The sequence below is a fragment of the Emydura macquarii genome, unplaced genomic scaffold, assembly GCF_026122565.2.
Source record: "Emydura macquarii macquarii isolate MOO-44397 ecotype Brisbane River unplaced genomic scaffold, CSIRO-AGI_Emac_v2 contig_2452, whole genome shotgun sequence".
In the NCBI taxonomy this organism is placed as follows: domain Eukaryota; kingdom Metazoa; phylum Chordata; order Testudines; family Chelidae; genus Emydura; species Emydura macquarii.
The window spans coordinates 69,786-1,223,218 of record NW_027132589.1 but is presented as its reverse complement, the minus strand read 5'-3'; the positions used below and the strand labels follow the sequence as shown (position 1 = coordinate 1,223,218).

General features: G+C 40.1%; 10 protein-coding genes and 3 long non-coding RNA genes across 15 annotated transcripts; 5 read left to right on the top strand and 8 right to left on the bottom strand.

The window, feature by feature from the left end:
* The first annotated feature begins 57,930 nt into the window (after positions 1-57,930).
* On the top strand, positions 57,931-60,586 carry FOXQ1 (forkhead box Q1). Its single transcript, XM_067562576.1, has one exon. The coding sequence runs from the start codon at positions 58,814-58,816 to the stop codon at positions 59,870-59,872; it is 1,059 nt and encodes a 352-aa protein (XP_067418677.1). The 5' UTR covers positions 57,931-58,813; the 3' UTR covers positions 59,873-60,586.
* Positions 60,587-67,081: 6,495 nt separating this feature from the next.
* LOC137162674 (uncharacterized) lies at positions 67,082-75,610 on the bottom strand. The gene is made up of 3 exons (XR_010922462.1): positions 75,352-75,610; positions 71,566-71,810; positions 67,082-67,790 (listed from the first exon to the last, which is right to left on the bottom strand). It is a non-coding gene; the product is annotated as an uncharacterized lncRNA (long non-coding RNA).
* Positions 75,611-104,993: 29,383 nt separating this feature from the next.
* On the top strand, positions 104,994-110,662 carry FOXF2 (forkhead box F2). The gene is made up of 2 exons (XM_067562575.1): positions 104,994-105,981; positions 109,772-110,662. The coding sequence occupies exons 1-2, from the start codon at positions 104,994-104,996 to the stop codon at positions 109,936-109,938; spliced, it is 1,155 nt and encodes a 384-aa protein (XP_067418676.1). The 3' UTR covers positions 109,939-110,662.
* Positions 110,663-212,675: 102,013 nt separating this feature from the next.
* FOXC1 (forkhead box C1) lies at positions 212,676-214,949 on the top strand. The gene has a single exon (XM_067562593.1). It carries the CDS (start codon positions 213,290-213,292, stop codon positions 214,886-214,888), a length of 1,599 nt encoding a protein of 532 aa, XP_067418694.1. The 5' UTR covers positions 212,676-213,289; the 3' UTR covers positions 214,889-214,949.
* Positions 214,950-228,937: 13,988 nt separating this feature from the next.
* On the bottom strand, positions 228,938-762,608 carry GMDS (GDP-mannose 4,6-dehydratase). Its single transcript, XM_067562592.1, has 11 exons — positions 762,087-762,608; positions 666,694-666,738; positions 658,985-659,072; positions 652,893-653,002; positions 543,898-544,090; positions 542,970-543,074; positions 506,467-506,594; positions 325,959-326,077; positions 316,173-316,269; positions 230,034-230,102; positions 228,938-229,373 (listed from the first exon to the last, which is right to left on the bottom strand). The coding sequence occupies exons 1-11, from the start codon at positions 762,192-762,194 to the stop codon at positions 229,311-229,313; spliced, it is 1,125 nt and encodes a 374-aa protein (XP_067418693.1). The 5' UTR covers positions 762,195-762,608; the 3' UTR covers positions 228,938-229,310.
* A 70,595-nt stretch (positions 762,609-833,203) lies between these two features.
* On the bottom strand, positions 833,204-886,697 carry LOC137162672 (uncharacterized). Its single transcript, XR_010922461.1, has 4 exons — positions 886,647-886,697; positions 839,976-840,048; positions 839,819-839,886; positions 833,204-834,563 (listed from the first exon to the last, which is right to left on the bottom strand). It is a non-coding gene; the product is annotated as an uncharacterized lncRNA (long non-coding RNA).
* Positions 886,698-894,004: 7,307 nt separating this feature from the next.
* Positions 894,005-895,097, top strand: LOC137162671 (uncharacterized). Its single transcript, XR_010922459.1, has 3 exons — positions 894,005-894,117; positions 894,231-894,373; positions 894,487-895,097. It is a non-coding gene; the product is annotated as an uncharacterized lncRNA (long non-coding RNA).
* Positions 895,098-940,013: 44,916 nt separating this feature from the next.
* Positions 940,014-1,025,778, bottom strand: MYLK4 (myosin light chain kinase family member 4). Its single transcript, XM_067562590.1, has 15 exons — positions 1,025,520-1,025,778; positions 1,021,475-1,021,548; positions 1,021,290-1,021,370; positions 962,648-962,738; positions 961,688-962,165; positions 960,750-960,844; positions 958,195-958,300; positions 956,788-956,881; positions 955,840-955,949; positions 954,215-954,356; positions 951,451-951,521; positions 943,500-943,628; positions 942,462-942,614; positions 942,014-942,092; positions 940,014-940,269 (listed from the first exon to the last, which is right to left on the bottom strand). The coding sequence occupies exons 2-15, from the start codon at positions 1,021,538-1,021,540 to the stop codon at positions 940,231-940,233; spliced, it is 1,734 nt and encodes a 577-aa protein (XP_067418691.1). The 5' UTR covers positions 1,021,541-1,021,548; positions 1,025,520-1,025,778; the 3' UTR covers positions 940,014-940,230.
* Positions 1,025,731-1,053,475, top strand: WRNIP1 (WRN helicase interacting protein 1). The gene is made up of 7 exons (XM_067562589.1): positions 1,025,731-1,026,339; positions 1,035,922-1,036,113; positions 1,037,351-1,037,595; positions 1,045,676-1,045,905; positions 1,051,517-1,051,672; positions 1,052,322-1,052,401; positions 1,052,694-1,053,475. Exons 1-7 carry the CDS (start codon positions 1,025,731-1,025,733, stop codon positions 1,052,967-1,052,969), a joined length of 1,788 nt encoding a protein of 595 aa, XP_067418690.1. The 3' UTR covers positions 1,052,970-1,053,475.
* Positions 1,053,476-1,069,180: 15,705 nt separating this feature from the next.
* On the bottom strand, positions 1,069,181-1,083,183 carry LOC137162692 (leukocyte elastase inhibitor-like). 2 transcript variants are annotated; one of them, XM_067562586.1, is made up of 7 exons: positions 1,083,044-1,083,183; positions 1,080,801-1,080,977; positions 1,077,501-1,077,638; positions 1,073,884-1,074,001; positions 1,073,031-1,073,173; positions 1,071,778-1,071,945; positions 1,069,181-1,070,808 (listed from the first exon to the last, which is right to left on the bottom strand). In XM_067562586.1, the coding sequence occupies exons 2-7, from the start codon at positions 1,080,966-1,080,968 to the stop codon at positions 1,070,407-1,070,409; spliced, it is 1,137 nt and encodes a 378-aa protein (XP_067418687.1). In that variant the 5' UTR covers positions 1,080,969-1,080,977; positions 1,083,044-1,083,183; the 3' UTR covers positions 1,069,181-1,070,406. The 2 variants fall into 2 exon arrangements, with proteins under 2 accessions (XP_067418687.1, XP_067418686.1); XM_067562585.1 differs by lacking the exon at positions 1,083,044-1,083,183 and adding an exon at positions 1,082,247-1,082,342.
* Positions 1,083,184-1,086,163: 2,980 nt separating this feature from the next.
* Positions 1,086,164-1,087,727, bottom strand: LOC137162695 (serpin B6-like). Its single transcript, XM_067562588.1, has 2 exons — positions 1,087,563-1,087,727; positions 1,086,164-1,086,568 (listed from the first exon to the last, which is right to left on the bottom strand). The coding sequence occupies exons 1-2, from the start codon at positions 1,087,707-1,087,709 to the stop codon at positions 1,086,164-1,086,166; spliced, it is 552 nt and encodes a 183-aa protein (XP_067418689.1). The 5' UTR covers positions 1,087,710-1,087,727.
* A 5,449-nt stretch (positions 1,087,728-1,093,176) lies between these two features.
* Positions 1,093,177-1,104,203, bottom strand: LOC137162693 (leukocyte elastase inhibitor-like). Its single transcript, XM_067562587.1, has 6 exons — positions 1,104,024-1,104,203; positions 1,100,813-1,100,950; positions 1,097,439-1,097,556; positions 1,096,589-1,096,731; positions 1,095,343-1,095,510; positions 1,093,177-1,094,081 (listed from the first exon to the last, which is right to left on the bottom strand). Exons 1-6 carry the CDS (start codon positions 1,104,189-1,104,191, stop codon positions 1,093,659-1,093,661), a joined length of 1,158 nt encoding a protein of 385 aa, XP_067418688.1. The 5' UTR covers positions 1,104,192-1,104,203; the 3' UTR covers positions 1,093,177-1,093,658.
* Positions 1,104,204-1,111,083: 6,880 nt separating this feature from the next.
* LOC137162691 (serpin B6-like) lies at positions 1,111,084-1,132,345 on the bottom strand. 2 transcript variants are annotated; one of them, XM_067562583.1, is made up of 7 exons: positions 1,132,215-1,132,345; positions 1,123,311-1,123,488; positions 1,120,532-1,120,669; positions 1,119,615-1,119,732; positions 1,116,496-1,116,638; positions 1,113,519-1,113,686; positions 1,111,084-1,112,517 (listed from the first exon to the last, which is right to left on the bottom strand). In XM_067562583.1, exons 2-7 carry the CDS (start codon positions 1,123,476-1,123,478, stop codon positions 1,112,113-1,112,115), a joined length of 1,140 nt encoding a protein of 379 aa, XP_067418684.1. In that variant the 5' UTR covers positions 1,123,479-1,123,488; positions 1,132,215-1,132,345; the 3' UTR covers positions 1,111,084-1,112,112. The 2 variants fall into 2 exon arrangements, with proteins under 2 accessions (XP_067418684.1, XP_067418685.1); XM_067562584.1 differs by lacking the exon at positions 1,132,215-1,132,345 and adding an exon at positions 1,132,056-1,132,186.
* Positions 1,132,346-1,153,433: the final 21,088 nt, after the last annotated feature.

Sequence of the window (1,153,433 nt, the reverse complement as noted above, 5' to 3'; positions counted from 1 at the left end):
ACTTAAATCATTTGGTTTCTATCCCTGTGGAATTCTGACCTGTCTACAAATTGGACATTGTGGACCATATTTATCCCTGGTGTAATTATCATAGAAACATAGAAAATTAGGGTTGAAAGGGACCTCCGGAGGTCAGCTAGTCCAACTCCCTGCTCAAAGCAGGACCAACCCCGACTCAAACATCTCAGCCAGGGCTTTGTCAAGTCAGGCCTTAAAAACCTCTAAGGATGGAGATTCCACCACCTTCCTAGGTAACCCATTCCACTGCTTCACCACCCGCCTAGTGAAAAAGCTTTTCCTAATATCCAACCTACACCTCCCCCCACTGCAACTTGAGACCTTTGTTCCTAGTTCTGTCATCTGCCACCACTGAGAACAGCCTAGCTCCACCATCTCTGGAACCCCCCTTCAGGTAGTTGAAGGCTGCTATCAAATCTCCCCTCATTCTTCTCTTCTGCAGACTAAATAAACCCATTTTCCTCAGCCTCTCCCCATAAGTCATGCACCCCAGCCCGCTAAACATTTTTGTTGCCCTCCGCTGGACTCTCTCCAATTTGTCCACATCTTTCCTGTAGTGGGGAGCCCAAAAGTGGACACAATACCCCAAATGTGTCCTCACCAGTGCCGAATAGAGGGGAACCATCACTTTCCTCGATCCGCTAGCAATGCTCCTACTAATGTAGCTCAATATGCCATTAGCCTTCTTGGCAACAAGGGCACACTGTTGACTTATAACCAGCTTCTTCTCCACTGTAACATCAGGTCCTTTTCTGCAGAACTGCAGCCTATCCAGTCGGTCCCCAGTCTGTAGCTGTGCATGGGATTCTTCCATCCTAAGTGCAGGACTCTGCACTTGTCCTAGATGAACTCATCAGATTTCTTTTGGACCAATCCTCCAATTTGTCTACGTCACTCTGTATCCTATCCCTAACCTCCAGCATATCTTCCACTTCCCCCCATTTCGTGTCATCCACAGACTTGCTGAGAGTTCAATCTACCCCATCATCCAAATCATTAATGAAGATGTTGAACAAAACCAGCCCCAGGACCGACCCCCGGGGCACTCCACTTTCTACTAGTTGCCAACTAGTTATTGAGCCCATTACTACCCACTGAGTCCAATGATCTAGCCAGCTTTCTATCCACCTTATAGTCCTTCATCCAACCCATACTACTTTAACTTGCTGTCAAGAATACTGTGGGAGATCGTATAAAAAACTTTGCTAAAGTCAAGGTATATATATATATATATCATATCCACTGCTTTCCCCACATCCACAGAGCCAGTTATCTCATCATAGAAGGCAATCAGGTTGGTCAGGCATGACGTGCCCTTGGTGGATCCATGCTGACTGCTCCTGATCACCTTCCTCTCCTTTAAGTGCTTCAAAATGGATTCCTTGAGGACCTGTTCCATGATTTTTCCAGGGATGAGGTGAGGCTGACTGGTCTGTAGTTCTCTGGATCCTCCTCCTTCCCTTTTTTAAAGATGGGCACTATATTTGCCTTTTTCCAATCGTCCAGGACCTCCCCTGATTGCCATGAGTTTTCAAAGATAATGGCCAATGGCTCTGCAATCACATCAGGCAAGTCCCTGAGCATCCTTGGATGCATTGCATCCAACTCCATGGACTTGTGCACAGCCAACTTTTCTAAATAGTCCCACACCTGTTCTTTTACCACTGAGGGCTGCTCACCTCCTGCCCATACTGTGCTGCTCAGTGCAGAAGTTTGGAAGCTGACCTTTTCTGTGAAGACAAAGGCAAAAATAAAACAACCAACCAAAAACATTGAGTACTTCAGCTTTTTCCACATCATCTATCACTAGGTTGCCTCCTCCATTCAGTAAGGGGCCCACACTTTCCCTGACCTTGTTGCTAACATACCCTGTAGAAACCCTTCTTGTTACCTTCACGTCCCTCGCTAGCTGCAACTCCAATTGTGCTTTGGCCTTTCTGATTTCATCCCTGCATGCTCGAGCAGTATTTTTATACTCCTCCCTAGTCATCTGACCAAGCTTCCACTTCTTGTAAGCTTCCTTTTTGCATTTAAGATAACCGAAGATTTCTCTGTTAAGCCAAGCTGGTCGTCTGCCATATTTGCTATTTTTTTCTGCACATCAGGATGGTTTGTTCCTGCACCCTCAATAAGGTTTCTTTAAAATACAGCCAGCTCTTCTGGACTCCTTTCCCCCCCATATTAGCCTCCCAGGGGATCCTGCCCAACGGTTCCCTGAGGGAGTCAGAGTCTGCTTTTCTGAAGTCTCCAGGGTCTGTATTCTGTTGCTCTCCTTCCTTCCTTCCGTCAGGATCCTGAACTCTACCATCTCATGGTCACTGTTGCTCAGGTTGCCATCCACTTCTATGTCCTCTACCAATTCTTCCATGTTTGTGAGCAGCAGGTCAAGAGGAGGTTGGACCCAAGTTGGTTCCTCCAGCACTTGCACCAGGAAGTTGCCCCCAACACTCTCCAAACACTTCCTAATTCCAATGGGCTTTTGTTACCTGTGCTCGTATGAGCGTCCCCCACACTCCCTTTCTCATCAAGGATACTTTCTCTTTCCTTTTCCTCTGCCTTTGTTGGATCAGACACCTAAAAACTTCTCTGCCCTAACACTAGAGCAGTGCTAGCCAGAACTTTATTAAAAACATGCTTCTTGCTATTAGGGTGCTAACTGTCTCTCTCTACCCTACTTATATTACCCTATTACTGCAGCAGCCGAATGCCTTTCAGTCTTTAATCCATTTATTCTCACAATACACCCATTTTACGAATATGGAACTAAGCCATTGAGAGACTAAGTGACTTGCTTAAGGTCACACAGGAAGTCAGCAGCAGAGCAAGGATCTAAGCAGGTTTTGGTCTTAGGGCTCTGAGCTACTACAGATAATTCTTTCTTAAGTGTCTAGCTGGTGGGTCTGGCCCACATGCACAGGATCTAACTGATCACCATATCTGGGGGTGGGAAGGAATTTTCCCCCAGGTCAGACTGGCAGACCTGGGGAGGAGAGGGGCATTGCCTTTATCTATAGCAAGTTTAAACTTGCAAGTTTAAAGCTAGCGTAAATGGTAGACTCTGTAATTTGAAGTGTTTTAATCATGATTTGAGGACTTCAGTAACTCAACCAGAAGTTATGGGTTTATTACAGGAGTGGGTGGACGAGGTCCTGTGGCCTGCAGTGTCAGACTAGATGATCATCATGGTCCCTTCTCGTCTTTGAGTCTATGAGCTATTTCTCTGAAGTCTCAGGCCAGCACCCTAGCCACTGGACCACCTGACCTCTCTAAGTAACAGGGTTCTCCTGGCCTGTGTGAACAGAGTTAAATTCTTATAGACCCATTTATAAATATATCAGGTAAAATCGTGGTTGTAGTGAAGTCAATGGCGAAACTCCTATTGACCAAAAACCTCAATGTGGCCAGGATTGTACCCATGATATACCAAAGTCGTGGATCTAGTCTCCGGCATGGTTGTATAAACTGGTTTGTAAAAAAACGTTAATCCTTGTCCATGCTGACGTGGGAAAATGTGTTAAGGAACCGGCTAGCAAACAAATAACTAAAAACCATTCTGGCCAGCATGGCTCCAGTGATAGTGTACATGAGACCTAAACTTTCTGCTCCTCTTTCTTCCCTCCCTTGTACTGTAGATCACATGTATGGGCAGTGAATCTCTCTTTAAAATAATGACATGGTACAGTGTTCGAGAAGGGAGGCTTGTAGTGGTTTCACAGCTTTTGCTTTAGTTCATTCATGTCCTGGATACTGATAAATCATCTCAGCCAAGGATGACTTTTAGCCCCAAAGCTCATAGAAATCTTTCTGCGATGAGAAAGAGTATATTCCCTTTGCAATACACTAGATTGAATTATGTGTTGGGTACTGAGGAAGATGTCCCCTGATTGCCTTAAAAGGTCTCACACACACACACGCATGAGGTGGGGCTGATAGCATTGCCTATTAACGTTGCCTAACAGTTCCCATTATAAAACCATGTTTTCAGTTGCTTATAACTTTGCCAAACTTTATCCACTAGGGCTGAAGTTTTCCATGATGGGTGGCTGTATCAGGCTGAATTCTTTGGGAAGAATTCCAAAAACAGTGCTACAGGAAAATACTTTGTTCTGCTCATTTTAAAAAAATGCTGTCAATGTTTTCAATTTAAAAGGTCTAGCCCTTCCATGCTATGCAGCAGGGACTTGCAAGTTGATGGGGGAAGGAGGGAGAGATGACCTTTGTGTCAGGGATGTGCCTTTTGCTGTCCTCATGAAAATCCTCCCAAATTTGACCAAGTTATAAGCCTATGAAAAATCAGGGTTCTCACATGTTCAGCAGACTTTATAGTTTAGCAGCTAAAATCATTGAAGATTTGGTCCTCTCTTAGCATGCTTCATCTCCTTACAGAGGGATTGAGCATGTTCCAACCCAGGGCTAGAGGGGCAAACCCAGACTTTCCCTGTAATTGCTGTGCCCAGTTGCTCCAGCTAGGATGAAGCTGAGCACCAAAACTGCGAGCAGAGAGCATGTCACTCCTGCACTATCAGTGACTGCCCTGCTGGTGCTCAAGCATCATGGAGGAGGAAGCTGCCTGATTTGAATGCAGAAGGGACAGGAGTCAGACCAGAAGGAAGGGGAAGGAGTACACTGAGACAAAAAGTCTGGTGAGACTGAGATTGCAGGGGGACTGTGACTGGAAGCTGGTGGGAGGAAAGGTTTGAACTGGAAGCCAGGAGGGAGGGAAGGATAGAACAGGTTGGGCAAAAAGAGTGTGACTGGTAGCCAGAGGAGAATAGGTAGGCTGGGACTGGCTGGGCAAGGAGACTGGGAGCTGGGGATAAGGGGGAGGCAGGGACTGGCTGAGCCGGGAGTGAGACTGGGAATAGGAGCCAGTGCGGGAAATGGGGTGGGACTGGGAGCCAACTGGTGGGGGGGGGGGGGGAGAATGTCATTGTTTATGATTAGGAGTAAATGTTTTTTTGTTTGAATGTGGATTAAATGACAGATTCCCCCAGTCCCTCAGAACTCCTGACTACAAAGTATGAACATACGCAATCCTGCTGCAGAGAGTTTATCCTAGGCTAAGGGGGAAATTTTATGGGATTCCCCTTTGTTAAAAGATTGGCAGCACATCACAGTAGGTGAATCAGATTATATCACATGATATATTTAACTGCTCAACAGGAGACCTATAAACACTTCAAAGAAACAGAAGGATGAACAAGAGTGCGTGCTTATCTGGGGACAGCAGGGGTATTCCTGTGCTTTTTAAATTTAGAGGTGGATATCAACAGCTGTATGTTTTTCTGAAATCAAGAGCAAAGAAAAATATAGGGCTGTATAAACAGAGAACCCTTTAGCTTTATTGTTCTAAAACCTAAGGAGACAAGGAGGAAGCGAACTCCTAATTTCAAAAGGAAGAAAACAGGTGGGAACGTCAGGGAATAAAAAAGCCCTGTAACAACAACGTCGAATACTCAGTGTAAACTATCCTACTGAATGTGGTACGCAAGCTATAATTATATTTTATTGTAGTGAGGGTATAGCTTATAGCAGGGTTCATTGGTTCATCCATGCAATCAAAATAATTTTGGTCATTCAAATCCAACTAGATACAGCTATCTGCAAAAGGATGATGCCAGCTAATAGACTCAATGGACCTGTTTAATTAAAGCTGATGTAGAGAGGTCTATATTGTACCAATCTGCACCAGCCTCAATACCAATAGCCTAGAGCAGATTCACTTTGAGGGAAGGCAGACATGCTTTACATTTTGCACTATAACTGAGACTCATTGGATACCAGCCACTGGAGACTAGACAGGAAGTTTTGGGTGTCTTCTCTCATCAGAACATCCCTCACAGGCCTTGAGTGAGTAAATAAATAAGTCCGGTCTGAGATAAATAAATATCCCCAACCATTGGTCATTTTTATTCATCAGCAGTTTCCATTGTGTTTCTCTCACACATTGTGTTCTTAAATATAATCAGTAAGCTGAAGAATATTATCAACATTGTATCTGTTACAGATGAAACACTACATCAGAAAGATCCATTCATCGTTTTCTGGACACAAAGGCCCTTGGAGTGTGTCTCAATCCAGACTCTACCCCTGAAGGCTTTTATATATTTTCCACTTGAATTGACAATTATGACAGGACAAAAGCAGGGCTTGAACTGAGAGGGAATCAGGAAGACTGAAATCCCCCTTGTGAAACTATTTTAAATTAAGAAGCTAGTTCAATACATTCAAGAAAAGAATAGAACAGAAGGAAAAGTTCCCCTTGTCAAGAGTGCCTAGAGCTTAGGACAAGTGCAATGAATATAGCTAACTAAATCAAGGGTACCACTGAAGCAATGGCTGAATAATGAGTAAAACAGTAACATCCAGTAGGTGGGCATACCTGATTTGCTACATCCCAAGAGACTCAAAAGCTATAGATCTTGTCTATAATGGAAATTAGGTTCAATTTCAGCAGCCAGCAAATGGTTTGCAACAGTGCAAACTTCTAATGTAGACAAGGAAAATCCCAATTTACACCAGGGGAGTTTCAAAGCTAGGTAATCTCTACTGGTGCAAATTGCAGCTTTTCTTGTCTGTGGTAGGGATAGGAAACCAGCTGCTTTTGAAGAAGTATCCATGAACTGTAAATGAGACCGGTGGGAGCAGATTTACTGGTATGTTGAATCTGGCCCAGAAATAACAATGAAAGGTAAAAAGGTGACATGGATGGGAAGGAATCTGAGGCGAGTGACCATCATTTTATTTTCCAGTTGCACTCCTGGACTAAATAAAGACTCTTGTGATATGTAAACTCTTAGGGCAAGTCTACACTTAAAATGTGGCATTAATGCCGCTGTGCTGCTGTAGCGATTTAATGAAGACATTCTAAGGCTTAACAGGAGAGAGTTCTCCCATCTGCTTAGTTAATCCAGCTCCCCTAAAAGCAGTAGCTATGTCAGTGGGAGAAGCTTTCCTGCCATCATAGCGTTGTCTACACAGGGAACTAGGTCGGTACAACTACATTGCTCAGTGGTGTGGATTTTTCACACTCCTGAGCATGTAGTTATACCAATATGTGTCTGCAGTGTAGACCAGAATTTAGACTTCTCAAAAATAGGAAATCCCATTCCTTTTAAGTGATTGGCAGCAACTACATCAAAATCCTTTATCCCATAGCTTTCTTCCTTTAAAAACCACAGAGTGTTTTGTTTATCACAAATCCCTCCATTCACATAGTCAAATTAGGGACTCATCAGTGAGATTTCTCAGACTAATAGCTAATAGGGTTACTTAAGCAGGGCATTATGTCATTGGTTGGAATGCTTGAAGTAGAACAGGTTAATTAGTGCTTCCAAGAAAACATTGTGCAAATGTTATGCATGGAAAGACTGTCCATATATCTGAAGGCTGTAATTCTTACTGTGCCAAAACCCACCCTGGTGTAACCGCATTGAAATCAATGGAGTTACACCAGAGACAAACTTGTCCCATGAACCTAAATGATCTTTAGTGAAGGTGTGTACTGTTGAGTGGTGACAAGACAGATTAGAGTAAAGAAAACCTTAGCTTTTTAGAAAGCAGAAAGCTTTAGGTGAGAACTGTGCATGTGTGTTTAATTGTGGGGTGTTCATACAAGCTCACAAGCAAAGAAAGACGACGCTTCAGTTATGCACTGAAATTTTGACTGAACACCTCAGGCCATTCATTTCACTTTGATAGAACCCCACTGATGTCAAGAGGCTAATGCCCGACTTAGACCACCGCAAGAGGGGAATCAGGCTCTTGGTTTCCGCATCCCATGTCAACCAACCACAAATCAGAAAAAAAAATGATCACAGACCATAATCTGATCTGACCAGGTTTGCATTGTAGTTGGAGATGGACCTGACCAAAACAGCCCCATCTCCTAACTTTGGAAGAGGTAACATCAAGATACAACCTGGGCAACCAGTCATCACCTCAGTAGTTGGAAGAACCAGACCTTGGATCCAAACCACCTTCAGATTTGGGGAAGTTAGGATCCAAAGCCAAGCTTGAGCTGAGCCAGCGCTGAAACATTACTATGGAATCCATCCCTGTAACATCTGACAAGGCAAAAGAACCGCAGCCAGTGTTAGTTAGCTCATGACTCTGCACATAATTGGACATGCATCTGGTCCCACAAGACCACAGAGGCCATGACTGGCATGACCCTCTTGTTTTAGAGAAATCTATTTCTATATGAGGAGTACTACACAGTCTGTCACTGGTTTATCTGTACCATCTATATACTACATTGTACACTATTTACCAACCTCCAAGAACAAAAACACAGGAACTCACTGTTAAGATTAGAACCCCATTCTTAATTTGCCTATGACTAGAAGTGATGATATCCTGCTATGTCATAACTGTGAATGACTCCACACATTATTACTAGCTACAAAAATATGCACCATATGCTATCACATAAGTCTGACATACGGACGAGCACAATTGGGGGGTTCTAAAGAGCCCTTTGTCAGTGAAGCAGAATTGTCATAGATAGAAGTGAACACATACATTAAAACACTGAGGGCTCTATTCACAGAGAGGAGAGTTGCACCCCAGCATCCCACATTTGTCCTGTGGAATTATTACACAAGCAGGGCAGGGTGTAAGCAGGAAGGATTCCATTAGAAAAAACAACACTTGACCGATTGTATTATTGCACAACAGCAGGTAAGAGGAACTTCGATATAGCCAGTCAGCAGGTGTGAGAGAAAAATATGAGAGGATGAATAAGACTGCTCCTATCAGATCTCAGCATACTAAGATGTTGTCCTGATTTGGGGTTCAACCCAGACCAGTGAGAGGTTGTGTCACCACTTGTCCTGTAATCCTGAGTGCCTTAAAATTCTCTGCTGCTGTAACTCCCTCTCTGGATGCTCCCAGCCAGCATACAGGGAGTGTCCATGTTGAGTGGCTCTGGTTCAGCAGTTCTGACTCCAGCAACCTGCTTGTTACACCACAGCCTCACTCTGGCCTCCAGCAGCCTTGGTTACTGCTAGCCAAGTGGCCCCAACACACCTCCGCTCCTAAATTTCCCCAAAACTGTCTACTGGAATGTACAGCTGTCTCCTGGATCATTCAGAGGAGCAATAAGGTCCATGGCTCCTTTAAAGAGGCAAAAGCAGGGCAGCTTGATGCTTCAACTGGAGTTAATAATCACTTCAAGTCAAACACAGTGCTGAGTTGATTTAGAATAAAAAGTAAGCCAAGTTTATTTAATCAAAAAGGGAGAGATTTTAAGTGAGTTCAGTGCAAGGGATAAACTCAGAAACTGTTACAAACAAAAGTGAAAAATGCTTTCTAGTGACTAAGACTTAACAAAACTACAGTCTTGGTTCAAGTTAAGATTCTTACCACCTCTTCTTCCAGCAAGATGGCTGACCACCCTGTCAGTCAAGATCTCCCATGAAGTCCAAAGTGCTTGGATCCTTTGTCTTCTTTGGTGAAAGATAACTCGGTGTTCTTTGCCTCTCTCTCCTATAAGTCCAGTGAAATTTTGAAGTATACCCTTCTCAAAATTCCAGTGCCCCTGCTGTGAGGAAAGGTGCCATGGAGTCTGATGGAGAAGGTTCCATGCTGGTTTCTTCCCTGCTGGTGCTTTCTATAATGCAAATTGCTCTGTCCCTTCAGACTCTGATATGCAAATGAGTGGACACTTGATCGTGAATGCCAATTGTCTGTGATTGCACCTGGATGGAGCCATTGGCTTTTCCTTTGTCTGGAAAGAACCTGTTTACCCACTCCCCAGATTTCTCTGGTACAAACACATTTTAGTCTCACATTTGTACAGTCCTTTGGGCTTTTACGATACATATATCATGCAAGAATATTAATGATCAGTGTGTCACTGGTTTCCCAATGATACTTTACTTGACATCTGTTAAATACTGATGATGACATAAGTGAATTGGGGTACAATGAACTGGCCAGGCCAGCTGAAACTCATTACCTGATACAAGTGAACCCCTTTCCCTCTAACACTGAGAATCTCTTAGCATCACAGATGTGTTATATTCACAGGTTAAATTTACTTCTATTTTCTTGTCCATCTATTTTTCTTGTCTTGACAAAACCCCACAAAGGAATACATGTAATTTTCCCATTTCTTTTTAAGCCCTGATTCAGAAAATCATCCTTATTCAGCACAGCACTTAAACATATGCTTAACTTTAAAGTCAGTGGGATTTAAGCATGTGCTAAAGTGCTATCATGAATAGGAATAGGCTAAAAGCCATGGTTAAGTATTTCCCTGAACTGGAACCTAACAGAACATAGCATTTAAACTTATATACATAGACACTCATGAATAAATGAATATTGGTACATGTAGTGAGGGGATGTGGCCTCCCTCAGAGATGGACAGTGAGGGATTGCCCACACCCATCCCATGGGAACTAGGGGGTGGGACAAGAAGTATAAGAGGCAAGAAGACCTCTAACTCAGTTGAGCTGGACCAGCTGGGAGAGAAGGGTGCCTCTTAGTCGTCGGTGCCCAAACCCAACCACTGCAGCACGAAGGAGCCTGCAGAGCTGCCAGCCACATGGGACCTGGAGGAGTCACCAGAGCTGCCTGCAGCTGGCAACACTGAGAAGCTGCTAGAACTTCTGCTTGTGGTTTACCCTGGGGCATTGGATGGCGATCCTGAGGCACAGGTAGGAAGGAGCCCGGGGGAATCAAACAATAGTCCAGTTGGGTTGTGGCCTTGAACTGTGTCAGTGTGTTTTTGCTGGAGCCCCGCTGACCCAGTGGTGGAACACTCCGCCACTGTGAGAGCCCTGGACTGGGACCTGGTGGAGTATGGTGGGGCCGGATTCCCCTACCCCCCTTGCTGCTGACCCCACCCCGGGGTGGCAGGCCACTCGTCGGAGTCTATAGACTGCTGTTTTCTCTGTCCCTGCCTAGAGGGCCCAGAGCTATAGATTCCTGTTTGCTCTGCACCTGCATAAGGACCCAGAGACTGCTAAGTGGCTCTGTCGTGGCCTAAGGGCCAAAGCCCGTGGACTGCCTATGACCCCTGCCCTTCCTGAGGGCTTGGTGCCATAGACTGTTTGGGGGCTCGTCCCCTTACTTGAGGGACTGCTTCCCCCCCATTTTAAGTGCTAATTTCCTCTTTGAGCTTCAGCCCCATAGAGGCACTGTAGTGAGGGGCTGTGGCCTCCCTACTAGAAAGACAGGGAGGGACAGCCCCTCCCCCCATCTTACAGTACATAAGTAAAGAGTAAGATTATCCATTCATCTCTATATCTTTGAGTGCGCTCATTGTGTATTTAGGTGCCTGGAAACACAGAGATGCTAGAGACCAGATTCACGTACTCAGGACTTCAAAGCGAGTTGCATAAGGCCCACTTAGAGTGATTTAAAAATTAAGAATAAGTGTACTTTGTATTTAATGTCCTTTTTTTTTCCTTTTCTGTTGACTGTCCCATTTTCTTCTCATTTGGCTCTTTGTGAATCAAAAATGAAAGTAGCCATATGCTGGGAAACTCTGAAAAGCATTCTCAAGCAAATACTCCAGCTGGTGTAAATTGCTGACTTATACCAGCTGAGGATCTGGCCCTTTATTCAGAAAAAATTTCACTGATACACGATATTTTTCTTCCCTCATTCTTTATTGTAAGGACGTATACATAAAAACAGATTCTTTGTTTCTTAAGATCTTAACTGTTCCAGCTGCTTGTTATCCACATTACATCACTGCCCAGTGATAATCATCATAATCATTGTGATCTCTCCAGACGCTAAGCACCTTCAATTTTCATTTATGAACTCTCAGTATGGTGTAGAATTGGGCGCCATTAGGGCAGCCATTTCTGATGGTATAAACAGGTGGTTACGGGGGGTGATTGTGCATTGCTTTGCAACACACACACACACACACACAGTCTACTAAGGACCATTGAGCCAAGCAGCATGACCATGGGTGATGGCATTGCACTAGGCGTCATGTAGCAAAGTTCCCAGATCTAGCTCAATCCTGCAACTCCACAAATCTAGGGCAGTCCTATGGGCAGCACAAAGTAGGATTAAGGCATGTACCCCTTTATGTGTCAATGGAGCTTTTGAGAGCATGGTGTACTGGGGTATTTTTGTCCATCCTAGCAATGTGGCTGAAAATAATTCAATGTCACTTTGGGATATGATGAGTGACTGAAGGGAAAACAGATCTTTGCGAGACTGTGATATGTTGCGCAAAGTCAAACCACTTTATGCTAAGGACTTGGCACTGAGCGCACATGAAAGTCCTCTAGCTGCTTCAAGTCTGCTTGTAGGAGGGCCCAGGTTTCTGATCTGTATAGCAATATCATGCATGTAGGAGGGAGAGGAAGAGACAAGTAATTTTATGTCTCTTACACCTTTGTGCTGTAGCAAGGCACAGTTGCCTTTCTTGCACTCCTGGGAGCCCCCTGACAGCTTCCTCCATGTGCCCTGTGCTTGCAAAACGCCTCAAAGTGGGATAGGATAATGGAAAGAAGGCCAAGCCATGGGACTCTTCCACTCTATTCACCAGCCAGTAGAGCTGGCTGAGAACACAGAGTGAGCATGCTGCATCCCCCAATGGAGTGTAGCAGTGAGGAGTGTAGGAGGAGTGAGGAGTGCAACACTGAGGGCTTGTCTACTCTGAGCAGCTCCATCAGCCAGAGCCATTGATGCAGCAGTATCAACTGAGTGGGTCTGGTGAAAATATGCTTAATGGATTGCTGAGTGCTTCTCCCATCGACACCAGTACTCCACCAGAACGAAAAGCATAAGCTATGTCAATGTGAGAGCATCTCCCGTCAAAATAGTGAAGACAGCACAGCTACGTAATGTAAGGTTTGTTACTTGCATAACGTAACTTGCATACCTTGCACTGACGGAGCTGCTCAGTATAGATAGGCCTGAGAAACTAAGAGGAATTTTGCCCAAAGTCTTCTACTAGGATGGTGCAGCTCCCCAGTATTCCTAAAGTAGGGCTCTGCCTAAACGGCACTAAAGAGCTATTAGAGTGCAAGTTCCATTTTATATATTACCAAGCGTGCCAGCAGCACTCAATAAATATTTATCAGAACATCTTGACATCTCAAAAGTTGTGCTAGATGCTTCAGTCTCCAAAGACCTGTAAGAATATGGGCTATGAAAGTGATAAAATGCAAGATGCTCTCTGACTAAACCACCAAACTGAGCTAACATCTGCTCTTCTAGTGCGTACATAGATGATGAGCATTAAAACGTTTCAGGAGATGTTGCCAGTCATTTTAGTAGGGCATTAGGTTAATTCATAGTCCTAACTTGGCTGAATACTACATTCATTTTCTGAAATAGCTTAACCAATTGTGTTTGATCAGTATAATGAATGTACTGGTCAGAGTAAAAGGAAGAATCAAATCTTCCTAATTTAGTTAAACCTGTTGACTCTCAAGATTTTCCAAAGGCATCTAAGGGGAGTTAGGTGCCCAAACCTTACACTTACTTTTTTAGTCTTCTTTGAAAAGTCCAACCTACAAACCTAGATTTAGGCCCCTAAACCTCTGTGTAGGCAACTGTCTGATTTTCAGAAGTGCTAAGTGCCCAGCAGCTCAATGGGTGCTCAACACTTCTGCAAATTAGGTGGCAGCCTAAAGATGGATTGAGGAGCCCAATAGTAAAGTCCTAGGGGAGAACTCCAAAGGCATAAATAGCAGATATTGGACAGATATTACATAAGATCTAAAACTGGACCACTTAATGAAACTATTGTACATGAAAAATACAGTCTTCAGATAAAGTTTTCTAAAGTGCAAAAGTGACTTAGTAAGTTATGGACCCTTAATTTTTTATGTGACTTGGATATATTAATACAGGGCTCAGTTATTAAAAGATAACATTTTCAAAAAAGCCCAGGTGATTTTATGAACCAAAATCATATTGTAGATGAATGGGGACTTAGACTCCTAAATCACATAGGTATTATTGAAACTTTTGCTCTTTATTACTCTACTAATATATCCAAGTCATCTTCTCTGTACCACATGCTCTACAGGAAAACCTCTCAGTGCAACTGGAAAGAAGAAAAAACATTGCTAAGTAAGAAACGTAAGGACAATAAAATGGACACCACAGTCCATTGGTCAGCACTGACAGAATATGGAGGCCCAGATTAGCCAAAGTGTGCTTGGTCCCCTTCTCAAGGGGGCGACTGACTATTGGTTTTGAATGTGTGGCATTGCGAGTTGTCACATAGGGTCACAGCACGGCTCAGGTTTGGCCCAGCCGCCCTGCCCTTATGATGGAGTGGAGGGTGATGATGGAGAGGCAGCTGAGCCAAATTTGAGTGAAAGTGGGAGGTCCCCAGTTTTAATAGAGCACAAAACCCCAAAATTATTTAATCCAGTACTGAATAGGCATGAGCTAATTCTTTCTTCATCCTATAGAAACCAGTTTGGGGAAATAGATATCCAATACAAATAGATATAAGGGAACTCAAGAAGAATTTTTTAAAAAGCGTACTAAGCAAGTTGCACCTTTCTAGCTAAATGCATGAGAAACTATGCTGGGAAAACAGTCATAGTAATTAAAAGTGCCTCATAGAGTCGAAAAAAGAAATTGAGTGTCCCATCAAAGGGTGTGTACCAGGCCAGCAGAAAGGGAATGTTCTGTGGACATCTTTTGAAATGGGTATTTCAATCCTGCCTTCTTACACAGCATAGACAGGAACACTTGTCTGTACAGGAACACTTAGTGTCTTGGCTGCCAGACAGAGATAACTTAGTATGAGATCTTGTGTAGTCAGTGAGGTGAGGTCTAGTTCTTGAATGTAAAGAACTAGAGACAAGTGGATAAAGCAATTAGCAGTGGTACAGTCGGTGGGATAGGCGGCTAGTTTGCATATTGTGTTCAGCCATTGAGAACCAGTTACTTTGACAAGGGGCAGAAAGATTTACATTATTAAGTTACCTTCTCTATTGCTGTAAAAACTAAAGGAGGAGGAATCTAGAAATGAACAGATGCCTTTATAAAAAATGAAGTCCATTTGCCAGTTATGGATACCCATTTTTCCCTCCTGCAAGTTAACGTGATTGGTCACCTTAGAAATGGCTTAGTCACTCATCACCAATAAAAAGGAACAGACCTCAGCGAATTCAGAGGAAAATGTATTTAACGAAGTGCCATCTGAGCCACCCACACAGTTAACGCACATTCTGACAACAAAAGGGCTCTTGTTGCCAACTCACTGCCAAATGTTATTTTCCTAAGTTAAAATGCATTTTCTGACAGAGTCCTGCATCAAGCGCTCCAAATGGCAAGAGAATAATTGGAGAAGGCCTAGTCACTAGGGGTCTGATTGTCACAGGTGCTGCTGAGCACCCATAACTCCGACTGAAGCCACTGGGAGCTGCAGATGGTTAACATCTCTGGAAATCAGGGCCCCCCCAGGCCAAGAGTGTGTTCTATAGAACTAGAAGAAAGCCAGATACCCTCATATGATCTTTAAAGTTATCCCCAATGAAAAGTACAGAAATGAAACCATGAAGGACTTTGCATAAAAAAATGCAAGATTTTGAAAATCAGTCAGTCAATCTACTGAAGGGGAGTTAGCATTTTAAACTCAACACAAGAGTCACGCTTTAAGCTCTTTGGGCCAGGGGCTATTTGTTGTGTGTTTGTGAATCATCAAGCACAACGGGGTCCTGGTCCATGACTCGGGCTCCTTGGTATTACCGCCATACAGATAATACATGATCAATGAATATGACCCACAGATCTAAGATCACTAAAGACAGTATCCAGTATAGCTATTCTGGAAAAGCTGGGCGCCTCTCCATCAGTTAATCAAATTAAGTCTGGAGCACTTGAATCTCTGCACAGAGAATGATTGCTTTAACCCGGCAATATACTTGTAATGAAAATATGCTGAGCAGACAATGGTGGCACTATTTCTTAGGTACAAGAAGCATGGAATCCAAAATAACCCCAAGATTATTTATACAACACGTTTTTCAAAGGTCACACTCATTAAGGCTTGAATGTTTTATCCCTGATACCACTACATTGTATTAATAACCACAAATTCAGTGTTAACTGGACAGTCCTTTAAAAGCCTTCAGAATTTAATTTGGTTCAAACAACCAGATAACAATGAGGCTGTCATACCGGGAAGCAATACAACAGATAAGAACATTTAAATATAATAAGTCAGTCTCAAGTGCAGGATCTGAGAAGCAGATGTGGGGAGGAGAGGCTTCTTTAGGTCTTCTTTGTGGCTCCCAATTTGGGGGCTGGCCAGGGATTGGCTTGATTCCAACATAAAAAGAAGTAGCCACGTGGCCGCTCTAAATTATGCCTATGGCCACAAGGGGCTATTCCAGCAGCTGGGCATAGCTACAGCTCAATGGCTTTATGGCCATGCCCCATTCTGTCATCCACACCCCATAAATTGCTACACATGCTTTACACCACACAGAGATTCTCTTTATGTATGTAGAATTTCTTGCTAACCAGCTCTGCCCACTTTATGTTCCCTTTGCATTGGCAAAGTGCCCAAAATGTCCCCAATATCTTTTACAGTAGCAGAATAAATACATAACAGCTAACATCAAATAGTAAATTCTGATCACTCCCTCATTCACCAGATCCCATAATACAAAAACAAGGGCTCATGTAACGACAACTAATGGCAGGTAAGTGTAATAAAATAAAAAGTAATACTTCTTAGCATAGCACATAGCCTTTCTGTGCAATTAACACAGCAGTAGATGATAGAATCGGATGCTGTTGCTGAATTTAAGAAGGTGATAGATAATCATAGAAATCAAAAGCAATGTAGGACTGCAAGAGACCTCAAGAAATGATCAAGTGCAACCCCCCGCATTGAGGGAGGACCAAGTAAGCCTAGACAATCCCTGATAGGTTTTCTCCAACCCATTCTTAAAAAGCTCCAGTGACTGGGATTCCACAACCCTCCATTGGAATCCTATTCCAGACTTTAACTATCCTTCTAGTTAGAGATTTTTCCCTAGTATCTCATCTTGCTGCAGATTAAGCCCATTACATCTTGTCCTTCCTTCAGTGGAAATAGAGAACAATTAATCACAGTCCTCTTTATAAAGACCCCTAACACATTTGAAGACTATCATCAAAGTCCTCTCTCAGTCTTCTTTTCTCAAGATTAAACGTGCCCAGTTTTTTTAACCTTTCCTCAAAGGTCAGGTATTCTAAACCTTTTATCATTTTTGTCACTTTCCTCAGGACTCTCTCTGATTTGTCCACATCTTTCCTAAAGTGCAGCACCCACAACTAGACACAGTACTCCAGCGGAGATCTCACCAGTGCCGACGATAAAGGACCAGTTACCTCCTGTGTCTTACATACAACACTCTTGCTAATAGAATGATATTAGCCTCTTTTGCAACTGAATCCATATTCAGTTTGTGGTCCACTATAACCCCCAGATCCTTTCCAGCAGTATTACCACCAAGCGGAGTAATGTGGGCAATTGCCCAGGGGCTCAGGGATTTAAAAGGGCCTGGGAGGATAGATATGTATCCTCCTCTCCTCCAAACACACCCCCTCCTCCAAGGCCCCTGTCACTCTCGCTCTCCACCCCTTGCCTGAGCTGAACTTATTTATTATGTGCCATGCAGGTTCCCAGGCAGGCTGAGGAGGTGGTATCTGCTCCTCAGCTTCCTGGGTTCATCAGTAAGCTCCCTGGAGAGTCCAAAGGACCCAGGAAGCTGAGTAGCAGATACACCCTCCTCAGCCGCCCGGGAACCTGCATGGCACATAATAAATAAGTTAAAACTTCCAGCAGAAGCCCACTAGGACGTCAGCCCTCCCTTTCTAGGGGGGCCATTGACTGTCCTCCCCTGGGGCCCGGACTTGCTGTCGGTGGGTCTGGGACACAGTTACACTTGTATGAAGGTGCCTTATGCCAGTATAGCTTGTTCCATTTCCCAAAATGGAATAAGCTACACCAGCATAAGCTCTTTTATACCAGTATAACTGTGTCCACATTAAGAGAGGTTTTGCCGCTATACGGGTACAATTAATGCAGTAAAACTTCCTCATGTAGACAAGTCTTTAGTGTAAATAAAAGGCAGTTTATGTGCACACACAAACCATATAAATATACATTGTCTCTGTATTGTTATTTCAATTACATATATTCATTTGGGATGACATTACCCATGTGCAAAGGGCCCACCTGAAATCTGTGTATCATTGAAGTCCCACTTAAGCCTTCAAAATAAGACTTACGCTGTGTAAAAGCATAGGAGCTAATTTCATCTCTCATGGAGGTCTTGCATTGAATTTAAGTGATGTAAATGGCCTAGAGTAGGGGTAGTCAATAGGCATACTGCGGGCCAAATCTGGACTGCCAGATGCTTTTGAACGGACCCCAAAATCTTTTTATTTACTTAGTATCATTGTTATTTTATTATTTTCTCCGGAGTCTGTACCTTGACTATACCTTGACCTAGAAATATGGACCTTGACAAAAAAATAATTGACTGCTTCAGCCTAGAATATGCAATGTGAACTCAAAGAAAGCAGTTCTGTAAAAGGCACATTAATTGGTGTTGTATAATCAAGAGCAGGTTCGAATCCCAGGCATAAAGTATATTGGCTTTTCATCAAGAAGGGTTTTCTTTGAGTTTTTTGTTTAAAAAAAAAAAAAAAAAAGTTTATATAGTGTCCAGTTGTCATTCGAACTGACGCTTAGGAGAAAAATGCTAAACAAGATCATTTTTTTCTGGAGCATTTGAAATCCTCAATACAACTTGAATCCCAATTTCACAGCATGTGTGTTATTTAAACAAATTGATTCTTTCAGCCTTTCCTTCATACTGTGCATTATGAATCATCATCAGTGTTTTTTCATTGAACACTTGTAATAGTGCAACCTGCAAACTTAAAGAAAGCAAAAAGGGCTTAACTAGTTTCGGTTGCTTTATGATCAATACTTTTGCCTCAGGCACTGAAGAAAATGAGTTATGTTTTTATAAACTTTATATCTTCTAGCTCACTTTGATCCATTCTTCTAAACACATGAATAGGGTGGGGCTATTATAGAACAAGTATAGACAAGAACCATATTTGTTAGATTAATTCTAAACAAATATGACCACACCAAAAGCCTTCTTCTAATGATTATGCTTTTATTCTCTTCAGTGCACTAGAAATCCTTATTCACTCTCCTGCATTGAATGAATTCAAGCTTTGTGATATTTGTTCCTTTTTATTATGTAGCATTGAGGTTATTTTGCTTTGATCTGCTACAATATGCCATTCTTTGAAACAGAGTGTAGGAAGGTGATGGCTGGTTAAACAGTAGAAGCTAAGCACTTGTGATTGCAGGAAGTTGGATCTGGTGTTCGTGATAACATGGCAATTCACACAGTGCAGCTACCCAGAAAGGCCAGGGGGAGAACCAGCAAACTAACAATACTGAACAACTTTGCTGGTGCAGTCTTACCACGGAAGAATGAGGGTTACATAGCAGAGGAGCTCTGAGCCTTAAAAAGATTTGCTCAAATTATAAAAGTACTGTCATAAGAGCACAATTTTCAGAAAAGTTTATTTCCTGCCTCTTACTTAGGCATCAAAATAAGTGGCCAAATCGTTAATATGCTGAGCTCTTTTGGAAATTTGGACCTCATTTAGATGGCTAAAGTATTTTTAAAGGTCTGGCCCAGAACTCTTATGAAAATCTGTCCCTAAATCAGGAGCAGGATATTGAGATGAGCCTGAATATTTTAACAGATGAAATAACAAGAGCCTGATGGAATAAATACACAAAGAAATATAGAACAAGACAAACACTTCACCCACTCGGCTGCACAGAGTTTGGTTGTACTGTGGGGCAACATAAATATTGGTCTCCAGTCTCAGAGGAAGAAGTGTCCTGTGCACGCCCAATGTCAATACAGAGTTCCAACCCTAAAAACTCTATGTAACTAAAGGAAGCAGGAAACCTGAAATACAGTGGTACCATCATCCAGTTAATTAGGAACCTATCCTATCAAACTCAGTCTACATAACTATAGCTGGCACCAGCAGCGTAGCTATGGATGAGCCTGCGTGGGCCATTGTCCACCCACTTTGAAAGCAGGCCCATCCAATCAGATTGTAAGCAATTCATCCCGCATTTTTATCAGTCTCTGTTTTGCCTGAGACACAAGGCTTGTGCCCACCCATGTCACACACAGGCCCTGCCAAAGAAATCAGTTCTGGCTACACCTCTGGCTGGCACCACTCATGTCCGAATTCTGTTTAACACAAACCCATTCTAATCTTAACTTGAGGCTTGATCCTGCTCCCATTCGAGTCAATGAAAAAGCTCCCATTGATTTGAATGGTGCAGGATGGAGCTCTTGATGCACATGCAAAAATCTCATTAACTGTGGGGTGGCTGTTTTAATTTTTTGCCTTCTGTGCAGTGGCGGAGTGATAATTTTTGTTCTCCATTTCAGATTGCATTGGGTTGTGTTGTGTATTCTTTAATTACGTTTTTAGTTACATTCTGTCAAGTGCCCAAAGGCTTTAGTGTATGGAACACTCTACACAATTATTGTTTATTAATGATAATAATAAAGCCCCTGGAGTTAAATGTGTTCATCAAGAGAAGGCTAGACCCTAAATGTGGACTTATCTGACTTAACTGTAGGCACCCAAGTTTGAAAATTTTGGTCCATATGTTTCTATTATGGACAGATAGTAGCATCAAAGTAGCTAAGGTTGTGCTTTGATGTTGAAGATGCAGGGCTGCAACTTGTTGACATCCCATGGGCAAGGAGGAGCATTATATTTGCCTCTATATTACTCATGTGAAGGTCATTGATATCTTATGAGCTCAAGATCATGCTTCAAATCCAAGTTCATAATTCAAACCAAGGGAAAATAACTTTTCCAAGGATGTAAGTCACAACCTTCAACTCTTAACTGTCCAGCAGAAGTTCATGTCCAACCATTAATTCACAATACCTTAATGCTACACATTTTCCAAAACTGCTGATGTCAGACAAAATGTATTTAGCCAATATAACCTGAGGGGTGACACATGACTGACAGAATTGACTGGATAGCTCTGAGATGAAGTTATATCTCATTCCAAATATACCTTGCTGATTAAAGTGTATGTAGCCAGGAAAGTGCTCTCTCTCTCTTTCTTGCTCGATCACAAATATAACAATGTGGGAACCAGGGGGAGAGAAGAGGCAGGGAAAAAAAGACTTGATCAAATAAAAATAAAAATAATAATAATAATAATATCCACAAATATTTTGAGAAATAAAAGTGCTGATTTCAGCTTGATAATGATTTGTGGGATCATATTACTAATTTTCCCCAATGTATATTTGGACAACTGCCAGGTATTTGTGAACAAGTGTCATGAATTTTTGCATAAATGAGAGTTCGTTAGAAAATTCCCTACCAGAACTGCCTCATTTGCTATTCATTATTCTCTTTTATAAAAAAGTTTCAGCAATCAAATGAGGCAGCAAAAATATCATCATGTGATTTTTGCAGCCAACTATACAACACAAAGAGCAAATAGTGAATACTTGCAGTGAACTGTTCATGAACAGCTTATGGTCTGAAAATTTATTTATTTAAACTGCTATGGTGGACACCTCAGAAGAAAAATGAGAATGGGTTAGTGAGTGATTCACTAGTAGAAAATTCATTCATAACTAATATTATTCATAATTAGATCTAGTCTGGAATTTTGGCCATGTACTACATCTCCAACGATGAATTGTGGTCTTCCCTCTAGTCAAGTCACATAGCAGACACATGACTACTGGTGCATCAAAAGAGATGTAGTCCAGCCAGGGAGCCTGGCCCATAGGGAAAAATGGGGACCATAAGGTACCTGAACTACAACTCCCATGAGGCAACATGACACCATAGACAGATGTACTTTAAAATCAAACTGACACAAAACAAAATATTTTGCCATTGTCAAATGGAAATCTTTTTTTGGAACTTTTTATTTTGTGAAAAATTGGGGGTATTTTGATTTATTGTTCCAGAATGAAAACAGATATTGAAATATCAGAAGTTCCTGCAGGACAGAAATTCTGATTTTCACTCAGCTCTATCCATAATGAACTGGTCAACTTCTACTAAGAGTTTTTGAGGGCTTTGTTTACAATATCAATGTTAAGTTACAATACTGCCATAAATGGAGAAGCATTTCCCCAGGCTATGCTGATAGTTAGAATTTAGTACAAGTCCCACCATTTCCCAGGACCATTGTGTTTTGAAGTATGATACCTGATGGCCACTTCTAATAAAAATACATGAAACAGCATAAAAAATGGAGCTAAGAAAAGAGGTAGACTTTCTTTTCACATAATATTTCACAACCTTTAAAAAAAAAAGGTCCTTAGCCTGTTTTTTCTCTTGTCTTAATTTCAGCTCCCTGAGTTTCAGAACATAACACTTGATGTTTACAAATTGCATGCCTCTTATCAACACACTGATAGAAGTTACACAGCTAAATGAGTGACCTTTTAAAAAAAAAAATCTGCAACTGTGTATTCAAATTTGAAATAATCTAATTTCATCTAAATCTGAATTTATTATCCCTACTACAATGAGCTCTAGAAGGAATGTTTAAACTTCCTTGGTTTGACTTTCACTGTCTGAGCTTGCTACCAAGACACATTGGTCTACATCAAGTTTGTTTCAATTGTGTTTATATTTTAAAAAATAGGTTGGTTTGGCTCTGAGAAAGAATAGATAAACAGAATCCAAGATGTAAATGTAAACTGCATTTAGACTTTGTAGTTTGGTTTCACCCATCAGCCTCTCTAATGCCCTATGCAGACAAATTCCATTTTAGTATTGCATTGTCTTTCTCTCTGCTGCTCTCACTTTTTAATCACCTGTTTTAAAGAACTGCTACACTGTCCTCACAACTACATGCTTCGTTTACGGCACCAATGATGTGCTATTTTCAAAGAGCCTGTAATTAGAGACTACACAACTAACTGAATTGCTAAATATTACAGAGAACCACAACCATCTTGAGAATGCCAGCCAGAAACTTGTCTATCTAGTAGCTCACGTTATTTTCACAAGCACTTCTATTAACACCCACTCACTGTAGGATTCCAGCAATACACCATCAGTGTGAGTTGTTTATCCTCCATTATGTGATCAAAATGTTATGGTACAAGTTCAGTCATCCCATTATTATTATTGTTGTTTATATAGTACCCTAGATGTCAATAAGGCTTAGTAAGCAAATAAAGGACAAAGGCTCTGCCCTGTGGAATTCACCTACCACTATGTGATAATGCTTATTATTGACCTTAATACTGAGTTATCATATACAACAGAACAGCAATGCCATGATGTGCACCGCCAGGCAATCCAATTTACTCGGCCATCTATGTAGCTATATTGTGCCAGTCACCATTGTGCATAGGTGCCAAATGATAGTCCATTATGTATACACAAAAACATTTAACCTGAACTGCATACGTGAGCCAAGCAATCAATTACTGCTCTGTCTCTGAGAAGCACTTTACGTCACCTCTATAGACTCAGTAAGATTGAGTGGAGCTTGGGGAGAAAGAAAGAGGAAGAGAACCCAAGAAGAGTAGACTCAGTGAACTCACATGTCCAGAAGGAAAAACAAAACTTCAAATGTCATTCCACTTCTAATTGTTTAACTTGACTCTTAACCTCTTCTCCAGCAAAACACATAGCAAAACAGACATCTGCCCACAAACAGAATAGTCCATAGAACAAAAACAAAAAACACCCAAGTCCACCAATCATTTATGTTGACATTCTAACTTAAACCGAAGTAAATTGTACTGCAAAGAGTTATCCCATTTAACAGTCTGGTTATGTACCTACCACTGCAAATGTGCTAACGTGTGATACTTTTCAAATTCTATGTAATTAACACCATACTAAAGATTGTCCATCCAGACCCCTCTGCACTTTCAACATAGATTTAAAAGGACAATGGAGACTAACTGCATAGTCAAAGTACCCACACTTCTCCCTCCCCACCCACATCTCCTACTAATCATCAGTTGCAATGTTAAATTAAAACTCTCACCCCCCCCACCTCATATTTCCCCCCAAACCAAAATCCCAAGCCCAACTGCCTCAACTCTCCTCCAGCGCCAGCTCCAACAGGTAGTCTTTGCAAAATGCCTGGAATGTCAAGAGGTTTGGGCTAATTAACATTGGGGTTGGGGGAGATCATACCAAAGGACGGGATATATGCAATAATGGACATTGGTCAGTGATACTAGATTCCAAGAGAATAAAATCTGAATGTCTTTTGTAAGATGTTTTTAAGACATCCTTCTAGTTGTTAAATGCATTAACTCAGAGTTCATCCTTTCATTGGTTTATGGACTTCAAAGTCCAGCCCGGAGTAATACAATGTGTGACGTCTTTGAATTCTACATCACTGGGATCTCTATGCTGTACAAAAACTATAGATAAGGAGAAGGAGATAGGTGAATAGTCAATATAGCTCTAAGAGCCTCACATGCATTCTCTATTCTAGTGAGCATATGGGATACATAAATATACATTATGATATGCTGCATTAAAAAGTATGAGCAAAAAGCAGCACTCATTGAAGTCAATGGGAGTTTTGCCAGATTTTAGTGGGATGCACAGTGGACTCTCTGTGGTTTAATATATTTACAAATAATGAGACATAGGTTAAGCACATCAGAAGTAGAAAGCCTTTGGCAGTATATCATCAGGGTACAAAGAGGCAAAGATTCATCAAGACTAAGGAAAACTGCAAAGAATTTCAGGATTCTAACGAAGCTAGGTAAGTGGGAAACACAGAATAGCAATTTGATTTGGTGTAGATTAGTGAAAGATAATGCACATTAGAAGGTATTTTTTCTACTTCTTATACACATACACAGGTTCTGAAGATGATATAACTGCTCAGCGAAATAAATTAGCTGTCACTGCAGACGGGTGAATGAAGATATGCAGTGGAGATCAAATGGGCAGTGGAGATAAAAAAAATGGGAATGAGATGTTTGGCTTTACTGAGATGGGACTAGCTATTAATACAAAAAAGCATCATGACTAGGAATGAGTAAGTCTTGCATAGTTCCAGGTTTTGCAAGCCCCTCAAAGTAACATTTATGTCTGCAAAACTAGTTTGACTGCATGGATCTTTTTTTTCTGTAATTTAAACCCATGTTTTTTCAAGGGTGGTTCAATTAAAAAAAAAAAAAATCAACGTGTTTTTCTAGCTGAATGTAAGACAGGGAGAAGAAACCCCCAAAAGCTAAATTTGCACAACAGATGTTCTTCCTGGGGTATAGTACATATATTCTGTGTGTGTGCGTGCATGCTATTTCCTAGTGTCTTTACTTGTTTTTTCCCATTGTGCCCACTCTCTGCTCCATTTTTCACCTCATTTATTCCTTGGTTGGTTTTTTGCCACTTCTTTGCTCCTTCCCCACCCCCTGCATAATTCCTCCTAAGTGAAACACAGCCCAATTAATGTTTGAGTCCAGTCCAACTCTAAAAGCAACAACGTTCAAAGCAGATCAAAATTAGTCAAAGAGCGTTCATCCATCCCCCATTCTAATGTAAAATAAATATTAAGTCTTCAAATGCTAGGCTAGATCCCCCACTGGTGTAAACAGGCATAGCTGCATGGACCACAGTGGAGCCATGCCCATTCACACCAGCAGACAACTGTACCATACTATGCTCAGTTTTGGTCACCCAGCGACAGGATGCATGTTGCCCCTCCTCCTTGGCTACCCCAGGAACTGCTCTCTTCTTTTAGAGGCCAATCTGCATAATTTATTTGAGTCCTCTCCACCAGTACCTATACAGTGCAACGCAACAGTCTTAATCCCTACGACCTTCAGCCCCTGTTATCAGGGCCCTGGGAAGAAGAGATCTCTCTTCCTTGGGATCTCCTTCAATGTGGTCCCAGGTAGCTAGAAATCCCGGTCTGGCCTTCCTTCCCAAAGCTTCCTTTCTGCCTTTTATCAAGCTAGTCAGCTGATGGACCAATTAATTCCTTAACTCACCCTCCCTATCTGATTAGCTAATTCCGCCCTATTTCCTCAATCAACCATTGCTAGGGAAACTAATTAAGGCTACAGTGATCAGACTGCTGACTTGCCTATCAGGTCTGTCACACTCCCCATCTCAAAAAGATAAAGCAGAAATAGAAAATGGCCCCAGAAAGGCAATTGAAAAGAATAGGGACAAAGATGACTTCAGTACAGAGAAATATTAGGAAGACTATGAGCTGTGTTCAGATCTAATTTACACTTGTGGGAATCCAAAGTAATTCTACTGAATTATGTCAGAGATGTCTATGGAACTGACTCCATATTTACACTCCAAATTACCTTCTGTGTAACTGAGATCACAATCTGGCCATAGACGCGTCATTGGTCTGTGGGCTAGATGAAACAGTTCTATTTATAAGTGATGCTGCGATTAGACATATACTCCCTAAGAAAGTATTCTAGTATTCATGCTATAATGTAATGACCTATCAGCAACTTGTAAAAGAGAGGTAGGATACATTAAGTTTCTGTTTTTTAACAACACAGCTGATATAGTAGGTATTATATATAAAAAAAAAAAAACCCAAACATACAAAAACCTACAGTACAAGAGCATTTAAGATGAAAAATCAAGCACTCAGAAGTTAGGAAATGCCAGAATAAAAGTTTCTCTGTGCAAACTTAATTCACCTCCTCTTCCCCCCCTTCTGCTTTGCTATATAGTCTTTACATGATCCCATACTATTTTTTCCACAGGACCACTGCCTCATTCAGTGCACAGGATGGATGGTGCTCACTGTTTTTTGTTTTTTTCATATTCACTTAATGTGGCCCCATGCCTTATTTACTGCTCACCATCCAAATCCTGCACTAAATAAACAGAATGATACAATAGTGATAGGCATCACAGAAAAGCTCATGAGGAAATTAAGCGTGCTTCACTAACATTAATGAATTATCTTCCTAAAATAGGTAGGGAAGTATTATTATTTCCAATTTGCAGATAGGCAACTGAGGTACAGAGCGATTAAGGCCAAAATTATCTACTGGTTTTGGATGCCCAATTTAAGATGCCTCTGAATTTTCAGAGGGTTTTTTTTTTTTTTCCCCCCCTTTAAACACAGCACATCACAGCTCCCATTGACTTTTCAGTTGTAGCTGTGAGTGATGAGCACTTCTGGAAATCAATGTAAGGACTGCAGGACTTGAAGGCATGCAGAGCCACCAGACAACCCACATCCCCACATTGCCACCTAGCAGCAGCTGTAACCTGGCCATTCTCAGTGACCCACAATCTGCAGAGGTTGCACACCATGAGAAGTTCTGCCTCAAGTGATCTGACTGACAGTTGTCTTAGCGATCCCTGATTGGCTCCTTGATCCTAGATAAGCCCATGGGGCATACCAGGAAGTATCCAGACAACGCATATGGATCCATAGCTAGGTGTCATGACAGCCCTGCTTCTGAACTCCTGGTACTGATCTCAGCTCTGACTTGGATTCTAACTCCCGATCAATCCTCAGAACCCCAACATGGACCCCGATACCTGGTATTGATCTTCAGCCTAATTCCATCTCTGACCCTCAACTTGACTCTTGATATGGATATTAGTTTTGACCTCTGGCTTCAGTTCCTGCCTCCCAAGCTCCTGCCAATAGTCATGCCTGCCTTCACCTAGGATCTTGACAATCAGTCCCAAAGATCCCAAGTTGGGCATCCAGAAAATGAAGATCACATGGGCCCTGACTGCAAGAAGGAGCAATTACAGTTGTAGAAGTCCTGCCAAGGCCCTGTCGAGTTCTGGGATGGAGCATGCCTAATACAGATGAATCTTTGGATAATGTAGCTACCATATTCTAGGTTTCTACCAAGCATGTACAGACAGATTTTTCACAGGTGTTGAGCTTGATCAAAACCTAGGCAAATGTTCACAGAGACAGCAAAAAGCACAGCCCTAATACCAGGCATATCCTGCTGCCAAATTTCAGGCCCCCTGTTCCAAAACACAGAGACATGAGAACTTCTCAGCAAAACAATTGCAAGACTTCTTAAACATTGGCAAAACAACATTTTCTCTAATCTTATACTGAGAAATGGCTGAACTGTTTTTGCTGAAATGATCCAAAAGAATTCAGTCAGATGCAGATACCTGGCATGGAAAACTTCAGCCTGAAGGTTGGCAAAGTTATAAGCAACTGAGAGGAGGGTCAGTTAAATGTTTGTTAAGCAACCTTATCTATGGGTGTCATTACCAGCTCTGCCTACAACAATGTGTTAGCTCAGTCTCCAGGCCCATCTTGGCCTCTCTTCTATGACTGTTAAGAAGGGTAGCAATTGGCTTCCTCTTGTGTGGGAGACTTTTGTGATGTATTACTGTATATCTATGCACATTTAACATAGCTCATTTGTCATAAAACTATATTCCCATCTAATTTTCCTCCATCAATATATTACTTTATATTTCCATCAGATTATCCATTGAGGATACCTACAGTAACTCATGGAAAATTAAAAAATAAAAAGATGGTCCAATAATCGGATGGAAATATCCCTACCTATCCAATTTTGTGATAACTAAGTACTATCCCTGAGATCTCATCACTATTTAGATATCTTACTGCTGGAGGAAAATTTGGGATTTTCATTTTTGGGTGGAGGTGAGGGGGAAGAGTAGTCAAAGTTTGCAATAGGATAGGATCTTCTCACAACAGCTAGTAACTATTTCAGGTACTTATAAGGCCCTCATTGCCATAATATCTGCCTGACTTACAAACTTTAATGTATTTGCCTTCATAATATCCCGGTGAGGTAGGAATGTTGTATCCCCATTTCACAGATGGAGAGTTGAGCTACTTAGAGCACATCTACACAGCAAGCAGGTTCCGATGACAGCTGGTCTCAGAGTCTGTATCTAGAGTGCTAAAAATTGCTTCAGGCTTGGGCTGGAGTTCAGACTCTGAAGCCTACCTCCCCACCCCACCCCTTCCTAGGCTTTACACCCTGAGCTCCAGCCCAAGTCTGAGTCTACATAGCTATTTTTGGAGCCATACTGTGAGCCTGAGTGAGCAGACCCAGGCTGAGAGACTTGGAAGCACATGTGGGGGGAAGGATCACTGAGCCTAAATGTCTACACTGCAATTTTATACCCCTACATCCTGAGCCCGAGTCAGACCAGCTGCAGGTATTTTATGGCAGTGTACACATACTCTGGATGTGAATATTGATCTACATCATAGATTCTCAAGATGGGCTAATGACCAAGTTTCAGGGTGGTGGGATCACCCTCCCTTTTTTATGGTTAAATGTAAGGTGGTTTCCAAATTATTTACTTTTGTAGTATGGGGCTGGGGGTTACAGTATGAGGAAGTCAAGACTCACTAATCTACACAATACTGATAAACTCATCCATATTAACTGAGCACTATAGAATCATAGAAGCTTAGGGTTGGAAGGGACCTCCGGAGGTCATCTAGTCCAACTCCCTGCTCAAAGCAGGACCAACCCCAACTCAATCATCCCAGTCAGGACTTTGTCAAGTCGGGCCTTAAAAACCTCTAAGAATGGAGATTCCACCAACTCCTAGGTAACCTATTCCAGTACTTCACCACCCTCCTAGTGAAAAAGTTTTTCCTAATATCCAACCTACACCTCCCCCACTGCAACTTGAGACCATTGGTCCTTGTTCTGTCATCTGCCACCACTGAGAACTGCTTAGCTCCCTCCTCCCTGGGACCCCCTTTCAGGTAGTTAAAGGCTGCTATCAAATCTCCCCTCATTCTTCTCTTTTGCAGACTAAACAAACCTAGTTCCCTCAGCCTCTCCTCATAAGTCATGTGCTTCACCCCCTAATCATTTTTGTTGCCCTCCGCTGGACTCTCTCCAATTTGTCCACATCTTTCCTGTAGTGGGGAGCCCAAAGGTGGACACAAGACTCCAAATGTATCCTCACCAGTGCCGAATAGAGGGGAATCATCACTTCCCTCGAACTGCTGTCAGTGCTCCTACTAATGTAGCCCAATATGCCGTTAGCCTTCTTGGCAACAAGGGCACACTGTTGACTCATATCCAGCTTCTTATCCACTGTAGCCCCCAGATCCTTTTCTACAGAACTTCTGTCTAGCCAGTCGGTCCCAGTCTGTAGCAGTGCATGGGATTCTTCTGTCTTAAGTGCAGGAATCTGTACTTGTCCTTGTTGAACCTCATCAGATTTTTTTTGACCCAATCTTCCAATTTATCTAGGTCACTCTGTATCCTATCCTTACCCTCCTATCCTTACCCTTCCCTCCCCCCATTTTAGTGTCATCTGCAAACATGCTGAGGGTGCAATCCACCCCATCATCCAGATCATTAATGAACATCTGGAACAAAACTGGCCCCAGCACCATCCCCAGGGCACTCCGCTTATTACTGGCTGCCAACTAGACATCGAGCTGTTGATCACTACCCACAGAGCCTGATGATCTAGCCAACTTTCTATCCATTTTATAGTCCATTCATCCAACCCATACTTCTTTAACTTGCTGATAAGAATACTGTGGGAGACGGTATCAAAAGCTTTGCTAAAGTCAAGGTATATCACATCCATTGCTTACTATAGTTTATACTTGCTGGGAGTTTGGGGTAATTAGATTAAATGTGGACTAAATACAAACATTTCCATAATTACAGCACATTAAAGCAAGTTTGTGTAGTTCTTGACCACAAACAATGTAATCAAACCTAAATAGCTTTGAGATCTGGGCCAATGTGACTCGCTAAAGGTCACACAGGAAGTCTATGACAGAGCAGTCTATCACCCTTACTAAACAGTAACCAATCCTCCCCATGACCAGGTCATGGCTCTTCTTGAAAGATGATTCATATTTCATGACTAGTTGTTAGCAAGTCTTAGACTCAGTTCATAATAAGTTATACAAAGTGGAACAACAAGGGGAACAGTTGAAAAAATAAAGTTTCACAAGTCTATGGTATTTTACCCAGGGCTATAATTCACTGAAAGATGTCTGGTTGTTGATTTTTGGTGCACTGCAATATGCCGACTTGTAGCTACGTCAGACCCGAGAGGTCAAAACAATAACAACACCTACCAATGAATCATCATAACTGCTTAATTATAAAGGGTAGGGTTATCACATTGCTGATGTCTAAAGCTGCTTAACCCCAGCTCACTCAAAATGGGAGTGGGTGTATATAGGCGTCATCTTTTTTGGAATGCTTTTACCTCTTCTTGGATGATTTGTCTCTGACATAAGCAGTGATGGTCAGATCTCAGGCAGGCTCCAGAGATTCTAGAGAAGCTAGAGCTAAAACTGAGTTCTTTTTATACCATTTGAATAACATAAAATAACGGGGGTTACTGATTTTTTTTTAAGAGAACAAGATGAAATGATTTGTTTTTTAACTATGTGTTTGTTATTCACTAAAGAAATAAGAACTCTTAATATTTGGTATTTGCCCCTTCTTTATTTAAAAGGCCTGTTTTACAGTGATTAAGTCAATAGGAGTTTTGTCTGTAAAATTCACCATATTTGCAACATGTCTATGTTCACATCGCAATTGTTTATACCAATTTTTATTTTTTAAAAATTGCAAGCTTCTAGCCAAAATGAGAAGGTGGAAGTATTATATCAGCCACCTAAACTAAGGCCCAGAAATTACACATGAAACTACATGACAGCAGGGGCAGTATTCTCCTCAGCACCATAGGTACACGGTGCCCCCTGTTTTCATACAGCTGATCCTTCTTTGCAATACTCTCTTACCTATTAAAAGAAGCAAATATATTTCTTTATGCACAGCAGAATGCAGATGTTCAAGGCAATAAACAACAATACATGCTGCAGTGTGTGTGAACAAGAGATGATTATGAAACTTGAAAACAGGCAACTCCAACCCATCTATCTGTAGATCTTACAAATGTAAAAAAGACAGATGACTACAACTGTGTAATTCAATTAACACTCCCTAAAATTTGAGAGAGGCAGAAAGGGAAACAGAGAGTAAAAGATTTGCCATATTGACAAGCAATTCTAATTTGTGTTTTGTGCTCTCTCTTGCCCAGCTGAGCTGGTTATGAGAAAAGAATTCCTCCATGGAAATTTTTTGTCCGCTTGAAAATGTTGACTTTTCTGTAAACAATCAAAACCTAAAAAATTCAGAAAAAAAAATTAAAAAAAAGCTTTGATTTGGAAAAACTACCCCATCAGACCATGAGGAACCACTGTCTACCCTCTTGCTTAGCCACCACAGTACATTACAGGGGATATAGCGTGGCCAGTGAGCCCAACTCATAGAGGAGAAAGGGGGCGTGAGTCACTCACACTACAACTCCCAAGACACAGCAGTGGCACTTTCAAATCAAAATCTTCAGTTTTCAGCCAACATTTTGCAGTTTTTGGCTGAAAACCAAAAACATTTGGGGGTTTTTGGTCCACTTTTTTGATAAAAATTTAAACCAAAACCAGACACTTTTTACAAAAACAGATTTGTCGAAAACCCAATTTTCTGGCAAAAGACAGTTTTGATCAAAAGTTTCTTTCAGCCCTGTTGCCAGCTCTCAAATACTGAGGCTGGTGTTCTCAGTCCCACACTCTGTCTCCCACTTATCAGTTTAAGTTAAATGCCAGTTTGGTGCTTTCCATGTACTTAACACAACTGTGGGTAGCATTTCTGTATGGAGCACATATTACCAGTATTCATAGAATCCATTTATGTTACCCCATCCTCCATATCCTGTTCTTCCCCACCATGACCTTCATGCTGGTCCTGCAGACAGCTACTACACCATCTCTTTTCCCAGTTACAGTAGCACCATCATCATTATCTTTCTCAGAAGATGAAAACCATGGTCTATCACCTGCTGATGACCACCATCCCCCTCCAGAAATATTGACCTGATATGCAGCATTCTGTAATCAGACAACACAGCCTGTGCAATTTCTTTTGTACTCAGGAGAGGCAACACCATGATCCTGGCCATCTGCTTTTACAGCTTGTGTAAAAAAAGTGCACAAAGTAAATTGATGGTTCCAAGCAGCAGATCATGTGGGCTACCACTAGCAGTGTCTGATTGTGATGATGAACCTGTATTGGTGGTATGATGTTAGGACCATGCCTGGATTCTTGCATGAGGCCTAAATTTGTCTTTTTGGCAGACCCTGTTTACTCTCTCTACAGTTATCTTGCTTCTTCACTATGTGCTCTGATGACCTGTAAAGAAAGATACAAACAGAACAATGCTGAATTAACACAATAGGAAGACAGATTTGTTGGAATGTTACCCAGTTCTTTGGCCAAAGCCGTGCAATAGGGGTTATCAGAGAGATCTAACATGCCATTCCAATCTAGGACTGTGCACATATGCCCATGACACAATTACTAATTTGTTTGTGACAATAACTTTGGCAAGAGGTGATAAGGTATCAAAAAGTAGAGACCGGTACATTCAATAAATGCAGTTGCTAGATCTATAAAATAGTAATGTATATGAGAAGCGATATAGTGATTAAGACGACCACAGTACTATTGGAACCATCACTCAACCCCAGACCTGACATAGGTTGTCAGCTCTAGTTGGCTATGCTGGCTTTACTCTGCTAGACAAATTCTCAGCTGGTCAGCTGTGACCAGAAAATACACTCTTTGTACCACTCTGCTACAGACGATGAAACTGGGACTGAGTATCTGACAGACACAGATGGCTCAAAGAGGAAAGTCCCACAATCCCTAGCCTCATCCATACATTCTAAAAAGAGATTGCGTGAAAAGGCCTAATTTTAACAATCTGGGCTATGGATCAGCCTGGTTTTATTTATGGGATTCTTCTGCCTACAACCTCCATGGGTTCTCTCTCTTTAGGATCAATGTGGGCTGACCATCTAGTCATATTCTTTTGTCTGCATATATGACCAATGCAGTGCTGATTTCTGGATTATTATCTACAGGGGCACTGAAAAAGACAGGCTGAAGCATGAAAGGAGGAGAGCTAGGAGTTGGGCAGGTAACTCTCACTCTTGCACAATGGCTCACAAAAAATTAAGTGTGAAAGCAAATCCTCTACAGGCTTCTCTATCATTCATAAGTCAAGCTTCTGGGGCTCATTGAATTAATGGAAGTCATTGAGTGGAGTCAATGGGCTTTGAATCAGGCTTCTGATCAGTAATTCACCTCCAGGCTTCTAATTCGGTCTGTAGCTTTGTTTCTAGTGCTGGCCTGGTCTCTCTGTTACTTCATATTTTAAACAGATCTTCTAACTCTTTCTGTATTGCTCAATGGATTTAGGAGGCAAAGGAACACAACATGTTCTGCCTAAGGAAGCATTGATATAAAATTCAGGATGAAAAAAGTGCAAGCCCTGTTTTCAGGAGGAGAACCTATTTAATTTTAGATATGTCAGATGAGATCCAGAAGGGTAGCCGTGTTAGTCTGTTTTTAGCAAAACAGCAAGAGTTCTGTGGCACCTTAAAGACTAACAAATGTATTTGGGCATAAGCTTTCATGGGCAGAAGCCAAATACATTTGTTAGTCTTTAAGGTGCCACAGAACTCTCGCTGTTTTGCTATTTCAGATGGGCTACCAGACCCTCCCCCCCAAAAAATGCACAAAATCTATAGAATCCTTCATGTTTACAAAGCAGCAAAAAGTAACTAGTAAACCAGTCACCAAATTTACTCCAAATAGTTCCTTAATCTCTATCATACCTCTAGCTGGGTTTCTTTTACATATTTCAGATGGTTTACTGCATAAATATTATTCTACCAGTCATTCTTTAGTGTGTAGGTGGGATAGCTGGTAGGCAGAGACAGTGATAAATGAGCTTCCAGGTGTTGTTGCTCTTTATAGAAAATCCTTTAACAAGCAGTTATGAAGATTGAGGTCATTTTCAAAGTTATTAGAGCTACAGTCAGCTGCTTCCCAGACATTTTTAAAAGAGCGACTGTTAAAATGGATAATCCTGAGTGTGACCTACCTTTCTTCTTAGATCTGCTTATGAAATCCATATAATTATTTATATGGCTCTTGGTTTTGAGCAGGCACAGAGGAGGTGAGGATTAGGGATGACACGTTGTTCAAGAAATGCTTTCATTGATTTTTTTATTCTTGGTTCAAAGAAAGTAAGGCCCACAGCCCTGTACTTACAAGCAACCTACAACAAACAAAATTATTTTGCACTCATTATAAAGCTAAGGAGGCGATGATCTATTTTGATAAGGAAATGGTTATTAATTTCCTATGTATTTATTGTAAACACTGAATGATGGGATAGAGGAGAGCAACTGGATGACTCAAGAGATGTTATAAAAGATATAAAGCTTTTCACCTCTAGATTACGTATCCTAATGCAGGCTAGACAGGTGGTGACTGAATAGGTTCATTCAAGTATCCAGTCAAGATGAAAGTGGCCACATAACAGAAACCACTATCATTATGGCAGTAATTGGCACCCTGATTGGCAGTCCCAGCAGAGAGGTTGAAGACTGCATGGTGTGAAGACTGAGCTACTGATCACCACTAGCGGTGATCCCCTTGTCAGCATTTAGGCACATCACCTGCACTGCTGTAGCTGTTCTGAAGACAAAAGATTTCTGGCACCTTTCATGAGCACCAGGTGGACTTGAATTGATTTTAAAACACAGTAAGTAACAGTGAGAAAACATGTTATCCTAAAGTTTATGAAAAGCAACATGCCATTATCCTTATCATTGAAATGTTCCTATGGCCCTGAGAAGGGAACTGAGTTTTGGTAATTCCACCGAATGATACCGTTCCAAATTCTGAATGCAGTGTGCTGATACTTGGAGTTGTTCAGCAAAGAGGAGGAATGTTTCTATGTAAAGATTTAAATACACATCACAAATGAGTTCTCAGAATGCAATAAGCACCCTGTTGAAGCAGCATAGATGTAGACAGCTGTTTGAAATTTCAGAATGCTGTCCACCACCTTTACACTTATCATCCGTATGTCCTGGCACAGGATTGCAGGGCCTGGTGCTCTTTTGCAATTCTTGTGCTCCGCCTTCCCAGAAATGCCACCCAAATAAGCGCCAGTCTGAAGTACAAAAACATAACCCACACGCAAGTACATGCACTAATTTTCATATAATTTTCTCCTTAGTCATTGTCTAGTCCTATTATGCAAATCTGAAACACTCATTTATGGAAATAAAGGGCTTCAATGAAATAATGACTATTGTAAACCTGTAAGAACAGCCAATAAAGAGTTTAGCAATAGCAAATGGCTAACCCATTTGAGAGTAATAAACAGACTAGTGTGGAATTAGAACAAGAGCCAGAGTCTTAGCTGGTGTATGTTAACGTAGCTCTGATGAAGTACATTAGCAAATCGCTACGGATATCAATAGAGCTACACTAATTTACACAAACTGGGCATCCAGCCCCATGTTTTCTTAGTACTTTTAGTGACTCAAATCTTTTGTATAAAAAAAGTGATCCTGTGCATACCAGAAAGGTGCTTGTGAGACTTAAATATGACTTTTGGTATTGTGAAATAAGGAATTAAAAGAGCAGTGTCAGAGAGGCATTAAAATCAATAGGATATTTGCCCAAGATAGGCTCACAGATTTAGACCATTGTTAGCAAATAAAGGGCCTGTCTACAAGGACACTTAATTCACAGCAAACTGGGGTGTAAATCTAGCCCACATTATTCTTCTGTGCACTAACAGTCTGTGTGGCCCCTATTGACACACACTGAAAGTTCCCAAGTGTGCTTTAATCTACTCCGGTCTCAAAGTGGGGAAGAACATTTTATACAAACTCAGAGGATGTTGCCTGTTCACTGTTTTTGCAAGATCTGGGAAAACAGCAATTTTAACTAACAAAATGTTGCTAATTTTCAGAACAATTTTCAGTGACAAAGCCTTCTCCCCCTCCCCCGTACACACTTATTTTGAAATGCACCAAATTATTTGTGACATTGGATGGGGAGCTGAAAATCATTGGGTATTCAAAGCTCAGTGTGCCCCAGGATCTCAATCTAATTCTTACAAGCATACCTACCAAAAGGTACTAGCTGTGGACCTGACTTTGGTTTCACACTACTGTAAATCAGGAGTAACTCCAAGAATTTCAGTGGAGTTACACTAGTTTAAAACTGCCATAAGGGAGATCAGAACCGGGTCCAAAGACATTAGAAAAAGAAAAAACAACTACTATATTAATAAAACAATTATAATAAGCACTTTACATCAAAGTTCCTAATAAATATGAATCTCCCTGTAAACAGGTGAATATTATTATTCCTAATTTACAGATTGGGAAACTGAGGCAGACAGGTTAAATGATTTGCCTAGGGCTACAGAAGGAAGTTTGTGCCAGGTTAAAATAAGAAAAGATCCCAACTTTCCAGTCTTCAGTTCAGACCACAATTTTCTCTAAGATCAGTGATACTCAGACTGAAACTTGGAAGCCGCAAGTGGCTTTTTAATGTGTCTCCTGTGGCTCTTTGCAGTACATGATATTAAAACACTGGGTGATTTAATTATTAACCAATATAAGTTATTATCCAGTCAGGATGACTTTACTACATTATTAACCAATTGTAGACTTGGTCAGTGGTTTTCTGTGAGAATATAATATATATATATATATATATATATATATATATATATATATATATATATATACACTATTCCTACAGCAAATGAAGTATACATAGTAAATATATTTGAAGTATATAGTAAATGAAACAAAGAATTCACACTACTGTGGCTCTTTTGGGTAATGCTGATCACTAATTTGGCTCCTGAACCACTGAAGTCTGAATATCACTGTCTTAGATCATTTAGTCTATCGTTTTGCCAATGTAGAATTTTCCCTACACTACATTTTCTTTCTTGTGATTTGTCCAGTAACATTCTTGTTACTGTAGCTTTTCCTAACCTGTGCAGCAGTGAATCCTGGGAGGGACACGAAGTACTAAGTGGTTCACAAAAAAATGTGTTAATTACAATGTGGAGGCTTTTAACACCACATGGTGGGGCTACTAAGGGGGATGTGATTGGTTTCACTTTCCTGAGTTTGCGAAACGCTGCATTAGTAATTGGGAGAGCTGGGCAAATTCAGAGAAAAAAAAATCATGACTACTTGCTCTCAATTTTAATAAATGTAATTTATGTGGATTTTTTCACCCCTTTTGTGTTCATTAGCCATGAATATTTTAGCCAGTGAGCTTATGGATGGACGTTTTAAGCAAAACAATAGAGAATCCTCATGGAAAGAGCATTTTGAGATTCATCAGCAATGTGAATCTAGGCTAAAGTACTTTCATCGGCCAAAGAACAGGACCACACTATGAGACTGTGTGTGCAATCAAAATACCTCAAATTTTGAATACGTAATACAATGAACTGCCCATCCACAATCTAAACTAGGAAGCTGTATGTCGCTTTTTACATAGATAGTGGTCGTGATCCACCATTCGGGTATATTCTAAAAAATGTCAAGCATTAAAAAGGACAGCAGCTGTGCTGCTGGCTCACTGAGTCTCTTTAGGTTAGTCTCTACTGAACTTTTCTGTGCTAAATTTCACCTAGTGATTTCACTGGGCACTATGGGCCAGATTTTTAAAGGCATAGAGATGCTAATGATGCAATAGGCCCCAGTGGGATTTTCAAAAGCTCTTAAATGCTTAATTCCAATGGAAATCTCACTAGGGCCCTAAAAATCTGGCACATGGGACCTGCTACAAAGTTTATTTAAAGTCACTGGACAGACTCCCATTGACTTCAATGGACTTTGCCTCAGGTCCTTAAATATCAAGGCGATAGACATATTAGAAATAGAACTGAGTGAATTTTTTGTCTGAAAAACTTTTTTCACCTCCACCAAAAAATACCTATTCAGGTTGACCTAACCATTTTATGACTTTCTATAGAATTCACTGAAGTCTTTTGATGGAAAAAACCCCTAAAAAAAAATCTTGGTTTGGTTTTTCAGTTCAAAGTGACTTTTCAAGATTTTCTTCAATATCATTAAACACAAAAGCATTTAAAAAACTCAAAAACAAAACAAAACATTTCATTTTAGGTTGAATAAAAAAAACTTTTCCCCCCCCCCAAATTTTCTGAATGGCCTGCACACCAAAAGAATCAGTTACTCACAAAGACAGCTCTACTTACAAATACCTATAATAGAGCAATCCATCTGGACATAACTTGATCACCTGTATCTCAATTTTCCCATCTCTAAAATGAGGATAGCACATATTTACCCCTCTCTATAGATGAGATAATAATACTTAAAGCAGTTGCTGCGATGATTAATTAGCTAATGTTTGAACAGTGCTTTGAAAATGTAAAGCACTACATAACTGCCAAGTATTATTACGAAATTAAGCCACCTGTCACTAATGGCAGACAGTCTGGTCTTTGCTGCTTGTTGACATTAGTCCAGTTATAAAGAATGTGTTCCATAAAGTCTAGAATATGTCATCTATGGCAAAAGTAATGTATATTAAGAGGAATAAAGTGATGTATCCCATTCATTATGAATCCTTTTATTGGATTCTCTGAATCTTACTCAATGGTCCCTAAATAATTTCCCTTTCTACATTCATCCCACCGTAAAGCAAATAAGCAATACATGCCCATTTTACTCACCCCCTCCCACCACCAGCCACTACAGAATATTTCATTCTACCTGACTCCATAAGGTATTCAGTGAATATACATTTCTATTACTTTAATCCTATAGCCATGTCATAGTGGAACGATAGCAACTGAAGCCACCTCTATGGACTTTGGGTTTGAATAATTAGCTTATGCACTAAACAAAGTGGAAAATATAGAGCCAGGTTGTGGCTGGTATTTGTGCACCCTTCTTGGTGGGGCACAAGGACAGCAGTGCCCCAAAATAGGTGTGGAGGTATGGAGATAGAGGATAGCCATGGACCCAACCCCCTCTGCATTAGCCCACATAGCAGGACCAGCATCCTATACAGGGGTGTACCAGCAGGCATGCTCCCCTTGTGTGCTGGACAACTCAGTGAGGAATTTTACCCAAGGCCCCTTTACACTCTAATCTATGGTAACTGGTCTGCAGGTATCAAAATGCATGTGACTTGACACACTATGGGGTGAACAATATACTGATGTTTATTGCTCATGTCTTTTATTGTAATCCTATTACCTATTAACTACAAAACACCCTGCAGTCATCAGCCAAAGATGCCAACTATGGATGGCGTCCTACTGACTGGGCTATTGCTAAAGTAATCAAGTCCATTAAATGAGATGGTTTAATCCAGCCTGTAGCTAAACAGACATCCTTCTGTTTGTTTAATATACAGTGTTGGTAACCAGCTATATTCTCATGCAAAACGAGACTCCACATTCAACTGCAAAACCTTAGAGGCATGTGTAGGCCTCTGGAATTATGTGGACAAAACATTACCCTATGACATTCTCAGTAACTGTAGAGAAATTTTGTTCCTTTTCAACTATCTAAACAATCACCAGTACTTACTAGTTCTATTTTGACAGAACTGGTTTAACACATTCTCAAAAAAAATATACAGCTTAATCTTTTTGATCATTACAAGAGTGTCATCAGCATACCACAAATATTGCAATAAATACTTGTATCATCACAAAGAAACAGGATCCTTTAAATGTTCAGCCAACATGTTTGCTAAGCAGGAGAGCCAGGTCAAATCATCAGAAGCACTTCATCTGAAGATCCTCAGAATAAAACACCATGTACTCTTGAAACTCAGTTCTTCCAGATAAGATGACTTTACAGGCCAAATTCTTCCCCAATTTATACCCCATGCAATCCCACTAATGGGCTGCAGAGCTCCATACACATGCACATTTTCCTGAATTAGGATAAGGTATGGGAGTAAGAATCCCTTTAGTGAAATAATTTCTTCTCTACCTATAATATTGTTGTGTTTGAGCAATTATTGCATTATAGTACACATTTATGGTTATTAACTTAAAAGATATTGGCTGAAAATACAATGAAACATGATCTATATACATGCACAAACTATATATAGACTGATCTTCTGTATATGTAACTCCCAGAGATGTTTGTGTGCAATTGTACTCCAGGCCATAAGTCTGATTTCTGTACAAGAAAAGAGAATAACTAGAAGAACAGGATGTATCTTTGCACTCTAAGGGCAGAATCTCTTACACTAAGTATGGCTGTTTCAGCAGTTGCTTGTGGATGAGGTTTTAATATCAGTGTTTGTGACAAATATGATCAGGGCTTTATTCAAGCCCCAATGTACATGATCAATATTTATGTGTTAATTGTTATTAATAAGTAGTATTATCAATATAGATATTTTATTTTTATGTATGATTTTTATAGTGCCCAAATGTTCATGGTGCATTGCAGCATAATATAAGGAGGAGTGTAGTTCTGGAACAGCCTTCCATGGGGAGCGGTAGGGGCAAAAAAACTAGCTAGCTCCAAGACTAAGCTTGATAAATTTATGGAGGGGATGTATAATGGGGCAGCCTAATTTGGCAATCAACTGATCTTTGACTAGCAGCAGTAACTATGCCCAATGGCCTGTGATGGGGATGTTAGATGGGGTGGGTTCTGAGTTACTACAGAGAATTATTTCTGGGTGTCTGGCTGGTGAGTCTTGTCCACATGCTCAGGGTTTAGCTGATCACCATATTTGGAGTCAGGAAGGAATTTTCCCCCAGGGCAGATTGGCATAGGCCCTGGGGGTTTTCCGCTTCCTCTGCAGCATGGGGCACTCATCACTTGCTGGTGGATTCTCTGTACCTTGAAGTCTTTAAAGCATGATTTAAAACTGAGTTAGTGAAGTCTTCAAGTTAGGGGTCTATTACAGGAGTGCGTGGGTGAGATTCTATGGCCTGCATTGTGCAGGAAGTCAGACTAGATGATCATAATGGTCCCTTCCGACCTTAAAAATCTATGAGTCTAAGACTGAACCCCGGCCCCACAGAATCTACAGTCTAACTCAGTGTTTCTCAATCTTTTAAGTAGCAAGTACCCTCTAACTTCTGAAAATTGTAATAAGTACCCCAACATTCAATTTTCCACTCTGAGAAATACAATCTTTTCCCCCTTTACCACTGGACGACTGTATTTCTCGTAAAGCAGGAGAGTTCTGAGGTCTGCAATGCTGCGTGACTGTGGCAGATCACAAAACCCCCTGCTGTTTCTCCCCTCCTTCCTCCTCCCCTTCCTCCATATAGGAGCAAAGGTCAACATCAGCCAATCACTATGGCCTGATGGCAGGGTCATGTGGTGTTCTCCTCACACAGGCAGGAACTTATGAGGTCTGAGCAGGCACTAACAGCCCAGAGTGGATAGCAGCACTCCCCATGGCCGTCCCTATGGGGGGTCTGGGCCTGGAGCAAATCATACTGTGTGGGCCCCTCAACATTTTTATACTGGTAAAATCTGGAGCTGCCATAGTGGTCTATTTCACTGCTCAGCTAAAGCAGTGAAATTGACAAGTAAACTTGTGGTAGAGCCCAGGACTGTGCAAATCACTGGACTCTCCGCCTGGCTTTCTGGGCACCGGGATTTGAGTCAGGGAGGGGAACAGCCAGCCCAGGAGGTGGCTGACTGCCACCCAATCCGAGCTGGGCCGGAGGAGGCTTCCCCGCAGGCTGGGACCCAGGGATGTGGGCAGGCGGCAGGCAGCTGCTGCCCATCTTCAAGCCAGGATGTGGGAGGCTGTCCCTCGGCTCAGAGCCGGGGCACAGGTGGCAACCTCCCAGCTGCGAGCCCAGCTTCCAAGGCGCAGGAGGCCGCTGCCACCCAGCTTCCCAGGACTGGGGCGGCTGCCGCCCGCCTCCCCAGAAGGGAGCTGGGACTGGGCGGCTGCCGCCCACCTCCCCAGAAGTCGGCGGCTGCCACCCGCCTCCCGTCACTGGGTTTTTCGCTGCGTAACCCCGGCCTGTGTCTCGCTTACCCTTGGGGGTACACATACCACAGGTTGAGAAACTATGGTCTAACTTAGAGTATTGCCATCTCCAAACATTCAAAATTCATGAGTCAGGCCACCAAAAGATCATGAAATTGCCTTAAAAATCATGAAAATTTAAAAAATAATAAACTGGTGCTTCTTTTTATTTGCCTTTTAGATTTTGAGCTTTTAGGTTACACACGGGTCACTTTTTCAAGCTTTTCTCCACAAAAATAAGGGCTGGAAATAGAGTTGGTAAGAAAATGGAATTTTCATTATCTGGGAAATTATGACATTCCAAAATGTTTTTTCATTCCAAATCTGAAAGAAAAGTCAAAATTTCCTACAGAATGAAAATTCCTAAAACTTCTGATTTAGCACCATTGAAACATTTTGTTTTGGTAATGCTGAAACTATATATATTGTTGTGTGCTTATGTGCGCGCGCGCGCGCACACACACACACACACACACACACACACTAAATATAAAAGTCTAAATGAAATAAGTCAAAATGATAGTCAAAACTAAACATTTTTATCTTTTGACATTACTGAAACAAGAAAGTTGGAAGATTCATTTTGACTTTACCATTGAAAATTTTGTCAGAATTTACACATTCTTGCAAAAATGTTTTAATTTCGATGAAGGTACATTTTTCAACAGAAACATCTTCTGTCAAAATTCTTTTGACCAGCTCTAGCTAGAAACTTACTTTATTTGAAAAAGGAGAGCTGAGGTTCTCACAAAGCCACTTGTGTACAGGAGGTGAGGCTTTAGGAAAAACATCAAATATCATGAGACTTGCAATGGAATCACGACAACTGACTATACTGAGCTTGATACAATCTAAAACTGATTCTGCATTGAGTACTTCACAAGTGGAGCCCAGAGCTCTTACAGAGCCCAGATGAAGTCAATGGGAGCCCATGCAGGCACAGAGACCTGCCCACACGATTCTCACTGTAGATCTGGCCCAAGTTTCTATCTATCATCTTCCTCACTTCACCTGTCTGCTGTGCAAAACCTGACGGGGGTCACTCACTTCACAAGGGTTCTACCTGGATTGGTTCATCCAAGCACTCTGAACTTTCAATTTTAATTTTGGGTGCAAACCCAAAAATCTTACTGTGAGACTCAGTGAGTGGTTTTGTCTGAGGTTTGCCTGGTTCTACAATATCATATCAATCAGCAAATTTCATATAACTCTGAAGCAAAAACATAAACTAACCCAAGTCTCTATTATTACTAATACTTATGAGCAATAATTATTGTGCATGTTAAACTGAGCCTGGGTTCACGTAAAGAACTTGTAAGTATAGACAAATCATATAATGAACATGGTGCGGTTCAAGTTTGTAATGAGACCTGATGAACTCTGACTGGTTTCCAGTTTTATTGTAAACATTTCTCACAACTCTGTTCCCCACTTGTTTTGTTACTGGACACAACACAAAGCAGTGTACAGACTGAGACTAGCTCTATGGGCCCAGTTCAGCAAATTACTTAAGCATGTGCATAAATCAATGGAAGTATTCATCCATAATCTATTTTAAATTACCCACCTTAGGTATCCTGCTTAATCTGGGCTTATGTGAGAAATAATTAATATGCAGATGAAACTGTTGAGTCAAAGTAACATATCTAAAATATGAATGAGCAAGATATAGTGCATGTAAAATTTGTCCCAATTTCTCATATCCTATCTGTGCCTGTTACAATCACAAATTATATATATCCCAGAAATAATGTGTACTTGGCCAATGAATATTGCAACATATGCCTGCTGGAGTTACATTATATTGTGCCATGTTGCACACGGTAAAAAAGCTCTCTGCAAAGTTATTCAAATTTGAAAGACAATGTCACTTTGAAAGTATTGGTGACCCTCACTTGTATTATTTCTATAGACATTTGACCACTTGAGCTTTACTAAGTGCTAAGATTTACTAGTGCAAATACATGCAAATGATAAGAGTTAAGATTTAATGATCAAATATACACACTGGAAACAAATTTAGTTGGTAAAGCTGAAATTTGTAATATGTCTTGGGTTGATTCATAAGTCATCCAATCAGAAAAGAGGAACAATACCACTGGGTTTAAGTAACTAACCAACACAGAACAAATTGCTAATTACGAATATTAGCAACAAATTGTTTGAAAATAATCTGCTGTCCAGAATTATTTGTGGAAGACGTTTGTGAATAATTTTGAAGAATTGGTAAACCTGAGAATGGTGTGAACATTCACAAACAATTTGCAAAGAGGGGGAGAAATTAGCTGAAGAAATGATTCATTGTTAAGTATTCACTCAGCTCTAACCACAGGTTAGCTTTGGAGATATGATACGTGGTTAACATTCTTTAGTGAAGAGCCTGAGTGATCTGGCTTTTAATATAATAAAGGCCGGCCCCATATAAAAATACTGTGATCTTAATTAAATAATTATCATTCAGTCATATTTACACCAGGAGCTAAATATTCATACCAAGCTAAATATTCATACCATATTCAAGTGCCATACACAGATATAATAGCACTGCAACCACATATACAGTCAATTAATTTGGCCCCAAATGCTTTGAAATATGAAAAATTGCTAGATTATGGGCTAGATCCTCAGCTGGCATAAATCGGCATAGTGCCACTGAAGTTAATGAAACTATGCAAGTCTACACCAACTGATGATTGGGCCCTCTATTCCTTTATTGACCTATAGGTGGAAACTTAATAGAAAGAGTTAACCGATGCATCACAACCAATGCAAAAGTTTTAGGGTATAAATGGGGTGTGCTTAATTTAAGACTATTGGTAATGTTGAAATCCCCAATAATGGCAATGCTGAAAGCTCCAGCCAGTCCAATCTAGTTAACACTTTGGTCACGTCTTCAATGGAAACCAAATACCCTCATTATTATTCATTAGGCAAGGCATCTAGAAGTGCACACCTTTTCCTGGAGCAAGCACTGAAGTTCTTCCATTTCATGGAAAGATCTTGCAAAATCATCTGATGTTAATGCTCTCCCGTGTGAGTCACACAATAAAAAAAATGAAGAAATACTGCTGAGTGACAGAGAAAAGGCAGAGGATAATAATGATGCTTAAGATAGAATGCAACCCTGTTGAACTAAAACAAGATTGAAAGCCAATCCTCCATGCCTTTCCCAAGCAAAGTTTCCATTAGTTACTCTGTATAATTGAACCTGGGTTTCAACTTTTAGACTCAAGAATATAAAACTATAAAAAAGACCTTAAATAAATAAACTACATAAATTAAGTCCACATTTTCAAGAGTATCCAATAATCTGGGGTGCCTCAATTTCCATTTGGCCAACCTGAGACACCTACAGTCTAATATGCTGTATATCTGCAGCCTCCAATCATTTCAATTGAAGTTGTGGTTTCCCAGCATCTCTTAAAATCAGAATTTATGTATTAAAAAGTGGTGTTAGAGGCAAGGATTTTCAGGCGGAACCCACTATTAAATGGGAATCTCAAACAGATTTCTGCTCTCCCATTTTATTTTCTTCTTGTATATGGCACTTTGTCTCCTATCTTTCACACAGGTCAAATCACTTTTTTTTTTTTTTGGTTTCTCTTTTGAACTCCACAGCTTTCCAAGGGCTTCCCTATTTTTACTATGATAGCCCATTCCTGCAGTTCCCTCATCCCAGCATGAAATGGCATTTTTGAAAGAGATCCTCCAGGTGGACACCTGACACTATTTCTGTATGTGAAGATTCACAATGCATTGAGGAAGAAGCTTCCTGCAAGTGCTCTAGCTCCCCTAGATCTCCAACAGAAGATTGACCAAACACATCCCAAAGAATCTCAGCTCATTTGCTGAAACTAATGATTGCATTACAATTTCTTGCAAATTAAGGACTGCATAAGGAGAACATAGTATCATAACAAGTTAGTCAAGCTGTAACCTGAGCATGAATATTTGAATAAAGACTGTATGTTTTAAATATAAAAATCAAGATTATGCCTGCATAGTACTTTGATCCTGAGCTTTCAAACACTTGCACATGTGAATACATTTATGCACAGAGTCATTCTATTGAATTCAGTGGGTTTACTCATGTGCATAAAGGTATGCATGTGTTAGTGTTTGCAGGGCATGACAATGTCAGTCAACTTGCACTCAGCAATTAAACACAATCTACTCATATGCTCTTACTTAAAAGATTATGTTAGCAATTAACATAAAATACGTGTTTTCTGAGACCCATGACTCAGAAGGACCTTGCATGTCTATACATCAACCCATCAATTTTATGAAACTTAAGCTTTCACTTTATGAAAAGGATTCACATATCATTAACACACAGAGATCTTTCTCAGACTTAATCAGAATCTGTAACAAATAAATTACTAAAATCATTATTTATTTCGGATTACTCATTTAGCTGTGTCTTTAATTATGTGCCCATGTATTAGTTCTCCTGCAAAACAAAAATATGCTACAGTGTTTCTTCACACTTAAATATCACATGTTTATCTTACATATCAAATATCACCTGATTAAAGCTTGAACAGTAATTAGTGATGAGCCTGATCAACAAAGAGCCAAATCAAAACTTTCCCGAAGTTTTGGAGGTTTGGATTCCGGGCCACTACAGTGAAAGTCCCAGCTGTAAAGTTTGGTTCTGAATCTGATTCGATTAGAGCATCTGGCTGAGCTCACCCGTAATTGTATCCATTCAGGGGGCAAGCTGGTGGTAGGGGAAAAGTAGTGTTACTCTTCCAAGCTGTGCCCACAAAACAAACGTCACCCATTTGAATCACCAAAATGAGATGTCAGTTATAGGGATGCAGATATTCAAAACATCATAGTACATGCTCACTGAGCTAAACTTGCCATCTTGAGGTTTGGTTTCTCCTTGGTGGGGCTTGAATATGAACGTGTGCTCTGCTAGATGTCTTGGCTTGGCTCCTTCTTGGGCCAGGAAAAACAATGAAGGGGGACTTTCTTCCAAACTCACTTATGGCACCGAAACAAGCTGTCACTCATGGTAAATTGTGCCGATCTGTGACCCTCATTCTCTTTCCTCAAATGGGAATGAAATAGCTAACAGTGCTGACCTTTAAAGGGTTCGTCTACACCTGGATAAAAAACCCCATGGTTGGCTCAGGTTGGCTGACTTGAACTTGCAGGGCTTGGGCTCTGGAGCTGAAAAATTGCCGTGTAGACATTCGGGAGACGGATAACCAGGCAATAGTCAGACAAGGATGGAGTGGGATCAGGGTGACTTGGATTCAGGACAGACTGAGTTGAGCTCACTCTAATAGAAAGGAAGGATGGTCCATTGGTTAGAGCACTTATCTAGGACTTGGAGACCTAGGATCAAGTACCTGTTCTACCAAAGGCTTCTTGTATGACCTTGGATAAGTCAGTTAAGCCCAGATCATCAAAGATATTTAGGCATCTAAATACTTTTGAGGATCTGGGCCTTAGTCTTTCTGTGCCTCAGTTTCCATGTGTAAAATGGGGATAATAGTATTTCCCTACCTTACAGGAGTGGTATGAGGATTAAAATGTGAGGGATCATAAGTACCTAAAATGGCCAGCTACATTTGCTCATTTTAAACCTGGCTAATTTTTAAAATTATTAAACCAGTTTTACTTGTTGACACACATTGAAAAATGTATGTTCTCAGGGGGGAGTGAATCCCTGCAGATATTAATACAAACAAGTAGAGTTTTGTGTTCCAAGGCTGCTCCAATTGAGAGCAATGGGAGTTTTTCCCTGGACTTCAGTAGGAGCAGGATTAGACCTTTGGATACTGACACAAAGACACAGGTTACCTAAATGAAAAATTCCGTATCTGTTGTGACAGGTATAATCCTCTATATACACACTCCTTTGAAAAGTTCACATTTAAGGGGAAAGTTGCTTAGTGTATAAAGTTTACACTTGGCACTTGGTTGGTTGCAAAACCAACATTTTTCCCATGAGACATTTTGACACCTCCCCCCCACCAAAAAAAAAAAGAAAAAGAAAAGGAAAAAAACCTGAAGTTTTTTGGTCAAAAATTTCAGTTTCCCCGTAGGAGGATTCAAAATAAGAGTGTTTGAAATGTTGATCTGAGACAACACAAAACAAAAATTGCCCCATTTTGACTTAAACTGTCATTTTGTTTGTAGATGGACGGGGAAAGCTAACTTTAGAAGCAAAATGATAGGAAATCCATTTGAAACAAATAGGTTCATTTCAAAATTTCCCTGTGATAAAACTGAAATGTTCTGAATGGATGTTTTCCCTGAAAACGATTATAACTTTCAACAAAAATGTATTTTTTCCATGGGCAAATGTTTCATGCAAAAAAGTTCAACCCGTTTTATTGATATTAAAGTGGTACCTAGAGACTTCCAAAAGGTCAGGGCACCCTTTCTGCTAAACTCTGTACAAACAAACAGGAAGTGACAGCCCCAACAAACTCACAATTAGATAGATGTTGCAGTAACACTTTCATAGGATGTTAATGTGACATTGGCCTTGTCCATACTGCCCTGCAGTCAAGACCTTAACAATGGATAGCAGCACGCATCAAAGTAACTTCCCATGTGAACTCTGGGGGTGCAAACCAAAAAGTTCCTGGTTCACATTAATGTAATCCTCTTCAAAACAGGATTACATTAATGAGAACTAGGAACCTTTTAGTTTGTGCCCCTAGTTTCCACAAAGGGAACGTACAACACAGCACTTTGGTGCACGCTGCTATTCACATCCCATAGTCCAAACTGCCAAGCAGCGTAGCCATAGCCTTTGTTTTAACCAAACAAAGTAGCATTGCTGATAGGTTTATACTAAAGATAATATTGGGTGTGCCAGTCACAGAACCACTAACTGACAGTAAATTGACTTTAATCTATGGGTAATGTTTTACTTTCCAGTCTTGGGCTAACACCTAAGACTTTTCTTTCTCCTTAGCAAAAGCATGATATAAGGCATATGGCAGTTCTTAAGATTTTGTATAAGACAGCATTGCCAGAGGCTCTATGCAGGTGTGGTTAATAGTTATTTAATGATTCTTCAGAGTTGCATAGACTCAGACTATGGGTCAGAAGGGACCATTATGATCATCTAGTCTGACCTCCTGCACAACGCAGGCCACAGAACGTCACCCACCCACTCCTGTAATAGACCTCTAACCTAAAACTGAGTTACTGAAGTCCTCAAATATTAATTTAAAGACTTCAAGGTACAGAGACTCCGTCAGCAAGTGACCCATGCCCCGTGATATAGAGGAAGGTGAAAAAATTGCATGTATCTGTCTGAACATAAACATAGTCTGATCGTAATCTTTTCTCACTCTGTGCATTCATCCCAACAGCAGCATTTCTAGTCCTATGCCACAGAGATGTTTTCAAATACCTAGTTGGAGGTGGTATAGAACTCAAATGGATTGCATCATTCAGATTAGCCGCAAGCACTTTGTTGTCCTGTTAATTTTATTTCTTCTTCTTTACGGTTGCAAGTTATTTGCTTTCTCCTCACTGGTGCCATGAATGATACAAATGCACCTACTTTGATAGGTTCAGATTGTGTGTGTTTGGTACACTGATGACTCACATGAGTCTCCTCCCTTCCACATGTTTACATAATGAAAAACAAATATTGTGAAGTTGCTAAGAGTAAAGTTATCAGTAAAGAGAACATTAGCTACTCACCGGAGTTGTTCTACCCTTGTCCCGCCCCAGCAGTCATATAGCTCCCTTTTATTCAAGATAATTATCAGTGCTATTCAATTAATAAAAATAATTTTGAGTGACTGACAGTACATGACAGTTTTGTTTTTTTTTTGCAGAGGGCAATAGTTTTCATAATTACTCACTTGCTTTGATATGGCATTGACTTCTACTGTAATAAAATTAGCAAGAGCTTATCTACCTGCTTCACTGAATCCAGAACACACCTTCCATGCAAATCTAATATGACTAAAAACCAAGACAAGTGTTTGATTTTACATTGGCTTCAAAATGTCCCCACTAGAAGGTTAATTATTAAAGCACGCAGCTATATACAATAGTATCAGTCAGTGGATCTAGGACTGTAGTTAGAGCAGCCATCTAGGAGACCAGAAACCTGGGGTCTGTTCCTAACTCTGCTACTGACTTGCTATGTAAACTTGGGCAAGACACTTGACTGCTATGAGCCTTTGTTTCTCCATTTGCAAAATAGAGCTAGTGCCATCACCTTTGTAAAGTGCCTTGAGACTCATAGAAGAAAAAGGCCACAAAAATGTGAAATTAATATTATATTTGTACATATCAGAGATTCAAATTCAGCCAATCAATGCCGTGAAACCTCCTCAAGAAACTTGAGGCCAGATTCTCAGCTGATGTAAATCAATGTAACTTTATTGACTCCATCTGAGCTATTATGACTTACACCAGCTGAAGATCTGGCCCTCCAAGCTCGCAATATATATATTTTTGTCACCTCAAAACAATGCAAAGTCACCTGATTTCTGTAGACTGCAAGAATATATCCAGGTGTACTATAAAGATTTTACCAGCATGAGTTTGGGAAGACCCCATTGCTCATCAGTGATGAAGCCATAAGGGATTTGTACAGGTTGTCAAGGACCAAGCAAGTATCAACATGGAGCTGTTGCTGCTCCAGAGCTTGTTGGGAGGAGGGAGCATCAGATCCTGGAACTTTGCCTCTCTCTTCCTCCCCGCCCCCTTCTCTCTTTTTCTTTATGTGGGACAAATGATTTCTAGAGCTCAAGGTTAAAACCCCTGAAAAAATGAAAGTGGGAGAGTGAGATGGAGACAAGGCAGTAATGAATAAGGAGGGAACAAGTGAAGGGTGGATGGAGTGGAGAAGAGGAAGGGAAGGAGCGTGAATGGTTGCATTCACAGATTTTAAACTTCATCTTAACATTTGTTCTAGACATCCAAAAAAAATTAGAAGAAATGTTGCTTGCCACTTGCATGCTTTTTAAATAGGGGTTCCCGCAGATAGGGGTCCTAGCTACCACCATCCCATCATGGCTTCTTAGAATGACCATCATATCACTCAGAATATTCTGTTTGGGATGCAGGGAAACTGAACCCTTCCTATTTAAACCTGCCTGAAGACAAGGAATAGTGGTCCAGGAAGGAGAAAGGCTCCAGCATACCCCACACAACCAACCCTGGTTGTGTGTAGATAGTCTCTGGCAGCACCATCCCAAGCAACGGGTGAGGCCCCAGAAAGGGGTACGGTCAGAGCATTACCATCCTCTTCCTCCCCCAACCCTCCATGCTGCATATGTCTAACGCCCTAAATTGCCTTAGTTCAGCCAGGTCCTCAAGGTCTATTTAAACCTGCTCCCAATGCTGCTTTCAGTATACCCCCTTAGTTCTTCAGATAACTTCTCCGCTCTGGCATTTCCAAGACTGCTCAGGCTCTAAATTCCTCACCAGTCTGCTGGAAGTGGGAACTGCCATGGCTTTTTAATCCTCTGTGAAGAACAGGAACCTTTGACATTTGATGTGGGTCTATTGTGCAGATTAATGACATGCAGTCTTTGTGCAGTACTGCCACCCCCTTTACAGCTTCAGAAGCCATCCCCTTTCTCACCCCCCAATCATCCAGCACAGCTCTATTATGGGAATTAAATGGTGCAGAATTTTTAGAGGGTCCCATTAAAATAAATTTCCTCCTGAGTGTTTAGAATTGCAACCTAAGTATTTCATTTACTTTATTTTTTTAAAAGCCCTTTATTTGCTTCATTTCAGAAGAAAGAATCAAGACATCTTTACTGATGTCAGTATTTTCTTCTATATTTGCATAGCCCCAAACTTATGCAATTTTGGAATTCTACCATGAAATAGCAGTACAAGACCACACCTGAGCAATTACTGTGAATATGATGCATTTGTTATTCCACAGTCCCATAAACAGTACTGTAACTAAATTTAGTACAAATGTATGTCATATTATGCATGGTTTTGCAACTGCTTATAAATTCATTCTTTTAATATTTTCAAATTAACTTAAAAAGCATTCCACTATAAGGACTAGCATCAGTATATCTAAAGCCCTTCACTTCTCTGCCCTTTTCTACTGGTCTGCTTTTCTATTATGCTGGCCTTTCTGTTCCACAAATTCATAGATTTTAAAGACAGAGGTAACCTTTATGTCCATCTAGATTGTCCTCCTTCACAGCACAGGCCATAGAGTTTCACCAGTTAGTTCCTGCATCTCAAGCCCATAACTACTGATTGAGCTAGGACATGTCATTCAGAAAGACACCCAATCCTGACAATGACACCAGCCTCATCCATCCATCACTCTCACACAAACCCCTCTATGCCTTCCATTCTGCATGGAAAATCCTCCTCAAACTAATCCATAAAACCATTACTTCTCTCCCCATTTGGACTTTAACTGTTATGGTAGTTATATGAAATCACCTAATTAGTTATGTGGTAGGGCATTTGCAAATAGTTATTAATATTTTATTAACACATAACACTTTACAGTCGAATGTTTGGTTTTTTTTGCACTCATCCTGAACCTTCATGTCACTTATCTTCTTAGGCTCAGAGCCTCCAAAATGCAGCACATAAGCTGATCTCTAGTTCTTCTGGGAGTCCCATTCAACTCCATGAGGCTCAGCAAGGTAGAGTTGCAGGTTTGGGTCACTAGTCTGTAAATTCCTTGGGCACAGAATGCAGCATCTCATGTTTGGACAGCCCTTTGTCCAGGGGGCACCACTAGTGACTAAGGCCTCTGTAGTGTGGCCTAGCAGATAAAGTTCTGGACCAGGATTCGGGAAACCTGTGTTTTAGCCCCAGCTCTGCTGTGGCCTCTGGGGTATATTTAGGCAAGACATTGCACTTCAGTTTCTGTAAAATAGGAGTAACACCACAACCCACATCTGTAAAGCATTTTGAACTCAACTACTAAAAAGTGCTGTGTAAGAACTAGGTATTATTACTGGACCATAAGGGTTTATTAATAAAGGAAGTCTTTTTTCCCCACAGTAAGAAGATGTTTTTGCTACTCTGTCACAAATCAATATATGGGAGAAGAGATTTTGTTCTGACATTTTTTTTTTTTTTTTTTTTAAATAAAGGCATGGATAGTTTCAGCCCAAGTGGAAGTCCTAAACTATTAATGTATGAAAACAGGGTTGAAATGGAAGTCCTAGCTTTACATTTAGCTTTTGGTACCTGCCAAAGACAAAACTAAAATCTCTTCCTAAATTGAATGGATATTTTAATTGTTTATTGTAGAAAGCATCTGAACCCCTAGACTCCATGGTGTGAGGATTCATAGACATATATCCACTGATCAAATTCATCTTCATTTCTTGATTCATTTTCTCCAGTCTGCTTTTCTATAGTTTAGACTCTAGCTGTGTTTCCTTGAGCTATTAAAAATTATAGTGCAATTTGCTAACCTTCAAACTTCTCTGGTTTATTTGTATTCATGACTAGTGGTGTCTTGCATTATGGGGAGATAATCCAAAAAAGCTCTTTGAACTGTCTACTGCCAACCAGAGAGGTCATCACCACTATGATGCTATCAACAGGTCTTCTCTGTTCTGGTTAGCAACAACTGTCAGGCTGGATGAAATTACTTTGTCTGGTGCATTCACTGGGCACAACAAAAAGGAACTGCTGCATAACTGATGATGGCAGCTCAACAAGACTGCAGCAGGAAGGGGGAGGAAAGGATATTTGTGCTCTTACCCTTGTTTTAAAGAGTGACACTTATTGGTTGTACACATCAGAATTTACCAAGCTGTTGTGTAAGTAACGTGGAGACAGCATGACTAGATAAAAAAATAAAGTAGAAAATGTAACCATTAGCTTAATCTAATAGTAATATTTATGACTTAATCAGCCCACAGGGGGAAATATAGGCACTGATTCTTCCAAACTTACTCACAATAAAGTATTCCTTACTGACTTCAGAGTAATTATTTTAGAGTAAAGTAGTAGTATATTCCACAAGAATAAGGGTGGCAGAATCAGATCCATGATTTGCAGATAGTATTTCACTTCACCTCCCTTCTTTTTTGAATAGGTGCTGTTTTTGTGGATTTCATCCTTTCAAAATAAATAATAAAAATCTGCTGCTCTTAAGAGCTAGAGCAATTTTCATTTCAGAACAAAGTAGTGTTTGCCTCTTCATTTAGATTTGCTTTACATAGATTTTTTTGTTTTGTTTTCTAAAATCTTGCTCTAATATAGCACATCAAACTCGTATCAAAAGCACTTTATTTAATGGAATCCACTTTTTTCTCCCAATGATTGTGTTAATCTTCATATATCTAAAGGCAATACTCTGCCTTTTTAAGATATAGCAGACTTGTGGCACTGACCTACACAGGTTACATGTGCTCTCTGTGGTGAGTTTTAATACATTATTAAGTATTTCCCTGTTCATGGAACACTGGTTGCTCCCTCAATAGCAGCACAAGATATTGGTCTTAGTTATGCTCTCATTTACATCAGAAACTCTGGATTTAAGCCCTGTCCTGAAAACACTTAAGCATGTGCATAACTTTACTCAGGTGAGTAACCCCATAGATTTCACACACACACACTCCCTCCAGTTACACATGTGCTTAAGTGTTCACAGGATGGGAGCTGTGAACCTGCTAAAGTAGAATCAGACACAGATCACACTACAAAGTACCTTGATAACTGTGGGAAATTTATATTCACCTCTGAGCCGAAGCTCCTGTCCTCCTCTTAAACTCTGTGAAACCTCCAGCTTTGCCATTCATTCCTAGTCTTGAAACATGGCCATGAAAAAGCCTCTGTTTTGTCTGACATGTTTACCTACTGCATTTGAATGACTTTTAAGTTCTTTGAATAAGGATAAGAGACAATGTGTACATTTTACACACAAATGGTGGAAAGGTAATAAAATAAACATCAAAAGGTAGTTTACCAAATCATGGCTTCTCCATTGCCATTTACAACAAAGGCAGGAAGAGGAAGAAACCTACCCTTACCACTGGCATCATGTTAGAAAAATACAAGCTTTGGAAGCAATAGGAGCTTTTTTCCCATACCCTTAAGACAAACTTTGGCACTTCACTTTTTTGTTAACTATTCATTAAAAATTCTCCTGTTATTTGAAGGGAGAAAATAACTGGGGGAAAAAACAAAACAAAAAGGAGGTCTCCTTCTTATTTTTGGTCTTTTTAAATTAAAGATGGGCCAAGTGGTAACTGAGGGAGGAAGACACCCACCCCTTATTAAAGTTAGTTGAATACAACAGGAAAGGATAGATGAGAGAATGAAAGGTCCCTTCATTGTTCAAGGTTTACTATTTAAAACATGTGCTGAATTAAAAAAAAACTGGCAAGTTTTCTGAGGCTTTCTGCAGGTGCATAGGTGAAAGCAAATCTATCAAAAGAGAAAGTGTTAGTGTTCTTTCAATACATACACTTATATTTGTATTCTTCCATATTTTTCTCCACAACTCTTCAGATGCCAAAAAGATAAATGGCATTACAAACTTCAAGGATAGTGGAATGGTGGTAGTAGTTGAGCATCTAGAACAGAACTATGAAGTAACTATTTTTAAACCCTATGCACTATCAGCACTCATTCCTGAGTTCAGGCATTCAGTATGGGGTGGATTTTTTTGTTTGTTTGTTTGTTTTTGATTAAACAATTTGTGCACCCATCCAAGAAGCTATCTAGGTCTTACTTGGAACACAGAATTCAGATAGATATATGTAGATATACTTTAAATAAAGATGGGACATAATCATTATACTGGTTGGAAAAGTTATATCCTTGAAAGTCTTCCACATACTTATAATTTTTTCCAAACCTCAAAAGAGATCTAGTGCAGAATTTTAATAGATTAGAGCCTGCTCCAATTTTAAGTCCACTGTTTTATTGTAGAGCCCAATATAGACAGCAATTTTCAGAGAAATCACAGTTTCCACTTTCTTGCTCCCTTTAGCAAATAGTCCTACTGAATGTAAACTATATTGAAGTCGATAGGACTACTCACCTCAATGAAGACCAGGGCGTGGCAATTGTGAAAAACATATTACAAAATATTCCATGCTAGATTTTTCTGGAAAGGAACAGGTAAAACAAATGAATTCTAAGTTCTAATTTATTACACACATTTTGGTCCTGTATTTAAATGTTACTGTTTAGAGGTATGCAAAAAACACTGAAGTAAAGCAGCTTTTTAATGTTCAAAAAAGGTTTTATTTACAGAGTGACAATCTAATAAAAAGTTATTATACAAAGAGAGATCCAAAGACAGGTTCTGAAAGAAGTTAGCTACACTGTTTTATTTAGTGTCACCATACATTATACATACATAAAATCAAGGTCTAGAGTTTTGCTGAAGCGTTTCCAACAGAGCAGTCAGAAGTGCCTACCTATTCACTTTTCATTCTGGACTGGGAGGAGAGAGGGGTGAGGATTAAATGACTATCAAGCTACATAAGTCATTAGGAATTCACAACAAAGTTTATACAGCTTCCCAGTGAAGCATTGTATTATTTTCTAATAGGGTGTTTAGCTGTCACATTACAACTTGTTACTAAATACAGTATTGTGTAAAAATAATAAACATGTAGCCGGTGTTGCTCTGCCACCTACAAGTCATCCTGAACTTTACACCTGGGAGGAGGAACCTGCTATGCAAACTCTCACACACTGTCCCAGCTGGCTTCCTTCATTCAAAACATGGGGATGGGAGGGAGGGAAGGGGTGGAACCTGGCAAAGGGGGGGGGGGGGGAACCAAACAAACCAACCAACCAGACAAACAAGTTGCATGAAATAAACTTTCCAACAAGATCTGAGATGACAGGCAGATAATTATGACTCTGATCTTGCTTATTAGTGGATGCCCACCTTTGCTACCTTGCTTCTCCACCCACCATCCTTTCAGATCCTGGTTCTAGCTCCGCCTCTCCTTCACAGCCTGAGTGTTATAATGGGCTGATGTGAAAGTGGTGCAGAGAGACAGAGCCAAAGGGGGAGAGAGAGAGATAATGACAATAATACTAATAATAATAACTGGGCTGCTACCACTGCTACAGCAAGAAGTCACCTCAGAATCTCAAGACTGAAGAAACCAGGTCCCTTGCTGGTGCGCCTGTGTCAACTACAAAGAGGAATAACTGAGACATCCCTACAAACAATTTATTCCATTTTTATTGCTCTGATGAACTGTGGACAGTAATATTAGCCACCTCTCCTAAAGAAGAGCCGAGATCAAACTTTGAGGGACTGGAGAGAGAATCTCTGGAGAGAGGATCTGACTTCGCAGAACTACTCACCCAAGCCCGCCTGACTGACTTGGTGTTAGTTGGTTTTCTTTCAACAACCTGCTTTCCCACCTGAGGCAACCAAAGCCAAAGCAGTGGGGAACGGAACGGTGCATCTCCCTAAGAGAAAGGAACTTCAGAGGTGGAAGAAAGAAAGAAAGAGAGAGCCCCCCACCCACCCCCCCAGTAACCTGCTCTCTAGGGGGATTGGAGGGGGACCCCCTGTTCCCAGGGACCTGTCCAAGAGGGAAGAGCCCTCCCTCACTGCCCACCTAATCCTTCGCCGCGGTCTAGGGTTGGGAAAGCCCCCCACCCCCGGACCCCTCTTCTTTGCTACTTGCCAGGGGCGAAGAGGGAGGCAACCCCCAGCCTGCGCTGCTCGCCAAAAAGGAAACCTTTGGCGCTGTCCAGGGGGAGAAACGAGAGACCCCGCCAGACACACACACAGACCCGACGGGGAAGGAGGACCCCCCACCCCCGGCCCGCCCTTTGCTGCTGGCCAGAGGGCAGCCAGCCCAGCTTCGGGGGGCTGCCCTAACCCCCGCCCCAGCCTGGCGGCGGGGAGGGAAGAGGCCGGGGCCGGCTGAGGCAACGGGGCCATGAAGCTGGAGGTCTTCGCCCCGCGCTACGAGGACAAGCTGGGCGGCGGCGGCGGCAGCAGCGACCAGGAGGGCAGCGGGGCCCCGTCCCCGGCGCCGGGCGAGAGCGAGCTGGGCTCGGACGGGGACTGCGCCGCCAACAGCCCGGCCGGCGGAGCAGCAGCAGCGGCGGCGGCGGCGGCGGGCGCGGGGCCGGAGGCGGGCGGCAAGGGCAAGCCCTACACCCGCCGCCCCAAGCCGCCCTACTCCTACATCGCGCTCATCGCCATGGCCATCCGGGACTCGGCCGGCGGCCGCCTGACGCTGGCCGAGATCAACGACTACCTGATGGGCCGCTTCCCCTTCTTCCGCGGCGCCTACACCGGCTGGCGCAACTCGGTGCGCCACAACCTGTCGCTCAACGACTGCTTCGTCAAGGTGCTGCGCGACCCGGCCCGGCCCTGGGGCAAGGACAACTACTGGATGCTCAACCCCAGCAGCGAGTACACCTTCGCCGACGGGGTCTTCCGCCGCCGCCGCAAGCGCCTCAGCCGCGCGCCGCCGCCCGCCGCCGCCTCCCCCAGCGCGCGCGGCGCCGCCGCCGCCGCCTCGGCCCCCTGCAGCTGCGGCGCGAGCCCCGCCGAGGAAGAGCGAGCGGGGGCGGCTGGTGCTGCTGCTGGTGCTGCCGCCGCCGCCGCCGCCAGGCCCGGCTCCAAGTTCTCCAGCTCCTTCGCCATCGAGAGCCTCCTCAGCCGGCCCTGCCCGCGCACCCGCCCGCTGTGGGCTGCGCCGCCGCCGCTCCCCGCCCCCTACCCGCTGGGCGCCTACCCGCACCCGCCTGCCTCCCTCTACGCCAGCGGCGGCCTCCTGCCGCTCTACGCCTACGGGCCGGCCGAGCGCGGCAGGGAGGCGCCGACGGCCGCGGGCAGCGCCCCCCAGCCGGCGGCGGAGCCTGCCCCGCTCTTCCCCGCCGCCCCGGCCCAGGCACTGCGCGGCGGCGGAGCCCCCCTCTATTGCCCCCTGCGCCTGCCCCCAGCCCCCTACCCGCCCTACCCCCTGCAGAGCCTGCTCCTGACTTAATAAAGCGCCCCCTCCTCCCCCGGGAGGGGGCTCCGTGGGGAAAACGTGGAGGGGGGAAGCTAGGGAGGAGGCTGGGGCTGCTGCCCTGGCCGTCCCGAGCCCAGTGACTGCTGGTGTGCCTTAGGAGGGGCGCGGGGTTGTACCCCCCGCCCCCACCCCAGGGGGTGGCTTTCACTGGGTCTTAGCCCGGGGCCAAAGTGCTTCTTAGTCACTGGTGAAACGACTTGGGGAGGTGAGGCAGGGCCCTCATCTGCTGCCCGCGGCCGGGCCTCGCTCCGCGCCCAGCCCCCCTGTCATCGAGCAGGGACCACCCCGCCCCGCAGGCTGAGTCGCGGCTACCCCTGTAGGTGCAAGTGGGGCGCATGAAAAGGGGGGTATAGTCAGTGCGCTGATCCGACCCCATGCATCACTGTGCCAACATGAACGCCCAGGCCAGCACCTGCCTTAGGGGGGGAGGGGGATGGATTTATTTATACTTTTTAAAAGAAAAAAGAAAAAAAAGTTACCAGAACGGTGCAGCTTAATTTTTTTAATGTTGTTACTTTGGGTTCAATGAAAATGTCAAAAGTGGTCGCTGTCTGTGCTCGCTCTGTTGTCTGGTGTGTTTTTGGAGATAAGAGCACGGGCAAGCCCGCTGTGATTTTGTGTGCGTACGTATTTTATGAAACTCAGGCTTAATGGTTATTTTCCAATAAAAGTTGCTAAAGAACTCCACCAGGAATACCCTGATGTCTGTGTAAAGTAAGGGGGCGGGGAGGGGTTTGATACTGAATTCATGGAAAGCCCCTGAAATAAATGTTAGGGAAAGACGTTGTGCAGAGGGAAAGAACGCGATCAGGTTGCAGAGGCAGACAAACCTTCACCTTGAAGGCACTTGGCTCAGCTACATTTGTTGAGAGGGAGTTTGATTGATGTTTCCCCCAATCCCCATTAGAGTTTAGATGTGGGGTGTACAGAAATTCATTAGCATGCCTGTTGATGGAGATTAGGCTCAGTAGGGTTTCTCTTCCTTTTAAAACAAATACGTTCCCCAGCCCAGAGAAAAAAACATCTAGCTACAAATTTGAAATAACTGTCTAATTCCTCCTGTCAAACAGTATTGCAGTACTGATATTCAGTCCTGCAGAAGAAGTGACAGCTGAAGGATAATCTTTTGGAAACGATGGCCAGCTAAACATTTGCTTCGTAAAGAAGTTCTGTGCAGTACCTTTTTCCAGAGGACAGAAGAAACAACTCTAGTGTATCATCTCCTTATACAAACGAAAAGTGTTTCAGGAAGGTTGTTAGTACAACTTGATTCTAACTGCTTCTGAGAGAAGCAAAAATTTCCCCCCTTTATATATATTTCTCCTGATGTGTTTTAGGTTACTGATAAAACCACACACCCACCGTACCTTTAAATACAAGGTGTCAGGAAATCCCTAAGAAAAATCAAAGCAAGGAGGTGGAATCTTTTAGGGTTTGTGGTGTTGCCTTTTTTTTTTTAAATTATGATTTAAACTGAGTTTCGCAATGCGTTAAAGTTCTCATTTGAATAATAGGTTGCCTTAACTACTAAAGAGTTACACAACCGGAAACTGTTATCCCCAACCCTTTTATAGCCTCTCATTTAGGGAATCTGAATAAACTGAAATCTGAAGTGTATTTTATGATATTTTGACCCTTTGGATTTTCTTATCTCCCCAGTTCATCTCTTCTCTCCCCTCTTTGCCCCCCTCCCCCCAATTGATTTACCATTCCAAAGTTATTCTTCAGAGCAGTTTGCAGAATAGTTAAAGATGCATGCAGAAAAGGAAGTCTTCTGTTTAGTTGCCCTAACAATCTGAGTGAAAACACTGATATTTAAATAAAGCCCATGCAGATTTCACCAGTTTTAGCTCAAACCGTAGCACCCATAATAGCCACTGATCTTTTGCAGTGCTCATGTATAGAGTAATCAGCCCTTAAAGGAATGGGTTTCCATTAAATCATTTTCACTTACATACCATTTTATCTTCAAGGCACTATACAAATATTTGCCATAATTGTTTTTAAAATAGCAGTGGTCTAGAGAGAACTAAAATTTTCTAAGCTGACATCTTGTTTTGCCTACCCATGAGGATATTTCAGTGTATTAGTTATACTTTGAGATGACAATATAGTATTTTAGATGTAAGCAAATTATTTTTAATCAAATGAGGTGCAACTTTTTTAAATCCTGTTTTGTAAAAAAAAAAAAAAAATCAGAATGAAATATAAAGGGATATAATTTTAAAGACTTACAAATGTGCTTTAAAATATTTCTATTAGACAAATACCAATGTTTTAGATTTACCTCTCCATTTCAGGATTGCGTATAATGGTTATTATATCCGATAATTGTATCCTCACCAATCCTGGCAAGTTTAGCTTACTCCTCCCCCTACCCTCAAATGCTCACCTGTTTGGATTTTTTCAGCAATACTAGGGTTCTTTCAGGTGCTCCAGGTAACTTTAACTATGAATCCAGGTGGCAATTTGCAAGTGCCAAATTAGAGTGCATGAACAGCAGGGGAGACTCGAAGAGATTCCCATAAGGTACTTTAAACCTAGTACAATATAGGATTACATTCTGATATTTCCTAAATTTAAGAAGTCTCTGGGCCTGCTCCTGCTCCCTGAGAACAGTGGAAATTTTGCTTGCATAAGGACTGCTGGACCAGGCCCTTTGCAAAGCCATATCTCGCCCCATATTTACATTCTTTCATCTTTCTGCTTCAGAAATGGAAAAAAAAGCCACCTACAAATTTCAGTTAATTAAAATTAAGTGGAAATATTGCCTCCCACATTAAATTTTCTTAAACATTTTGTGTGTTTTAAGTAACTGATTAGTGTAGTTTATTAGTTATTAGAGGAAAGTGATTTAATAGAAAGATTTAGTAAACTCAAGCAAAATAAATTGGACCCAAGATGTAATGGGCCAAATCCTGTTCCATTTATTCATTGAAATAATCGCATTAAACGCAATGGGACTAATGAGACTAGTAATAACGCGACTTGAATTTGGCAAGGACACCCCAATATCCAGAACAAGAGGAGCCTACAGGTTCTTAGAGGATACAAGATTTTTTAGGACCCCTTTCTATCTCGATCCTCTCTGCTAGAATCTCATCCAGGTAGTATAGTTACTCTTCAATCAAGACACGGCCTTTCCTGGCTGCAGTGCCCCTGGCAGGCACCGCACTGGGACCAGAGCTGAGGAGGGAAATCTATGGTCTACAGCTGTAAATCAAACCTGTCCACTGTGAAAGACGACTACTGAAACACAGCACCTGTCCAAACACTTTCCAGCAGCAGGTAATCAGAGAACCGACACTTTACATTTTTGTGTGGAACAAGCAAATTAACATTTTCTAAGCCCTTCCCAAAACAAGTTTTTTATGTCTGCATACTTTGTCCTTCTGATCTCCTAATAAATCAGGATGACAGAAGGGAGACAAATGTATTGTCCTTTTGATATTTGAAACACCAACAGTGAGCCAATCCTTTTTTTTGTTTTTAGCCCAATAGGTAAGAGTTCATATTGTCCAAGAGATCTGTGAGTGGTTCTGTTGACTGTGGGCGGAGTTCATGGCTCTTAGCGACCAGTTATCCTCCAAGCTTATAGACAAATCTCCCAGTGCCTTCAAGGGCAATGAGAATTTTGCCTGAGTGCATGGAGTGCACATACACACACAAAAATCCCACACACCTTCCCCATGGCACACATTATGACCTGCAAGAATCCTAAGTGCCTCCTCAGGCCTTTAGGATTTAAAGCTATAGCTCTGCAGTTTCATGGATCGATACAGTTGCACATCCTGCTTCAGATTACTCTCGTTTGTAGGTGATGACTCATTGGACATAAGGAATGGGTTAAGGGGAAAGCATTTCAGGCATTAGTTCATGTCTCAGCCATGAGGAGGAAACACATACTACAAAGCATCCATGGATGTCAGCAGTGTATTGGTTTCTAGAGCCTGAACAAAACTGAGAAACCTGAGCCCTAGCAGGGTACAAGACAACTAAACTAAACACTCCTATTTTAAGTGGAGGCCAATCATTTTGTTCATAACTTTTGTAGAAAGATATCAGGATAGTTTCTTGAAGATATTCTCATCTAGCTATTTAATCCCATTTTACATGACATTTGTAGATGGCATGATAAATTTAGCTGGTGGAATTTTTTCTTCATTACACTTTATGCTGAGCTAAATAGTCTTTGTACATTTAGGACCCCAGTCTTCACCCATTACTCACTTGACTATCCCTGTTGAATGAAAGTCCCACTGAATTCAGTCCCCTTATTCCAAGGGGAGATAGAACTTCTGCACCGAAGTCAAACTAGGCCCAATTTAGCACATACCCCTTAAACTAAACTCCAGGCTTCCATCCAGCAGCCGTAGATGGATTTCACAAATACACTGGAGAGGAGCAAAAGAGGACGGAATCCTTCTCCAGGCTGCTGAGCCACTCCACTAAAGAGACTTCAGCTCATCTTAGGTGATCTCCTGACAGAGATCCCCTCCCTTTGCCTCTCCACCCAGTCATTCCTGCTACCTCCTTCCCCACTGCTGGCCTGTAAAAGGGATTATGTAGATCAAAGCTCTATACCACTCAGGAAAATCTTCATTCATTATGCAACCCTCAATCTCCACTATCCCATCTCCACCCCAGAAAAAAGGAACAGCACCAGTTCTTCCTCCAAGGAAACCCAGGTGCAGCTGGACTTGGTCCTTAATATGAAGCTTAAGGAGCCATACGGGTTTGTGTGCACCAGGAGATGTTTGACCCCGGTAAGGAGAGAGAAATTCTGCACAATTGAACTCAATAGAAGTAACACAACAGGATATATTTTAAGGGGCAAGTTTGTCTATTGAAGGTAAGGGTGTATAACATTGGTGATTTTGCTATTAAAGCCACATCCTGCTCACACAGAGACCATAAAAATCAAAGTAAAGATAAACCTTCATGCCAATTCCATCAGGTATTCACAGCTTTTAGTTTTACAGGGCTAATCATAACCCTGCTGCAACTTCACTTATTTCAACAGTTTATGGCCTCTTATAACAGGGCTGAATTTAGATCCATCTGTCTGCCATGGTCTGAAGAAAAGAACCGTTTTTGATAATCTTCTCCAGTGCCTCAACCCTGGCATTCCAGGAAGGGCACCCATGATTTTATTAGTCTGCCAACAGCAGTGGAGGACTTGGGCACTTCAGATTAGTCAGTCATTGACCTCAGGAGCTGCTGCTGTGACCCCTCCCAAAAATTTGACCTTGACCTACCTATGATCCTTCATTATGCAGTTTACATGTCTGCCTATTCCACAAGGTAGGACTAGTTTACATGACATCCTGTTTCACATGTGCACTAGGTATTATTGTTTTATGATGTTTCACCTTGGGGTGGACCTACCATAATCTATACACTTTGGGTCCAATTTGCAAAGATATTTAGCCAGCTAAAGATGCAGATAGCTGCTTTAGACAATCCCAGTAGGGGCGCAACTCATGAGTGTTCCACAAGAAAGGTTCCTAGGTACTTTTGCATATCCCACTAGGTACTCATCTTCATGCATCTAAACACCTAATAAAAAAATCTCACCCTTTGTTCCTAAAATGAAAAGTTTTTTACTTCCATCAATACACATCCCAGCTATTAGTGTCAATCAGAGTTACGTGTGTGCATCTAGAAAAGCACAATCCCTCATTCCACCCTCGTGATCTCATTGCAATTAGGTGCCTTTGAAAATTACCTTCATTTTTATTTTCTTGCTGTATTAAATCCTTCTCATATTTTTTTAAACTATTGTGCATTTTTTGTCATGCCAATTTCTTACTCACACTATATTAAGTGTATATTTATAAGTGTTTTTTTTTAAAGTTAATTGATAGTTGAAAGCAACCTGTTAGACTAAAACACTTCCTACTAATGTATTTATAACTATTTATAACACATACTAAGGTCTGCAATATTAATCCTTTATAAATTAAATGTATATTTAACAGAAGGTATGACCAATTTCTTAATTTTTGTTTTAGCATTAGCTATCATACCAAATACAAAAATCACATCATCAATACAATGCTGGAGCTCAAGTTCCATTAATTAATCCTAAACTACATCACTTGCTGGAAAAGACTTGGATGTTTTAATTTGACAGGATCCTGTTGTATTAAATGGTTTATGGTTATCTGTTTAAAGAGCCTAAAGTTTTAGATAAATAATATACAAAGGAAATTATAATGTATGTATCAATGTAAATTATGATCTGTGAGATGCTAGTTATTAAAAAAAAAAAAAAAAAAAAAAAAAGAGTTAGAATTTTACCATGTGTTGGTGGAAAGGTAGTTTTACCTTCATTTTCAATATGGTCTCAGATATAATCTATGGCCTCTTGGAAGAGGCCTTTGACAATGAACTGTTTAATTCCTTCTACAGTATTTGCAGTTGAAGGTTGTGGGATGTCATTATGAAAATAATTGCCTCTAGATTTTCCATAAGAGTCAGAAAAGGCCTATAGAATCATCTAATCCATCCTCCTTCCACTGCAGGATAGTTCATACAGTCATTTACTATGCAAGACAGGATCTAGCCTAATTTTAAAAAATTTGAATTATGATTTTCCCACCATTTGCTTTGCCATACCACAGCCTAACAGAGTTCATTCTCAAGAAGTTTTGCTTGAGATTCAGCCTAAAAGATCCCATCTTAGTTTTAAAGAAAGTTATCTTTCTAGGTAGTTTTATAGTCATCAACATGCTACTAACATGCATCCATTATAATATAATTATGCCCCTCTATACCATACTAAAAATTATTCTTCTCCTTAGCATATATAACCTACAAATATTTATTGGGTATCACCACATTCTATTAGTCACATTAGTCACCTAGCAAAACTGTATACATATCATATCTCTTCCTCTTACGTCAGCCTAAGAAGCCCTCTCATCATTAGTATTTTTCCTCTAAATTTTCTCCAGTTTATCTATAACTTTCTGGTAATAAGGCACACTAGATGCTTAGTATTTATGAATAACCCACAGGGTCATATCAGGTTCCCTCCTGCTCTTTCCCACCACACAAAAAGAAATAGGTAAAATGAGAACAGATTACACATAGGCCCATTCCCTAAAGTGCTCAGCAACATGCACACCCCAGAGTCCCTTCAGAACAACCACTTAAGTAAAAGTCTTGGTCAAGCAGAAGAAATACCTCCAGGCCCTACCTGTATTTTTCTGAGTACCTTCTTAACAGAGCAGGACTATACCCTTCCTTGATAGTATCCTCCCAAACACTATGTGAGAGAGAGACACAAGCCTACATTTTATAGGCCCGAGACTCCTCCCCTTTCCCAGCATGCTTTACTAGGAACAGGGTGACAGTAAGGCCTCCTTTCTCCAGCTCTGTTATGAGTGGCTCAGACAGCTTCAGATATTTCAATAAAGATGCTGAAACACATAAACTAAAGGTCTTTTAAATTATAATCCTTATTTTAGCTTGATTCACAATCACATTGAGATCAAAGACACTACTGAGGCTATGATCAAGCCAAGGCAAAGGTCTGCCTTCATATCATTACCACACCCCCATAGGAATAGTGGCAATCTCCAAATCTTTTGCAGTCAGGCAAATGGATGGGAAAGAAGTATAACAGATGCTCCCCAGGTTTTGTTAGTTTTGAATCCTGCCAATTCCTGTGGATTGGATTGGATCCCTCTGGGTGGAGTGGATAGTTTACCTTCTTATTCATAGACTCATCAATTCTATGGGATTGAGGAGGAAGCATGGTGAAAAGCAGCAACTCTATCTGTGTAGTGGATTGATTCTTCTCCGAAAGTGACTAAGTTTCCCAGTTTTGTACTTTTCAGTGGACTGAAGGCAAGGCTCCCTCCAATCATCCTTCAGAGGTTATCTGTGGGGACAGAAATAATGGGTTCAAATTTATTGGGTTTACTAAAGTCTAGTGACATTATAGCGCTGGAAAAACAAAGGCCTGATTTTGACGTCACAACCATTTTTATACCAGTGTAACTCCTGGTTATAACTCCTTGGAAACATCAACTGAGTTACTCTTGATTAGCACCTATGTTTGCTTCTTGTCCACCTGGAATCCTTAGTGATTGTTCCTTGAAAACCCTGGAATTGTAGGCTTAAAGTGATAAATGAGGGATTCCAACTTTTATGGTTAGATTTAAACATGGGGGAAATGAATTCACACTCATGTACACATTTGGGAGTCTCCTAATAGGTGTGCCTGATTCTCCAAATGGGAACAGCAGACTGAGCAATTTGTGGGTCGATTTGCTCAGGATTCCCATAGCACTGGTTTGGTGCCAATAGACTTTTAGTCTGATTGAATCATATTGGCCTACTAGTGACAAAGTTTGAGGTGGGTAACCATTGAGCTAATGTTTGCTCTGTTAATAAAAGTTGCAGCCAATTGTCTTAAACATCTTTAATTCCCAGATCACATAATGGCATCAGTATAGTTGGCTACATTTTACAGTCTCATAATATGTTAAATTAAAAGAACATAAGGTTGCAAAGTTAAGCACTCAAAAGTTTGGAAATGCCAGCATCAAAATTTCTGTGAACTCTTAATTGGGCCCCCTTGAGCATATACATTATGATACAGTCTTTAATTACATGATTTCATTATTTTTCAACAGGGCCCCTGGGTCTTTCAGCACACAGGATGGACTTGCTCAGGAAATGAATCAGGATTTTGTAGTTAATTATATTGTTGTCTGCTAGAACCCCCTACCTCATTTGTTGCAGAAGTTGCAATGTTCATAGTGAATAAGGCAGGGGATTGCAGATAGAGAAAGCATAGTTTCATAGTTTCAACAGTTGAATGCCATCTTAGATAGTTGGATTCTAACTTTACCTAAAGGCAAAACTATTTAAAGTGTCTCTTCAGCAAATACGTCAAGAACAAAATAATTCTGTGTATTTAGTTCAAACCAAACATTTTACTTTAAATACTTTTTTTTAGTAAACTCTACTGGGAGCCCTGTTCATAAATGATTAGTTACCAGTATATGTTCTAATCTCGTGAATGAAGATGAAATTGTGATATCAAGTTAACCCATTTTGATACCCTTTTCCAAAATGAGGCTTAGGAGACTTGAAATCAACCAAGGCTTGATTCTGCCCCCGGATATAATAATCTGCATTTTTTAGGCATCTATTTGACAAACTTTGCTTTGTTATAGTTCTGCCAGTCTTCAAAAAGTATATCAGAATAGATATACGTCTATTATATTGCTGCTTAAAGATCCAAAACAAACAAACAAAACAAAAAAACCCCGAAGCATGGTTTGACCAAAAGTTTACTCTTCTCCTTCCTTCTATTCACATTTAAACAAGCTGAAAAAAGCATATTATATAACATTTCTTGAGCTCAACTTATTCCAGACTTTTGCAGAAGTAAGGTCCTCAGATTCAAGCTCTGATTGGAGCATCCTGGCATAAGGGATTTTATATGTATTTCAGCTGAAATGAGAGATTTGGGACCGTATATTGATTTATGACACTCCCAGGATAATTTTATATGCATAAACCAAATAGAGTCATCTTCTCCATAGTCTGTGTAGTATTTAATTGGGGACTAATAAAGTGGCATATATTGGCCTCACTCCATACATGTGATTGCTATTTGCATCAATTAGATCAGAGTAGTATATGGCCATAAAAAGCTGGATAAGTAATCCAAGAACAATTCAATACAGTTACTATATTTAAATGAGACGTTTGTTTCGTAACTGCCCATATAAGTGTAACCACAGTATTGCCACTATACTGTATGAAAGGTATATTGATGAATTCATACTTCCAGACACTGAGATACAGATATTTTATTTTTTACTATAGGCATAATGAAGACTTCGAGTTCAATGGGTGCTGAGAACCCTGTGCAATGTACAAAAAGTTATTGGTGCCTGGCAAAAATCAAACAGGCCTCAGTATAACACACCATTTAAGACTTGTAACTTTGAGACCTTGCTCCTGCAAACAGTTAAGCACGTTTACCTTTATGCATCATGAACAATCTGACTGCAGTCAATGGGACTATTCACAGTGCATAAAGTTAGCATGTGCATAAATCTTCGTAGGATTGGGGCAACTATTCACTTGCTTGAAGTTACATGTGTTTAAATCTCTGCTAGTTTGGGACCATGCTGTCAAGCTTTAAAATCTAATATTTATAGAAATATGTTCATAACTATTTTATTAAAAGAAAACATTTTTAATTTGCTTTTAAACATTCCACTGTAATATTTGCAACCCAAACATTATCTCATTGCAAGAGAGCAACATGAAACTGACTAGAGGGTGAAAAAACAAACTGATCTATTTTTGTTGCACAAGATGAGTGAAACAAAAACAAAAAAACAAGCTCAAGTTGCAAAATATTCAGACTTAATTCAAAGTATTATTTAAAACACAGGCAAGACTTTTTTTTAAAAAAAAGTTTGAACCTCACAATGTTTCTTTGTGACTGTGAGGAAACTAGAAGTTAGTTTCAAACTTTTCTTTTTAAATAGACAAAAAAGCAGTTGTGAAAAATTATTAGAAATGCACTAGGGACTTTTCTTTATGGGAAAACTTTAATTAGTATTTGTCCATTTTTTAAAAATTGCCTCTTACACTGTTTAAGAAAAATGTGAACCTGTGCCTATCCCATGTACAGCAAAAATAAATAGCCAAGAAAAAATATTCCCTAGAACTTCTCTCAAAGACATAAGTGTCAAATGCTCCCATCAATCTCTTAAGAATTCCCTTAGATGTCAATAAAGTGCCACACCAGAAATAAAGTGAAAATACAGCACATACTTAATAAACAGGACCCTCTTCTGAAATCTTTCTATTGCTATATTAAACTGGATAACGCTACTACTTCAAAGGGCTGAATACTATAAGAATCTCAGACGTGGAGTGGCTCTTACACACTCGACTTCAATTCTGGTCCTCTCATGAGCCTAGCCCTTATGGGATTGATTGTCCGTCCTCTGCTTTGCACCTTGTGTATTCATTTACCCCTGCGCTAAATGGGTGTAAAATGCTACACTTGTGATTTGGTAGCATATTACACTCACTTTGCACAGATATAAATGGCTGCACAAGGTGAAAGGCAGCGGAGAATCAGGCCCAGAGGCATGGTCAGCTGAGTAGGATTTGGGTGTTGTTTTGTTTTTGTTTGTTTGTTTTGCAGTGGCAGAAGCTTATCATTATCCTGCATCAGAGAGGAAAGTCATCCTTCTCTTGTGAGACAAATAGGGGATTCCAGTGAGCATAACCAACACCCAAGTGTGTTCTTCCCCATCTGACAGAATATCAGTCTCCAATGAAAATATTTAAAAGGATCCAACGTAAACAGTCTCATCATTGCTCAAAGCTTTGCAAACAGCCCAAAGGGTTTGATTTTCAAACTTCAGTGAACAGATATATATCATTTCCACTTATCATATAAGCCTAGCTACTGTTCAGCTTACACAGATATGCGATAGCTACATGGTGATAATTATTGCAGGACAGAGCTGAGCCCTTAGATGTTATGCATATACTAACAAAAGAAGGTTGATTGGTAACCCAGTTTAAGAAGCCTCCTGTTGTGATTACTGGACTTGTACTACAGTATGTACATGCAGGTGATATTTGATTATATTTAAATAGTGAATACTTGCCTTAATTTTAAAATGCCTCCCTAAAGAAGGTTCTCATGAAAAGAGTACAAAGGATGGTCCTAAGAACATTAAAAAGTATTTTTCATCTTATTTTTATTTGATTCAACATCTGTAATAATTTGATTTTATTCTGTCCGTCTATGTAAAATAGCAGAATCAAGATTACATAGTGCCACTGAATTCTTCAGTTGTGGTTTTGCTCCTGCATCCAATGATCAGTTTCCTCTTTAGTTTCTATCTTCTTCCTGCAAAATAATAAAACAAATTTTAGGAAAATAAATTGTGTAAAGGGCAGCCGGATAGAAACATAAAAAAGTTGCAATCTTTGATTTATTTTATCTAAATACAAGACATTTGATCAATACATTTATATTATTTTAGTTACAAATGAAAAGGTATGGCTCTTTGCCAGCATGTCCATCATAAAGCATGTGCCAAAAAAGTCTGAACATACACTTTTCCTGACTATGTAGGTAATAGATATTTTCAATAAAAAATAAACTTACTTTGGTAAGAAACTTTATATTATAATAACAAGGAAGTCTAGCTTATACTGTTAACATGTTTGAATTGCAAACACAGGACCCAATCCTGCAAAGTCTTACTCATACAAGTATTTTTTATTCATATAAGGAGTACCCTTAAATTCAATGATATATTAATGAGGACTACTGCATGAGAAGGGTTTGCCGGGCTGGATTTCTGGTCTTAAAGCAAAGAAAAGCACCAGTGGTTCAAATGGCAGAAAGTACTGTGTATTGAAATAAGATAACAAGTGAGTGTGTCTCCTAATTTTGCTTCCTTGAGCAGTGGTGGATGTGGGGAGTGTGAAATTGACCATGTAACCACTCTGCATCACACTCATCTGCCCAGTGGTGTATCATGGGGGGGAGGGCCATGTCCCCAGGCATCGACCTGCGGGGCCGCTGGCCATTGCTCCCCCCACTGTCACAGGCTGCCAGGCTATGACATCCTCAGGCAAGCATCCTCCCGGGCCTCCCACGCTGGGCCCAGGGGCACCATTTAAGTAGGGCCAAGCAGATGGGGCTTTTGCCTCATCCTGATTTTCTAACTGCTGGAAGCGACATTGCTTGCTCAGCTCCTCTTCCCCTTCCCTCACCAGCCAGGACTTGGAGCCATGATGTTGCTTGCTCCTTTTCCCTCCTCTCCCTGGCCTATTCTTTGTTCAGCCAATAAGAACGCAGAGGTGTGGCAGAGCCAATAGGAGGGCTGGGAGCCTTTGCAGTACCTGTTCAATCTTGAAACAAACACGCTCAGCTGGGAGGGAGCAAGACACATTCTTTGCAGGCTCTCTGCTGAGACTGAAGATGCTGCAGATTTCTTCATGATCTGCCCCTCACCTTCACATGCTGACATGTTTTTAAAAAAGGCAGGAGTACACACCAGGGCTGCTCAGGCAGAGGAGGGGGCTCCTGCCCCAGACACATTCAGGGGATGATTATCCTCACAGACAGCCCAGATTTGGAAGTTTAATGACACCAGGGGACTGCAGGGACCCCAGCTGTGCAGTGGCCAGACAGTCAACCCAACAGCAGGGCTCCAGGGCAGAACCCATGATGTGCCCCCCCCACCGCCGGGCAGCCTAGGGGCACCTGCCCCTGTCACTCCTGCTTCCAGCCGCACCTGCTGCCTCCACAATGGGAAGGAGTGGGGAGAAGCGGGAAACGGGCCCACAGATCAGACCACCTCCCGTAGGGTGCTGCGGCCGACAAGGGGTGGGGTGCAAATGCAAGCATTGGTCCCTGGGTGCTGGAGACCCACGGTATGCCACTGCATCTGCCCCTCCTGTCTTTCAGCCACCCTTTACTATAGCCCTGACTCAGCAAAGCACATGCTTAATTTAAAGCACTTGTATAGCCCCATTGACTATATCACTTATTCTAGACACAAATTTACTTCCATACTACACAAATTTTTGTGGTTTCCTCGGGTATTACTGAAAGTTAACATAGGAAAGGATGAATATTAAGACTGAGGCTATAGGACTTTTTTCTTGTTTATAAATAAAAAAAGTGTCAGATTAATGTGACCCAAGAACCTCTTAATGCTAACTGACAAAGGGGTACAGCTATATCCTGAGTGTGATATATACATGCTGGTTCACCAAAGAATGTTTGTGAGCTCTCAAATGAAACCCAGTGTCACATTGGTTATTAATATCATTGTGAAATGTCTGTACAGCTACTTAGGGTATGTCTTCATTGACGGCAGCAAATTTGCCACTGTCAGATTGACTTCTCAAGATCTATTGAGCAGAAGTGAAGGCCCGCTCAATCAATCCGGAAATTGACTTAATAAATCCACCCCCGGAAGAAGAGTAACACTGCATCAACAGGAACGCATTTCCCATCGGCGCAGCACAGCGGAGACATTCCATGGAACAGACTTTAGGAAGTCAACAGAAGATACGCAAGCTGCTCTACGTAGTTTGCATAACTCCCATCGACTGCTGCCAAATTTGCCGGTAAGTGTAGACCAGGCCTAAGTAAGGAGTTACATATACATACTGAAAATATGTTCTTAGAATCTGTATCAAAGCATTAATCATCAGCAGAGGTGAAAAACAGGTTTTCTATCAAACACTAGATGATTATTCACCTCTCCTTTTGTGTAAGGATGTTAGTTAACCTTTGTAAACCAATACAATGGATGCCCATTTACATACAAGTCAAATCTTACCAAAGAGATTTGAAGTCAACAGGGAAGCAGCACACAGAGGGGAGAAAAAAAAAAAAAAAAAAGCAAGCAATGGATTGATTATGCAGTCTAGGAGAACACACAATAAATGTTGGGGTTATAGCTGGAAGGAAGAGAAGATGTTCCTTCATTTTACATCTAGGAAATAAACAAGCAGCACACCTTTGCATTCCTAAAAATGAGATCACAACCAGCCTTGGTTAAAAAAGCTGCAGAAGACTGAGTGAGCTAAAACTTCTTTATACAGGAAGTTAACCTATTCGGTAAGTTTATTTTCTAGAAAAGCAAGTTATGATTTTATTTTATATGTAACCATTTGTTTCCAATATCCTTACTCACTATCATGCTAATTTTGAGAATAAATTTATTCTTGTTTTCACTATAAATAGGATAATTTCACTATAAATAATAGGCTATTAAGCGAAGTGTTGATCCTGAATTGAATCATATAAGCTGTTTTGGTAATTCTGTGAGTAGCCAGCATCAGGGACTAGAGATCACTGGGCAATGTGTCAGGGAACTTCAGGAGTGGGGTGCACCTATTGTTAAACTACAAGGCAAAGAAAGGGCTGGCATAGCCTAGAGGATAGTGCTTGAGTGGCTAACAGGTGGATGGTGCCAGGGAGCTAACATTCAGCTAAGCACAAGCAAGACTCCCCAGCGATGGAGGCAGTGGATAACAAGGGGATTTGCAGTCCCAGGTAACCTGAGAATTATCACAATTAATTCTGAATCATCTCAGACTTCCACCTCTGCTATTCTCACCTAGTTATGCCTCTGATTGAAGGTCTTTGCCACACATCTCAAAAGCCAAGTATACCTGGACTTTCATAAGGTACTTGGGAGCTATATGGGACCATTAGATTTGGGGAATCTTCCCTTGCCTTCAAGCACACCTGGGTTTCTAGCAGGCCAGGTGTGTGCTCATTAGCACTCAGCATTGCTGGAACTCCAGTCTCACTGAAGTCAATGGGAATTTTACCCTTGATTTTAATGGAAGTAGAATCAGACCATGTCAGCGACCAAGTCACAGACAGTCTAGCTTAATGCCTGAAGTGACACTCATACCTGTTAGAGCTGAATCCAGGCAGGAGCTCCTAGAGCAAAGCCAAAGGCCAGACCCCAAAGCCACAGTCAGAAGGCAGAGCCAAGCATCAGCAGTAAGAGACCACAGCCAAAGCTGAAGGGTTAACCCAAGTCACAGTCAGGGGACATAGCCAAACATCAGAGAGAGGAGTCAGAAACCAGAGCAGAGCTGGGTCAGGAACAGGAAACAAACAGAGCAAGGCTAGAGACAGGAGAAGTGGGTTCAAGCACATCCCAGGTAAGGAGCATATTGAGCAGCCACTAGACAGCTGCTGCTTCTGTGCTTAAGTATCAGCCTACTGACTCCTGCAGCCAATCAGGGGGCTCAGTCAATCAGACAGCGTCTATCAGGCCAACTGTGCGCATTAGGTTACCAGGAGACTGGCTCTACTGCAGGCTGGCCCCTGAGAGGCTAATATTGAGCCATTTTGAAAAATCTCATCTGCAGAGGCTTCCCACATGCCATATCTGAGCCATTTCGAGTTCTAAAAAGCACAGTAGCCTCCTAGCCTCACCCACCACACATGCCATGCTGGGCAGTACCTTAGCTGGTCCGGAGATATGCAGAAGGATTTTTAAAGTATCCTCAAATTGGAGCTTTGAGATACGCTAGGGGAAACAACACAGATTGGTTGATCCAGTCCTGAAGAGACGTAACAGGATCTCAGAAGTCTAAATTCAATAACTGAAAGGCTTGCCTTGTAATTGGGCCAGGTAGAGTGATAGAGTCTAAGCTGTAACATGAGAGAGCAGAGGAACCAGAAGCAAGTGATTTCTCCACACTCTTCTATAGTACAGAGATTCTCTGCCTGAACTCTTAGGGTATGTCTACACAGCATTTTGGAGCAAGTGGGAGTGAGCCTTCCAGCCCTGACAGACCCAGGCTAGCAGGGCTCACGTTAGTGGTCTACAAATGGATGTGTAGACAACACTTCGAAGTTATGGCTCAGGCTGGAGCTCAGGCTCTGAAGCCTAGGGAAGGCGGTGGGCTTCTGAGCCGCAATTTCAAAGTGCTGTCTGCACAGCTATTTTTTAGACTGCTAGCGTGAGCCGTAGTAGCCCAAGTCTATCAACCCGAATTCTGAGGCTTGCTCCTGCTTGGCCCAAAATGCTGTGTAGTTGTTCCCTTAGTGCCTGAACCTTTGATATCAGTGAGTGTCCTTCCATTGACTTAGACGGGCTTTGCTCAGGCTCTTAATACAGAGTTTTAATCAGTCAAGACTGGCATTTGAAAGCTGCCCATCTATAAGTATCAAAAGTTTCCATCGGATAAACTGGCTCTGTTTATGCTGCCTTATTAAAAAAGCAGGGTCTTTCCTAATGATTTATCATCTGCTTCCTTAAGAAATAATAAGAAGAGAGGCTTTGGAAGACCTTTATTTCACATTTATATAAGTGTCTCAGCAAAAAAAAATTAGAGCAGGAAATATGCCACCGGAAGAACATAACATCTAATGCACTCTCCCCACCCCCAGTAATCTTTGTTACTGAAGCTAAAATTAAAGAAAGAAAGAAAAAAAATCCTTATTACGTACCCAAACTACAAGATAGCTTAAATATTAACAAGCGTGTAGAGTTACTGGGGGTAAGAACCTGAAGCCCTGTAATAATAAAGCAAGGCTCAGCAAGATTCCATAATTATTTGTAACACAACCCAAGAAACCAACTAAATGTTCCTAAGATTATCCACCTCTAGTAGGCCTAGTATATGGTGTCTAACTATGCCAAAAGTTGCATAAGGCTTTTTATTACATAATCATTACTCATTAAAGGGCAGAACAAAGACCCATTATGACCATAGGTGGCAATTCAGGATTTTGTTTATTTAGGGCTTGATTGAAAGCCTATTGAAGTTAATAGAAAGATCTTTCCATTGATTTCAATAGGCTTTGGATAGGGCCTTAATTTCTTTTAAGATGAAGAATTTCTTACCAGATTTTTTACGGAACAAAAGGACTAGAGCTAGATGTATAGTGCAAAAGGAAATAAACAAGTAAGTAAGAGGCCTGACTTCCAGAGGTGCTGGGAACCCACAACTCCAGAGTTGTAGATGCTCAGAATTCCCTGAACATTAGGTGCCTAAAAATTTAGATGCCTACATATGGGTACAAGTACTTTTCAGCAGCCAAACTGGAAAATGCTGGCTTATTTCACTAGCTCTAGAAGGGCTTTCAAAGAACATAATAATAGCCATACTGGGTCGGACCAATGGTCCCCATCTAGCCCAGTATCTGTCTTCTGACAGTGGCCAATCCCAGGTGCTTCAGGGGGAATTAATAGAACAGGTAATCATCAAGTGATCCCTCCCATCAGCTGTTCCTAGCCTCTAGCAAACAGCAATCCCTGCCTATGCTGGCTAATAACCATTGATGGACCTATCCTCCATGAACTTATCTAGTTCTTTTTTGAACACCATTATAGTCTTAGCCTAACAACATCCTCTGGCAAGGAGTTCCACAGGTTGACTGTGTGTTGTGTGAAGAAATACTTCCTTTTGTTCATTTTAAACCTGCTGCCTATTAATTTCATTTGGTGACCCCTAGTTTTTGTGTTATGAGAAGGAGTAAATAACATTTCCTGTTTTACTTTCTCCTCACCACCATGATTTTATAGACCTTTATCATGTCTCCCTTTAGTTGTCTTTTTTCCAAGCTGAAAAGTCCCAGTCTGATTAAACTATCCTCATATGGAAGCTGTTCCATACCCCTAATCATTTTAGTTGCCCTTTTCTGTACCTTTTCCAAATCCAGTATATCCTTTTTTTTAAATGGGGTGACCAAATCTGCACATAGTATTTAAGATGTGGGTGTACCATGGATTTATAAAGAGGCAATATGATATTTTCTGTCTTATCTATCTCTTTCCTAATGTTTCCCAACATTCTGTTAGCCTTTTTGGCTGACACTGCACATTGAGTGGATGTTTTCAGAGAACCATCCACAATAACTCCAAGATCTCTTTCTTGAGTGGTAACAGCTAATTTAGACCCCATCATTTTGTATGTATCGTTGGGATTATGTTTTCCAATGTGCATTACTTTTCATTTATCAACATTGAATTTCATCTGCCATTTTGTTGCCCAGTCACCCAGTTTTGTGAGATCCCTTTGTAACTCTTTGTATTCTGCTTTGGACTTAACTATCTTGAATAGTTGTGTATCATCTGCAGATTTTGGCACCTCACTGTTTATCTTTTTTCCAGATCACTTAGGAATATGTTGAACAGTATTGGTCCCAGTACAGACCCCTGGGGGACACCACCATTTACCTCTCTCCATTTATTCCTACCCTTTGTTTCCTATCTTTTAACCAGCTACTGATCCAGGAAAGGACTTTCCTTCATATCCCATGACCGCTTACTTTGTTTAAGAGCTTTCAGTAATGGGCCTTGTCAAAGGCTTTCTGAAAATCTAAGTACACTGTAGTCACTGGATCACCCTCATCCACATGCTTGTTGACCCCCTCAAAGAATTCTAGTAGATTGGTGAGGCATGATTTTCCTTTACAGAAACCTCTTCCCTAACAAATTGTATTAATCTCTGTGACTGATAATTCTGTTCTTTATTATAGTTTCAACCAATTTGCTTGGTACTGAAATTAGGCTTACCGGCCTGTAGTTGCCGGAATTGCCTGTGGAACCTTTTTCAAAATTTGGCTTCATATTAGCTATCCTCCAGTCATCTGGTACAAAAGCTTATTTAAATGATAGGTTACATACTACAGTTAGTAGTTCTGCAATTTCACATTTGAGTTCCTTCAGAACTCTTGGATGGGTACCATCTGGTCCTGATGACTTGTTACTGTTTAATTTATCAATTTGTTCCAAAACCTCTTCTAATGCCACTTCAATCTGAGACAGCTCGTCAGATTTGTCACCTAAAAAGAATGGCTCAGGTTTGGGAATGTCTGTCACATCCTCAGCTGTGAAGACCGATGCAAAGAATTCATTTAGTTTCTCTGCAATAGCCTTATCTTCCTTGAGTGCTCCTTTAGCATCTCAATCATCTAGTGGCTCACTAGTTGTTTAGCAGGCTTCCTGCTTCTGACGTACTTTAAAAGTTTTTGCTGTTGCTTTTTGGGTCTTTGGCTAGCTGTTCTTCAAATTCTTTTTTTGGCTTTCTTAATTATATTTTTACACTTCACTTGCCAGAGTTCATGTTTCTTTCTATTTTCCTCAATAGGATTTAACTTACATTTTTTAAAGGATGCCTTTTTGTCTCTGACTGCTTCTTTTACTTTGTTGGTTAGCCATGGTGGCACTTTTTTAGTCCTCTGACTATGTTTTTAATTTGGGGTATACATTTAAATTGACCCTCTATTATGGTGTCTTTAAAATGTTTCCATGCAGCTTCCAGGGATTGCACTTTTGGCATGGTAATTTTAAATTTCTATTTAACTAACTTCCTCATTTTTGTGTCGTTCCTCTTTCTGAAATTAAATGCTACTGTGGTGGGCTGCTTTGGTTTTCCCACCACAGACACACACAGGGATGTTAAATTTTATTATGTTATGGTCACTATTAGCAAGCGGTTCAGCTATATTTACCTCATAGACCAGAGCCTGTGAGGAATGTGTGTGGGGGGAGGAGTTTGGGGAAGGCATGGAATGCAGTTCTATATGGGCTTCAGGAGAGGGGGATAAGCATGCATGTGTTCTGATTGCAGCGTAATCAGGGACATCAGCATCTCTGATCCTCCATCAGCTTTATCATTTGCTCCTGTCCCTCTATCACTCTCCTGCCCCTGATTCTTCCCCTGGCTGTCCATTTTTAGTTTTTCATTTATTGTCTCTCTCCATGCCCTGTGATCATGATCTGCAGGATCAGACAATTGCAGCACTTCCCTAAACATGTCCTCCTTACTCCTCCTGGTTCACCTCCTTACCTGCCAGAGGCGCTCCACCAGTGTGTAGGGAGTTCGCCTCGTGAGCACACCTGCAGAAGCGCAAGAAACAAAAAACAGAGGCAGTATTGTGAGTGCGCTCACAGCCTTGGGTCATAACAGTTAAATACACCTCTGTCTCACTGTCCCTTGGCAATCACACAGCTCGGCGAGTGCCAGAAACATGGTGAGTTCGGCTCAGCGTGGGAAAGAAGCAAGATGGGGCAAATGGTCTGTGGTCTCCAAAGGAGATCACTACAATCACCTAAAGACACTATTGTAAATTCTGGCACCATTTTCCACAGGCAGGGATGATCGAAGCTGATATCTTACTCCTGAGGGTAACCAAGGGTGCATCTCCTGCATGTATGCATCTTCAGACCGGGTCCATATGCTGCTCACCTATGTGCCACTTTGGTTCCTGCAAAAGTAATTGCCAATTGGCACAGCAAAGTTTCCTAGAGTGGGGGAAGAAACAAAACAGCTCTGCCAAGGAACCTTCAGCACAGGCTTGTAGAGTATCTCCAGGAAAGTTTCCTAGGGATTCCCATGAAATCTCGGTCTGCATTAACAACCTTTATCATGGGGCCCCCACTGGGTAGCTGCATAGGGGGATGTGAAGCACATGCAAACACAGCTAGTCTTGTTAATCTCTATCCCTTATCTCACTTCTAACATATAACAAAATAAAGGACAGCTCTATCTCATGACACCATGCAGTATCAAATCAAAATGAGTACTTACCGGAGCTCTCCTCTTCTGCATCAGGTGCCCAGGAGCTGGAACTTGCTAGACCTCTCCAGAGTCAGAGAGGTCCTGACTTGCCATGCTACCAAGGACCCCGTTGCCTGTCCCACAACCGTCTCCAATTCCACATCCACCACTTTGCCTTTGGGGTTGACTTCACTGGTCGCGGCCTCCAGCCCCCCCAAAGTATCCACAGAGCTCTTGGGGGCGGCAGTGGGGTCGCTGCAGAGGAGGGTGTCATTGCAGAAGAAGCAGGTCTTCGGCGCTGCACCAAAGCGACGGTTTACTTCCCTTGCCTTCTGGTACGACTGCCTCAGCTCCTTGATCATAGCATGACGCTGCTGTATGGCCCTTTAGTGCCCCTCCTCCAACACACCACGAGCAACCTGCCCATAAGTATCGAAGTTCCTATGGCTGGAGCTAGGGTGACCAGATAGCAAGTGTAAACAATCAGGACAGGGAGTAGGGGGTAATAGGAGCCTATATAAGAAAAAGCCCCAAATATTGGGACTGTCCCTATAAAATTGGGACATCTGGCCACCCTAGCTGGAGCGGAGCTGGGATTACACAGTCCTTCTCTCTCTGCAGACCCAGCAGATCCAACAACTCCAGTGTACTCCAGGGGAGAGTGCATTTGCTGAGGGGAGCTGGCATAGTCAGCTGGGAAGATGCGATGTGAGCTCTCCACACCGAGCAAACAGGAAATGGAATTTCAAAAATTCCCAGGCCTTTAAAGGGGGAGAGGCAGATGCCTGTGTACCTGGCTGCAGGGCAGCGGAGTTCAAACTCCTGACCAGAGTGGTGACAATGGACATTGTGGGCCACCTCCTGGAGGCCACTTACAGTGACATATGCAAGCACAGTGTGTACCCTACACTGCATCACTCTAACTTTGTCGCAAAACGCTCTGTGCCTCTCGTCAAAGTGGTTTTATTATGTCGGCATAGCAGGAGAGTTAAATCAGCAGGAGGAGCACTGTGGTGTGCACACCTCCACTGTTTTGTCAACGAAAGGTGACTTTTGTCGACAAAACGGTGTAGTGTAGATAAGGCCTATGGGCGTTACAGCAGCATAACTATGGTGCTGTAGCTATGCCACTATCATAGCAACATAGTGAAGCTGCTTCCTACAACGGCCGAGAATGATTTCTGTCACTGTAGGTAATCCAGCTCCCGGAGTGGCAGTAACTAGAATGACAGAAGCATTCTTTCATTGACCCATGGTTAGGCTGGCATAGATACGTCAATCTAAATTTTAAGTGTAGACCAGGCCTCAGTCCAAGGTGGAGGCAAAGAAACCATAGAAAAGGTAACTAGTCCCCCACATTCAAAATGGAGGTTACTGCTCAGTGAAGGTTTTTACAGAGAGGTCCAAACCTCACACAGAATTCATAAGTGGTACTGGCAGATTCTCCAAATCATGACAGATAGATGATGAAGATAAGTGTCTGTTAAATGACTGGATTTTCAAAAAACAGTTATTTCCCAAAGTTTAGTTCAAGATGGTGAACTCTGTCCCCCAGAAATACAAATACTAATTTCCTAATAACCCTGCGAGCCTGACCATCTCCTTATCTGAAAAAAACTCTGAATCATGTGGAGAGAGAGAGTTAAATAAATGCACAAATGGGACAAATCTCGTGTGGCAGTTGAGGGCAAGGAACCTATAGAGCAGTAGCATCCTCTGATTCGAAAGCCTCCTCTGCATGTTCGGGGCTGTGTCATTGTGGAAGAGAGATATAGCTGGGCAGGGAGGGACGGGTATCGTTGGGGAATTGCCAGTCTGTGTGGCATGGTCACCCGGCAAGCCTGTAAGAAAATCCAGCAGTCTTCATCTTGTGTCTTTGCCAACATTATCCTCTGTGTAATCCCCCACCATGATGTTCAGTTCTCCCTCACCCCAGCAGGTGTGTACCTTTTGAGTGAGGTACAGGCAAGATGGAGTCATGTTGTCATGGGAGATCAGGAGATCCAAGAAGCAGCCTCCCATTTCTTCCCTTGCTCCCCAACCACAGCAGATGGGTGGGCTTGCCACTGGCTCCCCAGGACAACTCTACGTTTCTGGTAGCTCTACAAAGATCTTTTCTTGGTATGGTCAGGGTGGGGAGCTTACATTTGCCCTTTCTCGCTTTTCCTCCCCTCACCCTTCCAGAAAGATTCCATACAAGGAATCATGTGGTCTATTCCCACATAAGCAATCATTTGGCCCTCTGGCTTTTTTCTGTTCTCCTCAGTAGCATAAAATCCGTAGTAGTACAGACAGCACATGGGTTTCTGAAAGATTATAATCATCTTCTGAAATAATAATGGTCAAAGATTTTGGCATCAGTTCCTTGAATATCCTTGACAGAAGGCTGATCTCTTTCTGGTTAGAAACACATAATTTATTAACATTGTGCACACTTCCTCCAACAAGGTCTACAGATTGATGAAGCATTTTCCTCCATTCTCTTGAATCACTCTGTGTAGGCATGCTATGGTTTCTTTGCTTCCATGTTGAAATCAGTAGCTGCTTTGCTATGTCTGTCCTTTACAGTCTCTATGCACGAGTGTTGTAGCCGTGTCCTTCCCAGGATATTAGAGTGACAAGGTGGGTGAGGTAATAACTTTTATTGGACCAACTTCTGTTTGTGAAAGAGACACACTTTTGAGCCACACAAAGCTCTTCTACAGGTCTGGGAAACTCACAAGGAGACCGTCTTTACTGTGTCTTTTATGATTCTGTGCTCAGCACACCTATAAAAATCAAGCAGATATTTTCTATAGGTGTGTAGATAATCAACGCAACACTGCAGCCTTCAGGTGCCTTTTAAGATAACAGCAATACACCTGGATATCCTTGGATGGCTTTTATCCTGCTCTCAACCTTTAATAAAATACAATGGAAGTGCTTCATCTTACAGCCATGTGAATAACCTGACAGAGTGGACCGTTTTATCTCAGAATGATTTGTGTAGTTGTGTACATCTGGGCAAAGTGAGAGCAAAATGGTGACGTATCAGAAGAGAAGCATGTTACTCTGCACAAGTATAAATGACTATAAAGCTATCAGGCAGTGGAAAATCAGGCTCCATCAATCCCTTTCTTTTCCCAGACTTCTCAGAAAAAAAATTATCTAATGATGGGTTGTAGCATGTGAAATTTCAGGGGAATTGGTAGTAATTGCAAGGGGGGGAAGAAGCAAAGTAATCATTTGAGGCTCCCCAATGCTAGGATTAGTTCAGTGTAGAGCTGATTGGAAAATTGGGGATGTGGTGGTTTCTGTGGGAAATCTGGACTTTTCATCCACACACACACAAAAAAAAAAAGAAATTCAAAAATTAACTAGTGAACTGATCAAATATAAATAAGTAAATAAATGTAGCTGCCAAAAATTAGTTCGTGGACAAAAAATGTCCTGATTTTCAGTGTTCTGATGAAAAATGAAAATGTTCAAGGAAAGTAGACATGTTTTTATTTAATCAAAAGCCCAATTTTCCTTCCAAAAAAAAAAGTTTTGATGGAAAACTTTTAACTACCCCAGCTGGCTATAACCTTGACGGACATTATACTAGACTGCTGGAGCTCAGCAGCGCCCTGGCCTAGCTCTTGTTTGATCAAACTCCCTACGTGCCCCAACCATGGCCCCAGCCCATTACCCAGAAAGCATCCCCTACAGTCTCCCCTCTACTGCTGTGTTCCAACTACAGATCATGATTTTCCAACCGCGTGGGTCACTGAGTTCCCTCGGTCAATGTGGCATTCTGTCCTCATCAGGGTGGCAAGCAAATGATGGTTCCTGATGGGGGTTTCCCATTTTTATACAAATTTTATACATTGGCGATGATAGTATGCCTCTTATTTGGTGCAAATCCGTTTTTCAACAGATCTTCTGCACCCTTCATGAGGAGGTATGAGTGAAGTGATGTGAGTGTTTGCTGTTACCTATCCAAATTCCTTTTGCATGTGCAATGCCTACGTCTTTCTATTACCTAACGATCACCACTTAGCTCTCGAATAACTTCCTGCATAACGTCTGAGATCAACAGAAGGAGAGAAGTATTGTGACATTTGGTAAAATGTGGGCACAGCAAAGGCAGTGCCCAATAACCTCATGTGACAGCTGATTTCTCAATACCCCGATTATTAAGCATCCAGCACTTTGCACACCCAGAGCAAACACATAATTTTACCAATTCCAGCACCACCCACCCTCCCCTTTGAAAACCTCTGTGATTGCCAAAACATCCAAAACTGAGTGCTCGAATTCCATGTAGTGCTCTCAAATTGCCCCATTTGAAAATTCCCCGTATATATATATACAGATAAAAGGGGTCGGCGTTAATCCCTATACAATATCTATTTCCCATATTCTTTTTTAAGTATAGTGTTTTAGCAGCATATTGTGAACGTGACAATAACATGGACTTTCTAATGTTATCCTGATGGTGCAAATGGGTAAGAAAACACACCTAGAATATTACATATTCAGGCTATTATTCTGTGTTTTTAAAGGGAATAGGAGCCAGAATTAAGATTGATTTTAGATTAAACTTGTTGACATGAATTATTCAGTATACTCCAAGTTTAAGAGTGCAAAGTAATGGAAATGTCACTCCCTGGTACTAGTTTTTTCAATTTTAAAGCTAGTTCTGTTGAACAAATTATACCTTCCACCCTCAGCTCTTAATGCCCGATCCAGACTCATCCAACTCAGAGGAAAACTACCGGTCTGAGTAACAAATGGACCATATTTTTAAATGCACATTTTTATTTAGAAAATATAAAAAGTAAAAAAAAAACCACAGTGTGGTCAACAAACCCAGTTGAATTATTTCAGTGGAGTTTCGCTGGCACAAACTGGTGTCAAGGCTTGGTGAATCAGGCCTGGCAAGTGCTACGTACTGCACTCAGCAGTACATGTATAAGCTATTGCACAATACTTTTTCTGAAGGTTTATATCGTATTCTAGTTATGTAGGACATCCACCTGAGTAACCCTTCCCCATGGGATGGCCTCTTTAACGACAATTGGACTACTGACACGAGTACAGATTGGGCCAGTATTCATTAATACATAATGGAAATGACCGAAAAAGTAAGCCCTGCTCCTGCTCCCACTGAAGTCAATGACAAAAGACATCAGTTTAAATGGTAACCAAATTGGGCCAACATTATTATTATTATTATTTATTTATTGTATTTCAGTAGCACCTAGCAACCTGAACCAAGAATAAGTGTGCTGTGACCCTAGCCACCGCCAGGCTATGCCTACCGTGAGGAGAGGCAGAGGCAAACCAATACAATGGAGATAACCTTAAATTTAAAATTTTATAACGGAAAAACCCAGAAATTTGGCACAAACACTAATATAATAGAAATAATAGAATAATAATATAATATTAAGCAACATCAAATACTTGCTTAGGAAAATAATAAACTGTAAATTACCATCATAAGAAAAGAAGTCTTCAACAACACGCTGTATCACCCAAAGAGGGAACCAAATCCTCCTCTTCCTGGCCGCAAAGTCTAGCTTCACCCATGCTGTCCCATCTTCTCCTCTCTCCGGCTTGCAGTGATAACCGCACTTCTTTCCAACAGATACACTGACAAACAACATCTCTTCACCGTAAGAGCCATGTCCTTTCCCCAGGTGCCAAAACTGTATTCCTTCTTAACTGTATTCCAATCTTAACAGGCCTACAGACTATGACCTTTGCAACCAGGCTCCTTCCATACTGCCCTTCATGATCCAGCTTCCTCTAATACAGCTTGCTCAGCAAATCTGCTTTTTCCTCCAGCACAGTCCTTTTTCACCTCCTTCTTCTCTAACCACCTTCCAACTACCCCCTTCAGGCAGATTCCAAGACCTCTCCCCAACTCGAGCTACTCTCTCATTGGCTGTCTCTTTCCCCAGGGACAACATTCTACACTGCTGCGTGCAGCAGGTGCTAGTGGAATGGCCAGGGTTACTATACATGTGTTACACGATGTATGAACACATAGTAAGATACAGTCCCTGTCCAGAAAAATTTACTATCTAAATAGACAAGACAAACTGTGAGAGAAAGGAAGTGTTATCATCTCCATCTCACAGGTGAGAAATTGAGGCCCAGATAGATTAAGTGACTCACCCAAGGTCACATAGGAAGTCAGTGGCAGAGGAAATGAAACATTTCTGAAGGTCTAATGTCTTCACCACAATACCATGTCATTTTAAAGGTCACTTACAAACAATTAAGGCTTTGATTAAAGATCTTGCAGTCTGCACTTCACGTCTTTCCAGCAAATCTCATAAGGATGAATCAAGGAACCTGTAAATCTCTGAGTTTCTGAAGCTTATCTTATGTTTTTTAAGAATCGTAATGAGCCCCACATAGTTCTGAAATACCTAGGGTGAGTGGGAGGGTGGGGAAGGGAAACCAAAATAGCAGCAGCATTGTGTGCAATTTTTAGTGTGCAGTCCAGGTTCACAGAGCAGTCTGTAAACAATCTTTTTAGCCACTTTTAGGGAGGGGCACAATTTTAGGAAATCCAAACAACCAGTTAGCCCACTGACCTCTTGATAACCTATTCAATAACAATGAAACTTACAATATGCTGGGGGGAAAAACAAGCTAACCAGATGCTTCTCTGCCATAGGAACTGGGCCAAACAAAACTCTCTTGTCACTTTTTGTGTTCACTTGATGAGTTCATAAAAGGAAAAGAAAATCTGCTCTGATTAGAGAAACTATTGAGGATAGCTAGGATTCTCTCAAGGCTCTGACACAAAGAGTCACAATGGACTTTGCTGCATCATAGGAGTCAAGATGTTGAAACTTGGATATTAACTATGTTAGTCTTAAAATTCTCATCTACAAATTATGGTGTTTCAAAAAAAACCAAAACCCCAGACAAAATGTAATTGAAAAAGAATGTAACTTCACATCTGTTTAACTTGATTAAAAAGACATAGATGTGGAGTTTGTAAATTTAGAGCATACACAGAGCTTGTAGTTTGTGTTTCAGAGATCCAGGACCATAGAGGCATATATGAAAGGTACTTGAAAACAGCGAGATAATAAAATAAAAATAGTGGAAGGCATTATTTGAGTGGCTACCGATGAGGTCTCTATCTAGTATTCAGCTGTTCATGAAAATATCGAAAAAGCTTGGGAAGTCAGCAGGAATAAAACAGCTAATACCAGCCAGCTCTCTTATTTTGGTATATAGTGTAAGCACTGCAGTGTTATACTGTAAATCAAGTCCTTTAGTATAGAAAAAAAGGATAGATCACACTTAGATAGCATTTTCAACTCGACATAGGCCTCGCTTCAGGGAAACATTTAAACTGGTGCTTCACTTAACTAGTCAATGGGACAAAAACACATACGGAAGTGCTCTCTGAATAATAATAATAATAACTGGCTCTTATATAAAGCTTTTCATCTATAGATAAGTGACTTGCCATCAATGTAGAGTTGGGAATTGAACCCAGGTCTCCTTGTTTTCCTGAATCAGGACTATTTCTTACTTCCATGAGCAGTCTTACCGAACAAAATCGGTCATCTTAAAAAAGTAAGTAATATACCTAGTTGTGAATGTCAGGCTGTAAGTTTTATGTAAGGCACAGTGTGGAAAATACACATGCTAAAGTGTGAGGGGGAGGAAGCACTTTTGTATTTGCATTAGTTTTTATTGTGTTTTATATAAGAGCCTAAAACATCACTGATGGATAGGCAAATAAGAATATAGACCAGCTAGGAGAAATAATTTCATTACAAAATAATTCCACTAAAAAGTATATCATTTCCCCCCTGCATTCTCTTTTTGTAATCCTTTCTGTACACATTTTTGCCCATGTAGTAACATATTTGTTTCATTACACCCACCATTGGGATAAATAAAGGCAAGACATATACACCTTTCACTAGACAGGAATTACTGTGATCACCAATGCAGTATTCGGAAAGTAAAAATATCTTAGTTTTATTCTTTGCCACCCTCTTCCATTGGCCCTGCAAGACTAACCATGAAAGCCACCTTGTAACAATAGTTAATATCCAATATGTGTGCAACAAAACACATTTTCTGTGTAATCCGACTGTATCAAATTCTTATACTCCACAGAAAAAATTACTTGGAACGGGAAGAAAGAAGGAACATAGAACACAAGGAAAACTCAAAGGAACATTTTATTGTAACATTTATAATAGAAATTGGGGAGGGGGGAGTTGTTTAGCCTCAAGATATACTTGTTAATAAAAGTTCTGGCAAACCTGCTGTGTGTAAGTGGCCTGGCCTATGATGTCAGAATTCATTATGCACACAGGAGCTATTTACAGCCTTGTAAAGTTGTAGACAAGGAAATTGTTGCTGAAATATTGTTTCAAAAGTTTAAATGTAATCATTCTACTCACATATACGTCAGCTATTGAACAGATTTTTTAAAGAGGTCCACGCAAACTAGAAATCATATTGCATAAGTAAACATCTTCTCACCTTGCTTGTTTTATTTGTGTGTGTGTGTGTGTGTGTGTGTGCGCGCGCAGATGCGTAAGGATGTACACATACACAGGACCAAAACTTGAGGTCCTTACTTATTTTGATTAAGCTGTTACCCTGGAAAACCTGAAAGTAAAGAACATACATAAGAGTTTGCAGGACCAAGTATTAAGTAAAAATCTCGGAATTTGGCCCAAAGAATGTTTATATGTGTGTTTATATGGAACAATATCATGTTAAGTGACACCATTTTGTACTACTGCTGTGAAAATAAAGCAACAGTGATCTGGTCCAGCTCCCGTTGAAATTTTTGCCATTGTCTGCAGTTAGAATTAATATTTTCCACACAAAAATTCATTTTGGCCAAAAAGCCATTTTTCATTGAAAAGAGGTCACCCGGCTCTACTTCGCATCTTCAGACATGTGTGTCCTGCTTCCACTGAATTCAGTGGCATGACTCCTGTTGATTTGAATGGGTCAGGCCCAGGCCTATCGTGCTTTTAAAGAAAATCACCCGTGTAGCCCACACAAATGGTGTTTACACCAGTTTACTGGAAAACAGAAAAATGTAATAAAATGGTATGTGCTGTGTCATTCAATAACTGTGTGCGGTTCTGCACGTCAGTCTTGAGCACCATGAACTGCAGCCTCAGTAACTTTTCCATCCTTCATGCAAGCCCTCGTGGCCAGGTGTTATTTGTCATTTGTACTGCAGTAGTTGGAAATAACTTCATCACATAAACACATGCACGTAACTCTTTGCAATGTTGTTGGTATAACTAACCAATGCCGACATTTCCTTCTGAATCACTTTTAAAAATATTCCTCCTTGCAGCAAGCCAAATTACATTCCTGCTCAAACTGAGCTCATGTGTCAAGCATTCCATTTGTATTTATTTTCACTAATGTAAAAATATCAATTGATGTGTGTGTGCGTGTGCATGATACGCACTCGTCAGCGACGCCAAATCTACCCCAAATCCTTACAGCATAGCCAGTCAAACTCCATCCCATTGTGTTTCTGAGGTAACCAACCCATGGCCACAGAAAAGGACTGCGCCCAGTGGCAAGGGACCAAAAACAACTGCAGCGTTTCCACGTTTTCAATGTTTTTTGCATTGTTAAAACATTACAGATATCGCTTCTGATTAATACTGTCATGTAAACAATGTACAAAATGGATGAGAATCAAATGGCACTTTGAGGGTCAGTTCTGCTTCAGCTGATGTCAACAGAAAACCTTCCCCGGACTTCAAGAAGCTGAATTCTCCTCTCACATATCCCAGACTTACACTAGTGTAACCCGATTGATGTTAACTAAGTTATTACTTGTTTATACCAGTGCATGTCAGAAGAGAATCAAGGCCATTAGAATAAGAATTATCCCTTTATACCTGCAAGGTTTGCTTTAGGATATAGGGGGTTAAGCTCCTCCTATTGCATCACTTTTTATTTCCCACCTGGCTCTCTCCCCCACAGACAACCACCTCCATCACTCCATTCTCCCCACAATCTCTTTGTGCTCTCCTCCCTCCTTTCCTTCCTTTCCCTCTGTATGCTTCCTCCCCAGTTCACAAATCTGGACAGAGTTAGCAGGCTGCTCATCAAGTACTCAGTGTACTTAGTGATGCAACTTATCCCACATGCAGACGTCAAGCCAGGGATTGTTCTTCAAAATTGAGGATACCACTATACCATCATTACACATCTTACACATCCCAAAGGCCCGCTTTGCTCGTTGTTGAGATCAGTAACTGCACAACTCCATCAACCTCTTAGGTCCCTCAAACCTCATAGCGCACTAACATCTCTGGTTCACCAGTGCAGATAAAATTAGCATGCCACATCCATCCTTTATGTATAGTCCATAAATAACACAGTATTCAAACAAATCCATCCCATACCCTGTTATTTCCACCACTTATAATATAAATACAGTCACAGCAAACTTTCCTCACATCTAACCATAATTTTCCAAACAGCTGAGCTGAGGTTTCATCTCACAGCTCTTAGCCTGCCAAGACCTAAATGGCCTACGAGATGCACAGAATGCAGAGCAGCTCCCATTGAAGTCAAAGCAAAGCCTCCTATGGACTTCAGTTGGCATTGGATCAGACCTTAAATGAGGTACATCAGGAAAATAACAGGCCAGGGAATGTCCCTGTATTGTGGAATGAATTTATTAACTCTTAACTATCCAATTATTATATTTTCTATGTAATCATTTTCATGTTTTCCCATGTAGGGTATCAATAAGTTACAATGGGTCTGATTCTGTGAGGTATTCATGAGTTAAAAAGAGGAACTCAGCTTTGCACAGGACTGGGCCCAGTATTTGGTGAAACATAACATCAGGATATGGACTAGAGATAAATTTGGGTCAAAAGTGAAAGACATAATTGGAACATCTGCTCAGTAATTTCTATATACAATTATTTATTATTATGGAAGCCAGATATCCCAATAAGATCATGACCCCAATGTGCTGTGGGCTGTACAAACATAGAGAAGAAGACATTTTGCCTGCCCCAAAGATCATACTTACTTTATTTAAGACAAGACAGATTTGTGTATGCAGATCAGGGAGTGAATATGCTCCTCTGAGCCAAATTTTCTCTTGGATCCACCCTACAGATCTCAAGAGTTGGAATGAGTTATCCAGATGAGAATAAATCAGTTATTTTCAGGTTAGCTTTGGCAGCAGTCTCCTTTCCCAAACATTTTGCTCCACCAGAATTCTGCTATCCTTCAGAAATGGACAGATCCTCTTGTCTTCTGCATTTGAGGGGTTGGGTTATAAAATAAGACGTGATTGGGGTGGGGGGAAGGAAGTTATTTTCTGTTAAACACACACGTTATTTCTCTATAGATGTCCAAGGTACCTATACACTGCTGTAATAGAATTACAGGAGGTTTTGGGGCAACTGCATTTCTGACACAATATCCCCTCCACCAGATGAGGCCAGCTGTGCAGTGTAAACAGAAGGTGTGGCCTGATCTTATAGCCTAAGTAGGAGAAGCTGTAGGGAACACAGCTTAGCCTTAGCCACACAGATCCCCAGAAAGCTATGTAGAAGGACACTTTCTCTCCCCCATGTTCCTCTTAGGTGACCAATTTCTATAGTTTTGTTTTCCTCCACTCTGTGCATATAGGCCTGGAAAAGGCAGATCTTGAGGTCTCTTGGTACTAAAGGGAGTAACTTATGTTACAGCGCCAGCACAGACCATCAGCAGGGTTGAGACTTGCACCATCAGCTCCAAAATACAATTCTTTATCACTTGTGCTAAAGGAAATACTCCATTAGTCATTAGCAGTAGTAACGTGTTATCCTCTAGTGTGTCAGCCAATAAATGGGGATGTGACACACATTTTTGTGAGTGTGTTACAAGAGAGCAGTATATAGCCCTTAGTGAGCCTCAATCACTATGTATTTTAGAAGCACTAACCTAGGCAATTTGAGCATCCCCAGCTGTGTGGCTGTTAAGAAGTTGGCTGGTTGTAGGAGTATTTTCACATGTCAGCTACATCAGAGCACCAAATGCAAAAGTGTTATCTGTATTGCGGTAGTGGCCAGAGGTCTCAGTCAAGGATCCAGGGCCTCATTGTGTTAGGCTCTGTATACACATATAATAAAAATAATCCCTCCCCCAAGAAATAATCCTGCCCTTCTGAAGAACAAGTGAATTTGTGAATGTCTCCAGAGAGCTTTGTGTCCAAAACTCAACGAGTTGGTTTATTCTCATATATAAGTGTAATATTCTGAATCTGTGACAGATGTTGGTAATAGCCTTCATCATACTTCATCGTTTCAGAGCACTATGCTGGGGAGAAAACTGGCTAAGGAAAATGAAGGATATAAGTGAGTGTCCATTGGTTCCATCTGATAGGTGCAGAATTTTGTATCCTGTTCCAGTCTTTTCAGCTCTCTGCTTGTGACACTTGCCAAATTTTATTAAGTATTATTATCATTGTTTACTAGGTCCAAAAGGTGCCTATTTTTCCCTTTAGTTTCTATACCAATTATATTACCTCTGATTCATAGTTTATCTTGATGCAACTATTTTCACACCTTTTCATCAGAAGAGTCAGTCCTCAACTGCAATCATGTCCCAATAATAAGAAAAAGAAAACTGGAGAAAGGGGCATACTATGTGATAGTATTCAAAAAGAAACATTCTTGAGCTTACCTCCCTAACTGTCATATACATGATGCAGATAAAAATCATTCTCAAGTACTTACCCCACTCCTGTAATGCCATCCCTTACATTTAGTGCTCATTTTATCCTTTCAGACATATTATTCTTTTCAACGACGCAGATTCTTCATAACTATCTAGCGAGCTTAGCACCCAGCCAATAGGCAGCATGATTTTCCTCATACAGTAAACATTGGGTACCTACTTACGATGCTTAAATCAATCGGAGATTTGCTATTGACTTCATTGAGAGCAGGATCGGGTCCCAGGAATTCTTCTTGCAGCCTATCTCCTAATTCATACGCGATAATTAGCACTGCTATTTATAGCAACAAAGAATAAGAATATCCCAAAATAATCAGTCAAAAGGAAAGCGCCATAGGAAATAATGTATAAGCCTAGAAGTATAGTCTCCAAAAGGCATAAAGCTATTACAGTGTAATCAAAGTACTATTGTTCTAAGCAGGGTAGAAAGAAAGAAAGAAAAATTTTCTTCCCAAAAGTATATCTAATTTATTTTAATGATTATTTATGTTGCGGTGAAAAGCAAGAAAATGCAGCCATTGCAGGGACTTAAGTATACTTGTCTCTAACATCTGAACAGCTTTATTATTGGTCATTTAAATTACAGTTTGAAATGAGTCGTGTTCGCAAACGAGATGTAAATCGCTTTCGTGGGCGTCTTGTTTTGGAGTTTCATTATCTTATTTTCCTGATAGCGTTTGAATACTCAGTCACTTGCCTCTTGCAGCATCCTATGTTGTTTGGTGCCTGTAAAGATTTCTCTTAATTTCCAAATATACACATTTGTTTCCAGAAACAAATATATTAACATCTTCCCTCCTCCCCACCTCCAAATAGAGTGGTGCAAATCTAGAAGAATAACCTGGACCCCATGTTGGTGCCAGATTGAAAAAAGAAAGAAAGAAAAACAATTCGATGTTCTTAAGCTTAGTATTTTGTGTGGTTATTTAAATACTTATTTAAATTTAAATATAACTTTCCCTAGGTATTCTGGTAGATGACAACCCTGCTACTATTTGCCTTCATTTACATAGCATGTATTGGATGATTCAACAAGAATTAGCGACTCCGTGAAATTAGTCCTGTGCTTTTGTTTTCTCTCAGTCTAGAGAAAGTCGTTTTAAAAGATCGTTTTTTTCTTCGCTTCCCAACCTTCTTTAGTATTAATCAATGCCTGATCATTGCTTTGTAAGGGACCCCTCCTCAGGAACTAACAAAAGCAAGAAGGAACTCGAAATTCCACGCTCCTGTGTATTTCCTCCAGGGATGTCTGCCTTGGATTATTTGCCCCGAGATTTCCCTTTCGGTTTGGGCACAAGCAGCCCCTCTTTCACAGAGATCCTGTTCATGCCAAGCACGGTAACAACGTGACCATGTAACCTAAATCGTTTAACAGATCTCACCCTCCCTTCCCCTGCAATCCAAACAATAAAACTCTTCTCGAAGTTTTAATCAATGTGAACCCATAACGTAAATGTGATGTCAACCTTCTGTTTAAAATGGATTGTACATCTTTCTTACCTTGCCTTGGGACAAATGGGATGCCTTAAAGTGCCCTGCCTTAGGAATTCTGGTTCAGAAACTACTGTTGATTTTCCTAGTGCACTCAGATGCATTGACATATTGCTAACTCCTTACCACCATGGTATTTTATTGTTCAGCATAACACAACGTGTTTAGCATCATCAAATGAACTGTAGTTTCTTGTAAATTACCATATAGTTTCTCACCGCTCCAATACACACAGGTAAGAACGGACGATTCTGCTTGACAAAATCTGTGTGGAAATTTATTTTCGTGGTAAGAAACAGGGGTGAATGTTGTTATCAGCAAACATGACATAAAAGCCAAACAAATGGGCTCTTTGAAAAAGTCCTTTTCCCTCTCCAGTGACATAATTCATCTGGGGAAAACTCCCTTTAAAATTGGCCAGATCCTCAAAACTGTAAGCTGCTTTAAGATTTTTCAACCTAACGAAAAATAATTATAACAGTTTCAATATAAGGCATGGATTTGCCACACCAGTAAAAACATATTGATGTATACATCTTAAACCATTCTCGCCAGCTCCCAAATGTAAAGGAAACTGAATTGTAGAGCTTAATTGAAGAATTATTTCGTAGGGACTAAGAGTCTCGGAAACAGCTTTCTCAAAACACTCGGTTAGAGGGGAAAAAACACAATATTGCTTACCAGACCGAATGAGGAAATTAGGTAACTGAAATCACAGTGCTTTTAACTCAGTTTAAGACGCTTATTCTAAAGCATAAAGGAAGCAACTTGGAAAAGTGTATCATAAATAAGAGTCCGATTTAAAGCCACAGAAGCAAGGAAACACAGGCGAAAACATTGTGTTGACACTCTAACCCCTTCTCCCCCTCCCCCAAATAGACTAAATTGTGGCTAGGGGGTTTTCAAACAGACTTGAACCACTACCCCTGAGTTTAGAAAGTGTATGTTTGTGTATCTACAGCTATCGGTCTTTACACGTACTCATCAGAGAGGAAAATGTCAACAAATTAGGAAAAAATATGCCCTGTTAGAAGTAATCACACCACAACTCGTATTCCAGGCCCCACGGGGTTATGCCGAGGTTCTTTTGGAGCGATTAACGGAGGTGTCGAGGCGCGACTCCGATCCTTTTTGCCCTTGCAGGTGGAATAACCTTCCGTGCTCACACTCCACGGGATCCCTTTCGCGGGTGGCGATGCAGATGTGCGGGGACCCGTTTTTAAAAAGCACACACCCGCGGCTCTGCCGTGGCGTTGTGACCCCCAGGAGACACCCTTTCGTTCTGCTGTCAAGGAAAATAAAGAACCAAGCAAGCCCTGACGCCATGGGGTGGGGAAGAAACCCGTTAACCTACTTCCAGCACGGGGTGGGCGGTCTTCGCTCCTACTCTTTAACAAGTGTCACTCGCAGCCATCACCTGCGATTGACTTCGCTCTTGAAGCCGGGGCGCCAAGCGGAGCACGGGGAGGCGTGGCGGAGGGGCTGGCACGTGGCTCTAACTACAGTGACAGGCAGGGTCCCAGGAGGCGCACGCCGAGCGAGCTATTGTCTCGCTCGTCCGTTTCCCGGGCAGACGCCGGCTGCGCCCCCTGCTCGGTCACTTCCGAGGGCTCGGCGAGCTCTAGAGAGCGGCAGGCAGGCTTCCTGGGACACGTCCGCCTGACAGGTGGTGACACGGGGCTGGGGCTGCAGCCTGAGCCCTCATTTACAAGAGCCTAGCGCCACCCAGCGGGAAGGACACACCAGGAGAAAGGGACGGGGGGGTTTCTGGGGAGCCAGGGGAAAGGACCCGGGGGGGTGGGGGGGGGTGTATGGGAAGCGGCTGGGGAAGGCAGCCACCACAGGTGTCAAACATGAGCAAGAGCCTGAAATCCATCCCCCCCCCCCCTTCTTCCCCGCCATCTCCCTCTCTTCTCGAGCAGCAGCTCCTGCTGCCAAGGCCATGGTGCCCAGGACTCCCTTTTTTTCCTTCTGAGCGGCTGGGAGGGAGAAAGCTGGAGATGCCTTGCCTCCAACAACCCTTCTGAGCTCGGGAAGGGAAAGGAAAGGAAAGGAGCGCTCTTTATCTGTGCACAGACGGGGTCAACGTGCAAGTCCAAGAGGGGGAAAGGAGGCCAAGTAAACCAGGCGGGCCCCAGCAGCTCCAGGGTTCCCAAAGGTCGCGGTGTCCTTTCGACGTTGCCCATGGAGCGCTCTTCTTGTTTCCAGCGCGCCCTGGCGCGGGGTGCGAGGGCTGTCCTTGGAAAGGGGGGGGGGGAAGTCTCCCTAAAAAAGTGATGGCTGATGAATGGTCTCTGAACCCGCCAGGGCCATTTGGTGCCGGGGCTGCCAAGCAGCTGATCACTGCAGAGGGAGAGAGAGGGGTGATCTCAGGGGAGCCCTGCCAGCGCAGACCCTCGGATGAAGCCACGTGGGGTTGGGGCGCGCACCAGTTCTTCTCCCCTTTGATCCAGAGCCATTTCTCAGGGAGATGCTCCCGGATCTGGATCAAAGGGAAGCCGCGGAGCTCGCGGTGTCAAGTGCACCGCCACCGCCAAGGTCCCACTCCCGAGATGGGGGAGCGCCAGGGTGGATCGGGGACGGGGTGCGCGCAAAGGAATGGGCAGCCTGCCGGTCGGAGCTGCTGGCTGGGTTGTTGCTTTCTTTTAACCCCCCGGACTCTGTTCGCACTTCCTTTCGTCATCCGGCTCTCAGCAAGGCGGCCCTTCCCTTGGAGGGGACCGTTAGATTCGTCCGGGCTTGGCTTAGAAATGAATGCCGGAGCAGGCACGAAAGCTGCTCCTGATTAGTACGTGACCCAGACGTCGAGCTGGGCTTCCACGCGAAGGGGGGGAGGAGCGAGATGTTCTTTCACTGTGAGATCATCAGTCCCTACGCGCGGCCGGGGCAGACACGCCGTCTTTAACAGCACGTGTCAGCTTCATGTTCCCCTGCATGGCAGGTCCCGTTAAAGCCACAGCACATTTCCCTGCCCGGTAAAGTCGCAAGGCAAAGGCGAGCTGCGCTTTCCACACCATCAATGCAACGCAACCGCTGAAAAAAAAAAGAGATCGCGTCTTTTCTCTCCACGCGATCCAAGCGCAGCTCCTTTCACATTCAGAATTTGACCCTTCGCCCAGTGAAGTTAATGGGAGGTTTGCCTTTGGCCTCTCTGGGAGCAGGCTCATGCCCTATGTCTTGAATATTTAGCTATAACCCCCAGTCTTCATTGCAATGTGAAACGCGGACTTGCCTGTGTTTCTTTACCGAATAGACCAGAGTCTGACACCCACCTTCATGTTTAATAGGACATTACTATACCAGCAGCCCCACTGAAGTCACAGGACTAAGATTCCGCTTACTACAAAATCAGGGTTGTCAGAATCTAGCAGCCTTCACAGACCACTGCCACGCAGAAGCGTGCTACAGCTCTAAAGTCGGGAAAGGGTATTTTTAAAACAACGAGCCTGGAATCAGATCTGACCCTTTCCCTCACTAACCCAGTCACACTAGGCTGGGAAGATAATTAAGGCCGAAGCCTGTATGAAAACCATTGACCTTGTATAAAAGCTACTTTAGCAGAAATCGCATTTTGCTTGGAACTTAACCTGGGAGAGTGAAAAGCAAAACAAAAAGGTATTGCATGTTTAGATCTCCGGCCAAATCTTTTTGGCCAGCCTTACTATTCATTGCTGCCAATGGAGTATGCAGATCAGGATTAAGGTGGTTGGCTTTTTTTTTTTTAAATAGAAGTACTATGAAGGCAAAATAACTTCCATGATAGGAATTGTTCAAATGTGCACTACAAATTGAGATCATGCCCTTTCCTGCTAATAACCGTATTTCTCCCTCTCTGACAGACCTCGCTTCGCATCCTACACTGGAAGATTCTGCCAAAGCAGAGTTGCCACTGGGTACCAGCGTGGTCTGTTGGAATCACAACAGACCTCCGCATCATCGCCTAAAGCTGTGAGCTGTGTTAAAGGGCTCTACTTGCCCTGAGGTGTTGCAGAAAACCAGACTAGACGTAGAATTTGTATTTTCTCTGCTTTTTTTTAAAGCATTATTATTATAACTGTACTCAGCGCCTGTCACGTTTTATTTACACCGGCAAAGGATGCTCGGAGACAAAAGATTTCTTTTTTTTTTTTTTAACGTCAGAGCTGTTTTATATTTTTGGAAGGGTCGTGTTTCCTTTAAAGAGGTGACCTATATCCTGACCGCGGGAGGGGGGTTATTTTGATACTCCGGGAAGTTCATATAGAATTGTGCAGATCACAGGCCTGGGGGGCGGGGAAATCCTATGCTTCGTGCTCTGGTGAAGGAAAAGCGAGACCGACCTAAACAAGAAGCAAGAAAAAATGTTCTGAATTACTGTAGGATGGCACTTATGACGAAGACAAAGGAGAATATATGTACAGAGTGTATGCCTGGTACAGATCCCTGTGAGTGGGTGTGTGTAGTATGCATGGAGTTCCTGTTGGTACTACAGGGGCTAATTCGGAGGCAGTAGGTACTGCTGTGTCTCCCTCTCCACGTGCAGGGATCTACACTACAATCACGAGGTGGAGGCGTTTCAGCGGTCTTCCCTTCTGTAGAATGGCAGTGTTTAGCTCACCACAAACTAGAACGTTATAGGACGTGGAGAAAGACGCCTTTCCGTCACCGCAGTTTGCATCAGTAGAACAATTAGCCCACGCTGCCTAGCACACCTGAGCCGGGCTGGTGTCCAAAAGGTTGCCTTGCAAAAGTCTGTGTCGATCTTTCTGCGGCTCGCCTGTAGCCTGCCTGGGAGTTTGAGCAGCCTCCCATCTGGGATGGATAAAGGGGTCATCAGCCCACTCTCTCCCAATCAATTGCTGTTGCTGCTTGGCAGATTACCTGCCATATATAAAACATGCATTGCTGCAGTCTAAGAGGAGACTTTCTAGGGACTTTAGCCGTGGCTTTGACTGGAGATCTCGATCAGTGAAGAGGAAGAGACGGTATTTTAGACTCACCCAGTTCAAACAATGCATGGCAGAGAGGCAGACTGGGGAATAGCGGCAACAAATCTTGGGTTATACATAGTGGCTTTCCGGAAAGCTGAAAGCCGAGAAACCCATCCCAGCGTGCTGAATAGACCAGTGCATGGGAAACAGAAATGCTTCAAGAGAAAAGAGCAAAAGGCTGCGAGATCCGAGCAATTAACTTTCACACTTTCCATTTCACTGGCGTTATCTGGCCCTGTGGAACATTCCTGCACATTCGTTTCCACTTGAAGAATTCCAAGCACACAGATCCTGCACTCTCTCCTCAGGCAAAAATCCCACTGAAATCAAGGGTACATTGAAATTAATGGCAGTTTTGCTTAAGTGAGGCGTAATGATGGGACCCTGAAAAACTTTTCTCAGGTGTCTCTTCCCTATTACCCCCTCCCCCAACTCGCCCTCTCCTTAACTGATTTCATTTTAAAGGTACTTCCCTATTATATGAGTTTTTGTGTCTCTCTCTGCCTTTGCATATAACCAACGAACTCCATTTCTCTTCTCGTCCCCCGCCCTCCCCCCGGATATTCCATAAAATTTGTCACTGATGGCAGAAGTGTAAAGCTTCTCATACCAAGGACATTTCCCTGCAGCAGGGAATAACGTAAAAGGAGTCATCTTCTATACCGAAAAAAGCATGGAAAAGCATTTCAGTCCTAAAATGGAAAATGTATTTACTGCTGCTTATTTCACCCCAAGTCTTGCTTGATTCAGCACACTTTGGGAAATGGTATGAATCGTTTTATTTAAAACACATCCTATTCTTTACTACAGTTCAGAATGTTCAGCTGAATTCGTAGCAAGCTATTCAAGGTACACTGCCTTTAGAAGTTAGTTGCTTAAAGTGCAGCTGACTATTTTTATTTTATTTATTTATTTTTTTTACTGCAAGTAAGGTAGGCCTTTAAGTTTTGTAGAGGATTTCCTTTTCTATCCTTTAGACACAGGCTGACCCGAAGAAAGCATGGATTGCTTTCTGGACACACACAGTCCCTAGCTGAAAAGCCATTAGATGATTAATCTGTTACTAAGATTTCAAAACGTCATCAAGTGCTCCCCCCTCCCTAATCAAAAGAGGTATCAGATCATTTAAGAAAGACATAGGGAGACGAAATCTATTGGCAATATGCAGTACTGAGGAAGATGGCTATAAAAAGCGTCCTGCCTGTGACATGTGCTTTTGCAAAACGGAAAATCTATCCAAATAAACACTGCGATTGCAGGCCTGGTGCCAAAGGTCCAAAGAAGCCAAGAGGTGTGGGGGCTCAGGACAAAGAAAGGGCAGCAGAGTCTGGGATCGGTACTAAATCCTTTTGCCCATCCCAGCCTTTCTCCCTCCTTCTTCCTCAGTCAATTCGCCTTGAAGGGACTTGTCTTCTGGTTGGATTTTTCTTTAGCCACTCTTTTGCTGAGAGAGGCTGTTGGACGGTCATTTTGGTTGATCAGCATTTTCAACTAGTGCAAAACGCAGTCATGTCCCTAATGCTGAAATGTGTCTGTCTATATCAGCCTCCGCCTATGTAAATCTAGATAATTTCATATACTCTGAAACTGACAGTTGAGGGAAAATCCTCCAGGGCTTAAGGAAACGTATTTTTACAATACTGAAGGGATTTGTTTAAATTTCAGTCTCGGATTTAATTGAAAAAATGCTTCTCATATGCCGGACCTCTGAACAAGGAGCGGGAGGGGGAAAGAGGCTGAAGCCTGAAGTTAAAAGAAGGGTGGCTTCTGAGATAGCAGTAAACATTTATCTTTCATATTTGTCTCCCATTTTCTTAACCGGTTTAGTCTAAGTTATTTCATTTATCCCAAGAAGCACCGGAACACGGAGATGAAACTGAAACCGCAACAATGAAGAGATTTCCTAGAATAAAAACGATGATTATAGAACACCATCTGACCGACCATATCTGCCAAAAGTTTAATTTCCGTACACTATGGCAAAACAAACCATTTGTGATCCAAAGCTGGGCTCAAGCACAGAAATTGATACATCAACCAAAATAAACATCTTCACCAAACAGCAAATGTACTTCTGTTTAATCATGGGAACGTCAAGCTGATATCAACAACAAAAAAGTCTTGGAAACATTCAGTATCTTGTCTTGGACGCAGGGTTTGCTTGGCTAAAAATAAAGAAGACAGTAAAACTGAGAAGCAAAGACCACCACTGGTGCTGCTAAAGTTCTCTGCGTTCATTTGAGTGCATTGTAAATAGCACGCAAGCAATGATTTGTTTAAAGTAATCGTCTACTGGCAGAGTAAATTCCTGTCAGGTATAAGGAATCTGACGCAATTTGTTATCCCGTTTCCACTGTAAACTGGAGATTAATGCAGAATACTGCTGGTAAATATGAGGTGCTTCTTTGTCCAAGGGGGCTATTTTGGTTTACTTGTGAAAGTTCTTTCTATTTTTGCTTTGTAATATAGAGATGCAATTACATTTTCTTGCACCGTGAGTAGAGAGTTCTCCTGAAAGTTACTTTGAGCGTATTCCTTCCTCCCTCCTCCCCCCCCCCCTGAAATAATATTGTTTGTACCTAACGATCTGAAATGTTAACAGGTTGTAGTTATTTCAGATACAGTTATCCCCCTTATATTTAATGTAGAGAACCTATACGAGTGTATTGAAAGGATCTTGAGATTTTACACCGTTCTCTGATAGTGAAATGATCTTGACATTTAAACAGATGTCACGTTGCGAAAGAGAAAAAAGAATTGCTCTCACTGATCAGGCTCAGGGAAGGGTTTTAAATGCAAAAAAAAAGGGGGGGGGATTTTTTATTCTCTGAGGAGGTAATTCCAATAAAATCAGAAATCGCGCCTCCAAATACATTGTGGGAACAATTTATACCAAATGCTTTAGGAAAGGTAAACAATTCATATGGACAAAGCGATTGTTTGGAGGGAGGGGGGGTTCCTATTAAAATGTGTGGTAAATAGTGTTGAGCTTTGTAGTGTTTTCTTAGCTGATTCTCAGGTACAATCAAGCCATTTTCGGACACATTCCCGTGTATGTAGCCGTGGTGTTCTGGAGGAAGCTGTCGACGCCTGTTCAGTTAATTTAGGTTTTCTTTGTCTAATTACTGTGGAGCTTAGGGAAAAGGAGCCGGGCTCAGGGCAGTAAACTGACACTTGGGCTCTGTGTGTGGTATCCAGGCAGAGTTTGATGGAAAAAGCCTGCTTCCACTCAACTGCAGGTCACTGTCTGAGACCAGCCCACCACCCCCTCCTCCCTGCATATACCCACACCGGCAAGCGCAGCAAGGAGCTGCCCTGGAGACAGACAGACGGACAGTGCCTCAAGGCACATTGATATGGCTGCTCGGCCCAAAAACCTCTCTTCTCTCTTTGCTTTCTCAGCATCCCTTTCTCCTCCACTTCCCGGGCCGCTTCCTTCCATCCTTTTTCCTCGCACGGTTTTAGAGATCTCCCCCCCCCACCCCCAGCCTTTGTCTCTCTCCCCTCCCTTCTCCCCTTGATTCCTGGATCAGCCCATGTTTCCAAGCACGTGTAACCCTATAACTGAACCGGGGTTTCATTGGCAATGATTTCGCCAGGGGCACCTAATTTTTTTTTTTGGGGGGGGGGGGGGTAATGTCTATTGAGATGTTTCTCGCTATAAACCCCTGGAGGCTTTCAGCAGCAATGTTGTTGTCTCAGAGTCCACAACAGACACCCAGTGACACACAACCAGACATGCACCGGGTGTGCTTGTGTCAAGTGGCGGCCGGGACACCCAGCCGGTGAGATCGGGCTCGGTCTGCTCCTGGCTCCACACAACATGTGTTTTGTTGCGTGATGCTGACCGTGAAGCCGTGCGTGGGAAGCCCACGCGCGACTGAGTTCAGAGTCCGCCTCGCTCTCTCCCTGTGGTCTCCACGATCTCCCCTGGGAGCTGTTCTCGGAAGCTCCCTTAATCCCCAGGCATTCCTGGAAGCTACAAGAGCGCATGCAATTGCCATGCGGGGAAGGGGAGAGATCGGCACGTTACCTTTGGAGTCTGGCACGCTGGTGACGTGTGGCTGTGGGGACTGAGCTCTCTAAGGGGGGCTGGGGGAATTGCGTGTATGAGTGGGGGCAGCTACAAGGATGCAGCAGCAGCAGCGCCTCCTGCCCCGATGACGAGTGGACAGAGGCCAGCTGGAAAGGGGGTGGTCTCTCTCTCTCTCTCGTCTGTCTCTCTGCTGCTGGGCTGGATGGATGGATGGATTGGGGGGGGGGGGGGAGCTGAAGAAAAAGAGGAAGATTTAAGGAACTGATAGGTGGCCGGGTTTTGTTTGGCTGCTTAGCCCTGACGCCAAACCTGAGGGCTTCTTGTGCTTCCTCCTCTTAAAGGATCCGGCGGCAGAGGCAGAGGGCGGGAGGGAGGGATGGCCACCAGGTGGGGGGCAACGCTGGAATTCCAGAAGCCCTGAGCTGAGCCCTCCCGAGTCAGTGCAGCGAGGGGGCAGGACGGGCGGCGGGGGGGGGGGGGGGGGGGGGGAGGGCGAGACCGAGATCAGCCTAATCCATCCTGCCAAGTGCCTCGCCGGGGCGGAAAGGAGGGGAGCCGTTGCGCAAGGGGCTGGCTGGCGGGCTGGCTGGCTGGCTGGCGTTGCTGGGGGAGTGATGCACCGGGCGCAGCCTGCAGTCCGCAGCCGCCGCCTCCAGCAGCAGCACTAGGAGGTGCCCCCCGGAGGAGCGCCGCAGCTTGCCCCCCGGCAGCACGCGCCCCTTCAGGGCACCCGCCCGCCCCAGCCCGGCTCCAGCCTCACCCCTCCCACCCACCCCTCCCCTCCCGCCGCCAGATGACCACCGAGAGCGGCCAGCAGCCGCTGGAGCCCCCGGCCCCTCTCCGCCCTTGCAGCCCGGCGCCCGGCGCTCTCCAGTCGGTCTTGATGAGCCAGCCGCCCCCCTCCGCCCTGGAGACCTCCACCCCCTCCTCCGCCGCCGCCGCCGCCAAGAGCAAGAAGGCCAGCTCGGGGCTGCGGCGGCCGGAGAAGCCGCCCTACTCCTACATCGCCCTGATCGTGATGGCCATCCAGAGCTCGCCCTCCAAGCGGCTGACCCTGAGCGAGATCTACCAGTTCCTGCAGGCGCGCTTCCCCTTCTTCCGCGGCTCCTACCAGGGCTGGAAGAACTCGGTGCGCCACAACCTCTCGCTCAACGAGTGCTTCATCAAGCTGCCCAAGGGGCTGGGCCGGCCGGGCAAAGGCCACTACTGGACCATCGACCCGGCCAGCGAGTTCATGTTCGAGGAAGGCTCCTTCCGCCGCAGACCCCGCGGCTTCCGCAGAAAGTGCCAGGCGCTCAAGCCCATGTACCGGATGATGAACGGCCTGGGCTTCAGCGCCTCCCTCCTGCCCCAGGGCTTCGACTTCCAGGCGCCCTCGGCCCCCTTGGCCTGCCACGCCAATGGCTACAACCTGGACATGATGGCGAACTCCATGGCCGGGGGCTACGACGGACTGAGCGGGGGGCCTCACGTCCCCCACATGTCCCCCAACCCGGGCTCGACCTACATGGCCAGCTGCCCGGTGACTTCCAACGCGGACTACGGGCCCGACAGCAGCAGCAGCCCCGTGCCGTCTTCCCCCGCTATGGCTAGTGCAATCGAGTGTCATTCCCCCTACACGAGCCCGTCAGCTCACTGGACAGCATCAGGGGCATCTCCGTATCTAAAGCAGCAGGCCCTTCCATCCAGCAACCCGGCTTCCGCGAGCATCCACTCCAGCATGTCCTCCTACTCGCTGGAGCAAACCTATCTGCACCAGAACGCCAGGGAAGACCTTTCAGGTAAGGCCCTTCTCTTTCCTTCCTGGCTGGCGGCGGGGTGGGGGGGTTTCGCGCTTGCCTTAGCGGAGCAATCGCGGCCGTCGTCTGGCCAATCCGGCGTTTGACTCTGGTTTTACTGGACCTGTCAGTTAAGTGCCCAGTAACCAGGGCGCTGCTGGAGCGGCTTTGTGTTTTCTCTGAAAACAGTGCTTGACAAGAGAAAACAAAACCTGGGCCGGGAAGGAAAAAGAGAGCTATTGTTCGTGGACAGATTTGGCTGGAGCGTGCCTGGGGATAAGAGAATTGCCATCCAGTACCGCCTTGTGGGTTTGGATCTGAACGCGAACATGCCCCTTAGTGTTGCTATTACTGTTTTAGAGATTAAAAGCCAGATCCTTATCTTTATAGTGTTGCTACGCATTGGGCCGTTTCAACCCCTCCTGTCTGTTTGTTTGTTTAATTTCGATGCCAGAAACACTAGGAAAACCAGAAAGAATGACAAATGCCTCATTAAATAAATAAAAACAACAACAACAACCGAGAAAATGTATAGCAGTGACTGGGAAAGGTGTTAAATATTACATCCAAAGTCTTGCAGGCGGAGAAATCCGCTCATCTTTAAAAATGCTAACGAGATTAAAGCAGATCCAATATATTTCTACAAGCGGAGGGGAAAATGTGTCTGGGCTTCTCACCTCCCTGCCTCCTCTAGTAATTATAGAAAATACAGCCTTAGAAAAACTGCAAAGGGGACATTAGTGGAGAAAACAAGGCACCAAAATGGGTAAAAGATGTTAAGTTCTTAGGGGGAAATTTTCCAAATAGCCCTTTTAAATGTGGGTCTTGGAGGTTAACCAAACAAAGACAGTCTGGGCTGGACCACACCGAAGAGGATTTTAGCCTGACTTAACCCATATGAGAACAGGGTCTTGTTCAATTTTATGGGAATTTCAACAAGTAACAAATACAAGACGACCCTCTTCATTGCCCCCTCCCCCCCCCACTTCTTGAAGGACTGTCAATCATTCTTCTGTTCGTCTCAGAGAAGTGCGCTGTATCTTTCGAGCTAAAAAACACAGCCTTCGCTTCGGAAAGCAACGTTTAACCTTTGGTTGCTGATTCGCGCTCTGAGAAGCAACTTGTTATTAATGCAAACGGTTCTGGGCGCCCTTTAGGGAAGGAAAGTTTAGAGTTTGCATTGGCTACATTTCTCAGTGAAGCTGAGCAAAACTGCACAGTGTTAACACCTTGAAAATAAAGTCGGGGGCTGGTTGTAAAGAAGCAGCTGCCACAAGAATTCAGTACTTTACAGCAGCTCTGGGAAATGGACCTTGGTCCTGAAAACAGTAAACGAACCCAACCTCCCCGAGTTTCCATCTGCCCAGGCAGAGTCTGCGCTTTCGAAATGACAGATGATAGCCTTGTTTCATTGTAAATCCCGTTCTACAGATTAGATTAATTCTTCACCTTGGTTTTAGGATCAGAACAATAATCTTCCTTATCCGTTTTCTGAATAGACACTCACGTTAGCAATTGCATATTTCCCCGGCCTCCCTCCCCTCGAAAAACACTTTCATAATCTTTGCACAGTTTTTAGAACTACTTTGATAAATCAAAACTATTCCCAAAAATATAGTAAGCAGCTTCAATGGGATTGGAATCAACATGATTTTAGAGGTGAATTTTGCTGTCAGAGTGCAACATTTGAATTTTGAAAGGGAGGTAGAGACAATCCAAAACAGTCCGAACAAAAGGTTTTGCTCTACCGTGAAAACGCAAATATTTCTAAGAAAGTGATTCTTTAAATCCGGTCTCATTCTTTTAAAATGTAATAGAACTACAAATCCCATAGCTAGTTAGCTAATATAAATGTAGGTTAGCTATCGAAGATCACTTGTGCCAAAGGGACAAATTAATATTTATTTCAGATGTGATAGACAAGAGAACAAATCAGTTTTTAAACCGAATTTCCAATGTATTTCAATAATGTGTTCTGTTTAAAAACTAATGTCATGACGTGGGCCCAGGACTTCAGTGAAAGCAATTCAGAACGTCATACGCTAGGTCTCTAAAAAGATTTTGCTTGTTAATATAGACACATATATATGCTGCATTATATGGAAAAATTAGTTCCTTGATTTGTAATCCATTCTTAACAGTAAATGAATAAGAGCCATTACTCCTCATTATCTACAATGCACAAGCAGTAACAAGTGCACTTAGTGTTTCCATAGCTGCCTTTTTATTAGTTGAATGCGACGCAGATTTGGTTACAAAATGTATTTTTATCGGTCAATAAACCTATATCAGATCACTGGCTATTTAAATTAGTGACTGCGTAGATTTTAAGCCATGGACTTGCATCAGACCCAAGACTAAGAAAAGATTGGAAACAGAGACTTGTTCTCCTGGAGGCTTGAGGGAGACATTTTTTCGCACACTATTAAACCGTGCTCACTGATTGAATCAGGGTTGTAATAAAGTGCAATGGTTTATTGTGAGCATGCCAGCAGGGTTATTAGAAAGACCAAGGAAATCCAGCGAAATAATCACCTTTACAAAGTGAGCACTGCGGGGTGAGGGAAGGGACAATGAAAGCAGCTCAAAAAGAGATAGGCATGCTGCAATGAATACTGTACATGCCTCACTGTACAAGGGGGCTGCGTAGCCTGCGGGCACAGAAGCTGCAGACGTATTTTCCTTGGAATCTTTGAAGTTTTATCCACGTTACAAATTTAGACGCGGATGTTCTGTGCTGTTCCAGATTTTCACCCAGTCTCTTTTGGCCTCTGTGATAAACTACTGAAGAACCTCGAATGAGCTCTTTTTCCCCCCAACAAGACTGGAAAAGAGCCAATAGTCCAGAGGAAAAATCTGAAGCCACTCGAATATTCAAATTTCCAATATGAACAGATCGCTCTAGGAGGGAAAAAAAAACCACACACCTGGGTTAGATCCTGCAGTCCTTTCTCAAGCAAAGCTCCCACTGGGAGCATTAAGTGTGAATAAGGACCCCATGATCTATCCCACAGTTGTACAGAATTGCTGCCATAAGAGTAAAGCACGTCAAGAAGATGGCACACGGGCGTGTGGCTGTGGAGTTTGAAATGCCTGAGTGAGGTTGATGTGTTATTTACATATTGGTGATATGGGGGGGGGGGAGAGATTGTGCTTTTTGTTTAACTGTAGAGCGTCATTCCTCTGTATCTTAAGTATATGAATGCACTCGTCCAAATATAACGTGATACAGCACACACATGGGGGTACAGAGATGTAGTGTGTGTGCAACTGCAACACACCTGCATATATATATATATATATACACACATACATACTGTACACACACACATTACATATACACAGAGCATGTGTAGTAGGCTGTTCATGTATAGTATGGATATAGGTGTACAGATTGTGTGTATAATCCATTTATCTATATCCCTACATCCACACTGACAAGCATATTATTTACACATACACACACTCACACAGAAACTATTTAAGAATGTATGTGTGAACAATAGCTAATTTTTTTTTCTGAGAAATGGGACAAGACACTACTATATCTTGGACTGTCTAAAGTCCAAGTGTCTAAAGTCAAAAGTTTAAAGTGTCTTCAAGGAAATTAACGTTTTGTGGAGGCCTTATCTAATGTTTCAGAAGGATATTTCACAACTGTAACATTTAATTTCCCCACATAACTGAATTTTTATTCTCCATAAGTATGATGCATGTCAGACACAGAAACCTTTTTTTAAAGCTAGAATCGAGCTAATTTCTGAGAAGCTCTTATTATTTTCTTCTCTTGCAGTGGGATTGCCTCGCTACCAGCATCATTCTTCCCCAGTGTGTGACAGGAAAGATTTTGTTCTCAATTTTAATGGGATTTCTTCTTTTCACCCTTCTGCTAGTGGATCTTATTATCATCACCATCACCATCAAAGCGTCTGTCAAGATATCAAACCCTGTGTGATGTGAATTTAGCACTATCAAACAAAGACAATCAGGTGGCTGTTTAACAGATTTGAGGTATAGACGGACTCACGCAGATAAAATGTAATGTGCACTCCTGGTAGCATTGAATAGTACACAAGTCACTTAGTAAAATTACATAAGGCAGCATTGTTTACCATTTTATCCTCTGCTACACCTTGAAGGACAGATAAAGATGATGTAATGCTCCGAAGTTTTTCTGAAAGGTTTTCTTGTGTGTGTGTGTGCGCGTTTGGGAGGGCGAAGGCTAGGAAGTCTATCCAAGTTAATAATAAAATGCATTTCTGTGATCTCCATTGTCCTAAAAATTAGAGTCTGCAAAAGTGGTCAATAGAAACAAGTTTAGTTTGAGTGGGGGGAAAATCTGCCTCCAACCAACACCTGCGAGAAATTCCATTTCTGTTGTTCTAGGTTAATTAAAGTTATCTGTTTTTTTTTTTACAAAACACTTTTTATGGACGCCAGCACCAATGAATATTATTAAAAATATATTGTTTAGACGTTTCGTGTATAGAGTTTAAGGAAGTTCATTGTTCCAGTATTGCAACAATACAATGTTTTGTTTTTATTTTTACAAAGTTGTTTTCTACCACCGTATTTTTAAAAGAAATCTTTTAAATAAATCTTGTGTATACTCACACACTTAACTGCTTTAAAAGGAGAATATATTTGCACTTATGTATACTTTTTAGTTTCCCAAAATATTTTGATGTACATATTCTTTTTCAATAAAATGTGTATAAACGAATAGGCACTGGACAGGCATTTAGTTTCACCCTGACCCTTCTTGTCTCCGTTTAAATCCAAGGGTAATAAAGCACCCTAGAATAGCTCCTGCAGGTACTATTGAAGGGAGACTGAGAGTAATTGACCTGCAGCGGGATCTGTGTCCTGAGCTCGCCTTTTTAGGGTCGGACGCTTTTTTCTCTCTCACACACACACACACAGAGGTTTGGACATGTATTTTTCTTCTTCTTCTCCTCTCTTTCTCTCTCTGAGAGCGCCTTGAGTTTTCTACTCTCTTTCTCTTTGCCGGCTATTTGTGGCGGATTTGTGGGGGGAAAGCGTTGACAGTAATCAAAATGTTGGAAATCCAGACTATCTTTCAATCAGATCTAACGCCGCAACGGCACTGAACAATATTTAGATCATCCAACTGGCCATGATTGTGATTTCCTTTTCAGAGCTGTTCCTAGTTTTACCCTTTCTTTACACACATATTCCCCTTGTATTAATGCCTTGGGTGGGAGGTGGGCCAAATTCTGCCGTCCTTGTCCTTAGCGAAACAATCAACTCGAGAGGAGCTTGGGATGCAGGAACCAGCCATATATCAATAGAGCTTTTACAGCTTTTTACTGAATTGTCACTTCTGATTGTGGGGCAGGCTTTTTGTAACGGGAAAAGCATCGTGTTCGTGAAATCGTGGCTTCTTAATTACCCGTTCAGGTATTCCTGTATTTGTGATGTCCAGATAATGCAAACACATGTCTTATGTCAGCGGGGGAGCGGCAAGGAACCCCAGAGATCTATATCTAAGATTACACGGAGCTGTAAATTCAGCTCATAAAGTTAATTCATCCCTGAAATACGTTGGAGTTCACGAGCTATCCCCCCTTCTGCATCCTTAAGGCAGTGAAGTCACGTTTATAAGCTACAGCCCTTTGATCTCCCGGTGGGAACCCTGTATGGAGCCTCAAAAGAGACTTCCACACAGGGTGATCAGATGCATTAATGGCTCCTGAAGTCTCTTCTCCTTAGTGTATTTTCTGGATTTCTTAAGGGACCCACTCAAACTTTTAAAGTTTTCATGTGAAAACTTTCAACTTTCAAGGAAAACAAAGTGCAAATGTACGTGCAAGGACTGTTGCCTCAGAAATTCACCCACTCTCCACCCCTCCAGGATGTTCTTCCATTCCATAAATCATGTGGCGAATTAAATATGGAGAATGTTGTGCTGTTTCCTCGGTAGATTAGATAGAATCGAGCTGATGTATATTTTCCCTCACATCACACTTTCTTACTTGAAAGAAACTGGGGCAGTCTTTGTCAAGTCCCAAAAAATCTGGTCTCCCTTAGACAGCAAGTTTGCCCCCTTGATCACATACAATCAATATTCTCAGGCATAACGCAATTCAGTGCAGCTCCAGTCCATATTAAAAGGAAGAAAGCAAACTCCTATTTAAAGTGCAGCATCCAGATCACCCTGGCACTTTTAAACATCAAGCAGGGAGTCAAGTTGATCAGAATGATTTTTTTTTTTAAATCTCCATTTTTATATTTATACTCAAGCATGCCCTTTTTTCCCCTGAGCTTCTGAGGGGCCTGCAATAAATTATGAAGTCAGTTTCAGAGTTTGCTCCGACCACAGTGCTGTGTTTACATTCTTTCCGAGGCAAGCCTGCATGGTCGTAATTTATATCCTAAACACTTGAACGTAACTTGTTTATACAGAGAATGACAGGACCTCAAAGACAAAAAAACTGAATTTGCCTAACAGATTGAATATAGCCCATGCGTCTAGTGCCCCCTAATGGACCGACCGTGTCATTGAAAGTTCTTAAAACCGAAATGCCAAACACATTTGTAGTACTTCAGATTTTCGTATTAGATATATTTTTGTTCTTTCTATTTCTGGAAGTGATTCCATTCCAGGCACTATTCTTTCTCTCTTTCTCTCTCTCACACACACACGATTAATATCTTCATAACAGGAATTTAATATTCGGAAATATTTCAGTGTTGAGTTTTCCTTTGCTTCTACATTTCTGGAAGGTAAATTTATGTTTTCTTTTCCACGTTTTTTAGACTGACAAACAGAGAACACTTCAGAAGCAGTAACTATTTCATTACCAACAAGAGCAGGGGAATGGCAGGGAAACTGATTCCTAATCTTCACCCAAGGATTCTTTCAAATTTAAAAGTGACTTGCAAAGGGGAAAAAAAATAAAAACCCAAATTAGCCATATTTTAATTTTTAATGCTAGTGTTTGCTACTGTAGACATTCAGAGCTTGTCTGGCCTGCAAGGCTCCAGGGTTAGTGAAATCACAACCAGAGTTAAAAGCCGGAAGCTGAGAAACTGCAGAAGAGACTTTTAATCGGACAGTTGAAAATGCCCTAGGAATTTTTTTTTTTTTTTTTTTTTTTGCTTTTGTGAACACTATGTTACATCAATGGTTACCTAACATTCTGGAGAAAGGAAGCCTTCGTTTAAGATCCGGTTCCTCCAGCGTTTTAACTGACGTGTTAACTTTCACAGCACCTATATCGGAAGCACACAGGAGGCTCCAGCAAAATCAAAGACGGCTAGAGTTGACATCTTGATATTTCTGAAGTTTAAAAAAAAACCCAGACTTGTATTTATTTATTTATTCTGAAAAAATTCCTTTCAGGGCTTCTGCATACATCCTAACCACACAGAAAGGGCACAACCCCAATTAAAAAAAAAAGAAACACCCTTTGCAGATCTCCCTTTAGGGAACCCTACAATTGATTCACTGAAAGGACATCAACTGGTATAAAATGCTGCAGGGCATATATCTCAGTCAGTAACCAGCTCAATTAGCAGCGTGATTAATTATCATAATTTTCAGTGACCATGCCGTATTTCCTAGTTCTGCTTCTTTCATCACCTTTGCACCCTATGTCCATTGAAATGCTTCTTCTACCTTATTTTCTCCTTACACCTCCCCATAATATCCAGGCTCTAGTCGCCTTCCTTCCACGTTGATTTAAGACCAGTCCCAGCTCTGTTGACTGGATGTGAAAGTACGATCTAAATGATCGGTTCTCAAACTAGGGGTCACAACCAGATTTCAGGACGGTGTAATCACCCTCCCTTTCTTTATGGCTCGATGGAAGGAGGTCTCCACATTATCTTTTTTTTTTTTTTTTTTTTTTTTTTTTTTTTTTTTTTTGCAGCCTGGGAGTCACAGTATGAGGAAATCGAGACCCACAGTGACAGATAAACTCACCCATATTAGCAGAACAATATGGTTTGCACTTGCTGGGAGTTTGGGGTAATCGGATTAAATGCGCACTAAACACAAAACAAACACGTCCATAATTACAGCACATTAAAGCGAGTTTCTGTAGCACAGAAATGAAATCTTGGCCACCAAGACTGCAGTCGACCAAAGAGTTTGTATTTGATCTAATCTAATCTGATGTATATTTTGCTCTCCATCTGCTGATTTCGTCACAGCCTTAATCACCAATACGGGGCTTTTGCTAGGTAGTTTTACATCATGCCAGAAAAACCTAGCCACTCCAAAGATAGGAGAGGGCTGGCAAAGCAGTTTAACATTTACAAAATTAGCCAGGCAAGTGCGGAGCTACTTTGTGTGAGATGCTGAAGCTGCAGTACTTATTTGATCAGCACGTTCCCAAACCCATCCAGTGTATTAATTCATCAAAATTCATCCACAGACTAGTCTATTAAAACTGTCAGCAGATTGATTTCATACTGTATTTTATCCCAACTGACAAAGCACTTAATTTTCTGGTTCATTGTCTGTACATACTCCAGATAAATTTTACCTAGTTTTCATGGTGAAGGAAGGTTAAAGATTTCTGGAGGAGTAAATCTGATTTTACTGAACGCTGGAAGATATGTTCTTGAGGTGAGCTGAGATTTAAATAATCGGACTCAGTGAAGTGCTAGCATTGTCACCTGGCAGTGATTCAGCAAAGTACTGCTTTCCAATCCAATTTTAAGTGTTAGAATAGTCCCGTTAAAATTGATGGGATTAAAAAGTGTGTGTTTAAAATTAAGTGCTTTGCTGAATAAAATGGGTTTTGCTGAACTGGGATTTTAATGCACCACTTGAGGACGCTCACAGATGATGCTGATGAGCGTTGTAAAAAACAGGACTAGAACAGAGAATACCTGATTCATACACAGCAAGACAATTAATTCAAAACATACTCTAACTTTAAAGAGAAATACATTTTACTAAATCTGCGGCATTAATCTGCATTAAACACTGCTTTAGCTAATAAGAACACCCGGACTTTATTTATACATTTAGCCATTTGATAAATACAAATGAGGAAAGAGGTAAATAGAAGCCAACATATTTTTGAATAAGAGCCCAGAGGTCCTTTTAGAGTGCAACGATCTTTGTGTCTAGATTATAAAGAATTCAGAGCAGCCTTGTGTGATTTGCCAACTACTGAATAGAGCTCCAAAATATCTGTAATATTAAACAACTTCAAGCCTCCTTGTTATGCTTTTTATCCAAAGATGATTTGTAGAAATATTTCTTTCTCCATTGGTCATTTATAAAAGAAATATGTTGAGGGGAGAGGGTCCTAAAACATTGACAGACTTTCCATTACTATCAAACTACAGCTGGAATTAGAGGTATATTAGATTTACATTTTAATTTTAATTGCATTACTATTCTTTTAAATATAATATTGGAGAGAATTGCACTTCCTATAAATTGCATCAGAGTTTATCTGAACTTTTACAAAAGGAGTTTACAATATTGTTCCCGACAAGGTTGGATTTGCCCATCATTGCATGTTCCATCAATTTTGGGAAGTTAAAAATCAGGCTGAAATTTTTAGATTGAGACCCTTTTTTGCGTCATTACAAAACATAGTTTCCTAGGACCAGATCCTCAGCAGGTGTAGTTTTGTGTTGCTTCACTGACTAGCTGAGTGGCTGGCTCAAATATATAAATATGTATACCACAATCAGTTCAGTACAACAGTTAGGACAATTTTTTAAAAGTAAGAAATCATGATATTTTAAGTCTCCAAACTTCAGAGAAGTTGATCTGATTAACCTAAATTTTTCCAACAAACATTAACCTGTATCCAGAGGATACACAGGAGCTATTTTATGCAGAAAGCAGTGTTTTCAGAAAGGACTTATCTATGCAAGAAAACTGTACCAGTTTAACATAATACAGTTTTAAAGCTGATTTACCAGAAATGGTGAAAACCCCTATGTAGATACTCTTATCTTACTTTAAGAGTGGCTAGTTTTGGATTCGTTTAAAACTGTTCCTAATCAGTGTAAACAAAATCAAAATAAACTTAGTTTAAAGTGAAATGAGAGTGTCCACACAGCATTTTGTGCTAGTTTAACCAATCACTCCTCGAGGCCTGGCCTATAGTCAAAGCTGTACTCATATAAAATCGCACCGTTAGTTATAGCAATTTTGTTAAACAGTGCAACTTTTGTGTGTTTATCAGTTTAAGCCTATCTTAAATAGGTTAAAGTAGTGCCTGTACATTTACAGATACCAGCTAAACAATTTAACCTGTTCTAAACTGATATAAAAAGAGTGTCCCTCACCAAAGCTGCATCAGTATAACTAAATGAATTTAAGTTAAGCCAATGCAACCTCCATGTGGAAACAAGCCTTAAGTGCAACTTTCTCATGTAAAGAGCCCAAAAGGTAGACGTCAGCTCTAATGTGTTCATACTAGAAACTCTTTTACAACTTTAGTTGTGAAATCAAGGCAGAGATTTCATAATTAACTCATGTACTTTTTTTATTTGCTTTTGTATAAAGCAGAGGTTTCCCCAGCTGTGATTTGTTGACCACTAGTGGCCTGCAGAACATTTGTTGGTGGCCCAGAGAAAGATATCTGGTTACATGATGCTGGCTTGCCTTCTTTCCAGCTGAGCGAATGAGAACAGATGGCAGGGGGAGATTCAACAAAGATCAGAATAGACAGTGTCATGAACTTTTTTCCAACAGGAATTAAAAAAAGTATCACATTAAAAGGCAGCTAAAGTAGAAGACTGTTTCCAGCAATTGCTGGACTGCCACAGGGATGTTACGTTATTGTCAATGGGATGAAAGGTGGTCTGCACAATTACGAATGGGAGAGGAGGTCTCCACCAGACAGCACAGCATGAAAACATTGGAGAACACCTTGTTTAATATAAAGTGATTTTCAGTGTCTTAATATAAATAGATGTGACGGAAGAGGTGTAGATGATCTGTAGCTGTAAGAGAGGGCAGTTATCAAACACAGTGGCTGATAAAAGTACTTAGGGTTCAGATCCACACTCGGACACAGAAGTGTAAGTCATGTTGAAGACAATGAAAGTTATACCATGGAGCTGGAAAGCAGAATTTGGCCCTACCATCAGCATCCCAGTTCTATTTCATACACAATAAACTAAATCCTGTTCTCACTTACACTGGTGCAGCCCTGCTTACATCAGTGATGGAAGTGGAGCTGCTCTGTAGTAAGTTATTAATACTGTATGTTGACCTGGTTATTGGGATGCTTACTGTTTGAATATACAAGTTTAGTTTAATAGGAGGCTGTAATGAAAAGCAATCTGGAAGGAAACAAAGGATCAACATAAGCCACCTCAAAGTAAACATCTCAGAGTTGTTATGGGACAATGGCAGAACCATGAGATCTAAGGAATCTAGCTCAACTTCCTGCTGAAGCTACCAACTGGTTTGGACAAGCAGGGTCAAGGCCTGGGAACTGACAAGAATGAAGGAACCTTGGCTGGATTATTAATATTAAGGACTCTCTCTCTCAAGAGAGGAGGTAATTGTTAGGGTGCTGTTCCAGGAAACCAGACTGACACAGGCTCCTGCTGGGGTGTCTAAAGAACCTGCCTAGGTTACTACAAGCGGATGCTAAGCCATTAGATAAGATAGACTTGCATGTAGACTTATTTTAAAATCTTTTTTTCCCTCTAAATGCTCTGTTCCTGCTGTTAAAAATTAAACAATACTTTGGTTTTAAGAGAACTATTTTGTCACTGGATATTACTGGTTACAGACCCCTGAAGGGCAGAACCACAGCTTCTGAATTTCATTAGATCTGCATGGTTGACACAGAGGATATGGAGCCCCAGGCCTGGTCTAAGATTGGAAGAATAGTGGAATTCAGATCCCAGAAGAGGTAAAGGTATGAGCCTGACCCCTGAGGGAGAGCATTCAGAAAGACTAAGAAATGGCACAGAGGTGCAGCTATCTCTGTAACCATGACATATTGGTGGCAGCATATTTGGGATGGTAACAAGGGTGAATTTCCAATAAGTAACAACAGCATTAAAAAAAAGAAGTATCATTGAAGGAAAAAGCAAGAGAAAAGTGTCTTGTGTTCTTTTTGAGAAGAGCGCAAGAAAAAAAAAAAAAAAAAACCAGCCGTGAAAAATTAGGTCTGAACAACAAGGATCAGCTAGTGGAGCTGTGCAAAGAAAGAAAGCTAAACTCTAAAGAGCTTTAAAACCCAGAACTGTGGCTTTGCTGAATAGAGATGACCAGAGACAGAATGGGGTGCCAGCCCCCGGCCCAGGACCTAGAAAAGGGTCCCAGTTCTCTTGAAGGGTACATGGGTGCCACAGGAGACAGACACTAGGACAAACCAACAGGAAGAGAAGGCTGCAAGGATGGCACATTCCCAGAGGGCCGCATGAAGGAAAACATCCGAGGGGTATGCAGCTAGCCCTGGAACTGCATCTACATCAGTGGGGCTATACTGGCATAACTGAGAGCAGAATTTGCCCAGTAGAATTTGAAATTCCACAGAATCTGTATCAGCTCTTTTGCACATTTCCAAATCCCTTTGATGAAAACACTTTATTTTTCTATCACCTTTCCCTCATTATGTTCATGATAAAGTGGCAGTGATGGACCTCTGATACTTCCCACCCCACCCTTCCTCACCGTCTCCTTTCATCTTTCTCTGCCTCTTGCTTGGCCAGTATTTCTCCCTCTGCAAAGTTAGTTTCCTTTGTCCTCAAGGAGATAGGACTTGCTCCTGGACCAATGCAGTCAGTAGGAGTTTTGTCATTGAAATCAGTGGGAGCTAGAGTAGCTTACGTATCTCCCGTCGACTTCTGAACTTCTACTTACCACGGCATCCCCACTACGCTGTACCAATGGGAAATGCCCTCCCATCCACACAGCCTTACTCTTTCTGGCCGGGGTGGATTAGTGGCATTGACTTCCAGATTGATTGAGCGGGTCTCCACTGCCATTCAGTCGATCCCACAGAATCGATCTGGTAGCACCAACAGTGCCGCCGTCAATGTAGACATAGGCAGAGCCTATAATCATTTACTGTCCAGTACTGTTCCTCAGCAAATACAACACACACACATATCCATGTTGACCCTAGGACATTTCATCTATACTTCCCCTCATGTCAACTTCTTTCTTTACTGAAGAATAGTTGCTGGCCCCACTGCCCTGTAGTACAACCTTGCCTCTGTTTAGATGGTGTATGCATTGTGATTGTAGCCATGTCGATTCCAGATATTCGAGACATAAGGTGGGTGAGATAATATCTAGTATTGGACCAACTTCTGTTGGTGAGAGAGACAAGCTTTCGAGCCACACAGAGCTCTTCCTCAGGTGTTTAGATGGTGTGTCATAGTGCATGCATTGACATGATTGCTAACTGGTATTCAGGTATAAGGGGTTGACAGAGAGTTCCTGTGCCCCCCTTACATATCTGTGTAGGGGTCACTCAATATTAGCTCTTGTGATCCTTAGTACCCAATGCGTGCTCCAAAAACGAGGATGGGCTTCTCTCCCATTCACTTTTCACAAGCCCAGGAAGTAGGGCTGGCACATGGCAGGAAGAACAACGTGTTCCATCCCAATGGGTATTTTTCCTGTTCCTGGGAAAGAATTGCACATACGTGACCTCCAGAGGACTCTATAGATATTATTAAGAGTCTCTTCTTATCAAATTCAAGAGGGTGATGCAGTGAAATCAAAGAGCTGGCCACTCTACTCAATTCATTTTTCACTACCAGAATGTACTGATATTTCAGTTTCCAGTAACAGTTCAAACATCTGTATACTTGATACCCATCTGGAATTGGAATTCAGGTGCAATGCTGAGGTAAATGCAATTTCCAATTCTGTTTGCCTGATGGGTCAGTCTGTGCATGGGAAGATGAGAGATTAAGCTGTCAAACTGCGAAGAAAGTTGAACCTGACAAAATCCTTCTCTTTCAAGTTTCTAAAATCTCATTATCAGCCCTCCTTTGGATACACCAGCTCCTGTTGTGCACAAGCTCTCTTCTCCCTCAAATACAATGTGTCATTTAGGAAGGCCGGAATTGCCATACTGTATCAGATGAGAGGTCCATCTAGGCCGCATCAAAAGAAAGTGCAAAAAAACCCCACAGTAGGCAGATGTGCCCCCATCCTCTCCCTAATACTTAGAGATCGGTTTAAACCATGAAACATTAGTTTAAATCTCCCTCCAATATGCTTTTTGGTAGCATAACAGCTCTGGATATTCTTGCTATTCATATAAACGTCCAAGTCCTCTTTGAATCTTGCTAAGTTCTTGGCCTTAATGATATCCTTTACTGAGCTCCACATTCTAATTACAGGCTGTGCGAAAAAGTATTTCCTTCTTTTAATTTCATTGAATGCCCCCTTGTTCTTGTGTTACAAGGCAGGGAAAACAGAAGCTCCCAATCTACCTTCTCTATGGCACTCATTATTTTATATACCTCTTATTCATCTCCACCCTAAAGTGAGCAACCTCAATCTTTTTAGTCTCACTTCATAGAACAATTTTTCCAGACTCTTAATCAATCATTCGCATCACTCTTCTCTGAATCTTCTCTGGTTCCACAACATGCTTTGTGGGATGGGGAGACCAATACTGTTCACAGTATTCCACAGGAGACCATACCGCTGATTTATACAATGTCATTATAATATTTTGTGTATCATTCTCCATCCCATTCCTTATACATCCTAATTTTGTGTGTTTATTGACTACAGCTGCACATTGAGCAGAGGTCTTCATTGAGCTGTCTACAGAAATTGCCAGGTCTCTTTCTTGTGTTGATACAATTGATTTAGTACCCTGTAAGGTATACAAATCGTTTATTTTTCCCCCGCCAGTTTGCATTATTTTGCATTTATCAGCATTGAATTTCATCTGCCTGCCATCATGTTGCCTATTCACCTAGTTTGGTTAAGTCCTTCTGAAGTCCCCCAGCCTTCTCTGGGTTTGTCTAACCCAAGCAACTTTGTGTTATCTACCTCACTGCTCAGTCCCCTTTCCAGATCGTTAATAACTATATTTATGGAACCTTGTGGCACCCCTCTGGTAACCTTTTGTTCCAAGACAATACTTGTGTCTCACCCCATGACTACTTAGTTTTTTTAGTAGGCTCTTGTGAAGGAGAGGGATCTTGTTGAAGGCCTTTAGTGATGGGTGACCCCGAAAAGGTTGGATGCTGAAGTTCAAATGATTATTTCATGCTCTTTGGTTCAGAAATGAGGCTGGAAAATTTTAGATCAGATTAGTACCCATCATGTACATGGCACTTTACAAACATAAAGACAATGGGCCAAATTCTGCTCTTAGTTATACCAGTGTAAACCTGGAGCAATTCCATTAGTTTAGGCTGAGTTATCCTGGTTTTAATTTGATATAATGCAAAACAGAATAAGGGTATGACTGTTTGAGAAGCATACAATCTAATCAGACAACTATGGTATAATAACGATAGATGACTATCAGTGATAATGATTTTATTTATAAAGCACACTCCTCCACTAAATGATCTGAGGTTAGTTAGTTCCCCATTATGCCGCTGGCATTTAGGGTAGCAAAGAAGCTCCTCCACTCCTATCTGTTTCTGGCAAGTCTTTCAATGGTTTCCCAGCTGTGCCCCAGGTTTTTCAGCTTAGCTTCCACAGCTCTTCACCATGTTGTTTTTGGACAGCCTCTTTTGCTTCTCTTCAGGTGTCCATCTTACTGCCATTCTGCTGATGGAATCAACTCCCAACCAAAACACATGGTCAATCCATTTCCAGTGCCTTCAGGTAATGATGGTGCTCATATCTTCTTGGCTACACTGTATAAATAGATCTTGATTTGAGATTGTTCTGGGCCAAAAGATAGCCTGCCTCAGAAAAATCTTCCCTATATGAAATGAAGACAGCTTGGATGTGTCATACTTTGCCATTCCCCAGCATTCTGCACTACAAAATAGTGTTGAGAGTACACAACTCTGCTCAATCTTAAGTTCAGTTTTGATGTCGTGCTTTAATGATTTCCAGACTGTATTTAAACTTCCTGGCTTTATTGATTCTGTTCTGAATGTCCTGACTTGTTCCACCATTCTGGCTGATGGTACTGCCCAGGTATATTAATGTTTCTATGTTAGTGAGAACATGTCTTCTATCTGTACTGATGATGGTGGGTCAATATTAAAAATCATGTTATCTGTCTTATTGCAGTTGATTTGCAGTCCAATTTGCTGGCTGAATACACTGAGTGGGGTTGTTTTCTCTTGTATATGGTGAGGGATATATGATAAGAGAGCAAGATCATCTGCGAAGTCCAATATGTATTTATATATAAACAATATTACCATTATTAAATGAACCTGTTAAAAATCACACAGATAATAGTTAAGAAGAGGGTCCAATACGTGACAGATCCAGAAAAGCAACAAGAAGGAAAAATAATAAATATAGGGCCTGTGGAGTGCATGGGAGATTTCTATATTATTTCTGTGAATACTATATGCCTCTCAGTTTATCTGCTAGATATTATTCTGTATCAGGAAAATCAAATGAGGTTGTCAAATGAGGAAAATCAAATGAGGAAACCAACAAGAACCAAGACAATGACAGAGATAAGATACCGCCAGAGAAAATACCAAGGGTCCTCAACAGAACAAAGGTGAAGTTATTAATTGAGAAATACCCACCAAACTGGCTGGAAGGTTTATTTTGTTCTAGGCCTAGGATAAAAGGGATGTTAAAGACCCCATCTTAGAAAGGATTGGCAGCTAGAGGTGTCTCTAACAAAAAGATACTGGGAGCATATTGTCCGTTTCTCCCAGCCCAGGAGTAGAGGTATATAGGCTGAATGGAACTAACCCAAAACCTGCACGGAAAGAATGAAGTTTAAATAAGATTCATGCATAAAAGCCTACCTTGTTATTTTAATCCTGTTTTCTGATTATCATGTTCCTGTTGACTATTAAATACTTGGTTTAAAAAGGAAGAACTGTGTCACTGCATATATTTTCTGGCTACAAAGCTCCAAAGAGAGAAGATTTCTGCAGGGAGCCAAGCCAAATTGGCCCAGCTAAAGAAGTCATGTTGTGAAACAGGGGTACTAAAGCCTAGGGACCCAGTCTGAAAGAGGTAGAGTCATAGGATTCCCTCTTGAGTGAAGTGAAGGCCCCAGGCCTATCACTGGGAAGTGCACACTCATGAGAGACTGTGGAGAGGTACAAGGCATAACATGCCAAATAATCCAGGACAGGGCCCAACAAGGGGCATCCCAAAAACACACTTCAAAAGATAAAAAGGTTGTAGGTTCTTTCTGTAAATGGGGAAAAGGGCTGAGATGGATTTTCAGGGGGAAGTGAGTTCCACAACCTACAGCCCACTAGAGCAAAAGGACAGTTGTCTGATGACCTAAAGCATGACATTGGGATCCTTAAATAAAATAGGTGACATCTGAATGCAAATAACCACTAAAATGAGGCTCAAAGAGGTCTCAGATATAAAATGTCTAGGATAACAATTCAAATGCAAGAAGGCATGGAGAAATTGTCAGATAGAAGCCAACCTACGGAGGTTTCATGCAAAAGAAGTGAGGTTTACGGAGGCATCTGAAGGAGAAAAGAGAAGATCCTTGGCATGTGGTAAGTGAGAGGCTGTTCCATGCATAGGGGCATGGTAGAGAATCAGGTGTGAAGCCAATCATGAGAAGAAAATAAAAGAAGCAGTTAGAAGAGATGGTTTGGGCAACAGGGGGAGTCTGAAGACATGAGAACTTTGGGTGGGATGCACTTGCAGCGAGCAAGAAGGTAAGGAAAAGGAGACTGAACTTGATGGAGAAAAAGAGAATGCCAGTTACGGGATTTGTTGAAGAGGGGAAAGAGGCTGACATGGTTGAACTGGTGTGATTGAGGAACTGGGTAGGTAAGAAAAATCACAAGAACAAGTCTTTTCTGCAGTATTTGGTACGACTCCTTCCAGCTCCAGCCAAAGCCAGGAAGTGCATAAGTGCATGAAAGCGTAAGGATGGCAGATAGAGGGGGAATTAAGAAAGCTGAACCTCAACAATTGTTTATGTTTGTGTTTGAGTTTAGGATGAAGATTCGAGCCATTTCTTAATTTATCCAAGCCACTTTTTTTGCTCTTTCTCAACCTGGTGGAACTTTAATCCTCTTTTTATGATCTTTACAATAATTTTCGCTAAGTTAACTAAAGGTTACTATATGACTTTAGGATTCCTACTGAAGCTAGTAGGCATTTTGTGCCTATGTGGAGAGGAGACTAGATCTGTGAGTGCAAATATCTGCACCTTTGTTCAATGTAGTTTTAAGCTGTCATGTGACAGAGTTTACTATGTATGTGTGAAACCTTTAAAATATTCCTGCAAACGTGAACTGTAGGTTACATGAAGCTTAGCTGGTTCCTGGTGCTTCAGAATGTTCTGTTTCCCTTATACCTGGAATCTGCCTGAAAAGAAAGGGTCATCCAGAAGGAATATAGATTCCTCCTCTACAAAATGTTGTTTCTTTCTTATCACTTAAATAAACACATCCTGTGTTCAGAGGTTAAAAAAAATCAAAGCCTGCTGGAACCTCACAAATGGACTGGGTGGCCAAATTATTATAAAATAGCTTAAGTAAATAAATAACATTGCATTGTCCAAATGCTCCTTCGAGAAGCACAATTCATTTCTTGGAAAGCTTTGCATCCAAGCTCTTTGTCAAGTAAGGTAACATCAGCAGCTTCCTGGACTTTAAAAAACAAAGTTCTCAGCTGATCACTTTGGAGTAAAAAAAGCACCAAGGAAAAAGATGCTCCAAAAATTACTTCAAATCAGGAAAGTCAGCAACATAGCTTCTCATCCTAACAAATCCCCATGCAAATTTACAACATGACCAGCAACAAATGGATTTGTGATGGCGGTTGTCCTACATAAGAAAGAGGCAATCTTTAGCTGAATGCTGTAAAAACTCCTCACTCCCAGTCCTAGAGAGCCAGTACCCAGTAGATTGCCCACAGCAACAGGAAGCGGCTCAGATGTGAAACGTCCCTATTACATACAATACAGTGGTCGCAGTAGGTGATGGTATCAACAGGTAGACAGTCAGAGCTAGCCATTGTGGATCTCCCATGAAGGAGAATCTCAGCTTTCTTTAAAAAACAAGGAAGCCTTTATCACTGCAAACATAACCTACCAATGTCAACTGATGCGTGTTCAGGCAAAACTATCCATGCAGGTGGAAGCTTATCACTCATTGTGCCTAAAAATTGCAAGTTATTTGTCATCAGCCACCCAGGGCTGTCCTTTGGGGTCCAGAATAACGATAGCTAGAGCACTCTTGATTTTTACCAAGACCCTAGCTCAAGTTTTGGCTGCCTATGGCTGAGCCACCTCTTCGGCACAATAGCCAGGATGGCTTCCAGCCACAAGGGGGGACATTTCAAAAGTGTGAGAAGCATGGTTTAGCAGACCCAGCAGTCCCAGCTCTGACACTGACTCCCTTTATCAATTCATCTAGGCTGATATTTTCAGACTTGGGTTCAGCCCCCAAGTACAGGCTAGAGCAACCCTTGTGCCACTAGTTCCCATCACCCACGTGGGGCTTATAGAAGAGGGGAATTGTTGGGGGGTAACACTATTCTCTCTGCACAATTCTTCCATGCACAGCCCTCTTCTGATCTGCCTGGAGAGGCCTTGTGCTGACCTAGGAATATCCCATGCACTGGGGGCTTCTGCAGAGGCAATCAGCTCCTCAACAGTGCTCTTCACTGCGGTGAGGGAGGCAATGCAGAATCTGGTCCTCAGGATTTGCAAGGGTCTCAACAAAACCTGAGGTGTCAAACATACCAATTTATGACAGTCCGGTAGATTAATCTGTACACAAAACACATCAAGAAAGTCCCTGTGTCACCCTGAGCTACTTGAGTCAGGGTGGCTGCAAATATTTACAAGAATTTCAAAGTCTGAGATGCTGTTTACGTTTAAAAATAAAAATAGTTTATTTACTGGGTGACCAGATTTTCAAGGTGAAAAACCAGGAATTTTATTCTGTGGGAGAAGATTCCCAGGACATGGTTTAAGGGCAGAACCAGAGGTGATCTTTATTTTTCAGGCTCTTGTCTTCTTTTTCGCCTTTCTCCTCCCCCTTGCTTCAGACTTCTCCTTTCCTCTTCCATCCCTCATTCTCAGCCTAATCTCCCCCTCATTCTTTCTGCTTCACATTCATTTCCTCTATCATATCCACTCTCTCAGCAGTGTCTTTTTCCTCCGCCATCCCTGCTACCAGCACAATGCAGCACTCCCATCGTACAGGGGAGGTGAGCAGAAACATGGACACTGCTCTACAGGCTCAGTCTGCAACTCTCTGCTTAGGGCAGTGGTGGTGCAGATGAGCTGTCAGCCTGTTTGTCGCACACAGCAGGGCCCAGACTCTGATGTTGTGAGCTAGACTGTCTGTAAAACCACAGCCCCGAGCAGAAGAGATGCAGCCACACTCCCTTGGAGGTGCACTAGAGACAGACTATGCCTTGCTTACACAATGTATCTGGGGCTGTTCATATTTCACAGGGAGAATGCAGTTTGCTCCACTCAGTAAAATGACCATATCATGCCACTGACTTTGAAGCCAAACTTCTTAATGATTTCATTTTTCCGAGACTAAATGTTTGCAGGCAATTAGCCCACAATACTCAGTCACTATTGCAGTTCCTTCCATGTCTTTTTAAAACTATCTGGGTTTTAAGAATGTTACTTGTTAATATAAACAGATGCACGAGACCACCAGAGAGCGTAGGGCACAACCTTACATTTATTTGGTTTAAAGATGCCTGGGACTAAAAGGAAACTCCAGTGAAGGCTAGAGACAAGAACGGGGCACTATAAAGGGACATGAGGTAGGGAACAACCTTTGGAAGGGTCTCATCTGGTTTGGATAGGAATCATGGTCATTTGGTACCTATTGAAAAAGATCTTGTTTGAAACACCAGACTAGCCCTGTCAACAATTTGCTCATCATGTCAAACTTGTATGCCTCTAGATCTCTGTTATTTAGGTGGGGGAGAGGAATCAATTCACAGAGCATTCCCATTATAAATAAAACACAAAAGTCTGATTTTAGGGAAATTCTAGAAAAGGACTGCGTGATTGATCAGGTCTCCCCACTTTTTTTACAGGAGCTCTCGCAGATCTCATAGCGCATTCAGAAGCTGTGCTTTCTTAGAAATTGGTGCACCTTAAAAGAACAATGCTTTATTTTTTATGATGTTTCCAGTTTTGGAACATCATGGCTTTAATATGATACTCCAAGAAGCTAATTATCAGATAAGGAGGGGGTCTGATCTTAAGGTGACAGTTACAATTATTTTTTAAAAATCTTTCTTTGTATTTCTGTCTAGAGCCACACTGCCTATTTCTGCACTTCTTTTGATATTTTAAACACAGACAGAAACAGATATTGAGGCCGCAGGAGGAGAATCCTTCAGGATGTCTTGTTTGGTTTGGAAATATTTAAATGTCTGCTGCATTTCCTTTGGGCGCAAAATGGGAGTTGTGCTCAGTGCAATACTGTGTGAATGCACATGCACGTGTGTCTAGTCTTTTTATCATGGCTATCTTCTTCCCTAGAATTATGTGGAACCCTTATCTAGTTCAAGTCTTCCCAAAGAAGTGCTTAACTCAGGCAAGTCAGATGGAACTTTTCATGCTTTCTAACCAAGATGCCAGTTTAGCTTGATTATAGAAAATTCCTAACTCCCTAAATAACCACAAACACATTATTAGCTTTGGGAGTTATACACATGTTTCTGACAGGTTCAAATGTTAGATGACCACAATGGATGAACATAGCTTTCTAGGATTCAGAGCATATAATTAAGACATAATCTCTATTGCTTTGAAGCAGTAGATAGCTAATGAGACAGATTAAATTCCTCATCTTTGGCATTTAATCAATCACCAAATCTGTTTATTGCAAAGACACTACAAATCGATCCTGGCTGCTTTTGTAAAACAAACTATAACAAGAAAGAAGAAACATCTCTGGCTTATTCCCATGAGATCTGAAAGTGCTTTGTTGCCTGTTTTTCACTAGTATACACTTTTGTGGCATGGCTAGAATGAATGAATGAATGAGTGATTGGGAATAGAGGGAAATAACACTGATTAGAAAGGATCAGAGGAAATACCCTATGGTAGACAAATTCACACATAAGGATAGCAATTTCCAGCACAAATAAACAACAGTCAGATTTTGGACCTCAATGTTTGGAACTCTGTAAGATGTAAAAAAGTCAATGACACAGGAGCCATGATTTATGGGCCTGATCCAAACCCCATTAAAATCATTAGAAAGATTCCCATGGACTTCAGGGAAAATGTTCGTATTATTTGCCCAGATCTGCTGACAGGGCTATAGATGATATCATTTTTACAATTTTGGGTCCTGATCCAGAGCCCACTGAATATTCATTTAAATTGTTTAATTAATCCTCTTGTAGCTGTTCTTGCAGACTTTTTGTGTTCATTTTCTGTGAATATTTGAGCAATGGAGTTTTCCTGGCAAAAGTGTTTGTGGAAAATAAACAAAGCTGCATGCACAAATATGCAAAAAACCTGAATTTTAAATTGGCATATGTCAATACTCATGCCAGAAATGCTTGTGCCATTAGGAAACCGAGAGAACACCAAAATTATCTGAACAATCATAATTAAGCAATACTGCTCAAATTTAGAATATCCATAATCAATGCATAGAGTAAAATATTATGTATAAAATGAATAAATTAGAGGAAATTACAATAAAATAGTCCATGAGCAGGAAAAAATGCTAAAAACATTGAATTATATGTTGAAAGGGATATGCCCACCTCTAATTTTCAGAAGCAAACTTGTTTCAAAGAACTGTGAGTTACAGATGCTATTTCAAGGAGAATAAGGCCAGGTCTACACTTAAAATGCTGCAGCTGCACCGCTGTAGTGCTTCAATGCAGATGCTACCTATGCCAACAGGAATGCTTCTCCCATCAGCACAGGTAATCCACCTCCCCGAGAGGTGGGTAGCTATGTCAATGAGAGAATTCTCCCATCAACAGCACTGTCTACATTAAAGGGATTGAAGTCCATCGCTCAGGTATGGGATTTTTCACACCCCTGATTGATCTAATTATACCAACCTTATTTCCTAGTGTATGTATAGCCTAAATCACTATAGGCCAAATTTTGCACTCACTCACTCACTCACACACACATACACACACATACACACACTCTCTCTCTCTCTCTCTCTCCCTCTCCCTATCTTAGATGAGACTTGTGCATGTAGGCCTGAGGGCATTTGGTCCTTAGGGCTTTGTATGTTTTTCTCACCATTGCACAACACCATAACCAGGTTTGTTTTATACATATCTTCCTTTTTATCATCACACATACGAACAGTCTTTTCCAAATGAACTGATGAAAGGATAAAATGTCATGGGTGCTCCAATTCATCTGGAGAGATTAAAGGCTAAAGGAGTAGTTTTTGGACCTTAGTTCACTATAGTAACAGCTGAACCATGCAGGCACTGTGCAGTTAACTAGAGTACTACATGCAATTTAATGAGGTCTTTCCAGATTCTAAACAGCATACAAAGAAATACACTCTACTACAACAAAAATAGCATTCACATTAAAGAAAATTCAATGCATCATCCCTTTGGTAGGTATGTTTTCTCAGCTTGCCATGTGTGCAAAATACTTTTCAAACAATAACCTGCTAAGGCAGAGAGGACAGACATTGGATCTGAGCACAATGAATGAACATACTTGAGAAGAGAAAAGAAAAGAAAAGAAAAGGTAAATATTTATCAAATGGATGTTTCACTGTCAATCCAGCTCTGTGTACTAATATGGTCCAAGTCTACAAGCCACAGTTCAAAAACAAATCAACCGATGAATGTCTCCTGTCCCATCCACTTGACTGGCAAACAGTGAAGAGTTCTGCAATTCAGCTTATTTTCTTGTGTTTAACTCTATAAATGCCCTTACCTGCTCCTCTGTGAATGGCTCAGAGAGCAGCTCAGGAATCATGGGGAGGTATGTGGCATATACCCAGTTTAGTTTAGATTAGATCTCTACGGCAACGAAGGCAAAATATGATTAAACTGAGAAAACCCTGCTCCCAAAAACAAAAGTGAGAAGAAAATCTCTGAAAATGAGAAAGATTCTTATGTTAAAATTGCTCCATCCTAGCTCTTGTAATTTCACATTGAGCTCAAAATAGAAAATGAGGGATTATTGTTACAGCTGGCATGCACGCTGTACTTTGGCTTCATTTAAGATACACAACATTTTTCCAGAGAAATACATCAGATAATTTGTCTTGTGTATTTTAAGTCTTTCTCGCATGTTCCGAAATATAAATATATGAGCAATAAGATACTTTAAAAACTGCAGTTGCTGTATAGAGGAGGTAATGTGGCCTGCCTGTCTGCAGACCTTAGCTCTATTCTGGGCTGTGCCACTGACACACTATATGACCTTAGATTAATCATTTTCAACCCTGGCTGCCTAAAGCGAGGCACCTATTTGTGCCTGTCAACAGCACTGTTTATATTTAATACAAAAAATTAATAATGAAAGCTAGGCACCTAACTCCAGATTTATTCACCTAAATAAGCTGTGTGATACTCAGAAGTACAGCGCTCCCAGAATGCCATAGAATATACTGGGCACCACACATCTTATCTATGTTCTAAGGCACACAGAGAAAAGGCCAGTGTCTTCGCCACCCAAAGATATGTGGGGATCTTGTACAGATGAGTTTCGTTATTACAACTTTTTTCATTTTTTGTTACATTTTAAAATAAAATTAGAACTCTTTGGAAACTCCTTTTTGCTTGCTTTAAAGTGCAATGATAGTTAAGAAAGTGACCGCATAAAAATCACACCTTTTTAGTCCCCAATTTAGGACAGAACATAAGCATACACTGAACTTTAATCATAGGTTTAAGTCATATTTATTGCAACACGTTTACATGCTTCATTGGGTCAGGACCTTAATCAACAGAAGAGTTCCCTAAATTCAGAGTTACAGCCACTGACAAAGTTACAGTTACTGACAAATAAGTTGCCCCTACTTTTTACTCCTGTTAACACGGCAGGGCTAAGAGAGCTCTGAGAGATGGAGAGAGAGACTAGTTCTGCCTTGTGTACCAGCAACATAATTGCTAATGGGTGGTTTTACCCTGAAAAGTAACTGAAAACAGTATTGTGGGATGCTATATTTGTTGTGTGACAATGATTTTCACATGAAATTTCCTCAGTTTCCAAGTAACAACATGCTTTTCTAACTGCCGACCCAGATTGGACTCTAAGAGTCAAACTGAGTTTTCATATTAATTGATTTAAGGCCAGAAGCGACCATTACGATAATCTAATCTGACCTCCCATGTAGCACAGGCCATAGAATTTCACCAAGTGGTTCCTGCATCAAGCCAATAACTTCTGGTGGAGTTAGAGAACCTCTTTTAGACAGTCTGGATTTAAAGACGTCAAGGGATGTGGTGGACTCCCGTCACCTTGGTAATTTGCTCCAACAGTCAATTAGCCTTACTGTTCAAAAACTGTGCTTTATTTCTAGTCTTAATTTCTCTAGCTTCAGCTTCCATCATCAGGAATAAAGCCAAATTAGGCCCTGGCTTCCACTTGTGCAATCCCATTGCCTGCACTGAGTTTGCACAGGTGTAGCTGACTGGACCTACACAAATAATTCTGGTGATGATGCACAAGGAGCAGTGGAATCCAATTTATTCTCTTAGCCTCACTGGTTCGGCAGCATTAACACAGGGATAAAGAGCAGCACCTGTGTATTGTTGGCACTGGAGTCAGTAGACAGGACTCTGAACACACACTGGGAGCAGACCTGATGCGTAAGAAGGTGCCATTTTAGAGTCACTTTTTGGAGTGAAGTCAATTTCCACAGTCAAAAACCTTTATTAATTGTAATGATCCACTTGCCAGAAAGAACACGGCTTGACATTCAGTCCCAGGCTCAGGTTAGCAGCTAGATAAACCCTTTTCATAGTTGTACTGTAAGCAAGTTTGAAATAAATGTTAAACTCTCTGACGCCTTTTTAATAGAGCCATTTCTCATATTTATTTATTCTTACAGTAGCATCGAAAGGCTTCAGCTGAGATTGGCGTCTCATGGTGTCAGGCACTGTGTGAACATGTCAGGTCTCATCCTGTACTCAAGGAAGACAGAGGCACCACCACCACTGACTTCAGATCCTAGTATGAGGCAGGGACGGTCTTTTAGAGTTTCTAATCCAAATAGACAAGATACACAAAGAGTAGGAGGGGAAGTAGAGTCACGGAGAGAGGAAGTGATTTGCTCAATAGAGCAATAGAGCCAGGCATACACCTAAGGTTCCGGAGTCTCAGTGCCATATTCTACCCACTGGACAACACTGCCTATTCAGCATAGAAACACACTTTAAAGATATATTGAATGTAACTTCATATGGTATTGGGGTGAATCCTCAGCTGTACCAAGTGTGTAGGGGGCGGGGAGGGCAAAATGGCTTTAAATCATCTTTCCTCTTCCCTCAAGGATAGGGATTTACCCCAGTTGCATACTATGGGGGGGGTGTGGAATCAGGCCCACGGATGCCAGCCTGTGGGGGGGGGCTCCAGGCCGGCCCTTCACCATGAGCAGGAGGCAGGGGGCGCAGGAGGTTCTATGGGACACCCCTCAGCACCCCCCCCCCCCCAGCGCGTTATGAAGAGCCGGCCTGGTGCCCCCCTCTCCACCCCCATCTGAGCCAGTGCTGGGCTGCGGGGCTGCAGTGAGAGAGGTGGGCGCCGCATGGTGGGTAAGTGCGGGGGGGCAGCGGAACCAAGCCTGCATTTGCAACCCTCCCACAGGTACAGAGCCCCCTTCCCCAGGGCAGTTGGGAGGGTGGCACCGGGACCTTTCCTGTCCTGCACGGCGGAGAGCATGAGGCCTGGGGGGGGAGCTGCAAATGTAGGCTTGGCCCCTGGGTACCAGAGACCCTCGGTACTCCACTGTTTTAGTTTGCCATAAATGAGAGGAGAATCATACCCACTGAATTTTACCAAACAAATAGACATTATTTGTGTATTTTGAAATGTGAATTGATGGATCTGATTATTTCATAAAAGTGTTAATTTCATTATATTTTAACCAATTCAACTGATGAAATTATGAAGCAAGAAAATCTCTTCTCTTCAACAGGTGCAAGCCAGAAAGTGGGAGGCGGGGGAGAGGTCAGCTTGATAAAGCCATATTCTTTTCACATTCAAAGCTGCACTATTTCATACCAAAATCCAGTTTAAAAGTTGAACGCACAGGTTTATATTTGTAAAAGTAAACAATTCCCAGCTGCAGGCAGGCAAACAAAGGCAGAATGTGCCAGCATTTTAGCTCCTGATGGAAAAGAAATAAGGAGAATTCCAGGCAGAGAGAATGAACCTTCCATTCCTGTGGTAATAACAACTCTATCCAGCCTACTCACTCAGGGCAAAAACCAGAAACTCTTCCTCAATTTTTACTCAGTCCTTACACAGGTGAAGTATCCATTAATGTCAAGAGCAAGTTCTGCATGAGAAAGGGTTGAGTTAAAACTGAGGAAAGATTGCAGGATTTATTCCAAAGGAGGAGTTCTAGGAAACCTATTGTTACGGGCTATTTTCACATGGATTTACTTTAGAAGAAATGTCAAGAGTGTTTAGTGCCAAATAGGGCCAATTGTTTTGGCATTATTTGTGGTGCGCACACCAGTCCAATGAGAACTGGAACAAGATTCTCAAGGCCAGCAATTTATTCACAAAGGCCATTGAACAGCTGTCAGATGTCAATGGTTACCACAATCTGGGCTGAATTCAAACTAGTGCCAGAGAGACAGATGGCAGGCTCGGTGTTTGATCCGGTTTCCAACACCTCTTCCCTGGATTCCTACATATGTTAATTCCTTTCTTTAAACTAATGCAGTTTCTTTGCAAGGGTGGCAACTTACAAAATTAAGTTCCAGAAGATGTGTTTATAGTCGCAGGGCGGAGTCTTGCCAGATGCGGTACTGAACGCAGTCAGTCCCAACTGACTAAAACATCAATGCCTGGACAGCAGCACTCATCACCTTGCAGGACTAGGTCCACACATGTGTTATAGATTACCGGAGATGAAAGGATTAGATTAGTGACAGTCCAATTGGAGATTTTTAATTTATTGATTATATTCAACAGCCACAAATGCTAGCAAAATAAATGTATGCTGACCTATTACAGATCAGACCCTCAGCTAGTGTCAATTGATGCAACTCCATTAGCTACAATTTACATTAGCTGATTATTCTATTTACCATTCTAAATATCACATTGCTGTGACATTACCATTTGTAACTGATATTGCAGAACATGTATTTTGTTTTTACAAAGTAACAAAAATCTGTAAAACCATTGAAGGATATTGATGGGACCCAATCCAGGGATGATCTCTCAACACTGATGGAAATCTACAGGAAGACTTCCCAATTCCTAAATGATGGAATTTTAAAAGAGAAACAACAGCTTTCTGAGATGGCCTGGCATAAACGAGTTGAAGTCAGCAGCTGATGAAACAGCTGACTAGAAATATATAAAAACAGAGACGAAACACAAGAGCTGTCATCCCTCAACAGAAGTGAGTGCTGAAATGTTGAGAGTTTATTGGTCAGTTGGTTTGCCCTGGAATGCTTTCAATTAATTTAATATTTATGAAAGAAAATAAGTATAAGATTTCTATCCTTTTTTTAAAATGAAAGTGGACAACCTCTAAATAATACATTGTATATAGTCAAACATATGCCAACCAGTGTATGTCACCCTCTTAACTTCCCTAGCACCTAACTTACAAAAACTGCCCCACATTTACATCTCTTTGTTTCCCTGGACCAATTCTGATTTCACTCATACCAGGTTTGCACCTTTTTAACTCCACTGACTTTAGTAAATCCTGATTTAAACCGCTCTCTGCTTGTCAACTAGGAGGGACAAGGTGGCTGAGGTAATATCTTTTATCAGACCAACTTCTGTTGGTGCAAGAGACTGATCCAATGAAAGATATTACCTCACTCACCTTGTCTCCCTAATATCCTGGGACCAACACAACTATAGCTATACTGCATGTCAATTAGGAGGTCCTATTCAGGGAAACCATTTCTTGGAATGAAAATAAGAGCAATTAATCCTGGGTCAGAATGCAGGTTCCCAAATTCTTACCTAGTTTAGGGGTTTAAGAAGAGACAGGTAGCCTGAAAATATCTCTTATAAGAGCCACCAGTCAGCTTGTTATAACAGGAAGATGGGCTACCATTGGCCAAACCATCAGCCTCTCTCTTTCTCCTCCCCGACAATACAGTCCCTAAGTAGGAATGACACCAGTTCCCATAACTGATTTGTATATACAAAGACATCCTTGTAAACATTGCGTTTAGGTCAATCTATATACTTGAGTACACTTGATAATGATTATTTATTATTTGTATCTGGCACTACCTAAAACGCAAAAGGAATCTATCTAGTTATATAGCCTTCATCAGTCTAATATGACAGTGCCTCACAGTCATTAGCTGATTTTATCTTCGCACACACCCCTCGGAAGCAGGAAGATATTTGTCCCATTTTACAGAGGGGAGCTGAGGTAACACATAGATCAAATAACTTGCTCCAGGTCACACAGGAATTCTGTGGCTGAGCTGCGAATTGAACCTATGTCTGCTGAGTCACAGGCTATGAAGGCCCCTAACATTGTCTAATAGAATGTTACTATTGACTAGATATGTAGCCCACTGTTGAGTGTGTGTTACAGGTTCTCCCCTACGCCAATCCTCAGAAGAGAGGAGTCTGTTACAGCCATAACTGAACACCCTTGACTCTTTAATTCAAGTTGTAACTGCTCCTGCTTTATCAGCTCTGGAGGTTGCTGGTTCAAACCCTAGAGCATCTGACTAAACGGCGGCCATCCCAGACACAAAAATAGCTTTTCACTTAATAAAGGCAAATTCAAAAGTAAAATTAAGTAACAATTTTGAATGTTATTTATTTGATAGATATAAAAGTGGCGGGACCTTATTCCATTAATGACGTGGGCCCAGAAATTGCTCCTACATAGGATAAATGGTCATTAGGAACAATGTATTCCTCTGTAAGGCTTATATAGCAGGATGAACTAGATGACCTCCTGAGGTCCCCTCCAACCCTAATTTTCTAGGATTCTATGTGTGACACAGCAGCTATTCTAGGTATTTCCCCTAGGTATCTAATAATAAGAGGCAAAAATATTTTAAAATTAGCTTATGTTTTTAAAAAACCAAAACCACTGTGAGAATTAATTATCAATTTTTTTTGTCTCCAGAATGGTCAGTGAAGCCCTGTTGGGATTTCTAATTACACTGAAAAGACAAAGATGCCTAAGGAGAAAAAATGAGAAGAGAATCCTGAGAGAAATAATGTATTTAATTTCAGATTTCAAATCACTCTCCTGAATGAAGTATAAATGCTAGCACTGCTCTATATAGCCTTGATTCTGCCCCACTGAAATCAGTGGGGGTTTTGACTTTGACTTCTGTGAGGCCAGGAGCAGACCCTATGTTTCCATGTCATCAAAAGTTAAAATGCTTATGTCTAAATATGCAAAGCACATTAGAGAAACTAAAAAGAGTTATCACTTCATTTGAGAATATTTTATATCCTCTTCGGGAAAAATTCTCTTCATCTGTCTAGATGTTTTATTTGCCCTATGACTCTCTAGTGATTTATATACGTATTTAACAGTCTGCCAAATAACATTCCAAATATATCATTTATTTTATTGCAATAACTGTCATGTTCCATTTATATTGTAAATTTAAACGAGCAAAATTATAATTATAATTATTAATACCATACTCTGTCGTGAACTGCACACTTATTATTTGAATGAATCGATTATGTGTGTATGATATGAATAATCAAGCTGGTGGGGATTAAAAGAAAAGTCCAGTGTAATTAATAAATAGTAGGCAATAAAATCCTGTTATGGAAAACAGGGAGTTTTGGGATAACTGTCTGGACAATCAAGGCTATATAGTCTGTCTGTATAATCTATCAAATCCATAATTGATATCTAGATAGAATTTCTTAGGTATCAGAAAGGTGGGTAAATTTATTTGAAACATGAAACATTTTGTGCCTTTCAAAGACCCATTTGACTCTACTGTTTAAATAGATAAAACAGTAGCTTTCCTTGTCATGTCTGATACCACATTTCTCAATTAGGATTTCATTGTTGTACAGCACCTAGCACAATGGGGCCCCAGCCAACTGACTTCTCGCTGCTACTGCAATAGAAATATTAAATAATACGAATTATCAGAATTTATTAAATGAAAAGCTACTTTGCAAACAAAGCAAGTGATGAGAAAGTACTCAGTAATTCCTTTTATAGCACAAGAGCTCCACCTTATGGATAGAGCTTGTATGTTACATGTTACGTCTCAGTGTATTTTCAGGTTTGCATTGCAGGCAAAATCCTGCTTGCTATTTCATCTGAAACAGTGTTTTAAAGTCTTTAGTATTTCGAACAGGAACGATATTAGGTTAACAAATTAATATTTTTGAGAATAGAGGAGATTTGAATGAATTTAAAAAAAAATCTTCATCAGTAGTTTAAAATACACAGCTAGCTTCCTCTTTATGCAAATCACAAGAATTTCCACTAGCACTCAACTAAACATCCATCCCTTACTTCATTGTTGTTAGAGTGGCATCCCTCACTTCATTATCTGAATGTTTTATGGGATTATACTTGGAAAAAATCCTCTCTATCGAAGTGAAATAGACTGCATGGACAGAGAAACTGAATCTCTGCTCCATCTCCAGTTCTGCCCCATCACGTCTCACAGTCTCTTTACCTCAGTCTCACTCAACTCCTGCCCTCATGTCTTTCTCCTCTCATCTCACTTTCCCTGTACCCATCAGACCCTCTCCCTCGCCTTTCCACTTAGCTAATGCCCTCCTAACTAAAACCTCAAAATCATGGAACTAAGATGCTGTTTGTGGGCATCACATTGTTCACTCTGCTTATGTGTTAAACCCTTCTTCCCCCCTTATGTGCGGTCTATTAAGGCTGTAAGCTTCTCAGGGAAAGGTCTGTCTACTTCTGCATTTGTACAGTGGGACCCCTTTCGTGGTTAGTCTCTAGGCACTACTGTTATAAATAACAACATTTTATAAATTATATGCGTAGACGAAGTAAAAACAAAAATTCAGAAAGTACATGAAAAAAAAACCTATGGAAAAATGAGAGATGGTCTAGTGCCACAAAAATGGGAGCTGAATTTGATACCCTACTAATATTCAAGGGTGTTCAAATCTGAGGTTTTGGTTTTGGTCCTCCTGGGAGGGGAAGAGGAATTGTCTTCCCTGTTCAGTTTGACCAGATTTCCAAATTTTAAAATGATAATGGTAGGAAATTACAACTCTGTTTTCCTCAAATCTTCTGCTGTTTATATGGAATTAATTGAGAGAACATTTCACCCTCTGCATGAAGATCTGGCTTGAAGAAAATTTAGGAAAATTGTTGCACATGGATAAGATCATGTGAAAATCTGCTCAGATTCTAGACCATCTTTCAATTTACCACTGAGTCCCCCTGCTGCTTTTCTTTTTCCTTGTAAGCTGTCCCTGCTATGTGGTGTTGTGTTTGTGGGTGAGGGGGTTGTTTTACTTTGTTTTTTAGGAGAAATGTGATGCTTTAGGATTTGCACAAATGCAACTTTAAAGCCACAACGTCTGTTTAGGCTGACCACCAGCAACTATGGCACTGTCTAGGCTGGTGGCAAAAACAAACAAACAAGCAACCAAAAGAAACCAAGATGCTTTGCTCAAGTGGATGGATTGGGAGAATTAGTTTTGTATATTAAGGCAGAAATAAAGAGACAAGGAATTGGCAAGTACCGTTGCAAATTAATCTGCAAAATATGGAACAAAAAAATGGGTGACTAGCCCGAGCTGCTGCCCATGCTATCCCGGCTATCCTGCTGTTTTTATTGCACTAACTCAAGCACAGCTAGGGTGGGCACATCTATTTGAGCTGGGAATCATACTCCCAGCCCCAAGTGTAGACGTAGCCTGAGTATAACTTGTTTTATTTACATATATATATATGCCCATTCTGGAAGAGAAGGGCTCAAACAACATGCAGATAATCTCTTCTTTCAGGAATCTGAGCACAATACCAATTTCTGGTTCCAATGGCACAACTATGCTTCAAGGATTAACTCTAATCCAAGACCAAGGCAGACAGCGTACTCTCTTGCTGCTTGCCCAGTTCACTCTGGGCTCTACACAGAATCTTGCAGAGCAAAAATTACAACAACATGGTATGTCTTGCCAAGACTGAACACTTGCTCACACATTAAGAACAAGAACTAGGAAGGCTGGGTGTAACAAGGCCATCTGGAGATGCCATCTACAATAATATATTGTGAACCACTTTGGAATTACCCAACAAAGAGTAAGCATTCGCAGTATGGCTAGTTCTTAATAACTAAGTTAAATACTAGCTGGTACAGTCCCTCATCTAGTTCACCTGACAGAACTCTGCTATTTGGGCTAGAAAGATCCTGTCACCAAGTATATTCATTGGTATGACTTCAAATAATGTGTGACAGTTTTGATGCTTCCATCATATGCAGCCGTTGGATTTTGAAAGCAGCTCTTTTAGATTATTTTTTTCCCAAGATGCTGTGGTTAAATTTAATCCAAGCACCACTGGAAAAGGGTGTCCCAAATGAGATTACGTCATAATAAAACACACAGAAGCACACACACACACAGAGACCTTGTGGGATCAGAAATGGAAGAGGCTGGTGCTCAACGGGCCCTAAGCAACATGATTGTTTGTTTAGAGTGGCACTGTCCATTGAAAATGTCAATAGTAACAGTCAAATTGAACCAAGGCATGCCCATTCCCATATAAACAGCATAGACTCCAGAATGATCAGATCCAGGCACAGATACCATGAACTGAGACGCCACAGCTAAAAGGTCAGAGTGCAGCATATAAATTAAGTTATTGAGTAATATTCCACATGACATGAAGGGCTGCAATCCTGCCTGTAACACACTGTATTGCTGCTGTGCCTAACAGTTATCAGTTAGGATATAAGAATGGGGAAAAATTCTTACTGCATACTTTGCTGGGACCATTTTTTTTTTCAGCTCAACTAAACACAGTGACCATGCAAGTCTATATTGTGTCCAGTAATTACTAAGAAATCTGCCTCAGATTTGATCAATCTAACAAGGCTCACGGTAAACACAGTAACGTATAACTATAGACACATGGAAAGGTATGGGTTTAAAACAATAAGCCAGATTGCCAAAAACATAGATCTAGAAGGAAAAACACTCCCTCCCCCACATACACTCAGTTACACCTCTAAGCACAGCTCCACAGAACTCTAAGAGAAAACCCACTTTAGACTGCTTCACCAGGCTACACTACCTCCAACTTCCAGTCTCCTGCCACAGTTACAGGGCAAGCCATACCTTATAACCCCTTGTAATCCCTCATGAATGTACCCCTCAAATTTCACTACTTTCATCTTGCACTGGGTCCTAACGCTCATAGACTGGATACCAAAATTAATCCTATAAACGCAACTGCACTTGGTACCTGCAAGAGGCTCTGCTTGATGTACTTGAGATCAGCAGCTGATTAGAGTGACTCATAACAGCTCCTTCCAAATAGATGTGTTGTCCATTCACCCAAAGGTACACAGCAATCAGGGAGAAAGGGTTACAGCCACACCAGGCCTGCACACCTGGGGCTTCCCTACTCAAATCTTAAGTGAATCCAGCTGTGGCTGGCACATCCTGCAGTGTTCCTGCCTTAGTCCCACAGCCCTACGGCATGTTCTGCCTATCTCAGTGTCTCTCCCCAAGAAGCAGCTACCTGCTTCTCCCTTCTTTTCCAGATAGCCTCCAAATCTCCCTATTGCAGGAGTGAGACCCTGTGCGTCTCAGAAGAGCCCACTCTGTCACAATGTCAGTCTCGGAACAACTAGATACTCTGAGACAACTTTATCTATCTGTATACAAGTTCATATTATTAGTCGCTAGGAAAATATTAGCACCTTATTTTAACACCTACACCTAGCTGTCTTACCAAACCTGTGTGATGGTCCACCAGGCACTCTCCCATCATCAAATGTTGCCTCTTCCTTCTCATTCCCCCTACCCTTGTCTCTATTTATTATTATTATTATATTCAGTTGCATTTAGAGGCTCCAGTCAAGATCAGTGCCCCATTGTGCTAAGCACTGTACTAACAAAACCTATGGTCCCTGCTCCAAACAGAGTACAGTAGAAACTCAGAGTAACATACACCTCAGGAATGGAGGTTGTTCATAACTCTGAAATGTTTGTAACTCTGAACAAAACATTATGGTTCTTTCAAAAGTTTGCAGCTGAACATTGGCTTAATACAGCTTTGAAACTTTGTTATGCAGAAAAAAAATGCTGCATTTAACCATCTTAATTTTGAATGAAACAAGCACAGAAACAATTTCCTTACATTGTCAAATCTTTTTTAAACATTCCCTTCTTTTAGTAGTTTACGTGTAACACAGCACTGCACTGTATTTGTTTTTTGTTTGTTTGTTTTTGTCTCTGCTGCTGCCTGATTACATACTTCCGATTCCAAATCAGGTGTGTGGTTGACCAGTCAATTCGTAATTCCGGTGTTTATAACTCCGAGGTTCTACTGTGTGTGTTTCTCCAACTCTGTATTTTAGATCCACTGATACCTCCTGTGAGTCTCTGCTGGTGACTCATCGTCCTCTTCCTGCACCTGGATCATGAACATGTTGCAAAGCTCCCATGGGGATCGTGCACACTTTACAAAGAGAGCATCACACTGTACACAATGCATAAATCCAACTGATGTGTGTGTTATCAGATAGACATTTTATTTATAGACTTTTTATGGTGAACAGCACTGAGGTACCCGAGCAACTCACAAATATTAATTCATTTATCCTCACAACACCATTCATTTTAAAAACACTTTAGAAGATAGAGGTGTGTATATGAGTTAAAAGATATGTTTGTCAGAGGGTCACTAGGTGGCACTATTATAAAGATTCTCACAGATAGTGTTTTACTGAATCTGTAGGTAGGTAGATCTTGGAGAATTGCAGTAGTGTTGTCACTGTTGTGAGACAGATCTATCTAGAAACTGTGCACATATTCAACAAAGTTTGTTTACTGCCTGATTCCCACTGACTAGAATTGCTCCTTGCGTGCAGAGCTACTGCTTAAAGTGAAACCCACACAAGCATTATGCTCAAAAAATTACACAACACACTTTAAAAGATAGGTGTAAAACACTCCTAAGCACGTGCAATATGCAAACACACGCAGCGGGATCACGCCACAGGTTGTGGTTAAAATCCCGTTGGTCTTTCAACACCATCATTCACAAAGGTTTCGTAAAAAGTGGTCTCACTGAGGCCATAAAAGCGCAGCGCCAAAGCCCCAGAGAAGCCTTTCTGAACCCCTGCCTGTATTTGTGAGTCATTATAACACTCCTTGGTTAAAAACCTTCTTCACTTACTCATAGAACTATTTCCAGTGAAGTCCATGAGACATGTCCTTCCTTGTGCAGAGGTGAGCTCCTCACTGCTCTGACCCATTCTGAGTGAGACCAGCCCTGAGCAAAGAAACTCAGTCATTCTATCAGATCTTGGGGAGTCCCAGAAAGGGGCAGTGAGTCGCAGCCCTTCCAGAGTGACCTGTGGGAGCAAGAAGAAGAGGCCTGGGAATCGGAGCTCAGTCAGAGCCCGTATATATATAGAGTGTGGTGCAGTTGTGACACACAGGGAATCATTGCTGGCCTCCCTTTGTCTGTAGGTAAAGAGTATCTTCCAGTCCAGTAAGCTACTATTGGGAGGTAGGACTGTTCAGTCCCTTCTGCATTTCCTTGGCTGAGTCAGCTGGGGTGGGCCTGTCCTCATGCAGAGATTTCAGGGAAGGTCCACTCACCCCTCAATCACTATCTCCATGCCAGGTGTGTGTGGCTGTACAGGGAATCTGGCCATGAAGTGAGACACTCAGGAGGAAGGGATTATTACCAGAAGAATTACAATGATCAAATGGTAAAGAAACAGGAATGGTTCAGAAGATGTATGTGACTTTTGAAAAAAAAAATTATATGTTGACTTTAAACCTTTTTAATGAGACTTATGACAACTGGCATTCCATTTTCATGCACTTAATATGAGTGTTTTGCATTAAGTATTAATCATCATCCCTGCCTACTTAGGCACACAGAATTCATGTGTTTTCTGACACACATGTTGATGTTGGATTTCTAGTTAAAATATTCTAAAGATTAAGTGCTCCCCTTAGTGTTAGCAATTTAGAAGGCACATAGCTATTTCCTCTCGCCTAAATACGTGATAATGCAATAGCCAAAATAAATACACTCAAACTCAGCTAGTTAAAACGCACATAATATCAATGAGACACAGTTTTAATATAGGTGAAATATTGCATATAAAGGCTTGGCTGGACTAGAGAGAAAAATATAAGAATAGATCCATCATACGTTCGTAATCCACTGCATAGGAAAGGAGAGAATTACAATTTAATTTGAGGAAATTTGCAAAGAGAAATCTTTAAATTAAAATTATTAAACACATGCAATATAATTATACCCATTAAAAATTTCCATGCAGAAAGTACTATTATTACTGGATTACTGTAGTTATTATTACTTAGGAAGTACCAAAAGTGTACATGGTACTTTGTAACAAGTCAAATATAATGAATAAAAACCAAAAGCCCTGCCTCAAAATATTCAGTCTACAGACCCAGACTGATAGGGCCAGATTTGCTTCAAAGAAGGTTGTTTTGTGCTATTCCAGGGCACAGGGCTGCCGTAACATGGTATCTGGAAATTCCCCCACACCACGGGAAATATCCAGCTAGCACAAAGCCTGCTTAGATGGCAATACATCACCATCTCTAAGGAGATATGCCTGGGGTGGAAGTGGGCATGTTAGGGAAAGAATGTGGCCAGAGTGTGATGCTCTCCAGCAATCCCCAGCAGGTGTAACAACCTATAGGGGACTGTTAAAAGCAAACATAGATTAGAGCAAGCTAGAGGCTGCTCTAACTTGCCACAAGGGCCAGTCTGGTTATTGGCTGAATTAGGGAAGCAAGAAGGTAACTGAGAGCCATATTTCATCCCTCAATCCTCAACTGGGCTATCTCTGGCACAGCTGAGCCAGGGAGTTTAAAAACAAAGGGAATTCTCTACACTGTGCACAGGTGTAAATGACTATGCAACATGCCAAGGGAATGGCTAGATTTCCATCGACTGATAGACTCATACACTCTAAGGTCAGAAGGGACCAATATGGTCATCTAGTCTGACCCCCTGCATAACGCAGGCCACATAACCTCACCCATCCACTCCTGTAATAGACCCCTGACCTATGACTGAATTATTAAAGTCCTCAAAGCATGGTTCAAAGACTTTAAGGTACAAAGAATCCACCAGCAAGTGAGCCACGCCCTATGCTACAGAGGAAAGTGAAAACCCCCCAAAGCATTTGCCAATCTGCCTCCTGACCCCAAATATGGCAATCTTTTGCTTAGATTGGTTTTGCACTGGTTTTAATTCAACTTAGTATGATGGAGGTCCTCCTCATTTACACTCTTGTAAATGAGATTAAAATCGGGTCCAAAAAGTAGCATGTAGATGTTATCCTTGGTAAGCTTTATGGACTAGCTGGACTTTCAAGAAGTGATTTGGAGAAGGAAATAGAGGGCACTGACACACATTAATCAGGTGGCAGCCCAGAGAGAGGCACAAAACTGGGAGTGGGGAAAGGAGAGGGACAGTCACAGCAGATCAGCAGGAGAAGGACATAATATAGAAGGAATAAGGCACAATGGTGGGAGGAAATAAAATGTGGAATGTTTTTGAAAGAAGAGATGATTGAACTACAGGCAAAAGGAGAGGGCCAGCACAGAGATTCAAGGAGAGGTAGGTAGGCTATGAATGGTAGGAGAAGATGATCTTGGCTGCAGCATTTTGGACAGACTGAAAGTTAGAGAGGTGACACGGGGAAAGGCCAGAAACCAGGATGTTAGAGTAGTTGAGGCAAGAAATTGCTAGAGGATGCATTAGAGTTTTGGAAGTGGAGATAATGCGGAAATGGTTAATTCTGGTGATATTATAGAGGAAAAACAGCCTGATTTAGTGAAGGCCTGAATGTGAGAGGAGAGAGAGAGGGAACGTTCCTGCTGAAGAATGGCACTTCTGACACAGAAAGATATTGGCAAAGTCTTAAGTAGAAGCTTTAAAGAGAGTGTCAAAAATAGGGAAGTATTAAAGTGGGGAATAAGAGGGAAAGAAATTAGCAGGACTAGAAGGAATTTAGCACAGACAGAGAAGAAAAGATACATGCAAATGGAGAAAGTCAGCACACGACCTTCTCAGGACTTGCTCTGTGGCAGAGGCTGTGGATCTGAGGAGACTGCCATGGTTACCTAATCATCCTGTTAAGTGCTGGAAAAGCAAAACAAGAGGAAGAATAAAAACAAAATGGATGCTAATGTAACCTCCCATTTGACTGAGGATTACGGGCCAGACCTACAACTGGGCTAAGTCGGCATAGCTCTACTGAAGTCATTGGAGCTAATTTGATTTGCACTAGCCGAGGCGCTGACTCTACATTTCCAGACTTTTGAGGGGAGTGGTGCATATTTGTTTTCTGTGAGAAGAGTCAACAGCACAGAGCCACAGAAAGAAACAAACCAAGTTCTGCATTAGCAAAATGCCTCCTTCTCCCTCCCCCAACAATCCAGGAATATAAATTCTAATTAGAAAACAGGATTTGAAATAACTACTGGATGTAAGACTCTCCTCATCTGCTATTCTTTCTCCCACCTCCCCTCCCTCCCCCTTCCTGTTCTCCCTCCCTGGTCTAACTGTTACAATGTTTCATTTTTCATTTTCAATTTTATAATTTCTAGCATATGTTTTAGAAGTAACATTTTTGGCATCCCTCTATAGTGAGGTTTAATGGTCTGTTTACATTTTCATTTAAAATGTTTCTCTATCTTAAACGAACAAGATAAATAGCTCCATCATACAATGACTTTCATTTTATGGTGGTTGTGTGTCACTTTATATTGGTGGAAATGCAGACATGGTCTTTCTTCGATCATTTGAAACCAAATAGCTGGTGCACATCTGTTTAAATTTAATTTGCACATAAGGGTTCCAAACCAAAAGCAAAATGGAAAAACTATTTTTTGTGGTTTTTAAAGCAAGTAGAATAGCAAAATTCACTTCTATTTCTTAATCCCTTCTATAACCACTTTATAACCCATACTTTCATGAAGGTCTTTCTGAAATCCATTACTTTTGTGTGGGCATGTTAGTTTCTTTTATCTTTCTTTATGGCCCCTTATATTACTATTATGCTATATATTCTCTCCCACCTTGTATGTGTATTAATCCCATTGTCAAATGATCACATGTAAAATTTAATCTTAAAAATCAAACGTCTTTGTTAAATCACAGGTTTGCAGAGCACCTAATAACTGGCATTTTTCAATTTCCAATTCTTTGCCTTAAAAACAGACTAATAATACGTGGACTTAATAACATCACACCTGGTTCCTGAGGACCCAATAGACAACTGTAATTAGAAGCCAAATTGTGGCTTGGGCTATACAGCGGCCTAACAGGATACAAAATGCTTCTTTGTGCTCCTGTGCCAGCTACCCACATCACAGGTGTGGAGGCAGACTCTGGGCACAGGTAGGTGGGACAGAGTTTGGAATGGGTGGAACCAAGTCTCCCTCCACTAACAGTTCCAGTGAGGTAGCTATGCTGGTGCATCGGGAGAGCATATACTATACAAGAATAGACTTGTCACATCACACGCCTTCCCTGAAGCACGGAGAAGACCAGGAGAGCCAACCTTGGTTTAGGCTATTGCATAGGTCATGGGGATATTTGATTTCTCTCCCCCAACATCACCTCAGTGAGTCAGGGCAATTAAAGAAAAAGGCTCAACAAGTTACAGTGGTAAGCTGAAGAGGACTTGGGCAAACCCTTTATAAAATAACCAGCCTTTGGCCCCTCAGGGAGAAATCTCAGTTTTCATTTAAAAAAATAAACAAACAAACAGGTTTCTAGTCCTTCTGAGAGGTGTCCAGAAGTGGGAGGTGCTTAGCAATAACCTACCCCAGTGAAAGTTGAAAGCATCTAGCACCTGACAGGGTCATGCAGCCTGATCTAAGCCCAAATGAAGTCACTGGGGTCTTTCGACTGACTTCATTAGGCTTTGGATCAGACTGCCATTAAGGAAATGGAATTCAGTCCCTTAGACTGATATGGTACATTCTTTGAATGGTTTATCATTTCTCACTGAATCTGTATCCCCCTATATTTTTAAGTGAATACATAAAGGACAATTTGGTGGTGGTGGTACTGCTGAATAGCATTAGCTCTTTGCAATGTAATTCTACATGATTTGTCTGTATTTTGTCTTTTTTGGCACTAATTCTTTCACTCTTCCTCATGTTTTATTAGTTTGATAACAGCCCAAAAGGCATAGGATTGACTTTTTGAAATGACCTATTTTCTTGAGGTCCTTGGCGAGACAAACTATATGCTTTAAAAGATAGCAAAGTGTGCTGGCTTTCTGTCTTGTAATTCCCGCAGGAACAGGCTATTCTTTTATGTATACTTTGATGTTGAAATAAAAGGCTATTTAAATATTATTTTTGCTACAATAATGGGTATAAAAATGCCATAATTTCCTTGTTATTTTTCTTGCTGGAACTAAGTCAGAGACACATACAAGCACAAACAACATCACATACACAGAACTTCCTGAATTCCCTGACTCTTTGCCCACAATGCTCCATTCTTTTGAAAGGCTCCAGGTCTAGTGTCTTTGAACAAAACTCCATCTGTGTTGTCTGAGTGTTGTTTTGGGGTTTTTTTGCTGGAAGTCTGAGTACAGATATAAATATGCCTATGCTTTAACTTAGTCATTGTTTAATAAAGTACATCCTCACGATGGAAAGCATGTAACCAATGTTGATATTTTCAGACACAATATCTTGGTATGGTATGTATGTAGAAGAGGGCAATGGCTACACATGTGAACAATTACCCAGTTTTGCTGAGTGGGATTTGCACACACAGCACAAGCATAAATTTGAGTCACCATGTATCTCCTGAATCATTAACTCAATCTATGAAAATATAGACAACATAATTATAACTAAAATACCTGTGATTCAAAACAAAAAACACTGGCCTGATCTCACTTACACTGATGTAACTGTATTAACTTCAAGTGAGTTACTCCTGATTTACACTGATGCAAGTGAGAGAAGAATCAGGCCTTCACGTTTTATCTTGGTTTCAGGGTTTTAAAAAGACATACTTAGACTTGATTCTCTAAAATCCATGTACAACGACAGCTATAGATCAAGTTATTCAATTATCTCTATTACACAGTATCCAAAATGTAAAATGTGTTAGTACTTCCAATGTTGAAAGACAACCATACATTCCCACTGAGCCAAGAAAAATCAGACACTGATAGCTCTAAAAACAAGCTCTTACAATTGGCAAGAGCAAGAAAAAATTAACTGGTCCAGAAAGCATGTAGACTGTCGAATAAAGAGGAACATAATATACTGTCCACTAGCGCCAAAAGCACATTTCTAATACCCTGCGACTATTTGTAGTGAACTAGAGGTGGGTTAACAACTGAGGCATTCGTCTAGCGCCAATGTTTGTTTGCAGACTGTCAAGTCAGCAGGTGTTAGACAAGGTGGCTAATGTGAAATCTTTTTATGGAGCACATGTATAATTTAGAGCTAAAGATGGATATTAGTCATGGCAAAAAAAAAATGCTTTTAGTTTAAAAAAGAGAAAAATCCTGGCAAAGAAAATATTTTAATCAGTATTAAGCTACAATAGTAAATGATAACTAAGTCAAATAATTCTCCTTTATTTTACAGTTCACATTGTTTTTAAATCATCTTGTAATATTTCACTAATCATTTTAAACCATTTTAACATCTCATACTCTACTACACTGGATACACATAAAGCCACAGCTGTAGATATTCACACTCAGTAGCAAGTTGGCCAGAGTGACAAAGACTGTAACTTTCAAGGGAAATTCCCTTAAAGTCACAGGAGGGTTTTGCCTGGAAGTCATGGGCATGACAAAGACACAGCCGTCATTACATTCCATGAATTTTCAGGCCAGGAATAAACCCATGTACTAATTAGGGCAGAGAACCTTTCTGTTGTCTGCATTTATGATCAGCAGACTTTAGGTGAATGTATGAAGTGAAGAAGGAATTTTCATTTAGGATTTTATTCTTGAGCAGTTGAGAGTGTTCAAATACATCAACAACTGAATGATAAAAGTTTAGCCATATAACAGCTAAATGGCCTCTTCAAAGTAATTTGCCTTTGTTTTACAGTTACAATTATTTTAAACTACTTCATGATATTTGACAAAATTTTAAACCTCCTTTTTCATACCATGTGTGCATGTGCAAGATACAGGTTGAAAGGGACTGCTTGAATGTGAGAACTAAATTTGACCCTACATGTAACTAAAATACAAAACACTTGCAATAGAGAATAATGTGCACTGCAGGGATTAGATTTAATAGCTATTTTAGGTAGTTATATGGCCCACTAGTGAAGTATCTGAGCGCTTCACTGCCTTTAATATATTTAGCCACACAGCAGGCTGTGAGCTAGGGAAGCGACTAAGGCACAAAGAAATTAAAGCCCAGAGCCTCATGTCAGTTGGAGATAGCTGCCTAAATACCTCAGATGATCTGGCCTAAGTGACTTGCCTGAGGACATACCAGAAGACTGCGTCAGGGCAGGGACTCTAGAGTCCCAGACTAGAACCTAACCACTGAGATATCCTGCCTCCCCTAGATCTCCATGCCATCTCTGTCCTGAGATGGAATCTCAAATGTGAGAGAAAGACATATTAACTTCAGCAAAGGGAGATAGTGGAGAAACAGGGCCTCTCTCACACTTTTTGCAGTCATTTACATTTGTGCTACCAAATCAGAATTCTCCCCTAACATACATTGGCAGTAAGGGTTTTGCAGCTACTTTGTCCAGGTTGCAAGACAGCAGAGAACCAATCTCTGGGATCCAGGGACAAAATATCTGCAGTGTCGAGGTTGCGTTTCTCTTCTGTTTTCATCATTTTCTTGTCATCAGGAAGAGAGCAAGAGTTGTGAGTCTGAGCTGTCATCTGGACATGTTACCATCAAGAATACAAATTTCTTTTTAATGATGCATAGTATTTGTTAAACTGCAATTGGGGTTAGAACTAAAACTCTGTTAGGTTGTCTTCAATTTGGTCATAAATTTCTCATTTGCTGCTTTTCATCTCAGTATTTCACTTGCTGTTTTCTACGTCATAAATGTCTAAAACCTATTTTATAGGTATTATTAATGGAGAAATAAATTGTGACTCTCATAAATGTTCCCTTGGAGTGCTTAACTTATCTTCTGATACCACTGCAGGCACAACTGAATTCTTCCATAACTTGTAAAGGTTTCCAGGTATGATGGCCTGCCCCACAGAAACAATATATTTCCACTGAGAGGGATAACAATACCCCTTTTATTAGAAGTATGCCAAATTTGTATGCTTTGTTTAACTTCTGCATTAAGTATGTAATGTAACAAGTTTTTTGCAGTCAGTGCATCTTACTAACCCCTGTCATCCCTGACCCTGTCCATGTCAGTGCTCAGAAGTTACTGTTTTGTCATCCAATAGGATCTTTTCAGAGGAGATGCATTGGGGGGGGGGAGGTGCATGTGGGGGTAGTGTGCATCCTCAGCCCTCAGCTTTGCTGCTTGGCTTGTATGGAGCATGCTCAGTAACACTGCTGAAGCCAGCTGCCCTCACTCTGCCCTCCTCCCCCACCCCACAATCATCAGGCATGGGTCATATTTGGATCTTTTCAATCTTTTGTGTGTGTGTGTGGGTTGGGAATCACTGTTTGAAGACTAGAGAGATTTTCATGTAACTAAACGCATCCATCTCTTTGACTTCATTAATAGGCTACTTCATTTACTAAAAGCAAGAAGCTAGATTTCATTTTTATGTAAATAAAGCTCTTAACCTTCATTTGTACACAGGAGCCTGATTCTCCACTGCCTTGCAAACTGTGTAGTCACTTACATTTACGCAAAATAAAAACAGAGTGAGTGTTAAAACTATACCATTCATGTTAGCACTTTACACACAACTTGCACAGGTGTCAATGGCTACACAAAGAAAAAGGCAGAGGAGAACCAGGCCCATCTGATGTGATTTGGTGGCATTTTATGCCCACTTTGTCCAGGTATATAGGACTTCATATGGCACAAGGCAGCAGAGAATGAGGCCTGTGAAGAAGTCAGCTCTGGACACACAGTTCTGTTTGTGTCACAACTCTCTACTGACCACAGCAGTAGTAAGAAGAAAAAAAAGATATCAGATAAGGAATCTCATGAGATGCATGAGCACAAAAGGACTCACAATGGCTTTTCTTCCGTAAAGGTGCACCTTTATTTATAACATCTCTGTGTGTTTATGTATAATAAGAGATGAATCTATGCTTGCATAGAGAAATGTATATTCAGTGGGGGAAAAATCATCGTTCAGAATGTCCTTACATTAGTGCCATGCTGGAATCAATTTCCTGTTCTTCATTTAACAAGCACAGCTTGAAGACCTATCTGTCTTAAGACAGACATGATTATTCACTGCAAAAAAATGCAGATTTTTCTTTGTATAAAGCAAAAGCTAATGCAGTAAGAAAGCATATTGAGAGATTTTTGGCTCCACGTTTTCAGATTCACAGTGTGACTTACAAATGGCAGCTACTTCACTGGGTTTTGCCTCCCTGATGGATTGTGGCATTGATATATTGACATGTCCAACCTAGAAATTACAGCAGCCTCAGGAGAGGATATCAACTGACTTGTAAATTGGAACATGTGTTTTTGGGGTTTGTTTGGGGGAAGTGGGGGTTGTTTGTTTTTTTGTTACATAACGTCTGCCAATGACATCTACATTTTCCATTTAGCAGAAAGCCTCCATGTTGCACGTTTCAGATATTTGGCCCATATAGTAATTTAGGACCAATGGAGCTAGGTCCCTTTACACCAGCTGAGAATCTAGTCCATAATTTCTTTTTATGATGCAGCCTTAAAAAGAATGGTTGCCTTACTTTTCATATATTTTCTCCACAATTAAAAATGACCTTCGGGAACAACACAGACATCTGTGAAGCAACACTAAGTTATAACCTGGCTAATACAGAGTTGTTCAAGAGCCATTCTCATGCATATTTTTGTCATATCTGTATCTGACGTCACAGGCCCGATCCTGAGGTCCATTTACTCCAAATTTCCAACGAAGCCAGTCAAATTTTGTTTGCCGCACTTGCACGTCCACTTCTATGGGAGTGACCTGTGAGTGAGCAAGAAGGCCTAAACCCAACTGAAGTTATGTCAGAGTGAAGAAGATTGTGGGATTTAGCACCACATGAGTATACCACAGTTGTTGTAAGCAATTTGAGGCAGGAAGCATGTCTACCTTTACATTGCCTAAGAACCTAACACAATGGAGCCTTGATTCTGGAGGGAGCCTCTAGGCACTGCTGTAATATAATAGTAAATGCTAAGAAGTATTTTCATCCCAAATTTCTTGCAAATAATCTGCTATACAACTTTCTATGTAGGAATGATGTTTTGGAGTAGCAGAATGCTTGCTTACAAGAGTAAGAATTCACATGAGAGTTCACATCCCAGGAGAGTTGTTTCCAGTGAAGGGTGAATAGATACAACAGCTCAGTCATTTCTCACTATTCAAACAGCTAATCTTCAGCAGACAGTCTAATACAGCAGTTCTCAGTTTGTATGTCATGACCCTTAGAGGGGCACCAACACTTGTCTGAAGGAATCTGGTCAGCCTGCTCCGTTATGCTGACTCCAATCTTTTGTTGAGGCAAATTTGTTCATTCAATTTCGACTGTTCCCATTCAGATGCCATAACCAGAACCATCACGCTAGTACCCGCACTTCCTTCAGATCACCAAGGGAACCAGCACCTCCTTAGAAGTGTGGAGGAAATCAATGCAAAGGATCCTGGGGCACAACTGAGAAGAACAAGTTTCAAGTGGCTGCATGTGGGATCATGACATGAAAGAGTTGATGACAATATTAATCTAAATAATTGTAATAATACATAGCTCACATTTATATAGTGTTTTTATCGTAGACTCTGGTCTAAGCAAGTGTGCCATTTCGTGGTATTTATATTCAGAAGTACATTTAGGCCAAAACCACCTTTCAGTTTCTTTTTTCCTTTCTAGCGGAAAATCAAATCAAATCCTAACATCTATTTTCCTTATGTCTTTTCAATGAGACCATGCATCCAGATTGCATTGCCCCACCTCTACATTCAGTTAGCTTACTCTCATTTTCATTCTCTGTAGCATATGACTATATTGATAAGAAGTATTTTAAAGAAATGCTAAGACCTGGTGCCAGATTACCATTTTGTTTGCTATGGTAATGGAGGAGATTTGGTACTTGTCTTCATTTCTTTCTCCTGAGATCTGTAAGAAAGAAATAACAGAGCTAGCTTTCCATTCTCAGATGCACTGAGTTTTGCACTGTTTTGTTGCAATATATGAGACGTGCATCATTTTGTGCAGTTTTTTCATTATCCTATCATGTTTTCTATCCTTAGGAGAAAAATCTTGCTAACCTTGTGTTTCTGTCCTCATTTCAGAGATTTATAATGCATACATTATCAGAGATTGCAACAGCTTTCCAGGACATATGAAAAAAATGACATTCTGTGAATTAAAGGTTGGGTTTTTTTTCATTCATCTTTACAGATGTCTACAACTGTATCCATGTTGTTTGTTTTGTTTTGTTTTGTTTTGTTTTTAAATGCTTCCACTGTTTTGGTGACTGACAGTCCTGAGCAGTGACAAGCATTGAACACAAACTTGGAACACAAGTATTAAACACAAACACTTTTGCTGATTCTGAAACTCATAGTGTGTGTTGCAAAGGGACAAGAAGGAAAGGAAACTAACTGCCCAACCCTTGATCTTTCCCTCAGGCAGCAAGAGCAGAAGAGGAAGGAAATCTACCACCTGACCCTGGATCTCAACAGAAGACAGAAGAAAATCATTGCTTTGCCTGGAGGGCCTTACAAATGATAGAGCTGGCTCTAGTACTGAGGACTAAATACTTTTCATCCTGGGGACTTCAGGTCAATAGCCTGTTATTACTTTTAATGCAAAATTGCCATGGATCCTAATAGACTTTTGGGAATGGCTGGCGTGCATGGATGGAGGGCTGCAAAATGATGGCAGGGCATGGTTCCATGTAGCCTCTACTATAATATATCCAGGGCTTGGTTCAATATATGGAATTCTCAAACCTGGCTGAATTTGGATCTCCCAGATGTCAACATAATCCATTCTTGCTATTCCCTAATTTAGGCAATGACTCAGAGGCACCTAGCTACCACTGTGAGGGGCACCATATAAATGCTTGGAATGTATTATTAATTATTGACTAGAGAGAAGATTTGAAGGGCCTGAAGAGAAGCTTGTAGCGCTTATCCAATCATCAAAGGCCAAAGAAGAAGCCACTATGTCTGTTCAGATGCCTAGTATTTGGATAATAATAATTATTTTTATTTTAATATGTACCAGTCAATAATAAGAGCATCTTACTAGAGGTTAACTTCCCCAACCCTCGGGTTCCATCTGTAAAAAAGGGGGTAATAATATTTACCAATCTCCTGGGGGCATTGGGAGGATCAATGAATTAATGTTTGTAAAGTTCCTGGACATCTTGGATTTAGAGGTGCCGAGTGTTATTAAATATTCATTATTATAAACTCTTACTTATTCTTAGAGTGAGACAGCCTGACGCAATGCATTTGGGTAACCCTAAAAACCGGAACATGCTAACAATTCATAAATGTGCATACATTTCTTTCTAGCTTGTTGGTCTATTTTTAAACTTTTCGGAATGGACAAGGTACTCATTTATGTGAAAGAAAGAAAGAAAGAAAGAAAGAAAGAAATCCCCTCAGGCATAGAAAGCTGCTCTATGATTAACAGACTGGGTTTTTTAATGATTTATAGACGTTTTCTATTGTTCTAAAGGGATCTCTTTGTCAGCACTGCTTAAAATTCTGCCCCCTCTACTTCAGCAGTGCAAGGCCCTTTACCGTTCCTCATGGCATAAACACGACAGCAGTGCATTCATGTGCTTAGTCCTGGGCCTTTGCTGCTGAGCAGAGACTGCCAATTGTACTGAACTGTACTTAATTAAGTAGTAGTTTTATGAGGTGAACTGCAATACATAGGGGACTGACATGAGACCACCAGATTTATGGCATTTCAGCTTCCAGCTGACAATGTGGCAATACTCACACAACAAAAACCGTATGACAAGAATGTTAACGTTGTGAGAGTGCCCCACAAAAACGAGGTAGGAAATTCGCAGTTAGGCATTAAAAATGCCAGTACTCAGCATGGCAACATCAAGGCTGGGTCCCCCTGGGCCTGGCTTCTGGAGTTTTTAATCCTCAACTGTGGATTAAAAAGCTTTACTTTTATGACTTTGAAGGTGTGAGGCTCCACCACCTGCGTATGGAAAGACAATCCCCTGGCCTTACATCAGAAGGGTATCCTGCCAGTCACCATAGACGTGTCATGCTCACCCCTTAGCTGATGCCAAATGGGTAGCCTGCCTTCAGGGAGAACTGTGGTGACTGGTTATGATATATTTGGTAGCTAAATGAATAGCTATTGAATAGGAATGGTTATGTTAAAAAACGGAATCTGCAAAACACTTAAGAAATACTTGTCTCTGTTTCACAAGTGAATGGGGCTCTTTTCTCTCTCTGTCAGAGCCACCATTTTAATGAGACTTTCTGACCAAGCCCCAGTTTGTAGGACTGAAATGAGCAATTTTGCCATTAGGAGCAGTTGGGAATCAGAGCTCTGGCACAGGGTCAGAGGTCCTCCTAATGCCTCATGAGGTCCAGGTCAGATTGGGTCTCAACTCCATGCACTCCAGCTCCACTAGGTCTGTAAGAAGACATTCCTCCCCTCCTAAACTATTTCGGATTCATCCTGGATATTAGAGACTTGTGGCATCTGTTCCCACCAGCCATTGTGCCCAACCCTGCGAGGAATGCGTTGCAGAAACTGGTGACTGAATGTTGACAGAAACTAATGGCCACATTCTCCAGTCCAGCCTTTGTGCATCCAACGCCCTTCTGGTGCCAGAGGTGAAAAAGTGACTTTGTGATGGCTCCCAGGCAAGTCTTCTGGTGTAATACAGGACAGCCTGTTGCTCCCAGCCTCTAAAAGACTGTTCTGGTAGCCTCTGCCATACAACCTTTCTCCCAGCAACACCCTCTATGCCACATGACAGAAGCGGGTGGCATATGAGGTGCGACAGTGACCTGTTACCAGATACCAACAAAGGAGTCACCTACACAAGGGCAATTTTTGTGCAATTTTGTGCAAAATTCTTGTGCAATTTTGAGCAGGAGTGTACCAAAGGGGCACAAAGCAACCTCAGTGTAGTCAAGGATCTGGCCCAAAACTAAAATGGTGCTGGTGGCTTCAGGTAAAAGATATGCAGCTATTTTCTAGACCACCACAATTTCTGAGGAACAGATGCTTCAGGGGCATAGTGTCTGACTGTGGTCCATCAGAAGCTGACCTGAGAAGACCAGACGTCATCCCTGGTCACAGATGGCTTATCTCATCTTTGCAAAGTCACCAGATTTATAGGCCTTGACAAAGTGACTATAGAGTATGCATCTGTGACAGAGACGATTGCAATAAACCTGCACTAAGAGCTCATAGGCGGATTCCTCATCTACAGCTGAGAGAGAGTACAATAGCTTCATTATTACTGGGAGCAGGTCAACGTGATTCTGTCTCCATACTCCTTGATGCGATTGGTGCACTCAATATTTTTTTATTCTGATTTTTATTGTCCATGGAAGTGAGTCCTAGCTCCTAAAGCGCACTGTTTGTACTATCTGCTTCTCCCAAGGTCAATGAGAGCAGGGTTTTTTGTCTCTGGGGCACAGAGAAGTCGAAGTGAGGCAGTTCTAAGCTTTATTTTTGCAACCCCAAATCTCTGGAACGCTGGCTCACCGGGCCTGAGAAGTGTCATGAGTTTGGCTTCATTTCACAAGGCAAGAGTTTTCATTTTAATCTAAGCTTTTATCTTTATGATTACAAAATACAGCAACCCTGGAAATTCCCTGAAAAATCACAGAGGCTACTTTACCCCAGTCACTGAAGTAGCCTACCCGAGACACTGACACGGCCCCCATCACAGGATCACTTCCTCCAGTGCCTGACACTCTCCTATCACCTGTGAGATGCCATGCAGGGGACTCACCTAGCGCAACACTCAGCACCGCACAGCGAGCACGAGATCATTGGGCAGCTCCCCTACATTTTGCCCCCACCTCGTGAAGCAAAACTGCATCGGTTCTGCTGTACATGAGCTTTCCGTGGCTGTGAACAAAGTATCTGGCTCAGCCCCTAGCCTGTGGATTATGAAAGTGGTTCAGTGTTCATCAAATATCTCATCCTGGAACTGTCAACATGGTTCCCACCAGCCCACAGCTTCCAGGTCTACCAGGCTCACTTTCTCTCTATGGGCCTTCTCCAAAACCCATCAACGTAAAAGGACAAACTCTCTCTGACTTCCTCGGTGCTTTGGATCAGACGTTATATTTCTCCAAGCCCAAGAACAAAAAAGGGTTATCAAGTGAGAGCCAAATTCTGCCCTCCTTTACATGCAGAAGTCAGTATGGTAGCACATGCCGTAACTTAGAGCAGAATTTGGCCTTAACACTACAATTTGCTTTTGGAAAAGAACCTTACTCTTTTTTTCCTCTGAACGCTCCCTCTAAATTTCCCAGCCAACACAAAAGCCTGAAAAAGTAATTAAGAAGCATATGAAACTGGGGAAAAGAAAACAATCAAACTGCAAACAGTTATTAAACAAATCAACTTTTAAAACAAGAGTTAGTAGAAGATATTTTCTTCTAATTTCCTGGCTGTAAAAGCTTTGATGCCGAATTTAAGAGGCTTTCATTAATTGTGACTGATAAAGTCTCAGCTTTCAAAACCCTTTCCAAAAGGAGAACTGTGGAGTGTGCATTCTCCATCCTCTTATCCATCAATGTCAATACATCTGAGCCTGATCCCAATGAAGTCAGTGGGAGTTTTGCAATTAGGGTGAAATTCACTCCGTGGCAGAGGACTCTACCTATCTGTTATTCCACTAAGAGGGCAGCTCTCCCTATGAGCACACAGGCCCTGCATGCAGTCATGCAGTTAAAACACATAACTACATCATACCACAGAGCCGTAGCTGTACAAAGGCCTCTGTGTGAGTTTGAAGGACTTTATGCAAACCCTTTTTTCAGTTGCAACGTGTGTGGATTTGCACCTCCTGAGACAGCCAAAGCCACCAACTTCTGCATCCAAAACATCAGCCCAAGTTCATTCACAATTCAGGGTAGGGGCCAGATCCTTGGCGCTGCTCTGTGCCATTCTGTTGGGGCAAAGCAATCACAAAGCTGGTTTAACCAAGCCCGTGAGCATTTCCCCAGTACTGAGGAATTGTTCTGTGCCACAGAGCTGCCATAATGATTCCTATGCTAACCCCTAACCCATGGCAAAAGGAAGCATGTCCAAAGGGCATCTCTACGTCTCATCAATCCCTGACTGCCAGACTGTCTCCCAATGGGCATAAGTTAGAGTCACTCTAAACTGCACTGGGGACCATTGCCCACATCATCCTGGTTTTGCACCAAGCATAGCTCAGTTAGACCAAAGGACATGGCCTCAGATTCTTAGAAAGGTTTATGAAACACGGCAAAACTTTTCATTTCATACTGCTCTAACAATGATGATAAAGCAATCCTTCAGAAACGTGGTGGTTCGGCCATACTGTGGGGTTAGTGAGATACTGCCTGCCCTCACTTACACCTGGGCAAGTTCCTTGGACTCAGTCAGGCAAAATTTACTCCACTGAGTTGCATGGTTGAATTCTGTAGATCAGCCACTTAAAAAAAAAAAGTCCCCAAAATAACTGTGACCACAAGTTTGCCTTATGGAAGAACAGATTTTAAATTTTGGTTTCCTCTTTTTTTTTAAAAAAAAAAAAAAATCCCAGACCCTCTTTTTAAAAAGTTATTAGAGATCCCAAACCCTGACCTCACTATTTTGTTGTGAGAGAAATACCTGATTCCCAAAATTTCGATTTGGCTCTGAACCCAGCATTCAGGGTGTTTTAATCTAGAGTTTTCGTTCAGCCCAAGAGAGAAATAGGGTCAAGCCATGAAATTCAGATCCATCTCTGAGTCCAGATTCCAACTGTATACCCTCAAAGGGAGGAACCATTATCCAGGAGACCAGGCTTCATGTAGGTCAGACCAGAGGCGATGCATGGAGGGGGCATGCAGGGTCATGTGCCCCTCCCCCACCTCCCCCCAGATTTGCTGCTTGGCTTGTACTGAGCATGCTCAGTTACACTGTTACACTATCCTCTCACCCTGACCCCCACTATCGGCAGGCACTGGTTGGCTTTGGTTCAGATTGGTGGCCAGGTGACCTGGGTTTTATTCCTATTTCTGCCATTCATTCTTTGTGTGCTTGGACAAGTCGCCTAGTCCCTCTGGGTTACAGTTTCCTCATCTGTAAAATAGAGATAATAATGCTCAGTTACAGTCGTACAGTGGTTGTTCACTTAGAGTGGAATACAGATCTTGTGACTAAGGCACTAGACTAGGACTCAGGAGACCTGGGTTTGTTTCCTAGTGCAGCTACAAATTTCCTTGGCAAGTCACTCAGTCTCTTAGGTGAAACCCTCGCCCATTGGAGTCAATAGGAACGTTACCATTCACTTCAAAGGGGCCAGGATTTCACCCTCCATGTCCGTCGTTCTTCATCTCTAAAATATGGAGATTAATACCTCCTTTATCTATCTTGCCTAGTTAAATGATAAGCTCTTTGGGCAGGGATGCTTTCTTACTATGTGTATGTTAAGAGCTGAGCACAGTGGGCCCATGATCTTGGTGGGCACTTCTAGATGCTAGCATAATATCAGGAAGGATAAAGGGTTAAATTCATTGAGAACTCTCAGCACAGGTTTGAATTTCACCCAAGAAGAGCTGTAAAGATGCTAAAAACATTAATACTAGTAAAAAAAAAAAAAAAAAGTGGGGATTGTTTGGATCTGGGGTTTGGTTTAGGCCATCGGATTTATTTTTCACACATACAACTCCTGAATGAATATTTTAGTTTCCAAAATGCAAATTAATTTCCTTCCTGATGACATTTTGTGAGCAAAGATCCACAGCCCAGCCTGAATTTACTGTAGGGTGGAAAAGCTGAAAGCAAGAACCCTGTAGCCACACTAGGGGGCACCGCTGCGATACGACCAGTTCTCCAGCTGCGTAGCCATCAGTCTCAATAGCCCTGAGCTAAAAGGCACTTCAAAACACTTTCTAAATAGTGATTAAAGCAAAAAATATTTTTTAAAAAAAGAGTTTCGACTAATTTCCCAAAGAACATATGCTGAGTGGAGAGCATTCACTACTGTACTTCTATTAAAGGCCAGAGCGTGTGGCAGGCCTCTAATGGAGTTTGCTATTTGCAGCACCCACATACTCAGAAGCAGTCATAGGCATGAGACACTAACTAAAGAATGAACACAGGACCTTTTGGACTACTTCATCCTTTTAAACAGTCAGGATAGTCTAACAGTTTACTTAGCAGAGAGGTTGAAGTAAATGTTTATAGTACTTTGATTAGACATCAGGAATAAGGGAAGAGAGAAATATTATAAATAAATAAAAATAAATGGCAAAAACACACAGCTTCTTTTGCCAATTTTTCCTGTTTCTCCCAACCGTTTGTTTTTGCTCTGGGCCTTTCTTAAGCGGTAGATTCTTTATTTGTGGCCGGTGCTGGGTTGGCTGCCCTGGACAGCAAAGCCCTGTGTTTATTCTCAGAGCAGGGGCAGTCCAAGAAGTGCCAGTGTAACTCAACACAGACATGGAGAGCCAATCACCTTTAGATATGAGAGGACAGTTCAGTCTTTACGGCCTTGGACACTCCACTGAGACCGCCAGCAAAGGTGCCGTTTCCAACGGTGTTCTTAGCAACTTGGGCAGTTTGTCACAAAGAACTGAACGGGAACCAGCAAGTCACTCTGCACTGGCCAACGAAAAGTTGACAGTCACAAGTTCTGGTGGTGCTACCAGTCTGTCTAAAATCAAAGCCAAAGACTCCATTAAGCCACTACCATTCCTTTTCAGGAGTCACCTGAGCTATCCCAGTCTCATCTTTTCTTTGTGCTCACAAAGAAGTTCTCTCTTTACTCACAAGCAGGTAAAAGGATTTTGCTGGCAACTGCAGCTCTTACTCCCCCTCTCAGCCCTCAACCTAGAGGGCCTGGGAGCAAGTTTATGTGTCCAGACCTAGGCCTTTGCTGAGCAGAGACTGCCAATTGTACTGAACTGTACTTAATTATGTAGTAGTTTTATGAGGTGGACTGCAATACACAGGAGACTGACGCGACACCACCAGATTTATTGCACTTTAACTTTGAGCTGACAGCATAACGGGCTCTAAGAGGTAAGCACTCAGTGCTTTATTCACTGATCTCTTGCCCTTTGCCTACGTTTTCATATATGGCTTCAGAGCCTGTCTGGGACTATGGGAAGAATCTGGAACAATGAATAAGAGGATGAAAAAGAAAAGAGAGAGAGAGACACACACAGATGGAGAGAGAGAGACAGAGAGACAGAGAGAGCACTAGACAGAGAGAAGGAGGGAGTGTGAAAGTTCTGGTATAAACTCACAACCAGGTGCTCCAAATCCCAGGACTCTTATTTTTCATGTCATTTTATTCAGCACAAAATGAACACTATAAACTGGAACCTTGTCAGCAGAAGTAATTCAGTTTCAGATGCTAATGATTGTACCATTGCTGGAACCTTAGCTTAGTGCTGGTTTTATAGCAACAAGGGCCGTGTTCATATTTTAATGGGATAACAAAAGTAATTCATTTTTTCTTGGAAGCAGCCAGCCATCATCCTACTGAAAAGTGACCGAAAGAGTCATTCCAATAGGAGGCCTTCGCCCACATTCTTTGACAACATGGGCTGTACTGCGCCACATGTTTGCAGGGTTTTTGAGAAAGAAATATTGCATGGTTTTGGAACGTGGCTGGCCATATTCACCAGCAAGATGGAAAAACCATCACACTGGTTTTTTTATCTGCACTTGTGCGGTATTTAAAGTATTGCTTTGAATGAGTACAGATTTTCAGTTATTGGACCTCTTGGATTTTTAAACCTCACTGACTCTCAACCAGATTGCCTCTGTCTGTGTTGAATGGCTCCTTTCTTTTTTCTTTTTTTTTTTTTTCTTTGAGTGAAACTGGAGCTTTTCCCTTCCCGTAACTTTCAACTGGCTGAACCATTCCTATATCTCTGCATTTCTCACTTTGCAGGCTGAACCCCCAGGACTTCAAGAGACCTGTAAGGAAAATTATGTGACATACTGGCTTGCAGTACAAAGTTACATAGACGAAGGGTAAGCACTACAGAGACCAAAAACTCTACTTACAGAAACAGAAAGCAGGGTGCAAATGTCCTCTGAGCAGTTGTGTGTGCGCCAAACTAGCAGTAAAATATCAAAAATATAGCCAAGTTGTACACTAAAAATGACGACAAAATATATACCACATTTATCATTATATCATGTGTCATTTTCCCAGAAATTTACAAGTAATGACATTTTTATTGCTTCAGATCTTTCTCATGTACAATTATCAAGGGATAATCAAATGATTATAGAGTCAGCTGATCAGCGTAAAGCAATTGTAGTTTTGAAGTAGCTTGAATTAACAGATATAAATTATTACAGATGGTTTATTATGAACCCCAAATTTCACTAGGAAAAGCAAATAAATGATATTATTGAAATAGGGTTAAGAATTATTGGACTGATATAGAAACTAAAAAAAATTAATACAGGATCATCCAATTCATCCTGTTTTTTGTGTTACTTAGTATTTATACATCTCTAACTTCCTGGAGGTCCTGTAGTTACTGGTATCAGTTCATTGACATAAACATTGTCAAAATATAAATATTTTTATTTACAGTAATTGGTTTATACATTGCCATTGTATAAAAAAAAAACAGCGGACTTTATTGCTGAAATCAGTACGTTGAGTGTTAAAGCTCAAGCTGGAGCCTACGTTCCCTGGATGTAGGGGACTTCTCTCTGTCCCATACTGATGGTGCAAATGCTCTCACATATTGTTTGAACATTACTATATATGGGGGATTGGTACATTTCTTTGTGATGGATATAACTCATATTGGAATTATTTTTATTTCAGACACTTTTATTTACAATTAACAGCTATTGCTACAAATAAGGCTCCAGTCTATGCAAAACTGTAAATATATTCATGGGATTATTTGAAGAAGGGTCAATATATACATTAAAGAGGTATTTTTATTATTGCAATATACTGATGAGATTTATTGATGTGATATTTAATCTGTAAGCTCTTTGGAGCAGGGGCTTTCCCTCACTGTGTGTCTGTATAGTACTTAGCACAATAGGAGACTCATCTCAGTTGGGGTTGTTAGCCACTATCATAATACAAATAATGATTAGCAATGATATTAGTTTGATCTGGAAAGGTGATTCTAATTCATGGGCAAGTTTTATTACATGATTGAATCTCTTACATTCTGCTATAAAATTTGAAAGAAGTTAGGGCCAGAAAACTATTAATAATTTAAATTTACAAAATATAAACTAGGAAGGTAAATTATTTGCATCAAATGGATAAGAAACTGACAGATACCTGCATATGTGCAACAGCTTCCTTACAGAGGGTGAAGGTGCAAAGCAGAGGTTCCATCCCAATAGCCACGAGTATTTCCACCAGGAGCATGCTTTGAAGAGCAGCAGCTCTCCAACTCCATTCTTTTCCCCAAGAGCTATATTTTTAAAAACACTTGAGCGACACTTTAAACTCACCTCTGCCGCAATGCGCACCGAACGCTCAAACTCCAATCACTAGACTGCTGGCATGCTGCAACCACTGCCTATTACACTAATCCTAATCATCCCACTGTCACCTTGTGCTCCTTCTCCAGCTGTTTGTTACATCTGCCTGTTGTCTCTCATCTTCTATTTGGACCATACGATCCTTGGAGCTTTTGTAAGCTCCTTGGGTCCCAATCCCCAGTTGGAACCCGCTAGGCATTAGCACAATAGAAATACACAGTGCTTCTGGCACAATCATTGAATTGTGCATATACATCCTGCAATATTTTTTACAAATGATACAGCCTATATCTGTGTATGACAGCTGAAATGTAGTACAGTCTGCCTCCTCTTCCACCCAGGAGTGCATGAAAGGAACTAAAAGGATCACACATGATCTGAGGGGTTATTTTCAGAATTAGCCCCAGAAAAATGGCATGTGTCATTCAAGAGGATATGCTCTGAAGCACATTTCCCAAGTCTACTTGTAACAAGCAGTGATGAACTGTGCCCTCAAAGACTAATTCTTTTTAGCATGGGCCCAGGAAAACGAGCGTCAATATTACACTTTTCAGCCCCAATGGTAGTCTTCGTGGTTCAAAAGTAGAAAACATGCAAATGTCTGCCAACATAAAGGTCACTTAAAGGAGCAAACCAGTGATTGTACAGTACCTAGCACAATGGGATCCTACACTATGGTAATACCAATAATAGTAATAAAAGGAATGGAAATGCAAAATCTTGATGTAGATATGCAAAGTTCAAGGCTGTCCAGATTGGGGGGTTGATTCAAGTCAATCTCTAATAAACTAAACAAATTACAGTTCAAATATAGCTTTCCAAATTGAGACTCCTGTTAAAAAATAAGAGTCTCAAGACACCTCTTCATTGGCCAGGAGATGGAAACGTGACAGGTCTGGGCTGGGGATACACAAATCCTGCACACATAATATGGACACCTACTTTTAGTGACTGCATACATAAATTGGGTATACGGGTTTGTAGATGGCCCACTTACATGTGCAGGTCTGCAAGTTTTTATGCACAGTCATGATAAAAATGGGCAAATTAGCTTTGCAATTATGTACATGTAGTTCTGAAAATCTGGCCTCAAAAGTCTTTTCCATCTCTAACTTCAATGATTTTATAATTACACTGAAAGGTAAAACTTATTAAATATTAAAGTTATCCAAAACTGGTAAATGAATATGCATATTGTTTACAAAACAAATCCATGTGCTGCACACAACTGAGATGCTACAGTAATAACTAGACTGTGCACACATGCAACATGAAGCACTGAATTCAGACTCTTCTGCTCCAAACACACAAACCTGTAGTGCTTCAACTAAAGGAGAATCTCTACTAGTTATAGCAGCATTAGTACACCAGCTAAAAAGGGAGATGCACTCACATGCACATTTGCGTAGACCTAACTCTCCATCGAGTAAAAGACAGTGGTGATCCATATATCCTAATCAATACAATTCATAAGAAACTGCTAGTTACTTCAGCAAAAGCTGATTATTCCAATACCTTTTTGTTGAGTTTAATGCAGAGTTTGAGTATCCAAAGAACACCAGCTGCTTTGAAATGAGGAAACTCAGTTAAAAGACTGAGGCAATGAGCCCACAGCTGTCAAGCATAGTCAACAGTAGGCATGCGTTCAGAGACAATGGATCCATAATGCAATTATAATTATATAATTATTCCAGTAAATTTCTCTCTATAGACAAGACCATAGACTCTCAAGCCCATACATAGGCAAGTGTCTCAAAGAGGGAAAAAATTACTCCTGGAATAGCCTAAGTAATAGATTTTTCTTTCATTTTTAAGAGATGTTTTTGCCTAAGTAAAAGATGTGTTTCCTTTCCAAGTTACCCTTTGGAAGAACTGTTGCTACTCATGTTTTTAGAAAAATCAGAAACCAAAAATCACAAAATCCTCCCAGTAGTTCACTGGCCTATTTATGGCATTAGACAAAAGCCAATGTAAGCCGTTAAAATCACAAGAGTATAGTATACATTGCAGTAGTTCTAGATAAAAATGTTAGGTGGGATACTGTAGCTCACTTTATAACACCACGGATATGATACGAAAATCTCAGACCTTCTTTCTCCCAATCCTCGCAGTTGGTAGAGTGTCTACCAAAAGGGGCTTGTGCTAATCAGAATAGTAGTTCAGACACACTGAAAACAATTCTACTGCTAGCTTTCTTCCTTTCCATCCTGCCCCAGCCACTCCTTTTACACAGGAGTCTCGCGTAACTACATTTTGACGTTGCCAACTTTACAAAGACATAGATCAAGCATAAAAAACAATACAAGAAGCCTGACTACCAGTGGATTGTCTCTGGCCTTTGAGTAGGTACAAGGAGTCCCCCCACTACCTTGTGCACCCCACATAACAGCCTCACCTGGCACATCAGAGGTCTGGTGCTCAGGGGAGCACAGTGACTGTTCCCTCTGATTCCCAAAGATGGTAGGGCTATGGGGGAGCCAGAATTGGACAGACATACGGTAGGGAGTAGGATGCATCTTCCCGAAGGACAGTGCAGCCTGCATATTCCCCCTGTGCCCTAGTGAATTCAGGGAAGGATCGCAGGCTCCCCTCCACTATGCCTAAATAGCAAAGCTTAGCCCAGCATCCTTTAAAATATATATTCTGATCCAATACTTATCGTCATTATATCAAATAATTACTTTAGTCACATGCTAATTCTGGTGCATTATGTATTACCAAGGTTCCTCAGCGGTGCTGATTTTTATTCCCTCATAATAGAATCAATGAGCTGATGATAAGATTCAATGCTCAATATCATCCATTTTCCTGAGAGCTCCTTCTGTCTCCCCCCAATCTCCAATTCGTGCCTTTATTCACCTTGCTCCCTAGTCTTGGAACATAGCCTCCCTCTTCACATGTGCCACGGGACCTCTTTAAAACCCCGATCTGCTTTCAGTCACTGTCTCCCGCCTCCCCCCTCTTTGTTATCATTTAATATTTGTACTAGGGTAGAACCTAGAGAACCCAAACGAGATTTGAAACCCAGTGTAATAGGTGCTGTATAAACTCAGAGTAGCAGACAGTGTCCCTGCCCTAAAATGCTTAAAATCTAAATAGACAAAGTTTAAGAGAAACGAAATATTATCCCTAATTTATAGTTGACTTGCCTAAGGAAATCTGTAGCAGAGCCAGGAACGGAATCCATATTTCCTAACACCCAACCAAGATGATTGTGATTGTATTGTATCTGTCTACATTTCCCATTTGTGCAAGGTCTCATCTTTGTATACACCTATATGGGACTATATAAAAATCTGGATTCCTGCATTCTATTTGTCAACCCTTGCCTCTCTCACAGTACAGGAATTAGGCTTTCCCTCCTGCATTTCCAATGTAAGTATCAAAGGACCTTTCTCTCTGGTCTAATCTTCTCACACTATGGACCCATTAAATCTCACATATAAATTTCATTCACTTCAGTGAGTCTCTGCTCTGTAAGATGCATCTCTCCATATCATTTAATTTTGATCTTTTAAAAATCTGGTTCAATCCACTTGGTTCCCCACCTGCCATCTGCTGGAAATTAAGTTTCCATTGAGAGGAACTTGCTCTTTGATTTATTAAATGGTTATAATGGTTATAATATTGATACCTAGCTCTTATACAGTCCAAAATTATTTTGATTAGACTATTTTTGCTTCAATTCCTTTTCCAGCTGCCTATCCCCCGATTCAAACTTTGAGATATAAAAGTGCTATAGAATTCATTCACAGAAATGTCATTGAGACAGGTGCCTATTTAATGTTGTTCTAGAACTTCCTGTATTTTTTCCCTGAGAACTTGATTTCAGTAGAGGATAGCGCAGTGAGGCTGAAAATCATCCACACTTGGATCATTCACTGGTATCTTCACCTAGCCCTGGAGTATGCTTTACGCTCTCTCTCTATATATATATATATGTATATAGGCACATAGGCTTGCTTGATTAAGATCATTGTGGAAAACTCATGTTCTGCTACTACAGATAATGAAAAAACAGTGTTTTCCACCAAAACCAATGTCTTCTGAAAGACAGGTGACCTGATGGTTAAGAGCTTTGATGAATGTGCATGAGCACTGTCGAACTGTTGTGGATTTGATGGGATTCAAGTGTCAGTTTAAAGGCAATGCCAGCTTGGGTACTCTCCTCCTCTTTTTTCAATACCTGGGTAAATCAAAATGGCTGATTGTCAGTTTGTACAATGCCATACTGGGTAAGGGTTGGGTTTTTTTAAAGTCACTAGGCCACTATGCAGAATTAAAGCACTTAAATCATGGTCGATAGTGTGTGTGGTAGCTTTGTGAATCTGACATCTGTAAGTTCAATGGCAAATCTGAGCATATAGACCTGGAATATTTTCTGCAGGTTTGCCTGTAAAGACACAGAAATGGATACCCTTTCAAATGTGACATCTTTAAGGATATATTTTTGGACATGAGGGCCAAGATACCTTTTGACTGATAGGAGCCCCACCATAGCACTTTTGCAATGCCTCAAAAACACAAGAGCTCTTCTTGAAAAGTGAGACTTGAATCATGAAATACAATATGCTCAAAAATAGCCTCTCTAGGAATACTCCTAACAAAGGCTAGCTCAGCCCCAACTTAGTTTCTGAAGTGTATTCCAAATGGGTGACAATCAAATGCGATTTTTTTTTAATTACCACCTTCAATGTTCTGGCTTGACTAGCAACTCAGTGAGCTTAGTACATAACTCCCAAACAGCTCTCAGTTGCTTCCAAACCAACCGCAAAAACTTGAAGTTGCCTTCATCTTTTGGAACTTAAATAATAAACATCAAAAATGTCTTTCAGAACTAACCTAATACTTTTGAACACAGTGATTCTCTTTCTTGAGATCCAAAATGACAACCTCAAGGTAGTGGTTGACCAAGTGTTCCACACCAACATCAGGACTATCTTGTCTAAATTTGGCCTGCACATCATTTAAACAGCACATATTCACTGTTGCAACCTCTAAATTCAGGCCAACAAATTTTGATTTGAGCGCTTCTGCCTTTATCCCTAAAGTGCCTCAATCTTACTTATTTCTTCTGTGATACCATCAGCGGTCCCAGATTCCAAGTTCTGTTATCAAAGACAGTACAAAATTTCCCATACTGTACAAATTTATGGATATTAAGGCCAGTAGAAATCACCACGATCATCTAGTCTGACATCCTGCATAACACAGGACATAGTACTTTCCTGACTTAATTCCCTTTCAAGCTGTGGTTGAACTACAGTATACTTTTCAGAATAACACCAAATCTTGATTTTAAAATTCCCTGTGATGGAGAACCCACCATAACCCTTGATAAGTGTTCTAATGATTAATTACCTCTGTAATTACCACTGTTAAAAGTTTGTGCCTTATTTCAAGTCTGAATTTGTCTCACTTCAAATTCTAGCTGGTGGATATTCTGATACCTTTGTCTGCTAGGCTGAATTATCAAATTTCTGTCCACCACATAGGTACTTATAGACTGGATCAAGTCACCCCTTAACCTTCTCTTTGATAGATTCAGTCTAAAGAGTTTATCACTATAAGGCATGCTTTCTAATCTTTAATCATTGTTGTGGCTCTTCTCTGAACCCTCTACAATTTTTCATCATCTTTCTTGAAGCTGTCATATGCAAACTCACTCAACTACAGACCTATCTGTGGTGCCATCAACAAGCACGGTAATAAACCTAGCTTTTTGTATGTATTTTTTGAAAGTTTCCCAAGCAACTTTGCAGCTGTCTTTATAAAATTTCTCACTCAGTGGATGTTAATATAGTTTAACCAAGGTGAGTTTTGGCCTGAAAATCACAGAGAATCTAAAAAAAAAATTAAATTTAAATCATGTTTAATGACTGTTTAAGTGGAGTTAAACGAAATAGCAAATGCTTGGATCTCCTCAGTTGGAATTTTAAGAAAGTAATCTAGAAATAAGAGCCTCCAGTGGACAAAGCTGTATATTTGTTGCTGCTATGCATTTCATACAGCTGTAATGCATATGCAGGTAGTCAGTTCTAAGTGACTTATACCCATTTACATGAGGACTGTTCCTCTCAGAGAGCTTCTCATGATTTCTGCAACCCATTTAATTTCCCAGACCTGAAATCCATGTATATTTATCTTTTCAATTTATTCTGGAAAGTGCTTTTACACTTATATTTCTCAAGGTTCTTTAACTTACACTTCTGTGTCATGTGTTTGCCCCTTATGTTTGCTGCTTAAAGTGGATGTATCTTGGGGGAAGGGACATTTAAACCCACCTCAGGCTTGCAAAAAACAACAAACCCAGGGTGGTGGTGGTGTGTTTCAAACATTTTTCTTTTCATAAAAAAAACCCAAATGTGTATCTGCAGTTTTTAGTAGAAATATATATTCAAAATAGTTAGCACCTAAGGAAAAGTTTGCAAATTAAACTGCATGGCCCTGGAAGTAGCAGCTAAGTTTGCCATTGCAAAAGGCTGTAATAGAGTAGTAGAAAGAAGCCATGGCCCTTCCAAAAATCAAATCCTGCTTGCAGCAGAAGCAACTCATCAAATTGCAGTTTATCTTACTACAAAGCCTACACTGGCTTCCTTAGCAAATTAAACGATCACTTGTCTACCTAGAGAAAAGAACTGTCTTTGAATGAGCTAACTACAGCCTAGAGCTTGCAAGAGTGCCTCTCCATATCACAGCAAACTGTTTTGCAGCAGCAGCTACAACTGTTGGTAATTTTGCAAGGCTCTAGAAGCTAGTACTCTGTCTTAGTCTGAACATTACATTGCTGTTTGCCTTTTTAGCCTGATAATGACTTTGCACTACATGATGGTAACTGACCAACCCCCGTCTCTTCCCACCCAAATTTGCACAAACCTCTCTTCAGAGCATTAATAAACCATGAATTCAAACAGAGGCTCAGCCTCAGGCATGCTCAGTGGTGCTCTTCTTTCTCATTCCTGCCCTCAATACCAAGGCATTACTTGTATGGATGACATCAGTGAGATTCATTCCCCCTCCCTTCTGACTGGCAAGTTCCACTTACTTGCTCTGTTCAGGCTTGCCTGCAGATACCTTCTAACCACTGATTGGCCACTCAGTTCTGTTGCTCTACTCAGTCCCTCCTCCTTGGGCTCCTTCCTTTTGACAGGCAGCTGAGTTCTATTGTTCTGCTGAATGCGTTCTTGGATGCAGCTTAAATCACTTTGCTCCATGCCCATTCAACCCCTCTGGGCACCATCTCATCTGATTGAGAGCTCAATGCTGATGTGTTACTCAGTCCTCCCTTACTGCCCTGATCTGATAGATAGAAATTCTAATGCTTTCACTTGCCAAGATAGCACTTTTGCTTTTGTCCCAAGTTCTGAGCAGTAGGATTTTTCCTAGCCCAATATCGGCTCACCTCTGTTAAATCCCTCCTCTATGCATTCATGCCCTATCTATAGACAATGGCAGTCTTACAATTGGCCACTTTTACAATTTGCCCCTGCCGCCTTCTGTCAAGAGCATATTTTTCCCATTCACATTAAGAGCTCTTACATCTTCTTCAATATTTTCCCTCTATCTTCTCCTTGGTCAACTATGAGATCAGCCATCATAATGTCTTTATTATTTAACCTCCTGAAATAGATTTTAACCAGGTGATTTGAATGAAACAGCAGCTGTCAAGATAAAATTAAAGTGTAATAACACCATTTTTTGTTATGAACTCCAATAGTTCTTCATTCCGTACAGTGCTTAGCTACCAAGGTGACAGGCTTCTTGGAAATGTCTCAGAATTAGCAGTAGAAGACAATGTTTTCCTATGATCTCAGCTTTTAAAAATATTGGGAACACAGAAGCCATATAATAATAATGAAAAAAGATACAATCTAGTTGGAGCTAAGTAGCTTCAGGTATGTAATTCAAGATACACAACTTGAGAAACAGACCTTTTGTTTTGACATCTATATGGCATCCTTTCAAAGGGTACAAGTTCACTAAAACACACTAACTACTCCTATTGCAGCATTATTAACTTTTTGGACATCAGGATAACACAGTACTAATGTTAGACACTATCATGTGTACTCATAATAGGAAGGGCTCCTGTAGGGCATAATGGGTACCATTTTTTTTTAAATGTAACTCACTGGGTACGTCTACAGAGCAAAAAAAAAAAAAAAACCCACACCAATGCGTTTTAGCGCCTAGATCAACTGACTCAGGCTTGCACAACAGGGCTAAGAATAGCAATGTAGACATTCAGGCTCAGGCTGGAGCCAGGCTCTTAGACTCACCCATCTTGCTGGGTTTCAGAGCCCAGGCTTCAGCCCAAGCCCAAATGTTTATACTGCTAGTCTTAGCCCCAATGACACAAGGTCCACAAGCATAAGTCAGTTGACTTGAGCTCTGAGACTCGCTGCCACAGCTCTTTTTTTTGCCATCTAGATATATCCTCTGTCACTCTACACTGTATTACACTGGGTCTGTGACTCGGTATTTCCAAACCCTCACTTAAGCAGCCACACTGCACTGTAACCTGGAATTACAGTTGCTGGACCTGGGCCTCATAGTCATGCTAATATATCTATACTGTACTATGCAGACCTTCTAACTTGGTTCTTCATCTTGACCTGCGTGTGACACTCTGTGTCTGAAAGCCACACTCCAAAACCCCCATATTCCACATTGTCATGTAATTATGATATGTTTTGTACAAAGTATGCCTTGTGAGGTATTTTAAAAGTCTTGATCTGCTAAACCTTAATTGTATGTGCTGCCATTGTATGTGATGTTATGAAGCTTTGCTGTGTATGTGCCACTGAAATATGTTGGGAAGTAAGAAACACCCACAACCAGCTTTTCAGGTACAACAATGAAGTAGCCAGCTGTGCTAATGTTTGTTAAAGGGAATCCATGCCCCCAACAGCCCTCCCAGAAGGAAGGCTACACAGAGAGAAAGCACATGGGCAATGGACCTTGCTTGACCAATGAGGGTGGACCACAAACATCGACTGTTCCAGCAATCTGAAAGAAGCTATAAAAGAGGGGGATTTACATCATCATTTTCTTCACTCGCCCACAACTCAACACCTGAAGAAACGTCTGGAAGACAAAGGATTTTGAATAGGGGAGAGGAGATGCAGTCTGTTTATCAAGAATCTTTAGCCTATGTGTATCATCAGCCAGGGTGAAATATTGATGATTCAAACCTATTTAGTGTATGAGAACTTAGACTGCAAAGTTATTTTTATTGCTTTGGTAGCTATCTCTGATCCTTTATGTCTACCACTTAAAATCTATCTTTCTGTAGTTAATAAATCTGTTCTATAATTTTACCTAAAACAGTGTGTCTTGGATTAAAGTGTTTGGGAAATCTCTGCTCAGTTAACAAAGACTTGTATATGTTCTCTCCACATTGAAGGAGGGATGGACTAATTAATGAGCTTGCTCTGGCCAGATTTTGACCAGAGCAAGACTGTATAATTCTGGGGTGCAGTAAATAAAGGCTTTGGGAGGGGTGGTGGGAATTGGCTGATGCCATTCTTTATGGTTGGGTCATGAATTACTGAAGGAAACCGGTGTGCCCTGTCTGTGAATGCCTGCATTAGTAACTTACCTGCTAGAGGTTAAACATTTCAGCTATTTAGCTGGATATGGGACTCCACCTGCTGTTGCATTGTGTGATAACAGTACCTGGACCCGTCTGCTGTTTATTCACCAGCAAGGTATTGTTGAGAGTCAGCTGAGGCTGAAAGGGCAAGGGGGCACAATGATTCCACAGCTCCCAGGCTGCACCCCGGCAGGGAGAGGGATCCTGTCACACTGAGTCTGCCCTGCAAAATTACAGAACTTAGATCTGACTCACAGCAGGACTTGTGCTCCTACCTACCAACCAGCGGGACCCTAAGACCTGAGTGCTTATTGAGCCAAGTCAGGCTGATTTGTGTGTGGACAGAAGGAGAGTTTGAGCTCAGAGTCCAGGCTTAGTGTGCAGTGTAGACATATGCTTATGTGTTTTCTAAAATGTTAGCTAATAATACATAATAAGGTGTGCTTATGTTATGAAATACTGGCAACTCTAAGAGGCCTAATCCTCCAATTTTTGCTCACAAGTAATCTACTAACTATGAAGTGAGAAGCTGTGTGGTCCACTGGCTAGAGCTATTCCTAGCTCTGACACTCAGCTGCTGGGTGACCTTGGGCAAGTCACTGTGGTGTTGGAAGGGGTAGTTTTAAATTGTTGCCTCTAAGTAATTTTGTTGTAAAAATTATTAAAATTATTTAGTTTAGAGAAACAAGAAATGGTAGGCCAGCTCTTCCCAATGGTTTCTTTTATTGCCCCCACTATTTAGTCACAGGGGTCCTTTTGCATATCTGAGGGGACAGCATGATCAAGACCAAGACAATTATTAACCATGGCTATTTTATTACTAAGGACAGGAAAAGAAAATATCAAATGACCAAACACAAATGATAAGCTGGTTACTTCCATTACAAACTCTTCTGTATGACTTTCCATGGAGAGCTTTTAATACAGGTTAGAACCCCAAGAGTGTGCTGAGGTGTGCTTTCCTCTTGGTAAGCTAAAACCAAAGTATATTGTTTCCCAGAATTATTGTGACTCCATTCTTTAGTATATCCTTAGATAATGAAGAATGTGTACAGATGAACGAAATAACTTTTTTTCCAGGGCAGGTGGACCTGTTGTTATCAATAAATAACCAGCCAGTTTATAGTTGTCAAAGAAAGCAATCTTAACAATATCCAAAGAAAGCAAAGAAAATATTTAAATCAGTTGCTTAGAAAAAGCCATTTACAGAGCTGTCTTGAGACAAGCAAATTAACCAATATTAAGAATCTTAAATCCAGTTAAGTCTCTATTTATTGATTTTTAGCCCCTGTTTCCTCTTCAGGAATACATAGTCTAATCACTTGGTGATTAAGAGGAGAAACTTAGTTTTTTAAGTTACAACAGCATTTCAGTGTTCCAACAAAATCATTACAAGAGTTCTAAATCTCATCCTTTGACAATGTCTTAGTTAGCTTCCTCTCACCAATCCATGTTGAAATCTTGGGAAGGTTTCCTTGGGTTTCTTCTTGAGTCTTTTTTGTTTTTCTTATCTGATTGTGGCAGCTTACTTGTAGAGACGGACAGGTTGAGTTTTGAAGTACTTGCTGTCTAAGTAGAGTTGAAGGGGCTCTGAGTGTGTGATCTTTTCATAATCTTCTATAACCTTCTTCTTATTTTCATGAAGTTTTAGGAAAACACACCTCTTCTGTGCTTATTTAGATCCAAATTGGTTGGGGTAGGTGACACTTCTAGCTCCTGGATTTGCAGTTTGTTTAATGAATATGCAACATTTCTTTAATTGCCTTTATTCTTCTTGGGGCAGGAAGAGCCAAATAACTTATAAAATTAGTTTTAACTATTTCTTTCTATTCAGTCCATTTTGTGGGATATTCTTCTAATTTTATTTGAATTTGACAGGAAATTAAAGTCTGTTTTCAAAAAGTCCAAACACTCCTGTTCTTTATATGGTCTTTTTAGGTCTTAGAATAGTGAATTTAAAATTAAATACGTTATAGAAGGCCTTTAGCTTAAGTTGTTGACTTTACATGATGATTTTTGGAATGACAATTTTCTTGTCTTCCTGTGTTGGGTTAGAGTTTGCTTGTGCTCTGCCAATAATTAATTAATTAATATAAATATTCTATATTTAATGGCATCTTACATAAGTAAAGAGCATAGCATTAAATTACTTTGTTATATTTATACATAAGCATCTTACTATTCATATAGCAATGTTATCAGGGAGTTATCATATGAAGGCTTGCATTTAGATATGAAATATTCGCAAATATGAATATTAAAAGAAGCTTTTGCCATCTTAAGTATTTGAGAACCAAAGATTTTCACTTTTAAGTGAAAACATGAGTTGGAAATAATCAGTATCTTCTGTAAAACATTTCCCACCATAAATGTTCAACAACTTTAAAGAATAAATATTTTAGTGTGTTTACAAAAGAAATCAATTTCAGTAAAAATATTTCTAGTGTGGGTTTAAATTCAGATTTTTCACTGAAAAGAAAAGGGGGAGTTGGTATAGACCCACTATCTCTAAATGTATTCCTCTAATAACACAATCCTGCATTCCTTTCACAATCAGGTTTCTTCTAAAAAAATGTTTATATGGTTTGTCTGCTTGATGTTTGTTAGTCCTTGAGCGATCTAAGTAGAAATCTTCTGGAGTTTCTTTGATTAGCGTTAACATTTTGTAACATAATTAGCTAAACATGTATTATTATATTTCCAAACATCCTGGCTATAACTTTCTTGTAGCTATGTCTCATATTCAATTAAGGTGCAAATAGTTCATAATGACTTAAACAGTTATAATAATTTTATTAATATAATTCTTGCATCAATATTGAGGTCTCTCCCCCACATCGCTTCACTTCTGTTTCCCCTCCCCATATGTCTGTCTTGTCCATTTGGACTGTATACTCAATAGGGCAAGGACTGTCTCTTACAATGTGTTTGTACAGGGATTAGCACAACGGAGCCCCAATCTTAGTTCAGGGCTTCTGAGCATTACTGTAATATAAAAAGTAAATCATAATAAGAAAGGGTTGCAGAATCATGTACCAGGTGTATCTATGCATGTATACGTGCCTGTAGCCAGCCAAGAAACATGAGGAGGTTGTCAGGAATGACTGAGATGTAATAGTAGGCCTGTATATATATATCCACAGGTACCTCAGAAAAATTTGAATACATCCATATTTGTTAATGCTACTGTATTCTTGTCTGAATAACTTTTCATTTTATAATTATATGTCACTTAATGAGATAAAAAATAAAAGATATCATCCACCTCCTCTCTCTAATATCCTGGGGATCAAAATTTCTACAACAACACTGCAAATAATGAGAGATATCAAATTTTGCTATCTGAAATGGAAATTCCACACCATGAAGAAAAAGGAAGCTAAACTTAACAATGACGTCTACTTCCTGAGCAAATGCAAGAAACAAAACCTCATCCCCAGAGGACTCACCATCTATAACTCTCTGACCACTACATACAACTAAAAATCTACTGAGCAGCTCTGGGGAAGGACTTCAGAAAAACTGAGGAACCATCTTCTGTACCTTACATACTCCAGAGGGACCACCTCAAACAAGCAATCATCACATGCTCCCATACACTGTAAGGAAAAAAAATCAGGAAACATACCTGGAGATCATGCAAGAAACCCAAAATAACTATCCAAAACAAACAAACAAACAAACAAACAAACAAAAAAAACTGATGACAGCCATCCAGCACAAAAACCAAGAGTGTAATCAACTACCACATGACTGGAACTCATCACATGGACACTACACAACACCTCAACATCAGTAATTTATCGAGGCAACCCCTAACTGGAGCTGAATTATCTGTACTCTCCAAGGGACTGAACTTCTGCCCCACCACAGAACCTGATACCATATTGACATATGGAGAACCAGAAGAATTATTTCACCAACCCACTTCAAGGAAGTTTTTCATAACAAAGATACCACCAGCCATAACTACCGTGTCCTCACCCACAGTCATAAGAAAAAAATCATCAGACTGGAGACCCCACAATGGACAAAACACCACATTTGATTATTACATTGATTGCATCAGGAAAAAAGTCAACCGTGAAGTCTTTGACATACATCACATCCACTACAATCTCTCCATCACTGAGAGGTTGGATTTCAGGGAGCAATCCACCAGTTAGTGATCAAACTAGCAGACAAAGGGTCACCATTGTCATCCTCAACTGTAAAGACTATGTCAATGAGGCCTGCTGACAACTCTCCAAATCCACCGGTTATAAAGAATTGAAAGAAGATCCCACACCACAATTCACCCAGGTACTAAAGGATATCACCACATCTTATCCTAGACAATTCCAAGAGAAATTCTACCACCTCATCCCCTGTAAACCCACCCTCGACACATGCTTCCCAAGATACACAAACAAAGGAACCCAGGCAAACCGATCATATCTGGCCATGACCCTCCACATGAAGGAATATCAGGACTCAAAGAAACAATCCTCAAACCACTCACCATACAAAGTGCTACTTTCTTCCAGGACACAATCAGCTTCCTCCAGAAACTCCACAACATTAACAACCTCCCTCAGAACACCATCCTTGCTACCATGTGTCACGCTGGCTGGATTGGGGGGGGGGAGCATTTATTATATTATTTAACATTAGTATGTTAAAATCATAATAATTCATGTGAGATATGCCATGTCAGGTACCATTAGAAAGGCTATAATGTCCTAAGTAAGATGATAATGTTTATGTTCATGTGTAATGGAAGTTATGGATATGTTTGTATCTATATTTCAATTTGTACTGTGTTTCTGGGCAACACCCCAGACAGGATGGATGCAGCACTAGCCTGCTTAATGGCCCACTAAGAAATTCACAGGTGCAAGGGGCCCAGGGGGAGAAGCCAGAGATATACCTGATGAGTCACCAGGACTTACTCATGTGACTCTGGACTCCATCTTATTCCTGTAAATTTCCACAAGCAGCATGGCAAAGGCCAAAGGACATAAAAGGCAGCTGCCCCACATCCATTTTGTCTTGGGTCTTCAGTCATTCTTCAGCCTACCCCTGGATCAACTCATCTACAACTGAACTGAAGCTGTGAAACAAAGGACTGAGACCCATCCAGGTAAAGGGGGCTGTGTATATTTTTATTTTGGCTTTTTGATAACCAGCGTGGGGAATCAGAAGCACTGTTTGTGGCTGGTTGGGAAGTCTGACTTCAGTGTCACCCACCAGTGCTGAGAGAATCTGCTCTCCTTTTATAGCCTGCCCTGACCTTGGCATTTTCAGGTGGCTACCTTAGGCACGGAAGGGTCACACCCTCAATGTCACCTTCCTATACCCCAACATCCCTCACAATGATGGAATTGCTGCCAGCCTCAAAGATCTACAAGACAACAGACAACACTCAGATATTCACCTCAAATACATCACCACGCTCATCCATTTCATCCTCACCTATAACAATTTTACATTCAACAACAAACTCTTTGTCCAAACCATGGAAAAAGCCATGAGTACTAGGTGACTCCCCAATATGCCAAAAATTCTTCATGGGCCAACTCAAGGAAGAAATTCTGGATAAACCAATGATATAATTGAGATACATCAATGATATTTTCATCCTCTGGTCAGATGACCTAAACTTCCTCATAGATTTCCACCAGAACTTCAAATACCACCACCCATCCACAAAACTTTCTCTAGAACACCCGCACACCAGCACCAACTTTATGGACACCAGTCAGCATCAGCAATGAAACCCTATAGATATATAAGAAATCCATGGATCACCTCACTTACCTTCACAGATCCAGTAATCACCCCAAATACCCCAAGAAATCTGCTGGCTATAGCCAGGCACTCAGATACCACAGAATTTGCGCCAAGGTGAAAGTCCAGGATACCCACCGTAACACACTCTAAACTGCTTTAACCAAACAAGGACACTCCACCAGAGAAGAAGATCACATCATGGAATGGGCCACCCAAATACCCTCCAAGAACCTGCTTCAATATAGGGGGAAAAAAACCTCCAGCCACACACTTCCAGTTGTCCTTTACCATCCCACCATGGAACCCGTATGGAGTATCATTAAGCAGTTACAACCCATACTTGATGGGAACCACATCCTGAAAGAGATCTTTCTCAAACCCCCTTGTCTGGCCTTCAAACAAACCCCACAACCATGCCAAGCTCATCATCAGAAGCAAGTTCTCCATAGACCAGGATGCATCACCTTAAAGTGACACCAACCCCTGCCATAACAACAGATGAAAAACCTGCAGACATATCTCCACTGCTACAATGATCAATACCCCCCCACCCACAACACACCTTTCAAGATTCATGGGTCCCACAGATGCCTATCTTAACATGTGATATAACTCAGCCAGTGTACTAAATGCCCCCAATAACAACTATGTGCGTGAAATGAGACAATCACTATGTTCTTGAATGAACTCACACAGAAAAATGATAAAAAGACAAAAACACCCTATCACCTGTGGGTGAACATTTTCACAAAACGATCACTCCATATCTGATCTCTCAGCCCTTGTCCTCAAAGGAAATCTGCACAAAATCTTCAAAAGACGAGCCTAGGAACTTAAATTCATAACTCTGCTAGGCATGAAAAATCATGGACTTAATAAAGACACTGGATTTATGGCTTATTACAACAGTCTGTAACCAACTAACCCTCCTTTGTCCTATGACTGCAGTGGTATTAACTGTCTCCTTCATCTTAAATGGTCTCTTGCAACGTGTTAACTTCTTAACTATTCCACCTTGTATTTAGCTGTGACACGGAGTACCTTTCCCAGATCTGAAGGAGAACTCTGTGAAACTCAAAACTAATATACTGGGATGAATACAGTTACAACAGCACTGCAAACAACTTAATATCCTGCCTTAGACTGAATACCGGGTAACACCAAAATACCATGTATTTAGATCTGACCGTAAAGATTATATGAAAGTTCTCTTGTTCGCTTCCATATTATGTCTACATTGTTTTAACATTCCAAACTATCAGTGAGTTAAGTCCTTGGTTTTGAGTTGCACTATATCATGCTCTATATGTATCACACTTTGCTACATGGATCACACGTTCTCAGCAAAATCTGTGGTAGAAAACAAGCAAACATCATCATTATAATATCAAGCACTGTACAGAATTATTCAGAGGGTTAATAAATTTTTTCTTTACATGGTCCCCTATAGCTGTAACTATTCAAATTAACTGAGCAGTAGAGGAAAAGTAATAAAACTACCAGCAGAAAGCAAGGTCCTGCCTCTTCAATATACCAAGCTAAGTTCTAAAAGACAGAGCCCTGATTGTATGGCTCAGCTAAACAAGTTGACTGTTTCTAAAACTATTCTACCTTATGGTAACCATTAACTCCAACCTGACTTCCTATTACAACACACCACTGTGAACACCTATTAACAGCTAATTGAATCATCCAGAAATGATCAGAATCCAAAAGAATAATTTTATTTTTAAAAATGCTTCTTTGTTCATATTATGTAATCGCTGCTATACAACATGGGAATATGCAAATTAGAGTGCCTAGGGGCCTATTATTCTACACAACTTTAAACATTAGTATAATTGTTTGACAAAGGAGAATAGAGCCATATTGTATTATTGATATTACCCATGAGACATGAAAGGAGAAACCAATAACAATCTAATAAGGTTCAGTATCTCTCAAAACTTTTTCCTGCTGTGAGCAACTTAAGAGCCAAAAGAAATTTCTGAGACACCACCACCAAACAAAACCACCAAGATCACAATTCTGTGCAGTTTCTATTCAAATTTTTCAACACTTTAAATAAAAAATGATGATGAAAAATACAGTTAAGAAATAAAGACAATTAACGTTCAACACCATCATTGGATGTTTGACAACCCATTGTGCTCTGAAACCTTCAGTTTTATTTTATTTAGCTATCTGGTTTTTTTTTTTTTTTAATTAGGGCATTTTTTTATTACATTTTTAAACCTAGATATAAACAAAACAAAAGGCAGAAAGGCATTACTGGAGCAGCACCATTGACGGGTGTGTATTCATCTGTTACGTCTACATAAGAAAGTTGCACTGATTTAAATTTAAGATGTGAGTTCAAATTAATTTAGTTAAACCAGTGCAAAAGGTTGTGTGGACACTCATATTTCCATTTAAACTAGGGTTGTTTCAGTTTAGCTTAAGTCAGTTAGGAATCAGTTTAAGCTAAAATAAAATACACTACTCTCAAACCAAAATAAGGGAGTCCATATAAGGGATTGCACTAATTCAAGGACATCTAAATTAATAACGGATTTAGGCTAAACTGTACAATGTTCTTCTGTACACCAGGCCACACTTATAGTCAAGATTAGGAAATGTCAATTTTATCTGCCACAATTTTTGCCATTATCTGGGATTTTCTAGTAGGTGACGTGTTGTTTTCGAACTACAGATGACAAGGCCCACAACCATGAAAGGATTTAAGCATAGGGCCATAGCACCTAACTTTTAGATGCCTAGAAAATCACAGGAACAACACTGCAATCCACAAAGCCCCGTTAGGCGCTTAGGCTTCTATACAATGAATGCAGAGAGCTGGGCACCTTAGATTGCAATTTTCAAAGCAAAGGAACCGCCTAACCTGGCCAATAACCAGAGGCATGTGTGCTAAGTCATGACCATCTCACAAGGATAGGCACCTAAGTCATTCTAACTCATTGAGTGGCCCACTTCATATTTACTTATTCAATTATTTAATTAAAGTGGAACAACTTCAATAGGAGAAACTGAGGGCCCCATATCAGACTATTCCATAGCCTAGTGGCTAGGTCATTCACCTGAGAGATGGCAGATTCCTTTTCAAATGCCTACTCCCTCTTAGGTGGAGGGGGACTTGAACTGGGGGAGTTCCCACATTCTGGATGAGTACTCTAACCAGTGGGATAAAAGTTATAATGGGTGTGGTTGTCATCCTTCCCCCCCTCCCAGCTGTTTTGTGTGAACTCACCAAAGAGCAGAAATGCTTGATCTGATACTTACCTCAGTCAATGGAAGAACTCCCACTGACTCCAGTGGGCATCAGATTGGATCCATAAAACAAAAAGGTGAAATCATCAGCCCATTCAGTCCATGCCATTGTTCTACACAGCTGTTTTCTATAGTGTACTTAATTGGAGGGGGTGGAGGGTGGAAATGTTTGTGCCATGCGACAATAATTCACACGAAGAGCTGTTTGGATCAGGTAATCAGTGGTTCTCAATTGATATTAAACAAGATAGTGTTTAAAATAAATTGGTATTAAATAGGCAATATTGTACTGAATTGGTGCAAAATGGTTTGACGAATGGAGAACAGTGTGGGTGTCTCTTAGGCAAATTGATATTAAGTGGGCTAGACTGTATTTGGGAAATGGGAAATCTTAACCATAAAACTCATGTCTAAATCCTTTCCTGCCAATACACGTACACAATCCCACTGGCTTTCCTGGAAGTTGCATGACTGTTTCTGAAGGGACAATTTTCCTTATGTGATTATTTGTAAAAAGAGCAAACATCAGTTTACTTTTTCCCACACGATGAGCTCTGCATTGGATTACCCCAGGGTGTTTAATAATGTGCCAGGTATAAGGCAATAAAAGCAGATTTGGCAGATTCAAAACCACCACAAGTGCACCGCCTCCAAATCATCACCTGAGTTGCCCTCATTTCAGAGATTCTACATAGTCACACTTTATTGGAAAACTCATGATTTTCCGGAACAATGTTCAGTTGCTTGTGAAATGTAATGACTAGAACATGTGCATCACTGCTACCCCCTATTGGTCAGAGCTGCTCGCGTGTGTGAGAGTGAGAGAGACTGTCTCCCTTGAGCGTATGAGTGGCCCATAGAGCACATACCCCTAATATAATTACTACCAGCACTACATGAGACTCTCTGTTAGCTCACGTAGCAGGGGGTTTTTTTGGTTTTGAAGCAGAAGACCATGATGTGTTCTGTCCCACAGACTGCATGTGTGTATGGTATAGCTGACGGACTGTGGTGTCTGTGTTGTAGGCAGTAGATGATTTTTTTTTTAAGTTACCAATATTTAGCTGCTGGAAGAAAACAGCAGCAGCCAGTGAATGCATGACAAAAATGAACTGCCTATTGTTTTAGTCTGGAAACCATGACATCAGTGGGAATGTCCCACCCCGACCACCCAAATCTAACTGTAATCAGCCATCTATACAAGCAGTTTGCATTTCTGCGTTGAGGTCAAAATAACTCCTGAGTGAAGATGGGAAGTAGCTTACAGGACTGTTGCATTTTCATTGAAACACCAGCCCTGGGAAGAAAGGAAATTAAAACTTATTTTAAATCCTCAGCCATGACCCACTAAGCTGATGGGTCATGACTGCCAGTTTTGGAAAAGCTGCATTTTCTCTCCTCTTCCTTCCCATATACATGCCATGAAAATATTGCCCTATTGACCACATATAAAAAAAATATCCTTTAAAGAATGTGTACAAAATAGCATCCAGGTAAATGAAGTCAATAAAACGGGGCAGGGGGACTTTTCATAATCTCAGCTTCTCACATAGATGAATATTGAAAAGCCCCAAATGGTCTAACAAACTTTAACTAGGGAACTAGAGCAATTTTAACTAGTGATTAGACTAGTTGAATGTACGAGCCTACTAAAAGGAGTATGCGGCCTCCTGGTCAGTTGGTCCTCTGTTGAAGCACTGTGCTTCTTTCTTCTTTGGATCTTAATTCTTTTTAATTCTCCTGGACTCCCCTTGCATTTTTCCTCCCTCTCTTCATGTTTATACTTAACTGTTTCTTTTCCTTCTCCTTTTCTTTAGTTGTTTGACCTTCTTTCCTTAGCTTTTCACATTCCCTATCTTAAGGTTCCCCCACGAGGCTAATTCACAATTAAGAGTTTCTTAGCCAGATTGATCATCTCTTCTGCATCATCAGCTATCTCAATGGTATTTCTATAGCTTTCATTACACCCTGGGACTCAGAACATGTGAGCCCTGGGTCTAAGGAAAGGAAGTTCATTCTTCCTGCCTTCCACAAGAGCAGTCTGCAAGATCTCCATTTGCACTTTTTCAAACTCAGAATGGGACCGAAAATTTTGGCTGGGAAATTCCAGTTTGGGTCCAGCCCATAAGCTAACTTTTCTTTCATCCAACGCATGTTCCAGGCTCTTCAAAGTGTTCAGAGTGCTCACGTTTGCTCCTGAACCCACCGTTGAGTTTATGATTATTCTCTCCATTGAGTTCTCTTTCCTGAGAAATTGTGAGAAAGGAGGTGGCACTACAGTCTCGGAACTGCCACCTCAGAAATTGGCAGTTCTGTAATCAAGTCTAGTGCAGACATCTGTGGGTCTGGTTTGCTTCATGATTCTCTTTCTGCACTATTTTTTTCATTGGGTATCATCTCCACCTTCTTTGCAGAGCTGCAATATGTTACACCATGTCCCTTATTTGATGTTAATGTCATCTTAAACTCTAGACGTGACCTCCTCCACTGTTCTCCTAGGAGAATCCTCACATTTAACAGCCTTTATTCAAATCCTTTGGATGTATACAAACTTACATTCTCTTATAACAGTCACCTAATCTTTACCCAATCACTCTGAATTCTCTCACTGTTTAATTTTACTATGCAGTCAAGTTCAGCTTTTAATTTGTCTCTCATTGCTAATCGGACAGTATTTTAATTTTTCATGTTACTGTTGAATCTGTACCACTGTTCTCTCTTTCTGCTTTAGGCATGCCTGTCTTTCCCTGCTTGCTCTTGCTTTTATTTGGGAAGCACAGTTTTTGCTAGCTCTGCAAATACCCAATACCAAGGTCGAGTCCACGCTGTGTGCAGGCCAGAGCAGGTGTACCAGCAGAGACGATGGGTGGGTGCAAGTAAAGACAAGTACCAGGCTTGGTTCTTTACAGTAAATTAAATCTCCATATCCCTGCATGCTCACTCCCTCGCTCGCTCGCAGTAGGTATGTCTGAAGAGATACAGGTTTAAGTGTGAGCGCTGATGAGGCACGGAGCTGAGTGTTCCCCTTTGGTGCCTCACTCCCACTACTAGGCATGAAAATGCTCCAGGCTCATTCATTCATGCAAGATCAGGTTCCCTTGCCCTGCCTGTCCCGTTTGGCCCTTTTTTACCTTATGCATGAAACACTCCACATCAGTGCATTAAGCTCGAAGAGAACACGCATCAGCCATTATACAGATCCCCACAGCCTCCTTTGCCAGCTCTTTCTCCTCAAGGGGTCTGATCCAAGGCCCATCAAAGTCAGCAGCGGTATTTCCATTGGCTTTAAGGGGCTCTGTCTCATGCTCAAAACAAGGGTCAATGTTAGATAAGAATCAAGGAACCAAGCAATGGAGCAAAACAAAGGCATTGGTCTGAAAGCAGGCTAGGGGGAGACAGGCGCACCGACTGAAAGTGACACATACAGCCCAAAGCTGCAGTGCTTACAGAGACAAAGCTCTTTCGGATGGATTTCACTGCCAAATGATCTGCGCTCATTGTGACTCGCAGTGCATTTGAACTCGGAGGTGAGGACAGCACGTAGGCAGCGCTTTACTTTTTAAATCAGCAAGATTTATTTGTTTAATATATTTTTATTATCCTAACTCTCGTCCTAATCATTCCTTTTATTATCCATATTATTTTAAAACGGTGGACAGTATGCCTGCCGACAATGTTTGGAAAAGCAAAGGGGAAATAAACTCAAAAACTGCATCCAATTTTTTACTCCCTGTCTTCTTGTAAATGTACCTAACAACCAAACAAAGATGAGATAATTTTGCAAAATATTCTCTAGCCTCACACCACTAAACGATAACAGCAAGAGAGTCTCCACAATTTTCCAGTTCCTAAGGCCAGTACCCAATAATTTGTAAATAGATTTTACATAGTAACCACTTAGCTTGGAATAAATACCGTTGTCAATGCAAATTGTCCATGACACTTTCCATTTCTCATATGTCTCTTAGCATAGCACAACTGTATTTAATAGTCTAGCCAAGTTAGACCACAATGCTTATACACCATTAACACTGGTTACAATGCATACCAATGTATTGTCTCCTCTGAAAGAAAATCCTACAGATCCTTTTATCAAAGCTGCAATATATGTTTGGATGGAGTGTCTAATGTCCTACTTTATCTGAACATTTTTAGCAATTATCTGGAAGCAGAAGTGAAAAAAGAGTATCAGTTATAGTCACAGTTGGTACCAAACTACGGGGACCAGAAGAGGGAAAATAAAACAGAAAGTACAAAGGGAAAATCAAATAGATTTAGAGTGATTTAAGAATTAGACTGGGATTAACCAAATGAGATTCAATAAAGGAAAATGTAAAATTTATATTTGTGGGAAAACCAAAGCACAGAATATAACGGGAAGGTGAGATACTTAAAAAACCATTAATGCCAAGGAAGAGGTAGGTGTTACAGTAGACAGCAAAATAAATATGATTTTATACAAGCTAATATAGTGGCCAAATAATCTTGGGTTATAGATAGAAAGAGTCAAAATATCATGGACCAGAGTGTTAGTAGTCCCGTCTTTATATAGCATGGTTTGTCCACATTTGAAACAGTGAATACAGTTGTGGCCATGAACATCCCAATAGATGAAATGTATGGACAAATGAATTGGAAGGCAGCAAAGTTTATTATGAGCCTGAGAGAAATGTTCAGGAATGACAAGCTAAAAGGACAAACTGTATGTGTTGTTTAGCTAGAAGAATGAAGCTAACAATTAATATATCATGAAGCATTCTTACCACTATGCAGTGCTTCACATGTTCAAAGCAATGTGTGAAAATTAAGATTTGATGTAACCAACCATCTCCAAATATCTGAAGGGCCCCAGCATTAAAGAAAGGAATAGGATTAAGGGTACCTAAAAATGACAATTAGACAAAGAAATGCAACAGAAGAATGGAAACTGAGAATGGACATTACAAACACAACATTAATAATTTGGATGAGTAAACAATAAAACTTTCTTCCAAGACCCTGGTGGCATCACAGAGCCCACATTCACCTAATCAGAGAGAGAGAGAGGTAGAGGATGTTAAATGACTCCTTTGGCACCAGGATTGCCACTGAGGTGCATGGTCTGTGGTTAGCCTACCCCTTCAGAATGTTCACCAACAATTAACTATTAAGGCCCACCGTTGTTTTCAGAATGTGATTTGGCAAATTACTCTCAAAAGCCACGTTAGCCCTGTCACAGTCTAGCAGAGCATATTTAGTATGCAAGTTTAGCTTCATGTTTTGAGAACAAAAGAGTTCATCTCAACCTCCACCCAGAAGGCTCCAACATGATAAAAACATGTGGCAAGTAAGAATGGAGGGCCTGAGTTCCCACAGAGACCCACTGGTGCCAGCTTGTAAAGGGTTCACTACTTGGTGTCAGCAACTCCTCACAGGCTTGACAAACTCACTACGCCCAACACACTGTTGTCATACTATGTATCCATAAACAGCATCTTATAAGGTATCAAATGTAAGCCGATGGTACACTGGTCATCATAGGAATTGCAAGATATGTGTATGGACTGTGTATAAGGAGTTACATGTACCTATTAAAAATATGTTTTAAACTAGGTAACTGGGCAGAGTTGACAAACAAACAGCTTTTTCTGCCAGACAAAGCTTGTCTAGTCACCTGTCCCTGTCTCTGATGCAAATTAAGCCTTGGAAGCCCAACACGATGGGACCCACATTTGTATTTCAAGTCAACATGAGGATGTAACATCAATACGGGAAGACACCACAGACTAAACCCCAGAGGGTTGTCCTGTCTCTGGGATGCAAAGACAGTGAACCTTCAGGTTTAAGAGGAATGCAAGAAGACCCCGTTTTATCCTCCACCTAAGGATTAACTGGTCAGTGCAATTACATTTATGAAAATGGGATCTTAACCAGGCTTTGGTTGAAAGCACTGTAAAGGGCACCTGGGTAAAATAGACTTCTTTAGACAATGGCTTAGCCTGTTAAAGTTACATTTAGACTACAAGAAGCATGTTCTACCTTTTGTTTTGTTTGTCACCTGCTGTTCCTTTTACTCTGGCTCACTATCTCTTAAATCTTAACCATTGTTAATAAACGTATATTTGTTTTCACTGTAAGTAGATTCCAATGCTGTGTTGTTATATTGGAGCTGCTACACAAGCAAACTGGTGTGGGCATTGGCTCTTTGGGGACAAGTTTACCTGATAATTTCAGTGAATGTCCTGTGGATAGAGAATGAACATTACAAGGGAATGCTTCAGGGGTACTTGGGAACTGGGGTACACCTAATGTTAACCTGCAAGGCAAACTCAGGGCTGGCATAAACTCTGAGGAGAATGCTTGAGTGGCTGATGAGTTGGCAGATTCAGGGAGCTGACACCCAGCTCCCATAAAACAAACTCCCTTTCACTGGAGGCTGGTGTGTCATATGGCGACTCACAGTCCTGGGCGCCCAGAGAAATTGTCACGCCTCTCGCTCCATAGTCAATGAGGAGTAATTCCAGTGACATCAACATCCTAAAAGTGTAAATAAAAGGCAAATCAGTCCCAGAATCATGTCTGCCTTTACTTAGTCCTTCTACGGCTACAGATCATTGGCTTATGGACTCAAGTCCTGAGCATGTAATAAAATGTTCATGCCTTGTTTCAATTGCCAACATGAAAATATGAAGCTGGTCGTGTCAAATTCATTCTCTGCATGTAAATCTTCTGAGCAAATGCACATTGGGGGAATCAACACGACCAGAGAGTAAACCTGGATGAAACGTTAGTACTTGGTTTTTATAGACACAGATAAAAGGCAAAAGAAGACCACATTTAAATGCTATCATAATCACTGACATGGCAGACTAGTGAAGTTTAATGTATGCTTCGTGATGCTGGAAAAGGATAAGATATTTGACTGAGAGTCATTGACAAAAAAGGCATATATTTCAAAGGCAGGCTGTGGATGGTTAGCAGTGTGTCACAATCATTGAAATTACAGATCAGGTTGAAAGAGATGGATTTGTTTTTTTGTTATTGCTGGCAAGCGAATTGGTAAGTAAGTGCATTGCAAAGAGCCGCATCCTGTGTTGTTGACTCAGGCCTAAGTGCTTAAGTGAGTAAGTCACTTGTGCCCTATCAAAACTCCCATGGGCTTCAATCGGAGTCGGGGCAGAAGGATTAGGCCCTAAATTTTTCAGGGTAGGCACACGTAGTGTTTCTTACCTGAAGGACAAATTCCTACCGAATTCACACTTTTTTTTAAAAAGTTTTATTCACATGTCTTTAGAACCATCTGTTCCAAAGCGCTACAGACTCATGGAAAAATGGAGAATGTATATTTTCATCACGCCACTGACTTCAGTGGGGCTGTGATAATCTACTCCAGCTGAGGACCTGCCCTGTGAAGTTCAAGGAACTAAAAATACAAAATGTATTCATCAGCCTGTGATTTTAAAAAAATGCAGTGCACAATATATAAATTAACCCACCCAATAACAAACCCCGTCACCTTACCACTTCAACCCAACACGTTCAGCAAAAGCCCAAGAAAATACGTGAGCCTTGCAACGTGCCCTGAAGATACATAGGTTCGGACTCCATCTATCTAGCTATTTATAGGATGTCACTAGAATCTGAGAGACTCACCAACATGAATGGACTTTATCCTCACATCACCCCTGTGAGACAGGGAAGTATCGCCATTTTACACGTGGGGAACAGAGGTACAGACCGATCATGTGACTTGCCTAAGGCCACACATGAAGTCTGAGGCAGAGCAAGGTAGAGAACCCAGATCTGCTGATTCCCATCCTACCTCTGGACTCTTTAGGATCTGGATGTGCGCAGGGGCAGAGCTGGAGTTCCGAGTGCCGTACCAATCAAGGAAGATGTCCTGTAACCAGACCACCTCAATCTGGATGTGCGCAGGGGCAGAGCTTGAGTTCCGAGTGCCGTACCAATCAAGGAAGATGTTCTGTAACCAGACCACCTCCCTTTTTTGGTCAGGGTGGTATGTCACAACAGATGAAATGTGGTTTCTCAGGGAGTCAGATCCCAAATGATTTAGAGCTTGACGGTTAAAAACAAAACCTCATAGTCTGCCCAGAAACAGAGGCAGGCCCATTAGGTGAGAACCTCAGCTGGTGTAGATCAGCATTGACCCCAGTGAAGCTGTGCTGACTTACACTGGGTCAGGTCTTCCATTAGCGTGTTTAAAAGAATGATTTACAATGGTTATAAAGTTAGGGGGGAAATCATTCCATTAGGCTTTAAAGCGTGAAGTTCAAATTACTTTCCTTTTTGTCCCAGCATAGATTTGATACATATTTCAAACTGGCAGCTAGTTAAACAGTGAGTTAGAACATGACAAAAGATGAAGCAAACAGTGAATATATTCAGACATAAAATCCAGTCTCAGGGGCTTACTTTAGTTTGGAAAAACGTTGGGCTAGATCTTTGGCTAAGCTCCATTTAAGCCACCTTACACCTTCTGAGGATCTGCTCAGCAAGATCCATGACAGAGGTCAGCAACACTCAACCCGCCGTCTAGCTGCCACATACTGCATCACCCTCTTTCTTCTCTGCCCCCAAGGAGGGCTGAGAAGAGACCATAACCACAGTGCAGAGGCAGTCTCCGAGGGCCACTAAACTAATTTGAAGTGGTGCCCTGGCATTGCATTGGAATGTTGTTGCACACAGAGTTTCATCACATATTCATGCAATACTGTAACATCAACACAACACAGACATCGCAGTGCAACAGCAGGCTGTTAACTGTGTGATTATTTTGCAACTCTGTACCTTTTGTCTAAGATGTCAAGCTCTTCAAGACAGAGTATCTGGGATATTTGGAACCAGATCATCAGCTGGCTCCACTCACTTCTGTGCTGATTTACAGCAGCTGAAGCTTTGGCCCAACATGCGTAATGCTCAAAGTCCAAAAAGAGAACATTTTCCTTTTATTGGACACAAAAGAATATTCTTGGACCATTTCGAAAGCTGCCCTGTGTGTTTGTTAGGAGTTAAATGATTCATAAGACTTTCTGCGGGAATGGCACGCATACATATTTTACATAGTGAGCCTCATCAAAAACCCAGACACAAAATAAGCTCTTTGGGATACATGAGGCTGAAGAAGAGACTTTTCTAAGTCACTTCACTTTACTGGAAACTCTGCACAACTACTCCCACGCTGTAGCGTGCGGTGCGCTCCCCGTACCCAGCATTGTCTGAACTTGTGGTATTTTAATTTAAGCTCTTGCCAAGCCAAAGATGCTTGAGACACATCACCTTTGTCAAGAGGAGTATCCGAGCTGAACTGAAGTACAGAGCGTGACCCCTGTTGCAAACCAACTGGCAGGTATGTTAAATGAGTTCCTATTCAAAATCACTGCTCTTGTGTACTTCCTGGAGTATAAGGGGCACAGATTGTTTTCAGGAAGGTGCCCAGGCGGGTGACAGGAAAGCAACAACAACAAAAATCCTTTCATTGTATGTACAGAAGGATGGACAAATGACTGGCACTCATGTTGTAAGGACTGGGTCTGGGCTTCATGGAAAGAAAGGGTTTTTTTCCTGAAATCCTGATTCATCTTCATTATTCAGTCACTCAACCATCCTTGGAAGCAGTGCCACTAAATTATTATGCCAGTCGGAGCTGAATTCAGCAGAAAAATGTACATATAATAACTAAATAAAATCAAACTGCTTTCCTTTATGCAGTCCTAAAGAGAGAGAGCCAGACAAAAGCATGAAAAAACAGACTGTCTGGCCAAGAATGAAATTGCTGGCAAGTCTGGTTTCAACTCTGCTATTAGCTTTCCTGCAGCTGCTTCAACTACCTAAGCAGCATTGGAATAGTGCATTCTCTGAAATCCTTTTTCTAACCTGGTTTAATATTTATTCAGATATTAGCCTGACTCTCGTTAATATTTCATCCCAAAGAAATTACAAGTTAATGGTCTGTCAGCTTGAAAACAAAGAGGAAAAGAGACTAGAAATGTTACTGCTTTTAGGGATGAAACCTGGCCTCCTTCTGTGGGCGGAGGGGTTACTAGGCACAGTGGATCTGGTGCAGTTCCGCTGTGTAAAAGGGGACAGGATTAAGAGAGGCTACTGTGGAGGGATGCTGCCAGCATGGTGCTTTTGCAGGCTCCCTGCTCTCCTGGAAAGGTTTGGTTCTGTAGCAGGGTGGAGAAGGAGGTTGGAAATGAAACTGGTGGATATGCAGCTATGTGGATTCCACCTACCTTTGCAGTCTCGGAATCTACAACAGCGAAACTGTGATGGCAGCCACTTGGTGTGGGAAGGGAATAAGGAGCGTAAAATGGCTCCTCCCCTGCCTCAGAGAGATCACCAGTGACCGTCAGCAGCTTGAGCTATGAGATGCCATCTCCATGGTCTGGGCTGTAAGGCTGTATTCAGATGTTATACAATGATAATGTGTTACATTTTGTTAGCCTTCCGTCTTGCTTACCTTGCTGGGATGTTGTGAGGCTTCATCCATTAATATCTGTAAAGTACTTTGAGATATTGAGATGGAAGGTGCAGTCTAGGGACAGAGAATCATTTATTATTGAACATTATGTTTTTAATAAAATAACTGCACAAAAGGAAAAAGCTTAAAAGTACTGAAAAATCTCAGATCATCAACTATTGTTCTTTATTTCTCTATCTCAAAAACATATGTATTATTTAGCTCTCCCAACACGGTATGCTAGTTGATATCCTAAACAGACAGCTTGATCTGGCTGAGTCACACAGGTGAGGAGGAACAATGACCTGTGTGTTCCTGGGCTACAAATTATTCACCTTTCCCTGTTAATAAAAGACTTTTTATATAATTGCATTCAGGCAGCCAATCCAGAGGGTGTAGCTATCATGAGATCATCACGTCCCCAGGGAATCAGATCCACTTGGCTGTGTGTTAAAGCTTCATAATACCTGAGGCAACCCAGAGCATCTTAAAATAACTTAAACACACTTCATATCATGCCTGGCAGTTTAATCAGCCCAGAAGTGTCAGTCATTTCCATTCACTGAAGTATCACCTCAGTTGCTCTCATTCTGATCTTGTAGTCAGAATTTCACTTTTGAACTCAGAACATCCCTTAACAGAAATCAGGATTATGTGCATAACTGCCACCCTCCCCCACCCTCTTTCAGCCTTCTTCTTGAAAGACAGACTGCATGGAACAGCACATCCCTCACCTGCAGCATCTGGTTGCTGAAAGGAGGCAGCGTAACCTGGAGATTAGAGTGTGGGACTGGGAGAGAGGAAAGCCGGGACCCAATCTGGTCTCCCTTGAAGTTAATGGGATTTTTGCCACTGACTAAATGGGAACAGGATATGATCCCTGAGCTCTATTCCCAGCTTTGCCACTGGCTTAAAGACATTGAGGCTTAACATTTTCATGTGTCTGCTTAATTGCAAGTGCCTCAGTTTTGGGTGCCCAACTAGAGACACTTCGGTTTGGACCCATTATTATTTATTATATGCATAACCCTAGCACCGAGGCGACCTAGTCATGGACCAGGACCTCAATGTGCTAGGCACTGTACAGACATAGAACAAAAAGACAGTCCAGGCTCCAAGAGGCTTACAGTCTAAATTCATTTTGATGCCATTTGGAGTTGACAATGTTTAGCATCTCGGAAAACCAGGCCCCCGGATCAGAATTAGAGGCCACCTATCAAAATTGTGGGCCCCTCCCTCTTAGTGTCCCACTTTTCCCACCAGTAAACTAAGGCTGAAAATACATACATTTGTAAAATGCTTTGAGATCCTTGGATTCAAGGCATTTAATAATTTCATAGTCTTACCACATTCAAATGTACTAATTTCTTCAAGCTTTTGTTGATTTTTCCCATTTTATTGTCAAGAGCACAACATTTTGTTCTTTTACAGCTTTACTTTGCCAGCCACCGTCCCGTGTGTATTCCCTTTTTGGGCTCTCAAGTTGTAGAGACTAATACTAACCTAAGTCAATTGACAAACAGACTACAAGGCCAAAATACTCTACTGCTGCCTGTTAAAGCAGACATACCATTCCACAAAATGTCTTTGTGCTTGTGTTGTGGGCCTTTAAGGTCACTATGACTTCCCCAGCTCCTGCAACGTGTCTTATTTCCTTCTTACCAGTAGGTGGAACTACTGCTCCACCTCAGTCTTTTCAACTGTCAGATCCATTAGGGCTGGTGGCGAGGACTTGAACAACCATTGTAAACTTTTTCATTTGGGGCTGAAAAGTGATGAACCAGAAGCTCCGGTCCTGTTTTCCAAAGCAAAGATTCAGTTCTAGTGAAGACAATGTCACAGGAAACTTATATCACTCTCAATGTATAACTAAATCATAACAACAAGGCTTGTGATAACAAGGCACAAAATCTGGAACGCCTTTTGAAGGAGAGAGAGATGATTTTGCCAAGCATGCCATGCAAGTCCTTTATACTAATGAATAATGAATAATTAGTCTTTTATAATGAACTTTTAAGGAGGTGAGGAGAAGCTGAACAATAACAGGTTTTCTTAGCTTTTCTTTACAATTTTCTTTCCTTTTTCGTTTTGTTTATTCTCTCCTGACTCTTAGGTTCCATATTCTAATATAAGTGCATTTAGCATAAGGTAATTCTAGATCATCTTCTATTGTTCCCCAAAAGAACTCTCTCCTATAATAGAAGCTCTTCCCAGAAGAGTTTACCCAAAGACGAGCTCAAGTGACAAAGTCCTTCTATAGTTTGCAAGTCCAGCACCTTTTGTCCCGCAGGCTCACACAGAATTGGCCTAGTAGAACCAGACAAATAACTCACATACAACTGCCTTCCTTCCCTACTTCTCTTGCACCCCTAGTCTGGATCTGTGTGCTCTCCATCCTCAGCTACTCAGCGTTCATTCAATCTAATTCCTGGGACCTCCACGCACCTCAGCCTGCCAGACCAAAATGCAGTGCACAACAGTGAGGTAATCCTGAAGAGAGGGACACAAGACAAAATGCAACATAGGAGGATTAAAACCAGTCTGAACCTAACTAATCTTGTCTAGACTCTCAGTCCCATGATTAGTGTGTCTGAGGCAAGACTATTCCAATAAGAGTTATGTAAGTAGTATGGCAGACAAATAGATTATTAAAATACTCAATGTGAGATAACACCAGGGACCCAATCCTCCCTTTCAGTAGGGCTGCTTTGCACCACTCCACCAGTACAAATAACCCAAAAGCCAGGAGAGCTGATTAGTTTACAACCAACATAATAGCTCCTAACACTCGTGCCCCATTCCCTACAGCCAGGCTAAGGGGCGGACCCACGCAAAGGGGGCATTGCTGGAACATCCCTGTGCCCAGTGATTCCAGCTGTCACAATGGCCTCTTGGCGCCATCAGAAGCCACAGTAATTAAGCAGCCTTCAGCCAATATAGGCTGGGGGACTAGCCTGGAGTACACCCAGCCAGGGCCCAAGCATAATTCTTTTGGGCCCAGTACAAACTTGTAACACTGGCCTCCTCCCACACACATACCACAATCCCTCATCCCATACATACAATTTCATGAGCCATGAAAAATTTTTCCTCATGGTAATGGGGGTTGCAGCCTGGACCAGACCGCCCAGGACCTTGGTAAAGTGTACCCTTTCCCCCCCCCTCATGTGGGGGCCCTACACCCAGCCCAGGATCGGGGAGGAGCCAAGGTGGCTTAAAGTTCCTGTATTATAAGTCTGAGCAGTCTTTTCTCTCTCCCCCGCCATCCCACCTCCACACACTATTATAATAAAAGCAGAGGTGGAAATGACCCATTGGATAATCTAGAAACTTCCTCTGTCACAGTACATTACTTTCCATAGCATGTTCTGCATTTTGTCCAACCCAGTTTTAAACATCGTAGGTGGTTTGGTTTTCACCACTTTCCTTGGGAAACTATTACGCAGCCAAACCGATCTCACTGATATTCAGACTCAGGTCTTGTCTTCACTAGCAAGTTTTGCCACTTTAACTATGCTGGTATAGTTAAAGTGGAAGACACACATGCTTTCAGTGTGGATGCAATGATACCCGCATAAAATGCTTATATTGGTATAGCTTATGCTGGAACGAGAAATGGAATACACTATACTGGTATAAGTCACCTACATACTGGTATAACTGCATCCACATCAGGGCTTGTCCCAGCATAACAATTTCAGTAAAAACATCACACCCCAACCAACATAGTAATAAAGGTAAAACATTGAAGCACAGAGCAGACCTAAATGTTTCCAGGTTTTTTTATTTCATGGTGAGATAACTTCACACCTATCTCAGTTTTAAATCAGGCCACTCTAATTTATGGACCTGATTTTACAATCCTTATGAAGGGAGATGTCCCATTGAAATTAAGGTGTGTGCAATCTGAGTTAAGGACTGCATTGTCAGGGTTTTTATCCTCACCACTCCCTGCAATCTATTCTTCCTGCTTCAGTCTGTCGAACTCCGTCAGTCAGCCTTTTAACACTGATCTGTGTCTGTTTGATCTAATCTCTTCCATCACTCTACATGTATCCAATCTTTTCTCTTTCCGCCCAAACTCTTGCCATAGCTTTTGCATGGTTGTAATTATGTCAGTCAGTGGAGTGATTTTTAACTGATATACTTACACTGATACAACCCCTAAAATGAACACAGTTACACCAGTATAAGGGTGCCCTATACCAGTATAGCTTATTCCCCTGCCATATGAGAATATCAGTATAGTTAAAGTGGTACACATTTGGTATGCAGACGAGGCCTTTCAGATTAGGATGTACATTCCATTTCAGTTGGAAGCAGAAACATTGGCTCCCCAAACACTCATTGTACATGATCAGGATTTTGGGAGGATGAAGGGCATAAAGTCACGACAGGCAGAAATCAGCAGAAAGAGACACTTGAGGTACGTGTGCATTGCAGCTAGGAGCAAGCCTCCCAGCTCAGGCAGACAGATTCCTGTGAGCCGGTCTCCATCTAGCACACTAAAGATAGCAGTGTGGATGTCCTGGCTCAGGGTGGAGCTTGGGTTCTCAAGCCTAAGGGCTCATTCCCAGCTGCACGTAGACATACCCTATTCCTCCTTCAGAACAGCTGATTGCTGTGTCTGTCTGAACAATTATTAAAGCACCTGCAGGTGAATTAGAAGGAGAAGATAACAAATTACTTTATGAGGAGCGAACAATTAATTGATTGAGCTTAATTGGAACTGCATGAGCAAGAGGGAAGGTTCCAGTTTTTTCTGGTCTCACAGAAACTCCATCTGCATAACCTCAGCAGCAGCAAGACGTCGGAGGATTTAAGCTTTGTAACTCAAAAAAACACTCCTATTGCTTTCTTTACCCACAGGATGACCCAGAGGGCGGGGCACACTGCCATTTTGGAAGCAGCCGGCTTCTAGAAATTAACCCTTTCACAATATTGCCAATCCCAAGCATTCAAAAAGCACCAGGAGACAGGCCCTTACATATCCTGCGATTTTTAAAATAATAAACTTCAGATTCTTTTTATTTGCCTCCTGGTTTCTAAACCTTTAAAGCACGCTCAGCTTCACATTTGCTGGCAGCTTTTTTCTGCAACTCCATGGACTAGACACTTTTTTGTTTTTTAACTGAAAGCTGAGATTCTCATCTAATCAATTGATTTCAGGAGCTGGGGCTTTATGAAAAGAAAAAAGCATGGCATGATTCACAATAAAAATCACATGATCTGGCAAGAGGTAATCTCATAAACCTCACTGATCACATGATCAGAGACAGCACCATTATATGCCCTTATTTTATGATTCCACGTTTTCTCTAGCCCTACAAATAAGACAAGCAACAAAATGGCAGTGTAGACAGACTTGCCATGCTTACCTCCCGCTAGGACCATCACAACACTTGTCTCCAAAAAACCGCTTTACCCTAAAATAAAAGCAAAAACAAAGCTAGTTTGTTTAGAAAAAAATACAGCTGTGTGCATTGATCTATACTACATTTATTTTCCTCACCAAGAGCAGCAACTACAAATATCCACAAAGAACAGCATGTTTCTCCAGGAAATGGAGGTTGCAATAATAGAGTATGGGGTTTTGTTTGAATTGTGAAGTGTAAAAGCCTCCTGAAATTACCTAAGCAGTCTGAGTCAAATATTCAATACATAACCATCATTTCTGCATGTGGTTACTTTGCACATGGAAACACTAATGCATGCGGCTTTGTACACTTTCATTTCTGCACTCAGAAGATAGACTTCACACACACAGTAACCTTGTTTATATGCATAAAGAACAAATGGGTTTTGTTGGATGCACAAGTAGTAAAGAGGAGCAAAAAAATTGCTATTCTGCATGTGTAAATATCCATTTTTTTCCACACAAAAATAAGACAAAGATGAGGCCCTTTGAAAATTTGACTTTCCAGTAAAATTATACCTTAAAATCCTTCTTCCCGCACTGCAAATTCACCACAACAGATTCTCCCCTCTGTGGCTTGGGATGACAAAAGAAGCAGAAAGAATAGCTGCAACCGAAGCAGGGAAGTAATGGCAATGCTGTGTGCTCCTGTTTTCCCATGAGTTTTGCACCATGGGCAAGATGTAGTTAAGATTCAGCAGAAAACTTTGCAATCATGCTCAGCCAGAAAGGCATTGGAACTGAAGAACAGCTACTAAACCCTATGGAGCCCAGCTGAAAAATCCACTCACAACAGCATCAGCTTTGGTTCTACACCTTTCAACATCCTCTTGGGGGAGGGGGGGTCAAGAACCAAACAGACATGGCAAACAGACCAGTAGCAGAAAAACTAATGAGCCAAATATTCCAGGAGTGCTGAGATACTGGCTTGCAAATTATACAGGGAAGCAGTCACTCCATGCAGATCCCTCTAGATCTGCAGGAGCGGGGACTTGTGCAGTCGGAGGCACACGCTCCCTGTGCCCTTCATGCATATGTGCACTGGAGCACTCTTACATGACTCTCTGCCTACACAGGGTGCCACATTACTTTGCTGCATCATAATGGGTAGTTTGTGCTCATTAAGTGCTTTGCAGATTAGCAGCATAGATACAAGTACTGAGAATTGCAATTATTATGACTACATAATACTATTGCAAAGGGGTAAGGAGGAGTTGTTTTCCATATTTATAAAGGGGGAAAGCTTCTCATTTGCAAGAGAAATGGGCGCTTGGTCCTTTCTGTGAGAGAACAAATGTACTAAAACCTGTGCTAAATCTAGTGGTGAACTGGAACCGACCTTTTTTATCAGGCTATGTCCTTCCAGCTTTTGAGCTTATTCCAGCAAGGTACTGATTGCCCTCAGCTCTCTCTGCCTTCAGTAGGAGCTCAGAAGGCTCAGCATCTTGCAAGGTCGATCCTTTAATAATGCACAGAGGGAAATCTACTCATCTAAGAAACAAAGTAACACAATATTATATTCAATCAATATTATAGCACCAAATCCTGAACTCAGATTTTACTCAGCCTTTACCCGAGGACTTCAATAGGGGGTTCTGCTAGAATAAGGACAAAGTAAAAACAAAGGGCCATATCTCTAGCATTGTTAAGGCTGGTTTGTGCTGCTGGAAGCTGGCTTAACCAGCTAATGCATTGCAGAATCCTTCAGTGCTATCAGGCTGTCATAGGAGAGCTTATCCCAGTTCCCCAGCCTGAGAGTGTAGCCAGGGTAAAGAACACAGGGCAAGAGTGTCCATGCATTCCCTGGCTTCCGGCATAGGCAATTGAAAGAGTCTGTGACAGCCAGATGTAAAGCCCAAGGAGGCTGCTCTAAATTATGCCAATGCCCAGCTGGCTTAAAAATCTGTTTTGCTCCTCACCTCAGCTGTGTTGAACATTGAGGACATAGCCCTGAGCGATCACTTCCGAATTTGATCCATAGCAAAGCATTTAACTCACTTCACTGTATCCTTGTGCATCAATAACAGAACTACAGTCGTGGCAAATCCTGTGGTCCTTAAACACACAAAACCCCCTGGAATGTATTGGGATGTTTCCCAGAGAAAGAACTGGTTAAAAACTGAGGCCTCCCCTGCATTCGCTTGCTCTGCAGCAGCCCCGAACCCACAGAGGGCGTGTGGTCTCCATTCCATGTACATGGAGTGGATAGGTCAGAAAGTAGGCTGGGTGTAGGGTGTGACACCTATACTCATGGGACAGAGCAAGTTTCAGCCTGCTTCACAGTGTAGGACACCCCTTCCCTCACTTTAAGAGGGCTTCTTGGAATTGCTGGCAGTTGGGATAGTTCTGGCAGTAGGGTTTTTGCAGGGACTGATGAGCAGAAGATCCTTGCCTTGGAGGATCCTCACGATCCTGGATGGAGACGTGCTGTCTGTTAAGTTTTTATTTAAAGCCTGCCTCTCTCTCACACCCTTCCAGCCAGATGCACACTTGAAGGGCTGCTCCCCACTGAAACAAAATCAAATATATAATTACAATGGAATGGAATTAAATACAACCAAAGAGCTGAAATAAAACAAACTGCTAAAAATTCTCTCTCGAGATGCGCAGACCATTGTAATGATTATGTATTTCGATCATAGTGCAACATTCTGCAACAGGTAAAGTGCACCAGCCAAGCCTGATTATGAAAGGTGCTAACGTGTCTGCAGCTCCCCTTGACTTCAATGGGATTTGTGGGTATTCAGCACTTCTTTGGAAATGAGGCCATTCAAATCCAGAACAACTTTCCTGCTCCCAAGTACTCAAAATCTAAGGGTCCGATCCAAAGCCCACTGACATCAATAACACTGGAATGACCATTATTTCAATATGCTTTGGCTCAGTGGAGCAATTCAGAATGAACGTGGATTGTCTTGCAGCTTCAAACCTTCACAGGATAGGCAAGTTTTCAAGACTTCTTGTTAAGGAGGTGCCAGAGAGACCAAGCCTGGAAAAATGTTAATTAGGAAGTTGTTCTAAGTGTTTACAGTGCCGTAGAAGAAGGCATGATGGTGGTAGTGGGCGAAAAAGACAAAGGGAGTGTCAGAAAAGAAGCTTGGGTGGAGAGTAGGGAGCAGGAAGTGGTGTAGGAGGAAATGTGGGAAAAGATGCAGGGCAGCTCATTAAATTACAATGCAAACTGTAAATTTTGTCCCCAAGCAAAACACCTCCATCTGTCTGTCAAGTCCAGCTAATAAAGACAACTCAGTATCCTCTCTCACAAAAAAAAATAATAAACAGCTTCTGCACAGCAATTCAGCTACTATGTTTCAGTTTGCATCATCACATATGGAGATTGCAGCAATCCCAATAAAATATGCCTTATCTTTTACAGGGATAGCTTCTTCCAACCCAGCCTGGTCCATAGTACGCAATACAATACTGCACATGGTACGTGGCAGGAGTTGGGGAGGGACATGTGTCGTAAAGGACAGTGTGTGCATTCTGTGAGCTTGCACACATTTCTAAAGCCTCAGTGAGACTACTCATGTGCATAACATTAAGCATGTGGAAAACTGTCTGCAGGATCATGGTCTAATATGCAATTTTTCAGTAGAATGTAACTAACAGACAGACAGATTAGATACATATACACAGCAAATGCAGGCACTGCTAAAATACCTTCCTTTTCTCTGTGACCATAACAACAATAGAAAATTAGACTAACCCAGAGTAGTCAAAACCATTACTAATAATTCATTTGACAAAAGTTGGTGTTTTTGTTGTTGAATAAATATTAGCAATTTGTTTTTGCAATATTTTATTCTAGAGACGGTCAAAGAATAATTGTCAAAGAATTTATTCAATCATTTTTCTTTCCCATTGATTGTCAAAGAAATGATTTGCTAACACATACTTTCAGTATTCATCTGCAGCTAGACTAAACACATTCTATGAAACTTCATTTTCAGCATCATGTTTCAGTTTATAGTTACATATTTCCCTGGGCAAAGTGAGCTAGTAGTTAGGCAGCACTCCCAGATTCCTACTGAACGTGCTTGATAAAGTTTTTAAAAAGTGGAAATGATAAAAGATTATGCTTTACAGGCCAGATTCAGCTCCCATTCAAGTCAAGGAGAGTCTTTCCATGGACTTCAATAGCTGTTGAACTGGGCTCTATGATATTAACAGTTTTGAAGGATTATTTAAGTCAACTTTTGTACTGCAAAAAGCTATGACTGGCCACCATTTCACATTGCAATTACTAATGGATAGTCTTTACCCTGGAAATAGAGAGCAGTCAATTCCAATGCTGTGGGTAGACTGCAGCAGATTTTGGTGCTTAAAGATGTGGTGCTTAAAGGCACTTAGTTGCAAAATACATATATGCAGTATGGCAGAGTTGCCCATACTGTAAATATGTTAACATTTGAGTGTCTTGACTCCTACCTAATTAATTGCTCAGCCTCAGTGCTGAGCTGGAACAGGTGTTTACATTGTAATTTCCCTGAGCCAGCTGCACTGCTGATGTAATTCAGTTTAGTGATTTGAGGATCTGGCCCCATTTTTAAGGAAAAGTAGAAAGCAAAAGGGAGAATAAAAAAAGGAATCTAAATCACAAATCTTTGTACCAATTTAACTGTGCACTTCCCTAGCTGTACAGTGTTAGTCAGAAGGGCATGTAGTCTATGGCTTTCTGCAGTGAAATAGCCACACAAAGGCTCAAATAAGGATCAGGAGGACCGCACTGTGTTATGCACAGTACACATAAAATCAGATACAGCCCCTGCCCTGTAAAAATTACAGTCCAAAAAGACATAATAGACAAACAGACTTGGCACATGTTGGAAGCCATGGTTGTGATGGAGGGTTTTCTTCACTCCATTCAGTACATGGATGAAGTGCAAACTCACCTCTGGGAGGGAAGCACATGAGTGGCCAGACAAAGCATTACCAATTGCCACAGAAAACCTACTCCTCAAATGCAGACTCCTTTTAAAGAGCTCTCCTGACTACAAGGATAATTGCCGATATAATGATGTAGATGGCAAATATGAAAGAGAGCAAGATGATTGGGTTTAATCCTAGATCCTTCTCCCTCTCTTTGAAAACTCATTTGGCAAACTCAGCTCAGGGCCAGTGCAACAAGTGTCTTAGAAGGCCTTCTCCATAGCCCTGTTAGTATTCTGTTACTCCTGAACCCAAGCTTTAGATGTCGAGCTTGAATCATAAACAACTAGCTAAGAAGGCAGTACTGATGTAAGAAGCGATATAGCTCATGCCTAACTTTCCACCTAAATATGTGGCATGTTTCATTTGACAAAACGTTTTGCATCTGAAAACAATAGGGCTCTGAACTGGCCGAGGCCTCTAAAAATATACGTTAGGAGATATCCCCAGCACCGCTTTTTTTCTAAACATCCAAAGCTCAAGACATTAGGCATGTGTAAATGAAGTGGGGTGAACCCCACTCCTCTCTCTCTCTCTCTCTCACACACACACACACACACACACACACACACAGAGTTTTTCAAAAGTGGCTAGTGATTTTGAGTACTTCAATTTTGGGGTGCCCGACTTGAAGCATCTGAAAATGGACTGATTTTCAAAAAGTGCTGAGTAACTCCCCCCTCCCAAAACCCCATCCATCCTTAAGGTTTCTCAGGTTGGGCACCTAAACTCTCTAGTCACTTTTGAAAAAGATAGTCATTTACATAAACAAACCCACACATCACCACAGGCAGCTCACTCTACTTCCTTTAGACATGCCTCTCAGGTAATCCAGCTAACTGGGGTATCTGAACTGAAAATCAATGACATTTACTAACAATGACTACATCTTTATGCGTATGGTAATTCCACTTAATTTGGGATCTTTCAAGGTGCTTTAGTGGTTCTTAATACTGTTTGGGTTTTTTGTGTCTCAGTCTAAAAATGGTCCTGTATCTTCTTCTCTTAAAACATTTTCAGTTCTTCCTTAGTAACGAAACAGGCAGCAATTGAAGCGCTCTGTGTAAGCTCTAAAGCTTGTCTCTCTCACCAGCAGAAGTTGGTCCACTAAAAGATATTACCTCACCCACCCTATCTCTCTAACAGGCAGAACTGGCTGTTAGTAGATGTGCAAAGAGCAAACTGCCTGCCAGTGGGCCTGCAGCAACAGATTCATTCTCTATCCCTAGCCTGTCCCATATGTCAGGAACTCAGTTCAACCTACCAGAAAGCTTCGTTAATACTGAAATGGTGTTTTCTATTAATTAATCATTCTGTTTAATTAGGGCAAAAGGCATGCACCAGGATGTCCCAATTTAATAATCCCCTCATATGTAATTTATGGCATTAAATGCCATAAAATTTACCAAAACGAATATATATTTATCCATCCACATATATGTCACACACCCATATGTATAAAACCTGATGTTAAATGTATGCAGTTGCTGAGGTGCTAAGAGTCTACATTAACGGCTACCAAACTAAACCCTTAAAAACAACTGCCTTTTAAAAAAACTATCAGCATTTTCATCTGACTCAGTAAAAGACAAATGTGCATTTGCAGCTACAAAATGAAATGCTTCCAAGTTGATAATCTGATTATTAGAATTAGGTTTACAGCCTCTTCTGCTGTGCAAAGCAACAGACACAGGCAACTTGGGCTCAACTGCCTTCTCTAAAGATAAAGCATATTCCCCACCACAGGTGGGCAACCATTCTCAGCAGTGCTTGAACTTGGCAGATATAAGTAAAATGACCAAGCAATGCTTCCATCAACTGCTGGTCGGGGGGAAAAAAGAAGCTAAAATCATACGCTAAATGGTAAAGAATCACAGAAAGAGTCACTCTCTCCACAGACTGAACAAAAAGCTCAATTAGAAAAAATAAAACAGTAATATCGCTAAAGCTTCTCTCTCATTCTCTGTCTTCTTTAGTGCAGAACTTCTGTCTAGAACCATCCACAGTCCCATCCTGCCTGACTTCCTGCTTCAGATTTAAAAAACGAGTACACATATCCTTAAGGATGCAGGGAGAGGAGAATTGGAAAAAGTGGGGAGAAAGTGCAAAGTGGTGTGGGAGATGGATGATGACTTCTTCTTGCCTTAATTGTTAATATGTTTATGGCCTAAAGTAAGAGTCCAGATAGCCCTATAGTTTAATCCTAGCCTAGTGTAAACTACAGATTCTATTCTTATCCTCCAGCAGAAAGTTCCATGCATTAATTATATGTTGCATTTTAAAATCCTCATATTTTCTATGTCTGTTGCCTTTTAATTCAGTGTCCTCTTGCTCCTGTTTTATGGGAAATGGTAGCTAGGAAGGTTCTATCAACTTTCTCAGTACCATTCATTATTTTAAATTCTTCTGCCTTATCTTACTCTTTTCCTTTACAAATTAAATATTCTTAGCATAGCTAGCCCTTTTTCTGTGTATAGACATCTATATGTCTATTGGGTCTACTTGTGTGCAAATACCTGTGCTAAATAACTATTTGTGTGTCTGTGGATGAATATCTGCATGAATCTATGTATGTGCATACATGTTATTAAATCTCTGTGCTGATAACTGTATGTAGCTAAAGTGTGTGGGTGTGTATAAATGCCTCACTATATGTAAATGTGTATGTTACTTCCCTCTGGAGTTGCCAGAAGAATTTAGCTCCTCATTAGTACTTAGTTTTCTGAAGCCTGTTCTTTGGAGGTTTAGTGTTTGGTAATTAGGAAGAAAAGGGGGAGATTAAAACACAGAAGAAGTTCGTTTTCCTGGAAACCAGCACTTTTCCTTTGCAGCTTTTATTGGTAAACCTGGCCACCAGTGAAAGCATTCCTTGGCATTGCCTGGAAAATCATGACGGTGCTGGAGTGGCATTGCTTTCCTGGAGTGGTCACATGTAATAACTAGAGGTTATTAAGAAGTTTCAAGAAGTTTGTGCCTTGTGGCTAAAATCAAACTCCTCCACTGAAGAAGGGCCTAGGGCGTTTTTTTTTGTTTGTTTGTTTTTCCTTTTTGGAGTGGGGAGGAGGGAGTGGGTGTCATCGAGGGTCAGTGTTGAAAGGGCAAGTGCTGTAATTGGTTAATGTGCATTGAGGATGGTTGTTTGGAATTTACTGGGTTTGGGTAGGACTAGGGGATGTTGAGGCGGGGGAGCAACTGGCTGATGGGGTGTGGATGCGTGGCTTATTTGACTGGTGTGAGGTAGTTTGGCTGGGAATACTTGGCGATTGTTGGAGGATGATAGCCGTGCAGGGGAGTTTGGATGTGGATAGGCAGGAAGGTGTGTTTTGGTTGAGGAGGTTATATTTATTGTGTGTCTGTGGGTTGGGAGTTATGTTGGCTGGTGTGGTGTGTGTTTATCGGGGCAGTTTCCAGGTTGGGAAGGGAGTGTAGGCTAGTGTGGGTTGTAGGGGCATTGGCAGGATGCGTGTGTGCATGTGTGTTTGTTGTCCGGGAGCACTGAGAATGTGCTAGGGAGGAATGAGAGAGACAAGGTGCAGGAAGTAATGTCTTTTATTGACCCAACTTCTGTTGGTGAGAGAGGCAAGTGGTGGATAACACAGAGCTCTTCTTCAGGTCTGTGCAGCTCCAAAGCTTGTCTCTCTCACCAACAGCGGTTGGTCCAATACAAGATATTACTTATTACCTCACTCAGCTTGTCTCTCTCTCACATCCTGGCACCAGCAGCCCTGCCACACTACTGAAAGAAACTAGGGAGGAATGTCCAGCTAAGAGTCCAAGGGGAGGCCCCCTCATACACCGGCCGGAGAGGTTTGGGATCTCATTGCTCAGTGAGGCGCCTGCTCAGCGAGCCTGCTTAAGTCCGGGCTTTCCTGCCACTTGCTGCTTCTCGAATGGCCGGCAAATGGAGGAGTGGGGGACAGGGGATCCCATAGGTGGAGGCGGAGGGAAGGGGGCGGCGCCCTGGGACTCGAGGAATGTGTCTGCCCTGGCCCATCAGGGGGCGCTGCAGCCACACGAAGCGCCTGAACCAATTGCTCAGGTGGTCGCCAGCTGGGGGGAAAAAAAAAGTTAGAGCGACCGTCCTGGAGACCCAGAGGCCCCCTGCCCGCTGGGCGGCTGCATATGCAGCAAGTCCAACCCCAAGCCACGTGCAGGAAACGGGACATCATCGCCCCAGGGAGGAGCGGGGCGGGCGGGAGGTAACAGTAGCAACAGGATACGTGCCTTGGACGCCTCTGGCGAGCCGCATCGGCGATGGGAATGTAAGCAGTGCGGGGATGGGAACTGGAGTCGTGTTTAAAAAAAAAAAGGCAGATGGAGGGTGAATGTGTCGGGGCTGCTCGAAGCAGCCACAGGAAAGAAAGACCCAGAGGAGAGGCTCCGCGTATCCGCCCGCCTGCGAGGCGACAGCAGCTCAACTGCGTCCACCGCTTCTTGCTTTCCGAGGTGCATCAGCCCCTCTCTGCTCCGCACGGCCCGTCCTCTAGAAGCGGCCGCAGGCGGCATCCCGTCCGCATTTGCCAATGCCTGTTGCCGAGGGTGGGGAGGGCTTTTAGCGTCCCCGGCAAATCGCTCGGCGGGCGAGCCGCCTGCTTTGGCTTGATTTACTGCAGCAGGGGACGGTGCTTTTAAACCAAAAACCAAAAAAAAAAACACCCCGTCCCAAGGATGAGCTTCCAAACGGGTGCGTGGAAACCCAGTGACTCATGCAACCAGAGGCGGGTGGCAAACTCTCTTTGGCATCCTCCCCCTGAACTGCCTGTCTGTTACCCCCTGGCTCGCTAGACACCTACCCCCCCAGACTTCACCAGCGAGGAACCGGCGCGTCATTCTAACCTAAATAAACCAGTTCGAGCAAATCCGTCTCTCCCTTCCCCGCCCCTTAGTTCCCGCAACAAGACCGGTTCTGTGCTGCTAACAGGATTTCCCAATGTCTCCGTGCCACTTGTCGGTGTGCGTGTACAGTTACGGGATCCCGCTGAACCCAATGGATTCAGCCCCCTCCACTTTTTCTGCCCCTCCCTAGAGTTTCTGGGAGACGGGGAAAGGAAGTAAGCTAGGAAGGAAAGGGAATACAAAAGAGACAGGGGATGGACCTTGAAGAGAAATAGGAGATAAATTCAGCCCTGGATATTTCTCATCGTTTTAAGAGAGACCTAATTTCCCATCTTCCCCCAGCTATTCGCACTTTACAGATGCCGAGGTTAGAAAACGCCCTGAGTTATTTTATTTCCCTGTGAACTTGATTTTTAAAGCGATTAGACCTGCATTTCAATAACTGACTCCAAAAATCCAAAGTTTCCTGTAACACATAGGTATTTTTAAGGTTTTGATGCTATGTTCATGTCATCCTTCAGTCGCCAACTATTTTTCAGAGAACAATATTTTTTCTGTAAAACCAAGTAATATTTTGCCAATTGGGGGAAGATGGGAAGCACCGTTTACAAAACAATCTATGCGCCCGATTTTTCGTTGTAGATTGTTAAATGTATCTACCTTGTGGATTTAAAAGACGACATTAAGTTTTTCTGTTTATTAAATAAATCACCAAGTCCTCTTATCCCAGCTCAAACGGAAATTCACTTCTTATTCCACTGGAATAGGAAGCCAAACAATGCTAGAGGTTTATTATTATTATTTATTTAATTCAGATGAAAAACTAAGAAGTTCTCCCTGGCTTCAAAGACTATCTAACTGTACAGTAACAATGGGCGATGCATTAATGAAATAACAATCAGATTAGCTAACGATTATTAATTTGGTTAATTATCTGCCATTAAAACGGACTTTCTCTGGAATTCTCTGCTGTTAATTTTATGTGTAAAGATCGGAAATAATGTATTTGTAATAACTACAATATAGATAGGAAATTACCCATTTCTAGCAGCAATATAGATCGATTTGAGTAGGTTTAACTGGTACAAGAAGTTTACAGGTGCTGAACCACAGTATATTTTCCCCCGAAAGGACATAGTACAGTTCCCCCCAAATGAACTGCACACGGTTTGGGAAACATGGAAATCCTTATCCTGAGATTCAAGGAACCGGGATTGGGAAGGGTGATAGGGGTGTAAATTGCAGGGATAGTGCTGTGATGTTGAAGCCAAGAGCGGGTGAAGCTCTGAGTAGGCATAAACATAAATAGCCTGAGGCTGAAGAACATTTCACCACTAGGTCTTTGAGTGGAGAGGAAATTGTTTGTGATCCACTTGTTGGCTTTAACCATTTTAAATGTTATTCCTTCATTGTGTCTCTGTGATATTATCTTTTCATCATCTAAGTAAATAAGGTTAAAAGTAAATGGAACAAACGCCCCCAAAATGACTTGACTGCGCTTTGCACCGCTTTAAAAAGGACACTGAATAAGTAATTCCAAGGGGGATTTGGGTTCCACAATATACACGATTGTTAGCCTTAATCAAACTATTTCGTTTCTGTCACACACCAAAAACATGCCCAAAACTACATCCAGAGGCCATGGCGGATGACAATAAATAACAAATAAACAAGTCATCTGAAATTCATTCCTGTCCTGCTTGAGTATGTAAAACACAAACACAAATTACTTTTCCTGGATTGTATCCAAAATTAAACCAGTAAGAAAACGGATCGTTCTGCTTCTATAAAACTGTTTTTCCAAAAACTATTTGCGCATTCCAGTTACTAGTTTCACAATGGCAACTTTTGTACCTAAAGTAGAGAAGCCAGAGTGCTGCTGCTTTCAGATGTGTAATTTAACACACACTAGTTATTGCATCACTTCACAGTAATATAAGCAAGATAGTAGCTATTGCAAAATATATTAGATGCAATAGATTTGGATTAAATCATCCCAAACTACTAATCTCACATTAGAACCGTGAGCATTAAACGTAAAGTGGCCTGTTAAACGTATAAAAAAAATAGGGGGTTTTTTTTGACAGAAAAGTACAATGGTTAGTGGAAATGAATGGGAAATACATGGAAATCGTTTTAACTGCAGGTAAAATCGTGGGAAACGCCGAATGGCCTGGGTTCTATGTATGTGTTAAAATGTTGTTCTTTCTAGTAAAGCAAATGAGAGTTTTTGAAGACAAAAATGTCTCAACGACATCGAAATTCAATGCTTCTGAGACTATTAATTCTTCAGTATTTAGGGAAAATGTGGAACTGGACAGGAACAGGTGAAAGGATTCCAGAAGATCAACCACAACAGGCAAAAGCGAATAACATGGTCACCATTAAAGCGTTTACCTCTAGTACAAAAATAGAACAGTTATATCTGAGTATGAAATGGACAAAAGGTTAGAATGTATATATTCTATATATACATCTATATATAAACTTTTCCCCCCTTGTCCATCACATTTTTAATTGCGGATTACCAGTTGATTAATTATTCAAGAGGCTTGACTTAAAATACTATCAAGCAAATCATGTCCCCTTACCAAGTCCACATCCCTTCTACCTTTTGAGGTTTCAAGAGCAATCAGTTACTGTAAAAAGTGAGGAAAGGGGGGGGGGAGGGTTGAAATCATTGAAGCCAAAAGAGTCTTTTGGCTCACCTTCAGAGTGAAAGTTTGTCACAAACCCAGGAGAGACACAGTGTGAAACTCATCTCTCTCAAACACTCGTACACAACACGATTTTTCCTTGACAAGGTCCCAAACGTCTGCGCTTCAGCTTGTCCCCATCCAATGACCCATTATTAACTGTGATGAAATTGTAGGGGTAAAGCGCACTAGACTAAAACAAAAAGGGTGTGGGACTGGATTTCAGTCAAATCAGTATCTTTAACAGCTGTCATTGTTCAACAGGCAAGAAACTATTCATTTCCATTAACAATTTTCATAAGTATGAGGAATTGTCCTCATTGTTTCTCTCACCTCATTCTTAATTCCCGTTTAAATGGTAATCCAAACATTTCTTTACAGCACACATATTACTTCAGTCATTTAAACAGAGGTGGTATTAGTAGAAATTAAGTCTGTCTAGTAGAACCGTTAAACAATTTTGGACACATTTATTTTTCTCGTCAACACACCTGTTATGCCACTGATTCCGCGGTCTGCAATGGCTTTCCTACAAAAGCATGCTCGCTCTGCAGAAAAAGGGGGGTTAGCATAGCATACTACTCCAGCAGGTCTGGAAAGATTACCTGCACAAGCCGGTTAAAGACAAAGCACAAAGAAAATCTGTCCGTGTTTATAAACAGCACAGGCAGCAGCCGCTTGCTTTTGCAAACTGACAGGGAAGCCCTTCATGGCTGATTGAGAAAAAGGAGCTTTGGAGGACTCGTCAAAAGCTTGTCAGATGGAAGAATGGACTCCCTCCGCAACGTTTGGTCAGGCAGCGGGCTGTGGGGAGGTTGTGCTGGTTAGGAATGGGGCTCTTTCTTCCCCCGTCCCCTGCCTGGTGTGAAGCTTGGGGTGGGTGGGTGACCCAGATCTTCCGTCGCCAAAGGGAGCAGAAAGCGAGCTATGAGCACGTGTGGAAGTTGTCTAGGTACACACAGCTCTGAAGAAGGTACGTGTGAGAAGGGGGGGGGGGTGTGAGGACAGGGACACATAGCTGAGGGGAGGGTGAGAGGCCCGAGCTCTGCAGAGGTGCCTGTGAAAAGTTGTGTCCTCCGAGGCAGTGCCTCTGCGTGGAGGACTAGGCAAAACGTGTTGTCCGGACGCACGACCTGCATTGGAACGTGTGTGTTGTGTGTGTGTGCGCGCGTTGCGTGGCTAGTGACGCGCCGTGTGCTGGGAGGAAGGCTGTGGAATGCGGGAGAGCCGACTCGGTACATGCGTGTGGCGGAGAGGGTGGGTGAGGGACGGGTGTGTGGCCCGTCCCAGAGCTGCAACTCTCCGGGCTGCCGCGGCGGCTGCTACAGGCCAGGCTTGGCTTGGGTTGGTTCCCCCCCCGCCCCGGCACCATTCAGAGCCCGGCTCTCCCTTGCCATTGGCCGCCCGTCCCAGGCGGGGCGGAGCTCCGCAGCCGGAGGAGGAGGGGAGGGGAAAAAACTGTAAGTGCGTAAAAAAGTCCTCGCCTTGGTGACGGATGCTCAAAAGTTCAGAAGTTTTTCCAATGCTTCCCAAAGCCGCCCGCGACCGAAAAAGAGACTGAAAAAAACCCAAAACCAACCTAAAAAAAAAACCCATCCCGAGAGTTTGCATCGGCAGACCGGGAAGGTGGATTTTTTTTTTTTTTTTTTTTTTTTACTTCCCCCCTTAGAAAGAAACAAGCGCCCCCCCCCCACGACCCCCCAACCTCTGCTCGGCAGACAGCTGGTGGCCGATCCCCGTGGAACCCGGCGCTGGGAGGAGTGCGGGAGCCGCTTGGCCCAGGGCTTGGTTTTGATTTTTGCATTTGGAAGTTGCTTTTTTTTTTTTTTTTTTATCCCCCCCCCTCCGCGGCGAGAGGCTCTTGGTGGAGGGGCCGGCGCGTCGGGCCGGCCGAAGACAGAAGGCAGCTATTTTTTTCTTTTTTTTTTTCTTTTTCTTTCTTTTTTGCTCTCCGCTCCGTGCGGGGCTGGGGAGGGGAGGGTTGCCTGATCGCCTGCTGACACCCGTCCTGGAAGGGTGGCGGTGGGGGGGGGAGGGCAAGTCGCTTGGTCCGGCGGGGAGGGTGGGGGCAACCGACGGGAGGACATGCAGGCTCGCTACTCGGTGTCCAGTCCCAACTCGCTGGGAGTCGTGCCTTACCTCGGCGGGGAGCAGAGCTATTACCGGGCCGCTGCAGGAGGGGGCTACACAGCCATGCCGGCTCCCATGAGCATGTATTCGCACCCGGCCCACGAGCAATACCCGGCCGGCATGGCCAGAGCCTACGGACCTTACACCCCGCAGCCTCAGCCCAAGGATATGGTGAAGCCCCCCTACAGCTACATCGCCCTCATCACCATGGCCATCCAGAACGCGCCCGATAAGAAGATCACCCTGAACGGGATCTACCAGTTCATCATGGAGCGGTTCCCCTTCTACCGGGACAACAAGCAGGGCTGGCAGAACAGCATCCGCCACAACCTCTCGCTCAACGAGTGCTTCGTCAAGGTGCCCCGGGACGACAAGAAGCCCGGCAAGGGCAGCTACTGGACCCTGGACCCGGACTCCTACAACATGTTCGAGAACGGCAGCTTCCTGCGGAGGAGGCGGCGCTTCAAGAAAAAGGACGCCGTCAAGGACAAGGAGGAGAAGGACCGGCTGCACCTCAAGGAGCAGCCCCAGGCCCGGCAGCACCCGCCGGCGCAGGCCGAGCAAGAGAGCGGCGGGGCTGGGGGCGCGGCGGGGAGCGGAGCCGGCTCGCAACCGGTGCCGGTCCGCATCCAGGACATTAAGACCGAGAACGGCACCGCGTCCCCCCCGCAGGCCGTCTCCCCTCCCGGCGGGGGGGCGGCCCTCAGCAGCGCCGTGCCCAAGATCGAGAGCCCGGACAGCAGCAGCAGCCTGTCCAGCGGCAGCAGCCCCCACGGCAGCCTCCCCTCCAGCCGCTCGCTCAGCCTGGAGGCGCCCGACCCCCAGCACCAGCACCAGCACCAGCACCACAGCCAAGGCTTCAGCGTGGACAACATCATGACCTCGCTGCGGGGCTCGCCCCAGGGCGCCAGCGAGCTCGGCTCCGGCCTCCTCGCCGCCGCCTCGTCCCGGACCGGCATCCCCCCCTCGCTGGCCCTCGGCAGCTACTCCCCGGGCCAGAGCTCCCTCTACAGCTCGCCCTGCAGCCAGGGCGCCAACCCCGGCAGCGGGGCGGCGGGCTCCGGGACCTACCACTGCAACATGCAAGCCATGAGCCTGTACGCCGCCGCCGCCGCGGCCGCCGCCGGGGGAGGCGAGCGGGCCGGCCACCTGGCCAACAGCGGGGCCAGCCCGGTGGAAGACCCTCTGCCCGACTACACCATGCCCAGCAGCAGCAGCAGCGCCTCCTCGCTTAGCCACGGCAGCCTGAGCACGGCGGCCGGCCACCAGGAGGGGCACCACCCGCACCCCGCCGCGCACCAAGGGCGCCTGGCCTCCTGGTACCTGAACCAAGCCACGGCGGCCGGAGACCTGGGCCACTTGGCCAGCGCCGCCGGCTACCCCGGGCAGCAGCAGAACTTCCACGCCGTGCGGGAGATGTTCGAGTCCCAGCGGCTGGGCTTGAACAACTCGCCGGTGAACGGGAATAGCAGCAGCTGTCAGATGGCCTTTCCCTCCAGCCAGTCTCTCTACCGCACCTCAGGGGCTTTCGTGTATGACTGCAGCAAGTTCTGACCCACGCAGTCCCCGCCAGAGAAACGAAAGCAGGCCAGACTTCAAGCCAGGACTACATCTTTGCTTTAACAAACCAAACCAAATCTTGCCTCCAAAGCCGCCTCCTGCCAACAGAAGGGGGGGGGGGGAGGGAAATCAAAATAAAACCAAAACAAACTCTCAAATATTTTGTACAGAGACAGCCAAAAGTAAAACTAAATCATGCCTTGGTTTGTTAAAAGGACAGTGTTACTCCAGATAACACGTAAGTTTTTTCTATTGCTTTTGAGAAATACTCCCGCCCCCCTCCCCATCTCCCCCATCTCATAAGGTATTATTATGCCCTGTGTCTAAAAGAGGACAAAAGATATGCAGTATAGATTACAAGATTCCCGCTCCCTCCCCACCCAAGGACTTGTTTTAAAATGTAAATTGCGACATAGTAATTTATTTTTAATTTGTAGTTGGATGTTGTGGACCAAACGCCAGAAAGTGTTTCCCCCCTAAAACAGACATTAAAATTGCCTGAAACGTTGATTTTTTTCATGATATATAAAAAAGGGAAACTGTATTAATCTTATTCTATCGATTTTTTTTTCTCGTTTTTTGTTGAAGATACTCTGAAGGTATTGCATTGTTTGTTTATTAATAAATTACCATTCAGTCGGAATACCTTATACGTCTGGAGACTTTAATACACCTTTTTTAAAATGAAAGACTAACTTGGGCGATGGAACAGCTCATTCCCCCGCTGCACAAATCCCAAAGACCGCTTAGAAACTGCCAGGTTGGCCTTTTTCAGACTCTTCTGCAATATGTTCCACTTAGTCAGCTTGCTTAATCCGCTAGGAAAAAAATACTTTCCCATGGCAGATCTAACTTGGCAAATAAACAAATACGTTTTCTTAGCAATGAATGGACAAGACCTGGGAAATATTTGACCATACATATTACAACATTCCGTATGTAATATATGCCTATATTGCTTATAGGGATAGTAATAATATCTCCTATATATACAATAGATTTTCCCCTCTGTGTAGTGTATGTGTGTGTGTGTGTATAATCTACTCTACATAGTACATATTTATCCCTAAATGTAATAAAAGCATATATAAGATCTGTGCTCTGTAGAATTAATAATTATACGACATATGAAACAGGTTACAGTTTTAATCCCTTGTCTTAAAAAATGAAGCAGTTATTTAAAAAAATATCTCCTCCCTCCCCTCCCAACCTCAGCCGAAAGCTATGACTTAAAAAAAAAAAAAAAAGTTGATGCTTTGTTAGAAATGGCTAATTGCTCTTCTGAATAAAATTATTTTAGGAGGACTTTGTATGGGAGAGCTGTTCTTACATATTATTTTCTTTCCCAAGGCCCCATTTCTTTCTTAACTCAGAAGAAAATACCAGTGTAGATGACTGTTCCAGAGGCTCATGCCTTGTCAGATAAAGAATCTCGCCTTCTGGTCAATTTACAATTCGATTTTAGGGGCAATCAGAATCATCTTCTCCCTTTGTAAATAACTAAGAAAATGTAATAAATGTAGTATCTTAGAATGATCCGCCCTGTCAGTCAGACTTTGGAAGACGAATATTTGATTACAGCACTTTAGGGCCTAAAGTTTGCTTTTAAGATAATACAGTTTCCTATCAGCCGTTCTTATCTAAAGGCAACACTTAGTAGTAATTGCTGTTGCATTGTTAAAGATTGCACTGCAAATAAATACAAGGTAATTTCAGTAAAATCTTATTATGTGGCTTCTGGGTCTCCTCTCCAAAGCAATAATCTAATATTCAGAAAACTTTATATACAGAGCGACTAACGGTTGGATTTTTTCCGCATGAAGGTGATTTGGCATATATTTAATATAATCTCCGACGCTTACTTTTTCCCCCTTGTGGCTCTAAATAGATATTAGCTGTTATTCTTTTTACAACTAGAAAACGAAAAAGTTTACTGGATAAAGATGAAATTGAGATAACGTAAGGTTTTGTTTGTGGAGAAGCACAGGATCAATCTAATCGCTTTGCCAATTATTTTCAAATCACCAGGGCAAGCAAACGTCGTATAGCAAAATCCCTAGGCTGCTTGACTTTACTACTGCTAGAGGCACGTTGACTCATTTTGAGATGGGAGCAGTTTGATTGTTAAAGTTTTAAGCTGGGGCCGATTATTTTGTGACATGAATATTTTTATTTCTGTAGCATAGGCTGACCGGAATGAAATCAGTTCCTGGAGGAAGAGGCTAATTGGCTTAGTTAGAAACGGAGGGACATCTCCACTCTAGTGTGTTCAGCTCTTTTTGTTTTAAAAGCAGATCCGAAGCATGGCGGCCGCAGCAGCAGCAGCAAAACTGTACTGCAAGTGTCAGACTTCCTACATTTGTGAATTGTGTTTATCGTGGAGCTGTATGGTAATTCATTTTCCATTTCATTCACTTGATTATAAACCGGAGCGAGATAATTGCCTGCGCTGTTTGTCTGTTGCATGTGATTGTTGCTGTCTGGGTTGGTTAAACCCGAAGTTTGCAGTTGTTGTCTCGGCGGTCTCCAGAAATAAGTTGTTGAGGGAGCAAATCAATCGCGCAGCAAGGCAGCGCTAGCTCTGATTGTTTAATCACCCGTCGGATTGCGAGTGGGGTTAGTTGGAGGGGGCGCTTGAACAAGCGGAGATAATTACTCCTACTGTCAAAGCAGCCCAGGGGCTCTTACAGGGACGACCTGCTGCCCCAGGAGTGACTGAGCACCAACGCCTGGTGAACAGGGGGTTGTGATCAGGGGGCTCTGTCTCTCTCTGAAAACTGGCGTTGCTCGCTTCTGTGAGCCGAGCCTGACCCAGGCCGTTGCTATTAACTATTTACTCATCAGCTGCCGCCTTCTGTCGTGAAGACACACGTGGGCTGAGGAGCACAGCCGCAGGTGGAAAGAGCAGAGCCATTTCATTCTTCACGCCTCACCGAGATGGCTGGACTTTGCCTCGCTGAAGCAGCTCGTCGTTTACACAGAAGGGGGGGAGGAAAGCAGCGGAGGTTTCACACGTTTATCATGTGCTGCTGGCTGGGCCGGCGTGTGGGGAATATGCGTTGGATGGTCACATCCCAAACGGTTCTCGGTGTGTCATTGATTTGGGCGAGCACTCGCCCTGGCGTAGTAAATGCAAGTCGATGAGAGTGCTAGAAGTTACGGCAAATGTCTCTCCCCCATGGCCTTTAGGAAGGGGGAGGTGGATTTGCTAGCCGCACGCTGTTTTAAACACCGTGTAACTAATAAGTGGGTGCTTAGGTTCCCAGTAGTAGACGGTGACTCGGAAAACAAGCCCAGGCTAACTCAATAGACCGGTAGACCGCAGTATAAGGAGGTGCTCTCCCACTGTCCAGCAGCTGGGCTGATTGATACAACTTACCATTTAGCATTACGTTGGGAGGCCGGGCGGTCAAAAGTTACTTTTTGGCTTGTGAAAGTTGCTGCTAGTAAAGGCTCGGAGGCTATGGGGAGTCTTTGTCAGGAAAGCTTTTGGACTCTGACACATGTTGACAGGGGTTCTTCTGTGCAGTTTGCTGCGTTTCCCTCCTTGTAGGCAAACATTTTGCCTCTAGGACATAAACTTCTAGCAGCTCGGGGAGCCTAGCACGGAACAAGAGATCACCCTTGACGTTCATTCAACCAATAATAGATTTCATCCCACCTCCCCCTCCGTGAGAAATAGGAAAAGCAAACCCGTACCTTCTAATACACGATAATCACCAGTAGTGATCGGTCTGACACTAGCTCAAGCAGAGATGAGTATCAAACCTGCAAGGAATTTGCAGAGGACTGGATCCAATGAAGCAAATGAAAGATGCATCTCTGAGCCCCCTAGCCTTCACGCAGAGTGGGCCACATTCTGCACTGACACACATCCCTGGGATCTCCATTAACTTCAGTGGGGTTGATTAGGTAAAGGGTTAGTTCAGTGTTTTGTCTCAGTATTTTTAAGTTCAAACTAAATTTGAAAACACTTAATTACTTGCTTTTTCTCTCGGAAAAACCCTTGGCTCTTGTTTTTGACCCCGGATAATAATATATTTTAGCTGATTAAAGTTGATTATTAATATTTGTTAATTCAACATTTAAACTAAGCCACAGCTAATTTTAAATTGCATTAAATAGAAAGGGAAAATGCTCCTTTCCTAGATAATTTCCTCTTTTATCTTTAAAAAAACACCCCCAAATGTTAGTGACAGTGTATGTTTTTCACATAGAGAAATGGTGCATTTAAATAATTTAAAAGCCTTGTTAAACATGTTTACATTTATTTACCCCCCACATATGCCAGGTAAGAATAAAACTAAACTGGAGGGCATATTTTTGTTCAGGATGCAATATATTTGTTAATATTTACAAATATTGATTTAAAAAAAAAATCAAGGCTTTACTGAATACTCACGAAGTTCAGAGAAAATATTTTTCAAAGGAAGCCTGAGAATATTTTTTCCCTGTGTGGACTTCGATGTCATAATCTTCTCATGTCATTAGTAACCCTCGTGGTTTACATTTTATTCACAATCAATTTTTAGTTCCAACAATAATCTCTCTTTTTCTTTGTCCTCTCTTGCCTCCGCCTCCCCCCTCCCCAAATCTAAAACTGAATTAAGTTAACATTCTGTTAATGGAAAACCATCTCAAGGCTTCAGTTATATATTTTGAGACTGTTTCAAGTTACATTATATATTATTACAAAAGTTATATTCTGACATGGGCTCATATTTTGTGGCAAATATTTTGAATGTAACCAGGCACTTAGCATTAGGATATAGAAAAGGTGTATTGTTCAAGGCTGGTGACCTATCACATACACCTGAACACTCGTTACGTAGTGAATAAGACAATATTAGCTAGTTTTATTGCATCTGTATAAGTGTGTGGTGTGTGTGTGTGTGTATAGAGAAAACGTGAGCGTTTTACATGACTTCTAGAAATACTTGCTCCGACTATAATATATTGAGTCATAGAGTGCCCTCCAGGTTTATCCAGATTTCACTGATTTCCTACGTAGAAACTGCTCGTTTAAAACTTTCCCATTATTTTTGGCTTGTTCCTTTTTTCTCGGTAAAATTCATTTATTACTATTCAGTCCATTTCCCGTTTTTTTTAAACCTCTTTTTTTTTTGTTTGTTTTAAGTTCATTAACAAAGTAAGTGGGTCAATTAAGTGTTGCGATTCTGGGTAGACTCTTGAAGTTTATTAGCATAGTTTAAGTGTGCGGGGGTTGTTTTGTGCGTGAGAGTGATGAAGATAGGATGTGGATTTATCAGAACCCGTTAAACCTGCTAAACAAAAGCTTTCCCTATATTAAAAAAAGATAATGAGACCGCTCACCTTTTTCCTGGACGGAGTAACAGATGTAGTGGACTAGGAGTCGGACCATTTTCTGTGCTAGCCGAGAATCTGCCTCGAGATCTATCTGGGGCTATCCCAAACGCCCTCGCCCCCTTCTCGTTTACACAGCTAGCTGTGTGTTTTCAGAGGCTCGTGCTCCGGAGGGTTTAATGTGTCAGCCAATATGCACAAAGGTAGCGCGGTGTTGGGATGAAGGCTGTCCCTCCCGTTTTAACTATGATCAGCCTCATAAAGCCATTCTCCGCTTTCCAAAGTGATAAACAAACGTCGCGTTAGGTCGGGATGGATGGTGTCTCGTGCAATAAACGCAGGCCAGGTCAGGAAGGAATAAAATTCAATCAGAGCTGCGGAATCATTTTTCAGGGGATGGAAAGACAGAAAGGGAGACGGAGGTCAAAGGAGCGGATGTCACCATTTAACAACACACCAGAGCGGGAGGTGGGAAGAGCAAATGAGCAATTGTTTTGTTATCAAGCGGTGTCTAATTTAATCAAACACTAGCTCAATTAGTGGGGGAGGGGACACCAGGCCCGCGCGTTTTCAATCCCAGTTCTTGGGGTAATAACACCCCTGAGCCCGCTCTTGCGATCTTTCCTCGGGTGATTTCTTCCTTACGTATTCAGGGGGAGCTAAAAGAGCGAGGAAGCGTTGTAGGAGTTTCATTTGCCACTATCTAGTACAAGAAAGTCTGGCTGTGGTTAAAAGTGTACGAATCGCGTGTTCCCCAGAACTTGGAAAAATCAAACCGAATTATCCAAACCATGCCGAGCTGTGGGGACTGTAGAATAGTTCAGTGGCTGATTGGGGGCGGGGGCTGGAATAGATTTAAATGTTGTGTTTAAAAATGGCCCACTGGAAAAAACCCAAAACCCTACGCAGATCATCATGTAAGCGTTTAAACGCTCTTGGCTTGATGGGGAAGACGCTTTTCGGCTTCTTTTGTTGTAAAAGCCCACTCCGGTCCATCACTGTTTTCCTTTAATTGTTAATATCACGTGCTATGAGCTCTCCTGGTTTTAGCATGTGCGAGTTGTGCTGGCTTCCGATTTAATATTTGCTTGACCCGTTTGACAAAGGCTGTTGGAGTTGGTGGGCCGAGTTCTGCCTCAGTGTCAGGCCGGTGTAAACGGAAAGCAGAATTCGGCCCAACCTATTGGGTGGGAGGGGGCGCTAGTTGAGGGAGAGGTTTGTGGGGGTTCATTGCACAGCCCTCAGTGTAGATGCCACCTTATGAGTACAGCACACCCAGTCAAGGAAAAATCAGCAGAGCACTAACAAACGAGCGGACGATCCAGGTGGTTTTGGTTTTATTTTAAAGCAAGATTGAAAGGACAAACGTTAGAAAAGAGATTAGGAGTGTAAAATTGAAGAAAATGGACCATATCCGCCTTCCTGAAAACGAAAAATCGGGCACGAGGCATTCTTTCTTTGTTACATTTATTTCCAACCATTCTATGAGGCGCTGGAAGGAGACCTTCTGCTTTGTATTACATTGTGTGTGTGTGTGTGTGTGTGTGTGTGTGTGTGTATACACTGTGTTTACTTGACTCTTTTCCCTGACTGACTTTAAATTTGCTAGCATGTTGAGCATATAATGGGAGACTGATGGCAACTGGCCTTCTCCGGGTATGCGTAACGTGGCGAGTAGCTGCTCACGCACAGATGCACATCCCCATAGGTAGAGAGAGGCTCTGGTTAGGGGTGTCCCATCGCTTCATCCCAGCGTTTTGGGAGCGAGACGCTGCTATTCCAAGCCAGGGAGACTAGTTCCAATTCCCGCTTTTAGTCACTGTAACCATTACTACAAAAAATCACTTTGCCCCTGCCAGAAAGGCGAGCGCTGACTCCAGCTCATTTTCCTCTGGACCGAAAGCGGCTCGCCCGGGCTGCGCGCACTTACTGCGGACACAAGACCCGGCTCCCGCATTCTGTGAGCGCGGCGGCCCGCCCGGCTGTTTAAAGCGTCCTGGAGCTGCAGCGCCGCAGGGAAAAAGCAGCCCAGGCGCACGCTCGGTGCTTCATCCCTTCCTCTCAACTCCTGCCCGTAGCTGCCGGGCTCTCCTGGGGCAGCAGCCCTCTAAAGGTTTGCCTGCATCCTGCGAAGTGTTTGCCCGGGAAGTAAGGGGAGAGCGGGAAGAAAAGGCTGTGTGTGTGTTTACTCTGTCTTCTGCCCGAGTCAGACACGGAGGGGCTCATTCTTTTGCAACGTGCATTCTTGAGTTGTGTGCCAGAGAACAAATGCCTGTGTCAGCCACTTCTGCCTGCGAAGGCGAGAGCTCGCCGGCTGGATGGGAATTGGGTGGTCGGCAATTTTTTGCCCCCTAAATAAACACAGCTTGAATCGACTTGGGTGGGCAGAAGGGAACAATTTGGGAGCGAGGGAGCGAGCTCTGGGCAGGCAGCCGGCCCGGGACTTACCTGCTGGAGAACTTTCACCTGACCTTTAGCTGTCAGGGGGCTGCTCCATATATTACCCTGAGTTCAGCTCAACTTTCTTTAGAGGCAGATTTCAGCAACGAATTTCAAAAAGAGAATCCCTCCCCCCCCATTACCTCTGGGGAAAAAGCAGGAAAACCAACACATTTAGAGCCATTAACTCTTAAAATAGCTGCATTTCCTCTAGCATGAAAGAAATCCAAATGATTGCGCTCATTATTGTGTCCAGGCTATCATTCCACGTCTTCTATAAGAAGATACAGGGCCTATAAATACAAATGCATGGCTGTAAAAATACAAGTATTCGATTTAAAACAAAGACCGTCCCCCCACCACCCCCAGCTTCTTGGAATTTATTTACTTGCCAGACCATCTCTAAGACGTGGAGTGTATTTTTTTTTTTAAATAAATATTTGAAATAAGGAAAAGGAATGTTTTTTTCATAGAACGATAATGTAAAAATACTGATAATATCGCCCGAAGCAGAAGAGAATTGTTTAAAGAGGGTCGGTGCTTGCAAGCTTGCTTAAGATAAATACGTTCACACGGAGTTTAGGTTTTGATGCAAGCTCTGCTATGGCTTTTTCTGATTACGTGAACCAGGGCTGCAGCTGCAGACTAGCGGAGGGACCCTTTCCCCCTGCTTCTGACTAGTCTTACTAGTTTATGAAATGGAAAAAAATCCCTATTAATACAGGATTGTAGTACAAGATAACAGCCACCGGCTAGGGAAAAAAGAGCTCCCTAGTATTTTTGAGTAAGGCACGGACCACAGCTTTCTTTGAACACGTCATGAGTAAAATGCTCACGAGCAACAATTCTAAAACACGGGCCCTATGATGGAAATATATTTTTTTAAATATAAGGAATTACAAAAATATGCAGCCTCTGTTGTCCTCGCTCTCTTTTTCCCTCCCCAATAATTGCGAAGTATCTGTTGATGCCTTTTTTTTGCACCCGTCAAAACGCTGGAGCTCTGCCTGCTAGAATGCTTCTTCCTGGGTTTGTTGTGTCTGGAACCAAGACTGCGCCAGCGAAATGTCAGAGGTGAAGGGGGGTCACGGGGAGACAGTGCGCTCATACCTCTAGCTAGCTGTCCACCCGCTCGGATGCAGTTGAAGGGCATCGGTAAAGGTGCCGAAGGCCAGCCCTCTTTCCTTAAGCTTATGGCACCCCCCACAAGGTCTCCTCCTTTCCCAGACCTGGGTGGTGGTGATGGCCGTTTCCTAGGCCCTGCAGCAGAAGGGGTAAGCCAAAAGGCTGAGGCTCAACCTGCTCCAGTCTCCACCCGAAAAGCGGCTTCTTTATTTTCAAGGGAACACGAGGGGACTCCATTCTCTGAGGCTGAACTTTTTTAAAATCTCACACTTTAAAAAATCAATCCGTCTCACCCTTCAGTCATGGCTGCCTTCAGAATCGTTTCTAATCACCTATTAGTTTCGGGGGCGGGAGGTTGTGTGTGTGTGTGTGTGTGTGTGTGTGTGTGTGCTCGCCCAAGTAGCAGATATCCTTTAGCTGATAGGGTAAATCCTGTACAAAGCAATATCTTTGAGGATTGCAATGCAGGAAAGTGGTGTTTTAAGGGAAGATCAGCACAATCAAGCGCCTCCCCCCCCCCCCCTTTGTCAGGTCTAACATTATAACACTAACTTTTTTTGAGCAGCAGCAATAAGAAAAGGGATCGTGAGAGAAGAGTGTGTGTGTGTGTGTGTGTATATATGATCACTGCTGGGCCCAGATTCTGATCTCACTAGTCACAAAGATCTGGCAATGCGGCTAGTGTGAGATCAGCACTAGGCCCCTGTACCTATCCTATTCCAGAGATGAAAGGGGCTTGAGCTCTTGTGCTGAGCCCTCATGCTTTATCAGGTGCAAATGTTTAAATGCCTCCAAGAAAAGGTCCTGCTGTGCATTGTTATATTCTTATTTTCGTCTCACGGATACCTCTTCTTAGCTACTGTTGTACTCTCTGTACCGTGTGTCTGTGTGGTGGTAGGAAGAGCCCAGAGAGTCACTCTCTGAAGTGCCTTGAAATATTTTTTTATAGTGTTAAACTTGAAAGAGAAGAGAAAGAGGGGGAGGAGGGGCGCTAGAGACCAGCAGCAACTTTGAAAATGCACTTCACTCCCTTTGGACAGTGCAACACGCAGAGCCCCTATTTCGGCTCACGAATTAAGATGCAAGCATTTGCACCCGTTCAGTTAGTCCTGCAAGACTTCAGCCCTCAGCCGCAGTCTGTCTCTGACAAGTGATTAAAAGGAGGAGCAGCGAATAGCCCAGAGCGACGTTAGCGGTATAATCCGTGTTTTATACACTCGACTCCGACAAGTACAACCCTAGACAGCAGAACAAAGTGTCAGAGCCTTGTCTCAGCTAATGCTGTCATTACACTCCGATTTGCTTGTATTCTTACCCCCACCCTCCAACCCATTGTGATGGGTGGGGAGATGCCAGGGAGAGTGACACTTTGCTGACGCAGCCCTAAGAAAGTGTCACAAAATCTAGGACTTTTTTAAATTGCAGTTCCCCCCTCCATATTTTTGCAATGATGCGCCGCAGTCAAACCTCGGCAGTCTTGCTGACCTCCTGTATGTCGACGTAGCAATACCGAACTGTATTGCCACCAACATACTGTGCCAAAGTTAGACTGAAAGGGACTGCGCGCAGCCTCTGTATTCCTGAAAAGGAACTAGCAACTGAATGCAGAGTGGCCCTCCAGTCCAGTCCTGCGCTGAGTTTTCGACTGACTCGCCGCTCTTTTCGAAACAGAGCGGCGGGTCCTATTTTAGGGTCCGATCTTGCATTTCTTATTCAGGCAACTTTCCCGTAGGCTTGACCGGGAACGGTGCTCTCGTGGGGAATCCAGCCCGCACTGCACAAATAGCGTCCCCTTCTCACTGCTCATTGATTTGCAAAGGACAGCGTCTGGGGAGAGGGTTTGGAGGAGTTTTCTTTGCTAAACTCGGATGTTTGCTTTCTATTTCTGCTGCTCGTGAAAACCCAATCATTGAAGCAAAGGAACGTTTTTTTGCTGAGTACAGACTGCAGGAGCAGAAGCATCATAAATATGATGAACGATCATCAATTACTTTGTAATTAACGAGACTTTTTTACAATTTATGTCTAAAACGCCGATACACACACACACACACATTCTTACAGAGAAATGTGTGTTTGATTTTATATGTAGTGCATCTTATAATGTACAAACAATGTACAATGGAAAAACTGCACTTTATAATTGGCAGATGGGTATTCACTAGCTATCTTAAATATCTGTACCAAATTAGTGATTGGGTAATATAATTTAGTGAGAAGGAGATTAGCAGGAGGACAGTGAATAAATTACAATCAAAGGCGATGTTCTCACATTAACAACTATTTGAACTCTTGAAAACAGGGGAAGGGAGGTATGGGGCCATTTCTGGAGTGCACAGATGTAGTTCTGTCTGTTTTTCTTTAAAAAAAGTAAATGAGCGGAACATTTCGGTTTCCTCCTGTTCCTCCATTTTATAATCATTGTACTACACAACAAAGGCATCGTAACGTCCCAACACTAGAGAGGCTAAACACTGGGAATAAAGATTTTACTCTTGTATGTGCCACTCTTCAAACTGCCGAAGAAAAATTAAGGGGGGGCGGAAGAGAGAGAGAAACAAACCTTCGCAGCTTGTGCAAAAGATCCGAGTTTGTCTCCCTAGGTGTGGTAACCACTATTCAAACGCATGGTTTATATTTCTATGTGCATCAAAACGCACCAGAATGCCAGATTTTTTCCCCCCAGGCAGTTGTCCCCTGTGATACCCAAGCACCTTGTTTCAATGAACGCGCCCTGTTGTCGGGTCTTCCATTATATGTGCCACCACAGATCTGCACAGCGTTACGTGGTGATGTTATTAGAGCTATTTAAAAGGGAACATGTGGTAGTGTTAGTTGGTCAGAAAAAGAGGGATCCTGGATCCCTTTCGCAGGCAAAACTCACCACGAAATCCACTCGGGCCCGATCTCTAAGCTAGCAAGAGCCGCTGGAATGGCAGAATTGTACGTGCGGGCGTTGTCCAAACCATGAAACACCCGTGTCGTTTTCACGGGCAGGAGACACTGTCTGTGCCCACCTCGGCAACGAGACGTGGGAACGTTACAGCTGCTCTGCTGGGTAGGAAAGCTCGGGGGTGGGGCTTGCGTTTTAGCTGGAACCGCACTGCCAAGTGAGGGGCTTTCCTCTAATGCGGTGTTCGTCTGTAATTCAGTGTGTGTGTGTGTGTGTGTGTATTCAGAGGGACACATGAAAATACAGTTGTGTAGCTGCACACACACCTCCATTCGTGTTAATTGACCCGATGACAATTAACCAAGGTGACAGACACGAACAATTATTTTTAAACAACGCTTCCACAGCGGTGCCTAGGCCGTATGTCTTGGGTAGAGACTGCAGAATGGAAAGCTGCAGAATGCCAACCGGAGCAGTCACGCCTGTGTAACAGCCCGAGAAGGAAAATGTATGCAAACTAATGGCATGCTTCCTTGGGGGGAGGGTTTGAGGCTGTGAAATAATAATAATGATTTTTAAAAAGACATACAAGACCACCACGAGCTAGAAGCAGACACAGAAAGGAACAAAAATCCTTGCCCGACCCTCTTCCCCCCCCCCCCCTTTCAAAATACGCTATTCCAGTTCAAGAGCATTTCAAAAAAAGCCATTTCTCACGTATGTGTTTAAAAATCCCCGCTCCTTATTTCGGCTTGGCCTGGAGCAGACATTGGGGGAGTTTTAAATAGCCCGCGATGTTTGTTGCCTGTTTCTCACATCTCCGCATGGAAGGGGGGATAGGGGGGCTTTGCAAATACAAGCGTGTCCTGGCCTTTCCAAAGACAATAGAGCCGCTTGAGTTCAGCGTCCGAAGATGAAGTGCGCGCTGTGCACCTGTATGGAGTAATGCAAGCTGGTGGGCTGTGTGTACATATAGATCGTGCGTAGACTCTGGCCTGCAGGGCCAGCCCGAAGGGAAGCATCTGTTTCCAATTAGCAGCCCTTCGCGCTCCACACTGGTCCCGAGGTGCCTTTGAGCAACCCGCCGCGTTCAGCACAGCCCGGCCCCAAGTTTGCTTTGCATCCCACTGACACCACCTCCTCATGCGGCCCACACGCTTTTTCCATTGCACCTCTGGCAACCGCCTGCCCTTTCACACAGGCACACAAAGAGCCTTCTCTCTCCTGCACTCCAGCTCCTTGCAAACTGCTCAAAGCGCGCTCAAGTCACCACGCACACATACATCAAGCAGCAAATGGCTCTGGAATACGTTCAGGAAGGGTTCTGGGGGCGAATACCCACGCGATCGTGTCCAAACACTGGTGCTGAATCCTCCACAAACCCTCAGATTTGCCCTTCACCGTTCCTTTTATAGACGTATACTTCCCCCTTTCTCCTGCTAATCCTTATCGGACGTTATTTACTTTATACGGCTTTCTCACACTCACACTCACACACACACCCCGCGAGAGAGAGAGAGACCACTTTGCTTGTGCGCTCTGGGTATGGCTAAAGGAGCTCATTTTCATGTTTCCAAATTGTGCTGCCTGAGACCGAAGCAGAAAGTTCAGACGAGCAGAGTAATTGCTGGGTGGCAGATCCTAAACCAAAGGGTTTGGTATGGACGCCACGACCGCTGGATAACCCGGGTACCTTGGCACGGCATCTTTCAACAATATTTACTTACCTTGAAGTTGCTATTTTATTTATTGACTTAGTTTTTATTTCTTAAGGCATCTTTCGAGATGGTGGCAGCTCCTGTGTGAGCGCTAATTAAAGCAGAGCCGGAGTGGAACGCGAATGGCTCCGTTCTGGGAACCGGATCTTGAAGGTGCTGGATATAGCAGCTTACTGTATTTCTTCTCTCTCTCTCTCTCACACACACACACAGGCCTACACGAACTGGAGTTTTCAAAACGCCTTCCAAGTCCCTGTGACTGCTTTGAGCAATTAGGAATTACTTCTTCATGGTCCTGAGGCAATTTCACTGTGAGTTGTACCAGTTATCCAAACTTTAAAGCGTTCAAGTGGTGGAAATGGTACACTGGGGTGGAGGTAGGCAGCAGGAAATAAGAACAAGGCGTGTACAGAAATGGAAGAATAGGGGAAAAGAGGGAGTAAGAGTCGGAGGAATGAGCAGCAAATGTTAGTGCCAAAGCTTTTTTGTTTTGATTTTCTTTCATTGTTTGTTGGAGAAAGCACTAAAATGCACTTCAGATCCTTTGTAGAAAGACGATTTTTAATATCAAAAGGAAGTTAATTGGAAATCCCATCGGTCAGATCCCAGCCATTATTTCAGGTACATAATCAGGCAAAATCTCAAATGTAAGAAGGTTAAACAGGAGTGGTAGCAATGGTGTTTGACATCTCTTACTTAAAAATTAAAGGTTTGGAAGTGAAATGGATCTTTTACACACGCACTGAGAATAAAATAAAATCAACCCCCCGATTCCCCCCCCCCCCCACCCCACAGCATTTTACACCGATCACGTCCAACTAAGATGCAGACGGCAGTCTCAACCAATCGTCGGGAGTGATTTATCTAGGGAAGATGAAAAGATCATTTACAGGCAAAAGCTCCGGGCAAGGCAGGCTCAGGCATTGGGGTTATTCCTCATGAGTTCCACATCAGCTTCCACCATCTCCTTCACCAACTCCTGGAAGAAGGAATAGCATGTGGTGGTTATACTCCTCTTTTGGAAGACTCAAACACCTTGTTTTTTAGTTTAATTGCCCATTCACTGTGTGATACTCAATTCCATCCCCCTCCCCCCCCCGGTAAAAAAATCCACCCTTCCGACCCCTAATTTTTTTTTTTATATAATTTCAATTATTATTTTACTCGTAGGGAAAAGTTAGCTTTGATGTTAACGGAAGTTTAGGAAAGCAAGCTCCAGGAGACTGTCAAATCCAGAGGCAACTGAGTAGTAATTTTAAAAATACCATGATTTATGAGAAAAATACCCTCCTGATGGAGCTAATATTAAAATAGCAGTGACATTAAATGTAAATGCTTTATTATTGGAAACCTTGGTTTGTTTTATTTGTGTATACCCTTGCTTTATCACATGCCTGCTGTGCTTCTTTTATAGTTTTCTTCTGCCATGGCTTGGCTTTTATCACTGGGACCATAATTCAAAGCTAACTTTTCCCCAAAATGTGCAGCACCACAATATTCAGTCCAATGAATATTACAGCATTTAATTCGTCAATAGACGTTCTATTACAGCATTCAATTCGCCCTAAGATTGATTTCTCTCTTTCTACAAGGCCACATACACACAGTTGGAATAAAACAGTCCAGTAAGAGAACTTACATCAAAAGTGACTCTGGGTTTCCAGTTTAGTTTTTGTTTTGCTTTGGTACAATCTCCTTGAAGAAAATCCTGCGGAAAGGAAAAAAGAAGAAACATTGCATGATCTCTTTATGTGTTCCTTGCCGCAGTGTGTAAGGTTGCCCATTGCACTGCTTGCTCCTTACCTAAAGTTTGAATATAAAGATTCATACCTAAATTAAGTATCACTGTATTTAATTGAGATTAAAGTCTGCCTTGAATTGGGGGAGGGGGAGAACAAACAAACAACAAAATAACTAAAGGATCTTGAGGCCCTCAGCAGTTATAATTTGTCTTTAAAAGAATGAAGCTAGACCAAAATCTTTCAGGCTAAAGAAATCATCATCCTGGCTCCGTTAACAGGTTGCAGTTTAGGTGGAAAGGTAAGGCCAGGGCTACACAAAACTGCTGACAGCTATAGTCTAGTACTATTTCTAGAAGAGATTCTTCTGTCTACACGCATTTCCCTGCAAGTGCTGGGCTGGATCAGAGCCTTTACATGCCACACTTAGAAACTTTGACCAAAAAATCTTTTTTAGATTGTGCAATTTCAGTTGAAGCTCAGATGCCTATAAATCATCAGGAGGCACATTTCAGAAATTTTGCACAGGCATTTAAAACGTAAGGAGTAATTCTTCTTTACATCAAATCTTATTGACTCTTTAATGGTGAGCCCTTTACATTAAGTTGTCATATGTCCTGACCATGCTACTAAGAGAGCTGTTTCAAATTATTGCATCCCCCCCCCCCTTTTGGTTAAACAGAAGTAAATCACAAAGCAAACATGACAACTGAAATGTTCTCTTTCAAATAAAAAACATGTGATCATGGAAAGACTGTGCTGAATAACTGTTAGAATCTTTGTTACTGCATTGTTATAGGGCAGTGATAGAATGTCCAGCTGATACTTGGAGAGTGAAAGCTTTTGGCACACTATTTTTTTACAAGTAACTTGAACATCCACATGCAAAGAAAAGTAACTGGATATATAACAACTAGATACACAGAAACTACCCTGAAATAGTATCACAGGAACTGAGACACTGTTTGTCAAGCACATCTTCACTGATCCGAGCCTATTTAAAGTTCCACAAACATACACACTGCATCTCTAATGGAACTGAAAGATATATTGAATTATTAGTTGTTTCTAGATTAAATGTTAGTTCTATAAATCTCCCTTTGCTTGAATTTATATACACAGTTAACCTAAAACACAATTAAAAGCTTTCTGTATGTGAATATAAAGGATAGCTGTATAGTTCCATAGCAAATTGCCTTCTGTATTCTTGAGGGTGCAGCATGATAAAGCCCTGGCTGGGATGATTTAGTTGGGGTTGGTCCTGCTTTGAGCAGGTGGTCGGAGTAGATGATCTCCTGAGGTCCCTTCCAACGCTAATAGTCTATGATTCTATGAGGGGAGGAAAAAAACCTTGGGGCTGAATTCTATTCTCATATTTGACTTCAGTGATGTAACCCAGCAGGATTTGGTGTTTCTAAAATTGGAAAAATGTGTGTGTGTGTGTGGGGTGAGGGGGGGAGGGGAGGAGAGGCGGACGGGGAGGGTCCTCCTTCCTCCATCCTTTTTGCCCAGTGGTGGAGCTAATGAGTGTTTTGTGGCATTAGCTCTCCAAAAGTACTGTTGCACACAAAGCATTCCAAATACCATCTTCTTGTGTGCCTGTGATCATGTTAACTTCCAGAAATTGCCTTGTTCTGTGCCAAACATAAGAAATTCTTCTTCAGAAGTGTGCTACATAAAACTAGACAGTTCCCTTCCAGGAGCAGAGGAAAATCACCCCAGGTACTGTGCTGTAGACGGGGATGTGGAACAAACAGGCCTGCTGAGAATGTTCCAGGCAGCATTTTTAATAATTCAGTCTGTATGCTAAAAATAATGTTAGCTTCCTCCAGAAAACAGTAAACAGGCAGATCAAAACAAAATAAAATGACAAACAAATTCATTTCATTTTCCTAAATTATCCAAAACATTTCCTATTGCAATTTTATCATGGCGTTTGGAAATTGCAGTAGACATTTGGGGCCAAAATCTGTAAAACTCTTACCAATTTGAGTAATTCCCATTGGATTAATCTGATTACTTCTCTGCATAAGGAATACCCACTCAGTGAGCATGTATTGCAAAATCTGACCCTGAAATAGGAAAGACTCCCATTGACTTTGATGGATTTTGGATTGGGCTCTAAATCCACATGGAAATATTAAAATGTATGGCCTCTCTGGTTTTAGTTTAACATGCATCTAGAAGTAAGAAAACCCCACTTAAAATACAAATTTCGGTACAAAAATAGTTTATTTTTAATCAATACTAATGCAAACTGTTTTAAACGTTTAAACTATTCACTAGTAACTTAGTATTTTTTAATAAAATCTAATTTTAAGTCATAATAAAAAGGTATATAATAAAACCAGAGTTTCATTTTTATAAACACTGTATCAAGTAATAATTTTATATCCACAACCTTTATTTCAAAAACAGATTATTTTAAACCCTTGCCCAATCTTGGGAATTGATTTTTTTTTACTCATTGTGAAAAAGGTCAAGAGGCAAGGATGTCATTGTCTCATTGCACAGCAATTAAGTTTTCAGGAAAACTATATATATATTGCTTTTTTAAAGGTTTGGGAGCAGTCTTTAAACTTTCTAACACAAATGTTCTCCTTTAAAATAGTTCATCTCCAAAATGTTTTATTCAATTCAAACCCTGCGTTCAAAAACATAAGTGGCTCAATTCTTGAGATAAGCAAAAAATAATTTTTTTCCAAATCAGTAAAAGTTGTAAAGTTACAGTAAGTACAACTGGATGGTATATAAGATAACACAGAACTAGTATATGAAATCCACTTACAAGCCAAAAAACAAGAGAAAAATCTTTAAGAAGTTCACACACTTTTAACAATAAAGTAGTAAAAATACTATAGTGCTTAGTTTGTAAAAAGGTTGACTATATATCATAATACAATTTTCCCCGTCTGACTCGGGTTAAAACATATTAAATGACTTTCCTAAAGATGTTTATATACTTTCTTGAAACCCTATTTTACAGCAAGATTTAATTAAAAATAGCATTATACAAACAGAATTTCTTCCTATGGATATTTTAAACTGTTCAGCTATAAAAATTAATAGATAGACAGAAGATAAAATGGCTATGAGAAACAATATTACAATTTAAACCAACCATCATAACATTACACCTAACTTGGAGGATTGAATGTATTGTTGGTGAAAGCTTGAAACACAGAATGGAAATGTTCTTAATGATGACTGGAAAAAGCTATTACTGATTAAAGGATTGTATTGCAGTCAGGTTTCCTGTATTTTTCTACAAGTAGCTCAATATATGAAAACAATAAGGTAATTACAATTAAATAAGAATATTTGAAAAAACTTTGGAACTGAATCACTGCTTGTTTATATAATTAAAGTCTTCCATTGAAACCAGAGCTGCAGCTATTTAACTTTCAAATTTAGTCTGAATGGAAGCCCTACTTTACCAGTCCAGGGGCTTACTGCCTTTCAGTCCCAGGGCTTTACTTTCTGGAGGCACAACCAGACCAAATAAGTTTATGAAGGAAGAGGATGAGGTCCCATGAAGTAAAATGGATCTTTGTGACTCCTGAAAGACTGCTGCTGCTGAATACAGGCCAGCCAATATTTCAGTTTCTGATAACATAGTAGGTAAACATTACACTTTATACAGTGTATTTCACATAGTAGTATAAAACGTTTTTCTGCAGGATTTTTTTTTTATCAATGTATAAAAAGAAAGTTTGACTTCATGAAGAATTTGGGACTAGATACACAAGTAAGAGGGTTTTTTTTATTATTATTATTTTTTTACAAAAGCTGAAAATGATGTTCACTGTTTCGTATCATTTTTCAGTACTTGGACTTTCCAAATAAAATTACAGTGAAGTGTTTGTTAAGTATCCATTTTAGAAGGAAGTGCCACCAGACTCTTATTTTCCATGAAAAAGAAAATGAAGCATATAAATGGCAAGTTTTACATGTGAGTTACAACTTGTTCTTGAATATGGAAAGCTGAATATTCAGTGAAGTAGCTAAAGGGGCAAAAGGCAACAGCCAAATTGTCTGTTGCCATTTAACACTATTGTAAAAATCTCTGAGAGATTTAACTTCACTTAGCTGTGATATGATCTTCTCTCTAGGCCAGGGAAAAGAATGAGTCTATCTGATATGATCTTTTCTGTTTGACTAGCCCTCTCACCCTCTGTTTATAATTATAGCTTAAAGCTTAAATGTGCCAAAAAAAAAAAAATAATAAAAAAAAAAATTCCCACCCCTACATTTTATTAAACCTGATTTTATGAAGATTTGGTTTATAGTCCAAACCAAATCAAACCAAACAAAAAGGTGCACACATGAGTACAGAGACATTTGTTGTGCAGTATGGCCTGGCATTTAAAAAAAAAAGTTATAAAAGTCAGAGAAATAAATGTAAAATATTTCTGTGTAAATATCACATTTCCTAAGCTCTGGTACTGAGTGTCATCACTGCTTTTATTCTGACTCATTAGGTGAATGATCTGGTTTCACCATGCAATTTATTATTGTCTAATTCAATTAAGTTTAATTGAAAATTTGAAAAGCCTCAAGACAACATGAGAAAAAAAAGATGTACACATTGCTTAAAAGTACTGTAAGTTTTCTCCTAATACTACAGTTGATCTGATCACATTTAGAATGTTAATTCATTTAATTCAGCATTCAGGGTCAGATTCTGTCCTCAGTTACACCAGTGTGAATCTAGAGCAAGTCCAATGAGGTTATGGGTGCTATACAACACATAGTGTGAAATCCTGACCCCCACAGAAGTCAGTGGCAAAACCCCCATTGACTTCAGTGAGGACAGGATTTCACCCCTAAAATAGATAGATTTGACCTGAATTGTAATAGTTCTGCAGACTCAGAAAGTTGTAGTGGTTACATTCACAATTCATAAGATGATGCATAAGATTTTTCAGGAAGGTGACTTTTTATGTCGCAACTCTTTTATAAACAGATAAAGGGGTAAGATCAAGCTCTGAAAAGTCACTGAACTAATTCCCTGGTCCTGCTGTGCTTTGCCTGAGAAAAGTTGTCAGAATTGGGCTCCTAAGTTACATAAATTTCTCAAGAATCGAGTAGCCTGAATACTAGGTTTCTTTCAAACCCCATTTTTCTCCTCTACCCTATATATTTCCTTCTTGAGACCGCCTTCTCATCTTTGACTCATTCTATGAAACCCCCTCTCCCTCCCAAGTATTTAATTAGTCTGTATTATTGTACCAGCTGATCTTCCCCATATGTATTTTATTACACAGAATATATTTCTCTCTTCAGGTACTTTTTGGAGCAGTTTTCATATTTATTTTTAATGAGAGACCTTGTAATTCAGCTCATTGACAGGGTCAGCCGGATAGCATGTTTGGGTGTCTGCTACACTTCACTGTTAAAACATAGCAGACTGTTAAATCGTTTCCTGAAATCAGTTAGTTAGAGAAGAGATTGATCGATCAGACAATCCATGATACTCAAGATGTAGGCATCGCTAACTGCAGCAACTGCATAATTCAATTGCTGTCGCCCTTATCTTCAATTCCCCTAACACTCCCAGTACATGTCACCAGGCTGTGTTCTACTGTGTCTTAACTAAGGCCCTGTTCCTGCAAAGACTTAAGCATGTGAGCAGTTCGATTGACTGCAATGGAAATATTCACTGTGTCACGTTAATCATGCAGGATTGGAGCCATAGAGCCTCCAAACACATATTACTAGGTTTAGTACTACTATCCATTGAGCTCAAATGAAGAAGTAAATGGAACTAGTCACAATAGTAAGCACTACGTCTGGTAGTAAGTGCTTGCAGGATTGAGCCCTTATACTCTGAGATCTTCAAGGCAGGGGACATTGTCTTGATTTGTCTGTAAAGTGCCATGCATGCTTATAATACCATAGAGAGAATAGATATATAATAAAACAACTGATTCCTGTGAGCACTGTAAATTAGAAAGGAGTGTGAAGATGAAGTGTATCAATGAGGAAAGCCCCAAATCTACACAAAAACAGAGTAAACATCTTGAGGAATTTAAGAAGGGCAGTTATGGAGTGGCATTCAGTTTTCATTTTCCACCACTGTTCTTAGAAAAGCAAAGTTGTGGAACAGTTAACATATCAAGGGAATAAAAGAATGCCAGTGAATTTGGTTCCCTATCTAAATTTGTTTTAATGTGGCATGAGCAGGCTAGCTTTCACTCTCGGGTCAGTGAATTTTTTTTCTCCTCCAAAAATACAGTACTCTTCACAAAGAGCCACAGAGAAAGACAAGGGCAAATGCCTAAGCAGCCTAGACTGTGGAAACAGCTCAAAGTGAACTCGGATATTGTGAAACTCCATTTGCAATGAAAATCCTGACCTTTTTCCTCAGTGTACTTTAATGTGCAAATAGATTTTTTGCTTAGGGAACTCTTCATATAACAAGACTGTTCTGTGGAATAGGAAGACTTCAGTATGGGGCTGATTCTGAGAGGTGCTGAGCACTTCAACTTCCGATTGATGTCAGTGGGCTACAGCTGCTCAGCACCTTCAGGATAAGGCCCAATCAAAGGGTTGCATTGTACTTGTAACGTTAAGAGTTAATATAAACTAAACATAAATCAAATCCGATCAGCCTTTCCTCTTGCTCCACAAACCAGACACGTTACAGCAGTGCCTTTAATTTATCCGTTTGATAATTTTCAATTTGATCAGTCTCCAAAGAGGCAGGCATGAGAACTCATAGCAGTAACAAACAGAAGGGTGATTATAACAGTAATGAATATTTTCTCTCCCTCCCCCTCACCCCTTTCTTTCCCACTTTATTGCTGCATATCAGCACAAATTGAAGCTGAAGCCAGCCTGCTCTTTTAATGACAGGGGGTGATAAGAGACAAGAAGAAAACAGCAAACTGTCTGGTCTGCTCAGGAAGTTGGGAATCAGTGGCATTGTCCATCAGCAAGGCCAACAAAATGCCGTCAGTGCTAAAACAATGCTTCAGCTCAACTTCAGGGAAATTGAGTCAGTCAGCACTGGCTCTGACAAGCACACTGACACTGGAGATAAAATGGCAAATGGAGCAAAATAGAGGGAGCTGGCCCTCTGCGTGGTATGATTCTCGTCGCCAGCACTTTATCATTTTGATGGAGGCAATGCACAAGTTAATCAACACAAGAGCATAATGCATATGTATCTCTTAGGAGAGCATACGCAGACATCAGGTTACTATTGTTATTATCTTTGTGCAAAAGTCAACTGAGTTACATGCCTAAGAATGTTAATATGGTCAAGTATTATTCACTCTTAACTTGCCAGATGAAGCCTTTGAGAAAATGTCTTGGCATAAATTATTCTTTGGTCCAGATAAAATTCCCTGAATTTGGGCCTGATGAGAAAATCACTGACTTTAAGGGCTTTGGATCAGGCCTTCAGTTGCTCAACCCAAGTATTCTTTACTGGAGATTTGTGTCACCACAGGCACAAATGGATCAGGCCAGCTACTGTTACAATGTATCACATTTGAGCCCAGAGAACTCTTCAGGAATGTGAGATTTATGTATGGACAGTGACATATGTAAACATGTGGAATAGTCTCCTAAGGAGAGTTGAAGCCCCACAACACAGGACTTTTGAAAGCTAGACTGGATTGAACACCAGAGGTGGAATTCTAGCCCCATTGAAGGCAATGGCAAAACTATAATTCACAGCAGTGGATTTCACCCTAGAAATGTACCATAGGGCACAGTCCTACATTGCAGAGAGATCAACTGGATGAGCCAACTCCAACTTCTATGATTCTATAAACATAACGATAATCTCATCTCGTGACACTGCAGACACCAATGAAGGCTTTCACTTAATGAGATCTTTTGCAGTGGAACAGGTGCCTATGATAAGAATGGTGAGAATTCTAGGGACGATGAATAAGATGAAATCAACTACACTTGCACATACCATTTATTATGTAAATCCTGAGTATGGTAAAAAAAGAAACCTAAAACATGGGACAATATACTATTTTATGTGTGTATGTGCATATATACAAATTTCACACACACACACTGTTTAAATGAGTTGCCACATTGCAGCTGAAGACTGAAATCTTCATTACAATGCATTGACTTTGCTGCCCCCACTGCAACACAGAAAACTTATTCAAGCAGGATTTGTCTACATTAGAAAGTTGTACTGCTTTAACTACACTAGTATTGTTAAAGTAATACAATCCCCCTAGAGTGCAGGCAGTTATCGTGGTATAAAGATGCTTTATAATGGTCTAGGCTATTCCCACCTGGAGGGCAAATAATTACAAATCACCTTTATACCAGATAGGGCTGGCCCTAGACAAAATAGTGACCCCGCCCCCATTTTTTAAACTTTTGGAAATTTCAGCTGGGGTCTCACTTCAGTTCGTTCTTACATCTCACTGTCTGAACGGTGATGCCCCGCCCCTTATATATCCACGAGGGCATGGCTGACAGCATTTTAGGAGGTTTGAGGAAAATGTAGTTCTCAGAAAGTCTGGAAGGTTCCACAAGATTCTACAAAGGTCCAGAACATTCCAGGAGGTTAGTGAAAAATGAATCCACATGTGGAATACCTGAAACATTTTACTTCAAACATTCTATTTTCCCTTTTGTTGCTAACAACAAAAATAACATCCCGAGCCCAGCACACCCTCAAGCCCAGCCCTCCGGGCAGTCGCCTGCCCCCAAATCCAGCCCTGATACCAGTATAAGTGCACCCGCACTTTTGCTGATATAACTAATTCAGTAAACAAAACAAAACAGAACAACACCCTCCCCCACGTCTAACTGAAATAGTTACATCAGTAAAACTTCAAATGGTAGACCAGACCTTAAAGATGTATATGCACATACACATTCTTTCTCTCAGATATTGTGTATCCATTCATCCACACACACATAGCTAAAAACCTTTGGGTTACCTTTAAGCTTGCAAAAAAATCTGAAAAGTAAATGACTAGAAACCAGATTTTTTTGCAAACAAAAATGAGTTGTTCAAATCTTCTAGAAAAATTAGTAGGATCCTTTTATAAAGCACTAGGGGAAGGCAAAATGAGAAAAGATGATAGATAAATCATTTCCAATTGAGATAGAACAGAAGTATACCATTCTAGCTAACAGCACACCTTTTTGTTAATTAATCAATACTTTGTGTTTGTTAATTACCAAACTGTATTATGCTGTATCTTATGTTCCATTATGTCCTGATCTTTAGAAAACTCTTGTGAAAGTGAATGGAGTTTTGCCTGAGTAAAGAATGAAGAATTAGGTAATCACAGTCTGATCCTACAAGCACTTGTTACCTGGCATAGATCTTATTATTGTGAGTGAGAGGCTCTTTAAATGTAATTGCCATAGATAATTTTTAATTATGTCTGAATATTTTCCTCATCATTTCCCCTTCCTGTCATGCTTTTCATATTTTTAACTACATTGTTAAAGTTGTTTGATTTCAATGGGATTAATTGTATGGTAAGAAATGTGAACGATGTAGGCAGAATCAGGTCTTTAATGTTTAGGAGGCAAGCTGCTGATCCATGCTTAAAAACCTTCGATACATTAACTGAACTGTGCATCAGAATGAAAATGAAAATTGGCCTCCTGCTATGTTACTAAATTTTAACTTTGCCACAGAAATACAATGTACCACTTTTAAAAACTATTTATTCATTTAAGAATTTTAGTAGGTTTGCCAGTCATTGCTATATATAAAATATCAGAAACAAATATGATAATCACAATAGTGAGCTTATCTCTTTGTTTAGAGAAACATTATAAAGTAATAGAATTATCAAATCTCTGTTTAACAGGGTGTTACCATATTATAGCGTGAACCTCTTTACAACATTGAGGCCCTGTGGTTTCTGGTGATTTCAGATTTAGCAAATCAGGCATATCTATCAAAAGTTAATATTAAAAAAAATTGGACAGGTGTGCTTTGTTTTTAACCTTAGGTGGATGTACTTTGTCGGAGTTTTGATTAAAAGGTAACCAAATATCTAAGTATCCATCTGCCTTCTGTCTATTTTACTGGGTACATAACTGATGTGTTAATTGTTCCATAACAACTGCCTATATTTTTTGGAACCATTTATCTAGTTATGGGCTATTTTTCTTTTTCCAATTAGAGGTTATCAGTAGGCTAGCAGCTGCTAACACATGAAAGATTAACTCTTCATTGCTTTAAGCATGACCATTTCTGCTAGGAAACCTCAGGAAGTTTTGAGACAGAACTAAAGATGAAGCATTTCACTAAAAAAAACAACCCCTCTCTCCTCAAAATGGATAATGAAATCTGAGTTTCATTTTGTCTTTGGACAAGTCACCTCCAATATTTCCCTTTACAGACTCACATGTATATCATGACTGCTTGATAAAAACACGAATATATTTTAATTCTATAATATGTACGTCTAAAGGTACATCTCTGTAGCTGTTCTGCCGTCACTTCTTTGTTATGATGTAAATGTGATATCTGATGAAGAAGAATGTAGTATACTTTCTTATTTAACAAAAGCCTGATTTTTAAAAAATGAAACCATTTTTTCCACACAAAGATTTCAGTTTAATCGAAAAGCCATTTTCTGTCTAAAAACATTTTGATGGAAACTTTTTGATGGCTGTAATCATCATATATCATCTCCTTCTCTTGGATATATGCTTAGCTAATAACTTCAAACCGCTAAAGGCTAGATTGTGACTTGGACTATTAGGCCTGGGCAGGAAATAAAAACCCTTTTTACACTGCTGCCTGGGCTATCTTTGACTTAGTCTCTACCCAGCAGATGGGCAGGAGGAGAGGGAAGAGATGGGGAATGGATGGATTCTTGTCTACACCCCTCTGTGCATATATAGATCCAATATAAATCCCTGAGCCACAATTCCTTTCCTAGCACAAAATAGCTATATGCTGCCCCTTGTTATTGATTCTAGCCCTAAATGTCTTCATTACCAATCATTCTTGATTCATGGAATGTAAGCACTTCTTCTACCTACATCTCAATCAATCACTGACAACTGTTAGATTCAGATATCAATAGACAATAACTGGAGATAATGTAGGATTCTAATGTTTAAAAGGGGGTGCACAAGAGTTACATTTATCTTACAAGACTAACAGCCACACAAATTACCTGTACTTAGAGTACGCTAGGACTTGAAACGTGTAAAGAGAATCACAATGGGGTGCTATGGGCCCCTCCATGAAGCTGGGACATAGGCTGTTTTATTCCCCCCTTAAACAATTCTCATTGCAAAACAAATGATCCACGAAAGGGTTAAAGTAAAACACGGTAGGATAATTTTACATTCTGAGCATGTCCTGAACATATTCTTCAGCATGCTCAATAGAGAAGGAAATACAAGCGGTGGCTTTTCACATGACATCATAAAAGCCTAATTTATCACCAGCCACCAAACATCTACAAAATCATAACATCCTTTCAGGAAAACCATGTGGAAAATAATCAGATTTACTTTGATGAAAGCTTTAGAATGCAAGTCCAAGTAGGATGCTACCCTTTGCAGATATTTGCCACAGCTAACACCTCAGACTCACGTTTTGCCTAGTAGGAGGCTGCTGCGTTTCCTGCCCATAAATAAGTTTATGTTTACATTGTATAGGTATCCCACCAAATCAGACTGTTGAAGACAAAGGGTCAGATCCTGGCCAACGTGACATCTGTTGTGCACTACTCTGGTGGTACAAAGCAGGCTTAAAGATGGCCTACGTGGCTAGCTGAGGGCTGCCTTTGCATCAGAGGAGCCCTCCAGCAGCGCAGAGATGACTTAGATGAGACGCTCCTCTCACTGTCCTGGGGCAAGTGCATCAGGGTTGTAGTCTGCGCACTGCTTTAATGATCCTTAGCTACTGGAATGGCCACTGGGGCCTCTTGTAGCCAGGTACACGTTAGAGCAGCCCCTGGCAGCCCCACAGTTAGGGGTGTAAATTTGGTATAAAGACACCACTGCCTCCCTGCTTTTTGGTTTCTGTGCTGAGCATGCCCAAATAGCCCCAACAGCTGGGCTCAAAGCCTAATCCGTCAAAGCATGCTCACTTGTACACGACAAGGCCTGATTTTCAGGGCTATGCACTCGCAGCTTGTTGAGTTCAGTAGGAGTTGTGGGTGCTCAACACCTCGGAAAATCAGGCCACGCAGTCAAATCAGAGTATAACTGGAGCACAAGAGCATAGCTCCAAGTTAGTTGTGGATCAGTCTCAAGGTTGGCTGAAGTGTTCCACCATCTTCGTTTGTTAAACACAATGACAAAAATTAGAATCCTAATTTGCACCCACCATTATGTATACACTGCATGTAAGTTGCACATTCATCTGAGGATCCCAAAATACTTTACAAAGATGAGAGCTGGTTCTGTCTGTATGTCTACCCAGGACTGAAGGCATTCTGTGTATTGTAAAAGAGTGGTTTTTCTGACCCTGTGTGAATACACACGGACTTATCAGAATGGTATCTTAAAACTCCAATTAACATTAATTCAAGAAGCAAAACATGCCTGTAAAATCAAATGATATTGCATTTATAAAATAAATCAAATTAGTGCATTTCTTTAGTTTAAAAATTAGACGTAGAACATAAAATACGTGCATGATCATGTATTAAGTAAACAACATATTTAAAATTCTCATTGTCTCTTATGCGAATTGGCCAGCATTTATGTAACGTTCCTGGATTACAACAGTAAATTCAGCTCACTGAGCAAAGTGCCTTAGAATCTGACCTTTGAACTTTTACTGGTCAATGCCTGAGTCTTGCTGATGTGACATGAAAAAATAAGCTTGTTTCCTACAAAATTCTTTGTAATTTATTGTTTTGTGTTTTCAGAGATTGATAATAAAAGCAACTTCATATGGCACTAGTCAACTTTTGAGAATGAAAACAGGAATACTGTATATATGCACAAAAGGTGCTGGATCCAGGGAAGGACACAAGCTCTCTGGACAGAAAAGGCTGGGAAAATTTTCAGAATGCTTTTCTCTCTCTCTTTTTTGAAAACAAACAAACAAACAAGCAAAGACAACAACACAGCAAACCACCATCAAACCAGAAATACAATAAAGCTAATAGAACTATCCTTCTATAGAATAAGACCAACATTTCCTCCTTTATTTATTCCATCTTCTCCTTTTTCTATTCCTCTTATGCCACTTCTTTATTTTCATGCATTCTTTCTTCAATCATTTTTCAGTGTCTGTATTTTCCCACAGACCACCTGGGCCAAATTAAGTGTATAAAAGGTTTCATTCTCCACAGACTTCTGGGGAGTTGCACTTGCCTACATCAAGTCTGAATTTGGCCCGTTTTCCTCTTTTTCACTCTTTTAAAATGTTTTAGTTTTTTCCTCCTTGTAAAACCCAGAATCTCTCTCTTTTTTAAGACTTTTTTTTCTTTTCTGATTTGATGTTTCTCTTGCTTTCTCTCTAACTCCATCTCTCTCTCTTTTTAGCACTATTCCCCCCAACCCAAACATTTCCCACACCTTTGGGTCCCTCCATTTTTCCTCTCCAGGCTTTTCAGTCACCTCTCCATGAGATGGCCCTACTGGTCCCTTCCTTCTCATTTCTTTTACACTGATTTTTTATGCTTCTCATCTTTATTTTTCTCCATAGATACTCTCCACCTCCAACTTCTTCAGCATGAGCCTTCTCTCCCTATTCCCCCAACCTCAATTCCTTTTTACTTGTCTTCCAGGGGACTCTTCTGGGTCAACAATATGGGGGGAAAGTACACACCAAATCTCATCATTCTCTGAACTTTGATGAGAATGTTGCAGAGGGTGAGAGACAATTTGCAGTGCCACCCACACAGTGCAGCAGAGCTGATAGGGCTAAAACTACTGTAGCATCTGGAAGCAGGTGAAAAAAATCACACAAGATTCACAAAGTCTAAGATGCATCTTCTCACCTAGAGTAATAAACGCAGACATTTACCACTATTACTGTTCACGGAAGTTGCCTAGGAGTGTGGCTTCCACAAATTTGGCAATGCACTCACCATATATACATGAACAATATACATAATATGCTCCACTCATTTTCACAGCATCGCCAAATGCAAATAACACTGCTTTATTTCTGTCCTCTCAGTGACCTTCTCAGCTTAACAACTTTCAATTAAATCAATAAAGGAATTTTTGATCTGCTACCAAAAATATCTTGATTATTTCACCCTGTAACAGTGGAATATGATGCAGCATTGCAGAAAGGAAAAGTTAGCATTTTCTAAGGGTCCTGTCTTAATTACTAAACCTCCTTTTGGTCCAAGAGGAAAAGAAGCACAGAGCGATTTTCTGTGGAGCTCCATACACAACAGAGGGCACTGGATTGGAATCTCCCTAAGCCATCACCTGTGTGATATTTGAATAGCCTCATCCTTCCCTGATATTCAATGGTCTTCCACATTCTTATTAGTTTTCATGTACATGGTGGCAGCACACAGAGGCCAGGCAGAGGTTCCCTTGTACATTCCCAACACACATAAGAAATGACAGTCCCTACTTCAAAAAGCTGTCAGAATCAAATGCACTTCTGAAAAATGCAAGCAGAAAACTTCTAAAATCTCTTAACTTCTCTCCAGAGTATGTCACTTATACTTCCTACCATTTGGTTTATTTGATTTTATCAATTTCTGAAGTCATGGGGCAATATTACCCAACATAGAAAACAACGAATGACAGAACTGTCATGTACCTATGGAGAAACTAAAAAGCAGCTGAAATAATGGGCTAGATAAACATCTAGGTAGTTTTATTCTGTTAGTAATTTGAGCGAGGCTCAAAGTAGAACTATTGCTGATAAACTAAAGTAGTTCTGGATTAAAATAACAATCTAATGTGACTACAAGAAACTCCCAGAGAAGAAAGACGTGTGTGCGTATAATAAAATAATAAGAATGCTTACACTTATCTATACACCTCAACACACTTTATAAAGGTGGGTAAGATTTAACATCCCCCATTTTACAAAGGCTGAAACTGAGGTGTACACAGATTATGTGATTTGGTCACGGTCACACAACAAGGCAAAAGATGAGCAACGAACAGAACCAAGGTCTCCCGATTCCCAGTTAACTCTCTCATCTTCTGCACCATGCTACTTCCCTGTAATTAAAAATAAAACTTAGTACTAAGTATTCAAATCACTGTGGGTCAGATGGTAACCTGTCCTGAATGACTCCTTATTTACTTGTGCCAGTTACCTTTCTCTCATCTAATGGTTACTACAGCTCTCATTTCCTGTATTTTAAAAACTAAACATTGTGTTCTTATTTGCCTTCTGGTTTTTGAGCCTTTAGGATTAAAATTTTCAAGCTTTCCTCCCTAACAAAAAAATTAAGTTTGAAATTCCCAAGTGATTACAAGGCTCCAGGAGCTGGGGCTTTAAGAAAAACAAGGAATGTTGGAACACTCATTACAAGACCGCAAGAGCTGGCAACACTTACTGTTTGGCGGCACAATAGTGAACAGAAAGAAATCTGTCATTCAACTCTTTAGTCAGTGATTCCTTCACTCATCTTCTGAGAAAGGCCCTTCAGCATGTTCTATATCATGGTCTAGGGGAGAACAGTTTCCATTTTCTACATTTTTATTGCCATTAGGCATCGATGATCTTATCATAATTTTAAAAAATAATTAATATGATCTATGTGACTGAGAAAAGTATAAGATTGTTCACACAGCACTTCAATAAGCTTATTGCAGAGACATTCACAAACTAATAATTAGACCATAATTTACTAAAGTACTATGTTTTTACTGGCTATTTACTATACTGGATATATACCACTGGATATTTATTATAGTAAATTATTATATATACTAGTATATACTAGTAAAGCATCATGAGTAAAGCTTACTCAGTACAAGCAGCAATCAGAGAGAGAGAGATCTAACTTTCCACTGACTCTTGGTCTTTTGGAATAGTTTATTTAAATAGTTACCATTGTCATAGTTTTCACCAACATGAAAATGGACTTCAAACCTCATCTCATGGCACTGCTGTTCTATGCCTGCACAGCATGTAGGTAGCAGCTGGCACTGCTGTGGCATATTGGTTACTACTCTTCTTCAGATCATGCCCATCATACAGGTTAGGACAACATGAATAATAAAACAAAACCAAAGTAATAAAAATAACAGTAAAATAAATCCAAGAGAGCGCTGGGGACACCTCATTAAATCACCTTGGATTTCTGCCCCTTTTCCTCAGACAGTTTTCCTACGTGCACTTTGTAATTATTTCCTTCGCAAGTCCTTCAGGGCAAATAAGTTTGAAGGGGGTGAAAAACTATAGGAACTGATGAGAGAAGTGATATGCAAAGAGGAGAAACAGTAATTAAGATGTTCTCTGAACTACTATAGCCTGCTTCTTAATTGCTTAGGGCAAAGATTTGCTTCTTAATTGTTTAGGCTTCTCCCTCTAATCTTAGTAAAAACCAATGTGCTTAAGTGCTAAATTTCAGAGGACTTTTGTTCATGACTAGGAAAATCTACCTTAAATCATATTTTGCTCTTCCTTTTCAGTAGCCTTGTACTGTAGGTTGCTGGGATTTCCAGGTCTGCACTTCTGCCAAATATGGTCAACGTTTAAATAAATACAGGTCAATAGAAATCTCTGCTTTCCCATTTTTGTGTCTACTTTTGTGTCTTGCTTTGTCTGACTAATCTAAGAATTATTTCCAATTCACCTCTCTGTTGGATATAATGTAAAACAGCATAGCAATTTTTATTGATATTTTGGGCTAGATTTTCATCACACTGTGTATGCATTTGCTGGCCTATTTGCTGACCAACTGTGAATGCAACTGCACATTAAAAAGGCCAGTTATACAACTAACTGGCCATTTGCACATGCAATTACTATTGTGTATGATCAGTGTGATAAGTCATGGGTACCTGCATGCAAAAATTAGGCACATAGGGCCTGATTCTCCACTGCCTTGTATCTTGGATAGTCATTTATACACCTAAGCAAAGTGGGTGTGAGATGCTACCAACGTGATTAGATAAGTGTTTTACACTCATTTTGCACATGCTATGCACAGATGCAGGCTAGTCAAGGTGCAATGCAGTGAAGATACATGCTCATAAATGCACACACAGAATTATGAAAATCTAGCCCTATATGTTCAGCAGAATGACAATGTACAACACATCCAATTCATGTATGACCAGATAAAGCAGCATATATCAGGATTTCCCAATTCACATAGACTAACATTTGCAAATCTGGGTGCCTAAAGCTAGGCACCTAAATTCATATTTGGATGCCTAATGAAAAGTGGATTGATTTTCAGAAGTGCAGGTATTTTCAGAGGTCTGTGTGATCTGTGGCTTCTCAGCATCTTTGAAAATAAATCCCCTTTTTCCAGATGACCAAATATAGATTTAGGTGCCTAATTTTACATAACCAAGGTTGAAAGTTTTGACCATATTGTGTAATCGTAACTGTTAGAATCACAAACTAAGTATACTCCAGCAATTCAATATACTTCTCCAATATGTCTAGCAGCATATTTTGTATAAATAATTTCCATTCTTTTGTATTCTTATATATATGGTCAAATCCTGAATTCACTACTCAGGCAAACTCCCACTGCAATAAACAGGAATGTGGCCAAGTAAGGACTGAGTAAACAAATGACTAAGGACATAGGAGCTTTTGGATATAAAAATAAAGAGGAGCTTTTTAATAGTCATCCTGAACATTGTCCATTGTTGTTAGCATGTCATCAGGCTAAACTCCTGAAATGTTACAATATAAATAAAGTATATATTTTTACCCTGTGTCTGTCTTATTTCCTGCTCTTTCAATCTCCTTTATTTATTCTTCCTTTATCTGAGCTTGATGCAAAGCCCATTGAAGTGCATGGGAATTTTTTGGTTGCCTTCAGCGGAGTTTGGATTAGAGGTCTTTTTGTGGGCATCAGCAGCAGACAAGGATCTCCTTCCCAATCTTTTTTCTCTCTACATTGGCAGCTCTTGGCCATTCCCCAGTGCATTGTGTTCACGACTCTCCTGCTTTCCACTGGTGCTTCTCCGTTGTGATCATTCTCATCTTTCACTGTTGCATTTTTTTCTCCGAGTCCCAGATGGATTTTGCTCTTCTCCTACTGCAACCCTACCTTAGAATAATAGAATATTAGAGTTGGAAGGGACCTCAGGAGGTCATCTAGTCCAACCCCCTGCTCAAAGCAGGACTAACCTCAGCTATATCATCCCAGCCAGGGCTTTGTCAAGCCTCAGCTTAAAAACCTCTAAAGATGGAGATTCCACCACCTCCCTAGGTAACCCATTCCAGTGCTTCACCACCCTCCTAGTGAAAAACTTTTTCCTAATGTCCAACCTAGACCTCCCCCACTGCAACTTGAGACCGTTGCTCCTTGTTCTGTCATCTGCCACCACCGAGAACAGCCTAGCCCCATCCTCCCTGGAACCCGCTTTCAGGTAGTTGAAGGCCGCTATCAAATCCCCCCTCATTCTTCTCTTTTGCAGACTAAACAAGCCCAGTTCCCTCAGTCTCTCCTCATACGTCCTGTGCTCCAGCCCCCTAATCATTTTTGTTGTCCTCCACTGGACTCTCTCCAACTTGTCCACATCCTTTTTGTAGTGGGGGGCCCAAAACTGGACACAATAGTCTAAATGCGGCCTCACCAATGCCGAATAGAGGGGAATAATCACTTCCCGTGACCTGCTGGCAATGCCCCTCCTAATGCAGCCCAATATGCTATTAGCCGTCTTGACAACCAGGGCACACTGCTGACTCATATCCAGCTTTTTATCCACTGTTACCCCCAGGTCCTTTTCTGCAGAGCTGCTGCCCAGCTCGTCGGTCCCCAGTCTATAGCTGTGCATGGGATTCTTCCTTCCTAAGTGGAGGACTCTGCACTTGTCCTTGTTGAACCTCATTAGATTTCTTTTGGCCCAATCCTCCAGTTTGTTTAGGTCACTCTGTATCCTATCCCTACCTTGCAGGGTATCTACCACTCCCCTCAGCTTAGCGTCGTCCGCAAACTTGCTGAGGGTGCAATCTACCCCATCCTCCAGATCATTAATAAAGATGTTGAACAAAACCGGCCCCAAGACCGACCCCTGGGGAACTCCGCTTGTGACCGGTTGCCAGCTAGACATGGAGACATTGATCACTACTAGTTGAGCCCTATGCTCTAGCCAGTTCTCTATCCATTTTATAGTCCATTCATCCAACCCATACTACTTTAACTTGCTGATAAGAATACTGTGAGAGACCGTATCAAAAGCTTTGCTAAAGTCAAGGTATATCACATCCACCGCCTTCCCTACATCCACAGAGCCTTCAATTTCCCCAATGTATTCCAATCCCTGATCCTACTTTTTCATAAATCCCTGAATATTTTCTAACCATCACACACATAAATAGCAATCCTCAGTCCTTGGTCATTTATATGTATATGCAGCAGCCGTATAATTAACTTGGCTTCTTCTATTAATGAGATTGCCAGTAGGAATAGCTCCTCTTTTGCAAGGACTTGGGTAAATTATATTGGATTAATTGTTTAAGATTAGTAAATATTAAAATGAAAACTACCTGTATCTGCCACAGATGAAAAATCTATGTATATTAATCAGTGTGATCAATTCATTGATTGATGGTCCCAAGTCTTTCTGGGAATGTACAAATCTATAAAATATCTCTAAGTACTAGATTTTGCACTTGGAATTCTGATTTAGCGGAAAGATGTGTAAAAACACATGCAGTCAGACAGTTCCTTGGCTATACAACTGAGGAAGCTCTAGAGCAGAAATTATTGCTTCCAAAGTCAATTGTAACTTATGCTCACTAAATTGGCTCCAGATCTGCCCTTTTCAGACAGTAGCAAAGGAATAATTTATTCTTTTTGTGAAAATCACCCTTTTTAAGCTTAAATAGCCCCCTTTTGATTCATTATCAGAAATGCCAAAGACATGTGGACCCAAAGATCCACAACTTTTGCAGAGCAGTGGAACAATGGCAAATCAAACATTATGGGTAGTTGTATCTGTCAGCACTGCAAACCATACAACCTATTTCAAATACAGGAGATCTGCAGTGTGAATCTGAAACTGGAATTTGTACCTTGGGCTCAATCATCCTGTTTAATGTTTAGTTTGCTTTCCTCTTTACACCAATGAAATTTATACCAAGAATCTTAAATATAATGAATGAGCTGTTCCAGTTTATAGTGACTTTGTGTTTTGATCCTAACACACAACATGCATATAGTTTTCCCACATGAAGGAAACTTGAATATAAATAGACCACTATGAGTTCAGCTCAGACTGAGACATTAGCCTTGCAACATGACGGGATCCTTTGATGGCCCTAGCCATCTGTTTGCTCCACCATGGATGATACTTAATAGACTTAACTCCCCAGTGAGAAACTGCTTCACAGACGATTAACAGAAATAATATCTTACCCCACTATCTTATAAAGACTTCTTCCTGGGCGATCTTCAGCAGCACTAACTATCCAGTGGGGACTTCTGATAACACCAGTTGCCTGAGGAAGGTAAGCTCCATAAAAACACTTGTTGTCAAAATGTTTAGCTGAATGGAGGGAGGGGAAGCAGAAGGGAACTCACTTCTCATACAGTGTTTGCTAGCAGAATGAGCAACTGAGGTAGCGTTCAGTCCGGTGCTGAAATTAGATAAGGAGGTTTTATGATGGGAAATCTATTCCTTATATGACAGCTACATTTCTCATCATGGGTCATAAAAACCAGATGATCCACCAGATAACTGCTCAATTGTAACTTGTGTCCACAATAAAAATGTCAACTTTCTCTATTGTTTTATGACACTGACTAAGTTTGGAATGCTTTCAAGCAGGATATTGATATTAGCTGTGGGTATGAACAGACCTGGAGTATTTATAAATTGCTATTTATGTAATAATTATTATTAGCAGTGGTAAGTGTGAGGAATAATAGCAGGATCACTGACTTCAATACTATCACCAGGAAGATTACCAAAACACCAGCACTGTCATGTAAACATATAGTTCTATTTGTAATTGACAGGAAAGGGTATATGGTAACCACTAAATTTCTGACTCATTTCCCTTCCCCCCATCAAACAAGCATACTATTCTATTTCCTTTTATGTTACAAAGCTCCTCCACAACAATCAATTCAAGAATATAAAATTAAAAGTTCCAATAATAAATATGAATATTAATAATGTAATTCCTTGCATTTACATAGCACCTTTCAACAGATGATTTCAAAGCGACATGGAGACACCGAAAGGTTAATTGACTCTTCCAAAGATATATAGTAAGCCAGTGTCAGACCCTGGAGTAAAACTCAAGATCAAGTCGCTAGACTATGCAGCAGAAATATGAGTTTTACAGCAATTCGACATCACTGAAAGACATGCTACTGAACGCAATCATTGTAATGGATTCTCCTCAAAGGTTATTGTATAGTTTAGGAAAACACTAATATGGCAAAAATTCTGCAACACAGAAGGAAACCTCTACAATGGAGACTAGAGGTAACCAATGTACCCAGCTTTGCCGGCAGAGCTTGTAATTTCTTTGACCCAACAAGTGTGTTCCGAACTAGGGGGCTGATGAAAAGCCCACTGAAAACAACAGACTCCTATTGACATCAATTGTGCACAGAGGTGCAGTCTTTCTGTGTTGGAGTGAGATGGGACTAAGGCTGTTCCTTTTTTTTGTGTGTGTGTGTGTGTGATTATTTTTTAATTTATTTTAATAAAGAAACAGCCAATGAAAAGTACAAAACAGTAAATGACTTACAGCTTGTGTATGTTTCCAAGTACCACAAGTTTCACAGATTGTCAAGAGAATTATGCAACTACACAATTTTACAACATGTCAAAGCTGCAAGACAAGACAGTACTACACAGACATAACATTCGTTTGTGTTAACAAGGTTTTTTTGTGTTAATTTGTTAGTTAGATATAATAACTGCTGTAGTGGTAGTTAGAGACTTAAAGATAGTCTAGCTCAGACTTTACCCGGCACAGGTATGCTCTGGTGTCATGGCTTCAAGCCACGCGCTTTTGGCAGGAAGTCTCTAACTACCACTACAGCAGTTATTATATCTAACAGGGAATGAAGCACTTGCAATGCAAGCACAGGCAGTTCCAGTAACCGCCACAGGTGGAAAGAAGGGACTGAGGGGGCGTAGGGCCAGCAGTGTCTCATATATCGCGGCATGCACACGGGACTCCAGGGGGCACCAGAGCCAGCCCTACGGGATCTGCTAAAGGGAAAAAAGTTCCGATAACCATGCACGGTGGCGTGCACAGACCTATAATGAAATGGACATGAGCAATCACTCGAAGAAGAATCTATATGATGCCTTGCTCAGCCAGTTCTTCCAAATTATAGATTTGTTCTTAGTTTGCAAATCTGCACTGTCCCAGATACATAAGGCTATTTCTACTACATGTGATCAGAACATATTTCCCAAATGGTACAAAATCAATTCTCTCCCTCCCCCCAAACAAACCAAAGGTGCCAGGCCACAGTGAAGACTTATGTCCATGCCAAATTCCAAACTTTATCCAATTTTTCTTTAGCTTTGTCTAAACAGGATGGTTTGACTATTTTAAAATGGAAAAAGGGTCAGTAACAGAAGGGATTCTGCTTTCAACTGGGTAATAACATTCACCTTTGGACAGAAATTAAGCATGGAAAATTTCAGCCCAAAAGACAAGTGTTGCAGAAACTCACAAGTATGCAAATGTGAAAGATTTGGACGGAGCAGGGTGTAAATAAAACTGTTCTGCAGACTCAAATTCAGCAAGTGGTATCAAGCTCCCACAATGTCAGAACAGAAGAAGAACAGAGTCCCAATGTCATGGTTTACAATGCAGTCCTCCTCGACTGTCTCCAGGGATGATTTGATGAACTGTTCACCCCAAACCTCACCCTTCCCTTACGTGGCACCAGAGATAGGTTGTGCAATCTATGCCTCTAATCCTCCTTTTTTCAAGGCTGACAGGGTAATCCAAGTTCTTCAAATACAATGTCACTCCAGCATTCTAGTGAGCTGGAACACACCTTTGTAGCTCAATGCCAAACTCCCAAATGTTATATAATTATCATTTTAAAAAAATGCCTCCAGAACAGGCATGCCTGGTTGGCAGGGTGACTCCAAGCCAGCACATAGTCCTCTGCACTACAACTGTCCTCATTTACCTGGTAAAGCATGGGCTATTGAGGTGCTGTACTAAGTGCCAAAGTACATTTGCACATATATCAGATTTTGGCCACTGTGAGCCTACTGAGAAGGTGGCCAAAAAATGTAAACCAGGTGACTGACCCAATCTTGTCCTCCCCTTGTCTCTTAACTGGCTAGCGATCTCAGGGGGAAATCGAGAGGGAAAGAGATTGGAGAGGACAAGAGGTGGACTGTACCTATGAAATGTAGCTAAGCCACCAGACTGCTATGGAAGATCCTATAGGCTCTGAAGTACTATCACTGTGATGTAGGGAGCTCTACCAGTGATGGTGACTGTGTACAGAGGCTATACTTTTAACACCTAGAACATTCTGGAGGTAACAGAGTACTTGTCAGTGGATGCCAATGTTGCCAGGGTTGAGGCTAGAGAATGAATTGGAGAATTAAATGGGGCTGGATATACTTAGTAAACATGACACCTTCCTTCACTTCTCATGTTTCTTCAATTTCTTTTGGACTGAACTAAAGTTATATTTAAGTTAACAGGCATAACTGGAATTTGGGAGAGAACAACTAATTCCCTAATTGTGTCCACAGAAAGACGTAAAAATGTGTATATGTGCTGATACTCCATCCTTACAGTCCTCATACTGCCTGTATTATTTTTATTTTACTATCTAGCTGAGGCACTGTTGTTTTCAGTCCAAGGAATTATTTCATTTCAAAGTTCATATGCTGAACTGTCGTTTTTAACTTTAATCAATGAAAAACAGGCATATATTTACAAGAAAAAAGGGGAAAAAAGTCCGTTGGCTTATGATTTCAGATGTCTGACATTGAAGGATCAACTTTCAGTGAAACGATTACCAGACAACTTTATTTTTCTTCTTCTTCTTTTATTATTATTATTATTATTCCAGTAGTGCCCACAGTGTGGCTAGGCACTGTCCTTACAAACAGGAAGATTCAATCCCTGCCCTGGAGAGCTTACGAACATGAGAACCCCCTCTGTAAAACCTTATCATGCTTTAAAAACATTTTAACTGGTATTTGGATGCTGATTCTACAGCACACACAAGAGCTCTCTAATAACCCCTTCTTCCCTCCCCCCCCCCCACCCTTCGATCTGCTTATATCTTCAAGTGCAGTGATGGCAAAAGCTTCAGCAATAATCTAATGTAGTCCAAGAAAATTGTATATACCATGACACACATTTGTATCTGGTTGTAATCAAGACACTTCGTGTTTTTACTTGTATATGGGCAAATGGGCTCAGTCCCACCCCACTCTCTCAACACAGAACATCCCTGTTCACCCAATGTCCAAAACTTTCTCCCTATCTTGGATTTACCTTGTTAACTTAAACACCACCATAAACTAAATTGCACTTGGCTTGCTCCTACACTTTCTCTCTGAGACCTCTCTATCTATTCTTACCCAGAGATGCCTCTGCCCAATCTAATCCAATGTTCTCCTTATATCCTGCTTTGAGCAAACTGGCCATCACCTACCAGCATGACTCAACCGTTACCCTGAACCTTAGACTCAATCCATTCCTATGGAGGGTCTTAGGCTACGTCTACCCTACACACCATTGGTTGTGGCGTGCAGAGTATGTGTAGCTGCACGCCGCTGTGAAAAGCCTGCTGTGTCCACACTGCGGTGTGTAGCTACACATCAGTGAAAGGCTCTGGCAGAGGGAAGACAGTGGGGAAAAGCTTCAGCAGCTCCCTACTGCCGGAGCCTTTCACTCGCTGTGGTGAGGAAAGGCTGTGGCAGTGGGGAGGGGGAGAAACAATGGGGAACAGCTGGTCCCTGCTAGGGGAGTCTTTTCCTGCAGAGGAGAAAGGCTCCAACAGTGGGACATTACACTGCTATAAACAGCAGGATAGATGGGGAAGCACGTCTTGGGCAAGTAGAGGGGGTATGTACTCTCACCCTTCAGGTGTATCTTTACTTGCTTTAGCTGTACTTCACAGGCTACCCTGCTATTTATACCCAGGCTAGGTGGACTCAACAGCATGTAGAGTACAGACCCACTTAAAGAAGTGTGCAGTGTAGATGTACCTTTAATGATTTCAACACTATTATAATTTAATGCTGTTTGCTGCTAAAATGTATTATATAGAGATATAGATATAAAATATACAGTAATTTAGACTTCTACCTCATAATAAAAACCCAGTGACATGACTGGTGATACACTCCATGAAATGGAGTTTGAAATTTTTCATAAAATATACTCACACATACTCATCACTGCCGAGAACAGGGGTTCTCAAACTTTGTTTTCTGGGACCCCCTTTGAAAATATTTCAGGCTGTGACAACTCCCCCAAAAAGTGATGACTCCCCCATGCCATGTCACTTCCCGCCATGCCATGCCACCCTTACTTCTGCGCTGTTGCTGGAGTCAGCGCTGCCTTCAGAGGCACCCGGCCAGCAGTCGCTGCTTTCCGGCCACCCAGCTCTGAAGGGCTCTGGCTGTCAGCCATGCACGGGGTTGACAGCCGCAACCACAGCACGTGCGGGGGGACTGACAGCTTACGACACTCACATAATAACCTTGCGACTCCTTGAGAGGTCCCAACCCCCAGTTTGAGAATCACTGACCTAGAACAAGTAGGCATCAGTAACTGCCAGTGTTTCACTGGTTGGTTGCTGCTGTTATTCGTGCTGCTAAAAGACCAAAACATATTTTGACAATTTAGTTACATTTTCTTTTAGGCCTTGACCTAAAAAATGTTTTTGGGTAATATCTGAGTCGGTTGTTGCCACTGATTATTGGGATGTTAGCATTCACAAACTTCTCTCCGTTGATATTCAAAGTGCTTAAAACACAGCCAGTCAGCCCTTGAAAGGGGATTTACAGGGGGATAGGTAATTATGGCATCTCTCCTCGTCTCATTGTAGCCGGCTGAACAGATGGCAAAATCTGAAATCTAAGAAGGGGGAGTCAGAAAAAAATTCAAACACCAGGAGCATACCGTCACTTCTTGTTGGGGATTGTTGGCTCATACTATCACTTTCCCCTCCCCAATTTGACATGGCATAGTTACTAAAGCACAACCGAATTGTATTATACCTTTAACGGCTATTCTAATGCTGCGTGTGTTATAGCCCATGAGGGAAACTATAAATTAAAGACACAATAAAGGATCATATACACAGAGCAGTCCTTGAAAAAACAGAACATTACGTTCCAGACGACACAGAATAAAGACTCTTAAACAGGGCTGGCAACTGGTGGGAATGATGGAGTCGCAGAAATGTAGAGCTGGAAGGGACCTTGAGAGGCTATCTAATCCATCCTCCCACGCTGAGGCAGGACGAAGTACACCTAGACCATCCCTGACAAGTGTTTGTCTAACCTGTTTTTTAAAACCACCAGAGACAGGGATTTCACAACCTCCCTTGGTAATCTATTCCAGCACTTAATTGTCCTAATAGTTAGAGAGCTTTTCCTTATATCTAACCTAAATTTCCCTTCCTGCAGATTAAGTTGATTATTTCTTGTCCCACCTTCAGTCAACATGGAAAACAACTGATCACTTTATTACAGCCCTTCACATAGTTGAAAATTGTTCGCAGGTCTCTCCCCTCCCCCAGTCTTCTTTTGTCAAGACTAAACATATCCAGTTTTTCTAACCTTTCCTCTAAGGTCAGGTTTTCTAAATCTTTTATAATTTTTGTTGCTCTCCTCTGGACTCTCTCCACATCTTTCCTAAAGTGGTGCATCCCAAACTGGACTCAGTACTACAGTTGAGGCCTCACCGGTCTTATATACAACACTTGGTTAATACACCACAGAATATTAGCCTTTTTCACAATTGCTTCATATTGTTGGTTAATGTTCAATTTCTGATCCCCTATAATGCCCACATCCTTTTCAGCAATACTACTGCCTAGCCAGTTAATTCCCATTTTGTAGTTGTGGATTTGATTTTTCCTACCTAAGTGTAGTACTTTGCATTTGTGATTATTGAAATCCATCTTGTTGATTTCAAACCAATTCTCCAATTTAGCAAGATCTTTTTGAATTCTGATCCTCTCCTCCAAAGTGCTTGCAACCATTCCCAGCTTGGTTTCATCTGCAAATTTTATAAGCATACTCCTCACCCTATTTATTATCCATGTCGTTAATGAAAATATTGAATAGGTCCGGGCATAGAACTGACCCCTGCAGAACCCCATTAGACACAACCGCCCAGTTTGACAGTGAACCATTGATAACTTTCTATTTGAGTATGCTCTTTCAACCAGCTATACAACCACCTATAGTAAATTTTCTCTACGCCACACTTCCCAAGTTTGCGTATAAAAATTCATGTAGGACTGTGTCAAAACCCTTACTAAAATCAAGATACATGAATTCCATTGCTTCCTCCTATCTATTATGCCAGTAAACTCCCAACCCCTTGTGGTCTGAAGTAGTGCTGCAGGCATTCCCCACCTGTATTTCCCCAAGTAGAGCAGCAAGAGATTCACTTTAACCATACAGGGCAAGGAGAAGCTACCATGCATTAGCCAAATAGCATGTCCCCTTTCAATAAGGTTTCAGGACAGGAATAATTACAAGACCATTTTATCATAACCCTGGTAAGAGCTCCCCAAAAGTCCACAAACTCAAGTCTGCGAGTTAGGTTAGGCTGGTCTCCAGGGGCCTGAGAGAGAAACCATCAACCCTCAGCAGCCTGTAGGCTACAGCCTGGTCCTTAAAGGGGTATTACACTTGCCCCCCCACATAGTCTTTCATTCCCTGTCAAAGAAGGAAATTAGGTTGGTTTGGCAAGATTTGTTCTCAACCAATCTATGTTGGCCATCACTTATCATCTTACGATCCTCCAGGTGCTTACAAATTGATTGTTTAATAATTTGTTCCAGTATCTTTCCTGATATCAAAGATAGGCTGATTGGTCTATCATTCCCTGTGTCCTCTATGTTCCATTTTTAAAGACAGGTATTATGTTTGCCTTTCTTCAGTCCCCTAGGACCTCACCCATCCCCCAGGAGTTCCTGAAGATTTTTATTAATGGTTCCAATATTGCTTCAGTTAGTTCCTTAATTACACAAGGGTGAATTTTGTCAGGCCCTGCCAACTGGAACACATCTAGCTTACCTAAATATTCTTAAACTTGTTCTGGCTTGTGATCCTTTCTCCTTGTTGTTAATATCAATTTTATTAAGTATCTGGGCACAATTAATCTTTTTAGTGATGTCTAATGCATAATAGGCATTGAATACCTCGGCCTTCTTGGTGTCATCCATTATTAGATCTCCTTCCCTGCTAAGTAGTTATGTCAAATAATAAAGATCTATCTTCCTACTTTGAGTGTGACCAATAGTAGGGGCCTGATTCTGATTTTATGTGGGTATAATTCCATTTGCATCCACATTGGCATCACTGTAAAGTCAGGATCTGTCCCAATGTGTGCAGTCATGTCATTCTTCCTACAATTTAGTTTGAACGAGGATTCATGTGAAGAAATAGAAATTATGTGTGGGACATCGGGTCACAACATATTAACTTCCTTTTCTAAACACTTGTGGAATATTACTATGTGCTGTTTGTATGGCTGCTGCGTTCCACCCCCAAGAAGGCTGTATGTCAGTGTGATGGGTAAAGAGTTTTTGGCTCCATTGGGATGTAAAGCTCTGTATTATTCGGTTTAGCCCTACCAATCTTTATTCTGATGTCTCCAAAAGACTGACATGCATTGCCAAAGCATGATGTACATCTCAAAATATTTAAGCAATAAGGAACAGTACTGTGTGATGATACCGCAAGATAGTGTTGCATGTAGGGCGTGTTGTTGGCCTTGAAATAACCTCTCAGAGCATAATCACACCTTAGGGTGTCTAATACCATTGCATCATTATAATACTGAACTAAAAAAAACAAAACAAAAACTCTAAAGAAGCCTATTTTTAATGAGGAGTAAAGAGAGTGAGTCAGATGAATGGAAGCTGGTGGAGGGTGTCAATTAAGCCTCCCTATGGCAGCAAAGCCCTTTCAGATATTCAACCAAAGGACGGGCAGATGGTGTCACCACTGACCTCAGAGTTCCTGCTGGGTGTGTGTGTACGGGAAAGCAGATTTAATTCCCCATGGAGATACATGGGAATTCTGAGAGTGGAAACCCCTGAGGGAAGACCAGAGCTAAATCTGTGCACTTCCCAGTCACTCAGGTGAGTCGCTTCCCCTTCCTAGGCAGCACAGCCCACTTCTGGGGCCATGCAGGCACTATAAAGCTCTCCTCGTTGCAAGGGAAACTCCGGCCACTTTCCTGTGCTGCAACTTCTTTCCCTGATGGATTTTCCGTGGCGATGGCCCTTCACTGGTATTTGCATCCCCTGAAGCTGGCATAAACTGAGCATGAATCTAGCCAAAGTATTTTAAATATGATTCCACTGAGCCAATGTTTTCAGATATCATCCTAACCCACAATTTTCCATATCCAATTCCAAATGCTTCCTCTCTTGAAATTCTTTTATAAGCATTTACAGTTGGCCAGCTGCAGAATCAAGCTAATGGGCTTCAACCAGGATGGAATTCAGCCTATCATCTTAAAAACGTATTTTATTTGCAAAGGTGTCCATCAGTCAGCAGGTCACGTTGAAACCCATAGGGCAGCCTGGGGTTGAACTTGAGCTGCTAACCTGAGTCAAAAGCCGAACTGGCATGTCTTCACTGCCATTTTAACCCAAGTTAGCCAATGTGGGTTAGCTAACCCAAGTCAAGAAAATACCTTTTTCCCCCCCGCAGTGTGACGTATCCTATGATGCCAAATGGCAGAAGTATATCTTCAATTGTTTTAGATAAATCTAGTCACTTGTATAATATGCTAAAATACTATCAGATATATGTCTAAAATATAAAGTAAATTTGAGATACAGATATGGGGGTATCACTTAAATATAATTACATTTATCTACTATCAAAATGTGATTATATTCTGGTGCAAAAAGAAATATGCATTCTACCTTCAGTTTGCCAGATTCTTCTTACAGAGAACTATTACTGTATTATGAATTATTGTATATCAATAGGGAAATTAACATTTCCTTTTAAATTGTGGCAATTTTACTGTGTTAAACCCAAATATGTTGAATGGTGCAGTAATCTGACCCAGCAAGTTGTGACACAAGTCATTATGATACAGAATAAATGCTTAATCATACAATATAAGTACTCTAATAAAAGTAACTGCCTGTTTATCTGCTAAGGCAAGTTTTTTAAATTGATCTCTTAAGAATGTAATGATTTAAGACAGGTCTACATTATCGCTTAAGTCAATCTAACTTACATCGCTCTGGGGTGTGGAAAAGGCACCCACCTGAGTGACGCAAGTTATAGTGACTTAAGCTCTGTCCACAACACCGCTATGTTGATGGAAGAAGCTCTCCCATTGACATAGCTTCCGCCTCTCACGGAGATGGAGAGCTCTCTCCCGTTAGCATAGAGTGTCTTCACCAGCTGCATCAGTGCAGCTGTGTAGTGCTTCTAGAGTAGACCTGCCCTTAGCTTAGTTTACTAACATCTCTAACTTCCAAGTTCAAACCAATATGAAAGGCAGCAGGGGCTGGTCAGTGGATTGAAATCTTTGTCCAATGACATCGTGAATATGAATTTAGTGAATTTTGCCTTATTGATGGATGTTTGTCACTATTACCAAACCACCCCCAATCGGCCGTGTTTGACATCCTTTGACATCCAAGGAGCCAGAGTGAAAATACATGGTTCAATTAAAAGACACTGGCTGAATTTTACAGAGAAGCATGCAAGGCATAAGACTTCAAGATACCTTGGTATATATTAGCCAGTCTTACTAGTTCCATAGTAACATGAGCGCTAAAAGTCACCCGTCTGTATTCCCTTCCCCTCCAAAAAACAAGTCCTCTTAAATATTATATTAAAAGACAATTTGTGGAAAAGTTTGATTTTCATCCAGCTCTCTGTAAAAAGCAACATTTACACTCATTCCATTACTGTTGCATTTAGAAAAGTTTACTCTAGTTCTTATACTTCCATTGGAATGAAAAATTCTAAATCCTCAACTGATGTTCTACATTAATAAGAAGAGTGAAGGCAAATTAAGCCCTCTGTTATGAGGCTACAATCATACAAATAAATGTAAATCAGTAAAATGATACAAGCAAGTTTTAACATATTTCTATTTCACTTTTCAGGTTGGCTGAATATAAGCTGCATATATAATGAAAATGCCTGTATTCAGTCTTCACTAGCTAATGAATTATTCTGAAGAGATTTAAAGCATTTGTGAGAGTTAGAGTCAGGGTACCAACAATTCAAAAGCCTTAGTATTATAGTACTAAATGATTTTAGGGAATATTATACAGTAATTTGTACCAAGAGGAGATTCATATTCTTGAGCTGAAATCCAATAATTTAAAACTGCAAATACTGCTTTTTTACAAGCTACTCTATATAGAGTTAAAACATCATCTACTTATTATCAGCAGACTGAAAAACAAGCATAGATAAAACAAAGATCTTTCTTCTCAAGAGTCATTCTTTTTTACTCCTTAATTTGATTGCTTGAATACATCATAAATCAAATTTTGAAAATACAGCTGTACATACATATACACACTTATCTGCTCCTAAGGATAACCAGATGTAAGCATGCATTTATGTGTACCCACACACACAACTTAATAGAAGAGTTAAATTATTTGGTACATGAAAAAAGTTGCTATGAGTTTTTAATGTCTGTTTAACATAGTCTTTTTTGACGATGGTAGCAATTTCAACAGTTTAGCACATAAAATAGCCCCTAGAGGTCAATATGATGCTATGACAGTCATTTTCCCTTTTTATTTTCCATATTAAACATCAATGACTGAAATGGTCTAGAGCAGACAACTATGAAAGAAGAGCGACAATTGGAGAGTTCTCCTTTTGAACGCGTGCAAGATGAAAGTTAATTAAATTAGCTACACAATTTTTTTAACTGCTTGATTAGTGTAGTATAACAGCAGTAGCCAAAATGAGGCTTGCAGTCACCCTCATCTTTAACAGGGAGATACAGACTGCAAAGATTACACAGTTCCTGACCTGTCTGTTTGGATTAACTTGAATCATTGCATGTCGGTACCTGCAGTTTCTATGGGACACACCTTTGTATTAAGAATGAGGGTGGCTGCAATGTGCTCCATTTAATGCAAATTAGGTGCAGTTGCCCTCAGGCTCCTGTTAAGCTGTCAAAGCAATCCTCAACTCGCTTATTAAGATACAACTACTATAATACTCTACTGTAATCATGCAAAATACTGGTCTCCCTAATGTAAGTTTTAGTGTTATGGACTACTGGAGTTGAATTGGGTTGTTTTTTTAATATAAAAACTGAACACATTTTGCATGCTCCTTCTGCACATGAATAGCTTTACTCACATGACTTGTCTTATACAACTAGAATATAGGAGAATAATTTGTCACTAGTAAATTACGGTTGGTTTATAAATGGTTGGTTGGTTTATAAATATCAATAAATATAAAAAAACCAACAGACTCCCAAATATCTTTCCATCTCTCCTATAATACTTACAGAGATATATAAAAATATTGGCCCAGATTCTGCATAGGTTTCAGGATACACAAAGCTAATGTTGCTGGCCACAGGAGACTCACCCAAACAAAGGTGGATCCTCCCATACGGCAGAGCCAGCAGAATGGCCAGCAGAGGGGATCTGGCACATGGAGAAATGATCCCAAAGCTCTCCAGCATTCCAGCTACCATCGTGGCCCCTCGAGGCCATTGAAAGCTGTGCATACTTTACAGCAGCGTTCAGACACATAGCTATCTCAGAGTCAGGGGAATGTAAAGATGGTTTAAATTCACCCTTGTACTTCTCTTCACCAGTTATAGGGTACACTCCCACATACAGCAGAGGATTTTGGCTATTCTATCTATAGGTCAATATAAGGCTAGAATCCACATTGTAAAAATCATATTAAACCGGAGCAAGTTATCTTCCTTCTCTCATACGGTCTCCTATAGCCATCCCACATGTTGAACCAGATCTCCCAAGCTCCATTGTGTCCTTTAAACCCATGTCCCCTAATATACTGTATAAAATCAAACATGCTGTGTGTTTTTTTATATTACATTACATTCAACTCAACAATACAAAAATTCAAACCTTAATATTCTAAGTCCTTGTCTCTCCTTATCTTCATCCAGTTTTTTTCTTTCCTTCTTTGCATACCTCGCTCTTCATCTGCCTTTCCCCCCATCTAAATCTCTCCCTCTTTCCCCTTTTCCTATCTCTCTCCCCCCACACCTGGTGCTTGCTCTATTCACAATCTCTTGCTTCTCTAATTTCATCCTCCGACTGGGGTGCACATGATTTTCTTTTCCTTTCAGATTCACCTCCCTCTTTTATTCACTTGGGTGTTTTCCACCCTCCCTCTCACCTTGGAATTTCCCTTTCTCTTGTCCTCTATATGGTTTCTTTCTCTCCCCACTCTTCCTTCTAGGAGTCTCGTCACACCACTTCTACTTACGAGGTTCCAGTCATGTTGACTACCTTCCCCCAACAGACCAAAGTGTTAAATCATGAGGATGGGGCCAAATGTTGTTGGCGGCAGAGCAGGCATGTAGGCTGTCTCCTCTTCCTGTTCCAGTGTATGGCAAGAGACCACTCAGAGTGCAGAAAGTAGTAAAGGAGCTAACAGAGAGACCAGAGGAATAGGTTCTCACCTATGGTGTGCCATTAGCCTGGTTGCACTTGGTAGACCATCTGCACCAAAGCAGCTAGCAACCCTGGCTGAGCAGTGCAGGTGAATGAAGAGGCAACAACATCCTCTGATGATAGGTCCTTTGAAAACTATCATGTCTAGTAAGAACGTCCTGCTTTGAGCAGGGGATAGGACTGGATGACCTCTGGAGGTCCCTTCCAACCCTGTGATTCTATGATTCTATGAAGGATGGTGGCAGTGGGAGCTTCCACTGGGCATGCCACTCATTAAAAAAGTTCCCTATTCTTAAAGACAAAGCCCCCCCATAAATCTCTGTTTTAAAGGTAAGGCGCGCCTATTACCAGAACACACTGTAAAGCCGACTTGAAAATACATTTTTGAAATTACACAAGGAATTTTTGAACCTTCTATTGTGGGTGACACACTCACAAAAACAATTGAAAATGATGTAATTACTGACACTATCAGTGTGGAAGCCCCCACTGGGAGATACTGTAAACTATTTCCCATTATGCTTTAAAACACAGGCCTAAGAATGAAAGGAAAACCTTAATGTTTAATGCTTAAACCAAATGTTTAATTTTGAACATCCCCACAGAGTTTCACTGTAGTGCAGAGGTTGCAGTTAAGAGTCTAGATTCCTTTATCTTGCCGACATCCAATCTACACTATAACAAAAACATTTCGAAACTAATGTTAAAATAGTTCTAACTAGGGTATTAACATAATTTACTTCAGCAGTATTCATCGGGATCATTTATATCTTACACATGTGGTGTATAAATATACGCCCTCCATATACATATACAGTTGGATTTTCATCTATATATAAAACACTCCTGTGCAGAGTATGATTAATTGAATTAACAGTTGGTAGTTTAGCTTTTGCTAATATGTTCAAAGGCAGTTTATACTTCTAGCAGTATGATGTATATAATCATTATTGCTTTAAAAGGGTCCCATCCCATCTGCAAGAGAAGGAACATAAATGGGCTAATCTCAGCACTGAAAACAATCAAGGCAATCCAAAAGTAGTGGAAAAAACGTGAGCCAACCCTTGGCTGACCATTTACTAGGCAATTAGTAAGTATTTTATTAGAAGATCTGTAATTATAAACATAAAAACCATATATTTCAAGCTTACAAAGATAACAGAGGTGGAAATTCTACCCCGTATCATGAACAACAGCTAGAATTACACTAGGATGTAAATCACAAATCAGAAGTGGGGGAAAGTAGTCTAATGATTGGAGCACAGGAATAGAAGTCTGGTTCTACCACTGACTTGCACGTGACCAAGGGCAAGTTGTCTAACCTCTCCAAGCCTTGCTTTTCCCTTGTGTAAAATAGTGATATAACTGTAACGGACATACCATGCACATTGTGAAGTTCATTTAATGAATGTTTGAAAAGCACGCTGAGATCCTCAGATGAAAGTACCAAAAATTTTGCTGCTACTTTCATCATATGAAGACTAGACTCCACACACTCCATATATGCTGATTAATAACATTGAAATGGAAACACCCCATGCTTCACACTCTCAGAAAAATACGAGAACAATCCTCATGCAAATGCTACCAGACTGACACAGGGCCAGACATACACAAACACACATGAAAAGGTAAACCTTGCGTCCCATGAGATTACAAGAGCATCAAGGTTGACTTAAGGCAACTCAGTGCTTTGGGCATGTTCAACATGTGGCTACACAGGGTTCTTGTGCTTTTTAGGCCCAAGGTGTATTCTGACCCTAGAACCAGGGGCCCTAGATACAGACGCATTGTATCTAGGTGTTCATCCAGCCACAAAGAACAGTATATGTCTTACAATTTACAGGAGGTTTGTGGAAATGTTATAGAAGAGTAAATCCATACTTACCTCTGGAATCTCCTGGTATATTTTTAAAGAGTTTATTAACTGTATTTCAATATAATGTGTTAATGTTGACTTCATTTTAAATTTTAAAGTGAAATAAACAGACGTGCTCTCCACAAACGGGTTCTTTAAAATAGTCACATATGCAGAATATAAGATTTAAAAGATTTTTAAGGCTTGAAGGGGCCACTATGATCCTCTGATCTGACCTCCAGCGGAGCCATAGAATAGATAAGTGGCTGGATAAGAGATTGTCACCTACTTTCATCACTACCCATATGTCAGTGAAAATATATCAGTCAGGTAAAAATGCCTGTTTTATAGTCACTCTGGATTTTCAAGGCATAACCTGGAATAAGCATCTTCCTTTTTAGCACATATGCCAAAGAGGAGCCCCATTTGCCCTGAAACCTGTTAAGCACAGAAAAGGATCTTAAATGGTAAATAGAGATCTCCTGATTTTAAGCCAAAATAAGTGCCTTCAATTCTGTGGCAGAAATCTGATGTATGCGAGAGGGTTACACACATAGACTGAGGGCAGCATAGGAACCTAAGTGCTGAACTATGACTGAGAAGTTAAAAAAGACACTGTGCTTACATGTCAATTTGTACCTTCTTGAAAAGTGTGTGCATACTACACTTAAAAAAAACCCCAAAACAAACAACTTACATTAAAAGAACATTAAGATTGCAAAGTCAAATACTTACAAGAGAGGAAATGCCAGAATTAACGTTGCCTGATGACCTTAATAATCTTCCTTTAAAGTAGTTTTTTGGTAAATCATTTTCTATATTTAAAAAAGGACACTAAAAAAATAGAAATGCTATGATGTGGCATCATATTGACATGCCCATGGGTCAGTAGCATGGCTGAAGCCTTTAGATCCACTGCACAGACCTCTGCCACTTGAGCTAATGGAATAACTGATAGCAGTAATAGGCTGTCATATTCTATGTGGCACATCACTAGAGAGGGATGAGCTTTGCTGATGGCAGCGGAATGGTGAGACTCAGGAATCTTGGGTTTCATTCCATGCTGTGGAGGGGAGAGTTCTCTAGTGGACAGAGATTCTTCTGCCCACTCCCCGGAAGCCTGAATGCTTCTGCCTCTTCCCTAACATCCTGTCCAGCCCAGTCCTGTCTTCTCCCCAGTTCTGGCTCCTTGTTCCAGAACCATTCTCCTTTTCTACCCACTCTCCACTTCTCAGGCTTTTCATCTCAGTCCCAAACTCCTTGACCAGATAGGGTAGTTTCACCCTCCAGGCTCATTGCCTGAGTCCAATCAGCCATGAACTCCCAGACTCTTTCCTTTCCCACACCCAATCTCCTTGCCCAGCCAGTCTTGGTTTTCTCCTCCAGGCTCCTCATTTGATCTGTCCTCCTCCTCCTCCTCCCACTTTCCTTGGCTCCTAGCCTTAGACTCTTTCTATGGGCTCCTCATCCAATCTCAGTCTCCTCCCACTCTCTCCTACACTCCTTGCCCCAGTCCCACCCATCTGGCTCCTTGTCCCAGGCTTTTTGCCCAGCTAGTTCCAGTTCTCCCTCCACACCCAGATCCTTGTCTGATCTGTGTCCCCTCCCCCATCACCCTCATTTCCCACACACTACTTCCTAGTTCCAATCCTTACCTAGCCAGTTCTAGTTTCTCTCCACCCTCTCCAGTCCCACAGTTTCACCAAATTCCTTGTCCCAATCTACTCTTTTCACTCTCCCCAATCCATTTTTGTCACCTCTGCATTCAGATCAGATGACAGCCGGGGGGCTGGGGAGAGGGAGCGGTCATTGATAGGCAGGAGAGATAGGTTCCTTGCTCTCAGTTCCAGTGCCTGACCCAACCCCAGCCTGCAGCCTCAATTACAGGGAAAGTCCAGATTCATCCCGGTGGCCCTGGGCTAGAACATGCTCCAGTGGTTTCTGGGGATAGGGCATATGCACTCCATTCACAGGGAGGCACTGTGAGGGGATGGCGCATGCGCTGTTGCTCTGTGGGGATGGTGCATGAGCAAGCTGGTCAGCCCTCTATGAACTGTGAGATGCCAGGGCATGCTCAGTCAGGACGGAATCTTCTGAGATTTTAGCTGCTACAATCAAAGATGTCTCTACTCTACTCCAAATGCAAACTACGGTTTTTCACAAGCTTATATCGTTGCCAAATTTGGGTGGATTTTCTCAGGGATGGTGAAGCTTACATCCCTGACACAAAGACCACCTCCTGCCAAATTTCAATTCCCCGTTTTAATGTGAGGCTCTCCCAGAGCTGTTCAAAGAAAAAGTCACCAGAATTTTTGAACACAGTCAAATAAATAAAGCGTTATTCTCAGAAATGGCTAAACTGTTTTGGCTGAAATTTTCCAAAATACTTCAGCACGGGAGGATACTCAGCATGGAAAATTGCAGCCCAAATGTTTTGCAAAATTATAAGCAAATGAAAACATGGTTATATAATGGAAAGTGTTGGGCAACCTTAATAATAGGAAGCACTACCAACCCCATCTAAAATAAAAAAATTCTAAGACGTCAGAAATTTACCTTCTCTTATATTTTTGGGCCTACAGAGTTTGGCAGAATCCCTCTAACTTCAGATTGGCTTAAACAAACTTGCCTGGCATTAGGAGACAGGAGCTCTTATCAGTCTTTGTGCCATCCTCATATTAGGACAGGAGCCTAACAAACTGCTCAGTCTAGCACATTTCCTCATGCTAGCCCTGGTTGCCTGGTGCATACTGAATGTATTGCCTATGCCATTATCTGTGAAACTCAGTTTGAACAAAGAACTGAAAAGAGAATGAGGATAGATCTTGAATGAGGATAGATCTTGGCCTAGATCTGGTTTTGCCCACACAAAGCTCTTGAACTGACTGTACTTTTCCACTCTGCAAGGATGTCTCTGCCCCAAGGTGTGCTGAAGAAAGACTCTTCATCAAATGAATTGATAACAGGATCGAGATTGATCAAAGTCTGTCAGTTCTAGTTTATCTATCTGGAATCATAATTCAGGAATGAAGCTGCCCCTAAATTTTCTCCTCCCCACCATTAAATTACATTCAATCATAGCACACAAAATGCAGCCCATGCGCTAGCAGCCAGATGTTATCATTACAGGCCTTTACTTATAAACTGATGCTGAAACCTGAGTGGTTGATGAGACTAGCTAAGCAGTTGTACCTTTGACCTGATTGCATTAAACTTGCCCTATCAATTTAAGCTTAGTATAAACACCATTTCCTAGAGTCCCTCATGAGTTCAGTGGTGAGAAGAAGCTGACTAAGCCTAAACATTTTTTAACAGCAATCTTGTCTTACAACACCAAGGGGATTTGCCATGTATCTGGGGCTTTATAAAACCATATGAACATGCTGAAAGAATTAAAGTCCTTTAAAACAGAAAAATTGATGGTGACAGTCCTTTTTGAAAATCGGGTTGTAGAATGTCAGCACAAGAAGAGCTGGAAACTAGGCTAAAATAGTTTTTGAAAAATGTGACAGATTTGTGTTTGTTTCAAACAGTTGCTCCTAAATACTGATTAAACAAACTCAAACAACAACAACAACAAAACATTAAAAAAGTACTAAAGCTATATATCTTAGATTAACCCGTATTCCCTATAGGGACTGTAGCCTATCATTCCAGTTTCTAATTCTAATAAATCTTGGACTCTTCCACCATCAGGATATCTTGATTAACCCCAGCAAAAGTTTCTCCATAGCAGCATGTCTACCCTACCACATGCTTAACTATAAGAGATGCTGCACTGAAAATAAACCTATTATGTACTTATTCACAATATTTCCAAAGAAATAGGGAATGATCCTGAAAGAAACGCAATCCAAGGACAGAATTGTAGATACTCAGGACTGGAAGGGATCTCAATAGGTCAACTAGTCGGGTTCCCCGCTCTGAGGCAGGACTAAGTATTATCTAGAGCATCTAGATTTATTATTTTCTGTTTGTATGAGTAGAATGATAAAATACCATTTTTGCACTGTATAGATATAGACTGACATAATGCCAGCAATGAATGAGACAAATGAACAGAACTTCAGTCTCAATCCTGCCAGGTACTTTGGGCCCGATCCAGCAAAGCACATTCAATTAAATGATTTTAGTGGGAGTGCTGGAGTGATTTGCAGGATCAGGCCCTTGGCCCTTAATTAGAAAACACAGGAAATAACAACAACAACAACAATAATAATAAAGAAAGAAAGAAATCCAGTCCACTAATGGCCAGACATTCTGAAATGGAAGAATTGTGTTGTCTGTGGTTAATGTGTTATAGCAGACGAGTCATTCAAAACTACTGCCAGTCTTGCAGAGAGGAAACGAATTAAATGAGATTGAACAACTCCAGTCCATGGATATTTATGCAAACCATGACTCAGTTCACTACATAACAAATTCAAAAGCTAACTTGCTTCACTCTTCACAAATCTGTAGAATCAAGGAGATGCATGAATTTAAAACTATGTACAAAACTAACCAACAATCAAAAACCTCCCAGTACCATTCAGTAATTAAAGAAAGAGAATATTTTCAGGAGTTAAATTACCTGACTCACTACCTCAGTTACTCCCAGCAGCAATGTCATCAGATTGTCATTAAACTAAACAAATGCCAGTGTACCATGGTAGGAAGAAAATGTAAGGAAAGAAATATCTGGTGCATAACTGTACATAATCCAGAAGAAATACGTACTCTAGGATTTGAAACTCAGCAGTGTTGTGATTCAAATTAAAGTGGAGTCCTTTATGCTGGTAAGTGAAGTACACACTAAAATAATGAAAACTAAAACCAACATTTAAGGAAGACTTGGTCAAATAGCCTGACTGATTGAAAACATCTCTGTTCATTTTCCCCTACAGGAATAGGGTGAGACAAAACAGACCCTTAGCTCAGTCTATAAACATCCATTCAGGGAAAGCAAGCTTTGGTGATCTTTTTCTCAACCAATTTTTTGTGTGAGTTGAGTGATGATCATTTGTACCATCCCCTGTTGCCCCACACACAGATGGCTAAGTATTAAGTCTCTCCATTTCACTTTGCTCTTACTACTACTTATTAAGCCACCAATTGGAAATTTAAGTTTGACAAGAGACACTGTCATTTTCTTTGTAAATGGCCCTAGATCTACATCTCAATGATTTGCTCCTAATACCTCTCGCATCCCATCCTACCTCACTCAGCTTATTGTATTATACAGAGAGAGTCTGTTTTCAGGGCGGGATCCCAAAGCACTTAAAAAACTTAAATAGCTATACAAACTCTGAAGAGGTGGCTTCAACCAGTACAGAAATACAACTCCTCAGATGAAAGGGAATAGCTGTTTAAAGTGTGGTTATACTCAAACTATAAACAAGTGTTTACATTTTCTAACGGGGACAAACAAAATTTGAGGACAAATATTTTCAACTGAAAAAAATAAAGCCTCTGTATTTTCTATTTTCTAATTCTCTCTCATTTCCAGGCAGTAGCTTTGCTCAGAGCTTTGATGTCATGGAAGGATCAGGGTGCAGCCCTTGCAGTAGGCTGAATGGTAAAATCTGCTCCCTGTTGTTGCAGCTGCTGCCCATAAAAGGAATTTTGGTGTGTGTGGGGAATCTGTCACCAGTCTCCTGCTTATGGGACCCTCCCTCCTGCCTCAGCCAAGTGTGGCAGATCCAGGCATGGGGACTCAGTAGGATCAGATCAGACGGGCCTCCCTAAGCCATCATTCCTGCAGCCCTTCTTGGATATGGATGGATGGATGGAGTTCAACTGTCAACAAGAGTCACCCCCCAAACAATACCTCCCCAAATACACAGGAGGTCCAGTAAGTTTGGAGGCCATTCCCATCTTAATTTAATGGAATAGCTTGTGCAGAGGAAGGATCCCTGAAGGGCAAACACTCCATTGCTCCAGACTGCATAATGCACATTGCCAGGGGGAGTGCGTGGAGGGTGGGAAGGAGAGTTCCAAAGCAGCAGCAGCAGCAAGATTTCGTTTATGAGACCAGCAATCATAGCAGAGAACTGAAGGGCAGTGTCAAAAGCCATAAAAACCCATTAAAATAATAAAACAACACCGAGGCACAGTCTCAAAAGTACCCTTAGACAATGAACAGCTGAGGGAAGTTGCAGTGTCCCACAGAAAAGTTTGAACCACAGCCAATGCTGTCTGGGTGAAGGAACTTTGAGGGTCATAGCTATTCATGAGCAGCCTGAATTCAGGACTGGTATCAAAGCCAGGCTAAACTCACCTTGTTTCAGGTTTTGTTATGCAAGTTTTGCACAGTTGTAGTGGCTACCAGAACTGGATTTTGGCCAGTTTACTGGGGCTAATTAAAAAACCTCAAGAGATCAATATTGCAAACCCTAAGCATTCAAAATTCATGAATCTGGTCCCAAAATCATAAAATTGGCTTAAAAATCATGAGATATTAAAACTAACTTTTGGAGTCTTTTCATGTGCTTTCTTATATCACAGACTTCAAGATTCAAGTTTTTAAACTTTTCTCCAATTTTCATTAGGATGTGAAGCTTTTTTTTTTTTTTTTAAATTAAAATGGAGATTCTCATGTAATCACGACTCAAGGAGCAAGAAAAACAGCAAATATTGTGAGACTCTCAATAAAAACAATGAAAACTGGCATCTGTGTAGGGATGTTTAATGACTTGTCATGGATGGCTACCTCTTGCCAAAATTGACTGCAAGAAGTGTTTGGGGATTCTCTCTGCTGAAGGGTAGCTTTAGAGATTTAAATATATTGTCACGAAACTCTGCTTTGTCTGTAGAAAACACTAAGGAAAAATGGTTGTTCCCTTGATCCTTTTATCTCAAATATAACATATTAAGTCATAGCATATTAATAAAGGCAGATCACTGTTAAATTAAATCCCACCTCAGTTATGATTCCCTGCAGCTATAAAGCAACAGTCAGGATTATGAGGATTAAAAAGAGAAGGTTGTTCCTATTACTCTCACTTAAAACAGTGGACTAATTAAGAATATCAGCTTATCTATGAAATTTGGAACATCAACTACATTTAATTATTGTAAGAAGAAAACAATTTTTTATTAGAAAATTTGGAAAGTGACTCAGTAAAAACTGGCCCGGAGCTCAAACTCTGCTATATAAACCAGTATGAGCAGATCACACGGTGAAATTCTGGCCCCAGTGAAGGTAAGGAGAGTTCTGCCACTAACTTCAATGGATGTCACCCATAGCACGTTTGGACAGTCCAACGATCACTAGTCTTTCCTTTTATTCAAGAGCAGAGGAACAATTCAATCGCCAAGTCAGACCTCCTGTTTATCACAAGCCCATAAATATATCCAGTTGTCCCTATATTGAGTCCAGTAATTTACATTTAACTAAAGCATAGTTACTTCATTTGGCTAAAGGATCAAGGCCAGATAGGCAGTCTTGATCTGAAGACATCAAGAGATGAAGAATTCACCGCTTCCCTTGGGAGTTTGTTCCAATGATTAATCATGTCCATTGTTAAAAAAAAAAATTGTGTCTTATTTCCAATATGAATTTGTCTGGCTTTAGCTTCCAGCTATTTGTGCTCACTATGTTTTCTCCACTAGATGGAAGAACCCTTTGGCACCTGGTATTTTCTCCCTGTGAAGGTATTTATACACTCCAATAAAAGTTGCCTCTCAAATCTTCTTGTTGATAATATAAACAGATTGAGCTCGTTAAGTCAATCACTGTAAGGTATTTTCTCCAGCCCTCGAATCATTTTTGTAGGCCTTTCCTGCACCCTCTCCAATTTTTCAACATCCTTTTTAAAATGAGGACACCAAAACTGGATCCAGGATTTTGCATCAGTTTCACCAATCCTGTATATAGAAGTAAAAGCGCCTCCCTATTCCTACTCACTATTCCCGTTTATAATTCAAGAATGGCATGACTCCTTTTTGCCACAGCATCGCAGTGGGAGCTCATGTTGAGCTGTTTGGTCGCTATAATCAGTAGATCTTTTTAAGAGTCACTGCTTTCCAGGATACAGTCTCCCATTCTATAGGTTTGCGTTTGGCTATATTAAAATGCATTTTTGTTGATTGGCCCCAGCTTACCAAGTGATCCAGATCTCTGTGACTGCCAGTCTTCTTTCATCTGCAATTTTTACTTTACTTGGTTTTTAATTTTTAGTCGTATTATATTTATTTCCAGACCACTGATGAAAACGTTGAATAGCATTGAACCTAATACCCATCTCGGAACAACCCTACTAGAGTCACTCACGTTTGATGATGACTCCCCAATGATAACTACTTTTTAGGACCTGTCAGTAAGCCAGTTCTGAAACCATTTATCATGTGCCTTATCGATACTGCACAGTGCTCATTTTTTAATCAGAATGTCACATAGTACTAAATCAAATGCCTTACAAAAGCCTAAGTGTATTACATCCACGCTGTTACCTTTATCAACCAAACTTATAATCTCTTCATTGAATGAAATCAGGTTTGTTTGACAAGACCAGCCATGTTGACTAGCATTAATTATATTCCTATTGCTATTATTGACTAGAATTAATTATAGTCCTATCCTTAAATTCTTTACTAATTGAATCCCATATTAGCTTTTCTTTTCTTTTGCTAAGGATCAGTGTCAGGCTAACTGGCCTATGGTTACACCATAAAAGGAGTTACATGAAGAGAAAGATTTCAAAATAAAAATATTAGGATGGAAGTCCAAGTCCATGATGTAGCTGACAAAATCTAGGAAGCATGACTTCACTGGTTCAGACATATACAGATGGTGAATAGCCTGGTAGGAGAGTATGGCAGGAAAGAGACCCTGAGGAAAGGTGAGGAAGCGATGGATGGATTGCATCAAAGAAGATGGTAAGCAGGTGGACCTTAGTGTCACCTCAGAGAGACAAAGACGGCCGATGCCTGCATGACGACCCGTTGATGGGATAAGGGAAAAAAGAAGAAAAGCCTCACTGAAAATATGCCACTAAATTATTACCATTATTAACAACATTTGTATCAGTAGCAGTCCCTAGCCCCCATAAGGATCAGAGTCCTACTGTGCTGGGCACTGTAGAAACACACAATGAAAAGACAGTACGATATTAAGAATATCAGCCTACCTATGAAATTTGGAACACCAACTATATTTAATTATTATAGGAAAAAACACTTTTTTATTAGAAAATCACGAAGAACTTACAATCTAAATGCACACGTTCAATATATGTAAACATACCAGCATGGTTCTTCTAGACTCTGATTAGAAAAAAAGAAATCCAACTTCATATAAAAGAATCAAGACCTTTGTTTTAAATCACCCAATGTAAAGAGATTTCTATTCTAGACAACAAAAGTCTCCCTGAATGACAGTTAAAGTAGTCAGAGATGATCTTTTTACTCATGTCTTTTTTCTACTGCTTCACTTCTTTGCTTTATTCTGCATTCCACAGTTCCAAAGGCAGAAGTCATCGGCAGGTCACACTATGGCCTGAGGTGTTCCCTAAATAATTTTTAAAAAAATATGTCTTCATACTAACTACACACAACCTGTGCAGGATGGATTTCCATGAATAGCCTCTATCTGAACCCCTACCCGCCCCACTTCCTGCTCTTCTTTTACTCTCCAAAACTGACTTTTGCTCAGGGCTTGGCTGTCACAGCACAGCTGTAGGGCTTTTGGAAATTCTAGACAAGGCAGATCATTTCCACCTACCTCACCTCCCAACAAACACGGTGCCCTCAAGATGATTTTGGTCCACTAGTTCAGCCTGAGTAACTGACAGCAGCTTCCTTGCAAATTGCAATAACTGATGCAATACGAAGCACTCTCATGAGTCAATCAACAGACTACAGCTTATTCTTCTAAGCAACCTATAAGCTCTAGAAGTGGTTGCCTGCTTCAGCCTGGTGGCAGGCTTATCTTATTTTATGAATGTACAGACAAGACAGGTTCAGGGGTAAAAAATAACGCATGCATCATCCTCCTCTTCCAAGAAAATGAACTGCACAAAATTTGTCTGCCACACTGCTTTTCTCCTATACACATGAATTCAACATTAAGTTACATTGTGCAGAGTGAACCCTTTTAAAAAGGTGTTTCAGAGGCCACATTTTCTAATGGGCTGCGGGAGGGATTGTACTTGCCTGAAGCACAATAGTCCAGATTCATTTCTGCGCTGATGCAGTTTCTGGGATGGAGGTGAAGTTGCTTGTGCCGTCTCTCTGCAGGAGGTGCTGAGGTCTCATTCGGCCTCTGGTGACCATCTGAAGGCTGTCCTAACTAGTGCTCCTTTTGCAATAGCCCTTATGGGTATTGCAGGGATACAGAATTGCCCAGGTATAAAAATGCCACGGTCATGTCCCCTTCTGGTCATGTCCCCTTCTGCTCCTAACCCAATCCTTCCTTCTTCCGACCCGGAGAATGCCCCCTGGAGGGGGGGATGATCTGGTGGGAGGGGAGTGGTGGGAAGAAAGTCCCCATGACCTGGGAGCCTTATGCCTACCCTATGGCTCCTTTCTACTAGTCTAGCTGGCACCAAGAAAACATAGGGCATCAAAGTATGTGGCCCCATTCTTCCAAGAGCTCCCACTGGGACCATGTATCTCCACACTGTCTTGGTGGAGGCCTGTGGATGAAAAGTGATAAATCTGGCAGTAGCTGATCAAAAACAAATGAACGTAGTGACAGAGGAGACATTTTTTGAAAGCAGGGCCTTATTCTGTGAGGAGCACTTGCTATAAAACATTGACTGTCCTCAATCACTACTGAAGTCAATGGGGATTGAGGGCACTGAGCACCTCAAAGAACTAGATCCAGTGTTAGCACGGCAAAGTTTCAAACACAGCTACTACTCAGTTGGAAGCAGGATTTTTATCATGGAAGATATCTGTACCACGTCCACAGCAAACAGAATGGCACTACCACTAGTTCATAAAGTAATACAAGTGTGTGCTTTCATCTATATTAGTTACCTTATATGCAGTAAATATATGACAGTATATATTCTGATATATTTTATATTTTGTCCTCTTTCCAATGGGAATATTTCTATTTATTCTCAGTTTGTATTTAAAAAAAAAAAAATCCAAGTGTAAGGATTAAGTAGCAGCCAGTTTGATACATCTTGATTTTAGTAAGGCTTTCTACACAGTGCCACATGGCATTCTCATACGTAAACTAGGGAAATGTGATCTAGATGAAATTACTGTAAGGTGGGTGCACAAATGATTGACAGAGCATACTCAAAGAGTAGTTATCAATGGTTTGCTGTCAAAATGGGAGGGTGTATCTAATGGGGTCTCAGGGTTGCTTATGGTACTATTCAATATTTTCATTAATAACTTGGATAATGGAGTGGAGAGTATGCTTATAAAATTTGTGGAAGGCACCAAACTGGGTGGGGTTGCAATCACCATGGAGGAGAGGATAAAAATATAAAATGATCTTGATAAATTGGAAAATTGGTCTGAATTCAAGATGAAATTCAATTAAGACAAGTGCAAAATACTTCAATTAGGAAGGAAAAAAAATCAAATGCACAACTACAAAATGGAGACTGATTAGGTGGTAGTACTGCTGAAAAGGATCTGGGGGATATAGTGGATCACAAATTGAATACGAGTTAATGATATGATGTAGCTTTATGAAAAAGGCTAGATTAATTCTGGGGTGTATTAATACAAGTATCATATGTAAGACATGGGAGGTAATTGTCCCACTCTGCTCAGCAGTGGTGAAGCCTCAGCTGGGGTACTGTGTTCAGTTCTGGGCACCACATGTCAGGAAAGATGAGGACCAACTGGAGAGAGTCCAGAGGACAGCAACACAATAGATAAAAGGTTTAGAAAACATGACCTATGAGTAAGGTTAAGATTTTGTCAGGGTTATTTTTAGTAAAAGTCACAGACAGGTCATGGACAATAAACAAAAATTCAGGGAGCCTGTGACCTCTCTGTGACTTTACTAAAAATAACCAGGGGGGGCCGGAGGTGCCAGGGCTGGAGGGGGGGAGGAATGGCAGCTGGAGCCCCATGGGGGGGAGAGCCCCACAGCTACAGAGGGGGCACGGAGAGCCCTGGCTCTGGCCGAGGCTGCAGCTGTGGGGCAAGGGCACACAGCCTCGGCTGCAGATGTACAGGGTGTGCGCATGGTCCCGGCTCCAGCCCCAACTTGAGTCTTTTGGGGGGGGGGGGGGGGGGGGGGGGCTGAATCTGCAGGGGTGGAGGGGGTGGAGGGGCGCACAACCCTGGCTCCAGCCACAGCTGTGGGAGAGGGGAACACGGTCCTGGCTCCAGCCCCAGCCATCAGGGAGGGGGGCTCCGGTCGCAGCCATGGGGGGGCCCACAGCCCTGGCTCTGGCTTCAGCTGTTGAATGCTGAGGCTGAAGAAGTCACAGAGTTCCGGTAAAGTCACAGAATCCGTGACTGCCGTGACCTTCGTGACTAAATTGTATCCTTACCTATGAGGAAAGGTTAAAAAAGCCAGGCATGTTTAGTCTTGAGAAAAGCAGACTGAGGAGGGATAGCAGTCTTCAAATATATTAAGGGTGTTATGAAGAGGATGGTAATCAATTGTTCTCCATGTCCACCGAGGTAGGACAAGAAGTAATCAACTTAATCTGCAGGAAGGAAGATTTAGATATTAGGGAAAACTTTGTAACTATAAAGGTAGTTAAGCTCTGGAATAGGCTTCCAAGAGAGGTTGTGGAATCCCCATCATACGAAGTTTTTAAAAACAGGTTGGACAAACACCAGTCAGGGATAGTCTAAGTTTGTTTGATCCTGCCACAGTCCAGAGGCTGAACTTGATGACTTCTCGAGATCCCTTCCAGGCCTAGATTTCTATGATTCTAATTTAGTTTGTCTGCATACTAAAACTGACATATCAGGGTTGCAGCAGGAAGGTAGGGAACCTATGACTTTTCCTAGGGGAGGGATCATAAGCAGTAAAGGAGGAGGAGAGTGTTAAAAATTCCTTTAAATTTTTCATTTTACAGTTAAGAGACAATACAAAATCTCTAAGTAGAAATTACTAAGGCATATGAATACTACTTAGAAATTTAATTTTTAAATTAAAAAACAAAACCAAAAAACCCCACTTTGAGCCTAATTCTAAATAGGCTTTTTGTGGTACCACTGCACTGACTTCAAAGGAATCTCTCCAGGGTTCGAGGTTTGTTAAGATGGAGGTTAGTGCTGGACTGGGGGCTTATTGTGGTGTACTGGGGATGAGAATCAGCCCATAGCATTCATTGAAAGTAAGACATGGCAGATTGTTTGGTTATTTGTTAGAAGATGCTTTGCTTTGCTTTCTGCTTCAGTGTTAATTAGCACTACCACAGAGTCTGTCATCTCCTAATGCATAACAAAGGTATAATAGCAATAATAACAACTGTTGCTATTATTACATCCATTCATGAATGCTGGTTAAATAAAAGATTTATTTTAAAACATGAATTTACACAAAAAAGTGCAAAATATGAAGCTCCCGTTTGAGTTGGCATCCTTATGCCAAATGCAGACAGTGGTTATCAAATACTTTTGAGCTGATGCACAAAGGTAGGGTTACAGCTCAAAAAAATCAATAATCATCTTCTTTAAGCTTAATTTTGGCCCCAGATTAAAATTTATGGAAACCACCCAACACCCATTTTCCATGCTGTATATTGATTGTTTCAGCCAATGGGAGTGGATGAAACAGTTTTTATTTTTTGTTTTTACACACGCACACACACACACACACACACACACACACACACACACACACACACACACACACACACACACACACACACACACACACACACACACACACACACACACACACACAGATGACAATAATTAAACACACTGGCAAAGACCCTATTAATAATTTAGGTCAGTTAATGTACATGGTTATTTACCAGTGGCAGAGAAGTTAGATCTCTTCTAAGACTAATATGCTGGATAGTAAAATTGAAATCAAGACAGGGATGTGAGTAATTTAGGTCTTCTCTAACTGGCTCAGGGGCTACGCTAGATCATACTTGAACTAAGGAGTGGCACACAGTTACACCACCTGAGAAGGATGACGGGAAGGCAGAATAACTCCCAAAGTTTCCTAGCATGCAAGGGTGACTTGCCACTTGCTAATCTCTTTCACAGTGATTCTCTTGCAGCCCCTGATCCATGAGCTTCTGAGGAGTAGGGATGGAGTAGTCTCTGTGCCCACTTCAGGGCAGGGGCTGCAAATCTGCCTAGTCCTTAGATGGGCCAGGCATGGGATGATGCACTTTGCAGCTTCCTGACACTTTCATCTAAGAATCTGGTCCTAAACTGGTATTCAAACTCAATTGTTTTCACCATCGCTGCCTTCCATGGCCTCATATATTTTGTAACACACTGAAAATAAGACATATAAACATGTAGGTACAGTATATACTGCACACTGGCTAAGACCAAGTACAGTACCAGAGTAGTGTCTGATATTGTCCTTGATCTAGAGACTATATTGTGCATTTAAAAGGTGGAGATGGATTTATAGTAAATATTTCCCATCTCTAGTTACTATCTCTAGTTACCTGTGTATATATACACTTTATACCTGTGGAATACTGCTTAGGCGGGTCTTAGTTTGAAAGTGGCTACAGTTCAGCAAAGAACATAGGACTTAATCCTGCAGTCCCTTATTCATATGCGTAATACGTGCCATGTGGCTTCCTTGAAGCTAACAGGACAACTCCTGTATTTGCATGATTGAACCTATGAGCCTGATTTGCCACTGGATTGTTCCACGTTTATGCTAGTGTAATTGAATCAACTGAGTTACCTCAGCATAAAATTGGAGTTATGCAGTGGTGAATTAGATCCCATATTCTGACAATATAAAAGGAGTGTTTTATAGTAGGCAGATGAGAGCCTGAGATCCCCTTACAGTAAAGAGCATAGCAGCTTCAAAGGAATTTCAGCTCATTTTGGAATTGCCATAACAAAACAAATATAAATTTGATTGTTAGTCAGACCATAATTGGGCAGAGAGTGCGCCAATGCAAACGTTCTTAAAATACCCTTCATGCTTTACCTTTGAACAATTAATTGGCCTTATAGGGGGGGAAAAAGATAGACAATGGATGGTATTGTTCTTTGATGTTGCAGCATGGACAAATCGCAGTTGGTATTATGTAAGTAACTGCCAAACTGATAATTATTTACAAGTGAGCTTTCATTTCACACATTACATTGGGTGTAGTAAATGCAAAATATGGTTGATGCAGACTGTAGCTTTATACCCTTCCATTAGAATTGAGGAGGAGGAAATTCTACTATCTGGGAGTGAAAGTCACCTCTGTGCAGAGGGTCAGCCCAAGGCCTTCCTGAGTCCTATCAATTTTGAGAACTTCAGTGGGACTTAAGTGGTATGTCGCTCCTGTGTACATCAGTGAATTGGCCAGACTCTTCCTTATATAAAGAAAGGTGTGTTCCCAATGCATAGACTGAACTATAGGAGAGTTCTGCAAATCTGCATTTCTGAAACATCCAGTGAGTGTTCAATATCTGTGGCTATATTTAATTACATTTAGTTCACTGGGGATGCTTCAGTTTTGGCTTTGAGAAAGAGAACAGCTCCCCAAAATCCCTTACCTGAAAGTATACTGCTGATCTCTTAATAGAGCTAGGCATAACAAAAATATGTCACAAGAGTTAATCCAAAAGATCATTTTACAATGGATTATCCTGAATATTATTTTGTAAAAATATCAGATACCATGAATAGGAATCAGGAAACTTCTCAGCTAGACACACTATTGATTACGGTCACGGAGAAAAGAGATGGGGTTGTAATATTTAGTGGCATTAACTACCATAACAGTGAAGTTAAAAGTATGCCACATACTTGCTTTTCATTTGCAGCATGCCATTTAGGCTGTACCATAAGGCTTTTAGTGCTACTGTGCATGGCTTTCATTTACTACCATGCACATCACATATACTGCAATCTTTCATACATTCTTGATCAGCAAATTCTATTCCATTCTACTCTCTTATGCATGGCATCCAAAATAGGACACCAATTTAATTTTCTCATATAGTTCTGAATTTATTTATGTTGAGTAAGGTACTTTTTCCTATTCACTGAAACATACGAGAGCTGGTTGGAAGAGGATGCTCACACAATTTCTCTTTAGTCATTAAATACTCAGGAGCAGGATTCTACCCCTTGCTAGCTAATAAAAAGATGTTTTAATGAACTGAATCCCACCATGCATACTTCAAATCTATATACATTTCTTGAGTGTTAAAGTTTACAATGGTACCAGTAAATCAGCAGATATACTGTATGAACAGGAATTTCAAAAGTGCCCCATGTTTCTGCTCCTGTTGAAGTCAATTGTAAAGCTCCCAATGGTTTCAATAGGAGAAGAATTAGGTCAATGCTGAGCACTCTTGAATGGCCCATCTTATATGTAAAAATATATGTACCCACCTAATAATTCCATATCTAAAGAGGTTGCTGCGTGTCACTTATTGTATCTAAAGACTGGAATAACTGTGTACCTTTGCTACTTTTTAATCCTCTTGCTGATGGATTCCTATAGTCATTGTATAACTGATTTTTGTCTTGATAAATAAGAAAAATGATGGAATGTGGCTCTCCTAACTTAACTGATATATCATTGGTAGGACACCTAGATTTTTGGATACACAAATAAAGTAAAATATGAAGTCATGCGTGAACAAGAACGCTACAGTGATTCACACATATGGAACAAGAGCTTTCCATTTTAGAGAAAGACCAAATTTGCTCGCTCATGTGAGTCGTCCTTTTGACTATGAGGAAGGTGAACAGGATTCAGCTGCAATCTGTCTCTGGAATGCTTTAACTTATGATGGAGATAACCCTAGGAGTCACTGTCCCTGTGAACATCATGTAAGTAATATCATCTCAAGGATGAACTTTTGCATGAACAATTGTTCCCTATTTTAGGTATTAAAACAATTTTTCCACCTTTTAACATGTGAAGCTCTGGAATGGCTTATCCAATCAAGAAAATAAGAGGTCTATACATCTTAGGACTCCAAAGTGGCACTGCCACTAATAAAAACATGAACTGAGTGTTTTTAGGTCTGTGACATACCATGAAGCCATCCAGATTTTGTAGATTCACAAACACTGGAATAAGCTGCTTAGTATTGCTTAGTGTTTGTATAAACTGTTCAAAGATGGTGTTATGACTTGTCTGGCTCAATCCTGCCAAATATCTATCCTGAAGTATGCAGGCAGTGAACCACACCCAGATGCAAGTGCATTTTTGCGTATTTCAGATCTTTTTATTGCTAACACTAGTACACAGATCCTGATGTGTACAAGAGCAAAGTGGGGATGGGATGAGGTAATCAATGCACAATTGTAAAAGATCAGAAGAAAGGATTTAAACCAGAATGGTCAAGTCTTACAGTCTTTACTCCAGTAAAAATCCCATTAATATTTATGGTGGGACAATGGAAATTTGCCTGAGAAAAATAAGATTATGCTTTAGTTAATTCTTAAGGGCCCAGTTCCACTCCCATTGAAGTTAATGGTGAAAGCATCATTAAAACTAATACACCACCTTATATTGCATTATCGGAACTTTTGCCTCTCTTCTCCCATTTCTTCATCTTTTCTTTTTCTGTATTCCATTGGTTTTTTCCATTTCAACCTGTATAGGAGTCACTCACTGATCAAATTCTGTACAGCAATCTCTTCCTCACTCCTACCTGCACCTTGTAACACTTTGGATGTTATGTGACACTAAATTGTATGGTGTTGTACAGTTTAAGTAATCTCTGGGCCTTAACTTTAACTCACCTACACAAAGATTTTAAAACGTGTACTTAAAGCAGCTGGATAGTAATAAGCACATATAATGTGACATGCCTGCACACTACACCCTCACTCCACAAAGGGAGGATGTAATCATCCTCATAAATTAACTTCAAATTTATATGCCATAATTGGGTCATATGACTGCTTCCAACAGTGCCATCTATTGGAGAGCTTGATGCTCGTTAGCACACTGAGCTTGTATCACAATTTTTAAAACGGATGGGCAGCTAAAAGTGTTTGTAGCTAAACACAAAAGATGTGTGCTGTGACCTGGCACTTTCATTTCTGACACTAAGAGACTATTACCACAGGCGTCTGGTCTGGTGGTAAGTCTGACTGCACTTGTTCGAGGGCTATATGGTACTGCTCATGCCTATTAATGTAGAAATAATTTCTATGTTGTTTCAGGGCCTTTATGAAGAAGAAGAAGAATTTGAAAGAATCCAAGCGGAATACTTACATGAAATGCAAGCATAGGTACTGGGTCCATTGCCATTCATATCCTCCATGAGGAGCATGAGGATATAAGCACCAAGGGTTTGAATTCTGGGATTCTCAGAACTCCCTCTAGTCTGTCTTTGCTAGTGAATGGGGGCTGCAAAGCCACCGGTGAACATTCTCAGCATAAGGGGGACTCCTCAGTGGCGTAGGGCTGGCGGAATGGACCTATGCCACTCCCTCACCGTTCCAGAGGTAGGGATGTGGCTGGAGTACACTATGCTCCAGCTAATCTGGGTAGCATTGTCAAGGCAGGGAGTCACAAGTGCTGCAAGCAGGAGAGAGGGGATTCAATTAGTTTTGTGGGAGGTGGGGAACTGGATGTGGTTCCTTTGGCCAGACTGGATCCAGACTAGATTCCCCTTAATATTAACCCACCTATTATCCAGTTTCCTCAGAATGATACCTTGGCACTGTATTGAATTGCCTGAGTTGCGACTCTGAGTTGTTATAGCATCATCACGGCGGATGGACACAATGCTCGGACATGAATACTAAAATGTGATTTGGTTGGGCCTTTGGTGGTGGTTTTGTTGGTGGGAATTATTATTATATTTTTGTTATATTCATATGACTCCTGGGGTCATGCTCTCAGTCAGCCACTTATAGAGTGTGTTACGTATGAATTGTATGTAAGTATTTTAAAGAGTCTGTCGAGGGTGCCAATGACCTGGAATGGGTGCTCTTTTAAGTAGCTAACACAAAGCAAAATCGATTAACATAGTTTCCAGACATAGCAACTTGATTATTTTATAGTTCTCTGTGACATAAACTCTGCTTCCTACTCCTGACTGCTTACAGGGACTCCAATCAAACTCACGAATTCCATGAGAGCTGTATGCATTGCCCCAAACTTCTGTGTATAGCTGTAGGGCATTAAATTAAGGATGACTAATCTAGGTAATCAGTGTATTCTTCTCATGAGACATATTGTTTGGAAATGACCACCCTTCACTTTGATATTTTTCTGTTTCTTCAACAACTGCATCTACTGATGAATTATTACATTATTAGCAACCAATGCCAGTACTATGTATGCATTTAGTTCTAACTAAGCACTTAATTGTACCATTAATTGACTTCATGCTTTTAGTATGTTATAAAAAGAAACTTACAAGAAATACAATCTTCACAATACTATGTTTAATTTTTAAACCCACTAATAATTAATCTTGAACATCTTAATTAGATACCACCAGTTCAACCTACCACCTATGCTGTGATTTTGCATACATCTCCCTCATATTTCCAAAGCCTTTAACTTTTTACTTGTTATTATTTCAGAGGAATGTGATATATAAATTTAAACATGTCAGACAGAGTGTTCAACACTTCTAATGATATACTACCCTCATATTATTGAAGTCCCTGAGGAAGTTTGGCAAACATCATTCAGTCATCAAGGTATCATTACCATGTTTTAACTTTAATCTTAAGTGCCTAAGAGCTTTGTGCTTCTTAATTCTCATTCTATCATTGTTAGGAGGTGGGGATGAGGGAATAATTGGCTCACCTTAACTGGCCTATAGTCTGTCATGTTTGGGTGGTCTATTTTTGCTTTCCAAGCAAGATTGCTTATTTATGTGATAGCATTTCTGTTTAGATAAACTTATACATATCTTATATCTTAAGTCCTAGTAGTATCTCAATTACTTAACATACGACTAGGTTATATAAAAAGTTCTTCAAAACCCAGGTGGTGTCAATTTGATTCTTCCCAAAACATGTGAAAAGCTAAGCAGCTTGTGAACATATGAATTGTGTAAGTCTGTATGTCTGGCAAAATCACCAAATCATTAACATCTCTTCACATCTTCTGAATCAGATTCAGGAATAGAGTATCAAGTAACACTGTGGCATTAAGATTATCTTACTATAGGATAAAATTATATATGGATTTTATTAAATTCACCTCTATGCAGAGGGCCAGGACAATGCCTGTGAACTAATTAAGTCTGCTTAAGCCTTCAAATGACTCTTTTCAGCTCCTCACAAAACCTAATCCCTTTCTTTTCTTTTAAAAGACTAAAATACCATTTTAACACGACTGTAGAAGCTTTCATTAAACTACCTCAGCAGACCTGATTAACAATAGCACATCCCCATGATGGTGGGCATGTGACTTTCTAAAATAACTCTTTGCCCTGGCTGGGACTCTTGTTCTCACCCTCTAGATGGGTTTAGCACCCAGTTTTTATGCATATTTATGCATGTAACAATGCAGATAGGAGTTTAGTGGGATTTTTCCACAGCACCTAATTTTTAGGCACTTTTGAAAATCCCACTCAGCATCATTCTGCATCTTTACGTGCCTAAATACTTTTGGAAATCTGATCATTACAAACTATGCGATGGTCTATTGCCTGCCTGTGCTCACGTCTACATGTTTCCCTGACAGAGGGCTCTTTCACAAATGGCTAAATCATAGATGCCCAGCAGTAGCGCAGATGGACAGCCTTCATAATCTGGCCGGTTCTATTCCATTTAATTGCAAACTCATTGGGGGCAAGGAACGTGTCTTCTCTATGTTTGGAAAATGCAATGGAAATGAACAGCATAACTTAAATGTGCTCTGTGTGCCACAGTCGTGGGTGGTACTGTCAGCGTATGCCAAGGATGTACTCCTTGCGGTCCTGGACCCAGGTGACCTGGTGCGGATGGAGGCCTGCCCGGCTGTCTACTCAGTGGCCTCCTCTGCCCAGGTCAACTGGGTCAAGAGCTCTGGTCTGATGGTCGGGGCTGGGTGGCAGGCGAGCTCCCTCCCACCTGTGCTTCAGACCATCCAGTGGAGTGCGGGTCCACTGCTCTATCTGGGCATTTACCTTTCTGCCACCCATCCCTCCCCGCCGGAGAACTGGCAGGGTTTGCAGGGCTGGATGGCTGCAGAGGTGGACAGGACCCCAGGTTTCCTGGCCTAGTTCCAGAAGTGAATTCTGGAGTTCTTTTGGCCAGGACTGCACTGGGTCTCTGCAGGGTCCTGAGTCTCCTCCTGGAGGAAGGCAGCCAGGGCCTGTGCTTCCTCCACAGTCAGGTCCATGCCTTCCGCCTCCAGGCCCTGCAGAGTCCCAGGCCTCCTCTATAGCGCAGGTAGTCCCGCATGGAGCATGTTGATGCACACCTTCTTTCTCTGCTCCGTGTCCCCTTCAGGTTCCCTGCTTTTGACCCTTTGACCCCCACATCTTTTCCTGTCTTTTCATTCATTGTCCCCTGTACTTAGTTGAGTCCCGGACTCAGCAGGCTGTAGGAGGGTCCCTCAGCTGTGAGTGGGGGTCACATCTGCCCAATTCCCGGAACCCAATAGGACTACTTAAATGTTTTAGCACATAGATGGATTTTATGACAATATAATTTCTTCTGCAAATCCTCCCCCAACATAAAGCCTTACCTAGTCACAGATGAGTCATAACACCAGTTAATCAACCAAAAGCTAGCTAATGGCAAAAAATACATTATATTTATTGTTCTGAATGGGGAACACTCCTATGCAGGAAGCAGGCAAAGTTAAGAATGATACAAAAGATGGATCAGCTGGTTCTTTCTGTCCCATAGATAGAAACAACTGACACAGCTGGGTGTGACCATCAGGAGAATTATCCTGAAATTGGCTGCTGGTCAAGTTTTAGCAGGCATAAGCACCAGACATGCTCATTCTTCTCTTTAAGAGAGGTACACAAAGAGATTGTGCCTTGCAGAGCCTCTCTTATCCTAGCTCTTTCTCCACCTAGCAAAGCCAACTCACTACACTTATCACAGGTACGGTGAGCAGGTTAAGGTGAAACCTGTCCTTCCGCAAGCAATCCACGCTCAAAAATAAAAATATCTATTCAATCAGGGTCTGATTCAATGGCCACTGAAGGCAATGGAAGGACTTCATTGACTTCAATGGACACTAGCCGAGGCCCTCAAAGCTTCATTTTGATTTTTAAACTCGACTCCAGTTGAAAAATAAGGCCGGCTGCTCATGGAGGGGAGAGATCTAACTCCACCTGCACCAATTCAAAAGATTAAGTTGCAAGAGAGAGGGAAAGAGAGAAAAATTCAAGCGTATACTGTTGGCTTGCTGCAAGCTAGTGTGACCAGATGTCCCAATTTTATAGGGACAGTCCCGATATTTGGGGCTTTGTCTTATATAGGTGCCTATCACTCCCCACCGCCTGTCCCAATTTTTCATACTTGTTATCTGCTTAGCCTATTGCAAACTGTAGGGACATCAGTGTCCTATGGTTTCTAGTGTTTTTTAAAATAAATTTTAAATAAATGAAAATGAAATCAATGAAGGCTTGTCATTTGAATGAAATCAAAGAAGTGGAAAAATTAAAAAAAAAAAAAACATGAGGGGAACTTTTGTTTGTGAGGTTATGAGGCAGAGTTCTCACAAGTCTGTTTTCCATACTCCTGAGACAAATTGGGTGAAGTAATATTTTTTATTGGACCAACTTCTGTTGGTGAAAGAGACAAGCTTTCCAGCTACACAGAGTTTTCTGATCTCTCAGTTCTCATCCTCAAAGGAAACCTGCACCACACTTTCAAAAGATGAGTTTGGGAGCTTAAATTCATAATTTTGCTAGAAACTAAAAGTCATGGACTGAACAAAGATACTGGATTATTAAAACAACCTATAATTATAACCTACAACTCTCCCCCTCTCCAGCTACCTTCCTCCTCTTCCTTTCCCTCCTATGACTAGAGGGATGCTAATTGGCCACTTCACTTTGAATAGTCTCTTGAAATTATTTACCATAAACAATCTCTTCCACCTTGTATTTAGCTGTGACACTCCCAGACCTGAAGAAGAGCTCTGTGTAAGCTCCAAAGCTTGGCTCTCTCACCAATAGAAGTTGGTCCAATAAAGGCTATTACCTCACCCACCTTGTTTCTCTAATATCCTGGGACCGACATGGCTACAACAACATTCCATACTCCTGACACCTACCTCCATTCCAAAGCATTTTCTCTTCTTAAATATTGATTATGTATGTTCAAATCAATGGAATTTATTATTATATTTGATTATTAAAATCTATTCTGAAATTAATCTGCTGGCCAAAGAGAATTTATCCATCTAAGATGTCATTTTACAATAAAGGGAAGTAGTTTATGTTTGACTTGAATGCCTTCTCTAAGTCTCTCAATGCGTCTTATGTTATGTGTCTGTCTTTTATACCGCAAGCTCTTTAGGATAAGGACAATCATTATTTGAGTCTTGTACAGTGGCAAGCACATGGTCAATACTTAAATAAACAGTGGTGATAAATCATCATCAACATACAATTAGGAAGGTGCTTGTGTGGGGCCTGATTCTAATTTCACTTACACTACTTTTACACTGGTGTAACTACACTGACATCAATGGAGTTATTCCTGGTCTACTAGTGATCCAACTCCCAGTGGCCCTTACAGTGGTGTCATTTCCCTGGTCAGTGTGAACAGAGCTTATATGATGTTTCATATAGAATTTTCTCTCCATAGCAGAGCCTACAAGATTTTGTGGTTGTTTTCCAAACACGGGTTTCCTGTTGTACTTGGGCCCTGGAGGAATTTGCCACTTTTTCATTAATCCACTTTGCACCCACTGCATTGATGATTCATCTTGTTTTCTCTCCAAAATGTTTCATTTTAACAGTCAGAGGAAACATCACCTTTCCAAACTCTCTCCATTATGAAATCTGTAAGGTGGATCTCTGATTATTTATACCTGCTGAGGATCTTCTCCATAACCTCCCTCCCTCCTTCTCTGGATCTTGAACACGACAGATACGGACAATGTATTGGGAACACTGCAGCCACACACAGAGAATATCAGCGCTTGGAGGAACTACAGGAACTGACAGAATGATTCTCCCATTCAAGCCACAGAAACAGGGATCAATGTGCTGCAGGGGTCCTGGAGCTATATGTGAAGGTTAGATGTAGTGAAAGAAGAAAAAAATACCGATATGGAAAGCCCAAGGCTTTTTCTTGCATTGACATTTAAATTGTTGAGTTTTTTGTTTTGTTTTGTTAATTCCTTGCATGGGGGGAAGAAGCATTCTGACACATAGCAAGTTACCTTGTGGCATGACATTGTACTGCTTGCTGTTACATAAAATGACAGCAGCTCTGAAGAAAAGCTTCTTTGGAATCAGTCACACACATTACATCATTCATGGCCACATGTGAATGTTATTTGTGTATATATTTGGGGAAGAAAAGGAGTAGACAAAGAGATATTCCTCCCACACCCTGCATGCCAGAATCTAGTTTCCTATCCTCAGCTGGTGCTCAAGAGTCTGACTCCAGCAATAACAGTCTCCCACTGAGATTAAAGCAGTGGCAAATGCAGCTTATCTTGGTAATGTATACTTTAGTTTTGTGTGTATTATACATACATATATTTACATATATAAGCACACACACATATGTATATATTTATAAATGTATCCACAGATACACACACTGTTTATAGATATTTGTATATATGATAGGTAAAGAAATATTTTGGAGAAGAAGCTGTCCCTGGGTGGGAAAATCCTAGTTAGTTTGAGTCTATCTAGGTTTGAAATTTGACTTTCCACTAATTGCCCACCACTCCTCTAGGGCCAGATGTATGCAAGAGGTACATGTCTGAGAAATCTCCAGCAATGTCCCTCCGAAAACCTTGGGACTAACCACATCCAAAAGCCCCAACTCCTACCTGACTGCTCCTGACTATTTCTGAGGGTTCAGTGGATTCTTCTGCCTCATAGAAGAAAAGAGATACAGGAATTTTACTGAGGCTGGCCATAGTCCCAAAACCTCAGAGATCTGTCAGAGTCAAAGTGACAGACCAACAGAACAGTGGGATCCAATGTACTCCATGGGAAGATCAGCATCAGCTGGATGGGAGTGAGTTAGGTATGATAGACTATAAAGGTGTTCTTGCCTAGTAATTGTTTTGTTCAGTATTCAGTCCTATGAAGTCTACGATGCTTGAGCTACATGTACAATTTTATCTTGTGGGATCGTCAAGCTGGTTGAATGTGGATCACTGTAAAATGACCCACCTTTCAGTTTTCTTTATTTTAGAAGTACAAATTTTAACACATCATTCAAGAATGGGAAATATTTTGTAAATTATACAAAACACATTTTTATGGTATGTGATCAACTGGATTTGCGTTTACTGGACCACATTTGGCTCTCAATTATCCCCTGTATAAATTCATAGTAACTCTATTGATAGAAATGAATAGAATGTGCCAACTGCATACCATTGGCAAAGGGAACCTTATTCGGATGAAGATTGCATGTATTGTGCATCTATTTTATATAGTTACAAATGATAATTCACAATCACATGGTGACAAAAAGGATTATACTTCAGGTCTGCGAAGTCCCAACAAAATGGGTTATCAGAGTAAACATAATTTCTCCTTTAACTGTGGATAGGTTCTGTGGAGTTTACAGTATGTGTATCTGTACCTACAATATATTGTTTTACAAACAAAACAAAACCCAAAACCTTTCATGTAGCAAAAAAGCTAAATTTGGCAGCACTTACTATTCCAGATTCAGTTTTTGGCAACAAGAAGTAGAAGGCACGTAAGTACTGTTAAAATCTAGAGGCACATAAAAAAAACCGTGAATGTAGCTCTAGATTTTGTATAAATAAAAATATAGTAATGAATTGAAAGGACTGAAGTGAAAGAAAGAGAGAGAAAAAGACAACGCAAGCCTTGCCACTGGTCCATCTGGGGATGGAAACATGGAAGGAGGAAACACAGAGAACCCTGATTTTGAGAGTTGGAAATAGAACAGCAGAAAAGTTAGCTGAGGAGGCAGAGCCAGGAAATAGGTGTACTGAAAGTGGACCTTTATGTGATAGGATGAAGAAATTAACATAAAGTACTCAGATACTATGGTGATAGGCAAGGGTATAAGGACTAAAAAGAATAGAGAAAGAGGAAACCCTATACTGGACTCGATGGTGGCAGAAAAGTTGGGATGAACACAAAAAGGAAATTCTGTAGAACAGAGCTGATAAAGAGGTGTGATGTCATAGGAACCTGAGCTATTTGAAGAAGAGCTACAGGATTAGCCCATCACCATTAGCCAGCCTTGAAATAATCTCAGCGCAAAAGTTCTCACTGAATGAGCAACATGAAAATCTTTAGGCCCCCAAGTCATTCAAATGACAAAGCAAGGTCAGAGACTGCATATGAGGGATTGTATCATATTTAAAATTCCTACAAAAGACAGGAAAGACTAATTGCAGACATTAATAACCCACTGAACTGCAAGAACAGTACTCAGAAGAGGAGGATGGCCTGGGGCAAGTGTGTACTTGTTTGGTACATGGTGGTCTTGTACTTCACAAAGACCGGTGCCTATTTAAGACAACGAGCCAGAGGAATGAGCTGCCTAAATCAATCCCTAATTTATCAGCACAACATTGCACTAATAAGTGCTTTCTTTTCTCTGCAAATATTTACTCAGGTCTAAATTGTCACTTAGGAAGTGCTTCACTGCAATCTACTAATATGGATACCTTCCAAGTAGCACCAGCTCACATGAATGGCTCCAGCTGATTTAATGTATTTGAGCCTCAGTATTGCGCATCCAAGAGTATTACTGGATTTAGAGACTTCTCTGGAAAAAGGCAGCCAGGAATCAAAGAGCAGGAGTGGGACTCATTTATCCTTTTCATAAATCTTGGTAAGAATGCAAAAAACTTGAAAGGCAGTTTAGGGTGTCCTGTTGGCGTGCGCAAAAAACAAATCTGAAAGACAACTTTCCGTTTTAAAATGAGCTCTCTGCCCCCATAGATAGGAGGGAGGAAGTGGGAGCAAGGAATAGAGATTAGCTAAACGAATGAATTGGGCCACCCGTTCTTTTTGTCTGTTGTCTTATAAGTATGCATGAAGGCTGTTTCTTTGTTAACTACAGCAGACATTCTTTTGGCATGGCAGAGATGGGCACCTCATGAAATGGATAAGTGACATACCTGTGTTTTGATTTCTCATGAGCTGTAAAGTTTAAAAACTCATTCCAAATCCCAAATGTTGTGCAGGAAAATATTTATCTGCTGAGATTTTTCAATAAATGATACATATATCTAAGGGTACTGAGAATATGTTCCTCCAGGGTCAAATAGGAATGTTACCTCTCTAAAACACTTTTAGCTTTTAAAACCATAAAGAGGCTACATACTCATTCTGAGATATCTTTTGTGAGCCAAGGCTACTCCAGTCTTTCTCTTCCTCTTACTTACGCACAAACCCCACTCCTTTCTTTCCATTCCCCTCCCTCCCTCTCTTTCACTTAAACTCAGCAACACTCCTCCCACCTCCACGGCTCTTCTCAGCCTCCCACCAGCACTAAAAGACCCCACCCTCCTCACAGTGCACTAAGTGCATTATGACTTCAACTAGACACCACGTCAGTTCTTCTCTGCCCCTGGCATGTCTGGCTTCTTCCCTGTTGGTTCCCAGCCTCAGAAGGAGTCAAGAACCTGTGGCAGGAGGAAGCAGGTCAAAATGGACTCGCAGGCCAGGAATGCAAGGAAAGTTCCCAGAAGACAGGAGGGTCAGGGTGAATTTCATGCAGCAGTCTGGATCTGCCACGTCTCCCCAGTGGGCCAGGTCTCTTTCTCTTTCCCAGCACAGAACCCTCAGTGATCTGGTGGCAACCTCCAGAAACTGGTTAGAATGAAATGGATGGGGGCTAGTTCTCCTAACGGGTGTGCAACGAACAATTGGGAAAAACTAATATCAAACCAAGCAATTGACACCCAAGCTCTTGCAAGACGAGTGTAAATTACACCAACCTTGCCCCCTACATGAGAGTGAATGGGGGAAGGAGCCATAATGTGGTGCACAAAGCTTGCCTTATTTGCATGTACCCTCTAGGAAAAATGGACAGTGACTTGCTGACTTGCATAATGCCTTTAAAACCACAACAAAGAAAAAAAAGGGAAGTCAATGGAGCTACACTAATTTACACCAGCTGAGGATCTGGCCCCAGTTCTCTTCAAAACACTGCATTCGCTTTTCAGGTACATATGTTCACATATAGCTAATTAGTTATTGCTGTTCAATTTGATATTGATGACTGACATGTAACGCAGCCAGCCCGATTTTTGAGTCAAACTTGCTCACCTGAAAAGAGAAAAGCATACTGAAAAAAGACTAAAAGCTGATTTTGAGAACAACATTTTTCCTCTCAATGGCGGACATGATGTTATAAATGTGAGCTTTCCAAGATTCGAGGGCTGTGAGGGATTCCTTAAAACCGACGCATCCCTGCCCTTGGGCATTGTCAGATCTTGAACTGGACTGGAAAACCAATACTGCTCCTACCTAAATAAACTAGATGTCAAAAGGGAGAAGATTCTGCTAAAATCATCAATAAGTGACTTTGCTAAGAAAACCTGGTTTCTCAGCAATAAATGACACTTCTAATCTGCTTTTGTCCAGATTAATAAGCAATTTTTACCTTGTATATTTTTTGTTTGGGAGACGCGGTATCAATTAGAGCTTTTTCTGCAGTAAGGGGGCCACTAGCTTGATATCAGCTTGCAGTTCCAGTGAAATTCATAATAAACTACCCTTGAGGTGAAGAGGGAATTCAGTATGACATACTAAACAGTTGGTTTTTCCAACACCAAATTACCTGGATGAAGGTTTGTAAATGATTTCTCTCCTACACAATCAACAAGTTTAAAACAGTGCCCTGTTTTATCATACTACTCAGCTCAGGGAAAGAAGCAGAGGGAAATCAGAGTTATTTGCCTTACAGAAAGGAAACAATTAGAGAGGAAGAGGGGGAAAATGCTTGTGTTTGCAAGTCTGAACTAGTACTGTCTGGTGGCAAATGTGGTCAGTTGATAGACTTTAATGTTTCTGGATGTATGACTCTGCATGCGTCAAGGCTGACAGCATTAAAGTTGAACTTCTTTTTGAACGAGTAAAGTAGGCTGCACATAACCACATAGCCACACTGCCCCGCCAATGACCTTAACCTTAATCTAGAAGGAACCAGCCTGTCAGTGAAAGACAGTTAATTTAGTCTCCATGATAATTTAGCCCAAAGACTGCTGTACGTAGAGACTATCAATTGTGTTGAATTATGACTGTTGGTTTTTGTGTCCCAGATTACTATCCACTGAGGCTTTCCTAATGTTATTGGATTCTAGCCTACATAGGCAAAAGACAATTTGAAGTGTTAAATGAGATGCTTGTGTGGACTTGTAGCTCCTTCTACGTCCAGTACACATATTTCCACTGAGAAAACCAATTCCTTTCTTAACTGCAGAGACACATTGTATATGTTTACTTTATAGGCAGTATTTACATGCACACACACGCACACACGCACAGATCTGTGAAATCATAAATTTAAAGTAAGAATTAAAGTTTATGCTGCTGTAAAGTGAACAGTAAGGTAAAAATATAAACCCGTTTAAAAAGCAAAGCATAATATATGTTATGGTATAAGTTCTGGTGCTAGCGCTTTAACCTTAGCTGCATTGCACAGTCTTACTTTCTTTGCTTGTATGTTCTTTTATCCTGGAATACCAAACTCAGATCCAGAACACACATTTTAGGACCTTATTCACAGTATTTGTAATGTCTTCTCAAAGCGTCTTCAATATAAAATCTTTCCAGAGTAATAATTATTTGTTTTACTTTTCCAGGCAGTATTTTTTTACTTTTGAGAAATATCTTATTTCTCCAAAAATATGCAATTGATGGGGGGTAATGAAAAGCTTCAATCAGTCAATAAAGCTTTTAAAATTTACAATAGCTGTAATCAGCAATTCTGGTTGCTCTGTATGTAGTCGTGTTTCTCCATTTTAGTGTCTAAATTGTTACTGAACATTAGTATGGTTTTGTGATTATATCTTTCCATTTTGTGTAGGTAAGAATTGTTATTCTCAGCTCACAGCCACTACAAGTAAAATTCTATTCTTTATCAAAAAGAAGGAAACCAAATGAGGAATTCAACAGAACCCCCTACCTGGATGCCATGCATGTCTGTGCTAAATAAATTAATGCTTTGGCAACATTGCTTGTAGTAAACAAGCAGCCTTCCCATAAAATCTGTCTGATGCCAGTTGGCCACAATTTGACTGATTCAATATGTGTATGCTTATAACAGGGATGTGGCACAACTGGGTTTGTTCAGGAAGAAGATTGTTTCCTGAAAGATAAGAAGAAGGATAAGAATTTGGAGTTAGATCAAGCCTTTGCTCAATGGCTTTGCTCAATGGCTCAATGGCTCTAGCTCCTGGCGTGGGAAGTAATTTGCTACAGCCCTTTTCCACACTGTCTCAGCTCTGCTGGGGAGACAGAACCAAGGTTCCAGCCTTGCTTCCCTTGACCGCCTGCTTGAGGGGTGTTCCTGTCTTGCATCAGGACCCAAAGTCCAGAAACAGCACTAATGCACTGTGAGGTCTTACTCTACTGAGTGGTGGCATTAGGTTCAGGCACAATCTGGTCTCATATTAGCATGATTATCTGCTATTAAAGCATGACTGAGTTTTTGGGGCTAAAATAGTTTGAGACCATACAGAACAGAACTTCCAAAAGCTGGCTTCAAATGTGACTGAGGCAATTAGTAAAACCAGTGTAATGGCACCAGAGATTTGTTGTAACATTATGAACAATATTCTAGCCAAAAGGGGGAAAGTTTTGTAAACTCATTCTTCAAATCACTGCTTCAGAGCAGCCAGTACCAGCTATCCATTACTCCTCATAGGGATTTCAATTAGAACCTTACATTAGAAAAATATAAATGGAATAGATGGGGACAAAAATTTACTGAACTGCCAAAACATGTACGGGTATGTTTGGGACTTGTTCTGAAAGTAACATACAAAAACTATGCACTGCATTTCCATTTTTCCCTCCAGAGATGATGTGCTGATTTCGATTCCTCTTCCTCTCCCCTAGCCCCCCACAACTGTATGTTGTCTCTGAAGGAATCTTAATAATGCATAATGCTTATTAGTATGGGAAGTCCCTTTCAGTGCTCTCTAGTCCACTTCAATACAAGAAAATACTAAGAGTGAACTATCCTGGGTTCATTGAAGTCAGTGGCGAAATGCCCATTTGAATTCTGTGGGGCCAGGATTTTACCCTATAACTGGTATTACTTGTTTGTAGGACTCGGTTCTTAGATTGCAAGATATTCTGGTCTTGGATATGTCTTTGTATAGTCTGCAAAGTATATCACACATTTTGGGTGCTATATAAATAATAATTACAATACTAAATTAAAAAATCTCAAGAACATAACTACAGATACATTTATTTGGTACTATATACTCCAAGTATTAGCAATTCTGTTTTACAAGTCCCAACCTACAATTAAATATATTAAATCTGTTTTCCCAAGAAGATGATTTATGCTATAAATAACTCTACTTTCTCACTCCCCTGTAGTAACTATTCAAGAGATCTCACCTTCATCAGCCTTTTAACATGTGGACCTGGCAAATGTCTACAAGCAGAATTGTGAAGTACAGGAATGTACTGAATTCCAAAAGGCCAAAGTCCAAAATATTTTCACAGTCAGGTAGTAACTTGTAGTATCATGAAACTCTTCCTATATCTGCTCTACTACAAATCAGAGCAGTTACTTTGGTAAATTAGATAAGTACACCAGCTAAAGCGTAACAAATAGGAATCACTATCAGCCATAATAACAACAAAATACACACATGCAATCATCATTTTAATAATGGGTTATCATTTATCATTTGTTTTGCTTAAATTGTCACTATTTTGCTCATTAAGTAGAATATTTGACATTTAATTAAAATATAGTCCTAATAAACAATGGTATTTAAATTTTTAAGAGTACTCACTATACATACTAGAATTGGAAAAGGTAGAGAAGGGCAAAAAAAAAAATGATTAGGGGAAAGGAACAACTTCCATAAGAGGAGAAATTAAAAAAACTGGGACTTAGCTCAGAAAAAAGAGAACTAAGGGCTGATCTGATAGAGATTTATAAAATCATGAATCATATGGAGAAAGTAAATAAGGAAGTGTTATTTACTCCTTCACATAAGACAAGAACCAGGGCTCACCCAATGAAATTAATAGGCAGCAAGTTTAAACCAAACAAAAGGAAGCACTTCTTCACACAACACACAGTCAATCTGTGAAACTTGTTGCCAATTGTGAAGGCCAAAACTATAACTGGGTTCAAAAAAGAATGAGATAAGTTCACGGAGAATAGGTCCATCAATGGCTACTAGCCAAAACGGTCAGTGATGCTCTGAGTGTCCTTAGTCTCTGACTGTCAGAAGCTAATACTGGACAAAAGGGGATGGATCACTTGATAATTGCCCTGTTCTGTTCATTCCCTACGAAGCACCTGGAATTGGCTACTGTCAGAAGACAGGATACTGGGCTAGATGGACCATTGATGTGACTCAGTATGGCCATTCTTACGATCTAATTCTCTCTAAATTTCCTTATAAATTGTACAGTATTCTGTAGTAATAGTCTCAAATGCTTTAGCTTACAACAGTGGTTGGGGAAATTATTCTGTAGCATTGCGGTATAGGGGTTAACAGTCTAGTTATAAATATGCCTTAGCATATTACTTATTTTAATAAAATAAAGTTAACCTGTTTAAAATAATTGTGCATGCGAAGACAAATTTCTGTAAATAAGCCCCAGGCAGGTAACTAAAGAACTATAAGCATGACCTTAGAAGTGAGAAAATTCCTGAACTCACAAATCACAGGTAGAGAGCTCTGTAAAAATATTCACACTCTTGGTGTTCCTGGCAGGAAAAAAAATCATATTGATTCTAGATTCACAAAAAAGTAGACGACTTGTTACTTTCACCCATATTTTTGGTGTTTTTCTCCCTTATGGAGCAAAAGGCAGATTTTTGCAGGTGCCTTAAGTTTAATTTGAAGTTGTGTGAAATTCCTTGTCAAACTGAATTTGAAAAAAGGAAAAGATGTGAAGTTTCTGCGGGTTTTTTTTATTCCATAGTACTATCCCTGGCTAAGTGTAGAAACTGCATCACACAAAGACTTTGTAGGCCTCATAGGTGGTAAGAAAAATATTTTTCAAAAAAGCATTGCCTGAGTTCTACTGAACTTTGTTTCTCTCTTACAGCTCCTATCAAATCTGTTTTATGAGTCTCTAACTCCTTAACTGGTAGCAAAGTATTCTGAAGGACTGTCTCACTACCTGGTGGCTACCCCATGACAGAATTGTGTATGGATTACAACTTTCAACAACCATGCAGTATTGCTTAAAAAAGCGTAGCACGAGAGAGAGAGGTAGCAAGAGGAAGATTAATACCAAGTCAACTTCTGTTCCATTTCTTTGATTTGGAAGAAAGAGGGTGAAGTAAGATGAAGATATTTAGTGAGAATAGCAAATTGTGGGGAAGAGGGAGGGAAATAAAATTCAGAATGTCTGAGGGAGTGAAGGAACACACATATTAGCTGACTCACACAATTCATCTAAGGTGAGGCTAGGGAGGAAAATCAAACAAAAGAAAATTGATCTCGGTAGTTAGATACAGTGACTCAGTGTACAATCACTTAATGAGTAGGAGCAGAAACTAGGGACAAATAGCGGTCAATTAGGCCCCATGCCCTCAAAAACGTATACATGAGCTTAATTTTACACACAAGACAATCAGGTTAAATTTGTGCCTAAGGCTTTGTCTACACTAGCACTTTTGTTGCAAAACTTTTGTCAGTCAAGGGTGTGAAACCCCCCCGACCAACATAAGTTTCACTGACAAAAGCACAACTGGATTAGCTCTCTCCCGTCGGCACAGAGTGGCTACATAAGAGGCGTTACAGTGGCACAGCTGCAGTGGTATAGCTGTGCCACTGTAAGGTCTGTAGTGTAGACATAGCCCAGGTCTTTGCCAATTCCTTAAATTCTAAAGGGCTTGATTCTCATTTACACTAAGGCCATTTTACATTGCTCTAGCAGTTTAAAGTGGGCCTCAAGTAAGTGTAAATATAATTTACTCCCATTTAAAAACCCCTTTAAGTGACACACAAAACTTTCTGATGTTAAAATGATAAAATTAATCAGTAGAATGGTACTGTCTGGAAATTTTTACAAGACTTATATGACATTTGTTCTTTTTTTCCTGCTGTTTGAAATGTTCTCTTAGAAGCATATGATTTCTTTTTCTTCTACCAATTTTTTCTTTTTTCACTTAGCATACTTAATTGTTCTCTGTGTTTAAAATAGAGCTGGAATTACCATGGCTGCATTTAACAACTTCAGCCTTTACTCTTCTTTTCTAAGCAAATACAGTTGTGCACTAGAATAATCTTGAATATCAACATAATGATGGAAACAATGTTTATTAGTCAATTGATAGTAAGCAAGTCACTTGAGTCACTTGTGCAGTCTACAAAACAAGCAGTGCTTTTGTTACTTTTAATTTCTCAGTGTGGTAGATGAAATAATACTTTCTAAAATAAAATAAATAACAATACTTAGCACTTACAGCACTTCATAGATTCAAACTGGAGTGAAGATAATTATTTCTCACTACATCCCCGTGAAGCAGGTCTGATAAGTATTACCTAGTACTGCATTTAATTTGATCATAGATGGGGACATGGTCAGAAAGATGAAGTAACATGCCTAGGGTCACACAGTAAATCTGTGGCAAACACAGAATTAGAACTCACAACTGCCCAATTCCTAGCCTTGTGTTCCTTTTTCCAGAAGACACTGACTGTCCTAAGGCAAGATAATCAGAATCTTGGGCTTTCCTTTCCTACTGTATATTAGACCAAATTCTGAGCCTATTACATATTGACAGCATCCTTTTGAAACTGAAAAGCTGGTGTAATACAAGATAAATCAGGAATAAGGTGAGACTACAGTTAAATCTTATAAATGCTTTGATTTTTATGTATATAATACACATCCTTCTAAAATTATGCCAGCAGGAATATTTGTGAAGGTTCCTCATAGTTACTAAAAATGTGATGATTTCACATTTACACTAACAGTATCAAACACCTGTGTATTACAGTAACAACCCACTGTGTTGTAACACTGACACTTCTTTTCACCCTGTATATTAGATTAATGAAGTTTGGTTAATGAATTAATAGCAGTGCTCATGGTCACATTGACGCTCTCCTCACTGCATGTGGATATTCCACCTTGCTTTAACTGCACAGATACATGAGTAGTTTATATGTTAAATACATGTCAGTCAACGAGGATGTAAGTTTACAGTCTTGGACCATTAATTTGAAGCTTACACACCCTACTAATGAAAAGAAAGAAGGGTTTGGCTTTCAGAACAGGCTTCCTATTGAGCCACATAAGACTGGAAACTATGTATAGAAATACAGTGAAACCTTTTAAGATGACATACAAAGTTTCCAGTAAGGGGATGAGTTCCCTGAGACTGAAGGCTCTGAAAAGCTGTCTTGTTGCCTAGCCAGTCAGGCTCCTATATTCCATTTGATTTTGCATAGATGGCAGCATGCACTCATGGGTCATGGTTTTTAAGAAAGAAAACCAACAGGTTTCCATAAAAGTTACTCTAAAAAGCTACAGTATTTAACATACAATAATTTCCTTTCTATACATTTTTCCATCCATCCTACAGAATTTTGTCCTTGCTACAGAATTCTATAATATGGCTAGAAAAACCTACAGAAAACAAATCACTCTTTGCAATTTAATATGACGTTCTCATATGTGTTTGGATGTCCAGAACTCAGGTTTGTGGGTAAAAGGTACCTCCTGGCAGTCCAACATTTGGTTTTGGGGTGGGGATGCTTTCTAAATGTTTCGGACTTGGATATAGGGTATTAGCCGGGGATTGAAGTCTGGTACTTGGGGTGACAGGTCTAGATATCTATGACTAGGGATTGGGATGAGGATCGATATTAAAATAACTAAGAGTGGGGTGTGGAAGGAGGAATGCTGCCCAGGCATCTAGACCTGGGTTATTGGATGAGGGAGGTAACTAGGTATTTAGGACTCTAATGTAAAGGATCGGGTGCTATCTAATTTTACTTATTTCTTTTTATGTAGCATCAACCACCCCTGAAGAGCCTTACAGAAAAAGTAGGAAAGCCCTGAAGAGTTTACAGTTTTATCAGCAACCTAAACCAAAGGCTGGAGCAGAAACTACCCATGCCTACCAATAGTGTGTGTGAGTGCACGCGCATGTGGGGGGAAGAACGGGGGGAGGGGAGCAGGATGAGGGCAGCTGGCTTCAGCAGTGTTACTAAGCATGCTCGGTCAATGTGAGCACACTCAGTACAAGCCAAGCAGAAAATTGGGGGGGGGTCCCATGTGAGCCCGCATGCCCCGCCCCCAGCATCACCTTTGACTGGAGGATGTGATGAACCAAAAGAAAGCGACATTTAAGACTTTAGCGTGGATGAACGGTGCTATCTAGATAACTAGCACTTGGAGGGGGCCATCTAGCTATATGACTGGGATCAGAGCAGGGTCACTCATGCATGTTATTTGAAAGGCAATATTTTCAGTCCAAGATGATATGAGCTCCAGCAGGCCCAGGTCTCCTATGGGTGTGTGTATATATACATATGTATACATATATATATTTTTTTTCAAGCAGGCTAGACTTGCAGCTGAATCATTCTCAGTTTGACTCAGAACATAAATTTGGAACAATGTATCCAAAACTGAATACTAGCCCTTTTCACAGCATGGAGCTTAACTGTACAAGTCTTCCTGGAAATATTTAATAGAAAAAAAGTTTATTTTTAAAAAAATAAATAAATAAAAAAACCCACTAAAGGCACTGGTATGTACTTTCTCTCTCTCTCTCTCTCTTTTTTTTTTTTTTAAAATAATTACTTTTATATTGCCTAAATCCCTAAAGTCAGTGTCTGGACTATAGCTGGAGGCTTCCCACAAATTACTGCTTGTCAGCACCCTTTCTACAGAAATGGGGTTGTTTACCTCCACTTGTGCAATGTCAACTCATCTTTGCCCACTCACCCGCTGGAATTCTCCTTATGGGAAAGGCAAAACCTCAGTTTTCCCTCTCTAACACATACGTATATAATCCAGATTAAAATAAACAATCTGTGTCAGTAAAATGGGTTACTGGCTGCCTTGAGACAGGCCTCAAATACCACCTATAGCTTCTCAGTGCATAAACCTGTACGGTTCATTTTAAATACCTGGATATGGTACTTTGGGATGACTGAGGTTACTGGTAAAGGAAGCTTTTTACAGCTTGGCCACCAGTTCAACCCTCAAGCATATTGTCAGTGATTACTAGTGACGAGAAAACCTTGAAAAGTCCTGAATTTGTGTTCATTTCGGTTCCTTAGTTCACCAAACTTTCTGAATTTCTCCCTGCCCTCTACCTTTGCTGTGGGAAGCTTGATAACAGTTTTCTTTCCTCTGCCTCAATGATCTTCTTGTGGTTCTCTGGCTGTTGGGGGGGGGGGGGGTTAAAGGGAAGTGAAGGGTATGACATTCCCCCCAAACTCTCTACGTCATCACATCAGGCTGTGGTACTGCTGATGTCCTCTCTGAATAAGGTGTGTCTGAGGCTTCCTTGACAGAAATACCATAGACTACAGAGTGTCCCTTCGAAGCCTTCAGTTCACCTAAGATTTGGGTCTTTTATAGGAGTGCTTTACCCACTGAGTCTTCATCAGCAGGAAAGCCCAGATAGCAGTAGGCTGAATTTCTGTCATCTAATGGCGAGATAGGAGGCATTTGTGGTGAACAACCTTTCCCAAGACTCAGAAAAAGTTTAGTTGGAGAGAAGCAGAAAATTCTGGTGGGCAGGGACGGGATGGATTGATTTCTAATGAAATCAGTTTGTCCATCTCTAGTGGTAACTAGTATTTGGTGACCTACATGAAATGAGTTGTTGATCACATTCCTTTGACTAGCAGCCAGATGTCCACATCCACAAATACCATTGGTACATTTGCTGACAGTCTCTGCAGAGAGGCATAGAGACCCAACTCATTTTCTTTCACCTCAAGGTGGTCCCTCCAGATCACGATTGTGGCCAGCTAGTTCGATAGTGTCCAGAACCCTATGTCAGTACCAGCCCAGTAGATAAATAAAGGATCTCAGCCAATGGGTCACTTTTCAGAAACTCTATATGGATCTACAAAAACCCATTCAGTTAAATGTGGCATATGCACACGTTGGTAATGGTTCTACAGGAACTACAGCACGTGTGGTGACAATCATCTCCACTTCATATGGAAAATCTGCTAGTTTCTTTCACACAAGAACTTCACCATTGTCGGCCAGGCCTTTGCCACCTCCTGGTTAGATTATAATGTGCTGCCTAACTGGGCATACTCTGAGACTGATCATTGATTGAGGCAGTTGCATGATGCAGCTGCTTGCTTCTTAAGATAGGGAGAGGTTAGTTGTAACTGTCACAAGCTCCACTGACTACCAGGATGTCAAAGGATACAGTTCAAGGTGTTAATATTAAATATGAACGCCTTCACAATACAGGATTTAACTATCTGAGTGAGTGATCACATCTTGCTTTTTGACTCTGTCCAGCAATAAAAGCCAGGCCAGGGTAGATCTGCTTTTGGTTCTAACACTGGAAGAAAAGTGTAGGACTTTCTCTGCCAAGTGTCTGAGGAGTGAAACTCCTTTCAGAGGCCATCTGCCACAAACCCTTACTGGCGGCATTTCAAAATACATAAATCTCATATGTTGGGCTTAACCCATCCCTGACCGTTTGGCAGATTCCCTCCCTTGGTGTGGTTTTTTTTTTTTTTTTTTTGCTCTTGCATTCACCTCTTCCCCTATCCTTTGCACCATCTCTTTTGTAGGTAGGTTGCTTACCTCTAGGCTGTTTGGTTTTCTCCTGAGTTTTTTGCGTACAATATTTGAGCTGGTTGGTTCTTTTCAGTTGATTTTAACACTCTAGATTTTGAACTTTTATTGTTCTGCTCTTGCAATAGGCACCTGACACATATATTATATATTAAGATAATACCAACAAACAATTTCTTTTCTGGGGGGGGTAGGGTGGGAAGGGCGCCTGAATACAATTTAGGAAACTCTTCTGCAGCCTCTTTAACCTACGTGCAGAATAAAAGACTGTTTGGAATGAGTAAATGTCACAACACAGTCAGTGGTGACACAAAGTGATATAAAAAGAGGGCTTGGTAGGCTTTGTTGCTTAGTTACCAATACAGCTCACAGAGCAAACCTGGTCATATCACTAACCTAAGCTTTTACTAATACCTCACATTTCCTCTGTTTGCAATTCCGTCATCATATCCAACTTTCTAATCCCCCCAATGCACTGAAATTGAGCCTAGGATCAAGAAGGAAACAATGACAGAGATTAGAGGTTTGGGGATTTACAATTGGCATCTAACAAAAAACTATAGTAGGAGCCAATCACTTTGATCAGAGGTCCTTGTTGTTTTAGAAAAGTTTATTTTTTACACACACACACACACACACACACACACACACTCTCTCTCTCTCTCTCTTCTTAAGGATCAGAATGTGGAAACTGTATTTTGCGGGTTAAACAGAAGAAACCAAATACAAACAAAAACATTTCCTTTCTCACTCACTCCACACGGAAATCTTTTAAACTAAAGTCTGGAAAGCTCAGTAACAGATGTAGTGAATTATAAACATATATTTGTCACAGATTACTGTACAAGAAAATAGGCAGCTATCCCACTTTAAAATACATTTTTTGTTTTCATTATTATTAATCCATCTTTTCCGCATGTAGCTATTCAATATTAAGCATGACTAAAATGCAGTACGGTTCAGCACTCAGGCAAAAAGAAAGCCTGCAAAAAGGAAATCTGATTTAAAAGATATTTTTGGTAAGCAGTCAGGTGGTTTGCTTTGAATTTCAATGACTGTCTATAGCACTGTAGTTTAGTGTTACTGCATTTTCAGAAGGGCTGACGAGGAGTTTTAGTTTACTCCATGCTTAACCACAATACAATAGATAAAATTCTAAAATCACTAGTCGTCCGAGAGTTCTACCAAAGCTGTTAAAATATACTGGCAAAAGCTGGAAAGAAGACATTTAAATGATGCCAGGTCAGGTGTTTCCAAAGGGTGAGTGACTGATCCTGTTTTATGTTATGCCAGACAATGTTAACATCTTAAACACTATGTCTGTCAAGTGACAGATAGATGTATTATTGTGAATTATTAAAACAAGTTCACGTAGTCAACCGTAGCCCTTTCTGGATGAAAAAAATATCTGTTGAAACAGGCACTCACTTTTAAGCTATTACTAAATCTTTTTGAATCTTGGTAATATTTTTCATATAATCTACTTTGGTCAGCTGGTCGGACACTATGCCTGAACACTGGCCATGGCCATCAGTTCATCCCAGGCATAATGCTTTTTATTTGTCTGTTTGTGAGTCTCTTCTGGTTGCTGATAGCTACCGTCTCCCCTTTCACCTATCCAGATGGGAGACCAGACCATCCAAGACTGGCATTAAGATCCATTCCCTGGTTCAGGGAAAGTATTGTAGCTATTATAGCATTTTTATTATGAATTATTATTATTATAGCATTTCCGGGGTTTCAATCAATTAAAAAAATGTTTGGACTGAACAAATAGATCTCTCACGCATGGCTGAAACCCACACACACACGCAAACACTCCTTGTAAACACTGGGAATGCGGCATGATGCTAAAATCAATTAGCAATGTGGTTTAATATTGCTTGTGTTTTATCACCGGTAGCCTCACCTTCACAGGCTATTCTGAGGTGAGAAATAGCATGATCCAAATATAACATCCATCCATCGTATTGATCAAGCCGCAATCTCTACTGTATCAGGGCAACCCCATTAGAAACATGCCCCACATCCTCCTGTCTCTTTACCAATTTGGTTATGACGACATAAAAAGGGATGGATTCTTAAGTTTTTAAAACAAATATTTCAAATCTTCCACCCCCATCAAACATTTTCCCAAAGTGAAGCAAGAGAATAAAGTTAAGGATGGAGATGCTGAGGGAAAAAACTTAAGACTACTCAAAAATTTTCTGGGGAATTTTTTTTTTTTTTTTTTTTGACAGAAAATTGGGTTTTTGACCAAATTAAAACTTTCACGGAAAGTGTCTGCTTTCCCCCCAAATGAAGAATTTTTGTTAGAAATCTGAGTATCTGAAAATGTTTTGGTTTTTGGCCAAATGTGTTTCAGCTTTTGGTTTTTCAAAAGAAAAAAACATTCAGGTTATGATCAGCTATAGGATGAATAAACTTCCTCAGAACTGGATGCCCCTTACGGATGTCGTTCAAGGTGGACTGATTTAAATCAAAGCTATTTAAATCACCGATTTAATCATGGTTTAAATCAGCAGGCAGGAAACCCTGATTTAAATAATTGATTTAAATCATGTTTTGCGTTTATACTTTTTAGTTATTTTCCTACAAAAAGGTTGATTCTCATTGGTTGATAACCATTAAAACATTGATTTGCCAATAGACATAGCCTTTATGCTAAATTTGGTGCTTCTTTTTGCTAACCAAGAGGATACACTATGTCTATGCACATTTAGTTAAGTAGTTATACAGCTGAACTTTTACTTTTATTCAGATTCTTAATTTTTACTTTTTTATGTTAGAAATGGTGAATCAGACATTTCTTCTTTACTAGATGATTATTGTTACTTGCAATTTGTGTCAAGCTCTGGATGGAAATTCAAATTAAACTGAAAAATCACAAAAACAGGATTTGATTTGATTTTTTATTATTATTAAATAAAACTACCTTAAATGTGCTGCACACAGAAATTTTGCACCTATCTAAACCATTTATCTGTAGTTAGTGAACTGAACTAAATGTTTCTGGGCATCATGCCCTTAAGGATTTTAGAACTAGTAGAGCTTATCCTCTCACACTTAGTTTTTATTCAGAGATTGGAAGAGGAACACAAGCTTTCCTGATTTTTCAACTTCCAATTGGTTTTTCAACTCTGAATGAACTAGTCACCTAACTGAACTAGTTGAATAAACTAAAATGAAGAAATTTTTCTCTCTGTACCTGCCAAAGAGCTATCAAAAACTGGTTTAGCACTTCTCAGTGAACTCTGGGTCCAGGTGCTTAACACCAGTGACTTCCACTAGTTCAGTGGTTTGACTTTCTTAAAAACTTGGCAGCACACCCTTATTGGTCTTTTTTATATATATTTTTAATTTAATCTATTTTGAATAGATTATAATGAATTTAGATCCTAACATAGGTTGCCAATTTCAAATATAATTTTAAATAAGTTTATTTAAAATATATCTATTTAATTTTAATTAAAAAATCCAATTTACATAAAATCTAATTTTTTTAATTAAAAAAATCAAATTTTATCCACCCTGGTTTCGTTACAACTTTATCCATGTATATATGGCCTCGGGATATTTCACAAACATGAATGAATCTACTGTCATGAAGAGCAGTATCCCCAGGAATTGAACTCAGATCCCCGAGTCCTAGACTAGCATCGGAACCACAAGTGTATCCTTCCTCAACCTAGATGTAAGCAAGTTAAGTGTCTCCCTTATGTTGGTCTTTGACCTGTTTCCTTTCTTTTACCTCTTCCTGTGGTAACCAAGCCCGGAATTTTATTCTCTCCTTCATACCATTCACATTGATGGTCTGATTTTCAGAGATTTAAATGGGAGTTGCAAGTGTCAAAATCAGTAAGATTCAGTTGTCACTTACATAAAGAAGAATCTTAGGCTACACTATGGCTTTACCACAAGCCCCATGTTTATTATCGCACTGCTAGTTTTTCCTTGTTTTGAAACAGATCCAGCTCTATATCACAAAAGGGGAGGGGGAGTACCAGCTCTGCTGAGGCAGCCTTCCGCACTGTGCTGTTATCTGCAATGTGGTACGGGGGGCGGCCTACAAGATGTCTTGTGGACCCTTGTTTGCCTGTGCAGGAGTGCTGGACAGGCCACAAGCTGGTGCTTATCCAATTAGTCTGACTCTGTTCACCCTTTCAGGAAATATGTTGCTGTTGTTGGGTATCAGACTGCGGCGTGCACCTGAGAGGATTGTTCTCTGCACTTCAGAAAGAGCGGGCACCTGAGTGCCTTTTCAGAATAAAAAAGAATGGCTACATTTATAGGGATCATTAAAAAAGCTGAAAGGAAAGAAACAAAACAAAAAATCTTGGTAATTAAAAGACAAATTATTCTTGCTGATGGGGTGAACACAAACTGGTATTTCCCTGATGTCCCCTGTAAAAGGGGATTGTTTGGAAACCAAGAGTACAGCCATGTGTCCCGAGAACACCCTTGAAAACCCTCCAAATCCACATCCTGTTGCAGAAACACTCCCTGTTTTACGGGAAATCAATGTCTTGTTTTTATAGAGACTTGCTTTTTTATTTATTTTTAAATGTGCAATTTACCCATCCAGTCAATACAAAAAATACGACAAGCACCAAAGAGATCAGGGGAAGGGATGAGAGATCTGGGGTTCTACCTGAAAATAAACATTGTCCTTAAAAGATGAAAAACATTGCGTACCATGGCACGTACAGCTACACTTATGATTGGATAGCCCTGTTTGAAAGACTTAAATACTAAGTAAGCTAATTTTCAATGCAAATTTAGCAGAAGGCATTTTAAAATCAATATTACAGCATGACGCTTCATGTGTAACATGCTAGTATTCTGTAGTTGTCACCTCCCTTTCTATACCCACATACATACATACAACAGAAAGAGACAGGGAAAAGTGAATGAGATTCTGGCACTCCAATACCTTATTCCAGGATTGATGAAGAAAACCTGGCCCCATACTCTCTCTCTCTCCTGCATCCAAAGCCCAGAAGTGCCATTTTTCTTTTCCACACAGTTCATGCCTTTAATTCATTCTAAATGCACAAAACACACTGGGAGAGTTCCATCTGGGCTGTGAGCAATGGTGGGTAAATATAGGTCTGAAAAATGTAGGCCTACAGCTGGGGAAAAATTGTGATTTTTTTGTTATTAATTATTGTTTTTCATAAAAAAATGTCAAACATTTGTTGACAAGCTTCTACAAAGGGCCCCGATTTTCAAAAGATTTCGGCTCCCATTTAGGTGCCAAAACAAGTGGCCAGACTTTTAAAAGAGCCCAGCAAATCACATACCTAGCTCTTCTGAAAATCTGACCATGTTACAATGGGTGCTGAGCACTTGAAAAGCTGGCTGTGGTCTCTTTTGACAATCTCACCCATCTGGGTGAAAGGAAAAGTGACAGAGCTATCCTTGGGTGAGGAAGTGGTTGGCAAACTAGATAGGTGGCAAGATGCATTAGGGCTGTAGCTGTCCGAAGCAAGAGCTCTGTTATGTATTTTATATGGTCCAGTCTTTCCTACTTCTCAGTTCCTTCTCTGGTGAGACTGTGCTTCTTCCAACACAGCTGCTTTAGCAAGGGGAGCCTGTGCATCAACAGGGTGAGACAGGCAGAGTAAGAAAACAAAGCCTGGGGAAGAGGGTGAGAAAACAGATAGAGATAATGAAGGAGGAAAGAGGGACAAATGGGGAGGAGGGGGAAAGGAAAGAGGAGACAAGGGGATAACTGGTGAGCTAAGAAGAAATGTAAAACATAAATAAGTACAAATAAATACATAGATGGGGGGAAAATCCAAAGAGGAGGCAGCGAAATCAAAGCAAAGAAGAAAGCAGGAGAAGAGTGATTGAGATAATCTAGCCTGATAGCGACAGCACTTCTTGTCAATCACAGACAGGAAGCACTGCCTGAGGAACAGTTGATTAAAAATAATAAGCTATCTGAACTTAATCTGATCCTTTTAGGTTTGCAAAACTGTGCCTGGGAATCTGGTGAGAGCAGGCTGTCTTAGGATATTTCAGCATGTCCATTCCTAACTAGAGAGAGGTATGTGGACGTGAATTTAAAAAAAAAAAAAAAAAAGGCACTTGAATCTCCGCAAATATTTAGATTGATTGGGTCAGTTCTGATTTGAGCTGAATGGCTTCACTTCATCTGTAGCTTTGGCAAAGCATTTAAGCACCTGCTTAACTTTAAGTATGCGAGTCATCCCATCAATGACTCCCATTCATAAAGTTAAGCACACGCTTAAATGCTTTGCAGAGTTGGGGCCTAATTAAGAAGCTACAGTTTGTGTAAACTAGCACTTTCATCCATAAAACTTTTGTCCATCAGGGGTGTGAAAAAACACACCCCATAACCAACGAAGCACCGGTATGTACAGTGAGAGTGTCTCCTGCTGACATAGCTACCGCCACTCATTGGGTGTGGTTTAATTATGCCGGCAGGAGAGCTCTCTCCCATCAGCATAGAGCGGCTACACAGGAGACTTTACAGGAGTGCAGCTGCAGCGGTATAGTGTAGACATAGTCTTAATAACCTTCAATTCTCATTCTCCTCTCCCTCAGTTCCAATCCTCCATTCTCTCACGCTTGATTTAAAACTGTTTCCAATAGTTTGGCCTAGATCTCCTGCATTTCTGTAATTACCACTAATTACCACTTGTCAGCCTCATTTAGAGGAATGATCAAGTGGTGATGGGGTGCAGTGCCCTTTTGCCTGGGTGGGAGTTCTGTCTCCAAACTAATCTTTCAAAGGATTTGCAATCTCTCCACCCAGCCACAGCAGAAAATTATTACCTTAAGTCAGTCAATTTTCTTCAGCCACTTTCACCATTTCAAAAAAAAGGCCATGAATCTTGTAACAAACACAGTGCAACATTCAGAGTGCAAAACAGTTCTGACTTAGATCAGAAGAGTTAAGGGAACACTTTTCCTTTGTTAAGGGTTGTCAGTTAGTTGCAGTACTAAGGGATCAGATGGCAGATTTAGAGAGAGATTCTCAGGAAGATCAATGAATACAGGAAGTTCACAGATGACACACAGCTCATTTTAAACCTCAGGAATGACAGCAGGGCATGAGGAGGAGCAGGGCCAGCTGTGAAAGTTGCCAGAGGAGTATGTTGGAGGCACAGCAGAAGAGAAACAGGACGACACAAAGGGCAGCAACTGGTTAACTGAGAATCATAGCATGGGACAACTATAATGGTAGCCTCCAGCAGGATTCCAGTATTGAATTTCACTGAGGTGGATTTAAAAGATGGGACTGTCAAGTGTGATGTAATGAGCAAATTGTGAAACAGCAACAAGCAGAAGAGTATCTGAAGCATGCAATGTGGATAGCTGCTCCTGTAAAAAGGGATGAATGCCAGGATAATAGTTAGTGTTACAGGAGAAGGAAAGGACAAGGGTATTTATTAAGAGCATTAATAAAGGAGTCTGCAGAATTATTCATGAACCCGCTGAAGACATGCAGGGTGGAAGACACCTTCTGAAAGAGACAATCTGCTCACAAAAATGAGCTTCACGTACTTCACTTAAAAACACAGCAACATTCAAGGAAAAAAAATGTAAAGGAATATAGGAGAAGGAAAAGCATAGGAGAGATAAGAAAAGAAAGCAAAACAACTTCCAAATATACACATACATATATATAAGGAGTGGGGAGAGCAGGTTCTCGGTGTATTTCAGTATGTCCATTCTTGACCAAAGGTGCACGGAAATGAAAAAAAAAATCAATCAATATTTTTTGTCAATATTTGGCTCAATTGAGTCAATTGGCTCAAATATTTGGCTCAGTTGAGTCAATTCTTATTTGAGCTGAACTGCTTCACTTCATATGAAGGTTTGGCAAAGCACTTAAGCACACGGTTAGAGCACATTGCTATTAGGGTCTATTCCAGGCTCTGCCACTAACTCATGAGAGTGGGCAAGTTACTTAGCTTTTCTTTCCTTCAGTTTACTCACTTGTGAATCATGGAGGCAGCAGTACTTAACTATTTCACATGCTTGAGATGCTAAAATATTTAAAGATTGTCAAGTGGTGAGTTCCTTATGAAAGATACAACACGGGGACACTATTATTAATTGTTATTATCCTTATATAGCTGAATTAGAAATGTAAGTTTTTAATGGTAATTCTGAAGCATCTGACATATAAGCGATATGGACTGAAATAGAAAAATGTCTGCAGGGTTTTAATACCTGACAAAGTTTACCAGACAGAAAGGCAAAATGAAGATGAGGGATGGGATAACCCTTAGTCTGAACTAAGTGATGTTATAAATATTTTGGCTGATACAACAGCAAGTCACTTTGGAGAAGAGTTGGGGACAAGCAAGGTAGTGATTATCGGATGTGACAGAGACATCAAGGACAAGAAAAGAATGTAGATCAAAATTTTCTTTTTTAAAAATAGATAAGAGAGGTCCTGTCATAATGTCAGAATTATGATAAGGAAGGAGTTTATTTACCTGGCTATTAGTTGGGAAAACAGTCAGGAAAAGTCTATGGATTATACTTCTTTCAAAGCTAGCATTTAACTCCTCATGATTGTTAATGCAAATTACATAGTGACACCGATGGGTAAACAAACCCTTACGGAAGGGAAGCATGGGTTTCCTTACACAGATGTTTGAACAGTGTATAAGGTCAGAGCCTATTCTGGACCTAACAGTAGGAAATAAGGCTGGTATGAAAAATAAAATGGAAGCTGGGGGCACCTATGATTCTGTGTTCAAAGTTTCATTAGATTTTAATACTCTTTAGAGCAAGAACACTTAGAGGAAGCAACCCCAATGTTTTTGACTTTAGGAGAGCTGAATTTGGGGGAATGTGATATGCCCCAAGGAATTTGTATTGGAATGCTACAAAGTATGGGAAACATAGAGCTGAATATTTGAAAAACATTTGAAGAGAATGAAATTTAAAGCTCTCCTGGTTAAGCAGGGATGTAAAGATTAGGGTAAGCAATAAGTAGAAGATTTTAAATATATGTATAAATAAACATAAATAAACAATCTTTTTACAATATAAACAAGCTGGCAAGGAGGATTGAGACATCTATTAAAACAAGCAAAAGCAGGTTAAAAAGATAATTACAGGAAGAAAAAGAATTATTGGACATTCTGCTGTCAAAACCATTCCAGCTAATGATAATGGTTTGTCAAGTATAGCTACGCTAGAAAGGTAAAAGAGAAAGAAATGGTCCTCCCCCCAAATTGTTAAGAATTGGAAGTAGGGGATATAACAAAAGGAACATGTTTAGTGTGCCTTTTTTCTTACAAAAGAGGAAGAGGATGGAGAACTGCTTGAAGACCAATGTCATGTCTGCTCACAAGAGAAGTGGTAGGGCTTCTCTAGATTAGGGAAATTTGCATTGATGTAAGCAATAATTACACAGCAGTGCAAACCCCTAATGTAGACAGAATGTACCAATGCGACTTAACCCCAAGTGTAAATTTTCCCATCCTAGACAAGCCCTAAGATACTAATGAAACTGTGTGGAAAAAGGGATCCCATTTATGATATACAAAGTGCCAGTTCTAGATTATATATAATATTTCCACAAGGTGGAAGAGCTTCTTTCCTTTCCTTGAAGAAATGAAGACTGAAATTAATGAAATCCTAACTGGTATTTTTTTAAGTTCTCTAATGACAGATCAGATTCCTGAGGTCTGGGAAGTGTTAAACATCACTGTTGCAACAGAGGGCATGGGAGCAAGGGAGCAATTATAGAACAGTTAACTTAACATCACTTGTGGAAAAATATTAGAAGCAGTTTTGCTAGATCACCTCAAGAAGCATAATTTGATTATAAAAATCCAGTGTGTTAGTCTTGGAGGGAGGTCTCTGCTTAACTACCTTACTGAACTTCTTCAGATATTACTATGATGTCATTTAGTTTTCGGCCATTCATTGCTTCTAATATATGTAAATTAGGTGCATGAGAAGATAGCAAATTAATGATAAACCACGTGCGCAGCCAATATTTTTCTAATGGGCACTGAAAGTTAGTATTTGTATTTAAGTACCTCAATAAAAGGCATGGTTTTTCAGAGATGCTGTGCAGTAGGTAGCTCAATCCCTTGTTTTGGTGCCTAAGGTGTCTTACTTCAAGCACCCAAATTTGAACGTTTTGCCTATAGTAAATAGCAAGGGCTAATGAGACCAAATTCACAGGAATTTGAATCCTGTAGGTAAATGAAATAATAAGGAGAGGTTATTGCTATATTGTCAAAGCTGTCCATGAGGTTTTAGTCATGTACTTCTTAGCAAAGGAGCCATGTGCTTAAAAAACTAGTACACTGTTTGGAAACATATTCCCAGGACATATAAAAGCAACAAACTCAGAGAGAGGGTATTTGTGACAGCACCGCGTATTGTCATTACCCTACTTGCATACAAATCATTAACTAATTTTTTTGTCACCAGTTCACTATTCAAATACAAACACATTTATTGGCCCAATATTGCAGACCCTGCTTATGGGTATTTTCATTGACTTCAATAGGGGTACTCGTGAATAAAAGTTACTTGTGAGAGTAAGAGTTTGCTAAGTGGGACCCTATAAACAACATTTTTTTTTTAAAATGAGTATGTCATAACTTTTATATTACTTCCAAAGGTCACAAAAAGGGATTTTTTACCCAGACTAGTCACTGGAGGGAGTTTATAGCTCAAGCTACAAGCTTTTCCTTTAATATAGTGAGGAAATATTTTAAAATGCCAATGTATCAACACACTTCTGTTCATTGTTTCTAACAGGAGAGAGATGATCAAATACTGCATTTGAAATAAAAAGAGACAACATTTTGATTTGACTTTTCTTTTTGTTTCTGACAGGGTGAAGTTTGATACATGCGCTTTCTGTCCTGTGCAAGGACAGTAACTTAAACACTGCAGCTGTGTCAATTATTGCCTTGCAAATTTGGCCCTCCTGATTTTTTGTTGTTTTGTTTGTTTGGTTTTGAGTAACTTGCTGCAGGGGGGCTGATGAGCAACCTAATTTAGAGCAAAAAGCTGGCAGCAGGAGTGCAATTAGACCCATTTTCACAGACAGCTGGCCAAATGCAGCAATTTATTGGCTGAGTGACTGGATTATTCATTTGCAAATCTGAGAGAAGGTATTTTCTTACCACTTCAGTTGGCCTGTAGTATTTGTGATTGACTGTCACATGAATCTTGCCAGTCTCCTTGCATCGGCCTATCTCATTTTCATTCCTTCCTTCCCACCTGTAAAGAAGATAAACATTTAGTCAACCCATAATTACTTTAGTGCTCTGATCTTAGTAGCATTTGGCTTGCTTTCATTTATTTGAGGCTGGTGTCAATTCTCTCTGCAGGACAGTATAAACTCATTAACTCCGGGAACAAAGGCAGCAGTTTGACCAGAATGGAGCAACAATGGCTTTTGAAGTCCACAGGCTTTGTAAGTCCTAAAACATGGGACTTCCAAGTTAAACACACAAGACTGAAAAAATTAAAAATAAAATTAGCACCTTATTGGTATTTCCAATGTTTTATTATATTCTAATAAATATGTCCATATGCTTTTTATTCATTGCTTGGTATGAAATAGATAAAAATGTTATTTTAAAAATATTTTTTGTTTTTACAGCTATGGCAAAACTCACAGGAAATCTTTTATCTGCCTCTTAATTTACCAAAACAGAGCTCTGTTTGAGAGCACTATTATTCCATCACGCCATGTTCTAATTCATGTTCAGTTTAAGGCCAGGTCTACACTAAAAAGTTAAGTTGACCCATCTATGTCACTCAGGGGTGTGAAAAATCCACACCCCAGAGCAATGTAGTTAAGCCAAGTTAACCCCTGGTGTAGACAGCACTAGGTCAAGAGAAGAATTCTTCTGTCAATCTAGCTACAGCCTGCCAGGGAAGTGGATTAACTCCAGCAACAGGAGAACCCCTCCAGTCACTTTAGTGAGTGGCTACACTGAAATGCTACAGCAGCGCAGCTGCAGCGCTGCATCTCAGCCACTGTAGCTTTTTAAGTGTACACATATCCTAAGAAAAGGCTCTTCAGTTTTAAGACCCCAATTCAGCAAGGTAGTTAAGCACATGCCTAATGTGAATGGAACTACCCATGTGCTTAAAGTTAAGGCACATGTCTAACTGAACTGGGCCCTAAACCACTTTCCTACCTGCTTCAATACTCTAATGTTATGTAATTTGTAGGAGCTTCTTTGATCCTGAAACATTTTTTGTGTGTGCTTCCCACTTTAATCCTTTCGACCCAGTTTGTATATTCCAAACTGGCAAGATCTGAAGAATAATACAAATGGTTTGCTGTATCTATAGACCCAATTTCCTTAACTTTGGAGAGTTTGAAAGTCCAGATCTGAAGTTTGTGGATTTGGCCTGTTTCAAAATTAATTATCAAAAAAATATTAAGGTCCGACTCATGAAACTTACAAAATTCAGAGTTAAGACTGAAACTCTTTTTCTTTAAGTGTGGAAGCTCTGAACAGTGGGTGCTGCACCACTTTGGCACAAAAGGGTGGCGATGAAATTCCTTGCTTTTGTGGGTTTAAGTTAAAAATTTCTGAAATTTTAAAGCAGCACTTGTGATTTAGATTTAGACTATTGAGTTTCAATCATCTGAAGTTAGAGAGAAGTGCCCTTTACCTCCCTTTACCTGACATGCCCTTTACCTCACGTGTTGCCAACTCTTGAGATTTTATCATATAATATTTGGTATTTTTCCTGAAGCTTCTGCTTCTGGAATCATTTAATTCCTAAGAATCTCAGTTTTCATTAAAAAATAAAAAAGCAAATTTCTAGACCACATGGTCCTGGAGAAAACCTGCAAATGTGACCTAAGTGTACCCTAAAGATTCAGAAAACAGAAGGCAAATAAAAAACCAAAACCATTTTAAAAAAAATCTCATGGTTATTAAGCCAACCACATGATCTTTTTGGGGGGGAAGGGCTGACTCATGGCTTTTGAATGCTTGAGGCTGGAAATACTGTATAGCTAATTTTTGTATAGACATGAATTGCACTAATGTTTGCAGCAGTGCTATAATGCCTACAGCGCTGTAAAGAGTAACACTCTGATGCTAAATATGATTTGTGATTTAACTTGTGGGTTTTTTTTTGCAGTTATTCTGTTTGAGGCCTGTAAGTAAAGTTTTAATTCAGAAGCCAAAACTAACCTTAGCCCCTCCCTTTAAAAGGCAAAGGCTGAAAGTAAGCAGGACTCAAAATGAGTTTAATAGAAAACCAATGGTCACCACTGAAATGACAGGACATGCTCAGATCAGGAGACATCAATTGCTGTTGAAGGTCACCGAGCAGTGAGCCCCATTTAACACCCAACAGTCTACAAAAGCCTCTTCAGAGCCAACACACACTCACTCAGTAATTACCATCATCAAAGTTGTACAACAATAGAAATAACTGCACCCACTTTGCTCAGCAATGTGAAAAGTTCATAAGAAAAGAAGCACTTCTCAGTATGGACAAAAGGGGAGACACAACTGAAAACAGAACTTTTAATTACAGCTGGCATCTTTGACTATTAGCATTACAGCTGTGGCGACCACCTTGCTGAAATGAGACATTACATCTGATACAGAATAGATACGAAGAACACATTAATCTAACCTGTTACATAAATTTTTAAAATCACAAGAAAAACTCAAAACACGATGTTCCGTTCAGAACAGTTAATAAACTAGAAAAGGGAAAGCCAAGTTATCCTAAAGTCTTGGGGTCAGAGAAGAGACATCGGAAACCTTCATGTCACTGTGGTTTTAGATAGCTAGGAGTTTCAGCCCTAATGACCCTCTAACATTTTCCTTCACAAGGCAGAAGCTTGACAATGCAATAAAACATACTCCTGCAATCAGGGGAAGACTCTAGGCTAACCCAGAATTTCAGTTAATGGAGTTGGGCTAAACAGGGTTTGCCTAAATTAAAACAGGATGGAAAGTGAACTCCCACAATGCTGGTGTCCAAACCACGATCTGACACGGCCCTATGTGTACATGACACACTTAGGGGGCACTGACACGTGTACATGCTTGGAGACAGTGAATACATGGCACCACCATAATGAATTGATCATCACCTCCTCCAAACCAAGAGCAGGGTGTTTGCACTCTCCCACTGAGGGGAAGGACCTGCCGTGGTGGTTTGTCCTTCATAACGCATAATAACTTCAGCTGCAATTCCAGAACACTCAGCACCTGAAGAGAAGGATGTGGATGGTGGGACAGCATGATGATCTTTTTTCCAAACTTACTGATAACCTGGATTTGACAGCCTCTGCTTCCAGACTATCCCCACATGGCACCTAGACACTAGTGATGGGTGTCTTATAATACTTACATTCCATGAAGTCATTTTTAAGCACAATGCACACCATCAACATAAAGGCCTCAGAAATTTCCATGTAAATAAAAAATTGATCAGGTTTCAAATGTGGGGTCAGAGTGTAAAAAGATTCTTACATCATGAACATTCAGACTGCTGGACTCAGTAGAAGGGGTAAAATTTTATTGAAAAGGTTTCTCTGATCCCTGTTAGCACTGTACATATTATTGATTGTAAAACATTATTTTTCCTCTTTAGTCCTGAAATTTAGAATTCCCTCTGCTTTTTTTTTTTTTTTTTTAACCACCATCCTAAGCAGCAGCAAGATAATAAGCAAATAAAAAGAACCAATATTCCTTCTCTCCAAAACATGATTGCAATGGGACATGTGTGTTACTCTGTTTATTTCTAGGGTGCCTGAGAAGTTGATTAAAAATAAAACCTCTCACAAGAGCCCAGAAAAAACAAAACTTCAGGAAAATCCCACTCATCACTCACAGCTGTCAGGAGACATAATTTGCAGACTTTTCAGATTATTTACCACCAATATTCCTTTAGGTTGCCCACTATGTTGGATTTGGTCGGGTGCATTATAAACAGTATTCCAGTATATGCAACACAGAATATTTATGCATGTCTGTGACAGAGTGCTGGGAAAGTGCAACCAGTGCAGCACTCTGGTCACTGCAACTACAAGTAGTGCTCTGGAGTAGCCCTGACTAGAAAGAGCTGTGCCCAACTGGTGAATTGGAATGGGTTGAGCAGAGCCCAAAAGGCTAAATAGCCCATTACCCAAGAGGAAGAAAAGGCAGAGAGAGGGAGAGACAGACCAGCAGGCTTTGCAGAGTCAGAGCCACAAGAGAGCTTTCAGGGAGAAGATAACTTCTGTCTCCCCACTCTGTGATCGCTCAAGCTAAGGATTGAATGACATTGTAAATAGAGAGCTGTGTAAATTTGTACAGGTGGTGGTGGGAACATGGTGAAATAACCCACAAGCTGGTTAGACCAGAAGGTCCGTGAGTGGCTCGTTGCATGAAGAGACAGGAGTGGGACTTCTCCCTCTCACAATGTCACAAAATGATTGCATGTGATTAGATCCTAAGTGTCTACTGGCTATCAGTTCAAGCCCTGATTCAACAGAGAACATGTTTAACTTAAACTGGAATGAACTTCAGTACATGCTGAATAGGGACAGACTTAAGCATGTGTTCAAGTGGTTTGATAATTGGGCCATCAGAGATCTATAATATGACTGACCACAGTAGAGTACTGGAGGTGCAGGGCACCACATTCCCAATAATGCCAACTGCAAGTGTTCAGAAATCATGAGGCAGGCCCCAGAATTCGTGAGATTGCCCTTAAAAATGATGAGACTTTTAAAGTAATACATTTTGGGTCCTTCTTATTTGCCTTCTGATTTTTCAAGCTTTAGGTTTACCTGCTCAAGCTTTTCTGTGAGGACAAGGAATGTACTTTTAAAAAAATGAAGCCTGGGATTCTCAAAAGATCACTTGAGCACAGGAGCAGGGATTTTAAGAAAACAACCAAATACCATGAGACTCAGGATAAAATTACAAGAGCTGGCAAATCTGCATCCGATTAGGAACACTTGTGCTCAGGCAAATGTTTTTGTTCAACAATTGTGACTCTCAAAAGGTCTGACGGTTCAGATCAGATAATTTCTCAAAATGTTTGGATGAATGACGGGGAACATGATCACTGCCTGGTCACTAATGTTAACTTCAGCTCAGTTTTCCCTTCCCTGTGCATCTGGACAATGGGAGGAAGAAAAAAGCAACTGAAGTTGACTCCTTGTACCTCAGGGAGCAGATGAGCCACTGCACCCTACCAAAAGATGCTTCTCCGTAGTGACCAGGTTAATCAAATACCCTTGAGTCTGCAAAATTTCCAACCCAAATTTTGCATCAGGCTCTGTTGCAAGTTCTTTTAATACTTCCTGTTTCTGGCCAGGCTAGAACTACCACGTGAACAGCCACTCATAGTATTTCAGCATTTTCGGCACATGAAAATTAATAATAATAATAAAGTTTCCAGAACAGAATTAGTCTGAGCTTTGGGACAGTTATTTCATCTGCCAGTTCCTAAAACTCATATGATCAGAGGCTTGAAGGGAAGCAGAAATGTCTGTTGGGTTTATAAGGAGGAGACTTGGTTGCCTGGCATGAGGTGTGTAAAGTGGTACCACAATACCTACTGTAAAGAGAAAGCAACAAATGAAAAAAATCAGAAGAAAGAAATAGTGTGTATCAATTTACCTAAACATTTTGCCTGGATTTTTTCCATCCCTCACTCTCACATTTTCTCATTTGTGTATGCCTCAGTTCACTTCCTTCTGATCTGAAAGCTTCTGATTTTTCCCATACTGCTAAATACAACACACAGTCACTGGCCAGACAGCATGGCCTTGTGGGCAAAAGCCAGACATGAAAACAGTGACTCTTCATGTCTTTGGACGGCTCCCTATCCCCTTCCCCACACCACTTCCACTGCACTGTCTGCTTTGCATTCCTGCAGTATCCCTTCCAATTTCTCACATGTTCCTACATCCTAACCTTCTATTTTAAAATAAAAAAGCCGCTCTCTCTCAGTTCCACCTCCCATTTGTTGTTCCACAACACCGAGAGAGAAACATTCCTGGTCTTCCAGAGGCTTACCTCATCAGACCTTATTTCTACAGGGAATCTCATTTATGAGTTGATCATTAGAGACTAATTGTGATGAACTATCACAAAGAATGAAACATGGAGCCACCGTGAGTGTGGCAAAATGTTCATTTTCCTGCATTAATTCTAGCCCTTGAAGCAATGCATATTTCTGTTGCAAATGTACATGCAGTTTTATTTTAACAATAAATAAATAAATAAATAAATAAATCTTTCCATTGCCTGGATATATAGATTTTTTTTTTTTGTCATTTGCAGACAGCAGTCTGCAAAGAACTCTGAGTGCTGTAGTGGTTCCAGGCTATCTTGCAATCCTGTTCTAATTTAATAAGATTAATGACAGAAAATTAGTCAAGACAAGTGTTTGCCTGTTTGTTTTAACCCTGCTGTAGTTCAAATTATAGGAGGGAAGTGATTCCCCCTAGTATTACTTAATTAGTAATAAGTAGAAGGGAAAGTAAAAAGAAAAAAAAAAGTGTAACGTTTATAGGGGGGAAATATTTGTAGCTCAGAGGCTTTCCTGTCAGTGCAAAGGACTGAATTAGAATGACTCTAAGTCATTCTATAAATACCATTCTATATTTCTTCCTTGTACAAAAAGTGTCAAAAGAAAAATCCAAACAAAACAAACCTATAAAAATAAGCCTGTGTGTACATTTTATTCTAGATTTGAGAGAAATAATATGCTAGACTTGTTGCAGCTAATTATTTACATGACATGCATTAAAAGTTTCCATCTTTTAGGTTTTAGGCTAGATAATACAGTAAAATAAAATGTTGCAATCTTTGAAAAGGAGAGTGTGACATAACCTGATGGAAAGATTTATTAGTGTGTACTGTATGTTTAGCTCCACAAATTAATATGATGTACTAGAAAGATAAATGACTGTACAAATGACGAGAGAAATATAAATTTGCTGATGGAGCATTAATAATGGTTTTTCTGACTACCATATACTGCAGAATCAATCAATCGAAGATGTGCTGGCTACGTCTACACCGGAGGAGACACATTTGTTACTGCACCGACAAACACAAATTAGCTAAGCTGAAGGGGTTAAAGAACCATTGCGGGCTTGCCCTGTTATGAACTGTTTTGTTGCAATGCCTTCTGGATACTTATCCCACAGTTTCAGGGCACCGCTTACAGAAGATGTGGATTTCGAAAGACCACTGGTGCACTGTGGGGCAGTAGTGGGAAGATTTGTCACTTTAAAAATGTAAAAGGCAGCCAGGAGCTTACTCTCCAGAGTACCATTTGAAATTGTGAAATTTCTTAACTTCCATACAAAAACTGATCTTGCAAGGAGGGAGGAAGGAAGGAATCAGCTTTTGTTGGTGGTGGTGCAGGAATTGATTTAATGAACACACACTTCGCATTCTGGAACATCACTTTTTTGATGTGCCATTCATTTTAAAGTAGCAGATCAATGGGACCCACTAAAGTGGAGGGGGGGACTGCCTGGTTACTTCCCATAGATAATACCTTGAAACTGGAAGAGGTGGGGTTTCAAAAAGAGGTAAAATACTATCAGTCATCCAGCCAAGAAGACATCAGTAGTAAGGAAAGAGAGAGCATGTTTTGGGAAGGCACTGAGGCCATGTTGGGACCCGGAAAATCATGGAGGGTCCTAACAAAACATTCCCAAACCTCAAAAAAGTTTTAGATTTAGTTCAGCTTGAGAGATGAGCAATGGTTTTGGGATGGGGAGTAGATGGATTTTTACATTAAACGAAGCCAGTTTGTCTATCCCTTTTATCAACCCTGTTTAGCTGAGATTACTTGGGGAAACTATATTAAAATTATCACAATTGCGCTGTTCTCAAAACAAAAGTCATTAGCATCTAAATAATGTACATAGTTTTCTATACAGCCAAACGGCAAAACCTATATTTACACATTACCTTATAGCCATAAGTAAATATATTAGTATTGCCAGATATTGCTGAATGGTGCAGTTAAATAAATTCTACATAAAGGGCAAAAATGTCAAAAGTGCTTAAGCGTTTTGGGAGCCTAAATCCCTAAGTGTCATTGACAGTCAGTGGAAGGAAGGAGCCTAAATTCCGAAGTCACTTTTGAAAATGGATCTCTCTCTTTATTTATAATAAGCACTATTTACAAAAGTTCTTTCCCTTTTGCTTTCCATACAATCATCGTTCCTTTTCTTTGCAGGGTGGGTGGGTTAACATTTTTTCTTTCTGCTCACAAGGATCTATACATTTAGCTCTTCAACCTGGAATTGCTGAGTTCCCTAGCCCAGTCCAGCAAAACACTTAAGTAGAGTGCTTAATTTTAAATGAGTAGACTTGAAGTCAACGGGTGCCCAGCACTTCTGAAAATCAGGCCTAAAATAGTTTAAAAATTTTGGCCACCACGTCTTCATCTGCTTAATGTAAAGCCACATCCAACAGGAGACAGAAGAAAAGGGTTCCTGATATTGTAAGATTACTCATCTGTACAGAACAACAATTTCCACAGCACATGCTAATGTGTCACCTACTACTTTTAAAGGTCCTGCTTTCAATTTAAAACAATACTTACCAGTGAAAGTCAACTGTAAAAAGGAAACGTAATAAACACAGAAAAAGAGAAAAAGAGAGGAAACAATTCCTAGTGTCCTTGAAAAATGTCACTGTTGTTAAAGTTCATACTGGAAACTACGTAGGGGTAGAGAAGAAGGGCAAGCCAAACTGAGAGAGATGCTAAACATTTGAAGAAAAACATCCTAAAATCAAGCTTTTGGGCTGCAAGTTCATTACTATAATATCCCTTTGAATTCTTCTGAAAGTAAACGCCAAAAATTGAAACCAGACTAAAAGTCATTGAGGGAAAATGTTATTATCTCCCCAACCACCCACTGACTGTTCAAATAATATTGTATATATCTGTGCACTTCTGCATATTTATGGAATTTGTCAAGTTTTTGTTCCCAAGTAAAACTTACTGGCCCAGTCAAAAGTTCACCAGCTGCACCAGTAATTTTGATGGCCCGAGGAACAGCCCTGGCGCTAGCGTCATGGAAGAGCCTGTGGCTTTCCTCTCTCTCTTCCAGCTGAGATTGGTATGTTGATGCATGGGGCCCCGAGATGATACAGAAGGAGGGATATTGAAAAAATAATAAACAATAAAAATATAAATTACGGAAAGCATTCACAAAGCCTTCCTGATTTTATTATCTGGCCTCGAGAAGGAATTTTGTATTTTCAGTCAAACTATGCAGAATATGCATTGTAAACATTCTGCACCCACAGCTCTACATTTTTTTATAGCTCAGTAGGACAAGAGCTAATAAGAAGGCCGAGTGATGCTGCTATATAATCCCAGCAGTGTGATCGATGTGCTGCCACACAGAAAGGAACTGAGTTTAACAGGTGACACATCTTAAACTGGCAGCGTCTGGGAATATGGCTGAAGTGGCAGTTGCTGCTTCGGGCCTGGTGATGAGGAGAGAAGTGCACCAACAATAAAATGTGTCTTAAACATCGGTCCCGTAACAAGTCACGGCAGAAAGGTCCAGCATTGTAATCTCAGCAGAGATAGTCAGCCCTCCTGGAAGGGATGTTGGGGAGCTGAGGGGGGGATGTGGCATTTACAATGGAAAATGAACAGCCTGTAAGAATGAAGAGGTGAGATCCCTACAACCCACCCCACCTGGAGTGGATGAAAATCTCCAAGATTTGTTTTTGATGGAGGGGAGGGTGCCGGAGCTATACCCTGCGGTTGGATAAGGTGAGAGAGAGTCGGTGATTCATGTCCAGAGCCCTTAGTTACAAAACACAGAAAGTGAAAAAAAGAATACAAAAGAAATATTGCTATGTAATAACAAAATCAAAGCCACATGTCAATAGCTGATAGGGTTCTGAAACCCATTGCTGCTAGCTCATATTCATACTTACACAATGGTTTTCCCAATGTGTTTAAATGACTTCTCCACAAATTCACGGACACTGTGGACCTCCCCGGTAGCTATGACAAAGTCCTCTGGCTCATCCGTTTGCAACATCAGCCACATAGCCTGCAGAAAAATAAACAAATCCAGATTAAGTGCACCTGTAAATGGGCCCTTTGGTACATGATATTGTATTATCATATTTTGATTTGCAGATAACCAGATAGATGTATGCACACAACTAGGGAAATTAGCAATTTTTGACATGGGGCTGTTAACTAGTTCAGCACAACTTTTACAAGTGAATAATTTTAATTATTTCACATTACAGAAAATTGTCTGTAATATACTTGATTTTCTCTTTGTTTCACACCGTGGGTTTCTGTGGGGGGATATTTTAAATCAAGACTCAGTGTTCAAAAGTAGACATTAATGCTTAGGAGTAAGAACCCATTTGTTTTAAACCTTAAACCTTCACATGTAATGGAAAGCAAAATATTATATACCCCCCTCCAATTTAAGGGCTGTTGTCAGTAGGGCAATGCAGAACTACCTAATTGTGGTCAAATACACTGTTGACTATCTTTAACTAGATTTAACCCAAATAGACACAGGAGAGAGAGGATTCCAAAGAAATCAAGGACCAATATTTTCATAGTGCATTATTTTAAATTCAGTTATTCTTCCTGCATTCATCACACCTGGAGATGCATTCTAAGATGTAGCAAAGATTCCCTTTTTCGATGTATGGAAATACTAATGGAGAAGTTAGGCAAACACTTAGGCTGTGCAAAGATCAGAACAGTGACCAAAATCAGACTTGTTTCTAAATCACAACTACACTGATTACTATTATTGTTATTTGTGTTACATTTGTGCCTAGAAGCCCTAAAGGAGATTTTGTAGCTTCATTGTACGCAGCACTGTACAAACACATAATGAGAGTTGATACATTCCCCAAACGGTTTCCTGTCTAAATAGAAAAGTCAGACAAAGGGTGGGAGGGGAAACGGAAGCACACTGAAGTAAAGTGACTTGCCTAAGGTCACACAGCCGGTCAATGTCAGTAATAGAACACAGGTCTTCTTACACCCAATGCAGTGCCCTATCCACGAGACCACACCACCTCCCAGAAACTATAGATGGAAAAAAATAAAACTATCACTCTAGGTCAATCAAAGTGATGGAAACACTATTTCCTTAAAGGAGGAACAGGGAGCAACCTATACACTGCACAGCCTCCATTTAATAAATAATCAGTACACAAAAACCAAAAGAATTCATCTCTTTCTCCAAACGGTAAAAGGAATTGCCATCTTCTTATAGTGTAATCTGCAATGCTATTTGCATTGACCTCTTCACATCAGATTTAAAGAAAACAACTTTAGTAGGTCCCCAGATGCTAGTGGATACTCTGCAAATCAGATTAATAAAAGCTTTGGCATAGCTCCGTTTCTCTCAGGAAATACTACCTGAAACGTTCAATTCTATTTCTCCACCCCCTCTGTCCTCTTAGTAAATTAGTGTCAGGAAAAGTAAGAAGATATACTCCTTTCAAATTATTCTATTTGCAAGTCATTTTGCTTCCTGGTTATTGTTTTTTTTTTTTTTTGCATCTTTAATATTTCTGCGAGGTTTTAACAACATGCTCCTTTTGCATCTAGAATATGCACGGAAAGCTGTATTTTGGGCAACGACTGTTTGTGTCCTTGACATTAATTGTGCTTTAGGGATGTGGCATGCTGGGTGGGACAATGGCAGCAGCTTTATTTTTCCTCCCCAGAGTTGAGCACTCTAGCTGATGACGCAGCAATATACGACTGACTGATTAAATTCCATCTGCTGGCAAGAGATGTCTTAATTCCTATCTTTTATACTATCTTTCTTGGAAGATTTGGGTTTTTGTTTTGATTCACGAGGTTACGGTAAACCACTGACGCCCTTTCTTTCATGTCTGACTAGACTTGTAGGGTTCACAGCTATAACAAGTTTCAGCAGAACAAAAATGAATATTTCATTAATGAGGGTGGGTGGGGGGAGAAGCAAATCCTAACTCCCCTGATCCCACAGACCTTGACTTACCTAAGTAGTCCTACTGAAATCAAGAGGGTTGCTCAAATGAGTAGGCATATCTGAGTAAATAAAGGGACTGTAGGATCAGAGCCTCAGACCTTATTCAGCCAGCCAATATTGAAACTAACTCTCCTATTGCCATCAATGGGACTTTTACATGAGTAATTAATTCAGGATATGGCCTATAGTATTTGGAGATCTGTGGGCAATTTTCTATGCTTTCATAACACAAAATTTAATTTTCGCACACGGTTAGTGTGGCAGAGTATTCATGTTGCCAAATTAAAATCCAAAACCAAAAAAACCCAGTCAATATAGCATCAGGTATTAATGTAGTCACTGTTATTTTTGTGTGATGCTTATTAAATTGTTGGAACTTTACATTTCTCCCTTGCTATTTTTAAAAATGCATTTTAGCTTCCCTGAGAGAGCTACCGATATGTGTATATATATATTTCACACAAAAATAACAGTAACTGCACAAACGCCTCATACTATATTGACTGGGGGTTTTGGTTTTTGATTTGGCAACATGAATTCTCTCTCTCTCTCTAGCTATAGATTTTTAAAATCTTCCTACTAGCTTCTTTGCATTTGCTTTGTCATGCTTTTCTACCATTTCAAAAAGCAAGTCTTGGAGCTTACATTGTAGTACATTTCTACAGGGACAGACTGGTAATGATCAAATAACATAGATGCTGTTAAACTAAAAGTAACTTCTCCCTGAGTTTCTACGAGGAAAATGGTGCTTGAAATATTGATTACTTGAAAATCTGTCGCTGTTTGTCCTTTTATTTTCTTTGGCATTCAGTCCATTTTGTAATTAGTCCAATCAAGCTAATGAAAAATAACGTTCTAATAGTTATGAAAAAAATAATTGATTGTTTTAACAAGGAGTCAAAGTGTTGTTCATGTGAACACGTCTGCATGTAGTTTTTGTAAAATAAAGACAAAAGCAAGCCAGTGGGCAGAAAATACTTCAGCAAACACAGCCTTAAAAAAGTTCATTTCTGCTGGTACGTATTATGTAGCTAATCAGAAATCTGCGTATAAGTAGTAGCTACACACTTCCCCTATAGTAAGTGCCAGGAATGGGCTCTTTTTCATCATACTATCAGAGGCTCTTGATCTATCAATTTCTAGACATTTCCCGTAAGAGATCATATTGTACCACACTCCAGGCCGAGAACAAGAATAAGGAGGGAGCGGGGATACAGAGCTCCAGATTTAATTGTCATTACTGAATGGTTTACTGGTTTTAACCGAAGGGAAAAGCTTTGTTTAAATTTCCACTGAGCATAATTAATGGTTATTGACTGGTAAATGAAGAACAGGTGACACTCTGAATTAGAAGATAAATGATCTTGTGTTCTAGCGTGATAATAGCTTAGTAATTGCTACAAAGCCGCAACCTAGTGCGTCCCATCATAATGCCAGATCATGTCCAGAACACAAAGGCCTCTGTGTGAGAAGTATTCAGCCGTTCACCTCCTTATACAGCTGCACAGTGATTTGGTCCATTTATTCTCTGATGGAGTGCACAACTGAGGCAAAAGTTCACCAATTCTCACCTTCCTGTTCACATGCTGAACCACATGACCCATGACATGGCTGGGCTGCGATTTGTGATAAAATCATTGCCCAGCTTGGCTCTGGGCTATCTTTTAACCATCATGAGGTCACATATTTTAGGAATTTCTGTGGAGTGGAAAGAGGGCCATGGGTTTTCCTGAATTTCTTTGTAGGCTTTTTTTATATCCCTAATGTGCTGACAGAAAGTCACTTATCACAATACATATCTATAACTCTTTCCTCTCTTTTTAGATGGATTTGGTCACCAAAATGTGATTAATGCTGAAGAAGAAGAAGAAGAAGAAGAAAACTATTACAGAAACTATCCTGGCTCTATTTCTCTTCAAATTGCATTGTTCCTTTAATGGCAAATATAAAAAACATATTTTTCATATTTGAACTAATTTTGTCTCTGCTCTAGTGACTCACAAAGTTGAAAGACAATACTATGTCATTTACATTTAAAGACAGAAAACTCACTGTAGAAGAATACATAATAGCAAGTTTAACATGCGGATGCACTTTTGTTATATTATGTGAGCTGGATATCTGTTCTGCAAGTCTTAACTACAACTGCTGCCAAAACATTTTTTAAAATGATATAAAAAAGAATTTCCTCCAGGTGAGGAACTCTAATTTCAAGCAACATTTCTAAACCCCAGCCAGTTTTCTTCCAGGCCAACACCCATTTAGAAGTCTCTTGCTCACAGTATTGTTCACACCTGGATTAGTGAAGGGGAAAACCTGAACTGGATTAGCACATCCAATACATACTAATTCTGTACATGTCTCTCGTACTGGGATTGTGATGCATGTGTTTGTGTTGAGAATCTGCCGTCCGTTGTAGTTGTGCCTCACCATTAAATTCCAGTCCAGCATCCCAGCCAGAAAACATTTATTAACTATGCCATCATCCATGAATAACAAGACTTGTTAATCAAGGTTATGTTTAACTATATTTATTTGATTCCTTTCTTTAAATCATCCACTCCAGCACTGGTGGCAATGAACACAGTATATTGTTAGAAATCAGCTTAATTAGAGACCTGTTTAAGAAGAAAAACAAATCCAAACCTCAAGGACTGCCTATGGTTTAAATAACAACTGATGATTTCTGCTGCAGAAATAAAATGCTAATTGTGGATTTGTCCACAAAATGAGCAAAGCCTTTTTTGAGTCTTATGTGGTGGCGAGTCGTAAATTCTAACAGAATGTCCAAACATATACAGGCAGATAGATGTGTGTCAAATAGAAAATATATAACTGCATCCGACGAAGTGGGCTTATGCCCAAATAAATTTGTTAGTCTTTAAGGTGCCACAGAACTCTCGCTGTTTTTTTATATAAAATATAGCTACCAGTGACTGGGATATATTTTGGTATTCCACTACTACAAAACATCTGCATCACATGAAGTCACATTTCTACGTGCCATAGACAGTCCTTCAACAAAATGAAAAACATGTTCTAACTACAAATCAAGTGTACTTACTACAGGAGACGTAACAGATAGCATGGGTCTGATGCAGAACGCATTACCCTTATGGTACAGAGACAGACATACTGACTGGTGGCTGTCTAGTTCTATTTATTTTTTGTGTGTGTGGAGGGCACAGGTTACCTCAAGCCTGCCAAAAATTAGGGAGTAATTTGTGACTAAGGCAAACATTGCCACTCAGAGAGACTCAAGAGTACACTGGCATTATTTATAGCAATTTTGTTTTTATAATCTTTCATGCTGCATTGTCTAGAAGTGGACACAGGAATTCAGTGGGTTGAACAAGGCACTGTCTGGTGATTCAAAGTCTAGCTACTTTGCTGGGGTCACCATTGGGCAGCGTAACTGAACATTTCTGGCCTAAAGTATGAGAAGCCTTTGTAGGAGTTGCATGGTGGGATAGGGAGTCAAATATCCTGTGCCCCTAGCGAGGCTAGCCAAGGGTCTGGCACTTGTGCAGTTTCTGATCTCACAGTGAGGGACTATTTTTGTTCCACAATTGATCCACCTCTTTCTGTACTGCCCATAGAGAAGGTCAGCTGCCTTGGGGGGAAAACAGGCTTCCCTATCCCCTGCACCCTGGATGCTTGGGCTCCTCTGACTCATTATTTATTATGCCCTCCTCTGACTCAATCCCCATCTGAGCTCCCCATAATGAGAAGTGGCTCCTTACTGTCGCCTTCTAAACCCAGTGACTAAAGTGTATTATTGGGCCCTTGAGGATGGAATTCTCTTGCAGTTGTGGTTTCTGAAACTGCTAGAGAAGCGGATATGATTGGCTGCTTATGAGAAGGAAACGTACAACGAGAACTTGGGAATGATGGCTAATATTTGCTTTTTGGGCTCTCTGACTCCTGTAGTTTTGGACTTACATTGAAATGGTAGCATCCTTTAATTTATTTACTTCAGAGACGGTAAAAGGACGTGTCAATGGTCTGAGGCACAGAAATTTGATTGACTGCTTATACCACACTGTCAAAAGTATAGGTGTGTACTAAGTATGCAAGCAGCAAGCATGAAAGCACACTGGATAAAGAGAGACAGTGATACACATACTTTCTGTATGTAGGGTGACCAGAGAGCAAGTGTGAAAAAATCGTGACAGGGAGTGGGGTGGGAGGGGGGTAACAGGTGCCTATCTAAGAAAAAAGCCCCGTATATCGGGACTGTCCCTATAAAATCAGGACATCTGGTCACCCTAGCTGTATGCCAGAGTGAATAGCTTCAGATGTAGATACTGTAAACAATACATACAGAAACACAAAAGACTGAAAAGATATTAATGAAGCTCAGTTACAGTAGAAAATGCATTGTGAGTCAATAAAATATAAGCTGATTCTATCCTAATGCCAATATAAAATCACTGCAGTCCTTTCCACAATTGGAAGCCCTGACTAAAAGCTAGGATAGTAGCACTTGGTCTATTAATTCTTAACATTGTCACTGACAATGTTATTTGGACAAGATTTATTCAGCAGCAAGACTCTAAACCAGAAGTGTGTTCTGCCTACTTTGTCTTATCAAAGAAAACAGCAGCAATGTGCTAGCAGTATTTTAACAAGGGGCTCTGACGACAAAAAAAAAAAAAGTCCCCTCCTTTAGCCTGTGATATCAGGGACATGTGAATATGTGTAACTGATCTATTCATTTGTGTTCCCATTGAAACAAAAATAGTTTTGTGTAATCACAAGCGAGAAATAAGGCAACACACCCAAATTAACCTGCAATTTGTTAGAAATGGTGATAGTTTGTACTTGCAAGTTATATTAACTATTCTGGAAGTACAGAACAGTGTTCAATCTGTACAACATCCAAGAGGAGGCACTCTACAGCAAGACCCGACTATGTATTTTGGGTTCCTAACATGAGGTAACTAATTTTCAGAAAGTGCTGAGCTCCCCACACTTTGAAGATCAAGTCCCTCTAAGGGACCTAAAATCAACAATTCCTGAAAATTTAGGCCGCTCTGTAGACAAAGCAGCACTTTTCATGAATACTAAATTCACTATAAGTTTTCATGGATTTTATTTAAGTCTTTCTACCAAATATAAGTAATTGAAATATATTTTGCTTAGTTGGAACTATTGTTTTCTGTATTCCTTTCTCACTAATGTAATGCAGAAATGCAGAACTAGATAAGTTCCGCATTTCATTGCCTACTATATTCAGAGGTTACCATTTAGTGCTCAGAACATCACAATTACTTCCAGTGTGCAAGCAGTGATGTCACACACCACAGATTGTGATGTCACTAACCAGAGACAGTTTAAAAAAAAAAAGGGGAAACAGATTCAAGAAAAGAAAAATTTCTGTTGAGAAAAAACAGAGTACTTAATGGAATAATGGGAAATGAAATGCAAAATAACATCTAATACAATTTTGACAGGTTTTGACCAGATATGTAAGTCCATCAGAATGTACCGAGGAAAGCTTTCTAATATGTCACCTCTTGCCTTATAAGCTTTCTCAGAGGCCCACAAAGTTACAATCAACAAAATGTCACAGAAGCAATGTAAACATTTTTCAGTGCTGTACCCAAGCCACAAAGTTGGGATCCAGATGTGAACTTTCTCAAAGTTCAATTATGTTCAGATACATGGTTTTGGTTCAGGTCCTTTTCTGTTTTTTTTAAAGTTTCAAGAGGATAGGCGAGATATTTAGAGACAATAATCCAACAATTCTAACGTTGCTAAAATAATAAAATATCTAATAATCTTTGTGGAACATCTTAAATGAAAACAATATCAATGTCTAATGAAAAAAAGCCCTCACACCAGTAGGAAATACTAGGAAACACTGTATAACTCTTCTCTTGTAAGCAGATAGTTCAATTGTTTTACAACTCTCAGTAAGGACTCATGAGACATTAATAAGGCAGTATTATTAATAAAAAACACAAGCAGTATAATCCAGATAAACTTTAAAGGTCAAGTTCTGAGTAACTTCAACTTGCTTGTCAATGCAACACAACACTTTTCCCAATCATTTTAGGTGAATGCACAATGCTCTTATTGTGTAGTTAAACACTAAATTAGTGTGGTTGGTTGGTGTTTGATTTTGTGTTGCATTTTTTTTTGCCTGTGTCAATGAGTGTCAAAATATTGTTCTTTTAATACATAAAACTATTTGTATAAAGCTTTATTACTGAACTTAAAATGACAGCCAGAGGCAAAATAAAACAGTAAAGCCGCTTGTTGCGAAATCTCACTGACAATGAAAATTAAAAAAGCATTTAATGTATTTGATTTTTTCTGCCAAAAAAATTGAACAGATTTTTTAAAAGTCCATGATGATTTATTTACCCTTCAAATGGTGAAACTGAAAGCGATATGTGTGACATGGAAAGTAATTTCAATGAAAAGGTACAGAGAAGATGCAAATAAGTTCAGTTTCTTTCTGAGATCATGAACATTAAAAAAAAGTGTTTTACATCCTGGCATTTTCAAAACCTAAAAACCAAACTATTATATAGAAATATGACAGAGCGCTGAGGCAGATGAGATTTTACAATCATCAGTAGATAGATAAGCCCAAAGATATTATTCCTTATTAAATTATTCCTTCATGCACCAATTACAGAAAGCACTCAATTACTTTCCATCATTCATGTTTATCTTAGCTATCCAAAAATATAAAGAAAGTATAAGTTTCCCAGGCTCTACCTAGTAGATAGTTCTAAAAAAAGATACTTGACCCAGTTTCCCCTTTTTTCTTCTAGAATTAATTTTCCCTACTATTTTTATACAAACGAAAGACAAAATACCCTTTCATAAAGAAGCAGACTCCATTTGACAGGATTACTCACCACAAAAGTAAAGGGTTGTACCTAGGTTGTGGTCAGGGTAGAGCAGTTTTAGGGATTAATGCCAAGAAAGGGCTAGTCAAGGCCATGATTTTACCACAAGAAACTAGACTAGACTTTTAAGTCAAGTGTTGGCTTGTTTCCATAACAACTTGATCAGCTCCAAAATAATGATCATAATGCAGGTATTGACTGAAAAAGTTTATGATGCAGCATTTGGCTGGATAAAGATTCTGGTTTCCATTTATAATGCTTCTGTGTTTCTGCCTCCTTTTTGAAGTCAATGGGATTGCTCACATGCTTAAATTTTCACATGCTCACACGCTTTGCTCAGTTGGGGCCAGAGAGGCATCACAGTCCATGGGTCAAAATACCTAGGTTCTATTCATGGCTCTACCACTGACCTGCTGAGTGACCTTGGGCATATCTCTTTTCTCACTGCATCGCTGTTTCCCTTCCCGGCCTTTGTAATTGGGATTGTAACTCCTTCAAGCTAGGAACTCTCTCATTATGTGTTTTGTACAGTACCCACCCCAAAGAGGCCCGGATCTCAGTTTGTTGTTGTTACTTTACAGAGACTCAGTGCTCAACTCCTTGCAGGATCATGCTTTTAGAGCTCTAAACACATATCGACTGGCTAAAAGATAAGTAATTGAAGGATCTGATAAAGTTAACAGGTATTTGAAGGGCGTACATATCAAGTAGGGAGAAGAATTGCTATAGTAGGAGTAATGGGATAAAATTAAGAAAATTTAGACTGAATATCAGAAGCTACTTTGGGACAGTGCGAGGTATTAGGCTCTTGAATAATCTAGGTCAATGGCATTGGAGGAAGTCAAAGTACTTGGGACATTTAAAGCCATAATGGACAAAATCCTCAAATGTACTGTAGGGAGCAATTCTGCATTGTCAGGGAGATGGAATGGATGAGCTAATAACTCTAAAACAGAATATCTGACTTCTGCATTTCAATTCACTTTTCCCTCAGGTATTAAAAATTCTTCAGCTTTTAGCTTTGATACACTGTATGACTTTCAGTTTTTTTTCCAAAGTATTAAAGGCTTTCAAGTGATCTCAAACCACTGAATAATAAACTAAAACAGCTGACAAATTGTTAATTTACTCATTCTGAGGAAAATGTTTACTATTCATTCCATTCTTACAAAAATAAACTGGGATGTATAATCAATCTGTTTAAACCAGAGTGTGCTCCACTGGACATTATCAGTGAAACTTTACCTTATAATTTATTTCCAATTTCAGTTCTCTGCATATAAAGTTCAAAATACAAAAGGTATGTTTTCATCTCCTCCTGACTGGCTGTGAAGCACCAGGAACAGATAGCAGTGTTTTTAAACCAACAGCTAGAATTCACCAAAATTCACCTCATAAGGTGGCAAGATGCAAAAGCAGCCTTATTCTTGGATCAGTGGAATTTTTATTTTTGTTTACAAGATCATTTCGGAAATAACATTTTGGAATTATATTTCAAATCTATTCGTTGGGGAGCAGCCTGGATGGTTCTGGGAACTGGTAATGGGATACAGCATCTTCACCTTATGTCCTAAGTTCATATCCAGGTCAATAGAAACCCAAAGTTGATACCATCTGATTCAGTGGCCCATGTAAAAGGGGTTTGGTGGTCTTAGTCCAAATGCTAGTAGACAAGTGCCCACCTCACAAATTCACTATTGCAATTGATATTAATTGGCACCACTGCTGCCAGTCTCAGAAGGGTAAAATTAATCCCTGTGCAGAGTACCACCACAAAGCCTATGTACCATTTAAGCCCTTAAAAAGAGCTCAAGGCAGAGGTGAATTTCAGCCAGCAAAAGGACAAGGATTAAGTGATCACAGACACTGATGTATTTTAGTCTATATAGTTCAAATATAAATGGACAACAGCTTATCAATGAACTAATATATATTTCTCTCCAGACCCCATTTAAAGTACGTTAGTTAGACTGTCCAAGGGAGGCTGCATTGCCACTCCTCTTGCTGCACTTGTTCTGTGCATTCCATCTCTGTGGCTGTCATTCAGCCATTTTTCAAAAATACTAAGTGTACTTACAACTCTATTAGTATTAACAACAATTATTAATTACTTACACCAGATCCCAAAGCAGGGCTTTCCAATCGTGTTATTAAACTGGAGATGCAGCTACTTTTCATGAGCTGCAGGCACAGTGGAATATAAAGTTTTATTCATTTTGTTCCCAGCAATAAATACAGTACTGGCCTCTCTGATAAACCCTTTATGAAACAGTGTGTGTTCTTTTATACACTATGGAAGCGTTTCTATTTAAAGCCATGGAATTGTGGGTGTGAGACTGTAAACACAGCCATTTATCCAAAACAAAATTAAAAAGTGTCTTCTATTAGAGTCAGGAGAACTGTTACTAAAAATGCAAACCATATGAAGTTCTAAGTGTATTTATGTTTGGTATCTGTCTATCTCCATATAACACATACAACACTTTCACATGCCTAGATGAAGTGGTGACAAGTGTTTTACCACTTTATCACAGAATAACCCAGCAGCATTACCACCCTACAATTTATACTTGTAATAAATCGGTGTGGACAAGAATCATCAGCTATACCACACACAGCTATCATGAGGGATAGAACTCAGAATTTTAGCTCCTCAAACACAGGCCCTTATCACTTAAGCTAAAAGAGAATATTCAGTAGCTATCTGGGCATGTAATAAAGCTTGTCTGCACTGTAGGCCAGTCACTAGACAGCGACATTCCCATATATACGCTTGGCTAGGTCTGACATTCTACCTGTTAGAGAACTATGGTGGCACACCCATGAATCCTAACAGGCCATCAGAGATTTATCACTACTGTAGAATTATCATCCATTTAGTTATACGACTGCCATCATTTCTCTAATGTCAATCTTTTTTTTCAGACTTTTATAACTCAGTTGTTTAAATATATTTTAAGGCTTGAATTCAATAGTAATATCTCAGCTCTGATATGAATACTGTCACCAATTTTACCTTCACCCACATTCTGATTGTTGGGTTTTTATTAGCTTATTTATTAGCTTCAGCTTGGTCTAAGCAAATGATGAAGAGCCAGAATCTGCAAGGTTCTAATTTCAGCTGCAACAATGACTCTCCGTGTGGCCTTGAGCAAGACATTTATCATCAGTTCCCCTGCTCCTCCAACAGGAAAATGGGAACTATGATATTTACATGACTGGAGTGTTGTCAGAATTTTAATCTCTGTCAAGGCATTTCAAGATTAAATGAATTTTGTGAAATTTAAGTATTATTAGGTGCATTTATCTGATAATGAAAAAAATAAGAACTAAATTTAAAATAGATATTATTCCATAATATTGACTAGATTCTTTTGGTATAATTAAACAAAATAAATAAAATAGCAAAGAAATCTAATCTTGAAAAAGGGAATTCTGCCTTTGCCCAATAACTAGGAAATGTCTTTGAAAAATAAAGATGACAGAATTGCACATTTACCAGACACAGGGAGTCTCACATGATAGTCTGTGAGGGCGTTTTTGTGATCAGATAGCTAGCTCCCCACCCCTCAACAAATATTTTTAAAAAATCAGAATATGGATGGGGTCTCTCTCTCTTTCACACACACACACACACACACACACACACACACACACACACACACACACACACACACACACACACACAAGCAATTCTAGTTCTAACTTGTGCTCAGAAATTTGTAGAGGAATCTGGAAAATGATTCCCAAAATCTATTCTTTTTTAATGTCTAAATAAAGGACTTCATCCTGCACACAGGCATGAGGTCTGTCTCTGACCTTGCTGACATCAGTATAATGCCATTGATTCCAACAGCCTTACTCTAGCTTTACACTGATGTAAATGAGGGGAGGTCAGGCCCATAATGCTTACTATGAGTAACCCAATGAAGTCTGTGGGGCTGTTTGTGGTAGTATGTTTGCAGGATCAGGCTCCAGAAGCATATTTTAAAGGCATTTGTAATAGAAGCCTAGTTAAAACAAAAATGTACATAAAATGGTCATACTGTTACTGAAAATATTGAAACTACACATTCAGTACCTTTAACTTGAAAGTGGGCTTTATCCCTCAGAAGATGGCAGTAGAGTGAGATTAGATATATTATTTTCTTCTATTGCTCTTTTCTATTTATCTGTGTATCCCACAGAAACCTATAAAAGCTGAAAATAGAGTCAGACCTCCCTTGAATTCTGCTCTTTCTAGCTGCCATCTCTTCCCAGTCCCCACGCTGACCCCCTGAGTCAAGCCAGATGGGATTGGTGGAGAGATGTCAAGGAAGTGCTGAAAAGGTGACTTGGTTCTCTGGCAGCTAGTCTGGAGCTAGTTTCTATGCAAAATCTCTGGGGGTTGTTGCTTTGCAATTTCTCAGGAATGTTTAATTCTCCTCATCCCTTTGCTGAGTCTCTCTGGAGGGGTCATGGAGGCATGTGACATCCCTGGAGGGCACTGCCTAACTAAATTAGCATGAGATAACTTTGGACTCTCTTCCAAACAAGAAAATAGAGGGGAGAGAATTTCATTAAAAGCAGAAGACTAGGTGATCCAACTTAATCCCAGCCCTGAGCTGCTGCAGAAATGTTCCGTGTTTATATTTTGACTTTACTCTCTGTTACAGAGTTCACTGATTATAATGGAAGCTGTGTTAAGTGCACAACTTGACCTCAGTTGACTAAATCTTAGTTTCATAATAAAGACAAAAAGTGGGTTTGGCGGCTTTAAAGGGTTTGATTAGTAGCTGCTCAGCCTGTTTATGTGTTACTACGTGGAGCACACAGATCCAATGGCAAAAGATAAACACTGAAGTACTTCAGTCTTTATATGAGCTCTTTAATCAGGAAACATGAACTCTTTAATATGCAGGAATATTACACTTCATACATATACATGCGCAGATTTAGTATTCATTAGGAAAGCAAACACTGTAAACTTCCAAACACACACATAAGCAGTTTATATTTATGTACACTCATGATTATGTCCTATCAGTGAGGAATAAATCATACCTCATAACCTAGGAAAGAGAGTGCTGATATCCCCTCAGCCCACTCCCACGGCGCAAATCTAAGAAGTCACATGTCCAGTGTGAGATACAGTTTTATTCAAACAAGGATGTCTAAACAAAAGTCCCTTATGTCCCCACCTCAATCTTCCACTAATGAGAAAATCATAATAATAGAAAATAACATGCTGAACACTTTCAAGTGCATGTTCTCTCTCTATATAAACAGGATTAAAAATGAAGTCGAAACTTTTCACTGTGATTGAGGCTACGATAGCTTCAAGACATACAGAAATGGAATAAAGTATTTTTGAAGTCCTAGCTAATTCTTTTGCTCCTGTGGCACAGCTGGGATTTAAGAGCCAGAAATTCACAGTTCACAAAATCCCTAATTTTTCCAGTAGTTGTACATTTGGACTCCACAGCGTATTGTGATTTGAGTGCACTGAAAAATGTACTAGTTTTGTTCCTTGCTGTGCTCATACTATATATTATTTTAAATGAAATAATGCTTGTGGGCTCCTGAATGCATAATGTGGATTTAATGCCCCCTTTGGTATTATGGGACAAATGATTCCCTTTCACAAAGAACACGTAGACGAGAAAATGTAAGTACAAAAGTTCAGGCAGTTCACCATAGGGACAACCCAAAGCATTAGTATGGCCTCCTAACTGTACAGAGGGCAAGGATCTATTGGTTCCAGCCCACAGATCTTGGGGCATTCACATGGTATGCCAGCCCCTCTGCATGTTGATGTAGACCTCCCCGCCACACAGGTGGCTGTTGTCACCTTTGGCCCCCTAGGGTTTGATCCTGCACAATTTAAGTCAATGGGAATTTTGCCATAGACTTCAATAGGAGAAGGATCAGCCTTCTCGTATTCCTACTCCATCCGTCTTTGGAAGGGGGACAGACAGCATGTTAATGTGACATGGAGCACTATTACATTTGCAGCGGGAGGCGGGGAATGCATGGAACTCAACATTTAGAACTTCTGCATAGTGAGTGCTCCCCAGTTCTCCCTGCCTCCTTAAAATGGTCTCACACCTTGGAATTACACAGAGCCTCAGACATCTGGGGTGAAATGCTGGTCCCAACAAGGACAATGGAAGTTCTGCTACAGACTTCAATGGGCAGAGAATTTCACCCACAGTGTCCATATGTAGGAGATGTCGGTGGCTCAAAGCAAGGGGAGCTTTCCAGAAAGGCACTGCTTCCTTCTCCCATGACCCATGGGATAAACCAGGGGCAATTAACTCCCAGTCACTATATAGCAGAAGGGAGCATTTGGCACGGAGTGTGAGCTTTTGTACTTTTGAAAACAGGAGGAAATTTAAAATATAGGTTCATTACATTTAAAGTCTGGCACTTGAAAGAAAACAGTTCTGAGCTCCTGTAATTTAGTAACTGAATGACTGAAATTAAAAATAGTCTAAATACCCACTAGACTAGCAGATATTACTATCAGACATTTCTATGTGAGGGTTTTTTCCTGTTTTTAATTCTAATGCAGAAGAAAACAATACATATACTTTTAATGTAATACATATACTTCAATGTAACTTGAAAGGTCTGAGTTAGAACCAACAGCAGGCAAAAAAATCCAAAGTTATGTCTGAAGGCTTTGTCTTTACTTTATCCGAGTGTGCTGCTTTACCTAAGTACAGCAAAGGGAGTAGAAGATGAAATTTTAGCTTAGAGTTTTCAGCCTAAACACCGAATGATTTTAGATCTTAAATCAGATTATTAATGTTACTTTACATTCAGCCTACTTGAAGTTCTCCCTGTAATTTCAAATGGACACAGTGGCCTGCGCTTCCTGTCCTAAACTGTTCTGTAACACTGCTGTGGACTGTTAAGCAATTGCTGTGTTTCACCTCATGGAAAAGCAGCAGTTCATGGTGAAGAGATTCCTGTATGTGCAGTATTATTTACATGGAGAGAGAGAGATATGCACACACTATATACATGTTCATGTTTATATATCACACACATGCCCCATACTTAGCAGTAAATCAGTTCATAATGTACTTGAGGAAATTTCTGTGTAAAGGTGCAATATAAATGTAAATCATTCTTATCATTACCAGAGCTTTTTGTGCCTTAACTATAACCAGAATAGACACATATAGTGAGTAAGGTTTTTGTTGTAGCAATTCAATGCCTGAAGGAGCAACAGGAAAGAAACCATGGTGACCTCTCTGAACCTACAGCAGCAGCTGCCAACTCAGCAGGAGGAACATTACCGATGGACTGCAGTGCCCACCCCTGGAAGAAGCCCCTAAGCCAGTTTTCTCCATCCTTTTCTTTCCACACCCTCTGCCCCAAAATTATACGCATGGAAGAGAAAGAGGGGCCTTTAAAAATATCAGATCTCAGTCTGACATTACAATGGATAGAAAAGCGCATTGCAAGATGTAGAAAACACCAAGCTATATATTACAATGGATAGAAAACACCATACTAGTGTTTCCAATGATCCATATGAAAACCCAAAAATTGAATAGTTACTCTATCAAGCAGGTGAAGTCTGATTTGTGTATCATGTCAACCTGTAGAAATACTTTTTCTTTTGGTATATTTACATTTCTAGGTCTTTTAGACTTAGACTTGTGCAGGTTTTACTGTTGATCGGCATTAGTTTGGTTTCATGTTTGCTAAGCTAAACTTTAAAAACAAAAGTAAAATGTTGATTTTCTAATAATATTTCCATAGTAAATATAACAAGCGGACACCTTTGAAAGGCATCAGAATGTCAAGAAAAACAGAATAATGGATAAAGCTCTGATCTTGCAAGCACTTATTCACGTCTTTAACTTTAGGCATGGAAGTAGTCTCATACTCGTGCATAAAATTAAGCATGTGCTTAAATGCACGTAGGATCTGGGCCTAAGATGGAGTGGATCAAAGATAGATGCCTAAATCTGCTTTCTTACTCCTGGGTTTTAGGGCTTGGAAATTCTGCATCCCAGGAGGGTCTCCCATAGTTCCAAATGTACGCCCTGATCCTGCAAATACTTGCACGTAAAAGGTATATGTCAATTGGAACTATTGATATTTAAGTGCTTTGCTGGATCGAAGTCAGAGTGTTTAGCGCTTGCAAGCTCAACCTCTGAACGTGGAACTCTGAGGTCTGTGGATATCTGACAGACTTGATTACGGGGTCACAGAAAAGGAGGTAGGAAAAAATCAAGAGGATTTTCAGGCATCCAATCCACATTTAAACCTGTTTTATTTACTTACACAAAAGAAAAAAACTAAAGATATCAGAAAAACAAACCACCACCACCACCAAACCTTGAGAAATAGCCAAAACAAGACATTTTGCTTCAAAAAGCAATTGTAAGAGTGAAAACAATATAGTTACCTACCCCTTCCTTTATTAAACCAAAGCACTTAGAAGGATAGAAACTAATAGTTAAGGACACCTCAATCTACCACCACTTACATAATAAACAAACATATTGGATCAATTTCTGCTCAGTTACATTGTCAGCAACTGATGTCAATTATTTTACTCCCAGTTTACACAGGTGTAACAGAGCAGAATCAGGAGCATCATTCTTAGCAATAATAAGGAAATGCAGCAAAACTCTGACCCAAAATACATTATTTCATCAGTAAAAGAAAATATAAATTTAACTCCAAACTCTTTGGAAAGAGTAACTACAATGTTGTACCACTGTACATTGTTGTGTGTGTTTTTTTTTTTAAATGAGATTTTTAGAATATTTTTCCAGGGTGATTCTACTACTCCTTAGTCAAGGAGTTCTTCAGTGGAAGATTATTTTTTTTAAATAGAATGTGCACAAGGGAAACATCTCATCAGATCTTGTCTTCATAAAGTCTCACAATCCATAGCTATATAGAGTGATGCAAAACATTGGGATTTTTAAGCACTGTTAGCATTCTAACTCCTGGCTTGTAATAATTACAAAGGATGAGACCGAGGCTCAGCCTACATGTCTGGGCAACCTTCCTGTGTGGGCTACCTGCCTTAGGGAGCTACTTCTTCCGCTCCAATATAGGTGGTTGGGGCCTATACAGGCAGGAACAGGAAGTGGAGTAGGAAGTAATCTGCCACTGGTACAGACCTGAAGCAGATCAGTCTACCCTGGAAGTCTCTACCAGTAGCAGAGTACCTTCCCCCGGGGAACAAGGGGGAAATCAGGGAACCAACTTTAATTTATTTTTTTTAAAGTCACGGTTTATTTCCTATTCCTCTCATGAGGAAGAGCAGCTGCATACTGCCTCTTACACAAGGGAGATTGCAAATTTAAATTTTGGGTAGATTGTAACGAAAATTAGTTTGATAATATTCACAAGAAAATGAAAAGCACAAATGTAGCCAATGTAATTGGTTTGCATTGCCTATAGTACTCCATCTCTCCTCCTCCTTTCCTTTTTTCAATTTGAGTAGGTTCAGAGGAACAATGCTTCTTAGTTCATTCTCCATCTGGACACAGATCTGTAAGAAGCCCTTGGTGACAAGCAACATAGTCTAGAGGTCTCAAATTATGGCTCTGACTTTTGCTACATGGAGGAACCAAAAAAAAAAAAGTGTATAAAATTCTTCAGCAGCTAGGAGAACATAAAAATCTGCCAAAGTCTTGAATAAATTCTCATCAAGAGCAAGTCTTTCTTCAGCTATCTACATGATTGGAATTCATATAAATTCTTTCTACTACATATTCCAAGCCATGCAATTTCTCTGTTGAAGTAACAATTTCTACACATGTAGGTCTCCTAGGGAAAGCATTCTTTCCTGGGTGTAATGTTAACATTCTCCTTCATAAATTCTTCTTCAGTCACGATCCAGATCATGATATGACATTGAAGAAGAAAGATGAAGCGCAATACAAGTCCTTGCTTATCTAGCTAGATCACTATTGGTCACACTGCCAGAGATTATGGTACACAAACATTTGATGATATTTCCAGTGTTCTGAGATGTGCTGTAAAGTTTAAATATCTTTGAAGCAACTTCTTTGTGATTTCTGTCATATACCTTTACAATATCTCTAAAGCTGGATACCGTAGTCTGTTCTACCATTCAATGCATGCTACAGAAAGTCTCTGTGTATAGCTGTATAGGTACAGTGGAACACTTAATAACTTTTTCTATTGATGAACAAATCAGTATAAATTATACTGGTCCAATGAAAAATATTACACCTTCATCCTTACAAAGACACAGAACAATGATTTTTCTTAAGATGATGTTTGTTCCTATTCAGTCTGAAGTCAAAGAATGTATTCTTCTTGCAGACCCTTCTGCAAGCGTACAATCTTCTTTGCCTCTTATTCAAAATGTTTTTGTATTTGCTCCATTTCTCATTTTAGTGAATGGTGTAACAAATACAAAACAATTAGGAAATAAGTCTTACTGTATGAATTTGCAATAGTAGGTATGACTCTGAATTAGAGACTCAATTCAGCAAAGTACTCAGGTAAATGTTAACTATAAACAAATGCTTAACTCCATACCAGTTCAGCAGAGCACTGAATCACATGTTTATCTTTAAGAAGAACGCTTAAATCTTATTGACTTTAATTAGACTTAAGCATATACTTAAGTGCTTCATTGGAACAATTATTTGAAATAAGATTTAATTTTTGTTAAATCTCAATAGAAAGAATACCAAGAATTAACATTATTATAAAAAATAATACTACTTTCTATTTTTAAAGTGCTCTACATGCAGTAGCTGTTTCATCCTCACAATACTGCTGTGAATAAGATAGGTGGGTAAATGCTATAATCCCCATTATACATATGGGGGAAAAAACAAAGACGTGAAGTCACTTGCCCAAGGTCACACAGCCAGCAAATAGCAAAACAGAATTAGAACTCAGAGCAGTTTCTGGATTCCAATCCTGTTCATAATCCTCAGTATTGCCTCTAACATCATTATAGAGTGTTTCTGAGGGAAAAACAAAATGTACAAACAATGGTTACTATATTTTGTATTGAATTGATCAATAGCACCATGTCCAAGCTCTAATCCTAAAGCCAAATATTATTCTTAAAGTTCTAAAATTATGCTGAAAGTCATCATTAGCTTCTAATGATGGAGGTCCAGTCACGGGAGAGAACAAACCTTGGATTGCACTGCTCCAACTTAATCCAAGCACTATTCTATGGTGGGTCCTCTAGTTTGCATGGGCCACACTTCTATATTAAAGGTGACAGAGACTGCAATCCATGGCACATTATGAAAATTAGGGGTGGCTTCTGAATTTCCAGCAAGATGCCCTTGCAGCCATATATTGTGGAACATTTGGACAATGTAGTTTTTATAGGCATACATAAATATCTTAGATGTTTTATTACTAGCTTTTTTTGTACCCTGATAAATAATACTTATCTGTCTAAAGTTAATCTTTCTATGATCTTAATTTCCTTTACTATTACCTGAGAGAATGGCAATTACAAACGGAGATGAACTGATGAAATCATTCAATCAAGAAACTAAACCGAACACCAAAAACTAAGTAGCCTAAATATTGCTGAATAAGAATGTGGTATCATCAATTATTGAAAGAAGAATTCAGTACCATAAAGTAAATTGATTGAGTTTTCAGGTAGTACAAAAGTTTTTAGTGGAGAATGAAAACAAACTCAACACAGTTTATTTTCCTGTAGCTTCTAACTTCATTTAGTTTTTGGAGTTGGCAGTGTGTCAGGATCAACAGGCTTCCGGCAGGAGGTCATTATTTTAAAACATTAACTCCCGTGTTAATGTTTGATTTTGCTAATGTTTAAATTGGGATAAGTTTCTGAGCGGGAGGATGCAAGGGGGAAAAGAGATCACACACACCGCTTCCAGTCTTCCCTACTAAAAGTAACCAGCTGTTTCAAAGAATGAAATATCTCATTTCTTCCTTTCTTTGGGAGAGATGGGATCGGCTCAAAATTAATTTCGGACATTACACCAAAATCACACTATTAAAACATACTTCTAAGATAAATCTGCACACGTAGGTAATAGACAAAGTACAATGCTTACACATGATTAATAAATCCAAAATGCATGAAAAACATTGAAAATCTAAAGAATGAACTTATAAAGGGCAAAAGTATTGTATCAGCTATACCTTTTGTAGTGACGCACAGGCAGTTTTCCATGAGGCAACTATTTGGATGGAAGACATGGAATATGGATGTTCCATATAACATCTACTATAGACATGACAGGAAGTTGATTGGCGATTTACAAGGTGACATTTTTCTTCAATGGTCAGTACTGAAACCATGTCTTGTTAGGGGTGCAGACTTTGGAATGTGGCCTAAACCTGAGATCCTGACAATTTGTAGTCATCAAAGATTCAAGGACACTTTTGACAAGAATAAGGGTGTTAACTGTGTCCTGGTAAAGTTCCTCTTTGGATAATGTATTAGCATAATGACAGTGCAGGATGAGAAGATTAGGATTGAAGATATATTGTACAAATAGAAATTCTGTCTTGTGTTTCACCTTGATGTTGGGCTCCATAAAATGGCTGATGATTCCAGCATGCATTTCACTAATTAGCCCTTCTACACACGAGTCCAGATTTTAAAAAAACAGTTAGGTGCTTAACTCCTATGGGAAATCTGACTTGATCTAATTAACAGCAAAGAACTAGAATTATGCAAGGCCCAAACAGAAAACCAATTCTGAGATGCTATGGATCCTTCCAATTATTTAGCCATCATGAATGACATCAAATATATGAGTCATAAGTGCCCAGAAGTGGAAGAAGAGTGCAATATTACTTCCTTCTCTTGTAACATTTAAAACTGAAGATCCAGATTTTCATTCTCAAATCTATATTGACAAAAAGATGCTGTGTCACAGGTTTTTGCAATAAAATGGTGGGAAATTGTAGAAGTAAAAATCACAGAAAACTTGTCAGCTGAATAAAAATGTTTGTCAAATTTTAAAAGACATGCATAGCCAGCTCAGCATCAATAGAGGGTGTTCTCTAGCATATTCAGATTGGTTTGCATGGAACTAGTTAATAAAATGGGAACTCAATCGTTATGCAGTTGTGTTTAGCTTAAAGAATTCTTTTTAAATTAAAAAGCATAATTTAAAACTGAAGTAAGAAATGTCTGTCAAGAAAAAAATCTATTTATGTTTTTAAAATAAACTTGAGGGTTCCTTTACTGCATTTTCTCCCTTCTTTTGAACTGATAGATATTATCTGAGGTGCAGTATTATTCTAGTCTATATACATTATTATTCCTCCCTCATTCAACATAATATCTGAACACTTTCCAGCACTGATACTACCATTATCACTTACTTGTGATTTGTTCTCTCTCTCATCCTCTCCCTGGGGCAGAACTGTGTGTGTGTGTGTGTGTGCAATGTACAAGGACATGTTACCTATTCTGAATGGTAACTGGAGTTCTTCAAGGTTTCATGTAAGATATCCCTAGAAAGCTAATAACATACTGATCATTAATATTGTGTGGTGTATGTATGGAGGACAAAAATTCAAAGTTACAAACACATTGGAAATTAAGTTATCAAAGTGTGTCTTGCCAGGCAGGGCTAAAGTTACCCCACCCTAGACAAAGGATTGTGATTCCGTCCCCTAGAAGGTATTTCCATGGTACATTAAGACATGATGGGAATGCAATTTACATAAAAGGTAAACAGATCCATCATAGCAGGGGCAAATTATTACAGAAACAGATCAATTTGCTTTTCAGCAAACACCAGCAGGGGAAGAAACCAGCATAAAAATCCCTCCACCAGGAAATTCCATGTTGCCTTCCTCACAGCTTGAACTTTACTTTGGGAGAATAACCTTCAGAAGAATCCATTCAAAGCTTCACCGGACTACAAAAAAGAGGGGCAAAGAACCTCACATTATCTTTCACAGAAGACGACAAAGGAACTGAGCACCAGAGGGATGGTCAGCCATCTTGCTGGAAGGCAGATTGGTAAGGAAACTACCTTGAACAAAGGCTTAGCCTGTTTTGTTAAGCCGTAGCTGCTTGAAAGCATTTTTCACTTTTATTTGCTTGTACCATTCTAATTCTATTGTTTATACTGGAACTCATTTAAAATCCTATCTCCTTTTGTTAATAAACTTGTTTTACTTTTAAGCTAAACCAACCCAGTGAGGTGTTTGATTTGAAGGGAATGTTAACTCTAGTTAATGTGGCAAGCTAGTGGGTATTGTATCTTTAAAGGAGCAAATGAACCTTAATCTTTCTCTGAATGGTCCAGGAGAGGACTGGACTTTGCAGAGCACATGGTTTTGGGAATATTTGGGACTGGAGCATGTTGAAATCACCACTGAGTAGCTGGGTGATAGAAACTAGAGTGGGGCTGTTGTATTGTAGGCAGACTACTGGGGTCAGAGCACTGAATCAGGGTTGCACAGCACAAAGACACTCAGGATACTGCATGTTTGTCTGCTGGCTAGAAGCATATAGACAAGAGAACCACAACAGCAGAGCATTTTGAGGCACTTAGGGTTACAGGCAGGCAGCAACACAACCCCTCATTGATCTGGATTGCACCCCAGAATGTGACACTCTCATCCAAGGGATGAGGTAGACATCCCTCCCCTGTCCCCCCGGGATTGATGGCCCCTAGGACTCCTCTGGATCACTATTTGATGCATTTTCTGTTGACGGCAGTGGCAAAAAGGAAGCCCCAGGTTAAACAAATATGTTTGAGGATCAGGATGTCTAGCTCAGGGTATGTCACACTGCTGGCAGCATTGTCAGCAGTGCAGGATTGATTTTGTGGGATCGATTAAGCGACAGTGGAGACCCGCCCAATTGATCTGGAAGTCGACTGAATATATCCACCCCTGCAAAAAGATTAACGCTGTGTTGACGGAAGAGCATTTCCCATCGGCACAGCATAGTGGGGACACCGCGCAAATTTGAATTTAGGAAGTCAACGGTATGTAGTCAAAGCTATGTAGCTTGCGTATCTCCTGTCAACTGCCGCCAGATTTCACTGGCAGCGCAGACCAGACCTCCCACTTGTAATCTTGGGAGAAGTGCCTACTCAAGTCGTCAGCTGTAATATTTTGAATATCTGGAAGATAAGAGGCAGAAATGAAAATGTGATTGGCTATGCACCAGTTCCATAGCTTTACTGCTTCCGCTCAAAGAGAAAGGGATCTTGCTCCTCCTTGGGAAATTTATGTAGTACATGAAGCTATATTGTCTGTCTTGATCTTGACAGATTGATCCTTGATTACCAGGATCAAATGAATGCAGACATATCTGAAGCTCCAGGAAGTTGATGTGGAGAAGGGACTCCTGGGCTGACCGTTTGCCTTGATCAGTCTGTGTATGGAGATGAACTCCGCATCCCAGAAGGGATGCATCTGAAGTTATAGTGTCAGTAGGGGGAGGCTGAGTAAAGGGAACGCCTGCATAGACCTCGGATGGGTCCCTCCAACAACTGAGCAAGTCCAGCATTCAACGAGGAACCAACACCAATTTGCTGAGACTGTGTTTGTTTGGAAGGTAGACAGTTCTCAGCCTGTCTTTAGAAGCAAAGTAGATGCAATCTGATATATATAGTTATAAATGTGCAGGCTACCATGTGACCTAGAAGTAGAAGACAGCTTCTGATCATCGCTTGAAGACTTATTTGAACCTTGGAAATTAGGTTTGTCACCACTAGAAACTTGTCTGCCAGTAGATAAACCCTGGATGTAATGGCATCTAGGGAAGCCTCTATAAACTGTATCTGCTGTACTGATGTCAAAGTATACTTTTCTATGTTGAGTCAAAGTTCCAACATGTCAAACGGGGTCATAGCTTTTCTTACTATGGAGAGAACTGATTGGCCCTTGAGCCCATCATCGAGGAAGACTATTATTCCCAATTGACACAGGTGAGTGGCTTCTACTGCCAGGACCTTCAAAAAGACCCAGGGAGCAGATGAGAGTCCAAAGGAGAGCATTTGATATCGGAAGTGACCCTAGACAACCATAAAGTAGAGGCATTGCTTGTGAGATAGATGGATGGTGATACAAACCCATCCCCTGAATTTAGTGATGGAATTAGGACTTTGAGCGTTACCATCCTAAACTTTTGTGCTTTGATGGAAAACATACAACACTATGAGATCCAAGATTGGTCTCCACCCCCCGTTCTTTTTGGGAGCCAGAAAGTATTTGGAATAGAACCCCTTCATCTTGTGCTGGGCAGGAACTGGGGGAGGGAAAGGTCTTCCTATCTTAATAGGTGTTCATGAGATGGGTCCCTGGAAAACGGATGAGGAAGGGAAGGGGGTGGGGAAAATGGAGGAAAAATTGATGGAATAATTCAATGTTATGACCTCCAAAATGCCAGATGGTTTTGGCAGGTTCAAGCACAGCTTCCTTCATAGGTAAGGCCACTCTTCTGTCATGTGTAGAATGTGTAAGAATTTATTACGAGACTCTTGAATGTCTTCTAATGGAATCTGAAGTGATTCGGTGATCCTTTTCATAAGCTCCCAAAATGGTTTAAAATCATCTGCATAAAGGTAGTGTGTGTGTGGAGAGGTAGGGGGCATCACAGTCTCATCTGGCGAGAATGAGATTAGTGTGTGGTGTGGGTCGTCTTCATCAGCTCTCACCTCTTGTTCCTTGAAAGACTCCTCCTGTAACAAATCCTTAGAAGAGGCTGAAGTCTTGGACAATGAGCTATCAGTACTGAGGAAGCTGGGAGCCTTTTTGGGACATGAGGTCTCTGTGGTCACCGAGGCTTCTTGGAAGCAGCTTTTCTTTGAGGAGATCTGGTATATCTCTTCTTGGGAGTCTTGGTGTTACCCTGAATCTTTGTCCCATGAAGATCTTGTGGATTAGAGGGGTACAGGGATTGAGGGGACACTGTGTTCACTCAGAGACCATTGTGTGTGCGTGAGGGGGTACCTGAGCCTAGATTTGAGGCAGAATTAAGGAAGTGCTCCATCATGAGGAGCCTAAGGTTCTTCCTGGATCCACTCTTGAATGCCAAACATATCTTGCACTTAAATGGGATGCAGGCATCTCCCAAACAACAGATACAAGACAACTCATCATCACTGACTGGGATAGACTCCTGGCAAGTGAGACAGCATTTGAATCCTGGGGAGTCAGGAATATCTCAGAGGAAACAAAACCCAAAGGGAACCCTCCAGTCCCAAATGGAGAAGGTGAAGGGGGAGTAGTCTAATGAAATAAAACCTCCTTGGAAAAAATATATAAAATGAAGAATTCTGAAAACTAGAACTAGTGCTATACTAAGCCAAAACCTAAACTAGTCTAGAGAAATCTAAAAATGGGCATCATAATAAACTCTGTCTCAGGCCAAGATGCTTGAGAAGGAATTGAGGGCAGTTCGTCAGTTTGGCTATATATCTCCTCAGTGGATGTGGTGTCTAGAATCCAAGTGCAAACTGAATGGACGTTGCTACCAAAAATCACTGATCAAAGGTGTATGTGCAACTGAAGTGGAGCACCCATAGGGACATTACTTGAGGAAGAACATAGTATTTTAATTTGGTAAGGTTTTTCATTTTATTTTATGTACATGCTTCTCTGTGTTTTTAATAGAGAGATAGACATCACCTTATTTCATCTCATTCCTGGCTTTACTACTTGAATGTTATAGAATGTAACCTGCATTCTTAACCCTACCTTTTTGTTTCACTACACTCTATCATATGATCTTCCTGCACTTATAAAGGACATGTGCAGTAATGAATTGATGAAAGACATGGAAAATATCCGTTAAGTGAGAGAAAAAGACGGGTTGCAAATGAATTATGAGGGCCATTCCTTCACAGGTGCAGATAGTTTTCAGATGCTGTAAAAGTACCATGCAATCTCTTATTAGGCTATTAAAGTGGATTAAGAGCCCGTCAGAATTCCCAAAAGAGGTCTGTGTGTGTGTATGCACACGCAGACACAAACAGTTTGATTGTATATATCTCAGTCATCTCATATCTTTCGAAATGTAAGTAGCGATTATTTTGTATATTTTTCTTCACATTTAAAATCCAGCTTTGTGATATTTTTTAAAGACCAGTCTTAATGTTTCTTCTGATTCACAACAATAATTAGGAGGGAACTTCACTGAACTCACTCAGTTACACTGGTGTAAAATGGAGAGGAAAATCAGGCTAACTGTATCTTGCTCCTCTTTATAGCCAAAATGTGAAACACAATGTGGCAGGTAAAAAATGAAAGTGAGGGATGCATGATAAAGAATAGGGCAGGCAGCTTTTTAGACAATGAGGGATTTTTTTTATATAAATTACATTGTTTATAGCCTCGATTCCCCTGATTCAATATTTTTGATGTAATCAGCTTGCTCAATATAGGCTAATATTCAAGTATGGGTGCAACTGAACACTGTTAAATATGCAATGACCTGATTTTCTTGTGATAATGCTGTTTTTTGTAAGTGGATACAAAATAAATTATAATACCCAGCTCTTATAAACTGGTTTTCATCCCTAGATCTCAAAATGGTTTACTAAAAAAGTATCATTATCCCCATTTTACAGATGGGGAAACTGGGGCACAGAGAATTGGCATGATTTGACCAGGGTTACCCAGCAGGTTAGTGGAGGAGCTAGGAATAGAGCTCAGACCTCTTATCCAGTTAGAACTAGCATTCCTTTAGAAACACGGTCATAGACTGTTTTTATAACATTTTATTTTACGGTTTTATATTGCTGCCCATCACCATATTATCTGACCATGGTCCAAATTTAACATGACTGCCTTTCAGAAAAAGTATGGCAAATTTTTTATTTGCTGTAGCTGTTCACATGAACAGTAAGTCAAGATATATGATGTTATCTTCTTTTATTTTCCTAAGTCCCAAGACAGCTACTTTCATTGAAATAAATAGGTGATATTTTTAAAACTATCGTACATCATGGATTTTTTCAATTATGTCAATGACAGCACACATCAATTATAAATTCTTTGGGCCTATAAAGGCAATGGATGGGAAGTCAATCTCACCTTCTGTGTATGGGTACAGTGCTGCACCCATGGGAAAATAAACTACTGCATCTATTCAAGGTGCTGCCAAAGCATGGTATGTATATTGGAGGACAAGAAGAGGGAATGAGTCAATGGAGACTGCCAGAGTTTAGAGCCCCAGGAAGATAGAGGATGACACTCAGGAGATTGCAAGGGAGAACAAAAGACAAGAGAACTTGCAGCCAGAAAGAACAAGAGGAAGGCCAGAGATTCACACCAATGCCAGGAAGATGCAGGTCTGCGTGATTGGTAACTCTCTACTAAGAAGAGCGGACAGACCTGTCACTAGAGCTGATCCAGAGAACAGAAGGGTGTGCTGACTGCCAGGACCTAAGATAAAGGATGTGGACCTGAGGCAAGAGTATCCTAATAGGAGCAGGAAAGAATCCACTGATTGTCATTCATGTGGGAACAAATGATTCTGCTAGATTCTACTGGAACACATCAAGGGATACTATATCAGGCTGGGGAAGACGCTTAAAGAAATGGAGGTTCAGGTGTTCTTCAGAGGAATTCTACCTGTCCCTGAAGGAGGAGAGCAAAGGTGAGACAAGAATATGATGATCAACAGATGGCTCAGACAGTGGTGGACTTTGGGATATTTAACCACTGGGAGGCATACATGGACAGAGGATTGTTCTCATGGGATGGACTCTATGAGTAGGGAGGGAAATAGACTTCTGGGATGGAGGTTGGCACAACTGATTAAAAGAGCTTTACCCTAGGAATCTGGTGGAGATGCTCAAGTAATCTCCATGCCTGATTTTAATATTGACCAGGAGGAAAATCAAGAGAGAATGGAGAAAGGAACACCAGTGGGTAAGCAAATGGACATTAAGAAGAAAGACAGTGCCAAAACCCATGAGGTTAACAGTCAGGTAAGCAATATGAATGAATAGAATGACTGCACCTAATTGGGTGAAGAATCTGGGCAAAGCCAAGCAGAAACAACTAAGATGTTTGTACACTAATGCAAGGAGCCTGGGAAACAAAATTGAGGAATTAGAACTACTGATGCAGGAAGTGAAACCAGATATTATAGGGATAACAGAAACATGGTGGAATAGTAGTCATGTCCAGCGCAGAGGTACTGAAGGATAGGTGTTGTTCAAGAAAGACAGAAATAAAGGTAAACGTGGTGGAGTAGCATTGTACAGTATATTAATGATTGGTAGATGATAAAGAATTTAGAAGTGATGAAATGGATAACAGACTCTGTGCAGGTCAAAATCACTTTGGGGAAGAAAGGTAACAGGGGCTCCCTTGGGATAGTGCTTGGGGTATGCTACAGATCCCTATGATCCGATTTGGAGGTGGAGAGAGACCTCTTTAATGTTTTTAATAAATAGTACTGGGAATTGTGTGATTATAGGAGACCGATTGGAGGACAAGTGTATTAATAATGATGAGAGTCAAATATTCTTGGATGTGATTGCTGACAATTTCTTCACAAAACCAACAAGAGGTGAGGCCACTTTAGATTTGCTGTTGGTGAGTAGTGAGGACCTCACAGAAGAGCTGGTTGTAGGGCACAATCTTGGTTTGAGTGATCATGAGCTAATTCATTTTAAACTAAATGAAAGGATAAACAAAAATGGATCTGCAATTAGGCTTCTTAATTTCAAAAGGGCGAACTTAAAAAAATTAAAGAAATTAGGGAAGTGGACTGGACTGAAGAATTCAAGGATCTGAATATGGAGAAGGCTTGGAAGTACTTTAAGTGAAAGTTGCAGAAGCCATCTGAAGCCTGAATACCAAGTGAGGGGAAAAAATTTCGTAGGGAAAGGTTGCAGACATCTCAAACATTTTCTTAAGAGAAAGCAGAAAGCTTACGAGGAATGGAAGATGGGAAGGATCATCAAAGAAAGCTACCTCTTGGAGGCCAGAAAGTGCAGGGGTAAAGTGAGAACTGCCAAAAGCCCAGCAGAGTTGGACCTTGCACAGGAAATTAAAACCAAAAGAAAGTTCAATAGCTATATATATAAAAAGAAATAGCCATATAGATAAAAAGAACACAAGGAAAGAAGAAGTAGGACCGCTAAGTACTGAGGATGGGATGGAGATTAAAGATAATCTAGGCATGGCCCAGCACCTAAATGAATACTTTGCCTCAGTTTTTAATAAGGGTAATGAGGAGTATGATACTGTATGATTAAATATGACCATTATCTCACTGATATTACCACTGCTATACAATTGCAAAAATCTTGTACAAAGTACGTCATATAAGAGGTCAATGGAAAAGTCATGATTTGCTAAGTATGATTATCCTGTTTATATGCATGTATCATCTTTGTATCTGAATTTATGAATATTGGCTATGCACTGGTATTTTTCCATGTGTTTTATTCCTGGGTAACACCTATCAGATAAGAGTTACATCAAGGCTAGGCAGCTATTTGTTGATGATCCATTAAGAACACTTCACTCTAACAAACAATGGGCAGGCCATTGAACAAACTCATTACCCCTAGATAGCTCTTCCTGTGGACGCCTTAGCAAGAATATGGGCAATGGCTACCTTGAGAGTCATCAAAGCATGCAAGGACATGTGACTTGCTCATGTCACCCGGGACTCCATCTTGGCCAAGCAACTTTCCACAAACAGAGGCTGTGGGCTTTTTTGAGCCAGTAAATTTCCAGGCACATGGCAAAGGATATAAAAGACACCTGAGATACAGTATCTCCATTTTGCCTCTTTCCTGCCCTGATTCTCTGGACTGTAGATTTACAACTAAAAGGAGCATTTTGAACTATGGACTGAGGACCTTCCAATCTTTTGGAAGTTACCAGAGAGACTTTACAAGCCAGCAGTCTATTCCATCACTGCTACAAACCTGATATAAGGACTTTGCAATTATTTATATGTACATGATTTATTAACCATTATTAACTCTCTTCTTCTTGCATTTTAATATTAAACTTTTAGATTATAGGAAGTAAAGGATTGGCATCAGCATGATTATTGGGTGAGATCTGAGTTATATATTGACCTGGCTAAGTGGCTGATCTCTTGGGATTAGAAGGACCCTATATCTGACTAAATTGATTTTCAGTAACCACTCATCATAAGATCCAGTTTCTGAGTGATGAATCAATCGCTGGAATGCTTAAGGAGACTGCATTTTGGACTCCTTGTTGACCATGGTGGTGAGACACAAGTTCACATTTGTTACTGGCTTGGAATAATCTAATGATAAAATAAGCACCGGAGGAGGATGAGTCTGCCTTATTTCTCAGCAGTTTGCCCTGAATTTGGCATTCTCAGCTGTGACCCACTGAGGCGCGGTGACAAACAGCTTAGGTGTAGTGGGAGGGCGGCTAATGGAAATGAGATATGGAAGTAGAAATTTCCACAACTGAGGAGGAAGTCAAACTCAGACAGCTTAATGGGACCAAATCAGAGGGCCTGGGGAATCTCTATCCAAAAATATTAAAGGAACTGGCACATGAAATTGCAAACCCAATAGAAGGATTTTTTATGAATCCATAAACTAGGGAGTTATATCCTATGACTGGAGAACTGCTAATATAGTACCTATTTTTCATAAAGGGGAAAAAATGATCTGGGATACTATAGACCAGTTTTGTTTGACCTTAATTGCATGCAAGGTCTTGAAACAAATTTTGAAAGAGAAAATAGTTAAGGACATAGAGATAAACGGTAATTGGGATAAAATACAACATGGTTTTACAAAAGGTAGATCATGCCAGACCAACCTGAACCTCTTTCTTTGAGAAGATTACTGCATTTCCTTTGTCTAAAAAGTGAGATGATCCAATCTACTTGGATTTCAGTAAGGCATTTGATACAGTTCCACACAGAAATGTATTAGTTAATTGGAGAAGATGGGGATTAATATGAGAATTGAAAGGTGGATAAGGAACTGATTAACGGGGAGATTACAATGGGTCATACTGAAAGGTGAACTGTCAGGCCGGAGAGAGATTACTAGTGGAGTTCCTCAAGGATCAGTCTTGGGACCAATCTTATTTAACATTTTAATTAGTGACCTTAGTGCAAAAAGGGGAGTGTGCTAGTAAAATTTGTGGATAACACAAAGTTGAGAGGTATAGCTAATATAGAGGAGGACCAGAATATCATACAAGACCACCTGAATGACCTCATAAACTGGAGTAATAGAAATGGAATGTAATTTAAGAGTGCAAAGTGCAAAGTCATGCAATTCAGGACTAACAAGAAATTTTTCTGTAAGCTGGGGACGTCTCAGTTGGAAGCAACAAAGGAGAAGAAAGACCTGGGTGTATTGGCTGATCACAGGATGACCATGAGCCGCCTTGAAAAAGGCTAACGCAATCATAGGATGCATCAGGTGAGATATTTTCTGTAGACACAGGGAAGTGTTAGTAGCAATATACAAGGCATTGGTGGGACCTCATCTAGAATACTGTGTGCAATTCTGGTCACTCATGTTTAAGAAAGATGAATACAAACTGGAACAGGAGCAGAGAAGGGTTACTAGGATGAGCAGAAGAATAGAAAAGCTGCCTTATGAGAGGAGACTCAAAGAGCTTGGCTTGTTTAGCCTAAGCAAAAGGCGGCTGAGGGGAGATATGACTGTTGTCTATAAATACATCAGAAGGGTAAACACCAGAGAGGGAGAGGAATTAATTAAGTTAAGCACCAATGCTGACACAAGAACAAATTAATATAAACTGGCCATCAATAAGTTTAGGCTTCCAATTAGATGAAGATTTCTAACCATCAGAGTGAAGTCAAGGAACAGCCTTCTAAAGGGAGCAGTGGGGGCAAAAATCCTAACTGGCTTCAAGACTGTGTTTGATAAGTTTATGGAGGGGATGGTATGAAGGGACTGCTTACAATGGCATATAGCCGATTTGTGACTCCTAGTAGCAATTATCTCCAATGGCTGGTGATGGGACACTAGACAGGGATGGCTCTGAGTTACTACAGAGAATTCTTTCCCAGGTATCTGCCTGGTGGATCTTGCCCACATGCTCAGGCGCTAACTGACTGCCATACTTGGGGTCAGGAAAGAATTTTCTCCCAAGTCAGATTGGCAGACACCCTAGGGGGTTTTCGCCTACCTCTGCAGCATAAGGCATGGTTTACTTGAAGGTTTAAACTAGAGTAAATGGTGGATTCTCTGTAACTTGAAGTCTTTATCATAATTTGAGGACTTCAGTAACTCAGCCAGAGGTTACAGGTCTATTACAGGAGGGTGGGCGAGGTTCTGTGGCCTGCAATGTGCAGGAGGTCAGACTAGATGATCACGATGGTCCCTTCTAGCTTTAAAGTCTATGAGACAAACTTGAATCTGAATGAACGAAGGGGTGGAAAAGCTAAGCAGGAAAATAATGGGTACAACAATAATTGGTTAGATAATCAAATGGAATTAGAATCCCCAAAATATCCTTGTCTGTATTTTGTGATCAATTGCAGGTTAAAACTCTATAAAAGTCTGCTGGTTTCAGCTAGTGGCAGCGGGACTGCCTTGGTAGATTGATTGCAAAACATGCTTGTTGGGAGTCTCTTCCCAGCAATCATTTCCCCCCCATAAAACTATTTCAGTCATTGAAGTTGTGCTGCGATTGGGAAAATAAGCAAAATCTCTAGTCATATATCTACAAAGAAAAATAAATGACGGCTGTTGTGCTCTTCCTTTCGCTCCTAATATGTTTGTATAAATCTAAATCTGTGTTTGAAGGTGTTGACCATCCCCCCTTCTAAGCAAATTGCAGAGGGTGGTGTAGCAGTTACAGTGCTAGCTGGGACTCGGGGACACTTCAGTTCAATGCCCTATTCCTCCACAGACTTCCTGTGTAATCTTGGGTGAGTCACTCAGCCTCTCTGTTCCCCATCTGTAAAATGGGAATAATCTCTTCTTCAAGAGAGTGTTGTGAGACTAAAGACTGTGAGGTGCCCAGGCACTATGATTATAGGGACCACATAAGCACAACAGATTGTTTGACCATTTACACCTTTTTGTACACATCTACTATTCACAATTTATCAGTTTCTTCACACTTAGTTTTGCAAGATGGGAATAGCATTAATGTATATAGGAATAATTTTGTGTGTGTGCATCTTCATGAAATATCCACATTGAGTTGGTTAAACTGAAGAAATAAATAATATGGCATTTAGTGGCCACAAATGGAGGAGTGGAAGACTGTGAAACAAACTTAATCTGAATATTTTGGGATGAAATTCACGTTTGCAGAATGCTTTTTGAATGCAAAAATGCTTTTGCCTTTTATAAAAAAAACAAACTCTGTTCACTCACCATTAATAATGAACTGGGGAATTAAAATCTTTAAACCTGTTAAAGTAGTAATATTAATTTAGGTATAAATATAACTGAAATAATCCAGACAGTTTTATGACTTTACACCCCCAAATTAAGGTGAAATGCAGAATTCTTTCCCTAGGAATAGTGGTAAACACAGCTAACAGATGGAAGAGCTGAATGGAAATTTCAATAAAGTAGGCCACAAAGAAACATTTGTAAGCACAGGGTGCTCACTTAAAAAAAAAATTAAAAAAGACTAAAAATGGGACTTTGTTTTATTTTGATAGAGTGCCAAAACAGTACTGCATTCCTTAAAGAGCTGAATAAAGGATTGAGTTAGACTGGCCTTCTCAACACCTCAGCAAATGCTCCCATGGGTCTCATTTTGCTAGGATGACTATTTATATGACAGGTAAGGGAATAATTTTGTTGGATTCAGTTACACTAGGCCTCTATGACCTCTGGGTCAAAAGAGCAAACGCAAAAGTGACAATGTGGATAATTGCCTGTTTAGGATAATGAAATACTGATTGAGGGTCAATTATTATAACACCTGAAAGATAAATGAGCTGATGTGAAAGGTTCAGCAGAGATAGCAAACAAGGACAACTGTCTGTATGCAGTGTGCCATGGTGAATAATGCACTGTACAGACGGCTGCATTTGAGAGCAAAGAAGCGTATTTCCTGAGCTGACCTACTAAAGCCTAGAGGTTTCCAAGATCTAAAATACTTTAGTTTGTAAAACATGCCATTAAACAGAAATTCAGCTCAACTGCCCAAAGCTGCAGGATTAAAGTAATATTATTTAACATGCTACCCAATTAATTTCCATTATAGCCCTTGTCTGTGCCTCATGTCCCAGACTCATTCTTTCTTCTGTCTCTTGAGTGAACTTTCCTGCTTTACTACATACAAAAAAGAAAGCCACTGTTAACATTCACATTTCAAATCTCAGCCAGACTGCTTGGATCAACCTTCAACCCCCCACTACAGCATAGATGCAAGGAATTTACCAATCACCTATTGTTTTTTCCTCTCTCTCTTTGTTAGCCCAGCTGTCACTGTCATCTTGCTTGGTGTTGTCACTAGCCTAGGAGAGAGATCTCTGAAATGCCCTGCCCTGCCACAGACTTATGTTGATTTTCTTCCCGTCTTGTGACCAGAAGGTACCCTGAACAGAGAACCTCCTGGAAGAAAGGTATTTTAAAGAGAAACCCAGAGCTGACTTTATGTTTACAATCAAGCCAGGGGTAGGTCACCAGTCCCCCACATTTCTTTCTATGCAGGAAAACCTGAGTGTTTACGAGGGTAAACACCAATATCTACTAGTCCTTAAAATACCCACATACCTGGAGATTGTTTTCCATAGAGGAGTATTACAGCACACAGCTATTATCCAGACACTTGAGAAAAAGAGCTCTTTAATGCAAAGTGTTCTCAAATACCATTTCAAAGATCTACTCTTCTTGTGGGGTCAAAGAACCAAAGGATATCAACCTTTATAAACAGCAGCATACTTCCGGCTCAAGGTGGCTATTCTTTGGAGGAATATTGACACTCATGAATGAATGTGCTGCAGTGCTATGGAGCAGAAAGCAACAAAGCTTTGATTTGCAAAATTGTGCCCTGAGTTGTGCAGGTGCAGTAGGGTGCAATGATGACGTTGCTCGGAGCCTTTTTCCACCCTCACAGATAGACAAAGCACAGGAATCCACGCCAGCGCTTTCTTGCTAGTGTTGTACAGCCGCCAGAGAACCTGGTGATTTTCTTTATCCCAAGTAAGGTTACAGTATGCTGTACCTGTATTAAACCATCCAATATATGCATTTAAATAGGGTTCCTCTCTCCATCGGATTTCTAACACTGATTATTTTGATCACTAGGGACATTGGACAGTAATATTAATTTACCTAACACCTTCCACTCACAAGTCAGACAAAGTCAATTTTGTGGCTTAACCCAGTAAGATTTCTCAATGGGAGGATGGAAGGAAAGTCATAAAATGCTCCCAGTGTAACCATTCTAAATAGAACACTTCAAAACTGTAAGTGAGTTTTTGGTATACACAGAGCTATCATCACTCAGGGTCCTCAACAGATAGACCCTGGTACTTGGAAGTCTGCTGGCAGAATGCTGTGGTAGAGCAAGCCCAAAACCTTCCCTCAGCTGGGGAATCTATAGGTACCAAAAGTGGGCAGGATTGTGAGGGAAGAAGGCATGCTCAAGGCAATTGGGAGATCCAGCTGAATTTCTGTGCAGACCTCACCACCAAAGATACCTCAAGCCCCCAACCGAAATGAAGACTCCTTCAGGGCAGGTCTCTACTTAAAACTGGCGCAATAGTGCAGTGGCATTGCTTCAGTGAAGAAGTAGTAGCTATGTCAATGGGCGAAGCTTCCCATTGACACAGCACTGTCCACACCAGAAGTTAGGTTGGTATAATTGTGGATTGTTCACACTGCCGAGAGACATAGTTATACCGATGTAAGTTTGTAGTGGAGCCCTGGCCTCAGACTGGAAGATGATGGTGGGTGAAAGGCGCGTGCAGGAGTGAATTGAGCCCATAGCTCAGGGGTTCCCAAACTTTTTATCATCATGACCCCATTTTAATGAAATATTTCCTGCCGGGACCCCAGACAGCATGGGGGACGCCATTTTGCTCTTCGCACAGTGTGACCTCGCATGCACCATACATGCAGGGTCATGCTGTGCGGATCAAAATGGCGTCCGCTGCATACTAGGGATTGCTGTGACCCCATTTGGGAACTGCTGCCATACCTCACTGTCATCAGATTCCTACCCCACGCCCTAGACGTGTATTTTCCTCTCAATGAAGATATGAATGCATGAAACTATGACACTATTAATTCTTCATTAATTTAGACATGACCATTGGAAGAAAATACACCTAATATACTTTCCATATACTCTATATCAAACTAGCACAGCCTCATCTGCCCATAATGCAATGTACCAGAGCAGTGCACAATTACAGAACTTTTTCAGAGCGAACAAAGGGACCACTCACCAGGGACAAAGCCACATGTAACAGCCCTCCCCTTATACATGAACATATCAATATAATGTGGTATTTAACCAAGTTATCCCAGACAGTTTTTTCATTGATACATCACAGCATTTCAGTTCCTTTTTATACCATGTAGCTTGGGGAAAAGAAAGTTAATTAATGTGTTAATGACTAGACAGGTGCTTCAGGTTGGTTTTTCTCCAGCTGCTTCAGAGGAATGTAGCCCTGCTGTTCTGTGATATCAATAGCTATATGAAAAGACACTCCGGTACGGACCAGGAGTTTTAAATCCATAATGAGACCCGCTTTCAATGCGGAGATACAAGTTAAAAAAAATAATACAAAAAAAAAAAAAAGACAGTTTGTCCCATTAGAAACAACAGTGGTCAGAACAGTAAGGGAGCAGAGTTAGTCACGAACTGTGTAAGAAAACAAAATGGAAAAAACCTGGCACACTGGTTGGAGACTGTCTTACAGTGACTAATTACTGACTAGAACCCTACTGCTTTGGTTTTCCTTTCTCTCAACCAAGATGAATCACTGTGCAAGCCAAGAAAGAGAGGGCGTTCTTTTCTTCGCCTTTCCCCTCTTGGCTGCCAAAGTCCTCTTGGTATTAGTGTTTGACAAGAATCCATCCTGCAATGATGAGAGATTTCTAAAATTCACTTAAGTCTTTGATGCTTTAGGGATTGTCCGGTTTTCCTCCAGTTTGGGTTAAAATAGCTCTTATTGCACATGTGATATATTTTCTCTGCCACTGCACTTAGTACCTGAGACATCTGAAAGATATGCTCCCTCACATCTCTCATTTTAGTCCCAAAGCTAATTACATTCCATACAAATGTATTGTTTAAAATTATTTATGTTGGAAACAAAGAATTGTGAAAGTCAGGCTATAGAGTAGTTTAATCTGAAGGGATCAATCCCCCAGCATTTTAAATTCCCCACTTAAATAATTTTTTTGCATCACTCAACTTGTGTCTGTCACACACTGTGTCCCGCCTTTGAACCCTGGCAGGCTGAAAGGTATGTGTGAGAGAAAGCTTGTATAGGTATGCTACATATCAGGTATTTAAATGTGCATACACTGTGCTCACAGTTTAAAATTGGGGTAAATTCTTGTGAATCTCAGGAATTAGTTAACACCATAAAACTGCAAACTCTCAGGAAAGCACCATTTAGCTTAGTTCTACAGAAACCATGTAAAATCTCATCAAGAGTTCTTGTTCTTAGGTTGACGGCACCATATAAATACGTATACAGGAACAGCTCATTTTTTTATGACTACTGGATAAAGCCACAACATAGAGCATGGAAGAGTTATAATTAGTATTAGATGTGTACATTTAAATAAATACCATGGGTAATCAAATATAAAAGACAGTAGAAGTGATTCACCATTGTAGATGCAAAGAATTCAAACTGCTCTCTCTCTCCACCAACAATGGCAATTGCATTTGCCTCCGGTAACCTCCACTTTAGGGGTTTCACCAAGGAGAGAAGTTTTAAACTCCAGCAGGGGCTGTTGGGTGATCCTCTCAATCAATGCACCAAGAGAGTGCCTGACCACAACCCTTTCCCAACTGGTCCAACCCATCTTGTGGTGTCTTCTGAAAAGACCACTGCCCTGGAGAAATGGGGTGTATGGATGGCTTGCAAAACCACAAGAATTTGGGGCTAGGGAGGGACTCAGGGATAAATGTAGCACCTGATCCTAATTTTAACTCTCCAGATTTTTGGATTTTTATAGGTTTGGTATCTAACATCTTTTCTTTTTTTGGACTGTGGTGGATCCTAACCCTAGTATGGTAGATGCAGATTGTGTGAACTCTCCTAGCCAGCTGACCAACAGGAGGGATGACTTGTTCCTCCTTGATTCTGGGATTGCTGGAGACTGACTTAGCTCCCAGTACAGGTGAGGGCACCCCTGAGGAGAGTGCCCTTTGTACTGAGGGCTTCTGCAGAAGTAGTGTCAGGGCAGTTCTGAGCTTGGCAGAGAGGCCCCAGGTGGGAGGTATTTACTGGGAGGGACCTATGCTTGCTTTATGATTCCTTTTACCAACAAAGATGACACGCGGGGGCCATGGGGTAATGATAGGCCTCTTTGCCTGTCTGCAAAAGAGTAGGCTCACCAATCTCAGGAAGGCCTCAGCACATGAATGAGAGGCTCTCTTAAGATCTCAGACACCACAACATGAATGTCATGAAGATCTGCCTGGTGTCTCTCATAGACCAGGCAAAAAGCTTGATAGCTAAAAATGGCCGTAAATGATTTATTATTAAAATTATTTTACAAAAAGAATGAAGGAGTTTTTAAAGGAAAGTTTTGCAGATTGTGTGGCAAAGACCTCAGAGTATGGAAAGCAAATGTAAGATGATGGGGAGCAAGATGGCGACTAGACGCCTTAGGTTTTGGGACATCTGGATGGGTAAGGAAGCAATTCATCTCCTGGGGTTTTTATGGAGAAATATCTGCCATCAATTAGGGATAAAAGAGGGAAATGATCTGTTGTGTATAGAACGATAGAGAATTCCTTTCACAAGAGTGACTTGGGAAAGAGGCAGAGCAGGAGCCACATCTGTGGTAATGGCCAATATAACTGAGAAAGACGAAGTGCTGAAAGCCAGCAGGAAAGAAAGGAGACATTGTGCATAGCTGAAATAAATTGTTAATTTTTTCCCACAACTTCAGCTCACTTATGCAGCACAGGAGGAAGGAAATAAATCAAACCAAAGAGATCTTTATCAGTGAAGAAGTTGATGCTGCCACTCTGTACCTGGCAGAGTTCTGAAGATCACTTGTAAGGAAGAAACCTGAAATAGACCTTCCAGGTATGCTGTAAAAGAGAAGGCTGAAGATATGCTTCCCAGAATAAAGAAAGGGTAGAAAGGAGCTTTTTTGTAGGTAGCAGATTGACAGAGTTCCTTTTCAACTATTTCAATGCTGCTGGGTTTTTAAAAAATATTAATTGTGTGTCAGGACACCTAGAGATTTAGACATCATTTTATTAAATCTAAATAATATCAGAACAGTTTGGGAGACTAAGGGCTTGATCCTGAAAGGTGCTTTATGAAAACTCATGAATGAATTTACTGGAAGAAGTAAGAACAGATGGAGGTAGGAGCTTGTCAGATGGTGTAGAAGCTGAGGGATATTAGAAATTATTAGTGAAAAAATATAAGCATTTTTAATAGGGTTTGTTTTTAACTGTTTTTCTCCTTAAAAGTATAATTTTCTAGTGCGTGGTAGAATGACTGAGAATACTGTTGAAGCTCCACAGTTTACGTGGTTTGAAGCATATCTGTAGAAGACTGGGTTATCAAAAACTTACAACCCAAATCCTAAAAAAACCCAGATGTTAGATTTATTAAAAATGCAAAAGCGGTGAAGCAGCAATGTCATTCTGAGTGTTTTTTGGGCATGTGGACAGTGTTCTGAACTATTTTTTTCATTGCTGTGTAATTTTTTTGCTTGCAAAAAATTATATCTCATGCAGAAAATAATGAACATAACCTTTGTAAGATGACAGAGGAAAGATGACGAATGCAAAGGGCTATCAAAGCCACACAAAAACACAATCAGCTTTACACTGAGGCCAAGCAGAAGAATGCTTAGACACTATTTAACAGACGGTGTAAGATCTTGACTTAGATAGATTTCCCAAGGTTAAGTTTTTCTTGAGAAAAATATAAATGGCTAAAAAAAGGGGATTAAAATGCCATCCCCATTTCCAACTGAACTTTAGCACTGCAGCTTACCATACCATACCAGGGCTGTCCCCTGGCTTGAGTTTGATAGGACACATTCACCATCCCATTCTGTTCTTCAAGACCATGTTCCCCACATTCTGTACTCATTAAGCCTCTCCTTCTCCCAGTCTCTTCCTTCTTGGCTACGACTCTACATGAACCAAGAATCTGGGAGTGGATAAGACTGATAGGGAGGGAAAGGCTGAATTGTGAAGGGTCTTAAAGGTCAGGATAAGAAGCTTGAATGTGATGTGCCAGAGAAGGGAAGGCCTACAGTAGAGAGATTTATTAGTTTGTGTTTTAGGAGTTTGGGAGGGGGTTGGGGGCCAGGCATAGGAAGAGAGGGGGGTTAAGATATTTCACAGAAAGAGCTAAAATGAACTAAGTCAGAAACTCCAGCTATAGTCTGCTCAAAGGGAGGCTTGGACACAAACATTATTTATCTCAGGACTTTGCAGATTATTAAAGTGAGCACTTGGGATTTAAAGCCTTTAAAATGCAGGTTATAATGAAGTCATCTTTCCTGTATGCGAGCCATAGTTTAGAATTTGTACACTGGGTAAAAAGAAGTGATTGTCTCCTCCTCACATGCCAGGTAAAATGTTGAAAAAGAATCTAGGATTTTAAAAAAATTAGCAGAATTCAGAGCACTGACAGCAACAGAAAAGACTTCTGAAATATGCACTTGTATTTTCATTGAGGCAAACTAGCAGCTTTTATTTTTTACATCAGAAACTATAATGCTTTCTGAAATAAATAAAAGATTGTGGCACAAGATGAGGTGGATACTGCCTGGTCACTGCTGAAATATCTGAAATAGACAGGAAATTTGAAAACAGAAGGCACAAGTTACCCAACAATGCAGCATACTATATTAATAAAACAGGCACATCAAGGGAGAACGGACCCAGTAGTAGGTAGTGACATGTTAACTCTTAAGAATTCATGCAAAATTTAATCTGTCAGATAGCAAATTGATGTTCAACGGTTTTCCCCTAAAGAAAAATAATATTTATTTTAACAATACTCATTTTTTTCAACAAGTCAATGCTGATTTCATTCCTTATTTACAAAGGAAATTTGTATTAAAATTTGCTATTTAGATAACATTCTCTTATGGGGCAGGCTCTGCTTATCGTAGCTGCCTTCTGGTGACTTAGTCTAGGCTATAAACAGCACATTTGTACACACCAGACTGGCTCAAAAATAAATAAATAAATAAATAATGCAGAGAATAACTTTTGTTTCTGAATTCCTTTCTTCTCCCCTTTCTGCATTTGAGTGGGAGGAGACCCTTGCCCACTTTCTCATGAGCTGAATTAAAAAAGAGACAGAAAAGACTATGATGCTGTCAATTGCCTCCTCTATAGCAAAATCTAGGCAGTGGGTGGAGCATCCTGTCTAAGAATTCATTATCTTTCAACTGTAGAATTATATACATATTTACAATGAACTTTTAATCAATTCATTCACTAAGATGTGTGTAAGCATTTTTACACTGTGATAAAACCAATCAACACATACAAATAGGAACTAATATTTTCCGGTTTTATTCCTTCTACTTTTGTCATAAGCTTTGTTAGAACCTATTTTTTCCCCACTGACTAACTTCATCAGAATGAGTAGTTTCACTGAATATGTAAGAAGGCACTACAATCCGGAAAGCAAACTTATAGTAGGCAAGTTCCACATGAAGCAAATGACATTACATGGACTTTTTATATGCTCATGACTTTTGATTCCATGCTCTTAAACAGATTGGTAGACTTAACATTTTATTAACAACCGAGAGTTGGTCCTGAGAAATGACCTTTGTTGGTCCTGAGAAATGACCCTCTGAAGCTATGTACAGTTCACAAAAACCATCTCTACAACTGACACTCTTGTTAAGAGACCAGAAGAGATGATGACCATGTTGAAGCATCGGCAGGGCAATGCGGAAAAGCTTCCAGTATCACTCCTGTTCTCGGGACAAACACGACTTCAGTTTAGGATGTCAGATTGGCATCTTTAAACTGAAGTACAGTTACAAAAGCATTTTTTAAAAGATCGAAAATAAACCAAGAATTTCTATCTGAGATATCTGGATTTAAAAACTCAGTGACCACGCAGCAAGATTCACTGCAGTGGGGTCATTCAGTGTGCAACATAAGCTATTCTATGGAGCTCTCTCCCCCACTTCTCTGTTGTGACAACAGCACAGAGTTTGCACCTTCTGTATGAGACTACAAGAGCATATAAAATATCAAAATTACCATTACTAAGGGATCCATTAATAATCTGTTGGTTTCTCCATTACCTATGCAGCAGCTCAGTGCACTCAGGTCCACCGCTCTCAAAATTATAATCTCTCCACCAAATGATAGAATTAAAAATAATATAATATTTGAAAGGAGTTAATGTTCCCATATGGAGAACAGTTCTTTAAATGTTATAATTTACCAACTATAAATTGGTGGGATTGTTTTAATAAAATACCCAGAGCTACTGTGTAAGTACTGTATTGTTTCCATTCACACTCTCATTCTACACAATTATTCCAGATGTTTCACCCACCCTCTTGTGAAGTTCTTTAAGCCAAAAATGTTCACACCTTAATAAAATAAAAGTTAATGTTAAAGACTTTTACATTCATTGTATGCTCTCTGGTTATGCCAATCTTCTCTTTACTAACTTGTATTAATATAAATCAAACCCTACATTATCATGATCCTAAATTGTAATAAAAAATAATAAAATTACTGTGAGGTCAAAAACTGTTAAACACAAGCAAGATAAAATACAGAGATGCAAAAAGCAGTTGAAAAGGCCAAGTGCTTTTGGAAAAATTCAGGTACTGTACTTTCAAGTATATTGCAGCAGGAGGTGGCTAGCTACCGCTGTTTTATTTAATAAGACTCCACATAAATTCCAGCTGCTAACCGTGTGATAAGTCCATCTCAGAAAACAAGGGCTTCTATTCTCCTGCTAGTACATGGCCCTAATTTCCATTAATCTTACTGGGAGTCACGTCTACACTGAGGGAAGAATAGGCCTCAAGGCACTTTTCCCTGTGTGTAGGTTTGATTCTGTGTGTAAACTGCATGACTAAGTCAGCACTAAGTTTTTAAAAAATCATTAGGAATCTGCAACCAAACACATGATTAAGAGGAGCATGACTACTCAATCTTTAAACACAGCTTTTAAATATGCTTTAAAAAAAAAAAAAAAAGATAAAGGGGGGAGGGACAAAATATGAACGAGTTTATTCAATAATAATGAGATGAAAAGATTAACTTCTCTGATTATCCTTCTCTTTTTTCCCCCTAATATTCCAGTTTATGTTTATATTAATTTGCTCTTTATTTAATTAAACTTGCACTTGGCACTTAAGAGTCCTATCTTGAAAACCCCTGCAAAGTGCTGAGGGCCCTAAATTTCCGTCTTTTCCTAAAAAGTATACATGAGAAAAAACGGTTTTTTGGATAGGCTGTACAGCTGCTCCACAACTCCTACTGCTGCCTCTGAAGTACAAACAACAAAGGTTGTAGTAGCCTCTGCCGTGCAAACGCACATTCTCCAGAGAGAAAAGTAGTGGACAATCCACATGTAGTGCATCCTGTGATCCCACTGCCAGAAGTTGACACGTACACATATTGAATTTGGACTGGGTAAATATGCATTTTGGATGTTGATCAATTAATGAGCAAAATTATTATTAAAGCTGGTCTGAATTATTTTTTATGTTTTTTTAAAAATCACATACCTATTTTGTTTCAGTTTAAGTTTTTCAGGATTGATTTTGGAAAAAAAAAATCAATGCAATTTTTTTGTCATTTCCTCCCACCCCCATTTCTGGTTTACTTTTTGTCCCCGTTTTCCACTGCGGGGAAAAAAGGGAGTTAAAAGAAAATGAGAGAAAGTGGGATATTTCCCTACCATTTTGTAATGAAAGACTTTGGGGGGAAAAAAATCAGTGTTGAAAAAATGTGTTTAAATATTTCATTGAAAACATTTTCATTTAATTGAAAAATATTGCTGAAGACAACATTTTTCTCTGAAAAGATTTTTGGTCCTAAAACCATTTTTTGGACCAAAAAATATCCCTCTGTCTGTTTTATTCTATACCAGCAGAATGATATAGAATTAAAAAAATCTCACTTTCAGGAAAGATGCATGCAGAAAACAGTACTGCAAATTAAAGTGGTAAAATGTGCTTTTTCACTTGAAGATTTTTAAGCTCTTTACAATGTCTCAAGAAAACTTAATTTCTTCTCACACAGCCTATAACCCTTCCTCTGGAGAGACCTAAAGACACACAAGCAGAAATTACATTCAATGTAATTGTGCCAAAAATCACTCTCTAAAAAGCAAAATCTTTAAAATCATTGCAGTGTAAATGTTTAAAAATACACGTACAAATGGCAGACATTTAAAACTGTAGGACATTTTATATGTAACTAGTCAGCAGAGAATGGGGCAACATGGTACAGTGGGTTAACACAATGGTCTTTCACCTATGGAGACCTACATTATGGTCACAAATGAAAATTTATCTGGTGGAATTATCATCACCCAAGCTGGCTAATAATGTAACCAAACAGGAAAGGGTGAACCGATCAGTCAAAATAACCAGCCCTGGTCTTTTGTACAAGTCTGGACAAAAAATGGACACCACTCCAAGTTCACATTTCTCTAGATAAATTTGAATACACCACCACTGCCCATCTTGCCCTCCGTTTCAATCCCCAATCCTGCATTCAGTGCTGCTCCCTCTTCAATGTATTTATAGGATTCAAAAGGTCTGATGGTCTTTCTCCAAGGCCCCAGAACAGTACTGGCTACAGATCTGCTAGCTCTCTGGATCTTCGCTGTTACTAGCATCCCAGATTACTTAGTGAGCTAGCAAATCTGCATTCAGCGCTGTACTGGGGGCCCCTGGAGAAAGCCTACCAGACCTTTTGGATCTGACAAAGGCATAGAAGAGGGAGCAGCATTGCATGTTGGATTGGGGATTGAATCTGAGGGCAAGATGGGAAGGCAGTGGTGGTGTGATTCAGATTTATCTAGAGAAATGTGAACTTGAAGGGGGGTCCAGTTTTTGTTCAGAGTTCTACAAAAGGACCAAGAAGCCTGGGAGCATGCAAGATTGCAGGCTTTGGAACTGTCTCAGCAGAGGCTGGAAACCAGGGCACAATAACAGGGATGACCCAAAGAGCTATCACATTTACAGTGAGTGAAGTACTGGGATGCAGCGGGGATGGTAAGAGTCCTGTTAGGGTATGCCTTACACTGCAACTGGCAATGATTCCCAGTGTGGGTAGACAGACTCGCCCTAGTGAGTTAGCATGCTCAACTAGCAGTGTGGATGTTGCAGCAGGGGGTGGTGGCTTGGGCTAGCGGCCTGAGTCCAAGCCTACCCCAACCCCCCTGTATACGAGCTCAGGTGGCTAGCCCAAGCCACCACCAGTGCCACAATGTCCACGCTGCTATTTTTAGCACGCTAGTGTGAGCTGAGCTAATGCGAGTCTGTCGACCCGTGCTGGGAATCACAACTCCCAGACATACCCTTTGGCCTCCTGCGTTGAAAAGTTTAGAAGGGAGAAGATAGAGAGTAAAGAAAAAATGAAACAGAAGAAGAAGGTCCACACAGTGAGTGACTCGGGGGTTAGGTGAAAAGGTCACATAGGTCTGGCGGGTGGAAGAGAGGTCATACAGGCTTAGTGGAAGATTGGAGAGACTGCTATAGGCTTGGCTAAGGTTTAAGCAGTTTTGGATGCTTATCCAAACTGAGCTGAACCTTTTGAGGTTTTCCCTTTGCTAATGACAAAGCTAGAGTTTCTATGAAATGCTCTGCTTTTTTTCTCCTCACAAAAAGTACGCCACCATGCCACAGTAATGAAACCAAAGTGAACAAACATAACTAATGATCTACAGTGTATTGAAAAATTATTACTTTGCAGTACCATGTAGCACCTAAGGGACTGCTTAGAAAAAATGCACATATTGGCAATACAGGTCCAAATGTAGCTCTGATGCAACTCTAATAAAGTCAAACCTTTTGGGGTAATAAGTCAGTCCAAAACCTGATCATGTTACTTCTGCAAATCATTCCATCATTATTATTTAAGCAACGAAAGTGTGCTAATATGTTAAAAAATGATAAGAAATTATCTATGTGTGTGAGTATGATCAGCAGGATTTGGCCTTCAGTGCAAATACATCACAGTGTGTAGATAGTGTTACAGGCCCTGAGTATTTCTTATTTATGTGTGAACAACATTGCAGCATCAGAAAGGATATTGTGTTAGTTTTCTGTTTGCCACTCATAACACATGAGACACAGCACTGTAAAATGTAGCTTATTCCACATATGTGATAAAAGGCTAGAGCTCAGCAATGTCATGGCACGCCATCTACATAAAACAGTTTTGAGGTAAAGTGTGTATTTTGTTTTAATGGATACTAATGTAAATAGACATGCTGATTATGAGATTAGTTCAGTCACATCAGCGTCAATGAAATATTTTTATTGCAAACACTGAACCACATTCTGTTCTTGCTCAGACTGGTGTAAAGCCAAAATAACTCTATAGAAATCTTTGGTTTACGCTGGTGTAAATTTTAAGTTACTTTGAATTTTCACCAGTATGAGAGGAGAATCTGGCCCATGAACCTTAAACACACTTTGATTTAAACACAGCTTGAGCAGACTATAATATGATCCCAGAGAATCATTCTGCATAACAAAGAGAGTGTAGTAATAATTTAAATACTTAAGTAACAGAGAATCCTATTATTTAGTTATTCATAAGTCAGCCTGATTCATCAACAAATATCCATGAAACAAATTTGCCCAATGTTATCATGATTCAATATCAACCTGTAGCTTTTATGTTTCTTTTATTTATATTACCCTTGAAAATACATGAGTGCCACAATCTCATTTCTCCTCCTGCACATTTTTTAATAATAAAAATTTTGAGAATTTTGAGAAAATGAGAATTGAGAAAGTGTTTCATAAACTAAAATACATCAGAACCAACTCATACGCTATTGAAATGCAGCCACTTCTGGGGATAATATGCAGCAAGAAAATAGCACACAGCAATACTGCACAACAGTTTATGGTAGGAAGTGAAAAATAATAGACCCTTTGAAATTGCAGGAGAAATGTAGTTAGGTAGACAGTAAGTACCCGCATTGAAATCTGGTCAGGATCCCAAGACCAACACTCCAGACCCTTTAGCATGTGTCATGAAATCACAAGTGCTCAAGAAATGGGATTTTCATATTATCCAAACAATGGCACCTCTCAGAGCACCATGCTTCCAATACAACGATGGGTCATTGATTGACTTAGAAAAAAAGTGGCACCTGCTTACCCATCAAAACACTACTTTATTGCAGCATTCACTTATTCCATGAAGGTTTCCAGCTACAGGCCCAGCCCAAAGTAGCTAAACTTGAAAGATATGACGGGAGCATAGCACAAAAGTATGTTTCAAGGTAGGGTAATGCCCATCTAAAAACCTAATTTGCTCTCTACCCCATCTCTCAACTTTTTTCCTTGCTTTGGTGTCAAGCAAGCCTAAGCACCAGAGCATATGTTTTCCCCGCTGGTCATTTAGGGATGTTTATTTCCTCTGCTCCTGTCCTCCAAACTCTCTCACACTAATTAGATTCTGTTGCAAAGCTCTCAACCAATAGCCAGAATATGGTGGGGGGAGAGGGATTTTTAAGGTGAAAAGGCAATTAGATGCCCAGTTCTCACTGAATTTTAAAGGGTGTCTAACTCCCATTTGTGCTTTTAAAAAATCTTTCCCTACATGGCTCAGTAAGTGTCTGAGCAAAGGAGGCTAAACAGCAGAGCGATGCAGCTGGCATCTGCTGAAGCAAACATGCCTATACAGATGCAAGAAACTTTTGTAATGAAACCCAGAACATTCATCTGATTTAGGCTGCAGTACAACTTTGCCAAAAGGCTCACTGTGGTTTGTGAACCCTTCTGGAAACCTAGGCCAAATTATGCCTTCAAGTGAAAATCAGGAAAAACTTAGATGTTTCTTCTTGAAACAAGCAAATCTGGACAACTCTGGCATCAAGCTTCGAAGTCCAACACAAAATGCACGACACAGCAACAGAAATAGAAAAGAATGTTTCCTATGAACCTCTGTAGACCAAGAATACTGCCAAGTTTTGCATATTGCTACGTGCCTAACCATTGAGTTGGAAGGCAGGGATAATAATGAAGTGCACAAGAACCTTGGTCAGTCACTATGGCAATAAGCCAGAGTGCAAATATCTCCATTTTCCAGTGGGGATATTGATTCATTCTTACTTTCCATGTGTATAAGAACCAAATAGGGACTTGCACAAATGACTATACAAATGGTGGGCCAGAATCCTACTCTCTGTAAATCTGTTAGACTGAGTAAGGAAGAAATAAATAGATTTACTATGGTGTTAACTGGGAGCAGAATATGTCTCTAGATGCACAACCACACCCCATTCTCGACATAAATGAGACATGAACACAACCATTTCTACCTATATGTTTTTAAAAGTTTCACAACCCTAACTATAACAATTTAATGTGATTGAAAAGTTAATTCCCACCAGCCTCCAGTTTATTGGGGGCAGGTTCATTCTGAAAGGCGGCTGACATTGAATTTCAAATAGAAGAAACTGAACTAGATTCCAGCTGTTTCTTCCCTCCTCCCCGTGAAGACAATAACAGAACTTGGATATATTTAACCTCTGTTGCTAATCCTTCAAACAACTTTGTGCCGGTGGCTTTGGAACCATAGCCAGGTTTTCACCCATGGTTGGACTGCTACTATGGACCTTGTCAAGGTAGTTGGATTCTCAGTTTGAGCACAAGGATTTACAGTTCTGTCATAGTCAGGAATCTATCTGCCACAGAGAAAAAAATCACCTCTCTCCCATGTCAACATGTGATGAATATGAGGGTTCTCCAGACAAATGTCTACAGGGCCCATATGGGACAACCCACAGTAAATCCTATTTTTAATGTGCCGACGTTTTTTCTTGCACGTTTCTATACAATCCAACCAGATCTTTGCCTTTGGAACTACATATTGTCACAACCGTGGATACAATTTGTTAGTTGTACTCTGATGGCATGAGTTTCTGATTGTATTAGCCAGACTATAACGGTAGTGGCTAGATAAGCACATACTGTATTTAACATGTAGTTTATCACATGGCCAGTTAACAAAGTAAATGACTAACTATTGAATAGAAATTGCCCAAATGCTAAATCAGAGGGGTCCTAAAATCTTTTCCTTTCTTCTCCACTATCACTCTCCCGCATTCTTCCCTTCTCCCTCTGATTTTTTGAGGCTTTGTTTTTCAAAGTATTTATCTTTGAAATGCTGGCCTGAATGTTAAGCAGGGGCTTGAGATTCTTGCCCAGGATGCCAGTGACATGGAGTATCCTCTTTCATATGGAAATCAGGGTCCAAGTCCCCAAGCACAACTTGGTTTCCTTATGTTGAAGGTATGTTGAGTACTGAATTTGATCTTTATTTTTTAACTTACATAAACACAACTTTCGCCACACAGCACTAGCTTACTTGCATATCAAGTTAGTTATTCAGTGAAAAAAATAGCTTTTGCTATAGAATGTGCTTTAATAAAAACCCCACAACTTTTTAGAAGTACACTCTACATTGCCATGGTTCAGCCTACATTTCCTGGTTGGAGTCAGCTATGAGTTTAGGCATTAGAATAGTTCTCAGTGTTTCTTGTTTTAAACTTACTTTGGTTGTTTACATTTTTTAACTATGCTCATCCACCACATCAAGATATCATTAAAAGCATCCTCATAACACCAAGACTCTTCAATAAGATCATTTGTTTTCAGCTCCAATTTTACAGATGACTTTTAGATAGTCCAATTGCAAATACAGAAGATAGGTGGTTCTAAACTTTTTAATAAGAAAGGGATGGTTGGGTCAGAAGCTGTAGAACACAGAAACTCCATAGATTACATAGATCTGTTGGTATATGTGTATATTATACAGAAATAAACCATAGATATGTAGTATTAAGACATAAGAAGTTTTCTTGACCCCATCCTCCAGTATAAATATGAAAAATACTACACCTAGTGTTATCATGAAATAGAGTGTGCCTTTGTTATTTTTTCCCCATGGTTCAGAAATAACTCAAATGTTCTGTTTTTCTACCATACTTGGTTAACATTTCCAGAATTTCTAGGACCAACTATCAAGTACTGCATTCTAGCCACTTTTGAAGTTGTGTGCTACTTTGCTACTGTTCCGTTTCCTCCATGTTCACTGTCGTGTATTAAAGAATCACAAAGTGCTCCCAATAACAGTTTCCTTTACAAAATAGCCAGATTTTCCCTCCCCACCACATATAAAAAGTTTTCCAAAGAGTGAGAGAGATCAACAATAGAGTAAGAATCTCAGAGGACAGAAGGACAGATAAGAAACTTTGCATACCAGAATAAGTGCATGTGCATTTATTCAAATGAATGATCCCTCATTTTGAATTTCAGGGAATTTCAGTAGTTTACTTAATTTACACTATTCCTTCACTTCATCACTTGACTAGGAGGACTAGATTTTGGATCAGAAAGAGAATCATTATACAGATCAGAAAGCACTCTCACAGAGGCAAACTGTTATATAGAAATACACATAGAAACACAATAACAAATCTATGACAATTTACACCAGATGAGGGTCCATCCAGGCTTTGCCTTCCATCACTCCAGATTCCTCAGCATGGTTCCTGTGTGTGTTTTATTCTTTGTAACTCCAAAATAGCCCTTTTTTCATAGTCCCCATATATCTAGAAGTTTTTCTTCCATGAAGCCCAAAAAAAGAACTACTGCATTTCTACGTATCCATTCTCCTCCTAATCTGCGAAATGGTTCTCTTTCTAATCCAAAACACTGGGGGTATTTTAGTAAATGAGTGATTAGAGACATTCCTGATGTAATTTATACACTTTGTAAAGCCTAACTTCTGAGTCAAAAGTTTTCCCTTTTTTTAAAGTGACAAATTTAGCAAACTTGAAGGCATACTGTAAGATGTATCTGATTGGTCAGACTGTTTAATGAACTATGGCCCATTTTAATCGTGTGCTATACAAAGCCTTTTTGCTCTTTAATTTAAGAATAAAGAGGAGATTCCCAGCTGGACAGCAAGCACTCACTTCTAGCCTTGGAAGGTCCCAAGACAATCTTGAGGTATGGAAAAACTATTTTAAGTATTTTTCATTTTTTCAGCTGAATTTTTTGGGTCACTAAAAACTGAAACAAACCAAACCAAAACAGCTTTTCTAATAAAAACCTGAAAAAATCCATAAAAAAACCAGACCTTTTCCACAGAAATTTCCATTTGGGTGAAAAAACTTTGAACACTCTACCAGTTCCAATTTTAAGCCATTTTTCTAGGTCTTTCTAGCTGTCTCCAAGCTCTGGAACATTGGACCCATGGAATGAAAGCACCCAGGTCTAATGATGGAAGGGTACAAATATAGTCTCAGTCATTTGTTTTTAAAATCTTTACAATACTTTACAAATATTTTTTTCTGTAATACATGTGGCATATACAGAATACATAGGATCATAGAAATGTAGGGCTGGAAGGGACCTCTAGAAGCCAGCCTCCTGCGCTGAAACAGGATCAAGTAAATCTAGACCATTCCCAGCAGGTGTTTGTGTAACATGTTCTTGAAAACCTCCAATGATGGGGATTCCACAACCTCCCTTGGAAGCCTATTCCAGAGCTTAGCTACTCTTATAGTAAGAAAGTTTTTCCTAATATCTAACTTAAATATCCCTTGCTGCAAATTAAGCCCATGATTATGTACAGTGTGGTATAAAAGTTTTATCAGCACTTGCTTGGAATGACCTGCATAACTCTCACATGGCTTTGCCACTCATAAATAATGTAGCATCTTAAAGTCATGCCAACAAAAATCATACTACATCATCATCTCACACACACACACACACACACACACACACACAGAAAGAGAAAACTTTGCAACCTCTCAGGCTCTGCCAATTTCCATAAAGCAAGCAGAAACCAGTTTGAATGAAAAAAAATATTGACATCATGTATGTATAAATACACAGCGAGAGAGACGTAATAGGCATATCTCAGGCTAACATGCAGGAAGTATATATATTTTATGTTTTTGCTTTAGGTAGAATATATTTTTCTTTCTAACTATAGAACAGCTGAAATCATGTATCCTTAGCCCAACATAATTTCATGCCTAATTTATGGAAAGAGAATACCAAAGGACCTTCTGGGGGTGGGGGTGGAAGATAGTATAACATTAGCACAGGAACCTGCTACTCTGTTGTTTGGCAAGGAGAGCAGCGTGTGCAATTTCTACCCTACAGTGCATCACAGTGAGATTCCAGCAAAAACATGTGTTATGGGGGGAGAAAAGGAGGGGTGGGTGTTCAACTGAATGAACTTACTGTTACCTTTTTTTTCCCCTAACAAAAGTCTTCTTTTTCCTGATACTGTCTGAATTTGAAACATCTAATTTAATCCATTGAAGGGCCCAGTCTTCCTTTTATTTCCTGTCTGTACTGGAGCAGTCGCCTGTTTCAATTATGACTTTCTCCAGCTCCTACATTTTTCGTGCTCCAGCTGGCTCAAAGTGCACTTCCTTGGAAGGTAAAATGCACTAACTGTGCTGATCGGAGGCTGATAGCTGGAAAGCCACAATATTTAATAGCTGAGCTGATAGGAGGGGTTAAAAAAAATCCCAACACTACTTTTGAGCCTAAACAAAAGGATATTATATAGCTGAGTGTTCAATTAAGGCCCCATTAAAATAATATGTAGAACTGCAGACTGCTTATATACATTCAGACTTTCATGGTAAATTTCATCCACTTCTATATGTATGTGTGTTAAATGCTTCTTTCCTGCTTTTCAGTCAGTTACTGCTGATTTGGGACTAGCTCAGTGCAATTATTTCAAAGAACAGGATTGTGGGATTGATATGGCACTATTGCAAAACCCTGGCCTGCTAAAAATAAGATTGTTTTGTAGTCAAGACGGCAAAAAAAGTCTCTGGGCGGTAAACACCAGTCAATGTATTTTTTTTTTTTTTTTTTTGCTTTATGAAAACCACAAATCTTTTTTTTCCCCTTCCTCCTTACTCACAGGGCAGTTTAATTACAGTTTAATCTCTTCCAGTAAGCACCCCTGGAGACCTTATTGTCCAAGCACTGTATTATCAAGGCTCCAGCTACAATTTACTACAGTAGGCAGGAGCTCCCTTTAGGAAGGCCAGAAGGTACCCGTACCCTGCTCCCTCCCCCCAAAAAAAGTTCAGTTGCTTTATTACTAACTAACAGTGCAAAAGCTTTACTGGACCCCAGAGATACCAGTTCAATAATTAGAGAAACACTACAGAGGTGTTGATCAACACTTGCCCTGTCTAACTCTGCTGCGTCAGGAAATCTGAATGAAAACTTTAAGTTAACAAGGTTGCTCAGTACTCCAGTTGCAGCTAGTATTTGGTTACACTTTACGGGAAACGGGGGTGGGGAGGAGGTTAACGAAGAAACAAACCAACTTGGGGCACATGAAATACACACAGCATAGACACTCTGCGTTGCAAGTCAGTACAAAAGATCTACATGTGCCAACAAATCTCTCAGCTCTACAAACCTTTGACTTTCACCAAATTTTCAAACATTTCCCTGAGATGTACAGATAACTAAAGTGGTAGAATATTAATCTGATTAATTCTGAATAATAATAGGTAGGGCATATGGGCTAAATTCTCCTCTCATTTACATTTGGGCAACTGCTCTAAAATCAATGGAACAGAGAGGAGAATTTGGCCCTAAGTCTGAAATGATCCAAGAACTACTGAAAAAAGCATGGTTATCTGATCTTTCAGGTAAGAGTTTCACTATGTGTTTGTATAGACAATTAAAGTATATCCCAGATGTATTGTAGATAAACAAAGTGTAGTAAAATGTAAGTGATGTCTTACTAATATCCAGAAATAATATTTTTCCAATTGTTTTAAGTTAAAAGGAAAAACCCACCTCAAGCCCAAAATCCCCATCTGCTCATTCATAACTGTTTACTGTATGTTAATAAGAAGTATTTGTCAACTGCACAGATATGATGTGGTATGTAGACACTGACCTAAAGGGAATATTTATTTCTTTGCTGTATAGTAGGTTATGGTTATCAAGCTGTGTTATTTACTGATTTATTCACCCAGAAGGATACATATAATATTTTTCTAAATCTGTTTTCTATTAACTTTTTTCCCCCATGGCCAACTCCTTTAGATTCTTAGAATGGATGAAGTCTCTTCTTTTCTTAGCAACAAACTAAGGGATACTGTACATTAAAAAAAGTCCCCATCCTCTAGGCAATGACCAAGGCACAGGATATCCTGGTTAATGCTAATGGGGAAAGGAGGCTTGCTGATTTTCACAAACCTTTCATTCTACTGGTGCCATTTGAACTAATTTAAGACACAGCTTCCTTTTTGTTTGCAGCCAGAAAAAAATTCAAGAAGTCCTCTTGAGAGCAAAGCAGTCACAGGAGGAGGGAGAAGGCAACTAAAGATGTACTCTCAACAATGAACTATGTCATGCTTATAGCACACAGAGATCCGCAGGAGCTCAGGATAGACTGATGTTCTGAAATCCTAGCTTCCAAAATCAAAGTATTTTCGATGTAGATTAAACTAACTACCAAGTGCCTGCTGCAGATTATGCTTATAACCATTAAACCAATAAGGCCAGGATTTTCAAAAGCACCTTGTGATTTTGGTTGCCTAACATGTGGCATCTCAAAGGGGTATGATTTCAGAAACAGCTGAGCACCCACCCTCCAAAAGTCAGATCCTTTGAAGGTGTCTTAAAATTGGGCACCCAAAAAATAAGGCATCCAAAATAACTATCACTTCTGAAAATCTTGGCCTAAATCAGTACAGAACGTCCTCTAACTCTAAAAACAATCCATAAAAACATGGTTATTACTTTCCTATACTTATAAATATGATACTAAAAAAAACGCAGAACCACCACCTTTCCTCTTCAAAACATAGGGCAGCTTCTAATAAATAAAAAGCCAATGATACAAACCAACCCCAAGTGCATCTTTATATATTTAAGTGCACAGTGATACATTTTCAACCCAGTTATTCTGGGTTTCCAATGATCTAACTCCACTGATTTTTGATAAATTTCTCTGGAGTTACTCAGCTCTCAGATAAGATTTTAGCCCACTACATTTCCCCCCTCAAATCTGTTTGTACTTCTTGCAGATCATTATGACCATTGATTGGCCGCAAGACCTAATGCATAAACGGCAAGATCTAATCAGTGACAAGCACAAGTGAGCTGGAAGACCACAATCTTTGGTCTTTTCCAGTGATGATCCTGTGGGCCTGGTTCTCCTCTTGCTTACAGCTGTTTTACACTGGTATAATTCCACTGATTTCAGTGGTCTGACCAGTTTAAATGAAAAGATAATCACAGATTACAATTATTAAAAAAATATCATGAAAAATAGTTTTTTTCTTACGACAAATTCCTGTGAGAGAAGTGCAATGTCATCACATTCCTTCTCTTCGGTGTTCTAAGGCAAACCTTTGTAATATGGCATTCAACTAATTTATTAACACAAATGAATAAAACAAAATAAATTAAACATAAATGACTAGATCAAGAACACTATTTGGTTCATAACATCCAATCTCAGGATAACTGCACTCAGAGCAATTTTTTGCCCTTGCTTTACCTTCTTCTGTTTTATTGAGATTTTTTTTACCAGTTTAAACCATCAGCATTTCTGCCATTTTCTTCACTACCTAGCTTTACTATATGCCATGCCTCATAAAACAAAGATTTATTTCTCTCTCTGCTCCTCCCCTCACCTAAGGTTTTCACTATAAATGGCTGGTTACAGCCCAATCAAGAGCATAAAAGCAATTGAATAAATAAAACTATGAAGTAAGTGTAAAATATTAGTGTCCAGACATGCAAGATGTATGCAGTTACTATGAAACTTCCACAGCTGTATGGGCCTGGAACTCATGCGGTGCCCCAGGTTTAAACAGGACCCATTACCAATAAGAGTTTTATTTGCTTAATAAATTACATTCAAAAGCACAATAGTCCGGGCTCTTAGCTGTAAAATTGCCAAACATTGTCAATGACCGCTCTCTGGCTATAAATAGTAAAATAATGTACAACTCATTAGATTTTTGATTCCCTGTGCAATTCTTCCTAACCATTACTCAGAAACATAAAAAGTGACTCTACATGACGTTTTATAGAGGTTATAAATTGCTATAAGGAGATGACATGGGATAAATTTGTAGGCAGGGTGAGGGGACCCAGCCAAGCCAAATGTGTAAATTAAGAGTCAGGGCAAAGCGTGGGACTATGTGAAACAATACTGAAATCATAAAGATAGGCAGATAAGGATTAACTGCAGCAAAAAGAGGTTTATAGTGATGGAAAAACCACTAATAGAACACTCCATTGAAGATAGATAAGTTAACTGTCACTGGCGGTATATTAAAATAACTAAAATTCTAATCCATTTCAAGAGACTTTAATGTCTAAAAGAAAGATTAATTAACCCTGAAAAGCAATTAACAATATCCATCTCATCTGGATAAGCCAAAAAAACCAAAGGATTTTCTATTTACTTTCCTAGATGACTTCTGGCAGCTCTACAGTGATTTTATTGGACCACAGGGAAAAAAAGTTTCATTAGACAATGTTCCCAGAAAATTAAACAATTCTTTTCCGTTTTTAAATAATGAAACCAAATAATTGTATAAATACATAATGTTTTATACCATATGCTTAAATGCTAAATTAACATATAATACAGCACCTTGAACCAGCGGAGCACTACATAAAAGCCGAATACAAATGCAATACTAATTGCGGTTCCATCCCCTAGCATGAAGAAATTAAAAAGAGATGTTTTTCCTTATCTGTATATTTAGCTTTCCTAGACACGCATCCCTGAATCCAGAGGATACAGCTCAACTATTCCACCACACTACAGAGGGCATGGCCCTGCTGGACACTCAGTGCTTGATGTGAGCGGCAAAGAAACCTTCAATTCCAAGGGTGAAATCACGATCCATTAAAGTCAATGAAAGGTTAGCCATTGACTTTAATGGGGCTAGGATTGCACCCCAATAGTTGAGGAGCTCAGATCTTGCAAGAGATGCTCAGCCACTTGCAATGGAGAGCCAGACCTGCCTTTGGTTCTCATGGGCCATTTCACATTGAGTTTACCTCCTGAATTGCAAGGCTCCCCAAGATACCAGTTAAATTGACTTCCCATGCCTTTCTGAGAAGATCTTAAAAAGAAAAGCTTTGTCTGCTCTATGTGACAGTAAAGAACACTCTTTGCCATAGGTACTGGAACTAGGGGTGCAACCGCAGCCCCTGGCTTGAATTGGTTTCCATCATATACATGGTTTACAGTTTGTTTCAATGGCTCTCAGCATCCCCACTACACAAATTGTTCCAGGATGCCTGCTCTTTGCTGGAGTTAAGGTTTGCCCTGGAGTGTCTCTAGCCAAATACTTCCTCTTCCTGAATGCTGTGCAATGCAGTTGTCCACCTGAGCCACCCTCCATGCCATGAGGTAGCTACATTTCATTGGTGAGGTGACATCTGGATGCATATAGCTAGTAAGAAATGTGGGAGTCATTGGGACAAAAGGCGCAGTATAATGCTATAAGATATTTTCACACATATCATTCACAATGGGGACTCAGTCTCCTTTGGGGCCCCTAGGCTCAATGCAAATTATACAGTAAAAGCAAGATAGGGTCTCCTAAAAGAAGATAGCAGATATTAAACTGACTTTAAAGTAGGTCTTAGCTAAAAGGACAAGAAGAAATAGCTATTTAAAGATTAAAAAAGAAGCTTTATGAGGGCTTTTAGAATTAAGGTAGGATTCTGTTTCCCACCAAAACCATGGAAGTGGTCAGAGTTTGTGCTGTCACCACTGCTTTTCAGGTTGGTCAGTTTTGTTTCATTATTACCTTGTGCTCTCTGTCTATTTGTTGTATCTATCGATCGTCTCTTGTCTTATGCTGGATTGTAAACTTCCCAGGGCAGAGACTCTCATTTTATTGTGTATTTGTACAGCACATAGCACAGGGAGTCCTGGTCTATGTTTGGGGATCTCATGCACAACCACAATATGGAAAAACCCACCCTAACAAACAAACAATCAAACAGATAATTAGAGTAGACATTGCCCTAAGAAATTGAAAGTGCTTGGAATGGGAACTAAATTACCTTTTTCTCATCTGCAGTTGTGCCCCTATAGCAGAAATCTGAATTCTTAACAAGCTAATACAATTGGTCACTTTTTATATCCTGATATGAAGTGAAATGTCTTATATAATTGATGTAGGATCCAACAGATGGTTTGCAGCATGACATTTATTTCATGAAAAGAAAAACAAAAAGTTCCAAATGTCTTTGTACAACTTGGGCCATTTTTCTACCCTCACATACATGCCATGATTCCCCTAAAATCCAGGGGAGTAGAATATGTGTGTCTGAGGATAGAATCTGACTCCTTGTATATGCAGAATCTTTTCAAGATTTTAAAAGACTATTGATAAAATTCTGGTAATATCTAGTAGATTGAAGATTTTTGCACATCGGGATAAATAAACAGGAGCCAGTCACAGTAAGTCCTTAAATATCAGTACCTTCCAAAGTTGGCTGATTGGCATCTCCTTCATTTGTGAAAAGCATGGGTCTTTGGGGCCAGTAAGTAGCTATAAATATGATTTTTGACCTGTTTCTCTTTAATATTCCTGGCTCCTGGCCACCTGGATTTGAATAAATCCGTCACCAGAAAATTCCACATTTGTTATTTGAACAAACATCTGTTGGTTAAGCTTCCGTTCTCCTGGGAGTAAGGTCTGACTGCTAAACGAATCAATTTGGTGGTATGGTTTTCCCTTGTATGCAAATACAAATTGCATTTATTAGCTTGTGTCTTTCTCTCTAGCCATGGCAGAACCCACCCTGCTCCCTGACACAGGTTGGAATGCTCTGTGTCTCTTTATTGCTGCATAACTGAAGCCCTGTTACTTCTAGAAGGATTGCTGGTTTTCTTTTCGGTCCAACAATGGCTTCCTGACAATTGTTTCTTCATCACCAAGTACTGTCTGCAGAGCTTTTGGTGGTAATCACAGGAGACAGTCTAGGCCAGAGACATAAGACACATTATGTGGAGCAGATCATTCCGTTTTCAATTACGTTGGTCAGAGTATAAGTTTACGACTATTACCACTCTTCATCTGCCTTTATGACCACTTCTATGTCTACTCTTCCCCACTCTTCTTTCTCCATCTTCCCCCCCCCTTACTCTGTCCCATCTGTGTATCTCTCCTCTTTTTATCCTCTGCATTTCCCTCCTGCAGCATTTCCCAGTTTTTCTTCCCCCATAGTCTGCCCTTTCACTGTCTTCTCATCCCCCTTGTTAAAAACAGCCAATAATAAAATATTTAATGTTGACATTTCATTTTTTTTTTTGGCTAGGCTTTGAGTTAACACCCCAAAAAGAGAAATTGGGGCAGTAAGCAATACATACTTTTCATAGATTTTGCTTCAGCTTGTCTGCAGCTTCAGGAAGGCAGGGCATTGTCGGTTACACGTGGGTCACAATACATCATATGGGTGTTTTACACCACCGGGTCCAGACTTCCCTCATAACAATCTCATTCGTGAAGTCATCCCCTGTGCAGAATGCTAGTACATGGCCTATACACCACTAAAGTCTCACTTAAACCCTATTTGAGAACGTAATCTGTGCTGGCCATCTGAGAAAAGCTTTAAGGGCCAGAATTGGCAAACTGCTTATTATTCTCTTAGGAATGATATGATCATACCTACAGTCTGTACATTATGCCAAGCTGTGACTGTGTAACTATGTAATATACTTGCCAGTTAGAGCATTCTCTCATGATGTACAGAAATAGGGCCAAACCTTTAGGATGTGAAAAATTCTTTTGCTATAGGCAGTGAAATCTCCTGATATGCTGGGGCTCTTTTTCAGATTTAAAATGATGCTGCAGTATTCATGTATCTGAACGGCCTTGGAAGTAATCAGAATGTTTCCTTAAATAAGTCTGCTTTGACTAGTACATTGTCTAAATAATGAAATGTGTGATTTTCCTCTCAAACAAGGCAATGTTGAGTATTGTAAGTTTGAAGAAAAACCTGATTTTTTTCTCCTTTTAAGAGAAGCTTCTTTTTTAAGAAAAAATCAACTAAGGCCTGCAACGCTACAACTGCATCAGCCCGGTGGAGTCCTCACAATGGGATGCTACATGGACACAGGGGTCTGCCTGCATGGATAAAACTGCAGGATTGGGGCCAAAAGTCTAGAATACAGAATTTGTGCCATCTATTAGTTTATCGAAACAATGAACTCCTATCTGAGCCCGAGGGGGTAGAAGAGCACAGATCAACAAGATGAAATTCAGTGAAGACAAGTGCAAAGTACTACACTTGGGAAGGGAATATCAAACGCACAACTACAGAACAGAGACTAAGTAGGTAGTAGTATTGCTGAAAAGGATCTGGGGGTTACATTGGATCATAAACTGAATATGAGTCAACAATATGATGCAGTTGTGAAAAAGGGGTGTATTAACAGGAGTGCTGTACATTAAGAAAAAGGAGATAATCGTATTGCTCTAGTTGGCATGAGTGAGGCCTCAGCTAGAGTACTGTATCATGTTCTGAGTGCCACAGTTTAAGAATGATGTGGACAAACTGGAGAGTCCAGAAGACAGCAACAAAATGATTAAAGGTTTACAATATCTGACCTTTGAGGAAAGGTTTGAAAAAAATCAGGCACGTTTAGTCTTGAGAAAAGAAGACTGGGAAGAAGCTGATGATAATCTTCATATATGTTAAGGGCTGTTTTAAAGAGGACAGTTCTCCGTATCCACTGAAGGTACAACAAGAAGTAATTGGCTTAATCTGCAGCAAGGGAGATTCAGATTATGTATTAGGAAAACTATCCTTATAGTTAAAAAGTTTAAGCACCGGAACAGGCTTTCAAAGGAGGATGTGGAATCCCCATCTTTGGAGGTTTTTAAGAACAGGTGAGACACACATTTGTCATATATGGTATAGGGACACATTGTCCTGCCTTAGCATAAGATGCTGGACTAGATGACCTCTTGAGGTCTCTTCCAGCCTTACGTTTCTATGATTTTACCTCTTCTGAAGAAGAGCTATGATATTTCCATTTATATTTAAATGAATTTCTTCTTCTGTGGCAGAGGAGAGACTGAGAACAAGCAACTCCTGTACATTCAGTCTCCCTCATTCCTTTTACATTAAAAAATGTATCTTCTGCAGTTCCTGGGAGGAAGAAGTGAATCCGAAAATATCTGCAAGAATCAAGTCAGGAGTTCACATTTCGTTTTGATATTGAATACATCTGGTCTGAGAAAGCAAGTAGTAGTCTGAAAAAAAAATGGGTAAGTGCATCTGTATGAAGACTGAAGAAAGCCCCTTAGGGATATTTGTGGCCTGTGGTTGAGAGGGAGGCTTCTCCATCTGAGATTCCTCAGATTCATGGCCTAATGTGCTTGCCTGCAGGAAGCGAGCTGGATCCAACTTCAGCTAATGGCTGCTTGTCACAGTTTCAGAGATGCAGCCAACAACTTTGGCTTTCTAGACGGGCCACACATTTCCTGTCCTTCATGTTAATTTTCTTTTTGGCCATGTCTGTTACGATGGAGAAAAAAACCAACAGTGCAGTAACCAGACAATTATCTATATTCCAAAACTGACTAACCAGACCAAAGTGAAATTAGAACGCCTTACCACCAGCCATGAATTTTGCAAGCCAAATTCTCCTTTAAGTACTATGGCCACCTGGGCTAAACTTCAACTAAGGCTTAGTGCCAGCTGGCCTTGTCACCACTTTCACTTAATGAGCTCTGGACCCGTGCAGTAGAGAAACAGACAGCTGATAAATAACAAAAATATTATCCCAGCAAATGAATTTTTTCAGACCAAAGAAATGGACATTTTCCCTTTGAAGGAAGCAGCAGAGCATCTCTTCTTCAAGCTTGGAGAAAGAGTAAATGGGGAACTATCACAGTGCAACTAAGTACATCAGATGTGAAGAGTGGCGCCAAAAAGTCAAACACAGCTGTCTCTGTGATGTGGCGTGATGCTGCCATAGACATCTTGAGGAAATCATTTTCTGACCGTATACTAGCTCTTTAAATTAGCTCTACTTTAAACAAGGCCAGGAGACTGGATGAGTTAAACGGGCTTAAAGGCAATAAACTGTGTGGCAAATTCTGCCCTCATTTAGCATCAGAGCCAGCAAAACATGGGTAGGTCTGTTGCAGTCAATGGGTCTCCTCACGTGCTCAAATGCTTTGCTGGATCAGGGCTAGCGTCCTCAGAACTTTGCAGGATGGATCCCTTACAGTGATTCTCCAGTGTAACTGCACCTTTGCATGCTGACAGAATCATAAGGCAGATTTCCAGCCATCTTTACTGACATAAAAAGCAGTAAAGGAATTAGAAGGACTGATTTATAGTTTAGGAAGATGATTGTTAACTGTTTAATTGGTCACTGCCCTGTGCACAGCTATCAGACCTCTGAGTCCTTGTCCAGATTTCTTTCTCAAAAATGCTTTGACATGAGAGCTCACAGCAGGGGAAGAAATATAGAAGAAACCGAGCTGACTTCTAAACCTAAAATTCTTTAAAAGTGTGCTGTGGAATGAAACTTTGTCCCTAAAGTAGCGCTGTTCATTAGTTTTTCTACTTTCCTACAGCTTGAAGCAATGATGTGGGAATGTCTAGTCTTGTTCAAGCTGTTCGGATGTACATTTAGTGGAACATTAATATTCATCACTCAGCAGAAATAGGGCCGCTGAGAAAATGCTTAAAGAGATGAATTGAACTAGAATCCACTTTTATGTATTTAGCATTATTTAAAATGTGCTCATTCAATGTGCGTGTACAGCAAGAAAATGAAGGGCCTGGTGCGAAGTGGCCAGAGATAGCTAGTGGAGAATTCCCGGCTGCCAGAGGCATCCCTATGCTCTTTTCTGGCTGCTGCCCGATCATTCCCAGTGTGAGGGAAGGGAGGGGACTTGGTACAGCACAGCCACTGTTGCCAGTGGTGGAAATTAGGGAGGGTCCCTTGCTGCTCTAACTTGAGGGAGGGTGGGGGGAGGGGGTGGAGGGAAGGAGAGGAGGCTGGGCAGCAGAAGATCAGAGAGCTGCAACCGGCTCCCTGTAACCACCACTCTCATTCAAACTAAGTGGAGAATCAGAGCCAAAACCATTGACTCTGAATTTAGTAAGGACCTGCTCATGCACCCACCTACAATAGTGACTGACTTCAGTAGAAGCAGGATCATGTCCTCAGTCATAATCATCCATTCAAAATGAACAGAAATCACCTCCTAGCTCCATTCATTCATTGGGATGAATGTAGAATTGTAACATTAAAATGATACAATACTCACTCGCAGTGAATAGTACTTTACCCCACAAGTAGTGCCACTGAACTCAGTGGGACCACTTATGGAGTAAGGTGCAACTCAGTCTGAATAAGCTTATATCAGAATCTGTCCCTGAAAAATAACTTTTGTATCTTTTTATAAATGAAAAAATTAACAAGAAGAAATTATTGGTAGAATCATCAACTGTGGCTGCTTTTCATTACCTTTAATCATTTTCCCCCTCAAAATGTATACCACTCAAAGATTTTGCATTGCAAGTTGACCATCCCTTGAATAATCATTATAATGGTTCAATACTTCAAAAACATTACGTTACTTTTATAAGCAAGTCATTTTTCAAATATGCATATTGTCATTCATTATGCAGGAGTTATAATGCCCTTTGAACTCAAGTTCTGAAGATTAGAGCCCAAGTGTCCTTTAATTCAACAGTTGCCATATTTACATTACTTATGTAATAGAATTTACCATCAGAATTCTTTTTACTGTGTTTTATAAATTGAGTAGAAATAATACAACTCTGATTAAATTCGGCAACTTAGGTCTTAACTTGGAGTGGATTTTTATATTTGAAAAGATGTTTTTTCATTTCTTATTTATATGAATAAAAGCTTGCCACAAATATTGCTAATTTTGAAGGCTTTGCTTCTATTTTGCAACAGTAAAACTTGATTCAATATCCATATATCAACAAAAACAAAATGATTTTTTAAATCTGAAACTGGGCATGCATTTAACTTCTAATGCGTTATAAGTCCTTTTGGCATTCTGAAGGGAAAATGTTTAAATAATTATGATACAAAATGATGGAAACTTACTGCTGTGTAAGCTCAGTAACAAGTATTTTATTTATTTTTGTAATGTAAGATCAAAAAAGTTTGCTGTGTACTTAAATAGAAACTGATGTGACAGACTGGAACAGAAATAAGTCTGCCTAGCCCAGTGGATAGATGATAATTATTTCCAATGAATTATGTGTGAGTAATAGAGTTCTGTTCAAATTTGGAATTGCTCTGTGCATTTTGAAACCTGATTCTGTAGCATTTACTCGTGTGAGTAGCTTCATTGATTTCAGTACACTAGTGAGCGGTTGAATCCAACATCAACAGGACTAGAAATTAGAGAAATTCTTCCCACATGGGTATTTAAGGCTCCGATTCAGGAAAGAACTTAAGCACGTATTTAAAGTTCAGTGCTTTCCTTACAGGGATGCTTTCCTGAATGAGAGACTAATCAGCTGACCAGGCTTGAGTAGGTCAGATGAACGAGTTGATCCACAGACCATCATCAAAACTTAAAGGTGTGTTAATACAGTGCAATGGGCAGTCTATGGTAGAGACTGTATACTTTCTATAGTTCAGACAATTTCTGCAGCCATCCGTTGCAAGAATTATTCTCGTTTCCAATGTGTCACGGGGTGCTCCACTCACCGCTGGTCTGGTGCCTCCTCCTGGTCTCTCGAGGCAGATGCCCCCGGTGCGGTTTTCATATTGTCATACTGACTCTAGTCTGCAGCTCCTCTTGCTCCAGGACCCGCAGCATCCTCTTCGTGACTTAGCCCTCCAGCTAGGTCACTCAGTGTTCCCCATTCTGGGATTCAGTGCATCAAGAATCCTAGGCTGTCTTTCCATTCACCGCCCTGGTGCCACTCCCTCAGTGGCTGGTAGGGGAACCTGGGCCCATCCTTTTCTCTGGTTTCCAGTCCAGGGACCCTCAGCTAGCAGTTCTGGGCTTTCCTCTTATCTGCCCTCACTGCTTCTTCCCTGCACTGCTTCCTACCACTCTGGTTCCCCTTCTCACTCCAAGAACTCTCCTCTCTCTTCCCAGGGAGTAACTGCTGCCTGCCTTCCTGCAGCCTTATTCCACAGCTCCAGCCTGTAGCCCTCTACCTGGCTTTATAAGCCCTGCCTGTTCCTGAACAGGTGAGCCTGCTTGCAATTACTTAGTTCTCTGCTCCCTGGCTCCTCCTCCAGGTGCAGCCTGGGCAGTTAATTGGCCTAACTGGCCATCTTAACCCTGGCCAGTCCTGTGTGGGGTGGACACCCCATCACACCATGTAACAATTATGATCTTATCTTTAGGAAGACATGGCTTAGGTGTCTGTACCCTTTATGAGTGTAAACATTCTTCTTTAATGTGTCCTTGAAAAGAATCAACAGATGTAAATAAGTAAGCAACAGGGCATGGCACGGTCTGCTTAATGGATAATTGGGCATACACTTTCCTGCGCAATACAAATAGGTCTGATTTTATTTGGAGTTCAGAGAGGTTCAAAACCAGACTCTTCACAATGTGTAATGTCTTGAACTAAAATAGCCTCTGAATGATTTGTTTTCTCCCATTTTACCACAAAACGCAACACAACTGACAAAAGAACTACTCTTCTCCCAACTATAATAACATGTTATTCAACAGTCATGTAAGCAGGGCAGCAAATGGATTTGCCAGAAATGAAAAAAATGAATTCCTCAGTCAAATGTCCATGAAGCAATCATTTTTCTTGTTCCATTTCCAAGCTTATAGTAGTGAAATATTTCAAGAGGCACACAGTTTTGCCTCACTACAGTAACATACTTATGAAAGGAGTTATGGTTTACTCTAACACGGGTAATTGAAAACATTATCCAGAAAAACATATGAAAATTACAAACGGAAGTTCACTGCAGGGCATTCACTTTGTAACAGAACAAACAATTTAACTTTCTTTGCCCATTTGAGGGTAAATTCCTCATGATCCAATGCTAGTAAGTGGCACCAATGGCCTTGCTGGTAAATTCATTGAACATGAATATTCAAACGTGTCTGTCAGCTTTGAATTCTGAAGGGCATTACATTGTAGTTCAGTAGATGGCTCCAATCTTATATAACAGAATTGGGGCTGGATTCTGGCAGAGACTTATAACTAGACAACTGTACTACAATCATGCACTGAAAGTATTTTGTGATGAAGACACATTAGCTTCTTATAGATATATACTTAAGAAAGTAAAAAAAATGTTAGAGGTGAGCCTTAAAAAAATAACAGAGAACCCAACTCCGCTGATCTTTCAGGAAGTTTTCATCTGAATTCATTCCTAACTTCATGCTGGCTACTATTTCTATAACTGGCTGAATCAAAACCCTGGAACTGAACACTCCCAAGCTTTGGCAAAGTTAATATCCAAGCTTCGTGATTCAAACCCAAATCTAATTTTTGTGTGGGACGTTCTAGGGAAAAACAAAAACAAACCAATCTTATCGCAACCTCACCTCTTTTCAAAGTTAGAGAGTTTTCAACACAAAGAAATACAGGTACTAACTTGCTAGTAAAGTTCAATGATAAATCACTGCCACTCCCTGAAGAGATAAGTAATGGCACATTTGTAAATAGCCTAAATATTGAATCTACATGAAGCATTTTTAATGCTTTCCATGCCGCCAAAGTGTTCTTTGTTCAGTGACTGTAACACAGTTTTGGTTATATACTCTTTATTCATGTGAGTAAGGTTTTTGGAGAAGATCCGTATTTTGTAAGCAAACAAACAGTTGTGAAACAAGTTTTTGTTTTTAATACTAACCACCACCATTCTATTAAGTAACCACCTCTAGTCTCCCTCATTCCTCATCACAGCACAAGGTAAAGCTGAACAAGGCGGCAATTTCATAGAAGGAAGGGACTGCATTAACAGATATGTGAAATAAGCAGAACATGTTTCCTTGGGCTTTGGATCAGTCCCAAGCTGGGCTCAACATTGCAAGACATATGTATATTAACAACTATGATACCACTTTGGACTTTCGTTTACAGGATACTATACAAGTTTATTTTGGATAGCAGGTACAATCTGCATCCAAGATGCTTCGCAGAATTAAACAGCATGAGATAGAAATTCAAATGTAACTCAAGTCGATCAAATTAGCCCTTTAAAAAGAGTCACCGGTAGAGCAGATTTTTCAAGCCCTGGTATTGCATGTGTGCATGGGATGCATATTAGAGCCTTAAGTTTTATATCTCTTGGCACATGAAAGGAACATTAACACTCCATCGATGTGTGTGAATTTAATTTTCTATTTCTTTTTCAAGACAAAGGGAGAATCCAAAAATATTTATTTTTATTTATCTGAACCTTATACTTTTATTCATTTAGGGTCACCTTGTCTCATCAGATATTTTTAATGAGAGAGATGAACGATATTTCATTGGGCCAAAATTTGTCAGAGTCCTAGAGTCCTCGCTCAAAGTCCTAGAAAGCCACCCATGAGACTGCAATTTCATGGCTGCTGGGGCTGTTGTTTTTGTTGTCGTAAGGGGGGGAATAGATAAGAAAAGGGATGTGATGACAGTGCAGAAATACTTTGTAAAGCATCATTCAATGGAGTTTTCCTGGATATGTTAATGGTGATGCTATCATTCCCTCTTTGAAACTTCAAGGCTGCCCTAAATCGAATGAACTGAGTTCAAGCATGGCGGGGAAGACTGCTGCAGTATGGCTCATGAGGGAGCCATTTATCTGTGGATATTACAAATCCTCTGGGGATACTCCAACCCTTCAAAATGCCCCAGGACATACTCATGGATTTTGTGACCTTATCAGTACTAAGTTACCTAAGAAGTTTCCATAGGGTATTTGTATCTGTCAATGTCACAGAGGAGCCCATTCTCACCAGACCTGTCCACTGTCTCCCCCCGAACCACACACAGAGACCCCAGAGAAAGGTTTACATGAGGCCCGGGGGAATGCTGCTGCAGAGGTGGCGGTGCCCATTCCCCTCTTTCCAGGGTTGGAATCTACGGGATCCCCACACCTTCTGTTTGCAGAAGCAGCAGGTATTTGATGCTGTAATACAAATTGACTTTTAAAGCTCAATCAAATATTTACTTCTCTTTAGACACAACTCATATGCTAAGGCCCCAACTCTGCCAGCCCTTACGTCACTTTACTCCAGTGTTCACACGCATGGCAGTTTTGGATCTCAGGTGAGAAGTTTGAAAGTGCCGTCACTTCTGAGTTATCCCCAAGGAAAAAGAAAAAGGTAAACAATTCTCTACAGAAGGAATGTCACAGATTGCCTGCCCCCCCCAACTTTTTAGAAATAATAATTAAAAAAACCAGCAGAGCTGTTTGTATTAAAGTTGATTTTTTTTTTATTTAACAAAAGGCAGAGACCGAACATTGAAAAAATCATCCCTTTAAAAAAAATGTTATTCCTCTTCACATAACAGTTGTTCTTTGAGGCATTGCATATGTGCATTACATATGTCCATTACACGGTGGGAGGGTGTGCATTCTGTGGACTGGAGCCAGAGCATTTACCCTACCGGTACCAGTAGGAGCAGCCCCGCCAGGGGAGCTTCTTGTGCTTTGAGACAAGGATATAAAGAGCGGCGTCACCCCACCCCTCCTTCACATTGGAAATCCAAGATGGGGTGGAGAATGGCAATCCGTTTGAGAGTATTCTCTTCCACTAGCTTCTTCTGAATACCCAGAGAGTGTGCCATTTCTTTTGAGGAGCTCCTGACACTCCTTGAAGTCATCTGATCCTGGGAAGAATTCCTTCGGTACCAGGGTCTTGTCAAGGGGCAAGGAGGATGCATGCAAGGGAAGCAAAGGAGATAGCTCCCAATGCTGTTTCTGTGGTACCAGAGCAGGCTCAGACTCTGACTCCAGAGCAGGTTGAGGAAGGTTCCGAACTTGAGTGTTCAGAAGCTGATCAATACTGACAGTCATCAGCCTCTCGGTCCTGGCAGCTGGAGGCTCCCTCCTGGAGCTGGAGTATTGGCAAAGTAGATCTGGATGGTCGAGATATCCCCCAGGACATCCAATAGGTCTTATACAGTACCAGGCACCAGGTATGTCTGGACCAAGTGTCCCAATCCCTGACTGAAGTCTTCTCAAACCCACGTCTGTGTGAGAGGGAACGGGATTGGGAGGAAGCCAGGTATAGAGAATTGGAGTATTTCGAAAGCCAGGGTTGCATGGTACTGGGAGGGGCCTTTGGTGACTGAGATCTCGATTGGTGTCATGGATGCAACACCAGAAGAAGCATGGATAGCATCCTACCTGCCAGTAATATGCAGTGTGGAGGAGCTTCTACTGGACTTGAAGAGGCCGAAGCCCAAAGCTGGTGGCCCCAAACTAAGCCATCCAATTCCAACTATCTCAGCAGTTGCACCAGGCCCAGCTGATTACGTTCAGCCTGAAGCAAGATGACAGTGATACTGAGAGGCACAATAAGTCCCTGGAAGAGGTGCAGGCACCTGGAATAGCTGGAATAGACATAAGCTGCTGTCCTGCAGTAATCGTAATTGACTGATACGGTGCAGCCAAAAAGGTAGCTGATCTTGATAGTTCCTGGGCTGGGACTGGAGTCGGAGGCTCAGGTCTGCAAGCACTCGCCAGTACACCAGGGAGTGGTGAGCCAAAGGGCGTGCTCTACTGTTGGTACTGGATCAACCTTCGGTACTGGAGTCCCACACTCTGGACTTCAAGGAACCCCATGCCAACTTCTTTTTGTGTTTCTGGGGCCTGCACTGCTCCAAAATCCCATCCTTCAAGGATGATGATCCCAGTGAAAGGGATCTCCTGCAGCTCCCATGAGTGGGCAAAGCCAAGGGAGTACTTTGGGAAGGAGGCACCAAAGAACTTCTCTTGGATGACTAAGGGAGTTCCAACTGTCAGAGACTGGGATGTGGGCAATTGTGCCTAGTGGCTGGGTGCAGGAGTCAGGCCTACTGGGTAGAGCAGGAGTCACTAGCCAGTAGCCCAGGGTCAGAGTCAGAGGCCACAGCCAAAGTCAGAAATCAGAGCCAAGGCTGCTTGGATTAAAGGCAAGGATGAGGCCAAGGTACAAGCAGGGCTGGGGCCAGGAGAGGAGCAGGGTTACAACAAGGCAGGAGCAAGGCTGGGAATGAGCAGTCACAGAAACTAACGCAGCTGTGGGTGAATGCTTTGAGCAGCCGCTGAACTGCCACTACTGCTGGGCTTAAAGAGCTGGTCTGCTGACTCTTTGCACCAACTGCTTGGTGTAGCCAATCAGGCTGCCTGCTACAGGCCATCTGTGCTTGTTAGGTTGCCCGGAGACTGGCTCTGCTGCAGGCCCTAATTCCTGACACTGATGCTAGTTTAAGGGCAGCCTCCATGAGGATATAATGGAGATGGCTCCTCCCTTAGTTTCTCTGAAACAATGGTCAATGGAGCGCCTCTCTCTAATGTGACCCTCCGCACTTGAGACAGTGGGAATGGGGGTGACTCACCAGCATAGGCTTTCTGCAGCCTGCTCCAGGTTTGAACTCTGGGGATGATGGCATTGGCTGCCCCAGCACCGGGTGGGACCCAGAGGCCCCCCTGACTGGAAAAAAAACCCCTAAAACTAAAAGTGTTGAACTAAAATGAAGAAACAAAAATTAAGATTTTAAAGAGTGAGTGAAGCGGAAAAAGGATCTCTCAGTAAGAGTTCTAAGGTTTTTTGATGGGAACCACAAACTCTCCAAAAACTGACCATGGAGAGTGAGAAGGAACTGAAGGAGGAGTGTGGGGGTGGATGCGCTCCTTATACACTTGCTTTGGTGCATGTGAAGCTTGGTGGGGGGAGAGGGGACGGTCACCTCTATGGGTACCGCTAGGGAAATCTCTCCTGTACCGGTGCACAGGACATGCACACACCTTACAGAGTAACGGACATACGCAAGCACTCAAAGAAAGAAGTGGATATACAGTACTTTGTGATGGCTGATACCGATACTCTATAATGTAAACAGGGGTGGAGAAATATGGTGGGGTGGGGTAAGAAAGAAACACACAAAGGGGCCAATCCTCCAAACACTAAGTGCTTGTCTACATGGAGACTCAGTCCATGGTAAGCTGGGGTGTGAATATACAGCATGCTAGCCTGCTGAGTCACCACATAGACCCTGCTGCTGCACACTAAAAGTTCTATAGTTCTTTGACCTACTGTTTGTTTGTTTGTTTGCTTGTTTGACCTGCTGTTTGTGAGGGTTCACGTGACTAGTTAGTGCATGGCAGGCTACTGTCCTGCAGACTGACACCCCAGCTTGCCATGTAGACAAGCCCTCATGGTACAAACTATAAACACAAAATACTTCTCTTTCCTTTCCAGACCCTTCACAGACTGTCCTCACCCCATCCTATCATCTCTCACATATTACTGGGATATTCACTCCCACCTGCTATTGGCCCACCACGCCAGCCTTCATTGCCCACTAATTACATTTTCAAACTAGCACCTTCATGCTTTTCCCCAGGCTGCTCCTTATGCTTGGAAGTAGCTCCATATAAATATCTGCAAAGCCACCTCATTGACCTCCTCCACATCCATCTTCAAAACGCTACTTTGCCATGATCCCTACGAAAAAACCTGACAACAGTTAGGTAAGCTGGTGTCATGCCTAACTGTTTATCATGCTGACCAATATTCTCTCATTGTTTCCTTATGCTCCCCTGTCTGCCTGTATTCACTTGTTGCCTCCTGTCTTATACTTAGATTGTGAACTCTTGGGAGTGGGGAACAACTTTTTGTTGTGTTTGTACAGCATCTAGCACAATGGGGTCCTGGTCCATGACTGGGTTTTCCAGAACCTACCACAATACAAATAATAGCAAAAACAAAAGCTACAGGGTAGGCCCAGGGATGGGAATATTCACATGACTAAAGTTACTTTCTTGTAGAAAATCAGACCCATAGGCTCTCATGCTGAATGAGACTGGAATTATATTTTATCAACATTCACAGTAAGTTATGTCTTTGCTCCCTGCAAACATGTCTTAGACCTCATCAGTGTTCCAGAAATCATAATGACTCTCCAGGGCGCACAAAAGGAATCCATATTAAATACTTGGAAGCTTAAAAAGCTTTGCTCATTCCTTTCCAAACTGCACTCTGGGTGGGAGGGTCCATTCTGCACACAGCTCTGTCTTTTAACAATGCACATTGCGAAAGGACAACCAATGTTACATGGTCATTGGCATGGCCAAGTCTTCCATGTACTGTGACCTCAGAATCCCAGCAGGCCTGGGGACAGAAAAATGAAAGAGAATGTGATGATGGGAGTGGGGGAGGGAAGAGGGGATGGAGAAGAGGCAGCATGGAGAAAACTACATATTTTTGGTAACAAAAAACAGTTTATATAAACTATAGGAGACTTTGTGAGAAAGTAAAAGAGGTAATTGCTCACATTCCAAACATTTTGATATATAAACTGTGCAACCATCACCCATGAATAGCGCAGCTGTTAACAATTTTTTTTAAGTTAATAATTAAGCTTCATGCCAAACAACGTTTTTCCAAGTGAATGATATTTTGAAACTCTGGTCAAAACATAACTGTGACATAATAAATTTTTGAGAGAGAGAGAGAGAGAGAGAGAGAGAGAGACACTGAAAAGCTCACAGTCTGATTTGAAAGAAGACCCAGTTTATACCCCAATTAGGAAGAAAGCTTTTTCAGGCTTTCACTGTAGTGGAATTCTCAGAGAGACTCCCAAAAAAGCCAGTTCTGCAAGCACATCTGTTTCCAGTGTGATGTTGGTATGCAAACTATTGTCTATTGGAAGTGTGTTGTGGTAACGTTTGCCAGGGTTAAAGACTGGGTCAATTTGATCAAGAAGCTAAAATTAGCTTCTGTGTGTTTTCCTGAAAAGAAAAAAAAATACTGTAAAGCTCTTTGTTTTCTTTCAAGTCCTGTTCTCAGATTTCTGTTTCTTCTGTGAAACTATCATGAAATACACAGCTTTGAAAACCTCTCTCTTGCTCACTCATTCTTCCTAATGAAGAGATATACTAAGCAATAGGCCTATGGAAAACCAAATATTCTAACTTAAGCCACATTTTATTTATCAGAGAAGTATTTATTATCAGTGTAAAACTCTTTAAATCATTAATTTTAAATTCCCAAAGCAAGGAAGCTCTACAAGAAAGGATGGCTTGGGGAACTGAAACAAACAAAATAATTCTATCTTTATATTTATGGCAGCCTTGAAACTGCAAAGGTTTGTAGAAGTGTTTCATAACCACATGTACCTTTAACTATTCATAATTTATATTATCTTACAGCAATACATTTCTTTTGTACTTATTTTCATAACTGGTAAGACTTTAAAGTTATTCTTTGAAATTTATTATTTTAAAGTTCATAACGAGGAACATTTTAAAAATTTGATAAGGAAACATCAACACTAAGCTGTGATAGCACTGCCCTTATGTGATATTATGATATCTGAATTATTGGAAGACAGAAGTAAAACATTACAAATGAACAAAATATAGGCCCAAATCTTCAGCTGGTGTAAACTGACATAGATCCATTGGCTTCAATTTACAATTAATATTGATTTAACACTGGCTGAGAATTGGGCCGAATATGTGAAATTTGACGGAAAAAAAAATACAGCACCAAATGAAAAACACGAGGAACAAAAATCTTCACAGATTTGGCTTATACAAATCCTCTAAAGGAAACCTCTGCTATGAAAGTAAAATATATTTTAGCATACAAATAGCAAAAATAAGTTTACAAGAGAAAGATACAATGTAGAAGAGAACATAAGATTGTACTAAATGTAAGCCTAGGACCTGATCCTGCAAGCACTTATGCACATAAAGAACTTCCTGTGTATGAGTAGTCCCATCTACATCAATGGGACTATTTACATAAGTGTTTGCAGATTCAGGGACTTAAGGCACAGAGCAAAAGGGTACAGAAGTAAGTTACTGTAGATACTTATTTCCTTAGGTGGGAATTCTATTACCTATAGACAAAAACTTTATTCATCAAAACATGCAGTTCTAAAAATAATTGCTCATTAAACTGAATTTAATTTTGGTGATGCTGATGGCCACAAAGGCCCAGTATAATCAGCCTTACCTCATCAGAAATGGCAGAGAATCATTAACTCATCTGAAAAATAAAGAAACTGCTGGAAATCTTTCACTTTAGCTGCATTGATATAGAGCAGCCTCATCGTAGGTCTATTTCTTTGAGATGGATTTTCTTCTTCCACAGAAGTCTTATTCTTCCACCAATTGCACTCTACTTTTTTGTTTTTTTAAAGATTACAAATCAGCAGGTTTTCATAAGACATTTTGAAATGCTAAATTTCTTCTTGAACTAACAACAATTAAAAAAACAACACCTTTCTTAGTTTTAGTTTACAAGCTTGACAACTAATATCTGCCAAGTTCAGAGAAGCTTACAGGGGAATTTGCCAACATTCAATGCAGGCTATGGGACCCACTGAATTTAATGGATGTTTTGCCACATATTTCAATTAAAGTAGGCCAGGGCTCCTGAAGCCTATGTTAATTCAGCAGAACAGAGGTCTTTTTGATTTCCAAATCCTCAGTATGGATTCATCAGATTTTTGTCTGTCATTGTTTCTACACTAAATGTACATGTTGGCTAGTGTTTTCACTGGTACAAATGCAGACCTGTCAACACAAAAGATCTTTGCTAAAGTACAATGTTTACACAGACCTTGAAAATGTGTAGGAACCTTGTTTGAACATGTCATTGGAGGATAAAGAAAGTTTAATAGCTGAGAAAGTCACATACACTTCTTCTAGCTTTTCAGACTGATACTTTACCAGTGTCTAAATCATGTCAAAGAGGGTCACTTACCAACTAGGTTACCTGAATCATTCTTGGACAGATACACTTTAATATAAATTAGACATCTTTTAAAAAAGACTCACTAAGGACTCAGTTCTGCTCCTGTTGAAGACAATGGCAGAACTCTTAATTACATCAGTGAGAGCAAGCCTGAACCCTAACATCATATAATAATATAGAGCAAATTATTTTTTATTTTAATAAACAATACACTTTTTATTCAGTTAAACTAGTTTTCCTAGAAATATTTTTTCCTATCTAGAAAGGCAAGAAGAAACATAAGTAATAAATAGCAACAGCGAATATTTTATAGCATAATTTCATTTATTCCTGAAATAATTGTTACGCTCTGATCATGCAAACTGTTACTTACACAAGTAGTTCCAGTGAAATCAAAAGACTATTTTCTTGATTAAGGGTTGCAGGATCTAGTTCTAAATCAATCACTTCTTCCATGCACGGATCTCTCTTGGACAATGTAATTATAGATAGGGCAAGTATGTTCTTGAGAATCAGAAACATAGGCCAATTCCTTGCCTCCCTTGAAATATTCAGCATAAACATTATGTTTTAAGACAAGCACAGAAAATCCAGAAAAAATTGGGGAATTTTAAACATTATTTAAGTACTGTACCTAACATACACATGAATGCATATCTGGGAAAGCAGCAATACATTTCAACTAGGTGATTCAATCAAGGTGTGATTCAAGTGGTAACTGAACCTTATTTCTCCTTTCCATTCCTATCATTCAGGGAGCTGGGTTGGGGGTGGGGGCAGCGAGAGGGGAGGGGGAGGAACAAATCAGAGAATTCTCAAGCTGGATACTCCAGAGAAGTTCATTTTTATACAGATAAGAGAAGGGTGCCACACATGGATGGAAAACAGACAATCGAAAGCAGCTCATCCAAAACACGTTATGGAGTAACTCAGGAGGGTGGGATGGGGTATATTAATGAGTTCTCTGCCTCCTGCCTTCCAATACATCCTACACCATCAATTCATCAGTCCATCTCTCATTGTGATGAAGAAAGTGTGGAATTCACTTAATCCCCCTCAAGTCTTCTCTGAACTTTAAAGCTTTATGTGGTGACTGCATTGGGTGAAATCACACATGGGGAAGTGGGTAGTAGGTACTAGGTACCGGCAGGGCACTGTGTGACACATTCTGTGGCTGTTAGCAAGGTAGCAAATTTCCCGAGGATTTATAATCATTTCTACAGCTGCTTAGTCAAAGGAGCTCAAGGAGTTTCCACAGGGCTAAAGTCAAGGAGTCAGCTTTCAAACGCCTGCTGATTGTATGATCTGCTGCACGTCTATATGGAGAAATATGCTGAATCACACTTCATTCTGAAATTAATCAGCAATGATTTTTATTGTGGCTCACAAGGGCCAGATTTCCAGCACCAACCTTTAGCCTTGCATGCACAAATCAGGTAACTGAATATCCAAGTGTTACCATTTGCAACTGTCATTTTTGTACCAACAGAAATGGTAACTGGGCTGTTGCCCCTAAGATGCACTTGTGTTTTATAACAAGCACTCTCCTTGCCCCTTCCTACATTTTTGACAAATACCTGTGTCACTCAAACACTGGCCAGGTATTCCTATCCAGTTGCTTGTGTAGGTTATGGCACCCTAATTAAAAATCTGCAAAAGTAGCAGGTTAATGAACCTCTTTAATATGCTTTTAATATGGACAAGATTATGTCACCATTACTCAGATTTACTAGTATCTTATTCCAGAAACAGTCCCACTGCAATTAAGGCAAGTAAGATTACCAGATTTTGGCCCTAAAATGATCAGATTATTAAAGATAGTATTTTAATTGTATTTACTGGTTCATGTATGTATATTAGTATGATAAAAAAAACCCAATTGGCTAAATTAGGACTCCATATTCGGAAAACCCAAACACTTGGCGGCAAAGGTTGATGTTAGATTTACTAAGTGAGCTGCATCTGCAATCTCTCTACTTGACAGGCCTCAGAGAAAAACTTTTATATTAAGAAAGTATAACATGTTTAAAAAAGAAAAAGATTTATCACTTTCAATCTTGATTGATACCATCCAAAATACATGTTTATCCAATAACAGCCACACAAGGAAGGTCGTCTTCAGCTACTGAAGATCGTTAGCAATCATGAGTGAGGCCACTATCAGCTTCTTTGGATTAGTCTCTCTCTGGATGCTTGTACAAAGGATGGAAAATTGCCGGAACCCATTGGGCCTCTGCCCAGGTCATCTTACAGCTGAACATACGAAACGTTATGCCATGAGAATGAACACATTGGAAGAAGGCATAGGCTGGCTTGAGCCTACGCATGCATCAATCACCAGGGCAAGAGGACAAATGCAGTCTCATGCTGGGTTTCACGGCCAACGCTGTTAGTGAGGTTGACTCCTCTGAAAAGGGGAGGCGTCAGAATAACATTAGAAGCATCAAATGTCCTCCCTTCCTCGTGTATGGAAAGCTCATCTAGGAGGTGTCAGGATAAAACATGAGAACTGCAGTTGTACTTAGAGACAACAAGGAGTGATTCACTATTTCATGGCACAAGTGGAGGAGGAGGCTGCAATAAAAACTTTTACAAGGTGAGATTTAAACCCTGAATGCAGCACAAGGTTACAAAGCCTTTTTTGTCTCCCCTCCCCCCCCCCCCCCCGAAAGAGCAGAGCATGTTGTAATTAAACTGTAAATTACTTGAAATAAAAAGAGACATATGCTTATGTTCATGAAAAATAAAAAGCTTTATGAACCACACACACACACACACTTTTGTTGACGTGTTTTCTTAAGCAGAGATCTAAGACTAAAACATGAAAAACATGCTGCAAAAATACTACAGACAAATGGACATTAAACCTCTTAATTATTAAGAAACATGCACATTTGTGGGAAGGAGATGACTTTATTATTAAACTGAAGAAACTAAATATACTAAGTAAATAAATCAATGCGCTATCATTTGCTGGATGTTTCCTAGAAAAATATTTCTAAAAACAGGTTTTCCCATAAAAATATGTTTTATTAATCCATAAAACAATGAGGTTAATTTATTAACTCTTTAAAAAATAAAGTTTGTTTTTTTAAAAAAATCCATTTAATTAGATTTGATGAGAATTTTTGGACAGTATTAATGATGAAAAAAGATTCTCTTACTCAAAGAATCATTCAAATTCTAATTGATAAGAGCAGAAATATATGTAGGCTAATAATGTTTGATGAACCAATCACTATATTAAAGATTTTAATTACATCAGTAAATGGTAATTTGTCCAATAATATAGAATTCTTCAATTGCTTTAGGAATAGTTTACCCGTTCTTTCTCTCCCCAGTATTTCAAAGCTTTCTCAGTCAGAGACATCAAGTTGGGAACTGCCCCCCCCCCCCCTTTTTTTTTTTTAAGTGTGTGACAAATATAGAGACAGTCCTCAAATTACTGTCCTCTATTAATAAAGCTAAAATGAGCACATTTTCACGCACATGGTAACACTTCTATTTATTCAGAAATTAAATAATTACAAGGACCCAACAATTAGCCATAATCAGTACAAAATGTCCAATTGTAAATATCGTAAAATCACACGCCACCTCAAGTTATAGAGTAAGAGTTCAATTCTGCCGTCTGATAAATACAGGAAACAGAGATAGTTAAAAAGCCTATTATAGCAGAGGAGCTTGTCTGCTCCTCTCTTTGTTGATGCAGGATTGTTCCCTACACTGTTCAGTGTGGTCTTATGCGATTTTCAAAGGAGCCTGAGTGAGGTGCACCTAATTCACTGATGAAAATCCAAGCTTCAAATCCACGATTCTCTTTGGAAACCCTAAGGCAGGTAGAGACATCTCATTGATAGCATGTCCTCACTGTGCTGATTTTAAACCTGTATTTTCCTAATTTCTTCCCATTACTCAGAGCAGCATCTAAATCATCTCTCTGTTTCTTGGGGCAAAATTCTACCTTTCCAACTATAAGGCAGGAAACCTTGGTGGGAGGGGAGGGTAGACACAAGCCATCAGACCATATCACAGGGCAGAATGGTCCAAAGGGGTTAACATATTCTACAGCAGTATTTCTCAACCTTTTTGATACCAGGGACTGGCTTGCTGCCTTCCTAAACAAGGTCAGGGAGAACTCAGAGACCAGCGCCACTGCATGGACTGGTTGATGAGAATCACTGTTCTACAATGTTTTCCAGGCCTCCAGGAAAACCAACCACATCTCCTTCAGGCCTTAGACTCATAGGCACATTAGTCAGATCCCCCTCACGGTACCCAAAGGGTTATCATATCTCTTTTCTGCCCTACTATTGTATGGGTGTAATAGATAACCCACACACACTTTTTTCCCCAGTAACACACTCACATAAGAGAGACACCAGAATCTTGCCTATGGGGTTTGTGCTTTTCAGAAATACATCCTCTTAATCATTGCTTAACCAAGGTATAAATATTTAGGCCAAAATTTTCAGACATAGGTGTTCCAAGTTAGGCATCTAAATCCATATTGGTACAAAAATAAAAGCGTCCAGATACTTGGGATGTGGGGGGGAGAGGGCTGAGCACCTTATATCTGAACAATTTATCTTCTTTTTTAAATGTCAACATTTTGTACTTTAATACTAATCACTCGTCTTTTTCAGGCTAGCTCCAAAATTCTGTTTGTGCATCAGGATAACTTGCTGCTTCTTTTTTTCTGGTACGTTTCTTGCCTTCTGATCACTGGCCTCCGTTGGGCTCCTCTACCCTACACAGGGCAGAATAACTATAGTGGATTTTAAGGTTGAATGATTAGCTACATGTTTCCCTTCTACTCTTCCTACAGCTTCTACTTCTCCTTGATGTCATATTTCACTGTCTTTCTTCATTTAACACCTCTATCCCATCGAAAATCTTAACCTATCATATGTCTTGTCTCATGACCATTCCTTCAGTATCTACTTAGTTTGGCTTCCTTTGTGGCCTTCACTGACAATTGCTGTTCATGTCTCTATACTGTTTTCTCTAAAACATGAAGCAGTTTGCACTTTGTGTATTTATAGTCCTTATGATCTTCATTCAAAATACAGGAATAGTACACATGTTCTCTTAGAACTGCCTTGAAACGTCAATAACCATCCTCGAAAACAATAGTTGTTTCTTGTTCATACCTCCCATTCAGATCAAATTTCATGAGATTCAGTTTGTTGTTCTCTTACACCATTCCCAGCTCCATTCTCAGTTTCCCTCTCAGAGTTTGTTAGCTGTTTGCACAACTAAATGCTTTTAGTAAGAGCATTCTTACCTTCTCAAACTGACATTTTACGTGACCCTTGACCCAGTAGGGGAAGCAGGGTAAAATGTAAAGACCTGGCTTTTGATTTCAGGCTTATAAGTCTTAACAGTCTTGATTCAGTGGAGAATTCTGTACTTTCAGTAGTGTTGCCTCTGTTGTCTTAGAGACCAAAATTGGTTGGGTTGAGTTCCAAAGACCCAGATGCAACTCCTAGAGTCTTTACTCTGTTTTTATTCAGGTCATCCTCGAGAAAAGATTCTCATTGAAGCTAGTGAGAGTTATAGTGAAACTAAATAAAGACTTCAGGATTTGACTCCCATTGGCAGAAGGCAGTAGACAGTTTTAGAACTAATTTTTTGTAATAAATAAAACCACACAAAATAGAGTTATTTTAAAAACACTACAAAAATGTATGGTATATCTTCTTGATTCAGATTGTTCTTTTCTAACTGCCAGGATATTGTTCCTAAAGAAACTTAATAAAGAACTGAGAAGCATTCTCTAGGACAAGCCCGGGGTTTAAATGGCAGAGCATTTTCAATAGAGGGCTTTGACCTAATAACCCTTTTCCTCACAACAGCTAGAGTTCGGCAGCGATCAGTGCATAGCATATAGTACTTCTGTTTAGATGAGCCTTCAAATTTTAAAATGGTAGTGCAGAAAGAACTAAGTTAGTGATCATCTGGTTTCTGTAAGATGATGATATTATGTATTTTAAGTTTATGAGCCTGTGCCTGGAAGTCTACACAGCAATGCAACAGCCCCGCTGCCCGGTGAGTCTGAGTTGGCTGGCATGCGCCAGCCGCAGGTTTTTCTTTGCTGTGTAGACATACCCCCAGAGGCTAAGTTATATCATGAGATGCTCAGAGCAGTGGCACATCTAATCATTCTGACATGACCCCAAAAGTCTTTTGCACAGATCCATATCCTAAAGAGGTACTGCAGTGAAGTAAGCAGAATAGCAACTCTTTGTGGAAATTCTCTTCCAACAAAAACAGTAAAATGAGAAACACCAAGAACAGTATTCACTTGGTGTCCTTGATTAGCGGAAAAACAGAAGGGGGTTTGAAGAGGTTAATCTACAGATATATCCTTCCATTTAAAATTTCACTCCTTTTCTCATCCTGATAGATGATTTATCACCAACACTGTGTTCTGGCCAATGGGACCTCAACTGAGTCCATTTATTCTGTCAATACCACTCCTAAAACAGGCAGAGGGGTCACTGGAAAGTGCAATGCAAAGCAATGCTTCGTCCCCCCAGGACCTATGCACAGTGCTTCCATAGTACTCTCATGCCCTATGTGACAATGGCAAAGGACCAGGTCCAAGACTAACCAGATTCCTGTATGGTACAGTGCTGTACTAGTGAAGGACCACTCAGCCACCTCTGAATTGGAATTACTATTTAAATACATTAAGGAGATTTTTAAATAAACATTTAAAGTTAGAAATCAACTACTTATGCTGATCAGTTTATCAAGTAATGAACAAAAGAGTGTGCCCTTTTCATTCTAGCAGGAACAGACTTATTGGATAGTTTAGTTGCATACAGAAACTACAAACAAATTTGCCACCAAGCCCCTTCCACCTTTCAAACACAAACAAAATACCTTGCCCTGCTATTACATGACATGCCCATGAAGAAATATACACTTGGGGAGGAGGGAGACTTGGGGAGGGAATCATTAAACTAGTTGTATAAACTCATGTTTTTTCACTGATCTTTGTAAATTTTACCTTTTTCTCCTATAAATTTCTATTGGCTCCACTTGTAAACCACTCATTTCCACTGCAGCCATGCATTAATTCAGAGTGGGAGACACCTGAATTACATAAATCTCCAACACAAAGTAACATTTTCTGTGCAAAGTCAAAGCTGTCATGAAAAAGGTAATGAAGAAGAATAGCTCACACAGAGGGCTCTAATGATACCCAGCTGCTACTATATGTTACTTGCTGATAAGACTTTGTTTTAACTTTACAATAGACAAAGTTTGGGAAAGGTTAAAAATCCAAATACAGGAAGTAAAACTCTTTATACTTCATCTGTTAGATTTCCTCCTGAATAGCACTTATTTTGTTACGTAATATAGCTTTTCTAAAAGAATGCTTATGTATGCATATTGTCTTTAAAAAAAATAAAAGGAAAAATAACATTTTAAGTTTGTTTTTAAAAGAAGAATTTTAGGAAGATTTAATCTTAGTTGGGAGATTTAAAGGAAAGTATTATGGAAAATGAAATAGCATTAGGACGTCATAAGAATTAAGACATAGTATCATCATAGTATACGTCACATTCACAGTTTGAAGGCATATAAGCACTGAGCCTCGAATCTTCACTCAGAAAATGCTAATTTAATTCATTGAGAGTCAGAATGACAGGGCTGTGTAAATTAACTGTTGTTTATTATGATTATTATTTTTAACTCTTAATGAAACACCCACTTGTGTGTGTGTGTGTGTGTGTGTGTGTGTGTGTGTGAGAGAGACAGAAACAAATCTAGAAAATGAAGCAGAGAGAGTTTAAAAGAGGACCTATAGGACAAACCTTGCCTTTAGGTTTTATAAAATTAAACATTTATCTGCAGTTTTTGCAGTGCAGACATCACAACATGGTTCTAATGCATAAGCACAGATGTGATATTGATTAGAATCTGACTAGAAACAAAAGTGAAACTGACTCAACCACTTTCATTTCCAAGTGGAGAGAAATTAAAAAAACTGAACAGCATAAACAATGGAAAATAAATTTTATTTTAATATTCCAATGTGGTATATTTTTTGTAGCACAAATAATTAGTTTTTCTAAAATATATACGTGTGTGTATATATACACATTATAACCTGATAACGTCCCTTTCAATACCTTGCCCAAGTTTATAATGGTTAATGCACACCACAAATATATATAACATATAGTTGTAATTATTTACTGCAGTAATGGGAGCCGTATAAGTACCTAGAATAGATAATGGGTTGTATGTCAGAAAAGATATGAGCTGATAGGTATTATCATAACACAGCAAGAGTGTTTCTTCTTCCCTCGCTGTGCACACGTAATTTCTCATTAGGAGTACACTGAGGGGAAAGCAGACCCCGAAGGAACAAAAACAAGCCACAGTCTGAAGAAATTAAGCTTTATGCAGCATACAAACTATTTGATACATTGTGACCATTTACCATTAAGCCAAACTCTAACTTGCTGACACTAGTCTCTAAAGCGTTTGTTAATGTTGATGATAGTCAGACGTGTTCCAGATATTGAAGTCCACATCAATAATGCCTGAATCAGGCACTATTAACATCTCCCTATGGGGTAGTGGGAAACCACAGTTATAAAAATTCTCAAAGGCAAAATTCTGTCTGTGATCATGTCAAGAAAAAGCCTGCATTTTGGAAAGGTAAAAACTGTTCAAGTAGCGTAATGCTGTAGGAGCCAAAGAGTTAAAGCCAAGCAGCTAAGTTCTGCAGACGGCTGAAACCTTCCTGTTGGGAGTTCCTTTCAGAGTGAGTGGGAAAGGAACAGTATTAATAGCTATTGCTTTGCTGCACTTTCCCACAAGTCTGGACAGGATCTCCCGATCAACTCTTGCCTCTCTGAAAGGAAGACCCAAATCTACTGCAGACATTGGAAACTCTGGGCCTCAGGAGAAGGAAACAGGAGGACCTGGGAGACAAACCCAAAGCTGTGCCACACATTATGAGTACCCAGAGTGAGCTCTACAAATCTTTATGGGGAGTGTGGGGGAGCAAGAGCTATGCTGAGGTCAACAACACGTATCTGTCAGCTTTGATGCTACTCAGACAAAACTTCCCTCATCCTGAATCTCAGGGAATGTTCTGCTCCAGCAGGAAGTCTACAGGTACAGGAAAGAAACAACAAAATCCCAAAACCTTTACATGTATGGGCCCTCTCATCTTACATATCTGAACCAAAGTAATTATTCTAAGAGAGCTATACCTTAATTTATCTGTAAAAGACCACCTGAAAATATAATTCACTGCACTGAACACTCTGACCCATTATTGCACTATGTACAACAATATTTTAATAAACATTAGAGAGAGCTGTACCAGAAGAGGATTTGGTCAAACATTTTAACAAGTACAATAGGCTTGTCTTCACCTCAGTATTAACTCTGGTTAACTCCTCTCAAGTCAGTGCAGTCGCAAAGCAAAGCTCTCGAGGGGCACAGCGTTTTGATTAACAGCACAGACGAACTGCATCCCTACTGCCTTATTAGCTTCAGCATCAATAATACTCAAGCTTTAACCTACCCATCCCTGATGGCCTGGTCTGCTAGCTTGCGTTTAAGGCACCGCTTAACTTGAACTAGAAATGTTTGTGCCTGGATGGGAGTTGGACTATGGGCAACAGGCATGTTGCACCTCTAGCTAATACTGCAGTGAAGACAAGCACAATGACAGCTTCTGATGGCTTAGTTAGGCAACTTCAGTGCCTCAGGCATGTTGCACCTCTAGCTAATACTGCAGTGAAGACAAGCACAATGACAGCTTCTGATGGCTTAGTTAGGCAACTTCAGTGCCTCCCAAAACCAACGTTTATTGTGGGATGCTTTTGTTAAATGTAAGCTTAGGTATTCAACACAGAATACCTACCTATAATAATCACTCCCCCATGTAAATAGGCCTATTACTGAAAAATCTTCAATGAGCTAAAATACCACTTGAACTGAAGGCAACTGGGCTCTGCAAGAGCAGAGGTCCAAAGTACTGAGCTCCTTGTAGGTCTGGAGCCTTAACACAGGGTAAGCAGACTGCTTTGATGACTAGGTGTGTCCCATTTTTTTTGAACTTGTGTACCACCTCACCAGCCTATGATCTTGCTTGTATATGCGAGTGCCGAACACTACCCATTTAGCTATGTATGTTCTAACTATGTAAACTTAAATGAGTCTGAGTTGGTAACTAACATATCAAGGACCTCAAACGTGTGCAAGGTATAAATTAAAGTAGTCCACACATCCTGCCTTAATTTACACCTTATTTCAGGTATGCAGCATATAAATGACACTAACTCAGACTACCTTACACACAGGTAAAGAAGGCACAAGTAGGGGAAGGAAGTCTCACTGAGGCTAAGAGAGTCAATAGTTTTAGGGGACGTAACTTACATAACCTAACACTTCAACTCTGAATTTGACCCCTGGGTCTGCTTTTCAGAGTTGTGGAGTGCCCAGAATTGCCAATGAAGCTATTGGGAGCTGCGAGTGCTCAGTACCTCGGGGTAAGAAAGTAGATGGCGGGGGAAGGGGAAGAATCAGTCACTCGGTGTCCAAAGCTGGGCACTGAGGCGCCCAAAATGAGAGGTCAGAAATTTTGTTGTTGTTGTTAATTTGGTTCCAGAGCTACTAAGGATCTTATTTTCCAATTTGTAAAATGTTGGTGATACCCATCTTTTTAAACACACCTTTTTCACTGAAACATGGTCTATAAATGTCAATTATTAGCAGTATTCCAAGGGAACCTCATTCAATAGAGCACTATACATTTGTAAAAGTCTCAGTATCATGGAAAAACATCCGCTACAAAAACCTAAATTTAGCAAAAGTCACTAGATACAGTAATAGTTCTACAACATATTTTATCCTTCTATAAACAACAACACAGACAAAATTAATGATAGTACAAAGCCATTTTTATATTTCAACTTTAAAATTTCCTAGCTGCAGTTTGGTGAAATAGTTTTGAATGTATTATGGCCAACTATGAAACAAGCTTAGTAAGTGGTAGTTATTAATCACAGTGAAAATATTTAACTCACAAAAGAAGTTGGACACTGTCTCATGATTTACTTAGGTGATTCAAGTAAGTACAGCCCAAGGATGTTTATTTTAAACAGTAAAATGCTGAAAGATCTAAAATATATACATTGTGGCAATCAGTGTTCTGATGGCTTTCTTTCTTTTTTAAACACAGAATAGTTTTCTTTAGTATCGTGCTCTCTATGAGTGAGTAATCATTCTACCTATTACTATTATGTTAACAACTGTAAACCACCTACAATTACTAGCATGATCCCTAACCTCTGAAAGGTGGTAATCCAGTATTGGTTGTTAGCTGTCAAATTTATTTCCCTTTGGTGAAATATACCCTGGATTTAATTACCAGTCATTCTTGATACTTTATGGAGCTGAGCCCAAGTACTGTGGCTTTGACATTTAACCCCTGACCTTTAAATATTTACCAGCTTTTAAACTGGTTGTGTACAATTATCCCTTCAAGTATATCTCAGATCCATCATTCTACCTATGAGTTACTACCCAGTCATTCCAAATCAGCTACATCCTTCCCACCAATGAAATTATATTTAATTTCAATTCTAAAAATTAAAAAAAAAAATGCAATTTTACTTAATTGTATGGTCTAGCAAGTGTCTCTTAACAGCGCTTTACACGTTAGAAGATAACTTGCATCAATGGGATAATAAACTGGGTTGTGAGTAGTATTTATTAACAAGAGTACCAAATGAGATTTCTGTTACTGATTATGGGCCCAATGTTCCTCTCTAATTAGAAGCATGAGAGAAGGATGAGGAAAGATAACACTCCAGCATGCTCAACCCATGACAATGAGCCCACGCAAGCCTCTCCATGAGATCAGAGTTCCACAGGTGAGAAGTGGACAGAACCAGGAAGCAGCCACCTTTCAAAGTACATGAATAACTTCATGGAAGTTAATGCTTCTCTATGCTGCATTAAGTGCCTTCAGAGTACCTGTTGTAGCATGTAGTGAGGAGGCAGCCAATGGCATCCCAGCTCCTTAGCAAACATCCTACAAAATGTGGGAGGGTGAAGGGGTTATGCAGATCATCTAGAGAGGTAGGTTCCCCTTGCAGATACATTGAATTTGGGATCAGAGTTCCTAGCAAGTAGCTGGAGTCTTTCCATAGCTACCAATGCTTTTCCACTGTAAAAGAGAAGCATCCATGGAGTAAATCTTGTGGATTTTCCTGGGCCTTCTGTCCTCTTTCCATGGATTTTTCCATGGGAAAATATAAGTCAGCAGAGGGTGATGAAAGTCAGCCTCAAGTGCTTAGGGAACTAACTGAAGCAATCTTGAACCACTAGTGATTTATCTTTGAGAACTTATGGAAGACGTGTAAAGTTCCTGAGGATCGGACAAGGGCAAACATACTGCCTATCTTTAAGGAGAACAAAGAGGACCCAGGGAATTATCACCCAGTCAGTTTAACTTCAATACCTAGAAAGAACAATTTATTAAACAATCAATTTGTAAGCACCTAGAGAATAGTAGGGTGATAAATAATAGCCAGCATGGATTAATCAAGAACAAATCATTCCATTCCAACCTAATTTCCTTCTTTGATAGGGCTACTGGCCTAATGGATGAGGAAAGCAGTAGATGTGATATATCTTGATATTAATACAGCTTTTGATACAGTTCTACATGACATTCGCATAAGCAAACTAGGGAAATGTGGTGTAGATGAAATTACTATATAAGGTGGGTTCACAATTGGTTGAAAGACTTTACTCAGAGTGGTTATCAGTGGTTCACTGTCAAACTGGGAAGATGTATCCAGCAGGTCTCACAGGGTTCTGTCTCTTATCCAATACAATTCAATATAATCATTAATGAGCTGGATAATGGAATAGAGTGTATGCTTGTAACATTTGTGGATGACACCAAGGTGGGAGGGGTTCCAAGCACTTTGGTGGACAGGATTAAAATTCAAAAAGACTGACAAATTGGAGAATTGGTCTGAAATCAACAAGATGGAATTCAATAACCACAAATGCAAAGTACTACACTTAGGTAGGAAAAATCAAATGCACAACTACAAAATGGGGAATAACTGGTTAGGCAGTAGTATTGCTGAAAGGATTTAGGGGTTATAGTGAATCACAAATTGAATGAATCAGCAATGCAATGCAGTTGCAAAAAAGGCTATTATTCTTGGTGTATGAACAGGTGTGTCATACATGAGACCTGGGAGGTAATTGTCCCACTCTATTCAGCACTGGTGAGGCCTCAGCTGGTGTACTGTGTCCACATTGAGAAAGATGTGCAGTAGAAGACAGTCAAAAGGAGAGCAACAAAAAGGACAAAAGGTTTACAAAACCTGACCTATGTGGAAAGGTTAAATAACCTAAGCATGCTTAGTCCTGAGAAAACAGAACTATGGGATGACCTGATAACAATCTTCAAATATGTTAAGGGCTGCGAGAAAGAGGAGTGTGATCAATTGTTCTCCATGTCCACTGAATGTAGGACAAGAAGTAATCGGCTTAAGCTGCAGGAAAGGAGATTCAGGTTAGGTATTAAGAAAAGTCTTCTAACTATAAGAATAGTTTAGAGCTGGAATAGGTTACCAAGGGAGGTTGAGTGGAATCCCTATCATTGGAGGTTTTTAAGAATAGGTAAGAAAAACACACCTGTCAGGATGGTCTAGGTATGGTCCAGCCTTAGCACAGGGGCTGAACTAGATTACCCTTCCAGCCCTGCATTTCTAGGATTCTGTGATGGGTACTACCCATTTCAAAAAGAAGACACACACCAGTGTCAGGGTTAAGCTTTGATATCTAATGGCCCTGCAAGTGTAAAAATGAGAGTTTTATACCATTGGAAATAGGTTTCTAGCTTCCCAAAGGGGGGGGGGGGAGAGAACGGGACGCAGCATTCGCTTCTGAGAGGTCAGACTTTAACAAAAATATAACTTTGATGTAATTTTTATATATAATTGAAGAGGTGTTTCAAATGTATCAGTTCTAATTTTTGTCTCCCACAGAATTCCAGTTGGAAGGGAAACCTCCTATAGACTTCAGCCAGGATTTCACTACTGGTAATCATAGCACCTTACTTTGCTCGTGGAGAGAGACACTAAGTATTCCCATTAGCATTTTTAAAAAACTTTGTAAAATACAACTGTTGGGGATTGGGATGATGCATTCTGTAGACTATCTTGCACGTCCATAGTGTGTGTCAGTGAGATATGCACTAATATTTTACCAGAATTTATTTGGGATGACTTGAGTAGTTTTGCCTTGCATGCGAAATAAAAGAAGGATTTAATTAGGGTTGTAGTTTGCTCTTTAACAACATACCAAGGCTTGTCTAAGAATCAAAATGTTCTTTTCAGTATAGAAAAATTGTTATATTTATTTATTAATTTTAGTTATGCTTCTCAGTTCTCATGTTACTTCTGCAGTAATCTCTATTATATTGTAGCTGCTAGCAATTCAGAAGTAAAGGGTCTCTGTTATAAGCCTTTTCTGTTATAAGCCTCTGTTATAAGCCTTCTTATCTTTTCCAATGCTTAATAACTTGGCAATAAAGATTGATATGCATTGAAATCTGGCACACCCATCTCAGCAAGAATTGTTTTAAATTTTTTTTTCTAGCTCATGATAAAAAAAATAAGGATCATATTCTTGGTTTGAGTCACAGGAGTGTAAAAGGGAAATAAGTTTGCTAATCTTTTTTCTCTGCTATTATAGCTCACAATTACCTTTATTTAAGATGAAATGTAAAAAGTCATTTTTAGATACACAGTGAGATTCCCATAGAGTGACTTTTCATACAATGAAATTTTAGTGAAGTAGACAGATAAAAAAGTGCCAGTGCGTTCCGAAGAGCACAGTGCAATTTTAGTTATAGTGAATCTTGTCTTACAATAAAGTTCTTCTGTGCTGCCGGAGAGTTCAGGTGGGAAAATGCCTTCACTCAAGGAAGGGTGCACGGCTTTAGTGGACCACTGCAATCAATAGGCTTTAGATCAAATCCTACACTCTTTGGATATTAAAAAAGCTATTTTACAGTAGTCATTGTTTCACATTTTCTCACTCTACATATACACCAACCCCTTCTTGTGGTAATTTTCTCAACATTTGCAAGGGAGGGCTTGTCCAGGGCCCTCTTGCACTAAGTATAAGACTCATACTAGCATTTCTATTAGGTCTGTGGTATAAACACAGGAACTGTGAACACTTACACATGTACTTACACAGGTACCACTGCAACTGTATGTAAGTGTTTGCAGGATCAGGGTCCAACATGATACTTTATAACACCTCTGAAAGGATCCACATGCTGGTACAGTAACAGCGTGGAGTGCCAATGTCTCTGTTTTGTATGGGAAAACATGGTATGGACTGAAGCTGGAGATGACTGAAAATTTACAAGGGCAGATGAGCTATGAAATCAACATAGCTCATAATCTTGTTTTACAAAACGTATGTATTATTTTAAAAAGGCACAATAGCCTGAGGGAAGAAAGAACAGTCATTCTTAATGCTGAATCTCTGAGATTTTGTCATTTTGTAGCGCATCTTCAGATTATTTGAAGTTAATTTGGTTTTCTTTGTGTGTGTGTATACATATGAAAGTTGTGGACCACATTATTTACTGAATATCTTGACAGTGAGTGGCATACATTTATGAGGCAGATTAAAAATGGAATGATTTTGTAGTTAGTGTGAACATGTAACATGCACTTTTTGAAATATAATATCTAACCATACTTCCTTTTTTCAGTACAGTGTATCAAGTGATTGAATCAATTCTGTGCTCATTACCTGTCAAATTTTTTTAAATCAAAACGTTTTTGGAGTAAATAAATACCTATATTTAGGCAGTTGTCTAATTTAGATGCTTTGTTGATATATGCTTCAGGGTGTGGCTTGTTCTTGTTATTTGATAACTTTTGTTAATTATATTCTACTCTGAGTCATATCTTGTTGATTTAACAGCAATAGTAAAGAAATGTTCTGAGGCTAATATCTCTGCCAAATATGTATAAAGTAATCTATGGCTGTGATCCTGCTGCAAAGACTGATTCATGTGCTTAATTTATGCACAGTGAGCACTTCCCTTGAAGCGAACCTCTCAGTGTGTAAAATCAAGCACGAGTCTTTGCATGATCAGGTACTGTGTGTGCAGATACTCACAAACATGCACACGTGTGAACAAACACACAGAGAATGTATGCAACATTTTTAAGTGTCTATTTACCATTGAGCAACAGTTAAATTTACTGAGGTATTTGCCATCTTCCCTAAATGCAGAATAGGAAATACTTGGTATTCTGTTGTATTCTGCTCTGCTGACTTTTAATTTATCTAAATAGTCTTTAACTTGTTCTTTCCCTATTCTGCCTAGCATTCTTTCTCCCTTGTGTTAAGCATCTAGTCACAATTAACTTTTTTAGTGAAGACTGAAGCAAAATAGGCATTGAACATTTCAGCCTTCTTGGTGTCATTTCTTTAGTTCTCCTACCTCATTAGGTAGTAGACCTACACTTTTCTGTCTCTCTCTTCCTCCTAATGTATTCCTAGAACTTCCTCGTATTGCCTTTTATGTCCCTTGCTAGGTCTAACTCATTTTGTCCCTACATGTTCAAGCTATTTTTTTTGCACTAATCTGAATCAATTTGTCAAGGTTTCCACTTTTTGTAGGACTCCATTCTGAGGTTCTGATCAATAAAGAGCTCCGGATGAAGCCATTTTGGCCTCCTTCGGGTCTTTCTATCTTTCCTTTGCATTGTGATAGTCTGCTATCGTGCCTCAAACACGGCCTCTGTCAGAAACTTCCAGCTCCATTTTCCATTAGAGGTTCTTCTCACGGGACCTTACCTACTAGTTCTCTGCATTTGTTAAAGTCTGCTTTTATGAAGTTCATGGTTCATATTCTGCTGCTCTCACTCCTTTCTTTCCTTAGAATCTTGAAGCCTATAATTTCATGACCACTTTTCCAAGATGCCTTCCTTGTCAGTCATATTTACTTCAAACTTCTGTTCCTGCTGCAACATGCTTTTTTTTGTTGGCGGTGGTGGTGCTCTTGAATGCATATCTAGTATAAGAATTTTCTGACTAGGTCTATATTTTACACAACAGAAAAGTTTAAAATGTCATGATGGTTTCTGGACTTCTAAGAGGTGCCTCACACAATGGGTTCTGAAATATGGCTCCCAATGATTTCTGGTGTATTTCTACCTCAATATATTCCTGTTCATAAACACATTCACAATCAGAAATGATTTCCAACATAACATCTGTTATGTTTGGTGTTCTGCAAGTATAAGCTACTGGCAAGCATATTGCTGAAGGAAAACTCCCAGCCCGTTTGAACTTTCATTGACTGAGTGCTCTTTGTTAATCTCAAAATATTTCAGTACGGGTGATTTTGTGACTGTAATTCACAAAGCTTTTTGTCTTAGTGCCATTTTATATTGTCCTTGGGCAGCTACATGAGAAGAGCACCTAAGTCTTGCAGACACTATGGATTTGTCCTGAATTCAGCCATCAGTGACCAGCCACTGGTGGAGTTACACCAGAGCAAACCCCTACTATAGGCACATCAAACTGCTAATGACTTGAACTGGTTCAGTTTACCCCAGTTTAAAACAGTGGTAAAATTCACCAGTGCAATAAGTCATTTTGCTTTTCTACAGTACTATATGAGTTTTCAGTGATGCAGCTGACCACAGACAGATGTAATGAGGGCAAATCCACACTGTAAATAAAAGCTTAATTTGACAAATTAGGAGTCAATTTGCTCAGATATGTCAACGTGCTCATTAATTTCTGTAAACAATAAGCTCACATCTCCTGAGGTGCCACTGCCTGCTCCAAAATAGAAGTTGTCATAAATAAATAAATAAAGGCAGTAAACTAAGTCTCATGGTTGCAAAGAAACTCTTCAAAATGTGAAGCAATTTAACTATAACAGCGATGTCTATTTCTGAGAGTTGCATTATCAGTTTTGTTTTTGTTTTCAATTGTTCATGTATCTAGCATCTTGCAAAATTCAGTCATTTCTCAATGGGTCTCCCAATTAATAGTGTAAATCACACTGTTTAGCTACCTGAATCCCTGCAATAGCTTCCCAAGCCTCACCTTATCACATTCAAGATTCTTGTCCTGTCCTTCAAGCCTCTCACAACTCAACTGGTCTCATTCTGTTGCCAGCCTACTTCCTTTATTCTTCCAGTGATGCTCACATATTTGTCAGCTTCTGCAGTAACTGTCCCTGTACCTTCTCTCCCTTTCAGACACAACATCCACCCTGAATTCATCTGTACAGTCATTACTCTGCCCTCTTTCAAAACCTTCCTTCAAAGCCAACCTCCGCTGTGATGCCCACCAAAAAAATAAATAAATACATAAAAATCAGCCAATCAATACTGATTCAGTTGTGTGTCTGTTTGAGATAGCTGATGAATATTTTATTTAAATATTAAATATAAAGATATCAGGAATCTTCAAGTTGGTTAATAGCTATCTATGTAATTGGTTTTTTATTTCCCTAATGTTCCCTACCCCCTTCTCTCATTTTGTTTGTCAAATTCACTTGTTACATCTTGTCTCAAATTAAACTATAAACTCTTTGGGGCATATACTGCCTTTTGCTGTTTGTTTGTAGTGTACCCTGGACTTCAATCCTTATTGAGACCTTTCAGTGCTAGTGTAGTATAAAGAATAAATAATTCTTGTGTTTCTACAGTGCGTGAGTATTTCAAACTGCTTTGAAATCTAGGCATTACTGTTTAAATAGGCAAAATATTATTAAAACCCATAGCATTGCAATTGTCTCAGATATGACAACACTGTTTTTCTTGACCAGTATGGATGACTTCTACACAGCTGCACACTGGGAAAAATATTAGAAAAGGGTCAGGTTTCAGTGGTAAATGGAAAACCTACAGCCATCTTCAGATGGACAGGCCTAATATTCTAAGTCTGTGCCTCAGGCTGTCAATAATTCCTCTACCTCATAAATGCACACACACACACCAGTAGGACAGTGTATGTGAGAGAGTCTCTTGATATTGTCTACCGTTTGCCAAAAACACTAAGTAAAATAATGGGGGAGGGGTAGAAAGCTTTTGGACTGGTAACATCATTAAACATTAACCATGTTCTACTCTATTGCCAGGACCAGCTTTTGTGAGATAACCTAAGGAAACACCAACGTGTTTTTAACTTTTTTAAATAAATGGCACATTTGCAAAAATAATTCAAACAACCAACCCAGGAATTATTTCCAGTTCTCTCCTGAATCTGATATTCTAAATTTTATTATAATGTTATTTTTCTACAGAATTCTACTATAATAGCAACATTATTATGCAAGATGACTCAATAGCTCATCTTGAAGTTCCATGACATTTTATAAAATACAGTATCATCAGATACTGTGAAACAGGAGCGATTGCAAAACCTCTTCTAACAAAGAACTTCTCAAAAGCATTTTTTTGTCTTAGTATTAAAAGTGCTTGGAAGGAGTGTCTGTTCTTTGCAAAATATGAGGTTCAATTTTCACAATGAGGAAGTTGAATCTTAAAGGCCTTTTGTACCTGCTATGTTGTCCTTGAACATAAAACAGCATTTTCCGAAGTCTGCAAGTAAATGATCCCTGAATGTCCTAATACAGAATATTATAATGCATTTCTTCTTAACCCTCCTCCCTCTTCATACCTCTTGCTAAAAATAAACTTCCAAATAAAAATATGAATCAACAGCAAGTATACTTTAATATGCTGCAGATTTTTATTAAGTTCAGTGCAGTATTAAATATATTACTATTTAAGCAGTAGTCCCCATTTTAAATATAGGGAATATCTCTAAAACTTTAATTACCACTAACACTGGAATGTACTCTTTAAGTGCCCCACTGTACCAAGCTGACACCAGCTCCAAATGCCACAATACACTAAATGCTGTCCTTTATTATGTTACCACTTCCATCAAGCCTGAAAATTGTTCATTATTGCTGGTAATGCAGGTTCCACCTGATCAGAGGTGATAAGATTGATCCATAGTATAACACACCTTCCTGAGCTCACATAATGTAAAAACCACCCTTAAGTGTTAAAGAAAGCCTTTATTTGTCAGTTTTCAATTAATTTACAATACCGTTTTGTTTATCAAAATTGGAGCTGGGCCAAGCCCTCAGTGCATTTGATGAGTCTGACAGTAACCCTCAATGCACCTGTTAATTTTGCCTCTGGGTAAACAGTTGAAAACTCCTCAGCTATTTCCTCAAGTTGGGTGGAAACAAAGACACATGAGATTAAAAAAAATGTCTAGATTAGGGAATTGGAGATGCATTAATTTAAGAAAGGAACAGGGTCAACCTAGGGGCTAGGAGGCTAATAAGTACAGAGCATACAGCAGAAAAGCTCACAGCAGGGTAAGAGTTCACTTCATTTATCCAAGCGATCTATTCCAGACGCAGTAAATGATACATTATTGGATCCAGACCTGCAACTGCTTATAAGACCCACCTCACTTAAGTGTCATTACCCTCCCCTTTAGAAATATTGCTATTACCCAAACCTGTTCACAGTGAGGGCTTTACTCAGCTGGCAATCCACTAACTTTTGTTCTTTATGATGCTCCCTCTAATTTCCCCTCTCTGCTGTGGGAATTAGGCATAACAACCACCATGCTAACCGCAGAACACCCAAGTTGATCTGACTCTATGAGATTTTTAGTACTTTATTACACAGAAAACCAATCCCATGGATAGCAGACTATAAACAACAGCAAATGCTATATCAAGCAAGCAGTAAGTGGCTAAGGGCTTTGAGAGATTTACTAGGGGTTTCCACTCAATCAAAGACTCATTCTTACAAATTAGAGAATCTAAAAAAAAAGAGAAAAAAAGAAAAAATGGTACCAGAAACAAAGTATGGAAACACATATTAGAAAACTTTAAGCTTTATGTGTTTTCTTTGCACAAAGGGAAAAAGGTCAGATGGTTTGTTGTAATTAATTCTGTCTTCTTACAGTTTAATTTAATTATGACTGATATACAAATAAAGCAGATAATAATGGAACACTTATGACAGCAAATCTTTTTCAGTGGATGGCTGCTGACATCTTGAAGTATTTCATCTTACGTAATGAACAAGGTATGCAAGGCTTCAGAAATGTACTTCAAGGGTACTGTACACAGGGAAAAGCACTGGAAACTTTGAAATACACAGAATATGTGGAATGCTGGGCAGACAGCAATTCTGGGTGCTGTGGCAGAACAGTCCATACGCCCGCCCCCCCCAAAAGGGATGACTGAGGTCTGAGTGAGCTTTTGTCGGAAGTTTCTACTTATTTATTATGTGCCATGCAGATTCCTGGGTGGATGAGTAGGCGATATCTGCTACTCAGCTTCCTGGGGCCCTTGGACTCCCTTGGGAGATTACGGATGAACCCGGGAGCTGAGTAGCAGATTCCACCTCCTCAGCCTGCCCGGGAACCTGCATGGTGCATAATAAATAAGCTTGGCTCAGGGGAGGGTCAGAGACACTGGAGAGTGCAAGCGGGAGGGGTCTTGGGGCGAAGGGAAGGGTGTGTGTGAAGGAGATTCAGACTTTAAGGTCAGAAGGGACCATTGTGATCATCTAGTCTGACCTCCTGCACAATGCAGGCCACAGACCCTCACCCCCCACCCACTCCTGTAATAGACCCCTCATCTATGACGGAGAGGAGGATACGTATCTATTTTCTCATCCGCCTGGGCACTTTTAAATCACTGGACTCCTGGGCAATTACACCTCTTGCCCCCCGCCACCCCCCCCCCCCCCAATCGGCGGGCCTGATGCTGGGTATTAGGCATCAGCAAAAGGTTTTTCTTATGAAAGATTTTTGAAAAAGGAAATGAAGTTACAGATTAATAATGGCTTCTGCTTTTCCCTGTCTTCTGTTCCTAAAAATGACAATGTGTGTGCCTCTAGCCCAGAAGGCCAAAGCAGCCATTGGGCCAAGTGTGAGCTCTACGATGTGATCACACAATCCAGAATTCCACTGCCCTCCATAAAGGTACCACTCCATATTAAAGATAAAACTGGTTGCAATCTACTCTGTTGTGTGTGAATTAGGTGTGGCCTTTGATAACATTTCACAGCATTATGGGGCCCTCAGCTGGACTACTGGTTTAATCAATGCTTTCAACATCACCTATGTAATAAAAAAAAAGAGAATGTTTTACACAAATATAAAAGTGGGCTATTCAGTCATGAAAAGGCAACTGTTCCAAATGTTGGAAAGTTCCCTTTGACCTCGGCCTCCCCAAAACTAAGTAACACAAAGTTTGACACTGAAAACTGAACAGCTGGAAGACTGGAGAACTACTGAAGGTTTAGTTTGTTAAAAAGTTAATTGACTGAAGCTTGTATATTCAGCCATTTGCTTCCCATGTTTGTTAGCTTCCCACAGTTAATAGCTTTTGCGGGTTCCTTTGCATTTCTCACTAAGAGCAATCATCTTTTTATCTCTGGAAATTAGCACCTCCAAGAAGAAAAAGTAGTGAGAGGCTACTCAACAGAAGCTTTTAATACAGAGTGTTACATATCTACGAATCGGCACGTTTTGTCTCCATTTATACAACAGATTGCAGTATTAATGACTATGTTATTTTATCTACAACAGAGGCGCAGGTATAGTGCTGTTTCGCGGGTCTTTCAATTATGCAGTCTTTTTTAAAAACAAAACCAAACAAAAATAAACACAACACTCTGAGCACTTCTACATTTTTTCTCTAGCATGAGATTTTAGAGGTTACACTGAAATGTTATTTGTAATTGGTTAACCAACCAGAAAGTTTGGATCAAGACCTGAATCTCCCCAAAGTTCCTGGAGTGTTCTCATCTGGGCTTTTGGGCTGGTCCATTTAGAAGACAGCAAAGATCCAGATCTGGATATGAATTTCTAGGTTCAGCAGTGTCTGGTTCTGGAATTTTGATTTGGACATCTGAGTCATGCTATTATAATTATAGCACTGATGGCAACTTGAATTCCGAACAGATTCAAACTGATTATATTCTTAGTACTGCCACCCCCAAACATTTAAAAATCATGAGTCAGCAGTCAGGAGATTGATTTCAAAATGAGATTTTAAAAATGATGAATTTTGGGTTCTTTTCATTTGCTTTTTGAGCTCTTGGGATTCACATTTTCAAGCCTTTCTCTGCAATCACAAGGGTGAGAAAGAAATCCTTATGAAATCATGTAACTGCAGGAGTTGGGTCTTTAAGAAAATGTCAGATATCACAAGAGACATGCTTAAGTCACGCAAATTCACAACAATGTTTGACGGCTTGATTTCTCTTTACACTGAGAACGGAGGAAAAATAAAAAAAATAATCATAATAAATAATTAATAAAAGATTTGATTAACCCTCTGGAGATTTATAAATGTAAGAAGATTTACAACGTGTATACTATATGTAGTAAATGTGCTGTATTTATCAATTTAATTTATCTGTATTTCACAGAAAGGTCTAGAGTTGTGTGCACATAGATCCAAACCAAATTCATTCATTTTAAAATCCCCTGAGTTTGTGTGACTCATGTAAGGTGCATTTTTAATTTTAAGTTATTTTCCCTCTCTGATATCAGGGCCAACTCTTTCTGACCCCTTAGCACTATTAGTAGAACACAATACCACCACTGTTTCCACAGCATGGACATAAGCAAAGAACAAGTAATATGACGCTGTTCGTGGATCTTTAGTTAAAGGTTATGTCAGCATTTCCATTATAAAACCCTGTTTCAGAGGTCAATAATTCTGCTATAAAAAAAAAAACCTCACTCCCATCTGAAACTTGGCACACATGGTTCCAGTCATCGGGCACATTCTTTTAGCAAAACTTTTTTTAAGCTTAGATGTGCATACATATATACTATATTATATATTAAGGGTACCTATAGTAGTGCCGTAATTTAAGTTGCAACATGTTTTCAGTTAAAAGTTGAAGTTTGCTTCCTATCTAAAATCCTGATACATACACTTGTTTGAAAATTGGTATGTCAGATCAGGGAATGGAGCAGTGTGTGGTGCCAAGGTAAGCTCATTTGATCAAGGCGTTCCCATTATACAGCCTTCCCCTCTACCCCTACCACTTATTTTTGAAATTTCAACATTTTTATGCTGCTTTTTTAATGCATATATGGGGAAACAGCAGTGGGCAAGATTAAATGGAACTCATGTCGCTGAAATACCCCAATGGGATCCAGCAATGATGCCAAGAGTGCATTGAAGGGGGTTCTTGGTTCATGGGGTTCTCACCCAACCAGGGACAGTTATAAAATGCTATTCTGACTTTTTCTGATCATGCCGTAGTGCTACTACATGTGATGAGGCACATACTGCTTCATGCTGATGGAGAACTGTGATGGTCATTCTATCCCTTTATTAAATTTATAATCCTGGTTAGGGCACATCACAGCTTCCTCTTCTCATGTAACAGTAAATTTCCACCCATTATTCCATCTCCATCCATCCAAGTACATACAGCAGCCCTGGATAGATTAGCTATTGCCTCCTTCAAAAGGCTGAATCCCTCCTCCCAGCTGGCAATAGTATATGAGTTTGAGGCAGAAGCTAGCAAGAACACACATCAAATCTGGACTTAGCAGCTAAGGGTGAGATATACAGTCAAATGGTTTCATAAGGGGCCACAGATTTGTGTGAAGCAGCTCCAGATGCTGTTGCCAATAGGGTACCTGGGTGTTCTCACCACATTTTTTGGTGAGGATGGTCAGCACAGTGCTCCTTGACATTAGACAGCAAAGGATACAGTTATGCTGGCCATCCTCATGTTGCCCAACTCTTAAATCAGGGAGCATGCCCATGCAGAGATTGCATACACCATGCAGACTGGATTTTCTCATGCCAGATATGGCTGCAGCCTAGCTTGCCTTTTGACACTGAAAACTAAAGAAAGGTCACAGATTCAAAGACCTTTGTGACAAATCCACAGCCTTATTTAGAATAAGGTTTGAAATTCAAACTTCTTTTCTTACCAAATTCTTTACTTTCCTCCTTCACATGTGCACACTGGTTTATTATTGTAGGGTTCCTGATCAGTATCTGGATTGCTGCCATTATGTTTTTTTTTGTTTTTTTTTTTAAATAATATTAAAGGACCACGGAAACATCTGATTTTGTTTCATCCTCCTCCCACCCCACTGTCTGAAAATGTAGATGAAATTATACAGAGTTTGCAAAGAAATTATCCTATTCTGCAAACACTTATGCATGTGCTTGATTTTACTGCTCTGAGTAGCACCACTGATTTCTATGAAAGCACAGTGCACGTGCCATAAGAGCAGATTAAAGTGAGTATTTAGTAGCGTCCTTTTCATTTACAGGAGATTAAAATACCCCATAAGAAACACCACACTGTTTTGATGTTTTATATAATTAGAAAAATAACTTATTAAAATATAACAGTTTGTTATTCCAAAATGGACTTATGGACATGATAAATCCATATTGTGGGCAGCATCGAAAGGTACTCTGGGGATAAGTGAAGCAATTATTTGTTGTGTATGTAGCGCCATTGGAGTACACATTGAAAACAAATTATAGGCCCTACAAAGACATCCCAGGCTTGTTCCTACACTCACTAAAATCAATGGCAAAGATCCCATTTTCTTCAGTGGTTCAGGATCAGGACCCCACTAGGTATGTGCAGTAGTTTATTTAACAATCCTGTGGAATGATATTTTGGTATATGTATTTTTTATTAATTTATTCTTTATTTGTTGTCATCTTTGAGAAAAGCTGCTGTCCAAATCAACAGGTACTTGGAACGGCTATCTAAAATTACAAAACTCAGGATTATTTGGAATTTTTATCAACTGCCCTGCCCATTCAAACCAATCCCAACTTGTGAAACTGCCACTATAAAATACTCATTCTCGGACTCAGTCTGTATCTGCCATCCTAGCCCTTGACCCATCCCCTTAAAGTCCACAAAATTAGACTGTGTTAGACTAAGTGGGGGATGGGAAGTGAGTTCCAATCTGCAAGGCCATCTCAAGCAGACTCCAATCCTAATTAATCCAGGGGGCTGTTAAATCTGCCAGGATCAGGATGGGTTTAGAGGTCAAAACCTACAGTGAACTCCATGTGGAAACTAACTGGAAGCCAGTGCAGCTTACAGGTTTCAGAATGAAATCCTCCCCCAATACTCTAAAAGTCCTGCTACCCAGAGTGGGGAAGAAGCGAAAAGGTTGCACAAGAGGGTCTCTAAAGATCCTGTCCCACTGCTTGAGAGCGTGGAGGCGGTCTTTGAAACAAGCTTTGGTAGTGGCAAAAGCTAGGTCAGTGACTTTGCAAACTGTATGGATATACTGCGTATAAACAGTGCGGTTTGCCGTTGTAGTGTTTCAGTGAAGATGCTACTATGCCGACAGGAGAGAATCTGTTGTCAGCATTATTAACAGACCTCTGTGAGAGGCGGTAGTTAGGCTGATGAGACAAGCCCTCCTGTTGACACAGCGCTGTCTATACGGAGGGTTGGGGGGGGTGTTAGGTCACTAGAACTGCATCTCTCACAGGTGTGGATTTTTCACCTATGTAAGTTTATAGTGTAAAACTGGCCTTAGGGCCAAATCTGCCCTTAAGTGGTGCTAATTTCTGCGACTTTATCACAAGTCTTGCAATATAGATATATATCTATATCTATATCTATATATATATATATATATATATATATATATACACACACACATACCGCCTCCCTCCCTAAGTCCCAGATCCAGAAGCCAAATGAGTACTTAAGAACTGTAGTTTTCATGAATAAATAAATAAGCTTCTAGGTCTGATGGTTGCAGAGAAACACTTGAAAACATGAACCCTAAAGGCCCAACAACCAGAAAGGAAATGAGAACCCATAATGTATTATTTGGTACAATCTCCTGATTTTAATTCAGTATCTTGATTTTTGGGGCCTGACTCGTTTGCTGTACTGCTTGCACATGTTTGCAATCACATGCACAGCTGGCAGTAGAATCTGTTCTTTAGAGACAATCCAATATAGAGGACAGTGCTTTTGCATATCAAACCTTATAATATTTTCTGGTAAAGTAGTTCAGTCTAACTGGCTGTGTGACAACAGCCACCTCCTACGTATTACTCTGGCTTCCAGTCTGAAATACCAGTGTCTTAAAAGACCAGTAGTTTTTCTGCCTTTAGGAAAAAAAAATATCTAGCATACTATAACAAGTGAATTTGTTAATACCGTCTGAGATATATGCAACTTCCATGTTATCATATACCTTTATTTTTCCTATGCATATCTATTTCACACTATAAAAGCACATATAAATAATTCATCATTGGGACTGCCATCCTCATTTAGACCATGAGCCCAAACATCTCTGCAAGTTGAGTGCAAAATGCAAAAAACAGACAAAATGCAGCTATAAAGCAATGGAAGCCTTTAAGCAATAACAAAACAAAGAAAAGTTGAGACGTTACCCCTCATTTCTTGCAAAGTAAACTCCTATTTAAGTTCAGATAGACCGGGTTAACAATCACTATTTTTAATGTTAAAATGCCCTGGGGAAGTTATAAACTCACCAAATATGCTGTTAAACTTACTTATATTATGTGCAGCTGTATGGCTTCAGACCAGTGACCAAACTTCCTAAATAAGCCTGCAAAGCAGAAGAAGCTTCCCTCCCCACTTGCAACAACAATGCCTTGCTTGTCACACAAATTTAATTTAATTTTTCTAGCATGTTAAAGTTAGTATTCAGTTCTGAATCTACTTACTCCTCTTACTCTGTCTGTGTGTGTGTGTGGTAAGACTAGATTGAGAAACAGGTAAGAGAGGAGAAGCAGCATTAAATATGAATGATTTTCTCTGCCTTAAATGAGTCATTGCTATTAATCAAAGGTCAGACTCCTGGCAATTTTGAATTATGCTACATGGAAAATTCACTCTGTTTTTTATGTTTATGTTAGTATCCTCTCACTAGATTTACCAATATCTGTATTCAACATCATCTGATCCACTGAGCAAGATATCTGGGAATCTTCCAATTAAATTAAATTACTTTTAAAAATATGTCTTGTATGCTAAACCCTGCATTTTTTCTTTTAAGGTTTGAATCTAGAAGCCTGCAAAATTTCAAAGGCATTTTGCCATAAAGATGACGAAAAGAAAGCCAAAGTTATTGAGGTCAATATTGGAGGTCTGAAAGGCGGAGATCTGGCCTGCTGATTTGGATTTTGTAAACTGAACAAGGAGGCCAGTATGAAATGGAGCTTTGGCATGCTATGGCTCATTGGCAGTGATTAATTGACCAACAAACTTGCACATGATCCATTTTGACATCCAGACACAGCACTCACCTAGGAGATTGAAAGTGGATATTGATACTGCATCACAAAACTTAATTGCTCCAATTCTTTAGAGTTATTTTAAGATCTGCTGCCAGAAATGGCTTCTCCAGAAGCCCCAACTAGGGTAAATGGCTATCAAGAAATGTTTCGAACTTGAGGAAAAATAACAAAGCAAAGGTGGAGCAATGAGGCAAAGTTGTATCATGCTGAAATGTCTTTACAGAAATCAGGTTCTTCATACAAGTAGTAGCTACATTAAGTACAAATTAGCACGACTGCTATCAGAAGTGCAGCAAATGGAAATTACTATCCCAGTATGATAAGAAAATCTTCATAATTCTTTTCCAGGAATAAAATACCATTATTATGTATTTGTTTTTATTTGCATAAAATTCATGGGATACATTTCTGAATCGGCTCAACACATCTTTAAACCACAAAGATAAACACATTCATCCAGTTTTTATTTGAACTCAAAAAGGTATTTATTAGATCATTGTTCAATTTCTATATTTCAACTAAAGCACAGAACAAATAGTTTATTTTGCTATACTGTAGCTGTTTCACTGTAAAGAATAGATGCCTTTTTCCTAGAAGAACCCTGATCAAAACCAGATGGTTTTTTTTAAAAGGCTAGTTTAAATATATTAGTGTTTTAACTTAATTGGATTGGAAGTCTATAAAATCTTCCTATAATACATACATATTTGTTTTAAAAGTAATTCTCTAGATCTTCCCTATCAGGTCAATAATATGTCCTATTCCTTGCTGATCAAATATATTCCAGGGTACTGCTACCAATGGAGTGAACGTGCTGGTAGCATCAAAGCACACAGAGCAGCCCATCAATTAAGCAACAATTTTATATCTTGACATTTGAAGAAAGGAAGGAATAATAATAATAAAAAAGTAAAACTATTTTAAGCTCACCTACATGAAAACAAACATTAGGAAGCAGGGCCCAAGCATAATTCTTTTCAGGCCCAGTACAAACTTATAACATGGGCTCTCTCCCACACACATAGCCCTGGGGGTTGCAGCCTGGGCCGGGCTCCTCAGGGCCTCTGGGGCCTGGTAAAGTGAACCCCCCGCTCCCCCCGTGGGGGCCCTGTTAGGAAGAGCTATTGTGAAGCTCAGTGGTGCAGCAACAGAATAAAATTAGAAGCCCATGGGGCCTGACTCTCCTCATGTTGGTATATAGCAGAAGTAATTTCACTGTAACTCAATTGACGTCACCAGTGAAAGTGAAAGAAGAAGATCAGGACCATAATCTCTGCTTCTAGTGAAAAAAAATATTAGTGTCAGTCCAACTATATGGGCCTCCAGTTCACACTATAGTTGAACACTGACTGAAGAATGAGCACTTGGCCAGTGCTTCACAAAAAAAAAATATTTTATTAACGTCAGTATCAAACACGCATCTTAGCTAAATAAAAAATGACTGGTAGAACAGAGGGAGCCTATGAAGTGCAATATTTTGAGACCCTTTGCACTGTGAGCTTCTCACAGCAGGGACTGCGAGATTTTTTGTTTGGTTTTTAAATGTGCGCATGTGTAGCCGGTATTACACCAAGTGTACCACTGGCATTTGATAACGTCGATGCTGATTTTTAGAGATGCAGAGCAGCCAGCCCTGCCATTGCCTTCAAGTGGATTTTTCAGAGCTCAGCACCTCTGAAAATGTTAAGATGGGATAATTACACCCTTGGAAAACTAAAAGCATAGGGCCCGTACATTAATTGAGATTTATTATACAATTTTTTTAAAAAGTGGCTATCCCTTTTCCATGAATTAAAAATATACTTACATAAAAACTGAAAATCTAGCAGCTTCTCATCATCCCAACCCAGAAACCAACAGTCAAATATTCAAGCAGATCCAAAAAACCCTCTCCTCACCTACAAATGACCACACTTACCTTATTCCCCCTCCCCTTAAAAACCTGAATAGAGTGTCCTTGAAGCCAATGGGTGTATACAGAGTGAAGGATTATGCTCAAAAGACAAAGCTGAGTATGTACAAATTCCACTGCTGCTGTATTATGGGCATGAACAAAAATAAAATCTATATTATGTGTGATGAAAAGAGATTAAACTAGTGTGTAAGAAAGCAAAATAAATGTTTAACGTAAGTTTCAAGGTTCACATATACAAATGTAATCTTTTTAGAATCAGCCTGTCTGTAGCACATACTTCCACAGACAAAAATGCATGCCACCTCTTTTGCAGAAGTTTGGATTTAGAACACTCAGAATTCAAAGTGAAATCAGAAGTTACAGACAGACATTTATGCAAGATCTGCATTGGTTCTTCTGAAGAGTATACCATCTTTCATTGGCTTTATTTGAAATTAGTCCACAAAGATGAGGAAATATTGCCCTTATCAAAAGGAAGCACACAAGAAAGGGAGCAGAGCCGTGCCAGTGGTATGAGAATAGTCTGCAGTTTTAGGGTGGGATAGCAAATGCCAGGCACACTTTGTCATATATCCCGATGCATCAGCAAGCCCACTTACGTAGCATATGCTTGAGTGCCAGGGAGAGAAGCCACCCTGTTAATTTCAATGAGAAGGGATTGGTTCCCTAAACCCTTTCTCCTGCCCATCAGCTTGGTAAATCTTCCCCTTACAATGTTAAATTTTAGTTGCATTTGTAAGCATTACAGTATTCTTTGCAGTATTCAACCTATTAGATTTAAGGCATGAACCAGCTGCCAATAAATGCAAGAGAAAGTCTTTGATTGACTTCAGCAGGAGTTGGATCAGGACCTTACAAAATAGCTGAACATGATGATGAGACAGCACAGTGGTGTTTTTGCACAAGAACTATTCAGCACAAGAACTATTCATTCTCTATAAATCAGAGTACTGAAAATAATATTTCATTTGACATTTGATAGTATATTTGTTCATTTAACAGACTGTGGGTGATCCTATAGCACTGAGATTGTTATTATGTAATATATAAAACAAAATCACTTTATTTCCATGGCTCCTTTTCTACATAAATTCATCTTCAACAAAAGGCAAGGGGAAATGATAAGATAAACTATTTAATATACATTCCAGATGCACATGGTGCTTTTTAAGAGCTTAATCCACCAAAGTCAATACACCACTGAAGTCAATGCGACTTTTGTGTCTGACTTCAGTGAGAAAAGGATTAGGCCCCAACACCATTTTTACTGTATATACCTTAGTAAAACAACATACCAGGAACATTTACGACAGGAGCCATGTATTTTCATTACCAGTAAGTAAATCCTTTCAAATAATTAGCTAGACAAAAAGTGATATAACTTTGTCAGGAAGCCTTCCTTAAGTCTAATTGGTACTGGTTTTCTATTTTAACACACCTAAGCTTTTATCCTCAGTGACACTTCATATATTTAGTATGTTTTATGATTAACGAAATTCACTAATTGCCTCTCTACCTGTATAACAATAGCCCTGTCAAATAAATAAGGAGAAAGGAATCTACCACAGTTACTTTACTTTGGAAATAAAGGTTTCAAAATTAAATTAGGTTTTGTGAAGATGACATTTGCTTGTGGGTGAAACACAGTGGCTTTAATGGTTTTTCAGATATATTTTACAGTACTCCTAACTTGAATGCTCTTGGGGAGAAAAAAAAATGTACTAGAAAGCTATGGGAAAAACACAACATTCAAAATGAGATCTAAAATATCACCAACACATTTATAATGAAGAGATCCAGGACAATTCTGCAAAATAGTAGTGACATGAGTATTTAGTATCTATATTGAATATGATTAGAGGAAATACTCTAAAATTAGCTAAGTTTATTAAAAGGAATATCTGTTCTCTGAACAAGACAAGTCCCAGCACAGTTTTAACTCTGCAGGGTAAATCTGCTTTACATAGTAAAAAGAAAAATGAGGAAATTCTGATTTTAGACACTAAATTTGACAGCTTCTGCATCTTATCTTTTTCTTGATAACCTTTGTTACCCTTATGGCTTTCAACTAAGAACACCTAGGACCTGGGAAATGGATTAGGGAGGTCAATTAGTCATTTTTTGTCTCTGAATGATATATTACACTTTTGTTTATTCTAACCTTCACAAGAAAACTTGCCCTAAGAAATGTACAGCGTAATGTTTTACTCTAACAGGGAAAATGAAAAACTGACAGGTAAAATTAAATGTTTCAGACATTTGCTTTGGTAAGTTACATTTCATGTGTTTCATGGGGGAGGATGGGGTGAGAAGGAAATAAATCTTGTGTGAATTTTAACATTCTCTTAATATATAGATAGTCCCTCATAAAATAAGACCTTTATCTATAAATGAGAAATTAATGTGAAGACAACTATTAATTTAATTACTTATCTATATTTTTACTTGCAGTAGTTGAGTGACCTGAAGACTCTACTGGCTAAAAATTCTTTGCGATTTCAGAAATCAAGAATACATAACCTAATTTAAGACAATGTACTTTTCATTTCTCTCAGGACACAAATATGTGGGTTCTTCGAAAAGCTTTTTTAAAAAGAGGTTAAAAACATTCATTTGAATAGTCATTAGTTATCTCGAGTCACAAGATGCCTACCTAAAAATAAAAAAATCTGACAGATTGGGACTTAGGCAAGCATCTTTCCTCACTAGTTCACTGAACAATATGATGCTAATCAACAAAATCCATTAAAACTAATAAAAAACTACACTGCCAAAAGAATGCACTTCTATAGTTGCTTACTACTTTTTAATCTGTGGAGAGAAAGCCAGGGAAACTACCCACTCTAAATTCTGTTCTCTATATTCAGTCTAAAATATTCAGTAATTCCCCCCATCTTCTATATACTTATCTGTAGAAAACATCATTTGCTAAATGTAAATAAATAAATAAATAAATACCACCTGGCATTACATAGTCATTTTTATCACCCCCAGGAGGAATTGGGATCTCATCTCCTGCAAGGTGCTAAGCACCTTGAACTCCTATTCACATAATTATTTTGACATTTTATTTACCACAACCTGTTTCTTTGAACCATCTAGAGAGCTTCTTTCACCAATCATTTCATAAATAAATTATTGCTTGCTGACCCAATCAGATTTTTAAAACACACATCACATTATGTTACATTTTTAAACCGATAACATGCAAGTTAACACCACAGAAAGGTCAAATCCTATTGTCATAGTATAATACCTCTTCCCTTCTGTCATATAGTGGGCATTAGCCTGTAATGACAGGATCAAAAACAAATAATACTTAGATTTTGTAATGAAAAAAATCAAGTTTGACGTTCCTAACTGAAAAGATATTTTAACATTTTTTAAACAAGAAAAATAAAATTCCTTTGAGACAAGCCAAATGTTTTGAGATATTTAAGGAACTCAAGAAACAGTGATAAACTATGTTGCAATGTTGCTTTGAATATTTCTTACATTCCCCCCCCCCCAACATTACTACTAAAGAATAAATTAGAAATGAGAGCAAAATATTCATGGTTTAGAAAATGACACTCAAAGCATCTTTCACAACATGGTAAAATCAAGAAAAATCACATGACAAAGACCAGGTGGTAAGGGATGATTAGTGGTGGTGGGGTTTTTTTGTTTTTGTTTTTTCTTTAAACACATTTAAACGAGCACGTTCTGCCCCTCACAAACACACAAAGAAACTACCACTGAAATAGGGGGAAGCACATGTGTATATGAGGGCAAAATTTGGCCTTTGATTACTTATATTGTTCAGAGAGCAAATGAAAGAATTTGCAGTGGAATAGCAAACACAAAAACAAATGTTAAAAGTAAAAAAAACTTGATATAATTTTGCTATTGGAATAAATAATCTACATTTATAGGGCCAGATCCAGCAAATCCTTAATCATGATTAACTCATATTTACATGTACATAATGGAATTACTCACATGCAAAAGAATTACTCACGTGAATGAAAGTTGCAGGATTGCACCCTTTTTATTAAATAAATTTTATTACTCTTTAAATATTAAGACCAGTTTACCCTCATCAGTTTGATATTTTTATCATAGCAAATTCTTGAATCTAAATCAAACTCTTTCTAAAATTCTGTTTTTCAACATAAATATAGCGAACACATGTAAAGGAGTAAAGAGGGAGAAAAAACTCAAAACCAAACCAACCTCTAGACATTTGATCAGAGTTTTTAAAAAGCAATACAAAATGAACACTAATCAAAAAAAGAGTTAAAGACTAATACAAAAACTGGTGGTGACCTTATTATAAAAAAAAGGAAAACGTGAACCTTGACCTTTTTAGCACCACCTTTAAAATGAAAACCAGACTTATCAACCCAATACCCCCTGTACCCGCTAATCTAACAAATTGGAAACTTGATCTCTACCTTGGCCTCCCTAAATATGTCTGCAGAGTAAATGATAAGCTTGTCAAGACCTGAGTGGTGAATCTCCTGTTGTCTTTTCCAGCAGGGATGTTTCTTGGCTAGACAAAGAACACAGTGATATTCTATACACTGTAAAGTTAGGTTATTTTTTTCTTTAAAAAAAAAATTCTTTTGGCTTAAAATATTAAGCGTGATCTAAATCTTTTATGCCAGATAATATTTTGAGATCTTATTTCAAAGACATTTGTACTAATTTTGTATTATGCAGTAACTGGAAAAGTAAAAGTAAGAAAAAAAAGAAGTAATTTTTTAAATTGTGCTGAGAGCTGGAATCAGTAGCTATACTTTTTGTATGACTAATATTAAGCAGCAGTTTCAAAAAATTCTTTACTTTCATGTGATTTTTACGTGAATAGTTAAAGTAATAAAACAAAACTAACCATATTTTGCTAACACTAATTATCATATTTAATACATTTGTAGGAATATCTGTTTGCCACATTTTTGTGCTGTTCCTGACTTCTACATCTGTCTCCCCTCTTTCTTTGTGCTTCTTTTTGCATTTTCACATAGATCCTCTGTAAATTCCACACCAATCAGCTTTGTGAAACTGACAATGAATGAAAGAGAGTGTTGTGACTCATGCCTAAAAACACCTGGTTGAGGTTTATTTTATGGCATCAAATAAAACTGCTAAAAAATACCTGTTTTGTTTTTTTTTTTAAATAAAAAAGCCAGAAGCTTGAAATACAGCTAAGCAACAAAATGGGGGTAAATTTACAAGAAATTAACCAATGGTGATAAAAACCAATTTTGGAAAAGAAAAAAAAAAAGAGAAGATTAAATGACATTAAAAAATATCCAAGTCTTCATTTGATTATCTTTAATCTAATTATAAAAAGGAGCTGCTTAGTTCACTGCAAAACAAGGAGACCTTAGATGGTTTAAGTAGAAAAAACAGAGGTTAGAGAAGCAAAAATAGTGCTAAATTAAAGCACTTGGAGGCCAAGAGCTTTGAACCTGGGTTTAACCAGTCATTCCAACCTTCTGAGGCAGAGGCTGCATAAGTTTGGGCTTCTGGTAACAGAGCTCTCATTGTTTTCAAAAGCAGTTTAGAAAAATGCTGCTTTATATCTCCTCACACCACAGGCCCAGTGCCTAAGACCTAGAAGGAGAAGTAGGCCAAGGGTGTACTACCCATTGAAAAATCAATTTTCCGCTATAAACTACCCAAAACTCCAGTCCTGGCTCACAAACTGCGGTCAAGGATGTTATGATGGTGCATAATTTATAACTAGGTTATAACGGGAAATTTCTGAATTGTGTGGGATTTGGGGCATTTTTCTGTCCCCCTGCATCCCCCCAAACCTTGGGCACAGCAAGGTGAAACCCTCTAAACCTCAGAGCCAACATATCCACTGAGTTAGTAGATAAACATCGCATTTTTGAAAGTGAAGTTATTCCACACCTGTTTAAAATATTTATACAGAAATTAAAGATTAATGCTTATTCCAGACCAGATAAATATATACTGTACACACACACTCTTACACAAACACATACACACTCTTACACAAACACTATAAGGAACAAAGATTTTACTGTGTCAGCCTACTTAGAGCTCTGAAACTCACATGTTATAAAGGTCTAAAGTATGTCACATTTAAATTATATTATAGACGTATTTTTAAAAAGATGTTAGTAGCAGGTCGGTAGGAAAAGTTACTGAATTCAGGATAACAGCAAGTCACTATTTATTTGTATGGCCCATAATTATGCTCGGTTGTGGAACTGGCTATGGTTCATCACTAGTTTGAACAAGTTCAATAGTCATGATATGTGCGGAACCTCACACCGTTAAGACTTGTTGCGTCTGTAATAAAACGAATCAGGTGCGAGTGGTCCAAGACTACTTCATATATACAGGTTTTAAAAAAGCAAACGTACACAATTACAATGCCATAAACAATTATGTGATATAAATCACAATACCCAGCAAAACAGCAACTCTGAAAAACTCTTTCCCAGTGTCCCTTCTTACTTGTGTACCACCAAGGGCAAATGTAAATGCAAAAAAATTATCTACAAATAGATTTTTTGCTTTTGGCTGTGTCCTGTGTAGAATATCTAGATAGATAACTATTTTTATGGTGAGAGTGGCACATTTATTTTAAGTATCCAGTTTAATATTGTCCATGAGCCCTGTTTGTCCATGAGGCTGTAATGATAACTACTTTAAGAATCTGAGTTAGAATTTTCAAAAAAACCTAAGGAAATTAGGTTTCCAAATCCCATTGACTTTAATGGAAGTTTTGCACCTACCTATCCTTTCATTTCAGAAATACCATGTTTCAGTGTTTCTGAAACGAAAATTTCCCAATTCCCCAATTCACGGAATCCCCAATTCACGGAACATTTTGAAAAATCTGGGTTTGGACCAAATCAGATCAAAAGCAAATTCAGAAATTGACAATGTTGTGCAAATTGGAAATTCCAGACAGCCTACAACTGCTCCTTCCAAACAAATGTATTGTCCTCAGGGGAAAGGGTTAAACCCAAAACAAGCCTCCACACCTGGGGCTTGTCAGAAGCTCATCATCTCTTTCAAGGTTTAGATGTATCTCTCTGCCTCAGATACATTGTGCAGATCCCCCACCTGAGTTCCATAGCAGTGCTTCTTTCTCCACCTAGGTCAGTGCCTCTCCCCAGAAGCAGCTGCCCACCCCCCTTCCTTCTCCTTTAGGCTGGGGGTTTTTTATAGCTTAATGATCTTTTGATCTTAGGACTCTGGCCTTGGAAAAGTAGGCCCGTTATCCTTCTGGTGACAGACTGGTAAGGATTTCTTTATGACTTGCTCACCCATTATTTCTCTTAAGGACCTTGGTATTCTCCCTAGACATAACTATCTCTTTCACTGTTTAATTTCCTGCTTGTTCTCTGCAACTGCCTCCTTTGATTTAACTCTATGCAGTCAGTCAGAATATATCAAACAGGTAAACTGGTACATACAACATAAATACAAAATAAACAGGTATCTCCCTTATCCTTCACAGTTCAGTGACAGCAAGACCCTCTGGGTAAAATCTTGGCCATATTGAAATCAATGGGAGTTTTGCAATTGACTTTAATGAGGCTAGCATTTCATCCTGTGTGTTTATTTTTATACCTCTATTTTGTTTTGGTAAAAATGGCAACTGTTCAAGGTAATTTATAACTAAAAGAGTTTTCTATAACAAGTAAACAAATATAAAAGTGGGTGGTTAACACATACACATTCAAATTAAGATTTTTGTTACTTTGAATATAGCTTGATCCAGCCCTTTCACTTCACAGAATTTTATATGGTCTCTACTGTAACATTTCAGTGTCAGGATATATATTTTAACCAATCTTGAGCAGTCAACTAATAATTTTATCATGGATGTCACATAGTTTGGTGTTCTTTTTTTTTTAAAAAGCCCGAGCTCCTGGAGTCAAAGAATTTCATGAGAATTACTGTCCCCCCATCCTCCCCTCTACCCTCCCCCCTAACCCCCCCAAAAAAATTTCTAGACCTCATGTTCACAGAGAAAAGCTTGAAAACATCCCCAAAGGCTCAAAAAACAGAAGACAAATAAAGACAATCCAAAATTTATTATTTTAAAAAATAATGATTTTACAGTGCCTGGCTCATAGTTTTTGCATGCATGGTCTTGACAATATTGAACTTCCCATTAGACTTTAAATCTGAAAATTATCTTATTTACTAACTTGTTTTTAGAACTTTTTGGTTTGTTAGAAAATGAATGATGTGTAACAGTTACTGTGTGTCTCCCAGTTTCCAGACGGACCCCATTTTTTCCTCTTTCAATTTAACATATCTCTATGCTTGCATATTATCACTGGTACAACAGGAAATAAAAATGCCAGAAAGTCTAAGAGAGTGAAGCTGAGAGGTACAAATAGCTCCCGCTGAATGTTATAAACTTGTTCAGCATGATTATATTTGTTTGTTTTTGTGTTTGTTTTTTTTACCCTTAAGACTGCAGTTTAGCTTACAACAGTTCACATGGTACTAGTAGATAAATGACTGTTCAAAGAACCTTTTTGTGAGGAGAAAATACGCTCTCTGTTTACGATGCCATCTAATACAGTGTTCTTGGCCTCGGATACAGCAAGAAGATGAAATATTTTCCTGGGGTTGGGAAGAGGAGTGTACCTATTAATCCACAGAACTGTATTTGCTTTAATTTGTGCTGTCATATTTGTTAGCTCAATGTAGTTAGGATAGTCCTTTCCTGCCCTCCGTGACCTGAAGATTGCTTTTTTTGGTGTCATTAGTGTGGAATTGATTTTGTTAAAGTCCTTTTATTCCATGATTCATTTTTTCATCCTTTGTTGTTAGTTTGTCCTATAGGCAAAAAATTCTTGAGACATTAAACATTAATAACTCTTCTGCTTTGAACTCCATGTGCCATTAAAGAGCTTTCTGTATTTAAAGATGGCTTACCAACTCAGTGAATAAACTGACTGGCTAGCAGCCATGTACCCTGTGTTAAGACAATGAATGTGGGCTTGACACATGCCTCTTTATACACTCTACTAACTGAATACTCAAACTACATACAGTTAGTTGGTCATTCAGCTGAAGATAAGATCTGGACATTAGAGGGGAAACAAGTCATTCAAATTAGAAAAGTGTCTGATCTGGAAAGCTTAGATTCGGATCTGCAGCCAAATTGTCCCCAAAGTTCTGGGGCTATGGTGAAGGGAGATTGTATCTGTTTTTGCTGTTTGAGCCCATCTTTAATCCAAACACACTAATATTAGAACTACTGCATTATTTGGCATCACTATATCTATGTTTTGTTGTCTCCATCTTGTTACTACATGTATAGGGTAAAACACACTCTCCCTGCACTTTGATTTCTTTGTAGTAAATAGTAATCCTGTAGAAGTGAGTCAACCTGATTTCACACTTGATATACAATGTGTTATCTAAGATCTAAATTCAGGCCCCATACCCGTTTCTATGAAAATGCGTGCATGGTTACCCCTGCGAAAAACAAAACAAACAAAAAATTGAGCCTGTTCCTGGCCACACATGGCTCCGTGCAGTATATCACTGCCTGGAGCAGAAGTAACCAGTGTGAAACTTGGATAGCTGGATCAAGCATTAAGGCCCAGATCCTCAAAGGTTTGTAGGGGCCTAGTTCCCATTAATTACAAATTACTGTTGCGGATCTGGGCCTACCACCCCGACATGAGACCTTGCTTTGACACACCTTTTCTGTGCCATAGTCAGACTCTGTAATGTGAATTCCCTGGGTGTTCTGGAAGCCAGAAATTGGACACAACAATCATGCCTTGTGATTTCCCTCTCAGCTGTCTCTTTCTCTTGTTGAGGAGGTGCCTGAATTTGGACATACAGGTGAAATGTATTTTTAAAAATCAAAATGTGTCATCCTGGTTGTAAGTTTTAATTGTGTAGCCTTGATTTTTGTCCTTACATTTTATTTTTGTGACCCCTCACCAGGGCTGTCATAATTACAGAAATACACACACTTTGTTACAAATGCACACTTACTGCAGATACACCCAGGACTTACGCCAGCGCTAACCCTAGTGGGAGTGCCTGGCCCCTGCAGTTGTGGGCTGTAACGGTAGAAAGTAGGGTTCACTTACTTTGGGAAACCATAAGGGTCCAGACTAGCTGGAAAAGTAGGCAGTGCTGGCTGGAAAGGAGTGAAGACCGAAGTGGTTAGGTTGTGTGGTGATTCAGTCCTGTTCAGCCGCTACTGCTGGTAGAGCTCCCATAGAGTCCAGCATAAATTAAAACTGTCCCTCCCCCATCACCAAACATACAAGAAGCCGTGGTACCAATGCCTGTCCTCCCTAGCATGTTTCCCTTGGGGATTCAAGGGGATTAGTTGGCACAGAGAATTGAAATTTACACCTCTATTCCTCATCTTTCCTGAATTTGGCGTGTATTGTCTCAGCCCCATAACCAGCCATGTACAGCTGGTGAGCTCTTACCACAGCTTTCTATTTCTTTCCCATTTTCTTGATCAGAAATCTCAAAGAAATGTCAATTCAGGAAGAAAACTTGTTTCTAAACTGGTCCTTTATTTGCTAGGTTTAATCTTAGATCTTTAAATTTCCATTTGAACGGTGCTAGCCAATAGAATACAATCAGGGCAGTACATGTGCTTTTTCCCAGATGCATTATTGCTGCAAACACTACTAGTTCAACTGAGCTGACTACTTGAATTGACTACTAGTTTCTTATGAGAAAACCTTGCTCTGAGTTCTGTTTACTTCCAGCAGTGACTTTGTAGTTAACATTTCTTTCCCACCAAATGTATTTATACCCAGAAATTTGATACTAATACAGTAATGAATCCATTCTTGACAAGCAGTGTAGGGAACAATATATTCTCTTCTAGTTTCCTAGACTTTTGAGGTTATCCCTATAACCATTCTCTGACCTCTCCCCCAGGACATTTGCCTTATAGGAACATTTGGGGGTGGGTGGGATTAAACCATCTACTATTGTGTTCAAATTGTCAATTATTTAAACACTGTTTAAACGATGTTTCTGTGATTATTTGATATACCGTATATTGAGTATATTTACTGTGATTTGCTGCAGTTCATTCAGCTGCATCTAAATAAATATAATAAAAAAAGATTAAAAGATTTCTGCTGCATGTGGGTTTCACTGAACACTTGCCTGTTCTAACAGAATATGAACATGCTGAGGGCACTTCATTGAAATTTCAGTGCAGGTTGTTCCTTAAATATACAGAGCTTGATCCTGTACCATTCAAGTCAATGTGAGTTTTCCCATTGACTTCAGAGGGAGCAGGATCAAACCCATAGGGTGGGATTTTCAAAAGAGCTTATCTTTGACCTCTCTCTGCTCCCACTGAAGTACACTGGGAGTTTTATCAGCGTCTCCAACAGGAGTTAAAATAAGCCAACAATGAGGCCCAGATTGTTTGTGGGTATTTAGGCACCTAACGCCTATTTGAAATCAATGGGCGTTAGGAACCTTTGAGGATCTGGGCCCGAATGCTTTTGAAAATCCCACTTATTGGCCCCAATTCAGTCAAGCATATAAGCACATACGTAAATCCAACCATATAAAAAAGCACCGAAACAGGTGCTTAACTTTAAGCCATGCTTAAATACCATAAATTTAAGCATAGTCTTAAGTACTTTTCTGAACAGGGGCCATAAGGAATAAAGGCTTTTTAAACATATAGTAAGAGCGTGTTCCTTCCTGGCAGAAGTTTTGCAAATCACCGTATATTAGACTTATTAACTTACCAGCTTTCTTGATTGAACTGAGTTAAATAACATCATAAAATACTAATAATAATAGTAAAGAACAGCACCTACTATTCACTTAAGTTTGACTGCCATGTTTGTTGCAAAGCTATGAGCTGGAAGAAGCAGCGTTAATTATTTTAAATTGTATTTTATTTAAAAAATAAAACATCCATAGACTCGGTGCAATTAATTCAGCACGTGTTTGCATTAAATGGTGATGATCCTGCCACTCCTGTACTACTCATTAGTGGACACAACACTGTCCACCATGGCCATACATTATACCAGTGTTTCTTCAACCTTTTTGATACCAGGGACCAGCGTCCTATACTGTGCCAGGGAGATCTCAGGGACAGGTGCCGGTCCATGCATTTGTCATTAAGAAACATTGGACTATACAGTGGGAATTTTTAAAGGGGCCCAGATCCCCAACCCTAGCTAAGTGAAATTGATATGATTCATGTCAGTTTCATGGCTGCCCACCACTGAAATGTTTTGTGAAACCACTTCAGGTTTGACCATTTTTCCTTAAATAGTAGTGGTGAAACTGACCCTACTTGCGATTCAAGGAAAAATGGTCAAACCTGAAGTGGTTTCACAAAACATTTCAGGTCTGGCAAATGGACAATTTCATCAGAAAATGTCCTACCAGCTTTAGTTGTAATTAATTAGCCACTGGTACCAGGCGCTCAAATTGCTGTGGGGTCTCTCATGTTAATACACAGTCAAAAATGGGCATGTGTGTATGTAGGGGGAGATATCACAGGTGCAGGTCACTCTTGAGCCATCTCAAAAACCAAATAGGAATGCTGCCATTTGCTGCACTGAAAAAACAATTGGGACTCTTCTCCCATTTAGAAATCAGATCAGACTTCTATTTAGTTGTACACATTGTAAACACATAACTGAAATATTATATCTTCGTTTTACCTATTCTTTCAAAAGCTGCCTTTAGTTTCACGTGAGCAAAATTGCTTGAACCTGCAATCACAACATATGTGTTTGCAAATCAGGTTGTTGAAATCCCAACTAGTTTGCATATGAGATTGTCATCTGTACTCCCAAACCTTTGCATGCACAAAACTAGAAGACTGAGTGAGGCCCACTGAAAGTTTGCCCGACATCTTGATAAGATGTTGAGAAACTGATAATTTTTATTAACATATTTTAAAAACCAGTCGCAGAATTTTTCAACAGTCATTTTTTCTAGTCAGTAACTGTAACTATGTAACTTAAAAGAAAAAAAGCTCTTTTTGCTCTAATTTTATTAAAGGATCCAATTATATAATGCTTTATTGCAAACTTAATTTCTTCTTGAACACCCTTTTTTTTGGTTATAAATAGTTTGGGTTTTTTTTGTTTGTTTTTTTACCTGCTGCTCTGTCAGGCCTTATTATTTTCACAAGCTTCTAAGAATCCTAGGGTCAAAATGAACTTATTTGTTAGCTGTGTGTGACTACATCCAAAAGGGGCACTATATATCACAAAAACAGCTCACAAACGGGCTAGTCACATTATTTATTATGAGCCACACATGTGACAAATTATTTAACTCAGTGACTCCTAATAAGTCAAAGAGCAAGCAATTAGCTAACTCAGTATGAGGGCTGTTTGTGGCAATTTATAGATGCTCTCAAGCTGTCACAGCACTTCAAAGCACCATTAGGGGAAACCTTTTAATGACTCACTTGAGATGACAAGTATTACACAGCACACATGGCAGGGATGAATTTGGCAGCCTATTCTGTTACGCAAACATTTTTTTCCCCCTCAACAGCTGTTTACGGGTTTGCAGTTTGTATTTCTCCCTTACAAGTTACAAGCTGCTACAAATGATGAAAACTATGAAGTACATTACCTTGAAACTGGACATGTGGAATTCAAGTCTGTATCCTAAATGAGCTCCTATGAACATTCGAAATACTAGACTTTTGTATGTTTGCATGGACTGTAAGTTAGGAGAAGAGAAATATTACAACTAGAGAGGGGGCTGAACCAAAATCCTGAATCAGAAAATTTCTGAATCTTATGAAAGTTGGGATCCAGCTCTTAGCAGCTGGCACCAGTCTTTATAACGAGCCAGTCAAACACATGAATCTGAACAGGCTCAAGATTTGGAAAAGTCTGGATCTGAATCCAGTGGCTAAGGCCAATTTTTAATTAAGAAATACTATAGTTTAGACTCTGACCTTTCATTATTAATTATGGAAATTTAAGGCTATTTTGTATTCTCCATCAGTGGCTATTGCAAAAAGTGGAAACTTAAGCCCTGTCTGGCAAAAACAGTGTCATCATGCTTTCCACTCAACCATTCTAACGCGTCACAAGAGCTCAACATTTTGAATGGAGAATGACTAACCACATGACTCAAAGCCAGTATATCTGGACGTAACTAGCTTGCCCGCTTACCTACCATGACCATCTCATCACGGTAGCTCAGAAGATAAAGAACAGAAATGGCTTTCTAAATAAGCTTGGGGCTCAACTTGTGAAGCAAATGAGCAAGTACTGTGCAGCTTGGTGCTAGCTCTCTGCTACTCAGTGCGAATACTGAGCCCCTCTGTGGTTAGACTCTTCCCCACAACGCTAGCTGATGTACAAGTGAATCAGATTATGAGAATAATAACCGGGGCTCTGTGATCAACAAACACCAAGTGGCTACCAGTCCTCTCTAATAACCCACCTCCTAACATCAGGCATTACATTGCAGCTAAGAACCTCTGACAAAATCCAGGAGATATCACAACTGCCACTTTTCAAAGATATATGGGAAGCATCTTGCCATTGGCTCATTAGAAGAAGACCAATCTGGACTATGTCACCAGCCATCTCCACAGCAGACGCTTCCACATCATGGCGAGCAGCATGGGAAGGAGCTGTTCCCTTTGTAAGACGCTCCTTCCTCATCATCACTCCACCTGATGAGGCACTGCCTGGCTTTGAGCTGCCACACTCTCTCTGTTGCAAGCTCAACTGTTTCAGACCCAGGGAGGGGAGGTGTGTGGTAAATGACCACACCTGGGAACTCAGGAACAGGCCTCGGTGTAGCTGTGGTGCGGTTGAGGATGCCACATGCCTACCGAATGGCTGCTTCTCTTTTTGCTGGTCTCTCAGGAGAACTTTCCAAACTCCATGCTGCTGACCCTGAGGCTACTGAATGGCTAAAATGTACGATACCTACCTAAGCCTTTTAACATTTTTTTAAAAACTTTTTTCTTTTGGTAACTTACACATCTCTATTTTATCTCCCTCCTTTAGATTTTGAACTTTTTTCTATCTTCAATGTACCATTTGTACATTCGTTAATAATATGCCTTTTTCCCTTCCCACTGTATCTCACTATTGGTAACTAAGGAAGTGTTTACTTGGATTGCAAATGTAACCATTTTCTGTCCTCGTCCTCCCTGCCACACCTTGTGGTGCTCATTGTTAAACAGAAGTGAGTCATCTGTGAAGCATGGTGGTTCACGCATCATCTCTATGGAGGAAAGCCTGCACAGGGACTACCAATTTAATTGGAAAAGTGGCAATAGAGGGCATAGAAATTAAGAGAAACCTGACGACAAGAAGAGCAAAATCCGGTGATATTTAGCAGTACTCAAGGTGGGAGAGAGTGGAGGTAGGAGGAGAAGTGAGGGAGGAAATGCAAGGAAGGAATAAAATAATCATTGTCTAGAAATGCCAATAGATAAAAAAGGGATAAGAAAACAACAGATGAAACTTCCAGTTTACTTAACTACTGGCAGCTTATTTCACAAGTCACTAAGATCCTAACTATTTTATCTGTGGTTACAGGAACAGCACACAGCTATGCTTGGTGAAAGACAAGATTAATCAATGGGAATGAGCTGGTGACAGCAAGAAAACACAACACCCTACCTCATTTGGCTATGACCGCACTATTTTGAGGGGGGAGGGCAGAGAAGGCAGGTGTCAGGCTCATGTTCACAATGATCAGTCAAAGCCATCTACCCACAGCCTCCCCCGCACTACAGACACGTAGCAGAACTAATTAAAGTTCTCTTTACACCACACACACATTTTATTAAAATGAAACAATCCATTGATTGTACTTCTGCATTCCAGAACAGCCGCAGCTGTATTACAGCAACTCTGTAATTCCAGAGAGCTTGGGGGGAAAGTAGCTGCATGGAGGAGTGTTAACCACTATCATTTATTGCACAGTGACTTCACCCAGAGAGTTAACTTGTGCATGTGTTAGAGCATCAGTTTTTCAATGCAAAAAAACCCTGCAAAACATCAGTTTCATATGCTATGTTTGCTAAAATTAAAGCAGGAAAAAATATTTCAACTCTTTTCAGTACAAAACAAATAAATCAATCTTTCTTACAGGGAGGATGTAAGAGTAAAAAATGAGGGACTTTTGAGATGGAAGCGAAACATTTCCACATCTGATTTTGGATACGGTGACTACTTTAAGATGGTGGGTCCAAAATGGTAGAAATAGCTTTAAAATAGTTACACATCTCCATGCATTCTCCAAAATTGTTTTATGGATACTTTCCTGTTATTTGGTTGGAAAAAAGCTACACACAGAGATCAGAGGCCTGTGATAATCTGCAAATTCTAGAGGTCTCTTGCTAAAACATCATTATAGAAGCTTAACTACATCATAATACTTCAGCAGTCTTCTCACATCTTGTCTTTCACTCCTTTTTTTTCTGGTATCCTTCATCTTTGTCAAGTCTTGCCTTTGTTCCCATGCATTAAAACTATGCTGCTGAGCTCAAAAGTTACAAAGAACAGTTACCTGAACACCGTACCAGAGATCATTTTACTGCATTAATGTGATAATCCATCTATCACATTTTGTATATCCATGAATGACTTGTGCTCTTACTCTAACTTATGAAAAACTTTATACTCTGAAGAAAAGATTTCTAGAGAAGCCAGATTTTTTGTGGGGGGGGGAGGGAGGGAGGGAACGGAGGAGGAGGGGAAGAGACCTGGCTCCAACTTCCATTATTCAGGGGGAAGGGTGGGAGGAGGAAAGAGGGAGTGTTTCTCTAAAAGAGAAGCAATGAAGCATGCTAATTACCAGTTCAACAACTGTCTGACATGCACTCTGTCATGAGTGGCAGAGTTCAAATTTCATATTCTGAAGAGTAAACATAGTGTTGCCAACTCTCCCAATTTGAAAGCGAGTCTTAAGATATTGGGAGTTTTTCTTAAAGTTCCCCTCTCCTGAAATCATGGGAATCTTAGCTTTCATTTAAAAGATTGTTTTTAGTCCTGATGGTTGCGAAGGAAAGGTTGAAAACATGACTTGAGGTTATCTTGAAGGTTCAAAAATAAAAAAGGGAAAGAAAGAGAACCTCAAATGTATTATTTTTAAATATCTCATGATTTTTAAAAGATAATCTCATGGTTTCTGAGGCCTGTCTCATGACTTTTGAATACTTGGGGTAAATATGATATATCAAAATAAAAATATAGGCACTTTATAGCCAATAGTCACTGTAAGTGTTTTTCATTCATAATTGTTATTTTTCACGGAGACTTGCAAACTGTAGTCAAATTGTGAGAATACCTCTTTCTGAATCTAAGGCTGTGTGTGCATTAGGAGACTATCCTGGTATAGCTATGTTCCCATAACTATGTCAGCATAACCCTGTAATGCAAACTTAATCTATACCAATGGACGGTTTTTTGTTTTTTGTTTTGTTGTCATAGGAGCACCCCCCCCCCCAACAAAACAGCCAGGTCAATAGAAGTATTTTTGGGGGGGGAAGGAGGGAGGGAGAGAACCATACTCCTGACCAACATAGCTAACTTAACTTTTATGTGTAGACCAAGCCTCAATGACTATATCATCCTTGGTATCAGATCACCGAGTTATCAGAAAAAAAATTACAATCCTTTCCCAGCAGTTTACCTGAGGAAAAAGGATGAAGGAAGGATAAAATGCCTGTTGAACAACGAGAGTCTTAAAGTTTTCATGGCAGACATCCAAACTACTCTCCTTTGAACTCCTAGCCTTATTTCTAACAAATAGCCACATCTCTGACAAATATACTACAAACTAGGATGGGCTATGCTCTCAGGTGAGCTAGACTGTTCTCTGTCTCTCTATATGTAGGGAGCAGGGCCTTATTTCTGGGCACAAGTAGGGGGTACCTCTCTCCACCTGAACATCTGCATAGCGAATGGAGACAGGCAGCTTGGTGAACCACCCCCTCTAAATGGGGACACAGGAGTGTCTGTAGTAGGGGTGGCTGAAAAATTGGGAATTTTCTGGTGAACATTTTCATGAAAAAGTTGTCCCATTTTAAACTGAAACATTTTTTTAAAAATTTCAACTAGCTCTTGTCTGGAAGCATATTGTGTGTATGATTATTAAGCAGCAAATTCAGGAAATCAATCATACACTGTTTCCAGAGGACTAACATTTTATTCACAGGTTAAAATTTGTTATTCAATTAAGATGGTCGCTGAGATCTCAAACCAGATCTTGGGAGCTGGTATTCGACAGCAACTGTGGCCAACTAACAACACACAAAAATACCAGACCAGAGTGTGGTCTTATCCACACCAGCTGGTGTATATATTGTAGAGCACACAAACTGTCTGTAGATCAGTGGTTCCCAACCCTGGCCCACAGAGTCTTTCAGAGTGGCTCGTGGCTCCCCTTCTGCTGGCTGCAGAAGGGAGCAGCTGCCAAGTACCCAGGCAGAGCTCATTGCCAGTGCAGGCTCCTTGCTGAAGCCAAGGGGATGGGAGATCAGCGCTCTCCTTGGCAGTAGCAGGAAGCACAGCAAAGCACTCCGCATGGGTCCCAAGGCACTGGGTTTCCTGCTGGAGCCAGAGGGAGGGAAGCACTAATCTTCCATTCCCCTGGCTGCAGAAGGGAACCGCTCCCTAGGGACCCAGATGGAGTGTACAGTTTCCCTGCTGCAGCCAGGGGGATGGGAGATCCTCCTTGCTGAACTCCTTCCCTCTGGCTGCAGTGGTGGTGGTGGTGGGGAGGGGCACTGCTGGCAGAGATTGGTGGCCCTTCAGGGTTGTAAAAATTATATTTGTGTGGGTGTAAGTGTCTCCTTTTGCCTAGTCAGGACCTAAGAAAGGATCTAAGAAAGATCTAAGGTCATTGTGCATCACATATCTTCTAATCACTTCTTCCCCCTTATAATTATCATTAATTAGTAGTGTTATTTGAAGGTAGTTAGATTTTCACTTCCTATTTCTTGTTGCATCCTTTATTTATTTATTTATTTTTGGCTGACCAAACATTTTAAAAAAGTAAATAATTTGCTTGCATTTTTTCGCTTCCCTTTATCCCATTACTCTTCTGTGTGTCTAAAGCAATGCCTGCCCCCCTCCTCCCATACATGTTAGCAACAGTAATTACACATATCCCTTCTCCAGCCCAATTACTTATTGTTATTCTGATCAAATTAAGTCCTCATCATTTGGTGAAACTTCTAGATCAGTGGTTTTCAAACTTTTTAGGCTGCATACCCCTTTCCAAAGAATGTGGTCTACTACATACCCCCATCTGAGATATGGTCATAATATACCTATGAAAACAGAAAAGAAATGTCTGTAAGGGATGACATGACGCACTGTCTGCAATTACAGGATTTTTCTCGTGTACCCCCTAATGACAGCTCACATACCCCTATGGGTATGCGTGCCCCAGTTTGAAGACCACTGCTCTAAATGTTTTCCACTCTACACTCTCTTGAAATGTGATATCTTTATTTAGTGCCTACTGATGTCTCTTTCATGCTAAGCCATTTCTTAGCCAATGAATGTGTGTGTCTCACATAACCAGACTGGTATGTGCAGTGCCCTTGAGTGGGTATCTGTGACATGCTAAGATGTTAAGCGCACACAAGATATAGGAATGCACCCTTGAAGAAAGGAGGGTGAGAGGCAAGATGTGAAAAACCATGCTAAAATTTGTTAAATACAATAAATATCCATAGCATTAATTCAAATCATTTTGAAGGAATTCTTAGAACACAGTGTTCCTTCTATAGCTGTGACTGACCAAGAGTTTCAACCAATCAGTGGGACAACGTATGCACCAGTTAAGTCAGTCTGTCTAACACACAAAGCTGAAAGGGTTGAAATTAACAGGGTCTCTGGTTCATCTGCTGGCTCAGGTTTGTTGGGTAAGCTAGCCTCCAGTCTGCTCATAAAATGCTGGTTCCTTTCTCTCCCTCAGCAGAGATGGCTACTCCACCGCATCCTTCTAATTGCCTCTAGGCCAGTTTGCCATAAGAAGAAAAACTTATTTTTCTTATCCAGGGTTATAGAGGGTCCAGTATTTTAGGCTACCAAAGTGCAAATTTGCAGAAGTTGAAACAAGTCTCTCTTGCAGTCTCTCGAGTTAGGAAAGTGTTTGTACACTACATGAATGCAACCATCTGTCACCTGAAAGTGAAATGCCACAACAGAAGTCTTTGCTGAAATGAAATGTTGCACACAGCTAAGTGGATTTGGTAGAGAAAATTGAAGCATCATGAGGCCCACAGATACGAATCTGAAACTGAGGCCTCCCCCATCCTTTTAAAAAAAAAAAAAAAAGACCACTGAGAAGAGCCTAGGGAGGGGCAGGGCTGGAGAGTTAGCCCATACAGCATTCTCCCCATAATGGCAGCTCCTGTCCCGCAGGGCCAGGCCTGGCTTCCCACTCTAGGTGTTGTGACCTAAGGTTTTGTCTGAGTGATGAAGGGGCGACCAGGCCAAATCTGAGTAGCTCTGTGACCTCCCCTCCCCTAGGCCTGGTCGCAATACCAGGGGCCCTCTCAATAGGAAGCCCAAGGCAAACCCACCCTTCTGTGCAACCCTGAGCATCATCAAAGACTGATGAACAAATGCATAGAGGTTTTGAACACTGCTATGAGATGCAACTGGCAGATGGGATGGGAATCAAAGTCAGGCATTCTAGCTAGAACAATGAAAGTCTGAAGAAGTCATAACCCACTAAATTACTAACAGAAACTATTTTTAAAAACCACACACAAAACCTCAGTGTTGTTCTTTTTTTTACAATTCTGTGTAATGCTACAAGTGCGACAGACTAACTTCACATAAATCCTGCCAGGTCAAACCGAAATCAGAAGATTCAGATTACACTGTATGATCAAGAGCATCTGCTTTCATCTCAGACGCAGCAGGGACAAGGCAAGAGTCATCATTCAAGATTTAACAAATGAATCAGCAGCCAGTGTGGCGCAGCGAGCAATCTAGTGGGAAAGTAGACAGAGTGGAATCAGCAAGTTTTGTTTTGCATTTAAAAACAAAAACAAAAAACCCACAAGAGCATCTGCATTATGTGTGTGTGCATCAACACGTTATATCGCAGTCCTCAACATTCCAGGGAGTGAGAGACTAAAAATCAAACTGGAGAGGCCTGGATAGTAAGTCAGGCATCATATAAATATATATATATATATATATATATATATACACACACAAATATATATATATATATACACACACACACATGCAACGGAGTCAGCTTATAGTAAATGTTAACATAGTGAAGCTCATCTTGAAATAGAATATAAGTCCCTAATTGTTACAAAACCTTGCAATGTGCAGAAAACCCCCTGAAATTCCAGTTATAATGAAACTGTTTCATGTGAAATTGCTCTGTGAAAAATATGACTTCATTATAAAAGGATTCCAACATGTAAGTGCACACATTATGTATGTATATATGGAGTGCCAAGTCTCTAATCATATAAATATCGAGCCTAACCCTGAGTTTTTACTCAATTTTTACTCAAGTTCATTTCCATACATTTCAATTTGCCTGATTAAGAACTGGACAAATTTAAAAAGAAAAAAGAAAAAAAAAGTAACATCTAAGTAGAGAAACCAGGATTTAGTCCACTGATTAGTTGATGGGCAACAGCAGTAAAAAAAAAAAAAAGCAGTTCCAGTTATTGAACAGTGTTGTCTGCACATAGAAAGCTGAAGGATGCTGCCAATATGCACAATCAAAGGAACCATTCTGTCCAAGGGCAATCTCCCTCTTCCTCCATAATTTTACTACTATTGCATTGGGACGTTGGAGGTTGTTTGTGTTTGTTTAATTTGTTTATTTGAATTCTTGCCTCAGTGCTTGCTATCCGGGGGAAGTTCAGTGGTATTCTGTCTATCTGACAGGAGCATACTTTGAGGGAGTCGGGGCTAAGGGGTCCATTCTCATTCTGCCAGGGCAGGACAACTACTTTTCCTACTAATTTTTAGGGCAGGACAACCACTCTCCTCTGACACAATGGAAGTCTATACGATACCTGTGGAGGAGACAGAACTTTCTTGGGGGTTGTCCTAGACTGTGGAATGAACATTCCTAGGAATGAAGGATCATCACAAACCTCACCACTTTCCATTCTAAATGCAAGGTGCATTTCTGTGACCTTACCTTCTCTAATACAAATATGTACAAAGCAAATGTATATTTAAAATATTATAAAAAAATCCAAGGCTCTCCACTGCACATGCTTCTCCCCATGGGGAGAGGATGAGAGAAACCTGTGACAGATCCATAGTCATGTTGCTCAATGCATTACTGAAAGGCATTCAAGTACTTCTCCCTTGCTCAACAAACTCTTCTGGTGTGTACCCCAACCTTCCTCTCTCTCTCCCACCTTGGAAAGTAACCAAGAGAGCCAGAAAGCACCAATATAAGACATATTGGGAATTCTAGTACAGACAAAAGTTCCAGTGGCCAGAACTGTTTTCAACACCTTGTCAGTTAAATTTGCTACAAGCAGGTTTAATTGATATGGTGGTAAAAACAACTCCAGCCACAGGAGCTGTGTCTATTGCAGGGCTCTAAACATTGCTAACAGCTGCACAATCAAATCTATACACATTTAACTTTAGAGAGAAGAAATCTGTTTTGAATCTCAGATGCTCACAGCACTTAGAATTCTGGAAAAGCAGCCACTTATGTGATGACCACCATCTTGACTGACCCCAGGGACTGAACCAGGGATTTCCAGAGCTACAACAAAGCTTTCTACAGCTTGAGATAAATGCACATTCTTGGTTATTCTCTGTGCATATGGTATAGAACAGGACACACAACTCATGGATCAGTGGGTAACATTAGCAACAGAGGGAATTTTTAGAAGGTTCTTCTTCCGGAGATGGAGCCTTGGTTGGGAAGAAGGGTAGACGAGCCACAAGTCAGCCCTGCAGGGGGACAAAAGGAAGCTACCCTGTACAGACCGGCTCAAAAGGGACTGGCCAAACACTGGCTCCTGGTCTCAGCAAATGGCTGAGTGCCCTTCAGGAAGGGCACATGATAATGGCCAGTGATATTTTTTTACATTATGAGGGCGGAGATATTCTTGCAGGACCCCTTATGAAAGCGGCTGGAAATTTCGGCCATTTTTTTTTTGTTTTGCACTGTTGCCATAGATGAATCCTTCATTAAAAAATAAACTTGTAGAGTTAAAGTGTCACCTTCTCAACAATATTAGTGAACACCACACAATAAAATAGGCTATTAGATATTTGTTAAACATCTCTTAGATAATAAATAGGGATTCACGCCTGCAACTTCATGTAGACCTCTGCGCCTGCACAGAGCAACAGTGGGGACAACATAGGATTCCATCTTCACACATGTAAACACAAGATCAGGGCCTTCATTAATAACCTCCCTGAAAAGGTTTGTTTTAATTTATCCTTTAATATACAAATCCATTTTTTCTGATTTTTAAAATAACCGAAACCTCTTTTTCCTTATCTACGACAATAACATTATTTAAACCTAGATCTTTTAAATTTAATTACCTGTATATGGTTCATGTGTAAATAAAGAACAGGTTATTTTCCTTAGAACTTGTGATCACCACTGGCTTTAAGTAGATTGGATTAAAAAAATACCACAGAATTATTTTTAAAAAATCCCCAGAAATTTGGAAACTATATAAAACTCTGTTCCAGGGCATAATCCAACCTCTGATTGAAGGAATTAGGAAGACATTTCCACAACTGTCCATTTAGGATTTCTTGTTCCTTCTTCTGAATTACTTGTTACTGGTCACTGTCAGAGATGGGATATTAGATGGGATATTGGACTAGATGGACCACTGGTGTGGTTTATTTATGGCAATGCCTACTTTCCTAAATTTAAACATACATGAATTTATTTTGTACCTGGGCCAGACCTGCTGCAAAAAATCAAACACATACTCAGAAGGGCAGGCATCTTTTAAAACAACTATATGTACACATATGCAGGTCTGTACAATGTTCTATAAAAGTTGCTGAGCAGACTAACTACATTTATTTAATTGCTGAAGAGAATATATAAAGATTAAAACATTAAAACAGAGAAAAGCGTGTCATATGGGGGAAAGGGGCTTTATGCTAAGCATGTTTACTTTAAAAAAATAAACAAAGCCAAACTAACCCAGAGTCCCGATAGAGCGAGATGATACCGCTTTAAATAAGGACAGCCCACAAGTAAAGCTTGTGGTTGAAGTAATGTCTTCACCAAAGTGGCATTTTTGCCAAGGAGTCTCTTGGCAGCGTTCATGAGTTTATAACTAGCACAATTTACCAAATATGGTGGGGAATTTGAAAACATTCAAGATATTAGCATTTGTTCTTGAGTCTAACATAACACAGTCCACAGTCTTGCCATCAGAGCCTATAACTACTAAGTGATAATTTAAGCACTGGAATGCAAATAATCCATTGGTTCACATCAGCGTCATGTTCATTTGTCAATGTTCCCAGTCACCTACAGCCCTGACAGTACCTTATTTGACTTCTGAGGGGAGCAATCTATGGGAAATGTATAAAAAATTAAATTATGAGAGCAGAAGTCAGCAATGATTTACTCGTTAAAAAGTAATATATTAAACGACACTGTCCAGAGTTACTTGACCTCAAAGCTGATTGCTACTAAATTGCTTGAATTGAAGTTAGTCATTTACCTACTGGCAGCTACTCAAGATTTATCTACTCAGACTACAAGGTTTTATCATTTATCTGTAAACTCCCTACTAAATGTTAACTTTCAAAATACTGATTTAACTGGAAAGCCTAGAGAAACTACATTGAAACAAATGAAAAATTAACGTAACTGCTTGATAGAACATTAAATACTTAAACAATCTGACACCTCTCCTTTGAAAAGTTAAAAGGATGCTTTGAATATTTTATGGATAAAATGGGATTCAATAAAAATGTAAAGAGACCAAGATCAGAGACTTCAAGTCATTTGACCTACAAATGTCATATTGGGTATCTGTGTCCAGAAAATAATATGGATCTCTAGTTTATTAGATGAAAATTAAAGAGTGATGGAGACAGCTCTGTGCTGTAAAAATAAGAGCAATCGCTTCTCATTTTAAAGTCAAATTACAAAAATTACCCAAGGGACAACTGGACTTCTCCCTCACTTCTAACTGCATGTTTATTTAGCACATTTATCAGTTTAATGTGTTTGGAAATCCCAGTGAAGAGCTAAAACTTTTAATAGGAAACTGTATTCAATCAGATTTAAGGAGAGGGAAGATTAGAAAAAAATACCTGGATTTTACTGAACTCTGAAGCTGTCAACAGGTTATTATTAGGAAGTTGTGGAAAAAGACAATGAATGAATTAAAAAATGGATATAGTTACCGTAAGACTTACCTCATCTTTTAGATCTCTGGTTTCTGCCCTCTGTTTTACTGGGGTCACATAGGTGTGAGAATATTCCAAAAGTTTGCTGAAATTTGGATCTGGATAGGGACCTGTGGCTATGCTACTGAGGCTACTCCTGTCTACCATCCTTCTACATCTGCAACTGACTTTATTTTACTCCTTTAGCCAGTCATCACTTCGCTAATGCTACTTCATCAATCTGCTGCACATGGGGCATTCACTCAACTGTCCTGCCAGCAGCTTACTTCCTGAAGATCCAGTTTTATCACTGCAGCGATGCACCAGGTAGCCCACAGTCTGGAGAGCAAAAGTTCAAAGGTTTTTTCAGAACCCACACAGCATTATGTGCAGTTCCCACCTTGGCTTCCCTAATGTACCATTAGTTTTGATAACTGTGAGTGCCACTGGCTATGGTATGAAATCAGGAATACTAACCGTAGTACAGTACCCCAGAAACAGGTCACAAGCTTTCTTAGCTAAGATATATAAAACCCTCCAAGAGCCTCAGATGAAAGACAAACTAGAAGCTCCTCCCACCTCCAGGGGCTCTGATAGGCAGAGCCTCTCAGGCTCTGATTCAGGACAGCATCCATGTTCAGAAGAGCACTCGATCATGTGTTTAACTTTAAGCATGGGAATTAAATGAAGCATATGCTGAAGTGATCTCCTGAATAGAGATCAATGCTGGGTGAAGGCACTCCATTGCCCTAGGCACACCAGGATGGAATGCCTCCTGTGGCTCCATCCTCCAGGTGCACCCCACCCCCCCACTTGGAATGGCAGTGGTATAGGGACTCCATCCCTTCCCAGAGAGGCAGAGGCAGCAGTATAAGTTCACCATTTCTCGCCATGCCATGAGCAGCGGAAGGGGCATCTTCCCCTCTTGCAAACAGCAAGGTCACCACTTCCAAGCTGAAGAGGCACAGGGCAGCAATGGACATCTCCTAATGCATTCCCCGCAAGCAGTAGGAGTTGTGAGGTTTTGGGATTCAACCCAGATCATTAAGAGGTTGCGTCTCCACCTGCCCCATAACCATGGATGTCTTATATGCTCTGTTGCTGAGGCTCACAGCCTGGACACTAATAGCCAGCAGACAAACAGTTCCCTGATCATCCATTTGCTATGCAGCCCTGGTTCAGTACTCTGATCCCACCAGCCTGTCTACAGCACAACCATCCCACACTGGTCTCCACCAGCCATGGTTACTACTTACAGGGTGAGCCCAACACATCCCCAATCCTAAATTTCCCTTTCCTCAATACCATCTGCCCTGAAGTCTCTAGCCCTTTTCTGGAAATGTAATAAGGTTTGTTTCTCGTTTAAAGAGACAAAAGCACAGTTTATTACTTAAACTGGAGCTAACCGTCATTCAATTTAAACACAACACTGGGCTGGGTTAGATTAAAAGTACAAGGAATAAAGACGAAAATGGTTACAAGCAAATAAAATAGGAGACAGGTAGGTAACTGCCTTTCCTTCTGTTTGGGAGAAAACCTGTTTTTCTCCCTTTATTTGGTCACAGATTTTAAAGCATAATATTAGTGAGCATCCCTAACTCTTCCTATCATGTTAACACCTACATTTCACAATGATATTAATCACCAGTGTGTCACCAGTTCATATATGACACCTTACTTGACTCATTTTACATACAGATTAGGACAACAGTGATTTGGGGCACACTGGGCTGGTAAGGACAGCTGAATCTCACTGCTATATACCAGGGAATACCTTGCCATCTGGCAGTGGGGTGCTCTTAGGTTCACACCTCCACCCTTACAAAACTGCAGGAGGATTAGTCACTGGCTGACCCAGAGGCAGCAGGTCAGAGCCCTCTTTTCCCTGAATAGGGCATCGGCCATCATATTTTCCTTTCCATTTATATGGAAAAAATCCAGTTACATCATTATAGGAAACAACACATCAAGAAAAAACACTGTGTGTGTTCCCACCGTCAGAATCCCAGAATAACCTTTATTGTCCATAATGACTCAGGCTACAAGCAGAGTGAAGGGGTCCATTACTCCCACATGAACTACTGCCGTGCTCAAAGTAGAATGGATGGGGTTGTCATCTTAGCCAGGGATAGAAGACATTGTTAGCCCTTGATCAGGTATACCATTACATCCTCCCTCCTGGGTCCCATGAGTGTGATTTTTCCCCTCCTCTTTTGCCCAATCTGCTCGTGTTTATCCTGGTCAGGAAGCTTCTGTTTCTTCATCTCTGCCTCCTCACTCTGAAACCTGGCTTCCAGCTCTACCACCTCTTCTCTATTAGCAGCCTTTCCCACTCCTACCTCCACAGCTCTGGACTTCTTCCCATTGCTACTGCTTCTGCTGGAACATCTGGGGAACCATCTGCTTGGTCTCCTGCATGCCCTGTATGAGAAGAAGGGACCCCCTCTGGTCCCTGGTTTGTATTAGGTGCCCCATCCTGCTGCATAGCATGTGAGTGCAGCATGGACATTAGCTCTGATTGCTTCTGATCAGCTGCTGACAGACCTCACTGTGCACACAACTCTTCTAACTGCTTCTTGGTGAGTTAAGCATCTGCTTCTTTGCTCCTCCTGCTTCTTCTGTCACTTACTCATTTTTACACTTTCCTTTGCTCTGTTTCCCTTGCCCAAAATAAACAAACAGAAAATAATAAAACTGTAACCTTTCTTTGACTGTTCTCAGCCTTTTCACTTGAGAATCACTTAAAACTATTTCAGCAGTGCTTAAAGTGTAAGCCTCAGTTAAATTAGCAAACTGTGTATAAATCCTGGTTCGACTATGCCACCGACACACACTGCTGGGACACCCAGAGCTGTGAGCCACCGTGTTACCTCTTTGCCTCAAGAAGAGAGCGCTTTCTGGCAATTAGATTGTGCATCAGACCCCTGCCACCCCAGTCTGTCTTCCTCACCAGCAAACTCCTCAAGGCTCTCCTAGTCCAAACCTCACCTAGCAGTAACAATCAGTGAACTCTAGTCCCTGAGCTCCTCAGAGATGTTTCTCTGCAGTGCCCAGCGCTACCATTGTGCATTCGCAGAAGATATTAAGTTTCCTGCTCTGTTAAAGAATCAGTACATCACCATTTATTAATTTAACTGGGGGTAAATACACCTTTCCCTTCAAACACAGCACTGAATTGGTTTATAGTGAAAGTTAACCTAGTTTATTAACCAAAAAAATCATGGATTAAGTGAAAAAGGTAGAAATAAAAGTCTAAAAGTCTAAAACTTAATTTAGCAAGATACAGAGTGTGTTCAAAATGTTTTTTCTCATCTCCCCGGTCTGCTTTCCAGCTTTTCATTGGCCAGGACCCATCACAGAGATCAAACCGTTAGGTTTCTTTGTCGCCTGAGATGAACAATCAAAATGGAGTGTCTCTCTGTTCCTTATGTTCCCAAAGAGATGTCTTTGTCTCACAAGTCAGGAAGGCCACCTGGGGATTCAGTCTCCTTTGTCTCTCTAGGATGCAGGAGCCATGTTGATTCTCTGTCTCTTGAGTTCAGGAACAGGATATCCCCTACTGGATTAGCTCGATAACTTTGTTTACTGATATTATGTAAACTGAGGTAAACCCACAATCCTTTTCATAGAAAAGACCCATTTATCAACTTTACCTAGGCTAGGCTGTGTGGTCTTAAACATGTTCTAGTAACATCATATAGAGGGAATACATAACTTCACAAACACATACATTTTACAACAATAGTAATTACCAGCATTTTATTAAGCCTTCATGGAATACCTCACAAAGCATGTTTTGTATACCTATCATTGCAGTAGTGTACTGGGTGTGAATACAGGGGTGCCAAGGGTCACAAGGGTATGTATGTTTGGTGGTCAGAGTGGGCATGCTCCAATCTTCTCCTGCTGCCTCAGAGTCCTCCACTGTGGTGGGACTGGTGGAGCCCCCTCCTCCATCCTCCTATGGCGGTGGAGTTTGGCGTTAACACCATTGAAATGCACAGAGAAGTTCACACCTCTCAGATCTATTATCTCAGGCTTCCTGCAGAATCAGGATAGCACTGGTTATATTCAGATCACATATTCAAGCTTTTCTTCACAGCCATGAAGGCTAGAAACATCTTTAAATGAAAGTTCAGAGTCTAATGTGACCACATGACTTAAGGAGCTAGGGCCCTAAGCACTATAGTGTCTATAGTATCTGCCTTAATCTAGCTCTGAAAAAGATAGATTTAAGCACATGCTTCAGTGCTTTTCTGAATTAGGGCCTGAATGCACGATACTCAATAATCCCTGGAAACTCAAAGTGCTGCAGTCACTAAAAATAATGTCTTCTATCCCTGGCTAAGACGGCACCCCATCCATTGTACTTTGAGCATGACAATAGTTCATGTATTCAGCATCTCCAGACAGGAATGCTTTAATCCACTTTACCTGGGACTAGACAAAAAGTGCAAGAAAAAGCTATAAACTAAAAGGAGGTATAAAGCTGGAGCCTGCCTCCTTAGTGCATAATTTCCCAAGTTTTAGAAAGTTGAGTCCCCTACTTCAGGAAAATCAAACAAACTGTGTCCCCCTTGAAGTCCACCTTGTGTTATTTACACATCTTTCATCTCCCACCTTTGTGGCCATGTGCAGTTACGCACCCCACACTTTGGGAAATGCAAGACTAGCAGGATAAACCAAGGTTAGCGTATTATACCATTGCTCCACAACCTGCACTGCCTCTCCATTAACTCCCCGGGAGGGAGCTAGAGGAACAGGCTTCTCAATAGCACGTCTAAGGTGAAACATTCTGACAAATCAGGAAAGCCCAATTCTGCCAGCTTTAGATCATGCTGCAAGTCTCATTTCTTCAATAAGGCATTCCCCAAAGCACCAGAACAGAAGAAAACCCAGCAGTGCATTCCAAAGCCAACAATTAAGCTCTTGAAGTAGGACTGTCCCTTTAAAGATATTCCACTGTTTTCGACAAACCATGTACATGGCTGTGATAGCAGGCTTTAGACACTGCTACAGACTGATAAAGAAAAACATAATTTGGCCTATATTTTCAAAAGTGATTAGCAATTCTGGACACCTCAATTTTTGGGTGTCCAGACTGAAACTTAAAAAAAAGGGGGGGGAGGGGCCCTCTTGAAAATCAGATTTCATAAAGACACGTCAAGTTGGGTGCCAAACACTAAGGCACCTAGAATCACTAATCACTTTTAACAATATAGACAATAAAGTACTAATATTAGTATTAGATGTCAATAGCAGTTACCTAAACACATTCCAAGTACCAACCTCTTTATAACAGAAGCAATTAAAATTCAACATTTGCCAACCATTTCCAAAGATATCTCCTATTCCGAACTGGAGAAAAATGAGACAACCTGTAATAAGCATGTGTCCATAGCTGGCACATGATGACATTTTAATAGCTACTGTTGTATTTAAATTTTTACAAAGAAAATGCAATTCCATGGCTACAATTTCTGTCCCTTTGAGATGCTGTGAGATGAACATTTTCGTATTATCTCTGCACTGCATGGAAATCTCTGTACTGCATGGAACCCCCTTGAATATTGTCTTTCTGGATCTGTAAAGTTCTAGACTTTTATTTAAGTAGATTTTCAATGAAAAAATGGACATGAGCCACTGCTGCACTTGTCCCTCAGGCAAAACTTCATCTGACTTGGGTGTGCATTTTGCCTGAGTAAAGACTGCAGGATCAAGACCTTAATTTATGTAAGTCAGATAATTCCTTCAGATGGCACTATATACATGGAACAATGACTGTAGATGCAGACATAAATAACTGTTGCCATGAGAAGTTCAGCAGTTTCAAGAGAGGCATTTTGGGGGAAAGAGATTTATTTTTAAAAGGGAACTCTAATACTCATACTTCACAAATAATGTCTTAAGAAAGAAAATTAAAGTTCAGAAACAGATGCTCTTTGGAGCACTAGATTTACATCAAAGTATCTTCATGTTTCTGGAATCTAACAAAACTCTCCCCCAGTCCCTTATCCACCTCAGTTTAATTAATCATAGCATGTTTAACCAAAGTCTCCCGCCCCCCCAAAAAAAAAAAAAACAAAAAACAAACAAACAAACAAACCAACCCCAACCCCAATATTTATTTTAATATGATATCAACATCAGTAATTGAAAAAGTATGGAACAGAATTCTGATGTAAAAGGTAATACTGTCTGGTTATTGTAATGAGAAATTAGACTTGAATGCCTAAATTCTCTAAGTAAACTTCATTGGGGCAGCCTAACTCAGCCTAATTTTAATAAATGATTATTTGCACAACATTACTCTTTCTCCAGAAAATTATTATAACTTCTGGTATAAAACTGAGCATATTATCAGATTCCCATCAATTATTCCTGCACTCCTTTTGTCACTGTCATCTGCCTAATCTATATATGCAACTATTTGTAGTAAAGCTTACATGGTTTATTTAACTGATAGGAAATTAAATCAAACTACCGTATACATTTTATATATATAAGTTAGTGGCTTGCATTTATAGTTTCTTCTTGATTTCAAGACTGTATCCAAAACATTTCTGATATAAATGCAACAGTGTTTCTCAGGGCTTGTTTGTTTGTTTATTTGGGGGAGTGGGGGGAAGAGAGAGTGTGTGTGTCAGAAGAGAAATCAACAAAAATGTATAGAGCTGTTTTAATGTTAGTTTAAGACGCAAAGGAAAGTACGCTTGCTTCTAAGGTGTAAGCCAACTGGAGCATTGCACTGTTTTACACATACTTCCCAGTAATTCATCGCAAAAAAAGTAACAAAGTGTCAGCCATGGTGAGGGAAGACAGACCTGAACCCTAACTGGAACACTGGAACCAAAAGCCCTTGAACTCTTTGAGGTCTGGATCAAACCCTCAAAAAAGCAAACCAAAATCCTGCATAAAAATTCTGAAATACACACAGCTAGAGCCCTTTCTTATCAGCAGCTATAATGTATGATAGTGATCAAAGCTATACAGGCACTTAGTACATAACTGTTATTAATTATATTTATTCACAGAACTAACAGCACAGAAAGAGAATCAAGGCTGGGGCAAAACTATATAAAGCAAGGAAGCTAACATTTAAAAATAAAACATATACTATCAGACACATTGTAACATCTGTGTTCAGTGAAGATTCCTCAGGAAATCAGTAAGGAGTTACCCTGTTGTGGCCACATTTTTTAAAGCTTAGTATGTTTGCATTTAACAATGAGTCTTCTAGTTTTTTTTTTCTGTGACACTAACTGTGACACTCTTAATGTGTTTTGTAACATAAGACTATATTTCCTTCAAAAAAAACTCCAACAGTTTATTTCTAGTTTCAAATGCCACCAGCAGCTCATGAAACTTCACCCACAGGCCCCTAGTCCCAGAAATGTCCTAGGGAAACTCCACTCTGGGGTCATCGGGGCAGCTGTGGCTCCACTGTTACCCCAGCCACATGAGCTTAGGGAAGACGGACAGAATCTCAGCTGGCAGAAGTAGTGACAAGCAGCTGCAGCAGGGACCTTGGGACAAATGATGACGTCATCAACATCCAACTCATTTTTATAGCTTCAACTATGAACATTTTTTCCCCTGTGCAGATTGGCTGTTTCCTCCAACCCTTCCCTCCCTCTTCTCCTTTTTCCTTACCCTTGAAAATGTCTCCTCCCCCTTCCTTTCTCTCTGTTTAGGTAACCTAAATACAGAGGGGAGGGGTGCAAGAGAGAGACAAACAAACCATCACACCACATTGTTTACTCTGCGTGTGTGTTATTTCCCTTTCCCTCTCCTGTTTATTGAGACTGTATGCTCTTTGGGGCAGGAATTTCACATATTCTGGGTTTGACAATGCCTACCACTCTGGGGAGCCACCATTTTGGTTGGGGTCCATAGCACTACACTACTGTAATACAATAAATAAAGGTGTCTAATTCATGGTCTAAAAGGATGAGAAGAGATATGAAATGTTTTCGTAATCAGTAATTGTTTCTTGAATACAGTCACTTTTAAAAAACAAAACTTTTATTTTACATAGTTTTTTTTTCATATTGGTCAAACCATTTAATATATGTCGATGTCTAATGGGGTACACAATTGGTTTAGCATTTTTAAGAAAAACGGATCTATTTCGTACAGGTTCAAAAACACCTCTTAAAAATTTAGAATCATATTTTCAAAGAGGTCAACTCCCAAGTAGGCATCTAATCCAATTGGCCAGATTTTCAGAAGTGCTCAGAACCAAATGGCTCCCATTGAGAATCCATTGGGAGCTGCTAGGTGACGAGCTCTTCAGAACATGTGGCCCCTAGATTGGGGTGAAGAGCACTTCTGAAAACATGTCCTCAGAACTTTTCCCTCCTCCTCTCCAAAGTGCAGATTATCTTCAAATATTTTAAAATAAATTGATTCCTACAGTGTAACATTACGGGCCAACTTTTTTCAGATGAGGTATCTCAGCAGTCAACAAAAATTGGACAATTGAAAACTTAAGTTTGCATATACGTCTTTAAAGCCTGATCTTCCAAGGTATGAATGCCTCTTGAGCCTGAGTCACACACATCTCCTGCATCTTCCAGTATCAGGCACTGAGGATGTGGAGACTGATGGTGAAATTTAGATGCCCAGATCTGAAAATTTTGACTAGCATGCCAGTCTTCATTCCAGAATACAAATCACTGAACTCAATTTTAAAAAGAACTCTGACAGTCATTTCACTGGAGTGCATCAACCAATATAAACATAGCAAAACACAAGACTCTGGCTGGTAGGGGCAGAAGCAGCCAAAGCATTCAGAGAGCTTTCTACAGTTTTGACTGGACTTTCTCTGCCCTGTTCTGATTGGCTGTTTGCACCAACCCACTCTCTTCCCCTTCCTCACACTGTCCTCACCTCAGCCTCACTCCACATGTACCTATTTCCCCTCTTCCACCCTGCCCTCTTCCCTCTCCCTTCCCTTTTCTTTCCATTTAGCTGACCCCCCTCCTAAGTAAAACCACAACTAAATAAATAAGTAAACAAATAATAGTGGAACTAACATGATGTTTGCTGCCATCGCATTGTTTACTCTGTCTGTGCGTTAGAACCTTTCCTCCACGCTGTGTCTATTTTACATAGATTGTAAACTCTTCAAGGCAGGGACCATCTATTATTGTGTGTGTGTACAGTGGGGCCCCATTCTTGATTGGCCCTTAGGCACTATCGAAATAAATATGATTAACCTCATCAACATCAAACATCAACGTATAAAGAATAATAAATATATGAATGGTTAAGATTGACTTGCTTTGAAAGCATGTTGTACATTCCTGAATTACTTTAAAACAATTAAAAACCTACTCTAACATAGTCCAATACTATAACATAACTAGAGCCACCTCAGTAAAACTGCAGTTTTCTCCCCAGTAGTTATGAAGACCATGATTTTTAGACATTGAAAAAAGGCCAAAAAATAATCATTTCTGTAATGAAAGTCATGGCCATGACAAATATGGAGACTTCAACCCTGATTCAGCAAGTTACTTAAGTACATGCCTAACTTTAAACACATGAGTAACCCCATTAACTTCAATGGGGCTAACTCATGTTCTTAAAGTTAACACATACTTAATTATGTCACTGTATCAGGGCCATAAACAACAACATAATACACAGATACCTATTTTTTTGTGCTGCCATGTTATTGTCATGACATTCTACCTACTTAGGTTTGTGCTGTCAGGGCCTGCTACATAGATGATGCCCTATCTTTGGGGGGGATGGGGGAGCGGGGGGGGAGAGAAAGAATTTAAAGAGGGTTAGGTCATATTACATATAGTAGGGATGGCCAAACCATGGCTCGTGAACCACATGTGGTTCTTTTACAGTTAAAGTGCGGCTTGAGAAGCCCCCTATGCTCCCTCCCTCCCCCTTCTCCATCTACCAGACTGGGGTGGGGAGCCCGGAGCTTCTGCCCTACAGCAGGGTGGTGGGGCTAGAGAATTCTGCCCAGCAGGAAGGAAGATCTCAGGGAGTCAGCAAGTTTGACCACCCCTGACATATAGATGTAAAAATACTAGATCGTTGGTATCCGGCTGCAAGAGTTTTCTGTGCGTCTTGCCCATCCTTTGGCAGTCAGATGATACTCCTCATCTAGAAAGTCCAATGGATCAAATTCTACTCTCAGATACTTGCACTCAACTTCTACCAGTGTCAACAAACTGCAATATACAGAATTGTGAAATCTAATATGCCAAAACTGTACTTCTCTCTTTCTTCTGATCACATTTTTTGAAGTCTGTTATGAAGAAAAATATATGAGTTAAGTGAATGCTGAGACAAAATTATCAAATGAGAAAATTACTATAAATAAAATTTGTAATTTTTTAAATGTTAAAACTTATTATCCTAATTGGCAGGTAAAGTTCAGGCCTATGGAGGCAATTTACAAACACAGTTGCATCCACTTGTAAAACAACTTTGCTGGGAATTGATTTCTACTTATTTTGTCAATGTTGTTTTTTTCTTATTTTTAATGTGCAAATTATAGTCAGAAAAGTGGCTGTGAAAAATTATGTTCTTAGTCAACAGATCTGCTCACTATGTGTTTTATGAGCCAAATCTGCTTATTTTTCTGACAAAAATATATTTTAATTTCTTTTTTATGTCCACTGTAAGGCTAATACAATCATGAGAAAGTGTGCAAAATGCCATTCTGGTTCACACAACATCAGTAAAATTGTCAGCTAAATTCTAATAGCAGAACCTTTATTACTAGTGCTGATGCTTGTGTCAGCAAGGTTGGATTTTTAGATCTCTGGTCAAGTCTGATGGCCTGACTGCTACAAGAACCATCTTTTAATTTGTATAAAGTGGACAAATTTGATCAGAAAATCATTGAGAAATAATAAGCATAGAAGTCCATTTTTACAGAATCACTCTTCAGAGCAAGACCATATTTTGGAAGCAACTTAGATTAGCACAACTGTAAAAATGTCAGTTGAATTTTTATCCTCTATAGTTCTTCTTTTCCTGTGTACAGATTAGGTATATGCATGCCTGCTGGGAAACTTTCTAAGTTTTCAAGTTTGACCAAAGATTTCTACAACATGAAGGGAAAAGCACTTTAACGGTGACACTTATGTGATAGAGCTCTGCATGCAAAATCTATTGGACTGGCATTTTTCATCATCATAGAGGTTCTTAGCATAAGTGGTGCAGACTGTACTAACAAATACCTGTACAGAGAAAACCATGAACTACCATAGCAGTAATATATGCTGTTCACCAAAAGTTAAAAGAAAACGTATATGTGTATATATATTTGGATATAGCTTTCAGTTACACTCATTCTTCAAACAGACAAACAGACAAATAGTCATAGGGTTATATCAGTGATCCTAATGCTTGCAATTTAAAATAATTACATCAATCAGTAATAAAACAAATAATTTTTAAAAATCTAAGTTACAAATTTTAAAAAAGAACCCCACTAGAACAATAAGGAATAATCCATATCCTTAGGTATTAAAGTGGCCCAAGGTAAAAGTAAAGGATTAACAAGTCTTGCACCCTTCTCTCTGATTACTGCAATTTATATACAAAATAATCACAAAGTATTTATATAGTCACACAGCACATGCATATTATTTTTCTCATAGCTGCAAGATCAGATTTTTTGATTGTTGCCTATTTTGGAATTCTAGGTTTGCCAAAGGGCTTTCATTAACATGTCTGTCTCTATAAACTTCAAGACACACTAAGGTTTCCTATAAAAGCACAATAAATCCATGCTTAATCAACCCTTTGTTGAACTGCACACATATGGACACTGTAAAATACAACTCAGATCCAGTGGCTGGACCCTCTGCATAAAGTGAAGCAGCTTCAAGTTCAATGGTGTTTGAGACAGAGAAGTGTTACTATTTTTTACCCGTGGCCATGTAAATATGAACATTTGATGCCGGGGGACTCTTTGATTAGACATGCATTCTCACCACGCAGCTGCAAACCTTTTTTCCTTCCTACTATTGCTCCCAGATAAAACCATGCTATTTTGCCTCAGTGCTAAACTCGATCCTGGTCTTCGCTGCCAGTTCGCCTCCAGCTGCCTGTACAGAGTTTCACACTAAACCCCTTGTTTATGTCAGTGCTGCAATTAAGCCCAGGCCAAGAAGAGAAGTCCCTCAGAGGGTGGCAAAAGTGCAAGACTAGAATTGATTTTCAACTTCTCCTGCTCCATAACCCTATCCACACATCTCCTCCCAAGAAAGAAAATTACAAATCCCTTCCCCCCCATCTTTGTTTTGTTTTGTTTTCAGTGGCCATTTTGGGGCATTTTCACAAATTGAATCCTGTTTCCAAATTGGCCAGTGAAAAGTTTTAGCCATGCTGAAATCATTTCCAGTGCTAAATTAGGAAACCTGAGGCAGCTGGGCAATCATACAGCTGGCTGAACTGCGGCTTGTAATAAAAAGCAGTGTGAATAAGGTATATTGAAGCTAAATTGGATTCGTGTGAAGGGCCGTTTATTTTGTAGGATGGGTTGGGGGGGGAGGAGAGGAATTAATGAAGAGAAATTAAATTAGCTCAACCAAGCCTTTAAAAATATACTAAAAAATACCTGACCTGCTATGAACCTTCTAACAAAGCAGGAACCTTTGGGCTAACAGGACCAATTGAGCTCAGTCTCATTCCTTGCAAAGGTACAGGTTCTGGAAAGTCAATACTATCAAACTTGATAAGAAATCAGATTTAATGTGAGCGAGGTAAATTTTGTTTCTGTTAACTGAAGTCAGCCCTGCACAAAGTCACTGTTATGGCAAATCCAGCATAAGCCAATATGCAGTCCAAATACAGAGGTCACACTGACTGATAAAAATATTTAATTAACTAATCAGCAGATACCTAAAGAAAAAATAAACATGCCTTTGTATCCCCGCTGCGAAAACTCTCCCCTGAAATCAAAAGAAATAATGGCCTATCCTGTTTTGGAAAGATTATTGATTAACTTTAAAAACTCTAACAACATAATTCATTACAATAATATTTTACTCACATACTCCCTAATCTGATCTCAGTGTTGCTTCAATGAAGGAAACTACACAGGGTACCTTTTAATGACTGATTGTGGAACTGAGGCAATATAGATATATATTTCCCCATAGCACAGCTAAATAATTAAACCTCATATTCTAGAAAAATTGAAGCCACCTAATTATTAGAGTTAATCTACTTCAGAGGTATAATACTTCTCTCTGTATAATACAAGTAAACCCTTCTAGACAACTGTCTAATCTATAAACTACCAGAATTAAACCTATAATAATACGTTGTACTGACATAATGACTTTCAGAGGATCTGCAGTTATCAATGAAATTATCTTCACTCCTGTGAAGCTTCCCTACTATGTTCATTTTACAGAGGAGGAAACTGACGAGTAGAGAGGTTAAGTCATTTACCCAGGGTCTCCTGGGAAGTCTGTGGCAGACAGAACCTTCAATCCCCTGGATGCCAAGTAAAGCCTTACTGAAGTAATAGCAACTGCTAAGGCAGCTGCTGTGTGCAACAAGAATTGCAAACAACAAAATCCTCCTCATACACTCTAACTTATCTTCCGTACTTCATTTATGCCTATGGTACCTTCAGAATAAACCTGTATACTTAGGGTTGCCACCTTTCTAATTGCTGGTAATCGGACCCCCAAGGCCCCGCCCTTTCTCCATCTCTTCCCCAGGGGTCCCCTCCCTGGCTGCCTCTTTCCACAAGGCCACTTGCTGGATCGTCTCAAGGAGCCTACCTGCAGGTAGGAGGCAGTCCCGGCTGAGCTGGGGCTGGTGCATGTTAATGACCCGGTGCATCCTTCTGCCCTGTGGTAACCAGACTTTTGGTTCAGGTTCCATTTAGGGTTGCCAGGTCCCTGAAAAATGGGCACCTGGCAACCCTACATAGCACCTGGATATAGAAGCCAAAAACCCCTCTGTCCGGGTAAAAACCAGATGGATGGCAACCCTATGCATACTACAAATCTGTTCAGGCATTCAAGATTTTAAAACACGTTTGTTGAGGCAAACTTCCAGATACACAGGTACTCTGTGCCCTTTTTTTCAAGTGTGAGTGTGTGTGGGAGCTTTCTAGTGTCGGGTGACTAGTTTGTTTCTCCCTCCTCTCCTCTTGCCAAGTGGTACCTACCTTCTTCTCCACCCTCACCTCCAACTGTGTGATTCATGATATTAGGAAGTTGGTGATGAGAGAAATCAGATTTTCCACCACTCCACTGCAATCTGTATATATTCATCATTCCTCCCAACTCCAACTTCAGCCTCGGGAGAGTCACTTCCTCCAAAACCAGGCAGAATGGAGGTACATACAGTATATATTGCCCAAGAAAGAACACTCTGTGTGTTTTTCTGCTGTTGTCTTCTCTCATGTACACTATTGCTTAAGCATATTCGGTGACTGGGTGACTTTGTGAAACAGACAGACAAGGAAACTCAAATCTGTTCCCTTAAGGTCCTGATCTTGAGTAACACAGTGTACCTGTAACTCCCAGTGAACTGACTTCTCTCAGGATCAGGTCCTAACTATGATGTCTTCCAAAAGAATATAACACATCATTTATTATCCATGAATACGCCCATTTAACTGACATGTAGTCTGTGGGAATTTGACTTGCCCTGAGTTCAAATGAAGAGTCTACAAAGAGGCACAGAAAGTGTATAGCTGTCGTAAGGTGAGTAGAAGATCATTCATTAGCGTAACTTTCACATTTTACCATTCAGCTACGCTGCTTTCACAGATACAGTGGATTCTGCAGACATCACGGGGGGAAAAATCCAAAAAATGAACAAAAAAATAATATAAATCAAAGATTTAAATATCCAATTCAAACGATATAATCACCACTTCTCCTCGACTAATATTCAGACACAAAGTTTTAATTGGGACTTTACAGGGCCTTCACTTGTGCACATCCGCACTGGGCATTTTAATAATTTGTGCGCAGGTTTAGAATTTGCACCCACAACACAGATTAGGAGAAATAGGAATTCTAACACTTGTGAGTTTTAGAATTATTCATGTACACACAGATTTTTCAAATGCATGCGCATGTATGTCCATACATAATCATGTGCCAAGTAGAGGCTAATGGTTGGAAATCAGATGATAAAATGTTTACATAAATGAATGTCTCTCCTAAAATATTTACCTAAATTGAAATAGAATCATTATCTAATTAAACAAAGTGACTTATAATAAATACATAAAGTACATTTCAAATATGATTGTGAAAGCTTCATGACAAACTTCATTATCAATTTCCTTGCTTCCTAGGGAGTATAAGTCAGAGTCCTACTTTTGTTGTTGTTGTTGTTAACTTGTTTGTGTGTGTTGGGGGGGAGGGGGGTGTTTCTTTTCTTTTCTTTTTTTTTTTTAAAAGGTGGTAAAAAGATTTCCTCAATGGACTTGTAAGTGACTTTACTATAATCTCTGGGTTAGTCACACAGTAGTCTACTCAAACTACACTTTCTTCACTTTAAAAGACTTGGGGACTCATGGGTCCTGTGATATGTTGCATTATACATCCTGCAAAGTCATGTATAATCATTTGGGCTGCCATCTTGCACTGGCTCCATTGAGGAGAAAAATCTCCTGTGGCTATTTATAGCTACTTAATTATTTAGTTAGGGCCAAATGGAAACAAATCTCTTCAAACTTCTTCTTCATTTTCTTTTTTTGGCCAAAATACAGTTAAACTAAATCTTCAGACAAACTTTTTAAACAATGAAAACTTCCCAAAAGAGTTTTTATTGTGGCCTTTAGCATAAAACTCTCCCTAATTTATTATTAATTCCATACCACCTGGGAGAGCCTAAGAGAATAGGTGAGTTTTGCAGTGTCCTGAAGGTCACAAAATTTGGACTCTGGTGAAGTGAGACAGGAAACGAATTCCAGAGCTTGAATACCTCACAGTGTCAGCCCATTCCTGATTCAGCCACATGTGAAGCTTTAAAAGCTTTGACTGAGATTTAAAATGCCTCCTTAAACACAGTTTAAATCGGCTACAGAAGGAAATTCACCCTAGTGCAGAGGGCTTGCAAAAGGCCCTATGCTTCTCTAAGTCCCATATAAGCCATTAATATGGGTCTTAAATGGTGTGCAGCCTTGAGCAAGTTCATTGTAAAAGGATCCTTAGGCCCATCTCTAAAAGGGATCCTCTAAGGCAGCTGCTCATAGTTGTGCATCTGAAGTCAATGGAACTCTGCTGAGACTGACCCTTTGCATGGCTGGGGCCTAAATCGGCATCCAAGTGTTTTAAATCTTGGTTGCGCTGAGCATAGTTTAAGTTTTTTAAGGTTTTCACCTTGAGTATTTTAAATTCCCTCCTTTGCATATAGCTTACTGCTCAAGGAGGCATGTTAAAGGCATACAAACTCCCGAACGGAGACTATAACGTAGCAGGCTATATAGCACATTGCAGAAACTATCCATTTTGTTTGTTTGCATGTTTGTTTTTTGGAAAGATCTGCAACACTTTTCAAATGAGAACAATTTAGTCTATTAGCACAACAATTTTCCTACAAGAAAACCTTATCTGACATTGTATTGACATTACTGACTGTCAGATTTATTGTGCCAATAGGAGATGAAGTATTTTGCATTAAAAAACTGATAGGATATCCTATCAGTTCCTAAAAAATTACATACTACACAACAACAAATACATAAGGTCAGTTCCTGGCCCTTGCTATGGCAGCATGAACCATCAAGAAATGCTGGCTTTAACTGACCAGGGGAATATTTCCCCCCAGTGCGAGGATATCTCCAGGTGGCACAGAGCTATTTGAGCAGCGTCTATGCCACCTCCAGGTCTCCTGGTATAAATGTCAGATTACATCTCCACATTCTCCAGCAATTAGAATGACCCTTTAGAGCCACAGGGAACTGGGTACAAGATACAGCAGCCCTGAGGCTGAGACACAGTACCCAGCCACCCCCAGTCACTTTTGCTCTCTCCCTTTGCTGAGCTGCACTGAGTACAGGATGGGCACAGCCCAGGATTATAGCGAAAAGTTTTAAATTTTGTTAAATTCCCTTAAAATAGTAATTCTCCATGCAGCCTGCAAAATTTCCTGATTTATCTTTTTTTTTAAATTCCAATGTTTAATAAGTGAAGTTGCTTTGAACCAGACGAAGGTTAAAAGGAAAGGTTATTTTCTCAGACAAGTGATCTACTTTATTTTTTGTTGTATGGCACTCCTAGAACTTAAATACTGATTATTATAATAATAAATAATAATAACAACAACAACAATAATTTTACATATACGGTGCCCTTTTATCCTAAAAAATCAATTTAGTATAAAAATTTATACTCTAGTTCAGACCTTGTATATCATACTGAATCCCAGGGCAATTTTTTTTTTTTTTTTAAAAACAGCTGGGTTATAAATCCATGAAAATAGACTCTTGTAATGGAAATACAGAGAGACCCTTAATTATATTGACACGAACAGGCAGCATTATAGTAAAGTTTCTAAAACACACTGAAAGCAAGGTTACTAGATCTATATGAAGTTAGTCCATCTACTTGTGTATTTTGTTAATCCATACACGTCATTATTTCATGCTGATACTTTTCATTTTTTATTTAATGTATCAAATAAGATCTCAATTTCTATAAAAATCATTACAACTGAATAAAATGCATGAAAGCACTTCTCTTTTTTCCTTCCCATTTAAACTTACCTTCCTCAGACTGTTGCAAGACTTCTAGTTGCAAAAACACTATTAAAAGGAAGGGGACTTACCACCCACTCAGCTCCAGAAGCCAAGAGAACAGACATGAAGATATTGTTTTTGTAGTTTTACACAGATGCTCTTTGGCCCTTAAAAATGTTCTATGTCAATTTCAAAAGAATTAGCTTACCCAATGCCAAGAGCTAATTTCAGGCTTATAGTAACTTTTGAAACTATGGCATATAGAACAAAAATAATTTACTGACTAAATTTTTTTACTCTCTTTCTAATAGTTTCCCATGTCCATTTAATGCTCTGTAATTCATTTACACTGAAAATGACTGGAAATCAGCAAACACTAGTCAGAGATCTTATGAAAAGAAAGATTTGATTGCAGAGCACATTTTAAGGGGTTCAGCAGGTGATGCATATTTACAGGCCCTGGAAGGGAACGTTGATGGCAGAAGAACACAAGGCAGAAAAAGAAGATCTTGGATGGATTATGTGGTAACCTGAATGGATGGATCAAAAGAACTACTTTGAGCAGTGGGTTGGACTAGATGACCTTCTGAGGACTCTTCCAAACCTAATCTTCCATGATTCTACTCATCCACAAAAAGATTAACAGAGAACTGTACAGAATAGGCTAGCATGGTTGCAAACCTTCAGTCATGGAGATCGCACATAACAAGAATTCAACCAATACAGTTCTGTTCGGGGACTGTTGTGTGTTCTCACTTTTAATGCTTTAGACAATATCATCCATATGATAATATTGTGATATTATGGATATAAACCATCAATTGAAAGATCCAGAAAACTTGGCCTACAGCTGGAATGTTTTTCCCCTCCTTATGTTAATGAAGATTTATTATATAAATAAAATATGTACCAATTTAAAAGAAAAGTCTGGATGTTCGAAAATTCAGGCATTCAGAAATTAAGTTCTGAAAAATTTGATCTTTTGCATTCACACAAAAAACAGCACCTCCATGAATAAAGTACTGTGCTAAGTGATGATATATCGATGGATCATTTAGTGTGTGTGTATGGAACCGTGAACATTTTTTAAAGGAGGGGGTAGAGGGTGGCAACAGCAGAGCCAACATTTTCCAACTATTTTCTCTTTTCAAATATTTCCATCCCATAAAAATGTTAGTAGGATCCTTGTGCTTGTACTAAACAAATATTCTGCTAAAATTAAAACCTGAAATATATTTAAGTTAAAAGGTGTCTTCTTGTGAGCCCTCCTCCCCTAGTACAAAACATTTTAAAATGCTTAATAAAAAGCGATATGTAAAGATCTGAAGGTTATGGGGTGGTAAGATTCAGGGTTTTGTTCTAGCTCCTTAACAGAGATAAGGGCCAGCTACAAAAGATCCGATCCAGATTTGGTGCAGTTCAGATGCAGGATTTCTTGTTTTGACCCAGCTCCAACAAAAAGATAAGTAGCTTGAGTCTGAAAATAAAATGAAATCTTGTACCTAGTTGAAGAGAGAAAAAACAAAACTGTAGCAACAAACAACATGCACGACTATCATTTTTATTCATGGAACACATTTTATATATATTATTTGTTACTCCAATTCATAGCCAGTTATGTAAAACTGTAGGAGGAGATTTCAGCAAAATGTGTATTAGACTGACACAGAGCACAATCATTTAAAAAAAAATCAAATCAGAAATATGTTGGAATTGGCCCTCGCAGTGCAGAGAAACAAAGGTTCACAAATACAGCTCGCTTCCAAGTCAGGCTGTAAACCAGGAACACATGGAGAGAAGAAAGACCGCTTGTATCGTTCCAGGAAACTGGACTGAGGATTATTCCATAATTATATTAAACAAATACAGTATAAAGTGTTACATGGTGAAAAGTTCAGAGGCATCATAGGCTAAGTGATTGTTTGATCACAATACACTGAAATTCTTTCAAGGCCTTAATTCTTTAATTACTATCGTTATGAAAACTCTGCGAGCTACTCCCCACTTAAATGTTTTATAGATATAACTATTTCAGTTAGAAGTGGTGGTGGTTTTTTTTTTTTAAACAGAAATAGTTACGCCTGGAAAAGCTCTACCATGGAGGCAATTACACCAATATAAAGGCGCCTTTTACCAGGACAGTTATTCCCCTTACCATTCAGGAATAGCTATACTATTGTAAAGTGCGAGGTGCACACACACACACACACACACACACACACACACACACACACACACACACACACACACACACACACACACACACACACACACACACACACACACACACACACACACACACACACACACTTTCTAAAACAAGCATCATACAATCTTCAAATGACACCAAAAAAGCTCATCCACAACTATAACATCCACGGGACCATGTAACTAAGCCATACCCTGGGCAATTCCGCAGCTGGCATAAATCAGCATAACTCCATTATTCTGAAAGGGCTACACGGATTTTCATCAGAGGATCTAGCTCTCTATGAAGGTGGGAGAGAACTGTTTCTAATGTTACCTGACAGTAATTTCCAGACAATTATCTCACTGTCACCTTCCCCACAACCACATTCCCGGGAAGAAAACATAGAATGACCTGTCTTAGCTGGACAATATCTTATCCATAAGGCAGGATCAAAGACAGTGTGGTAGGGGAGCATCTTACAGACTTTTATACTTTAACAAGCAGGACAGCCTCATTGTATTCTTCAGCTGGGCCCATTTCAGAAATTCTGGATTCAGCATTGTATCCTAAATTTCCCCTCATATCTCCTGTATAACCCATCCCTCCTTGGTTCTGTGCACACACAATAAAGAGCATCATCACCTCACTCCAAAGAAATCTTCACTTGTCTTCTTCAGCGGGAAGGATGATGGCTGTGAAGGGAAGGCCTCCAACACAGGGAGAAAAAAGATAGGGAAAATGGGGAGGTGGAAAACCAACAGGGATGCTGAGGACCACCCAGGAGAAAAAGAAAACATGGGGGGAAGCTCTTGAGAATGTACAGTAGCTAATTGTCAAATTTTAACAAGTTAACTGTTTTATATCTATTTCTCATCCTCCCCCCCACACACATCAAGGACTTAGCTCACATTCAGAATGAATGGCTGCAAAAGCTTTTACAACTCAGGCATGTTTTTTACTTTACACCACCCCTGCGTTTTGAAATCCTGACTTAAAGGCTGAACTTAGTGAAAAACTGGTAAAAACTAAAATTTTAAAATGCTCTCGGGCTTTGATGTCCATTGCGAAATTTAAAGCCACAGTGAAACTGTATGGCTAAGTTAGAGACTGAAAATGATACGACAGTAGAAAGGGGCCCCTAACCATAATGGTGCTACTGCATGTTGCCGTGTTATGGAACTGAGAAGTATCACATACATGATAACAGGTGTCATACGTTATACCAGTCAGTTACTGTTCAGACAGCACATAAAGATTCTCTACTATCCTCGCTTTTCTAGCTTTTTTCCCCCAGACATTGTTCTGCCCAAAAATGTACATCTACAGCAATGCCTATAGAAGGAAGTGAGGCAAAACACTGCTGCAATGCCAGCTACCTCACAGCCACCCATTGTTCTAGTGAGTTAAGCTGTTGTGATGCAAGGCTGTCATAACTCTGTTTCTCTAGAGAGAAAGCATGCATGGGAGTGACTCTCCATTGCCCAATATTCTGGGACACAAACATTGTAAGTTAGTGTTAATTAAGGTGAATCCCTCCCTTGAATTAAACAAACTCCACAGTTTTTGGGTATTTTTTTTTTGCAATTAATTTTTTTTTATTATTATTTTGCTAAAGCAAACATACTTGGGGGCTAGTTGCTTCCCTTCATGGCACAGGTGCACTGTGGGGGAGCTTCTTTGCTTCCCACACACACAAGCAACAAGACATCAAAATCCTAGTTAGGGCTCATCAGAGGATTAGGAGGCAGTCCAAAGCTAATGCCCCAGCTTGCATGCTGCAGCCCTTTACTCTTCTAGTGGTAGTAACAACAACGATCAACTATGCATTTCTATAGCACTTTACAAACACAGTAGCCATCCATCCTGCCCCCAAAGGGTTTACCATCTAAGAAAGACAGGTAAAATCATGTACACAATAGTTCCCTGGGAGGGTGGGTAGAGATTATTGGAGAGGAAGAGAAAGGAAAAGTTTCAGGAAGAAGTGGGGTTTAAGGAAGAGCATGAGGGGGAATTTGGTGAAGAAGAGGGACAATGTTCCCAATGTAACGTAAGACAGATAAAGAGACAGAGGAAGCAGTATGGCCTTATGGCAATGGAGACGGGGGAATGATACAGTCAGTAACTTGTACTAGCCATGATGATGTTAATTGTTCCTTTTTAAGACAAAGCAATGTGCACAGTGCTTAATTTGTGCAGGGCTTGCCAGGGCTGAGTGCTGGCATTTCTAGGCTTGGCAGTTCTTAGCCCTGGTACCTCTTTCATTACAAATTAGGCACTGAATGCGCACCCTGCCACATGCGGCCCAAGGTTGACCTAGCAGGTAGAATTTCTAGAGTAGAGGATACATCTATCAATCACTGGCTTCACCCTCCCCCCTCTGCTGTCCAGAAAAGGCCCTTAGTAAAAATCCATTTCTTTCCAGCCACATGACGCACATATTACATTTAGCATCAGTTATATTCCATTTTACCAAGCAGGCACAGGGACAAATTTATCACACACATGACATAGGAACAAAACATAAATACAGCAGGATTGTGATATCTGCCATTGAAGTTAACCATTCACACCCAGGCTTTTAGTAAGCCTAGTTGTTTTGCCCTTAATAAAGAATTGCTAGATCCTTGGCTCTCATTTGTAGAAACGTGGGTTTAAGCCCTCCAGTCCTACTTTGAGTGACAGCATTCATTTACCCTGTGGCGGGGAGAGAGAGAAGGGTTGGCCATCTCTCAACGGTGATGTCACACAGAACTGCTGGCAACTATTGTCACAGTAACAGAACATCCAGACCTGCGAACAACTGGAATGCACAGGCCCACTACACAGATTTCAGTAGTCCAGTACTGTTCTGTTCAGTGTCTCGTATCATGTCCATCACCACAGTACCTTTCAGTTCTATTCAGCACTTTGTCATTTCTATATTATGTTTCATCAAATGAGCATTCGTCATTCAGGAATGTCAAGTTTGAAGCATTAAGACAATGGAGCTTTTGGGATAATCGTATTCATGCAAGCTGTTTAAAGCACTCAGTTTGTAAGCAATATTTTTTTTTTTTTTTTTTTTTAATGCTCACTTGTACTTTATTCACTTCAGGAATGCCTCAGGTCCCAATGACCAGGAAATAAAGTGAACACAGCCATATATTATACATCAAGTCAAAGCATTCTTCTCAAAGTGGTTCATTTTAAGAGCTGAAATGGTGCTTCTTTCATGCACACTATTCAGCCTGACGGTCACTTATCTGGAACTAACGTTGGAATCCTCTGAGGATCGCACTGAAAGCTGTCAGCATTTAATTCAATTTTTTTTTCATATCCCTCCCTATCAGAGTCTCAGGAATCTTCAGCTAAATTATTTTAGTCACAATAACTTTTAGGAATATAATGCAAAACAGGCACCAAACAAACAATCACTAGACTTGATTGGTTTTTTTTAACACCATAAAAGTGCAAAAGTTCATTCATTGTGTTAGTTTTCTCTCACCTCCTGATTAATGTAGAACATTTTAACAATTATGTTCACTGCTGCTGTTAGAATTATACACACACACACACTTTTATTATTTTTTCCAAAGGTGCTACAACAGAGCTTGTCTTGTTTTCCACCAAGCTAGATGCTGTAAAATCACAGAGAACATGCTTGATTCAGTTTACTCCTTCCCTCCCTCTCTCCCTCCCAGCCTTATCCTCCTCCATGTTCTTGGGTGGGCAGATTCATGGAGAGACTTGGTTTTTAGCATAGCCACCACCAGGCATTTTGCTACTCTCCTGAAGCACATCTGGGCTTTATATCAGGCCTTTAATTAATCCTCAGTGAAAGCCAAGCTATGACATTTTGACTGGGCAGGCTCCAGTTTTGGACAGGTCTTGATTTATTGCGACTGAGTCTCAACCAACTTTGATTTATTTCAGCTTTGGGGAGGAGGGCAAGCACTGAACAGAAAAAGCACTGTTGGATGCAGAACATGTGATGCAAGGAAAGAACGTCCAGATTTCTGTGGCCCAAATGACAAAGGGTTCAGACATTTGCAATAAATAACAACAACAACAGCAACAAAAATGCACCTATGTAGCTTAAAGGCTTTGGTAAAAGAAAATCACTTTAAAAAAGATTTAACAAACTAAGACTGTGCTATTTGGCTGAAAGTGCCAGCGAAGGAAGCCCACATCTTATCTCTAAGAAAACAATAAATCCCCAGTCACTCATTAGAGTTAATCATGGCTCTCATCTGCATTCAGCCAACTACAGAGAAACAGGGCTGATGCTTTCCTAATGAATTGCTTTCAGTGAAAAGGATGTTCTCCTATTGTCTGCCAATCCATCTTGAGTAAATGTCCTTTAACAGGTCTTCCCACTTTGACAGTACCATGGAAGTCATGCTATGTGCCAAGTCTTTTGTGCACAGAGAGTAAGGCAACAAGAGCCAAACTATTCATCATCTAAATAAAGCAACAAACAATAATCTGAGCTATTGAACAACAATTACTTCTGTTGAAATAAAAAAGGCTTTTAGTTTCTTACTCTTATGTCCCTCTTTTGGTTTGTTGCTTACTCTCTTAAAACACCATCAGTTTGTCTTTTTTACTTTTGTGTTGTTCAATTAAAAAATGGTCTTGGACAAATGACTTTGCAATTTTTTCTGTACACAACTTTATATCAGTTTTCTCTGATCAGCTACAGTTGTATGCACAGTTGAACATCCCCCTAGAGTTCAAAATACAAAGGGAAAAAAACAGATTTGTGTTCTCTTGTGCTTGGGGGCGGGGGAGGGGGGGGGAAGTATATATATATTCCACCACCAATCCTCCCCTCTACCTCCCTTACAACCACCCACTTGCTTTTAGCCAGAAAGACACATGAAAACTGAAGAATCAGTGGTATATCAGTAGAGAAAAGAGTGAAAGTTAAGCAACTGAAAGGTAAAGGATTTTTAGTATGAACAATTTGGCACTTTTTATTTGTTGACATCTATTAAACTCCAGTGTCTGGTGAATAATTGACAGAAAAGATATTTTTGTTAAAGATTCGACGCCCTCCTCTATTAAGGTCTCAATAAGTTCTCTGAAGTCACCCCAAAAAGTTCTCCAGCAATACGAAGGAAGATGACACTTCACGCTCCTGATATTTTTAAGAGTAAAAAAGAAAAACAAAAAACCCCAAAACAAAGAAACAAACACACACACACACACACCACACACACCCAAAACCCACCCATGGGGGAAAAAAACCCATAAAAGTAAAACAACCCTGAACTTTAAGGCTTTCTATATAAATCATAAACAAAACAAAATAAAAACGCCCCACAAACCTGGCCTTAAAAGAAATCTTTTATGGGTCATCTTTAAAAAATAAAACCAGGCATTGGGTAGCTAAGGGGATCAGTAATGAGAAACTGAGACTTTCATTTTTTCGGTCATTGTTTCAAATCTGTTTTAGAATGATACCCCTTAGAAGCTGTTACCATACAGTGGCTGCTCAGTGGCTTGTGTGAATTTAGGCCCCAATCCAGCAGAACATAGGATCTCATTTGGACTACTCACTTGCCTTAAGTTGTGCATGTCATTAAGTGTTTTGCAGGCTCTAAATCGATAGCCTCAGTCTAATCCATGTCACAACTGACCGTCAAACTTGCTGGAAGCCTCAAGAAAGAGGCCAGGGAAGAAGGGCCATGGAGACTAAACTATTTTATTATTATCCCAGAGGATTTCCCACCAATTCAATATAGAAACATGATGGTAGATAATATGGAGGGGACTGTCACGGACACTGCCTGTGCTGTTCCTCTTCTACGGATACCCAGAGGACTTGGTTCCCCAAGGCTTTTTGTCTGGGAGCAGTGATTTTAGAGGAGTGCAAAAATCTCTACTTCAACTGCAATATATTCATATTCTAATAAATGGATTGCTAGGGAACTAATCCACTTCAGTTTCAATAGTAGAACACATCATTTACATTTTAAAGGGATTCTCTTAGGCAAGATGTTTTATTAAGCAAATTTATTATTAGCATCTCTGCTATTTATGCTGCTTATTTACATTTCAAGTGCTACTCAGTTTGGATGATTTGGCCTAGCTCCACTGCCGGGCGTGAATGAAGCAACAGGAAGGGAGATGGCTCTTTTTGTCCTAGGGTGATGTGGGAGTACAGGATAGGGCCACGGTGTCACCCTCTTGACAATGGCGACTGGAGGGAAGATGAGGTGAGTGTACTCCAGGGATGCCTTGCTCCCCGATTAGGAGTCACTCCTGATTTGAGTCTTCATTGGCTGATCCATTTTCATAGCGGCCCTAAGAGCTGGTACTAGGCAGGATTCCGGAGACTAGTTTCTGCCCTGTGCCTGGACACTGAAATTTTAACTTTTGTTTTAAGTCCATTTCATTTTGCAGGTTTCATACTGTAATTAGCACACACCTGTGTGCTCTGGTATAACATTGCAGACAAATGTTTAACTTGAAATCAAAACGTTTTTTGTTGAAAACAATGAAAATTCATAAAAAGCATTTTTATTAATATTAGGCTATGTAAAACCTGGGGGGAGGAGGTACAACACAGTTCTAACAGTATGTCTTTAAGGGACCTATCTGACAGCAGGTTTTGTTTTCCCCTTTATAGAAATGATCTAGTGCGTTACTCTAGTATCCAGGGGGCTTTTTTCACTTTAGATGTACTTTACCTATAACATACAACAGTGTAATTGAAATACCACTAGTGAAAAATAAAATATTGATTAATTTTTTCCCTTTAAGCAGCTGTAACAATACTTTCTAGTATCAACACAGCTTGGAATTTTTAGAGGCCAATAAGTTACATTTGTGAAAGGCCTTTTGAATGAACCAACATAAAGAATCTAAACAATCATTTTCAAAAAATAATTTTTTCTAGATGTTAATAATTATAAACTTACCAGCTTAGATAAAAGTTAACTATTTTACAAGTAATTTTAGTACATTATAAGGGAGCTGTAAATTACTCAAAACTAAACATCAGAAATTGTCAAAATGTAACTTTTTCCTATCTTGAAATATTTATGAAATATTTTACACATAAATGATTAACCTTCCACAAATCAGTATAAAAATGCATATGACCAGTGAATGATTTCCTTGTACAATTCATTGAAAAACTAATATAAAAGAATATATAAACAGTTTGGGTATTTAAATATCAATACCTTAAGTAAATGCTTAGTCCTGTAATTATTCCAGACTATTTTATGTACTTACTGCTTTAATTTTGACACAGTGGTGATTGATTTATTTTAGCTTTGGAAAGACTTATTAAAATTTGTTCTTCTGCCAGTTACTGTTTTACATGTGTGCTTGCTGGTTTTGTTCTGGCCTTCCTTAGATGTGACCTTACGATAATCAGCAACAAAAACCTTCGAGAAAAGTATAATTTACTTAATTACAAGGATAGATCAGCCACACATCAATTTCATCCTTCTGTCACACATGCCATTGAAAGTTGGCAGAGACTGGATCAGGTGAAGCCTCTTTATTCCAATTCTCTTTTAAAATGGGTATCATGCCAAATGGAAACAGGTCTCTCAGCTTCTAACTGCCTTATTTTAAAGGCATAATTAGAACCAAACTATGGCTGGCCCTATTGCCGGTGTGTGAGTGAGCTGTGCGTGCAAAGAGCCTCTCTCTCTCCTATTCATCCTGCACCCTCCCTTTGTAAGGGTAAGATACAATGGGTGAAATCCTGGGACCATTAAGACCAAGAGCCCCACTAACTTCAATAGGGGCAGGATTTCACCCAAGGTCAGCTCTTGTGATTGGGAGTGGGTTTGTAGTGTGCTCACTCTCCCAGCATGGTCGGAAGCTGTGGGAGCAACTATGCTTCCTGCGCTTAAAACCCTCCTGGAATTTATCCTAGGGTAATACAACTCCGCAACATCAGACAGGCCCTTAAAAAGCAATATCTGGCCCTTAATTGGTATAGTTCAAGTAAAACAACGCAGCCTGTACTTAAAATTGTTTGCTAATTAAATATTTCTTAGAGAACATAATAAAAGGACAATACATTAGAAACTGAATACCTGTGTGCTTGGGTTATTTGCCTCTAAACAGGACAAAAGAAAAAGTTCTATTATGGGTTTTGGGTTTTTTTATATATATATATATATTAAAACATACCTTCACCTTTTCCTGAATTATACTTTCAAGAAACAATATAGTCTCCTTAAGAAGAAAATACATACAAGCATAGGCCTTTAAATACTCCTTAGACTAAGTTCTTTGAGGCAGAGGCTGTCTTTTTGTTCTGTGTTTGTACATTGCCTAGCACAATGGGGTTCTGGAGAGTGATTGGGCTATTGAGTGCTACTGCAATACAAATTAATAATAATAATAATTGTAACCAAAGGTGGAAAGCTAAATTTCAGTACTGAGTGAAATGAATGTAGAGTATAAGTAGTTTGTAAGGTTTGTGAAACGTGTGTAAAATGGAATTGCAATGGCAACTCACTAGATACAGTATGAATCTTCAAGGTGCTGAATGACTCATGAAAGGTGCTGAAATCCCTCAACTGCTAATGAAATAATTGGGCTAATCTGAATCAATGTGAAATCTGCCCTATCCATATATATCCCATTACATCTTTCACTTCTTGCTGTAGTTATAAAGCTGCATCCTCTTGTAAAGCAGTGTTTCTCCACTTCAAGTACCCTCTAACTTCTGAAAATCTGAATAAGTACCCCAACACTCAATTTTCCACTCTGAGATATACAATCTTATTCCCCTTTACCGCTGGACGACTGTATTTCTCATAAAGCAGGAGAGTTCTGAGGTCTGCAGTGCTGTGTGGCTGTGGCAGATCACAAAACCCCCTGCTGTTTCTCTTCTCCTTCCTCCTCCCTTCCTCCATATAAGAGCAAAGGTCAACACCAGCCAATCACTATGGCCTGATGGCAGGGTCACATGGTGTTCTCCTCACACAAGTGGGAACTTGTGAGAGATGAGCAGGCACTAGCAGCCCACCAGAGTGGACAGCAGTGCTCCCCATGGCCATCCCTGGGAGGGGCGGGCCTGGGGCAAATCACACGGTGTGGGCCCCTCTTAACATTTTTATACTGGTAAAAACTGGGGCTGTCATAGTTGTCAATTTCACTGCTCAGCTAGAGCAGTGAAACTGACAAGTAAGCCTGAGGGTACAGGCCGGCTCCAGGACTGGGCAAGCCACTGGGCTCTCTGCCTGGTTTTCTGGGCACCGGGCTTTGAGCTGGGGAGGGGAGCTGCCACCTGGGCAAGTTGCAGTGGCTGCCGCCTGGCTGCCAGCCCGGGAGGTGGGTGACTGCCACCTGCTCTGAGCTGGGGCAGAGGAGGCTGGGACCCGAGGATGTGTGCAGGTGGCAGGCAGCTGCTGCCCATCTTCAAGCCAGGGCGCGGGAGGCTGTCCCTCAGCTCAGGGCCAGGGCACAGGTGGCAGCCACCCAGCTACGAGCCCACCTGGGAGCTGGGACTAGGCAGGAAGCGAGCAACTGCCGTCCGGCTTCCCAGGACTGGGGCGGCTGCCATCTACCTCCCAGCTAGGAGGTGGTACCAGGCAGGAAGCTGGCGGCTGCCGCCTGCCTCCCAGCTGGGAGTTGGGACTGGGTGAGTAGTCGGCAGCTGCTGCCCACCTCCCTTCACTGTGTTTTTCGCCGCATACCCCATGCATGTGTTTCACGTACCACTGGGGGTACGCATACCACAGATTGAGAAACTATGTTGTAAAGCTAAACATGCATATTGACCGCAGATGCAAAATTGTAACATTTACAGACCCAGGCCAACACTTTCACACTTTGCCTTGCTGGAGAGACGAAAGCCAGGATATGCACAGAATGTATTACATTGTCATTAGTAGTCAGCGATGTGAAAAATTTCAGAAGTGGGATTACTTTTAATATATCTCCATACAAGATGGCAATAAAGCTATTAGCAATAAAAAGAACAGGGAATTTTTACTTTTCCCTGTCAGTCATTTTTCTCCTTAAAATCAACATGATATACTTCATGAAAAAAAAATTTAAACACGTCAAAGTAAGGGTGACACTGCTAGTGAGGTAAACGCTGTTACTCCAAAAAATAAGATCTGTTTATAGACATATGGAGAAAAACAAATGAACAAGAAAAAGATACCTGCCTTGTAAAAGAGAGAATGTTTTGTATTCTCTTTAGCAATACAAAACAAGATAAAAATAATTTTACACTACACCATGTGCAATAAGGAAGCATGGTTTTTAAACAGATGTTCATTATAACAAAAGTAACAAGTCTGTCAGATGATATACAGTAGTGTTTGCCATGATAAACAATTGTGGATAGAGAATACTTGCAGAGTAACATGCCACACGTAAAAGATCAAGACACAAATTTGAGTTAATGCTCCAGTTATACAATTCACCATATTGGAAAGAAATATGTGTACATGCATTTTGCAGAAAGAAAAATTTATTTGATTTCATGAATATCCGTTCTATTTTTAGATTAAGAAATCTGAGGCACAATCACATTTATTTTAGGAGTAATAATTCACAGGAAGTATAAAACCTTTTATGAAATTCAAACTTGGAGAATGAATTTTGTAATCTTTATTACTGTACATGTTCTTTATATAGGAACATTCACCAAATATAAGGCATTAGTTCAAAGCTACTGAACTTGGCTTACCAGTTTTAATAATTGCATGGACACAACAAAAAGCAGCAACACACTGATTTAGGACAGGGTTTCTTAACTAAGGGCGGCGGAGTCATGACCTCCCTGGGATCATGATCACCCTGCTTCTCTCATGTTGCTAACTGGGAGGGGGCAGGGTACATAGTAAAGTAGTTCTCCACATTGTGGAGAAGGTTGAGAGCCAGTGATTAAGGAAAAGATTTCTTGATTTTATGCAACTTTATTAAAAACTAGTAACTAATCTCTGCAAGCAGATAGTCCTGGAAAATTAATTTTTAGGAATTAGGGGTTGCCCTAATCTCCTCTCCCCTAATCCAACATGAAGGATTCCTGAATCCCATTATGTTTCACCAGATTTAGATACCATAGAGACCAACTGCCTAACTGTACGCATCAAAATCTTGGTTCCCGTGAAGACAGTGGCATGAATTCCCATTAACTTCACTGGGACCAGGAGTTGGTTTCCTATGTGTAAATAGCTTCCTGGTTGGCTGGCCTTTGGGTCTCTATGGCAGTGGCAAATGTGCATGTGTGTGAAGGCGGAGTTGTAGGGAGAGTTTGAAAGCTGTGGAATCAATATCACAGCCTTATCCAGCTGACCCCTATCCCCACCCACAAGCTGGGGGTACATGATGGCTCCAAGGAATCTTTCCTTCCTTGACCCCAGGAAATTTCACAGTTGCAGGACTGAGCCAAAGGGAAGAGATTTTAAAGTTGTCTGTCTACAACCCTGAGGAACAAACAACTGTTTTCATTGTAGAAAGAAAATATGTTTTTTTAGGAGAGGAAAAGAGAAGACAATACTGCAGTAAAGTGCTTGACAGCAATAAGCATTCTCCACATACTTAACCTGGTAACCAGACCTAGCTATCCCAAGAGATAGTTAAATGTCAGCCAAAGAAGGCCAACTGGGAAGTTCAGCTGCTCTATCTTTGGACCATTAATGTTGGTTGTTAGATCAGGCAACGTCCAAAAACACCTACAGCTGAAAACTGAAGTATTTCTTCTAGAAGTGAAAGTTGCACATTAAGTACACCCTGTGGATTTGGGGAATGTTCCTCACAAAAAAAAAAAAAAAAAAAAAAAAATCTGTCTTTTTTCCCATGTGCAAACAGCAAAAAACACTTACTTTGATGATAACTGATTTTCTCCTTAATAATATACTGAATGGCAACAGCTACAGAACAATACATAAGGGCCTTGACACTTTACATTTACAACCAGAAATATTTGTTCTCTCAGTGGAATGCACTGAAATCACTGGAGAGCTAAAAAACCTAAATTCTGGGAGTGACTGCCCACAATGTTTTACTGACTTCTTTTCAAATGAAAAGAGTTATAGTAGATTGAGGATGTTACCACACAGACATAATACTACCATTCACTGTTTTGGCTTCTGATGTAAATTGCACCATTATGGGTTGTTGTTTTTTTTTAAAGATCCTCATTAAATTTTAATGACCTGGTTTAAGATATTTTTCCCTATTAAAATTAAAAATGAGTATGTTACACAGCCTTCACAGAGCATGGTGCTTTATTCTAAGATTCACATAAATCTGCAAATCAGAGTTTAGATAATAAAAATAAAATGTCTAAATTATTTTAGATGAATCTGGTAGTACCACCTATTATTAAGGTTGCCTGACCCATATAAGATCTAGTTTTCAGTTTCCAAACTTTAAGTTGAGACTGAAATTTTTCCATACCTGGCGTCTGCCTCAGCCTGTTTTATTTTTTTATTTTCAGCTAAAATGGTTCCGCTGTTATTGAGAATAAGGCTAGAGGAAAATACAGTGTTTTACCCATGTTAAAAAATTCGGGTGAGCTTTTAATAAAACAGCTCTAGCTTGTCCATGCTCTGGAACAGGTACTTGAAATTTGGGGGGGTCAGGAGTAACCTTTGGGTCAGGAACGTTGCCATGAAAAGTCCAAAATTAGGCCATGTTATAAACCTCTGAAAATTTGCAGTTTGTATGTGTTCAGTAGACACTTGCCAAAGCCTCACACCTTAATTCCCAGAAGATTCTGTCCTCACTGAGCAGTACAATTTTCACTGCAATTGCAGCTCTGGGCTGATTTGGACTGTGCTATCCAGCCAGTCCTAATTCCCTCCTGTTTTCTCAGCTAATCTGTTTCTCTCCCTCACTCTGACCTCTGATAACCTACATTCCATGTCCACATGGGCTTCCAGTCCCAATCTCCCTCCCTGGGCTCCTTGTCCAATATCAATGCCTCCCCCTACATCTCCAGTAGAGGGGGGCACTTGTTTGGAGAATACAGAAACAATACAAAGCTCTGGGAACTTGACCAAAACTCACCTTAAGAAGTCTGGTTTGTTTTCACCCATTTGAAATGTTAACCGTTACTAATAAGTAAACATAGTCCTACAACACATATTCAATCTGTACTGAAAAGGACGAAGCACTGAAGATGACTAAATCATCATATAAATTCATATATTTTACAAAATACTCTGTTCCGATTTTTCTCATTTTCTCCTGACTGCAGTAGTGAGCATATGAATAATTCCTAAGCAAGAACCTAAAACTACATTTTTATTTGTTCTATTCCAAATCTCTAAGCACTGCTGAAAACCGAAAATGTACAAATACAGTATGTATTTCCAGTTATCTCAGAAAACTGTCTTAATTTGGTAAACCCTACGTTAGAAAAAATGTACTATGAAAATTTGTTAAAAGACTATTGTATTCACATTATTATAAAGATATTGCATTCTAGTTAATGAAATAATAAGTTAGTCTAAAAAATATGACAATAATACATAATTTCTCAAACTGGAAACTTTATACTTGAAAGAAGCCTTTAGTCTAACCTCTCCATCACTCCAGCTGAATTTTAAGACCACCGGTGTAACAAGACCACTTAGAAAACCACAGGGGTGGCCTTGATAATAATACATATATAGTTGTTGAGGCACAGGAAACTAAACCAGATGGTTTTGCTGAGGAAAGCACTTTTGTTGCTTTATAAAACAACAAAAAAACCTAATAGGTCAAACACAAAAATGCAGATATGGTGAAACGGAAAGCTAAACGGGAGATTTATGTAAATAAGAAATAAACTTGTTTTTGTATTATATTCCCATCCACTTAAAAAAATGGCCGTAGGAAAAAGGAAGGGGAGAATGGTACAGTAGTTATGAAATAGATCAATATCATTTTCTTAAAGAAAAAATATTAGCAACACTTACAGTAAGCACTGCTGCAGAGCTCTGAAAATTAATGCCATATGATTTGTAATAAAGCACCTACATATTATCATTAAAACCTTTTTCTTGCCTCATTTATGTGCTTTCAAAAACAGTCTATTCATGTCTAAAGTAACTATGGCCTACATTCTTCCTTCTTTCACTTCTTATTACCAATCAATCACCCCAAGGCCCCCCAAATGTAAGAAAGCAGCTAATACAAGCAACTTTTAGTTCTTCCTCTCCCCCTACCCCTGGAAAAAATTCTGAACCCATACCTTCTTAATTCCTTTTACATTCCACACTGCAGAAGTTGCCTACGATCACATCTTTTAAAAACATTTTCCTCGTTGCAGGGGGCTTATAGCCAAACGCCATGCACGTTTTTTCAGTAACAGAGTGCTGTACTCTTGAGCGAAATCCGGAAGACAGCAAGTCACTGTGTTGAGGGCCATGGTCATCTGCATGGTGGAAGAGCCTGGATTCAAGAAGGGCTTCAGGATTCTGATTCAGCCAGTATGCCATACTAGTATCCTATACAGAACCTAATTCATGCTGCTTCTTATTCTCCATAATCTGAGCTACGCTCCCCCCCCTCCCCATTTTTTTTTTCTTTAAAGGCCCAGATTCTCAAAGGTATTCAGGTACTTACATTTCCAGCTATTATGGTTGCTGAGATGGCTTCAACAACATGTACTGAGCATAAGTGATGTGTTGCCTGTCTTTGCAGACTCTGAAATAAGAACTCCAAATGTGCTAACTGCCCCATTCGTTTCTGGATGTCCTAACCCAGACTCCCAGTGATGACAGTGTTGACATTTCACTGCTCATTAAAGCATCTAAGAAAGGAGAAGGATCATACCGTGCAGATCTGAACAATCTACTGGGAGTGGCAGCTCACTTTGGCACCATGGATGTGCGGTCTTGGCAAAAGTACCACAATTTTTTCCCCATGCCCCCAGTCAAGAAGCAACCAAACGCTGGTAACCCAACTGAATCTAATGGGGCATCTAAGGCCTCTCCAAAGGGGGACTAAGCTCAAGAAGAAAAGTAGGACATAGGAGCCTCGCCACAGGGAAAACTACATACTAGTAGGCCAGCAGAGCTCATATGTATATCTGGATAATCATTAAGAGAATATGCGTATGATCATATTCTGAAGATCAGTGCAACCAACTGTAATTGGCATCCCGTGAGGGTGGAGCTTATTTTGCAGGTGGAGTTTAGAAGAGTACCTTCCACCTTATTTTCCTCTCCAATCTGCTCCTGAGTACAGTGTAAGCCAGGTATTTAACAATGTACTATGTATTATGACCTTGAGGACCTTGTATCAGTGTGATTTAAGTGTAACCAAATAAAATGTTTATAGTACAAGTATTTAAAAAAGGCCTCAGCATCCGCCCAGAAGGAGAGACGCAGAACCAGCAGAAGCCACTCTTAGAAGCACCAGGGGGATCTCCCTACTCTCCATGGTACCTGGGGAGTGAGGATTTGGGGGAAGTATTCCCTTCCAGCAGCAATGCAGACCAGTGCCCTTTACAAACTCAGAAGCCCAAATATCACTAGGTCCAGCCTTCGTTAACTGTTGCATGGGGATAGGAGATTGACAATTAAATAGGGAAGGTGCGGGAAAGGGGTTCAATAATGGAATAGTACTTCAGCCCTGGTTCACAGGGACACCAGACTGTATGCTGCACAACTGATTAGTGGACTTTCTGACACCTACAGGGGCCTATCCCTTCCCCTGGATAGCAGGAGAGAGAACAGAAGACTTTGGCCCCAGTAGTCTTCCAGTCTCAAGAGCACACAGCAGATACCCCACTGTCTCATGTAGAGTGAGATAGACTAACAATGTATAGCTGTCTGGCTATGTAAATGTGTGATCTTATTACTGTTGCTTTGGTCCTTCCTCTCCCCTTCCTTCCTATGGTTATTCTCAACTGCTATGGTCTTTAATTCAATTGTAAACTCTCCTGAACAAGATATGTGTTTTTATAAAACCCAGCACAATGGGCCTTGATCCTGACTGGGACCTTTTGGTACTACCACAATACTCATACTAATAAATAGTAAGAAAATCAATAACCAACTTATTATAAGGCTAATATCTGTAAAACAAGGCCTGGGCAGGAATTTTCCAACACTTTTTTTTTTTTTTTTAAATCTCAAAATTTTTTGTGGAATGGGAAATCTGCTTCCCCCCAGCTCCATGTAAAACCTGGTTAGCAAGGTGGAACAGATGATCACTTAATGAGCTTATTATACATAGCATATTAGGTCAATCAAAAATTGAACAAAACAAAAGGAGTTTAGTTAATTAGGAGGATTAATTGGTCATCACAAAGTTTTACATTAGAACTGGGAGATCCAATATAACTGAAAAGGCAATGCTTGCCTGCCCAGTGTTCAACGTTCTGTACTAAAAACAAACAGTCTCTCTAAGCAAAGCTTTGGGATTGAGCCTCAGAAAGACTACAGCAGATAACTAAAACCTGGAGCAGCATCTTCCTGGTCCAAGGTCTTCCTAAACTAAATGTTAAATGCCACATTCCGTCCTTAGATGAATGCATAGCTCCTACTGCTTGAAATGGGAGCTGTGAACAATGCTTCTGCAGACAGAGCTAAACCTTAAGAGACATTCTCCCCTCCCCCACGCACAACTGGGGTTACCAACTGGGGCTACATAATGTTTGGTTAGTTTGAGATTTTATAATATTATATTATAGTAGATGTTGAAATAATGAAAACAGGTGTACCCAGAATGTCAACAAAACCCAATTTATGTTTTCAGGAAGGGGGTGGAATGGGATGAAAGCAAAATGTTTGACTTTTTGCTCAGTTTACAGCAAGCAGTGGAGCAGTCAGTGGCACTATCTAAAAACAGAGGTCCTGCTATAGCTATAGTGAAAGCAAGCACAACTCTCATGGACATCAGTGGGGAGTTGCACTTATTTACGTTCCAGGACTAAACAGGGTCCAAAGAGAGTCTTCGGGAAAGAGAGACTGGTGGCTCTGTGACATGCTCCATACTCCTATATGTAGGATTATATTTCTCAGAATTCCTAGTGTTTCATACTATTCAAGCAACCAAGCAATTTCAGATGGTGGATGTAACTGCATATTGCTCTCTCCTGGTTGAAAAATAGGTTTCACTGTTACCCTAGTTGGGCATCAGAAAAGGGAGCTGGAAAGGGCAGCGTTTTAATAAAAGAAATATTTAACAATATGTTCAGAGGAAAAACTAAATTTAAACATAAGGAAAGCAAACAAATAACTATGCTGATTCATCTGTTTAATAAGGTTGAGGGTATGTATTCTTCGAACACATTCTTGGAGTTTACCGCATTTCTTGCTTTCCCTTTTTTTTCCTTTCCTCTTCCTTTCTTTTTTTTTAAATGGTGTTGGATTTTTAATGCCCACCATAATTTAAGAAAGAAAAAGATTAAAGATTTCAAAATTAGTTTTTTCTTTTTTCACATTTAAAAACAAAATAAAATAAAATACGTCATTGATGGTGGGGGAAGATCTACTTTCCATTCAGTGGGCAGTAGAAATGCTTACTTATGCGCATCTCAGGTTTCGTCTGGCAATTAACATGAGAGATGGCAAATTAACCTTCTAAAATGAGAAGGAACTGGGCTCTGGCACAGCTAGCCAACTGTTTATTTGCATGGCTCAAAGATGCAATGGGAACAAATGTGGTGGTGAATGATGATGTCAAGATTAGAAGAGTGAGGATTCTGCTTGAAGAACTTTTCTAAGTTACTTTTCCTTTCAAGTGGTATCTCTAATTATCAAGTGCTAAAGCAGAGAGTCCATTCAAGTGGTTCTCAAATGTTAGTGAACCACTTCTTAAGATACTAACCTCTTCCAACCCTGATTCCACACCTTCCTTGCAACAACTACCATGCTGGGTCACAAGAAAAAGTAACATTAAACTAGGATTCAGAAAGCAAGATGGAAAAATAAACACTTTGTAATGTGAGGGGTATGATTGCTTAGTTACATCCCCCCATTTCTACTGTTAATTTCTGCTCCCTCGCTGTGGAGATTTATATGTATTAGACCCAAATCTCCCCCCACTGTTCTTATTTTTCTAAGTTACTTTGCAATTTGTTTCTGTGCTCTAGGTATCCTATCACTCCAATTTTGGTGTAATTAGTATTATTTGATCATGATTAATCTAATGTTTCCAAAGCCACAAATTGTAAAATAAAAGCACAAGATAGTGTGACATGCTTGGGTTTTTTTGAGTTTAGTTGGTTCAAAAAAGCCTCTAGATATCCTAAAAGTATTGAGGACTGGATTACTACTGGCAAAATGCATTAGTGCTTTAAGATAGACTGACGCTTCATCACTGTATCAGAAAAATCTCAGGAGAGCACTTCTCTAGACTATAGTTTGAGACCAGTCAATTTATTAAGGTTATTATAACAGTGCCCATCACTGTAGAATCTGAGCACCTCCCAGGAATTGTTAACCAAAATCACAATAAACAAATAGTCTATTTTTCACTGCTCTATTCTGTTCTCTATCTGCTTCTGCATTTGTGCAGGTGGGCTGAACAGTAAATGAAAATGGAAGCAACAATCACCGCACTAAAAAGAAACGTGAATGTTAAGTATTTCTTAAAACAAAGCATTATTCAACTGAGTTCAAGCATCCAATCTTCAAAAGTAATAAAGAATATATAGGTAAAGAAAATATAGGTAATAAAGAAATATATATTTTAAATATAGTATCTTAAAAGCAATCGTTCACTTGGCACTAGTGAGGCCTCAGCGTGGGGAGGATCTCCAATTTTGGGCACCCCACTCTCAAAAAGATGTGAGCAAATTGGAGAGGAGGAGGAGCTACAAAAACGATAAACAGTTTAGAAAGCCTGACCTATGAGGAAAGGTTAAAAAAATCAGGCATGTTTAATCTAGTGAAAAGACGACTGGGGGATCTGCTAACAGTCTTCAAATATATAAGGGCTCTTAGAAAGAGGATGCAGATCAATTTCTCCACGTTCACTGAAGGTAGGACAAGAAGTAATCAGCTAAATCTGCAGCAACTAGGATTCAGGTTAGATATCAGAAAAACTTTCTAACTATAAGGATAGTTAAGCTCAGGAGCTGGCTTCCAAGGGAGGCTGTGGAATCCCTGTCATCGGAGGGTTTTAAGAACAGGTTGGACAAACAGCTGTCAGGAATGGTCTGAGTATACTTGATCCTGTCTCAGTGCAGGGGTCTGGTTTAGATGAACTCTTGAGGTCCTTTCCAGCACTCAATTTCTATGATTCTTTAAAGTGGCACTCTTCAGTCAACACACACCCAGCGTTGGAGATCCCTTAGCTCAGATTAAATGTAAAACCAAGCTCTTGACCACTTGTCCCATACTGATGAGATAACAGAAGAGCTTTTACAACAAATTGACAAATTAAACAGTATGAAGTCACTAGGCCCAGATGGTACTCACCCAAGAGTGCTGAAGGAATTCAAATATGAAACTGCAGAATTACTAACTGTAGTATTTAACTATTATTGAAACAAGCCTCTATACCAGATAACTGAAAGGTAGCTAATGTAACGCTGATTTTTAAAAAGGGCTCCAGAGGTGATTCTGCCAATTACAAGTTGGTTAGCCTAACTTCACTACCAGGCAAACTGGTTGAAATTATAGTAAAGCTCAGAATTATCAGACATGGAGATGAAAATGATATGTTGGGGAACAGTCAACAAGGCTTTTGTAAAGGTAAATTATGCCTCACCAATCTATTAGAATTCTTTGAGGGTGTCAACAAGTAGGTAGATAAGGGTGATCCAGTTAATATAGTGTACTTGAATTTTCAGAAAGCCTTTGAAGTTCCTCACCAAAGACTTCTAAGGAAACTAAGTCATGGGATAAGACAGATAAGACAGTAATTGGTTAAAAGATAGGAAGCAAAGGGTCGGAATAAATGGTCAATTTTCATAACAGAAAGGGGTAAACAGCAGGCTCCCCCAAGGATTGGTACTGGGGACTGTACTGTTCAATATATTCATTAATGATCTGGAAAAGGCAGTGAACAGTGAAGTGGCAAAGTTTACAGATGATACAAACTTATTCAAGATAGTTAAGTCCAAAGCTGACTGTGAAGAGTTACAGGGTGATCACAAAACTGGGTGACTGGGCAACAAACTGGCAGATTAAATTCAACATTGATAAGTGCAAATTAATGCACATTGAAAAAATTTATCCCAAATACACAAATACACACAGCTACCATGCAAGGAAGAGATCTTGGAGTCACTGGAGATAGTCCTTTGAAAACTTCACCTCGGTGTGCAGTGGCGGTCAAAAAAGGCTAACAGGATGTTAGGAACTATTAGGAAACGAACAGAAAATAAGAAGGAAACTATCATACCACCACTATATAAATCTATGGTGAGCCCACACCTTAAATACTATGTTAAGTTCTGGTTGCCCCATCTCAAAAAGTGGAACTGGAAAACATTCAGAGAAGGGCTATAGAGATGATCAAATATATGGAACAGCTTCTATACAAGGAGAGACTATAAAGACTGGGACTGTTCGGCTTAGACAAGAGACGAGTAAGTGGGGATGTTATAGAGGTCTATAAAATCATGAATGGTTACCCAATTCAGGTTCAGAGGTTACCCAGTGAAATTAATAGGCAGCAGGTTTAATACAAACAAGGGGAAATACTTTTTCACACAATGCAATTAACCTGAGTCATTGCCATGGGATGTAGTGATGGCCAAAAAATATAACTGGGTTTAAAAAAGAATTAGGACCAAAGACTTAGCTAATAGCCAAGATGGTCAGGGATGTAACTCTGTGCTCAAGGTGACCCTCAACCTCTGACTGTCAGAAGCCAGGAAGTGAAGACAGGTGTATCTCTCCAAACTGCCCTGTTCTATATGTACCCCCAAAGCTCTAAGTATTGGCCACTGTCAGAGTCAGGCTATCGAGCTAGATGGACCTTATGTCTGATTCAGCATGGCAATTCTTGTGATCATTAGAGATCTCATGGCATTTAAAGTGCAGGGGTATTAGCTAAGGTGTCCAAGTTGTGTAACTGCTTTTCACCTACCTATTTTTCTATATAAATTTAGCTGTAGAAAACATTCTTCTTCAATTCCTCTTTGAACTGTTGTTTAATGAAGTTGTTGCACAGTTGAAAAGAATCCAAGAGGTGGCTGCATTTCAGTATTGTATGAGTAATTTTAGTTTCAACTGACAAAGCACTTACGGATTTATAGTTTCTTTAATATGATTATTATTATTGCCATGTCACTTTAGCCATAATTTAGATAATTAGTATTTATTCACATGGTCAATTAAATATATCTGAAGGGGCATATATGAATTCCTCTTTCTTGGATACAGCATATCTTCGCTTGTTCCAAGGTATTTAAAATATTTGTACTAGGGAACAAAAGAATATTTTTGCATAAATAAACATGTATTTTCTTTGGAAATTGTTGCTTTTTAAAATAAAAATGTTTCAGGGGAAGGCTAAAATCCACATTTTACAAAGGCCAACTGGTCTTTAAACTGTTAGAGAGAAAAAGTCAAAAGGGGTATGGTCTGTAATACATGCACACATAAAAAAAAACTTCTTCAGCAAGTAAGTCTCAAGCATTTTATGAATGTGCAGTATCTGTTCCAGACAAAAGGCCACAATCTATCAAACCTCTCTCTTGAAGGTTCATACAAGCCCTAGTCTCACAATTACTGCATCTAGATGGCAGTGATAAGATAATCAGTGCAGTGGATCACCACATCAATCAGTGCAGATAGGATCTGATTTCAAGATCAAATTGACTTAATAGAGCAATCAATTATCCAGGCTCAAGAGAGTCGACAGAAACAAAAAAGTTAGAGACTTCAAATATATAAATACTCTTGAATACTTGGACAAGTCAAAAATATTTATCCTCATGTTCAACAAATAAAAACTCCAACACCTGGAGATTATGAATGGCCCTTTAACTTATTTCCATAACATTTGTTTCACAAGTGATCTGACTTTGAGGAAGAAAGCAAGAATTTAACTAAGAGTGTACGAGGGAAAAGAATAATTTAAAATTGGATCAAACAACAGAAGAAGGTAGAATACCCCTTTGTGAGATGGGATGTTTGTCAGCTGTTAAGGGATCTCATATATCTTATTCTATAGATAGTTACATAGATAGATATAATTGACATTCCTTTTATTACCTCAGGGACAAATCCAGCCGTCCTTACTCTGGCAAAACACCCTCTGATTTTTGCTGTGCCTGAGTAAGGACTGCAGGATTTGTCACAAAAGAGTGCTGAGCAAAGCAAACTGAGGCAAAATGTACCACAGAAGACAACTCAGACCATTAACATTCCTTGAAAGCAATGATGCAGAATCAAAAGCATCTTGGCTGACAGTTTGGTTGGATGAAAGTTCAATTTTACTAAATTACTTCCTGCAGTGAAAGTAGTGCTAGGGAGTCTTTTACAAGATAGTACTGTGCACAAAGTACAAGGAACACTAAAAACAAAATATTTCTATATTGTTTAGATATATACACAAAGTTATAGGAAGAATGGGAGAGACTGCCCTCCACGAAAGTACTAAGAGGCAGCTGTCTATGTTAAGAATGCCAATCTAGCCACTAGATTGTATACAGAGCCCAGAAGTCCTTTTGACACCAATAGGAGTCATAAACCTAACATTGCTGTGAAAAAGACATCTTTGTATGAATACGTAGATTTGGTAATTTCAAATTTTAAAATGCTCAAAATGGACTAAAAAGGTGACTTTGTAAAGTGTTCAAGTGCATTTTCCTGTTGACTTTAAATCACAAACAAAATCAAGATCATATTACTAAGCTATGATGGTTCTATTTAAATGGTTTCTTAGTACGTCTGGTGGTACCATGGACTAGCTATAATCTATTCTGTTACATGTTTATGAAGAGTTCTGGTTTTGTTTTTACTTTTTCTATTATTTTATTAAAATCATTATAAAAAGTGGTAACCAGTTTCCAGCATAAAGCTGGCCCAGATTAAGAAAGCGCTTAAGTGCTGTAAAGCATCTGAGTAGTCTCATGCCTAAATGTTGGACTATATCCAATTTAGCATCTTCCCTCCCTCCCCCACTCCCCCAAAACACTGACAGATTTATACAGAAGGCAAAGGATAATGTTTCTACAAGTTTGCAGACACTGTAGAACATTCAAATGGGTTGTAAGTTACAGGTCATTAAAACTTTACCCTGCTTAGAAATTTTGACTTTTGTCTAATGTTTATTTATTTCTAGGCTTTCTATTGCATTCCATCAATTTTATATCTAAGCATTTCACAAACATTAACACATTTGTCTATATAACACCTCTATGAGGTAGGGAAGGATTATTATCCCCATACATAGATCGGTGTTTGGGATGTTGATGCTGAGTTGCGGAAGTAGACAGGATTAGGGTGTTACGATAATTTTCAGAATCCCTATGTAAAACTTCTGAATTCTGGCTGATTTTATGAAGTTGTTATAAAATTGTTGTATCAGGGAATGCCTCCACTTGATTGTGAAATCCACCATTTGCTGACGGGGGCTAAAACACATACCTATCAGACCAAGAACAATGGATATAGCTGCAGTGGGGACTGAACAATGGCTATGCTACAGAGGTTGGCCAAAGCTAGTTTCTTCACCTTGTCTACATGTAAGGTCTGAGGCCTTGTTCTTGGGCTAAGCAGTAGCAGCCATATTAGGAGAGACAGCAGCCATAAGCTAAGTAGCATGCAGTCACATCTTCACATTCCTGAAATTACGTCAAGACAATGTAATATTGGGCTGTTAAGAAGGTGATGCTGTCCTGATAGTACCTACTACCACCAAATAAAGAAACAAATCTTAAGATGCTTAAAGAAAACTTTGATAGTATTCTGTCTGGAAAGGAATCACTTAACAGTTGTGATTGTAAAATCTACACATCTTATTGTTTTGTCTTTATGGTACCCACTTCTCTACTGTTTATCAGAATGATTTGTGTCTGGTTCTTTGATTGTTTCTGTCAGTTGCATAACTAAGATAACTATGTGTGATCAATTAAGGTGGTCGGGTATGATTGGTTAAAGAATATTTTACAATATGTTAGGATTGCTCAAAGAATTATTTTGTAATATGATTGGCTAAGGTATAGAGAGGGAGACCAGCTAGAAGAAGAAGAAGAAGAGGAACGAGAAGAATAAGAAGGAAAGACCTGAAGGGAGAAGAATCCTCCTCCAAAGACACCGCCCAAGATCAGAGCTGCTAGGATCCTTTGCATGACCATGACGTGCAACCACCAGAATTCAGATGAGACTGACCTTACCTGGCCAACAGGGAAAGTCCGCCTGCCTGATCAGGATTGATGAGCATAACGTCGTATGCTTAGCATGTGTACTATGTTTGGTAATTGTTAATAAATAGAGGTTATTACTGTGTAAGACTCTCTCATTGGTAAAAGATTCTGCAAACCCACAGTAATATATACCCAGAGCCCTACAAATTTGGGAAAGTGTGTAGGTACTTATATTAAGCAGGTTGGTTTCACCCCGAGCCCTACAAATTGAGTATGTGTGACCCTGAACCCTATAGTGTGAATTGGGAAAGGGTAGGTGCCTGTCTCCTAGAGCCCTACGGACTGAGAAAGGGTGGGGGTGCCTAAATTAACCAGGTTACGCTGGAGCCTTACTGACTGGGAAGAGGTGGGGCGCCCTAGTGTGTGGGTAACATGCAGGGAGGGGGAAGAGGAGAGAGTGGCAAATTCCTGAACAGGACAAAGAGATAGAGGTGACAAAGCAGAAAGGATTCACAGGACGAACAAAGAATGAAGGCTTTTGAAGGGACAGGGAGGTTTGGGCAGGAGAGTGTTTACCTTCACTATCACATGCCCTGTGAAGAGAGGTAAACTGAAAGCCTCTGGTTGGATTCTGGGGAAAATGTAAGAGCGGAGGAAGCACTAGTTTGAGAACCCAGGCAATAGGACTGTGGAGGACCCATTGCCAAAGGGAGCATCAGACATGAGGTCTATACCTAGAGTGCATGCTAGAGACCCAAAGCTAGGAACCATGCCTAAACTCTGCCCAGGCTCAGCTAATAAAGGGCATGTGGGAATCACTGCTTGGATCCATTCATAGCAGTCTGGAGAGTGTCCAACTGGAAGAGCTCAACTAGGCCAGTGACTCAGGGATTGGGTAGTTAGTTCTGTCTGGTGGGACTGCTTTTCTTTTCTGCTGTCTGCGCAACATTTAACACTGCGCTGCACCACCCAGCCCTAGAGCACTATGCCGAAGGGATTATAAGAGAGGAGGGGAAATCTCCACTGTAGAACTTCTTGGAAAAGGCACTTACTGTCTCCCTAGGGCAGCTTTACAACGAGGTTGTGTTCTATTTGCAGGATATCCTATTACAACTTTACAAATAAACATGTCTGTCGCTTCTCATATAATGAGACTTCTTTATGGTTTCACTTGCCTATCTCCCTTCATGATTTTAGAGTTAACAGTATTTGGCTGCCGGGAAATAAAAAATTAGCAATGGACTGATGAGTATTTTCTCAGCGCTCCAAGTTAAATGTTTGTGAGAACCTATATTAATTTGAAATAAGACTCTCTTGGGGTAGTGTGAGAGGAAATTTGTATGATGCCTTGTGTTTTTCACATGGTATAGGAATGAGTCATAGACTGTTAAGTACTTACTATTGTAGTGTTTGAAAATATCTAGCAGATGGTTTATTATAACATTCTGCATCAAATAAAAGGTATAAATTACCTTCACAAAACAAAACAGCACACAGAAGATTCACATATTAGCAGTGTTGATATATTACTTCCCCTTCCTCCCCCACTTGGTAGTATGGATTACTGTTCATAATATAATCCCAAACTCCTCCCACCAATGTACATCAATCAGACAAAAATCAATTCCATTTTAATTAAAAAGGTCAATTACAAGTTAAAAATCAAATGTTTTAAAAACAGTTTAGTTGAAAATGGACATTTTAAAAAAATCACATTTATTTTTCACTATTTGCTTACTTGTGCTTTGCTCTGCTTGAGCAATAAAAGTAGATGAAGGAGTTACCCTTCTTTTTGAACAAATTACACTTTCACATTTTCAACCACTAGCACAATACTCCAGTGTCTGATTCGCAAAGCACAACCGGTAGGAGTTTAAGTACCAACTGACAATGGTGAAATTATAAACAAACACTTTTTTAACGTTACAGTTAAGCTCTGATTCAGCAAGGTATTTCACTTTGTGCTTAATTTTTAAGCATGTGAGTAGTCCCACCTCAATGGGATAACTACATGCTTCAAGTTAGGCACGTGTTTAAGTACTTTATTGAACTGGGAAGTAACTTACACAAGATCATAATGTAAGTCAGTAATATACCTGCAATTAGAACCCAAGAGTCCTGTCTCCTAGTCTTACATCTCTAACCACTAGGCAACACTTCATACCAATATCCACACTAATAAATACAGGATGAAATCTGTCCCCATTGAAGTCAGTAAGAGTTTTGCCATTGACTACAGTGGGTCCAGGATGTAACCCATAACATTTTATAAAAACAAGTATGAATGTATTTATGGTTTTATTATTATTATTCCTAATCCGGAAGTAAAGAAAAAGAAGAGATGGCATGGGGTCTACCTTACAGGCACGTGTTACTCATATTAATATCAATGGCATTTAAAACTAAATATGGAGAGGATAATATAGATCCCAATGTATTTAGCTGTACATTTACGGAGTCTCCCAAAATGCTTATAAATATGATCATGCTTTCTAACATTATGTAGCACGTTTATTCTAATGATGTTAAATCTCTAAGTCCATCCTAGTCTATTAGAGCGTGCAATAGTTTATTTATATTCTAAAGTTATTCTCTCTCTCTTTTTTTTTAAGCTATTATAAAGAAGAAGTAACCACATTTTAAATATATGTAGAGAATAAGAACTGATAAGTCTCCCATTAGGCAAAGAGATCCCTCTAATGAGATACTCAAGATGAACTCTGTCCTAGTGAGGAATTCTTTCCAGAAGATTTTGGGACAGTCCCAAATCATATGAATGAAAGATCTGGAATGCTGCTTACATTACGCCACCATGTGTCCTTGGTGGAGACTCCAGCTGAGAACTTTCTATCTGGTGGTTTTGCTGAATGAGATGAGCTTTTGTGTTTTTTTAAGGTTTGCACACAGGCCATCCCAGGTAGAATCTGAAGAACATTGACCAAACTGTGGCCTCAGTGAAACCACTTTAAATCCAGAGTCACTGCATCAAACTCTGTTCCATTAAACACAAACAGTCTTATCATTGATTTCAATGGGACCAGGATTTAGCCTATTGAGTACAACAGAATTACTCTGGATTTAGACCAGCATAGAAGAGAGCGGAATTCAGTTCTGAAAATTTATATTGAAACTCAACTTATATATTTTCTTTGGATATTTTACTCTAACAACTATTTCTATGTTCTGATGCTAAATTTCCATTGTATGCCATTTTAATTTAAAAAATGAAAAGCTTGTAAATTGTGGAAGGTTATGTTTCACTTATAAATAACAGAGTGAAGATCCTTTTAAGATATCATAGATTTTGTTAATAGTTTTCTATTTGTTATAAAATATTGTAGATAAAAATTATTTTTAATTATACCTGGAAAATATACAGAAAGATTTCTGGGGTTAAATTAATCATGGTAAGATCCCAAACAGAAAATGATATCCAAACAGGTGGACCTTCCATCCATGAAATATCATACTGATACCCAGGACTCCCAGCAGGCATATGGGTCCTTCCGTGCTAATGTATAGCAGAATTGGGGCCCAACTTTACAGACTTCTTGGCCAAATTCTACTTTTCCACTCACCTGCGGTATTGGCTTCGATGCATTTAACTTGTATCCAACCCCCGTTTTTATCATCATCATGAGGGTCAGTAAGTTACCATAATTACCTCGCAAGGCAATATTTAAATTAGTAACATTTTTTCGTCTTACTGATGCTTTTTGTCATGGCTTCAGTCAAGGTCCAAGAGCTCAAATATTAACTAAAAATGTAAGAATTAAGGGGGAAAACCCACTAAAAACTTGATTTTTTCCTATCCAACAAAGCACTTGTTGTTTTGGTATTTAAGAAACACAAACATCCATCTTCTTTTTGAATCACACCAATTAATAGGGAAGCCAGATCTGGTTTCTCAGACAGAAATTATTAAAAGCTAGAAACAGCCCAATGAGGACAACAGTCTCTTAGGAAAATGACAATATTTCTGATGTGGCCATTCATATCTCTTTATAAAACAATGCAGATTTTAAATAAAATAGAATATAGAATTAGAAACAATTTTAACTAGGAAAAACATTTGAAATAATGTAAATAGATACAGACACATACGTAACACAGCACTTGCCATCCTAATATTAATGTGAAGCTTCTTTTTGAAGCAGAACCAACCAGATCTTTGATTGTCAGCATTAATGGTGTTTTTGCCTCATTCCTGTAAAAGGCCGCTAGCCTGCAGTGAAGTCTTTAAAGTCAGGTTTCACTGCATCTTGCTATGATCTCAATGTTGAACATAAAAGTTTGCAGAAACAATAGGAGAAAAACCTCTTTAAAATAGTTCTAGTTAATAGTCCCCTCCCAGAGGAATTCAGTAAAGGAATGTAAACCTGAAGATTTATTTTTCTGTTCAGGTCATGGCGGGGGTAGCCCACTATGTTACTGAACTCCCTAGTCTGAAACTGAGAGCAACACTAAGTTAACAGGCCTCTGTGCGTAAAAATTCATGAGATACTCCTTTGTAGGTCATTCATTTTCACTGAAGTTACTGCATTAAACATATCAGTCGCATTGTTTCAAAAAGGGCAAGTGGCCAATAACCTACCTCAATGTAGTCTTTGGCATGGCCCCAGTCTCTTTTAGCATCCAGATTGCCCAAACTGAAATATTCCAGCTGTCCTAGGTGAATCTTAGCTACTGATCGGCTAATTTTTCGAGTTACAAAATTAGCCCCTGAAACAGAGATAAAAAATATTATCAGCATCGTCATATGATGGATAACTGTCTGCTAGTACAATCCCAAAGCTCAGTTCACGGCAACTTCTTTCAGTCTTTACCACCCTCCCCCCCCCAATTCACAACACCTAAAATATGCCATCATTTATCATTTGAGTAAGCGAAGAAGCTCCAGATCTAAGTATCACAGTAGCTTCACTTTCACAGCAAACATCTTTGTTTGGGGGACTTCTGAAGCATTCCTAATTTGCTGCCTCAGTATTCAACCCAGTCAAAAGGCCAATGAAAATCAATTGGAATGTCAGTTTCTAAACAGAAAATAGAAAAGATTACATAAAGAATGGAAGACAGGCACCTAAGACCACCCTCAGGTTTTGTTTTGTTTTTTTAAAGAACATACATAAATATATAATTTTTGTCTATTAGTAAAGTTGCTGGTGAGAACGTCCAAAATTTAAACTTCCTTCAAAAGGTTTTACTGGTTAATTAGAAAAGAGCATAAATCTCCATATTTGACTAGGACATTGACACAGTGATCACAACTCTACCATTTGGGAATTGCACAGAGCTATACCATATCTTAAGTAGCTTGGTTAGCTTGGAAAGCGGTGGACGTGATATATCTTGACTTTAGCAAAGCTTTTGATACAGTCTCTCACAGCATTCTTATCAGCAAGGTAAAGAAGTATGGGTTGGATGAATGGACTATTAAATGGATAGAAAGCTGGCTAGATCATCAGGCTCAACAGATTAGATATCAAGCTGTTGATCACTGTTGGCAACCGGTAACAAGCAGAGTACCCCAGGGGTCGGTCCTGGGGTTGGTTTTGTTCAACATCTTCATTAATGATGTGGAGGATGGGGTGGATTGCATCCTCAGCAAGTTTGCAGATGACACTAAGCTAGGGGGAGTAGTAGATAAGCTGGAGGGTAGGGATAGGAAATAGAGTGACCTAGACAAATTGGAGGATTGGGCCAAAAAAAAAAATCTGATGAGAATCAACAAGGACTAGTACAGAGTCCTGCATTTAGGATGGAAGAATCCCATGCACTGCTACAGACTGGGGACCTGCTAGCTAGGCAGTAGTTCTGCAGAAAAGGACCTGGGGGTTACAGTGGACAAGAAGCTGGGTATGAGTCAGTGTGCCCTTATTGCCAAGAAGACTAATGACATATTGGACTGCATTAGTAGAAGCACTGCCAGCAGATCGAGGGAAGTGATTATTCCCCTCTATTCAGCACTGGTGAGGCCACATTTGGAGTATTGTGTCCAGTTTTGAGGTCCCCACTACAGAAGGGATGTGGACAAATTGGAGAGAGTCCAGAGGAGGGCAACAAAAATGATTAGGGGGCTGGAGCACATGACTTATGAGGAGAGACTGAGGGAACTAGGCTTATTTAGTCTGCAGAAGAGAAGAATGAGGGGGGATTTGATAGCAGCCTTTAACTACTTGAAAGGAGTTCCAGGGAGGATGGAGCTAGGCTGTGCTCAGTGGTAGTAAATGACAGAACAAGGAGCAATGGTCTCAAGTTCCAGTAGGGGAGGTCTAGATTGGATATTAGGAAAATCTTTTTCACTAGGAGGGTGGTGAAGCACTGGAGTGGGTTACCTAGGGAGGTGGTGGAATCTCCATCCTTAGAGGTTTTTAAGGTGAGGTTTGAGAAAGTCCTGGCTGGGATGTTTCAGTTGGGGTTCAGTCCTGCTTTGAGCAAGGGGTTAGAATAGTTCCCTTCCAATCCTCATCTCCTGTGATTCTGTGGTTCTACGTATTTTATTGCAAAATTCACATGCTTGTGCCTTCTTCCTGTAGAGCTGTTTCAAATTACATTTGCCTTTTCATACCTTTTCATCATAACATAATTTTTTAATTATTTTAATTTTTTAAGTCTTAATACTGAGACTATGACTTTTATGCTAATAAAAAAAATGTTCAACTGTTTGCTCAAAAAAGGAGAGTTAACATAACCTGTACTTGGGACTTGTGAGTCAAGCTAAATAAGCTCAACAATATTAGCACCATAATGCGCTACTGGAATTAAAATGCGATGGTATTTACATGGCATTTACTAACTAGTGACAGGGGCTACCTTATCTGAAGAGAGACAGCAGCATTAGTACTATGGAGCATAAACATTTCTCTTTCTCAAATGATTATTCAAAGTGGAATAATAAAACAAAGGATGGCTCATAACTAAAAGACTGGAAGGAATCAGTGTGCCTACAAATACACACATTCATGATATAAAAAACAGCTCTTATGAGAGCCACCCGTACACTTTCTATAGTTTGTCTTACAAGTGGTCTTTCTTTGGAGTTACTATAAGATATATATCGCATATTCTAGACCAAAATCTTCCGTTGCACAAAATAAGAAAACCATAGAAACTGTGGGACAGTCAAATGCACAAGCAAAGTCAAAAACGGGAATATTTCCTTTGCACCATGAGCATCATAAGAATGGAAAAATTAAATCCCTCACATCAGATTTATCAAAAGGATTGAGACATTTTTCTTTTGTCTGTCAAATATTAAAAGACTATATGACATTCTAGTTTATTGGTTATTTAAAAATTGTAGGGAATCTTCTGTGATTACAGGTTTTATATGATCTGGAAAAGCAGCTTATACATGTAGTAGCTCACTGCACGGTGTGGCATTGAGCACCAGATTTTTAAAAGAATATGCACACAAAATGTGTGCCCCCAATCTACTTGTGTGCAAATTCTGATGTGAACACAAACATGCCTACGTCCATGTGCAAATGAGTGTGTGGGCACATAAATGTTGGGAGGTTTGGGCTATGCACTGAAGCACAGATGCACTTTTAAAAATCCAGTCCTGAAGTGACATTTTTTAATTTTCTTTTTAAAATCAGAGTGATGACTGGTGTGTGTGTTGCCTTCCTGCTTATTATTTCCCTGAACTCTGTGTTCATCTGTGTGTGTGTGTGTGTGTGTACATAAAGTACTTACATACACATAGTGTAGGGTATGTGCAGTTACTTCGGGCCTGCCATTTGTACTGTTATGTTTTGTTCAGACTGTTGCTGACTTAACTGGTTCCTGGTTATTACATGTTTTGATGACCATTTATATGTGTGTCTTGCTTTGATTTCCTTTCGTTTTAGGATTGCTGTTCTGGGGTGCATCAGAGTTTAACAATTAATAATCATCAACAGAACAATTCATGACAATTAAAATTAGTCAATAAATTGAAATGTTATGCTGAAATTAAAAATTCAGAAGTTAAGTAGTCCAAGCACATGGTACAGAATTATAGAAAATAAAACTTCCTTCCTTTTGATGGCAATGTGGGATAATTGAAAAGACTGTGGTCTAGAAAATAAAGCAAGGAGGAGTCATGATTAGGACACTGTGGGTCTAACTCTGCTCTTAGGTCTTGATATTGTAACGAGTTTTTCTTGCAGACAAACACCCAATATGTAGCTCATTGCAGGAGCAGGGCCTTAGCTATTCCCCTGTGATAAATTTGAAATACTCCACAGAAGTTAACAGATTTACTCCTGAGTTACACTACTGTAAGAGAGGGCTGACTTTGCTTCAGTATTATTGCAGTCTTGAAAAATCCATGTACTGTAACTCCTCTGTGCATTGATTTGTTATTTGTAAAATGGGTATGGGTTAAACACTTTACTGAGATCAGTGACACAACTTCCACCTGCGATGGGGCCAGGATTTTACCCAGCATATTTTGCATCTTACTTAATGTTAGTAAAATGCTTTGAAATCTTCACGGGTATTCTTATCATTATATTGTAACTATTAGCCACAACTATTAAGCATTACTCTAAAGTTTAACATTTAGATTTGAAATTGGGTTATATTTCCTGCATGAACCCAAGAAGCACTTTCAGCACAAAAGTCTTTTTCCAAGGATAGAGTTAAAGTACATGGTCTTAGGTTTCAGACTGCAAGGGAGTAAAACTAGCAGCTTTCAGCACCACATTCCCATTCTCTGTATCAACAGTGAGAGTAATAATCATCATCTACACTGCAGCAAGTTTACTGTGTTGAACTACTAGGTTAAAGAATGACAGCTTCAATTTTGGAATTATTATCTCCAGAGGGAACATTAAAAAATGTTTTGTGGAAAAATGGTTCTGAGCAATCAAGTTAACACAGTATTCAAATACACTCAATACTACATGGGAAATCGCAGAGGTATCACTGGCAACCACTAAAATCAGCTGTACTGGTTAGATACAACAAGAAAAAAAGTGTTTACTACTTTTCTTGATACAGAAAGAATTATGTTTAAAAAGTTCTTCTAAACACAAGCAGAGTATACACCAAAAGACAAATGAAGACTAGAGAGGATTAAACTAAAAAAATTGGAAATTTTATTTTACAGGAATATTCTGATGAATGTTCAGCCAAAATATTTCAGTTCTCTTACTTTAAATCTCAATAAAGTAATTCATGAAAACTAAGCTACTGATCATTTTGAGAAATTCGATCAGGAATTTTTTCATGCAACTCGGAATCAAGGATTGAATGACGTTTCAGAGGCATTAAAATGATGTGGTTCATAGATAATGTTTAAATACCAATTCTCCTTAAACCTAGTATCTTAAAATATCCTATTACACTTCATGCTTGATCTCATGCCATTAAATGCACATCAAAACTAGAACTTAAACTGACGCCCACTACAGCCACACACAGTACTTAAGGTTATGACAGCAGTTCCACTATAAAGCCATATTCCTAGGGTTTATAATTTGGCTCTATAAATTAGCTTTGGCCTAAAACTTGGCAGACATAATGTCTGCTTAGGAGTGATTCTATCTATAGAGTTACATGGAGCTCTATGGATATATCTTTATATAGCTAAAAATAAAATAAGGGCTGCGGCATAGAAATGGTTAGTTTCTTTCATCCTTAAGAGGTCTTCAGGATTCCCTCAGGTTGTATCTGCACTAGCCTTTTCCCCTTAAAATTTCTCACTATTACCAAAAGCTGTTCCACTGAGTAATAGTATCAGTAGGAGCATACGTATAGACAGAGCAAAAGGTGACTGGTGGGATTTGAACCACTCCACCATCCAGACCGAGTCTGAGATACTATAGATGACAGAGTAGCTAAAATGCCATTGGCTGACACAATCTTTTCTACCCTAATGCTTCTGCCATTATCTTCACCAGTGGAGCTGCTTTGGTGGTAGCACTGGTGAGAAATTTTAAGGAAAAAGAGTACCTCCCATTTACCTCCCTCCCTTAATCTTGGATGCTCTTTATGGCAGGGCTTCATCTTTTACAACAGGGCAGAAATGAACTTCTTGTAGAGTTCAAAAGCTTGCTATTAATCAGTCAAAGGTGTTGCTGGTGACTACATTACTTATTTGTTATAGTTGCAAAAAAGGCTGACAACGTTCTGGGGTGTATTAACAAGAGTGTCGTTATGTAGGACATGGGAAGTAACTGTTCTACCCGACTCAGCTGGAGTATTTTGTCTAATTCTGGGTGCCACGCCATAAGAAAGATGTGGACAAATTGGAGGGAGTCCAGAGGTAAACCACAAAAATGATAAAAGGATTAGAAAGCCTGACCTATAAGGTGAGGTTAAAAAAATTGGGCATGTGTAGTCTTGAGAAAAGATGACCGATCTTCATATATGCTACAAATTGTTACAAAGACAAAGGAGAACAATTGCTCTCCATGTCCACTGAAAATAGGATAAAACGTAATCGGCTTAATCTGCAGCAAGAGAGATTTAGATGAGATATTAGGAAATACTTTTTAACTATAGGGTAGTTAAGTTCTAGAACAGGTTAACAAGGGAGGCTGCAGAATCCTTATCATTGGAGGTTTTTAAGAACAGCTTGGACAAACACCTGTCAGGGATGATCTAGGTATACTTGGTCCTGCTTCAGTGTGGGGGGCTGGACTAGATGACCTCTCAAGGTCCCCCAACAATTCCATGATTTCATGATTCTAAGACTATGGCTTAAACACTTTTTAACTCCTGTAATTCAGATGATTGTTTTGTCAATGGAACATCTGTAGACCAGGAGTGCGTAATTATGAATATATCAGAACATACTGAATGGCCTTTTAGGTAGCTGAAGAAAAAAAAGATATCTGCTTTGCAGACTTTTTGTGCTCATGCAACAACTGGAGTAACACAATGGGCCAAATTCTGCTCTCATGCTGCCACTGGCTTCAGTGCAGTTACTCCAGATTTACTCTACTGTCAGAGCAGAATTTGGCCCAGTTGCTCTAAATGAGACTTTATGGCTTGTGGTGTGAATAACTAGTTTCAACTCTCCCCAAATAATTGTTTGACACGGTTGAAGGAGACGTTACAGTCAAAACCAATTTTAAAAGGGGCCTTAAATATGAATTTACCTGAATAGCTCTTCTGAGAATTACAGGCATTATCTTACAGAAAGGTTAAGGTCCAGATTCTCAAAGATATTTAGGCCCCTAATTCCCATCGATTTTCATAGGAGTCAGGTGCTTCAATACTTCAGAGGAGCTGAGCCTAAGTGACTTAATCAAGGCCACAGAGGAAATCAGTATCAAAACCAGGAACAAAGACACCTGGGTTCATGATTCTCAGTCATGTGCTCAAATCACATCTACCTCCCATTTAACAATAAATGAGTCTAAACACCTGAAGCATTCTGAAGGCTGAGACAGACTGAAGATTATATAAAATTATATAAAATAGAGTTTTAGATGGCAGAGTTTGTGATTTCCACAAATGGAGAGTGTACAGGTGGAAGTCAGTATCACATGAGGATGAGTACTAAGTTGTACAGGAGTTGGGAGGGAAGGAAAGGGAATTGGATTTGGTTTTTTTTTCAAAGTGGGTAGAAAGATAATGGGAAGTTTACATAGATGGGAGGCTAGAAGAAGGCACTTTAAAAGAGAAATGTGTAGGTAGGAGTTTGGCCACTTAGGGAATGCAGAGAATGCAGAGAAAGGATGAAGGCCAGACAGCGTGCCTGTCAGCAGTCAACTGCATGGATAAGTATATTCTTTGGTACCTTAGTTCAGTTGACGGTGGACATGGACACTGGTTATCTGCGTTCTAAGAATTTAACTGTATTTAAAGCCTATTTTGCATTCAAAATGGCCAAAGGATCTAACTCCAAACAACGACAGAATATTTTCTATCCCTACAGAACAGCAGCAGTCTAAACCACTGTGAAAAGTTACATTTAATTAGCAAACAACCTGAAGGACTGTTTGTAATAAATACAAAATATAATAATTTTCCAAACGTAGGATTTACAGTAGCCTCTGGTGGGTACAAAAGTTAAATCTTAGCCTATGGGTTTATTACAAGGACACAAATACACCAACCACCACCTCTGGCTACAAAAGTGTTATTTCTGTACATGTTCTCTATATAATTTTTCTTAACTAATTAAAATATTTTTTTCTCTCTCAGGAAATGTGTCCTGCATAGGGACATGGCAGGCATCAAAGAATTCTTACTGAGGAAAAAATTGAACATTGTTTTCAGCATTAAAATGTAAAAGTGTTATTCCTGTTCCAAGTTTATTGTATGCTGTTAACAGCACTTACATAAACAGAGCAGTGTTTCTCTTACCGCACGCTCACCCTTTTCCTCCAAACCACTGATTTTCTAAAACAAATTTCATTTCATGTTCACTAGGTGATGTGCTCAACACTTTTTTAAACCCTAATTTTTCTTTAAAATTACATTATTGATGTTGAAGCAAACGGCTAAGTTAGGCCATGACCCAACAGAACACTCTGGTGCTTAACTGTAAGCATGTGTCTCATACATTGTTAAAGCACATTTAAATTACTAAAGCTAAGCACATGCTTTGCTGAATCTGGCCCTGTGTGTCAACAAAAGTTCAGAACTACAGGGAAAATCCTGCTCTCACTGAACAAAATGAGAGGTTTGACATCAGTTTCTGAAGGAGGAAGATTTGGCTGCAATGACACTAGCCTGTGTCGACACAGCACAATCTGATTTTGTATGAATTTCTCATACCTCTCTGACTATGCAATTCAATGCCAACCTTCAGTACTTCGATCACCTTACAAATGCATAACTTACTTAAAACATATCAGATGGAAAAGGAAGGTTTCAATTCACTGTAACTAATCAGAGAAAACTGTGGTATAAAATTAGCTTTAAAAACAATCACACTGATATGTGTTTTGCTGATTTAAGACTTATTAAAAAAAGTGGGAGATGAATGAACTGGTTTGAGCAGAATAATAACTTGAGCTTTGTTGTTTGGATCCCAACAAAAAGTCCAATAGTGCTACCCGCTCTGCAGAGTTCCTTGGTAGTGTCATTCCTGAATTTACATCATGCCTGGGAAGATCTAAAGCTCAGTATTATAGTTAGGAACCTGTATTACAGTTTTCATGGACCACCCTCTGTTTATGGTTCTTGGAGCAGCTACAGTCAAGAGAGGCCCTGGCAATATGGCTTTGTAGGAATAGCACTGTCAAAGAGAGAGTGAAGGATCCAGGACGAGTACAGAAGAACAGCATATAATCCCTTCGCGAGATTCTGGGGAAGTGCCACAGCTGTGTGCACCCTCCCATCCAAAGGGATGTCATTTAGGCATTGTCCTGCATTGAGGGTAGTACGAAGTGGCCATCAGCTCAAGTACAGATTGTCCCTTCTGAGCTCTCCGCATACAGGGTGAGTAGCCTAGACTGTCCTTTTGGTTCTGTGGATTGGTGTGGAGTAGAAGCATGATCCCACCTCCTTCTGAACAGAGCAATGTAGGAAAGGAATGCCCGAGGTTCCTCAAATGCAATGCACCACAACTGTCCCTGACACTTGTGCAGGGCACTGAAACAGCATTGGGTGAGACTCCCTGCAACTCCACTCTCACCTGGCCCGTACGCTGTCAAAAAATAATCATTTTAGTTACTGGACTAAAAGACGTCCAAAGCACCATGGCTAATTCCAAGAATTAAGTGCATAACCCATATGTTTTAAATTGCTTAGGACTATCACATTCTGTATACAAGTTGTCCCCAAAATCAAATCCAATTAAATAGATCTTTCAGTGGCCAAGCAGTTAAAAATGTGTATGCCAGTATCCTGTGTTTTTGTCAGGCTCTAGCTAAAAATGGTTTAATCATTTAGAACCTTAGTTCTCAGTATGGGCTGGTAACTATAGCTAACTCTTATCTTCATTTTAAAACAGAAAATGCCCGGACACTGTGAGTAACTTATCCTAGTTACTTAGAATGATTTTCAACCTGTGGTGTGCAGACTCTTCGGGTCCATAGACTAGGTCAAAGATTTCTAAAGGGGTCCGCACCCCCATTTGAAATTTTTTAGGGATCCATAAATGAAAAAAAGATTGAAAATAATTGATTTAAAGCATTCTTCTGACAGATTAAAATTATAGCATTTTATTGAAAAGTAATTTATTTTCAGCGGGAGTTTCTACAGTACTGTAAAATTTCCTCTGAAATTGTATCAGGTTCAAATGACCTGTTGAACTACTATGATATAACTGGAAACATGTCTTGCTGTACTTATTGTATATAAGTTTGTGCATGAATGTCCCTTTAAATGTGACTTGATAACTGCTACAAATGTACAGGACCCACTTTTCTGTCGATAAATTGCAGCAGCTCCACTGATGTTAATGCAGCTGTACCAATTTATATCAGCAGAGAATATGGCCCATAGAGTCCAAAGTGAATGAGTTACAAAACTGATATAAAAATAGTTCTATTGCCATTATAACTTTGAGTAAGGAAGAGTGAGAAAGACAATACAAATCAGTTGCACAGAAATATAAAGAATTTGATTAAGTGTCAAAGGAAAGGCATTTCAGTGAAATTTCCATGTGGTCAATAATTCAAACAGTCAGTATTTTTCAGAATGCTTCTTTCCTTGTGGACTCCTGAACTACAGCATTACCCTGCTTTTGTGATGTTTCCCATTAAGTCAGGCTACATATCCTGTAGGGACAGAAGCGGCAATCAAGATCACCCACTGTTTTGAGACCACCACAAAATTTTAGCATGATGCGGTGAATTAAGGACAGAAAATTAGCCAAATTAGGCATTTCCTGGCTTCGTCCTTGTAAGTCAGATCCTTACATAAATTTTTAATTAAAATATTATGTGTGTGTGTGTGTGTGTGTGTGTGTGTATACATTACATTAAAAATAGTATTAAGCGTGCAAAGTCAAGCATGCAAAATTAGGAAATGCCAAAATTAAGGTAGCCTGTGCCACCTTAATCCAGTGCATATGCATTATGATACATCCCCAGAGTAGGTCCAGTCTTTAATTACAAACTATTTTTTCCCCACAGGACCCATATCTCATCAGTGCACAGGATGGACCAGCTTTGTAGATGAATCAGGGTCATAGTGAAGGAGACTGTTGTCTGTAGGACCCTTGATTCTCTTGTTTCAGAAGCTGGAAGGTGCATAGTGAAAGAGGCAGGGGATAGCAGGAAGAGAAAGGAGAATCTGGTTAAGGCAGTTAGAATCCAGTTCTCCAGGGCAGCATTTATCTCTGTCCCTGCCAGAGTTTCTATGTGATGCTGGATAAGTCACTTAAACCAAATTTACACTATTTGTGTGTTCTTCTTTTACTGGGTACTGAACTTCAGACCCTGGGGTCTGATCTGCAGAAGTGCTGAGCACTCACAGATGCAACTGAAGTCAATGAGAGTTGTGTGCTGAGCATATAAAGTGCTATATAATGCTTAGTGCTCTGAAAAATCAGGTCCCAGGTGTCTCAAACTGGGCATTCAAAATTAGTGTACGCTTTTGAATTTATTCTGTCTCAGTTCCCCCTCTGTAAAATGGATATAATACCCTCTCATCTTACAGAGGTGTTATGAAAATAAATTCATTAACATTTGTGATTCACTTTAATACTACAGTGATGAACAGCATGAAAAAGCCCATGAAAAAATTAATAATCCTGTTTTCAGAGAAGGGTTTGAATACTGAGCAGTAAATAAGGCCTGGGGCCACACAATGAGTATAAAAGAAAAACACTAATAGCTGCTCCTAAAGTGAGCACCATCCATCTTGTGGACTAAATGAGGGGTCCTACAGGAAAATAGTATGTGATCGTGTAATTAAAGACTATATTATAATACATACGCACAAGCGGGCTGAATTTAGGTTGCCCAGGCAACCTTAATTCTAGCATTTCCTATCTTCTTGACTTTGCCACCTTAAAAACTTTCTTTTAATGTATTCTACATTCTCTTATACATACTACTGAATTAGAATTAAACAGAAAGCAACAACTGTTGTGCTCATTAAACATAGAAACTTCTTATTCCAATTCTAATCTAGAACCCACTCCACGCTCTAAAACAGATTCCTGCATTTTACATAGCTTACATTTTGCAGAACAGAGTCAATGTTCTCAATGGACAGTTGGGGAGGGGGAGGAAAATCATTCAAATTTAACCCTGAACCCCACATGAACCCAACGGTTAGAGGCTGCATATTTTCCACACTCCTGCCATCTGCTGCTCCACTGCACGTGGTAATCTTTGGCACTCCCACTGAGAGCTGCCTGGGCTATGACTCTGTTCAGACAGGGTGTAGAAAGCAAAGACACTGGGAATGTCATGGCTGACTGACCAGACTACTGAGATCAGAGAGATTATGCCTCATTTGCTCACCAAGCCCTGCCAAAAGCAACACTAGTTAACTGCAGGTACTCAAAACCCAACAGGCAAGTTTAAAGGAATTTTAGGCTTAAAAGAGACCATTCATAACGTGCATTTGTTGGGGGATACTGTAGCTACCATCTTTTGGCAATTATTCATCAGCGAGTCTTTTAAAAAAGTTTACTCTGCCCATCATTTAATACATTTTCTTTACAATATTTTTCATAGTCACATCTGATTTGGTGTTAAAGGACAGGGAAGCCAGGAGAAGACCCAGGTTTATCAAAGAATAAACAAAAAGGACTTAATAGCCATCCCACTGAACGGAGATAAACAGAGAAAATCCATAGCTGTTATTGTAAAAGAGCTACACTCTGTTTGTCTCCAGGCTCTGAAATGTTGCACAGTATGGAAGCATGAGGGGTTGGAACTCACATGCATAACCTTTATAGATCATCTCATGACAAGGCACCTCCCTTGTGTCAACGTCAAATCTACCTCTGTCCACAAACACCTTCAATTCCAAATAAAATGGGAGTCAGAATCTACCACCAGAAATTCTGATTCATTAAAGATCATTTTAAAGTTCCTACAAATATCATTTTGTTTGCGTCCCTCTGTTTTGAGTTTGCGACCCACACTTTGTCCCAAACTTCGTTCTTGACACTTTCAGGGATAATGTACAGCACCTTTACATACAGATTGTACTGAATATTCCAAACTGATTAATGTAAAAATTTAAGACTATTTAGGAACTGTGCTTGACCTGGAGAAACAAATTATATTGTACATTCTCTTAAAAGTAATGGTATGTCATTCCATTCCCACACTCCCCTTCACTTATTACAGTCAGCAGCAGTGGGAAAGCAAAGGATAGTTGTCTATTATACAAACTCTTCCCCTACACCCCTGCCCTGATGAAAACTGCTGTGACTCTCTCTTATCTCTATTCTGGGAAACAGTCAAACACACAACAGTGGGACATGCTGTCACAGGAGCTTCAGAGTTGTGGTTGGTAAGTTTTTGTGTGATTACCTGCTCTTCCGATCACTAAGGACCACTGAGGGTCCTGCTGCTCTTTCCCCTTCCCAGTTGCTCCACTCTGTCTGCCTAGCTGGGAGTTAGGAAGAGAGACAGAAACAGCCACATGAAAGAGGAGAGGCAGACATCTTCCCCACAACCCCAGCTGCTTTGGAGCCAACAGGCACTGTTGTTTTGATGATTCCTGGCCCCATTTAGTCTTATTTCCTCTTTGCCTGCCAGAAGCACAATGTGGAAGTAAGAATATTGCAAAGCCTCAGCCTCACAATAGGATTTCTAAAATGACTAGACCATGCCCTCCTGGAAATCACTTCTCTTTACTAGAATTAGAAACCATAGCCCCGATTCTGATCTCAGGTATGTGGGTTTTATATCTGTGTAATCCCATCGACTAAAATGAAGTCACTCCTGGTTTATACCAGTGTAAACAAAAGGAGAGACAAGCCCACTTCATTAAAATTATCATGTTAAAAAAAAAAAAAAAAGTCAACCCCACAGTCCATGGTATTTTATTTTCAGTACATACATGCATCCTTACAAGAACACGTCTGAAATACAAAGTTAGCTGTTAATGTTCTTCAGCTTCTCTTTTCGACAGCTTTCATAGTTAAGCTTCTTTGAATATCACCTTTTCTACAGCCCCCTTTTTTTGACTCATAACCTTAGTGACAGTCAAGAAGCCAGGCAGAGCCACTTCATATAATTTATTATGCGAAGCAGCTTTTAATAAAAAATGCACTGGCAGATAGCCATGTTAAAGCAGGAAAGGCCCAGTAAGAACCTCCTGCAATATAAAAGTCTCTGTTGTTCTCATTACTGTAAAGCAGGAAAACCTTTTAAAGGCTTTTGATCCAAACTGTCATTTGACAGAGACTGTGGACAAGACAAATGGCTGTAAAACAAGGCAATTGGATTTCCTAGCCGCTACAATATCTTACTTGGCTCCCATGACACAATTTCTCTGTTATTCTCTCTTGCCGTGGTAAAGTAAACTTATGGGCTACCCAGAAAACAGATGAGTGTAATCAGGCCTCTATAAATGATATCTTTTCACCCAAGGAAAGCAAATAACTTTGCTTCCCCTATAATAACTGTTTCTAATACTTCATTTATTCTTTAAATTGTTTATAAAACACTTCAAGAGAGGTCAAGCTCAGAGGGTAATAATAATTAGAGATTAAGGAGAGCATCTAAGTATTTTGTGCCTGTGAGTAAACACTGTGGCAATTGTTATGATATAGAATACATCTATTATGAGTTTGGCTCTGTATTTATTTATGAGTTTCTTGATTCATCTGTTGCTTATATCCCAGACAGACTCTTTACCTTTCTTACACCTATTTCCAACTCAAGTTTAAGCAGCTGCAGTGTTTCATGCAAAGCTATTAATTAACATAATCATAGCCTTCATCACACCCTTTTTGGAAAATCTTCATGGAATTTCCCCCCAAATCTCTGTAGGAGGCATTGGTTCTCCTCTACAGAATGAGTTATAGGTTCCAGTCCACAGGAGGAAAGGACCCTGCACTAGCTCCGGGGACAATGACAGTCCTTTGGTCTCTGGCAATTTGCTTCTATTGGAACTCAGGTACCAGGGCATCTTCTGGATATTGCTGCTTGAGGAACCATCCTTGGGTGGGAAGAGAGGGCAGAGAAAAGATAAAATAGTACAGTTCTGTGTTATTTTTTCACATGGAAACTCCATGGTTAGTGGCAAATTTAGGTCCCTCCAGCTGCTCCCAACCTGCCGAGTCCTTGCTGCTTTCACATGGATGCAGTCCAAGCACACAGAAGTTCATCTCTTCCCCACATTTTCCTCAGAGGTCCAGGTTAGTTGGCACGTGAGCGCTATGCTATTACACAGGAGGCAGTAGAGGACAACTGGACCCAGTTCCTGATTCTACAGAGTCACGTGAGCACCAGGAACTTCGCTCCTCCCAAAAGGGAACGTCAAAATGCTTCTACACTCTAAAAAATGAAGGGGTTCCAGAGTTGGGGAGGGGCAAGGCTTGACAACTCTTCTTCCCCATCCCCTCGATGGGGATCAAGCACTGACCTTCACACATGCCAGTGGCCTGGGACGTTAACATTCCTCCCACCCCCAGGAAACAATGCTTATCATCCTCCAATTTAGAAGAGAAATTAGGAGGATGGGCGTGGGGTTGGAATCTGGGGTTATGGAGTAGGAAAGGAGTGTTATGCTTTAGCCAAAACCTTGATTTTCCAGGGCTTAATCTGTGCTAACTGGTTTCATTGCAGGATTGAGGTTTTAGAGATTATTTTATTAATTTATTCTTAATTTAAAACACATGACAAGCCCACTGATTTCAATGGGACGGCTCATGTGCTTAAGCTTAAAAACCTATCTAAATACTTTACTGGGATCAGGCCTGAGTTCTTAACACCTTGTAGGCATAAGCTTGCGCAGCACATTTCTTTAGGGTGTGCACATTTTCACCCAGGTAATCGGGGTGTCAAGCAAAAGCAAAACTGTTGTGTGATTCTCAGGAGTTCCATTACCTACTTCTATCAGTAAGCACATTCATTGGATGCTATTAGATTAATTAAATAGTATATTATTCATTATATAAAATACTGTATTTGCCCCGTTTCTATGATAACCAGGTAATACAAACAAATACTGGTGCAATAATCTGATTTCATGTTTTGATGGGTGTTTGGTGTCAGTTTTCATGGGGATTTTGTTTTTCCTGACAATTTTTTCCCCAATCAAGTTGAAACGGACCCAGTCATGTTGATTTTGGACCAAATTTACGTTTCGCCCAAGCATGTTTATCAAAATGGCAGATCAACAGAAATAATTCCATTAATTTATTTTAATTTCAGTGAAAACTGCTTTTTTGCTTCGATCAAAATATTCTGACATTATTTGCAACACCAATATTGTAGCACTGTATTCATGCTTGACAGCCAAAAAGTGAAGTTTTTACAAAGGTAAAGCTGACTCATCCAAGGAAAGTGCAAAATGTAAATTAAAAAAAGCATTAATTGTGAAAAGTCAGTTGGTGTTTTCAAATATTTCAAGTTTTTAGTTTTTTTCAAGTATTGAAATTCACAGAATTTAGGAATATTTTTAAATGAATGATTTAACTCAGCTATGCCCTTTTCCCCACAAATAAAGTATTGTAGAGTGAAAGTGTAATAAGGCTAAACCTATACTTTCTATTTATTCCAATCTGGTCACATTAGATATGTGATTAATTCTGCTTTAAGAAGTAAGGAATTATAGGATAGTGAATTTTTAGAGACTGTCTCTTAACCTTATATTTTTACTGTATTCTGTTTATCTAAAGAATTCTGTAATGTGTCAATCATCATGGCATTTAGCCATAGAGGTATTCACAGTACTTTGAAAATATGAGTACTGTGTAAGTGCTGCTATCAATATTAAATAACAAATTTAGAAATTACCGGTGTGACCTTCTAACTGAACTATCATTTACCTCTCACTGATGACCAAAAACCCTTTGAATTAATACATATATATAAAGTTAGGCTCAAACCCTACAAACATTGGAATTCAGTGGGACTACTCATGTGCATAACGGTTTGCAGAATTAGGACTTTGTTTCCTAATATGTTCCCCCCGCATAGTGTTCATGAAAGAGAAAAGCTCAGATTATATACGCTATGTAGAAAATAAAGCTTCCCAATCAGCAGAGAAGTATCTAAAAACCCTGAAGGGCTCAAGAGAAATTCTTTGCAGCTGGTGGCTGCATAAACATTCCTTTTGGATGCTCTGTAAAACAACAAATGGCATTTAACCTCAGAGGAGGCCATTTGCCTCATCCCTTTCACACAGAGGATAAGAACAATATTCATGGCCCTATAGAAAAGGAGGGAGGATAGGAGCACATGCGTGAGGGATATGGTGGTCTCATGAAAGAGTGATGGATTCTCAGGATCCTGCCTGAACTACTGTGGCTGCCAAGTGTGCCAAAGGAGAAAGTCTGGATTCTAAATCTTGGGAGGGGCAAGTGTATCAGCAAAAATTTGCATACTGTATATATATGACTTTGCTTCTAATTCAAAATAATCCAAGTTAAAACAAACCAAACAACACAATTTAAAAGCCTAGCCTTTATGTGAAAAACAAAACAAAACAAAAAAAACCTAAGGGGTAAATTTAGATATTAAAGATCCTGTTCTCTGGATAAGTCAGCAGATGTTCATGATTTTTTTTTTTTTTTTTTTTTGCTGGAAAAAAGTATATGGCAGGAAACCTCATGGAAATGAGAGCAAAACAACATAAATGTGATCTACAACTGTAAACCCAGCATCTGCTGTTAAACAACATATGTTTGAGAACAATTTCCATATTAATGGTCCAGATATGAAAAAGACGTACAATAATATCCAGTGAAACCAGATTACTAAAATTGTCATTGCATGTGATCTTAAATAATTCCACAATAAGCATGCATGACAGTTAGGAAAAAGAAAATAACATTGTTATATTAAAAATAGTGAAATTGCTAAGTGTGTGGAATAAATAAATAATACCCTTGATAAGTGTTTGAAATGATGTTTAAAGATTTTTTCTTAAGAGTTGCACAAAGTATTGCAGTTGCATTTTGATGGATTTCTTCTTCGACGCTGCTTTTTAATATGGTTTTAGAACCATATTTACATTGCCTATCTGCCTACTGAGTGGCATTTCTTTTAAACAGATTTTGTTCATAATTAGGTGCTGAACATGAACTTTCCTTCCTGGCTTTTAATTACAGAACAGATAAAATATTAAGATGAATGCTGTGTCAAGACAACAGGATCAACAAACATGACAAAAGCCACATTTAAAAAAAAACCCTAAAAATTTTCAGAGCCAAAATTATTTCGTCTCTACACCAACAAGCAAGTTAAATAGTATCCAGCTGGATATTAACGCTATTAAGGAATCTAAAGGAAAAGTATATTTAAAAGTATGATAAGGAAGTCTTTTGGAGCCCCTTGCAATACTGGACTTTTTGAATAAAGACTAATGTCTCTCTCATAAAAAATATAAAAACATAAAAATGCTGACAAACTTATAAGATGGATAGTAAGTTTTGATGAATCTTGAAATACAAGACTGCTTTTGGTGACAATAAACAAATAAATCTTGATTCATTCAGTTTTCACAGTAACTTTCACTGAATTTGCTAGCTCTTTTAATAGCTTTTCAAGTAAAGCAATTACAGTCAGCCTTCCCTTCCCCCCTCTGTTTTAAAGAATGAATAACTAAACCACAATATTTTATGGTGTTCCATCAGAGAGTGTTATCATAGTCTACAAATGTGATGGTAAACCAGATGATGTCACTAATACCAAATCCAGAAAGGGTATCTAAATCCTGAGGAGTCCAAAGTGACAGACAGACACTGTACATACTTGCAAGTAAGATGCTGTTGTGCAATAACTGCAGCACACTAATTAACTCAAACCCAGAATTACTTCATCTCATAGTTTCTTAACATACAGGTTAATTTTCCTTTAAATGTGATTTAAGGCTGTGATGTTCTTAAAATGACCTGACATCACTACAAGTGATAGGAGTCTAAAAGAAATAATGAGCTGCTAGTTATTGGTTTGCTAGCTTCTTAACATTCTTTTGGCTGCATTACTTGGATTCCCTAGCAAGACCAAAAAACTGTTGCCAGTTCTTTAATAACATTGGAATGGCCACTAACTGGATTGGACAGGAAAGGTAGAATCTGCCTACTGTTGCTCATAGCTCAAATCAAGCTTTTTATTTCATAGGTTTTCAAGTTACTATTATACCAATCGGGTTCTAAATGTTTTTATTAAAAATTGCATGGCCTGTGGGGAGAACCTTGCCACTAAACTGACTAACACTGAGATGAACTGTAATACTATATGCCACAATTTTTTTACCATGAAACTAGCAGTTTAAAGAAAAATATACACTATTTGTATTGTAAACTAATTTCCCAGTTGATGGGCATATACAGTAGCAATGTTTTATGAACAAATCAACTAATGATTTCTTTTTTCTTAAACGTGCATGAAAAAAGAATACAAGATTATGAAGAAACTAAAATTACCTCAGAAAATGCAGCACTGGAACACAGAAGATACCATTATGCAAGCCGTGAATATGAATGTAGTAAGAACAATGAAAAAGGCATGTACTCAGTGAAATGATATTCTTTTAAAATTGAGATGCTGACATTTCACTGAGTCCATACCATGTATAAAGGGCAGCAATGGAGTCCATTTTTGTCTCATAATATATATGATGGCTAAAATTTTCAGTGTAAGTCATTGGGACTTTGTAGAAGATATGCTATAGGGATGATTTTGGGGAAGTTTTATGGCCTGTGTTATGCAGGTCAGACTAGATGATCACAATAGTTTCTCTTCTGGCCTTGGAAGCTCTAAAAAGAATCTGCTTCAGGCACTTTTGAAAATCCCACCCAATGTGCTCAGGGAGTACCGAAGAAGCTGAAGGAAAAAGGAACGAAAAGATGCCTTTAATTTAGTTTAAGATCATAAAATCCTGCCCCTTCTTACCTGAGCCATGGTGGGACAGGGAGATAGAATGACAGCAGCCTTCACACTGAGGTGCCCGGAGTCCTCTGACTAATGCAGGGTAAAATTGTACAGCGCGAAAAGCAGCAGCAGATGCTTCCTGCCAGCTCATTCCACACTGCACTGGGGACTTGTCCATACCCTTAAATGGCTGACCATTGTGCACCAAACTGGCAGGGTAGCAGGGTCCCCTGGTACCATTAGTCCAGCCTGTTCTCCTGCCTTATGGGTAGAACAAGGAGGCTCCCTGTACTCTTACTCCCCTTCAGCACCCCACAACTCACAAAAATCTAATAGGGAAGAGGGAAAGGGAGGGAAGAGGGAAAAATCATGCTCTTGGTGAACACACACAACTCAAGTTACATCCAACAATTATTGGCCTGACTTTCAAAGATGAGTGCATGTAATCATGCACATATAATTTTGCACCCCTGATTATGAAGAAAAATGAGCATCTGCACATAGAAATGATTAGTTGGATGAATAGCTGACCATGGTCCTGATTCAGCAAAACACTAAGGTATGTGCTTAAAAATCAGCACATAAGTAGTCCGTTCCTTACTTAAACTACTTAAGCACATTCATTTCTTAAAAAGGATGTTTTTCACCTATTAGGGCAAGACTAACATAGGATAAATACAGTGAATTTAACTTCCTTAGAAGTGTAATACTTGCCCTTGCCTTTCCTCACTTACGTATTCAGATTGTCAAAATGCACCATCCTCTAAGTATAAATACATGAAAATTATTTCAAATGTAAACTGCCCCTCCCCCATTCATAATTTAAGCAAAGAAAAGAGTAGATTCTACCTTAATCTAGTAATAATCTAACCTAACAAGATTATCAATACCATCTGGATTAGGTATACTTGTTCCTAAAGAAATCCTACACATACCTTTCTGAACCCCTCTTGTCCCAAAAACCTGGGAAGAAATGCATTGCATGCACTGGCTCTGTTGGTCCAAGGCTGGAATCTAATTCCAGATTCAAATGGTGAATAATTAATATAAACTGCAAGTAGCTCCTTCATATCTAACCCTCTGACCTGTCAAGTACTGAACTTCAGTTACATCTGAGGATCACAAGAGGCTAATTTTTAGTTCACTGAATTGTAATTTTAAACTTTAGTGTATTTTGTCATGGTTTGGACATCACTATCAGCAGCCCATCAGGCCCTACCAATGCAACAGAGCATTTAGTTGCATTTCAGTCCGCTATAAGCATCTATTAAATATGACCTGGGAGGAAGAAACATTTTTAGTACAGTTAGCAGTGTATTCACAGGTGGCAGTGTGGGAAAAATAGGGTAATGTACAGTATATACTTTAAAATAAAATATGTTGTGGTAACAAAGAGGTTACATGCTTAAAATAAACCCATAATTAAGAATACGAGACTGCCACAAATTGATAGTCTGTCCCATTGTTTAGATTTTCTGACATTTCAAGATGGCATAAGGTGTTTGCCTAAACATAGGCTTTTCACCAAAAATATTGCACACATCAGTCTATATGCAGAAAGAATCAAACACATAAGAGTCACAACCTTCTGATTTTAGACTAGAATTGTGTTTTCTTACCACAGCGTGCTGGGAAATGTTAGTGATTTAACTAAACACAAGTTAGAAAATTTTCCATTTCCAAATATCAATCAGAGAACCCCATGGGTTCTCTTTCCAGCTCTGGCCCAACTGGTGGTATGACCTTGGTCAAGTCACTTCACCGCTCTATGCCTCTATTTCTCTCCCAACCTTTGTTCTCTTTGTTTATTTTAAGTGAAAGCAGATTGGGGGCAGGCACTGTCTCTTACTATATGTTTGTACAATGCCTAGCAGAATGGGGCACCAATCCTGACTGGAACCACTGTACACCACATATAATCAAAAACGAATAATAAAGTAGACATAGGTGCCAGCTGCAGAGTTTGGAATGTCCCCAAAGTTTGAAGATGCTAGGATTTGGGGGTTTACTTATAGCCCAACTGTTCTGTCAATGAGACATTTAAAATATCTTTCATGTAAACATGATATGTGGAGGGTAGCACTTTTCTAGACTCTTGTAAAATCTGACCATATGTTACTGTGCATTTTCAGAAGTGACATTTGATTACTTCAAAATTTTCAATATTTTTAATTAATCCTTGAACCTCAAACAAGAGATTATTTTTCATGGAGGAATTGATGCATACTCTGAAGTTTTCTTCTACAGCTGTTTTCAAGATAATGGTGAATCAAAAAGTCTTTTTTCCCCCAGCCTCCTGTAATTCAAATGGTTAAGTGGATTTTCCTCCACTCTCGCTCCTTCTCACATGCATTCACACTCTGAGCTGAGTCCAAGCATAGAAAATTTCAGTTCCAGTAGAGGTACGTTATTTCAGAAATATAGGATGAAAGAGAATGGAGTTACAATGGAACTTTGAACCATATTTAACCTTAGTTATTTTAAAAAAACAGAAACAGTTGACATTCGTCAACAGTTAACATATAGTGGTATCAGAGATCCATAATTTCCCCCTAGACTTAGAATATGTGATAACGGTAATGGACTGTGAAGAAGTGTTCCTTGGTAAATGCTGAGTATTTAATAGTAATTACTGTGTAACATTTGCAGCCAAGAAAGCTGTAGTATGAACATTGAGGTAACTGATTTGCATTCTATTGCATTGCCAAATAGGTATTTCCATTTTATTTCTTTTTTTAAAAACTTGCTAGTCTGCCCAGTTTTCTTATTAGTTAAAAATAGGTATTTGTGGAAATTGGAGGATTAAGGCTTCTTGTTTTAGAAAGGATGGGAGAGTGAAATTATTTGGGAGATTAATGAGATAATGGCATGGCCTGTTGGTGGCTCGGGATGCGGCAGGTAACTGTGCTTGCAGATGAAGTCCCTTTTATTGGGTGTCTGGCCACAGTAGCTGTGGCCTTTTGATGGCCACATTAAGGTAGCTAGGAGGGTATAACAAAAACTGTGTCCTGGGAATATAGCTGCTATTGGGGAATTCAGTTGCTCTCTCCCTTGGGCTGATGAGAGAGGGGAGACAAGGCTGAAAGGTGTTAAATTCCTGAAATGTCTGAGGGTCCTATTTAAGAAATCCCAACTCCTGCACAGAGTTGCCAGAAGTTCTTAAGGCCCTGCTAAGAGGAGAATACTTGTGGTGCAATGCACTCCAGCCTTGCCCCCATGACAGGGACTGTGAATAGGGCCTGTGTAGAGGCTTAATGCCAGCTCTACCATGGCCAAGGAAGATATCCTCAAGGAAGACATTCCACTCACTTTTAAGGCACCTTTATGCTTCCAGAGCAGTTTAAAAAGAGCTGTACCATAACTGAGAATCAAGCCCTCAAAGTTTTGTGCTCCTGTGTTTCCGTAATAACTAGTATCATGAAGATGAAACATGCTATGCGATTACTAATTGTTATTATTTCATAGTTCAAGAGCTGCACTGACATAATTTATGCTGAGGCACATACAATGAAATTGACAAAGCAATATTACATTGCCAGTGCCCCATTAGAAATATATAAATTCAAGACGACTTATTACTAACACACAGCAAGCTGGAGTCTCTGTAATCAACATGAATAAGACATCATTGAATATTTGCTGTGTATGGTATATTAACAATTTAAAGTAGATTAATTTATGCAATATACTCATCCCTATTTTTCTCTCTCATTATCAGGTAACCTTCACTCTCTGTATGTGTTTGGCTTCCTCACCCTGCTCCCCTTTCTATTTATAAAAACAATAAAAACTATTTAAACATAAGGGGAAAGTATAGGAAAAAAATCAGTGAATATCTAACAGAAAAGGGCAATATCAGTAAATGAATTATTTATTTTTTCAAGCTTTAGAAGGGTATTACAAACAATGGTGAAGGGCTAAAATGATTAAAAGCTACAAAAAGTTAAAGTAGTTGACAGTGTGTCCCTTTTTGGTATTATTTAGGATTAGCACTTAACAACAGAAGATCCCATCTCCTGATGTCAAGCAGCTAAAACACATTCTACCCCTTATAACAATATTTCAAATGTTTACTTTTTACAAAAAGGATTCCTCCTACTGAGGAATATTTCTACAAAACAATTTTGCATTTAGAAGTGTTTTTCTAGTGCTGGTGGTTGTTTTTTTAAATTCAAGTATGAACTCTAATATTAAAATGTACCTATTGCCATTTACACAATGGAAAGTTAAAAAAGGGAAGGTATGTTAAAACTGGAAAACACATCAGTACACTGACTACCTCATTTGATTACTACTACTGTGGGATATTATAACAAATTTGACAATGTTACTAAATTGTTTTGTTAGTTCATATATCTGCCTATCTCTAATACTCCACCCTTGCTTTTACTATTATTTATTAGGTGTTTTTGTGCCTTCTGACTCGAGGCAATCCAGTATTTCCACCTACATCTGTATAATGCCACTTTCCTTGCTTCATTATAGTCTGTTTCCATGTCAGTGATATTTTGTCAATGGTTTTCTTGTATGTAATATGTGGTCCTCCACTTCCCATCTTCCAACTGGTGGCATCCAGTCAAGGGCTCATATAGAAATACAATTTTTGATACCTGTACAACATGTCCAAACCAATTCAGCCTTGTTTTTCAAGTCTGTTGACCAGTTCTTTCTAACATCTCAACGTTGACTATTTTGTCCCACCAGAGGACATCAGATATTCTTCACAAGCATCTCTGATGGAATGTGTTAAGTTTCCTGTTGTGGAATAGCATTTGCCAAGTTTCAGAAGCATATAACAATGTGGCAATCATAATGACAGTGCATAACCTTATCTTGGTTCTTATATGAATCTCCCTATTTTTCCACATATTACAGTCTCAAAAGAGCTCTACATGCCTTCCCAATTCTTGCTTCCATCTTTTTATGGAGTTGGCTATCATAGAATATTAGGGTTGAAAGAGACCCCAGGAGGTCATCTAGTCCAACCCCCTGCTCAAAGCAGGAAAAACCCCAAATGAATCATCCCAGTCATTAATTGTTCATTAATTGCCAAACTGGGCCTTAAAAACCGCTAAGGATGGAGATTCCACCACCTCCCTAGGTAACCCATTCCAGTGCTACACCACCCTCCTGGTGAAAAAGATTTTCCTAATATCCAACCTAGACCTCCCCCACTGCAACTTGAGACCATTGTTCCTTTTTCTGTCATTTGCCACCACTGAGGACAGCTTAGTTTCATCCTCCCTGGAACCTTCAGATAGTTGAAGGCCACTATCAAATCCCCCCTCACTCTTCACTTCTGCAGATTAAACAAACCCAGTTCCCTCAGCCTTTCCTCATAAGTCATGTGCTCCAGCCAGCTAATCATTTTTGTTGCCTTTCACTGGACTCTATCCAATTTGTCCTTCCTGTAGTGGGGGGCCCAAAACTGGACACAATACTCCAAATGTGGCCTTATCAGTGCTGAACAGAGGGGAATAATCACTTCCCTCAATCTGCTGGCAATGCTCCTACTAATGCAGCCCAATATGCCGTTAGCCTTCCTGGCAAAAGGGGCACACTGTTGATTCAGCATTTCTTGTACCTCCAAGATATGCAAACTCATTAATCATGCTGTATTCTTCATCATCCATTAAATTCACATCATTATTGCTGACACCTCTTAATGATCATAACTTTCATTTTCTTTTGTCTGATTCTTAATCCTACTTTGGTGGCCTCACGTTTGACATGGGTAGTGGTCTTTTTCATGCATCGTCACCTGGATCCAATAGAACAATGTCAAACAAACAATGTCATCTACAAAGCCGAAAATGTCAAGTTTTCCTCTACTCCACATAACTCCTATAGATCTTCCTATGATGTTGCTTTTGGCATCCCATAATCTATCACGATTCAAAAAAGGAGGGGTGATAAGATTCAGTCCTGCCACATTCCTGTGACAATGTCAAACTTATCAGTCTCTCCACTTTCCATCATACACAGCATTTTGAATCTTCATACAGCATCTTGGCCAGTCACACTGTTTTTTTTAGGAAGCCCATATTGTCGCAAGATCTTTCATAGCAACTTCTTGTGAATGCAGTTGAAACCTTTGGTGAAATCTATGAAATTCAAGACTAGTTCCTCTCTGATAAGCAAGCCATTTCTCAATCCATCATCTCAGGGTAAAGATGTAATCTGCCCAATCTTTTTGGTTTAAAGTCTCAGTACATAGTTTTTCATCTAAGACCAATCAGATTCTGTTGAACACTATAGAACACTTCCGTTGGTACTGAAAGTAGTGTTATTCTTTGCCAGTTATCACTCACCAGTTGGTTACCTTTCTTTGATAATTTACAGATCATGCTTTTCTTCCAATCTCCTTAGCAGAATTGTTTCTCCCAAACTATATCAAAGTTTATTCAGTATTGTTGCAGCCATGTCTGTCCCAGGATATTAGACACACAAGGTGGGTGAGGTAATATCTTTTATTGGACCAACTTCCGTTGGGACGGATCAAGCTACAACAACATTGCATACAACAATGGAAGATATTAATTTTGCCATTTAAAATGGAAACTCCTTTCCCAGACCTGAGGAAGAGCTCTGTATAGCCTGAAAGCTTGTTTCCCTCACCAACAGAAGTGGGTCCAATAAAGATATTACCTTGAAGCTTACCACCTTGTCTCTCTTACGAAGTTTATGCATTTCATATACTCTCACATCCTCACCAGCTTTAAACATTTCAGCAGTGACCTTATCTTGACCAGGTGCTTTGCCATCTTGTTAGCTGCTTAATTGTTTTCTGTATTTCTGCTTCTGAAATTTTTAGCAGTGAAATATTTAATTCTTCACCTTCTTTGCATACATCGATTGGAGTTCTCTCTGGTTGATTGAGTATTTCATTAAAATGTTCTCACCATTGTTTTTTTTTCCCTCCTGCTACCATTGTTCAACAATCATCCACCTTTTGCCTTTACAATACCACTGTAACTGAACCACTATGACAATTATTTATACATCTGAAACAGTTTCTTGGAGTCACCCCTCAGTGATGCTTCTTTGGCTTTTCTCACTCTTTTGTCAAACTATTCTCTTATCTTTCCAACATAACTTCTTTACCTCTGTCTTTCTCTACATACCCCGGTTGCAGTGTGCATTATTTGTTTTGTTGTGTCACCAGTGTTTGCCTTTTTAAAAGGCTTTTCTTTCCTCAATCAATGTTAATGTGAATGGCTATATTGCTTCTTCTTTTCTTAATCCTCTTGATCCAAGTGAAATTGTGCCAGCTTCCTAGCAAACATCTCTAAAGCAAGTTCTTCTATATCATCGTTCATTATGCACCACTGTTGACATCAATTTGAGAGCCAGATTTTAAAAACTCTACTGATTCCCAGGTCAGACAATTTCTTCACATCAAATACCATCTCTCTTTTCTTATCGGTTTGTCTTTTTAGTTTTATACTAACTGTTGTGTGTATACTAACTGTTGTGATGACAAGATAATGGTCACTCTCTACAGCAGCACTTGTAAAAGTTCATGTACCCAGTAGTGATCTTCTCCACCATTTGCTGATGGCAATGCAATCCCACTGTTTCTTGGTAATTCATTATTTTTGTTTGTGTTTCTTGGGATGAGAGAAAAGTCCCCCCCCCCCCCCCAACATGTATTTTATACATACTGCACAGCTTCATGAATCTTTCGCTGTTGTCTGTCTGCCCCTACTTCAGTGTTCCCATGCAATGCTCATATCTGAGGTTGTCATTATTGACTTAGGCATTCGTATCATTCATAACAAGAACAACTATCATAAGTATGAACCCAGTTCATCTTGTTGTAGAATACGTGTTTTACTTGCTTTTAGTTGGCTGCTGGTTGATCCTCCACTAAACTAGTGCACCAATACCACCCTCTTTACCTTTGGAAATATATTAGATATAAAAGCCCTGACTCTTCTCTTCATTGCACTTTATATAATTATTTGTGTGTGCGCAAAACAAGTGTAAAATGCCACTAATTCATAATGGTAGCATTTTACATACTGTTTGCAGAGGTACAAATGACTACACAAGATGCAAGATAGTAGAAAATGAGGCCTCAGATGTTATTGACATTTCTAGAAACTTTGCTATGATTCAACGTATTAATGAAGCAATAAGAATGCTACAGATTAAATATGTACTGTGACTACCTCAGGCATCGCTGATGATATAAAAACTGAATGCGATATTTTAAATTTTTCAAACTTTTAGTCTTCACAAAACTTTAAAATAATTTTTGGTTTGACATTTCACTGCATAGTTCGTAGTCTACATTTCACGTTTCAAAGAGCATCACAAGTATATCATGATATAGTCCTGGAAATGTTAAGAACATTGGAAGGCTTTGCTAACAGATTATCTAATATTTTGTAGATTTTGCTGGCGTTCATCATTCCTAACTTAAACTGAAAAAAAAATCTAAACCAATAAAAGGAAAAAATAGAAACTGTAATCCATTAATTTTTCTCAACACTGAATGAGACACGAGGGAATATATGATTTAATGACACAAAGATGCTCTGATAACAGTTTGCTCAAGGAGAGATCTGGATTGTAAGCATACCTGTTCCAAAACTCAAACCCACAAGAAAGAAATTACTTGATTTTTGTAATAGTTATATCCATAAGCATTTAGATAAAATGGTAATAGGCCCCTTACAAATACCTAAAATAGTTAAGGAAAAAATATGGCAAGGATAGCCAATTTACTGGCTCTCCTCCCCATCCGGCAGAATCCTCTAGCCCCACCACCCTGCCTCAGGGCAGAAGCTCTGAGCTCCCCCCCCAGTAGGTGGAGAATGGGGGAGGGGCATAGGAGGCTCCATGAGCTGCACTCTAACTGTAAAAGCCACAAGTAACTCACAAGCCACGGTTTGGCCATTCTTGGAATATGGGCTAGATAATCTTCACATGAACAACAGATTCCCATCAATTATTATTGCAAATATGTTGATTCTATCTGAAACCGTTCAATACATAGGCCTGTCTTCGTTTAAGACCTGGGTTCCAATTTAGGGTAGGTTATAGGCAAAACTAGGTTCAGATCTTGCAAACATTTACATGTGTTCATAACTTTGAATATGTGAATAGTTCCAATGAACTCAATGGGAATACTCACATGCTTCAAGTTAAGCACATACACAAGTGTTTGTGGGATCAGGCCTTTAGTTTGGACGTTTCAGGTTACTGTATTACTAGTAAAGTTTTATCCCGCAAAACGAAACCAGCTCATACTTAGGCATGATTGCGTCTGCTTGTCCAGTAGAGGCCCAGTACTAGAAAAGCAAAAGTCAAGATTAAGATGAATAGTTAGCAACACGACAGAGAAGCACAATGACTGTGGTGTGGGCAGTCAGGCCTAGTGGTCAGAGCAGGGGGGGGGGGGGGGGCAAAACCAAAGACAGCATCAGGTACCAAGGCAAAGGTGAGAGCCAGAAATGAGTCAGGTGCCAAGCCAGGGTTCAGAGCCAGAGACAAAGTCAGGGTAAGGAAGAGAGGAGCAGGGGATTGGGGTAGGGCAGGACACCAGGAATTGGGAGTAGACAGAGGTCTGGGATAGGAGGACAGGAACCAGGAGCAGGCAGGGAAGCAGGAGTCAGGAGCAGTTAGGAATGCAGGGCCCAGGAGTCTGGTAAGGAGAAAGGGTCCATAGTCGCAGACAGCTAAGGATTCTGCTAGTTGCTTGGTCAACTTCCTGTTTTTACTTCCTGGTTCATATAGTACTCCTTAGCCAATGGGAGGGGGTTGGGGGGGGGGGTAGCTCTGCAAGCCAGTCCTTCCCTGGTCCCTTCCCTTCCCTAGTTACTCTAGAGAGCTGCTGGGTGGCAGCCATAGCCTGATCTCTGCCTGGGGATCCGTGCGGGCCTGGTTTGAGGCCTGTGATCCCGCACAAGAAGCTGAACAGCCTAGATTATGATGTGCCCTAGTCAGTATCAGCTTCTTGAGGAATAAAATTAACCAAATTCATATTTTTTAAAGTATTGGATTCAGATACTGCTATGTTGGGGCCCATACATGCACCTAGACAGGTACGTAGATCGGCACTGTCTGACAATCTTCTATTAGAAAGTCACTGTTCCTATAAAGCAGTCTATGCAGTCAGACCCTGATGCTCACATTTAGTCTTACTGAAGTTTGACTATGCTGGAGTAAGAATGTATCTACACAGATCACTCCGCAGGTTCAGTCCCACATTAAGGAGAATAAGTCAATATGAATGTATATCTTCAGGCCACTGCATGCTCTCTCTGTTGAAACATGCAAATTAAAAATGTCTGAAGTCCTCTTGGCTGCTACATGACACACGACTAATTGTCTGAGCAACTTCTTCTATGCTACTATATTGCCTTGCCATTCAATGCAGCTAGGTAGATGATATTTGCTACTATAACCCAGCTCGCCTTCTCCTCCCCGTACACCAAGAAGCCATTTAGAAATGAGTAACAATATTACTCCATTGACGTGTGCTACCCGTATGGGTGAAAGTACTCCTTCCATTGGCCTAGCTTTGTTGGAACATATGCCACCTAACAGAGTCCACCTATACAGAAAACAAGGAGGGAGCTTGCCAGTTTGCTCCCAGTTGGAGAAACAAACGGAAATAGGTAATGTTAAAGAAAATAGCCCCTCAGAAGAATCAGCTGCCATGATGTAGGGGATTCCCATTAGTTGTCAGCACACTAGTACTGTCCTCTTAGGATAAACAGGCAAGAGAGGCGTGGAGAAGGTAAATAAAACCACCAGTACAAAGACACACAAAATAAGCATTTTAGTAAGTCAAATATATTAAACAAATCACATCTTAAATAAATAAAAAGTGAATACAGCGGTAAAGATTATTCTCACCCTTTTCAATTCTATGATTTCTTCTCTTTTCCTTTAAAAAAAAAAAAAATCTGACAAGTGCATTGACAAACGCAGCCTGCAATCTAACATCAAGCAGATTCTTTCATGGCTGAGAGATGACACAGAAATGAGCAGTTGTATCCTTTCCCTCTGGCTATACAACAATTGTGTGATGACAACTGCTTTATCTGGACTGGTGTCAGAGAAACATGTTTCTCTATTGAATAATCTAGAAAATGATGCCATAGCTTGAGTCATAATATTTATATGTTTATAATATTTATAACTTCACTGTTTAATAAATCACTTAGTTTTTTTTAAATGCAAAACATGTTTTGATGAACACTTTTTCTTAGGTATCCAGGTTTATTTAATAAAAAAATCCCACATTTGTGCATTTTTAATTGAATTTAAACTTCCATCCAAATAGACCTTGACACAAATTGGAAGTAAAAATGAATCATCTAGTATATAAGAAATGTTTCATTTGCCATTTTTAACATCATAAAAATGTAAAAATTGCAGATCTGAATAAATGCAAGTTAAACTATATAACTACTTAAATAAATATAAAGAGATATAGTGTATCCTGCTGATTAGCAAAAAGAAACACCAAATGTAGTGTACAGACTAGATTTAGTTGCAAATCAGCACTGCTTATCAACCAATAAGAATCAACCTTTCTTTAGGAAAATAACTAAAAAATACAAATGCAATACACAATTAAAGTTGATGATTTAAATCAAGGTTTCTTGCTTGCTAATTTAAATCTCTTTCATTTAAAATCAATCCACCAATTACCTGTGTATTTTTTTTTTTTTTTTTTTTTTACACAAAGATTTCCTTTCACATTAACTACACACCATTTCAGAAAACACTTAAAGCAAATCTAGTTTTCTTGTCTTAGGCCCAGATTAGATAATGACCTTCTGGGATTTTTAGTATATTTAGTGCTCATGTACAATAATGCTGAATTGATATCAGTGGAAAGTTTTCTGTTTAGTCACAGCACTAAACAAAAGCAGTGCAAACAACCCTACAATATTATTTACCACTATTCCATTCTCAAGGAACCAATTCTCTGAGTCAGAGTTCTATTCTTTTTTATTTAGATTCTTATACCGCCCCTCATGCAACACCCTTTCCATCACTATAATATCTGAAAAACTCACTTGATGGACTATGCACGTGCATACACACATATGGCTTAACAACCTGAGGCAGACATGGTCTGTGGTGGAAGTTTGAGGCTGCAGAGCCAGAAATATGGCTCAGGCTGCTTGGAATCATACATTTGGCAGAAATGCTCTCAAACTCATAGAATCTAGAAGGGTCCTGATGAACTTGATTCTTTGAATTGGTACCAGTGTTGACTGTCCCTTGTTTACGATGAGGCCCAGACAATCAAAGAAGAGACTTAGTGTGCACTGGACATGACAAAGAATTTCTTCTTTGGCCTTTCCTCTCACTGACCAGTCATCCAGGTATAAGAAGATATAAATTCCCCTCTTCCTGAGGAATGCTGTCACCACGATCATGTACATGGTAAAAATGTGGGGAGCCAAGAACAGACCAAAGGAAAACATGGTGTTCTGACAGTAGTGACCTGCCTTGAGAAACCTCAGAAGCCTCCTGTGGGCTTGGGAGAATCACCACATGAAAATAAGCATCTTGAAGAACCAGGGTAGCAAACCAGTTGTGATTAAATGCAGGGAGAACAATTGCTAGGGTGACCATACAGAATCTCACGTATTTGATATATTTATTGAGGTTGTGGAGATCAAGAATAGGCCTCATTCCTCCTTTGGATTTGCGGACCAAGAAATACTAGGAATAGAATCCACTTCCCTGTTTCTGCAGAAGCAGCTCCTCTGGCTCCCACTGCTAGCAGAATCTGGACCTGCTGTAGGAACAGTGGCTTGTGAGAGAGGGGTTCCTGAAGAGAGATGGTGGGAGGGTGGAGGGAAGGGATGTTCAGGAATTGAATGGCACAGCGCCTAGGACTCACCTGTCCATGGTTACTGAATACCAAGTATCATCAAAGCAAGATAGCCTGTTCCCAAACAGAGGAGATGGGGGCACGGAGGTCACAACTGGAGTGCTGTCCTGGATCTGAAAGCCAAAATGGCTGCTTGCTCAGTGTTGGTGGATGACGAGCTGACTGGCTAAAATTAGGGCCAGAAGACCTTTGTCTCTGGGATCTAGGAGACTTCCTGAGGAAGTCCTGATTTCCCACAGGGAAGGAGATCTTCTGGAAGAAACACTGAGCAATATTGCTGTTGGTGCTGCTGACTGCCTTAGTGGCACCTCTTTGCGGCCAAGATATACACTCCCAATAAAAGTAAAGCCTGGGAGTCTATAAACAAATGCAGGGTCTCATCAGTTTTGTCTGAGAACAAAAACGGACCATGAAAAAGTAAGTCCTCTGTCGCTTGCTGCACATCCAGAGCTATAAGCAGAATTCTGCAACCACGAAGGCCTCCTCATGGACAAAGCTGATGCCATAACTCTGGCCAAAGCAACTGCCATGTCCAAAGCTGACTGCAAAGAAGTTTTGGTCACAATACACTTCACCATTAATGCCTTAAACTCTTCCCTGGAGGCTCCTGGCAGTTAATCTGTGAATTTGGATATAGTGTCTCATTTTACATAGTCATATATATGCATAGCAGCACCTGCTTGTTCATGATGCACATCTATAAAGATGAAGTGGTATGAATTTTTATCCCCGTCAAATTCAGCCTCTTGGATTCATTGTCCTTAGGTGTGGAAATATACCTCCCCTGCCATGACCTGTCATTTATTGCAGTTACCATGAGAGAGTTAGAAGTTGAGTGGGAACAGAAGCACTCAAAGCCTCAGATGGGAACATAATGTTTCGCGGAATGATTTGCTGTAAAAGGCAACGAAGCTGAAGTGTTCCAGAGGGACTTCACAGGCTCCAAGATATCTTCATTTATCAGAAGTCACCCTCCCCAGAGTGAATGACTGCAGAATATCCAACAACTTCCAAGTGTTCTCCTGTGTTCTCCAAACTTGGCCTGAATGCTCCAGGCAGAGGCCAGAAACATCAGGAGGTCCTGATATGCCTTAAAATCTTCAGGCACAGGAGAAGCAGAGTCCAGTACTATGGAGTCATCTGGTGATGACGAAGAAGCAGGGCATGGTACTAATGGAGACTCTTGCAGAGGAACCAGCTCTTGTACAAGATCGGGCTGAACCAGCTTAGGAGGGACCATGTCAGCCTATGTCTGTAACGGAGGCAGCTTGGGAAGAGAACCCACAACCAGGATTGGTGATCTTACCTTGACTGCGTTGAAGAGTGGAATCTCATGGACTGAGGGATGTCTCAAGAGTTCCAAGGAGTAGAGATAGGACATAGATGCCCTGTACATACCATTAGGGACAGCAGTTCATGTCCTTACTACAGGAGCTACTGTCTCGGTATCAATTGTGGTCCGAGGGCAGTCTCAAACACTTCCAAAAGCAGTGCTTAGAGGAAAAGGGGGCAGAGGAATACGTCCCTAAACCAGATCCCAAGGAGCCCTGGAAGTCCTCATGTGACAGCAAGGGCCAAACAAACGATCAGCCTCATCCAAAAGCCAAAAACACATTGGTACCAAGGATGAATGACAAGCCAGCACCTTCAGTACTGGAAAGCACACCGCACTTCCCATCAGTACCTAGGGAAATGGCAGTGCCAAGGCTGGGGCTGGTGCAGAGATTGATGGAGGATTCTGTAGTACCAATGACAACTGTGACGAAGACCACATCCGTGCCAACAAACCCCTCAGTACTGCAAAAGATGGTGGCTGTTTGCTGCAGTCTGGGACTTAGACTGTGTAGAATGTGGTGCCAATAAACCACACAGCTCTGCAACCAGACCTGATGGCACCAAGGGCACAGCAGATGAGGAAGAGTCAAAACCTCAGCAGCCAAAGGTCCCTGAACTGTTGGGGCATCAGAAACAAAGAGGCAAAGCAAGTCTAATTCCTCCTGGTATGCCAATGGCATGGAGGCAGTTGGTGCTGACACCGACGTCACTGTTACTGGTCTCACCAGATGCTCCAAAGCCAGTACAAGAGTTGATAGTACAGGCGCCTACTGGTCAAGATGGGGTACCGACGATCAGTTAGATCAGTGGTTGCCAATCTTTTTGGCTCAAGGGCCACAGATATCATTTTTATAACCCTGAAGGGCCACCAATCTCCGCCAACAGGCCTCCTCTCCCCACCACTGCAGCCAGACGGAAGGAGTTCCCTGGCTGCAGCAGGGAAACCGCACGTGTCATGTAGCCCCGTGCACTCCACCTGGGTCCCTAGACAGTGCTCCCTTCTACAGCCAGGGGGATGGGAGATCAGTGCTCCCCTCGCTCTGGCTCCAGCAGGGATCCCCAGCACCTATGGACCTAGGCAGAGCACTTTCCCGTCTCCCTGCTACAGCCAGGGAGAGGGGAGCGCTAATCTCTCATCCCCTTGCCTGCAGCAAGGAGCCTGCATCGGTCTTTAGCCCTGCGGAAACACGCTCCGCCTGGGTCCTTAGGCAGTGGCTCCCTGCTGCAGCCAGCAGGAGGGGAGCCGTGGGCCACTTTGAAAGCCCCCGCAGGCCACTTTTGGACCCCGGGCCACAGGTTGGGAACCACTGAGTGGGATGGACCAGCTCTATGCCATGTGCTGGAGGAACCACAGTGCTGGTCAGCACTCCTCTTAGGAGACAAAGAGGAATCCTTGAGTCCTGGAATGTTCCCATTTCATTTTGCAGGATCTCTTTCTCGGAGGACCAGGGAAAGGCAAATGATCTCTCTTCCTCTTAGGGGAGGCATCAGTCCTTGAATCCAGAGCAACATCCCTTTACTACTCGAAAAGAGACTGTGGGGCCAGTCGATCAGAAGAGTCTCCCAGTGCCGAAATGGGCTTCATGGCCTGCTCCAACACGTGCTGCTTCTGGCACAAGTCCTTCACCACCTGCATTTTTTTTTAATGACTTGCAAATGAAGCACTTTTCTTTAACGTGCCCTTCTCCCAGAAACAGGAAATACCTCATGTGGGGGTCATTGTTGGGAATAGCCACTCCAATGCTTAAAACTTGGCGAGGGAATAACTCAGGAGAGCTAACTTCCTAGCTAAAAACTAAAACTAAATAAAGAGGTACTACTCAAATACACAAACAAACAACTATTTACAACCAGAAATCTCAGAAGACTGAGATTGAAAGTGTGAGGTAAAACACCATACAGAACGACCCAATCCTAGCCACAGGGATCAGAAGGAACTGAAAGGGGTCAGAGTGAAGCCACCTTTAGATAGCTAGGGCAGAGGTTAGGGCTACATGCATTGCCCCTGCGGATACTGCTAGGCAAAGTTCTTTGGATTTGGTGCACTGGGCACACACACAAGTGGAATACTCGTCTGAAATCACTGAAAGAATAATGTAGATTTATTTTTCATTATAAACAGGCTGCAAGAAAAGGTTTCTGAAGCGAGAATCTAGTTTCATGTGCTGTCAGTTTTCATTTCACAGTGCATAGTTAAAGCTCTACTAGTCCATGGTCAGTGGAGATTCATCAGTACAGCATGAGAAGGAATTCAACTAACTGTGGTGTACAACTCACACTTAAGACAAATATTAATTGTCTATGATGAACTAGAAGGGGGAAAGGGGTTGTTAAATGGATCATCAGATCATTTGCATTCTATTCCCTGGCATTGCTTGGTGTTAAAAGGAAAGGCATTTTAAAGCCACGTGCAAGGACCTTCACAGGTAATATTGCAGTTGGTTTACAGTCTATATACTGCCATACACACTAGTATAAATATATCTGTCTTATTAATTTAGAAATACTACTATTCCTATCCCTTATCAGTATTTGTGTGCAAATGCAATACCTGAATGTGTAAATTAGGCCTGAAAATGTCTTTTTTTAATGTCCAATTGCCTACCCTAGTGTTTAGAAAACCTTCCCCTTAAAATGTCTGTTTTAGGCTTTAGAGTTACTGTACCCATCAAGATGAATAAGAAAGTTCACAGCTGTTGTTTCAATCTGTGTAGAACACAGCTACATTGGTTCATATGAAGATGACTACCTCCAAAACCAAAAGGGCTAAAAATGGAAATTTCGGTTTGAAAATGAAAAGTTGCACTGTCTGTGCAGTCTCTCAATCTGTCATGGGGGCCATCTAAACACATCAAGCAGGCAGAGAATTTGAACATCCCTGCTTTAGAACACTGGTAAATTTAAATTAAACCTGTGGATATACTGCTCCATTCTTCCTGTTCAGATGTACAATTAGGTGGTAATAGAGTTTTTGAAAGATTTTCTAACCTCTCCTGGGACTCTCATGATTGAAGAGAATGCCATTCACAGCAAAGAGATTGTAGGCCTCCCTGAAGTTCACCACAATCCAGTAGGCATACAGTTTGGCTGCTCCTACAAAAAAATTTAAATATTACATATACAATCATACCCAATATTATTACACACAAACACACACAAAGGAGTGAAAGAAGTTCATCTTTCTACAAAAAAGTGCATTAGAGTTTGATTAATTCCCTCAGTGTGTCATATTTCACCATTTAAAAAAATCCAGCACAATAAACAGCAACTGAATGAGAAAACACTCCTTTCTCAACAGCCATAGTCTTGGCCAGGAAGTTTTAAGGCACCTCTCACTTGTTTTCCTGTGCACTCTCAAGCATAGCACTTTTTCTTTTACAATACAATTAACACAGCCAGAGCGTGTGAAATATGCCACTGTCGTGACCTCTGCTAATAAAAAAAATGACTTTGGGGGAATTAAAGAGAAAAACTTGTGTCTTAACACTCAAATTGATTTGAAACTTTATCACTAGAGTCTTCCATGCACATTGCTTTAATAATTGCTTCAAGTTAGTTCATGAGAGAAGCGGGCTCTTGGGAGATTTTCATTTAGGCAACAAAAAATATGAAACCTTATCACTTCACTGCTATTTTACAACTCTTCACTAAGAAAGAATCACCTCACCCTCTCAGCCTTTTAAAGAGTTCTCCGCTCAAGATCTGAATGAACAAGGTTTTGTGAAGTGAGATGGTAATTTCCAACCCTCAGGCAATGGCAGCAAATACTTTTTATTTAGTAATTTATAAAGGTGCGCTTCTCAACATGTCTAGTCACTTTTGTTCTATCTTTATTTTAATCTCAGACCCAAATGACTTCAGCCCTGAAACATGAAGAACAGAGTGCGTGAATGCGCGCACACACATGAACACTCACCATATGGCGATCTAGGATAAAAAGGGGTAGTCTCCTTTTGTGGTATTTCTTGCACTTTCCCATAAAGTTCACTGGTTGAAGCTTGGTAGAACTTCACAGTGTTGATAAGACCACAAGTCTTAACGGCATCTAGAAGCCGTAAAGTGCCAACTCCATCAACATCAGCAGTATATTCTGCTAGGTCAAAAGAAATCTGGGGGAAAGGGTGGAAATAAAACAATCACAGATTTAATAAAGGCAACCACAAATGTGACAAGTATACACAACTGATTCACAGTTATACCACACTTGCAATAGAACCAGCTATATACTTTCAGGCTGATTTCAATTTTTAATTTACTAAAATAGCTAACATGTTTTTTTAAAAATACACCGATAACCAAATACAGGCTTCTTCAATTTGACTACAAAACTAAAAAGCGAAAAGCAGCAAAGTCTAGGTAACTGGTAAGCAGCTACCAAAGGGTATTCCCAGCCCTAGAGTGCCACAAGACAGAGGGCACTAGAGCAATGAAGACTTTTTATAAGGGAAAAAAAGAACTTCTCACTGGCCAGGATGGAATCTTGACCAACTTGGGCCTCAAGCCGGTAATTTCAGGGCAACAAGCAAACAAAATTTTGTCCACATACCAAGCTCCCAGTCATTTGAGGGGCCAAATGAGATGTCACTCTAGATGTCTGAATATGCTACAATAACGCAAGCTGTCTTGGACTCTTGGGGCTTGGCTTTCTCTCTCTTAGGTTAAAATACACCTTTGAGCAGGCTTGATTAGGATATAGGCACAAGAGACAGATGACTAGGGCCCCAAAGACATGTGATGATGTCAGATTCTGAACTTCCATGAAAAAAACGTTGCTTGCCCCCATGGTTGCGAGGAAAAGCTTGAAAAAGTAAACTGTGTGTAACTAATGCACTACCTGAGTCTGCACACACCTCTCTGAAGATAGAGTAGCAGCAGCCACTAAAGCCAGGCAGAAGACTACCTGGCTTCACATTCAACACCAGAGCAGAGCTGGATGCTGCTGCTCTGGCAAAGAGGATGGGCTGGGGGTCTTGGGTGAGTCACTGGGCTCTGTGGGATTGGCTCCCCATTGATGGGGCTTAGGGTGGGACTTGATGGACTTTTGACTATTGATGGGACTATTGACTTGGACTACTGGTGGACTTGGGCTCCATTCCTCCCATCTGGTTTTGGGTTCTGAATATCAGAATCAGGAAAAAGTGGTGGTGATCTTCTCCCAAACATTATCCATTTATAGCACAAAAATGAGACACTATTCCCAGCAGATGCTGCAGATCTGTGCCCTTCCTTCTCCTTTATTCCGTGTTTTGACAACAGTGAAATAGTTAATGGTGATAAAATTTAAATTACTATTATTGGGTATCTGAACGATCAACCCATTGAAAAACAAGGTAGTTCACACTTCTCAGAGGTATTCTTTCAGGCTCTCTGCAGATTCAAGCAAAAAACACTGCATTCATTTCACATTTTGAAGTATTTTTTTCTGCAATCATAAGAGCTAGAGATGTAAGGCTTGTCTGCATAGCAACTGGAACCACAGTAATTCATAATTGTAATTCACACCACTTGTTATGTTGGTACAACCCTGATTTTTAACAACATAAATTATATGAAAATAAGGCACTCTTCTTCCAAAATAAGAGTGTCCTTACACACACTTGCACTGAAATAAATAAAGATGTGAATTAAAACCTGATATAACTACTTCAGTTCCAGACTACTGTGTCGACAAGCTCTTACTTTTTAAAAAAATGAAACCTGACATTCTGGAGAAAAAAAAGGAAACTTCAAAAAAAAAAAAAAAAAAAAAAGTCAGTTTGCTGATCTGGTGTGAACCAGCACAATTCAAGCCTGATTTGGTAGAGAGAAGGGATAAACAATTTTGTGACAGATTGATTTTAAAACATAGCAGCTGCTTGAAACTTTTCAGGGCTTTGAAAGGTCAAAGAATGTGGTAAATAGCATAAATAAATATATTTATCATATGTCTCTCCAATTTATCACATGGACATTATCTCCAAATATATGAGATATTGAAGTAAATTACAAAACTCTCCTTGACTGCAATGGGGCCAGAATGTCATGCATAGTATATATTATTTCTACTGTATTCCCAGATGATAATCCCTGCTCAAATGCAAATCCTTGCAGACTATTGTACATGTGAATTATAAACGTAGCTCAGGTGAGCTCAGATGAGAACAAACCTTTTTTTAAAAGTCCCAAATTATAAATTCTCTGTCCAAAGTGAACACTGAGCTTGGAGTAGCAATATTAGAACTGCTCTCATTGGTCTATGCACAGACCAAATACACAATGCAAGCACGCTTTTCCCTACTGCCTTGAGAATGACCTCAATCTTCACTTGGAAAAAATCACTCTCGAGGGTGTGAGGTAATTCTGCCTCCATGTCTGCCCAGTCCTGAGTGTCTCCTGAGCAGAAACTGACAGCTGTGTGTGTGCTTGGTGTTTTTGTAATGTGGGCTATTGTTCACTAGGGATTGGGCTCAAACCACTAAACTCGTTTCAATTAGGACTGCAGGTTAGTCTAGAATGGCAGCCATGAAACTGAAAAATGTGCACTTTATCGGCTAAACATTCTAGCTACAATAATGCAGCATACTAAGACACTTTACACAGTACAGGAGCAGTAATGGTTAGCATGTAAAACCTGGAAACCTTCTTAATATGGGACTTATTTTTTGTGACTTCAGTCTGGCACTATAGAAGACAGAGCTTTGTAAAACAGAAATGCTTTACTTAGATTATCTGGACAGATTTGTAAATGAAGTAGGACAGATCACAGAAAATTCAGGATTTGTCCAATACCAGATTCTCTCTCTTCCCTCTACACATATTGGTTCTATGAAGCCAATCAAAAGATTACAGATTAAAAAAAAAAAAAAAAAAAAATCTAAGCCCTCTTCAGGTAAGAGCTCTTAAAGAAAAATATTTATAGTGATTGGCCAACATTTAAAGTGCATCTAGATTGGTGGGTCTAATTTACAGAAATCAAATATAGAACCAGATCCTGCAAACTTTACTTACATAAGTAATCCTTAACTCATGCATTGAATTGGATGAAGCAAGTGAGTAAAAAGCATCATTTCCCAGCTGGATAAATCCAAAAGTAACAAAACCCCATTATCCCAGTTGCTTTAGTTTTACACCTATCATCTCTTCACAGTATACTTTAAATTCTGAAGTTATGAAAAATGTAACATCCAAACTTCAAGCATTAAAAGAATATATTAGTGAAATCTGAGTAACATTTTGAATATGTAGATTTAATAGCGATCCTAAAGGCAGTCCACTGTGAGAAACATTCATTGCCATTTAGAACATTGTAGTTTCGGCATAACTTTGAATTACCCTTCTGTGAGCCATTGTAGGTTTTGTTTGGAAGTGATATATTTGATCTTTGGAGTTGTAGTTAATACTTAGATTGTTAGGTATGTCTCCATTTACCCCATTCATGAAATGAAAAGCACAATGGTTTGCAAAACACACTGAACCTGCCTTCCTACCAAAATTTGGCTGCTATGACTGCAACCAAAATGAAGAGGAGAGAATAGAAGGATTAAAAGCAAAAAAAAAAAAAAAGAAGCTCTGGAAAATGAAGTGAGAGAAAACTCCTGGATCATTTACAGAAGGATAGAATCAACACTGAGATCTACAACTCCTGATAGAAAAAACACAGGGCCAAATCTTACAGGGTGCTGAGCACCTTGAGCTACCATGGCTTTCAGCACTTTGCAGGATTGGTCCCAGAAAAAAAGTTAAGAAATCTTATTTCTTTTTATGTTCAAAGGATTCAATCCTGCAAGGTTCTGAGTTCCTTCAGCTCCCACTGATTTCAGTCTGAAAGCTTGGAAGTTCACAGGAGACAGCTCTCAGGATCCAGCAAATATTAGTAACCTGATGACAGTTACACATTTTCACATATAAAATGGTACAACAAGATTTATCCATATTTTAACAACAACAACATGTTTAACAAAAACAGGTTGCATAGATTCATTAGTTTGAACACTTCTAGCTATCACGTAACCGTAAGGCATAAATAACCATGGCAAGATATACGATGACCCTCTTTTATTATCCAACTTAATACAGATGACAAATCACTTTTACCTAGTGGATTGCTACATTTTGAATGTGTAATTTTTATTTTAATTGCCAGTTGCAATCTTTACATAAGATCTGCCTATTACAGGGTAATATTTTAAATATGATGTTTCCAAATCAATAGTTCAAAACCAAGCATAGCAAGGTCTTTAATAAGATTTAAAAGCTTACTGAAAGCTATCTAAATGAAAACACATGGAACTTTTACCCTCCAAAAGAACACATTCCTATCATATCTCTGAGTACTGTATACAGGCATAGAGTCTTACTGGTACTTGCTTTTGACCACTGTGTCATTAGTGATGAACCCGCTCACTTATGAATATATATGCTAACTTAGCACACTCAGATAGGTTTGGCTTTGTAAGATTTCTGCTCTGTCATTCAGAACAGTCAAAAGGCTGGACTAGATTAGAAGCATAACTTTTAGCATTTGAACAAAAACAACACGTCTAACATGCTGAAACTGCTAATGGAACACAAAACGTTCTTAAGTTTCATCTGTTTTCATGATTGTTTCTCAATAAAATATATTTATTAGAATATATGAATGTGGTAAATGCTTAAAGGTCTATTAAAAGATGGACACTTAAGTAAAACAAAGGGGGTAAATAGGATATTAAGTTTAAATGATCTGTGTCTCATTACTGAAGTGAAGTGTAATGCTATTAGTAAAACTGCGCTGAAAATCACTACACTGTTGAAGAGCTTTATTCAGTTTTACCAGAGTAAGAAATATTTCTGTGTGTCCCACAAAGCTTCCAGAAAGATTCCAGAAGCAATCGTAAGGAAGGGAAAGGAAGACTGCAGATAAATGTTTCAAGTTTCAAATGGGCTTCAAAAGTAACCATAGTGGTTACTTTTTGTGTTCCTTAAAATCAATAGCATGCTTCGAATAATCAGTGTGCTTTCCATTTAAAGCATAACATTTCAGCTGCTAAATATAACACAGAATATGGGTCAAATATTCCTATAAAGGCTTAATACACTGAAAACGGAAAAATTTTTGCACGTCAGGGAGAAAAATATCTACCTCTCTACAAAGACTTCAAGGGATGTTCTGAGAGAACGTGTCCAGTTTCCTCTCTCAAGTTCTGCACCATTCAGAAGGTGATTGTAAATGCTAAAACTTCTTCTCATCAGTATGTTCCCCCCAAATAAAAAGCAGTAGGATGGAAGACGACAAATAAAAGTACAATATGGTACAAGAATAAGCATAAATGAAAAGACAGTGGACAGCTCTGTGTGGCTTATTTCTAAAGGTACATTCTTAAGCAGATCTTGAAATAGTTAACTTAGCAGGAGGGAAAACGCCCCACCCTACCTCTTAAGCAAATAGAAGTGTTTTTAAAAAGATAATTAATTATTTTTAAAGAACAGGAATATGCTCTGCATGCGTTTCTGTTTCTTTCCAGAATCACCAGTAATTTCTTACTGGAAAAAAAAGTGACTGAAGCCTCTGCATACAGATTAAATTGACCTGATGACACGATTAAGAATGAAAAAACATGAAAAAAAACAATCAGTTTTACCAATTCAAGCATGAGCCTTTTTTTCCTCCTAATATTCATAACTAGCACAAGAGAAATTCAGAATATCATTGCAGCAAGAGAACTAGAGATGGGAACCAATAACAGGAAAGCTAATAAACAAACATTTTAACCAGGAAGAAGTGACTTGATGGATACAAAAGAGGTAAAGTCCACCACCCTCACTCAAGTGGAGTCATATCTTATTCCTGGAACAGACTCCTGGATTTCACGAGTAAGGTATTTCCCACCATGAATAATTGTGGCAGGATCAGACTCAAATGTGATTTGTTCAGCAAGTGAACAAAGAGTTTGAATAATAAACGCCCATTTCTGCTACCCATACTCACAGTGAGTAGACCTCACTGGCACAAGTAGTTCCATTAAAGTCAACACGACACTCAACATGAGTAAGGGCTGCAGAATATGAGTGAAATCCTGGCCCCAGAGAAGTCAGTGGGAGTTTTGCCATTGACTTCAGTGGGGCCAGGATTTCACTCTCAGGCCCTAAATGGGAAGATCACAGGCTAAGCTATCTGCTGTTTAGTGAGTTTAAGTACAAAGTACAATTACTACTCTATAAAAATAATAACCTGTTATAAGCTACAATAAACATTACTTTAGGGATCAGTTCACCCATACGTGAGAAGCAGGAGCATAACTAATCCAGAACTGGCTTTGAGGAGGTGCTTACATTTAACCATATTCATTTTTATTGTTTAAAAAAACACAAATAAGTGCAAATTAGTGGGTGAACCAAGTGTAGTTGATTTATGACTTCCTCTCTTCAAGCATATGTTGATTAGACCGTTGCAGCAAACAAGGTGCCTTATGGCAGAAATGCATTTCTTAATCTGAAGACAATGATAAACAGAAAAAATATGCATCCAAGCTTTTTTACAGTGCCAATCTCTGCAGGAACGCAAAGAAGCCAGGGGTCTGATGCCATGGAGAAGACGGAAGGTGACCTGGAAATGTTTGTCTCTGTAAAGTGCATTTGTAGACATATATATAATTTTGCACAACACTTATGCTATAACAACATATCACCCAAGTTGTTTCAGTCTGATTCCTTCCCTTGAAACTGCTAGAGATGGCTTCCGAAGACCAAACCTAAGCAAAGCAAGGAGGGGAGGGAGAGACAGAAGAGGCCATCATCTGCTGTAGAAAGCAAGACTGCTGCACCACCTTCTCCTGTCATATGCAGTGAGCTAAACCAGGATCAAACTAAAGCTTGTGGCAAACTCCACTCCCCTCCATCCTCATCCTCCAAATACAAGCAGTAGAAGGGCCTTCACCAGTTTTTGTTGTTCTTCTGGGACAAATTTAGCCTGAATCCAATCCTGACCATAGGTGCCCTCAACTGCTCAGGTTTAATCATCCAGTGTGGCAAAAAATTGTTTGGTTTAAGAAAAGAAGTCCCATTTCTTGGTAGAAATTTTTCCTAAGAATTTATGAATCATGCAAGGTTCTAGTAAAAGGGGTTGGCTACAAACCAATCTTTGGAGACTGAATAGGAGAGTTGGCAGAAACTGCAGGTTCAAACCTCAGCTGGACCATGTGTAGGCTCAACACAGCGGGGGCCTGAGTTCTATTTTTTTCTATATAGGTGGAAAACGATGAAGGTGTGGTGGATCTAAGCCACCTTTCCGCACCCAGTAATTTAGGGTGGCTGGTAGTTGAAATGGTCTCTGACATAATTTAGAGCAGCCAAAGATGGCTTTTGGAGTTATGGGTGGCTGCAGCATTCTCAGTGCAGATGAAATGTTCAGAGATTTTAGCAGTAAGACATGCTCCACTGAGTATTTTCAAATGGTGATTTTTCATGGTTTATAATTTGGTCAATCTAGCCAGATTTTCATGGGAACAGCACAAGGTGCCCCTCTGACGCCAAGACTATCCCCTTGACAAATTTCAAGATCTTGCTCCAAACCTCTGATGTGCTAGAGGTCTTCAAAGAAACAGTAAGAAAAACAGGTTAGCATTGTTAAAACTACCTATTTTCCCCAGCCTCTTTATCAAAGATGGCAGCACTGGTTTTGTTAAATCTTTTAGCAAACAAAAATTCAACCTGAGGCAGAGAGTAAGCATGGAAACATTTTGCCTGAGAAGTTAAAGTTTCACAGTTATAAAGCAAACTGAAAACAGGGGATTATAACTGGAAGTGTTAGGCAACTTGAATATCAGAGGGTCTCTAACAGTGCCCTCTGTATTATTGCAAGTGTATTTAGGAACCTGGTTCACCCATACCACACACCCACACCGGTGTCCCTGAAGCCATGTACTGGCAGACATTTGACAATTGAAAAATGCTGTCTAGAAAAGCCACTGACTGCCAGTGATTTTCAAATTTACACATCACTCTCCTTTACTAGAGTCTTAGATGCCTTTCAGAATCATTTAAAACAAGACAAAGACTTCATTGGCTCAGTGGTAATTTGTAATAGTTTTTTTTTATCAGCTCGATAAAATATCTGAGTCATCTCTGAATTTGTTTAGAAAAAGCAATAAGTTGTGACTATCAGCTTTTTACAATGTTTAAGTTTAAATAAGTAGCATCATTTGAATAGGAAACAGTAGATACTAGTCACTGAGACCCCAAGACTAAGGCCTGATCCTGAGGGAGTTGAGAGATGCTCAGCACCAATGCATGCATCTTTTCGCAGGATCAGGCCCCACCATTCATCATCTCTCCTCCTCAGAAGAGCTTCACATAATGGAATGTTCAGATCTGAGAGCAATAAAATGTTGAAGGAGGAGGAGGAGGAGGGATATCACAGAACATGAGATTCAGAATGACCATAAACCTTTGTCACAAAAATGTAACCTCCCCATTAGTTTTGCTTATCTTCCCATCCATTCGTTATTAATTTGATGGAATTGAGGAGTTGTCAGGGTTATGTGATGCAAGGAATTTATCTTGTAGAACAATCTCCAACCAACTGTTCAAAGAAGCTTGAGTTTCAAATTACAGAAAGGCTTTTTTTTAAGCTTAGAAAAAAAAGTGTTTTGTTTTTTAAACCATTTTTAACTGGACATTTAGAGCATATCTATGTTTACCTTACACTGCTAAAGCACAATAAGTATGTAGCAAAGCCAGGAAGGGTTTTGAAATGTTGTAACTTCAATGGTTAGTGACACTATAATACACTGAAAGTTTTCTTACATAGTGAAATCCAGCTGTGCCAGAAGCTTTAAACACTATTCAAAAAAAGGCTAAAGGGGTGACTCGCAGAGTCACTAGAGAACATTAGAAAGGAAGATGTAAAAAGATAGCCAATTCATTTTGCTTTATATGTGCCAGGGGAATAAAGGACCATGAATATAATGTGAGAAGGAAAGAGTCACTTTGGAAATTTTCCTTCAACTTTTTTTAAACACATTTCCATAGATAAAGAAATGGATCTGAATTCTGCTCATTATTTAAAAGCACATTTAAAGTTAGAACCAGGCATTATTATTATGATGTATTTTTCTTCCTCGTATGGTATGACATTCTTCCACAATTCCCTCCTGTGAGCCTGGATGCTTTCAAAACATGAAGCAAGAATGTTTTTATACGTGAAATCATGAACACACTACCAAAATGCAGAAAAGAAAAGTTTGCTACACCATTTCTGGAGACCTGCTATTGAAGGCATGTTGGACTGTTGCTTTAATTCAACTGCAGGCCACTAGTAAACAATTTCCTCTCTGAATGATCATCCCTTTAATCCACCTATTATGAAAGAACCTAACAAAAAGGGTTCAAAAGTGCTTGACTAAATTGATTCGTAAATCTCAAAGAGAGGCTAATCTCTTCTGTTTACTGGGAGATTTAAAAGGCAAATAATCTTTTCAAGAATATTTTTACACTAATCAACTGATTAGTTTATTCTGATAATAGTTTAATAACGGTCCAAAATTATGAATAGGGTGTTTAATAGGGGGGCAACACAGCAAAGCAGATTGCTAGTTGTATTTTCTGTAACTTACTAATGCAAAACAGTTTCTTTGCTATCCTATTTTAATATATATGGAAGAGGGTCTCAGTCTTCCAGCTGCGTTGCAATGGGTTGGCAGGATCATCTACTGATTCAGCCTGTTAGCAGCATTGGGATTAGGCTTGGATTAGACTGAATTGGGATTAGATTGAAGCCCCAGTTGTAACTTGTCAGCCCATCCACCAGACATAAAGGAGGTGAGTGTGGCTCATTGGGCTGGGAAAATGAGGGCGAGACAGATAATATGAAGTGAAATGAATTGCAGCCCCCTTTACTTAACCAGGCCCAAGCCAGTGTTTGTTCCTAAATGCACCAAACGAGAGGTTAGACTTTGGCCGGCCTCTTAGAGGATGTGCAAAGGGGGCAAAAGTACAAGGAGCAATTCCTGCTCCCTTTGTGTTCCTGCACTGGAGCTGACCAGAATCCCAATTGGGAGTGTCGTTTCTGCTTGCTCAAGATATCCTCATGAACAGCTGTTGTCTGAAAAGGGTCAAGTAGGTGACTGGTGAAGACAAGCATATGACTCAACCCTCCCTATCTCCTTTCTTCCCTCCATGCCGGCCAACAAAATTACCAGACTTGGAATATATGCTGCATCCTCTCAAAAGGATGGTGCAACAGCTATGCTGCCTGGAAGCTAAAATTTCTCCTGAGCGCACGGATAGTGCATGGCCCCTCCACACATCCTCTCCACACACCCCTTTTCCAGAGTTCCTGATGCTGCGGGGAGCTGCATCCAGCCCAAGGCCCTCAGGCACTGCCAGAAGTTCTCTTTTATCAGGATTCTGCTTAAAGCAAAATTCCCTATTTTGTCACATCACTAAAGAAAATTACCTTTTGGGCTACAATTCCTCATGCTCATTTTCAGCCCCAAATGATCTTGTTTTGGAAAGCTAAAAAAAAAAAAAGCATATTTCCAGCTGTTTCTCAGTTATACAAGAAATGTGGAAAAAGTTATTTCCTCCAGTGAAAAATGGCTTTAAAAATAAATAAAATTCCACAGTTTGCTTGTAGGTAGCCTTGAATATGGACTCATGCCCTTGCTGTGTATGAAGACACATGCTTCAGAAATTAATAAAATATACTGAACAGGTGCAGAATTTCTAGATCATGTCATTTCCTACATAGAAATCAATGAAATTCTCAAATACTGGCAATTACAAATGAACAGAACTTGTTGGAAACTGGCAACCATTTTTAAACAAAACTGTGATTTCTCCTCATTTTGGGGTGAAATTCCATTGACTAAAATTTTCTGACTAGTTCTCCAAATGACCGAGTGTTTTGTTCTTGTCTTTTTTACAATAAATTTGTACAGCAGTTGAAATTAAAAAAAAATGACAGATATTAAAACTGGACAAAAACCAGCAATCAGTGTTTTTTTCCCCTAAATGTCACTGCGTCCTCAATTTTGTAAGCCTACAATGAAATGTGATGCTCTGAAACTTTCCATATGTTTTCTACTGAATGAACAGAGGTGAGAAGAGGGTGAATTGGGAAAGCTGAAATGGGGAGTTCTATTATGTGCCTTGCAGTCAAATTACCTCCTGCACCCTCTATACAAATCTTGTACCTCTCACTGTGCACGAGCCCTTACAATTTCTGACCCTCACAACAAAAACAAAATTTCCCCTACACCAAGAATTAGTCCGTCTACGCCTCACTTCCGGGTCTCTAAAATGGGATGATCGTGCTTCCCCATCTCACAAGGGTGTTGTGAGGACAAGTATATTAAAGACTGTGAGGCATTCATATGCTACAATAATAACGGCCACATATGTAGCTTAGACAGACAGGCCCGAAATACACTTGAGCCAATCATTAAATTTTAAAAACCAAGAAGGGCTGGACCTTGAGAGATCTCCACAAGAAAAAAGAAAAGGAGTTTCTAGAAATTATGCAATTTTTCCTTTAACCAACTAGTAGTTTTTTGAATGTAAGCAACAAACAGAAAGAGAGCCTCCATTCGTTCAATCTGCAGCCTTATAATAGCAGTGAAGGTGGCAGGGGGGAAGCATTGCTTGGCTATGGAGAGAGCCAGGCAGGGTACATACTGTACGGGTATGTCTACACTGTATAAAAATCCCATGGCTGGCCTGGGTCAGTTGACTTAGGATTGTGGGGCTCGGGCTCCAAGGCCGCAAAACTGCAGCGTAGATGTTTGAGTTCAGGTTCCAGCCCAAACTCTGGGACTCTAAGTGGGTGAAGGGCCCCAGACCTGAAGAGCATCCGAACATCTACATGCCAATTTTTAGCTCCACAACCCAAGCCCCGCAAGCCTGAATTGACCCAAGTCGGCCAGGCTGCAAGTCTTTTATCCCTGTGTAGATGTATCTTTAGGGGTCAGGCACGTCTTTATGCACCAAAGCAGTGCCTCACCATCTACACTGGCATTTATATCTGAGCTGGGAGGACATGCAGCATATGAACTTACACGCTGCTTCAAAGGGTGTGCAGTGTAGACATGCGTTAAGCGTGGTGCAGGGCTCTGGCAGAAAGGGAAAGGAAAGTGTGACTATAAAGAAAATGGTGCATAGTTAGGGCATGGCCAGCTAGGGCACATTCACGGGTGGTGTAAGAAGATACTCTAAAGTGCAAGGAGTGGTATAACTTAAAGTTAAATGTCTGCTTAATGTGGGCATAAGGAGCCACAAAGCACTCACACAAAATGGACATTTGGCATTTTCATTTTTTTACCCACTTCCTCCTTTGGATTGTAAAGTCACATTCTCCACAAAGATACCTCTCAGAGAAAAGAATTTTACAACAAATCCTTCAGCCAAAAAACTGATCATGTAGTCAAGTCCGGAACTTAAACGGATTATTTTTCCAAAATGAAAGTTTTAACTGCCATTTCACGGAGTTTCCATTACGCTAAATTTGTGACTAAAAATTACTGCCCTATGAAACATGAATTATGTGAAAAACACATATTACACAGACCACAAATTAAGCGAAAAGAACATTAAGTTTGCAAAAAGTCAAGACCACAAAAGGTAGAAAATGTAGCTGCTTCCTCTGCAGCATGGGGCACGGGTCACATGCAGATTTAAACTGGTGTAAATGGTGAATTCTCTGTAACTTGAAATCCTTAAAACACAATTTGAAGACTTCAGTAACTCAGCCAGAGGTTAGGAGTCTATTACAGGAGTGGGTCCCAGGTGAGGTTCTATGGCCTGCAACATGAAGGTGGTCAGACTAGAACCAGTGGTTCTCAATCTATTTACCATTGTGGGCCGCATATGCAGCTCGCTATGTGTTATGTGGACCCCATCCACACAATATATCTACTACCTGTATGGCCCTGAGGATGTCACATGGGCCACGGCTGTGTGATAATTGGGCCACAAGTGGCCCTCAGGCTGAGACCCTCTGTACTAGATGGTCACGATGGTCCCTTTTGACCTTAAAGTCTATGAGTCTATAAATCAGAATTAAGGTTGTCTATGTAACTGTAATTCAGCCCTCTTTTCCTCATGCATTATGATACAGTCTTTAATTATATATTCACATACTATTTTTTTTTCCCTACTGGAGTCCTGCCTTATTCCACAGTGCTCACTTAGTAAGCCACTATTCAATGTTTTGTTATTTCTTCATTATTCAGTGTCTGGCCTCAGGCCTTATTTGCTGCACACTATTCCAATCCTGCTCTGAAAAAAGTATTATTGAATTCCCCATGGGCCTTTTTTTTGGCATCTGTCACTATCATATCCAAGTATCAGAAACAATCACTTTATTCACAACTTGGGGATAATAATACACCTTCATTTTACAGATGCCGAACTGCAGCACAACGAGATTAAGATCACAAGTATCCATTAATATTGGCTGCCTAATTTGAGAAACCTAGGACCTGATTTTTCAGAGTTCTTAGCATTACACAGTACTTTAAATATTCAGGAACAGCTCCCAATGACTTCACGTGCACCTGTGAATGCTGAGCACATCTCAAGTCAGGCACCCAGAAAATGAGGAACACACAATTAGTAAAAAGTTTGGTTTAAGTGACTTGCCCAGAATTGCACAGGAACTCTGTGGCAGAAGCAAAGCTAAAATCCAATTTCCCATGGCAGCATTTAACTGCCTTAACCACACCTTTCTCTTCCTGCCATCCCCTGCCTCATTCACTACACACCTCTCAACTTCTGAAATGAATGATGCAGGAGTCATACAGACAACATGCTCCTTCACTACACACCGATTCATCCTCAGAGCAGGCCCATCCACTGCACTGAATGAGGCAATCTTATTTCTGACATTTCCTAACTTGTGAGTGCTAGACTTTGCAACCTAAATAATGTTCTTTTGATACATTTAAAAAAAAAAATTTCCAAGGTTTTTCACCAAGCAAACTGAAAAAGCAGAAATTCCATAATATTGGTACCACATTGAGATATGGGGCCCCAGAAGGCTTGGAACCTTTAGATCTACCACACAGACTTCTGCCACTTGAGTTCATGGAGTAAATGCCAGCAGTACAGGACAGGTGAGATAATATCTTTTATTGGACCAACTTCTGTTCCTGGGAGAAAAACTGTTCCTGTTTCCAGACCCAGAGTTGGCATGGCCCAGAGTGACCAGGATCTGCAATTGCAGAAGGAAGGTCCTGCTCAGCTGCAGAATGGAGCATGCTTAATAAAAACAGACTCATCAAGTTATTAAGCTACAAAACTCTATCCAGTTTCTACTGAGCATGTGCAAACTGGATTTTTTTTAAAGGCTTATAACTTGGCAAAGTTTGGCAGATTTTCATAGGGATGGCAAAAGGCATATCTAAGGCCACCTTCCTGTCAAATTTTAGATCCCTGTTCCAACATACTAAAGCATTACAAAAAAAAAGTCACCAGAATTTATTAACATTGGCAAAACCACGTCCATTCCCTCCACACCTCCTTCTGTGTTGTTCTCAGAAACAGCTGAACAATTTTTGGCTAAAATTTTTTTTTTTTTTTAAATATTAGCCTGAGATGGGCACCAGGCATAGAAGTTTCAGTTAAAGTTTGGCAAAGCAACCGAAAACATGATCTTGTTAAGTGCTAGGTAACTTTAATAATATGCAGTGCTACCGGCCCCACCTATAATACACACATAAGCACACACTTCTTATATTTGACAGGTTAATGACTAACTTTAAGCTTTAAATATTTTTAGTATACTTTAATATAGCAACTGCTTTGTTGGAGTGGAATAGTAAACCTACAAAAGAGGTTTTCAGTGTTTTAGCAAAGGAGACAGAATAACCATAACTTATTTAATGTCCCTGTGACTTGGTTTCCACATCTGTAAAATGGGGATAATACTCATTACATATCTCAAAGCACAAGGCTTAATTCATTACTGCACGTAGGATGCTATAGAAGATATTTTATATGGAAGGCATTATCAAAGTGCATTGCATTCTTATAATGATCATTGCTGTCACTGCAGTTTCAATGTGGTTATGCTTAAATGCAAGATCCTTACATTTTTTCAGCTGTATACTTGCTGGAAGATGATTCCTATTCATTCTATGTGAAAGTGAGCACCTCTGTGAACTCAATAGAAACCCCCTCACAAAATTCTCCATTTAATGAAATTATCTGATTTAGAGGGATGTGGGTCGGTAATCAGAAATCTGTGGGATGAACCAGATAATCCATGTGGACTTGACAGGTATGTGGGAGGGAAAAAAAAAATAGGACAGATTTAAGGGACAAGGCCCATTTGTTAAAGGGTTTTTTTTTTTTTTTAATTATTTTTTTCTTAACTGAACAAGGAGGACACCATTCTCATAAAATACATCAAAAACTGATAGATATGCAGCTGGCATCGGACTCTTCTGCTGTGGGAATTTTTTTAATTATTATTTTGATAATTTATGTTGTTCCACCACAATTCACACAAAACAATAGATAGATATAATTAATTTTAAAAGCTGTGTTTCAGTTTTGACACTTGTGAGGTGTATCCCGAATCACAGAACATCACGAGTGATTTGTACACCGTAACCAGCTTCATCCCCAAGGTCTCTTTTTCATCCATCACCAGGTTCTTACAAACACTAAGAAAATATGATTAATAGCTACCTTTCATTTCAACATTAAGATACAGAGTTCAGGAAACAGAGGTAGAAATGGAAGGCCACTAAATAACTTTCAGAATAGTAACGTAAGACCATAAAGTTTTGAGGTTTTCTTTCTCTAGTTTTATGGATTCAAGAGATGAAAAATTATTATATCGTTCAGCTGGGAGGTAACAAACAATTACTGGGTTACCCAAAGCTCCACTTTAAATTCATGCAGTGTTTCTTTACCTTTTTTTTTTTTTTTTTAATTATTGTTTTATAAAACTGTCAAGACTGAACTCTAGGGAATTCGCTGGCTCTGAGGACTTACAGCCTTTCACCTCTAAATCATTGGCTGAGGATGGCAGAAAGAAAAAGCTTCATTGACAGCGTATGAAAAATAAGGTCGTATTCCTGGCAAATAAGGTGGTGCATATAAAAAAAATCTAAACGTAGTTGACATTAATTGCCCCATTAGCCCCTTTCCCTTCCCCCACCCTCACTGACGGGAGTCCTAGCAGACTTCACTAAAGACTGATTGGACAGGGAAGACTACAATGTCACCTCGAGTTGGGCCCTGCAAATTAGGAATGAGGCATGTGCGTGGAGCACTGAATTGCCAATGTCGTGTATGAAGTCATTCTCCATGACAATCAACACGGATGGCATCTTTCACAAGCATACTTTGAAATGGTATATAAAAACATCTTTAATAACGAGAGTTCTGTGGCACTTTAAAGACTAACAAATTTAATTTTAATTTTAATTAATGGCTTTCTCATTACAAGAGGTAAATTGCTTTGCTCACCCATTCTCACCTCCTACTCAATGACTGTCATTAGACCTCAAGTACCCGGCTTTCATCCACCTCCCCCATTGCTCTCTATGCATTTGTATATGTATATGATGATCCTATGTTTCTCATTTCTACCTCTGCATCTGACGAAGTGAGCTGAGCCTCACGAAAGCTTATGCCTGCTAAAATTAAATTTGTTAGTCTTTAAAGTGCCACAGAACTCTCGTTGTTTTTGCTGTATACAGACTAACACAGCTACCCCTCTGGAACTCAAAAACATCTTAAAAACACTATATAGCTTGGTTCACACCATTCTGTCTCTACTGCATGCAAGTATTTTATTTCAGTTACTTCTTTTCAATCACGCTTTTCTTTTTTGAATGAGGCAACGAACATGAGTCAAGAAACATTAAAACCAAGAGCGCATGCCAACAGCATTCTTACATCAATGAAGGAGAGAGGTTGGCATGTTGTCATCCATTTTTTTTCCACCTAACTTTTTCACCTCACCAGAAATGCTTGCAAGTCCATAGAACATAATGTATTAAACTTCCATGTCTATCCAATCAACCAATGTTCACAAGAAGTTCACTGAGGCCAGAGACTAGAGATTGCCTATCAAAAGACAAATACTGAGCCCAAAGCACAATATGCGCATTTGCCATGCTCAACTACAATCCACCAAAGAAACCAAGACACACAATGCTAAATAGACTGCAAATGCATATAGGGAAACTACAAATAGTTTATGCATTTGTAGTGCAAGAGAAAGATTCCTATGGAAAATGTCCTTGTGATAGGTGTACACAAGGTATATCTGCTAATTAGCTGTAGGGCATAAAGAAAAATGTGGGTCATGCTCCCTAGTCCAGAAATGCTGTTTAGAGTGATATTGGAAGTCAGCTTCTGCTCTGAATTAGTAGGGAGAAGCGATGAAGTTGCCAAAGCTTAGGGTTTGATTTTGCATTGCCAGTTATGTTTTGATCCTGTATCAGTGGTTCTGCAGGAACTGAACTGCTGAAGCCTCATACAGAGAGTCCAAAATGTAAATATGGGATTTTGATGAAGAGTACAATAAACTCCCACAAACGCAGTAAAGTAACTGTTTCATGTTCCATTTACATGGATTTCAGCTTCAGTGATATACAAAGAATGATCTCAGGGTATACAGATTTAAACTCGTGTATATTAGAACTGCAATTGAAAACACAATACCTGTTGTAGTTAGGGCAGTAATCACTTACCTAAAACTGAAGGGATTATAAAATTTCATAGTGGCAAAGTATACTACGAGGCAATCCATCATTTTCTCAGAAGTATAAAGAGTACTCTGGAGAGTGAGAGGTTTTATGATAATGTACACTTTCAGCATTATAATATCGATGTGCCATTATATAATTGTATTGTCTTGCCAATTTTTCTCTTTGAAGGAGAAGGAGGAAAAAAGGAAGGAGGTTGAATGGAACCGTCCTGCTTGTATTCTTGAGAATATTAGGGAAATGGTAAATAACCCATAAGCACAAAGACTGATTTAAGCAATAAAGTGAGAATTTGTGGGGCAGAGCCATCGTGTGGAAAAAAAAATTCTGATCCTTAGACACCTAAGAGGCATGAAATGCATCCTAAGATCTCAGATTCCTCAGGGATGCTATTATCTAATGATAATCACACCCTTTAGAGCCGCCATTTTGCTATCTGGCTGGAAATAAGAGGTGTATTTCTGACTTAAGAAAAACATGAGACTGATAGTTTACATTACTGAACTGTGTATGTTTCCTCCTGTTAATTCAACAAAGTTAGGTTCCCCGTCTCTTATCCCAGAAAATGTCTTATTTCAAATTGTTAGATTGCTCTTGTTTTCTTCTAACAAGTAATATAAACTAGAAGCAAGTCAAGAATCTTGTTAGTATGATAAAGAAATAATTAGATATATAGCATCCAGCAAAACAGATATCAGTCAAAAAAAGAACTATTTAAATACCTAAGAAATCAAGCCTTTCAGTTACTATAACTGAAGGGATTAATAGAAAGTAACATATTACATTCTACTAAAAATCCCCCTGTAAGAGTCATGCTGACCTTAGCAACTTCAAGTGAACTGTGTTATCCTCGAAGGCTGTCATGCCCCAACTCCCTGCCTCATATTAACGCGTATCTTTCACAGAAAATGTTCTTGAGAGCCCTGTAGCTTTTTGGCATTTTACTTATAGCCCTCTGTACTTCTTTTAAAATGTCCATGCTCCTCCTAAACGTTAAGTAGATAATACTATAAAGTGTTACACTAAAAAACTGATTAAATAGCATTAAGGTTCTGATAAGTACCAGATGTTAATCCAACAGTTATCCATGCACAATTCTCATGTCCATGAATATGAGTTTAGCTGCATAAATCCCATTCATATTAATGGTGTTTGCTTGGCTATAATTTTGTGCATTGAAGTGCATATTCCCACATTTTTCTACTGCTAAATGCTTGTGTAACGCATGCCTGCATGTTGTGGCACTCTGTCTCCCTCTTGTGGCAACTAGACCAGCTAGAGACGGATGAGTCTGCTACAGCACAGGCTAAGACACAGGTGTCTTTTAATTCATGCAGTAGAGGCTCATGCATTAATCTCCAAAGGTCCCAAGTCTGTTGGTATTCCCTTGTATGGTTTATATACAAAACAATGACTGCATGTGTAAAAGTATATTACATACATCAGTCTAACAACATATACATATATATATATTGTTGTTGTGTGTATGTATATATATGTGTACACACACACACACACACACACACACACACACACACACACACACACACAACACCTTTCATCCTGAAGGATGGCAAAACACTTTATACATTTTCTCTTAGTTATACAGATATAGATATAATATACAAACTTATTTCACAACAGTGTGGGGAAATGTTTCAGCTCTTTACCAGCACATGGCAATATTGAACAGTGTTTCAGGACCATAAGAGAATAAAATCATATTCAGCCATGAGATCTAATAAGGTAATAGGCCAAAATGATACACTAACCATAGCTCAATCTTGTTTTTTCCCAAAAATAGCCCAAGCCACTGGTTCAGAGCAAGAAGTTGTAACATCTTTGTTTAAAAATTACAACATTTTACAAAGTTATGAGCACTAGAAATGTTTTTAATAATAATATATTATGTAGACCACTCAGCACTTTAATGACTCTACCTATCTTCCAAAAAATATTTATAGCAAAATATCCTCAGAGGCAACATGGCCAAAATAAAAATAAAAAAACCCAGAAGATATTATTTTACTTATAACAGTTAAGAACAGTGAAACAAAAGTAATTTAAAAAACAGGCATAAACTTTGCTCAGAAATGTACATTTTATTTGATACATTACAAGGTTTTCCGATCTATGGATTTTTTACAGTAAGGTTTCTGAACTATGTAAAATTACACTGTTGCAATGGAAGTTCTGACCTGACCTTAAACAAGAAGATTCTAGAGTTTTATTAATCCTGTTTTATGTCTCACTCCTACTCCTATTCCTAGTGAGTCAATGAAAGATTTGTCATTGACTCAATGGGAGCTATACTTTAACTATCATGCAATCCATAGCTACACTTTGGCTATCATGCAATTGTTCTTGCATTTCCCTTTCCTATTCCTCACTGTTATTCCATACTCCTGAATCAAGTCTGTCTGTTACTGCAGCTGAACTATGACAAATTATGTTTCTTCCACTGTTACAGGATGAAAGTGCTTTCGCACTGAATAACTCGTCAAGCAGAAACTGAAGTTTTAAAATTAAAAATTAATTTTTAACACAATGGAACTAGAGTTCATACTTCATCTGTTCTTACCTCTGTCTAACAGAGAATAATGTGGTGTGTTCCACAAACAAAGATGAACTGAAAGATTTACACTTGCCAAGTCTGGGATACTGTTTTACTATTACATCAGTAAAATATAAAGCAACATAGGGAGAAATTTGGTTTGGTTTTTTTTGCTTTAAATAAGGATGTGATGGTCAGCATCACAGAATCCTGAATTAAAAACTTGGAAGATATAAAAAAGAACTGATTTTAAACCTTTGCCTTTTGTTTTAAACTGCATTAAAGTATTTGTAACTTTTCAGGTGGTCTGTGTACATTCTATTTCTGATTTTGAATGTTAAATATAGTCGTAAAATCAAGTTTTAAAAACTGCAGAAATGAATTTTTGTTCACATTTAAGGAGATTTTATTAACTGCATGGTAAAAGAGGTAAATCTAGACCTCCTGTGACCACAAGTTGATTGTTTTAAGGAAAACTGTTCTCCACAATAGCATAAAATTAATGTTTTGTTTTGTTTTTTATCCTACTCTCTTTAATGTGTCTGCTTCCACAATGAACTATTTAAATTTATTTTAAAATTATAGATCTGGATTTTTTTTTTTTTTTTTAATACAAAGGACCAAGTTCTGCCAGTCTATCAGTGGAACTACTCACAGTAAGATATTACTTGGTATGAGTAAGCATGGCAGAATCTGGCCCAGTATTTTAATGCAATTTAACTTTGTTTTCAGAAGACCTGATTTTGAGTCCCTACAGATAAAGGTTAATATAACTTCATGTTTTTCATTTTGTTCAGGTCTGCTCTTGTATTGCTGCTCTAAGAGTTCCATGCATGAATGGCCCATTGAGATGAGAACAGAATTTTCTGGTTTTATAATGAACTTTTCTAAACAAATTTTATTAATCACAGCAGATTTTCAACTAGTGTTACTCTATTTTATCACACTGCACACATTTAAAGTGCAGTTTTACTCTACAGAATGACATAATGAGATGCCATGTTCCCTGACTGCAGATCAGATATACTCAGTTTATTCAATGTTTCAGCCCTGCAGACTCAACCAAAGATCTAAAAGTCAAACTCTGTTCTTTCCTTCTTCCACATCACCAGTAACAGGTTCTGTGAGCCAAATTAAGCCCCCAATTACACCTATGCAAACCCATGGTTTTAAAAATATGACCTCATTGACACCTCTGCAACTACAATGTTTTTAATGGAGTTGCACATGAGTAATTAACTGCATATGGTAAAAAAATTGCATTGATGATCTATAAGAAGAAATCCACTTCAGCTGCCACTCTCTGAGCTCTGCAGGGCTAACAGAAGGAAGCATTTTTATTTTGTGTTACTGAAATCAGCAGATGCATCTTTGAAAACACACAGGGAGCACCTACATTGAGTAAGACACTGCCTTTTTACAGTATCACAATAAAACACATTTTAAAAGTCAACGATTACCACAATATGGCTATCACAGTTACTTTGTTTGATTAGGATAATAAATTATTGAGGTCTCTCAGTTAATGCGCTTTGTTAACAATTGATCTTTTTAAAAACTGTGAATGCTGAAGCTCATTAAATTGTTTAGAAGCCAAATCAATTAGCAACATGTTCTTTAATTTTGATCTGAACTTTACAAGCAAACATTTTCTTAACTAATCCCCCATCCTGCAAGTTGCTCCTCAGGGGTAAATTTCTGCACCTGTGGAGAGCCTACTAAAGGACTAATTTGTAGGATTTAATTATTTTTAAAGAGGACCAAGGAATGTATTTGGAAAATATTAAAAACCAGTGACATTGTAATAGGAAAGGGTACTAGTGTACTAGAACATACTCAGCTAGAGACAGTATATATGTTTCCGTTAACTATTTTAAAATTGTATAAGTTAGGGAATTTGGATCTAAAGCCTGGAGCCATTAAGTCACATCTGGTGGATACTATTTTTGCAGAGCTGGTTGGGCACAAAACCAGCATTACGCATGGACAAAAAGCTACCAACAAATTTTCAAAAATGCTGCATTCAGTGCTTCTAAGAAAAATAAGAAAAACCTACATACATCAAGTAAGTGTGCTGTTGAAACAGCATTAAACGACTTTGTTCTGAAATTTATGCAACTATAGTGTTTCAGTTGCATGTACTAAGGAAGCTTAATTACATTCCTGATTAATAAACGCTCCAACACTAAGCCGAGGAGAGGAGCAAACCGCTCAAAATTACAGCATACACTGCAAAAAGCTGATAATACAACTAAGAAAAAGGTAATGGATAGACATAAAAGGGGAGGCTGCCTAATGATTTTACCCCTCCCTGAGAAACAGTCATTGTTCCTGCTGCTTCATACAGTACCTACAAAAATATAACTATTGTTGCACACTAGTCTGTCTGGGAAGCCTATTTACATTTTGGCTGTAGAAATGTCTGTTTTCAAATTTAAACCCTCAAGGCAATTCTCCTACTCTCAGACTAAACCTTCAGAGTGTATTTCAAAAGACCTTACATCTAAACAGAGAATTCACAGTGATCAATGTGCAACAGGCCTCAGTGGCAATAAACTCTTTACTACCTTAACCTTTTAAGTACGCAGAATCCAAGTGTTCTAGAGTTGTGATGAATTAACTGAAGAGTGTTTGACTGTGACTGGAGCAGGGGCTGGATCAGATCACCTAACCAAAAACATGCCTGCTTTACAGTCCTCACAAACAGTCTCAGCCTGATAAATCTGGTGCTGAAATAGTCTCTTCTCAATTTTTTGTCCCACTGCACTGTCAGATATTTGCCCGCAACCTTTACTACATTCATTTGCTCCTCTACCGTAATCTCAAAAAGGGAGTCAACATTATGGAGAAGTAGCAATCTCTTTCCATAGCAAAGGTAGTGACTATATTCTTTCCATTCTAAGCCTGATTTCTGTCTCATCTAAGGAAGCTAGCTGTCTAGGTTCTCCTGTTGTATCCATTTCTATAGTAGCTGATTTAGGTCTGTATCCCTTTTAGCATAGCTTGCCAAAACAAAAAACAAACAAAAATTCAAAACACATTGGTTTAGAAGTGTAGTCCTCCTTGCCAAAGATTTTTGCCCGGGAAACTAGTGGGATAAAAAAGTCAGCAGCAGTAAAAATATGGGGAATAAAAACCACAAAGCTTTTGCAAAATGTGCCAATGTTTTTGAGAATGTCATATCTTAAAAACAGTTTGTCCTAAAAAGTTCAGATCTAGTTAATTTTGCTATCCACAATGGGAACTAGGAATTTGACTCTTTTGGAAAGATTGTTAAGTGGTTCAGTAAGTTTGGTTTGATAATTCCGGAGTTATTAGAAATACATTTTAAAAACCCTATGAGACCTATGTGGAGTTTTAAATTCTGTAACACAGGTTGCAGAATAACTCCCTATAAACAAAAACAGAGTGCTAGCTCGTCTCTCCTGTTCCAGAGTCTGTATATTGTCTTTTAAGACTGTAAGCACTTTGAGCTATGTGTCTCTGACTCTGTATTCATGTGTGTGTGAGTTTTTATAGCATGTAGAATACATCATAGCACTATATAAGTAATAAATAACACTGTTAAATAGATTAGACTTCAAATTTAGGTTTTGTAAACAACTGGTTTTATGAAACACAGAATCAATAGAAATATCCTCAAAGAAGAGAGATTTTTTTAATTTAAACATTACACTTTAGTGTTTGCAACCTAAATGTTGCACCACTGAGCTAGTGCATGAGAAAGTGAAACTTACTAAAAATTGACCATAAAGAAAAAGTGTCAATGAACAGTTCATTTACAATGAGTGAAATACAGAAAGAACATAATTGGCATAAAGATGAAAAAGTGAAAAACAAATTTGGGGCAGATCCTATGACAGTTCATACCAACTGAGTAGTTTTTAAAATTCTTTCAGTGTTCATAATAATCTAAAGTGTTATTAGCATAGTAGTGGTTGATATACAAGAAGCTATCAAGTATATTCCATTAATCACTCCAGAAATGGCGTACTGTATATGATATGGGACACTGCTTGGCTCAGCAGAGGGAAAGGCTTCATACAAAGCCCCTCATAAAAACGCAATTAAAGGAGCTAGACAAGCACCTAACTACGAGCATGAATGCACATGCATTTACGGTGTGAATGTGAGAAGTCCAAATTAAAATTGAAACCCAGCCAATAAATCTTAATCTAGCCTGATTTTCCCCACTCCTATAAATGATGTCTGCTGAGAGGTCTGTGTGGACCAGAAAGGAAAAGATTTAACTGAATTTTGAAGTTTCCTAGTTCTGATTACCTTTCCCTAAGAGATCTGAGGTCTAATGGTGGTTTCAACTCCTTGTCTTGATTCCAAGATATGCTCATCCAATTACAGAAGAGACAACATCATGTGATCAAATCACAATTAACCATTTCAAATATCAAATATTTAATTTATATACTGAATTGCTTGTGTTCAGTCTACAAAGTCTGTTTCAGACTGCAGGTGAGAAAACCGAAACAGTTTCAAGTGCTTTTGAAGGACATATAAATCAGGAAAGCACAATCTGCTCAGGTGCTGCCAGGACAGGAAACAAAATTCTGAGTAAATTTCTTGTTGTAATTATTAGTAACAGAGGCATGGATTATTTTTCTCGTCTATAATATATATAAAAATGAAACAATTTCACATAACACAGGCCTCAAGATTTTCACTCAGTGATTTCTGTATCAAGCTCAATAACTTGTGGTTATTTATATATTTTAGGAAGATAACCAATCTTGATTTTAAGACTGCAAGTAATGGAAATTCTTTCACATCCCATGCAAAGTTGTTCTAATATTTAAAATTACCCCGATGTTAAAAATCCACACCTTTTTCCCAGTTTGACTTTATTTAGCCTCATTTTTAGTACTGGATCTCAGTATTACAGACTATCAAATAGCTTTTTCTAGTGTAGGTACTTTCAAATCTTGATCACATCCTCTTCAATAAGCTAAACAGATTAATCCCCTTAAGTATCTCACTGCACAGCGGATTTTCAAGACCTTAAATCATTCTTGTACCTTTTCTGCTTACCATCTCCAATTTTTCAACATGCTTTTAAAAGCATGGTTGCTAGAACCAGATGCTGTATTCCAATCATAGTTTTACCAGTGCTACTTACAGAAGTAATATTACCCCTAATTCCTACAAAATGCTCCCGTTTATACACCCAAAGATCATGTTAATCCTTTTTTGCTGCAGCATTATACTAAGGCCTGGTCTACACTACAGACTTTGGTCAACAGCCAGCTTACATCTACACTACCAGGTCCCTTCCGCCAACCTTACTCACTTGTAATATCAACTTAATTACTCCACCTCCACAAGAGGCGTAGCACTTAAATCGATGTTGATGGGTCAATGGAGAGGCAGTGTAGACACAGCGTTATGTAAGTTGACTGAACTGACCTCCAGGAGGTGTCCCTCAATGCTCCACTGTGACCACTCTGAAGATCATTTTCAGCTCCGCTGCATAGCAGCCAGATACTCAGGAAAAAGACTCTCCCCTGTTAAAGCCCTGGGAAATTTTGAATTCCCATTTCCTCTTTGATCAGTGTGGAGAGCTCGTCAGCTCAGCTGATCATGGCAACTCAATGCCCCAAACGCACTCCAGCGTGGAGTACATAGGATGTGGTGGTGGATCTTATTTGTCTGTGGGGAGAAAAGTCTGTGCAGGCACAGCTCTGAACCAGCCAAAGAAACATACACATCTAGGAAAAGATCGCATGGTGGAGAAGGGCTAGACCAGGGACACGCAGCAGTGCCACGTGAAAAATCAGAGAACTTCAGCAGGCATGCCAGAACACAAGGGAGGCAAACAGTGGTTCTGGTTCTGTACCGCAGACATGCTGCTTCTACAATGAGCGACCCCACCACTACCCTCAAACAAAGCGTGGATACCTCCCAGGACTCTGAGTCCCGGGGCTCCTCAGGCACACCACAACAAGGAGGACATTCTGGATGAGGAGGACAATGGGAGACAGGCGAGCGGGGGATCCATTCTCCCTGAGAGCCAGCAACTATTTTTAACCCTGGAGCAGTCCAGCCGATCACAGGCTAGCATGGTGGCCGAGCATGATGCTGGGGAAGGCACCTCTGGTGCCAATCAAACTATAGGAATTACATGTACTTATTTTACATAATATGAAGAAAAAGTGAGGTGCAGTGGGTATCTGCTTCCCATTGGCTGATCAACCAGCTATGCAGAGGGTGCCCCCACGAAAAGACTCTTTATGTGCACAGGGATGGCCTGGGAATCCTCCATGGAGAATTTCAGGAATCCTCCAAGTAAACTTTCATGTAGACACTCTGCAATCATTTGCAGATGATTTCTGGGGAGGGCAGCCTTATTTCTTCCATCATAGTAGGACGCTTTCCCACGCCACTCCAGTATTAACTCTGCTGGCATCATTCCGGTTAAAGGCATAGCAGAATATGGAGCAGGTCTGTACTCAGACACTTGCAGCATCTGCTTCCTTTCCACCCATTACCCTCAGGAGACTATCATCACATAGGGTCACCTAGGGAAGATGGTGGAAGTTTCCATTACAAGTGCTCATACCACACACAATAGAGCATGTGATCCCCTGCCTATGGCAATTTGCAGGGTCCTCAACCATGGTTTCCCTAACATACCAGTGGTTGCATTGACCTCAGAATCTGCAAGTCCAGGGTGACTACTACCAGCAGCATGGGCTTCCTGGGTTTTCTCGTAGCCGCAACCCTCACCTCCCCTCCTGGAGCTGCCTTGGACAAATTCTGCAATTTGGGAGGCTTAACACTGATCCCTGACCTCAAAGCAATGTCCATGTTGCTGGTGATGTGGGAAACCCATGTTGGGAGCACAGGTGGACAGGGCCCCCAAGTCACAGCACAAATCCCTTTGCCCATGCCACTGGGCCATACTTACCATGCCTGGAACAGCAAACTGGTTCATTGAATAGCTAGGGGTTCTGATTTTGTTCTGGCTCGTACCTGAGTGTAATAAGAGGAGTGTTTTTTAAATAGCAACCTTGCACTAGACCCAGAGTATGCACTGACAATGGTTATCTTGTGCTTTGTATGCCTTACAATGGAAAGCCTGGCCTTCAGCCCATCCCCCACACCAGCAGACAGGCTTTCACCAATTAGAAGGCTGAAGAAGGGAACGCGTGATGACACATTCAACAAGATAACGAACTCCTCTGGGGCAGTCGACATTGAGTTAAGAGCCTGGAGGATTCCATTGTCTGAAAAACTGGAGCGCAAGTGAGCATCCCAGAACCATGAGTGTGCCACACAGAATGAGATGCTGTGGATTATGAAGGACCAATCAGACATGTTGAGGTGCCTGATTGAGCTTCAAGGAAAACAGCTTGAGGCTAAGCTCCTCCTGTAGCCTCTGCAGAATGGCCTGCAAACATTGCCTTGTTCCCAATCCCCATGCACCAAACATTCCAGGAGGCAGGGTTGTGGGGGTGAAGGTGCAGTATCCCTTCTACTCAACATCAGGGGAGGGTACTAAGAACAAAAGGCAGCCATTTGAAGACCTTTGATGGGCAAGACTTCTGTGCTTTCAAAGACAAGCTGAATTTGTTTCTCTCCTCCCAATTTTATCACACCGTTTGCCCAAGGTTAATTTATTTTCCTGTTCTTTCACTTTCTTTATGTTTGTGCAATAAAAGTCAGTGTTTCGCGAATGAAATACTCTTTATTTATTCCAACCATGTGGGCTGGAGTGGGTTGGGGAGAGGTACAGGGAAACTGATGCAACAGAGAGGATAGTATGGGAAGGCACAACGCAGATAAGTGGTACACATTACTGTGGCTTATTACTGAAATGGGTTTTCAAAGCCTCCTGAAGATGCAGAGCTCCTTCTTGGGCTCTTCTTATTTCCCTGGTATCTGGCTACTCAAAATTAACTGCCAACCTATCCAACTCCACGCCTCTCCCCTGCGGAAACTTCTCTCCCTTTGCCTTACAGATATTATGGAGCCCACAACATGTGGACTATCACTACGCACAAGGATAAATGGACACAAATCAGACATAAAAAATAACATCCATAAACCAGTGGGAGAACACTTTAATTCCCCAGGGCATTCTGTCTCTGACCTGAAAGTTGCTGTACTTCTCCAAAAAAACTCCAAAAACAGAATTCAAAGAGAAACTGCTGAGTTAGAAATGATCTGCAAACTTGACACATTAAAACTGGGTTTAAACAGAGACTTGGAGTGGCTCTTTCACTACCCAAGGTAAATTACTTTGCTCACCCATTCTCACCTCCTACTCAATGGTCGTCATTAGGTCTTGAGTACCGGACTCCACCTCCCCCATTGTTCTCAATGCACCTGGATATCTATAAGATGCCTCTGTGTTACCTATTTTCTGTATCACTGCATCTGAAGAAGAGAGCTGAAGTCTCTCGAAAGCTTATGTCTGCAAATATTAAATTTGTTAGTCTTTAAAGTGCCACAGAACTCTCGTTTTTGCTGTATACAGACTAACACAGCTACCCCTCTGGAACTATTCCAATGGGAATATTGCTTTCACTACGGTCTAAACTCGCAAGCAAACTGTGCCAGTGAGCCTTTAAATGTCCAAAGGCACATTCCACCACCATTCTGCACTTACTCAGTTTAATGTTGAACCACTCCTTACTGCTGTCCAGATGGCTGGTGTATGGCTTCATGCACCGTTGGAACAAGGGGTAGGCTGGGTCTCCTGGGATCACTACTAGCATTTCAACATCAATGGTTATTTTGTGATCTGGAAAGAAAGTCCCTGATTGCAGCTTTCTGAATAGACCTGTGTTCCTAAAAATGCGTGGGTCATGCCCCTTTCCTGACCATTTCATGTTGATGTTGGTGGAACGCCCCTTGTAATCCACTAGCGCTTGCAACACCATAGAAAAGCATTCCTTTCGGTTTATGTACTTTTTGGCAAGGTGGTCTGGTGCCAAATACAGGAATGCGTGTGCCATCTACTGCCCAATCGCAGTTAGGGAACCCCATCAGGGCAAAACCATCCACTATGTCCTGCATGTTGCCCAGAGTCACTACTCTTCTTAGCAGAAGTTGATTAATGGCCCTGCCCTGCATACTTGGATCACAACAGCTCCCACGGTGGATTAACCGGCTCCAAATTGATTCCCCACTGACCAGGAGTAGTTTGGCATTTCAAGCTTCTCCACTGTCAGAATGGGTCTCATTTTAGTGTTGCTGACTTCAGGGTTGGGGAAAGCTCTGCACAAAGTCCCTGAAAGTAGCATTCCGCATTCGCAAGTATTGCAGCCACTGTTTATCATCCCATAACTGCATAACAATGCAATTCCATGAGTCAGTGCTGGTTTCCCAGGACCAGAAATGGCACTTCAAGTTCAGCTGCTGCGCAACTGCCAGGAGTAACCAGGAATTGTATTGTTCTATGGCTTGCAGCAGAACTGCTTGAATGTCATCACAATGTTCCACGTGGTGGCTCATGTCTTGGCTCTCAAAATACTGCAGGATAAGGAGCAAGGTATTTGTAATGCTTACAACAAGAGTGCGCAGCTGAACATGCTCCATGCTTCTTGGGCTATGGCATGAATAAGCCAGGCTTTTGGGAGGAGAGGCATGAAAAAATATAGGTTGTTTGCCATTGATATCAGGGGAGGGAAGGAGGGATGGAAGAAGGAAACTGCATCATGGGAGGCCAAAGCCATGTTCCCATTCCCCCCTGCAACAATGCTTTGGTCCCATGAGGCTTTGCAAGCCCTTCCCCAAACCCCCTGTGGCTAGCTGCATTATGGCATAACTACTCACTGTGCACTGCTCTGTGCATTGATGCAAGCGCTGCTCGTGAGGAAGCACAATGAGAGTGGCATGGACACGTTTAGCTGACTTAATTACTGCAGCAGCTGGATGTCAACTTAAATTAAATCTATTTAACCTTGTAGTGTAGACATGCTTAAAAGTTTATGTTCAGTTTATTATCTACGATGACACTCATGTGCTTACAGCAACTCTACTTTCCAGGACATGGTCCTCCAGAATGTAGAAATGGCCTACATTCCTTATTCCTAGATGCATGGCCTTACATTTCGCTTTATTGAAATGCACATTGTTAGACTGGCCTCAGATTACCAAGTGAGTCAGATGGCTATTCCATCAATGGGTTTGTCATCTGCAAACTTTAAGGAGTGATTTTATACTTTCTTCCACATCATTGATAAATATATAAGATAACATTGGGAAAAGAGCTGACCCCTCCAGAACTCCGCTAGTAGCATCTGTATGCATTGATGATTTCCCATTAACAATTACATTTTGAGATCTCGATTAGTCAGCTTTTAGTCCTTTTAACAGGTGCCATGTTGATTTGGGATAGAACTAATTTTTTTGAAGTAGAATGTCATGCATTACTAAGTTAAATGCCTTACTGAAGTCTAAGTACTATAAGTTACATCAACATTTTTATGAACCAAATTTGTAATCTGGTCAAAAAAAGGATATTAAGTTCATTTGACAAGATCTCTAAAGCCACAAAACTATGCAGATTGTGATTCATTTTATTTCCATCCTTTAATTTGTTGATTGAGTCAGAAGTTGCAATCAGACAAGATGCTCTGACAAAGATTCCAGGTAAGTTGAGAAAGTCGAGCCTGATAGTTGTGAATGATATATATACACATAAAGGCTAAGTAATTTATTTATTTGAAAAAGGTAAAATGTGTCATCACTTAGTGTGCGAGAAGAATTAGAGAGTGAGGAAAGGGTCTCAACACCATATGAAAATTCCAGCTCATTTATGGCACAAGATATTTACTCCAAATTTTCTGAAACTTCCTGAAGAGAAATAGCGCTGTTCTGATGGCACAAAGAAACAAACTAGTCAGCTGAAGATTCCCCAGGATTATTCATCTTTTTGTCTTTAATTTTTGTTTGTTTTTTTAAAAAAATTTGGTTTCATTGGATTGGTTTGCTGGAAAACAGCTTTTCTTATGGTTTTTACATTAGAGGTTGGCATGCTGGAAAACATGTTTGTCTTAATTTTGTGTAGAGAGCTAATCTATATAATTTATTGTTCCAACATGGTAATTGTATAATATCAAATGAGAAATTTTGCACTAACCCCTAGTTCATCCCTGGAACCAGACCCAAGACCCTGCGTAAATGCAACTGAAAAGCATCACCTTACATAGTTGCAGATGAGAAGCCCAAGATGTAGTGACCACTCTTGTGGAAAGGGCCTCTCAGCAGAAAACAAAGGCTCATTGCCGGGGCAGTGCAAGCTTCCTTAATACTGTCTGCCTTGAGACACTGAAGCCTTAAGCTATTAAGACTTTTTGGAGCCTCCAAACAGACAAACTTGACCAGCACTGAGACTCTAGAAATGTGGTGCCTTCCTCACCACCACAGTAACCTTCCTTTCTGGACTTCACTGGTACTAATCAATCATCTGTGTATAGGCAGATGAAAAGCTTCTTTCTCTGGAGACTAGTGGTCAAATTCATCTGCCTCCATGAAGGTATACCAAGGCTATGTCAGCAGCTATATTGAATGATAGGTCCTTGAAGAACCAGTACTAATCTAAAATGAAAAACAGAAGAAATCTCTGATGGGCTGTGCAAATGGAGCAGTTTCTGACAATAAGGGGAGTTTAGACACACTGCCATCAGCATAGGTGCTGTGGGTGGTGGAACCTGCACCTCCTGGCTTGAAGTGGTTTCCAACAGTGACAGGATTTACAGTTTGGTTCAATCCTTCTCGGCACCCCCAGCCATCAGTGGAAACCCTCTCTATGGAGTATTCAAGCAAATGTCAGTAGAAAAAATAATCATCTTCACTTAAAAACACCTTAATAGAAAACTAACTAACTCCTTATAAGAAAGAAAGGTTTGGGAAATATTCCCAAATAAAAAAAAAAGAGCTGATTGTCCTTTCACTACACTCATTTTATTTTAGTGAGCCTCTGTTGACTTCATTGATAGCACTCCTGATATATTCCAGTATAAATAAGAGAAGAATCAGTTCCCAGCTCTAGCCAGTGAGTTAGCCAAAAGAGTTAGCCTCTGCTTGTTGGGGAAAGAAAACAAGTAACAAGGCCAGTCAGCCTTCCCCCTGGGGACCAGCTTATACAGAAGGAATAAAAACACAAGAGTTTCCCTTTTTTCTTGTATTAGTCCTCTTGTAGGGGACTTATGTCTCTGTCATGGGGGACCTGGAGAATGCAAATTAAATAAAAGAATGTCACTATATAAGGATGAAATGTTTGAAGCATGATCCAAAGATGAACAAAAGTTTTATCACTTCTATGGATATTATGTGTGTAGTTAAAAGGCCTGATCCTGATCCACTGAAGACAATGGCGTAACTCCTTTTCATTTCTATGGAGCAATATCAAGCCCAGAATGGATATATATTTAACACCAATGATGTATTCTGATTTTTGGTCCATTCATTTTTTAATCGATTTAAAAAAATTTACACATTCTAGGTGCTACAAATAATAATGATGTATTGTATTTATTAAAATTTAGAATGTTTTTCTGAAATCAAAGCTGATAAGTTTTCCCTCAAAGCCTCTATTGCCTAAGCTAAATAGGAAGATGTTTTTAATGAAAACAATTCAACTAGTACCAGCTATGCAGGGATCTCATTCAATTTACTATATACATTGTATTTAGCAAAAATATCTTTCAGAATCACAGAAACAAGGTGAGAGTGGGAAAATATCTTTCTCATCAACAGAAGTTGTTTCAAGTTACACGGAGCTCTTCTTTAGTCTCTCCCTCACTCTCACCAAGAGAAGTTGGTCCAATAAAAGATTATTACCTCACCCACTTCTCTCTCTCATATTGTGGGACCAACATGGCTGTAGCACCACTGCATACTTTCAGAATCATCTAAGCTGAGTCAGATAATGGAAAACATGCTTATTCAAAAGTATCAGATATTTCCATTAAAAAAGGCAATGAACTCTGACATTTAGAACTTTTTCTTCTGTTTTGCAGCAATAAAATATAAATGAGCAAAAACCGTTACACTTGACATATAAATTTCCACAAGTTGTCTCAATACCCAACATCTGCTTTGGGCTTTAAGTATAGACACATCTCGGAATACATAATGACTGTGTGTTCCAAAATAGAAGCAGGCAAGTTCCATTAAGTCAGAGAAAATTAGTGCATCTCTTGATATTTTCAAAACACCTTTTTTGGCACAACGAGACAGGAAAAGCACATTAAGCGATGAGTGGGAGTGTATTGCTCTGCTGTTTTAATGTAATCTAACTTAAACTTGTCACATTGTTGTATAGACAATGCATAATAATTCATAAAAACGGTTTCCAAAACCATACTAAGTAAACACATTACGAATCAATAAGCATCCTAGACTATTCAATAGAAACGGGGAAAGTGCAACTTGTAGCTTTCTAACAGGTGCTAGCCGTCGTAGCAGAATGATACTTGCTAATCACAGAAGCATGATTATTTGCTCTCAAAGGGCCTGATCTTGTTCCCATTAAAAGTAAATGGCAAACCTCATATTGACTTAAACAGTACAGGATCGAGCCAAAACAAATACGCGAGTTGAGTTGTCTGCTTTACAAGATTCCTACAGAACCTGAAGTGACTACGTTTCCTGAAACCCCAAGTGAGCCATAGGAGAAGCAGAAATACCTGACCATTTCATATTTACAGAGCAAGCGTATTAAAGTGCCCTGTACGTTATTTTGCCTTTTCAATGGTTACAAGTAAAAATCCCATTCCTGGTTAAAAAGACGTTCTGTTTTGGTTGACACACACTAAGATCTTTAAATACACAATTCTAGAGGCCATAACATTTTGGCTGTCTCCTCTCGTGCGGCCTCAGTAAATTAGTAGTGCTCCCGAAACCATTATGGCAGGCACCCTGGTAACAATGAGGCTCATGAAAGGGCAGTTTCATGGAACAAGGAAGTCCACAAAAACACCAGAGACAAACAAGCTATAGGTAGAAAAGAAAAGGGGATGCACCCTGCAATGAAAAGACCGAGATGGGTCATCTTGTCCAGCTTTAGTTGAGAGTGGAGAGAGAACAGCATGTAGAAGCAGCAGCAGCTCCAGTTCAGTCCCATTATTGCAAGAAAAGGGATTGAGAGAAAATTCAAAGCAAAGTTTCCAGTTAAAAACAAAGATTGCCTAAGGACGGAACTCATCATCCCTTTTCAGAAGTACTACAGTAAGGCTATTTACTCTGCTCTTCCAGCAGAGTTCAGAGCAAGAGATGAGCTCTGTGGTAATAATGCTGAGAGCTAAAATCACAGGGCCTGATCCAAAGTTCACTGAAATCAATGAAGTATTTCTACTGACTTCAAGAAACTTTGGATCAGACTCATGACAGGCAAAGGACATGCATCAAGAGTTTGTGTTAACACTAGGTTCGCACAGCAAGCTGCACATGTACAGAATAGAGTTATGATGCTGGTACTGAGAACCGGCATCAGAGGAATAGCCATAATAGAAGTCACTTTCTAAAATGGTTTTGTTTTAAACTCTTAGAACTTTGATGCCACAATAATGAGCATATTTTAAGCAGCAAAACAATTACTATACCTACAGTATATACTATAAGATGCTTCTTTTTTGTGCTTGATTTTGTTCTATGTGATACTTAAAACACATTTTGGATCAGTTAATGAAAAGAATCATCATATGCTTACTCTTATGTTAGGGCATTCACATGCTTTTTAATTTTAAGAGCTGTGCGTGTAGAGTTTGTAGGCCCACAGAGAAAACATTAACAAAGGGTTTGAATCTGGATGCATTTCTACCTTTTAAAGAAAAAAAGGAAACAAGTTCACATATCTGAGGTCCCTTCCAGCCCTACATTTCTATAATTCAATTCAAGGAATTGTGAGAGTGTACAGCAGTGAAAACTAACACAAAGATCCAGATGGAAAATACATCTCAGTCTGCTTTCTATTCCTGTATAGTTTTTGACTTGTTAACGGTGGGTGGGCAGAACATTGAGAATTTGGCACCTGCACAAGCACAGTGTGTAAAGTTAGCAATCTGGCTAAACTATGCTGACCAGGAATGTCCTATAATATTGTGACAAAAATTATTTTTTCTAGGTCACATACACATCTAGCTTCTTAGGTTCTGCACATTGCACATGGTTTCTAAAAGGTCCAAAATACCAGAGGAAATAAGTGCTTATCTGTCAAAGAGTCAGGAAAACAAAACAACAAAGGTAGAGAGGATTTTTTGCATTCTTTTTCTGTGCTACCCCCAACTGAGAAGAGCTTGGCGCTTCCTCTTATTCCCAGCTGTTTCTAGTGCATTTGGCTTTAATCAGGTGCAGGGCAGGAACTCAACATCCTGTTGCCTTGTTCTGATTAGGAGGAGTCAAATTCTACAAATTGGCAGATTTCTTCTTTTAATGTTCTTTATGTGATGAATCATTTGCTTCAAACAATTTGAAAAGGGCCATCAGAGAAGCAGCAGACCCAGCTTGTTGCTATTTTGAAGTCTATTTTTAACTATCACTCTGAAGACCAGCATGCAGATCCTCTTCATCTTCAGGACCTACAAGTTAACAGTCCTGTTAAAATTATGGCACAGAGCAACTACACTGCAAAAAAATATGTAATCAGCTATTAAAAGAGCACAAAAACCTAACCAAAAAGTGCCATTTAGGGTACCATATTTATTTCCTCTGTAATCTCCATTTCAGGCCCAAGTCAAAGCACTGACTTTTTTTGTTTCATTTTATATACCATCGTTGCAAACTCCATTTGCTTTTACATCCGCACTCAACAAAGATTCTGTAGTCAGAATTTAACTGACCATTTTATTGATAACACAGCCTGCTTTCCCAAAATGCATCAGTACTGGCTCGGCAGTGCTAGCAATTTAACTTGTTTTGGTCTGTAAAATAAGCAGATATGGTTAGAAGACAGAATGTGAGCAAACATATTGAATAAGAAGATACTGGTTTTGTTTTTAACAATTACTTTTCTGACTAACTGTACTTAAAACATATCAGCACAATGAATGCATAACAGGAACACCCTGTTCAGAAAAACTCCCAGGACTACAGGTTTTTGTTCTCATTCTCATTGGAGAGGCAGGCTGAGAAGAAAGAGCACATTCTGTCCCAGTGCCTCTGCATCTTTCTTTTTTGCCCTCTCCACTTTCCTTTCTTTTTTTTCCCACTAGAGGCTGTATTACATTGGGGAAGAAAATCCTAGAGTGGAGGATCTTCTACCATTTATAGAAGAATCCCGTTCCTGGGGAGGAAATCTGTTAACTAGGGGAAGAGCTAGAAACTATGTATCTGTAACTTTGGACCATATGCCAGTCACTCTAAAGCCATGACTACACCACAAAATTAAGTTGACTTAACTTATATTGACATACAGCTGCCACAGTAATTACATCGCTTGCGCATGTCTACACTTTGCTCCTTGTGTCAGTGATGCGCGTCCTTAGGAGCGCTTGTATAGATTGTTCTGTCAATGTGTGGGGGCATTGTAGGATGTCTCCTGAAAACCAGCAACAGTAGATGTAAGCAATGCAGTGTCTATACTGACACTATGCCAACCTAACTACATTGACCTTGACTCTAACCCTGCTCTTGGAAGTGGAGTTATTAAGTCATTGTAGGGGGCAGTTATGTCAGTGGGAGTGATATTTAAATAAATATAGACACTTCCATAGTTAGGTCAACATAAGCTGCCTTGCATGGACCTAACTCTGTAGTGTAAGACCAGACCTGAGTTAGCTGTAGAGAAAGGAGGAGCTGGAGAGACTGCAACTATTTTCTATACACTGGTCAAAGCCATTTTTTCTTTGAGTATGTAAAGTCTGCTTTTCATTGCCCTTTTTTGGTTTTAATTTTTTATTTCTCTCAATTAATGCTATAATCAAATTTTGTAATAAATCTTACCCAAGCCATTGCATTGCATCCAAAGTCTGAATATTGGATATTCACTACTAACCTCCAATCCTTAACACAGTGCAGTATGACAAAAAAGAGTTAGGAGGATTCCATCTCTCAGTGTTCTAGTTACCAATAGCTAGAGAGAGAGAGTGAGCAACTCCTGAGAGGCAAATTCAGTTGAACAGTGTTGAACAGCAAACACCTGCTAACCAAAAATACCCTGAAAGCAGCTTAGTTTAAGATTCTCTGAGGGCTGGCCTACACTTACCTGGAGATTTGGCGGCAGTCGACGGGAGTTATGCAAATTAAGCAGAGTAGCTTGCGTAACTCACGTCGACTACTGTGCTTCCCTTCTGCATGCCATCTACACTGCGCTGTGCCGACGGGAACAGCGTTCCCATCGACGCAGCGCTACACCACTTGAGCGGGTGGTTTACCAGAGTCAACTTCCTGATCAATTGAGCGGGTTCTTCACTGACCGCTCAATCGATACAGAAATATTGATCTGCCGGTAGCGAATTTGCCGCCGTCAGTATAGACTCAGCCTCAGTTGGCATGGTCCTGAGGAGAAGTTGCACTAGGGAGACAAAACTGGTCCACACAAAAAGCAGAAAATTTCCAGACTCCTAATGTGTCATAATCAGATCCTTCATGTCCAAAAGATCACCAATCTGATATGTAGGTAATCAGGAAAAGGGCATGCCAGTCTTCCTGTGTATCACAAGGGAAATAATCAATAATACTTTTACTTTACTTATTGGCAGACCCTTTGTACTGGAGGATCTCAAAATATCTTTCAAAAATTAAGCAAATATCCCCATTTTGCACATGGAGAAACTGAGGCATGGATTTTTTTTTTTTTTTTTAAATTATTAGTGACTTGCACAAAGTTACAAGAGATGGAAACACAGCCCAAATCTTCTGACTCTCGGTGCTTTAACTATTACACCATGCTGATGGCAACTACATGGGGGATGAGAAACCTGACATTACAAGAGGTGAATATAAAATAAATCATAAAAGAAAAACAAAGTTAATCAGTGATTTATGCTAGGAATCCAAAACATTTAATAACCACTTAAAATAAAACAGACTATTTTTCAACTTTACCATCTTTGATTGCTGGGTTTATAAACTTCTAATGCTTTGTCTGCAACTACATCACAAATCTGATGCTGATACAAAAACTCATTATGATTATCAGTGTAAAGAAACAATCTCCAAACCAAAAAACAGGAAAAAAGTCTTATCGAACTCCAGTATGGGACACTTTTACAAAAAAAATTCTGCATACATTAAAAATGGGCAATTTCAAAGAATTTTAGGGAGGAATAATTTTGTACTCTTATATCATGAGTTTATTTTTTGTTGCTTAAGTGAGAAAAATCCACATCTAGGAGAATTTTATTTTCGTAACAGGACAAGCTGTTTAGTCCTTAGTTAGGCAAAAGTCCCACTGACGTCAATCCCAAGTGAGGTTTGCAAGATTTAGCCCAATGGAAAGAGTTAACGATGGAATACTGAATTAATTTTGAATTTCCTTGAGGTTTTTTTTGTTTGTTTATCCTACAGTATTAACATTATTTAAAGTTAGATTTATGTACATCACATTAACCTTATTTTTCATTAATTTTTAAAGATTATATTTTCCCTTTACTTTCAAAGGGTACACTTCAGATTCAGTGATTTGGTAGACAAACAAAATGTAAACGCTCTTAATTTGAAAAAAATTCCTCGACCTGTCATATAAATCAAAATCCAAGAATAATTACACCACTGTTCAATTTCAAAATGTGTCAGGTATGCTTAGTAGGGTGTACTGGTGTTTTGGCATTTCTACAAAAATCTACACAAGCATAGAATGACATGGATTCTTAGTTGCAAATGAAAAGATTTTTTTCCCCTAACATTTTCACAGAGATTGAAATATAAAAGAAGATTGTTAATTTGCATTCCTTTTTACCGTTTTAACATGGCAATGTGGCATGTGATTAAAATGGATAGTCTTAATATTTTGATTTAGCTTGATGTTGCTACTTTTACTAAAACTAACTTTGTTTATAATTCTTGTGTGTCTGTGCATTTTCTTTGCTGGCTTAAAAAGAAAGAAGTATGTTAGGACAGATTTTTTAATAGGTATATAATTTATTTAACAGATCAGATATGTATTCCTTTATCCCCTTCACTCTCCCCAGATCCTCAGAGTATGTACATGATTAAGTACACTATTAAAATATGTATTATCCCCTTTTTTACACATACTGCTACTGACAGTTACTTGCTAACTTAATACATTCTTCTCTTAATGTGCCATTTAAAAAAAAAAGGTCTCTGAGCCCAGGTAGCCAGTGGAAACCCATCTTTTAAACCAAAATTCAAATTCAAACCTGGTACATGGCTGACAGAACTCAGTGCCTGCAGCACAGACAGTCTCTGGGTAACCTAACAGTCCTGTTAAAATAGCAGCACAAAGCAACTACACTGCAAAGACTCTGTAACCACCGATCTGCTATTAAAAGAGCACAAAAGCCTAATCTAAAGATGTCATCTTGGGCACCATATTTATTTCCTTTCAGCCTAATGAGCATAACTGTCCTGTAGTAGTCTGCCTGATTGGCTACACCACTGGATTGGTTGAAAGAGTCAACAGACTGTTCTTAAACCCTACAGCAAACATACAATGGTGCATGTCCTGGTCTCTGACACATAGGTGCAACTCCATTAATATCAACGAAATTTGAACCACATCTGAATTAGATCCACAAACGTAACTTTAAAAAAATCTGATCTAAATTAGAAACAAAGATTTTTGTTTTCTGATTTGTTAAAATGTACTAAAAATGCCAAAGGACATATTTTCTGGTTGCATATACAGGCTGCTAAAGCTGAGGTTTATTCTGTAAGTGCTGAAATAGTCTTCACTATATGAGCCCAATTAGAGCCAATCTTGCAAACAGTTATGCATATGCTTCGCTTTAAGCTCATTAACAGTTTCACTGAAGTCAATGGAACTATGCACATGCTTATAGCTAGGCACCTACATTAGTGTTTGCAGCAGTAGAGCCTTAATATTACTTTCATACACGTACAAAAGAGCAGATCCACATACTACATAAATTCACATACCCAGTTTATACCATACTGCACAAATTGCCCAATAATAGACAATACATGAAGGCAGATTAGATGGTTTTTATTTACATAATTTAGCAGCTGATCTGGCTTTTTCCTTCCTCATGTTACAAAAACCTCCAAATGAAAAACTTTTAATACCTTCAGTAAATGTTTAAGGTGAAAATATTCACATGCAGCTGCAGAAGGAAACATTTGCAACTTGTTTAAATATTCTTATTTTTCTAATAACAGTTGTAGACATACATGTTCTTCCAGAACGTGTTCTCATGTACATTTGCATGGGACACTGAACACCCAAGAAGTGAGAATCTCTTGCCCTCCCTCTTTTCCTCCTTCCCCTCTTCTACTAGAGCAGAGCATTCCAAGAGTGTTAAGGTCATTAACCAGTTGGCTTCCCAGATACACACTCACACCCAAGCAGAGCAAGCAAGCAAGCAAGATCTAATACCATAGCTGCCTGAACAGTATCCTACTTTGAGAGAAGGTGGGGGAGGAGGGAAATCAGTCTCCTTCAGTGCCAGTACCTTAATTTTAACCCCAGAACAAAAACACCCACTCACACTTAATAGACACATGCACACTGCAGTTAATAGCAAAAAAAAACTTTCACTGACTTCAATAGGGTTCAGGATTTCACCCACAATTTATAAAGCTAACAACCGGGACACAACGTGTCTTTGGAACTTGAGTAAGCAGGAGATGGCTATTCTGAAACAGCAGCACCATCGTTATGATGGGTTGATACTTACCCGATCATATGGCTTGGCCATAAGAACTACTTTAGTGAATACCTTACTTCAGACTATCACCTGTGCAAGTATGATGTATTTGCACATGACACAGAAACCTGGTATACTGTACTTTCAAACCCGCACTGCTACTTATGGAGATGCAACAGGTTTAATGAAAGTTCTTAATGTGTTCGGCTTGGCAAGTTTTTAAAGAAATCATAAATTAAGCTGGGGTTGAAATCTGAATTCAGTTCCCAGCTTGCCACTGACTTCCTGTGTGACCTTTGGCAACTCACTTTAGGTGATATCCCAGCCCCACTGAACTCAGAGACAAAATTTCCATTGATTTCAGTGGGTGCAGGATTTCACCTTAATCTCTCTGTGACTCAATTCTCATCTGTAACATGGGGACAGTATTTCCTTTCTCTTACCCTTTGTTCATCTTCTCTCTTCAGAACACAGAACATCTCTTACTATGTATGCTACAGTGACTTGCACAATGGGTCCCAAACAATATTGGGACCCTAGTGTAATAAAAATAATATATAATAAAGCAGCTAACATTTAATTTTTTATGTATAAAATGTATAGTTTTATTCATGATACACACATTAATTTAAACAAAACTGAAAAGACTTGTCAGATCAATTTACAGTAATTGACAGCACGAATTAAAGCTGTCCCTCAAAGACAGAGCTATCAGTTGCTAATGAAGGTAAAAGGGCAACCACCTGATATGTCCTACAGACCTCTTGGTGTGCGTGGACACATGGCTCCTCTGGGGTTTCTGCTACATCTGCCCATGCACACCAGGAGGTCTGAAGTTGATGCCTTTTATTTCCAAACTCTGCTAACGTTCAGCAGGCTGTAATGTCCATTTAGTGTTCTCTCAGACCTCTGGTGTCACTTTCCCAGCCACGATGCAGACATCTTCTGCACAGTAAATATGACAGGTTATTTTTACAAAAGACACACTGTGGATTTAATGAACTGAAGGTTAAAGATTACTGAGAATCACTCAAATGCAAAGTCATGCAAAGACCTGTTCTACAGTTATCCTGATCTACACAATTCCGAACTCAGAGTAAACAGAATATTTTAATTTTCCATCAAATTATTCATTTATAAATTGTATTTTAGTTGGACAGGCACATTGATTTGGAGAAACAATACAACATACTTTATAAACTATCATTCTATTTGGGGATTCTTTTTATGATTAATGTTTTTCCCTGATCAAGCCATAAATTGATCCCAGATCAGGTCTATATGAACGGGAGTCATGGAATAGATGATTATTGCTTATGATTTGTATTACTGTAGTGCCTGAAGGCTCCAATCAAGATCAGAACCTCATTGTATTGTGCCATGCACTAAACATAGTAAGAACTACATTTAAAAAGGCTAACCATCTACATAACCAAGCCAATAACCAAGACAGACAAAAGGTGGGAGAAAGGAAGTATTATCATCTCCCTTTTACAGATAGAGAACTGAGGCATGAGAGATTAAGTGCTTTGCTCAAGACTGTAAGCTCTTTGGGGCAGAGACTGTCTATTATATGCGTATACAATGCCTAGCACAAAGGACTCCAACCGGGTTGAGGCCGCTAGTATCAGTATCAATATATAATAAAAATCACACCCTCATCTAGGAACTGAACCCAGACCTCTGGAGTCTCAGTCCAATGCCATACCCACAAGATCATCCATTCCAAAGTTTAAAGGATAAATGTGTTGCTGTTACAAGTGGCCTTCTGCTGACTTATGGGGTTACTATCCTCGCAAGCAAGAAAGAGTCATATTTTTCTGCTAATTACTGCATATGATCCTAAATAAACGGTACTGTAGTATGATTTATTGTACACCGCCCACAGGCACCTCTGTTCCACACTAAAATACTTTTTGCAACTAAGTTTCTGAATCTGCAAAGACTTATGGACATGGGCATTCCCAATGAAGTCAATGGGATCACTTACAGTATGTAAAGATATACACTGTGTAAGCTGTTGCAGATGTGGGGCCATAGGCTTGATCCTGCACCAGGATCCCCTGTGCAGGCCATTGCATCCAACCCAGTTAAGTCAATGGGACCCCAGAGGAGTGCGGAGGTCTGCATTAGCAGATCCTTTATTCAGGCTAGGACCTTTAAACAAGAAAGGATTCACAAATCATTTAAAAATAAACTATACAGTGGTAATATGTTTGTGACATTGCAAAGTAAATCAAGTAAGAGGAGTTTTTAGCATAAAGGGGGAAAAATTCTGTTTATACACAGGACATTAATCAATGAAAAATCATAGGTACTAAAATACAGCATGGGTACACTGCAGGGTCCATTTGTGTCATTTGGTCTCTGAAGAGATGTACAGAGACTGAGATGCAGACCAGGGTATTGGCATTTGATTATGTACTGCTACCGCTTGATAGGAGGTACTGTATTGCATTTTGTTTGTTATTTGTGTTTGGATGCCTTTTACTCATTTTAAATCAAAAGAAAATAAAGGAATAATATATTGTATTTGCATGACAGATTTTAAAAGATTTAAACAAAATTGTGTGTGTGGTTTTTGTTTTTTGTTTTTAATTCTGCCTGAGCAGAGCCACGATTCTCTGAGACTCAATAAAAAGAACCTTGTAAATATTATATTATGACTTGGAACTCATTTTATCTAGTACAATACCAAAAGGAACCAGTCATTCCACTGAGCTTTCATTTATTCTTTATAATAGGAAAATGTGACACATTTCCAAATTTAATTAGCAAAAACTTTTTTCCCCTCTTTCCTAGGACATCTCATGTAACTATACTGAACACAGAGTCCACTAAACAATACAACTTAGTAGCATAAGGACAAAAGGTCATTTGGAAGGGATGTGCCTTTAAGAGCTTACAAAGGCTTGGTCTTCACTTCTGTATTAAAAGAGGAAGCATATCTCAGTAAAGGAAGGATGCCCACTTTAAATAAGGAAATGAGTTTGCAGGATGTACACATGCTGCTTTCTATTAATGATAAGCAAAGTCTACAGAAAAAGCAATAGACTTCTTTTAGCTTTGGCAAATGAACCCTTCTTGTGGACTACCTGTGAAGAACTTCTAAAATAAACAGACTGCAAATGAATGTCCTCTACCATTTCTCTCAACTGATTCATGTCTGCATAATGGCGGTTAGCAAATACTGATTACTATATTTCACAGATAAGAGCTATAATTACTGACTAACAATTTTACATGAAGGCCAAAGAATGACAGGACATGGTTTGGGGTGATAAAGCGGTTGGTTAAAAAACCTTCAAGTCTTCTTGATCAAGATAGACTCCTTATTTAAAATTAACAGATTGTATGTAAGGTCATCTGAGAATGTAACACTAATGTATTCAAGTTTGATAAACTGTCATCAAATGATTGATTTATTGTTATCGGCTGTTAAATTTTTTGGACTTTGTTTATAGCTGTAATAAAGGATTCTGCAGTGCAGCATGGAAGTGTGAATTTCATTAATATCAGATAGTAAATGTTAAATAAAAGAAAAATCACTGAGTGCTTTGTCATAGTCTCATTTTATTCCTAAACATTCGGTTTCCCCCATGATTTAACATAAATAAATCCCTAGGCTGAGGATAATGTGTACACATACATCAAATATAATCTGAAACAAATAACTCTGTTAAGATAGAGAGGACACTCGTAACTTATGGTAGAAATCCTTAATAATGTAGTTATTAGGAGAAAAGAGATATATTCCTTTGTGGCAGGGTGCGCCTGTCCCGCCCTGTGGATCCTGCGCTTCGGCGGCTATGCCAGTGGTGCGGGGGGAAGGAGAGTGCAGGGGGAGGGGGGGACCCGGTCCCGCCCTCTTCCCCGGGTCCCCGACCCAGGGACCCTGCAAGGAGTGGTCTCGCCCTGCTTAGTCCTGGAGGCCTACTACCTTCCCTGGGTCGCCTGTCCGTGGCCCCCCCGGCCTGTAGACTGCTCCCTCGTACCGGCGTGAAGGGTTGTGGTGTCTTCCCCGGCTGGAGCCTCTCTGTCTCAGTATGGTCTGTGGCAGAGGATGATAGTCCCAAGGCCTGCAGCTACAGTGGCAGCAGGGCAGGGCAGCTCCTCTCCGCTCCGCTCTGCTTCACTTCACTCCTCTGTGCTCTGCGTTGCTCGCTTTGCTCTGCCTCCTCTCCTCTGGCTGTTAACTCCCTTTCAGCCTACTTGGCCTGCCTGAAATGGAGGCTTTTAACTGCTGGGGCAGCTTCTTTGATAGGCTCCAGGTGGCCTAATTGGCCCAACTGTCTTCAATTAGCCCCGGCTGGGTTACCCAGGGAAGAGGGCTTTATGGAGCCTGGGGCTAATATACATGACTTCCAGTACCCTTTCATAGCCCTGCGGCCTGGCCCTGTCACACATCCTCCCCCCCTGCTCAAGCCCCCAGGTTTGGGCAACTTGGGACGTCAGACAGTGAACCCGGGACAGACCATCAGCATTCCCGTGGCGACATCCCGCCCTGTGCTGTATGGTGAACCGGAAAGGTTGGAGGGACAAGAACCACCGGGTCACCCGCGCATTTTTCTCCCTGTTCCGCTGCATCCACTGGAGGGGAGCGTGGTCGGTCACCAGCGTAAAGTGGCGTTCCAGCAGGTAGTAACGGAGTGCCTCCATAGCCCACTTGACGGCGAGGCACTCCCTCTCCAGTACTGCATACCTCTGCTCCCTTGGGAGGAGCTTCCTGCTGAGGTACATAATGGGATGTTCTTCGTCACCCACCATCTGCGACAGGACCGCCCCCAGCCCCACTTCTGAGGCGTCGGTCTGCAGAATAAACTCCTTTGTAAAGTCAGGAGCAAGGAGTACGGGGTTATTGCAGAGGGCCGTCCGTAAGTCTGCGAAGGCTTCCTCTGCCCCTGCTGTCCATCGTACCATGTCCGGGCCCCGGGCCTTGATGAGGTCCATCAGGGGGCTGGCTCTGGAGGCGAAATGGGGGATGAACCGTCGGTAGTACCCTACCACACCTAAAAATGCTCGGACCTGCTTCTTTCGGTTGGGCCGAGGCCAATCCTGGATGGCTTCCAGTTTGTTGAGCTGGGGTCTTACTGTGCCCCGCCCTACAATCTATCCGAGGTATCTAGCCTCGGCTAGACCAATGGCACACTTGGCGGGATTTGCAGTGAGGCCAGCCCGCCTCAAAGTGTGCAGTACCCCTTCCACCTTCCTCAGATGTGTCTCCCAATCTGAGGTATGAATGACTATGTCGTCCAGATACGCAGCGGCATAGTCAGCATGAGGGCGTAACAGCTTGTCCATTAGGCGCTGGAAGGTGGCTGGGGCCCCATGTAATCCGAAGGGGAGGACTGTATACTGGAACAATCCATCTGGTGTTGAAAATGCCGTCTTTTCCTTTGCCTCTGTAGCTAGTGGGATTTGCCAGTATCCCTTGGTCAGATCTAGGGTAGTCAGAAATCGGGCCTTGCCCACTTGGTCCACAAACTCATCTATACGAGGCATGGGGTATGCGTCAAACTGAGATACCTCGTTTAGCTGGCAGAAGTCGTTGCAGAATCTCGTAGTGCCGTCTGGCTTCGGTACTAGCACAATTGGGCTACACCACTGACTATGGGACTCCTCTATGACCCCCATCTCCAACATCTTTTTGACCTCAGCCTTAATCTCCTTTCTCTTGGCCTCGGGTACTCGATAGGGCCTCATCGTAACCCTCGCCCCAGGGCTGGTGACGATGTGGTGAAAGACCTCCGTTGTTCGGCCTGGGCTAGTCGTGAAGACCTCTTGGTTCCGGGCTACCATTTCTGCTGCCTCGGCCTTTTGGTTTGGCATTAGATCAGGGGATATCTTCACTTGTTCAGGCGCGCTCACCTCCTGTGTGAAGGTCATACATGCTTCTCGGGCCCTCCAGGGTTTTAATAAGTTAACGTGGTAGATCTGCTCTTGCTTCCGGCGCCCCGGTTGCCGTACTTTATAGTTGGTCTCTCCCACAGGCTCGACCACCTCATAGGGCCGCTGCCACTGGGCCAACAGTTTGCTCTCAGCGATAGGTACGAGGATCATCACCTGGTCTCCTGGCTGGAATCGTCGAACCATGGCGTGGCGATTATAGGGGACCTGTTGGGCCCTTTGGGCTTTCTCTAAATGTTCCCGCACAATGGGGGTCACTCGGGCTATCCGATCCCTCATCTGGAGTACATGATCAATGACATTCCTTCCCGGGGTGGGCTCCTCCTCCCAGGTTTCTCTGGCTATGTCCAAGATGCCCCGGGGGTGACACCCGTACAGTAGTTCAAAGGGGGAGAACCCCGTGGAGGCCTGGGGAACCTCGTGAATGGCAAACATAAGGTACAGCAACAGGGTATCCCAGTCCTTGCCATCTCGGCTCACCACCTTCTTGATCATGGCCTTGAGGGTCCTATTAAACTTCTCCACCAGGCCATCCGTCTGGGGGTGATAGATGGAGGTCCGTAGGGCCCGCACCCGTAGGAGAGTGCACAAGTCCTTCATTAGCTTCGACATAAATGGGGTCCCTTGATCCGTTAGTATCTCTTTGGGCAGCCCCACCCGGGCGAAAATCTTCACTAACTCTGTTGCAATCGCTTTAGAAGTGGTATTCCGCAAGGGAACGGCTTCTGGATACCTGGTAGCGTAATCGAGGACAACCAGTATGTGTTGGTGCCCCCTGGCTGTTTTCTCCAAGGGCCCCACTAGGTCCATAGCAATACGCTCAAAGGGGATTTCAATGATGGGTAGGGGCACTAAAGGGGCCCGCAAGTGAGGCTGGGGGCTGTGTAATTGGCATTCGGGGCAGGTGGCGCAATAGCGCCGAACTTCCTCGTGTATACCTGGCCAAAAGAACCTCCTCAGGATTCGGGCCAGGGTCTTTTCTACACCCAAGTGCCCCCCAAAGAGGTGGCTGTGGGCTAAGCTCAGCACGGCACTTTGATGCTTCCGTGGCACCAGGAGCTGTAACACCCGCTCCCCGCTTATCTCCGTGGCCCGATACAGCAAGTCCCCCTTTACCAGAAAGTATGGCCTCGGGCTCTTCCCTCCACTGGGACTCCATCGATCTCGGCCACTTCTGTCCTGGCGTTGACATATCTTTGGTCAGCGGCCTGGTCTCGACCGAAGTTCTCTCGTACTGTTCCTAGTTGTCCCAGCTCCAAGGGACCGGTTTCTACTCCGGCTTCCGGTTCTGTGCGACTCGGCTCAGTGTCCGCTTCAGGGCCTTCTTCGCTCTGGGCCGTTTCTCTAGCTGTCGCCCGGGTCTGTCTGCCTGCCATGGCGGGCTTTAGCCCCTGGGCCAGGATTCTTGTGCCCAAAGCCTTAGCTGCCCTCCTTTCGGCCCGGGTCTTTCGGCCCTTCCCTGGGGCTAGAAATAGATCCTGGGCGATCTCAGAGAACATCGGGGGGTGGTCCTCACAGGGAAGGGCCCGCCCGGGGGTTTCAGGTTCCTTCCCTCCCCCGGGCCCCTCTGGGGGAAGGAGGGTCCCAAAGCCCGGAAAATCTCTTCCTATAAGAACTGGGTATGGGAGCCTAGGGACCACTCCTGCTGTCACTCTGGTGACACCCCCTTGAACTTCAATGTTCACTGGGATGGTGGGGTAGTAGCTTACGGACCCATGGACACATGTCACCCCCGTGCGTTTAGCTTGTGCTAATTGGCTGTGCTTCACCAATCTTCCTGAGATGAGCGTAATGGCACTCCCAGAATCCACCAGTGCCAGGGTCTTGACTCCGTTCAGCCTCACAGGCCTCGTGTATCTGTGGAGGGTTAGGGCAACCCCTACGAGGTGGATTAAGCTACAGGAGTCCGGCCAGGTTCCCAGGTTGCACTGCATGGGTTCTTCGGTGTTGGGACATTTGGCAGCTATGTGTCCCCACTCTCCACACGCATAGCAGTGGTAGGGGGCCCTAGATACCCCTTTGTTCTTGGGGCTAGGGGGTCTAGCTCTGTCCTCCTTGCCCGCATCACCCCGTCCCTTGGTGGCCTCCGGTGGGCCCTCAGTCCCCTTCGCTTTCCACCTGGTCCCTGCCGGGTTCTCGGGCATCCGGACCCCCAGAGCTGGGGTGGGTCATCTGACCTGGGGCAAATCCCCTCCGACTGGCCGGGTGAGACCTCTGGCCGTTACCTGCCTCTCTACTAGTGCAACCAAGTCGTCATAAGATGAGGGGTCATTCTGCCCTACCCAAGCGCGGAGGTCGGCCGGCAGCCCCCTCATATACCGGTCGATAACCAGGATCTCCAGGACCTTCTCCGGGCAGCGGACCTCTGGTTGCAGCCACTTCTGGGCGAGGTGGACGAGGTCAAATAGTTGCGACCGCGGAGCCCTGCCCTCCTGGAATCTCCAGTCGTGGTACCTCTGGGCCCGCATGGCTGTCGTTACCCCCGACCGAGCCAGGATTTCTGCTTTTAACTGGGCATAGTCCGCCGCCACCGCCGCGGGTAGGTCATAATAGGCCTTCTGGGCTTCTCCACTCAGGAAGGGGGCGAGAATACCAGCCCACTGAGCCTGGGGCCAAGCCTCACATGCGGCGACCCGCTCAAAAGTAAGGAGGTACGCCTCCAAATCGTCCTCCCCAGTCATCTTCTGCAGATAGCTGGTGGCACGTAGTGTTCGCGCCCCATCCGGCCCTGTGGTTTGAGAAGCCAGGGTCCTCAGCTGGGCCACCACTTCTCGCAAAAGGGCCCGGTCCTGGTTGGCCTGGCTGATCAACAACTGATTAGTCTCTTGCTGAAGCCGCAGTGATTCTTGCTGGGTGGCCATCTGGGCCCGGGTGGCCTCCTGCTGGGCCGCCGTGGCTTGTATGAGTGCCTTTACCACGTCGTCCATTGTGGTGAGGAGGGGAAGAAAGGAAAAGTCCCCCACCCTCCTGGGTTTTTTTTTTTTCTCTCTCTCTCTCTCTCTTTCTCCCTCTCTCTAGCCGCTGCGCATGCTGAATCCCACTCCTGACACCAGTGTGGCAGGGTGCGCCTGTCCCGCCCTGTGGATCCTGCGCTTCGGCGGCTATGCCAGTGGTGCAGCGGGGAGGGGACTGCAGGGGGAGGGGGGGACCCGGTCCCGCCCTCTTCCCTGGGCCCCCGATCCAGGGACCCTGCAAGGAGTGGTCTCGCCCTGCTTAGTCCTGGAGGCCTACTACCTTCCCTGGATCGCCTGTCCGTGGCCCCCCCGGCCTGTAGACTGCTCCCTCGTACCGGCGTGAAGGGTTGTGGTGTCTTCCCCGGCTGGAGCCTCTCTGTCTCAGTATGGTCTGTGGCAGAGGATGATAGTCCCAAGCCCTGCAGCTACAGTGGCAGCAGGGCAGGGCAGCTCCGCTCCGCTTCACTCCTCTGTGCTCTGCGTTGCTCGCTTTGCTCTGCCTCCTCTCCTCTGGCTGTTAACTCCCTTTCTGCCTACTTGGCCTGCCTGAAATGGAGGCTTTTAACTGCTGGGGCAGCTTCTTTGATAGGCTCCAGGTGGCCTAATTGGCCCAACTGTCTTCAATTAGCCCCGGCTGGGTTACCCAGGGAAGAGGGCTTTATGGAGCCTGGGGCTAATATACATGCCTTCCAGTACCCTTTCATAGCCCTGCGGCCTGGCCCTGTCACACCTTTTACATCACAATTAAAACCCTATTTTGAAGCCTTCAGTGAGACTTCATTGCTCCTTCTGCTGGTTCCGGAAACAGGGATGAATTTTTCCCACGCGAAGAGCAATCACTAAAGCACAGGTCAAATCATTGCAGCATGGATTTGGAAGGACCTGGTGCATCAAAGCATCTGTAATCCTTACATGCTCCTGTCCACACTGATAAAGCATAGAATGGGTGGGTACAAAGTTGGTGTACTTTCATCACTGGTAACAATGTGACCAGGTTGTTGTTTTTTTTTCTCATGGTTGTGAGAAATTTTGTTGCTAGTGACAGGTGTTGATATCACTGGTGACAACACCTTTTTAGCCTAGTATAGACTGACTCATATGTTATGTGAAAAGTTTTTTGGTTTTTAAAAAGTGATTTGACTAAAACTATATAAACATCTCATTCTGAAATACAATAAATAGTGTTATTATAGCAGAACTATTTGTACTATTACAGTTATGGATGTGTCAACATTTCCATTATGAACTCCTATGTCTTATAATTCAGATGTAAAAATTTGCTTTTGGTCTGAAATTTGGCATACATATCTCCCTGTAAAAACATTTTTTTCAATTCCTAAAAAGTTATAGATAGTGTGTTAAGTTACATACGTCTTTAAAATAAGTCAGTGGGATAAAACTCTTGGGTGCTTGTATAATTCTAAAGCAAATCACTTCCCTTTCAAAGTGTCTTTGGGTAGTTGTGGAAGGAGAGGAAGAGAAATTTAAACTGACCAAATAATTTTATTTACAACTATAGCTAACAATTTTTTCAGCCAAACATTTGAAAATATTTTCAGCAAGCAGACTTTATGCACATGAATGACAACCAAATGAATATGAATAGACCACAACAGCTCCCAAGAGTTGTTTCTGTCTATTGGGTCAATAATATGTGAACTAGGAAGGATTTACAAGCGAGACCATAATGGTTCCTTAGGACCCATTACTTTCTGATGGGTAAATAATACACGTTTACTAAACCACTACACATGCCAAAATATGTGTGCCTTATAGGCTGTAAAGGATCCAAATAAACCAATAGGATCCATCAGGTAAATAATACATTTACAGAAACAAAATCCATGTTTAAGTAAATAATGCACTTAAATTAACTGAGATGAACTAAGGTAAATTACATGGAGCACATACTTATATGGATCTTTGAAACTGACAATGTGCTTCAGTAAGGAAAAGATGTTTTTAAGTAATTAAAATCAAAACCAAGAAATTTTAAGGTAACCGTTCTTTTAATGGCTACATTTTAGAAAACTACTTGAATTGTCAACTCCCTTTCAATCCTTCTGCTCTTATAGTCAAAGCTACCGCAATTGAAATTGTGGATACAAAAAGCAACCATAGACGTTACAATCCTTCAGGGTTGTAAATGGTGTCACATTCTTCAAGTGTACTGCATTTCCTGGGACATCCTGTTTTAAGGCATTTTCCTGACCATGTCCCAGCATGCTTCTGAACTTTGCTTATGTCGATCTTGTGCTGTCTGATCTCCTCTAATGCTATCACTTTCCTCCCTGCTTCGCCTGAAGCATATGAGCAAAGTGAAGAGGAAATCCTTGGCTGAAAGGAAAAGAATCAACCTACTAACAGAAAATCATGAACACTGCTCTCACACTGAGGGGGAGAAAGATAAGACACCAAGATGGATGGGAAAGGAGCACAGAAAGTACCATGAGCAGGAAGGACAAAAAACTGCAGGGAAAAGAACCAATGGCAAGACAGAAGGGAATGAATGAAGGGAGAGAGAAAAAGACAAGGGCCACTAAAAGGAAGACAGATGAGATAAAAAGACCCACATTTCAGGAATCAAGATCACACAGTGGGTCGCTCTTTGTCCTTCACTGCAGTGCTGGGAAGTTGTGAGGCATGGTATCAATAGCTAACTGAAATAAACTAAAAGTGTATATTAAAAACTAAAAAATATTTAGTAGCCCGGCACTAAATTATACATTTCTTTTTCTTTTTAAATGTCAGCATTTTTCTTTGTAATTTACATATTAATTTATTTCTGTTATTTATAGAACAGCCGAGGTGGGGTTTGGAGGATTTTTTTCTTGTTTTTCCCCCTCCCAATAGACATAATATATTCTAGGTATGTCATGAAAGATGCACATTCTAAATAAAATCTGATGAGGCTACAGAATGCAAGTTCTGGAGCTGATAGAAAGAAACAGTCAGCAGTTAAATTTAAGACGATAACTGAACAAACATTAATGATTGCAAGGAAAGACTGGATGCGTAGCATGAAAATGTCTTATAAGGGATGGCTACGACAGGGGTTCTCAAACATTTTTTGCTGGGACCCTTTTGAAAATTTCAGGTTGTGATGACCCCTCCCCAACAAAAGTGATGACCCTCCCATGCCACACCATCCTTATCGGCATGCACAGGGGCTGATAGCTCGCAACCCCCAAAGGGTCATGACCCCCACTTTGAGAACCTCTGGGCTACAGGAAAAGGAGTACAGATGCTAAAGTCCCAGAGCCCAACTTGAAAGGAACAGTTAAAGAAAAAGCAAAAACAAAAACAAAAAAACCTTATAGCAGTTGGCAGGGATTCTGTTACTTTTGTCCTGTGGCCCAGGTAAATTTTACAGTCTTTCTAGAAAGAAAGACTTATACTAAAGTGGGCCAAACATTTGAACAAGACTTATGTAGTCACAGTTGCAAAATGTTCTGTTTCTCTTATACTGTTTGGAGAGCACTCCCTAGAGGGAAGGTGGCAAAGTTTGCATCATTAGAGTGCATTTATTTTTAAAAGGAGTTCCCATTGAGTAAAGGATTTCTTTCGTATTTGCAGGGATGACAAAGTGCACATGATTCTTCAACAGGTACATAGCTACCCTTTGTCTCCAAGTTCATGATAATTACTGAAACAATATGACTGGATAAATCTTCTTTACTTATTCATTCCTTCAGATGCAAAGGAAATTCTATCCTGACTTCCCGGAGCAAAAATCCAAACCTAATCTCTGCCATTCGATAATATGAAAAATTACTTAAAACAGAATCTTGCCTCTATTTACCACAACAAAAAAATTATCAGAGTTTCTTTATAAAGGGAAGCAGTGTTTTCTCACCTAACATCTCTCCCATTTTCAGTATATTTTAAACCAATTATGCTTTGGGGATTGTCACTGGATTGAGCTGCTAAGAGAAAAATGATATTGTTTTATTTCAATGAGCATTTAAAAACACATTTTAATTTAACAGATGCAGTCTCATGCATGAGGAAAATCAACTCAACCCCAGTCTCCCACATGTAGCTAATGAAAGAAACCAGCAAGACTCAATTAAGTGATAAAATAAAGCTGTTTTCTGAAGGATTTATGATCCTTCTGTGAAGTCTTTAAGATACCAAAGTGTTAATAAAATCAGTATTTCCTAGTTAAAGATCTACACTGAATGTATCAATGTAATACCAAGAATGTCTTTCAAAAGCAGTAATTCAGCAATATGTCAGTTTTATACAATATCTACTATTATAGACACTCATTTCAATGGACATTAATACCATACTAGAAATAATTCAGAGAAAGATATCTTAAAATGTCTGTTCAACAGATGGTTTATAAAGCTAAATAGGATTTCCATACAGAAGTATAGGGATTCAGCAATGAACTTCCAGGCTTAGAGTAACAGAATTAGACTAAAATAACCAGTATATTAAAAGTTGCCCTCAGATCTAATCCTTTTGAATTATCTTTTACATGGTTCCCTTCCAAAATTCAGGACATATTTTTCAATTTAACCTACACAAGTTCAAAGATGAATTTATAACTCACAAACAGATGTTGTGATACCTTTTTAAACAGAGCATAAGTAAATTGTGTCTAGACTCCACCCAGGTGTCCAACACAAATGATTTTGTTAAATATTTTATTCTATCCAAACATTTTAAAAACAAACATTTCTCTCATAAAAAGATTGTTTCAGAAAGTAGCTGCAAAACGTTCCAGGAGGATGAGTATCAGAATTCACAGTATCACAGCATGAGACTAATTGTACCATCAAAAACAGAAGAAACATGTAGAAAATGTCTGTTGCAGTATAAGAATAATCTTCTCTAGGGATCCCTGTGGTCTGCATGGTGACAGAATACTGTAGCCTGTCAAAAAGCAGCAGTTTCAGTCACTGTTCTCAACTCGGAGATTTGGGGTGGGGAGGGGGAGAGGAGAAGAAGGAGTCAAGTTTTACAGAGACATCAATGCCACATCGGGCCTCATCATGGCCTGGCAGAGAGTGGTGCTGGGAGAATGGCATTCCATTCCAGCCAATTTCCATCTCTGATTATGAATCTCAGGAAGACTGGCAAACACATCTATCAGCCAGAGGCCAGTATCAAAGATAAGAAGGAGTGGGGAGCAGAGAAGCAGGAAGTGAGTGTATTGTTAGCTGGTGAAAAATCACATTGGCCACATTTTGAGAATGGAGAGGGTACTTGGATTTTCTAGCAGGTTACCTTGCTGCTGGTCAGGGACTAGCACTTTTGTATCATTGTAAATGTACACTGTCCCCCACTCCCAAAAGGAGCTTATTTTCTCTTTCCCACCCCACCCCAGAATCTTCAACTGTTGGATGGTCTTTATTTCCATCCCATCCCATCCCATCCAGCTGATGCTGTGGGTGTGGGCTCTACTAATCTACTCCTCATTCAGTCCCTGTTTTTTGGATTCTCTAGCTCTGTGAATAGCTCAGTTGCCTGCCTAAAAAGGTTGCTCACAGCTTTCTTACACAACTGTACAGCAAAACTAGCATAATTATCAGCTTCATTGCTACCCACAGGATTCTGAATAGCAGCGGTGAAACTGATCATGTCGATTTCGCCACTGCTTCACTGAAGACAGCACTGCATCAGTTATCTTTACAGTCATGAGAACTAAACATATAATCTGGATTTTTAAATAAAAATGTAGAAATTGGGTCATGGGTCCTCCATATTTGTCAATGAATTTTTTTCTCCATTTTTGCCATTGGAATTTTTGAGCCCTGACTTACTCCAGGGAGTACCCAACTATAATGGATATTTATGTCCTTTACTTTTCATGGAATTCACAAAGCAGCAGCTAGCTTCCCTGTAGAACCAAATGAAAAGCACTAGATGAGAAGAAATGGGCTTCTATAGAATTGGGAATAGAATTCTATAGAAATGGGAATCTATAGAAGGCTGGAGTTGCACCTGAAATTCGTCTTTTGACCAGACGCATCAACCAGGACCAGCAAGGTTACTGTCTTTAAGTTATAATATAAATAATATAAAGCAGTTTGATGACTATGCCATTATGATGCAGTGTGAGGCATATGACTGAAGTATTATATAACAACATAAAATAGATTGTATTAAGGTGAGCCTGTTTAGTTGGTAAGGATTCTGGGCTGCGTAGCTGTAATTATCACTTTAGTCTGCCAGTCAGAGATACTACAAATGAAATTAGTGATTTAAACTGATGGGCATTTTATTATTCATAGGAACAGTAAACAGTCCAGTAGGCATTCTATCCACTCTTCAAAAGTGTATATGCTTAGTTTATCTTTGAATCAAATTTTATATGTGATGGTGAAAGCACCCCTTAAAAATAAAAAAGCTTCAAGTTGTGATTAAGTTATTTTCTCTTGAAGGTTAAAGGAAACCCACACCAAAAATCTGAACAAGCCCCATAATACAATGCTGTTCTTGTCGGGAGCTCTGAATCAGCTCTGCAGTGCATAGTGTACATATTAAAAAACAGCTGTTTGGTGACAGACTGCTAGCTGGGAAGTTAAAGCTGAGTGAAGTGGTTAACCCACATCCCTTCCCCACTGATAAAGTGCTTTGATAAGCAGGCCATACTGGTGAAAACTAGCAAAAGAGCCAGGACCAAGCCTCTTAGGAATGAATGTAGGACTTGTTTAGTAGAAGCAGCCTGAACCTTTTGCATACTGTTCCCCAGTTGTTTTTTTGGTGTATGATCATTTTCTGTCTGCTTGCAGCAAAATCAATTCTTTGACATGTCAAAGCAATATCCTGTGCATATGGGACATAAAAATATAAAACTCTGCTAAAAAAAGTCCTCCCTCACTATAACCTTTTATAAAAAGAATTTTCCTCGTCCAAAGTGTTACCAGCAAAGTAGGGTTTAAAAAAAGTCTCTCCACTGAAATATGCTTGTCTGGCTCAACCACAAGCCAGCAACATATGGGCATAAATTTTTGCCTAACTGTTGATTAACAAAAAGTAATTCAGAGTAAAAAAGATTCTTTGTTATTAATTTCTGAGCTTCAACTGAGCACCTTTGGAATAAACTTATTAGTTAAGTGCATGTGTCATATAAACATTTCCAGAAAAGCTATCCTTGTTTTAACAAATATTAAACTCTCAGAGTATGTCCCCAAGTTATATTTTTTAAAAACCTACTAGTTTAAAAATGTTTCTGTTTTAGCATGCCATCTATTTAAAGTCATTCAAAAAGCAGATTATAAATAAAGATTACCATTCCACAAATGCAATGAGGTGAAATTTCAGTACAGTGCAATTGGTAAAGGGTGTTGGAAATATTTCCTGCACGGTAGGCTGAAAGTTTACCTTACTAGGACAATGCTGATCCATTTTTAATATTTCATTGATAATAAAGTCTTGATCCTGCAGTTGCTCTGGCAGTTGAACGTGGAAAAATTAAAGTATCTGGGTGGCTGTTATTTACCCAGAGAATGCTGAAGAATGGTATACAATTTAGATGGTTTTATGTCCATACACATTAGTTTCACAGTGGAGTCAGGCATGTTGGGTACAGTATCTAGATAGAAGATTTCAAAGTTGTTTTAGTCAATAAAATATTTTTTAAATGTTAAAAAAAATTCTGTTAAATGTTGACTATTTTACCAAAAAAAAAAAAAAAAATTTATTTTGAGGTCATCTAGAAAGTTATAGAAACAACTTACAGTGCAAGTTCTCTCAAAACTCTCATAAAAAGTACAAGATTTTTTTGTTTATGGTACTTCAGTGTATTATTGCATGGTTAATTTAATCAGATAAGGGCTTCTTCTGTTTGCATTTAACCAAACTAAGAAATCAATATACATCTATATAGATACGTTCAGAAGTAATTACTTACAATCTCTCTACCAATTTGAAAGTATCCACCAATTGGTGAATACTGGTAGAACCAAACTGCTAGGAACTGAGCGCATCCACTGTTCATGTGATTTTAATTAAACCATTTAGAAACTGTTCAAATGCAAAACACAGCTGAGTGCCATTGTCACACTTTCCAGAGGTGCCCAAGGCTATGAGGAACCTCACTACCACCTGCCCTTAACATGAGCACACCTTGTCTGTTCCTGCCAGGGGTCAGCGCCCCAACTCCTCCAGCCACAGGCAAGACAAGCACTCTCTTCTTGGCCTGTACAGGCTCCTCTGTCACTTTGCAGGCTAGCGATAGGCACACTCCCACACCCCTGAGCCCTCCAAGTAACTCCCTGGAATGTCCAGCCTCTCTTCCACTCACACTGTTCCCAAAGAAGCTATGCACCCCAGCTTACCCATTTCCCTTCTGATCACCACTCCATTTAACAAACACCACTTAGATAACTTTATAAAGGAAAAAATAAGTATAGAGATACAAGAAGCAGCAAATCAAAGTATTGGAAACAAAAGGTTACATGTAAAATAAAACATGCCTTCGAAAGTCTCGACTTAATTACCAAGATACTTTCCTGTCTAATTAAGTTTAGCTCACCCAAAGTCTTTGCTGGCTGTGACCCTACTTTCATAAGGCAGAACACACTGAGTCTGAAAGCCTTAGAATAGCAACCAATAAATTACTTACAATATATAATGGAGTACAGTGATCCCACTTACGATTTTTTGGTACCATTTGAAAGATACTATCTGTTTGAAAGATACTGGGTGAAAGCAGTGCTTAATTTGTGCCAAGGCTTGCCACCTCTTGGCTTTCTGCAGCAGTTTTGAAAGTAAAAAAATTGCTTGAGCCCCAGCATCTCTTTCATTACAAATTTAGCACTGGATAAGAGTCTGTATATGCCTCTAAGAGGCACAGTAGAGAACTCACAGCCTAGGGAGCAGGGAAGCTTTGCACCCTTCCAAGACTCAGCTGCTCTGGGTGCTGAAGAAGCACTGAGCATAACAGACAGGACCCCAAGACTATATATGATACAGGAGCTGCAGCCCACCCCTGCTTTGCCCTCCACATGCCCCCTACATAGGATTTGAAAGAGGTTCCTCAGGTGTCTCTGCAGTATCTACACTGGGTGAAAATTCTCCTGCAGGGGAATCTCAAGTGTTTAGGCATCTTTCTTGTACAAGGGCATTTTAGCAATCAGCCAGGAGTCCAAGCGACTGCCAATTATTGGGATGGAGTACTAATTATTCTTCTTGCTGCTTTTAGCCATTTTTAGGCCTCTGCAGAAAACTTAGCATAACCAAGGCAAACTGGAAGGAGAGGAGGTCAGATTGTGAAGTGGACTTAACTCTGCATTCTCTCTCTCTGAATGTCTGTGAAATGCCTGTCTGGGGTGAATGTCTGTGAAAAACAGGAAGTCTGGATACATTTTAGAATTGTTGGTAAGGGGAAATTTAGCTATAAGACTAACAGCTTAAGACTGCTTGCTTAATTTTTTTTAAGTAACATGTTTCTGTAACTTCTGCTTCTTTTTATTTGTTTGGTCATCCATGTAACATTTTCTTGATTAACATGTCTCTAATTTTTGGGTACAAGAGGGAGGTAGCAAGTCTAAGTCAGGCAAATTGCTTTGTGGAAACACTGAAAAGATCTCCAGGCACAGATGAAAGGATTGGCCCTCTGGAAATCTGAGAATGAATCACCCAAAGACTGTCTCAGACTTGTGGGGTAACTATCAGTGTGGTGTTCTCTAACACCTATTGTATTAGGTATGTGCTTAAGACTAATAAGTGGAGACTTCTGGTAAAAGCATTCTGATGGGAATTGCTGGAGACCAATAACGTAAAGCTTCAAGCTAAGAGCACTTGGTTTTGACTTGTCTATGGCAGCCATATAGCAGACAGAGGTACTGCGTTTCCTTTGGTTTATTTCCTGATACCGACTCACAGAGACTAAAAGTTACTGGGTCGAGGAACCCTGGATAACATTCTCACTGTTTCCTTTTATATGTCATAAAGGGGCTCTCAAAAGGGGGTGAGACACTCACCTTTTCTCTCTACTTAAAATGTGGAACGCCACTGGAACTGGTAGCATCTCTCAAAACAGTAAAAAAAATTAAATGCAACCATGCTGGGATTCGAAAATGTGTTTTCAGGGAGTCTAGGCATTTTTGTGTAGTCCTGGGCAAATCGGTTATGCTCTCAGCACCACAGTTTACCCATCTAATATGTGGCTGCTGATGCTTTCTACGACTGCCTTACAGAGTGCTAATATCCTTGGCTGAAAAGCACGGTGTTTCAATACAAACATGATCCCCATTTCAATTCTGATACTCAGGCCTCTCTAACTTCTAACCACGTATTGGTTGGGACTTGTTTCTAATCTGATTGTCAGCTCTGAGCCAAGGACTGTGTCTTACAGTGTCTTTGTATAGTTCTTCTTAAAAAAGGACCTCAATCTTGAGGGGACGCTTCTGGGCGTTAGCACAATATAAAATAAATAAATACAGGTCACACTGACCATTTGCAATATAGGCTATCATAAGGGGCATTATGTGGTTGTGCTGCTCCTGGAGAAGGTTCGGAGGGAGATTGTGCCTCTGGTAATAAACAATCTCCCTAATAGCTTCCCCACTGCTCTGCAGAGGGAGTAAACTGGAGCAAATCTGTACCTGCCACATGTTGCTTCCCAACATGCCAGTATAACTATGCTTCTGGGTACGTGGTGTGTGTGGGAGGGAAGGGTGTCAAAGCTCTCTCCTTCAGTCTTATACCCTTTCTATTCATTTGTGCCAGCATGCAGGATGGGCTTTGGTCCTGCACCAAGCTTGTATCTATTAAATTTGTACCCTGGAAATCATTACATACCATGTCAAAATACTGAGAGACCAAGATATTATCTTATTCTGACAATTCTTCTCCATCATATAGATGATGGCTATGCATCTACCCTTCTGGGTATTCATTTTTTTAAAGTCACAAAATTACAACTTTCAGTAACTGAATACGAGGCTTGTGGCAAGAGTACCGTACAATAAAGTAATTGGGGAACTAAAAATGGAATGAAATCATTTTCATTTATTTCTTCTACTCACAAGTGCAATATGTTGACTTATTCCTTATTTGTATTATGCTAGCGCCAAGAGTCCAAATCAGGATTGGGACCCCATTCTGGTCAATGCCACATAAACATGTCTGAGGCCACATTCCCTGCATTGAGCAGATTACAGCATAAGGCCCTACTCCTATGAAGACTTGGACATGTACTTAGTCTCGTCTATTAGACACAGCACATCCAGTTAAACATGTGCAGAATAAGAGCCAGATTTTTTAAAGTATTTAGATGCCTAATAAGCGCCTAGTGGGATTTTCAAAAGTGCCTAGGCATCTAACTCTCATTGATGGTGCTTTTGAAAATCCTACCAGATGATCTTGAAAATCCTGCAGACACCTAAATACCTTTGAAAATCTGGCCCCAAGTTACCATTTTTTGTGCCAGATTCTGCCACACTTAACCATGATGAACTGTAACTTATTTTAGGAGGACTTGCTTTGATTTAAAAGGGCATGCTGGCAGTGTGAACAAGAGTGGTAACATCTGGCCCATATAGACTCTTCTATACATTCCTGTTTTCTAGGCAACTTTCTTACAGAGCCTGGTTGGGCATATCCAGTACAAAACTGATTAAACTGTGTTTAAAAAGATGGCTGGCTTGGTAAGGTACACATGGGTAAGGTACACATGCTTTCCACTGATCAACAAATACAAATGCTCAAACTAAACTTAAAAACATGGAACAGGAATAATTCAGCACTGGAAGAGTGTACAGATGATTTACCAACAGCTAAATGCTGTTGCTGCAACAAAGCAGAAACAAAAAAAATGCACATCTAAGATGCATAATCTCTTCTTAATGTATGTGGGTAACTCCAGTGAACATGAATGGAAATTACATACAGTCATCTTAAGGAGAAAACAGCTCTGAAAGAACTCAGGATTTCTCTCTCTTTAAATATTGAATAACCCTGTGGAAAAAAAATTTTTTTTTCAGACATTTACAAGTAAAAACATACTTCTGATAAAATCTGTTTCCGTAGACTCCTCAGCCTAATTTGCATGTATCCCTTGCATTTTTGTAATACACTGAAAGGTTCACGTTGTTCTATTGAATTCTGACATTTCAAAGTGTACATCTTTCAGCTGCCAGTTTCCAAGATTACAACAAAGGTTTCATGGATGATAGTATTATGCTTGGACCTGAAAAGTACATTTTAAGGCTTTGGTTTGCAAAATACTGGACTTCTTTTGTTGCACAGCACTATATCGTGGCTTTATACACACCCAAAAGGAGATGCAGAGAACCATTCTCTAGAGCAATGTTTCTTAAGCTATTTACCATTGTGAGTTGCATATGTAGCTCTCTGTGTGTTATGTGGGCCACATCCACACAGTATATATACTACCTTAAGGCCCTGATGATGGACTGCAGTTGTATATTGTTTGGGCCGCAAGTTGAGAATCTCAGCTCTAGAGACACTGCACAAATGGAGTACACAAACATAGGAACTATATAAGACCATCCCAAATGGAGCTACTTTCAATGTACTCCATGTCATTTTTTTAAGCTTAACAATTCTCGAGACCTTCTGTAAGACTTTAGAGTTGAGGGTTGAAGAAAGCTGTCAAGCAGTCTGAATGGGCATCCAAAAAATGAGAGAAATCCAGATGCATGTATGAATATTTATATATATTTGCATATGACACAATTTCAATAAAGTGAAAACATTGCAAAATAAATGTGAAACACAGTGCTTTATATCAATCAGGATCAGGCCTATATTTGCAGGTCATAAATTCTAACAAATCACTTTTTTTAAGCTTCTTCTCACAAAGTAATTGCTTTATACACCTTATATTTTTGGAAACTCACCTGATCTTATGCACAAAAGAAAAAGAAAAAAAGAAAAGTACCAAAGAGTTACAAAGAATATTTAGTCTATAAATACAAGATAAAAATATATTTAAATGTGAATCTATTTATTTTACTGTCTGCTAAGTTGCAGATGTACTGTCTGTGTTCTACATGACAACTACTGAAGTACCCCTACTATACCTAACCTAATATCTTTGCACAAATGTATTGTTCCTTACCTCAAAACTACTTCCTACCAAATGTTAAGTACCAATACACTTCTATACTAAGTATCCTAGTTTTTAAATGTATTATTCTGTTTCTGTATTGCAGATATCAAAATAAACCTAGGCCTCCTGACTCCCAGCTCATCTTAGCACTTTATGTTGAGTGGGCCCATGGCTTATATCCATCACTATTTCTTTTTGTTATTTTAATACAGTGGGATAAATTCCATCCTCAGGTAGACTCATTTATATTTCAAGTACACTGATATGTATATAAAAAGCCAGTGCATGAGTATCTGATTATTTCTCTCTTTCAGACCAAGTATTTTAAAAGTTTCATAAGATACTACAAAAAATTTACAAATGTAGAAGGCTCACATGCTAGGGAAACACATTACTGATTCTTCTTTCAGTTATATCAGATCAACCCCAATGTGGTCAGTACCAATGTATAGTTTGATTAACATACATTTTTTGTCCCATGAGAAAGTCCAGTAAATATTTTTAGTACTGTCACTCTTTTAATACACTAATGCTGTGGGCCTAATTATCCTTTAATACACTAAATTATCGTATTTAATACACTAAAGCTGTGGGCCTATTATATATTGTACAAAGCGAGTCCAGAGAGAGTGAACAAAATCAGAATGGTAGTGTTTTATACCCACTTAACACAGATCTAAATGACTCCTCAAGGCATAAGAATGGAGAATCAAGCCCCTCCATATATGTTTGTTATCCATTATGATGAAATATTGAAAAACAAATACTCCTGTCACTGTACTCTGAGCAAACTCTTGAAGTGCACTATGCTAGTAACCTACTCTATTATACAAACATACAAATGAATAGGTTTGTGAAAATAAATAAATAGAAAGTATGAAATGCTTTCAGAAGTTGACCGAACTAAAACCCTTATTTCCCAGTACTTCCTAGGTCAAGTACATAATTAATGGGACTCAGGCTCCTAAATCACCCAGATACTTTTAAAAGTTTTACCATAGATCTGTTACTATCTAGAAACTGGCAACCTTTACCAAATAACAAACAAAGCATATTGGGTTTTTGGGATAGATCAGTCCTTTAAAAACTGGCCTGAAACCACAGCTCTCTCTATCTCTTCACTTATGGCACAAAGCAAGGTAACGTTTTAAAAGATCAGTATTTTCTTACCCAGTTATAGGCAGAGGGAGTTGCTACACCTGAGATTACGGTTGCCTAAAATTTCCCAATATAAGCCCATTTTCAGTTGCTTAAACTGTCAAAATTTAAACCATTCAGGCCAATATTTTCCTATGTTTGCCACTCTGCCTCAGGTTGAATATTTTTGGAAAATTTCAGCAAAAGTGATTCAGCTATTTTCAAGAGACCAATGAGGGATGGAAATGGCAAAACTACCTATGTTTTTAGGGGAAAAAATCCAACTGTTTCTTTGAAGAGCTTTAGTGCCTCCACAATTTCAAGCAAAAACTTGAAGTTTAGCAAGGCAGCCCTGGGATCAAGTGTCCCCATGAAAACATACTCAGATTTCGCTGAGTTAGAAAGCTCTGAAAAAAAAAAATCACCATTTGCACATGTTCAGTGAGTTTGTTAGAGACGTGCTGTTAAAACCTCTGAATATTCCATTCTCATTGAGAATGCTCCAACCCCAAATCGCTGCCAAACATACTGAGCCCGTTTCCAGTCACAAAGCTCGAGTTCTGCATTGAGTAGTAACACTGCAGCCTCAGCCTAGTGTAAGACAGGGTTTAAATAAGTGAAAGAAGGGGAAAGCACAGCTCTTTTTGCTAAAAGCAGAAGAGTTCCTTCTTCCCTTCATGGCCTAGGTTAGCATTGTTCCCCCACACTTCCCCTACCTGTTTCAATGTACTTAATCAGTGGAGGAAGGTATGCTGGGCCGCAGGAAAAAAACATGGGTTCTAGTTTCATCTCTTCCACTGTCTTAATGGTTCTGTGCACTTCAAGCAAAGCTTCACACCCCTATAATTCCCTCCATTTTATAGATGGGGTAACAGATGCTCAGAAAAGTAATTCCTCGAAGACCCAGTGTAAAACCAGGAGCTAGATCATCCAGATTCTCCTGCGAGGCACAGCACAGAAGCTAACCAGGTGAAGAAAGGAAAGGGTGGCTTTTCTGTGCACCTTTGCACCTCCCAGACACTGGAATGCTCTGGATGTCAGTGCAGCCCCAAGTGTAAGTTAGAGCAGCCCCAGGAGCGTCTCTGATTTACAGCACATTTACTTGGCTGCCACTGCATCACAGCCTGGTTGGACTGCTCCATGTGCTCTAGCCAACCCCTCTCACTACACTCGATACTGATGGCTACAACATAAGGAGTGGGAGGAAAGGGGACAGATTCAGCATCCAACAGCATTTAGCAGCTCTTGCCAGTATTCCCATTGATTATTGTCTCCTCTGTAAGCCTCTGAAACAGGGGCAGCCAGGATCTGGCCTCTGGTCTCTAAGCCTCACACACATCAACACATTGTCTTTCAGCATCAGTGTGCTTCATCTCAGAGCTTGATTATGCTGCCTGTAACACAACCCACCAGACGTAGAAACAGATAAAGACCCATGACATTCTTTAATTGTTGTTGGATTTTTTTTTTTTCATTTTATTTTTCAGAAACTTCATTTCATCGCCCCACCCTGCCTGGGCTCCCAGCACCATCCTGGGTAGGGCGATTGGACTGAGGCAGCAACTCCTCACCTGCACACAGGCCTGTTGCCAGGAACCAGGCCACCCCGTGCACAGGGCCACAGGTTGCTACGGCATCAGATGAGGGATCAGGCTGCTGGGATGAGCCCAATGCCTGGCTCCTGTGAACCGAACAAGAGACTCCTCCTCAGTGCTGGGCCATGCTCTCTCATCAGTGTTGGGCCAGGGTTCTGCCTCTCTGGTTCCCCCAATGTGGGCTCATTCAGCATCACCCTGAAGGGGCTGGGGGGAGCAGTGTGCACTTCCTTCTTCTGGCTCTCCCCTTCTGCCCCACTTCCCCAATTGGAAATCCACTGACCTCAGGGTCACATGCACACACAAGGTTGGAAGTAAGGGTCAGAAGTGGCTCCTTCACCAGAGAGAGGAGGCAGATAGCGCAGTTCCAGGGTGCTGCAGATGCTCTTTCGTGATTGCTGCCTTGCTCTCAGCAGCAATGGCAGCAGCCAGCAGGGTGCGCTCTGGGCACCATCATGGCTTTCACTTTATTTCGTTTTCTCAATTTTTTGCTTTATTTTGTGCAAAACCAGAGGGGGTGTGGGGAGAGGGTAGGCAGGCTCTAGGAATAGAAACTGGATTTTCCCGATACCCACATGCCACTGCTGTCAAAATAAATTAAAAAAAAATAGTCATGCCACTAGCAAATGACTGGGCCACGAAGAGGACAACAACTTACTACTGATACCAGTTACTCATTTTGTTCAAATGATAGATATCTGTGCTATGGATTTACAGGTCCCAGGCTCCTACCTTTGCACAAATATGGTTGCGCATAAACAGACTTTTTAAGTTTTCATAATTTGCTTTGTTTACAATAAAATCTAGGAAATTACACACAAAAATGACATTAAAAGAAAGTGAAGGTTGCAAAGTCAAGCACTGAAAAATTAGGAAATGCGAGAATTGAGGCTGCCCATGCAACTTTAATTCGATTACCTAGTCAGATCCTGTGATCTTTAAATTGAAGAGGCAAGAGAGAAAAAAAACTGAGAACCAAAAACTAGTTACAGGCTCCCTGATTCTCTATCCCAGACCTAGCACAATTTAGAGAAACTTAGAGAGTGCTCTAACTTGGGCTAGCTGATAACGAGGACCACAGGCCAGCTAGGGATAGCTAGAGCCCAGTGTGCTACAGTTACTTGTGCTCCCAACCCACCTGCAGCAAAGGCCATAGGAGAGAAAGGCAAAGAAGCCAGTTACATATGCTCTGTGCTTGCTGGGGACTCCTTCACTGTCGGAAGACAGGATATTGGGCTAGTTGGATCATTGGTCTGACCCAATATGGTCATTCGTATGTTGTTCTTCATGACAGGGTAATCGCTGTAGGGATCTTGTGTGTGGTTTCCACTGCTTTTGTACCCCAAAACAGTGATGTTAAGCCCATCTTTTGAAATACATTCAGTCCCCAGGCTCTAAAGATTGAATATCACTGTTCTACAGGGCCCTTGTCTTACTCAGTGCATAGGATGACAGTGAATGACAAGAGAATTACATGAAGTGAAAGGATGTTCTCTTGTGTTTAAGATACTGGATTGGAATCCAGGAGATCTGGCTTGGCTCTGACACAGACTTTCCACAGACAAGAATGCCAAAATGTATAGACACAAGTGGTCTGAATGATGGTTGCACAAGTTGTCTTAATTCTGGTACTTCCCAGGCTTGCTTGACTTCGCGACACTAATGTTTTGCTGTTGTCTTTTGTTTTCTATGTAATATGCATATAAACTTCCCAAAATACTAAATGTTACACTGAATAGAAGCAAAAAAAAAAAAAAAAAGTTTTGGCTCAAACAGAGCATTTTTCATGAAGTAATGAATGAGTGAAGACAGGTTCCAGAATGAAAAGGCAAATTATCCTTAAATGCTATACATTAATTAAAATACATGATAATTATCTAGATAATCATCGGGGCTAAGCTAAGAGAGCTGCTTGATGGCAACAATACGCAAGTGGGTAAGACCCAACTTCAAAGTTTAATTTTCAGCCCTGCAGAGAAAGTATCTTGCTACACATAATAGCGACAAACTGACCTCATAGTCTATGGCCAATTTAGGGATCTAAAGAGACCTCCTTTACCCATAGTCTGGAGACTGAAGGGATCAGGTTTTTTTCAGGAAAAATTGGCATGGATCTTCAGGATTCCATCTATTCCTCTTCCTGGAGGAAATCTCCACTCCCACCAAATCCATTTTATGGAGGAAATTAGGCTTTTACCAGTCTTTTTAATCAAATACAGGAGTTACTGGCAATACATACTGCACAGAGTATTAATTTCTTGTTTTTGTTATGTTTGGACAAATTCCAAGTATTTAAAAAAAATCAGAAGCAGTCTGAGTATTCATCAAAACTGATACCCAAGTCACACCCCGGATTATAGCCCTTATGCAATTGACACTGGCTGGAGTCCATTTAAAAAACACACATCTTCCGGCATCATTCTTTAAGATTTGCTTTATTCATTCTGAATACTAACTTTTAGTTTGGTAACCAGAGCAGTCCTCTTTATACTAGAGTGGGAACATCTCTGTGAAGTCCAGGCATATCTTCACAGCCACTTTCACACAAAAAATACATTATTAAAGTACAAATTTATTGCAAGTCTACTCAAATGCTGGTAAAATGCATATAAAAAGTATAGAGAAAGAGTAACTTTCCATTCTAAATATTTGCAGCAACAAGCAATACCAGTTTTCTGCCAGTGACATTATGATTCAGCTTTTATATCACACCTACTATTGATAGTTTTTTACTGTATAATTTTTTTTTTTTTTAAGAAAGAACAGAGATTTGGATCATAAATCTTTCTAGTTAAACCTTTGACAGTACAGCAGCAGAGCCAGTTTCTCTGCAACGTATGCATGTGCTCACCTATTACATTCTTGAAATGAAAGAGCTAACTATTACCAAAAACAGAATATACAATTTATGCTGATATGAATGTGTGGGATTTTAGGATTGTATCTTAGGCCTTTTTTTATTTTTTTTAAATGGCAAAGGGAGGTGTTCACAAGATGTCAGTCCTTTCACTTTAAATATAACTCTACAACTTGACAAGAAAGAAAGAATTGCCAATAATGTGTTCAGCCCATCATATGAATTCCCTTCTTGTATTTCAGTTTATATGATTTCTGAAAAATTTTACAGAAGATGTTTCTCTTCTGTAAACAGTAGCGCATAGTTAGAAACCATTAATTCACAGTAGTCTATGCATCTGACTATTGTTTTCAAAACCTCTCTTTCTGTTGCACTGAAAAAATAAAGAAAACATTACCTGCTAGATATATTGCACATCAAAGACAACATCCCATAATTTTATGTATCTTTCAAAAACAAACCAAAATGTGAACTATTCTTTTTATTGGAAAGTAAAAAAGTTTCCTCATGTAGGGCTCCTTGGACAAGCACAGGTTTTGTAAGCTTCCTTCGGGAACCTAAACATAATTTAAGTGCCCAAAGTTCTAATTAAGTAACCCCTGCAGGTTTGAATGGCACATGGCGGAATTCCTTAGAGATCTTTTCTCCACTCCTTTAGTGTGGAGAAAATCAGGAGAGAGGCCAGCACAAGAGACTCGAACATGTGTTAGAGATACAAAACTTGTGACATTTATGGTTTTACCCAGCTGATTAAAAAAAAGCAAGCAGCCATGGCAGTCAGCTGGTAAAACATTTAGAGAGACAAATGCCAAATGTTTATTTGTTTTGACCTGCAAGGAGATCAGGGACATAAAGCCATCAATTGATGGGGAATTTTCCCTTTGGCAGGAGTCCAGCTGTATTTTTACAACACAAACAAATAAAAAGACACTTGGAATATCAGGTACGTATCAGATTTCTCAGCCACAAAGGAAAGTAACTCCTGTATAAGGTGGGAATAACTCTCCTAGAAAAATATATTCTGAGCTACAAAACTGAATTTAAAAATATCTCCAGAATAAAAAGTCCAGGTAAAACCTGATTAAGCACCCACAATATCATGCCCAATGGCTCAATGAAGCTTAAAAACTAACAAAGCAAACAAAGGGGAACAGCACAAAAATAAAATAAAGTTCTTTCTGTAGTTTTTCTGCTGGTGAATGTAAATCAGTGATGGGCTTGTTTTATTTGAACTAACGTTTGATATATTCAGCAACTTTACATAAACTTCCGTGTTGTAGCAGCACTTACTGCATTTTAAAAAATATTAAAGATATAATTTATTAGATAAATCCTAATTGATTTATTTAATCAGGTTGGAAAATATTACTTAAATAGTTTACACTAGTTTTTCCAACTCTTCATATTCTGTATTGAAAAAGAAAAGTATTTTGCACAAAACATTTTTAGGTGTGTAGGACAAGAACTATTTCAAGAGCTTCTTAAGATACATGTTTAAGGAAGAATATCCACCATAACATTTGAAATACAGTTACACCAGTGTAATTCCAGAGTCAATAAATTTAAATCAGATAACTCTGGAGTTCTACTAGAGTAACTTAAATCAGAATCTGGCCCTATGTATGCACGCAAAGAAATAATGAGTGAGCGAGAGAGAGACTGACACCTAGTCTGACCCAAAAGTACTAAATTTATTCTCACAAGTTAGCCATGGCCTTTGTGACAGAAGGCTGTTATATAATATTATGAAGGCCACGACAACTGAATGAACACAAAGACTAACTTTCATTTAGGTCATAAAATAACTTATTTGTTCAATATGAATTATTACATGTAGATTCCATTTCAATAAGTACTTAACCCTTGATCTTTTCTCCTCCATTAATTATGTTAAAACATTTTCAAAATTATGAATTTTAATTTTGAAATTTTGAAATCCCATTTTAAACCATTTAAATGACTGTTACATTGTGAGTGCTGAAGAAATTCACTCGATACTATTGCTTGTAAATAGCGTAACACCCTTCTGGAGTTTGGATACATTTAACAATTAATTCAATCAAAACGGTATCAATACAACTTCTGTATACGTGCACTGTGTATATGGGGCATATGTACATGGGTGATTTACACACACACACACACACACACACACACACACACACAATAAACTCATTACACGTTTCTGAAGCGTGACTTCAAACTATATTTTACCATGACAATATAATGGTTAGATATATTTGTTGTATGATAGCCAAATGAAAGTCTTGAAGAAACTGAATCAAATAATCCAAAATGCCAAATATTTTTGGAAAAAACAAAAAACAGATAAATGAAATGCACTGCCTTCTGTTATAGTCCTAATATCCCGAGTAGCATCAACTTCCAGCAATTAATTGATAGTTGACACAAATCTGAATAGAATTAATAGAATAGCAGGCAAACTTTTTTAAAAAATTGACAAGATTTCTCTAACTCAAACCTATACAAATATACAGCCTATTTACAAACACAGGTTACACATTTATCAGAGAAGGGAACCCAGTGTACAGGCTTTAGGTGCCACAGCATGCAAAACTAAGCATTCACTTGAGTCAGAATTCTAAAATAAGGATATCAGAATGAGTAAACAGTGGGATTCGATTCGTATACAGCGCTGAAGAGACAAATGAGAGTAATAAACCTCCATTCTGGCATGTTGACAAACAGAAATTTCACAGCACTTGTGGTGTAATAACCTATAATCTAGCACATAATGTAGCCTTTGTGTGTGCCACTTTCACAAGGAATGTTTGTAGGTTTTAAGTGTAAGCAGTCCATTTCTCAATTTCTCAGTTTATAACAATTACCTTATTGTCATTTGGTCCACTGTGCATTGTGTGTCTGATTTCATGTAACAATCTTGCTCCATGCTGTCATGTCTGGGTATAAAAACTCTGGTATTTGCACTGTTCCAAAGCCTACCTCAAGGATGATAGTTTCTTTAATTCTCCTCTTTCCCCGTTTTTCTCCATAGCAGAACATTTTAATCCCTGCACCTTCATAAGAGAGTGATGACATCATGTCCGTGTCCATAGTCCCTGCCAGAGTTGCGGTGCCAGGCCAGTTGCTTAAGGTGTTGAAAGATATCTTTGGTTCACTTCAGTACAGGTGTTTCAGTACTGATCTTCCAGGTTACAAGACCAGACTTACTGACTAGTAGATGACTTAAAATACATAAAATGTGTTTTCAGTCAATTTCTGTAAAGTTTTCCTCAGTTTCTACTGGGAATAATTTGCAAGGTACATTTATCCCCAGAAGTAATAGACCACTATTTGTTTTAACTTTTTCTGATTAGCTTGTCCTATGTTCAGACTTCCCTGAGAAAAGAAATACTTGTGTTTTTCCAAATGTTTAATCTCAAAAATAACAATTTAATGTCTAGGGTATGTCAAGAATAAATAGAAAAGAATAAATTAAAGGACAGAGAAATATTTAAGAAAACATGTTTTAAAACATATGGGGAATGGTTATCATTTAAGGACAACATTTAATTGTAAAACAAAATATGAGATTTCCTAGAATAATTTGATATACCATTTAATGCTACTACAGTACTACTATCAAATGAAATACAATAGAAATTGAAAATATGATGTTCATGTGCATGACAATATAGCCAAGAAAGATGTAGGAAAATGTAAGCAAATTTGATGACCTGACACTTTTGGCCCTGATTCATCACTGTGACTTCAGCACAGTCACAAGCTAAAGACTGGAGAAACACAGAGGTTAATCAGACACAATGAGTACAACAGGAAAAGTCAGAATTTACAGTACTCTTCACACAGTTTCCAAATTATAGTGAACATAAAGAGTTCTAAAACACATTTTACGCATATTTTGTAAGACCGTCTTCTAGGGATCAACCCAACTCCCATTGAAGTAAACTTCAAGTTCAAGACTTATGAACATCAGTGAAAGTTGAATGAGGACACTATAGTGAAATTCATCTATTTACTTTTTCCCAAAGCCCTACAAACTGTACACACATGGATAATAGTAAGGTATTGCCTCTGTCTATTAGATCTATGTCTATTCTACAGGAAAAATTCATTGGAAAAACCATACAATGAAATTCAAATGTAAATTATTTCTGATACAGCAGATATTTGGCACAACTCTGTTTCCTCCCTTCCATCCTCTGCCCAAATCCAAAGAAAAACAAAACCCACTGGTGAAGGAATTTATCTTGGAAGTTACTGCATTGCATCCATTCAACATAATTTGTTGAACTTGTTTTTTGTAACCCAATTCATCAAATGTGTACAATAAAATGATAGGACTGCCTGTCAGTCATGTAACTAGAAAAAAACCCTTCAAATTGCAAGTGAAATAATGGCCTTTTGAACCTCAGCTTATTTGTAAATAGTCACCAATAGGTTTAAATTCTCTCAATACTGAAAGAATATCCACCCACATGGAAATCTAAGATCCATCTCACGTGGGAACCTGAATGATGTTATATATTGGATTATATCTATGCGGCGCATCAGACCTTGAATGGACATCATCCAGACCCACTGTCGTAGGCTATACCTCTAGGGCACTCCCTTGGGGGGAGGGCAGGTGCTATTCTTGCCTCAGATGTCCTTCTCTGGCTATAGATATCACTGTAGCACAGGTTTGGAGCACAGGGTGTGATCTCCTGGTTGTAAATTTCTAGGCATGACCAGCCAAAAAAAAAAAAAAGGGAAAGGCAAACAAAATCCTGCAGCTTCCAAAATAGTCCTGGCTCACCCTACTGTTTCTTACCACAAATAGTCTTTGTGAAGGGGGTTGGGTTTCTAACCCTCAATGTGTGGGAGGCCTGAGCAATAATCAGAAGAAAAGCAAAGCAAAGATGGTCTGTCTACCTCTCCAGAGAGCCCAGGCAGTAGAGGTTCTTTAGCAGCTTTCTGAATGAGTTTTCTTTGTGGGGCTAAGGAGTTCTGTTCTGTAGCTCTCAATGCCACCCTCCACTGGGCTTGGATCCTTCCTTCTAAGGAGCCACTCCTCTTCCACGTGCAACAGACCTCATAGATGTGCTGGACTGGGGCTGACTGTGCTCAGAGGAGCTCTTTAAACTCTTCTTGACCAGGATGGGAAACTGTCTCACTACATCCACCAAACTCAGTTATACTGAGAGAGCTATTAACAGCTGGTTTAAGCTCATCCTACAAAACATAAGTGGTGGATAGAAGTGTGAAAGGTGGATGCCCATGGGAGTAGAATGAAAATGAGTATCTACAAAACTCGTAAGTGGCACATTATGAAAGCTCCTGATCCTGCAAAAATGTAAGCACCTCTAAGTATTTGCAGGATCCCAGCCTAATTTTAAAAGTCCCTATGTCCCCAGCGGAACAATTCTATTTAACAATTGTTGGCAGTTTTCTGCTGATTGTCCAAATACAAACCTGGGAGAATTTCAAAGGAAATTCAAAAGATATTTTAATTTGTGTTTTGTACTGTATAGATGTCAATTTTTTGATGCATACAGTTATCACTATTACTGGATTCAAGTGAGTGTGTCATTATACTGGTTAAACCAGGCACACTGGATGAAATCCTGACCTCATTAAAGTGAGCAACAGCTTTGCCATTGACTTCAGTGGGACCAGGAATTCAGCCATTTTTCTTAACTGCTTACACAGTCTCATTGCCACAATGGATTTTAACAGAATAGTAACTACTAATGATATCACAGCATGCAGAGCACATCACAGTTCAGAAGAGGAACAGCACAACAAATATGATTATTATTATTGCCAAAAATACAAGTCAGCTTTTTTATTTTAAAGACATATCTCAAAACGGAATTAGCAAAGTATCGTTTCTTTATCAGTTATGTTAGTATTCAAAGGAAAAAGTCCAGGAAGGTGGGGACAAGCGATGTGTAATGAAGGGCATGTCTACACTGCAGCTAAGGGTATGAATGGCAGCTTATGTGGCTGTACTTGCACTAGTTGTACTCTAGCTAGCTTCCTAACAGTATCAGTGTGGACTCCGACATGGGCTTCAGAGCCAGCTGTGCAAGCAAGTACGGGGGGATAAGGTGGCCTTATGCAGCCAGCACAGAAGCCCATGTGGTAGTATCCTCACTTCTGTTTTTAGTGTTCCTAGATTACAACTAGCAAGAATGCTTCTACCTGAGCCTCCATTCACAACCTTGGCTGCAATGCAGATGTACCCCAAGTCAATAGCTAAGTATAGCCAGAGCCACAAGATTCTACAGCCACGGAACTGGACACAAAATACAACTCTTGCTACCAAGTTCTGCCCCAGAATCTCAGTTCTCTCTCTCTCTCTCTCTCTCTCTCTCACACAGACACACACGCAGCTGTGATGGTAACTTTAAAAACATGAACTAAGTACAAATTGCTGCAATGAATAAAAATTAGAGCATCTTAAGTCTTCAGTCACCCTGAAACTATAGCCCTGACAGCTATAAACTGTCCCATTCATCTCAATGTCATTAACTAAAAAAATCAAGATGACAACATAAGTATGAACATAGAACTATTTCGTAAGTTATCACTTTAACAGCAACAGCCAACTAAATTTCTTATCCCACCATGCCAAATTGTCTTTCATACCTCTAATGTGCCCGCAAAGGCCCACAACTACTCAGCAGCCAAAACTCTCAGCTTGCCCTTAACAACCTCCACCATGCATTTATGCCTTATCAATTCCAAAAAAGACATCACATCACAAGACATTTAGAAGACACACACTAAAAATCCAGTCAAGTATTACACTCCTTCCCATAATTGCCTGCAGTTCATGGGGTGCTAATGCTGCAAACTTATGGACATCTACCTATGCCTTAATTGTTGTACCTGCTGAATACCCTGCAGAACCATAAGCTCCAGTTCTCATTGTGGCAAGTTGGACTCAATGATCAACTCTGCCCTTCATATCACTGGTGCAACTAGGATGACTCCAGTTTCCAACTTTCTGGTCCTGTCTGGCATTGCTCCCCAGAGATTAGGCATGAGGGCAGGGCCTTACCAGCACTACTGAGTGCAGCCAACTATCCAGACAGCTTATTTCACAATTTCATCTCAAAGCCACATCAAAAACACAGGTTAAAGTCAAGACACACCTTTTCTGAAACAGCTGTGCCTCTGTGACAGTACCTCAAACACAACCTTTCTTAGGAACAGCAGCAACAGGTGATTCGGGACAATATTTTGGATCAATGGCACATTTCTTGACAGATAGACAACTCAGATCGGTCTCACCCTAGTCTCTCACGTGCCCCTCAGAACCACAATAGGAACCAAAAGATCCTTCTTCATTTAACACAGAATTTGAGGTCAGTCACAGACAGTTTAACTCTCATCTTTACCACTGGGGCTTCTTGAGATGCCCTGTCCAAGCGAAGGTCAAGAACATACAGCGTGCCATCTGGTTACTGGTGATCATCTTTATCATCCTGGATAAATGGATGCGCACGAAGACTGCGGATGATGCTTCTATGTTACAATGGCCACATCACTTCCCCAAAATCTAATGCATTGTTTGTACCATCAGAAGCCATACTCCAGAAGAATACAAAAAATTTAAGCTACTGAAAACAAAGTGTGGGACAGTTTGGAATAGACTATCAAAATAAACAAACAAGGGTCTGCATTATTTATAGATTTAATTCATTATAAACATCAGTTTTATTTAAATGAAGCTATTGCAAAATTTCTAGTCTACCTCCCAATAGTGTCATGGGACTTCAGCACATAAGTTAGGTCTATCTTACCGCAAAGCATATTAAAGCCATGGGGGAGCGGTAGATTACTCTTATATACCTATGCTGGACTCTTGCACCTCTCTCTGAAGCATAGGATGCTAGCTATTGTCAGAGACAGGACACTGGACTAGATGGACCTTGATTCTGATTCCATATGGCAATTCCTATGTTCCTCCACTCTGCGGAAGACAGACCTTCCAATGAAGGAAAGTGGATGAAGAAAGCAGGTGAGGGTATTTATCTTCCTAGCTTTTATTTCCCTTTTAGGGAGACTGTAACCTGTGTCATGATGTTCATAATCTGTAACGTATAGGGGAACACACATCTGGCCAGTTTCACATGGTTGTGGGCTATGATGGGGAAACAGTAACTCTATCACACAGGAAAGGGGGAGATCAACTACAGCCCACCCCTTGTATTTTGTTCTTTAGTTTCACAGAAATCCTTTCCTGCTGGTGCACTGCACTGCTTTTGATATTTCTTTTCAAATCATATACACCTGAGAATCAGATAGAAAATCAACAATCTAAAGAAACTCTGAAAACACACAATACATTAAAACAAACAAAAAAAACACACAATTTGCCTGAACTGCTGCAAGACAGGTCTACATTCCCACAGCGTCTGTAGTAACAGACATCACAGCATGCTGCCTGATGAGATGTCTTGACAGATACCAAGTGTAGAATTTGCAGGACCAGAAAAACCCAATTCATTTAAAAAAGGTAAGTTGTGTATGCACTGCATGCTTCTATCACCCTGGTTAGAGCACACGTGGAATTTTATAAACATGGCGTAAGTTTACTTATGACCATAAAAGCAAGTACATCTAAATATAAGGGCAATTCACTAGTGGAAAAATATACAAAAGAAAAGCTAACTATGGTTGTACACTGTTTCAGAAACACGTTAATGTAGGAAAAACCCTGTCATTTATAAGGCAACTCTCGCAGGCATGTTCCAAGTACAGTAAAGGAAGTTAATGCTACAATGGCAGTCAGAAACACGCAAGTCAAAACACAATCTAGGAGGAACAAAGCACCCATACAACCCAAATTTCAGCAGCACTAAATAATATCCCATCTGTCATTATGTCAAACAGCTTGGCATATTTCCATTACAAGACAAAAGTCACTTTTGTTTGTGTGTCAAATGCGCTCTGAGCAAAAGAGCAGGGGGAAAAAAGCTTTTGGAAGGTAGAGAGAGTTCTGAGAGGTGAAAAAAAAAACAATAAATAACAATCATTCTTGCTACCTTTGTTTATGCTCAAATATAGAATTATAGTTAAACAGATGTTACAAATATAGTTACAAACACAATTAATGTACAAATTTAGATATCAAGGATACATAATAGATGACATGCTGTAGGGAACATTTCGCACAATTTAAAAAAAATTATCTGCCATTTATAAAGTGGACCCAAAAATAAATGTTTGGAAGTAAAGATCTCATGTTTTCCATCTCATAGAAATTCACTATGTATCACATTATATTTTGCCTATAAATAGAGAGAGGGAATGTAACTTTTGTAACTATTTAATACTGTATTTCATTTTTTGGTTTGCACAACAAACTACTAAAACAAGCTGAAAGATTGAAAAAAAACAAACAAAAAAAATCTGTTCTATTCCCATACTGGGACTGGATTATAGGGGATGTTTCACTCAATAATTGCCCTGTTCATTCCCTCTGAAGAGTCTGGAATTGATCACTTCTGGAAAACAGTATAGTGGGCTACATCGGTGATTGGTCTGGCCTAGTATAGCCATTCTTATGTTCTTATTCTTTATTTTAAATATAAATGTAGAACTTTTCTTGGTCAAACACTCTCATAAGTGTATATTGTCTCAATATGAGATGACATGCTCAACTAAGGAAATAAGTAATCCGTCATTTTTTGGTTTCAAAAAACTTTCTGCCACAACTAGTCCAGCTACAGTCCACAGTACCTACAATAGTCACTTTATTCCAGTGCATCACAAATATACTTGCTTTGGGGACAAAGAATGAGCTCCTCACCTTTGCTCCGGCTCCCTTACCTGACGTAAAGGGACTGAAAGGGCTACAAGGTGCTCTTAGGGTATATCTACACTGCAGCTGGAAGCGAGTCCCAGGTAGACAGATGTGCACTAGCAGGTCTCAAGCTAGCACACTAAAAATAGCAGCGCAGACATTAAAGCTTGGGCAGTAGCTCCCTTGGGTCCGAGTCCAAGTCTCTGATGATGGAGCAGCAACATACACGCTGCTATTTTTAGCATGCTAATTCAGTCTGCCCTACCCACACTAGAAAGCTCATTTAAAGCCCCCGTTCCAAGCAGGGGGGGATTGTGGAGGACAGCAGTACAGGAACTGTGGAGGACAGCAGTAAGGCTGATTTCCAAGATCTCCTTTACTAGACCTGGCATGGATGTAGAGGGAGGCATGCTGGGGGCGGGGCTACAGCATGCAGCATTACAAAGTTTCCAGGCAGCCGCCATAATTTAGACAGGTCATCAGGGCTACCCAGATTATGTTAGGTCTCTCTCCAAACCCTGGAGCCGCCACTTTCACCTCTTATATGCCTAGCCTGCAAGAGGCACAGCACAGTACCTCACCCCCAAAGCACTAAATCTGTAGAGAGCTATGGAATCTTTGTAGCAGGCTAGCCAGGATAATACAGTCATGACCTTCAATTAAAAAAATCCCAAAAGCCACTTTTCTTCATGAAAGTCACGGCCATGACAGACATACACCCTTAGTAATATTATAGAGCCACTTACACAGGAGTAAACTGAGGCACAGAGAGAAGACGTGTGATTTATTCAAGGTCACATGACAAAATAGCATCAGCAACTGGAACAGAACCCATGAATCCAGATTCCCAGTTTCCTACTTCAACCATGTGAATAATTTCCATCCATACAGAATTGCTAAAAGGATCCTTGGATACCATTTGCTACCGCTGCTCCAGCAACCCTTTGGTTAGCTTTTAATACAGGGATCCAGATTCAAAGGCAACCACAAGATTTGCTTTTCAGATTTCAGTCCAACTCCAAGAGTGTGTGAAAATGCCCTGTTAATTCGGTTTTGAACATTTTCATTGTGTAGGACAGAAAGCTGAGAACTAATCAAAATCAGGCAATATTAAGAATAAATTCACTCCCTCACATTAGGTGGGTTAGGACAAAGAAAAAAAAAATGCAGTCATAAACAGAGCCCTATACAAGAGGAAAGATCACATTTATTCACCTAACATTAACAAGGCAAAACAATATGCAAAATGACTCAGCAAAGTTCAGACAGATTCTCTCACAAGCTACAACCAGAAGGTGAACAGCATAAAAGACAATTCATAATGCTACAATGGTTACATAATCATTAGAGAAGAATGACCCCAGTAAGACTGCTATGCAACTAACTAAATCCTTTAATTTTTTATTTTGTTTTGCCTAGAATATTTTCAAAATGTTAGAACCTAGAGGAATGTTTCTAGAAACAACTGAGCAACCAACACCTGAGTCAATGATGACTTCTGTGAAAAGGACACACGTCACAAGCGCTGCATTGAGAGACAGGAACAAAACAGTTATTCAAGCCGCTTTCAGATACCATTTCACTTTTCCCCTTATGAATTAGTACAGAACTTTGTCACTAGAGCAATAAAAATCCTTAGATCTTACAATATCAACAACTGCTCAGCAGTAGACATTTTTGTGTTAAAAATAATAATAAAATGGATCAGTAGCAAGAAAGTGGTATCACTAAATTAGATGAAAGGTGTTTGGAATGAATGAGATCATCACTCCCCTTGCTGGGAAGGTCACAGCACATACCTCATGAAAGAAGAAAACTGAAAAGATTTAGAAGATTGTGACATAGACTAGTACAGAACCTCTTTCATACCCAGGGTAGGGTAACCTTCATAGAATTAATTTGGTCTCATGAGTGGCATGGACAAGTTCACCATAAAGGAAAGTTGAGCAGTCCTGGCACCCATACAAGCTGAAGTGAAAAGAAGTTCCTATCATAAGACATGGCCACATTGGGTTAAAGAATCTTTTAATTAATTATAAACCATAATTGTGCTTATTTCTGCATTCACTCTCTCTACACACACACTACCACTAGAAGCATTAGAAGCCTTTATTATAGTAAAACAGGGATCCTCAGTGTTGTGAAAGCTGTATGAGATCACTCTTTTAAAACAAATATGAGTGTTTCAGAACCTTGAATAATTCAGGAGGCAGATAGGCTGGTAAGAAGGTATCTTTCTAAACAGAATTATATACATAGGAGACATATTATTGTTTGAATGCATCTACCTGGGGGTTTTCGTCCACCATGTACGCAAAATGACAAGAGATACAGAGAGAAATCCTGACCCCACTGAAGTCAAGAGGAATTTTATCATTGACTTTAAGGTTTTCACCCAAAGTTCTTTAAAGGGAAAAACATGAGGGGTAGGGCAGGTTCACAGAATATAAGACTTAAAGAATGATACTGGAAAACGTCCAAGATCAATCTTCATTTGATTTCATAATTTTTGGGACAAGCAGCAGGTCCTTCACGCTGCATGGAATAAGATCACTAAATGCCAAGAACAACAGGCATAATTCTTTCAAGATCATTCCATCAGGATTTTGCAAATGAAAACAGATTGAAGTATCTGTAAAAGTTGCTGAAAAAGCAGAATTTTCACTTTGCTCTTCTCTTGCCACCAATTTGAACCCCTTCCCTCCCCCCAAAAAGATTACTTTCCTTAAAAACAAATAAAATATTGCCTGGATATCTCAGCTAAACGAGTATTTGAACCATCCCTTACTTTTGTTTATAATATTCTCTCTCAGGCCTTTTCAAAATCTCCTTGGTTCTTTTTATATTCTTATTACTATCAGAGGAGGACTGACCCTCTAACCTTGAAATATTTAACTAACGGTTTTGATTTCTACATTAGAATGTTTAGATTAGGCATTCAGTGCACAGAGAGAATTAATACACCTCCCACCTGCAGCCACGCAGGTTAATTTATGCACATGACATATGCATGCTGGATTCATAAGAGCACCTCTGGAATAGCTCTGGATTTTTCAGGAGGCCTCTTTTCAAACATATCCAATTACATTTGGTCTCTGTGGTTTCTTGGTTGGGCAGACTAACAAAAACAATGTATGTTTCAAGTGTACACATTTGAAATATGTGCACAAAATAAAAAAGATCCATTTTTCTGTGACTCCACTCTTGACATACGTCTGATAACAGGACCTATCCCGATTTTGAGATTATTTGATTCCACTTTCTTTTAGCAAGGGTAGTCTGTTGTCAACTCTCATGATTTTATCCTGAGTTCCACGGTATTTGGCCTTCTTTTTTTCTTAAAATTCCAGCTCCTGGAGTCATGTGATTATGTGACAAACGCAGCCTTCATTTTTTAAGACATTTCTAGCCTTCATGGTTGCAGAGAAAAGATTGAAAATTTGACCTGAGTGTTCCGTAAAAGGTCAAAAGCCAGAAGGCAATTAAAAAGAACCCCAACATACAAAAAAATCCTTGTGATTTTTAAAGCTGCTCATTTTTTTATTTTTTATTTTTTTGGAGTCAGACATGATTTTGGAATGCTTGGGACTGTCTACACTATAATAGTTACTAAAAGCTAACCTATTGTTTAAGAGGTGTGAATGTCAGGCTATGTGTACACTGTATAGTTAACCCAGGTGATTGCCATGCAGGTTAACCTTCAGCTGTGAGCCATGTCTGAGTTATTGCAGCCTCTCTGTTTCTGCACTTACCTGTGTGTGTCTCGGGTGATATCAAATGGTTCTTTGTGGTGAGATGCTCTAGCTTTCTTTCCCAGTCAATTATATCAAAGCAGGAGAACACTTCTGTCCCTGAGGGGAATTGTGGGAAGGGCATTGGAGGACTTCAAGCATTCCTCACTGCAAAGTGGGCAAGTAGAGTGGAGGATTAAAACCCAGATAAACCTGGGTTAACTGGGCAGCGTAGACATACCCTCTGGTTTGTCCCTGCCATTATCCAAGCCTATGCTGTGATTTTTTATGTAGTAACCTTTCTGTTAAGCTCTATTGTATTCCTCCTAAAGAATCAGATTACTGAAGTAAACCTGATCTCAAGTGTGAGCTGACTCTAGAGTATCTGAAATATTAAAGACTAAACTTCCTTTAGAGAAAAATAATGAACACATTGTACTTACCAGAAAAGATATTCAAAATAATCATGCTTCTTTCTTATTTAAAAGTAGAGCACTACAGCTAGGATCATTCCAGTTAATACAGAATTTGATCATTCAGAAATCTGAGAACCTACATTATTAACCTATATTACAGCCTACTGTATCTGTATTATATTTATAAATGGAAATAAATAAAATGGAAAAAAAACTAAGATGCTCACTCAGGAAGTGAACTGAAAGATGTGGCATATAGCAAAGCAGACGTTTTGATAAACACACAGCCTAGAATATATAATATTTAAAATGTTATTTATATTGCTTGGTAGAGATCACTCTAATTAAAGTTATATCATGACTTTGATTATAATCCCCCATTCACAAATTCATAACTTTCTGAAAGTTTTCCTTTCTGGATGAAACTTTCCATGATTGGTTGCATCCCCGTGGTTAATTTTTTGGGAAATTTGAGGGAGGCCCTTTTAAGGCATTTTTAAGTTAAAGGAAGAAAGAGAATAATACACTTTTACAAAAAAAATTGGGGGGAGGGGAGGTTCATCAATAAAGCAAAAAGATAATTAAAAACTGCAAAGTTGGTATCAGATAGCCCTTACTGAGAAACCTTCCTGAGAGAGAAAAAAATTAAAAATCAACATTTAAGTGACTGAAAAATCACTTTGCATGTTCAGTGAATATCTGTTAAGAGTTTGACTGCACCTGACCTTAAGTGGGGGGTAAGGGACATACCTCTTTAAACAGAGGTACGGACAGACAAGTTGCTGTGGACACAGAGCAGGTCAGCATGAGTAAACTAACTCAGCCCCTCACTCCACCCCACCCCCACGGGTGACCAGAAGAGGGAGGACAGCACATGGGTGCAAGCTGGCTGGGAGAAGCCCTCTTTCACACCGGATCAAGCAGAGGAGCACTCACACTCGGACCCTTGACAGTGGTGAAATACTAGGTTTTGTCAGGATCTACTGTGGGCACCCTATTAGCTGCTCCTTTCTTGGGGGCGGGCTGGGAAGGAATTTTTCCCCTCACTGCCAGATTGGCTAAGGAAGAGTGGGGGAGTATTCGCCTTTTCCATAGAGGTTTGGTGGGGGGGCTTAGTTGGGACACGCATGCAAAGGGATTTAGGCTATGATATCGCACCTCATTCTGTAAACGTGGGGTGGATGTCCAGTGCAGGTACTAGCAGGGAAAGAATACAGTGATTAGATAAATGGTTTAGTAAAGGATTTAAAGAAAGTGTTTGTTAAAGGAAAATGGGAGGAGGAGAGATTCAGGGCTGCTCTAACTGGCACAGCAGGGAGCCAACCCCGCTCCTTTATAGCCCACCTTGCAGGTCTGGGGACCAGGATAGAGAAGTGGCAGGAGCTGACAGAAGCCCCCAGGGTAGGTATTGAAATGGTTATGGAGTTACCAGCATTGTACACATTTATCTGCCGGGTACTCCCTTACACTTATTAATAAAGTCGCTGCCTAAGTAAACCACTTCCAGTGTCTCCAGTCCTTCTTCCGGTATAGCCTGCCAATAGCAGATCCTTAAGACGTTCCCATCACTCAACACACGGTGTTCAGCGTATCAGTTTGAACTGACAAACCTAGGGGTTGCTGCTGGGTCAATCTGCAGAAGGTTGACTCTGCGGATGTCACTTAAACTCACAGAACACAGTGTTGCCAACTCTTGCAATATTATTATGAGCCATGTAATATTTTGGTGTGTTTTTTTTTAATTCTTAAAAGACCCAACTCCAAGAATCATGCGATTACACGAGAACCTCAGCTTTCATTTAAAATAAAATTAAGCTTCTACCCCTTATGATTGTAGAGAAAAACTTGAACGCACATTAAAGGGATCAAATAGCAGAAAAGAAAAGCACTTAAAATATATATTTTAAAATCTCATGATTTTTAAGCCAGTCTCATGATTTTTGAACAGCTGGAGTTAGCAATACTGCAAAAACAGCCCAAAGGATGCACATGGGCTAGATTTTAGCTGCCCCTGCAGGGATATATGAGAGGGATCATAGGGCCCCTTCCCTCACAGACACTGTTGCATTTAGACAGCTAGGGCAGATCTACACTACAGAATTACTTGGGTATCACTATATCGTTCAGGAGCATGAAAAATCCTCACCCAAGAGACAGTGATATCAGCCTAAGCACCGGTATAGACAGTGCTGTCAGCAGGAGAGCTTCTCCCGCCAACATAACTACTGCCTCTTGCAGAAGTGGATTAGAAGTGGGAGAACTCTTTCCCGTCGGCATAGAGTGTTCACCATAAAGTGCTGCAGCTGCGCTGATGCAGCGTGTTAAGTGTAAGCCTGCCCCTAGAATGCTGGTGTTTGCACTGTCTGAGCACAAGTCTGTTGTGGGGTGGGTGGCTTAGCACAGCCAGAAATGCTGTGCACCACAAAGAGACTTCAGTTGTGTGTAGTGAAAACTGGCTAAAATTCCCACCTGCCATGCACAGTGGCCGGAAGTCGGAGACCAATTCCAGGGGAGTCGATGCTGTACCTCTCAAAAGAGGAAAGAGCCACTTCAACGGACATTTGAACTTCCAGAGGCAATCTGCCTGCCTCAGCAATATGTAGGCAGAATGGTTTCTGTAACCGACAGTTATGCAGTAAAACCTCTACATCCTTACCACAGAGCTGTCAAAACCACCACAAGAGAGCCCCGAGTTTGTCTGCTACCATCTTCATGTGTTACTTTCACAGATGCGCTATTGTGTTCTTAACCCAGCATTGAAATGTCTTCATTCAGTTGCAGACGCCAAGATGTGAACTTACTCTTCCCCTACACTACCTCCACACAAGTAAAATATGAACTTCTTTATACACATTCATCTCAAACTTCTGACAAGAACCATTTAAATGTTATGTTGAATGGGCAGTTGCTTTTTTTGCTTCTTTTCGTTTCTACAGAAATCCAAACAAATTAAAATACAAAAACTTTATATTAACATAATGTGGCATACTTAATCACAAAACAGATGATGCAAAACTGACTCTCTGACACTGCACACATTATATTTCAAAGTATAAGGTATGGGCATTAAACTGATGTAATTACGTAAAGTATTTACCTATTTTTGTGTGCCCAAAAAGCTCACCAGCAGCACTAAGGGGCAACAGTGTGCCATATGGCAGAGTTAATGTTAGTATATTACGAATGTTACTAAATAGCCTTTTGCAGTGCCTGACTGTTTTGTTTAAATAGATAACCTTAACTTTGCACAATGAACAAGTAAAGGCATTTTAATACAATGTTCCATCCTGCAGGCATTACAGTAAAAGGAGATCTCTTGAAAAAGCAATGAAACTCAAAGACTTTAAGGACAGAAGGCACCGTCGTTACCATCTAGCATGACCTCCTGCACATTGTAGATCACGGAATCTCACCCATGCACTCCTGCAAGAGATCCATAACCTCTGCCTGCATTACTGAAGCCCTCAAATCATGATTTAAAGATTTCAAGTTATAGAGAATCCACCATTTACTCTAGTTTAAACCTGCAAATAAACCATGCCCTGTGCTTCAGAGGAAGTTGGAAAAACCCCAGGGACTCTGCCAATCTGACCTGGGGGAAAATTCCTTCCCAATCCCAAATATTGCAGTCAGTTAGACCCTGACCATTTTGGCAAGCCCCAACAGCCTGTCACCTGGAAAAGAATCTTCTGTAACTCAGAGCCCTCCCCATCTACTGTCCCATCACCAGTCATCGGGGATATTTGCTATTCACACTCACAGATTGGCTACATGCCATTGTAGGCAGTGTCATCATACCATACCCTCCATAAACTTATCAAGCTCAGTCTTTTGAAACCAATTAGGTTTTTTCCCCCCCTTTACTCCCCTTGGAAGGCTGTTCCAGAACTACACTCCTCTGATGGTTAGAGGGCAGATTTTGGCTGTTGCCTCAGAATCATTACATCCCCTTAAAAGGGAGTTTACATGTTGTTACTCTTTCTGTCATCATCCAAAACAACGGCTAGCCAAGTTCAAAGTTTTCTAGTGATTTTATAAAATATACCAGTATATTTCAGGTTGGGTTTTTGTTTTTTGTTTTGTTTTTTAATTCCCAACCCCCACCAGCCTCACAAGTGTGCTTTTTGCTTTTGTTAACGCTTTATTAAGGCAAAGCTATAATAAAACATTAACATACTACACTGTACATTACTTATTACTTATGAAGGATCAGCTTAACATTCAAAGAACCTGGCTTACGATTCTGGCTTGTTTTGTTTTAAATTCTTTTCCTACTTTCTCCTTCCACACTACCACACCCAGGGGTATTCTTTACTCCCTTCTCCCATACAGGGCTTTTTTTACTCTCCCTTATCTTTTTTGTTGTTTTATATACCAACCCCATTTTTAAAACAAATTGTTGAGCAGATGAGAAGTATGAAAGTTTAACACTTACATGTGGAGAGAAAAATACATATTCTATAACTGCATAGGTGAAAAATGCAAAAGTGTTGCAAAATTAATTTTAATGTAAATCCCTCTTCCATGTAAAAGAAAATATACATACTACTTTATCTTATTCTTCTTTGCAGAATAACTGCACCTATGAAATGGCCAGGATAAAAATATCATTAAAAAATTAAACTCTTAACAAAAGTTTGTTAAATGTAGACTTGGCCTACATCTTTAACTTATTGTACTGCATATTTACAGTTAGTAAAAACAGGAAAACTCTAAAGTTTTTCATTTTTTTCTTTAAAAAAATGTTTCAATAGAAGTTTTTAAACCAACTCTCTGCATATTTTATAGTTGCTACTCCATACTATCTATGTTCCAGAAATTCGATACTGCCAGGATAAATGGGAAAGCTCGGAAAAATGGCTATGGTCTTCAAGAAATGATGTTAGGGACCGAGTAGATGATGCTGTTTGCTCTCAGTCTGTACTAAATCAATGCCTTCACACATGGTGCCAGAGGGCACAGTGTACGTAGAAATGCAGTATCTCAGATGAGCCATAAAATCTGAGATAATGAACATTTGTGAAGGTTAAGAAATACCAGACCTTTGTTAGGAAAAATACCTTGATGCAACAGTTAGCACTGTATTATACGTGTTATCTTCTACAGTAGATGAAGAGATAGATACATGTGATACTGCCAACTTCATTTCTGCACATTTCCAATTCGACCGCTGACTTCATTGAAACTGGAACAAGTTTGAGTTGTATGAAAAGTTTTGCTGTTCTCTATTAACCAAAAATTTTTTTTCAAAGGAAAGTCTAAGTATAGGACTAATGGGGACCAGCCATAACAGGCTGCTACACATCCCTTGCTAGCTGTGTACTAGCTAAACCAACTGTACTGATGTTTTCTCACAGTACAGCAGATTCCACATATTAGCAACCCCTCAATTGCCAGAAAAAGGTGCCATTATTTGGTAGTTGCCAATCAACAAAAGGCAAGTTTACAAGGCTGCTGTCATGAAACAAAGCACTGGGATGGGCCTTCCCTAGCTGCAGTCCTGCAAAAGCAGCAGGGAGGAGGGCTGCTGTTTGGCTGCTGGGACTTTCTACGGGAAGCGGGGGATCTCGGGGCCCAAGGAGCTGCATGGTAACTCTCACTGTGCTCTCCTAGGATTGGGGCACAGCACGTCCCTGTGCTTCATTCCCTGACTGCAACATTATGACAGGGCGCAACCTACAGAGTGCAGGGAGAGATACCAGGCAACTCCAGCATCCAGGCTGCAGCCCTGTCTCCCCACTACCATCCTGCCCAGAGCCTGCCCTCTCAGGCCTTGCCTCCTGTGGAGTCCCTGTGCACTGGCAGGTTTGAGGGACTGCAGTCACAGAAGGCACATCCTAGGATTTCCTTCCCTGGCTGCAGCCCCACAAACCTGACTGCAGCTGGTGGTTGGCACATCCTAGCATTTCCTCTCCTGGCTGCAGCCCAGCAAATCTTCCTGCAGCTGGGGCCTTCCTTCCAAACAGTGTTCTTAATAAGCAGTACACCTGTGACAATGTCCAAACACCATTAACATTAAAGTCAAAGGGATGGGATTGGTTCCCAGCAAACTCTTGCTATTAACCGGATGCTGTTAATATCGTGTTACTATTAAGCAGAATCTACTGTTTTGTGAATCAATAGGAACCATATATCAACATCATGCAACTCAAGTCTGTCACAGAATTGCCAGATACAAGCTGATTGCTCTGCTACTAGAGATCCCAGGCAAAATTTTAAAAGGACCTCTGTTTTGTGTATGTATACACGCAGACACAGACCACAGACACACACAAAACTAGAGTTTGGGGTTAGCTGACAAAGTGTCTACAAACACACTCATTAGATCCAGCTTGGCGGAGAGTTCCAAATTAGAATGCTCCGTCTCCTGTGTTCACAGGTCTCATTCTTGAGGCTGACGCTTTCATTGTTCCAGCAGAACATAATGGCAAAGGAGATCATAAACAGACAGTGAGGCAGTCCCTCAGATCGCTTGGCCCAGTTGAGCAGTATGCTTTGAACACAAGTCTGAAATGACCAGAATACTTTCTCTCAAGAGAACATGATGGGCAGCATTTCCTCTACCCTCAGAACCTGCAACATCACACTAGGCCCTACCTCTCTTCCTTATCTTATTTGACATCTATATGAAGTCACTGGTGAGAAAACAGAGGCAGAGGTGCCAGAAACGCAGGTAAACCCCTAACTACATCTCCTTTGATTTGAAGCTAACAGATTCAACCTCAGCAAGTTAGGTCTCATCTGTGCCCCAGTCTCACCCAATAAGGCAGTTGACCACTGTGCTGGAGGGGACCACAGCGTAGGTTTCTCCACTCATTTTCTTACTGAATAAGAGGAGAAAAAATAAAATACAATGGAACCCCAACCAAGCCCACATGACTGTTTTCAGAAAGGAAGAGATATTGCCCCAAACTACCCCCTGCAAACTCTGAGCAAGAAAGGAACTGTACTGCCCAAGAGTAACTTCATTCACTCCTATGAGCGAGTCAACCCATCTCTCCCATAACAAGCTGCTGTAATTGAAATCAAGTTGGAGCCCCCTTGGTTTAAATGACAGACAGATCCTAACAGAGCATATACTCTGAAGGACTCTACTTTGGAATTGTCACCTCCCTCAACCTCAAAGTCCTGATTTTGTTGACTTTCTGGACATATGGGCATCTGGAGAAGGGGGTGCAATGACAGCCATTAAGATAGAGCAAGCACTAGTTTAGCTTTGACTTTTGTCATATAGGTAGCAACTAATGATTTTGGGAGCAAGAAGAGTGTGCTGAATTTGTTCCACAATTACTCCCTAAATATGGATAAAGATGCTTTGAACTCTGGCTTGGCACTTTTAGTGCTGTATATAAATCAGAATAAAAATAAATAAAACCAAAAAAGTATTAGAAGCTTTGAAATGAGCTGGTCCCTAAACTAAAACAGTAATTGAAATAAAAAATAAGATTTCTCGGTGGCTGGTCATGCTTTTATGAAGCACAAAGAGGTGAAATATTACAGCTCCTCCTCTGTTTTCTTCTGAATTTCTTGTTCTTTTATGGGAAACAGCAGGAAGTCACTGATGGAGATTTTTTTCTCTGAGCATAAATCAACTTTGTTTTATTTCCCTATTGCATCTTCAATGGCAGAGATTAACAAAAAGAAGAGGTGGTTTCCTGTATTTTCAAGCCCTTTATGGTGAGGACTATGGAAAAGGTTGTTGGGGGGAAGGTTGATGCAGACTGAACTAATTGTATGCGTGTGTTGCCATGTGTGTGTGTTGCCATGTGTTTGCTGCTGTTTGGAGAGGGGGAAAAAAGTGAATGTACTGAAATATGTCTGCATCCTTTATAAAAACCATGAATTCCAATAAAAAATGTCTTGGAAAATCCTATAATGCCCCAGATAAATTAACATTATTGAACTTTGCCTCTAAAAGACTGAATTATTACCACATTTACGATTCATGAAGATCAGAGTGGTATAATCTCTTCGAGGCTTTTCTACTTCAACTAAAGGCACCAGTTTGAGGTTGTTCATCCAAACTGATGTTACCAAGAAGCATGAATTACTTACTGGGATTCAGAAGTTTTGACAGGGTGATTACAATTACAAGGGTGAAGTATTGTAAAAAGATTCAGTTCTAAATAAAAATGCACCAGACTAGACTGATACTTGGTGCCTATTTAAAAGGCTCTACTTACAATATACAAAGGCTTGGAAGACTTAGATTTTTACTGGTAAATGTCAGAAGTATGAATTTCACTGTACATACAAATCAGCAAACATATTTCTATCAATAATCATAAAAATTTACTGATAGACAAAATAAGAAAACTGCTGCTAGAGTTTGATTTAAGGATCTTGACTTTGTATATTTTGACATGTGATGTTGACAATTTATGTTTTAACTCTTATAAAGCTTTAACTTTTTGAATCTCAACGTCTAATGTCATTTGATAATTACTGTCTGACCCCTGACCCTCCCATTTCCCGCAACTGTGAACATTTAAATCAATAAAAATAAAAACACATCCATGAAAAATACAAACAATAAAAATCAAAATTTGCCCAGGATAATTATACAGTAGGAAAAAAAAATCATCGTTCCCTCCCTTCCTCCTTTTTCCCGTGGAAGAATACAACCACTTGCAGCCAATAGATAGAACCAACTTCTACAGTAACAGCAACACAGGCTAGAATCCCTTCCTTAAATTGCCAGGATTAGCTTGGGGAGCAGGATGTGACACCAACGTCTCAGTGATGAAGTGCAGTTAAACTTTTTCCACTCCTTAAAAAATTGTCCTCCTGAAAGTGAAAGTGTCTCAGTTTGAAAGCACCATTCCAGTAAAATACTCCCTCCCCATCCCCCTTGCCATCCAATGATGGGAATCTGTTCTCACCTATCTGCAGGATCCTGGATCAAAAAGGGAGCAGATCCTCAGATAGTGTAAATGATCACAGTACCATTGACTTCAACTTGGAGCTATGACAATTTACACCATCTTGGGACCTACCCCAAGCTCTTTAGATGACTATGACTTTGACTACATGAGAGAGTTGCACAGGTTGAACTGAAGGTGTTTCTTTAAACTGAGTTAGTTAAACTGGTGAAAAGCTATTTCACTTTACCCTAATTTGCAATCAGTTTAAGCTAAATTGGAATATCCCCACACAGGTATTTGCATGAATTAAATTGTTTTTTAAACTGATTCAGTCAAAGAAAAAGTTGCACTGATTTGCATACTAGGCCCATCTCTGTTCTCCTCTCCCTGTTCTGCAGACACCACCTAATTCCTGATGTATTCCTAGGAGTCTTTATATCTGGACCATCTTCCCAGACAGTCAAATTAAGAATAGAAGCAAGGGTTGCAATTCTGAACTTTGAACAAATTCATTCAAAAGTCTTCTATATCTAGGAAGATCTAGAATTTCCTGTTCCTGAGAACATCAGGAAATACAATCCCACCCTTTAATAACAATGAAGTGCATCTTCCGTTGCTCTCAATTGAAAAAGTTGCTCTCTTCCTTCCGTGCAGTTTTGTAGGAGGGATTCCTGATACCATAGAATACAGGGCACAATTGGGACAAGCATGGCACTGAACTGAATAAACTCTCGGTATATATTTTTTAAACCTATTTGTCCAAGGTAATTCCATTCCTTGTCACCCAAAAAAACCAAAAACAAATGGGACTAGACATGAAATATGTTTCAGCTTTAGACTCCCAAAAGCTGAAGATCCTGAATTAGATATCACAACCATGGAAGATCCATCTGTGGAACTGGGCATTAGTTCCCTCTTCTCAGTTGGAGAGAGAGAGTTCTGACTTTTGATCCTCTTTCCACTAGCAGTCCGTATGCTGACAAAATTGTCACTGGCTTAAATGCTAAAAAAGCAGCTCATTTCCTTTACAGTGGTTGATACAAACTCAACACAGAATGGATCTGGAAGCCTTGAGTTATAGCAACTTTTTAAATTCCGCCCCCCAAGAAGAATGACCTCAAAAGACAGATCATTAATTTTCACTATGAGATCTTGAGATAACCCAAAACTCTTGAGTCACCATAAGAAGTTTTGAGGGAATTAACAACTAAAATCTGCCTTTTTATAGGGTTCTTTCTTAAATTTCCAGATGATCCATTCGAGTTGCCAACCTGTCTTGCTGGATAGAATCATCAGGCCAGGATAGCCTGATAATTAGCTATTCACTTGCAGCATCACTGAGGAATAAGCCCCACAGTTACAGATTGCAACTTGTTTCTTTAGAATAAGGAGCAAATTCATGGATCTTCTCTGCTCTAGCTTTATTACCTGCAGCTACTACCAAAGAATTCAAAGCAGAATACTGGCAGAAATATCTGAATCCATGCATTTGAGCATGATAGTTTTTCATTTTTCTGGAAGTTGCTGGAATAGATGCCAGAGTCATTCAAAGATCCTTGGCTAGCTCAACTGGGTCCTCATTGATTGGTACATCTATTTTGCCTGGCAGTTGTAGTTCTGAAGTATCAGACACTGAGATGTTCACCTTCAACAGCGGTCCATTCGAAATCTAAGGCTGTGGCCATGTGGAATTGCAATCATCAAGCCTGGAGGTTATAAATTCATGGATCACTTTGGCCAAGTCTGTGTCTGTTAGAACGGGGCACAGTTTTCTGACAGTCACTGATGGAAGTGGGTTTTTTTTTTTTATGACAACTCCTTGGGCATCCAATAGCACTGCAAAGTCCAAAAGAAATTCAAGGCTGCAGACTAAATCTGAGGACAAATGCCCTTGATAATGGATGTTCTAGAGCAAACAATTTCTTCAAAGTGCTCCTGATCCTTTCACAACTGTCCTCTCAGTGTTCCCTGTTCAGCTTCAGCCTGCAGTTATTCATTCAGATGCTGATTTTGGCTACACATTTAAAAAGCTGGAGAAGGCACTGCCTATATTTAATGGTGTTTTCTGTGAATGGCTGGCAGAATTGTGCCTGTATTGTCTCACTAGCTCTCCTAATGAGTTCACACAAACGTAGAATAATCTGGGAAGAGGTTTAGACCTTGCAGGACTCCACAGATAAGAGTTTGAGAGGCTTGGACCAGAAGGAATGACATGCCACAGCAGGGGTGAACATGAATATTTTTCTGATGTATATGGGCAGGAGGTTGTCATACACAGAAAAAGTGCTCTCTCTGCACCAAGCCCTGGCAAGATGCTTGAATGGGAGGGATCCAGGATAACTGCAACTGACTGATGGCATTGCAAATTTGTTTTTCCTAGCATCTCAACTATCTCACTTTAAAAAAAAAAAAAGAGAGATCAGACACTGAACAGTAGCTTTGTAGGTTTTTAGCAAGGGCTTATTGTATAATTGAGTATGGGTGGTATGCTCCTCTCCTCGAAGCATGAATGTGTGTATGTAGTGGACAAGCAGGTGGTATGAAGTTATTTTATCAATTTCATCCTTTGGGTGTCATGCTATCCCAACCTGCAGATAAAGGGGTGGAGGTGTTTTAACTTTGTGAATCCTAGAAGTTTGATTATTTGTTTATTTATTTATTTTAAAGGAAGAAAGGTTCATAAACGTGTACAGGAGCAACAAACAGGCTGTTACCAAAAACTCAGTGATCTGTGTATTTTGTACTTTTACTTTTTATTATTGTTGTAGCTAGTTGTATCCACTAGCCCCCTGGGATAAAATTTGGCCTATTTTTCGAAAGCAGCTTGAAGATTAGGAGGTGGGAACAGATGGTTCTAGTCAAATTCCTTTAAATCAGTTCCAAAGTGTAACATTTTCACACATTCCCCATCCTTACCACCCATCTAACAAAACAAGGCAAAAAAAAAAGTTTAAAATCAAAAGGTGACAGGAGGGGAAAAAAGATGGAAACAGATTAATTTATCCAGTTTGGTTTTTGTACATTTCTTCAGGAACTTCAGTGCTTCATTATTATTAAATCTACTACAGTGTTGTACTGTTATCATTACATTTAGCAGTGCGACGTGACAAACACTTAAAGCCTGTAGCATTATTAAGCAGGAAAAGCTTTGATGAGATTCCAAGTAATTCATCCATGCCACACAAAGCAATTTAATGTATGATAAAGAACATCATTCTACATGCATATGGAGGAAAAAGGAGGAAAAAGGATTTAGTAAATTCAGCTGAGCTTTTATTTTTTACTACTATACAAAGTACAAAATTATTTCATATGCCTTCTGCATAATAGTCTTCCTTACACTGCTAGAAAAAACAGAAGGCAACCCAAACTGTAAAAGTTAGTTGTTACAAAAATATTAACATAGACACTATAATTTCAAAGTTCCTTGTATGGTAAGTAACCTTTTTTCCCTTATTGTTAAAAAAGCTCTTTTAAAAAACACAAGATAAAAATTTCAGTTATGTTTACAGATTATGGAAAATGGAGTTATTAAAACCCTGAAGGAAAACTTCTATATTACAATAAACGATGTGTCATAAAATTATAGTCAGTGGCATAACAAAATGCATATTGCTATCCCTTCTTGAATCACATAGGATATAGCAATATAAGACAGTCTGTGTAGCATGATAAATTACACACCGACTTTATTCTTCATGATTTTAACACATGCAGAACAAAAGCGTCACAGTATTTTCGGTGTTTTTTATTTTAAATGTTAATTCTACAGATTGTTGCATTTACTAATACTGTTTCCATTACTAACATATTCAGTATGGCCATATCAGGCTAGTCTGTCAATGAAATAAAAATACAAAATCTACATTAAACGAACCATTGCAAATGAATGCACTTATTTATATATAGTACATTACTATAAATAGTCACCTTATCAGTATTTCAGCTCAGAATGCATCCAGCTGGATTCACATTAACAATTAAACGCTCTTACAAAAATGAATTTCCTAACTATATTTTTACAACATAGTCATGAAACATGAAATCTTAACAACAAATTATGAAGTTAACAGTCAAATTGAGAATTGAAGTGTATTCACTTGGATTTCTATTTGAGAATCTTTAAATTGATTTGCATAAGAATGTCATTATTAGGTTGAAAGTTAAAGAAAGCATAAACAGCAAGGAACAGCAGCAGCAATACTATGCTGTTTAGATTTTAAAAGTCTATAGTTCAGTAAGAAGCCTTTTGAAAAGGTTAGCCTTAGTCATCAGTTAGTGTTTCCAGACTGACAGACTTACATTATTGTTTGTTTTGCAACATACACAACTAGCTTCATTAATATGTCTATATTAAGGATACATTCCCACTTACACTTTTGCTTCAGCTATATTTTGTATCTTAACAGTATACTACTGCAGTTATGACTAGAGGTCACAGTCATGATCAGAATCCCATTGTGCCAGGCCTTCCACAGAAATAAATGAAGACACGGTCCATTCCAGGAATCTAGTATTCCTACTCTAAATACAATATATTAAGTTTAATTTAATATTTATTAATTAATAATTATAAAACAGAGTTTGATAACATCTAGTTAAAGGTCTGCTGGCAACAGAGTATTTTCCTTTTGGATGTTCTCTCTAAATTTTAGGATCTATTCAATAAAAGCCACTTCAAAAGCTAGGAAACACTTTGTACGGGTAATTAAATGTTACTGTATTATATACTTAAAACAATATGGAAAACTTAGTTCCTCTTATAAAACGTAATCCTTTCAAAACAAACACAAAATGCATACTTTTTCTATTTTATGTGGGATGTGAAGGGATGAACCTGCAGATTTTTTTGTTTTTTAAATATGTAACATCAAGCCATAAATCAAAACTTAAGGCTACATTTCAAGTAAGGAGCAACTGTTTATTTATATTAAGTAAATGTATTTTCCATATATTGTTATCACCTTTAAGACTTCAGAACTGTACTCACTTACTGGTGTTGGAAAGCCACGTTTCATTTTGTTAATAATGCAATTTGTGAATGTGTTAACATCTTACAGTAAATATCCATATGTAACATGTCAGTAAGAAAGATACCTCTCTAATAAAAAATGTTAACATTTGCTTAGAGAAGCAGAGTCAACTCTAATCTATACTTGCTGACAGAAAGGATAATGTGTAGCAGATAATCTTGTTTTATCCTTGTTGCATATTCTAGGACTAAGGATTTCAAGTTTTATATGGAAACCATGACCTATGGGAATCAATGAAAAGGCTGCCCTTTTGAACAAGGGATAGGTTTTCACATTAGATACTATCACATTTATTTTCAGGCATTAAACAACAATATTACCGTTCTTAGATTACTAAAACTATACTGATACAATATCATAAATTTTATTGATCAATTTGATAACATGCTCATGAAGTTCTGAGTTCAGCATTATTGAGTTCTAAACATCAGTTTTCCCATGATTTACTTTACACTGAAGCATTGAAGAGAAAGTGCAAGTCATTTGCTTTGATTCATTTAATATAAATAAAGTATACCCTATACTAATATTTATAAAGGGAATTTTAGTTTCGTATTTTGACCACTAATGTAAGGCAATGAATTAGATGCAATAAAATACTTACACAATTTAAACAGAGTTTAAACGTATGTGTTTATTTGGAATGTTAAAACTACTGTGGTAGGTTTAGCTGACCTATCATGTTCTTCTTTTAAATCTTGATTAGAAACTGATATTTAGAGTTCAACTTCTAAAGCATATATCCTATTAACATAAGGCATTTTTAAAACCTTTAATAATAATAAAATAATTTATTCACTACTAAATACAACAGTACAAAGGAAGAAATTAATTTATAATATTACTGAGGATAGGTTGTGAAACACAGAACTGTGCATCTGACTGTGTTATCAGTGTGAAAGTGCATGTCATCTAGAAACAATGAAATGTACATGATCTCATTTTAAATCTAACATAGTATTATAAACATTAAGGCCTGGTCCAAAGCCATTTCTAATTACTTCAATAGGCTTTGGATCTGACTTTACACAAAAAAGTCAGTCCGTATTACCTTTCATTAGAATTACTACAACCAGATTCAGGAAAACCAATTAGTTTTTAAAGAGAAAAGAGGTTTTTATAGTGTTTTCTAGTGCAGCATGTCTAAATAGAATACTTTTTATCTGCTGTTTACAGAAGATACTGTTCCTAACTAAATTAAGAGATAAAATAATATAAAATTGTCTATGGATTTATCTCAGATAAAATGTATGTGATGACTGCTGCTTTAAATTGCATTTAAAATATGGAAGGTAAGATTTAGAGCAGATAGAAAAATAAATCATAATTTTCTCCATTCATGGCACAAAAACTTTTTTAAAATGGGCTGGAATTAAGACAGAAGAATAGTGGAAAATTACAGAAGAAATATCAAATTATTCTTTTACTAGCATCACACACTAAGGTGGGTTGAAAGTATGCAATATTTTGAGGAACACTTTTTAGGACTCCCCAATTAAAGTCTACTACCCCAGCTAACAGAATAAATATATTGCTAAAGCCTTTGTTTTAATACTTTGCCAGTATCACCATTGCATCACCAAGAGGCAACATCATGCAAGAATGCCCATCTAAAATGAAAATACTACTACTTAATATCATATAGTTCTAAGAAAAATGCAGCTCAGCAAACACATTTGCAGTGAAAATATTCGCTCCAATATATCCATTAAATACTTAATGAAAATATAAGGAAACACCCTTGTTGTCAGTCATCTTACTGATAAAAATAGGGGCGAGGAAGAAAACATAGTGGTGGTCCAAACCTGAAGTCTTTACTCTGGCTAAAGTCTCTTTGAAGTCAGAGATACTTGATATAACCCCTCTTCTAAGTCACAAGGATGTGAAACATAAGAAGGATGAAATGCAGGGAGAGTTGGGGAGCATGGAGTTTCTCAGACAACAGTTGATTGAGCTGCATTAACAAATGATTTTTTCAGTCAACTTCCTGTTATGTAACACATGTTCAACTCCTTTGCAAATTAAAGAGTATGTTACAGTATATACTGACAGATATTTCACAGTGATACAGTATGTAATCATTCAAAACAATTATAAATGGTTTCTTTTTAGATCTTAGGAATTTTATATTCAAAATGATCCATTGATTGATTTGGACAGTTTTATTGGTAAACTTTACTCAAAATGTAAACTGTTTACGGACTGAGATAATTCGTAAGGTTAATTTGCATTTGGTACTTGTAAACTGTTTAAAATGTTCTACTAATATCAATTCAAGATCATTGCTATAGAATAAAAAAAGACAATACAAAGTTAACGATAAAGTCCAAAGATCTTCGAAAAATGAATAATAATTGTCTCATTTCTAAATGTGGACAAGTTGCACAGCCTATGTCCACCCTTAATGTTTAAAAAAATGCAACGAAATGATAAAAATCAACATTACAATATGCCATTATAAAGTTGCAATTTCTGATGTAAAACTGCTATATTGTTTTAATTTTCACGTTCTAAAATATTAGAAAAGAAAAATTGAAACTACTGGCTATTCACTATTATGACAATGTAATTACCCCTGAGAAAATATTTATGCTCTCACACTTCAATCTATGGCATTTCACAATTACAGGTTCCATAGTCCTGTGTGACAGCTTGTATTATAAAAATAGATTATTACAACACCCTTGTTATCTCCTACTATTACAAATTTGCAAAACCCTTTTTAGCAGGTAAAATATTTTATTTCAATATTCCACATTCAATAAAAGTCTACACAGACTCATTTTAAAAAAAAAGTTATATAGTAATTCTTCCATTGATTAGGGGAATCATAAGGGGTGCTTCAAACAGTTACACCAAACACACAACTGACCTTACTAGGAACACAGAAAATGAATTTAGTATTAATCAGCACAAAGGGAAAACGTACTATAAGGGGAAAAAATATACTGCTACTTAAAAAAAATACTTTGCTAGGTAAAGGTAGCATTTCAGATTTTAGAAAATTAAATAATGCCTTTCAAGCTATCGTCCTTGCTCAGAAAAAAACCCACTATCCTAAATGGGATTTTGCCTAAGTAGGACCTTGCAGTATTTCACCCCAAAGATACAAATAGGCTATCAGGTGAAATATCTTCAGAAAGAATTTCTTAATATATTTAATGTAACAGTTAAGAATGTCTTAATGTTTGGTCTATTAACTGCATTTTGTATGTTCAGTTCAGTTCAGAAACCTTATTCAGGTTTTCATTTAGAGTAAATAGAACAGCACAGTTACACTGTTTAGCATAAATGTCATTGAAAACAAACAAGGTATGTTTCCGAACACTACTGTTAGTTTGGAATGTCCTCAGAATTGGGTTTGAAAGTAAAAAACTGAAGATTTATTTGTAAAACATGGTGTGCTTAATGAATTTGATATTAAACAAAGAAAGTTAAAAGAAAGTAATAGGATACCTTCATTTTATTGCATAGCTAATGTACTGCATGCATGCAGTCCATATACCTTCCATGTTTTAGTAATGTTCAGATAACATGAATTACATACTGTACATATGGTAATATAAAACTTTCCTTAAAAGTGTCAGAACACCTCATTTTATAAAAGCATTAAAAAAAAAATTACAAAGACCCACTCATACTGTGTCACCAACAGCAGTTCAATCAAAGCAGAAACATCAACAGCCAGTATTATTAATTTTTGCAATGTTACATTACACAGTTGGAGTCCATCTTACCCATGAAAATTTACACTCCCCTCTAGTCTCACTTACTTGTAACAGCTAGAGTTAGTTGCAACATACTTTCGAATGAAAATGCCTTTATTAACTATCAGAAATTAAATTGGGGTGGGTTTAATTTGTTGAATGGGGGTAGGGATTGTTAGGATATCAGATTTAGGAAGAAAACATTATGTGAGAAATAAGTTTCTGTCACAACAAAGACTTTCTAGATATTGCCTTTACTAAGTTATATACGCTTCTGAAAGCAGTTTTGTAACAATGAACTCTGTTTATAGAAACTAAACCATGTAAGGTACAGCAGAAAAATAAATGGCGTGGCATATGTTTACCCTGAACAGTAGTATCAATACAGTGTTATCAGAAATAAAGTCCTTTCTTGGTTTAGCAGCATTAAGATTGTCCTGTGCTGATTTTTTTCAAACCTTGAAGTACAATGCAGCCATAATAATCTTGAAACTAACACTCGTCTCAGATTGTTTCTTTACTTTTACAATTATATCATAAGACACTGATTTTTGGATGAAATTAACCAATAGGCTCCAAAATTTCCTCATTGTGGGTGAAAACTCCTGGCCCCAATGAAGTTAATTGCAAAACTGCTGTTGAACTCAGCATGGCCAGGATTTCATTCTCTGTTTCGGAGATAATCCTACTAAAATCCCTAGATACAGATTGAACACATCAAATGTAATATTTGAGGACTCCACCTCTTATACAGCCATTAATTTTGTAGCTAGTGAATGCTAATTAGAACACTACATCACTGTAATTAATTAAAGCACTTATCCTGAAGACACATACAATACTTGAACCATTTTAATGGCAAATCTAATTTTGGGATTGGGGCATAACAGACTGCAGATCTGTTTCTAAAAAATGCTGACATTTGAGCAAACGTTCCCAAAGAATGCTTGCCTGATTTGAGGACTGACATTTCCTCTCTCTAACTTGCTTAACTAAAAAATAGGCATGCAGGCCAAGTTCTAGAGTACCCCAAGGCAGTAGTTCATTACTTTCAGTTGAAACTTGTGAATACTTTCTTTTTCTTTCTGTCTTTTTATTTTGACATGCTTATTATTTTAGCTGATTTTAGTCATGTTGCATGAGAGGACAACATACCTTAAAAGATTAAGTTTTCCCACCTGGGACTATTCCAGAATTCAGAACTTTATAGCATCTCATACCCTTCTTCATCCTCTATGCTCTTGAATTATCAATGGTAGCTTTCTTTCTTATTTTATGTTTAACTACAAGCTGTACCAGGCTGCAGTTGATAGAAGTCAGCTTGCAGTGTCACAAGTCTTTCACCACAACTACAGGAACTGGACTGCACCATTGTCTATAACACTCTGCTGCCATCTATTTGACAGAAGAAATATGCCAGAAACACCATAACTATTTTCCTTCTCTTTCCCTCAAATTTATCTTCCACTGAACCAGCTGTCACAGAAGGAGAAGTACTAAGGGACATTTACTTACTTCCCAAGAAAATACAAAAACCTGAACATAGTTTGAATTTTTCTTTCCTCTAAATTTAAATTTATTTAAAACAGAATTTGGGCTACGTTTAGGTTCGTTATATCTTGGTGGCGGGATGGAGCAATTGGACAAAATGGGTTAAAATTAGCTTATTTATTAAGAAAGATAATGAAGAACACAAGTTACCGGAAACCTTTTGCAGTAGTACACCAGAAGTTTCAGCACAAGGCCCAATACAAGAAATAAAATACAGGCACAATTAACTATAAGAGTAAAGAGCAGATTATGACACATAGGGGTGGGCATCTTTACCCCTGGGCAGCCTCATCAACATCGCAGCAGTGCCACAGAATTTTTAGCACTATTGCCCATACCAGAAAAAGTATGAAGAGGCTACTATTTACATAAAAAGTAAGGAGTAACAATTTGCAGGTAGATATATGCATTTTATACCAGGGGAAAGTGCCCACATTTGTTATTATTGTTGTTATTGTTGGCTGAGCAGCAGCAGCTGCAGCAACACTTAGTGAACCATGAAGTGAACCATAAAGCAAAGAAGAAACCCACCAAGAGGATACCCACAGCAATATACTTCTGGGGACCCATTAATTTAAGAGAGGTAGACCAGAAGGGCTTACAAGCACGTTTAATCCTATTTAAGCGGGAAGGAGGGCGCTTACCAATACAAGAACGAGGAGACCCATGTTTCGTTTTGGTAAGTGAGTGGCGACCAGGGAACCGTCCTGCCCGAGGCATCTGCTAGCGCTTTCACGGATTCACAGAGAGTCTCGGGAGGAGGGGGCTACCAGGCCTTCTTATACCCTTTTGCTATTACTGGGGTAGGTGACATGTATCTTAATCCCGACAAGGATTGGGCCTTATCTTATGTTTCATTAGTTTATTGGTGGTTAATTAGGGACTTTTGGAATAAGGGGACGTTAGTTGTTTACGTTAGAAGAATTTAATTATAGTGCTGATACTGCTTAACTTATTGCTAAAACGGCGATTATTCTGCTGACCGAGCATCAGCAGGTTTATATTTTCATCTCAGGAATTTTTAGGCCTTATGGCACTTCCTCTTTTGGGCCAAGGCCTGTCAGAGGACAGTGTCTGGGCCTTGCTCCCGGGAGGCCTAACTCTTGTTATACTTGCTATGAAAGCTTAACATTACCTTCAGGGCCTTGTTCTTGTCAAGCTAAGCTGATTTCGCGTTACAAAGTCTTGCACAACCTAACAGGCTATTTAAAATAAAAGAAATGTACATAATACAAATTTTTACTTTTAAAGGCACTCCAAATTTAGCTACTTTTTTCTAAATTAGATCTTAGAGAATGCTTACGTAAATCCTCAGTTTAAACCTGACATGGTAATGCTTTCAAAATTTGGATTTTTTTTTTAAATTATGTTTGAATATCATCCATCAGCAATTACATAGATGTAATTAAGGGCCTGATTTTGATTTCAGTTATACTGATTAAAACCCGCTTCAATGCACTGCAATCAATATACTTCTACTGCATCAGTTGTAACTCTATATTTACAACAGCATCCCTGAGTGTTAAAATACCAAATAATGCACAAAGCAGGAGATTAAGAACATAATTTATTAGTCATCAAGATCATAAAGATAAGGACCACCTCATCCAACAAAGTATTCAGTCCTCTTTACGTACTGTACTACACAAGAAGGGAGTTAAAGAAAAAGTCCTTTACTTGCATTTATAAAATATCTTGCAAAAAAGTAGAAGACAACAACTGTTGAAATTACAAATAACCAACAGACAATGTAGTCCATAATCTTTTCAGCTATCTGATCATACTTACACTTTTCTATTTAACAATCTAATCATATGGAAAAAGTTTTGCTTCAGGGCTTTGTCTTGCCTTTTTTACACCCCGGATGATAAATAGTCAATACATCATCAGTTTTTGCCAGGTTGTTTTCCTGATACCTTAAAATAAACTTACTGATGGAAATCTGCTTAATGTTTATCACAACGATGACATATGAAAAACAAGATCAGAGACTGAAAAAGCAAAAACCTAACAAATTATAAATATATGTGGTACAAATGAAATCAGTAGGATCCAAAAAAGCATGTAATCTCTAGCATTTTTTTCCATACCAGGAAAAATCACTACAGTGAGGTGTTGGGGGGACAGGGTGAGGAAAGGATTTGATTTGGGGATTTTTGGTGGGGTAGGTGGTGGGAGGGAGGAAAAAGGCACAAACAGCTAGGTCACTGTACTGTTTTTGCAGCACTAAAGCATGTCCATCTGTGTCCATAAAAATAATGCCTCAATTTGGCTCCCAACGTGCTTGGCCTAAAAAGCACTAATTTCAGATTACAAAGGGAAGAATTTGGTAACATTGTATTCGCTAAAGAAATAGAATGAGTACACTCTTCTTAGCACATACTCGTATGCAAATCAGTATATAATCCCATTACTCGTTTCCATGTATTTATAATAATTAGCAAACACAACATGTATATTTATCTAATTATGTTAATCTGTTCAGGCCATGTGGCAATTACATTTGAGTTACTAAAATATTTTTTGGTTTTAGATTTAGTTTAGGCTAGCCAATGCATGCAGCTATCATGACTGCACTGACTGTAAAATGTAAACAACTTTATCTAAGTGTGGACACTCCATCATTGGGAGTAACCATGGGATTATTCACATGTTAAAACTAAGCCTTTGCGTAAGTGTTTGTAGGATCAGGGCCTTAACCAGAAGATTAGTTAAAAAGAACTAAATTAATCCACATGAATACTGAACTGTACAATTATCAACTCTTCTACTGTCAGTATAATTTACAAAAACTTATTCTAGTACCTTTCTGTTTTAGGAAAACAAACCAGTTTGCAAATACTTCCTATGTATTATACACATATATTTCATTGATACTGTAAATTTAAAGGGAAGTGCCTTAGCTTGGTATCATTTTTTTCCCCAGACAATTATGAACCAATGTTATTTTATTGCCAGATATTCTGAATTTACATCTTGCATTATCATTTTCACTGTTAGTGAACATAAAAATTACGCAGGTGATGCTAATTCCAATACTGACAGACTGTAAACATCAACTGAGTATACGTTCCCACTGATCAAAACCAACATTGGTGTTTAGGTGTGCAGGCATTAAAAATTAATCCCACTTGTATGAAAATATCATCAAATTATACATGTACTTGTGTGTATGTGCAATTCTGCAGAATATTTAAAATACTGCTGCTGTGTTAAATTGAGTGAAAAATTCTGCCAACTACAAAAAAGCACCTTATATTAACATTCAGCAATTTTAGAACTACATAAGCAGAAATAACCCACTGAAATATTATGCTATGTAACAAACTTAAAGCAATGGGCCTGATTCTGTTCTTATTTACACAGACTTTACACCAGTGTAACTTAAATTGATCTCAACTGTTACTCTAGAATCAGGCCCCTAATGTTCAAAAATTCCTCAGAATACTGTAAATGCTTTTTCTACTGCATAAAATATTTCCATTAAATCATATTTTGTGGGCACTTTGTATTCTGATCATTAGAAGCAAACACTGGACCTGTATCAAAATACTCAATGTAGCAATGCATTAGTAAATTTGAGCAAAAACAGATGTTGCTGAAGATGGAAGAAAAACTGCTACCAGAGGACAATTGGTGTTTTAAGTATTCACCTTCTTTGGTTACATATTGATTCCTCCCAACTTACAACATTTGGAAGGCAGTGTGGAAAAATGGACAGAGGACAGGCCAAAGAGTCAGGAAACTGGGATTCTACACACAGCAAGTTGTTTAACCTTTCTTAGTGCCTCAGTTTCCCCATTGCAAAACAGGGAATGAGATCATAAAGCACTTCTAGCTCTCTAAATGAAAAGCACTTTATGAGTGATACGTATTATTTGACTGATATTTTGGTATTATAACAGAAGGGTGCCAATGCTCAAGCAGAGTACTAAATGCAGACCACACAGTAATAAAATGCAACCCTGACCCATCCTCTCTCTCAGCAACCACAGTTAAAAAAACCTGGTCCACTTCATATTTTTGTTCAACTTTATTGTCATTGAACAAAAACAATAAGCTATTTGTATTCATTTTGCAAGGTAGAAACAAGTACCAGCAAACACTGCGGTTACGGGCATTTATTTTGGATTTTTAGAAGTTAGTTTATATGCGAATAAGGTCTAACTCTAGGGCCACTGGCACACTGCCAATGTGTCTGTGTTGCAAACGTAAGCACCCTGGTTGCAATACATCAACCCATTTTTTCATGTGTCATATTTTATGACAACAGTTTTGGCAATAGAAACCAATAATTACTGGCAACAACCCATAATATCTCATCTCCTACTGATTATAGCAAGTACACTAAAAGGACCATATTCACACTCTGTGTAACTGGGCAAAACTAACTCCATTATGAACAAAGCATCCCTTTGCACCACATTCGATTCTGACTCTAAGCTGTTTAACATGGAGACATCCACTATGGCATTCTACCTGTGAGGGTGAAGAAGTGTTTCAGAGTTCCACTTTACTGATACATCTGCTCAGGTCAACAGAATTTCAGGATAAAAAGAGACAGAATTCTCTATACCAGTGTTATCTTCCCTTTGCTTTCAACATTTCTGTCATCAGCGAGTATATACTTGCTTGATTAATTTAAGATAGCACAAGGTGAACCGTAAAATATCTACAGTTAATACTGCACTGTGATTCCATAGCACAATTAATACTGTTCATAATTATCTTTGTCCTTAACTAGATATAGGAAGCTGTGCACTATTCTACATATACACATGAAAATGGAGTACCCTCTCAATTAGCCAAATGGTGTGAGGGATGAAATTAAATAAATTCAGCCAAACAAAGTTTTGGATATTTGAAGGAACGCGGAATGTGGTTAATAGATTTTAAAGTACGTGAGTCAGGGAGTTTTGGATAACAGGTTTCAGTTAATCAAGCATGTGCATAAAACAACCAGATCTGTGCTTGGCATTTGGAGTCAATGCATAGTACCCAATTACCTCCATCAATTCTACCCAAATGAAGAAAAAAAAAATACTTGCATGGTTAGTAATGAGGATACATGACACAGCAATATGTAAAGAACAGACAGAGAATTGGAGGTTAAACTACTAACCTAACAGCTCTGAAATGAATGTGCTACTGTTACTGAACACCCTACATGGAAGTTATAAACCCCATTCCTCATGAAAACAGACAGGATTACACACCAGGTAATTTGGTCCTACTCTGATGATGGTATCATGTTGTCAAATTTACTGTTTCTAATAACAAGCCCATTTCATTCATTCATCTCTCACTTTCTCCAACATAAGATATAATCAGCCTCTCAATGACCTACTCATGAGTCATATTCCTCACTGTTTATGATTGAGAAAAATGTCCTCTCTGTCAGTATTTCCCAGACTCCTGTGGGTTCATTCCAAGAACCAATTTCGTCTTCATTGGTTTCCTACAGGAAACCAGACCAACTTCCTATTTTATTTTCCTTACTTTCAGCATAGCTCATATAAAATTAACTGGAAGTGAGAGTGATAGAAAAACTTTACTCTACATAAACACAGGCCAACATAAACACCACCAAAAACATTGTGGACGTCATTGATTCAAAATGACCAGAAAGTAAAGTAAGCTAAGATAAGAATTTTTTCTCTGTAAGAGCCACATATACAAAGTAGTAGTTAATTTTACATAACACTATGATTAAAGCAAGTTTTGCTGAATTCATGTGCTGATGAAGATCTTCACTAGTTTGCAAAAACTTATTATGAAGCAACAAAAAAACACCAAACAGGTAGTTTCCTAACTCAGTATCAGCAGCTGTCTATGATTACAATAAGGTGTAGTTTTTATTTCTATTTTGTGGTTTGTAAAGTTACATGCATATTAGACAGCTGCCCATCCCATTAATTACAGAAAATTCACCTCTGTTACTCACATCCCTTTCCTGGACACACAGCAGATTAGTATTTCAAGGTAAAATGTACTGATTTGTCTCTAGAAATAAATTGAATCCTTTGACAGTATTAAAATTTTCCATTTTCCCTTAAAAAAAGTATATGGCACTCTCTCTCCATTTACATTCACATTCTTTTAAAAGACACTGTCTACCTCAAAACAGGCAGAGATAGAATCTTTCATTGGTAGTGATACATTCTTATACAGATGTTAGGGGAATTATAACAGTGGAGATGTTGCTTTTCATGAACATATACAAATTGCAAACGAATGAAGATCAGTAAGATCAGGTAAAAAAATAATTGTAAGCATTTGCTGCTAAGTAGGATGTCAGAAGTTCAAATGATTTCCATTTCTAGCATAAACTGATCTTATTAAAAGAAGCTGTGAAAATAGTGGCTATTGCAAATTCTGTTACACCCAGTGTTCTGTCAATTAACACCTGCAGATCAATAATGTATCCAGGATAAAAAAGGAAAAAAGAAAGGGCATTCAGGAGGAAAAAGGTTAAATTCTTCCTTGGAAAAAAATCACCAGGGACAGCAATGACCTTGATATGCTCATTTGTGGGTAATCTTTTCCATATTAGTAAAGGATTAAACCAGGTTAGCCTATTTCACTCAGAAAATAATTTTCTGTAAGTACAAGAAAGGACATTGTAAACATTTCATTACGTCATCCATCATAAATTTAACAGACTAGCAGCAATGACAGATGCAACTGATACACACTTAAATTTGTAAATAGCTGGGAAATAAAAATAAAATACTGAAGGGTTACGCCAAAGCATTCCAAAATAGACACCAGCAGGATCAAACGGGCAGACTACTAGTGGACAGAAAAGGAGAAGCAAGTCCAAGACTGCTAGTTAGAGGCTTAGGGTGAAGGACAGCACGGAACTAAATTTTTCACCCCAAAGGCTTCTGGATCAGAACTGTGAACAGCACTCAACTATTTAGAATTTTTAGTCAGGTTTGTGCAAGTCATCACAGAAATCAGCTAAAAATAAAATATTAGCTTTAAACAATGTTTTGGTTCAGACACAAACCAACAGTGTGCTAGTCCTTCATTAGGGGTTTTTTTTTCCAGGACATTTTGAACCCAATATTATTTCAAATGGTGGAGAGATTAAGCCTCAAAAATTGGGGATAATGTTGGCAATGCCAATTTAACCTCATGCTGCAACTTGAGGTTTAATTTTACATTCAGTACTGAAACTGGGACAGTGTTTGGCATGATCGCAAATACTACTAACTTGATTTAAAGCAGCGCTCATGTTAAAACTAGTCATTGTTGAAATGTTGTTGGGGCTGTGGACTAAAATTATGAACTAAGATACAGTGCACACAATCACTAACCATTCAAAATTCTAAATTATGAAAGTTACTTACTTTGACATGACTCTGAGCTCCCAAGTTGTAGATCTCAGTGGGCTTCACTTCATTAATTATCTTCACCAGGCACGTACTGTCCGTGAGATCACCATAGTGAAGCTTCATGTCTTCAGATTCCAAGAATATACAGTTAGATTAATAAAAGTAATATACTCTTGTTCTCAAAACAATATAGTCTCCCTAGTCAAGGTCCTACTGTAAATTTCAATTTAAAAATATACACATTATTCAGGTAAGAAATTAAAAAAATTATCTAGATAAGAATCATTTGATTTTCCTTACCAGAATTGCAAACATCATTTTAGATTAAACTAGCAACATTTATGTTACATGCTTAATCTGCTGCATTTCATTCAACTAGGATATTTAAGCTCAATAAATATTTTCATTTATTCTCAGCCATTAGCACAAAACCGCTTAGTCTGGAGTTCCAAAACTTATGGGGAACATTTAAGTAACAATATATTTTTTTATTAATTTTTTTAATCAAAATGTCAAATTCAGATTTTAGCAGTCACCATTAAAATGTCAGTGATTAAGATTTTCAAACCAACTAGGGAATTTGGATCCCTGTTTTGAATGCCCAGCTCGTGACATCTTTGAGGGGCCTGCTCTTCATGGGGTGCATACTCAGAACTTTGTGACAGATCAGGCCTCTCTTAGGGGTCTCAAATTAACAGCCAAAATAAGTGGCAATTCAAATCATTAGTTACTTTTGAAAATCTTGGCTAGAATTTACCTTCAGTTACCAAGCCTGAGTAACTAAAGCTTTTCCCTATATTTACAGCAGGAAATAAGCACAGTATCTCACACACCACTATTTGGTAACTATTGACAAGGATCTTTTTTAATGCTGACTGCTGTAGGTTTTCAACAAAGTCTAATTGTGGGGGTTAAATTATTTGACCATGTCCCTTGAAAGGATTTACACATTTGTGCCTGTCCTCCAAAGTATCTTCTCGTTTCTTTTCCATTACTATATGCTTGTATAGTGTTCTGCAGCTTTAAAATATTTTACACAAAGTTAACTAAAAAAAATAATTTCCTCACCACAGCCAGTGAAAATAGATGTTCTCCCGACAGTGTAGGTGGGGAAAATGGGGCTGAGAAACTAAGTGATTTCACCAAGACCATAAAGCCAGTGTCAGAGCTTGAATTAAAATTCAAGGGTTCCTCTACGAAGTACCAAACACTCAGGTCAGGCCACTACACTCTCCCATCCCTTTCACCTCAGCTATTTATGACAATTATTTTTTCACCTATCCCCAGACATTGCACATAAATCCCAGCATTATATAGATCTATAATTTTATAATTGCAATGTCTTCTTGGAATGCAATGAAAGATGAGTACCATAGGCCCTCAACTGTTGACTACCCCTCACTCTGCATGGTTACTCATGCCAATGTCTTATGGCAGGATATGAAAAGAACAAAACATACCAATTTTGTCACACATTACTAATTTACATGAAGGATGTAGCTCAAATAATATACTGCTAAGCTGCCTTCATAGTCAGCTGACAAAAAAGCCTATCAAAACCATCCATAAGTGACAGCTCTTAATTTGATAGTTTTTCAAGGCTTGTCTTCTACTATTATTCTCTGAAAATCTAATACATAAATATTATAATGCCCAGTGATAGCTATGGGCAATTCTCCCTCTGCAATGTATTTCACAGTGACAACTAGCATTGAATATACAGTTTAGTCACAGAGAGAAAGAGTATTTTTGGTTTGTTTTCAACCAACAAAACTATGTAATACAAGATTTGTGGTCAAGTCAGTTTGCTTTCTTGTGTATTAAGCAGCTAAAGATGATTCTCAAACACCTGCAAAGAAGGAATACTAACACCACGTAAACTTTTCACAGGCTGAAAGTCTAGATGATACTACAATAAGATTCAATACTGCTGACCTGAAAGCTTTAAGTTCTAAAGATGAAGTAACACGAAGGAAAGAGTAATAAAAAAAAAATGTTGCAATTGGCAATGCAATATGTTTCATGACATTACTAACAAAATCTCAGCTGTGGTTAGATATATTGGTCATGCAGCTGTTCTTCATTCTTTCCTGATTTGGTTAGTTTCTAACTGATATGTGAAAAAAGGTAGGAGCACGAGCGAGCTCCTGTCCAAACAAATACACCATGTCACAAAAGCTTATCAACTTTGTCCTTGGTCTCAAACAACCTGTAGAGAATTTGTTCTAAAAATGCAATTTATTCATCAAGGTAAATATGTTTTGTTTATCACTTCTACTAACAAAATAGCTAGCGTACATCAATAGCTATGCAGTGCCTCTATTTTTAAAGAAAGACATTTTGTTACAAAGAATCATTGACTGATTTGTTGTTTTTAATCTGCTAAAGCTGGACCCTGTACGTTTCATTAACATAGGTTTTTTGTTGATGCTTTTGGTCTCCAGAGTTTATTAAAGGGGACTGGAAACTGAATGGTTCCATTTCTTGGTTTGTGAATGGTCCCACAGGGGAGTAGCAGGAGATGACTCATCTTGCCTGAAGGATCTCTCACATTAGGTCCCACGTGGGGTCTAATTCTGCCATCTCTCACAGTAGTCAATGTAAATATGAGACTTTTAGAGGAGATAGTCAGATGGTATTGGGTGCAGGGTTTTCAGTATGTGGATGACACTCAAGCTGTGTCTCTGTGTCAATAGAATTAAGCAGTCAGGTAAGAGACTGTGTCAAGCCAAGCATTCTCTACATGAAAATTAATTGGCTGAGATTGAGGGCAGACAAGAAGGAGGCAGTGCTTTTGGTTTCAGAGCAGCAACCAGAAGAAATGTAGATATTATATGAGTTTCTTCCATCAAAGTTGTATGACCACTTTTTATTATTCAGGTTTGCAAATGAAGTGGGTGTGAGGAGGAAGCATGATCAGTAGCTGCTCCTGATGTTCCAGGTATTGGAGGTGGGTAAAGGTTGCGCTTTATTTTCTTTCTTTTTTGCAATTGGCAAAAAGGTTTTTTCATATGCAGACCTTACTACATTATCCATGCCTTGGATCACCTGCATTACTGCAATTCATTCTACATAAGCTACGCCTAAAGAGTACTCCGAAATTTCAGCTAGTAGAGAGAATGCAGTGGTCTACTTATTGAGCGGAATTCCATACCGGAAGTGTAAACCTCACAGTAGTTTGGGTCTAGACTACCATCATGACCACCTCATTCTTCCTGTAATACAGCAGCAGTGCATTCAGCTGTCAAAAGGCCTCCTCAGTTTAATTGGAAGTATTTTCAGTTTAGGACTTCCGAATCAAACTTACTCCTCCCCAATTTGCCAAAGTCTTCAAGGACTCTCGTTTTCTTAAGGAATGGACGGTTTGGGTTAAAGGAGGGAACATTTTATTTGTGGCAAAGAGAAGTCTTATGGATAACAGTTTATTTGGGACAGGATTTATTTCTACACAAATGAAAAAGTTCTCCCGACAGATATGATGGGTCTGATTGTGATCTCATTTACCCTAGTGTTATTAGCTAACTTTCAAATCCCTAACTCAAAGATGTGGATGTTTGTTGTGAGGTCCCCATTAGAGAGAAATGGTTTCAATTTCTCACCATAGATAGGTGATAAAGAACAATATGGACCCTTAGCAACCCGAGAATCCAGGAGCGATTCTTGGAAGCAATCTTCCAAGACTGAAGCGTTGAGGCAAAAAAAAAAAAAAAAAAAGGTATAAAACTTCAATAAGAGCAGACACATAAGTAGGTCAACATGTCCATTTCTGTAAGTGCTCAGCAAGAATTGTCATTGCCATTGTCAGCAAGAATTACTTCTGTCTTTGTGATGATTGGGGAATCTGTCTATGTATAGCTTATGAACTCTGTGTGATTATGGGTGTTTTTTTTAATGAGTATCCATGTTAGACTGAACGCGGGGCTTGCTACCTTCTCTGGTGTCTTTCTACCTCCATGTTCGACAAATTCCAAGGGATGGCGTCACAGGGCAAAACACAGAAGGTCATTATACCTTGATGGCGCCCTATTCAAATAGGAGCATCCTTGGAAAACGAGTTGGCTGCCATCCAGAAGAATCAGTTTGCTCAGAGAAGCTGGTAATTAAGGTCTGATCTACCACTTAAAACATAGGTCACCATAGCTATGGCACTCAATGGTGTGAAAAATCCATACCCCTGAATACTGTAGCTGTGCTGATCTAACCTGTAGTGTAGATGCAGCTAAGTCAACAGAAAAATGCTTTCATCAACCTAGTTACCGTCATTTGGGGAAATGGAGTTCCTGCACTGACAGAAAAAATCCTTCCATCGCTGTAGTGTGCATCTACACTATCGGATGCCATAGCTAAGCTGCCATAGCAACCGCAGGGTAGATATGACCTAAGCCATGGATCAGCTGGTGAAGGTGAAGAGAGGATGACCTGACAAAGTGGACTGGAGGTTATAAAAAAGAAGGTCCCTCAGTCATCCTTTTGAGAAAAGAGCAGAAGTGGAGGAAGCTGGGCAGAAGGGCACTGACTGCAAAGTTCTGATGGGTAGAGAGTCCATGATTATAAAGAGAACTCATGTGCAGGAGGGAGAACCTGGACTCCTTTGAAGATTCAGCCCAAAGTGGTGATGAAAAGGAAGCAGGGGAATGCATACAGGTGTGTTTATTACTTTGTCAAGATCTGTGAATTTCTTGTGCTAGCTAAGTAAAGTGGCTACAGTCCTGTGAAAAGTATGTTTCTATTTGCTTTTGCTATCTTATAACCCTGAAGAGTTAACTGCAAAACCAGAACACCCTCAAGGTGGAATTTGGGGAAAAAAAAGAGGTTGCTTATGCTATGGAGGAGCCTGCGGGTCAGCAGTGGACATAAGGGCTAGGCAGCTGGGCTGTGGGGGAGAGGGGAGGTGTCAGTTCTCAGAAGGGGATGCTAGAGAGGGGACTGGCAGCAGGAGAGTATGCCTACAGACCCTAGGCAGGAGCAATGCCTGGCTTCTCTTCAGACTCTGGAGGCTGAAAGCACATGGGACCCAGTGAGATGGGCCACAAAACCACTAGTCTGGTACATGTCTAGCCAGGGGGAGCTCTACCAGGGCTGCATGTGTGTGATAATGTTATTCACGCTGAGTCGCAGATTTCATCCAGACTCCTATTTTTGCCATGAGATGCTGGAATCCAGATTTGAGGAAAAAGAAACAGTAGTGCTGAGCCTCACCACATATGGGAAATCCAGCTCAAAATATTTCACCTCTTCCCTAATAGCATCAAATAGGGACTGAAAAAGTGAAAGAGAAAAATCCATTTGCAGCAAACTTTTCTGGGACTATTCTCATAGTCAAAAAAAAGTACCCCAATGCACCAACTGCAATTCTCTTACTCCACTGAATCTTAATCTACAGGGTAACTTCGAAGAACTCTTCTAATATGAGCATTTTATTGTATTTTATCTGCTACTACAACCAAGCTGTAGTGTAGATGTGGTTTGCTCCCTTCCCCCCCTTTTTTTTAAGGCCCCAAAGATGTCCAGGCAATAAGAAAGTAAAACTATTTCAGTGCTAGAACAGTTGCATATTAGATGATTCTCCATTTTATTATGTAGCTAAAAAGATAAATTACCCCAAAGCTTGTTTTACTCCAGTGCCAATTTACATTGCCAGCCTCCTAAAGCTCTCTCAACTTCACAAAGCTTATTGCAAGTCTAGACATACACTTATGTCTTCACTGATCATATGTGTGTGAAAACTGCATCATCAAAATTTGTACTGAGTATAAGATGCCGCCCCATCCCCGTTTCAATTAATTACTTTAAATGTCTACATTTTTTCTCCAGCTAATTCAACAGTATAACATTTTATATCAAATTTTGATCTGAAAACTCCTTCCATTTCTTACTGAGATAGAGCTTCTGACAGACAGACAAGAGGAATGGCTGGCTGGTGAATGACAATCTTTACAACAGATTCCAAATCTCCACTGGGAAGACAACTTTACAGTGACTATAGGCTGGTATGCTTTAGATGAAAATGGCTTGTACATCATTGATAGGAGAAGATATACTATGAAAAATAATGTATTACATGAACAATTTTAGAAAGAGAAATAACTATACAGACAAAACCTTACTTCCTTCAATATGAGCCTGCTGATTCTTGTAGAGATGCTCAATCCGGCCTGTGTTGAAAGAACTAGATCGGCGAACAATTCCATGAACCTGTAATTTAAATAGGTATAAAAGTAAAGAAAAAATGGGATTTCTGTGATACCTGGATATATCATTTAAAACAGCTTTGTTAGAACTTTTTTCCACTAAAAATGCTGGAATTAAACACCCATGTGGTAAAGTGATCCTATTCTATCAGTGAGTTTTGATTTAGATTTTTAGCAATTTTACCATATTGACTAATTAAGAGAAATTGTAAAATGGCTATAGCTCTGTCCACCATTCACCCCACCCCTATCCAAACACACAAGCGAAAATCTTGTAGCGGGTACAATTTGACAGGTCTCTCTCTTCATTCCTAAATTGAAGACAGAAAGCATGTAATGGTATCAGTGAAAGCACGAATTTGTCAGTGACTTAGAACAAAGTACTTTATGTTGAACTCTTTGATGCTGCCTCCTTTGTTCAGATATCTTAAATGTTTCATATCCTCTCCGGTTAATTCCAGTGCACATCATTCCTAGGTTCAAACATCACAATTACATTGTGCAGATGTTCGATAAATGATTTCAATTACTCTAGAGCACTGGTGTGTTGAAAGTGCAGAAACAGACAGACAGAACAGGACCTTGTACCAAATCCTGACTCAGTATTCTGAGTCAAGGGATAAGAAAATAGGGGAGTTTACATTTAAATGGAGAAAGGCAATTTCCCTGAATTGGCCATGATAAATATGTCTGAAAAAACTGATTAGCTGGAACAAGAACACATGCCTGCCTGATATTAAAGAAAAGCCTGTCTGTGTCTAACACATTAGAGAAATTGTTCGAAAACGGATCCCATTTCCTCTTTATGTAAAGATAGCCTCCTTGTTGCTGCCAAGGTTTATGTCAGTTTAGGTCGCCAGCTGCAAAAGTGCTGTTTGCGCAAGTGGCAGCTTCAACTTTAACACCTGACTTTTTCCAGATATTTCTGAAGATTTCCCATCACAGTTTGATGCGACTTGCTTACTTGTGTTGGGCCATCTCTCTTCTCCTATCACCTCTCCCACACAGATTAACATGTGGCCAAGAACATTTAACAATCTGGACAAAACTTCTGGATGGCGAAGGCTGGTTATACATGCAAAAGTCTCATATTTTGTTCTGTTTAAAGAATGCAAAAATTGACTAAATTATACACCCTCAGAAACGAACCACAAACCTAGCCATACAACTAACTTTCAGAATTTTAAAATGTTTTGATCTATCTATTGTAGATTGTAGCCATAAATTCTCACATTTAAAGTTTTTCATGCCCAAAGACATTTATTTGCTTGCACAAACTACATTTGCCATCCAATTTACCCAATTTGTTCACACAATGTAATTTGTTCTCATTTTTTTTTTTTTTTTGATTATTAAGAACTTTGATATGGAAATACTGTGCCTACAGTTTTAAAGGCCAGGTTGAAGACCTCTGAAGTTTATCATTTCCACTGTATCACACATTCCTGTAGTACTATAAAGAAAATGCTCTATACTAAGAATCCATATTCTGCTGTGTTCTTTACAGAACTTGTTTGAAGAAGTTATTTTTGAAAGAACAGCATGATTTTAGTAAAATGAATAAAAATACATAGACATAATGACATTAAGATTTTGTTTTTACAAGGTTGCACAAAATGCTGGAAACTTAGTATTTACTTACTCAAAATATTTTGTTTACTTGCAAAGCAACTAACTTTGCATTCTACAAAGAAAACTTTTTGATTTTCTTTAAAGTAAATTGATGCACTTGACAATTATTTCTGAAAAACAAAATATTCTGACTTCAGGTCAGAATGTGATTGACATTATCTCTTGATTATCTAAATCTGAATTAAGCTGAAGTTTACACAAACTATAGACCAATAGTCAAGCATGGACAGCTCAAAGCTTGACGAAAGATTGTATTTACAGAAGTTTTATGTGGCAGCTGAATGGCTATGATGCCAACAGTTAACCACTGAGATGTGTTAAATGCAATCAGAAGAGAACTTCATGAAGTTCCAGCAAATAAACAGATCGAGAGTCTCTTGCATCGAGTGATAACAAAACACAAATCCCACTTTTGTCTTTTTTCCCCCACTGCCCTTTTTTTGTCTGTGTACAGGAGAGAAAGAAAATCTGTCAAATGCTTAATCCATGAAAGCAAGTGCTAGTGTAAAAACTGATGAAAGGTATTTGTCTGCTTGTGAGACAGGTGAAACGCAAACTTTGTGACAAAGCCAAAATGTGTGCAAACTGGATAATCTAGTTAAAAATGAAGTTTAGTGGACCTCTCTTAATAGGGATTGATTTTTTTAAATAAACTCAAATAAAAATATGCTGTGGCTGATTTTACTGTGAGCTTAAAAGAGACTTTTACTAGGAGTGATAAAGCTAAGGAAATGGTTAAGATTTCATGTGTTTTGAAAAAGTACATTCATTTTCCATTTTTCTGAAAAGGAATATGATTTTTCCTAAAAGAAATTGGTTCTACAGAAATCTCCAATGAGAAGGTACTATAAATGGTTGAAATAATCTTTGAAAACAAGTAAATTGTTTGAAGTAATCTTTGAAAAACAAATATAAAAATACCTAGTTGAACTTGATATGATACACACTATTACAATTTTTGTAAAGGAAAATGTGTTTTATTAGAATTCTTTGAATATTTGAACAAAATAACTGATAAAGAGGAATGGACTAGCATGTTTTAATTGGATTTTCAAAAAGTCTTCAGCAAAAGTCCCTCACATGAAGGAAATTAAGTAGTGACAGGGTGAGATGATGTTATGGATTAGAAACTCAAAAATTTATTTTATTTGTCCATTAGCTAAAAAGTAGGAATAAATGGTCACCTTCCAAATCATGGCAAAAAGTACCATGGCCTAAGATTCTTCACTAGGATTGTGAGTATTAAAATCTTCTGGTAAAAAAGATGAGCAGTGATGTGAAAACGTTTGCCGATATGCAGAATTATTTAGGTTAGTCAAAAGAAGACTGAGGAACTTCTGAGGGAACTAACAAAGGTAGATGAATGGGCATCAAAACAGATGAAATTCTGTGCTAACAAATGCAAGGTAACACCCACTGGAAGGAATAATCTGACCTATGCTTGTCCATTACTGGACTCTTAATTAACTGCAACCAGTCATAGACAAGAGCTGACAATGATTGTTGAAAGCTCCTTTAAAAACTATTTCTCAGGGTATAGCAATGGTCAAAAAGCAAACAAAATGCATATGGAACAGGGCAGGAAGTAATACTGGGAATAGTATAATGCCAATATATATAAATCAATGGTATACCCTCACCTGAGATATTGCATTCAGTTCAGGTTACTATCTCAAAAAGGATATGCCATAAATAAAAAGGGCTCAGACAAAAAAAACCCAAAAACAATTAGAGGCCTGAAAAGACCTGAAAGAGAATGAAGCTGTTTGGTTGAGAAGAAACACTATAAATCACTAATCTGAGATGAATCTCATGTTCCTAATTAATTACAATAACAATATTTAGATTGTGAACTCCTTGGGATAAGGATTGTGTCATCATTTGTATCTTGTACAGCACTATGTATAGAGATAGCTCTTAAAATATAATTATTAATCTCTAATGATGAGACCGTACAGAGGCTAAATCTCTATAATTATATAAAAACAAAATGAATGAAAAACAAAGCAACAGTTTGTAACAGAACACCACTTATCCCTCATTCCTCCCGCACCTCCCCAAGAACTGAAATTCCTAATTATCAATACAGATTAGTGATTTTATCTAAGACAATAGCAAGATTCCCTACTTGGAAGCCTAGCACCATTTCTCATACAGGCATTTGGTGAAGTTACATTAAAGGAACGCAGACAGAAAAGTTGCTGTCTGCTCACATCAGCTTCAGTTCCCTGTATCTGATGTACACGCACATTGATCTGAATGGAGAGAATATGGTACAAGGTTAGAAACACTGCAGCAAGCACTGCTCCAAAAAAAGAAACTGGCGCACGCATACAAAAAATGGCATGACAATCACAGTTGAGAACATTAGGCTTGTAAAACTTAGAACGGTCTGGATAAAGATGAGCTATTTGTGAGATCCCTATCTGTATTTTTTAAAAGCACAATGCTAAAGCATGATCTACCATAGAAACCTGAATTTGTTTCTATTTTCTATGCACTAAAGCAAAGGACATTTCCCCTTGCATTGCATTCCTAGTTCTCAGCTACTACCCCCTTCAGAGACAGTAGCTGTAACCCACTTTACACCCAATCAATGCCTATTTCTTAATTGATCAGAGTGATTGCAGTTGAGTGATTCTAATAACTTTCTGCCCTAAAGGAGCAGAGATCACATGCTTACACAGCGTTCTAATGAGGCTCTGACAACAGACTGGCCCCGTAAATCATACCCAGGTGTCCCACATGGCCATATTTGGGACTGCCACTAAGGCCATGATGCAACAAAGCACTTCAGCGTTTGCCTAGAAGTACACAAGTAATCAATCCCACTGATGTCAATGTCATTGAAAGGTATGCACATGCTGAGTACTAAATCAGTAACGCATACGTTTTTGAAGGACTTTATGCTGTAATTAAGAATGCTACCATCCTTAATCTCAGCTCATGCTATTGTACTTTTTCCTCCCTCCACTTTCAACAGCATGAACTGAGACTGGAACATCAAAGTAAATTTCCTTAGTTATGTGCTTGAGGGGAACCCATTTCCAGTACAACCAAAGACCAGACTGTTTTATGTGTCTGGATTTCTATGATGTGACATTGCCTCTGGTATTGAAAACAAGGTCACATCAACTATTATCCAAATGGTTGATGATAAATTTTAGGGGGGTTTAAAACTACAAATATAGAAAACCAGATTTTAGCCTATGATAGAATAAGTAAATTTTTCTGACACATTAAAAAATTAGTTTGGTCCATTGAAGATACTGAGGGCCAGAAGGAAAAAGACGTATTTTCACCAGTGTTTTAGACCTACAGGAAGAAAGAGACTTCAGACCTACCAGAAGGGCTTTCTTCTTCATAAATATAATGGGAGATGTCGTATGCACTCTGAGATTAAAAAAAAACCAAAATCCTCTCTCGAATAACATCCCTAGCAAAAAACAGCAATAGCATCTTTCAATGGATGTTTAATGCTAGTGCATGTATTAAAGTGGGTTGGAAACTAGTTTGCCTTTGTAATCACACTGAAGAACACAACAAGAGTGATGCCCACAGTAGGATACTTAGAACCATACCACCTAGAAGCTTTAGTTTAACATTTGCTGTCATAGGTATGGCCAGAGATGTTTTCATCCGAGAATGACGTTATAATACTATACTATGATCCACCTAGGGAGGCTAGTCTTCAGCACATGTACTGTGGCACTCAGATACTGTGATGAATGGGGCCATATAAGTACTTATGTAGAGAAGTGAAGGCTATTTACTGTAACTGGAAGTTCTTCAAGGGTGTGCGTGTGTGGTCCTATCTGTATTCCATACATTAAATATGCATGAGCACTGTGCACCCGAGTCCAGAAATTCTCACAAGCAGTACCAATTGCCTCACACATGCGCACCCATGCACACTCTGACCGAGGGTAAAAGAGCCAGTGCAGGTCAACACCTCTCTCTTACCACAAATCCAACAGGATCTGAAGCAGAGGGGATGGAGTGCGGGAAGTGGAATACAGATAGGGTCTACACATCTTGAAGAATTTCCGGTCACAGTAAGTAACCTCCATTTCTTTTGAGTACTAGTCTCTATGTGTATTCCACATATGGGTGATTGACAAGCAGTGCTTAGACTGGAGGTGGGTGTGAGGAAGTCAGCAACAAAGATGCAGGAATTAAGCAGAATAAAAACTATTTACAATTATATTTACAAGTTCTACAAAGGAGCTGAAGGATGAGAGGACAGAAGATTCCGACTCAGGCCATGCAGTGGCAAGAAGGAACTGGAGAGGCGTTGACCCACACTGGCTCTTATATCTTCCGTCAGGAGCACAAAGAGACCTACCGCACATATGCAGGCTAACAGGCTCTGCTTGTGAGAATTTCTGCACTCAGGTTCATGTATACCCACTATGGAATACACATAGGGACCAGCATTTGAAAAAGAAGTTAGAATGGTTCTCTGAAAAAAACCTCTTTCTACACTATTCAGAAAAGTGTGCTAAAAACCTGATGGAAACAATCATGTTTAAATGTGGTTATATCCAGCACAGTTCTGGTCCCAGTGTGAACAGGGAGCAAGTCAATGCTTTCATCTGTAAGAAATCTGGGAAGGAATAGTGATGTTGTCAACATTAAAAAAGTGGAGAGTCCCTTTACATTTGGGAAAGGGAAGTGAGTGGAGAAAAACAATTAACTGTCAATATACACCACAGCGAAAATCACTAGTGTAGAAAACAGACTGATCTACTTGTCCAAGGATTGTGAATTATTCCTAGCAGATGCTCCTTCAAAAAAGAAGGGAAAGAAAGAGCTGAGTACTGTGCAAGAATGTTGAAGATGCATAAACACTCAGAAGGACAGGTGAAGAATACCCAAGGTGGTACACATATTAACTAGGAGTGACAGCATGAAATGAAGAAAACAAATTTTGGATGGGTATCAAGAAAAGCTTCCTTATGGTGAGTTCTTCTAAGCTGTGGAATAATTTCCAAAGGAAAGTAGCAGAAGCCCAGCCTCTTGAGACATTTAACATGAAACTGGATCAAAATACAGAAAATAAAACAATACTGTATTACTAGGCGATGGGCTACATGTTTATGAGGGTTCTTTTCACTCTCTGTTGTACGATTAAGACTATGGGTCAACCTTTCACTACTGAGCAGGCAAACACCTGTGGCTATATACCCACAACAGTACCAAGTAACAGTATACTGTAGCATACAGTAACTGTGTGAACATTCTGTTGCTGACGTAAAAAAGGACCATACTACTGTATAATCCCTGACATAGGCATGTGACAAGAAGATAGATATTAGATATTTATTTTCCTTATACTTAAGCCCATTAAAGTCCAATTCACTTCACAGCTTACATTAGAGTTCAAACTCAAAGACAAAAGTTGCAAAATGACAAGCGTCACGCATTTGGTTGCATAAAGGTTTGTAAACAAAGCTCATGTTCTTAACATAGAAGTCATATATCTGAGAAAGTGAAAGAAAATCTGCACAATACTATACTCCAGTCTAAACCTCCACAAAGAATCCAGGAAAGCAACCTCCAGGTTTAAATTTTCAGTATGATCCTACCATAGACTAGCAACCTTTATTGCTTACTGCAATTTCAAAATTAAAAGTTACTTCATTGTGAGTAGTTATTTTTGTTATTTTTTTAAAATGTGGTGCATTACATCATAAATTATTCCCTAACTCTTTTGGCTTGAACAGGTTGCTGCTTATCTGAGTTAGCGGGAAGCATGCAAAAGCAGATATACCCAGAGGAGCAGAGAGAATCCACCAGTGGATATTAGATGATAAATAGTACAATAAGCTGGCATGATTACAAGCTATGCTTCACATTCTTTACTGGAGTTTTGATTTGTTATCTAGGGCTGAGTGGAAAACATACGCAGAGGAGGACAGCAGCAAAGGAAGCTAGAGGTTGCTGTATTCAAGTGTTTCCATCAGCCTGCAGTTGGTCATTGAGTCACTCACCTCATAGCCCTTTTCCAGCAGGAACTCAGCCAAGTACGAGCCATCCTGGGAAAAGAAAAAGAGATAGGAAAATGTTAGAAACACAGTGACTGGCTCTGGAAGATTTATGCTCACTATGGTCTTAAAAATATTTTGAATCTGAATCAACTGGATAAGCAGCATATATTTAATTTAAAATGAACAACTAATGGGCACCCAATTTTTAATGTTTAACCAGAAGTACAGTTTAAGGTAACCCACCACCAGTAAGTGACTTAGAAACTTCTGTCCCTCTTCCCTTTAAAGCCTTTCACCCAATTCCCATTTTTAAATGTCTTGAGGTGAGGAAGGAGTTTTGCTAAGTACATCCAATATGAGCTATTTCAGAGATCAAGAGAAGGAAGAAAGCTGTGGGGCCATCACAGAGAATACTGACAGCAAACACTGCATGTTTTTTACCAATAGGCCTCTAACTTAAGCACCACTGATGATTCCATAAAATATTAATGCTTCCATATATGTTACAGAATAATGGACAAGGCCTTTTATTTTAACTTCATTTACTTCATTGGTTTGGTTTATCAAAATGAATCTGTTCATAACCTCTATTCCAATGTACAAAGCCGAATGTAAAAACCATACTCATGGCTTGCGTGTTGCTGAGTTTTTCTGACCTTGCTTTTTGGGGGTCGCGGGGAGGATTAATAATTTAATTTTGTTAATCACTACCGATAGTGGTAATCCTAACTATAAATCACTATTATACTTATACTTTTATGAAACCTGGCACTATTGCAATGACAGCAAAATGTCTCCATATACAACATAAAAGACCACAAGCCACATACAGAAAATTAACTAGGCATCTATTCCCAGGCAATTTTCTTTCTTCCCATTGTTTTTTCTTACATGTATTATTTGTTTAAAGACAACCAATCACACCCCATCATGCAAAAAATGCATGCAGGTACTTAACTTTCCAATACAAGTAGTTCTATTAAAGTCAATTAACCTGCCGTAGCAATTACATGAAGTCAGTGAGACTACTCACACGTGACGTTTACAATGTGTATATGTGTTTGCAGGGGCAGTTCAAAGACACTATTGACAGTAAAGCGAACACATACATTTCATTTAGTCCCATTTTTAAAGACATTTTCAGTCCAGCAGTTGTGCTACTTGAGCTTTCATTTCATGAGAGCCTGGGAGGAGGCAGGGGGAAGGGAGAACGAGTAAAGTGAGCCTTGTTGCTGAATTTGGAACTTGAGATGCACTAGGAGGCTCTAAAATGACAGGGCTGCCAGTAGAGTGTGTTTACTATATTGATGTTGAAGTCATGCATAAATCCATGCTGAATGACAGGGTGTGGTATACAAGGGACACATTTTGTGGTTCATTTAGAACTCCAGCAGCTTTTCTTATGACTCTGTGACCTAAATATTCTGTTTTATAGGCTTTTATAGACTAGTGTGGAGAGACAGGAAAAAATAAAAAGGCTCTTGGCATACACATATTTCATCTACTACACACATGATATACATGCACTCAGCTTTTAAATGCTCAGAATCAGACAAAAATAAGATTATGATGCTGGTTAATTTGGAACATGACAAGCCAGGTCTGCCATGCCACCAGAGGAAATGTTGGAATAATCTGTGGTTCCATAAATCAAAGGACAAGAATAAAAGACTCAATAGAAAAAGTATTCACAACATAAAATTTACAGTAGAAAAAGCCCTGGAAAGTATGAGGGTTTTTTTTTTTTTTTTTTTTTTTTTTTTTTTTTTAAGCAAGCAAACCTGTAATTTACACGTTTTATAATTCCCCCAAGATATGAAAAAAAAAAGTGCTCAGTGTTCTGCCTCGGTTGCATAACCTGTTAAAAAAGCAGAGGTGAAAGTGCTAGAGAGCATGAGCCTAGGGGCTTGGGAGGAGGTGGGGAGAAAGGGAGGCCTGTGATTATTTAGAAAGTTGATGTGAAACAGACCTGACCAGGATTGAACCCTGTCAATAAGGTCTTGTTCTTCTCACCCGGGCCGTTTCTCAAACTTTCCAACCACACTGGAACATTCTGAACCAGCAGTGGCATTCACTTCCTTTGCACTTCCTTTCCAGGTCTATCAAGTGATAGGGCATGGCTTTACAATGAGTGGGAAACAGGCAGCAAGTGCGAATGCTACTGGTTTCTGGCTTTAACAGAGCACAGCTGATTTACTGTCTGGTAATCTCACACAATGCAGATTGATGCCGTCCTGCTCTGAGATACAGTATCACAGTTGGTTGTAAAGTTACACATTTCCCTCCTCCTCTTATTTTTCAGTGTGATAGCTGTCAATGAATGCTGTAATCAGAGCAGTGATTAAACTGTCATAAAAGTTTACAATTTGCTAGGAACAGCAAAGTTGCAATCCTTTTCCTAATGAGATTGAGGAGAAAAGGATATTAAATGGCCAAACAAAAACTGATACCTTCTATTCCACAAACAGAGCGCCAAATTTTTAGTAATTATTTCCTGAAAAAACTGGAGGGGAACATTTAAGGAAACAAATGTTTAGCTATACAAGCTCAATTTTTCTGACTGTTTTCAGCTTTTGCTTTCTTTGAGTCACATGCTCCCCAACCACAGCCATTCTTAACATGCATTTGATTAGAAGTGGTGTGGAACAACATGAAGATGATGACTCAGTGCAAGAAACTGAGTAAGGTTTGGGGTTCTTTTTCCCCTCCATCTTAAACTAATATTTATAGGGCAGTCCTGATCCTAATTCCTGATCCCTGGCTCCCAAATATGGGGACTAGCCAGTTTTGGGAAGTGGAAATCAGATACAGAGTGTTTCACCTCTAGATTATCTGTTCAAATCCAAATCCAAGTCTAATATTGAACAGAAGTTAGAGTCTTTCTTTAGTGCATGTTTGCTCTAGTGGACATCTGTCAATTTTACAACTGACACCAGATTTAGGTATTTTAAGCCAAAAAGCCCTAAGACTTAATGGCCATGCTCATAAAGGAGGGCATTAAAGTATAGAAGTGTATGCACAGTGTCAAGTGTTGGAAAGCTTATTTTGCCAATGTTTCTTGCAGAGAGAGAGGGGGGGGGGGGGAGACACGACTTGCATTTCCAGAACGAATCTTCCTGTGGCAACATTCATGAGCAATTATAGCACTTAAAAGCCATGCGCAAAAGCGAGATTAACTTTACTTGGATGCTATCCCAAATGTGAAAAAAAGAATGTTTTATTGTGATTTCTACACTGAGCTTGAGTCATTTTGTTAACTCTGCTGGGTGCTGTCTCTTTTATTTGCATTAGAGATATGGTTAAATTCTCTGGTTTAATTACTGTATTTTTAAATGTAATACACCTTAATAGTATGATCCATTTTGAGATTTTGTTGAACAATATAAAGACAGGAAATGTGAAGCTCTGCCCCCATCGGCAGAGCAACCACTTTAATAGCACAGGCTGGGTTGAAGAATTGCTTTTTAATATGATTATAACAAGATTTGGCTCTGGACAAACAAGCTGGATCAAGATTTGCTTTAGCGGCCAAAACCAAGTTTAACAGCAATTTTTAACAAACCACTTTGTCTTAGTAGGCAATGCCTTATCTGTAACATAGACTGTAACATATTGGACTTGGAGATTCACTACATTACCTTCATCCAAATACAGTAATTTCAAATTACTCTCCGAGAATGATATTCACAGTTTCCTGCCAGTATACAACTGTAGATTTCCTTACAACTAAATAAAGGTATAGAATATGTCTATAATATTTCTAGAAGGAAAATTTAGGTGTATATTCCATTAGACTACAATGAGACAATGTTCACATGAAATATATTTTAACATAGTATTTAAACAGAACTTTAAGAAACCTTAGTGCAATATAAATGAGAATCTGTTCCAAAAGATAGCGAAGTGATAATTAACTTCGGTGGACTTACATGGCATATGCAAGATCAGAACTAGGCCTTAAGACCTTAATAAAAACAGCAAGTCACCAGAGCTCTCCTTCTGCCATGTTTACTTAATAGAAAATCCTTCAAGAGTTTTCTTGTCAGGACCTTAACTATAATTCCTGGTCAAACGTTTCTCATCTAGGGAAAGAGACGCCTTCTGCTCAAAATTTCCTTTATATTAAGGGCAGGAGGATAAGATGGTTTCTCTCTGGCTCCTGGGAAGTGTATACTGCAATACTTTTGAGCAGTCACACACACACACACACACACACACACACACACACACACACACACACTATCTGCTGTTGCACTAGTGACACAGGAGAAGGAAGGCGTAAAAGGTTCCCAATGCATGACAGCATAATATGCCACTAATACGGTGGTTCTAAGATTGTGGACGGTACCAGTATATCCATTTTACAGATGGGCAGAGAGTGATTTGCTCAAGGTCTCATAGTATCTCACTGACAGAACCACAGAAAAGAATGCTGAAGTCCTGACTCTCTGCCCTGTGCCAGATCATGTTTCCTCCCGACATACACACAGACATCCAACAACGTTAACATAACACAGAGATGAAAAGAGAGCCTGTCTATCCCATGCTCAACACTTGATTGATTTATAATGCTTTTTCACTTGCACAATGAGGATAATAAAATAAGAGAATTTAGAACTGGGAATAAAATAATCATTAAATGCATTATTTATAACCACAAGATCTTTAAAGATTAAAAGTGAAGAATATTTGTGAGGAAATCTGTCACTAACTGTATATTTATAATGTTAATTACTGTTGTCCAGCTGTCTGTCCACTCTTCAGCAGCACTGTTTCATGTAGATGGCAAAAATAATTTCTATATTATATTTTATTTATATAAAATGTACCAGAATTGGTATAGGTTTTTAATTATTCTAATTGCACATTTTTGAAGTCTAACCTTACAACTGAATTTCAGAAGGTGGGTGTGGTGTGACTTTCAAAGCATACATGGTCTAAGTTAGCATAGTCACTGTCAGTAATATTGACCAATGTCCTTTTGAATCAATAGGGGGTGGCTTTTTTTTGCTTAAGTTAATTTGGATAATCAGATTTGATAAACCCAGTGTAGCAAGTGAATTTGGGGATGGGAGAATAATATTTGTATATAGCATTCTTAATCTAAATAGATCTTTTTGCAGAAGCCCAAGTAGTACACACCAGCATTGTTTTCATATAGCCTAATTTAGAAGGACACTTCACATTCACTCTCATGACAAAGAAACAGAATCTGGAGGAAAGAGCCACTAGCAAACATTAGTACAAAACAACAAGTCCATTACAGAATTTTAGATTTAACACAAATCACAAATCTAACTAATAATAAATGCTATTTCAGTAATTTATTAAACTAGTGTGAGAATTCTTTGGGGGCACAGAATGTGTTTCACTCTAAAAGGCAACATCGAAATTCACAGTACTATATAAACAATTTTTATTAATAATAATAATTAGCACTAATATACCTGCAAATTACCAAAATGTCACACTTTTTTGAAAGCGGGTTGAAGAAATACAATAAAAAGTTATTTCTGCTGAAAAATACATACTTCCAATCTTTTCTGATGATTTATGGAGGAAATAGGTGCTTTTTGTGGCTACCATAAACAGAACAGTGTTGCACTTTGTCTACAGGTCTTCAAAGCAATATTTGAGGAAAAACTTTAAAATGTTCAAAAAAGGACTTCATACTGAAAAACAGAATTGTGAACTCTAAGTATTTACCTGATTTATTAAAGCTCCCACCCTCCAAGTGCAGCAGTTATTTTATTATGATTATTTGTATTCTAGCCAAGAAAGAATAGGAAAACAAAGTATCCTATTGTCTATACAGCCAAAAAAAAATCCTCAAAGGCAACAAAAAGTATATAAATGTAAATCAATGTCTTATTAAAAAAAAAAAGATTCCTCACTTTATTTCATGCAGTATTGTGTAAATATTAACAGGGAGGGAAAATTATAGCTGCCAAAAAACACAATTTAATTCCACTTCAGATATTGCTCTGCAAATCAACTATCTGTATTATAAACAATTACCATGGCATTTCCTAATCTGTGCAACATTAGAATGTAGAAGTGTTCTTTGGCTAAAATATAGTATTACAGACACTTAAGCACTAAAGTGAATTCTTAAATTATAAAGAAGTTTTTTTTCTCCCTTGCTTTAGCCCGACCCTACCCTTCCCCCCACCTTCATCTATCTTTATATTGTGTACTTTTATCTATATATTACAGATTTTTAACCTTTAAACTGAAGTATTCAATTAGCTACAATTATCAACGAACAACTCCAAGTTATAGATGCAATTTCTACAAGAAACTATTACACCATCCTTAAGTTACTGATATAACTAGAATAAGCAATCCAGCTTTATGTCCAAAATCCATATTTAAGAACATGCATCAGGTAACTAGATACAGTGAGCTAAACTGCAGTGCAAGTGCCATTTCTTTCCTCCCCAGCTAAATCTCAGAGACCCTTTACAGGTGTTTGGCCCATAACAGTTCACACTTCATGCAGCTCAGTCTGCATCCCGATAAACTGTCTGATTTCCCTCTCGTACTTTAATACAGAAATTAGTACTTCAGATTTAATTCACCTGTTATCCTCACAGAGTGTTAGTACTTGGTGTAATGTTACCATGCAGCTGCGAATAAAAGCCTGGAGGAATGGAGAACATGAATAAAGACTGGAATATCAGTCTCGGCTCTGACTTTTCTTGCTTTGTGGGTTTAACTTAAGTGAACAACCATACATCATGATAATTCAATGTTCTTTTACTTTTAAATGTTAATATTATTTTTAAAAACTTCACTTTGATCATATTCAATTCATGAATACCAGTTGAAGCCTTCCAATTGAGTTGTTGCTCACTATGAGAGCTAACAGCTCTGGAATTTTTTCAGTGTGATATGGCACATTATTCCATTTGCCAGGATCTTTCCCATACTTAACTTACATGTTGTTCCTAACATTTCAATTTGTATTGTATTGGGTCTGACTGTGTAACAACTTTTACTTTGCAACAAAATCCCAGTAAAATAAACGGAATAAATACTGTAGCGTACAGCTGTAAACCTCTCAAAACAGATTTAAACCTCAAGAACAGCAGCAACTTCTAAAACCTGATGATTTCCCCCATACCATTGATTTCATTAAAAGGAACAAGAATCAACATGAAAATCTACATTTTCAAAAATGTTTGCCGATTTTGAGTGCCCAAAATCCAACATGCGATTTCCAAGCATGATGAGCATGTAAATAAATATTAAGGAAAAGTTTCTTACCAAAAATGAGGACTTAGAGGACTTAAAAGGTTTTTAAAAACTTCTGATATGAGTACCAAATATAAGTTTTCTTCTGGGTTGAGAATTTGTTCAGGGGTGAATTAAAAAAGAAATAAATAAATTATGAAATCTTTACAGCTGGGATTTATGCAATGACTTAGTAGTGCTTTCCTCTGCCATGCAGGAGACCAGAGTTTGATTTCCTGTCCAGAGTTGTCTCTCTCCATGGGCAAAACAAGGGCTAGGAGCACCAACAAAGCTGATGGTGGGAGAGCTTCATGCTCCTTGGTAACAGCTTCTGTTAATAAGTAGCAGCACTGATGGGGCTACACTTTTCCCAACCTTCTGTAGCTAAACTAATAATGATAATAATAATGACCACAACATGGGGCCAGTAAAAAATTTGTGGGGAAAGGAAACAAGGTGAAATGCTCAAGATCACCTTTCTGGATGGGAAGGCATTCACTCAAGGACACACACACAGAAAAACCCCACACAATATGAGAAAACTCATTTTGGTATTTGTAATAGAAATACAAAGAAATCCTACTATAGCAGAATAATTGTTTTGTTCAACCCAAAAACTTATCTCCTGTTTTCAGAGACAAATGCCCATTGTTGGCCACCAAACAGATTATACAGCTCATGTCAAATATATAATACTAACCAAAAGCAAGAAAATTGGCCCAATTTTAAATAAAGATAGAATGAATGTTTGTGCAAGGTGCTAGAGAGACAGTATTAGAGAGTTAAGTCCTCTATTCACCCACAGAGTAAGTACAGCATGGGCAATAGCTATATTCATACATACAATACCATGAGCTGTGGTTTTTAGGATGTGGCCGTCCACTAGAATGGGCTAATACCACCAACTAATTTTGAACAGCCCCATGCAAACAGTCATATACCAGATCATACCATTTTTCTGAGACTACCAAACTGGGTCACAGACATGAATCAGAAAAAGTTGCAACAGGTCTGTATCCCAATAACAAAATTGTCACCTATTGAGAATCTTCCACTATTTAATCGACAAATAAGCTATCATCATTATATGCAGCTGACTCCTCTTTTGTTTTTGTTCTGTTTTAATTTGTATTTATTTAGCAATGGAAACCTCAAGAAAAAACAGGAACACCTCCTTGAAATATTAGAAAACCAGCTGAACTGAAACTAAGAGGCAAAACACATATTTCTATTTTTATTTTGGACACCCGCCACAGTTTGAAAGAAAATTCATCTTGGATAGAGATGAACAGAAAACCCTCATAGAAACAAGACAGACAGACTTTAGGGACTCCTCCTTTGGAATAACAGTGGGAAATAAACCACAAGAAATAAAAATTGTGCTAAAGAAATGTGTTTGTCATGTTATTGTTAACCGATAAAAAATTCACCAATGCTGGACAGGGAGGTATAGAAGATATCTGCCTGCAGCAGCCTTGACTCTTATCTCCCAGAGATTTACCAGAGGAAAGCAAAGCAGTAACACTGCTCCCACAGATGCCCAGCATAGAGGAGAGATTATAGCCACTTTCAACACTGCAACTTCCTCCCCAGAATTAAGTGGGATTTCCAACACTGACTCTCAGTATCCGCCACTTTCTTACTATGCACAGTACCAGTCATTTGCTTGGGTGGAAGGGATCCAAATGTAGTTTATGGATGTTTATGTGCTAAGGAGTACTGGGACAGAGACACTACCATTAATGACATGCTCTGCAGCCAATGAAGTGCACAGTCACCCTCTGTCCCTAGCACTTCAAGTTTTGAGATAGGTCTTCTTCACTTACAACTTACAACAGGACAGCAGAAACCAAGCTCAATGGAAGGACAAGAGTTGTGAGCATCATCTCTCCCCAGAGCCACAGGGAGTTGCAATGTCTCTTTGTGGCAGGAATGAATGATGTGGAAAGCACTGAGAGGACATCCCTCTTAAGAGAGAAAACCGAAGAGGCAGCAAAAAGGGCAACAGAGGCAGCCACTCTAAAGGCCTTTTCAACTCACTCCAGCCTGACCACCTGTTCCTCAAGATGCTCACTCCCTTCTCCTCTTGGCAGCAACACCCTCAGCCAGAACCCAGCAGGACCAACTGTACGCAGAAAAGCTCAGTCTTAAGGCTCACTGTGTGCCATGGGGTGACAGAGCACTCCTCCACTGACAAGCAGGGAGCAGGTGTCACCCGCAGGTGGGTCTCCAAAAAGCCTCCCAGTTCTGTGCAGATTTACAGAGCTATGAATTCGCAAAGCTCCTTCACGTTCTTCATAGATGTGTTTTGTGCTCATATGGGTGCCTTTTGGGTGTTGAAAACATCTCCAAGGTCCCCTGGATATTAGCCAGAGATTGAAGTCTGTGCCTTAGCATTCCAACTCAACACTTGAAATGTATCAAAACTGTACTTTCATTAAAATGGTTACCCCTCCCCCAGATAAATAAATACATTACATATAATCGAGTTGAATGAATTCTCAACATTTGCAAGGGGGAGGACAGATGAGGAGGAAGAGAAAAGATAAACTGAAAAAACTTTTCAGAAACTGACAAAAGGTAAATTAGACAACGAAGAGTTCAGCCACATAATGATATGGTGTGTATAAAAGCAGCCACATTAAAAAGAGATTAGACAGTTCAAGGCTCAGTGTAAACAAGTAATTAGGGCTAATGTTGCCCCCTCCCCTATTTCAGAACTCCCATAAGGACTTCTTATTATGAATCCTAATATTGGGGGAGCCAAGTTGGGCCTAAACTTCACCCTTGAAATGACTCTTTACTTAAGATGGCTCAAGGCTCCACAGAGGTTTTTTGCGGCCTGGAGCAAAATCTGAAAGTGAGGCCCTCCCACCAAGGGTGCAAAAACACTGAGGATAAGCCCCCCAGGATGGGCTTTTGGAGAGCGAGACCACCCCGCCCTCCCTTGCCGCACCAGCTCCTGTCCCATGCAGCTGGAGCCAACTCCCCACCTGATGCACGAAATCGCAATGACACTCAGGATTGGCCCAGCTGCCCCCCCCAATCACAATGCGTGCCTGGTTGCAATGCCACTTGGTTTGCGGCCCTCTCAAATGGGGTGTCTATGGAAAAACTACCGTTTTGCCTACTCCACCCTCCTTCAGTCAGCTACATCAGGGCTGCTTTTATGGGTCTCTTCTTCATATGGACAGCTCTGATATTCTAGGGTTGGGTTTTTAAGTTATATGTGAAGCATTCTGAATCTTAAATACATATAGCTACATGCTAGTTCAATGACAAAGAAAACAAACAATATTACAGTACTCTTAGAAAGATGAATTCTCCAAGAACATTCCAAAAAGTTGTCTTCATATAATAAAACTTACTGACATGCAAATTTTCAAAACTGGAAAAACTATCAGCAAAGTAAAAAAACTCCAGAACTTCTACTTGGTTTGAATATAATGCTTTTAGCCAGTTTTTCAAAAAATCAACACCCACCATAATTCTGTGTTTTGCAACACATTTTTATTGTGCCTGGAAGTACCTTCATATTTTGTCTTTTTTTGAGCAACAGTGTAAATATGTTTCAAAACCATTTTTAAACAGTCTAGTAACTTTAAAGTATATGCTGTATAGTGCAATCCAAAATAAATGAAATACGTAGACTGTCTGAGGTAAATCCTGATTTTGTGTGTGTAAAAATCTCCAGTTAAGAAACATATTCAGTAATTCAAACAATATATACAAGAAAAAAAGGACAATGACATTTATGAATGAAGAAGCTTAACTAATCTATAGTGAATCTACTTGTGTTTAAGGTATTTTATTAGATTAAGTAAATACAGATTGGTTAACATTAGCCCTTAAATGTGATATTCCTATTGCACATGGACACCTCTTTTATAAATGTCAAGTATTTAGATTGTACATGTACTGACCTTCCCACTGGCAAGAAGCCAAGGAGGATGGGAATAATCTATATCGACCGCAAATGGATTAAATGTTTTTTCAGAGAAGGTTGAAGAATGTCTCTCTTATAATATGTAGATACCATATAATACCTTGTGTACCAAACTTGGTGGCTATCCTTTGTCAGTTAAGAAAAAAACCAGTTTCATTAATTGCCAAGGTTCTTGTCCAAATGCAGATCAAACAAAGTAAGAGAGCAATGAAGTCTACTTGTTTATCATATCTGTCAGAAACAGGCTTAGGAATAGGCAACGCTGCTGGAAAGTCATTGGGATATGTGTATATATCTTCTTTTTATTCAGAATACAGTACAAATCGTATTTATAAACTGAGTTATAACACCACATACAAATCACAGACACAAGGGTTATTTTAGTGCACATTTTCAAGTTGCCTTGAGGACCTTTGTTAGGATCATAAGAAAGCAAGTTGTTGAAGGTTAAGCTATTGAAGCAAATGCAATATTATAGTTTAAAATATTCCCACGCTAGTTCTCTTTAAATGCAGTGTTATTTCAAAATCTTGCATCAATCTATGAAAACAGAACTATTTAAAACATCCTTTCACAAAGAAGCCTTTAAAAAATGTCAAATCAAATTACTTTTAAAGAGTATTTTCCACAAACACATCTCTTGCTTTAAACTTTCTTATTTGCTGTTCCACAGGACCTGAAAACGGTTAAATTTAACTGACTTTACAAGCTGTGGCGAGACCAAGTACATAGGACAAATGTTAGTCATTTTTGTCTTTATTCACAGTAATTTCCTCAAATCACAGGTTTTTTTGTTTTTTTTTTTGGTTTTGTTTTTTTAAAGCAGTTATTTTGAATTGCCTGGCATCTTGGAAACTGAAGGAAATACTAAGGAAACCTCCCTGTCTAATTTACTTTGCAGGCTGCTCTCTGAAATTTATTTCTGATTAGGTTAATAATGAAGTACTGATGCCAAACACCACAGGATTACAGTGTTACTGGTTTAAACATTTTCATGGTCAAGAAAAAAAATCCTTAATCCAGAGAGGACAGTAGTTTATTAAAGGTAAGTGTATAGGAAATGTTGACTATTAATTTTTTTTGCAAAACACTACTAAATCACTTTAACAAGATAAATAAGACTCTTTTGGCTAACATTGCTATGCTTTTACACTGAATGTCCATAACATTCAGGAAAAAAAACCTGTCATTTTCATTAAATTGTAAATATCATGACAACAGCAAAGTACAGTAGGGCATGATTTTTAGAAGTTCAGAGCATTCACAATGGCCATTGACTTAGAACCTTTGGTGCTCAACACCACTGGAAACCAAGAATATTAGTGTAAGAAATTCCTAAACCAGCAAAATATATGTGCGCTTCCCCCCCGCCCCGGCTGCAGTTTGATGGAACCATTGTCTTGAATGACTAGTACCAAATTTTAAACAATGCTTCTGCTTCATTTAAATACAGTAGACCAAAGCAGGCACAATTCCCTCTGAAGTTAATACTGCTTATGCCAAGACTGAACAGGTATCTCCAATACACAAGAGCAATAGATATTTTAAAAATGAAACAGAATTGTCACACCTTGCCTCTTAAAAATTCAAATGTTTATTTTTATTATATATATATTAATATATATTATATATATATATATATATATATATTTTCATGTAAACAGTAAGAGAAAGGAAAGGAGACAGCTTTGTTTTCAATACCATTGCAAAAAAAATTAACCAGCCGTGTATAATAATGTGAAAAATACATTCTTCAGCCTTGTCTGCACTAGCACTTAAGCCGGCAACACTCTCCCTCCTCCCCCGAGAAACAGAAGTTTTGCCAGCATAAGCACTTGGATGAACAGCGCTATGTGGGCAGGAGATGCTCTCCCGTCGACATAATGCAGCTAACATAAGCACTCTTACAGCAGCACAGCCATAAGTTTTAAGTGTAGATTAAACAACCACTCAAGGGATCAGTACAAAAATCATTTGCTTAATATAGGTGGTCTTCTAATAAAAGCAGAGTGAAATTGTTCTCAATTACTCCTGACATAAGATTACCTAACAAGGGTGATCTCTCAAACAATTTAAATTTATTATAAATATTTCTGGATTTTTTTTTACATTTTCAAATATATTGATTGCAATTACAACACAGAATATGAAGTGTACAGTGCTCAATTTATATTATTGTTGTTACAAATATTTGCACTGTAAAAAAAACATTTTTCAATTCACCTCAGACAAGTACTATAGTGCTCTTTATCATGAAAGTGCAACTTACAAACGTAAAAATTTTTTTAACACACATATCTGCACTTAAAAACAAAACAATTAAAAACTTTAGAGCCTATGAGTCGAAACATGAAGGGGCATACGAATGTTTAGCATACCTGGTATGTAAATACGAGGCAATGCCAGCTACAACAGTGCCATGCGAACACTTTTTCTCATTTTCAGGTGACAATGTAAATAAGAATTGGGCAGCATTATCTCCTGAAAATGTAAACAAATTTGTTTGTCTTAGTGATTGGCTGAACAAGAAGTAGGACTGAGTGGATTTGTATGAGGTGAATTGCAAAATACTATTTCTTTTATTTCTCTTTTTTATAGTGCAAATATTTGTAATAAAAATAATATGAAGTAAGAACTCTACAGTTTGTATTCTGTGCTGTAATTGAAATCAATATATTTGAAATGTAGAAAAATATCCAAAATATTTATAATAAATTTAAATTGGTATTCTCCGTTTCATAGTGCAATTAAAACTATGGTTAATCATGACTTTTTTAAATCTTGCGATTAATTGCAATTATTTTTTTAATCGTTTGGCAGCCTTACTTAAAATATCTGTATATCATATCCACAGAATTTTTGATAAGATCAAACTTGAAAGAGCATTTTAAAATTATTCTCCCATATATTGGTAATATTTATAGGATAGCAGTTTTTACAAAAATCTGTTCTTCATCTCTGTCTATCTCTGTCTTGTTATTTATATGGCTGTCCTCAACACAGCATCTGAACCCCTCATGTTCATTAATGGATTTTATCCTCACAATATCCTTGTGAGGTAGTGAAGTATTATTGCTTTTTTTTTAATAGATGTGAAGCGTACACACAGAGATTAAATGACTTGCTTAAACCTCACACAGGAAGTCTGTCTGAGACCACAGGGAATTGTACCTACATCTCCAGAGACTCAATCAAATGCCCGAGTCACTAGGCCACCCTTCATATCCCAGTCTCACCAATACTAAATAGGACTATTCAGATGAATAAAGTTACTCTTGTGCATAAGTATTTGCTAGAGTAGCTCTTCGTCACGTTTTGTAAATGTGGAAATACAAGTTGCAAGTTAAATGTGACAGGAATGATTCAAAGTATATGCAAGTATTTCAATAAAAGTAAGGGTATCACCACAACCCCATTCTCTTACCTGCCAGCAGACTTATCTCATGCACAAAATTAGTATCAGAATATTTTACAGGAAGCTATTTGATAGAGCACCACCTAGAGACGAACTCTACAAAGGCGACCTGCTTTCAGATACAGGTACTTCCACCCGTTGCTTATTGTATACCGCATTTTCCAGGTCATTCATTAATTTAGAATTGTAAACAAAATACTGCAATTGAGAGTACTGCTTTTCAGTCTACTGTAAGAAGCATGTTCATAAATGCAGGCAGTTCTCTAAACGACAGACTGTGTTCCTAATTCCAAATACCAATAAACAAATCAAACTAATTTTTATTTCATTTGTAAACACTTATTTCTTAATAATCAAACAGCATTAAAGAATGCAAAGGTGTTTCAAGGTTTATTTTCAGTACAATATTAATAAAGTTGTTCACATTTTACACTTCAATAGGCCTTGGGTGTTTATCTAGTCATTTGGACGACCAGTGCTCAAACTACAATATTATTCTCATTTTGAAAAAGTATCTCTCTTTCCAAAGAAGAAAACAATCCCAGACCACTAATAAGAAAATTCTCAGATGTTGCTAAATTCCATGGCAAAGTTTAGCTAAGACATGGGAAATACATTCTCAGCTTGATGCAGGAGTGTTACTGTTTTTCATTGATTTGCATACATCTATATCCTCATGTTTTAAGTTCTGTCCTGAGATATACACAGACTGGTCTCCCTGTACGCACATACACTTATGCAGCATAAATGTGTTGTCAAATTTATGTTTACTCAGATGATTAGTGTGTATCCTCAGGGACAGGCAGACCCTGCCACCTGGTTGCAGTGACTGGAGATGGAAATTCTTCAGTACGTCCAATGTTGCCATCGGGTTTATGTGGGCTTAAGTACTTCTGTGAGATCACTGTAGTTGGGCTAGTAATGGACAAGTTTCTCATTCTCCCCTTCAAAAGCACAAGAGGGAAACCAAAGTGGCCATCTTCAGTCAAGCTTACTAAAGGCAAATGTACTTATGCTAAGCACTTGTATGTCCCACAACTTCCATCGTAACAAGAGATTGCTAGAATCATTTTTAGAGCAAGAATTACTGTGTTTTGCAATATTTATGCGCTACACAAACATCTTCGCTTTTCTAAATTTCACAACATTCTTACTAATTAGGACACTTCTAAAATAGTCACTCAATTTACCTGTGAATAGACAATAGAGACAGATATCAGTAAAAGCTATTTCACATTACAGTGCACATTTAGCTCAGAGATGATTTTGTGCACTCGACTGCTACACAAGAAACACAAGATCACGTGCCACTCCAGTTAGCTCCAAGAAGAGTCAATCATTTACATCCGTCATGCCTAGAGCCAAAAATCATTTTCTTCCTTCTTAATCAGCAGTGAAGGAGCCAATTGCTCCCCAGCCCAATTTACCACTACTCCTTTAACAGGCAGGAAAGGAAGGGTAGGCAGAAAGTAGAGTGGCAAGAGATACCGCTTTTTTGCGGAAGGGAGGACAGGAGCAGATAAACAGAGCAGCATAGGTGTCGTTTGTCCTTTCAGACAAGAGAAAAGAAGTTGAACCCTGCTACATTTCTCTGAGAAGAGGTGAGGAAGGAGCAGAGTGGCCCATGTAAAAAGCTTATGCCTGCACATCCAAGAGCATTATAAAGAAGGAAGGGGCCCAGAATACTAATTTATTTAGTGGAGAAAGGAATCCAGAATGTATTGATTTGGGGAGGGGTGGTGGTAAGAGACAAAATTCATTAAGTGTGGAGGAAATAACATTTGGGGAACACAACATTGATTTTATTCGGGGAAAGAACTAATTAATTGGTGTTAGAAATATGTAATTTCAACTGAATAGTGCAATTGTGTTGGGATAAGGGAGAGAGCTCAGCAACACATTTTTTTTTTTTTTTTTTTTTTTTTTTTTTTTTTTACAGTAAGGAAGTAAGGTCTAAAGGACACTTTCCAACCCTTGGTTATCAACTGCCATTATTTTTATTAAGGTAATATGAATCTTACCAGCCTCCAGAGAATCCTCCATGGCCTCCTCTTGGGTATTAAGAAAGATGATTGACCCTTAAGAACATTAAATATAAGCTTCCTTATGAATTCACAGAATTGCTGCATACTTTTATGATCACTAACAACATTTGCAGATAGTGTGTGTAAACAAAAGGCAGATCTAGTTAGGGAGCAGCAATCATCAACTGAGAGGGCCAGAAGGGAATTTTCTCCACCTAAGTCCATCATTGATCAGGTGACGCACTGCAGAACAGTTGGCAAGAAACATTCCATGTCTCATCACTGTTCCTCCCCCTCCCCCCAAATTTAATCATCAGATAGCAATTATTCCCAGGGGCACAATAAGGATATGTCTACACAGCATTTTGGAAAGAGTGGGAATGAGCCTCCCAGCCCAGGTCAACAGATGTGGGGGCTAGCAGTGTTCATGCTAGTGTTCTAAAATTTACTGTAGACAAAGCACGGTCTACACAGCTACATATAGAGCACTAGCAAAGTCCTGCTAGCCAGAATCTGTCAACCCGAACTAGGAGGCTCGTTCCACCCACTGCAAAAAGCTGTGTAGACATTAGGTTAAGAACCTGCTAAATCTGTCCTCCTTACCCAGGTAAAACTTGCAGTGTTGTAAAGAATTAAACCCCCAATATAGAGACATTATGCAATTTGAAATAGCAATTCCCATGTGTCTATAGATTTTCCATCAGAACTTTTCTAGGGAAGATATTTGCTCTTTTTCTCCTTTTTAAGAGTCTTTTGTTTTCAAAATCTCATTGTTTTAAAAATACAAATTACTTGTTTTAACATGCAGTACAATCTAGTTTATCAGTTTATCTAACCTTTTAAGCTACGTTAACCATCATATACCATTACATCCATTAGCATACATAATGACAATGGGGATAAGAAGACTTAATTCCTTTGTAAAGTGCTTTGAAATCTACAGATGAGAAGTGCTACAAGGGCTAGATATTACTGTTATTATATATAGCGCTAAATGTTAGGTTCCTTGTATCAAATGAATAAGAGTCTCGTCCCCAAAGAGCCGACAGTATAAAAAGCACAACAAGTACAATATGATCAAATAGTTTGTCAATAGTTTGACAATTTTGTAAGTGACATACAGTATGGAATGCATGCAGTTTTAGGAGTTTTGGAAGAAGTCGCAGGCAACATGGCTCCCTATCCAATAAGTGTATCAGATGATGTGCACAGATCTTTGTATGAAAACAATTTAGATTTACTCATTTACATGAACAAAGAAACCAGACAGCACTTACTACAGAGTACAGGAAAGTGACAATTATGTTATAGTGTAATAATAAATTTATTGGAAATATCCAATTCAGACAGTTTGTTTATTCTCTAATTTTAGATTGAGCGCACAAAATGTGGAACTTCAAAAGTTCCAGAACACCCAAATAATGTATTACAAAGAGGAAAGAAACATCTTACATATGACTGTACAAATTATTCCACCAGGAATATCATTTGTACATGCAATTTTCTGTTGACAGCAATTAAGCAGATAATCACACAAATCTTCTCAGACATCAACTAAAGACAGAGAAATCACGCAAATACAACCCCAGACAGGTCAATCATATGCAAAAGAAATATCTGTCAAATCATGCTATTTCATGAGATGTAACTAAAAATAGGTAAATTACAATAGTTGATTAGAATCACTTGGGAGTCAGCTGGAGCTAATTCACTTTCAGGCTATAGCTTATATCTCACAGTCCTTACACCTGGAGAATTTACAGAAGCATCAGTAATGCTTCATGCTTTCTCCTAGAGTTATTTTCTATTCTATATTTTAGATATTTTATATTCTATTAAGTCACTATTTCATCACAAAATGGATTATATCATATGCATTGAAAGAGCTTTAGAGAAAATGAGAAAACTCTCTCTCAAATTCAGAATATTAGCTACTATAATTTAAGTGAGAGATAAAGAACTATATTTCTTCAGACATAGGTGAAAGTTTTGTACTGAGATCAAGAGAATACATCATTAATATTTTTAATGAATAATGCAACACTGACTATTTGAATTAAATTATCTGTATAACAATTCTATCATCCTCTTTATACAATATCATAAAACAAAATATGCTCTTACTGTGTTTTGTTTAAATTCCATATGCGAGAGAGACAGCATGGGGGATAGGGGTGGGAAAGAAGGAATAGGATACACTCTCTCTTTAAGGCACTCTTTACTAATTACATCATCATCAAAAGATCCACATATTTAGAGTTAATAGCTTTAAGATAAGATCAGAAGAGAAATAAATAGTAAAGAAATTCCCTGAATCTTCCAAGAGGATAAACACTGAAACTCTAGCTAGAGAGTACAGAACTTATTTTGAATTCATTGTAAATTCTCAGATCCAGTAGTGCTTTGTTATTACATTCAAGTCCTGGATTCCATCAAAGACAGACCCATTATGGTCATTCTTCCAGTGAGTATCTTATTCAGATCATCATTTTGCTCAACAAAGAGTCTCTAAGTAGCCCCAGCAAAGAATCCCTTTTATGTTCATTACAACAAAGTCCAGGCTCTTTCTACATTCCCCATCAGACTGTTGGAATTTAGGGGACTGCATAGGAAGAAGGTTCAGAGTCTTCAAACCCACAGAGCCCTAGAATTTGTGAGGAACTATGTCCCCCTTCTGCACTGCTCCCTAGTTTCTCTGACCTTCTCAATCTGCATCTCCCTGCCCCACAACTCTTTATGACCTGTGCTAACACTGGGTACCTTTCCTGTGGAGGCAATCCAGCAGCAATCAGTGCTGGTTTTTTTTCCCATACAGCTCTAACTCCTGCTCAGCTATCCAGAGGAGCCAGAAGAGATCATGCCATAGAGTGGCTATTTCCTAGCTCCACCTACTTCTAGACAGATGGCCTAATCCTGAAGATTTCCAGAAACAAGACTCCTCAGAACTTTTTGCAGGAACCATTGATTAATGGAGGGGCATGTTGTGGAGCTGAGTCTCTCCATCATACACCCCTTCCCTTCCCTATTCTGCCAAAGAAAATGGAGCAATGCAAGGTTTAATTACCTAAATTATGCATCACAAGAATGCTGAAGTGCAAAGGATTCCAGAGTTACAATCATAACCACCAATCTCTGTTACTCTTAGATGAGTTTCTGATGTATTAGTATCACTTCTGCTACAGAGAAATTCCTTATTTGAGCACAATAACTATCCCAGGCATATTTATTTTGTAATCTTCCTCAGAAACATGTGAATTTGGTTTAGACAAAGAATAGTTACATGAAGCTGGCTTTTCCATGTTATTTTCAGCAATCTGAACATGAAGCTGAATGAGGGACCTTGCTCCTTTGTAGCTTTTAAGTTACTGTCATACAGGTGAATTTCAGCATAAACCTGTGAAGGATAATGTCACCCCTTTCTCAAATTTCAGAAAACGCCCAGGCGCAGAGTAGACAATTACCTTCATATTCACGATGGGCACGAGATCCCTAAAAATAATCTCTCATAACTAGCATTTCCTTTCAAAGCACAATAAACTAATTACTAACTACATAGTAGTTATGTACGACAGAAATGCAGTCACCTCTAGTGTGAACACCTGCAGCTGTTCAATTATGTATAGGAATATTAAATAATATGAATACAGAACTTTGCCCTTTTAGAGAACATTCCAGCTAAAGGATATCCACGTAGTACACATTGGTTTCAAGACACAAAGTGAATAAATACTGCAGACAACAAACTTAAAAGGGGAAATTAAAAGTAGGCAGACTGAAGTCACCAGAACCCATACCAGTGTCTAGATACACTACAGAAAATACCGACCTAGATAAACCCTGCTCAAAATTTCAGAATTATATATAAATCACAATATAAAGGTTATGGCCTGTATAACACCTGAATTAGGATCTTGTTTCAAAAAGTTTCAGAAAATCATCTACAGTGGTTAATCTTTTCTCAAATTTATTCATGTTTTAGACAGAGGAGCCTTAAACACAGTGAATTAATTCACTTCCAGGTAATCAATGTGGTTTGCAATAAGAGAGTCTCTAGGGAGATCTGGAATTGGCACCACTGACAAATAGACACCAAAACATATCCTCAGATAACTAAATGCTAACTAATGTAAGTTTACTAACTAAATGCTCTCTCATTTAGGAAAAGATGTGTCACTCCATTCTGAAGTCTCAGAAGCTTCTCTCAAGATCCTGACTTACCACAAGTCATCTGCATACTGTTCTACATTTGGCATTTTCAACCTTTTAATTCGTTTAGTCAAAAGTGTTTCTGTACTTTTTTTTTTTTTTTTTTTTTTTTTTTTAAACTTTCATCAATGGTAGAGCAGGGACTGGAAAGTATAATTACACCATGGGAGATGGCAACAATTTGTTGATGTGTCCTTTGAGCAGAAAAAATCTGGCAACTACTTGATATGATACCTTCAGTTTTGGAGCTATACAACAGTTTCTCTATAATTGCTTGAACCTAACAGAGAATCAATATGTAAGTCGAAATTTGGTTGTAAGCTTTTCCTCACTTTAACAAAAAAAGTTAAAAATAATCACAGCAGCCAAGCTACTTGTTTGTGGCTTCTCACACTTGCAAATATGAAATACACAACAGCTATTGCAGAAAGACGACTATTCAGGTTATTTTTATTGAAATGCTAAATTTATACAGCACAACTTACATGCACTCACTCCACTGAAGGATAATGATTCTTTCACACAGGCATGCAAAACTGAACATTTATTTAGAGAAATACAATATCCACCTACACATTACAAAACTTGTTCTCTCTTATCATGCATTTTTGAAAAGTCTTTGCTGTTTCCCTCTGATTACATTAAGGGACAGGAAGACTAAAGGAGATGAGGAATTGTAGTTAGTGCAAACCTTTTCACTAATTTGGCAATTGATAAAGGAGCCTAAAATACTGGATAGGTTCCAAAAGAGAGCTGAACTTCCACAATTTGTAGTTGAAAGTCATTAAAAGTTGGGTGGATGTCCTGTGTTACAAAACCCCATGACCAGTAGTCTACAACTCATTCTGGACACCCCTCATAAACAACTCCCTCAACATTTAAAAGGAAGCATCTTATTTCCTCAATTCCAATGGATGACTGTGACATTTCAATTTACCTGTGTCCAGACAGACTGCAGAAGATTGGTGTGTCCCACACAGCAGAAAGTGATAGTATGCAGTTTGTTATTAAAAACCCCACTACAATTCCACTCGTTTTTCAGCTAATGCAACATCTCAGGGACAATCCATCCTTGAGACAAATGAAGTATTAATAGATTGTGTGCCATACCAGTGCTCCTTCTAACCTTGAAAGAGATAAATTATTTTCAGCACTGATAACTACGCAATTCCAGTTCAGTATGATTTTTATAAAAACTTTCTGCAAACAATTTTATTAAATGTAATCAAGCAGACTTGCATCAAAACTTCTTCCTCTCTTAAATAAAATCTATTAACGTTTGGCAGGATTTAAACAACTATTCCTCTTTCACAACGCAAAGTACAGAAGGATCAAAAATTTGCTCAAATTATTGTCACTGGTACTTACTAGAAAAAACATGTTTTCAAAAGCTCCCAAAAGTCTTCAATCCAGTGATTTTAAGATTTAATAAAGAGCTCACAGTAGACAATTTTTTTAAAAAGGCAAAATAACTGGTGGTGTCCTTGTCCATCTCCAAGACCTACCTCATTTTGCATGCCACAGTCCTCTGGTTTAGATCTCTAAATTTCTGATTGAGGACTAAATAAACAAACATAGGTAAAGAGAGAAGAGATTAAAGCTTTCAACCTCCACCTAATTTGTCATTCAAACTTACTCCACACAAATTCATCAGAAAAAAGGCACTAGTTAGAAATCTATTCTGTTACAATAACTTGGTTAACTTAGAGTTGAGGTTGCCTGGTGATAGCTCATGCTCTTCTGGAAACGGAGTTCAGCAAAACTCAAAACTTCTGCAAAACAGGAAATACAGAATTAAGGAAAAAGACAATGCAACCCTAATTCTATCCCCCCTGGAGTTGACAATAGCTACTGGGAATTATCTGCATGAACCCCAGGTGCATTCATTGTGTTAGGTGTAGCTGTATTGAATGGTGGAGGAATAAGTTAGAGCAGCTTGGAAGAAATGTGATTGTGATTGAGGAGATCTGGGAATTAGTGTGAGGAATGTCAGAGCTATGGCTGTGATATGAGGAGACCTGGGTCTGAGTCCCCTCTATGTGCATTATCAAAGAAAAGGGGTGCCTATGTATCTTAACGTTCCAGTCTGCATCATTTCAATAAAGAATTATGTAGGTTACATCAGTAGCAAGGCACTGGGATCTTCCTGACCTGGGTATTGTCAGCAGTGAGGAGAGACATGAGAGTAATCTTAATTTAATGATTAATAGGAGGAAGCATAGGTTTAGGTGGTATCCTGTGTGCAAGTGTGAAGGAGTTCTAAGAGTACGAAAAGGTTGTTAAATTTTATAAGTATGGTATTCTGTCATGGGAGTAAACTGAGTGTTTGAGCACAGGACAACTTCAGGTAGCATCTGTTCATTACATTGAAGAGGCAGAGGGGGTGAGTGCGCATATGTGTGATGGGTGTATTGGTGCATCACTCAGAGGGCAGAGTTAAGGTTATGCGGACATTTACCTTAATTTTATATATCCAGATTTTCAGAAATTTGATTTTTGCTGAACTCAGCATTCTGAAAGGGCACAAGCTATCACCGGGCAACCTTAACTCCACATTAAATGGCAAAAAACTTAGTTAATTTCCTAGAATTTTTTCCTTTTAAAAACTAGAAATAAATATTTATTGATAGAAGCTAATGGTTATTTAGACAGTTGTAGTTCTCACCTCAATTCGCAATTGATATGCTATTGTGGTTAGGTAACAGTCAAAAGATCTAGCTTTTATACTTTCATCAGTAGATATCAAAGAACATTACATCATTATTTACATTTTACAGATAGGAAACAAACACAAAGACATTAAGTGACATGCCCAAAGTCACCCAGCAGGCCAGTGGGAGAGCTAGGAATACTCCCAGACAAGTGGTCTTTCCACTAAGCCACAGAGTTGCTCTGGGATCAGTTCTCCTTCCCACTCCTGTATATTTTGTTATAGTAGAGTAGGGGTAACAGTCATGCTTTGAAATGTTTGCATTGTATAGTTGCTAACAGGGCTGGTGAGAAATCTCAGAAATGGGTTATGTACCAAAACCTTGAAAGTTTTATTACATGGTTGTTACAGTGACTTAAAGCATGTGAAAGACTGACGTGCCTCTTTCCCCCTCCCACAACAGGTAGCCCCTTATATACACCATTTCCAGCATCAGCTTCCCTTCCCACTCAATCAAGCCATGAAACAACTTGCTCCTTGCTGTCTCCTGCCCCATACTGAAGCATACACATCATAGGCAGCAGCTTACTAGAAGGCTGCACACTACCTTGGTTATACAGCCTGAGCTGCATGCTGAGCTGGGCTCTCACTCACACCCCCAGATGGAACTCGTACCTCTACATCAGCCAAGCTTCCCTGGCCATGCTCCAAGTCCACCCTGTCTTCCAAACTGGGCTCTTCCCCAACACAGACTGGCCAGCCCTTCCACCCCATACAGGGGCTCATTATGTACCTTAGCTATTCATTTTCTGGATTTCAGATGTTTACATCCGTGTTACCTTCATTCCCCACCCCACGCCTCAGACTGCAGCTCCCGGGAAGGGGCAGGGAGAGAGGCTCAGACACCCCAAGAGGAGCAGGGTCCACCCTGGACAGGCAGAGAGAGGGCTCAAACCACTGCAAAGGAGTAGGGCTTTCCTTGATCCCAGCATACACAATTCAGGATTGACAGGGACCCTCTCACTCTAAATCCCAACTTCTTCTGTCACCTATTCCCCCTAATTCCTACCTCCTTCCCTTTACTTGAGCCCCCCACCTACCCATTCCTATTAACCAAGTCCCTATAATAACCCATGCCTCACTGCAGACCCAAACCCTTCTTCCCCTATTGCCACCTACTCCTGTACCACTAAATCACCAGTCCCTTCCTAGTAAGTATTTGCAGGTGTAATTTTTTCTTTAAAAAAAAAAATAGTTTCAGCACCTTCTGATTGAGATCCTGTTGTACTCAGATTATATTTCTGCAAAATAAAATTAAATCAAATTTAAAAAAAAAAAACCTGGATAAAGGCAGATTTTTTTCCCCAAAGGTTTACAGTTCAGTCTCAGGTTTCAAACTTCAAAGTTGCTAGAATCCGTGAAGTCCAGCTGGGGGGCTTTTTGTTGTTTGTTTTGGGATGAAGGGGGTGGTATCTCAGGAAGCCCTTGCTCAAATGACTCCAGATTTGGATCACTAACCGTAGTTTCCTCTCCCATGGAGGCATAGTGAATTTCAAGCCAATCCATGCAAGCAAGCACCTGGATTTTAGAGCACTAAGACGACTTGTCCTTTTAGAGGAAGGCTTTCCAACCCTAGCTAGAGCAGAGCTGGTGCTCCGTTGTAATACTGTGTGAAATTAGAGGAAGAATGGAAGGAAGAAGTTCTAAACATCCATCAGCAGCACTGAAGACTCAGAGAGGTGTTCAATGGAGCATTCGTCTCTATTAGATGTTCTCAACTGAAAGAATAACCCAGTGGAGAGGACTATAGCCTGAATCAATAGCATAGACATGTGAACTGCTCCATTCAGATAAGTGGGTGTTCCCTTCTCTTCCCAAGGGCTGGAGAGTTTCTGACTGATCAATTTAGCAGACCCATTCTCACTCCAGCCAGTCTCAGCAGTGCATTCTTGGTACATGCGTCTGTTCTAAGCTCCCCAGCAAGAGGGGCAGGAATTCCGCAGATGCTGAATCACATGGGCGGGAGGTAGGGAGATGGGCTCAGACCGCACAGATGACCCCAGTCACCCCGGATCACATAAGGGGGTTATGGAAAGGGGCTCAGACACCCCACAAAGGCACAACCCACCCAGAACCTGGCTCACATGAGGGATGGTGGGAGGGGGCAAGGAGCAGAGCTCAGACACCCCAAGGAGCAGGGACCCCCAAATCCCAGCTCACACAGGAAGAGGGGCTCAGACACTCCCTCCCCCTCAGACAAGGAAGCCTCCTCAAAACCTGGTTCACATGAAGGGAGGCAGGGAACAAAGGATTACAACCCTATAGATGGGATGGATTGTCCCCTCCCATGTATGCATGTGAGTCTGACAGGCACCCCTGCCTCTATTCTCCCCCAGTCACTCTGTCACTCCACCTTCCCAATCACCATCCCTTCTCATCATCTGATCTTTCAACCCTTCTCCCTCTATTTCCCACCTCCTCTCCTCCTCCCCCCATCACCCTCTCCTCCATGACCATTTGCTTGTGTAGTTTATTTTCTTTACAAAGAATAGTTTCAGTGCCTTTTGAATAGTCTGCTCTATTCAGATTATTTTCCCCCAAAATAAAAATCTTCCTTTGATAGAGGCACATTGGAGCAGTATACCTGCTTTTTTTACTTCAGATTTCTACTTTGGTTGGACTTGAGCTGACAGTGCCTGGTGCTCAGACTCAAAGAACATAAGACACCTTTAGAGCTACCCAGGTCCTGTGACGTAGAAGTAGTTTTCCAGGTAGTTTGCTCCTCTCTGCAAATGCTCAATGTAATCCGTTACCACATGAATCTGAATGTGCGTAATTGGAGAAGCAAACTCTTTCAAATAATATTTTAATTTTATTTCTCTCTAAAGCAGTGGTTCTCAAATGGTGTTCCGCGGAACCCTAGGGTTCCGCGGAACCCTAGGGTTCCGTGGGCTGAGCGTAAGGGTTCTGGGAAGAAAGTGTACCACGCCGCTGAACAGCTGTTCATGCACTGAACAGCTGATGGGGCCGCCGAAAACGGTTCTGAAAGCGCACCACCGAATCAATCAAACACCGCACCGCCGAAAAGAGGAAGATTTCCTTGACTTTTCGGCGGACGGTATGGCATGGGCGGGCAAGGGTTCCGAGGGTATGGCATGGGCGGGCAAGGGTTCCCTGGGTGGAAAGAAATTGAGAAACACTGCTCTAAAGAGCTAGGGGAGGTCATGCATTCTTTTGTGTTTGATCTCTGTTTACCAGCAAAACAAGTATTCCCAACTTTAAGAAAAGCTGCTGTATATCACGACCCCCTGGGTCAAAGGGCCCCAAATTTGGATCACTGGCTGCACTCACGCCCATAAAGTACACCAAATTTCAAAGCAAATGATTAACCGTATGCATTTGCAGCACTTAGAACAGCCAAGCTTTAAACAGAAAGCTGATCTTAACCTTAACTATAGCAGAGCTGTCATTCTGGTAGAATTAAAAGATAAAAAGAAACACCTTAAATTTTGGTTAAGATATCCTATTTATATATTTTCTTTAACATTAATTAATGAGAAGGTGGCATGAGTATTTCACACACTGATTTGGCCTAGTTCTTTCAACTGGGTAAGGTGATCAATTTGAGTCAGTAGGCCCATGTACAGTAAGTTAACTAATTTGCTTATCTAACCGTTTATGACACACCCATCATCACTGTATATGAGCATCTGTTCATCAGAACAACTTGTTATACAATAAGCAGATACAATTGGTCATGGGCAGACTAAACTATCCCTTCATCCATTTTTCACAGCTGTCAGGACCTCAATCAATTTATGTCTATTGAAAAAAAACCTGTATGCTTCTGCTATTCTCAACTTCGGCTATTACAAAGTGTATATACATGTAGACTCAACACTTACTGAGCTCTCATCATAAGACATACTGCGTTTTATGTTTAGATAGAAATTACTGAAACACCTAAGTAATGTACATGTACTGGCTTAACAAAATCTTCATACAGCCAAGTCTGTATGGGGGGCTGTTTTGCATTAATATGAACTAAAGGCCATAAAATGGAGTACAGTACATCCATCTTGCAGATTACACCAGCAGTAGTAGGAAGTGTCCTGAAAAAGTTCGACTTCTTTTGACTAAGCATATTTTGACTAAATTACAGTGTAAAGAAAAGCTGTAGTCCCAGTTTTAAATTACTGTGGATCAGATTACTAAACCCACAGGAATATTTATGACTAAATATTTATAGTTTAAGAGTGTAAACCAAATTTATGCCAAATCTAGCTTTTCTTTTTAAACATCACCATCAGGTAAGCAATTAAAATTTTTAAAAATATTCAAAATATATTTGAAAAATCTGTAGATTAAAAAAACCAAAAGATATACTGTTTCATAAAACAATCCTAGGATTTTACAATGTACACCAAAAATATCAAGAGAAAGGGCATGAGAGCCATATAGAAGGCATGCTTGAGGACGTCTGAAGAACAAAACTTCCAGAAGAAACATCAGACAAATCCAGAATATGGCCATCCGCAAGTCACACTACAAGATCTCTCCTTTTTATAAAACTCTCCCACCATACCCAGAGCACAGCTGACACAGCAACAGTTCTTCCCTTCCAGCCCCCTGAGGGTGCAGGTGGGGGAAAATACCCCAGGCAGAGCTTCCCATTAACAAAGAACGGAAAAGAGCCAAATATTTAATAAAGTCCACTGGGAACTTCACTTTTCCAGGCTTACATGGAAGCAACACATTGATGATGGGTGCCTATACAAAACCGCAGATAGGCTTACTACATTTTCAGATTTCACACTACCAGGAGTTATAAAAATCTCAGCCAACTTGCCAATGAGTAAATGCCCAAAAAGTATAAATGCAAACTGTAGAAATTTTGTACAGTATTTAAAAATGATTATACAAAGACCACTTGAAGAAACACAGTTTAGATTTTGGGTTAAGTTCGAGTGGTCAGTTTAACACCTGATGTATCCTATGGTGAGACAACATGCTGCACTTTCAGAAGTGCTATATAGACTTGATCTAATAATTCTTTTCCATCTCTGATTGCTATAATCCTAGTGGCATATGACCCTCATGGTGAGCAAAAGATATGAAGTCAATGGATAGCAAAAACTTGATGCATATTTTCCCCTGATCCTTATCTTCTGATTATCGTTCTGCAAACTTACCAACTGTACTTACTCACAACTCTTTTCTGAAAGACACACAAAGAATGGTGTTCTCAAATTCTAAACCTATCTTTAAAACGCTATATCACCAAGCTAAAATGCAATAAAAGCCTGTTTCTGACATGCCAATATTATATTTACTCAAAGGGAAACAATACACATAGGACAAAATTAAATATTTACAACGAAGATGGTTTTGCTTTTTTTTTATACGCACCACGGTATATTCATTTTTAGTGTGGTTTGTTTGCTTTTTATTAAAAAAGCAGCCAAAAAAGAGTATAAAGAGATGATGAAGAAGTCACTGGATATTTTCTCAGAGAACACAATACTAGTGTTGTGTTATTTTGTGTTGATTAACAAAAGGGAAAATGGAAGCTGATGTGTTTACTTTGGCAGATAGCATCATAATCACTTTCAGTGTGAGAGTGGGTTTTTTGTTTTGTTTTGTTTTGAAGAGAAATGTGTACATATTAGCAAACAAAAGCTACATTTATTGACAGATAGGGTTGCGGCAGGCATACCCAAGCCACCCAAAACCTGACATGCATGGAAATAAGTAGTGAAGACAAATGATTTGTGCATTCTTTTCTACCTTCATATTGCTACAACACCATCAACAGCACACTACTCCAGCAGTTTCTCTCTTTCATCTCTATTGCTTTTGGATGTCTGTCACATACCCTCATCTTCAAACTCATACCCTAACACAAAATGTACAGTGACTTCATGTGCTTATATATCAATTACATTAACATATGTGATCTGGGAAGTTATTTTGCTTAAAGGTCACTACTGAGGTTTACAGAAGCCCACCAAAGTCCACGGAGATATTACCACTGATTTCAAGTGACTTTGGATCAGGCTCTTACATCATATGGGAATGAGTAAAGAACAGAATATGGGACACTTGCAACATTGTTTCACTATTTCTTTATGTAGATAACTTTTCAAGAAAGCAGACAAGAAAAAAATCCATTTTAACATCTCTTGCCTAATACATCTATGTGCTTCAACTCGAGTGACAGCTGGGACAGTTCCGCAGGGCTTTCCCATCCTACAATAGTAAATTAAGAAGCAGAACAAACACAGCCTATTTCAGAAACTTTCCCACCGTATCTAAAAGAAACATTTCTGTGTGTAAACCCATGTTAAAACCTGTCTGCCTCTATTCAGCTATATTTCACTATTGTATCAAAGATAGTAACTGCACCAAAACAAACCATTGCCCCAAAACCACATCAACACCTTCTTTACTCATGAAGGCTCGAACCTTTTATGTTCAACTCCCACAGTAGCTTTTCCATTCCTTTCCTTGCGCAGACTCTTTTGACTAATATTTTCATAATAGTTAAAAAAAACAAAAAAAACAAAAAAACACACCCCTCTAAACATTTAGCCTAAGGCATCGTAGTCACAGAAACTACATCCAACGCACACACGCCATTTTGTCATCAAGAAGGGAAAACACAAATAATAAGTATATATATGGTGACTTCACATACCTACACACTATATACAAATGACATTTGCTGACTTTGGTAGATAGCATCTGACTCCACGAGTTTTTAAGAAAGTTGTAAACATTAGCAAACAAGAACTAGATTGCTCCTACCCCATAAACTATAGTGAAGTTGAATAGGACCCAATCAGCAAGGCCCAAGCAAAATTCTAGAGAGAAGTTTACTGGACTCTTCCCATGACAGACCCAACAACCGGGATTTCTGCTAAGGTGATGTCTATGAACCCTGCTCACTAGAGTCTATCTTTAATCAACAGCCTGTAGGTGTTAGGTGTCTGATAAATCCGAAGGCTACCTTGACATCTCTCAAGGTCTGGAAAAACGGAACCGTTTCTTTCTCCTTCTTTTCCCCTGCACCCAGAGGGGAAAAAAGGGGTTTTTGATACTCTAACAGTCCCCAGGCTGCTGCAAAAAAGAGACACTTGGATACCAGCAGTATCTTAGAGTAGAAATATAGTTAGGTGTTAACATGCAAATGGTTAAACTAATTGCCAAAATAGTGTCAGAAAAGAATATTTCCCCCAACATAAATTGAAAGGGACCTTTGGGTAGAGGGATACTGAGGATGCCTCTATGAAGCATTCAATAAGGTTTATTGATTAGGTTCAAGTGGATGTAATGCCATGTATTAAGTTTCCTGCAATTGCATGGAGCAGCCATTATCAGGCCTTGGTCCTCCCAATTGCCTTTTCCTGTATTATCTTTAGCAGTGGACTCTATCCTAGATGTGCCATAATTTATACTTAGTTTCTTCAAAGACTAAGAAATTCTCAAGAGGGGGGAGAGAACCAGGAAGGAAATTTAAGGTTACCATGATGTATCAGAATCCTACAAACAAAGTTACAACAAAAATGTGTTGGCAAACAGACTATTGTAGGACTGCTTGTGAAAGCAAGGTGTTTTGTTATAAATAGGCAAACTAAAGACTCAGTTAAAAAAATACACACTAAAGTTTTCAGCTTCTGATTTTGTGATTTTATTTGTGTGCTTTTCAAAATTATGAACGAACCATTTACTGCACTGTCTAATCCAAACAGTGATCTAGTACACATAAGGTTCCGGTGTAGTAATTACGGATAATGCACTACACAAATCTTCCTGAAGGTGAAACCAGAAATATCATTTACAAATCTGCCCTTGATCAGCTTTACTATTACGTTGGAAAACAGTATTTAGCTAACTGCTAATGAACAACAAACTATTCAGCTATGTAAGAAGTCGATTGCACAATGAAATGCTTAAAAATTCTACAAAACATTAGCAATTGCTTATAATTGTTTGAACAGGGTAAGAAACCATTACAATAAGCAAGTAAAAACGAATTAATGTCAACAGAGGAAACATTCTGACAATCATAACTGCCCCAAAGCGGTTTTGGGTTAGAGCTATTTTCACTTTGGAAATGGACATCCCCTTTTTCTTTCTGTTCCAACCTAGAGTGAAGATATGCAGTTTTTCCAACACTCTCTAATGCTTCCAGGACTAAAGCAAGTGAATTGCTTAGGTGTATTATGTTTTAATTTAGCAGGCTTGATCCTGCTCCCACTGAAGTCAATGGTAAAGCTCTTATTTACTTAAATGGGGCAGAATCAGGCACAACGTGCTTTGGCAATCTCACCTGCGTGGCTGATTTAATTTATAGAAACAAAAGCAAACGTATTTATTTAAAACCAGAAAGTGGGCCAATTCAACTCTGGTTTCACTCTGCTGGAGTCAATGGAGTGATGCCTGGGATGAAACTGGCCCAGTATATAGTGATACTTGACCCTACAGTGTTATCAAGGCTCTCTCAATACTCAAAAGATCCTGCCTTTTCACAGTGCATCCAGTTTCTGCAGCATATAAATAAGAGATCATGTTTACCTTCATGTTCAGCTTTATGCTATATCATGACACATTAATGACAAAGAACATTGTTCAGAGATATTTTAACTATAGCAGAGAAAAATTTTAATGGCCAGTATAATTGAAGAGTCATCAAGATTTTTTGGGTTCATACTTTTATGTACTTAATATTGTTTATAACATAAAGGGGAAGTCACTGTTTGTAAGTAATTAATAAGAACATTTAGGAGAAGGAATCTGATGCACAGGTAAGTGGTAGACATTCACTTCTGAGACACAAGTGCTACTGCACAGTTTGGGGGCAGTTTCAAGCCTGCTTTTTAAAAAAAAATGTACATGACAGAATCTATTTCCAGAGGTGTCAGTGAAGTCTTTACTCATTGGTATCATCAAATGTCAAATAAAGATCAGAAAAAAAAAGCAACTTTTATAAATTAAACAAACAGGCCACAAATGAATGCTTACTCCACTATTAGCCTCCATTCTCTTGTGTCTCCTACTTGTGGCTAACCATCATGAAACAGCACTAAGAACACGTGTCTACACAGCAGCTGGGAGGTGTGATTCCCAGTTCGCACAGACATACACATGCTAGCTCTGCTTGAGCTAGTATGCTAAAAATGGCAGCTTGGCTACAGCAGCACAGACAGTAGCTTGGGCTACCCACCCCCAAGTATGTACCCAGCAGGTCAGGCATTATTGTATTCAGACAGCTACCCTGAGCTACCATCCGAGCTGCTGTGACCAAACTGCCATTTTTAGCATGCTAGCTCAAAGCCCAGCTAGTGCATCTATGTCTACACAAACAGGAAATCACAATTTCCAGTCTTCCAACCCTAATCTTCTATGATTCTATGAACTTCCAGCTGCTGTGTAGACATACCTCAAGAACACACTTAGACCATTTGTGCTTGAAAATGTATAACAAACTTCAGGCTTCTCCTACCTTATTTGTTGAGAAATCTGAGACTCCATTAGGTAAGACAGCCTGAACAAAAAGGTTTTGAGTGGAGGGTGAAAAAGCATGAAACATTTGGCAAGAGGAGAAGTGGCAGTGCAGGAAACAAAAGGCCATGGTTGAAAATATTTAGTGCATTGAAAGAAGACTGGAAATTGCAGAGGATAAATTGAAAGCCAAGAACATAAATTCTCATCTTTCCTGCCAGACTAGAACGTGAGGACATAAGTACCTTTATGACTAACATTGTTGCATCAGCTCTCAAATACTTTTGTCAAGAGATGTTAGAAAATTGGCAACGAGAGGATAATGAAAAAAGATGGCACCTTAATAATTGTACTTCAAAAGGTGAATAATTCGGACAGGCTTTGAAACTAGTCAGAGAACAACAAATTGTTATTTCACAGATACAAGAAGTTTGTATTCTCTGATATGAACTTAGTTACATAGGCCCATGGGAAAGAATTTGTCCTAGTACAAAAGTTGTTTAGGCTGCATTTAGTTAGACATTTATTACTTCATGAAACAAGAAACATCAAGGAAGACAAGGCCGTTGTGGAGAAGCTAAATGAATTCTTTGCATTGGTCTACACTTCAGAGTCCCACACTGAGTTATTCTCTTAGGTGACAAATCTGAAGAAGTGTTCCAGATTGAGGTGTCAACAGATGAGGTTTTGGAACAAACTGATAAATTAAACAGTAATAAGCCACCAGGACCAGAGGGTATTCACCCAAGAGATCTGAAGGAACGCGAATATGAAATTGCAGAGCTACTAACTGTGGTATGTAACCTATCACTTCAATCGGCCTCTGTACCAGCTGACTGGAGGATAGTTCATATAATGCCAATTTTGAAAAAAGGCTCCAGAGGTAATCCTGGCAATTATATGCCAGCAATTCTAACTTTAGTGCCAGGCAAATTGGTTAAAAACTATAGTAGAGAACAGAATTCTCAAACACGTAGATGTATACGATATGCTGAGGGATAGGGTGACCAGATAGTAAGTGTGAAAAATCAGGACAGGAGATGGGGGGTAATTGGCACCTATATAAGACAAAGCCCCAAATATCGGGACTGTCCCTATAAACTCGGGACATCTGGTCACCCTAGTTGGGGAAGAGAGTCAACAGTTTGTAACAAGAAATCATACCTCACTAATCTATCAGAATTCTTTGAGGGGGTCAAACACATGGGGAAGAGTGATCCAGTGTACTTGGACTTTCAGAAAGCCTTTCATAAGGCCCCTCACCAAAGGTTCTTAAGCAAACTAACCAGTCATAGAATAAGAGGGAAGGTCCTCTCATGGATCAGTAACTAGCTAAAAAAGAGAAAACAAAGGGTAGAGAAAATGTCTAGCTTTTGCAGTGGGGAGGGATAAATAGTGGGCTCCCCCAAGAATCTGTACTGGGACCAGTGCTGTTCAAAATATTCATGATCTGGAAAAAGGGGTAAACAGTGAGGTGGCAAAAGGTTGCAGACAATAAAAGTTACTCAAGATAGTTAAGTCCAAAGCTGACTCTGAAGAGCTACAAAGATCTCACTAAACTGGGTGACTGAGGAAAAAAATGGCTGATGAAATTCAATGTTGATAAATTCAAAGTAATGCACACTGGAAAACAATCCCAACTATACATACAAAATGACGGAGTTTAAATAAAGATCTTGGAATCACTGTGGATAGTTCTCTGAAAATATCTGCTCAGTGTGGTGAGGCAGTCAAAAAAAAAAAAGCTAATAGCGTTAAGGAACCATTAGGAAAGGGATCGATAGTAAGACAGAAAGTATCATAATACCACTATATAAATCCATAGTACGCCCACACCTTGCACACTGGGTGCAGTTCTGGTCAGCCCATCTCAAAAAAATATATACTAGAAACGAAAAAAGGATAGAGAAAGGAAACAAAAATTATTAGGGGTATGGAACAGTTTCCATATGAGGAATGATTACAAAAGCTGGGACTGTTCAGCTTTGAAAAGAGACGACTAAGGGAGAATATGATAAAGAAATCTATAAAATCTATAAAATCATAAATAATGCAGATAAAGTGAATACAGAAGAGTTATTTACCCACACATAGGGTGACCAGATGTCCCGACATTAGGGGCTTTGTCTTATATATGCAACTATTAACTGCCTCCCTTCCTCCCCCTGAAAAAAAAAAACTGTCCCGATTTTTCACACTTGCTATGTAGTCACCCTATTCACATAACGCAAGAACCGCGGTCACCCAATGAAATTAATAGGCAGCAGGTTTAAAACAAACATAAGTAAGCACTTCACACAGTCAACCTGTGGAATTAATTGCCAAGGGATATTGTGAAGGCCAGAAATATAACTGGGTTCAGAAAAGAATTTCATAAGTTGCTAGAGAATAGGTCCATCAATGGCTATTAGTCATTGGTGTGGGATGCAACTCCAGGTGTCCCTACATCTGACTGCTGGAAGCTGGGACTGGACTGACAGGGGATGGATCTTGATGTATATATTGTGGAGGAGTGATTGTGTGTTCTGTATTTAAAGTTCTTATTCAGCTTTGAGACTTTACTTTTGTCTCAACAAAATCATCTTCTCTAAAATCAATACTCCAATAGACAATTCAAATACAAGGACTAACTATTCAAATACACATCTTGTTTGTGTGCTTCTTGATTTAAATGAAGTATTTCAGCACTTAAACTTTTTATTTTAATACCACATTCTTAGCCCGAGACTGGTACTTAGAGCTCTATTAAACAGAACAATAAAATAAAGTTATACCAAAAAAAAGTAAAATCTGTTCTTCAGCATCAGAGGAAATTTGTACGGAAAAAAACCCAAAACGTAAATCAGTCACATATAACAATTATTCTGGATACACTACCACAATGGTTTTATTCTCTCTTCTGGCTCAACAGCTACAGATTAAGGAGTAACTGAAGAGATTTAGGTTCTCATTTGTTAAAGGAAAATTGTAACATTTTGTAAATTGTAACACTTACTAATAATGCCCTGTTAGGGCATAATCCTGTAAAATACTACCAAACAGTACTTATAACCATGAATACCACAATTCCATAACCAGAAGTCATCTCTGATGAGACATGAGGGTAAATCCTGCAATGTCTCATGAAAAACAAGGAAAACCAAACTGCAGCTTTTGGTATCACTTCTATAAAGACTCCTCTCGCACCTGGGAAGTTGACAGAGCCATATTAGAACATGCCTTCAACTTGGCCTCAATTCAGGAAGATTTTTAAGCACATGCCTAGTATTACAAAGGTGATATCAGCAAAAGCCAATTCCCTGGACCATACAGTAAACATTTTTTTTTTAAACTGGCCTTCTAGATTATAGGGGAGGAAAACCTTACTGTGGAGGGTTAATTTCACCCATGTCACATCACAGTGCAAGTGTCTCCATATTGGAAAGTAGAGTACGTACTTTCTGGGACACGATTAATGAATCAAAGTTCCAGAACATTTCATAAGGAAAAAATATTGTATTTTACAAAGTTAAAACTTATTTCTCTCCTGAATTTCTTCCAGAACTCTGGGTAGAGGCATCATTCAGAACATATTTATACTCTTTCTTAAGTTTTCCAATTTTTAAATTTGCTTTATAGGATTTTAAAAACAGACAGTTTTCCATAAATATAGCTGAATTTTCCCTGGAAGTCCTAGATAAACAGATACATTATTTGTCTTGGATGATTATCAGCCGCTGCAGCCTTATAGTAAAGGACAGAAGGCAAGAATAGATATTAAGCTATCAACTTAATATTAAATCAAGCAAACTCTGTCTCCACTGTGTGGCTGGGATAAGGAGAGATTTAAGATCGGTGAATCAGAATCATTAAGAGAGATTGTCAAATGGAAAGCAAAATAATTGCATGTAAATACCATGGCTCCCAGTTAACCTTGAAAATTCTTCAATCCATCCCAGTGATTTTTTTCCCCCCTTAATAAGTTGTGGTATTCAAGCAGCATCACCACCAAATATATTTAAAGTTGTTAATTTTACACATCAGGTATGGTAAACATCAAACGGGTACCTAACTGGCATTAACTATACTATGCCCCACCAATCAAGACCCCAAGAGGAAAAATAAATATTGTATTTATTTATATCTTAACTGTCAGACTTCTAGGGCAGAAAATTATTTCAATGACCTTGCTTATCCTATCCACATTTATAATTGCTTTTGTCATTAAGTTAATTACATTTTGTTCACTCATTTAACCAGCAAGAAAAAAGATTAACAAAAATAATGACTCTCAGTAGCTGAAAATTTGGTTTGAGTAATAATCTACAAGATAATTGAAGAGCTTTCTGTTGCTTCGACTTGTTGATAGAGCAGTAGGGGGAAAACTCTATTGTTCTAGAGCAAAAAAAAGTTTATTTGCTTCACTTTAAGTTGTGCTGGTCTAATTACAGATTCGATGTCAGATGCCTAGGTCACCATATTCTGAATTTTCTCAGATTTGTTCCCTTTTGTATCCTCTCAGGAGCTTTGTGGTAGAGCCTCTGAGCCAGACTGTGCCTGGCCCTGACTGGATGTACAAGGAAGTGTGAGGAGAAGACATAGGGACCATTCCCCTGATAGGATTAAAGGTCATATTCTTCTTGTTTGCTGCAGCATAGTTCTGTTTTCCACTAGAAAGATGCATTTTCTTTTCTTTTCCAGATCTATATGCTGGGCCACTAAAATGTATTTGTGCTCTGCTGCACCAGGTCTAGCCACTAAGGAAGCTGCCTAAATTTTGCAAGACATCTATTTTTTAAACTCTCTCTTCAAGTAGGCTATAGAGAGGGGAGGGTGTTTTTGTTTTGTTTTGTTTTTTTTGGGGGGGGGGGGGAGGAGGGAGAGGCACCTTTGGGCCAGATGCGCAGCTCCTCAGGCTCAATGAATCACACTACCTGGCTGGTAAGCAAGACGTTCACAGTGTGAACAACTGCCTTTTTTCTTGTTTGTTTTGTCCCTTAGGCATCTTAAGATTTTCTCTCTCTTGGAAAGTAATGAGATATGATAAGGAATTAAACTGCTTCTAATGCACAATTTTACTAGCAATAACATTTTAAGATAGGCTCCCAAGGTGCCAGAAGCTCCAAAGTTATGAATATCTGCTATTTTCGAGATTTTTGAGGCCACTGATCAAAAAGCTTGATGAATGTCCAAGATAACCACCACCAATTAAATTCTCACTGAGTTGCGGATACTACAGGTAAGTAGGCATGCCCATCTAATCAAGCAAAATAAAAAAGGTTCATGTTTATAGCATAATCTTCAGGGGACAATATTATCTAAACTATTGTTCTAACATTTTACACTACATCAATATTAAGAAATCTCTCTACAGCAATTTTGGGGATATAATAGTTGGATATACCATACATAGCAGCCAAGATGAAACACTGTCAGTAATTCTTAACAGATATGACCAGGTTTAAGTTTAATTACACAGTTTGCAGATCTAGGCACCATAAGTTAGGCACCAAACAAACAGAGACAGCCTGATTTTCAGTGGTTAGTAGCCGCAACACTTAAATTGTTTAACTTCTCATAGATTCTAAGTAATATACAAAATATTTATAGGAAAAACTTGATAGCTCAGGAGATTGTGTAATGGAATATTAGCTATACTAAGCTTCAGCCAATATGTCTAGTCTAGACGGATAGTAACTGAAAGTTATTGCCATATAAAAACAATTCCATGATGTCTATGAAATGAATTGTCAGTCTCTGTCCAGGATGTAGCACAATAGTGTCCAAATCACAAAAAACTATTAAAATATCCAGTGGACTGAAGGGCTAGTCATGTGTGCGTGTATATATGTATACACTATATATATATAGTAATACAATAGCCTTTTGGCTAAATACTTCACTGATAAAGCTGATCCTTCCTCATCAAGGAGGAGTTAAAATGATACGGCAATTGTAACAGAGGGCTGTTCCTTGGGGGTATGTGCATGTGTGACTTCAACACCCTGATCCAGGACTTAAAAGAAGACCTGAAAGTAGGAACTAGCAGGAAGAAGCCTCAGCTGGAGACAGCTGATTTGTGAAGCCCTGAAAGAAGAGCTGTAAAGGACTGTGAAGCCCTGGAATAAAGGCCTAAGACCAAGGCTGATCCTAGACGAAATGGTGCCCCAAGCAAGGAACGTCTTTGGTGCTCCTCCCTAATCCCCCATTGATTAAAATTTTCAATACTTTATTTTTATTGCATTTGTAGCCCATTTCATGACTTTGATGCACAATTTGCATGCATGATTTATCTGTCACAAGATAAATTTGCATGCTAGGATCTGTAAATCTGTATTTATTCACGCCATATAACCAAATAAAAAAATTATTTTCCTCTAAACTTATAGAAACTTTTTAATTTTAAGACTAACTGAAATGTACTAATATTAAGAAACTGGACTGGGCACCAACACTGGGTGGACCAGCATTAAATAGCGTTACAGTAGGTGACAGCCTTAGAATGTTAACCGGTGTCCTTTAGTTCAAAAGGTCACTTTTCTCACCTGAAACATTTTACTTCAAAAGTTCTATTTTCCCTTTTGTAACTCACAACAAAAACAGCACCCTAAGCCCAGCGCTCCCACCAAGCCTGGCATTCCAGGTGGTCACTCGGGTCACCTGTCCCTAAATCCGGCCCTGCCTAAGATACCCAGAAGGATGTAAGTGAAACCGTTTGGAGTTGCTTTGTTCTGAATCTTGGTTTCAAAGTTACATCAAGAAAATGCTCGAGTAAAAATAACTGGAGCTGTGCCGCTACTTACAGCATGATTTTGTTCTCCCTGGCTAGTGCTTCACCCCACTAACTTACAGCAGTATAGCAGGAAGTTTGTAATGCTGCTGGCTGTGCTATGACTGTTCTCCTGATAAGGGGTTTAAGTCTATAGGAGTATAGATCTGACACATGACCACTAACTTATTAAAACATCATGCTGATTTAATTCATATGCAGTAGTGAAAGTGTAAATAGTCACAGTTAAGAAGTATGAAGTTATCAGGCTAACCTTGTTCCCATTGGCTTGTGAGGCAGATGATTTTGATAAATCTGATACATTCTAAAACCAGTCTCACTGAAAATTTTGGTAAGGGCAGGCCACAGAAGTGAATGTGTTATTGATGTAAACAATGCAGCCTAAACTTTAGATTTTCAAAAGGTTTTTACCAATAGATAACCACTAAACACGTCTAGGATCCATCTGTTTCTCAAACAAGCAGAAGCTTGCTTGAATAGCAGGCTAGGCAATATTTTCAATTTTTTATTTTTAACTTATTTGCAGAAGAATTCTGAAGTTGCATCCTCTACATACCTTTTTTAATTCCTGTTAACACTAACAAGGTAACACCACTTTTTAAAGTTACCACTTATGTGACCAGCATATACTGTAACTTCAAAACTAACCACAGAAATATTCAGTGTTTGAGCCCTGTTGTTGTATAATAAATAAGAACATAGAAGTACTTAAAGCTGGTAAACACTTAATGTAGGTAGCTATTTGGTCTTCCTTCCAGTTCCCTGAACGCTTTTTCAATGAAATACACTGAGAGCCATTGTTGTTTTTTTTAAAAAAGCCATTCTGTCAAAGAGCCACCAAACGCCTGCAAAGAGCAACCCCTACAAAGTTTCACTTATCAAGATCTGACTAATCAGAGAGTAGGATTTAAATTAAAGCACAAAGAGTATTTATTAATGATCAATGTGTTGTCATTTAAATTAGCACTTTGTACAAGCCATGTTACTTAAGCCTTTAAGGGCTGCCACCATACATACTACACCATTATGAAAACAACTCTATATTTTTCTGAAACACAGAAGGTAATTTCCCACATTAGCCAGAACATTTTGAGTAGAAATAGCAAAGTGAACATCTGATATCTGAAACCTTTTAATGTTGGCAAAAGACCATCCCAACATAAAAGCTAGATGAAAAATTTTGAAGTAAAAACCAACCATAGCAACTTGTTTCTTATTAGGAAACTTGATCAAATGATATGAGGTCAAGGAATGTCACTTTAAAGAATATCTACAGTTTGGGCCTGATTGGAGGTCCATTAACTTCAGTGAGCTTTGGATCAAGCCATTTATAAGGAAATAAGAGAGGTTGTTTATTTTCAAGACTTCACTGAAATGTATCTCTGTGTTGACGGTTCCACATAGACCAGTTACTCACAATATTTGGCACAGAAAACTGTACTTGAATATAATTTACCATACACCTTTAAACGTACAATCTTTCCCTAATACGCAGGAACAATGAAACCCCTCCGACAGCAAATAAAGGTATACCTATTGCCCCCATAAGCCAGAAAGAGACATGTAATTATCAGCAAAGTCAAAAGCAAAATGGAAAGGTGTAAAAAACCTACCAATTTTCTTGTTCACGGAGGCACTGACCCTGTAAACTCTTAGGTATGTGCTTACCTTTTTGCATGTCCATTGGCTACAATGGGACCACTCACATGCATTGAGCCAAATATGTTCATAAAACTGTTTGCAATACTGAGGCCTAATTAGGAGTTCAACTAGTGGTTTAGTGATAAACTGTATATAAATAGACTAATCATCAATCTCATTTATACAAAAAAAAAAAAAAAAAGAGTTCATAAATCATTGAAATTAAAAATATTTTAATCCCAATATCAGAAACAAAAAGTTCTCGAGGAACAGAGTTCACACTCCAAGTAATATTACACTGAAACTTATTTTTGCTTTTTGGGTGTCCCTCTTTTCCTCACTCCTCTTTAAAGAAAGAGAGGTAACCACTGTGCTACATATTAGTCTACTAGACTAAAGTTAGACATTTTAAAATCAGCAGGTCTAAATAATTTGCATCTAGGAGTTTTAAAAGATCTGGCTGATGAGCTCACTGAACTGCTAATGTTGATTTTCACTAAGTCTTGGAGTACTGAGAGGTTTCAGAAAACTGGAAGGAAGCTAATGTTATGCCAATTTTTAAAAAGGGTAAACAGGATGACCCAGATATTATAGGCCTGTCAACCTAACATCAATCCTAGGCAAGATAACACAGCGACTGATACGGGACTCAAAGAATTAAAGAAGGGAATGTACTTAATGCAAATCAACATGGGTTTATGGAAAATAGATCCTGTCAAGCTAACGTGATTTTCTTAAAGTCAGATTACGAGTTTGGTTGTTAAAGGTAATAGTGTTGATGTAATATACTTAGCCTTATAGAAGTCTAAGAATATTATATTTGACTTGGTATCACAACATTTTAATTAAAAACTAGGCAGCTATAAAAATTAACTTGGCACATGTTATTTATTTATTAAAAACTGGCTAACTGATAGATCTCAAAATGTAGCTGCAAACAGGGAATTGTCATCAAATGGATCTGTTTCCAGAAGGGTCCTGCAGGGACAGATTCTTGGCCTTACACTGTTTAACTTCTTTATCAATGACCTGGAAGAAAACAAAATCATGACCGATAAACTTTGCATATGATACAAAATTGGGAGACTGGTAAATAATGAAGAGGTCACTGATTCTGAGTGATCTAGATCTGTAGGTAAACTGGGCACAAGCAAACTATGTGTTTTAATAAGCTAAATGTAAATGTACACAGCTGGAAACAAATAAATTAGGCCATACTAATGGGGGCATGGGGAGGAGGAAACAGTGACTGAAAGATGTGCGGTCTTGATGAATAGTCAGTTGAACATGAGCTCCCTACCTGATGCTGTGGCCAAAGGAGCTAATAAGATCCTGAGATGCATAAAATGGGGGAACCTATACCATCCTATTTTTAGTGTATCTGCTCCTCCAGCATGCAGCATAGCCATAAAACACATTTTTAGTAGTATGCAGTAAAGATTTTTCCCTAAAAAATCCTCCCATCCCGTTTTCTTATAATTCCCTTTCTATTCTCAGAACCTTAATATTGTCTTACTTTTAGGTTCCAGTTACACTACATATCCCTGGTAGTGGGGGCAGGTAGACTACGTGTAGCTACACGCCACAGAGAAAAGCAGACTGCGTCCATACTGCAGCATGTAGTTACACGTGTCAATGAAAGACTATGGCAGAGGGGAAAGGTTTCAGCGAGGTTGAGCCTTTCCCTGCTGCCTCCCCCTCTCCCCCAAAAGGCAGCAGGGCACTGGCAAAGCTTGTCTCTGTAGCCAGAGCCTTCCTTCTGGCTGGGAAGGGCTCCAGCAGCAGGCAGTTGGCAAAGCCTTTTCCCCCTGCCTTAGCCTTTCCCTGGTGGGGAAGTCTTTTCCTGCGGTGGGGAAAGACTCCAGCAGCAAGGAGGCAGCAAGACACTACATTGACCAGGAGGCATGGTGTGGTAAGTAGATAGGATGTAGGGCTTATGCTCACATGACTGTACTCTACTTGCTTAAGTCATGCCTCACCAGCTATACTGCTATTTATAGCAGTGCTAAGGGGGCTATGCGGATATGTACTCTAACCACCACAGAAAGAAGCATGCAGTGTAGACATACTCTTAGATGTTGGCTTTCATTTTGTTCTCTAAACCACAACTGTTCCTAACTTTGATCCTTTAGCTGTTGACGCAGAGTAGACAGGATAATATATATTCTTTCCAACTCTACCCACTAAATCACATAGACTGTACCATGCCACAGTTATTTCAGCTCTGAACATGACAAATCTGTTTTGTGACCATGGAAAACAAATACTTGAGAAGTGAACCCAACACATAAACAAAGTAAGCTAAAATTATAGTAATCAGCTGCAAAATCAGTTCAGTTTAGGTCCCACAAGTTTAGGTGATAAATACTGGAAAAGAAGCAGCAGAAAGGCAGGCTTTGTAGATTTTCCCCTCTCTTACCTCAGTCTTAGATCTAAGAAGCAACATGGCATGAAATTCCCAAACTAATGAAGGCAAAGAAATGGTATTACTGAATTGGCAAGAGATTTTGGTGTTCATGACAAGGTAAGGAAACATTATTATCCTGTTGTGTACGTGTGTGGGGGTTCTCGCTCTCGTTTAAAAAAAAAAAAGGCCTTTCAAGCAAAAGGCAATTACTCCATTGTAACATGGAATAGAAATATAAGGTTCTGTGGTTAAGAAAAAGCTGGAATCATTTTAAAATAACTTTGCCAGAAGACTTCAAGCATTTCCCCTTTGGTTCCAGGAGCTAGTGTACAAGTTGAGCACAGTTTATAAACAAGACCACCACTTTGGCCAATAAGAGGATTTTTAATTTTGGTTGAAAAAAATTAAATTAAAAAAAAAATCAATAGAACAGAGAGAAGAGAGCATACATCCCCACACACACAAAACTAGATGCACTAATGCTCTTTTAAAAAGTAGATATTTTGTTTAAAATTATATTTTAATAGCATGTCTTACTTGCATTAAAACACAATACACTAAAGGCAAATGTTAATAAATAATAGGCACCAAGGAGAGGTCCTGGATCGGTGAGTACAGGATTTCTCTCTCCAAAACTGGTATGAAACCCCACTCCCCTCCTGCACCCACCACCCACACTTCTTAAATCTGTTTTCTGGAACATTATTTGCTTTCTCTTCAAAAATGCAAATTAAGAACGGCTTACATCAGACTGTAATTCTAGGTCATTCATCTGTAGTACCGCGAAGGAGGTTTTTGTGTACACCCAGGAAGGAAAAAATTGCATTGTAAGAGTGTTGATGCCCTGTAGTACAATATTCCAGTTTGTCTACATGGTAGGCATCTTAGAAAGAACTATTTATTGTTCTGACTCTTAAACGATGAAACTATTAAAACTTCTCAGAAAATCTGGGAATTGTTTAAACAAGCAAAAGTCTCCTGGTTAGTATCAGGGACAAAACCTGTATTTAAAGCCAAAAACAAAGGAGAGTCTTTCCTGAATTCAAAGTCTCCCAACAGTGATGAAGTATTTTAAACCTGTGAAATGAACAGAAAGATGGGTGACATACTAATGCTGCCAACTATGTTTTCATTTGATATTGTGGCTCAGTTTCAAGTAATCATAAGTATAATCTGTTCAAAGGTTGTGCACCCTAAGGCCACAGCAGTTTTTAGCCAAGCTAAAAAGAAGAGAGTTTTTTGTTTGTTTTGACATTTTATTTCAATTTGTATGGAATAAAAGCACATTTAAAATTGCTGTCTTATGTATTTTATTATTATGGAGAAAAAATACAGCAATTTGTGGCTTCCTTGGATGCTTAACTATAGATATTGCCAAGTAATACTAAGCTGAAGGACTTTCACACTGGGGAAAACTTTCAAGTGTATCAGACAAATTTAAATCCATTTACCTTTCACATGTTTTACTTGTGTTTTCTTGCCAAATTCTTAAATACATTTATGTTGAAATAGTAAAATGGGAAGGAGGACACAATCTATATTCTGCTCCTCCTTGGGCACGTAAAGCAGGACCAGATTATCTGTGGGACAGATGTGTGAATATGAGGAAGTGGAGCTCAGCCTCTCTTGGCCACCTTCAGAGTGATCACCTTGAGTGCTCTTCTATAGAGTTTGTTCTACCATTCCCTCCTATGGCTGCAAGCTGAAGCTAATCAAATTCAGACTGGAAAGCAGGCATACATTTTTAACACTGAGGTTAGCTAATCACTGAAAATTTACCAAGGGTTGTGGTAGATTTTCCATCAGTGACAATTTTTAAATGAGGATTGCATGTTCTTCTAAAAGACACGCTCTAGGAAATATTTTGGGAATGTTCTATGGCCTGTGCTATACAGGAAGTCACAAGTCCCTTCTAGCCTTGGAATCTATGAATGTACGCAGTGAAGAAGCAGTTAAGAACTATCCACACTGGAGGAGGAAGAGCTGTGGTTTAGTCTAGACATGAAATTTCCTCTTCCCTTGTAGTTGGGGCTGATTCCAGCACAAATCCTTTAGCACCAGGTGTAAGTCTGACAGGGAGAGGAAATGCTGCACTACAGGGGTGTAGCTAGTACAGGACAGTAGCATGAAATCTGTGCAGATTGGTTTACAGCAAATTTCACTTTCTGAAATTCTGGCTGTGCTTAAAGAGTTGAAACTAGCCACTAGAGAGAAAGATCCAGGTCCTACATTGGATGCTGTTTAGACTCATACTGATGAGCATTGGTAATGTCTGCCCTGTGAAGGGCTATGCATAAACAATTATTGGTTTCTTCCTCAAGAAACTTTGTATATTAAACAACCTCACCAATTACTAGGCTCTCATGAATTCCAGTTGTAGGAAGTGGTTCCCAACTTTAGGTTCCTATTGGCTCCCTTCCATATATCACTGATGACAGGGTACTTTTCAGTGTCTGTGACTAGCCAAGATACCACAGCCACCCTCAAAAGATGACTTTGCAACAGGCTCACCATTTGCAAATGCTAACTATTGCCTCCCGGCTAGTTATTGTAATGAGCTTTGTTTCACTGCCACTGATCATCATTCTGAATTTCCCATTAGTGAAGAACACAGCTACCCGACACCATGGATGGGCAAACCAGCATGCACACACCACCACCCGTACATCTCTGCTCGGTCCCCTGAAAGTGGCTTTTTGTTCAGACAGTTACAAATGTTAGTTACAGTTTTTGAAATCCAAACGGTAATGGACTTCAATATCTTAAGCATGGTCTCCATTAGGAAATATTTATTTAAAAAAACATTGTTAAGGTTGGCTAGATGCACACCCAGTATCAGCAGTTAAAACTAAGTTGGAAGCACTTGTGTTTGGACACGCCATGTCTGGTAGCAGGGCTTTAACTGAAATTTGATCCTCTCGGCAGTCCATCAAAGAAGGCGGCTAGCATTTTTTAGGGCACAATCTATCTATCTTTTTTTCCCCCTTCATGATGTGTTTTTAGCTAATAAGGTAATAGCAATAATACTACAGAATCTGATCATTTTGCCTTGCTGCGGAAAGCAAAGTGGAAGTTCTGTTTATTTTATTTTATTTATTTAACCACAAAGATTAAGCAGACAGCTGCAAGGCAGGATGCTTCGAGCTTTAGGAGGTAAAAGTGTGACCTCAAACATTTTTAGCACAGCTTGTTCTGGCGTGTGTTTCAGCTCAAAGAGAGAGACCGTTTATGACACTTCTTGGCCATCATGTGGTTATCTGCTTACGGGGTACAGTTACTCCTTGAATAATTAACCATATAAAATAATGGATCGCAGAATTTTCCCACAATACAAGACTGTGATCAAGACAGGAACTATATGTGCACCTTGTTACTGTACATATCTATTTCCCTTGTGTCTTCCATATCGACAGTGACAAAACCAAATTTTTTACTGCTTGCAGCACTGCAACCTATTCCGGCTCAATCACCATTTGTAGACTTGCCAATTGAATTCCCCTTTTAAGACACTTGTTGAGGACATCTAAGGCAGAATGAAAATTAAAGTATGTTTGGATACCAAGATAATTTGGAGAGGGAGAATCTTGTTTTTAACTGGAAGAGTCTGATGAACAGCATGATAGCTTTACAGTTTTTTGTTTTTTTTTTGGGGGGGGGGGGGGGGGAACAAAGAAATTTTATGGGCCCCCAAACATCATGTTTCACTTAAAACTGAAGCCTGTGCAGCTGACTATTTTTAACTTTTTTTGGAAAGATTTCCTAGGCTGCCCAATATCCTAAAAATTATAGTACTTATCTTCTGTCTTTCCCCAACCAGATGGGGCTGGAAATCCCTGGTTTAAAAGACCTAGGTTAAAATTGTCATTGGCTCCTTAACCGCTTCTGAAAGTGTTACCACTGGTCTTTTAAATATCATTTTTACACCTCCATCTTCTTCAAAAGCTATAAAAAAATATAAATCTAAAAGAAATATCACAGTGCAAATTAGTTGGGGGAACACATTGTTATCCCCATATCCAAGGAATGTAAACTGCACATAATGCATTCAAGAAAATATTTCTTTCTCCAAACTTAGCTTAGTGAGAGAGCATGTTATGCAGAACAAGTGATTTAATACAATATTAGTGCTTAAGTGTAATACTTTGTTCTGATGTAATGCAAGCCATATATAGCTTTAAAATGGTCTTGGAGCTATATTCTTGAGCCACCTGGTGGCATGTTTGCTTTATTGCAATGCTAAACATCACTATTATGTATACATCTTGAACAGAACCCCACACAGTGTTCTCAGCTTTACCTATTCTGTACACTTCTATGTGCCAAAAACCAACAGAATTCACACACAATAATATTTAGCAATGTTGTCAGAAAGAAATATTTCACTTAGTAAGAGAAACCTACTGCTGTTGAATATGGGTTACATCACAGGAAGATACTATCAAAAGCTACAGGGTCAACCTAAGACTGCTTTGTATTAAGCACCTGGTTCTTACCTCCAGTCACGATTTGTGTGACCTTTCTAAGCCAACTAATGGCATGAACATGCTTTTTTTTACCTGCTAGGTCCCCAGTCTGTGCAGATGTGGGCTCTTTACGTTGACTCACCCTAGAAATGTTGCCTAAACAGAAAAACAGGCAAACAAACAAACAAAAAATTCTCCCCTAAAATTACAACCCAGGCAAAAAGTAATTCTGAATTTCTTTGGCGATTATTGAATGTGTAGTTTGTTGTTGGGTTTTTTTAAGTTATGAACTTTAGGGCACCATCTTTAAAAACCATACATCTCTATTCTAAAGAACGTTCTGAAATGGTTTATTGAAGAGATGCAAGTTCCCCCCCCCCCTTTTTTTAAATGGTTTTATTGCTTATGAAAAGGTTGACAGCACTGAAGCCTGTTGCCACACAAAGTGGGTGCAGTGGGGACAGTGATATCATAAACTTCCCCTTACCAAGCACCTCAACCATGACCAAAAATAGATCACCTCTGGACCTGGTACAAGAGCAATTTCTCCCTTTCTCCTTCCAATAGTTGGGCCCCTCTTGCCAGTTATGAATGTGGCTAAAAACTTACTTAATAGGAGGTTTTCTATTTGCTTAGCATTACACCTGATGTAACCCACATTATGCATGTGTGGGTACATATGCACACACTCTGCTTTCTCTATTTGGTCAGTGTATTGTACTCAGCTCTTAGATAAAGTGAAGAGACAACTGGATACGCGAGCAACATGAAGAGGCAGAAGAATATGTGAAGAGACATGTGACAGGTTGTTTTGCAAGATAAGAGAACTAAGAGGGACATCTGAGTTGAAGATGAATAATCAAAGTTGAACCAACAAAGAATAAGCAACAACGAATATTTTGAAGAGTTGTACAATGTGCAGAACATAGTAGATTAAATGATCCTGGAGAAGCTTCCTAGAACAAATGAGGGAGAGCAGATGTCAGAATTTCTAGAAGTAATAAAGATTTGAATAGAAAGTTTAGAAAAGAAAGACACCAGGAAGAAGTGACAACATAACCACAAAGGTGCTGCAAGCAGGCGAGCGACACCCAGTAAAGGCAATGCACAAGCTATTCAACAAAGTTTACAAACAAGAGCAAGCGCTGAGTGAATGGGGAAAAGTGATAATAGTACCAATCATCAGAAAAGGAGATAAAGAGTTCAAGAACTAAACAGGAATTAGCTTATTGAGTGTTCCAGGACAAGGAATCACCGAGAGATTGCAGAAAAGAATGAAGAGGTATGTGGAAGTGGCATTTGGAATGGAACAAGTCAGATTTAGACTGCGACAAATACTGCAGAAGCATACAGACCATAACTGAAGCTGTTACAACAGCTTTATAGACTTCAAACAAGCTTTTGATAGCATTTGGCAGAAAGGATTATGGAAAGTGATGGGAAAGTATAGCATCCCTGAAAGATTGATCAGTCTGAAAGAAAACATACACAGAAAATTATTGAGTGTGGAGAGTAGACAAACTGACAGAATGGATCAGGATGATTGCAGAAGTGAGAATAGGTTGCATACTATCACCAGATTTGTTCAGTTTGGTACTAGAAGTAGTAATGGTAGTAGCACAGAGATAAAACAGGAGAAGTCTTGTTATCTGGTAGGAGAGTGCATAACCTTAAATTGGCAGACTATGTTGACATCATAGCATTGACCAAAAAGGATTTACAGAGAATAACTGACAAGGTAGACTAGGAAAACAGAAAATTCAGATTGAAGATCAGCACGGAGAAGACAACAATTATGGCAATTAGAAGACGAGAAAGAGATGAACATCAACCTTCAAGACAAAGAACTAGAACAAGCGGAAACATTTGTACCTTTGACGGACTAGTATGAAAGAATGGGAATTATAACGATGACAAATGCAAGAATCAGGCTAGCTGCTACTGCATTCAGAAAACTCTGCAAGATCTGGAAGGCTAAAGACATTATAGAAAAAAAACAAAATCAGCATGTATAAGAGAACCATCATGCTCATACTGCTGTACGAGTCAGAATGCTGGAGTATAATGAAAGCTGATGAGTGAAAAATTTTGTCTGAAGAAATGAACCAGGCTGATGGGAATGCTGAGAGTTTCAAGATTGAAAAAGTATTGAAAAAAAGGAGAGAGAAGAAAACCGCTCAGACAAGAAATAATACTGTTATAGAAGATTAAAGTAAGACTACTATGATGGTTTAGATGCATGTAAAGAATGGACCCAAAAAGAATACCATACATTGTGATACATACCAGAGTGCAAGGAACTAAAAATAGAAGACGACCAAGATGCATTGGATAAACACTGTGAACCTTTAAACAAAAAGGTATAAAGATAATGAAGCCATGAAACTGGTACAAGATATAAAGTGTTGGACAGTCTTCATTTCACCCCACATCATCACCATTGAGCAGACAGATGGAAATTAAAGACGACATAGTGCACACGTCATGCACATGAGTGCATGCTCTGCAACTATGCCTTTATGTATAACAGGGGCAAAGATATCAGTGTGCTACCACTGAATAAATATCATTACTGACATTCTTCAAAGTCAGGTCCAGGAATCAAAATCTAAGTGTTGCTCAATTTTTCTCCCAAAATCTCCCAGACACATTATTTGAGATCTTAAAGACACACGATGATAAGAATCACCTAAAGGACAATTTCAGTTGATGCTCTTTGTACCAGTTCCACCAATTTTCAAATAGGGATAGACATTGCTAGTTAACTTACAGGAGTTTTACAACGGATAGTGAATGTTTGCTTAATCAAAACACTGGCCAAAAAACAAGCTTCTCCTTTGCACTTCAGTTTTCAGGATGTGGGAACTAAGACAAACATTTTCATTCCTTCACTATTCCTATGCAGATGCAAAGGCAGTCTCGCAAAATTTCTCCTCTCCTCAAACTTTTATTTCCATGATTTATGAAATAAAAAAGGGGAGAAATGACCCAGGATTACCAAGTGCTGTTTATGCTGAAGGTCTGAAGATCTAGAGCAAGACATCATCATACCGGAACCTGCAGCTCCGGATTCAACCAAAGCCCTAAACTGAAGTGTACCGGAATGTTGAGTCTCATTCAAAGTACTCCTCTGCCCAACTATTTGGTTAGTAGCTGCGGGATACACTGGACTTTTAAAAAACAAATCATTACGCTAGTAAGGGGCTCAGCTATGGGCTTAGAATATTCTCTCTCTCTAGGTTTTATACTGCCATCCATCACCATAGTATCTGAGCACAATCTGTATAATATCAATAGCAACAGTGAAGTCTAGTGGATTTCATGGAATCTCTGTCACTTTTCCCTTGGCACGGTAGCCTAATTTTAGGTACCCAAATTTTGGCCATAATATGTTGTCTGTAAATCTGAATATGGGATAATCACTCTGTTATGTGGGACCTACTACTTATTTTTACTCAAAAGACTACAAAATGTTTGCTTCTGTGTTCTTAATATGCAGCAAGCCACTTAGAATGAGTCTCCATGTATGCCACTATGGATTCATCATTCCTTTCAATAAGTATTTTTCATAAAATCTACGCAGTTTTGATTAAAAATAAGATTTCTTTAAACAATCATATTGTGTGTAAACTAAGCGGAAGGCACTTTGAAAATCAGAAGCATGTTACAACAGTAAAGTCACTTGCAACTGTAAGAGAAAGAAGTCCAGTGGGAACTTGATTGTGAATGACTGATTTGTACCCTAAAGAACAAATTTATCCAAGTAGTCACCTTGGGGACATGGGAGGAGAAGGGGGAGTAAGGAACAAAATATCTGAAGTTAAGTAAATGACTTATTTTGAGACTCCTCAAAATGAAAGGTACTATGGAGATGAAAAACTAATAATAAATTGTGACAACAATCTTGGATTTTTAGTCTGCTGCATTCCATTGAAATGTCACTAGGAACGTATAGGGCTTCTGGGTAAAGGTTACAGTTAATTCTATTGCAGTCATTTCACATTTAATTAAAAATTAAATATGAGACAATTTGCACGTCAGTGATCCTAGATCAAACATACTTTAAGTAACAAACTAATTACGTATTTTTTAAGTTTCTAAATGTTTTCAACTTTCAAGTTTTGCAAAGTTGAAATATAACCATATACATCCTTATTGCAGTTCATTGCCTATCTCACCAGTTTTCAAGGACTTTAAATTAAACCTAAATCAGGTTAGTTATTTTAAAAAGAACTCTGTGATGAATGCTTGCATTTATGATGCAACTTGTCATCATTAAAAGAGCTAACCTATCATATAAAACTAAATCTAAGGAACCAGACTTGAAGTGGATTGTTGGAGATGTGATAGATAATCCGTTGAAAATACTCTTAGATATCACAATGTAATAGAAAGGGGAGGGGGAGGGGAGTAGATCCAGCACTTGTTCCATACCCAAAATTCAGTGGGTACAGATTGGAATTTTGGGTGTACTAAGAATGTAGCACCAGAATTCTGGAATATAAAACTCTCAGTCACTTCCTGGCCTCAAAAATGCTTATGTCCTTCAGCTAGTTTATGTAATGTTGATATGAATCACTTAATGGAGTGGGGTAGAGAGAGGCAGGAAATACAAGGGCAAGGGTATATTAAAAAAACCACCCTGAAATACTGGCAGATTCCCAAAACTGAACTTTAGCTGTTAGGTTTCTAACTTCAGAGCTGGTTTTGCCCATCCATATACACATGCAACTCATAAAAATACAATTAGGATTATTTGGCATTCTGTAAAATGTGTTAAAGTAATAATCCATTTCAGAAACAACACATATACCCATATGCATTATGAAGGCTGCATTAAGGCAAAAGCAGAAAAAACTCACTTTGACTCAGCAATTCAGACAGCATTGCAAGACAGAGGGAAAAGAGCTTATACAGATAGGGTACCTTTATTTAAATAGATAGGCCACTCATCAGCTCCCAGTAACTTTTCTAAAGTAACAGCAGCTGATAGGCATCCAGTCCACCTGAAAAATCCCTAATCTAAAGAAAAATCATGTCTCTTAGTACTAAAAGGAAATGCATCTCTCTGGTCTAGACATTCAATTTAAAAAAGAGCAAATCTTCTTCACTTTCTATTAAAGATACATAGGCCAGGAATTATTTTATCTGACATTTTGGAGACTTATACAGCAGCTTTATTCATTAAACTAAACCCAAAAATATGACCCAATTATTTATTTTCCCCTCAACTGCAACAGTATAGTAAATTTAATGATCTGTTTCATGTAAAATACTGCATAATCCTATACTGTAAACTCCTTGGTGTTCACCATTATATAAATATTTACATGGTCTAATTTACTATGTGGTGTTAACTTTCCTGTATGTGCTACCTAAATTATTAATTTTGTGCCATAATTATGATTTTCCTAGAACGTTTGACAGAAAGTTACAATTTTATGAAGAGCACAGAGAGACTTAGGTAAAGTTTCTCTTTATTTGCTTGAAGCAGAAGTTTAGTACGTTAACCCACCTGTGCTAGAAGTAGAGATTTCTCCACGACTGAAGTGCTAATGCAGAATGCATTTGCAATTGGATAGGGGAAATCCCAACTGTCAGCACCAAAGGCTTAATAGGAAAAAAGTCACATACAGCACTAAGACAAACTAGAAAGACAGAGAGTGCAACCATGAGAGTGGATCATGACTTCATGATATCTGCTAAAAGGAACTGAAGAGACAAGGATTAACAAACAAAAGCTGTTAACCTTATTAGGAGAATTTACAAATCTGACAAACAAAAAAATCTAACATAATATCAGTTTGCATACAAAGCACAACCCAACTGTCCTTAGTTCTTCAGAGTTCAGCAACCTGGCCAAGACCAGGATAAAAGTCTTAAAAAGAAATTGGGGGTGTGGGGGGGTTGTTGTCTGTCTGGCTAAGGGAAAGGGAACAGTGCTTTAGGGGTGGGGAGGGGATGAGGTCAGAAGCTGCTGTGAAAGGGGGAACAGGTCACCGTGGTGATGCTGACTCATCCCTTGGGACTGGAAAGGCAGAAGACCTGAAAAGGAACAAGCCTGGATGGGAGAAGCCCTTTTCCACAGAGCAAGAAAGGCAGCAACCACCCTATCTTCCCTTTAGGTGGCAAAATACCAGGTTTGGTTAGGACCTCCAATGGGCATTCTTTTTAGGAGGGCTGAAAAGAAATTTTACCCTCACCACCAAATTGACCTACATTGAGTGGGTTGGAGTTTTTTTTTTTTTTTTTTTTTTTGCGCCTTCCCGACCATAGGTTCAGGGAGAGCTTTGTTAACATGAGGTGTGAAAGGCATTAGATTATATGTTGCAACTCATTATGTAATTGTGGGGTGAATGTTCAGTGCAGGAACTCTCCGTCAATAGGGAAGTTATACAGTGACGGGATAAATGGCTTGGTAAAAGATTTAAAGAAACTGAACGGGGGGTGGGGAAAAGGAGGGAGGTTCAGGGCTCCTATGAAGGGTGCAGCAGGGAGCCAACCTCTTTTTCTTATAGCCCACCTTAGCCCCCTATCACTGTGGTAGATGGTAAGGTCCCAGTAATGGGTTGGCTGGAGGACCAGGATGGAAAAAAGAGAGGAATCTGATGGAAGCCCCCAGGGAGTTATTGAATAAACAGGGTTTAAACACTGTACAGTTTTATCTGACAGGTAGTCCCAGATATCTAATAATAAAGTTACGATTTTAATCAGATCACATCAAGTGTCTCCTGTCTTTCTTTCAGTGTAGCTGGGCAATGCATTTATTTCAGCAATGCTTCAGTACAAGATCATAGTATTTATTTAAAAAAGCAATATTAGTAGTTAAGTCTGGGAGAATTATTTACTGTGATTTTTTTAACCAGCACGCACATCATCTGACAATCTGCTGAATTCTAATGACACTAATGTGAATCAGCACTTGTACAAATGGACAATTCAGCGCTCTACTGCAATTTCTAGTGGTAGATTTAAGTATGACTCTAGCACTTCTACATTCAGTGACAGCCATTTTTTAAAAAGGCCTATGAATTTAAAGTGTTTGCAGTGTTGGAGCCATGTTGGTCCCAGGCTATGAGAGACAAAAGATGGCTGACTTAATATCTTTTACTGGACCAACTTTTGTTGGTGAAGGGACAAATTTTCGAGCTTCACAGAGTTCTTCCTGGAGTCTGTAGAAGGTAATCAGAGCCTCACAGCTAAATGTATGGTGGGACAGACTTTTAAGCATAAGGGGTTCACACATATTACAGAAGACCACTTAAAACAAAGTGGGCACTTAACACATCTGCAATAGTAGGACAAGGGAAAGTTAGTAGCAGCAGAATGAGATACAAATTGTTGTAATGAGCCATAAAACCAGTGCTGGTGTGGGAGTATTTTAGAGATAATTTAACGGCTGGGGGGGCATGGTTGAAGTTGCAATGGAAATCTAGGAGACAGTTTAGGTCAGCTGTCCAATGGATGAAAATATCAGTGTATCTCAGATATACCATAAGTTTTGTGGTGTATTTTTTCCAGAAATTCTTTCTGGAGGTGGCCCATAAAAAGTTTGGCACGTCAGGGAGTCATCTTAGAGCTCATAGCTGTTCTCATGGTCTGGGCAAAGAATTTGTTGTTATATGTGAAGTTATGGGTAAGAATGAAATAGATGAGTTGGGGTGCTTATCTGAGCATTGTACATTTTCTTGTAGATATTTGAGACATTCAGCAATGCAGTTATGGTGAGGGATGTTGGTGTACAGGGAGGTGACATCCAAGGAAGCAATGATGGTGTTCTAAGGGAGGTTGGTAATGTTGCAGAGTTTCCTGGAGGAAGTCAGCTATGTCCTTGAGGAAACTAGCCCTTTGTGGGGTTAGTGATTTGAGGATGGTTTCTAAGTCCCTATATTCCTTCAGTAAGAGTGCCCACACCAGCATCCATTTCCTGGATATCACAATCAGCTTCAGAAATGGAAACCTACAGACAACAATATACGTGAAACCCACGAATCAACACACTTACCTCTGCAGACCCAGTAACCACCCCTGAAACACCCAGAAATCTGTTATTGACAACCAGGCACTCAGATTGTCTTCAGAACATATTCCGTAGTAAGTCAAGGATACACACTGAACACATTTAAAACTGCCTTCTCCAAACAACGACACTCTACCCGAGAAGCAGATCACATCTTAGAATGGGCCACCCAAATACCTCGAGAGAATTTGCATCAATAGAGAAAAAACCCACCAGCTGTACACCCTTAATTGTCACACACTACCCCACACTGGAATCCATATAGGGTATCAAACAATTACAAACCATATTTGATGGGGACCACATTTGAAAAGAAATCTTTTCCAAACCCTCTTTTCTGATCTTCAAACAACTCTTTAACCTCACCAAGCTCACCACAAACAAGCTTCCCATAGACCAAGACACCAACTCAAAGTGGTACCAAACCTTGCCATAACAGATACAAAATCTACAGACATATCTCCACTGCCATGATCAACACCCCCACAACACACCTTTCAAGATCCATGGGTCCTACACATGCCTATCATAACATATGGTGTACCTCATCCAGTGCATCAAATGCCCCAACGGCTATGTGGGTGCAACCAATCACTATGAACTCTCATAGAAAGATGATAGACAAAAGCTACATATCTGACCTCTCAGTCCTTGTCCTCAAAGGAAACCTGCACAACACCTTCAAAAAGACAAGCCTGGCAACTTAAATTCATAACTCTGCTGGACACTAAAAGTCATCAACTCAGAGATACAAATTTTGTATTGAGACATAAAACCAGTAACACACGGCTGCCCACTAACCCTTCTTTGTCCTATGACTGCAATGGTGTTAAGTGCCTGCTTCATTTTAAGTGGTAGTAGAGTAACACACATACCAAGTTTCAAATCAAACTTCCTACTACATGGACAGCTAGCTTCATTCTTGCCTGGGGAAACCCAGGAGAAAGAGAAATCTAGGCACAAGTCTTCCTTTCCTTTCAGTGTTCAGAGTACTATAATTTAAGATGTCAGAGTTTCTGGGTACCTATCAAGCAAACGTATTTCTGCGCCCAGAAATCTACTGTAAAGATCAGTGAATATATTTAAATGTTAATATATTAAAGTATTACTCCAGGGCTAGGACTACATTTTTATGTTTGGAAAAAATAAGTTTCTAGAAGGTTTGATAAACAAACCTCAAATTAGACAAAAAGTCTACAAATTGATGGTAATACAATACCTTTTTTCCTATTTTAATAAGGTCTTCTTCTTGTGTCCTCATACTGCTTCCTGCCACATTAGTGCACATGCAATTGCCCGTCATTGCACTCTGCCAAGTCACTAGAAAAGCATTTGCATTCTAGCAGCTGGCACTGCAGGGGATGCTTCATATATTGAGGCTATCTGCCAGAGACACAGGAATTGGGGCCAGTGATGTCCCCAATGATGTCACTGAATCACCACATCTCTAGACCAGGCAATATCAGATAGTCCAGATCTGATTTGCACTGGGTGGTAGGTGTTCAACTGTGGGATCCAGAGCACGTAGGCTACCTAGTCATTCTCTATTCGTTTGCCATAATTGAACTCTTATGTATATGGATGACAATGTTAGAAGTTTAATGGTGGTAAGAAAATTTTGTCACGACTTCAGTCAACTCAGTGTCAGTGTTGTATCATATAGCAGATGTCTTGGATCTGTTTATTGCCTTGTGTGCCCAACTCTACTTGGAATGTCCCAGCGTATATCAGGAGGAGCAATACATGAAAGGATGCAGAGGTTGTTAACGTGCGTGGCCTTAAGGCATCCTATAACAGGTAAAAGATCTAGCATCTCTGCACCAGGGGATCATGCCCACACTGCAGAGGCATATTCAGCAGAGGAGCAGCAAACATCCAGTACGGTTGATTGCAGAATGGATAAGTCTGCAATAACTCTGATGTAACGAGAATGTTGTTTTGTATGCTAAGATTTTCTTCTGTTTTCTCGATGTGGGCTTGTGACACTCTGTCTGAGAACACCACCCCAGATACTGCATATTCACCAATGTCATGTAATTATGATACGTCCTGTACAAGATAGGTCTTGTGTGGTATTATTTTAAAAGTCATGATCTGCTGAACATTAATATCTTGTTGGATTGTTTGTGCTACCATAGTATATGAAGTAATAAAATATTGCTGGAAATGCTTCTAGAACATGTTGCAAGGTGGGAAACTCCCACACACAGCCTTTCAGACACAACAATGGAGCAGCCAGACAGAATTGATGGCTCTCTCTCACCCATTTAAGGACAGATTAAACTAACAGAGATTGTTTACAGTACAGCTTCACAGAGTGAATAATGGAATAATTATTCCGCAGTGGAATAAGGACTGACCAATGAGGACGACCCTCCATGTCACAAGCATCAATTGTTCCAGCAAGATGAAACAGACTATAGAAGAGGGGAAGTGACATCACTTATCTTCACTCCCCCACAGATCAACACCTGAAGAAACTGCTGAAAGAATTTTGGACTGGGGAGGAGGATCCCAAGTAGGGAAAGCAGTCTCTGCCTGTGAACTGAAGATCTGTAGCCTGCTTGTACCATCTCTCAGAGTGAGACATTTCTAGATTCAAATCCTGTTAGAATTTAGATTACCTAAACGCTTCACTCAAAAATACGCTAAGTAAGATAAAGCATTAAACAAGTTTATTAACAACAGAAAAATAGATTTTAAGTGATTATAAATTGTAAACATAAAGAGATTAGAAATGGTTGTATTCTCATTTTTGTTTTTTCTTTGGTAATCTGTACACAGATTAGCAAAAGGTGTTGCATGCCTTCCTCACATTGAGAAGGAAGCAGACTTGTTAATGAGTTTATGCTGAACAAATCTTTGTCCAGCACAAGATGGTATTATCTTGGGATGCATTCCTGTGTGGTTAGGCTGGGAGATCTGGGAGTGAACTGGCTAGAGTTTACATCCATGTTAGTTCAGGGAGAGTATTCTAGGTAACTCAGTTGTGTGTGGGGCGCCACCTGCTGTTGTGTGGGGTGATAACAGGGTCTGGAGAGCGTGTATCATCAGCAAGAGTATGGTGGGGAGCCTGCCTCAAGCTGAATAGCTGATAAGGGTACCCAGCAGTTCCACAGTTCCCAGGCTGTACCTCAGGGTGTCTGCATATCGTAACATTGCTCTAACGGAGTATGTGCAGTCAAGAACACCACCAAAATATATGAGATTTATAGAATAAGTAAGTTTGGTCCCAAGCAGCTGAGTTCACGTTTGGTGTTTTGGTTTTTAAGATGGAGAGCACTGAGTTGAGTCTGATGGATTTGAATGCAGTTGGTTGGCTTCACAGTACTTGTCTAGGGTGTTAAGTACATTCATTCACCAGAGTACTTTCTAACATGCCAAACTCCTGGTGACACACAGATCATCAGTGCAGTTAAAGCACCTTGTGCCAGGGAAGTTTGGTTGGTCACTTATGTAGAGGTTGAATAATGTTGGTGCTCAGACACTACCTTGCGGGAAGCCATTCTTCTGTAGTTGCCATCGGCTCAGTTTGCCACAGAAGTTCACAAATAATTTTCTGTTCTCCAGCATGGTCTGTATTAGCTTTGTGAAGTGGGGGTTCTTTGCTACCATTAGTATCTTGGCAAGGAGTCCACAATGATTGACTGTATCCTAAGCAGCTGCAGGCATAGAGGCAAAAATTCCAAGACACCACTTTGGAGAGGACAATAGCCGATGGAAAACATCTGTCGGTAATTGCTCAAGAATACCTAAAATCCTGGCAGAACTTGATAGAATCCACAGATATGACCCATAATAGCAAAAAACCATGGTCAGTCATATTAGACTCTCCAACAATACAAAGGTGGGCAGATATTTCAACATCCTGGCTGATCAGATTGCCCAACAAATGCTACTTGATGGGAAAGTTAAGCAGACCACTATCAACTGGTTATCACTTCAAAAAATACCCCCAGAGACAACCAACAATCTAGATCTTACAGCACCCTTCTCTATAGAGAAACTGGACACTGGCATCAATGGCTGAAAACAGGGAAAGCATCAGGGCTAGATGATATCTGAATGAGCAGATCAAAAATTTCAGCCCAAACTCATGAAAGTGGCTCCTAAGTATGTTCAATACCTCTCTCATCCAGACAAGATACCAAAAATCTGGTGACAAGACAAGATAGTGGCCCTTTTTAAGCCTGGTACCATCTGACCCCTTAAACTTCTAGACCTATTTCACTCCTGTGTGATATTTTAAAATTGTTTGAGCAACTACTGTTATATTCCCTTACATCGGTTTAAACACTTCTTAAACAAGCTGGCTTTCACCTGGATCAGTCATGCACTAGATAGCTTCTGAATTTGATTTTAATAACCTAAAACCTGGCAACTGCTTTAAAAAGTATTTTCATTATTTTTAAAATTGTATTTAGCCTTTAAAGAATCTCTTATACCAACCAATTTATTCATTCATTGGATGCTCCGTAACCTAGTCACTGTATTTTTTTAAAATGGATACAAGAATACTGAACATTTATTACACTGCAAAATGCTGAAATAGGTTTACTAGCTCCCCACATAGGTTAATTTTGCTATGCCTCCAATAACCTAATTTGCAAGCATCTCACTGGAATTTTTATTATAAAGGTAAATTCTTCTAGGGTGCTTATGGTAAGAGAAATATTCGGACACAAAGATTAGTTAGTTTTAAAATAATGTTGACCAAAGATTATTAAAAAAGGTGATTTGCCATATAAAAATCAAATATGGTTTTTTCGTAATAATGCCAAAGATGGTATTTCCAGAGGTAAAGCTAAAACTATTCAACTGTAGAATGTGCAGGTCAAAGCATTCCCTCATCTCTCTTCTTCCTTACCAATTCTATATGCTCATTGGTAGGTTATCACTTATCTTCAAAAGTCCTTCAAAGTGTACATTTTTAAAATGTGATTGTGCAGAACTTGGCTCTAAAAAAAACCGATTACTACTACGGAACATTTTTACATAAAGGCATACATAAAGTGTCTCGTACTTTATCTGGCTTCCATTAAATATAATCATTAAAAATACTGTGAAGTATAATTATTTGTTGGCAGAGACAATCAACTGGGAACAGAAGAATAAGGTTTTGTTTAATTAAAGATTGCCTGCCGTGATACAGTGCATTAATTAATACGTTCCTTTTTATATGGTGTCTTCATCCCCTTCTACTACAACTGGGGTCCTACTCTTTCTTATGTGACTCAGAGGCAACTCCGAACTTTTCTCCCTGCTTTTTTTCCTCCACCTCTACCATGACTCACGGATCCTCTGTTGAAGAACACTGAAGCCAGCCACCTTCCTTAAACCCATATGGCAACTAGAATGACGCACCTTGGCACAAGTTAGTAGTCAGGATCCTGGTCTAATTACGTATGAGTAGACTAACTGATTACACAGTTGCAGAATATGTTTGCTTATGATTATAATAAAAATACATGTTCCTCCCTTCCATGTAATTTACTCCATAAATAAAGGATATCCTCGTAGGGCATATGCCTTACTTATCAGGAGATGGAGAGATTATGAGAAACAAACAGTACAGGTAAGGAAATTTAGTTTTTCCATTTAATTTTCCCCTCCTCACACCCCAATACATACTAATACATAGTAACCAGATATAAATTGACAGGGTGTAAAAAGACTAAAGTTTAGATAAGGGACATGCAAAAAGTGTATAAAAGGACTTTAAACAAAAATTAGATTCAGGATAGCCTTAAAGCCCATACAGCCAAGCACAACATTGGCCAAGGAAATAGTACACCAGACTAGTAATAATTGATGAAAGAATGAACTGAAGCCTGCACAGCAAACCTACAGATCTTATCAGTAGTTTTAGTCCTTTTAGCCATGAAGTTGCAGTTCCTTTGGTGGAGGACAGTTCTATTCCTATTGGAGTATTTTGTTAGGAGGCACACATGCCCAGAATACTGTTCTTCTGATTCACTACAACTGTATAATTTTAAAAGTCTTAAAGCCTCTGTGACCTCCATACAGTACAGCAAAGGCATCTGATTTACACCACTTATTAATGCACTGCAAATGAAATGGTACCGCTATTAGTATCTCTCATGTAAGTTTAGACTTGGGACAAAAATAAGACATGAAGATTATGCTCCCCCCCCCCAAAAAAAAGTCCCATTTGATACTGCTTTCAGCTCCTTTGTTCAGAAAAAAAGTCAGTACAACTCTTTAATAGACAGGGTCTCTAAATCACACTTACTCTTCTAATTGATGTGATTGATATAAAGAAAATAACTTGGATGGTCATAAGGCAAGTGTTGGACAGAAGCTGAAAATGTGGGCGTGATCAGACGGGGGAGGACCAAATATGGGCTCTACTGAGCAACACATACGTGGTTAGGCAATTACAAATGTCCTTGATAAATCTGGAGATGAGAAGATGATCAAGTGGTCAGGGAGAACAAGAAACAAACTAGAAATGAGAACAGTTAGCTAAATTTAGGGCCGGGTGTCCACTCTACTGTCACTCAGGCCTTTAAAAAAAGAAATAAAAGTAACTGGACTAGTAAGTTTTCTTATAGAGGTTCATTATCCTATTAGCACATAAAATAGTTGCTTACATATCCTGAGCACGGCTGTCATTCTTGGCTGAGGAGAAAACTCATATTTCCACCCAAGACATTTTCAGATTCCAAATAGTCAAATAGAATCCCAGCAGGTCTGATCACAGAAAAGACCTTGATGAATGTGGTCCTTTAGGAGAGGATGTTTCATTGAATACAATGGTGGCAGCTTTACTAGATTGTCTTCAAGGGGAAAATGCATAATCACTGAGACATGAGTCCCCTGAAATCATTTGAGCTACTTACCGAATTGTACTGTATTTCCTAACTACTACAGAAAAGCATCAATATTCAAAGATTGTGTATGACACTGTCCAGAGCACGACAACAAATCCTTTCTGCTGTGAAGTCTAACCTGGGAAATGAACAATTTTTAAATAAAAAGGGAAAAGTATCCTTGTTCTGTTCCCATTCTCCCAGGATGACATTTATCTTACTCAGTCTGCTTGGAAGTTCATCTCCCCTTACTGTAGGAAGCCAAAATGAGTGCTATTCTCCCTTTATATATGCAGAAATCAAAGCAGAAGACAAGAATAAAGGTGTTTCATGAAGATTTCAGAAAAGAATTACATCCTAAATTGATTTTGCTCCAGAACTCTAGTCTTTAAGCATGTCTGAAGCTGAAAAATATTAAGTTTATTTTATCCTCGGTTCAACATTAAGTGTTTCAATACTGAAAATGGACTATTGGGATGAAGCAGAAATGAAGAAAAGATGTTGGAAACTGAACAATGCTGTGTCTTGGAAATTGTTCAATCCATTCATAATTTCACGACTTATTACAATAAAAAAAGCATGCAATTTTTAAAAAACTCTAAAGAGACAAGTGCTAATGAAACCTTTTCCCTCACATAGAAAACTGAAATAAGACTGTACGAAAGCAGCAATCTGCTATAGCATTTGGTAAGTCTGGTGGGGCTTTTTCCTTGTAATGTACACAAGCAAGTCTTATGAGCTTTTAAAACTTTTTTCAAGAGGCTTTGTCCAGTGTCAATGCTTCATAGACTGCTATCCATAACCCCATTCATCACATCTAACTCCAACACATGGAATTTATTCTTGAATTTACAGCTAAGTGTATGGTAAGGTTCAAGTCTCTTCTGACTACTACTACTACTTTAGTATCACAGTTTTTAGCTATTCATACAATGTACTGTCATTTGATGACATCAGCAGACTCCAAATCAATTCCAAGATCAGATTTAAACAGATAAGAATCTTTCAAAATCTTCCTTTAAGGTTCAGATCCTAAAATGTATGTAGATGCCTAACTCCCATTCATTTCTCTTTGTGGATTGAATGGATTTGCATATAAAAATCAAATATGTTTTGTTTTTAATAATGCAAAAGACAATATCATTTCCAGAGGTAAAGCTAAAACTGTTCAAGGATAGAATGTTCAGGTCAAAGCATTCCCTTCTGTCTTTTCTTCTTTACCAAATGTATATCCTTATTGGAAGGTTATCACTTATCTTTAGAAGTCCTTCAAAGTGTACGTTTTAAAAATGTGATTGGGCAGAATTTGGCTTTAAAGAAAACAGATTTAGGAACCTAAGTACTAAAAATACTTTTGAAAATGGGACTTAGGCTCCTAAGTTACTTTGGCACTATTAAATATTTTACCAATAACCATTTATTAGTCAAAATGTACAACAGGATCCTAAATAAGACTTTACGCTTTACATGGAAGATTTTCAGAATTATAATGTACAAATATGAAACTGAGTATGTTGTTTTCTGCTTACACTAGACACTCAGATCATGTTCTCAACATATTATATAGGAGCTACTACATACAAATGTAATTAAATTGCATTTGTTAAAAATTGTAGTCTAGAAACATCTGGAGGAGAGAAATTAGGTACTGTGGCCTAGTCTACATTGCCGCTGGTGGTAAACAGGAAATATCCAAACTCTAATGTAGCTTGTGTATCTCCTGTTGATGTACTTCCATTGCCATACCATGATGTCTTCACGGCGCTGCGCTGATGGGACTCTTTTTCTGGGAGGTGGATTACCAGCATCGATGAGACAGCCCATCTAGGATCAATTGAGCAGATCTCCATGACCCACTCAATCGATCCCGTTGCATCTATCAGTGTGGAATCAGCAGTGAAGACATACCCCGTCAAGTGTTCATTTATGAGATCTACTTCATAAAGTTAGTGGGAGAGTCCTACACATTTCCATGTCTCACATTGTATCCAATAAATGTGTTATATTTAAATCAAGCTCCGCAGTTTGTTGATATCTTAAATAGTTCATGGCTCTGTGCCAATTTGAAATAAAAAACATTTCCATGGGAACAGCAGAATTTCCAGATTAGAGTGCATCTGATTTTGGAGAGTTTACTTTTATATTTTATGTAAGCCATAGAAGGTTAGGTATTGATTTTACTGGATAGGTATTGAATATCAGTAGGTCATCTATATAAAGTGAACCCTTATTCCACCTTTAATATGATCATTTTTCTTTTCTTGTTTTAAAACTGCCCCATGTTGTATAATAATATCAAATACTAACAGAAAAAAGGGACAAACCTGTTACATTCCTCTTCTCAACTTTAAACATAAAGGATACTAGTTTATTTTTGCCATATCAATTGTTGGCATCCCGAGGGTTGTGATCCATTTTATAAAATCTGACCCAAAACTCAATTTCTGTGTCACAGACACCAAAAATCCCACACTATGGCCCTCATCTTGCAAAGAGGATGCCAGGAGCAGAGCCCTGTCCTCCACCCATTCAGTTCTCTTTGCAGGACTGGGTCCTCCATAGCACCACTATCTGCAGTTACTAAGATATCATAACCCTTATTTTGATTAAACCAAGTTAAATAATCAAACTATGAGAAGCAGTAAGCCCAATTTATTTACACTGATTTATTTCAATAGGTAATACTCTCAAGTCTGGTTAAAATATTTAGTAGTATTTTTGCCTCTCAACTGAAGAAAGCAGCCTACACAAGAAGCATGACTGTGGATCTTTGCTAATCTTTAAAGTTGTAGTTTCTTCAAAGAAGACTGCAAGATATCAAGAGTCTCCAAGTGTGTTAATCAATACATTTTAATCTCTTGTAACAATTTATAAAATTCTATTAACAGACCATTCAATCCTGGGACCTTCCACCTTCATTTTTTTGTTAGGAATCCTTATTTCCTTCATATTCAACGCAGCTTCTGTAAAAATCCCCCAAGTTCTATTATAATTTAATAAACTGAAAGAAAAAAACTAAATGAATGTGTAGGTCAGTTAATCTTTTTCACTGGTATAAAATTCCTCATTATATTTTCAGAATTCTTCCATTATTTCTGAAGATGTCGTGACTGTCCGACTCGTGATGACTTTTAGACTTTTTTATATATTTGGGGTTGCCCACCCACCCACACAAAAACTCTTAACTAAGTTAGCCAACTGTTTCACAGGTTTTTGTATTAAAAATATTTGTAAAATAATATTTTTGTTTCTTGATGAGCATATAAAGGTTCAATGAGGTTTAATACTTCCTAGATTTGCCTACTTAGGCTATCATTTATAGTAACATTTCAGCTGTTTTCTCTAAGTCATCTTCTTACAATTATATTTTCTTTTTTCATAGGTACTAGATACAAAGTTATATGTCCATCAAGATTCATTTCATTGCCTCCCAAAGCAATGTATAGGAGTTTGAATCCCTTAATTAGTTTCCAAATACGAATTTAGTTTGTCTTTTAGTATAGATGGGGCAAGTAGTGTCACCTCATGAAGTTAAGGTTGCCTGCCATTATAAAGGCCCATTTTTCAGTTGTCTATAACTTTGCCAAATTTTAACAATTAAGGTTGAGATTTTCTACACTGATTTTGCCTAGGGATAGATTTGAGGGAGAGGGGAAGAAGGGGATTTCAGTAAAAGTGGTTCTGCTGTTTTCAAGAATGAAGTTTGGCAAAAAACATATTTTTCCCTATGTTAAAAAGAATGCCTTACAGCCCTTTTGTAAGAAGCTCTAGCAGCTTCACAGATCATGCTCAGGTATTTGTCAGGGTTATGAAATGAATGAGCTGTTGTCTGGGGGTATGCTAAACTGCAGCTGGGAGCAAGCCTCTTAGCCCAGAAAGACAGATTCGCACTAGGAGGGCTCGAGTTAGCCCACTAAAAATTGCAGCGTGGATGGATATTGCAGCTCCAGCTGTGAGAGAGTTATTTCTGAACACTATCAAATCAGGAAAGTAGTTCGCCACAGAGGAGGATTCCTACATTTATTTTGATTTTAAATCTGCTAACTTTGTGTAGTGTGTGCAATCAACAAAGGATGGAAGCATGCTATAGACAGAGACAGAGTATCTCCATAGCTTGAGCTGTCACTCGTGCTTCTAGATCTAGAAGTTCCCAGTTTGGTCCCCAAAGTATCAGCCAAGATGTGGGCCATCACATGTGCCCATAGCTAGCAGTATTGCCAACCCCAAACATTTTTTTTTAAATTCATGAATTTGGTTTAAAACTTAAAAAAAAAAAAAAAATACACCTGGATTCTAATTGGACCTTTAGGGTACACATGCTTCACATTTTCAAGCTAGTTTTCATTAATGATTGCTTAACACCCTCTACCCCCGACTTTCCCCCCCCCCCTCCCCCTTTTAAATGAAAGCTGAGATTCTCCTGTAATCAATGGACTTCAGCAGCAGGGACTTTAAGACAGACTCCAAATATCATGGTTTTGCAATGCCAAGCTAATCTATGTAGCCAGGTGTTATGCTTATCCTCTCAATTTCCCGATTACTATCCTCAATTGTTGCATTTTATTTTAATTAAGCCCTCTGTCTGGCAATCAGAAGAAAACAGGGATCTGTCTGATCTCAGTGGCCCATCTACTTGAGGGGATTTCAGACCAGAAGCTTGGATGGTAACCTCTTAGAGGAAGGGGCCTGACCCTACTATATGGCACACGGAAGCAACAAACCTAGGCTATATTGTAATACAAACAAGGAGTAATCAAGTACTTCCAAACTAAAATCAAGTTATTAAGATGAGTCAAAGATCTTTAAAATTATATATATTTAGTTATATATTATATAACTTTTAAGTCTAAACATGTGCTTAGCTAATGATTTGAATTCTCTTTTTAAGTTAAAGACAGAGTGGTCCATTTTTAATCTGTAAAAAATCTGCAAACACATATGCACACATACATGCCCCCATCATGAACTAATCAAGACATTTCTCCTATAAAGAGAAGCAAGGAAGAGATTATTATTTCTTTTTAGTAATTGAAAGACGCTCCTATACTGCAGGAATGTACCATAAAAATATGGAGGCAGAAAAGTACAGATAAAATTAAAGGAAATGCACAGCATATTTGCATTATGAAGTGTACATACATGTACAGAGCCACTTGTGCGATAGTAGCAGCTTCATCCCACTACTGCTATAAATTGTTCTCATATGGAGCAGCTTTTTAGGAAACCATGCTGGAATGTATCTAGCTCACTCAGGAGTAGTTCCAGTCCTATGGAACTTCAAATGCAGTATTCAGAAAAAATAAGTTGAAAGGGGGAAAAAAAACAAAAAAACAAAAACTGTGAATCTGCCCTCTTCCACAATGTGCAAAATAGCACCAACGCAGCATCAGTGTCAACCTACAGTAGCTATTCAAATAAAGGAAAGTTTAAGTAAAATATTGCCAGCTTTGGGAGGCTCCCACCCCAGGCTTAATCTTAGAAATACGTTTTACCCACCTTAAAAAATCCTGTAAAGCTCCCTGTGGCATTTCACTTCTTTTCACAACTTTCAGTAGCTGAACTGAGCACTTAATATGTTTTGGATTAAAAATTATCTTTTTAAAAGTTTATGTGAAATACTGTCATATTGTGTACCGCAAGACCAAAAACAATTGTAATTCGACCAGCATACAAAAAAGACCCAAGTGTTTAAGAAATTAATTGGCATCCACAGCATATTCACAAATGTGTTTCTCTGTCCATGTTACTAAGGTATTGCTGAAAACTGCATTCATTTTGTTAAACTCAGCCATTTTCCTACTTACCTACAGAACGCTCTTAAGTCTGGGGAAAAAAAACAAAAAAAAAAAAAACCCCAAAGAAAATAAGTCTTGAAAGAAAAAACAAAACTCACAGTCTAAAATGCCAAAACAGCATTCACACAAGACTCACACAGTGGGCCTACTGTACTATGTCTAGTAGAACCTGGCATTTTCCTTTAAAGCAAGCCAGTAACAGGAACTCAATCATAAATGCCCTGGTTTCCGGCAAGTACAGTAGTCTCAACTGCCCTGATAAAGCAGGGGGACACAAGTTTAAACAACAGCTGGCAGACAAGTCCACCAGAAAAGGGCAATAACAAACTTAAACTTAAATTAAATTAAATAAACTTTAAAGCAGAACTGTTTAATTGTTCCTACCCAACCCTTCCAATATTCAGTTATATTAAATACATTTCTTCAGCCAGTCTTTCTAGTATTCAGACTTTCTAGTGCTTAGTCTGGTGTAAATTACTGTACTAACATGAAACTGTTTAGCTGTTTGACAGATTAGACATTTTTAATAAAACAGTCCTATCAAATGTGCCAGAAGAGACTTTTAATAAATTCTTAAACAAATGATATCTTCCATACTTCATCCCCCAACTGCCCAATCTCTTACAGTCAGTTTCTAAAGCTTCAACTGTACTTACATCAGTTCCTTATTCTTTTAAAAGAAAAAGCACAAAAATGTATTAAAATACTGTTACCAATTACTATATGATTATACAGCTATGTATCTAGCTGAGTATGTGGGGAGAGGGAAGTAACAATATACCAAGCTCTGATTTAAGAATACTTCCAAATGAAACTACCTGAAAATCTTTCTAGAGTTGCAACTGTTCGGAAAATTGTTTGTCTATTAAATTGATGTGTAATGATGAACAAGGAAAACAAAAAAACAAACAGAATCTTGGCTTTACTTAAAAGTCTATCTTGCATTGTGATCAAAAGAGAAATCAGTAATATAAGAAAGACCTCTAACTTTTCTGTAAACTAGCCCCTAATTTTTAATTTTAATTATTCAGATTCAGTGTGAGGTCTTGTCTTATGGATATAACTAAACTATTCATATTTAGCACACTGTGATTACTTAACATTACAAACTTAAAAAATGGAACAATTTAAAAAATAAGCAAATATCCAAACTCACAACTCATTTTTATATAAAAAGTGAAGGCTAAATCCTGTCATTCTAATTCCAACAAAAATCTCAACAAATGCTCACTGAATAGGACCTTTGATATAGCAAAATGCCACCCTAGTGATTTCACCGTATTATTTCTTATTTCTGCTTATTTGCAATTATCACACACAGCGGCCCAAATTCTTGCCTCCCCTTATACACAAATCACAATCAGAAACCATCTAAGCATAACTGGGTTGAGTATTGGGGGAGGAGGTTACTTGTTTTTATTTATTCAAAACTTATTTAGTGTTAGGTGGGAAGGAGAGTGTAATATCTTAAAATTCAAGCTAGTGTTGGGCATTTGACCAATCCTAAAATACTGACAAACTGACCAGTCAAATATTGTCGAATGGTGTCAGACATGGTTCTGCTTTTTCAAAGCACTTCTTTATTAGAACAATAACAAAAGAAAAAGGAGTAAGACTTTAAGATCCCCAGTAGACTTAGCCTTAAATAGGTACTTAGGCCTAATTACAAAAAACAAGTTATCTTAAGCAGCAGCAGCAGAAGGAACAAAACGGGGGTGAGGGGAGGGGATACTACAGAGATGTAAAGTCAAACCATCATTAGCATACATCTTTTCATATTATCAGTAGGGTTTGGCGGGGGAGCTGGATTATGAAGGGACTTTTTTTGAGGGGACAAAGTGGTAGGTTATTTATATGGGCATTTAATGTGGGTTGTTTGATTTGCTGAGAGTGAAGGAGGTTTTGGGGGAGTTTATAGCTTATTTGTTAAGGGAGAGACTTAATGAATGAGCATCTTTTCTATTTATGTTGGAGGAGGAGGCTTAGTGACTCCTCTCCCTCTCCCACTCAATTTATGGATGTGTCCAGACATCTTAGCATTCAAGATCACCGGGGCAGGAGCCACATCTTTTAACTTGATTAATGTGCTTTTTAAACTGCTATGTACACCAATGGCATAGTATACAAATAAAGATATACATACAGTGTTTGTTCTAGAAGATTCAACCAATCAAGATGCTCAACTTTTAATTAATTCACCTTCTTCCTCCCTCCCCTGCCAAGGGATAGCATTAGCATGTAGTAAAGGGAGTGATGATGATATTTAAGAAGGCTTGCTAACAGATAATACCATGGGGCAATCAAAAAGGTAGGCCGCGAACCTCATGGCATTCTTCCTAGAATATCTGACTGTGGTCAAATAATAGGCAGTTAACTGACATTACTTAACCAGTCAATTGAATGGCTTGACAAGCCTTCATATTCCTGCTACTGGGCCAAAAGAGATATTTGAATAAATTTTGGTAGTACTGATGCCAAGTACTTGTTCATATTACCATAGCGTTTCAGAGATGTGCTAGTCACACTCTCAAGTTTGCCTTTTTACCATTAGTCCAATATAAGGAGTAACCTATAATTTGTGTTTTAGAAGTTGTCTGCAGTTTTGTCTACTTAAATTTATACAGTATCTACTTTAGTGTTACCTGAAGTTGAAATACTGTTTTTATATTTTATTTTGGTCATTTAATGATATTTTAATATTGATGTCAGAATAATCAAGTTTGTCATTTGCAAAGCGTTGTCTCCAGATAAAAAAGCTTCAGTGCTATTACATATTACAAAAAAACCTTATTTTTTATCATCCACTGGATGGATTTTTAAAAACCTAGTAAACATATTTTTACATGGCTTACATCTGAGAGAGTATAGGTTTAATACACCTCAAATCTAACATTTTAAAACCACAAACAATGCAATCAACAGAGAGACACACTTAACAGATGCATTATAGTGAAAAGATGCTATCAATTTTTAAAAAATACATAAGATGATTGTGTATCGGCTTGGCATAATTTGATTTGATTTATTTAACAATTTCAACATTGATATTCTATGTTTATTTTTTATACATTTAGAAAATTTATTTCATTTTTCACAGTTGCACAAAATTATGGAGACGGTCACACAATAAGTTAATTACAGTAAACCTTGAGATTCAAAACTATAAAGATTTGTAACCACTATTATAACACAAATGGTCAACATCACGTCAAAATATACACATCCTTAAATCAAACTAAGTTTTCAAGCAGCATTTTTTCCTCTCTTTGCCTATCTGTAAGTGTTGAAATGGAAATGAAAGTGGAAATTTTCTCTGTCTGTGTATGTATATTAAAATTGACTTTTACCAACATTTAATAATAAAAAAAAATTAATTCTTCCAAGCCTACGTGTCATTATACTGAAGTACCAGCATTGTGTTTGACTTAGTATGCTATGATGTAAGCACAATACATTGTAGGAAGCAGTGATTTTGGAACACACATCAGGGTCAATTTACTTTAACTATGTGACAAATACAACATCTTGTTTTATTTTTCAGTGGCAGTTTATAAAACTGAAACAATGTCCTTAACTCATTTCTTTTATTCTTAAAAAAGATTAGCCATAAAAAACTTTCCACAAGCTATTGTCAAGCAATCAACAAATCCCACAGAGTGCTAGGTTAACGTGATACACATTACTAAGATGAGTGATTCGTACAAGTCCTGAGCATTCACAGCTGTAACTGAAGTCAACGGGAGCTGTGCTTCAAACATACAAAATGCTACCTAACACTATGTACTTCTAAAAGAGTCAGGTCCTAGGTTTCTCAAATTGGGCACCCAAAATTAGCGGTAACTTTTGACCTCCTCTCTCTCTCTCTCTCAAATCTCCATTTATGAAATGGGGATAATACCCCTCTTCTCATGGGGTGTTGTGACAATAAATTAATTAATATTTGTGAAGCACTCTGATACCATAGTGATGAGTAACATGAAAAAGCCCGTTAGGAAATGAATAATTCTGCCTTCATGTCAGGGTTTGAGTAGTGTAGGACTTGGGGTCACAGAGTGAACAAAGAGGAAAAAAATTCATTCACTAAGCACTTTCTATTATGTGCACTAATGAAGCAGCATGCTGAGGAAGGCAGTATGGGATAGTGTGTGTGCAATTTCTTAGGTTTTTGAAAAAGCAGAGTGACAAAAAGAAATCTAAGAAATTACACACAAACTACATTAAAAGATCATAATTAAGATTGCAAAGTCAAGCACTCAAAAGTTAGCAAATACAAGAATTAAGGTTGCCTGGGTAACCTTAATTATGTCCCAAGTTCTGCCACTTAAGATAATGGACTAACTGATAGCAATAGTAGATTGCCATCCCCTAGCACTAGAAGAGGATGACATACAAACTTTCCTAGTAGGTTTCACAGATATTTGCTGACAGCAGAGGAATGGTGAGACTCAGGAATGTTGGATTCCATTTCAGGCTCCAGAGAGGAATGGTTTCTGAAGATCACAAGCCCTCATGCCCAAGCTTGACCTCTCCTGCCCCATCCCTGGACAAATCCTGTATTTTAGCCACCCCTAAATATATTCCAGGAAGTAATATAGTAAAATAATATATAAGTTTCTTTCTATTCCCATTAAAGTCAACTGAGATTTTGAATAAGAGTAGGAGAGGCTCCTTAATATGTCAACTGAGATTTTGAATAAGAGTAGGAGAGGCTCCTTGTATGTATTCTGCCATTGTAGGCCTGGGATTTTGGCCCATATCAGAAACCACCATTGAATCTGCCCCATTTAGCACAACTGGAAGGCTCTGCTCAGAAACCCAGCATAGAAGAGCAGCAATTTAGGTTTATAGCAGCTTTGGACTAAGGTGCATTAACCGGAATGCAGTCAGAAGAGGGAAGTTTACACAAATATGCCTGGGTGCTCCCTAGCCCATTTTCCACAAACATCTTTTTAAAAGTGAATGAATTTGAAACAGAATAACTCAACTGTGCAACCCTGAGTAACACTTGAGAATCAGACCCCAAAAAATGTTGCCACTAACTCAGAAAGGCAAACTTCTAAAGGTTTTTTTGAAATATAAAATATTAACTTATTTGAAATGGACCCTGCAAAAATTACTACTCTGAAAACACTCAGTGAGTAACTTCCAAAAATTCCCCTAAGGGAGGTCAGAAGAAAAAGTATTGCTTTCTGGTCAATTCCAGCACCTTCTAAAATTATTCTTTAACACAATAATCCCATAATTCTTCAGTACAGAAAGGAATTAAGTATGCAGATGTCTGCACATCTAGACAAGATTAAATCCTTACATAAACAGTAAAAAAAAAGTTATGTTGGCCAACTCAGTGGCTTTTTTCAAGCATGAGAAAAGCTTGACTCTGGGAATAAACTGGCAACTCTTCCAGCTCCCAGGGAAGGATAGATAGATGTATCCTGAAGTACTGTTTTATTACCTAGCTGCATCACAGCACAGCAATCCAGCTGTGACAGTGAGACAGTATTTAGAAAGACACATACGTCATAATTCCATATGGGTAACTGCCTTCCTACTCAAATTGAGAAACTAAAAAGCTGATGTCAGCTCTAAAGTTAGCCATCATCCTATCCTCAAAGCTGGTAACAAGCAGCAGCTGACGACCATGACTCTACTGACAAGATTTTTCCTGACAAAAATCAGTGGCTGGGATTCTCTTCAGGTATCCATTAGAAATGGATAGCACAGAACTGAACTATTACACTGTAACAAAATACAAGAATATAGAACACCTGGTAAAAGAATAGGTTTAAGAGAGAGATGGGGGTAAGAGCTGATAAATATATTGGAAATACAAAGCCTTTTATGGCTGTGATACTTTGTACACATATAGCACTTACCACCAGTAATAAAAAATTAGGAATTATATTGTTAATCAAGATTTGGGTCTGACTCATTTCCTTCTCCGAGGATAAGCTGTGGGTGTTCAAACGCGCGGAGGAAAAAAGTGCTTCATAATATATTGTCCTTAGCCAAAGTAATGTGGGCAATTGCTATTTTAGAAAGTTTATTCATCTAAAGCCTTCTATTTTCAAAACAGGGTGTGCGCACACATGGAAGTGATATTACACAGACTAATTCACTTTTTATTTTAAGCCTACAGGGAGATGGGGAATTTTCACAATATACTTATTGTGAGCAAAGAAACTCCCAAACTGATGCATTTGACACTGTTCTGGAAGAGGAAGTAGCTTTTATTTGATACATCAATGCTATGTAATAAAAATCTTTGGCTACAAATATTTTCTACCATAAGAAAAAGACTACATTTTCTACCATTTGCCTTTGTATGAAGTTTGTATGTCTTTGATATTAATTCTGTCCTGTAAATGGCACTATGTTGATTTTACAGACTGTCATTTTACCTTTTTCTGCCTTTACTAAGGTGGACAGCTTCACTATAGCAGAGTATTACTGTTAAGCTACACCAGGAAAAGCAGGACGGCACCTACCCCTCCATTGAACAAACACCACCTCAGGATTATAAGCAGTTTAAGGAGTAAATTACAATTTTGTTAAAATTTCAGAAGTAAAAAAAGTTATGAAAAGATTAAGATTAATATTTTCTCTGATACTAAGGAGAAAAAACAGGACTTACTGAAGTGGGTAGCCTTTACATAATCACAGAATTATAATTTGTGAATAAGCAATAAAGTGAAAAAAGTTACATATTTATAAATTAAAACAAAACAAAAAAAATCAAGGAATCGATGCTACAGTCAAGGGAAAATAAAAAAATCCTTTAAAAAAAAAATCAAACTGATGGTTAATTAGTGGCACACACCTTATTTCTCCTCAAAAGACTAACACAAATACCAAACTCGTCCATAATCACTGCCACATCTATACAGAACAGACCTCAGCTTAAATTGTGTAGTAAATTTTCTCCAGAAGAATTATACTATTTCTGGGTGAAGTTAATTTCTGTGTAGAGGGCACACACTAGGCCCAACTTAAACTCTTAACAAGTGTATTGCATGCATCCCCTATACAGGGCTGAATTTTATCCTCTATTTTTAATACTGTCTGCTGTAGTATGTGACATGCTGGCATTTCAATGTCAAACCATTCTATATTTTACTAAAAGAAAAGCTACATAAATGAGCTTTATTTTAAAAATGTAATCAATGGGGTCACAATTGCAGAGGTAAAGGGTAGGCAGGTTTGGCGGTCATAAGGAATATTCATATTGTGGTGAGCAGACAATCTACTTCTTCATACCAGAAGTTCGACAACAACATCAGACAACCTCAAAAACACATGAATTAAAAATAGTGGAAGTGTGATATCAGGGTAGATTTCAGTTTTACAGACTAGTAGCAGTTATCCTACAAAGCAAGTTGAATCTAATCATCTAGTGTTAAATAAATTAGAGTACAGGGCTTTTCAAGAGACATTCTTGTGGAAGTGAAACATTTTCCTGAGATCAAAGTATAATTTTAAAACTGGTTTTGAACATTAATCCCCAGCCACTCACAACAGCATTCAAACAGAGTACAGAGGTGCTGTGTTTTAGCCAGTTTTTACAATACAGCTTTTCCTGTAGCAAGGATGGAGCCACTGGAATTAGTTGGGCTAGAAAAACAGCAACAACATCTGGACCAGAAACTTAAACTTCACTAGTTTCTTGTTTTTCCATCTCCTGCATCATTTCAAAGGGGATTAAGCAGCCGCAATAACCGATCAACTAAGTGTTTCTAAATACATTATCAAGAATGGCAGTACACTCGCAGTCTGTGTAGTTATGTAGGTCTGGTCCAAAGCTAGTCAGACTATGAAGCTTAAGATTCTAAGATTGCTGTTTTGAAAGCTATGCCCAATTAAAGTACTTCATTATATAATACATTTATGTGAAGCTATATGTATGTACATACTACATCTGATATGCCCTAAAAATCCATATAAGTAATAATACTATGAGTCTCCCTCATACACAAACATTTTCTAAACATCAGCAAGTATCAGCTGTAAAAACCAAATACTTTTTTGTACCAATTGTGCACTACCTCTGTTTTCACTATTCATGTTTCAACAACAGTCCAAAAGAGTTTTCAATATGAGCCAAGAGAAAAAGTTTGAGTTTCTTTTCCTTCCTGTTTTCAATTTTAAAAAAGTCATTCCTAGAAGTAGGGCTATGGAATCTGTCAACCCCAAATTCCAGTTGCTCTCAAATTAATTTCTCTAGTAGGCAGCACTGCAAAGAGCTATCGAGTATTGCAGCGTTAATCCTATTATACACAAGAGAAGCAATGTATCAATCTCTAACTACTTTAATAGGGTTAGAAATAGCAACCACACAAGTGAATACTGAGTTTTTGGTTCTCACTAAAAACAAAGAAGGATTGGCCACTCCTCTGAGAGCTTAGAGAAGCATTAACTAAATTACTCCAGACCGTGATGCTACGCCCCAAATCATTTCCTTGATGTCCTAATGCTGGTGTCTAAATTGGGACTCTGTGGAAGCAAAGGGAATCCTGTTTCAATCAAATGCTGGTTTTATATGCTTTAACACTACAGATGACAGGTGTAGCTATACAATATCAACATGAACTTACATGTATTCCAGGAAGTTCCTGTAGCTAGGCACATTCAAAGTTTATGTAGATATTGGGGGTGAGGAACAAGAAAAGGTGACAAAGTCTCTACTTCAAATACACCTTCAAGCATTTACTTAAAGATAGTAACACTGCATGTGTTCATCTGCCAGGATTTCCCAGGTGGCAGCAGCAATGAAAAACTGGAATAAGGAGAGAAATGGCTATTTTCAAGGAGACTAAACTTGAAAACACAACATAGCAGGCCTGCTTATAACAGAGAGCTGTAAAAACTGCTTTCAGTTAGAACCAGGTATATTAGGCCTATACCCATAGCGAGCAGTTTTGTGTTCTACCCAATATAAACAACAACAAAAATCAACTATATTTAATATAATGGATAATAAAATCCAATCTTTGGATATGACTCAATGCCTCAAACAGGACTTCACTTTAAAATAAAGATTAGGTAATTACTGCAGAAAGCAGGTTTAACAGCTACAGGTATTCTGGGAAAAAATTACATACCACTATATTTTACTCTAATATGTATTGTTTAAGAAAGCATTAGATACATATGTAAAGACCATGTCAGCTTTAGGATTTGAGCATGCTCTTGATATGCAGTCAAATTCTATAGGTCTTCTAAACTTGGCTACTGTGTTTTAGCAGATTTGAAGACATTTTCTCTAATGAGTATTTGATATTAAGTCACCTGCAGTTCTTCAATTAAGCAGATTAACTCTTCTATACAAGGCACAAAATATGAAGCAATGAATAACCAGCCGTAAGTATATATGAAAATAGATGCAGCACTCTTTAAACTGACTTGGGGCAGCGATTATCCCAGAAAAAAGTGAGAAATTCAGCACTTCAATGAATCAAACACATCAGGGATTTACTGTAGGGAGATCCTGCAATATATGTATATGTATTTTTAACTGGCATGAAGCCAATCCCAAAGGCATGTAACTGGAATGCAGAACAGCTCTCTCAATGTGTACAGTATATTAGACACTGTACCAATTTAAAATTATTTCACCCTTTAAAACTATAATCATCTTAATACTGATGGAGGTCATCATAAACCATCATACACTGGAGACAATGGTGAATAGATCACATGGAAAAAATTACAGTTGGCTAGTGATTAAACTGAAAAACAAGCTTAAGATTAAAGACATGAATCTCAATGAATTTGGATTGTGAATATATTACCTGTAAAAAGCATAGATCAGAGGATAACTTCTGTTGAGTTTGATGTATGCTGGTGTAATTTAAATGTGGGTGGTTTTGTTTGTTTGTTTTAAAATGTGTATATGTTTGGGAATTATATCCTGTTTTTTTTTTCCCTCCATGTGAGTAAGTCATGACACAGATCCAACTACTGTATCTATTAGACCAATTTAACAGTCTACGGTCCCCCGCCACTGTTCTCATTCCTAGATCCCCAATGAAAGTAAAAATAAATGCATTAAGGATACTTAAAGAAACACATTCAACCTGAAATCTCATCAAGTCAAGTATTTTCAAGTATGGCTCCTCATCTCTAGTTTGCCTGACAAATTGTCCATTTAGAACATATTCCTATCTTTAAGAAAGTGAATGACACACAAACTATATACCGTTAAATGCACAAATAAAGCTGAAAAACTCTAATTACTCCATTACAGTAACATTACAATAATGTAACTCCTTTACAGTAATCTTTACTGCTTCTTGTAATAGGTAAAAAAAATCATACTAGAGCAGCTGATTATCAGTTGGTGTTCCTTTAAATGCAAACTGCTTCTTAGCATGAATCTGATAGAAATAATTAAAAACCCCAACACTGTAATTCTCTAAAACTGCGGTCAGAACTGAATTTGATACACTGCAATTTGCTAGCGCATTGCACCTCTCAAGACTTCAGACCTTAATTAAAAGTGTGGGTTTGCATTTCTGTCACCAGAACGTTCTCGTTACTTTTTTTTTTTTTTTTTTTTTGGCCACCCACTCCCTTTTCCAGTCATCTACAGCTAAAATCTGGCCTCCATCCTGCCCTTCACACACGAACAGGCCACATACAATGGAGCCAACATTTGAAAGTAATTATGGGGACATTTTATGAGAGAAATATGGACAGTCTTCAACTTCCACTGAAATGCCATAGCGTCCCTGAGCCAACAGGGGAAACAGAGTGTGGGCTTCCAAGAGATTTTCGTAAGATTGAAAATGTTCAAGTTTTTGCTGTAATAGTAAAAGAATTGGGCTGTTTTTCTCCTCACAACATAGCACTTTTAAATTCAATTAGCCCTGTCAGAAATGCAAAATTCAGACCCCTTATTTTCCTGAGTAGTATCCACAACACTTCATGAAAAACAGTGTTTATATTATAGAAGGGGAAAACAGAGGCTACCTAGCTGTTCAGCTAGAAGGTAATTATGAAAGTTAAGGTGGAGCCAGGTAGAGTGGGATGAAAGAAAGGGTTCATGAATAACATGAAAGTAGAGCATGCCAGGCATCACATGGAAACAGTAGGCTGAAGGACATACCCAAGTGGGAGAAAGAACTAACAAAGTCTTGGGAGACTCGGAGAAATGAGAATGTTTTAATGTCCACCATACAGTGTTCACAAGTGACAGAGCAATGTAAGACATGCTCTAGTGGGGCTAGTGTGGCGTAAGACAAAACACATCAGGCAGTCAAGGAGGATAGAACTGAACTATTGGTTCCTCCAGCGCAATAACAGCTTAGGAAACATTATCTGTTTGAGAGTCAGGAATGAAGTAAGAGGTACAATAATTTTTTGTTCCTCCTATTATAAACTGGACTAGATTCAATCCTTTTCCACTATTTGTCAAGCACAAATCAATATTCTTTCACTGGTATTTCTTTAACATATCAGCATCCTACAGGAAAAAAATGAGTAGTGGGTTGTTTTTCCTCTTCGCTGACATACAATGGGCAGCCCTGTAGCAAGAAGGCGTGGAGAGGGGTACAGTCCAACTGGCAGTCAAAACCAAAAACTTAGGTATTTTAAAATCCATAAGGCATTTCCTATAATATTTAAATTAAAGGCAATTCAAACAGTTTAAAATACTTCGACAGTGTCCTTTTAAATAAGAGGATTAAGCTCTACTAATGTAAAAAGCATAACCTAATTTGTATTTAGGAATTATGGATTTTTTAAGACATTCTGATTTGGCTCTTTCACTGCCTCTACAGAATTTCCAGGTCTAGATTAGGCAGGTTGGAGGGTAATCCAGGCTCTCTTTATTTTGCAGCTGCTCATCTATGTATATACTGCTTTATACATAAATTATCTGTAATTTACTATCCCTTGCTGCATACAATGTACGAACAATACAAATGAAGATAATTAATTTTTTTAAATTTTGCTATCAGGTACAGCAGAAATAGACACAGATCCCAATCATACTCCCATCTAAGTCAACAGCTTGCCACAGACTTCAATAATACATAATGAAACCCCGCTCCCATATTTCCAATTGCCACTGTATGGGCCTATTTAATATAGTACAATATACCACAAAAATATAGTAGTCTCAGAAAAATAATCTTTATAAAAGCAGTTAGCAACTGTTCAGTTATATTTTAATATAAATTTGGAATAGAGAAGAATTCTTAATATAACAATCACATAATAATGTTTCCTGAATCACAGTATTTACCAAGTTGTTGATATGTTACTATGCAAAATTTTATCAAAAATTGTAAAATATGACTCTGCACCCTCAGCAAAAATAAATTTAACTGCAGGCATATACTTTGCCTAGTATAACCACCACCATTACACTGATAGTGAATAAAAAGGATGGGAAATGTAACAATTCTAATAGGCTATACAATCTAGTGAAATCAAGAGTTTCATGTAATACAACCACCAGTCAGATTCAGTCACCTTTACTTGTGTTGATTGGTTCTCCACGAGCAGCTAGACTGATTTTATTGGAACTATTTGTAGAGTACTACTCACCCTAAGCAAAGTTGACAAAATCTATCCCAAGAATGAGGGCCTGAGCATTTCGCCAGCTGATTCTGAAATTCCGTGAAGTATTTACAATAGGAATACAGAACCCGTACGCTACATCTGGATGATCAGTTTTAAATGAAAGTGGTATGTGTATGTGATAGCAAGTGCCAACAGTAATGTAAATGATTGAGCACACAGGCATTCCCAATATACAGCTTCCCTATCACATTTCCCAGTTTAAACATTTAAATATTAACTAAAAGTTTTATAAATTGGTAATAATTTAAACCATCCCTTCTGAACTTTAGTTAATTCAATTATCCAAGTACAGCATTATTGTTTAGGGAATTTTAACATCTATAGATACTGGTTGTTTTCAATTTTCAGAGCCTGTGTTACATTTTACTGTAATTTAATTGATTATAAACTAGATGTGATGTTATGTGATGTGATAAAGGTAAGTAATACTAACATATACATGATTTTGTGTGGCACATCTGGATTGTATTATAAAAAATGCCTCTGCTAACTCCTTAACTTACTGAAATGTTGATTTCTGATTTGAAAAGTCAGGTTTCAAAAATATCCCTCCAAACAAATTTGGAGAAGCAAACAAATTAAGTGATCTAGAATTTCACCTACATTTCCCCATTTTTTTATTTTTTTTTTAAATATCAGATTTATAACTGTGCTTGCAGTGGTAATTTTACTAGAGAGAGACAAGATGGGTGAAGTCATACCTTTTATTGGACCAAATTCTGTTTGAGAGAGAGAAGCTTTCGAGCTTACACAGAGCTCTTCTTTGGAACATGATGTAAGACTAATGCTAAAGTACAAAAAGGTTACTTGCAAACATGGTATTATAGACACAGATATTAGAGACAGTTAATGTTAAGGAGGCTATTCCATTCTCAAATTCTTATCAGTATCTTGTGAATTTCTTCAAAGTGTACCTTTAAATTCTCATTCTTGTTCCACATTCAAACTATTTTACCTCTGTGAAATTTGAAGGAAGTAGTTGAATTGTATAGTTGAATAAAAGTGGTTGCAATAATATAAAAATATAATGGAAACTGCAGCTTAATGACAATCACTGTATGTTAGTGATTATAAAGAGTAAGCATTTATGAACAGATACCATACTGTGATCATAAATACATTGAAAACTCCCAGGGGTGAAGATAAAGCTTTCCTTAATGGTTCATAGTGTCAGATTCCAAAGCCAGAAAAGACCACTCATTATTCTGGCTTCCTATACAACACAGGCCATAAAACTTCCTCAATTCCTAGAGTTTAGAAAAAATATCCAGTCTTGATTTAAAAATTGTCAGCGATGAAGAACACACCGTGACCCCGGTAAATTGTTCCGATGGTTAATTATTCTCACTGTTAAAATGTACACCTCGTTTCCAGTCTGAATTTGTCTTGTTTCTACTTCCACACATTGGATCATCTTATACCTTTCTCTGCCCATTATTAAATATCTGTTCCCCATATAGGTACTTCTAGACTGTAATCAAGTCATCCCTTAAAATTCTTTGTTAAGATAAATAGATTGAGTTCCTTGAGTCTATCAATACAAGGCATGTTTTCTAATCCTTTAAATCATTCTCATGGCTCTTCTCTGAACTCTCTTCAATTTATCACCATCCTTCTTGAATTGTGGGCACCACAACTGTAGTCAGTATACCAGGAGCAGTCACACCAGTGCTAAATATAGAGGTAAAAACCTCTCTTCTCCTCCTCAAGATTCCCCTCTTTATGCATTCAAGGATCTCATTAGCTCTTCTGGCCACAGAGTCACACTGGGAGCTCATATTCAGCTGATTATCCACCACGACCCCCAAATCTTTTTCAGAGTCATTGCTTAGCAGGATATGGTCTCTCATCCTGTAAATATGGCCTACATCCTTCACTCCTAGGTGTATACATTTACATTTAACCATGTTAAAACACATATTGTTTGCTTGCACCCAGTTGATCAAATGATCCAGATCAGTGACCTATCCTCTTCATTATTTACCACTTCTTCAATCTGTGTCATTTGCAATCTTTATCAGGGATGATTTTATGGTTTTTTCCAGGTCACTGATATAAATGTTAAGAATCTATCCCTGCAGGACTCACCCCCTTCCACCCCCCCACATAAAAAAAAAGCCCCACACTCACACAATGAGGATTTCCCATTTACAATTACATGTTGACACCTATCAGTTAGCCAGTTTTCAATCCATTGAAAGTGTGCCATATTAATTTCATATCATTCTAGTTTAATCAAAATGTCATGTGGTACCAACGCAAATGCCTTACAGAAGTCTAAGCACATTACATCAACACTACTACCTTTTATCAAACTAACTTGTAAATTTCATGAAAAAATATCAAGTTTGCTTGACAGGATTTATCTTCCATAAACCCATCTTGATTGACATGAATTATATTACCCTCCTTTATTTCTTTATTAATTAAGTCCAATATCAACTGTTCCATTACCTTGCACAGGATCAATTTCAGATTGACAGGCCTATAATTACCCGGGTCATTCTGTTTCCCCTTTTTAAATATTGGCTCAGCATTAGCTTTCTTTCGGTCTTCTGGGACATCCCCAGTACTCCAAGAGTTACTGAAAATCAACATCAACGGTCCAGCGTGCTCCTCGGCTAGCTCTTTTTAAACTCTTAGATGAAAATTATCTATACCTGCTGATTTAAAAAGTTTAACTTTAGTAAATGCTGTTTAACAACCTCCTAAGATACTAGTGTACTGGAAAGAGTGTCATCAAAGGCATGACTACATCACCCATTTTTTCTCCAAATGCAGAACAGAAATATTTATTGAACACTTCTAACCTTTCCACATTATTCTTAATAATGCTACCACTTCCATCAAGTTATGGACCAATGCCATTGTTGGATTCTTTTTGTTCCGAGTATACTTTCACTTCTTATTGTCCTTAAATCTTCTACAGTTCTGAGCATCAGATTTATATTCATTACTATCAACTTCCCCTTTCTTCTATTTGTTATATATTTCCTTCCTTCATTGTGGCTTTTGGGATATTTAGTAAAATATTCTTAAACAAGTCCCAATTTTATCATTCCCCTTTTTTTGTTTAAATTCTTCCTCCTAACTAATTTGGCTCAGATTGTTTTCAGCTTTGTGAAACTGGCCCTTTTAAAAGCACCAAGTACATACATCACTAGTCTGGACTTTATTCTGTTTGTACATTATCAATGTAATCAACTCATTTGTACATAAAGTACCATTAAATTTTAATCCCGTGATCATTAATTTAATCCTGTAATCCATTAATTTTGATCCTGTGATCAGTTCCTCTTTAACTGTCAAGATGACGTCTAATACAGAATTCCCCCATGTTGGATGCAACACTTTTTGAGCTAGGAAATTATTATCTAAAATGATTTAGAAATTCCAAGTATGTTTTAGTACTGGCAGCATGAGACCTCCAGCATGTGTCACCGAAATTGAAGTCTGCCATGATCTCACAGCTTTTTTTTCCCTACACACTACAGACAGGTGCATAATAGGCAGTCATTCTGTTTCCTACTGTGATTTGCTGGACTGTAGCGGACACCAACTGATACCCCATTTTGTGCTTTACCTGCTAGGACATCTGAATACTTATGGATCAGATCATTTTCTTCTCAACTGTAAGTGACTTGGAAATAGAAAATGCCATTTAAGACAGTGTGCCACTCTTCCTCCCTTTCTACCCACTCAATCCTTCCTAAATAGGCTATAACCATTGATTTTAACATTTCAGTCATAGGAATCACACCAAGTTTCAATAATACCAAGATGAAAATTATGCTCATAAACGAGCAACTGAAATTCATTTGTCTCAGACTCTCAGCATTGGTGTATAGACAAACAATTTCTTCTCATGTCCTTTGACTCCTTGATTAATTCTTTTCCTCAACTTCTCCATTTTGTGATGAATGCTTGTAACATCCTCCTTTTTACTCTTCTCTTTTATTACTAGTTCAATGCACTCCTGATCACTCTAGGCAGCCTCTTCCTGAGAAGATTGTTTCCCATTCTATTGAGACAGAGGCCACCCAAATTAGACAGCTCCATAGAAGGTGGACTAATGTTCCACAATACCAAAACCCTCCACCCTACACCACTTACCTAGTCAGCAGTTCACTTCTACAATGTTATGTCTTCTGTCTTTCTTTGCTGATGGGATAGGAAGGCTGTCAGAGAAGATTGTTTGGACATTGTTCTTCAGCACTCTTCAGGGTTCCCTGCAGTCAACTACTATCTGAAAGATAGAACTAATGACACGGTATCATTAGTTCTGATATGAAACATCACTAATGGATCCTTGCCCATTGATTTGAAAGGCCTATCCAATCTTAGAGCAATATCTCGTCTTGGCTCCAGGAAGGCAGCACACCATCCTGTTGAGTGCCCATCCCTTACAGAATATTCTTCCAATTTTTCTGAGTACTGAATCCCAAAAAGGATTGTTTATCTTCCTTGAATGGTTGGAGAGCTCTTTGTGAGCAAGCTTGATTTTCTTACAGGTTGGGCCAAGCTGCCATCCACAGCTACGTCCCCTTTATCTCTGTTTTCTTGTCAAGCCGGATTTTGAGAACTATCTTCCACAGTTTCCACACTGAAGACCCAGTATCAGTTGAAAGCATCTACCTCTCTGGAAATTCCTCCTGATCGTAATCTCTCCAGTGGCCACAACTTGCCAAAACTTATCTCCAGCCCTGTAGAATGCAGCCCTGATCTCTTGCCTCGTAGTTACGAACTGCCAGGCTTCCTCTGAATTCCTCTCTCTCCAACTCCATAGGACCAGCTCCTTTCTTCCTTGAACCTGAGGAACTGAAATTTCCTGGACATGTCTGTCAAGAAACTCCTAAGCTTCTGATTCTCTGTTGCATCTCTACTTGCTCCTCCAATTCAAGAATCTTCTCCTCCAGCACAGCAACCAACTTGCACTTCATGCACAGGAAGTCCCTTCTAGCTTCAGGCAGGAAAAACATGGCACATCTGTTGCAGGTCACTACTACTGTTCTACCTCTGGCCATCTTGAAATTGCATGCAGAGTTGAACCTGAATGACACAGCCCCTCTCTGAAACATTTCAGTTAGCTGCCTTTGTTCGCAGTTCTGGAGTTCACCTAGCAAATGACTTTATACACCAAGTCTCCCTGATAATCTCAGCTCAGCCCCTCACCACCAGGGAGCAATTACCCACTCAGAGACTTCAAAGAACAGAGCTGATCAAAGTGCCAAAGGTTGGTTACAGCCTCTGCCTTTACCAAGGCAACAAACAGATTTGTCTCAGCTGCTGATTCAGTTTGTGGGAAGTTCAAACCATAAATTTCTACAGAATTAAGATCATATTTATATAAGGGATTTTAGCATTTACAGCTGTGAAACATAATCTTAGAACTATTAACCAAGTGCAAAGAAATGGAAGCAGCATTCTCCTTATGAGTCTGCATATCCACAGCTCCAATGCCTTTGCTGCTACGCAGGAATTACCCAAACCATAGTCCAAAATTAACAATACTCTGTTCAGTTTCACTGCAGATACTGAAGAATCCTACAGGCAGCAACGAAGCGCTCAAGCTCTACTAGTATAGATAGAGTCCAGGCAATTTATTTATTGACAATCCCTTGTCAGAGCAGATCTAGACAAGTGTAGTAAAGACACCCAAACCCTGTCTACGTAAGCATTCCAGCCAGTGGCCACACAAACAGAAGGACACATCCCAAAAATTGTTAGTATAAACAATGCCCATATGAGCAAAGTGCAATATGACATAATATTTTGTAAATACCTCTGAAATAAAGTGCATCTTTTCCATATTAACTCATTAGTAGAATTTAAACAAGATTGCTAGGGCTTTTTTTATTTTAAAAGAGCACTTTTTTCTAGTCTCAAATGCATATGGGTGAGACACAGGGCAGCCCCACCTAAAGCACCTTCCACCTGCATGCCCCAGCAAGACATACGTGCCTGCCTCAGTTTCCCTCCTGCTGAGCCCCCAGAAATAGTCAAAGAGTCTTTCTATGTGCAAACAGCCCTGTTGTTACGAAATAAAGCCCTGTGCACATAAGCCCCAACACCGTAATCCAGGCAATCCACCAAATACAGCCCTGGCGTCCTTCAACGCAACCAGGCTCTCCGGTACTGCCCTCTTTAGCCCTCTAGTTTCAGCTCTCTGCCTCTGAGAGCCATCACGCATCACCCTTTGCTGACCTTAGATGTCAGCCCCGTCCACAATTTTTGATGTTGGCTCTCTCTGGATCAGGAAGAACAGCTGGCTAGCCCCTCTAATGGCTTCCTATCTCTCAGCTTTTTTTCCTGGCACTGGTTTTGAGACTCAGTAAGTTCAACAGGCTAGCCCCTCTGCTGCTTCCTGATCATTCCTCTCTCTTTCTGCTCTCTGAAGCTTTCCCCAGAGACAACCTCCAGACTTTTGACTCTCACCAAAAGCTCCTGGTCCTTTAGAGACCTCAAGTAATGGGCTATTCTCTTCACTGACCAAACTAGGAGTACCTGTTCAGGGACAGAGGAGCTAGACCTAGTTCATTCACAGAGGCGAGACACCCTGTGACAGGGTGGCATTCTGTATTTTTGCACATTGGTTATGTATGAACATACTGAAAGACAACTGTACTGCATATATAAGAGAATCAAATTTACAGTGATATGAAAACCTCAACTCTAAGTATCCTGACTTTCATACAATTAAAATCCCAGACCTAATATTGTATTAACAAATGCTTGTTGCATTTGATATAACTTAAGTAAATAATGCAAGTTTGATATACCTTTGTAGAAAAGAGTTTGTTTAGTGCTGATAATGTGCTCAGTGCTGTATAAGACACTAAAGGAAAGACCACTACTGCCCCATTGGTACTATAAATTAATTACAAATACAGCTTTTAGAGGGGCATGCAGGAAAAGAACTTGTAGGCTTCCCTGTAACAAACCGAATGCAAGAAGGCAATTCTACATCACTTCTGATATGGAGCATTGAGGGAAGTAACAGCAGGAAGAAAACTGTGCATTCCGTCCCTGACAAGAATTCCTTGGCAATTATTAAAAAACCAAACCCAAAAATTTTCCCCAAAATCCTGTGCAAATCCAATGGAAGTTTAATTTGGTAGCATCACAGAACCACTGCAGTTTGACAACTGATTGTTTAATCTTCAACTAGTATTACAGCAGTTCTGTAGTTCTAGACTCAGTACTGGCAAAAGCATGTGAATGTGGGACCAGGAGGAAAGGACAGGTGGTAGGGAGTCCAGGAGACATGTTTTAGCTAGTAGCAGAAGAGCCTCCAATATAAAGCAATACAGTATCTGAATGAGCTGAGAGAGGAGTATGCACAGATACTCCTTGCATTACTTGGGGCTTCCTTTCTTTCTATGCATATCAGTCTTACATTTTCATGCCCCTAGAGCAGGGCTCGACAAATTTGTTTTGGAGCTAGGAGCCAGCCCAAAAATTAAGGAGACAGACAAGTTGGGCTCAGCGGTGGGTCGCCCTGGCCGGAGCACGGTGGCTGCTCCCCCCAGAGAAATACTAGGCACTAGACTTAAATTTCTAGGCAACATGGCGACCTGGTGCCCGGTGTTTGTCGAGCCCTGCCCTAGAGAGGTTCACCCATTTCATGAAGCAGAGCATGAAAAAAGTGGAAAAGAGTTTACAGAGTTTACATCACAGATTACAGACTGAGGCACAAGATTTTCTTCAAATTTTAAACTTATTCTTATTTATAGTATCAGAAGTGGATATGGTGCTTCAAGGATGAAGTGGCTAATGCTCATGAGAAGGGCCAGAACAGGTACAGAACTGAAACTGACGGCATAAAATTTTTAATTATGTGCTTCAACCAGATTCTGGTAGGACCAGCTCATTAGAATGAGAGAGTAATGCAGTACCCTCCCCAATCAGCTGAATGGGTGAAGACATGCCATCTCTAACAAGGAGAGGGAATACCAGAAGACAACATAAAGCTGGGTACTTATTATATGGAAGAGAGGGAGGTGATACGTGAAGTAGTCCAAGCCACAATTTTTTTCCACTGACACTCTCTGTAGCATGAGCTTGTAACATAGCACTTTTAGGGACAGAGGAGTTGCTGAGAGAGAGCTTTTTCCCCTACGCTAAATTTCACTGCAGCCAGTGAGAACTCTCTGCTACGTGGCATTTCAAGGAAAATGGTTATGATCTGGCCTACTTATCTAAGTGTAAAACTTGAAAAAAAATCTGAAATATTTTCCATTACCTACTGTATACAGTAGCTAAAACTACAAAGGTCTTTTTTCCAGCCCAGCCCACCCAAATATACTACAATCAGCACACTTCTACACAACAAACAACTCTATCTACTCTCAAATATTTTAGTAAATTCACTAGGAAAAAAGCCAAGACCTGCAGCATCCTTTGCCCAAAGGAAGTACATTCCTGTAGCTAACAAACCAGTTGGATCAGAGAACTTGCTTATCGTGTACCTTTTCTATTCGTTGCCCTGATATTCTGTCACGCTCTCTAAATACAGATGCTCCCATTTAATTATCCCACTAATCCAGACTTACGTTATACTATTATTTTACAACACCCTTAAATCAAGTTGTTAAAGCATAAAAGTCTAACTACTGTTCAAAACAACCTAGCACTAAACTAGTCCCATCCCGATAACAGAAAATCAATCAACTTGTCTTTAAATTTTATTGTGTTTACTATTAGAGCACTTTTTGGTTTATGACAGACTTATATTTTCATTTCTCTTTGTTTTAAGACTTTAGCACCAGCAAACGATGCCAGGTAGACACACTCAAAGAAGGAAGTTCTCCATCCACAGGGAGGTGGAGAGCATGTGCAGCAAACATCAGTTTTAGTGTGTACGCTTTCTTCCCTGGGAGTGTCCAAATCTGGGGAGAGGAAATGTGCCTGCTGAACAATGCATGTAAAAGCAGGAGTGACAAAAGAAATCAAACAGATTTTAATAAAATTGTAGCAATCTGCCTAGCAACCTTAGCAAAGAACCTGTGGTAAACAAAGCCTTTGTAAGGACTATGATTACGTCCCGTTTCACCTCCCTCAGCCTCACATGCAATCGTAAGGTATAGTGACTTTTCAAAAATAGGACTGGAAGGAGGCAGGCTCTGATATCACTACCTTCTCTTTGACTTCCAACATCTTTGCCTAATTGTTTGAAGAGTTAGACATGGCAGAAACAAGAGCATCTCAACCAGTGTATAGGAGTCCAGTAAATTGCTGGGAAGTTTATGTCAAAAGGAATAGGCTGTGTCAAATGGGGGAGCTGGATTAATAAAGAAATCTTCAATTTGTTATTTATTTGGCTAAGGAGCAATGAGAAAAATGAGGGCAATATACATATGCAATGCTCCCAACTCAGATTAGAGTTGTACTACCTGGAAAATTTAGAACTACGATAGCTGGAATGTTAGACTACCTTTACAAAGAAGGACACTAGACCCTACCTGCTCTAAAACCCACTTTATTTCGGTTTATTTTATTTCGTTCACTGTTGACACCCTACTATCCTCTCCACAGCCGCTTCATTCCATTTTGCAGAGATTGAACAAGTGAACAAAAGAGCTGAAATGAAACATACAAAACTCAAATTTTACCTTGCAGCACAAGCAGAGCACAAAAGGAAGGCTACCTAAGAGTTTTGCAGAGGGAGACATACAGGTCTGTTGCAGAGTCCAAGGAATTTTGGTCTTACCACTAAGTTGCATTCCCGGAAGGGGAACAACCTGGAAACTGGACTGCTGATCCGCTCTTATGCTGCCACTGCCCTTTAGACCCAGGAATGCACAACCTTCTGAAGTACACCTGAGTTTGACTAAGAGGAAGAAAATTCCATCTATCCTGGGCTCAAAAAGTGCCTAAAGATTATACAGTTTTTTGTTTGGTTTTGTTGGAAGGGAGAGGGAGGAATAGCAGAAAAGGGCTCCCAACTCCATTACCAGGATTCTTGTGTGTTACTGAGTCCCTCACAGAGGTATGGAGTTCCCACTATCCCCACTCCGGGGTAGGCGAGGCCAATGGAACCCTGCTCCTGAGAGAAAGAAGGGCCTGGAAGAGCACACAGGATAACTTCAGTATTGTGACTGTTCCAAAACACCTCTTCTGAGGAGTCACTGCCATTTTAGAATGCAGCTAGTTAGAAGTTTCCCTGCAAAGGCGAATCAGACAGACTGATAAACACTTAGTTCCAAAATTTGCTTGTTATCAATTGGTTTGAGCCACCTAATTAGGCAGAAGGACAGGGAAGCTACCCAGTTTCTAGAGTGTTAGAATCCCACAAGCAAAACTCTTGAAGGACTAGAAAGGCTTGGGAGGGACAACCAGAAAGGAGGGCCAAACACAAAGGAACAGCACAAACAGGCACCAGAGGAAAGAGGCAGGATTTTTTCCTCCCCCCCCCCCTTTTTTTTTTTTTTTTTTTTTTGGGGCGTTGGATGCAAGAAGAAAAGGAAGAGAGTGCTGCTGCTCCGTGCAGTTTCAGAAATACTAGCAATATCTAGGTATGTTTTGTGGTTGAGTGTTTTGGCAATGACACCCTCCCAAATCTGAATTTCAATGCCTCGACGCTATTTCATCCCCCCTGCATTAAACACAACATGGCCAAGGCTTGCTTTCAAGTCCTGGGCAAGTCCTTTATTCTTTCCGCCCTACACAAAGTTAACTAACACCTTGTAAACCTCTTCAACTTTGTGCGCTGCACACATCCTGTTTACAAGGATGACAAGAATGTGCTCTCGAAGAAATGGAAATGTTAACTGTACCATATGTCACTCATTGTCCTCTACTGGAACATTAACAACAATTCGGGGGTTGGGGTAGCAGAGTAAGCAATTATGTAAACTGAGGAAAAGAATTTAGAATAAAGGAAAGTTTCCTGAAAATGACAATGTCAGGATGGATTACCCTGCATCAGCCTTGCTACCTAACATGTATATTTACTAGGTAGGCCACCTTTATACAATGTTGCCAGATGCAAGATTATGAAAGAGAGACCATCAGGGCAAGGTCGTGCTATTAAGATTAAGGGACAAGACCAGTATTTGATCTTATTTTGGAGCTCTCACAGAAGCTGAAAAGCCCACATCTTTCTCCATGTATGTTTCATACTCCACTACATACACAGAAGACTGGAACTAAAGGGTAGTTTGGAAGAATGTCTCCCACCAAAAGAGCCTGCAAGGAAGTTATCATGATGCCAGGTGAATTTCTCTTTTCTGCAACAAGCTCAAAAAAGCAGGCCAAGCCACAGTGAAGAGGACTTAGAATAGGACTCATACTTTGTGGTTTAAAAGGTTGTTGTGACCAAAGACAGACACCTATGTGTATTTAAAAAGACTCCTAAGGACTATAGCTTTTGCTGCAACTCCACAGAAGTCTCTTACTTCTACCAGGTAGCAGTATCTAGTGGACAGAGCAATGGACTATGAATTAGGGTTTTATTGCCAACTCTGCCATTGGCCTGTTATATGGGTTTGGACAAGCCACTTTTTGCAAAAGCTCTCTCTAGTTTTGGTGTTCAACTCGAAATGGTAAGAAATGGATGTTCCAAAATGCTGAGCACTCACAGCCCCCATTATTTCAATTGGAGTCACAGGCATTTAACATCTCTGGGAGGGGGGGGGGAGAAATCTAGCTCTCGGCAGCTCAATTTAGACGCAATTATTAGCAGCCATAAAGAAGCACAGCATCAAGTTTCAATGGCAAGGAAGTTTGCGTCAATAAGGAAGTGATCACATTTTACCTGCAAAGCTACACCGGGCCACTAAGTTAAAATAATGTTTCCTCATTCTTGCATGGAAAAGTGGTCTTTTGTATTTTATCCTTTGCCTGTCAAGCCAAAACAAGCTTATTCCTGTTGCAGCAGCCTTTAATATTTCTCTCCATTCATCTCCAAAGTGCACACCCACATACACGCACAGCTAATGCTCCGAAGCCTTCCTGACCTATGAAAGAAAGCAGGTAATAGCAACATGTGCGAACACCTAAAGAGACGTATTTGTTCCTTGTACCAATATTTGACTGACTGCTTATATTTTTCTCAGTAAACTTGCAAAGGGACAACATCAAAATGTAAAAGCCTAACATTTCTCTTTTCTTTATAAGAGTTTCTTTCCAACCACTTTAGTCAAGCTATTTCATTCATAAAGTATGAATTTATCCTAATTTACGCTAATGTCTGCCACAACAAAGTAAAGGGGCCTTGAAATGGGCATAAATCAAGCCCATCAATATTTTTTCCTATATGAAACAACACCATGTTCACCATTCATAAGCTAACTTTCAATAAACCAAGGTTCATGTGATAAAAAGAAAAAAAAAATTAGCAACCCAACTGCAGCAACTGCCTCCCTTTGATGTTCACTTTAGAGTGACCAAAAGGGTTGAGCAGTACTGCTATGACCTGGGTATACAGCATTTGGAGTAGACAATGGTTGCGAAGATTTGACCTTCTCCACTGCTGTAGTGGTGCAAGAGAGGAATAAGGAATACTGAGACCTTAGAAATAGACAGAGTTCAGCACTCTGCAGTCACACTAGATGTTCCAGAGGGGTTTTTTTCAGGGGTCCATCGCTTAGGCTAATAGTGACCCTGCTCTTCAATTTGTGTTATTAAATGAAAAGTTAGCGGATAAGAGAGTCAGTACTGTGATCTAAGAATGAGGCACAGGCTTTGCATATACTGTATAATACAGAGACCAGGCTGTACTACACCCTACTCGAGCTCAGACAATTCCTTTCTATAATGGCCTCACCACCATTTGATTTAAATGTCATAGATGGCTTCAATATCCATACCATCAATTCCTCCTGCTGGTTAGCTCAGGGTTACATGGTCACCACAACCCTTTACCAAGTGGCTACTGGCTCCACCTCATAGAGCCTTTTACTCTCTACATCTTATTTTGAGGAATGGAGATAAATCACTGGAAGCTGGGCCTTTTAAGGGTAACACCCAGGCCTCCACTCACTTATTAGGCAGAAATACAAATTCTGATGATTCATCCTCTGGAATCTAACAAGTTCCAATAAGGCCTACAAAAGAACCAGCTGTGATATATCAAAGGGGTGCATACTGGATAAAAGGGGTGTCATTAGACAGAAATATCACTGTTTGAGTATATTCTTGTTAAATGCTAATTTTTCCTCAATGATAGTGTTTTGCAAGCAAATTCCACCTTTGGGCAATTGTCACTCTTTATGTTTTTCCCTTTTGTATTTCTCACAGATTGGACTATAAATGTCAATTTCACTGTACAGTTCCTATTGTTGCACCGGTTTCAGACACTAATATCCAGTTTCACTAGAATTAAAATTATAGCATTCCTATTACTTCATATCTATTGACTTTTGTAAAAAGCTTGCTTCTCCTCCAAATAAAATAAAAACTTGATCCAAATCTTAGCATTTAAACCACTTCTATAGAATTAAACACGATTAAGAATTGCGTCTTGCAAATCAAGTGCCCTCAGATATACTCTACATTAAGATCCCAATGGCCTCATTTCTGCATGTAAATAGCACAGGTTGTGCTATTCTTGAAGCTGTAAAAGTATAGAAAACCTAGAAAACTGGAGATGAGACACTATTCTTGTGTGCTGGTTGCAAATGTTTATTTCCTCTCTTTGACCAATATCAGTTAAGGATAAAGTTGGGCCAAAAACAGTTTGAATGGAACACACTGGACAGTAACCACAGTCCTTGTTTCCAGTAGGGTATCAATGCAATACATACTGATGCACAGCAGAGAGCTGGGATACAACCACACTGATGAGCGTGTGCTTAGCTAGCCATCAAGCAGACGCCACATGTGGCACTAACCCCCTTCCTAATGACTGGCTGGGGTACAAGAAGCAATTGCATTTGTACTTTTCTCCCACCCCCCACCACTTACTTGGCCAGTGATGCCCGTGATAAGAGCCACCTTCCTGGGATTCATGTCTGCACAGTCCCTCACAGTCACTACAGAGCTGGGGCTGGCGTCCTGCTGCCGCTGTGCCATGCGTCTGGAGAGGGGAGGGAGCCGGTGGCTGCACTTTAGCAGGAGAAGGAGGGAGGAGACCAAGGTGCAAGAGGAAGGAGAGGTAGAGCAAAGTGCAAAGATGGCAAGGCAAGAACCGGCGCTGCAGCCACTGGTAGGAGGGGCAGAGGGGTCAAGGTGCTGGATGAGGGGAACTGGGCTGGCAGGGACATGGGCTGCTACCTGGACCGAGGATGAGGAAATTGGGCGACTAGAGAGGGGGCGGGGTCTACTGAGGCTGCTGCTGGGCGCTGGTGCATTTCCGCGTGCCCTGACCCATCCGTCCCGAGCCGGCAGCTCCTCCCTTGAGGGTGCAGCCGCAGGTGCAGCCTCGGCCGCGCGCCACTCAGCTCCCGGCAGCAGCCCCAAGCTAGCACTTGGCGGCCAGGAGCGCGCGCGCGCCAGGGTTTCAGGGTCGCGCCTCCCGAGCGCGCGCGCGCGTGCGTAAACACACACACGCTCTCCCTCTCTCTCCCCTGCTTGAAAAGCAACCGCGGCGGCCTCCACCAACCAATCAGGAGCGGCGGCGTTTCCTTAAAGAGACAGGAACCCCGGCACAGAACCTTGCCCGGTCGGGTTAGTAGGGTGGTGGTGCTGCTGATTGGATGATGGGGGCGGGGACTGCCTCAGCTCGGCTCCGGCAGCAGCAGTAGCCGAACGCGAGACCCGGTTTCCTGATGCGGCATTGAAGAGGCGGCGAGGGCAAGGAGCGACACCAGCCCGGCGCAACGGCTGCGCCTGGCGCCCACAGCGCCCCCTGCAGCGTGGAGTCGCGAATTGCTGCCGCAAGCTCCAGCGGGCAGACCTGCACCGCGAGGCGTCCCTCGCCCCTCTGGTTAGCGGGCCGCAGAAACGCGCCACAGCCGCGTTCCTCTTGCACGCACCAGTGCGGGGCCCTGCCACTGGGGGGAACGAGCAGAGGCAAAGGGAGGGGCAGTGGCCGGAGAAGGCGGTGGTGGCGCTGAGTCGTCCGGGTGTGCAGCCAGCTGGGAGCTAGCACAGCCACAGCAGGCAGTGGGCACCTGGCACAAGGGTAGGGTGACCCGATAGCAAGTGTGAAAAATCGTGGGGGGGAGGGGGAATAGGCACCTATATAAGAAGCCCCGAATATCAGGACTGTCCCTATAAAATTGGGACATCTGGTCACCCTAGGCAAGGGCCGCCAGTCATGGCTCTGCTGCTCAGGGATCCCACAGGAAGACAGCTAGAGAAAAGAAGAGATCAGCAGTCTTGCTACATGACCAAAACTCATGAGTCCATCCTCCCTCCCCCATCCAGACTGATAGTTTTACAACAAAGATGATCAGGTTCTTTTTTTAAGTGCCTTTAAAGTGCACTTGATTCACATTTTCAAACTTTTCACTACAATAACTCCAAGAAGTGTGACCCTAAGTGCCCCTCACTGGTCACGGATAAAGGGCCCCTATAGTGTAGCTCAGTTCAGAACTGATCCCCCATGCTACCCCCAACAGCCTGGATCATACTATGGATCCAGAAGGTATCTTGTAAAAGGTATCACATGTAAACTAATGATGAACGGGATAGGAATAGCACTGTGTGATGTATGTATGTGTTGTGTATAAAGAATTATGTATGCTAGAAATATGTTCTTAGAATGTGTTGTGGGGGCAGTGTATAAATTAAGTCTGTCCTAGGCAAAGGAATGTCACTTCACTGTCTGCCTGGCTTGACTACAGCCAAGAACAATGAAAGTATATTTTACATATAAGTTAAAAGAAAGCTATGAAACTAACAAGCATCAGAGGAAATAGCTTAGCCAGCACACCCAGGCACAGAGTCTGCAGCCCCAGGACATGGGGGCAAAAGATAAATTCAAACTGGACCAGGTACAGAGAAGGGCTACCAGGATAATCAGAGGAATCAAAAACCTACCTCATGAGAGGATAGTCAAGCAGCTTAGTCTAACCAAATGAAGGCTGAGGGGAGATATGATTTTCTCTATAAATACATCAGAGGGATAAATACCAGGTCGCTGGCTGGTGCTCAGGGTCTATCTGATCGCCCTGTTTGGGTCAGGAAGGAATTTTCCCTGCGTCAGATTGGCAGAGATCCTGGTGATATTTTGCCTTCCTCTGAAGCCTGGGGTGCAGATCACATGTTGGTTTAAACTAGAATAAATGGTGGGGTCTCTTGACGTCTTTAAATTATTATTTGAGGACTTCAGTAACTCAGCCCAAGATTATGGGTCTATTAAAGAGCAGGGTGCGTGAGATTCTGTGGCCTGCACTGTGCAGGAGCTCAGACTAGATGATCACAATGGTCCCCTCTGGCATTCAACTCCATGAGTCTGGCTCTTGAGACAAAGACAGTGCCCTTTGGAGAATATAAAGGGGAGGGAGCAAAAAAAAAATCACTTTATACTAATTAATGCTTCTTTCCTGTTTATGAGTTACACATTTTCAATGCAAAAACCACACAATATAAACTTTATACCATGGCTAAAAATGTTATAAGTGAGATCAATACATGCAGCATCCTACAAGCCTAAATGCCAAACACATACTGATCAACTTAACATCTGTTTTAACAATTCTAACACAGGTGAGTCAGACTGGTTTCCAGGTATGCATGTCAGTGTTCAGTGAGGGCTAGGGGCATTGACATGAGTTGGCACCTGGTTTGACAGCATCACAGTGATCAATGGGTAATTTTACTCTATGCATTTTTCAACCATGTGACAGATTTTGCAATTTAGTCACATGTGCCTCGGACTTCTCTGAAACCACTTCTATCCTTCGTTTCATGCTATCCTAGGTTCTACAGAGGAGACCCTTGCTCATATGCGATATAAGGGAGATGGTACACTAGTAACTACACTGTATTATGTCTCCCTTCTTTGGTAAGGGCAGAAAAATTCTCTTCTTCCAGTCTTCTAGCCAATTTCTAGTCATCCAAATGTCATTACAAATCTTCCACATAAAATCAATACTTTATTTGCTATTCACTTTTTACAATGGCAGGCATGAGCTTTTCCAGGCTTCATTTTCATAATAGTATGCACCACTCTGATGAGCCATATGTTCTCTCCATTCTCAGCGAGGCTCCACCATCATGATCATCATCATTATGTTTGATCAAAGGGAAAACCTTTGGTAAGTCTGACCACTGTGAACATACCTTTTGTATTATTACTGTCTTTACAGTACTCAGGTTCCATACATTTTGCCCTGATATAGTCACTCGTCTCGTCTAGTCTGCTTTTGAATCTGACTGCTCAGTTCCTTACATTCTCGCCTACATTCTTCCATCTCCAAGCCATTCTCTTTCACTTAGTGTCGTTTTCAGGCCAGCTCAAACACCTTCTCAGTTAACTATGGTGTAGTCCGACACTGACTTTTTGAAATGTATACTTTGGCAGTTTCAAACATAATAGTTTTCCTGTTATTCCAAAATTAATTGGGGTTATTCTATCTCACCTGTGTCTATGCCTCAAACCCATTCTGGACAAGAGATATATTTGTTGTTAATTCTGGACAAGTCCAAATGCAGCGGACCTGTCAAACATCTTATCTTTTTAAATTTTAATTATATGGCCAATGGACAAAGACTTCTGTGTGCAGACTTGTGAGTCAGACCATCAGCAGTTAACCTTAAACACAAAATTTGATCATGAGTCTCATAATATTTAGTGTGTTTTTCTTTTTTAAATTTCAGTTGCTTTTGTTTTATTTAAGTTTCTAGCCCTCATGGTTGTGGAAAAAGTTTTAATCTATAAAGTCAGAATACCATGAACATTCAGAAACCAAAAGGAAAATAAAAATAACCCAAAATTAAGTTATAATAATTTTTAATCCAGACCTGTAATTTTTTAATTGTTGACAATACCGAATATAATTATTGCAATATGAATCAGAGATTAAGTGACTTGGCCATACAACAAGTCTGTGACACAGCCAGAAATCAATCTATACTTAGATCTTTGTCCAGTTAACAGAGATGTATTAGGGGTTTACGGGTTAAAACCCAACCTGTTGAATACCACCCAGAAACTTACTGGAGCCAGTTCAAATCCCAGGGCATTGATATAATGTGGTCCAAACATGCAATCCATTTATTAGTTTCAATTTCTGGATGGTCCTAAAGTATAACTCCACACATAGCACATTATGCAAAAAAAATATCTGAAGTGACAAAGGAAAGGACAATTTTGGCAAGATCCTCACTGAAAAGGAATCGCTCCTTTTCTCCAGGTGCAGCTAGGGAAAAAAGGGCTTTGCCACAGGCACTGCTGGACATCTAGGAACAGCCCACGATCAATACACCATGCAAGTTATGCACATATGGCTTAGAGACATCCATGAAAAAATGGGTGCTGTAATAAACCATGTCCCAGCATGGTATTGGGGCATTTTGCTGCTAAGAGTGCTGGTGAAGAATTAAAAAAAAAAAAACACCCAAATCCCAAGATCCTGCCTATTTCTGGTTGATAGTGATTCTGTGATACTTTACCACTGTAAGATGTTGCCTGAATTACAATTTCCTTATGACAAGGCTTATTAAGAATGTGGATCTCTGCTGACCCAGACAATTTGTGGTTGATAGGGGAAAGAGTTATTATTACTATTCAGTGTAATGTTGAAAATGCACTATACTGATAGACTGGGGTTAGAATCCCATAATATGTGAAGGGGCAGATTTGCAAGCGTGCCTAATGGATTTAAGAGCCCACTGCCTAGAATAAAACTTGTGCTCTAAAATCCCATGAATTGGCTGATGTTTTAAGGGGAGATTGGCAATAGTGCCTAAAGTCATTCAGTTTCCCCCGCTATAGTTTTCCATCGGATACAATGTTCTTCTCCCTTTCCCATCATGGGCTACTGCGTACCAAAATGCTGCACACTGTTACTCAGGTTCCACACATCATCCCAATGGTAGGACCTGTTGTGACAACAGGACCTACAACTTTACCCTAATTGTGAGCTAAACTGTAAAAAGTAAGTGAAACTTCATAAAGCGTTACAATAACCTATAACAGTAAATGTTGATGGGGAAAGGTGCAAAAGGGAGACAGACTGACTTAGTCCAGACAAAAACGACTAAGGATATAACACTGTATTAAGATCTTGCCTGGTAAACAAGAAAATCAATGGACCAAAATTGGTACATTGGAAGTTAGACCTAAATGGTGAACAAAATAATGAGGGAAAGGGAAATTTCCTTCACTCCCTTTTGGGGTTCTTAAAAGTAAAATACTTTTGGAGACAAATTAGCGGAAGAAACTATCCTCCACCAACTGCTGCATTGAGCTTTATCATCATGGCTGCCACCCTCACCATCTCCTGGGACTTCAGGATCTACCATAACGCTGTTGGGTCTTCAGAGTCCTGATCGTGGGAGATGTAATAGAATCATAGAAGATTAGGGTTGGAAGGGACCTCAGGAGGTCATCTAGTCCAACGATCTGCTCAAAGCAGGACCAACCCAACTAAACCACCCCAGCCAGGGCTTTGCAAAGCTGGGCCTTAAAAAGCTGTAATGATGGAGATTCCACCACCTCCCTAGGTAACCCATTCCAGTGCTTCGTCATCCTCCTAGTGAAAAACTTTTTCCTAATATCCAACCTAGACCTCCCACACTGCAACTTGAGACCATTGCTTCTTGTTCTGTCATCTGCCACCACTGAGAACAGCCTAGCTTCATCCTTCATGGAACCCTTCTGATAGGTGAAGGCCTCTATCAAATCACTCCCCCCCCCCACCTTCTCTTCTGTGGACTAAACAAGCCCAGTTCCCTCAGCCTCTCCTCATAAGTCATGTGCTCCAGCCCCTAACCATATTTGTTGCCCTCCACTGGGTTCTCTCCAACTTGTCTACATCCTTCTTGTAGTGGGGGGGCCCAAAACCGGACACAATACTCCAAATGCGGCCTCACCAATGCCGAATAAAGGGGAATAATCACTTCCCTCAATCTGCTGGCAATGCTCCTATTAATGCAGCCAATATGCCATTAGCCTTCTTGGCAATATGGGCACACTATTGACTAATATCCAGTTTCTTATCCACTGTAATCCCCCGATCCTTGTTCTATCATCTGCCACCACTGAAAACAGCCTAGCTCCATCAGCTTTGGAACCCCCCCCTTAGGTAGTTGAAGGCTGCTAGTGGATGGATTTGCAGCAATGGGATTCCCTAACTATGGTGGGGCAATAGATGGCACACATCTCAATTTTGACAGCGGACCATTTTGCGACAGAGTACATCACTAGAAAGGGGTACTTCTTTATGGTACTCCAGCCGCTTCTGGATCACTGGGGGCATTTTACTGATATTAATGCCCATTGGTCAGGATAGGTGCAGGATACTTGTATCTTCAGGAACACTAGCTTGTACTGGAAGCTACAAGCAGGGACTTTTTTTCCACATGAAAAGATTCCAATAGAGGATGTTGAGATGCCCATAGTGTTCATAGGAGACCCAGCCCATCCACTAGTGCCACGGCTCATGCAGCCTCACACAGGCAACCTGGACAGCAGCAAGGAGCGTTTCAATGTGTGTTTGGCAGCATAAAAGCGTGCTGGAGCTGCCTTTATGGTAGACTAGAATTAAAGGAGGACAACATTCCTGTGTTTATAGCCTCCTGCTGTGTGATCCATAATTTATGTGAAGCTAAGGGCAAGAAATTTGCCCCCGCGTGGACTGCAGAGGCAGATCGCCTTGCATCTGAATATGAACAGTCAGATACCAGGGGTATTAGAGGGGCACAATAGGAGGCCATACGCATAAGGTGTTTTTTAAAACAGTGTTGTGACATTCTATGACCGCTATACATGTGTGGCAGTGGTAGGTGCACATATGTTCAACACATAAATAAAGAGTGCTTCTTGTTTTGAGACTTTACTTTTATTATTACACACAACAAACAAATCCTAGAGGGGAGAAAGTAGTGGGGGGCAGTGCCAGCTATGACAGCTCTGTGTAAGTCCAGCTGTCATTCTCACACTGTGTGAGGGGATAGTGAGATGGTCTGTGACTTTGGTAGGAATGTGTTGGAGGAGTTGGTGGAGTGCAGGGAAAGAAGTTCTGTTGCAGCTGCAGGGGTGGCTCAGTTTGCACGAGCTGTGTCTGTAATGACACTATTGTCTTTAGAAGCTGTCTGCTTATCCCTGGCCTTGATCATGCACTCATGGCCACTAAAATTCTCTCCTGGTTTTCCTTCCGTTCCTGTTTGTCCATCTTCTGAGATTCTGACATCAATTGTCTGCCTGCCCTTCTCTCTCTTCCTTGTCTTCTGAAGCATCCAAAAGAGTTCTTTGCTTCTCTGCAGTTGCTTCCTTTTCAGTCATAGGCAGTCTGCCACCATAGGACCCTTGGCTGCGAAGGTCACATCTGTGTAAGAACAAGAAACCATGAACAAAACCATTATTGTGAGTGCCCTAACAGTAGACATGAATCACTTTGAAACACACCTCATTCTCACTGTCCCCTGCACTGAGTACAGCTCCTTGATCAGCCTGATAATTGTGAGTTGGGGCCCTCCCCCCAAAGACCATACAAGTAGGTCTAGGTTTTGGGTGGGTGCTTACTTGGGGCATAAATGCAGGTACATAGGGAAAACAAATTTCAAATAGTACCACCATTCTCCATGGGCAGGGGCCACAGAAGCAGATCTTGTGCCTTAAAGTCAAAGATGCTAGGATGCATCTCCTCCATGCGAGCAGCTTCAAACCAGGTCCCAATGCTTTGGTTCCCACTCAAGTGAGTGCCAATTGGCATGGGAAAGTGACCTACAATGGGGACAGAATCGGGGAGTACCTCCAAGAAAGTTTCCTAGAGGTCACCCTGGAGGATACCCGCAAAATCTCAGTGTGCATGAACGTGCTTCTCAGCCATACTTCCTAGATGTGCAAGGGAATGGGAAAGCACATGCAAACAGATGCTCCTGTGCCTTTCTATCCCTTCAAGTACCTGTACATTTTAGCCAAGTTAAGGACCCTCATGCCTCCAGTACACAAGCGGCATCAGCTTCCAAACACACTTACCAGAGCTCCCCTCTCCTGCATCCTGAGCACCTGAGCTGAAGGGCTAGGGCTGGCTGTAGCCTTCTGAGGAGGTCAAGAACAGCTCCTGACTCCCAACCTCAGCAACCCAACTATTCCCTGGCTCCAGGTCATCTTCCCGCTCCACTTCATCGATTACCTCTTCGTCGGGGTTCAGACCAGTATCCGGTGGCCCTGGGGCCATGGAGGTGTATACGGGCATCTTGGGGGTGGTTGTGGGGTCATTGCTGAGGATAGATTCCAGCTCCTTGTAGAAGCGGCAGCTCATTGGCTCCGCACCAGAGTGACAGTTTGCCTCCCTAGCCTTGTGGTAGCTCTGCCACAACGCCTTGATTTTAGCTTAGCACTGCAGCATGAGAAAACTGGCCGTTGACATCAAAGTTCCTTCGGCTAGAGTGGAGCTGGGACTGCATGGCAGACTCCCCCCAATGCTGATCAGGTCCTGCAGCTCTCATGTGCTCCAAGCAGGAGAGGATTTGCTGCATGGAGCCACCCTAGTCAGCTGGGAAGATGAGATGCAAGCTCTCCACACCAACCAAGCAGGAAGTGGAATAAAAATTTCAAACTTACTGTGAGTGTAAAGGGGGAGGGGCAGATGACTGCAGAGCAGCAGAGTACAAACAGATGTCCAGAGTGGTCAGGATTGACATTGTGGAACATTTTCAGAGAGACCGTTTATCACAACAAAAACCATACAGCAGAGTCTACACTGACGATTTGTCGCTAAAAGTTTGTCACAAATAGCTCTATGCCTCTTGTCAAGGTGGTTTTATTTTAGTTGACAAAACAGCAGTTTTGTTAACAAAAAAGGGTCATTGCAGTGTGTACACCAGGATTGTTTTGCCGACAAAAGGTGACCTGTCAACAAAACTCTAGTGTAGACCAGGCCTTAAAGGACAAAAATTATCTTGGACATTAAAGAAAGGGAAAGAGGAAAAAAAAAAAAAAAAAAAAAAACCACAACACCACTGGCAATGAGAGGGGGTTTAAAAAGAAAAAAAGCACACAACTAAAACTGCAGAAGGAAAGATAATAAATCTACAGTGCATTTATTCTTACGATGTTGGAATATCATACAAAGATTGATACTAAATTGGTACTCAAAATACATATGAAGGTCTGGAAGTAGACAAGACTGTCTAGGTGAAGGAGATTTGCAAAAGCTGGTTGTGGGTGAGAGCTATGAAAAGGTCATGAGAACCCAGTGTACCTATATATAGAGAAGCAGACTTGTTTTAATTGGGGAAATAGAGCATTTTTGGTTGAGAATAAAGTATTTTTATACTGGCTTGTGCCAAGTTCATCCTGTATTACTCCATTGACAGAGTTACACCAAAATAAAATTACCCTATCTATGATATTTCACTGTCGTGAAACTGAAATTTTGGATCATCATCATCAATTTAAGCCCCAACAGAGAGCTCAGTTCTTTACAGAACAGAGATGACGCTGGACCAGATCCTGCTCCACTTCTTTTTCATAACACTGGCAGTGCAACAGTGACAGAAAGTGGCCATATTCCCCCTGCTGGGGTTTCCCCCACTGTGAGATGGTCCACAGGAGGCAGAGTTAGCACAACCAGCTTCTATGCCACTCCCCTGTAGGCCCCAGCAGAGAGGTATGCTGTGTGCAGGGAGGGCACATGGCTGAGAGTGCACTGCACTCCGATTCTCCCCAGCTAACAGGTGGCTCTTTGGGAGCTGCTACCAGCTGGTGGAATTTGTAGTAGTCCCTAGACCACTCTAAGTTTACTAGGGATAGGAAGCCAGCAGAAAATGGCTACAGCATAGGATCTGAGCCAGTCTCCATCTTGAGGAGCTTACAGTCTACACGGAATGGGAAATCAAAAGGCACTGGGAGGTGCAGAGAAAAGTTAGGTCCCAGAATGACTCTCTCCCTTTTTTAATGTAATGGGGTGGAAGGGCAGTATTTGTGGGCCCTCACAGACGTAGTGAGTTCGGAAGGAGGCTATAAAAGAGGCAATGGGGGAGAATAGGGGAGTGAGGATATTCCAGGAATAGAGGACAGCATGGGAGAAGGCTCAAAGCGGAGACAGAGCAGGTGATAGCAAGGGAAGTGAGTGGGTTGAACAAAGAAATAATGAATGGACAAGACACTCATTTTAGCCACTGCATTCTGAATAGATTGGAGTGGCATGAGAGCAGGGGAAGGAAAGGGGAGCTATTTTCAAGTTCATTTTTCTATGGGGTGGAAGCGTGAGCACAGATAGCCACCTGCTGTGCTGTACTCTGCTGCTGGCTAAGAAATGGCATGGGGATTCATTCTGGATGACGAGTCTCGTGGCCAGGGCTTCTTGCCTCCCAGCTGATTCTCCTACTTCTGATAATTAGGGAGACCTTTTCCAGTAAGGGTTTTGAGGGTTTTCACTGGCTGATGCAGAAAGTCCAGATGTGTGCACCTCACTACAGAGGACAACATGATACTGTCTCCCCCCAAAGCTGTTTATTAGTTCTGCACTCAGGATCTGCATACAATACAAAAGTTCTTCCATGCTCCTTTCCTTCCCAGCAACCACTTGCTTCCTTACGTGGGACAGTGGTTGGGAACACAGGGCCTGTTTACCCACTCTCAGCCAAAACCACATGCTCTGACATAATGAAACCCAGTTCCTATTATGATATTATTTACACAGTGCCATAGATGTGCATGGTGCATTACAGACAACTACAGAGCCTCTTTCTTCTCTCACATAGACCCATGAGAAATCAGCAGTAATTCCATGGCAGCCGATAAAGTTACACTGGACTAAAACTAGTGTAAGCAAGAAGAGACTCCAGTTCAGTGTCTCTGCAATAAAGAGCTTACTGTCTAAGGAGAGCAGGAGCAAGCCATTAAAGTGAATGGGCATTTTACTGTTGATTTAAACAGGATCAGAATTAGACACAGGCCCCAATGCTCCTTCTCTATAGTTGGCACTGGAATGAAGTCAGTGTGCAGGGGTGGGAGGGCAAAGTTAGCTTTAAGTACTCCTGCCTGGTGTAGAGCTATTTTGCCATCACCAGGGAGCCCTCTGATATGCCTTATTTCCCAGGGGTCAAGCCACTATTTTTGAGGGCTCTTTACATCACTGGAGCAGAAAAGCCTTACGGCAATGGGAAACTGAGCTCAATGTCTGCATGCTACTTGCTCTATTTTTACTAAAGATAGCTATGAACAGAGCAAGGGGGTGGAATTACTGAGCTGAGTTTTGTAAGTTAAAAGGAGCTTACATGCCAAGAAATCATTACAATATCAGTCCAAGTTTTAATCAGAAAACCAAGTAACCTAAAAAAGAACTTCTTTCAAGCCACCAAGTCATTCCACTTCATCTGAAATCCAGGGGGAGAAAAAGGGATCAGTTCTTAGCCATTATGTTTACTTCCATTTTGGCTCCCATTGTGTTTAATAATTTAGTCTGTAATAAGAAAGGAATTTGCACTCAAAGGTTCTTTGGATCTTCTTTGATATCTGAAGTGACATGTTATTCCACAAATCTGATGAGATCCAGAATCTCTGAGTCTGCTGGCACCCACATATTTGTGGATTCCTGTCTCTAATTTCATTTCCTAATATCTCAAATGGCTTGTGCATTAGGCAAATTATTGCTCCTACTTCAAGCCAAGGATTCTTTTAGTGTTCCAGCAAAAGTTTATAGTTTAGTCTTTCTTTACATGTTCAAGATGCTGATCTAACCCTGTCAATTCACCCATCTCAGTTGGCAAGACTGATTCAAAATTTCCTATGCAATAGTTGTAGATGAGGTCACATCTAAAAAGGGAGATCTTTTAAAAGGTATCTGCTACTTGCTTATTTTTTAAACATAAATGTTGCACAGCAGATAATGGATTGTTGACTCAGAATTTATTTTTGCTGAGCAGACAATGATGCCTAAATTCAAAGTGTCATGTTTTCTACATGGCTATAGCCACATGTAGAAGTGATTGAGTTAAATTCAGTCATTCCATCATAGGACCCAGCAGACTGAAAAGCCAGTAAAGAAGAAAGCAACATTATTAACTAGTCCACAGTACATAAATATGTATGGTTCAACAGTTTTATTTAGAAAAAGCAAAGATTTTATTTCTCCATCTTCTGTGGAGCTGCTGTGACCCTCCTTCATTTTTCAGCCACACCTCAGATCAGAATGAACAAAAAAGTTTCAAAAGGTCTTCCTGAGTTTTAGCTAAATGTCAACAGAATGGAAGACATGAGATAAAAGAGGAGAGGAGAAAGGGTTTTGTATAGATGAGAACTCTAGCTTAGTCAGGAAAGTACCTGTTTCTAGGTCTTCCTTAAACCTAAACACTTACAAAAGCACAAGGATTTCCCCTCCTCCTCCAAACACCTCCTTTTCCTGGCTCATCAGGATAACATACAGTTAACAGTAGTAATTCAAAGGACAAATACAGAGGAAGAACCAACCATCAACATAAATCTCTTTAAAAACCAGATCAATGTAAGAAACAAATTGAGAATAAAAGGACAGAAGACATTGAATTCTATGGCTCAAAACATTTCTAAGACTTTCTTTTTGCAAAAGATATCTTGATGATCTTGAGGCTTGGAAGGATCAGATTTTTATTGGTAAAGGTCAGAAAATATAAATTTCACCATATACACAGAAACTCACAGAAAAATATTTCCACTGATAGGCAAAATAGGAAAAGTGTTGCTTGAGAACTACTTAGTTTGATTGAAAGGTTTTTTGTATATTTTAACATGTGCTGACGTGTGTTTTAATGGCTATAAAGCTATAACTTTTTGAATCTCAGCATCTCCTTCATGAAATAATTATTGTCTAACCTCCCCTGTTGTCTGACCCGCACCATAGTTTCCTCACTACAACGAGCATTTAAATCAATATTATCCAACAAAATGACAAAAGAAAATCTAATTCTGCACAACTATTTATGCTATGTATAATAATAGTTACATGTACATGAAATAACATTTAGCAAAAGAATAGGGACCACATCTGTTGAAGACAAAAATAAATATCTGTGTTACACTATATAAAAAATAAAAGGCACTAAGGGCTTATCACAAGCCAGGGTTTTCTTACTTTGGATTCCTTACAACATACAGTCCTCACACAGAACTTGTGACAAATTCAACACTCAGTGCTTTATTTACAGTGTGAACATAACAGAACACATTTCCCACAGCTCAAGACTCTTACATTCTTTCTAAGCACAGAGAAAGAGCCTTTACCTGCCTGAGGTCCCAAGTAGCTCCAGCCCTTCCTTCTAACCTACCCTTTTCTCCACTTCCTCTTCTTGTCTCTCTTTTAGCTGGCCTCAGCTGATGAGCTGAGCCAGCTTGTTAATTAATTAATCATTCAGTCCTTAGCCAATTATCTCCCTGATTTGCCCCATGTGGGGACACTCAAGTGCCCAGAGTGATGAGTCAGCCTAGGGCTACTCACACTTTGTCCCAGGTACTAAGCCCACTGAAATCAATGGAGCTCCCATTAACATCAGTGGACTTTGGATCAGGCCCTAGTTAAAAAGGGAAGATCTATTGTGATCAGCCTGGGAGATTTTTGTTGTTTACCTGGATGTAAGGAAATGGTGTTGTCATATTCTAAAAAATAAAGAGCCTGACTCCCATGCTTTATGGCTAATGTGTCACTAATGTGGTACCTGTGCTAAGTGAGGGCAAATTGCTACCAGCTCAGAGTAGTGGAGTTTTACTTACACTTTGCACAGGGGGAAATAACACACAAAGTGCAAGGCAATGCAGAATCAGGCCCAAAATATCTGTAATGAATACAATATATGTGGTTTAGTGATATATTGTAATCCATTGAACACATTTTTTTAAATATTCTAGCTGTGTTCCTGTAGTTCTTTCTAATTAGCCTAGGGCTGCTGGAATCCTTTGTATGTCTTCATACAGAATATACTTTACAATACCAAAAAACTGCAAACTACTTTTAAAATGCACTTAGAAATCTGAAGAACAGCAATCAATATGCCAATGTTAAGCTCTGACCCAGCCCATTAGAAAAGTATTTTTTTCATTAACAGGAGAGTGCCTGTTTTTTTGATATTCTAATATCTCAATTTTTTTTTAAAAGAACAATGGTGAAACAATATCAGAAATATATTGGGGCCTGATTTTCATTTATACCAAGCCCCATTTATGCTGCTTTGGCAATGTAAAGGAGCCTTGAAGTGAACAGACATTATTAATGCATTATTGTTGTGATTTATTTGTATTGTAGTAGCACCTAGGCATACCAGTCTTGAACATTGTGCTAGACAATGCACAGACAGAAAAAATACCCCTTTCACTGCAAAAATGGTATAAATGGACTTTTTGTAAATGAAAATCAGTCCCTCTAGTGTGTTAGGACACATACAACTTGATTCTTCTTAATAACATTATAAATCAGAAGTATTGGGATAAAAATGGTGCAAGTGACATAAAGAAGGTCCTTGGTTTCTAAGGCTATGTCTATACTAATGGTGGCACAGTCGGTGCCGCGGGATCGTTTCACCAGGATCAATTGAGCAGAAGTGGAGACCTGCTCAATCGACCCAGAGATCGACGCTGCTAATCCACCCTGCCAAGAAAAGTAACACTGCATCGATAGGAGGGCATTTCCCACAGGTGCAGCAAACTGAAGACGCCGCAGAAAGTAGAAGTTAGGAAGTTGATGGGCGATATGTAAGCTACTCTAGGTAGCTTGCGTATCTCCCGTAGACTGCCGCTGAATTTTGCGATAGGTGTAGACCAGGCTACCATATTGAAATTGTTTAGTAGCATTTATGCAGATTATAGATGGCACCAAGCTGTAAAGTTAGAATCTGAATCCAAACATCCTTGGAGTTCAGGGTGCTTGGATCTAAAGTTTGGTTTGCACCCAGTTTTAGCACAGATAGTGATACTACAAAGATTTCAAAAGGCTTTCAAAAGTCAATAAATAAAACTTAACAATAAAAATCACAGGACTTGGCTGGAACTCAGTAACACAGATATGAAAAAGTGTATGGCTAAAATAATATTTATTGGACTTGGCTTCTTTCTTCCAGTAAAGAATATTAGAGAGTGAGCTTAAAACTGCTGTGTGACAAGCCTTGCCATTCAATTTAAGGAAGGAAAAGTGGGAGAGGGAGAGCTGCTATTGGAAAGTCAACTTTTTCATTAAAATTATGATTTACACTCCCTTATGTGTAAACAAATACATTTGTATAATTCTGCTCCTGGCCCTGAAATACAGCACAGTAACAAGTGTATGTCAAGACAAACCCATTTCATTGACATTTTCTTTATGCAGAAGTTATTTCTTTATGAAGAAATTCCTCCTCAAAAATAAACAATCATGGTCCTAAGTATGAACAGGGTAGATGTTTAGACCTTGAAAACTATATTTACCATGTTTCATACCTCCAGTCTTAATCTTCTGGTAAGTAGTTGAGTTGTTTTTCCAAAATTAAAATCGCCTCTCAAACTGTTTAAAACATAGTCGTTCATATTCATTCCTGGTGCAATTCCACTGATTGTAGTTGAGCTTACGTCAGAGACATACTTGTCCATTTACTAATGAGAATGAGAGCAGCAGAGAATGCTTCTGTAGTGAGCTATTGAAAATACAGTACATAAGTTGTTTACTTCTTTTCTCTTCTGCCCATTTAGCCTTACAAAAATACTGTACAGTATGCTGGACATCAAGAAAACTTCACACATTAAAAAAGAGGCCAGCTGCCAAAACGAACAATTCAGCTATATGAAGGTGTGATGTTGGTTAAAAAAAAGTCCATTTCAGGAGAGGGTTAGCTCAGCTGTTTGAATTATTAAGTTAAACAAAACATAATAAGAGCTAATATGTTCCTCCTGACCCAGTTCAGTGTGTGGGAATGAAGCTGGTTCTAAGAATTTCAGTGGAGGAAGGCTAACTCTCTTCTAACATTGCTGAAATTGTGTTTTTGTAATAATATATATACTTTGCAGTATACAGTGTAAGTAGGATTGCATACTACTCACAGCATACTCTTTATATAATGTTTTAAGCTTATATGTGATTAAATCACAATGTATGAATTAATTTTGTATACCTTTTACATGTATTTTTTTGTATAGGGTCTTTCCCAATCCCATGTGTCTGAAACAAAACAAAACAAAACAAAACAATCCATGACTAATAGTGGTCGAACCAAAACAGATTAGTCAATAAATAAGAAATAATTTTTTATTCCTCATTATTTGTATTACAATAGCACTCCAGGGTGCCAGACGCTATTCACTCATACAAGAAGACACAGCCACTGCCTGAAAGAGCCCATTTTTTTATTTGGATATAAAACAGTAGGGCTGATATCCCAGCCCCATTAAAGTCTGTGACTCCCTTTGGCTTCAGTAAGGCCAGCATTTTACCCTAGATTTTCTAGTGCTAGTCAGGGAGTTATAAATTACACCACCCTGCATAAGTAAGACCTCCTGCAGCCTGGGATGGAATCTTCTCTCCAAGGGTAGGTGGTGGTATCACTACTTCCCTTTCCAGGGTTTTGCTAAAGCCACACGGGGCAGCAGTAGCAGAGCCAGGAGGCTCGTGCTCTCATTTCTATGCTAACCTCCCTGATTGACGCTGCCTCTCATTGCATTTACCTACCTCTTCCTTATGGCCACAGGCTGCACTGGTTTTTCAGCAAAGGAGCCACTTCATATAGAGGCAGCTGACTGGCAAGTGGGAGGATGCTTATGACAGTCATATGGCAAGCAGCTGCAGACCTAAGTGTCACAGCCCCCAAGAAGCAAATTCAGCTGCATTCCCCTAAATCAAGAGATCTGTAATGTGGGTTTCATGTGTCCCACAGGATAGGCCTGCTTAACTGTAAGAGGAAGCATGAATAATTCATATTCTTCAGGAAAAATCAACTGTGACACACTTTCAACTTTAGTGATTGATCTTATCAGTTCGCATTTTCAAGGCCATCTCCATAAGGAAAAGATTTAAAAGATGGCTTAATAAAAGAGCACAGATTAGTGTTGCTGTTTCTTGCCTAAAATCCAGGGGGGGGGCTGAACAAAGGTCTTGGTGGGCTCCAAAGGCCAGCTCTGCTGGCCACATCCTCCCTCCTGGCCAGTCTCCTATACTTTGGGCTGTGTTGCCTGGCTATATCCTTTCCTGTTGTGAGATTGTTTCCACTTTGCACTGCTGCAGTCTCCTGCTCTGAAAGACTAGGCCCATGAATCTGGTGTTTTTTGTCTCCATTGTTCCACCATTCATTCCCAAACTCCTTCCCCATGAACTACTTTTTTCTCAGTTTACTGCATCTTTCCTGCCATCACATGGAAGCATTTGGCCAGAATCTTGGTGTCACACTTGGCCCATCTGTGTTAGGAATAGAATCATAGAAGTGTAGGACTGGAAGGGATTTCCAGAGGTCATCTAGTCCAGTCCCCTGCACTCAACCAGGACTAAGTAATAACTAGACCATCCTTGATAGGTGTTTGTCTAACCTGTTCTTAAAAATCTCCAATGACGGAGATTCCACAACCTCCCTAGGTAATTTGTTTCAGTCCTTAATTCCCTTGACAGTTAGGAAGTTTTTCTAATGTCTAACCTAAACCTCCCTTGCTGCAATTTAAGCCCATTGCTTCTTGTTCTACCCTCAGAGGTTAAGGACAATAATTTTTCACCCTCTTTCTTCTAATAACTTTTTATACACTTGAAAACTCTTATCATGTCCCCCCCTCAGCCTTTTCTTCCCCAGACTAAACAAATCCAATTTTTTCAATCTTTCCTGATAGGTCTGGAAAATATGACCTATAATCATTTTTGTTGCTCACCTCTGGACTTTCTCCAATTTGTCCACATCACAGGAAAGGACAGTATTAGCTAAATCTTTTCCATCACTGATTTTACTGATGTCTCACGATTCCAAATACTGTAATTACTGATGGTCTTTGTAAGATACTTTCACTGGCTGAATCACTGTAAGATATCAGGTAGTGTCTCCAGCTTCTGGAACAGATTATCCACCATGATGTCCAAGACAGACTGCTAACAGAAGCATCCTTTTAATTCTGGTCGTTAATCCCTTTAGGAAATCCGCCCAATCCATGTTAAAGTCTGTTCTCCTTACCTGGGTAATTGCTTCAAAGTGCTCTCTCCCCTTACTACATTAGCAGCAAGCATCATTTTGTATAGGAATCCTTGAGAATAAAGTCGTGTTTATACTTTTAATCACAGCCTGCCTTTTAAACTAGAATATTGGTCTCATTGAATCAAATACTGGAAGGTGTCCTATAAACACACACACACACACACACACACACACACACTTACCCCAGTTTTGGTATGATCACTGTTTTGGCCACTGGGAAAACAAAAATCAAAGGATAGAAAGGAGCTACACAGGCAAAACAGATCAACAGACATTTGCTCTTCAAACCTGTCTTTTATGTCACACACTATGGGATCCCATTTAAAATGGCACACAGGCTTCATTCTTCTTTATGGCAACTGAACCTCAGTCCATTAAAATATTTAGCTGTGTAAGATCAGATGCTGGCTCTGTATAAAACCAAGCAAGAGAGGGTCCCAGTACAGAGTCTCTGGAGCTGACCTGGCTTCCTGGGATGAAGTTTGCCATTTTCCATTCCCAACATCACCTCTTCTGAATACCTGGGGGTGTTTCTGGTTGCCTGCTGGCAAAAAATGCTGGAAAGAAATTTGTTAAATTAGCACTTATTGCTGCCAAGAAACTGTTTAACTGTAAGGTGGAAATGTGAGAAACCTCCCACTCTGCAACAGGGGGCTAACATATTGGGCTGCTATGCTCCACTGGAAAAAATCTGCTGTAATTTTAAACAGAAACCACAAAGGTTTGAAAAGTCTGCAGGAGACTCCTGGAATTTTTAAACAACATTGGAAAGATTGTTATTCTTCTGAGCTGTCTGAGGTATATTATCAGCCCACGTTATTCTTCTAGTAAGGCCGTGATCCTGAACTCCATACACACCCAGAACACCCCACTGACTTCACTGGGATTTCTGGGGGTTCAAAGTATGCAGGAGTGGTCCTGTATATAAAAATATATCTAGGTTTCAGGAGTCTTCATTTTTGTGAGCAGAATGTTGCACTCACAATCATTCATGCTTTTTCCTGGCAGGTGCAAAATTCTGTCTACAGAAATGGGGGCCCAGTTTGAAAATCAGGCACTAAATTGCTAGTTACATAAAGACAGACTGTGTATATTCTGTGTTCTTTCATGGGGGGAATTAATACTAACATCTTTCCTTAATGTTTAAATCTTAACCCTTAATCTCTAAGCCAGTGAGACTGAGGCTTGGGAGCTTCAAGCAGCTCTTTAATGTATCTCCTGCAGCTCTTTGCAGCACATGATATTAAAACCCTGTGTGAATTAATTATTAACCAATCTAAGCTATTAACCAATCAGGATGCTGATCACTAATTTGGCTCCTGAACCACTGAGGTTTGAGTATCACTGCTCTAAACACAAAAAAAGGCCAATTCTGCAAGCCTTAGTAACATGATCAGTCTTTACATTGGTTTATCAACATGTGTAAGGACTACTTATGTGAGAAAGGGTTGCAGGATTGGATTCTGTATCAGTATGATATGGCAAGCCTGCGGAGCCTGATCTAATGCTGAATTGCAGCCCATTAACTTCAGTGGGCATTGGAGCAGGCCCTCTATCAAAAACTACACCAAGCAAAATGAATAATCTGCCATGCTGAAAGGGGAAGAATAAATAACATATTTAGCCAGCTTCATCAACCAAATTTTCAAGACACTCACTTAAACAATAAACCCACCAACAATTATACCAATACAGAGTCTGTGGCAAAGCCTTTTGAAGACAATGGAAAGACTTCCATTAATTTCAGTGGCTTTGGATCAAGACCATATTGCATAGAGATATAAAAAAAATTCCTCAGGGAGTACTGAAAACTATTTTAGTCCACCCAAGCTGCAGGGAAGGATACTAGAATATAATATCTGGACAGATCAGCAGAGGGAAGGTAAATGTAGAGCTTTAAAATACAGTGTAAGGTAAAACTATAGTATGTAGATTATAAGTATAATCAGTACTCTTAACTGCAGTCCTAAAACTGCTCCATGGTGATTATTCTGCAATACTTTTTCACATCTTGCATGTAGATATACTATATGGTATAGCAGTATTTTAAATACAAAGTAAAATCCAACAAATATTCTCCTCACATGCCAGTGGCAAGGTGATATTAAAAATTATTATAGCTGGAAATTTCAAAGGAGCCTAAAGGAGTTAGGCAGCAATCTCCATTGAACCTGAAATAATCAATTGCATTGCATGAAAATGAAATGTACATTGTGCCTATATATACACAATTACTATTTATTTGAAACTCATTTATGAATCAATGCATGCTGGGTTTTATGACAAACCAAGATTTTAAATCAGATTATATAATGTATGTAAATGATTCGGTCTTTCAATTTGTTCATTTTATACTTTACATTAACACTAGTCACATCTTTACTTGCTGAGAAAGCAGTTATTTATATAGCTTTGTAAATTACATGGGCCTTTCAAGTATAGTTTGGAAAACATTACACATCTGAAGCACTTGTGTAAATTGGGGAACAAATAAGTAGAAAACATTTTTTAAAATGAAAATCTTGAACACTGAATGTGTGTCAGTGATGAAGCAGGATTGGTGTGTAGTCCCCTCACTCCCCTTTCTTCCAGCAAATCGACCACTCTTCCTCTCATCCCTAGCCAACCACCTCTGTTATTGCAGGAAGGACAAAAATGGGACATGTTCAAATAAAGCTCTTTCTCTCCCTTATTATCTTGTGCAGGCATATAGTGCAAGTCACAGACTATCCTTTAGATACATAAAAAATATAACATACGTGTATAAAACACATTCTTGAAGCTATATAATAAAAAATAATGCAGTTTTTTCTTCATTAGAAGACTGGTAGGATTGGAGAGGCCTATTTGGCTTAAGCCTTGGGTTTTTGTTTTGGTTAGGCAAAAGACTGCCCTCCAGCATTGTATTTGGCTTTCATTTCAGAATGGTTGCATATGTGGTCCAAATAAAAACTGGGCCCAGAATTAGTTTCTACTTTTTCCTACAGTTGCACTGCAGAAACAAATAAAAACTGGGAGTCAATTTATAGAACTCCTGGCTCCAGGAGAAGGGGCTGTGATGTCATTTGCCAAAAAAAAGTGCATAGTACTTAAGAAAACTGGGGGTTGCATCCAAAAATTCTTTTGAATGTTACTCTGACCCAGTAACTCCATTCAGGATAGTTAATAGTTATTTTCAAGTAACTGATTGTCTCCAGTCTGCTCTGATTTCGTTTCATTGCTTATGTGCAGCTTGTAAAATTCACTCTCTGACCCAGCCGCAAGATCTGAGAAATGTTTCAAAGAAGATTGCCACAGAGTGGAGCATGACAGCTGATCAAAGTGCTTGTTGAAGTACACAAACTGTTAGCTCAGTCTTCAGAACATAGATCCCAGGTCAGGCTGGAACCGGAGAAACTCTGATGGTATTGACCTTGGCTTCTTAATTAGTCATCTTTGCCGTCAAAGCTCTCAGCTTCTTACTGAAGTTTAGTCACCTCTTCATGTCCTATTTCCAAATACATTGTTCAATCCTATACCATAGTTCTTATATGCAACACTTGCTATCCATGCTTAATCTGCGCCAAAGCAAAATTGTTTATAATGGCTTTGATGCAAAGTTCATTGGAAATCCATGAGAGTCATCTCATTGACTGCTGTGGGGTTTGGAGCAGGCCCCAACCAATAGCAAACATTGCACAGCAGTTAATTTATTTCAGTTCCACATAATTAACCAATACATAAGTAACCAAATGATTCACTCAACTTGCTACATTTTCCCCTATCCAAAATTCTAGTCTGAAAACTTTATAGGAAACCTAATATTGATAGTGGTACCATATTACAGGAAATCCCACTCAGAATGGTTCATTTGCTATGAGCTGCATGCTGAAATCTATTCTCAATTCCTTACTCAGGAAAAAATGTCTGCAATCAATAGAACTTACTTCAAGATTGGGTCCTGTGAATCTAATAGTAAATCCCATATCTACTGTTTGCTTCTTTTCTCTTGGATGCATGAATTAGTTGTGGGAAAATGTACAAAACCTGTATGAGAGGCCATACTTATCAGGCAACCTTATTAGTCAGTTTTTAGGGAATCTCAGAAAGCTTCTCCAAACTTTCTGAGTACCATTCTGCTCCACCTTCATTAGTTCTTCACCTGCATTAGGCTACTGATATTTGGAAGTCATTTTGGTGGTTGACAGGCTTTCCTGTAATCTTATTAAAGAAGAGGTAGCTGTTCCTAAACAGGGGAAACTATCAAGATAGAGCAACCTTCAAAGAATTGTAAAGAAGAATGATAATATGTTAGATATCTAAGTAAATACAGTATTTATTATATAAGGACAGCATGAATATTAAAATATGAGCCTTCAAAAAGAGTGTGTAGCCATACCTGGTCTTATTGCAGCATCTCTGTACCTATGAATGGAGCTGGTGTCTCTCATTGAAGACAGCCATTTAATTGATAAATTCCAGCAAAAAGTTCAATATGATGATATAAACTGAAAAACTGGAAAATGGATAAGGCACATGATTTCAAAGCAAATTATTGGGCCATTTTCTAATTCACTAAGACCCTGATCAAAAGCCCTTTGAAGCCAGAGGGAGTCCTTATATTACTTTTATAGGTTTTGGACTAGGCCCAGAGTTGGCAAAAATCTCTGTACGTTTCCTTATTGTTCCATTAATGATTGAAATAGGGCTTTCCTCATCATGGAATGGGCAGTTGATAAGGTTCCTTTCCAGAAACCATTGTCTGATGAAAGATCTATCTAAATCTTGGGACAAATATAGTTCCCTCCCTCCTGATTTCACCCTCCTCTGTAATTATGCAGTAGCAAGGATAGTGGACTTGCTGGACGGTGATGTTGCTTTGAGCAGCATTGACTCCTAATCAGATTTCAATGGAGTCAGCAGAGGAGCATGCTTCAGTGTGTAGCTGCTCCCTGCTCTACCCACTCCTGGCCTCATCAGCATATTTCTATAGTGTTGGGCACCCAGCTGAGGGGCTCTCCAGAAATCCCCCGAGGCAGGAGCATGCAAAGGAGCCAGTGATTACCCTTCTATTGACCTTTTTCCCCCTGTAGGTTCTGCCAGGTTTGGTTCCCCTCAGCTCTCAGAATCAGAGAGGAGAATCTGGACTACTCTTGGTTAGAGAGACAAGGTGGGTGAGGTAATATCTTGTCTCTTCAATGTCCTGGGGCCGACACAGCTACAACAACACTGCATACATTTTCTTGGTTAGAACATTTTCAGATTTTTTTTTTCCTGTGTGTGTGTGTGCACTTAGATACTGCAAAATGTCTCCCTGTGAATGAGCAACATATGGAATTCAAGGTGTTGGTTTTAACTTTCATAGTCCTAAATGGCTTGTTAGCTGATTACCTACACGATCACCTTTCTGACCATGCCACGCTACCATAGTTGCAATAAGTGGAGGTGCAGAAGCTGGAGCTCCCAGGCAGTAAACAGGAGGATGACACTAGCATCCTTTGAGAAGGATCTTCTCCTCTGGAGCTTGCTTGTTTCATTTTTCTACCCTAGCCTATATCTGTTAACCTTCCAGATGCATTGTAATGCTCGTTTGTTTCTCCCAGGCACATGGGGGCCTTATCCAAAGCCCATGAAATAAATGGGAGACTTTCCATTAACTTTAATGGGTTCTGGGTCAAAACCTTGGGGAGTCTGAGAGTGTACTTTATTTATTGTTAGGAGCACTGAGACATGTTGGCTACTGATCTATGGATGGAATGAGCAGTCTATCACTTGTTATATTGGATAACATTAGGATAACAATTGTTGATGTTAATTATAAGGGCTCTCAGAGCACGGGATAAGCACCTGCTAAATGGGATAACGTTATTTAAATTGAAAGTATACGTAAATGGGTTTGTTTTATAAACTCACTCTTGCCATGAACTCAATCCTTAATAAAGACTAGGGATGGACTTCAGAAGGTTACTTAGGTAGCTAACTCCCATTGGAAGCAACACAAGTTAGGTGCCTAAATACCTTCGTGAATCCCACCATAGTGCTCTAGGCATGTTAAAAGATGTTTGGATTTAAAATGCAGTTGCAGACTGCTAAAAAAGCCACTGATGCGTGCACAATGTTATAGCCTTAACGTCAAAAACACGTCAGAGTGCAGTGCACCAACTACTCACACTTGTGAATATACCCAAGAGAAAAGATTCTATCTGAATCAGAATTTGATGAGGCAATTTTTATAAGCATGATGCGCCAAGCTTTAAGAAATGCTCAGTGTGCTGATTCTTTTACTCAGGATGTGCATAGCTCAGTAACAGCAACATTAACCCTCCATAATTTTTCCCATTTGTCATTTACAAACAGTTTGTAAAAGCATGGAAATGAATGGTACAGCAAACTCATATAATGATATTGCAGATGTAGTAGCGAATCTTGAGATTATTAAATTTTTAGGAGTCACAGAAAGTTGTGGAGGAAGGAGCAGTTGATAGATGCATAAAACAGATGGCTCATCTGGTATGGGTAGGTGAGCCTCATATGGAGAATCTAAGGACCTCACTTTACTAATCTAATTAAGTGGGAGGAACTCAGATACTAGGGTGATGGACACTACAAACCCCCAAGGAGAGTAGAAAGATCTTGGTAATATTTTCCAAAGTATCCAAGTGACTTAGCAGTCTAAATCCCATTTTCAAAAGTGATTTAGGGCTCGTGTAGATGAACAGTTAATGCATAGCAAGCTGAGGTGTAAATCTGCTACTCTGTAGTCTGCTACACACTAACTGTCCATGTGGACTCCGCTACCACACAATAAAAAAAATTCCCTAATGTGCTTTGATCTACTCCACTTTTAAAAAGGAGCAGGTCACTGCTCAGTAGGGAACTTTTAATATGCAGCAGCAGAGTCCACATAGATAATGAGCAGCACACTAGTGCACTGTAGATTTCCACTCCAGCTTGCCACACACTGACTGTTCATCTACACAAACCCTTAGTCTCTTAGCTACCTAAGACTCCTTGAAAGTTGATAGGATTTAGGACACGTGGCTGGTGAGACTAAGGCAGCTGGGAGATTAGGGGAGTTCACCAGTGAAAGAAGGCAGGGAGATAGGGATTTTGCCCCTTGATTTGTAGGTACTTTACAAAGAAGACCCACAGTGGAAGGAAAATGGCATGTGGACAACACCGCTGCTAGCTCTTTCTTTGCCCACACCTGTTGGAGCACCTGCCAGACAGGCATCCTGACCCTGGAGGCTTCAACCCAGGCCCTGGACTTGACTTGCTGATCTCTCTAGATCCAGGGTGTCAAACATCCTGCCTGCGGGCCCCAACCTTTTTGGTCCGGCCCCTGGTGGCAGCGTGCACTGCCGCAACATCTCACGGCGTTGTACTCTCTTGCGGCGTTGTGCGCTGCCGCGAGATGTCACAGCATCGCATGCTGCCACCAGAAGTACAACGCCGTGAGATGGCGTGACAGCGTGCGCTGCTGCCAGAGAGTACAATGCCGTGAGATCTTGTGATGGCGCGCGCTGCCGCCAGAGTGTGCAATGCTGCGAGATGTCGTGGCATCATGCGCTGCCATGGGATCTGTGTACTCTGGCGGCAGCATGTGGAGCGCTGTGTGCACGAGACACAGCGCTCCAAAAGGCGGGAGAGGGACAATGTGGTCTTGGGTCATCGTGCAGTACTATAATCCTTGATCATTGATCGATTCTTTTAATCGTAACATAGTAGTAGTTGTAGAAGTGAATTTACTGCAGTTTTTATATCGCTGATATCTAGCAAATAATATATAATACTACATAGAAATAGTTGTGCCTAGTATTTCGATTTTTGGTATGTACGGCCCACTTGAAGTACATTTAATTCAAATCTGGCCCGCCATAGCAAATGAGTTTGACACCCCTGCTCTAGGTCCTTTCCGGCCCTACATTTCTATGATTCATTGAACAAATACCTATCAGGGATGATCTAGGTTTACTTAGGTTTACTCAGTGTAAGGGGTTAGACTTGATGACCCTCAATTCCTTCGAGCCCTACACATCTATGATTCTAAAATAACACATTTTTTGTGGCGGGGTATGGCGGCCATATTCCAGCACATGTAATTACAATGGGCCAGGTTCAACTTTCACATAGCTCCATTAGAGTCAAGGGAGCGGCAGGTGCTCATCACCTCTGAAAATCAGGTCACAGGAGTCTGAGATTGGGCACCTAAAAACAGAGGTACTCAACATTAACAGTCACTTTTGAAAATTTGGCTCTAAGTGACTTGCCCATAGTCATACTGTGACTCAATTGCAGAGCTGGGAATGGAATTCATAACAGGCTACTGACTCCCACAGTCCTGCTCTCACTTCTGGATAACATGCCTTTCATTCTTCCTCATATATCCATTTAATTACCCCCATTTTAAACAGAAGCAAGCTTTTCTATAATCTCTCTCTCTCTCTGTTTTGAAAGTAAGTATGGGAGTGTCAATTTAAAGTTGTTCTGGTGCTTTTTCCTGTTCTTTGGATAAACATGGGTGTTTTCATGTTTTTTCTTGCAACCCCTCTGATTTCCTCTAAAAAATCATTTATTTGATAGGAGGAACAGCAGTCCCCTCCACCTATGGGACTGATAAGCATGTATCTGAGTTGGGTTAACTTAAACCTGACAAATCAGAGAATTCTCCTTTATCTCTTGAATAAGACACGGCGCCAAAAGCAATGTCGTGAAAGAGTTCATGTTGGTATTTGATATGAAGGATGATATCTTTGAAAGTCTCAAAACACAGATAAGATTAATTTGCTCATTTCTTGGGAATTACCCTTTTATAGCAATGAAAAGGTCATGTTAAAGGAAGGTTTGTGAAGATTCTGGGATAAAGTCAACACTCCCACCTACTGGTCTCATTTAGAAAAGCTTTCTTTAGATTGCATTTTCTATTTTCCTGCATTGGTTCCATAAAATTCGGCATCACAAACAACTCCTCCCCCACCAATAAACATAAAATTTGAAAATGCACAGTTTCAAAATAAGTACATAATTTCTGACACTGATGAAGTATATGACACTTGACTTAGTGTGCTTGAAACATACTGCTAGGAATGTACGTTCATGGAAATGTGCTACTTTTTTCAGAGTGGGATTAAGCTCTTTGGCACATACCTGTTTTGAATGATGGGTTCAACATACTACTGATGCATTGATAGTATGTCCAAATCTTCTCCAGCTTGCTCATTAGTTCTCAGTCACAAACCTATCAAAGTTTACCAAGATTATTCTAAATGATGGGCACTCTCCATTATAAAAGGCTTACTACTCCTTTATTAGCGTAGGAGGCTGAGGAAGAGCTCACTGGGGATATTGTAAAAAGTCTACGCACAGGAGAATTTCACTGCTCAGCACTGGCTTGTTCAAAGCCCTCTTCACTATCAAACTACCGAGATAACTGCACAATATAGGCTATGAGCAGAGCTGTGCACCTCCCACAAACCAGGGAGTTGGGCTCTATACTAGCTGCATAGGGTGCTGGGAGTGGGCAGGGAGAAACTGATCCACATAAAAAGGAGCCCTTATAGTCAGGCATCCAGGAACCAGAGACTGAGACCTCGCCAGACAGAGGATGTGGAGGAGTAGTGGATGCTGAGTAGCAGTACACTGCAGGCCTGAGACCTAGCCTAGGGGTAGGGTGGTAGATTCCATTTCCACTTCAGTGACCACTTCATTCCCTGCACATTGCCCATGTAATTGGTCTATGGAGAGGGAGCAGGTGAATTTTACGTGTTCAATACCTACTTACAAAACCACACAAGACTACTAACCTATTCAAAATAATACACTCATTTCTGGCACTTTTGTCAAAATTAAACTATAATAATGACAAGCCTGTTTTAACATTCAATGCAAACCAGATAAGGGATCTCATTGCCGTGATCAGATATGCTAAAAGCATGAAATACATTCCTTTTCTGCTCTTCTTCTTTGTGATCTTTGGACTAAGGGGTTTAGGACTAGGCCTTGACCAAATGAGATACGTACTCCTATGAGGTAAACATTAGTTTGCATTTGTATTGTTGCTACATTATTGGGAGATTTATATCCTGTAGTGGGAAGCTGTTTCTCATCCTCCCAAGCAAGAGGTAACCCTGTGTGACCTGCAGTAAATATATAACAAAAATCAAGCTTACAAAAATTACAATGCGGTATTGTTCTTGCTGCAGCTGCAGGGTAGAAAAGAACATTTAAGGGGTTACTTACTCAGAATAAGATTCAGCCAGTCTTGAATAGTACCTTATTTCAGAAGCAGGCCCGTTCATTTCAGTGGCAGAGTAAGGTACTACACAGCCTGAGTAAAGAGAGAGAATCTGGCCCTCTTGTAGTCTCATTTACTTCAGATGAGCAGTCCCAGTGAGTTCATTTTTGCTCAAAGTAAACACTTCTCATGCAAGTGTGGGTTGCAAAGAGGGTAAGGAAAGATTTACTCAGATTACATCAGGGTAGCCCATTATGTGCACTTGTACAAGTATAGTCGTACCAATAGCACCAATTGTGTAATCTTTACAGAGAAGCTCAGTTTAGAAGAAATCTTGCCATGCAATCATCATGTATGCATAATAACTCCCACGTTTCTTCCTATGCACTGTTCTTGTTTTCACATACAGTAATGCTTATATTTTTATTCACTTCCCTTGTGGTGGGAAAGCCAAGAAAAACAGTGAGCTACTTTTTTCATAAGGGAACTATAACATTTTAACTCAAAGCACTTTATCTATTTTCATGTTTGTAGCTCTTGTGAGATTATGGATTATTTTTAGAAATCCAAAAGACACAAATTCTATTTTAACAACCGCTTAATAAGCCACTTATTATTTAATTTAATAGTAACTTCAAATGATTCTTTATTAGTTTTCACATTACAGTAGCGCTGAAGGGCTCCAACCAGGAAGCACAGAGGTGAAATGAGTTGCCCAAGATCCCACAGCAATCCACAGCCAAACCAGGGACTGAACTAGATCTTTTGAAACCCAGTCCGGTGCCCTAACCAATAAACCTTACAGTGAAGAAGCAAATCTTATCATAGATTTTAATATAATATTAATTATATTATATTATAATAGATTTTAATAACTGGTGGATGAAACCAACCATGTTTTAGTCATTTTGGTGTGCTGTGCAATTCACACCCCCGTAGGGTGCACTGCTGAGCAGTGTAGGCATAGACTTTGATCTAGCTCTCAGCACGACTGGACTGTATTCTCACCTGTGCTCTATACTTCTGCTGATGAGATCTTAAACATTGAATTGTCCACCCTGATAATTACTTTGTTCTCTGTGAATCAATAATATTTGTTGATTCTTTTGCCTTTTTGATTGAACTGATAGACAGCAAACAAATTCCAAGGTTTATTTTTCCTATAAGGTGCTGAACTCCACCCACATGGTATTTAGTATGTTTACCTCCATACATTTACCTGGGCCGTACGAGTTGGTGACCGCCCAGGGAGCTGTGGTCAGGGGAGGGGCGCCGTGGTCAAGAAGCTGCAGAAGGGCTGTGCCCACCTGAGCGGGCACCACCAGATGTCCTGATTTTATAGGGACGGTCCTGGTAATTGGGGCTTTTTCTTATATAGATGCCTGTGACCCCCCATATCCCATCCTGATTTTTCACACTTGCTACCTGGTCACCTGAGGTGGGGGGAGGGGATAAAGGGGGTTGCGAGGCGGGAGCCAGGCGCTCACATGCGTCCTCCTGGCAGCAGGACACCTGCAGCACTGCCGCTGCGCCACCTGCTGCTGATCTGCCTGCTGAGCAGCAACCCGCTGCTGGGAGCAGTATCCAAAGGGCACCAAAGAAAGTTTGCCCGGGATGCAATTTTCCCTAAGGCTGGCCTTGTACCTCCCATTGACTGACAGGGCAACGCAGGCCACTACCATCTTGCAGGAGCCACTCAGCCCCTTGATGCCAAAACCCTAAATATATTTTCAGTCTCAATTATAATGATTTTACAGCAGGGCAACACCACTGGATTCAATGGAGTTACTCCTGATTTCCATTGATATAGACAAGGACACTCAGGCCCCCTCTTCCTCTGGTGATCTTATGGCATGTTCTGACTGAAGCACATCTTTTTTGTTTGGTATGGTACCATACGTGACCTTCATTACCTCTGCTTACTGCCTCTGAATTATTATTTGCATAGAACTATTTTCAAGCCCCAGTAAGAATAATCATTAAAACAACCACCGCTACCACCGACTGTCACCCTATCCGATCCATGGGACCATTAAAGATCTTGTTCCATTTTCATTAGCATTTTTTAGCCATCTTTTTGGCTAAAATTACCCTTACCCGTTCGGTGTTCTAGGTGGCGACTGCATTTCAGAGGTTGGTGGCTGTATGTATTTTGGCTTTGACCCTGCAATCCCACAAAGCACTTTCTATCAACTCCAGGAGAAAGGGAGGTTGCAGAATCAGCATATCGCTTGCAAATGCTTCAGGATGAAAGGTACCTTGTCTTAAAGGTAAGATGTTATTTTATTAGCCAGTTGTCCAGCTGTATTAATAAAATACTGTTTAGAAATGTTTATACATACAAGATTTATCAGAGTAAGATTGATTCCAAACTTTGATTTATTTCCCAGGCAAATGATGAAGAACCAGTCATGCTGTCAATATAATTCATCTGCTAGCATTTTCACTTCTGAACCAAAAAGTCCCCATGGGTTTGAATGTCTTAACCAGAACTTGCCTTCATTCCCTGTACACGCTACTGTAAGGCTTATTTTGTCAGTATAACCTTTGGGTGCTATGTTAAGCTCTGGTAACTTTGGCTCGTCTTTTGTGGTGGCTCAGGCGAAAGTGAATCCATGGCACTTTGGGAAGGTAGGCAGAAGCTTTTTAGGCAATATCTCCATATTCAAGAAAACTGGCCAACTGCGTGTGAACACACAACTGTGTGTGAAGTATTGCTGCATACTGAGAAGTTGTTGTGTTTTCCTACTCAGTCACTCTAGTAACTCTGTTTTAACTCAGTACTTTGAAAAAGGCATTTACTGGAAATTAAATGTATTTCCAGACAATAGTTACTTAAAAAAATTACAGTGATACTGACCCTCAATACATTCTTATAAACCCAGGACAAAGAGAGTAAAAAGAAATCCAAACATTAAAATATGGAAATACACAGGAAGGTGCCTTTCAGTGAGTCTGTGCAATAACCATACAGTTATGATTGATGCATTGATTGTACTTGAGGTCTCAGATCAGATTAACAGAATTTTTAAAGACACATCAATTTTTTTATATTCCTCATGGTGTCACTGAATCTGAATCACTGTCTTGCTACATATGGATTCTAGAAATAAACTTTAGGACAATATTGGGAATAACTTGCCCTGGAAGTCCTAACACTGAAGACAATTTGAAAAAGAAAAAAAAATCAAGTTTAAAAATGTTATTTCTTTTTAATCTGTCCAAATGTAAAGGAAAGCAGCTTGGATTTCCTACAGTATTTTACAGATTCTAAATGAAATAAAAGGGGTTAGCTAGAGTAAATGTTAGTCACTGGAACTGAGGCATATGAAATTGTTTAGTCTTTGAATCCGACAAGGATATCCATCAGTTTTCAAACAAACAAACAAGGAGGAATTATTTCTAGACAGGATGTTTCAAGTTTTATGCTCAAAGGTGTTGGCCAGGCCTCATTTGTCAAACTGGCCAAGGTGTAAAAGGCTTTAATGATCTCCTAAATCTTGAAATCCTTAATCCTCACTGTCATGGTGGGATGTCTTCCAAGGCCAGTCACCCAAATAAGCAGGTTCATTTGTATTGTAAACAGTCATAGATCAGACTGAATGATAAAGCCCAGTGGACCCCTGGAGCACAGAGAGCTATATATATATCACAACACTTTCTTGACAGGGCAGTACAGGTCATCTGTGTTTGTTCATAGACATAGTAGACTCTGGTTTTCCTGAGTCTCACTACATCCTTTACAGTGGTCTTGTTTTCCCATTGTATTTGCTGTCTGGACAGGATGTTCTACCAGAGGAAGTGCTTCTTGTGGAAAAGGCCTCAATTAGTTATCCAACTGACCCTTGAGATACTAACTACCTGGCAGACATGAGATTGATTTATTTAGATATAACCATAGATTTGTTTTATTGCATTCGTTTATAGTCCTGTTACTCAGAGAGGGCAACAATGCATATTTCTAGTTGGCACACAATAGTGATATATATTGTTTTCAAATTGTAGAAAACTTTTAAAGGGCAGGGCTGGTCATTGAAGGTTAATTAATTACTACACTGGCAGACAGCTTTATTGTAGGAGGCAGGATTACTGTAATCATATGAGATTTTCAAGCATCACTTTTATGTTTTAGTAGAATAGATCATTGATAAGCAGAGGAATTAAATAAAGGACCTGATGAAAGAGGTTTTCTTACAAAATATACATCTTTCCTGTAAATAAAAATCAGGAATATGATCCATTAACATCCATGCGTGTTTCAGGCTCTGTTTCCACACAGAATGGAATCATTTATTCTAATATACATGAAAGCAAACATTAGAATATCATAGGCAGTTTTTGAAAGAGCTTTCAGTCCCCAAGCAGAGTTCTGGCAGGCAAGGGGTAGCTCTGCTTGATCAAACAGCATGTGTTATGAACTGCATTTGATTTTATAGTTTTCCAAAAAGCTGTCCAAAATATTTTTCCCCTCCCTCTTTCTTTCTGCAGAAATCTCAGCCTATGTTTTTCCTCACCCAATTGACCCAGGCCAGGGACATGTACGCCAAGAGGGCCTGCAGCTCCCAAAGGCAGTGACTGAAGTGCATACCTAGCTGGTCTTCTAGGCTACTAATTTTTCCTATTAAAATCTCTCTTCCACCCGCCTTCATCTCTTTGCCATAGCAGCAGCTGCGATTGCCACAAGTACCATGGTGCTGGCAATGCAAGGCAGCATCTTCTGAGACTGCTATTTGAGAAAGGGGCAGAATGCAGCACCATTATGAACACTGCCCCAACTAACCTGAGAAGCAAAAGCCTTTGTAGAGTAACCAGCATCAAAAAACTTGAATCAGGATCTCTCACCTGCTGGCATAGTTTTTAGGTGCTCTGAAAGCGGTTGTGTTATTTTTGTAAGGCAAAGTTATCAGGGTCTTTATTCCTTTGAAGCTATGGAAAGGAGAACTTCATCTGTAAAATAAAATTCATAGTATTTTACAATAATGATTTCAATGGGACCTGCTGGGTGCACAGCACTTTTGAAAATCAGGCCAAATTATCTACCTACACAAATTGACATGTGAATCAAAACACCTCATAATCATTAACAGATTGTATCCTCACCTTGTGAGGTAGAGTTACTCCCATTTCACAGATAGGGACCTGAGGCACTTGATAAAATAAGTGACTTGCCTACAGTCACACAGGAAGTGTATGGTTCAGCCAGTATCTGAAGTGAGGTCTCCTGAGTCCTGGTCCCATGTCCTAACTGCTAGATCATTCTTCCTACCCTAATATGTACTTAGATGCCTAACTTTGGGCATTGATTATTGTAAAGTCTTGGCTCAAAGTACTACCAAAAAAAATTTTTTTTGCTGCAAAAATTATTGTTGGAGAAATCTTTTAGGCGATTATTCTTTTATGACTTTGGTTTTTACACACACGCACATGCACACACAGTGTAATGGCATTTGAAGAACTTAAAGTGACCAAAAATTAGGACAATTCAATGCAAAAAAAAAAAAAGTTTGTCCTGTATTCAAATGGTATTGAAATTTGGTCCAGTCAGATAACCCTGCATGGCACAAAACTGCTGAGAACTTTCTGCAGTGGAGTGTATGTAACTTTATAAATACTCAGGCAATATACTCAACAAAGTTTCTGAAACACAACTTCGGGGAGAGCCTTGATGCTGGTCTCTCCAGGCAATTTGGAAAAATTATGGTGTTTACCCAGTTCTGCTCAATTTGTTAAGGTTACTTTGGTTAAAAAGTTGGAACCAAAGAGAACTTCCCACACAGCTACACTTTCGCAAACAAACAAACAAACAAGGTGCCAAATAAGGTGGAACACAGCTGTTCCTTTTGGCCACAAAATGTCAGCTCCATCTGCACACACTGTCAACTCACTTTGTTATTTGTATAATGTTATGCGTGTGTTATCACTGTTTTATTTTCCCCTCAAGCCCTTTTCACACCATATATGGTTTCTTTGAATTCTGGCATATTGAAAAGTTTGGATTTTCCTGAAGTCTAAATGAAAGTAAGCAACATTTATTCAATCTATGTTATTATACCACCACATGCGTTAATCTTTTGACTGCATCATGTAATGATATGAATCCATTAATTATTACACTTTGCTTCCAAAAGTTCTCTTACGGCTTTTTCTTTAAGATGATTTCATTCTGTGTATTTGTTTCTATTTAAAATGAATTTGATTTAAACATTCAAAAGTGAGTAGTGACTGAGTGTCCAACTTGACCCCAAAAGGGGCTTGGTTTTTAGAAAATCCATTCTTTGAAAAAACAGGCTAATATTTTCTCAGTTGTCTTACCTTGATATAAAATTCTTTACATTGCTATGACTGAACAGGAAGAAAATCATGGAGCAGGTCCACAAGGAATCAATTTTGAGGCACTTGGAAGAGAGGAAGGTGATCAGGAACAGTCAGCATGGATTCATCAAGGGCAAGTCCTGCCTGACCAACCTGTTTGCCTTCTATTATGAGACGACTGGCTCTGTGGATGTGGGGAAAGCGGTAGATGTGATATATCTTGACTTTAGCAAAGCTTTTGATATGGTCTCCCACAGTATTCTTGCCAGCGAGTTAAAGAAGTATGGGTTGGATGAATGGACTGTAAGAGGGATAGAAAGCTGGTTAGATCATCGGGCTCAATGGGTAGTGACCAATAGCTTGATGTCTAGTTGGCAGATGGTAACAAGTGGAGTGCCCCAGGGGTCGGTCCTGGGGCCAGTTTTGTTCAACATCTTCATTAATGATCTGGAGGATGGGTAGACTGCACCCTCAGCAAGTTTGCAGATAAGATGGGGAGACTGGTAGATACACTGGAGGGTAGGGGTAGGATACAGAGTGACCTAGACAAACTGGAGGATTGGGCCAAAAGAAATCTGATGAGGTTCAACAAGGACAAGGGCAGAGTCCTGCACTTAGGAGGGAAGAATCCTGTGCACAGCTACAGACTGGGGACCGACGGGCTAGGCAGCAGTTCTGCAGAAAAGGGCCTGGGGGTTACAGTGGATAAGAAGCTGGATATGAGTCAACAGTGTGCCCTTGTTGCCAAGAAGGCTAATGGCATATTGAGCTGCATTAGTAGGGGCACTGCCAGCAGATCAAGGGAAGTGATTATTCCCCTCTATTCGGCACCAGTGAGCCACATTTGGACTACTGTGTCCAGTTTTGGGCCCCCCACTACAGAAAGGATGTGGACAAGCAGGAGAGAGTCCAGTAGAGGGCAGCAAAAATGACTAGGGGGTGGAGTACATGCCTTATGAGTAGAGGCTGAGGGAACTAGGCTTGTTTAGTCTGCTGAAAAGAAGACTGAGGGGGGATTTGATAGCAGTCTTCAACTACCTGAAGGGGAGTTCCAGAGATGATGGAGCTAGGCTGTTCTCAGTGCTGGCAGATGACAGAACAAGGAGCAATGGTCTCAAGTTGCAGTGGGGGAGGTGTAGGCTGGATATTAGGAAAAACCTTTTAACCAGGAGGGTGGTGAAGCACTGGAATGGGTTACCTATGAAGGTGGTGGAATCTCCATCCTTGGAGATTTTTAAGGCCCAGCTTGACAAAGCCCTGGCTGGGATGATTTAGTTGGAGTTGGTCCTGAGGTCCCATCCAACCCTAATCTTCTATGATTCTTCTCACCAACCCTGTCCCCAGGTATTTTGAAAAGTAAAAAAGCAGACATTTCATCCAGAGGCAGTCAAGTTCCTTTTCGGTTGCTGAGCTATTTTCACAAAGGGACGATGTTCTAAAAAAATACAACTTCTTCTAGCAAGAAATATAAGACACACTCCACTCTTTTTGTGTCTTTCTCCAGCACCACCATACACATGCATGCACTCTCTGGGGAAGAATGTGATCTCCTGGAGGCTGTACTTTTTGAAACCTTACTCTACACACAGGGTATGGCTAACCCTGCTAATACGTATACTCCTGAAGGTGCATACATAGTACGTACACTGCATGCCCCCACAGCACAGGTATAAACAGTAGAGTAGATGATGAGGCACTGCTTAGTAAAGTAAGTAAAGACATGACAGAAACTTAGGATAAATATTCTACATGGCTTTTTACATGCTGAAGCAGTGTCTACCCTATCTACATTTTCCTGCATTCCCAACATCTCCATGCAGCAGGGAAAGACTGTCAGTGGGGAAAGGCTCTGGCAAGGGGGAGGCATCAGGGAAAATTTCCAGCAGCTCCCCACTGCTGGAGCCTTTCTCTGCAGTGAGGAAAGGCTCCAGCTACTCTGTGCAGCTGGAGCCTTTGCCAGAGCCTTTCACTGTAGCTACACATTGCATTGTGGAAGCAGCCAGATTTTCACAGAGGCATACCAGATACGCTGATGCCAGCACTATGCAGTGTAGACTTATACCTTCCACCCAACCACCCACACACAGCAACAATTACATGAGACATGAAAATATCTGAATCCCTAGATGCACCTTTGATCATTTGCATTTACACCAGCACAAAGTGAATGTATAATGCTATCTTTCTGATCGGGTCACTTTTTTCCCCACTCACTTTGCAATCGAGTAATACATGACTAGACAAGATATAAATGCAATGAGGAATCATACCCAGAGAGCGGTGGTGTGTGTGAAAGTTGCATGCATTGAGAGAAACAACAGAATTACATTAAAGTGTCTAATTGTCTAATTGTGTGGTCCCATGTCTTCTTAGGATTGTTTTCTACTAAAACAATGGCTTGTGAAAATATGTACTATTGTAAGATGCTGGGGGGAAAATTTGGATCGCCCTTAAGATGCCAGAAAAACAGAAAGTATGTTATCATTGCACTAGTGTATACATGGTGGATATTTTTTAAAATTGGAAATTTCTCTCTTTCCTTCTTCCATAAAATGTTTGTTTTTCAGCTTTCTTATGACTTCAGAATTAAACATCACAAGTTATTAGAATGGATTTGGTTTTGGAAGACAGAAAGAAAACCCAAGGCTATTCAGTCTTCACAGATGACTGCAGACTTGTGGACTGGGTGATGTTACAGTATTTTTAGCATACAGTTACAGGAAGTATTCTCCTTAGTCAGAATTGGGTAGGTCCTTTCAGTCTTTCCTTCCAAACCTTGCTTGTTTGTAGGCCATAGCAATTATGGACACAGAACCCGAGAGGGGGAAAAAATCACTCTAATGAATGGTCAATTGAGATTTCCCCCCATCATTGGTCAGTATATTTAAAGAATTACTACAGTAATTATATTTTATGAGCATGAGTCATTTTTCTGTTTTTAAAGAAGTACTTCACTCTACCCATCTCTTTTAGTATATTTCCATTTGGTGTGGTTTGGCTGCATGGAGCAACGTGGCAGCTGGTTACTTGAAAATATTTAACAAAAAGGCAAATTCCTCAGCTCTGGCATACCTGTGGACCACATATATGGACATAATTGCAAACATCTGTCCACCCACCCATATAACAGTTCAGAGGAGTCATTGTAAAAAAAAGTTAAAATAGTAAACTTGGAGCAAGTAACTACAGGACTGTCCATTTGTATGTTTGTTTATTCTTAATATCTTAACAACTAAACCTCAGAGACAGATAAGTCAGCAACTTTCAAAAGAGGGCACTGACAAAAAGACAGCAATGTGTATTCATAAAACCATGTAATCATGTGCTACAGCAAAACAATGTAAATGTCAATTGGCAAGTAATGGAAATATCTGAAAGGACTATTTTATTAGTCAAGAAAGGGATTTCTCTTTGTGTTTGTGGGGGGTGGGGAAGGGGTAGTGGAAGGGGGTCATTAAAAAAAAGAAAATGGATGCTTTGGGAAATGTACATGAATTAGTTGTATGAAAAAGATTTTCATCCTAGATTTCATGAATCAATAATATTCTCTTATTGGGCTAATCTGAGATTCCTTCCTTCCCCCCCCCCCCCCCATTAATAGTCTAAACTCATTAACATTCTCGCTTAGTGTTAATTTGAGAGTGTGCGGCTTGAACCATATCTCCAGGCCATTGATCTTCCCCCTACAGGATCCATGTAACTCCCACTGACTTCAGTGGGGGATAATCAGATTCTGCAGGGAGAAAACTGTCCGGCCTCCAAATGGAGGTGGTGTTTGCAATCCCAATCCAGATCTCTTTCTGAAAATGGATTTTACAGTATCCTGATAAAGAGCTGAACCCAAAGGCTAGTCCAAAAATCCTCCAAAACTTTGGGGTATTCAGAACTCAAGTCTGGAGGTGAAATTTGCAATGGGAGGAAATCTCTGGGTATTCCCACTGGGCTCCTGCCCCTCCTTTTGGTGCCCTAAAGGGGCAACTGAAGATCCTCCTGGCACAGGGAATACACATCTTGAGAAGAGTGAGCAAAGCATCACATCCTCATTCCTACCTGAAGGGATCATTTTTGGCTTGGAGGATTCTGGGGAAGAGGTATGCTCAGGCAGGAACAAGAGGGGACAGAGTTCCCAGCAGTCTGCCAGATCTTTGATTGGGGCAGCATCTGGCTGCAGTTGAGGTAGGTTAGATCCACTCTTGAGGTTGCTTTAAGTCCTGGGACTTTAAGGCTGCTCTAAGTAACACGAGGGGTGAAATAGCCTCTGGCCAGCCTACTATTGTGGGAACAGAAAGTTGGTTTCTCCCTGCCCCACCATCATCAGTTGCAACAGCTTAGACCTGGCACAACTGAAGATTTAGCCCAGTATCTCTCTCTAGAGGTTAATTAAAACACTTCTTGTCATTAGACCCTAGGTTCTATTGAAAGGAAAGAAACACCTGCTGAAAAAGTTCAGGGTGGAAAAGAGGGTGAGGACATGACTTCTCCTGCTGTGTCTCAAGGCTCGCCAAACCCCATGTAGGTGAAAACAGATCTGTCAGTCCATTACTAGAAGCAGAATACAGTTTCACAGCCTGAACAAAAAACAAAATTGCAAGTGTGGTATTGTATTTGTCTCATCTGATAATCTCAGAATGGTCAAGGTCTGAATATTTTGGATGTGCTTCACTCAATGTGCCACTCAGTTACTTGCGATTGACAATGATACTCTGATGTCATTATTCACTGTATGGGGCTATAGAGGAGCGGAACACATAAAACCCGCATTATGTTAAAAGGAGAGTTGGAAAATCAGCTCCTACAATTATTTATTTTGTAGTGTGAATTCTAGCTTTTCCTACTGCAATTTCCCAATGCCAGAATGCTGTCTCCTATCATATACTACACATACATATACTGACATCTACTGTGTAATGAGAACAAGGTGTCCACTGGAGGTTTGCAAACCCTGCCTAGCTCTTAATGTTTTTCTTCTGTTTCTTGACACAGAACACTACAGCTGTGTTAAGGTCCATTAGTCTGACTGAAACTTTAATTTCTAGACAAATGCAGTAGGATCTAAATGTACATGTATGCAGCAGTATTACGCTGTCGTGCACAGAGGTATAAAACAACTAAAAAGAGCATTGAAGCCTGATGTAAATTGTCACTGATCACTTTAACACCGGTGATCCTTGTGAATGTCTTTTCCCCCACTTCTTTTGCAGAAAGAGAATGTGCACTTTAATATTCTATGGATATTGTCATACAAAATGGCTTGGAAAAAATGAGAAGTCTCACTCTCTAGAACACTATAGCAGCCTGGAAACTGGAAAACGTTAGCTGTGTTACTAGAATGATGGATAAGGGGGGGCCTAAAAAAGAGATCAAGTTCAGTATGTAGGCTAGGCCACAGTTTTGGATGGTTCTGATTCTCCCCCCTTCCCTTTAAACTGGTTTAGCTATCCCCAACACCCACAATTAAGGAAGCAGTAAAATAACTGGTTGATATTAAGATGTCAGCCATAACTAAGCAACCATTTGGGTGAGGGACAGATAGGGAATTGAATCTGTAGTAATTAATTGTAAACTCTGAGGTGAAGTATTTTCTGCATTCAGAGGATCTCTGCCAACTCTCATCCTGTGTACTGTACTTTGGAAACCAAACTGCAGATTCTCTGAGGAAGAAAATAATTGGACTTGAAAAAATTTTTAGCTGGTTAAGTAACTCACAGTGGTTGAGTTACACACGTTTGAGCTTCAACACTCAATTTTAACTTACAGGTACTTTAATATATATAAATTAAGAAAGCACTGCCATGCAGAATTGTAAAATAGAACTAAATACACTGTTGAAAAGCATTTCCTCTGGGGAGGAAGGATGATTCAGTGGCCAGCGTGCTAACGCAGGACCCAGGAGACCTCCCCCAAAGACAACCAGTGTCACCTTGGGCCGGTCACTGTGTGTCAATTCCCTATCTATAAAATGGGGAACATAGCATTGTCTATGCCTCTTAGGGGTGTTGTGAGGATAATTGCATTGAGTATGAGGTGCACAAATACTTTAGTAACAGGGGCCATAGAAATATGTAAGGTCAGATCTGTACACATAAGAAAAGTATCTCATGAGCATTTTAGGTATAAGAACAGTAAAATGATGGTAACTGGTTCCAGAACTTCCATTAATAACTAATGGACCAGATACAAGCTGGTACACATCAGAGTAAGTCCACTGACTTCCATTTACACCAATATGGAACAATATATTTATTTAGATTGCACATTTAGATAGTAAAAATATAGCAAGATCAACTTTTTGTTCTGCGTTTGTACATTTTCTAGCACAGTGAGGTCCTGGTCCATGATTGGGGCCATGACTGGGACTCTTCGGTACTACCACAATACAAATAAATAAAACAGTATTATGATTACATATTGCACATATATGGCATCTTCATCCAAGAATCTGAAAGTGCTCTAGTGTGCACCATCAGTAAACCATTCTGTTGATGATATAGTGGAAGTAATAGAATCCAGCTCACTCTCAGCTGTGTTAATTTTGCAGAGCAGCCCCTGCATACACTTGGGGAGCAGATTGCTGAGAAGGACGGGGCCATTTTTATATAGTCACTCTTCACCATAGAACTATTCTTTAAAAATACCGATGACAGAGCTATCCAAGGACGCACAGTGTATTTCCAAACACTCAGTCTTCCTGTCCTAAACTCTAGCTTATACATACCTTCAGAAGTAAATGGGATGACATTTTCATCTGACAAGATGTCGTTCAGAAATATAGCTGCATTAATCACTGCTTTTTGTGTGTAGGTTTAAGCCACACTAGGGCAATGGAAAGGAATTGCTTTATTCAGAAAGTATTAGTACAAGACCTTCATTCCAAATATTTGGAACATAACAAAATTTATGCCAAAATAGGAGGGTTTTAAGTAGAAAAGGTCGAAGTAAAATGTTTTACTTTCTTTTATTCATTGTAATGCAGGGCTAGAATTCATCGGGCTCTGGTTGCCAACACACAGTCGGGGACGGGAATAAGGAGATCTGCAGTCTCTGTGCACAAGAAGACTGCATCCTGGCTACTTCTCCTGAGCTGCAAGGCACCTCAAAGGGGGCATAGAGCAGAGAGAAGCATAGATGAAATTACTATAAGGTGAGTGCACAACTGGTTGAAAAACCATACTCAGAGGAGTAATTATCAATGGTTTGCTGTCAGACTGGGAGGACATATCAAGTGAGGTCCCCAGGGGTCTGACTTGGGTCCAATACTATTCAATATTTTCATTAATGACTTGAATGAGGGACTAGAGAGTATACCTATTTGTGGATAACACTAAGTTAGGAGGGCTTGCAAGCTTTTTGGAGGACAGGATTATTAATTCAATTTTGATAAATTAGTCTGAAATCAATCAGATGAAATTCAAGATAAGTGCAAAGTACTACACTTGGGAAGGAAAAATATCAAATGCACAAATACAAAAACAGGAAATAACTAGCTAGGCAGTGGTACTGCAGAAAATTATCTGGGGGGGGGGGGGGAGATAGTGGATCACAAATGAAGTATGAGTTAACAATATGATGTTGCAGCAGAAAAGGCAAGTGTCATTCTGGGATGTATTAATAGGAGAGTCATAGGAAAGACACAGGAGAGACACAATTGTTCTACTTTGCTCAGCACTAAGGAATCATAGAATCATAGCATCATAGAATCTTAGAGTTGGAAGGACCTCAGGAGGTCATCTAGTCCAACCCCCTGCTCAAAGCAGGACTAACCTCAGCTATATCATCCCAACCAGGGCTTTGTCAAACCTCAGCTTAAAAACCTCTAAGGATGGAGATTCCACCACCTCCCTAGGTAACCCATTCCAGTGCTTCACCACCCTCCTAGTAAAGAACTTTTTCCTATTGTCCAACCTAGACCTCCCGCCCTGCAACTTGAGACCGTTGCTCCTTGTTCTGTCATCTGCCACCACCGAGAACAGCCTAGCCCCATCCTCCCTGGAACCCCCTTTCAGGTAGTTAAAGGCTGCTATCAAATCCCCCCTCACTCTTCTCTTTTGCAGACTAAACAAGCCCAGTTCCCTCAGCCTCTCCTCAAAGTCCTGTGCTCCAGCCCCCTAATCATTTTTGTTGCCCTCCACTGGACTCTCTCCAACTTGTCCACATCCTTTTTGTAGTGGGGGGCCCAAAACTGGACACAATACTCTACATGCGGCCTCACCAATGCCAAATAGAGGGGAATAATCACTTCCCGTGACCTGCTGGCAATGCCCCTCCTAATGCAGCCCAATATGCTATTAGCCTTCTTGACAACCAGGGCACACTGCTGACTCATATCCAGCTTCTTACCCACAGTAACCCCCCAGGTCCTTTTCTGCAGAACTGCTGCCCAGCTCGTCGGTCCCCAGTCTATAGCTGTGCATGGGATTCTTCCTTCCTAAGTGGAGGACTCTGCACTTATCTTTTTTGAACCTCATTAGATTTCTTTTGGCCCAATCCTCCAGTTTGTTTAGGTCACTCTGTATCCTATCCCTACCTTGCAGGGTATCTACCACTCCCCCCAGCTTAGTGTCGTCCGCAAACTTGTTGAGGGTGCAATCTACCTCATCCTCCAGATCATTAATAAAGATGTTGAACAAAACCGGCCCCAGGACCGACCCCTGGGGAACTCCGCTTGTGACCGGTTGCCAGCTAGACATGGAACCATTAATCACTACTCGTTGAGCCCTATGCTCTAGCCAGTTCTCTATCCATTTTATAGTCCATTCATCCAACCCATACTTCTTTAACTTGCTGATAAGGCCTCAGATGGAGGACTGTGTCCAGTTTTGGGAACCACACTTAAGATATGGACAGATTGAAGAGAGTCCAGGGGAGAGCAGCAAAAATGATAGGAGGTTTAGAAAACATGATCTATGAGGGAAGGTTAGAAGAACTGGGAGTGTTTAGTCTAGAGATAAGAAGACAGAGATTATTATATTCCAAAAGCCAGAATGGACCATTATGATCATCTAGTCTGAGCTCCTGTATAATACAGGACTGTGATGGGGTGTATAAGTCCCACACCAGTGATGAAGGGGTTAAAGAACTGCTGTGGGCAAAGATGGCCCCACCCCTCCAGCGCTGTCAATCATGTCAATTTGGAATAAGGGCTTAAAAAGATGAGTTTCCCAACCATTGCAGGGCAGCTCTGGGAGAGACCAGATAGTGGCTCTACAACTCCTAAAGGAGACTCCTAGAAGCCTCCAGGGGAACTGATCTTAGGAAGGCCATTTACCAGTCTCCCACTCCCTCTGTTCCATGCTTACAAGGAGACAGCAACTTTGGTATGCTGGCCGGATACGACAAATTTGGCAAGTGCTAAGGTAAGCCTATTAGGCAGTTGGTGCTGCTACCCTTCCCTGTTGCAGGGATAGAGAATCTGAGAATGCAGAAAAGAGACTAGGGGAGTGGGAGTCAAGAGTCCCATCCCCATCAAGCCAAAGACCATCTGTCACAATTTGTGTTATAGGGATTCCCACTTAGACAGATGGGGACACCCTAAGGATTTCGGAGTGATGGTCTAGTAGGAGCACAGATCAGCAGCATGAGAAAAGTGACAAATGGTGGAGAACACAGGCATTCAATCACCTCTGACATAAAGGGAACCAGGGGGAGGGAAAGGAGTCATTTATTCCCATGGAGTGTCTAAGACAGATGGATTTGGACAGGCTGCTGAAATGGCTGACGGAGCCAATAGCAACTAGCCATGCAGCAGCAGCAGCAGCTACAACAACTAGCTATACCTTTCACACACCCTCTCCAACTCTCCTCTGCCTTGGTTCATGGTTCTCTAGTTTTTGCTAGCATGTGACTTTTTATACCAAGCTCCCCTGCTTACCTTTGCTCAGCTCCACCTTTCACCACCAGAGAATGATTAATTATTCAGAGACTTTAAAAAGTGGGGCTGATCAAAGCTCCACAGATCAGAACCTCATGGCCCTTACCAAGACACCTACAAACAGACCTGTCTCAGCTGCTTATTCAGGGGGACACAGCCCAGCCACACCGCCCATGTACAAAGAACAAACTAAAAAACAGTCAGACAAACCACCCACATATGGACCAAACACACACTCACTAAATCCCACTACCTCCAGCCACAGAGTCCATAAGCTTCACCTTCCAAAACTCTTCTATTAGCTGCCTCTGTCTCTGAGGGGGGACATAACAGTTTTCAAATATATAAAAGCTTATTTTATAAAGAGAATGGTGATCCATTGTTCTTCACATCAACAGAGGCTAGGATAAGAAGTAATTGGTTTAATTTGTGGCACAGGAGATTTTAGGTTAGGTATTAAGAAAACCTTTCTAACTGTAAGGATAGTTAATCACCAGAATGGACTATCAAGGGAAGTGGTGGAATTCCCATCACTGGAGATTTTTAAGAACAGGTCAGACAAATAGCTGCCAGGGATGGTCTAGGTATATTTGATCCTACTTCAGCACGGGAGTTGATGGAGGTACTAGATGACCTATTGAGCCTTACATTTCTGTGTGTGAAGTGGTGGTCTCACCACTGGAGCACCTCCTCACAGTGAGTCATGGCATAATGGCTCTCTCTCCATCTGGCATCCTATGTGGAGAGCTGCTCTAGTCCTCTAATGGTCTGCCTCTTCCTGTGTCTCAGCTCTTTGGCCAGGTCACTAAGTCCACCTCTTCTGGGGTTACAGAAAGGCCAACAAACCAAAGTCCAAGACTTTGCACCAGATCTTCAGCACAAACTGTGGGTTCCGTGGTCCTCGCTCCCTCTTTTCAGGGCATGCTGTCACTGTTGCCCCCTTCTCCACCCTCTTGCCACCACACCAGTGCCTGGCAGGGGAACCTTGGCCCTCCCACTACAGTGGTTTCTAACCCATAGACCCTATAAACAGCAGCCAAGGATTTCTGCCTCTAACTTTCTGCTGCCTCCCTGGGCTTCTTCCTACTCAGCTCCTCAGGCCTTTCCCCCCACAAACTCTCTAAGTCCACCCTTCCCTGTGATCCCCTAACAAAACCAACATAAAGTAAATGTACAACCTCAGACCAACTTCTGCCCCCTCAGGCTTAGCCTTTCCTGCCTTTTACATTCCCCTTGCTGTTCCTCCACTGAACACTTCCCAGGACTCTCTCCCTGGAAGTCCAGATTATGCTCTTTTATTGCAGTTTATCACTGCTGCCTGCTCCACTCCCCCTGACTGCTCAGACTTTTGGCTGCCAACCCTGCAACCCTTCCCCATTTAAGAGAGAAGCCCAGGGCCAGCTCTCCTCAGTGGCTTTTCTGCTTGATCCTTCTGTTGCTCTACTCTGTAGTCACAGAAAGTGATGGCAGATTCTCTCCTTGCAGCCTCCTTTTGCGCTCAACTTCCTGTTTTATAGTCCTGTCCTCTCCCAATGCTCCCCAGCTGGGCTTCATCCTCAGTTAAGCCTGGCTCTCCCTCCAGGTGTGGCCTGGTACATTAATTGGCCTCTCAGGCTCACATTAACCCATTTGGAGCCTGTGTCGGGGACACACCCCATCACACTGCGATTCTATAGTTTTGCTTCCCTGCCATGCCCACTGTTCAGCTGAGCTGTCTCACTTCTCAAGAGGATGTATACTGCGCCCCTTAAATGGGCATAGCAGTGTGAATGTTCCACAGAACTGAGTCATTCTGCTTCTGTGAAGCATCATGCCTTCAGTATTCCCCTTGGGGCAGGGTGGCTGTGCCTAAATCTAGCCCAAGATGAATACCAGTGGTGAAATTGTACATTTTCTGTCAGTCATTTCCTTTCATCATGCATCACTTGCTTGGAAAGGCCTGCATGAGTCACTAAATTAGGAGAAATTGGGACATTCCAGACATAAGACAATGAAAACTGTATAACATCATGTCCAGTGTATTTTATAAAGACCATTCTCAGTTATCCAAATCATTCTCTTATCAAAAAGGATATACAGAATGTGCTCTATTAAAAATGGACATCTACCACACTGCAGTATTAATAGATTCATAGACTTTACGGTCAGATGCGATCATTGTGAACATCTAGTCTGACCTCTTGCACATTGCAGGCCCACAGCATCTCCCCTGTCCTCCCCTGTAATAGACCCCTAACCTCTGGCTGAGTTACTGAAGTCCTCAAATCATGATTTAAAGACTTCAAATTACAGAGTCCCCACCATGTTACAGAGTCTCAAACCAGCAAGTGACCCCTGCCCCATGCTGCAAAGCAAGGCAAAAAAAACCCCCCCAGCTTTTCTGCCAATCTAACATGGGGGAAAATTCCTTCCCAACCCCAATTCAACAGTAAGTTGAATCCTGAGCATGTGTGGCACCATCTACCTTTTGTAAAACCATATTGTATTTTATCCCAATTACCATTTACCTCTGTCCTTAACTACTTTCTCTTTTAAAATTTGTTCCAAGACCTTACATACAACTGAGGTCAAACTAACAGGTTTGTAGTTTCCCAGATCACTTTTTTTCTCCCTTTCTTATAAATACTATATTAGCAATTCTTCAGTCAGAGTACAACCCCTGAATTTACAGATTCATTAAAAATCTTTGTTCTTGGTCTTGCAATTCCATGTGCCAGTTCCTTTCATATTCTTGGATGGAGATAATCTGAGCCGCCCGATTTGACTCCATTAGCTGTTTGACTGCTACCTTGGATGTAATTTCTACTTCCATATCCTGATTTCTATTAGCCAGCTTGCTCTTACCCCTAAATCCTCATTACCCTTATTAAAAATTGAGGCAAAACATTAGTTTAGGTGTTGGACCATGCCCAGATTATTTTTAATCTTCACCCCATTCTCAGTGTTTAGAGGTCCCGCTTCTTCTTTCCTTGTTTTCTTTTTATTCATAGTGCTATAAAACCTCTCTCTATTGGTTTTAATTTCCTTTGCAAGGTCCAACTCTGCTTGGTTTTTGGCAGTTCTCACTTTACCCTTACACTTTCTGGCCTCCAAAGATAGCTTTCCTTACTGATCCTTCCCATCTTCCATTCATTGTAGGTTTTCTACTCTTTCTTAATAACCTATCTGAGATGCTTGCTCATGCAGGTTGGTTTGCAACCCTTCCCTATGAATTTTTTCCCCTTGCTAGGGATTCAGGCATGCAATAGCTTCTGCAATCTTTGACAAAGTAATTCCAGGCCTCCTCCACATTCAGATTATTAAACTCTTCAATCCAGTCCACACCCCTAACTAATTCCCTTAATTTTTTAAGTTTACCCTTTTAAAATCAAGGACCCTAGTTGCAGATCTATTTTTGTTCATTCTTACCTTTAGTTTAAACTGTATTAGCTCATGATCAAGGCTGTCCTCTACAGCCAGTTCTTCTATGATGTACTTGTTACTTACCAATATTAAATCTCAAATGGCATCACCTCTTCTTGGTTTGGTGAAGTAATATGTCAGCAATCACGTCCAGGAATATATGGGCCCTATCATTATTAGTAGCATTTGCCCTCCAATCTATATCTGGGAAATTAAAGTCTCCTGTAATCACACAATTCCAACAGTATTTATTTCATTAAAAACATTAAAGAGGTCTCTCTCTCCATATCCAAATCAGATTGTGGCTCCAGGGGAGCTTCTTTTACCTTTCTTTCCCAAAGTGATTTTGACCCAAACAGGCTTTTATGCATTGCATCAGTTCTAATTTCTTTACAGTCTACCTCATCATTAATATACAATGCTGCTCCAGCACCTTTACCTTTATTTCTGTCTTTCCTGAACATATACCTTGAATATATACCCTTCAGTACCTGTGCTCCAGCCATGACTACTATTCCACCACGTTTCTGTTACCCCTGTAATATCTGGTTTCACTTCTTGCACCAGTAGTTCTAGTTCCTTCATTTTGTTACTCAGGCTTCGTGCATTGCTGTGCAGACATCTTAGTTGTTTTTGCTCAGCTTCGCCTAGATTCTTCACCTGACTAGATACAGTCATTCTACTGTCAGTTATCACCTATCTGACTGTTAGCGTCATTAGTACTGGGACTACCTTTCCTCTTAATGTCCATTCATCTACCCTCTGTTGTTCCTTTCTCCATTGCTGTATTCTTTCTTACTTGATTTTCCTCCCAGTCAATATTAGAATCAAGTATGGAGATTAAATGAGCATTTCCCAACCGTCTCCACCAAATTCCTAGTTTAAAGCTTTTTTAATCAATTGCCCCAACCTCCATCCTAGAAGTCTATTTCCCTCCTTATTTAGGTGGAGTCCATCCCATGAGAACATTCCTGTCCGTGATTGCCTCTCAGTGGTTGAACATCCCAAAGCCCTCTGTATAGCATCATTGCCCACGCCATCTGCTGGTCATCATAATCTTGTCTTACCTTCGCTCTCCTCCCCCAGGTAGAATCCCAATGAAGGTCACCTGAGCCTCTAGTTCTTTAAGCTTCTTCCTCAGCCTGGCAGAGTCTCCCTTGATGTGAGAATCTAGCTGTATCATTTGTTCCCATGTGAAGGACAATCAGTGGATTCTTTCCAGCTCCCATTAGGATCCCCTTCAGCCTCAGGTCCACATCCCTTATCTTAGCTTCCAGTAGACAGCACACCCTTCTGTTCTCTGGATCAGCTCTGGTGATTTCTGCAATAATAATTTCTGCTGAGTTAGAAATTATCTGCAAATTTGACACATTCAAACTGGGTTTAAACAGGGATTTGGAAGAAGTACACTACAAGAAGTATTTTGCTCTGATGACCCATTCTCACCTCCTACTCAATGGTTGTCATTAAGTCTCAAGTACCTAGCTTCTATCCACCTATCCCATTGTTTTCTATGCCCTTGGATATGTAAATGTTGCCTTCTATATGTTTTCTATGTTTCCTATTTTGCTGTATCATTTCTACCAACTGCATCTGAGGAAGTGAGCTGAGGCTCACGAAAGCTTATGCCTACTGAAACTAAACTTGTTAGTCTTTAAAGTGCTACAGAACTCACGTTGTTTTTGCTGTATACAGACTAACACGGCTACCCCTCTGGAACTCATATACATAAGAAATGCCCAATTTTCAGTAGCACCTACAATGTGCAAAAATGACTTTTACAGCTGTGATGTCAGGGGGCTACATGTCGTGGTTGCAGTGACATAGCCTTTTTTAAAGCAGAAGATATGATGGTACTGCATTGCAACCAGACAATAGGAATCTCACTGTAATGACATGGATCTTCCCATCTCCACCTGCCCTCTGTGGAGAGGGCACATAAGGGTCCCAATTCACAAAGCACTTAGGCACATGATTAAAGTTAAGCATGTGCTTAAGTCCCATTAATTTTATTGGGACTAACTCACGCACTTATGGTTAAGCATATGCTTAAGTGCTTTACTGAATAAGAATGGACTTAAGTACACATTTAAAGTCAATCATGTGCTTAAGCACTTTGTTGAATTGTGATGTGGGGCTATTGCAGCTACTGCAGCATCTCCATAACCTGGGAGCAAGATTCCTTGTTGCAGTATCCACCTCCCCCAAGCCAACTACTTTGCCTATATCCTAAGGATTTGGGCCTAAGAAGTTATTTTCAAGAACAAGAAAGGCAACAGAATCTGCATAATTCCTGACCACTTTGCATACATTCAGCAAAATTACATGATGCGTATCACACACTTTCTTTCTGGCTGTGGCAAACCAATTCTGATCTGGCAGATGGTAGCACTCAACAGTAATAAAGCAGGTGTCTGATATGTCTGACACTTAATTATCATGAATCCAACAGATCATACAGGACTGATGACCTTCTCACGTTGCAGGTGAACATTTCCTGCATGTGTTTCCATAGGGTATTCAAAAGCAGTGAAAAGAAATCTGGTCATCCCATATATTATTTATGTACATCTTTGATTCTATTCCTGACAAGAAGCACCTCTAAATCTTTTGATTTCAGAGTGCTGACCTAAACAAAGTATTAATTCCCTTTATATTTCATGAAACATAGGAGCAAAGTGATAACAGCCAACAATTTTTAATTGATATGGGATTGTCCTAAAGCCATGCTGTGAGCTGGAACATAAATGTTTTCATTCAGAACTTTACACTGGGAAAGCTGGAGTATGTGTGAATACACATCACAAACTGAATGTCCATTCCTTTCCCTAGTGGCTCCAGAGTTCAAGAGGATGCTGTGGATAATTTTTCCACCTAAAGGGTGGAGTAACTTTTGCATCTCATATGGCTTTAATTTCAGCCAGTGTTAGGACAATAGAATATAAAGTACTGTAATGTTGAATTGGCTAGAAACATGCTTTAATGGCCAAAACACTGCCCTTTTGGAGATTAGTTTGCCCCAATGGGGATGTAGTGTGCAGCTGATGCAAAACACTATCTGAAGGAAGGAAACATCCAGCACTTTTGCACTGCTGCCAAAATAAGCCTTCATTTCTGCCACCTAGATGAGATCCACCCTTCAGAACTGTTGCAAAGATTTAACTTGAAAAGTGGAACAAGTTTAAGTAGGTCAATTTTTGTTCTCAGGTACACCAGTGGAGTCAACAGGGTTGAACAGGTGTTATTCAGAACACAAGAATGGCCATACCAGGTCAGACCAATGGTCCATCTAGCCCAGTGTCCTGTCTTCTGACAGTGGCCAATGCCAGGTGCTTCAAAGGGAATGAATAGAACAGGTAATCATCTAGTGATCCATCCCATTAGCCATTCCCAGCCTCTGGCAAACAGCAATCACCATGATAGTGGTAATAACCATTGATGGACCTATCCTCCATGCATTGATTTAGTTCTTTTTTTTTAACCCAGTTATAGTCTTACCAACATCCTCTGGCAAGAAGTTCCACAGGTTGACTGTGAGTTGTGTGAAGAAATACTTCCTTTTGTTCGTTTTAAACCTGTTGCCTATTAATTTCATTTGGTGAGCCCTTGTTTTTGTGTTATGAGAAGTAAATAACACTTCCTTATTTAGTTTCTCCACACCAGTCATGATTTTATAGACCTCTATCATATCTTCCCTTAGTCATCTCTTTTCCAAGCTGAAAAGTCCCAGTCTTATTTCTCTCTCCTCATATGGGAGCTTTTCCATACCCCTACTTATTTTAGTTGCACTTTTCTGTACTTTTTCCAATTCCAATATATCTTTTTTGAGATGGGGCAACCAGATCTGCACACAGTATTCAAGATGTGGATGTACCATGGATTTATAAAGAAGCAATAGGATATTTTCTGTCTTATTATCTATCCCTTGCCAAATGATTCCCAATATTGTTAGCTTTTATGATTGCCACTGGACACCGAGTGGATGTTTTCAGAGAACTATCCATAGTGACTCCAAGATCTTTCTTGAGTGGTAACAGCTAATTTGACCCCATCATTTTATATGTATAGTTGGGATTGTTTTCCAATGTACATTACTTTGCATTTATCAACATTGAATTTCATCTGCCATTTTTGTTGATCAGTCACCCAGTTTTGTGAGATCTCTTTGTAACTCTTCATACTCAGCTTTGGACTTAACTATCTTGAGTAGTTTTCTATCATCTGCAACTTTTGCCACCTCACTATCTACCCCTTTTTTCCAGATCATTTATGAATATGTTGAACAGGACTGGTCCCAATACAGACCCCTGGAGTCTGTTTACCTCTCTATTTACCTCTCTCCATTTGGAAAACTGACCAAGTATTCCTTAAGAGTCTTTGGTGAGGATCTTTGTCAAAGGCTTTCTGAAAATCTAAGTACACTATAGCCACGGGATCACCCTTGTCAACATGCTTATTGACCCCCTCAACAAGTTTATAGCTATTGCTCTCCATTATATAATGCAGACACCGTTCAAAGTGTCCTGTTGTCCTATTGTATATGTTGAACTGTAGATTTCTTGAGCCTGATTCAATGCCCACTGAATTCAATGAAGATGTTCCTATTGACGTCAATGGATTTCAGATCAGATTCTTTATATATGTTTGACAATTGATAGTGCTATTTTAAACAACTGAGAACTGCAGTTATTCAATGAAATATCAACAATACTATATATTGCCGAAGGAACAGTTATGTTACTTAAAATGGTAATATCTAGCTTTGGGAATTATTTCACAGTTCAGGTTATATCTTTATAAAAGACAATAATTTCCAGCTGTTTAAATCTATTTATCTTATTATTCTTAAATATATATTTGTGTGAATAATAGTGGTAAGAATATGTGAACTCTGGGTGTAGTGCCAGCTTTTTTTTCTTTTAAATAAACTAGAATGATTTTCCAGGCAATAGAACAAAATATAAATTAGTTACAAGATGTTGTTTCAGCCAATCAGAACTGAGGAGAAAATGCAGAAATATCGTGAGTATAAAATAAATAATGACACTTGGCACTTTTATAGTATTTATCATCCAGTGATCTTGAAGTGTTTTAAAAACATGCATTAAAATAGCCTCCAAAATCCCGTATTTTTACCCCCATTTTACAGAGGGAAACTGAGGTACTTATAAAATGTAGGTGGCTTGCCAAGTGAGACTGCCATACAGCCAGGAACAGAATCTGCAAGGACTTTATCCTGCATGGTGCTAACTAACCTTCAATCAAAGTCAGCAGAGCTGCTCGGTATCTTACATAGGTCAGGCTACTAGACAGTACTTCATCCTATGTTTGTATCCATTATAGTTAAAAACAGCTGTATGTGCATAACATTCAAAATTAAAACAATTGGAAGAAGCAACTATTTATGTGCAGCAATCCAAAGTCTAAAGCCAAGAATGAGACGCTGTAATGAATCAACATACTGCAAACAGCAGACATGAAATTACAGAATTTACAGAAACAAATGTGAAATGGAGACTGCAACTCTGATGAGCTTATCCTCTCCAAAAACTGACTTCTACCACTTGAATTAAGAGATCTCTTGCAATTCTGAAGCAGTTCCTGGTGTAATCTGGAGAGCCATGGGGGCCTAAATCACAGCATCCACCCTGGGGGCTACAGCATTGCCTGGCATCTCTGCAGTGCTGTATGCTACAGCTCCACCACCAACATACCTCTTCTTGCCCATCTTCCTGCTGCATGCCCAACACACATCCTATAACACCAGATCTTTCGAAGGAGCCTTTTTGACTGTCTTCCACAGTGCCTGCATCAAGGGAATTTTCTCCTAGCCGGAACCAGGACTTTTATAGCCCCCTTTATGCCACTCTATCCCTTTTACCCATCAGAAAACAGCAGTGAAGACCTCACCATAAATACATACTTACCTCCCTACCAAGCTAGACAAAGCTAATCCTGAGCTCCTGAAGTTCACCTGCTTCTAGTCGCAGCCCCTTGTGTGTCTTTCTGTGGAATATTCACCGGAGTTCAAAATTAGTGTTGACAACCACGAATCCATGGTCTGCAGTACATAGTTTTCAGTCCATAGAGTCTTTACTGATGGCATCTAAACATAGGAGCTTTGTCTAACTAGGGGAAGTAGCCAGTTTACTGACTTTGTGTGTATGAGCGACTCAGTGATGTTGCCCTCTATGGCTAGGTCACAGAGAGGATAAGAGTTCTGCTTCCAATACAAATGACTACAGGTGTTTTTATCATTTGAATAAAAAAAAGGCTTGTGTTTTAGTGCTCAAGGACAGAGGTTCTAATCCCAGCTCAATTTTGTGCATGCACTCGTGCCGGTGTCTGATTTATAAAATAATTGTGGCTTCTGTCTGCAGCATGTAGGTTTTCCTGTCCATTTGCAGTCAATTATAAACTAAAGTGATTTTTTTAACCTGTTGCTGCATATTATCTCTGAGGATACCTTTATGTATCAGTTATGCATACCAACTTCTCAGATGTCACCAGCTTTCACTGGAAACGAGAAATGTGGTGTCCCAGAATGTATGAGAAAGCCGTTGCACTTACAGTTTCAAAATACATCTGAGGCAAACAAGAAGATATTCAGGATCTTTACAGAATGTATAGACTGTAAAATCAAATGAATCTGGACACTTTGAGGGGGCAGATATGAGACAGATGCTATTATTACTTATTGACAGGGAACAACTAGCTCGGGTCTTCATCCCCAATACCATAATCAGTAACATGATCACAAACCAAAACAATCCTACAAGGTTTTCATTTTAAATTATTTTAAAATAAAGTATGTCTTTTTTCTGATTCTGATTTTTTGGCACTGAGATAGAATTCTACTTTAAATGAGGTAATAAAACATGATTAGTTATTTTACAAGTACAGTGGTAGGCTTACACAGATTTAATTCTAATTACAAAATACCAGAGTTTATAATCAATTATGGTGGGGGTGATTACTCAAATCAAACACGAATTAACATATGTGCCAGAAACAACCAGTGGTTGAATATTTTTGCAGGTAATATTTGAGATAGAGGCTTTCATCTATTTTGTCTCTCTCTCTCATTATCCTGTCACTCCATCAGGAGGATTGATTTATGCTGCTAACAGGGTCAAATTTTAATTGTCCACTGGTTAACCCAGTGGAAGTAAACCCTGTCTTAATATTTTGAAAATCAGAAGTTTGCTTTTGGCTCTTTTAGTTTTGGACACTGAACAAAAACTATATTTTTCCCCTCATAACTAACTACCTTGAATTTTTTTTTTCAGCAATAAGGGATGAAAGAAACGGGATACACTTTACAAAACTATTTTCCACAGGCGTGCCTTATATGACAGACTATGTCCCTGGAACACCTTGGCTCAAATCTAGGAGCTATGGGTGTGGTGACATTTCCTGGCACAAGGAAGGATTTCAGGAAAGCACTGGCTCTGCCTCCTCCACCCAGGCAGGTTCCTGACCCCTACTTACAAGTGACAGAACCCTCATGTGTTGTGTATAAATTGTACAGGATCCTTAGGGCAAAACCACTCACAGTATTTTTATTGTGGGACCATTATCCCTAAAATATAAAATGTATGCATAGCATGCTTGAGGGTATCCAGGTTTGAATTATAGGTTGCCTTATGAGCAGTTGTGGCGTCTGGTTTGAAGATTCTTTTTTCTCCCCTTATTTTAAATTCAGCTTTTCAAGACAGAGCTTGTTACTGAAAATATTCCAATAGATTTATGGTAATGCTGACTAGCAATAGCCTTAGAAAGAAGATTCAAAGTAAAAAGAATTGGGGACATCAGTTTATATAATCCACTTTACATTCTTTTGCCTGAAACATATTTGTGGATGAAAGTAAAAGAGAATGCATTGCTCTTCCGAGCTGCTAGATTGATATCTTTGGAAAACAAAGTCCTCTTTCCATTGAACAGTCTGGCATGGACAGTGCCATTCTCCCCTATCAGTGTGCCTAAAACCTACCCTGAAGGAACCCAACCTATAGGTGAGAAGCACTTGGATATTGTGGTGATGAGGACCACAACAGTACCTAGATATACAAGTTAGTTTTGTCCCCATTCTCATTCATTGGTCTTTTCAGGGAGATTGCCAACAAGAGTGCAAAGTCATTGACATTTGTATAATGATAAACACAGCCTTTAGGATAGTGATAGGATTTTTGTGATGTGGCAGTTGTTTACTAGGAACTGCAATGGAACCAGGAATTGTTTTCACATCATGGATTTTTTTTTTCTGGACTGAGCAAGCACAGCAACACATTTAACTGAACTGCTCAGCAGTGGGTAGCAAAATACCAGATCTGACTAGTAAGTGCTCAGTGTCTAGAAAAAGACCTATATTTTCCTAAGTATTTTGGTTAATCTCTGATTCAAAAGTAATTTTTTGTTACAGGTAATTATATACTACACCCTGGAACTGTTTGGAAGCTGAAACTTGTGCAGAACACAGAGGCCTGCATTCTGAAATGGTGCTTCATACAGACAGCACCTTACGTGAGTACTCTGTGTTCTGCACTGGCTGCCCATTAGCCTTAGGGTGGAGTTTATGGTGTTAGTAGCCCTTCCACAATAAGAAAGACACTCCCAACACTGACACCCCTCCTTCTACCCAAGAAACAACTACCAACCCAAAAGAGAAAGAGGCAAATAATAATCAAATCTAACATATTAACCAAGCCACTACTCCAAGCAGAGTTCTTACCCTGAAAAGGGAGCAGAGCCAGAGACTCCATGAAGTCCACTAAGGATTTCACTATTGCTATTGATTTCAAATTGAGGATACTCTGAAGATGGGCAGCGGTATAGCATTCTAAGAGATCAGAGATAAGATAGTGTTTAATTAAGCAGCCCTAAATGGATTGGCACCTGTTTATCTCAGAGATAGTCTCTCTATCATTTAGAGTGTTGTGACTGTGCTGATTCCAGGATAAGAGACACACTGATTTCCTTCCCAGACTTGAAGAGCTCTAGGCATCACGAAAGCTTGTACCTTCCACCAGCAAAAGTTGGTTCAATAAAAGATACTATCTCATCTACCTTCTTTCTCTCTCTCTCTCTCTCTGTTTACCTTAGACACAGTCTCTCTGTATGTGCTACTGCTGTGATTGTGATTAGCAGAGAAACCTGAACAAGCAGTCCCCTGGTTTAAAAGAGAATGGGGCTTCTGGCTGGGCACTTTCACTCCTAGCTTGTCTTAACACATCCCATCTCTGGCAGACTAAGCGTCCAGGAAGTCTGCAAAGCACAGCATTTTTCTCAACTGTTTGGGGTTTGAGATCTATAGGTTGGTCAAAGGTGGCATCGTTATTATGATGGATAAACACAGTGGAGTCTGGAAAGTTGCCTAAAACAATGGACAGATGATTTAAAAAAAAACCCCAAACCTTTAAACTATCTATAAGTCTAACCACACATACAGCGCCAGAAGCCCCTATCCAGCGGTGCACTTAAGCATGTGCTTAACCTTAGTCATGTGAGTAGTTCTATTGCCTTGAGTGGAACTACACAGGTGCTTACAATTAAATGTGCTTAAATGCCTTTGGGTGGGATTTTCAAAGGGGCCTAAGGCAAGGCTCCCAAACCCCATTGAAAATCAATGAAAATTGGGCACCTAACTCCTGTAACTCCCTTTGAAAATCCTTGCTGGATTGGGGTGGAAAATGCAGTGTTTAATTGTGTGACCATACACTATTACTCATGCAGGATCCCTGCTATGCAATGTTCAGACTGGATGGTGTTAAGTGAATGAGGCAGGTGTGAAATATTTATTTGCAACAACATATTAGAACAGAAGAGGAAATCTGCACATGGTACTTTCAGCATTAACTTGTTTGTATCTTAAACATTCAGCGGCTGGATCTCTGTCCAATTCAGTGCACATTATCTAATTTATACCTTACTTACACTTACTGCTTTTCTCATTATCCTATTTTATTACAGACAAGATTCACTCAATGTTTTGAAGTATTTTTTACTACATACCAAAATTCCACTTGTCTTCATACATGCACATGTTCAGTGCATTTCACTTTCATTTAGAATGTGGGAGATTATTATTCACAAAGGTATTGTTATTACACAACTACCATGCATGGGTAACTTTAATTTTCAAACCCACATAATTTGGATAAAGCAAAATAAATTTTCACCAGGACATCGAAAGGCACCTTTCCTTCTCGGGAGCCTTCTACCTCAAGGCATTTACAGTTATATCATTCTAAGGAAAGTAGGCAAGAAATTTCTTGGATAATGGGAAATGCATATACTTTTTCCACTCTACTCATGCTCAAAAATGACTGAACCATTTTACTTCAAACTTTCCAAAAATAGTCACCCTTGCGAAGAGACCAGCCCTGGAAAATTTCTGCCCAACAAGTGATGTTTGAGAACATTACGAATAACTGAATATAGGCCTTTAGAGTGGAAACGCTTAGGCAACCTTAATTATAGCTGTCACTATGTGCTCCAGCATACAAGCACTTCATTGGGTTTCTTAGACACAATTACAACAGAAAGGAAAAGAATATTAGAGGAATTTCTCAATTAGATAAATCATTTTGAAAAACTTTTCGTAACAGGAAGAGGAAAAAGGAGAATGTTCAGTACATGATATCGATAGACTATCTTGGAGCATAGATGACACATTCTTGTGCTTCCAGTGAATCTTTGTTGTGTGTTATGAATGAGAAGTGAGAGAGAGGAAGAACAGAAGTGTTTTATACACTGGCTATAAGAAATATAGTAAAAGACTATGGCTCTAATTCAGTGAAGCACTTAAACACAAGGTTACTTTTAAGCATATGTTAAGTCCCCTTTAAGTCAATTGGACTTCAGTACATGCTTAAAGGTAACCACATATTTAAATGCCTTGCATAATTGGGTCCATAACCCAGGCTGTTTGCCTAAGCAGTGACTAATGGTGATTCTTTGTGCCAAGGACAAATGAATAAAAACAAGTCAAGTTTCTGAATATTTTAACAGTTCATGGACTGACCAGATTGACCATTATGTCACAGATAGGTGCAGGATGCAATAATAAACAGTAATGGTTAGAGCTGGAAATTTAGTAACAAATAACATATCTGGCAAATTTACATTGACATGAATTATCTGCAAACAGACTTCAGGATTTACTCATTTGTTTGTTATTAGAAATTATTTGATTTATATAAATATATTTCAGCCTGATTGCTGCCAAATTATTCACAATGAATTACAAAGCAGTGACAGCTGTTTGTATTATGTGATTGATTGCCTAAGTCATGTAGTATTATTTCTCTTGCTGATTGATTGACTGACTTCTACACAGAGCTGTGTGAATAATGGATTTTACAGTTCACTGGTAATTCCAAAGATAAAAATAATAAAAACATTGCTTGGGGTCAATCCAAAAATAAGTTTTGAGGGAATTTTTGGTGAATCAGAAAGTTAACAATTTCATTTTGAGTTGAGTAAAACATTTCATTGGACTCATAACAAAATATTTAAACTTCTATGTTGAATATTTAATAGTTTTAAATTTTTAAAAATAAAATTAAAGAAATTTTCAAAAGAAAATGTTTTGAACTAAAAAAAATCAAAACAATTTAAAAGATGTCAAAACTAAAACATTTACAATTTTTGGGGGGGAGCGATAATTTGATAAATTTGATAAAACTGACAGAAATTTGGAAATCATTTGATTGCTGCCAAACAAAAAGTTCATTGCTGCCAAATAAAAAGTTGTGGATGAAAAAATTTGCCCAGCTCCACTAAATTTACACAGATTTTTCAAGATGTGCACATGAACTCTTCTGGTGGGTATATTCCTGTAAAAACATGTTCATATAGATATTGGAGAAACCCTCTCTTTCTGCTAACTTTCTTCTGAAAAAAAACATCAATTCCATAAATGTTTGTGAAATGCAAGTAAAAATGGGGTCAACATTTATCATTAGATCAAATGCCTGGTTTTTATTTCTATGGATGTTCGTGAATTTTATTTGCAGTATTGACCTACTGTTAGTAGTGCTGGTTAGTATTCCAAATGTCAATAGGAATAATCCTTTCAAAATGAAAAAACTTGGGGGTTAATAATGGAGAAAAGTGATTGTGCTTTAGGTTCTGCTGTAGCTGAATATAGAATAAAGTGTGACTGGCGGTTGAAGTATTGCACGTTTTTGTTGTGCTCTGGCCAGGTCTCTCTCCTTTTCTAACATCAGGATAGAGGAAAGAAGAGCTCATCTCTGAGTCTCATTGTCTGATATTTCCCTTTTACATTATCTTCCATATTTAGCAAAACAACGAGAGTCCTATGGCACCTTAAAGACTAACAAATTTATTTGGGCAGAAGCTTTCTTGGGCAGAAGCCCACTTCATTGGATGCATTTTTTTATTTCTTAAAATGTTTTTTCTTTTATATTTTTTATTTATGCCAATTTCCAATTTTAGGATGATATAAACAGAAATAAAAGAATGAAACGAAAATAAAAACTTTTGTTTTAAAATATGTTTTGAAGCGGATGGATCTGGGTATAGTCATGTTCTTTGCTTTATTATGCTGAAATGATAATAATGCCTAAAAATTACTGTGGCAAAAAAATTGGTGTCATTTACATACTTTTAACTTTTCCCCCAACAATGTATTTATGTGATTTTTAATTTGGAATGACTTTTCCCCCCATGTTTGGAATGGGATATCCCTTTCCTGTCTTGCCCCATAGGTTATTTCTACACTGCAAAAAAAAAGCCCCCAAAATTTGTGTCAGCAAGTCTCAGAACTTGGGTCTACAGACTCAGGCTTGTGATACGTCACTGAAAATAGCCGTGTAGACATTCCCACTCAAACTCTGAAACAAAAACACACATGGAACTAAAAGTTTGTGGAAACTGGACCCCCAATCCTACAAGCAATTTTGCATGGGCAGAGCTCTGTGTCCATATGGAACAAATGACTTCATTAGGGTTCATTGTAGATCTAGGGGTTTGTGTGCATACAGCAGCTTGCAGCATGGGGCCTTAATCATCAAGTAAACACTGTCTACTTGCATTTATGCTCCAGGTATCTTCAATATGAAATCCTCAAATAATTCCAGGGGAGTACATTTTAAAGTAAGAGTAGTTACCCAGGTTAATACTAATCTTAATGACAACTCAGTGCATATGCCAATTTAAATGACTGGGACCATGAAGTATCTTTCCCATCCTATAGAAGTAATGGCTTACATTTAACCTGTTCTTTCATTAGATTTTGGGCAATATTGGACAAGTTCACCTAAAGGTTACACAGTCCTTATGGGGCATCTCTTTTGTTCCCAGGGTGACAGTCTCCCCAGGAAGCTGAACAGCTTTTGAAGCCATCTTTGTTTTGATCAGCAATAGAATTTTGGGCTGTCGTCTTTAATGAAACTAGGCCGGATTCTGAATTTACCTACACTGATTTTACACGGGTGTAACCCCTTTGACTTCATTGGAACTACTCCTGATTTGCAAAGGTGTGAAAGTGGAATCAGGCCCATATTATTATTATTGTCAACAGCCTCAAAGAACAACTGACCTTATCACGAACATTTTAAAATAATCAGGGGTATGCACAAAGGGAGCGGGGGGGGGGGGGGGGGGGGCAAGCAGGGACACCAGCTGTCCCAATAAGCCTTGGCGGCACAGAACTCTGCCAACCCTGGGGCCATGGTGGTAGGCAGGGGGTGAAGGGGAAGGAAAAAGCAAGCTCCTCCCGAGGTTGGGGGAGGGGAAGGAGAGGAAGAGTGAGTTCCTCCCAGGGGAGGCACAGAAGTGCCACTCCAAAAGGGGTCAAAATTAAATTTCTGGGCACGCCCCTGAAAGTAATTGAATCAGAGGCCAAAATGGCAGAGTCACAGGTTTGGTAACCAAGGGGTGGACTGTAAACTCTGGCAGTTGCTGAGTGTTCATTTGCTTCAAAACTTTAATTGACTGAGAGTTACTAACTGGCATAACGGTCCAATTAATATCTTTCATGTTTGAGCTGATTTTCCAGCTCTAGTCAGATGGCTTTTTATGCAGATTTCTGGAAACTTCACCATTGTAGATTAATTTCCTCTGAAAATGAGATGAGTGTTTCTATTAATTACTTAATTCTTCAGGAATTAACTGAGATTGCAATTCACAACTAGAAGATGTGAACACTAGCCCTTAGGTCAGTCATCTTCTCTGAACAAGGAGGAGACTAAACCAACAAGAAAATGTTAAGGTTGGAAATATATAGCAGTACAGAAAAGAGACTGAACCAAAAAAAAGTTAGCGAATTTCAGTCTGGTGATCTAATTTAGCATGGAGGAATGAGAATAAAGGTCCATGAATAGTTGTGCTTGCTAGCACGCAGTGGTTAATCTGGGGGATATTAAACACGTATGCTGAGATTTCCAAAACTGTCAAAGAAATATGAAAGCACAATTCCCATTAATTTCTTAAGGGGCTTTGCAAATCTCAGCTGCAGTATTTAACCACTGTGATTGGCTAAGAAGGTCATCTTTTGGTATACTGCATATTCCCAGATAGTAAGTAATCACTGTATCACACTGTCATAAACAATCATTTGTTTTTCTTGCCACTTTTCATGGACTGTTATTTAAGATACCAGATTTTTAAAAAAAGCCAAAGAACATGTAAACATAAAACCATTCCTTTCCCCACCTCAGAAAACACAAATACTAGACAGTCCAGCCATGTAGCACAGCTCTGGTATGGCTTTAACTAGTCAAATGCATAACATGGAAAAATTGCATATATTACTATTTTTCCTCCAATTGTTTCAGATTCCATTGTTTCTCTTCTTGCTATTTATCAGATGGACTGACGTCTCTAAACACCACTTTAATATACTGATTTTGATCTGATGTTAAAAGCTATCAGGCTACTTTAGACATTTGGCCAGAGTGAAAAAAGCAAGGTGTTTATGTGTCATTGGTTTAAAAAAGGCTTACTCCTAATTTTCCTCTGTCTAATAAGATACAAGATGTAGAGAGTAGGAGTTTTTGGCATGAATACGACTCATTCCTGTAAAGCAGTAAGACTGCTTATGTGTACAATTGATTTACTGCTCCCAACCTTTGTCCAGACTGGTAGCTATTGTTATATCTGCTTGTTAATCACTCCTTTATGTATACACTATAGAGGTTAATTGGCAATTTGCAGTTGCACGCATGTGTACGCGCACAGTCCACTAGAAGGAAGATGTTACCGACTCTTGGGAATGAATGTCAAAATGTTCTTTTCTCCATTGACTTTGAGATTACACAAAGGCCCAGTCTAATAAAGTGTCATTTTTTTCTGAAAGGTACAGCTCATCAGGGGCTCATTGCTTTCCTGTTGGCTTTTTTGCATTATAGACGGGAGTTAGCATGTAATTCTGTTAGATCCATTACTAAACTTGGCATCCCTTCCAAGGCAAGCACTAGAACTTTTCTTCAGATTACTGTAAATCACGGTTGACCATCTTTGCCTCCTGATTAATGGGATGTGCTGCTGGAGATGACCTTTGATTGGATATGGTCAGATTTTATATTTGCTGCTGTTGGCTCTGCCTGCATTATGAACCTGCACTGCTACTAGCTTCCAAAGAAGGCTCTCCTCTCTGCTTTTTTTAGCAGGGAACTAACAGGTTTAGATGACAGCCACAGGGCAAGAAGGAGATAAAGGACACAGTAAAGGTGCTCTTCTTTTAAGTGGTGCAGAGCAGGAGGAGTAAAGTTCTGGAATAGCCTTCCAAGGGGAGCAGTGGGGGCAAATACCTAGCTGGCTTCAAAACTGAGCTTGATAAATTTATGGAGGGGATGGTATGATGGGACAGCCTAGTTTGGCAATAGACTGATCTTTGACTACTGGTGGTAGATATGCCCATGGCCTGTGAAGGGATGTTAGATGGGTGGGTTCTGAGTTATTACAGAGAATTCTTTCTTGGGTGTCTGGCTGGTGAGTCTTGCCCACATGCTCAGCGTTTAACTGATTGCCCTATTTGGTGTTGGGAAGGAATTTTTCCGCAGGGCAGATGGGCAAAGGCTCGGGGGGGGGGGGGGGGTGTTTCGCCTTCCTCTGCAGCATGGGGCGCGGCTCTCTGCACCTCAAAGTCTTTAAACCATGATATGAGGACTTGAATAACTCAGTCATAGGTTGGAGGTTTATTACAGGAGTGGGTGGATGACGTTCTGTGGCCTGCATTGTGCAGGAGGTCAGACTAAATGATCATATTGGTCCCTTCTGACCTTAGAGTCTATAAGTCTCTGAGAACAGGAGAGTTCAACCTTAGGACCTCCCAAAGAAAAAAAGAGAGCTAGACCAGCATTTTCAATCATCCATTCATTTGGGTGTCTAATGTGTGGGCCCGATTTGTAAGGGGATGAGCACCTCCAACTTTCATCGATTTAATTTGGAGTTGAGGAGCTCAGCACCTCTTAAAATAAGGCCTTACTGTAGGTCTCACATGGGACCAGATTCTGATCTCAGTAAAATGGTTTAAATCCAGAATAACTCTTTGAAGACAATGGAATTACCCCCCATAGATTTGAGAGCAGAGTCTGTAATCAGACTCAGGGTGTTTAACCCGGTTCAGAGTTCCTGGCTGACCATTCGACATAGTTTCAAAGTCTCGTAAAACAGGGCTGATGAGTTATCAGATTCAGTATCAGGGAGGGTTGTCAACCCTAGGTGGACATATTCCTGGAGGTTGCATCACATGATGTTAGCCACCCTACCTGATACTGGGCTGACAGGTCGAGTCACTGACTCCAGAGATGCTTTTGTATATATGAATGTAGTAAGTAAAATCAGCATGTTCAAGGAGTTCCAGTTGGGCAAATTATAAACTTCAACTTGGGTTATAAGATGTGGATAGGTATTGCTGATGTCATACTAGTTGACTGGGATTGTTGTAACTGTTGTAAGGCCCAGCTTTCCCCTATTAATGAATAATGTGACCTTAACTACATTAAGTGCAGAATTGACATTTTCTTTAAAAAAAAAAAAAAGGGGGGGGGGGGGCGAGTCCAGGTCTTTACTGTGTTTAATTTAACAGGAGAAAAATTGTGTTTAATCACAGGCCATCCTTTGATTCTTTACCTGTGGCAACACATTTCCCTATGACACCTACCTCAGGCTGTGTGAGGTAGTCTGAGTGTTTAACAGCCATTGGTTTCCAGGTTATTTCATACTGAAGCATCTGACAATGTTTGGATCTCCCCCTCAAGCAGAAATTTACAAAAACAAGTAACAAAAGCGTAAAATAAGATTTGTAGGCTTACTTCTAATACTCTTCTGCAAAGGAACTGTGCATAGGGACTTTGAGAGCATGTTTAGTGATTATCTGACTCAATCCTTACAGTGTATCTGTGAGATTATTTTACCATATAGAGGCCTAGTAACATCCCAGGAGGTGAATCATTCCAAATTCACGTATTTCCTTGTGAGTAAAACAGTATTGCCTAATGGCTAGAACACTGGACTGGGACTCAGGAGACCTGACTGTGCTACTAGCCTGCAGTGTGACCTTGGGTGATTCACTTCACTTCATCTGTCTGTTCCACAGCTTTGAGATCTAGTGATGAAAGGTGCTATCTAAGAACTATGTATTTATTTACCTAAAGTCCACAGAGGTAGCCATTATCAAGCTGCATATTGGGATCTGCATCAGCGGCAACTCTGTTGTAGAAGAGGATGCTCCTACTGAGATTCTGATGTTTCTGCAGCTGCCCTCTTCCTGAAGCATGAGGTTCTTTATGTCTCTATGAAGAAATGTGTAATTTCCTTTTACAGTCATTAGGAAAACTGTGCACTGTCTGCGCCACTTGAAAAATGACAGAGATAGGAGTGAAGACCTACTATTTTCTATGGCGTGGCATAGATAGTGCAAATAAACACAAAGCCAGTAGCCTCACTCACTCACTAAGTTGCCACAAGGCCAAAAGGAGTGAAAGGGCCTGGAGCAAACGGATCTGTTAGTGCAAAAAAAAAAACAAAAACAAAAACAAAAAAAACCCGGAGTTACATGTAAAGCCACTCTTTTCATGTCAGCAAATAGTCCCCATTTGTTCAGTTTGCATTTCCCCTGTGTTCATTAAAGGCTCAATGGCACTTCTCAAAAATGGATGAGTGGGTAGCCATCTTAAGTAATTACTGTGCACTTTATCTAAATTCCTCAGTAATTTCAAATGGCTGGCAGAGCTGATTTTCCATCCTAGAATGACCCATTATAATGGCAGGTCCATATCCAGAACCAAATTCAGCCATAGCGTAAGGTAGGGATAGTCAATTATTTTTTGGCAAGGTACAGATTTCTTAGTCAAGATATAGTCAAGGTCCAGACTCCAGAGAAAATAATAAAAAACCCAATAAGGATAATAAGTAAATAAAGATTTCGGTATCTGATCAAAAGCATCTGGTGGTCCGGATTTGGCCTGCAGTCTGCCTATAGATTACCCCTGGTGTAAGGGCATGCATTCTGCCACTGATGGATGTGTGCCTGCTTGCACCAGAGCAGCAGTAGTTTATATGCCCATGGGCTACAAAATATCATTAATGTAACTACACTAGATAGGTGTGTGATAAAAACCATTCAAAGGTTTTAGACTAAGTCTTGTAAAATACTATAGACATTTATGAAACTATTCAAATATTTTTAAAGAAGGGGATGAAAGAAAGGTAGATCAATTACAGTTTTTTGGTGGAAAAAAAAGAAAAGCACTGTTTCATCTGAAGGTAATGTCTGTGGAATGCATATGCCAGAAAGAAGCATAGATAAATTTGTTTTGTAGCAGTTTTACGACATTTGGGACAGAACGTCAGCTGATGTAAATCAGCACAATTCTGTGAACATCACCAGAGCTACACTGATTTACAGCAGCTAAGAGTCTGGCCTAGAAAGAGTAAAAAAAAAGGGCAGTCTTACACGTAAATAACTATTTGTCTCTCCTGCATTCTTGAATTATCTTATCGTTCAATGAATTCACATAATCACTAATAGTTTCTGGAAGCTGTTTGGCAAGCAGATATGGAAATTACTAACTCACAGCTGGGTAAGAAAAATGGCAAGTACAAACATTGATCTTGCTCTATTCTCTCCCCCCCCCCCCTCCTTCCTTGGACACTTCAGATTTATTGCCTCACAGTACTCACAGATGATGTTTTCATAGTCACTAATGAGGTCCCAGCAGTTTTTAACAATAACAGGACATTACTGCTTCTGAGATATATTATGTGTTTCCCCCCATCTTTCTCCATTTGGGTTGAATACTCAGAAGTGTGCTAGCATAAAAATCCCCCTTTTTTATTACGATAGATTGTCCAGTCTCCTAATAACTGCTAAAATGGAATGTTTAAATTATTAATTTGTATACAACCTTTAAAATAATATTTTAATGTGCTGTACATGGCTTTGTACATAAAAATGCCAAACACTTTGTTTCTACGCCCAAAAAGGCTACCTAGCAGAGATCACGTTTCAAATGCTGTTACTTGCTCAATCTCCTCTTCTCCCTCTCCCCCAAGATCTTGGTGCTAACCCATAATTGTTGGCACCTGTGCACAAAAATACCCATGGAATATTCACTGCTAATAGTTATAAGTAAAGCTCTTATAGGCTTAGCTCTCTTCTGCTCATTCAGTAACAGAGAGTCATTTAAATCCTGATTCAGGCAAGCATCTAAAGGTGCTTTTTCAATTCTAAGCATGTGCTTCAATCCCACTGAATTCAAGATAACTTTGTGTTTATGTGCTTTTCTTTTTCCTGAATGCAAAACTATTTTCAATGAAAAACAACCTTCTTCCTATCTTAGTTGATGGCACACTCTTCTCTTGTCTTTCTGCAGTCAGATTTGGATTCAGACCTAGAGGTGACTTTTCACTAGAGGTCAATTTAGAAGTTAAACGTTGGAAGACATTCTTTTTAGCATGGAAAGGTTAATACAATCAAATCCATTTATTTTACTAAAACACAAAATTTAGAAATCAGAATCAATTCTAGTTTATTTAGGTTTCTGAAGCTGTGTTCTTTTCTTTGACCAGGATTTGCAGCTTTCGTTCTGAAGACTGATGCTAAGGAAGTATCCTACTACAATGATAACAGCTACTCAATATTGCTCCTTGCAGCTAAGTATTACTGTGTTGTAATCTCGTAAATGATTAAGATGTGTTAGATGTTCATAGTGAAGAAGATGAGTTAGTTCACTTTAGGGCAGACACAGAGGCAAAGGCCCATCCTTTCTTTGGGTTTGTATACATTGCCAAAAAAAACCCAGGGGCAGTGAGTCTCAGAGCCCAGCTTAACTGAGGGCTTGTCTACACTTACCTCTGAGATTCGGTGGCAGTCAACCGGAGTTACACACACTACGCAAAAAACTTGCGTAACTCCCGTCAACTTCTCTGCTTCTCTTTTGTGCGGTGTCTTTACTGCACTGTGATGACGGGAACCGTGTTCCCGTCGATGCAGGTCTACGCTACTTGTGAAGATGGTCTTAATATGTCGATTTCTGGGTTGACTGAGCGGGTCTTCACTGACCACTCAGTCGATCCAGAGAAATCGATCTGATGGTGGCGACTTTGCCGCCGTCAGGGTAGCCATAGCCTGACTTGGGCTTGTGTAACAGGATTAAACACACAGTGTAGATATTCCCCTTTGGATTGGAGCCTGAGCTCCAAATCCCAGTGTAAGGGGAGGGTCTTTGAGCCGGGCTCAAGCCTGAATTAGAATGTCTACACAGTTATCTTTAGCCCCACAGAGCAAACCCCAGTCAGTTGACCCAGGCTCTGAGACTTGCTTGGGGTTTGTTTTGGGTTTTTTTGGCTATATAGCTATAGTTTCTATTCTATGTATTCTTTTCTTTTTCATCCTTTCTTGAAATTCTTATTGGTGTCTGCAAGAAGCAGAGAAATAACAAGCTTAGTCTCATTGGATCTGAACGCCTTTACCTACACCAGTTCATTCAGTTGCTTTTACTGATTTTTTTTAAAAAAAACAGACAATTATGTTCTCTTCAGAACCCTCCCACAAAATCTGCTGTTGGCTTCAAAAAGAGTTCTGATTCTTTGAGACATAGCAACCATAAGTGCGCTCTCACAAGGCCTAAATAATGTTAGTTTAAGTCAGGAAGCTTTTTTCCTACAATCAGAGGTGGACACATTTTTCATGAACACTCTTAATATACTGCACCAGATGCACTTTGCCCAGTCAGGTAATGGGAGCTGCTGCTTGAACTGTGTGGATTCGCACTGGACTCTGGGCAGGTGCAGGGTAAAATCCTCTGTAGTGGATATTAGTGAAGGATTGTGGACCATGTTTCACAGATGGAAAACAGTATAGCCAACGCTCATGACTTTTTCGTAAGTGATGGGTGTTTGGCTGGAGCCAGTCTCAAGGTGATTCAAGATCTTTAATGAATTTGAGCCCTGTCCTGGGGTTGGGGGTGGTTGAGGTGGGGAGGACACTCTCTGACTGGCTGAGTACCACACTTGCCTGCCTGCTGGGGAAAAGCAGCCAGTCAAAGCAGCTGTAGGAAGAGCTTTCTTACCTTAGCAGCTGGAATCCATTCTCACAGATGGGGAGTAGAGAGCAGACAAATCCCAGAAGCTCAGGATGGTTTTGCTCCCTCCCCTCCCTCTTCCTGTGAGCAATGGAGATGGGACGGTACCTCTGCTCCTCCCTACAGCACCCAACCTGGGAAGGGGTGTGGGAGGGGCTGAAGAACTCCAGGATCTGCTGCCCCCTGCCCCCATTCTGCTAAGTGGAGAAGGACCCTACTGTTGCCCCTGCCCCCAGGCCTAGGAAATTGCGAGTGAAGAATGCCAGGAGCAGGATCAGAGATGAGGCTGGGGGTGGTGATCGGGGGGGCTGAACTGATGTAAGGACTGGGGTGCAAAATTAATTTTTGGGCAAGAGGCAGGCAGATGTAGGGGTGAGCTCTGCAATGGGAGCCAAAAATCACTTTCCCCAATACATTTGGGAGAGAGGGCAACATTGATTGTCTCACAAATACTGGAGGGGGAGGAGGGAGAGTTTGAGAACCAAAAGACAGACCAAAATATGATTTTTGTTTTTTAAAATCTCATTTCTGGACCCATCTCATGATCTTTTGGGGGTATGACTCGATCTTTTTTCTCTCTTGAGGATGACAGTACCGAGGAAGCAAAAGGTTGTTAAAATAATTTGAAACCACACATAAAATTTCTCACTTTTCCCACTCCAAACACTTGATGTACATTGAAGTTGAATCATCTTTTGCTGGTGTAATCCATGATGCAAGAGGACACTCATCCTGTCAACTGCAGCCAGCCATGACGGGCCTAAAAGTGAGCAGAGCTGACCAGGGCACTCAGTGCGTCGCTTGGACTACCCTCCCGGTTAAGGCTACCCTCCACTAACTGAACCTTTGGGATAGCTCATGGATGTAAATAATGTCTGTTGTCCCCAAGGGCAAATACTCCACTGGGGCAGGAGGCTGCAATGGGCAGGACCTGTTCTAGCAGAGATTATCAGACCCCACTATCTCATCCTCACACCACCCCTGAAAGGTGGATAACTATTATTTTCCCCATTTCTCAGATGTGGAAACTGACACAGAAAGGATACGGCCAAATGTTCAAACATGGGTGCCTAAAGTTAAAGCGTATAAATAAGTTGCCTGATTTGAAAGGTGCTGAGTACTTACAGCTCCCATTGACTTCATTGGAAGTTATCAGTCCTGTAATCATCAGACCACCAATTTAAGTGTCTAAATATAGATTTAGAAATTTAACTTTAGGCCACCAAGATTGAAAATGTTGGCTATGTGATGCGATTATCTCTCTGCCAATGTTTTCTCAGAAGGGAGAATGTACTGTAGGAGAGGTGCTTGCTACTGGCTCATCTTGCTAGTTTGGGGCTTTTCAGGATATTTCTCCTTAGTCATTGACATATCTATCTTATATTTTATGCACTAACATGTCACCCCTAATATAAAAGCACAAAGTCAGTGTCACCATGCCACCTTTATGCATACAGGAAAAAGAAAGACAAAATGCTGTAATAGTAATGCCTTTTAAAATTAAAAAGAAAAGAAAAAAAAGCTAGTTTCCTTAAAATGCCATTTGGTTCTTCAAAGGTCAATACCATTGTGAAGGCTATGTTCATTTCAGAGCTATATCAGAAACCCAGAAATACCTTAAATTAAAAGGTTCATCACACTATGCTTTTGCTATTAGGATTCAACAGGACCATAAAGTTCTTGTCTTCAATTAACATCAAAGATTAATATAAGTAAAAACAGGAGAAATTTTTCTCATTTAGTTTTGTATGCCCTCATTAATTTATTAAAATGAGGAAGAATGAGGCTGCTAACTTGCTCAAATCAGTATGAAAGTACTGTCTATAAGACATACAAGGTGAAATCTTTTATGTTAGCCACTCAGAATTCCTTTCCAACTATATCCAATTTATAAGAAAAAAGCAAGAATGTCTCAAATCAGTTAGATTGAACGTGGACTGACAAATCACCATTTCAGAGGGAAAAAACCACATAAAACCCCATAAATATCAGGATAACGAGAAAAATATCCATGGATCATTTGAAATTCCAGGTAATTTACTACTAGTGTATTTCTGGTAGGGGGCTTTCTTTCCCCAAATCATTCAATATGTGCTGTTACCTAAAATAAAAATCAGCTTTATACAATACTGCTGAAAGTTTTATGTGGTTTTAGAACACACCACACCTAAACTCAGTGGAACATTGTTTCCTTGTTATAAGAGAGATTGCAGGGAGTTCCAAATACTTCAGTTGCCCAATGTATATTTAATGGATTAACAATGTTAACAAATGATCTCTTATTTCTGGCTCCTTCTGGTGAAATATAATACTTTCAAAAGCATACTAGATGTTCCAATTTAGTGACCCTTCCTTCTTTCATGGAATGTACACACAAATACTTGCACACACACCCTCTGCACAGTTTGCTCCAACCAGTTCACTTTCCAAAAATCATCTGGAGATAAAACAGACACGGCACTAACAACATTATATGGTCTGTTCAAGTTTTACTCTTCATTGAGATGAATTCTGACAGAATTCTGAATTCTGTAGAACAGAACAAAAAATTGTTTAAGATGTCAGAATACCTTCCAAGAGCAAATAACCTCTTTATGGATTATAACTCATCTCATAATGACATCAGTTTAATCATATTTTTTTCGCTTGTTCTCTGCTGTCAAGTGCCTCTGGTATCTGTGTGTGGGTTGTATTCACCACTTCATCCTATTTTGGGGATCACTTTATCCACGATTTTTTTAAATCTGACCGTCTTTCATCTGACTGATTACTGTAGCCAGATATCCCTACTTCTGTCTGGAAGGGTAGGGTGGATGATTTCCTTTTCCTCCTTCCTCTCCTCTGCTGTTCATTCTGCTGCAGGGATCACTGTGCTGGGAGAAGGGTTGTTTTAAAAAAACCAGGGTTTGAAAAGATACAAATATTTTGCATGACTCATGTGCCAGGTGAAGATGTACAGGAACAAATTGCAAGAGGGGCTAAAGGCTTCTGATGGAAGTTTGAGGCACAGCTGTAGGAGCAAATATTATTGTTTTATAATGAAAAATGTCACGAGTTTCTTTGCAATAGAACAATCATACTTTCAGCCTGAATTACTTTTAAAGTGAGGAAAAAGCAACAAAATATGAAAGAACAAAAGAAATGCCCCCCCCCCGAGAGCCAGTACTGTGTGTGTGTAATATACTGCATCAACTCTTCCTGCCAAAGTGGCAACTTTCTCCTGCAACAGCAGCAGACTTCTAGAACAAGAGTTACTCTGGCAAGTCTATATTCAATTTAAGTGCAGAGATTCTACACTAAGATGCCACGTGACCTTCTGCAAAGATGCTTATTTTAAAATACATGAGAAGTGGTAAGTTAGTGCCTCATCATCTTTAATGTGTTTATCTTCACAACACCTTTGGGGATTGGGAAGTGCTATTATCCCTATTTTACAAAGGGGGAAACTGAAGCAGAAAGCAGCTAAGTGACTTGTAAAAGGTCACACAGGAAGCCTACGGCCCAGGAAGAAATGAACCACATCCCAGGCTAGCACCCTAACCACTGGAGCATCCTTCCTCTCCCTGGAAGTGGTGAGTCTCAACCAGCAGCTGTGGGAAACTGGGAGCTTGGTGAGGTGGCGCACCCCTAACGTTGGGTCCTCAGCATGGCAGCCCCTGCATACTCTGAAGCACTGCCACTCTGCCCTCAAGTTGTCCCTGGCATCACTGATCTTCCAGCAGTAATAGACTGGATTCCTGTTATAGAGACAACTGGGAATTTTCCATTATATGGAGTATTTTTAGAAGTGTTCTTCAGGAGAATTAGTGAAAAAATGGCCTATCCCTGACTTCCCCGCCCCTACTTTTGACATCATTTTCCTCACATTTTTAACCCCCTCCCCAACCTTATTCTGGAAAGGGCCTGTGTAGCACTCCTGCTGCTATCACAACACCACCACAAACTAGTTACTGTGGGAATCTCCCTGATGTACAGGCCACCCTGCAGCGCCACTGAAACCTTAACTGAGCTTCCATGGGACCTGGTATGGAGTGACCAAGACTAGTTGTCCTAGGAAATTTCAGTGTATATTCAGGTGATGGGCTTGGTTCACCCCCACTAGTGCAAGGATTGCTGTTTGCAGCTGGTGCCGCATTGTGAAAGAATTCATCTCTGGGAGAGGTCGTGTAAACTCAGTGGAAGCTGTCTGGGAAAGATGTTGAATCAGCACATCTCTTGAATGCAATGGCTATGTTCACCTGACCAGCCCACACTGCCCAATTTTAGGATACCGCTGTCTCACTTTGACCCTCCTCCACCCCACCTCCCACAGGCCCACCACACTGCATTACTTTAGTAGTAGTCATCAACATATGCCCTAGAATAAATCAACCCTAATCACTCGTTCATTGGCTTGAGCTATCATTACTTATCCCCGATTCCTTACTGTTTGCACACATGGTAACGTACTCTGGATTTCATCTCTGACAGGGGTGAGGTACAGCGATCACTTTGGGTGTGTGGGGGGGGGGAGAAGTGAAGGTACAGTGATCACTTCAGTTCCAGACTGGTTATTGGTATGTGTTTGTATGTCATTGGGATGGAGGTTTAGTGATTACTTTCTCCATTTTCAAGGCCTTCCTATTTTCCCTTTGGAGTAACAGACCTGCTGCAATGATCTGCCTTCAGAGATTTAATGGGTCCTGTGGAATTCCCAGATTCCATAGGGCATTACACCTCTTGACCAGGGGACTGAGTCTTATGACATTACAACACTCTTTTCTGCAAAACCATAGAAAGATTCTGACTAGTAGAATCACATCTGATTCCTCCTCCTCATTCTCAATGTTTATAGAAGCTCTGGGTTAGCATCACAAGGACAAACTGCCATGCCCCCAGTCTCTCTCACAGGCAGTGAAAAAACTTAAAACAAAAAAAACAAAAAACCATTTCTTAACTCACTCCTTACAACTTAGGGTTTCACTGCCTCTCCTACCAGGGGACTCCTGGCAGTCCTGCTGCTTCTGCTGCCTGCCTCTCAGCCAGTTCTGCGCTCTGTTCTCACGCACTGGAACTCCCTTTAAACCTTCATAGCCCAGGTGCGGCCCTGCCCACCTTCACTATGGCCCAACTAGGAGCAACTGCTTTGGCACAGGGGAGCTGGACCTGTTCAGGGACCCAGAGTGGCCAACGACTCTGTGATAGCAGCTCATCATCTCCCTATCAGCTAGAGCACTGTTAGTATTTTTAGGATATTCTGCTACAGGTTTCATCCTTATTGAGCCTGGAAAGGACTATTACCCTGCCAAACCGGTATATGGAGGAGACAGGGACCTGGATTAAAACAAGCTGGCTCATACCCAGTCCAGATCAAGTGTGTCGGCAGAGTGAAGTATTTTGAGGAATCAACAGAGCCATTAACCACAACCTCCTTTGAAGGAGGGTACATACCAGCTGTTTGATGGTGCACAGTCCATGCCAGCAGGACACAGACCTGCTTCTGAATTCCCAGCTATCAATGGTGGCCATAAATGTCTTCTTTCCCCTACAGCCGTGACAAGATTCTTTTCTTCTGAGATGTGGTTGTAACGCCAATTCCCCACTCTTGTTACTTCAAGGATGACCTACTGTAGCCCACCACATGTGGCCACCATAGCTATTGCAGAAAGCTTTTAGCTCAGTGGAACATCAAGACCACATGACACCTGTGCTCTCCACCTAGTGCTGGCTCCCAGCTGACTTCCAGGAACAGTCCAAGTCTCCGTGTAATGAATCCCTGCATAGCTCAGGCCATAGAGCTTCCCAAAAATAATGCCCAGCGCTTAATTTTTAGAGAAAAAAAATCAAGTCATGATTTTAAAATGGTCAATAATGGAGAATCTATCACAACCCTTGGTAAATTACTCCCACTGTTAAAAATGTATGCCTTATTTCTAGTCTGAATTTGTATAGCTCCAACTTCTAGCCATTGGATCGTATTGTACTTTTCTCCGCTAGATAGACAAGCAGAGATATATTAAATATTTGTTTCCTGTATAGGTACTTGTAGACTGTAATCAAGCCCTTAACCTTCTTTTTTTAAGCTAAGTAGACTGAGCTCCTTGAGTCTACTGCTTTAAGGCATGTTTTCTAATCCTTTAATCACTCTCTTGGCTTTTCTCTGAACTCCCACCAATTTATCAACATCCTTCTTGAATTGTGGACACCAGGACTAGACACAGTGTTCCAGCAGTGGTCATGCCACAGTTAAATACAGAGGTAAAATAACCTCTCTACTCCTACTCAAGATTCTTCTGTTTCTGCATCCCAGGATCCTATTAGCTCTTTTGGCCATAGAGGCACACTAAACGCTCACATTCAACTGATTATCCACCACAAACCCCAAATCTTTTTCAGAGTCACTGCTTCCCAGGATATAGTACCTCGTCCTGTAAATATGGCCTATATTCTTTGTTCCTAGATGTATACATTTACCTGTATTAAAATGCATAATGTTTGCTTGCACCCAAGCTTACCAGCAATGCAGATCACTCTGAATCAGTGACCTGTACTCATCATTATTTACCACTCCATTTACCCCATTGTGTATCATTTACAAACTTTATCAGTGCTGATTTTATGTTTTCTTCTAGGTGACTGATTAAAAAAAATTATATAGCATAGGGCCAAGAATCAATCCCTGTGGGACCCCACTGGAAACACACCCATTCAGTGATAATTCTCTCTTTACAATTACATTTTGAGTCCCGTCAGACAGCCATCTTTCAATTCCTATAATGTATGCCATATTCATTTTATAATCATTCTACTTTTTTAATCAAAATGTCCTGGGGTACCAAGACTAAGTATATTATGTCAACTCTAGTACCTTTATCCATCAAATTTGTAATCTCATCAAAAAAAGATATCAAGTTAGTTTGACAGGATCTATTTTCCATAAACCCATTATGATTTGCATTAACGATAGTACACTCCTTTAATTCTTTGTTAATTGACTCCTCTATCAGCCCCCCTGTAGCAAGGTGTTCTTTAATGATTCTTAATTAGTTATCATTCACATTTTTCTAATTAAATTCTTCCTCTCAACAGATTAGTTCATAATTGCGAAGTTGGCCCTATTAAAGCACCACATGTGTATATATATTTTACTGGTATGAACTTTATTCTACTTGCACATTATAACACATGCACATTTTATATGCACATTTTACCTAAACTACCATTAATTTACTCTGCAAAGTTCTTAATGATCATATACTTTTGTAACTTTTAAAACATTCAAAGTGCTTTAAGAACATTAATGGAGGTTAATTAACTAATTATCTAGTAATCATCTACTGTCACCTCTCCTCCCAGGGTCTGCTATGACACCCGTCTTCAGCAGGTACACTAGAGTTATCAGTTCCCCTCTCATGGGTGTTAGCGGCAGGGCAGGGCGTTCCAAGTTGTGGGCCCCAGCATAAGAATTTGCTCTCACAGGAAATCCTGCAGAGCTTGGCTTCTTCTAAAGCATGATGAAAAATGCACTTTTGTTCAGGCTTTTTACTAAGTGTAAGAGTGTGAAACCCCTAGATAATTTGCCTCTCAGATGGAAATTCCCCTGAATAAACCAGAGACTAAATGAGTGGTTTAAGCTGTAGAGCATGGGGGTGCAAGGTTTATACTTCCTGTTTGGGGAAAGTTAAGTATTCTCTTTTTTAAATTATATGACAGGTGCCCAGATGCTGTGGTGATAGCTCCCCCATTAATATGCGTAATAATGCAGACCAACACAAACAATTTTCTTACAACACAAGAAGCCCACAGTTCTAGGAAAGAGGAAGATCAGAGAGTACACAGCTGCAGGTATATAGAGATCTTGGAAAAGCATGTTTCCAGTGGAAAGAGCATGTGTTTATTTGTGGAGGTTGGATGGGGGACAGGGACAGGAGGGTGATGTGGGAGGCCGATGGAGGGGCTAGCAAACTGGAAGGATGTAAGAAGAGCACACACTGTATGTGAGCTCTTTGGCAGATGACGGAGCAGGTGGAATGCAGAGTGTTTACACAGTTCATATTTCAATATACTAAGAAAACAGAATTTCAGGCTTTAAGCTGTTATATTAAGCTCCCCTCCTCCTCCTGCCCCAACCACTTCTTTAAAAATGTACCTTCAGATCTTGTATGAAGCTGTTCTCTGCTGGACTGATGGTGCTGGGGCAGCGCACTGTGCCACCAGCTGAGAAAACAAATTTGAGAAAGAGCGTGCGCTCAGGTTAACAAGCCTCAGGCAAGCAAACCTCTTTTCCCCCAGTCCCCTGTTCTCACCTCTTATTCCCCAAAGCCCCAGGAATAGTGCGCTGTGGTAGTTGAAGCTGTTAGGCAAGGAATGGAAGACTGGCTGCGGAATAGCAAGTAAAGAGGGAAGAGATTTACAATGGTCCATTTTTTACTTTTTGTATAATGAAAACCAAAGGGCTAATACATTACAGCACCAGTGACACTGCAGCAGGGGTGGGGAAGGAAAAACAAACTTCTAGGATAAAGTATATGTATGTGTGTGGCAGTAGTGAGTATATCTATATTTATAATCTATAGGCAGATATAAACAAACAGTCTCCTTTACTAATTCTGGTTATGAGTAAAAGAAAGTAAATTGAACTCAGGACAGGTAGAAACATTTCCTGTAAGCAAAATTTGTGCTCTGCAGACTAGACCTGAGGGACTTTGTATATAACATGGCATTGCTGATCCACAGGTGTTCTCATATCTGATCTGTGATTCATCCACTAAATTCAGGTCATGGGCATTAAGGAAGGAACAAGCTTTTAAAAATATATACTATACTGTACTATACAAGTTCTCAGTTCATTCAGGACTGCATGAAAAAAGGACCATGTTAGAACATTTGTTTTTTGGGGAGAAGTTTTTTCTTTGTTGAGCAGAGACTGAGAAAGCAACAAAATACATTTCCATAACTAAATATGCTGGTTCAGAGCCTGGGGATGAAAGCTACATCTGACACTAATACCCAACATTGATAATACAGCGTTTTGCATCTTTAAAGCAACGTACAAATGTTAAGGGCCAGGCCATTAAAGCAAAGATAGGGGCTGGCACACAGACACTAACCAAGGGGTTTTGTCTCCCAGAACTCCTGAGCACTGCAGCCGTTGCAGGATGCAGAACAAATACCCCTCCACGGCTATCCAGCTCTAGGGGACACGTAAGGAGGGAGTGGGTTCGTAGCTCTAGCTCCTTTCTTCCCTTTTGGAAAAGCTAAATTCTAAAGTTTTATTCATTGCTCAGGCATTGTCTCCCTGCGTGATCTTGGGCAAGTCTTTTAACCTCTTTGCTCTTCAATTTCTTCCTCTGTGAAACAGGATGAGTTGTACTCCCACACTTTTAGCAGTGAAGAACCTTGTGTGAAAGGCACAACAGAAGGGCAAAGAATAACTGCCATTATTCAGGCTAGTTGCACTGCAGCTCCAAAGAGGCTTCATTTACAGCTGTTTTTGTTAGCTATATTCCACTGCTTACTTTTTAGAAATGCGCATAATCTTACCACACAGTATATCATTAGATATGTATTCATTCATCTCTTGGCCTTTTGGCTAAGATCAATTTACTCTCTCATATATTCCATATTCATAGACTACGGTTAAGCTTGGATTTTATCAGTAAAAGTCGATAAACATTGATTTTACCAAACCCACACAAACAGATGAAAAATATCTCCATTGATAATAATCAAAATTTACAGATAGGCAAAGAAAGAAATGCTGCTTGAAAACTTAGAGCTTAATCTTATTTACTTTGTATATTTTGTCATGTGATGTCGACTGTGTTTTAAAGGTGGTAAAGCTTTAACTTTTTAATCTCAACATCTACTGTCATTAAATAATTATAGTCTGACACCATCCCCCATTGTTTGACCCCCCTATAATTTCACACAAATGTAAAAATGTAAATAAAGATAGGAATAAATGCTTAAAAACAAACCAGTATTATCTGTGACACTGGTGGACCAAGTGCCAGCTCATGCCGGAGCCACAGACCAATTCACTTGTGTATTAGTATAGATCAGTGTGTTTTTTAAATGTGTAAAAGTGTATTTGATGTTTAAACTTCAGAAAAACTAGTGGAACGTTTTCTTGCCTTGTTTTTACTTATCTGTGTCCTGTTGTAATGTAGAGGCGAACTTTGACATTGTGTAACCCAGTAACTAAATAACCCATCAAACGGGGAAGAAGCTTTGTGGAAATGCAAATGAAGAACTTTAACAGACAAGTGCTAGTTTCAAACCAAGTGGTCATTCTGTGTGATACGTGGAGATCAAGAACTCAAAATTCATTCTTCACTCTCCATCATCAAAGGAAAAACCCAAGTGGATAGAGACTCTGTCAGCTTGCTTTCTGGTCAGAAGAAGCTATAAATATGGATTAGAGGAAAGATCCTGTATCTCTGAACTGCTGGACTCTTATAGGGAAGTGTACCAGATGCAAAGCTGAGATCCCCAGAGGCAATCTGTGTACCATGTCCCAAAGACTTTTGGGAAACTGGCAGTTTATTACATCACTACCAGCCTCTGGAATTACAATATGTGACTTAACCTGTTAATATATTTTACCTGCTTTAACTTCTCTAAATCATGTCCTTCTCTTAGCCAATAAATCTTTAGTTATTTTACTATGGAATTAGCTGCCAGTTCTATCTCTGGTGTAAGATCCAGAGTACCAATTGATCTGGGGTAAGTGACTGGTCTCTTGGGACTGGGAGCAACCTGATATGGTGTGATTTTTGGTTCACAAAGTTCAGTTTGTCTGGGTGGCAGGATAGACTGGAGTGTCTAAGAGGAATGTCTGTGACTGCATGGTAAAACTGGTACAGTAATCCAGGAGTTTACATTTGTTACTCTGCCCTGAGGTGGGTACTCACAAGTTGTGAGCCTCTCCAGACAGCATGGCATTATCTATCAAAATTATTTTAAAAACAAATTTAGTCAAGCCTAACTTTTTTACTAACTTGTAACAAATTGGGCCATAGTGCATGTACTCCATTGTACTTAACTCATCTGCTCAGCACCTCAAAGGAGATGCTCAACACCCTGCAAAATTGAGACAATATTCTGTGAAAGTAGTAAATGCTCAATATATTGACAAATTTTAGGGTGGGGGGGAAAATCAATTTTCCTGCTCTCCCTGCAATCTAAACATTCACATCAATACATCATGGACTCACCCAGTCTTACAGATGGCTGATTTAAAGACTAAGTAAGCATCTTGATCTCTTTATTATTTCCATAGCTGTAATCTGTGTGTTCGCAATTTATGAGATGAATGGAGAGAACAGAAATGTGTTAACTCAGAAGGGTGCCTGTTTTTTGTAAACATCAAATGCAACAGCACCCTCCACTGTCCATTAAAGGGAAAAGATATTTGCTTTGATTTCTTTCAACAGGATGACAAAGTCCAGCCACAGGAGTCCATTCTAATTACAAAAGATTACCCAGCTGTTTGAAGAACATACATTAATATAGATGAACATAAGTGACTGGAATTTGGCCATTTATTTGAAAAGTAATGATAATGGCATAAGTTTCAGCTGTCTTGGAGTATAATTAAAGATGAAATTGTAATTAGTCTGCTGTGTATTTTACTATGATGTAATTCCAAAGAATGTAAAACTCTTTACAATTATAATTTCCCCCTAGACTGCTATCTGAATAGCTTCTGAAAGAGCCAAGAAAATAAAAAAATTATATGCACTTTCTAATAGAATATGCATATCAGAGGTCTTAAGAGTGCTTGGATTTGTTTGTTGCTATAGGGCTATACATATTTGTGAATTGCAGCTCCTTTCAGATCCAAGTAGTAGAATCATATACATGACTGTCAGCTTCCTATCTCCTGTCTAGATTCCCCATGGAACAGTGGACAATATACATTTTAATACATGTGATAATGAAATAGATTATTCACATCATTTTACCTCACCTCTGTTTCCCTTCCTTCTCTCTTTTCAATTATTTTGTTTAAGGTGTAAAATGGCATATTTGACATTGCTGCATGTCACTGGGAAATGTGACTTTTCTTTTTTCTCACAATTCCTCATCAGTATATAGTGTGTGCGTTTGTAATATAAAAACACCTCTATTAAGAGGCGTGTACATATATAGTACCTTTTATCAAAGATTTCATAGTCCTTCAACGTCAATTAATTCTCACCACCACTGTGAGCGAGGTAGATATCCCTAGTTTACAAAGCTGTGACTACAGCAAAAAGATGAGGTTAAGTAATCAGCTCCCAGACACACTAAGTGCAGGCTGACTCAGTTCCCAGCTCTAACCATAGAAATACTGCTACCTCTGTAAACTGTGTAGTTTTATTTTGCAAGTAACCCACAGTTATAAATGCTCGGTTAAATTCACCACTGGCTTTGACCAATGTAAACCAAGGAGCAAGTCTACTAGTGGCAGAAAGTCCACAATGAAGTGTGGAATGGAAGAAGAGTGCAGATGCTTTCTCACTGCAACCTTGTGTACTGTTGCCATGAGAGGTGCAAACAGCCGGTGCCACTGAAAAAGCAAGAGGTATAGTCAGGGCTCCCGAGGGGTTGACCAACTGGGCAAATCTTTCCCTTCAGCTTCTGCTGTTGGGGATCTTATGGAGCAGACCTTCTAATTGCCTTCATTATTATTTGCATTTATATTGCAATGGGGTCTAGAGGCCTGGCCGTGATCATAGTCTCACTGTGCCAGGCACTATAGAATCGTATAGTTGGGGACTGAGTCTGAATTGAAGATCTCACAATCTAAACAGACAGAAAGACAAAGGGTGGAAGTATAGACAGAGGTGAAGTGACCTGCCCCCAAGTCACATTGCAGGTCAATGGCAGAACCAGGAAGAAAAGCTAGGTTTCTTGACTTCCAGTGCAGAGTACAGGACCATCTGTTGCAGAACGTCTGAAGGAGCAATGAGAGTCCTGCTTCAATCTCCCAAGGGGCAGAGACTGACTCTTCTATGAAGCGCAACTGACTAACTCTCTGGACAACTTTATTCTGTTCTTGATGAGCGTGTACAGCTTCAAGTAGTGTTATTTAAAGTCATTGAGGGGAGAGCCCCTTACACCTTTAACATTCCTTGGACTATTCTAGGCAAAGCTTGGGAAAGGCTTCAGTATTGAGGTGTATCGCTTCATTTAAATCTTTACCATGCAAAAAAAAGAAGCAGTGAGTTTTACAGCTCTTTGATAGCATAGCAGTAAAAATCAATAGTAGGTGAAACAACCAAATGGAAAGGCTGCTGACATATACAGATTTCCAATGGCCAATAATCACAGAATTTTTCAGACTACAATAAGAAGTGAAATAGCAACCTAACATCAGTACAATTTGTTTTGTATATACTGCTGACACTTTTGCTATATTTGCAATTATAGCTGGGCTTTTCAAAGGGGCCCATCTCCCACTGAGAGCAGATAGGAGTTTGGCCTGTAATGCCCCTAGGCTCCTTTGAAAATCTCAGCCTAAAAGGGAGGGGAAAGGCTCCCATTTCATGCTCCCGGTGCCTCTTACAGAACGGCAAATATACACATTCAAAACTTATCTCCCAGCACACCTAGAGCAAAATAAGCAACCAAACCAAACGCCTAACTTTTCAAAAGTGTCTGATGATTTGGCATGTCTATTTTTGGATGCTCAAGTTGAGATCCCCAAAAAGGGCCTTATTTTCAGAAATTGCAAAGCACTCTCTCAACTTAGGCACTTAAAAATCAGTTTAGAAGTACCCCATCCTGCCTGAGCATACCAGCTGTCATGTGCTAGCAGTGGGATACATAGCTTAAGTAGTAAGGTGCCTTATTCTGCACCCTTGCAGTAATTTAGTTTTGAGGTGCCCAAGGCATGGATCCTGGTGAGAAGACCTATGTCAGGTGGGAGTGAGGGGGGAGATTAGAGTTGGTCAAAACATTTTCGATGGAACAATTTTCCGTTGGAAAATGCAGTTTTATTGTTTCATGGGAACATGTTAATTTTGATGAAATTTGATGGGAAATAATCTGAATGAATCCTTTTGACTTTCTGGTTTTGATAATGTTGAAATGTTTCATTTAGATGAGGTCAAAACATTTTCATTTTGACTTATCATTTAGTGTCAGTTTTTTTGGTTTTTATTATATAATTTTAACAAATATTTATATATTATAATATTTCAACATTAAGACATTTTATTAAGATGATATAGAAACATAATTCAATATTTCCAAAATGACTCTTCTAAAATTTTTCAACCTTCAAGACATTTGGACTTTTCATTCTGCAATTAAAACAATTTTCAGAATGTCAGAACTTGCCACAGAACTCCAGTTTCCAACCAGCTCTAAGACAGGCACAGGCTGCAGGCCACAAAGGCTATGTTCACACTGCAGCACTAATTCGAATGAGCTTAAATCAACTTTCAGCAGCCAATTTAAAGAAATAGCTGCAGACTGGTCTCACTATGCTATTTGAGCTGGTCTCTTGCATTCACATATTCCAGCCTTAATTCGAATTAGAAAGCAGTGCAATGTGGGTAGCTATCCCACAGTGCATCTACCCACGGAGGCTGTGGCATCGTCCCAGGATGCATCGCTGCTTACCCCACCCTTTCTCCCTCCCAAACAAACAGGAAAGGGATTTTTGAGCCAGTGTTTTTGCTCCCAGATTTCGCCATTGCTTTTTGCGGTTTAGCATAGGGTACTTGAGAAAAAGAGAGAAGGTGAAGCAGCTGCAGCTGCCCTGCTTCAAGACATCCAGCAGAACAATTCCCAATTGCTGTAGGCAATGAATGAGTGATGCATTAGTGATTTCTGTCCCTGTATGTTGCTAGCCTTTTCTCATGCACCCCCCTCTGTATTTTGCTTGCATTTTCTCATCCACACAGCACCCACCCCCATATGTTGCTTGCCTTTTCTCATCCACCTAGCACCCCTCCCCCCCCCCCCGTTTGTTGCTTACCGGATCTGTGCCCGGCAAATCTCTCATGAACAAGATTTTCTTTAATAAAGAAACATTTTGAAAAAGATGCAAAATTTTATTTTTGAACAGTTATGTCTTGGGTGAAGGGGTGTGGGAAGGGTTCCTTCACTCTCTCCAGGGGTAGGGTAAGGTGTTTAGTTTCTTCCTTTTCCTAATCTGAGACAGTCTGTGTGCAGCGCTGACTAATGGTTGGGCCACTGTCAAGGTGTCTTCAGAATGAAAAAAAAAAAAAACAAGATAGCCACAGCCAAATTAGTGAAGAACAATATACATATGTAAGATTTTGAACTAATGATGCTTGGATACAATGTAGACAGTTTTTAAAGTTAGGAAGAAGGTATCTATTGATCAATTTCAGCAATGATGGTGTGATACAATGTTGCCTCTAGTTTGTGTATTGAAGAGTAAGAAGAGACATCTATTTCAGTTGTCATTATTATGATTATATACAATGTAACAAGTGACTTTCTAATGCAGACCGCATGGAGGGTTGGGGGGTACTCGGCTGGCATCACAAACACACAGAGACAGGATCGGGTTTTGTTTTTCGTTTTTGTTTTTTGTTCTTTTTTGGGAGGGGGTGGTGGATTTCTCTGCCTGCAGTCCAAAGAAAAACGGAGAGTTATTGGGAACTGATTAGGGCGGAGGGGAGGAGGTTTGATTTCTCAGCTTGCATTCCAAACACACATAGATAGGAAAAACAGGGGTTGTGGGGGAGTTGGATTTGTCTTCTTGCATTCAACACACACACACACACACACACACACACACACACACACACACACACACACACAGGATCGGGATGGGGGACGTGGGGGAGTTGCTTTCTCTGTTTGCATTCTACACAGAGAGAAAGAGAGAGACTGGAACTGAAGAAAGACAACTCACTAGACGTCCCTTCCCCAGCATGCCTTTTCCCCTCCCAAATAAACAGGAAAATCAAATCTTCCTGGGGCTTGAGGGGAGGGGACTTTACTTGCTATTGTGACCACAGAGCACCACAGATTGACTGGCCAGAGATGTGAAAATGGAGCATAATGGGATACATTCCGAAGGTTAATTAATTCAAATTAAGCTCCATTACGTTCACACAAACACTAATTCAAATTTACAAAGTCGATTTAGGTGCTATACCACTTGCAGAGGTGGTCTTATTAAATCGATTTTACTGGCACCTTAAGTCGACTTAACAGTGGTGACAGTGTGAACGTTGGAGTACTTAAATCGATATAGGGGACTTTAAATCGACATAAGTCCACAGTGTGAACCAGCCCAAAGTATTGGGGCCATGCACTTGATTGTCCAGCAGCAGCTGACAATCTAACCTCAAAGTGACAAATGTTAGGCAATCAAGTGGCAGATATCTTCACCATAAGCATTCCCCTGCTTTCTCAATCATCACTGCTTTCTCACTGCTCACCAAAATCACATTGATCCTCAGCCAAACAAACCTCATCGGGGTTTAAAACAAGCATAAGGAAGTACTCCTTCACACAACGCACAGACAACCTGCGGAACTCATTGCATGGGATGTTGTGAAGGCCAAAAGTAGAGCTGGGTTCAAAAAAGAATTACGTAAGTTCATGGAGGATCAGTCCATCAATGGCTATCAACCAAGATGGTTAAGGATGTCACCCCATGCTTTGAGTGTCCCTAAACTTCCTACTGACAGAAGCTGGGACTGGACGTCTGGAGGTGGATCACTCGAAATCGCCATGTTCTGTTTATTCTCTCTGGAGCATCTGGCAGAGACAGGGTACTGAGCTACATGGACCTGACCTAGCAGGGCCATTCTTATGGCATAGACTCAGCCAGCCATGAAGGTATTTAATAGGATAAAACTCAAGATCGTGCTTGGGTATACATGGGGTTGGAGCTGGAGGACATAAGGAGCCTTCTTCCCTTGCAATCCCTGCTCAAATGAGTTGTAGTCCTTGTGCTCTGCGTGGGACCAAGTCACCCAACATGGGGAACAGAGGCACACAAGGAGATGGGACCGTGGTCAAAAGGCATATGGTGCACCTTCTAAAGCAGTGTAGCAGTGGGTATGTTCCCTCTGCATTCAGGGAGCTCTGGGAGGGATCGGGATCCCTGAGGCATAGGCAGTCCTGGAGCTCCTCCCTCCCTGCTCCGCCAGAGCAGTTTAGTTCTGCACCACTGCTTATCGGTATCTGTGTCTATCAGGCCTAAAAACTGTGAATAACGCAATGCTGTCTACTGTGTACATTGCAGGCATGTTTGAGGAAATAGGTAGGGGTCATTCAGCTAGTGGAGGCAATGAGATATCAGAGAAATATCTGTTTGCTGTATCAGAGGATGCCAGTGGTATGTCAAGTCCAGTATTATGGCTGAAGCTTCAGAGCAAGGTGAAAAACCCTTCAAATGCAAATAGCTATTCATGCTGCAGTGTGCATGTAAATGCATTCAAGGATTCCCTCATATCTTGAATTTTATCGCAATCAGTGTAAGACTGGAGTTAAGACATTTGATTACCCTACCATTAGTGTACACCAGAGTCATTACAGTTCACTTATCTGATTTCCTAATTTTGGTACAGCTTACTGCTCTCAACAAGTCCCTTGTTGTACTTTGCTTTATTATCTTCCTCCGAACAAACTGTGATTCTTGACTCAGCTGCTCCTGCAGTACTTGAGAGCTTTAAATGGGGTCTGCAACAACAACAGCTAGACAGAGTGGCAGGATGATATAGCCATGAGGCACATTTTGAAGGTACAAAATTCTTGTCAGAACCAAACCCTCGAGTAGTTACAAAACATGAAGCAGACTGTAGATATAGATGGCATATGGTACTTATATATTATGGTGATGCTATAAGTGCCTAAACGGATAGATAAATTGGAGACTTAATACGCTCCCACCATCACTTACCCTATTTGGTAACCCAGTTAAAGTTTCTTTGGCTTTTATCTCAGTCAAGACAAGTGAAATGCAAGAAGTTTCCACTGAGTTCACAATTTATTGGCTTAATTACAGAATAAAGCCAAAGCAACATGTATTAATGCCTTCTTTTTGACAAGCTAATATATCAGTTGATTGTTATTCTAATACCAGCAGTAGGGACTATGTGCTACAAAACACATGCTATATGGTTTTTTTTTTAAAAGCAGTGATAAGGTGCACTGTGAAGTCAAAGGAGTCTTCTTTCAGACCTCTTGTCAGGCCTTGGCATTTCTAACGAGGGTATTTCCAGAACAGAGCTCAGAATGAGGTGGATCAGAGTGCTACATTCAGAAATACAATAGTTATATCAGTTTTCGATATGAGTGGACAAAAGTTAAGGTAGAACCAGAAGTTGCTAAGTAAAAGGCAGGTAAAAAGTGAGAAAAACAAAAATTGTGAAAAAAGGAGAGAGAGAGAGAGGAAGGTGTTACTTGATTTGCAAAAAAGCCCAGAAGATATTAAGAGCTGCTAGAGAAGCCATTTGCAGTGTGCAATAACATGTTTTACTGGTCCTACAGAATCCAAGAACTATACTGCATATTCCTTAGCACCATTTGCTGGCATCTTATCTATTTACATGTACACAGATATACACTACCCCTGTAATAGCTCTCTCCTATCATGGAAACTTCCACTCTGAGTCCCTTCCTTCACGAGCCCTCAGGAATTCTGTGCGCTTCCAGATTTTCTGAAGTTACCTTTGACAATTTCCAAGAACCAACAGAAGATGCGCTTTTGTCACAGTCACCTCCCATCTCCCCTGAAACTCTCATCCATGTGGGGAATTTTCCTTAGCTGTCAATCAGAAGCAGTTCATGGCTGCTCTGAATCAGCATCATCAATACCCTCTTTTTCTTTTCTTTTTCCCCTCACTTTTATTAGTGTTTATATTTGCCTCTATTCCCTAATCCTGATACCCAAGCCCATATGTGAAATGGGTAGGCAGGCTCTTTGGTAAATATCATTGCTCTGGAAGAAGTAGGTTAGAGAGGTCAGTAATCTAGTATGCCAGGACATTGTGTTTCCCACCAAGTTGTCCCCTTTAGTACAGAAACTGAAATCCAGTGAAATAATGTCTTAGTAACTGAAGCTGAGTTCTAATGTAGACAAAGGATGTGAGCTTTGAAATCAGCATTTACCATGTATTACATTAATAGATTTTGTAGTACACAGCAGCAAACAAAATTTAAATACTTGAGAGTCCTGATAAAGATTGCTGGGGCAGACACGTTTCTTGCTAGAGTAAACCCTACTGAGCATTGTAATTGCAAAATCTTATATTCATCACAAGAACCAAAGAGCCCCAGAGACTGTAAAACCTATTCCCCCCACCCTCAAAGAGTCAAATAATGGAAAATTTACAAGATCAGGAACCGTTGACAGATCAACAGATATTCCAGCTGGTACCCAGTGTTGTGTCAATTTAGGTGATATTAGTCACCTTATTATATTGGAGGGATCTTCAGATCCCAGGAGAAAGTTCACCCATTGTGAGCATTCAACTGCTATCTGGTCACAGCATTAATTCAGTAAAGTAGCTACTGGATATCAACTAACAACAGTATGGTAACTATGGCACCACAGACTTTTGATGAATCACAAGACCCTGCATTACATTGTTAAACAAGCCACATTTTTATCCCATTATAGCCCACATTTGTTGAATAAGAACTCACCAAAAGTCACATATGTTCATTTTCAGATGTCATTTTGCAGCAGCAAATGACCAGTTTAGAATTTTTTTAAAAAAGGATGACTTCCAAAAAGTAAAAGTTTCCAGATGGGTCATGGGACACATCACATTTTAGGCCTACTTCGATATGGTCTGTTTTGAATTTGGATTATGACCCATTCTAAAATTGGACTGGTGACCAGGGGATGAGTGGGGAAATATTAGGGTGCCCCATTTTTTGGTAGTACTTTGTAAATTTAGTTTATGCAATAAAAATGAATAAACACAAAAATGTTGTGTATATAGCTAGTCTGCATTATAACTTGTTTTATGTGCACTGTACTTGGAGTGGAGAGAGTGCAGAAGCAGTTGTCATTTGGGGTTCAGACGCAGCCTGCTTCTGAGGAAATACACCCTGAGCCTGATTTTCAGTCTGATTGGGGCAGAAGAGAAGGGCAATTAAATCACCTATGTTCTCCTGATAGTCTGGGACAGCCAGGGGCCTGGTACTGTCTCAGTGATGCTCTAATTTATGCTTGTTTCCTATGCTCCCCCTTGGGCTCCAGGAAGCAGAGAATTGCCGGTTATGTACACTCTGAATTTGCCCCCAACATGACCCTACTTTGGGGACTGCGAGATAGAGTGGAGCTCTTCTGCCAGCTCTATACTAGCCAGGGAGCCCTGTACACAGGGGACTCTCTCATATTCCACCCACTTTGGGTATGTCTACACGACAACTGGGAGCGAGCCTCCCAGCCCGCATAGACAGACCCATGCTTGTGGGGCTCAAACTGGCACACTAAAAAGAACGCTGTAGACATTCTGGTCTGGGCTAGAGTTCAAGCTCTCAAGCTACTCAACTCATAGGCTTCAGACCCTGAGCTGGAATGTCCACATCACTATTTTAAGAGCACTATCTTGAGCTCTGCTAACATGAGTCAGTCTACCCAAGCGAGGAGACTTGCTTTTAGCTGCAGTGCAGACATAGTAAGGCCTCATTACACGGCCACAGAAAGCATAAGAGGGCCTTCTAGCATAATTGTCAGGCCCACAATGCAGTGTGTGCTCTTTCATGGAGACCTTACTTTTAGTCTCTCTTTTATTCTATTAATGTCTTAATATAAAAGAAAGGGGATTCTGAGTGGTAGCATACGGTGTGTGCTGCGTATGGGAAAAATGTAACGCATACAGGACCAACATAACTTACATTGGCAATATGAAAAAAAGCACGCGACTGTATGGAAGCTGGCCATCATCCCATCAGAATGTTCCCAATGCCTCCCTCCCTATGTCCCCATTTTAAAGCACTGATTCGGTACTGATTACAATTCTTGGAAGAGGTGAGGTGTCAAAACAGAACATTCTGAGCCCTAGAATGCCCCAAGGGTTTGTCTGGAATGTTTCATTTCTAAAGCAGAATGATGAGTCCTATCTTTCCCAAAGGGAGAAATGTTGTCAAGGCTCTCTCGTGCCCATAGAAGGATTAACAATACAGTCATAGCTAAAACGTCTGTACACAGTAAATGACTTTGGTCTTTTTTTTTTTTTTTTGGTTCTCTCTCTCTCTCCCTCCAGTACTACAATAAATTCTAATTTGAATATGTTTCTTAGAAACAACAAAACTTATTATGTTTTATACATTCATTTGGGGGGGAGGGGAAATGTAGTCTAAGAAAAGTAAAATTAGCCCATAGGGACAATACTGGAATCATGCCGTAACAAAGTAACACTACCATTTTATAAGCTAAGGACTCAATTCTGCCCTCAGACACACACAAGTAATGTCCATGAAAATTTATGATGTCATCTTGCAAGTTAGTGTGTGTATCAAAAGAAAGACAGCCCTGTATCTCTGGAATAATCTAGTTTGTTGCATGTGGATATTGGTGGTTTAATCAAAATGGAGGCCCAGCAAGGACAAAGCAAGGCGATCCCTGGCCCTAGTCATGCCCTCATACTGTAGCTCTGCTCCCACACCATGATCTCGCCCCTATGTAGATTGCCAGCAGGTTCCAGAACTAACATAGGGACAGCTCATACTTCTTGGAGTTGTCATTTCAGACTGTATGCAGACTTGGGTCAGATATCAGCTGTACTTGGCTCATGTTTTCCAACTTCTTTGCATCCATGAAAGATGGAAATATCATTCTCTTTAAAAATAAAATAATATTCCGATCTCATCCTGACTTCAGGAGTTCATACCTCAGGTACTAGCTTAAAACACCTCTGCTCTAACTCAGTGTTTCTCAACTTTTTTGATACCAGAGACCAGCTTGCTGCCTTCCTAAACTGTGTCAGGGAGATCTTAGGGACTGGTGTCTGTCCATGGACCTTTAGAAACACTGCTCTAATCCAATCCTAGGTGTAGAAGAGAATTGCCATCCTGAACAATCACCTACAACCTCCAGAATCCAGCTGATGCTTGAATGTACAAGTAAAGTCTCCTTTGCCAAATATAATGGCCCACCTTCCTTTGCTTTAAAAAGATATGTAAATTCCACAGCTCAGCTGGCGAGAACTAGTGCAACTCTATCAGTGGTATGCTGATTTACACCCACTGAAGAATTGGTTCCACATGGTTAGCCAGTCTTTCTGATTTCCCTGATTCTCCACTGTGGACTGCTAAAATATGTATTGGCTGGCTGAATGAAGAGGTGGTAAGGTGGGAAAGCAGCTTCAAAATTGTCTCAAAATTGGAACTAAAATGGAGTACCCTTTAACGTATAGTGGTGTGAAAAAGAAACATATAATGGTGTGAAAAAAGTGGCAGTCAGGAGGCCAAATTCAGAACTTGTGTAGGTGAGTGCAACTGCCCTACTGTTTTAGAATTTCACCCACTTCCTGATCTTGGTCCAGGCTCTTTTTGATTTAGGATTTTTAACACTGGAGCATAGTGTTGGTTATGAAACTGTAGAGATACAACGATGTCTAAAAACAAAGCTTGTATCATATTGTAGTGATAAAAAATAATCTGTGCCTAAATTACTTCACTTGTTTGACAGCTGATTTCCATTAAAGCTTTGTATGGATCATACCAGTAATCTTGATAAGCCTCCGATAAGGTGTCCAGATGTCCTAGTTTTACCAGTTTCTAATTAATAGTCCTGTCTGTTTAAGTTGATGTTTGTTCCCCACATCTGATGTCAATTCTTCAAAGAAGGACCCTCCCCCAGATCATTGGGTATTGAGTCCCAGTTGGGGAAACTGCAAATTTGAACAGTGCAACAGAAATTACAGGCAATCCTGGAAACAATATTCCTATGCACATGTCCTGAGATGGTGCTGATTCTTCCTCTCCATCATGCCCATGCACATACACAAGCATCCTAAGAAAGAACTGGTTCTTCCTCTACACTGCATAGATGTGTATGCACAGACACAAATCCCCTCCTTGTGGAAGTACTAGTTTAAAACTTCACACTAACAACACTTGGGTGTCTAATTACTACTGACCAAGAAGAAAAACAAAACAACAAATAAATGCAGACAAGGTTTTTTCTTCCCTGGAATTTGAAGGCAGCTTTTGATATTTCTAAGAGGATGTAAATGTTGATTACCTGTTTTAAATCTATGTCAGACAAAAGATTAAATGATCCATCTCTTAATAGCAGCTATAAATGAGTCACTTTTAATCCCTGTACACAGAGTAGAAAGCACAAACGATCACCTGGGGACCAGACTTTTGGCAATCCTATGATCCACAGCTGACTGAACAAGCCCTGGGCTAGCTCCATCTTCATCTCCAGCAATGTGACAAGAAAAGGAAACCTAGATCTAGATAAGATCCTCCCTTTGGGGCAAAAATTAGAGGTGAGGGAAAGACACAGCCTGATTTCCTGGCCCTTGCAGTGGCAATTAATGTCCTACTCTTGCATATTGTAAAACTAGCCCTGCCTGCCCATAGCTGTTGATGCAGAGCTGCCAGAGAGGGGCAATATAGGAATGAGAAAGCCTGACATTTAAACAAAACCAAACCTTGTTTAAAAATAGGCCCCCCAGGAAAGAGAAACATTTATGGATCACTTCAAAATAACCATAAATAATTGAAAATCCAAAAGGATAAGAAGAACAAGTCGTTTGTGTAGTTAGTGTCCATCCAATCAGATGACATACTCACCAGCAGTATGATTTTCTGAGCTCCCGTGAATAAGGCATAGTCTTAAAACTGCTGTAATACAGGCTCTGTTTTCTTTTGGTCTATGGATATATGTAGTAGGGATCAATCAGCCCCCCATGTCCCCTACTGGAGTTCTTGCTCCCACATGCACATTGGAGAGGGATGTAGGTCTTCCCTTTACAAGGAAGTCTAGTCTCCCACCTGTACGTTGAGCAAAGTGTCCTTCATGTTCCCATAAATTTCCTGGTATTCTCAACACGGTGCCTAATGGCTAGACACATCCCCTCAGACATGGAGTACAAATAGGAGAATGTTGTAATGAGCTTCGTGTAAATGCATCTCCTTGGCACTTGGATCATCCCAATGAAAAAGGCAAGATCTTTCAGTTAGTGTAAAGATACAACTTTTTGTGCCCTATCTGACTACAAATATCACCCCTTACTTGTATCAACCAGCCAGAAGCAACGGTGGCTATAACCCTGCCAAGGAATACCTCTGGGTGATTAAGACTCTTTAATTCAAGGCGCTACGACTCTCACAGAGGTGGAATTGATATAGTGGGGGAGTTACATTGGTAGAAGCTATATTTTAGTGTAGGCGCTCCCAGAGTTAGATTGACATAAAGTGCCTTACGTCAGCCTAACTCTGTAGTGTAGACCCGGCCAGAGTGACTTTTCTTCTGCTTTGTAAACAAGAAAATCATGGTGGCATAATGGAAACAGAAGCCCAGAAACAGTGATAGATACAGGCACAGCCTACTCAGCAGATTGGAAACTCTTTTGTAGACTATGGGTGCCTCCTCTTAGTTTCAGTACAAATTAATACATCCGATTCCACTGGAAAGAACCTTAAACTGGAGACAGCTGGGTATGTGAAATCTCAGAAGAAAATGGGAAGCCCCCCACTTGTTAGAATTATAAACTGATAAAATTGGACCTCAGCCTTCCAAATAATAAATAATAACAAAATACAGATCTTTAAGGAAGAGTCAAGTTAGTCAGAAAATAAATTTACAAAAAAATCTGGATGCTTCCCACCACTCCTGGGCGCTATCCAATGTGAAACCCTGCAATACAGACATGGAGTTTTTCCGCTCCCTACCCATTAGATTTTAATACATTTTTCATATACACTTTTAGTCAAGGCTCCACGCCAAGTAGTTTCCATTTACTCCATATTTGCCTAGTGCCATGTTTGCCGTAGGCTTAGCTTCTTTAATTTTTTCTTCTTCTTTTAAAAAAAGAGTTAATTGCTGGTAGATTGGACCACAAGAGTCTATTGTTGGATGTGCTAGAATAAAGAAGGATTTATAGGCTGTGCTTAATTCCCTCCCCCCCCCTCCTCAAGAGTTAAATGCTAACCCCAAATTACAGCATAGATTCTTAAGGTTCAGTAATTAAAAACAAAAGTTAGTCTCAATGGTAAGTAGTGAGGTCTGTGAGATATTCTTCAAAATCGAAACCAACTGTGTAACTACTAAATATTATGCATATAAATTAGTTACATTTCATCTGTGGCTATTGCTTACTCAAAAGTGTGTTGGTTTTTTTTGTGACTTTCACAAACATTTTGTTTAGAGCACTCACACTCTGTTTACACGAAAGCACTCAAGAATGGGAAGTTGGAAATGCTATATATATTAATTTTTCAGTTTATGTTCAATAATATCAACACTATCTTCTGCCATCAGATGTTTTATTTGTATTGCAATAGCACCTATGAGCCCTAGTCATCCACCAGGACTCCACAGATGCTTTTCTCTTACCATGTCAATTGAAAATAAAATAACTTATAACAATAGAAACAACTAACATCTATAAAAATGCATAAAACACATTATGGAAAGTAATAAAGTGTTGCACCTACTAGTGATGAGCCTAAAGAATTCATTAGTTCCATGTTGGATAAGCATTAAAAGGCTAGAATACCTATCCAAAGCTTATATGAATTATCCAGCTCTTTTTGAACCACAAATCAGGCTGTACATCAAATCAGAATAGGCTTTCAGACAAGATTTCTGGCACTTTCTGATACCAATTAGGTGAGAAATATAGGGAGATTTTGCCCATTTCATATGATGACATGATTTGTCTTTTTAAATAAGTGTTAAAAGAGCCTGGGATAGATTCTTTTTATATTCCCTAATAAATCAGTAAGTAAAAAGAACAGCTGCTCTCATAAGATGCTGGTGCCACCTCCACTGACCCTTCAGGGAACTATGGAGTGGAGAGGCACAAGAAAATGAAACAAAAGTCAAACAGACTTTTCCGAACCTCAAAAAAGTTTCATTTTGGATTCGATTCAATTTATGAGTGAAGGTTCTTGTTGTTTTTTATTTTATCAGAACCCATTTCTAGTGCCTACAGTCTGCAATGTGGTGTAGCACACATACTATGATAGTCAAAGTCTTGGCAAAGATTTTTCACCTCTGGAGACCTGAGTTCAAATCCTAGATTTGGTCAAAAGAAAAAATGAGAGTGGTGGTCTAAACCTACTCCCTAGTAGGAATCTGTCCGCATCACAAATAATTACCATACAGTTTGGCATAGTTGGAAGTTAGTGCTTGGGAGAGTCCCAGAGCTGGAATAACAGGGTTGTTGCAGGTCAGGACTGAGTTGCATTAGCAGAGCTGTGTGTGGGAGGCTGGCACAGTCCCTGCTGACGCTGCCTGGCTTCAACCAGTGCAGATTCCTTCATTTTCGTTAGTACTATTTTCAAGCAGAAGATTCCAGTATAAAGATGGTGTCCTGGCAACACACTACAAAAAGTCTAAGTTCTTTTTAAGATGTAGAGGGAACCATGAGCACGGGAACCCTTCACTGCTATAATGTGTAGGTGGGTAGTAGTTAGTGGATTGAAAACATACATTAATACATACTTGTGAGAAGTCACATTTACTTCCAAGTGATCTTTTCCAGGGAAACACACTTAACAATTCCTTGTCTCTTAAAGATAACAGAAACACAGCAGATCTGAAAGGCCAACAGTAGAAGATTAATAAAAGCCCTAGACGTAGTTCCTGTAGCGGCACATGCTGTACTGTTGAGATCATTGGAACCTAGCTAAATAACTGGGGGATTAAGGGCTGGGAATGCTTTCATTTTGTGCAGCTTCCCATCATGTCAGGTGCTGGCTTTTATTCTTAAAAAAGGCATGGCTCTTTCTTCAGTCTGTCCTTCTATCTTCAGTCTGCCCAAAAGAGACCTGGTAGCTGTCATGAATTATGGGGACTCAGTCTTAGCATACTCCAGCACTACAGACTTAAGAAAAATGTCCTATTCAGCAACTTTGACTTGATCACAAATGTCTCTGCAGAGTGGGCCATAAGACACAGCATATAAGCTTGTAATATTTGTACTGCTGTCTTAACCTAGAGGGGAATTGGTGGGGAAAAGAACCAGAGAAATAGAACTACTTAAGAAAACTTGAAATACCTTCAACCCTAAGGCTTCTCAGTAAAAAAGGGAACAGAGATTAGGAACATGAGAGATACATCTAAACATCATCCTGACAGGTTCTTACTCCACTTATACACCTACTACAATGTTTACCTATAGTAAGAAATGTACCTTACAGACCTTTGTTATCTTTTCCTTTTTCATAGACTCAGGCACAGATGCTCACCTGGTTAAATTCAAAGCTGCTAGTAGAACCACCTAAATATGAAATAAATGCACAAATATTCTTGCAGAAAAATATTTGTGAACCTAACATCATCCTTCTCACAATCCCCTTTTCCACTGGCTCTTGTGGTGTGCACGTATTTGTAAATTGTGTGTATTGTTGTACTACTTTGTAATTAGAGATTGGCCTGAAATAAAACCTAAACTCATATTCAAATGTTGCAGCTCAGGTCCATTTCTGTCTGCCATGTGTCTGTGGTATGTGAATTATCTACACTGTTTTGAATCAGATGTGTTATAATATTTACTCTTTTCTCTGGCTTTGAGTTTAATTCTATATTTCAGCTCTGCTTACCCACTTTCCAATGTCGTCAGCTTCCAGTCTCTCATTTTCCAGTCTTGGAATACAGAGTTGGGATCATCTAGCTAAGAGATTGATGTACTTTTGGACTGAGTGCACAGGGATAACATTGTGCTTTTCCTTCCACTTATGTGGTGAAATCTTGCCTCTATTGAAGTCAATGAGAGTTTTGCCATTGATTTCAATGGAGCCAGGACTTCACACTTCATTTTCAGGCTTAGACCACCACATCATACAGAGAAATTAACTTAACTTATGTTTCCATGAACTGTACAGATCATAAAGGGAAATTCTTTTCCCCATGGAAAGCCATTCTATTTCCAATATGCAGATATTTAACATCAGACTGCATTTACCCGTGCCGCCTCCCCACAAAAAAATCCCAACTAACATATAGTATTCTATTATCAGTTTAAAGCATGAGAATGAGCAGCAACTTTCCTTGACACTATAGCACTTTAAGGATTACACAACTTTTCTCCTTTCTATATAAAAAAGACAGATCCTACTAATTCTTTTAGTGCAGAACTAAAAGTAACACCACTAATATAGACTGTGAGTTGAAATTATTTTAATGATAATGATTCTACAAGAAAAGCGACTGGGAGGGGAAACCATTTAAACCAATCTCTTAGAGATTAACAAATACAGCACACTGAAAATGTTTGCTCAGATAGGAAGGAATTAAAAGACTGACCAATCTGAATGGAGAGTCACCAGGCATGTGTGAGTTTTACCAATGCCCTGGGATTACCATTGTTTCTGGCTTGCTAAAAGTAATAGTAAATGCTGTGGATTAACCAAAGACTTTAATAAATACAATTAAAAGTGGTATTGACCTCCTGGAATCTGAAAGAAAACCATGCCAAACTGATAGAATAAGTTATTTTTGGCCAAAGATTCTACTGCCAACATGAACAGAAGTGGAGAAAGGTCAAGTTCTACCGGGTGGTTCTCTCTCTTTTCAGTTCTCTCTCGTTTCTGCTAGAGAATTCCCTATTTACCAAAGCCATTGTTCTTGGTGAATTATTACATTGTATCCATTTGGCATCATATTGGCTCAGGATAGATTTTTCTAAGACACTCAACATTGTCAAAAAAATCTTTATGATACAATCAAAAAAGACCACAAAGCCTGGAAACGCTGTACACACAGATTCCATAATGCTTAAGAAGCATGTCATATGATTCACACAGTAATGGCCTGCAACAAATTTAAATTAATTTGATTTGGCAGACCGGTGACTAGGATGTCAGCTTAGAGCTTTACATCTACAGTAGAACCTCAGTTACAAACACTTCAGGAATGGAGGTTGTTCATAACTCTGAACAAAATTCTATGGTTGTTCTTTCAAAAATTTACAACTGAACATTGACTTAATACAGCTTTAAAACTCTATCTAGAAGAAAATGCTGCTTTTAACCATCAATTTAAATGAAACAAGCACGAAAACAGTTTCCTTACCTTGTCAAATCTTATTTTTTAAGCTTTCCCTTTATTTTGTTAGTAGCTCATGTTTAACACAGTACTGTACGGTACTGTATTTGCTTTTTTTTGTTTTGTTTTGGTCTCTGCTGCTGCCTGATTGCGTACTTCCGGTTCCAAATGAGGTGCGTGGTTGACCGGTCAGTTCATAACTCTAGCGTTTGTAACTCTGAGGTTCTACTGTATATTTAATAATGACAGGAAGGTACATGCTGTAACATTCCAGTTCTCTCAGATCAGTGATACGTATGTTGTATTAGATAACAGTGAGAACAGAGAATTTAAGTCTGGAGATCATTAATATTACTTCTCCCAAACTGGTCATTTCTTGGTGTAATTTCTGATACATGAACTAGTATATAATAGTCCATTAAAAAAAGTCTCTCTTCTTTCCTGGGTCTTTATTGCCAAAATAACAGCTGGTATGATTTGTCCTCTGGCATAAAAATGTTCAAAAATATGCCATCTTAGTTGTCTCATGAATGCAGTCAATACTTGACGCTAGCTACAGCTTCTTTGAGCATGCTGGAGTGGCAGAAATGTCTGACTGTGCAGGTGAATCTAATGTAGTGGATGGATGGCTCATTAGTATGTGGCATTGAATAGTAAAGTGAGGTATGAGGCTCACACAGGAAATTTAGAAGAGGAGGTAAATATAATGCATACTCAGGGACATACATGAAAGGATGTTTGGGAAATAGCAGGGGCGGACTAGAGGCAAAGGTTCTACAAACAAATTGACTTTCATGTGTTTAAGGGTATTTTTTCAAATAACTCCAGGAACATTAGTTCTGAAACCACCTCCCCCATCAACTTGGATCCTGGTTTGAATGTCATAGCTCAAGCTTTTCTAAGCCTGTGTCTACACTTGCTGCCAAATTTGGCTGCAGCCAATGGGAGATACGCAAGCTACATAAAGTACATGGCAAAAGTGGGACACAATTTAGCTAAGATGCAAACAGTAACATACCCACCCTAACCCATGGCTTGCTTCTCATGAAACTCATTTTCTTAGACATCCTTCTTCCCTGATTTACTGCCCAACTCGGTCTTCAGCTCACCACAGTAAATACCTTTTACAGTGTGCTGGGGGAAGTAATTCCCCACAACTGTCTCAATCTTGAGCAAATCCCCATTCTCAGGACAGGTATCTGTGGCCATTGGCTCTAGCCAGAAAGAGAATTTTAACCTCTGAATTGGATCAGTAAACCCCATTGCAGGTGGTGTTTCTGCAATAGTATTCCAGGCATTTTACAAAAAAAACCAATGCAGCTAAGACATGCACAATAAATACGTAATAAGATTAAGACACATCAGCATGTTCTAGAAGTACTGAAAGAGTGAAAAAAGTCTTAATGCCCTCTACAAAAATGGCTAATTCTGTAGCATGTGTGTTATTGTCATTTAACATGTATATTGCAGTAGCATCCAGAGGACACAACCGGGTTGGCTCTCATTGTTCAAAGGCATTGTACAAAAAAATGTAGTAAATGGCAATCTCTGTCTCAAAGTCATAAAAGACATGAAGAATAGGCTGCGTCATCCTAAGGGACAGTACACGTGCTCACTCTTCCTGCACACCACTCTTCCCTCTGCACCACCCCAACGTGGTCCAGATTGTAAGTGACACAGCCTAGCCCACTGTGAATGGAGAATTTCAGTCTGCCAGTGAGCCTTGATTTGGGTCCAGAGAAGCTGAATGAAGTGATCATCATTGACAGCATTTACTGAAAGTGCTGTATGACAAAAGTCTCTTTATAGCATCGAGTAACTGGGGTTTCCTTAACTGTTTCAATTGTCATGAACTGGTAATTAAACATTGGGTTAAGGAGACCTGGTAGAAATAATTAACTTAAGTCTTCAAAAAGACTTTGATAACCTCCTTTTCCAGGTCCATAAAGCGAGGGAGAGACACTGGGATGCAGGAGCATCAGGCCAGTATTGGGATCATAATGTATAGCAAACATGTGCAAGTCAGTGGCACAGTAAGTCATCAGACAAAATATAATGGCTGCATTTAGGAAAGGACTAGCCACTTTTATGACCATCTGGAATGCCAGTTTGCAAACTGAGATGAAAGAAGTGGTAAAACCTCATTCCTCAAAATGCAAGCTAGTCTCCTTTGGGTTTCAGAAAGTACCTTTCACTCTTGTGAACAGGGCTGCACAACTCGCATGGGTTTTTTTTTTTTTTAAATCTATAATTTGCCCTAGCCCGAAGTCAGGTAATTGGCCGCTTGCAGAGGCTGGATATATCATTATAGACGGTCTTGTCTGATCTGATATGCTAATCTTGAAGTTCCCATTAGCTTCTCACTTCCACAAGGATCATATTTATCAACAGAATGTTCTTCTGTCCATCAACTTATTATCCCATCCCAGTTGTTACCCAGTTTTTAATCATTGCTCCCTTCCTATTTGTTCATTGATGGGATCAAACATAAAACAAATCTTCATGTCAACAAATGAATTAAAAGGCCATAAACTATCTTTCCCCTAATCTACTATTTCAGCACATTAGCTAATAAAACCCATTTCAGTGACCCTTGGAATGCCATACTGACATTTTATAGTTGGTTTCCCCAATCACAGATGAAAATGATTAAAAACTACAAGGGACCTTTTTATACAGGTCTATTAATAGTTGGGATTTTTAAAAAATAAATTTAGGGTAACTTATTTTGAGCTTCAAGGACCGAGTGCATAACAGCGGCTGGCGTCAGAAGTCACTGTAATATACATTCCAGTTCTCCCTCAGCCAGCCACAAAAAGAAAATTGATGGTCTGTTCTCCAGGGCTCATGTATTCCTCCTCGGCTGCTGTCTCCCACACTGCTGTTGTACTACCCTGTTTTCACTGGAAAAGAATGCACAACATTCAAGCTATTCCAAGCAGCATCCTTGATGTCTGGACTTCATGGGAATGTTTCACACCGCAGTTATTACTAACTGTTAACTTTCATACCTTGGACTGTTTTTCTTGGCAGCTTCTTCTATTTTGCTAGTTGGACAGACACAGGCCAAGGCAGTCTTTGCTAAAACCATGAGAAGCGTCCCCATTATCACTCTGTCACCAGCGGGAAGACCTGGCTGATGACACCGTGCTGTGTGAAAAGACTAAAAATCCCATTTCCTTCTCTCCAGTCTCCAGCTGAGACTCAGGCAGCTATAAACAGTCTTTGGATCACCTTGGAAGTCTACGATCTCAATGAAGTTAACACGCATTCAATCAATGGTGTGTGTTGGTGCAGAGAGGAGCGAGGAGACATTGGCTGGATCTGAAGAAACTCTAGCCCCCCTCAGCCCTGCTGCCCCATGTTGTGGAAAAGCTTTTCAAATTGTTCACAGTATGAGAAATGATTGTGTTGGGGCGATACAGTTCTCCCCCACTTGTACATCTATTGTGCCACCACCAGTGTGTTCTGTCAGGAGGTCATGAGTATAAGCTTGGGTTAGCCATTCTGATAATTAGCAGTAGGGGGCCTGGGCTTGCTTTTCTTTCTGTTTCTGTAGTAAACAATGAGTGGTAAAAAAAATCCCATTCAGGGTTTTATTGGCTAATGTGCTGAAATAGTAGATTAGGGAGAAGATAGTTTATGGCCTTTTAATTCATTTGTTGACATGAAGATTTGTTTTATGCTTGATCCCATCAATGAACAAAAAAATCCCATTGGCTTCAGCGGGAAGATGTGATCTCTCCATTGTTAGATAAATCTAGCAGAGAGGGATCTCAGAAGATCAAATTTATTTTTTATTTAAAAGGTTTTATATTCTGTTCATTTCCATGCTCTCTGAATGCCTTAATGAAAAAAACCCTCACAAACCTCCTGTGGAGGTCAGCAAGTCATATTAGCTCCCTTTTATGGACTGTGACGTAAGGCACAGAAGGATTAGCGACTTGTTCAAAGACATTCTGGAAGTCTCTGGCAGAGACGGAAACTGAACTCATTGTCTCCAGAATCTCAGTTCAAGTCCTTAACCAACAGACCATCCTCCCTATCACAATTGTCTGCTTTGGGAAGAGAATTAGAGCAATTCTGAGCCCATGGAGCTATTAAATTAAATTACCATGACATGGAAAACCAGCGGTAGGGACTGGCCTACTTTGCTGCTGGCAATTGCCTTACTAGTGATCACTATGGGTACATCTACATTGCAAAAAAACAAACAAAAAAAACCCCACACAGCCGTGAGTCTTAGAGCCTGGCTCAACTGATTCAGGATTGTGGGGCTCACTCTATAGGGCTCAAAATAGCAGTGTAGACATTCCACTTGGGCTGGAGCTTAGGCTTTGGAAACCAGGGAGTGGGGTGGACTCCAAGTCAGAGTCCATGCCCAAATGGGAACATCTACACTACTATTTTTAGACCCGTAGCAGAAGCCTGAGTCAGTTGACCGAGGCTCTGAGACTCGCTGCTGTGGGTGTGGTGGGTTTTTTTGGTGCATGTTTAGATTAACCCCCTCCCACTCAGAAAACACACATTATTTCAAGCCCAGTGCATAATTTGACTAGGATAATAAAAGGTTTGGTTATTTCTCTAGACCTATAAATGAGCTTGGTGGCCTCTGAATCTGGCAGCTAATGAGCACTAGCCCTCATTATAATTATCTTGCAAACTGTTTAGCAGAGGCCCAAGACTGGAACAGCAAAGGATGCTGTAGATAAGTATGGATGGACAAGGATGTCTGGGGAAAGCTTGCATGCAGTCTGCTTAACTATACCGGATCTAGTTAGTGATATTTCTTCTTAATTCATTGAGAGAGACCAAAATAGTGATCTTGTAAGAATTAATAAAGTGAATCAACCAAGGGTATATAAAGCCTATGAGGGAAACTCTTTTCCATTAATTCATGTAACTTTTGACAGCAGGATGGAGTCTCATTTTAACTTAGAATCTAGCTTTTATTGATTTGTGTCACACACCTGCACACACTTAGCATTCTTTAAAACACTGCCTTTTGCATAACCCACAAAGAAAGTAAACAGAACCTAGAGCCCTTGGTAAACTCTTAAATAGATGCTATCAAGCATCATAGGTAAGATGACCAAAGCATGAAACCAAACAAAGTGAACCAACATGCTAACATTTAAGCCAATGATACAGAAGAAAACTCATCTTTCTTGACTCCAGTTATTTAACTGCTGGAGCTTTGGGAATTCTCTTCATGAGAAAGAGCAGAAATGGAACAATTTTAATTGTTCCATCATTCAAATGCAGAGAATAGAAGGAATGGTGAGAGGGAAAGAACAGAACGATTCATTATTAAGAGCAAGAGAAACAATGCTATTTAATCCGGGTGCTCTATCTTCCTTTGCAGGGAGAAGCATGCACTGCTGTCTGCTCTCTTCTGGCAGAAAAACAAATACCTTGGGAAAAATAATGTTGATTGAATGACTAATAGGGTGCAGTGGTCCCCAGTGAAAACAAAGGGTAACTCCAGCTCTTCTGCTTCCCCTCCGCAGAGGCTCTCACAAAATGGACTATACAAGTGGTTATGTGGCAACAAATAGGCAACGTGTCTTTAGAAAGGCAGGGTTCTATGCCCAGGGTCATAAGACCCACACTGAACTCCAAGGGCTGGATTCGCTGGTCCATCAAGTTTGCTTTGCACCTATGACAGCTCACGTGAGGGGGAGGGGTGGCCATGTCAGGGGAGAGAGGAGGAATGGTGAAGCCGAGTTCCACTACACCTAAGCTATGCTGACATTAGCTCTGTGAAAGAGCTTGTGAAAGTGGTGGAAGTTAGAATGTGCCTCCTACTGCTCGAATTTCAACTAGAGCCAGATAGATAAGGATCAGAGGGCTGAAACTGGCTCCCTGCAGCTACTGCTATCCACTATGTCCAAGAGCAGCTCAGAAGTAGTGGAGAATGAGGGCCCGAGATGGGGATTTTTGTGTTTACTCTTTTTTGCCTCAATTTCTTGTTATAAATGCTAGTCCTTAAAGGAAAGGCCTTGTTCACTGTCTGACTGTTGGGTTTAACTGCCAAATCATTCCACCAGGTTATACAGTTTATAGCAAAATTAATCATGAAAAGAAAACAAAAACCTTTGAAATGCTTCAGCATACAAGATGACGTAGGTGAAGCATAATCACATAGGATCAAATCCTGCCCCTGTCGTACCTCCTGTTCTGAATCTATGCAGAGCTGTACTGTCTCACGAGACTCTGCACTGTGACTAGCCTGTGCCCAGGCCATCACATCCTGAACATCTTCTCATGCACGTGGACAGTAAGCACTGCATTAAAGCTTCCAGGAACACCCACTTCCTTCCCCATGGCCAGACACAGTTATCTTCTGTTGTGGGTTGCATCAAATAATCCCTGCCTAGACTCCATCTCGGCTGGGGTGCACCATGTACACTCTGGTTGGCAGTCAGACACAGGGGAAACTTAAGGCAGAAAAAGCATGAACATAGTCTGGAATGGCAGCTCTGAAGCAGAGCTGTTTGCTGGGGAAGAAGTTAGTCAAAGTTAGTCCCCTTTCTGCACACTCACGACTTCCCACTTCCTACTAAAAGGTGTATTTTGTTGGCGTTGGTTACAGAGGAGGATACGGTGCTCTAGACTCTCCACTTTCTCTCCACACAGCATCTATCACGGGTCATTTGCTGATGGATTCTCTGTACCTTGAAGTCTTTAAACCATGATTTGAGGACTTCAGTAACTCAGTCATTGGTTAGGGTCTATTACCGGAATGGGTGGGTGAGGTTCTGTGCCCAGAGTTGTGCAGGAGTCAGACTAGATGGTCCCTTCTGACCCTAAAGTCTATGACTAATCAGAAGACCATTCTTGGACCTCGAAGGGGACCAGGATCTATAGATGGTCCATCAGAGGAGTGAGAATTTCAGCTACACAATCACCCTTCCCCTTTTTCCCATGGGGGGGGGGCGGGGGAAGGAAAAACAAAAACACTATGTGGGTCTAGACAGCAGATTAGGCATAAAAGCATTAAGTGTGCCTACTTCCATATTCAGATCAACCAGCCTCAGGATCAAACGAGCCAGTGTGAAGTTGGCCTCAGAAAGGGCTTTCCATGCTCCTTACAGCCACCTAGAAAGGGCCTAGGATTTGCTCCATAAATAGCAGTCACCCTCAGAGATTGGACTATACATGGTCTACAACCTTGCTGCATGTTTAAAGTTAGGCTTCTATATTCATAGTTAGGCACTTAGATAAGAAGTCTAATATTCATTGGTGCTGAGCACCTACATAGACATAAGTGGGAGTTGTGGGTACTCAGCATCTATGGAAATCAAGCCTCTTCTTAAGGTGCCTATTTATAGATTTAGATGCACCAGGTCTGAAAATGTTAACATATGATTCTACATTGAGATATTTGTTGGATGAGACCAAACAAACGTCTTTTCCCTCATCTCCGGTGGCTGTTCAAGTGGAGGTTAAAGATCGTATGCCACTTTCTGAAAACACTACAGAATATTAATCTCAACGTCCTGGCCAGAATTCCCTCTTTCAGTAAAAATAAAGTTGCATGTGAGGCTATGTGAGAGATCTGACTGAATGCATGATGCCTGCAGCCTTTGCCCATATAGTCACTGCATTACTTGTAACTAGTTCTGTATCGTAAAGCACTTTGGGATGCTTTGAATGTTGAAGGTGCATGACATTGAGGCCTCATGTTGGGTTTTATATGCTTTGCACAGCCTAACGTGCTCACCCTCCTTGCAGAGCTTGGAAATTGGCATCTGAGCTTTATATGCAACAAGTGAGACTATGTTTCCCTAGTCTTCCCTTCCACATGTCTATTCTCATATCTGCTGGCATGCCAGCATGCAAAGCTGCTGAGTGTTAAAGAAAGATCTGCCCAGATATAGCGATTATTTGCTAAACATTCTGATTATATTCAGGTTTGTTAAAATTGCGTCTGGCAGCTACTTTCGTTAACTCTCCTAATGCCAATGGAAAAAAAATCTGAGTGCCAAAGCCTGCTAAGTAAATGTACAGTAATAAACTTTGAACTATTATGGCATTTATGTTAAAGGAGTTCTTGTTAGTCAAAGTATATTTTATTTGGCTTCTGAACAACTTTATATTTCTTTTTATGCAAATGAAGTAACTCCAACAACCCCCATCAATAGATTCATTTGACAAAATCTTGGATGGCCAGCCAAGAAACCCTCTCAGGGCTTTGTCTCATGCAGGTGGGAGGGGAGTGTGCATTTGGAATGGATATAATGAATACAAAATGAAGGGGTAGATCCTCAGTTGGTGTAAATCAGCATAGCTCCATTAACTTCAGTGGAATTAAGTTGATGTACACCAACTGAGCAGAGGTGCTGGAATAATTTTTATAGTGGGGGTGCTGACAGCCTTTGAACCAAGCTGCAAACCCTTCATATAATAGAAACGACTTCAAGCCAGAAGCCATAGTTTCAGCACTTATGCAACAGTCTCTTGGCCAAAATTGGGATTAATTTACCACAGTTTTGTTTGAGGCCTTCATGGCAGTTCATTACTTGAACATTTGCTCTGTCGTTGACATGGGCAACAAGATGGGGAGCAGTGGTTTTCAGTTATTCCATACCATGAGCCCTTTTCCATGCCAGGACCATCCCTGGATCCCTTCCTGTCTAGCTATCACCCCCCTCTAATTAAAAACATAGGAAGGGCTACACAATGCCCTGACACCTGTCCATGGCCCCAAGTTAAAAACTCCTCATGTGGAATGTAAGGCATTAGAGGGCACTCAGTTGACCCAAGTTTTACTCAAAGCCCTGCCATTGACTAATTGACTCTGGGACCTTGGGCAAGTCATTACTTTCTGTATGCCTTAGTTTCCCCACCTGCAAATGGATAGTCAAACAGATTTGGCTGAAGTATTCATTGCAAATATAAATCATTAGATTAATGAATCAATCCTGATTTTTCTGAATACATTTGTTACTGGTAGGTATTCACCAAATAGTTTGGACTAACAATTTTCTGCCACATGGGTTGATCACAAAGGGATTACTTGTTTATTTGCTATTCACTGTTCATGATGTATGATTTGTCACTCAGGTCACGTGATATTATTTCTATTCCCTGACTGGATGACTGAATATTTTAAAACAGGAGAATAATGAAAAAACAGTGAACAGACAGCAAATACCACCTGCACGTGAACACAGATATTCATGAGAACCACAGCCATTCCCCAAATATTTGTGTAAATAAAACCCTTTCACATTAACTTTATCAAATAAAATGAGCATAAGCACGGTTGAATGGAATAATCCTTCAGAACACAAGCAACTGTTTGAACACTGCTGTATTCAACAAACTCTGGTCTTAGACCTCTTCTATTCAAAAGCAAGACAGTCAGCTTGAGGGTATTATAAATATTCCTGAGCGGTGGGAGAGAAGAAAATCGTTACCTTTCTTATGTGCAATTTTCTCTCCCATTGGGCTCTGAGACAACTCTAGTTATGGTGATTGAAAGGTATGCTTAAGGCAGGTATTGCTCAGGTCTAGTTTCACTATAAAATATCCCTGGTGTAAGGTTAGCTATAAGTCTTTCAAACTATCAATTTTGAATGATTTTGTCATTAGGAAAGAATTTATTGGCTTTATATTTAATATAGAGTAATAGTTTCAGAGGATTTTGGAGTGGCAAATAGTAAGTTTAAACAGACTCAAGAAAAGTCTAAATGGCATACAACTTCCAAAGCACCTCAGACAGTATAGTATGTCTTTTACCACTAAGTTTAAAGCATTTATTACTTATTTTACTTATTTTAATGTAAGCTACACTTGTCTCAACTGGTTTCTTATATGTATATAGAAACAATTCTTCCAATACTGTCTTCATCACTGCCCTCAAGCCCTAATTTACAGACATCCTGCCTGTATGACATCTTCAGAGATCTAGAAATGGTAAAGGAATACAATGGGCATTCTTTGTAGATGTTAGAGGGGCATTTGTTAAAGACAGTGGTGGATTGCAGCATTCTTTAAAGTATCATCTCTTTGGTAGATTCTTAGTAAGATCTTTGGCTAATAGGGTGAACACAGATCTCGGTCAAAGAAATTAGGCCTCAGATCCTTAGCTGGTACAAATCAATGTAGTTCCATCCATCAGCAATTTACATCAGCTGAGGGTTTGAGGCCATAATCTTTTAGGCTACAAGAAAATTCTCTTGCTGTTCTTTGGCATTAATGGAACCACCGTATTCCTATACTTTTATTGCATATTGTGTTTTAGTACTGTATGCTCGATAGAACGTAGAACTGAGGATCATACACTGCTCTGCATCCGTGCATATAACTTACATTGAATCTATGGGAGTCACACGTGGATGAAGGTTAATATACTCTATACTCAATAGTGTCAGGATGTCACACTATTGAAGTCAATGTGAGTTTTGCTGTTGATTTCAATGGGACTGGGATTTCACCCTATGCTTCCAAGTATTTAGACAATATCACCCTACGGTGAACTTCTCATAACAGTGATTCCCATCCTTTAAACACAGCCAGCTAGTCTTAAGTGGTCAAGTTCTGCTTTCAGTTATACTCTCCTATTTGATTCCAGAATGAAATGGCGGACAGAATTTGGCATGGGGGTGAAATCTTCCAACTGAAATTAATGGTAAAATTCCTATTGACTAGATTAGGGGCAGGATTTCACCCTATGTATTTTGATCCAAAAGCAGGATGCATTGATGAACTCTTTCTAAAAACACACTGTCTATACCAGCATGACAGTTTTTTGTTTTACCAGGGATTCATCTTAGCAAATAGAATGCATATTATACTCTGGCTTCTGTGCTCCTTCCCTCCCCTCAGGCTGAGTAATATATCCCAGGGGATTTCAAGATTATGTCAGCATCCTCATTTTACCTAATGCAATTTAAAACAAAAAATCATTTTACAAAAGTTGTGATCATTGCCAAATTACCTAAGAAGTTTTTAAATAGAAATGAAAGCGTTTATCACCTTCTGAGACCCTACATATGCTCCAAAGTAAACATCGCTCTTCTGAAGATAGACATTTCATCTCGTAGCTCCCTACTAAGCCAAGTTAGCACAGTGGAACAAAAGGTGTAAGTATTCTAGTGAGCACATGGAGTGAGGGAGCATTCCGCTAACAGCAACATCTACCTTTGCCTTGTCCGGAAAGAATGCTTTTAGCAACTGGAATATAATCTAGCAGAAAAGAAAAGAGAATGGAAGCAATGGATAGTTGCACTCTACCAAGTGCTTTTGCCAGTGATGCTGTGTCAGTAATTTCTCTTCTCCCTAGCCAGTGACAACTCAGGTGATTTAAGATGGCACTGGAACTCCAAGAGCTAATATATTGTTGTGCTAGAGAGAAGAGTTACAGTTGAGCAAGCAACTGTGAGCTTGTAACCATTTTAATACATTAATCTTTGTGTTGAATTGTCTTTTACTTAATTTGAAACCCAAAGGGAAGTTTTGGGGGATGGTTTCATAGAATTCCATTTGGCCATTTATGAATGATCTGATCACGACCTTTTTATTTTTGCTTTCCATTCCAAGTGAGTCTAGTTCTAAAACTTCCAACTGGCCATGCACTTACACTGTTATTCAGCAATGCACTTAAGCACAAGCTGTAGTTCAACTGAAATCAATGGAAGTTACTTAAAGTTAAGCACCTGCTTGAGTGCTTTGCTGAACTGAGGTCTGAAAGAAAGACCCTTAACCTTCAGTCATAACAAGGGTCTGACATTTGAAGGAAAAAGGGTTTGTAATTTTTTTCAAATATTTATAATTTCATGTTGTGCACGTACGGGACACTTTAAATTTACTAGTAAAAGATGTACCAAGGTGTGGGGCTCTAGATATATATGCCTGCACTTCTGCATACATCTGGAATACACGCAGATGTACGTTTGCATACATTTTTATACATACACAATTACAAATATTGTAGCTGCAATTACTTCAGCAAATGTCTATTTAAATATAACTACAAGCACTGTAAATATGTTTATCTGAAAGTGTGCTGAACCTTAGGGGCTTGATTCAGATTTGGTAGCATGTCACACCCATGATGCACTCTTTGCACAGGTGTAAATGACAAAAATCACAAAGGGCAGTGAAGAATCAGGCCCAAGGTGTCATTCACTATTTGCCTAAGCCGAAAGGCTGTGCTCAGACAAAATACCAGAGGATTTCTAGAACTGGTAACATAAGCAGCATGAGCATTCCCCACATTAACTTTTGTAATGCTCTTTATGACTGGTGGGGGACAATGAGTGTCTTCTGCTTCCACTATTGGCCCATCTACTTCCCATGCATGGATCCCTGGGATCACAACAGGTCCTGGGTGACAGATGAGCCACACTTCCTTTCTATCAAGGAAGAGCCATGTATGGGGTTTCCTGTCTGCACTCCAATCTTAAGTAGACAATCTGCCCTACACATAAAGTGCATCTTGAGGACAAATGGGTGCACCCCAAACATTTTGGTGATTTGCTGTGATATCATGTTTATGGCACATCTTCACTTTAAGAACTCTCCCAGTATTGCTACCATTGAAAACAGATTCAAGACTTTAGGCCTTAATATAGCAACAGGATGCTTCCACCATAAAGACAACAGAATGCTTCCACCATAAAAGAGCCTCCCTTATGTGCTGTTGCTATGGAAATTGCTGGAATGTATTTGTAATTATTTTTCAGTAAGAAAAGCTTTTCTGTATGAAGGTACAGAACAGAATGTTGCCAGAAGATACGGCGATAGTTTACTTCCATTGCAGCTTTTGCCCCTATCTTATGTCAAATGATGCCTCGTGATTTCATTCCATTTTAAAAAGGCACATAAAACAATACTAAATACCGATCAAGAACATGAATCTTTACGCAGATCATCTCATTAAATAAAATATAGTTTTTCTTTTTTAAGAGTTCAAATGGGTCTTTGCCAACTCTTGTAAATTTGTATTTATAGTGAAATTCATGACAGAAAATGAAATAAAAAATTTGAGAACTTTTAAAGAAATCTGTAATTATATCTTGGGTTCTACTGACATCATAAATCACCTGACCTCCTAAGCGAATTTGTAGCTGTCATTCCAAATTGCCCCCCAGTTATTCTGTATGTATAATGCACCCTCTCTTGCTGAATGAAAAGAAAGAAAGTCCTGACTTTCAGATAGCAGCACTTAAATCAAGTCTGAAAGTACGATTGATTCTATTACACAGTACTTTTATTATTAGAACAAGAGTGGAGTCCAACATTTTCTATAGAATATATGCACATGAACCAGCTTCAGAACATTCTCTGCTGTCCCAGACACCATGCTAAATATTGGCCAAGAGGAATTTTCATGGAACAGGAAGAATATAGAGTGCAGTACTCTGCATTTCACATTTATTAATTACTTGTATTTTAGTAGCACCTAGGAGCCCTGGTAATGGCCATGATCCCATTGTGATAGGTGCGATGTACACGTACACGTACACACACACACACACAGTCCCTCAACCCAGAGAGGCAGATCCCCAGCCGGGGTCCATTGACCTATGATAGTTCACATCAGCTGGGGCTCTGATCCAGAGTTCTTTTTTTCTTAAATAGAACAAGCCCTTTTCAGTATTTAAGGGAATGTAACCTGAATAATTGGAATTTTTACTCTGAATGCTACAAAAATCAGACAGAAAATTGAAGTAGGTCAGTTCATGAAGGCAATTGCAGAATAAAGTGTTTTAATTGCCAAGAGAGTTTCTTGGCCAAATTCTTGTCTTTATGGAGATTGTCAGAAGTTTTGTGTTTCCAGCCAAAAAGCTGCCAGACTGAAGTCCAATCACTAGTGACAGCAAGATTAGAAACACCCAGATTGGCTGTCTGAGCAACAGTGTATAATGGGACAAAAATGTTGTGGAATCTACTAAGTGCAGTTGATCCATGGCAAATTTTTAATAGGACATTGATTCTGCTATCAAATACCCACCACTTCACACATTGGCATTTCTTGAATGTATGGGAAAATGTCAGGCTCTGGAATACTGAAGAATATAATACTATATGAAAGTGTTTCTCTGTCTTCTCTGATAATGGAATAGTTAATAAAAGAAAAATGAAAGAAAAATGGGTGCCTGTGAATTCATATCATGAGAAGACAGGGTGAACATGATCCTCGTTTACACCAATGCCACTTTGTACTGCAAATCACTTTACTGTTATACCTACCTTAGGGCCCCTTTACAATGCCGAAGTGGCACAAAGGTGCTAAAGGGAAACTCAGAATCAAGCCCATTGTGTTTTCTAATATACATACAAAGGATCTAGATAACAGTGCTGGTCTGAGAGTGATATACAAGTTGAATTACAATACTCAGCTATGATACTAACTTGTAATATCTAACATTTAAGAGTTAATTTAATCTTTAAAACATTTCATAAATATGGCGTGGTGTCCTATGTAACTGTAGGGAGAGACTGCTATTATGTTCATGGCATATACACGAAAGGTAGATAAAAACAAATACTCTTGCTGGGAGGTTGCAACATTACATGACTTTGTTTCTTAGAATTCAAAATGATAACACAAAAGATCCCCAAAACAGAGACACACACAAAGCAAGCTGCTCTCTAAAACAGACGCACAACTCACCCCAACTTTCTAGACTGGCTATCTGCTGACTGCTTGTCATCACATTCTTCTTCGTAGAGCCCCCAAGCAGCACCAGTAACCACCCTCTCTTCCTCCTCACACACACTTCAGGCTTGTCTACACAGTGCAGGAATGTACACTAAAGGGGTGTGGTCTCTAATGCACACCAACTAGCCTATGCAGACCCTGATGGTGTGAACTACTATAGTGTAGTGTTGTGTGCTACGTTAAAGCGCATTAGGGATCTTTTAGTTTGTGCCAGCAAGGTCTACATGTGCTGGTTAATGCACAACATGTTGTTGCACTTTAGAAATCAACGCCTTCTATGCACATTGCCACTGTCTAGACAGACCCTTAAAGCGATAGCTTGCAATTCCAACACAATCCTCAATACACTACAGTTGTGATTCAATTTTCTGCACCTTTCAAATGTAGGCAGTGCATGTAAGGCAGTTTCATGTGGAGAGTTGTTAGTTCAGGGTGGAGAATATTACAGGAATCACATTGCAAATCACAATCTTATGGAGACTAAGACCGCAATTTTCAAAGGGCTCTTTTGAACATCTCAGCGTGAATTTGTTTCTCATTTAGGGCTTGATTCCACGCCTATTGACTTCAATAGGAGTTCTGAATGCTGAGCATTTGTCAAAACCAGAGCCTTGGTGCCTTGCTTCTTACGTAGTCATTTTACACTTGTACAGAGTTGTAGAATGCTACTGTGCCTAGGAATGGAGAAGTCTGATTGATGGCATTTTGCTCTCAATTCCCATTCATTTTGTACAAGTGAAAGTGATCATAAAGTGTAAGGTTATGGAGAAAGAAGCTGTAGATGTCTCAAAATGGACATTAAAAAAACGGAGGCACCAAAATTAGTGGCGCATTTGAAAATTTGGACCCAAGCAATTTGCCCAAGGCCACATAAAAGCCAGAATGCTCTCACTCACAGTAGTGTCACTCAGAAATAACAACAACAAATTCAATGAAGTTAGTGGCTTAAAGCTGGTGTGAAAGACACAAGTATGCTCATAAGCTTGAAACCAAATCTGTAGCCTATTATTTAACATTGCTATATTTTACAAGATGTCTCTGATTATGACCCATCTATGACATATCCAAGTTAGCTGAAAACAGAAGTAGCTATTACCCGAAAAGGACAGACACACAAAGGTAAATTCTTTAGGTTAAAAAAGTTTATATTCATCCCTTTCTCCAGCTAGATAACAGACAGAGGAAATAGGAGAGAAACCTGAAGCCCCCATAATTTCACTGGTAATTTTTTGGAACTTGGTAATTGTAAATTTGTGAAAAAAAAAAATATTTTAGAACCTGTAGAGATAGCTATAGAGATATAGACCATCCTGATACACTTCAGTAGGATTTTGCTGGCATAAGTCAAAGTAGAACTTGACTAGTCAGCTATATTTTGTCATCAGATAAGCTCATAGGTTTATTAGACAACTATAAATCATACATGCACTATAGTCAGAAATTAAATCAGTAATGCCACCAAGAATAATTGATTCGAAATTCCCTCCCAGGTTTTGGTTCATATGTTATTTTCCGGAAGTGTCAGAAGTGATAAGTAAGGTATACCCTATCGTGTTATCACATTCAGTTCCCAAGCTGTTAAACATCAGGCTCTTGTAGCTTTTATATGACTATTTGCTGTTTTAACAGTCCTAGTTTATCAGAGATATAGATGTATAATTTTTATTCTAGTTGTTCTCCTGTCTTGTGAATCTACTAAGCATAATTGTGATATTATGCTACTATTGTGCTGAATCACACAGATTATTATTATTATTAAATATCCATTCTAGATCACATTGTTGACCTAAAGGTCCTGTCAGGATTAGGGACCCATTATGGTGGGCACTGTACAAACACAAATGTCTCATTGACTTTGACATTCGCCTTATCTTCAGTGTATCCATATGTAAAAACTGGAAACACCATTTGGAAGAACACTGGAACTCTTTTGTCAGAGAAATACTACAATGAAGAACCACTGCACAGGAATTAATCAAAAATAAATTTGAATTTAGTTACATCAGAACTAAGAAGGGAGAATATGTTCTATAAATCAGCATAGAATACTGGCAAGTTTTTAACATATACATTAAAAAATGCAAGCCAGGAATAATATCCATATACCCCAAGACAGCAAAGGTGAGAAAGCCACTAAATCCAAGGACATTAGTAAATAATCCTGTGTGTTTTACAAGAGGCCTGATTCCTCAGAAGCTGATTTTTAAGGAGGCAACACTGATGAATATCACAACCCCATGTTAACAGAAACATCCTTTGAGCTCTGTAAAGGAGAATCCCAGCTTTCATGTAAATTTAAAAAGTAAGGATGAAATCCTTACCACATACGAGTCAATGGGAGTTGACTCAGTGAAAATGGTGTGATTCACTATACTGTAGGACAGTGGTTTTCAACTTTTTTTCCATTTGTGGAGCCCTAAAAAAATTCAAATGGAGGTGCAGACCTCTTTGGAAATTCAACCCGTGGTTTGCAGATCCCTACCAGAGAAGTCAGACTGAAAACTGACTGAACAGAACTTGGTTATAAATGCTGCACATGCTCGGCCTTGCATTTGATGCAGCGTGAGAAAGGATGCTAAACTGTGGGCTTCTTCTGTAACAACAACACTTCCAGGTTTTAATCTGTAGGTGAGGGATTCACATACTTCTGATTGATCAGAAAAACAGAATGCCTTTTCTGGGATGTGAAATTTTATTTTCATAATCACCTTGCGTGGACCCCTTAGACTCCCAGGGGTCCACAGACCACCGGTTGAAAACCACTGCTCTAGGATTTGCCCCCAGGCATCTGTTCTCCATAATTATTCATTATGAAACATTTATACTGCTGTAGGATCTAGAGGCCTCAAACATATTAAGATCAAACATATAGCAAATGACAATCTCTGCCCTCAAAGGGCTTACAGTTTAAAAGGTAAATTAGTCTTTAGAACCTGAATGTGAACCCCATCCGAGTTCACACCCACCCCAAGTGACTATTTGACTTACAGGCTGGTCTCTAAATGTGTCTGCATTTAAAGATACCTACATGGAACCAATCCTCCGTGGCCCATGTCTAATAGAAAGAGTTGAGCCCTAAAATTATAAACATAATAGACAATAAGGAAGAAAATATGTATTTATTGGAGATGGACAGTCTAGTTTCTAGACCAATTCACTGACAGACCTTAAGTTTAGTAAAAATTAGCTGGAAAAAAATAGCCTTTTCAGTGTTTCAAATTAAAGCTTTGTCTGTCTTAAAGCTCATTTGGGGTTACCCTAACACATAGTTGCAAATAAACACAATAAAATTATGTTTACTGCCTTTTCCCCTCTCAAACACTCCTTTTAGAAAGTGAGGACAGAGAGAGAGAGAGAGAGAGCGGATTTTAAAAATCCACATTACTAGAAGTTTAAAGAAATTAAATAAATGAAAACACAAACCTGTTTGCATATAGACATTATGTGAGCAACTTTTCCAATGAAAATCACCTTTTCAACTCATTTGATATAAACTGGGCTCTAATCCTAAATATTTAATATGGGGAATTCTTGTCTTCATTCCTCCTCTTCTAGCATGTATCATCTTAATGGGGCAACCGTGTTGCTCTTCCCATGTCTATAATACAAGCCCTGCCTAATAAAGATCGTAGCTGAACAAAAGTAGCAATGCCAAACTTTCATGAATTTTGGCTGTTGGGCCCCAAGCTTCTGCTTCCTATACCGTCTGGGTACTACATTTTTCAGTATCATTTGACCAATCCTCATGCACTTTGTCCAGTCTTGGGCTCATGGGGCTTGCATTACGACATTAAACATAGCTGTGTAGAAGTTGCAGCTCAGGCTGGAGCTTGGGTTCTGAGGTCTTGAGAGTGGGGTGCCATGGGCTGCCTCTCGCTGTGTAGATTTATCCATAGGGGCCAAGATTGGAAATAAAAGTGCTAATCTTGTGTTCCTCACACCAAGGGACAGCCAATGTACTAAACTGGATCTCAGAACATCAACATCAAAGAATGGAGGTGATTCATTTCTGGGCGTAGTCCCTTAGTCTTTGACTTCATTGAGTTTTTCATTGCCAAAGTAGTAGAAGATGGTATCCTATGTAGCAAAACATCACCATAAGTGACACCTATATAGGCCAGATTCTAAGATGGCATAAAGCAATATAGTTCCATTAAAGTCAATAGAGTTATGTTGATTTACCAACTGAAGATGTGACTCAGAGCATTTTACTAAGGGTTAATATTTGAAGTTTGTGTTGTTCCTTTGACTATCAGTTTTCCTCAACATAAATTTGGTCTTCACGGTCACAAATTCTTGATAGAAAACAAACAATTAACATTACCAAACTGTATTTTTCATGTCTTGTTCAATTCCCATTTCTATTGGTTCCCAGTCAGTTATACATTTCATGTTTTCCATATTTGACTGATTAATGATTTAGATGGAAAGATACACCATTGTTTCTTTAATTTTTCTGCATGGGGTCCTCCTGAGTCTATGGGAGCTGGGTAGTTATAATTGTCTTAGCTGGCTATCATTACAAATAGAGAAATATCTATATCTAGGGAAGATCTTAAAACAAACACCCAGAGTATCAGAATAGGTATTGGAAAGAAAAATGAATAATGTAATTAGCATGTTGTTTATAGAACCAGTGTTAACTATGGGACCCATTCTACAAAATCTTCAAATAAGATACCCTTATATCATCAATGCTGATTCTTACAGGACTGAGCCCTCTATCAGAGTTTCAGAAATCTTGAGTTGTTTGTAGGTTTTTCTTCTAATGAAATACTTTAAAATAATTAAGCTAACTTGCTAAACATTGCAAGAAGAACAACCTGGTGTCCATCATGGAAACTAAAAAAACAATTATTTAGCTATTTGAACAGTTTTCATAGAGTTTATTTGAGGCTGGTAGTTTAAAGCAGACAGAGCTTTACAATTATATTCATAACAGGAAACTCTTTTGTAAATCTGCTTATCGCAGGAGTATTTTTGCTTGGCTTTTTTGTTTTATTTAAATGGGAGTAAGATGAGTGGGAATTCAGACTTTAAACAGGAAGGAAGAGGCCATTGCTACCACCACTTATTTTCCTTGTTTAGGACAGTAAGGAAGAAAAGTAGAGATATGATATAGTTTTAGTGAATTTGGGTCTGGGGATTTGATATGGAGCCACATCTAAAATCTTATTCTCAGCTCTTCCCCATATTTCATTGGGTGTTTGTTTTTTTTAAACCCATGGCCCCTTCTCTAAATTGGGATGTTGGTATATTCCAGTGGACAGACTAAGTAAGAGGATTCTGGTCTGCCATGATCTGATTTAGGCTTAGATCCTGTAACTGGATCCACTAGATCCAAGGGTCTAGTGGATCGCAGGTCCTTGGATCTCAGCAGAGACTCAATGAATGTGCATACAATAGCCAGTATGTATGCGTTTTCCATCTCCATGTCTGACCGACAAGTTTTTACTCCTGTTAGTCCTCCAGAGTTACCACGGCTGGGAAAGAACAAGCCATATCCTATTCTGCTTTATTTATTTTCTTTAATTATATGTGAACTAAGCCTCTAGAATGCTAGGCACATCACATAAATTGTAATGACACTAACATAAAGTTACCATCTTACAATAATTATTGAAATGTCATTTCCAATAGTATCACAACCCCATGAATTATTGTATAATTGCCCCTTTCTCTTCATATATCAAAGCTCATCAATACACTACCTACCCAGATTTCTGGAAAACAATGGATTTTGCAGGAGGCCTGAAAGGTTAACAAATCCAGGCTCTGGCTAATCAGAGAAGCAAATTCCAGAACTGATAACACTGTGATAGCAGGTCCCTCCCATTTAGCTCCAGCTAAAGACTTCTGCTGCTCTCAACTGCACTCACCGTGCAGTGTTGCCAGAAGTTAGAAGTAATATTTCAGATAACCAGGTTCCCAACCATCTGAACTCTACCGAGAACCCACTGACAGTCACTGAAGAGCCCAGAAAACTGGTATACCAGTCTCCCAGTATGATGTACTGCTTAGTAAGTGCTCAACGACATGCTGCACTAAATTCAGTTTTCCAGTGGTCTCAATGTGTATCCTGCCCAATAATCCAATTTAGAAGTCACAGAAGTATGGAGATAATTGTGGTCAAGTCAGTATCCATAAGGTTCTACCTAGACTTATATAGGAGTTGCCTATTACCATAGTGTCTGAGCATAGATGACATGGCAACCACTTGAAGTAAGTCACATTCAAGTCAATGGGACAACAAATGTGAGGAAGTGCAGCTGAGAACAGCCCTGGTACAGAAGCTTGGATTGGATGGTCTATCATCATTGCAATGTTCGGTGAGTCAAATAACTATGCTGCAATAATGAATATCCAGAAATAAATGCAGGTGCTCATGGGTTTGATGTGCTCACAAAATTTACAAAGTTTACTTGACTTAGCTGGCAAATGTAAGGGCCTATTATTAGTCTAATGATACAGACTGGAAAGTGGTTAGCAACAGGTATGAAACTAACGGGACAGTATTTTATTTCTTTTTGTGCAACATATGGGCACCTCACCTGCTTCATCATACTTCATATTATATCCTGAAATAAGGACTTAGTTGAATTTTTTGGATTAAACTGTTTCATAGCATAATATGCCCTTATTCGATGTAAAATATTTTTTATATACAAGCCATATTTTTTAATTTCTGCTTTCAGTCTCTGAACAAAGAATAGTTATTCTGTAGTATAATAAGAATTAATTACTGGAATTGAAACCACAGAGTTACTGTAAATTTTACTGCATTCAGAATGTAATGTAATTTTTTTAGCCCATAATAATTTATTGGAGTAATCAGTCACCACTGTCTCACTTTATGTTTTTTAAAAAACAGGGCAGTTTGGTGAAAAGCAGACTGTGGAATATATGTATGTTGCTATTTAAATTGCAGTTTAATATTTCAGCAATGAGCTAGTGGCTAAGTGCAACTTAAATTTGATTGGCAATTGAATTCTCAGTTTCTTTGTTTACTGCTGTTCTTTAATTTGATTTTTCTCCCCACTTTCTTCTATTTTCCAGCACTTTCTCTCCCCATACCCCCACACTGGTGCACATACCAATGTCATTCCTTGACCAGAAAGCCTTCTCTCTCTATGTTCTTTTCTATCCATTTGAAAATAATCCTAGGCCTTGGTTTTGTACAGAGAACTGTGCAGGAGCAGGAGTCGACCTGCATGGTTCTTCTCAGTACAGGGGTAAGGACCACAGTTTGTAAAACGTTTCCCTTATTTCTGGATATAGAGAAATACAGAGACACAGTAGGTGTGGTTATAGCATTATCCTGCCTTCCAAGCACATCATTTCCTTATTGAGAGAGAATTGAATAGATGCAAAAAAGTTCACAGCTCAGGGAGGCTGAGGCGTTACTTGTTTTCAATACTGCAAGTATTTTTTACTTACTCTTTTTGGGACTCAAAGTTTCTTGGTGATCAATTCACCGCTGTTTAGCCAACACGATCGTGATTAATAATGGGCCTGTGCAGCAAAACAGACATGGATTTTGATACCCCTACATTTGAGGGTGTTCAGATCTGGCTTTTTGGTTTAGTTCAAAGGAAAGAAAAGTGCTACAGACTACAAAATTTGGATCTGTTCTGAGTCCTCCATATTGCCCCAAAAAACATTCTTCAGGGTTCTGATGGGCAGGAGGAGTGCTTGGTTCAGTCCCACCTTTGTTATTGATCTCTGTTTTTCTTCACTTTGATCAAGGCTATTCTCACAGTTCTGAGGGAAGCATGATGAATTTACCTGCATCTCAATCACTTTCTCCAGCAGAATCGGTAACTGATAGGTTTGCTCAAATTATACCAAATCTGATTTTCTGATTTTTTCTCTAACTTGATCTTCTCAGAGTGTATGCATACATGCATGGATCTTATCTGGATTTTCAAAAACGTTTTTGTCCTGTCTCTTAAATCCCTAAATTTTGGTAGCATATACAAAGATTATCTGTTTGATTATTGTTGTTGGAAATCAGGAGGGTATCAAATCATCCTTAAATCGTGCACTGTAAAATGTAAGGTCTCTTTATGATGCTTGATTTTTTCCATCTTCTAACCTCTTGGCCAGTATTCTACATTTTCTTGAAAGCTATTTTCCTCTCCTTGGCCAGTCATCCTAAATTTAATAAGAGCTGGGATGCTGATGACCTCCGCCCCTATTTATCCACAATTAAGCAATTCCACAATCTGTCTCAGGGCTCTTTCACCAGGCCATTTGTCTTTGTGTCACTGCCTTATATTCTCAGAATGAACTGCTATTTGTTTAGCTATCTAGCTCTTATTTGGAAGAGCAGACCCATCAGACCTTTTCACATCAATATTATTCAATCAGGAGTGAGACAAGTTGGCTGCTCGGAACAAGACCTTACTGGATAAGATGACATATTATCAAACTCCCCTCTCCCCCCCCCCCCCAGCCTTTTTTCCCCCTTCCAATTTATAGATCAGAACACAGAATATGGCCCCTTGGTATTCATTCAAGGACAAAAAGATTTGTCTGAGATTATTGCCAGGTTAACCGATCGCAGTATTGCAGCCCAAGATTTTAATGTCCTCCACAACTATTACAGGGAACATAAAGCTGAAATTAGGAATGAGTACATCTGGTTTTTATAATTGTTAATGAATATGGGCTGCTCATTATTTCTCTCATTTCTTCCCACAATTTATGTAAGTGACTGTCACCTTAATTCCTCCTCTTTCCATTTCTTGGACTTGTGGGAAAAGATTTCTTTAAGGAAGTTATCTTCATTTTTTCCTTGTGATTAGCTGCATTCTGTCAACCCAAGCAATCTTTTCGCTTTGCCACCTCGAAAGATGTGTCGGGGGCAGAAAAAAAACCTATTGTTTCGAATGCATATCCTTACCCTGACCTAGATTAATAATGAACTCTAGTGCTCAGCTTAATACAGAGGTTTTTTAACTTTTTGAGCTGAACTGAGCCCCCCTCTCCTTTGAGTTACAATTTTTGATTGTGTCCCCTCTCCCCCAACCCAGACAAAAACAGACACATGCAAAAGTATGTTTGATAACCTACTTATAAACCTAACAGAGACCTTAGCAGAACTTGAATTAAATTACCTACACCTGTAAGTTTCAAATATACACATGCCTACCAGTGGTACAACCACAGCTTCTGCAGTAGCTGGCTGCTTCCACCTTGTAGCCAGCCTGCATCACCAGGGCAGGGCCGATACCTGCCCCCTACCACTCCCTCTCATTTTTTCGGGGTAGGGGGAAGGCACTTGTGATGGTCTCTGGAGGCAGAGCCAGCGCTGGGTGCAGAGGCTGCTGGGAGTGGAAATTGGAGTGGCCACAGCAGATGTTGACACTGACTCACAGGCTGGATGGACTGCTGAGGTGAGTCAGGACTGGAGGTGGCGCTCCCACCCAGCCCCCCCCCCCCATGGGGCTGGCTTGGACCCCATCCTGCAGGGCTGGCACGAGCCACTTGCCATTCCCACTCCCCCCAAACATTCCTCTACACCCCTAGTTTGAAAACCTCTGCCCTAATACATGTATAGTTTTTCCCACAACCATTAACTCTTTATAACATCTGTCATCACACTAACTATTCTAATGTTCCTTTCCGTTATATGTTCTATAAGTTGGAAGTGAAGTTACCTCTTCAATGCCCCTTCAGTAGCAGTTATCAGCCAAGAAAGCCCTGGCAGAAGACTTGTCAAAGAGCACAGAAGAGCCACATGCAGATGGCCTTAGCCATTGACAGATCTCAGGAGATCTTCAGGGCTTGATGGGCAGATCCATTGTTTTCTCTGCTTTCTGAGGTAGAAACTTGGATCGTTCCTGGGAAAACACTGTGGGGGAAATCTTATGGAGTGCTCCTCCCCTGCATTCCCTCCAGCAGGTTTTGCCCACAGAGGACATGACCTAGCACAAAATTTCCATGGACTTCAATGGGATCTTGCCTGAGAAAACTGAGGGAGGACTTCAGGATTCAGCCTTTTGATTTTGACAAAGGAGTGGGGGTCATCAATTAGCAAACTGTTACAACACACACTTAGGTTATATTGTGGAATATACTTTTTTATTAGTATAGTAGGATAACATTATACATGGCATCACTTAGCAAGGTACGAAGGGCCAGAATGATCAATATACAATCTAAATTTTTTTGCACTGTGTAGCAACACAAAACAGCTGAAGTGTACTGCTCAATCTGGCCATTAGTTTCTAGCTGGACTTCCCCCCTCCATCCTAGCAAAGCAATTTTCTGTTGAGTTCCTTAGATGAGACCTTGTTAGAAAAAGAGCAGAAGCCCAGAAAATTGTGGAGTTTGAAGTTCCCACCACACCTCTAATTTCTACACTGTTATCACCAAGCAAAATATATCAAATGTCACATTGGGCAAAAAATATAAATTGCTCATATAAATAGGAGTTGCAACCAACATCAACAAAACCCAATGCCTAAAAGGATTGTAGAAAGTTCATAGAAAATGACTTAATCTGAAACTGCAGGGAACATACAGAGGAGAGCCACATTCATTATTACAATTTCAAAAATCCTAATAATGGAAAAGTAGTCATTTTACATGTTTATTTTAATGATACTTAGTGTGTTGGCTAGATCAGATGTGTTATCTGAATACCTAGTCCTCCACCTTTGTGAAAAATGTCAGACTCAAGAAGCAATTTAGCATCTCTTCCAGTCAGAATGAATCCAAAATGTAATCTTTATTTAGCTTACTGGATACACAGGAGCTCCTTAATCCTCCCCAGTTCTTCTAGTACCTATTCTAAAGCCCACTGAAATCTGCAGGAGTATTTCAATTGACTTCAGTGGACTTTGGATCAGGTTCTTTTTCACTAGTAGAAAACACAGCCTTTAAAACCCGTTGTCACCCCGTGGTGTCTCCATAAATCCCAGGCTGGTCTAACCAGTTATGACCCTATCATACTGCTAATGAAACTTCTGAAAGATTATGGACCAGTTATTGTTTAATGATAACAGAGGATCCACTTCAGAAAGGGTAGAAGACACAAAGAAACTGATTTCAGCAGCAGACAGTAAGCAGACCTTAAAGTGCAGGGTCTAATGCCAAAGAGTAATTATTTTAAAAAAAAAAAAGTACCTCATTTCTAAACACATAAGCTCCTTGTGTGTGTGCGCTCAGACTCCCATCTTCTGGCTTTAGGGACAAAATAGCTTTGCCTCCTTTTAGCTATGCAGAAGCAAACACAGCTGAGAGAAAGTGAGGGATTCTATTCCTTCCTGTGCATAATTAGTGGAATTGTTTACTAAGTTCCAGTCAATTGCACCTGTGCATACTAAGCCAACACAATCACCGCACAGATGTCAGTGAAGGCATAATTTGAAAACTATGGATTTCACAAATGTCACTAGGGGGTTAATTGGGCCTGCATGAATTTTTATTACATGTGACAATGTACAAGAAGAAAAGAACCCATACTGACTTTCTGATCCCAGGCTGCGTATATAGGGAAGGTTGTTAGGAAACCCCCCCACAAAACTTCACTTTTAAAACGAGCACATTTGAGAGGGAAATTTTTGAGAAATAAAGAGGAGGGGGCCCCAGCATGCATTTTTAGTCACTGTGCAGAGCTGAATCTCACTTTAATGGGATGAATAACTTTATTGGCACCCTGTCACTACATTTGAAATATGAATCTACAAAACTGCACAAAAATCAGTGTGAAATTAAAAAATCTGGCAAACATTTGCATTGCAAACATTGCTACACAAGGCCCTGTGTGCCACTTATGTCCAGCTTAAGGGCTTTCACAGTGCCCTGTATGAATTTCATTCTAAAAGTGAACTTAATGTTAGTATTCACACTACATAAGGTACTTAAATGACTGTCAATCTTTAATAGAAAAAAATGTTCTTGCTAATGAAATGTTCTTTCCACAACATCCCTGTGAGGTAGGGAAATTTTAATGTCCTCATTTTACAGGTGGGGAATTGAGACACAGAATATGTCTACACAGCAACTGGACACACGCGGCTGACCCATGCCAGCTGACTCGGGTTCACAGGGCTCAGGCGGCTGTTTAATTGTAGCATAGGCATTTGGGCTTGGGCTGGAGCCTGGGCTCTAGGATCCTGGAAGGTGGGAGGGTCCCAGAGCTCAGGCTGCATCCTGAGCCCAAATATCTAAAAGTTTTATTAAAATGAATGTTTAACAAAAATAACAAAAGGTTACCCATAAAGTTAAAGAGACAAAGTTATAAAACATCCAGGAATAGTATGCAGGTTATCGGGGGGCACGGGGTGTGATTGGGAGTCAGGGGAGAACAACAAGGGATAAGCTGCGGTATCCTGGATGGGGGTGATGGTGTGGGCGCTAAGGGATACAAGGGGATATAAGGGAATGGGGGAACATTACTAAGTATGTGGGTTACATTGGGGGTGTTTTAACAAAAAGAGTAAATAAGTCAATACAGAGTGGTGTGTCCCTCATTGAGTTCGTTGCTTTATCACTCGCCACGTCCGTTGGTAAGTCCCTCGTCGCGTCCATTGGTATGTCCCTCGCCGCATCCATTGTGGTGGTGGGTTGAGTCCATGAGTCCGGAAGAGTCCTGGGGAGGTGCTCCGGCACTCTCCTCGTGGTATTGCTGGTGGCCGGTGATGTGTTCGATGTAGATGTCCCTCGACCACCGGATGGAGTCCGACACCATGAGGCATCACATCAGCTGGGCGTAGCGCCGACCCACACCACAGGCTAAATAGCCTCTTAGCCTGAGCCAGATGGCACTGGCCAGCTGCGGGTGTCTAATTACAATGTAGACATACCCACAGAGGCCTGCATCCACAAAGGGACTGAAGTGTTGCAGGACCTCATTTTTAGGCACCTAGAAAATCAGTGAAACAGCACCGGGATCCATAAAGCCTGAGTTAGGTGCTTAGACTCCTTATGCAATGACTGGGGAGAGACTGGCACCTAAGAATGGGAGCCACAAAAGCCAACATGCTAGGTGGGGAGATGCCTAAGCTATCCAAATGGAGCTGCTGAGGAGAGGGGTGTGTCCTAAGTCCCACCCCTCTCACAGAGATAGGCACCTAAGTCTGAGCTGCAGGGAGGCACCTATTTCTGCTGGTGATCCACAGCCAGGAACACCAGAGTCAGGTGGCTTAGGTATTGTAGGAGGCGGTGGGGCAGTGCCTCCCGGGTAATTTTTAGCCCAGTGGTTAGAGCACTTACCTGGGTTGCAGAAAACCCAGGTTCAGTTCTCCCCTCATCCTGGTGGGGGGAAAGAATTTGAACAGGGGTCCCCCACCGCTCAGGTGAGCGCTTTGACTACTGAGCTATGGGATGTTCCGATGGGGGAGTCCTTCAGTCTCATGCTAAGCTGTTCAACAGTGTATAACTAACTAAAGAGCCAGTGAGCCAACGAGAGCAAATGAGAATAACTCCATGGCATAGAGAATCCACATGGGATCCTCGGAGTCCAGTTCCCCTCCTCCAATGACTGTTTAATTATTTATGCACAGTGGAGTAGCTTCAACACGAGAGATCCGCACATCAGACTATCCAGTAGCCAGAAAACTCTGCTGAATGGTAGGCTTTGAACAGGGGTGTCCTTTCTCCACATCAGACAGAGGGGAGAACTGGACCTGGGTCTCCCACATCCTGGATGAGTGCTCTAACCACTGGGCCAACAAGTCATAGGGGCAGAACCACCACCTCATTCTGCTGCCAGATTCTGAACGAGGTCCAATGTGGTAGGCAGCCACATTGGGCCCAGCAGGTGAAACATGTGGGGGATGTCTTACTCACCCGGGGGCCAAGGCATGAGATAAGTGGCTGGATGCCTAGAGGGAGGGAGCAGCGTGCATGCCTAGAGTCGGAAACACAGATGCCTTGGAGACTTCTACTGTGAAAATTTGAGCACTAGCCAAGTAGGGTTTTATGGATTGCATTTATGCCTCATTCTGGGACATAAGCACCTGAATCCCTTTATGGGCCTGGGCCAGAAAGACTAAGTGACTTGCCTAAGGTCACATGGGAAGTCTGTGGTGGTGCAGAGAGTTGAACCCACATCTCCCAAGGCAGCACCTTAACCCACTGGTCTAGCCTTCCTTTGCAGCAAACCGTTTCTAAGAGTGATACTCTTCCAATCGAGAAACAGACGTAGCCCACGTGATATAAGTGATTAATCACACAGTTCAAATTCTGAACAACGAATGTTTGTACCAAACTGTCAGCAAGCTAGTGACAGATGAATAATTATTCACAAACTGATAGATAGATAGATAGATGCCTTAGAAAATAGAAGCTGTAGTTATGTGTAGCCTCTCATTTGAGATATTCCACTAAGTACTAGTCCCTACCTGGATAGAGAGACTCTCCAAGCATGGAAAATATTTAACCTAAGCAGCTGCTTTCAAACATCATAAAACTGTGAAGATTCCTGACCTTCCACTGGCCTCATCCCCAGATCTTAACTCTTGTCTTCACCCTCACTTTTGAACTTCACCCTCACTGCAATTCTGGATGACTTTATAAAGTGTATTACCAGCCTAAACTAGATTCTGCCCCCCTTTACTCACAATAAGGTGGTACCTGACTTCAAGAATATTTTCCTTGAAGTCAATGGGGCTTGGTGCTACTTGGCCTGAGTACAAGTGTCACAATGTGGCCCTTACAGCAGATATAGGATTGAGCTGAAAAATTCAGATCCATAGCCAGATTTCAAAACCCTCACAGTTCAGAGGTGCTCATATCTATGGGTTTGGTTCAGCTAACTACAGGAAAAGGAACAAAATTCAGATTCATGCCTAGGTCAGAGGAAAAGGATTGTAAGGGGGGTATGGTTGGATATGCAGTTTTGGTTTGAGACCTATCTGTAATCTATAGCAAAACACAGAGTTGGGTCCCATTAATGTGGGCACATTCCTACATGAAGAATCAATCACGTGGAAAAGAAATTGACAAAGGAAATGTAAACACAAAGTAAAAATGCCCATGACAGTCACCCCAACAGCCAATGTACAGCATCCTCTCTTCAGAAAAGACAGTCTGGAGAATGTGTCATCCATTACTGCAAAGCATGGGGGAGAGAAAGCAGAGGCTGGTTGTCATTCCAAGTGTAACTAGCACATTTCAGAAAGCTGCCATCAGTACAGTGACTTTTTGTAGCATCGGTTAATGGGATGTGGAATTCCTACTAAGCCTATATTGTGTTCTTTTCATTCTTCAGACCTCCACAGGGGATGTAATTCCCTCCGTAATTGCTTAGGAAGGCAAAAGAAAAATGTTGACTAACACTTAGAACAGGAAGTGTCTTATTTATCATGATTCTAATCATGGGAACTTCACTCCTTGTCTCCAGTAACCACAGAAATAGTGTCAACTGGGAAGCCAAGTAGCTGGTTTAAAGAAATTGCTGAATCACACTTAGTCCCATATGGCTTGCTTAATTTCCTTTACACAGGCATATAGGAACCTTTCTTGGCAGACTGGCCTATTTGTGGCATTCTCACAGAGACCCAATACCCAGGGCATATAGCAAAGCAGATTGGGCCATAATCTGCTCTCAGTTATACCCCTGCAACTGTAGGAACTGTGAGAGGTTTGCATAGTAATTGAGACCAGAATTTGTCCCGCATTGTCTAAAGACTGCCAGAGGCCATCACTAGCAGTTAACATCATTTCTTGGGATTTATCTTATCTATATATAATGATGAGAAAATAGTTTTACAATCCAGTATACATTAATTCCAATTCAGCATCACACATGCCAGGAGTGATATATATAACCTTACAAAATGACATTTTATATTTCAGGTGCAATGACTGGTACTATCAAATTCTTGAATTAGCTATTCCTAATTATCAGTTGAAATCAACATGCTTCTCAGTTAATCCTTCCTTTGCTTGGGGTAGGAGTGTGTGTGTGTGGGGGGTGAGGCTGGACCTTTCCAGGGGCCTGTTTGGTTCCCAGTGTAAATTAGAGCAGCTTCAGGGCTACTCTAACTCATACTCTATTTTCCATGGCTCCTGTTGAGCCCTGGGAAGCATAGAACTTCTGTACTATGGTGCACTTCAGACACTCCACTCTGCCCCAATACGCCCCATGAAGCAATGGCTAGTAGAGAGCCGGTAGAGAGCCTTTAAGCTAATTCTGTGCTTGTCAGGGAGGCCCCCTGTTCAGGAATGCCATTTCCACTCCCTTTAGGCTCTTTTATGTTGCCAAAGCAGCTTAAAGGGACCTTAAACTGAGAATCGGAATGGAGAGAGGTAAATAGTGGTGTCCACCAGGGATCTATAGTATTGCTCAACATATTCATAAATGATCTGGAAAAAGGGGTAAACAGTGAGGTGGCAAAATTTTCAGATGATACAAAACTACTCAAGATAGTCAAGTCAAAAGCAGAGTGTGAAGAGTTACAAAGGAACCTCACAAAACTGGGTGTCTGAGCAACAAAATGGAAAATGAAATTCAATGTTGATAAATGCAAAGTAATGCACATTGGGAAACTTAATCCCAACTACACATATAAAATGACGGAGTCTAAATTAGCTGTTACCTCAAGAAAGAGACCTTAGAATCATTGTGGATAGTTCTTGAAAACAACCACTCAATGTGCAGCAGCAATCCAAAAAGTAACAGAACGTTGGGAATCATTAGGAAAGGGATAGATAAGACAGAAAATATTGTATTGCCTCTTTATAAATCCATGGTACACTCACATCTTCACTACTGCAGGCAGATCTGGTCATTCCATCTCAAAAAAGATATACTGGAATTGGAAAAGGTACAGACAAGGGCAAATAAAATGATTAGGGGTATGGAAAAGCTCCCATATGAGGAGAGTTTACTAAGACTGAGACTTTTCAGCTTGGAAAAGACTAGTAAGGTGGGATATGATAGAGGTCTATAAAATCATGACAGGTGTGGAGAAACTAAATAAGGAAGCGTTCTTTACTCCTTCTCATAACACAAAAACTAAGGCTCACCAAATGAAGTCAAAACTGGGCCACATGAAAGATACTGGATTTCCCAGTCTAACACAGCATCACTATTGCCTGCAGAACTGCAGTATGGGCTCTTCTTCTTCTTAATCAAAGGTGAAATAAAAAGAAGTGTAGAAACTGGGCAATTTGCCAGGTGTGCTATGATGAGAACAGTTTAAAAAAAAAAACCTCTGAGGAGCAGATTTTTGGTGTTGTTTTGGACAGAGATTACATTTGAAGTTTATTGGACGCCATGTGGGCTAATGATTTTGTTTGGCTGATGCAGAGCGAAGAGAATGATTAAAAGGTAATGGGAGAATAGCCACTGTAGTGTTGAAATGGACACCCTCTGTTTGGGGGCACTGAATATAATTAGCCTGAAAAATAGCCAAATAATCCTCACCCTCCACCCCCCCATCTTCTCTTTCGACAAGGGCAGAGAAGAACATTCTAGAGATTTAAGGCATCATTTGTTTATATGGTCATATTTTAATCATCTGCAAGAAGCTAATGTTACATGGCCCCAGTTTTCAAGTGATCCCCTACCTTGCTGTTTATAAGAAGCAAAGCCTGAGATTCAGAATATGCCCTGGCTGTTCCAAAGGGACAGGAGGAAAAGGCTGGTGAGAGAGGGAGGAGGAAAGAGGGAAAGGTCAGCTCCCTTTTTTAAGACTTTCTGAATTTCCTGGAATCTTTCTGTGTGTGGGTGGTAGGTATATCAGCTGACACAGGGAAGTGTAAGCGTGAAGCCGGCCACCCAAGGCCTCAGGTCATTGCTGACACACCAGATCTCAGAACTTGGGAAGGCACCTGCTCTCTTGCCAAAACAAACCATATCCTGCTATGGGCATACTTTAAAAGACTTCCCTTTGTCAGCCTGGGGAAAGTGGGATCGCTGGGGAAGGGGGAATTAGAGGGATGTGGGGGGGCTTTTGGTTTTACTTAAACAGTCTCAAATAACCAGTTTACAATGCAGTGATGTTCTTAAGAATTTATTAAAGAAAAAAAAAACAGAAGAGGTCGACTCCAGATCTGGTGAGCATTAATATGCATTGTGCTAGAATTTCATGAGCCAAGCGAGTTTTGTAGCCCTTGCTCTGGTGGTCCTCTGCTGACAGGATCTCAAGCCATTTGTTATCTTTAGGCCTGATAAGTACATCTGGTTTTGATTCAGGTGGCCGTGAGCTTGTCTCAGGGTTGAAAAGGGTGCTTTGCTCAAATTGAATTTTCCCACAAATTTCAAACTGGGATGAGAACCAGGAGAAGCCGGGCCCTTGTCACACAAAACCTGTTTTGCTCACTCAGCCCTTGGGCTCGTAAAAACTTGGCACAAATCACTTTCACCTGTTTGGCTAAGTGAGTACATGTGAAAAGTAATAAAAGCTATTAGTGCAATCAGCTATTGCTCTGTATGTGTTCTGATGTAAAAGAGGGGTGAACTCTTATCAACCCCGCCTGTCCCATATCTTCCTGTGTCCTTGTAAATTAGTCACAGAGGGGCTGCCGGTTCTCAGCTCCCTTATACATGGGCATCATAGGCAGGCCAGGGGACATTGTTGGTGTGGGCAAGATGTGTTAGTATCCATAAGGCTGTTTAGGAAAGGATGAAGAGATACTGTTTAAGGTGAAAAGAGCAGGAGAAGCGGGGAATTTTGTTGTGAAAGGGCACACTGTCATTTCTAGATCTATGTGTACGAATAATAAAAATGTCCCTATCTCTCATCATGGCCATAACAGGGTTATAGAGACTGGGGCCCTGGTCCTACAATCAGATTCACACATGGCTTTGCCCACACCAAGCTCCATTGATTTCAGCAGAGATTGATTTAGACACAAGAGTCTGCCTGAGTGGATCCAACTGTAGGATTGTGGTCTTGAAGGTTAGCAGTTTAGATATCATAAATTCCAAATTATCATATTCTTATAAACAACTTCTGACACTGTTTCTTGTTGTAATATATCATCACCTATTTATAACTAGTTTCCTTTGCAGCTTACATGTAAACCTAGCTTGGGCTGAAGCTGAGAAGAGGAAGGATTTAACAGGCTTCTGACACCAAAGGAAGCTCAGCGACATCTCTAATCAACTTCATTCTGGCCACGCTTTTTATTTCCCATAAAATGTCAGCATTTCAGTGGTGATTTCTGTGCATATGGAACCTGTAAAGTGCTTTGGGATTCTTTCAGCCAGAAAGCAGCATAAAAATGTACTATATGAATTTTTTCTATCATCTGTTTACTCTCAGATTCTTCAACTTTCAGGGTGGAATGCAAGATATTTTAATTTGATTTAGCATTTGGTTGTTTTTCCCCCCTTCTTTTTTATTTCTTTTTATGTTGGTTTATTTTGTATTTCTACATGCTTGTGCTTCCCATTGCAGGTAGATATGTTTATTAAATTAATGGATTAAATGTATTTGATACCTATTTTGTGCCAATTTCCATATTCCAGGTGCACATGTAATACAGAAATTAACACAGAGAACCGAATAATCATCTAAATTAATATAATACTTTAAAAATTATGTTAAAAGAAGTCTCTAGCCTAGAACAGGTTGAAAAAATAAAGGGGAAAGTCTTTTCTTGAAAAATTAAAAAGTTTGAAAAATTTAAAGTTGTACAGTTGGTTGAAAAACAAGGGGAAATTTTGGGAAAATGTCACTGAAATTTCCCCCGTTTTTTTTTTCAAAATTTGAAATATTTCTGATTACATTTTAAAATCTGAAAAAAAGATATTGACCAGCTGTACTAACTTCCTCTACTTAATTCACTCTCCCAGCAAACACATCAGCAATACGTTGAGTCTGGGTGCATACTGAGAAGAGGGCACAAGGGGCCACCCGGCCCCCGTCTGCACCTGTGCAGCTCCTAAGCCCAAACGCAATCCATGTGCTCTTTGGAGATAAGTGCGCCCCTAAAGGTGTGTCAGTGAGCACACTCCCCCAGGGTACCAAAGTCTTGAGAGGAATTCTGCTTCCCTGAAGCAGGATTACTATTCGTTATTATTGCCCACATTTTGCTAGGTGATGCACAAAGACAAATAAAGACATGATCCCTGCCGTGGTGAGCTCCTCCTGAACTCTCACAGTGCGTATGTCTCTGTACCCCACGCAACATGGACCAGTGCCTAAATGCATGACTGAGCCTTGCATGAACAGAGAGAGACTGGGATCATGTCTGGGAAGACAACAATTGTGTGTTGCTGAACCAAGTAGAGAAGTGAATTCCACCATCAAGGATCCTCCACTGAGCATGCTCTGCCCTGTTTCAATCTAAGGACGGTTCCTTGAATATCCCAGCTGATCTCGATATTTGCAGCTGCACACAGCTTGGCACAGATAAGAAGGGGAGCCACAAAAGCGCCAGTTGCAGGTTCCTGATTCTAGGCCACTTTACTACTTTAGAGAATCTGGTGGTATCTCACACGGTGCTCTGACCATGTCCCTCCTCCTCTCTTCCATGCCCATAGCATGCCTCCTACACCAGGAGCTACAGGGAAGAGGGTACGCTGTAGCTGGCTGTGCCAGCTCTATCCCTTCTGGGCAGTCCCTCACACTGGGAGAATCCTCAACTAGGGAAATGTAATATTGTAAGATGTCTTGTTTAAATTTTTTGATGTGTATGGGGACTAATATTTAGACCATTCCAGGGCCAGTGACAGAGCTGCAGACACTGTTCATTCAGAATTGTGGATTAAGGGCTTTCGGATGGAGTTTTGTTCACTTCTGCAGGATTCAAAACAAACAAAAACTGACGTTAACTGTGCGTTCATTTACATTGTCAAGGCTGTAGTCATACATCAGCAGCCAGACAGATCGAAGCCAGAGCACTAACATGGGTGTGAATTTCCCCCCATGCATTTTAATTTAGCAGCTTAACTAGCACCGGCAATGAGTCTCCCTCTCTGAAGTGCAGACCGAATCCAATGACTGTGCAGAATACACAGTTAGGGCCTGATTCAGCACCCTTACTCATGTTAGTAGCCCATTGGAGTAAGGCACTGCTCACCATGAATAAGGGCACCAGAATCACACTCTTCATGATTGGGTTGCAGAAATCTGATCAGGGCAGCTGATGCTAACACTGATTTTTGTTGTTGCCCAACTGAGCACTCACACCCAATCTGATTACCAAAACTCTATTGCAGTTGCCTTCCCAGATCCTTAATTCATCTTGTTCCTCCTCAGTGGTACCCAGTACTAACCCTCTGTGCTCACTTTGCAGGGGTACTCTTGCTTCCTCCTGGTGCCAGCTCCCTTTCTCTAAGCTGTGCCTTGTAGCAAGAGCTGAAAAAAAAAATCTATTTAATTTCTACCCTGGGGACGCTGCCTTGCTGCTGGTCTTGCTCAGCCAATCCAGGTGTGGTTCTCTATTTGGTCTGCCTTCAGCCTTGCACATAACATTTCCCCTTATTAAAATGACAGGAAGGGCTACAAAGTTCACAAAGTGGTTTCAAGGGCAGTACATCATGGAGACAGGCAGCTCACCACAAGTTCACCATAAAATTACTCTCAACATTGCTGCTGCCTCTTTTTCTTTTTTCCAGATGAGCTTTATGGAATGACTGGAATAAAGGATTGCTAATGAGATTTAGAGACTTTTCCCTCTAAATCATTGGCTCAAATACAGCCAAGGTTAATAGAGACAAAAAGTTACCATTTGAACAGCGGTCTATAAACTTATGTCAGTTGGGGTGGAGGTCACAGTCAAGCTCCCAGGGGCAGGAGTTCAAAACACAAAAACTATAAGCACATCAGATGCTAGTCAGCACACTTCTCAGCACTCTCTGCTGAGGAGATAAGGAAAGAATAAGCGATGGAAACTAAACTACCCTCCCACCTTGTATATTGGGCAGAACATTGGCAGAACAGGGTGTGGTGGCTTGTCTTGCTTCTGTACCTGAACTGCAGCTAAAGATACAACTTGCTGTCAGCTGGTGCTTCTCAAAAGCACTACAATTCACACACGCACACATACACATTTCAAAACAAAACAAATTAGGGAGGCAGTGTCGTCTAGTAGATAGAACACAAGACTAAGACTCAGGAGACCCAAGTTCTATTCCCAGCTCATTTATTGGTCTGCTGGGTGACCTTTGGCATGTTACTTCACCCCTCTGTTCCTCAGTTTCCCCATAGGTAAAATGTGGATAATGATACTTACCTCCATTGTAAAGTGCTTTGAGATCTACTGAAGAAAAGTGGTATATAACAGCTAGGTATTATTACATTAATGTTAAGTTACTTCTATTGTCTTTGCTTAATACTAAAAAACAGAACCCATTTTAAAGGCCCCCTATATTCATATACTGATATTCCTAAAATATCTTTGATTCTTCAGTAATATATCTTACCATGCTATATAATTTTCTTAATACCTCTTTCTCAGCTTTCTTTCGCTCAGATATGTTTATCCCAGCCATATTCTAACAAGGAAATCGAAATATTCAAGTTATCAAGAAAAAAAATCAGATTAAAAAACTGGAGTTGTCCATAAAGGGTCACAGCCACAGAAGACCTAAAGAAGCAGCAAGATTGTAAAAACGTTAAGAGAAAAACACTTTAAAAAGTGAATGAGCCAAACAAAATAGCTGGGCATTGATAAAGTCTTGAAATGGTGAATAGATAGATAGAGATGTTTGTCTCTTAACCCAGCTTCTATATTTTTTCTCTGTACAGAATCTTGTATTATTTTGACTCCTGTCATTTGTCACATCAAAGGATATTTATCTGAAATTCTAATGAATAATTATTAATATAAGAATGTAAGGCTTAAAATAAATAAAAAATTATAAATCAACAAGTATCTTGTTTTCAAATCACAGAAAGGTGCTGGAAATGGCAGACAACAGGAAAGAAGGTCAGAGTGGAAGGAAAGGGCAAATATGTCATTTATTATCTGTGAAACACATTCCAATAGGATCCATAAAGGTAGTATTATAATATTAAATAATACGTCTGGCCCTGATTCAGGAAAGCACATGTGCTTAGCTTTAATGCCAATGGATCATTTTTCCATAAATTCACTTACGTTTTACTTTTCTCTATGTTTTAAATATATCTTTAAAGTTAAGCAAATGCTTAGGTACTTTCTTGACTACGGACCTATGCCATATACAGAAGTGAAATACAAATTTCAGGAAACACTAGTGTATTTCTGGAACAAAGTACCTCAGGGCAAAATGCTGGAAATTCATTTCCTGAACATGAAATCTTTCTTTTTTATTCATCCTAACGCTGCCTCTGTAGTTAAGGGGTAAAAGGGTAATTTAATATTTCCAAGTGAAAAAACAACTTCAAATGAAAATATCTCCACGGGAAAAATTCCATTGAAAGTTCAACCAATTGAAGACTCCAGAAGGGAAAGAAAAAGAGAACACAGAAAGGCCGAAGAACAGCTTACTTTTTCTGTATGCTAAATTGTTAATTGTTTTGGCTTTTCTTTAGAAGTCTCTGTGCATGGTGGTCCTGATTCAAATCCCATTAAAGTCAGTGGGAGTGTCTCCATTAACTTTAATGGACCATATATCAGGCCTAACAGGAGCTGTTTTTTTTTCTGTATATAGGTGGGACCACACAAAAAATATCCCTATATTGTTCACAGTACTTTACACTGTTGCAACCCCGCCCCCACCAAGGCTCTCAAAGTACTTTACAAATAACAATAAATTAAGCTTTGCAACACTTCTGTGAGTTAATTATTCCCATTTGAGAAGTTAAGTGACTTGCTTAGAGTAACATAAAAAGTCTTTTGCCCAGGTTGGAAGGGAATAGAAGCCAAGTGTCCTCCTGACCCCACGTGTGTTTTGTCCACAAAGCCAGCCTTTCACTTCAAGATGGACTGGCATCAGGATAAACTCTCAAAGCAAGTGGAATATGCTCAAGGGATGGGTGAACTGGGTGATTAAAATAAGAATCAGTCCCTGAACCTTTACCCCAAACTTGAACCCAGCCTTCTTTGTGACATGAAAATGTATGATTGAATTTCCTAAAAAAAGGTAACTATTCCTTTCTGTGCATCTTTTCATTTTCAGCTTGCGGACTGTCTCTGAAGCTATAAGCAGAAATACCACACAGAGAAAGTTTTCCTTGTGGAATTTCCAGCCTGCTTCAAATCATATAGTACAGGATAACTAGTGAGAAAGCTTTTCTTCACATACCCAAGGGGAATGGATATTTCAGAGACGTTCTGAAGGAACATCCAGACATTTACGTGCCTATCCAAACAAAGGCCTTCTCTACACTGCACAGTTAAACCAATATAATTATAGATGAAGAGATTTTAAGGCTTCAAAAGTGATCATTGTGACCATCTACTCTGACCTCTTGCATATCATAGGCCATAGGACTCCTCAAATGGAGACTCTTGTTCGGGTATGAGAGTTCCTTTTTTGGTTTAGTTTAACCCTCTTCCCCAGGGACATAAACTAAACTGGAAAAGGGCACACACAGCAGAAGAAGATTATCCACTTGAAGGGTTACATGGGGATAACCATGTTAGTTTAACTTCTCACCTCAGCTTATATCAGAAAAAATTTCCTGTGTAGATGAGGACAAAAAAGCGACAAACTCCTTGAGCTTCATCTACCCCTAATTTTTTGCCGGAAGTAAATGCTGCTACTTTATTTATAAAACATTCAACATTGTCACAGAGAGACAGAACTCAGTGCTGTCTTCTGGATTGCATTGGCCTATCATCAATACCAGCTGAAAGCCCCGAAAAAGTAGCTGTTAGCCAGGGTGGATCAGCTCACTGGGTTGAAGATTCCTCTGACCTGCCTCTCCCACTGCAGGGTAGTCAGAGGGGACTGCACAGGCCTGTAACTTGAAGCATTGTGAGGCCATAACTGATTAGTGGATTCAAGTGACTGTTGGAAAACTTGTTATGTTGTACCAGTGCTTTGCTGCATGATACAAAATACTTTATAAAGCCAGGGGAAACACCAAATCTTTTGAACAGTATTTTGAAAATGCATATTATTGTAGTAAGATTGACTGAAAGAATCAAAGAATGTCAAAATCCAGTGATACAGGCACTTCCCTTCCCTTTGATGTAACCTGGGGCATACTTAGCCCCCGATCCCACAAAGCACATAAATACATGCCTAACTTTAAGCAAGTGAACAGTCCCATTTGATTTCAATAGGTAAAGTTAAGCCCGGCATGCCTAAGTGCTGGCAGGCTCAGAGCCCTCAACACAGGGGATATAGCAATAGGAGTTCCAGGACTGATATCTTCCCTCTCCATTGATCCATGCTGAAAATGAAAAGGTTTTCTGATTCTCTGTATGACAGCAAAGCGCTCTTGCTGTCTTTTTGGACAAGCCAATATTCCATAATGCAATATGCAGAGAAATAGCAGTGAAGTGTTACAAAAACCCAGAAGAAACAAAACTGCATCCAAAAAAGTGCTGTGGGGCAGATTTGTTTTAATTAATTAATTATAATATTTGTGACAGGAGACTACAACTGTGCAGAGAGGTGTGGTGTACAGGGGGTTAAGGTTGAAAACTTGAATCCTAATGAAGTCTGGAAGACTTTAAATCCAAACCAGATCCAACCAGATACCTAGTTACCAGCTAGATGGTGTACAAGAACATACTTCTCATACTGAAGGGACTGGAAGAGAAAGTGGAATAGTATAACTTGTGCTTTATAAACCTGTCTGGATATTTTTGGCATTATTATTAAATTAACGTTATATTAAAATGAAACCATTCACAATTTAGCTTTCTGTCTGCCTGGCAGCTTTTAAATCTAGTTGGAGAAAATTGGTCCGTTTGAATTGGATGTTGGATGTGGCATTTCTGTGCTATCAAGAAAATGGTTGCACATGTTTTTTTTTTAAATTGTTTCCCTGGCATATAATTTTTAAACAGCCTTATAAAAATATTTTCCTTGTTTCACCCCTGACTGAATTAAAAATGCATGTTAGTAGTTGCCAATTGGCATACGCTGTAGTCATTCCAGCAGACAGCAATGGGAATGTATGAAGTGGTTCTTGGAAGAACTGCCTTTCTTCGCAATATGCACTAGACTTTGCATAGTTTAAAAGAGATGCCTTTTATTCCCCACAGACCAATTTCCTCAGTGCAAGAACAGAAAGAGTTTCCTAACTGGCAAACACAAAGACTGAACATAAACACTCTCATGCATACATTGCAGTGGCCATTGCAAGAGAGTAAATAAATCTTTGCCATGACACTGAAAGTTAAGTGACTTACATTTTCCAAAGATCTTGTCCGTGAATAAAAAGTAGAAGTTTCTTGTTGCTGTAGGCATGTATGATATTTGATTGTATCTTGTGGTTGTAGGAATGTCAGGATCTCTCTCTCTCTCTGTCTCACTCTCTCATACACACTGAGATTATGGTACAGTTTGCTGTTTCTTGGTTATGATTTTAAAAGTCATTATTTCACTTTTTGCCACTGTCACTCAATTATTGCAATCTAAAATTCCTGTCCCCCCCAAAATTAGTAGTACTGAAAGACACAAATTGTGTTTGAGAAACACTAAAAGTAAAATGATAGCCAACTGTTCAGTGCTGTGGAGGCAGGGGCAAACACAATCCAAAAAAATGCAGCCCTGCTGCAGTATCATAGTTAGAAGAGGGAGCATGAGTAAACTAATAAATGCTATTCCACCAGAGCTGTTCTGACTGCTGATATCTTTGATGCTGCTGGAAGGAAACAAACGAAGACGTAGACGAAAGAAAGAAAGAAAGAAAGAAAGAACGAAAGAAAGAAAGAAAGAAAGAAAGAAAGAAAGAAAGAAAAAGTCAGGTCAATTTTAAGAAACAAAGGGGACAAAAATTAATGTTTGCCAAATGGAAAAAGAATAAAACAAATAGTGAAAACAAAAGTAGCATGTTTAAGTGACTTGACCAAAGCCTTGGAGGGACTTGTAGTCAGACTAAGATTAGAATGCTGGAGTTCCTTGTTTTTGGTCCCATGTTCAGTACACTAGCCTCCTACGCTGTTGGGCAGATCCCTTCTCATGGATGCTGGCCACAGTAGCTGCTCAACAAAGAGCTGATTCAATTACAGGCATTGGCCAAGGGGGAGTCTGTAGCAATCCATTGACAGAAGCCTGAGTAACCCCCAGTCACACATTGGCCTAGGGACCTACTGCTGTGGGTTTCACTGGCTCCTAAAGCCAAACCCTGGGCAATAGGGGAACTGTGAATAACCCATGCTGCTTAGCAAAAATCACCATAGCAAACTTTCCACCCCTCATTTACATTTTCAAGGCCATCTCTCCAATGAAAATGGCTATAGGTTTACTTTGTCTGTAATTGAATATTGATATTAGCCTGGACAATTTTAAGATCCTAAAATTAAAGTTTGGGTGAGCCGCAGCAGCATGGCTATGGGATTCACAGGCAACAAAGTCTGGCTTTTCTACTAACATTGCTGGAGGAACAGAAACAAAGGGTGACAGTGAGCTGTTCCAGATGGTTTAGGATTCCTTTAGTTCATGCTTTACGTGGATGAATGGGCTTGGGACAAGCACACTTCCAACACAAAGGCCATCATAACCCTCGATCTGAAGAGGAAGGCATAACCTCTGAGCTAAGCCAATAAAAACTTTCTCCACACTGCCTACTAGTAGGAGTAATGGGACAGAGCCCCATGATGTTTAGGAGTCACTGCAACATAGCAGCTTCTCCCAGTTCTGCATAATGTGTTTACTCATAAACACTTTTACTAAGGGAGTGTTGTGCTCCAGGGTTCCATAACTGGGAATCTACTTTGGGAACAGATGCAACATGGTACAAAGCTTTCCCCAGACTTGCCCACTAGTAAGAGTAATGTAGCTCTTCACTCCCTGCTCCATGGAAATTTGGGGATGCTCCTGGAGGTTAGGACACTCGTGTTTTATTCTCAAATGTGCCACTGACTTGCTGGAAGACTTTCAGCAAATCACTGGAACTCTGTCCCTCAATCTCCCCATCCAGATAATGAAGATAACTCTTTACTGACTTCACAGGGGATTTGTGACATCCTCGGTGGAATGCTTCTTTAGAAGTGCCACCTATTACTGTAAAAGGCACCTTTTCTAATTATGTTTTAACTTCTTTTTAAAATATTTATATTTTCAAGGGTTTGGGGGTTTTCAGTGTGCGCTGGATTGTGTCATATGGTGAGAGCTGGCTTCAGCTATATCTAAATGTTTTCTCAATTAAGCCTAGAGAGAGAGATTTTCCCTCCTGCATTACAAACCTTATCTTAAGTAGCTAATGTAGTGTCTTAGTGTAGTGATACAACAATTATTCTTTAGTTTCTGAAGGTGCGGGAGGAGGGGAAAGGCAGACGCCACGAGAACTCATGGTGGCTAAGTTTCCCCCTGAGGGGGATGGATTACTCTCTTGGACTTTTTTTTACTGAAGGAGAGATGTTGGGGAGGGGGAGGGAGAAGCTGCTGATTTGAGTGGCAAGCAGGGACACTGGGATTAAGGGGCAGAATGAGTACAGCTACTTGTCTCAAATCTGGATCAGCAGCTCCAGTGTGAGAGTATTGGGAGTAAACCAGTGAAAATCCCAGTTTAATCCTTAGACCCCAATATGCAATCTCAAAAAAGCTCTTCCCACTGGCTTCTCATTATCCAGGGCATGTCAGCAAAGAAGCAGCAATGTAAGGAAGCCTTTGAGTAGTTTTTAAAATAAAGCCCTCAGTGTTTCCCACCAATTCCACTGGAAGGGAGGAGCGAGACTGAACAGGGGTGGGGGTGAGAAACACAGATGGTGATCTGCAGCTCACGTAGATGTACCTGAGTAGCGCAGGCTTCAGCACAGGCTGCACAAGCAATGGTGTACCCAGGGAGGTCCAACAACCCGTGCTGTTATGCAACCTGCATCCTAGCATCCTCACTAATATCTTTAGTGAGCCAGCTAGATTACAGCTAGCACTGGTGCATTTACCTGAGCTGCAAATAGCTGCGGTGTACCTGTAGCCTAAGATAATACGGACAGAGTCAGCTTTAATTTATGCTTTTCCCCTCTCAGTATTATTAGCTTCCCTGCTCCCAAGAGAGGCTCAGGACAATGGTTGATGGTGGGGCCATGGCAGCCGGAGGAAAGATGAGGTCCCATGAGCTGTGTGTGGTATTGGCCCTTCTCACAAAAGCCCTGCATATGCATATGTCTACACTGCAAAAAATAAACTCCATCCTCCTCCCCGGGTTTCAGAGCCCAAGTGGGAATGTCTACATGGCTATTTTTAGTCCCGTCCTGCAAACCCAAGACTGTAGATCTGGGCTCTCGGACTCAATGCTGTGGGTTGTTTTTGGCAGTGTAGATATACCCTATATGATCCTGATCTAACGTCCACTGAAGTCAATGGGAGCCTTTGCGTTGATGTCAGTGAACTTTGGATCTGGTTTTATAGGGTTTATTTTCAGAAGGGTGGTGCATCCATCTCTCGCAATGACTTTGAGTGGGGTTGTGGGTGCTCAACACTTCTAAAAATCATTTCCTGCGTGTTGGGAGATCCACAGGATCCACAGTCACAGGCCTGCAGGGCCAAGCACCCTGCCTTTGCCACGGGAGTAGCAAAACAATCTATCCCCACCCTTTGTACAGGACTGGGTATGATACAGTGATTATATTATTCAAAGTTTCTTTTTCTGCATCCTATTCAGACCTCCTTACTCTCCCTTTGCGGAGGTAAAGCTCCCATTGACTCTCCTTGAAGTCAATGAGAGCTGTGTCCATCTAGGATATAAGGAACGCTGAATAGGGCCCTTTGTGCCTGTGTTCATTTTTTCCCCCCAAAACATACAATAACTCTACATGAGCACATGACTGCGCTCCTTTATAAATATATGTTCCGGTCTTCTGGTGCCTGTGAATCTTTTTCAGAATGAAAGTTGCATTTCAAAAAATAGAATGTGAGTTAAAATATAAGTAAATTAAATTATTGTGTTATTAAGAGAGTGAGAAAGGCCAAAACGGGCTATTTATTCTAAAACATATAGGTTGGGTTTAAAACTTATAATTTAGCTGTAACAGAACCACTTATCAGGCAATTCTAAAAGTTTCTACATGCTGCACTGTAGTTTAGATGACTCACATTCCCAGCAGTCCTGATACATATTTTGAAAATACAAAGACTGATGATAATCTTTTTATCTGTCTTGCATAAAAATGCTAGTAATTGTTTTCCTAAAGTCAATTTACTCTAGAAAAAAGTGCCTTTTTGCATATCCAGTTGTTGCTCTCTCTCCAGCACTTGCAGTCACGCACACCCCCTTTTCTCACCTCGCCCTTTCCCAACACACCTTCCATATCTACCTCACACATAGCAATAGCACAGTACAGTAGCAATAGCTAAAGTCTGCTCTCTAAAGCGATGATGAGACAAGATTCTAAAGAAGAAAAACCTCTTATCTTAACAAACATTGTCCTTTCCATACTCTTTTCATGTTTTAGAACTAAATAACATTGTTATTTATTTTATTTTAACGTAATCTTTATTTGTCACTGGTATTAACTGACACAAGTACTATTTTCTAGAATATGTTTGTTGAGACACTGGTTAATTCACACTGAAACATTTCAGTGGTTAGATGAAGTGTTTTGTTCTTGATTTTTGGCTGAAAGCAAAAATAATTGCCTTCAGAAAATCTGCCTGAAGTTTTTTTATAATTCTGTTTGACAATATTATATGATCCTATTGAACTCTGGCTGTACATATTCCTAGGCTATACTTTTCAAATCAATTGCCATAAACACGTAAGTAAGGCTTTCATATTTGAAAGGCTAGTACTGTGTGCTGGAGTTCAGATTTCGTAGGTGTAGCTTGAGCTTACTTCATGTTGCATGTTGCCATTTAAAGATAATAGGTCAAATTCCCCCTGGTTTAATTCTTTGGAATAACTTCAGGGATTTTTCTTTAATAGGTCTAGCACTTGAATGTGTTGGGATCTGTACTAGATGACTTAAAAATGCAGGAAGGCCTAGAAAATACGTTTAAAATATTTTTAAAAGACGTTGGGATGTTTGTCCTTGAGAATACCATGTGCCTGAACATAGGAAAACAGCTTTTAGGATAAAGTTTCAGACTTCAGCTAACTTTAGAAAATGACTAGGTTACTCCAATGATTTCTAAGAGAAAGCATTCCTCATACAAACGTGCAAAATATAGCAATATTTTTTGTTAAACTTTGATTCCATACACCTGTTTTTTCTTCAGTGTGAATTAATTAGCTGTGTTCTTTAGCTTCTCAGCCAAATGTTTGATTATGACTATTATTGCTGAGTTCTTGTGTTTTTTTCTGCAATTTCTTGCCTGAACCTAACCACATCTTTTCTATTTAGTTTTTATTTGGGGGTGGAGGAGGAGATTTAATATATTTCCTGCTTCTCATATTCTTTGTAGTTACAGTAGCAGAAAAATGTACACTGCAATCATCTATCAGACCTGTGCCCCCAGAAGGCATGAATAACTATATTAGGGTTCCAATAAGGAATTGTTAATATATAATGTGTCTGAACTGTTAACAGGGAACAACATAGCTGGTACTATTGCACAATTGGCCATTTCCTGTGTTCCTCATTGTCTCAATGCTTGTCAAAGTCATTCCATCTATTCTTGCAATGTACTTTTATATTTTTCACCCAGCTGTATAAGAAGGCTCAGCACTGAATGTGACATCCCATCTGAACATATTAGCAACCCCGGCTATAGGGACCTAAGCAGCCTCAGCCCCTTGAATTCTTCCCAATAACTTTAACAGGTTGTGGATCAGGCCTGTATGGCACAAGTACTCTGACAGTTCTTTGTGTGCACTTGCCACTTTCAAGTGGTGTTTCTTGCCAAGCGTCCCAAGCTGATTTACCCATAGTGCATAAACATGTGCACTGCAGGAAGAATGAGCCTTCCACATTTCCACCTACAGCACAACCTCAGAGTTACAAACGCCTCGGGAATGGAGGTTGTTCATAACTCTGAAATGTTCGTAACTCTGAACAAAACATTTTAGTTGGTCTTTCAAAAGTTTACAACTGAACATTGACTTAACACAGCTTTGAAACTTTCCTATGCAGAAGAAAAACGCTGCTTCTAACCATCTTAATTTAAATGAAACAAGCACCTTGTCAAAAAAAAATTTAAACCCTCCTTTTTTTTGTTTTGTAGGTTACATTTAATACAGTACTGTACTGTATTTGCTTTTTTTTTTTTTTTTTTGGTTTCTGCTGCTGCCTGATTGCGTACTTTCGATTCCAAATGAGGTATGTGGTTGACAGGTCAGTTTGCAACTCTGGTGTTCATAACCCTGACTTTCTACTGTATCCCCCAACCCGAAAGAAATCTGTAAACAAATATGAACACATCAGACCAACCCCTTACTGCTATTTCCAGGAGTGGAGAAAGGAAATTTCATTTCAGATAGAATGTAATGAAACTTTAAGTGTTTTCATTTTGCCTCCCTTCAGCTATCATCATCCCAAATTTAAAATTTAACCCAAAGCCAAAACCAAATTCAAATTCAAATTCCATCCCCAGTTACATTAGTTCCTATTCTACACCTTTATCCTGTGAACCCTTGCGTGCTTCCTTAACTTTATACATGCGAGACTGAATCAAATTAAGTGCATGAAGTTCAACCCAGGCATAAATGTTTGCAGGATGAGGGTCCTATTGATTTCAGCAAGAATGGCAGTGGTCTAAATTTGAGAAGAATTTAGCACTATATCTTTAATGAACACACATGCCAATTCTATTACCTGACTGAAAAAACATTTTTGAATTTGTGAATGCTTTTCTGAATGTGAATTTGCCAAATTTGTTATTTGAAATTAGACTTCATTCTACATATTACATACAAGCACTTCATCATCTGTTTTCATCAAGTAATTCATCTGTTTTCATACAAGCAGTTTATCTGTGACTGGCCTGAAAGTCATGGAAAGAGATTCACATGAAAAGTGAAAGAAAAGGTTTGTTTCCTCCTCTTGACTGCACTGTGGACTTCTAGATTTAGCTCAAATACCTTCTCCTGGTGTCAATTTATCCTTGCAGAAACAAGATTAGGTAACTTTTGTTGTTGAACCAACCTATATTGTAAATAGAACTCAGTGAATAATTTGCAGTAAATTATCTGATGAATTTAGCATTATTTTCTGTTCATATGCATGTAGTTTGCATGTAGTTTGCATATGCATGTAGTTTGTTCCAGTGTATTTTTTGTTTGAAAGTATACTATAAATTATTTTGAAAATCTTTTTAATTCTTTGTATACTGATCATGAACTGTTCTCCGTGAGTTTTTGATATTTGTTATTCAGGTTGCATTGTTAGCTGTAATTGATCACATAACCCAGGGTACAGATTTTGTTCCCTGATTGAGTCAGTCTGCAAACCAGGAGAACGCATTCAAAACTTATTTTTTGGTAAATACTTGCATATGCATCCTTGAAATTCTCTTTCTTCAAACATTTGTGCCAGAAAATCATAGCTGTATGAAACAACGTGGATTACACATGTGGCCAAAGCACATTCACTTAAAAATGTGAGTGGAACATTTAAAGAAAATGTTTATAGTATTCACGCAGCTCGAATTCTGAACGTATGTTATTTAAGGGAGTAGGACCTGATGGAAAAGCCTGTAGAATTTAAATCCAACTAGGATGAAACCAAGAGAATTCTATAGAAATATGGTAGGTTCTGTGGAAATGTAACTAAAATCCATTCTAATTTAATAGAGAATGAAATTATTTTTATTTATTTTTTAAATGAGGGATATAATTAAATAGAATCTTAGAGGAGAGAAATAATTTTCTATTAACTCAATTCTGTAGGAGGCTATAGAAAAATCCATAGACAGGTTTCCATTCTCTGTTAACCTCCGCAGAATATTTCCATGAAGGGAGGGAGGAAGAGGTAGAAAATGAGAATGGGAGGTATGAAGAAGAATAAAGCAGGCTCTGTGATCTGAAACCATAACATTCATCTTCAGTGTAACTAATCGGGTAACCTGTCTTGTGGTGAGAGAGAAACGAAAAGGAAAATAAAAAGGGGGTTACCACTATGGTAGATTCTGTTATCCTTTTACTGAATATAGTGTGAAATGGTGCTGGAGTGGTGGGGGCCTCACCTCACTGGCTGACCTCCCCCTGACTCTGAGCATGAAGAAACAGAAAGATTTTGTGTTCTAGCAGAGCCGGGCCTTCCTGTGACCTGCATGAAACCCTCCCGCCTCTTTCCCACAACGCTGCACTAAAGCCTTGCTACAGTTCTTGGTTTATTTTTTCAGGTGAGTAAACTCTGTATCAAATACTGGTTTCTCAGTTGCTTTTAATTAGGCTTCTGGAATCCACTCTTTCATCTCGGGTGAAATCTGCGTCACTTCGCTCCAGCTATTTTTGGTTCTAAAGCCAGGGGTTTGCTTTTATGCAGCTAATTGAAGGCACACAGGAAAGGAGAAAAGGGCTAATCCCAATGATTTGAGATATTTTACGATTAGGATAAAACCACACATTTTTTAGTTGCAGAGAACTACCTTCTAAATTTTAACTTCGCAACCACTTCCCTGAGGGGAAAGAGGGCAACATGGAGAAGGCAGTTGTAATGACACAGTCTTCTTAGAGATCTTAAAGCCATGCAGGGAAGATAAAGCAGGTGATGTAGACCTGACATGACAAAAAGATTCATTTTTCACAACTTCTCTCTCTTTGGTCAGCTCATCCAGATCCCCTCCATAGTAGGCTAAGGAGGATGAAAGGAGTGTTCGGCAAATTACAGAGCACATTTTCAAAGCATTTTCAGCCCTGTGACTCCCCTTAGCATCAATGGAAATCTCACAATTAGATTCACAATCTTGGGTCTGAAAATGAAGGGTTGAGAGGCATTCAACCAGCTCCATCAAAGCAATGTCACTCCAAGATCTTTCTGAGTTGCCAGTTTTAATAAATACACTGCATTTGGATAGAATGTTCTTCATTTCCTACCCAGAGCCATTATGTAACATTGTTGTGCACTGCAAAAGAGGTGGCTGCATTTCAGTGGTTATGTATGTATAACATTTCATACACATACTTTCAACCTCTGCTGCTTCAAAAGTGCTATATAGAGGTAAGCCTAAATGGCAATTATTTACCTAATTTCTTAATTGTTCTGTGTATATTTTTGAATATTAAAATGAAAAATTCTAGCAATAATTATGGAATTTCCATAGTTATAGACAATAAACATCTACACTCTAGAGATAGTTTGGCTAAAGTGGGTGCAATTCTACTGAAGTGGGCATAATAGGCACCAATTTATACAGGTATGAACTTAGTCCAATTCACAATTTGATTTCCTTTAAGTGATTTCCCAAAAAGGGAACCATCGTGGACCAGATTCTGGAACCCGCTGGTGTTGTACCTTATTTCATGAATAGTCCTCCTGAAACCAATTGGATTGTTTTGAAGAGTACGTACTATTTTGTTTATGCCAGGGTAGCAGAATCTGGCATTTCCAACTGGAATAATTTGTTCAACTTTGAAGCAAATAACTAACAGGAATATTCATGTGTCAATTAAAAAAAAAATCTATATAACGAAAAATAAATACCTACTATCAACTTCTGTCATCTCTTTACCTAGTTCCACATGGCATTTATGGCATTTGACTTTAATGTTGTTGGACAATTTGATTCAATATTGGACACAGTCTCTCACTCTTTCTCATCTTACCCCATACAAGTTAATCTTTCATGGTACTAGAACTATCTGTGGCATTAGCAAGACTCTATGGTTGTGTGAAGGTTCTCTTGACTTGGCACAGCCAGAGTCCACCACAGGTTAGACAAGTCAAGCCAAATAAGTTACAGATATGGGCAATTTTCCTCCCTACTCCCATCAAGGTTCATAACCCATAAGAGCTCTGATTTTTGGAGAAGAGAATCTAATTTATACTAGATGTATCTTGTTTAACTTGTCCAGTGAAACTGCTAACTTTTTTCTACTGTAGATTTTTTTGCTCCTTATGTGTCACAGGATAAATCTCCTCTCAGTGACATGGGTACAAACTCTGTGACTTGAATGGAGCCGTACTACAGTAACTGAGAGGAAAATTTGGTCCAGTATTGTTATTCCTTAGAGCGTGGGAGCACCCACAAAGTGGTAGATGCTTTCCAGATTTAAAAAAAAACAAAAACCAGTCCATGCCCACAAAAGCTTACAGAAAAGACCAAAATAAATGAAAGGTATGGAAAGGGAATGCAATGTACAAGCAGAGTGGTCAGGTGGGTGGTTGGCATATATATAGGTAGTTCCACAGTTTGAAAGTGGGGAAGATTACATAAAACTATCCTTAACAGTCCTCCTACTTCATTATTAGCTGGCTAATTTATTGTAGCCTCACAATAGAAATGACTCTTGAGAAGGGATTTTGAACAAGCAAAGGTGCTGGGCTCACTTATAATGGTTACTAGTGCATATTTTGTATATGAAGCCATTACTCCAACTAGTAGATCATCACCAAGAGAAGCCACTTAAAATACCCATACACCTTAAGTCCTGAGACGGGAAAGAGCTGTTTAAAAAACCAAATGCTCCAAGAGACATAAAAGAAATTGGTGTTCTGCTTTACAAAAATGCAAGATAGGCAGTTCCAGGCACAGTGGCTGGGTAGACAGGGCCTCTTCCTCACCCCTCAACAAAGCATAAGCTCAAGGTAGAATTCCATCCATATAACTTCCCCTTTTTTTCTACCACCCAAAACATAATTTCTAATCCATGTCACTGTTTCTTTACCCCTCCTGATCTTTGATGTATCATCTTGGCCCTTACTCTATCCACTCCCAAATCCTTAAGGATTTGTTCCTTTCTTCACTACCCCTTCTTACCCCTCACTGGTGGCTCTTCTCCTTTACTTACTTTTTTGTCATGTATACATGCCCACTCATGCCATGATAATGGGTAAAAGAGGCCACAGCCATTGTCTGCTACTCCCCTGGGCAGGTGGCTGTTTTCTCACATAGGGCTCCTTGTGACATCTGCTTCAGGAGTTTGTGTAAGACCTCGGGTGGGTGGGTTAGCAGGAGGAGAGATGGGTGAGCTAATTTCAGAGAAGTTGCCAGTTGCTAATCCTGTCCTCTGCTAACAGTAAGGTTGAGGATTTGGCAGCTCAGCCCAATTTCTGTCTCTACACCCACACTGTGTTCTCCCCCTCAAGGCCTAAATGAAAACATTCTGATTTCTGATGCCTGGCTGACTGAGTCGTGTTTGTCTCTATTCGCACCACCACGGATTTTCAAGCATGAAAAATGTATGCCACTGCACCCCTATCTGGCGTCTTTGTCTAACTTGGCTTTCTACAAGTTTCGGTGTTTAATTTTTTTCTCTGTTTGAATTTCCAGGCTAGCTAACAATTGCATTTTTTGAGAAAGCTGCACTGTTCTCTTTAGGGAATTTTTCTGAAGTGAGTGATAGATTTAACTCCAGGTAAACTAAGTAGGTCTATGGAAAACACAAAGGACCTGATTCTCATTTACACTAAGACCTCTTTACACATAAGGTGGATATAAACTACATGCAGTTCCACTTTAAAGCCCCTTTACAATATCACAGAACTGTTAGGGGGCCTTAGTGTAAAAAAGAAGCAGGTCCAAAAGGCTGAGGAATTTCCTCAGTGTTTCCTCAGTCTTTATTCAAGCCCTATTCAGACACGGCCTTCCATTGACTTCAATGGGAATTTACTTTAATAAGAACTGAGTAAACGCTAAGGGCTAGTTTTTTGAAACCCTTACTTACATTGGTTAGCAGTTACTCACAGGATTAGCCCCACAGAGAGAGTCCCAATCCAACCCTGAATAAAAGCTGACAAAGGCTCTCAGGCTTTGACTCATTTCCGTACTTGGTACAGTTAGGCTGTCCCCATGAAATTCAGGCATCTATAGATAGTAATGGCAAAGCTCCATTCATAACTTTATATAACTCAGTCACTACAGCCACAGCAGCAGTGACAGCATTATCAAATGCAAAAAACAGCAGAGTCGATGAATCATGTTAACCCTATTCTTTGGCAATTTGCAAACTATATATATATATTCACATAACACATCTATATATATTCTGCTCTTACATCAGGGATGGCGTTAACTTCTCCAAATGTTTCAGTTCTGGAGGAATCCATAGAGAAAAATGTTGGTTTTCAGCCAATACCAGCTGGGGGGCTGCTGAAATGTGGGGAACAGAGCTTGCACATTGGTATCAACGCTGAGAGGGATGCTGCCTGAGGTAGGGTGTGTTTGGGCAGCAGAGTGAGCAGCTCCTACTATGCCTTCTTTGCCTCTTTGCCTTTGCTTCTTCTATGCCTACCAAAAATTGGCAGTGGGCCCTCACCCCCCTCCCCCAGTTCTGCTGCACAGTGCAGAGGAAGGGCCGAGCTATGCCCCATCTCATCTCTCCCACCTAGTCACCATTAGATTCATCTCATCTCTTCCCAGTCACCATTAGACTCCCCTGGTCCTTGAATACCAGGAACTTGAGGTTCAGGACAGGATCCCCCTGTACACAAGCCCAACAGGGTGTGTGCGCGCACATGCGTGCACGCACGGGGGCAGAATCCTTCACTCACCCCTCCTGTGCTGCCACCCATGTAGATATGATTTAGCCACAGACATACTGTTGAGTAGCATGAGCATCTTGCAGGAGTACAACTACATAGTCATCCAGCTGAGATGCGTGGAAAGAACACCTGAACCAAGCCTTCTGTCCAGTAATGAGGATTTGTGTGTGTGTGTGTGTGTGTGTGTGTGTGTGTGTGTGTGTGTGTGTGTGTGTGTGTGTGTGTGTGTGTGTGTGTGTGTGTGTGTGTGTGTGTGTGTGTGTGTGTGTGTGTGTGTGTGTGTGTGTGTGTGTAAATATTTTATTTCTCCCTGCAAATGGAGATCATTCCACTGGGCAGTAGGTGCCTCGGCACTGAAGTGACTCTTGTATGGTCATATTACTTCTCATTTTCCGAGTGTGTGGGGTTGGAGAACGGATTTCAATCTCCATAGAATTTAAATTTCAGAGATTTTTTTTTTTTTAAATATCATATTTCACTGATTAATGCAGAATGACAGCTGTATCCCAATGCGGGAAAAGGCAAAAAAAAAAATGTAGATTTCGCAAAACTGCAAACCAAGCACTTGTCTTTTCACAACTAATACTACACCGAACGAACCATTCTATGTACTCACTCTTTACGCATACAGGAGGGGGTTTATGGCTCCCTTAAGCTAATTATCATGTGGGGGCCATATCCTGATCGTCTCACTCAGAGCCTTCTCGCCATTCCACCATTGCAGCTCCACGGACTCCAACGCAGTTAAAGTTTGTAAATGAGAGGAGAGCGAGCACCTCCATTTTTATTCGGTGGTTATTCAGCCCTTTCAAGGCAAACTTCAAACGGATTGACTTTCCCCCATGTCCCACTGGAGCACAGCTCCAGAGACTGACCTCAGTGACTAAATACTGGGCACATACTGAAGAAGGGCCTCTGGGTTTGACCCCTGAGTAGCAAGAAATAGTTTTATCTACAAGTCAATTTTCTCCAGATGTTAGACTCTTCCATAGGGCTTTGCACAGGTGCATGAGAGAGAGGCAAAGCACAAAGAAGCTAGCAGTCTTATGATAGGGGCCAGCATTGAAAGCAGGCATGGTTATATCCTCCTTGTAGCCACCATATGGACAAGAAGCTACTGCCAATCTCTCACCCTCTCTCTCTCTCACACACACATAGAAAACTGAGCCTCTCTTTTGGCTATAAAGCGCCTGATCCAGGTAGCTTGGAAAGTGAAGGTCCACTTGCCTTCTATAAAATGGGTAAGGTTTGGAAGAGGAGTATAGATGGACTGGATAATGGTGGAAACTGACAGGTTTCAGCTGGGGGGGCGGGGAAGACAAAGGAGGCCAATAGCTCTTCGCTATGATTCTTAAGGTGAGAGCTGGTGAGCGTCATGCTTAATATTGCCAGGGCAGTTCCACTGATTCCCTGTCAAGTTAGACTCTCTGTGGATAGCAACAGTTTGGCTCTTTTTCTAACTTGGCTTAAAGTGAGGTTCTACTTTGACACAAAGTAAAAATTGCCATGTTACATGAGAAAGAGACAAAAAAGGTGTTACTACTTTTTGCTCCTGTTAGCACTGTAGAGACAACACAGCCCTGGAAGAACGAGCTGGCTTCTATTTTGGTTCATTCACCATCAACAGAATCACTAATGAGTTCCAACAGCAGGGCCAAATTGCACCATCAGTTACACCCATGTATCCCCTGTTGTCTTCAACAGAGTTCAAGAATGTGAAACTGAGCATAGAATTTGGCCTGCAGAATCTTTAGTACTAGCAATGATTCACAAACCAGAAAAAAGAAAACCCACAAGCTTGATTTTCAGATCTTGGGTTGAGTGCACAAGGCTGGAAGTTAGAACAAAACATCTTACTAAGCATAAACTGAGCAGATTTGATACTGTTTAACTAAGACAATTAAAATGGAATCCCACAAAGCCATTTACTCGATATGTCTACACTGCAATCGGAGATGTGATTGCAACGTGGACTGATGTGGCTGCGTTAGCATTAATCTAGCGAGCAAGGTTAAAAATAAAAGGGAAAACACAGTGGTGGGGGATTTAGCATGGGCTAGCAATGTGAGTACATACTCAGGGTCCCTAGGATGCTTTCATAGCCATGCCTCCATGTCTTCTCTGCAAGTTTTCAGTCATGCCAAAAAACCAAACCAACGCAGGTGTGCCAACCTGTGCTGCAATCAGACCTTCAGTTGCAGGGTATACACACCCTTAGAGTCACTTTTCAGAGTAGAATTGCACTGCCAAAATGCTCAAAATCGTGCATCTCCTCTTATCATTGCTCTGTCCCATCAAGCAACACATTTCCGGTAGAGTGTCAGCCATAAAGCACAGCATTCTGTTCTTCTATTTATACCACGGTGATTAGTAGTACTACTCAGATCTAAAAGTAGCAGTGATTCTGGCCCTGAGTTATGATCTGCTCTCTAAACTCCTCTGCAATGCAGAAATTCAATTTGTTCTATTCCCTTAATATATTTTATATACTTTTTCTTTCCCTAGGTTTAACTTTTTGTTACAGAGCTAGATAAAGTAGTGTCCACCCAGAAACGTACAGACGATGAAGAATCTTACTAATATCTCATCTGATAGATTGGTAAAATGAGGGCTTGTGTAGTGCCAGGGTTGGGAGGTTGGGGAAAGCTTTTTGCATGGGGAAGAGGGAGGTAGAGCAGTTGATTGTCATTGGAGTGAGAGGTATTTTAGATTAGACGACTGCAGCTGCTATCAAAGAGCAAAGCTCCTTATTCTGCTGATCCTGCAACTCTGGACAGCATGTGTGTGCTGACTGCTGCCAGCAAAACAAGGGTTTCTTCCAGAAGGCATTGCTGATCCAAAGGGCAAACTTAAAAAAAAAAATACCATGGTATGTTGGTCCTCAGGGAGCTTGAGCAACCAGGAAAGATTGGCGTTAGAAACGTGGGTGGATGCTTTACAGCCCACAGACATTTCTAAATCCAAATGACATCCTGAGGAAGTGAGGCTGGGAAGGGACTTTTTCATGCAGTGTTCTTTTCCAGCTATTAACATCATTGTGCACCCTTCATGCAACAGAAATGTAATCAATTGTCATAGATGAAAGCTCTTTAAATCTGTCAAGGAACTCAACCTTTGGATTCACACGTGGTACACTGTTGATATCCCCTCTCCAAGCATAAAGTATTATGTTCATAAATGGTGAAATTAGGGGACATGGATTGAGGTTTTCTGTCTAAACGCCTTACGCAAACTGGTTTGGTTTTAGCACAACCACCCAGATTGAAAAGTGTTATCAAGAACACTCTAGATATGTATGGAGTAGTCACTTTAGATATGTAGAAACAGGTACAAGACACGGTGCAATAGATAAGGTAGCCAAATTGTTCAAGCTTAGGTACTGGAAGTTGAGCACCTAAATCTGTAATTAGCCTGCTTTTCAGAGGTGCTGAGGGCTCACGAACTGTGGCATCAGAACAATTTTTATAGTGGGGTGCTGAGAGCCATGGAACTAAACTGTAAACCCTGTATATGATTGAAACCACTTCAAGCCAGAGGGTGCGGCTGTGCCCTTAGCACCCCTGCTTCCAGCTCCCGTGCTCACAATTCTCCTTAATGTCAACTTTGGGCTCTCAGATTAGGAAATTTTGGGCAGAATGTTCTATTAGTGTTTAAGCAGGACAAAATAAACAAAAATGTGCATCTGGGTGAATTACTGGACTGACCTTTCCTTCATTTGACCCTTGGCTTGTAAACTCTTTTGAGGCAGTGACGGTCTTTTTGTTCCGTGTTTGTACAGCGCCTGGCACAATGACATCCTGGTCCATGGCCGGGGCTCCTAGTTGCTACAATAATACAAATAAAATAATAAATCATTCATTTGTCCAAGATATCCTAAAATCTAGATTGCTCGATGTCTCCTTGTAATAGCACATCCTCTCAGTAGAAAGACAAACAAATGGCTGAAACCAAACAGTGAAAAGACAATAGGAAAAGAACAAAATGAATGGCAAAAGAAAATTATTTTCTTTCAATATACATGGAGGGAGGAACTGATCACAGGCTATGCAACCTTTTGACACTAACTAACTAATCTGGCTCTGGACCAGACCTGCAGTGAGTAGCAATGAAAGATTTTACCAACGGATGACTATCTCATGGTCCTATGTGAATGTATTGGTGATCTCAGTCCAGGTTCTAGTGGCTAGGTGACAACATCACAATACCCCACCACCACCACTGACATTAATTGGTACTAAGGGGATTTTGCTACTACATTACTCATTTTCCATGCCTCTCATCTGAAGACAGATCTCTGAACTCTTTAAAACCATCAATTAAACTGCAACATCCCCGTGAAATAGAGACACTGAGGCACAGAGATGCCTGGAGAGAGAAAGTGAGTTAGGGACAGAGCCAGGGCTAGAATCAAGGGGTATGGCTCTACTGCAATAAAACACCCACCAATGGCTTGTGTCAGCTGACTCACACTCAAGCTGTGGGGCTATACAATTGTGGTATAGACGTTCAGGCTCACACTGGAGCCTGGGCTCTGGCACCCTCCTCCGTCATGGGGTCCCATAGCCCAGGCTCCAGCCCAACCCCGAACGTCTACACTGCAGTTGGAGCCCAGTGAGCCTGAATCAGTAGACACAGGCCAGTCATGGGTGTTTTATCGCAGTGTAGACATACCCAAGGAGTCAGATTCCCAGTTCCCCCTGCTCTAACCAATAGATCATCATCTGCTGATAATCTCATTAAAGAGATCAAAGACTGAAGAGATCTGGAAACTAAACTCCTCTTCTCACGCTTAAGAACGGTGTCTCCTGAACAGAATTGGCACACACAGGTATGGGGCAAGTCATGTTGCTATGTGTGTTGTGTGTAGATTTTTTTTTTTTTTTTAAAGATACTTACACATCCAAAGCACCTCACGAAAAATACCAAACTCTTTAAAAAGAGGACTGCATTTTGTTAGACCATTTAGCACCCTTACAACAAATAAAAGAGTTCATAGAGAACATACAGCTGTTACAGAATGTAGAAAGGGAAGTGCTTTTATTATAATATAGAGGAAATAATACACTGCTTTGGAACAATGTCTCTTCATTATAAGATGTTATGTTATTCGCTATTTCCTTTGTCGACATTGATTACTAAACTGCTCTTATCAGTTTGCTTTGTAGCCTTTGAAAGACTATTCCATACATCAGCTCTTTACATTCCATAATGTTTTATATTTTCCCACTAATCCTGGCCCCCCACATCCTTCTAGTGAAACAGCAACTTCTCCCTATGGATGTATCACTGACACACCAAACTAACCCTCGCACATCCAGCAGCTGCTAAGCAGCGCTTCTGATGAGGTTAGTGCAGAAAGCTCTTTTTAAAAAAGATCATAGGAAATTTTCAGCTAGTATAGATTTCAGCTGCGAAATTAGTTCAGATCATACAAATAAACAAGAAGGGAGAAAGGCCAGCTTCTTCCAGCAGAGGGTCAGAATTTATCTCCCCAGCTTCCAACATGCAATCACATACAGGTGTCCAGAGATTTGTCTTATCAACAATTGAAACTATTGCTTCCTGCAGAGCAGTACTAGCAAATGTATATCTTTGGTGCAGGTGCAGAATCCAAGGAGCTGGAGGGAGGACAAGATGGAGAAAAGGTAGAAAAATGCACTTTGTCCAGAAACCTGTTTTTCTCTCTCCTCCATGTGAACAAGCCACTGTAAAATGTAACAATACAGAGGAAACTTACAGACACAGGCATCTTAAAAAGACATCTAAAACCATTATTTAGATAATAAAATCAGAACTTACAATTGTGCTTTATGAACCTTCAAGCCACGTTGTACATTAAGGTCAGATATTGGTGTGGATAATGAGAACACCTACAGTTACGTTTATAAGGGGAATAGGACATGCTTCAGGATATAAACTGACAGCACTTTGGAAGGAAGATTCCCCCCAGGGCAGGTTATTTCATAATTGTCCAGACTGGTGATTCTTGCACCTTCTTCTGATGCATCTTGTGCTGGCCACTGACAGAGAAAAGTGGAATCATTGATCTGATTGGTCTGGTCTGGTCTGGTCTGGAGGTTCCTATGTTCTGATGTTTAAGACTGTTGTGCACTTGCAGGGGAATGAAGGCAATGATATCCTAGGGTCTCTTTCCTATCACAAGTGTCTGTAACCCTAAATAGAATAATTATTGGTTGATTTGTTCTGTTGAGCAGCTGATGGAATTAGAATATCAATATCTGTATTGCACCCTAAATGGAATTTTTTTCCAGTTCAGGTTTATGTGAAATGGTAAAAGACAACATAAGTCTATGCTGCAAAATTCAGATCTTACTTCAGATTTCCCATATGTTCCAGGTGCTTGGATCCTGGGGTTTAATTTGGTGCCCTTTCTCATTTTCAGATTTTGGGCTTGGGAGAGAGTGACAGAATCAGCTGGATTTTTTTTTTTTCCCCAAGCATTTATTGTTGGGACTAACTAAAAAAAAATAATGGCAAGAGCAGGAAAGGGCCATTCAGCTTATCTTGTTCACTTCCTGAAATCCAAACAGACTTAAAAAAAAAAAGCCACATCACACCCCAGTCATTCACTTTGTTTCCCTGCAGCGAGGATGGGAGAGTCTAGACAAAGCTGAGTTTTGTGAAACCTTTACAATATTTGCCACAAATAGGCTCCAGACATTTTGTGAAAAAGCTTAGACGTGCTAGAAACATTTCAGTATGGGTTGTTGGCTTGTTTGGGTTATTCTTCTTGAAAGGACATTGCTAAGAATACACGCAGTACCTGACTGCTCTTTTCCACAAATTACATCTCATAATCCATTCCTGGTGGGAAGCAGAGGCAGGATCAAAACAGATCAACCTGATCCTGACTTGGTGCTCTAAAAAAGCCCCAAGTTTTGCAGTATGATCCCTTCAACTCCCCCAGCGCTTAACTTATTGCCTTTTTGGACCAGGTTCATCTCAATAGTTGTCTTCTGCTAACTTTAAAATAGTTGAAAAAATTATCTGACAGTTCGAAAAACAAAACAATCTGCCACGCTGTATCCCGGCACCATATTTAAGGCCAAGTTGTATAACATGAAAATAGGAGTTACAATACAAATACTGAATCTTAACTACTGTACAGTGGGAGTCACTGTAATGTTGTACCATATAATTCGTGATTTTTCTTTGATTTCTTTGTTGTTTTTAATTCCTCCTAACTTGAGCCACAGCAATCCATCCATCTATAAATGTTGACCATTTAACCAGACAAATCCCTATGACTAGTTTTCTGTCTTTTCCATTTTCAGTTCTAATTTCCCTGGTGGATTTGTAATCCACTCTCAGTTCATTAATATCTTTCACTGGCAAATCCTTTCCAGTGTATAGCCCACAACTGTTTCCCTCCCACCTCTCTTCTTTTGTCTATTACTTCTAATGAGAAATGAAACCCTTTCAACTTTTCTCCTATGTTTACCCCTATGATTTTTAATTACATTACGTCCATTTTGCCCTGCTATGAAAACTTTTCACTTTTGCTAATACGGTTTGTATTTGCCTAAAACCTCACTTTCTGGGGGAAAACTCCAACATCTGAGCATGGGCTTTTCTGACTAGCCAGGATATGGTATATGCCAAGAAAGCTCTCCCTGGATCTCATGAAAAGAGAGCAGGAATCAGAACTGGTCTGAGTCTGATGTTTGGACCTTTGTTCTTTGGGGCACAAACTGCTTTTGTATTTGCAGTGTTGCCAACGGTTGTCATGTCGTTGCGAGTCTTGTGATGTTGGGTGTGTTTCTCGTGAAGCCCCAGCAGCAGGAATCAGGAGCCTGCATGAGACACTCACTTTTTGTTCTGAGTAAATGCCAAGTAACAGCCCTCATGGTTGCAGGGAAAAGCTTGAAAACACATAGCAAGTGCATCAGAAGGCAAAGAAGAAGAACCCAAACACTTTTTATTTTTTAAAAAGTCACGATTTTTAAGCCACTCAAGATTTCTGCAGGCCTTGGGAATGGAAATACTTTGTTTTTTGGTGCAGCACTGAGCATAGCATTAATAAATTAATAATAATTGTATCTCCTTGGTTTCCTATTTAATTCCATTCCTTAATGTTTCTGTTTAAGAGACCAAAAAAAAAAAAAAGAGTTAATGCAGAACTTTGTACTAGAGGAGCTCCTCATAACACCCCAATACCTCTCCCTTGTCTATTGAGATGGAGTACCAGTTCTACAGCCTCTTGCTAGCCTGACAGCCATGAAATCTCACTTATCTGTGTGTGAAAGCAGGGTACACTATCCACTGCACCTCATGGGGTCAATTATCCCAGTGGGAGCTTTGTGAATGCAGTCCACAGGATAATCAACAGTGGTCTGTTAGGCCAGGATCCACAAAGGAATTTAGGCACCTGGGGGGGAAACGCAAACAAACACAGGAAAACAATGCAATCCACAAAACCTGAGTTAGGTGCCACGGCTCCTTACACACTAAACTGGGAGAGAGGTACCAAAGAAAGCAAACCACAAAAGCCAGCATGCTCGACAGGGAGCCGCCGCAGCTGGCCAACAGGAGATGCAGAGGTGCTTATCACTGCTAGCAATACACAAATCGGAAACCCTGTCTTGCAATCAGGTGGCTTAGGCACCTAAGTCATTTCTTGAGAGAGTGAATTGGGTACCTGCCTCACCCAACACAGATTGGGGTGGGGTTGATGCCCACTTTTCTACCTTTTATCCCACAGGTTAGAGGACTCACCTGAGATATGGGAGGCCCAGGGTCAGTTCCTCCCCTTCGTCTGGCAGAGAAGAAAGTATTTGAGGAAGATCTCTCACCTCTCTGAAGAGCACTCAAACAACTGGGCTATGGGATATTCCGATCTGGGGTGGGTGGGTTCCCCCAGACTACCCTGTTGACTACCCAACTGTGTATAATTAAAGAGCCAGAGAAAGAGTGAGATTGACTCTATAAGCCCGGTGATTAGGGCACTGACAGGACATCCACGGCCTAGTCCCCCTGCTCCACTTACTCCAATTACAACCTTTGTGTACCTGCTTTATTTTTAGTGTCCTTTTGTAATTTTTGCTGGTGACAGTTTTAGCCTCCTGTCATCCCAGACATTTATCATAGCTTAACCAAGTTCACAAGGGAATTGCGCTCATATTCATGGTCTCATCAATTAACTTTTTTCAATGGTCTTGTCACATCCTCTGATCTATGCAATAATAGAATGCCATAGCTGATCATCCCAGCTTTGCCCCTGATCTACTGTATGACTTTCATGCCACACTACTGTTTTCCTCTCTCTCATCTGTTTAGATAGTCCCTTCCGTGAACAGCTGACTGTCTTTTAATATGCATTTGTACAGTGCCTAGCACAACGGGATTCCAGTAATACAAGTAGGAGTGATAGATACATTTTTTCTCAGTTCTTCATTCTCATTTTAATTCATTCCACTAACTCAAGGGGAGTCATGTATTTCACAGGCAAATCAAATATCATTAGGTATTTTTATTGTCATGTTTATAGTACAGGCAGTTTCATAAGACTGGGTTATTGCCTGTTTTGCTCACATGCTGGCTGTTTATGTTTTCTTCCCCTTGAACTGCATGAAAAAAACTCTTCTTGGTTTACAGAGGTCAGAATGGGCCATTGCATTTCCATACCAACAATTCTCTGCTGGCCTCATCAGTTTCTCCAGTATTTAAGCTTTGACTGAAAAACATACTTCTAAACTTTATTGGCTGGGTTAAAACCCTCTGGCTGACCTGATGCATCACTGTCTTATACAGTCTTCAGGTAGCCTGAAACAATAACTCCAAGAAGTGTGAACTGGGCCATTCATCTCACTATGATATTAATTCTGGAGTCTAATTGTTACAATTAAGATATCATAATTGTTAATGGAATGTTACAAAGAATGCAGGCCATAGTTACAGGATGGAAGACTCTATCCTGGGAAGCAGAGACTCTGAAAAGGAGAGGGGGTCATGGTGGATCATCAGGTGATCATCATGAGCTACCAGTAGGATGCTGCAACCAAAGGGACTAATGCAATCCTTGGATGTATAAATAGGGGAATCTCGAGCAGGAGTAGGGAGGTTATATTATCTTTGTATTTGGTACTGGTGTGACCACTACTGGAATACTGTGTCCAGTTCTGGTGTTCCTAATTCAAGAAAGATATTGATAAATTAGAGAGGGTTCAGAGCAGAGCCAGGAGAATGAAAAAGGAATTGGAAAACATGCCATAGTAAAAGACTCAAGGACCTCAATCCCTTTAGTTTAAGAGAAGTTTAAGGGGTGACTTGATCACAATCTATAAGTATCCATTGGGGAAACAGAAATTTGATAACGGGGATTTTCAATCTAGCAGACAGGTATAACAAGTTCCAATGGCTGGAAGTTGAAGCCAGATAATTCAGATTGGAAAAGGTGCAAATTTTTTAACAGTGATGGTAATTAATCTTAGGAATGATTTACTAAGGTCTGTGGGGATTCTTCATTGCTGGCAATTTTTAAAATCAAGACTGGATTTTTTCCCCCTTATAGATATGCTTTATTGAAAACAGGAATTAATTCAGGTAAGTCCTATAGCCGGTATTAGAGAGAAGTCAAACTACATGACCCAAGTGGTCCCTTCTGGCTTTATAATTTATGAATCTATAACCACATCTCTAATCATTTTAGCTTAACGTCCTGCTATTACGGGATTATGGGTAAATCCTGAGACAGTGTGTGGAGCTTGAGTATAGAACCTCCATTATTCCCCATTCCCCAGATCTGACCCTCAATCCACACAAGAGAAATACAAACAATAACCATAATTCTGCAAATAATTTGACTTTCCAGTTAAACAAATTGAAGTAAACATTAAATGCGAAACAACAACACTGCCCTCTAGTGACCATTGTAGCCATTTGCAAGAAAATACAACAATCTTCTTCACCTTGTGTCTGCTTAATAAAATATAGGACTTTGTCATTTTAACAGCAAAACTAAGTCTCTCTTTATCATTTCACTTTTTCTCCTGCCTGGGGAGAAAATCTTGGGAAGGAGTCAGCTGATTAACTCAATCTGCATCACTAATCTTGAGATATAAATAGTAGGGCCTGAATCCTCTCACATCAGTTTTATAACAGCATAATTTTATTGACTTCAACTGAATCATTGCTACTGTGGGCCCAGATTCAGGAGAGCATCCATATTCAAGAGGCTACTTAAACACATGCTTAAATCCCACTGAAGTAAATAGCATTTAAGCCTATTCTGAAAATTAAGCACCAGCTTAAGTGCCATCATTCTTAGGGATGGATTTAAGAATGAAGTTAAATGGCTTCCAAAGTCAAAACCTTACACTGGTGGAAAATGGATGAACTCACAGCATGAAAGGGGGGAAAGAGAGTGACGTGACATTGTAATGTATGCCTTGCAATGTGATGAAAGGTGATCTATCCTAGAGACACATAAGTGGTGCATCCCTTTACAGCTGCGGGAAGTGAACTGTTAATAGGAAGGAACTATTCATAGATTCCAAGGCCAGAAGGGACTACTGTGATCATCTAGTTTGACCTACCTATTCTGTCTGGGTTTTTCAAAAACCCCTCAGCCGAAAGCTGTATTCAGTAAAGAGGAAGAAAACTTGCTTTGTTAGTGATCTTTGTTCCTTACAGATATCCCATAATGCAAGTAGTATAATAATTAAGTACCTTATATAGATAGCATTGTAGGCCTCTAGGGAGTGTAAATGGCTCTGATACACTGTTTTCACTAACACTGTATCTTGTAGGTAGAGAAGAGAACTGTGACTCAGGCTTCTCGGGTTGTAGTCCCAACTCTGTCACTGATTTGTTGGGTGACTCTAGGAATTCACCTAACTTGCCTTTGTATGTGACAAGTTATAGACGTACCATGAAAGTACCATTACTAAAGGATGGCAAGACAAATGAACCTCCAAGTCAATCTAGGCTAGTGTTCCTTAAATTGTAACAAAGATAGGTAAATGAAATAATGTGACACATGACGTTTTTTGCCACAGTCAATAACTGAGGGGGGTAAACAATGTAACCTAAGAACTGGAGATCAACCCAAGAACAATCTTTGTGAACAGATGAGGGTTATGTGCTCCTGACACTCTTGAGCTTCTTGTTTATTTAGTCTTTTGAAACGTTTAAGCAATAAAGAAATATGCAAGGCCCAAGTGATATCACCCCATTTGTACAGTAGTTGTGGCAAGCAGGATTTGTCAAGGAAACCACCATAAAAGGACATAATTTATGTCAAGCAATGGGGAGAGAGGGAATGGTTAAACATTTTTAAAAATACAATTTAAAAAATACAGCTTGATACAGATGAATTCACTTCGATACCTTTGATTGGGAGACATTGTCCAGGTATTCTGTCTTCAGCAAAGCAATATAGCTTGTTGCAAATCTCTTCGGTAGCTTGTGCGTCTGCAACCTTGAAACAGCAATGGTGCTACACAACAGGTTGTATTCGCAAATAAGGTGTTTCATCCCCACCTGTAGAATGCCAGTAATGTTTAATGCACATCTCAGAGAGGCTAACAGTTGACAGCTGATGAGGTAGGCAATCCTTTCTTGAGCTGCTTTGGCCACTGTCAATACACCATTAAAAAGGGGATAAAATGGATACATCAGTTCTGTTCCTGTCTCTTTAATAGTTTAGGAAATCCATCTGCTGCTTGCAACTGTCGAAGCAGGTGAGACCAGGATGCTGTCTGAAGTACAGAGTATGAGCAGAGGATGTGGTAGAGGGAGAAGAGTTAATGCCGTTTCTAGAATGGTCTGCAAAATGGTTTTGGAATAACATGGACCTTTGAAAAGTGACTGAAAGAGCCATGTTTTATAGCTACTATTCTCTACCTGTCTCTTTCTTATATTCTGTAGTCATCTCATGAGCTACTTGGATGACAGCAAGTATGGGAAAACTAGGAACTGTGCTTAAACGGTGAACATGCTTGCAATGGGAAAAACAAAACAAACTCATAATGAAAACACTTCAGAGAGCGACATCAGTGTACTGTAGAACACCTGAAACTATCGCTGGTGCCTTTATATGTGGCAGTGCTATGCATGTGATAAACTGCAGCTTCATGTGACAAATGACATTTATCAGGCACCTTTCATCTGCTAATCCATCCCTGCTGGGACTATTTCTACCATTCCAACCCCTGCACATTTTCTTGACAGCAGCCATATTAAAAAATACCCCCAGCCATAGACATGTTTCTTTTTAGGCCCTCAAGTCTGGCCTAAGTATGAAGTGGCTGAGCGTCTCTTAACTGCTTCTCACGTGGGTTTTCTAAGGTCCACAACTGAAATATAACAAAAATAAAAACATAGCAAAATTTTGGTGACAGTCAAATAAGCCCTTTCAGCAGTCTAGTGGTTTAGTGGATTGAGATGCTACCTGTGAAATGAGCTACACAGATGAGCAATCACAAATTGGTTACAAAGTGACTCGAGAAACCGCTGCAATGCCAGGGAAATAGTGCTTTGGTAGGTAACATTTTGTCACGGTGTTACACAGAGATCCCATATAAAACAGATGTAGCTTTGTCAGGGTTGAGAACCTTCTCATCTATTCTTCCTTAGCCAAACAACTGGAATGTCATTAAAATGGAATGATTAGCTTTAAAGCTATTTTCTCCCTCTCACACTGAAGAATCTTAGCATCATTCCTCTGTAAAAGAGCAAGAACACCCTGAAGAATATCACTTTCAATTGTCTCCAGTTGCCAGGCATTGCATCTAATTAGCTCAAAGCCCCCGTATTTACTGCAGTGCATGGTAAAATGTGGCAAGGTGTCTTTGCAGGTGGGGGTGGGTGTAATTACATCAGAACCTTCCAGATAATCTGCATCCAGGTCCTTTGATTTATCAAAGGTAGAGAAGTTGCTTGTTGATTTCTTATTAGTAAAGAGTCTAATTCTGTGAGGTGTTTTGCTTTCTCTGCCAGATGTCAAGCGCCTCAAATCCCATACAAGTGAACTAGCAAGTTGTTCATGAGTATTGTGTATAAATGACAGAATGGCACAGGAGTGGAACGGCATTGGCATTGAAGCATTGGTTCGGGGAAGACTGCACAATGATTGTCTAGACTTACCTGCCTCTACCCCATGTGATTAGTCTCATTTTGATTTCCTTCTACAACAGGCTACAGTGTTTTAAGGAAGAACAAAATATGCTTGTCACTTAGCAAGTCTGCACCTTTCCTTCCCACCTAACGTGGGCTGGCTCATAATTTCTGTCTAGAGTTCCACTCTGCAGTCCAAGTACAAGCTGAATACCTGTTGTGTGTAGGAGACGTGAGAGAGTCAGTTAATGAAGCGATTTCTTTTTCTTTTTTTGGACTGAACTGAAGAGGCTTCAAAAGAGGAATGTGGAAATCTTTAGTCCCCTTCCAAAACCTTTCATTAAAACAGCTCATAAAACAGCCCCTGGAAGTTTGAGGAGACCTTTAAAAATTAAAATTCTCTTTTATTGAACAAATGGATAGGTTTGAAAATATTCAGAAAATCATTTGAAAAAAAGTTAAAAAATAAAGAGAAGCCCAGTGTATGTTTCCAAGTGCTGGATAATATTGAAGTGGCATTAAAAAAGTCAGAGAAAATTTACTGTGAACAGGTGTTTGAAATAATTGAGGAAAAGAAAGGTTCAACTATCAAATCAGTTAATGAAGAATTCTGAATGTCCTGTGTTGGGCTTCTTTCCCTGTAGTCAACATACTTTTAACCATATGCACTTAAGTGAACCCATTTTAAAAATGTGGGTTTGCTCTGCAGATATATACAGGGAGCGGTTATTTTATATGTTTATTTTTGCCTGTGGCACATTAATATATATATTAGAGAGAGAATGTGTGTGTAAAAGGCCAGCTGACTGAATACTATAGTAAATGTCTTCCTTGTTAACTATCATCATTACCTACAGTGCAGAAGTACCAATATTTCCAAAAGAAACTCATTAGGGCAGGTTGAAGGCACCTAAAGCTGAGACATAGCAACAGTCTTTATTAAAAAAGTTAGCAAAAATATAAGACCCTAATGCTACACTGGCAGGCATTAGCATGGACCCTTGCACCTCCACAGAGTCCTATGGACTTCAGTGAGACTCCACATGGACAGACATGTCCAAACACTTGTTTTGTCCCAGTGCATAATCAGGGTTTAAAACGGCAATACCCCAATATGCTCTTGCATCATTATAGTCACTCATAGGGTTTAGGATCATTACTGCTGAATAGTCTGGTAGTAATTTTCCAGGGGGGGGAGAAACAGGGAGAGAAAGAGGAGGGGAGGAAGAGAAGAAATATTTTTTCCCTTAGGTTTTAAAAGCATATGTGGGAGGGCATGCAATCTGGATTATTCATGGAACTTGGAGAAAGATCTCCAACCTTTTGCTTCAAGTTCTCCTGGTGACTTTCTTTGTGGAGTTTCACAAGCCACTTTGAGCCAGATCCATGCTTGTGTAAATCAGGGTAGCTCTGTTGATCTGAACGGTGGCCTCGGCACCCTGTGACTTTTACAGAAGAGCAGCAGCAGCTATTCCAGCCTATGCTATTCTAGGCCTGCACCTTGATCCTGTGTTTGAAGATTTCACCTCCAGAGTGCCTCCAACCCCCACACTCTACTGGCATAGTGCCCAGTGGCTCTAGCTACATTAACTGTTTGTGAAGAGGGCTGAGATCACAAGATGAAAAGTGTGATAGAAATACGAAGTATTTTATTTGGTTTACAAATTAATTCAATGGGCTCATATTGTCTGGTTGGGCCAGTCCTGCAGTGCTCTGCCAACACTCCTATTGACATCAAACGGGAGTGGTCACGTGTGAGGAAAGCAGTGTTGAGTCCTTTGCACAGTAATGTCAAAAGAGTTGCGATCAGTACTATGAATGAGCTGTGCAGAAAAAGTAACTCTTAGCTTTCACTATGATGTCAAGTGTCCATGAGAGGTCATCACCCCTTATTTCTACATTTGTGGTGTTTCCCCTTTGCCCATAAAATGTTCCTGTTTTGCTTTTGCCCATTTACTTCTGTTACTGGTTGAGTCACTCAAAATGTAGGGTAGCGCCAACTCGCACAGAAGAGAGTCTTCTGATTTACATTAGGTAAGCTCTCTGCCAGTTTAAGGTTAAAATCTATTGCCCAAATAATCAAGAAGTGGGCTTCTTGGTTGCTATGAAACGTAGGAGTTTATGGAGAAGAGTGCAACAGACTGGCCTGTATGGGGGCTAGGCACTAGCAGAGTGGAATGGCATTTTTTTAGTCAAATAGTTACTTCACTGGGGGGGCGGGGGGGGGGGGAAAGAAGTTTTGGGATGACTCACCAGGGCTGTGACGTCTCCCCTGGCTCCAAAGCATGCCACACTGAGTCTCAAAGAAGGCTTCATAACCAAAGTTAACGAACAGTCTTAACTCAATCTTTGGTAGCAGGCTTTAGGGCCACCTGACTCAGGGGTCTCTGGCACTCGACCTTCTAGCAGCCTCCCTGCCTCAATCAGTTCTGCTTCCCTGGTCCCTTGCTCAAGGGATGCACCACAGCCGCTAGCACTGACTCCACTCCAGTACTGCTTCCCCTCCCTAGGGCTCACTCTGTCTAAGGCCTTCCAGCTGCCTGCTAGCAGCCCTTTATGGGCTCAGGTGTAGCAGGCCTCTTTAATTAGCTGGATTGGGCTCACCTGCTCTGGCTCAGACTATCCACGAACAGCAGCTGCCCTGTGACACTGACCCTATTTGCTAATTGGAGCTGAATTCAACAACTACTTTGAGGAATACAAAATGAGGATTTTTTTTTTTTGGTGTGGAAAAATGTATATAGTTTGGCACTTTCTAAACTAACCCATTTGAAACACACTTTCCTTTCAAAATGTTTCCGAATGACATTTTAAAGGTTTCATTCCATCTGAATGCATTTTTTGTTTTTGTTTTGTTTTGTTTTGTTTTGTTTTGGTGGAAAAAAACCCACAACAGTTGCGGACTGAAATTAAAAAAATGGTTTCCTTAAATGTTTTGGCTCAGCCACTCAACCAAAAAAAAACCCCAATTATTTGTTCAGCTTAAGTCACTAGAGTATTTTAAATAATAAAAGGATTCCCCTCCCCCATCAGCAAAACCTGATCCAAAGCCCACTGAAATCAATGGAAAGGTGCTTGTTGACTTGAATGGACTTTAAGTTAAATCCTAGCTGTACTTGCTGAGGGAGCTGAGACTCTAACAGAAAAGCCAAAAATGGATATTCTGTTTAGGCAGCTCGCTAAGCTTGCCTCTGCTGCAGGTTACTCTTTATTTACCTTGTAGCTTGCATGTGAAAAAGAGCACGTCTTTTTTTCTGATGCTCAAAAATGGACAGACACATTAAATAATGACAGCCAACCAAAGAACCTCAGAGTAAACAAAATCAGTATTTATTCTAAAATTTATAATTTGTGTACATTATTGTTCTATATTATTCACAATGCAACACATACCGTAAGATACAAGTGTTCATCTACAAAACCATATTTTGAAAACAAAATTATGTGTTATGTAAGCATCCACACATTTCCTAGTCCTAGCTCTATTATACCTACTGTCAAACTTTTAAGAAAATTTTGCTATATGGGATACAACATGTGCATTACTGCATCTAAGCGTGATCATGTGTGAGTTTAGTGACTTTAACAATGTAGCAAGACAACATATTTACAAACAAATACCTTGATGCAGTTTTCATCTAGTATTTTAAATAGACAGGTATTTGCTGAACTATAAGCCTTCATGGAAGGTGAAATTGACAGTCTAATGTGGCTAAATGGATTCATGTAATGTACGTCTCATTCACACTATACATAATCAGAGCTACATATTGAGGATGATGCAAAATGATGTGTAAAGATGCAGCATTCTTTCTGGGGGCAGTAAGGATGAATTGTTTTAACAGAGTTTGAAACATTAGTGTGAATTTATCACTGCCATGGGTTTTGATGTTAGGGAAAATTGCACTCATTTTGCTTGCTATCCTGTACTGCAAGTTCACAAAGTGAGAAGCATTTAAATCACTACATATCATTAGCAACTGAAAAGTGCTGGTGGGGGAGGAAGGTGCATCATTTTGTTGAAGACCATCATTAATTTCTGAAGCAAGCACCAAGAGCTGCAAACAACGGAGATAGTAGAGTTTCTAGCCTGTTATATTACTGGATTAACTACTGCAAAAATACATATACTAGTTCATCATTCAAATGAGTTTCCTGCAATATTAAACAGTAAAGCTTCTTTTTCTGATCATTAAACCAGTATTCAAGCCTAGCAGGAATTGGTTTTACTATTTCTGAAACTGCTTCCATACTGGTAGTGTTATAAAAGAGGGACCAAATACTGATCTCATTTAGATCTGTGAAACTGCATTGATATTATTGTATGGGCCCAACCGAAAGCAGAATTTAACTTAATGTCTCAGCTCAGTAACATACAGAAGCTGCTGCCAGAAAGCATCTGAAAAGTGCTAATTTTAATAAAAAGATTCAGCTGCTATTGCAATATTCAGATTATCACATGGTCTCCTGCCATGTGCACTGTTAAAATGCTATGGTAAACAAATGGCTACAGGTTCTTTTTAAGTATAATTTTATGTTCAGTCTTCTTTGTTTTGGTTTTTTTTTACTAAAACTCATGGATCCTCACTCATATCTTCCAGGATATTCACCATGTGTAACAAGTTGAGAGGCTACCAGTATTTTGTCTAAAGGACTGAGTCTGGAATTGATAACCAGGGTGCATTTGATTCTAATCCCAACTTTACGACTAATTGACACTCATCTCAGGCAAGTCACATTATTTCTCTGCCTCATCTGTAAAATGGAAATAATAATTTCTAACTCAGAGTGCCACTCTGAGGCTTACTTAGAGAACATTTGTCAGACAGTGCTTGAACATGGAAAGTACTGTATTGCCTCAATCTTCTCAGATACTGAGCACCCTTGAGAGCCCACGGAGTGCCCCTAACTCGCAATGACTTCCCACTGATTAGCCCCTCCTAATAATTACTGTGTAATATTATTCCTAGAGTTGTCTACATACACAAATGGATGTTGTTTTCCTCTCCATCATCCAGCTTAGGGCCAGTTCCTCAGCTGATTTAAATCAATGTAGTTCCCATGACCCGGCCCTTAAATTTATTCACCCAGAAAAGGTGTTGCTGTTTTGGGATAAGGTGTGAGCATACAAAACTGGATGCTGCATCTTGACACCTTTGTCCTTCATACCGTTACTGATGCTTCTCCTCCACTCTGTTCCCTGGTTTCAACTGCAGTAGCTGAAGCCATCTCTGCCCATCTGTAGATATACAGCTGAATATAATAACCACAGCTAGGAAGGTGCCCTTTGCACCCCAACTTGTTATCAACGACAGGAATTCACAGTTTCCACATGAAATCTCTAAAAGCAATATACAATGAAAACACCAATAAGCAAACACACAGACACTCACTTACTCAGCTAGTTTTTTAAAATCCATTTTCTTAACCTAGTATAAAATCAAAAATGATGTGTTGAACCAAAGAATAATTTAATATAGCAATCCATAACAGTTATATGTTAGGTAATAAAGACACGAACAAACCAGAACAAAAAACAAAACAAGACAGCATGCTGTTCAAAGTGCAATGAGACAGAATTGTCCTTTAGAAACTCTACTAAATAAGTTATGTGTCAGTATAATTTTACTACAGTTTCAACAGCCAGAAAACAAATGAATGTCTCTGGCAACATTTTTATAAGACACACTTTTATTACCACTAATGATTACTAAGAGTTATTTAAGCCATTTGTTATTAATCATAATGAAAGCTATGTACAGGTGGCATTTCTCCTCATTGTCTCATATTAAACTCCAGAAATAAAATCTGTGTTACAACATTGACAACAGTGCTGTTATTTTCCCCCACACTATACCATGCTTGTGATTCTGAGGACCAAATTAAACCTTTAGCTGCACATATGTGGCTCTCACTGATGTTCATGGGAGCTGAACAGTCACATTTGAGGGTAGGATTTTTTAAAAATACAGCTGTTTGGTTCCCCCATCCCAAATAGAGGTACATAGCTATGTTAATGTAAATATAACAGACTGCAAAAACACAGCTATTACAAAATACATTTTTGTTCAATAACTATGGGATAATAATTAAATCAATACAAATTGTATTCAAAATGGCATGTGCAAATGAGACTATGAACAGCTTGGGGCAGGGCAGATGTGTCCTAATTTGTCTGGCCAGGGCCCTAACAGTTTTATGAGTGAAGAAGAAGTAGATCTCTTGAATTCCTTGTTGAATTCATGACAGTAGAAGTTACTGTCTTCGAAGGTGGATCTGCAACTGTGCTTTGGGTTGGAACCTAACCTGCAATATATAGTGCTCATTGCAAGATACACTAAGTATATAAATAAATATATCCATTACTCCATTTGCACACATAACATAATAGCAGATTTTCTGAGTCACATGACTCAAATCAGTGATTTAGGCTACACTACCATTTTCCTTCATATGTCACATTGGTACTCTGTTGCTGGTGCAGCTTCATCAGCAGTAGAAACACTAATGTAAATCAACAGCAGGCGAGATAAAATATATGTCTGATAACCTCATGGATAACAGGTCTAGATGACCCTTGGTTAAAACTCCATCAGATGTTAACAGCCTGGCTACCCCACAGCTTCCACCATTGCCACAACCGACGGAGGTGCACTGCAGACAATGCGACAGTAGGAACTTTTAAAAGAAACGCTAGCATAGACAAGACTTTAGAACGTGGCCTTTACCTTGAATTTTAACCTCTGAGTGAAAGTCAAGTCCCTTTAGTATATTTACAATATTAGGATCCACACTGGATCTGGCCCTGCACAGATGTTCATAGAAAGGAGAGAATAAAAGATGCTTCCCTCCCCTACGTTGCACCCTAAAATGGTCTAGACCCAATCTGTCTTGGGCTTATGGAACTCAAAAAAATGTTTTAGACTGATGTTGACAGTGGTACTAGCCTCCCAAAGAGTGTGGAGAATGTTGGGGTCCTACAGCTGTCAGATTAGCCACAGGAGCTGTGTGTGTATGTGTGCACGCCCATATGAGGGGGTGGTGGTAGTGAACTCTGTTCCCTGTAAAAGAGGGTAGCAGAGACTACAGTCCCCTATCAGCACTGGAGGAATTGTGGCTGACTTAGTCTCAGTGCAATTCCTCTGCATCCTGCTAATATGGGTCGGTTTTTTTAAGGCACTATCTAGTTCTTAATTATTACTCAAGTGTATGTATCATCTTTACTCCCCAGAAACACCAAATGCCATCAGCTGAATTTCGTATGAAAAGCAGGCAGTGGTTATACGACTATAGTCACACAGATTCCAAATTACATACAAGTTACATAAAAGACCACTAAGGAAAAAACTACACAATACTGGCCTTGAAGTGTGTAAGTGAGATTTCAACATTCCAGTTTTAGCCTGCTGCTTTTAGTCTCATCACTGAGTTGTTTATCATATAAACTGCTAACAGGATCAAGGAACTTGTGTGTAGTCCGAACAGCAGCTTTACAGAAAGGTGTTCTAGTAACTTTCACACTTGTTTTGCATAAACAAAGGAGAATAGTGACTGACAATAAGCAGCTGACAGGCAAAATCCTGCTTTCCCTTGCTTAGATTTTATTCAGTACTTTCACGGACAAACGCCCATTGCTGCTAGTGGGAGTTCATTTGAGTTAGGACTAGGTAGGAAGATTGATTCACAGATTCCAAGGCCAGGAGCCATTGTGATAATCTTGTCTGAGCTTCTGTGTAACATAGGCCACAGAATATCCCCAAAGTATTGCCTAAATCCAATCATGATTTTAAAATGGTCAATGATGGAGAATCGAGCATAACCCTTGGTAAGATGTTCTAATGGTTAATTACTTCATTTTAAAAATGTATGCCTTATTCCCATTTTGGAAGTTGAAGCTAGACAAATTCAGCCATTGGACAGTGTTATACCTTTCTCTGCTAGTCTAAAGAACCCATTGTTAAATATTTGTTCCACATCTAGATACTTATTGCCTATAATCAACACACACTAACTTCTTTAAGATAAATAGATTTAACTCTTTGACACTATCACTATAAGGTATGCTTTCTAATCCTTTAATTGGGCTTAAGGATTTGGCCCTAGGATTTTAAACAGAAGTTAGGAGGAGTCAAAATGGACAGCGCTTTCTACGCTCTCCTGGTTCTTCTTTTATTGTATTATGATAATTACGTTGCTGTATGTATGCAAGTATTTGCAGTGTGCAATACAGCACACTAGCGTTCATTAAGATCCCAATTCTGCAACCTTCACTCAAATGACTTGAAGGTGCAGACCTAAATATCTATAAAGAAACAGCTTTAGAACTCTGAACAACATTTGATTTCTGTAATTGGCTGTCAGGGATGTCATATGCATGCTGACCAATACATGTATGCATTGGATTCCTTCCTCGAAATTGTATATACAAACTTCACTTCATAAGGGCAAAGATATGACACATTATGTGGGGATTATTTTCATTCTAATGTTAAATTGAGTTGGCCTTTATCCTTCTGCCTTGTAACAAGTAGACTGGACTGTGTTGACATGTTGCTTTTAGAAACTGATTGGTCAAAAACAAAACAAACAAAAAGCCCCCCAAACCACAACAATATTTCAGTATAATAAAGTAAAATAATAAGGATACTTTGTATTTTTCTTGTCATAGAATCATAGATTAGGGTTAGAAGGGACCTCAAGAGGTTGTTTAGTCCAACCCCCTGCTCAAAGCAGGACCAACCCCAACTAAATCATCCCAAGAAGCACTATACAAAAGGAAGTGTTATTATCTCCATTTTAAAGATGGGACCACTGAGGCTCAGGCTGATTAGGTGACTTGCCCATGGTCACACCATGTTGGGAATAGAGTACAGACTCTATTGTATGACTCTCAGGTAATGACTCTCAGTCCTGCGTCTAGCCATGTATCAGAACAACTTGCAGTCTGGAGAAGCAATAGAAAATATTCTGAATTTTTTGCAAGCTTGAGCCATTTCCTAGCAGCAAACAGGACATTTGGGGTTGTGAGGATTAGGGGACGGATTCTCCTCTCACAAATGAGTTGTGCATCAGTGTAATTCCAGTGATTATAATGGAGTTACCCAGTTACATTGGCATAAATCCAAAGTAACTGATTTGAAGTCATTCTCTACTGAAGTCAAGGGTGTAACACTGGATTTACACTAGTGTATCTGAGATGAGAATCTGGGTGTCCTGATAACAAAATATCCTCTTGTGTGTTATTACCTACTTCAATTAACCCAACTGAATTTAAAACAGTACCAGTGTGCTAGGAAACACTGAAGGCAATCCTGTAGGCAGCATACTCTAAAGGCATCCTAAGCACACTGAAAGCCTGATTTTTGTCAGTGACACTGTTAATACACTGGTGTAGCTTTTTTAACTTTAGTGGGGTTAGTCCTTGTTAACTCCATTATGAGAGGATAATCAGATCTTTAATCTCCAACACACACACACAGCTTTAAATGTACAGCCAGCTGTTTTAAAAAAAGCAATTTTAGGTTTTAATCTCAAATCAGCTCCAACTACAGTTGTAATGCAATGATCTTCTGCTTGCTGGGCTGAGATGAGAAAGAGCTAGTGTTATTTAAACCTCAAGATCCCTCAATAGCTAAATCAAGAAAGCAATGACAAGACAGATAATATTCTGAACTCAAACTAGCATAGCAATCACAGACACAAATTACATGGTGTTCTGGCTGAAACACCTTCCTGTGAATTGCCGCAGTTGTTTTCCTCTTTTGCAAGCTGAATCAAGAAAAAGCAGCTCAGCAATGCTGAGACTTTTCCTGCAGCTCAAGTGGTGTTGGTCCACTTAGTAAAAGCCTCAAGTCATCACAAGGTCAAAGCACCAGAACTGCTGATATCTCCAAATTTCTTACCAGCAGTAACCATGCGGCAGTTTTTCTGCAAATAAACAAACCAAGAATCTAGTTAATTCAGCAATATGCTTTAACATAATTATTTGGTTAAATTCCCTAGGAAAACCACGGGGTGGTTTCTTTCTTTTGTGAGGGAGAGAACACAATGCAGAATCTGACTGCTTATAAAGGGTCTCTCTTCCCCATCCCCAACCCCGCTCCCAGCCTCAGATTGTGAAAAATCATTTAATGCTATTTACAACATTTGTTTAATTAAAAAAAACTGTTTCAGGAGGTCTCTCATGAAATGCAATCACACTATCATTTTGTCATTACTATCATGTGGATCAAAGCATGGGATGGGAGTATGTGAATATCTCCATTTGCTTGTATAATCACATCAAGCATGTATCATGCCATGTTTAAATCAATTGCCACATGAATATATTATTATGGATTAAATGAGGCAACGCCAATGATATGATCAGCTGATGGTGTTCTAAAAACAAACTGAAATGACTGAGTCTACTTGTGGAGTAAATTGAAAACCTCAGTTTTTTAAAACTACCTCCTCCTGTAAGTTTGACTATACTATTTACAAAGCTTTAAAAAGTGCATTTGAACATTTAATTTTCTTTTTCATTGGACTGGCTGTCAATAAGCAAGGTTATCTCAAACTTGACTTTGCTTCAGACAAAAGTAGTAGTCTCTTTCTTGTAATAAAAATAAAAATGTTGTTGCCCAGCCACTAGCTTCAAAAGAGAGCTGAGTTTTCCAAGAAGTTCAAATGGAATCTTTAGCCATCTGTCTTGTAATGGATTCATAAAACATATTGAACACCACTAAACAGACATTTACAGATAATTGGGACAGAACCCGAGCTGGTGTAAACTGGCATTGCTCCAGTGAAGTGAGGGTCAGTGCTGAGAATAAAGAACAGGGAGGGCCCAACACATCCTTCCCCAATATTTGATGTGACTACATTAACATATGAAGAAACCATGTGGCTTTGGTAGCTCAGGAAAGGAGGTGTCTAATGCAAGTGACAGTGAATCATAATAGACTGAGAAATTTTCACCCCCCTTGAACAATGATCTCTTTTTTACAAAACATGTGGCAAACAAAAGCAAACATCAATTACAGACCGGGTCTTAACAGATGGATGGTAACAACCTACAAAATTAGCATGCACCATGAAAAGCAGTACCATTTTTATTTTGGTATTTCAGTCATTATTCATGGTGCAAGGCTAACAGGATGTGGTTATGATGATGCCTGGGTTCTCAGCTTTCTTCATACCATGACCCACAACCAGTCAGCCTCAGATATGTCCCCAAATCATCTGCACTGGTTCCCACAGTGCTTCAAAGGAGGCCTGTGGTAATTCATAAGAGATGCTGTGGGAATTGGTGCAGTGGTGTATGGGGAGATTCTGCCATCTGAGAAAGTGGTCAAGTGAATTTCAAAGTGGCTGAGTGAATGTGCTTCAGCCAAAGACCAGAGACAGAAAATTAGAGCAGACTTCTGTTTCTCTGACCCCTTGAGGGGAGGCGACCTCGCCAGCCTGAGAACCACTAATGAAGTGTTTGTTAATGGAAGGGCAAAGATAATGATCCAGGAAAAAGGAAAGAGACAGAAATGTCCTGTCTTAACTGTGCTGTTTGATACAGACTCCTCAGCAACACAGTACAACTTCATTTAAGGCTAGATCCTCAGCTCATGTAAATCAGCTTGGTCCTATTGAAGTCAATGGAGCTACACCAATTACACCAGTTAAGGATTGGGCCCCTAGCCTTTGTTAAGAAATTACTATACAATCCTATTTCTATCCCTTTTTAAATCAAACTTACCACCATCTAGGAAACCAAAAGCCTTCAACAATGGAATTTTACAATTGACTTCAATAGAGTCAGGATTTCACTCACTGAGTTTGCTGTATGTACAGCTACATATATAATCTATGATTTTTTTCTTACTGTTCCTCTGTTTCACACTGTTGTGATGGGTATAATCAATGGAGCAAGCCTACAATTTTGATGCTTTGATGACACACTGCTTGTCAAATGGTTGTGCAAAGAGTGCTGGTGAGTAAATCTTCCAGCAATATTAACTGTGGCTGTTTTTGGTGTTCCACTGATATCTTCCCTAGATGTTGCACTGTTTATTTCTGAAGAGAAACCTGGGACTTGAGACAAACCTTCCGCTTGGCAGCTTTCTAGGAAAGGTTATTGAGCCATGGGTGCTGGAAACACTGAGCAGCACTTCTAGAAAAAAAGAAGAATGACATTATTGGAAGAGTTAGTTGAGCTCCATCATTTCACACTTGTGCTTAATATAATAGCAAAACACTGCACCACCAGCCTATTAAACCAGCTTTTTAAACCAGTACAAGCATGCACAGAGAAACCACAGGAGGGACGTCAGAGGAGAGGAAATCTCTGTGAGAGTCCCCACTGGAGATAGGGATTTCCCCAACATAGAAGGGGCAATAGGATTCAGCCATTCATGAAGAGATCCATGCTTCATACAGCTCTACGCTATGCCGGCCTTCTCCCTCCCTCTGTCCCTGGCAGCATGGCTTCACTGCAGCCATATCAACAGTGGCATAACTGACCATGATATTACTCTAGAGGGGCCCCTAAAAGTGCCAGGTGCTTAATTGTGAACTCTCCTCGTATCCCTTTGTATTTACTTTAAAATTTTGTTTTCCATCAGAATGTGTTCGGAACCTCGCAGTGCACCTGGGAATGTTTTTAAGTATTGTAGTAAGCTCATGGCCACCTGAGACGGCGCATTTGTCTCTAGAGCAGCTCAGAAAATTTCCATGCAAATGAAAAAAATTACAAAGAAAATTTTTGTGAATTTCTTCCTTTTTCTGACCAGCTCTGGCATGGGAACTTCAGCAGCAGGGAAAAAACTCAGATCCTCCTGATTTAAAAGCTCTGCCAGCTGAGCTCCAGTAAGAGACCCATGGTTTATTAATGACAGTTCTGATTTTGAGCAGGTCTGATTCTGTCCAGTAGAAGACACCATTGACACCTATACTCAGACAATATGTTACAGTCATTTTATTTACTTTCATTTTTTATGCTGTTTTCTTTGCTCTTTGAATGACTTTTTTTGCTTACACTGCAGATCGATAACCAGCCTAAAGAAAAGCAGAAGAACATAGATATATTGTGCTCCAAATACTGCACAAATTTAGGACTCCATTTAAAATGCTCAAACTTTGGAATCCTAAATGCATGGCAGCCTCACGTACTCTCTTCTGAGGCTTTTCTGTTTTGGGGTATGAAGCCACATGGCTCAGCTTCACCCAATGATGAGACAGCCAACAGCTTTTAACCTCCAAAACCTACTGACTAGTTAAGAGAGCAATAACCCAAAGCTCCTTTAAATCACATGACCCTCTCTCAGCCAAATGGAATGTTTAGAGCAAAGTAAGGGATGTTCCTATTGAGATTAACCCTACGCTGGCCAGCCCCAAAGACACTGAAGTGGGAGTGGGTATGGTCCCCAGAAGGTGTGTCCCCTAGCAGGAATTCCAGGTTCTGTTAGGAAGTGGGAAGGTGTCAAGAGGGAAAGGGCAGGACTGACATTTAACAAGATTTCATGCAGGATACCAACTGAACCTGAAGTGATTTTTAAAGCAAAACCTGCCCATTTTTGTTTGCAAACTGAAAGAATTTGTCTTTTCACAATCAATGTTTAATGCCTTGTTGTAAACTGTCTGTTATTTTGCTAACAAATGATTCGCTCCACAACATACAATAACCACATCATGAGTACTACTTCGCACAGACATGCAAGAGCCAGTGAACACACAGAAACATGACAGCCTTAAAAAATAAACAAAAGCAAACAAATATAGACACATCACAACGACAAGTGATTCAGCAGAAGGGCAGACTCAAGTACAAAAGAAGAAAATCTCAGAACAAATATTGATGCAACAAGAACAAAGCACTGGCACATCTGCAAAGAACAAGAATATTCAAACTTGGGGACCTGATTGTGTAGTCTGCAGTGAAGTTTGTGGTCTGATAACCAAGGATGTTTTAAGGCTGAAGTTGCACTCATTCTCCAGCTAAAGGAAAAATAGAATTCTAGTAAGTGATACGTATAGGACCATAGGATTCAACAGTTATGCCCTCACTAGTGATGTGTGCTCTCCATCCTTTCGACATTGCATGATGCTCAAGTTTGCAAAATGCTTTGTGCTAGATGGCAGCTGAACAATGGCAACTGGAAGTGTTAACTCCTGTGAAAAGGCATTCATGTAATCTCAGGGCACTCTGTGGAATTTAATAATACTCTACATAGGCATAACAAAATCACAATGGCTACAGTAATCATCAAGTATCGCAGTACAAGTAACAGAGCCTTTTTGGTGTTCTGTAATGTGATGACACCAAATGTACATTTCAAAGATATGGAATTATGGGAATTTGAATACCTTTTTTCCTTGATTAGAAGCTTTGAGAGGAAGTCTTTGGCTTCTTCAGAAACATCTTGAAATTCCTCATTTTCTAAGTCCCAGCAACAAGCCAGGATATTGTTGAGAGTCTCATTGTCATCATCACCCAGAAAAGGAGACAATCCACTGAGCCTAAAGTAAATTATATATCATATGTAAAATATAGAATTGTAGAAATAAAGGGCTGGAAGAGAATTCAAGAAGTCATTTAGTCCATCCCCCATTCCCCCACTGTGGTGGGATTAAGTAAACCAAGACCATCCTTGACAGTTGTTTGTCTAACCTGTTCTTAAAAACCACCAATGACAGGGTTTCTACAACCTCTCTGTCTAACTTGTTTCGGTGCTTAACTAGCATTACAGCATAACCCAAATCTTCACTACCAGTGTCTACTTATCTGAATGCCCATAGTTTATGTTAATTTTTCTGTGATTCCTACTCTTGATTTCTGATATTCTTTCTGGGATTGTTTTATTGTTCATATAGTTGTGCTCCTATCCCCTAACAGCAAGTTGTTGTCCAATAAGGCCTGATCTTGAGAGTTACTGAGTATCTCCTAGGTGGTGCTGAGCACTCTCAGAAGTCAATGGAAATGTACGGCACATTGCACTTTGCAATTAGGGTTAGGTCTTGAATCATTCGAACTTTGTTGGGGTTGAATAAAACAAACACCCAAGGAAAAATGATCATGCGCGTTTAAAGGGCAAAATATCACTCTATGATCTGCAAAGCAGTTCTCTTCTCTCAGTTGTGGAACCCTATGCATATTCTGCACTTTAGCATGTGGAATTCCTACTGTTGTCAATGGAACCTGCATGCACAGAATAAGTAATAGAGATATGCAGTATGACAGGAGAGAACTGAAGTCAACAGGAGTTTTCCCCAAATAAAGACTTCAGAAGGGCAAATAAATTTGCCACCCAGATACAGCTTTGGTCAATATTCCAGTTTAATAAGAACCTTCAGACAGTGGACATCAATGACAGCTTGCATGAGACAGAGACAAATTCTACTTACAGCATGTAGGCAATGACTCCTACGCTCCACATGTCCGTGGGAAAGGAGACAAAGTCATAGTTCACAACTTCAGGAGCGAGGAATTCTGGAGTGCCAAAGTTCACTTTAAGTTTTTCTCTAGGTTTATATCTAGGTGATGGAAACAGGGACAGCCAATAAATACCCCATTTAATGTCTAGTACAACAGCTAACATTGATGCTTAGAATGTTTGTAGGATTCAAAAAAGGACTGGACTTTTTATGTGGAAAACAAGAGCAGTCAGAGGTACAACAGTAAGGATTAAAATCAGTTGTTGTAAAGGCTATCAATCTTCATGCTTCAGGGTCTGAGACAATTTCTATGTAACACGGTTAGAAAGAAACTTTTAGGTTTCACACATTCATAGGGTATGTCTACACTGCACACTTCTTTCAGCGGCATGTAGTGTATGCACAAACGCAGTCCCCCACACCCAGTGCGGGAAAGGCTGCAGCAGCAGCAGGAAAAGATTCTCGCAAGGGGCCCCCTGCCAAAGCCTCTCTCATGCCTGCCTCCCCTTTGTCAGACTGACACACTGACTGCCTCCCCTTTCACTGACACACATAGCTACGCACCAGAGTGTGGATGCAGTGCACTTTTCCCTGAAGTGTGCAGCTACATGCCACCAGTAGTGTCTAGTGTAGATGTAGCCAAAAGGGCCATTATGACGATCCAGTCTGACCTTCTGCACATGACAGGCCAGAGAATTCCTACCAATAACTCCTGCATCAAGCCCATGATGAGCATAAATTTCTCTAGAGCTGGAGCTAGAGCATTTCTCTTAGAAAGACATCCAATCTTAATATAGTGTAAGGCCTGAGGCTGTTTTCAGCTAACAAGTTGTAAGTCGAAACTCATGTAAATGGCTAACGAGCATACCTGATCCTCAAGGACAAGGACTAGTGTAAGCACCCGATGGCTCAGGAAGCCAGATGTCCTCTTAGTGATTCTAATTCCAATGAGAACAGCACATTTGCTTTTAGAATTTCTGTCTCATCTGCCACCTGTCTGTAAGGCCCCCCACTTCTTCCTCCACCCTACCCCCACCCAGAGTGTAATCCTAGCATACTTGATGTAAGCAGAGTGATTAAAAGTGTCTCTACATGTATGTAACGACCATTATGACTGTTGTTCTCTCCGGATGGGACAATGTCTGTATTTGTAAGTGAATAGATAAAGAATTTAAAACGTACTATGTAAGCGATAAGAAAGTGTATGTAATTGACCACTGTAACACCATGAAGTTGAAACTTATCAGACTTCCTGGTATCGTGAATAAACCTCTTCAGTATTGTCTGTGCTGCCTGATTCTTGGAGAAAGAATCCTTCGTGCTTTACCATTTGGTGCAGCGAGCAGGGTGTGACTGGGATCCTCGGAGTGCTTCCCATGACCAAGAACAGAGGTGAGTACCTTTTATACTTACCACCTCTGGCGTGCACCTTGGTCTGGGACTCCCTGAGATACCTCTTTGCACCCTTTTTTATTATAAAATGAACCACACGTAAGGCACATAGACAAGAGGACTGAACAGGGATTGTGTTTTGGGGTTGTAGTTTTGGCCACTTTTTCAGGGTGCAAGTATCACTTCGATGAAGGCTGCACTGTCGGGATTTTCAGGGTGCAGGGATCACTTCAGCGAACACTGCACTGCCAGGGTTTCTGGGTTACAGGGATCAAGGCTGCAACGCCAAGTACTGAGCACCAGAGTGTGTTTCAGTAGTGCTGAGTACAAGGTGCTTGGCTGATTCCCTTGAAACACCATTTAAGTGGTTTTTAGCAAGCTGGGTGACAATGTCGTACGAATTGCCCCAGGGTGCTTCAGTGATGCCCTCAACGGGAGGAAAAATCATTGAATTTCTAAAAGAAAAGCATGCAAAGGTTCAGAAATCTATGGTAAAAGATGGATGGACCGGTGTAAGTGTAAAAGACCGTTTGTTGTGGTGGTCCGGTCAGACAAAAGGAAAGCTAGAGAAAGGAGTTGTGATACTTTACTGTGAATATGAAAGAAAGGTAAAAAAGTTAGAGGAACTTCAAAAGGCTTTCACATCGGTGCAGAGCCAAAAGGCAGAGCTGAACCATAAATTAAATGAACTCCAAACGGAGAACAGTGCTTTAAAGGTTAAAATGAAAGAATGTAACTCATCTGCACATCATATTAATGGTATCCTGCAACAGGAGGATCACATCGATTTTTGTTCAGACAATGATAATGAAAATAACCAAAAAGAAATTAATTGGAAACAGCTCACAAAACAAATATAAAAATGGACGGGACAGGGAGGTAACAGAACAGGTCAGCATACCTATAAGTATACTCCTCTCATTACCGAGGAAATGAGGGGCTTATTAAAGGATCTCCCGGATCTAAAGTCCAAAGACCCAAACTTGATATTTTGGAAAAAAATAAATCAAATGGTTACAACATATACGCTACATCCTAGGGATCTCCATATCCTGACTAAAGCTAAATGCCCCGACCTTTCATGGGTCAAGGCCCTTTTAAAATGGCAATTGGGCCTCTGTTAAGTTTAAATCAGAAGTTGATATGACTCATGCTTGCACTGATTTGAAAAAAAAAACAAGCTGTTCAAAATGCCCTGGGCAATGGAGCTGGTACCTGGGGACTGATTGTGGAATGTGTGCAAAGTAAAGATGAGCCTGCTGCCAAGTAGTGTAAGCAAAAGTGGGAAGTGTATTCAAGTAATGCGGGCATTGTAGATCCCAAGAAGACTGACCCTGGAGCAGGGCAGAGCACCTGCCAATCATAGTCGTTGTGAATCCCTGATTAAACTGTTAAAGAATGTTGATGTTAGCCTGTACCTTAAAATTATCTTACAAAGCTAATTGGTTACTTCTCCCCCCCCCCCCCCCCCCCACACACACACACACACACACACACACACCCTGCACTTCTGTTTTTCTGAGATTTTAATAGAAGGAATTTTGAATACACTTTAAATGTTAAAAGTTATGGTTGTGGAAAAGTCAGCCAGACACAGGAAAATATGAAGGTAATTCCTCTTTTGCCTGCGCTCAGCAAGTGAATTTGTAAAAAAAGGAAGAGGTATTTTAAGCAATAATCTGCCACCCCCAAAAGGGGGTAGAAAATGTTCTTTTTGTCTTTCAGAACTTCAAGAAAAGCGGGTGCCAGCAAAACAGCTGACGAACAACACCATGAATTTATTATTGCAACAAAGATTGTGTTTTGTGCTGTTTGTCTTGTTACTAACATTGTGTGGTATATACTACATTAAGCAGAAGAGAATCAATGAGCACTGTAAACAAATATATATATATCGATGTGGACTTAGTCCAAATAGGGTTGGGAAACCTTAAAGCTATATGAAATACGTGGCAATAATTAAACACTATCACATGACTATTACACAAGCAGCAAATGAAAATGGAAAATAGAACTGCCTTGGTTATTGGATGTACTGAAATGCAAATTCTCAGTTTGGCTACACTAAAACATGAAATGTATTGGGTTATATCTGGGAATATTAAGGTACTAGCCCACTTGTTAAGGCAAAAGAAAATATCTTTGTCTGATACATATAAACCATTCCCCTTCGCAGAAACAAGTCTCTTTCTTCTATTGCCACTGCTAAATTTGTGACTCTCACCTGGAATAGCTCTAACCCTTTTCAAGAATTATGTTCCAGGTTTCCTTCCATCTAAGGACAAGTTATCTTGTGGCTTGGTGCCTGCTCATCTCCCATCCAGGTTACCGGTCAACTTCCCCCACCTACCAAACAATAAACTCTCAAGCCTGAGGCCTTAAACGTGATAGGTGACATTATTCATTCTTTACACCAATGAGGCATACTTATTCCCTGTTCTTCCCCCACCAACTCTCCTATCTGGCCAGTTAAAAAAACCTGGTGGCTCCTGGCACCTTACCATCAGCTACCGCACCATTAATCAATATGCAGATAAACTTGCCCCCATTGTAGCTGACCCATCAGTCGCCCTTTTGGGCCTTGATCATTTTTACTGCATCTTCACTGTGTGAGACATTGCAAATGGCTTTTGGAGCCTCCCCGTGCATCCAGGGTCACAACACTGGTTTGCGTTTACCTTTGGCCCCACCCAGTTTAGCTGGACTTATCTGCCCCAAGGACATCATAATTCTCCCACCCTCTTTCACCGGGTTATGGCAAAGGCCCTCTCTTCGGTAGAATGGGCTTCTGCCAATTCTACTTGTTTGCAATATGTTGATGATTTATTGCTTGCTTCCTCCACTGTCTCTGACCACTTACATGCCCTTCAAATGCTGCTCCAGGCCTTAGCCGATGCAGGTTTAAAGGCCAACCCTCGGAAAGCTCAGATAGTTCTACCTATGATTCAATATCTGGGTTGTCTCCCAGGACTCCAAAGCCCTCACTTCAGACCACCGGATCGCAATTGCTGCAGCCCCGCGGCCGGCAACAGTTTGGGAATTACGTAAGTTAATGGGCCTCCTTAACTTTTGTAGACAATATATCCCATCATTTTCCACCTTAGCACAACCCCTCAACGACCTTCTTAAAGGGGCCTTAGCCTCCTGGGACCCCATCTCTTGGTCACCAGAGCATGACCACTGCTTAACGCAGCTTAAAACAGACCTCCTTTCGGCTCCAGCAGTTGGATTCCCCCGTCCGTCAGTATCATTCGTGCTCTGGACCCATGTACAGGATGGCCATGCTATTGCTGTACTCACTCACAACCACGGCGACAGGCGCTGCCCTGTGGCCTACTATTCCACCCGCCTTGATCCAGTAACTCTGGCTTTTAACCACCGTCTTCAAGTTGTAGAGGCAGCCTCCTGGGCCATTACTGTTTCCTCACCTTTGGTTTCTGGAGCCCCCTTACAATTTTTGTGCCTCATGCAGTTCACAAAATCTTGGACAGGGGCTGCTTCTCAAAGGTCACATCAGCAGCGATGGTCCAAGTGGGAATGCACCCTTCTAAGCCCCCACATTACAATTGCACATTCTAACCTTCTTAATCCTGCTACCTTAATGCCAACAACAGGGGAACCTCATCAGTGCCCTCTTTCTGAGGACACCATTATACAGGACTGACTTGTGTCTGAACAACCACTATCCTCTTCTGATCTTGTTTTGTTTGTTGACGGATCTCGGTACCATGTCGCCGGTCAACCTTGTTCCGGCTGGGCAGTTTCCGACCTGTCAGGTACATGCCTCCGCCTTGTCGCCTTCCTGTTTGGCTCAAATAGCCGAATTAATGGCACTAAAACAGGCCTAACACAGGCCAGGCTGTTACCATTTACACAGACAGACGCTATGCATTTGGGGTAATTCATGACCATCTTGATTCTTGGACTAATAGGGGTTACCTCACTTCATTTGGTACCCCTCTTAAAAGCTGGCTGGGGTTAAGATCAAGGCACATACCAGAAACAGTGACCCCCTTTCTCTTGCAAATGCAGCTGTAGACGAGGCTGCTAAAAAGGCTGCAACAATTCCACAGGAAAATCTCCAAGTGGCAGCCACCCCAAACTCCTGATGGTATTCTCCATTTGGGATCCGATAAGACACTTCTACATCATGTAATTATGGTTTCTGTTAAAGTTAAATATGATTTGTCTCAGTTTGCTGTACCATTACAAAATGTATGTTTCGACCACCCTAATTCTTTACAATGGCTACAAGAACAGTTAAAGTTACCAGTGCACCAATATACTGTCCACACCCACGCAGTAAAAAGACAAAAGTGAGGCGTCCTAGATGACATTGGAAGAATATGTGGAAGCTCAAATTCCATGATAAACTCGCTTAATGCCAGTGCGGATAGATCTTACAATGCCTAGGTTAAAAGCCAGACTACCCAGACCCTAAAATACACCAATGCTGGCTTATTATACTCTTTCCCTGCAATTGATGCAGCCATGGATGGATTCTATACAGCAATTAAAAAATCCTCCGATATCATAATCAATATGACTATATCCCAACCTAAGGGACGTGCTTGTGATATGTTAGCTCATGATTTGTTCAATATGTTAAAAGAAAATATGTTAAATATATGCCTTGGTTTTCCTCCCCTCCCACACCCTCTCTTCTTTTGCCCTTGCAAACTTGGCAAATATATCTGCTCAGTTAATTGTTGCCTCTCCCCTACCGTGAGACCTCTTCCACCCTCTCTTTTGATTTTCTTCTTACATACCCTTTTGTTATCCCCACCTGTTTTTCCTTCCTCTTTTTATTTTAAATCTATCGGTTATGTGTCTAACAACACTGTCTATCAAATAGGACTTTCTGGCTTTATGTCTCCCTCCCCCAGTGGCGGCATGCTCATAACAACTTCGGACTGTTGTACAGAAACTGCTGACTATATTATTTGCTCTTGTTCTACCCTCCGCCCTTTGAATACTCCTTCTTCTGGGGTTGTTACTATCCTTCCTCTCCTGGATGCTGAGACTGCTGTTCAAGTGTCTGCCACGCAGTGCTGTTTTATCACTACTGCATCACATTACAACTACGGACCACTACAGCATCCAGTCAACTCCTCCATGTGTCTACAGATTACAGACTCCTTCACTCTGGGTGACATTCATTTGCCCGGCCGCATCTTCACTGGAATGACAACACTTCCTTGGTGGTATGGCAATCCCAAATAGCAAAGGAGCTGCTGGCTAAAGTGATCCTTGCTGCTGCCTCTGTGTCTGCCACCATTCATAAGAACACTGCTAAAGGCCGTGTGAAGGCCCAGCTCTCCACCCAGATTGTAACCTACTTGGAAGATTCAACTTCTGGCCCGTCCTACAGCCTCATCACCTGGTGGACTGTCCTGCAAATAGCTGCTGCTGCTGCTCCTTTTTTTGTCCTGTTTTCATCTGTGTGTATGTGCTGTTACTTTTAAGCACATGATTAACAACTTTACTATGCTCTCTACTCTTACCTCCACCCCGTTTTCCTCCCCCCTCCATAACACCTCCTCCGTATAATCCTAAAGTAGATCATGAATATCAAAGTATCTAAATAATTGATCATATCTCACTTATGATTTCGATTTGTCAAACAGGAGGGAACTGTAAGGTTTGTTTTCAGCTAACAAGTTGTAAGTCGAAACTCATGTAAATGGCTAACGAGCATACCTGATCCTCAAGGACAATGGCTAGTGTAAGCAAGATGTCCTCTTAGTGATTCTAATTCCAATGAGAACAGCACATTTGCTTTTAGAATTTCTGTCTCATCTGCCACCTATCTGTAAGGACTCCCCTTCTTCCTCCACTCTATCCCCCACCCCAAGTGTAACTCTAGCATCCTTGATGTAAGCAGAGTGATTAAAAGTGTTTCTGCATGTATGTAACGACCATTATCACTGTTGTTCTCTCCAGATGGGACGATGTCTGTATTTGTAAGTGAACAGATAATTTAAAACGTACTATGTAAGTGATAAGAAAGTGTATATAATTGACCACTGTAACACCATGAAGTTGAAACTGATTTATCAGACCTCCCGGTATCGTGAATAAACCTCTTCAGTATTGTTTGTGCTGCCTGATTCTTGGAGAAAGAATCCTTCGTGCTGTACAATTAGGACTTGAGGTTATTCCATAACTGCGTACTGCAGGCTTCTTGCACCTTTCTTTGAAGCAGCTAGTACTGGGGACAACTCTGGAGACAGTACGCTGGACTAGATGGACCATTGGTCTCGTCTTTTCTGGCCAACCCTCTTTAGACATACCAACAGAAAACAGGTTTTAAACTAACATTTTTTTTACTCTGTGCTCTTGTGTGAATATACCTTACAGCTATCAAGTGTTTAATTTAAGAATGCTCCTCACTAAAAGAGCCACCAAATCCTTGTTCCAAAGGCAGTAGGTAACTATTATGCATCAACTTCATCCTGGCAGAGGCATAACACTCTTGACATTGTTTCTGAATTCATGTGTTATGATTAGTATGATTACACGTACATACCTTCTTGCCAATCCAAAATCAATAATTTTTATTTGATTAGCAGTTCGATTCACGCACAGGATATTCTCAGGCTGTCAGAAGGAAAGAGAACACGCTTTTAAGAGAAATGACAAAGACAAACTGGGTTTTTAGTGAACTGTAGCAGAATCAAAACTAAAAACACTGCAAAGCATAAAATAAATATCTCAGCGCTTTCATCTTTGGGCAGGTTTCACTTTGGGGGTATTTCCTCCTGCAATCATGTGGCAGCTGAGGTTTCGGATACTGTGCCAGTACTGCTTTTTCTTCTGCTGGGCATCTCAGTTTGATATATAATGCAGCAATTCAGAGAAAGGATCCATTAGTGGGAGGGGGAAGGAGCTTCCAAACGGGGCTCCAGGATGTTGGCATTGTGATTTTACAGCCCTTAATGAGCTGACATTGGACCTTTTTAAAAATGATTTTATGGTGCTTTGAAGTTTATCTTCGTGCCCTAGACTTCTGAGGTCACTGTGTTCTGGCAGCAATGGCCTGATGATACATTATGCTAGTCAAATCAGCTTTATACTCTTCTCAGACATTTAGAGGTGGGATTCATAGGGTAAATCCTTCTGGATTTTCATGGGGCCAAATTGTGCTCTCTGTTCTACTTGCATAAATCCATCAGCATCAATAGAATCACTCCAGATCTACACCTGATGAACTGAGAGCAGAATCCAGCTCATTGTCTTTGAAGTATAAATGTCGACAATGCAGCCTTATGTTCATTGGCAGCCGTTTTATAGCTACCCTGGTCTTGCTGCAGACGGTGTCCTCTTTGAAATAAAACAGCCCTAACCACTTAAGACATTAGTTATCCATTTTCACTGTTACTAATTCATTTTGCATTTCAGATTTTTTTAAAAACGTATTTCTCATGATGGAATTGCTGTGTCCCAGACACTGGCCCTGATGAGTCTCATTAATTCTTCCAATTTAACACCTTCCTATCACAGATTCACTTGTCATGGACAGTAATTTATGAGCAAAGAGCAGGGGATAGAATTACCATTGATAGGCATTATGTGCCTGGAAGAATTTCCATTGAGCACTTTCAGGATGTAAGCATGCCTCCTTTTTCTGCATTTTGAGTCACACCAAAACTGTGACAACTCCAAAAAATTAACGTCAAATAAGGGTGCAGATTTCTTGACTGCAGGTTTCTAGGCTATGAATATTTACAAAGAAAAAGGGACTTGCTCTGGAATTGCAACAGACTTACACAAGGGTCTGTGAGATCCAAACAGGTGCTCGGTCACCTACCTATACAATTTTTAAGAACATTGCTGATACAGGATGTTAACTTCCAGTTCTTTAAGCACATTACCAATCAAGAAAAACAAACTTCCAAACATTTTGTTTCCTTTTTCTTTGTTGTGAAGCTAGCAGATCATTTGTAAGTTTTATAGCTAGTCATACATCTAAGGGCATTTATGCCTCTCTCCTCTCTTATTCCCAGGTCACAAGCATAATTTTTTCGGGCCCAGTACAAACTTGTAACAAGGGTCCCCTCCCACACACATACACATGGGGATTGCAGCCTGGGCTGGGCCCCCCGGGCCTCTGGGCCCTGGTAAAGTGTACCCTTTCCCACCCATGTGGGGGCCCTGTTATTCCTGCTCTCAAATAGAAATAACTGACAAGTTTATTATTCAGCAAAAGACTTGGCCTTGGAGAGGGATAAAGATCTGCTGCAAATGTGTGTCCTCACTAGATATACAAGTACTGATGTTTTGTACTTGACAATTAACCCATTACAATTAACCGGTCTCTGCACATATGCTGGTAGATCAAAATTTGCAGCATCTGCTTTTCTTTTCTTTTTTTTAAATACACACACTAGTAGGGGCTTGTTTTAAACTGACCAAAGGCAATATACTACCAGTGCTTTTTAATTTAATGTATTTTTTCCCTCATTTAAAAAAAAAGTTGTAACTAAACACACTTTTCTTTGTTGCTATTCATGCCCAGGAGAGGCGGTGCAGTCAAGACATTAGAGTAGGACACTAGGGCTTGGTCTACACTTACTCTGCGATTTGGCAGCAGTCAATGGGAGTTACGCAAAGTACGCAAAGAACTTGCGTAACTCCCGTCGACTGCTGTGGTTCTCTTCTGCGTGCCGTCTTCACTGCACTGTGCCACTTGCGGGGGTGGATTAATAGCGTCTACTTCTGGATCGACTGAACGGGTCTTCACTGACCACTCAGTCAATCCAGATAAGTCGAACTGATTGTGGTGACTTTGCCGCCATCAGTGTAGACATAGCCTGGGTTTTCATTGTCTCTTGACTTGTCTTATGACCTAGGGAAAGCCACTTAGGCAAACACTTTGTGTTTCATTTTCCTCATTGGTAAAATGGGGATAATGATTTTTACCTTTGTCAAGGGACATTGTGAGGCTGAATTAATTCATGTTTGCATAATGCCTTGAGATCCATGGATGAAAGAGCACACAGAAGTGCAAAATATTGTAGTCAGTGGCTGACTTGCTGTAAAATCATCCTCAGAAAGCTCAAGCCACAGGGCTTGATGAGATCTTCTCCAGATTCGGATCTCATTTACAGTGGTAAAATTCAAAATGGCTTAATAGAAATCAATGTGGTAAAAATAAAGGTAGATCATAATGAGGCCCTAGATTGTCTATGTCATGGGAACCTACAGAGCCTTAGGAGCCCTCATTTAGGGAAATTAACTTCTCTGGTAGAGGCCGAGTTGTTATTACATAAAGCATACATCTTGTTCTATACCTTCAGGTCTAAATGAAGAATATACATCTGATGCATGTATCGAATCCCTTCACAAATCTGTTTTATGAAAAAGATGGTATCCATCTCTGTCAAACTGTAGTTTTCATCAATAATTCGGTCAAATAGTTCTCCTCCATCCACACTGCAGAGAGAAAAATTCATGCCTTGAGGTTAGTGCTGAAGGTGTACTGGTGACTGGTCCAAAACACCATTTTCCTGAGAATCTTTCACAGCTGAGCACAGTGAGAGGGACTCAATGTGTGAAGTTTGTATACTGATCTGAATGTCCTTAGCATTCCCAGGGTGATTGGTTCCTCCTGCAAACAAGTCCAGATCCATCCCTACCTGAACTTCTGCAATGTTTGAGGGTGCCTGAATCCAGTCTACCAGCTTGGATCCAACTATATGAGATGAGTCCAAGTCTAAAAGTTTGGACTTGAGCCCAATTCTCTGCTGTGTTAACATGGTTTTGTGACAATGAAATCACACCAGCTTAAAGCTGCAATAATGCAATGGAGAATCAGGCTCTTGGATCTAGCTCCAAACCTCTCCAGATTTTGGCTGGACTGGAATCCAAGGTTCCAGTCGGGCCCATCTCAACTGACAAGGGAGATTTTTTTAAATTTCTTACAGAATTCTAAAACACCCTCAATTTCACACTAGATATTTATGCAGAATTTTAGCATTTCCTATTTCTGAAGTATGCAGGCCAAATTCAGAAGCAAGTCAAAGGCTTTGTCTACACTATGATGGTTAGGAGTGTGAAAGAAACCAATCTCCCGCCCCCAACTGACATGGCTCTGCCAGCAAAACCCCCAGAGTAGATGCGACTATGCCAACAGAAGAGTGCTTTTATCAGCATAGCTACTGTTGTTGTGGGAGCTGGTGTAGCTATGCAGGAAGGAAAACTCTTTTAGCCAGTTTATGCTGTGTCTCACTAAAGGGGCTCTGCTGGCATAGCTATGCCGGTGAAGGCTCTGTAATGTAGACAAGCCCTAAGTGTAAGAAAGCTCAGAAGAGTGCAAGTCAATATTACTTGCACCTTTTACCAACCCCCTGCACGTGCATGATACACCAGTTTTGGCTTCCTCTAGAGTCTAGACAATCTCCACCAGATTCTACAGTGCTGTACAGCTGCTTTGTGCTTCACCACCACTGTATTCTGGCCCTCAAGACAATTTAACCATTCCCAGGAGGATCAGCTCAATATAAGGGTAATCCTCAGTGGCATACAGCCAGCATGAATTCCTTGCTCTCTGACACGGCTGTGCATTACCCTCATATAACTGGAGATTTACCCCGCCTGTTTTCAGGGATGGCAGACAATACCACCTAATGAAAATTACAGAGAACTACATCCTGTCGCTCTCTCATCTAAAGCACTCTCTGTGTGGTGTGTGAATGATGGTGTAATGAGTAGGAGTGCCTTAAATCATGAGAATGTTGAACTAGGTTCATGAATGACTACTCAGGAAAACACTTTCTTTAAATCTGATTTCCTGTGACTTGAACTTTTTCAGATGCTTTTTTTCACCCCTGAGAAGCTTCAGGAGAAATGGACACAGAATGCTACAATCTCAGGAAAAGGGGGAAGAGCAAAAAGGGAAGGAGAGAGGCATACATACTATTCCAAGACCAGAACAATGTCATTTTTGGATTCAAAGGCATCATACAGCTGAATAAGGTTCACGTGGTTCAATTGGTTCATGACATTGATTTCATTCTTGACTTCTTCCTGCGAAAAGAGTAAAGAATATTATACTTGAGTCTTTCATAGCAGATAGCTAACAAACTGGGATAGGGTCACTGCTTGAATAGGGGTGGGGGATGGGCAAATTACATCATACCCACATTTTCACCTGTGCCCACCCAGCATTCTTCTTTGATGGATGTTGTGGTGGCAGGAATATACATAGATTTTTAAGGTGACAAGGGCCCATTAGATCATTTGGTCTGATCTACAGTATAGCACAGGCCATACATGGTGATGTGACATTCAGTGATAATGATAAGCAGTGAGGAGAGAGAGCTCTTGGTCTTGGTGGCAATAAGTTGGACTGATGGGGAAAAGGAAATGGAGAAAGGCAGGCTCTACTAATGACACAGGTGCCACGCAATATTGCCTGCTTGATTTTCCTCATTAATGCAAGTGTTTGAATGGCCCTGAGGTTTGCAGAATGCCCAGACAAATCCCTCTCCATTCTTGCCCCTTGATGACTGGAGCCCAGAATATCCTTGCTACCAAATCCAACAAAACGAAATCCGCTAAACGCAGCAGAGCTTGCTGTGCACTCCAGAGGAAACATGCTAAGTCAAAAGCTGACAAACATTTTTACAGTTTAAGAAAATGTAAATAAAATTGACAAAGGAGAAAAAAAGTGGAAGAAATGAAAAGACGTGAGAAAAGTTTGAAAAGTTTGCAAAGTGAAAAGTAAAAAGATGAAAAAATTGAAAAGGAGGTTGATGAGCTGGTTGCAATCCTGGAAAGGAAGGGAAAAGAATCTACAAACCAGCAATTACCCAACTGGTCATGTGGTACTGATGGCTTGGGGGGCCATACAGCCTATGCCTACCTTTTCTTTAGCACCTCTGGCTTTTATAATTTTTGCTGCTAACTTGAGACCTGTTGCTTTTTCTTCACATTTGTGCACCTGACCAAATCGCCCTCTAGGGGAAAAAAAAAAAAAAAAAAAGAAAACACCCCCTCACCATATGGTGTTGACAATGCGACCGGAATCTATCATGGGAGTCTGGATTTTAGACACTTCAGATTATTCTCTATCCTGCATAGGCAAATCCTGATGCATATACCATGCTGCATTTGAGACTTTAGATTGCTATCCTATTGCACAAATAATGCCTATTACCATACATTTAGGTACATCAAAATCACACTCAGTTTTGATTGCTATTATTCTAGGCATAATTTGATTCTATAATATTCATTGGTTAATCAGGGGCCAGTTTTTGATCCACTTAGTCACATGAGTAATCCCTGTAAAGCCGATGGGTCTATTTGAGGTGTGAGTAAGAGCATCACAAACTTGCCCTAAATACACTATAACCAATCAGTTTAATACATTCTCAGTTTTTTTCCTTTTGAAAATTCTTGTAACAAAATGCGAAATATGCTCCTGTTACATCATCTTCAGATACTTTCTCTCATTGGAAGGCAACATATATGGGCCGAATAAGCTACTTCGTAAGTTTCGCACCTGCTTTTCTAAAAGAATACAGTGAATAGTCACAAACAGTGCATTATCACTATGGTAAGCTGTAGTGATCTGGACCATTGCTGGAGGACACTATAGCACTTTTTTAATGTAACTACAAAACAGCAATCAAAACTATGGAGCCTACTAAGCTGTCATTAGTGCACTATAATAGCTATACTTTTGATTCCACAAAATGTCATAAAACCAAAACATTTTGCAAAATTTCACAACTGCGTCCTTTCCCTCCCACCCTGTCACCTCCTTCCAAGAAAAATGGAATGAGGGCTGGGTCTTGTAGTTCTGGGACTAAAGGAAATAACAGTAATTTTAAAAACTTCTTACCCACAAGGAGTCAGAGGGGTCAAGAGTCCTACCTGAACTGTAACAGTGGTGCCTAGTCCCTGGTGTCCTGGTTTTCTACAGTGTTCTTGGCAAGTGGGAATGCCTATGGAATGCCTAGGATAAAGCTCTGTAGTGGAATGCACTACAATTCCTATTGCAGCCTCAGCAAGTTGTTTACATACTCAATATAAACCAAAGCATGAAGCCACCAAAACCTCCACAAAAAACCACAAAAATAGCAGCCTGCTGATTTTAGTCCATCTCCAATTTACAATCAGACAGCACTTTTGTGAACTATGATTTAGCAAGGCATGTTGCTGCCATTCAGTTGTAACATAATCCTCCATTACCAGGCTATTTGCTGTATTTTTCTGGTGGCTCAAGAGAGCTCATTTTTGTGTTGACAGCGTTAGCTTCACTTACCCTCCCAGAACTTCATTCCTGTTGACAGAATAAAAACTGTTGATCACTGCTTTTTTTGCTGAGACAATCCGGTGATCAAATGGCGCGGAAGGAGCCAGGCTATCATCTACAAAAACAAAACAGGGAGCTGGCATGTTAGTACCAATGTACATATTTCAGTACATATTTATTATTTACATTATATCCTGGTTTCCTAATAAATAAAATGATCTAAGGATTTGATGAACAGGCGGCAAGTTTTACTCACAGGGGCTTCTCTGTAGGACGTAGGAACAAATCTTGTTCCCTGAGCACAGCCAGAGGAAATATGATGTTTGTAGGGGAGTTATACCAGGGGTGAGAAGAAAGTGAGCCCACTTTTACTGCTATGGCTCAGAGTATTCCATAGATGATGCTGCAGTTCCTACATTTTGGCCAGTGGATCCTTGTAGAACTGGACCCAGTGACAATCCTTGTGTTCCACTCTGAAATCATTCTTCCACTAGCCCGCCGCAAAGGCCACGGTGGAGATGTGCAGTCCACATGTTGCACCTTCCTACAGTGGTTCTGCTGTATTTGGGGTCTCCGTCCTATGCCCTTTCATGCCTTGGAGAATTTCCCCTTTAGTGAGGCATCATTCATTCTGCTAAAGTACTGCCAAATTCTGCACCAACTATATTTGTGCCACCCCACTGAAGACGCCACCCACCGAGGTGGCATCAAGAATGAATGTGTCAGCACATTGGGAGTGCAAGTCAGGTGAGGGCAGACAGCTGGCCAGCATTACTTTATATCCACAATGGGGCATGACCAAGTGGACTGGGGACATCCCCATGTTTTCTCTCACACACATACTAGTGCCCAGAGGTTATTGGTGGGGGAATACCTGCTGCAACTTTTTAAAGGGGTGGTAAGAGCCATTGTTCTGTGTGCTCTCCTCTAGCCCACCTACGCGATTTGCCTGCCTCTGCCATACACAATGCAGAATGTCTCTAGCATCTGTCACTTCAGTGGTACAGCTTTTCATTATCCCTAGCATGGCTATTGTGCAGAAAGGCCAGATTTAGGGTTATCTACATTAGGGAGTTTGCACTGACATAGCTACACAGATTCAAACCCACCCAGTAGCATCTAGAGGTTCCAACAGTACCGTGCTAAGCACAGTACATACACATAATAAGTTCCTGCCCTGAAGAGCTTACAGTCTAACAAGAGAAAGCATACGGAAGGATGAAAGGTGATACAGAGGCATAAAGGTGAAATCACTTGCTGTAGGTCACGCAGCAGAGCTAGGAATAAACCCACGTCACCTGAGTTACATTCCAGTGCATTAGCCACTGGACCACGCAGCTTGACTGGTGCAAAAATCCCTATTGTAGGCAAGCCCCTAACCCCTAATTTGTGTTTAGATTTTTGTGGGGTGGTAAGATTTTCGTTTTATACCACATTGTTTTTCAATTGATTTATGGTCCCAGGAATGACCTTTGGCTGACCATGGGCACAAATACTTCTACCTAGGGTAAGAAGGGCTAGAATGGTAATGTTTCTATATGATCTCTTTGTTTTGGAATGCTGGCTATCTTACGTGTGGAACTTTCTGAGCAATTTTAAAACCACTCATTACTTCAGTGAAAATGATAAAAAAAGAAATCCCATGATAGCATGTAGTTGGCAGGAACCCTCTGGTCATTAAAGTAATACTGGATTTGTCCTTATTCACAGGGCATGTCCATTCTTCCAGGACACCAGCTGTGTACCCAGATTTTTTTAATGTGTTAATAACTTGCATGGCCAGTGAGTTAGTTCATGGTAAAGGAATTGTAGAAAGCATGGGCTCCTGGAATTCTGCCACCTACTTTGGAATCTGCAGGGGTTGAATTGCAGGACTTTAAATACTAAAATGTTATTGAGGATATAAAATGCAAAGAAGTTCTCCTCTTGAGGCAGGATTTGACCCTGAAACGCTGCAAACTTCCAGGGTATAATTTATAACAACATAAGAAAACAGGTTTCCAAAAGAGATTGATAGACGCACAAAACATTACCATTTCTGGACTAAGGAATGATAATTTCATAAATGTTAAGGCCTGAAAGGATCAGTACGATCCTCTAGTCTGACCTGCAATATCAACTGCTTTCCACCACATTTCCCCAAGATACTTTACACTTCCCAATTCTCAGAACAGAATCCTTTAAAAACAAAGGCCAGCTCAGATCCTCAGCTGATGAAAAATATTAACATAGTTCTATTGAAGTAAACGGAGTTATACCGATTGCATGAGCTAGGGATCTGGTCTATGAACAAGTGGTTTTGCTCATAGTTACCATACATATGCCTTTTTTTAGCAAAAGCTATTTCCTACCAATTACAGTCACTGAATCTTCTATAGATGCCTCTGCTTGATTATCACTCTCTGTACCAGTGGAATCAGCTGTCTTTGGTTTGTCTTGTGGAGTATTTGGTTTAATGGCCTCTTTACGTTTACCACGTAATTGATCACCAGCACTCTCTGCGTCTACCCTGCTTTTTTTGTTGTCAACTTTGATTAGACCTTCATCATTCACTCAACGCTTACTGCTGCCACAATGTTCAAGCTGGCATGTCTGCTCAGTGTTCTGGGAGAACGTCCCTGATGGTTTTCTTCCTATGCCTTTTTCACTTCCTTTACACCTGTAAGACAAAGCATTGCATTAAATTGGTATAAACTTAAAGCAGAATGAACTATAAACCTATAGGTGAAAAATTCCAGGAGCACACTGCATTTAAATAACATTTATTTATTTTTCTTTATTGTGCAAAACAATAATGGTAACTAACTAAATTAAGCTTCCCTTTGTAGAATAAAATAATGGGCACATTAATCCTGGCAGCAGCAATTTCCTATTTCTGAAACAACTGCCTGGATTCTGCTGATTTCATATTTGACTATCAACCACATCTTTAAGTAGTGGGAGAACATTAGAAACTTTATTTGTTTATAAAGATCCCTGAGAGCTTGAATCACTTATCTCTGAAGGACTATAAATAATGCAGCACAGAAAGAATTACAGTAAACAAGTTTATCAGTTTAGTTCCCTGGGCAAGTGTCACAGTTTTATGTTACCACTTGTATTATTAAATATTACAGTGCAATTCCAAACCTAATCTAACCTTACTTTGCTCACAAGTTACATGGTGTGGAACATAAACTTGACATAAAAGGGGATGATGCCTCTTAGAGATGACGAATTGTTGAATATCCAGCTGTCCTTTCTTTGTTTCAAACCTTCTTTCTGAGCAAATGGCGAATGCATAGGAGAGTACTGGTTGTACCATGAGTGGCCGCTTGTCAAGTTGGAGTCAGAGCCAGCCTGTTAAACCCATTTTAGTTTGGATATTGGGCTGGATTTATGACACAGCTCCTAAATAAATATTGCTAATATACTTGTTTTGTTCAACACTTGAAATAAATGGCTTTCTGGAATATGGGTCTTTAAGAATAGGCTAATATATGCTTTGGGTTTTATACCTTACCTTTGAAGCAGTGCATTTTGGCCTTGGCTTTCTTGTGGACCTTCATCATCCTCTGCCTCATCTTCATTTTGGGATGCAGTTGCAGATTCTCCTTCCTCTTTTTCACAGTGACCAACATCTTTCTCTTCTTCCTCCTCCTGCCTTTCATCTTCAGGCACTTGCTGCTCACCAGCTCCCTTCACACCTTCCATGGATTCACTTTCCTCCTTTTCATCTTGCTCTGTTATCCTTTGGCTATCATCATCGACAGCATCCTCCGCTCCTTGGCTCTTTCCTGTACTAAAGGGTGTTTGAATACAGCTCTTCTTGTGTGCCTTCTGGCTTTCCAAAGCTAAATCCTCTCCGTTGTCCCTTGGCCCTTGGGATTTGAGAGAACTCCTTTGAACCAAAAAAGCACTTGCCTTTTCAGTATTTTCCTTATTGAGCATATGAATCGTTTCTTTGTGAGAGTAGGACTGGTTTTTCTGGGTGGCTCCCTCTGGAAACAATTAGAGAATACCAAGCATATTAACAATGGATTTACATAATTACCATGATTTCAATTACTTTAGAGTTGCTACCTGCTTTTCTCCTCTGCTTTTCTAAGCAATAGTAATGGTCATGAGCTTTCAAGCAAAGTAAAATACAAATTTTCAAACTCATTATATAAAGCACCTACAGATTCTTGGCCTTCAGATGTAGCCCTTTCAGACATTTTTCTTACTTAAACTCACAGTGAAGGAAGTATGCGACCATGTACAAAGACAAGGCAACATATAAATGCACTGAATATAACAGAGTAAATGAAGTATAAATGTTTAGGTGCCAATTGGGCAACTCTTACTCATGTTGGTGAGCACGTGCTCACACGATTAGCCACAATGATTTCAGCAGGACTACTCATCTGAGTAAATGTTTACCTACATGAGTAAGTAATTGGGCCCTTAAATATTAGACACTGAGCAAAGTTAAAGCTCTAACCTGTGGAATCAGGTGGTTTCTTCTTTTTTTCAGAATTTGTTCCCTTCGCACTTAAACATGACTTCTCCTTTTCCTTCTCATCCCCGATGGCCTGTGGGAATGCAAGCCATACATTAGTCACTGTGCACAGCTTTCACACTGCACTGTTATTTGCAAAACTACATTCTCTCTTTTGGACAAAACCAAACATTTTGCACAAATTAATTCCAAATCCACCTTTAAGTGTTATTGAGAGTACTCATGATGGTTCTCCGTTTTAGCTGCCATCCACCTGATTCTGCTTGTACCAATGTAATCAGGAATAATGGAGTAACACTAGTGTAAAACTAGCATAGAAAAGATCAGAATTAAGCCTCATGAACTGACAAATAATCCACAAGAAAATAGTTTACCACTTTTTCAAAATTAGATTGGTTAGTGTAAAACAAAGTTAGGGATATTTATTGTGCTGGTAAAATATTCAGTAACAGTTTTACTGATAGATTTTAAATAGATTTGTGCTGTTAATCAACATCTGGTAACTTCTGTTGGTGAGACAGTCAGGCTTCCAAGCCACACACAGCTCTTCTTCAGGTCTTCTCCAGCTGACCCGAAGAAGAGCTCTGTGGGGCTCGAAAGCTTGTCTCTCTCACTAACAAAAGTTGATTCACCCCCTAGTCTCTCTAATATCCTGGGACTAACACAGCTATCACTACACAGCACACAACATCTTCTAACAGCCTTTTAAATAATTTATTGCAAACTGATAAGACAGTTACCAGGAATCAGAGCATATAAAACCGTAATCTTAGCTTTGTAGCCTACTGTGTCTATATTCTATAATGTTATACTGACATCTAGAGGACCTTTGTCCTGAACAGACTTCCCATAAAACTTAGCTATTATTGTTACATTTACAGTTATGTAGTAATTGATCTATGGAATTTGTTCATTGTCTTTTTCTTTAATCCTAATGTACTAGTAAAATGGTAACATTACAATCTGTAGCATAAATGATTCATCAATACTCCGTTTCTCTTCACCACTGCACTAATCTCTTCACAGTAAAATGAAATATACATACTGTTAATCAGAGAAATGGGTTGCAGGGTGTAAAAAATTAGATACTTCCAAGTAATTTTCAGAAGGAGTTCTTCCGAACTGGGTGTTACTCTGACTCTCTTTGAATCATCAACTAAAACAGCATGAAACCTATTTCTGCTGAGTGTACTGGACCTGGCACCTAAACTTGCTTGCCTTACTCATGCCAATAGTCCTACTGTTTACTCATGGGAGTAAAATGAGCATGATTTGATGCCAGAATTATATACACTCTCTGGTAGCTTTTTTTTTTTTTTTTTTTAAAAGAACCATCCAGACAACAGGAACCAAATGAAAACTACATGTACACTCTAAAGCTACTGTATCCAAAGCATACTGAACTCTACAGGAAACAAAGAGAAATAAAAAAAAATAAAAAGAAATTGTATGAAAGGAATTGGAAATGGTGAGATACACATTTAGCATCAACAGCTAGCAAGACTATTAAAAAAAATCCTAATCCACAACGGACAGGGAATCTATGCTATAGCACTATAAGAACTGTTACCAACAACTTTTTTGAATATAGTTGTTCCTAGCAGGATTCAAGCAATAACATGAAGATGGCTTCAGTATGAACACATAACTCCCCTCAAAACACAAGCTGGAGACTTGTGTCAATTAAGATGCTTCATGAACATAAATCTAAGAATGCTCCATGAACCTAAATTCTGAACTGATCACAAAGAATTGGTCATTGCTTGCTTTGTTTTTCCGCTCTGCAGTGAAAAGTAATAAAAGAGGTAGGGCAAAACCTTAGACCAAGAACTTAATGCAGTTACTAATGCACTCTGATTCCTGTAAGTATCCGTCCTCACGATGTTGATAAGGACATTGACTATCGTTAAATATAGTCAGCTGAGCAAATAATCATGCAAGTGGACTCCAAAGATTTTTATACATGGGGCCAAATTTAATTTTTCATCCAAAAATAATTGCAGGAATACAGTGTTTTCTCACTAATTATTCTTGCAGTCTGCAGGTGTGAAAAATGGAAACCAGCTTTTGAAAATCTACCCGGTAGAGATTTGGATGATGCAGAGTATTCTGCAAGTGCCTGAGAGTTCAATAAATCACTACAGTATTTATTCAAACATAATTTTTGAATTCCTATATTTTAGCAGGGGTAGTGCAATCTCTTTATCGTGAAAGTTCAACTAATGTAGAATTATTACTTTTTACATACCTGCACTCAAAAACAAAACAATGTAAAACTTTAGAACCTACAAGTCGAAGCACGATGGGGCATTCGAATGTTTAGCATATCTGATACATAAATATCTTTCAATGCCAGCTACAACAGTGCCAAGCAAGAATGCCTGTTCTCACTTTCAGGTGACATTGTAAATAAGAAGCAGGCAGCATTATCTCCCGTAAATGTAAACAAACTTGTTTGTCTTAGTGATTGGCTGTATAAGAAGTAGGACTGAGTGGATTTGTCTGAGGTGAACTGAAAAATATTATTTCTTTTGTTTATCTTTTTTACAGTGCAAATATTTGTAATAAAAATAATAATATAAAGTGAGCACTGTATGCTTTGTATTCTGTGTTGTAATTTAAATCAATATATTTGAAAATGTGGAAAAACACCCAAAATATTTATAATAAATTTAAATTGGTATTCTATTATTGTTTAACAGTGCAATTAAAATTAAATTAATCACAATTTTTTTTAAATCTAGTTAATTTGTTTTGCGTTAATCTCATGCATTAACTGTGATTAATTGACAGCTATAGTAAATATTAAAGGTTATATTTTGTGTGCCTAAAAAATATGCACAAGCAAAAAGGTGTGTGAACCAACACAAGATGTTGTTAAGAAGTCAGAGAAATATTTTCCAGGCAAAAATTGTGCTTCCCACACTCAATAAGTTCAGACTCCATGTAACACAGACAGAGTAACAGCATAGGTGATGGCAGCAAAATAACACGAAATGCTCACGACTCTTTATAAACCTACAGTATGGCTTGATGCATAGAATTATTTTCAGAAACTATTCAGAGTTGCATTAAAAACTATATGATGAAAAACATCTTAGTAATTAGGCATTAAGCAATCATAAAAGATATATTTTAAAAGCAATTTCAGATTCAGTCAGAAATTAATGTAATACTTTTTTATGAACATCTGACTCCTTTTTAATGATCTGTGCAGTACTTAAATTCTTTCTTTATACTGCAACAAGGCTAACTTTGGAATGTTTTCCTATCTAACTTTCAATTTTTTTTATTCACCTAATAAAACCCTTTGATTTTCTTCCCACTGCAGGCAACCTTATAATGAATGGCTTCATGAAGCTGCCCTAAGGTTTTAGTTAGATCGCCTTTATGACTCCTTCACATTTCTTCTGATGCCAAAATGTACTATTTCATTGCTTCGGTTCAATCTCAACAGGTTGCAATAAATAGAAAATTTGCACATGCAAAGAATACATTTTCTATTCATTGACTCATAGGCTTATAGACTTTAAGGTTGGAAGGGATGATCATGATCATCTAGTCTGACCTCTGGCATATTGCAGGCCATAGAACCTTTCCCACCCACTCCTGTAGAATGCCCATAACCTCTGGTAAGTTACTGAAGTCCACAAATCTTGATTTAAAGACTTCAAGTTAGAGAGAGTCCATCATTTACTCTAGTTCAAACTAGCAAGTGACCCGTGCCCCATGCTGCAGAAGAAGGTAAAACCCCCCAGAGTCTCTGCCAATTTGATTCGGGGGAGGAGGGGATTCCTTCCTGATCCCAAATATGGCCATCAGTCAGACCTTGAGCATGTGGGCAAGATCCACCAGCCAGACACCTAAGAAAGAATTCTCTGTAATGACCCAGAACCCTCCCAATCTAGTGTCCCATCTCCAGCTGCTGGAGATATTTGCTAATAGCAGTAACAGATGGGCATGTCATTAGTGTCTGTATCAAGGATGTCTAAGATAGTTCACATAGATTTATTAGGATTGGATATCCAGCTTTTATATAAGACCTGAACATTACCCATTAATAGACACGATTGAGTTACTTGATCTCTGTGATGATACTGAGTTATTATCACCCAGTGTTATGCCATGGAGTTTGCTACATAAGCACCAGTATGTAGGTTACTCTCTGCATGTACATATTTCTATATGTAACAATTTGTTGTATGTGATGAATCCTCAGTATACTAACTTTTGGCATCAGAACATATGTGATGCCTGCTTTGCCTAAGAAAGTACTTGGCAGTGTAACTCTCTACCTACCCTGGAACAGCTGGCATCCACTTTCTCCACTTCCATACCCCTCCTCAAAGCACTCTTCACCTGCAAAGACTGGCAGTGTTAAATGGCCAGTGAATGAAATTCTGATACTTATTTATACATGAAACAAAACATATACAAAGGGACCCTGCTCTACTGTCACATGGTGAATCTGCTTCCATGTCTGATAGCGCTCAGTGTAACTAAATAATTATTTATTGCTTATCTACGGAGGCTGCAAGTACCTTGGCATGGAGATCTTGTCTTTTCCATGTTCTTCATTGTGCTGAGTGCACTCTAAAAATAATTAATTATTCTGTATATGCTAATCTCAAGTCATAACATCTATTCAGTCCCATCCAAGAATGTAAAGTATGATTCCATACTAGGATATACATGAGAATGCATATGTGGCCAACAGCCCTGAAATAATTTGGCAATAACAACAGAATTTACTAGGCAGATATTGCTGCAAGGAAATTTGCATCAAGTCACCCAACACATACCAAGAACAAAAGCCAAGAAAGAGGGTAGCAATCTCAGGATGGGAGATCAAAGACAGCCTAAAGGAAAATGATGGCTTTTAGTAAATTTCAACATGCAAAGCTAACTGTTGGCTCTAAAACACTGCTTGTAAAAGTTATTTTACCGTGAAACTCTAAATGCATTCTAATTTAGAAACATATTGGCACATTGCAAGACAGCCCTAATAAAGGGCAGTGCATAGCTACACTGCTCCAGGGGCGGGGTTGGGACCAAATTATGACAGTCACAATTCAGTCATTACTTCCCCTTTGCTCCTACAGGAAAAAAGCCTTACCCCTTGCACATCTTACCCCTCCCAATGCACAGGATAAACTATGCAGGGTGATGAATGAAAACAAGGCTCTGTCCACTTCCTGTTCCTGCCATCCACCTATATGAGAGAGGGAGTAGCTATCCAGTGGCAATAGCTCTTCTCCCTTCCCTCCTCTGCCAGGGATGATCTCTAGCAAAGAGATACAGGAATAAAGGGGTTCTTTATGCCCTCCTATTCCCTGTGTAGGCATGAAGCTGGGCTCACAATCGCAGTCTGTAACATGCACTCTGATACACCAAAAGAAGCAAAACACAACTTGTTTGCAATAATAATAGTGAATTGGTTTGGAACTGATTTTCACCATGATCTCTAGTCACTATCATTTCAGAGAGCAGTCATCTGGGACCAGCAAAATGTTGTAGGTGGATTTTAAGATGATTTTGATGAAGACACTTTCAATGGCCCCGGAATACATGCAATAATACAGTAACAGCAGCTGCTGAAATTGGTGAATCCTGAACTTTGCTATGACCAGAGTATTAACCACGTGTAACCCTCACCTATGTCAGGAGACTGGGGGTAGGAAATAAAATCTATTACCATCACTTCTGTGTGTCAGACCTTTATTACAAACACCTTGGTATATCACCGTCTACGTGGGCCCATCAGCAGCATATGCACCTAAATCACATCATGAGGAACTTGCTCTGTTCTCCAGAATTAATTAGTCCAGAATTAGCTATAAAAAGGCTCATTTTTTCCCCACTGTGGCCTGCAACTTTGTCACAGCTTGTGCTGGAGAGGATGGAGGAGAAGAGATCCATCTTGAAGGCCAAGCAACAGTGGACATTTTCTAACTGTAGCATAAATAGCACTGAGTTTCACTGTCAGATCATCTCAGGCAGCCTTTTGCTATAACAGCAGTTAAGCAGCTGGCCTTGTTGTTAGAAGAGATTTCTCAGCTTTATTGATTCATCTGAGTCAAGCATGCTCTGTCATGCATGGTAGGTATGTTCAGACTTCTTCAGCTGCACTTCATGGGCTGTTTTCAGGAAAGCTTGTTGTTGTGACTTTTCCAAAGGGTTACAGATTTCAAAACCATCCCCTGCAGCTTTGATGATTCCCTTTTAACTGGATTTCCACACACAGGCTGGCTTCCTAATAACAGGCTTGATTTCATGAGCAAGGACTTTTTTTGTTTGTTCTTAAAGATCTGGGATTTTTTAAATTCTCTCTACATAGACGCACTTTTTCCTGCAGCATCTCACCATGGAGGCAACAAAGATTGAATGGAATGTGCTTGGAATGGCCCCAGGCTGCACTTGGACTGCTGCCCAGCCACTCTTTGCTCCTCGTTAATAGTGTGTTTGTGCAGGATGAAAGATGTTGCCAGAATGACACCAAACTAATTTAACTCAGAGCAACTACGCTCATCATTGAAAGCTGGCATGGTAGAGACCCAGCCATGAATTGTAATTGCATTGACAAGCCAAAGAAAGACATACATACTGAACAAAACATTCAAGTGAATTATATATCACACAAACAGAACTAGCACATTCTTAGGTAGGCTGTCACAGTTGGTAGCCTGCTAAAGGAGGATTTCTGACCCCTGCGAGGTGGAGCAGATCAGGACTCTGCCTAGAACAAGTCCATCCTGCCCTGCCTCCTCACTTTCAGGAGCTCTCTGTTTCCCACTGCCCACTCTCCTGACATAACCTGCCTCCTTTCATGGCCAGTTCCCTAATGCTTCTTATCCCAGAAGGTCATTCTAGGCTTGAGGAAGAATCATAATGGATCCAAAAAATGGTGTCCGTTGTCTTAATGAGCTGTAAATTATTGCATAGCAATGCAGCACAAAAACCTAGAGAAAATGGGCTCATAATCTAACTCTTCTCACATGAAAGACCAGCGTACTCATTCTCAGTGTGTTGCACTGAGAAATTGTTAGGAGCCGCATATTTTCCTCCCACCAACCTGCAGGGATTCAGCAGAAAAAAGAATATAGTCTGGATCCGTATTAAATTTCCCACAGAGCCATTTTCTCTGCAGAGAAGGGTATAAGGGGATTCTGAGGATGGTGTCAGCCCATGAAATCAATCAATGTCACCAGAGGCCTTGAAGCTGGTGAGGAGACACAGCCAGATCTGAAGTTTGTGGACTGGATCCTCTGCTTTTGTGGTGGAAGTTTTCATTTCCCCCACTTTGCTTCCATGCAAAAGAATAACGTGTTTGTGCGTATAACCAAGTTGTCTATTTTCCTGCCCAAGGAACTTCGAGACAGCATTAGAAAGGGGTAGTCATTTGTTCTGTTCAAGATAATTCTCCCCCTCTGTTCAAAAAGCAGAGAGAATGTATCTATTTTTCCTACAAATAATTTTAGCCAGTCAGGGTGTGACTTAAATTAGATGATGAATGACAAGAGGAGTGTTTCTATCTAGATACTGTTCTCTAGCTATGTTGTGAAGAAAAATAAAGCATAACCCATAGTTTTGGTGATACATCTTTGTTCATTATTTTTCTCCTGTAATTTCTATCACTCTATCTGTTTATCTGGGTTCCTATATGGCCCCCATCAGTGTAGCATCCAAACTCTTCTCTTTCCATTTAATTTAAAATCATAGACCTAGACTAGAAACAGTCCTACAATATGTATCTAATTATGTCTCAGTTCTGCTTACTTTTTTCTCCTCTTATATGCTTCAGCCTTATCCCTATGCACAAACACAGTGGCACATCTCAGCAGTCCCACTATCACATGGTAATGTCAAGCCATTAATGCATTTCATCACTACATTCATTTTTCCACAAGCCAATCTTACCTAAAAAATTCGTGTTACCTAGAACCTTGGGTTCCCTTCCCAGTGCAGTTTGCAGTGGGTTCTCTGCTTTCATCCATCAGAACTGGTTCACATGGGGTCATGGACATAGACATTTGTAAAGGCCTGGATTCAAACTGAACCTGGTTGTCTCAATGCTTCCATGCTAGTAAGGTTTGGTTTCTCTGGGGTTTGTAAATGTTTGTTCTGGTTCATGGTGGTTCGCTGGGAGTAGAAGTACAATTAGCAGCCATCTTGGAAGAGGAAAAAGGTCTGAGGATCATGAAAAAGTGATAGAGCGCCCCGATAAAACAATGTTCAACCTGTTTGAGAATTAGGAGCTTCTGGCCTTTTTCTTGGTCCAATTCCCAGTGCAGCCTGCCTAACCTGAACTATTCAGGGCTGATGAAGAACAGGCTAAAGAGACATCTCATCAATGCCACTCACATGACTGTTCCGACAATCCCATTTTAGGGGAAACTGCGGGGTCTCTACTGAACACAAGCCCTCTGCCAAGGGGTGAATTTCACTTGGTATGCATGTAATATCTCTGCTGCTACACCACAGATATTCATGGATACATCTTTACAAGGCAGACCACTGTGCATTTGTGAGTGTAAGGAGTTATTTAATCCCCCATCCCACTACCCATCTTTTTTTGGAAAATCTTTTTTTGTTTTTGTTTTTGCAAGAACATTTTAAGACATAACTTGTGCATCCATTCTCAACATGCAGTAGGCAAAGAGATAAGCAGTATTGCTACAATGCATACTGCTCTGCAGGATACAGCATTTCCAGTAATGCTGCAGCAAACACTCTGTTGTCCTCCCTAGGTGAAAAGAGATTTGATTTGCCACCCAAAATCAATAAATGCCAGCCCTAAAGTGACAGTCAACAAAAGAAATGTAAAACAATCACAGCTGACAGATTTTTTACTGAGTTCCACTATTCCTAGCACAGAGCTAAATTAAAAGTCGGGAATGAATATGTGTTTATTAAGTTCCGTTGTCGTTCATTGGGTTGCTTGACAATTTCATGATGATCCCTTTATAAAAAATCATGCACACGTGGAGTAAGGTAACAACAAGCCAATAAATGTAAAAAAAAAACAAAAAACCCAAAAACCCTAAATGTAATAATATCATCAGGGCAAATCCAGAAGTGCTTACTCAGTCCTTACTCTAGACAAACCCCTATCGATGCCAATTAAGGTCAATGAGTTGGCCTGAATAAAGACTCCATGTGGGAACGAGGGAAGGAGGTAGTGTTTGGCGGACAGGGATAGCCTGATGGGACAGAGTTGTTTGATGTTTTCCTCCTTCCCCTTCTGGCATGGGAGAATGCTGCTGATTGATACTAGATAAACAGTGCAGCTATGAGTTGGGGATATAGCTCACTTCAGAAGGCTTTGTTGTAGCAAGAGTAGAATCTCTTCCAAGCAGGGGCTTCTCTTAAATACTTGAAAGTGAAATATTGATGTTGTGGTAGTCTTACACCCCTGCCATTCCCCTTCCTCTGGTTAAGGTGTTGCAGAAAAAACTGAGACCTCTGCCTGAGAGAGTGACAAAAGTCTGAGTAAAGGCTCCAGGACTTAGCCTATTGCAAATTTTAAGTGTTCCTAAAATATCCAGCCACTTGTTTCCAAATTTCAGCCTGTCCTTACGACATCTTCTCAGTGTCTCACCAGCAACTTCAACTTAGCATGGCCAAAATAGAACTCTTATCTTTCCTTTCAAGCCTCATGGGCGTGCTCTCTGTTGCTCAGGCATCTAGCATCGGAGGTTATCTTTGACTCCTCCCTCTTTCTTGCCTCAGGCATCCAGACAATGTCCAAATGCTTCCACTCCTTCTCCCATAACATTTTAAAAGCTCAAGCTTTTCATTCTCTTCACACAGCTGATGCTCTGATTCAGGCCCTCATAAACTCCTCCTTTCTGTGCTCCCTAACACACTCCTTGCCCCATCCATTGAAACTGTGGCTGTTGGCTCATCTTCCTAGCCCTCACTCTGACCACATCACTCCACTCACTGGACCCTTTTACTGGCTCCCCCATCTCACTGCATCCAATTCAATCTTCTTGTCCATCCCTTTAAGGGCCTTAGCAACTCTTTCTCTCTGCATGTCCTCCCTCCTCTCTTTGTGTCTTTCCATCTCTTTCCTTCACTCTGCCAAGGATGCCAGTTTCATCTTCCTATTTGTCATCTTCTCTCACACCCATCTCTGAGCCATCTTCTATGCTCTCCCTTATACATGGCATGCATCCACGAATTCATCAATAAAGGCCACTACTCTCTCATCCTTTCTCTTACTGTATGTTCCTCCAGCACTTGGCACCATGGGGCCCTGATTCTGATTTGGCCCCTGGGCGCTACCACACTTCATTAGCATCATTGGCCTGGTTCTGTTCTCATTTACAACAGTTTTACACAAGTGTGTAATTCCACTGGCATCTATGGAGTTTTACTCTTGATTTACACTTGTATGAAGACGATTAGGCTCCATGCGTCCAGCCTTGTATCCCGGTGTTTTATACATTAAGTAAAAAATAAAACTTGGGTACTACAAATAAGTAACGTTTTCCCACCCAACCAGCCTACATCTCATTAATGGAGGGGACAGTACAAAGATGAAAGACTTGTTTGTTTATTAGAATTTCTTTATTTAATGTCAGTCAAAAAGATCCTGTAAAAATACCCTTTGTCATTTCATTATTTCATTCAGTAGTAGTTTTTCCATCCCGTTATGGATGTTCTGAGAACAAGTTTACATAATTACACAGGGGAGAATTGGATTAACTGACTGGAAGAAAGAGCTTTACAAGCTGTTCCTCTGTTGCTATTCAGATTCCATTAGTCACTACTAAGTTACACATGTTGGCTCCAGCACTACTTATCTAACTGTGAGGTGGAGCTGTTTAAGGATAACCAGGCTAAGAGGCATCTGGTTAGCCACTCCTGGGACATTCTGAAGTAATACAGGATACTACTCAATACAAGTAGCACCATTTCCTGTTAATAACATCATACAATTTTTTTCCTTTGCTAAAAAGCTTGTGATATTGAAGAATGGCTTTTCTAATGTATAAAACGGTAAACATTTACACCAGAAAACAAAATGAAAAATAAAGCAGCAAAGGATTTGGGAATACCCATTTTAATTAATTTTCTTGTAGTTAATGTTGAAAATAACTTGTCAAAAAGAATTTTATAAATCGTCTAAACTTAAGAGGCTAATAATCAATGTTAACGGAGCTAAGCACAATGAAACAAGCTTATAGGAGTGATCCAAAGCCCATTATTGTCAATGGATGTTGTTTCATAGATTCCAGTGGGCTTTAGATCAGGTCATGGAAAGCACAAATTGATACAAATTGAGGTTCCATTCATAGTGAACCTAACTTTCTTTGGACCAAGACCTGGGATTCTTACTCATGTAAATCTCCCCTTGAAGTCAGCAGAAGTGTAAGTACTGCAGCATAACACATGTAATTAAGTGACTTGCACTGCTGCAAAATATGGGACTGATCCCACTGAAGCAAGTGAGAATCTTTCCATGAAGTTGATGGAAATTATTATAATCCCCAAATTATTATAAACCCAGAGAACAACAGAGCAAAATCCCTGGCCAGATCCTGCTTCCATTGAAGTCAATAGCAAGTTGATTTCAATAGGAGCAGAACTGGGCCCCTAATCATGTTTTCCAACCCAAGGAAACTGTAAATAGAATATTAGGGAAAATGACTGCGCTTACCATCACCTAGATTTTCTGCATCATATTCATTAAAAGTTGCTCAATTTGGTCTAACACAGTTCAGTTTTGAAGGATACAGATTTGGTTGTGTTAAGGGTAATTGAATTAAAATACTGAGTGTACAAAAGAAACCCATACAATTTGATGGTCGTTGTCAATAAAATTAAAAGCAAACCTAGGCTCACCTTTTTGTTTCTGTTGCTGGATGTGCCCATATCTCTTTTGTCTGAGAAAGTCTGCATCCTGAAATTGTTTCTGACTTTATATTTCTTTAAGTAACCACCAACCTTGACAAGCTTAGGAGGAACTTCGTTTTTGAGAATTAAATCAGTGATTTTAAAAGTTTTAAACTTCTCGGCCAAGAACCCTATAAGCTCCTGTAACCCCAACACTATTTGTTCCATTCCATCTAATCTTTTAGCTTGCTGCTCTGCACTTCTGTTCATGTCAGAAAGGGTATTGTTCATTTCTATGCACAGCCCCTTCATTTCAGAGTTATTTAGCTTTTCATTTGTTTCTGTGGCGAGTCCAGGTTCAGTTGCTTTTGCCTTTAACATCTCAATGTCTTTTTCAATACAACACATTTCCTGGGAAACGCTGTTTAGCGTCTGAAGGACATTGTCCTGCACAGTCAACAACTTGTCTATTTTCTGACCAAGGGAGGCAAACTTCATATCCAAGGTGTTAAATCTTTCTGAGGAACTGTCATATTTGCTTGCAGCGAGAGGAATTTGTGTGGTTTCCACTTCATTAGCAAGCCCCTGGTTTTGTAAAACATTCGGATCAAATATTTTGACCAAGGAGTTTACCATAGATGTAGCAGAATTCGTCCTACTGGAGGTGGTCATGATGTTGGTTTAGTTAGGGAGAGAAAACACTCCGATGGTCACTTATTTAAGGCCCAATATCTGCCCAGAAAGCTCCACATCCAGTCTTCTCAGACACAAAACCCAGGTTTGGCAAATCAGGCTCAAGCTATTTAAAAAAACATCCAAATACATTTGAGTATCACAAAGTAATGAGAGAGCTGAATTACTCAGAAAAGAGAATGCTCCTGTTCATTTTTTAAATCTGTTTTAAAGTGAAATGGATATAGAGACAGACATTTGCTGAGCAACCTAAATGCACTCTGCTCAGTGACGTAAGCCTGAGGGGAGGAGGGATAGAACTATCTGCACTTAAATGGAATTTGACAGTGCAATGGCTACAGGATATCTGAGAAACCACTATGGGTAAAGACACTTTGGCAGTAGCCTTACTGCTTGTCAGAAACACGTATCTAGTATGCAATGTGATCTCTGCTCTGAAGAGAATAGAGGCTCTTAAGGGGAAGCTAAATTTGGGCTCTTGAAATTTTTACAACTTAATGTAAATTGTTCGGATTAAAACCTGCAGTTGCTTGAGAAACCTGTTACCAAAGCAGCATGAAAGAGTGAGAGTGAGAGAGAGAGAGAGAGAGAGATGTGATGTACAAACAATACACAAGAGAAAGTGAGAGAGACACTGGTAAACAGACACTATAAAAAGCCACAGCCTTTTTCTTTAAACTGAACAATCACCATAATCTATCTGACATGCTGTCCAAGGGCAATCCAAAGTCTGAACAGTCTTTCCCCCCATAACCAGAGCTTTAGTTTAATCCAGTTTTTAATCCAGTGTAGTTAAAGTTAACACCAATGAAGCCTCTTATCATTTACAATGATCTGACTACAAAATTTAGAAAATGAAGTTCACTAGCAATGATTGCTAGTTCCATTCTTTTTATTGCCTACCTGGAACTGCTCCCTTAAAACCAATCATTATATTACTATCACAAATATTTTCCTGAAGGGCTTTTATTTTTCATAAAGTTAATGCGGGGTCTAGAGGAATAATCAAATGAGTGGGAATCTGGAATCCTTAGGTTACAATCCCAGTTCAATTCTGCATATTGGCTAGAGGAATAAACACAGGGTTAGTGTTCCAATACTAGTATAGCACCACTACTAATGTGAAGTCAGTGGGACTTTGTGGGGGCACATCGATCAGTTTGCAGGATGTGGCCTTATTTTGTGACTTGGGTAAATCATTTCCCTTCCCTGCCTCAGTTACCATATATGTTAAATAGAGATAGTGAGAAACAATTAGTTAGCATGTGAGGAGAGCTTTGTACATAGAAAGTACCAACTATTTTAAACTTATTGTTTTCTGCCTGTAGTGTTTAAAATGTTCTCTATTTTTAATTGCCTGAGTACTCTCACACAACCAGTCACAAATGGATTTTTAAAAAGCTTTCCACTGTAACCTATTTTAGTCATTTAAGAATTAATGAATACTTAAGTGTTGATAATGCACTTTCAATTAATTCAGAAGCTTTTACTTGCTTTCAGGTTATCATAGGTTAAAATAAAAGGTTCTTAGGTACATTAGCCCCCTTGTGACAGGAGCTTGTCACCCTGGCTGAAACCTGAACTGCACCCACGCATGATCCTGAAACTTGAATTAAGATCTCCTCTTTACACAACAGATATCATTGAGAGATAGCAATCATATGTTATAGCTAACAGTGTCTCCTCTGCATTGATTTAAAAGATGCAATTATTTTAAAGCAGGCAAGTGGATGGAAAAAGAGAGAGGTTAGGGATCCCTATTTCATGGAAAGAATAATACACCAGACATCACTAAAAAATGCTGAAACAAAGAGCATCATGGAGATTCCAGCAAAGAACAGTTATGTTTAAGGCCCCTAGCATTCTTCCATTCATCTCTGCTTGAAACATAAACTAAATTCTCTTGACAATTACACATCTGCAGAAGCCCCTATTAGTTACAAAATTCCAGAAGAGGTGTTTGCACCATCTGCAAAATGGCCAGATTTGCAGAGCCATTCATCTCAGATGAAATGTCTGTACAGAGATTCACAATTCTAACTTTGGAGCTTTTTCTTTTCGCACACAAAAGAGCAATGATTCATTATATGTCATCACCCATCCAGCCAGGATGGCTGTGGTGGACGTCTCAGTCAACGCATGTTAGTCATGAGGTTCTTCTTTAGAATGAATGTTCTTTTGCAGGCGCAGGGAAATGATAAAAAGAGGGGCCAGCTACACTGATAGTAATTCTAAAGTCTAATCTATATACTAAGCCACACGTATTAAACATTAAAATCTCCCATAACACTTACACAGGGAAATGTCATGAGAAATACATCAAAACAATCATTTACTGAGTACTTTAATAAATACTTTTAGCATGTATGTTAAAAAAGTTAGAAGCACAAGCACACTAATAATAAACCAATAGGATGAACTCATATAAATTTTAAGCTCCTGAGGACGGGGACCCTATTTTTCTTTATCTTCTGTACAGCGCTATTGTACGGATTGTTATTGTAATTCTATCACCAAAAGTTAGAATGATTTTTCCCCAGGCGCTTACATCAGAGCACTGTATTAACAAATTAATAATAAAACCTAGCTCATATATAGCATTTCTCATCAGCAGCTCTCAAAGCGCTTGACAAGCACTTTCTTAGTTTAATCCTATTACTCCTAACTATGTCTGACTTTATTATACCTAATAATGAGTTTCCTTCCTTGGTGTTTACACCCTTCAGTATTTGTAGGCTGTTTCACCCTGCAGCCCGAGTCTTTGCTTAGCTATGCAACACACATTTCACTCTTTTATTCTGTTCTTATAAATCAATCCTTACAATCAACACACCAGCTCCCTCCAGTATTTTTGTCACCCTTACCTAAACTGCAACCATTTGTCAATATCCTTCTGCTCAGAACTGAATGCAATGTTCCAGACTGCATAAGAGCCATATAGAAAAGGGTCTTCTTGAACTGAAAAGCAATGCACCCATGGATGCAGCCCAAAATTGCAGTGACCTTTGTTGCTACCGTATCACATTACACTGTGTCTCTTTCATCAATCACTGATCCTTTTTGGATTTCTCCTTCCCATTAAATATTGGTAAAAAAATAGATTTAATAAAAGAGAAAAACATTTTACTCTTATTTATACCTCTTTGCCTCCAAAGCAACTCCATTGACTGTTGTCTTCCACACTGCAAGCAAAGAGTAGAATGATTACCTTTCTTCTCTGATTTCCTAAACTTAGGTTTAATGATATCATAGCTGGTTTAAATTTTCTGCATTGTGAAATGTCAACGAACATTTTCACCAAAATTTTGATTAAAAAAATGGCAAAAACATATCTTTTTGCCATCTTTTCATCAGCTCTAGGTGATTCTGCGGTCTAGTGAAAAAAAAAAGCACACATATTTGCTCAGTAGACAAGCCTCTAACCAGCCTATAAGAGATTAACTGTTTCAACTTTGGCAGCGGGTGTGTTTTATTTATGGATGTTGAAACAAAGAAATTCACCCATATGAATATCATGTAGAAAGAAACCCTTTCGCAGGTTTTGAACAAGTCACCATTTCCCATATGTTTTATATTATAGCTTGGAATATTAACACTCAGCCACCACAACAGGTGACAGTGTTGGCCTGAAGGCTACTGAACATTGGGAGATTTTCCACAGAATAACAGACACACCTGTGCTAAATAACTTAGTGTTAATTAACTGTGAAAATTCACAGTATTTAATAGTCTTCTAAAAGGTTTTTATTTCTTATCTGTATTTGCTGGTCTATTGATGCTGCATTCTTTTGAAGGAATTTTATGTCTTAGAAGTTTACCCCCGAGATACTCCTGTATTTCCTCCCATCTTTGTTTGTGCACTGACCCAAAGGACCTTTTACGAAGAAGTCAAAACTGGCTTTAAAGTTGCATATATAATTTTGCAGGTGAGTAGAGAAGTTGCATACAAATTTTGAAAGAAATATAAAAAACTCATATGGAGTTGGGAAGGAAGAGTGGGTTTTCCCCAGCCTTTTTTTGTTTGTTTTTTAAACAGTACCAAAGTACTGTATCTTTCTATATTTTATTGTCTAGCCACTATGTGCCAACAAGCAGGTGATGTGACTAGGACAAAACAGGTTTGTAAAGGAAGTGTATTTAGAATAAGTTCATCCCCAAGTGTACTTGTGTATTGGATATACATTTACAGACAAATTCTGGATGCACAGACAAAAGGAGCAAAGAATAACAGAAGGTGTATGAATGGACTGGGTAGAAAGCTAGGGACATGATTTTGTTCACACCATTGAACTCACCCAAACTCCTGTCAAAGTTATTTTCTAAGTTCATTTCAATGGAAATTTTGTGGCTATTATTTTGGAAAAATTAGTCCAAATGATTCAGTCTGCCATCTCAGGTCTGGTTATCAACATACCGATCCGCTTCTAAATATTCAATCTCATCTTATCTCTGATGGGGTCTGATCCAAAGCCCGTTGAAGACAATGGGAGCCTTTTTACTGAGTTCAATGTGATTTTGATCAGGCTGAAAGTTATTAGAAAAAACTGATAACCCAGTAAATCCTGAGAATCTACAATAGTTAACAGCCAGTAAAATGGGAAAATATCTGTTTTTTGCATTTCTAGTGTGAAGATCTATCAGCAAGTAGAAAGCTAGAAAACAGTTTCTTCTTAACAAGCCATTCATTTCATCTTCAGTGATGCTCATCCCCTTGGTGGTATTTACTGAGATGCCAACTTCCTTGCATTCTTTTTTTCTTCTGATGGCACTACTCCAAAGTGGGTTTTCCCCCTTCTTCTTCCCTCCCCTCCCCCGCCCCAAGTCCTTTCAGTTCAGTTATTTCATATTTCCTATTCATTACAAACCTAGACAGAGCACCTCATAAATTTATGGCTGCTGGCACCAATCGTCATAAACAAGAGCTCAAGTGGAAATGTTTGAGTAGCAGAGTCTGATTCCAATTTTCTCTGGCTGTAAGCCAAGCATTGGGATATGCTATAATTCGTGAAAGACTGCTGTCTCTATACTTTATTATGAATAGAACAAAATGCCTTGTCATCAATACCAAATTGTTTTACAGAGTGTCTCCAAAGTTTCCATATCCAGCTCAATATTTTACTGTTCTCTTTCCTTTTTTTTTTTTTTTAAAAAAGAAGATTTATTTTTTCCAACCTCCCACAAACAAAACACCAACACCTGCCACTCATGAGTTTGCAGCACGTGTATGGTGCACACCATGCATTCCAGTCATTGCTTAGTCTTCTGTGCAAGCAACACGAATCCTTCTGACATTTCTGTTCCTAAATTCTGGCAGGGATCAGTTTTGGGAGAGGTGTATATTAAGAAAAATAACACAAGTGCAAGTAGCTCTGGCTTACACGTCACAGGCCACTGTGACCTCCACCTTCCACACCTCAGAAAGAAGTAGCAGCAAAAAACTTCATTCATGTAGAGAGGCATTAAACAGTACTTTGTGAAACTCACTTTGTAGGTAGATAGAGCCTAATCTTACTCCCATTGACTTCAATAGCAGAAGATCAGGTCTATAGTTCACAGTTATCATCAAAATTATTAGGGAGAATTCGAGTGGAAAACATGCGCCTTTTAAGGAGCAAAAAGACACTGCACAACAGCTAAAATTTCTGAACTAGTATAACACATAGAATAGCTTTGGTTGGTTGTACTAAATATAGTGTACATTTAGATACATATGCACAAGAGTTTATTACTATTTGCTAGAGCAGGCCAAAATTTTCCAAAAGTTCTTTTTGTTAATGAAGAAAAAATGAAAATTTGACTTATAATTTAAGGATTTATACTAAACCCTTCAAAATACTGCCCTCATGTACAACTCTATTCTCAGTTTCTGCTGATTTTCCCAAACCTTCCATCTTACTGCTCTTCTTGTCTCATTGTCAATTTTGTGCCTTTTATCATGCTGCCCTATGTACCTGGAAAAGTATTCCTCTTCCCTCTTTAAAATCCAATTCTTTCAGCAATCCCTACTACCTCTTTCCTTCCTGCTCTTACTCTGTGTCTTGGTTTGTGTTTGTCTATTTTGTGAAGCCTCAGTTACAAACTTTTCAGGACAGGATATGTATCTTAATCTACCTTTGTAAAGTGCTGTACAAATTTACTAGGCTATATAAATAACTTTTATAAATAATCAAAAATATTATCATTAAAAAGCCTGATGAAGTAGGTAGTCTTTACTTTTATCATCTTCTAAGAGAGAAAGTACTGTACATTTTGGAGTTTTGGGGGTTGTTGTTTTTTTAAGCTGAGAAATTATATTAACATCTATAACATGAGAAGTCCTATCTTTGTTACTTGTATAATTTATGTCCCTGGCATTTTCTCCCTGTGTGACATCAGTCACAGATTTTATAGGTAATTTACAAAGAAAACTGTCTCATGAAAGACATCTCTGAAAAAGCCCCTCATATGCCTTACAGAATTTATTATAGAGAACTCTAGGGTCTCAAATGAGAAATGCATTTGAGCTTTCAGGTTCAAGAGATCCACTACCCAAAAATATAGATTTGTATGTGCTGGAGCAGGAGTTGAGAGACTACTATATACAGTAGTGTCATAAAGATAGATTTGGTTAAAGCACGTCTGGCTCCTGCTCTAATATATGACAATGGCTCCCTGAGAAACAATATAAATTTACAGAAACTGAGAGCTTGGAAAGAAAGAATGAAAACTATGAAGCAGATTGAGAAAGTCATGCTGCATGAAAGCTCAGAGATATCAGCAATGCTCTCAAGCCCAAAAAATAAAAAACAGCAAAAACAGATCAACATGGATCAAGGAGTTTATCCACAACAACTCATTTCAAAGACCAACAGTTACATCGGAGTATCTCAGTGCAGGGGTTGAAATAATCGACATACTGTGTCATAAGTGACATATGGATCCCCTGGGATTCACCCAAAAAGTTGGTCTGGAATTCCACTTAGGGTCAAAAAAGGAAACTGCTCTACACAAGTTAGGAACATATCGCAAGAAAATTCTGGCACTGAGCTTCACAAGCGAGGACTAGGGAATTTATAGTCCCGTAGGGCTCTCTGCATACAACTTCTCTCCAACCTGTTCATTATGAATTCTGACCTCCTTTTCCATAATCTCTCTGGCAACAAGGTATCCTATTGATGCCCTTAGTGATAAATCACAACAGTAAGTGCCTGAAACAAACTAAAAGATGATCATCTTCAGAGCTCTGTGGTGAATCTTTAGAAACCACCTAATGACTAGAAGTATCTTTTTATTGAAAAGTCCCTTCATGTCATACCATCTGAATACATAGACAATAGTGTCTGCTAAGCATTCTCAATGCAACTGGCTTGGTCTCCCCAAACCTTTGTGGTCTTTTTTGACTCAAGTTACCTTAAAAAGGCAAAATACAAAGACACATAATTGTAAGATGTGTAAAGGACCTTCCCTTAAGGCTGCACTTGTTATAAAGCTCCTACATTCAGCTTCTGAACCCTCCAAAGACTTTTATAATATGACTTTTTACAAAATGATGCTTGCCATAATGCATACCTCACTATAGAAGCTGCTTGGCTCCCAGACAATTATGATGGAAGACATTGTCTAAGAAGATATCCTGAGAATATAACTTGTATGGTCTGATTCCGCAAACCTAATTCACACTGAGTAGCATTTACTCCACTCCAGTTATACTAAGTCATATTTACTCAGTTCAAGTAGAATTCACTCTCACATTAGGAGGCCTTCTGCAGTAAATGGAACTCTTTGTGTGAAAAAATGCAAAGGCTAAGTAAGGATTGTAACATCAGGCTCATAATCAGCAGTCTTATGCAAAGAAATAATCTGACGCCTGATACTAAAGTGTAAATGGCAAAGTCGGTGGGTGACTCTTTTATTGCTGGTTAGCCTCCATTAATGATGTCCCCAGCTGCCCGAGATGTCAGACCCCATCTGAAGAGTCTTACCTCAGCTTAGCAGTCCCTGTTTTTTTACCCATTAAAAAAAAGAGAGATTTTCTCAAGGTTGAGGAATATAGTGTGATAAATTGCCCATTAATAGCGCAAAACTCTATTTCCAGGAAGCCAGTTTGAAGGAAAATTCCTGACTTTTCTGAGGCTATAGCCAGAGGTGTCATAGCTCTGAAATGGAGGAATGAAAGCAGCACTGTCTCCAGGTGCACCGGGGCTGTACCTCATTTCATCTGCTAGGGAGACTGGTTAAAATCTTTGGTTGCCTTCCAAAATTTTTCTGGCAGTTAGCATCCTGTATTAAAAATGTATAAACCATGAAAGGCCTTTTCTTACAAAAAAGTTAATGTAGGATGGATAGCCTGAAAAGACTTAAAAGGAACTGTCATCAGAAGTGGTTATATGGAAAACAGAATGTAAGTAACTCCCTTCACTCCATCAGAACACCCTAAAAACACAGTGAATGTGATTTCAGTGGGAAGGGAAACTGTACTGATGACAATTTATTTTAAAAAGCTGTGGAGAAGAGCTCCAAAACTGCCATTCAGCCTGCTGGGAGGTAGCACTTTTACAAAGTAACCTACTAGCTCTTCCAATAGAAATATATTGAGGAATATCAGAGGTTTCCATTCATTTTCAAAATTTCTCCACTCTCCAGTCCATGACCATGCAGCCCCGGTCAGAATTTATGGATACTGCGTGATGACGTTTCACATCACTGGAAGTCTTAACAGAATTAGGCAGAACCTTAATCTGTTTCAGGCTGTCAATCTGTGTCCAGCTGGCTTTATAAAAGAAACAGTTAATTTTGCATTCACTGCGAGCTCCTCCAATATCTTCTATAACTGAGAATACTACAGACATAAAATACCTAAATTAGCAGAGGGATCTGTGTGGCAATACTATGCCATGCCAGTAGAGGGGACCAGTGCTCTGTATTAATTCTTTTCATTTTGGGTAGAATTCTTCTCTGCTTGATGCAAAACTCATGGTTATGAGAATGAAAAAGCAGGGTGAAACTAAAAAAAAACAATTATCAGGCATTAATTAAAATAGTTCTCCACAGCCACTGTGTTTGCCTATGTATTAATAACATATTTTAAAGAGATTAATTGCCCCCAGCTGCACTGTAGTGTTACACTCACATTTTAAAACGTATGTGTTAGGCCAAAAGTGGGAATGCATTAATCTGGCAAATACACTGGGGGATTGTTAATTTACTAAAAGAAGCTATACCAACACAAATACCTTTATACCAGTATGACTGCATACTGTATGCACTCATACTGCACAGTAGGGGGTTGCACCAACTAAACCAAATTGATTTTTCTACCAATCTAATCAGTGCAAAAACTGTGCCCTGGTCCACACTTACCTGGCGATTCGGTGGCAGTTGATGGGAGTTACGCAAACTACGCAGAGCAGTTTGCGTAACTAACGTTGACTGTTCTGCTTCCCTTCTGCGTGCTGTCTACACTGCGCTGACGGGAACAGCGTTCCCATCGACACAGCGCTACGCTACTTGAGAGGGTGGTTTTACTCAGTCGACTTCCAGATCGATTGAGCGGTCAGTGTAGACCCGCTCAATCGATCCAGAAAGATCGATCTGGCAGCGGCGAATTTGCCGCCGTCAGTATAGACATGGCCTGTGTGTAGACACGCCATAACTCACCTCTTCTTTGTGTAGAAAGCATAGTGCCAAAGTGCTGCAATAAATGGCACATTCATATTTAATATAGATGTCAGAGAACAGGAAGAGGAGTCCATTATTTTTAAAGATAAGAGAAGGGTAGCCTGATATACTTTTATATTGAGAGGTCTGCTGATTTTGGTGGCTTTGACATATATTTGTATGCAGTGTAGTTGTAGCCATATCAGTCCCACGATATTAGAGAGACAAGGTAGGTCAGGTAATATCTTTTATTGGACCAACTTTTGTTGGTGAGAGAGACAAGCTTTCAAGCCACACAAAGCTCTTATCTACATTAACCGATGCATGGTTCAACTAAATGATGGCTCCAGATGACAGGCCACAAGACTGAAAATGTTATCTACATCAAAGAACCCCACTTCAAAGACACTGATGGGGTGCTGTGGAAAAAAAATAGTATGTGCTCATGTCGTTGTCGGCTATCCCTCGATACTAGGATGATGTCTGCCAGAGGGAAAGTCACTGATGAGACTTAAGATGACTGAGGAGTCCAATTCATATTTTTCCACATATGAGACACATGGTTGCTTGGAAAGAAAGTACAACTGCTGGCCATGATGTTGTGCACTTTCCTTCCTCCTTTGTCATTTCTCAGTCTCTTGAGCAAGGCGATTCGCTTCAAAACAGGCTGAGGCTTGATGTATGTTGTGACACCATGGCAGTCTATTGCCAGCCAGCTATTCCCAGTTCATGCCTCCTTTCTTAAGATACACTTTCAGGGTGTCCTTGTAGTATTTCCTCTGTCCCCCATGTTACCATGACTATGTTGAGAAAAGAGGACTTGCTTCAGAAGATGAGTATTAGCCATCTGCATACAATGACTAGCCCGGTGAAGTTGATGTTTCTTAATCTTTGCTTCAACACTAGTGATATTAGCTGCAGAGAGAATGCTGGCCTTGGTGCAACAGTCTTCCCATCTCATACAGAGAGTCTTCCTGAGGCAGCACTGTTGGTACCACTCCAGATGCTTAAAATGGCTTTGATATGTCACCCATGTCTCACACCCATAAAGAAAGTCTACTGCATTGTAGACCAGGATCTTAGTTCCCATCGCAGATCTATATCAATAAAGACACGACGGAGCAACTTTCTGAAGGATGAGCTGGCACAACAGATCCTATGCTCGATCTCCACATCAAGATTGGCAGTTTGGGAGAGGTAGCTACCAAGATAAGGGAAATGCTCAATGTTTTCCAGAGGTTCACCACCGATGACAATTTGTGGGAGAAGGGGGGCAACATGTGCTGTGGCAGGCTGGTGGAGCACCTTAGTTTTTCCAATGTTGAGGGAGAGTCCTAGGCTATGACAGGTACCTGAGAAGAGATCTAGGGTGGATTGTAAGTCAGCCTTGGTATGCACGCGGATAGCACAGTCGTCAGCATACTGAAGGCCGGTAATAACAGTCCTGGTGATCTTAATTTTAGAATGAAGATGCCGCAGATTGAAAACCCATCAGTGCGATACTCAATCCCATTTCCAGAGGAAAGGTGGTCACAAATAAGAATCAGGATTAAGGCAAAACAGATTGAGAAAAAGGTTGAAGCAATAACAGAGCCCTGCTTAACACCAGTATGGATGATGTATGGGTCCATCTCTAACCCATTACAGAGGACAGTGGCAGTCATTCCATAATGAAATAGCCTGAGAACACGAATAAACTTCAATGGACAACCAAACATGTGCTCATGAACATCGGATCAGAATCCAAATGCATACATTAACACCTCTGGCATAATGCATTAGGCAGTGCTGCATGAGTTTGAGCAGAATGGCACCTGCGACCCCCTTGGAAAGGGGACAGTTTGTGTGCCTGAGGTCTGCCACACACTCTCCTTTGGCCAGTGAGAAGGGATCTGGGGATATGGCCTTGTCTTCTCCCTCTCCTCTCACCTTTCCTCCCTGCCCCATCTAGGAGACTAATGTTGCTATTGGCACCTGCACCAATCAATCCTCTGACTTGGGAAGTGTAGTCCATGTAGGTTTCTTCCACCTGCTCCTGCACTGTGCACAATCACAAGGCTAGCCACAATCTATCCCTATATTTGCACAGTTAAGACAATAGAAAAGTTTAAGGCTTCTGCATCATCATACATCTGACTACACAGAACATTTTGTTTATCTTGTAGTATACACTTACACCCCCAAAATATGAAAGTACAATTTCAAAAACAGCAGAAATAAGAAAGACTATGAATGTGCAATGTGGGCTAGTTAACATCACTGCAGGACCCAGTTTTTTTGTATTTCCTTATATTTTTCATTGCAAATTATTAATTTTTTTAGGAAGCAAAAAGAGTAAACGTTACGTTGCTTTAAATGTTTGTTGTATTGATGTTAATGAAAGACCAATTTTAGATGCCTGAGTGTCCAGTGACTCTACTCTTGGAATTGGGAAACATGAGAAGAGCAGCATCTTGTTATGAAACAGACTCTCCTCTTACCTCAGAGGCCCTCGTCTCCCTTCCCTGACCTATCCCCATCTGCTCTCTTCTTCTATTTGTAGAACTAAAATAATATTACTCGGTCTAATTTGACCACAAGTTGTTGAACTCGGTGCAGGAATCTCTGGGTGAAATTCTATAGCCTGTGTAATAAAGAAGGTCAGAATGGATGATCATAACAGTCCCTTCTGGAGAAAGATTCATAACATCTTTTAACTTTACAAAATGTAACAGCTCTTTGGGTTCACAGATACAAGTCCTTCAATTTTACTCCTTGTTTGGGAGAAAAGGAAGTAAAGAGATAGGCCCCATTGACACTACTGCCTGGTTTTCTTTTCTCTCTCTCATTGGTGTAAACCAGATTTCATTGAATGTAAGAACATAAGAATGGTCATACTGGGTCAGACCAATGGTCCATCTAATCCAGTATCCTGTCTTTGGACAGTGGCCAGTGCCAGATGCTTCAAAGAGAACAAACAGAACAGGGCAATTTATCAAGTGATCAATCCCTGTTGACCAGTCCTGGCTTTGGGTAGTTGGCAGTTTAGGGACACCCAGAAGATGGGATTGCGTTCCTGACCATTTTGGTGAATAGCCATTGATAGACCTATTCTCCAGGAACGTATTCTTTTTGGTACCCAATTATACTTTTGGCTTTCACAGAATGCTGTGACAATGAGCTTCACAGGTGAACTGTGCTGTGTAAAGTAGTACTTCTTTATGTTTGTTTTAAACCTGCTGTTTATTAATTTCAACAGGTAACCCCTACGCCTTGTTATGTGAAGTGGTAAATAACACTTCCTTATTCACTTTCTCCATACCATTCACAATTTTATAGAATTCTATCCTATTCCCTCATTAGTTGTCTATTTTCTAAGATGATCAGTCCCAGTCTTTTTTAATCTCTCTACATATGGAGGCTGTTCCAAACCCTTAATCATTCTTGTTGCCCTTCTCTGTACCTTTTCCAATTCTAATATATCTTTTAAATTGAAAACTTAAACATGGTTTATAATTCAGTTGTGATTAAACTGGGTTCCACACAGTTTGTTGCCTCTTATGGGTTTTTTTTTATTTTATTTTTATATCAAATATAAGCATATAGGAAAACAAAACTTATATAAATACATAAAGGGCATATAAATAATAAAGCAGTATTTGGGGGGGGGGGGGGGGAGGAACATTAATTATTAAAGTGACTAAAAAGAAAAATCAGTGAGAACATAGTCTATGAGTAATGGGGAATAACATATACTAAACTGCAAAGGTTTGCAATAGTTTCTTGTGTGACCAGACGTCCTTGTATTTTTTCCAAGTGTTCCTATAAGATGAGTCATTTTTTCCATTAATGTCGTAGCAGAGAGCTCACTCAGCCAGTCTGCGTATGAGGGAGGAACTGCAGATTTCCATTTTCTCAAAATCTCTCTTTTGGCCACTTGAATAGTTACTATAGTCCATTTCTTAATGTTAACTGGTAATTCCAACTCATGCAGCACCCCTAAAATACACAAGTGAAGAGAAGGGAAAATAGTGACATTTAAAGTTTTGAGAGAGCACTGAATGTGATGTTCCAGAACAAATGCATTTTTTGACAGGCACAGAGGATGTGGGAAAGGTTGCAATGTGTCTGTTTGCATCTCCAACACCCACTGTGCTTTGCCAGCCTAGCCTTAAACAAATATTCTGGAGTCCAGTAGTACTTGTTTAATATCTTGTTCTGGAAAAACTGCAAGGATAAAGAACCTGAACTATCTTTCACATGAAGCCAGATATCCTCTCAGGCTTCTGTTATGACAGTAAGGCTAAGTTCTTTTTTCCCCATTTTTCTTTGAGACTGAGATTGAGAGGGTGCTTGCAAAGGCATTAAGCCCCCTATAAGTAATTCCTACAAAGTGACTTTTGTTCCCATGTTTCTTAACACGTTATTCTAGGAGAGAGAGAGCTGACACCAACCAGCTGTTCCCCAGCGTGGCATGAAGCCTTGAGCATAGTCACTGAAAGAAGGAACTGTGAGACTGTGGTAGCTGGTATTTGTTACACATGTAATTGAAGGAGGCCAGTCTATCATTTTGTATTATCTCTTTAAATTTTGTAAATCCTTTTTCTATCCAAATTATCATAAGCATAGAGTTGCCCTTGATCCTGAGAAGCTGCTTATCCCATGGTGGTACGAGAGGAGAATTAGTAAAATCGGATGCTGTAATCATTTTAATACATTGCAGTATGCCCAGTGTAAATGCAAAGATTAGATTTTTCCTCAAGGATGTGGGTATTTCCTTGGAAATTTGTTTTAATATATAGGTAGCAACTGAACAGTCTGTTACCAAAAGATGCAAAATTTTGTTGCACAGTTGATTCAGTTATCTCTAACTTCACACGAGAAAACAAGCACTCGATTACCTTAGATACCATCTTTTGAGAAACTCTGAAAGCTAGTGTAAGGGATGAATCCTTAAAGTGTGCCCCCAAAAGAAGAGAGAAAGACAAGTTATTGGACTCTCTGGCTAAGGAAACAGATGATTTGGAGAGAATACACAAGACAGACCCAAATAATGAAAACTTCCTATAATCTCTAATTAACTCCAAATATAGATATATTGAATGTTTAACCAGCCAAATCTAATTTACACTCCATTTACAGACAAAGATATTATGACTGGGGAGAAAAAGCAGGTAAACTACTCACCAGAATGCTTAAGATGGAATTAGCCAGCAACCATATATCTTCTTTATTACAAGAAGACAGAAGTGGCATCCTTCAACCAAATAACCTAAATAACCTATATAACCAAATAACCTAATAAATAAATAACATAAATAACCAATTTAAGCAATTCTATCAAGCTTTATATAGATCAGACAACCAATTTGACCTAACAAATTTAATCGTGTCATTGAAGTCCTGCCTTTTAATAGCCTAATTTCAGAATAAGTGTTATTCATGGACAAGGTTTTCTCAACATAAGACATTGAACAGGCTATAAAAAATATGAATTGCAGCAAAGCTCCTGGGATGGATAGCTTTCCAGCAGATATCTACAAAATATTTTGTAATCAGTTACCTTCTATTCTTTCAAGGGTCTTCACTGAAACATTCAAAAAAGGAACTGTGTCTCGTGACATGACAACTGCTTTAATTACTTTAATATTAAAGAACAAAGATGGTCACAACTGTGGCAACTTCTGCTCCATATCTCTATTGAACACAATTTCAAAATAACTGCAAAAATTTTAGCAACATAACTGAACACTACCATCCCATCAATTATGCATGCAGATCAGGTTGGTTTCATGAAAAGAAGGACTGGTTGCTGATAATACAAGAAAAATCTCTTACTTGATCCAGCAACCTAAGATGTCAGATATGCCTTCCATAACCTTATCTCTATATATGGAGAAGCTCTTTGATTGGGTTGAATGACCTTATCTGATGGCTATCCTAAAAAAATTTGGATTTGGACCAATATACCTGAATTGGGTCAGTGTATTATACAACTGTCCCCTCGCTTCACTATCAACTAATGGATTTTTTCTCCCACACTTCAACTAGAAAGATGACATGACAGGGCTATCTCATCACCCCACTTCTTTAAGCTGTCTCATGAACCACTGGAAAAGCCCATGAGCAAACTCTCAACCACTGAAGATTTGACAATAAACAGGGAAGAATACAAAATCATGTATATGCTTATGACGTACTACTGAAAAAGCCATCATTATTGACATAGCTGACATTTTTGGAGAGAGCTCTGCTTTTCACATTAACTGGAATAAACTGGAAGCAATGGATGTATCCACAAGACCTAATCCTTCTCAGTTTCAGCACTTTCCATTTCAAATATGCAAGAAATCACTTACTTTGGTGTTAAGATTGGTCCTAATCTTCCCAAAATTGTTTCTCTAAATATGAACTATATATTAAAACAAATTTCCAAGGCCAGTAAGTTTTGAAACCAGGCTCTAGCATAAATCTTGGGGGAGAGCCAGGACTTTTTAACAGCATTTGGCTCTTCTATACTGGCTGGCTTTACAAGATTTGGTTCTAAGTCTTGAATCAGTGGGACTATAGATTTGTTGAGGGATGTGGCTAAGGACAGTATTTGGTACAATTGCTGTTAGCACAAGTTTAAAAAAATCCCATTAGTGCTGGACAGGGATATGGTGTTAGCAACAATGATGTTGGAATAGACTTTGTCATAAGGTTGTGACAGATTAGTAAGAGATTGGTTGTTATTTCTAAGGAGCAGCCATGTGAGGGGTCAAAGTTCTTAAACGTTTTACCCTATCAAATGAATCTGGTAACTAATGTTACATCTTTCATTTTCATTTCATTAGACTGCAAGAATCAACTTTCTTGCAAAGTCAAGTCCATTTCGCACAATAGCCTTGCTTTGACCTGGTTTTCAGCTATGCCACCTAATCTGGTTTCTGATTAGTCTGTTAACTATTAGCTTTAATATGGATGATTTAGCGTTGGTATGGAAGTCAGGGTAACATAATGTACAATAGTCTCATGAGGCACCTCATTTCTTGTAAAGAAAATATGCTTTTTCTAAGTAACATTCTTGCATGAATATCAGTACTCTTGAAAGTCTTTCCTTAACAGCTTGCAGTCTTCTTTATGCTCCCACTGGAATGTCTTGGGATATTCAGTGCCTCTGGCCTGCCAGTTTAGCAGCATGGAAGATTTCACACTCTTTGGTTTCCCTTCAATACTACTTGCATCTGGAAAAATTTGGAAGCCCTACAGCCATTTCACGTACTTCTCTGCCAGGTTCCCTTGCAGATTGATGGATTCAGGTGGCTTCAGTAACTGCATTTTTACCTAAAATTTGATTTTCTCCTGAAACTATATAATAAAAGCGTGACAAACTAAAGCGATTGCAAGACACTGATCTTCATATCCTACTTCAATCACATGACATGACATCAAGGTTACAAAACATTGTTTCTAAAGCTGGTCAAAAATTTACCAACATAACATTTTTCCACTGGAAAATGTCAATTCATTAGAAATAGAATGTCAGGGACAAGGCGTAGGTGGCTGGTGTAGAGGTTAGAGCAGGAGTCGGAGTTGGGAGTCAAGCCAAGGGTCAAAGCCAAATCTAGAGTCCAGGTGCAAGGATCAGGAACAAGATACAAAGACAGGAACCAGGAGTCAAGAAGGAAGGGTCCAATGTAGCAGCTAGGTACAGTTCACTTATGCGGACAAGTTCCTGTGACACTCTTTTGGTTTAGCACAGATGAAAAAGCATGCCTTAAGCCATATAAGGATATGAAACAAGGACATGGAGCCAAGTGGAGTTGTTATATTTAACATTCATGCCACCATATGTCATGTTTACAAATCTGCCTAACGCAGGACTGGCATCATTTCCTGCAGGTACTGCCATATCCCAACTGGTTTATTTGTAAAGAGACTTTTGAGCCATAGCAGAGGAGCCAGCCACGGACATGACACCACTATATGTCACGACGCAGGTTGGACTTTCATTATACCAGCACCTGCTGCTCTGCTGACAACTATAGACTTCTAAATTTCCATGATGCTCTGACACCATCAGCGTCAATTCAGAAGTCCATTATCTCTTACAAGGGCATGAAACCTGATGTCTGTGTTACACTGCACAAAGATCACCGGGGTAAACCTTACAGGGAGAGCAGCACATGTTTGTCACTTCAGAAGCAACCAAAGTTAGGTATATTACCAGCTTATCATTCCGGCTCTAGTACAAGCCCTACTTTTTGTCTGCCTTGAAATATGGAAGAACAAACTATTATTAGACATATTTAATTATACACTAAAAATATGTCCTTAATTTACAAGAGACTGCACTGTTCTCTAGGAGCAACCTTAAGATAGACTACTAGGAAACTAAGCAGGTGTAAGATCTGTATCTGACACTGAAAGCTTCATATCATTTGGAGTTTGATTTTTCAATACTTATTCACAAGAATAAAAATCCCACTAGAGTCAAAAGAGAGAGAGGTGAAAGTTTGATCAGGAAAATTGTCTTAACCCCCTACTTTTACAAAGAGGACCATGGCTTCTTTAGTGCCCATACAAATCAGCCAGGACATTGGTTTATAAAGACTCAGACAGTAAAATGCACTGTAATTAATTTATCTGTCTTGCAAGGATTTAAGCCTGAGTCAACCCTACCAGGATTTGAACCCTATATTTCAATGAGCCCAGTTATTTCAAGTTTAATGCTTAAACTACTAAGCCATCTTTCAGACAGAGATTGTTGTGATGTTTTATTTAGTTATTTATTTTTCTTGCAGAACTCAATCCACTTCAATTTCAGGTACAACAATGTGTCCAATCAGATCTCAATAAAAACATATTTTTGGTTCCACAAGAACTATAACCCATAACAATCAGCAAAATCAACCTAGAAAGTCAGCAGCAGCTCCTCTTCTACAAATTCTAACTCCAATTCATTGTTTCTGTGCTGTTTGCTCCTCTGCCTTCATGTCAACTGTATTAGTACACTTGCTATAGAGAACCAATAAACTTTCTGTGTTTTGCATTCACGGTTTTATGTTTGGGACAGCTGGCCGAAGTCTGATGATTTTTGATCCTACACATGCATACTTATTTAGTACATGCAGTGTTAGAAAAAGAAAATCATGTGGGAAAGGCAAAGGATTCCTGTATCATATAGCCATGCAAAACTCCATCTGGAATAAAATCCTTCCCGAAACCAGACCATGAAAGATCAACAGATCCAAATGAAGTACAGTCTTTACAGCTTTTTTTATAAGTCAGCTTCATTTTCATTTTGTTTTAATAACTGTAGATAGCTTTGCATTTTGCATTGGGAAGGTACAATGAAGCCAGTGAGGGTCCAGTAAATACTAGGTATTTTGACAATAATCAGGTTAGTTACTACCTCCCCACAGAACAGAAGTTAGAGATGGCATAGACAAAATACTTACTGATAAACATTTATAACGTGCTGTTAACGCACATATCACATTACAGAATATATAAAAACGTGTGCCCAAAAAAGCTTATGTTCTAATGCCCAAATCCTTCAAAGAGGTACTTATGAATGCAGTGAGAATACTCATGTGGGTAAGGATTATTTAGATGAGTACGGGTATGTCTATACTGATGGCGGCAAAGTCACCGCCGTCAGATCGACTTATCTAGATCAATTGAGCGGTCAGTGAAGACCCGCTCAATCGATCCAGAAGTTGATGCTGTTAAGTGGACCCTGTTAAGTCAACCCTCAAGTGATGTAGTGCTGCATCGACAGGAACATGGTTCCCGTTGGCGCGGCGCAGTGCAGTGAAGATGGCGCACAGACGGGAAGCACAGCATTCGATGGGAATTACGCAAGCTACTCTGCGTAGCTTGCATAACTCCCGTCGACTGCCACGGAATCGCCAGGTAAGTGTAGACCAGGCCTAAGACTCACCAGGAGTAAGTCTTAATATAGGAAATATAGAAAACAGGACAGTGGAGGAAACTATAGGCCAGCTGATGAAGGATTCCTAGAAGAGTGGGTTTTAAGAAGGGAAGAGAAGGTCCTTGGTGGATAAGAAGTGGGAAACATTTTCAAACATAGGGAACAACTTGAATGAAGGTGCAAAACAGTGGGAAGAGGAAGTGAAGTGAAGGAAGTGGTAAGGACAGAAGGATAGAAGATTAGAGAAGAGTGAAGAATATAAAAAGTGAGAGTAGTACAAAGAAATGAAATGTAGGTAGAGATGAAAGATGTAGGAGGGAAACAGACATTAAAAATATTATCCCACACCATTAAACCAGCACACTACTATCAACAAATGGCAAGTATTATGCTGCAGGAAAATATGAGATGTATCCAAAGGATGCTGGCAGGGGAAGGGGGGAAAAAGGAGGAAACCCCAAGATTAAAAAGAACCCAAGATACTGAAGAAGAAAAAACTTAACTCTCAATATAAAATGGTTTCTGAGAGTGAAACTTGTGTCCACGTCAATCTCTCAGTTCAATGCTTTTAAGACATCACTGTGATATTACTTACATCATTTTTCCAAAAAAGTTTTTCACCACTGGAGGTCACTGTAAACTTTGGTTATTCCTTAGTTGTTCCTCAATAATAAGGATATCAGATGTGCAGTAAAAGCTAAAAGCCTACAACTAGAGACAAAATGAAACTCTCTCAGCATCTGTGCAATGTGCCCAGCCATAAATCAGTGGGCACTCATCAAGGATATGCGACATAGTCAGAAGTGGTCCACAGCTGCATTGTGGGTCATTAGAAAAATCCCATTTAGATGCATAGTTGCCCTGTGCTGTTCAAAACAGTTCAAAAATGGAATTGAAATACTACTTATTGTAGTCACCTTTCAAACACCTATAGCTAAGGAGATGGGTTTTCTTCTCTTTACTGGATCCTTATTCCAAACTCATTCTAACTGCCAGGTTACTGTAAATTAAACAGGTAGCTGTATATATGTGGCACACAGTTAATCATGATTTTACATTTGTCTACATATCTATTGTATGCATAACATGCCTACCAGAAAACTATCTAACAACCAGCTAGTTAGCAGCTGGGGCACAGGAGAGGTTTTCCTTGACATCTCATAAGATTCCCACCTTTTCAAAAACTGAATGCAGAAGAATTAGAGGATTCAAAAAGATAGAAGGTTAGGAACAGCTCCCAGTGAACTCATGAAACTCCATAAACTCTAGTTCTAGATCCTGAGTGATACAATATGAGCAATTTCCTTTTTCTTTTACTACACCAGCAATCCTTTTGGGGGCACAGCCTTTCAACCTACTTTCATCCTACTTTATTAGATAGCAAAATACATGTACTGCTATGTACATCAATGATTATAAACTCAGAGAAATAGAGAAACAGCTCTTAGATTTTGAACTGCTCTCCATTCACTTGTTATATGAGCCCTGTAGATGTGCAGTTTTCAGGGCAAACGTTAAAACCAGAGTATTCACAGCTTCAGTTGAAAAGTGCGTTTTCCCCCTGGAATTCCTCGTTGCAGGAAACAATGAATCACAATACAAATTCCTTAATTTTCCATCACATATAACATAATGGACCAGATCTGGTCTAAATGGGCATAGCTCTACTGGAGTTGAAACTGCATTGATTTACACTAGCTGAGGAACTGGCCCAGTGTTTCCCAAACACCTCCACTGCAGATGTAGATTGCATTTGCCTAGACAGTATCACCGCATTCTCCAGCGAGGCAAATACACTCCAAAATGTACTCAATCTGCAGTAAGAGAAACACAGGTGAACTTAATGATTTTGCTGATCCCACGTCCAGTACTGGTGTCAGTATCCCTATTATTGATTCACTATTCTGGCTTGCACTCTGACACGTACCAAGAACATTTTTGTTTTAGGGATAGCCTTGGCCTGCAGCTGGGAGCTGGGTTCAGCACAGACAGAAAAGAGAAGAGAATGTCATGGTCTCCAGGATTTTGTATAGGAGAACATACATCCATTGATTCATTCATTTGACAGTGCAATTATGGTTTCAATTGAGATGAAGGGACACCAATTATAGAGTTGAACTACTGAAGGGCACTCAAAACTACTTGGGGAATTTAGATTTTCTCACCTGAACATTTTAGAAAAGAGGTGCAATCAGAAACCCTGTCACTGTGAAAAGTAAGTGACAGATGTCCCTTTTATTTTCTGCTTTATATTGTGGCTTCCTCTTTATTCCTTTCCACTGCAACCTATTTCAAGGAATCATTTGTAATCAGAGCAGAGTGGTGGTTGCACAAGCAGGGCTATTGACACTGTAGCAAAGAATGTTGAAAGGATGTGCCCCCAAAAGGATTGCTGGTGTAGTAAAAGAAAAAGAAAATTGCTCATATTGTATCACTCAGGATCTAGAACTAGAGTTTATGGAGTTTCATGAGTTCACTGGGAGCTGTTCCTAACCTTCTATCTTTTTTAATCCTCTAATTCTTCTGCATTCAGTTTCTGAAAAGGTGGGAATCTTATGAGATGTCAAGGAAAACCTCTCCTGTGTCCCAGCTGCTAACTAGTTGGTTGTTAGATACTATTTTGGTAGGCATGGTATGCATACAATAGGTATGTAAACAATTTTTTAAATTTTATATTTTGATTATAGACTAATCTAGAAGCCTCAGCCAAGACCAAGTCTCCACTGTGCTAGGCATGGTCACTGCAAGACAGTCATTGCACAGAAAAGCTTACAATCTAAAAAGACAAGACAGAAAAAGGATGTAAGGGGAAACAGAAGCACAAAGATCTGTCCAAGGTCACACAGTAGGTCAGTGGCAGAGCAAAGAACAGAACACAGGGCTGCCAACTCCCACTCCTACACCCTACCTGCTGGGCCACACTGCCTCATAAGGAGTCTTTTCACTAGGACTGAGGTTATCCCACCACAGCGTCTCCCCTTTGGAATGAAAGAAAGGTCTCACCCATCACACTCGTTTCTTTAATCTGGAACTGTATTCTCTGATTCATATTCAATAAAAGCCTTTATGTTATTAACTAGCATTTGCCAATTATGTGTGAGATCTTGTCTTTCATAGATTCTGCAGTAAGCTCTGTGTCAGGGGCATGTGACCGTAACTATATAGGAATCAAACTTGCATAGTGATAAAAAAGTAATACAGGTATCCAGTGATACTAAATGAGAAATCTAGGTCTAATGGGACTAATTGGGAAACGCTTACATGATATCTTTTCAGCAGAAAAGTTGATAACACATAGCAAAGACTGATGCCAACCCTGGAGCTATCCAAGATAACCGCTTCACAGTTTTTTCTTTGATTGACAAAGACATTTGGAAAAGCCTGACTTACAACTCTACTACAGTGTTGGTACTGAAGTAATAAATACATAGCTTATCTCCGCTTGCTTGTGCTTCTCTTTGAGACTGGTTTTTTATTTTTTCTAATTGAAATATTCGGCCATATTCCAGCCCATGCTACAGCCCTTTTATGCTGCTGCACCAGCAGGACATTAGCAAAGTGCAAGGGGAGCAGAGTGTGGGTGTATAGGGTCTGATGGTGCTTCCCACTCCTTGCCCTCCACAGCCCCTGGAAAAGGGGTGTGCCAAAGGTGGGAGGGATTATTGCAGGAATTAAAAGGGAAGTGGCTGAAGTGCTCTGCATTCCTGCAATTCTTAGCTGCAGAACAGCTCACAGGAAGCATGATAAGGCCTGTAAGATTTCTCTAACCTCTCCCAGGAGCTGTACTGGCCTTTGAAGCAGCCCAAAATAGGGGAAGTGCAAAGCCATCTCAGGCTTTTCTCCTCCTGGACTGCACCTTCTGTGCTGCACAAGAATCTGAGGAATCTGTCCTATTAAATAGCAGGGTAAAAGGAACAGGAATAGTTTACACACAAATTAGGCAGCAGTGACGTTATACCCAGGATGAATTTGGCCCATCTATAGAAGTTCATTCATCTTCTTGAAGCAAAGAATTAATTTAGTATTTTAACTTGTGTGAAATTACTGCTCATGAAGGTGAGTGTTAAGATATTTGGAGTGGCTCAGGAGAGTGAGTGCCAGCCTCAGGGAAGACCGTAAGGAAGCAAAGCACAAACTCTGGTTGTGAGTTTGATACTTAGATTTCACTAAGTAACAAGTGTGAACTTCTCAAGCCCTATAACAGCTTTAACATGGAGTCACAGACAGTCCCGTTGGGTGCTCCGGTCTCTCTTACCACCCAGGCAAACTTGCCTTTGTGAAAGATGGTCCCTGGCACAAAAAATCACAATATTCAGGTTACTCCTAGTCCCAAAGGATAGATCACAGACCCCAGGTCAATTGCACCTTAGATCTCACACCAAAGACAATGCTTGTATCCAATTCTATAATAAACTAATTAAACATTTATTAACTAAGAAAAGAAATTAGAGTTATTTACAAGATTAAAGCAGGTAATGAGTTACAGTCTTATGTTCTGAAAGGATAATAGAAGCTGCTGTAATATACAAGCTCCATATGTCCTTTGGGGCTGACCAAGCCCTGTGGAACTCTTGCTTATGCTTAGAAATCTTAGCCCTTGAGAGTTCAAGCAGCACAGAGATACAGTTCTTCCTTCTTGTCAGGGATTTGTATTCCCTTACCCCAGAGTTCAAACTGATGAGACTAGTCCACCTGCATGTCTCCTCTTCATGGGTGTGGGGCAGGTGGGTGGAAGGGGGAACAATCAACAAAGTAGTTATCCTTTGATGTTTCACAATGGCTTATTTGGGTTCAATGGGCCTTCTTGGTGGGTAGCACCTAACACCTTCTGTAGGAAGTCAGCATTTCTGCATTAATTAATTCTCCTTTCCTGTTTCATCACTTATACAATTACAGAGGATTACAATGCAAACACTTAATATAACCTTATAACATGGGATACAGATGTTATAAGTAAGATTAATTCATGCAGCATCCTATAAGCTTTTCGTAAGTCTAAATATTTTCTTGTATATCCAATAGCTATTTTACCAATACTAACACACAAGTGAAACAGACTGGTTTCCAGTCTGCAAGCATTTGTCAGTGTTCAGTGAGACCTAGGGGCTTTGGCATTAGCTGGCACCTGGTCTGCCAGCCTCAGAGTGAGGGAGGCACCATGCAAGCTTCTTCATATTGTTCCAGTTTGGGCCTCAAGAAGAGACTGCTATTTGAACTATTGTGAAGCAGACAAATATTCCACTAGGGACTTGGGTAAGAAGATCACCAAATAAATGCATTTTGACTTGTGATGTATGTCTGTGAATTCCAAGCTGTAAATTTTGATATTTGTTCTCTGACGTAATCTCCTCACAGAAAGTGATGATGTGTGAATTAGCCATCTCCCCATATAGTAGAGCTAAGTCTGGAAGTGAACTTAGGATGTGTTCTGCCCAGGATGGGGTCAAGTCTCATGCAGCTGCACTAAGCATAGGCAAAGAGCAGCAAACATGCTGCAATTGTGTAAGAAAAGAGAGCTAACTAGTGCTGTTCAGAAACCCCCGACAGTCAGTTCACAAATGGGAACAGAAAAAAAGAGCCCCCCACTAATGATGGGGTGGGATCAGTAATATGAGGGAAAACTGACAACTCAGTTTCAGGATATAAGAGCTTTGTGTCATTGTAGTCTATTCATCTTTTCTACCTTGAGACTTTTCCACCCACCAGACTTGTGCCTGATTCCCATTTACACAAATTTATAATGGTAGAACACTATAAAGAGGCGTTATTGTAAATGACCAGTTAAAACCTTCTGAAAATAAATTTGCATATATGACATATTTGTGGAACAGATTTGTTTTTACGTATAAATGATATATTCCTATATTGTGTGTAGATAGTTGCTATCCTTATAGGGAGATAGTACTGTGTGTATGATGTATTTAACCAATAAAAGATTACAAGATAGGTGGTTTTATACTAATTATCCTCAAATACGCTGTGATGCACGACAATGAAGGCGAAGTGTTTTCAACCACTTGGGCAATGTGAGTATTTGGATAAATCCACACTTCTGCAGTGAACTATTGGTTTCATGCATGTTTTCCCCATTTTAAAATGAGGAAAATTATTTTTAAAAATACAAAAAAGCAACTGGTGTACATCAGAGCATAAGTTTTTATGATGCAGTGTAGGATGTATAGAATGGGAGAAAGATCCTGCCCTATAATAGATACAAGGTACTGCCTTAAAGATACAAGATGAGATAGCCTAGGGGCCCATCCACTGTTGACCAATGGGACCAATTAACTTCATGTTTGCACTTTCCAGCTCACTTCAGATACACTCACAAGCATGCTACACTGCCCATAATGTAAGTCTCTGCATTTATGGAAATGCTCATGTTAATATCTGAACTTACTGCTGGGAGGAATCTAGAATGTGTAAAAGAACAGAAAGATCTTATGGAACATCTAGGATAGATGGGATCAGGATGCGTTTTAGGGAATTTCTCCTGGCTCGGACATATCGAGCATGGGCCTCACGCAGATTTTGGCAGATGAGAGTAGAGTTTGGTTTGGCAAAACCACAATTTCTTTAAGTTTGCATTCTCCCAAAAGCCTAATGAAGGTGTTAGGGGCTGTAGCATCATCACAGGTCAATAGAAAACCATCCTGCATCTTCTATTGTCTCACTGCAATCATTAATTACGTGAATACTTTTCTTTTATAATCCTCAACTCCAGTCCATAGTTTTCTTTTATAGTCCTCAACTCCATTTAATATATGAGCTCAAACAAATATGCTCATAATTAGATGGCATGGCAGATGAAATTAAATCTATCCACGTCCTTTCAATGACTGCTTAGTTCTAGCTTGGATGTAGGGAGATCTTGTGAGGTGATATTAGGCACACAGCTGCAGCGGCACAGGAGCCAGAAAACAGAGCTGAAAAAGGGGAGTTTGAGTGGGCCTTACGGGCAGCAGGTGAGTTTTGTGGAGTTGTATGTCTTCGTTTTTGTTTTTTATTTCGTTTCAGGTTTTTTTCCCCCTTTACTTTGCAGGAGCTGGTACTGGGTCGTGTACTGAGATCAGCTCACCCTAATTAGGGGGCGGGGCTTTCCTAATTAGGGGGCCTATAAAGGCAACGGCACAGCTGCAGTGGCACAGGAGCCAGCCAAAAGAGTTGAAAACAGAGGAGTTTGAGTGGGAGTTTGGGGAAGGAGTGTGTGGTGTTCTGGTATTGTTGGGGTGCTCATTGGGGGTTGTTTTGTTGGGGTGCTTTTGTTTCTCTCACTGACAGGAAGTAGGGTAAAGGCTATGAAAGATACAGAGGTGGTAGTGGTAGTACTCAAGCAATGGAAGAGACAATGAAGATGACTGGATGTGAAGGCTGCAAGATGTACATGATCATGGAGGGGGTACCTCAAAAGAATTTCATTTGTATGAAGTGCCACCTCATAGAGCCGATGGAAGAGAAGATTCAAAGGTTGGAGATGCAGGTGGAAACTCTGGATGAGTTTAGAAGGGGGTTTGAGCAGATGATGGAGTAAAAGAATGAGGAGGCTGAAGGGAAAAACGCAGACCTGCAGATGGAAGCAGGACCAACGAACTCTTAGGGGAGAATGCTGGGTAAGGAAAGTGGCAAGAACCCGGCAGAGGAAAAGACGGGCTAGTGAAGGAGAAATAGAGCTCAGAAATAGGTTTGCGGAGTTTGAAAACGAAGAAGGGGCACAGCAGATGGTTGCTGAAGATGGGAGGGCAAGGAAGAAGAGAAGAGCAGCTAGTCCTATACAAAGAGTGGATGAGCCAATGGAGATACCATCAAATAAGAGCCCCAGGTGGATACAGGAACGGTTGCAGAGGATTGCAAAGGAGAATAGTAGATGAGATGACTTGCAGCCCGAGAGAATAGGGGATAGGCTGGAGAACTGCACCATCACAAGGAAAAGGCAGGACTACATGACTGGGGACTCCCTCCTGAGAAGAACAGACAGGCCTGTAACCAGAGCTGATCTGGAGAATAGAAGGGTGTGCTGTCTGCCGGGTGCTAAGATATGGGATGTGGACCTGAGGCTGAAAAGGATCCTAACAAGAACGGGAAAGAATCCACTGATTGTCCTTCATGCGGGTATGAATGATATAGCTAGATTCTCGCTGGAACGTATCAAAGGAGACTATGCCAGGCTGGGGAAGTCTCGTAAGGAAATGGAGGCTCAGGTGATTTTCAGTGGGATTCTGCCTGTCCCTAAAGGAGGACAAGGCATGACAAGATTCTGATGATCAACAGATGGCTCAGTGGTGCTATAGTGGTGCTATAAGGAGGGCTTTGGGATGTATGGTCACTGGGAGGCATGAGGCATTCATAGACAGAGGACTGTTCTCCTGGGATGGACTTCACCTGAGAAGGGAGGGAAATGCACTTCTAGGATGGAGGCTGGCACAACTGATTAAGAGAGCTTTAAACTAGGGAGTTGGGGGAGATGCCCATGTAATCTCCAAGCCTAATTTTAGCATTGAGAGGGAGGAAAATGAAGTAAGAAAGGACACGGCAGTGAGGAGCAGAATGGACATTAACAGGAAGGGTAGTGCAGATACCAGTCTAACAGGCAATATTGGCAACAGAATGACTGTGTCAAATCAGGTAAGGAACATGAGCGAAGCCAAACAGGAAAAATTAAGATGTTTGTATACCAGTACGAGCAGCCTGGGTAACAAAATGGAGGAACTAGAACTATTGGTAGAGGAAGTGAAACCAGGTATTATAGGAATAAAGAAACATGATGGAATAGTAGTCACGACTGGTATACAAACATTGAAGGGTATGTGCTGTTTAGGAAAGACAGATATAAAGGCAAAGGTGGTGGAGTAACATTGTATATCAATGATGAGGTAGACTGTAAAGAAATTAGAAGTGATGGAATTGGTAAAACAAAGTCTTTCTGGGTAAAAATCACAATGGGGAGAAAACTACTAGAGTTTCCCCTAGGATCATGCTTGGGGTGTGCTACAGACCACCAGGATCTGATTTGAACATGGATAGAGACCTCTTTAAGGCTTTTAATGAAGTAAATACTACTGGGAACTGTTAGATTAATGGAGACTTTAACTTCCCAGATATAGACTGGAGGACAAGTGCTAGTAGTAATAATAGGGCCCAGATTTTCCTGGATGTGATAGCTGACAGATTCCTTCACCAAATAGTTACTGAACCAATAAGAGAGGATGCCATTTTAGATTTGGTATTGGTGAGTAGTGAGGACCTCATAGAAGAACTGGTTGTAGGGGACAACCTTGGTTTGAGCGACCATGAGGAAGGACAAACAAAAATAGATCTGTGACTAGGGTCTTTGACTTCAAAAGGACTAACTTAAAAAAATTAAAAGAATCAGTTGGGGAAGTGGACTGGGCTGAAGAACTCATGGATCTAAAGGTGGAGGAGGCTTGGAATTACTTCAAGTCAAAGTTGCAGGAACTATCTGAAACCTGCATCCCAAGGAAGGGGAAAAAATTCATAGGCAAGAGTTGTAGACCAAGCTGGATGAGTAAGCATTTCAGACAGATGATTAAGAGAAAGCAGAAAGCCTACACGGAGTGGAAGATGGGAGGGATCAGCAAGGAAAGCTACCTCTTGGAGGTCATAACATGTGGAGATAAAGTGAGAAAGGCCAAAAACCAAGTAAAGTTGGACCTTGCAAAAGGAATTAAAACCAATAGTAAAAGGTTCTATAGCCATATAAATAGGAAGAAAACCAAGAAAGAAGAAGTGGGACTGCTAAGCACTGAAGATGGGGTGGAGGTTAAGGATAATCCAGGCATGGCCGAATATCTAAACAAATACTTTGCCTCTGTTTTTAATGAGGCTAATGATGATCTTGGGGATAGTGGTAGGGTGTGAGGTTATGGAGGTAGAAATGATCACATTCAAGGTAGAAGCCAAACTCAAACAGCTTAATGGGACTAAATCGGGGGGGCCGGTAATTTCCATCCAAGAATATTAAAGGAACTAGCACATGAAATTTCAAGCCCATTAGCAAGGATTTTTAATGAATCTGTAAACTCAGGGCTGTACCATATGACTGGAGAATTGCTAACATCGTTCCTATTTTTAAAAAAGGTAAAAAAAGGGATCCGGGTAACTACAGGCCTGTTAGTTTGACCTTAGTAGTGTACAAGGGGTTGGAAAAAATGTTGAAAGAGAAAGTAGTTAAGGACATCGAGGTTAATGGTGATTGGGATTAAAATACAACATGGCTTTACAAAGGGTAGATCATGCCAGACCAACCTGATCTCCTTTTTGGAAAAGATAAGAGATTTTTTAGACAAAGGGAATGCAGTGGATCTAATTTACCTAGATTTCAGTAAGGCATTTGATATGGTTCCACATGGGAAATTTTAGTTAAATTGGAAAAGATGGGGATTAATATGAAAATTGAAAAGAGGATAAAGAACTGATTAAAGGGGAGACTATAACGGGTCATACTGAAAGGTGAACTGTCAGGCAGGAGAGAGGTTACTAGTGGATTTCCTCAGGGACAGTCTTGGGACCAATCTAATTTAACCTTTTTATTATAGACCTTGGCTCAAAAAGTGGGAATGTGTTAATAAAGTTTGCAGATGACACAAAGTTGGGAGGTATTGCCAATACAGAGAAGGATTGGGATATCATACAGGAAGATCTGGATGACCTTGTAAACTGGAGTAATAAAAATAGGATGAAATTTAAAAGTGAAAAGTGCAAGGTCATGCATTTAGGGACCAATAACAAGAATTTCTGCTATAAACTGGGGATGCATGAATTGGAAGTGACAGAGGAGAAGGACCTGGGCATATTGGTTGATCACACGATGACTATGAGCCACGAAAAAAGCTAATGCGGTCCTTGGATGCATCAGATGAAGTATTTCCAGTAGAGATAGGGAGTTGTTAGCACCGTTATACAAGGCGTTTGTGAGACCTCATCATAGAATCATAGAATACTAGAGTTGGAAGGGATCTCAGTAGGTCATCTAGTCCAACCCCCAGCTCAAAGCAGGACTAACCTCAGCTAAATCAACCCAGCCAGGGCTTTGTCAAGCCGCAGCTTAAAAACCTCTAAAGATGGAGATTTCACCACCTCCCTAGGTAAATTATTCCAGTGCTTCACCACCCTCCTAGTGAAAAAGTTTTTCCTAATGTCCAACCTAGACCTCCCCCACTGCAACTTGAGACCATTGCTCCTTGTTCTGTCATGTGCTACTATTGAGAAGAGCCTACCTCCATCCTCCCTCGAACCCCCTTTTAGGTAGCTAAGGGCTGCTATCAAATCCCCCCTCATTCTTCTCTTTTGCAGACTAAACAAGCCTACTCCCCTCATCTGGACTACTGTGTGTAATTCTGGTCCCCCATGTTTAAAACTGAGCTTGATAAATTTATGGAGGGGATGGTATGATGGGATAACCTAGTTTGGCAATTGATTGATCTTTGACTACTAGTGGTAGATATGCCAATGGCCTGTGAAGGGATGTTAGATGGGTGGGTTTCTGAATTATTACAGAGAATTCTTTCTTGGATGTCTGGCAGGTCAGTCTTGCTCACATGCTCAAGGTTTAACTGATCACCATATTTTGAGTCAGGAAGGAATTTTCCTCCAGGGCAGATTGGCAAAGGCTCTGAGGGTTTTTCGCCTTCCTCTGTAGCATAGGGCACGGCTCACTTGCTGGTGGATTCTCGATACCTTAAAGTCTTTAAACCATGATTTGAGGACTTTAATAACTCAGTGATAGATTAGAGGTTTATTACAGGAGTGGGTGGGTGAGGTTCTGTAGCCTGCGTTGTGCAGGAGGTCAGACTATATGATCATATTGGTCCCTTCTGACCTTAGAGTTTATGAGTCTATGAGCACGGGCTGTGGTTAGTTAGCTGGGGAGCTAAAGAGCTAGGGAGAAATACTGGGTTCTCTCGGTGTTCTAAAGTCTCAGTAAAGAATCCCTTTATGTGAATTACAACCTGTCCTTTCTCTACCATGAACGACACTGTTCTATGCAACTCCATATTAATGTCCTTCATAAAATGGTTTCATTTGTAAACTCCAATCATATAAAATAGTTAAAAGGTTGAATTATATTAACATGTCACTGCATCAGACATGTCCATTCTTTCCGTTGAATTAAAGATGAGTAAGAGAAATACTAAGTATTTTAGGTATCAATAGTATTCATACTGTGTTAATGAGGAATATTTAGGATGGAAAGGATTACTTAGAAAGGTGAGGTTTATTGCTTAATTACCCACTCTGGTTTTCCCGCACTTTAGGAAAAATGAGTCTCCCACTGAGGATTACGCTATGGCCAGAGAATAACACACAACATTCCATCATCTGTACTGGAGAAGCAGAGATCCTTCCATACGTATGAAGAAGAAAATTCATCCTTTATATACAGATACATATGGGCAATTCTCACTCAAGTCCGCTGGGAATCACGCATGAGTGTCTGAGACCAGAATTTAGCATACTTGAGGGTGAGAGAGAGACCTAGTGGGGAAGTTGGAATTTAAGCAAATGTAGATGGAGAAAACATGAAGTACCATAGTGGACTGACCATTTAAGGGGAATATAAGGATCAGCTTCTTATGTTGCTCATCATGTGAGAGGAAGATTCATCCCGTCTGTTGTGACTGGAATGTGACCTCTCCAATGTGAAAAGCCCTTGGTCAAAATCCTTGACAGTGCACACAGCATTAGAATGAAATTTTTACTGCACTGTGACCATCATTAAACGTGTTCAGTCAGACATCACACAGCTATAATGGGTGCCAGAAAGAAAGGTCATAGTTGGCAGTCTGGATATATTTCCAGTGTATATTACAGTTTGGCTGGTGAGACAGCTGTAACAGGACACCATTGACTGTTTATGGTGGGGGGAGAGGGGGAAGGAATCTTCACTGGGCTATACATCTAAGGATAACACCGTGCATTTCACCTTTCTTTAAATTTGTATCAATATAAATACATTCTTGAGCTATAAAGTTGGTAAACGTTTTTAAGCTATATTTTTCTCTTTTTACTGTATCTGATTTCAATAACCAAGAAAATGCAAAATAATCTAGCACAATTGATGTGAAGAACCTGCACAAAGTATATTTACATTTATAAAATGGCTTGGATGAAAGCTGAGACCTGATAGACTGAGAATTCTGATACCACATAACTCTCCCCCGCACAAATCTAACTATAGAACAATATAGTGCAGGAGACAGGACAGGGAGACAACAACCTCAATTTGATTGTATATATGTCTCTACCACTGACCTGCTATATGACCTTGGGGAAATCACTTCACCCATCTGTGTGTCTCTTTCCCCTTCCACTGTTTAACTGGTCTATTCAGATAAGTTCTTGGGAGCAGGGATTGTCTCTTAATATGAGTTGATACAGAGCCTAGCCCAATCTCAACTGGGGCTCTAGATGCTACAGTAATACAAACAACAATAAATATTAAAGCTTCTTCACTATGTTGGTAACTACACCCTCTGAACAGATGGGCAAATGCAAAGCTGGTGAAGGGAATATAACATCTTTGAAGTCAATGTTATACTGCTTTGTATCATGTCAAACAGTGCTCCACATTGCAATATCAATTCTGTGTGTGCCTGTCATCTCAGGAAAGGTGCTCTCATTGATGCACATGGGATTAGGAATGCAGTGCATGGTTGTTGTGGTTCAGTTACAAAAATCATCTATCTGGTAGAATGAATGGGGGAGTCACATCCACAACATAACTCTGAATCATTCAAAGACAAATCTTTCATGAACACAGTGCCCATATACCTATATACACCTGCACATCAAAGAGCACACACACCAAGGCATATAAGCATCAGTATGCTGCATGGTCACCACAAGGCCGGTATTACATCTTGTCACAAATGAGTGAAATATTACATTTGTCTCAGGTCCACTATATTAGTAATCTGAGTTCTCCCAAAGAGAATGATCTGACACTGGTACCAATATCTGCTGTGGTTTCATGTGCAAAAAGGAAAAGAGGTAATTGAAATTTACTTTATATAGCTCTAACTTGCTCTCTTTTTGCTCCCTTCTTTGATGCTGCTTTGGGGAAGATCATAATGAGTAAAGGACATTGCTGTGCCATGCCCTTTTTCAGAAGATTATAGCAAATTTTTCTGCAGAGAACAGAAAAGTAAAGCAAACCATCCACCGCTGTTTACATCCCACCCCCACTCCCTGCTCACACTTAGAGTATAGACACACTTTTAAGTGTAACTTAGATTTTTATGAGAGTTTGGATGACCCTGGCATTTCTAGATATGCTTTGCACTTCATTGAGTCACAGTGAGATTCAAAACACATGACACACGGGAGTCTGACTGATGGTACTGTGATGAATTTTCACTATGTGCAGAACAGTCCACAAAGAGCTCAATAATCTATTTGCAGAAACCTAGTAAAGTTCAGCAAAAAAATACTGCAGTCCAACCAAGTATCATAAGGACATAAGATCGGCCATTCTGGGTCAGACCAATGGTCCACCTAGCTCAACAGTGGCCAATGCCAGGTGCTTCAGATGGAATGAACAGGACAGATAGTCATCAAGTGATCCATCTCCTGTCAGCCATTCCCATCTTCTGGAAATCAGAGACTAAGGACACCCAGAACATGGGACTGCATCCCTGACCATCTTAGCTAACAGCCATTGATGGACCGATCCTCCATGAATGTATCTAGTTCTTTTTTTAATCCTGTTATAGTTTTGGTCTTCACATCCCCTAGCAACGAGTTCCAAAAAATCTCACAAAATCTCCAGCAAAATATACAACAGAGTTCTGTCACAGGGGCCCAGGTCCACAAAGGTATGTAAACCACAGACATCGACACTATGACCCAGTTTTATGATCCACTGTGATCCACAAAATCCCTGCTCAGTGGCTGCCTAATCCTATAGGTGCCTCAGCTTGCTCAGGCCCTAAATTTGTTGATGTAAAAGTTCCCTATGTGCTTAAATTTCTGTCTCTGAGCATATGCACTGCTGCCTCACTCTAGGTGTCCAAATCCCTGTCTCCCACATGAGCCCCAGTGGAATCCAAGAACTAGAGGAAGACAGGTGTTCACCCACCTATCTTTCCTGTGGAACCTGATCCAACCGGCATGCTCTGAGCATGTCGTTTGGATTAGACCCCATTCAAAAATCTGGTCAGAGCAGGAGGTGCCCACCTTACAGCTTTTAGCCCAGTGGTTAGAGCACTCACACAGGAGACCTGAGTTCAATTCCACCCTCTGCCTGAGGAAAAAGGAATTATTTGAACAGGAATCTCCCACACTATTAGGAGAGTGCTGCAACCACTGAGCTATGGGATAGTCTGATGGGGGGAGGGGTTCTCAATCTCTCCTGTTGAAGCTGTTACACTGTGTACAAATAATTAAATAGTCATTGGAGCAGGAGGACTACACACTGAATCGCCCACCTCCCAGATGGTGCCCTGGCCACCAGGCATTATAATCATTCTCACTTACTCTGTCTCTGGCCCAGTAGCTCTTTAAGTTTTTATCCACAGAGGCTAGGTCTAGCCCCACCTGTGCCTCTCTCAGCTCTGGTCCCCATGCGGGGAAAGTTATCATAGCCACATGACAGGTAGGTCATGTGGCTAAATCAGTACCAGGCCTAGTGATAAAAAAGAAGCCTCCAGAGAGCCAAAGGAGGAATGAGAATGAGCAGGTAGCTTGGAAGAGCCTGCCGAGGGAGATAGGACAGAATCAAAAGGGACCAGTTCAGAGAAGCTTATCCAGGACTATAGCTGGCCTGAGTTACTGACACAGGCCCCAAAAGAAGGGCTGTGAGACTCCTAGCCTAAGGAGGGGAAGCGCACTGGAAGCATCATACAGAGGTCCGAAAAGGAGAGCTGTGGGACTCCTGGCTCAAAGAGGGGAACCAAGCCAAAGTAGCGCACACACCCAAATGGAGAGCTGTGGGAGCACTGAATCAAGGGGGAACAAGGGTTAGACTTAAGGGGCTATGGACTAATTGATATGCTGTAAAAGACTTAATAAATGAGACTCCTCCCCGCAGGTGGAATCTGAGTTTAACATAGTCTGGCCTGGAAATGCTTTTTCTTTCTTTTTTTTTTTTTTTTTTAAAACACAAAAGCCAGGTACAGGGAGTAGAGAGCAGCACATCTGTAGGTCTACTCTGTGCCATAAGGGGATGTCTTGAAGGACAGTTGTCTCTCACAGGAACCAACCCATTTTAATTGACAACACTTTTTGTGGGAGCTTTGCTGAGTTGCAATGTAGCAGAAAGCTCCTTTCAGCTTACTTGTCATTGTGTATATACCTCCATATACACTAAAGGACAAAACAGACCATCTTAAAACCTAATACATTTTTTGGTTTTTCTCCAGCTCAGGTTTGGAGATGCCAAACCTTAGTACAATGAAATGTTTAATCTTCCATTTCCTTTGCAACACTATGAGTGCTAAGGGCAGTACTCAAGTGCTGTCACTGACAGATCAGCATTGATAACAGTGGAGCAGTAAACTGGAGGTAAATGCTAACTGAGAGGAAATGTCTTGCATGTCTGAGGTAAACTAAACTAAAGTCAGTGGACAAATAAAAGCATGAAAGTCAAAGACAAGCACAATGAAATAAACCTGTTGTTTCTTGGCTTCTTTGTCTGAAAACCTTAAGGCTAATTCTGCCCCTAGATACATTAGTACTATTCTCATTAACCTCAATGGAATTATACACATGTATTTGAGGAAAGAATTGGAGCTTCCTTCAAATTCAATTCTCTCAGCTCAGAAGTGACAAAAGTGACTCGTATATTATGTCCACAGCCTTGATTTTTTCTTCTTCTTCTTCTTTTTTTTTTTTTTTCCCCCAGTGACCCTGCAGAAGCCAGATTTTGAGACAAACAAAGATTTGATGCTGGGGCGGAGAGTGAATATGTGCGGGAAGGAGACAAAGAGCAGAGCAGGACCATTGAAAATATGACAGAAAGCAGAAACACAGAAGTCTCACGGAGGCAGTCATATTTCAAAATAAGCAGAAGAGTTCTCAAAAGGGTGCATGGTTTCAAAAGGGTGCATGTCCTTCAATGTGTGGGCTAGAAATTTTAACTCATAGTTCTCAAAATAGCTGTATGTGAGCAAATGTGGTTACTGTATCACATCAGTATAACTTGAAGATGATACCCAACATTGATGGAATGCACAATACAAAGTTCATCAGTAAGTCGTTGCTCAGTGTGTGCCAAATTTGCTCAACAAGTACACAAATTCAAGGCCCAAAAAGTCTACATTTCTTCATGCTATTCTGAAATTTCCAGAACAAAGATTTCCAATTTTATCTTACAAGTAAAACTGTATAATCACTAGATAAAAGTATTTTTAAATATATCTTACCCTGAAAATGTATATTTTAAGCTTTTTCTCCTCATAATTGTCTTTGAAGCAGAAGCAGCATAAATGGAAGCATCGTGCTTATCTAACTTATTTTATTGTATTGTATCAAAAACTCTCATAGCATAAAAACTACTTTTCTCTTCTTTAATGAAATTCACTGAGAGTCATTAATACAATATTATGAAAGTTTTATTTTTGTGATGAATAAGACACAAATATGATCAGAGATGTCATTTCAGGTTATCACAAAAATTTTATAATTAGAGAAATACCAAAAGAACTCAAAGGCTTTTGGGAATAATTTCAGTTCACTTTTTGGCTTTACTTTCTGTTTATAACAATTTTTGTACTGTTTTTAAGACCACATATGCAACAACATAAAGAGATTAGACTATACACAATTTAGTTTATCCTTTCCTTATCCCTGTCTGATCTTCCTCCCCCAAAATGTAAAGCTCTGTGGTATTAACCATGAGAAAATTGCCTCTTGCAGTTCATAACAGGAGAGAAGAATATGCCAAACTGGAGACTGGCGATATTTCAGAATTCAAAGACTATACACAGGAAACTAATTCTGAGACTGCACAAATGGATTCATAAATAGAATTCAGAAATTTGCAGTTATGTAATTAAGTCTAATCATTCTGACAATCTAGATGACAGAAGCTACTTCAGAAGAGCCCTAATCTTTGACTTTCTAAACCCAAATTCATATATGTTTATATTTAAGACACATTTTCTATTGTGAATTCTTTTAAAAAATTCACAAATTAAACTCCAGCCAGTACACACTATACTCATTTCCTCACTGTGAAATCACATACTTAACTTCATATTTAGGTTGCAACGACCAATATTATAATTATAATCTACTAAAATAAATTAATTAGCTCCTGGATCTTTGGGAAGATGATTATATCTTCACCTGCTAATAATGGGGAAATAATAGATATCAACCCAAAGAGTTGGAACGCTCAGAAACCTCTTTCAGGATCTTGTGTGTCCCTGCATTGATCATGTGACAAAAATACTGCTGCTAGTGAGAGGGTTTGACATGCTTATTCAGGCAGTGGCCAAAGAAGATAAAGGGTCCTATTTGTCTCACCCAGCAGGGGTCATTAGAGTCTGAACAATGTTCCAATAGAAACTAACAAATAACATGAGGGGGAGATGTAGCTTTATAAAAATTACAGTAATACTGCTAGGATTTACTGCAGATTATGCAAGAAGTGAATGGCACCCAGGAGAATGATGCTCTTATATTTCTCTCTGTCTTTTTTTTTCTTAAGGAACATACTTTAAAGGATTAATAGAGTACACATTCTAACTTTCTTTACAAGCAGCATTTGCTTAGTTAAAAATATCAAGACTAATATGTGAAACCAATCCACTTCATTTAAAAGTATTTGTACTACCTGTGTATCTTCAGTTGCAGAGGTCTTTCTGTTTCTTCCACGGGTTAGTGCAGTCGATAACATGTGCCAGAACAATGAAGCTAAAACGCAGAAACTACCTGCAATCCAGACATCTTTTTCCTTCAAGGGTAGATCCATTTTTTAAAGCTGATTTACTTTGGTCTCTTGGTTTACTAGAAGTAATTTGCTGGACACTCACAATGCACTCCCCAGCTGAGCACTACTTAGTTGGAGACGGTATGGACATGCTGCTGGGTAGGTTGGATCCTGTCACACAATTCAACACATTCCCTGAACCTATAAGGGAAAAAGAAGCGACGGCCTACTGACAAGTGTGAAACAGGTGCAGGGGCCTACTGACAAGATGTGTGTAGCACTGCTCGCAAGGTAATTTACTCTAACATCCCAGCACTTCTTAAATGAGCCAAAACTATTAGCACCAGCCATAATAGTTAACAATTCATATTGTCAGTCATCTGCTAGTTCCTTTTCACCTTTTAATATGCAAGAGATAAAAAAAATACACAAAGAGCAACATTTGGATGGTAAAATTATGGGAAAATAGTGTGTCATGTAATTAAAGACTATCATAATGCATACGCACAAGGGGGCCGAATTAAGGTTGCATGGCCACCTTATTTCTGATATTTTCTCACTTTTCAGTGGTTGACTTTGCAAACTCGACATTCTTCTAATGTAGCTTTTTCAATGTCATTTCCTATTAAAAAACAACACAAGTTCCTCCAAAAACTGAAAAAATCCCAGAAATACTATCTTGTTGCACTATACCAATCTCCAACAGCAGGGTTCAGATCTTTAGGGCCACAGTACAGACCTCTACCACTTGAGCTACTGGTTGAGCCAAAAGTTGGCTATCATCTTCTATGTAGACTAGCCACTAGAGGGGGATGAGACACATATTTTGCCTGTGAGTTTCACAGCTATTTGCTGATAGCAAAGGAATAGAGATAATCACTCCTGAATTCCATTCCAGGCTCTGTAGGGGAGTATTCTCTAATGGTTATTGACCCTTCTGCCCCTGTACTCACAGTTTGCCCTCCGTTTCCTTCTATTCACCTCCCCATACTGACACCTGGCTCTCTCCCCCTATCCAATACTCACCTTCCTGACCAGTTTAAGGTCCCTGCTTCAAAGCACAGAGGTGCTGGAGCCTCTCAACAATGCAACTGTGAGGGTTTTTTGTTTTTTTTTTGTTTTTTAATAGGGGCAAAACAACATATTTTCCATAATATAATTCTCAGAAACAGGTAGACTGTTTTAGCTGAAATTTTCAAAACAAAAAATCAGCTTGAGATACATACCCAGGATGGAAAACTTTTGGCCTGAGCACTTAAAGTTTGGCAAAGTTATAAGCAACTGAAAACAGGACCTTATAATGGGAAGTGTTAGGCAATGTTAGGAGTGTTAGGCAAAGGAAGTGTTAGGCAACCTTAACAATGGATGGTGCTACCAGATCTACTTGTAATTATATAACAGAAACTGATTGGTTTCCAGGGCTGGAAATTGGAGGACAGAGGATGTCATGTAGAGTTAGATAATAGTTTCAGTGCAGCTGGCTTGAGCTAAAGCCTTAACTGTATAGCAAATGCATATAAATAAGTATACAAAGGACATGAAAGGATTCATTGGGCAGCATGGAGCAGTGTGAATGTGGAGTATTGTAATTCTTGCTGTGCATGGGTTTATATACTTGTCCAGAGGTTGGCAGGCAAAGGGCTTAACTATCTCCACTACCTATAGGACAACAATTACAGTATTGCCAACCCCAAACATTCAAGAGTCATGAATAAGGCCCCTCCAAAAAATTATGAGATTATCTTAAAAATCAAGAGATTTTTTAAAAATAAAAATGTTGCATTCTTTTGATTTGCCTTCTAGCTGCTGAGCCTTTAGGGTGCACTCAGTTAACATTTCAGACTTTTCTCTGCAACTATGAGAGATACAGAGAGATAGAGAGAGAGAGAGAGAAAGGAAAGCTGAGATGCTCATGTAATCACGTGACTCCAGGAACTGTGGCATTAAGTAAAACAAGCAATAATGTTAGACTCATCATGGCAACACTCTTAACTGGCTGTCATTAGCATGGAAGTTTGCAGGGGAGTCACGGGCCAAGGCCTTTGTTCTTCCCAACGGGAAAAAAGCCATGAAAAGAGACCTTTTGCTGCCTCTATTCCTGCAATCATCAGAGACATGAGTTAAAAGAGAAGGACTTACTGATCACTCACTGGCCCCTATTCCCAAACAGGGAGTAAGAAGAAAGAATGATGAGCAACCACCCCCCAGTACCAATTGAGCAGCTAGTTTGAATGTCAAATGCCTAGTGTGTGCACCAGTTACAATTAAGCCCTGTATCTAAATACTGGTACTAGGGCTGGTTAAAAAACAATTTCAAGGGCAAATTTTCAAAAGTAAATTGGGGTTTTGATTAAACAAATTTTTCCACAAAAACTGTGGAAAAAACGTTGATTTTTGTGGAAAAACAGGCCAAAAAAAAACATCCAAAACTTTTCAATTTTCAGTTTTTTAATGATAAAGTTAAAATTCTCTGCAGAAAATGTCAATGAAAACTAATTTTTGGTTACTTGTCAGGGGAAAAAATGTTTTCCAACCAACTCCATGATGGACTTCACTGGCAACCGTCTATTCAAACAAACCTGGTCGATGGGAATTGCATCACTATAAAAACACACCTGCTGCTTTGGCATTTAAGGTGGGATTCTCACATTGACTTTCAAGAATAAAAATGAGTTTATCGTGAAACTGTTGTCCCCATCCACTAACGATCTCTTGTGAGCTTTATTGTCCGATTCCCCTTACCAATGCAGTGCTAAGAGGCAATGAATTATAACAATCAGAAAATAACAGCCATGTTCCTATCGTAACTGTTTTTGCAGGAAAGAAAGCAAGTGCAGTGGTGTTATTAGTTATATTATCGCTTATGTAGTAATCAGTCACAAATGACACTGTTGCTGCATTGTTTATCAGACGGTAGGACCCATGACTGCAGTTAGTCATGCTGAATGAACGTGACTCATGAGATAGAGGACTTGCCCAAAGCCTTCCGCGTCACTGATACACTGCAATGAGACTGTGGGGAACTGCTAACAGAGTGGCTGCATGGAGAGGTCTCTGCACCTCCAGTGTACTGCAAAAATGAACTCTAGACCTCTAGTAGGAAAATGAAGTTAGTGTCCAACGTCAGACAACTCAGAAACCCTGCACAGGAGCCTGGACTAGCAGCGGACACCACTCCAGTCCATAGCAGCCAGAGAGCAGCTGCAATGAAACATGCTTTCAGTCTTTGGGGGTGAATTACATCACTCCAGGACCAACAGCTCTCTTAGCTGAGGGACCCTCCTTTTAGAATTTGTTCGCTGGGTAGTCTAGCAGAGTTTAGAGAGCATGAGTTTAAACCCAGCTTGGGTTTAGCTGTTTGTTTGGTATTCCTGAAGAAATGATCTTTCAATACTAGCCATCATGGGTGATTTTATTGTTTTATGAATTCTGTATAAAAGCACCTAGCAGCTAGAGCAGCAGACCTTCCAAAAACCAGTAACATCAACACATAACTCATAAATAAATTACTTGCATCAGAAACATGGAACTGAGATTAAAGAATATGTTTACAACCAAAGAAAATAATCCCATTTAAAACAGTGTGCTCTGTTTTCATGCTTGGTATCCCTCATTCTGGATCTCTGCAACCAATTTGAACATGTGAATTTCAGCTCCATTTGGTGTCAAACCACACTCCTTTATCAGCTGAGGGCCAGGGGCAGAGACTGAGGGTGAAATCCTGGCACCACTGATAGTGAAGGAAAGAATTCCAATTGAATTCAATGGGCCAGGATGTCATCCTGTAATTGGAGCAGTCGGAAGTCAACCACGTTAATCAGACAGGATTGAACTTGACTGTGATTGACTAAAATAATTAGGCTATCAGTGAACTCCAAAACTCTTGAACTCTATAGTGGCATAAATAATTGCCAGGCTGTAGTAGGTCTTCAGATACAGAAATAGTTTGGAGGGCCAAATTCTGCCTGACTACAGTTGTGCAGCTTTAACTGAAGCCAAGGGCAGAATGTGAACCACAGGTAGAAATGTAAGTGCTAGCTACACTGATAGAATGCAGCAGAACATTCTGCAAATGAAAGTTGATCACAAAACTACCTTTTCTTTTTTATTCTTAACTCTCATGCTTTCGGTCTTTTCTTCTTTGGCAGCTCAATGTTCTTTGATTTAAACATAGATCTTTGCAAAAATAATGGACAGGGCCTGTTCTGAACACTGGACCAGAGGGAACAAAAACGTATATAAATAACAGAGAAAGAAAACTGAATTTGTCATGATAACCCTTTTTGATTCACTTAGTAACTTTTCATCTCTTCTGGGATCTGAAGAGGAATGCACACCACAGCTCTCTCCCAGTAATTTTTTTGAGCTGTTACACATTGCAGCCCGGTTATTTGTTTTTTCTATAGCTTTGTTCTAATGGCTCCTTGGGCCTTTGTCTTCAGATTAGACTTTTGTTTTTATCAAAATAAATTATATTGAAAATAAGATAAGCTCCCTGTGTTTGTTTATTTTAGAAATGTAACATCTCTAGAAAGACAGCTGTTTCCTGGGGAAAGATTATTTTTTCTGTAATTATGTCCAATTAGCCTCTGATAACATTTACCTTTCAAATGAATACATTATTTATGAATATTCTGAATATGTACATTTCCCCCCATAACCTCACTGATATTGCACCCACTGAAATGAATAGGAGTTTTGCCATTGAGTTCAACAGGAGTGAGATCCCATCCCACTCGCTGAAATTAAGTCTACATCGCCCTTCCTCCATACCAACTCATTCCTGCAGGGAAAATAATTCCTTCCTCCTTTCATTATATAATATAATAAAACTATGATAGTGTTCAATAGGCTAGAGGACAAAGATGAAGGCTTTTATATTCAGGGCTCACATTTTTTCTATACCTACAACGACACCATGGCTTAGGCCAAATCAGTTCAGCAGCATTTAGGCATTACATTTAACTAGATGCCAAAGTGATGTGCTGAATTAGGGATCTGGGAGTTTTGCCATTGACTTCTGTGGGGGTTAATTTGGGATTATTAGGAAAAACATAATTTAAGCTTATGTATTTGGAATTCTTGGCTCAAGGAAGATGTCAGAATGTCATTAGAACTGAATTACACTACCTTTTAGCTTTAGGAAGGTTATTCTTTTGGCCAGACTGGTAGGTCAGGGTAGGAGGCCACAAACTTACTTCTATGCTTATTCCTTTTCCTCCTCTAGGCCTTTTGCACAGGTTAAAGCAGCACTTCTAATAAAGCACTGACTCCTGAAACATGTCAAAGGTGATGAAGCTGGAATCAATTATTAATGGAGGTTTTTTTCACCCAAGAAATGGGAAAGAAGCTTGCAACCACCCAGACTACTTCTTGTTATATGTAGGAAGACTCAGAAATTCTAGTTTAGATGCAGGGCTCTGCACTGCTAAGCAAGAAGATTTGGTTTTGATTCCTTTTTTGACACTCATACACCACTAGGAAGGAAAGGAGTGCTTAGCACTGAGAGTGACCATCCAACTAATTAAAGCAAGTTCTTTAGTTCCAGATTATTATAACAATCTCTGGAACTATTTTTATCGTTGAGTAATATTTTACTTTTATTGCCCTGGCAGCCAGCAGTATTTGTAAAATATATATAGCACGAGCAATAATCTTAAACACCAATTTAGAACGGGTAACCTGCTTGCAATAAACTGAGGATGCTGAGCATATTGGGTTTACTGTAGTACTGGCTCTGAGTTCACCCCTGTCCTTCTATTTCTGCCTGCTACATTCTTGTTACATGGCTGTGGATTGAAATGAATGAGAATCTTACCATAACAACAGGAAACCTCTTCATTCCAAATTCCTGCAGATAACAATATTGCAGCAGGCAGAAAGAAGGGAAACAGACCAGGTGGGGTGCATCTCAAAAATACTGGTTTCTGCTTCCCCATTCCAGCCCAATAATTGGGACTTTAATACTGACATTTTTAATACTGACAGCCCTCATTTTGGAGTTTCTGTAGATGCCCCTTCCCCTACAAAAAAACCTAAACAAAAACACCACCACCCAGAAAATAACGAACCTTTTCATCATGGAGACTAGTAGCTTTGACAATACCATTTTAATACAACATTTGAATCCTGTATAGAGGCCCAGGAATGCATCAGAAGAGTCTTGATTTTTCTTTGAAATTGACTGGCGTTAAATGCATTTTATACACATGACAAGGAGGGTTTTTTGGGAATACATAGATCAGACCCTAGTTGAACTACAGGATAATTGTCAAATAATTGCAGCTGAGTTGTGGCCAAGACATGGAAAATCGTGGAAAAGTAATAATGAACCTTTATAAATTGCATTAATTTGGAAAGGCTAGAGAAGACCTATTTGTTCAAGAAAAATTTGCTGGAACAATATAAACACTCAAGTATATGTTATGCCTGCTAATTTTTTTGATAACCAGACATTTTGCTGCAACTATATTACAGTCACTGATGCACAGGGCCGACAGCGACAGCTGCATCGTGTATGGGGCTGACAGCCCGAGCCCCAGCTGCTGTCAGCTCGGATAAATGGAGTTCTATTGTACTAACAGGGAAAAAATGTGTGCGTTGCAAACCTCAAAATGTATGCAAAACTGTGGACTGTGCAAACTAAGCTAATTAAAATTAAAATTGTGGTGGAAGCCTAATATTGTGGGTTCCGCCATTTCCACAATATCACAAATAAAGTAGGGCCTTATACATAGTCATTTTTAGAAAGAAAATAATCTAACAACAGTAGCAGCACACATAATGATAAAAGAATTATTTTCTCCAAAAATGTCATGATGAAAATAATAATTAAAAACTAAATTTCTTGGTGGTTGAATATAAAAGCAGAACATCTTGGAATAATTTTAAAATTATACTAATGTCTCAGCTTGCCATCTCTAAGCTTTGAATAATTAAATTTCCCTGAACTCTACTCCCACAGATAAAAACTAAAATGTATGTAATTTTCCACAAACTGGTACGTAAACAAATCATTTCTCATTGCACTGGTTCTAAGTATAGCTCCCTAACTATTGTCTGAATAGGGTCAGTAGAATCAGTAGCTTCTCTGGCTTTTCCCCTTATACAATTTAATGATGTCACAAATATTTTATTCTTTCAAACAACCTACAAGGCGAATTTAGCTGAACATGGAACCATCTTCCTGCACAAAACCTGTACACTAGGGGCTTGCTCCTGCCCCTCTGGAAGTCAGTAAGCTCCCACTGACTTCAATCATGCAGAATCACGGCCTGTGATGTTAATATATTTGTGTTGTTTTTAACTAAACGGCATGGAAAGATTTACATACCAAACAATTATTTCACTTGGGAACCTACTAAACCTGGGGGAGGAGGGGAATATAGCCATATTTAAATAAGAAGCTTGCTTTTTCAGAGGCGCCGTATACTCACAACTCCCATGGGTCTTCAGATAATCAGGCCATATCCTAGATATAGATTTAGTTGCCTATCTTTAGGCACCCAAGTTTGAAAATCTCTCAAAACTACAGTAACTGCATTATATTTTAATGGAAAATTTGAAAAGTAACATGAAAAGTGAAATTCCACTGTACTAAGATATATATACAGAGAGAGAGAGAGAGGCAGCAGAGGACAGAAGGTAATATCTGTGTAGTTGGTTACCTCTTTATCTTCTGTTCCAGGCTCTGGTTCATTGATTCTTTCTTCCCAAAAGCTTCTCACCCTTTCCACCTTTTCCAAACACTGAAAAAAAGCCATTTTGCCTAGTTTGGTACTGTTGTATTGTGTATTGATTTCTTCTAGTCTATTAATCTTAAATATCTTTGTGTGATACCCAATTAGGTTACCATCTTGATCTCTCTCCAGCTTGGTTTCATAAATCTGTGAACATTCATGATGTTTGACATCTTCATTTTCTTGTCTGTAATCAAAAGAAACAAATAAAGAGACATTAACATTACACTTGAATTTTTAGTTTAGAAACAAGTCAACCATACAATACAAATGTTATATATTTTTCCACTTAAAATCTGTGGGTGTATTTAGTTTTTATGAAAATACAGGATTAATAGCACTAGCTAAAAACTGGTATTTTCTGGGCTGATAATGTTCAACTATTTATCTAGGTTCAGACACTAAATAATTTAAACGGGTTACAATACTGAATTTCATTACATTTATTCACTGTGGTCATTTGCTTTTTGGAGTTTATCTAGGTTATTTCCTGTAGTAACTAGAAATTTTAAATATCTCTGAAGTACCTTTTTTTTTTAACCTGTAACTAGCTAGGCTCAGAAAAGAAACATATATATTGCTGACATTCGTAACCTTTGCCTGGCTTACATGTAACTACCATTATTTTAGTGACATAGGAGCCTAAGGGTTTGATTTCATAGGGAAATTGAATAGTTGTTGCAGATTAAGCTATTCTGCAATAGCTATTCCAAAACAGCCCCCCGTGTGGACCCTCTATTCTGGAATAAGAGTGATTTTATCCTGGAACAATTACTCCACTTTGGAAGCACAATAATTACTCTGGAATAAAGTAATTTTTATTCTGGAATAATGTCCACACAGGGAGCTATTCCAGGGATAGCTATTCTGGTCAACTTCCCTGTGTAGATAAGCCCTAAATTCCTTATTCACATTTGTATAAACATGTGTTGCACCAACACATTGAAAAAAATGTCTTCTAGTAGTACAGATTTTGATGGGGGCAAGGGAATCTAACATTTCAGTAGTTAAGTAAAAGTACTCTCAACTTATTTTAGACCCAAAATCTAAAGTGAACAAAATGTTTGAATTATTTTTGTAAGCCTTGTCTAGCAGTGATATAAACCCAAATACAACAGCATTGTATTCTGAGCACCAGAAAGCTGAAACAAACCAATCTAGTTGCATTGTTTATTGTTTGCATTTTGTTCAAGTTGGACAAATACCATAAATTACACAAAGTAAGTTAGAATTTAAATATTCTTTCAGTGTTATTAATAACATAGATAAGTAATTTGATATAATATAGGATTATGTAAGTAATTAAATATGCGATTTTTATCCAGACATTTTCCCTTTAAATAGAAACAATTATTTTACAGCATTTAAACTAGATCTGTGTGCACACATACACACTGTCCTAGGTCAGCACATATTTCAGCTGACCTTGCCCCATTCATTCTTGGAACAGTGCCTGGTTGTTGTGCTGTGACTCCCCAGTACAAGAAAGAGATTCTTGGATTTTTCCTCCTTAAAACCCCATTGAGCAGGCTTTCTACCTTTGCTATGTGCATTAACTACTTCAGCTAGTATATTCCAGGACTGAATCTAGCCCACAATATATTTTGAAGATTGCTTTAAGCAAGTGTGTGGAGAAGCATATTTAAAAGCTGTTAAACAAATGATAGGCTGTAATCCAAGTAAAAATCATCATGTGGTTCCTGTTATTCAGAAGTTCTGAAATGCTTTTGGACTACACAACTGCAAAGAGTGCCTCCTACTGTGAAAGAGAAGTACCTCAATGGCCACGGAAAGCCAAATTAGACTCTCTATAATCATTTAAAGAGCACATCCTTCCCCAGGGCATGATCACCAAATGTGGCAATCTGTCTAATGAGAGTGACATGTCCTAATGAAAAGGGCACACTGCTCCCTACCTTAGCTGACTGATGTTCATTCATCTGGGGAAAAATGTTAAAGGGGTGACAAGCTCAAAGATGCTGTGATCCTGGCTTATGACTGTGTTTCAAAGGGCAGCTAGGAAGAAAAGAAAAGGAGGGGGACGGGGCATTGCCCAAGTATTACTTCACTCCTCTCCATTATTATTGTAACACTTCCCTGAAACAACAAGGTAAACAAGAGGAGGCTTCCAGGATTCAAACAATTATGGAATTCAACAGCAGAGACCACCACTACAACACTGATAAAGTAGACTACAGAGCACCCCCAGCATCGTTTGGTAATCTGAAGAAGCAGAAATCTGTGAGATTGGGCCTAGAGAGCCATCTGTTACTGCAGAAACAGGATTAATCTGCCCTAATTCTACCTTGTAACTCTGTGGGCTGAGCTGCGTTGGTGAGAAGATGGACCTAGAATTAAGTATTGTTAATGTGGAGCATGGCCCTCCAACTCATTCCTGAGGGGTTTTTCCTTTCAGTCTTCCTCAGTAGGCCAGCCTTTCTCTTTGACCAAGATAATTTACCTCAGAGCTAGCATTTGGAGTCTTCCTGGGCATACAAAGGCCACTGATATTTTCAACTGCATAGAGCCACAGAAGCTTGCATAGTTATGTAGGAAAGGGGCATGCATAATGTTATCTCTATCTTTTGCATAATAGCAACATATCTATAACCCAGGTGAAATAAGGTAAAGAGTGTTTAGAGCTGGGCAGGAATATAAGATAGGCATACAGGCATTGCTAAAAATTGTACAACCTTTTTCTTTCTCAGTCTGTTTTTTAGATTGTAAACTCTTCAGCTAGGACTTGCTTTACTCAATATTCTGTAAAGTACCTTGCCCACTTTTGGGCACAGTATTAATAATAATCCATAAACCTTCATCATGAGTTCAAACCAAAACTTCATCTGTGACTTTTTCTACGTACTAGTATTTTGCCACCACTTTTAAGATTTAAGCTGGAAGAAAGGTACTATTACACAGTAGACAGACTCGTTTACATCTCAGAACCTCAGCACAGTACATCTTAACATTAGACTGACCTGGAATTTTACAAGATAGGAACAGTAATATAATAATGAGTAATTAAAACTAAACCTATAATAGGAGGGGGAAAATGACATAACCTGGAAAGAATTACCTCTAGGTCAACTTTAGCTGATGAATTGTGATGCTAACTGTTCTAATTGTCCTATGTAGTAAAACTCATGCTATGTTATGTATAATGTAGGCTAAAGGGAAGACTTTTTTTAAAAAAACCACTAACATTTCTGACTCTTCTCAGGAAACATTTTTTCTAGGTATTTTGATAAATAGCCTGTGAATCTAAACAGTGCAAACACACAGGGCCCAATTCTGATATCACTTACGCCAGTGTGAAACTGGAGAAACTACTATGGAGTTACACTTCACGATTTGCCTGCAAGAGTCAGGATTTATTTAAGAAATGTCTGAAGCTTGCAGATAGAACTCACAGTTGGAAGTGGAGGTATGATAGTGAGTTGTATTGGTACTGGGATTAATGGTAACAACAGTTATTGCTTGGAAAAGGAAAGAAAAGAAGCACGGCAAGGCAGGCAAGGACCAGTCGCTTGTGCAAAATTAAGCATGTGCATGTGTGCAGATCCAGGCCTAAATCGGAGACAAATTATTATTAGAAACCTTTCAATATGTGACAGTTTAAAAGAGTGAGCTCTTTAAAAGAGGAAGAAACAAGATTTTTTTTAAAAAAGATTCTTCCTAATTTTCAAAGTACTATTGAGCCACTCAAAGGGACAGGCCCCAGTGGTAACACCAAACAAAAGAATCTGGAATAAAAATATGTTTGAATACATGTAAATAATATGGATTTTCAGACGCAGTCCAGCTATTCTTAAAACTCTCTATCCCCATTATAAAAATCTGGCCCATATTCACTTGGGGGAAGCCACGAGTTACACCTGATCCGGTGCCCTGCCCTGAGGAAGACTGTGCAGCTCCAAAGCTGGTGGGGTCTTTCACCAGCAGGCCCTTGTCTCTCGGGTGAAACGACACGCAGAGAACGGAAAAGGGCCTCCCAGTGAATGAAGTCTGCTGGGGAGCAGGTCTGACTACACCTGGGAGGTGGGAGTTGTTACAACTTCTGTCTCCTTTGGAGCACGAAATAAAGCTAGCCCTCCTCTCCCCGCACGCTACAGCAGCAGGACTACAGCTCCCGAAGGTCTACACGCTGCGGCCGCCTACAGGAGGAGGAAGGGGAACGCGGGCTGGCCGTGGTCGCTTTCGCTTCCCGCGTGCGCCGTGGCTGGGGCGGGATGCAGGAATCGGACTGCCCGGGCCTCTGGCGCTGAGCGAGCGCGCACGAGAGGAGGGTTTTGCTTCTGCCAAGGGAGGTCGCTGGTGGGCGGCAGCCGCTGCTCTGGCCCGGCCTGAGCGAGAGGCGCCGGGTCAGGGCATGGAGGGGGCCCGGGCACAAGAGGCGCCGCTGGTGCGCTGCCCCGTGTGCCTGTGGGAGCTGCCCGCCGCCCGCATCAACTCGCACCTGGACGGCTGCTTGTTGCAGCAGCTGGAGGCTGGGCAGCCCCAGGGCGGCGAGCCGGAGCGGGGCCCGCAACCCTCCAGCAAGAAAATGCGCCTCTCCGGGCCCCCGGGAGGGAGCAGCGAGGAGGAGGAGCCGGAGGGGGGCAGAGGCTCAGGCTGCTCTGCCGCGCCCGTGTTCCCCCTGTTCCACAAGGGCCAGGCCCTGGGAACTCCGGGCAGGGCAGCAGGAGGGGCTCCCCGGGGAGCCGCTGCTGCAGCCCGAGGCCCGGAGCGAGGAGCAAGCCCGGCCCCAGGCTGCTCAGGGCCGGCTGCCAGTCCCGGGAGCCACGCAGCGGCCCTGAGCGGGGAGAGCGTGGCCCAGAAGCTGGAGGGGAAGCCCCTGGCCGATAAGCTGCGGCCGGGCACTTTTGAGGACTACGTGGGCCAGGATCAGGTGCTGGGAGAACAGACCCTGCTGCGGTCCCTGCTGGAGGCCCACGAAATCCCCTCGCTCGTCCTCTGGGGGCCGCCTGGCTGCGGCAAGGTGAGTGGCGCCGTGGCCGCTGCGTTAGCGATAGCGGCGCAAGGGAGCCTCTCTGCCTGACCGTGCCTCTCCCTGCAGGGATGGGGAGGGCTGTCACTGGGCAGCACAGCCTCTTCTCTAGAGGGCAGCCCTGCGCCAGCACATTGACACGGGCCCCCCAAGATCGACGGTCAGGAGAGAGGCAACAGTTTTACCCAAATGCAGCCTCCCTCCCTGCCATCCTCTGTTCCTGCTCCCAGTTACTTTGCTCACCTGGTTCCATACCTACTTGTGCTAAGCAGGCCAACTGAGGGAGGTAATCTGTTTTGTCTGATGTAGAATCGTTCCAGAGGGGTAGCCGTGTTAGTCTGTATACAGCAAAACCAACGAGAGTTCTGTTAGTCTTTAAAGTGCCACAGAACTCTTGTTGTTTTTGTTATATCTGACCAACTTCTGTCAGTTAGGGAGGCCAGCTTTTGAGCCACACTGAGCTCTTGTGTCTCTCCCACCAACAGATGGTCCAATAAAATATATTGTCTCACCCACCTTGTCTCGCTAATATCCTGGGATGGACATGGTGAGGGCTACAAGTACGCTGCATGTTGTACTAGGTCACGGTTCAGCTGCTCCAGGCATTCTAAATGTTCTATGCATTTCCTTAGGGCTCAATACTGCTGTCAGTGCCATGGCCTTTGCTGGAACTACTCCTAGTAGTAAGCAGGACACCTGATAGTAAGTATCTATCAGGTCCTGGTGGGACATTTTATAGAAGATGGTGCCTTTTAGCTTCCGTAAAGTGCTGAGCTGTACATTGCTGGTGCTCAACAAATAATAACCAACAATGTATTTCCATATGCAACTCAAAAAGTCTGCTAATAGATCAATTGTTGTTTGCTTCTAATTCATAGATTCCAAGGCCAGAAGGAATCCTTGTGATCATCTAGTCTGACCTCCTGTATAACACAGGCCATAGAACTTCCCCACAAATAATTCCTAAAGTATATCTTTTAGAAAAACATCTGAACTTGATTTTTAAAAATTGGCAGTTTTGAAGAATCCACCACAACCATTGGTAAATTGTTCCTATGATGAATTGCTCCTGTGGTTAAAAAATACCTTATTAAAATTTACATCATATAAATGCAGTCTTATTGTGTGAACAATGGTTAAGTTTCTATTAGAGATGGGGCCTGAGATCCACAGTATGAATCTTGGAGGGAGAGGGCATTTTTTTGGAAGGGGGAATTGTTTTCTTTTGATTTTTGTTCAAACCGCTCGTGCGCGCGCTCTCTCTCAAAAAAAAATTATATATGGTGTATTTCTAAGTTAATTTTCAGCTTTTTCTGATCTCACGGTTCTCTCTCTTTCTTCCTGCTTCCACACTTCTTCCATCCCTTTTATTCACTGACTGATTAATTTTAAAAAGCCACCTGGATTGTAAACTCTTTTGGACTGTGAATATATGTCTGCAATCCTGCAACATTTTTCTGTGCCCACAAAAAGCCCCATTACCCTCAGGTTATCCATTTTCCTTCAGCTCTGCCTAGCATCATTATCAGAATGTTGGTAGAATACAGTTTTATATTGGTCCCTTTCCCTAAATTCCAGGTCTGTAAACTTCAGGTGGTCCATATTGCTAAACCAAGACGACTCTTGAAGGAGGAGAAACAGAACTACATTGCTTTCTGTCATCTTCCGTGGCTTTTTGTCTTTGATAGACCTGAATATTGTCTAAGAAATAATGGGGGGGATCTTACTGTGTGTGGATACAATAATCTAAGAAACTATTCTGATGGAGGGTGGGGGGAAACTACTTTTCAGAGAAGGCAAGGGTTTGAATCAGCATTCAAAGCCAAAAAGACCCTTGGGTCTTGGTATTTGCTCATATCTACCACACAGTGAGTGGGCAGAGGGGCGGAAAGCTTTCTGAATGCTTTTCAGATGTACCAATGAGCACCTCTCCTGAATCAACTGTTTCTTTTCTAGCTTTTAAAAAGCATTGTAATTAATAAATACTTCAGTATGAGTTTACTGAAATAATATAGCAGATAAAGGTAAAATCATCATCAAAATCTTATCCAAGCTTAAAGGACCTTAAAACATCTTGAGAAAAAAGACCGATCATCTGAAAATATTTATTTGTAACCTAAGCAATATAAATCAAAACAGAGAGAGAACTGCTAATATTATTATTCCAAAATTTTGCATCAAAGAATCAGATAATACTGTATTTTCCAATTTTTCAGAGGAACATTTGCTATTATTAATTTAAGTAAAACACAAAACCAATCAACATTCTTAACATGTATTTTTTCTGATCATTACCTAGCTTTATTTTGGCTGGAAAGGGTACAGAAACAGAAAAGACTAAAAGAATAAATTCAGCCCAAAGCAATATAGTTTTTTCTTCTAGCTTGAGCATCCTTTGAAATTTCAAGAAAAATGTTAGCTTTTTCTGTTATTGAACAAAATATTCCCCATTCTTTTTCAAATTAACCTCATTATGATTTCTCAGTCTTGTTTGATTTTTGCATCTCCCCATCATCATATCTGAAGAAAAATGAGTCAATTAAAAGACAAAAAATAGGACTTTTTATTAATAATCCTGAAAATCTTTATTATCCAAAGGGGAATTTAAAATTGTCCAATGAGTTCAACAAAAAGCGTAGAAATCACGAAATTCCCCTTTTTAAATTTCAAATGAAAACGTAACATATGGATATTTAAAATGTCAGTATAGCTTTAACATATTTCTGTCTTTTTGTGGGGAGGGGAGCTAGAATTGCCTTTAATCTAAACTCTCTACTAAGCTCCTTTTTGTCCTTTGGGCTTGTCTCCAGTACAGAGACTCTTTCTTGTGTTTCCTTAAGACTTTGCTCTGTCTTCTTAGTCTTGTTTTCCAGTGGAGTAATGTTAACAGACATCATATGTAATTTGCTTCAAGTGTATCAAATCCTGATTCTAAGCCCTGGATGCCATAGAAATCGTCTCAAGTGAGTGTTTATGTGTTGAAATAGGAATAGCGTCAGACACCTTAAGCTAAATTCAGAAGTGATACATAAGGTGGTGTAAGTTAGACTCCCTTAGACCTGTTAACAACTGCTCTACTCATTCAGAGGGAATCCAGTTATTGCAGGATCTTGGCTATTTCTGTATTCCCCTTAATTGTCATGAAAGTATAAGTTAAGAATTTTACTAAAAAATCCCCGTAATTGTTTTTTCTGTCCTTTGAAACAGTCTTACATTACCTCCTTAAAGCCAAAATGAGCAATATCAAGACTGCTTAATGAAAACTGTAAACTTCAAAATGGGCTGTACCATCTCCTTAATCCAGCTATTCATAGAAAGACCTCAATATCCCTCTTGCTAAGAAAAATAAGTCTTATCAAGCCTACCAAACCAGCTAAATAACCACAATATTAAAATTCACATGAACCCCAATTATGTCATTCAACCGAAATTGAACAGTAGGAGCATACGTACAATTAAGGTATATGAGAAACACTCCATAAGAGTCTTATCCCATTTTTGTTCTTATATTCAGAAACAAGAGCAAGAAAAAGGGAGTGCCTAGAGGCACAGTAAATATCCCCTACTGTCAAGTCTCAGACTTCTGTAACATTTGCTGAAATTGTTTTTGTCCCATCTATACTATCAGTTAAACAGTTTTTGGTCCCAGTTCAGGAGATCTGTTGCTGACAATGGTTGTCAGCAGGTCAATTTCTCTGTGTCTATCTATATGTCAGTCGACAAATGATGTTGAATTCAGCCCTAACTCAATTTATATGTTCGAGGGGGCATAGTCAAAACTGATGGGACCAAATTAATGTACCTTTAGGATGGATTTTATTTAAGTTTCCCTGGTACTGAACCGTCTGTCATGTTTTTCAAAAGGAGTGCAGTCTTTAAAAAGCCTGCTTTCTCTTTTGGGTGTGTTAAGGTCATGGACGTGCTTGCAATTCTGTCCTTCTGCTGTATTCTTTTATGAACCAAAAAGATACTGACTCTTTCGTTAGCCATCTTATTTTATTTTATTATTTCTGTTTTACAGCACCCACAGGTGTGCTAGGAACTTACGTTCTTGTACATTTCAATAACCTTCCTGTTCATAAAAAGCTGAGCAGACAGGCCATGTAAATAGACAGCACCTTTCAAAGAAATGTCATGTTATCTACTAATGAACTACATTTTATTGACTTTGACTGTTCAAATAATAATAAAAAAAACCCTCTTATCAATGTCTATAATGGCCCAGCTGCTTAAATCCAAGTTTGCAATTTGAGTAAGCTGTGCTGTGATTTATGACACTTTAATGTGGGGATTTAGATTTTTGCTTGTCTGCCACGGGACACCCAATTTTAGTAAAGAGACAGCAGGGGAACATCCACACCAAGTAATTCAAGCACAGAATATCTTTGCTGTTACGGATAAGCTTTGGGGCTGCAAAATCCTGAACAATTTTGTATTTCAATATGATTACCTTCCCTTTTTAAAAAAAAAAAAAAAAAAAAAAAAGCAGGATGTTAACTTAAAGGGGAAAAAATGTAGGTAACTGGGTATCTAGGACACTATTGCTTAGAAAATTTAGGACAAAGAGCATTTATCCACTGCAACTTGGGTTTGTGTGCGCAATCGGATACTAGGTCAATGTAGGTAATGGTGATAGGAATGTGTAACATCAAAACACAGCAAGTTGTCCTTGCAATTTGTATTAAATTTCATTGGATTTATTTTTTATCTATTTTTAACCATTCCCTTATATTTGCTTTATTCAAAACTTCATCATGACAAGACACAAAATACTTGTAAATTATGATTCTGGTCTCTTGGGTGTAACATATGCTGTAACTGATTTCCCCTCCCCCCCCTTCTAATTAGCATTTGAGTTATCATATGAACTATTTAAATATTTGGTTACATTTTATGTCCCTTCCTAATCCTTTGTGGCCTGAGCTAAAGCCCACTGAAGTCAATGGGAATCTTTCCATTGACTTCAGTGAGCTTTGGTTCAGATCTTAACTTAGAATCAAGATGGCTTTTACAACAGCACAGAGTTTAAAATTAAAAACAGACATGTAAAAGTGATGATCTCAGCTGCCATTAAGAACCAGTGTCCAAAGAGAATATGCTTGATTCTGATCTCGCCCTGGTGTAAATTAGGAGTAGAGTTGTGCAACTAATGGATTTTTCAGTTTGCTGACAATTCCAGGAAAAAAATCATTTAAAGTCAAACCACGTTTTTTGGATAATTGAGAAGTTGAAAAAAAAAATATTTTGGAGTTGAATGAAATGTTGTGGTCAATCCAAAATGAAATATTTCATTTAGACTTTGAGTGTTTTTTACCATTTTAAAACTTTGAAACAAAAAAGTCATATGGAAACAAAAAAGAAAAAGTTTCTCCTTTTTCATAAAAAAAAAAAACTTTTGGGGGGAGGTGGGGAGTGCTGGACACACACAATTTGGTGAAATCAACATCAATCACATAACATTTTGGCATCACCAAATCTGATTTTTTGTTGTGTTTTGTTTAGGTTTTTTTGTTTGTTTGTTTGTTTTTTGTTAAATTTCAGCTAAAACACTTTCCCAGCTCTTATTAGGAGTAACTTCATTGAGGTCAATGGAGTGACACTAGTGGAATTGAGATCAAAATCGGCCCATTGTGTTTGTAAAGCAGTTTGAATATAAAGGGACAAATTCAGACCTAGTGTAAGCAGGCACAGCTCTGCTTTCAGTAACTACAATTTAGTGGCCTGGTACCTGTTTACACCAGGTCTGAATTAAGTTCTATAGGTGCTATTTTAGCCAGATTCTGACACTCTTGTTCACAGTGATCAATACTCCTTAAGCAGTCCATAGTAAGCAATTTGTGAAGTCAGATACCACCCAAGGTGAGTAAGCGTATTTGAATCTTCCCATAGCTAAGTGTTATCATTTAAAAAATTTTTATTAACTCCACAGCCATTGCCACTGTTGAGCCATGCTCATCTACTCTGCCAGCTTCCTTTAGTCTGAAGCTGACATGACCTTGTGTCTTTCATGGCAGAATGGGGTACCCCAATGCCAGTTCAATAATATATCTGCTTACATTCATAGTTTGACTGGGGCAGGTCACAGGTTTTGTAAACTCATCCTGTGGAACTTCTCTCCTGGCTGATGTCCCAGGGCTGTTGGCAGCGTAGGTTGCAAGGCTGTGAAATGAGCACAATCCGCTCCTTTCCAGACTACTCAGGGTCCTCCATCTCAGCTGGCTGTCTCTCTTCATAATAACAGTAGCTCCCAATCCTGCCCCTGGCTTCACTGAGCATTTGTGCTGAAGTTGTAGACTTCAAACTATGGGACCAGTCCTGTTCCCATTGAAGTAAATGCCATTGAATTAAATGGGTGTGGGAGCAGTGCTCAGATTGGTTATTAGCAAAGAACATGAAACAAGAAGTACATTGTACCAGTATGAGGTAGCAGAATATTACCTTCCTTAAATGTCTCTTCCAATTTATTGTGCTGTGTTCTGATGGGAAATACTTCTAATTAATCTAAAACACAAGCTGCGGTGTCACACTAACGATATAGCCTCCTTATGTTGTAAAAATCTGGGAACTTAATTTCATTTAAAAAATCCATACAGTATCTGGTGCTTTTTCTCCTTATGCCATCTTAGATTTTAATAGTATTCAGATTTCATCTCATTCCCAGAATACACAATCACTAAATTTGTTGGAAAATGCCATAGTAGTTTGTCATATTTCCCTGAGCTTGTCTGTGCAAGCAACGGCATTCTTGGGAATAATTGTTCTTGGACTCCTATTATGTCTCCACTACAATATATATTTCTTGGCTTCGTTGGAGCTTGATACAGTACAAAAAATAAAGTATAGTATGTTGTTGGCTCTTGCTACAGGCATTCTATTAAAATGCATAAACGAAAAAGAAATGAACTCATAGGAAATTGATGGGGAAATAAGGAAACGCACCACACCTATGTGACAGGAAGTTTAATTCTAAAGAACTGATAACACAGAATAATATGGAAGAGGCCAAGATCACGATGACTGCTTTGAGCATTACTTTTTAAATGCAGTGTACCCTATCCTTATGGCAGGACCTCTGACCTTTTGGGGAGAAGTGGAATAGTATCCAGATTCATCAGCTTGAGAGCTGCTACCAAGTTCTCAGTTGAACTCTGTGACTCTAATGTTACCCTCAAGCTTATTCCCCCCAAATGCTTTTCTTTATCTAAATAATTTTTCAGAACATCCAAAATTATTTATCTATCTGGGAAAGAGGTGGAAGTCGGGGGAAAGTTTGTTTTATTTTAAAAGCAGCCTGTTCAAGAACCCTAGCTCAAATTTGCTTGACAGGAAAGTACAGTAATTGCAAACTTTTTTGATACCAAAAATGAACGTTGGGGGTTTTTTTAAGTTGTATTTATGTCCCTCCCTTGCAAGCAAGTGGCAGATCTGACCTGCATTTATGAATCCTGGATGCATTGACTGACAACTGTAGAAGGTAGAAATGAAAACTGGCTTTTCCTGCATTCTTCCACAAGGCTTTGATTTAGCAAGATACTTAAGCATATGTCAGTCTTAAGTGTGCGAGTAGTCCCATTAACAAGTTGAATCAGGACCTAATTATGGGGTATACCTAGCTGACTGGAGCTAAAGGACAAATTCAGGAAAGTGAACAGCCAGTTGGTCGAATGATCCATTTCTTCTGCCACTTTAAAAGAAAATGGAGATCAGTTTTTGTTTTCAGCATTTAGACTGGATGAGCCAATGAGTCAGTGCACCCACTATTTTAAAGTGTTGCTATGCTCCTCTGCCACACTTTCTGAATCTATAATCCCACTTTGTAGGGAAACACCAATTTTGATTTTACTTTTGTAACTTAATTTCTAAGATGATAGTCTCTCTCTCTCATCCCCTTGTCTTCCGCCTCCTCTAGTGAACCAGCTCAACGGGGCAATAGGCAGAAGGGGAGAAGTATAGACTCTGCATGTGAGATGACTCTGGATTGGTTTCAGAACATCAGGCACACTGAAACCAAACCCCTTCTAATAAAAACGGGGAAGGCACCTTTCATCAGCACACTGACTAGAGCAAGCAGTAGATACCTTATTGCTCCAATAGGGGTGTCTTCTCCCCTTTAGTCACACCTCTCCTATCTGGGGACAGTTGGACTCAGCCACCTTGGGGCATGGAAAGGAGCCATTAAAGGAAGAGCGCTGCCACTGAAGGAACCAACAGGTTCCTGCTAGCACCATCGTCGCTCTTAGCCTAGTAGATGACACTGTTTCCACAGCTTTCCCTGTAAGAGGATGAGATTCAGTGCACCTGCTGCACTAATTTTGATCCTTGGAATATATCTTCAAGACGATCTTTTGGGGTTGCTGGCAACTGTCCCCTGCATCATTAGTGAAGGAGGAGGCAGTTCAGGGAAAAAACTCAGCTTCTTGTTGCAGTGTTCCAGAGATGCCTGCTGTGCTTGGGATGTACGAATATGCCTGCACTCTGGAAGCAAAGGTGGCTCTGAAAAAAAATATTCTGAAACATGCACGTTCAGTTTAGTATGTCTCCCTATAAAGTGGCATTAAAGAAACAAGGTAAGTGAAGTAATACCTTTTATTAGAACAACTTCTGTTGGTGAAAGAGACAAGCTTTTGAGCTACATAGAGCTCTTCTTAAGGTCCTGAAGTTGGTCCAATAAAAGATATTACCTCACCCAACTTGTCTCTCTAATATCCTGGGACCAACCTGGTTACAACAACACTGCAGACTATACAGTGGCATTAGAGGCTGCTCCCATACTACAATGAATGTAATTCAAATTCTATGAATAAATACTGCTGTGAAGGAGTGGTTAATATTGAGATAGTCGGAGAGAGGAAAACAAAACCACCCTTTAAAACAAGTTAACAGTTTGTCCGGCAGGTAGTAATTGCATTCTGTTTAACCAGGTCAAGTTTGGTTGATTAAGAAATATCCTGTGTAGATTGTAAAGAGCCAGGGTTTTTACAGTATGATTATAACTTCTCATTATTGAAATGCTGAGGTTATATGAAAAACTTTTTGTTGAATATTTATGTATTTATTGTTTCATTTTCCTTGCAATGGGAACAGCAAATGCTGTGATTAAATTTTTAAAAATACTCAAATGCTGTCTAGTTTCATGTAGCTTTTTGTGAGTCCCTCAGTGTCTTCAGCTGTTACGCTGGATAGTAACTTATAGCAATATTCCCCAATGAAGTGCAACATATCTCCTGTAGCAACAGCACACTTGGGGGAAGGGGGTTCCTTTTTCTTCAGTGGGCGAAGAAAACACCTGTCACAAAAGCTGTGCTAAATTAGGGCACTGGCCCTTTCTATACTAATACCAAGTAGGTCTTGCACTTAACATGCAACTCTGGAAAGTGGAGGATGGGAGCTGGCAGACATCTCTAGCAGAATATTTTAACCTCTTCCCTGTGCTAGAACATGAACTTCCTATCTCTAAGGTGCCAACACTCTCCCTAGGTTAACATGCTGTCCTGTTCTTGGCTCCTTTCCTTTAGGCAAATACTTTCTGTGTCCAAAACAATTTAAAAAAGCTAGTTCTTTCTTTTGTTTCAGACTACCCTAGCACACATCATAGCCAACAATAGTAAGAAGAATGGCACAAGGTTTGTGACCTTATCAGCAACAAGTGCAAAGACAAATGATGTCCGAGATGTTATCAAGCAAGCCGAGAATGAAAAGAAACTCTTCAAGAGGAAAACCATCCTCTTTATTGATGAGATCCACCGTTTCAATAAATCTCAGCAGGTACTGCTCCACCTAACTGGCAGGAACAAAGCTTCCCTCAACATATTACTTGTTTAAAACGCATCTTTGTGCTGAACAATAAATGTTTCTTCTATCTTTATATTTTAAGTAACTGTTTGATATATTCAGAAACTTTTTTTATAGAGGTTAAAAATTAAATTAGGTTTCTAATTTAGGAATCTCAATTGTATACCTTTCGAGAACTTTAATTCAAAACCAAGTCAGATTTTGTAGAAGTTTTGCATGTGTGGTCACATCTGATACTTCTTTTTACTGATATTTTACTTCTCCAAAGCTGTATTATCATTTCACTTCTCATATATAACTGCCTATTAAGAGGAGTCTTCATTTCAATGATAACATTACATTCAGTTTTTTATTAAAAGCATGTCACTGGTAACCCTGCAGACATTCCTTGTTTTGTTTTTGTTTGTACATACCCACTCTTCTCTATTGAGAAAAGAAAGTGAACTAAACCTTGAAATGTATTTATGTATAGTACCTCAGCACAGACATTGTGGATTTTTCCTTCTTGGGCATCATTGCCTTTATTGATATTCTTTGAAACTTTAATTCTGTACCAGAGCTTCAAAGCTTCAGATGCCCATAGGAAAAAGTTCTATAGAAACTGGTAAGCATCAAATTGATAGGGTTTTACAGAAATGGAATATGATTCTATAGAAATCACTCTTAAAACTGATAGGTTAGCTGTTTCCAGTAAATTCTTTCTGTAGGTTTTTTGGGTTTGTTTTTTTTTGTTTTTGTTTTTTGACATATTCCATAAAATTTAATAGAGAATTGTATCTCTTTCATAGAATTCTAACGTTTGGTTCAAAATATCACAGGAAGTATCCTCGTTGACTGTTAAATTTCCATGAGGGCAGCTTTTCATGATAGCTGCTGCCTGTCAAACGATAAAACAGCATCACATTACTAAACTGTAATAACTTGCATTTTCCTAATGCCATTCTTTTCAGTATCTCAGTTTATTCTTGGTGAAAGCACAAGTTATTAAGGTGAGCAACCAGTTACATACTTTGTGAATGGAATGAATTCATTTATGTAGCTGGCTGATGAGCTGTCTTGTCAGAGAGCTTATAAGGTATATTAACTGGAAGCCTGGAGAATTGTAAGCCATGAAAAATATACTTTAAAATGCCAAGTAACCTACTCACATGGGATGGTTCAGGTTGTCGTTGATTAAGATCAATTTTTTCTGTTTCCCTCCCATGTTCAGGACACTTTCCTTCCTCACGTTGAGTGTGGGACTGTGACACTGATCGGGGCAACCACCGAAAACCCTTCTTTCCAGGTGAATTCCGCTCTTCTGAGTCGATGTCGAGTTATTGTTCTTGAGAAGCTCTCTGTTGAGGCGATGGAAGCAATTCTGATTCGGGCTATCAAGTCCTTGGGGATCCGGGTTTTAGGTCAAGATGAGCGACACACTGGTTCTGCGAATGGCAGCAACAGCAAGAGCTGTGAGTAAGTACTTTACCGACTGCCGTTTGTTAACACACACGACCTGAGGAATCTATTGACAAGCTGCCAGAGAGAGCTGGGGGTGGGAAAGGAAATCTTAGCCACTTGTAACAGTAAAGAAAAGAAGCAGCAGCATATGTTGGATGCTAGTGGGGGGGGAGAATACAAAGCATTAGCTACCAGTGTATCCAAAAAAATAATCCTACTGTCTGAATTAAGACAGGGTTTTATACTTGGATTTGTAGCTTCTGACTCACTCATAGGATATGTAAATCTGTTCTGCAGCTGAGGATTTGCTTTGGAAGCCTGTAACTGCGTCTCTGTCATACCCTTATGCAGTACTTTTTGTTGTTGGTTGTAAAAGCATCATATTACCATGAAGTGGTGGATAGGACATCCCATGTTACTTGAGCCCACCAGCCAAAAAGCTGCTGTATTCAATATAACTTATTTGAATAAGGTTGGAGAGGGAACCTTTGTGAACCTATACAGCAAATGAAGTGGCTGTATGCCACAGAAGACTTTCTCTCTTCACTGTGTGACGTGAATAAAATAATATAAAATAGTTCCTGTTTTCCTCCTCTAACTGTTCAAATCAATTGCATTAAAATAAAACTACATTGAAAGTTTGGTATAATACCTGAGAAACTAAAATCACTATTTCCTCACAGATTACAATGGGGATATATTATTATTTTAAACATTACAAGAATTTCTAAGTGAACTCAAGGGTGGAAAGGATAGAGAGGAGTGTAATATTTTCATGAAAAGTAACTTCTCTATTTTTCTCCCTCTTCTCCACACTGGAAGTTATCCTCTAGTCATCATTTTAAAATGGACAACTAATGAATACAAATTAATGCATAGCACTGTTTAAATTTTGTTTGTTATTATTTAGTTTCCGTACTAGTGCCTACCTGTATTATCATAATTAATAACTGTTCATAGGGAATAAATAACAGTGCAGGAATATCTCTGTAGAAAGTGAGAAAGAGATAGCCCTGGAGAATGTATTTTGTCCTTCAGTTGTATTATGTGAGCAATGTGAATTCCTAACTAGATTGTACAGTTTAGGGCAACAAATGAGGGAATTCTGTTACCTTATTTAGAGCACCATGCCTGACATTGTTTACCCATTTGTTGCTTTTATATATTACACTGGGATGTGAATTGTAGTCTGAAGGAGGGTGGGCTGCATGTCAGCCTTAATGTAACAGCACAGCTGTGTTTGCAACTACACCCTGACTGGATTTTGGAGACTTTCCTTTCTGCATGGGATTAAAGTACAAGGCATAGTTTCAGTTGCATTTGGTGAGGGTTTGGGTTTCACTTGACTCCATATCTATAACCTGCCACTAACTCTGGATGAATTAAGCAGCACAAAGACTCAAAAGAAGTCTGTCTAACATGGTTTCAGGAATTGGTCCATGAGGGACAGTGTCCCCCACCAGTGATAAAAATGGGGGCCCAGCTTTTTAAAAGTAAAAATGAAACTCCAACTTTTAAGATTTTTCTTTTCTTTTGCTCTTTCCTGGCACTACTTGCTTCTTGTCTGGCTGACAAATGATGCTCTTACAGGTCAAAAATATCCTTTCCTATACATCTTGTCTCATAACTCCGGTTTATCTTTTCTTCTGTTTGCTTTTCTACTGCCCTTCTAATTCTCTCTTCCCACTGCTCATTCCCTTTCCCCGCATCCCAGCCAGTTTCATCTCATCCCTGCTTGCCATTGTTCTCCATCAGCAATCCCATCACCCCCCAAACACAACTAGCATTAGATGCAGCTAGCTGATAGTTCATCATGCTGCTCTGGGAGATGAACACACACTTCTGGATACAGTGCTGAGGCCTAAAATGTTTTCTGTGGTGCCCTCTTTTCATATAAAAGGAAGTTTTCCCTGAAACTGAGGGATGAAGAGGATCTTTAGGTTTAGGCAGCATTTTCCAAAGTGTGGTACATGCCCCCTGTTGGGGTGATGTGAAGGACTAGCTAGGGTGTATGAAATATGTATAAATTAAGGGGTATAAGCTTATAACAGCATCTGTTGGACTTCCTCTTGCCCTATAGCTGAAGGTCCTGTGTCCTCAGGAGATGGGTTGCCTCTTGCTGCAGCAATGGAAGCGTCCCCAGGAGCTCCTTCAAGGAAGTCCCAGTAGGGTGTCCCTCCAAATTCTACCACCACAAAATTCTCTTTAATACAACTTTTAAAACCCACTTTGGGCCATAAGTGACCCTTGACAAACAAAATGGTTGCGATGTAGATGAAGGTGGTAGTTGAAGCTTAGGCACATCTTTTCTTTTTCCTGCTAGCATTGGAGAGAATATTTAGTATTGGGTAGGAGCCCAGCTTCTAGTGTAGAACTTGTTCTTCAGGCCCAGAGGTAAGAGTCCTGTCAACTGATCTATACTGACACCCTATTTTGATTATGAGCATATGCGCACAAGGATACCAGTATGTTGTATTCGGTAACAAAGGAGGTTGGTGGTGGGACAACACTAGTTTAACATGCAAAGCTGGGGATTTGTCATAAACAAGCATAAGCAAAAGATTTCAGAGTTCAGGATGATGCTTTCCTGAAGTCACTCTCTTATGTGTAGTGGGCACAAATGGGCCAAGATTTTCAAACTTGGGTGCATGAAGTTACACTACTAAATTCATGCTCAAACCCCTATATATAAAATGAATTTCAAACCTGAAGCAGCTACAGTTCCCTCAACTTCCATAGGCACTGGAGTACTAAGGACCTATCAAAAACAAGCCCCATACATGTAGGTCCCTAAATATGGATTTAGAAGCCTGACTACAAGCACCCAAGTTTGAAACCTTGGCCACAGTGTGTAACACCCTGCATTTTAGGGACCCCTGCTGTAGCTACGACCAAGTGAATTCTGGCTTGTCAGCCTATTTCCTTATTTTTGTCATTTATTAAGTTAGATTCCTAATATTATTTTAACAACCTTTTGATTTTAGTTATTAAAGTTCTACAGAGTAATGTTTGACTATGTGTTAACACTTGGGCCAAACTAACTGTTGCCAAATTGCCCTTGCTCACGCCAGCTGTGAATTTAGATATGAAAATGAAAAATGTTGCAATTTCTGTGATCCTGGTTCTTTGGTCAAAGAAGCTACTACAGGTAAAGCACTCCCTTGTGAGTCTGCACTATTATTTCAGCCACCGTTAACCTGAACAAGGAGGAAAAAGGAAGAGACACACAAAAATGTGAGGAGGGGAAATAAGAAAAAAGAGAGTCCATACCAAAGATTAGACATATTGCTGAAATGTAGAGAGGCTACCAACACTGTCAGTTGTTGGAATCTTATAACATATAATGCAATAAATAAATGTGTTCATTTCTGCATTATTCTACATACAGTGACATTTCGCACTTATACAGTACCATTGATGTCCGGGAATAAATCAGTTTGCATATATTAATTTTTTTAATTCTCCCAATTTTGTCTGTTAGATAAACATGTATAAACAAACATAGAAAGATCACATAGTAAGGTAGTGTAAGAATCAAGCAAAACATAGGCATCCTGATTTCTAGTCCCCTGCACTAGCAACCACTAGATGCCATGCAATATAGTCTAGTAATGAGCATATTGTAATTAATGAAATATTTTTCCACTCCTTTGTTTTATCTTAATCATCTTGATTACAATCTCTTTTGGTCTCAAGCTTTTTAGAAAGTTGTTCCCTTCCCTTCTTATTGCAGTATTCTTTCCAACTTTCCTGCAGACATCGTAACTGAGATGATGGGCCAAAATCAAAAGTGATCTTGTAAGGTGATGGAAGCTACGTATTGTACATCAGTTATTTTTATTATTTTTTGAAGAACTAATTTATTTGGAAAGTTGTGCTTAAAAATTGATGTTATATGGTTCTCTTGAGAAGTGAGTCTACGCTACTGTAACTTGCTGTGAAACTGTAAGGTTTAAGGTATACATTGAAGAAATAAGGGGCTAATTTATATTGCACTCTGCTGTTTTTTGCTTTTCCAGCCATTCCACAAGTAGGTTACTCACTTAGACTCCCTTGAACTCACTTACTGACATGTTGTTTATAGCAGCTTGCACATCACCTCAGAGTTTCGCCTGATGACAGTTTTTTGGGGGTAGTTCGTGCTGGGATTCAGATGGATTCAGTGGTGGAGACAAGCTAGTGAATCAGTTACTCTTGGAAGAACTAGGTGAAAACCATCTAGGTGAAACTAGGTGAAAACCATCTAGGTGTGAACCTTCACTTTAGTTGGTATACCAGCTTGTTGTCTGTAAGTGATAGTTTCTGGGGTGTCCCTGTTTGTTTGTTTGTTTATATTTTTGTCTCTAAGTATCACTAGTTACAAAGTACAAACATCAAGGCTTGGTGTCCAGTATGTTCCCTGTTAATTTTGGAGACTGGCAAAAATACTAGATCGTCAATTTGTAAGATGAGCATGAATCTGTTGAGAGGTCAGAAAGTAGTGTAGTATTCCTGTCTTGCAATTGTTAAGGCATGAGTCTGTAAAAACAGAGAATGGATTTGAGCTTCTGAACATAGGATGGGAGGCCGGGGTATAAAAAAATGGTGTAGTAATTGTTTTTGGAAACCAGTGTGTTGACATAATTAAAAACTATTTTGTAATCAGGATTTTGCCTATTAAAGCAAAATTAGCAAATGCACTATGCATCAAACTCTTAATCTGGAGTTTCTGGATCACAGCTACAATTTGTACTTAAATAATGCATTTTTCCTTAAGAATTACTATTTGAATGAATTACTGTGAGTATCAGTTTCCTCCGATAAAGGAGTGTTCTCTTATACTGAAATATTTTGCGTGGGAGGGCAATGATGAGGAATAGGGAATCCCAAAGTTATTTAATACCAGTGATTAGACTGTATTGTAAGCATGACTGTTTCATGCATAGCAGTTTCTCCACTTACTTCTATTTTATTTCATATTCAGTATGCAACAATAACTTTTTAAAATGTGCCTAGAGAAGTATAATATTTTTCAGTATTCTACCCTGGCATCCTTTTCAAGCAGTTTTTTCACTTACATCCTCATCTGTGCTCTCAATGGCCTATTGTTGAGTTCTGTTATTGCCTGCCTAAAATACCTTCACCTGAAAACAAGGAGAGCAATATCACTGTGATAATTCTGGGATAAATCAAGGTGCTCCCCCTATTCTTGTGGTGGATTTTAGCATGATAAATATTAAGTTTTTGAGGCGAGAGCTTGTTGTCTCGATTATGTACAGCATAAAGCATATTATTGACTCTTAATAAATAATAATGGAGATGGTAAGAATTTGTTGGATAATACAGTCTAAATTTTCTACACTGCAGTACTGAACTTTTTTAAAATTACTATATTGGGTCACATTTGGTATAATGTGCTTTCATGGAAATAATACTACTACTTACCACTTACATACCTTCCATAGATCTCAAAGCACTTTACAAAGAAGAGTAAGGATTATTATCTCCATCATTATAGTGGAGTGGAATATATATACTCACCTTCTCCCTAAAACTGAGAAAGAGAGAGGCTGAGATCATACACTGAGACAATAGCAGAGCCAAGAATAGAACTCAAAGGCATTATTACTTAACAATTAAATTGCAGTAGAACTGCTAGGCCTCAACAAGGTAACTGATAATCCCTGCCCCCAGGAACTCTCTTGACTGCCCTAGCCAGTGGATGTGGATTCAGTTTCAGCCTGTATTCTAAAAGCAAGAAGCCTGAAATGGTTCATGTTTTTTTTTTTTTTTTTTTTTTTTTTTTTTTAATCGGGCAAAGTGCCTGGTCTCTGTAGTAACTATTCTGTGAATCCCCCTCACTAATCTTCTCCACTGGGAAATCCAAAGTATTTTGTTTTTGTTTTTTAAACATACAGCATGTTGTTTGCTTTCGCTCTCCATTGACATAGGCACTTGTAGTATACATGCTTTCGCTGCTCACTGTGCATTAAAAATAACCTTTTATTCAGCTACAACTGATTAGCACCTATTGGTTTGTTTCAAAACGTAACAAAACCCAGTGGCCAACTGTAGCTCTGAAGGATGAATCTTGATACCTGATCTTGAAAGAGCCTCTGATGATGTATTATTACAATGAGCTGTACTGTACAGTTCTTCCTTCATTCTGCATCTTCCCCCTCCCCTGCAACTTTATTGGAAAAAGTAAAGTTATCTCAGTGTGGCTAAGAGCTGATAGTTATATAACATTGAGTCTGATGGAATATTTTTCTGACTTTGCTGAATACCTGAGGAAGGAAGAAGGGGATTTAATTTGACAGGAAAATATAAAGGTACAGCAGTTTTCTTGTGGTGTGAAGGATTCCTGGAGCCCAAAATGTGGATGTGCATTCCCTGCACACCACGGACCATCGCTCTGTGGGCTGTCTGTGCGCCATTGGAGGAGAGAATATGCAGATCCATAGGCCATTCCCAATCCCATTCTCAAATCCATCACATAAAGGGGGAGGGGCACATAAACTACAGACTATACTGCTGAAGCTTTAGCAACACCTGTTTAATGTTCTGTATTTGCATCACTCAGATAAAGGTACTTTGATATGGAGGAGAATGACAGCACAGGGTGAGTGTATTATGTTCTCTTCTTAGCAAAAAATGGGTCTCTGGTTTGGAAGTGTGCAGCAAGCATTTAACATGAAGGGAAGAAAAACTTGATATATGTATCTGGTGTTACCATTCCATTCCACTTCTGACTAGGCTAAAATGAGAGAGAGAGTGTTACTGCTGTCCTTGTACCTGTAATTTTAGAGCCCCTTGCAGCTGTTGCCCTCTCAACTAAGATATTTATCATAACCCTATAAAGACCCAGGCCAAATAATAAAGATTAGCAGATCAGTGTGTCTGGAAATGCTGGCATTGATCGCTGGCCTCTTCACACATCATTTCTGATGAAAGTAATAAATCTTTCAGTGAATGAAGTGCAGAGCTGTGGGTGAATCCTGAATTATTTGGAGTGCCAGATTCCTCTGTGTGCAATCACCTCTTTCTCCTGCCTCCATGTGTTAATCCCCAGTTTATGAATCTAACTATTGATTTTTCAGTCAAGTGCTGGAAATGGCACAGTTAGAGTCATTGTTTCATGTTGTACTTTTAACTACAGTAGCTTCTGCTGTGTATTGGTTAGGGTGTTTGATTGAAAATCAGGAGGGGAACTGAGCTCTGTTTTGCAGCTTGCCATTGATCTGCTGTGTGCCCTGAGGCAAGTCACTTTACCTTTTGCTTCTCTTTCTCCTCCAACCCTCCATCTGTCTTGTGTGTTTCTACTGTGCGTTCTTTGGGGCCGGGAATGTCTCATTGTGTGTTGTACAGTGATTGATAGTACAATTACTATAATACAAATTATAGTCATAATAATAACTTGTGGGCACGTTAGTGATTTTTATTCTTTAGTTTTATTTGCACACTCATGAAGGTTTGGTTCTGAGATAAATTGCCTATTATCTGTTTCCATGGTCTAAGAGTTTTATACACTTTCAAGTGAATTCTAAATACCATTTTTACACTTTAAAGCAGTGATCTGGTGTCAGTTCTCTTGTTTACAGTAGTTTCAAAGGTCATTAATTGCATAATGCCTCACTATTCTATAATGTGCAGTTGGCGATTTCATGCTAAAAGTACCACATTTTTGTGCATAAGAATACTTCTGTAGTGCATTCCATCCAAGGATGTCAGTGTTTTATTAAATATTGATTGCGTGAAATCCACAACACTCCCATAACACAGGCAGGATGAGCTGTAAAAACACTTAAACTACCATTAAATAAACTTTCCTACCCAATCTAAAATTGCAAAAACACAGAAATTCAGAAATGATTGAAAATTTCTATTCCAGCTTTAACATATGCCATTGTGTTTTAAGCATTATAACACACCTGGCACATAGATCACATACTGTTCTCAGAGCCTCTGCAACATTTAAGCACAATGTCATGAATTAAAGGACCGATCTTTAAACCCAGATGCTTCTCAGTGAATGCTGTTTAAAAAAAAGTGAGTAATTTACAATGAAAAGACTGTGACGTGAATATGAAAATAATGTGGACTAATTCTGTTGCAGATCCCCTGTGTACATAGAGGAAAAAGCTATAAGCACTCTAGCTTACCTTTGTGATGGTGATGCAAGAACTGGACTGAATGGACTCCAGTTGGCTGTTCAGGCCAGATTAACTGCAGGGAAAACCTCCGATCAGACTAGCACACAAGGTTGCTCTGTGGATGGAGTTTTTATAACCGAAGATCATGTGAAGGAAGGACTACAGCGATCCCATATTCTGTATGACCGAGCAGGTAAGCATCGTGCTATGAAGCGTCATGCCCTGAAAGTCGTGCTATGCAGCAAGGACTGATGATATAATTTTATATCCTATGAATTTGTTTCTTTTCCCTGCTATCACTGATCTAAAAACTAGTCCTGAAGTGTGGTTCTACTCTCAAAATAAGTCTGATATCTTTCCCCACTCCCCCCCCCCCTCAAATAAAAAGGTATTGTGGGGTTTCATATTTCTCTCCATGAGAGAAATGTGCTGAGTTTCCAACTCTGGTGGCATAAACTCAAGCCCCCTGAGGTGAAAAATCTGCCAGAGAGGGTGACAGCTAGTGACAAGTGACTGAAATCTCTCCTCCATCAGAAACCTATAGGAAGCTATTGAAGCCCAATATATATTTTGGTGCTAGGTGGTAATAGAGGTTTGGTCAGAGTTGACAGGGGTGCATGGGGTTTTGGGGGTTTTTTTTGGTAGGCATCCAAAAATGCTATTGCTTCAGATAAACAAAATCATGTGCATAGTTTAAAATTTTGCTGGGAAATTGAGGGAGCAAGTTTGCACAAGCTCATATTTCTGTCACGGAGCTCACATTGGAAAATGTAAATATTGTGTGAAAGACCTACCAAATATCTGACATGGGATTCAGAAATAAATTTGTGGTTGTAATGATGTACATTGTCATTTTTTTAGGCAACATTACTTGTCATTGGCCTGCCTGAAGGTCATTAAAAACTCTACAGTAGTTATGTTGTTGCTGTTATATATTTGGTTGGTTTGTTTGTTTGGTAGGTGTTTTGGAGAGAAGGATTTTTTAATTGCATGTTTATTGTGTTGGGGAGTTGGAATGCTTTAGTGGCATTTTTATTTGGTCTGAAAAGTCTTTAAGTGCTCATTCACAACAAAATGCAGTTTCAAAATCTGAATGGTTCACTTTATTTTTGGAGTTGCTTTATAAGGTAATGAATTTTGTAGTTTGCTGATGTCAGGTCATGTACTTATAACTGCATGTAAGGATTCCTAATTTGATACAAGCTCTTGCTAAATTCGTGACTTGGAAACTTTGTGTCTCAAATGTTGGCTATTTGTACCTTTTTATGACGTAGATGTGGGAATTAGAGATTGAGGATTAGGTGTGTCTCTGTATATTTTACAATTTATATATTAGTGTTTTGAAAATATGTGAATGATGCTGCATCTTAGCTTCTAATGATTATGCCAAGAGAAGTTTGGAAAAAGGATTGACTTAATTTTCCAGTAGATCAAATATGATGCATTATCTCAAATTACAAAACTTACCAAAATTTGTGAGATTTGTGTTTGGTTTTGTTTTGTTTTGTTAACTTTGTATGCTACTTTTAAGGTTTCAGTTACAAAGAGAAACTGTTATATAAAAAAAACAATTTTTAGGTAGAAGTCACCCAGCCAGCAACTGATCTGACAAGGGGGGGAAATGAGGGAGACAAAAGATCAGTGGCAGACAGCAAGAAAAAGCAGTGGATAAAGATAAAAAGGAGAGGAAATTATGGAAGTAGTGAGACAAATGCCAAAGTTCATGTTGCTGGGTTCACTAGTAAGTTATATACCTTTCCCCATCCTTTGTCAATTTGCTGTCTCTTTATAGCCCTGTCCTTTGAAATGCTTAACACGTCCTGTGAGGTGCTGAGTGCTCAACTTCCAATCCTCTCTCTCTATTTGTCTAGTTAGAAGGCAGCCAGGTGCCATAGTATGTGTCTCCCTGAAGCTACTAGTTCAAATATAGGTGTGTTACATCAGCCCCTTGTCCTTGAGATAAATACACTGGGTTCCTTGCAGTTCACCTGTTTGAATTTATCAGACATTGACTTTTAAATATAAAAATTGTTTGCTCTGTGTGTTAAAGAGGCCATGATGCATTTTGTCAGAGTAGGGGGTTAGCCTTGTTGACGCTTCACAGGGTAGAGAGAAAGGAAATACTGTAGAAGGGTACATGTATGCTGCTTGACCGTTGCCCTGTATGCTAGAGGTCACTTCAGTTCTGTGATGCTTTAGGTATATAGTGTGTAAAGTGCTTCTAGACAGCAAGTACTGAATAGATACAAAATTTCTTGCGGTATGCTGTAGCTGGGACATACTGAATCCAGATTGCCCTTCTAGTAGACTATGTTCCAAGAAATGTATTTAGCCTAACAATAGTAAATGGTAATTATAGTTGCTTAATCATGATAGCAGTAGCATAAACTCTATGTAGAGACTACGCATTCAGCTAATGCCAAGTGGCTAAGTGGTGTTTAATCAGATGTTAAGTAAATATATAATTGAGAGTTCTCGTCATCTTATGCAAATGTGGCCAAATAGATATTGAGGTGTATTTTCCTATATACTTCCACCAAGTGCTACCCAGAAGCCTAGGGAGTGAGTCACTCTCAACCCAAACCATATAAACCCTTCCGCTCATAGGGATGCTGCTCTCTGTTTGTGCACACCAGCAAAGACTGAGATCTGCAAGATCTCCGCACAATATATCAGCATGGTATAGTATCCAGGTAAAGGAACGGCCTTTGCCAAAGTCAACCACCAATTGAATGCTGCAGTCTTTGCAATGTACCAGTAGATCTGAGAGGAACAAGTGGTTTTGGTCATCCTGAAGTTTTTTGGTCTTGAGTATAATTTGAGGGGATATAATGATTGACACAGTACTTGCTTTTGTACAGTGTCCATAATGTATCATTTATTATTTGTATTATCGTAGTGCATAGGATCCCCAGTCATGGATCAGGACCCCGTTGTGCTTGGCACTGTACAGACACAGATTAAAAAGACGGTCCCTGTCCCCTAAGATCTTACAATCTAAATATGAGACAAGATGGATGAAACAGATGGATACAGATGTGGGAGCACAAGAAAACAGTGACACAATATTGGTATTAATGTTAATGGATGAATTGATACACCACTGTCTTTCAGTTACAAATTTGCATATTCCCCCATCACTCTTTGCACTGTAGTGTTTCTGGTTATTTATGTACTAATCATTGCTTGGATTAATAGTCTTTGGCCTCTGAGTCTGTTTAGCCTAGATACAGGGAATATTTTATTATCTGGAAACACCTTCAAATTGTTTAAAAAAATATTTCTCCTTTCTTCATGAAGTTGCAAAGAGCCCACACATCAGTTATGTACCAGCTTTTCATGTTTTTTTTTTTTTCTCATAAATCCAAGACAGACCTCTCCTCATCAGCCCTATTATTCTGGTCTCCCTTTTACTGTGTACTTTCCCATCTGTTATCCACAGACTGGTTACATTCTTCTCTGGCTGGAAAGGGCAGGATATGAGTGGGGCAGGGACTTTTGGTTATGTCTGTACAGTGCCTAGCACAATGAGATGCTGACCAGATTGAGGTCGCTAGCTGTTACTGTAACGTAAATGTGGACGAGTAATGTGGCTTTTTCCATACCTGCTACCAACAGGACTTAGAATTGCTCCAAAGCCTTGATTACTCTGCCTTCTAGCCAAATCTTACTGGGATTTGCTTTAGATACAGCTGTGGTTTTCAATGCAGTTCTGTAACGTTTTGAAGTCTGCTGTAAGTGGGGTCAGACATTTTATGAGATAGTCAATGTCACTAGTAACTTCAGCAGGGGGGAAAAACACTTTTAAATTTATTTTTTTAAAGTCATCTGCTGTGAAATACATATCTTGTGTTTCAGTGCTTATATACATATTGGGTTCCCCCCTATCTGGCATGGTATTACAAAGTGAACTCCCATCTAGCAGCCTAAACAGCACATGAAAGCACTTTCGTTAGGAAGAGATGGGCAAGTGTGTTGTCTTTACTTTTAAGAGACCAAGATACGCCTCTTCCGAGAGCATGCTGCGAGTTCAGCTGCTTGGGTTTATTGCTACCAGCTGAAGTTGAAAGCATGAGTGCTATGATGGAGCACAGATATGCTGTGTATGTTGGCATGATGATGACTGCATACCACCATGGACTCAGTGTGGAATATTATTAAAAATAGCTGTCTGCAGGCTTGTATGTTCCAGAAGACCACACTTGTGAGCTTAAAATCCAGATAGAATAACAGTCCAGTCTTGTTCCCATGAAAGTCCATAAGAGTTTTGCTTTTCAGTTCAATGGCCAAAGGTTTGGGGCCTCCATACTCAAACTAACATGCAGAGCTTTTATTATGCAACACCAATGAATGCTAAGGACGTGTTCTAGTATGGCCTGTGGCTGTGAATTTTTTTGGATAGAGGAAGAGAAATGAAATAGTTGCTTTTATGTGCAGTCAGTTGTCTTAGTAATGCATTATTAAATTTATGGTATCTGTGAACCAAAGCGCACAAGGCACTTTGCTTAAAAAATAAAATGCAACTGATAAGGAAAGTTAAAACACATACATATTTTTTAAAAAAGAACCTCTTGCTAACCAACTATAGATAAATTTGTAAATATAAATTGTTCCCTTTCTGAATTTTTCGCTTTTATTCTTAGCCATATCCACTTTTGCTTTGCCCAAAACTTCCTTTTCCTCAGTTGTCTGCCTGGAGACACTAGTTAGTGCCCCTCCATCCCCATCCCCATCCCCTTCCCCTCTCTCTCTCTATGTATATAAACTTTCCTTGCAGTTCAGTCCTTCTGGCCTCATACCTAATCACTTTCTTCCCTCCTGAGCTCCCTTCCATTTGTCAGTGTCCTTCTGGTAGACAAAGTGCCTGTAACTGAACGCAGTATTACAGGGTGCAGTTGCACCAGGATTATAGAGAAAAGACTCCAGACCTTGTGATAAGACATCTCTGCGTATTCATCACAAAATTGCATTGATTTATTTTTTGGCATCTACAATGCAAATTCACATCTGATTTACTGTCTGCTATCATCCCTAAGTCTTTCAGTAGTGCACCTTTCCAGTTTTCTCCCTGTCTGAATTGGAAAAATTGGGCCTAGAAGTGAAATACTTTCCCTTAATTTTTACTGTATGATGTCACCAAAGATATTGTTCAATTTATGGGAATATAATTGTTAGGCTCCTTTTTCCTTCATTAGATCAGTAGCACAGTGTTTTTTGTCTGGTTTTCTATCACCTTCTTAGTTTTCCACGAATATTCAAAAATGATGGCCACAGTAAGCTTATTGACTAATTCCTTACCGAGTAAGACTGACCAATTGACTGGAATATGTTCATATTTTCCCTTCCTTGTTCGTCAATAGCTATTTTATATGACTTTTCTGCTTCCTACTTGCCTAAAACATTTAATTTTTCTTATTGAAGACAGATTTTAAAGGAGAACTACAAAGCAAAAACTATTTTGTTTTGCTTTTGATCATATAAAGAAAAGGTAAAAGCTTTTTAAAAAATTGAATAAGTCTGCTAAGGCTCACTTAAAATCATGAAATTAGTAGACATGGGTCCCCATTGCAAACCATGAATGTGCATGTCAGACACACCTCACATACACAGATTTGGGGTATTGGATCTGGAGTTTTGGCCCATATCTAGTTATTATCCAGTAAAAAAAAAAATGATCTCCCTTAAAATTTGTTTACCAGTCAAAAGCACAAGTAATAAACAAATAGAAGTTTTGTTTATGGGCTTGTTCAGTTAAATTCCTGTATATAGCGTTTCTCACCTTTCCCACTCCCCCCCCTAAATAGGTGAAGAGCATTACAACTGCATTTCTGCACTTCATAAATCTATGCGAGGCTCAGATGAAAATGCTTCTCTTTACTGGCTTGCCCGGATGCTCGAAGGTGGTGAGAATCCACTATATGTGGCAAGAAGGTTGGTGAGGTTTGCAAGCGAAGATATAGGTGGGTATTACAGTAATACTAGATTTTTTTTTTTTTAAAGTTCCAAGAGTACTTCAGTTTGCAAAGATCACTAAAATTCAGGCCTAAACTTTTTCTTTTGCAACAAACAATATCATTGACATCTCAGAGTAAGTGGAGTACTGCATTTAGTGCTCCACCTTTGATGTTAGCGAGTTGATCAGCTGTTGCAGGCAAAACTCAGATCCCTGGACTTCGGTTTCAATAGATAGTTAAATAAAATCGACTGTTTTGATTTAAAATGTATTTTTATTTGAACTTCAATTATGCAGGGGCTTAGGGATACCCATGTTTTCTGGTAATTGAGGAAACTAACTCTACAAACTAAGTCTACAAGCCTGCTAAGCTGGTTGCCCAGTTATAGACAACTTGCTGGCTTATCCATAGCTGATTCACCAAAACTTCATTTATAATACTTTAGTGAAGACGTGACGGTTGCAATCTTAGGGAAACAATCTACATGTATATTATCAAAAATGATCTGTTATCTGAAAAAGACAACCCGAAATATACATGCATACTTTCGATTCAGTAGCAGAGGTACGACTTGGTACCATAGCTGAAGAAAGACAGAGCTTGCTGTACACATTGCTGATTTTAATTTACTTACGTATGATCCTTTTTGTTGTAGGACTGGCAGATCCTTTGGCATTAACGCAAGCAGTTGCTGCATATCAAGGCTGTCATTTTATTGGAATGCCAGAATGTGAGGTAAAGCTGTCACAAACTTATTTGTATGGACATACGTTTTTAACTAGATTTATTTTGTCCTTTCATTCTTGGTTTTTGTGTAATATATACAACTTTGTATTCTAAGTTAACTACTTTCTTGCTTCTTAATTAATAAAACTTCCTCTTCATTTTGGCTGTTAAACATTTGTAGTGCATTAGTCTACAGGCTGGACATAGCCTCTTGTGCCACATGCTGTACAAACACAAACTAAATGACAGTCCCTCTTCCAAAGAATTTACAATCTAATATTGTTCTCACTGTGTTTTGCAGGTCATACTAGCCCAGTGTGTTGTCTACTTTGCTAGAGCACCCAAGTCTATTGAGATGTATAGTGCATACAGCAATGTTAAAGCATGTTTGAGAAACCACCAGGGACCACTTCCACCTGTTCCACTGCACTTGAGAAATGCCCCAACCAGGCTCATGAAAGACTTGGGCTATGGTAAAGGTTATAAATATAACCCCATCTACAAGGAACCTGTAGAGCAAGAATATCTGCCTGAAGAGCTGAAAGGAATGGACTTTTTTAAGGGAGGAAGAATGTAATAGTGTTGTGACTATTTTTTAAAGTATTTTTTTGCAGTTGGGTTGAAAAATCTCTTCTTGCTTCAGACATATGCCTCCTGGGCTAAAATGATTAAACTATTGTGCCCATGATGACACTGTGATCCTTCTGTTCTATAAACCATGTTGGAGAGGTTTTAGAAAACAAATCTACACTTACACAAATTAGGAAACCAAAGATGGCTTATTAACTTAATAACATTTTGTGGTTGAAACAACAAGGCTTTTGCCCTTTCAGGAAAAAATGTAATGCTGAGGAGAACAGACTATAGCTGTCAGAACACCACCATAAAGGAATATTATGTATAAAAAACCTTAATTTACTTCAGATTGAGGATACTATTAAAAATATTGAAGTTGCACAGAATAAAAAAATTCTATGGTAAAACAAAATGTAATTACAATGTAATACTCCTATGTTTTAAACTGTTTTTGATATGACAAGATGTCATAAGTCAATAAAACTGTTCCAAAATTATTTCAAGTTATTTGTGTGTATTAAACCTTTTTATGATAGTGATGGTGTTGTTATTGTCATGGTTTGATTTCTAATAAATAATTTGCTGATAAACTGATTCCAGGAGGTTGGGAGGCACAGATTTGACTTGTCTCATGATAGGACTGGAATGGTGACTGTCCCCAAAGACAATAGTTTAAGTACCAAAGCAGTTCAGTTTGTGTGTTCTTCTGCAGCAGTGTGAGTGGCTAAAAAGTCCAGTTCTCAAGAAACAGTCCTTGCCACAGATAATGCAGGTGTAAGGCACAGGGCCAGAAAATGAAGCTGGAGAATGACTAGTTATTGAGGCCTGCTTTGCTTTCCTCTTTGCTCTCTTCACTTTCCTCTCTCAACCACCTCTTTGGTTTCTTTGACTGCCTGTCACTAGCTGCATCTTCCCAGCTTGCAGTGTCAATGTTGAAAGTTCAAGACCCTCTTGCAAATGCCCTTCAACCTGTGGCTAAGTCAGTCAAATGGCCTTGGAGCAGCTGCATATAAGAGATTCATATAACAGTATTGATTAGACTTGGTAATTTGCTTTTTCAAGTAATTTGATGTCAAGAACTTTGGTTTCCCATTTGATATTTAGAATATGACCAAAAACAGCAGGTGTGGAAGGTGTTTAGTTTTCACGTACCTGTTGTAGGTGGCTGAGGTCTCGCTACCATATAGCAGTGTGTTCAAAACGCACAACTGGTAGACCCACCCCCTGGTATTCAGTGTCAGTTTCCTATTATCCCACACACACAAGATCAGTTGGAAAGACAGCCATCCCATTTGGCCAATGTGAGAATTAAGCTTGTCAGCTAGAGATAAAATATCTGATACAGTTGATCGATAGCAGAACGTGCACTACTTCTAGCATGGTACTAACTACCAAACTTCCGGTGCAGTTCAGATACTGTGCCGTAATCATCATCTTTAGACCAATAGTTAATCCAAATTCATCACAAGCTAGCACAAAGCTACTGCAAAGTTACTGGAGCTTCCCTTCACTGTGTGCAATTAGCACTGCATTGTGGGTAAAAAGAACTTCTCTTAGCAGGTGTTTGACTTTGCAATTTAATAGCAAAAAGTAATGTTGAAGAATTTTTTCCATCTCAGATGTATGGCTTTAATGCTGATGAGAAAGCATGGCCAAGCAGCAGTGAGAAGACTATACTGAAGTGGTGGTGCCAAAACATGTCGCTATTTGACACAGTGAATTTCAAAGCTGTTTGATTGATCACCATCACACTGGACTATATAGCCTTCATGCAAGGGTCCAATCATATTGAGAAGGATGGGGGGGGGGGGGAGGAAGGGGGTTAACCAATTCTCTTTAGCAATTGGAAAAGGCTTTCTGCTGAGCAGGTCAAAAAGCTTATGTTAGATGTATGAAGGCCACATAGGGAGCTTTTCCTTGTTCTCAAACACTTTTCTTGCAGTTGCCTTAGTGTGAAGATAATGGATAATTGATCTACCACACTGAAATTGCACTGACTCTCTGGATATGCACAAAAGGACTTGCAGTCTTGAGAATGAAGACTATGAATACCTTGCCAGCAACTCTAAAGAGAGATTCCTCTGTAACTGTTGCAATCACTTTTATCTGCTTTGGTTTTTTGTGCAGTGTTATTTATGATGGTGGTATTCTTTATATCTTGTGCTAGACCTACTTTCCTCCAGCAAGCAAACAGAACATTATGCTTAAACAGCTACACAATCGGTCCTCCTTATTTCAGTATGGCAGCTGGAATTCCATTTTTTCCTATCGCCTTTCTTGGGACCAGAGAAGTAATTGCCTTTTCAAGCTCATTTGTAGGTGATTGTATATCTAGCTCTTCAATAGTATGGGATCATATTTAGTGCTTCTTCAATAACCGTGGTTTCACATGAATAGAGTTTGTGATAGTGTTCCATCCATCATTGCATCTGTTTGCTTCTGTCAATATGTCTCTATTAAGAGATTTGAGCAGGGCAGTCTTCTTGGCTGAAGGACACCTTGTTTGCTTGAATCCCTCATGTATACCTCTTGGCTCTCCATTCTCAAAGAACATTTCTGCCTTCTTGCACAGGGTGCCAGTATCATTGCAATGAACAGCAAGGCAATGTGCTCAATGCACTCTTGGCCAGTCTGAGGTTAGCACATATCTCCAGAATGGGGTTCATGTTGTGATATAGATATGCTATGCATTTTGTTTCAGTAACTGGAAGCTTTTTTTTTTTTTTTTTTTTTTTTTTTTAGAATATGCTGCAAACCTGTCTTGTACAGGCATTTTATCAAAAGCCAAAGTTGCAGCTTATGGATGGATATTCATGCTGATGTATGCCATGCTGCATCAGCATTCAGGGGAGATGCAACATAGCTTCACTGAGATTTGCAATGAATTGAGATACCATCCTTGATCTTTTGAGTTGGTATTAATGCATGGGTGACTGTGTGGTTTGGTACAATGGATTTGCCATAGTACAACCTTATTTTGCAGCACTATCCAGTCTTCACTGTGAAAACTGCAAGTATGGAGAACATTTTAGAGGTGTTTTCTACAGATGACAGTTAAATCCAGTTGGTGCCAGTATTCAAATCTGGCGTTTCTCCCTGACACCTTCCGGCAGTGGCCATCTTGGAAGTAGGTGTTGGCATCATAGAACAAGAGAACACTCACACCAGACTCTGCTTCAGCTGAAGCAGCAGCAGACTTGATTCCAAAACACAACATAGCACCTAGCGAGTAAGGAGACAGGCTGCTGTTGGGTTGGACAGACACTGACTGGCACTTGTTGAGTTCTTATATAACAGGCATGGGCAGCCTTTTGTGGATAATGACCAAGAGCGGTTAAGCCACATTAATTCAATTACAAGCCTTGCAGAGGCTGCATGAGTTCCTTACAGTTGGTAATGCTCAGGCCCCAGTGACTGCAGAGTTCCAGTAGTCTTTGCCCATTGTGGTTCATTTCCCCCTCCTTCCCCCTCCCCCCGCGCATTGTGGTGGCCAGTGCATATTGGCCACATCTCATTATCTGAGCCAACTCTACTATCAAAATCTTCTAGAAGTAACTTACTGATAACTCTGTCATGTTACTGATAGAATAAGTCCTTCTCCTCAGAGATGAAGGAAAATATTGAGGTATATATCCTGATATTAGCAAAGCCACCTGTGGTAGATATTCTTAGTGACAGGACAATTTTGATATTGCAACGGGGATATTTGGTCATGAGTGCTAATCAATTCGACTGCAAAACCTATCCTGTGCTAGCAGCAGTCTTGTTTACTTTTTCCATGCCAGGAAAACAGTGTACTGCATCTCAGAACAGCCATACTGCATCAGACCAATGGTCTCATGTAGAGAACCTGTCCTCTAGTTTGGTTTCAGAGAGAGGGGCTACCTCAATGTCACTTCTGCAGCTCGCAGTCTTGATGGACTTCCTAGGATCAATGAGATCCTCTAGATCATTTGACATATCAGCATACATTATCCTCACATTCCAACAAGCAATTTAGAAAAGGGCAACCATCATCCCTGGACCTTCTGTGTGTATACCTAGGCAGAAAAAAATAGGGAAGCAGAAGCTTGCCTTAGGAGCAAAGCCTCTCTTGGTGATACTGAGTGAGCTTGGAGACTAAGCCATTTGGAAGCCAGCACAGCTGCAGCAGATGTCACAGGGCAGCACTGAGTTGCAGGGCCAACTACCTCATGTTTTTCCACAGTGGCTTTGGTTCAGAGCTTTCCCCCCTTGCTTTTATTCAGACAAAGTAGCTACAAGGCAACACCACTAGATGGAATGAAGAACGATATCCAAAAAAGAATAACTCCAATGGGCATCTGGCATATCTCCACCACTCAGTGTCTCAGGCTTACAGACTAAGAATTCTGACATTGGATTAAGAGAATCCATTATTTTAACATTTAAAACAAATCTATCCAAGATTTATGATAATTTAGGGGAGTTTTGCATGTAAATAATGAGTGATATATGGGAATATAAGTGTATACTGACCTTCATAGATTTTAAAGCCAGACAGAACCAATATGATCAATTATCTACTCCTCTGAGTAACACAGGCCAATAACAATTCCTGCAGTGAAAGGAATATTCTGACCTTGACAGCATCCCTTCAATTACATAGTGCCTTTTCCAAACTTTATAAGATATTGTGGCAACGCATCTCTATCACCACATCAACCTGAGCAGTTCTCACTCCAGCTGCACCCCTCACCCTGCTGCCAGAGTAAATCAGTCCTTCTTCAGAGGTTCATAATTCTTAAGTGATTTATTTACAGTTTTCACAAGGTAGGCCTCAGGGTGGGCCTGAGTAGTTTCCTTAAGCAAAAGTCCCAACCCAAATACATTTACTTGCTTCCACCAGAGTACTGCTCCTTATTATGCTGGTTCCTGGTCATCAGCCCCACCCCAAACAGTAGTAAACTCAACATTTCCTCTGTAGGGAGAACAGCTCTCCTCCTAGGAGGAACCTTTTTTCCCTACTGCCTCCAAACCTTCTGCAGTGTGTTTCTAGTTCCCCTTCTTCTTCACTGGAAGAAGTTTTTAAAAGGTCACCACCGAGCCCTTAACTGGGCTTAAGTGTCTTTAATTAACCCCAGGTAACCTCTTATCAGCTCATAAGAAAAAGGGCTTTAACCAGTCTAAGCTGATATACCTGCTTTCAATCACACTCCTATAGCTGTCAGGTCTGACTCTCTCACACTATATACAGGAATTGCACAACCAACTAACTATAGGGTGAAATGCTGGCACTGCTATACACCCATTTTGGTTAGCTCAAGAGAAACTTATTCACCTGGAGTGACAGAAGGAAATTAATAGGAAGGTTTTTATTACACATACACAAACTGGGCATGGACACAGTGGTCATTAGCAGTTTGCACAGGTTACTGTTAATGAAAAGAGGAAAGCTCTGTTTTTCCAGTTCTGAAAATTGGGGATATAGTTTGGGTAGTCTTGGATTTGAGACTGCTGTGTTACTTGTGACCTGGGAAGTGCAAAATGAACAAGTGTTGTTTTCCTCAGTGAATTCTGTGCTATAGAGAGAGGTCAGAAAAGTCCAGGCCTTCCACTGTTGTTACTTGTTGGGGCCTGGTGAGATTCCATACAAAAGGTATAGAAGAATATCACTCCCTAGCAAACTTTAATTTGTCTGGATTTATAAAATGTATATCTAAATACTATGCATAGTTAGTAGGGAATTTAGTGTATACTAAGAAATTTCTTAGCAATCAGATATAAATGAACACTTCTAAAAGTGTTCAAATCCCATCCGAATTTCTAGTCAAAGCTATCAGGTGTCTTTCTGTCCAATAAAAAGGTGGATATAAGGTGTGATGCCTTTATTCACACTGAATAGTTCCTTATGCTGTGAGTAGTCCCAATGACAGGATTGTGTCCTTAATTTTTTGTTTTCATGTGGATCCCTTTCTGGATGTGCTATTAATATGGACTCACTAGGTCTGGCATAGTGTACTCCATAGCTGTTTGGATGTGGAATGATCCTTTCCTTCTCCTATTGCATATAATAGAATTGAACTTCATACTAATTATCTACCACTCCTACATGCAGCAAACCTCTCCCTCATGGAAAGAATTATCTGTGTATAAGGACCACGCCTTGTATTTGGCCTTCTTTGGATTAGTTTATTTAATAAAGAATTTCTTTCCTGTAAAGAAGGATTTTTGCCTGATAACTTGTTTCTGTGATTTGGACTCTGTCTACATTAAGAAAATACCAGTGAGACTGAAATGAGCTTCACCAGTGCAGCATGTCTACTTTAAGGGTTTGCTGGTATAAGTACATTGATATTGTTACAATGGTATACATTTCCTTAATGCAGACAGGCATCATCTTTTTTTCGCCTTGGATCCTAAGTTAAGGGTAAACTCTGTGTAATCCTTTAAAAATGTATTACAGAAAAGGCGCTTATACAGATCTCTTCCGTGTTTATAGGAGGCTTAGGGCCAGATCCTGTAAACCTTTACCCCTGTAAGTACTTACTCAAAAGAGTAGCCCAGTTTACTACAATGGGACTACTTACTAATGTTTGGACTCCTTCCATGAATAAAAGTTTTCAGGACCATGCCTTTACTTACTAAAACCAGATACAAAAAAGGAAGAACGGTAAACACATATTAAGTTTATTCCACCTATTGTGAAGAATGTTTACATCTCTATGCCCATCAATAATGAAATTTTAGAAGCGTGCATCTATTAAATATCCTGTAAACTAAAGACTAAAGTTTTACATTAAACTTTTTTTAACCTCTACTCTGTGTAAAACTATATATACTCTTGTACAATGTACATTTTCATTTTTTCCTAATATGTAGTGTCAATAGAACCATTTCTTTAAAATATGCCATATAACTATTGTTTTTTCCCCTTCCCCTCAGCAAAAGCAACCAATTCCAATTCTGAGAGTCATGTAAAGGCATTTTTCCTTACAAGTATACAAGAGAACAATGTGATTAACTTTAACCCAACTTACAGGTGAAAAGTGTTAGCTAATGCAGGCTGAATTATTGTCTGATACATATTCTCCTATACTCAGCTTATTCACTTAAAACAATTAATTCAATTGTCTTAACTTAAAACCAGTTAAATAAAGGAGCCTCTATGTGCCTGACCAAAGGTCAGACTGAATCAACTAACAGTTTTCAGTCTCAGGGCCACCCCACATTGTAGTTTCTTGCCTATTTTAGGCAGAGCTTGTAGCTTCATCTATTGTCATGCTTTCCATTATTAGACCCTGTTTCTGTTGTTTATAACTTTCTGCAACTTCAACCATTGGAACTGAAATGTTCCATGCTGGGTGTGGGGGTATCTTTCTGAGGCAATTTTTTGGGAATGTTTCTGCAAAAATAGTTCAGCCATTTCTCAGACTGTTACTAGGAGAAAAAAAATGTTATTTTGTCCATATTAAAGTCTTGCAAACCCCTTCAATGAGAAGCTATAATGCTCTCATATTTTGGAGCAAGGACTTGAAAACTTGGCAGGAGGCTCTCTCTAGCATCAGGGATGTGCCTTTGGCTATCCCCATGAAAATTCCTCCCCAGTTTGGCCAATTTATAATTCTTTGAAAAACTACAGTTTGCACATACTCTATAGAGACTTGGCAGCTAAATTCTCTGATGATTGTCTTTGTACAGGGCTTGTTCCAGCCCAGGGCTGCAGTGATTAACCAGGACTTCCCCTGCAATTGCTCCATCCAGGAGCTGGGGGCCACTGAAGCACCAGGCACAGGAACGCAGAGCAGGAAGATTCTCTCCTGTGTTTCCAGTGCTCCCTCTGATGGCAAATGCCCCCCACCCAGACCTTGAGGAAGAGGAGGAAACAGACTGCCTTCTCAAACACTATTTCTAGCTTCCTTTGCTCAAAAAGAACAGCTATGTGTATATCAAGTTTGTCTGACATGTGGCACCAAAGTGGTTATTCCTATCACATTCAAGTCATGAGTACTCCAAGAATTATACGAGGACCATTTGGGAACAGTAAAAATGAAAGTCCTGATCAGGAGTTTTGTGAGGTGGTCAGGGACTGATACACAAATGGAAGAATTGGCAAAATAACATCTAGGCTGTTAGCAAACCCAACACAAGCTTAACGTGCTCCATTGCATCCTTGGGAATGACTGACTACCCAGTGGCAGTGAATCTATATGGTCTGTGCTGGACTATTTATGGGTCATATGTTGTTTTTTTTTTATTGCAGTAGATGCCCATTCTAAATGGCCTGAATTAGTCAGTATGAACTCAACTAATTCAATGTACATGGTGGAAGTTTTAAAAACTATTGTTTTCAAGGATGGGAGGGTCTGGAACAGATTGTAACCATGGAACTCAATTCACAGTCAGAGAGTTTCAGATGTTCCTCAAAAACTAATGGTATCAATCATGTCACATCAGCTCCTCACCATCCAACCACCAATGGTTGGTGGAAAACCTTATTCTAACATTTGAGAATAGCTCCATGGCTAGAAGACCTCGTGGGATTGGAGCTCTCTGGCCAGCTTCATTTACATGAATTACAATGTTTCCATCTACTGAATTTTGTTGTTTTGGTTGGAATTTGTTTATGATTTGATGAGTAAATGTGACAATAAATTAGTATTTTTATGGTACTCATAAAAGGACGTAGGAATTATGCAGGATATGCCTTGGTGAGGGGCCACACTGACTTTATGCGTAATGGACACATTGGTTGGGTAATGAAGCTCAGGCTAAGCAAAAAGATGTTAAAAGGCTGCATCTTGGAGATGAGGAGTGCTATCTCATGAACTCTGTCCAAGCATCCTGTTTTGTTTTGGGTTCCTCACCTAAGCCCTGTGTGGAAGAATTTCTGGGACTGGCTATAGAAGCAGAGCTGACTCTAAAGTGAGAGCTGATGGGGCTCAATTAGATCAATGATGGCTGTGAAATGGAGATGATTCCAGGGCAAGGAATGACAGGAGCAGCACTCGTGGCAGAGCTGAAATCACAGAACTGAACTACATAGCTGCACATCAGAGCAGGAGGAGCGGTTCTGCCAGGACTGGAGCAGACCAGTGGAAGAGAGTCACACTCAGATGCCCTTGACTGCCACTAAGACTAACTCAACCTGTGGGTGTTAAGTGCTGGGTTCGTGGTGAGTTCTGGGTCTCCATAAACCAGACATTCATTATTTAGGATGGGGAGTTGGCCAGACTACTGATGTATTACTTAGGGTTGCTCAGTTTCTTATATGCAAATATAACATTGGGTTTCCATGTTTCTTTTTATGGTTTCCTCAGTGTTTAATTTTTGCCAGGGCTGAGCCCCAGAACCTCTGGGCTTGCTACATCATTTATGAACATAAAAAAATTTGAGCCCCGGCACCTCTTTCAATACAAATTAAGCTCTGTGTTTCCTCCTTTCCCCCCAAATAAAAAGATACATGTGTTCCATGTTTCCAGAGGACTCCTGAGTGCTTGCATGTGAGGGAAATATCTTTCAATGTGTCCAGGGAATTTATTTATTTATGTCTCACAGAAGTAGTACAGCTCTGGGTAGGCACTTGAATCATAGATTTATTTATTTCATAAAAGGACTCCTGGATGGATTGAATCTGGCAAATGTTGCTGCTATTGGCACTTGTCAGAAGAATCACATAAATGTATGACCCACTCAAAACATCATTGTTTCCATAGTGTGCTGCAAATTATTCTACAGCTTCTGTGAAAATATTTCCTACAGCAATTACTATTGTAATGCAGGTTTCCTGCAGCATCACGCAAAGCACTACTTTTGAATAGCCACATCTAAGGCATGACCCCTGACTTAGTTCTGTTTCAGTGGTGGGAGAAGACTGAGCTCACAGTGAAAGAGCATCAGATCAGTTTTGTCCAGTGCAGCAGTTTAGAAATTAAGAGGATATCACTGTTACTAAATAGGGAACTATATTGGGCAGTTAAGCACCTCCCTGCTGTGAAGGCTAGTTTTCATTGATCCTCACTGCACACAGTAGATGAGACAATGCATTTTTACTAAAACACTTGAGTGCTTGACATTTGCTAATTCATTTATCGATACATGCAGTACCTTAAAGTGAGATTCTGCAGTCTAGAACAAAAAAATCAGATTATGGTTTCATTAAATTAGGTCATGGTCTCTGTAGGGATCCGTGGCCATCCTTCCCAGTCAGTCTCTGCAGGAGACCAGGCCCCTTCACTACCACATACCTGTGAAGGCAGGCCTAAAAGGGGAATTAGTAGTCTTGGGGGCTCTGGCCCTCAGGCAGGGCAAGGCAAGGCAGAGCAAATAAACACAGGTCATTTGGTCTCAGCTGGGAAGGCTACCACCTCAGGGATGGAGATGGCAGCAGGGGGATAGGAGGACCTGGGACCACACTACTCCACCAGGTCCCAATCCAGAGCCCTGACAGTGGCATCCCTCCTATTACCCCATTGCAGTGTACCTCTATCTCATGGGGTTCCTCCATTTCCCTGGGGTACACAGCCAGCAGCAGTCCCAGCAGCTCCTCTGTGCCCTTGTCAATCAGCAGAACCAGCACCTCTTCTGCACTAGAACTCATGCTCAGGCATAGGGCCAACTGAGCTGCAGGGCCCGCCTTTTGAACTTCCTGTCCCACCCCTCTACTTCTAACAGGGCAGGCAAGGCTTGCCTGGCTCTGCCCGCCAGGAGGTGGATGGTGGTTCCTCCGTGTCAGTAGCTACAGTCTCTTACTTGCATCTCTCCAACCTCTCCCACAAGCTCCCTGTGTGTCACTTTCCCATCCCTTTTTGTTTCAGAGACTCCCTGAAACTCTCCTATATCCTCCCTCATGCCAGGGGCTCTGTATGTCTCCCATTACCCCTCTCCCCACACTAGGGTCCCCTATTCTCTCCCCCTGATTCCCACATAGGGACTTTGTGTGAGCCTCCATCTTCCCCTTCACCCATGCTTTTTTATTTCTGTCTGGGGGGTCATTCAGCATGTCAACATTTTAAATCATATTGGAGGATGGGCAGAAATGAGATGGGGTATTTTTATGCTGGAAAATGTTCATGGCTGTCAACAACAAGTTCTTTACTCTATAGACAAGTACAGAGGTGATTGAAGCTTCTGGCTCCACTAACCAGGTGCCATAGGCTCCCCTTGTCTGATTTTCCAGTCTTCACCAAAATCAGTGGGGTTCTGCCCATTAACACCTAAAACATTACCTGAAAATTTGGAATTGATTGGCTGTGGCATTCAAAAGTTTTCACATCATAGTCAGACAGACAAACAGAAATGCCATTGAGTTCAGTGTAAGGCCTCACTTTGCTTGGCCAATTACATTTCTGGGTTAAACAAAGCACCATCAATCACAGATGTACAACATATTTTATAATACTAGCAAGCTAAGTAAAATGTGGCAGCCACCAGAGGGCATAACAGCTTTTAAAAAATGATTACAATATCCTGTTGTGCTATATTTCTGAGTCTTTCTAATGTGAAATCAAAATATAATTCTTAGTGAATGACAAATCCATGGTGCAGTTTAATGCCTTATAAAATATTAGCAAACTGATTGAAGATTATATTTTCAAAGCTTGCTGTTGAACAGGGGATCAACTCATACTCATTGATTTTTAAGATCAGAAGGGACCATTTTGACTAAGATGATGGAGAATCCACCATAGCCCTTGGTAAACTTTGTAAACCAAGTTTGTAAACTTGTAAACTTGGTAAACTTTCCAAGATATTTTCATAAATCAGCCAGTTAGCTTGATGCAGTTTACCACATATTTGCTCGTATACAAATGATATCAAATGTTTAACAGAGACTATGTGGTTTAATATTAAATCTTCTATGAATTAGATATTAAACCTACCCAATTTAATTCATTTCCAGGCACAAAAGACTTTAACCTGGAGATATTGGAAGGCCTTATGCAGAATGCAATGCTTACTTTGCAGACAAAGTGTACAGATCAGACAGTGACCAAATGGCAGCATTCCTCTGGTATCTCAAAGGCATATTTTTTGACACTGTTGGAAGCAAAGGGTTGTCATAAAGAGGCCACGCAAGCAGCAAATCCAATTTATTCATCATTCCAAAATCATCATACATTACATTTTGCATTGTGTGAAACATAGTAGTTTCTGTTGAGGAGAGACCACCACAAAGCAAAATGGTATCCTTTAGAAATCCTCTACGTTATCCTAGAGAAATTCTTGATGTGGCTTCTTATGTTGTACCGCACTATGATCAGGGTCTGAATGGAAAAGCTAATTTTCAAACATTTACCCATCCTTTAAAGAGAAACAAGCACACGTGCCTGACTATTTCCCAAGTAACACCTAGGATTAGTATAAATGAGGGTTTTTTTTTAAAAAAAGAGAAAAAATATATATTTTGTAGGCTTTGTGCATGTGTCTGTGATTTGACCAAGATGTATGCCTGAAGTTGGACTCCTGATTCCATAGTCACACCTCTAGGATGAAATCCTGGTTTCAGTGAAGTCAATGGGAGTTTTGCCATTGATTTCAGTGGGGCTAGGATTTCACCCCAGTGCCTGATTAATACCACAGTGAATGACCTCATTTTCAAAAATCTCACACACCTAGAATCTCCCATTGTCTTAAATGGGAGGTGGTGTTTGCTCAACTGTTTTGAAAATTAGGTCACTTATCTAGACACCTAAATCAGGATTTAGCCTGACTTTAAGCACCATTTTTGTATATCTTGCCTGTGGCTAGAGTCACTTTCACCATTCCCCTGTATGATCAGTTTTCCTTCGTCGTGTAAATTTCTGACATGAGAACACAGGAGACTATCTTTAAAAAAAAAAAAAAGAAAGAAAGAAAATTTGATTGTGGAACCACAAAACTCTGCAAGAAGAAAGATGATTCAGGGGCAGGTGTAGTATGAGAAACTTCTTACTTTCCTCTCAGTTGACTATATTTCAAGTACATTATATGGTTTTACTTTTATCGGCTATACTGCAAGCATTTGGACTCTGCCTATCATGTTACTCGAGAAAAGCAACATATGTATATCTCACAATCACCAAACAACTGAAGTCAAAGTAAAGATTTAAGAAGTTATTTTCTGTACCCTAAATCTCTACATAATAGTATAAAGACATAATATCATAGAATATTTGGATTGGAAGGGACCTCAGGTGGTCATCTATGCTAACCACCTGCTCAAAGCAGGACTAACCCCAACTAAATCATCCCAGCCAGGGCTTTATCAAGCCGGGCCTTAAAGACTTCTAAGGATTAAGATTCCACCACCTCCCTAAATAACCCATTCCAGTGCTTCACCAGCCTCCTAGTGAAAAAGTTTTTCCTAATATCCAGTATAGACCTCCCCCACTGCAGCTTGAAACTATTGCTCCTTGTTCTGTCATCTGCCACCACTGAGAACACCCTAGCTCCATCTTCCCCGGAATCCCCCTTCACGTAATCAAAGGCCACTATCAAATCCCCCCTCACTTTTCCCTTCTGCAGACTAAACAAGCCTAGTTCCCTCAACCTCTCCTCATCTGTCATGTGCTCCAGCCCCCTAATAATTTTCACTGCCCTCCGCTCGACTATCTCCAATTTGTCCACATCTTTCCTGTAGTGGGGGGCTCAAAACTACACATAATACTCCAAATGAGGCCTCACCAATGCCGAATAGAGGGGAATCACCACTTCCCTGGATCTGCTGGCAATGCTGCTACTAATGCAATCCGATATGCATTAGCCTTCCTGGAAATAAGGGGACACGGTTGACTCATATCCAGCTTCTAGTCCACTGTAACCCCCAGATGCTTTTCTGCAGAACTGCCGCCTAACCAGTCGGTCCCCAGTCCGTAGCAGTCCATGGGATTCTTCTGTCCTAAGTGCAGGACTGTGCACTTGAACCTCATCAGATTTCTTTTGGCCCACCAAATTGGCTCCAATTTGTGCAAGGCACTCTGTATCCTATCCCTATCCTCCAGAGTATCTACTACTCCCCCCAGCTTAATGTCATCTGTAAACTTTCTGACGGTGCAATCCACACCATCCTTCAGATCATTAATGAAGATGTTGAACAAAACTGGCCCCAGGACCGACTTGTTGCACTCCGCTTGTTACTGGCTACCAACTACACATCGAGCCGTTGATCACTACCCGTTGAGCCCAATCATCTAGCCAGCTTTCTATCTACCTTATAGTGCATTCATCCAACCCATACTGCTTTAAGTTGCTGGCAAGAATACTGTGGGAGACTGCATAAAAAGCTTTGCTAAAGTCAAGATATATCACATCCACCACTTTCTCCACATCCATAGTGCCAGTCATCTCATCATAGAAGGCAGTCAGGTTTGTCAGGCATGACTTGCCTTTGGTGAATCCATGCTGACTGTTCCTGATCATCTTCATCCGTTCCAAGTGCCTCAAAATGGATTCCTTGAGGACCTGCTCCATGATATTTGCAGGGACTGAGGTGAGGCTGACTGGCCTGTAGTTCCCCAGATCCTCCTTCCTTTTCTGAAGATGGGCACTATATTTGCCTTTTTACAATCATCCGGGACCTCCCCCAATCGCCACAAGTTTTCAAAGAGAATGGCCAATGGCGCTGCAATCACATCAGCCAACTCCCTCAACACTCTTGGATGCGTTGCATCCAGCCCCATGGCCTTGTTATGTCCAGCTTTTCTAAATAGTCCTGAACTTGCTTTATCAGCACTGAGTGCTGCTCACCTCCTCCCCATTCTGTGCTGTGCAGTGCAGTAGTCTGGGAGCTGACCTTGTCTGTGAAGACAGAGGCAAAAGAAGCATTGAGTACTTCAGCTTTTTCCACATCATATCACTAGGTTGTCTCCCCCATTAAATAAGGGGCCCACTTTCCCTGACCTTGTTACTAACATACCTGCAGAAACCATTCATGTTACCCTTCATGTCTCATGGCATTTTGAACAATTTAACATGACAAAGTAATTTGTTTCTACATAGAGGGCTATATTTTTCAAACTGCATTTAATGGCATTTTCTACACTAAAAAGTTGTATTGCTTTAACTATTCCAGTATAATTATAGCAATACAAACCCTCATGCCATGATGTCAGTATGGAGGTGCTGTATATATGGGTATATATGTTCCCATACGGGAAGGTGATATCTGTACTAGTGTAAGTCACCTTTATCGGCCTAATGACATCCACACTAGGGCTTGTAGAAGCACACAGATATCAATAAAATAAACATACCCCTAGAAGACATAGTTATATGGTATAACTTTCAAGTGTAGACCAGGCCTAAGTACGCAATAAGGGAAAGAGTGTGCAATGAAATAGGACCTAATCATTACTTGGGCAAAAGTCCCACCTGACATCAACAGAAGTTTGACTTGAATAAGGACTGAATGATCAGGCCCAGAATTATTTTCAGAAGGGAAACCTATGAGCCTAATGCAACTTCAAAGAATTCTAATTTTTATGAGAGGCATTTTGCAGACTTACATTATTCCTCCAAAAATTGTACTCAGTGTAACAGACTTTCAAAATTTTCTGGGATAGGACATTGTGGTCACAGCTGCACACAGTCCAATGTGGTCTTGCATAGCCCCTCCTATTTGGACTACTCTACATACCGAAATTCTATCAGCTCCTCCCTGATCTTGGTCAAACAAACCAGAGCCTTTGAAACCAACGCTAGTAGCAGATTCAAGGCTTTGAAACCCAGGTTAGCAACAGATTCAACCTTATTTTTTACTGATGCTGAGACTACACTGTTCAGGAACATAATGTAAACAGCTAGTTGTTCTCCCCACCTTGCTTTTACACTTTCACAAGTATTAGCTGCAGTCTGTTATATCGACACTCAGTCTTACGGACTTTCAGAAGAAGTTAAAAAATGATTTAAGGAAGTGCCAGTTTCTTGAACACCCACATCATAATTCCCTGTCCCACAGAATGAATTGGTTCAGCTCTGAGCATCAGTGTTCTGCCCACCGACCACTCTTTCAGTTCCAGGCATCATTCCAAATATTTACAGGTGCATTTAGCCCAGACAGTGCAGTTGTTCCAGGTTCTCTCAACACTTCTGCTCTCCCCTTCCCAGGCTTCAGTCTCCAGTTCTCTGCTTTCCCTCTCCCATTGCAACCATCTGTTGCCCAGTAGCCACCAATAACTCTGAAAATGTTAAAGGAAAATTTGTATAGCAGACCACATCCACTCGCTACATTTTGTGCTTAAAATTGCCTGTTGTGGACAAACAGATGCCTTTTTTTTTTTTTTTTTTTTTTTAAATACAACCATTTATTTGTACTTCCAAGGCAAAGTTATAGTAAGGTTTACAAAGGAATAAAGAATTAGGTACAGAGAATATACCTGAGGTTATACAGTTAAGGCATGGAAATAGCTGCACAGAATATACATAAAATTATATAGGCTAATGACACTAACCGGGAGTAACAGCAGGACAATCCCAGTACATAAGTACACGAGTACCTAGAACTCAAACTGTTACTTGGTGTAAAAATCAGTTTGAAAAGAGGCAGCAGGCCGATGGACAGACAGGTGGGCCAGAGCTCAGCGTAGCGTTAATATACATAAATTGCACTTAAGACGTTTGGAACAGTTACATAGAAGATCCCTGGAAAGCCGGAAGCCTTCTGTGTTGATATTGTAGTTGTAGGCCAAGATTGTATGCCATTTTGGAAAGTTAGTCTCAACCATTTTAAATCTTTCATGACCTCTCAAAGCCTCTATACATTTTGAATGGATAAAATAGTTTAAAGAAACATTTTAGAAATGTCAGTATTCTTAAAAAGACTTTATCTAAAGCAACTGTCTGTCCCCTTTCTTCCTCCTCCTCCTCATTCAGAAGCAGTATCATATCAGATTTCTGAAACTGATTTTAAGATTACTCTTGTTTAAACTGCTTAATGCTTTCTCTGAGAATAGAAAGTGTCTCTAGACAAATGCTATTTGACCTTTTATCCCAAGACATAAAAGGGCCCATTCGGCTGTTCAGGAGGATGCCTTTTGGTGCCAAAGAGCAATTTGTTCCACGGCCTGTAAAAGAACAGGCTCCAAGGCAAGAAAATCTTTGCAAACTTATCCTGCTGAGCGAGCACATTTAATTACTGGATCAAAGTCAGCAGAGAGGGGAATTACACCAAAGGGAAGTCACTGCGAGCTCACAATAATAAATACAGCTAAACCCGCAGAAGAGGACATTCATACTAGGGGATTTTCTGACTCAAGTAACTGCCTCAGAGAATCACCAAAAGTACTGCGTTCAGTTCTGATCCATCTTTTACACAAACAGATATCAATGCTAAAGAGAATTGGCAAAGGAGCCCAGGTAGGATATTAGGTATTAATTTCTGAGCAGTCATTTTATTTTGAAGTGCAGACTTTCATTGAAAATTAGTCAGAACTTAATTACAAGTTTCCATTGGTTTAAGTGGAAATAGGATCGGATTCTAAACTGTAGCTCTGTCTTCTCTTTTATGGCGAAGCATACCTGCCAAAGAAAAGTATGCTTTGTGTTGGGTTGTGACGGATGAAGAAAAGGAAAGGATGATCAGCATTGAAATCCTCTTCCATAATCATGCAAAGCATAACAATGCCAGCAGTGGCAGCTGCAGCTTCTGTGCCTTCTTCATTCACTTCTATGAAAGACTTGTGTGCTATTTTGGACAGAAAGAGGTCTCGTGCGCCTGACATTCCAGACAAGTCAGCCTTGCCACTGTCAAATATATCCAGCAGGCCCAGACCTGATAAATCTGATTTAAGATCATAGCTGTCTTCCAGCTTAAATTTAGGCAGATGTACGTGAACATCAATGGGACGCATATTTCGTGGCTGTGTCCATTCCTGGAGCTTTTCTAAGGTGAGCTGCTTCTCTAGCTGGAATTACAAGCACAGAGATCATTAAACTGTGTAAAGAGATTCTGAAATACCACCAATGTAAAAGTTTTTCTCTTCCAAAAACATTTAAAATGCAATATTGAAAACACAGTCTCTAATGATATACATATATGAAGTAAATATAAACACAAAACAGCAGACTTTCATCTTTGCTACCTCTGTATAAATCCACACTAATTCTATTAAATTCAATGGAGTTACTGCAAATTGACACCCCGGTAACCTAGATCAGAATCTGACTCAAAGCATCCAACTTAAAATCACAGAGGTTTTATCTTTTGCTGCTGTGTACAAAAGGAGTTAAAGAAATACTGTAATAGTAACTTAAAAAAAAAAAAAGAAAAAAAAAAAAAAAAAAAAAAAAAAAAAAAGCCTATCACTTCATCTAGCTAACTGGAAGTGTAAGTCACTAAAAACTCTTAATGAAAATAATTAACAATTAAAGAGGAAGCTGCCTTCTTCACACTTCAGTAATCATAACCAGTTTCACCATTTGAAAGCAAAGAAAATAAGACATCCAAGGTAGATGAAAGATAAACCCCACCACTTAAAAGAAAATTCAGGTCAACCATTATATTTAACCTATTTTTATTTCTCTTTGTCAACTAACTTTGTGGCTCAGCTCTGAGTATTAATTAATTTGTCAAAGTTTCTGCCGCACTTAGCTCCTACTGCCGCACATAAAACTCCTACTGCACTTCTAAAACATTTCTAAAACAAAAACAAAAATTTTAAACATTTCTAAAACAAAAATTTTCCCCTTTCATTATTAATTCTTATTCTTTATTGTTCTATTGGTAGGATGAATGGATGAAGGCATAATGCTGAAGGTTACAATTTGTGGGCCTCTGAATGGGTGAGAGGCAGACTAAAAGCAAGGTTCTATATTACATAAAAAACTGTGACATGCCATCCAAGAAGAAGCTGAGATTGGCTTGTATAAATCACCTGCTGGAGTCCAGTGGAGTCATCATTAATGTCATCAGGTAACAAGAGGATCATGCTAAGTTCTTTTCCATCATAGGGAAGCTCTAGCACACGACATTTCTGTTCAGAGATGTACCCAAAAGGAAGTTTCTCTTTCTGATACATCATTTGCACAGTCTTTGTTTCATTCTGGATGGTTTACAAAAACAGAAAAAAAATAAATGAATATTTTTAGTTGAAAGAAGACCGACAAGTTAAAAATGAGATTCCCGTACCTATGTTATTAACAATAACTTAGATTGAAATTGACTTTTAAAATCTAAATTACTTTCCACTGTATGGTTTATTCCTTCTGCCCACTTCAATCATCTAAGGCAATGAAAATACATACAGGTCAGATTCATTAATGCTTGATTGAATAACAGTTCTTTGAAGACACGTTGCTATGTAAATATGAAGATTTATGGTGTTCAGTTTTGCTTTTGGTTTCTCTTGGGCTAGCATAATATTTACTCCTTTGACTGTAGAAATTAACTCAGATTCTTCATTCAATTGATGCTCCTCTATGCTCCTCCAATAGCAACAGGGACCACAAATGGCATTCAAATAGCCTGTGAGGAATATCTCCAGTGTAACAGCTATCCCCAGGAAATGTAGAATAGATTTTGCATGATCTAGAGTTGCTAACCCTCCAGGATTGTCCTGGAGTCTCCAGGAATTAAAGATAAATCTATAAAGATTATGCCTTGTGGTGAAAACTCCAGAAATATATCCAAACAAAATTGGCAATCCTAGCATGGTCTTCACACAGTCCCTGCCATGACTGGCATATAGGACAAGCCTTGACCAAAGTACAAAGTGATTCAGCTATGTTCAGATGGCATAACTGCTTCTAGGGCGTCATTAAAAACATAACTTAAAGCTGCTTTAAATTGTATTTGGGGGAAAATAGGTCCCTTGCCGGAGACAGAGTATGGGAGGGGTAAATGTACCTTAATGCCACATTTCCCTCCACCCTTCCATTCCTGCAGCAAATGAAGGAGCAATGAAACACAGAATCTAGCCCCGTGATGGCAGGAAAATGCTTATATCCAAACCAAAAACTGTTTGAATTAAATTTAAAAAAAAAAAAAAGAAAGAAAATGTGTCTATTCATATTTCGTTTGTAATTTTTTTAAAAAGTTTTTTATGTAACTTTGGGGCCTAAATTACCTGACAGCTTCCCTTTATAGATATTCTACAAGCAAAAAGGTAAAAGCATATAGCTACATTACCTTATTTAATCGAAATGGCTTTCCTGTGGTGTCTGCTTCTTTAAATTTCTCAGCCCAATTTCCTTTGAAATAAATAGCATTCACCAGCACTAATTTGGTCATGTTATTAAGTGAGCCTTCAGACAACAGGTTGGGTATTTTATCTTCAAAGAAATAAAAAATCATTACAACATTATTTGACAATGTACGTTTACATTAAAAAAATCCACTTAGCTAATGATGTTGCCTCCCCTGTCTTAATTCAAGAAAAGATTTCTGCTTTTCCCCCCTGATACAAATACAGTATATTTAAGGACATTCTCTATTATACTGTATTACATTATACTGCATATCATAATAATAGTTCATATATCATAACTTCACAAAAGTGTAAACTCCTACAGCCTAAATTTTCAGAAATGCTTCAATTTTTGGGTGCTCAACTCAAGACAACGTAAAGGAGCCTGACTTCCAGGAAGTGGAGAGTGTATGCCATCTGCCAGTCAGGCTTCTTTAAGGTACCTGAACTTGCGCACCCAAAAACTGGGGCACCCAAAATTTAGGACTACATGATTTAGGAATCTATCTATCTATTAAAAGGCCAAACTTTTCAAAACCAGACGCCTAAACTTAGACTCCTAAATCCATGTTTATGCACCTATTTTGGCAATTGTTGGCCTTAATGTACAAAAATGCAAATGTCTTTTCACCTATATAGATGTCATAAAGAGCTTGCTTATGCATTCTCTGATTTTATGAGCCATGCTACTGAATATCACATGACAAGATGGAACAATTCTAATGGCAGCAGAAACTGAGGACATTGAGTAACCACAAAAAGATTCCATTTATTTAACTAACCAAAATCTCTTACCTTCAGTCTGTTCCCCTACCCACTGGTTAATTTGTTTCCTTGCTTCATCCGAAGCATGTAGAAAATCAATCGTAGCCAAATCAGCTCCATATAATTTCTGAGTCTTCGTCAAGAACTCCTAGAATACAGTCAGAAGGAATCGCTTTCACTGCACATAGATAACTCATTTGTAACAATACGCTACAATGGGCCAAAGCTAGGGTTTTTTTATTAATTGGATAAAAACAACATTCCTACTTTATCTCAATTTTTTTCTTAGCTGCAAAAGGAACTTTGTGATACGTTTCCTCAGTTTGTACGGGGGAGCAAATAATCTGAATTTGGATGTGTTTCTGCTGTACAGAAATTGGCAGACTTTGGACTTATTTTTAGTACCAATGTATTAACCTTAATGTTAATTCTTTTGTTAAGTCATCAGGTCATCACATTTTTTAAGTTAATAGAAAAAGCAACACTTGATTCAGACACGATTGTTATAGCACAGTTTAGGAAACCAGCAACGGTAAGGTATGCATCTAGGCAATAGTGACCATGAGATGGTAGAGTTCAGGAGCCTGACAAAAGGAAGAAAGGAGAAAAGCAGACTTGGATTCCTTTCCCCCTCATATTAGCCTCCCAGGGGATCCTGCCCATCAGCTCCTTGAGGGAGTCAAAGAGAGCTGGCTGTATTTTAAATAAACCTTATTGAGGGCACCGGAACAAACCATCCCCATGTGCAGAAAGAACAACAAATATGGTAGGCGCCCAGCTTGGCTTAACAAAAAAGTCTTTGGTGAGCTTAAACACAAAAAAGAAGCTTACAAGAAGTGGAAGCTTGGTCAGATGACTAAGAAGAATTATAAAAATACTGCTCAAACATGCAGGAATGAAATCAGCAATTGGAGTTGCAGCTAGCAAGGGACGTGAAGGGGAACCAGAAGGGTTTCTACAGATATGTTACCAACAAGAGGAAGATTAGGAAAAGTGTGAGCCGTTTACAGAATGGGGGAGGCAACCTAGTGACACAGGATGTGGAGAAAGCTGAGGTACTCAATACCTTTTTTGCCTCTGTCTTCACAGACAAGGTCAGCTCCCAGACTACTGCACTGGGAAGCACGGAATGGGGAGGAGGTGAACATCCCTCAGTGCTGAAGAAACAGGTTCAGGACTATTTAGAAAGATTGGACGTACACAAATCCATGGGGCCAGATGCAATGCATCCGAGGATGCTGAGGGAGTTGGCTGATGTGATTTCAGAGCCATTGACTATTATCTTTGAAAGCTCGTAGCAATTCGAGGAGTCCCTGCTGATTGGAAAAAGGCAAATATAGTGCCCATCTTCAAGAAAGGGAATAAAGAGTATCCAGGGAACTACAGACTAGTCAGCCTCACCTCAATCCCTGGAAAAATCATGGAGCAGGTCCTCAAGGAATCCATTTTAAGGCACTTGCAAGAGAGATGGAGGTGATCAGGAACAGTCAACATTGATTCACGAAAGGCAAGTCATGCCTGACAAACCTGATTGCTTTCTATGAAGAGGTGACTTGCTTTGTGGATGTGGGGAAAGCGGTGGATGTGATATACCTTGACTTTAGCAAAGCTTTTGATGCAGTCTCCCACAGTATTCTTATCAGCAAATTAAAGAAGCATGGCTTGGATGAATGGATTATAAAATGGTTAGAGAGCTGGCTAGATCATCAGGCTCAATAGGTAGTGATCAATGGCTCGATGTCTAGCTGGCAGATGGTAACAAGCGGAGTGCTCCAGGGGTCGGTCCTGGGGCCAGTTTTGTTCAACATCTTCATTAATGATCTGGAGGACGGGATATAATTCACCTTTAGCAAGTTTGCAGATGACATTAAGCTAGGGGGAGTGGTAGATAGGATACAGAGTGACCTAGGCTAGACTAGACTGACGGTGGCAAATTCGCCGCCGTCAGATCAATTTTTCTGGATCGACTGAGCGGTCAGTGCAGACCTGCTCAGTCGATCCAGAAATCGACGCACTAAGTCCAGCTGCACAAGTAGCGTAGCGCTGCGTTGACGGGAACGCTCTTCCCATCGGCGTAGCGCAGTGAAGGTGGAGCACAGAAGAGAAGCTCAGCAGTCAACGGAATTTATACAAGTTTTTTGCGTAACTCCCGTCGACTGCCGCCGAATCTCGCAGGTAAGTGTAGACAGGGTCCTAGACAAATTGGAGGATTGAGCCAAAAGAAATCTGATGAGGTTCAACAAAGACAAGTGCAGAGTCCTGCACTTAGGATGGAAGAATCCCATGCACAGCTACTGTCTGTGTGATGGGCTAGTCTGCAATTCTGCAGAAAAGGACCAGGGGGTTATAGTGGATAAGAAGCTGGATGAGAGTCAGCAATGTGCCCTGGTTGCCAAGAAGGCTATTAGCATATTGGGCTGCATTAGTAGAAGCATTGCCAGCAGATTGCGGGAAGTGATGATTCTCCTCTATTTGGCATTGCTGAGGCCACATTTGGAATAGTGTGTCCAGTTTTGGGCCCCCTGCTAGAAAAAGGATGTGGACAAGTTGAAGAGAGTCCAGAGGAGAGCAACAATAACGATTAGGTGTCTGGAGCACCAGATTTGTGACGAGAGGCTGAGGAAACCAGGCTTGTTTAATCTGTGAAAGAAAACAATGAGGGGAGATTTTATAGCAGCCTTTAACCAATTGAAAGAAGGTTCCAGGGAGGATGGATCTAGGCTTTTCAATGGTAGTAGATGACAGAACAAGGTGCAATAGCCTCAAGTTGCAGTGGGGGAGTCTTGGTTGGATATTGGGAAAAACGTTTTCACTAGGACGGTGGTGAAGGACTGGAATGGGTTACCTAGGGAGATGGTGGAATCTCCATCTTTAGAGATTTTTAAGCTGCGGCTTGACAAAGCCCTGACTGGGATGAGTTAGCTGAGGTTAGTCCTGCTTTGAGCAGGGGTTGGACTAGATGACCTCCTGAGGTCCCTTCCAACTCTAATATTCTACAATTCTATGGTGTGAAAAGGGCTTGAGGGGACAATAAAACAGTGATAAGACACGCATACCATTATACAATAATAAAATGAGTTGACAGTGTGTGCAGATGGAGCTGACATTTTGTGGCCAAAAGGAACAGCCGTGTTCCACCTTATTTTGCACCTTGTTTGTTTGTGAAAGTGTAGCTGTGTGGGAAGTTCTCTTTGGTTCCAACTTTTTAACCAAAGCAACAGTAATAAATAGAACAGAACTGGGTAAACACCGTAATTGAAAATCTTCCCCAGGGTTCACAGATTCATCAGTTCCGCAGCCAGAAATATTAATGGACATTCAAATGCTTCATCTCAAAACAGGGCGCTAAATTTGTAGACAACATTTGTCTTGTGAGTCCTTCAACTGACCTCAATTTTCTTACCTCATAAATATACAAATAATTAAGTTATTCTGCTTGGAATCAATCAATAACATGACAGTAATACTATTTTTAGATTAAATCCAAATTGTATCAAGGCTTTATATAAATCCTGTTCCAGTGGGAGTTTTGCCATGGATTCCAAGTAGGGCAGGATCAGCCCCTAGCAGGAATGGGAAGTAACTGACGACTGAGTTTTGAAAGATTCAGTAGCAATTCTGTCATATGAGTTTCTGCACGCACTTACTGCTAAAAAGCTGTAGGTCTTCTCTCCATAAAGCCGACTGGCAAGCTTCAACAGATAGGAAGCTCCACTTCTGTTAATGTCAGCGGTCAGGGTGTGAAATCTTGAATGAAGCTCTTCAACAACATCAAAATGAAGAGTCTGGATTAAAAGAAATTATCCAGACATCACTGTATGGTCTAAAATGCATATAAATTAATACAGTATACTTGGTACTCAGTGTTTGAAGGATCAGGTCTTTGGAGTCAGGAGGAAAAAAAACCAAACAATGTTTGCCTTGTGATTAGAAACTATTTGAAAACCACTTGGAAACTTCAGCTAATGCAGAATTCAGTGGTTGACTTACTTATTAGAAACTCAAATGTATCACCCGTGCTCATTATTTGCACTGTCAACTCGCTTATTTTTTCAGTGAAATTCAAGCTATTTATTTTAATCTATAGTTCGCTGGCAGCTCTCTTCCTATGCACCATACAGCTGCAGAGATGGAATACTGGTATTAGTCCCCAGATATTAAAACCAGATGTAAGGTGCTGCCAATAAAGGGACATTTAGTTCTCAAATTCACTTCTCCCTTTGTTTGTTGCTCCCTCAAGCCCCATCTATTCTCTCAGACCTTATTTGAACATGTGAGTAAGGTGAGCTCCAGCTGATTTTCTTTTATTCTTTTCTTTTCTTTTTAATAGATGATATTAATGTAAATGCTGCCATGTATTACTGATGCCTAATAATTTAAAAATTAAAGACATGACTGTAGTTTCTCTTTAAGGGCATACTTCCTTTCTGGGTGATTCTCAGAGACAAATAACCTAACAAAGATGATATGCATTATGGAGAGATCTACCTGACTCTAGCAGGGCTGATGAGAGTGCACCAAGGACCTTCAATGCACAGAGAAATATTTGGGTAATGTGAAACCAAACCATAGTCCACATGCAGCACGCAGTCTAGGTACCTGATCCAAACCCATTGAACTCTATGGGAAGATTCCCGTTGACTTCAATGGGCTTTGTATCAGGCCTAGGTGTCCCGGAGAGTTTCACACTGCTTTCTTAACAGAGAGTATTGCAGTATTAGCATGCTGAAACTTGTCAGTGTGGTTTTTTTTTAAGCCATATTTTCACCCTATTTCTGCTCTCAATAGGTTCAACTTGGGTTAGGCTGTTAATATGACAGAATGGATGTTAGTTTCTGTACAAAGTTCAGGGCTGACATGTAGTGATGAATAGTTTTATTATTCCAACAGATAACTCAGTACTGCCTAATAGCATAAAAGAACCGCTCCTAAAGCCAATAATACTTAGGAGACAATATTCTTAAGCAAATATATTGTGAGCACAGCAGAGTGAATTCAAACACACCCTTTTACAGCTGCATGTGGCATTCCAATAAAATAGAAAATCATTAATATTTGAATCCCTCTTATGCAGTAAGTCCCATGTGAAATTAGTACCAACGCTGACATCCAAAATTATTGTTTTGTACTTTAAAATTAATAAATACTAATTTTGAAACCTTCCATCTCTAAAACCATAATTTAACGTACTGGAAATCTTCACGGCACTAGTTAATGGAGTTTGCAGCTCGCTTATAGGCTGAATTTGATAAAGCTGAATGCAAAGAGGTCAGTTCTTCAACCACTGCTTACATTCAACAGTATTAACTCATGCTGAGTACTCGCATTAATTTCATTAGAACTGTGCCCAGCCACAGTAATAAAACAAAACTGGACATCTTAAAACTTAAATAGTGTCTGAAAGGAAATGCTTTTGTAGAACATTAGGTGCCTATTTTTGAAAATATTGAATGTGCAGATATACTGAATATTAGTACTGGGGTTGATCTCATTCAGATGGTCTTTGACGTGAGACTGATAATGATTTGATTGTGAATGACAAGGCGGGTGAGATAATATCTTTTATTGGGCCAACTTCTACTGGTGAAAGAGAGATGCTTTCGAGTTACACAGAGCTCTTCTTCAGGTCTGGGAAAGGTATTCAGAGCATCACAGCTAAACACAAGGTAGAACAGATTGTTTAGCATAAGTAGTTCACACACATTCTACGTGACCACGCAGGGACAAGTGGCCCATTAACACCCCTGAAATCATAGGACAAAAAGTGGGGTTAGTGGATTACAGATTGTTGTAATAAATCATAAATCCAATGTCTTTATTAAGACCATGATTTTCGGTGTCTGGCAAAGTTATGAATTTAAGCTCCCGGGCTCGTCTTTGGAAGGTGTCCAGGTTTTCTTTGAGGATGAGGATTGAGAGGTCAGAATGTATGGTTTATTACAACAATCTGTAATCCACTAACACCCCTTTTTTTGTCCTATGACTGCAGGGATGTAAACAGGCCATTCCACCTTGAATGGTCACTTGAAATATGTGTTAACTACTTATGCTAAACAATCTGTTCCAACTTTTATTTCAGCTGTGATACACTGAGTACCTTTCCCAGGCCTGAAGAAGAGCTCTGTGTAGCTTGAAAGCTTCTCTCTTTCATCAACAGATGTTGGTCTAATAAGATATTACCTAATCTCTCCCATTTGTCTTTTTAATATCCTGGAACCAACATGGCTACAACACTGCAAACAACATTGACTGTGAATCTTACTGCTGTGTGTGTCGTCTTGTGGGAAATAATCATCATGTCATTTTACAAAATTCATGACCTCATGCCAAGACATTGTCATCATGCATTAGCATAGTTATCACATTTTAAAATTGAAGGAGAGGGAAGTGTTTTTTTTTTTTTTTTAAACATGGCAGCAGTATGCATAACATCATTAAGCATGTATTACAAATCCATAGATCTCTTTGCCAGAGCTGCACAGAGGTTTTTAGGAATTTGGGACAAAATCTGGATCAGAGGCTTTCCTCCCTTCCCAAAAAAACAAAAAATTACCACTAAGGAGAGGTGGGAAGAAGGGGGGTGGAGAGTGAGCTCACCCTGCACTCACCTCACAGCAACAACTCCTGTGGGACTGGGCCCTGGTTCCCACTCCAGGCGTTGTGACCTGATGTGCTAGACTGCAACACCACTCAGTTTGGGGGTCCTTTCAAATGGGGGGGAGGGGCTGGGGCAGCCCTGTTCTTAGCATAAAAAGGCATGAAAACAAATAAAAAATAATTTGGTTCCAGAGATTTTAATCAAATTAAATGGAGGATCAAATTAATCAGGGATTGAATTAAGTGGGAAACATAATATGAAGGGTCAATGAAACCTTTTTTTTTTTCTTTTAAAACTTTTATTTTCTACAACATTAAAAAGAAAAAAAAGACAGAAATGTTCTGCTGACCTTCAACAGCTGTGTTTCTGTGTTACCTTTGGCCCCTAAAAGGACCATGGCCAGTGCAGCAGAAATACTGACTGGTGAGAAGAAGATATTTCCTGTTGGGTTGGTTTCATTCAACTTTCTAAACAGATCAAGAGCAAAATGGGTGTTTGCATTACTCAGTTCCTCCATAGTTACAAGCTGAAAAATAAAACAAGTGCAATCAAGGCTCCAGGCAGTGATTTTTCAGAAACTAAATGCCCTGTATTACTCAGAGCAAAAGGTGAAACTAACAAAAGAGCATTTATTCCTGACTTCCATATGCTACATTAACTTCGGTATACCTTCCTCAGACGGTAACAAATTCACTTAAATAGATATAGCAGCAAGTAGACTGCCTACCCACCCAAACACCATTGTCACACCAACCTTACAGATGTTATATAATTAACATCATTAGCCACCTCTCTAAATTTGGAACATCTGAATGTTAGGGAGCTGTCAGGAATGGACAATGATGTCCTTTTATTCTAAATTCACAAACCAGTCACAGTCAAGATAACTGGGGGGTGACCTCCACCCCCCCCCCCCCCCCGGTTTTCCCACCAATGGATTTATTAATTGTGATATACTGGGCCATTCAATATAGTAGCTAGTGAAATGTACTTAAATCTCCATCTCTGTTGAGATCTGTTTCTGTTGAGCAGACCATACCAAATTAAGGTCCCCGTCTTCCGAAGACTTACACATGTGCTTAACTTCATGCACTGTGAGAACTCATTTAATTCACTGGGACTGCTCACAGTGCATCTTGTTTAGCATGTATCAGAGCCCAATAATGAAACTAAATGCATAAGTGAGAGCTGTGGTTTGAAATCAAAATGAAATACAAACTTTATAAAATGGAGGCCTGATGCTGCAAATTCCTTTTGCCTATTGATTTAAATTGCCTAATTTCTTTTGTCTGCCTACTCCTGTGGGAAAATCTCCCACTGATTTCAGGGGGAGTAAGGACTGCAGAATTTAGCCTTTATTCTAATTTAGCCGTTTTATTCTAAAATTAATTTTAAATGTAGCAGTCTACATAGCTGACACTACAAATCAGAGTTGTAGCTCAGAAATATTGTTAAAACATGGTTTTGTCCCATATACAACACACAAATACACAAAACAAAATCCAAACTGTGTTATAAAACTGTGCCTTGCTCTGGTAGTTCTCTACATGAACTCTAAAATGTATCATTATGCCTTTTAATTGATGGCAGGGAAACATTCAGGTTTTCAAAGGTACTGACTCTTCTGTAACTTTTGCAATTCTGCTTTCTCTACTTCTCTACCAAAAATGATTTTAAAGCAAAAAAGGGTATTTGTCTTAGTCTTAGGTAAAATCTCTCTCTCTCTCTGTCTCTCTCTCTACCTGTCTCCAGTGATGTCAGGGGACATTACAGCTGATTAATTTCCTACACTTACCATTTTTTTAATGAAAAAAAAATCCATTCTTTCATCAAAATAGCAACAATTTTTCATTAAAACATGAATTTTTCCCAATTTCAATCAACTTCCAACAAATATGGTAACAACTGATTTTCCTCTGACAGATTAAAAACAAATAAAGTGGGGCTTGTCGCACAGATGGGACTAAACTACGTTGTAATCATAAGAAATAACCATGTTCACGAATCATGCCACTGCCCCACCATAAAGTATTTGTTACAGCACAGACAGGCCCTGGTGGCCCTCCAGCCTCTGGGGGCTTGTCCACACAAAGCAGATGCGATCGTTCACAGGTGCGGCTTTGAGTGCGGACGCTCTTCCTTTACTCAAGCCTGACTTGTTGCACCAGCGCCTGTTTTGCCTCTGCCTGCTGCGAGTGAAAGTCGAGAAGGCAAATCCACAGAGGAGGAGCAGGAGCAGGATCTGCCCGCAGGGCTTTCCACAGCAAGCCACCCAGAGCTCGCCGTAGGCGCAGGCTGCTGCGGGGCAGCTTCATCGCCTTGGGGGCCGGTGGGAGAGGCTGGGCCGGTTACTGGTGGCTTCTCTGGCTGCCTCCCTCATGTCTGGTGCCCGCTCTAGGTAGCGGGGCCAGCCCAGGCTGCACATTTTTGATGTGCTGGCGGGGGGCAGATGAATTGCGGGGCTCTGGCCCGGCCGGCGCACAGCGCAGGGTCCCCCCCTCATCCTGGTTTCTCGGACCCAGGAGCCGGCCCCCGCACGGCTCCCGCCCCGCTTTAGGGCTGCGACAAAGTCCGAGCAAGCTGGTGTCTTACCCTGCAGACGGCGGGGGGCTCTCGCTCACTGCCTGGTTTCTTCTTCCTGCCCTCCGGGCTGTGGGGCGGAGACTAGAGACACGGCAAGAGCCTGGGGCTGACTCAGCCCTGCCCTTCCCCTCCCCGCGTGTGCAGCAGCCCCGAGGCGGGGACTAGGGAGCGGCTGGGCGAGGCTAGGGAGGGAGGGAGGAAGGAAAGGGCCGGGCCAGCGCGGCTGCTGGGTACCGGGGGATCGCGGCCGCCAGGATGGGGTGCGGCGTGACTGCAGCGGGGGAGAGGCAGCGGGGCAGAGCGGAGTTAGTGGCTCGGTCGGGAGGATGGAGGGGGAGGAAGGAGGGCAGTAACCTGCTACAGAGGGCGGGTGAGCATGTGCCTTAGTTAAGCTGGTTTGGCTGGGTCTGCACCATGCAGCGCTGTTGTGTCCCAGGCTAGCAGACAGACAAGGTGGGTGAGGTAACAGCTTCTATTGGCCCCACTTGGGTGGTGGCTGGGTCAGCTCAGCATCGCTGACTTGCCCAGTACTGGAGAGGCACTGGGGCCAGGCTGGTGGTAGATGAATTCTTAGGGTCCCTAAGCCTTTGTGGGTGAGTGTGCCAAATGGTGGGGAAAGGGCCGGGGGGGGGCAAGCTCCAGAGTCAGCAGGTGGCAGAGGAAGGGGCAAGCTGGGAAGAAATGGTGGGAAGCAGAAGAGAAAATAAAGGACAGAAGAGAAAAGGGAATGAAAGAAAATACGGCAGGACACAAGCCAGGAAAACCAGAAAGTTTATAATGAGGAAGCAGAGAAGTGTGTGTCCATGAAAGAAGGCTGGGACTGTCCAAGGTGATGAATTAAAATGAACAGAGTAGACAGTATAGGGAAGGGGAGAGACTGGGAGAAAACAGCAGACTGTGTTCACCCACCCTGCCCTTTCTTTCAATTTGTTTTCCAGTTGTGAAACAAGGAAAGTTGCTGTCTGAGGGTTGACATGGAGTGCACACCCTTCTCCTCACCCAGCTGCCAGGACCCCTGTCCACCCAGACACACAGCTCAGGTTGTGGCATGGTAGAAGCAGGCTCCACAGCCACGTTGAATTCCACTAGAAATTCAGACATAACTGCAATTTTTCTCTTGTCATCTAAAACTGCAGATTGTATCTTGAATTTTCTCAGGCGGGCAGGTAAATACAGAGCTGTTCCACTAGTTTGCATTTACACTGTTTAACTAAGCAAAATTTGGCTCAATGTCTTTTTTGAAGAATGAACAGTTTCCAGATAAAAAATTGCTGCAGTGTAACTAAGGTTTCCTCTGTATCCAGTCTGGTTTGGAAAAGGCTGAAATTTATTGCTATGGTACTACTTTGCATTACTGTAACTCCTTCTGAGGATTTCAAAATGCTTCATAAATAAGTAAACCAACATTATAAGTATTATCTACAAATAAGTGAATGGAGGTGGAGAACAGTTAAGTAATTTGCTCAATATGACTAAGATCTGGCTCCTAGCCTCATTTTTTATCACAACAGCTTTAAATAATTCCTCTTTAAGGGATTTGGCAACTCCTTGAGATGTGAAACACTGATAATAGAATGAGGACAGAGTGAAATATCTCCTTAAAACAAACTACGAACTCCATCCTAAAAGGGTAGGACTTTAAAATGTATCTAAAAAGAGTACCAAAGGGGAGGAACATGCAGAAGAACTGCCATACTGGGACAGACCAATTGTCCATTGTGCCCAGTATCTTGTCTCTTGACAATGGTGAGTACTAGAGCTTCAGGATGGAGTGTACAACACAGGACAATTTTGGAAAGATCCACTCCTGTCTTCCCCTCCCTTCTCTTCTGTCAGTCAGAGATTTATTACCTCCTTCAGATGACTGAGAATGACAAGATTTGCAGAAAAGATCTCCCAGCCCCTTCTCCTGATATGTAGCTGTAATGCCAAGCTTTTCTTTTCCTCTCAAAAAGGCAAAGAGAAGAGCCCTCTCGCTAGTGGCAGTCTTAGAATGGCAGAGCCTGCTCCTTCTGGATGTTGATGGCAAAATTCATACATTTGTTTGTTCCAGTCATACTAGAGCTGAAAAACTACGCAATTAAAACAAAATCTGACCCCACAGCACTTTATTATCAGTTCCTTTATTATTGGTTCAAGGAGCAGAAACAAGGAGCAAGAACAAATCACTGGATAAGGCCACTATGGCTGTACAGTTTGGTATTATTAGTCTAAGCAAAAACAATATACAAACTGCCGAGTTACATACTGTCTTCATGGTTTGTCAGATGAGATACAAATATGAGAGCGCTTGCATTTAAGTTACTGTGTGTGTCCTGGAAGCTCTCTATAATATTCTTTGCTATAAGTAGAAATATCTGTCCTATTTCATAAGTGTAAAAAAAAAAAATGGTGCAACTAACCCAGATTAACTAGTGAAAAAACACATGCAGGCAAAATTCTGGCTCCACTGAAGTCAATAAGAAATGTTACTATTGACTTCAGTGAGTTGACTTCACCCCTAGTTTTCCATCAATGCTTGCTCAATTCTTCCCCAATTTTAGCAACTGTGTCAGCACCGTTCATAAAATTCTGTTAGATGGCTGCCTACAGCACTTTTTTATAGGGACACAGTGAGACATGGAATGAACCAGTCTGGAAAATGAGACAGGGAGAAGGGAAATTGACTTCCAAATGCCGTTTGCAAATCAGAAGTCAATCTTCCTCTTTTTCCCTATCACCTGCTGCAAAGCAACCCCAAGCATGAGAACCAAATATGTACAGAGATGGAGAGATGCATTAAGCAAGTGGTTATGGCTGAAGATGAGCTAGGCCTCAAAGAACCCTGCATTTATTTAGATATACAGGATACAAGGGGTGTTTTATAGTAAACTATGGCAAATGCCATTTTAAGTCTTACCACTGGGAGTAGACATTCTTAAATGATCCTGTTAGTTAAAACCGTTGCTTAGTTTTGATTAGAGGACTACAAAAAGCTGTTTCAGGCACAACAGAGAAGGGTGTTTAGGGCTGCACCATGTAACTTATTGCATCTGTACAAAGCTTGTTGCTTACAGTGTGAAAAAAGAGGAAATCCCAATATAGTAAAATGGAAATAACTTTACTATGTTTACTACATTTTTTTTCTTTTTAGGGGGAACAAAATCTGCCATAGAACAGAACGTTGCCGGTTTTGTTGTGCTGGATAAAGAAGAGAAAATGATGGTCAGCAGTGAAACACGGCACAATCATTGCACATCGAAAATTGATCACTGCTGCAGTAGCTGCTGCTGCCTCAGTGCCTTCTTCGTTTACCTCCACAAAGGACTTGTGAACAACTTCAGACAGAACTAAGTCATTGCTGGCTGACATTCCAGATAAATCCACCTTGGCTGTGTCAAATGCATCAGGCATTCCCATGCTGCTCAGAACAGATTTCAGATCATAAGCTTGCTCCAACTTAAATCTGGGTAAAGACACCTCCACTTCAGTTTCGTCCATCATTTCTGGATTTATCAAATCTGTAAGCTTCTCATAGGTAAGTGCTCTTTCCAGCTACAAAAAAAGTCACAAAATTCAAGTGGAAGAAAAGCCACGAATTTATATTAATGAAACAGTGACTACTGTGTGTTCAGTAGAGGTTAGCATCTTCTCCTGGTCTGGAGTGAATGCAACTGTTGTAGTCAGAAGCCAGAAATAAATGGCAGTCAGAACATTCTTATTCTTTATTCAATACAATCAATAGGTCCCTCCCTGTTAGGATCAGACCCCCATTGTGCTATATGCAAGCACTGTTGCAACATCATGCTTCATGGGGACAAGTTAATGTGACTGCATGTTGCTACTAGTAATGCAGTGTACTTTGCAGTGGTGACTAGTGTGGAAGAGGCATTGCTATTTCACTGTCCCTTGCCAGCCTTGTAACAATATACCACAGAAAAGAAATCAGTAACTCTTGAATGGAGGAGAGCTTGAGGACTCCCATATGAAGCAGCCTTTAGATAGAGGGTCAGGTACAGTTAGGAAGAGACCAACTCACAACAGTGAAATGGAGGGAACATCCATCAGACAGGAAGTGGTTTTTGTGAAAATGGAAGCTTTCCAAGATCCCATTTAATTTGTTTCTCACTATATTCTGGCTTCATCTCAATCCCTGGTGACCCTTCTTCTGCTCAAGAAGTCTCTCCTTTCAGAATTTAACATTTCTCTGAACATCAGAGACAGCTAGAGTGAGCAGATAGCAAGTGTAAAAAAATCAGGATGGGGGTGGGAAATAATAGGCTTCTATATAAGAAAAAGCCCTGAATATCGGAGCTATAAAATCAGTACCTCTGATCACCCTACAGAGAGCTGGGCTTACTTGACAGTGACACCAGGTATTCCCATCTCTTGGGGGGCAGATGCAATGCCTCCTCAGCTCTCCCACCCTGGGCTAATACTGGTGAGTTAGTAGCTTGGAACTTGAATTCACAGATCCAAATGAGATTTAATCAAATACTCTTCTCTAGCAGGATTTGAGCAGTCTTTGTATTCAGTAGAAATGCCTTACCTGTTCCAGGCCAGTGGAATTATCTTCGATTTCATCAGGAAGCAGGATGATCATACTCATCTCATTATCAACATAAGGAAGCTCAAGGATTTTGGTCTGAAAGTCTCCTGCGTAGGTCATGTTAAATTTAGCTTTCTTGAACATCATCTGCACTGGTTTGGTCTTTTTTCTTTTCTTTTTTTTTAATGAAAGGTCGGTGTCAGCAAGTAATACAAAGGAAGCATTTTGGCACTGAACTAGAAGAACTAGGATTCAAATCATATGGGATATTTGAAACTAGGCTTGACAGAGTATAAAAAAATACTGTAGAGAATGGTCCTATCATTGCCCTTTAGAGCGGGAGGGAATGAAACAGAACTCCATTAGGCTTTTCCCATTTTTAATGTCTATTCCCTTGAAATTTACTTTGAAGGAAACAGGTATTTTAGTTGCTTAGTATGTAGCCTCTTATCAACAAAATTGTTAAAACACAGGACTTCTATGCCTAAACAGTGTCACACTTGGATAATAGGCCTTTCAGTTTACCTACATATTTTAATATTTACTTCAAATGGACAGGGAAAATCTTCAATCTCAATATTGTGTTATTTTAAGCTACCACTCCCTGGAATGTAATCTCTCTCCCAAAAAAAGTAATTTTGAATGATGTTATAAAAATAATAAAATCCTAAAATAATAAGGCAAGTAATGGCTTGAAATCACCATTTCTTACCTCCTGTGTTCATCTTCCGCCATCTCCTATCATTTTTCTTATGAAGCACAAAATAATGAGGCTTTTTCATTATTTTCTGGTCATTCAAGATGAGTAACAAATTGAGAAAGTAAAAAATAGCCTTGAACTTTAAGGCTATTAATCAGACTTTTCCAAATCTTAAATTTAAAAAGGAAGTAGCAGTGGCATACCATGGGTCTACGGCTCCCAATAGTTACATATGCTCACACCCCTGCTCCCGTTGGTGGCAGCGCCCTGCAGGGGTGGGGAGTCTGTGAGCCCGTTTCCCGGTCTCCCCCACACCCTTCCCCACTGTGGTGGCGGCAGGGAGTGGTAGTGGGGAAGAGCAGGATACAGGCCCGCAGATTTCCTATCTCTCCCCTACCCGCCCCTGCCCCACCCCCTGCGGGGCGCTGCTGCCACTGACGGAGAGGGGGAGAAGAGGGACACCAGTGATGGGGAGAGGGGCGTGATGGGCTCATGCTCCCAGGCCGGCACTCAGGGGCATGGGCCCCCCCTCGGTATGCCACTGGTTAGTGGCCAGGAGATTTAAAATATCTGAATGTTAAATGGCAAATAGGGCTACACTGGTATTGCTTGTCAATACATAAAATGAAGGGTTGAGTGGAGAGAGGGACATACAGCTAGATTTTGTCAAGCCACACCTTAAAAAGACACAGATTATAAACCTCTAAGAATGGAAATTCTACCACCTCCTAGGTAACCCATTCCAGTGCTTCACCACCTTCCTAGTGAAAATGTTTTTCCTAAAATTCAACCTATACCTCCCCCACTGCAACTAGAGACCATTGCTCCTTGATCTGTCATCTATTACCACTGAACAGCCTAGTTCCATCCTCACTGGAACCCTCTTTCAGGTAGTTGAAGGCTGCTGTCAAATGCCCCCTCATTCTTCTCTTCTGCAAGCCTAATTTCCCTCAGCCTCTCCTCATCAGTCATGTGCTCCAGCCCCCTAATCATTTTCACTGCCCTCCTCTTTCCAGTTTGTCCATATCCTTTCCTTAGGGGGCCCAAAACTGGACACAGTACTCCAAATGAGGCCTCACCAGTACTGAATAGAGGGGAATCATCACTTCCATTAAGCTGCTGACAATGCTCCTGATAATGCAGCCCAATATGCCGTTAGCCTTCTTGGCAATATGGGCACACTGTTGACTTGTATCTAGCTTCTTGTCCACTGTAACCCCCAGGTTCTTTTCTGCAGAACTGCTGCCTAACCAGTCGGTCCCCAGTCTGTAGCACTGCATGGGATTCTCCCCTCCTAAGTGGAGGACTGTGCACTTGTCCTTGTTGAACCTCATCAGATTTCTTTTAGCCCACCAAATTGGCTCCAATTTGTCCAAGATTCTCTGTATCCTATCCCTATGCTCCAGAGTATCTACCACTCCCCCCAGCTTAATGTCATCTGTAAACTTCCTGAGGGTGGAATCCACACCATCCTCCAGATCATTAATGAAGATGTTGAACAAAACCAGTCCCGGGACCGACTCCTGGGGCACTCCGCTTGTTACTGGCTATCAACTAGACATCGAGCCGTTGATCACTACCCGTTGAGCCCAACCATCTAGCCAGCTTTCTATCTACCTTATAGTGCATTCATCCAACCCAGACTGCTTTAAGTTGCTGGCAAGAATACTGTGGGAAACTGCATCAAAAGCTTTGCTAAAGTCAAGATATATCACATCCACTGCATTCCCCACATCCACAGAGCCAGTCATCTCATCATAGAAGGCAGTCAGGTTTGTCAGGCATGACTTGCCCTTGGTGAATCCATGCTGACTGTTCCTGATCACCTTCCTTTCTTCTAAGTGTCTCAAAATGGATTCCTTGAGGACCTGCTTTTAGGACGCGGAAGAATAGTGTGACCTGGGGCAGCATAAGTAATGGCAACTAGGCATAGCATAAGTGACGGCAGCAGCAGCCAGGCCCAATGTGGCCTAGCTATGAACTCAAGATAAAAAACAGAAGTAAGCTAACCGCAAAACTGGTTTAGAGCAGCTTGAAAGCAGTCAAAGTGGAAAACAACTACCCACAGCTTATAGCTGATTGGGTGCCAAAAGCGCACCAATAATGCAAGGAAAAACAGGTATCAATAGCCAATCCTTTAGTGGATCAAAAGGTAACCAATCAAAATAATAAGATGAACTGTCTCAGAACAGGGATGACACATTGTAGTTGAGGCTCTCATTAGACCCGCGCGCACCGGGTGCTACCTGTTAGCATTCGCTTCTGGAGCAGCCCGCTTGAGAGAGCAAATGGGCTTCCCCTCTCTGATTGTGGTAAACGCCTGACTTGTATTACTGCTGGCTTGAATAAACAGTTTTTACAGTCAGTACCTTGTCCGTCTGTCTCTTTCTCATCACTGAGATCTCAAAGCACGAGCCCTCCATCTCGGCGGAGTACAATGCTGCATGATTTTTGCAGGGACTGAGGTGAGGCTGACTGGCCTGTAGTTCTCCAGATCCTCCTCCCATTTTTTGAAGATGGGCACTGTATTTCATTTTTCCAATAGTCTGGGACCTCCCCCAATTGCCACGAGTTTTCAAAGATAACAGCCAATGGCTCTGCTATCACATCAGCCAACTCCCTCAGCACACTCCGATGCATTGCATCTGGTCCCATGGACTTTTGTGTGTCCAATCTTTCTAAATAGTCCTGAACCTGTTCCTTCAGCACTGAGGGATGTTCACCTCCTCCCTATTCTTTGCTGGCCAGTGCAGTAGTCTGAGAGATGACCTTGTCTCTGAAGACAGAGGCAAAAGGAGCATTGAGTACTTCAGCTTTTTCCACATCATCTGTCTCTAGGTTGTCTCCCCCATTAAGTAAGGGGCCCACACTTTCCCTGACCTTGCTACTAACATACCTGTTACCCTTCATGTTACCCTTCACATCTCATGGCATTTTGAACAATTTAACATGACAAAGTAATTTGTTTCTACATAGAGGGCTATATTTTTCAAACTGCATTTAATGGCATTTTCTACACTAAAAAGTTGTATTGCTTTAACTATTCCAGTATAATTAAAGCAATACAAACCCTCACGCCATGATGTCAGTATGGAGGGGCTTTGTATGGGTATGTATGTTCCCATACGGAAAGGTGATATCTGTACTAGTGTAAATGACCTTTATTGGCCTAATGACATCCACGCTATGGCTTGTAGAAGTATACAGATATCAATACAATAAACACACCCCTAGAAGACATAGTTATATGGTATAACTTTCAAGTGTAGACCAGGCCTAAGTGCGCAATAAGGGAAAGAGTGTGCAATGGAACAGGACCTAATCATTACTCGGGCAAAAGTCCCACCTGACGTCAACAGAAGTTTGACTTGAATAAGGACTGAATGATCAGGCCCAGAATTATTTTCAGAAGGGAAACCAATGAGCCTAATGCAACTTCAAAGAATTCTAATTTTTATGAGAGGCATTTTGCAGACTTACACTGAGTACAATTTTTGGAGGAATAATGTAACAGACTTTCAAAATTTTCTGGGATAGGACATTGTGGTCACAGCTGCACACAGTCCAATGTGGCCTTGTATAGCCCCTCCTATTTGGACTACTCTACATACCGAAATTCTATCAACTCCTCCCTGATCTTGTTCAAACAAACCAGAGCCTTTGAAACCAACGCTAGTAGCAGATTCAAGGCTTTGAAACCCAGGTTAGCAACAGATTCAACCTTATTTTTTTTACTGATGCTGAGACTACACTGTTCAGGAACATAATGTAAACAGCTAGTTGTTCTCCCCACATTGCTTTTACAATACTTTCACAAGTATTAGCTGCAGTCTGTTACATCAACACTCAGTCTTACGGACTTTCAGAGGAAGTTAAAAATTGATTTAAGGAAGTGCCAGTTTCTTGAACACCCAAATCATAATTCCCTGACTCTCAGAATGAATTGGTTCAGCTCCGAGCATCAGTGTTCTGCCCACCGACCACTCTTTCAGTTCCAGGCATCATTCCAAATATTTACAGGTGCATTTAGCCCAGACAGTGCAGTTGTTCCAGGTTCTCGCAACACTTCTGCCCTCCCCTCCCCAAGCTTCAGTCTCCAGTTCTCTGCTCTCCCTCTCCCATTGCAACCATCTGTCGCCCAGTGGCCACCAACTACTCTGAAAATGAAAAAGGAAAATTTGTATAGCAGACCATATCCACTCGCTACATTTTGTGCTTAAAATTGCCTGTTGTGGACAAACAGATGCCTTTTTTTTTTTTTAAATACAACCATTTATTTGTACTTCCAAGGCAAAGTTATAGTAAGGTTTACAAAGGAATAAAGAATTAGGCACAAAGAATATACCTGAGGTTATACAGTTAAGGCATGGAAATAGCTGCACAGAATATACATAAAATTATATAGGCTAATGACACTAACCGTAAACAACAGCAGGACAATCCTAGTACATAAGTACACGAGTACCTAGAAGTCAAACTGTTACTTGGTGCAAACATCAGTTTGAAAAAAGGCAGCAGGCCGATGGACAGACAGGTGGGCCAGAGCTCAGTGTCGCGTTAATATACATAAATTGCACTTAAGATGTTTGGAACAGTTACATAGCAGATCCCTGGAAAGCTGGAAGCCTTCTGTGTTGATATTGTAGTTTTAGGCCAAGACATCTGAAAACCTCTATACATTTTGAATGGATAAAAGAGTTTAAAGAAGCATTTTAGAAATGTCAATATTTCTTACAAAGACGTTATCTAAAGAAACTGTCTGTCCCCTTTCCTCCTCCTCCTCATTCAGAGGCAGTATCATATCAGATTTCTGAAACTGTGATTTTAAGGATTACTCTTGTTTAAACTGCTTAATAATTTCTCTGAGAATAGAAAGTGTCTCTAGACAAATGCTATCTGACCTTTTAACCCAAGACATAATAGGGCCCATTTGGCTGTTCAGGAGGATGTCTTTTGGTGCCAAAGAGCATTTTGTTCCAAGGCCTGTAAAAGAACAGGCTCCAAGGCAAGAAAATCTTTGCAAACTTATCCTGCTGAGCAAGCACATTAAATTACTGAATCAAAGTCAGCAGAGAGGGGAATTACACCAAAGGGAAGTCACTGCAAGCTCACAATAATAAATACAGCTAAACCCGCAGAAGAGGACATTCATACTAGGGGATTTTCTGACTCAAGTAACTGCCTCAGAGAATCCCCAAAAGTACTGCATTCAGTTCTGATCCATCTTTTACACAAACAGATATCAATGCTAAAGAGAACTGGCAAAGGAGTCCAGGAGGGATATTAGGTATTAATTTCTGAGCAGTCATTTTATTTTGAAATGCAGAATTTCATTAAAAATTAGTCAGAACTTAATTACAAGTTTCCATTGGTTCAAGTGGAAATAGGATCGGATTCTAAACTGTAGCTCTGTCTTCTCTTTTATGGCAAGCATACCTGCCAAAGAAAAGTATGCTTTGTGTTGGGTTGTGACGGATGAAGAAAAGGAAAGGATGATCAGCATTGAAATCCTGTCCCCTACACGCGCCTACCATAATAATGCCAGTGGCAGCTGCAGCTTCTGTGCCTTCTTCATTCATTTCTATGAAAGACTTGTGTACTATTTTGGACAGAAAGAGGTCTCGTGCACCTGACATTCCAGACAAGTCAGCCTTGCCACTGTCAAATATATCCAGCAGGCCCAGACCTGATAAATCTGATTTAAGGTCATAGCTGTCTTCCAGCTTAAATTTAGGCAGATGTACAGAAACATGAATGGGACGCATATTTCGTGGCTGTGTCCATTCCTGGAGCTTTTCTAAGGTGAGCTGCTTCTCTAGCTGGAATTACAAGCACAGAGATCATTAAACTGTGTAAAGAGATTCTGAAATACCACCAATGTAAAAGTTTTTCTCTTCCAAAAACATTTAAAATGCAATATTGAAAACACAGTCTCTAATGATATACATATATAAAGTAAATATAAATACAAAACAGCAGACTCTCATCTTTGCTACCTCTGTATAAATCCGCACTAATTCTATTAAATTCAATGGAGTTACTGCAAATTTACACCCTGATAACCAAGAGCAGAATCTGATTCAAAGCATCCAACTTTAAATCACAGCGGTTTTACTTTTTGCTGCTGTGTACAAAATGAGTTAAAGAAATACTGTAGTAGTAACTTAAAAAAAAAAAAGAAAGAAAGAAAGAAAGCCTACCACTTCATCTAGCTAATTGGAAGTGTAAGTCACTAAAAACTCTTAATGAAAATAATTAACAATCAAAGAGGAAGCTGCCTTCTTGACACTTCAGTAATCATAACCAGTTTCACCATCTGAAAGCAAAGAAAATAAGACATCCAAGGTAGATGAAAGATAAACCCCACCATTTAAAAGAAAATTCAGGTCAATCATTATATTTAACCTATTTTTATTTCTCTTTGTCAACTACCTTGTGGCTCAGCTCTGAGTATTAATTAATTTGTCAAAGTGCGGCAGAAACTTTGACAAAGTGAAGGCTCCTATAAATAACAGTGGCTTCCAATGGATTTCTAAGGGACTGAACTGCATCAGCAGGCTGTAAGGAAGCTCCTGCCCTACTCCTTTTGTTCAGGGCTAACCATACACCACGATCAGGGAGATTAGCGTAGCATCCGTTTACACCCACCTTGCTTGAGAGGATCCCCCTACTCTGAACTGACCCTCTTGTGGATACTTACACAGGCTCCACAGCCAGATTCCTTCAACTGTGTGGCACAAAGAAGATGCACCGTACCCTAGGAACTGATCCTATAGTGTTCTCTTTGATCAATAAAACTCCTACTGCACTTCTAAAACAAGTAACAATGATGATGATAAAGCACATTAGGGTCATCAGAGGATGGCGATAACTGGAAACAGCAGGATTTTCCCCTTTCATTATTAATTCTTATTCTTTATTGTTCTATTGGTAGGATGAATGGATGAAGGCATAATGCTGAAGGTTACAATGTGTGGGCCTCTGAATGGGTGAGGGGCAGACTAAAAGAAAGGGTCTATATTACATAAAAACTGTGACATGCCATCCAAGCAGAAGCTGAGATTGGCTTGTATAAATCACCTGCTGGAGTCCAGTGGTGTCGTCATTAATGTCATCAGGTAACAAGAGGATCATGCTAAGTTCTTTTCCATCATAGGGAAGCTCTAGCACACGACATTTCTGTTCAGAGATGTACCCAAAAGGAAATTTCTCTTTCTGATACATCATTTGCACAGTCTTTCTTTCATTCTGGATGGTTTACAAAAAACATAGAAAAAAATTAAATGAACATTTTTAGTTAAAGAAGACCGACAAGTTAAAAATGAGATTCCCATACCTATGTTATTAACAATAACTTAGATTGAAATTGACTTTTAAAATCTAAATTACTTTCCACTGTATGGTTTATTTCTCCTGCCCACTTCAATCATCTAAGGCAATGAAAATACATACAGGTCAGATTCATTAACGCTTGATTGAATAACAGTTCTTTGAAGACACGTTGCTATGTAAATATGAAGATTTATGGTGTTCAGTTTTGCTTTTGGTTTCTCTTGGGCTAGCATAATATTTACTCCTTTGACTGTAGAAATTAGCCCAGATTCTTCATTCAATTGATGCTTCTCTATGCTCCTCCAATAGCAACAGGGGCCACAAATGGCATTCAAATAGCCTGTGAGGAATATCTCCAGTGTAACAGCTATCCCCAGGCAATGTAGAATAGATTTTGCACGATCTAGAGTTGCCAACCCTCCAGGATTGTCCTGGAGTCTCCAGGAATTAAAGATAAATCTATAAAGATTATGCCTTGTGGTGAAAACTCCAGAAATACATCCAACCAAAATTGGCAATCCTAGCATGGTCCTCACACAGTCCCTGCCAAGAGTGGCATATAGGACAAGCCTTGACCAAAGTACAAAGTGATTCAGCTATGTTCAGCTGGCATAACTGCTTCCAGGGAGTCATTAAAAGCATAACTTAAAGCTGCTTTAAGTTGTATTTGGGGAAAACAGGTCCCTTGCCGGAGACAGAGTATGGGAGGGGTAAATGTACCTTAATGCCACATTTCTCTCCACCCTTCCATTCCTGCAGCAAATGAAGGAGCAGTGAAACACAGAATCTAGCCCCCTGATGACAGGAAACTGGTTGTGTCTAAACCAAAAACTGTTGGAATTAAATTTAAAAAAAGAAAAGAAAATGTTTCTATTCATATTTGGTTTGTAATATTTTTTAAATGTTGTATATAACTTTGGGGCCTAAATTACCTGACAGCTTCCCTTTATAGATATTCTACAAGCAAAAAGGTAAAAGCATATAGCTACATTACCTTATTTAATCGAAATGGCTTTCCTGTGGTGTTCGCTGCTTTAAATTTCTCAGCCCAATTTCCTTTGAAATAAATAGCATTCACCAGCACTAATCTGGTCATGTTATTAAGTGAGCCTTCAGACAGCAGGTTGGGAATTTTACCTTCGAAGAAATAAAAAATCATTACAACATTATTTGACAATGTACGTTTACATTAAAAAAATCCACTTAGCTAATGATGTTGCCTCCCCCGTCTTAATTCAAGAAAAGATTTCTGCTTTTCCCCCCTGATACAAATACAGTATATTTAAGGACCATTCTCTATTATACTATATTACATTATACTGCATATCATAATAATAGTCCATATATCATAACTTCACAAAAGTGTAAACTCTTACAGCCTAAATTTTCAGAAATGCTTCAATTTTTGGGTGCTCAACCCAAGACAATGTAAAGGAGCCTGATTTTCAGAAAGTGGAAAGTGTATGCCATCTGCCAATCAGGCTTCTTTAAGGTACCTGAAGCTGGGCACCCAAAAACTGGGGCACCCAAAATTTAGGACTACATAATTTAGGAATCTATCTATTAAAAGGCCAAACTTTTCAAAACCAGATGCCTAAACTTAGACTCCTAAATCCATATGTATGCACCTATTTTGGCAATTGTTGGTCTTAATGTACAAAAATGCAAATGTCTTTTCACCTATATAGATGTCATAAAGAGCTTGCTTATGCATTCTCTGATTTTACGAGCCATGCTACTGAATATCCCATGACAAGATGGAACATTTCTAATGGCAGCAGAAAGTGAGAACATTGAATAACCACAAAAAGATGCCATTTATTTAACTAACCAAAATCTCTTACCTTCAGTCTGTTCCCCTACCCACTGGTTAATTTGTTTCCTTGCTTCATCCGAAGCATGTAGAAAATCAACCGTAGCCAAATCAGCTCCATATAATTCCTGAGTGTTCGTCAAGAACTCCTAGAATACAGTCAGAAGGAATTGCTCTCATTGCACATGGATAACTCATTTGTAACAATACGCTACAATGGACCAAAGCTAGGGGTTTTTTATTAATTGGATAAAAACAACATTCCTACTTTATCTCAAATCTTTTCTTAGCTGCAAAAGGAACTTTGTGATATGTTTCCTCAGTTTGTATGTGGAAGCAAATACTCTGAATTTGGATGTGTTTCTGCTGTATAGAAATTGGCAGGCTTTTGACTTATTTTTAGTACCAATGTATTAACCTTAACATTAATTCTTTTGTTAAGTCATCAGGTCATCACATTTTTTAAGTTAATAGAAAAAGCAACACTTGATTCAGAAAGGATTGTTATAGCACAGTTTAGCAAACCAGCAACTGTAAGGTATGCATCAAGGCAATAGTGACCATGAGATGGTAAAGTTCAGGATCCTGACAAAAGGAAGAAAGGAGAACAGCAGAATATGGGCCTTGGACTTCAGAAAAGCAGACTTGGATTCCTTTCCCCCTCATATTAGCCTCCCAGGGGATCCTGCCCATCAGCTCCTTGAGGGAGTCAAAGAGAACTGGCTGTATTTTAAAAAAACCTTATTGAGAGCACAGGAACAAACCATCCCGATGTGCAGAAAGAACAACAAATATGGTAGGCGCCCAGCTTGACTTAACAAAAAAGTCTTTGGTGAGCTTAAACACAAAAAAGAAGCTTACAAGAAGTGGAAGCTTGGTCAGATGACTAAGAAGGATTATAAAAATACTGCTCGAACATGCAGGAATGAAATCAGCAATTGGAGTTGCAGCTAGCAAGGGACGTGAAGGCGAACAGGAAGGGCTTCTACAGGTATGTTACCACAAGAGGAAGATTAGGAAAAGTGTGAGCCGTTTACAGAATGGGGGAGGCAACCTAGTGACAGTGGATGTGGAGAAAGCTAAGGTACTCAATGCCTTTTTTGCCTCTGTCTTCACAGACAAGGTCAGCTCTCAGACTACTGCACTGGCCAGCAGAGAATAGGGAGGAGGTGAACATCCCTCAGTGCTGAAGGAACAGGTTCAGGACTATTTAGATAGATTGGACATACACAAGTCCATGGGGCCAGATGCAATGCATGCGAGGGTGCTGAGGGAATTGGCTGATGTGATTTCAGAGCCATTGACTATTATCTTTGAAAGCTCGTAGCAATTTGAGGAGGTCCCTGCTGATTGGAAAAAGGCAAATATAGTGCCCCTCTTCATGAAAGGGAAGAAAGAGTATCCAGGGAACTACAGACTAGTCAGCCTCACCTCAATCCCTGGAAAAATCATGGAGCAGGACCTCAAGGAATCCTTTTTAAGGCACTTGCAAGACAAAGGGAGGTGATCAGGAATAGTCAACATGATTTCACGAAAGGTAGGTCATGCCTGACAAACCTGATTGCCTTCTATGAAGAGGTGACTGGCTCTGGGGATGTGGGGAAAGCGGTGGACGGGATATACCTTGACTTTAGCAAAGCTTTTGATGCAGTCTCCCACAGTATTCTTATCAGCAAATTAAAGAAGCATGGCTTGGATGAATGGATTATAAAATGGTTAGAGAGCTGGCTAGATGAGGCTCAACGGGTAGTGATCAATGGCTCAATGTCTAGCTGGCAGCCGGTAAAAAGCGGAGTGCCCCAGGGGTCGGTCCTGGGGCCAGTTTTGTTCAACATCTTCATTAATGATCTGGAGGATGGGATATAATTCACCCTTAGCAAGTTTGCAGATGACACTAAACTAGGGGGAGTGGTAGATGGGATACAGAGTGACCTAGGCTAGACTAGACTGACGGTGGCAAACTCGCCGCCGTCAGATCGATTTTTCTGAATCGACTGAGCAGTCAGTGCAGACCCGCTCAGTCGATTCAGAAATCAACGCACTAAGTCCAGCTGCACAAGTAGCGTAGCGCTGCGTTGACGGGAACGCTTTTCCCATCGGCGCAGCGCAGTGAAGGTGGAGCGCAGAAGAGAAGCTCAGCAGTCGACGGGATTTATACAAGTTTTTTGCGTAACTCCCGTCGACTGCTGCCGAATCTCACAGGTAAGCGTAGACAGGGTTCTAGACAAATTGGAGGATTGGGCCAAAAGAAATCTGATGAGGTTCAACAAGCACAAGTGCAGAGTCCTGCACTTAGGAAGGAAGAATCCCATGCACAGCTATAGACTGGGGACAGATGGGCTAGGCAGCAGTTCTGCAGAAAAGGACCTGGGGGTTAAAGTGGATAAGAAGCTGGATGAGAGTCAGCAATGTGCCCTGGTTGCCAAGAAGGCTAATAGCATATTGGGCTGCATTAGGAGGAGGATGGATCTAGGCTTTTCAATGGTAGTAGATGACAGAACAAGGTGCAATAGCCTCAAGTTGCAGTGGGGGAGGTCTTGGTTGGATATTGGGAAAAACATTTTCACTAGGACGGTGGTGAAGCACTGGAATGGGTTACCTAGGGAGATGGTGGAATCTCCATCTTTAGAGGTTTTTAAGCTGCGGCTTGACAAAGCCCTGACTGGGATGAGTTAGCTGAGGTTAGTCCTGCTTTGAGCAGGGGTTGGACTAGATGACCTCCTGAGGTCCCTTCCAACTCTAATCTACGATTCTATGGTGTGAAAAGGGCTTGAGAGGAAAATAAAACAGGGATAAGACACGCCTACCATTATACAATAATAAAGTGAGTTGACAGTGTGTGCAGATGGAGCTGACATTTTGTGGCCAAAAGGAACAGCCGTGTTCCACCTTATTTTGCACCTTGTTTGTTTGTTTGTTTGCGAAAGTGTAGCTGTGTGGGAAGTTCTCTTTGGTTCCAACTTTTTAACCAAAGCAACAGTAATAAATAGAACAGAACTGGGTAAACACCGTAATTGAAAATCTTCCCCAGGGTTCACAGATTCATCAGTTCCGCAGCCAGAAATATTAATGGACATTCAAATGCTTCATCTCAAAACAGGGAGCTAAATTTGTAGACAACATTTGTCTTGTGAGTCCTTCAACTGACCTCAATTTTTTACCTCATAAATATACAAATAATTAAGTTATTCTGCTTGGAATCAATCAATAACATGACAGTAATACTATTTTTAGATTAAATCCAAATTGTATTAAGGTTTTATATAAATCCTGTTCCAGTGGGAGTTTTGCCATGGATTCCAAGTAGGGCAGGATCAGGCCTTAGCAGGAATGGGAAGTAACTGACGACTGAGTTTTGAAAGATTCAGTAGCAATTCTGTCATATGAGTTTCTGCATGCACTTACTGCTAAAAAGCTGTAGGTCTTCTCTCCATAAAGCCGACTGGCAAGCTTCAACAGATAGGAAGCTCCACTTCTGTTAATGTCAGCGGTCAGGGTGTGAAATCTTGAATGAAGCTCTTCAACAACATCAAAATGAAGAGTCTGCATTAAAAGAAATTATCCAGACATCACTGTATGGTCTAAAATGCATATAAATTAATACAGTATACTTGGTACTCAGTGTTTGAAGGATCAGGTCTTTGGAGTTAGGAGGAACAAAAACCAAACAATGTTTGCCTTGTGATTAGAAACTATTTGAAAACCATTTGGAAACTTCAGCTAATGCAGAATCCACTGGTTGACTGATTTACTGACAACTCAAATGTATCACCTGTGCTCATCACTTGCACTGTCAACTCGCTTATTTTTTCAGTGAAATTCAAGCTGTTTATTTTAATCTATAGTTCGCTGGCAGCTCTCCTGCTATGCGCCATCCAGCTGTAGAGATGGAATACTGATATTAGTCCCGATATTAAAACCAGATGTAAGGTGCTGCCAATAAAGGGACATTTAGTTCTCAAATTCACTTCTCCCTTTGTTTGTTGCTCCCTCAAGCCCCATCTATTCTCTCAGACCTTATTTGAACAAGTGAGTAAGGTGAGCTCCAGCTGATTTTCTTTTATTCTTTTCTTTTCTTTTTAATAGATGATATTAATGTAAGTGCTGCCATGTATTACTGATGCCTAATAATTTAAAAATTAAAGACATGACTGTAGTTTCTCTTTAAGGGCATACTTCCTTTCTGGGTGATTCTCAGAGACAAATAAACTAACAAAGATGATATGCATTATGGAGAGATCTACCTGACTCTAGCAGGGCTGATGAGAGTGCACCAAGGACCTTCAATGCACAGAGAAATATTTGGGTAATGTGAAACCAAACCATAGTCCACATGCAGCACACAGTCTAGGCACCTGATCCAAACCCATTGAACTCTATGGGAAGATTCCCGTTGACTTCAATGGGCTTTGTATCAGGCCTAGGTGTCCCGGAGAGTTTCACACTGCTTTCTTAACAGAGAGTATTGCAGTATTAGCATGCTGAAACTTGTCAGTGTGGTTTTTTTTTTAGCCACTTTTCACCCTATATCTGCTCTCAATAGGTTCAACTTGGGTTGGGCTGTTAATATGACAGAATGGATGTTAGTTTCTGTACAAAGTTCAGGGCTGACATGTAGTGATGAATAGTTTTATTATTCCAACAGATAACTCAGTACTGCCTAATAACATAAAAGAACTGCTCCTAAAGCCAATAATACTTAGGAGACAATATTCTTAAGCAAATATATTGTGAGCACAGCAGAGTGAATTCAAACACACCCTTTTACAGCAGCATGTGGCATTCCAATAAAATAGAAAATCATTAATAGTTGAATCCCTCTTATGCAGTAAGTCCCATGTGAAATTAGTACCAACGCTGACATCCAAAATTATTGTTTTGTACTTTAAAATTAATAAATACTAATTTTGAAACCTTCCATCTCTAAAACCATAATTTAACGTACTGAAAATCTTCACGGCACTAGTTAATGGAGTTTGCAGCTCGCTTATAGGCTGAATTTGATAAAGCTGAATGCAAAGAGCTCAGTTCTTCAAGCATTGCTCACATTCAACAATATTAACTCATGCTGAGTACGCGCATTAATTTCATTAGAACTGGGCCCAGTCACAGCAATAAAACAAAACTCGACACCTTAAAACTTAAATAGTGTGCTGAAAGGAAATGCTTTTGTAGATCATTATTAGGTGCCTATTTTTGAAAATATTGAATGTGCAGATATACTGAATATTAGTACTGCGGCTGATCTCATTCAGATGGTCTTTGACGTGAGACTGATAATGATTTGACTGTGAATGACAAGGTGGGTGAGATAATATCTTTTATTGGGCCAACTTCTACTGGTGAAAGAGAGATGCTTTCGAGTTACACAGAGCTCTTCTTCAGGTCTGGGAAAGGTACTCAGAGCGTCACAGCTAAACACAAGGTAGAACAGATTGTTTGGAATAAGTAGTTCACATACATTCTAAGTGACCACGCAGGGACAAGTGGCCCATTAACGCCCCTGAAATCATAGGACAAAAAGTGGGGTTAGTGGATTACAGATTGTTGTAATAAATCATAAATCCAATGTCTTTATTCAGACCATGATTTTTGGTGTCTGGCAAAGTTATGAATTTAAGCTCCCGGGCTTGTCTTTGGAAGGTGTCCAGGTTTTCTTTGAGGATGAGGACTGAGAGGTCAGAATGTATGGTTTATTACAACAATCTGTAATCCACTAACACCCCTTTTTTTGTCCTATGACTGCAGGGATGTAAACAGGCCATTCCACCTTGAATGGTCCCTTGAAATATGAGTTAACTAATTATGCTAAACAATCTGTTCCAACTTGTATTTTATCTGTACATTTCCCAGGCCTGAAGAAGAACTCTGTGTAGCTCGAAAGCTTCTCTCTTTCACTAACAGATGTTGGTCCAATAAAAGATATTACTTAATCTCGCCCATTTGTGTTTTTAATATCCTGGAACCAACATAGCTACAACACTGCAAACAACATTGACTGTGAATCTTACTGCTGTGTGTGTTGTCTTGTGGGAAATAATCATCATGTCATTTTACAAAATTCATGACCTCATGCCAAGACATTGTCATTATGCATTAGCATAGTTATCAGATTTTAAAATGGAAGGCGAGGGAAGGGGATTGATTTTTTGTTTTTTAACATGGCAGCAGTATGTGTAACATTATTAAGCATGTATTACAAAACCATAGATCTCTTTGCCAGGGCTGCACAGAGGTTTTTAGGAGCTTGGGACAAAATCTGGTTCAGAGGCTCTCCTCCCTTCCCAAAAAACAAAAAATTACCACTAAGGAGAGGTGGGGAGAATGGTGTGGAGAGTGAACCCACCCTTTACCCACCTCACAGCAACAACTCCTGTGGGACTGGGCCCTGCTTCCCACTCCAGACGTTGTGACCTGACGTGCTAGGTTGCAACACCACTCAGTTTGGGGGCCCTTTCAAATAGGGGGAAGGGGCTGGAGAAGCCCTGTTCTTAGCATAAAAAGGCATGAAAACAAAACATAATATGAAGGGTCAATGAAACCTTTTTTTTTTCTTTTAAAACTTTTATTTTCTACAACATTAAAAATCAAAACAAGACAAAAATTTTCTGCTGACCTTCAACAGCTGTGTTTCTGTGTTACCTTTGGCCCCTAAAAGGACCATAGCCAATGCAGCAGAAATACTGACTGGTGAGAAGAAGATATTTCCTGTTGGGTTGGTTTCATTCAACTTTCTAAACAGATCAAGAGCAAAATGGGTGTTTGCATTACTCAGTTCCTCCATAGTTACAAGCTGAAAAATAAAACAAGTGCAATCAAGGCTCCAGGCAGCGATTTTTCAGAAACTAAATGCCCTGTATTACTCAGAGCAAAAGGTGAAACTAACAAAAGAGCATTTATTCCTGACTTCCATATGCTACATTAACTTCGGTATACCTTCCTCAGACGGTAACAAATTCACTTAAATAGATATAGCAGCAAGTAGACTGCCTACCCACCCAAACACCATTGTCACACCAACCTTACAGATGTTATATAATTATCATTAGCCACCTCTCTCTAAATTTGGAACATCTGAATGTTAGGGAGTTGTCAGGAATGGACAATGATGTCCTTTTATTCTAAATTCACAAACCAGTCACAGTCAAGATAACTGCAGGGTGACCTCCTCCCCTTGTTTTCCCACCAATGGATTTATTGTGATATACTGAGGCCATCCAATATAATAGCTAGTGAAAGGTACTTAAATCTCCATCTCTGCTGAGATCTGTTTCTATTGAGCAGACCATACCAAATTAAGGTCCCAGTCTTCCAAAGACTTACACATATGCTTAACTTCATGCGCTGTGAGAACTCGTTCAATTCACTGGGACTGCTCACAGTGCATCTTGTTTAGCATGTGCCTAAGTCTTTGCAGTATCAGAGCCCAAGAACGAAACTAAATGCATAAGTGAAAGCTGTGGTTTGAAATCAAAATGAAATACAAACTATATAAAATGAAGGCCTGATGCTGCAAATTCCTTTTGCCCATTGATTTAAATTGCCTAATTTCTTTTGTCTGCCTACTCCTGTGGGCAAATCTCCCACTGATCTCAGGGGGAGTAAGGACTGCAGAATTTAGCCTTTCTAATTCCTTTTTCTTCTAAAATTAATTTTAAATGTAGTAGTCTATATAGCTGACACTACAAATCAGAGTCTACAAATCAGACGCTACAAATCAGAGCTCTCTACATGAACTCTAAAATGTATCATTATGCCTTTTAATTGACGGCAGGGAAACATTCAGGTTTTCAAAGGTACTGACTCTTCTGTAACTTTTGCAATTCTGCTTTCTCTACTTCTCTACCAAAAAAGCAAAAAAGGGTGTTTCTACGTTTTCCAAAAATTGTAGCTATTTGTTTTACCCTGGTAAAATCTCTCTCTACCTGTCTCCAGTGATGTCAGGGGACATTACAGCTGATTAATTTCTTACCCTTCCCATTTTTTTAATGAAAAAAAAAATCCATTCTTTCATCAAAATAGCAACAATTTTTCATTAAAACATGAATTTTTCACAATTTCAATCAACTTCCAACAAATATGGTAACAACTGATTTTCCTCTGACAGATTAAAAACAAATAAAGTGGGGCTTGTCGCACAGATGGGATTAAACTACGTTGTAATCATAAGAAATAACCATGTTCACAAATCATGCCACTGCCCCACATAAAGTATTTTTTACAGCACAGACAGGCCCTGGTGGCCCTCCAGCCTCTGGGGGCTTGTCCACACAAAGCAGATGCGATCGTTCACAGGTGCGGCTTTGAGTGCGGACGCTCTTCCTTTACTCAAGCCTGACTTGTGGCACCAGCGCCTGTTTTGCCTCTGCCTGCTGCGAGTGAAAGTCGAGGAGGCAAATCCCCAGAGGAGGAGTAGCAGCAGGATCTGCCCGCAGGGCTTTCCACAGCAAGCCACCCAGAGCTCGCCGTAGGCGCAGGCTGCTGCAGGGCAGCTTCATCGCCTTGGGGGCCGGTGGGAGAGGCTGGGCCGGTTACTGGCGGCTTCTCTGCCTGCCTCCCTCATGTCTGGTGTCCGCTCTAGGTAGCGGGGCCAGCCCAGGCTGCACATTTTTAATGTGCTGGAGGGGGGCAGATGAATTATGGGGCTCTAGCCCCGGCCGGCACACAGCGCAGGGTCCCCCCCCTCATCCTGGTTTCTCAGAGCCCAGGAGGAGGCCCCCACATGGCTCCCCGCCCCGCTTTAGGGCTGCGACAAAGTCCAAGCAAGCTGGTTTCTTACCCTGCAGACGGCGGGGGGTCTCGCTTGCTCACTGCCTGGTTTCTTCTTCCTGCCCTCCGGGCTGTGGGGCGGAGACTAGAGACACGGCGAGAGCCTGGGGCTGACTCAGCCCTGCCCTGCCCTGCTCCGCATGTGCAGCAGCCCCGAGGCGGGGACTAGGGAGCGTCTAGGTGCTGGGCGAGGCTAGGGAGGCTACATCCCTCTGTGGATGTAGGAAAGGTGGTGGATGTGATATACCTTGACTTTAGCAAAGCTTTTGATACGGTCTCTCACAGTATTCTTATCAGCAAGTTAAAGAAGTATGGGTTGGATGAATGGACTATAAAATGGATAGAGAACTGGCTGGAGCATAGGGCTCAACGAGTAGTGATCAATGGCTCCATGTCTAGCTGGCAACCGGTCACAAGCGGAGTTCCCCAGGGGTCGGTCCTCGGGCCGGTTTTGTTCAACATCTTTATTAATGATCTGGAGGATGGGGTAGATTGCACCCTCAGCAAGTTTGCGGACGACACTAAGCTGGGGGGAGTGGTAGATAACCTGGAAGGTAGGAATAGGATACAGAGTGACCTAAACAAACGGGAGGATTGGGCCAAAAGAAATCTAATGAGGTTCAACAAAGAAAAGTGCAGAGTCCTCCACTTAGGAAGGCAGAATCCCATGCACAGCTATAGACTGGGGACCGACGAGCTAGGAAGCAGCTCTGCAGAAAAGGACATGGGGATAACAGTGGATAAAAAGCTGGATATGAGTCAGCAGTGTGCCCTGGTTCTCAAGAAGGCTAATAGCATACTAGGCTGCATTAGGAGGTGCATTGCCAGCAGGTCACGGGAAGTGATTATTCCCCTCTATTCGGCATTGGTGAGGCCGCATTTAAATATTGTGTCCAGTTTTGGGACCCCCACTACAAAAAGGATGTGGACAAGTTGGAGAGAGTCCAGCAAAGGGCAACAAAAATGATTAGGTGGCTGGAGCACAGGACTTATGAGGAGAGGCTGAGGGAACTGGGCTTGTTTAGTCTGCAAAAGAGAAGAATGAGGGGTGATTTGATAGCGGCCTTTAACTACCTGAAAGAGGGTTCCAGGGAGGATGGGGCTAGGTTGTTCTCGGTGGTGGCTGATGACAGAACAAGGAGCAACGGTTTCAAGTTGCAGGGCGGGAGGTCTAGGTTGGACATGAGGAAAAGGTTTTTCACTAGGAGTGTGGTGAAGCACTGGAATGGGTTACCTAGAGAGGTGGTGGAATCTCCATCCTTAGAGGTTTTTAAGCTGAGGGTTGACAAAGCCCTGGCTGGGATGATATAGCTGAGGTTAGTCCTGCTTTGAGCGGGGGGTTGGACTAGATGACCTCCTGAGGTCCCTTCCAACTCTAAGATTCTATGATGCTATGATTCTATGAAAGGGCCGGGCCAGGCCAGCGCGGCTGCTGGGTACCAGGAGATCGCAGCCGCCAGGATGGGGTGCGGCGTGACTGCAGCGGGGGAGAGGCAGCGGGGCAGAGCGGAGTTAGTGGCTCGGTCGGGAGGATGGAGGGGAGGAAGGAGGGCAGTAACCTGCTACAGAGGGCGGGTGAGCATGTGCCTTAGTTAAGCTGGTTTGGCTGGGTCTGCACCATGCAGCGCTGTTGTATCCCAGGCTAGCAGACAGACAAGGTGGGTGAGGTAACAGCTTCTATTGGCCCCACTTGGGTGGTGGCTGGGTCTGCTCAGCATCGCTGACTTGCCCGGTACTGGAGAGGCACTGGGGCCAGGCTGGTGGTAGATGAATTCTCAGGGTCCCCAAGGCCTTTGTGGGTGAGTGTGCCAAATGGTGGGGAAAGGGCCGGGGGGGCAAGCTCCAGAGTCAGCAGGTGGCAGATGAAGGGGCAAGCTGGGAAGAAATGGTGGGAAGGCAGAAGAGAAAATAAAGGACAGAAGAGAAAAGGGAATGAAAGAAAATACGGCAGGACACAAGGCAGGAAAACCAGAAAGCTTATAATGAGGAAGCAGAGAAAGGAGAAGTGTGTGTCCATGAAAGAAGGCTGGGACTGTCCAAGGTGATGAATTAAAATGAACAGAGTAGACAGTATAGGGAAGGGGCGAGACTGGGAGAAAACAGCAGACCGTGTTCACCCACTCTGCCCTTTCTTTCAATGTGCCCCAGTTTTCCAGTTGTGAAACAAGGAAAGTTGCTGTCTGAGGGTTGACATGGAGTGCACACCCTTCTCCTCACCCAGCTGCCAGGACCCCTGCCCACCCAGACACACAGCTCAGGTTGTGGCATGGTAGAAGCAGGCTCCACAGCCACGTTGCATTTCACTAGAAATTCAGACATAACTGCAATTTTTCTCTTGTCATCTAAAACCGCAGATTGTATCTTGAATTTTCTCAGGCAGGCAGCGTAAATACAGACCTGTTCCACTAGTTTGTATTTACACTGTTTAACTAAGCAAAATTTAGCTCAATGTCTTTTTTGAAGAATGAACAGTTTCCAGATAAAAAATTGCTGCAGTGTAACTAAGGTTTCCTCTGTATCCAGTCTGGTTTGGAAAAGGCTGAAATTTGTTGCTATGGTACTACTTTGCATTACTGTAACTCCTTCTGAGGATTTCAAAATGCTTCATAAATAAGTAAACCAACATTATAAGTATTATCTACAAATAAGTGAATGGAGGTGGAGAACAGTTAAGTAATTTGCTCAATATGACTAAGATCTGGCTCCTAGCCTCATTTTTTATCACAACAGCTTTAAATAATTCCTCTTTAAGGGATTTGGCAACTCCTTGAGATGTGAAACACTGATAATAGAAGGACAGAGTGAAATATCTCCTTAAAACAAACTACGAACTCCATCATAAAATGGAAAGACTTTAAAATTTATCTAAAAAGAGTATCGAAAGGGGGAACATGCAGAAGAACTGCCATACTGGGACAGACCAATTGTCCATTGTGCCCAATATCTTGTCTCTTGACAGTGGTGAGTACTAGAGCTTCAGGGTGGAGTGTACAACACAGGACAATTTTGGAAAGATCCACTCCTGTCTTCCCCTCCCTTCTCTTCTGTCAGTCAGAGATTTATTATCTCCATCAGATGACTGAGAATGACAAGATTTGCAGAAAAGATCTCCCAGCCCCTTCTCCTGATATGGAGCTGTAATGCCAAACTTTTCTTTTCCTCTGAAAAGGCAAAGAGAAGAGCCCTCTCGCTGGTGGGATTTTATGTCCTCGCAGCATTCAGACTGGAAAAAGATGGAAAGTCTTAAACTGCTGGTATTAGCCACATTTCAATCATGTGGCCAATTTTTTCTGCCTCTGGTGAAGGAGCAGGCTCTCTCACAGAAATACCTCTTCAACCAACGCCTTTTCTTTATGTAGCTATATTCTAATATGATGTGATATGAGGTCCAGTAACCTGGTCTACTATTGTTGATTTTTCTCTTTTTTCGCTCAGACAGGTAAGCTCATCTATACGTAGGTATGGTATTGTAAACTTTGTTCAAGTTAATATAGTTTATTTATCTGGTAATTACAACACTGAAAGAGTTCATGAGGCCACATGAATGAAAGGCAAAAAGTACTGGGCTCCTGGAGCTACTTCCTTTTTTCAGCATCAGTACTATCTTTGCCGCTCTGAGTGCACAGATTCACACTGCATATTGCTGGCCATGACGTCATCAAGTAAAGGAAATACACTGCGAGGGACCTAACAAATGTTATCCAGGCCTTCATGAGTCTAGCCTTACTGGGGAGACACCACTGATGTTCAGATGACCATTTATTAGTTAATATCCCACCTTTGAAGTGAAGATGACAAGAGCATACTTCCCCTCTCTGTTGCAATAAAAACCTCCAATATCTAAAGTAGGTGAAATAATATAATTGGAGACAATAGTTGAGTGTATGCACTCAACAGCCCGATGGGAAGACCTCCCTTCTATTTGAAAGGGTGAGATGAGTTCCAGGGACTGTGTAGTCTGCAGAGTTGTTGAAGGGTTCTTCTGATTGGCTGCAGTGATATTTTATTTAGCCCAACATAGGAAGGCAGAAGGCAAGAAGTGGTGAAACAGCCCAGCTTACTTGTTGGATATAGGACAGCTGTCATTAGAAAGGTTATTAAAACAGCAGCTGGGGAGGCTTTAAAAAAAATTAACTATGGTTATATAGAAAACTAAACAAGGACCAAAACAAAAAATCCCACCATGGAATAAATAAGATGTGTGCCCACCCTCCAGATCATTGTGCTTGCATGGCATAGCACAGCACATTGCCCCTTCCAACATAGATCTTGTTTTGACTGTAAACTCTTCAGAGCAGAGACTTTCTTTGTGTGTGGTTTTTACAGTGTCTATCCCTGGGGCCCCCATTCTGCTTCGAACCATTTCATGTTGTCACAGTCCAAACAGTAACCATGAGCACAGATCTCACCATTATAAATACTTAACACTCCAGAATAAACCCTACAGCTTGCAGTAGTGTCAGTGCAGTATATTGGACTGGTATCTTATTGCAATTTATAATACAATGAAAGGTTATTTTCAACAATGAGGTTTTCATTGACATTCCATCCACAGAAGAGAGAGCTGTGTCCTTACCAACTCAGACTTCACTCTTCCAGGTGATGAGGTGCTGTTGGCAAACCTACTTGGAGACTGAAACAGAGTTAGCTGCAACTCTCACAACAACACTCTGAAAGCACTTACATTCTATGTTCCAAGTTAATCACCCTACTGGCCTCTGTTTAAGTATGTTCTTGGCAGCCAAGTATTATAAAGGAGGCAATAAATACTGGACTTCATTGGAGGTGGGAGCCCTGCTATGGCAGTCTTAGAACGGCAGAGCCTGCTCCTTCTGGATGTTGACGGCAAAATTCATACGTTTGTTCCAGTCATACTAGAGCTGAAAAACTACACAATTAAAACAAAATCTGACCCCACAGCACTTTATTATCAGTTCCTTTATTATTGGATCAAGGAGCAGAAACAGCAAGAACAAATCACTGGATAAGGCCACTATGGCTGTACAGTTTGGTATTATTAGTCTAAGCAAAAACAACATACAAACTGCTGAGTTACATACTGTCTTCATGATTTGTCACGATACACAAATATAAGAGCGCTTGCATTTAAGTTACTGTGTGTGTCCTGGAAGCGCTCTATAATATTCTTTGCTATAAGTAGAAATATCTGTCCTATTTCATAAGTGTAAAAAAAAAAATGGTGCAACTAACCCAGATTAACTAGTGATAAAACACATGCAGGCAAAATTCTGGCTCCACTGAAGTCAATAAGAAATTTCACCATTGACTTCAGTGGAGTTGACTTCACCCCTAGTCTTGCATCAATACTTGCTCAATTCTTCCCCAATTGTAGCAACTGTGTCAGCACCATTCATAAAATTCTGTTAGATGGCTGCCAACAGCACTTTTTTATAGGGACACAGTGAGACATGGAATGAACCAGTCTAGAAAATGAGACAGGGAGAAGGGAACTTTACAAACAGCATTTGGAAGTCAATCAGAAGTCAGTCTTCCTCTTTTTCCCTACCACCTGCTGCAAAGCAACCCCAAGCATGAGAACCAAATATGTACAGAGATGGAGAGATGCATTAAGCAAGTAGTTATGGCTGAATATGAGCCAGGCCTCAAAAAACCCTGCATTTATTTAGGTATACAGGATACAAGGGGTGTTTTATAGTAAACTATGGCAAATGCCATTTTAAGTCTTACCACTGGGAATAGACATTCTTAAATGATCCTGTTAGTTAAAACCGTTGCTTAATTTTGATTAGAGGACTACAAAAAGCTGTTTCAGGCACAATAGAGAAGAGTGTTTAGGGCTGCACCATGTAACTTATTGCATCTGTACAAAGCTTGTTGGGTGCGAAAAAAGAAGAAACCCCAATATAGTAAAATGGAAATAACTTTACTATGTTAATGGCTGCATTTTTTTCTTTTTAGGGGGAACAAAATCTGCCATAGAACAGAATGTTGCCGGTTTTGTTGTGCCGGATAAAGAAGAGAAAAGGATGGTCAGCAGTGAAACGCGGCACAATCATTGCACATCGAAAATTGATCACTGCTGCAGTAGCTGCTGCTGCCTCAGTGCCTTCTTCGTTTACCTCCACAAAGGACTTGTGAACAACCTCAGACAGAACTAAGTCATTGCTGGCTGACATTCCAGATAAATCCACGTTGGCCGTGTCAAATGCATCAGGCATTCCCATGCTGCTCAGAACAGATTTCAGATCATAAGCTTGCTCCAACTTAAATCTGGGTAAAGACACCTCCACTTCAGTTTCGTCCATCATTTCTGGATTTATCAAATCTGTAAGCTTCTCATAGGTAAGTGCTCTTTCCAGCTACAAGAAAAGTCACAAAATTCAAGTGGAAGAAAAGCCACGAATTTATATTAATGAAACAGTGACTACTGTGTGTTCAGTAGAGGTTAGCATCTTCTCCTGGTCTGGAGTGAATGCAACTGTTGTAGTCAGAAGCCAGAAATAAATGGCAGTCAGAACATTCTTATTCTTTATTCAATACAATCAGTGGGTCCCCCCCTGTTAGGATCAGACCCCCATTGTGCTATACGCAAGCACTGTTGCAACACCATGCTTCATGGGGACAAGTTAATGTGACTGCATGTTGCCACTAGTAATGCAGTGTACTCTGCAGTGGTGACTAGTGTGGAAGAGGCATTGCTATTTCACTGTCCCTTGCCAGCCTTGTAACAGTATACCACAGAAAAGAAATCAGTAACTCTTGAATGGAGGAGAGCTTGAGGACTCCCATATGAAGCAGCCTTTAGATAGAGGGTCAGGTACAGTGAGGAAGAGCCCAACTCACAACAGTGAAATGGAGGGAACATCCATCAGACAGGAAGTGGTTTTTGTGAAAATGGAAGCTTTCCAAGATCCCATGTAATTTGTTTCTCACTATATTCTGGCTTCATCTCAATCCCTGGTGACCCCCCTTCTGCTCAAGAACTCTCTCTCCTTTCAGAATTTAGCATTTCTCTGAACATCAGAGACAGCTAGAGTGAGCAGATAGAAAGTGTAAAAAATCAGGATGGGGATGGGAAATAATAGGCGTCTATATAAGAAAAAGACCTGAATATCGGGACTGTCCCTATAAAATCAGTACCTCTGATCAGCCTACAAAGAGCTGGGCTTACTTGACAGTGACATCAGGTATTCCCATCTCTTGGGGGGCTGATGCAATGCCTCCTCAGCTCTCCCACCCAGGGCTAATACTGGTGAGTTTGGAGCTTGGAACTTGAATTCACAGATCCAAATGAGATTTAATCAAATACTCCTCTCTAGCAGGATTTGAGCAGTCTTTGTATTCAGTACAAATGCCTTACCTGTTCCAGGCCAGTGGAATTATCTTTGATTTCATCAGGAAGCAGGATGATCATACTAATCTCATTATCAACATAAGGAAGCTCAAGGATTTTGGTCTGAAAGTCTCCGGCGTAGGTCATGTTAAATTTAGCTTTCTTGAACATCATCTGCACTGGTTTGGTCTCATTCTTTAAAAAAAAAGTGTGTGTCAACAAGTAATACAAAGCAAGCATTTTGGCATTAAACTAGAAGAACTAGGATTCAAATCATATGGGATATTTGAAACTAGGCTTGACAGAGTATAAAAAAATACTGTAGGGAATGGTCCTACCATTGCCCTTTGGAGCGGGAGGGAATGAAACAGAATTCCTTAGGCTTTTTCCGTTTTAAATGTCTATTCCCTTGAAATTTACTTTGAAAAAAATAGGTATTTTAGTTGCTTAGTATGTAACCTCTTATCAACAAAATTGTTAAAACACAGGACTTCTATGCCTAAACAGTTTCACACTTGGATTGAGGCCTTTAATTTACCTACATATTTTAATCTTTATTTCAAATGGACAGAGAAAATCTTCAACTTCAATATTTTGTTATTTTAAGCTTCCACTCCCTGGAATGTAGTTTCTCTCTCAAAAAAAAGTCATTTTGAATGATGTTATAAAAATAATAAAATCCTAAAATAATAAGGCCAGTAATGGCTTTAAATCATAATTTCTTGGCTACTGGGTTCATCTTCTGCCACCTCCTATCATTTTTCTTAAGAAGCACAAAGCAATGAGGCTTTTTCATTATTTTCTGGTCATTCAAGATGAGTAACAAATTGAGAAAATTAAAAATAGCCTTGAACTTTAAGGCCATTAATCAGACTTTTCCAAATCCTAAATTTAAAAGGTAAGTAGCAGTGGCATACCATGGGTCTACGGCACCCAATACTTACATTTGCACACACACCCGCTCCCGTTGGCGGCAGCGCCCCGCAGGGCTGGGAAGTCTGTGAGCCCATTTCCCGGTTTCCCCCACACCCCTCCCCGCTGTGGTGGCGGCAGGTAGCTGAAGTGGGAGACAGCGGAAAACAGGCCCGCAGATCTCCGCCCCCCAGCGGGATGCTGCTCTCACTGAGAGGGGGACCAGTGGCGGGGGGGAGGGGCATGATGGGCTCATGTCCCCAGGCCGGCACTGAGGGGCATGGGCTCCTCCTCGGTATGCCATTGGTTAGTGGCCAGGAGATTTCAAACATTTGAATGTTAAATGGCAAATATGGCCAACACTGCTATTGCTTGTCAATACATGAAAGGAAGGGTTGAGTGGAGAGAGGGACATACAGCCAGATTTTCTTGAGAATCTTGCTGGGTCTTAGGAAAGGAACAGGCAGCAAAAACAAATAGTGATCCTGTAAGTAGATTAAAGAGAGTGGCTATTAGCAGAAAAAGAGACTGGATATTAGTATGCTGGACAGGCTGTTGGAGTGTTAAGGGTTGATACCAGAGAGGCGCCTAAAAGTTCATGTAGCATCTGGATATCCAAATGCTTATCTAACTCTTTGAGAATTCTTTAGTTCACCAATGACTAGTCAGCGTAAAGCAGGCTGAGGATAAAAGAGTGAGTTTTACAGTTTGTTCTGGAAGCAGAGTTTTGTGGTCATTCCTGTGTCATATAGAGTGAATTCCATAGCTGTGGGCCATCCTCCATCTTCCACTCATGAGTTTTTGTGACTGACAGTTCTGTAACATGTCTTAGGCTCTGCAATAAAACTCTCTCCCCAAAAGATGGCATTGACAGATGATAGGGCTTCCAGCACTCCTGAATGTCTTGTCACCATCCAGGAAGGGATGGGTAAAGTCACACAGTGTGGTTCACATTTCAGTCAATTTCTTGGTGTGCAAATGGGCTGAACTCTTCAGAGTCATGTTACCAATCCCTATTCGTTCTATTTGGAGACGGCCTCATGAGGATGGATGAGCTTCTCCAAAAAGCAGGGCTGGCCTATCACCACAATGAGAATTAAGTATGCCTTGGCATAATGTGGATGCACTTGAAGATGAGGGGATTTGCACACAGTGATGGGAGTAGCTAAAAAAAGAAATCTTATCTAATTTGTGTGTCAATATACTGGTGGAAATCCATTTTAAAGCAAAAGTGATGTTGTTTTGATCAAAGCTTGCTGTAAAGAGAAGTGTTCCATATGCAACAGCATTTGAATGTATGCATGTTCCCTTCTGCTTGTAGACAGTAAGGGCCCAATTCTTCTCACTTATTTTTTTATACTATTGTACCCCAGTCATTTACCAGGATCCCACTGTTCTAGAAAGAAGAACGTCTCTTCCCAAAGAGCTTACAGTCTCAGTATAGCTGTTTTACCCTGGTTTAGCTCTACTGACTACAGGGGAGTTGCTCCTGATTTACACTGGTGTGAGAAGAATTAGCTATCACCACATTTTACAACTCAAACCTAACCACACTTGAGGTAGTTGAGCATTAGTAGTGTTCCAGTTTTATCACTGGGTAAAAACTGAAGCAGAGGTGACCAGTTTCTCTAAGTAACCTTAATTCTGTGATAGTTTTACACACAAACCAGCAGCAGATTAGAGGCCAGGGCAGTTAAATGACTTATAGGCTCTCTGACCACTGAACAATTTATGGAATCCCAAACTGTCTGGCACTCCTTTACCCATTCTTCTTTTCCATGTTAAAATTTTGACTATGGTAAGTTCCGTAATTAGGTAGAAAGCTACCTCCCTCCAACACTGAAAAGATACACTGAGAAGTATAGTAGAAAGAGGCAGTATGAAGGAAACAAGGGATACATCTAAGTTAATGTATTTAATTGAAAATGTAGTTTAAGATGTTTACAATAAAATAACCAAAGGGGTTGGGTTGAGGGGATGGGATAGAATAGAGGGGTATGGTAAAGTGTAGTTTAGGCAACCCTGATTAAGTGCATTTCTTTTTTCCTCTGGGTGAAGAGGAGTGCAAACTTAATATTTCCCTATTCCATACCTTGTTAATTTTAAATTGCCTTTCCAGAGTGCGATCTTTGTTGAATTGGTTTGCCCAGTTGCCTTTGAAGTAGATGGCATTCACCAACACTAGTCTTGTCATTGAATTAACAATACCCTGAGCCAACAGATTCTGGATTTTACCTTTACAACACAATAAAAGAAGAATAGAAAAATAGAAGATTAGGAATGGAAGGGATTTTAGGTGGTCATCTCGTCCATCCCACTGCTCAAAGCAGGACTAACCCCAACTAAACCATCCCAGTTAGGGCTTTGTCAAGCCAAACCTTAAAAACCTCTAAGAATAGAAATTCTACCACCTCCCTAGATAACCCATTCCAGTGCTTCACCACCTTCCTAGTGAAAAGGTTGTCCTAATATCCAACCTAGACCTCCCCCACTGCAACTTGAGCCCATTGCTCCTTGTTCTGTCATCTATTACCACTGAACAGCCTAGTTCCATCCTCACTGGAACCCTCTTTCACGTAGTTGAAGGCTGCTATCAAATCCCCCCTCATTCTTCTCTTCTGCAAGCCTAGTTTCCCTCAGCCTTTCCTCATCAGTCATATGCTCCAGCCCCCTAATCATTTTCACTGCCCTCCGCTGGACTCTTTCCAATTTGTCCACATCCTTTCCTTAGGGAGCCCAAAACTGGACACATTACTCCAAATGAGGCCTCACCAGTACTGAATAGAGGGGAATCATCACTTCCCTTAAGCTGCTGACAATGCTCCTGATAATGCAGCCCAATATGCCGTTAGTTTTCTTGGCAAATATGGGCACACTGTTGACTTGTATCTAGCTTCTTGCCCACTGTAACCCCCAGGTTCTTTTCTGCAGAGCTGCTGCCTAACCAGTCGGTCCTCAGTCTCTAGCACTGCATGGGATTCTTCTGTCCTAAGTGCAGGACTCCGCACTTGTTCTTGTTAAACCTCATCAAATTTTTTTTTGGCCCAATCCTCCCAATTTGTCTAGTGCACTCTGTATCCTATCCCTACACTCCAGCATATCTACCACTCCCCCTGCAAAGTTGCTGAGGGTGCAATCCCCTCCATCCTCCAGATCATTAATGAAATTATTGAACAAAACCAGCCCCAGGACCAACCACTAGGACACTCTGCTTGTTACTGACTACAAACTAGACATCGAGCTGTTGATCACTACCTGGTGAGCCTGATGATCTAGCCAGCTTTCTATCCATCTTATAGTCCATTCATCCAACCCATATTTCTTTAACTTGCTGATAAGAATACTGAGACCATATCAAAAGCTTTGCTAAAGTCACGATATATCATGTCCACCGCTTTCCCCACATCCACAGAGCCAGTCATCTCATCACAGAATGCAATCAGGTTGGTCAGATATGATCTGCTCTTGGTGAATCCATGCTGACTGTTCCTGATCACCTTCCTCTCTTCCAAGTGCCTTAAAATTGATTATTTGAAGACCTGCTCCATGATTTTTGCAGGGACTAAGGTGAGGCTGACCAGCCTGTAGTTCCCTGGATCCTCATCTTCCCATTTTTTGAAGATGGGCACTATATTTGCCTTTTTCCAATCATCAGGAACCTCCCCCAGTTGCCACAAGTTTTCAAAGATAACAGCCAAAGGCTCTGCAGTCACATCAGCCAACTCCCTCAGCACCCTCGGATGCATTGCATCTGGTCCCATGGACTTGTGTATGTCCAATCTTTCTAAATAGTCCTGAACCTGTTCTTTCAGCACTGAGGGCTGCTCACCTCCTCCCCATTCTGTGCTGCCCAGTGCAGTAATCTGGGTACTGACCCTGTCTGTGAAGACAGAGGCAAAAAATGCATTGAGTACTTCAGCTTTTTCCACATCATCTGTCACTAGGTTGCCTCCCCCATTCTGTAAGGGGCGCACACGTTCTCTGCCCTCCTTCTTGTTACTAACATACCTGTAGAAACCTTTCTTGTTCCCCTTCACATCCTTTGCTAGCCGCAACTCCAATTGTTCTTTGGCCTTCCTGATTTCACTTCTTCATGCTTGAGCAGTATTTTTATACTCCTCTCTAGTCATCTGATCAAGCTTCCACTTGTTGTAAGCTTCCTTTTTGTGTTTAAGCTCACCAAAATCTTCTTTGTTAAGCCAAGCTGGTCACCTACCATATTTGCTATTCTTTCTGCACGTCAGGAGGGTTTGTTCCTGTGCCCTCAAAAGGGTTTCTTTAAAATACAGCCATCTTTCCTGGACTCCTTTCCCTTCCGCCCTGCCCCTCATATTAGCCTCCCAGGGGATCCTGCCCATCAGCTCTCTGAGGGAGTCAAAAAGTCTGCTTTTCTGAAGTCCAGGGTCTGTATCCTGCTGTTCTCCTTTCTTCTTTTTGTCAGGATCCTGAACTCAACCATCTCATGGTCACTTCTGCCCAGGTTACCACGCACTTCTACTTCCCCTATCAATTCTTCCCTGTTTGTGAGTAGCAAGTCAAGAGGAATATGGCCCCAAGTAGGTTCCTCTAGTACATGCAGCAGGAAGTTGTCTGCCACACTCTCCAAAAACTTCCTGGATTGTCTGTGTTCTGCTGTGTTGCTCTGTCTGTAGATATCAGAGTGACTGAAGTCCCCCATGAGAACCAAGTCCCATGATCTGCAAACTTTCACTAGTTGTCTGAAGAAAGCCTCGTCTACCTCATTCTCCTGTTCTGGTGATCTATAACAGATGCCCACCATAACATCACCCTTGTTGCTGTCACCTCTAAACTTAACTAGAGACTCTCAACAGGTTTTTCTCCAGTTTCATACTGGAGCTCTGAGCAATCATATTGCTCTCTTACATACAGTGCTACTCCTCCACCTTTTCTTCCCTGCCTGTCCTTCCTGAACAGTTTATACCCATCCACGACATTGCTCCAGTTGTGAGAGATACTCCACGAAGTGGTTTGGTTTTGTCGAAAAAAGGGTCATTGTAGTGTGTATGCCAGGACTGTTTTGTTGACAAAACTCTCTAGTTTAGACCAGGCTTAAGAGAACATCTTTATCTGAAGGATACAGTTGTTCTCCCCAGCCCTCTTGTTGGCACCCCTTCTTTCCTATGGCAATACACTTATTAAGGAGGCTTTGGCGGCTTACAAAAACACTGTGGAACTCTGCAAGCGACTTACCCTCAGTTTTTTCTTCTACCCAGGCATTTATATGTTTTCTGGAATCTTCTGCAGCTCCAGAGAAGTCAACTTGTTCTAGCTCTGCGTGGTAGAATTTCTGGCAGGATTCTGTAAATTGCTAGAACAAACAAAGGATGTCTCAACAATACATTTTTCCAGCGTGCGGTTGTAGAAGACAAACCCAGAATCTCTCTCTTCCTCCCCCACCCCATCAAAAAGAGTCAAACTAGTTTTAAACATGTTTTTATACCAACTTCTTGTCACTCCCTTTCAAACTGAGCGTTTTATTTTCTATGATTATGTAAGAGCAGCTGGCTAACAAGACTGCATGGTGAGAGTGATGCAGTCAATTTACTTTGGTTGGAGAGTACAAGACTCAGTAAATTAGTTTCTAGATAAAGTTTTTCATAACCTTCCCAGAGTAACTGAAACCTGATCTAATTCACAAATGAAACTTCAGGTAGTTTATTGCTATGTGTCTTTTATATAGTATGTGTGGACCATAATAACCTGCTCTTGAGCCTTATGAAAGGCCTGCTGTGCAAATGTCAATAGGTCAGTAATTATGTGGTTAGATCAAAATCATGCTCTCACTCTCCAATCTGTATTTTGGAATCTTATGTTTTATGGACCAAATGCCAAAGATTAATGGAACGCTGAAGAGTTGGGCTTTGATGGACCTTCCATTGACAACACTCTGCTCCAATTCTCAAGAGTTCAGAGACAGGGACTGTTAAATCCGGGCATCTCAGCTAAGCACACAAATGTTTGGATTTTACAAGGAGACTGACTATGGGCTAGTCAGGTCTGGAACTATATAATGCCTGTGGATTAAAGCCAACACCTCTATTTGCACTCAGAAGTGGAAGGGTAGCAAATGTGTTATAATACAAAAACAAACAGTTTGTTTGACTTACTGCAACAAATTTAAACATCTTTTCTCCAAAGAGCCGGTTGGCAATCCTAAGCAAATAATTAGTGCCTGGTTTGTTAATTTCAGAAAGAAGTGACTGGTATCCATTGTGAATCTCTTCAGCTTTCTTGAAAGAAAGCACCTGTAGAAAGAGAAAGGTAGACACTCAGCATGACCCACATGTGCTGAACTATGTGCTTTGGAACAGGTTAGTACAATGCGTTTCAGCAGCTTAGAGATGAAAGTTCCAACCTGAACACCCAAGGCAGCCCTAAAAGGGAAACAATTTCTCATTACACAACACATTTGGAGCTCATAGTGCAAGTTAGAAGAGGGCAATTGCATGATAAAACATTTTACCATGGTAATAAACATAGCTATTTTGAAGAGACCCCTCACTCTGTCCCAGCTTTAGGGTACATACAATGAACCATTCTGGAGCGTTCCAAGGAAAACCATCAACTTGAAATCTACTCAGTTTCAAAACATGAATTTAAAGTAGCTTGAGGTAGCACACCTGTCTCTATATCCCCCTGCCGATTTTTGTGGCTGTACAGTTACATTTTAAAATTTGTTTCATTGTACAAAAGAGCCTGACAAACGGAAAATGATCGACTCTACAGCAGAAACAGTGACACTGATTATACACAAAGTGCCGTCAAATGCATAAGTAAACAAAACGGGGAAAATGTCCCTCATTTTTCCCTAATTTTAACAGTTACCTGTAACACCAATCGGTTACAAAAATCCAGACAAGGTATGATTTACGTTTATAATATCCCTTTCAGCAGTCTCTTTCCCAAAGCATCCTGCAACTATTGGAACCATGCCTTCAATTCAACCACTACCATAGGAAGCTGCTGCCTTTGTTCCTTTGTAACAGGGTCTCCATTTTGTCTTCCATAATGGATTTTTTGTTGCATCATTTCATGGTTGCGTTGTTCCATTCCCCATTCTTTTCCTTCTTTACTAAAATGAAGCACCTGATAGTACAATAGTAGCATAAGTTGTCTTGGTAAGACATTCCGAAGAGATCTGGCTCTTATTTGAGCTTAAACGTTACAGTGATATGAATAAATGTTATGGGCTGACCTAGTGCTCCCGAACATTAGTCCTTTGCTTTAATATGAACAAGCTTTATTTAATAGAGATCAAGAATGACTCTGCTAGTATGAAACATTTCAGTGAAGTAAGACACCTTGAAACGGCTTTTCTAAGGGAAAACTTTAGTTCTACAGTGCATTGCATCTGGGGTAGCCAAATGCCTAAAAAAATAGCCCAGGACCTCAGAGGCGTCCCAAAAGACCAAACAATCAACAGGGGAGATGAGCACCAAGGGAACTGTCCTCATAGGCCCAATTCAATCAAATGCAGTCTGGGATAACTAGGTGTGACATGCATGGTAAGTCTCTGGGCTAAATTCACTGATGTCAAGTCTCCTAGATCAATGTTTTTAAAAGTTAAGTTCAGGCCAAATTCTGCTTTCAATTACATAGCTGTAAATCTGACAATTCCACTGAAGTTTAATACCAGTTTTACACCAACATAGCAGCAGAATTTGTCTCAGTGTTTATTTAAATATAACTAGTATCAAAAACTTAAAATTCAACCTCAGTTTGAGTTCATGTGACACACTGAATAAGACTGCATCTTTAAAAAAAACTACCTCCCAAATGTTAGGTTTGCTTAAAAGGGTTTTTTTTTTTTTTTTTTTTTTAATTGCCATGATATGAATGTCATATCAGTTGCAGAGTTGTTGTGCTAGTTGATATTTTGAGCAAGAGATATAACTGATATAGAATAAGAGAATGTTCTCACACTAGTGCATGTAATTTTTGGCAAACTCTGCTAGCATTGCTGTGAACTAATTCTTCTAAACAAAAGACATATACCTGCCAGTTCTAAAAGTCCTAACTGATTCCTTATCTGTAACAACTCCACCCTATCTTATTGTTGATGCTTCAAGTTTAGACAAACTCTTCCCCTCCCTTAAGCCAAATATTGCATAAGACTAACTGGACAGCTATAAATCTAATCCAGGACACCTAGTAGACTATATTAAAAATTCATAAGCTAAGAGAACCTAAAAGGGTATGCTGCTGCAACACAGAATTCATTCTCTCTAATAATCTCTTTGCAGCCAGATCTTAGGGCTGCAACTCCATCTTTATCTTTCCTGAATCCTGCCAATTTTGCCACTATTGATCATACTCTCCTTTTCTAAATCTTGTTCTCCCTTAGTATTTGTGACTCTGTCTCCTGGTTCTCCTCTTAAGTCTTTGCTTGACCTTTCAGTGGGACCTCAGGGCTTCACACTTGGCACCCAACTCTTCTTGCCTCAGTCCCTTTTTCTCTCTAGAGGTTCTGAGTGCTCATTGGACCAGGATTTGGCATTAAGAGTTTAACGAACTAGGCCTACATTTTCAAAAGTGACTAGTGATTTTTGGTTGCTCAACTTGACACCTTAAAAGGGGCCTGATTTTAAGAAAATGCTCCTGGCTATGTTTTAAAGACATATTTAGGTTATTAATGTAATCTGATATTAATCCCAGAGAATGGAATTGAAGAAATTCTTTCTAAATCTTTATGCAGCTAGAGCGCTCTCTTTTTTTCAAGGCTCCTCTGCTGCATGATACATGATGCTGCATAATTCTATTCTCAGGCACACAAGGATGATAATGGGAGTTTTACATAAGTACGGAATACAGAACGTACAATAGAGATCTGTGGTTCCGCTTCTAGAGTAAAGTTGTGTTAATTGGTTCAAGTTTATCCAGACATACCTTTGCCATCTGGTCTGCAGTGTTACCTTTTGCACCCAAAAAAACCATTGATAAAGCAGAGGAGATACTGAAAGGAGAAAAAAATATGTTTTGGGTATTTGCATTTTCACTCAGGTTTTTGAATAGGTTGAGTGCAAAGGTGGTGGTTGCTTCACTGAGGTTATCCATGGTTCAGAACCTATAAAACACAAAGGAAAGATCACATAAGATACAGATTTAAAATGTAGTGGGTATTTAATGTGCTAGATTCTCAGCTGGTAAAAATCACCATAGCTCCACTGAAGTAAGTGGAACTACACTGGTTTTATACCAGCTCAGGATATAGCACAGTGTTAAATAAGTTTAAAGGACCATATGTTGTCTCTCTCTCAAAATCCAAGTTTATATAAGAGCCTTCAGATAACAAGTGAGGTAAACTCACTCAAACTGTAAAGTTTTCAGATTATCTAAGATTCTTGTTGAGTTTTAATATTATAGACTGTTTTTCAGGAATTCAGTAACTAGCTAACCTAAGTGTCTAGTCACATGCATACAATTTTATATTTCATATTTATACAGGTGATCCACATTTATTAGCACACGCTGAATTTGTTTTATGTTCAATGGTCATTATTGGATGTACTTTAAGTCACAGCTGTGCAATACCTAATTCCTCAAATTAATTTTAATCCAACCTGTAGTACATAGTTATTTGAATTTATAGCAGATTCTCAGGTGAAAAATATTCACTGCATGTACTTTATGGTCTGGGTGGGTAACTTTCTTAGTCAACTAAAAACTGATTCTAGGTGTAAAGTTCTATAAACATCTGCCTTATTCACTTGGTGGTAAATCCACACATTACTTCCCACTGCTTTCTATCCCACGAGGATTTGTCTCCGATTTCACATCAGAGTTACGGAGAGTGGATTCTGTGTGGGGTGGAGTGCCACTTCTGCAGAGATAGGGAGACTGAGGGCTGGTTCACACTTACCGCGCGATTCGGCGGCAGTCGACGGGAGTTACGCAAACTACGCAGAGTAGTTTGCGTAACTGACGTCGACTGCTCTGCTTCCCTTCTGTCCGCTGTTCTCACTGTGCTGAGCCAATGGGAACAGTGCTACGCTACTTGAGGGGGTGGACTTACTCAGTCGACTTCCTGATCGATTGAGCAGGTCTCACTGACCACTCAATCAATCAAGAAAGATCGATCTGGTGGCGGCGATTTTGCCGCCGTCAGTCTGAACATAGCTAGAGGCAAAATGGGAAGAGAAATAGGAAAATATAATGGGCAGTAGGTGAGAAAGAGTTTGTGATGATGAGGGAAACATGGGGAAGAAAAGAGCTCTTTATTGTAGTCTTCTCTCTTTAATGTTTCATCCCTTCCTTTTGATTTACTCATTTTTAACCTCCTTTCTTCTTCCATTCCTGACACCTCAATTAGACTGTTATTGTTTAGCACTGGTTTTGTTTTATACGGTCAGCCTGCTTGTCAGTGACTAACAGGAGATTCTGCTTCTTGCGTTTCTCATTCAACCAGTTGGGAGACTGATAGCAATCATAACAAAAGGATGTTATGTTATCCTTGATTCACACTGTAATATGACAGAACCTTTGGGATTAAAGAAAGTCCAATGAGAATGAGTAGCAGATGTGTGTCCATCCAAGAACACATACTGATGATAAAACAAATCAACATTGCCATCAGATGACTGTTCTGTAGCTTGTACGCAGTGGCGTACAGAGTGCCGGGGTCCAAGCCTACATTTGCGCATCCCGCCCTCAGGCCTCACGTTCCCTCTTCCCCCCTCACAGGGTGGGGTCTGTACCTGTGGGGGAGGGTTTGAGGCCTGGGAAGGAAGGGGGGGGCCACAAATAGAAGCTTGGCTCTGCTGCCCCCCGCTCGCCTCTCCTGCTCCAGCCCGGCACTGGCTCGGACGGGTGCAGCCTCACTTCCCGGCCTGGGTGCCTCTCAGAGCCTCCTGCGCATGGTGAAGGGCCAGCCCAGCACCCCCCCACAGGCCAGCGCCCAGGGACCTACCCCTCCATCCCCCCCTCAGTATGCCACTGCTTGTATGAAATGAATTTGGTTGTTTCAACCTAATAGCCAGGGAAAAGGAGTCCACATTGCAGTGTCTTTGCTAATCTCCATAACATAATGGCTTTATTTTTATGCTGCCGGCCAGTAGTTGCTCATAGTAAATACACTTGTGCAAGAAACTACTGGGAAGCTCCCAATTCGAGATGATTGATTCGTTTCATACAGTAGAACCTCAGAGTTGCAAACACCTCGGGAATGGAGATTGTTCATAACTCTGAAATGTTCGTAACTCTGAACAAAAGGTTGTTGTTCTTTCAAAAGTTCACAACTGAACCTTGACTTACTACAGCTTTGAAACTTTACTACGCAGAAGAAAAATGCTGCTTTCCCTTTATTTTTTTAGTATTTTACAGTTAAAGGTACTGTACTCTATTTGGTTTGGTTTGGTTTTTCTCTGCTGCTGCCTGATTGCGTACTTCCAGTTCTAAACAAGGTGTGCAGTGACTGGTCAGTTCATAACACTGGTGTTTGTAACTTTGAGGTTCTACTGTAATTTCAGAACCTATAACCAGCAGGCAATACTAATTTAAATGAATGGTGCGGAAGTTTTATTTGGTTATAGATTTGGCAATAAAGAACTGAAAAACTGGAAAGTCTATACAAAACTGTTAAGGCAACTTTCTAACAAACATATTCTAAAAGACTATTCAGCTATTTAGGGGATTTTCTCAAGTGCACACTTATTGTGCAGTGGCAAAGAAATTATTAACGTAGAAGGATGGTTGTTGATTTATGACGCTGTTTTGGGATGCAGGGAACCCAGCATCAACTCCCTGCTCTACTACAGATTTCCTTTGTGGCCTTGGGCAAGACACAGAGGCTATGCCTACACTGCAATGAAAGACCTAACTACAAATAAGAACTGACAGCCATTTTATGATATCACAGCCAGTAACAAAAACTTCAAAATGACTCAAGTCTTTTATCCTAAGGCAGCTACTAACATTGGTATGTTTGTTGCTGCAACACACAATATAATGCCCAATTCACATTCCTGACTCACCATCTCTAACACAAATGGAGAAAAAAACAAAACATCCTACCAACTTCTTGCTTCGACCTAAGAAAATCGCTTGCTGTCAGCTTTGTTGTTAACTAAGGCATTCTTCAACATGCCTGCCAAACTGTCAAGTATATTGGTCTGATATTGTATGTTACTGTAACTGACTCAAGACAAAGAGGCTTTGGAAAACTCAGGAAAGAATGCAAAAGAACTGCATTTAAATAAAAATAATAGTAGCAGTCTCCACTGCCCTCCAGCACTCTCAAGTAGAAAAACACTCAGTAAAACAGAAAAAATTAACTACAATTTAAATTTGAGATTAACCAAGATTATATAGTATAGAAAACACATCATCTGATTGATATTTAGATAAGTGATGTGTATTCTGAAAATTATCAGAGCTCACATGATAAAGGGTATTTACAACACTGAATTAATGATAATGTTTAGTGCTGTTTAGATGCATGGTGGGACTTATACAAAATGCAAAAATGTGCACTGCACAGAATGCAGTTAAGATTACTCGTGCAAGTCTTTGTAGTCATCCTACTGGAAGCCACACTCCAGCCACAGCGCAACTGCGATAGCAAAACACCACCAGATACACACAAAGAAAAACAAATGATAGCCAGCTGAACTGTTGCAGCACTGGTTTTCAATGTAATTCCTTCCAAAAGTTTTATTGTTCCGGCAATCTAAGCAGAAGACTGGGAATCAGGAGCTCTATTCCTGGTTCAGACATGGACTTTCTCTGTGGTCTGAGACAAGTAACTCCAAATCTTCCTCCTCTTAGCTGTCAGAAAGGCATAACCCAGTATTATCACAATTTTGAAAGTTAAAAAAAATGCTAATTAAGATTATATTTGTGACAAAGCTTTCAGTTTCAATTCCATCCACCTAACATTTTAACAATTATTTTTTAAGTATTAGAAGAAAAATACCATCATGCCCTTGGGCATGTCCCATGTTTCCACTGTCAGACATACTTTGCAGTATGCTCATTGTAGCATAATTTTAGATTATTTCTCTGTAATTGGTCTAATTGACTACATGTGCTGATTGGGCATTTATCAGAAACTAGATTATCTATGTCCAGTCTGTTATCTGTGTTGAGTTTCTAGGTTACAGAAGATCATGCTCCTGACAGCTGCCATACAGATAAGAGTTCTGCTTTGACAACAGGATAGTTCCATTTTAATACATAGGTCTCAGAGCAAAGTGCAGTGGGTGGGTTTGGGAAGAAGAGGAAGAGAAAACTGACAGACTCATCAAGAGTCTAAGCTTGTTGACCATATTTATGTTAACAATGATTCAAAGATGATCCGTCTAGGCTTTTAGGTGGTCATCCACCACTACTATATCCAAATGCCTTCCATTATGAATTTGGGTATGCATTCTCATCAGTGGATTTGTTTCTTCTAGGAGTTGAGAAAGGCTGTTTTGTTTAAAATTGGTTTCTTTGAGTTTTCCCATCTGATAGGGTAATCTAAGCGTGCAGTGGTGCTTGATTCAAAGCAGCTTGCTTGGAGGTTGCAACTCAGAGCAGTTGCCCAACCTACTATTATTTATTCATGTCACTTGGAGCTAAATGGCTAAGGAATGGATCTGCCTAGAAGGGCAAAGGTTTAGTTAAAGATTGCAAAATTAGAGTTCACGTAGTGTGTGCCGAGGTTAACAAAAGGATTAAGCTTGAAGTCACTGCTACAAGTTTGGTTTGACTCATTTGCACCTTTACAACTTGTCATTTATTCTGAATTGCACATTACAACAGCTGTGCCTCCTGATCAACAGTGGAAAAATAATCTTATAGTAATGTGTCCGTTGGACAAGAACTACACCCTTTGGAAGGGCCTGCTCACATCCCACTTCTCAAGAAAATTGAGAGGTGGGTGTGGGGAGCCTTCTCTCTTCTATTTTACATTATACAGAGTAAGAGAGAATGGACAATCTTTTATTCTTGTATTCCATTAGATTGTGTGATGGGTGAGGGAGGAGGCTTGACTGCTCCATACCTATGCACTGGCTATATCCCAGCTGCCACAAGGCCCATGAATCCAAGGCAGATAGGGCACAAATTAGGTAAGCCCTGTGGGATACGCTAACCCACACTGGAAGGCCAGAGAACAGGAGGTGTAAGCCAATTCCCTCCAGTCCTTGTACTGGAATTCTATCAGACCTACACACTGCTTGTATTGCCCTTTGCTCTGTGCAGTGGATAACTCCCTACATTACAATGTGAGTTTCCATGTCACAACAAACTATTCTTTTGGAATTTAGAAAAATGTCTAGCTCTATGGACAACACAGTCTGAGTAACAGCTGGCACAGGCTTTACAGTTTTGCAAATTTGCAGTGTATTTCTCCTCTATTTACTGACATTGAAATAAAAATAGGGAAAAGTCAAAATTAGGGGAAAAAAAATCAAATGCATTTTATAACTGCTAACCTGCATATACATGAGAATAAGAGCTACTGGTTTTAGAATTGATATTACATTTAAAAACTATCACTGAGATATTAAAAGGTTATAATGCTAAAAGAGTACTTCATTTCATATTGTTCATCACAGTGCATCCGAGGCATGTGTCAGGTAGCGGTGCATAGCATGTTGTCCATCTCTATTTAAATACCACACTTAATGCATACATATTCTAGAAATCCACTTGAATCAAACAAAGTTATGGAGTAAGAATGGGAAACTAAAAGTGTGAGAGATTTGTTTATCAAAGGCCTTATTTCCCTTCCAAACTGCACTGTTTTCAATCTTTTTGTTCTTGACTTCAAGGCCTTGCATAACTGGTCATCTTTTTCGTTCATGGCTCATTTTGCAGTGCAACAAAACCCCTTGCCTAAACGGCCCCATTCTCTCCACTCTACCAATGCTAGCAAACATCAAGTTTGTACACAACTCAGATTTTAAGGATCACAATAGTCTCTCACGACTATCTGCATAGCCCTAAGAGCATCACTCTTCTTATGAGCATGTGAAAATATGTCACACATGCTCAGTAGGGCAACATCAACACAATAACTTGTGGTTGAACTACAGCATACCTATCAGAAATACATCCAATCTTAATTTAGAAATGTGAAGTGACTGAGAATCCATCAACTCTTTTAGTAAATTATTCCAATGATTAATTAGCCTCCCCTGTTAAAAATATGCACTTTACTTTCCATTCGATTGTCAAGCTTCAACTTCCATTACAGGATCTCATTATGCCTATCTGCTAGATTAATGAGCCTCTACCACCAAATACCTTCTCTCTATGTTGGCACTTCTCCCATGCATGAAACACCCTTCTTGGGCTCTCTGTAAAGCAATTTCAATCTCCATATTTAAATCCTTCCTAAAGGCCCCCTCCAATTGTGACATCTACAAGAAGCCAGCCAATTGATTACTTATTTGTTTTAAGATTTTGCACAGCACCCATAATTTCACTACATAAGCACTTACGATTTGTGAGAAGGTTAAGGGTAGCTGGATATCATCTATTTCTCACACAAAAAAGGGCAAGTGAACAAAAAATACTGTGTCATGAAAACCTTTTGTTAACAAGACATGACCAATTTCAACTTTCTTAATTTGCTGTAACCTCATTAAAGCAGGGAACACCCCTTTGTAATGACTGGAAAGCGCCTAGGATATTATTACTGTTGCTGGAAACAAATAATAAACACTTCACATCTGTTTTTTGTTGAATTAATGTAAAAAATCTGTTCTCCACTCTCTGAATATTGTAGATAATTTTGAATTTTAAAAATTCATTTCAATTTAAAAAAAATTGTGTATGCACCTATATCTATTTCCCCATGAGCGAGAGTATAATGGGAGCAAAGGCAAAAGCAGTGTTTAACAAGTTGTAATGTTCGTGCAGATATATCATCTTAAAAACTAAGGCCCCAGTCCTGCAATAAGTCTGCATGGGTGGACCTCTGCAGCATCACAGAGCTCCATAAGGCTTTATGCAGTGCTTGTTGCAGGATTGGGGCTAATGTGCATGCCTATAAGTGGCTATTGCCCCCCACACCTCCCAAAAAGAAAAAGCTTGTTTTAGTCTGAAATAATACATAAAACTATCCACAATGTTAATTATCTTCAGAAATATGGTTAGCTCTATTTGTAAAAAGAAAAGCAAGGAAGTGAGGAATCCAGAAAGTGCATAATACAAGCAATGAGTCAGAAAAAATTATTCCCAGTGTTTAAATTAAAATTTATTTCAGGTCCACAGTGCAAACTTCCAATGAGTTTGTACTGTGTTTTATATACTTATTAGGAAGACAAGGTGGGGAAGGTAATTGCTTTTATTGGACAGACTTCTGTTGGTGAGAGAGACAAGTTTTCAAGCTACACAGAGCTTTTCTTCAGGACTGGTAAAGATACTGAAGAAGAGCTCTGTGTGGCTCGAAAGCTTGTCTTTCACCAACAGAAGTTGGTCCTATAAAAGCTATTACCTCACCCACCGTCTCTCTCTTATATCCTGGGACCAAAAGGGCTAAAACATTACATACGTATTCAACTACCACACAAAACATGTAGGCCTTGCATCGATTATAAAATCTTCAGGGGAGAGATCTTGCTCTTAGACAATCCACAACTCACATTAGGTGCCTTAAAGCCTTTCCAGGCCTGGGGCGTCCTCTCATTAAGACCAGGAAGTGGAGGCTTTTATTTCGCCATATACACCTTACATGGGGTTTTGCAAGTGCCAGCTAACCCCTTCCCTGGTTCCCTCACAGGTGGGGTAAGACAGAGCTTGAAGGTATGGTACACAAGGCACAGGCTGCTGCTACTTGGGATTTATTACATTCCTTGTACATGAACTGGCCCCTTCACTGCTGACTTCTGTGGGAGAGGCTCAGGAAATGGGAGGTGTCTGGCACTGCCATTTATTGAACCATTGCAACACAGCATCTGCCTCTAAATGAATCCCTACAGCCCTGAAGCTTTCTGCTATTTTAATAAGCTCTGTACAGTGGCACAAACCTACACTACACCTGTCAATGTTGCTAACTCTGAGCATTTTGTCATGAGTCTCAGGATAATTATTTCAGAGGGGTAGCCCTGTTAGTCTGTATACAGCAAAAACGAGAGTCCTGTGGCACTTTAAAGACTAACAAATTTAATATGCCTGAGGAAATTAAATTTGTTAGTCTTTAAAGTGCTACAGGATAATTACTGTTTTCCTTTAAAGCCCCAGCTCTTCCAGTGAAAGTGTGATAATTTCAGCCTTCATTCTTAAAGAAGCAAGTTTCTAGCCCTTATGGCTGTGGAGAAAGCTTCCAAAAGGTCACCCCACTGCCCACTAAGAGAAGGCAAATAAGACGCACACCTAATCTGTTATTTTTACAGCAGCTTTTAAATTATTTTAAAGCCAGGCTCGTGACTGTTGAATAGCTGGGGCTGGCTGTGCCCTTTCAGACACCTTGTCTCTGAGGAGTCTGATTCCCCCACCATCCCCACAGGGCAAGCCACCACGCACCCACCCAGGCCCCGCCACCAGCAGCGCTCACGACAAGAGACACAAGACCGCAGTAAGACACTGCCGCAGAGTCACCTGCAGCCGGGAGGCGCTGCCAAGGGCGGAATCTGGCTCCCAGCGCCTTCCCCCGAACCGGGACCACCCCGAACTGCAGGCTGGAGAAAACTGAACACAACTCACAGCTGCCCCGCCCCGGCGCCACACGCGGACCCGACCCGACCCGACCCTAGCACCGCCCGGCCCGGCCCTGGGCTCGGGGTCTCTGCAGCGACGGAGCGCGGCAGGAACCCGTCCCACCCGCAGGCCCGGAGCGCTGCCTGCCCGGGCTCTGTGCCCTACCAGCGCGAGGTCGGGCGGCGGGTGCACGGAGCGTCTCACTTGGCCGGCGGCTGTGTGCGCTCACTGCGGGCGGGCGGGGAGGGGCTCGGCAGGGGCGGCGCCCGTGCAGCTGGGGAAGGGCCCAGGCGGCGGCGGGCTGGGCTGGGCTGAGCTGAGCTGAGCTGCACTGCAGCCTGGGCTCGCTGCTGCCTCCCATCGCCGGCCCCGGCAGCGCGGCTGGGGCGGGGCGGGGCGGGGCGGGGCGGGGCGTGGCAAGCCAGGCGAACACGAGCTGCCTCTCGCGCCGAGCGTTTCCTAACCGGCGGCGGGGGGAGGGGCCGGGCTAGTGCCCGGAACTGAGAACGGACAGAGCGTGTGACGCAGGCTGTCGTGGGCATGCGCAGTCACATCTGCTGCAGCCGCTGCCCTTGCCCGGGCTCGGACTCCCTTGGTGCTGTGCCGCAAACTGTAGTCGGCCCGGTGTGGTGTTTCGGGTAGTACTGAGCAGGCGCAGAGGGACTGAGCATGCTCAGTGACATTTGCTGCAGCCGCTGCCCTCACCGGCAGTCAGGCTCCGTGTCCCGCCCCTTAGGGGGGCTCAAAAGCGGCACGTTGCAGGCGGGGCTGGGCAGGGGCTGATCCGGGGACAGACTGTTACTGGCCTGGGGGGTGAAGCCGATGGAGGCAGGAATAGGGGAGAGGCTGGGGGGGGCGGGGTAATGAGCCGGGGTTAGCCCAGGGCGAGGCGCTGCCAGCCCCTGACAGAGGCAAAACGGCAGCCCAGGGAGGGGAGAGGGGGTAACAGTGCCCCTGCAGTGATGAGCCGCCTGTGACCCGCCCTGTTTGCAAAAATAGTGCGTGCAGGGCGGGGGGAGCTGTTTTGTGTCTGCTCTCACACCCGTCTCTGTCTCAGGGAGACTCAGCTCCCGGTTCCCAGGGCTGGGTGCTTAAAGGCAGAGACATCCCAATGCCTAAAAACAGCATCTCCTGCTATAACATTCTGGGATGATACAGGGGATCATACAGTTGTGTGCAGTGATAGTGTGGTGGATGGAAAATGGGGTTCAGAGGAAGTAAAATCCCCGAGGACAGTCCCTTAGGGACGGTGTTAGCAGCATGGACTGCGGGTAAATTACAGGTACAAAAGGGAATGAAGAAAACTCGAGTCAAAGAACTAAATACAGAATGGCAGAAATATTATCACAAGGATACCCAAATTTGGCCCACTTACGGTACCTTTGATTATTGCAAGCTACAACAACTAAGGCTTAAGCTAGAAGAAAAAGCCCCAAGGCAGATGGACTATTGGTATTGCTGGGCACATCTCTCTAATGGAGATTGCTCTGTAACCACACTGCCTGCTCTTAAGGAGGAAACTCCGCCCCCTTATAATCCAAACCCCTTGATATTGAAAAACCGACAGGAGGAACCACCTGAGCCTTTATATCCCCTTCTACCGGCCATTGTCCCCCCACCAGCTATTGTCCAACCATTAACTGGGGAGACACGGGGTGGATCTGCCGCAGGAAAGACAGCTACCCCCTCCTCCCACATCCCCTCACCGCTTCAGGCAGGCGGGAGCAGAAAACAAGATGAAAAAAGCAGCAGTGAGACAGAGAGGAAGTGTGATCTAGATAAAGGCAGCTTTGACAGTGGCAGTATCAGCGATGAAGCAAAGGAGAGGGAGAAGGCTAGAGGGGAAAGAGTAAACGGTACAGAGAGTCTGAACTTCCTTTCTGATTTAAGCCCCCGCCATACCCGCACGGGCCTCAAATTCTGCCCTGATGACAGAACTGGGACATCTGTAGAGCTCCCCTCCACCATTGCCCCATTGCGCCTGCAATATATACCTGACGGGGACACACAACGTTCGGTAAGGGTACACACACCTTTTGCACCTGGGGATCTGATTATTTGGCAAAAAATCACCCCCTCCTTTCAACAAGACCCTGTTACAGTCATCAGACAATACCGGACTATCGTCCGAACGCATAATCCGTCTTGGGCAGACACAGAACAATTAATGGAAGCCTTATTTACCGCTGATGAGCGGGTAACCATTGTGGATGAAACTCTTAAGCTTGAAGGGGAGGACAATACAAATAATACCATTTGGCCAAAGATAGACTCCGGGTGGGACTATAACAATACCATCGACTGGACTGCATTTATCTGTGCTCGCGAGACCCTGTTTAAAGCTATGGAAAAAGCAGGGCAGAAACCTATAAATTGGGAAAAATTTAATGAAATTGTTCAGGCCCCTGATGAAACGCCAGATGCCTTTTATGTGCGGCTTTGTGAAGGGGCAACTCAATATGCCCAGCTTAAACCTGATGATGCAAGAGATTGCAAGGCTATTGCTGCAGCATTTGTAAATCAATCAGCTAACGATATACGAAACTATTTTCACAAATCTTGTCCAGGATGGAATGGAAAGACTATATCAGAAATTAGGGGGATTGCCACGTATGTGTTTGAAGGACGAAAGGTAAAGGAACAGTTGAAAGAAGGGAAAAGAAAACAGGATGAGCTAAAGCTGTTAGCTGTGACCATGCAAACTGCAATGTTGGGCCAGAGAGGGAGAGGAGGACATTTCCTTAGAGGCAGAGCAAGAGGAAGAGCAGGGGAACAAGTTGCAAATTTAAGGGAAATGCCAGTATGCTTTTGGTGCAAGCTGCCAGGACATTTTAAGCGAGATTGCCCAACCCGCCTTGCTTCAGCAGCAGATGCCTACACTGCCATGCCAGCTCCATACAGCACACAATACCAGCAAGGGGTACCCCCATCTCCTACCCCACCTCCCTCGGGAGGGCAACCGGCTATGCCTGGCCAAGGATACTCTTATTCACAATGACTCTCAAAGGGAAACCTCAAACTCACGGATGCTGACAGTGAATGTGATGATAGTCTGTCCTGTTTAAGTGTACCTGTGAGTTATAAAAAGGGGGGGGGGGGAACCAAATGTAACCGTAACTGTGGGAAATGTTAACTATGAATGTTTAATTGATACAGGGGCAACAAAGTCAGTTCTGGCAGTAGGTGCAAAGGGTGCAGGATATAAACTTGATGGGAATGAAGTCATAGTGGGGGTGGGGGGAACAAGGATGCAAGTTCCTAAGACTGTGCCAGTGTTAGTGACTGTGGGACCTTTAACTGTGGAACATCAGTTTTTGTTGACTGAATCCTCTCCTGTTAATTTGTTAGGAAGGGATCTGCTATGTAAACTGAGGGCCACTTTACATTGTGATTCCTCTGGTGCTGTGAAATTAGAGATGCCCCTAGACGAGCTGGAGAACTTTGTGATGGTATGTAATGTTGAAGAAAAAAAACTAACTTTGCCTAAAGAATTGCAGAACCTACCTGATTCACTGTGGGGATGGAATGCCACTGATGTCGGACTCCTTCGATCAGCACTACCAGTAACCATACAGGTAAAACCTGGACCCCCACCTGCGGTTGCTCAGTACCCAATTTCTAGAGAGGCAGAGAAGGGCTTGGAGCCCTTGATTAATACTTACCTGAAACAAGGAATTTTAAAGCCTTGTATGTCGCCTTGTAACACTCCAGTTCTACCAGTTAAAAAACCTAAGCTAGATGAACAAGGAAACCCTGTGTACAGGTTTGTTCAGGACTTAAGAGCAATCAATGCCTATGTCATTCCACGACATGCAGTGGTGCCCAATCCTGCCACCATCGTGACTGCTGTCCCTGCCGAGTCATGTTGTTATTCTGTTACTGATTTGTGTGCAGCGTTTTTCAGTATTCCAATAGATGAGGCTTCCCAGTACCTGTTCGCCTTCACCTGGAGGGGGCGCCAACTCACCTGGAAAAGACTACCCCAAGGTTTTGTTGACAGTCCCACCCTCTTTTCCCAGATTCTGCGACAAGACCTGGCCTCTATTTTGTTATCAGAAGGATCCACTCTAGTCCAATATGTGGATGATTTGCTTGTTGCTTCGCCATCTGAAGCGGCATGTCAGCTGGATACTGTCATGCTTCTTGCTGCATTGGCACAAAGAGGCCACAAGGTGTCACCGCATAAGCTGCCATTTTGTCTACCAGAAGTGGAGTACTTGGGACACGTATTTGGGCCAGGGATAAGAAAGCTTTCTCCTAAGCAGATCCAAGTCATACAAAGTATGCCTCTTCCACACACCAAGAAGCAGGTAAGAGCTATTCTGGGGGCAGCAGGTTTCTGCAGACCCTGGATTCCTGCCTTTGGGGAACTTGTCAAGCCCTTGGTTGAGTTAACGAAAGCCTCTGTCCCAGAGCCCCTTGAAGAGACTGCTGAGCTGAAATTAACTGTACATAAGCTAAAGCATGTGTTAAGTAACGCTCCAGCCTTGGGACTCCCTGATTACAGAAAGCCATTCCAGCTGTTTGTGCACGAACGAAGGGGGGTGGCCTCCGGAGTCCTAACCCAGAATTTCGGGTCCAGAAGAAGACCTGTAGCTTACAACTCTGCCCAGCTAGATCCAGTTGCCAAGGGAGCTGTGGGTTGTTTAAGAGCTGTTGCAGCCACAGCCGAAATGATTACCAAAAGTAAGGATCTTGTGTTGGGCTATCCTTTGACTGTGTTTGTGCCTCATGAGGTGGAAGCCCTTATGACCCGGGAGAAAACCCAAGCCTTCTCTCACCAAAGAATTGCCCAGTATGAAGTGGTTTTACTGGCAGCAGAGAACATCACCCTCCGAAGATGCTCCATATTAAATCCAGCCACATTATTACTGGAACCAGACCAGACAGAGGATCCCCATGATTGCTGCAAGGTAATAGATGTCGTTGAACAGCCGCGCTCAGATTTGACTGATGTGCCTCTCTCTAACTCAGACCAGATTCTATTTACAGATGGCTCTTCATTTATGCGAGAAGGTCGCCGATATACGGGAGCAGCAGTAACCTCCCTGTTCACAGTGCTGTGGGCAGAACCGCTACGAACATCACTCAGCGCCCAGGCAGCGGAGCTGGTGGCACTAGCTAAGGCGTGTGAGTTAAGCAGGGATCTATCAGTTAATATTTACACTGACTCTAAATATGCCTTTGGAATTTGCCATGCTGTAGGAGCCCTGTGGAAGCAGCGAGGGTTTCTCACTTCTACGGGAAGTAGAATCGCAAATGCTAAACAGGTAGAAGATGTGCTCAATGCCATCATGCTACCCAGAGAAGTTGCAGTCATGCACTGTGCGGCTCACACCAATGCTACGGATGACATCAGCCAAGGAAATAGACGAGCTGACTATGCAGCCAAGGAAGCAGCATTGAAGCCACTTCCCCTGAGTGTGTGCGCTCCAGTGTTTGTGCCAGGATTAAAGGAAAATGAAATATCAAACGCCATAACTGCAGAAGAGAAAGCCCGATGGGTAAGGCTTTATGAGGCAGTGGAAAAGGAGGGATTGTGGTGGACTCCCCAAGGTAAGCCCATTTTACCTTTTCTCTTATTACGACCCATGTGCCAGCAGATTCATAGCCAGGGGCACTATGGGGTGGCGGCCATCGCAGATACCATCCTGCATACATGGTTCGCTCCTGGAGTCCATCAAGTGGCAAAAAGAGTGACCCAATCCTGTCCCACTTGCCAAGCCTTTAATGCAGTACCCCGAAAAGAGCTAAAAGAAGGAGCCCAACCATGGACGGTTTTACCGTTTGAAAACTTGCAATTGGATTTTATCTCCTTGCCAGCCTGCCAGGGTTACAAATATGTGCTGGTGATTGTTAATCAGTTAACCCACTAGGTGGAAGCTGCCCCTGCCAGAAATGCAACTGTTACAGTTGTGAGAAATTTTCTGTTAAAGGAGATCATCCCTAGGTTCGGGCTTCCTCAGGAGATGAACTCAGACCAAGGCAGCCATTTCACTGAAGAAACCCTGAACGAAGTGTATAAAGTTTTTGGAATCACCAGGAAACTACACACCCCATACCATCCACAAAGTTTGGGACAGGTGGAAAGGGTAAACCGGGAAATAAAAACCCTATTGGGAAAGCTTCGCCGTGAATCACAACTAAAGTGGCCCCAGGTTCTACCAATTGTTTTGTTTCAACTGCGAAATCGACCAAGAAAAGATATTGGTCTCAGCCCATATTAAATGTTGTTTGGGCACCCTCCTCTTATGGCAAAGCAATTTCAGTTCCTTACTAGAACTCTTATGGGAGGGGATCACCAATTATATGAGTATGTTAAATCCTTGCGTAAGCATTTCTTATCCTTACAGAAAGCAGGAGCTCTACTCCAGCCAGTTCCCCTGGACTGCAAGGTGCATCCATACCAACCCGGTGACCGAGTGTGGATAAAGACGCTCAGACGATCCAGTTCCCTAATACCAGCGTGGGAAGGATCTTTCCAGGTGCTGCTAACTACCCATACAGCAGTAAAGGTTGCAGAGAAGTCCGCCTGGATCCACCATTCCCATATCAAGCCAGCTGTGTATGATGACAGTACCCCGACTGTGGTGCCACACTTGAAACTAACCAAACAGCCAGACTGTGAACTGTGGACTATTGCCGTATTAACCTACTAGTTATTAGGTTATGCTTTGGTGTCAGGAGGTTATTCTTATTATTGTTGTGGCTGTGTTGTTTGGTAGTATTATTCTCATACTGTGTTGGAAAAATCGGCATAATGACAAAATCCCAGGCCTCCGGCTCCTTTACCCCATATTTCTCTGTTTCTATCTTATGCCCATCACGGTAATCGGTGCCTTATGGGGTAAAAATGCGGTTATTAGACTGGCCAAGCAGGTGGCTGCTGCTTCCAATCGGTCTCACTGCTGGATTTGTATGGCTGGACCACTAGCACTCACAACTGGACTTCCCCTTTTGGGAACGCCCCTAAATGTATCTACACTTGCAACTGGTCTTAATCCACAGTTTTGGAATCAGCCTAAGCCCATATACCCTGTTCCCCCATGGCCCATCATGATGGCACACAATGTGCTTGTCTTAAACAAAATTATTCGCTTCCGGTGTCTTTGTGGGAAATTTCACTTTTTGTAACACCTCCGGGGACTGGACCAACACAAACTATACTCCAGGGTGGTTTAGTATAAAGCCGCGTGGGTGGTTTTGGCTATGTGGCACGGATGCTTACAAGCACCTGCCTCCCAATTGGTGGGGATGCTGCACCATGGGGGTGGTTCTTCCCTTCATCACCATTTACAACCCGGACCAACTCCAGGGTTGGACAAGGGGCCCCCCTCGGTTGATAAAGCAGGCCTCTAACCCTTTAGTGGAAAGGTCAACGGGGTTTCATTCCTTTACTAGGTGGTTTCTCCCTTGGTTGGGAGTTAGTGAGTTAGAAAAAGGCTTAGTCAATGTGTCAGCTGCCTTGGAAACATTGGCCAATAACATGGCAGATTCCCTACAGGCCCTACAGGAGGAAGTCACTCAATTATCAGGTGTGGTGGCCGAAAATCGCATCGCTCTTGATTACCTCTTAGCAGCCCAAGGAGGGGAGTGTGCAGTAATAAATTCCTCCTGCTGTGCTTTCGTTAATCAGCAGGCTAGGGTGGAAACCGATGTTCATGTTATACAGCAGCAAGCCTTATTGTTTCATGCCGTTACTTTGGATAACACGAATTTTAGCTTCCAAAATATCTGGCATTGGTTCACCTCTTGGCTGCCCAACATATCTTGGTTGCAGCATTTTGTAGTGGTTGTAATTTCCTTTGCTGTACTTTTAATTTGTGTGTGTTGTTGTTTTCAATGCCTAGGTACTTTACCCTCTGTTTGCTCTGCTTTTAGTCGATTTGTAAAACCCAGGGTTCCTGCCATGCAGATGTTAACTCAAGTTGAAATTGTTGAACTTAAGCGACGGGTAGATCGGGCTTATAAGTGAGCCAAACTGGTGATACAATTATGGCTCAAAGGGGGGACTGAAGGAAAATAATTGTCTGCTTGACCATAGTTACTCCATTTTAGTTTTTTGAGCGTTCTGCTCTTTGCTGAAATCACCCCCCCCTTCCCTTTTGTCCTCTTACAGTGCTTAATCTTCTGCCAGGGTCAGAGAAAAGGTTTCCTAGAATAGGCAAGGAGGTAGCCCCAGCTGGTTCTAATTAGTTACACAGCCTTGAGAGATAGATCAGGCAACTTTGATAGATAAGCTGAAATCTTCTGTTAACGTTTTTTGTCATGCATACCTTTATAATTAGAAGTAGAAAAAGTGTAAGTCAATAGTAATAGTAGTAATAATTTGAATATACCTATAAGCATCAAGAATTTATGCATATGTAATTTCTTTGTCTTGTTTGTATAAATATGCAAAAGAGCATGCCTTCGGGGTCTCACACTGACCACTTGCTGGGAAGTGTTTGACCTCTGCAGAAATAAGGTTGGAGACTGCCTCACTACCTGCGTGGATCTCTTTTCGGTGGAGGGTAAACGAACCTCAATTGGAATCTTTTTCCAACAAACCCCAAGGAGATTATCTACATTCCTGGGGCTCTGTGTGCTGCTACCTCAGGGAGGGGGGAGTCAAGGCAGACTCAAAGTCTACCCAGCAGCCAATAGGGATGGAGATGCCCCTCCCAGGGAGCTCAGGAGAGGGGAGAGACTATTTTTGGGAGTAGTCTGGAGCCAGGAGGAAAGGGGCTGGATTGGCTGTGCCCAGGTCTGTCTCTAGGGTTTCCCCTGAGAACTGGCCCCAGGGGACTGGAAAACAAGATCCCTCATCTTCAGCCCTTCTTGCACCAAGGTATCTTCCTGTTTGTAGACCGCTGTTGGGAAACCTTCCCCCAGCAGGCTGAGTTAGCTCCGCCTAGGTAGATGGGAGAGTCACCACATGGCAGGCTCTGCTGTGGCTGCTGGGCTCTAGGTCCCTGGCCTGCTGTGAGTCTTCTTGGGCGCTGGGGTGGGAGACTAAAGTTTGGATTTTTGGTGTCCTTTGGTAATGTGCACATTGAGCATTGCACCCTTTTGTGTTGAGGGGAAATCCTGGGACTAGAAGCCACCTGTTGCCTGCATGAAAAGGATCCCTGCCAGCACACAGCTGCCCTTCTGCAGTGACTGAAGAATCCAGAGTCATCTCTGAACGTGAGGATCAATCCCGGAGTTTGTGAGTGCATCACCATTTAAATTCATTTAAAATAAAAAATTAAAGCAGATACACCGTGCTGAGTGGTTGGCGGGAATCCGTAAGAACCCAGGCCTGCCCAATAAAACCTATAAGTAGATTGGCATTAATGAACATAGCAGGGTGGAGGGGGCACTACACATGGAATGCCTGTATTTCAAAATTGTGGTGTGTTTGTGGGTGACATCCCCAGACTCAGGGGGGAACCATCCCTCTGGACCATCACTGCTCCACAAAAGCAGGTGCCACAACACCCCATAATCATGGTTTCCTGAATGGTTTTCATACTAAGTATGCAATATAAGATATGTAATGAAGGTTCATAATGTGATTTAAAAACCACTCTGCTGACCAAATATATGTATGGTTACTGCATATTAAGTTTTAAAACTTCTGCTGTTTAGATGTTACACTTTCTGCTGCAATTTTTACCAATTTCTCTACGAAGGCAGTGGTCAATGCACAGTAGGATGCTAACAGACTACTGGCCTCGAAGGGAGTTGTAAGTGTGATAATAGAATCTGCAATTCTATGACATTTGTGCAAGCACCATACAGAGGAATTACTCAGTCTTGTGAGTCTGCCAGATCCCACCTGAACATGCCTATTTGCCACATGGTCACAAGATACAAAATAACGGACAGAGACTAGTTCCTTGTCTTAACCCATTCTCCTCCCACCACCTATGATGAAAGGTATGCAGATGCTGGAAGAGAGAGACTGCAACAAGAAAGTGGACCCAAGGTTCAGTAAGAAGCTTGTCCACTGTGAATTATAACATCTACTGTGGTGAGAAAACTGCTTTATGTTGATGCTGCCTATCGTTACTTAGCATTGTCCAAAGAGAGAAGTATCCAGCCATGGCTACTTATCATCAGCACTGTGCCCCCTCCATTCCTTGACCTTCACAGAAACAGTGTGGTTACTTTCTGCTTTCCAAAGTTTTCCCATGCCTCTGATCATTATGATGCTGAGCTTTGTATGTTACATTGGGTTTCTTTTTTTCAGATTCTTTGCAATTGAAGAAAATTGTTATCTTGAAAACAGCTGTCCTAGGTAAACAAAATTAACTGTGATCAACATCAGTATGGCAGGTAAGAAGAGGGTTTAAATTAGGGATGTGACCGGATAAACGTTTAAGCGGTGAGTGGCACTGTCACCTTTAACAAATTAATCTAATGTTTAAATGAGGGGTAGGGGACAAAATGCTCATCCCTAAGAGCAGGAGCCGCCCACCTGAGGAGGCTAGGCAGCAAGGGTGTGTGTATGGGAGGATGCTGGGCTCTGTCATTACCTCAGTTATTCATTAACTGAGCGATCCAGTCATCAACTCATTAACTCAGTTTCCATGTTTTGTTTTGGTTTTTTTACTATTCTTAACCATTTTTTTAAGCTTTTAAACAATAAAACTATTTATGAAGTTGGAATGCAATGTGTGTCATAATTTAAGCATACAAAGATGGCAGGTCATTGCAGCAAATCAGCAAACACTTAATAGGCTGACCTGCACACCTTGTGATCTCCCCTCCAAGAGCCAAACCCACTAGATTCTGCTCAGCTTGCTTTCCCCCCAACTGAAAATCACAGTGGAAGGAACTCACAACATTTAACTGTTTAAACATTTGATATTTAGAACCCATAGACTCATAGACTGTATGATCAGAAGGCACCAATATGATCATGTAGTCTGATCTCCTGTACAATGCAGGCCACAGAAGCTCACCCATGCACTGTAATAAACCTCTAACCTATGACTGTGTTATTGAAGTCCTCCAATCATGGTTTAAAGACTTTTAGGTACAGAGAATCTACCAGCCAGTGAGCCGTGTCCATGCTACAGAGGAAGGCTAAAAACACACACAGTCTTTGTCAAAGTGCCATGGGGGAAATTTTCTTCCCGACCCCAAATATGGCGCTTGGTTAAACTCTGAGCATGTGGGCAAGACTCACCAGCCAGACTCCCAAGAGAGAATTCTCGGTAATACCTCAGAACTCACCCCATCTGACATCCCTTCATAGACCATGGGCATAGCTACCACCAGTACATCAGTTTCCAAACTGCGCTGTCCCATCATACCATCCCCTCCGTAAATTCATCACACTCAGTTTTGAAGGCAGATAGATTTTTTGCCCCCACTGCTCCCTTTGGAAGGCTATTCCAGAACTTCATTCCTCTGACAGTTAGAAACCTGCATCTAATTTCAAGTCTAAACTTCCTGATGGCCAGTTTACACAGACTGCTCATTAACCAAATTTTTACATCCCTAGTTTACATATATTTCTCTTATTTTTGTAGTACATTATATATTATTTTCAAATACAGTTGCTTTTGTTTCTTTTCTTTTCTTTTTTTTTAGTGGCAGCCTTCTGTGTCTCGTGAGCTGAGCTTGCAGATGGGTGGCAGCCACCTGCACTCCGGCTACCGAGCCAAGGGACAGCCTCCAGTGCCCCAGCTTGAAGATGGGCAGCAGCCGCCTGCCCACATCCCTGGGTCCCAGCCAGCGCGGAAGCCTCCTCTGCCCCAGCTCAGATTGGGTGTCAGTCACCCACCTCCTGGGCTGGCTAGCAGGTAGCAGCTGCCTGCAACTTGCCCAGGTGGCAGCCCCCCCTTCCCTGGCTCAAAGCCCGGTGCACAGAAAACTTGTCAATTTCACTGCTGTATGATAGCCCCAGATTTTACCAGTTACCCTTTTTTCCTCTCTCTCTCTCTCTCGTCCTCCTTCCCTGTCTCTCTCTCACCTCTTCCTCCTCTCAAATCTATGGCAAAAAATTTGGCATGGTGCTGTACATTCCCCAGCATTGGCATGCTAGCTTTGGCCAACATCACCTCTAGCCCAGGTACATACTTGAGTTGTGCACCCCTGGTGTAAAGGTGGTAACCCTACCCACACTAGATCTGACATCTGTCATATCACGGCCTTGTATACTCAGCCCTTCTTCCAACATATGGCTCACTTTAGTCTGTAAATCTAAAATCCAGTGGAAAATTAAATGTTGGGTTACTTATTAAAATTTTCAGAAGTTAGGGGGTACTTGCTTCTTAAAAGGTTGAGAAACAGTGAACTACATGACACCTGAGACTACATTCAAAATATTTCCCCAAACCCTATCATTCTGCTTTATTTCTCACGTCTGTAATCCATTGTGTGCTGCAAAGAGCAACAACAATCCAGATATGTTCAATGAGCAAAGATTTCCAGTCTTCAAAAACAAATCAACCTCAATTTCTCACCATGTAGTGTAATTATCCCTCCCCACCAACACCCTACTCATGCCAGGACTACTGTTAGTGTATACACATCTTTTTTATATGCATATCTATTATAATGAATCAAAACTTTGGAAAATAAATTGGATTACTTTCGATGCAACATTTAATGCAGTAATAACGGATCTATGTTTTGCGATTACCAGGGGGAACACTTTTTCATTCTTCAAAAGGAAGAAAGGTTGTAGTCGTGTACACCATGAAAGAAGCGCACAATCTCTTTCAACAATATCATAGCAGTGTACACGGTGGACATCGAGGAGTTCACAAAACTAGAGTTGCAATGACCTCCAGATACTATTGGCCAGGGATGACAAATGACATAGCAAATTGGGTAAGTTAAGTAATATAACAAAATACAGAAGTATTTAATTTACAATTGCAATAAAAACTGTGACTGTATATTCCAAAGAATGATATTTATACATGTGATGTCAAAATGTGAACTCCCTTCCTTAGCAATAGTATTCTCACACAAGAAGGTTAATGTCATCATATTCTTCCATCCAAACTAGGTTGCACAATGTCCGAATTGCCAGAATGTGGGAAAGAAATTCAGTGTGGATGCTGCCTTGAAAAGCATAAAGGTCAATGTTTCGCTGTGATACGTACATAGTAGTACCTTTCTTCAGAAAAATCGTTATCAGAGCTTTCATTGTCAGACAGTTATGAATGTTTTTTGTGACAACAGTCTATCTGTGAGATGCATTCTTGTTCATTTCCTTAAGAAGCAGTAAGAAATCTTTTAAAAACAGTGCCCTAGATAATTGATTATCATTATTCATGTTTAATATTGCTGGTCGAAGAGGCCTTGTTTTTGGTGCAACGCGTGCTATGAATATGGGTGGCATAGTGAGATGTGACAATGACCTTTGTTTTCTTTTTGAACTGTCATGGCATATTTATGCAGGCTGATTGTTGTATCTTTGTTCTTATCCCATTCCTGCATTCGTTTCTGGTTTCCTATTTTTCATGTTTTTGTTCCTTAGTTTGTCTTCATTTTCTCAAACTGGTAAATGACCTTCAGATTGAGTGGCTGTTGAAACCACATCAGAGTGTTTCAGGAACTTATTGACAATGGGCTTATTCAACATGTTCATTAACAGAAATGCAAAGTATGACTATAACCTGTACCCCTGCATATAGGTTACTCGGCCCTGGGAATTGGTTGGAATGGATTTAATAGGGCCATTACCTATGACAAAGAATGAATTCCAATATATAATGACAGTGACAGATTATTTTACAAGATGGGTGGAAGCATTTCCACTTTGAAATAAATCAGCATATGAGGTGGCAAAGAACATATACAAAATGATCCTTCGATTTGGATGTCCAGTTCGGATTCTGTCAGATCACAGAACTGAATTTAATAATAAGGCATAGTCATCTTTCTGCAGTTGTTCTTATGGTTTCTTCAACTGTGGTTTCATGTCTCAGATACTTGATGATGAAGATGAGTATTATTGACCAGGTAATCTTTATGAAATGGGGATTGCTGATGCCAAGTTTATGTAAACAGACACCTTTTTTCCTGCAAACACTGGTGAAGCCATTCACGGTTGTTAAAATGTTCGTGTTTTGGTCTCTTCATACACACCAAAAATTATCCCCAACATGTGATTACAGAAACTAATTTTGAAAAAAAGGGATAGTAAACCATAGCAGTTGCATATAACAGCAATACCAATTAGAAAAAATAGCATTCCTTTTAATGGATTTATATGCATCTTGATGGCTTAACTATTTCTCTTTCAGTTAAACCTTGAGCTCTGCCAAAAATTTAAAATACAGCATAGCTTCACCAGCCCATATCACCCACAAACAAACGGACTGGCTGAAAACACAAACAAATCCATCAAAAGGTAATTTTGGGGAGTGGAAAAATAAGAGTGCCAAAGACAAGCAGAACACACCATGCGACAAGCTGCAGCATGCTTCTACCTTGTCGCTGTCTGTCTATTGCATTGCAGATGTGTTTCCCAGTGTAGGCTGGCGACACTGCACAGCAGGGGCGTCGCAACCCTTCCTCAGTCAAAGGCTTCAAGGAAGGCCACAGCACCTTGCTACACCCATACTGCACATTCAGTTAACGCTAATAGTAATGATGCACTTTGAAGCTATCCTCCTCGCACCCTTTTCATTACGTATAATGTGCAGTGCTCAATATAGTAGCAATCCTTTTTTTTTTTTTTTTTAAACAAAAAGCTCTATAACCATTTGTTACAGAGCATTGCGGAAGTGTGTTGAAGAAAGTGAGAGTAATTGGGATGAATATCTTGATGGCATTTTATTTTCTTTGCAATCCAAACCAAACACGAGTACCAAAATTTCACCATTTCAACTATTGTATGGCTTTGAAGCAAAATTTCCAGACCAAGTCCCAGAGAATTACATGATAAGTATATTGAATTACCATAACTGTTCTTTTAAATATGTTACTCTGTGAGTCTGACTCTTACAAATACAACCCCATCACCCTTCTTGTGCAAAGTTACCAAATGTCAGTGAAGTCAGTGAAGAAGACTACAAAGAGCACATCACAGATTTGAAATCCAGAAAGGATGATGATGCTGCAGTAGCTTTGAAAAATATTTTGGAAGCACAAGAAAAACAATAAAGGCAATATAGTAAAAGACAGATTTCTAAATATGACACACACAAAAAAGGCATTTGAGGTTGGGCAAAGTGTTCTGTGGCTGAATGCAAGAAGGGGAACAAGAAAGGGAGGGTCGCTGCAACCTACCTATCGTGGACCATACAAACTTACCAGTGTAGTGGGTAAAAGAGTGAAACTGGAAACCATGTCTGGGAAAGTTTTAGGATCGATGTACAGTATATGCCACTTAAAACCATTGAAAGGACCTGCACCACTAGTCGCAGAGAACATATCAGAGGAAAACATTGTAATACAAACTGCTGTTAAGGACATTGAAAAAAGAGTCCCTCAGAACACATGGGTGAAATGAGTGGTGATGAATGTCACAGCACTGCTGACAGCATCACGAGAAGCATTGAGGTCATTAAGATGGAAGAAGAGGATTGTGTAGTGCAAGCACTTGAAATTCACGAAGATAGTGACATAGATGACACAGTTATGGAGGTTGGGGAAGACAAAGAATGGTTTCAGAAAGAACCACAAGCAATTGTTTTAAACTATTTTTTGAGATGCTTGCTTTGGACCTTGATTAAAATTTTCAGTTAATAATGGCAGCATTCACTATGGTGGGATGGAGACAAAGGGAACTATAAACATGCATGAAGGTTTAGGGTTAGCGTTAGTGTGTTACTTATACCTGCTTAGGCCAGAGTATATGGTAAAATAACAGGAAGATGGATTAGATCACATAAGTGTTTATTATCTGAATACTTCAGTGGGGTATGTCTCAGGTTTGCTTCTGTAATGGTGAGACTGTATGAATAATGTGTTGAAGTATTGGAAAATGTGGATGGGGTGAATTCTTCCTCTTAACAGATCAGCAGCATGTAATTTGTGATCGTTATAACCACCAGCAGTAAGTACAGTGAAAGTTCGAGAAAACTATTCTGGGCTGAAAAGTTTAAATGTTATTATAAAGGACCCCCAAATATATTTGAAAACCTGTTGCTTAACTGACATAATGCACAATACAGAATCCATCAAGATGTGTATATGTAAAGTTTTTGTCACAACGAAGTCAGCCTTTGAGTACATTGTATTGACTTTTCAGACAGGGTAGAGGACTACTGCATATACTGCAACCTTGTCACTTGCCCAGACAAAAGTGATTGCATGATGGTAAGAAACATAAAACTGTTTCAGTGGTTGCTAACCTTTTTGAGTCTAAGCCCCACTAGTTAACAGTAGGTAAAACAAGTGCCCTGCTACCAGCGATAAACACATATAACCCCTAAAACACATACAACCCCTATAACACACATAATGATAACAACAACAACACTAAATTACATAATAACATTAATAATAATAAATTACTCTTACCTGAGTAAGAACCTAAAGCTGTCTTGGCACAGCTGCCGCTTCACGCCCTGTGTGGCCCCGCTTCTTCCCATCCCTCATGGACTGAGGGTAATGGAGGCGGGTTGGCTGGGGATGCTGCAGGCCTCCACCAGCACGGGGTTGCTTCTCTCAGGCCAGGTGCCCAGCCACTGTGGCGTGAGGGGCAGCCAGAACAGAGTTCAGGGCAGCTGCTGAGCTCTGGCCAACATAGAGTTCGGGGGGGCTGCTTTTCCGCTTTGGCTGGCGCAGAGCTCAATGTCTAAATGACCTCAAAATTACTGAAGCCTCATGGACCCCCTGGAAACTTTGGCGCCCCCACCCAATAACCTACCTAAGGATCAGGATTCTTGTAAGAATTCCAGTACAGTAATCATTTTCACCACTGATGAGAACAATCTCTTGAGTACTGATTGTACGTATAATAAATATTGTTTATGGAGTAATACCAGTCAGTAGAAATTATAGTTATCATTATCTAGTCAGTGATTTCATATTCTCATCTAGTACTTATCAAAGATCTAGTGTGACTCTTGTAAGAGGTGGGCACATATTCCCTGCCTTCCCGATGGAATCAATGAAGAAAACCTACACGATGAGCACAAGGAGTACAAGTGTGCATAGTTCAGATGTTTAAAAAAAGTGTAAATTGTATCATTGTTGTATATAGAGAAATGTTTGAGTTTTCTTGGAGTACCACATCTGGCATATAAACGGAAAATAGAAAAGTTTCATATTACTGTCAAGTCATTAGAGGAAAAAAGATGTTCATAACTCTGTATCATAACATATGTTTACATACTTGTTTTTGAAGACAGGTTTGAAAAATCTTTGTTCTTGATTATGTATTTGTATACAATAATAAAGTTTTTAAAATTAGAAGAAATGCCTCTCTTTCTTGCTATAGTAGGCATAACTGAAACTTGGTGGAATGAGGCTAAAGAATGGGATAAAGTTATACCAGGGAACAAAATTATTGTAAGGACAAAATAGGTCGGCCTGCTGGGGGGACTGGCGCTATACATGAAAGAAAGCATATCACCCAATGAAGGAAAACCTGCAAATGAACCAAATATAAAATGGAATGTCTCTGGATTGTAACTCCACGCTTCATTAATAACAATACAGCAGTAAGGATATACTCCCACCCACCTGACCAGGATGGTGATTGGGACAGTGAACTGATATGGGAGATTACAGAGACTAGAAATAAACTGAATAAAAATGGTGGATTTCAACTAGTCCCATATTGACTGAGTATGTCATCTCAGGGTAGGATGCAAAGATAAAATTTCCAGGCACCTTAAATGTAAGCTGCTTGGGGCATCTAGTCCTGGAGCACACAAGAGGAGAGGAAACCTTTACTTTAGTGGTAAGTGGAGCACAAATTGTGGTGCAAGAGGTGAGTATAAATAAACTGCTTGGTAATAGTAGCCAGAACATAATAAAATGAAACACCCATGTGGGAATTAAAATAGCAAAGCTGACCACCATGCTACTATTTCATTGCAGAAAGGGGAACTACACAAAAATGAGGAAGTTAGTTGAACCCCAAATTAAAGGTAGAATACTGAAAGTGAAATATGTGAAAGGTGCATGGAAACTTTTTTAAAGACACCATAATAAAGGATCAAGGTAAATACATACCACAAATTAAAACAGATAGAAAGAAAAGGAAAAAGTCACACAGTAGCAAATCAACAAAGTAAAAGAACTTAAATCCTATGGAGGAAAATAGACAGGAGTTTAAATGGCAGGAAGTGACGAGTAAAAATAGAATTAGGAAGGAGAAATAGCAATCTGAAGAATAGCTAAACTGAAAAAGGACAAAGGAAAAAAATTGAAAAGTATATCAGAAGCAGGAAGAGTTCCTGCTCAAAAACCAGTGGAGTGAGGTAGCATATTTTGATGGAGACATACATCTGCCCAAATTTATTACCCCTAGACCAGAGGATGCGAAATTTGAGAGGTATGAGATTGTGACAGACACATGCCATCAGGCATCCCATGTGACAGAAACAGAGACGAGACAGAAACTGGCAGTACTGCGGGGGTCACAGGTTTTGCTGTTTATTCGTGTGTGCGAGATAGTGGCCTCGACACTATGCTGTGAATTCTGGGACTCGCGCTCCTTTTCCGTACCAGATCAAAAGATCCATAGTAATAATTTAATACACCTTAAAACTGAAGGACAAGAGTGATGTCAGTGGAAGAGAAAATCTGTTTTCGTTTGCATAGACAGGAGAGGGGAATTTGCTTTATCAGGTGGCATGTGTATTGCATATACTATACATAGAGAGTATTTTTCACTTGTGAGGGAGATGGACAACTGGTTCAGTATGCTGTTTTATGTGGATGTGAACACTTCTACAAAAGTAAGATTTATTCATTTCTGTTTTGATACCATTTGTTTTATGATATTTCTTTCCAGGTGCCTAAATGCTGCTGGCTTAGACAAATAGTTCTGGTCACATCTGTGACTCTAGTAGGGCTTTGATGTGAAAATGGGATTGTTAAACAGATGAACAAATAAAACTCAGGCCCAGTGGTGTCACCAGCAGCTGGCACAGAACAAATAAATTTGAGCATCTAATCTGGGCCAAACTCAGTCCTGCGGTAAGAGAATTCAAATCCATTGACTTGAATGCACATGCCAGGATTGAATTTGGTTTGTTGTCTGAATCTGTATTTATATATATTTGGTTACATATAGGAAAAAAGGTTTTCTTTTTATTAGGGAGCTAGTTATGTTTCAGAAAGCTTGCACACAGCCTTCGCCAATGGTTTGAGTTGTTCTATTAGGGTTACATTTCATACAAGCTGCTCCCAGCAGATTCATAGAAGCAAGTTACTAATGTAAGGGGTCTATTAGCCCCTTACTGAAACTTAGTGGGTCTTTTTGATTGGCCATCTCTGGAGGAAGCAGGACCCTGGAATGGACGGCCCCCCAGGGCCAGTGGAGAGAGGCCAACTCAGGTCAGCCTGATTGACAGGGCGGGCAGGCTAATGAGAGAGCCAGGAGGGTGGGGGGAGCCCAGCCCTCTGTGTGAGCTGGGGCTGCCTGCTGGGCGTGCAGGGGCAGAACTGACCAGAACTAAGGACAAAGCAGCCAGCAGCTGGAAGAGGTGCACAGAAAGCTGAATGGAGCCAAGCTGACCCAACCTACAGCAGCAGAGCATCCCAGAAAGCAAAGCACAGCTGCATGGAGCAGAGCGAGCTGGGGCAGGAGCAGTCTGGAGCTTGGTGTGGTGAGCAGCTGGGGAGAACAAAAGGGACTTTGGGAGTGTGTGGCTACTGCCAGAGCAGAGGGCTGACTCTGCATTCCTGCAGCATAGCCAGGGCCTGGACAGTGGGCCTGCAACGTGTGACAGACTGTGAACCCCAGAGACACTGTGCGTGGTGCCCCGGGTCAGGGGCAGTGTTGGGATGTTTCCCTTTAACCTTTTTACTCTTTTCTTAATTTTTAATTGATTTGACTGCTGTTTGTGTAATAAATTGTGTTGTTTTGTATTGTATGCACTGATCAGTGGGTCAGGGAAGTGCCCAGCGCAGAGTTAGTGCCCCGGAGTGGGGACACCCTAGCCCCTGCCCTAAGGGACCACGGCAAGATTGGGGATTGGGCCCCAGAAATCGTGGGCCCAGCCTTGTTGGGGTTACAGGCACCCCACCACACAGGGGAGTGGGAGGGGAGCCCTCGAGGTCAAATGGGACCTCTGGGTAAAGGGAGTGGGAGCAGGGACTCAGATCCTTTTGCTAGCCAACTCTACCGGGGTATTGTACAAGCAAGGAAAGTTCCCCACAATAGCGGGCCCGTTTCCCCCTGCTTACACTAGAACCCTGTCTAGACTAGGAAAAGGAGGTGTGTTAGCTAACATTTTAAGTAACGTGGTTTTAAACACCATTTTGCAACTTAATGCAGCCAAAGACAGTGGTATTTTTAGAAGTTTTAGCTGGGCATAATCAACCCTAGTTAAGTGACTATCATTTTGGAGTAGCAAGAATAAAAACATACTGTATCTATTGAGAGTGCTTGGAAAATCATAACAAAACAAAACTGACTCCCCACGCAAAGTACTATCTATTATTAGCTAAATCACCACTTTGTTTCTACTATTCAATCTCCATGGGTTGTTTATTGCTTTAAGTGCAAGTCATACACTAGAGTTATGGAGTAAATATCAGCTAAAAGCATATTGGCATTTGCGTTAATAACAGGAATATCTTTGCTAACCTTCATTCCTGTAATGAAAGCCTATTTTTCTACTTTGAGTGATATTGGTCACACATGCTAGGAATAGGTGCAAATTACAACTAGTAATTACATTAACAACACATTAATGTTGTTTCAATGCTGCAGGTTTTAGATCCATAAGTATTACAGTTAGATAGGAGGCATGCTGGTGAAAGTTTTCGTATCAGTTGAGCTCTTTAGAACTGTTAGACAGTCTAATTTACAAATATTTGTATGAGCAACATGACACACCTGCATAACCCTCTAGAAACGTAGCAGGTCATGAAATGGACAAAGATGACAAGTTCAGAGGCTGGGGAGGCTAGGCCAGTTCAGTGACTCTATGCCAACATTGTCAGAGAGCATTGACAAAATGTTTAGTGCCTCATCCCAAGTCTTTTCTCTGACATCAGTGAAAACTGAATTGGGCCCTTAGGGAGGTGAAGGTGGTCTCAGTAAAAATAAACGCTTAGTTTAGAGAGCCTCTGATGCAGATTGAATTTCACATGCTTTTGCCTTAGATTTTATGAAATTATGATAATTTCCAAAATGTTAATTTTCAAAGTAAAAATTTAGATTAAAGATATGTAATGTTTTTGTACACTTCCAAGGTTATTACATAGACAGAAAGATCTGTAACAAACTCGTTACGATCTATGTGATAACACTTCAGTCAGCCA

What these genes read in the sequence shown, in the direction of transcription:
- FOXQ1 (XM_067562576.1), top strand. Translation starts at nt 58,814, where the DNA reads ATGAAGCTGGAGGTCTTCGCCCCGCGCTACGAGGACAAGCTGGGCGGC.
- LOC137162695 (XM_067562588.1), bottom strand. Translation starts at nt 1,087,709, where the DNA reads ATGATGTTCAAGAAAGCTAAATTTAACATGACCTACGCAGGAGACTTT. An exon ending in ATTCCACTGGCCTGGAACAG is followed by an intron (nt 1,086,569 to 1,087,562) that starts GTAAGGCATTTC and finishes CTTTTTTTGTAG; the next exon opens with CTGGAAAGAGCACTTACCTA.
- MYLK4 (XM_067562590.1), bottom strand. Translation starts at nt 1,021,540, where the DNA reads ATGAAGATGTCAAACATCATGAATGTTCACAGATTTATGAAACCAAGC. An exon ending in AGGAATGAAGTTCTGGGAGG is followed by an intron (nt 956,882 to 958,194) that starts GTAAGTGAAGCT and finishes TTTTTCCCCTAG; the next exon opens with AGGGCGATTTGGTCAGGTGC. An exon ending in ACTGCAGACTACACAATCAG is followed by an intron (nt 940,270 to 942,013) that starts GTCCCCAAGTTT and finishes CTTTTTTTCTAG; the next exon opens with AAGTGCTGCTCAGTGTTTCC.
- WRNIP1 (XM_067562589.1), top strand. Translation starts at nt 1,025,731, where the DNA reads ATGGAGGGGGCCCGGGCACAAGAGGCGCCGCTGGTGCGCTGCCCCGTG. An exon ending in GTTTCAATAAATCTCAGCAG is followed by an intron (nt 1,036,114 to 1,037,350) that starts GTACTGCTCCAC and finishes TCCCATGTTCAG; the next exon opens with GACACTTTCCTTCCTCACGT. An exon ending in AGCAACAGCAAGAGCTGTGA is followed by an intron (nt 1,037,596 to 1,045,675) that starts GTAAGTACTTTA and finishes ATTCTGTTGCAG; the next exon opens with ATCCCCTGTGTACATAGAGG.
- GMDS (XM_067562592.1), bottom strand. Translation starts at nt 762,194, where the DNA reads ATGGCACAGCGGCAGCAGGACGCCAGCCCCAGCTCTGTAGTGACTGTG. An exon ending in GCAGGCTCATATTGAAGGAA is followed by an intron (nt 653,003 to 658,984) that starts GTAAGGTTTTGT and finishes TGGAATCTGAAG; the next exon opens with ACATGAAGCTTCACTATGGT. An exon ending in ACTACAGGCCAACTGAAGTG is followed by an intron (nt 230,103 to 316,172) that starts GTAAGAAAATAC and finishes TCCTTTCCGCAG; the next exon opens with GATTTTCTTCAAGGAGATTG.
- LOC137162691 (XM_067562583.1), bottom strand. Translation starts at nt 1,123,478, where the DNA reads ATGGATAACCTCAGTGAAGCAACCACCACCTTTGCACTCAACCTATTC. An exon ending in GGTAGAAGAAAAAACTGAGG is followed by an intron (nt 1,116,639 to 1,119,614) that starts GTAAGTCGCTTG and finishes TGTGTTGTAAAG; the next exon opens with GTAAAATCCAGAATCTGTTG. An exon ending in ATTCCACTGGCCTGGAACAG is followed by an intron (nt 1,112,518 to 1,113,518) that starts GTAAGGCATTTG and finishes CTTTTCTTGTAG; the next exon opens with CTGGAAAGAGCACTTACCTA.
- LOC137162692 (XM_067562585.1), bottom strand. Translation starts at nt 1,082,303, where the DNA reads ATGAAAAATTGTTGCTATTTTGATGAAAGAATGGATTTTTTTTTCATT. An exon ending in CAGAAACACAGCTGTTGAAG is followed by an intron (nt 1,077,639 to 1,080,800) that starts GTCAGCAGAACA and finishes CTTTTAATCCAG; the next exon opens with ACTCTTCATTTTGATGTTGT. An exon ending in AGCCATTTCGATTAAATAAG is followed by an intron (nt 1,071,946 to 1,073,030) that starts GTAATGTAGCTA and finishes TAAACCATCCAG; the next exon opens with AATGAAACAAAGACTGTGCA.
- FOXC1 (XM_067562593.1), top strand. Translation starts at nt 213,290, where the DNA reads ATGCAGGCTCGCTACTCGGTGTCCAGTCCCAACTCGCTGGGAGTCGTG.
- LOC137162693 (XM_067562587.1), bottom strand. Translation starts at nt 1,104,191, where the DNA reads ATGGAGGAACTGAGTAATGCAAACACCCATTTTGCTCTTGATCTGTTT. An exon ending in CAGAAACACAGCTGTTGAAG is followed by an intron (nt 1,100,951 to 1,104,023) that starts GTCAGCAGAAAA and finishes CTTTTAATGCAG; the next exon opens with ACTCTTCATTTTGATGTTGT. An exon ending in AGCCATTTCGATTAAATAAG is followed by an intron (nt 1,095,511 to 1,096,588) that starts GTAATGTAGCTA and finishes TAAACCATCCAG; the next exon opens with AATGAAAGAAAGACTGTGCA.
- FOXF2 (XM_067562575.1), top strand. Translation starts at nt 104,994, where the DNA reads ATGACCACCGAGAGCGGCCAGCAGCCGCTGGAGCCCCCGGCCCCTCTC. An exon ending in CGCCAGGGAAGACCTTTCAG is followed by an intron (nt 105,982 to 109,771) that starts GTAAGGCCCTTC and finishes CTTCTCTTGCAG; the next exon opens with TGGGATTGCCTCGCTACCAG.